General features: G+C 35.9%; 2 protein-coding genes and 1 non-coding gene across 3 annotated transcripts; 2 read left to right on the top strand and 1 right to left on the bottom strand.

Annotated features, from left to right (window-relative positions):
- The first annotated feature begins 296,153 nt into the window (after positions 1 to 296,153).
- DGKB (diacylglycerol kinase beta) lies at positions 296,154 to 1,019,935 on the top strand. Its single transcript, XM_047695654.1, is given in 26 exon segments — positions 296,154 to 296,363; positions 366,166 to 366,425; positions 453,753 to 453,829; positions 457,938 to 457,958; positions 465,918 to 466,071; positions 483,825 to 483,965; positions 495,111 to 495,160; positions 498,153 to 498,227; positions 501,876 to 501,995; positions 510,847 to 510,964; positions 513,091 to 513,179; positions 513,262 to 513,378; positions 525,625 to 525,723; positions 553,367 to 553,401; positions 561,248 to 561,362; positions 570,574 to 570,647; positions 573,864 to 573,938; positions 598,278 to 598,363; positions 601,826 to 601,915; positions 608,101 to 608,261; positions 707,565 to 707,629; positions 838,728 to 838,818; positions 847,505 to 847,700; positions 985,345 to 985,465; positions 986,724 to 986,784; positions 1,019,228 to 1,019,935. Coding segments are annotated over 25 exon segments (2,409 nt in total). The 5' UTR covers positions 296,154 to 296,363; positions 366,166 to 366,355; the 3' UTR covers positions 1,019,336 to 1,019,935.
- Positions 307,045 to 307,195, top strand: LOC125081542 (small nucleolar RNA SNORA57). The gene has a single exon (XR_007121739.1). It is a non-coding gene; the product is annotated as a small nucleolar RNA SNORA57 (small nucleolar RNA).
- LOC125081148 (DDB1- and CUL4-associated factor 13-like) lies at positions 775,976 to 777,935 on the bottom strand. The gene has a single exon (XM_047695653.1). The coding sequence runs from the start codon at positions 777,883 to 777,885 to the stop codon at positions 777,304 to 777,306; it is 582 nt and encodes a 193-aa protein (XP_047551609.1). The 5' UTR covers positions 777,886 to 777,935; the 3' UTR covers positions 775,976 to 777,303.
- Positions 1,019,936 to 1,121,529: the final 101,594 nt, after the last annotated feature.

The following is a 1,121,529-nucleotide window of genomic DNA, read 5'->3' as shown; positions in this document are numbered from 1 at the left end:
AATTTTTTCCCCTAAAAATAGTTGGAAATTAAGGTTTGAGAGCAATTTAGTATGCCATTACGTGCCAGAATAATTTGCTTTGGGTCAGTGAGCAAGCTGACATTCTCCAGGGTTATTTTCTGCAGGGCTGATATAAAGGAAAGGTCCTAGGCCCAATAGAGGACCTGTAGAAAATTATGTTCTGATTAATATATTTCCATTTTTTCTCATTGAACTTCTCAAAATGTCCTCAGAACTGATGTCAGAAGATAATTACTATCTCATAGCTTAACTGAATTTTCTTTTTTCTTTTTTTAAGATTTTATTTATTTATTTGATAGAGAGAGGAGATACAGCCAGAGAGGGAACACAAGCAGGGAGAGTAGGAGAGGTAGAAACAGACTCCCCGCTGAGCAGGGAGCCCGATGTGGGGCTCCATCCCAGGACCCTGGGATCATGACCAGAGCCAAAGGCAGATGCTTAACAACTGAGCCACCCCAGCGTCCCTTAAATGAATTTTCTAAGGGTCACATCTGATGTGGCCAAATAATGTAACATCCCCGTAAACAAAGAGCAAAGAAGTTTCTTCCAGGGCAGATCATCTCCTTGGCGTGTCAGTGTGAGTTTAGACATAGTCCAGTGATATTTAAAGTAAAGAGTGCATTATTAGATGTTATGAAGAGGCAACATAGAGCTCAAAGTTCTGCTTTTTTGGGTATCCTCCAGACCCAGGTTTGATCAGTTGTTAGCCAATAAAATCTGATGTGCGAAGGACTGGTTTTTATTATGGCAGAGGATAAACAGGACTAGATTAGATAAAGCCAGGACAAACTTTGGTCACATTGACACATGTGAAATGGCATATCACAGTAGAGGCTGACTTGTTTCCTTCATTAATTTGACAAATACGGAGAATGTAGTATAAGTCGAATAGTGGGAGAGATGCCTGAATGCCTGGGTAAGAAGAGGTCCATGGAAAAATCTTCCAAGAAAAAGCCAGGTTTCACAAAATGAATATAAGTATTTGAATCACTTTAACCAACACTCAAGTAGTTAAGAAGATGCCTTAAAATATTTACTGTGTTTGTGCTTGTCTTCCCTGAATATTTCATAAACCAAGACATATTTATTTACTCATATGAAGAAGGAATGATCTTCTGGATTAATGTTGGGCTTTTATTCTAAGCTGGTATTAATAACATTCTTAATAGGAACTGAATCACTTTAGCAATTATATAAAAAAAAGTTTCAATAAAATTCATTAGGTTGACTTTTCATCCCTTGGATTAACGTATATTTTAAAAAACAGATAATACCAAGATTGGTGTAAGTATACTGAGATGCACATACTTTTATACTTCCGGTAAGATTATACATTTTCACAGAGTTTTACAAGAGGCTTTGGCAATATGTATTGAGAAATTTAAAATATTTGTAGTCTTTGACACAGTAATTCCAACCACAAAAATATAAGAAAATATAAATATTAAGAAGAGAAGATGGTATGAAGACCAGGAGGAAGAAAGAGGAGGGAAGACAGGGACAAAGGCAGGGAAGAAGGGAGGGGGAAAAAAAAAAGAGAAAATATGAAGATTAGCTGAAGGATTATTGTACAAAGATCACCGTCACCTTATTATTTATAAAAGTAAGTTATCAGGAGCTAAGGAATGCCCAGTTTCAGGGGAATGGAAAAAACTGTGAATAGTAACGCAATGAAACACTACACCCCATGAAACTTATTTTTGAAAAATACATAATCACACAGAAAAACGTTCACGTTGTGTTAAATAAAAAAATATATCAAAGTATTAGTATGATTTTAGTATGTATTGAAAAAAAAAAGAAAAAAAATGGAAGGAATTGTACCAAATGTTGATAGTGTCCCCAATTCTTGCCCCTTACTCCTAAATTAGCATCTTTATTTTATTTTCTTTATAATATCCCTGCTTTCCAATATTTCTGTAACCAATGCATATATTTTGTTACACAAATTAAAGTTTAAATTCCTCCCAGTATTAATAGATGTGTAATATGAAGCAAAAATAACTTTTTAAAGTGTTGTAGATATAATCAGACCCTGTTACTAACACTGCCACAATTGCTAACTGCTTTGATTGTGTTCATGGCGCAAACCATTGTATCGTATTTCCTATGGGCAGTCCTATCTAATTATTTAGTATTAGGAAAGGAAAAGGGTACTTGGACAAACAATAGAGGATAATTTTCAAAGGTACAGAGTTCCAGGGGCTGGGGATAATGGGGAAGGGGTGTGAGAGAGTTAAGGTCAACCATTTGGCCACAGTATATAGTTCCAAAGAATAGTGGGGCTCTTTAGGTTATTCTTACTCTAGAACTTTTGGGAAGACTTCATAGGTAGGTACACCATGCCTCCTTAGAACGAGCAGCTCTCTGACTTCTCCAGTGAATTGAAATCTCTGTTTTATTTCAGACAATGAGAAAAAGAAAAAAAAAATCTCTGTTTTATTATTACCCATATGTAATAATCTTGACACACGTCAACATGAGGAAGTATTATATATCAAAATTTCATCAAAGTAATACTTCAAATAATAGAGTTTCTATCTATTGATAGAAACAATGACAGTTTGAAGGTGTGATTTCTCCAGCTATGTTTGCTTAGAGCATGTACTTTTAGTACATTTTCCAAAACACTGCTGACGAAAATAGTTCGCATATTTGCATATTCATAGTCTATTTTATCCTTTATCAGGAATCAATTAATTGTTCAGATCTCAATAATTCAGATGCCATAGCATTGCTCTTCCTTTGGAGTTAAACGTAGTCATCATAATAATAAATTCTAAATTGGTAGGGGCAGATATTAATCAAGGGTATAGAAAAAATGTGTGTTTCAGTGAAAAACTATACATTGTCTAGACTCTTAGAAAAGTACTTTTCAGGTATCAGATTCTTATTCTAGGGAAGCTATTTTACAACTCTATAAATTACAGATAGCCAATAGCAATGCAAAATAATTCTTATCAAAATGTAAATTTTGTTCTGTCTAGCCTCGCTGACCCACATGACAAAAATAAATTTTGCCTCCTATTGTACATTCATTTTAATGCTTTGTAAATGTGCCTGTTTTTAACATTCTTTTTGAACAATTTATAAGATCTGCCTAGTTTCCTCACAAAGCACAATCTCTTAAAAATGTCCAATTCTTCTATTTATAAGAGATTCACTTTTTTCCTGAAAATTATCCTCTTTACAAGGATAAAGAAAGTAGTTACTTTCCACTTGAAGATTTGGTGAATTTCAGTGTAACATGATGATATCTCTGAAACTATAATTTTATCAAAATATTTATCTTCTAATTATATATTATATATCAAATAATAGCATTTCTTTTTTTTTTTTAACTTATTTATGAGACAGAGAGAGAGTGAGATTTGGGGAGAAGAGGGAGAGGGATCAGAACACTCTGCTCAGTGCAGAGCCCGATGTGGGGCTTGATCTCAGGACCCTGAGATCAAGGCTTGATCCAAGTCTTGATCTTGAGTCAAGTCAGCCAAGAATCAAATGCTTAACTGACCGAGCCACCAAGGTTCCTCTAATAATAGCATTTCTAGTAACCCTTAGTTTCCATACTAAATTGAACACAAATTAGGGATACCAATTACTGTGACATTTTATATTTTCCTAACATATTCTAGGTTTTGAAAGAAACTGGATTTCAGTATTTTCTTTAAATTGACTTTTGGTTATTGACTTCAAATTTGCAAGGTTATTGGATTCTAACTGTTATACTTCCTCTGCACCCATAGTTCTTAAAGTGGTATTTGCATTGGATATAAAATTGAATCAAATGCAGTACTTGATCCTGAGTATATCCCGGGCCCATGTGTGTGCATACGACATTAATGAAAGTGCAGAGCATATATTTAGCAATCACATGCTAACTCATAGATACTGCAGGTACACAGGAGAGTTAAAATGGTGTTCCTTGTGTGGAATTTCTCTCCAGAGGGAGGCCAAGTGGCTATTCCTTGAAGGAAGCAGATGCTGAAATTTAATTTTATGGATGGCATGTTTAACATTCAACTGCACAATAGTTTTACCAAAAAAAAAAAAAAAAAAAAAGCTCCCATATGTTCATTCTCCATTTAAAAGGGCTCTATAGTTCCAGTATGCTTGCAAACAAAGGCAAGGTAGCATATCCAGCTCCTCAGCAAGGAGAAAAAATATCAAAGTTGACTGCTATGAAATCAAGACGCTGTGCTTGATTTTGGAGGGGAAAAGAGAATTATGTGTGTGGTTGCCACTATTGCCCTTAGTCTCAGCAAGGGAAATAAAGAATTCAAAGAGAAAAGCAAGGAGGAATTTTTTTTTTTTTTAAATCATGACATTTCCCCCTCCCTTTCTGTGATGATGATGCAGGTAAAGTTGTTATTTCGTGAAAGGCACCTCTGCAGCGGTCAGCATTATCAGCCAGATTCCAGAGTTTTGATAGATGACTTATAAGAGCTGAATTCTGGCTCAAGGAATTGACAGATGAACGTTACTTCCAGGAGGGTTGGAATAGATTCATGGAAATCACCCTGTAACTCTGAGCCGACACACATGTCCTCAATATCCAGAAGCCAAATAGGGGCCAAATGATTATTTTACATTTTCTATTGGCCCAGTACCAGGGAGGCACACTGATTCGTAAAAAATAAGTTTATTCATATTGACTCTCTCTCCTTCTAATCTTGGGGGAGATAAAACAAAACCAAGTTATTAAAAATTTTAATATCATAATTTTATTTTTCCTATTCTCTTAACTCTATTGAATGTGCTTATGGTTTTCATTATTTAATACGATTTAGAATATCATCAGAAAAAATAGCATCATTATAAGCCTGCATATCACTTTGGATGCCTACTTTTTAAAAAATTAGACTAATGTTTATTTATTTCAGGGAACAGATATTAAGAACCATATATGATAATAATTATTATTATGAAATATTGACATCAATCAGTAGCCAGTTTTAAACTTGATTTTATAATTAGCTCTAAAATTTAAACATTTCTTGGTGTGCCTGGGTGGCTCATTCTGTTAAGCATCTGTGTATGGCTCTGGTCATGATCCTAGGGTCCTGGGATTGAGCCCAGCATTGGACTCCCTGCTCTGTGAAGAGTTCCCTACTCTCTCTCCCTTTGCCCCTCTGCCTGCTTTTGCTCTCTCTCGTGCTCTCTCTCAAATAAATAAATCTTTAAAACAAACAAAAAAAAAAGTAAAATTTAAATACTTCTAAAATGAAGTTAATTTTTCTATTGAAATGTTACAGATCCATATTTAATGAAGCATTTCTGGATTAATACAGCATATTATTAATGTAGTAAAGTGTATTATGTCTAAAGACTAACTTTGATATACACAAAACAGTATGTCAAGTACTTTAGAGAGAAATAAATTGAATTTGGAATATTTTCCCTGCCTGAAAGCACCGCTAGGTAGGTACCTAATGTACAAAATAGCCATCATAGCAGACAATATGTAGTAAATGCAATAAAAGAAATAAGAAAAAAGTGGTGGTTTAGAGGAGGTGGAGATTCTGTATTTTGGGGAGAACTGTGATCATGGAAGATTTCATGAAGGAGGTAAGTGGAGGCCCACCTTGACAGTGGGATTTAAAGAAATGGGACTGGAGGGGAGGAGAATTGGAGGGAGTGAGCATAAAGAACTATACAACAGGAAGGATCTGGGGTGTGTTCAGGAAACATGTAATGAGCCGTCTGGTTTGTCTGGAAATATGTTAGGGATTATCGGGAGAGCATAAAAATATTTTCTTATGTATATGCTCTTTGGATAACTCATTCACTCTCATGGTTTAAACCCCTAAAATCCTTTAAATCCATCTTTTTCTCTATATCCCCATAGCCAGTCGTACTCTGGTTCTGGCCACTGTCATCATCAGCTTATTGAACAGTGTCCTAACAGGCCCCTTGTCCAGTGTGTCAGGCTCCATGCTGTATCAGACAGCCAGGGGCTTACGAACAAATCTCTTCCTATTACTCTGTGATGAAAACCCCCCTCTGTTGCCTGCCCTGTGTCTTGCAAGCCTCATATCTCTCTCCCTCTCTCTCTCCTAATGCTTTTGTAGTTAGACCTCTCTGATTGTCTCTCAATTCTTCCAGGGAGTCATTTCTTTCTCCCTTGATTGGCGTCTCTGTCCCCAAAACTTTCCCTTCTTTTTTCAGCTAGCAAACTCTTCTTTATAACCAACTGTCTCGGTTTAAAGATTAGTTTGATTCAATCATAGTTATTCATTTATAGCACTCAGTTGAGGAGATACTGTGTTCCAGGCACTTTATTCTTCCAAAATATATTCCTCAAACTCCTAAATTTTATTGTGTGTCCCTGCTACACACAGCACCCTGCACTGTAATTGTCTGTGCAGTGATCTATATTATCTATTCTAATTCAAATCCCATAAGAGTCGAAATGGCCTGGTTGGTAACTGATGCAAAATTAATAATTATTTGCTTATTTAGTTACCCCATTTATATTGGTGAATATTATATAGATAACTCATACATGGAGGTAATCAATACAATTTGATCAATAAATTAATGAATTTACTCTTTCTTCTCAAACATGATTCTGTAGATTTTCCTGTTTTAAGCAACCTCCTACTCAATTGTCGTATATTTTAAAGATTTTAATGGTATTCTACAAAAGCATCAAATGAGATGGTCATTCTTAAGTTTGATTTTGAATAGCCCCTATAGAAAGACTTGTTCAATTTTACTTTAACTTCCAAGTATGTTCAGAAAGAGTCAGGCCTGTCATCTATACAAGGTTGACTGTGAACCTCATACCACAGTTGTATTGGCTTTTTTTTCCACTTTGGGTCCAATTCAGTGCTTAAGCCAGGAAGAGTACCGCCTGTATCGACTCTGAAGCTCTCCTGAATTTTCACAGATCTTGTTGCATCCTTCTTTTTTTTAATTAAAAAATTTTACAGTGCAGTTTTTTTCAAAACCACAGAGAAATAAAATGATGTTTCTTAAACCAGGACTTAACACTAACCAAATTTAGAGTTTATATTTTTTAAATTTATTTTTTCAGCTTTATTGAGACATTATTGACAAAAAATGATTTGATATACTTATACATTCTGAAAGGTTTGCCCCATTGACTTAATTAACAATCCATCACTTTTTCTTTTCTTTTTCTTGTTAGAACAGTTCTACTCTCAGCCAATTTCAGTAATATAATACAATGGTATCAGCTATGTTTCAATTACACAATCCAGTGCTATATAGTGTATAACTATAGCTACTATGTTATACATTAGATCCTCAGAAATTTTCATTTTATAACTAAAAGTTTGTACCCTTTTAACAGCCTCTCCTGATTTCCCCAGCCCTTCAGCCTCCTGTCGCTGACTTTTTCCTACTCTTTTGCTATGAATTTGACTTTTCGTTTAAGGTCCTAATTATAAGTGACACCACCCAATATTTGTCTTACTCTGTCTGGCTGATTTCACTTAACATAATAACCTCCAAGTTCATCCATGAACTTGACAAGATTATTTTTTAAGACTGAATAATATTCCATTGTATAGATATACATAAGATTTTCTTTATTCATTCATCTGTCAGCAGACATAGATTGTTGTCATACTTTGGCTATTTTGAGTAACGCTGCAATGAATAGGAGAGTACATACTTTCTTAGAGGTAATAATGATTTCATTACCTTTGGATATACATCTAGAAATAGGATTGTTGGATCATATGATAGTTCTACTTTTAATTTCTTGAGGAACCTCCATGCTGTTTGCTGTAGTAACTGTACTGGTTTTCATTCCCACCAACAGTGCACAAGACTTCCCTTTCCTGCGCATCCTTGTCAGCATTTGTTATCTCTTACCTTTTAAAAAATTGTTTTTATTGCTTTCAGAGGTAGAATTTAGTGATTCATCATTTGCATATGACACCCAGTAATCATCATGAAGTGCCCTCCTTTATGCCCATCACCCAATTTTCCCTTCCCACCCCCAACAACTCTCAGTTTGCATCCTAGAGTTCAGCATTTCTTATGGTTTGCCTCCCTCTCAATTTTCATCTTGTTTTCCCTTGCCTTCCCCTCTGTTCATCTGTTTTGTTTCTTAAATTCTACATATGCGTGAAATCATATGGTATTTCTGCTTCTCTGACTGACTCATTTTGCTTAGCATAATACACTCTGTTTCCATCCCCGTCATTGCAGATGGCAAGATTTCATTCTTTTTGATGGCCGCATAGTATTCCATTGTATATATGTACCAGCTCTTCTTTATCCATCCGTCAATGGACATCTGGGCTCTTTCCATAGTTTGGCTATTGTGGACATTGGTGCTATAAACATTGGGGTGATATGCCCCTTTGAACCACTATGTTGCATAAATACCTCATAGTGCAGTTGCTGGGTCATAGGGTAGCTCTGTTTTTATCTTGTCTTTTTGATAAGAGACATCCTTACAGTTGCAAGGTTATATCTCATTATGGTTTTGATTTGCATTCCTGATGATTGGTGATGTTGACTTCCTTTTAATGTATTGGTTGGGCATTTTTATGTCTTCTTTGAAAAATGTCTATTCAGATTCTCCATTTTTCATTGATTTTGTTTTTATTTTTGTCTTTTTTCACTGAGTCAAATGAGTTGTGTCATGGATGGTATCTATTTTTGCTTTTGTTGTCAAATTCAAAAACCCTTGCCAAGACCAATGTCAAGGTGCTTGCCTCCTATGTTTTCGTTTAAGATTTTTTTTGTTTTGTTTTCAGCTCTTAAGTTTAAGTCTTTAATCTATTTTGAGTTGATTTTTGTGTATTGTTTTAGATACGGATCCAGTTTCATTACTTTTGCATGTGACTACAAGGTGTTCCCATCACTATTTATTGAAGAGACTATCCTCTCTCCATGTATATTCTTGGCTCCTTTGTCATAAATTAATTGGCAATGTAGACATCAGTTTATTTATGGGCTTTTCTGTTTTATTTATCTCTGTGTCTGTTTTTATGCTAATACCATACTAGTTTGATTACTACAGATTCGTAAATAGTTTAAAATCAGGTAGTGTAATGCCTCCAGCTGTGTTCTTCCTTCTCAAGATTGCTTTGGCTATTCAGTATATTTTTATTGAGGTTTTTGAAAGAAAAATATTTGTATTGAACGTTTCAAACACGCTCTCCTTATCTTCTCTCCCTTTCTGTCTAAAGTAATTGCTACACAGACTAGTGAAATAGGGGCACCTAGGTGGCTCAGTTGGTTAAGCATCCAACTCTTGATTTTTGGCTTAGGTCATGATCTCAGGGTTTGTTTTTTTTTTTAAGAGTTTACATATAAAACTTCCAAAAGAGTAAAACAAAAATTAGTAAGATACAACACACAATAGTCAAATAATATTAGTGTTTATCATTTTTATATGTGATATAATATATTACCATAATTTTAAACAATATATGCTAGTTTTTGCTATTTCCAAAAATAATAAATAAATAATGTCATATTGTTATAATATCACTCAATTGTGTTTTTTAGATTTATCCACATTAGAATACAAAACTTTGTCATTTTTAATTAAATTTTTAGCTACTTTTTAGCTACTTTATAGTATTTAATTGGTTAAATATGTCAATGTATATTTTTCCTTTTTTCCTATGACAGATTAGTCTATTAGTTCCTTTTTATGATTTTAGATTCATCCCACAAATTTGACATGAGTATTTTTATATATAATAATCCCCCTTATAAATTGTGTCAACTAATAGATTATTTATCTGTATATTATTTAGATCCCAAATATTTGATTTTTAGTATGTTTATTTAATCTATTATTATTACTTTTTAGTTAGGAACTGTGGTCTGTATATCATTTTCTTTTTATTTGCTATAAAATGAGGCATCATATATATATATGTTATTTATCATACTTAAGTCTATCTTCTTACTAGCAATTTACTTGATAGTCTGTACATTTTGGAGAGAGATTAAAATCTCCCAGTGTATTGTAGACTTCTCAATTTTGTTTTTGTAATTTTGGTTTTTGTGTTTTAAGATTATATTGTTTGACACATCTAGATTCAGCATTGTTACTTGTTATGGTACATTGTTCATTTTGTAATATTAAGAAATAATACTCTATCTTTAAAACATTTTGCTTTAAAGTCTATTATATCAAATATCACTATTGTTTTTCTTCTACTTAGTTGACATAATATATAACATGCAATTTTTTCTTTAAATCTCTCATATTAATATGTGTGAATATATATGAACACATTATAAACATAATATATTGGGATAAAAAATTTGTAAAGATGTTATTTGAGGGAGGCAGAGAGAGTGCAAACAGGGAGAGGGCCAGAGGGAGAGAGAATCTCAAGCAAACTTCCCCAGTAGCCCAGAGCCTAACATGGGGCTGGATCTCAGGACCCTGAGATCATAACCTGAGCTGTAACTCAGAGTGGCACTCTTTAACCGACTGAGGCCCCAGGCACCCCTGGATTTAAATTCTAAATCCAGTCTGAGAATCTCCTTTATTGGCAGGTAAAATACATTAACATATTTAGTGATTTCTGACATTTTTAACAGTTTATTTCATCAGTTTCCATTTATCATGTGTTTGCTATTCTTCCTCCATCCTCTCTTCTTGCCTCACACTGTATACTACATTAACTATGGTGTGTGTGTGTGTGTGTGTGTGTGTGTGTGTGTGTGTGTTGTACAAACACTTGTTTACTATTTTGGGTATCATATGTTTCAGTTCTTTTATTGCTTAGTCTTACACTGTAATGTTTGTAGTTGATTTAATAGTGCTTTAAATCTTACCCCTCTATTTCCAAAGTTATTACTCTCTAGTGTTTAATTCTAACTAGTTTTAGCCTCTTATTTGTTGTTGATTAATATTATTCAACTTATTGTAAATAAGTCAATATTCATTTGCTTTTCCAAAGTCTGCTCCCCCCTTGCTGGTCTTTCTTTTCCCCTTTTTAGAATTGCTTTCCATATTTCCTTTTTGCTTTAATTTCATTTTTTCTGAAGTATAAAGCATAAATTTTTCTGTGATTTTCTTAACAGTGGTTTATGATCACTAAACATTTTTATCTGAAAATGATTTCATTTCACCTTCAATCTTAAATGACAAGTTAGCTGGCATAGAGCTGTCGGCTGACAGTTGATATGTAGAGATTTGTTGAGATTTGAAGATCTTTCTGTACTGTTTGGCCAAAAGTTTGATATATTTATATTTTTCTCTTAACCTAATATATCTTTTGTTTCTCGTTTCCATTAAGATTTATGTCTTTGTCCCTAGTCTTTTGCAGTTTCACTAAATTGCGTGTAGTTTGTTTCTTTGCTTCTTTTTACCTTTCTTGGGCTTCATTGTGGTTTTTTGGTTGAGAGATGAATGTCTTCTTTTCCCCTTCACTTCTATAATATTAGCAACTGTTTCTAGCATCACCTCTCCACCATTCTTTTTATTTCCTCTTTCTTAACTCCAATCAGACACGTTAGATTTCTGCATCACCAGTTCTTTTTCCTATTTTGTTTCCAAAACTCCCTCTATGGCATTTCCATGTTCCAGTGTCCTAATTTTATCTTCTCCGTGTAATCTTTTTTTAACCAGATCATCCGATTTTTAATTTCAATAACTATATTCGGATTTTGAGATGTTTTTATTTGGTTTATGTTTAAATATATGTATTTTTCAGTCCCTTGCTAGTCCTCATTATTTCTATTTCTATTTTTTATCTCTCTAAAATTTTTAAAAAATTCTTACTTTACACTGTCTTTTCAGTTCCTTCATAACTTCTTATATTTGTGGCATAGATTTTCCACTTGCTGCATATGTTAAAATCTCCCTCAGGATTTTTTAAAAATGTATGTGTGTATGTGTGTGCATTTAAACTTTTACCATGAGCTCTTTCTCAGTGGGAATTGTTCTGTCCCTGGGCTTCTCAGGTGCTTGGGCATAGGAAAGCATCTCTGTGGTATTCAGCATGTCTTTATTTGGGGACCCCAGCAATTTCATGTTACTCAGTTACATGTTAATTTTTCTTCTGTGAATATCTGAACCATACTCACTTGTTTTTCAGTTTCTCACAAAACACTTCCATTTTTCCCCCCATCTCTAGCAGAGGGTGGATTAAAAGCTTCCTTGCCACTTCTCTGGACCACTGTTTATTTTTCTAGTACCTGTTCATGGAGTGAGTATGCTTGAGAAGATTATCATTTCCAGCTCACACAGCTGTCATAGATTCAAGGCCCCATTTTATGGGCCAATTGGAGCATTGAAACTCCATCTCTGGCCTTGTACTCCCTGCCTCTTCTGCTCTTTTCTCCTAGCATCTAGTATTACCTTTCTTTTTTTCAAGATAGGCTACATTTTAGGTGTCTAAAAGGTATATTTATCCAGCATTCCATTATTTTTGTTGAAGAATGTTCGGTAGCCATGTAATATGTCAGTCTGCAGAAAGCCCCAACCCTTTGCATATTATATTCTCTCTTCTATATGTATTATTGTTTTATATTCTTTTTATCACTTTGTTCTAGCACATATCTAGGAATATAACATATGCTCAGTGGATATCTGTTAATCCTTTGATCCAGGCATTTCCAACTCTACCATCCAATAAGCAACTTTTAGTTTAATGTTTTATATTAAAAAATGACCTGGGGTGCCCAGGTGGCTCAGTCAGTTAAGTGTCTGCCTTCAGATTGGGTTATGATTCCAGGGTCCTGGGATCAAGCCCCACATCCGGATCCCTGCTCAGTGGAGAACCAGCTTCTCCCTTTCCCTCTGCTGCTCCCCCTGCTTGTACTCTCTGTGTCTGTCTCTCTCTTTGTCAAAAAAAAAAAAAAAAAAAAAGACTTAAACAATAATATACTTGATTTTATCTGGCATATTCTGAATTGAGTATGCAATTTGACAATCTTTTTGATACTGTGAAAAAAACTTTTTTATACCATGAAGAATATTTATTATTTTTTAATATTATTGCTACTATTTATAAGTGATGTGATGTATATAGAATTTCACTCTAAAGATTCAGCTTATTCTTTTATCATAAATGTGTAATTTAATTGTTCTGGTGTGAATTCAAGGCTTCTGGAATTTAGTATTACTCGCAAGTATATCCATTTGTGGCTACAGTTGAAAAGTAAAGGAAAAGGAAAAGAAAAAAGAAATCCTGTAAGCCATCATGGGGAAAGTATAGTTTTCTAACTCCCATTTAAAACGTCCTCAGGAGAGCAGGCAACCCCTTCATGGACTTGAACAGAGATGGGGTTTGATCACAAAGCCATAAATTCTCTTTTTGATTGCTGTTTGGCCTGAGGGTTTGCTGGAAGCATCACCGTCCGAGTTAGACTGTTTTCCAGCTTTTAAATGTACTAGAGTATGATTATATTATGTGTTGACCCTGATTTATGTTGAAAACCCAGAAACATTTTTTCCAGAAGAAGTGCTTTGTGTATGTGTGAGCCTTTGAGGCCTGGCCCCATCTGAGAGCTGACTGGCTCACCTCAGTAGTGTACTGTTCATTTATTCAGAGGGCTGGACTCTAAAGGAGGAATCTTTAAATATCCAGTGGTCTTTCAGTGAAATAAATATTGTGAAGCAGATATGGGTTGTTAAAAACATATCACTATGATGTAATATGTCAATGCTCAATTATACGTTTGCATGCACCTTAAAAAATTCTGTCTCCAGAGAAAAACCGATTGTCATAATACTGCATTTCATTTAAACCCACATCCCAGGCATTCTGAGGTCCAAATTCCTGAAACCCTCAAGTTAATGTGTTCCATGTTGTGGGGTTAATTTACATAAAGTTCTGGAGCTCCTGCTGCACTGTTTCAAATCTTGGTAGCTTTGATATTCTCCATAGTGCTATACACAAATATTATAAACTAGTTTTCACAGAGACAAGTTATGATTATCAGCAGGAATTAGTTTCATACAGTGATCTCTGACCATATTGTACCAGAACATTACCCAGACCCCTTACTTCTGAACTGCATTTTTCAGTTCCTATAAAACACATCTGTTCCACTGTGTGTGTTTTGAAAATTAAATGTACTAATATCATTCCGTCTGACCCGGCCACCAAACTCATGTGGGAGAAATCCGGTCCACAACTCGAGCTGTGTTGAGTCTTTAGGTCTTATGGGAGCTTGTAACTCACTTCACCACAGCAAAAGAAAAAAGTGAAAAAAGAAAAAAAGAAAAAGAAAAATAACATTTCTAAATGTATGTTCTTTCTTCTGATAAGAGCATAGAAAAGCCCAGTTGATTACAATGCAATTTAGTCAGTATTCATCCTGGTCGAATTTTCAAGGTCACAAAAGTCATCATATCCCACCATCTTGTAAAGTTTCTCTGTGTAACTTCTGCTTCATAATAACAAAGGGTACCCCTATACTTAAGACTCTGTGGTGAACTGGGTTATTACAGAGGGTCATAATTAGGTCAAGAACAAAGGTAATATTGAAATTGAAATATAGTTTACTTACAGCAGAAAGTCTCGGTACACCACGCTTGTTGTGACAGAATTTATATTGGATTTATTCATTTGAAAATTTGCAGTAAAACCACTGCCTGTGTAGGTGTGATAGGATCATTGCTGTCAAAGACGTAGGTAGAAATAGCAATGGACACAAAAAGCTGAGGGCGGTTAAAACATCATTTGAAAGCAAAATTTTCATGTCAAAGAGAACAAACTAAATATTCTCCTGTATATTAACATAAAGTACAATGACACCATATGTACTTTTAAGCTGCTTTCAGAATTTGGACCTCCAACATACATTCCCCCATTTTGTTTGACCCTCACAAAAACAAACACATCCACTTAAAACATGTACTAGAGTCATAGAGGCTCAAAATGAAAAATTAAAGGAGGTAACCTTAACGAATTACCAGCAACAATTTAGAGCTCATCATCCCTTTTTTTCTTTGTTTCTTTTTCTGTTAAGTTTTGCCACTTAATCAAAAGGCAAGATTGGTTTCAATTATCATACATCTACCTAGAGACTCTCCGTTTTTAATTTCCTCAGTCTAGCACAATAGTTCTCAAACGCAAGTATGTGAAAGAATTACCATAAAGGGTTTGCACACACAAAACCATGTGTATTATACTATAGGGGTTATTTAAAGGATTTCCTAGGGTAATTTTAACTCTGGACAACTTTTGTTGCAAGTGCTGACTTCAGAAGCTAACCAGGGAGGTTCCACTTGCCCTTACTTATTTCTGAGAATTATTAACACATTTCCCCAGAATCCATAAAATAGATCTTTTGACATAATTATAAACAGATTTGCAGATATAAATTTTGTGAAAGCTCATACTGTACCAGAGTGTAATTTTTCCCTTATTTAATATTTGATTTTGGTTGTAAGTTTCCCCCAGAATTTTTATCATATAATAATTGTTTTTAAGGTTCTTCCCTCTGTCTTCTTTCTCTCTCAGTGAAGAGAGAAATACTCAACAATGAATTATGGACTAGATAAAAGCTAACAGTTCTGAAGTTTTTGTCTTATAACTTGATCTGGACAATATATTAATGGCCAAACTGTATTTCTTCCCCCCAACACCAGCCTTATTGAGGTATGGTTGTATTTCTTGAACTATAAATAAAAACGGGCAAAGTATTTTACCTCTGACATTTCTTTTGTTCTTAAAACCCGCTATTATTTACCAATAACTACCAAAACTGTTCATGACTTGTTTTAACTTTGTATATGCCTCTGCAGAGTTTTGTAAGAATCACTGTTGCTACTTCTCTGTGCATTTTTGGTGATGTCCACAAAGTTATTTTTCAAAGATAAATCTAATATGTCCTTACTTTTTAAATTTTAGCCAGCAGGGTGCCAGGAGACTAGCTTATGTCCAAGGTGAAGATTAGGGATTTTGATTTCTAGAAATGGATGTTTTGGGAATCCATCTCTGCCGATCTTTGCCAGTCTCTACACATATTCCACATGTATGGAAAATATTTTTTTTGAGGAGTGGCTATTTTTTTTAATTTTTTATTTTTTTGAGTATAGTCAACACATAATATTACATTAGTTTCAGGTGTACAACACAGTGATTCAACACCAGTGCTCTGTTCACCACAAGTGTAGCTCCCATCTGTCACCATACAATGCTATTAGAGTATCATTCACTCTATTCCCTATGCTGTGCCTTTTCCCCTTGTGACTTACTCCTTCCATAACTGGAAGCCTGTTTTTCTCACTCCCCTCTGGCGACCATCAGTTTGTTCTCTGGAAAGCTGATTTTCTTTAAGGCTTTTCCCTTATCATTTCCTCTGTCATTTCAGTTACCTTATTGTGCTAGTAATCAGGGCAAGATGAAGAAGTATTTCTGGTATATTCTTTTTATTAAAAATTAAATTATTTCTGGGAGCAATCCTTAGAACTTTCTATCATTAAAACATCGTGTTGGCCAATTCTGTTATTTTTTCAGATAATAGAACAGAATAGACTGTAGAGATTTTCTATTTCTAATCTCATTGGACAGAAAAAGAAAATGACATCCAGAGAATATTAACGATTTAACCATTTCATGACAGAAAGGACAAGAATCCAAGTTTCAAGGCTCTCAACCAGTGTTTTTTCCAGGGCACTGGTTTAGGCTTTTGAATACTTCTTTAGCCTGTGATTGTGATTTTCAAAAGTGATGAATGAGCATACATTGGGATAAAAGAAGTAAATATTAGAATTTCTGTTTATAGTTGTCTTATTCCATCCTTGTAAAATAAACTTCTTTTTTTAATTTGACATAGAATACACAAATAATAATTGAAAAATTTAAAGGCTAAATGCAATGGAGGGGAAGAACTGCTATGATATATTTTCTTTTTTTTTTTTTAATTTATTTGTCAGAGAGAGAGGGAGAGAGAGCGAGCACAGGCGGACAGAATGGCAGGCAGAGGCAGAGGGAGAAGGAGGCTCCCCGCCAAGCAAGGAGCCCAATGTGGGACTCGATCCCAGGACGCTGGGATCATGACCTGAGCCGAAGGCAGCTGCTTAACCAACTGAGCCACCCAGGCGTCCCTATGATATATTTTCAAAATTAAATTAAGGGATGCCTGGATGGCTCAACTGGTTAAAATGTCTGACTCTTGGTTTTAGCCCAGGTCATGATCTCAGGGTCATGAGATTCAGCCCCATGTTGGGCTCCAAACTCAGTGCAAGTAGGATTCTTTCCCTCTGCCCTCCCTCTGCTCTCTCTCTCTAAATTAAATAAATCTTTTTAAATTTTGAATATTTTAAATATTAAAAATATTAAATATTTTTAGCCTTTACTAGATATTTCATGGAAATCTGTATAGTCTAAATTCTCTGAACTCAGGGGCTGTGTTGTTCACCAGTGAGTTCTGTCAGCAGTGAAATGTCTGGCATAAAACAAGAATGTGATATCTATTTGTAAAATGAATACAACCTAATGGGGACTGGTTCATTGCAATTTTTTGTGTATATATTTGCCTTTGAGGTCAGTACATACTGTTTTCTGTTACGGATGCCATACCTAGAACTAAAGAAATGGTAAGTAATCAGAACAATATGTGTGTTTACTTTTAAGATTTATTATGTTAGCAGTTGTGACTTTAATGGATTTCCTACATTGAGTCTCTATTGAAAATTTTGAAGGCTTCTCAACTGTCCTGATTAGACAAAGCAAAAGTATAGGACAATAATTGTTTGCTGACCTTTTCTTACTATTCTTCCTCCGTTGTGTCCTTTAAATCTGGCCCCTTCCTTTATGTTATATTGTGCATTCTAGCAAACAAAACAAAACAAAACAAAACAGATCATGCTATCAGTTTAGCTCTACTTAGAATTATCTTGACTCAGCTCTCTCTTTATATATATCTTATTTGCCTTAGAATATTTCAAGAAATACTACTACTAGAGAATTATCTCTATTTATTGTAGAATTTTCATGGGAGATTGTTTCCATTATATTACTCAGCATCCCCCTGGAAAAATATCTCTGTAAAACAATTATTTTTTAATATAATTTTAGATATGAGTAGGAAATTTAATGTAACAAAGATCAAAACCATGGTTTGGTAATAGAAGTGGGACAGAGAATCATTAGAAACTATCATTTAGTCTTTATTTTTGTATCATAAAAATGAATCAAAATAAAAAATATTTTAGGACACTAAAATATATTTCAGCAGTCTGGCATTATAAAAACTCATCAAAAACATCAAATTCCATGTTTTTATAGGATGAGGTACATAATGGAAATATTTCAAATGGCAATCAACCTATAATTGTACTTACCTACTAAAATCTTACTCTACTTTGTAAAATAATTATATTTTCCCAGCAATAATTATATATCCATAATTATGAAACAAATTATTTTAATTTATGACCATGCATGAGAAAGAGTTGGCATTGTTGAAAACTCTCATGTTCCAGATTTTACTTTTAATGCAGATCTTCTTATCTGTCACTCTGTAATAACTTTTAGCTTATTGTATCTTTTTAGCAAGAAACATAACGCACTTTAATATTTTATCTTATATCTTCATAGAACTTAATAATTTTTTAATTGAGCCAATATTTACCATGAGCTTGAAAGAATTAGGAAGCTTTTATTCTTATTTTATAGAGACAGATACTGAAATGCTAAGTAACCTGCTGTTGCAAAATAATTTGTATTGAATTGGGACAACCTAATCCTCTTATTCCTTTTCCAGAGTTTTAGTTTGAGTAGGTATCTGAACCTGATCTTAATATAAATAGAAGACCTTAAGAAATATTTTATTAATATACTTTCTTGGATATTTTACATACAATTGACCATTGAACAACATGGGGGTTAGAAGCACCAACCACCCACCCCCTCGCAGTTGAAAATCCATGTGTAACTTTTGACTCCTCAAAAACTTAACTACTGATAGCCTACAGTTGACCAAAAGCCTTGCCAATACTATAAACAGTTGATTAACACATATTTTGTATGTAATATGTATTATAGACTGTATTCTTAGAATAAAGGAAGCTAAGAGAAAGACAATGTTATTAAGCAAATCATAAGGAAGAGAAAAAGGCATTTGCAGTGCTGTATTGTGTTTATGGGGGAAAGACTGCATTTAAGTGGCTGCATGCCATTCAAACCTGTGTTGTTCAAAGTTCAACTTGTATATTAAATATGCGAATGAAAAGGAAAATGTGTATAATGCAAATAGATGATGCAACAGCTGATTTTCTTTCCCCCTGGATTGTGGGAAATACAAGACATCAAGTGATTTAATTGCACATTTGACCTCATTGTTTCCTAAAGGAAAAAAAAATATATTCTTGCCCCTGAAATGTGGAAATTTCTCATCTTTCCAATTCTGTGTATAATTTGAGCTCTTTCCCAGCAGTTCATGATATCATGTTTCCTTTAATAATCTCTGCTTTCATAATTAAAGCCCTAATTATCATCATCATCGTCGTCATTGTAGTCATGATCATGGCCAGCATTATCATTATTTGGAGTAGAGGAGATACAGGGTGTTGGTACAGCCTCACACCTTTTTTATAGCTTAAAAGCTAGAAAATATGCTCTTTGAATGTTTGTAGTGTTTATGTAATCAGTACCTACATTGCCAAGGCTTATTGAAAACAGCTGGGTGCCTGCTGCCTGCCTCCCCCTTTGTTGAATCTGTTGCCAGAACAGGTAGTCAAAAATGGAAAGTAAGGGAAAATTCAGGCATCTGGGGTGTCTCTCAGGAAAGCAGCTGTGGCTTCCTTAGGAAGCAGTCATTGTTTCCCATCAGCCAAGACTCTGTATACCCTTGGGTCCAGTTCTGGCATGGCTGGCCTAGTAGGATGCAGTTTATGACTTAGGACTTGCGCGAGAAACCGTTTGGGCAGTCCCATCTCTGGCAGAACTTTGAGAGAAATCCCCCAAGCTGCAGGCCATATGTGGGCTGTTGGCCTTCTATCTAGCCTACTCTGGGAGGTTCCCATTTCCTGGGGTTCTAATCATCCCTTTGACACAAGCAAAAACAATACAAAGATCTTCTCAAAACACATCCTTCCAAGATATACTGTCGTGTTTTTAAAACCAGACATCACTATTATTTCTGTAAACATGGCGTTTTTTTCCCTGAAAATAAACTCATTTTTAAGAGACTTCCTTTGTTTCCTAGGTAGTAGACAAATACAAAGAATTCTTTTAACAGCCCACAGCAAGTCCTGGACTAGCAGTGTTGAGTGGAATTCTGCATTTGTAAACAAATGGTCTTTCAGATATAGATTTTTGTACATCAAGTATTAAAACTTGTTATGCATGTGAAAAATGTAGGCTTTTTTTTTTTTTTTTTTTTTTGGAAGACATAGGCTCTTGATTGATATCAGAGAGATGCCAGGAGCGGGCCTTTGGTATGTACAATACCCTGAAAATCAGTCTGCTGTGATGAGATTATTTGGCAAGAACTACCACTCATTTACCATGAAAATGGCATTTTGGCAGACTAGGGTTGAATATTTTTCTTGATAATTTTTGTGAAAACAGAGTTCTGATTTTAGGATGTGAATGCTTTAAATTTCAGTAGTCAAAAATAAAAGGGGATTAAAAAGGTGCAGTACTTTGAATTTGAGATTAAATATCATGTTTTTCATCAATACAGAGAGTTCTGTTAGGACACTTAAGGACTGTGATTGGTCCAGCAACATTTTATTCAGAAATCTTCAGTTTCAAAATACGCCGGGTAGGAAGCAAACAGTTGTGTGCCAATGTTAGGCATACTCAGGAAAACTAAATGAAATTTTAGTTGTAGCTAGAATTTATTGGCAGAAATAGGCAATTTTAAAAAATGAATGAATTTTTGAATTCACTGAACTATCTTCTATTTTTTAAAAAAGTATGTTAATAGTTTTTAGGAAAAGGGATCAGGTTATTTACAATGCTTTGCCCATGACTAATTTTAATATATAAAAAGGTCTCAGGTCAAACTAGGTAATGTTCATCGAGTGCCATATTTTTCCTACTCTTGTTTTATTCCCAACTTTATAAAAACTAAAAGAGATGATCCTTAAAATTTTTCACTGCTCTGATATTATTTTCATTCTCACATGCATAAAAAGTAAAGAATGGGAGGCTCCATGGTAAGTACAAGAGGAAGATTATGAGTATAAACAGATGCTTTTCATAATGTACACCTTTCCTAAAGTATTTTTACAACAGAGTGGTCAACATTCAACCTAAGATTCATTCTCACCAGTGATACTTGGTCCTTTATTATTTGACCTTATTGTAACTTTCTCTCCATGTCTCCATACTGTTTTTTATCCTACAATTCAAAATAGGGAGTTCTTAAAAACATCTTACCCTTCTACATTGAGTATTTTGATGATTAGAGAAATACTGTCAGGCTTCACTTTTGACAAGGCACATATTCTCTTGATTCTATAGATATAAATCATGACTAATTAACTTTGGTTGTCTCTTTAATTTTTCTCTATGCTTTAATTATGGTAAGTTTGACCTTTTCTTACACTGATGATCCCTCTGAGATACTTCAAGCTGGGGGAAAAAATGACCTGGGAAGAACTGGGAAGGAAGCCTGGATATCTAGATTATACATATTAAAATATTTAGAAATCTTCCAGGAAATCAACATAAATTGAAGATGTATCATTGTACATAAAGAAAAGCAAGAATGTAGTAAGAAATTAAACGCAATTTTAAAATCTCTATTACTGGGTAGTCATATCCTCAGAACAAGTGTTGTTAGTATTGGACAATTTTAAAGTCCTGTATCTATAAAGACACTTTATTCATAACTTTGAATTCAAAAATGAAAAATCCACAGATGTTTTTGAGAAATGTAGCATCTATTTTCACTTTATGCTAATTACAGTTTATACAGTTTTGACCAGATGCGTTTGCATGCATGGTAGCTAATTCATGACAACTGTCTTCAAGGATATTCTCTGAATTGTAGGTAGGTCTTGAAGACCTCTAAGTGATCTCTAATGTTCTTATTAATGTTTTTGGTTTTCAAATGTTATCATGATAGCTCAAGTGTGGTATAGAAGAACAATAGGACATTGTATAGGGGTATTGTTGAAAAGGATATATACTTTCTTGAGCTTTTTAGATTTTCAGAAGTGAATAAATTATTGTACATAATAGGAGATAATCCTCTCTGGGGAACTGAAGCAATGGTTCCATGAAGATTCTGTATTTGTTATCTAAATTAACTTAGTGCTTTTTTGTCTCAAATTATTAGATTCTGTTGCCCACACTGAGTAGTAAAATAAGGAAATACCTGACTTTTTAGGTTTCAGAATTCAGCTTAATTATTTAAAACTTTTGTTCCAATGTTTATATTATGTTTATTTTCTTTTAAAAGAAAACATACCATTCATGGTATGTTTAATATATTGTTTGAAAATTAATATCAGAGCACATGTGATGATTGAGAAAAATATATATTTATTTTAAATAAGACTTTGTTATCATGGACATTCACATAAACTTTCTTTTATAGTGTTTTCCCTCACTTAAGAATTTCAATATATATTTAAAAATAAACATAAAACAATAATACTTGATTTACATCTTGATAGTAGTAAATCTGAAAGGAGCACATGTTAACTCTAGCGGTGATTGTATCTGCTTTGAATAGGGTACAGAAATAAACACAGAGAGAGAACACAAGACTTCCAAGTAATTGTTGCAGTGCCTAGAAATTATTTGTCTTAAGCCTTTTGTCAATTTGTCTCTATATGACCCTTAGTTTCTCAGTCATATATAGAATATACTAGAGGTAAAATCCATAATTCCCCATTTCCTTTGGGTTGGCATTTGTTAAACTGTATCCTTGAAAAAGTCTAGGGAAAAAATGTATTATTACCTAATATCTTTCGGATGTTTTCACTTCAGAAGGACTTTCAGTCCATTTGGCTCCAATTTCTAGTCTAGTTCTGTTTGTATTTGTCTCTTGCATTAATAGGAAATGGAGATATTTTGTAGCAATTCAGGTTTGAACCCTCTTTAAGTTCTTGTCTATTTATCTGTACAGCAGACAATTCTCATTCCTAAAAAATCAAAATATTATGTTAAAAAGTATATTTAACAAGGAATTGGTTTTGTTTTTCTCCAAATAATTTGGTAGAAACTTCTGTATGTGTAGTGTGTTGTTCTTAAAACAAATTGTTTCTGTTGTCTTTGGTGTAGTTGTGATAAATGGCCAGTCAGCTGTTATTATATGAACTTCATCAATGTCAGGGAAATAATTTTTAGGTAAAAAATATACTCTTCCTTTTATAGGCAGGATATGATATGTTAGGCATAAAAAATTAGTATATCCATTCCAGGAGAATTTAGGAAATCCATACAAAAGTCTGAATTTGGCTGAAAATATATGCAATGAAATAGGCGATAATATTCTTTTTAATTATTTGAAAGTAACTAAGTCTCAAATCTTCACCAAAAAATGCTATTTATAGTTAAAGTATTCCACATTTCTTCCTTGTCAAGGTAGAATTTATCAAGAAACTATACCCACCAATTACAAAATGACTTAGCTTTTCTAACTTGCTTGATTTTTTTTTAGTGATTTAGTGTACATAATTATATTGCTCCTGTGAATAAGCATAAAATTAAATGAGATTTTCTCTCTCAGTGTGTTCTATTTCAGTATTTGTCACCATAAATCCATGTATGAGAATCAAAATCTATTTCAGCTATTTCAGAGATTTAGTTTCTCCTGTGGGTATTTTTCATGTACTTTATTCAAAACTTCCATTTTATTTGCCAGTATACTGAAGGCTAAATGATTTGAGACGTGTGGGGTATTGCTAGCTAGTTCTAATGGAAATTATCCACTACCTAAGATGCTATTTTATTTGTGCCTCAAGTCATTTATTAATACATAGAAGTAAGTGGATTCAAACCAACAGAGTCAGATTATGGATACAGGTGTAAGAACAAGCCACCAGCTTTGTAATTTGAGAGACAGCAGATTGAGGAGATGTCACACGCACGTAAATACCTCCTCTGATACTATTCTGTCTCCCTTAAGATTTGATATCTGATTTGCTCATTAGTAGAGCCATATTTAATAAGGCCTCTTAAAACACAGACATAACAGGGAAGAGCAGCAGAATAAAATATCCGTTCCCACTGGTGTTTTAATATGGATTAGTGGCTCAGATTAGCCACCTGTCAATTGATGCACTTTTTTGGAAAGGGGTGGAGGAAATGGGGAGAGCATCTGCACAGGCCAAAGTTCAGGCATCAGAGTCTAGGGGCCTGGGAAGTCAAGGAAATAGCCTGAAGACAAGGGCCACTAATGATGTGTCAGCTCAAGCAGGGCTTGACACCAAGAGTGAACTTCCTCTGTTTCATATTTTGAATCCAGCTGTTAAAATCTTGGGACTTGCCCAGACATAGGATAAAATAAGTGTTCATTGAGTTTGTACATATCCAGGTTCCATGGTGTAATGGTTAGCACTCTGGACTCTGAGTTTGTACATATCCAGAAACATTGTATCTCTGATTAGAGAAGAATATTGCAAAAAAAAAAAAAAAATCTGCTTTCATTGCCATTTATTCTTACACTGGCCCAAGTAGTAGTTCCTCTGTCTTCCTTGAACAAATTCTTGGTTGGGAAATATGTTAATGAAAAATCTTTTTCAAATGATGCATTTAATCTAATCAATTATGGTGAACCAAAATGAATAAGTTGATACAAAAACCAAGAGAAGTTTCAGACAAGAGAAATCTAAAATGGAATGACTGCAATCAATAATCAACTGGTTTTATTGAGTCCACATTAAATTATTTTCTCGCTTAAAATTTTATGTGAATATACATTTAGGTCTAAATATATATATATATATAAATATTAGGTCTAATATACATATATTATGTGAATATACATTTATGTGAATATACGTTTATATATATTATATATATATATATAACACATATACATTCAAAATATAAGAACAAATCTATTTTTTCCTACTTAACTATTTTCTAATGAAATCGAATAAGTATTTTAGGGTTGTACATATTTTGAGAAGGACATATTCATTGTATTAATTTTTATGATTTTATGGCATTCTGGATATCATTATATATAAAAACTCCAGTTTATTAAAATGTTGATTGTGAAAAGTGTCAGAAACCTAGCAGTTACTGACTCAAAAAAATCATTAGGCAAGGACAATGGGCTATAAAAAAAAAAAAGGAAATAATTCCCTACTGATAGACATATTCACTGAACTGATTCCCTAGGATGTGCAGTTAGATTTTCTGGGAGATGCTACGTAAACACACACACACACAAAAAACATATCCCAGCTCTGATATTTAGTAGTTTTGTGATTTCTTGGTAAACCCCATAAATTCTAAGGTTCCATCACCACATGAATAAATTGGGCACCAATCTATCAAGGTTTGTAATAAGCATTAAACATTATAATCCAATAAGGCACCTAGGACAATGGCTAGTTTAAGCAAGGGTCTCACTGCACATTAACATTGAACCTAAACTGGACTCCTGTGCTTCCTCAGTTTTTCATTCCATCTTTTTAAAGAGATAATATATAGGGACAAACAGGCAAACAAACAAACAAAACAGAGAAATAATATAAAACTACAAACTGTCCAGCATTGCATCTTTTTTTGTAAGAAGCTAAATGCATTTTAGATCACCAGAAAAGGCAACGTGTTTTAGTTAGGGATGTATCCTTAAGGAAATAGGACTTGAATTATAGTTTCAAAAGTGGAAAGATTTAATTGTGAAGTTGTGGATTAACAACAAAGGCATGAACTGAACTGTAATTTTTTTCATTCTCTTGTTAAATCAGAAGTTCTTACTATAGCTGGGATCCCAGATGAAAGAATGGATAGTCTAGTGGGTAGGGAGTAGGGAAGAGGAGAATCATGATACCCTAGCAAAATTTTACAAATCATTTAGTGGTTTCATTCTCCCTAGCCTTCAATTATAGATTCCTTGTGACCCTAAACACTAAATTCAAAATTAATAAAAATTTCAGTTGCCAAATATATTTCAGGTTCTTCTACCTTGCACAACACAAGATATCGGTTAGTTGCTGAATGAATATTAAGGATCTGAATGGGACTACTTATACTGATAATATGCATTTATCATCTCTGTCCCATTTGAAAGTTGTCTTTGCAGCTAGTCCTCTGTCAACATTACCCATCTTCATAAAGTAATGCAATTCACCGCACAAAGGGCCTTCATAAATACTCCCCACCTTGGTATTATTTTCCTTGGCACCATCATGAGAAATCCCATGAGGTCATTTTTCTTGAATTACAGTCAAAAGAAACAAAATCAAAACCAGCCTTTAAATATATTGTATTTGATTTCTGAGGCAACTCCATAATGTTAATATTATTCTTGACTTCTGCTTCAATATAACTGTACATTTTATTTTTTTGATATATATTTTTTTATATTGTGCATATTATAGGCTGAAACGAATGAATGTATTTGAAGAAAACTGCAGGCTGGCTAATGTGAAGGATAATGGTTTTTTAGAAAGAACCATAAGGTTCATATGAAACTGAACAACCCACCAGTGAAAATGAAGTATCAGTGCTTAGGGAGGTGGTGGTGATGGTGTTTTGTTTTCATATTCAGGCTTTCATAGCAAAATAATCACAGTTCAAGGATGGCTGCATGGCTCAGTTAGTTGAGCATCTGCCTTCAGCTCAGGTCATGATCCCAGAATCCTGGGATCAAGTCCTGCATTGGGCTCCTTGCTCAGCAGGGATCCTGCTTCTCCCTCTGCCTGCTGCTTCCCCTGCTTGTGCATGCACTTGCGCTCTCGCTCTCTCTCTCTATCTCTCTCTCTGATAAATAAATAAATAAATATCTTTTTAAAAAAACACAGTTCACGCTATTTTCTTTCTTTTTTCTTAAAGAGTCTATTTATTTATTTGACAGAGAGAGAGGGAACACAAGCAAGGGGGAGTGGGAGAGAGAGAAGCAGACTCCCCTGCTGAGCAGGGAGTGGATGCGGGGCTCGATCCCAGGACCCTGGGATCATGACCTGAGCCAAAGGCAGATGCTTAATGACTGAGTTAGCCAGATGCCCCTGTGCAATTTCTTTAAACTGATGGCTGGCCTCAGCTAATGCCCATGGCTTCTCCCCAGTCCATCACCCCAAAATGTTCCTCAAGCCTCCATCTTATTACTTAAATATACTCCTTTGTATATTTTTGTGGATTTTTCAGGAATAGTGATCTTTCTGGGGTGAAGACCTGATCATATTTTAGTAGTTGGGAGAGGTTTGCACAATTAAAAAACATATGGAGAGACACTTGCACAGCTATCTTGATAACCCCATTTGTGTGGGCATTACTCTTTTCCATCATCATACCAGTAATACTTAAAATGGAAATCGTAAAAACAATCTTAGAGTTAAATTTTAGTGCACAGGTAAGAGTAAAGGGATAGTTTGGCTTAGAAGGGCTCTGAGGCATAAAGATCATGACTAATGCTTGGATTTTACCTCAAGAGAAGATATGTGTATTATGGCATTATGGCGTTTAGATTATGCATAATAAAAAATTCTACAACCATGAATTCTTATGAGAATGACTGTATGATCATTCTTGCTAGGATCATCAGAAATCAAGAGTTTTATCTGGTTAATTTGGGATGGTTTATTGTGAATATGTGATGTTCCTTGAAAGCAAGAAAGTAAACTCAATGAAGTCTGCTGGCTGCTTATTATGACTTACCTATGTCATCAATTTTAAAGAGAATTTTTTAGTACTTTTTTTGTATCTGATAAGATCAACAGACTGAGAAGATAAGTCAGCAGTAGTGCTTAACCTTTACTTCATGTTGGGTAAAGTTCATAACATGTTAGATCACATTGCCCCAGAGAGGAATGATTCTTTCTAATGTTTTTATTTCTCCTTTTCCAAATGCTTCTTAAACTGTATAAACAGTGAGATCATTTCATACAGTACATTCTACATCCAGTATGCCCAGATGCTAGAAGGAAGTTCTGTCTCATTCCGTATCTAACTTTCATGGTCCCATCCCTAGAAATGCCCCAGATTTGGGAGTATAAAAAATAAAAGCAACAAAACCAAAACTTTTTACTCCCACTGCTGTCTCCAATGTGATGCTTTTTAAGTTATGTTGGCTAAATTCTGTCAGTGAGCAACTGCTAAATTCAATTTGATTAATTTAACTGTCTAAAATGTTTATGTTCTTTTTCCCCCACAAAGATATTTTTAACTCAGTTAAGCAAAAGTATTGATTCCATTTTAATTGTTTTTCCTCTTTGTATTTTATTTCTTCAGATTTTTTTTTCCATCTGCATTGCTTTCTGGGGAGTTAGAAGCATGAAACTTGCCTCCGGCCCTTGGAAATAAGTTTGTATTCAATTCTTTTGTTTTAATCAGTTGCCCACAACCACAGTATATTGTGATTGCCTCATATAATCATATAATGATTATATGAGCCATTTCTTTAATGAAAGGTAAATATGCTTATTTACTTATGCTTGCTTTTCATAGCTGTTGTTTTCTATTAGAATTAAAGTCAGCTGCAGTTACTTTCTTTTATTGCTAGGATTGAAAAAAAGTAATTTCAAATACAATAATGTTGTATTTACTGGTGGTGTCTAAGCCAAAGAGTATAAGAAAAGGAAGGGAAAAATTTTTAAAAGAATGAAGATTTAATTTGCATTTTTGACAGCTTCTGTTTGTTAAAATTGTGCTTAGATAAATATTTGTTCTCATAAAAATGTTAGGTTAGTTGTCTGCCTAAGTCTATATTTACCTTTGAAAACCATATAAGCTAAGGAGCTACATTCTGAAAAAGACATGACTGAAATGAAAATGAATAGAATTTGTCAGAATATGTGTATTCAACAGTTAATACCTATGTCTGATATGTTTGACCTGTTTGTCTTGGCAATTTGAAGAGCACACAGTACAGGTATCCCCTGCTTTTCAAAGCTTGTGTTACGCTGCACTTTTATGCATTATGAAAGACCTACAATAGTACCTGTTTTCACTAACTGAAAGAAAGTTTCACTTTCACAAAAAAGTCAGATCTTTCATAAACCTGTAATTTCAGAAACCTGCAATTCCACGATCAGGTTTCCCCTGTTACCTGAAATAGAGACTTCTTAGAAATCTTTCCTAAGCCAAAATGGTGTAAAGTGAAGAAGTAATTACTACGAATTTATATAGAAAGATTTTGAGGGCGCCTGGGTGGCTCAGTGGGTTAAGCCGCTGCCTTCGGCTCAGGTCATGATCCCAGGTCCTGGGTTCGAGCCCTGCATCGGGCTTTCTGCTCAGCAGGGAGCCTACTTCCTCCTCTCTCTCTGCCTGCCTCTCTGCTTACTTGTGATTTCTCTCTGTCAAATAAATAAATAAAATCTTTAAAAAAAAAAAAAGAAAGATTTTGAGCAGTCTCAAAGTTTTTCTGGTACCTTAAAACTCATCTTGCTAATGGGTGAAGAATATAAATGGGAATAAAGCAGAGATGCTCGGAAACACCGTTCGCAGTTATGGCAGCTTGGGGCTAAGATGCTGAATGTAGTTCCCTAGGAAGGAGCTTGACCTGGCTCCTCTCACTGCCTGAGGTGTGTGTGGCCTCTAGAACTGCTCATTGCAAAACAAACACTGAATGCTATTTTTGTTTTTCACCTTTTTTCGCAGAAGCAAAAATTATCTTCGTGTTCTTATTGGTTAGGGTTAGGCCATATAGGCCAGTAATATTTAGGTCTTTCATAAAACTGAGGTGTCTTAATTAATCCATAATTTCAAAAACTGGGAGATACCTGTATTTTAAATTGTCACAATAATGTTAATAAACCTTTCTAAATAAAATTGTGCAAGTGTTGTGTGGACATTATTCATTGGGATTGTAAAAATCTGCTGAGTATTCTATTAGGTAGGAACTGAAGTAGGATACACTTCAAAATGTATCCAATAAGAAGTAGGATATAAGAAGTAGGATACACTTCAAAATGGCGGGAGGGGTTGAAAACTGTGGGAATTTTTTTTCTTCCCTTCTTGCAATAGTTCTTAGGTTTAAAGGCACAGTTTAAGTACAACAGGCCACCCTTATCCAGAGTTTCATTTTCCATGGTTTCAGTTACTTACACTCAACTGTGGTCTGGAAACAGATGATCGTCCTTCTGATGTACCATCAGAAGGTCAGAAGTAGCCAAACACTGCATCACAGTGCCTTGCCATTTGCCTCTCTTCATCTCATCAAGTAGGCATTTCATCTGCTCACATCATCACAAGGAGAAGGGTAAGTACGGTATAATCAGATATTTGAAGAGACAACGTTCACACAACTTTTATCACACTATATTGTTATAATTGTTTTACTTTATTATTAGTTGTTATTGTTAATCTATTACTCTGCCTAGTTTATAAATTCAACTTTATCATGGGTTTGTGTGTATAAGACAAAGCATAGTATGTATAGGGCTTGGTACTCATTTGTGGTTTCGGGCATCCACGGGAGTCTTGGAATGTATCCCCCACAGATAAAGGCGGGGGGACTACTGTAATCAAAATTATAAGCATGAAAACAATGCTGTTCTTCATTGAGCTTTGCCTATATTCATCTCCAGGTTTAAGACATGATCAGCTAGTCAATCTCATCTTTAATGAATGAATGAATGAGTGAGTGAATAAAGTGTGTTATTTGTGCTCTGAACAGAGAGAAATGTAAAACTTTGAGAAGAATCAGACAGCAGGTGTCTATGCGGACTCATGATACAAAATTGAAGCACATTTGGTTTTCAAACTGGTGAAGCAGAGGAAGACCAAATTTTGCACGATGAAACAATTAACACATTATATCTCAAACGTCAGAAGGAGAGACTTGGCTTTGCTTCATTCATCTTTTTAAACTTCTTAATTTAACACAGAGCAAATACTTAAGCCCATAACAAACATTAAGCCCTACTTTGGTTCCTTACCAACTGTTTGTGCTGGACTTTGCATCTATAGAACCATGTCAAAGCAGGGAGCCCTCTGCTGGCTTAAAATTGCTAAATTTAGGGGCGCCTGGGTGGCTCAGTGGGTTAAAGCCTCTGCCTTCGGCTCAGGTCATGATCCCAGGGTCCTGGGATCGAGCCCCACATCGGGCTCTCTGCTCAGCGGGGAGCCTGCTTCCTCTTCTCTCTCTCTCTCTCTCTCTCTCTCTCTCTCTCTCTCTGCCTGCCTCTCTGCCTACTTGTGATTTCTGTCTGTCAAATAAATAAATAAAATCTTTTAAGAAATTGCTAAATTTATAGCATAAAAAATTCTGAGTAGTCATATTTTACCTCCTAAAGACTTTAGTCTATAGGTTACATCCTCAAGGAATGGCAAAGAAAAGAGAGCTTCACAAATCTTTAGGTAAGTTTTTAGTGTATCAGAATAGTTTGTTGAGTAATATATAAATACATATGTATGCTTGATTATATATGAGTCTATAGGAGTGATCTAAAAATGGAAATAATTCAAAAACTATGAGAGATAACTTCTGTGGTGAAGTTCAATTTTCTTAAAGTAAAATGCAAATTTATCCATTCTCTCTTTTCTCTCTTAGTCACCCTCACCATCATTATAAATGCTTTTTTTTTTTTTAAGAAATGCAGACATTTTCAAGCTACAAGTTTTCCAGATAAGTAGTGTTCCCAGGGTCTGTATGTGTTAACTGGGGCACTTTATTCTTCACCTTCAACCTTGCTAATTTTCCAGTCCAGTTTTCTCTGGCTGAGTACTAATACATGATGACAGATCATATAACTACTAAAAATGTTGTAAATTAATCTTGAGTGATGCCATGTAATTTATACTTACTCTTGACTGGAAGCACTACCTCTCTCACATTCTCTCAAGCGGAAAAGCACTAAAAATAGGATTCATCAATTACTTGCCACTTCTAATGGAGAGATGCAAACTGACTTGGCAAATAATTTTGAAGATTCTCAGATCTGCTAATCTACCATAAGGAAGGATAGAGAGGGAAGGCACATTTGTTTACTGAGTAGCACTCAATTAGAATTATTTCATTTAGTCTCTAAAATCTTGGGAATTAGGCACTGTTAATACCATTTTCCAGAAGAAAAATTCTGAGGCTACAGAGGTTTAAAAACTGTCTCAAAACCCTGACACATAGTTGGTGCTGCTACCAAATTTAAAACTCTGAAGTCTGACATCAAAATACATGATGTTTCTCCATTCCATGATATCAGATATCCAAGGATGATCTTTAAAGTATAGGCTCACAGGGCGCCTGGGTGGCTCAGTGGGTTAAGCCGCTGCCTTCGGCTCAGGTCATGATCTCAGAGTCCTGGGATCCAGCTCCGCATTGGGCTCTCTGCTCAGCAGGGAGCCTGCTTCCTCCTCTCTCTCTGCCTGCCTCTCTGCCTGCTTGTGATCTCTCTGTCAAATAAATAAATAAAATCTTAAAAAAAAAAAGTATAGGCTCAGGATTTTAAGTTTAGAGGAACTCCTATGCAACTTGATGCTCCAAAGAAAAAATTAAATTCAGAGGATAAGCAGCTTAGTTGCAGGATAGATTCAGTGATTAGGTGGTTGACTGCAGAATGTCTAATCACTCTAAGAGTGATAAAGTCATATGTCTATTTATAGGATTGCAATGTGTCTAAAAGGAGCCCATTCCTATACGTGATTTTATTTGACAGAATTGCCCATTACTTTAGCTGTATTTGGTGTATCATTTATTTCCCCTTCATCTTGTTCTAACTATTTTTGTTAAACTTAATCTAATCACCTCATGGCCAAGATATTCAGCAATAAGTAGATCTGAAATTGTGTATCTGAAGTTGAATTAGTCACCAAAGTACATGAATCCTTATTATATTTAACATTGGCAACTTGGATTAATGTTTTTTAAAGGTTCTCAAATTTTATTTTACTGATATGTCATAGTTTGCAGTAGAACCCATGGGTGGAATCCTGTAAGATATGGCACACATTATGGGGTGATGTCATTAAACCTAGACAGTAATGGTAATCAGAAATAAGCTTCCTATAGAAACAACCATCAGAAATTATTATCAACAGCTATATGCCAATAAGTTAAGCAACCTAGAAGAAATGGATGCATTCCTGGAAACCTATAAACTTCCAAGACTGAAACAGGAAGAAATTGACAACCTGAATAGACCAATAACTAGTAACAAGATTGAACTAAAAATCAAGAGCCCAGGACCTGATGGATTCCCTGGGGAATTCTACCAAACATTCAAAGAAGAAATTTACCTATTCTCTATTTTCAAAAAATAGAAACAGAAGGAAAACTTCCAGACTCTTTCTATGAAGCCAGCGTTACCTTGATCCCCAAACCAGGCAAAGACCCCATCATAAAGGAGAATTTTAGACCAATATCCCTCATGAATATGGATGCCAAGATTCTCAACAAGATCCTACCTAATAGGATCCAATAGTACATTAAAAAGATTATCCACCAGGAACAGGTGGGATTTATCCCTGGGATGCAAGGGTGGTTCAACATTTGCAAATCAATCAATGCGATGGAACACATTGATGAGAATCTCAAGGAAAGAAGGAAAGGTAGAAAACCCAGAGACTAGTTGGACTTTCAGAATCTTAAAATATTTTTGATGTCATGATTGTCAGCAACACTATGGACGCAAGCTGGCTTTCTCTCAAGCCTGTCTCAGTAAAAGGAAATTAACAATGTTTTTCTTTTATTAGAGTATTTTTTCAAAGCTCACTGCAGTCTGTATTCTCAATATTTCTTCTCAATAGCATAACATATTAAACACCTTCCTCCCCAAAGACTCAATTAGGAAAAGTTATTAGCCAAAGAAGTAAGCATTGATGGTTTTCTCTTGTCTTCTTTTTGGAATCCTGCAACTCTAACACCTCTGTAGTCAGAATTTCCGATCATTCCAGACACCTCAGTACCCATCAGTAATAAGTTCATCTGTTGAATGTATTCTTTCATTTTAGCAGCAAAAAGTCCCAAATTCTAACTTGCATAGATTTACATTAGAGGAAACAGAAAGAAGCAATCCTTGTCTTTGTGCATCACTTTTATCTGTGGATCATTGGAATTCTGATTTAGTAAGATTGTTTGTGCCTGAGCATCTGCACTCTTCAGAGTTCTGCCAGTAATAAGGAACAGAGGCCATAACCAATCTGGAGTGGAATATTGTCTAGACCGTCTAAAAGTTTACAATAAAGTAGGTTAGTATCAGTGAGATAGAAAATACAGGGAAGTCTAGCAGGCAAAGGAGACATGTCCAAAAAATATAGTTGCCAAAGGCCCCATTGATGTTTGCTTCTGGTTTTTCATCTTTGTTTTGGAAAACTTTTGTCCAGTTTATTTATTTGTTCTTTTTCATTATTGAAGTATAGTTGACACACAATGTTACATTAATTCCAGGTGTACAACATAATGATTCAAAAATTCTATACATTACTCAGTATTTATCACAATAAATGTAACTGCTATCTGTCACAATACAACATTATTACAGTATTTCTGACTACATTCCCTACACTGTACTTTTTTATCTCTGACTTGTTTTGTTTTGTATTTTTTAAGATTTATTTATTTATCTTAGAGAGACAGAGCAAACACAAGTGGAAGGGGGCAAGGAACAGGGAGAGAGAATTTTCAGCAGACTCCATGCTGAGTGCGGGGCCTGACGTGTGGCTCAGTCCCACTGCCCCAAGATCATGACCTGAGCTCAAACCCAAAGTCAAATGCTCAACTGACTGCACCACCTAGGCACCATGACATACTGGTTTTGTAACTGGAACTTTGTACTTCTTAATCCCCTTTGCCTGTTTAACCCATCCTCTGAAAGATCTAATCTTGTCTTGTTTGGCTGTTGTATATATATATATATATATATATATATATATATATATATATACCACATCTTCTTTATCCATTCATCTATTGGTGGATCCTTAAGTTGCTTCCATATCTTAGCTATAGTAAATAATGCTGCAATAAACAGAGGTGCGTATATCTTTTTGAATTAGTGTTTTTGTTTTCTTTGTGCAATTATCCAATAGTGGTATGCTGGATCATACATTTCTATTTTTAACTTTTTGAGAAACCTCCATACTATTGTCCACAATAACTGCGCCAATTTAAATCCCCACCAACAGTCCACATCCTCACCAACACTTGTTATTTCCTGTTAATGTCTTTTTACTACAAGCCGTTCTGACTGGTATATCATGGTATCTCATGTGGTTTTGAATTGAATTTCCCTGATGATGAGTGATGTTGAGCATATTTTCATGTGTCTGTTGGCCATCTGTATGTCTTTTTTGAAAAATGTCTGCTCCCATCTTCTGTCCATTTTTAATCAATTTACTTGTTTTGGTTTTGGTTTTCGGTTTTCCTGTTCTCTTTTTGTTTGTTGTTATTGTTGTTTTGGTTTGAGTTTTATAAATTCTTTATATATTTTAGATATCAACCCCTTATTGGATATATCATTTGCAAATATCTTCCCCCATTCAGTAGGTTGACTTCTCAATTTGTTAGTGGTTTCCTTTGGTGTGCAGATACTTTTTATTTTGTCCCCATAGTCTAATCCCAACAATTTATTTTTTCTTACATTTTCCTTCCCTGAGGGATAGATAATAAATGGCATTGTGAAACTGGACTACAACATGCAAAAGAATGAAATTTGAGTGTTATCTTATACCATATACAGAAATAAAGTAAAAATGAATTAAAGACTTAAATGTGAGAATTGAAACCACAAAACTCCTCAAATAAAACATGGCAGCAATCTTTTGGGCATTGGCCTTAGCAACATTTTTATAGATATGTCTTTTCCACCTTAGGTATTTTTGCATCCTTTGTCCTACATTAATTGACAATATAGGCATGGGTGTATTTCTGGGCTCTGTATCCTGTTCCATTGATCTACGTGTCTGTTTTTATGCTAGCACCATACTGTTTGATTACTACAGCTTTTCAGTAGATCTTGAAATCTGGGATTATTATTTTCATTTTTAATAAAATACTGTTTATTATAAATAATGAGTTATTAAGAGCAATATTAAAATATACTGGCCCTTCCCCCTGCTTATGATCTCTCTCTTTCTCTTTCTTTGTCTCTAGGATAAATAAATGAAATCTTTAAAAGTATACATACTGGATTAACTTTTGTAGACCTCTGTTTTCTACTTTCAGCTCATAATGTGAGAGATACTGTGCAGTGATGAAAGTTCTCACTTTAGTCTAATATGAAGGATTTCCACATACAATGGTTTCTGTTCAGCCTGCTCGGCCCTCTCCAGAAAAATTGCGACTAACACGTCTGTTTCAGAAACAGTACACAGCATTGCTGGTAAACCAGTGTGTGCCAACATAATTAGTGTCTAAGGACAGCTAATTCCATCTAAGTGGGAAATGTGGGAGACCATTTATTAATGGCATCTGGTATCCATGTGATGCACTAAGCAGCCTTACCCTGGCCTATACAGTAGTCTGTAAGAACAAAATCATCAGACAGCTAATTTGCATCACTAAATTCACATACTAATAAGTGCATATTTAATGATAAATTAAGTATTGAAATTTTTTCTAATAATTAGTTCTAACTATGTAACTTCCATAAAATATTTATCAATCTATAATACCCAAAAGGTGGGGAGAGGTTTACTTTAGTGAGATCACTGATTATACGAAAACCAGAAAAAATAAATGTGGTAAGGAGCATCAGTCTTATTTCATAAGACTACTCATTTTGAGAACACTCTGTTCAAAGGTGACAGTTTAACACATGACTATAGAAGGTGTTCATACTTTCTGAAACTTGACTTTACCTAGATTAAAATACTCTAATAAGTTCATTTCACTTGTGACTGCTAAAAATTTTCCTGTGCACAAACAAAAAATGAAATTGTAGCTGGTAATGTGTTGGCTCCATTAGCTGAAGAACTTTGCAGTCAGTTCAATGATACCATTTTTATCTCAGTGTCATCTGATATTCCCAATGGAAAATCAGATAATACCAAGAATAAGCCAATATTTTCATCTATTTCATGGAATCAAATCAGTTTTTATTAGTCTATCCTGCCAAATGTGAAATAGCTGGTACTCCTGTGTCAATTAAATTTTTAATAATAAAGATAACAAATATTTTTGTTTTGTGGTGATAATATATAAAATTTGGCAGAGTATAATATAGTGATAAAAGCAGTGTTCTTTCTAAATTAAGAAACTGATGGTAGTTGGGACACCTGGGTAGCTCGTTCAGTTAAGCGTCCAACTCTTGACCTGGACTGAGATCATGATTTCAGGGTCTTGAGATGGAGCCCCATGTCAAGCTCCATGCTCAGTGGGGAGTCTGCTTGAGATTCTCTCTCTCCTTCTATCCCTCTCCAAAAATAGGTAAATAAATCTTTAAAAAAATGAAACTGATAAAGAGATGTTTTTGATACCATCCATTTTTTTCAAAGAAATGGAACAAATAATCCTAAAATTTATATGGAACCAGAAAAGACCTCGAATAGCTAAAGGAATATTGAAAAAGAAAGCCAAAGTTGGTGGCATCACAATTCCAGACTTTAAGCTCTATTACAAAGCTGTCATCATCAAGACAGCATGGTACTGGCACAAAAACAGACACATAGATTAATGGAACAGAATAGAGAGCCCAGAAATAGACCCTCAACTCTATGGTCAACTAATCTTCAACAAAGCAGGAAAGAATGTCCAATGGAAAAAAGACAACCTCTTCAATAAATGGTGTTGGGAAAATTGGACAGCCACATGCAGAAAAATGAAATTGGACCATTTCCTTACACCACACACGAAAATAGACGAAAATAGATGAAGGACCTCAATGTGAGAAAGGAATCCATCAAAATCCTTGAGGAGAACACAAGCAGCAACCTCTTCAACCTCAGCCGCAGCAACATCTTCCTAGGAACATCGCCAAAGGCAAGGGAAGCAACGGCAAAAATGAACTATTGGGATTTCATCAAGATCAGAAGCTTTTGCACAGCAAAGGAGTTAACAAAACCAAAAGACAACTGACAGAATGGGAGAAGATATTTGCAAATGACATATCAGATAAAGGGCTAGTGTCCAAAATCTATATAGAACTTAGCAAACTCAACACCCAAAGAACAAATAATCCAATTAAGAAATGGGCAGAAGACATGAACAGACATTTCTGCAAAGAAGACATCCAGATGGCCAACAGACACATGAAAAAGTGCTCCACATCACTCGGCATCAGGGAAATACAAATCAAAACCACAATGAGATATCACCTCACACCAGTCAGAATGGCTAAAATTAACAAGTCAGGAAATGACAGATGCTGGCGAGGATGCGGAGAAAGGGGACCCCTCCTACACTGTTGGTGGGAATGCAAGCTGGTGCAACCACTCTGGAAAACAGCATGGAGGTTCCTCAAAAAGTTGAAAATAGAGCTATCCTATGACCCAGCAATCGCGCTACTGGGTATTTACCCTAAAGATACAAATGTAGTGATCCGAAGGGGCACGTGCACCAGATGTTTATAGCATCAATGTCCACAATAGCCAAACTATGGAAAGAACCTAGATGTCCATCAACAGATGATGGATAAAGAAGATGTGATATATATACACAATGGAATACTCTGCAGCCATCAAAAGAAATGAAATCTTGCCATTTGCAACGACATGGATGGAACTAGAGGGTATCATGCTTAGCGAAATAAGTCAATCGGAGAAAGACAACTATCATATGATCTCCCTGATATGAGGAAGTGGAGATGCAACATGGGGGGTTAAGGGGGTAGGAGAAGAATAAATGAAGCAAGATGTGATTGGGAGGGAGACAAACCATAAGTGACTCTTAATCTCACAAAACAAACTGAGGGTTGCTGGGGGAGGGGGGTTGGGAGAAGTAGGGGTGGGGTTATGGACATTGGGGAGGGTATGTGCTATGGTGAGTGCTGTGAAGTGTGTAAACCTGGCGATTCACAGACCTGTACCCCTGGGAATAAAAATATATGTTTATAAAAAATAAAAAAATTTTACAAAAAGATGTTTTTGAAATTGTTTGTGTTAGACATATATTTAGTAATAGTATTCAAAAAGGTATATTTTTAGAATTGAAAAATATTTTATATATACTGTTACAATTTATCTAGAAAATTGTTTGTTGTGAAGGTGATGTTCGATAGAAAGAATACATCAACAAGACAATAGAAAATGTATCCCAGATATCCCAAAGATTTTAGAAACATGTGAGCCATTAAAGAACAATTTTGTAAGCCATCCCATGTCATCCAATAGTATTTAAGTACATCGTAGAGTTTGCTAAACTTGATTGCATTTTATTCAAGACTAGTTAGAAATCCTTAGGCAAATATCAATTAATGAAGTGACAAAAATTCAGCAATTGATGCTACAAGCAAATCTCACTTATTTAAAACAGAGTTTATAAGCAGGGAGATATTAAAATTTATTCCTATGTAAGTAGGAGAAAATGGAACAAATTAAATTTTTAGAGTTCAAACCTCATGTGACATTTAATTTTAAAATCCTATCATTAAGTTTGAGAATATCTTCATTTGTGGGGTTTTAAAAAAAAAACTATTAATGAAGCTCCTGTTTTAAATGGAAAATTTTACATTATGTACCAAAAAGGAGCAAAATAAAGAAGGCCTATAATTTTGCAGCATATATAAACAATAAAAATGATGAAATAGTAAAGATAATAAGAAAGAAAGAAAAACTGATGAGTCTTGTTCTATAAATTACATTTCAAGAAGATCAGTCTGGATGAAAACAAAAATACAAAGTCTATTCTCATTGCACTTAAATATTTACATTTTTCAATAAGAAAAATAGAACAAAAAATATCATTCCTATATCATGTTATTTCTTTACCATATAATGTTTTTCTGAGCTTACTGGATACCTAATAAAGAGAATTTTCACAATTAAAAATGTACAGACAAGACTCAAAATGATATAAGTTCAAAATAATGGACTATATTGGGAAAAAAATCTTCAGAGAAGTACCAGTGATATGCTATTATGGATAGAAGCAGTTAAGCAACTGATTAAAGTATTTAATACGTATCAAGAAAAATAATTCTCTTTATGTTATTCTTAATATTCTAGAATGTAGATAGTATGGAGGGTTTTTTATTTTGGTTAATTTTTTTATTAACATATAATGTATTATTTGCTTCAGGGGTAAGGGTCTGTGATTCATCGGTCTGTTTTTGTTAATTTGCTTTCTTCACATGGTTTTGTTATTTTCATTTTTTAAAAAATGTTATCTTTGGAAATACTTTTGAATATACTATTACATAAGTCTACTAATATAATAAAACAGATTTTTGGTAAATACATAAGGATGTGTGTGTGTGTGTGTGTGTGTGTGTGTGTGTATGAGAGAGAGAAAGAGAGAAATCATTTCTATCTGATCAATAGTTTAGATACTCACTCTCCAGTACACCCTATGTAATGCACTTATAAGTGTCCTAAAGACAGGAAATTCTTTCACATTCTTTAAGACTGGTGTGCTATATCCTACGTTGAAGTACTGGAAATGGAACTAAGAAATTTTCGTATCTTAAACGCTAAGCATACAAATTTAGTGAATATAAAAACTAATGTGTAAGTGCCTTAAAAACCCTTAGAGTAAATTGATAAAAATTTGATGTAATGTATTGAGATCCTCATGCTTTTGAACACTGATCACTTCAAGAGTCTGTTCAAATGATTAAGACTTACATTGTAGCTCCTAGATGTGAGAGATTTAACTTCTCATGCATGAAAAGCCTATGTTGAGTGGCTTGATGTTAAATCTCATTTATGGCGTCTGACTGGGATAGTATTTCTCAGTTTGTGGGCTGACATTTATCTGCATCAAAACACCCTGATACTTTCAGGGCTCCACTTCAGATTTAAAGACTTCTGGCATCTGCATAAATAAATAGCTCCCCAGGAGGATTATTTCCACTCTAACTTGTAAAAATCCTTGTTCTAAGGGAAAGGAGATCCATATATCCTCTCCTGTTTAGCAAGATGTCTTGTCCCCAGTAGTACTTCTGGTGATCAGAAGCTTCCTTTTGAGTTTGTGATCACTGATCCTTGACTAGTCTGAAATTTTCTTTCCACTCTCTATAAATAAACTATTCTTATATGAATGTTATGTAATGTTTACAGCAAAATACCTGGGACCACATCTAAACACTTAAAAGTAACTCTTTCCCGAAAGAAATGCCTTGATTTTTACACATAGAGCTAGAAAATTGCTGAAGAGTCTTTAGAATAAAAGCAGCTAAACCCAGTCTGGTCATCCGTTATCCCAGGTTCTTCATGACAAAAATGTGAGCGCTGGACCAGTTCATGTTTCTGCTCCTTTGTAACTCTGAGTTTCCAGTGAGCAGTCAATCCAAATTACTTCTATACTTTTTTATTTTTTTAAGATTTCTTTACTTATTTGAGACAGAGAGAAGGAGAAGCACAAGTGGGAGCAGGAGCAGAGAAAGGGAGAAGCAGACTCCCTGCTGGGCAGGGAGCCCAATACAGGTCTCCATCCCAGGACACCGAGATGATGACCTGAGCTGAACGCAGACACTTAACCAACTGAGCCACCCCGGCACCCCTAAATTACTTCTATATTTTAAAGTAGTGAAACTACATTTCTCTTGAAAATATGATCAAATTTGGACTTGGATTAATAATGGACTAATGAGGTTTTATTTCAGAATTTTATGTTCATTAGAATCAAGTCAATGGGGACAACCTTAGAATGAAGTTATAATACAAAAAATAAAATGTCCTTCATCCCTTCAAGAATCCTAGAACAATTTACAAACTATAATTCTTGTTTTTCAAACATGATTCCTTTTCTAATACTTACTGTCTTTCTTGGCTTTCTGTATTTTATTCTGTTCCTTCCATTTCTTTTCCCTCCATTATTTCTACTACAATTAAATTAAGGCAGTTTTATATGAAGAGTGGTCTATTTTACCTTCATTGTGCTTATTATGACCACCACATTTTGACTTACTATTTGATCAATTTCTTTGGCCTTCTTTTTACTTTTTTTGGAGTGAAAAATCTCAGGAAGTTACCTTAATGGGTATTTCATCTAAAATTAAAACCAAACAAACAACCATTCACTGTGTATGTCGTACTTGAGAACCTTGAGTACAGGGAGTACATAGACAACTCAGGAAATTCAGGTTATCTGATACATGTGAGTGTGGTCAGCCCTGTGGAACAGCAGGGAAAGTCCCAGAACACAAAAGGAAATTGCTTACTGTATCAGGAAAACATTTGGGTTTTTAATTTATTATTAAATGTGAATAATAAACATTTTTTACAGAACTATTATAGTTTTTCAAAAACGTAACCTATCAGCTTGAAAAATGCAACTTCTGTGCTTACCTCTCTGTATTAGAATATAGGAGAGCAAAGCTGAAATATAAAAGTTAGCTTTATTTGGATTTCTTGATTGAAATTCACTGTGTATCCTCATGAGACCCCAGAGTGGTGTGGAAGCCAGGGAATTGAGGTCGATTGCTGATAGTTTGTTAACATTTTATTGGCTGACAAATTCAGCCAGCAGTAATAGGGTTTCCTTACAGTTCTCTGAAGGAATAGAGACTTTGAAAATTTTATAAAATGAAATCTTATTTCCATAGGTCTTTGAGAATTTTTTTTAAAAAGTCCTAAAGAAATGTCAAAATCAGTTTGCATCTTCTCTCTTTTAGAAGATCTTGTAAATCCTGTTCATAAATCCTTTACAGGTCAATTTCCTAGTGGCAGTTTTTACCACTCCATGGATCACTCCCCTAATCCCTTGAAGACTTTTACTGGTAGCTTACTGTCATTTTCTCCAATAGTCCTCTCGTGATTCTTGGCAATTCAGTATCCATATAACTGATCTTCCTAGTATCCTAGCACCTTTATTTCTCGTTTCATGTTGCCTTTACCAATAACTGTAATTCTGTCATCTTTTCTACTTTAAACGTCATTCTCTGATCTCTGCATCTTGTCTTTCCAGCTCACTATGGATTGTGAAGCAATTCTACCACCTTTCCATTGTCTCTCCCTTCCTTCTGTATTTACTTACTTTCTTAGATGGTTAAATTTCATGGTCAGTCGTTATAATCACTGTTTTGGTCTTATTAATCATAAAAAAGATTAAATCCAACTGTAGTTTTTCTTTCCATCTACACTTTTGTCATTGAATAAGAATAGAGAAAAACACATAACCAAGAAACTAGTCTCACCTATCATGATTACATACCTGAAGTAAGCTCTTAATTCTGTCCAGCAACCATACTTCTGCGGTCCTATTCATTCTTCCACACTCCATGATGACTGTTTCGTATCCTTCAGACTTGAAACATGTTCTCAGTATTGATTGATGATGTTGTTTCTTAATTCACTGAAAACAACAAACTTGAAGCCATCAAAGAGAACTTCACTGACATACCACCACCACCCAAACTTATTCCCAGTAATACACTGCTCATGTTCTTAAATAGGGCTAAACTTTGGGCTTGTGTCCCAATTCCCATCTTTTTCAGTAATTCTCAGTTTTCCTCTGTCTACTAGATTATTCCTGTCAACATGCAGAAAAGGGTGCTATTTTCCCCCAACTTTAAAAAAGTATTCATTTCACTCCCTCTTTGCTTCTAGCTGTCCCTATTCATCTCCATTTACTTTATCTCATATTCCCTTCAGAGTTGTCTGTAATCATTGTTTCTAATTTTTCTTTTCCCATTCTCCCTTGAACATACTCCAATTGGAGGTTACCTACCCCCTGAACCCACCCCCACCCCACGCCTCCACTGAAATCGTTGTTACTAAAGTCACATAATGCCCATGGCGTCAAATCCCATAGCCAGTTCACCGCCCCTACGTTACTGACTCTTCAGCAGCATCTGACACCATTATCACACTGTCTTCCTTAAAATACTTCTCCCCTCTGTTTATAGGACACCTCCCTAACCTAGTTTTTCCCTGCAGTCATATGCTGCTCTTCCTGGGGTCGTCTTATCTCCACAATCCCTAGTCCTCTCAGTGTTCAGGGTTTAGAACTCAGTCCTTAAACATCGTAATTGCCTGCACTCCCTTGTTGGTGCCATTAGCCAATCTCATAGTATTAGCAGCATATGTAACATCATCTGTAGACTTAAACCCCCAAATGTGTATCTTTGACTTATAATTCTGCCTTTACTTACAGACCTGTATCCCATGGACATTGCTTCTTCAATTCTAGTAGCAGGAAAAAAATTTAGAGCTTACTGTGTTCCCAGCACTCTCCTTGGTAATTTACATGTATTAACTCATTTAATCCTCAAAACAACCTTATAAGGTAGATGGTGTTATCCTTACTCTTCATCTAGGAAAACTGAATGAGAGAGAGAGTAAGTGACTTACACAGTGTCATACAACCAGCAATGGTTCCAGAATCTATATTGTCATCCCCTATAACACGCTACACCTTCTCTCAAATTAGTTAAAAGGGATCCCTCCTGTGGGGAGACATCACCCTTGTCAGGAATTTACCTGAGAGAGCCTAGCTGGTAGTTAGCCATAAACACCACCAGAACATGGGGAAAACTATATGAAAACCTTCTTCCTGACTCTTTTCTTCCCCTCCGCTTCAACTATGACTAAGCTTTGGTCTTCAGGAAAAAGAGAAGATGTGATGGAATAAAAAGAATCTAAGACTAAACCCCCAGTACCTCTCTACACACACACACACACACACACACACACACACATTCACTGCACTTTTCTCACCCTCAGCAAGGCAGTGAGGTGCTAGAGAATGAGGAACCCTAGTTTTAGTGAAGTTCAGAGCTGTTTTTCAAACATAGACATTGACATATTCATTTTGAACTGAGAATATTTTTATAACAGACTACTAAAAGAGTTACCAGGCAAAGTATGGACGCTCTGTAAGATGTCAGTCGAGGGCAAATAAATAGTTGGTAGTAGAGAACATCGAAGTGGTTGTTTTCTTTTGTTATCTATGAGGCCTGCTTTTTCTTTTTTCCTTTTTTCTTTTTTTTTAAGATTTTATTTATTCATATGACAGACAGAGATCACAAGTAGACAGAGAGGCAGGCAGAAAGAGAGGGGGAAGCAGGCTCCCTGCTGAGCAGAGAGCCTGATGCGGAGCTCGATCCCAGGAATCTGGGATCATGACCTGAGCCAAAGGCAGAGGCTTTAACCCACTGAGCCACCCAGGTGCCCCGAGGCCTGCTTTTTCAGCATACAGGTCCCCTACTCCCCTGTGCAGACAGGGCAATTTCATTTTCTTTATGAAAATTGTTTCATAATTATGGGATGCAGTCTATGAACTGTATGCAGTAAGTACCACAGACATCCTAATTTTCTAAGTCTGCAGTTTTTCACTCTCATTTTTAAAACAATACAATTTAAACAAACCAAGTTTTCTAATATGGAATAACCCTCCTGAGACTCCTGGAAGATGGCATAGTAGCACTATTTGTTTACTTATTTACTTTTAACAATTTTTTAAAAAATCACTTTATATACCACTTTCTATAGCTAGCAGTGTGGGAAAGGTGAATAGGTCTCAACTTATTTTCTTCTGTTTCAGCACTTTTGAAAGGAAATAAGACCAATCCAGAAATTTATTATTTCTCGCCAATTTTTCCTTTTCCCATATGAGCATAGCCTGGAAGTGCACAGACACACTAGGGAATGATTCCACCGTGTGGGAGAAACATCTGCAGAGTGCGCCATGGACCACCAGACTTGGAGTGAGAAAGAACTATGTGGGGGCGGAGGCGGCAGACAATAAAAGAAAAACTAGGAGCTGGTTGGGCCCAAACATTCAACGGAATCGCCTAACCTTCAGGTTACCTTGTGTGTTATGTAAGACGTCTAAGAGCAATAACACTCATATGAAAAACATTTCTTTTAATGGTGGTGAAAGAGAATTCAGAGCGTACCCTTCAAAAAATTTTCTTTTTCTGCATAAAGGATGGGAAATGTTAAGCATTCTGCTTTGCACATCACCCTCTAGAGAGCCGAAGCTGGGTGGTTTTCATGGGCTTCTTCCTCCCCTTCCTTTGCAACCACTTACGCAGGTGGCCATGCAAAGCCCAGGAGCTACATACAGGCCTCCGCTCAAACCAGAAGGAAGCACAGTGAAGACAGATGGATTCTGAAGTTTGTTGTAAAACGTCAGGGGCAAAAAAAGGGCCCTGGAAATGCAAATGATTATCATTAGAAAGTAATATGCGACTACTGAAGAAACATTTGAAAGAATAATGTGGTTTTGCAAAACAATCCTACAATCTGCATTTAATCAAAACTGACCAAAAATGCTTGCAATGGTTCTTTGTACTGTTGGGAGCCAAATGCTTTCTGGAACTCATGAAGCAAGTTTTACCAAGTGGCACATTACCAACAGAATATTAGTGAAACAATAACCAGCCCTAGAGTTGACTTTCCCAATCAAAGGGAGACTCTCCAACTGTAATGGCCAAGGTATTGAGAGTGACAAGAATACTGATATACCTGTAAATGCTCGCAGATGAGTTTTATGCATTGGTTTGTTTCAGTCAACTGCACGTGTGACTGGACATCTTGCCCACCCAATAGCTTATGCATGAGGAAAATTAAAATTCAGTGTGCAGAGTTTTGAAAATCATATGGGGCAGAGCTATACTTAGAAGATTGGACTGGAAGAACACATGCCGCAAACTGGTGGAAGCTGCTTAATGAGTTCTGGTTCTGGGCCAGTTTAATAAGACCCTTAAGAGCAATGGTATTGAAATTCTATTAATCTTATTCTCAGAGAAAACAAGACATACATTCTTCTTGGATTGTGGTGTTCACTATTCACCTTTGGATCAGAGCCTAAGGAAGCCAGCCTTTTGGGCTCTGATCTTGACAAAGAAATTTCTAGCCCTGCCAATGATTAAGACTCAGACAAATCACCTGCCTTCACCCCTCCCGGTTCACACCTGGCATTCACAGGAAGAGCAGCCTCCTGGGGATGCAGACTGGCAGTCATAAGGCAGAAGCCCCACTGTCTTTCATGAAAGAAATACTTATCCTGGGGCCATATATCATATATCACCTAAGTGCACAGCTTAGGACATGTCAAGCACACTCAGAAATCCTAGGCTTCGTTCACTCACCTACTCACCTACCAGAAACAGAAATATACTCATCAGTTTTTTTTTTTTCAACAAAATACCATAAAGTTATAATAGAGCTGAGACCCTGTGTGTTTACTGCCAAGAAACAGACAAGCAAATTGAAAGACCCTAGATTTTCTAACTTAAATATATCATGCCTTATAGTTTCTATTTATTTTTCCAAGACACAGTCTGATAAAATTAGTTAAAACCAATACTCAGCTAAAATAGTACACTGAAAAATAATAGTAAGTATGGTGATGACCTCTTTGAAGGCTGACACTAAGGTTATATTATAAAATGAATATAAAATAATTTCATGAATCTTATAGAAATATTCTTCTTCTATATTCTGGAAGAGATTTAAAAGAAGAGACTTTATTTTATTACATGATGCCGGTACTACATATATAACATGCACTCACACAATCAAACAATTCATTTGTAACTCTCATGATTCCCTTAAATAATCTTTGTTACCTCCCTTCCTTCCTACCCCCCTTCTTTTCCTTTCTTTCCTTTTCTCCAAATAGAGATGTCATTTTATGTACTTTAAAGATTGAGAAATTCAGGTTCAAATGAGCATTCAGGTATTGGAAATACGGATTAAGTATAAAATAATTGTCAAAATATTCAGTTGGTGGTTATGAGATAAAATTAAAGACTGTTTCCCCAGGAGGAATTATTTTTAACAGTGTTTTTAACTTACTAAAACATGCTCTTTTCTGCCTAATTAAAATATGCTTAACAATCCCATTGTAGAAAACTGTACTTGCAAAGGGTGCAGTTATCTATTTTTATGAGTTTAATAAACTGAAATTATTAAAATCTCAATGTTGTCTTTGTAGAGCCCCTCATGGCATTAAAAAGAACTGATTTATACAGGTTTTCTTTTGAATACAACTACTGGAGGCTCAAAGGCCTAGCTTACTCTAATGGGACAGCAGTTTGGCCCCTAAACCTAGAGGCTACGGATGATCTATTTCATGTCTCATGTATTAACTCAGTGAATCTTCACTTGTCCCTACTAAGTAGTATTATCTCTGTTTTCTAGTTGAGGAAAATGAAACTTCGAGAGTATAAGCAAATTTCTAAAGTGGTTGAACAGAATCCAAAGGACAACTAGGAGTGTTAAAATCTAAAATCTGGTGTATTACCTTGTCTCTCACTGAACTAAAAGCCAGGAACAAAATCTAGACAAATAAAGGGTATTTAAGTGAAGATGATATTGATAAAGTAGTCAGCTTTTTCAAGAAAAGTGACTCATCTTAAGTATGAATAGCCATCTTGCATATTGGAAATTGAAGCATCAGAATATTACGACAGGTAATAAAAAGATGAATACTTGCCAACATCAAACACCTGGTCTACTATTCTCGTTCACCCTGCAGAATGGGTGGGCACTATGAGGTGCATATACTTGGACCTTCTTCCAACTGTGTGAGTTTTGGATATGAAAAATTCTATTTTCTCTGAAGTCAGGAAGGAGCACAGGAAATATATACAGAGAAGAGAGTACACATCTAAATGCAGAACCTGCCTCAACTGCCACCATGATAAAAAAAAAAAAAAAACAACTAAAAACATATTTAAACTAAAGAGATACATTCTCCATTATGTATTTTTATTGTGGTAAAATATACATTACATAAATTAGTCATCTTATGCTTTTTAAGTGTACGGCGCAGTAGCATTAAATACATTCATGTTGTTGTTTTAACTATCACCACCCCCCCATCTCCAGAACTTTTCATCTTCCAGAACTGAAACTATGTACTCATTTTTTAAAAATATTTTATTTATTTATTTGACAGAGATCACAAGTAGGCAGAGAGGCAGGCAAAGAGAGAGGAGGAAGCAGACTCCCCACAGAGCAGAGAGCCCAACGCGGGGCTTGATCCCAGAACCCTGGGATCATGACCTGAGCCGAAATCAGAGGCTTTAACCCATTGAGCCACCCAGGCGCCCCAACTATGACTCATTAAACACTAACTTTCCATTCCTCCTCGCCCTCCATTTCTTGGAAGTTGCCATTCTACTTTCTGTCTCTATGAGTTTGAGTGCTCTAGATATCTCATAGAAGTGGAATCATACCATATCACCATTGTGATGGGCTTATTTCATTTAGCATAATGTTTTCAGAATTCATCCATGCTGCAGTATTTGTTAGAATTGCCTACTCTTTTAAACCTGAATATTAAACTATATATGTGTATCACATTTTGTTTATCCTTGTATCCATTGGAGGTCTTCTTCCTCCTTTTGGCCATTATGAAAATGCTACTATGAAGATGGGTGTACAATGTATGTTTTTGTCTATAATTTTAACTAGACAACCTCAGAAGCTTGGGACATTCCTGGGTTCCACATCATTCACCATTAACAAACTTTCCTATTTACTCTTAGGAGCTGCATCTACTAAAACCAAATAAAGCAAATCAAAACAAAACCACTACCATCGAAAAACCAGATATCCAAGTGCCTATAATTTCTAGTTATCGTGAGTATTAAAATTGAAGAAAAATTAAGGGAGGATTCCTATGTAAGGTAATATAGTGAGCCTGCAAGTCTCTCCCCTTCTTCCTAAAAATCTATTACATCAGGAGGAATGGAATAAAGTATGTATCTTCAAACAAAGAAGAGGATGGGAAGGGAGGGATTAGAAAGCCAGAAAGCCAATTTGTGAACGAGTAATAACTGGTAAAATAGGACAACATACAGGGCCCAGTGAAGAATATAGGTAGTGAAGCATTCTAGCTAAGGGGGAGGTAGGTTTGTCTCTGAAGAATCTCTACAGATAGAAGTGGAAAGTAGGAATAAAACACCAGTATTAAAGTAAGTATTAATGGAAATTTTATGTTGAAGACTTCTCTGCACTTAGCATGAATGAAATGCCAAGAGCCCGATGATACCATCCCAGAAATGAAAGAGAATTCTTCTCTAATAAACTCTGAAAAATTTAGGAGTTGGTACCTAGGAGAAAGCCCTTTCCTTTTAGCATGTCATGGTTCCAACATGTAATACAGCGCTCCTTGCTTGCTTGCCTGAAAGCTAAGAGTGAGAGTCAAGAATCTTTACTTATGTACAAAGTACATGCAGTCATTTTTAGAACAGCCTCTTTCTCAGATAAGAAGAGGCACCAAAACACCAGATATATGGGGAAAGACAGCAAACAAAACAACAACAACAACAACAAAGAAACCCAAGAACTTACAAAAACAGGAGCAGAAAAAAAAAAAAGCTATAACAAAGATCTATAATTGAACAATCCCCACGAAATGTCCATGCACTAAAGGATCCCCAGTGTTTCCAGGGAGAAAGACAGGATATGTAGTGAAGGAGTTTCAGACTCCTCTATACCAGTACTCTGGTGGAAGATAGGCCTCTGTATGTACCTTCAAATTCTGAGGGAAAAGAACATTTAACCTAGAATTCTAAATCAGCCAATCTATCAATGAAGTAGATACACAGAAGAAAGGCATTTAAGGCATACATGCCTCAGAAAAGCTTTCCTAGGAAAATTTCTCTGAGAATTATTTAAGGAAACACTCTGACAAAACAAGAAATAAACAGAGAAAAGAAATGGTGATCCAAGAAGCAGTTTCAGCTCCTCCAAGAAGATAGTGAGAGGATTTCCCAGGATGAAACTAAACAACCAGGAAGAGACCGGCACAAGAAAGAGATCGGCTGAGTAAGGGGGGATGCGGGGAGTGGAGTAAAACTGATGATATGATCAAGAACTTGGGAATAATAGAGATTGGGGATATAAAAATGAAAAAAAAATTTTTTAGATTTTATTTATTATTTATTTGACAGAGAGAGATCACGAGTAGACAGAGAGGCAGGCAGGCGGAGAGAGAGAGAGAGAGAGAGAAAGAGAGAGAGAGGGAAGCAGGCTCCCTGTCGAGCAGAGAGCCCGATGCGGGACTCGATCCCAGGACCCCAAGATCATGACCTGAGCCGAAGGCAGCGGCTTAACCCACTGAGCCACCCAGGCGCCCTAAAAATGAAAATTTTAATTTGTGCCTCAAATATTTGTTATTCAGAGACATAGGCATAGAGACTGGGCCCATAAAAAATAAGTATCATAATGTAGTTAAAAAGTCTTTATAGGCTTTCACTTCTGAGAATGGTTCTTAGAAATGGTGCATGTGGGGTACCTGGGTGGCTCAGTGGGTTAAAGCCTCTGCCTTCTGCTCAGGTCAAGATCCCAGGGCCCTGAGATCCAGTCCCACATCAGGCTCTCTGCTCAGCAGAGAGCCTGCTTCTCCCCCTCCCACTCTCCCTGCTTGTGTTCCCTCTCTCGCTGTGTCTGTCAAATAAATAAATTAAAAAAAAAAAAAAAAGAAGAAAGAAAGAAAGAAATGGTGCATGTCCTCTGAAACAGAGGGGAAGAGAGATGTAGCATGGGATAGACATGAGCCAATTACTTTCTTACCATAACAAATCAGTAGACAATGTCTACATTTTGTGAATCAATAAAAAGTGTCATAAAAGAAAATTGAAAGATCAAGGTAAACATCGGTGGAACCCAAACCAAAAAACAGAAAGATTTGCTTTAGAAGGAATAGAACTGTTCGTGCGCTGGGAGGGTACTGTTAATTTTCATTATTTGATATTATTTTTGTTATTATACAATCCTTCTTTGTTTAAAAAACTATTTTTTCTCAGTCCTTCATTTACAGGAAAGTAAATAGTAGGGTGAAGGGATTTACGCAAACTGCAAGCAACACCTTTCCCCCCCTTTCTGTTAAGTCAGATATTACCTTTTTTGTTTGTTTGTTTTTGTTTGTTTTTTACATTCATAGACCTCACGTCATTAAAAGCAATGCCCTTACACCCATTAGTCTCTAAGATTTTGGGGGGAGATGATGGATTCCCTAGTTGGCAAAAGTACTCTAGATCCAACAAAAAATGGTTCTAAATCCTTGTGGGTTTTTTTTTTCCCCTCCTTTGAGAACATTAGATCTGCATTATCCTTTAGTGTTTATGAAGCATTTTATCAATACCATCTCAATAAATCTAACCTATGAGGGAAGTATGCGGTATCCTGTTGTGAGAGAACAAATGACATGTCTAGATCACATCGTTGACGAGTGACAACTAATAAGAGACCACATCTTTTTGACTCAGGCAGAAAGTCAAACAAAAGTGCCTACACTTTTGTGTATCAATGCATAGCATCCTGCAAATTCTACCAGAACCCTGTCATTTCAGTAACACTGAAACTGCTCTCCTTTTGTGCTTTCTCTTGTTACAGGAGAATACAAATAGCATTGTGTGCTCCCTACACTCCTCCATTATGCCAAGTGTCCTTTCTGATCACAAGCAGGAAATATTCTTTCATCTGTTCACTTCTAAACCTTTAAAATTCGCACATTTACACATTTACTGGCAAAACTGAATCTGGGACAGATCAGAAACTTGCACACGGTTTGTCTCTTAGTACATCTGTGTTTCAGTCCTCATTCTCATGCAAAAGAGCAAAGCCTCAAGGAACAAGATGATGGACTTTTTTTTGATGCTACAACCACAGCAAAAGGACAAGTAAGTAATAGAATATATGAGATTTTTTCATTTCTCTCTTGATCACGCAAGTTGATATAAATTACCAAAGTAGGCAATTAGACAAAGGCAAATTTAAATTGCTATAATATAATAAAAGGAAATGGCCTGCATGTCATGAATTTTGTTAGCCTTTTCTCCCAACGCCTTTGTATCTGCTAGGACTCCATGCATACTGACAACATGAGATTAAGTACAAATTTCAGGAATCTTTCCCATTTTTAACAAAATTCCTCATTCCCAATTCTCTCCAGCCTTCTAATTTGAAAACCCTGTTAACTAATAGTCTATATGTGATACATTATTTAAAGTAAAGTTCTACAGTAGTGAAAATGGAATGGATGATAAGGACTACTCATGTAATTATTATTTTAAAAAATATATTGTAGGGGCTCCTGGGTGTCTCAGTTGGTTAAGTTCCACCTACAGCTTAGGTCATGATCTCAGGGTCCTGGGATTGAGCCCTGCATTGGGCCTCCTGCTCCTGGGGAGCCTGCTTCTCCCTCTCTCCGCTGCTCCTGCTCTCTCTCTTGCTATCTGTCTCTCAAGTAAGTAAATCTTCAAAGAAATATATATATATATAGAAAAATATATATATATACACACATATATATATATATATATACACACACACACTATATATATATGTATAGTAGATTTCAAAGATCAAAATACCATGCGAGGGGCGCCTGGGTGGCTCAGTGGGTTAAGCCGCTGCCTTTGGCTCGGGTCATGATCTCGGAGTCCTGGGATCGAGCCCCGCATCGGGCTCTGTTCAGCGGGGAGCCTGCTTCCTCCTCTCTCTCTGCCTGCCTCTCTGCCTGCTTGTGATCTCTCTGTCAAATAAATAAATAAAATCTAAAAAAAAAAAAAAATACCATGCGAACTTAGGTAAACCCTGTTTTGAACATAATATCATTTGCAAATTAACAGGAAGTGGAAACTCAAATGGAGGTTGATCTTATATAGAGAAGAGACAGAATAATAGAACCACAAAGAAATAAAGGAACGAGGGCCTGTTTTGAAAAGAGTTGTATGTTTCCTTATTATTTTATTCCACTTCAAGGATCATAATCCCTATATATACTAATCACATGAATTCCCCCCACCCAAAAAATAATACTGTCCCCTGTTGGACTGCTTAGACTGGCTATAGCAATGCTAAGTACATGAAGCCTAAAAGAAGGGGAAAAAAAATATTCTCCTTTGCACTGCAAGACAGTCATATTATACATCTCTTTTCTTTTTTGATACTGACATCTATTGGAAAACAGGAGAATATGTGATGTTGTTTTTTGAAATCAAATAAATACCAACTAAATTTAAGGCCTCAATTTAAATTAAAAATTAGGAGTGTATAATAGGTTAATCATTTTAATAATACCATTTTCTAACTGTCCCAAAAAATTATATGAGTTTTCAATCACATAGACCTCTTTTAATGCCAGTAGTTGTTGATGCAAATATAATTATATATCGTTTAAAACTCATGCACCCTAGGTAATGTGCTCATGATTCAAAATAACAATTGAACAGTAGTCAGTGAAAGAAAAGGAGTCAAGTTTGATTTAAATTCAGGTGTTCCCTATCAGGCTCTCTGAAGATTTTTCTTTCTATCAATATGACTCAATAACATAAAGAAAAGACTGTTATTTGAAATATTTTAATTGACTCAGTTCTATCCTTTTAAAAAATATTTGGGGAATATTTCAACTAAGTTTTTCCAAATCTGTTTGTCGCTTGAGCAAAAATATGTATACCAATAAAGCATGTATGCTCACTGTGTAATTAGTACCTAAATATCTCTTCAAATTAAGTCAATCTACTTACTAAACTTACCTGGAGTGTTCCATGTCTAAAGGAACTCTCAGCAGGAGTTCCTTTAGACATGGAAGGTACAGAACATACAACCGTTCCATTAAACAGCCTGGGAAGTAAACATCGAGCTTGGTTGCTGGCCTTAGCAAATATCCCATTATTTTTTCTTTGAGCTTTTACCAATATAAAAAAAAAAAAATTTTAATGTGCAGGAGAAAAGTATTTTTCTTAAAATTTTACTTCCAAAATGTAAATGTTTGTTTTACAAAAATTACAAAATACAGGATTGTTATACAAATGCACATAGTATGTAAAGTAAGAAGTGATAATTCCTCTTTGTCTCATTTGCTACTTTCCTCCTCCCAGATAACAACTGTTAACTTTTAAAAACTTAGAAGTTTTAAAAAGGAAGTAACAATAGCCTCACTGCTAACAAGGAACACTTGTCCTCAATATTTTATGAACATCGTTTCAGACTTCTCACATCTATAAAGTAAGATATAAATAAGAAAGATAAAATGTGATCATACTCTTCACATTATTTTAAAATTTGAAATGTATTAAAGTTAAAATGACACTTACAGAATTAAAATAAATTGAAATAAAGCCAAAGGAGTCATTGAGCTCTAGATAAATGTTTCTTGACACTGAAAAATATTAATTCATAAAGATAGGTCACACTAAATGTATGAAGGTAGTATAAATGAAAAAATGAAGGTAATATAAATGAAATATAAATAAAAACATAATTTTCCTTAAACTACATTTTCAAATTTATATAGTAGTCTCTTGGCTCTTTCATTTATGTATTTTTATTGTGTTATATTCACATTTCTTTGCCCACGACATTCATAGCTTCCTTTTTTTTTTAAGATTTTATTTATTTATTTGTCAGAGAGAGAGAGAGAGAGAGAGAGAGTGAGCACAGGCAGACAGAGTGGTAGAGGGAGAAGCAGGCTCCCTGCGGAGCAAGGAGCCCGACGCGGGACTCGATCCCAGGAGCCTGGGATCATGACCTGAGCCGAAGGCAGCCGCTTAACCAACTGAGCCACCCAGGCGTCCCTCATAGCTTCCTTTTGAATCTCAGGTTGATGATCTATGGGTCAGGTAATATAGCTTAATTTCAATTTGTGTTACAGGGAATAGATCCTACTTATAGTGATAGAAGAAATCAATGTGACTAAAATTTTTAGAGTCGATACTATATAAAAGACCAAGAGATGGAGCATTTATTCCATAAAAACAGACAACATTTTTGCTCTTCCTATAAGATATAATGTATACCATGCTTTTTCTTTGTTTTAGTTTGGTTCTGGGTTTTTTTGTTAGTTAGTTAGCTTGTTTGTTTGTTTTGTTTTTTAAATCTATACAGGGGTATCCTTTCAAAAAGCTCCTTTGCATGCACTTGGCCTTTCCGGAGTGTGAAAGAATTTTATTCACTAGAACGTAGGTGAAAAAAAAAATCAAATTCAGTTAAAAAAAAAAGATAGATAATAGTCAAATAGAAGCTATAAAGGAATATTTTACCTCTTAAAGCAGATGCATTGGGACACAATGTGGCCTCTAGTGCTTGACCCCAGAGATGGTTACTTAGATACCAAGGTTTGCCTACATCTCTGAAATAGTGCATCTCTTCACTATTTCTGACATTCTTTAAACTCACAACTGTGGCATTACACTTTCCATTAGTTTTTCAAGTTTCTTAATAATTATTTCAGGGTTTATAGTAGTTAAAGACAATTTAAATGTTAATTAATAAGAAATTCGTTAAAATAATTTATGATACACACATGTAGTGGATACTAGGCAGCTAATTAAATAATCATGCAAATCTTTTTGTTATTAACTTGAAATGCTTAGTGGAAGAATGTGGTAATTAAATACATTAAAATAGACAAATCTCCCATGCAGAATAATTCCAAATAATTTATATAGATACTCTGCCCTTAAGAAGATGGAACTTAACTCCCCACAACATAGGTGTAAGCTGTGCATAGTGACTTCCTTCCAAAGTACAGTATGGGAAGAGGAAAACAGTATATACTTCAGGGGTGCCTGGGTGGTTCAGTCGGTTAATCGTCTGCCTTCAGCTCAGATCATGATCTCAGGGTCCTGGGATCGAGTCCCATATTGGACTCCCTACTCAGCAGGGAGTCTCCTCCCCCTCCCTCTGTGCTCTCTCTCTCTCACTCTCTCTCTCTCAAATAAATAAATAAAAATATTTTTTAAAAAATATATACTTCACATTAACAAGCACTACTTCATCAAGTAAAGAAGGTCAGCATCAATAATGGTAAGCCATGTTGGTACTACATACCCTTGATATGATGTGGTGATGGCACTTTGCCTATGTGATCTTTCTTCCAAAATTCCCAGTCAATCATGAGAAGAAAAAGTTAGTCAAACCAAGTACAGTGACATTCTGCAAAATACCTGACCAGTACTTTTCAAGACCATCAAGATCTTCAAAAACAAAGAAAGTCTCAGAAATGATCATAGCCAAGAGGACATGACAGCTTCACAAAAATGTGATATTCTGGGTAGGATCCTGAAACAGAAAAAGGACATTACGTCCTTATTTATTTCATCCATTTTGAGTTGATTTTTGTGTGTGGTTTAAGATAGCGATCCAATGTCACTTTTTTGCATGCAGCTGTCCAGTTTTATGAACCCTTCTATTGACGATACTGTCCTTTCTCTGTTCTATATTCTTAGCTCCTTTGTCATAAATCAATTGACCATGTATGTTGGGGGGTTATTTCTGGACTTTCTACTCTGTTCCATTGACCTATATATCATACTAGTCTCTTAATTGTGATAAATATACCATACTAATGTAACAAACTGGATATGGGGCATATGTACACTTTTATGTACAAATTTTTTATAAATCTAAAACTATTTAAAATATTTTGAATGTCAAAAAATAAAAATAAACAGAGACATTGTGTATGTATATCTTTGTTAATATTAAATATGTGTACACATGTGCATGCATATGCCTAACAAGACATGTGCCATGACATAATATGCTAACCTCGGTTGTCTTTTGATGGTGGGCTTTCTTTTTGTTTATCTGCATTTTTTCTATATTAGTTATTTATTATTGTACAATTAAAAAATGTAAAATCAATCTTCGGTCCCCTTTTAAGTAGCTCATTTTATCCGTAAACTCTAAAAATCTTACACAATACAGTCATGTATTTTCTCACAAAACAAGAGATCCAGAGGAAAGGTGGGATCTTCTCATACATACAATAGAGCTCTGGAAGCCCTGCACTCTTTTGGCTCTGTGTCCTCAGCATGCCAGCTTTGACCTCAGGCTTGCTACCCTTATCGTCACAAGATAAATGACAGCATTAATTTCTTGACAATATGCTTTCTTGCTCATATGCAGTGGAAGAGAGGAAGGCCATCTCCTCCAACCTTGGAAAAAGATTTGAATCAACTCACATCACTGTGCCCACCCCTAACTGATAGCATTCACCACCACCTATTACAAATGCTCACTATTTTAAGCCATGTTTCCTGAACCAGTCAATCTCAAGGTAGTTGGGAATCATGGCTTTGGTCAAGTTAGGATCCACCTGGAACTGGTAATGGAGTTAATGTCTCCTGATTCAAGGATTACCTGGAGAGGACAAAACAAAGTCTGTTAGGGACCTCCTGAAGGAAAGTTTCTGTATGCAAATGAACCGCATCTGCCCAGGTGATTGACTCCCACTGGCTAAATAAAGTAGGAGGAACGGATACCAACTACTCACAATCTACCTGCAATTGGGACCTTCAGTGGCTTAGTTCTGTCCACTTAAGAGAAATAAACAAATAGTAGGATCCACCAATCTGGTAAGTACATGTTCATGAAAAATAAATAAATAAATAAGGGATGGAACAAGAGGCCAGAACTGTCATTCTTTTTTTTTTAATTTTTTAATTAACATATAATGTATTATTAGCCCCAGGGGTACAGGTCTGTGAATTGCCAGGTTTACACACTTCACAGCACTCACCATAGCACATACCTTCCCCAGTGTCCATAACCCAACCACCGTCTCCCTACCCGCCCCCAGCAACCCTCAGTTTGTTTTGTGAGATTAAGAGTCACTTATGGTTTATCTCCCTCCAGATCCCACCTTGTTTCATTTATTCTTTTCCTACCCCCAACCCCCCCACGTTGCATCTCCACTTCCTCATATCAAGGAGATCATATGATAGTTGTCTTTCTCTGATTGACTTATTTCGCTAAACATAATACCCTCTAGTTCCATCCTCGTCGTCGCAAAAGGCAAGATTTCATTTCTTTAATGGCTGCATAGTATTCCATTGTATATATACACCACCTCTTCTTTATCGATTCATCTGTTGATAGACATCTAGGTTCTTTCCATAGGTTGGCTATTGTGGACATTGCTGCTGTAAACATTGGGGTGCACGTGCCCCTTTGGATCACTACGTTTGTATCTTTAGGGTAAATATCCAGTAGTGTGATTGCTGGGTTGTAGGGTAGCTCTATTTTCAACTTTCTGAGGAACCTCCATGCTGTTTTCCAGAGTGGTTGCACCAGCTTGCATTCCCACCAACAGTGTAGGAGGGTTCTCCTTTCTGCGCATCCTCTCCAACATCTGTCATTTCCTGACTTGTTAATTTTAGCCATTCTGACTGGTGTGAGGTGGCATCTCATTGTGGTTTTGATTTGTATTTCCCTGATGCCGAGTGATGTGGAGCACTTTTTCATGTGTCTGTTGGCCATCTGGATGTCCTCTTTGCAGAAATGTCTGTTCATGTCCTCTGCCCATTTCTTGATTGGATTATTTGTTCTTTGGGTGTTGAGTTTGATAAGTTCTTTATAGATTTTGAATACTAGCCCTTTATCTGATATGTCGTTTGCAAATATCTTCTCCCACAGAACTGTCATTCTGACAGATGTCACTCGTTAAAGAAAAAACATCACAGTGGGTAAAAGGAGCTCCTACCTTAACACTTTGGGCTTACATTTTAACCTACTACAGCAGTCAGCCCAGATGGTAGCCTACAGGCCATTTCAGCCTCCTGCAATGTTTTTGTACAGCCCAGGAGGTAAGAATGGGTTTCAGTGTTTTAAATGGTAAGGAAAAAAATTTAAAAGAGTAATATTTGGCAACACATTAAAATTAAATGGAATTGAAATTTCAGTGTCCATAAACAAAGTTCCATTGGCCACAGCTACCCTCGTTTATTTACATCTTGCCTATGACTACTTTTGCACTACATGTTAAAAGAGTTGGTTAGTTATGACGAAGACCATCTGGCCTACAGAGCAGAAGTTATTTACTGTATGTCCCTTATAGGAACAGAGCCAGCCTCTGACCTGCAGTCAATCAGGAACATTGCTACCTCCCTTATTGGAGGTGACCAGCAGTCTCTCCAGCCAGGTCTGTGCCTACCTCCATGAGGTTTCTCTCCCAATACCAACCACAGTTTTTCTGGTTGTCCTCTGGAAATCGCTGACAAGCAGATGGATTTTGCCCCTGAAACAACCCTCCCTGGGGGCTCTGAATTAGATCAGAACAGTACATGCATTAGTGCAACTACAAGGCTGAAAATGATTTTTTCCCCATTGTCCAGTCCAGTTAATTTCCAACTATGTTGCTGCATACAGCCTATTAGAATTTCTGCAGTGAGAGTGGCATTAAAGACATAGGCTCTCTTTTGCGAAGACCGGAAATTGGCATGATGGCGTGGGTTTATTTTAGGTGCCTTTCTTTCACATCCAACATATTCAAAGCATTTTAATGGTCCTTTTCCTCTTGAGTCACAAGTTTCTAACACCCCAAAAGTGAGTTGAGTGTGAGCTCCATCTAGTGACAGAGCACGGATACTCTCTTGTGAATAATTTCAGCCTTATGTCTTAGGAGCTGTTTCCACTTCCTCTTGCTATGAAAACACTTAGGTCTAAAATAGCCTGCCTCCTAGAGAAAGATGCTTCCTCCTTGGTAATTAACCAACACAGAGCCAAAGGAAAACTAATGGTGGGGGTGATATTAAAGCCTGAGGACAAGCCCTGGAGTCCCAAGCTAACTCTACACAACTCCCTCCTTGGCTCTGTATGCACATTAACATTTGGGCAGCACACTGGCTAGCAAGGTGATGTCCAGACAATTTTAAGCTTAAGACCTCGATAATGCTTTGCAGTTTAAACACAGGAAAAAATATCTAACCATCAATATATTAAAGTCCTTTAGAGGGCCTCTCTCTTTCCTTCCTTCCTTCCTTCCTTCCATTTTGCTTTTCTTAAATCCTTACTTCTGTTGCACTGCTTATTAAGGCTCTTGAGACCTGCTAGCATATACTGACCTTCTCCTACCCCTGCAGTGAATATGCTAGGCTGAGTTTAAAGCTAAAGTCATCCTGAGGATATGTACTCTGAGATTGCCAAAGTTAGCTAATGGCCTATACCTTTCCTAAGGCCAGTACAGCCGGCATTACTTCTAATCCCCATGCAACCAGAGTCTACAGCTATGTCTATATCTCACAGGTATATGTTTGCTGAGATAAGTTTGGCCCCTGCACCATTGCTGGGGCCTACTTTGACTTAGTATACTCTCCAGATTTCTATAGAGACAGACTGTTGCCTGTGGATAAGATAGCCTTATGCTACAAATGAATGATGATGCCTACATGATATATTTATTAAGATTTAGAACTATTCCCCCAGGACATAGCATTTAAAGTCTGTTACACTTTACATGTCTGGAACATCTTGCAAAACCATACGATTTGGAATTTTAAGTGCCTGTTATACAGTTAAAAATGTACATAGGTTCATGATGCCAAAGCATTGATAATGGATGGTAGATTTAGGTTTCCTGCTTGGGTTGGTCTTGGAGAAGCTTCTAATGTGGCTGAAAAGCTCTCAGAAAGCGATCGTAGCCAAGCAACTTTAGATAGACATGAACTTTCAGTTTTCAGCCTGTTCTGAGAACCCAGTGAATGCCTGAAAATGTGTTATAAGTGCTTTAAAAAAGCTCTTTGATTTCTTTCTTCTCTTCTTAGTAGGTTCTAATAGCCTCCTAAGTACACAAACTTTAAAGCATGTGGTCTTCTTTGAATTGTACTGTTCAAGAATGGGCAGCTTGTATAAAAAAGTGTAATGTAGATACATAGTTTCTTTTGTCAGAATTTTCTTTTTAGCTCTTCCTGCAGAATGTCACTGGTGATATGCCTACTATTACCAGATAGAAAGCTCTTCTGTGATCATTCTTTTGAATAAACCAAATAGGGAAAATTTTTATTTCTCAATTTTCAGTATATATTATATTTAATAACTAGCTTCATTAATAAGCAATGTTTTTGTTTTATTTTTTAAAGATTTTATTTATTTACTTGAGAGAGAGACAGCACAAGCGAGGGGAAGGGGCAGAGGAGGAGGAGGGAGAAGCAGACTCCCTGCTGAGCAAGGAGCCCTACACAGGGAGGTAGGGCGGGGGCTGATCCCAGGACCCTGGTATCATGACTTGAGCCAAAGGCAGACACTTAACTGACTGAGCCACCCAGATGCCCCAATAATGCAATGTTTTAAGACAATGTTTTACATATGTTGTTCACCTTCAACACTGAATATAACCAAAACTGATCAATCACCATTTCTAAATAGTGTTTTCGAACTCTTCCCGGAATATTCTTTCATATATTTCAGTGAAGCTGAAGTAACTTTTTGTTGTTGTTGTTGTTAAGGTACTATGGATATATTATATCCTATTAGTTTCAGGTGTACATAATAGTCATTCAATGTTTTTATACGTTGCAAAATGATCCCCATGATAAGTCTAGTTATTGTCACCCTTATAAATGTTAAGTGTCTTTTATAAAAGGGGAACTACTATTTAATTTCCAGAGCTTCTCTTGTGTCTGCTGTTTCTGAAAAATAACCACTAGCTCAAGATAATCCTATGCCACAGACACATTTTTGGGGGTGATAAATTCTGCTTCCCTTCACAGGGAAATTTCACTCTTTTTCTAGAATGAGGCATGGAAGCTGAGGTAATTCAGTGACTTTTCTCTGGTAACATAGTAGACCCAGTAGGGATAAGATTGATTTAAGATTAAGTCTTTAGTTTTCCTATTTTTTGTTACTTGGTTTGTGAAATCACATTATCTTCTAATATATTAACTGATATTTCTGATTATTTATATTTTTCTATAAGAAATTAGTCATTAAGAATTAGGAGTAAAACATTACATAAACCAATAAACAATTCAAAATTAACTCACACTTGTGTCATCTGTATGTATGTAACTCCTCTAATGAAAGTTTTGTTGACTTAAAGGGCCCTGGCCACTCTGTGTATATGTCTCAGGAAGAGGGTTAAGGAGAGAGGTGAGTAAGAAGGAGCAAATGAGGATTTCATAGCCACACTTCACTTGCCTAGAAACTCTTTCCATCACTGAAGAAAATGCAAACTCCATTTGTAATGACCAAGTATAAAATTTAGGGAGAATATAAATAAAAATGATTGACTTTGGGGCAATCCACCCAGCATGTGCCATTGGGGCATGTGATTATTTTGAGCTGGAAGCATTTGGGGCCCAAAAGACTCAGAAGGAACTCTTTGCCTCCCCTTTAACTGCCTGAAAGTATTTAGATAGAGAGCCTGGTTCAGGTGAGGCATAACCTTCTACATCAGAAACACTTATCGGCAGAGCATGGCAAACAGTATTCTTCCCATCTTCCTGAGGGTCTGTGGATTGTCTTCCCCTTTCAAGTCCCAGACTTTAACCGCCTTCTCCTTAGCTCTGGGTTACATATAAACCTCAGTTGTCTGACATTCAGGGAGCCTTTCATGTCTTTGTGGGGCTCCCACCCATACCTAATTAAATTTGTTTTTCTCCTGTTAATCCGTTTTATGTCAATTTTTTTAAAGGTTTTATTTATTTACTTGACAGAGATCACAAGTAGGCAGAGAGGCAGGTAGAGAGAGAGGAGGAAGCAGGCTCCCCGCTGAGCAGAGAGCCCGATGCGGGGCTCGATCCCAGGACCTTGAGATCATGACCTGAGCTGAAGGCAGAGGCTTTAACCCACTGAACCACCCAGGCGCCCCTGGTCTTATGTCAATTTAAATAGTAGACCAGCCAAAGAACCTAGAAAGGGAGAAGGGGAAAGATTCTATCCCCCAAAACAACCAACATTAGCATAATCATGAGTGAGGAATGAGAGAATACTTTTTATCTGACAACATTGAAGATCTCTAGGGCAGCTTATGGCACCGTATTTTTCTTTCTTCCTTCATTTTGGGAGTATGATGTGGAGCTCAAAGGACACATTTCATTCCTTCCTATGAATATGTCCATTCTGGTACTTGCATCTAGCAATGCTCCCAAATTGCTAGGTGTAATTTTTTCTTCTTAATCACAAATTGGAGTCACCAGTTCATGCACAGGTCAGACAAAACTGCTATTTCCCACAACTCATCAAATTTGTAGACTTTGGGAAGGGTTTTGTTGTGTTTTGTTTTGTTTTTCTTCATGGAAATCACGAAAATGTGGGCATACATCTTTCTCTTGTTGAGGAATAGCCTATCCTATAGATCAAACACATGTCAAGGAGATTCTGAAAATCCTTGCCATCACTGTGAGCTATGCATGCACGATCACTTTGAAAAGAACTTTAGTGAAGCCTCAGGGTTTCCTATATATGAATTTTATGTCATCCACTCATACTTTTGTTCTGCTGAAAGGCAGTAAGACATGTGAAACATAAAAATACTATGAATTCATGACCTTTTATTGGGATAAGAACTTTTCTGGCTGCACTTGGCCTAAATCACCTGAAAGGAGAAGTTCTAAAAAAGAATACAAGAAAGAGGAAAAGAACTGACGTTAATTGTTAATACAATACAACCCTTGGCACACATGATGTCCTAGACAGTTCTCACACTTTCGGGCAGCTCAGGATAGGGACCACACTGCCATGTGAAGGCATTCTCAATTCCTTAAATCCTGTGAGAACCTACCTCTTCCTGTGAAGATGGAAATGCCATATTCATTATTTCCCAGGCTCCCTTGCAGGTAGGGCACAGCTGTATGTGCTATACTCTGCCCGGCTATGATTTGGAGGCTAGTAATGCAAAGAAACAAGAGCTATAGAATTCTCTCTGAAAGAGTGGTGGCTGCAGGGAAACAGTTCCTGAGTTCAAGTGCTGACTGTATTGACACCCATGTAAAATATCCGTGGGAGCCATGTTCAGCTGTGGGAAAGCTTCAAGTCCCTGTGGGTGCAGGCAGTTTCCTCACTAGATCACTACTCCAGCACAATTCTGAGCATTAGCCATTACTATATTTCTGACCTCAGTTCTTCAGACCTTCTCATGATGCTATATATTATTCAATATGCTGTGATAAATTCATTTTCTGCTTAATTCTGCTGGAGCTGATTTATGTTACTTATAACTAAAAATACTGACTGACATAGCAAGCAGTTATCTCCTTAAATAAGGAGAAATCACTTTGAAAATTTATTCAAACCATTTAGAACTACTTCCACATCAAAATACTATGTAATGAGGGGCGCGTGGATGGCTCAGTGGTTCAAAGCCTCTGCGTTCGGCTTGGGTCATGGTCTCAGGGTCCTGGGATCGAGCCCCACATTGGGCTCTCTGCTTCATGGGAAGCCTGCTTCCTCCTCTCTCTCTACCTGCCTATCTGCCTACTTGTGATCTCTATCAAATAGATAAATAAAATCTTAAAAAAAAAATACTACATAATGAATTCTGAGAAGCCGGATAAAATTATTTTATGATGTGATTCCCTCCGAAAATCAGGTGGAATTATTTGTGTGGTTTAATTTATCCCACTCTGAACATTTTTTTTTAAATTTACTGAATAGATCACTACTTTTCACATATAGGAAATAATGTTATTGAAAATGATGTTCTCCTGCATGAATTGTATTATTTTCTTTTTTTTATCCCCCATAGCACAAAGTCCAATATATTTTTTTAAATTTGTACTCACTTAACTTTTCATTATTAATTATTTAACTGATTGTTTTGGAAATGTGAGCAGGCAGCATGACCAGAAAATCACTGTTGTATCTATGAACATATGGTCTGTTATTAATACTTGTTAATACAGCTCGATGTGGTATATAGGACACATTAAATAGGAAAAAGAATAGAACATTTGCTAATCAATGAGTAAAATGTTTGAAGAAATGAAAGTAACTTTTTACGGGGGAACCAGTGTTTGCAATTGATAATTATGGGATGATGTCTTAGAGATGTATTTTTTTAAATCTTGTAGAACATGCTTAGAACAAACTTATGCAAAAAGGGAGAGATCTATTTGGAGGGTAGAAAGCTATCTTATGAAAGCTAAGAATAAAAAGTACACTGGTGGGACGCCTGGGTGGCTCAGTCAGTGAAGCATCTGCCTCAGGTCATGATCCCAGGGTCCTGGGATGGACTCCCTGCCCTGCGAGGAGTCCGCTTCTCCCTCTCCCTGTCCCTCCACCCCACTCATGCTCTCTCCTGCTCTCTTTCTCAAATAAATAAATAAAGTCTTTGAAAGGAAAAAAAGTACACTGGAGATTTATAATGGAAATGAGGGAACTAGAGAATCCTGGGAGTCATTCTCTGGTCTCCCCCCTCCCTCTTTTCCTTTGGGACAATATATATTATCACAGCTGTTCTTTTACACCTCCTACATTGTCGTGTCTCTAGTTCAGCTTTCCTCCTTTCTCTATACACAAGTTCCCCAGCTAGGGAAGTTTAATCACTTCAGTATCAACTGCCTACAGAGACCAGGTGCAAAATACCTACTGATCTCGCTTTCTGTTTCACTGGAGGGAATTTGGCTAAAATTGGATCCATGTCCACCCTAAGCAACTGGGCACAGAGAGAGCAGTCATAGGTATAAAACAGCTTCCACGGACCTCTCCTCCTGAGATTTTTGTTTTGGGGAATGTAGATCTCAGGAAAAGAGTAGTTGTGAAGTTGGGAACTATGTCAAATATTATCTTCTACAGGTCATAAAAGCAATCACTTTGAGAAAAGTAAAAGGACATTTCTTTTTGTTTTATCAGTTTGGGATTTTTAAAATTCTGAAAGCAAACATACTCTTAAAATCCACAATGCTTATGAAATAAACACAGAAATTGCACTTAACGTACAACTGTCAACTTTTACTTTACTTTACTGACTTCTCCTGTATTCTGGTCTTCCATTCAGGAACATCTTAGGAAGGAGTGGTAAGGAAGAAGAGAGGGATCAAAGTATGGATAATTTAAATATTAGGAGAGCTTTATTGTCATATCCCCAAGAATCAGGAAAATACCCAACTGTCCTCTGTTTCTATCATTTCAGGTTTCTACGAAAAATGTTATAAACTCTAAATATGCTAGATTAATGGGCAGCACATCTTGATATTCAAAATAGTAAGTGAGGATTTATTAAGCTTAAAAATCAAAGAATGTGTCTGCAGGTATATAATAATATTTCAATATCTCTGCCACCCTATGTGATGGTAACTACATTCTAAGAGAGAAGCTGGCCGCAAGAACTATGCATCAGAACTGTTTTTTTTAATAGACGAGGTCTAGCAAACCATCAGCAGTTAAGCTTCTTATAGCTCCAAAGTTCTCTGCATCTTCACACCAGGATAACCAATTAGAGGATACTTAGGCACACAGTCTCCTTTCCTCTATTGCTTTCTTTTTATGTATTCTAAAAATCTATGCAGCAAATCTAATTCATAGTGTGCTTTGCAATTTTTTTGTCTGAGAATTCACAAATTAACAAAGTAATGTTAGTATACTATGAAAAAACTAAAGTTGGGGGTAACTAAAAAGTCTCTGGAAGCATTGTCCTGCCCCATTGTGTAGCATGTCAATATTATGTACTATTAGGACAAATGGAAAGTGACATTTCTCAGACGTGTCAGGGACTGTTATTGTGTGTATTGTGCTCACTCCTTTTAAGCTCTTTTGCTTCCCATCTAGTTCTTGTTTTCCCTAGGAAAAGCAAAGATAGGATGTCTTTTTAACCTGTGTTTTAGCTGAGGATGAGCATAGGGAGAAAGCACTAAACCTCTGTACTTACTAAAAACTGGAAACATGCCCTGGGAGCACATAGTGAGAAGAAACAGAAGTAGAAACTCTGCAGAAGAACTGAAAACAAAGCAATCAATATCTACTTTCTCCTAATCCTTCTTTAGACCTTACAGTTGTTGTTTTTTTAAATTCAACCTTGAGATACTTCGAAAAGTTAATTTCAACCGAAGTCTGCAAACTTTGACATCATAAATAGATTAATCCCATTTCCCAGCCCTCACAACACATAACCAGAAATATATTTTAAAAATCTATCTCAAGTTTTTTCTTCTTTCATTATGCACAAAAAGTTATTTTTTGAGGGACATCTACTTTCATGGTAATACACAGGTGCCATTGGGAATCAGAGAAACAGAGAAAATATACTCAGGAAACCATCTGATAATAGAGATAAGACATACACATAGAAGTTGCTTAAGAAAATATAGTTTTACCAAAAAAAGGGCGGGGGGGGCAACATGAAATTCTGAATATTTGCCTTTGCTCAGCATTTTGTATTTATTTTCATGGTCAGAAAAAAACCTATTTATTTATACTCTTGACTTTTACCTTTAGTGTTTCTCAAGGAGTCCATGTTGATTAGAGCACTGTTCTAAATCCCGAGTTATATTATACAATTTATTTCCCTCCAGGAAGGAGATTAAAATTTAATTCAGAGACAGGAAACAAATAAAGGCAAATCAATTTTATGCTAAAACTTTATAAGCTCAGCAGCCTGGGAAAATTCTGCCTTATGAATGGACCTGGTTTATTGTAACTTTGCTTTTAGACCTTAATTCTCAGAGAAGCTTGTAAGAGAGATTCAATGATTCTTTGGTATAGAACTATTTCCTACAGAAACAATGCTATTGTGATTCTACTATAAGACCAATGCATGGAAATGAGATAACACTTGAAGAATCAGATGTGTTATAAGCATAAAGCATACGGTGGGATATCTGTTGCTATTTTGCAGGGCTAAGTTTTGTTGTTATACTTTTTAAAAAGTGCTTACCCCACAAATGTTTTCCCTTCCATATGAAGGTTGTTTTTGTTATTTACCCTTTAGCAATGTGATTACAGAGCTTCCTCTTGAAGCTCTAAGTTCTAAGTTCTAAGTTCTAAGGTCTTGAGGTACCTATAGCCTCTAGCAGATGAGAAGAATCACCAAGAGGCTGTTAAATTCGTATTCCCTCTCCAAACCTCCTAACAGGGTCACCTTGGATATTAGCCACAGTAGACACAGCGCCTAGGATCCACAATACTTTTAGGATCCAAAAAAATATTTACTCTTCTTTAAAATTAGAAGAAAAAATAGGTATAATTCAGCTTGGATTGTATTTGTCTTTATACCGACACATTTGTAAAATATGTTTAATATTTTTATGGATAAAAGGGTACACTAAAGGTAAAGGTGACTAGCGCCCATAAAAGTCAGAATCTAACCCTGCCTGGTAATCAGAATATCTAAGACAGGGACCCCCAACATCTACATTTTAAGAAACACACACAAGGGAGTTCTTAAATCACCTCTCTTGGGCAGCTTTTTATTTTTTTTTTTTAATTTTATTTTTTCAGCGTAACAGTATTCATTATTTTTGCACCACACCCAGTGCTCCATGCAATCCGTGCCCTCTACAATACCTGGTTCCCCCAACCTCCCCCCCGCCGCCCCTTCAAAATCCTTCAAAATGCAGCTTTTTAATACTGTATCACCTCCAGATTCAGTCAGGGTCCAATTAAGGATATGGAATCATTGAGGGTATTATGGACTAGGCATTTGCTAAAGTAGTTACTTACAAATACGTACCTATTTGTGGGAGAAAAAAGGTTTGGAAAGAGGATTTGGAGGCCAGCTCCCCGGAGTTGGAGTGCAGATGGAAGGGTGGGCGCTGGCAAGGGAAGCTGGGAAGTAGCTGAGGGAGTAGGACAAGGATGGTGAAAGAAGGAAAAACAACTCAGCAGGGCTGGTGACTCTGCACCCCCTGGGTGGGAGCTGGGGCTGAAGTCACTGTCACCGGGGCCAGGGAATGGGACGTCGAACAAGGAAGCAAAGGACTAGGGAAGCCTGAATGCCCTGGCAGGCACCTCTGTGTTGGATTCCAACTGCAGGATGACTTTCAGAGAGTAAGGGCCCTCTCCTCACTTCCACCTTCTTTTTTTTTTTTTTTTAAGATTTTATTTATTTATTTGACTGACAGAGATCACAAGTAGGCAGAGAGGCAGACAGATAGAGAGAGAGGGGGAAGCAGGCTCCCCGCAGAGCACAGAGCCCGATGTGGGGCTCGATCCCAGGACAGTGGGACCATGACCTGAGCCGAAGGCAGAGGCTTTAACCCACTGAGCCACCCAGGTGCCCCTCACTTCCACCTTCTAAGTCACCCGCTCATCTTTTCCTTCGTTGAGGCGCTCCGGGAAGCACGGCGGAGAGGGATTCTGGGAAATGTAGTTCCAGAGTAGCCCAGTGGGTTACGAATCCCTGCACCATCTGCGCTCAGACCGCAAGTAATTTTCACCTGAGTCCGGTTGGTGTTGCTCCCACTGACCTCAATCTCTTCTCTCCTCCCCTCTCGCTCCTGGCTGGGTGATCTGCCTGAGGTTATCTAACTTTCCTGAGTCTCGTTCCTCAGGTTCCTCACGCAAAACAGAGATAGGAAGAGTACCTACTGCTAAAAGATTACTGTGAGAACTGAGACAAATAAGGAGGAGGGTGTTTGCCAGTGTCAGGCACAAGGTAAGTGCTAAATAAATGTTAGATACTGCACGCAGACCTGGCTTTATTGCACTTTGCAGGTATTGCGTGTTCTTAACAAATTGAAGGTTTGTGCCAAACCGGCCTGGGGCGCCTCTCCCGGCGCCATTTTTCCAACAGCATTTGCTCATTTGTGTCTCCATGTCGCAATTTGTAGTTCTCGCAATCTTTTATTAAACTTTTTCCATTTTCAGTGATTTTTTTTTTTTTAGACATAAACCTATTGCGCACTTAATAGACTACAGGATAGTGTAAACATAGCTTTTATATGCACTGGGAAACCAAAACAATTCATTTGACCCCATTTATTTAAAGTGGTTGTCTGAAACCCAATTTGCAGTATCTTGGAGTTATGCCTGTATTATTTATACCATAGATCGCAGTCCAGATGAGTGTAATATAACTGTAAAGGTTATACTAAGTCTGCATTAAAGAACAGTTTTATTTGTGGCCTTAAGAATTTAATACCTAGAGAGAAGATTCAGACTACCTAAAAGGAACAATCATTAGCTGACTGATTTTGTAACACAAGCTCTTTTTTTTTTTTAACTTAAAATAATTCTTTGAGTACAGTTGATACACAAGGTTACATTAGTTTCAGGTGTACAAGGTAGTGACTCAGCATTTCTATACATTGTGCTGTGCTCACCCCAAGTGTGTGTAGGTACCATCTGTCATCATGCTAGGATATTACAATACCATAGACCATATTCTATAAATGTACCTTTAATCTCATGATTTATCCATTCCATAAGTGCAAGTCTGTATCTCCTACTCCCCTTCACCCATTTCTCTCTTCCCCAGACCTCCTCCCCTTTGGCAATCATCAGCTTGTCTTCTGCATTTATAGGTCTGATTCTACTTTTTGTTTGTAAAAGCAACTTTTGAAAGCCAATAGAAACTAAAGGAAAAATATCTTCAATGTGCTGAGGCAAAACAACTGTCAACCTAGAACTCCATATCCACAAAACTATCAAGAATAAAAGCAAGATACATTTCATGCATAAGAGATCTACCACAAAGAAATAGTTTTTTGTTTTTTTTTAAGATTTTTGTTTATTTATTTGACAGAGAGAAATCACAGTAGACAGAGAGGGAGGCAGAGAGAGAGAGAGGGAAACAGGCTCTCTGCTCAGCCGAAGACAGCAGCCCAACCCACTGAGCCACCCAGGCACCCCAGAAATAGTTTTAATAGAAATTCCAAAATATGTATTTTAGGTGGAAGGAAAATAATTCTAGAAAGAGGGATTGAAATGTAAAAAACAAATAGTAATGAAAGATGTAACGTGACTAAATTTAAATATTAACTCTTTTAAAAATAATATTCGTACTAATACTTTTAGTAACTGATTCCTTCTGATACACTTTTCCCACTGAGCAAGATTCACCAGGGTTTTCGTAGTTGGTTAGAGTCTTTGCTGTAGCAAACAAATAACATCTATCTGTCTTGTTTTATTTGGGCCTCCCTCTTACATTGAAAAATTTAGAAATTTGGAAATCTTAAATTTGGAAAAGGTTCCCAACTGACACCTAAATTTGATGCTATGACAAGCAGATTCTATCCTGAATAAAAGTCAAATTAATAATGCTCACTCTAGGGGCGCCTGGGTGGCTCAGTGGGTTAAAGCCTCTGCCTTTGGCTCAGGTCATGATCCCAGGGTCCTGGATCGAGCCCCTCATCGGGTCTCTGCGTGGCGGGGAGTCTGCTTCCTCCTCTCTCTCTGCCTGCCTCACTACCTACTTGTGATCTCTGTTTGTCAAATAAATAAATAAATAAATAATCTTAAAAAAAAATAATGCTCACTCTAGTACAAATGTAGTGTCTAAATTAAGAAAAGATTCTATGTCTCAGTATTCTTTTAACCATTACAATTTTTCAAGGACTAGACTTTTAGAATTTATGCAAATATGACTATAGCAGAGACTACTAGGTTTCTTCTGGTGTATATTCTTCCCTTCTTTGGTAGAGACAGAATTCCTTACTTTTAATTGGTCCCATAGCCACCCAGAATAGAGACTCCATTTCCTAATCTCCTTGGTAGCTAGCTGTAGCTCTGAGATTAAGTTATGGCCAATGAAATATATTAAAAGGTAATGTGAGCAATTTCCAGGATGCATAGAATCACTGTTCTCCAGACAGCCTGCCTCACACACTTTTTAAAGGTTAGGCTGTGAATGTGGTGGTGAGTCATTTCTCCCCTGAGAAGGAGGACCCTACCCTGGGGAAGGCAGAGGGAAGGAAACTTAGTCTCTGACACTGCAGAGCACCTCATCACCCTGGGCTGTTATGCTTTTTTAAGCCATTGCTATTTTGTATCTCATGCTAGATTTTGCACATTGTAAATTTCTGTATACATTCTGTCCAGTATATAGATAATTTCAAGTAATAGAAAGAATAACAGAGAATGGGGTGGGGTTTTTTTTGCTTTAATTTTAATAAAACTGTAATGAAGTCTCAGAACCAAGACAACTAACATATCTAATCACTTAATTTTAATGAAGAGAATTTTGACAAAAAAGCTCTTTTCTTAGTTTATGCAAAATTACTTAGTAGACTGTATAAAGCTAAGCTTTTTAAAATATTGAGGAATATGATTACACAATATTTAAGCCTCATTTTCATGAAACTCTAAATAGTTCTTTCACATCTTTCTTTTAGTAATTCATTTGGGATTACAATATTTGAGCCACATATGTTAAGTTTCATGTTTCATATATAAATTATTTATATTCTTTCTTCTCTTAAAGTGGTGACTAAGAAAGATTTACAATAAGAAAATACTAACCATAGAGATTTAAAGAATCAGTCACCAAATATCTGAAAATACCTATTTTTATGGCATTAACTTGATAAGACTAAGTGCTTATATTTTAAAAATTATATAATGTCTCAGAATTATGTGTGTTTGTATTAACCATTTTATATTATGCTTTTATCTATTTTTTCTTTAAGTTTTTATTTTAATTCAAGTGTAGTTAACGCACAGTGTTATATTAGGTTCAGGTGTGCAAAATAGGGATTCAGCAATTCCATACATCACCAAGTGCTCATCACAAGTGTACTCCTCAATCTCTGTCACCTGTTTCCCTCATCCTTCTACCTCCCTTCCCCTTTGGTAACCATGAGTTGATAGTAACTATAGTTACGCATCTGTTTCTGGGTTTGTCTCTCCCTCTCTCTCTTTTTCTTTTCTCCTTTGTCTTGTTTCTTAAATTCCACACATGAGTGAAATCAGGTAGTATTTGTCTTTCTCTGACTCACCTACTTCACTTAGCATTATACACTCTAGCTTTATCCATGTTGTCATAAATGGCAGGCTTTCATTCTTTTTTATGGCTGAATAAAATTCCATTGTGCACTCATACACACACACACATACACATACTCTCTCCCTCTCACACACATGCACACTACTTTTTTATCCATCCATCTATTGATGGACACTTGGGCTGCTTCCATAATTTGGTTATTGCAAATAATCTGCTATAAACATAAGGGTGCATGTATCCTTTTGAATTAATATTTTTGTAGTTTTGGATAAATATCCACTAATGTGATTACTGGATCATAGGGTAGTTCTATTTGTAACTTTTTGAGGAACCCCCATACAGTTGTTTTTTTTTAAGATTTTTTATTTATTTGACAGAGAGGGATCACAAGTAGGCAGAGAGGCAGGCAGAGAGAGAGGGGTAAGCAGGGATGCTGAGCAGAGAGCCCGACACAGGGCTCCATCCCAGGACCCTGAGATCCTGACCTGAGCTGAAGGCAGAGGCTTAACCCACTGAGCCACCCAGGCACACCCCCACCCCATACTGTTTTCTACAATGACTGCACTAGTTTGTATTCCCAGTAGTGCACAAGGGTTCCTTTTTCTCCACATCCTTACCAATATTTGTGGTTTCCTGTGTATTTTATTTTAGCCATTCTGACAGGTATAAGGTGATATCTCATTAGTTTTTATTTGATTTCCCAGATAATTAATGATATTGAGCATCTTTTCATGTGTCTGTTGACCACATACATGTCTTCTTTGGAGAAACGTCTGTTAATGTCTTCTGCTCATTTTTTAGTTAGGTTATTTGGTTTTTGGGTGTTGAGTCGTATCATTTCTTTATATATTTTGATACTAGCCTTTTATTGGAAATGTTGTTTGCAAATATCTTCTCCCATTCAGTAGAGTATCTTTTAGTATTATTGATTGTTTCCTTTGCTATGCAGAAGTTTTTTATTTTGATGTACCCCAACAGTTCATTTTTGCTTTTGTTTCCCTTGCCACAGGAGACTTATCTAGAAAAAAGTTGTACAGCCGATGTCAGAGACGTTATTGCCTGTGCTCTCCTCTAGAATTTTTATGTTTTCAGGTCTCACATTTAGGTCTTTAATGCATTTTTTAATTTGTTTTGATGTACAGTGTAAGAGAGTGGTCCAGTTTCATTCTTTTGCATGTAGCTGTCCAGTTTTCCCAATACTATTTATTGAAGAGATTGTCTTTTCCCCGCTAGATATTATTTTCTGCTGTGTCAAAGATTAATTGACCATATAACTGTGGTTTTATTTCTGGGTTTTCTATTCTGTTCTGTTGTTCTATGTGTCTGTTTTTGTGCCAGCACCGTATTGTTTTGATTACTACAGTTTTGTAATATAACTTGAAGTCTGAAATTATAATACCTCCAGCTTTGCATTTCTTTTTCAAAATTGTTTTGTCTATTCGGGGTCTTTCATGGCTCCTTATAAATTTTAGGATTGTTTTTTCTAGTACTATGAAAAAACTGTTGGTATTTTGATAACTGTTAAATGTGTAGATTGCTTTGGATAGAATAGACATTTTAACAGTATTTGTTCTTCCAATTCATGAGCATGGAATGTCTTTCCATTTGTCTGTGACATCTTCAGTTTCTTTCATCAGTACTTCATAGTTTTCAGAGTATAGGTCTTTCAGCTGGTTCGTTAAGTTTATTCCTAGCAACTTTATTATTTTTGGTGAAACTACATTAGAATTGTTTTCTTAATTTCTCTTTCTGCTCCTTCATTTTTAGTATATAGAAATGCAACAGATTTCTGTACATTAACTTTTTTTTATCCTAACACTTTACTGAATTCATTGATCAGTTCTAGGAGGTTTTTAGTGGAGTCGTCTTTTCTGTTGTTGCTTTTAAGATTTTTTTCTTTATCACTACTTTTTTCCATTTTAATTCTATGTGCCTTGGCATGGATCTCCTTAAGTTGAATTTTTTTTTTTGAGGGGAGTGTGGATCTCATGCCTCCTGGATCTGGATATCTCTTTTCTTCCTCAGATTCAGGAAGTTTTCAGCTGTTATTTCCTCAAGTAAAATTTCTGCCCCCTTTTCTCTTCTTCCTTTGAGATCCCCATAATGCAAATGTTATTAAACTTGACTGAGTTCCCTAACACTATTCTCAATTTGCATATTTTTTTTTCCTCTCACCTGCTCAGGTTGGTTACTTTCCATTACTCTGTCTGCCAGGTCATTAATTCATTTCTCAGCTTCAACTAACCTACTATTTATTGCTTCAAATGTATTTTTAATTTCATTTATTCTGTTCTTCATCTCTGAGTAATTCTTTTTTATCTTTTTGTTAAGGATCTCGAAGATGTCCTTTACTCCTTTCTCATGTCCCAAGAGTATCTTAATGATTATTACTTTAAATTCTCTGTTAGGGTCACCTGGGTGGCACAGTGGGTTAAGCCCCTGCCTTCGGCTCAGGTCATGATCTCATGGTCCTGGGAAGGAGGCCTCCCTCTCCCCACCTGCCTCTCTGCCTACTTGTGATCTCTGTCTGTCAAATAAATAAATAAAATCTTTTAAAAATTCTCTGTTAGTCTCCTCTCTCTCTGCCTGCCTCTCTATTTACTTGTGATTTCTCTCTGTCAAATAAATAAATAAAATCTTTAAAAAAAAAAAAAAAAGTAGGGGCGCCTGGGTGGCTCAGTGGGTTAAGCCGCTGCCTTCGGCTCAGGTCATGATCCCAGGTCCTGGGTTCGAGCCCCGCATCGGGCTTTCTGCTCAGCAGGGAGCCTGCTTCCTCCTCTCTCTCTGCCTGCCTCTCTACTTACTTGTGATTTCTCTCTGTCAAATAAATAAATAAAATCTTAAAAAAAAATTAAAAAAAAATTCTCTGTTAGTCATATTGCTTCTATCCATTTTGCTTAGTCCCTTGCTGTGGTTTGGTTCTGTTCTTTCCTTTAGGACATACATCTCCGTCTGTTCACTTTTTTTAACTCTTTGTGTCTGTTTCTGCATGTTAGGGAAGTCAGCTGTCTCCTGCTCTTAAAGGTAACGGCCTTATGAAGAAGAGATCCTGGAATGCCCTGCAGTGCAGTGTCCTCCCTTCCCCAGGAGCTGATGCTTCAGGGAGTAGCTCCTGTGTGTGTTGTGTGTGCCTTGTGTTCTTGCCTCATTTCCCTCCAGTTCAGTTGTCTGCAGTGGCTCTCTTTGCCTGTTGTGGGCAGTGTTTGGTCCCTGGCTAGTGTAGGGTACATTTTAACAAGGTACATGCTGGTCTTGTTAATTGAGACCCAGAGCTGCTGCTGTCAGGACTGGCCAGCCTAAGAGGATCTGCAAAGGTGTGTGCCTGGCTCCCACACTTAACAAGGTGCTCCTCTGGCTTCTGCAAAGCCTGGCACTGTTGCGGCAGCTGCCAAGACCTAGGCCCTGCAAAAGGCACTTGTCAGGAGACAGTGCTGGCAAGGTTTATGTTGTTCTTCTGGGGGAGGGGCCCTGCAGCAGTGGGACTGATGCAAAAGTGACTGGGAAGGGCAGATGTGCTTTAAAGCAGGTGGGGGCAGGGCAGGGCTTGCAAGCAAGTTAGGTCATGAGTGTGGGTTCAGTGCTGGTTCCCACAGATGGCCACCTGTTTATGCGGCAGGGCTCTGAGGGAAATGGTACCGGCCACTCCCCACATCAATGATAATGTTAGGGATCTGTAAGAATTATGTTCTTTTTCTGGTTTGTTTTGTTTATGTTTTCTTTTGCTTTTCTGGGTCACAGGTCTATAACCTTTTAAGGTATTTAATTAATTTTTAAAATCTTTAGTTTCTACTCTGTGAAATAGATTGGGAGAATGTACTGTACTCTAATGTCATTTAAGTAATTAAAATATAATTTTTTTACTTAATCAAAGATTAGACCACTATTGAAAAAGTAAAACAGATGCTAAATCTGTTTTTGTGACTTACTCATCTGCCTAATAACACCAATTTTAGCCCAAGATCCCAGACTTTAGGAAAACACTACACATTTCTATACATTTCTTTCTCTGGGTTTGACAACAGTTTATGCATGTGAAAGAGAATTACTCCTTTTAACACTGATACTTATTTATCACTGGTACTTATCTTTTATCCTGGCAAAGCAGTAAACATGTAAGATTGTTCAGTATATCAATGATATAGCAAATACATATTTTATCATAATTTGTTTATACCAAAAACCTTTGTTTTGTAATACATAATTTATAGTGACACTACTTACCAATTTTTCAAAGGTAGAATGTTCTTGCTTTTTAATTCCTGCATAATCTACCCTATTTTAGCATTTGCAAAATGAATAGAACTGGGATAGTGTTCTCCAGGATGATTAGACATTCTGAAAATCTTCTTATCGCTCCTTCCATTCTAAGAAAACATGAAATTTTAATGAGCAAGCTGTTCTATACCATCAGAAAGTATTACTGTGTATGTTTTACACATTTTTAAGTAAAAAAAAAAAATCATGCCAATTCCCTCTGTAAGCTTTGCTTGACTAAATAGAAGTATATTTTTTAGTTTTAATTATACATATGGCACCAAAGACCAAATACTTACATAGTATAAATATTTACTCATTGACCGAAGTGGTTTTTACTGCTACAGCACCTCTCAGTTTACCATAGACTACACGTTCAGTTAGTCATACCTTGGCATCTGGTGGGTTGTGCCAGGTGTCTAGTAAGAAGGAGGAATGAGAGAAGCGACAGGTACAAAATATAGCCATACTGATGGGACTGACAAAGCCCACATGCTACTACCACATGCTATTACCTCAGCTTCTCACATAGGAGTTTAGGGCAGTAGCAAGAAGTTGTTCCAGATTTACAGAGGATGACTTTAGGGCATTTGGGGTCATGGCTGTCTGTGATTAGAGGTTGGCTTTAGAGGAATCTGTCAACAAAAAGATAAGTGAGATTTCCATTGCTCGGCCTAAGGTTCAATATTAGGAGGACTCCATATCCTCAGAGAAAACTGTCAGAAGAAATATAGGCAACCAATGCTAAGTGGGATTCCTAGATTGGTAATTTAGGTAGTTACTAGGAGAGAAGCTAGGAGACTAACCAGTGACCAAAGGCAATACAATTTATAGTGAGAGCATAGAGGTTTAAGTCCTGGCTCTTCAGTTTCAGATAAGGGGCTGTGATTTAAACTCTCTTAAGAGTGGGACACCTGGGTGGCACAGTCAGTTCAGCATCTGACTCTTGGTTTTGGCTCTGATGGGGTCTTCAGGGTTGGATTTCAGGGTTGTGAGACTGAGTTCTGTGTCAGGCTCACGCTCAGTGCAGTCTGCTTAAGACTGTCTCTCCCTCTCCCTTTGCCCCTCCTCCCCATGCTCTCATTCCCTAAAATAAGTAAATAAATATTAAAAAGATTTTTTAAAAACTATTTTTAGTGTTTTATGAAACAGAAAAATAGTACCTATATCATAAGCTTGTTTTGAGGATTAAATGAGATAATTACTATATAGTAAGTTTTTTAGCTTCATATTGGAATGTACCAGGCATTAAAGAAAAAAATAAATATTAGCAGTAACTATTGTGGCAAGATTATCACTTCTGTCTTTTCTCTCTCGATTCCCTTCTCCCTCTGCTTCATTGAGGTATCCAGGATCTTTCCTGTTTATTTCACAGCATGAGGGGAAGTGACATTGCTGGGCCAAGAGTAAAAGCCTTGCCATTGGATGTTTAAAAGTCTTGAGGTGAATAATTAGGTAAAATGCTCAGGAAGGGAGGAAAAGAGAAGGAAAATTTGAAATATCAAGAGAAAAGACCAAGGTATTTCCTCTTAATAGGTGAGGAGACACCAGCAGTAAAGGTTATAAGGAGAGATTCTGATGTTAAACATCAGAATTCCCAGTGTCAGAATAGCATGCTTCCTCCAAGCAAACCATGAAAACACTTTCTAGATCTTACAAACCTCTTCACACATATGCAGTAACATTTTTGGCATGACTCCTATGGTACAAATGTTAGTGGGTCTGGCTTCCTTCTCTGAACATATTTCACTGAGACCTTGAAAGAGAAAGAGCCCTCGTAATGACTGAATGAAAACTTCCCACCAGCCATGTGTGAAGGCTTAGAATCCATTTTATTTTTTTAAAAGGATTAAAAATGGCTATTTCCTGTACACTGGAGTTTGTGAATTGTGATTCACATGCTCTGCATTGTAATGATTAGCCCCCATGTGGAAGTAAGGACTCAGAGATTAGGGGTAGTATAAGGGTTCTGAAGCTTTGTACTGAAGTCCAATATCTAGAGCTGGAGCTAAATTAATCCTGTGTGGGTCAGGCAATATCTGACCTTGGGAGTTAGTACAAGGTTAAGACCACAAGCAAAGGCACACCGATCAGCCTATGGGGAGGAAGAAAATTGCTGCCCGAGGTGATTTTTCTTAAGAATTTGTAACATGTGCTTTAAGGAGCTCTGTTAACTTTGCAGAGTGAGAATCCTTGCTTAGTTCTAAACTTTTACCAAAAAAAATTAAATAATATTTGACAATAATATCAGTTTCATTTTCTAGGATGATTTTGTACTGTAGTTATCATCATTAAAATCAGTCCAAATAAGGGGCACCTGCATGGCTCAGTCGGTTAAGGGTTTGCCTTCAGCTCAGGTCATGATCTCAGAGTCCTGGGATGGAGCCCCACATTGGACTTCCTGCTCAGTGGGAGCCTGCTTCTCCCTCACCCTCTCCCTTTCCCCCTGCATGTGCTGGCACTCTGTCTCTCTCTCAAATAGATAAATAAAATCTTTTGGAAAAAATAAAAATAAAAAAGAATGACCTTTAAAAAATTAACTCAAATTAATACAACTACCATTTTTACTTGGAAATACATATCAGGTGTCCTAACCTCCATAAAAGTCAAATTTCTACAATTTCCATTCCCATCAGTGGCTTTGAATGGCCTTAAGGAACACAAAATAGAACTAGATCTTGTATAACACATAGTTTTATTATATTACTGGATTAATCACAAGTTGAAGACTTCTCCAAGGAGACAGAAACAAGGAAGACAGAGAAAAGGAGATTGAAACTAGAACTAGAGCCTGACTTTCATGCCCAAAGAATGGGTTCCACTAAGTGTAAATGCCGTAAGTGCTGCAGGCAGGTGACTGGACCAGGAGCATGAGATAGAAATCCTTAGCCTCCTTAATTAAGGCGAGGACGCTGGAAAGTAGATAAATTGGTCTCATTTAGCAGCTCCCCTGATTCTTGGAAGGAGGAAATACTTATCTCCTCCAGAAGACCGCTAATAAAGTTGACCTCCAGGCCTATGATCAAAGAAGACCAAACACACAAGAACAAATTTGACCATGAATGAGAGTCAGCAGGAAACAGATTAATTTCAGAGCACCAAGAACTTTAGCTACTGGAATTGTAGGAGAGGCAAACTTTGCCTTTGCCTTCTTGGGGTTTTCAGTGGAGCCTGAGATATAATTGCCTTAAGTCACATTAATAGAAGAAAAGTCTACAGATAGAAGTTTTACATGACATAAGGCAAGGAAGACCCAGAGAAGTGACAAAACCTAAATACTTTTATAGTACAGACTGTCCTTGACGTGTGATGGTTTGGATTACAACTTCTTTAACTTTATCATAGTGGAAAAGTGATAGGCAGTCAGTAGAAACTGTGTTTTGAATTTTGATCTTTTTCTAGGCTAGCAGTATGCTGTACTCTACTCTTTCCTGACTTGGGGTGGCAGCAGCTCCAGCCCCCAGTCAGCCTCCTGATCACAGGGGTAAACACCTGAATACTTCGAACCATTTCGAACCCATACAGCCATTCTGTTTTTCACTTTCAGTGCCGTATTCAATGAACTATATCAGATATTCAACAGTTCATTATAAAATAGCTTTGTGTTCAATGGTTTTGCACAACTGTACGCTAATGTAAGTGTACTAAGCACACTGAGAATGGGCTAGGGTAAGCTGCGATGTTTGGTACATTAGGTGTATTAAATGAATTTGTAACCTAGAACATTTTCTAAATATGATAGTTTTATTAGGATACAACTGCATTGTAATTAAAGGAAGATCTGTAGTTTGAACAAAGAGAAGCAATTGTAGAAAGGGAACTAAAATATATGGATAGGCTAATGGGAGATAAGAATTATTTTAGCACATTCTGCTTATACAGAATTCTCTAGGCTCTGGAATCCCCATCAGAGAATGTTTCTTTTCTCCTGGTATAAGGAGGGATCTTTCAAGTGAAAGTTTTATCTACTGTTCCAAAAAGAAAAGAGGAGCATGTGCTTTTTGCATCTGCTGCTTTTTAAGTACCTTTAACTCAAAACAATCCTTATGCCAAAGTGGCGTACTTGGGGTGGCATATTCTGTCACTCTTCAGAATCATCATATATAAAATATAAAATAACCATATATGAGATGTTTAAATTAAAAAAAATAGTAAGAAAGAAAAATTTCAAGAAACTATTCAAAATGATCAGGAAATTTGGAAGAACCAAAATAAGCTTTTAGAAAGAAAATTATAATTACTGAAATAATATTTTTAAAAATCAATGTAGGGGGGCCCTGGGTGGCTCAGTTGGTTAAGCATCTGCCTTCAGCTCAGGTCATGATCTCACTGTCCTGGGATTGAGCCCCACATCGGGGTTCCTGCTCAGCGGGGAGCCTGCTTCTCCCTCTCCCTCTGCCCCTTCCAGCTGCTTATGCTTTCTCTTGCTCTCTCCCAAATAAATAAATAAAATCTTTTTAAAAAATCAATGTATAGTTGAACTATAGATGAGACAAAACTGAAGAGAGACTGGTGAACTAGAAAATAAAGCTAAAGAAATAATATGGCACAAAGAAACAAGGGCATGTTGAAAAAATAAAAACAAGATCAAGCTATTTTGAGAAAAGAAGGCCTGGCATATATCTAGTTTGAGTCCCATAAGCACACATACATGAAATGAAAGAGAGGAAATATCTCAGGAAATGATGACTGTACTGTTTCTGTTCCTGCTGAAAGGAACAGTAAACAGTAACAAATACTTAAAAGACAAAATGGGAAAACAAAACAAAGTTTTAAAAGATAATAGACACAAAAGACAGATCTCCTCAAAGGGATGTAACTTTGACTAACTGTTGTTTTCCAACAGCAATAATGGATGTGATAGAGAAGAGAAAATATCTTTTAGGGGCTGTGAAAATAAGTATAAACCTAGTTTTTTGTTGTTAACCAAATTAATTTTGTTAGTGTTTAATTCTTTCTACCTGTTTCCTGAGTGAATCCTTGTTCACATTTCTATTCTTAAATTATATTTTATATATATATAACTTACAAGTTATATATAATTTGTATCATATACTATATTTATATAATATTATATATAATTTTTATTTTTGGCAAGTGAAAATTTCTTCTTTTTGTTCACTTTTAGTTCTCTTTTGTCTAAATCCCTAGTTTTATTCTGCTCCCTACTATTTCCTGCCATAGCCAAAGTCTAATATATTTAATGCATCCCCTGTATCTAAATGTCTTTCAGTAAAATGGTAACTGATGGCAAGGATGTAACTCAAAGGCAACTCTTATCCATTGTTGGAATATATTTGAAATCATTTTATAAAATTAAATATTCATATACCAAATGATTGAGCAATGCTCTTTCTTTTTTTTTTTAATTTATGAGCAATGCTCTTTCTAATCTGCACCCATTCCTCACCCCCAAAATATTTCTGTATGTGACCACCAGTAGGCAAGAATATTCATAACAGTGCTATCAAAAATTTTAAAAGTTGGAAGCAATTCAATTGACCATTTTCAGGAGAATGAATATTCTAAGTAGTAAAAATGAGTTGACAACAGCCATATATAACAATTTGTATGAGATTTAGAAACAGTTGTGAGTGGAAAAAGTAAGCCAATGATGACAGCATATAGTGTAATAGAAAGCACATGTTTCCTAGAATTTAATATATATGTGATAAAGATAATAAAAAATGTGACAAAGGAATGATAAATATAAAATTTTAGATAGTGGCTCCTTGGTTGGTAGTAGTAGAGGAGGGGATAGGAAAACACAGATAGAAACAAGGGGTGCTAGAAATGCTCTAGATCTTAATTTGGGTGGTAAGTTCAGGGAGAGATGTTATTTTGTTAGTAAGCTTCATAATTTATGTATGTGATATATATAACAAATATATGTATATATGTATATCATACATATGTGAGATATATATATATATATATACACATACATACATACACATATACACACACACACAATATTTGCCTTTCTCAAATAATAACTAATAACATTTTTAGGAATTTAATTTAAAAATCAATTTATAATTTTTAAAAATTTTACTTATAGAATAAGTCCTTGTACTGAATGTAATTTTTTTTTTAAAGATTTTATTTATTTAACAGACAGAGATCACAAGCAGGCAGAGAGGCAGGCAGAGAGAGAGAGAAAGGGAAGCAGGCTCCCCGCTGAGCAGAGAGCCCGACGCGGGGCTCGATCCCAGGACCCCGGGATCATGACCCGAGCCGAAGGCAGCGGCTTTAACCCACTGAGCCACCCAGGCACCCCTGAATGTAATTTTTTAATATGGCTTTAACATTTGACCTTTATTAAAAAGGGTTTCATCTTCTGTTGATCAGCTTCTTTAAAGTTAATTGATAAATGGGTATTTTACCATCTCAGTCTGTACATTATTTGTGAAAAGATAAGTGTTAAAACATTGGTATTTGGGTGAGAGTTTGTTCTGCTCCTCTCTGCTTAAGTAACTCTTAGCTGTATGTGCTGTAATGTATCATCTAGACAACCAAGTGGTTTTAAATGCTTTCAGGTTAATTTATATCTCTACTTTTTGCATAGAATATATTCCTTATATAGATAATTGAAATTTTATTTTGTATGACTGAGCTTGATGAATACTGACTCAGCTGCTTATTACCTTGGAATGTATAGAATATTTAGGATACCATGATTCGGATTTATCTTGTCCTGCTGGTGCAATGGAACCTAATTGCATGTTGTGTCTTTTATTCTTTGCATGCTTCATACATGCTTTCGTAGAGTCACCAGACATGCAACATGTGCTCTGCCATTACTATTTAACTGGGATTTCACAAACAGTTTCTCTGAGCATATGAGTGAAAACAACCAAGTGCACTATCTCTGGGACCAACCAGGGGAAGAGGTTTAGAAATAAGTAAAGATTATGCAAAATAAAGGTACCAGTAATGTACTAAAAAAGAGACATGTGATCAGAAGGAGAGGGTCATTGGAACTAGGCTTGGGGGACTGCTAGCAAATGCACTATTTGAGAGTTGAGCTAGAGTTGAAGAGGATGTAAAATAACACTTGGTCAGTAAAGAGAATCAGGGCCTTAGAGAGCCAGGCTACACCCTGAGCAAAGGGCAGGACAGTGTTGGCGACTCCGAAGTGATGAGCAGACTATAATTCTCAGAAAACAGGGAAGCAAGGAAAGCAGTTTTTCAAGCTCAAGCCTTCTGTATTATTTCATTGCTTCTTACCTCATCTTTCTACTATCTCTCCTCAAAACAGATTGGTCTTTTGTTTATTTTTTAAAGGCTTTATTTATTTATTTGACAGACAGAGATTACAAGTAGGCAGAGAGGGAGGCAGAGAGGGAGGAGGAAGCAGGCTCCCTGCTGAGCAGAGAGCCCAATGCGGGGCTTGATCCCAGGACCCTGAGATCATGACTTGAGCTGAAGGCAGAGGCTTAACCCACTGAGCCAGCCAGGCGCCCCCAGATTGGTCTTTTAAAAAATACTTTCAGTCATGTCACTCCCTGTTAAAAATATTTGCTGACCTTCCCCTTCAACATGGCAGACATATTTTCTGGAGTTTGAACTCAAGAACCTTCTCACTATGATCCTAATAGTTCTTTGAACCATCATTCCTACTAATCTACTAATCAATTTCATCTCATAGATCTGTCTACTATGTTCAGTCTTCTCTGACTTGCATGCTGGTCTGCATGTGATTTTCCATGTCTACAACCAGTACATTTCTACCGTTACATGTCTCCATGGTTTTACAGGTCTCCCCCCTCTGCCACATCACACCCTTTGCCACCTGTTTCAAGACACGTAGCAAGTCCTCTTCCCTCCAAAATATTCCCTAAATCCCTGAGGGATTTTTTTTTTCTCTTCAAGTATCTTTACAGCCCAAAGAGTATAACACTAAGCTATTAATTGAAATGATAGAGAACCGAGAACATGGAAAGGGGAAAAAAAAAAGTCAAAAATAAAAGAGAGATCTTCAGGGCTGAAGAGTGTAAGTCATATCAACACTATGTACTACTTTCCAAGTAACATGTATAAAAAAATAATTGCTCTAGGATACATCATTCAAAAATTTCTGAACAGCATGAATGAAAAGCATATTCTAAAATTTTCTAGATATAAATCACTTGACAAATGGACAAAAGTGATAAAAAAAATACTCTACATCCGAAGGCTGTGGAAGAAGGCCTCAAAGTTCTCAGAGAAAATAATGTTCAACCTAGAATTCAAGACCTAGAAAGGTATCAACCAGTTGGGGAAGTTAAATCATTAAATCATTCCCAATTATAAGTTAATACAGCCTAACCTAATCCTAGAGCCAGGAAATACCTAGCATCATGCCCTGTTATCTAGTAATTTGCCAGCCTCCATTTTTCAAGTAATCTAACAATTTCATGCTCTCCCAAAACCACTGTTCTATTTACCGGTGATAGAGACTCTCCCACAGAAAAACACATCTACACTGTTGATGGAACCACTGTTGAAGCCAAGACTCTCCGGAGGCAATGCAAAGAAACATCTCCTTCTAATACATCTTTCTGAAGCTGCCTCCCCTTTTACAAAGTGGTTTCATCTCTCCAGAAAAAGAATTAAAGCAAAATGATTTGAAAGAGAATGATACAACCAAAGGCATGGGGAAGTTTAAGCGTTTTTGAAACTTAAATGATTTTGATCTTTTACATTTATTTTGCATAAACCAAGGTTCCCTGCTCAAGGAAGTTAAATATATTAAACAGTACAACAGATGTGATACACAGGAATGGGAAGCAGGGGATCCTGGGTGACACAGTTGGTTGAGCATCCAACTCTTGGTTTCAGCGCAGGTCATGATCTCGGGTTGTGAGATCTGGCCCCGCACTGGGCTTCACACTCAGCACAGTCTTGAGATCCTCCCTCTCCTCCTCCCTCCCAGCACGCGGGTGTGTGCCTGCACTCTCACTCTCTTGTTTTCTCAAGTAAATAAATAAATCTTTTTAAAAAGGAATGGGAGCCATTGCCCACTCCTGAGAAATATATGTATATATTCATAACTCATATGCAAAAGCCAGATGTCATCTCATTGAAGTTAAATGCTGTCATCATTTTAACACCATTTTTTCCTTTTCTTTATTTCTCTAAGCAGCACTTCAAACAAACACAAAATTCCCTTCACCATAAAACCAATGGTCAAGTATGTTAATTCTTACAATTATATAGATTACGTATTTGGAATATTAATATGCTATACTTTTCCTGTCTTCAAGTATTCCTTTCCTTCTTCAAACCTTTTACTGTAGTCTTATTATTTCTTATAGTAACTAAACAATCTCTCTCTCTTTTTTTTTTTCATATCAGAGCATTTTTTAAAATGATTTCCAGGCCTAATCATTTTTTTGAAAGGTGGGGAGGGAGGAAGGAATGGAGAATGACATTGAGAATATAATACTGGCATTCATGATAACGTTCCATTGTTCTAGAGTATTATTTTTAGTCATAGAAGAGAGAAACAAACTATAACAACAACAGAAAAGATTTGACCATACACAGAAAAAAAATAAAAGTAGAGTATTTGTGAGTGTAAAAGCAATCTCATTTTAAACCTGAGAAAAGAAAAAGAAAATAAATACCAACAGAAGAATTTCTGAGGAATAATTATTGCAATAAATTTGGGAATCATTGCCCTAACAAACTCAAGTGGTCAGAGACCACATTAAATATATATTTATATTATTTAAAATAAATAGTTTAATTTATACACCAAATAAAATATTAAAACTGTAAAAAGGAGAGGAATTGTATATACCTTTTTATGATTTACTATTTCTAGAACACATGCCCTAGACCCCCAACCTTTCTACAGTGCAGGTTTTCTAATTCTCTCTTTAAATTAAACCTTTGGGATTATTCAAGCATGACTGATACACTTAGATACTATCAGGCATTCAATACACACTATGTGCCTTTGATTTACCTGACAAGCGACAACAAGGCTGTATTGAGTTAAGCGCAGACACTATCACTAAATGAATATTTGCAAGACCTGCCTGTGGTTATTGTCATACCAGAACAGAACTCTTGTTCAATATCCTGTCTGGGAAGCAACCTCTACCAGATGCTCCCAAAGAAGGGAAAAACCACCCATAATGCAGTTGGATGGATATGTAATTCTGTATCCCTGAGGGAAAACACTTCATCTTGGCCCCAGGTGGTGAGCTGTTCATGCATACTCTGTTCATATTCCTATGAGGATTGGTCTTTTCAAATAATACACTTTTAAAGGACTTCTTTTAGTAGTACAAACTTTACCTTTGAAACACTAATAATGTATTAGTGATTTTATAAGTCACTGCTGTAGGAAATCTTAAGTAGGTCAAAATGTATTGCTTTTCCCCATTTTTCACAAATATGATATGAAACATGTATCACCTTTCCCTATTTTATTCAGATCTTCATATCATATATAAAATAATTTGATAAACCATGTAGTAGAAATAAAATGTATCTATGTGTAAATGAAGAGGCTGTATATACAACTGAGCAATGAATAGACGTTATAAAAAAAAAATCGTATAGAACTCTAACCCACAACTCTGTGGTAGCCAGCTTGGGAAGCCAAACAATACTGCAGCAACCAATCCAAAAAGTCAGACAACGCTATGTAGCAGTCATTTTTAAATGATTGACATAGGGACATCTGGGTGGCTCAGTCATTAAGCATCTGCCTTTGGCTCAGGTCATGATCCCAGGGTCCTGGGATTGAGCCCTGCTTGATCAGCAAGGAGCCTGGTTCTTTCTCTCTCTTTGCTTCTCCTTCTGCTTGTATGCACTACTCTCTTTCTCTGTCAAATAAATAAATAAATAAAATAATAATAATAATAAAATGATTGACTGAGCCAAAGAATGCCAGTTTCCCTCCCTCGCCTGTCTCCAATGCAGGATCAACTTGAGAAAGCCAAATATGGTTTTCAAGCTAATCACAGAAGATGCCCCACTCCTAGTTAGTCTACCTCCTGCTCCCCTATTCGACAACCCCCGATTGGGACTTACCTAAATTTTTTTTTCTTTTTCATTAGAAAGCTTCACTCCCCTGACTGCCTTTAGGTATCTGCCAAATGTAAGTGATAGAGGCTGACTCCCTAGCTAGAGCAAGTTCTGAGTAAATAGCCTTTCTTTGTTCTCATTCGGGTGGTATTCACCTGTTTTCATAACAAGTTAATGTTCTTAAGATGTGTACATGAATTTTTAAGATTTTAGGTTAATATTGGTTTTGAGGTGCACTTTAAACTGTTTAAAGTGGTTATTTCTGGGGAATATATCGGATGTTGTGGGTGATTTTCATTTTTTACGATAAACACACACACACATATATATTTTTTATTTTATGCATGTGAGTAGAATTTTACACTGACTCCAAAGTCATTTTAAATAGTAAGAAAGTTTTGTTTCCATTAGAGAACTAGATTTTGTTTCATAAAGAGCTAAGACAAATGACCCATACAACGGAATTATCATAAAGTTCCTAGTGGGCATAAACATAAATAGTTTTACAGACATTATTAATTGGCTACTAGTAACAAAATAAAATGTGTAAAACAAACAAAAAGAGAGTTTACCTAAGAATATCCTCTTCTACACTGGTGACTTTGAAAACTGAGTAACTTCTTCCACTTCACTAAATTTACCTCTCCTTTTCTTTCTTTGCTTTTTCCTTAGAAATCTCCTCCCAATCCCCAGCGACATGGAGATATGGCCACCTATGGCATCTCCTTTGTCTATCCAGGGCATACCTGTTATGACACATGCCAACCATCTTCTCCTTTAAGAAGGTCTGCATGGGGAAGGAAGCACCACTAACAGAGGCAGATTATAGGGTAGCAGTCTTGGGATTCAAGGCAAGCAAAAAAGGAGTAATGCTGTAAAATAGAGAGAAGAAAATAATCAAGAACTTAATTTGAAACACTTGTATGTCTAAACTACAAGCAATGGTTTAGAACAGGGGGGAATAGATAAGAATGTGGCTGAGGGGATAGGAAAGGAAGGCTAAAGATGGAAATGTCGGCAAAGGAGAAGGGAGGAAAGAGGGAGGGAAATACAGATAGGAAGAAGAGATTACATGAATTACTATCAACCACTTTATTTCCTAGACTGCAGTTCTAAAAAATTAAGATACATGGGGGAGAAGTTTACAAACAGAATATCAGATTAAAAGATTCTATAGGAAAAAAGAAATGTGATCTTATTAAAATATTGACTATAAAACAAGTATTTAGGGGCCTGGGTGGCTCAGTCAGTTAAGCATTTACCTTCAGCTCAGGTCATGATTCCAGGGTCTTGGGATTGAGTCCCAGGATTGGGCTCCTTGTTCAGTGGAGAGCCTCCTTCCTCTCCTTCTCCTCCAGATTCATGCACTCTCTCTCTATCTCTGTCTCTCTCAGTCTCCAATAAATAAAATCTTTAAAAATAAAAATAAATAAAATATTTAAATACAAATATCAAACCATATTATGAATATTAAAACAAACTCTCCTTTGGAATAATTTGAAATTAAGCCTTCAATTTTACTTTAACAGTTTTACTTTGGAGTGATTTGTATTTTTGCCTCTAGACCCGCGCAAGTAGATTCTTAACCACTCAGTCTTTTAAAAGGAGATTTAGTTTCCAGTCACTTTTACAACATCGTTCCGTCAGTATTTCCCATTAGACCGGGTTTAATAAATTTTTCCTTAATGTGAAAAGATCCTAAAGACCCCGTTGCATATACTGGAGAAAAGGTTTGTTGGGGGATTTATTTACATATTACTCATAGTAATTTCCAAGGTTGAGAAAATGCCATTTCAACACAAAAGGCCACAATAATGCCATATTATGAAAAGAGTGTTCTGGAAAAGAATGTGTCTTAGAATCATATATTTATGTGTTTGTATTTCATTTTTTTAGATTTGATCACTTGAAATTTGTTTTTATATAGCATTTAGCAGGAGTACACATTCTTTTATTTCCCATGATTACAAGCAGCAGTAGATCTCAATAAGAGGCTATTACAAGAATTTAGTAGATTATATATATCTCCTTAGCCTACAGTCATGCTTTATGATTCATATACATTTAGATGTTACATTATATCTTTCTTGCACTTCACAGTGTATACTGTGTTACAAATACCTCTTTGATATTTACAGTGTTACTAAGGTTTACTAGTATTGGTTTCATATGAGGAACACTTAGAGTCTAAGAGTTCAAGTATTTTTATGGAACTAGGTAAATATTGTTTAAGTCAGAACCTGTGATTACCATTTCCATTATACTGTTTGTGTCTCACTGGAAGGGGGCTTACATGGGCCTGGAATTATAGAATCTATAACTTCAGTGAATGCTTGAAGCTTGTTACAAGCAATCCTAGCATTTGCAGAACATTCATCCCTACTTAATATACTATAGAATACCTATTAGGAACTAGATACTACATTTAGTGATTTGCAGATATTCTCTGTAATGTTCACAGTAATTTTGAAAGGTAGCTATGTTATCTCCATTTTTAGATAAGACAGTTGAGATTCAAAGAGATTAAATAACATATCTGTGGTCACCCCATTGACAGAAGTCATACCCATCTCTGTTTGAGTTTATGCTTCTTCCAAGACTTCCTATTTCCTTAGAAGGAAGACAGCTCTTTATTTTTATGTCACTCTATTGTGAAGTCTTCTTACTTGGCTTCCCAAGGGCCTACCAGTTGGTTAATTAATGTAGACTGTCGATTTCTCTAGGCTATTTGTTGTATATATGGATTGTCTGGAAGAGAAACTGGTACACATAAACATTGCCAAGTGTGTTTAAAAAAGGTAGCATTGCCAAAAGAAGAGATTAATAATAGAGAAAGCATTCTAGAGTTGAAGCTGAGGTAAAAGATAAAATATGGCAGGGAGAGATCTGGTAGCCATATATCTAGGGATGGTTCTTTATATCAAAATCAGTCACTTCTTAGCAGTAAGTCCTAGGTCTCTTGACAGTAGTCTGCTAATAAAAACCTACCTCTAGTATGTTTCTGGCCCCAAACTGCAGAAACCACTCAGCATCGCCCTCTCCCCCATTAGTTACTCTGTGAATGCAGCACAGGAGGAGGGTGAAGGGAGGCAATGTTCTGGCCTTTGTGCTCTGAGGACAAACTTAACTTCCCAATTCTATAAGAAGTTATTAAATATGTTTTCAAAGATAAACAAACTACAAAATACTGTTCTTATAGGTTGGAAAACAGATCCGAGCTTAGCCGTAAACTATCTTGGTCTAGGTATAATGAAAATATTCCGAGTAGATGCTTCCCATCTCAATTGTCAGTTGTTTTCTGAAGCCATCCTGTTCCAAAAATAGTTCTTTCTCCATTTTTTTAGATTTCTACAGTATTTCATAATTTTATTATGAAATTTATCAAGCCCTATTGTCATGATTGGTTTCTGTGCCCTTCTCTGTTCATCTTTAGCCATTACATTAATGTTCTCCCTGACAGCAACTCTACTGTATCTTACTGACTTTCCAGACTTAAGTGGGGCCATGACTTCAGGCTTTGTGGGAGGCAGTACTCTTAGAACATTCATATAGTCTCAATCCAGTTACAAACAATTCTAGCATTTTTTAAAAAGATTTTATTTATTTATTTGACAGACAGAGATCACAAGTAGAGAGGTAGGCAGAGAGAGAGGAAGGGAAGCAGACTCCCTGCTGAGCAGAGAGCCCGCTGTAGGACTCCATCCCAGGACCCTGAGATCATGACCTGAGCCGAAGACAGAGGCTTTAACCCACTGAGCCACCCAGGTGCCCCCAATTCTAGCATTTTTATAACATTTTGAGAAGAGGTTATTATCCTGTAGTCTACTGTAAAATCTGATAAAGACTCCACTGTTATTGAAAAATGCCTATCTTTAGTTGTATATAAGAAATCACATGAATACTAAAGCAATGGAGAAGAGGTCAGCACCATCTCTGACTCCCTTTTAGAGATCAGTAATTTGAACATTCTGCAAGCAGGAAAATGTTTTATCTGATTCAAGTTAAGTGACTCTGGACTGAAAAGTGTAAATTGCTCTGATTTTTGTCTAGGATCTTCCTATATCCTGGATCATGTTTGGCCCAAAACAACAGAGTGTGGACTGCTGGAAAATTCTTTTGTCATAATAACTGATACTCTAAACAGGCTATGGGAAAAGATCAGGATTGTGTATATTGTATCACACAAAAGGAACGTTACCAAGGAAACACCAAGGCTACTACAGAGATAAGTGGCTCATGTAAAAGACAGGGTAGGAGAAAAAGCTGGTCAGCCACCAGTAAGCAAGGAACAGTGCTGTTAGCTGGTTTGTTGGTTGGTTGGTTTTGGTTTTTATTTTGTTCTGTCTTCCTATTATTCTGTATAACTATATGTGTGAAACAGTGGTTGTGCAATCACTGCCTTTTCATTAGTGATTCCATCTCTCTCAGAATTCCAGAATATTTAAGTTCAAAACCTGAACTAAATTCTTGTACATCAAATAGAGTGAGCAAAAGAGATATTCTAAGCAGCTTTAAGAGTATAGAATGTCTCAGGGCGCCTGGGTGGCTCAGTGGGTTAAAGCCTCTGCCTTCAGCTCAGGTCATGATTCCAGGGTCCTGGGAGAAAGAGAGAGGAAGGGAAGCAGGCTCTCTGCTCAGCAGGGAGCCTGCTTCCCTTCCTCTCTTCTGCCTGCCTCTCTGCCTACTTGTGATCTCTGTCAAATAAATAAATAAAATCTTAAAAAAAAGAGAGAGTTTAGAATGTCTCATATATTGTAATGTTTCCCTGGCATATTCTTAAAACCGTAAAATTGGTTGAAAAGACATTTAAATTCTATCTAGCTTTATCTTGAATTTTATAGTTAGAATTAAAACAACTCAAAAGTTGTATGTTAAAATATTGTATTTCCCTTAATAAAGCTGAATTACCAAATCCATAATTTTAACATTATACTAATATAGCAAATTTTACAAGATCCAGTACTCTCCAAACCAGCTGTTATCTTTACTTAAAAATAACTACAAAAACAAGATACATAAACAGAACTAAAAAGTGACAGAAAACTTATTAAGGACATTAAAAGTAGGACAAATAAAAAAAGAAATGGGTCCCACATCAGGACTCCTTACTCCACAGGGAGCCTGCTTCTCCCTCTGCCTGCCACTTCCCCTGCTTGTGCATGCTCTCTCTCTCTCTGACAAATAAATAAATAAAATTTAAAAAAAAAAAAGGAAAGAAAAATAAGATATAAAGAACTTACATAGTAAACACAAAAACATGTGAGTTAAAAATATTGCATTGATTCAGAGGGGGAATTTAATCAAAAGTGGACTGGAATTGTTTCACATTTATCACCATAGCAATTTTCATGGGTATGAAACAGACTTCACTTCTGGCTTAAATAGAGTATTCAAATATGCGGATGACTGTCACTATTTAGCATAGCTTTGCAAACATTGGGTATTTTTGTTAATTTTATTTGCGTTTCATTTAGTGAATGTGTTTGAGTGTCAGTAAACATTTGAACATGATCCTTGGGCTTAAGGAGAGAAGTTCTTTTCCAGTGGCCTTATCAGGAAATCTAGTTGGATTAATTTAGGGAATGCATCTGTATGGAAATTTCTGAGATGTCCGTTGAAACGGGTTGTTAAGTCAAATACAGGTCTAGATGATTAACCTTAAAAATAAAACTGCCTTCTATTTTACTGGCACAAATGGGTTTATTCAGGAATAGCAACAAATTACAATCTGAGGCAAGCAAGCTCCAACAAAATCATAGACAAGTCTGCAAAACAAAGGAGGGATATGATCTTTGACAGAGGTTAGGGGAGAAGTTGGAAGGGGGCGTTCTAAGTATGGTGGTTTTTAAGTCCCTGAGTTGGGACTGTCTCTCATTTGGTGGGCTTTTGTGGGGCAGAGGGGAGATGGGGGACAAACATATTTCCTCATGTGCTGTAGTAAAGTAGTGTCCATCTGAAAAGTTCTTCTCTTCATATTGGGTCTGCTAAGCATGGGAGCTCCCCATCCTGGCCTCCCATCTCTTCTTAATGGGATTTCCTTTTCTTAATCCTCATAAGATCACATTGTGAGGTATGAGAAATATCCTCAATTCCTTCTTGTCCCACCATGATGATAATCCCCCAGTGAGCCAGAGACTATGTGTTTACCAAACACAGCCTCTCTCAAAGTTTGCCCTGAGGAAATTTCTGAAACATATCTATCTTCTGTGGAGAGAAAATCATGCATAAATATTGGCTAATAATACACACACGAATAAAATGTAATGGAACCCAGCATGACTTCACATTTCAGAGGATCTCTTATAAAATACATTTGTAAAACAAGACTTAAACCTTAATAAAGCAAAATGAAAGATTCTTTATTATTGGGAATTCAAGCATCATAGAAGAGCTGTACTAATATCCCTGAAATTTTACCATACAAATAAAAGATTGTTCCACATAGGGGTTTGACTGACTCTAGATGTGGTCCCAAGTTTCCTAAGAAAATATCTTAAGAATTCCTAAGGAAATAAATTTTAGGAAAGATCCACATAATACAGTTCCTTTAGATAAAAAGTATGATAGAAGATGTAGGGAAGGAAAATTTTTTCTCCTCAAAGATTCTTCTTGCTGGTCTAAGATTTGAATTGACACAAGATATATTATCAGGAGAGAACCAAAACTAATTTTGTACATACATGGGAATGGCACATACATGAAAGGTATGAGAGAGGTAGAGAGAGGTAAAATGAGGTACAGATGCCATCCTGCGCTAAGGAATGCAATAGGGGAGGAGGGCAATTCACAAAGTGATAAGAAAGATGGTTGAGGGGCGCCTGGGTGGATCAGTGGGTTAAAGCCTCTGCCTTCAGCTGAGGTCATGATCTCAGGGTCCTGGGATCGAGCCCCACATTGGACTCTCTGCACAGTGGGGAGCCTGCTTCCTCCTCTCTCTGCCTCTCTGCCTACTTGTGATCTCTGTCAAATAAATAAAATCTTAAAAAAAAAAAGAAAAGAAAGGTGGTTGATAACTAGATGTTTGCCCTGCCACACAGATGGATCATTCAGATATAGTGTATCTCTCACAGTAATTCCAATTCTGAGAAAGACTCTTAGATTCTTCTCAGTTAGTTAAAGGAGGGACAGAATTCTCTCTTGAGCCTGCAGGGTCACTCTTGCCTCTTCGCTTAAAGTAGTCCACGTGACAAAGTGCCACATTTTGGGAAGACTTGCTCTGAACTATTTCAAAGAGAAAACCCTTTAGCCAGAGTCTCACTTCATAGTCTCAGCCATTTAGTGACACAACATGTAATATGTGTTTAGCATATGGAGGTCATATGGTACATAAATGGACAAACACATGCTATCCATAGTGGATGTGAAAAATTGTATTTATCCCAAAGGAAAAATTAAAAGGAGTTTCCTTAAAAACATACCCATAGCACAAGTTAAGTTTGCAGGTACAGCTTCAACGTGATTAAGTAACTTCAAAATACTTTTTGGAAAGAGGTATGCATAAAGAAAAAAAACAGCATAATCATTTTTAGTAAAATTATATCTGTGAAAATTTACTTTTTATGCCTAGAGAATATTGATTCCCAGCCCTTGTTTTAGGGTAAAATTATATCTTTCTTTTAAAAAATTCTCAAAAATGATTATTTAAATTTGTGTCATTTTTCAAGAGATATTCATGGCATATAGTACTAACAAGTAATTTTTTTTTTAAAACAAGAAGTATATTTCTCAAATATCAAAAGATTTGAAATCCTAGGGGCACCTGGGTGGCTCAGTGGGTTAAGCCTCTGCCTTCAGCTCAGGTCATGGTCTCAGGGTCCTGGGATCGAGCCCCGCATTGCGCTCTCTGCTCAGCGGGGAGCTTGCTTCCCCCTCTCTCTCTGCCTGCCTCTCTGTCTGCTTGTGTTCTCTGTCTGTCAAATAAATAAATAAAATCTTAAAAAAAAAAAAAGATTTGAAATCCTAGATTAAATGACATCGGTAGGAAGTAGTATGATTTTCCCCTTGGAGGCCCAATAATATTGTTTGAACTGATTCAAATGGGATAGAAGACTCCTTTTTACAGCATTCTAAAATCAAGAAAGTTTCCATCTCGATGAGCCCATATTTACAAATGGTCTCAGATTTTCTAACTCCCAGTCCAGGAGCATTTTAATACAAGCTAACAAGGTGTGATACTATTATCTTATATCCTAGATACATAACATCAATCTGTATACAATCCAGTGAAGCATGAACCTTGTCTTAGAGATCCATCAACTACTTTAATGTATACTTTTAAATAAAATCAATAATCTAGTTGGAAGGCAGATTTGTTTAGTCATGATTTATGAGTAGTAAATGATACTTTGACTGCAAAATAATTTCATCCTGACACTGATGCTTGATAAAAAAACTACCACTAACAGGGGTGCCTGGGTGGCTCAGTGGGTTAAAGCCTCTGCCTTCGGCTCAGGTACTGATCCCAGGGTCCTGGGATCGAGCCCCGCATTGGACTTTCTGCTCAGCGGGGAGCCTGCTTCCCCCTCTCTCTCTGCCTCCCTCTCTGCCTACTTGTGATCTCTGTCTGTCAAATAAATAAAAAATCTTTAAAAAAGAAAAAAACCTACCATAACAACTGAAAAATAAGATAATAACATTATTAGAAAAAAAAAAGTCAATGACATCCAAAATGCCAAGAGAAAAGGCAAGAAAAAAAAAGGCAAGAAAACATGCTACTGTTATGAGTAGAACTCTAATAATACCTGAAGTATTTACATCAGTTTTCCAGTAATAAGAGAAGTTACTTATCCTTGGCTTTCAATAAAATGCATAATTAAAAACCATACAGGGTTTAATTTATTCAGTTTAAAGCATAATAACATTTTCAGGCTTCTTTTTGAGATAGAGCTAGATTAAGCAGATAACTCATTTAAGCTAAGAAGTTAATATAAAACATAGAACATATCCAGTGTCCTAAGAGAATAACAGAAGTCATAGGATGATGCCCCAAAAAGATGCATTATATAATCATCATGGGAAAAGAATAGTTGTTGTTATTGTTACAAGGGAGCATGTAAGTTTATGAGTTGTGCATCTTATTGGTAATATTTTTATCAGTCAAGAGCGGTGGATAAGAGCATTGCGATCTAAAGAAACAGTAAATAAGGCGCCTGGGTGGCTCAGTCGTGAAGCGTCTGCCTTCGGCCCAGGACGTGATCCCAGGGTCCTGGGATGGATCCCCGCATCAGGCTCCCTGCTCAGCGGGGAGTCTGCTTTCCCCTCTCCCACTTCCACTGCTTGTCTCTCGCTGTGTCTCTCTCTGTCAAATAAATAAAGAAAATCTTTAAAAAAATGAACAGTAAACAACGATATAGATTTGAGAGAGAGGGAGATGTTCAGAAAGGGAGGAGGAAGGAGGTTTAGCTGGAAGATACTGTGTATGGGTGAGCAGTGGACATTCAAATAGAAATGTATATTGAAGCAAATGTGAGGAAAGTGGTGAAAACATTGGTGAGGTGATAAGTCTGAGTGTGACCTGAGAGTTTTCCCCTCTCGCTTTGGAAGATCTGAGATAATGTAGAGGTGCACGAGATAAAGGGAAAAAATAGAGAATAAAGAAATTGGAAGTTAATGCATATTAATTAGCAGTCAGAGGAATTGAGATTGGATGTGTAAGTCTCTGAGAAATGTACTTCTATAGGTTTTTGTAACAGTTGGATGGAGTTTGTTAAAGACAGTAAGATTAAGGACAGTAAGAAGTCTTTACAAAAAGAATGCTGGGAAAAAAGAGAGAATGGATAGCTTTTCCATCCATGTATGGTTCAGCTCTAGGTGAGGCAGGCACTGTGCAGGGACTGGAGATTCAGAGGTAGGCATAAGGTATAGTCTCTGCAGTTATGAAGCATAACATCTTAAAAGGTGGACAGACAGCCGCAAGCTCATGACATGAATGACAGCAAGATGAAGGAGGTGCTGTGCACGGTCCAGAAACACACACCTAGACTGGGAGAACCAGAGAGTTTCCCGGGGGGAAACAATAGGCATTGTCCCGATGAGAATGGGGGTTGTGGTCAGATGGAATTTCTGTTAAGCATTGCTTGCACTTCTGAAACACCCAAAGTATAGTTTTCTTACTAAATGGGTTCTTTGTGATGAGTCAGGTGAAGCAAATGACCAAAACTTCTGTATTCAACTAGAGAGATGGATTTTGCTACATATATATTTTAAGCAAGAGAGAGACATCGCCAGTTTTCATTTAAGAAGACTACTTTCCAAGCAGTGCTAAATTTGAAAACAGGAAGACCAGTTAGGGATGTAGCCTATCAGCCAAAGGTCATGAGCTGGAAATCTGATTAAGGCAGAGGAAGTGTGACTAGAGAAGTAAGAGTAGATGCAGAATGATGATTATGATAATGCTGATGGTGCTGATGAGGATGGCAATGCTGTTACTGCGGCTGTCGCTGCTGATGATAATTACAGGTGACAGTTCTGAGCACTTCCTATCTGACACGTACTGCGGAAAGTTCATTACATAAATTATATTGCATGATCCTTATGATAGCTCTACAAGTTTAGACCTATTTTTATGTGCATTTGAAAAAAGAGGAAATTAATCCTTAGAAAGTTTGAATAATTTGCTAAAGATTGTAGAGATACTAAAAATTGGAGGTAAATTTTTAATCACACAATCTAGAGCCCCTGCTTTAGGTCCACTTTATTATTTCGTGCCTCAGTACATATTTAGGAGTTAAAATGGTTAGCTGGACTGTAGAGGATAAGTTGAATTACAGAAGAATCTATAATTTCTCCCAACGTGCTAATTTAGATAAATAGGATAATGGTAGTCCCATTTATTAAGACTAAGAAAGCTGGTAAAGGTTTGCCTAGAACAGATTAGTTGAATAGTATTAGTTTGAGGACAAAAAATGGTCCAGTGAGAAAATAAACTGAATATATAAATATATGTATATATTTATATATAAATAATGAATATATAAATAAACTGAAAATGTATTTGGATATAGTTGTCTAGGAGAGACCCAAACTACAGATTTTATAAGAGAGGTTATAAGGTGAAGAAAAGTATTTTGCAGATATGCATACTAGGACCAGAAATAAACCATTGTTGTATTGAGTATGTGATTTTCTTCCTTATTCTATTGGTAACTTCATTTTTGAAGAAATTTAACTCAACATTGCTGCAGAGTTAAGAACAAAATGTTATCTGAATCACAGAGACAAATACGTCTTCAGAGAACACACATTCTGAAGAAAAATTTTGCCAGTATAATGACAATAATATCTATTCATTCCACAATTCCACTTGAAATGTAAGAGCCCTGCCCTTCACATCTACTTTGGAAGCTCATCCGTGCTCTTATACTGACAAAGTATAACAATTGTACCATCTCTAATTTTTATTGACTTTTATGTGAGAGTATCTGGTCTGGTAATTACTATTCTATTTTGCTTCTTTCAGAAGCATTACTTTTCATGTTAAAAAGACAAAAAAACACTGATAGTGTCCCTTGAAAAATACCTGGAGTACATACAATTTTCCTTATAACACATTTATAAATTATGATAATTTTATTATTAAAACTTACAGTGATTATAAAAGGAAAAGTCATTGCTTTATCTGGTAAGCTTTCCATCATGTTAAAAGTATTAGAAGACTGATAATTGAAATTAAAAACTTCCACAGGAAAACCAGTATCTCTGAGGCTTTACTTGAATGGCTTCTTGCAATCTCAGAAATCATCCCTTTTTGGCCTTGTGGATAGAGAACTGTGCATCCCTGTAAGCTTGATAATGACATTCTTTCACCAGAGGGCACACTGGTGAACCCCCAGGGGGAAGTGAAGAAGAGAATGTCTTATTCTAAATGGACAGCTAATGAGACACAAGCATACCCAGTGAAATGCATTACTGCTACAAGGTCTATACAAATTTGTTTGAAGCCTACAGTTCATTGATTTGATTATGGAGATGTCTCAGATTTGTAATATCTTTCACTGCTCTTGTGGCATAGACAGACTGAAGACACACTGAACACATCTTATTGGTGAAAGCTTTCAGAAGAGTATCAGAATTAGTGACCTCCATCAGTAATATTTGAGGGTCTCCTGCTTGATTTTTTAAAAATAATTAATTTAATAGTAATTATTTCTCTAACGTTGTTTACATTGCAACCAATTTTGAATGTCAGTAATTTCCCCTGAAGAAACAAACAAACAAAACACATGTCCTTAATATTACCATGGCCATTCATTTCATTTATAAGTAATATGTAATTTAGCTATGGCTAGGCATAAAAATCAAACAAAGAATCAGGCAATTAAGGTGGGAATTTATTTTCCACTAACCAGACCAAAATAAAAATATTTTGTCAACTTTTCTCAAAAACAGCATTGATTCTCCACTTCCTTTTCCTATGTGTAAAAACACAAATTAAATCTGAAGCACATATTTATACAATATGTAATCTTGTGTTTGAGCAGAGAGCTAATTAAGATGAGAGGAGGCAATGATATCAACACTCCTGGTAGGGAATCAGTGTAGTTCAGTACACACATGTCTTTTAATTGGGGCACCGTGAGAAAAACTGAATGGTGTAAATGTGAAAGTCACACTCCCTGGTTCTGGAGGAGTTTATAATGAATTGAGGAAAACCGACAGTTAAATGGATATTTTCAGTATAATTTTTCACATAAGTGCCGGGATGAAGACTTAGAATCATACAAAAACCCTGAAAGAACTGAGTTAATCTCAGAGCCTCTATGGCCACTCTCAAATGAAATGATATAAAAATAGTAGGAAAACAATTACATTTGCAAACCCATTTAAATATACTACATTGCTCCCTAGCTAGTCAGTAAAAGAGAACATTTACCATATTTGCCACTTAATATATATTCCAGTGTAGTAGGAAATTAATGACAGAATAGATGAAAATTTCAGTGACTTCAAGTTTTCAATTACATTTACATGTAATTGAACCCTCCCTGTGCTATACCCTAGATCAGGTAGCTAAAAATCATCTTGACTTGTAGTTCATAGCTGGGAATTACAGATAACATAAAAATTTAGAGTTATTTACAGATTATGATCTCTACTGTAGATTATATTGATGAAGAGAACTGGTCTGCTTACAATGACTAATAAAATGATGGCATGTCCACACCAGTCATGCTGTTCTCCCTTCACTCTCAGGATCTCTGTATTCTCCTTACTATTGGACAAATTATAGTATTTTGAAAAGATGACTTAAAAGATTTTATCCTTTATTTTAGCTATTTTCAACAAAAGGATTGTGATTGCCAGTTTTATGTCAATTTGACTGCACCAAAGGATACCCAGATTAAACACTGATTCTGGTTGTGTCTGCGAGGAGTTCCTGGAGGAGCTTAGTATCTGTTATTGTCTGCTTTATTCTTTTTAGTTGTCTTAGTTTTTTTCCTTAGTATTTGGTATTCATAGTAATTTTTTATTATATTGAATACTGATGTGAGAGATCTAAGGCCAGTCTCATTTTCTTACCACCCACCCCCCCCCCCCCCCCCGCCGGCTGAAAGTCTTTCCCTCTTACTTTTGTACATGGTATCCTGAAAAATAATTATCTCAAAAACATAGTGTCTTAACCAGGATATGTCTCAATATTCATCTCTTTCCCAAAATAATCCAATAAAGATTTTTAGTAATGTAATATGCCTTTTTAATACCCTAATTGGGGGGCATCTGGGTGGCTCAGTCGGCTAAGTGTCTGCCTTTGGCTCGGTCATGATCGCAGGGTCCTGGGATTGAGCTGCACAGTGGACTCCCAGATCAGCGGTGAGCTCCTTCTCTCTCTGTTGCTCCTCCTGCTTGTGCTCTCTTGCTGTCTCCCTCTCTCTCTGTCTGTCTCTCAAATAAATAAATAAAATCCTTAAAAATATACATTAATTTAATTTTTCCTTCATTTTTTTTCTACTATGTCCTTTAATATTTTTTCTATTCTATGTGTTGAAACAGACACAAAGTATAGTGAAGTTTGACCATCTTTATTTGCCTTATCTACTATAATCTTTTTAGTTGTTATAATCTTTTTCCTGTATTTGGTTTTCACAGTAATTTCTGAATCCCTTTCTCTTTCCATTAATTGATTTCAGCCATCTTTATTCTCTTATTTATTTATCTATTATTATTATTTTTTTTAAAGATTGTATTTATTTACTTGACAGAGATCACAAGTAGGCAGAGAAGCAGGCAGAGAGAGAGAGAGAGAGGAGGAAGCAGGCTCCCCGCTGAGCAGAGAGCCCGATGCGGGGCTCGATCCCAGGACCCCGGGATCATAACCTGAGCCGAAGGCAGAGGCTTTAACCCACTGAGCCACCCAGGCACCCCTATTTATTTAAGATTTTATTTATTTGAGAGAGAGAGCATGAGAGGGGAGAAATCAGAGGGAGAAGTAGACTCCCTGCCGAGCAGGGAACCTGATGTGGGACTCAATTCCTGGATTCCAGGATCATGATCTGAGCCAAAGGCAGTTGCTTAACCAATTGAGCCACCCAGACGCCCTTTATTCTCTTTCTTATTTCAAACTCATTGCTTTTGTAACATTGTTGCTTAATTCATGATTTTGTTCCTAAGTCTGCAGTCTTCCATTCATGCAATTATGTCATTTCATATTTAATATCTGATTTCATTCAATTAAATTTCATTAAGTTAAATTCGGGAAATAACCAAATATTAATACAGTTATTTTTCTGTGTCTTGAGTTTAATTTAATCTCAGAATTGAACCCTTTATCATTTTGTGATTTTTACATCCTTAGTTTACCTTCTTATTTATTTATTTATTTATTTATTTATTTATTTATTTATTTGACAGAGAGACAGAGATCACAAGTAGGCAGAGAGGCAGGCAGAGAGAGAGAGAGGAAAGCAGGCTCTCTGCCGAGCCGAGAGCCTGATGTGGGGCTCGATCCCAGGACCCTGAGATCATGACCTGAAACCAAAGGCAGGGGCTTAATCCACTGAGCCACCCAGATGCCCCAAGTTTACCTTCTTAGAATAGTCTAGATATGTGCCATTTTGACTCTTCGTTTCTGACTGAAACAATTGTAACTCAAAAAATAATCAAAATTTTGTTTTTCTGATATACTGGTATATATAGTTAATTTTACCTTACTATATTTTAATATATTAATATAATTTTTCTGATATATACATAGTTAATTTTTCCTTAATTCCTTTACTGCATTATCTAAGACATGTTTGTCTTCACATCTGTGATTTTACTTAAGAAATAAAATTATAGGGTGCCGGGGTGGCTCAGTGGGTTAAGCCTCTGCCTTTGGCTCAGGTCCTGATCCCAGGGTCCTGGGATAAAGGCCCGGATTGGGCTCTCTGCTCAGCGGGGAGCCTGCTTCTCCCTCTCTCTCTGTCTACCTCTTTGCCTACTTGTGATCTCTCTCTCTCTGTGTCAAATAAAATAAATAAATAAATAAAAAGAGAAATAAAATTATAGGGGCTCCTGGGCAGCTCAGTCAGTTAAGCATCTACCTTCGGGTCAGGTCACAATCTCAGGGTCTTGGGATCAAGCCCCTCATCAGGTTTCTGTTCAGTGGGAGTCTGCTTCTCCCTCTGCCCCTCCCCCCGGCTCATGCTCACTGTCTTTCTCTCTGTCAAATAAAATCTTTAAAGAATACGTATAATTTATATGTTCATTTTTGTTTTAGAGTCTGAGAATGTGCTTGTATTCATGTAGGTTTGGGGGAAAGCTGAGAGTGGGTTAGGATGGAAAGTGCTAAGTCGGAACTATCTTTAGTTTGGAAACTGGCAATTTGTCAATAGTTATGTTACAGAGTGTAAACCACCTGATTGTAATGCCTGCTACCATTTTTTGAGGTATTCTTGAGCTTTGAATATTTTCTTGGTGTATTTAGATCAGTTTGCATCCGGAAAACACACATCCTGATATCCTCATTAATTTACTTTGTTAGTTTTTAAGATAGGAAATGTGATGGTCAGACAGTCTTTATTCTACCACTTTATTCAAGAAGATAGAAACTGTTATAAATGTTTTAGCATTGTCAATTCTGGAAATGCTTCAGCTCATTTGAGGAGGAAGTAATATATAAATAATTAATTATAGAAATGTTAGCTCTCTATAGCTGGTTCTCCTATATAAAATCTTTATCAGTAGTTTGAGAATGTGGCTTCAGTTATGTCAAACAAAATATTTTAAATGAAATTTAAGGAAATCATTTGAAACAGATTCCTAGCATGTATATTTTTTTAATTTTGTAATCATTCTCACTGCTTGGCAAGTATATTAGCTGGCAAGGTATTTTGTAATTATTATGGAGAGTTCAAAATTGAGTCTAACAGACTCGGGTTCAATCTTGGTTCTGTTACTTACTAATTAACTGAGTGACTTTGAGATATCACTACCTCTCAGAACTCTAATTTCCTCTTACACTATCTCCATCTTTGGTTTGTTGTGACTTCAACTACACGTGAAGTGCCTGGTATTGTCTATCATAGACAGTATACTCAATAGCTAATAACTATTATTACTAATTAATATTTTAGTGCTTCACTCAATTTTAATAAAAATATACAGCAACGACTATACTGTGACTTTGCCTTAAATGTAAAAACTCATAGATTTATGTATGTAAAGCTACATCTTACACAGTATGGCACAAAAAATTATTTTTTCATTGCAGATATCTGAAAAGTACATAAAAGTTTCTTCATATGCTTTCTTCATATAATAAATCTGAAATATTTCATATAATAAATCTGAAATAGTTCAAGTAAATGCCAACATTTACTTGAATCAACAATTCTTTGATTTTCAGTTATTTTTTTAAAATATTTCTTTGTTTGACAGACAGCAGATAGAGATCACAAGTAGGCAGAGAGGCAGGCAGAGAGAGAGGGGGAAGCATACTCTCCGCTGTGCAGAGAGCCCGATGTGGGGCTCAATCCCCGTACCCTGAGATCATGACCTGAGCTGAAGGCAGAGGCTTAACCCACTGAGCCACCCAGGTGCACCAATTTTCAGTTATTTTTGAAGTTTACCTCCTATTTATTCTTATTTATAGTGCTTCTTTTTCATTTGGAATGGTAATTTTAATTAAAAATCTCATAACTAATTTATAAGCATTTTAGTTTAGAAAACCGAAACATTAACACAGTTGTCTTTTGGAGTCATATGTATTCCGGCTTTTTTTCTTTGGTAATCAATTTTCTTATATTTCTTTTGGTGAGAGAAACCTCAGATTATAGTTCAATAGATGAAGAAGTGAAGCACCTGAATTGATTAATGTTAATTAAAGTAATTCAGTCTTTTCACTATTAAGCTCTTCCAAACCCTGCAACATCTACAAAAGAAAATACTGAAAAGAAACATCTTTTGACAGGCCAGTATTCGTCTAAACAAAAATAGTATTTTTAATATCATTACATTTCTCCTAGTGAATTTGTTAGTTACCTATCGGGATAATCAGAAAGAAAAAGCTTATTTTCTCCCATTTACTATGGGTGTTGAATGTTTTCTTCCTCACATTGACTTTTAACTTCTACATTTTGAAAAATGAATAGAAAATATTTTTAAAACAAATGCAAAATTAATTTAGAGTGCTTTCTACAGGGAAAGGACAGTTAAAAAATCAGAACATTTGATTTACAGACCCTGAGAAATTTCTGTACAAAACTTCCAGGGCTTTGGAAAAAAATATTCTATGAATAAACCCCATGGATTATATTGCTCATCTCTTGTATTATGTCAGTGTTCATAGGAATTGTGTTTGTCCATTACTCATTTGTTGCTCCATTTTGAATTGTTACTCTTTTTTTGGATCTTCTTTCCACTTGCATCCATCAATAAATGCATTTTATATTCTTATACTACTCATTCAGTGATCTGTAAATCAAATTTGGAAGGACACATACTCTGAAATCTTGGTGGATTTTGTTGAACTCAAATTGCCTTTTAGAATAGCTGTGGACCTGTGACCTTGAATTCATCATGGAAACATAAATACCACTTTATATCCATATTTACATTTTTGATAAGTATTTTTCCTAAAAATAATTTATTTCTATTTAATTTTGCAATAGTAAAGGATTTACTTATTATGGAGTGCTATTTTATTCCATCATTTTACTGGGGAACTTTCCCCCAGATTTTAGTAAATCATTGCTTACATGCAGAAAAGTTTTAATGGTCATTCTTTACTATGTGCAGATTTCACAAAGCAAGACGTCCCACCTTTGAGTCTCTGAGAAATGATTCCATGTCATAATATTCCATCCATGTGTATCATGCCACAAGGCATATCCCTTGTCTTCAAGCAGTGAGTTCTGTAAGGATGCTGTTATCTATGGCAAGTTTGTCATTCAGGGGCAGTTGAGCTCCTCAAAAATGCAACTATTATGTAGTAAGCAGTATAAATAAAAGGATAATGCACGCCAACTGATCTAGAAGATCTTCAGAATTTTTAAATTTCTTCTGTCTTTGACTCTTCCCCCAGCTCCATGACTGTAACATACTAAATGCATCCTGTGATGGAGAGATCATGAGCAGCATTCTCACAGCCATTGCTCTTGACTTTAGACATTGACAATAAGGATGAAACTTAGCTTGTTCTTGTGGATGAAATATGACCTTTCATATCATTTATGTTCAACTAAATAAACCCAAAATGTATCACCAGAAAATTAATACTGTGTAATCCATTTTAAGATCTAAGAGCTGTAAACCTTTGAAGGATCAACTAATAACCACATTCAATATTTCTCATCTTCCTCACAGGACAATTATGATGTCACATGTGGAAAAAACAGAGCCCTTTCTAAAATGGCATATGGCATTTAAATATATAAATCTCTATTTTCAGTGCTTGCATAAATCTGATGATTTTTTTTTCTCTTGAGTAGAGAATTTAATGCCTTCCTGGTGTGTTTTGCAGAGCACTGGATCACCATCACACATGGAATGTATTTGTAAAGAGACAGACAGAATTATGTCATACCCAGAGGGGATAATAATCAGGTAACAAGCCTGCATTTGCTGCATTAATCATATTTTTGTGACTAAGAGAATTAAGAACAGAGTTGGTTATTAGAATTATGATGACCTCGTTCTCAGTCTCCAGTTTTGGTGTGGCTAATCTGTTGACCTGTCTGCACATTGTGTCATTGGCAAAGTAAGGATAATAATGCATAATACCTCCTTATTGGCTCAGGGCTTTGGAAAGTGATTTCACATTTTGTGTGTTACTTGAAAGTTTTTATATTATTCAGATGCTAATGGCTCTCTCTGGAAAAGAAAGCTAAGGCATACTCTCTTTTGATGACTTGAAGAGAATTTTAAATGTTAATTATATTAATGTTTTAAGTAAGTTACTTATCACCTTTATATCATAGAATTTAGAGTTATTAGCCTCTGGTAAATATTAAAATGTAGATATTAGGGGTATATTAGGATTAGAGGGAAAGTGATAACTTGGAATTTCAAAGAGAGGATATTGTTTTAGGTAAGTCAGTGTTGCATTACACCTTGTAAAATGTAATTTAGCAAATGGTTTTAGATACAATTTAGCATCTAATTGATAATGATAATGAAAGAAAATGTCAGGTTGATTATAAGTCTTTGGGATAAATTTAATGGGATAAATATGTAAAACAAGGTGGGTAGTGATACTCATTGAACTAGAGTTACAAGCACCGTACTAATAAGATATTAATTAGCATCTGTTCATCTAATTCATAGAACAGTGGTGCTCACAACTGAAAAACAAGAGAGTTTGAAAAGCCATGTTTGAAGAGTCTTCCTATTAAGAGAAGGTTAATTTCCTAAATGACACCTTATTGCAAAACAGTTGCACATGTCTGCCAGTCCTAGCTTGTATAGAGAAAAGAATGCACAATGGGATAGAACCGACATTTCTTTTTAAGTTAAGTAAGGCCATTTTTCTTTTTTCATTGTTGTTAAGGGAATCCCAGGTCTGTTCAGTTATTGGATAGCTGTATACTAAAGAGAAGGCCGTATAAACAGTGTACATACCAGTAGCTAATTTGGTTCAGCTAAGCCTATGACTGTAATTCAGTTTTCATGCCAGTGGGTTGTGTACTTATAAACACGTGATTGAATTCTGGCCCTGTAGACATGAAGGAAAATTTGCAGGGAAGATTCCTGAAAAGACCATTATTCTCACTAATAACAAGGACAAGAAGAAATAAAAGTCTTCCTTTTTGGATTCTGTTGTGAGAACTGAAAATTTGGCAGTTGTTTTGGGAACATAAGTAGAGCCAATGTACAAGAATTCATAAACACACATGCAGTCAAAAAAAAAAACAGTCATAGAAAGAACAAGTCATTATTATGTGATTTATCCACTAAATTAATCATTCTCTTTCTGAACCTCTTTTTACATGTGATATGGAATTTCTATAATGCCAAGTTATTTTTATTTGGTTCCTCTCTTACCTGCAGCAAACTGATGCTTGGGTATTCCATATACTGAAGAACTTATTTGTATAAGATAATCTTTCTGTCTGAGTAGATTTGAGAGAATTGAGTCTCTATCAATGGCATGGGTATATAAGTTAGGATTCCATTTATCTCAATTGGTCAGACTACTTTTAGATAATATTATTCAAATTTAGAGTAGGGAGGACCTTAGGTAACCTTCAAATTTCTTTCTACCTCATCATTTTACAAAGAATACAGTGAACTCCAGAAATGTTAATTGGAAAAAGAAAGAAATGTTAATTGGCTTACCAAAGATAGCCTCACTATTTATATTTTTGAAGAGCTTTATTTAAAGCTATATGTAAAACACTTGATTTGATTCCTAGTCTATTTTTCTTTCCATTATACTATGCTTTTCCTAGAAACATAGATTTTTGTTTAAATAATATATCTGATTTTAAATAAAATTTAAATAAATTTAAATTAAGATAAAATTTAAATAAAATATCTGATTTTAATTATTGGCTCAGAACTTCGTTATGCAGTTGACCCTTCTTTATAAAACTGGTCATATTTATGAATTTTCTAGTTTAAAACCAACAGATGGCCTATTGGTGTTGGTGAGTCACTGTCCATGGTGCTGTAGCAGTGGAAAGAAAAGACATTTCTTTCTTTCTTTTTTTTTTTATTTGACAGATAGAGATCACAAGTATGCAGAGAGAGGCAGACAGAGACAGAGAGGAGTAAGCAGGCTCCCTGCTGAGCAGAGAGCCCGATGTGAGGCTCGATGTGAGGCTCAATGTGAGGCTCGATCCCATGACCCTGAGATCATGACCTGAGCTGAAGGCAGAGGCTTAACCCACTAAGCCACCCAGGTGCCCCAATAAAAGACATTTCTAATTATTATTTGACTCTTACTTTTTGAGAGTAGACAGTCATTTAACCATGGTATCATTTAAATAAAGTTTATAAGCTAATTTTTGCTCATTTAAAAAATAACATATTTAGCTAATAATACATTATATGTTTATAAAAAATAATAAAAATTATTTTTAAAACATTCATTATATTAAAAAAAATTAAAAAAAAACATTCATTATATTTGCCTTGAAATTAATATTTAAAATCTTGTTTTTTTCTTTATTATTCTGGTAATTGTTAGTAGAGTATCTTTTTAATATATTAGATTCTATATGGTCTATAGTAGAATAGTTTGAAAATATAACAGGATAATATTGTAATTATATGATTGATCTTTCTTAGAAGATCCCAGCTCTTCTAACTTAGAAGTTAGAACTTGTGATTTAATATATTTTGTTTAATTTTTTTTTCACATATACATTGGCATCTCACAATACCATCACTCGCTACTATCTGGGTTGAGTTATAATGAAGGGAAATACCTTCCTCAAAGTATAGCAATGTCCTTTCAAGGTCTTTGGGGCACTATGTGATCTGGTCCTCCCTAAACCCTTTCATACCTGGCCAATCTCCTCTTTTTCTTGTTCTAGTAACAATTACCTTCTTACTGTTCCTGGAATAAACCCAGAATGCCCCAATTATAATCTTAGCTCTAATTGTTTCCCCTCCCTAGTTAACTCTTTCCCCCAGGTATGTATGGACTCACTCACCTCCTTCCAGAATTGGTTAAAATACCCCTTTCTCTGGAATCACCTGGTGGTTCAGCCAGTTAAGTATCCAACTCTCAGCTCAGGTCTTGATCTTAGGGTTGTGGGTTCAAACCCCACCTTGGGCTCCACACTTGTCGTGGAGCATACTTCTAAAAAAATCACTTTCTCTGAATGGATGGTGAAATAACAACAGCAATATCAAAAACAGCAGACAAAACTGGTAAAAAATGTTGACAACATTATAATAAATCATATCCTAAGAGATCCAATCAACCATATTCATGAGCCTCCCATATTGTTTGTATATCATTAATAATAGATGAACCATTAGCTTTTTTGAACCTAATAGCATAAAACAGCTCTCTTTGTAGTTGTTTTATTTAGCTCACATACTGTGCTAAGAACTTCACATGTTTTCATTTGTACAACTTGATTTAAGGACTAATCTTTTCCCCACCTTAGGGATGAAGAAAAGGATCAGGTAACTTTCCAAAGGTACCTAACTTATGAGTGATAGAACTGGGAGGATCTGGGTTTTAAATAACATATTATTCAAGTGTTTAAAAAGCATAGTCTACATATAAAATACTTAAAAGGTAATCATTTAGCTTCTCTTTAACCACTCTATGGGGTCTTGTTTTTGTTTTGTAAGAGCTTTCTATAGCTATTTATTTATTTATTTATTTTTTAAAAAGATTTTATTTATTTATTTGACAGACAGAGATCACAAGTAGACAGAGAGAGGAGGAAGCAGGCTCCCTGCTGAGCAGAGAGCCCGACTCGGGGCTCGATCCCAGGACCCTGAGATCATGGCCTGAGCCCAAGGCAGAGGCTTTAACCCACTGAGCCACCCAGGCGCCCTCTATAGCTATTTAAAGACAGGTTACATTATTTTGCTTCAAAATATTTCCCTTTTTTCCCAATAAGTTACTTTCAAGACAGTAGAATCTTTATCCAGTTACATGAAAAATTCAATAAATCATAACTTTCCCCCAAATGTATAATTTTATATCATTCAACTCTATAAAAACTATAGAATTTAAGCCAGCATTCTTAGTCCCATGAACATTATAGTTCTCACCCTGATCCTGGAATCTTCACTCAGTTTGGGATATGGCTCTTTTCCTTGTGAAAGGTTTGAGAAAGACAGTTATTTGAAAGGGAGAGGCTGCAAGAGTATCTAATAATCCTAAAAGAGGAATCAAGTAAAACACGAAGATCATGTGTGGGCATGACACCAGTGAGTACAAGCAACGTTTCATAGCAACATGGGAACTTTTGAGTATTCTGTATATCATGAACAAAGTGGTCTTCCCCCAGGCACTTTAGAAACTTTCAGAATTACTGAATCAACTGACTTCATTAAAATATGATATGTTTATACTGTGATAATTCAACTTTGCCATCAAAATGACTTAAATTCATCTAGGACTAGGTATTCTGCCCACAGATATAAATACTGTTATTTGAAACATTGTCATTTACTAATCCTGAAGTGAACATTTTAAAAAAGCAAAATTTAGAAAAACAAGTATTATTTCCCTAAATTCCATCTTCATTTGCTCTGGGAGACAGTTAACAGCAGTTAACTGCCTGCTTTAATACATTGCCTGTTGAATAAGAGATTCTGTGCCAAATAAATAGTTTTCTGACCATGAACCTGATAGCTTGGGTTGATTGGCCTGCCACAATGTTTTTACACTTCATTCTATGCTTGCTTTTTTCTGGTGCCTCTTAACCCTCCTGATGCAATTTGTGATAGTTGTTGATGTCTAAAATGTCTGACCCTGAGGAGACAATCCTGAAATGAAATAAAACAGTAGGAGAATAATGCCATAAAGTAAATAAGACTCTTAATATTTGAATTGCCTCAGTCTAAATGTAATGAAGGTAGCAGCTTGTCTTAATTTTTTTAAATTTAAAAACCTGCATTAAACTAAAAAAAAAGAAAAGAAAAGGAAGGAAGGAAAGAAGAAAGAGAAAGAAAGAGGAAGGAAGAAAACAGCTTAATTATTCTGAGATAAGAAAACTTTGCTCAAGATATGGTCTCTCTGTTTATTTGCTTTGATGGCAAAAGGACCCTCCCTTTGATCTAAGAGATCATGGCCTTAATTTGATGTTTCAGTTGTTTTTTTATGTGCTAATATCGAATGTTATTCCTAGAATCTCCCAGCATTACTACAGTGGGGTAGATGAGCATGGGATGTTTTTGACGAGATCGGGCGCGTTCAGGGTGGTATGGCCGTAGACCATGGGATGTTTTTGAAAGAGAACAGACATTTTAGTAAATTCATTAATGTCACTCAGACTTAGTTGTAAAATATCTTTTCTTTTTTTTTTTTTAAAGATTTTTATTTATTTATTTGACAGAGAGAGATCACAAGCAGGCAGAGAGGCAGGCAGAGAGAGAGAGGAAGGGAAGCGCTCCCTGCTGAGCAGAGAACCCGATGCGGTGCTCAATCCCAGGACCCCGGGATCACGACCTGAGCCGAAGGCAGAGGCTTAACCCACTGAGCCACCCAGGTGCCCCGTAAAATACCTTTTCCTAGGGCACCTGGGTGGCTCAGTGGGTTAAAGCCTCTGCCTTCGGCTCAGGTCGTGATCCCGGGGTCCTGGGATCGAGCCCCACATGGGGCGGGGGGTGTCTCTGCTCAGCAGGGAGCCTGCTTCCTCTTCTTTCTCTGCCTGCCTCTCTGCCTACTTGTGATCTCTGTCAAGTAAATAAATAAAATCTTTTAAAGATATATCTTTTCCATTCTTGTCTTTTTCTTTTTATTCTTTATCACTACTATGAGAAAAAGTTGAGATCACTTAAGCTTTTAAATATAGGATCTTTCAGATATCACTGTTGATAAAGAAGGCTATACAACTGAATGGTATATTGGAAAGATTTGAAATAAAAAACTCAGGGAATCAAATTTCAAGCATGGAATTCATAATTTCTATAGAAAAAATATTCTAGTTAACTGTACTTGAGTTCTCTACTTTTTGTCAAGCATTTTTTTTTCACTTCCATCATCTGTCTTCCCCTTCTGCCACATATATTCCCCACAAAATATTTCACTTTACTCCACACTCTTTGGTTACTGGAATTAGAATTCTGTGTTTTGTGGTAGTTCCAAAGGGGGAGAGGGAGGCATGGCTAGCTCACTGAATTCAAATTTTTATTGGCTTTTGCTGTGAAAGGAAAGAAACAGAAGTAGGTTAGATTCTATTTAAAGTTTTATTAAAAAAAAAAAAACTTCTGAGCAAATTTTCAAGATCTTATTCAGTCAAACCCCCATCTCTCCCCTGCTTTCTGTGACTATACCATCACACATAATATTCATAGACACCTAACATATTTAACTTGGAAGACAGAGTAAGATTAAGATTTCTCATATTTACCTGTAAGATCTTTTTTTTTTCTTTCTTCTTTGATACTGACTACACATTCTGGTATCTCCATTCATCCTGGATTTCTGGAATCTGACAACATTTAAAATCTCCATGTGCATGCCAACCAACCCTTCAGTACCCACTCATCAACCCCCTTTACATAGTTCCAAAACATTGGATAACTGGATGATGTATCAGAGACAGAGTTAGTCATCTGTGGCAGGTTTCTATGTGTTCTGCTATGGTTATCGTTTCACCTTCCCCCATCTCCTCTCTTATCTCCTGTGTTCTGTTTCCCTAAGTGGAGAAGTGAGTACCACCTGTTCCTGGGTGTGGCTTCCATGAAGATTAATGACTTTCAGCAATAGGAGGCATGATTGAACATTCCCTCTTTTTGCAACATTAACTTCTCTAAGTTAAAGAACTCACACTTTACTGATTTTCTTCTTACCTGTCTTCCCTTTTACTTTTGAACTTCCTTTACTGGTTGCTATTCCTCGCTTTACCTAATCTACCTTTAGATTAAATAAGTCTACGCTTTACCTAATTTACCTTTATCTAAATATGGGATGTTTTAGCTATGTTTCAGATCTTTCACTTTTTTAAATATAATAATGTATACATGACAGTATATTTTCTCTCTATATAGTGCATTTATATATAATGCATCTCTATGTACATATCTTATATATATGATAATGTACCAGACATTTAAATGCTCTTGAAAAAAGGAATATGTAATTATATCAAACAGATTAATGATATTAAATTTAAAAAATGAAGGAATGCCTGGGTGGCTCGCTTGGTTAAGCATCAGAATCTTGATTTTGGCTCAGGTCATGTCCTCTCAATTGTGGGATTGAGCCCCACATTGGGCTCCGCAAAGTCTGTTTGAGATTCTCTATCCCTCTGCCACTATCCTCCCCCTGCTCACACTCTCTCTGTCTCCAAATAATTAAATAAAATAAACAAAAAAAACTTTAAACACTTGTGATCACTTAGCATGTTATAAAATGAAGAATGTGCTCTGTAATAAAATTGCTTACATTTGAGAGGTAGTGTTAAGTTTTTCTTGTATATTTTACACTATTTAGTTGACTACATATGTATATAACATAGTATATGTATATCATAATTCATATATATTTATATATAGCAGAAAATAAAATTTTCATTCTTAAAAATGTATCAAATCGGGACACCTGGGTGGCTCAGTGGGTTAAAGCCTCCGCTTCCGGCTCAGGTCATGATCCCAGAGTCCTGGGATCAAGCCCCACATTGGGCTCTCTGCTCAGCAGGGAGTCTCATTCCTCCTCTCTCTCTGCTTACTTGTGATCTCTGTCTGTCAAATAAATAAATAAAATATTTTTTTTAAAAATGTATCAAATCAGGGGCACCTGGGTGGCTCAGTGGGTTAAGCCTCTGCCTTCGGCTCAGGTCATGGTCTCAGGGTTCTGGGATCAAGCCCCCCATCAGGCTTTCTGCTCAGCAGAGAGCCTGCTTCCCCCCCCCCCCCTCTGCCTGCCTCTCTGACTACCTGTGATCTCTGTCTGTCAAATAAATAAATAAAATCTTTTAAAAAAATGTACCAAATCAATGAATTAAGGAATTTTTCAATTACACATCACATACTCCATTAGTATTTACTTAGCTTGTTTTTAAAAACCAATTTTATTAGACTCAGTGAACATAATTATGGCATTTATGATGGAAATAAAAGAGATTAAAATGTGTACCATATATATCACATGTTAGTTATATTGGGTGGTTCAAATGACCAAAATTACTAACTTTAAAACATTGTTTACTTCTTGGGGTTCCTGGGTAGCTCAGTGACTTAAGCGTTTGCCTTCAGCTCAGGTCGTGATCCCGGGGTCCTGGGATTGAGTCCTCTGTTGGGCTCTTTGCTCAGCAGGGAGCCTGCTTCTCTCTCTGCCTGCTGCTCCCCCAGCTTGTGCTCTGTCTGTCAAATAAATAAATAAAATCTTTAAAAAAAAAAGAAAAAAAAATAGTTTACTTCCCACTAAATAAGCTTATCCATGTATCCAACTATATTTTTCATAATTCTTCTGCACTACTTTTGTCTTTCCGAAAGAATTATAATTGGAACTATAAATTAGAATCCAATTTCAATAATTTATTATTTAATACGGTATTTCAAAAAAAATTTTTGACACAAGCTGCGTAACAAAACTCCTGGGGTTGGGGGTAGAAAGTCCTGAAAACGTAATGGCTTAAAACAATAAGCATTTTTGGCCTATGAGCCTGCGGTTCAGTAATTTAAGCTGGACTTGGCTGATCAGTTCTGTTCATTTTGTTTGGGCTTACTCTTGGGTCTGGGAATTGCCTGGCTGTAGGCTAATGTAGGCTGGCTGTGGAAAAACTGAGGCAAACCTCTTTGCTCCATGTTTCTTTAACTGTCTAGAATGTGCATAATCTCATAGTGATGACAGAGATTCAAGGGCATAAATGAAAGCTTGCAAGTACTTTTTACGCCTCTGTTTTTAAAATTCTTTGAAGCATTTCTTTGGCCAGAGGGAGTCCCATGCCCAAATCTGGAGTAAGAGTGGAAGAGTACCCGTGGCTTTAGATTAAAGAACATGGGCACTGGGTGGGGAGTAGAATAAGGATCAATAGGGACACCTGGGTGGCTCAATGGGTTAAGGGCTGCTTTCGGCTTGGGTCATGATCCCAGCATCCTGGGATGGAGTCCCACATCGGGCTCTTTGCTCGGCAGGGAGCCTGCTTTTCCCTCTGCCTCTGCCTGCCTGTGCTCTCTCTCTCTCTCTCTCTGACAAATAAATAAAACCTTAAAAAAAAAAATAGAATAAGGATCAATGATGAAATTGATCTACCACATTAGTGTAATAAACACATTGAATGCTACTGGGAGGGGTCATGATATTCTGTGGAGCATATTGGCCTTTCCATGCAGAGCCTCTGTACCTTAAAGTATGTATATATTCAAAATCCATACAGATGACTGAAATTCACAACCTGATTGAGAATCACTAGTCTAATGAAATTAATACCAAAGGATATGACATGGCAATTTAATTGGCCTAAACAGGGCATGCTTATATTTTAGGAATTGTCAGAAATATTTATCAGGTTCAAGGCATCCATAAAAACTTTGGGAGAGGCAAGCCATGAATAAAAGGGAAGCTTTATTCTTTAGGTCTTGTGATTTATCCCTTTTTTGCTTACTTTTCAGAATGTAAAAATCAAGAACAGTAATCCAACTTCAATAAAACATTTCTCTTAGATTCCCTGTTTCATGTTTTCACTTGATTTTACTACCTACTTCATTTTATAGTACATTTTTCCCCCTTTATCCAGACTTCACAAAGGATCTACCTTCATTCTATGACTTGTTCTGACTCAGTGAACCATTCTAATAGTAATTTAGAAATAAACTCTAACTAAGCCCTGTGCCACAAAATAATTTTTATCTTTAGTCTTTAAGTGTCATTCTAATTAATAATATGAGAGCATGATTTTCCAGTTTCATCATGGGAATTTCCTTTAGTATAAATATCTTGGATTATCACAAATCAGTTTAAAATATGAAAATAAGAAAAATATATATGAAAATTGATTCATAGAAAGATACAAATACATACCAAGAATCTACTAAGTTTTTAAAAAAAATTTTTTTTTTTAAATCACAAGTAGGCAGAGAGGCAGGCAGAGAGAGAAAAGGAAGCAGGCTCCCTGCTGAGCAGAAAGCCCGATGTGGGGCTCGAACCCAGGACCTGGGATCATGACCTGAGCCGAAGGCAGCGGCTTAACCCACTGAGCCACCCAGGCACCCCTAGAATCTACTAAGTTTTTAAATAGGCAAAATTACGGCTTTTTTCCTCTCCATTTCCTGTGTGCTTTATAGACTGGCTTTGAAATAATTTCTCATCAAGAAACTTTAATTCTTTTGAAATAATAAGTTCATTTTTGGCGGTCAAGAATATTATTGGTGTATTCCCGTTTGTCTGTTTTTGCTTTTGTTGCCTATGGTTTTGGTGTTATGTCTATGAAATCACTGCCAAGGATTACTGGCATGAAGCTTTCTTCCCTGTTTGCCTTAGCTACAGTTTCAGGGATTAGGTTTAAGTCTCCGATCAGTTTTGAAGGGGTTTTTGTGTATGGTATAAGGTCAGGGTCCTATTTCATCTTTATGCATGGAAATACCCATTTTTTTAAAAGATTTTATTTATTTATTTGACAGAGATCACAAGTAGGCAGAGAGGCAGACAGAGAGAGAGGGAGAGAAGCAGGTTCCCTGCTGAGCAGAGAGCCCGATGCGGGGCTCGATCCCAGGACCCTGAGATCATGACCTGAACCGAAGACAGAGGCTTAATCCACTGAGCCACCCAGGTGCCCCGGAAATACCCATTTTTATCGTCAGTTGTTGATGAGATCATCCTTCTCCCCTTGTGTTCTTGGCACCCTTGTCAAAGATCAGTTGACTGTATAATGTGTGAATTTATTTCTGGGCTCTCTGTTTTGTTTCATTTGTCTAAAAATCTATTTTTATGCCAGTACCTTACTGTTTTAATTTGTTGTAGCTGTAATATATTTTGAAATCAGAAGTGCAATATCTCCAGCTTTATCCTTCCTTCTCAAGATCGTTTTGGCTATTTGAGCTCCTTTGTGATTGCACATGAATTTTAAAATTGTTTTTCTACTTCTGTAAAAAATGCCATTGGGATTTTGGTAGGGACTGCACTGAATCTGTAGATCGCATTGGGTAGTATGACATTTTAACAATATTAGATCTTCTAATCTAACAAAAAGAGCATCTCCACAACAAAGGAAATAACCAGTAGAGTCAAAAGGCAACATACACAGTGGGGGATATACTTGCAAACTATATATTGAATAAGGGATTACTTTCCAAAATATATAAAGAACTCCTATAACTCAATAGGAAAAAAATTAACAACCCCATTAAAAAATGGGCTAAGGCCTTGAACAGACCTTTCTCCAAAGGTGTAGAAATAGTTGACGGGTTTGTGAAAAGCTACTCAACATCACCAATCATGATGAAAATGCAAATCAAAACTACAGTGAGGTATTACCTAGCATCTGTTAGGATGGGTATTATTTTAAAAAAAAGTTAACTGTTGTTAAGGTTGTGGAGAAATTGGAACTCTTGAACACTGTTGGTGGTAAGGCAAAAATAGTGAAGCCACTAAAAAAAAACAATATGGAGTTTTCCTCAAAAGATTTAAAGTGAAAGTACCATGGGATCCAGCAACTCTAATTCTAGATATTTACTTAAAATAATTGAAATTAAGATCTCAAAGAGGCTTGGCTGCCGTGTTCACTGCAGCACCATTTGCAATAGCCAGATGTAGGAACAACCTAAATATCCATCAACAGATGAATAAATAATGAAGATGTGGTGTCTAAATATATATTTGTGCATTTATACACACACATACACACAGTGGACTATTTTTCAGCCTTAAAAAAGAAGGAAATCCTGCAACATGTGAAAACATGGATGGACTTTAATACATCGTGTTAAGTGAAATAAGTCATTCACAGAAGAGCAGATATTGCATGATTCCACTTACATGAGGTATTTAAAATAGTCAGACTCCTAGGAGTAGAGGCCAGAAAGGTGGTTGCCAGGGGCAGCAGGGAAGGGAAAATGGGAAGTTGCTAATCAATGGGTTAAAAAGCTCCAGTATGGACAAAATAGATGAAGGGGATTAAAAGATACAAACTTACAGTTATAAAATAAGCCACAGGGATGCAAAGTATAGCATAAGGAATGTAGTCAGTAATATCATAACTTTGTTGCAAGATGGTAACTACACTTGTGGTGGGTATATCAGAAGTTTATAATGGTGAAGTCATTATGTTGTACACCTGAAATTAATATAATGTATGCCAACTCTACTTCAATAAATAAATAAAAATAGAAATAAAAGTTACAAATTAAAACATTTATAAAGTTCCAGTAATCCAAGATGAATTCTGTATTATACAGTTAAACTTTAAGTCACCACAATAAAATAAAATTTAAAAGTATATTATTGAATAAATTAGAGTTAAGTACTGCACTTGAGGAAGCTGTTTAAATGCATGATCTGCCTATTTTAGAGGTGAGGCCTGGTTTTAGAAATCTGGGCCAGGGAAATGCTTGGGGCATGTGTCCTGGCCCTGTGTTACATCACCTTTTCGGACTCTGAAGCCAAGACTCATAGCTTAAAAAGTGGGATGTTGATTGTCAATGTGTTACTAATAAAAAGTTAAGCCCTCAGATTTCTAAACCAGACATATTTGCAAAAACCCTTGCAATTTCTTATATTTCTTTCTGTATCAGTTATTCATCTCACTCCTGAAAAGCAACGCATGACTTCATTCATTATGATCTATGCTTCGGTTTGAACGATTCAGGAATATTTGTCAAGATTTGCCATTAATCAGTTAAAGATGTTCATAAACAAAGCCAATGAATAATTCATATAAAATCGAGTACATGTGCTCTAATGATGAATAATCATGGACTGATCTGGAATTTGTTAATGACTTATGAATATTTATCTCTAGATGGAACTCCTGTGCAATTCATAATTCCATGAAAACTGTTTCCTTTTAGATTTCATCATGTACTTCTGCTGAAAATGCCTTTGGGACCATTAAGTATCTTTCCTAGAGGATTATGATACAATAAAAATTGTGAATGTAATGTCATCTGCAGACCTTACTAAACACACAAAAATTTAATTTATTTCCAGTCTCAATCTAGCAGATTTTTCTCAATAATATGGTCTTTCACCATATGATCTTCTTATATATGACAGGAAGATTGCTGTGTGAAGCTTCGTTAATGAGTCAGATGTGAAAATGTGAAAAAGTAAACCAAACTGAAAACCTAATGCCGGAAATAACATTTTCTTTAAGTAGTCGGTAATCTTATACCAGGTGCAGAATGTGCTGCTCTTCAATAAATGTGTTCTTAGTGTGCCCTACAGCCACTTGCAAACTGGAAATTTCACAACAACTTTGGATTGAGTATTTATATGACAGAAGACACTTCAGCCTAGAATTGTCATCAGCTGGCCCTTCTCAGGATGAGGAGAATTAGCAAGAAGCATTTTTGGAACTCTTCAAGTGTTCCTAATGCTTGGCAATCATTTACCAGTTAATCCTTCTTTGAGGGAGGTCAGCCCTCTGCTTGAATTTTCACATGAAGTATTTCACACAGATGTGAAATAATCTCTAAAAGGCCATTGTACAGCAAGATATGTGGTAACAAAATAATAATCAGATACAGACCTGGACAAAATCGAAGGGCAAGTAATTTATATCTTTGGTTGCCCAGCTGTATGCTCCTTCTTGGTACTACTTCTCAGAAAGACATAGCCGTTTTCTCACTAACTATTGCAAACTATTCTGAACACATAGTGGAGAGAATTTATTCTCCACCATAATCCTAAGAAATGGGTACTAACATTGTCTCTATTTTATAGATGACATAACTAAGGCACAGCATAGGTAAATCAATTGGCTAGGACATAGCTGGTAAGCGACTGCCCTGTGATTCAAATCCATACTTGGGGTTCCAGACTGGGCTTGCAAACGCTATGATATGCTCCCTCTGCCTCCCTGTGCTGTCTTTACTGCTCCACTCTTGCCCTAAACTCTGATCATCTCACCTTGGCTTGTCTACCCAGCAATTATGTGTAATATACATTTCTGCCAAGTGTCCCCAACAAAATTTATGTCCAGATATTCATGTCCTTTTTTTCTCTGGCAAGGAACTACTGAATTATCCCTACATTATGCCTCTATTTACTTGGTCACCAAAATATTTTGAAAGAGAAATCTTCGGAAATTATTTTAAAATAAGTGGATATGTATTGTGTCCCTGTTAAAAGACCACCTGTGAGAAAAATGTGGTGGAATGTTATATCCCTGTTTGCCCCAAAAGATTCTAAAACTTATCAGGTCCCTTATAAAATGAGAAGCTTTTCCAGTTAAGCTAGGGAGGAGTTCATAACTAACATATAATTAACCAGTAAAGATGAGGGCAAGATTGAACCAACAAAGTAAATTGCATGTTCTTCTAGACTTTTTAACCATTGTGCTAAGACATTTTCATAAGTACAGATCGTGTGTGTGTGTGTGTGTGTGTGTTGGAGGGGTGAGTATTCAGGCAAATTACTTCCTGATTGTAAATTCCATTCATATCACACATTGAGTAGTTAAATTCCTCAATTTATAAGAAAAGTTAAGGGCTGTTATGAGGTAAGCTTTATTCATAGTAATTACTCCATTTTGGAGAAGAGAGAGAGGTTTACAAACTTTTGCTTTCCTTACAGTTCAACTATTTCATATAGTTTTAAATGCTTATCTCTGGACCAAACTTTTAGGTGTATATATACATTTTTAAAGCACTTCTCCATAACTCCCTCCCTATTTCATCAAAAGAATATTAGTGTTTGAATAACCAGGAATTATTCATAAATATTAATGGTGCAATGGGAATTATATCTGCTAGCTTCAAATAGACAATGATGTAAAAAGACAGTGAAAGAAAATATAAAGTCTATTTAAAAAGTTGAATTAGAAAAAGTATGTCTTTGGAAACATTGCTAAAAATTACTCAAAATTCTCATGTTCTCAGCACCTCTTTCTTTTATACATGAGCTTAACATTTTCTCCCTAAGGGAAAGTATCTAAAAGCCAGTGGTCTTCTAAAGCTCTATAAAATATTATGAAAATTATTTTACTCATCTTTGTAAGTACCTCTTGTGAATTTATCTCCAAATAAAATTGTTTCAGCAACATGGAAAACATAAGTTCTATTATTATAATTAATAATAATTTTAAATACACTGATTTAGAGGGCACAGATTGCATGGAGCACTGGGTGTGGTGCAAAAATAATGAATACTGTTATGCTGAAAAAATAAAAAAAAATTTAAAATTAAATACACTGATTTCATATTCAGGATTTTTCAAAACTTTTGTCTCTGTCAGTTTGCTCAATGCTTTGTGTAGGTCTTATACACTACTAATACAGATTATTTCTTCATAAATGTATTGTGAGGAGACACTTCTAATCTTTTATATTACTTTTAATAATTGCAGTTGCTCCATCAAGAAAACAAAAGGCAACCTACTGAATGGGAGAAGATATTTGCAAATGATATATCTGATAAAGGGTTAATTTCCAAAATATATAAAGCAATCATACAGCTCATCACCAAAAAAAAAAAAAAAAAAAAATCTAATTAAAAAAGGGTAGAGGAACTGAGTAGATATTTTTTTTCTAAAAAGATGCTGAACATCACTAATCATCAGGGAAATGCAAATCAAACCCACAATGAGATACTGCCTCACACCATTCAGAATGACTAGTATCAAAAAGACAAGAAAAAAAAATGTGGGCAAGGATGTGGAGAAGAAAGAACCCGCATACACTGTTGGTGGGAATGTAAATTGGTACATCCAGTGTGGAAAACAGTATGGAGAGTCCTCAAAAATAAATAAATAAATAAATAAATAAATAAATAAATAAATAAATAAAAAGAGAAATACCATATGACCCAATAATTCCAGTACTGAGGATTTGCCCAAAGAGAACAAAAACACTAATTCAAAAAGAAATATACATCCCTATATTTGTTACAGCATTATTTCCAATAGCCAAGATATGGAGGCAACCTAAGTGTCCATCAAGAGAGGAATGGATAAAGAGAATGTGGTGTGTATATATACAACAGAATATTATGTAACCATATAAAAGATGAGATCATGCCATTTGTGACAATGTGGATGGACCTAGAGAGTATTATGCTTAGTGAAACAAGTAAGAGTGAGAAAGACAAATACCATATGATTTCACTCATATGTGGAATCTAAAAAAAAAAAAAAATGAATAAACAATTGAAAAGCAGAATCAGACCCATAAATACAGAAAACAAATTGATGGTTACCAGAGGACAGGAGGATGGGTAGATGGGCAAAATGGGTGATGGGAAGTGGGAGATAAAGCCCTTCAAGAAAGACAGAGAGAAAGAGAGAAAGAAAAGAAAAGAATAAAAGGGGGAGAAAGGGAGAAAGAAAGAACTTGCTTTGGTGTAATTGACCAATTCTTTCTTGTTTTTAGATATCCAACAGTACTACAAAGCCAGTAATAAAAATGCCCTTATTTGCCGTGACTAACTACTTCCTTTTTACCCTTATCCTACTTTCTTAAAACAAATTATCTCCACATTTCTAATATTTCTAGAGCTGTTTCTTCATTTTTCACTGTTAGATATTACTTACTAACTTATTGAAGAGGAGGATTTCAGCCATACAGTTCTTCCCTTTGTGACTCTACTTTTTTAAAATACTAATAACCAGTTTCCTGGTTAAGCCAAAGGTCAGTGTTTACGTTTTTATGGTTTTACAGATATTGTTCTCAGTTGGGCCATTGTCAGAGCTCTCACACTATTTCTGTACTAAAGACACTAACACTTCATCGTTTGCATGAGTTTTTCTTTATCCTGGAGTTACCTCATTCTCTTCAATTGCTTTTTTTTCTGTATATTTGTCACTAATTCAGGCACCCCAATATTCTGACAGAACTGTAAAATGATTTTTAATATTGCCAGATACTTCATATACATCTCTGAGTTTCATTATTTCTCCTTTAATATGTCCCTCCTAGACCACTTTATGCCCCTGCTCCCACCTGGCCTGTTTATTCAGAAAGCCTGCTATGTGTATGGCTTTGGAAAATCACCATGTTTTCACCATCCTGGGAATAGTTTTTCCCCTCCCTTTCTGTTAGATCCTCTTTACCTCATGTCTTCTTTTCTTAGTGTTTATTCTCTAATATTGGTGGAGTATATTCTGAAAGTTCTCAAAAGTACAAGATTTCAATGCTTTTAATGTTTAAGCATAACTCAACTTTATCCTGAATATATAGATTGGAATTATTTTATCAGCTCTTAGTTTCCTAGGTTGATCTTGAGAAATAAGATGCAAATTCTGTATGCAATGTTTTTTCTTCTCTAGAAGTTTCTACATTCAGAAGATCTGAATGTAGGTCCCAAGTGTTACTGTGATCATGTCTGGCTTGCTGTGGTGTTTTTCTTCTTGCATGATGCAGAATTATCAATGAGCCCCTAGAAACTCCTTCAGGTCTGAGAATTTTTTCTTGCAGTATCTTTATTTTCTCTTTCTGGAATTCTTAATTGCTGGTTAAAATTTTGATTATGCAATACTTATCTTCATCAGGGGTCAGCAAACATTTTTCACAAAGGGCCAGATATTAAATATTTTAGGGTTTGGCAGACCATAGAGTGCTTGGCACAACTACTCAACTCTGTCCATAGAAGGAGTCATAGATTATACCTAAATGAATGGGCATGACTGTGTCCCACTAAAACTTACAAATATAGTCAGTGGACTGATTTGGTCTGCTGGTAGTATTTGCCAACCCTAATCATGATCTGCATCCACTTTACTGAAATCAGTCATTAATTTGTATTATATTCCAAATCATTGCTTTGGATTTCTAGGCAGAATAATTCAGATAAATTATTTGCACAAACAAAACAAAACAAAAATTTAGGTTCTTCTTTTCCATTAGTAACAGTATTTATTTATTTATTATTGGCCAGTTGTTCCAAATAAAGGAGTAAATAATACTATTGGTGACCACCTTCTAATTTTAATGTGAAATTAAAATCTGTCATGTTAGCTCTTACTTTAAGGGGATTTCTTTTTTATTATTTCCAAATAACTTAATTAGAAACAGCATGATTGGATTCCCTAATGACATCTATTAAAGTAATTGTGAACAGTTTTCCTAGTTGCCTGGGATGTGATGTAGTGATTTTATAAGAATAAATTATTATTTAATTGACAGGCTAAATCCAGTTCATCATGATGTTTGATTTCAGTTGCCTAGAATTTATTTAGGATTTTAAGATCTATATTTGTCTTACTGTTTCTATATAATCTTTTTCTTTATAAACTTTTATATATACATATAACTTTTGAGATATACATGTATGTATACATAAACTTTTATTATTGATTGATTTAATCTAGGCCCTGTGCATGTGGAGTTTATATGGAAAAAAAAATACTAATTCTGTTCAGGCTAGGTGATCAGTAATAGATATTGACTTACCAAAGTGGTTATATGTTTCTTTTGTTTTTGTCATCTCTTCCCAAGAGGCATTTGAATTCAAAGTTTACAAAGAGAGCCAAAGTCAATAACACAGAAGTAGATTTAAAAAATAAAAGTGAGGGGCGCCTGGGTGGCTCAGTGGGTTAGGCCACTGCCTTCGGCTCAGGTCATGATCTCAGGGTCCTGGGATCGAGTCCCGCATCGGGCTCTCTGCTCAGCCAGGAGCCTGCTTCCCTCTCTCTCTCTCTCTCAGCCTACCTCTCTGCCTACTTGTGGTCTGTCCCTGTCAAATAAATAAATAAAATCTTTAAAATAAATAAATAAATAAAAATAAAAGTGATTGGTGTAAATAAGACATGCCAGATTAGGTAACAATAAGTATCTGCCATGGATAGGTTAAGGTAAACTGGCCAATAGAGCTGAATTTTAGGGTGATTACCAGTTCTTATTCTTTTGTGAGGTTTGATTGTTCAGCCCTTTCATTTTTTTAACTTCTTCATATATTCAGATAATACATTTTTATAGTCTGAATTAGGTTTTAGATGTCTTGGCAACCCAAAGAAACTTTAAAATGGATGCATAGATGATAAAAGGTACAGTTATCTATTTTTTTAAAAGAAAACCCTGTTAAGTTATCCCAGAGCTTTGTTTGGGTGTAATTTTGTAATTTTTCAACATTTTTATAGCTTTTGATTTATTCATATTTCCTCTTTCTCGAATCAGTATTATCTGTATATATATGTTTAGAAAAATCATTAACTTATTGAGATTTCAATAGCCTGTACGTAAACATAGTATTTCCTTAAGATGTTCTGAATTTCCTTTACATCTGTTGGAAATGTTCAACCATGTATTCTTCTCAGTTAAAGTTTGGTAAGCGTTGGAAATTGAGAGTGATAATAGTTTTTAATGTCTCTGGAAGTTAAAATATTCAGTCACCTGGAAGCAGAGCAAAACTCTTTTGAAGGTTACCTGTTCAGATTACCTCAAATGTGAAGGTGGATTCTCAGTTGTTTCTTTGCAGATATAAATAGTACTTTGACACAAACTCAGACAGATATTATTTAATTGGCATAAATACAAAGGCAATTATAGCATAAATTCACCTTGAAGACTGTTAGAGAATTCTGATGTTCCTCAACAGTTTGGCAAAGTGAGCTTTGTTTTGTTTTGTTTCCACGTATATTTCTGAGTCTGAATTTTCAGCACACACGGCCATAAAAATAAAAAGCAAACTGATTAAATAGAAACAATACATTTCATTGCATTGTCATTTCTCAGAATCTTCCATATTTATGAATACTTATATAAACTTCATTTTAGCATGATCTTTTTGAAAACCACTTTTGAGTATGATTAAAATTTGCTTTACTGTATAACGTATTAATTTCCTTTTTTTCTGAGTTGATAATCAGCTTTGATTTAAATAAATTATAGGAGAAATAAACCTTTGTATTGCTGTTTCTATAATAAACGTAACTAAAAACTGAATTTCAAAGGATTAAAATGTTCCATGAATGATTTTGTGGCTTCGAGGATTATATGGCCCCCCCGCCATGGGAGAATATTAATTATTAGATTCCCAAAAGAGACCATCTCTTAAAAAGTTTTAGAATCACTGATTTGAGACTTGGATAATATCCATATTGCTTTGAAATTATCCATATTTGAGACACTTTGATAATATCCATATTGCTTAAATATTTTAGCTCTTATTTTGCTCTCTAATCACTATTAGCTAACACTCTTGAGTAAGTCAAAGTGCAATTAGTAGTAAGTATGAATTTATTTTTTCTATTTTTAAAAGTTTTTATTATGTTCAGTTAGCCAAACATCACTGGTTTTTGATATAGTGTTCAACGATTCATTAGTTACATATCACACTCAGAGCTCATCACAACATGTGCCCTCCTTAATACCCATCACTCTGCTACACCATCCCCCCATGCTTCTCCCTTCTGTAACCCTCAGTTTGTTTCCTGGAGTCCAAAGTCCCTCATGGTTTGTCTCCCTCTCTGATTTCTTCCCCTTTAGTTTTCTCTCCCTTCCCCTATGGTCCTCTGTGCTATTCCTTATGTTCCACATAGGAGTGAAACTATATACTTGTCTTTCTCAGCTTGACTTATTTCACTTAGCATAATCCCCTCCAGTTCCATCCATGCCGATGCAAATGGTGGGTAGTTAATAGAAATGTCTCTGTTTTTCACTATTGAGCAGGATTTTACCATCCAATTATAAATTATGTTAAGTAATATTTTTATATGGATATTTTACTAAGAGTTTGTTTTGTAATCAGGAATGGATGGTGATTTCTGTTACAGAAATTCTACATTTGTCTAATTCATGATTTTTTTTCCTCCTTTGAAGTATGTAAAGAGTGAATCATATTCATAGATTTCCCAATAAGTGTACTTAAATTTCTAGGGTAAAGAGACACAAAAGTCATCATAAGGCAACCATAAAAAATATTTTCATCAATGACCTTTAGTATCAGCAAAGGATTAATTTTATGCCTCTTTATACTACTCATAGTACAAAACCAACCACAAGGTAAGTTGATCAAGAGAAAAGAGAAGAAGCCATAAATAGTCAAAATAAGAAATAACAAAGAGGAATAGCCATTGAAACACAAGAAATTTTAAGAGTCTGTTTTGTAGGCCTCTATGCAAACAGGCTTGAAAATCTAGATGAAATGGGTAATTTCTTAGGGACGTGCAGAATACTAAAATTCACCTCAATAGAGTTAGATAGCTTTAACAATTTCCTAATAAAGATAATTATTAAGGAACTGCCCTAGAAGCACCAATCTCATATGGTTTCACGGAGAAATTCTACCAAACTTTCAAAAAACAGATAGTCTCCTTCCATAAATCATTTTAAAGCAATGCAAATGAGGAGAACTCAGTTCCTTTAAGGAAGGAAGTATATACCAACACCTTAGACCCCTTTCTTCTATCTTCGCACAGTTTTTCATCCTCTGCCTTTACTGTCATGATCTGGTTGATGGGGTGGTAGTGACATGATGTTGTGCAAGATCATATAGGGCTAATTGGTGGATTATTTTTCTTCTTTACTCAAAATTATTTCAAAGTCTCAGCATCCCTCTGTGATCAAGTTATAATGAGGGTATAGTTTGTGTAGAATGTAATTTTCCATTCTCATTGTATTGCTAGTGCATTATTACTAGATAGACGTACGTGGACTAAATCTGGGCTCATTTTCCTTGGGTAGATCACGTTATTGTTCTGCTGTTGCACATTTTTTTTTAAGCTCTTAAGTCTTTATAATATGTGTTTACATTATAGTGACTTGTTTCCTCAATTACCCCTTTTCGCTCTGAATTCTGCTTTGCTTCATATTTGTAATTCATCATCTTTATTTTTCATGATTTTCTTGTGCTTTTTCTCCCCTTTTATCTTTAAACTTTCTAGATCAGAGTACCTATTTTATAAAGTTTGATGGGGATTAAATTATTTAGTACACAGAGAAAATGAGAGATAACCTAAAAAGCAACTAACACATACTAAGTGTTTTATGTCATTATTTTGTTTCCAGTAAAGAAAATATAATTAGATTTTTAAAGTCCTGTGTGAGATTCTTGAATTTTATTATGGCTGTAAGGTGGACATATCTTATGCATGGTGGGTACTAGACTCCTTCAACCTTACTTGATTCCTTGTCTTTTAGCTCCTTGTGCTACTAGCTACTACCATGGCAACCAAATCCATGGGGTCATGTTCTGTCTATGTGAGGCTAATGCCCAGAGTTTTATGATCCTTCCACCACTTTCAGATGAAATACCACACCACATGGCAAGAAATTGACTTCCCCAATGTTGTCAAAGGACCCCATAATACAACTTGAAAGTCAAGGATACTAACTTCCTGTGTTGTGGTTTGACTAGCAGGAGTTGGGAGGCAGAAATGCAAAGAAGATAAAATACCCTTTTCATGCCTCCCAATGTAGTTTTCTGAAAGACAGTATTTGCACAGCTTGCTTAAAACTGTTTACTTTGACTGAGTTAGTGGACATGTGCCTTTATGAAACAGTGGCTATTGGAGGGATTTGCTCGTGCTTATTGAACCTTCTTGCATCCTATCCTAACTGTATGATTTCTGTTACATGATGAATTCCTGAAACACCTCTGACTTAGTACCGTAACGACATGCAGCTCATAGATGGCACTTTAGACACAGAATTACTCATCATCCCATGGTCAGATTATTTCCTTCTAGAAAAGCTCATTAGTGTACTGAGAGATGTTTTTTTCCAAGTAGAACTTTTCGTTTTCATGATAGACACAGTTTTGGTCTGGATTCCTAGGGACCTGCGTTGCAACTCACCTTTTCGGGCTTACCAGAGACTCCATTCAGCATCCCAATTCCCTAAGGAAAATTCTAGCCCTGGAGTGTTATCCACAAGTACTGGATAATACAGTTTGATTGGCAGGGAAACAACCCACAATTTAGTCTTGATTCAGAGCCCTCTTTTCCACTGAGACTTACTCACAGCTAACATCCTTCCATGATTTGTGATAAATGAGGCAGAACATGATTCTCAAGTGACTGTATGCTGTTTCTAAACTAAAAAGCCTAAAACTGTTGTGCTTATTTTTTAGTAGTAAAAAGTACAAGGTACAAAAACTTGCTCTTTATCTTAGAAGTGATATCCCAGAACATCCCAGACCATTATATGGTCCCAAACCCCCAAATTTTGCCAATTCCGTAAACCCCTCAAAATCTGTAAGACTTTCTCAAGGGGTGTGCTGGCAAATGTTCCTTAGTCAACTATCTACAAATAAATACTAATTGTTTAGCTTTGTCATTTCATTTTCTTTCGTGTAAATACTTCCACTACCACTGATTTCAAACTATATCAGAGGAGCATCCCTAAATCTGTACTTGGGAAGAGATCTGTTCGTTTGGATCTGACAAGCTGTTTTATACCAGCTCCAACAAATAACTTTTATATTCTGACAATGAATTACTAGGGTGTCTAGGGTACTTGCAGATTATGCTCATGCAAATCAACATGGTGTTATTGATAGTAGCTTGTGTGTGATAATCTGTTGCCCGTGTGTAGTACATCACGTGTGAGGTTTTATGGAATATCAAGGAATATCAGTCTGTTTGGGTAGCATATAACAGAAGAAAATTAACTTGAATTCTGCATTGAAGTTGAACTACTGGCCTTAATGTATAAAGTCAAAGGGCTTTTGGCCTCCCCATCCTAGGGCTCAATTTTTTCCCCCCAAATCACTTGTGGCATTACTAAGTTCTAGTGACTGTGCTTAAATAAGCTATTCCAGGGCACCTGAGTGGCTCAGATGGTTGGGTATCTGCCTTTGGCTCAGGTCATGATCCTAGGGTCCTGGGATCGAGTTCCATGTCAGGCTTCCTGCTCAGTGGGGAGCCAGCTTCTCCCTCTGCCTCTCTCTCTCTCTCTCTCTGTTTCTCTGTCTCTCATGGATAAATAAATAAAATCTTTTTAAAAAATAAGCTATTCCATATGAGGTATGGCAATTTCAAGTGAGGTTATTATTTCAATAAGTTTACAGTAGACCATCATTATCTACCATGAGCCACAGGTTTTAGCAGTAGGCCATATCAGTGAATGGGAGGGGATGTAATAGTGCCACCACTGTGAATTCTTCAATCTTTTTTATGTGGATGACTACTAATTGCTATGTTATATATTGCTATATTTTATAAGTAAAACCAAATACAGGCATAATGAACTGATTTTTGTTTTAATTATGAATGATAGTTATTTGGAAAAATACACCTGAGGCTCAAGAAGTTTGTCATCCAGATCTCTCTGAAATAATAAGAATTATAGACAAATTATTTTATACATTAATTTTTCATAAATATAATTCTTTTCAAAATATTTCATCTTTATTCTCGTGAAGGTGTTCAGAAGATAAGATTTCATTTTTTAAACCTTTGTTAAGTATAACAGATATCAGCAAAGGACATATACAAGTATCAAACTCAGTGAGTATTCACAAAAGTGAACAAAATGATGTGACTAGCACCCAGGTCAAGAGATAGAGAATTACCAGAATACCAGAAATGGCCCTTAGCTACGTCATTATACTTACTTAGTATCACCCCCCGCATAAGGGTAATTGCTATCTGATTTCTATTCTAGAGTATAGATTACTTCTGCCTTCTTTTGCTATCAATATAAATAGAAGCATATATTATATTCATTTTTATATTTGCCTTTTTGTCTCAAACTTCTTAAGTTTATCATTCTGTTGCGTATAACTGCAGATCACTTATTCCTATTATTTGGTATCCCATTGTGAGGATATCCCATTTTAGTCATTCCATTGACTTATAAGTGACAATAGGAAGTTGAATAACTTTTCAAGTACTTATTAGCTTTTTAAATAACTGGCATCTTTTGTGAAATGTCTGAGCAAGTCTTTTTGCATGTTCTGTTGGATTTTCTTTTTTAATAATAATTTTATTTTGGATATCATTTCTTCATTGGATGTGTATATTGCCAATGTTTTCTCCATTCTATACATTGCTTTCATACTCTATTATTGGCATATTTTGCCAAATATTTAGATGGTAATAAAAGTTTGCTTAAGAGATGCTCCTCCAAAAAAAGTATTTACGTGTATTCCATCCTACCCTATCCATTTTCGTAAAGATCTGATTTTATTCCTTGATATGATGAACATATACTTTTTACCAATGTCTTTTAAAAAGTTTTCCACTGTGGAGTGTCCATTATATGAATTATCAGACCAGACTGCTTTGCTCAAGGAAGACCATTTGTTTTTTATTTTGTTTTTGTTTTTGTTTTAAGGAAGACCATTTGGATACTAAGTAGTTTTTTACCAGATGGTTAAAAGTTCAGATGTATTCATTTTTCCTAAGCCAGCACACTATTAATACTGCAATAGTGATCCCTACTAATTTCTAAGTATGAACTCCTCATGGAAATTATTTCACACTTTAAATTTAGTTTTTCCAAGGGATAATCAAGTTATTTTATTGTTTTTCTTCTCATTTTCTAAAAAAATAGATGAGTTATGAGTCCTCTTTTTAGGATAAATACATGTAAATATATGTGTATCGTATAATAACACATATACACACATAATCTCAAATAGTGATTTACTAGACAAAAAGGCACAAGTAGTATTTCTGGGTTGAAGAATATTTAGTTACAGGTGTGAGTTTGACAGTGTTTATTACTGTGATTTGCACAAACATATAGGATTAACGTATAAAGGTGTTGAATTTCCTCTAAGCAAAGGCATTGATTTTCAGACTTTTAACATCTTTTACACATACACATATAATTATTTTCTGTTTGACAAAATAGGCTGGAAAAGTATGAGAAGGGCCAACTAGAGTTATTTGTTATTAAATACTTTAAAGCGCCATTTTTTAAAAGTAGCCTTAGGAGCAATCATTTTTAAAAGAAATCATTTGTTCATAGTATGAGAATAAAACAGAATAGGGAAACGGTAATGCCATTATTATGATTTTGCTACTTTAAAATTCATACAGGATTTCAAAATAGCCTGAGATTTTTTGCAGATTGCTTTGAAGTAGTTGTAGACTATTATTTTCTTCTCTTTTGAATTTTTTTAATGACTAGTGATTTAAGAACAAAAATAATTTCTTTGAATTAATGTTTAGATTCAATTTATCCCCTAGAAGACATCTTTTTTTTCTTTCTTTCTCTATTGTTTGAATTGGAAATTTGTAATCTAAGGCCAGATATGTTCTCTAATGCATCAGAAACATATTTTTTCCCCTATGTTCTTGAATTTGCTTAGGTGGATATGACAAAGTCATCAAAGAATGGATACATAATACTTCTTTTAGCATTGTCTAACATTCAGCTACTTCTATAAACTGAAGAAGTAGTCCTTTCAAATGAAACTCTTTTTATATACATACATACTCATAAAAGTTAGCTAAAAAAGTCACATGGGACACATTTTTTTTTTCTTAGAGCTTTGTTTCCAAAATAAAGAAAATCCAGCTGGAAGTAAATGGATTGCAGAGAATACACAGCTTATTTATTGTCAGATTCATTCAAGTCATTCATTCAAATGGCTAAATGGAGCCAACAGTCATCAAGAGGAAGGGAGGGAAGTGAAGGGAAAGAATTATTTACAACTTACTCAACAGAGTAAAGTAATGGCAAAAAATGAGTAATGCTAATTGGGTCTCGCCCTCTGGAGGTAAGTTTAGGCACTTGTTATCCCTCTTATAGCAGATTGCATCTGGAATTCCAGTCAACTTATTGATGATGTTGGGAGTGGATGTTTCCTGATTTTTGTGATATAAAAATGTCTGTAATAGTGTCCTGTCAAGAACAGCAAATATATACATTTCCAAATGATTATATGAATCTTAATAATTTTATATCTAAATATTTTTTGGACATTTCAACCTCATAATTCTGGTAGAATAAATAACAGTTGATGTTATGCATTTTGGTTAATGGAGTAACATATTTAAATTAATCTTCTTAGTTTAATACTTTCCTTCTTGAAAGTTCCAAGCAAGTTTCAGCATCTGAAGGTATTTCAGAAACTTGTATCCTTTTAGAGATAGGCTCAGCCTCTAGATGACACCAACATCTTTGAGATATCAGAACAAATTTACAGTTCCAGAAATAACATCAATGTACTATGATCTCATTGTTCAACACAGACTACTTTTCTTTCCTCTGAAGTTAGGATACACAATTAGTTTGTGTTTTTCTTCAAACTTTTAAGTGCTACATAAAGACCCTTCCATAAAAGACTGTTGGGCCCAAAACTATTTTTTTTTTTTTGGTGAATCCTTAAAATTTCTCTAATATTTGATACAATTTGTGCAAACTACAAATATCAGCAAGGAGAAAAGGAATCACTAGAAAGAATTAGAAACTCCTCCAAACAAAAAGCAATGTGCTATATAGTTTCTTATGCTAAAAATTGAAATCTCTTTATTTTGACTGAAAAATAACTTTATTCCTCCAGATAATTCATATGAAAAAGTTCTCTTCAGTCTTATACTCACATACCCAACAGGAATGTAACAAAGGATGAGATTTCTTTTCCATTTAGTAAATCCACTTGTGAAATAAAATTTTGATAAATCTGGCTTTATTCGTAGTTTTACTTTTTATTCTGCTTCACCCAAAATAACATCAAAATAAATTACAAAAATTTCTTTCTAGGCAAATTTTGATTGATGTTATGCAACTGGGCTTTGATTGTGACATTACGGTATTTCATGGGACAAGGGTATGCAGTTCTTTCCTTCAAGAGAATTTCAAGTTGTAGGTAGGAAAAGATTGGCGAGTGGTGCTGAGTTTCTGTTTTCAGAAGTTTTGCCACGTAGCGTTAGTCTGTCTGCTCTTCTCCATCACTTCTTTGCAGACTGCCACTATCTGACAGACCCAGTTCACATAACTTAGAAAGAGGGCATGACCAACAGTGTCAAGGTGGGTAGAAATACTTTAGATCAATGCAAGAGAACAGTAGTGCCCCCAAGCATGTACCTGGATATTTGTATCATATATTTGTCAGATATATTTTGGGTGGACTTGATGCTCAATACCAAACAGCTGTGGCTTTTTTTCAATACGAGAGAACAAAAAAAGTGAACTTCCTTGTCTTAAAATATGACAAATGATAATTAAATATACCTACCCAAGATAGCTTTGCTATATCAGACACAGAATAATCAATTTCCATTCTTTGTAGTTCTTTTCCTGATAATAAAGTAATTTAAAATCAATGTAAACTTTTTTTAAAAGATAGATACTAGAATGTCAAATTCACCTTCTCAAAAAAATATTTTTTCCAAAATATAAAAACTTGACATGTATATATGGAATGAATATGTAATGATTTTTTAATTCCTTTACGAAAGAATAAGTAGAATGTCAAACATGGTTGCCATGCAATTAGGTATTTATAATCTTTTAAAAAAAATGTTAGAATAAGAATTCTATTTTAGTCATAAGACTTATTAATGTCTTACAGGGCAATAAAATCAAATTGGGCTTATCTTTTCTCCTGGACAGAAATCTGCAAGTTACTATGCCACTGTGGTTTTTGACTTTTAATCAAGTAGTAAAGCACAGTGTCAAATGCAGGTATATTCTTCTAGAGAATTGAATAACCCTTGCCTGACTCTATGAAAATGGTGCTCTGGTATAGTACCAAAAAAACATCATGTACTTTCTTTTGCCTTTTTTTCCAGATTTTGAGGTTTTTGTTAACAGTCCCCCATTTTGGTAATCTCCAGAGTGTACGCTTGATCGCAAAGATTGACTACGGTATGGTTGGATTGCTTATGTGTATAGTTACAGTAAGAAGTATTGTTTAACAGTCTGTGCCCAGTTTTGAACAACTACTGAGCCTCTGCCAGAGATTTAACTCTCCCTGGAAGTTTTCATCAAGACAGTTTGGATTTTTAAAAGGTCATGTTATTTGTTCTTTTATACCAAGTCCAGGAAACCAAGAGCAAGAAAGTCTCCCTTTATAAATTTGGGGGAATTTCTGTTTATGAGGTATGTAAAACCTGTTAAGGTCTCTTGTCTGTCAGGAAGGACCTTCCTTGCTGAAGAAGCTATAAATGTGTAACACAATGTGGGCCAGTTTGCCGGAGGAACATCTGTTAGCATAGGCCCCACGTGGAAACTCATTCCTCACCAGTGGACTTGGCATACTCTGATTAATTGAATAGCATTCAATTTGACACTTAGGTATGCTCTTGGATTCACCATTGATATCTCCAATTATGTCCTAGTAAAAAAAACAAAACAAAACAAAACATTTTTTATATAAACTCTGCCAATAACTATATTTTCATGAGAAATGTAGAAACTCAGTAGAAATATTTGTTTCCGAAGCATGAGGCGTAAAAGAGACCAGTAAATTGACTTTTGACATAGATTAAGAGGCAGAGAATGAGTTTAATATACCCATCAGAAAATAAAACAATGAAGTCAAATCAACAGTATCGCAAACAAATAACCACAATTTAATTTCTTCATTAGTTCTGTCCAAGGGGCTAATTCTTTTACTGAGTCTTAGGTCAGTTCCCTGTTTTCACATAAAATTTCCTACTTCTGGATCAAAAAACAAAAGTAAAACTCCTGGAGTTTGTAACTGAGTCTCCTACTGCACTCTGGCAATTGTCTAAATGATGTCAACTCTAGGCTTCAAACTCTTTAACTGTAGGTCTACCTTTTGAAGTTATCAGTAGCTATAAGTAGCTGGGATACTGCTTTGCATGAGCATGACTTTCTTTGTTAAAGACAAAAATTTACTCTCTAGCCTATTAGAGAGACTTTAGGCAAGCATGAGATAATAGCAGAAAACATCTGTTGATGAGACTGAATGGCTGTGCTTAGTTTATCACAGAACCAATGGTATCCGTGTGGAGAGGAGTGAAGTTCTTTACTAGGATAAAATGAATAACTCTTTCATAGAATTTTATCAGTCTTGCCTCTGAGAACATATTAAGGATAGCAGGGGCATTGACAAATCTTCAGGGCCTTCAAATTATTTTGCAAATTGTAAGCTCTCTGAAATATTTATATTATTCACAGTCAACCTGCATAAAATTTTGCTTTAGTTTGAAATCTTTCCATGTATCTTTTATAATAGTGTTAAGCTAGTCAAGAAATATGAAGCATATCAAATGAGTCTAATTTTTTTCTCATATTTTTCTTTTGATAAGGTGAAAGAACAAAACTTTGTGATTTTTGAAAATCCCTTCGAGAGCTCTAAACTTTGGCTTTAGATGTAAAATACATGCAATTTTTTCCCCCACTGAATTTAGAGCCTTATTTAGAAGAAGGCAAAAAAAAAAAAAAAAAAAAAGATTAGCAAAGATTTGGTCATTTCGTTAAAACAGGATCCTGGGTTCTTAAGAACAATTAATCAATGTGGCAATGTAATATTTTAAATAATTGTAAGAGAAGAAACCTTAGTTCCTTCAGATACATAAATATCTTTTCATTGTTTAAAACTAAAGTACATGATGGGGCGCCTGGGTGGCTCAGTGGGTTAAGCCCCTGCCTTCGGCTCAGGTCATGATCTCAGAGTCCTGGGATCGAGCCCCGCATCAGGCTCTCTGCTCAGCAGGGAGCCTGCTTCCTCCTCTCTCTCTCTGTCTGCCTCTCTGCCTGCTTGTGATCTCTCTGTCAAACAAATAAATAAAATCTTTAAAACTAAAGTACATGATAAAGTACAAAAGAGAGCAGAGAAAATTACTCAGTTTTTCTGATGAAGTATGAACACTCAGCTGTTCGGCATGCCCTTTGTTTTAATAACCCTTGTTAAAACATGACTATGTTGATTATCACCCTATGAATAAGTGAATTCAGTTTTCCATTATTATGTGTCAATAAAAAATTATTCATTTTAAAATATATATTTAATAAGGCCATCAGTACTAAAAGTATACCAAAACTTTAACTTATTTATTTGCTTCTTTTAACATGTATTACTTGCAGGTAATTATTTCCAAGGTAAATAAAATTAACCTCTCTCAAGTCTTCTAAAACTTGCTATATACATACACTCAAGTGTTTTCCCTTTACTTGACTTGTATATTCTGAAACGACCTGACAGATTTACTTTAGGACAAAACTACTATCTTGTTTTCTCTTAAATTCAAAAACTTAATATACTGACTTGTTTTTCCAAGCCATTAGCATTTCTACTATAATCACAAACACCAATATTAATTACGATTTTTAATCTCAAAAGTTCTGTTGCAAAGAGAAAACTGCGATGTGGTGATTGATAGCTGACTGTCAGTGCCAATCAGCTCACAGACAGAGAAGGCTCATGAGCAAAATAGTGACCACCTACTAATGCCCACATTGTTTTTATTGATTCTTAAAGTGACTAAACAGAAATGTTTATTAACTGGACCCAAAGTATGGCCACTTAGTAATACTAAATACTAAACACTAAAATTAGTAACACTAAAGTAATACTTAGTAAATACTAAATACTAAAATACTAAATACTTAGTAATACTAAATAAAGTAATACTTAGTAATACTAAATAAATACTAATACTTAGTAAATACTAAATACTAAAATACTTAGTAAATACTAAATAGCAAATACTAAATACTAAATGAGTAAAGACTCATAAAGTGTATATATACACACACATACACACACACACACAAGTATGTATTAAAAGTTTAGGATTCAGTGTTATTTAGTTACTTAGTCAACTAATATTTTACCAGGTATCTAAATATCATTTACTAATTACTTGATTTAATGTTAGTCCAAGTCTTTAACTTAAGGAAGGATATTGGAATTTTTAAGTTCACTTGCCCAAATGGTACAGAATACTTATGAATGGTTAATTAATACTTCTAAATTCTTAAAATACTAGGATATTTAAAGTTTTAGAAATTCAGTTGTTTTGTTTTCCTAGGTTCCCTAATTCTTGGGTTCCCTAAATCTCAGGTTAAAAGATTTTATAATTCAATGTATTGATATACTATGAAGGAAAGTTTTGGACTAACAAGAACTACAAGTGTTTCCCAATTAAAAACACACAGATTTTTAGAGAGCTGGCAGGTTCAGCTCTAGGGTCACCACCACAAGTTAAAAATAAATGCATAACAACAACAAGGAAATCACTGTGGCATGTCTCAAAGGATTGTTCTTATCCAGTGGGCAAGAAATGTTTTCTTCAGTGAGTTCTGTTTTCTTCACAAATAGAAAAAGCACACAAAATAAAGATCTAAATAGCTCTTACTTGACCAAAAAAATAATCTCAGTAGAGATCACCAAATACTCAGATCATAAAACCAGAATGCCAGTCATTGCTGCCAGCCAGTTAGAAATAAGTTATTGGGGGGCGCCTGGGTGGCTCAGTGGGTTAAAGCCTCTGCTTTCAGCTCAGATCATGATCCCAGGGTCCTGGGATCGAGCCCCACATCGGGCTCTCTGCTCGGCAGGGAGCCTGCTTCCTCCTCTCTCTCTGCCTGCCTCTCTGCCTACTTGTGATCTCTGTCTGTCAAATGAAATGAATAAAATCTTTAAAAAAAAAAAAAAGAAAGATAAGTTATTGGCCATATACAAACCAGAACCAGAACCAAACTTCATCAAATCCCTGAAATGAAACCAAAGTAGAATCGAGAAAAAGAGAGAGGGGAGGGTTGAAAGAGATTAAAATCCTGTTGGCATTTGGAAAAAACAACTCCAAAGAGCTACCCCACACCTCAATAAGATGTCAAAGTTATATCAGCCATTATTGAGGAAATTGCTGAAACGGTAAAGCTGGCTACAAGAGCATTTGAGAAACTGGGCATTTACAGGTATAGAAGAAGAGAAGGAGGAGTAGCAGGAAGGGTAGAAGGATGACGTAAGGCTAAGGTTGTTTCTTAGGTATAATCCTGCGTAATGGCCTACATGGCAATAAATGTATAGACTTTGGAGTAGTCTTATCCACCAGACAGAAATCTACATGTTAATATATAACACCCCAGTGTGCGGGCTACAATTAAATAGTGAATAGGAAAGTAATAAAAAACAGATAAATTCTCCTAGAACCTAGAAAATGAAAGATCCTCATTAAAAAATACACTCAGTGACATTAAAAGGGCATATTGTATTCTGGGTTTGTTTGCTTTCCTCTTTGCAAGTTTATATACTATTCATTAATACCTTGTAATTAATTGCTGGAAATAACTGCTTGGCATATTGGTTTTTTATGTATTTTGGGTTCTTATAACACAGAACTTACTAACTTCACATTTTTCATGGTGAGGTTTAAACTGCCTATTTCATTTTAGATTGCCTAATTTATTAAAATGGCAAATGATTTTACATACTTGCATTTTATCCTAATGTATGTCTCCATTCATTATATTAAGTTACTATATCAAATATACACAGTAAGTTTTAAAATTCTGAATACTTTTAAATGGAAATAATTTTAGAACATAAATATTTCAAAATTTTAATCATAGTAGAGTGATTGGGAGGTATTGTTTACAACTCATGGGTTTTTTTTTATTTTTATTTAAATTCCAGTTTGTTAACATACAGTGTAATATTAGCTTTGTGCTAATTTTAGTTGAGGCATCTGTCTCATTTTTCAATGAGTGAATGATTTGTTAATTCATGCGTCTTTGAACCACATTCTTCTATTTATCATTTTAGAGGTAGATGACAAATATTTGTATTTAAGTCACTTCTCGGTCAACACATATATTTCCTTTCTCTTTAGATTGCTTCCTCAGTCAATCAAGAAAAGTCATGTCTAGTAAAATTGCATTATTCTCTGTAAAGATTCTGTGCATTCTATCTGGCTTCCCTTAAGGAAACCCTGAAGGCTATCAGTTATGTTACGGTTTAACTAGAGCTCTTGAGACAAATAAGGAAGTTTTGAAGTGTTAGGAAAGAATGTAGGATGTAGAACAGGTAGAAAAATGGAAAGGGAAGAAGGAAAAGAAAAAAATATATACTTCATATTGTAAAACCTTAGGAAGAAGTAAAACTGTACATATACGATCATCCCTACTTCAATAAATTCATTATGGTTTATTGCAGAGTTTTCTGGTTTTGTGATCCCCACAGATAATTTTAATGCATAGAGAAAATTTCTTTGAAAATAAGAATTACCTTTTATTTGGCCCTTTTAGTCTATAAATGAAAGCATTTCTTACATGTAAAATCATATTTATATCTTCAAAGATGGTTCAGAATTTTAGATTGCCACAGTTACTTTAAATTTATATCTCTAGAGTTTATCTCCTGATATTCTTTTTTTTTTTTTTTAAGATTTTATTTATTTGTCAGAGAGAGAGGGAGAGAGAGCAAGCACAGGCAGACAGAATGGCAGGCAGAGGCAGAGGGAGAAGCAGTCTCCCGCTGAGCAAGGAGCCTGATGCGGGACTCGATCCCAGGACGCTGGAATCATGACCTGAGCCAAGGCAGCTGCTTAACCAACTGAGCCACCCAGGTGTCCCTATCTCCTGATATTCTTAAAATTGTGGGCTACTGAATCACGGAGATTTTTATATTCTCTCTTTTCTAAAATGTGCACACACTTTTTTCATGTTACAGAGTTTAATAGGACAATTCTTTCAATTCAAATGAACAATGATTTTTCCTAGACATTGTTATACTCCCTTAGTTGCTAGATTGGGCTGATTCTCATTCTCAACACCACCAATCCCATCTAAAACATATATCCTCATGCTAAGTTGGACTTTCTATGCCAGACATGTTCCATTGTGGTGAAATCTATCATATACCTTATTGGTTTCCTACAATTTGGTTTCCATTTGTTCCTTCAAATCTACCAAATACATCTGTATATAATGCCCTAATGTCAGTTGCATATTTAGTTTAAAAAATTTCCCCCTGAGGGTTCCAGAGAAATAGTATACTATTCAAAACTTGTGAGTTTACCTGTTAGAGGTATTCCCTCTCTGCTCTCACCTAAAATGAGCACATCGTACCTGTAACTATAAAATAGTATAATTCAAGCTTTTTAAAATTTTAGTATTATTAATTTACATATGTTCTGGAATGTTGCTTAATACATTGTTAGTAAAAATGGAAATCTATAAAAGCTTCCATATTCTTCTTTTTTTTGAAGATTTTATTTGTTTATTTGACAGAGACATTGTGAGAGAGGGAGCACAAGCAGGGGGAGGGGGCGAGGGAGAAGCAGGCTTCCTGCCAAGTGGGGAGCCTGAGGTAGGGCTTGATCCCTGGACCCTGGGATCATGACCTGAGCAGAAGGCAGACTCTTAACAACTGAGCCACCCAGGCACCCCTCCATATTTCTTCTTGGAAAAAAAAAAAGTATTAGTCTCTTCACAACATATTGCATAGAATGTAACAATTTACAACTTGACTCATTTCACAAAAAAGGACCCAAATCATTGCTATCTGGGAACCTAAACTGATTACTAAATATTTTGATGAATATCAGTATGCTCGTCGACTTCAGAAGCAAATTAACTGAACTATTCATCATGGACAATACATTATAATAAAATAGCTTTTTAAAATTTGAGCAGTACATTTAATTTTTTTGAAAAATCTTAGTTGAATTGTAATTAACATACAGTGCTATATTAGTTTCAAATGTACTATATGGTGATTCAACAATTATATACATTACTCAGTGCTCATCGCAATCATGATAAGTGTTGTTTTTTTTTCATTGCAGTACACTATTTATTTAAAATGATAGACATCTTGAAGCCCACATCATCCTTGCTCCAGGCAATAAGTAATATCTCTTTTTTTTCTTTTCTTTATTTATTTTATTGTTAATTTTTTATTCATTATATTTTTATTAAATATAATGTATTATTAGCCCCAGGGGTACAGGTCTGTGAATCATCAGGCTTACATACTTCACAGCACTCACCATATCACATACCTTCCCCAATGTCCATAACTCAACCATCCTCTCCCCAACCCCCTCATCCCCCAGCAACCCTCAGTTTGTTCTGTAAGATTAAGAGTCTTCAATGGTTTGTCTCCTCCCGATCCCATCTTGTTTCATTTTTTCCCTCTCTATCCCCTACAACCCTCCACCCTGCTTCTCAAATTCCTCATATCAGGGAGATCATATAATAATTGTCTTTCTCTGATTAACTTGTTTTGCTCAGCTTAATACCCTCTAGTTCCATCCACCACATTGCAAATGGCAAGATTTCATTTCTTTTGATGGCTGCAGAGTATTCCATTGTGTATATATACCACCTCTTCTTTATCCATTCATCTGTTGATGGACATCTAGGTTCTTTCCATAGTTTGGCTATTGTGGACATTGATGCTATAAACATTTGGGTGCACATACCCCTTCGGATCACTGCATTTGTATCTTTAGGGTAAATACCCAGTAGTGCTATTGCTGGCTCATAGGGTAGCTCTATTTTCAACATTTTGAGGAACCTCCATGCTGTTTTCTAGAGTGGCTTTACCAGCTTGCATTCCCACCAACAGTGTAGGAGGGTTCTCCTTCCTCTGCATCCTCTCCAACATCTGTCGTTTCCTGACTTGTTAATTTTAGCCATTCTGACTGGTGTGAGGGGATATCTCATTGTGGTTTTGATTTGTATTTCCCTGATGCCGAGTGATATGGAGCACTTTTTCATGCATCTGTTGACCATCTGGATGTCTTCTTTGCAGAACTGTCTGTTCATGTCTTCTGCCCATTTCTTGATTGGATTATTTGTTCTTTGGGTGTTGAGTTTGATAAATTCTTTATAGATCTTGGATACTAACCCTTTATCTGATATGTCCTTTGCAAATATCTTCTCCCATTCTGTCAGTTGTCTTTTGGTTTTGTTGACTGTTTTCCTTGCTGTGCAAAAGCTTTTGATCTTGTTAAAGTCCCAATAGTTCATTTTTGCCCTTGCTTCCCTTGCTTTTGGCGATGTTTCTAGTATCTCTTAATCCCCTTTGTCTATTTCACCCACTTCCCTCCCCTCCCCTCTGGCAACCACCCACTTGCTCTCTGTACTTAAGAGTGTTTTTTTGTTTGTCTCTTTTTTTCTTTATTTTGTTTTGTAAACTCCACATATGAATGAAATGATATCGTATTTGTCTTTCTTTGTGTGATTTATTTCACTTAGTATTATACCCTCTAGGGCCATCCATGTTGTTGCAAATACTTTCTGTGGCAGAGTAATGCATGCGCGCACACACACACGTCCACATCACATCTTTACCATATCATTTATGGATAGACAACAGGTTGCTTCCATATCTTAGCTACTATAAAAAATGCTTCAACAAACATAGGATAGTGGTGCATATATCTTTTTTTTTTTTTAAAGATTTATGTATTTAAGAGAGAGAGCAGGGCAACAGAGGGAAGGGCAGAGGAAGGAGGAGAGAGAATTGTAAGCAGACTCCCCACTGAGGGGGGAGCCTAATATAGGGCTCAGTCCCATGACCATGAGATCATGACCTGAGCCTAAATCAAGAGACTGATACTCAACTGTCTGAGCAACCCAAGGGCCCCAGGGATATATATATATTTTCAAAGTAGTGTTTTCACTTTCTTTGGGTTAATACCCAGTGGTGGAATTACTGAATCATATGGTAATTCTATTTTTAATTTTTTGAGGAACCTCTATTTTCCACAGGAGCTGCACAAATTTGCATTCCCACCAACAGTGCATGAGGGTTCCTTTCTCTTTACATCCTGACCAATACTTGTTATTTATTGTCTTTTTGATTCTAGCCACTCTGACCATGAGTTAGCTGATATCTCATTGCTAGGATTTTAAAGTGATTTGTTTGGGACCTAAAGTAGAGTAACAAGTACATTTGAACCTGCTTTTGACTTTCAACTCCAAATTCAAGTCTTTTTTGTGTCATTTTTGTTCCCAGTTCAAAGGACATTGCCTGTTTGACGGGCTAGGTGTAGCATATAGTATATAGATAATGTAGGAGTCCAAATTTCAGATTTGATGCTTTTTCACACTAATTTTGAGAATTAGAGAAGTGTCCATGTCTTCAGTCCCAGTACTCTGTAAAATGAAAAACTGTTCAATTAAATGTTTGTTCAGTTCCACTGCAGCCAGATTATTCTGTTCTACATGCTGGTTCTTACTCTACTATGAAATTGAACTTGGCAGCAAAATAATGGATTTTACTTGTCAACAAGGAGATTCCTAGTCGTGGTCCATTATGGCCTACTTTTTATTTCTGTATGTTTTGCTCTGCAGATAAATGTCTAAGGTGTACTTAATAGAATGATAAATCTTAAATAGGAGACCTGAAAAGGGAAAAACCATTTGTAAAATCATAGCACTTAAATATGCTGGAGAATATTTTGAAATGTGTAATTAGCCTAAAAACCAGTGTTGACTTTTTCTAAAAATGCTATCTCCCAAGCAAGGAGCAAGATAAATCATTAATTTATGAAAGCTAATGTGCCCAAATTACAGACTTTTATTATTCTTGTTTCATATTTGAGATTTAAAATCCCTCAAATCTTTCAAAGTTTATTCAATATTTTTTATTGAATTTAAAGTTTATTCAAAATATTTTAATCAGTATTTTGAATGGCTAGTGTTTTGGACAAGAATGTTTCTTTTCAAAATACTCTCAGCCTGACATACTGTTACATGACAGGTCAAATTGAGTTACTTAAAACATGCTTAGAAAGATGCACCATTTTAGAGTAGTGTTCTTCCAAAGATGAGGAAAAAACAGTGTCTCTGATAAAAACATAGATATGAATATCTTAAATATCCCCACCTGTATTTTTTCATTAAACCAACAAAAAGAATATGCCATAATTATATCAACAAATCATATACAAATTAAGACATCATATTAGCATATGCTTTATCAGATTTTTTTAAAACACTGCTTACTGAGAAATTGTCTGTATGAAATATTTTTCTTAGAAAACACAACATTTGGCTAAAGAACATTTGGTAAATTGAGCGTTTAGAAGAAAGCGTCCTCCACTTCGTTCACAACATACATGTGTTGTCAACAAGGATTAGTTTTCGTTCCCGTTTGACAGTGAGTTAATCCTCCTGCTTCTTCAGTGCAGAGCAGCTCCATGTGAAGCCAATGAGGAAATGTATAAGCTTGCATTCACACAAGATTTAGATATGATTACAATTTATTTGCCCACATTTCTCACTTATCTCAGTAAGAAACTTTATGTCTGATTAAGTTTCCTTTTTTTTTTTTTAAGTGAAGCCTGTAGAAAAGGTTATATGCCCACTCTGTAAATCTAAAATTCCTATTGCTGGGGCCCCTAGGTAGTACAGTCGGTCAAGTGTCATACTCTTGGTTTCAGCTCAGGTCGTGATCTAAGGGTCATGAGATTGAGCCATGCATGGGACTCTACACTTAGCAAGGAGTCTGCTGAAGTTTCTCTCTCTCCCCCTCTGCCCTTCCCCGCATTCATTCTCTGTCATTCTTTAAATAAATATATAAATCTTAAAAAATAAAAATTAAAAATTAAATTCCTATTGTTCAGGTGTATATTGGTAATGGATTTGCTATGGCCAAATTTTAGATTCCTTGAGACTCTTATCTGTACTTAAGGACACAAGTGTAGAAATTTGAGGACTATTTCTAGAAGTATAAAGAAAATAATTTTGAAGTATTTTTGAAGTCCTAAAGTTATAGAATAAAGCAAATAAGTCTTGTTAATGTTGTTTTAAAAGTTTTGAAAGTGCAAGTGGAAATTTTCTTCTCACTACTTAACTACTTCCTCTATAAAATGTTAGCTCCTCAAGTCTTGTAGTCTTGGTAATTCTCTCATGCCTTCAAACCTAAGGTTACATTTCTCTTTGTTTGGCTTTGCTAGTTGTTCTTGGCAAGAAAATTGCCCTGATACTAGCTAGTCTTTCTTACAGGATAATATGTCTTTTTTTTTTTAAAGATAAAACATTAATTATAAGATGACTTGAAGATTTCATATATGTCAATAAATGTGTCCAATCAAGAGTTCTAGTATAATAATAGGCAAAATTAAGTAATGTATATTAAATGACTCAACTGTTTTTCTAATGCATATATGGAAAAAAAAAATATTCCTATCACTTAGAGCCGGGCAATATTTTCTGCTGAAGGTATCTGTGGATCATAACAGGAATAGTTCATAATGAGAAAATGGAATTCATAACAATTTTAGATGTGTTTGCATGTAGAAAAATAGTCTCAAGGTATATAAATAATTTGCAAATATTGAGTCAAATTTGAATACTTGGAATAAATCTGACATGGTCATGATGTATAATTCTTTTCATACATTGTTGGATTTCATTTGCTAATGTTTTGTTCAGAGTTTTTGTATCCATGTTCATGAGAGATATTGGTCTGTAGTTTTACTTCCTTCTGATGTCTTTGTCTGGTTTGGGGATTAGGGTAATGCTCACAGAATGAGTTAGGAAATGTTCTCTCTGCTTCTTTTTTCTGGAATAGATTGTACAGAATTGGTGTGATTTCTTCTTTAAATGTTTGGTAGAATTCACCAGTGAATCTATCTGGGCATGGTACTTTATGTTTTTTTTTTTTTTAAGTTATTTTTGTTTATTTGTATAAACTTAAATGAACTTGTTTATTTTTTTAAATTATTTTTAAGTTTATTTTTATAAGTTATTTTTTATTTGATTTCTTTAATCCATAAAGGCCATATTGAGATTGTCTCTTCTCCTTGTGTGTGTTTTGGTTGATTGCATCCTTCAAGAAATAAGTGAATTTCCTCTAAGTTATCAAATTTGCCTCTCTTTTTTGTTATTAATGGTTAGCCTCTCTATTGCTTTATCAATTGTAATGATCTTTTAAAAAAAAACTAGCTTTTGGTTTACTGATTTTTTTTCTATTATTTTCCTATTTTCAGTTTCCTGATTTATACTCTAATTGTTATCTTTCTTCTGCTTACTTTGGATTTATTTTGCTTTTCTTTTTCTACTTTCTTAAGATGAAACTTAGATTATTGATTTTTTTATCTTTCTTTTCTAATATATGTCATCCATACTATCAATTTCCATTTAGCACTCCTATTGCTACATGATATAAATTTTTATAAATTGTATTTTATTTAATTTGAAATGATTTTTAAACTTCCCTTGAGAATTCCAAAGATTGGCATACTCAAAATAAAGGAAAAGGTGATGGTTCAGTTTGAGTGCATTGGCAATAAAAAAATAATATCTCAGCATAAAGCTGGTGAGGCAAAGAATAATTCCCTTTTATTCAGAGAAGGATCAGCCATTTATTCTATTCAGGCCTTCAACTCATTGGACAAGGACCACCCACAGTAGGAAGATAAATCTGTTTTACTTAGTCCATCAATTTAAATATTAAACTCATCCAAAAATACCTTCTCAGAAACACTCAAAATAATGTTTGACCAAATATCTGGCACCCCAGTCAAGTTAATATATAAAGTTAACATCACACTGTACACATTAAACCCTTTGTAATTGTTCTGTAGTTCTTGGATATTTTCTTCTGTCTTTTTCATTTTGTTTTTCTCTTTGCATTTCAATTTTGGCAATTTCCATTGACCTTTTTTTTAAATTAAAAAAAAATTTTTTTACTGACATATAATGTATTATTAGCCCCAGGGATACAGGTCTGTGAATCACCAGGTTTACACACTTCACAGCACTCATCATAGCACATACCCTCCCCAGTGTCCATAACCCAACCACCCTCTCCCTCCTCCCCTCCCCCCAGCAACCCTTAGTTTGTTTTGTGAGATCAAGAGTCTCTTATGGGTTTGTCTCCTCCCTATCCCATCTTGTTGCGTTTATTCCTTTCCTACCCCTCAAATCCCTCTCAAATTCCTCATATCAGGGAGATCATATGATAATTGTCCTTCTCTGATTGACTTATTTCACTCAGCATAATACCCTCTAGTTCTATCTACGTTGTCGCAAATGGCAAGATTTCATTTCTTTTGATGGCTGTAGAGTATTCCATTGTGTATATATACCACCTCTTCTTTATCCATTCATCTGTTGATGGACATCTAGGTTCTTTCCATAGTTTGGCTATTGTGGACATTGATGCTATAAACATTCGGGTGCACATACCCCTTCGGATCACTGCATTTGTATCTTTAGGGTAAATACCCAGTAGTGCTATTGCTGGCTCATAGGGTAGCTCTATTTTCAACATTTTGAGGAACCTCCATGCTGTTCTCCAGAGTGGCTTCACCAGCTTGCATTCCCACCAACAGTGTAGGAGGGTTCTCCTTTCTCTGCATCCTCTCCAACATCTGTCGTTTCCTGACTTGTTAATTTTAGCCATTCTGACTGGTGTGAGGGGATATCTCATTGTGGTTTTGATTTGTATTTCCCTGATGCCGAGTGATATGGAGCACTTTTTCATGTGTCTGTTGGCCATCTGGATGTCTTCTTTGCAGAACTGTCTGTTCATGTCCTCTGCCCATTTCTTGATTGGATTATTTGTTCTTTGGTGTTGAGTTTGATAAGTTCTTTATAGATCTCGGACACCAGTCCTTTATCTGATATGTCATTTGCAAATATCTCCTCCCATTCTGTCAGTTGTCTTTTGATTTTATTAACTGTTTCCTTTGCTGTGCAAAAGCTTTTGATCTTGATGAAGTCCCAATAGTTCATTTTTGCCCTTGCTTCCCTTGCCTTTGGCGATGTTCCTAGGAAGAAGTTGCTGTGGCTGAGGTCAAAGAGGTTGCTGCCTGTGTTCTCAAGGATTTTGATGGATTCCTGTGTCACATTTAGGTCTTTGGTCCATTTTGAGTCTATTTTCATGTGTGGTGTAAGGAAATGGTACAGTTTCAGTTTTCTGCATGTGGCTGTCCATTGACCTATTTTTAAGCTTACCAAATCTTTCCTTGTATGTGTCCAGTTTGCTGATGAACCCATCAAAGGTATTCTTCATTAATTTCTCTTGCAATATTTTTGATATCTAGTATTTGCATTTCTTAATTTTTTCATCTCTACCTACACTACCTATCTGTTCCTGTGTGTTCTTGTATTTTAATTAAATACTTCAGCATATTAACCATAGGTATCTTAAATTTCCAGCCTGATAATTCTGATATCTCTGTCATAACTAAGTCTCAATCTGATGCTCATTCTGTTTTTTCGGATTGTCTTCTCACTTTTAGTATGTCTTATAAATTTTTTGTCAAAAACCACACATGCTGTATCATGTGAGAGGAACTGCAGTAGATAGGCTATTAGTGGGTGGGCTTGGAGTTAGGCTGTGTTTATTCTTTGCTGTAGCTATGGTATCAGAGGCTAAAATTCCCTCTAATAATCCTGTTCTTATCTCTCATATTGTCTTTGGGTGCCCCCGGAAAGTCAAATAGAGTTGAAACTTTTAGTTCTTTTTGTTGCCATTATTTAACAGGAACCCTATAGATGTGGTATTAAGGTGTGCCAGAAGGTGTCCCCATGTCAAAAACTAGAAAAGACTAGGTTGTTGTATTTCCCTTCCTTGAGGCAGGTTAGACTTGGTAAAACCACAGGCAGTTGGGCTCTGATAAAGTACATTCTCTTGAGAGCAGGTTTTGTTAAAGAACCCAGAGAACTCTGGGCATATTTCAAAACATACTTTTGCAGCTTTTTCAACATTTTTTCTGATGTGAAGATGAGCGTGACAATTTCTAAGTTCCTTACATGTTAGACCCCAAACCAGAAGTCCTTGCCAAGTTTTTAATAAATTGCTCTGTGACAGTGTATTCAGATGATATCTTGTCATTTCATTTGTCATGCCTACCACTAGTGTTTCAGCTATCAAGCTACTTGTCATTTTGAAAACCAGTTCTATTTTCTTGTCTGTCTTTACATGTGTTATTTCCTTTACCTTAAAATCTCTATCCTCTGGCCACAGCATTGGGATTAACTCCTAGTTTTCTTTCAAAATTCCTTTATTGTAATTCTCCATGGTACTTAGCTTTTGGTCCATCTCCACTCCTCAACTCTTACTGGTTGTATATCTTCCCTAGTCTTGAACGAACCTCTCCAAGGCACTTTCATACTAGGTTGTGATTATCTTTTAACTTGTTTGTCTCCTGACCAGATTGTTTTTATAACACCAGTCCTTGTTGTTTCATCACTAATTGTTAAATAAATGGGTGAATAACACATGAGACAAAAATGGACATTTTACTTTGTACTAAAAAAACAGAAAGTGTAATGATAGAACTTTTAAGCTTCATGGTCTGTAGATATTGTTTGCTAATTCCTTTATTTTAACAGTGGAGGATGGGTGAACAGGTTGTCCATATGAAAGAATATTAAAATATTTCTTAAAAAACACTAAACTTAAAGTCAGATGATTTTGATTAAAAATCTAATCCTGCAACTTAATAGTGTCTTTGAAAAAGCCATTTAAGGGGCGCCTGGGTGGCTCAGTGGGTTAAGCCGCTGCCTTCGGCTCAGGTCATGATCCCAGGTCCTGGGTTCGAGCCCCACATCAGGCTTTCTGCTCAGCAGGGAGCCTGCTTCCTCCTCTCTCTCTGCCTGCCTCTCTGCTTACTTGTGATTTCTCTCTGTCAAATAAATAAATAAAATCTTTAAAAAAAAAAAAAGAAAAAGAAAAAGCCATTTAACCTGTCTAAGCTTAGGCTTATCAATTAATAGAAATTTAACAATTTGGGATTTTTAGCTTCATGGGATTGCCAACTTCATAGGTTAGTCAGGCTTAACAAGGACACTCTATAGGATGATGGTTCATCATCTACATCATTTTCATCATATTAGTTGGGATTTTGAAGTCCTGGGTCATGAAGTTAATGAACAATCAGAAATAGAACTGGACATGCATCTTAATTCATTTTTAGTCCTGTAGGTTTGGTTGTGGCATACTTCTTGGATCCCCATGGTTTCCATTGGGTCACAGCCTGTGGGCTGGTTGGTTTTCTCTGGCTATAATCAAGTCTTTTCCATTTCCCCCAGTGTACTATAAGTAATAACCCTTTCTACAGTGACCAGAACAAAGTTAAAGAGTACTACTTTATAAACTTGCCCATACCCATTGCCCCCCAGCCCCATTGATGTCCTTTCCTGGTAGTTAGAGACTTGTTTTGTTTTAAGGGGGAAATCTCATGGGGTTCTAGGCAGGAAGTTGTATCCCATAGTGTGCTAGCCAGAGGCAGAGCTGCAGTGACCACAGGAACCACAGAGGGCCTGACCTGCTAATGTCCACAAAAAAGGTCTTTCCAGCTAATTCTGTGGCAGATGTGCAGTGCTCTGATGGTGGTCTGAATTTCAGATTTAAGACTGAGATCTGCTTGATTTTTTTTCTTGGAATTTTTGATATGTGGTGTTTTGATTACTTTTATTATATATATAAAAAAAGACAGGGGCGCCTGGGTGGCTCAGTGGGTTAAGCCGCTGCCTTCGGCTCAGGTCATGATCCCAGGTCCTGGGTTCGAGCCCCACATCGGGCTTTCTGCTCAGCAGGGAGCCTGCTTCCTCCTCTCTCTCTGCCTGCCTCTCTGCTTACTTGTGATTTCTCTCTGTCAAATAAATAAATAAAATCTTTTAAAAAAAATAAAAAATAAAAAATAAAAAAAGACAGTACACTTTAAGTGGACAAGATCTAGCCAAGAGACTTGCTGCCTAAACTGAAGAGTCAGGAAAGACAGTGAGAAGATTGCACTCTTGATAGACACCTTTGAAGCAATACCTAGCCACAGCAGAGGCCAGTCTTCTGAAGTTACAAACTCTGGGTTTGGCAACACTTGGTAAAGATGCAAACAGGGTCACTTTTTCAGTGGGGAACAGAATAGAAAAGTTAGTCCCCTAAAATCTCATTTCATGAGATGATGATGGCTGCTCTTGCAAGACAGACAAGGTCACTCAGAATCGGCACCAAAATCCCTGTCACCCCAAGTGACTGAGGCTAGAAATATCTTGAAGTAATTTCAGAAAGATATAGGGCAAAGTCAGAGGAAAACAGTTCATAGCTTTGATGAAAATGTTTAGTTTCAGGAAAGTTTACGGCTGCTTGCCTAAGAAGGTGCTGAAAGGAAAAGAGTGCAAGAATTATAGGAACAGGAAAAAAAAACAGAGGATTTGGAAATGTCAATACACAAAGGGAATAGGAGGTCGGTTATAAAGAGAACCAGTTAAAATTTCTGACTGAATCTGTGCTGAAGATGATAAACTTAGGCGTTATCTTTAGGGATGATTACCCTGATGGTGACAAGTTGGCATTACACAAAAAAGACGCCAAAAAAAAAAAAAAAAAAAAAGGAAACCAAAAGTTTCAGAGGTCAATTCGAAGCTCATTGATGCTGTTAATTTACATGTTTCTTTTAAAAAGCTTAAAAAGGAGAAACAAAGAGTATTTTAAAAGTTCCCAAACAGAGAAGACATCTTTCTATGCAGTGAGAAAATGCACAGTTTGGAAGTGAGATTCAAAGCTTCCTCTGAATCTCCAGACTGCCTGAGCTAAAACAAGATCATGAAATGCGATTTTACAGAAAATCACTGGGGGAGGGAATTTACTGCTGAGAAACAGAGGAAATGCTTCACAAGGTAGATGAAGACCTTAGCTTTAGCCATCAAAACCTTGACTTCTAGAGAAAGATAGCCTAAATCCTAGGGAAACATTTGCATTTTCCATTTCCTTCAATCCAAGATGGATCAATTTCTATGAAAAAAATAATTCTTTTGAGAAAGTTTGCAGGTTGTGATTTCAACCAAGAAAAAGCTCAATGATCTAAAGAAAGAAGAGGGTCACAACAGGCTGCTGGGTGTGACCAGCAATCCCTGTACCAACGGATGAAAGATTACTCCAAATTTGCTATGAAAGAGAGGAGAAGGAAAGGGGATCAGTGCTCAGAGAGGAAGACACTTTGCCCTTCTTTACGCCTGCTTTTATTGGTCCTTCAGGATAATCACTAATCTTTACCACTGTTGCTCAAGCACATGATACTGGACAAGGGAGTCTTACTGGAACTGGGAGGATCTGTTTACAGGAAAGTTACATGTGCTGTTATAGAAGTTCTGCTGAGCATAGCCTAGGGGACAATGCATATACATCTCTTAGATCACAGGGTAGCTCTTGGGGTTAAGAAAGCTTCAGGGAAGACAACTCCCCAGGGCATTCTTAGGGCACAGTGGTCATGCCCGCCTCACCATTCCAAAGGCCTAGGTTCTTCTTGAAACCTTCCCTCGCCTCAGCGGTCTCCGTGTTACATTTTAGCAAACCAGGTATTATGGATGATTTCAGACTCTACATTAACCCCAACAACAGGCAAACATTGGCTAAATTAGAGTTTGAAATCCAGCTTTTTCCAAGTGGCCCCTTTCTGCCTCCTGTGTCCCAAGGCAGTGGTCCTAGAGAGTCAGGGCATCCCCTTTCTCATCAGATCCCTGGAAGAGCAGACAGGGTGCTGTGGGAAGGCTGAAGGATCTAGGGTGATGTGCAGGTTTGACTGAGGCTCGCAGCAGCCAGTTCCCAAATATCTACATACTCAGAAGGATCTCTGACTTATTTTCTCTCCTTAAATTAATTCTGGTGGATGCCTTTTAGTTTAATTTGTTACCTAAGTGATGCTGCACTTAATCTTTTGAAGTTTTATACAGTTATAAACTCCAAGATATTGTTTCCAAAATATTAATTAGTTTTACCATCTTTTTTTTAATTTTTAAATTTTTTTATTAACATAGAATGTATTATTAGCCCCAGGGGTACATGTCTATGAATCGCCAGGTTTACACACTTAGTTTTACCATCATTTTTAAGAGTATGTTATTTTATTTTTTTGGTGCTATAGAATTAGGTCATATAATGATTGTATCTTTATTTAATTAGTATGCTATTACTTAAACTGTCATTAAAGTTGGACCAGACTAGTTGGATAGTTGAAAGATTAAAGATCATTTCCACATGCTATGAGGTGTTATCAAATCTGTAAAAGTAACCTTTTACCTCAGTAAATGTTGATTGGCCTGGAAACACTACAAGAAAGCAAAATAGATCAAACACAACCCCAACCACATCCTCAGTTCGTAGTATTTTTGTATAGGCCTCATTCCATAGATTAATTCTGGGAAGTTAACATTTGACAACCATTTATTTTTTTATTTTTTCTTTATAATTTTTGTTATAAAAATTTTGTATTTTGTATATTGTATCATTTACTATTAAAGTATTTCTAACAAATCCCTGTGTAGTTTTCTTATAGGGCTAATGAGATAACCCCGGCTTTCTAATTATTTAAAATGTCACCTTTATCAGATACAAATTCCCATCTGTTTTTTAGGTCTGTTAGCACTATTTCTTTAATAGTGCTCATGACAGCGTCAAGAGAAGCAGCAGCACAGAAGATGGGCAGGGTCACTAGTTTTGCCCAAGCAACATGACTGTTGTCAGGCAACCTGGTGCCATACTTAATTCTCCCTGGGCAGGTGCTCTTCTTCATTTTCATAGACTCCACAGAGAGCCTTCCCTGGCCCAGCTCCCCATGCCAGGAATGCACGTTGACCAATAAATGTCCTTATAGGTACCCCAGGCTGCTGTGCAAGTCTTTAGGCTAGCTATAGTGACCAGAGAGCTACAGCCCAATGCTAGGTAAGCAGGACTCCAACACTGACTGGTTAAAGGCACTGTGTCATCGCTGCCTTTATGGTGGGAGCCTTGGAGATAACCCGCCAACAGAGTCTGGTCCTGATAGCACATCATGCTGGGATATAGTCAGTTAACAACAGTTCTTATCTTAGAGATGAGAGTGTTATAGGGTTGGAAGAGATGACAACACTTGAGAAGGATTACGTGTATGCTGGTATAAGTGCAGACCTCCAACAAGTGTCTCATGTGGCCTGAACTGTATCTCAGAACAGTCAGTGAGTCAAGAGCAGTTAATTAAAGCTGACTAGGGGTCCTAGGTTGTGGTTAGGCCATGCTATTTATTATGACAACTCTTCTGTTTGCCTTCTATTCACCCCATTGGTGAGGAAGGGGTTCTGTCCCGGGTAAGGGGGTGGCCAAATGCAGGACACCTGATGCAGGACAGGTGGGCAGTTTATTTAGTCACATGTACTCACAGCCTGTGGGAGGAGAACACCCCATGCCATATGGGACCACAGACAGTTCCTAGTCAGGCATGGAGGGAATAAGTGGGGGTTAGGAGAGGCACACTTTATAGTATCCAGAAGATGGGCTGACTCCTTGCTCTGATGAATGATGTAATTGGCTTGTTGAGTAATTCCATAGCCAGGCAGAGAAGTAAAACAAGCCATTCAAAGATAAGCAGGAACTGTAGTTGGTCCCCTCGGATAGGGTACCTTCTACATGGGAACAGAGGCAGGAGGAAAATTTGCAGTTAGGCCATTCAAGGCCCTTTTGAATTCACCAGTTATCAAGGCTCACGTAATATTGACCTTTATTTTTAGGCCTTAAAACATTTATGGAGCCTGTCTGTTTTTGCTGAATGTATTTTGAAACTCTGTTTTGAGGTATAGTAACATATAGTAACATATATAGTAATACAGTAACGTTATGTTGACTCTTCTTAGAGTATGAATTGTTTTATCATAACATGAGCAAATCATATATTTGATAGGGGACTTGTATCCAGAATATATTAAAAACCCTTAACAACTCAACAAGAAAGACAACCAAATTTAAAAAGGAACAAAGGATTTGAATAGACATTACTTTAAAAAGTGGTCAGTAACACATGAAAATGTGCTCATCACCATTATTCATTAGGGAATTGTAAATCAAACCCACAATTAGATATCATATCACACTCTAAAGTGACTATACAAAACAACATATAATAACAAATGTAGAGGATGTGGGGAAGGTGGAAGCCTCATACATTGTTGGTGAGGATATAAAATGGTGCAGCTGTTTTGGAAAACATTTTGGCAGTTACTCAAAAAGTTAAGCATAGAGTTATCATATGACTCAGCAAGCCCTTGTAGGTACATACTCAAGAGAATTGGAAACATATGTCCAAACAAAAACTTATACATGAATGTTAATAGCAGCATTATTCATGTTAATCAAAAATCGGAGACAACTCAAATATCTATCAACTGACGAATGGTTAAATAAAAAGTGATATATCCATACAATAAATATTATTTGTCAAAAAAAAGTGAAGTACTGATGCATGCTACAGAACTCATGAAACTTACAAACATCGCACTAAGCATAAGAAGTCAGTCATAAAAGACCATATATTTTATGATTTCATGTATATGTAAAATCTAGAATAGACAAATCTATACAGTTGGAAAGTATATTAGTGGTTGTTTAGGTCTAGATGGTTGGGAATAAATGGGGGGTGACTACTAATGGGTATGTGGTTTCTGTTCAGGGTGATAAATGTGTCCTAAAATTGTTTGAAGTGATGACTGTACCATTCTGTGAATGTACTAAAGTTGTTGAATTGTACACTTCAAAATGGGTGAATTGCAGAGTGTGTGTTTTGTTTCCATAAGGCTAATTTTTTAAAAGATTTGCTTATTTATTTTAGAGAGAAAGAGCATGAGTGGTAGGGGCAGAAAAAGAGGGAGAGAGAATCTCAAGCGGACTCTGTACTCATGGAACCCAATGCAGGGCTCAGTCCCAGGACCCTGAGATCATGACCTAAGCCAAAACCAAGAGTCAGCAATTAACTGACTGTACCAGGCAGGGACCCCAAGCTTTTTTTTTTTTTTTTTTTGAGACACAATACAAGGAAAACAGCAGACTGAAAGACTTCACTGGTGAATTCAAGAAATAATTTCTATCAAGTCAACTCAAGATAGAAAAGAACGGAGTACCTCCCAAATTATTTTATATGGCCAGCGTAATATTGATCCTGGAACCTAGCAAAGACTTCAAGAGAAAAGAAATTTGTAAGCTAATATTTCTCATGAATATAAATGCCAAAGTCCAAATACATAAACCAATCCAACAATATATAAAAGGCATGATACATCAAAACCAAGTTGAATTTATTTTAGGAATAAAGCCATGTGTAACAGTTGAAAATTAATTAAAGTACCTTACATATCAGTAGGGTGAAACAGAGAAATTTTCATGTAGTTCTATTAATAAATGTAGAACAAGTTCTTGATAAAATTAATCAGTGAAACATAATTTTTAAAAAATCTTTTTAAGCAAACAAGGAAAAAAATAACTTTCTTAGTCTGATACAGCATACTCACAAATTTCTACAGTCTATATTATACATAGTAGTGAAATTTTGAAAACATTTCCCTCTAGATCTAAGAGTCCAAAAATGTTCTTGCTCCCCCTTTCCATCAGTCATTTCTAGAGGCCCTAATTCATTAAACAAATCCAGAAAATAAAATAATATATGTACAAATAGGAGATAAAAGAGGGGGGAAAACTGTCATTATAATGTGGAAAATATGTGTTTGTGGAAAATCTAAAACACTCTACTTATATAATTAATTTGTTAATTTACCAAGATTGCTAGACATATAATCAACACATAAAAACCTATTACACTTCCAAATAACAAGTAACAAAATATTTTTAAGTAATAATGTTTAAACTAATATCAAAATAGACAATATTTTGAAATATACATGAAAAATATGTACGAAAACTTTACAGTGGAAATCTACAAAATATTACAGAGATAAATAAGAGAAACCAAAATAGGTGGCAAGGGATACTATACTTCTAGTTGAAAGACTTATAAGGGTATGATTTCTCTCCTAATTCCTTATATTAGTACAATCTGTATCAAAATCTTAGCAGGTTTACTTTGTGGAAATTAACAAATGTTTCTAAAATGGAAATGTAAAGTGAGACTGTTAGGACCAAGACCAGGTGAATTTTCAGTTGATAGTCTCTTTATTTTTGTTGTTTTGGGGTCCCTTTCTCTTATGGCAGTACCTAACTTCCATAACCTCAGTGCTCTATTTTGGAATTTTCCACATCAGAACCTCCACATTTCATTGGAGAGCTATATTCTCCTCCTGAAGCCATGGTGAACCCTAGAGCCAGCAGCTCTTAGAGAAAGAAAATAAGAGGAGTTGTTTTGCCTCTCTTTGGCAGGCCCTTAAGATAATTGTCTTCAGGCTCCTTCTGATGATGATTCCCAGATTCTGTTCTGAAAAGTCGCCTTTGAAGGTAGTTTCTGCTTTTGAATGTCTTAGAATGACCACGTCCTCAGTTACCTTAAGTTTCACAGTTATTTTGGACCTGTTTAGTTCAGTAGTCAGTTCCATTCATTAACTCTTTAGTCCTCTTGTTTGCTAAGTCTCTGCCATCTTTTGAGGTCACTAGCACAGGTATTCTTTTATTAGTATTTATTTTGGGCATTTTAATAGGTTTTTCGAAAGGAGTAGAGAAAAATCTGAGTGTTCAATCACCCATATTTCATCACTATGCATGTGTTTCCCATTAGTCCTTTACTGCTCAAACTAATTTTGAAACAATAAGGAAATTATGACACTCAACTATTGACTGAAAGTCAATGGAAGAAGACAAGAAAGAGCAAAACAGCTTATGTCCTTCAAAAACTTTACTAATGTTTTGTAATTACTGAATTTTTATAAACCTTGCATTGAAAATTTTTTTCATATTTAATGGATTTAAATATCTCATACTCCACAAAAAGATTATGATTGTGAACCTATAGATTTAATCTCTTGAATTTATTTTTAATACAGCCAAATAGAAGTGAGCATAGCCTGAAAATATGAAGTATATTTATGTATTTTTATGAATTGGTTTCTTTCTTTGCTGGTTGCAGAGCCTCCATAAAATTCAGTGCCTGAAGAATTTTAATACCAAATCATTGACTTTCCATTCATTTAATACTATTCCTCATTCCTATTTTCTTGGCTCTAAATAATCTTAACCATAATAGTATGTATTGTGTAGTTTGACATAAATGGAAAATTGACATATTGTTTGCAAAAAGAACATTAGCCAGTGATAATAAAAATATTGGACTTGCTCACCACAGATTAAATGTAGTTTATTGTATATCCTAATTCAAACAACTTTTAATATTCTTCGTTCCTTGTCTCAACTGTCACCACCTTCATTCAGCTCATTATCTCAATTGCTCAATTCTTAGCAAGGCCTCCCATCTATTCTACCGATATGCACTTTGCTCTTGTCCATTTTCCATGTAGGAGCCAGAGAAATTCTGATAATGTGCAAATAAATCATGTCATTTTCCCACTTAAAATTATTGAATATTTGCACCTTTCTCGTAGCAAAAAAGATAAAATTCCATGACGTCAAAGACAACAACCTGCAGAATCAAATCTCTTTCAAGCTTTCCACCCTCCTCACTCTCCCTGTTCCACTCACTGTCCTCCTTTTTAAAGATTTATTTATTTGAGAGAGAGAGAGAAAGAGAGAGTGCACACGTGGTTGGGGCAGGACGGGGTAGTGGAGGGAGAGGGAGAGAGAATCCAAGCAGATTCCACACCAATTGTGAAGCCCAACATGGGGCTCTGTCTCAGAACCTTGAGATACTGACATGAGCCGAAATCAAGAATTGGATGCTTAACTGACTGTGCCCCCAGGATCCCCATCCTTTTCTTATATATAGCTCCTTCATGAAGATAAGAGTCTGACATATTCAGACTTTTTACATATGCTGTTACCCCTGCTTGGAAAATACTTGGTCCTTTATTTGATAATCAGATTAGCCTTGTATTTATATTTTACCCTTTTATTCATTCAAGAAACTTCTACCTGCAGTGTACTGTGATACTGCAGATAAACTGGTGAGCAACATTAGACACAGATCTTTGTCCCCAGGATATCAGAGTCCAAATAGGAAAATAGACATGAAGAAAGTAACTTAACACGAATAATCGGACAGGAATGAAAGTGCTTTGAAAGAAAAGCATGTTGCAGTACGAGAGCATATAAGAGGATAATAAGGAGATTTCACCTAATGATAGAGGTCAGAGAAAGTTTTCTCAAAGAACTAATGATTAGCTGAACTGTGAATGAGTAACAATTAACTGGGCAAAGTGGAGCAGCATAAAGGCACTAATGCAGGAGAGATCAAGCAATAGTAAAGAGGTGAATTTTCCTTCCCGTTGCTATAAAGTGACCTGTGTCTTCCCAAAATGTATATGTGGAAGCCCTAATCCCCAGTGTGACTATATTTGGAGATGGAGCTTTTAAGAGACAGTTAAGGTTAAATGAGGTGACAGGGGTGGGTTCCTAATCTGATAGGATTGGTGGCCATATAACAAGAGGAAGAGGAACACGAGGAGAGGACATGAACAAGAAGGTGGCTGTCTGCAAGCCAGGAAGGGAGCTCTCAGCAGAAACGAATCTGCCAGCACCTTGGTCTTGGGCTTCCCAGCTTCTGGGACTGCGAGAAATACATTTCTGTTGGCTAAGCCACCCAGTCTGTGATACTTTGTTACGGCAGCCCAATCAGTCTGATCAACTGACGCAAGTCCTTGGGGACACCCCAGACCACAAGAACCTGCCTCTGTAAACTAGTTTTACTACAACCTACTCTTCCCTTGATCTCCTCCTCTGTTTCTCAGTTCAGTTTCCTTTATGTGTTGCCTCCTTCCATAAACAAACATCTACTCTGTGGCTTGGGGAAAAGGGTGCTCATGTTTTCTTCATGCAGGTTAACATCTAGAGCAGAAATTTCCTTCCCTTGTACTCATTCAGATGTTTGGAGGATACTGATTGGCCCCACTGGGTTATGTGTCTGGGCATTATTATGGATATGCTTGGGTACCATGCTCACTCTGTACACAGGGTCAGGAGCCATTGCCAGAACAAGGCACATGGTAGAAAACCATTTTGTGCAATCAGAAGCAATCACCATGACAGTCCAGCACTATTTTCATGTTTTAACACCCTCTACCACTTTTTGACTCTATCCTTTTCTCACTTCCTTGAGAGTGCTTCACTTTGAAAGGTGATTCAGTCTTTTAAAAATATTTTAGAAAAATGTTACACTTAACAAAACTCAAAAAATACATTTACAGTGTGACTATTGTAAACATTTTGACTTAATTTCAAGTATGTTTCAAGTATGTTACAATATGAAATCATATTGCATGTTAGAATTCAAGAGCACTTTATACCTGCAAAACAGAAAATTGTAAGCCAGCTTTTCTAGCTTTCATAAGAGCCCAAATCTTTTTTCTGCACTCACTCGTAAGATGAGAACTGATTGAAAATCATAATTTCATCTGTGACATCTCTCAACATCTGGCAAATTCCTTGCTAAAGAAAAAGGGATTTCAAAATATGAAAATACCATCCTCAAAAAAATTTAAAGGTTATGAAAATAAAAATGAAGCTTATAATAAACTAGATAATTTTAGATGCATTGGAATATTAACCGTCTTATTATAAAAGCTGCCAATCTGGTGTGCCTGAGTGGTACAGTTGGTTAAGGGACTGACTCGGTTTTGGCTCAGGGCGTGGTCTGAGGGTTGTGATCTCAGGGTCCTGAGATCCAGCCCTCACCTCGGGCTCTGCACTCAGGACAGAGTCTGCCTAAGACTGGCTCTCCTTTTTCTCCTGCCCTTCTCCCTGCTCAAATGCTCTCTCTAAATAAATAAAGAAAGAAGGAATAAACAATAACTAACTAACTAAATAAATCTTTTTTTTAAAAGGCTGCCCGTCTAGGTGGCTTATAATAAATTATGGAATAGAGAGAGTGATGTTTTGCTCTTTGGTTCAGGATCCCTAGGAATTATTCAAGGGTACAAAGAATATAAATCTATAATCCCAAAATGTCTATATAGCAATGTTTATCTAAAACTTAAACTGTACATGGCAACAATGCTTAGCGTAAGACGCTTAAGATACATTGGATGCCTTTGGTCTTTTTTTTTTTAAGCTTTTTTGCATATGTTTTGTAAGCAACAATTTTGTATAAAAGTTTCGTGTCTCTTAAAAAAAAAAAGATACATTGCTGAATGGAGCAAAGTTGCCTTTAGTCATTGAGTTTATGTTCTACAAGATTTTTAACAACCATTTATATTCATAGTTATGTGAAAATTTCAGATATCTCACAATGGGTAAGGGACCTGGGACGGTGGACCCATCAGACAGGCCTCCACAAACTGGCCCTCATCTTTGAGAAATCAGCTCCTTTCGCAGGCCAGCCTTAACCACGTGGCTGGAGAAAACTGAGAGAGTGTATTCCAAGTGGGGCTTCATTTATCACAGGTAGAATTCAGTTAACTTTGCAGATGCCAGTGTCTATTACAAAAGCACGGATTCGCAGCCCTACATTAAAATCTACAAAGCCAGCCATGCAGGGACTAAGCTCCTGTATACATTCTTCCTCTGTGGACCAAATCTAGGAAAGCCAATATATAATCAGAAGATTGCTTTCAGAGCATAAAATTACAACATGGGGGTTAAAAAGAGATTTCAAATGTTTGCAATATCAGATTGAAAAAATCACCTAACATCAGCCTTCTGTGAAGTGCCTAGCTCCAAATTTTTGTGCAAATTATCTTGCCGCCTCTGATATACTTTAATATATATAATATTATATATATACTATATATAATAAATATATATGATAATATTTATATAATATAAATACAGTATACTTTAAAGTTACCGGATGCACTTACTACGTATGTATTATTGTGTATGCGTCATATTAAAGTGTACCGGATGCACTTACTACGTATGTATTACTGTGTATGCGTCATATTAAAGTGTACTGGATGCACTTACTATGTATGTATTACTGTGTATGCGTCATATTAAAGTGTACCGGATGCACTTATTACGTATGTATGTATACCTTAAGTATACATACAGATAAAGAGAAACTTGCTTGTTCCTCCATGTCTGACTCTAAAAAGAGCTGTTGTCTTATTAGGAACATTGCGTCTTAGTCTTCCCATTGCCCTTCCCTCAGGTGGGATGAGAAAGTGAAAAAGATAGAGAAAATGTGTGCTTGTCTCTGATTTACTTAATTCCATGACCTTTTATTTCTAGTTGATCTGCCTTAGCAAATATAAAATAGGAGATTCAAGATTTCAGTCTGGAACTCACTCTTGCTTCTCTAAATATCCAGGTCATGTCTTCTAATATATCATTGATATTTTGTTTTGTTTTGTTTTGTTTCTAAATGGTCTGTGACACTGTATTTCTCAGAAAGTGAATTTTGTACAGTTTTAATAATAGTCCTCACTTTTTTTCCACCTACCACAGTTTATTAATTCAGAAAACTCTCAACAGCCCACTCACTGTCAACTCTACTTTAAAACTGTTTTTACATGTTCCTGGTTCATTCTTTATAAACGAGTTTATTATCTTCTCTACTAATCTCCCCAATTGCTTTGTCATATGGCTTGGTGAAAAGTTGGAGTCTGGTTTATATACATAACACAACAAATGTTTCCCATAAAAGACAATAGCATTTGTACAAAAGGTGGTACTTTCAATAAACTGCAGCATTGGAAAAAGCATTTGTAATATTGAATTACATATAGATAATTCATATTCAACAAAATCAATGATGTGTTTGTCCTCAATGGATCACTCTGAAAATGGCTTCTGATTCACAATACAACCCAGGATTCTTAAATTAACATTAGAAGATACACTCTTCTTCATTGCCCAAAGTCTTCATAGCATGACCCAGAAGGTAAACCTGAATTGACTTTTGATTACTGACACATCATGAACTCACCCAGGACATGCCGATTTACTAGTGAAATTACTGTTACTGCTAGAATATTTATTTAATTTTATTTTTAATTCATTTGTTCAGTTAGTTGGTTATTTAGCTACTTATGGGAGACATTGAAATGCACCACTAAGTTCCCCTTTTAAGCAAGGACTGTCTAGCTGCAAGCTGTTACAGTAGTGGGGGCATAGAGAGTCTGGGTAATAAATGGATCCTGCCAAAGTTGGGCATACGATTGGTGCACTGGATCCATAAACCCAATTAGTGGCCATTTCCACAACTTTGGAATGTATAATTTCTGTATGCGTATGTGACAGTTGAAGTAACTACCACTATATTATGTCTTTAGCCTATGCGGTGTCATAGTAGGGAAAGACAAGTAGTAATACAATAATACATATGTAATAAGTGCATACAGTATACTTTAATATAACACATACATAATAATACATACGTAATAAGTGCATACGGTATACTTTAATATAACACATACATAATAATACATACGTTATAAGTGCATACGGTATACTTTAATATAACACATACATAATAATACATACGTAATAAGTGCATACGGTGTAAATTATCCCTACAGCCATTATTTCTAGGAAGATAATAGCAGAGATAAAAGCTCTGCAGTGATGGTGGTCCCTATCGTGTGTCCACTATATTAGTAAACATGGCTCCCGCAGAAACTGAGTGGATCCTGAAGTATGAATAGACTACCAAAGTTTCTCCAAGTCATAAAGTTGCACTGCCATGCTGATGTGGTCTCATTGCTAGAGGCCTCAGGTACATGGTTATGTCACCTCTAATTTGGTGAATGAGTTATCTTCTATCCCAATCAGGAAGGAAAATGAGTTTATGTTCACATGGAATAACCAAATGCAGCCACTGATAAGAGTGTGTTACCAGTGGCTCAGGACTCTAGGAACAAAAGTTTCTTCTACTTCCATGTAAGCAACCAAGGCGATTGAGATGACAGCTGAGAGTTAAATGGAATTTAGACTCGAAAGTGGAAAAAAGAAGAGGAGACAAATACCACTTGTGTGGAAAACTGTGAGAACGACTGTATTTTGTCCACATTAACATCATTCCTTTAAGTGGCCTGACACGAAGGCACGCCCTCTTAAATTCTGGGAAAGGGATCCCCAGATGTGTTTGGACAGGTGGGCTCACATAGTACAAGGAGTGGATGGTGACAGATGTGGGGGTGCTGCTTTACTTTCTTTGAGAAAGGACTTGGCTGGCTGCAAGGACTGTGGTAAGCTGGCAGCCTCAGCTGCTAACTCCTTTAGATCAGCCTCCATTTTGGGGCTGAGATCACACTCTTCTGGTGGCCCAGTCACTGACTGAGAAGCACTGTGATACCACGGCCCAGGCACTTCCATCCAAAGCTTGACTTCTCTAAGGGTGAATCTGTCCTCCACAGAGGGCTTTTGGAATTTGTTGATTGTGTGTTATGGTCTGAAGGCATCCCTTTTCCATTCCTGCTTCCACCTGTTACCTTTCATTGGTACCACTCTCCAGTTTGCACTCCTAATTGTCTCTGGATATGCTTCACAGAGAGCCCAATGCCAATAGTTTGTTTGTTTGTTTGTTTTCTTATAAAGTACCCCAAATGGCTGAGAAGGAAAATCAAAATTTGGTGTTTTTCTGAATTTAGGTTGGTTTCACATCTAAAACCTAAAAAAAGTCTACTTAAATATCAAAATTAATTAAACTTGGAATTTCTACTTGAAACTTTTTTTTAAAGATTTTGAGAGAAAGAGAGCATGGAGGGGAAAGGGAGAGAGAGAGAGAGAGAGAATCTGAAGCAGACTCCCAGCGGAAGGCAGAGCCCAAGGTGGGGCTTGACATGGGGCTGGATCTCATGACACTGAGATCATGACCTGAGCCAAAATCAAGAGTCGAACATTTAAACTGAGCCACCCAGGTGCCCTTCTATTAGAAACTTCTAAAACTTTACGTTTTTAGAGGAATCCCATTCTGGCTAGGATGTAGTAACTCATGTCAGACTCACCTTTCTGCACTGAACAATTAAAAATGTAGATAAGGTGTGCCTGTGTGGCCCAGTTGGTAAACCAGCTCTTTGTTTTGGCTGGGGTTGTGATCTCAGGGTCATGAGATTGAGCCCCACATCCAGCCCCATACTGGGCTCTGACCTTAGCAGGAGTTTGCTTTTTTCCCTCTCCCTCTTCCCCTCCTCACTCTGCTCCCTCTCTTTCTCTCTCAAATAAATAAATAAATCTTTTTTTTTTAATGTAGGTAAAAATATATGAAAAAAAAAAGGATTTTGAATATTGGACAACAGAGCAGGAATATTCCATATAGAGGGAAAATAAATATTGTATCCTTCATAATTACTGTGGTTCCTGCCTGGAGACCCTTCTGAATGATCAAACATGGAGGGTATACTGGTTTCAATAGTGTCCTTCCAAAATTCATATTCATCTACAACTTCACAATGTCACCTTATTGGGAAATAGGTTTTTTGCAGAATAGTTAGTTAAGATGAAGCCATACTGGCTAAGAATAGGTACTAGATCTAATATATGCAAATGACATTATTCCATCTATATAAAGTTTGAGAACTGACAAAAATACAGTTGTTTTGGGACAATAGGGATGTAGGGAGTAGGGGGAAGATGGGTAGAGATTTCTGGGAAGAGAAATGAGGAATTGTTCTGGGTGATAAAAATTTTTCTTTATCTTGAGAGGGGTATGGGCTACCTAAAGCTGGTGTGTGCATTTGTTAAATGTCACCTAACACTATAATCTACTGTACTTTCCACTCTGTATAAATTATATCTTGCTTCCTAAAATTTATTTTAAAACTTATATGTAATATATTATTCAGTTTATTAAAACAACAGAGTTTTAAAGACAGCCAAAATAGTGGAAAACAGCTTTTCATGAAAGTGGGGCTTGCCTAAGTCCTAAAATATCAGTAACACTTAATTTTATCCAGCCAAATCTATCTTTTAACAGACTGACATCATTCCCAATTTTTGTATCTGTATGCATGCCAAAAATAAACAAATAAATAAATAAACCCAGTCACCAGGGACTATTTAATCTAAAGAGTTCTTTAAAATTTGTGATATTTTCAGGAACTTAAAAACCTACACATATGCAAAGGTCTTTTTATATACCAAGTTCTTTTGTAGAGCCAAAGATTGGTTTCTTGATATTTGATGATTTGTTGATACTATTTTTTACAGTTACTCTTGCAAGTATCTTTAAAATCTCCAGAATATTGGCTGCAAGAACAGGAATACATGTAAAGATATTCCAAGATAAGTTATGATAAACTTAAAAATCATTCCCTTTTCATCTTGGTAAATGATAGGTTTTACCATGCTCTGAGTAGAAGGTACCCTCTAATTCCTTCATTCTCTCTGGCCCTAACTCTACTTCCATCTTTCTCACAATAGGATTAAGTTGTGATTTATTCTACTAAATGCTTTGCTCTCTTCCCTCCTGTGAATTTTTTTTTTCCGTAATTTTTTTTAATTTGTAAAATTTTTTATAAACATATAATATATTATTAGCCCCAGGGGTACAGGTCTGTGAATCACCAACCTGTGAATTGTGTTTTAGTTAGTTCATTTTTCCAATAAACTTTAGATGATGCTTTAAAAAAATGCTTTAAAAAAAAATTTTATTTGAGAGAGAGAATGTGCACAGGTGTTGGGAGAGAGGTAGAGGAAGAGAATCCTCAAGCTGACTGCCTCCTGAGTGCAGAGGCTGGCCAGGGGCTGCATTTCATGACCCATGAGATCACAATCTGAGCGGGAACCAAGGGCCAGATGCTTAAACAATTGAGCCACCCAGACACCCTGCCCCTAGTGCTTTATATCTAAAACTGCTTGTGTAATACCAAAAAGTGAGTTCTATTCTTTGAACAACTAGTCATCAGTAAAGGCTAATACAGTAAAAAAAAAAAAAAAAAACCTTTTAAATTAATTTTAAATAATCAATGATCTTTTTTTAAAAGGCAGAATAATTTACTAAATTGCTAACTATAAAAAGAATTTTGAATGAATTTTAAAAACTTCTATTTTTAAACTATCTTATAATGGACTTATATTTTTGCACTTGGTTTTTTGTTGACTTTTTTCTTAGCTTGTTAAATTTTGTGTAATGTACTTGTATATAGTTTAGAATTTAATAATTAACTTCTATTTTTAAATTTTTTTTTTTAAGATTTATATATTTGAGAGATCATAGAGAGAGAGAGAGCATGCAGGTAGGAGCAGAGGGAGAGGGACTAGCAGGCTCTGTGCTGGGTGAAGAGCCCCACGCTGGTCTCTATCCCAGGGCCCAGAAATCATGACCTGAGCCAGAACCAAGAATTGGATGCTTAACTGACTAGCCGCCCAAGTGCCCCAATACTTAAATTTTAAATTCAGTCATACACAGAAAGAAAAATGATTGAACTGTCTTTTGATAGATGAAATGAGTTTTATCATCCATTGGTTACATTGTTTTAAAGAAAGAGAAAACTCAGTCCTTAGCTATTACTGTTAGAAACGAATGAGAAAATTTAAGATATAGAAAACTTTAAAAAAGAAGAAAAACCTTTGATATGCAGATTGACAAGGGATGATATAAAAAAAGGAGGGAGAAAATTTAAAAATTCATGGTATTTGGTCTTGATCATCCTCTTAAAGCAAAATTTGAGAAGGGAAAATGAGGTCTATTGTGCTTTCTGCATATATTTATCTATCTATTAATTTTACCTATCAGTTCTAAAATACCTCAGTGTAATCTCATTGTTTATTTTCAAACTATCCTTGAATCATCAAACTCAATCTCCTTTTCAATTTTCTTTTCTTCTCAATTTTTCATAATACCCCTCTCATATTTTGTGTTTGGGCATCATATTTGACATTCTCATCTCATTTATTATGATCACTATGGGCTTCCCTGTAAGACTTCCTTTAGTTCCCTCGACAACACATGCAAGTCCGTCCACTAAATTAGCAAAGAATTACTGAAATATGTAGACATGTAAATCTTTTTTAATTTTCAACTCTGGATATTCTGTTTCTCCTCAGCATGTATTACAGGATATAAAATACCCTTTAAGATTTTATTTCTTTTGCGTTATACATTATGTATGTTGTTACGTTTTCTTGACTATGTCAGTCATAGGTAAATATACTAAAGGGGTAAACTCCTTCGCTGTTGTGTAGACAATAACTCTCTGGTACTTAGTAGATTTTTTTTTTTATGAAGATGTTATTCTGGATGGCATACACATATAATGTAAGTCTCTCAATGATACTTATATTCCAATATTATTTAGGAATGTGCAGTCATTGGAATGAGAATGGACAGTTAACAGGACATTTCGCAAAATACTGCTGAATGATTCATTTCAGAATTCATTGCTGTGGATTGATCAACCATTAAAAAGACTTGTAATAGAAACTAAAAAAAGTATAATGCATTAAAAAAAAACAGAATTAGAGAGACCTTCAAAAGTATTTTGAAATTCCAACTAAAAAAAGTATAATGCATTTTTTTAAAGCAGGATTAGAGAAACCTTTGAAAGTATCTTGAAATTCCATCTGTTTTTTCTTTGTTTCCTGAGAGTTGTTTGACAATGGGAGATTTAACCTAGACTTCAAAACAGTATAAATATTACCACATCAGCAGTTATATTAAAATGTATAAATGTATCAAAATAACATGCATATACCTTAACTTACACAGTGTTTTATATCATGTTTATTAAATGAAATATTTTTAGACTGTTTTAAAAATTCTGAAGCCATTACTCATGAGAGAGAAGTAAAGGAAAAATAACTCCTAGTGAGTAATGAGAATAAAAAATAAGGAAACATTTTGTAATTTAACAGTTAATCTTTCAAGAATTTGCAATTATTCAAATATCACTTATGACTACTTTCTTATTTTAAGTAGTTAGTCATATGGCTACTTCATTTAAAAGTTAAAAAAAAAAAAGTTGTCCAAAGAGGATCAATTTCCTGACCACATCGCTTTTAGAATTATTATAATTATCCGTTTACAAGCTTTTCTGTACTTTAATGCACAGAATGAATATTGCCTCACTTAGTTATTGTAGCATTACTCAATTCTTCCAAATACGCTGGTACTAAAGGCAAATTTAATAATGATGTTTGGAGTATAGTTTTTCTCTTCCATGTTTTTCTATTTCATATCATACAGTTATCCACTTTTGTTCATATTCCCAAACTATCTGTCTCCTCCATGTTCTTCTATCCGAATCCCTCTTTTCTTTCTCCCATATTTCTTATTATTTGTTCTGCACACACTCCCAGCCTCTACCGTCACTTAGACTCTCTGCTCACTTAAAAATGATTCAGATTTTTAGGTTGGCAATTACATTCTGCTGGTTAATATACTACAGTGCGCTTTTTTTTTTTTTTAATTCAAGTCATCTAGATCTGTGTGAAAGTTCTCCTGAAAGTTCAACATGGAATCACAAGCTCATTGGAAGTTTGTGGTAAAAAACAAAACAACTCATGATCCTAGGCATATAATAGCTCCATATCAGGAAAATTTTCAGGACTAGTTATGAACTTTTGCCATCACACCACAGACTTGGTTTATACTACCCTTCCGTTGTAGCTAAATATCTTCTAAGTCGTGAGTCCCGTGTGCCTTCAATCCATTGATCCATCAGTGAGAACCTCACTATCTCATGAAGAATTGTCTATTAATTTCTGGTCTTCTTTCTTATAGAAGCAGAGTCTCAGAGGTGTGTATCATATCTTCATCTTCATGTTCATCTACTCTTTCTACCCAATAACATGTACTAAGTTGGCAGGGAGAGGAATAGGGACAGAGAGGGTTTCTCCTCAATGCTAGCAAAAACTGAACTACAGTTAAATTAGGTACAGATTTAGTTCAGTGTCTGTTTCCCCCAGATTTAAAACTCCTAATAAGAAAACAAACTAGGGGATGTGATGTATCACCATGATGATCAGAGCTCTGTGCTCATGTTAGCCTTTCAAAATAATTTTTGTTGTTGAAAAAAGAAGAACATGTACATCAATGCCTTTTGTACCTCGTATTTGAACAAGTACAAAGATATCTTCTTTTAAAAAGTAAACCCAAGTTTTGCATCTGGAGATTAGATTTTGTTATTTTAAACACTTCCAAAGAATAATTCAAAAACATATAGTTAATTTTTTGGAAATTCTTTCACTTGTATATAAGATATAATAATAGATCCTTTTCATTCAGCAAAGGGAAAAGGGCATGATGTATATAAAAGATGAGGGAGAGAAGAAAGAAATACAGATAATATTAGAACAAGTACTTTTTTTTTCTTTCAAATTAGCAAGCAGCAAACAAAGGAGCCGGTCAGGGTATTCTGCCCTTGGCAGCTCAATGGATATCAGAGAAAACAATTTTAATTGTTTATAGATTCTCAAGACGATCTTTGGCATAGATAGCATCTAACAAGTATGCCTGTCTAATAACTGAAAGTCCTTTGTTAACACTCCTTCTTAGGTCTGCATATGCCTCTCTTACCAGAATTTCCCAAAATTGAGCTGAGCATCTGATGAAATAGCTTAAAGTCTTTAATGAAAAGTTATACTACCTTTATAAATAGCATAAGCTCTCATTTATTTATTCTTTTACTATATTTTATAAAATTAAGATGAGCTTTTCACTTCTATCAGTATACAGATAAGGTGCTACTATGAATTCATAGGTATTTCAGACTCCTGATCGCAAAACCAAACATCTGAAAAAAATCACCACCAACAACAATAATCTGCTCCTCTTTTTGTCTTTTCCATGTACAGTTTATTTTATTTTTCTTGTTGCTGTCTCTGAAAAGAAGCTTCAAGAAATGTTACATTTCTGAACTAATGGCCGTGTTTACTGTATAGCAAGGAGGTCAGTATAGCTGGACTTTATCTTAAGTAGAAGAACAGCAGACATAGTAGCAGGTAAATCCTCATAGCCTGTAGAGGCCCTACTCATGGAGGACTTTTAGGCATTTTTTTTCTAGAAGAATCTACTGAACAGCTTTAATAAGATTCAGTAGGATTGTGTCTGAACCTGTTGTGGAAATATCCTAAAGAATTAGATCAACTGCATTCAGTCAGATTTATTTTGGCCATCTAGATGTGGGGTAAATAGAGTCCTAAAATATTGAAAGGGTGCTCATTCTCACATATAGTTAAATACATTCAATTAAAATAACAAGGAGATATTTTTCTCTACCTCAGCAAAAGCACAAAGTTTTATAGTAGACAGAGAGATAAGGGCAAGGGAAAGCAGGAATTTTCATATATACTGTATGAATGTGGGAGAATAATTTGGTAGGACTATGAGGGATGTGATACAGAAGTATTTGTAAAATTTAGAAATTATTATCTAGCTTTTAACCAGAAATTACACTGCTCACAATTTAGCCCATAGATAGAGTCTCAGATATGTTTTACAGATACATAATAGGTTTTATTTTGCAATAACAAAACACTGAAGGTGACATAATTACCCATTGGTCATTGGTTAAATAAATCATTAGTCTGTGTACATTCATTTAAATATTACTATGCAGTAACTTTTTAAAAAGTACATCAAAAGACAAATAAATAAAAGTAAATCATTTACCTCTAAGAGATATGCTTTTTTTTAAAAAGATTTTATTTATTTGAGAGCAAGAGAGAGCATACACAAGCAGAGCCGGGGGGGTAGAAGGAGAGGGAAAAGCAGACTCCCCACTGAGCAGGGAGCACTATGTGGGGCTCAATCCCAGGACCCTGGGGTTAATGACCTGAGCCAAAGGCAGACACTTAACTGACTGTGCCACCCAGGTGTCCCGCTAAGATATATTCATAAATAAAAAGTGAAAGAAAAATGTTTATAGAGTATTCTTTTATTATAAAAATAATTTTACATATGTATTGATACATATCTCTGTATATGTAGTTTTATATACATAGAAAATTTCTTGAAGAGTACACAAATGGTAAACAGACACAGCCTTTGCGAGGAGTATTTCTTACCTCAGCAGGAGAGATCATCATCTTTGATGTCTTTTGCAGTGCTGGAAATTTTTTTTAATGTGTGTATATAATGTATTTAGTTAATTTAAGTAAACATGCAAAATTTGACCCTTCTAGAGAGGTAGTAAGACCTATTATGGACCACATTAATCTATAAATAACCATCTGTTAGCTTTTTTTTTTAATTTTTTTTTATTTTTTTATAAACGTATAATGTATTTTTATCCCCAGGGATACAGGTCTGTGAATCGCCAGGTTTACACAATTCACAGCACTCACCATAGCACATACCCTCCCCAATGTCTATAACCTCACCCCGCTCTCCTGACCCCCCTCCCCCAACAACCCTCAGTTTGTTTCGTGAGATTAAGAGTCACTTATGGTTTGTCTCCCTCCCAATCCCATCTTGTTTCATTTATTCTTTTCCTACCCCCCCAAACCCCCCAATTTGCATCTCCACTTCCTCATATCAGGGAGATCATGTGATAGTTGTCTTTCTCCAATGGACTTATTTCGCTAAGCATAATACCCTCTAGTTCCATCCACGTCGTCACAAATGGCAAGATTTCATTTCTTTTGATGGCTGCAGAGTATTCCATTGTATATATATACCACCTCTTCTTTATCCATTCATCTGTTGATGGACATCTAGGTTCTTTCCATAGTTTGGCTATTGTGGACATTGATGCTATAAACAATCGGGTGCACATGCCCCTTCAGGTCACTACGTTTGTATCTTTAGGGTAAATACCCAGTAGTGCAATTGCTGGGTCATAGGGTAGCTCTATTTTCAACTTTCTGAGGAACCTCCATGCTGTTTTCCAGAGTGGTTGCACCAGCTTGCATTCCCACCAAAGCGTAGGAGGTTTCCCCTTTCTCCGCATCCCCACCAGCATCTGTCATTTCCTGACTTGTTAATTTTAGCCATTCTGACTGGTGTGAGGTGATATCTCATTGTGGTTTTGATTTGTATTTCCCTGATGCCGAGTGATGTGGAGCACTTTTTCATGTGTCTGTTGGCCATCTGGATGTCTTCTTTGCAGAACTGTCTGTTCATGTCCTCTGGCCATTTCTTCATTGGATTATTTGTTCTTTGGGTGTTGAGTTTGCTAAGCTCTTTATAGATTTTGGATACTAGCCCTTTATCTGATATGTCCTTTGCAAATATCTTCTCCCATTCTGTTGGTTGTCTTTTGGTTTTGTTAACTGTTTCCTTTGCTGTGCAAAAGCTTTTGATCTTGATGAAATCCCAATAGTTCATTTTTGCCCTTGCTTCCCTTGCTGTTGGCGATGTTCCCAGGAAGAAGTTGCTGTGGCTGAGGTCAAAGAGGTTGCTGCCTGTGTTCTCCTCAAGGATTTTGATGGATTCCTTTCTCACATTGAGGTCCTTCATCCATTTTGAGTCTATTTTCATGTGTGGTGTAAGGAAATGGTCCAATTTCATTTTTCTGCATGTGGCTGTCCAATTTTCCCAACACCATTTGTTGAAGAGACTGTCTTTTTTCCATTGGACATTCTTTCCTGCTTTGTCGAAGATTAGTTAACCATAGAGTTGAGGGTCTATTTCTGGGCCCTCTATTCTGTTCCATTGATGTATATGTCTGTTTTTGTGCCAGTACCGTACTGTCTTGATGATGACAGCTTTGTAATAGAGCTTGAAGTCCGGAATTGTGATGCCACCAACTTTGGCTTTCTTTTTCAATATTCCTTTGGTTATTTGAGGTCTTTTCTGGTTCCATATAAATTTTAGGATTATTTGTTCCATTTCTTTGAAAAAAATGGATGGTACTTTGATAGGAATTGCATTAAATGTGTAGATTGCTTCAGGTAGCATAGACATTTTCACAATATTTATTCTTCCAATCCAGGAGCATGGAACATTTTTCCATTTCTTTGTGTCTTCCTCAATTTCTTTCATGAGTACTTTATAGTTTTCTGTGTATAGATTCTTAGTCTCTTTGGTTAGGTTTATTCCTAAGTATTTTATAGTTTTGGGTGCAATTGTAAATGGGATGGACTCCTTAATTTCTCTTTCTTCTGTCTTGTTGTTGGTGTAGAGAAATGCAACTGATTTCTGTGCATTGATTTTATATCCTGACACTTTACTGAATTCCTGTACAAGTTCTAGCAGTTTTGGAGTGGAGTCTTTTGGGTTTTCCACATAGAGTATCATATCATCTGCGAAGAGTGATAGTTTGACTTCTTCTTTGCCGATTTGGATGCCTTTAATTTCCTTTTGTTGTCTGATTGCTGAGGCTAGGACTTCTAGTACTATGTTGAATAGCAGTGGTGATAATGGACATCCCTGCCGTGTTCCTGACCTTAGCGGAAAAGCTTTCAGTTTTTCTCCATTGAGATGATATTTGCGGTGGGTTTTTCATAGATGGCTTTGATAATATTGAGGTATGTGCCGTCTATCCCTACACTCTGAAGAGTTTTGATCAGGAAGGGATGCTGTACTTTGTCAAATGCATTTTCAGCATCTATTGAGAGTATCATATGGTTCTTGTTCTTTCTTTTATTAATGTATTGTATCACATTGATTGATTTGCAGATGTTGAACCAACCTTGCAGCCCTGGAATAAATCCCACTTGGTCGTGGTGCATAATCTTTTTAATGTATTGTTGGATCCTATTGCCTAGTATTTTGGCGAGAATTTTCGCATCTGTGTTCATCAAGGATATTGGTCTGTAGTTCTCTTTTTTGATGGGATCCTTGTCTGGTTTGGGGATCAAGGTGATGCTGGCCTCATAAAATGAGTTTGGAAGTTTTCCTTCCATTTCTATTTTTTGGAACAGTTTCAGGAGAATAGGTATTAATTCTTCTTTAAATGTTTGGTAGAATTCCCCTGGGAAGCCATCTGGCCCTGGGCTTTTGTTTGTTTGGAGATTTTTGGTGACTGTTTCAATCTCCTTACTGGTTATAGGTCTGTTCGGGTTTTCAATTTCTTCCTGGTTCAGTTGTGGTAGTTTATATGTCTCTAGGAATGCATCCATTTCTTTCAGATTGTCAAATTTGTTGGCATAGAGTTGTTCATAATATGCTCTTATAATTGTTTGTATTTCTTTGGTGTTCGTTGTGATCTCTCCTCTTTCATTCATGATTTTATTTATTTGGGTTCTTTCTCTTTTCTTTTTGATAAGTCCGGCCAGGGGTTTATCAATCTTATTAATTCTTTCAAAGAACCAGCTCCTAGTTTCATTGATTTATTCTTTTTTTTTTTTTTTTTTTTTTTGGTTTCTATTTCAATGATTTCTGCTCTGATCTTTATTATTTCTTTTCTCCTGCTGGGTTTAGGCTTTCTTTGTTATTCTTTCTCTAGCTCCTTTAGGTGTAGGGTTAGGTTGTGTATTTGAGACCTTTCTTGTTTCTTGAAAAAGGCTTGTGCCATTATATTTTCCTCTCAGGACTGCCTTTGCTGTGTCCCACAGATTTTGAACCGTTGTGTTTTCATTATCATTTGTTTCCATGAATTTTTTCAAATCTTCTTTAATTTCTTGGTTTACCCATTCATTCTTTAGAAGGATGCTGTTTAGTCTCCATGTATTTGGGTTCTTTCCAAATTTCCTCTTGTGATTGAGTTCTAGCTTCAGAGCATTGTGGTCTGAAAATATGCAGGGAATGATCCCAATCTTTTGATACTGGTTGAGACCTGATTTGTGACCCAGGATGTGATCTATTCACATCACGTCTATGGAGAATGTTCCATGTGCACTAGAGAAGAATGTGTATTCTGTTGCTTTGGGTTGAAATGTTCTGAATATATCTGTGATGTCCATCTGGTCCAGTGTGTCATTTAAGGCCTTTATTTCTTTGTTGATCTTTTGCTTGGATGATCTGTCATTTCAGTGAGGAGAGTGTTAAAGTCCCCTACTATTATTGTATTATTGTCAATGTGTTTCTTTGATTTTGTTATTAATTGGTTTATATAGTTGGCTGCTCCCATGTTAGGGGCATAGATATTTAAAATTGTTAGATCTTCTTGTTGGACAGACCCTTTAAGTATGATATAGTGTCCTTCCTTATCTTTATTATAATCTTTGGCTTAAAGTCTAATTGACCTGATATAAGGATTGCCACCCCAGCCTTCTTCTGATATCCATTAGCATGGTAAATTGTTTTCCATCCCCTCACTTTAAATCTGGAGGTTTCTTCAGGTCTAAAATGAGTTTCTTGTAGGCAACATATTAATGGGTTTTGTTTTTTTATCTATTCTGATATCCTGTGTCTTTTGATTGGGGCATTTAGCCCATTAACATTCAGGGTAAGTATTGAGAGATATGAATTTAGTGCCATTGTATTGCCTGTAAGGTGACTGTTACTGTATATTGTCTCTGTTCCTTTCTGACCTACTACTTTTAGGCTCTCTCTTTGCTTAGAGGACCCCTTTCAACATTTCCTGTAGAGCTGGTTTGGTTTTTGCTAATTCTTTCAGTTTTTGTTTGTCCTGGAAGCTTTTTATCTGTCGTTCTATTTTCAATGATAGCCTAGCTGGACGTAGTATTCCTGGCTGCATGTTTTTCTCATTTAGTGCTCTGCATATATCATGCCAGTTCTTTCTGGCCTGCCAGGTCTCTGTGGATAAGTCTTCTGCCAATCTAATATTTTTACCATTGTATGTTACAGACTTCTTTTCCCAGGCTGCTTTCAGGATTTTCTCTTTGTCACTAAGACTTGTAAATTTTACTATTAGGTGACGGGGTATGGACCTATTCTTGTTGATTTTGAGGGGGTTCTCTGCACCTCCTGGATTTTGATGATTGTTCCCCTTGCCATATTAGAGAAATTCTCTACAATAATTCTCTCCAATATACCTTCTGCTCCCCTCTCTCTTTCTTTTTCTTCTGGAATCCCAATTATTCTAATGTTGTTTCGTCTTATGGTGTCACTTATCTCTCGAATTCTCCCCTCATGGTCCAGTAGCTGTTTGTCCCTCTTTTGCTCAGCTTCTTTATTCTCTGTCACTTGGTCTTCTATATCACTAATTCTTTCTTCTGCCTCATTTATCCTAGTAGTAAGAGCCTCCATTTTTTATTGCACCTCATTAATAGCTTTTTTAATTTCAACTTGGTTAGATTTTAGTTCTTTTATTTCTCCAGAAAGGGCTTTTATATCTCCCGAGAGGGTTTCTCTAATATCTTCCATGCCTTTTTCGAGCCCAGCTAGAACCTTGAGAATTGTCGTTCTGAACTCTATATCTGACATATTACCAATGTCTGTATTGATTAGGTCCCTAGCCTTCGATACTGCCTCTTGTTCTTTTTTTTTTTTTGTGGTGAGTTTTTTGCCTTGTCATTTTGTCCAGATAAGAGGATATGAAGGAGCAAGTAAAATACTAAAAGGGTGGCAACAACCCCAGGAAAATATGCTTTAGCCAAATCAGAAGAGATCTCAAATCGTGAGGGGGGAGAAAGGGGATAAAAAGAAGTTCAGAAAAAAAAAAAAATTAAGAAAACAAATAAAGAAAAAATATAAAAAAGAAAAAAAAAATATATATATATATATTAGACTGGTGACTAGAACAGAGTCACCCACTTAATTTTGGGAGTATTTTGTTCTCTTAGAAAAAACTGCCTCCCAAAATTTTAAAGAATGAAAAATGTATATAAGCGTAAACACAATGAAAGGATGGAATATGCCTATAAAGATAAAAAAAATTTTTTTTTTTAAATTCCTAAAAAAGGAGTTGATAAAGTAAGTTGGTTGGGAGAATAAAGAAAAAGAAAGTGGAGAGAATTTGCTTGGGTTGGAGACTAGAACAAGCCCAGAGCTAGATTTAGGGTATATTTTGATCTATTAGAAGAAGTTGTACCCCAGATTTATTTAGAAGAAAAAACCCCGTGTGTATACAAAAAATAAAGTTAAATACAATGAAGGATAAAATATGACTATAATAATGAAGGTTCAAAAAATATTATTATTTTTTTATGAAAGGTATTGTTAAGATAAACTAGTTTAAAAACGTTAAAAATGAAAAAGGTAAAAGTTTAAAAAAATTTAGCAGAACAAAAAAATTTAAATTAACTGCAAGATTAAAGAATCATGGGGAGAAAGCCATGAGTTCCGTGCCTTGCTTTCTCCTCCTCTGGAATTCCACTGTTCTCTTTGGTAAGTGAACTTGGTCTTGCCTGGTTTTCTAGTTGATCTTCTGGGGGAGAGGCCTGTTGTAGTGATTCTCAAGTGTCTTTGCCCAAGGCAGAATTGCACCACCCTTACCAGGGGCCAGGCTAAGTAATCCACTCGGGTTCGCTTTTGGGAGCTTTTGTTCCCGGAGCGCTTTCTGTAGAGTTCCGGAGGACGGGAATGAAAATGGGGGCCTCCCAGTCTCCGGCCCGGAGGAGCCGAGAGCTCGGGCCCCCACTCCTCAGTGCGCCCTCAGAGGAAAGCGCTCAATCACTCCCGTCTCCTGGCCTCGGGCTGTGCTCCAAGTTCACCCAGCCTGCGACCCGTTCAAGGTAACCCTGAGCTGAGAGCTCACTCCTCGGCTCTGTCTCTGTAATCGGCTTCCCTACTCTAATATGTGCGAGCTCTGTGACACTCAGACACCCCCAATCCTTCTGTGACCCTGCAAGACCTGGGGCCATGCTGACCCCCGCGTGGGCTTCACCCCAGTTTAGCCTCTGGAGCAATGTCCCTCAGCAGAACAGACTTTTAAAAGTCCTGATTTAGTGCTCCATTGCTCTGCCACTTGCTGGGAGTTGGCCCCTTCCCTCGTGGTCTATCTTCCTGTCACTTTGGATTCACTTCTCCACCGGTCCTATCTTTCAGAAAGTGGTCACTTTTCTGTTTTTAGAATTGCTGTTCTTCTTCTCTTCGATATCCCGTTGGATTTGTAGGTGTTTGCAATGGTTTGATAAGCTATCTAGCTGATCTGCTACCTGATGTAGTCTCAGCCTGCTACTTCTCTGCCATCTTGACCCATCTGTTAACTTTTTAATTGTTTTAATTCTAATTTATTCTGGAATATCTAATGTCTAACATATGTGGTCAGTTAATAATTGTGGTTAATAATAATGTCCACCTGAATAATTGCTTTTTTCATTATCTCAGCTTCTGTTTTGTATTCAAAATAAGCATTGTGTTCTTCTTGTATATTTAATAGAGACTGGAGCATTGGAACACCAATGACTTCCCAATTGCTAATTAAATGATTGCTTTGCAACTTTGTTCAATTTGATTTCCTTCAAGCATTGTGTTGCATTGGCCACCACCTACTGATAGAGACTGCATTCCTCCTTGACTTTGAGATGACTACCCTGTCTTGGATTTTTTTCTCTCCTGACTCTTTTTGTCCACTAAATTCCTTAACTGGCAGCATTTTATCCTATGTGCCCTCTTTAAGGATTAGTTCTCTCCAGGGTTCTGTCACTTCAAGTCAGGCATTCTTAACTTGGGATTTATACACCTCAAAGTTGTTTTTGGAATTCAGAGGGAATCTTGACACTTGAATAAGAAAAAGAATTATAATTATATTTTTATTTATTTTTAACTTAAATTTGGAATGTGAGGTCAAACCACAATGTCAGTAGTAGTACCTGTATCCCTGTGACTAATAGAAATCGAGTATTTTATATCACATGACAGGTAGATGCACAATATACCATTTATACCCACCACTAGTTTGAAATTATAGTAGCTATTAGGTTTTCCACTAGAGCTTGTTATTGATTTGTTAATAAACAAGCAAGTGTGACCATAACACAAATGTGCTTTATATTATGATAAGTAATTTAATAAATGGTTTTCCTTATGGCCCTATATATGTAATTCTACACATTCAAATGACTTACCAAAGAAGGCTTTCATAGACTTTATCAGTCTATCAAAGGGAGAATAACATAGAAAAGTTTAAGAAAGGTAAGTCTTCCTTTCAGTAAGCACATCACTTCTAAGATTTCAATAATCATCAAGATAAAAATTATCCTCAAATCGTGTCTTCAAAAAAGACTTTTCTACTGACCTAGAACATTCAGTTAGAGTCAATTCATCCCAGTCAGGACTCACTCTTCCCCTACCCTATTCCTATCTTCAAACCTGAGTCTATCTGTATCCCATGAATTTATTCATATTGTCCATATTTATGTTGTCCCCCAAACCAAATCATGTAGTCATTCTTTATTCCTCTAGCTTAACCAAAAAGGAAAAAAAAAAAAATCCATCTGCCAATTTTCGTGCCAGAAGCTATTTGGGATTTGAATCTCAATTTGATTTTCTTTTCACAGCAATCCTACACACAAAGAAAGTTACTAATCCCTCGGTAGGCTGGAAAACACTCGAATAGAGAAATTAGATATTATTAGATGATCAAATGAAAAGTCAAGTGCAGGTTTGTCTGATTCAAAAGACCACACTCTATCACATCACAAGTCAGTAGAATCCTTTATTGCTTTTCTCAATTTCCTAGACACTCGAGGAAATGAGAGTCATGCTTTTCCCATTATTTCCTTCCTTCCTTCCTTCTTCAAACATTTATTGATCCTCTACATACTTTAGAGGGCCTCAGTTTTGTATTGGGAAAAAACATAAAGTTGAATGAGACATGATACCTACTCTCAAGCACCTTACAACTAGGTTTTGTTTGCTTGTTTGTTTGTTTGCAATTTAAATATCTTCCGCAAAGCGATTTACAAAAATTGGAAAAATATTGCTTTAACAATTGGATAGTATAATGACTAATAATACCAATTATTGTTAATGCCAATTGAAATAGTAAGCATAGCTTTGAAGCACCAATTAGAGAACTTATGCTATCTTGAATTTGATACCCAACAATGTTCTTGTTTGTGAATGTATTCCATTCAGTTTCCAGCACTGTCATTGATAATAAATGTGCTTACAAATGTGTAGACTACCATGACAGAGACCATATATTATTGTCAGTGATAAAGTCTGAGTTCCCACATTTTTCTCACTGTGACTGAAACAAACAAAACTACCATACATTAGCAGGTCCTTGAGAATTTCTGCTATAACTGTTAAGTCTGTATTTAAATATTTGAATAGTGTTTTCAAAATGAACTTCTTATTTTCTAAAACAATGAAAGCTTATTATTTTTTTAAAGATACATGAAATCCAGGGGCATCTGGGTGGCTCAGTTGGTCCAGCATCCAGCTCTTGGTTTCAGCTCAGGTAATGATCTCAGGGTCCTGATCCGAGCCCTGCAGCAGGCTCTGCGCTCAGTGTGGCATCCACTTCAGTTCTCTCCCTCTGCCCCTCCGTCATCCTCTCTAAAATAAGTAAATAAATCCTTAAAAAAGAATACATGAAATCCAAAGGAAAAAAGTAAAAGTTTACTTAATAACATATATAAATAAATACTGTTAAAAATCAGATTAAGCCCATTCCAGGCATTTCTATTGTATGTGTTAATAGAAGACTACATGGATAGGAAACTAGAGCTATATAAATAGAATTTTTAAGTAAAAATTGTTTTATACATGCCATTTTATGACAAAGTATAAACCAATTTTAAATGTGAAATGGATTTTTCCTCTCGGTGAAGTTTAATTTCTTATCTTTTTCAGACAAAAATTGGAAACCTAGTTCTCAGTTTATAAAGATTTTTAATTTCTCAGTTGAGTGAAGAAAATCTGTTGTAATTATTTGACAGCATTCGACATTTATTTATGAGCCATCCACTGACACCAATTAAAGAAGAAAACATTAGAATAGGCTTGTCTCTCAGTAATTAGAAGGAAGGAAAATTTTGTCCTTTGAAACAAATGTACGAACTTTTCCATTTCAATAACTACATTTAGACCCTCTCCAGAGTCACTTTTGCTTTGAGCCTGGCCTTGCCAGTGGGTCTTTCTCATTCTGTCTCCTACTGTGTTTACTCTTTGACAATGGGGGTATCATTATCCTTTCCCATCTCTTTTCTCTTTGTGAAACCAGATGATAACCACTTTGATAAGGGTCTGTTCACTGCTCCCCCACCCCCGCAAAGCTTGACTTCCTCTGTTCATAGCCATAATAATCGCCTTTTGGTTAAGATTGTATTTCTATCCAGAGAGTGAAAATTCATACAGGAAGAAATTAATGCGTCTGTATATCCATATACATTATTTTCACAAACTGTACATCCACCCAATAGCAAAAAGACAGTTGTTGAGCATAAGAAGTTCTGTAAAGGGGCACCTGGGTGGCTCAGTGGGTTAAGCCTCTGTCTCCAGCTCAGGTCATGATCCCAGGGTCCTGGGATCGAGCCCCACATCAGGCTCTCTGCTCAGCGGGGAGCCTGCTTCCCCCTCCCCCTCTGCCTGCTTCTCTGCCTACTTGTGATCTCTCTTTAAAAAAAAAAAAAGAAGAAGAAAAAGATGTTCTGTAAATGTTTAATGTGCTTTTGTGTTATTTCATTAGAGTTTACTAGTCTCACAAAAATCTTCAGAAGGAGATAAGGTATATTACTCCCTTTTAAAAGATGGGGAAGTTTAAAGGGTGGCAGTTTAATGATTTACCAGAAGTTATAGAGTAGATGATAACACAATCAGAGCTAGGACCCAGGTGTCCTGGTTTCTAAAGCAGGGCATTCTCCATTACATCAAGACATATACTTTGATTACTATTTACCAGAGAAGATGCAAGTGGTAAGAAATTCATAATAAGGGGCGCCTGGGTGGCTCAGTGGGTTAAAGCCTCTGCCTTCAGCTCAGGTCATGATCCCAGCATCCTGGGATCGAGCCCCACATCGAGCTCTCTGCGTAGCGGGGAGCCTGCTTCCCCCTCTCTCTCTGCCTGCTTCTCTGCCTACTTGTGATCTCTCTCTCTCTCTGTGTCAAATAAATAAATAAAATCTTAAAAAAAAAAAAGAAATTCATAATAAGAAAGTACAGGGAGGAAAAAAAAAGAAAGTACAGCGAGAAAACTGCTTATTCCATTTTAGTATATAAGAACTATTGATGCTATCACAAATTTATTTAAACGCCAACAGATTATAGTTAATTTGATTTGGGAAAAACATTTTACTTGATTTATTTTAATTCATTGTAGTCATTTCCTTTGGGAAAGCTCATTATTTGAACCAAAAATAGAAGAATAAGTTGTTCCATGCCATTTAGGACATTTGTAACTAGGTGCAAAATTTTTTTTCATAGTTGAATCTTAATGGAACCAAATATTATTATGCCTGCTAGAAAAGGAATTTTGGGTAGACAAATTATCTTTATTTTGATTGACTACATTTTCATTTAAGGTTATAGTTTTGTTCCTGAGCTAAGATACTAACTTTAGACACCTACAATTAGGTCAAAAAGCTGAACAGGTTAAGTATCCATTACCTGACAAATCATAGATCCTTAATCTGGAATCCCAATAATTAAAAATTTGTCACTCCAGCATATAAACATAGACCTAGAAAAATTGTTAATGTAGGGAAATGATTTTAATGAAACTCCCATCTCCATTTTCTTGGCTTCTTTGCCTAGTTATTCTTAGATGCCAGGATCTCTGCATTTGGGGTTTGGCTACCCTTCAAAATCCATTGAGGCTAAGTTATCATCCTCAAGTGTGATGATGATTTATCTGAAAATAGGATCCATTAATTAACAGAATTCATTTTCCTCTTCAGTTCTGTTTGTTGTGAATGCTGTGTTGAATCCATATATAAGACTAGAGTTGTTCCTCATTGCTGCTTAACCATTGGTACTGCCATACCTTGTTTGAAGCAGACTGCCGGATGAAATCCAGACTTAGGTTTCCTAGCTTATTAAACTCAAAGGATTATCTTTGCACCATGGTTTTGTTTCAGGTTTATAATCCTTATGAAACTACAGACCATTCGCTGTTGCAGCTGAAGGACAAATACTGAGTTTTATATCTGAATCCAGAGGGCTGCAATGTCAAAGCGTGGCCTTGGCAACAACTGGTCTTTGCGTAATAGGGTGAGAATGCTTCAGCAGATTGAGCCCTAAATCTTTGGGGAAGTTTTTCACTGCAGAGGTCTCACCATCAGCGTTTCTGACTTCACTGGTCTAGGATGGGCGTTAGGCATTGGTAAGTGTTAAATGATCCTTAGGCAATTCTCATTTCCAGCTAAGATTAATTCCAGCCAAAACTAATATAGTCTCAGTGATCACAGATGTACATCAGCTCAGTAGGAGACAGATGGCCAAGTGATGCTCTAAGCTAGGATCAATTTGCTCACTCTTTTGAGTAAGACCATAGCAATGTACACAGAGTATAGTCATACCTACAAATGTTAGAAAAACAATCGGCACTAGTTATTTGACTTAGAATTACTTCTCTTTTGTTGTGTTTAACGTCCCAATAGAATATGTATTCACTCCATTTACATAACCAGGATTTGGCTTGTTTTTCTATAGATGAGTAATAGGTTGGATTTAATGGCCACTGGTCTCCAGCACACTGCTATATCAAAGACATGAATAGGAATACAAATATAATAATATATAATATAATAATAATATATAAATACAATAATTTCAATTCTTCCTGTCCTCATTTGTTTTAAGGGTAACACTGCTACCAACTAATGTGAGCCTGGCCTCTATGGCTATAAGAAACTTAGTTTTGTTCTATATATATATGTGTGTGTGTGTGTGTGTGTGTATGTGTGTGTATAAATTTTTATGTGTAACATATTAAATTATATATTAATATATTACAAATGATATATTGGGCATTTCTATAATATATGTTAATATGTTACTAATAATATATCATTTTATTATATATAAAATTATAGAGAGAGAGTGCATGAGAACAAAAAAAATGCCTTCCATGTAATTTTCTTTTTTAAGATTTTATTTATATATTTGACAGAGAGAGAGAGATCACAAGTAGGCAGAGAGGCAGGCAGAGGAGGAGGGGGAAACAGGCTCCCTGCTGAGCAGAGAGCCCAATGCAGGGCTTGATCCCAGGACCCTTAGATCATAACCTGAGCCGAAGGCAGAGGCTTTAACTCACTGAGCCACCCAGGCACCCCCATGTAATATTTTTTTTAAGCCTCTTTACTTATATTGGACTTCTTCTAAGAGTTTTTTAAGCCCCTTTTCTTATATTAGAGATCACAAACTGAGTAAACACATCAGAGGTTTTCAGATTTAAAGAGTATTAGAAACTGGAAGAATGGAAAAGATACCCAAGACAGATAGGGAAGCAATGAGAAAACCAGGGTGTGGTAAAAAATCTCCATTCCTGTTCTGGCTGTGCATGTGTGTGGGTTGGAAAGAGGAGAGGGGTGGATAAAGAAAGCTTTCCCAGAGAAGGAAAATATTTTGTTAAAAAAGTAATATATTTTTTTAAAGTATTGGGTGAAATACAATAATTTAGAGGGTAGCATATGGGTTGTATTAGCCCAATTTAATATAGTGAGGTTGTAAAATATACAATTCTGTTTAAACACAATGATCAAGGAACTGTAACTCATGTATCCTTAAAACAAAGCATTACAATCTTTTCAAATTACTATTTTTAAAGGCCATACTAATGCTAAATCTCTCCTCCCTCCATCCGTCCATCTGCTTTCCCCAATCGCATAATACTTCATGCCAAAGAAAGGTCACATTTGCTCTTAGTCCTTGAAAGGAAAAATACCTACTGCTTTTGATCACATAAAGGTATCTTCAAGCAACAACAACTTGTGATGATTTGCCATACCTGTCCCTTATTGAAACTTAATTTTAGAGAATTTTGGCTAATAAGTATATAGTTTTTAATGCATGAACTAAAAAGCTACATTTATATACATATATATATTATATATATTTGTACATTTACTATAAATGTATTATATTATTTATATAATTATATATTTATGTATGTATACATTTATATATTACATTTTTATAATTATAACACAATATATAATTATAAATATATAACAATATGTTAATTAATAACATTTTATATGTCATTAGTAAACATAAAATAACATTTTAATTAATATATATAATTACATATATATACCAGTTATAAATTTATAATATATAAATATATGTTTTGTGTGTGTGTGTATTTATGCATGATTCTCTCGGGGCTCCCTCCACTCCACGTTCCTACCAGGATCAAGAGCAAGATGATAGGGATAGCCTAGATCACTGTAGTGCAGTAACCTGGCATGTGGGGAGAATGATGTGTAACTAGAGGAAATCTGTGAAGTGGTTCCTATGATAAGGTAGTTATAGTATCGTGCAAGTCATGACTATAGTAAATCCTAGCATGTGCCACCAACGAATATGTATTTAAATATCCTTGGGTGAAAGGCCCAGTGAAGGACTGTTTTTGCCCATGTCTGTGTTATTTGACTCTCAAATGATTATTAGGCAAATTTTTTTGGAATTTTTAGAACAAGACTGAATGTTACAGTTTCATAAATGCAAAAGGAGAAAAATATAATTTGTTCTTGAAAAACTTAGATGGATATAGATATACATGTTTATAAATCTGTTTACTTTTATTATAATTTAAACATCATTGGTCCTAATTAGAAACTAGACTTGGTTTAAATCACATTTGTTGTGCCACAAAGTTTACTACTCCTAGAAGAAATAGTCTTTGATTTGCCCTCTATTTATTATGGAAATAAATGGTAGTTAGGAGCTTCATGAATTAATCATAGGGATGTTCTTAGAAATCCCTTCTTTACAATGTAAAATCAGATACTGTATACAAGAGAAGAGTTATCATTAGCTGTTTTTCTCCTTGTGTGGACAATCTCCTAGTCTAATCAGTGCTGAGAAGAGAAAATTATTTTTTTCTGTTGGACAGCTGTGGATGGGCACCTGGCTTAGAATTAGAAGACCAGGTGTTGTTTCTGGCACACTCATGTGGTGTGTTGGTCCCATCATTTATCTTCTCTGACTCTTCAAACTCTTATTTATAAAACGAAGGTGATCATTTTGCCTCATAGAAGGATTTGAAGGATTACATTTTTTAAATCCTTTGTAATTATAATGGACTAGCAAATGATTGTTTGCTACTATTTTTACTGCAATTTATAAAGTGTGTACAAGTTATAAAATATGTGGTACTTCATATATCTTACTTTGTTTGCTTTTCCAAACAATTCAATTGAATAGTGTTCTTGTTATCAATTGCAACAAAGCAAACCATCCCGCTTGAGTAGCTAAAGTCTTTGCACACAATTTTGTGCATGAAGATTTTGAAAAGTTTTGGCTGAGAGGTGTGTCTCTGATCCACTGTGGTATCAGCTGGAGCAGGTAGGACCAGAGGATCCACTTCCAATATGGCTTCTTCACTCTCAGGTCTGGTGTCTCAGTGACCCTTAGCTTCTCTCTCTCTTTCCACCTGGCATCACATTTTTTAGAGCCTCTCCATGTGGCTTTGACTTCTCACAGCATGGTTATCTCACATTTGTCACTCTTAGGTGCTGTCTGGCTTCCAAGAGAGAGGAGCTGTCAAACTCAGTTAAGGGCTATGTCCAGAACTAGCACAGCCTCATCTCTACTGTATTTTACTGGTCAAAACCATTCAAAGGGTTGGACAGGTACAAAGGAGAGGAAAAACAGACTCTATCCCTTGATAGGGTAATGACCAGACCAACTGCATTTTTAATCAAACCTGACCCCTTGTCTTCCAGTGTTTATGTTTTTAAAATATGCATTTATTTTTTTTAAAGATTTTATTATTTATTTGACAGAGAGAGATCACAAGTAGGCAGAGTGGCAGACAGAGAGAGAGAGAGAGAGGAGGAAGTAGGCTCCCTGCCAAGCAGAGAGCCCAATGTGGGACTCGATCCCAGGATCCTGAGATCATGACCTGAGCCGAAGGCAGAGGCTTAACCCACTGAGCCACCCAGGCGCCCCTAAAATATGCATTTAATAAGTGAACACAGTTTCTTACATGACACATGAATACGTATTATACAAACAAAACATTATTTGCAAAGGTGGCTATTACCTTAACATCTAGAAATATCCATTCACTTGACATTTGTTCTTGCTTCCATTACATTGACAATTGATAGCTGTATCATCACTCTCAGGTGTTGAAAGTGTATAGAATGGCAAGACGGAATATTTATTTTGGCTAGGCTACTCTGAGTCTGAGGAATAATAGAAGTTTGATGTTTTAAGCAGCCTGGTGATGAAAATATTTTAAGACATGGGTACTATGGAAGCAGCTCCCTCCTCTGCATGAGACTAGTCATCCTTTTCATAAGTTTGAAGTGTGGAAATACATTTATGGTATATATGATATATCAATGTGGGTGATATGGCCACTTTATTCCTTGGAATAGTTGACTAATTAGAATACCACATTCCTTCATTACATCAGAAAAGAGGATTTTTTTACCCATGAGTTTTCCTATTAATGCTTACAGCTGTAATACCATGAGCTCCACAGTGAGTTTAGTATCCATGACATGATCTCACTGTGACCATCCTTCAATATTTTTTTAATATTTTATTTCTTTGTCAGAGACCGGGGGGGAGGGGTGAGTGGGGAGAGCACAAGCAGGGGGAGTGGCAGGCAGAGGGAGAAGCAGGCTCCCTGCTGAGAAGCCAATTCCAGGACCCTGGGATCATGGCCTGAGCTGAAGGCAGATGCTTAACCTACTGAACCACCCAGGCGTTCCCATCCTTCAGTATTTTTAAGTAGACATTGAGGGACCATCTGTTCTGTGTGTATATGTTTCTCTGTCTCTGTGTATGTGCGTGTATTTTACCTCATCCTTTTCCATCCATTCTGGGGAAATTTCAGTATCTTTTTTCCACCTCCTATTTGGTTCAGACATGAATAAACAGAAATATTTTCTGCTCTAAGAAAAGGTTTCATCAATGACAACTGATACTCAGACTCACTGTAGAAGAGACAATCGGGAACAGTAGAGTGTGGCAAGTGGAAGGACGAAAGCTCCACAGAAGAAGGAGAGGCTTCACTCAGCTTCGGGTCCCTGGATACATATGAGAATACAGAACTATCGTTACCACCAGATCTCATTTCATGTAAATTCTCTTGATTTTTAAATGGTGATGACTATTTAAAAACAAAATACAATTCTATATAGGTCATGAAAACATATCTTTGGGCCAGCTGTGGGCTGCTAGTTTATAAATCTGTTCTTGGCTCTTGGCTCTTATATTTCTCTTGGGCTCTGGATTCATACCCAGCTACTCCTCTATGACATTATTTATCAAATATGTAAAATCTATATCTAAATCAGAGCTCTTATTATTTGTCCTTCAAATTTTCCTTTCTATTGTATATCTTTCTATTCTTCCTTAAAATCCAGTCCATCAACATGTTATTTCTTATCTCCAAAATAAAATTAGAATACATCAACTTCTCCCCATCTTCACTACCACTTTCTCAATCTTTGCTCAATGTCACATTCCTGAATAGCACAATAGCCTTTAAATTGGTCTCTGTGCTTCTATCCTTCCCCCCTTTTTAATCTATACTCTGTCCGCACTGGAGAAATACCAGATGACAACAACAATATAAACAACATTATTCCCCCACTAGAACCTTCCAGTGACTGCCCCTTGCATTGGAATAAGAGCCATAATATTTTCCATGTCCTCCTTCTTTAAAACACCCCAATGTCACTCTATTCTTGGGCCATACTGGTTTTCCCAATGTCATTGAATAGGACTTGCTATTAACCATCTCAGGATCAGTGTTTGCCTTTCTCTTGGAGCTCTGAAAGTTTGGCTCCTTCTCAGTTTCGTGTCTCCATTCAAATATCTCCTCAGAGGCATTTCCTGACCACCTTATCTACAGTAGCCTCCTCTACTCAGTTTCTCCAAATCACATCACCTAATTTATTTTCTTCATTAATACACTACTCTTATCTTGTAGTTTTATGAATTTCTTAAGTTTCCCACTACAGCGTAAACTTTAGGAAGGTAGAGATCTTATCTGTCTTGTTTGCTTTAGTAACCATAGTTCATCCCCATATCTCAACTGAAATGTTGCTTGACAGTGAAGATTTCCCTGCCTGCCTCCCATTCCAACATCTGAAATTTACATGGTTTTCCCCCCAAAAATATGCATTCATGTATTTCTCATTTGTATCCCTTATCCCAATTGTAATCATCCTATTTTCTTATTATTTGTTTACCACCTGTAAGAACTAAGTCTGTCCCATTTGCTACAACATCAGTAGGTTCTTAGAAACCTCTTATAGCAGAGTTGCAAGTAAATAAATATTCCTTAACAAACATCTGTCAATGGGTGGCAAATGAAAATATAGAACTGGGGGCGCCTGGGTGGCTCAGTGGGTTAAGCTGCTGCCTTCGGCTCAGGTCATGATCTCGGAGTCCTGGGATCGAGTCCCGCATCGGGCTCTCTGCTCAGCAGGGAGCCTGCTTCCTCCTGACTCTCTGCCTGCCTCTCTGCCTGCTTGTGATCTCTCTGTCAAATAAATAAATAAAAATCTTAAAAAAAAAAAAAAAAGAAAATATAGAACTGGCTTTTCTGCCATCCCGGTTCCCTTAGAGTACAAATTAATTAACATTAACAGAAATTAATTAAGTTTTTTACCCTGAATTACTAATACAGGGCCTTCATTCCCTTAAAAAGTCATCCTCCATTATTTTGGGGAAATCTTAAGGGATCTGCATATCTGTTCATGAGCCACTCCTATCAGCCTCCAAGAAGTCTGCTATTTTCTCTCTTCCACACTGACCCACAGCTCTAGTAATGTTTGCTGTCAGAGTTGCTGTGGGAAGGTATCCTGATGCTGCCCCAAGCTCTCAGCAAAGTAGACTTCTATTTGTTACCTCTTGGCACCACTGCCAGTCTCTGCCACCTTCTGTGTCCTTGCGGCTCTGGAAGTGTTAAGTGTTTAAAACATTCTGTGTGCACCCACTCCATCAGGTTATATCCAGAAAGAAAAAAAAGAGTCCTCATTCTCCCTTGAATTATACCTCATAACAATAATAACATCTTGTATTCCAGTGCTCTGCAGGTTTTTTTTAGGGAGGAATATGTTCTATTATTTAATTCTTTATGCTTAAAGAAAAGAGGTGGCCACCTCTCTCAGAATTCAGGCACAGATCTGTGAAGCCCTGATGAGATACAAATGCAGTGGTCATTTCCAGATTTTCTCAGAATCACTCTACCCTTCTGATAATTGAGGCTTTGACGTGGTTCAAACACATTGCTCACCCAGGAGGTTCTTCTTACATCACTTACACACATAAATACTAAGAGAACATGTCTCATGCATTTCACAGACTTGGAGTACCATTGAAGATCCCACACTCCTCTTCAAATTTTGTTTCAGTAAGAAAACAAACTTAGAAGCCAGGTAGATCTAGGACCTTTTTTGAGGTCTAATAGAAAATGCTTTGTAATTGCAAGTAAGCAAAAATAATTTTTTCCCCACCGTCTGGGTTCTTTTTTTTTTTTTTTTTTAAAGATTTTATTTATCTATTTGACAGAGAGAGAGAGAGAGATCACAAGTGGGCAGAGAGGCAGGTAGAGAGAGAGGGGGAAGCAGGCTCCCTGCTGGGCAGAGAGCCTGATGTGGGGCTCGATCCCAGGACCCCGAGACCATGACCTGAGCCGAAGGCAGAGGCTTAACCCACTGAGCCACCCAGGCGCCCCCTGTCTGGGTTCTTGATTGAGATTCCCCTTGTAATAAAAGGCAGATTAATAGGAGAAAAATAAGCAGAAGTCTAATAATATGCATGCCTCCTCTATACATGAGAGATACCCAGGAAAGCTGAGTAACTCCTAGAAATGGCCCAAGCTATCACCTTAAATAATGCCTCCAGCTAAAGACAAAGATGTTGGGAGTGGGCAGGAGGCCAATTGTAGGAGCTTACTAGGAAAAGCACGGTAAACATGGTAAGGTTTTTATGCAGGTTTAAGTCCACGCCTTCACCATCGGTAAGAGTTTCTACAGATTTAGAGTCAGCCTTCTCTTCCCAGCCCAGGGAGGCAGACATCTTTAGAGATTTTTTCCTTGTGCATGTAATTATCTCTTGTAAAAGTGTAACATCTCGGGATGCCTGGGTGGCTCAGTGGGTTAAGCCTGTGCCTTCGGCCCAGGTCATGATCTCAGGGTCCTGAGATCGGGCCCCACATCAGGCTCTCTGCCTGCCTTTCTGCCTGCTTGTGATCTCTCTCTCTCTGTCAAATAAATAAAATCTTAAAAAAAAAAACAGTGTAACATCTCAGTTTTCAGGGGTTTTCCTTTGTCTATTGTTTCTTAAAAATAATCAGCCAAAGAGGGAGCTGGGTGGCCTTTTCAGTTGAGCCTCATACTCTTGGTTTCAGCTCAGGTTATGGTCTCATGGGTGGTGGGATCAATATCCCTGTGACTCCTCATTGAGCAGGGAGTCTGCTTAAGAATTCTCTTCCTCCGACCCTCCCCCTGGTCAAGCACACACCCTCTCTCTCTCTTTCTCTCACTCTCTCCAGGAGCTCTCTCCAGCATGCTATTTCCCTCTCTCTCTCAAAATAAGCAAATAAATCTTTTAAAAAAGTAATCAGCCTAAAATAATCCTTATGCAAATGGGCATATTTTCAGGTGACAAATTCTGCTCCCCTTCACAGTGTAGTATGATGAACCCCCCCATATCATTATGTATTGTGACACTCTACAAAGGCAAAATAATATGGTTTCAGCATCACAGAACCCTGAAAGGGCCTAGATTTCAGATATATTTATAGCAAATCCATCATAATATTCAGGGATCCCAGCCAAAGCCTCCTTCCTTTTCTCTTTTCCCATATCATCACTGATGATTGCAAAGAATGCCATATGCTTATAAAAGGGGAAAATGCTGATGTGAGACCAAAGACAAGGAATGGTATGGAGCCTACTCTTTTGCAGGGAATGTTTTTTCAATGTGTAATGACTAAACTTTTCCATGGAAAAAAATTTCCGCCCAGATAAATCTACCATACTTTATGACCAAATGCAAAACAGGATGATAGACTAAGCAGCCTAGAGATGGCCTGACCTGCCTTTTACTGCCTTCCAGGAGCCAATTTGAGCTCTGAGCAGTGAAATGCTTGAGAAATACAGAAATACCAGGTGAGAATTCATAAGAGTTCTGTTGTTAAAAGGCAAGAGTTGGAACAAAATTGAAATTTTACTCTTAGAAAATTAGTAGAGACAGAACAACCTGAGAGAGCAAAGGTTTAAATCAAGAGGAATAAAAATAAGAGAAGCAAAAATAGGGGTGCCTGGGTGGCTCAGTGGGTTAAAGCCTCTGCCTTCTGCTCAGGTCATGGTCTCAGCATCCTGGGATTGAGCCTGGGCTTTCTGCTCAGTGGGGAGCCTACTTCCCCCTCTCTCTCTCTGCCTGCCTCTCTGCCTACTTGTGATCTCTGTCAAATAAATAAATAAAATCTTTAAAAAAGAGAGAGAGAAGCAAAAATAGACTAAAGAAAAACTTTGCCATTACTTTGGCCATGCTTATAAAGAGAAATCATTGGGAAAGATGAATATGACTAGAAACAAAAAACATTACTTGTGAGCAGCTTACAGATTTCATATATATTACTTTCAAGATTTTAAATATATTGCATGATTTATGAGTGTCCATATCACGATTGAAGCTGTACACTTTGTCCTGTCTTTGTTGACTTACCACACACATCAGGTGATGGGAGCTAATTCTTCATGCCACTGATGAGGGAGTTATATGGAAGTATTATTCACAGTAGGTGTCTATGTATTGAGTTGCACTCCTTCTGATTCTTGTAATTAAATCAAACTCCCACCAGGGGGAGTAAGGGAATAAATCTCAAAGCCCTAAATCCAGGCGCCTTTCCAACTGAAGGTACACTGGATTCAACGGGGAACTGCTCAATATATATATATATATATTTTTTTTTTTTTTTCTCCTGGTGAATCATTTGCAGCCTGCATTTCACTGTGGGAAGTTTCTTTCAGATTTATTTTCTCTGGTTTTTCAGCTGCTTTTTTTAGTTGTAAATCCATGCTGTGGTTGAGCAGTAAAGCAATATTCCAGCAAACTCCAGCAGGAAAATATTTTCCTACAGGATTTCTAAAACCTTGCATAATCAGTTACAACAGAGCCTTCCCCAGCGCCTTGCCAAAGGTAGCACTCTGGTAACTGAGCCTGGGGACAAGAGGAGGGTGGGGGGATAAAATTAGATGGGGAGGGGACCCAATGCTTAGAGAGGCTCAGGGAATGGCTTAATGACTCAGAAAGATGAACTGGGGAAGCAGGCAGGTCAGCACAATAGATGCAATTAGCAAATGTGATTAGCATCAGCATATAAATCCCTCCCCCTTGACATTCTCCTTTGTATTGCCAAGGCAACCCCGGGCAGCCCACTCCTTTCCCACCTCCTCCTTTCCAGCAACCCGTCTCCCTCCCCTTTTCACTAACTGCTTCTGCCCTTGGAGTTGATGTTAAACAGAGTGCACCTGGATTAACATGTGTCTGAGGGTGGAGAAATGAAAAAAAACAGGAGGGGAGAGTGAGGACCTAGGCTTTGCAGTTGAGAATTTCTGTTGTTGGTTTTCACTCTTTTCAGGATATAGACTGAACCATTTGGGGGATATTTGATTCCTGTATATGATCAACACAGTCCACATCAACTGCATGAAACGTTCCTTTCTTTTCACCTCAACATGGGAGTTGGCAGACAGGGAGATGTGCACCCAAGTGCTACACCGTGTGCTCTAAGTGTACCTTTTGCACATTTATATCTGTTACTAGAGCCAGTTTGTTGTAAGATAAGCAATGTTTCAATTTCATTTCATGGTCACTGGTAGCCAGAAATTGTGAAGGGCAAGGTGACAATTCAGGAAAACATATTAGTAACATCTGATAAGTGGTATTAAAGGAAGAAGGTGGGCACTTTAATTTTCTGATTTAAACAGTTTTGCTTCTTATTACATTAGGCGAACACATAATATTTTTAAAAATGCAAAACTAACCTCTCAATTTTTTAAAGTTATTTGAAGATGAAGATGTTCTGATCCATTGTGAGAAAAACCTCAGAGAATTTAAATGAAACAAATATCTCCAGTTAAAGCAAAACTTTTACTGAACACTTTCTGTATGCCAGACAGTATTCTAAGCACTCATTTGATTCTCACAACAACCCAAGGATGTAAGTATTTTTATCTCATTTTTTTTTCAGATGAGGGAACTGAGGAATACAGACAACTTGGCCAAGATTACTTAACACTATAAATGACGATGCTCTACTGCCTTTCATTTTTAAAATTATCTGATGGTATGATTTGTTTATGACAAAAGAGAGAAAGAACAAAGGAAAGGAAGGCAGTTTGATGACACTGAACATAATTAGCTGTCATGTCAACTTTGTAAAGAATCTTAAGGATTTTGGAGTCAGCTAGAAGGACTTGCATATCTAGGCTTCACCATTCAGTATCTAGCAGGCTAGTATCTCAGTATTGGTATCGACATATAAAATGGATCCACTGAGAGCTACCTCTCTTCCAGCCTGCCCACTTTCCTTTAGTTTGTCATCCCACCCTCCCCCGTAACCCCCACTAAACCTTCCTACAGATCTGAATATTTGCTTCCTTCCTGATAAAGAAGAAAGAACTTGGTAAACTCATGAAGGTAACAGTTGCACACTGCCTTTCCTAGGGGTATTGACAACCTAAAAAAGGAAAACAGAGAGGGAAGCAAACCTTAAAAGACACTGAACTCTAGGAAACAAGCGGAGGTTGCTGGACGGGAGGTGGGGGGTGGGGGATGGGGTAACTAAGTGATGGGCATTGAGGAGGGCACGTGGTGTGATGAGCACTGGGTATTGTATAGAGCTGATGAATCACTAAATTCCACCCCTGAAACTAATAATATACTATAGGTTAACAAAATTGAATTTATATAAAGAATTTTTAGTAAAATAAATGGAAATTTTTTTAAAAATTTAAAAAGAACCAACTAGAAATGAACATGCTTAAGCCAAAGGCACAGTTCCCTTATGTAATATGGTGGAGAAGAGATTTTTGCTACAATCCCTGATTTGTACTTTAGCATTTGCATTTTCTACCTAAGCCTTAAGTGTACTTTACTCCACATTGGTCAGAGGTATAGTACATATCGATATGTAGAAATGGGGAGAGACGTTGTAAAATACTTTTCATACCTGTAACGCGTCCTGAGTAGTGTGCCAACTCTTGGCTAACGTGGGCAATATAGCCCCAAATTAGGCCTCTCAAATTTTTTAGCTGGTTTTTTCCTCTAGAGGCTGTTTAATCAGAAAAAAAACAAAAGACTGCTCATTTAATTTTTTTTTCCATTTTACTGAGATAGAACTGACAGAGTAACACGTGTTACACTTAAGGCACACAGCATGTTGATTTGATCCACTGATATATTATAAAATGATTACAACCATGGCATTAGCTAAAACCTCTTTCACATCACCTAATTACCATTTCTTTTACATAAAGAGAACGTGTAAGGCCTACTCTCTCCTACTTATTTTATAGTTCCAGTATATAATGCCGTATTACTAACTATAATCGCTATATTGTACTCTAGATCCCCAGAACTTACTCATTTCATCATACCTGGAAGTTTGTACTCTTTGGCCAACATCTCCCCTTCTCCCTCAGCCCCCAGCCCATCTATTTCTATGAGTTTGGCTTTTTTAGTTTCCACATGTAAATGATATCATGCTCTGTTTGTCCTTTTCTGTCTGACTTACTTCAGTTAGCATAATGCCCTCAAGGTCCATCCATATTGTCACAAATGACAGCATATCTTTCTTTCTCATGACTGCGTGATATTCTGTTTTGTATGTATATCCCATCTGCTATATCCATTTGTCTATCTTTCATTCATGTGTTGACAGACGTTTGGGTTCTTTCCATATCCTGGCTATTGTGAATAATGCTACAAGTAACATAGGGGTGCATAAATCTCTCCGAGATCCCATTTTCATTTGCTTTGGATCTCTACCCAGATGTGAGATCACTGGATCATATGGAATTTTTATTTTTTAATTTTTTGAGGAAACTCTGTAGTGTTTTCAGTAGCTACTACACTAATTTACATTCCCATGCCAGTGCACAGTGGTTCCTTTTTCTCCATACTTTCCCGAACACTTACTAATTCTAGTTTGGGCTTTTTTTTAGATTTTTTTTTTTTTTTTTGACAGAGATCACAAGTAGGCAGAGAAGCAGGCAGAGAGAGGAGGAAGCAGGCCCCTTGCTGAGCAGAGAGCCCAATGTGGGGGTTCAGGCTCCATCCCAGGACCCTGGGATCATGACCTGACCCATAGGCAGAGGTTTTAACCCACTGAGCCACCCAGGCGCCCCCCCCCCCCTTTTTAAGTTTTATTTATTTAAGTAATCTCTGCATCCCATGTGGGGCTTGAACTCATGACCCCGAGATCAAGAGTTGCATACTCAGGGTGCCTGGGTGGCTCAGTCATTGAGCATCTGCCTTCAGATCTTAAAAATCTTAAAAAAAAAAAAAGTCACATACTCTTTCTGACTGAGCCCACAAGGTGCCCCTTATTTATAGTCTTTTTTTTTTTTTAAGAGTTTATTTATTTATTTGACAGAGAGATCACAAGTAGGCAGAGAGAGGGGGAAGCAGGCTCCTTGCTAAATAGAGAGCAGGGGACCCTGAGATCTTGACCTGAGCTGAAAGCAGAGGCTTAATGCATTGAGCCACCTAGGTGCTCCTCTAGTCTTTTTGATGATAGTCATCCTAATAGGTATGAGGTAATACCTCTTTGTGATTTTTATTTGCATTTCCCTGTTAGTGATGTTGAGTATCTTTTCATGTACCTATAAGATATTTGTTTGTCTTTGGAAAAAAAAAAATTCCTGTTAGTTCCTCTGCCTAGTTTTAATCAAATTGTGTGTGTGTGTGTGTGTGTGTGTGTTGCTATTGAGTTTATGAGTTCTTAATATATTCTGGATATTAGCCCCTTATCAGGTACTTGATTTGTAAATATCTTTTCCCATTCCATAAGTTGCCTTTTGCCCATTTAATTTTAGATAACATTCATAGATACATTATTTAAATGGTTTATCTCACAGAAAAACCTGCTGCACTTATGGCAGACTCAGGACTTGAGATATTATAAACAACTATTAGTTAGAATAGACCCATATCGATTCACTGGCTAGAATGCTTGCTTCCCTCCCACAAAGAATCTGAAACTTTCCTTGAGCAATATTCAGGCTACAACTTGTTAAACACTAGAGGAAAAAGAAACACAAAAAACAAACAAAAAAACCCCCTGAGTGGTGCTTCTTGTTTAGAAAGTGAATTTGTTTATGTGTCCCAGCTGTTCGGTTGAGGCCATAGGGTTTGACAACTCCCTGAGAACAAAATTGGGGGAGTGGAACATTTGAATTTAGAAGAGACTCTCCCTCCCAACACACACACACACACACACACACACACACACACACACACATGTCTCTCTTTGGCTTGACTATTCAGAGAATATTAATATGCCTAAAGAAAAGATCTCTCTGCTCTGCTATTAGGAAACATCAGCAAAATGGGAAGGGCTATGGTTAGAGGCTTCCTATCAATGCTAATGACTTTGGCTTCACCCAGAAGAAAAATCCAACTTAAAATGTCTCAAACAGTTAATGATTTATTATTTCATCGTATGAGGAGCCTGGAGATCAGCCAGTTCCACGGTGGGCTGAATCAGAAGTTCAACAGCGTAATCAAGGATAGTTTCTCACTGTCATGGCTGTCACTCCCTTCTGCCGGCCTCCCAGCATTGGCTTATATCCTTGGGGTTTTGTCCCTTTGTGAATGCAGTCTGCTCCTGTATTCCCAAGAATCAGGTCTTCAAAGTACAACACCCAGTGTCTGAAAGCAGGGAGCGGTGTGTGGAGAAGAGCACGTAACCTCCTTGTACATGTTTTGAAGAGCCCAGGAATCTTCCCAGAGGTTCCCTCAACCTATTTGCCCCTCGTTTTCCATCAAACAGATTCATATTCCTGTGCCTGAATTAGTCACTGTCAAGGAGAATAGCAGTACCTTGATTGAAACAGATACACCCCTGGCTTAATCTGAGAAAACTGCCATCAGAGGGACTCCATTAGCAAGAAAGAAGTAGGGGAATGGCAGCCGGTGTCTAGGCAGGAACCACTGAGCCAATTCAAGAGACAACCAGAGAAGCCAATTATAAATGATCCTTTTTTCTGTATCTCCTGTCTGTTAACCCTAGACCTTGAATGATGTCCTGACAACCGCATTTCATCTTCTTGTGGGCCTTATAGGCAAGCTCTGTAGCCACACCTGAGCCAGAATGGTAAGGAGGACAACAGAATTTCCTGGAGCCAGCAATGTTTTGGCAGCCATACTTAGTAAGATCCTCAGGATAAGGAAGAATCTGGGACCAGGAGTTGGGACTGTGAGATACATATGCCCCCACCTGAGTGCAGATTTTCTGCTGCAAGGTTCTAGGAGGACTAATTTGTTTACTCAACAAATTTTACCTCAGTCTCTAGCAAGTAATCAGTCATTTTTCTAGGTATTAAGGATACAGCATTGCACAAACTAAACATACTTCACATCCACAGAGCTTATATTTTAGTTGAGTTGATGAGGAAAGAAATGCCAAAAATCAAAATAAACAAATAAATTAGCACATAAAATGTCATAGCTCTGTGAAAAAATAAAGCGGGGAAGGAATAGGAAGGGCCAGAAAGCTACAGCCTTAAACAGGGTGGTCAGGAGTAACCTCACTGCAAAATAACCTTTGAGAAAAGACTTAAGAGTTGAGGAAACAAGTCCCGCAAAGATGTTTGTGGGAAGAGCTTTCCAGAGAAAAGGAACAAGCGCACCGACCCTGCAGTGTGAGGAGACTGGTGTTCAGGAAGGACACCAGTGTGGCCAGAGTGGGGTGAGCAAGGGTAAGAGATCAAGTAAGACAGAAAGCTGGGGAATGGGAACCCAGAGGTCATGGTTGGGATTTGAGTTTAGATTCAGAGAGATACGGAATCAGTGGAAGGTTGTCAGTCAATATTGTAGAAATCTGTATCGATGGATCTTCTTTTGGAGAATGGACATGGGGAGGTAGGATGAGAAGCAGACCAGCTAGAGTCGGGCTTTGGCAATAAAGAGAGGAACAATGATCATAGTTTGGATCGAGCTGGTAGAAAGAGGGGGCAACGAGGATGGATTCCACATAGACATATACATGTAGCTCCAAGGGAACCAGTGACCGGGTGAATGTGGCACTTGAAAGAAAGAGGAGGCAGAGATGACTGCAGAGTATGGAGTATTCTTTTGTTAAAAGAGAAAACATAGTTTCCTTCTTTCTTGATTATCATTAGTCAGTACTTAGCTGCCTGCAAAGTGTCAAAAATGGGTTCAATATAGAGAAGCAGTATTCCGTAATTTTTTAAGGGCGGTGGTTCTATAGTGGTTGAGTTTTCTACTGCAAAATGGAGTCGGGTTCTACATTTTAATCCCTGCCCTGTTAGCATCTAATTTTGTTACCTTGAGCAAGTCACATTATCTTTCTAGATCTCATTCTGTTTCATGTGTAAAAGTAAAGTGGCTTTACCAAGTTATCTGAGGTGCATTTCAGATTCAGCACTTTATAATTCTTTGTGTGTGTTATCTTATGAGGCAAACAGTTTGCTTTCCATATGTAATTCAGAATAATATTAAACATGTCACAGAGATTATCAAATGGCTTTCTGTCAAAATGAGCTTGTAAACCATTTTATTTCAGAAACAAAAGCATGACTATTTTAAAGAATTACTAGTACATAAATTTTAGACATTTCTGAAGGTCTGAATTTTGAGCCATAGAAATAAGATAATATCAATACTTACAAATAAGATAACATCAGTGATGTGTTTTGTATGTTTGAATAAATTGCAGTGTTTGTTTTCCCCGAGGAAAGATTTTCCTGTTGGTCTTTTTTAATCACTGGCAGATTCCCACTTGCATCATTCATTAACTTCACTCTATATTATTTTTTAATTAATTGAAAGACTTAAATTTTCTGAATACAAAGGGTATATCATTATTCTGTAGCCAAAGTCAGCCCTCAATGCATCTTTTTAAAGTCTTAGTCTTTTTTATATCCTCCTACTCAAAGAATCAAGTTACATATTTGCCTAGAAGCTACTTTTATAAATTATTCTTGTAGGTAAGCTATTTAAATGCTATTAATTCTTGGGGTTCCTGGGTGGCACAGTGGGTTAAAGCTTCTGCCTTCGGCTCAGGTCATGATCCTGGGGTCCTGGGATCTAGCAGCACATCAGGCTCTCTGCTCCCCAGGGAGCCTGCTTCCGCCCCCTCCCCCCACCTGCCTCTCTGCCTACTTGTGATTTCTGTCAAATAAATAAATAAAATCTTTTTTAAAAATTATGTTAATTCTTTCAGCCAATCACTGTATTATAATGGGCCTACTACGTGTCAGGTGTTGTTTGACATGTTGAGGACAGAACTATAAATAAAGTCCCCAGGGCTACAGAACTTTGCTTATGGTTTACTTCATGTTCACCAGTTACGTGTCAAATGGACTAATTTAGAAAAAATTAGATTAATCTTGTCTAAGGTTGTTTAGAAATGTAATTCTTAGGCACATGTTGCCTCATATGTTTAAATATAATTATTAAGTACTATTGCTCATTTGTCATTCTTTAACTGTTAGTAGTCTTGTCTAGCCCTGCTAAGTCAACTGGAATTTTTAATTAAATTTTCATAGGCAAATGGTTTTTCAGCTAAGCCAGTGGACCTTATTTGTGCACTTCAATAAACAGAGATGCCATGGCTTGGAATAAAGAAATGGGATTGGGAAGCAAAGCTCCAGCTCCAGCTCTGTCATACACTGTGGACTCAAGCAAGATGTTTAACTTGTCTGAGCTGAGGGCTCATGTGTAAAATGGAGTCTATGAGTGGGTGCCTTTTGAGGCCTTCTTAGAGCTCTGGTGAAAAAGAGGTTTGGATTATTCTGAACTCTTGAAGGCTATTCTATCATGCTAAGGTCTAAAACACTAATTCTTAGTTTTGAAAATAGCAACCATATCTGTTGTAGACCTATGACATTATACATATACATTAAAGAAGTAAAAAAGATACATAGCTCCTAATTAACTTGAAAATTTTAACCGTCACATTACTTCATTCATCAAATATACCAGGTTAGAGAAATCCTAAAAAATGTATCAATTCATTTCTGTCATTTCTGTTTTCTTCAACTCGGTGCTGGCAAATCAGAATAGCACACTCAAAACAGAGTGTGACAGAAAAGAAAATGTGTTTAGCTCTGTTTATCTCAAAAAGGATAAGCAAGGATAATTCATTTTAAAATGAGAGTTTTATGTATCCCAAACAACACAAATGACTGATGAGCCAATTTTTTTTTCTCATATCTAGGATTATTACACCTTTCAGAAATTTACTAAAGGTGACTAAGGTGTTCCTCAGTACTATTGAACACCTGATCAATGAGATACTAAAATAAGGTACCCCCTAAGAGATTTTAAAGTCTCAATAGAGAATGGAAAATGACCAATACTAACCGAAAGTCCATTCCTACAGATAAGTTAAAGTGGTCTTTTAACCTCCCACAATCAATTTAAAGACTCCAATGGGCAGAACATAAACAATGGCTATGCCCAGTGTAGAATGAAGCATTGGTTAGCTCTTAAGTGCATATCATTCATCTCAAGCAGAACAAGCCATCATTTCTAGCCGAACGTTAGCCTCATATTTTATTCCCTCTGTCTCCAATAACATCCTATTCTAGTGGCTTGCTAAGGAAAATGTTTTCTTTTAAAATATATACTTTAAATACTTGTAGAGAAGCATTTTTATCTTTACTTATTTAGCATTTATCATAAATGCCTGTAAGACGGCAAAATGATATCACAGAAACTGACGTCTGAGAGAAGAAAAGATATATAAATATGATGGAGTACATTATTAACTAACATTTCTTCTTAAAGAATTTGGTGCCTAGTCACATGATCCACATCAGAAAATAATTCACCAAATTCCCATGTTTGCTTGATGAAGTACATAGCCTTTATGGATCTGGGAATTGCAGCAGGATATAGACCAACATACATCAATGTTTAGGTGACATTCAAAAATTGAACAGAGGAAAAACAAAAACAGATAAAAATACTATAAATGGTTAACTTACATTATGTTCTGTCACCATTTAAATAAATTAATCATGTAGTAACAGTCTCATATATAAAATAAATGCACTTGGGGAAAGTTCAACTCATAAATTGGTATGTGTTGTATGTCTCATATAAACACCTCTAAAGCTTTTCCTTCTTGCCTTCCATAGAAATCATATATTCCATGGAAATAATTTAATACCTGTGCTGCACTTGGTATACCATTTATTTCATGCTGCTTGCTATTAATTTTGAATAAGAAAAAGAGCAAAATTAGAACTGAATTGTTATGCCATTAACAAAATAATAGGTAAGAAACCCCCCCCCCAATATGGTGAAATAACAAAAGCACCAGGAACCCAGTACTGAACATATTCATCTCCAGCACACAAAAGTCTAGGTCAATATTTCAAAGAGTAAATACACACAAGAGAAGTGAGGGTGAAAATTTGTCAAAATGCAGCATTATCATCTACATGCATAAAGGTAGGGAGGTGATCATTTTAAGAAAGTCTTAATATTAGATTTCATAGTATAGACTCATTAAAATTCCTTCCCTAAATACATCTTAAATTAGTTTACTTTGTTTTCTCAAAGATGAAAGAGAAGATAAGGAGATAATATATCCTAACAGAAGTAGGTGAAATTGTAAATTCACCTAGTGGATGCTGAGCTTCTCTGATCCCCTGTTAAAGGACCAACGTACCAGTTTTTCCTGTGCCTTGGAGTGTTGTCTGGCTCACAGCTAAGACCCTCCCCAAGAATTGCTTTCTGACAAAGGGAGCTATTTCTCCACTGACTCCTCAAGGTGGGAACGGGTACAGAGGTGAACTCATCTGCCTTAATTTGGGAAATCTCTGAAGGGGAACACCAACTTCAGAGCTCCCAAGGGATCAGCTGAATCTTCTGTGTAAATTCTATTGTAGTTTGCCTTCTCCCTCTGCTCAGTCATGCCTGCTTCCTTAACTCTCAGGTGTTGTGAAGAGCTCTACCAAATAAACCACGTTCATGCAAATGTCAGTCTTAAAGTCTCCCTCTGAGGGAAACTAACCTTGCCACTGTCCTCTTCCTAATTAATTATATTTTGAAACTGCATACATTATAACAGGAAATTGGAAATACTCTGCATTTTATTATTATTCTACTGTCATTTTATTAAAATATGCTGCTTATTTGTTTCAAAAATTCTTATAATGCTCTCTGCTTTTTCCTCGCCTATATTCATCAGATTCTGAGTACATCAAGAATACAGGACATTGAATTTTTCTTTTCTAGATGCATGGTTTAATAAGGACAGAAAAATCTGAAAGGTCATTGAATCCAGTTTTAGTTATAGTTTCAAAAGCCAATAGACTATGAACATTCTATTCAGTCCTCCAAATTAGCATTAGTCATCTCTATTTGAGACATCCTTGTCTGACAGTTCCTTCAGATTTATATTCCCAGACCTCGGCTACTCTAAAAATGAAGTTTAAAAGAAATCAACCAGGAGTTATATCAGGAACACTGCCAAATTTCTGTTAGATGAGTGCATTATTAAAAAATTTAAATACACTAATAAAATAATTGCCCACTATCTACTGATGCTTGCTACCTGCTATGTATCATATTAGGTACACTATACATTGTCTCTAAACCTCATAGTATACAACAAGACAGATAATATGACTGTTACACAAGGAAAAAGAAATTGGTTGAGATTCATGATTATGAGATTCATGATATTCATGATTATTAAGTAACTAGGCCAAGATCACATACTTAATTAGTGGTAGTTTTTAAGCCCATTGGCCAAGGCTACTAGGGACACACCTGAAGTCATACAATGTCAAGTTTATTTAGCTTGGTGTAGTAAAGGAAAACACTCCAGAGAAAAGACTTAGGAGTTTCTTTCCTTTTTTTTTTTTTTTTTTTTAAGATTTTATTTATTTATTTGACAGAGAAAGAGGGATCACAAGTAGGCAGAGAGGCAGGCAGAGAGAGAGGGGGGGAAGCAGGCTCATTGCTGAGCAGAGAGCCCGATGCGGGGCTCGATCCCAGGACCCTGGGATCATGATCTGAGCTGACGGCAGAGGCTTAACTCACTGAGCCACCCAGGTGCCCCAGTGTAGGAGTTTCTTAAACCACAGAGTTATGAATGGCTTTGGTAGGGTATTAGGGCTTGGTTTGAATGCTTTTAAGGTGCAAAAACAGAGTATCAGGTAAGACTGGTAGATTGATAGAAGCAGAAGATATATACTGATTGGTTATGGGCTCTTAGTAGAAATATTTTAACCAGAGAGAAATGTTTCTTGTCATTTTCACTGGTACATATGTCTATTATTGTTATTTATGAATTGTACTTTTAAGAGGGCCCATCAGGCATTTTCTCAATGGATTTTAACCCTGTTTCTGAAAGCCTCTAAGTATTTGGACCTGAGTCCCTTTTACCTATTCAACTCTGTCATGCTACATTTAGCCAAGGCAAAAATTCCAGAATATGGATGGATTAGAATGTTTTCCTTTTTTTTTTTTTTTTTAAGATTTTATTTATTTACTTAACAGAGAGAGAGCATGAGCTGAGGAAGGGGCAGAGGGAGAGGGAGAGAGACATTCTCAAGTAGTCTCCACACTGAGCACTCAGGGTTTGATCTCATGACCTGAGATCACAACCTGACCTGAGCCAAAATCAAGTTGGATGCTCAACCAGCTGAGCCACCTAGTCACTCCTAGAATGTTTTCACTTAAATTTGAAACTTCATTTAGCATAATTTATGTCTGTTAGTATAAGCCTCACCATCAATTTTCTCTTTAACCAATAAGAATGTACCTTTTTTACACATTGTTTTTTGTTTTTGTTTTTGTTTTTGTTTTTCCTTCTCTGGATTGGATATTGACTATAGTTAGATCTACTGACCACCATTTTGAAGGAAAAAAAAAAAGTGAATTCAGGCATAGACAACAGAAAATGCTTTGATATTAATTTTATTTGAGCAATAGTTGAAGACAGTTCTAGCATCTTGAATGTAGCTGACTGACCACTTAGTTCTTTCCTAAAGAGGAAAATCAAGTTCATCAGCTTTAGATCAATTGATTTTGAAATATGTATATACTGACAGATCTGCCCTTCTCAGTTTCTCCCAGACCTTGTGAAGTGACGTGAATGATTTTGCATGCTCATTATAAGATTACACAGTTTTGATTTACTGGGCAAGTGTGAGATATTCATCTCCACAACTCATCATTATAGTCACTGCAGAAGGATGGCACAGGTGACAGACACTCCATGCATTTCTGGAGTTGACTTTGTTGATGTGGCTTGACAGAGACTATTTTTAAACATATAAAGTAACTATGCTGAAGTTTCAAGATAACTTTAGTTCTGGTCACCTTACTGCTGCCTAACAAACACCCCTGAAAGTTAGTGACTTAAAATAATACCTACGTTAATATATCTTGTGATTTTAGGGTCAGAAATTCAGGCAGTGCTCAGCTGGGCAATGCTTCTGCTCTGTAAGGATATGATGAGGATCACTAGGTGGTATTCAATTGAGGACTGAGCTGAACTGAAAGGTCTGAGACTGCTTCATTCACAAGTTTTGTGTTTTGATGGGGATTGCTGGAAGGCTGAACTCAGCTAGGTTTCTCTTCTTTTCTTTCTTCATCTGGTCTTAGGGCCTCACTCTGTGATCGAAATAGCAAGGTAATTGGACTCCTAGGTGGAAGTTCAGAGCTCCTAAAGACCTAAGTGGAAGCCACTCATACTCTTAAAAGCTAAGTCCCAAACTGGAATAGTTTCACTGATTCTAAACTCTATTGGTCAAAGTTGTCATAGGCCAGCCAAATTAAAAGGGAGGGCCAGGAACACCCAACTCTTCATGGGAAGGGTGCCGAAGCATTTGTGGTCATTTAATTTGCCATAGGAGAGTGAAAAGTTAGGTGATATCTCTACCTACTGCTTATAACCTGAGAAGACCTTACCCTACACAAAGAGAATCTGTTTACCATCATCTGAGCTCATCAATCCTAGAGGAAGTGGTGATACTTGAAATGCTATCACCCACCCTGAAACCCTCTAGTATTTTTTGCTAAAAATATTTTTGGGGGTGCCTGAATGGCTCAATCAGTTAAGTGTCTGACTTTTTATTTCAGTTCAGGTTATGATCTCAGGGTCATGAGATCGATCCCCATATCAGGCTTCATGCCCAGCGTGGAGTCTGCTTGAGATTCTCTCTCTCTCCTTCTGCCCCTCCTCTGCTCATGTTCTATAAATAAATAAAATCTTTAAATCTATATATATTTTTACCTTATCCTGGAAAAATATATCTTGTAAACAATTTGGATGGCTCATACTCACCAATTCTCAAAACAGCCAAGTTGAGTTATTACATAGACTATTGGAACTAGTAGAAAAATCTGGGATAGTGAGACTAAACTATGCTTTAATTTTATAGACCAGGTAACTGACATATATTTTAGGAAAACTGTTTGAATTTTACTTAGATAACTTATACCAACCTCAATTTTGAAAAAAAAATTGGATTCTTGAATGAGAATCTAAAACAGAGAATCTATTCTCTGTTGAATATTATTTACTTAAACATATTTCCAAATCCAGAATCCCCTTATTGACCCATGTGCCATGTAAACAAGATGATAGATGGAAAGTGGCTAATTTAACAGGTAAACACCATATGTTCTTATTTTCAATCAACAGTTTATTAATAAAGACATCAGTTTCAGTGACCAACATCTTGAAAACCATAAATTAAGAGTTGCTAGTTTGTAAACCTGTCACCAAGTTAAATTGTCAGTTATAACCTGTGTAATTAGAATTGAATTCCCCTAGAATAATTTTTTTTTTTTTTTTTTTTTACAGACAGAGATCACAAGTAGGCAGAGAGGCAGGCAGAGAGAGAGAGGAGGGAAGCAGGCTCCTTGCTGAGCAGAGAGCCCGATGCGGGGGTCGATCCCAGGACTCTGAGATCATGACCTGAGCTGAAGGCAGAGGCTTTAACCCACTGAGCCACCCAGGCGCCCCCCCCTAGAATAATTTTTATTTAAAGGCTATTACTTCCTTCATTTTAATAAACCTATATTTTAATGAATTATCTATATTGACTAGACATAAAAGTGCCACATATTAATCTGTTGAGCCAACTAGGATTGAAATACTTTCCTATTTTTATAATTACTTTAGATCTACATACATGTTTATAATACTGTATGCTTCCTACCCTATCTATGGTAAAATTATCTCTGGCATGTGTTCTATAGTTATTCAATCTCTAGAAAAAGATTATGAGAGTAACATTTTCAACTTTTTTCAAGTTTAGACAAGTTATGTGTATGAGGTTTTTAAAATATGTGTATAGATTATCTTCTCACATTTTATTTATGGATTAGAGTTTTCTCAGTTTATTTTCTCACATAAATGCTCTAAAAAAGGTATAAATTTCTGATAAATAGTCACACAAATTCACCATTGAGTTTTACTATATAATCTTTGGGTCGATGCTATACATACTCCAAAATTTATTTGTTTGTATGTCTTTTACCAGTTAAATATGAAACAACTGTATACCACTGCCTTAACAGTAGTATATAGAATTTTAGTATTAGTATTTAGTGAGATTTATATAACCCCTTCATTCATTGATAGACATTAATTGAACTCCTACACTTGTCGGACTCTTCTAGGTGAATAATGATGAACAAGGCCAACTTAACCCTAAGTGTCTTAAAATTTTCATTGTATTAGAGGGAATAGAAAATACGATGGTAAATAAATAAATAAACTATGAGGTAGTCATCAGTGCCTTAAGAATTTAAGTCAGGGAAACAGACATCATGATTGGCACTTTATGTATATTAACTAAATATTTAAATCAACTGTTTTAGGCTAACTACTGGCCCCCACAATATCCATATCCTAATCCTCAGAACTTATAAATGATAACTGATAAGTAAAAGAGACTTTGCAGATGTAATTTAGCTAAAGATCTTGAGATGAGTCCAGGTGGGCCTGTGTAATCACAGGGGTTCTCATAAGACGACAGTAGGAGATCAGAGAGGAAGCAGATATGACAGGGAAGTGGTGTGAAGATGAGGTGTGGTGTGAGCCAATGAATGCACATAGCCCCAAAAACTAGAAAAGGCAAGGAAATGGAAAATCCCCTACAACCTCTGTAAGAAACCAGTCTTGTCAACACCTTGGCTTTAGCTCAGTGAAGCTGATTTGAAACCTCCAGCCTCCAGAACTATAAGATAATAAATTTGTGTTGTTTTAGGCCACCAAATTTGTGGTAATTTGTTATAGGTCTCATAGGAAATTCATACAGCAGCCCAGCTGGAGAACTCAAGTAAGGGTTAGGTAGCTTGTTCAATATCATAATACTTCTGGAACAGAAGGTTTAATGTTCTTTTCCTATACTCACAGCCAATATTCCAAAACTTATCATCAAAGGCAGAAATTGTTCCCATGTTTTAAACAGAATGTCAAGTAGCTATAAGCAACTTTATTAATAATTCTTAATAAAAGATGGCAAGGCAAGTTTTTATTTGTTTTTGTTTTACTTTTGTATTTGTTCATTACAGATGTTCACAAACTTGGCATCAAATATGATTCTTCCAAATCAGAGACCAACTGCTCCAGTGGTCCAGAAGCCCTTTATTAATGAGACATCTGGTAGCATTCTTCAACCCAGAAATGGTACACTTCTCTCTCAGCCAGATGGACCTAACACTTCTAACAAGATAATCCTGCAATGATTATACAGCAGTCACAACACTAACAGGTACAAAATCATTGCAAAGCCTCATGCTTTAGGCTTGGAATGACTGAGTATTGGGGAAATAGCTGAAAATACCATAACAGTAATTGTTAAGGGACAGTTTAGCTGTTACCTCAGTGAAGATGTACCCTCTCACACAAGATGGCCCACCAGTGCTATCAGCTTCACAGGTCTCACTTAGGACATAAACTTAATCTGTTTAGGAATTCCATGATCTGGCTGGATGTAAGGAGCAGCAGAGCTGAGCCTAGCCAGAGCAGGAGAAGCTGACTGCCCAGAGCTGACTTAGGCTCTTCCTATGTTCTCTGTGGCGTTGAGCCATCCAACCGTTTGTCATCCAACACTCTCTATTTGGGAGACTTATCCCCAAGAAGAAAGACCCTCCCCACTGTGAGGAGCTCATTAAGACACACAGCACCCAGTCCTCATGTCCATAGGTAAGTGAGGCCATAACCGTAGCCCAAGTGGTTTATAATTGATGTGTCATCCTGAAATCTAACTCTTTCTCTAAGATGAACTTGCTTCTCCTGTGAGTCTTTCTTGTTGCCTTTTTTTTTTTTCCTTTTGGTGCTGAAACCCAGATTTGGTTGCTGTATAAAATAGAAGGAGCTGTACCATATGCTTCTTCGTATTTCACTTAGCACAGGTCTTTTGTCACTCACACTCACATCTTATTCAGCCTAGATAAGCTCTGGAAGACTTTATGAAAATAGAGAATTCATCAGGTTGTTGAGCTGTGAGCTCAAAAGAGAGAACTAGGGCACGGAGGCTCTTTCTCTCCCAAGGCAAGGTGTTGTTAAGAAAAGCATGCAGAGACTGGCAGTACTTTTACAAGAGGTAGACCACATCTCATACCTTGGTTGAATGCTTAAGGGCAGTAGAACCTCACAGTCTCATCTTGTAGGTTCCACTGGAGTAGAGCACAAGACAGTGCTTAACTGAGTTCCTGCAGGGTAGAGGCATTCATGAAGGCTTAGGGCTGTTTCTTGCCAGCAGCCTTCTGTGGGTGGAAGTATGGCTAGAAAGAGCCACAACTGCAAAGAGACCTAAGAGGGTGAAGTAGCTCACACTCCCACCATTGGATATGGCAAGGATTCATGGGCCAATAAATGGAGGACAGACTTGCCCTGCTTAAGTCTTCTTTAATGTGCTCCATAAAAGAGGAAAGCCTGCCAAGAAGAGTCTCCACAGCTTAACACCCACATTACAGTACTATGCATTGTGGAGATCTTCATCAGCCCACTGAAAGAATTCACACATATGCCCTAAGGGAAGTACCCATATATGACTGTTGTTGTGCAAAGCCAATGAAGGCCATCCTACAAAAATAGAAGGGAAGGTTTTGCACCTCCTCCACAATTCCCCCTTTGTCTCATTACTCAAAGAGGAAACAGGAAAAGAAGGAGAAGAATGAGGGAAAGCAAAAGAGAAGTCAAAATGTCCTTTCTCACAAGAAGCCTTTGAGCTATGGGTCAGTCTTGGGTTGTGGAGAGGAAAGAAACTTTGAATGGAATTAGAGATTGGAGCTCTGACCTAGACTGGATTGGACCCTTGGAATAAACGAGAGATAATGATAGAAAAGGAAATAGAAGTGACTTGGAGTTTATGAGATTTACATAACGTATGATCAGGGGGCAGGGAAAGTTGATCCAAAAGAATGTTTAAGAGGAATAGCCGGTGAAAAATAAAGGAGCTTCGAGAATATACTTCCATCAAATTTAGTTCATGCAGTGAAGGACTTAGCCTCGTAGATGCAGGACAGAGCAGCTGGGGCATGAGTTTAGACCATCAATATTACTGTCAAGTTTTCTTCATATGATGCCATATCATGGTCTAATATCCTTAGAAATTACCCTAACATTAGAATTTAGTCTCTTGTGTTTTTTATTTGCAGTAAGTATCCCTTTATAATGTATTATACAGTACACTGATTTTAGTAGTCATTTATCAATTCTCATTTGTCATTTAGAGAATTGACAAATCTCTATAAAATTTGTCTGTCTTACAAAATCAGATTAACCTTAGACTTCCTAGGTGTATATTTTTCAGTTTATTCTCTGAACTTTTTGTTTGCCTAATTTGCCACACTTTATTCTTGACTGGAAATTGTTCCTTTTTTTTTTTTTTTTTTTTCATGTAATAGTTAACTGGGGGAGAAACTTGAGAAGATAATAAGTTAAAAGATAATACTTCCAGGAACCAATTTAGGGTATCTTTGATAACCTGGGGACTATATTTTTATGGTCTTTAAGGGTTTATGATTTGAAACAAAGGAGAGAAGGAGGAAAGCTGGAGATCACTACTTTGTCAAAATGGTTTCTTAAAAAATTCAGGGTCTTGAATGTCAACCAGTGAAGGCTGTTGATTGAAATAATGAAGTCCTTTATAGAAATAGATGAAGAGTAGTAATGAGAAAGGAAAAACACCTATGTTCAGTCATTAAATAGCCTAAAGACATTTAGAAGATAATTAAATAAAAACATCTCCTAAACCCAGGACAAACTGAAACACTAAATATTAGTAAAATTGTTACACAAAATTGTCTTTGAAGAGAGAAATCTCTCTTCTTTGCACTGTGCCACTTGAAAATTGCTAAGAACCAGCATTACTCTGTTTTCCATTTCATACTTTAGATCTTATTTAAAAAAATAGTAATTCAAAGCATCCAGTTTGGGACTGGATGTCTCTCTTCTATTCTAATTAAATATCATTAAAAAATATATGATCCATCAAAATTTTTTGAGCTTTCAACATATGTGTCATTACAGGAGAATAAAGATCTATTCTCTGCACTGTTGTAAAATAAGCAGTTCAGTAATAGTCACTGAGTGTCAAACGTGGCTTGGCTCTTAGGGCCCATTTAGGTAACTCCCATCATGGTTGAATTCAGTTTTCTAAGGACAGAGTTTGAATTAGTTCCCATTTCTTTTGACTCCTGTCCCGTGTACCCATTCTCTCTGAATAGCATTTGTAATTTTTTTTCTTGGCTCTAAATTGCACACACATTCATTCCCCTCCCTATCCTCAGCTTCTCCACCCAATGATAAAAGAAAAACTTTGGAACAGACATTATTTTTCTATTTCTTATTTTTAAAGTGTTATATTGCTTAGTGAAACATGTTTTCCCCTTCATTTTTTCTTTGTCTACTTCTTTCTTCTACTCTAAGCCTGATTCCTTAATTTTTCATGCATTTGAGCATCTTTGGTCAGGAAACTGTGGGTAAGAGCTAGGGTCAGTTTTAGGAGAAATAGGGCAATCCATACAACAATGAGAAACCAGAGAATTTAGACAGTTTGACCCGTTTCCTAATCATCAGTGTGCTTACAGGGTTTTGTTGTATTTTATATCAAGTTACATACTCATACCAATATGAAAATAGGATAATTCTGATAGTTCTGATCAAGTTTCCATATTGTTTCTGAATTAGATAAAAGAGGTTAAACTACTTTAACAGTAGACTGAAAATGGAATGAAGACAGAAAAAAAAAAAAGGACATTTGTTTCTTTCTACACCATAGTCTAAGACAGTACTTCCCAAATTGTGAAAGCTATTAGAAAAGAAGATTCTGGAGCCTGACTCTAGATCTCCTGAAGCAGACACTCTGGTACTGAGGGCCAGCAACCCATGTTTAAAGAAATCTTTCAAGTGTTTCTGATGCTTACTGAAGTTTGAAGTCTGTGGGGCAGTTTTCCAACCCAAAGAGATATATGCGTGTGCTGGTAAGAGGGAGTACTTCTGCTCCACTTAGCCATTCAAAGACCCATGCTGACTATATCTCTGTCATTCTCAGCATGCCCACGTGAAGTGGGTGAGTGCACAGAGCAGGGTATGTGGAAAGTTTCATTGGATCATTATAGTCCTTATATACTTTTCAAGAGCATTTCAGCACGTGGTCATAGGCCATTGCAAGGAAGGCTGAGAAATGTAATATAGCTGATTCGTAACATGTCCAGTTACTACACAAGAAAGGAAAAGGGACTTTGGTAGACATCTGATAGTCTCTGCAGCAGTTACATAATGATCTTTGGACAATCAGGTTTACTGGTGGTGAGTTTTATCTTTCCTTTTTCTTACATTCCAGTTGATGTTGCTTTCAGTCAGGAACTATAATTCTTACATCATATGAGTAGTGCATCATGGAAACTAAAGTAAGAGGGTAATTCAAGAGAGATTGACCAGTTTAGTGTCACATGCTACTGAGCAATCAATGAAATGAGCACTAAAAATGTCCCCTAGATTGGGCAAAGTGGAAGCCATTTATGACCTTAGGAAGGATTGTTCCATAAAATAATGGTACATAAGCTATGTTGGCCTAGAGTATGAAGACAGCAAAATATAAGTAATTGTTTAAAAAAAGATTGACGATGGAGTGGTGGAGAGAGAGGGCTGTAAAGGAAGGATGGTACAGATGGAGTTCAGGAATGATTACATATTGATGGAAAAGTGTCGCAGCCAGAGCGACAACACGGGTCGAGAGGGTAAGAGGATGGTGAGACGAAGACGAGACATAAAGAGATGGGGACAGGAGGGACACAGCGGATGATGTCCAAGCAGTTCCAACTTTATTATGAAGTGTGCATGATTATATAGAAAGCAGAAACATTTAGGGGAGACTAACCGCCCACCACATACCAAAAATAGTTTCTCCAGGCTTTTGTTTACCAGTTCCCTTAGGTTAAACACGCAGATCTCCTGACACCAGCATGTTGATTACTTATAGATAAGTTTCCTATTGATGAAGGGACTGAAGAAGGGCGCCAGGTGCATTTTATGGCCCATGCAAGAAAGCAGGGTCCAGGCATGGATTTAAGACTTAGGCCTGCATTGTCCTGTTCCTGATAAACCCCAATGGGTAGTCACATAGGCGATCATGAGACTCCTAGCACAGACCCTTTCTCAGCGCTACTCAACCTTTCCATTGCTGAGGTTGCTTTACCCCTTAATGTCAGGGAGGCGCAAGTCAGGGCCTGGTTTGGCTCATATCTCAAGCTTCTGCGTGGCTTCCCACAGAAAAGATCTAGTTGAGAAGGTATGGTTGAATATTCAGGAAAGAAAAATTGGGTAATATGCTTGAGAATTCCAATTTATTGGAATTTTAGAAAATTCTGAAAAGAATCTTATCAAATGAACCAGTGTTTCATGTTTATAAAACAGTAATTAAGGAAATTGAGTGCCTCATTTCATATTCAGCTTATGTGTCCAGAAATGGGGGAAGGGGGGAATAGGCATTTCTTGATCATTGAATATATATATATTTTTTAAAGATCTTATTTTTTTGACAGAGAGAGATCACAAGTAGGAAGAGCAGCAGGCAGAGAGAGAGGGGGAAGCAGGCTCCCCACTGAGCAGAGAACCCGATGCGGGGCTCGACCCCAGGACCCTGAGATCATGACCTGAGCTGAAGGCAGAGGCTTAACCCACTGAGCCACCCAGGTGCCCCTGAATATATTTTTTAAATGAAATAACAAGGTGCCCATACATTGAAGTGACCCAAATGTTTATTCAATGGCGTGCTTCCATCCTTGTATATAGTCTGGCTGTTTGAGGCATCTGAGTATAGTGTGGACATTACTAAAGCCTACCTTGTTGCTCTGAAAAGTTAACTTCCCTTATCAGATCTTACCCTCTGGGCTATTTGAACCACCCTAATTGCTTCAAGTACCAGACAACTAGGGATAATCGCCATGCTAATTATTCCAATTAGCCAATCCTCACGGAGTCTGCAAAACCTAACTAATCCCAGCCTTCTAGCCATTGCATCTCTACATAGCTGCCCCTACAGCTCTTCTTAGCTTTTATTCCTCCTTTTTTCAATTCCCTGTTTCATCTTGCCTAGCAGCTCTCTTTACTTAGATGTACGTAACAACAATAACAAAAATCAGCTTTTTTAAAAAAAAATCAGCCTTTACCTATGTGAGTGCCAAGTTTGTTGTAACCTACCATCAAAAGCATTCAAAAAGTCTTAAAAAAACAACTGGTACTGTAGTCATAACCACTGACTTTTGGATAACTTCTTAGGAGACTGTTCCTGCCTTACTAATTGATTCCAGACCACAGAGAGGGTCATTTAGGATGGAATTTAAGATTGTGCTTTGTAGTCTTGTGGCCTGCTGCTGTGTCTGCTGGTGGTTCCCATGTCTCAGAATGTTCTAGATGAGCAGTGCTAATTGGCTTACCTCTGGGGCCTGGCTACTGGTCCAAGTGGGGACACACCCTACAGCTAGGAGTGATAGGCCACTTGAGCTGTGCTTTCCTGAGTCTGTATTCTAGACTTCCAGTCACAGTCTGTTTGGCAGAGGCCTATTCCAGTGGCCTGTTATTTCTTTAACATTGATGTTTTTTCATTATTCTTTGGAGCAGAATTCTTATTTACCTATGTGTTTCATCAGCTCCTATGCAGAAAGATGTTGGTTGGGCTCCCCCACGGTAGAGAAGTTGCACCTGGGTCTCCCGTTGCTTTTGCTTGGGTAAGGGTAGCAGCTACCTGCTTCTTTGCTGCTGTGTATAGCTTGTTGCTGTCACTAGGGAACTTTATACTTTCTAGACCCTCAGGAGCGTCATAGCCTGCATGCTTGAAGACCAACCACCCAATGTGTAATCCAAAAGAAGTCTCTGGGGCAAGGAAACTAATATCTCATCCCAACAACCCCCTTTAGAATACCTGCCAGTCTTCCTCTTACTTAAGCAATGCAAGACTGCTTGGGCCTTCGAAGTGCCTCAACATAACATATGATGGGGTCGGCACCTTCTGACAGTGTTGCTTACTGCACTTTCTCAAGGAGAGGCTGCTCCACCTCTCAAGGGCAAACTCAGTCCTTTAAAGGTGGACTGGGAAGGCTAGAGCAAGAGCCAGCTGCCTATAAGGCAGGGCAGTCGGCCCTCTTCCCCTGGTTTTCTGTAACCAACCAGAAGTTTCACACTATAAGTTATCAGACAGAAGCAGAATCTAAAACCACAAACTTAGGTACCTATAAGCCCCAAACAGGGGAAAAATAATCAAATGAAAGGGGAGAAATGGGGGCACTGGGTGGCTCAGTGGGTTGAGCCTCTGCCTTTGGCTCGGGTCATGATCTCAGGGTCCTGGGATGGAGCCCCGCATCGGGCTCTCTGCTCAGTGGGGAACCTGCTCCCCCCCCTCCCCGCCTACTTGTGATCTCTCTGTCAAATAAATAAATAAAATCTTTAAAAAAAAGAAAGAAAGAAAACAAAGGGGGGAAATAATATAGATGCAATGAGAAAAAAAATTTAAATATATCTATCGACAGATAGATATAATTAAATTCAAACAAGTGTCCGTAATTTGACCCAATTGAAAAATCCAAAATTTATTAAAAGAATTTTTGTAACAAAAAGATTAAAAAGATACTGGTTGCCCTTTTTGCCTCTACAACGCAGGCTCTTAATTAACAATTAAATAATTTAACAACAGCTAACATGCACCAGTTGACAAAGCTTCAGGAACTTTGTCATACTGGGTCTCAAATTTCAGTTTTACTAGAAGATTCCATTAAATTTAAACATGGCACCTCCTATAACCTTAGGAGAATAACTAAATATAAAACAGAGGGAAAAAAATAGGTATTTCTCACTTTAACTGTAGCCTTGCCTAAATTTCCCTTAGCCATAATATCCATTGTCCTCACTGTTCTATATTGGAAAAAGATACTTGGATCATGAGTAATTATTTGGAACTAAATAAAGTCTTGGATACTTACAAATTGGCTTGACAAAAATGGACTCTGTTAACCTACCAGTTAAAAGAGTTAAGATGGCCCAATGTAAGTAAAACAGCACTTTTAAGAACTCACTTATTAGATAAGACCTAATTAATAAAGGGGTGATTATGCCCACTCATCTTCCATTAACAGTCAGATTTTGCCTATTCTAAATTTTTATTTATTTATTTATTTTTTTAAAAGATTTTATTTATTTATTTGACAGAGAGAGATCACAAGTAGACGGAGAGGAAGGCAGAGAGAGAGAGAGAGAGGGAAGCAGGCTTCTTGCTGAGCAGAGAGCCCGATGTGGGACTCGATCCCAGGACCCTGAGATCATGACCTGAGCCGAAGGCAGCGGCTTAACTCACTGAGCCACCCAGGCGCCCCTATTCTAAATTTTTAAAAATGAAAGAAAAGAAAGAAAAAAGAATAGCACCTTACAGTGGATTACTGTAACTTAATCTGTAGTTCTACCTGTTAAGGTCCCCATACCCAATACCCAATATTATGAAAATTATTGACCTTACGCAATCAACAACCAGTAACTATTTTGGGATTTGGCTAATAAGATTTGGCTTATAAATTGTCTTTAGTACCTATTTCGGCAGATTCGTAGTGGCAGTTTTTAAGGGAAGCATACACCTTTTCCAGGCCACCCTCCAGAGTACCTCAACAGCTTTGCCATTGCACACAGTATTTATAGACAATATCGTAGCTGTATTTACCTTTCCCCATCAGCACAAGTATGACATTACAGTGATGATATCCTCCTCCAAGGAGTTTCGTTTAACACACTCATTAAGGACCTAAAAGTCCAACATGTTTTAGTTTAGTCTTTTTTGCATTTCGGAAGCAACATATTCCTCATTTAGATACTCTACTTAATCTCTCTGATACTGCTACCTGCTACTTACAAATCAGCCTACCTTAAATGGGGTCCTCTCCAACAAAGGCTCTAAAATCTGTCCAAATTAAAATTGATAGGCCTTACCTGGAGGAGGACTTTATGGGGGGGACACTCCATAAAGTACAGCAGGGTGGTACATGGGGTTTGTCCAAAATGGTTCACTCTTGAAGAAGCTGTGGCTGTCTACACCTGGTTACCTCAAGTGGCCACACATGTGGTTATCTTCCTAGACCTGCATAGGAATACCCCGGTCTCTGTCTCTGAGCAGTCTCTCCTTGATTATCACAGATGCTTTCAACTGCGGATGCTGTTCACTGGGATAGGAGATAGCCCAGTTCAGCCCTGCCCCAGGTCCCTCATTCACTTCCCCACTCATGATCCACACTGGAGAAAAGTTGTTTATTTTTTGCAGCTAAGTGGCTCTGATAAAGATCTAACACAAAATCAAACTTGAAGTAACATTATGAATGTAAACATGACAATCAGCAAAAGCGATATGTATGCCAGTTTGAAGGTTGTAGAAAGGCCTTTAAGAAACATCAACAGCTGAAAATCCATCAGAATTGGCAGAAAAATAAAGGAATTCAAGGGAAACTAAGAAAGATGTGCCAAACACTCTTCTTCACCCAGTAATCTAGAAGGACATGGGATAGTCCATAAGGTCTGTGTATTATCAAAAAGGATGTTCTACTGTGGCAAAAACATGTGTGAGAAACCCATGAAAGAGGAAATAACATAGAAGTATGGTGGAAAACATCCAAACACAAAGGCGAAGGTAAACAACATACAAAACTCTTGCCTCTGAGAGGGATATGTGTCAAAGTCCGGGGGAAGACTGTGGTAAAAGCTACACAGCTGTGCTTAGTCTCCAGAGCCATATTTTCTTTTTCATGAGGAAAAGCACCTGTTTAAGTATGGACATGCTGACTGTTGCAAAACATTTGCAACGAAAAACAGTCTCATGAGGCATGCTGTTGTGCATGATTGTAACCAGAAGAAAAATGAAGAGCAGAGTAAAAACAGCTCATGGAGAATCGAGTTTGGCCTCTCATCTTAGCAAATATACCTTTCTGAAAGGAGATACCAATAAGGCCTATCTGTGCCTACAAAACAGAGACATTGAATGGTATTGATATAAGTAGTTGAAATACTTATTCTCAGGTAAATATCATATACTGTTTGGAGCACAATAAACAGACAAACTCAGTTATTTTCTCTCAGAAGCACCTTTCTCTTCATTGCAATCTTGATTTAGAAAAATCAGAATGGCTGGTATTCTCCTAAGTGCCCTCAGAGTCTACTTCACCATACAGGCTTATCAGCCTCTTAGTCCTCCCTAGTATCTGAACACCTATGACAGCCATAGGTTGCCCCTGGGCTTGGATGGTAGAGTCTTACCTTGGCTCTGTACTATCTGTGCTATACATCATTCGAGCAAAAATTACTGGCCACTTACTGGCTCTTCCTAAAAATAGTGGCTCTTACAGATCCCTGAACCTGTGACTCTCTACACATAGTTGCCTATTATGCCTGGCTTATAAATGCAGCCTACTTCAAGCTCAACACCTCTACAGAGACTTTGTTGGTATAGGACAGAGCCAAACCTGGGCCTTCTGGAATATTTTGCCTAGAAGAGGGTGTAGTCCCTCCTGTCCTCAGTCCCTTGCCAGAACCAGCATGCTGGATAGGTTGCCATTCCCCTAGACACCTTAGCCACCTGGGAGTCCTTGGGGATCAAATGAGTGAAGCAGTGGGAGTTCATAAACTATATGACGGCATTGCCACCATCAGAGGGATGGATCTCACGTTGCATGGTACTTCTTTCTGTCCCCTAGCTCGTGTGTCCCAGATAAAGTATACTGCCCAAAAGTCGGCAAATTTGCCAAACTTCCAACAACCATCTTAGTACTGGATGTCCTGGTCAGCAAAATACCTTATCTATACATTTTTTTTATACATTCTTGAATCATTGCCAAGAGTTGTCCCCTCTGTTCAAAGTAAAGAACTCTATAAACCCCTTAATTCACAGATATCCAAAATATAAATTAAAGTCACATGTATTTCTGCATATTCTGAGGCTACAATATATGGAAATTCTCCTCAAAATACTCCTTATCCCCTTGGATTTTCAGAACTTTTTCAGAATACACAGTGCAGGCTTACCTCATTTCACTGTGCTTTGGTTTATTGTACTTTACATGTATTGCATTACTTTATTTATTTAGAAGATTTGTGGCAATGCTGTGTCAAGCAAGTCTATCATAGCTATTTTTCCTACAGCATTTGCTCACTTCATGTCTTGGTCATATTTTAGTAATTGTCACATGTCAAATTTTTTCACCATTGACATTAGTATCTTTAATGTTACTATTGAAATTGTTTTGGGGGGTCATAAACCACAACCATATAAGATGGCAAATTTAATCAGCAGATGTGTATGTTCTGACAGTTCTAATGACTCTACATTCCCCCATCTTTCTCCCTCTCTCTGGCCTCTCCCTATTTCCTGAGATACAACAATATGGAAATTAAGCCAAATATTAGCCCTACAATGGTCTCCAAGTGTTGAAGTGAAAGGAAGGGTCAATCCATGTGGCAGACTTTATTGCTGTATTATTTTAAGCAATTGCCACAGCCATTCCATCCTTCACCAACCACCACCTTGATCAGTCAGCAGCCTTCAACATCCAGTCAAAACCGTCCACCAGCACAAAGATGATAACTTGCTGAAAGCTCAGATGAGAATTAGCTTTCTTAAGCAATAAAATATTTTTTAATGAAAATATATACAGTGTTTTTAGACATAATGCTGTTATACAGTTAACAGACTATGGTAGAGTATAAACATAACTTTTAAATGCACTGGGAAACCAAAATATTCATTTGACTTTGTTGTGATATTCGGTATACTGCTGTGATCTGGAATCAAATTTGCAATTATGTCCAAGGTATGCTCATATAGGATGCTTGGAGAAAGAATTCAATAAAACTCATTTCCTTGGTAGGTCCCAGACAGTTGGTTTAAGTGGCCCCTCAAAAGTCTCAGTTACAAAATAAACCACTAAATAGTGTCTATCTTGCCCCAGGCATTAATCTCTTTTAACTCAAGGCCCTATAGCCGACTCACACCACACACCAGCTTTAAAAAACAAACAAACAAAACAAAACAAACTTCTTATAGACCTATCCTATATTTAAAGATGGAATATGTCTGACATCCTTGTATATAAACACACCTTATATATGAAGCTCTTTAATGGTGTCTCCTCCTGTCTTTATGGATTTTCAATTCAACCCCCACCCCATAGAGTTGAAGGCCAGATCAAGGGTATGTACTCTTCTGGGACCCATTAATCATGGGTTTTCCCATAAGCCGGGACCCTGACCATCTGATACAAGATTCGTTTGAGCCTCAATTTCCACTACTCTAAAAATTTTGGTCATATTCAGTTATAAGGGGTGGATACTTAATTCCTGCAATACTTCTGATTCCCTCCAGAAAATTGAAATTACTTTCTCAGGGCCATTCTAATAGGCTGTGTAGACTAACAAAAAGGAGATAGAAAACTACACTTAGTAAATAAAATAAAAATGACACTCAGAGGATATAAAATCAACACTATATCCCATAGTGATGCAACCAGAGAATCCCTCACTGGTAATCATCAAGCCAGAAAAAGTCAACAACAGACGACAAAGACCGGTCAAGTGCAGCTACACACCATTCTGTTGACTATTGGTCTCATTGCTATTGGTTGGGCTGCTTTCATTGGTTTGCAATTCAGAGGCTCAAACCCTACAAGTAAGTCATTGTTTCAACCAACCTTGGCAGATGCTGAAGACTAAAATCCAAAGTCTTCACTGGCTTGTCCATGACCAACCAACCATTTGAGGTGAAGGGTTCATGCTAATTGGCTAAATTGGAGACCTGCCTATAGGATAATGTTGGAGCTCCAAATGCAACCACAGATATTTAAATGACAAACATGACATCCTATTAATAGCATGTACCTAAACCTGGTCATAGGATTTAAAACCTGTCTGTAGTAGGATCTCCTTCATCACCCATCTCAATCAAACCTTGAACACTTAATTAGAGATTTAATTATGCGATTTAGTTTCTGATACTTTAGTCCAATTATGGCAATATCCTTGATGATGAAGCATCATCTTTGCTGGCTGTGTACCCACAAAGCTTTGACCTAAAAGATATTTAGCTTCCAAGCCCAACATTGCCTTCACATTTTAGAGACAACTACAAGAGACTCAGCTGCACTATAATATCATAGAGCCACAAAAACAAGGCCCCTAACAATGCAAATGGTTACCCACTTAAAAAGTATACCCCAGTCCCATATTTAAACCACACTGTCCTAGCTCAGAAGTTTGCTCTTGGAGAAAACATTACTTCAGATGACATCACGTGGCACAAAGACCTCACCTTCGGAAAAGGCTTTGCACCCTGTGCCAGAGACAGCTTCTCCCCAGACACAGAGACTGTCATACTAGCAATACCCATGGGTTGCCTTTCCTGTCTCTTAAAATGATGATAAACTGGACATGGAACATTTATTGCTTTATAAATTATTATTAGAGATTGCATTATATTTCCAGAGTTACTGTTTGCTTAGTCCATAGTATGTTCCTTGCTTTCTATATTTTTATACCTAAAAGTAGATCTTATAGAGGTTATACTATCTGTGCTATTAAATGATTAACAGATTAAGGCAGATTATTAATCCCCCCAGTAGGTAACTGCCTCAACCTTTGAGTGGACCTCCTATTCCCCAAAGCCTTCTCCTACATACCCCCCTCCCTCCAGTCTGCCACCACAACCTCCCATACACCACGACCACACCTTTATCTTGGTTACAAACAAATACCATTAACCTTTACACATATTTTACTATAAACTCTCAGTTTATAACCTCCAAAAACAAAACTACTGTACCTACCATCTTGACTCAAGGAATACTCCAAGATATTATTATTATAAAGATATATAATTCATATTTTAACATACTTTACAATTCCACCATGATATTGTTAGAGACCCCAAAATTTCAGATCTGTTCTTTCTATATAAACAGAAAATTTGGTTACAGGTTGACCTACAGATATTTCTGTTTCCCTGTCTTTGACTCTCATTAAAAAAAATGTTTTTCTACATAGTTTAGGGGAATATATACCCTCTTCTCTAAAACTATTGCTTACTGCGTAAGCTCCTGGAATTCTCCAAATAATTGAGGTCAAAACTGATGTTAAGACAACATGAAGTCAATTGTAATGCAATTTTGTTTTGTTTTGTTCTTGTACCGTGATCCTGTTTTGAGGACCTGGCTTAAGGCTAGTTAGTTCTCCTTCTCGAATAGCTGAGCAAGTCCAAACCCCAACCACTTCCCTTATCAGGCCCTCACATTCAGAACCACCATCAGTCACCCTAATTGTTTCCTGGTGAGGAACCAGACAACTAGGAGCAGCCCCTATGGCCTGAGACTGAAAAATCATTCAAATTAGCAAATCCACAAGGAGTCCTCTAAACCAAACTAATACCACCCCTCTTCCACTATAGCAACTGTTTGCTATTATCTTGAGGGAGGTGGGGAGGGAAATTTTGATGTAGCCCTGCCTGGCAGCCATCTTGCCTTTGGAGCTCTAAATAAGAGTTGTGTCTTTCATCTATACAAGTGTCAGTGTGGCTTATCTCACGGATAAAGTTTTAGAATATAGGTGACATTCAGTGGGCAGAGTCTGGGGCCAATGATCAAGAAAGAATCTTGAGCCATCTGTGGTGCAAAATAGTGGTTTATTAAAGCATGGTTTATTAAAGGACAGGACCCATGGGCAGAGAGTTTCTGCCCTGGGTTTGAGGGGTGGCAGGTTATATACCATAGGGTTGGGGGAAGTAAGGAAAAGGGGAGGTTTCAAACAGAACTTTCATATGCTAAAGAGGACCTATAAGATACTGGATGCCCTGAGGCCTTGTCATTATCAAGGTGTTTCCTTCTAGCAAGGTATTAACATTAAGATAGTTGGGATGGGGGCCCTTGGGTGGCTCAGTGGGTTAAGCCTCTGCCTTCTGCTCAGGTCATGATCTCAGGGTCCTGGGATTGAGCCCCACATCAGGCTCTCTGCTCAGCGGGGAGCCTGCTTCCCCCTTGTTCTCTGCCTGCTTCTCTGCCTACTTGTGATCTCTCTCTCTCTCAGTCAAATAAATTAATAAAATATTTTTTTAAAAGGGCACCTGGGTGGCTCAGTGGGTTGGGCCTCTGCCCTCGGCTCAAGTCGTGGTCTCAGGATCCTGGGATCAAGACCTGCATTGGTCTCTCTGCTCAGCAGGGACCCTGCTTCCCCCCTCACTCTGCCTGCCTCTCTGTCTACTTGTGATCTCTGTCAAATAAAATCTTAAAAAAAAAAAATAAAAAAAAAGATAGTTGAGAGATTCCTAAAGAATGTCACAATATGTCCCACCCAGGAGTAGGGATGGGCGGGGGGGGGGGGGGGGGGGGGGTGTTTGCACAGTGTCAGCTTTTGCTTTGTCCTCAGCCAGCCTTTTGTTCCCTCATCACCACCATCAAAAAAGCATTTAGGGGCGCCTGGGTGGCTCAGTGGGTTAAGCCCCTGCCTTCGGCTCAGGTCATGATCCCAGGTCCTGGGTTCGAGCCCCACGTCGGGCTTTCTGCTCAGCAGGGAGCCTGCTTCCTCCTCTCTCTGCCTGCCTCTCTGCCTACTTGTGATTTCTCTCTGTCAAATAAAAAATTAAAAAAAAAAAGTATTTAAATCTTAGAAAACATGTAGCTTTCTTTCTTTCATTCTAAAGCAATTACAGGAATGTTCCACCTTATTCTGAAGTTTTCTAAATTCTTAGAATTGTCCCAAAGCAAAAAAAGTCAAATCATATTTTTAAAAAAATTAGATAATACATTTCCAACTTTAGTAAAAGCCTTGTAACCTAAATATCATAACCTAAATGTTGAAAGATTAAACTTTTTATTTTTTATTTATTTATTTTTAAAGATTTTATTTATTTATTTGACAGACAGAAATCACAAGTAGGCAGAGAGGCAGGCGGGGGGGTGGTGGGGGGAGGCAGGCTCCCCGCTGAGCAGAGAGCCCTATGCGGGGCTTGACCCCAGGACCCTGAGATCATGACCTGAGGTGAAGGCAGAGGCTTTAACCCACTGAGCCACCCAGGTGCCCCAAAGATTAAACTTTTGTAGGCATTGATTCATCATAAACGTTTTTCTTTTTATCTTAATATTACTTTTGTCCTTCTGTTCAAATCAATTTTATCTGTTTCTTTTAGTCTCAGTTTCTTTGAGTTGTTGTTATTCTAGAATTGAACTCTTCAATATAGGACTGACTAGCCAAAATTAAGTAAAATTTAGACATTTTTAAAAAACTTAATTAAAAATAATTTTTAAATTAAATAAAATTGAAAATCCATTTTCTAAGTCATAGTAGCCACATTTCACAGTCTCAGTAGGCACAGGTAACTAGGTCTGACTATTTTGGTCCATGTGGGAGTGCATTTTCTTCAAAACAGAAAGCCCTTTCGGATAGCTCTCTTCTAGAATACAAGTGCCTATTTATGATCTCATCTACTTTCAGCATTATTTGTAGGAATATTTTTATAAGATATATCAGAAGTTTTGGTTGACTGTTATCTGAAGAATAAAATAGGGCAGTCTGGGAGAAAAAGTGACATAAAATACAAAGCAAAACATGCAGTAAAGAAAACCCATTTGGGGGCACCTGTCTGGCTTACTCAGTAGAGCATGTGACTCTTGATCTCAGGATTGTGAGTTCAAGCCCCACATTGGGTGTGGAGATAACTAAAAATAAAATATTTAAAAAAGAAGACTCATTTTTTAAGCTCAAGAAAACAGATCTATACCAATTATGATAAAAGATTCTATGCAGTCTTGATTTTTCTACTAGTCTCTGTCACTTTCTGTCTCTTTTAATCAAAAATACTTTGTTATCTTGAATTTGATCTCTACTCTTCTGGGTGGTAAATTTTTTTTTTTTTAAGATTTTATTTATTTATTTGACAGAGAGAGAGATTACAAGTAAGTAGAGAGGCAGGCAGAGAGAGAGGAGGAAGCAGGCTCCCTGCCGAGCAGAGAGCCCGATGCGGGGCTCGATCCCAGAACCCTGAGATCATGACCTGAGCAGAAGGCAGAGGCTTTAACCCACTGAGCCACCCAGGCGCCCCAGTAAATTTTTTTTTTAACATGTGTTCAGTAAGAAAACAAAAATGAAGCAGATGCTCTTCCACAACATTGGGAAGACTCCTCTGATTACATGGTTAGTCTTCTTGACGGAGGACATGCACAATGGAAATGATTATGCATTCTTTTTTTTTTTTTTAATAAACATAAAATGTATTTTTATCCCCAGGGATACAGGTCTGTGAATTGCCAGGTTTACACACGTCACAGCACTCACCATAGCACATACCCTCCCCAATGTCCATAACCCCACCCCCCTCTCCCAAACCCTCTCCCCCCAGCAACCCTTAGTTTGTTTTGTGAGATTAAGAGTCACTTATGGTTTGTCTCCCTCCCAATCCCATCTTGTTTCATTCATTCTTCTCCTATCCCCTTAACCCCCCATGTTGCATCTCCACTTCCTCATATCAGGGAGATCGTATGATAGTTGTCTTTCTCCAATTGACTTACTTTGCTAAGCATGATACCCTCTAGTTCCATCCACGTCGTCACAAATGGCAAGATTTCATTTCTTTTGATGGCTGCATAGTATTCTTTTGTGTATATATACCACATCTTCTTTATCCATTCATCTGTTGATGGACATCTAGGTTCTTTCCATAGTTTGGCTATTGTAGACATTGCTGATGATTATGCATTCTTCAGGACTGTACTCTCTAACAAGTCTTGCTGAATGGAAATATGGTTACTTTCTCAAGGGTATATGGATTATATCAGGACATATTCATTTAAATTCAGCAAACTACTTGCTTATTTACTACCTATGAGAATCAGTGTTCAACACCGGTAGTGATATTGAAGTAGCCTGAGCATGTGTCTGAAAATTGGGATGGTACACCACATATCATGCTTGAGATTAAGACTTGATAAATTAACATCTTTATGAGAAGCAAATTCTTTGCTCTGCTCTCCAGAGCAATAGACTATGGTCCTCATTATCAGTAGGTTTTATATATCTTCGGTGTGTGTGTATCTGTGTTTGTGTCTTTGGCAAACCTTGACACTCTTGACATTTGAGGCATTTGAGATTGTAAAAGTCTTTGTTATGAGGGACAGACTAGGCAGTGAGGAATGTTTAGCAGCAATCCATGGTCTCCATCCACCAGGTACCAGTAACATTTCCTCATATGCAGTTGTGACAAACAACTGTGTCTCCAGATATTGGCAAAAATCTGCTGACGACAAAATAACCTGCATTTAGGAAGCACTGGTCTATGGTAATTTATCAACTTGGATTGCAAAGGCACTAATAATGACTTAAATGATGCAACAAAAATGTACATTTTATTAAACAATATAAATGTGTTGATATTATGTTTCTATAGATGTAAATACAACATATGAACATTCTACTGGCAGCATGCGTTCAATACAGCTTTTGGTCTCCATTCCCACACTAAAGCAGTCTGAGATGGTATGGCATAAAGTAAATATTCAGAACTTCAAATGTCAGCTTAGTGACTTGTGAAAATTTTGTAAATGGAAATAAAATCCTTTATCAATAATTCTGAATCAAAATCAGCTCCACGAAAGCTGTCATTGGGTAGGAAAACATACTTCTTCTACATTTATAGGTTCTTCGGCTGATCTAATAATCAAATGAATGTAAAACAGATTAGTGGGAGAAGAACAAGTTTAATGATCTGTGTTCAGGTGTCTCATAAGGATATGAGACCAAAGGACAAGCTGGGCAATTGAAGATTGTATGCCATTTTGAGCTAAGGAATGAGAAAGGGGCCTGGGGCTTTCAAGGGGAGGGGCGTGATAAGTACACATGACAAAAGCAGTTTTGGGAGACTTGTTCTCAACCATCTTAATTAATAGAGCCCTGAGTAAGCACATCATTTTTTTAATCAACTAAAAGATAGTCCTTTCAATGCAGATGGGTCATTTGTTGGATGCCATCTAAGTCACCGTTTTTGAAGTCAAATTACAGGAGTGACAAAGTAGCAATGCTACTTTTCAGAGTCTAACTGTTGGGAATGATAAATGAAGCAAATCCCTGACTGAAAGTTATCTGGTTGTGTTTTTTGTAGTTTATCCTCCACAAACTGATAGATTTTACACAAATCAGGAAGTTCTACTTTGCCCAGAGAGGCTTTACTTTAATTAGAATTAATTACTTTTAGATAAGAATTGATGACTGTCCATTCTGATGGATTCATGAGGGACGTTAAGGTCTTCTCAAAATGAGGCTGCATAATCAGTTACAGAGACATGTTTCCTGGATTGGAGGAGGAAGTAATTTTCTTCCAAATTTCAGCATGGGATCCCTTAGTGGTCAACACCTATTTTTTTTATGAATTATTTAAAAAATAAATCCTATTATCTTGTGGGAAAATCTCAATTATTATTGTGTGGTATGAAAATAATTCATCTATTAAAAGCAGACGTTTTAAATATACAAAAAGTAGCCTTTTCATGTATACCTTTTTCAATTTAATGAGCCAGTGACCTAAAAATGGGGATTCTCTGTCCCTCTCTAAGATTCCCTGACAGTGTTGTTCTCATTGCTATTGTGGTGTTAGTCTGCAGAGCAATGGAGTAAGAGGTAATTGAACCACTAAGTGTCACATTTTAAGTTTCAGTAATATCCCTTTGGCATGAAAGGTGATGACTGAAAGTGTTTTGCCAGGACTGTGAGGGATGAAATCCAGAATTCAGGACTATCACCACCATATCACTCTTGGAGTCCAAAAAAATTAAAAAGGATTTAACAGAATAATTAAACTGGGCTCATGACTTGAGGAGCTTTTGTATTTGGCAAAGGCACTTGAGAGCAGAATCTTCCTTAGCAACCAGTTAATCATGATCTCTTGGCTATGTTCACCATCGTCCATTCAGACACTTATGTTTTTATCTACATTTCAAGATACATATATCCATAAGTTAGTCTTTATTTTTTCATGCTTTACTTAAAACTCATTTACCTCTAATATGTTAATAGTACATTTTACGGCATTTTGAAATATCAAAGGCACCAGGAATCAGCACTGATATTTTTCTCAGATAAATCGCTGCAGTGATTATCATGAAGTGCATTGATGTCACTATCACTATGACAACATTATGACAAGAACTAGTCACTCCAAGGCTACCTAGTCAAGGGAACTGTCATCTGTATTTCTGAATAAAATGTAACACATATTAGGACCTCTGCTTTCTTACCTTAATTTGTACCTTGATGGTTAGGGAATGTTGAATCACTATTGGATGAAAAACAATTCATGTTAATATCTCTCTAAAGGTAAGACTTGAATATTTGAAGAATGTATACTTTAACTTTTCAGTCAGTTGAAAAGAAAGCAATTGTTTGATCAGTAGAAGCTACTGTTTGATGCAATAAATGAATAAATGACCTTGGTAGGTGCTTTATTATATTTTTGCATTTAAAAAAGCACGATACAGTGATATCAACACATAGTCTAAATAGGTGAACTTTAGGAGGGATTTGGAGGGTTTTTTATCTGAAGCAATGTAGAATCAACCTTTCTACTTTCAGGATGTTGCATAATTTTTTAACTTTCAGCTTCTTATGATAGAAGTGGATCACCCTTCTGTACCGTTCCATTTTTAATTAAGCAAGGGTTCAAAATCATTTTTTCATTGTTAACTTTAAAAATAAGTTGACTTTCATGTGTTCTCCATCCCCCTCCTCCAGGGATGTCCTATGGAAAATAAATGAAGGCGTACTAGAACCTTAGAAAGAAAATATTAGTCATCACAAACACCATTCATCTAGAAATGCACTGCCGCCAATATTTTTGGATCGTTTATGCTCAATTTTGTACTTGTTTTAGTTTGTACAGTAGAGTGTCAGCATTCTGACATTTGCTGTTTAGAGAACTGTATCACCACATGATGTGACATAGAACAGTTGACAAATGGCAATTTTCCCAGTAATGTTTGCCTTTTTATTTGATCTGAGCCAAATCTGAAATTCTTTAGAGGAATTCCTTCCTTATAAGATTTTGTAGATTTATAAAAAGAAAAACAAAGGTATAACCTGTCTTGATTTTAAAAGCCTACTTTTTATTTTGATCAATTAATAATATGACTATTAGACATACATAAATATGGGCTGTAATCATAAAGATGGGCAAGGTATTCTCTTATAACTTCTTCATTGCAAATTCTTAATGAAATGATTGGAGAGGCTATTTCTTTTTTTGTAATGCATCATTTGGTGCCAGAGACACTAAAAGAAAAGCAGAAACATTCTTGGTGCAGGGTGTGCTATTCCGAGTAGATTATCTGATGCAAAAACTCAAGTATGGTTTTTGTGTTACTCAAGTATTTATTTAGAACAACCAAGAAAAACCAACAATTCTAAAAAATTGAAGATGGGTAATGTTTATTGTAAGCAGCTTGAGGTTTTTCTGAGAGGTGATACGATTAACTTAATATTCAATTCATATTTTGCTGCCTCTATCTCTATTAGAACTCAGAGGTACATGTTCTGATTATACTATTTTTGCTAAATGATTTTTGCTTTTCAAATTATTTTGACTACAGATGTGTTATACACCATCTAAACAAAGAAAAAAATTTCATTTCAATGGAAGACATTTTGAATGTGCCTCAATGGCATTTTAAGGAAAAAGTAAACATAGATAAGCATAGATATAAAGAGAAGAAATACTACCAAAAATCTGTTGGTTATTTAGAAACTTCAAGGGGAGAAGATTCCAGCTTGTATCTTGAGGAAAAAACTTCAAAATTGATTGCTTTAAGAGATTTGTTTTCATGAGGCATAATTCCCTTGCAAATTGTAGTTTCTATTTTAAAATAAGCCTTTAGCAGAGCATATTGCACATCACTAAAAAATCTGCTCGGCACCATCCATCTCACCTATTTTTACCATATAATAAGCATTAGATTTCCTATATCCTATATAAAGTTAACCTACTTTCTGTAACCTTGCCCATCACCACTACAGGTACACAAATGTACACTCACATGCTTTTGTGTTTATTTTTCTCTGGAATTCTAATGAAAGGTTTCACCATATTTTTATTTTTTACATTTCTCCTTTAAAATTTTTCCAGAAGTAAACAAATTTAAAACTCAATTCCCTAGAAACAACTTTTTATTTGAAGATTATGCAACAGTCAATTTTTTTTCTTCTTTCAGAGAACTAGGCCATCAAAATCATATTCTTAAAAAGGAGTTCAAATCTTAAGAAATAGTTCAGATCTGATAGAATATTAGTCAGATGTTAAGTTAATCACTTTAATGTGATGATTTCTCCCTCCTCTGGTGTTTTGAATTCACTTGAGTTCAGTGATTTTATAGCACTCCAAAATAGAAGGTAGCAAGGTAATCTTTTTTTTTTCTTTTGGATTTAAAAAACAAATGTTTTTGCTAATCGATTTGGAAATAAATAAAAATTGCGGCGTATAAATATAGGCCAAAAGGACAACAAAATCTCTGTGTTATACATGGAGTCTGAGTTATTCTAGTTTGTCAGTGTAAGTTACATGAGATAGCTTTTATAATGCATAAGGAATTCTGACATTTTAAGATAATTAATGCAAAATGGAAAACTTTTCCTAGTATGTATATTAAAGTAAGAGCATATACCAAGCCTTAGTTTATTTGCAATTCATGATAAAAACGGCATTTATGAGTAGAATGGCAGGGATTCTCTGCAATGATGTTTATCATATTCAGATCCCAAGGCAAAGTAGCTTGTCACTGTTTTACTAAAGCAATATCATCTTGATTTGCCTTAAAATTATACTTAGTATTCTTTTATAAGCCAATTTAGGTAAGGCTGTGTGACTTTAAAAAAATTAAAGGGTTTCATCAATCCAAGAATTTTTACTCAGACAGTATTTCATTCGATAAGCTTAATGTTGATGAACTTATTATCTTTCCTTTTTTTTCTCTGAATAAATCTAATTGGTTTCACAAATGTTTGTTTTATTAACATATAATGTATTATTAGCCCCAGGGGTACAGGTCTGTGAATTGCCAGGTTTACACACTTCACAGCACTCACCAAAGCACATACCCTCCCCAATGTCCATAACCCCACCACCCTCTCCGGACCCCCTTCCCGCAGCAACCCTCAGTTTGTTTTGTGAGATTAAGAGTCTCTTATGGTTTGTCTCCCTCCTGATCCCGTCTTGTTTCAACACATCTTTGTTTTAAATTCAGTTGAATCTTACAGTTAAGATATGGAAATAAACCAGATATTTGTACACAGCTACAAATCTTAAACCAAGTAACTATTTAAAAAGTGCTATATTTGATATGAAGAGATGTCTGATGGCCAGAACTTTCATCCAAAAATATACCACAAGCTTTTTGTTAGTATTATGCAGAAGTGAGAAAGAAGGTGGGAAACTTTATATTCTTCAATATAAATGAGACTTTTACCCCCCTCTATTATCTCAGAGCTCAGTAAACATAGGGACACCTTGGAATAAATTTATTTATGATTACATTTTTTTCATGAGCCCAGGCATTCTCCAGCCTCTGAAATACACAAGCCTTATTTATTTGCTGTCACCATCTGTCAGAAAATAATTTGAGTTGAACAGAAGCAGCAAAAGAATAATCCCACCTGCAGATGTTCTTCAACTGAGAAATTAATCCCAACAATTGAAATGATCATTTAAGGAGCATGGGTTTATATTTCTTTTTCATGGTGATACAATAGTTTACCTTATTTGACTCCTTGGGATAAAAAAAGAAAATGCCAATTATTTTTCATTCAGATTTGCATTTAAAACTTCACTTAAAAAAAAAATTGGGTGCCTGGGTCGCTCAGTGGGTTAAAGCCTCTGCCTTTGGCTCAGGTCGTGATCCCGGGGTCCTGGGATCGAGCCCCGAATCCGGCTCTCTGCTCAGCAGGGAGCCTGCTTCCCTCTCTCTCTCTGCCTGCCTCTCTGCCTACCTGTGATCTCTGTCTGTCAAATAAATAAATAAAATCTTTAAAAATAAATAAATAAAATTTCAAAGAAAAAAAAAAACAAAAAAAACTTCAGGGCTTTATACAAAAATGGTTCGAGAGCCCTGTGACATCTCTACCCCCTGCCTGGTATTCTATGCCATCCTAACATACATGGTTGGTCTGCACCCCAGACAGTTCTGTAAGTGGTCTTCAAGGCAGGGGGAGTTTAGGGCTACCTTTTGAAAGGGAGAGTCTAGGAATACTACACAGTATGTTATCAACAAGATTGTAACCCTCTTAAAACCAGATAAAAAATATATATATAGCCTTTCAAGGGGGGACACATTACAAAAAGACAATCATGCAACTTTGGGGAATAGGCTGGAAAATCTGAGGGACAGTTTTACCTGCTTTGTGTGTGTGTGTCATTGATAAAATGCCGTACATTTTAAAGATGATTTCTATCGATTTGCCTTTTTCTCCTTCAAATCATTCATTCGTTTCCTTTTTCCTTTGTGTCATCTTTTTTCTTTTATTCATTCCACTAATGTTTAGTGAGTATTGTAGTATTATGAGACCCTTTATTTTTTCTTTATTGTCCAGATTTTTTCCTACCTCCAGACTTTACATTTTCCTATTATCCTCTGATTTCTTCAATGTATTTGTTAGTGCTTGAGACCATTTTATCTGTTTGGGTTTTTTTTGTTTGTTTGTTTGTTTGTTTGTTTTTGCTGCCTCCTCCCTCTCATCATTCGATAAGCTTCCTGAGAAAAAGAAATTCTGTGTGTTGTTCAATGCTGAATTTCCCAGATCTAAGGGCTTGCCTGGTATCTAAGGTTGATAGTAAATGCCAGTTACCATCATCATCATCATCATCATCATCAAGAGCAGCTAACTTTTGCTGAAATTTTTAAATGTTTGTTCAATGAATGAAAGAATGCATGAATGAAGTTATACCATAGGATTCATCAAGATTAGTGACTCCCCGAATTATGTTATGGTACTTAATGGTCTACTGCCTTCATAAATCTTCACTTTCAAACAACCCAGTTTCCTAAAGTCAGAGGATGATAATACAGTCACTGTTATCCTCCAGGCACATTTGGGTTTGATAGGAATTAGAATGGCATTTTTTGTGATATATTGATAAAGTATTAAATGGATATTGACTTAAGATCTTAAAGAAGTAAATGGATATTTGCTTGAGTCCCAGGCCCCTAATTGTTCCTGCATTTGGTTATGATACAAGAATCCTTAAGGAGAGGGGCACCTGGGTGGGTCATTTGCTTGGGCGTCCAACTGTTGGTTTCGGTTCAGGCCATGATCTCAGGGATGTGGGTCATGCCGCACAGTGGGATCTGTGCTTAGCGAGGAATCTGCTTGAGATTCTCTTCCTCTGAACCTTCACCACTCTCTCTCTCCCTCTTTCAAATAAATAGATAAATCTTTTTTAAAAAAGAAAAGAATCCTTTTTTTTTTTTTTTTAAGATTTTATTCATCTGACAGACAGATTACAAGTAGGCAGAGAGAGAGGAGGAAGCAGGCCCCCCGCCAAGCAGAGAGCCCCATGCGGGCCTTGATCCCAGGACCTCGAGATCATGACCTGAGAAGAAGGCAGAGGCTTTAACCCACTGAGCCACCCAGCGCCCCAAAAGAAAAGAATCCTTAAGGAGAACTGATGATAACACCAAGATCTACCTTCAATTAGTCTCTAGTATCTGCTTCTGGCTTTGTTTCTGCTGTTAACTCTTTTTTTTTTTTCCTGCTGTTAACTCTTATACAAATGACATAACATGGCACAGGGCAGTGAAAAGTTTAGGCGAACAGTGAATAGTCAAATGAACTTGGACGGGTGGAAAACAAGTCAAAATAAAGAGCTAGAATTTTATAAATATTAATGGGAAATCTTGCATTTAGGTTTTAAAATTAGTTAATATATAATAAGAAAATTCCCAGAATGGTGTTCGTGTGAAAACAAAACACCTCAAATTCTTTAAGTGATGCAAATGTATGGTAAATATGCTAAAAACATGAAATCTCGTGTGCTTTGATAAACATATACGCTCAAATAAAGGATATCATGCTCTGTATCTTAAGATTGACACTAAAAATTTACTTCCCTTTGAACAGGGTCGATTTAATTTATTCCTTGCTTTGCCAGAGCAATGAGGCCTGAACCTTGCCACAGGGAATGTTTTGGGTCAAGAATGAATAGCTGTCTCTCATTCAGTTGTAGCAGGAACCTGTGCAATGGATGGTACAAAGGGGAGGATTATATGTTCCTTCCATACCCGAGATTTGAACATGGAGTAAATTTTTAAAGGATGAAAAACAAACAAACAAACAAACAAACAGAAACGTGGAAGGGGAAAGACAGTTAAGATCTTTTATTCCCAGTCATCAAAGGTAGAATATATTATTTTTTTTAAAGAGCTCTCTTGAGAACCTATGACTTTAATTTTACCTGCTAACTCGAAAAGATCTAAAAATGGGTAATTTATTATCACGGATTTTTTTTTCACTGTGATAATAGCAGTACTACATTTAGCTTGATTCATTTAGCCATACACACAAACACAATAAATCAAAAAATCTATCGAGTAAAATGTTCTAAAGCCTAAAGAACTCTTTCTTAAATTGTTCACGCTCTAATTGTTGCTTATCAATGAAGAGCAGGCTTGTTGTATTTAATGTTTCTTGGCTAATATGATAAGAAAATCAATGCAAGATTGTTTTTATCATCCTAATACTTTAGTATTTAGTGAGGGAGAAAGAAGGAAGAAAGGATCAAACTTGTCTAAGACAGAAAGATATAAGGAGAATAATATAAGTATTTATGACTTCTCTGTTACCAGTAACATTAAGTGGAAAGTGGTAAAAGGTATTTCAGTTTTCAATTTTTCTAATACAAGGAATGTGGCTGAGTGAGTTACCATAGTCCTTTCCATGGCTTTGTCAGAAAGAGGACTACTTGGTCACCCCTAACAATTATTAGAGTAGGTTATTGCTTTAGACTAGACTTAGATTTCTCTGCTTCTCTGTTTCTCTCTCTCCATTTCTTTAATACCTTTTGCTCTATTTTTCTGGCTAAAATTGTGCAATGGAATTCATTAGTCTTATATACTTTACTGACTTTTAAACAAGAGTGTTCACTAGTATTTTAAACAAAATTGCTCACTAGCAAGAATAATTCAGATAATTTAAGCTCTACAACTACATTTATCCTAAAAATCAAGTCTGAAATTATGTCAAAGAATTTTTTTTAAGATTTTATTTATGTACTTGATAGAGAGAGTGAGTGAGAGAGCATGAGAGGGGAGAGGGTCAGAGGGAGAAGTATACTCCTTGCTAAGCAGGGAGCCCTTTGTGGGACTTAATCCTGGGAGTCCAGGATCATGACCTGAGCCAACAGCAGTTGCTTAACCAACTGAGCCACCCAGGCGCCCCAAAGAATTTTTTTTTTAATTTTGTTTTTAATTATGAAATACATTCCTCTTGTAAGAGCCAACCATGTGCTTATAAAGTTAGGAGGCATTTTTGTTTAGGGTTTGCTGTGGATGAAATACAGAGTTTGTTTATATTATGTAGAAGTTTTAAAATCCTCTTAGATTTTTCCCTAGCATATCTGGATTAATTTTTTTCATTTAAAATGTTTCAGCTAACCAGCTGAAGTTTCAATCTAAAATAAAATAATTATGAATAATTGTTTAACTGAACCAATAACTACCATCAGGCATATCACTAAATAAGGTTCATTTCAAATAATTGGCTCATTGTAAAGGTTTGCATGCCACATAAAATGAATAAAGCATGTCAGACTCCATTGTAAAATGTACAATTTGTGCATATTACCTCCTTAAGATGAAATTTTAAAGGGTTTTAGATGTTAGGAATCATCTGTCATTTTATATTTAACTTTCAGCAGTGTGGTTTTTACATAGCATATTCTAACAAAATATATTTTTTTAAGTAATCAGATAGAAGTATTCCCTTCTCTAATTCTGAGTTGTCTTTACAACATCTCTACACTTGAGTTGACAAAAAAATAAAATTAACAATTAATGAGACTGCCTAAGGTAGACATGGAACGGAGCCAAGGAAAAACTCCAGCTAAATCTCTCATCCCATCAGTCTGTTGTAATAGAAGCAACATAAGCTCAGGCAGTAAACAACGATGATTGAGTATCCCCTTTAAAAAGGTCTAGTATTCCTATCTAATTAGGATTTTTCTTTGAAGAAGGAAAATGATGCCAATCCATTCTGATATTACCAACATGAATCACTAAAAAGTTATTTAGTAAACTTTGCTAAAAAGTTTTCAGTGCTGTGCTATGTGAAATATAAAAAGCTTAGCTCTACCATCAGGGCACTATGTGTCTAATTATGGAGACAAGTTTAAAAGTCAAATTGTACTTACTCATTCACTCGTAGGAAATAAGAAAAGAAAATGATTAGCATGGACTGTTATAGTAAAATCACCATGCAAGAAAGAGTCCAGCCAGGTCTTAAGAATTTGGGAAGATAGGGTTTTGTTGACAGAAGAATGGAAGACATTATCACGATGGGAGCATATATAATGGGAAGTACGGAGTCAGGAGTATTACAGAGACAGAAGAGAATGGCCATTTTGTTGTGTGCTCCATATGTGTGAGTTGGAAATGGTTCTCAATGGGTAGGAGTGCCGCCAAGTAATGGAAAGCTTTGGGAAATCAAATATGTTATTTTAGAACTGATAAGAATTTTTTTTTAATGTTGTATATTCTACTGATGTTGAGCCTGTGTGAATTTAACAGGACATGAATGATTGTGTTAATGTTATTGTCACTCCGTCCTATTGCATTCTTCTATAAGTAAATTATAAATTTACTTATGAATGTAAGTTTAATCATCTTGAGGTGATAACCAAAGGGTATCATATGTAGATACGATGAATGCAAACCACAACCTATCCACAATGAAGAGACAAGTGTTTTTGTTTTGTTTTATTTAACATCATTTATTTGTTTTTAAAGATTTTATTTATTCATCAGAGACAGAGAGAGAGGGAGAGGGAGAACCAGGCTCCCTACTGAGCAGGGAGCCCAATGCAGAACTCGATCCCAGACCCCGGAATCATGACCTGAGCCAAAAACAGGCGCTTAACCATCTGAGCCACCCAGGTGCCCGTATTTAAGTCTTTTAAAATTTGTACCACAGTCTTCTTACAAATCATCCTATAAAGTATGCTCAGGTTTCTATCATCAGTCACCAGTCTTGAGCATCACTGATTTGGTTCAAGAAATCATGCCTGTTGCCTCCTATTTTGTTTAGTGGCCAACCATCAATTCTTCAGCAAACTTCTCTCCCCAGCGTTGTCACCAAAATCTCTTTAAAATGGAAATTTGATCTTGTCATTGCCCCCCAGCTCACTCAATTCCTATTTAAAAACTTTGAATCAAGTTAGAATATATGCTAGTATCCTCTTAGTATAACATACAAAATCTTTCCCTTTTTTTAATTTTGGCTATCCATCTAACTCTTTGTATGTAAAAATTACTCATATGCTTTAATTTCTATCTGGAAATTTACAACTCTTCAAAGTACCGTGTTATTCTGTGACTCTATGCCTGAACACTTTATATTCTTATTCATAATTTAACTGTTAAACACATTAATTCTTCTAAATGTTAGTTAAGCATCACCTCCAAGGTAAAAAAATATCTGCCTTCACCCAAATTTTCATGTTTTTCTGCAAAGTAATCAATTTTTACTAACAAAAAGTTTTATATATAAAACAAAAAGTTTTATTATAGCAAATATCATACATATATGCACATTTGTATAAATTTTTACCTTTCTGTTCTCCTTATTGAATTATGTACTAGTACAAAATAAGATGTGTACTGTGTTTATCCACTTGTCGCTATTACTTAACATAGTGCCTACAACATGGTAAGTTTTTATGAATACTGGTTGAATTAGAATTTATCTCCCAGCTACTAGAAACAAAACCAAGAAATATCTTGATAAATGTTAGTTGTAGAATGGGAATAGAGAACATTTTAAAAACCAGGAGCTCTAGAACAAGCCTGTCAACCAAGTTTTATTCCATCATTCCCTGGTAATTGACTTTTTTTTAAAAGATTTTATTTATTTATTTGACCGACAGAGATCACAAGTAGGCAGAGAGGCAGGCAGAGAGAGAGGAAGGGAAGCAGGCTCCCTGCTGAGTGGAGAGCCCAACGTGGGGCTTGATCCCAGGATCCCAGGATCATGACCTGAGCTAAAGGCAGAGGCTTTAACCCACTGAGCCACCCAGGCGCCCCAGTAATTGACTTTTAAGAGGCAGATATACCACCACTGCCCCAGCTGAGATGTGGATTCAAGAAACAAGCAAACAGACCAAGGGATGCAAATATAAGAGACAGAGAGAGAGTCCAGGTGGACCACAGGTCTTGATTCTGATTGCCGAGAGACCTGTAGCTTGATTAATGTGCCAGTATATTCTCTATGGCACATCTTGCCCAGGCTCATTTTACTTGCATTTTTTTTCACTTGCAATTGGTAGAATCCTAAATAATGTAACAGCTTATATATTAGCAGTCAGAAAAATTCTTATGTTTGATGAAAATAATAAAATGGAAAATTAAAAATTAAATATCACTCAAGATGCCTGGATGTCCCAGTCAATTGAACATCAGACTCTAGGTTTCAGCTCAGGTCATGATCTCAGGTCTTGGAATCAAGCCCTGCATGAGGCTCCATGCTCAGTGCAGTCTGATTCTTCCCTCTTCACCCCCCACCGCTTCCTCCTTTCCACTCCTTCCCCCACTTGCATGCTCTTTTAAGAAAAATAAAATCTTTTTTAAAAGATTAAATATCAGGGTGCCTGGATGGCTCAGTGGGTTAAGCCTCTGTCTTCAGCTCAGGTCATGATCTCAGGGCCATGGGATCAAGCCCCGCATCGGGCTCTCTGCTCAGCGGGGAGCCTGCTTCCCCCTCCCCCCTCTGCCTTCCTCTCTGCCTACTTGTGATCTCTCTTCTCTGTGTCAAATAAATAAAATAAATAAATAAATAAAATCTTAAAAAACACCAAAAATTAAATATCACTTAAAAAGATTACAGGAACATTTATTAATCTTGCTAGTACTCTCTTGTTTTGCATGCACACACACACACACACACACACACTCCTATATCTACTTACAAAGAGTTTCTGAAGAAGCACAGGAGGTATTTCATGATATTTTGAATGAGTGAAAAACAAATCTTAATTTGCCAGGATCATGATAAAAGGTTTATGTTTTCTCATGTAAACATATATTCTCTACCCCAGAATAAGCCATTTCATTCAAACATAAAATGATAATATGATTCTGATCTTTGAAAAAGGCACTGTGATGCTTTTGCTGTACTGCTACTCTTGTTGTTTTAGGGAAAAAGGGTAATGTCCTCTAAAATTCTGCAACCAAAGTAAAAAATGTCAGTGACGATAGTTATTCTCAAATTGAAAAGTTCCTTTGTTACTTCTCAAATTGGAAAAATAGGAGAATTTAGGATAGGATAAGTGTGGATAGATACAGTAACTAATCACCCTGCAATAATTTTTTGTGTATTATAATTTTTGTAATATATGAAATTTGGATCTTGTGAGAAGCATATGATGAGCTTGAAGTTCAGAAGGCCTATAAAAGTTATTGTCGAGTAAATCCTGTTTTGTTCAATAAAACTTCATTATATAAAAAACAACAACAAACAAGCTGCTTTGGATGTACACAAATCTCCAAAACAAAGCAAACAAAATACAAGTACGTTTTTAAAATACAGAAACAAATTCAGAAATAAAGGGAAATAGAAAAGAAATTCAACTGGACATAACCAAAAAGAATGGAATAAAGGAAGAAGCTAGAAAAAAAATAATTTCCAAAGTGAAATGCACATTAAAATAAGCTATATAATCTTTAGAGACCTCCTTTCTGCATCGCTGTTGGAGAGTGGTTCTGCCTAGCCCAACCTCCGCCCTAACCACCACCTCCAAGAATGAGATTGCCAGAGTGCGCAAGGGAATTTGTAGTATTATAAAATACAGTATAGGGGTGCCTGGGTGGCTCAGTGGCTTAAACCTCTGCCTTCAGCTCAGGTCATGATCTCAGGGTCCTGGGATCGGGCCCTGCCTCGGCTCTCTGCTTAGCAGGGAGCTTGCCTCCTCCTCTCTCTGTCTCTCTGCCTGCCTCTCTGCCTACTTGTGATCTCTGTCTGTCAAATAAGTAAATAAAATCTTTAAAAAAAATAAAATAAAATACAGTATATCCTTAAATTGGAATGTCATGTTCTCTGCTTTTTGTCCTGTGCTTTTCTGCCCGAGATCCTGGTTAATGAAAAATTTATTAATGTCTTACATTTAATTTGATTTGATAGCAAGAGAAATATTTGTTGGTGTAACCTGTAAAATCTGGGAAGAGAAAATAAATGGACTCACAGTACTAAGTACAGAGTATCCACATCAACTTTAGAACAGATCAAAAAATTATGTGATTTGACATCAACAGTGGCATTACACTAGTCAGTAACAAATGAAGTTATTGGAGGAAATCACCATTGTCAATGCCATTTTCATTGCTTGGCTGGATTTGCTTTGACTTTATTATATAAAATAGTATGTGTGGAATACATTTTCTCAAACTATAATATAAACAAGTTTGCATTCTTTCTACTTTTACTCACCTTGAACGTAATACGGTTTTATTGATAATACTTTTGAAATATGTTTTAACTAAAATAATACAGTTTTTAGGGCAATTTTATAAAAAAAAGAAGAAAATGAAGTCAAGGGATTACTTATAATTTTGGTATTTAAGTGTAAGTACTGCTAATATTTTTTTCATTTTTAAATTTCAGACAAATACTTTTTTAAAAAGTTTTATTTATTTATTTTAAAGAGAAAGAGAAGTGGGGGGAGGGGCAAAGGGAGAAGAAGAAGAAGGAGAGAAAGAATCTCAAGCAGACTTCCCACTGAGCACGGAGCCCAAGGCTAGGCTCTATCTCAGGACCCTGAGATTATGACCTGAGTCAAAATCCAGAGTCAGACACTTAACCGACTGAGCCACGCAGGGGCTCCACGGCAAACATTCTTTTTATCATCAAGTAGTACATAAAAATCTGGGTTTCGGGATGCCTGGGTGGCTCAGTTGGTTAAGCCGCTGCCTTCGGCTCAGGTCATGATCCCGGGGTTCTGGGATGGAGTCGCTCATCGGGCTCCTTGCTCCGCAGGGAGCCTGCGTCTCTCGCTGCCTCTGCCTGCCTCTCTGCCTGCTTGTGTGCACTCTTTCTCTCTGGCAAATAAATAAAATCTTTTTAAAAAATAAATAAATAAATAAATAAATAAATAAAATCTGGGTTTCTTTTTCCTTTTATTACATCACAGTATTTCAAACTGTTGTATATTCTTTTGAGTGCTATTTTGTGTGGTAGCATAATTTTCCATTCAATGAACCAAATCCACTTACCACAGCTCAGTACTTGAATCTAATTCCTTCTCAGATTGATCTTTGAAGTCTGTAAGAGTAACACAGCGAAGTTAAGAGGCTGATCTTAACTACCACATATTTATAATTTCGAAGGTAACTTAGTCTCCAAAAGACAGACTGAGGGATGCCTGGGTGGCTCAGTCAGTTAAGTGTTTGCCTTTGGCTCAGGTCATGATTCCAGGGTCCTGCGATCAAGTCCCACATTGGGCTCCTTGCTCAGCGGGGAGTCTGCTTCTCCCTATGCCTGGCAGTCCCCCTGCTTGTACTTTCTCTCTCGCTCATGCGCGCTCTCTCTCTCTCTCTCTCTCTCTCTGACAAATACATAAAATCTTAAAAAAAAAAAAAAAAAAGCTGACATATATTTCCAAATTGTCACTCATGCCTTTGGTCACAAAATAACTGATGATGGAGTTTGCCTTCATTTAAAAAATATAGGAAAACATGACCACTATGTTGATAAGCCATGAAGAACAGTATTATACTTTCACTCAGGGTTAAATATCAAAATCATTTTGCTTACAGAAAGATATGAATATTTCTTAGGTATATAATAATGTTTTTTTTAAAGATTTTATTTATTTATTTGACAGAGAGAGCGAGAGACACAAGCAGGCAGAGCAGCAGAGGGAGAGGGAGAAGCAAGTGCCCCACTGATAGGGAGCCCAATGCAGGGCTTGATCCCAGGACCCTGGGATCATGACCTGAGCTGAAGGCAGTCGCTTGATCAACTGAGCCACCCAGGTGCCCCTCCTAGGTATATAATAATTTTATGTATATAGATGGATAGATAAATAGGTAGGCAGAAATAGAGATATCCTTATGCATATAGCTATTTTCATGAAGTAAGATAAAATCTTTCGGGTACATTGATTTAAAATGAAGGGGAAGTACTAGAGAAAACGACTGTGTTTTTCTTTTTTTACGTTCAGTGATAAAATCTAGCCTTATATGATAGAGCTTTCCATTTTTCCTCATAGCAATGATTGTGGAGGAATTATATTTTCCTCTCCAGACCTAAAATGTTTAAATTACTGAGATTTCCAGTGACCTCCTTCAGGTTGACCCACTGGAGCAGTTACGTAGTCAGCTAGCCTGGCAGATATGTAATTTAGTGACAAACATGGTTACTAGGTTACAAATGAGTTATGCTGTCCTTAGTGAACTATAGAGCTGTGAATACCCAAATTAGTTTCCTTCTCCCAAATTTAAAAATATTAAATTTCAGAAACTGGATCATGATGACAAACTGAATAAATAAAGATATATATAACTCCTCATCTACCTAAAATACCCTAAAAGAATGAAAAATATGTTTAAAATTATTTACTATGCTGGCAAGTGAGACAGTCATAAATTAGGTATAAAATCAGTTTGTCAAAATAAATAGCTTTCATATTACAATAGCTTTTCTATTACAACCAGTTAGAAAATGTAACTGAAAAAAAAATCTATAAATACCTAGAAATAAACCTATCAACAAATGTTCACTGATTCTGTGAGGCAGTTTCTAACATTTTACTAAAGAATATAAAAGAATTGAGCAAGTAGAAACATACTCACTATTTTTAAATGTGAAGACATATTTGTACAGATTTCAGGTTTTATCCAACTCTCCATCCCATTGATCTATAACTCAGTGCTATCCCAAAGAAAATAACAAATAAGATACTGCATTAATATCAGGTTTTTGGTTTTTTGTTTTGTTTTGTTTTGTTTTTACCAAATGACAGAAATGAATTCCAGAAACTGTATCCAGAATGAAACTTTTTATGTGGCTAATTTCTTTCTTGGCTTCTGACATATGAATCTAGATTATTCAGATATGAACTGGGCCATTTCCTTATGCCTAGACTTCCAACCAACCAAAAAGATCCTTCCCAAGAGAAGCTCCTAATGAGGAGGGAGGGACCATAGCACAACACAGGACCACAGCACTCAACTGTGTCCACCAGGTTTTGGGAAACTTCATGAAAGCTCTTCCTTGCCCTGCGGTTATCAACCTTCCTCACATCAAGAGTAGGTAAGTACAAGTAGTGGGCTCACATGTTTGACCTTGACTAGTTTTTCCATTATTTTGTACATTTTTCAGCAGTGAAATCAGATTGAGTCTTCAGCTTTATTCCCATTTCTTGCAAGGGAAGAGTATTTACACAATTGGACATATTTTGTTATCTTCCCCTTAAAAATTTTAAACCCTTTTTTGTATTCTACAATAATCTGTAAACATATTTATTTTACCTGCTTTTTTTTAAGTTTTTAGATCAAAATTTTTATATTGCATTCATTTGTGAAAATAAGACCTCTCACATAAAAATAAAATATGGCCAAGGATAAGCATAGTACTCTTATGAAGATATTATACAAAGAGGCTGGAGTTGGGAACCTTGACATAATGAAAAATAGGTTACTTTAAAGCAAAAGGAAGTAAGGGGTGCCTAGGTGGCTCAGTCAGTTGAGTGTCTGACTCCTGATTTCAGCTCAGGTCATGATCTGAGGGTCCTGAGATGGAGCCCTGCATCAGGCTTTGCACTCCAAGCTGGGTGTGGAACTTGCTTAAGATTATCTCCCTCTCCCTCTGCCCCTTCTTCCCTCACCCCCACCACCCTGTTCCTGTCTGTACTTTCTCTCTTTCTCCCTCTCTCTCGCTCTTGCTCACACTCTCAAAAAAAAAAGGAAAAAAAAAGGACCATTTAATCAAGAAGGGAGAAAATCGGGTGTTTGGGGCTTGAAATACTTAAAATTTTCCTAGAGCTTACACTTTTCTTTTTCTTTCTTTTCTTCTCTTTCACTATTTTATTTAGATCTCCTGGTAGAGATTCTGTGTGTGTGTGTGTGTGCGTGGTGAGGAGTGGTAATATAATTAAACAAGGAGGCCATTAGATTGAGGTGGATTTAATGCCTTGGTAGTCTACCTAAGCAAATGAAAGCCTAAGTGCAGGTCAGTGCAAGTGCATCTGAGAAAATGAAACCTGAGAGCAACCAACCGTAAACAGCCAACTGTTTTTCCCAAATAAGGCAGTTATTTAAGCTATAGCCAATCAAATATTTCCTTGTTTTGCTTATATACTTTCTCTGTAAAAACCTTTACCCAAGCTCCTTTTAGCAGAGCATTCCTAACCACCTTTGGTTTGGCTCTGTGTGATTTGAATCAATGTCACTCAAACAAACTCTTGAAAATTTTAATGTGCCTCAGTTTATCTTTAAAAAAAAAGAAAAAAAAAGGCTACTCTATTGAATTAGGAATTGTTGTTGTTGTTGTTGTTTTCAGGTAAGCTTTGAGCATGAACATGAGGCTTGAACTCACAACCCTGAGATCAAGAGTCACATGCTCCAGTGACTGAGCCAGCCAGGTACGTCCAGTTTATCACTTGACTAGGGATGCTTAACCATTAGGAAACCGCCTAATTCAGTTTTACATGTCCACCATCTGCTGTCTACTCTCTGTCTGTCTGTTACATGTACCCTTCCCTCAACTGGTCCTCAGCCTCATGAGAGCACAAGAACCTCCTGGAGGCTTTCTTAATTACATCATGGAGAACTTTGCATATGGAAAGGAAACTAATGCCTATCACATGTATGGATGTTGCTGTATTCAGTCATATGGATCCAGGGTTCACTGGATGTTGATTTAACTTTTGTGAACTGATAATGCCGAAATTGTTGGAATACTATAAGAAAACTTAGAAATTGTCTAAGGTTTCAAACTAATGCATTTATTTATTTTTAAAGATGTATGAGGATTCCTGGGTGGCTCAGTCAGTTAAGCAGCTGCCTTTGGCTCAAGTCATGATCGTAGGGTCCTGGTTGAGTCCTGCATCAGGCTCCCTGCTCAGCAGAGAGCCTGCTTGTCCTTGTCTCTCTGCCTGCTGCTCTGCCTACTTGTGCTCTCTCCCTCTGTCAAATAAATAAATAAATAATCTTTAAAGTTGTATGTATGTATGTATATATGTATGTATGTATGTATTTGAGAGAGGAGGAGGGGGAGGGTAGGGACAAGTATACTCTACGCTGAGCACAGAGCTCAATGTGGGGCGAGCTCTCAGGACCCTGAGATCATGCCCCAGGCTGAAACCAAGAGTCAGACCCTCAACCAACTGAGCCATCCAGGAACTCCTTTAATGCATTTAAGTTAAATATGTATAATATAACAGATTCAACAGTGTAGAAAATGCTATATAAGCATAAGTGTTTATCAAATAATTGCTTACTAGTCAAGATATATTTTGGATAAGAATATTTTAAAGCAGGAACACCTGGATAGCTCAGTTGGTTAAGCGTCTGCCTTCAGCTCAGGTCATGATCCCAGGATCCAGGAATCGAGTACCACATCGGGCTCCTTGCTCAGTGGGGAGTCTGCTTCTGTTTCTGCCTGCCTCTCTCTCTCTCTCCTCTCTCTCTGACAAATAAGTAAATTAAAATCTTAAATTAAAAAAAAAGAATATTTTAAAGCAATACTTAGAATTTTTTATTTTACATTGTCATGGATGTGAACTAAATTTTGAAATTTCACTATATGTTAGTATTCATTTATACCATTCATTTATAATTCTGTAAGCAAGATTATTTCCTTTATTGTCCAATTGTGTATTTTGGGCATTTTAAATATGATATTTTGGGGCAGGTATTAAAAATTTGTAACATGGGGCACCTGGGTGGCTCAGTGGGTTAAGGCCTCTGCCTTTGGCTTGGGTCGTGATCCCAAGGTCCTGGGATTGAGCCCTGCATCGGGCTCTCTGCTCAGCGGGGAGCCTGCTTCCCTTTCTCTCTCTCTGCCTACCTGTGATCTCGGTCTGTCAAATAAATAAATAAAATATTTTTTAAAAAATTTGTAACATAAAGAAATAGGCATGGTAATAAATTGTGATGGTCTTATTATAAAAAATACAAGAACGATCATATTTACAAGCACAATATATGTCGGTACCTCATAAAAGGAGAGAATTTCAAGACCATTGTTAGGTGGATAAAAGCTAGTCTTAAGAAATACATTCATAATTCCTTCCCAACTTTTAGGGACTTTTCTATGGTATCTGTCTCAATGTTCCTTAGTTGTAATTAATTTCTCCATTTCTTTTTTCTTATGCTCTTTTGCTCCCCAGTGGTCACTTTTAACATATCTACTTGTATTATAGTTGGTTGTTTACGAAACTATGTCCAAGACTAGACAGCATTATTTTATCCCACCCACTGGTAGCACAGACGAAATAACTTTTCAAGTGGACCAAAGCAGCATTCTAAACCTTTCTGCTTGAAACATTTCTGGAAAGCTCCAGAAATGATATAGTAAGAAAAAATAAAGAGTATCGGGAATTTTCAAATTCTGTCTGAGGATTAATTTTTGGAGGCATTGAACCAGGATAAGAATTTGTTTTTGTGTCTTTTTTTTATTTAAAAAAATAATAATAAAGCAAATTACTTAGTAAATAGTGAAATTTGAAATAGGATATATCAGCCATGGATACAGAGAGCTAAAAAGGCTCACAAATTCAGTTTGCTCCTTTGATAGACACTGAAAAATATTAGCATGTGATTGATAGGTTTCAGGTGAGAGATTTCATTTCTTTACAAAGGAATTGTGAAGGTAGTATTAGAGTGAGGAAACCAGGAGGACAGGAAGAAAGGCTACAAGAATGTTTAATTTCATATTAACTGTTCATCAGCACTTTTTATACTGGGTTGTTTTAATTTTTTCATTAAATCCCCCCCCCTTTTTTATCTAACCAAAAAATGCTTCGGATACAACCAAAAATTCTTAATGCTGACGTTTCATGAGTTTCTGCATGTATTTTGAGGCATAGATATGCATGTTTCTCTTTTTCTTCTCTAAGAGCCTGTATAATTTTAGGCAACTTCATTGGTCTGAGACATTATGATAATATCTCTTCTACGGACACTGGAATGTTGCTAGAAGCTAAAAGCTTCTTACAGACTGAGAAGCTGTCTTACTCACATAGCCTCTTTGGTACAGATAGAATTTGTATCAATTTTTAGATAAATGGAATTAATTAGCAGCTCACTTTCACATCCTCTAAAAACATGGGCCCCTTTAATATGTTACAACCCTACAGCAGATTTCGAATTTTAACAAAGACTTTTGAAAACCTGTACTAAATATTGGGAAAACTTTTACCTATTTAAATCATTGCTCTTAGGTACGCTGGTAATCAACTTTACTGAATACCCTTACTCAGTCTCTATGTGGACATCAGAGTTGCTGTGGGGGTTAAGACTCATTCTGGTTTGAGGAAGATCTTGCTGCATGAAGAACTGTGTTTGAAATTCTTTGAAGTGTCAAGTATCCTACACATGAATGACAAAGGCAGTTATTTTTTTTAAATTTAACTTTGTTTTTTCAGTGTTCCAAGATTCATTGTTTATGCACCACACCCAGTGCTCCATGCAATACGTGCCCTCCATAATCCCCACCACCAGGCTCACCTATCCTCCACTCCCCTCCCCTCCAAGACCCTCAGTTTGTTTCTCAGAGTTCACAGTCTCTCATGGTTTGTCTCTCCCTCCTATTTCCCTCACTTCACTTTTCCCTTCCTTCTCCCAATGTCCTCCATACTATTCCTTATGTTCCACAAATAAGTGAAACCATATGATAATTGACTCTCTCTGCTTGACTTATTTCACTCAGCATAATCTCTTCCAGTCCTGTCCATGTTGATACAAAAGTTGGGTGTTCATCCTTTCTGATGGCAGAGTAATAGTTAATCTCTCAGTTTCTATTCAGTTTTGTAGTTCTGTCAAAGGAATCCTCCTTGAAGTTACATTTAAGAAACTGGGTAGATGGTTGTTAGCATCCTTTGAATTTTTTCCCCATATTTTGATACATCTTATCATCTTTTGAGTTTTGCCAACCTTAGTTTTAATGTTTCTTCTTGAATGATCACTTCATCTCCATTATAGGTGTTACACTCCTCTAGAATTCATGCATGTCATACTTGCCTCTTTAGTGTAACTTCAAGAAGTTCTTTCTAAATAGTTAAACTCTAATGTTCTAAAAACAAATGAGGATATGTCTACCGCTCAGGTATTTGTTATGCTTATATTCTTTGTAGCAACAGACCCCAATTACGTGGCTATATATTTATGATCATATTTATTATCTGTTGTATAACTCTAAAGGGAATAGGTAAGTTTATTACCTTAGTACTTAGTACAGTTTCAGAGAAACATTCTGACAGGCTCCCTTTATCATCGCCTTCCTTTTCCCATTGTGCTTTAAAATTTTCAAACATTTTTTTCTCTTCCTTCAGCCCCTGTCATCTTTCCTCTCAGTTAGTCTCTTCTTGAACAAGCAGCTATGGGGTTTGCTGAAGCTGAACATTTACAGGACTATCATTAACCATTTTCCTCTAATATTCCACATTCTTCTGAAATGCTGTTAAAATGTTTTTGGACTCAATCACTTGAAGCTGGTGAGATTTTGATGCCTCTTTGAGGGACCTTGACTATCCTTTAGAATAAGGTATCATCACTCCATGAAGTGAGATTTTATGAGACTGGCTTTTCTGTTCTTGGTTGAGAAAGTCAACTCTATCCCTCAGGGAAAAGTGGACCTGTTTACATCTTTAAGTTCTGCTGAATACAGAGTTTTTAATACCTGAGGAATATTCTCCACTACAGGTGACTCCAGGCTTCAGAGTCTTCTTTAATGGGTCTGTTCTTCCCAGCAGCTTGATGATATTTTTCTACTCAAGCAGCAAATCTTTTTGCTAGCTTGTTTTCCCTAAAAGTGTGACTTTTTACTGTACAAACTTTTTTTACTGTTTTTTTTACTGTACAAACTGCTTTTTACTGTACAAACATCAAAGCTGTACACATGCCAAAATATCCAAGGGAAACTCAAAAAGAATTGAGCCTTGTATCCATAATTCAGACAACACCATCAGAGTACCACGTACTTGCCACATGGTTAGCTGGAAAGATAACATTTTTGTGGTCATCAGCAGGCCCTCGTTGCCTCCCAAGGGCACTGCAGCTCTGCCTCTGGCCAGTTGCTTATGGGTTATAGCTGCCCTCCCATAACTCTGTGAGTGTTCTACATCAAAATAAAACTGTACCTGAAAACCAGGACAGACCATCAGTGGGGCTGGGGGAGAGGGAATGGTTTAATAAATTAGTGATCTTTAACTTTGATCTGGTCACTGCACAAATAGAAAGAATTATAATTTTTATAGTACACTAAGGGAATGAAAAAGGAAAATTACAGCCAGAGAAAAGATGCTCTAGGCCCACCTATCTCCACAGGTCAACACAGTGCCGTTCCCTAGCCAATCCTATAGAACTGCGAGTAAATAAACTTAGATTTACAGTGTAGGTTCTGCCTCTTCAATAATTTCATGACCTGGATCTTCAAAATTACAGCCAGTATTTGATGACAGCAATGCAGATCACAAATCATCTTCTTATACAGTATGTTATTGAAAAACTTGACACTCCTATGAGGTTGACCAGTGTCTTAATCAGCTAAGGTCCTCTATCAAAATCTGGTAAACTGGGTGTCTTAAATAATAGACATTTATTTCTTACAGTTCCAGACGCTGGGAAGTCACACAATCTAGGTGTTAACAGATTTAGTTATTGGTGAGAGCCCTTTTCCTGGCTTATAGAGAGCCATCTTCTCCTTATATTTTCTAATTCTGGTTATAGAGAAAAAGTTCTGGTCTCTTGCCCTTCTTATAAGAATGCAGTGCTAAAAAAATAATAAGAAGAAGAATGCAGTGGTATCATGGGGGCCCCACCCTCATGATCTCATCTAAAACTAATTAATTAAAAGCCCCATCTCGAAGTACCATCACACTGGAAGGTCGGTCTTCAACATGTGAATTTGAGGAGGACACAAACATTTAGTTCATAAGAAGCATCCTATGAGGTTATTAAGTATATTCTAACTGACAACTTTAGACAGGTTATTCAAGGATATGAACTATTAAATTGCAGTTAGATTTCTAATCAAAATCATCTGTCTCCATCTATATCCCCCCCCCACTTGGTAAACCATTTTGTATTGCTCAATAATTTCACTCCACTTTTAAAACAATGTATTTTTTTTTTATGAAACAATGTTTAATGTTCATGCAACTGTACAATTCTCTAATCCCATCATCATTCCTTTTGACTCTTAATACAATTGCAAAGCAGTCATTTTCCCCCCACATATGTTATTCACCCATTGACTTAATAAGCACTAATGACATTACTCCTATATGAGAAGTACTAGAGTTACAAAGAGAGGAACTCACAGTCTGGTCAAGGCGACAAAGAAGCTAACACACAATTACATCTTGCTGAAAGAAGCCATGCAAGCTTAGGGAGGACACCTAACCAGCAGGGCTAGGCAAGGGGAAATGAGCCAAAAATTCAGTTAATATGAGGAATTATAATAAACTAGGGTTTGGGAAGTTGAATAGGCTTTCCTGATGGTATGGCCAAAAGATAATGTTTCTAAGATAAAGCTAACAATTCATGTAAAATCAGAGAAATAACACTGTGCTTTGGGAAAATTGATGTTCTAAGAACTGGGCATGGCAGTGGAAATGGCAGGATATCATTTGAACATTGTCAGGGGGTAGCGGTGTTTAAAAAGTTGTACATTTTCTATGAAATTGTGAATTTCCTCCTGGTTCCAATAAGGTGCCATGAATTATTTTTTAAAAAGATTTTATTTATTTATTTGACAGACGGAGATGACAAGTAGGCATAGAAGCAGGCAGAGAGAGAGGAGGAAGCAGGCTCCCCACTGAGCAGAGCCTGATGCGAGGCTCGATCCCAGGACCCTGGGATCATGACCCGAGCTGAAGGCAGAGACTTTAACCCACTGAGCCACCCAGGCACCCCTGCCTTGAATTATTTTAAGAAAGAGAGTAAGATGAACAAATTTGATTCAAGAAATGCATTTAATGTGGAGAATAAGAAGGTTCCATAGCTCAAGGGTTAGAGCATTGGTCTTGTGCTATGGAGAAGAGATTGTAAGGGGAAGAGAGCTGTGAGATTGGAAAAATAAAATTCAGGTAAGTGGTGTAGAGGGGGATGGGGTGGCTGGATGATGGACATTGGGGAGGGTATGTGTTGTGGTCAGCACTGTGTATTGTGTAAGACTGATGAATCACAGACCTGTACCCCTGAAACAAACAATATATGTTAATAATTTAAAAAGTTAATTAAAAAACCCTTCTAATCATATAGATTAAAAAAACAAACAAGAGTAGCATGTAAATATAATACTTGACAGCATTATGGGTGAGGCATTATAAATGAGGCAAAAATCAACAGAACATATTGATAATTGGATTTAGCTATGGAGAAGACTAAAAAATTAAAGATAACTTCCAAATTTCTGACTTGAGCAACTTTGTTGATGTTCATTCTATAACAAAATAGAATGGTAAGCAGGATAGTTAGGAATATGTGTGTTTGTTTGGGATAAGATGATGCTGATGTACCAGAGAGAATTTCAAAACACAATTCCATTTCCAGAAAAAAGTTACATGAATACAAGAAACTGTCCCTGAAGGCCAAGTTTTGTCTAAAGGAAAGGCTATGGTTTAGATAATTTATGAAAAGTATGTAGAATGAGAAAAAAAAAAGTATGTGAAATGAGAGTCAGAGGAATCCCAGCATTTGTGAAATTAAAAGAGAATGAGATGCTTGCAAAAGAGATTAAGCATCACTAATTTTTGATGAGAATAGTTCACCCACATTTTCTCAATTTCTCTTCATCATTCTGCAACTAAAAAAAAAAAAATCTGGTTTCTGCCTTAACTTTTCCATTGAACTTGATCTTGCAAATGATCTTATTAAGTCAAATGTTCACTGCCAAGTCCTATTTTTATTTGACAGCCCAGGTACTTTTCAGTGTGTCACCTTATTTCAGGAACTAACTAAGTTCCTTCCTTCCTTCCTTCCTTCCTTCCTTCCTTCCTTCACATTTCACAACCTGGGAGTTCTGGGAGTTCTTCCTAACTCTTTTTTTTTTTTTTTTTAAAGATTTTATTTATTTATTTGACAGAGAGAGATCACAAGCAGACGGAGAGGCAGGCAGAGAGAGAGAGAGAGGGAAGCAGGCTTCTTGCTGAGCAGAGAGCCCGATGTGGGACTCGATCCCAGGACCCTGAGATCATGACCTGAGCTGAAGGCAGCGGCTTAACCCACTGAGCCACCCAGGCGCCCCCTCTTCCTAACTCTTTAGCTGCTTTTGTTCAGCCTCCTCTGATGGCCACTCTTCTACCAAATCTCTTAATGTTAACATTTCCTCAAGCTCAGATGTTGGCCAGTTTCTTTTTATATACACTCTCCACAGCTTGTCATGGATTTGGAAAGATATCTACATACCAGCGACACTCAAATTTGAACTTGAACCTAAACTTCTCCTCAGAGCTCCATACTTACATAGCCAGCTATGTACTTGTCATCTCCACTTGATTATCTAGTAGGCATCTAAAATTGTGTGTATTTCATTATGCATATATCTTGTTATTCACATTTCCTCTTGCTTTTATCTCATATCTAATATATAAAAAAATTCTCATTCTTCCTCCAGAATATATCTCAAATATTTATTTGGCTACCATATGGCAATAAATGTAAAAAATAAATAAATAAAATTTTTTAAAAATCACAACACCGACTTGAATGACTCTAATAGCCTCCTCATAATAGTCTAACTTGCACTTTTGCTTTTCTTGCAGTTGATTCTCAATTCAGTGACTGGAGTGTTTTTTAAAAATACACATCTGATTAATATCTCTACATTGCTACAGTCATTAATAACTTCCTCTAACTAAGAATAAAATTCATTGCTACAGTCATTAATAACTTCCTCTAACTAAGAATAAAATTCATGAGCTTGGTGTTCCTTATAAAGCTTTGCATGAATTTACTGTGTATTTTTTAGGCTCATCTCATAACATTCTACATGACATTTAGTGTAACTCTCCAAACTCTTTCATTCTCAATGCTCATCCACCTGAAATGCTCCCATCCACCACTAACAGACTGTTCTCAGCATCAGCACCATGGACATCAGTTGGCAGCCTCTTAGAAATGCAGAATCTCAGCACAAAGTGAAAAGTTCAGCTTGGAGTAGGGGGAGTCAGAGATGAATTCCAGGTTTCAGGCTATTTCTTCCTCCCTCTCCACATCTACTTAAATTTGAGGTCTTAAAATAGATAAAACTTCTTCAGAAAATCCTTCTTTGATCCCCTTATAAAGTGATTCTCAAATTAGACCAGCATCAAAGTCATGTGAGGACTTAGTAAATCACAAATTGCTGGGCCTCACTGCCAGCTTTTGTTGGTGGGAAGGGGTGAATTTTACCTGTGTAGTAAGTCCCCAGGTGATGCTGATGCTGCAGGCTTAGGGGACCACCCTTTAAGAACATGGCTCTAATAAGTAGTTCTCGGTCTTAGCTAAACAGTCAAATCACCTAGGGGAGTTTTTGTTAAAAAAAAAAAACCAACAAAACAAAACAAAAAAACCCCTGTTGCTTGTACCACATACCACACCTTAAGCCAATTAAATCAAAATTGCTAGAACATCTAGGGGGGCCTGGTGGCTCAGTCAGTTAAGGATTTGACTTCAAACTCAAGTCATGATCTCAGGGTCCGGGGATCAAACCCCACTTAGGCTCTCTGCTCAGTGGGGAGTCTGCTTCTCCCTCTCCTTCTCTCTCTGTCCCTCACCTCCCCTGGGAACTTAGTACATAAGTAAAATTCACCCCATGCTCATGTGCGCTCTCTCTCTCTCTCTCAAATATCTAAAATATTTTTAAAAAATTATGGGACCTTTCTAATGGTTCTCAGATTAATACGGGAGGTTTAGCTTCAGCCTCTTTGGTTTCTTGAGGGAGCTGTAATTCATATACTAACCTCTGATTGCTGATATCTTAAGGTAAAAACATTTTATGTTTTATGTTTTCCTTATCTCTTAGCACTGCTAAAATTTACACTCTGTATTTCTGTGGTTGTTTTACAATTTGGAAATGTCCTTAAATTCTCTTGAATCCAGTAGTGCATTAAATTTCTTGTATGTTGTAGTCAATACACAGGTTTAATATATTTCATCAGGGGAAGGGAGCTCTAGAGGATGAATCTCCCAAACCACTATTTGAAATACCATGCTGCTAAGTTTGAAATTTTATAAGACAAACTTCCATAGAAACATAAGGGGGGAAAGTTGATAAGAATTTTCGTAGTAAATTTAAAGTAAATAATCTTTTAGTCCAGATTAGAAAAAGAAAATACTGAAGGCAGAAAGCAGTAAAATTAGAATGTTTGTTATTCATCTCAGTTTTGTTATTCTGTTTCAGAAACTCTGATACATTCTTGCTCTGATACATTCTGATACATGTCATTTTCTAGGTCCCATAAAAATTATTTTCCTTCTTGGCAAGTTCCTTTTCAGTTAAGGAAAACACAATTGCCAATGTATTATACTTAGATTTGTGAGCTACTACTTAAAGAGTATTGCTTTAGGCAAGTTGGCTGAACAAATGACTTTTCATCCTTCATTTCTTTTGACCTGAGTTGGGGGTGGGGTTGTCCTTATAATAAATGAAAGCAAATAAGTGGAAAACAGTAAGAATGAATATAAAAAGAAGGTCTGCAAAGAAAGCAGTGGATTCATGATAATAGGCTGGAAAAACTAAAAATGGACTAAGATTATTGAGCCTATTGATACTGAGACAGATAGCACATATTTGGATAAAAAATGGTTGTGGAGGACTAAGTACATAGAGCTCTATCTAGTATAACTCAACATTTGATTTTCTCCAACTTTTCCTTGTACAGACATTATAAAATACATGATATAAATTAAGGTGCACACCTGGTTTTAGGTTTGTTTTTAAAGCTCTTCATCTATATAAACCTACAGGAGGATTTTTCCTTCTATGGGTATTATTCAATATACATTATTACATGATCTTACAATTAATATTAATTTGACTCCATTGTGCTGAGTATTATCTCATTACTTTAACTTAAAAATTCCAGATATATAAATATATATATATATATATATATATATATATATATAATTTCCATATATGTTTCAAAACGTTAAAGATACAAGAAAAAAATCTTATTCAGTAAAAACTTACATTTAAACAATAATTCATCCAGAAACAAGTGGAATGCTGAAACATAACTGAAAAGATTCATTACAGAACAGTTTTGTTTTTCCATTTCTATATAAAGGCGTTTGTTTTACAAGCAAAGTAACAAATGGCTTAAAACAATCTTCTTGTTGCTAGGCTCTTAGATACCTAACAGACCTTACACTTTTTAGGTTTAAACATAACAAACTGTAGCATTATAAAGATGCTTAGTAAAATAAGAAGGTGACTCATTACAAAAACTAGAAATTTTCTTTGCCACCGGAAGACCTTGACATTGTGTGCAATAGATACTAACTTTTTAAAAAAATTTTTCTCCCATTTTCCCCTTTTTTTTGTTAATCCTTATCTTTTTTTTTAAGACTTTATTTATTTATTTGACACACACAGAGAGAGAGAGAGAGAGATCACAAGTAAGCAGAGAGGCAGGCAGAGAGAGAGGAGGAAGCAGGCTCCCTGCTGAGCAGGGAGCTTGATGCGGGACTTGATCCCAGGACCCTGAGATCATGACCTGAGCTGAAGGCAGAGGCTTAACCCACTGAGCCACCCAGGCGTCCCATGTTAATCCTTATCTTAACAATAACCTGGCTATGTGAATTTATCTATTTTAAAAATATAATATCCCTTAAATATATTTTTAGATTATAATTTTATTTCCTATTTGTTGTAAATAACAACTGTTGTATTTTAGTTTGAAACATTTTTCAATTATTTCTATCTGACAGTAAATATAAGATGGTTGGTTTTTATGAGCATACAATCAACCAAGTATAATAAAAGTTGATTAAATTGAAGTGATTCAAATGTTAAAAGAATCTTGCCAAGTAGTGTGGATGCAATGGTAAGCAATATTGAGAAAGGAGCTTGGAACTGGATTTTCAGAATACTGAATTATATTCCTTTTTTGATTAGTCATGGGCTGTGTGATTGTGGGCAAGTCATGTCTCCTTTTGAGACTTATCAGTTTCTCTTCCCTTGTATTATGTCATACATTTCTTTTGAATGCAAAACATTCAGGAATTTGAGGACCTGATATTTGTGTTTGTATGTGTGTAGTTTAAAAAGTCATGTGTATGTTGCTACTGAGCTATGATGAAGTCTTAAAATATAAGTGAGGTTTGGTGGGGTGAGGTCCAGAGCTGATGACCAAGAAAGAATTCTTGAGACATCTTTGGTGCAAAATGGTAGTTTATTAAAGCACGGGGACAGGACCCGTGGGCAGAGAGAGTTGCTGCCCGGGGGCTGTGAGGAGTGGTCCATTATATACTTGCAAGTTGGGAGGGGGTCAGGGATGGCACAAGTCTCCAAGGAATTTTGAAAGCAAGGTTTCTAGGATCTTGAGGGGTAGCTATGGTTGGAGAAAAGGTTATTCATTACCTAGATGTATATCAGTGGGCAGCATGCTTGGGAATCATTGTCAACACATATCTTGGAGGATTTAGAGATAAAATTTCCAAAGGAATTGTTAAAGTAGATTTACAGGATCCTGGTTGGGGGTAGAGGTTGGTCAGGCTAGGATTGCCCTTTGCCCTTAGCAAAGCCTTAAGGTGGAGGTAGTTGAGTCCCTAGTGGAATGTCAGTCTGCCTGTTTCAAGGGCTTGTCCATGGGTAAGGAAATTTAATAACTTTTCTTCTGCCTCTGTTTCCCACATCAGCTATATCACACACAAAAAATATAGAATTAAAAACCAACCAATGAAATTTAGATTTTATTTTGTATGCAGTAGATGTGTATATTGCAAAGGGAGAGAGAACAGTTTGAAGGAAGGATTGTCAGGATCTGGAGGTAGAGAAATTAATTAAGAAACCAATGTAAAAGCAAGTGGGAGTTTGGCCTAATTAAAGGTGGTAGTTAAGGAAGTGGTAGGTTCTTTGATTTCCTCTGTAAGAATTTATTCCACTTTTTGTTGTTGTTGTTGTTGTTTGTTCTTAAAACTGTGTCAGTGTCAAATTTAAATTCTCCTGGAAATGTTGAGTAGATCATGAAAAATCAAAAGCAAAAATGCTGTATAACCTATACGGAACTAAACTACAAAAATCAATGAGGTAAAAATATGGAAAACTTGGCAAGAAAAATATTAATACTAGAGAGTACACACATTATCAACAAATCAAAGACTACTCAACACCAAAAAAAACAACAATCTGATTGAAAAATGGGCAGAGGTCCTGAATAGCCATTTTTCCAAAGAAGACATACAGATGGTTAAGAGATACATGAAAAGATGCTCAACATCACTAATCATCAGGGAAATGCAAATCAAAACCACAATGAAATATCACCTTTCACCTTTCAGAATGGCTAAAATCAAAAACATTAGAATTAATAATTGTTGGTGAGGATGTGGAGAAAAGGGAACCCTTGTGTACTGTTGGTGGGAATGTAAATTGGTATAGCCACTGTGGAAAACAGTATGGTGGTTCCTAAAAAACTTAAAAAAAAAAAACCCACCTTAAAAATAGAATTACTGTATAATGCAGTAATTCCAATACTCAAAGAAAATAAAAACACTTAATTCAAAAAGATAGCTGCATTCCGTACTTTTTGCTGCATTACTTATAATATGCAAGACATGGAAGCAGCCTAAGTGTCTAGGTAGATTAATTGATAAAGAAGAGGACACACACACACACACACACACACACTAGAATATTATACAACCATAAAAAGCATGAGCTCTTAACATTTGCAACAACATGGATGGACCTAGAGGGTATTATTTTGCCAAATGCAAAAAGTCAGACAGAGGAAAAAGAAATACCATATGATTTCACTCATATATGGAATCTGAAAAACAAAACAAATAAACAAAAAACAGCATCAGACTTCTAAATACAGAAAACAAACTGATGGTTGCCAGAGGGAAAGGGGGTGGAGGATGGGCAAAATGGGTGAAGGGGAGTGGGAGATACTGGCTTCCAGGTATGGAATGAGTAAGTCATGGGAATAAAAGGTACAGCAGAGGGAATAAAATCAGTGATACTATAATAACAGCGTATGGTGACAGATGATAGCTACACTTGTGATGAGCATAGTATAATACATAAACCTGTGAAATCACTATGTTGTACACCTAAAACTAATGCAACATTGTGTGTCAACTATGCTCAAATTAAAAAAAAAGTAAAACCAAAACAAAACAAAAAAACGAAAACTGAGTCTTCCTTAACTTTAATAATATCTAAAGTTTTTTCCTTTTTTTTTTTTTTAAAAGATTTTATTTATTTATTTGACAGAGAGAAATCACAAGTAGGCAGAGAGGCACGCAGAGAGAGAGAGAGAGGAAAGCAGGCTCCCCACTGAGCAGAGAGCCCGACGTGGGACTCGATCCCAGGACCCTGAGATCATGACCTGAGCCGAAGGCAGCGGCTTAATCCACTGAGCCACCCAGGCGCCCAGTTTTTTTCCTTTTAAGAACATCTTATCTCCATTGAAGAACGCAATTGTGGTATTTTAAAAATACTTTTCTATATTAAATATGAATAAAATATATAAATATAAATAAACAAAATTTATAAATATAAATTTATAATTTAAGAAAATTTATAAATATAAATTATAATATATAAATATAAAAATATAAATATTTATAAATATAAAATATTTATAATTTATTCAAAATTTATAAATATAAACAAAATATAGCTTACATATTTATCAGTAAGCCAGTTGGCCATTCAGTCAGTAGTTAGTTATCCATTATGGTGTGTGCCTTTAATTATTCTAGGTATGAGTCAAATAGACAACATCCTTAACACTTCTAGGGCTTCCATTCCATGGCTTTTCACTTATTTCATTTTATTTGCATCTGTTTTTTTGAAAAGGCAGAAAATGAACCAAAGGAAAAAAAATCATATATAATGCTAAGTCAGGTTTTGAAACAAGTAAATGGTTTGAGAATAAAATAATCCTTGGTAAGAGGATTACAAGTGAGATGGAGAATGTATTTTAGATAAAGTGCTGAAGGAAGAGCTTAAAAAGGTGACATTTTAGTTGAGACCTAAATAAAATGAAGTAAATAAGGAAATAAAATGCAAGTATCTGGGGAAGAGAATTCCAGGTCGAGAAAATGGCCCTGGGGCAGAAGCATGTTTGGAGAGTTCAAGTAACAAAAGGAAGTGAGTTACAGCTGGAACAAACTAAGCTAGAGAAGATGCAAATCAAAGAGATAGCCAGGGGCAGAATCATAGACTGAAGCTATAATTGTCCAAGCCCTATTAGGTAGGATATATCCCAGTATTAAACTAAGGATCAGGAGACTATCCTCACTTCATAAAACATTGAAGAAGTTTAAAATAAGATTTAAGTTATTATTAATAAGATAAATATTATATAAAAGTACAAATGCACAGGAAAGGAAATAATGCTATTCCGGTTAAGTTGTAGCTCAACATTCTGTGCATTTTTATTACACTAAGATTTCTCGGGGACAATTTTATTATTTATTTACCAATTATTTATTTGTATTATTTTTGTGTTGCAATCTTTTGTAGGCATAAGAGATTTAAAAAAAGTATAATTTTAAAAGTATAATAAAAATATTCTCTGTTCTCAATGGTTTTTATAACATTACCACATTCAAGTGTATATTTCCAGTTATTACAAAGACATTTTTAAGAGTCTCTTGATGTTCTAGCCTTCTAACATACTTTTTAATTCATCATCAGCAATGCAATTCTTTTTTAATAGTATACCTGAATTTTTAGAACTCACATGCTTATAGTAAATGCTTCTACCTCTATGGTTGATAGATTATTGAAATATTGAAATTATTGAAATATTGCTCATCTGTGAAACTTATTTTGGCTAAAACTTAAAGAGTTTGACTTTATGAATGTTTCCATGTAACAACCTGAAAAGGGGATGTCACTGCACTTACTTGGGATGCTTTTAGTTGCAAGGAATAGAAACTTCTCCTCAAAGTATCTTAAAAATAGAGATATTTATTTACTATTTTTTTTTTTTCCTCAAACCAGAAGCCTGGAGTTAGGCAGCTCTAGGTTGGGTTCAAAATCTCAGTATTTCCCAGAGTAGCATGAATTACCACATAACTTCCCAGTCTTTCTGATGGCCCAAGGATCGCCTTTGCTACTTTATATATCATGTCTCTGACCAACCTCTAAGAGGTACAGTGTACCTCATTTCCTCATCTCTTCTTATTTGAATCAAGATAAAAGACTTTTATGCAAGTCCCAGTAGAAATTAGTCACTAACAAAGAAGGACAGAATTACCACATTCTGGACAGCCTTTAAGGCTGAGTTGGGGAAAAGGGCAAAGGGCCCACAATGCTTAAACAAATGGCTTTGCCTTTTCTAAAATTGTTTATAATAAATCTGTGATTTTGTTAATAAAGAAGAAGAGGTTGAACAAAATAACTATTGCATGGGCAAATAATAATATCACTTTATCACTTTATATTCCTCAATGTATTTGAACTGTTAAGTTTTCATTCAATTGCAAAGACAAATCTGTGAAATAAATTAGCATAAATGAGCATGGCTCCAAAGAAACTATTACTAATTGGATTCTAAAATTGTAAAGTTGAGTTAGAAATATTAATTTAGGGGCGCCTGGGTGGCTCAGTGGGTTAAGCCTCTGCCTTCAGCTCAGGTCATGATCCCAGGGTCCTGGGATTGAGCCCCGCATCGGGCTCTCTTCTCGGCAGGAAGCCTGCTTCTCCCTCTCTCTCTGCCTGCCTCTCTGCCTACCTGTGATCTCTGTCTGTCAAATAAATAAATAAAATATTTTAAAAAAGAAATATTAATTTAATAAACTATGAAATTATATCTTTTTATATCTCTACTGCTTCCAAGCATCTTTTTTCTTAAAGTGTATCTTAACTGTTCAGTATAATCTATTAGTATCTTTCCCTTATAGCCAAATCTGGAATCTAGTGTAATTTTTAAATTTCTCTGTGATTTTTATTGTAAATGATTAGAAATTAATCCTTCTTATTTGACTTACAGAGGGTTTTTCAGAATAAGTAGTAAAAACCGTAAGCTTGCATTTGATACTATTCACCAATATTGAATCATTATTATTAATTGTTTTAGGAGCACTCCAAGAATTTTGTGTAAACTAAATCATCTTCACGATAATATTGTATATTTACAAATTATGCATAAAATTTCTAAAATAAACATTCTCCAATAAAAATCAAGTAATCCATAAATCTGTTGACCCCAGGTTAATATTTAAGTTAATATTTTTGAAAGTCATCTATTTCTCATTCATTTCCTTCAGCTAATTTTAAGTAGCTGGATCTCCTTATGATATAGTTATGTCCCAAATCACATGGTGATTTCTTTTATGAAAAAGGCGGTCTCTTCCTAAGACCTTTCCCATACAATCTCAGACTAAGATTCTTTTTCATTATACAGAGCATGACTGTTTAAATAATTTATTATTTTTTTTGCAAGAGCTTGAAAAAATGCAATTTTTTCTATATCAGTTTCATTTGTAATCTTTCCCACTGTCAATGCCTACTGAAGTTACTTTACCTTTGCTTTGAGCAAGAATAAGTAATTCATCTCATAAATTTTCATTAAAAAAATATGTCTTCCTCACATCTAGTATTTAAATCATGGTCCCTACCATACCAAGAGGTATGATCTGTAGAGTTTTGAGTATTCAATAATAAATTTATATTCTCTCCTATCAAATTTATAATTTAGATATATATTACTTAAAAAGAGTCTTAAGGAATTATTAAAAATCAGTTAATATCAGGCTACCAGAAGACAAAATACCTGGAATCTCATCTTACTGTCCAAAGATACATACCTCAACTAAAATAGGATTTATTAATGTCCTTAGTTGTTATAGAAAAATAACATAGGAAATGTTAGATTTTGAATAGTGATTTTATGTTCTTGACAAAATGTGGTCCTGGACAAATATGCTTTGCAGAAAAATATTTATGTAGTTCCAGAGAAAAATATTTACCTTTGTCTTTACTTATTTTTACATTTTATTTTATAACACACACACACGCAAACCCAATGGAATGAAAATTTTACTTATTCCTTTTTGTTATGAAAAAGAACTCCGGCCTAATTATGTGCTCATCTAATATAATCAGCCCATCTCCAATATCTAATAATGTCTACTTCAGGTGTTTTTCTTACTTGCTCTGTATTCTGTTATAGCTCTTAAATATCTTTAAATTATATTTAGAAGCCCTTTTAGAACCTTCTGGAAATGGGCAATATATGTGTACTTTTTAAGCAATTTGAAATTTTGTGTCTTCTGTGGAGTTCAAAACAACATGCCGTATGTCCATAGTATTCTAAGTCATTCTTTGTATATGTGTGTATACAAACATATGAGATGTTTGGGTATTGTCTGTTTGTATGTGCATGTTCATATATTTTAGAGCTGGGCAGAGAGAAAGGCCACAAAAATAATAGAGAAAAGGAAAGGTAATGAATATATATCTTATTTATCGCTTAGTATGTGCCAAGTACTGTCCAAGCATTTTATATACAATATTTCATTCTGTCTTTGCAACAGTGTTATAAAGCAACAATGTGGCTTTACAACAGTATTGTCATTTTACAAATGAGATAACAAATTAGGTTTTATATGTAATATATATACATATATACATGTAAACACACACACATAGTAATTTTATAAAAGAAAAGGAAGAATAATGAAGTTGGAGTTCAAAATTTATATACATGTGTATGTATATATGATCATGGTTATGCAGTGGCTAGAGCGGATTTGTTCATAATATGCGAGTTATGCAATCTAGCTGGAATCTTATAAAGATAAATGTGCATTGTTGTCTCCTTCCTTTCAAAGGAGCATAATTCCATAGGAGAGCCTCCCTCCATATGAACTTTATATTCAATCAGGATTTGGATATACTTAAAAAATTAAGCTACATTTATAAGCATAACAGAAATTTTATTTCTATTACTAATACAGCAATAGATTTATTTTCCATTTCAGATACTATAATTATTTTGACAATGAGAAGCCTAAAAATGTGTTCTGTTTTTTTTTTTTTTTTTTTTTTTTTTTTTTTTAGAGAGGAATATAGGGAGGAATAGAGGGAGAGAGAGAAAGAGAACATTAAGCAGGCTCCACACCCAGGACAGAGCCCAGCGTGGACCCTGATGTCACAACACTGAGATCATGACCTGAACCAAAATCAAGAGTCACATGCTTAGCCAACTGAGCCACCCAGTTGCCCCAAGCCTAAGAATGTTTTAAACACATTTCCTAGGGAAACAGTCTATAGCATAAAATAAATTTGTGTGATTTGGGAGGACAAATCTCAAAGGTATAGTTTTGACATACACAACACTTTACAATTAATACAAAAGAGATGAAGTTAGTTTAAATAATTTTAAAATGTAAAAATCAGTCCAGGCAACATACCTATACTGTAAAATTATTTATATCAGGGGTGCTGGGTGACTTAGTCGGTTAAGTGTCTAACTTCAGCTCAGGTCAGGATCCCTCAGACCTGGGATGGAGCCCCACATTGAGCCCCAGTCAGGCTCCTGGCTTGGAGAGGAGTCTGCTTGTCCCTCTGCTGCCCCTCTCCCCACTCATGCTGGAGCTTTCTCTCTCTTTCTCAAATAAATAAAATCTTAAAAAATATTTATGTCAAATTCTGCCCAAAATATTTATGTGATATACTAAGTTTAGTTGCTCAGGTCACTCTTCACTGCCTGCTGACTTTTCCATTTTGTGTTTTCTCTGTTAAGTGTTCCTTTCTAAGAAATTGATATAACTCAGTTGTGTTATTAACAGAGTTCAGGCATCCAGTAGTGATAGTAGGTATACTGTGAAAGGTATGGAAAGACATTTATCTGGAATAATAAAAGTGTGAAAAATGAAGAATAATTATAAATCTAATCACAGGACTGTAATCATGTTATTTCCATGACACTCAGTAATCTAAGGGAAAAAGTCAAGTCAAGGTGATTTGGGATGGAAAAAAATGAATCAGGGACCCCTGGGTGGCTCAGTCAGTTAAGCAACTGCCTTTGTCTCAGATCATGATTCCATGATCCCAGGGGCCTGGGATCAAGTCCCAAAAGTGTTCCTCCTCAGCGGGGAGCCTGCGTCTCCCTCTCCCTGCCGCTCCCCATTTGTGCTCACTCTCTCTCTAACAAATGAATAAATTAAATCTTAAAAAAAGAAAAACAATGAATCAGATAAAAAGTTGTTTTTATAACACTTAAGCAAAAATTCATAATAAGGGGATATGTAACTGTCTCCAGGGTAAATTTACATATAAGTAAAATTCTGTTTTACCAAGTTTTTTTTTTTTTTAAGATGTTATTTATTTATTTGACAGACGAAGATCACAAGTAGGCAGAGAGGCAGGCAGAGAGAGAGGAGGAAGCAGACCCTGGAATCATGACCTGAGCCGAAGGCAGAGGCTTAACCCACTGAGCCACCCAGGTGCCCCCAACAAGTAGTCTTCTAAAATTACCTGAAAGACAAAATTGAATGTCAGATCCTGTATTTTTGCAAACTGGCAGAGGAGGCCCGTCATTCTTCTTTTTCTTCTTGTTCATTAACACTGTCCCTAATTTTAGAAAATAATTAACCATATACATAACCTTTTTATTAATAGTCATAATACCAGCCAAAGATTTTTGAGATATCAGGAATACTGATTGTGCTAAAATTTTCTTGAAAATTCTGACTATGTCAACTTTGTCACTCTTTCAAGGGTCTCTGTTCTGTTACCTTTTGCCAGAATCTGAGCATTGCATGCAGAATTTGAAAAGAGAAAAATTATCTTACGACCAAGGTTAAAAATAAAAAGTGTATGGGATCTTTGGACATTTCACAAACCACTGAATATTTACATCTTGTCAAAAATAAATGCAAATGATGATTTTAATTTTGAGGCTCATTCTTTACAACATACAGGAGAAAAGGTCTGATCTATTACTATCTCTTTCATATATAAAAATATATCTTTATTGAGCAACTACTTGGTGATTGGCACAGAATTAAGTGCACAGGATGGAAATAAAATTAAGACCTAGTCCAGCTTTGAAGAGCTTAAAATTGGGTGGGGAGATAGACATATAAAATTAATTTAATGTTATGTGATGTATGCACCCACAATGCTAGAAGGACATGCAAGAAAGACATTTAGCTGTGTCTGGAGACTTGAAAATGTCTTCCCTGTAAGAATGAGTAAGATAAATTTCTCTCTATTGTCTATGATGTCTCTCTGGTTGTTGCTTGTAAGAAACTGCCAAATCATAAGTCAAATTGTCACCTCCAGTACTTAATGTATTAGTAAAAGTCCTTTAGTTGTGAAATGAACTTTGTCCAACTCACATGAGAAAAAATTGTGGATGAAAATTAGAATAGAAGAAGAAAATTAGAATCAAAGTTGAACATTCACATGATGAGAGGGAAAAAAAAAAAAAAAAAAAACAAGAGCAGGTTGGTTGTACTGTTGAGAAGCTTCCACAGACTGTCTTTACCCTCATCCTCCTTTCCATCCTTCTCTTGAAATAGGGTTCCTCTTTTTTCAAGTGCAATACTTACGCTTGTGATTTTGATCCAATTTAGCCAATTTTCACAAGGACTGTGGTACATTGAAAACTATTGTGCAATTTTCCTTATTTTTGTCTGTATAGTCTCTCTCCTGTCTGGAGACCTCACTCGCATTTACCGATACTTTCAGACTTGCCTGTTGCAGATAGAGCAAAACAAAAGATATTTTTTCTTCAGCCTTCTTATCCTCTCAGCCCCTTTCTTGTTGATTTTTATTTTTAAAAAATTACTCTGTACCCACTATGTTTATTTACTCTTCTTAATTTTTACCTACACTTTGGTGTCTGATCCCGAACTCTTTATAAGTTGCTTCTTAAAGGATTTTTCTCTCACTTTTCTGGCACTTAGTATCCGGTTATCCTTCTATTTCTGATAGGTCCTCTCTAATCTCTTCTATGAGACACTTATTACCCATCTGCAAATGGGTTCCTCCATTTCATTTCTCTTACCCACTACGAACTTTATTTCTAACCATTGGTTTGGTATCTTCACCTATTGTCATGGTGGTACCTCAGTCATACCAAAATGGGATTCATTTTCCTGGTTGAATCCACTGATAATACTGACACCTCTCTTTCTGCTAATAATATCATCTTTCTTCTTGTCAACCTTGTTACATACCTGCAGATGCTCCTCATCCCTCAAACTCATGGCTCTGAAAAACCATTCTCAGTCTTATGGCCAATATTCCCTGATTAACTGACCATTATCTTTTGCCTTGATTAGCATTTCTCAAAATGAGTTCTTAGTTTTCTTACTGAGAATGTGGTTGACAGGCCAGGAATATAGGCATCACCAGGGAATGTTTTAGAAACGAAGAATCCTAGACCCTACTGAATCAGAATTTACATTTTAACAAGATCCTTTATTTTGAAGTGATTTGTTTTAAAAATATGAGTTCTATGAGATTTTTCTTGGAGGGGGAGAAACAGAGAGATGGACAGACAGAAATGGAGAAGGAGGGAGAAAAGGAGGGGAAGGAAGAAGAGAAGAGCAAAGATGGCAAAGAGAATGGAGACATGTTTCTCCTCTTGGATTATCACAATACGATTAGCCTGTTTAAAGCTTTACAGGGGGGAAAAAAGGAATATTCTGTATGTAATACATATGAAAGGTAAAGAACATTATATACATAGCATCTGTTCCACACTCACTGATTTCCTCATTTAAAAAAAAATGTGGGGCACCTGGGTGGCTCAGTGGGTTAAAGCCTCTGCCTTCAGCTCGGGTCATGATCTCAGGGTCCTGGGATCGAGCCCCATATCGGGCTCTCTGCTCAGCGGGGGGCCTGCTTCCTCCTCTCTCTGTCTGCCTCTCTGCCTACTTATGATCTCTGTCTCTCAAATAAATAAAATCTTAAAAAAAAAAAAGTGTATGTGAAATTACTGGTGTTACTTATGATTACCATAACCCTATTGCAAACAGCCAATCAAACGATTCATTTGAATGCTTTTAGTAAAAATGTGTGTAATAGTTTCACTATATTGTTTTTATATAATTTTTGGGGGGGTGGTCAGGAAATGTCTGGTGGGATGTTTTGAGAAAAAAATAAATCCTTAGTAGGCATTCTTAAAATTGAAGTGTGTTATTGAGTCTTGGTGAGAATTTTGCTTTCCATTCAAAACCTAGAGTTCACACTGCTTTTGCTGTAAGAGAAATTTAATTTTTCTCTTTGATAAACAAACAAAACTTCATTGTAACACATCCACATTTCTTGCACATTTTCATAATAAACACTCCCTTCTTTTTGGAAATTCCCTGTAAAAATGTGAGATTTCACAGATCTCTGAGGCTGCCAAAGCCACTTTAAATTGGCATCTCATTTGCAGGCTCCTTAAAGCCCACAATGAGACAGGTCCCGGTCATTGCTGATTTGTTAGCTGATATGCTCAGAAAAAAGCCGGCACTTGAATGCTTTCTTGTCCAATAATACTCAAATTGTCTCTAAAGCCTGTCTCAGCATTCATAACATGCTTTTAGAACCACAGGACTCCAGATGTAACATTAGGCTGTAGGTAAAATTACAACTGCAAAGAAATTCAGTTATGTAGGTTTACTTTTGTTTATTTCAGCCACTGATAAAAATCATTGAATTAAAAAAGTTGGGCAGATGTCTAGTACAGCTCAATATTCCACATAGAGTTTTAAATCAAATTAAAGGGACTGACTGAAGCAGGCATTCTGTCACCAAGCACAAAGGATCCATTGCTTGGGGTGTGTCAGCCAATAGACTAACCCAAGTCTTCTGTTTTAAGTAAACAGTTTTTGTGTGTGTGTTTTATTTTGTTTTGTTTTGATTAGTTGCAAAAACTAAGGGGACAAGGAAATAGTTCTCAAAGCACTGTTTCCTTTTGGGTTTAGTGATCAAAGCACTGTTTCCTTTTGGGTTTAGTGAAGGAAGCTTTTATTCAGTGTGCTAGTGGGGCAAAAGCAGGAGGCTTGATATATTGGGGAACTTATACATATTTTGTTACTTAGGCACTTAGGTTCAGCAGGGCATGCCTAGTATGTCAACATTCTAGTGCATACATTGTAAGTTTTTAAAAAAGGCAGAAAAACCCATCTTTGGGTTTTTCTTAGTATTACAAAGAGCTAAAGGTAACTTTAGGGCAATTCAGGTAGCTTCTGCACAGATCCTTATCTCCAGTCTTGCTGAAACTGGTTCACACAAGGGCACATCTGGTGGTACACCAGGCCATTCACCTCCTTGGTGGGAGCTGCTTGTTCTTCAGAACAGACACATTTTTTTTTTAAGATTTTATTTATTTATTTGACAGAGAGAGATCACAAGTAGGCAGAGAGGCAGGCAGAGAGAGGGGGAAGCAGGCTCCTGGCTGAGCAGAGAGCCCGATGTGGGGCTCGATCCCAAGACCCTGAGATCATGACCTGAACTGAAGGCAGAGGCTTAACCCACTGAGCCACCCAGGTGCCCCCACTCTTGATTATTCTTAAACTTAGTATTTAATGATTTTTTACTGCTTACCACTTCTTTACTTTGGAGTTCTCAGTCAGTTCTTCAGAAAGCAATAACCTTAATCTCAGGGCAATGACTAAAAATTAATAAATGAAAATAAATTTTTAACTCAATAAGATCATAGATTGTTGATTTATAGTGTGTCAAGCATTCTTGCAATCAAAGGATTGACAATCCAGCAGATTCTTTTTTTTTTTTGCTTTACATATAGCATAATTTTTTTGCTTTTACATATAGCATAATTTTTATTCTTATTACACATGCTTATTTAGAATATTGACATACAAATAAATAAGATTTGTCATTGAAATTTTAAAAAGTTATTTTCCTCTCCTTTGAGCAATCTGTTCAAGTAGTAATTTTGAAGTTAGTAATGTCAAAAGAGAAAAATAAATTATTTTTCTGTTGATTAGATGGAATTTGAAGTTACTCTCAATGTTGAAGCACTCACTGAAAACTTGTTTATTGAAAAGCTAACAGGTTATTCAAATACTCACTTTATCCTGAGGACATGGATTATCTGCAGACAGAAAACAATGAAAGGGTATTCAGAGGGATGGTATCATTTTTTGCTGTGTCATGAAGAGAACTTACTACTGACAGTACATCCTTTTTATACAGAGTCAGGAAGTGGATTCCACACAGGAACATGTTGAGATGTCACATTGTTAGGCAGTCAACCTTTCACAGTTCTTGACTTATGTGCTGTAATTGATAAAGTAAAAAACTAGTAAATTAAGGCCTTGGAATTTTCAAACATCAACCTAATGGAAAAACTTCTGGGGCAGAACTACTTCATGTAGCTTTGTCTATTAAATATGAATCATAATTGAAAAAGTAGCAAAGCATCAAGCAAAAAAACTAAAGAAATTTGTGTTCTGAAAAAGCTAAACTTTTTGCCCTCCTAAAATTAAAGTTCATATATCCATAAGACCTTGATTGCTTTTCTATTTTTATATGTATCGGTTTTGAAAATTCCATCAATTAATGAGCACTTAACATCTGGGGACTGCAGATGTGAGTAACTTGTAAACCTGAAGGAACTTGTGAAGTGGTACAATTTTCACAACAATATTTATTTTGTTTTAAAATTCTAGAGTATAGTCTTTGAGAGAGATACAAATATAGATAGAAAATGTACTTCATTCACTAAACACACAAAATTCCTATAGACTATATTCCAAATACTATGCAAAGAATAAAAAAATTTAACTCCAGGGCTAGGAAAATCTTTATAAGGAAATCAAATTTAAGAGAGGAGCTAGAAGATTGATAGAAAAAATTTTCAGTGATGGAGAAAAAAATTTTCAGTGAGGAAGTATTCTCTAGGGATACAAAATTGTTATGATGTAATGTGTATAATGGCAAGTTCAGTGTCTTTAGGTGATAAAGAATGATAAAGAATTAGTAGCGATACTTTAGTAGTAGATTAATATGGAAGCAAGGGTTTATCATGAGTGGAATAAACTGTGGTGGTTATTGTCTTAGTGCCAGGCTACCAATTTTATAATATGCTCTATTATAATGGAGATAAAAGTCATTCCTTTGATTTCCTTATGACCTGGGAGGCAATGGTGTGGATTGAAAATTTAGAGAAGAGGAGAAGGGACTCTCTGCCTCCAGCCCCTATCAGTCATTTCAGCATCAGTAGGTAGTAACAGTTCCAATGCCATGTGATTGCACGTTCCAAGGTGGCCCAAGAATTAACCATAAAGTTCCCACTACACTCTCTCACCTCCTCTTTCTTCCCCCAGGCCCTTATTCTTGCGCCAACATGCCATCTAAAATCAGTAGTCAGCACAGTAGGTTTGTTCAAGTCCTAGTTTCTGGTGACACTTCTGGCCTTTTGTTTCTCAAGGCTTAGTGGACATAATGCTTTCTGTAGATCTTTTTTTTTTTTTAAGATTTTATTTATTTATTTGACAGAGATCACAAGTAGGCAGAGAGGCAGGCAGAGAGAGTGGGGGAGGCAGGCTCCCCACTGAGCAGAGAGCCCAATGTGGGGCTCGATCCCAGGATCCCTGGGATCGTGACCTGAGCCGAAGGCAGAGGCTTAAGCCACTGAGCCACCCAGGTGCCCCTGTAAATCTCATTTTTCTATAGCCTTTTCATATCCAAGTAACCAATTATCTATATTAAATAATCTGTGTTTGACATGCCAAGCTTGCTTTCTATTTCTTGAATGTATCTTACCTAACTGATATAGAAAGCATTGAAAGATTTTGCCCGTGGAGGTGACGTAACCAGACATGTACTTTCATTTTTTTAAAATTTTTTTTAAAAGATTTTATTTATTTATTTGACAGCGAGAGAGATCACAAGCAGGCAGAGAGGCAGGCAGAGAGAGAGGAGGAAGCAGATTTCTCACTGAGCAGAGAGTCTGATGCAGGGCTCCATCCCAGGACCTGAGATCATGACCTGAGCTGAAGGCAGAGGCTTTAACCCACTGAGCCACCCAGGTACCCACATACATGTACTTTTAAAAACGTAATTTTATAGTTTACAGGATTTGTAGAATGTGTGCCAACTGGAAGTATGGCAGTCATTTGGGAAGACTTTAGTGATTCAGGTAAAGGGAAAATAGTGTACTTTGATTTTGACAGAAGAGGGGTCACTGGTGATGCTATTAAGAGCAGTTTCAGTAGCATGTTGACCACAGAATATACATAGAAGGGAGTTGAAGCCCTAAAGGAAGTTAATTTAGCACATGTACCTCACTATTAAAAAATATTTGGCCTTGGGGCACCTGGGTGACTCAGTCAGTTAAGCAGCTGCCTTCAGCCTAGGTCATGATCATAGGTTCCTGGGATCGAGTCCCACATTGGGCTCCCTGCTCACCGGGGAACCTGCTTCTGCCTCTGCCCCTCATCCTGCTTGTGCTCTCTCTCTCTCTTTTTCTCTCTCTTGCTCACTCTTTCCTCTCAAATTAATAAATAAAATCTTAAAAAAAATACATTTGGCTTTGAAAGAACACCAAAATTCTATCACATCTGAAAAAAATATGTGATCTAGAGATTTTTTTATTCTGTCAGAAAAAATAACATATTCATTTATTTATTATTTTGAGATGTTAATAGCGTAAGTAAAATTCTGAGAAATTTTTTTGAGAAAATTTTGATATATTTAGAGTATTACTAAGAAAACTCGATATTTATATGGCTAATGTTTTATGCATTTGATAAATCTCTAGTTTGGTATGACTGCTACTAAATAAATTTCTGTAAACTCACCCACTAGAATGCAGGTTCCATGAATTCAAGGTCTTATATTTACTTTGAATTACCAGTGCCAAGTAAGTAATAGCTGCTCACTAAATATTTGCTGAAAGAATTAATCTTTATTTTAGTATATCTGTTTTTATTGAATTCACATGTAAATCTAATTTAAAATAGATTTTTGTTGTAAAATTTAAAGGTCTCCTGCAAGAAAATTTTATTTATTTATATTTCTCAAATTCCCAGGCTACTCCATACTATCTAGACACAGTATTATGAGGGGTATATTTATAGTAACAATCTTGCCTTTTTATAGCTTGGCTCAGAATTGATTATATATTGCCTTCTAAACAAACTAGTCAACAATGTACTTTGTGTAAATTAAATCTGAACTGATGTCTTAAAATCAGGGATTTTAGAGGTTGATTTTGCATATAAATATTTAGGGAAGAGGGAGCTACAAAATGCAAATCTGCTGCTGCTTAGTAGAACTCATTAAAATTTGGGGGAAAATTTTCTCTTTAATTTTTCTGAGTTCTCTTTTCTCTGAACACAGAATATAGCTTGAGGAAAAATAGATGTTGCTTTTCTTTATAGAAAGCAAGAAACAATAAACTTTTTCCAAGTAAATACAATCCTATTGTTGTGTTAACCTTTATCTTAATATTTCTTAACAATGACTTCTGCGTATAATACTACCAGATTTATGTAGGAATTCCCAAGGGTTTTTTTTTTTTTTAATGCCCTTAAAACTTCTTGTTTATAGAGATGATTTATAGCAAAACAAAACCTAATATTCATCCTTCTAGATCAGCATGCATATTCTTTAAATGATAAGAATAGTGTATGGCGCCTGGGGCTAATAATACATTATATGTTAATAAAAAATTATTTAAAAAAAAGAATAGTGTATAGTGTATATATATAGTGTATAGTGTAACAGGTGTCATGTCATCCTCATCTTCAGAAAACAACAAAAAACCTAAAGCTCAGAATTTATATTCAAATGGTCCTGGGTTAGAAGGGTCTCTAGTACCCTCCAAAGCAGATGGAAGCAAATGCAAATAGTCTATAAAGAATCACATTCAGCAAGGTATTAAAGAATTCCTGTGGTAAATTTTAAGGGAAAATGAGCTGATTTCTAAAACTTACAAAACAAACAGAAGGAGGCATGGCCAGCAAGAATCAGAAGAAATAATATCACCTTCAGGTACAGAGACATTAAAATTGGCTATATCAGACATAAAAGGTAAAATACTTATGTTAAATCTATTTTAGAAGGGGTGCCTGGGTGGCACCATCAGTTGAGCATCCGGCTCTTGGTTTCCACTCAGGTCATGACCTCAGGGTGGTGACACTGAGTCCTGGGGTCATGCTCTGTGCTCAGTGCAGGATCTGCTTAAGATTCTCTTTCCGTCTACTGCTCTCTCTCTCTAATAAATAAATACATCCTTAAAATACATATGTATCTAAATAAATAAAATTAAAATTAAAGAAATAAAATAAAATAAAATGTATGAAAATGAAGCACAAGACATAAAAAAGTAACTAATCAGATTTGTCAAAACAAAACAAAAAGTAATCTAGAAATATGGGATTCTTGATTCCATAAAGATAGAGTAGCTTTATTCTCCTCAAATCCTCCTAGTTGCAACTAAAAACAAAACAAAACAAAACAAAAACCTAAATCTAATGGACCAAAAACAACAACGAAAAAAAGATTCTGATAGGTGGAAAAAAGAAGTCAGACTGTTTAGGAGCCATAGGACTTGAAAAATAAAACATTCAAACACACAATGGAAAATCACTTATAATAAGAACAAGGGAAATCACAAATTGAATGAGAAAAGAAAGTAGATGCCAACAGTAAAATGAATCAGATGGTGTAGTTATCTGACAAGAATTTTAAAGTAGCTGTAATAAAAATGAAATCCAGAAAGCAATTATAAGTTCTCTTGAAGCAACAGAATAAAATGTTAATTCCAGCAACGAAATAGAAATTATACAAAAACCCAATGTCAATTATAGAACTGAAAAATAAAATATAATCACCAAAAACAGAACAAAATTTGGAATGGTCTCAGTAGTAGACCAGATGTGACAGGAAGATAGAATCCTTGAACTTAATGACAGATCAGTAGGATTTACCCATTCTAAAAACCAGAGAGAACATAGTTTGTAAAACAAAAACAACAACAGAATTAGCATAGCCTCAGTAATCTGTGGACCAACAACTAAAGAATTATGTTTTGTAGTCTCTCATGAAATGGCCACTCAAGTATGGCCACAAAAAAAAACCCACAAGAGAGGCATAGGAAAACAAAGTTTATTATATTTACAGGTCTTAGAGAAACAGTCACTGCATGTCATGAGGAGGCCTGGGGGTAGAACCAAGGGAGCTAGTTCAACCAAGCAGTTGCAAGCTGAAACAGAGGGAGGACTTGTGGACAAGTGTTTTCATTGGGAACCAGGATAAAGTTTATAAGCAAAATGTGTGAAGGAATGTCACTGGTACATTTGAAATGTCACTGGGTCATAGGGGAGAGTAAGAAGGGGAACTTGTGGCAGTGACAAACTTTATCACACTAGTGCCAGCCACCTGGGTGAAGTGCTTACAGCCTGTTTGTGGGGATGTTGAGGCAGCCAGAAAATATGTATTTTAAAATTTACAGTATAAGTTCCTATCATCTAAATCCCAGAAGCAGAGAAGAGAGAACTGGGACTAGAAAACTATTTAAGGAAATAATAGCTGAAAACTTCCCAAATTTAGTTAAAGACATAAATCTAAAGACAAAAGAACGTGAATGAACTCTAAAAGCGATAGAGTCAAAGAAATCCATGCCAGGACACATAATAATTAAGCTTATGAAAACTAGAAACAAAGAAAAAAAACTCTCTAAAGTGACCAGAGAAAATAATCAAAAAACACCAGTTTGAATTGCAATATATTTCTCATCTGAAATTAATAGGAACCAGCAGGAAGTGCATAACAGTTTCCAAGTAGTGAAAGGAAAATGTAACCACAAAGTAAATATCCAGTGTAAATAAATATCGGGAATGGAGGGGAAATAAAGGCATTCTCAAAGGCAAACTAAGAAAACCTGTTGCCAGTAAACCTAAAACTGAGAACATTTCTCTTTAAAGGTAAAGAAGGTAAAGCATTTTAAAGGGAAGATTTTTAAAATTCAATTGAAGCAGTTAAAACATCAGTATCAGTAGACTGTGCTAAGTTAAATGTGTATATTGTAATACCTAGACCAACCACTAAGAAACACATACAAAGCCATATACTAAAACAAACAACAACAACAAGAAAAAAACAAAACCTAAGTAAGTCAAGATACAATCCTACAAAAAAAATTCAAGTCATTTACAGGAAAGTAAGAAAAGAAAAAATGAGGAAACAAATGAAATACAGAAAATAAAATGTCATATTTAATAAATCAGTACTTAGAAAAATATAGTCAAAATACACCCATGAGAAGACAGAGATTGGCCAAGAGGATTAAAAATAAGCATAATCCAACAATGCATCTACAAGAGATTTACTTCAAGGAATAGAGGGGAACTTCCTCAACTTGATAAAAACATCTACAAAACCTACAGCTGACATTATACTTCATGGTGAAAGATTGAATTTTGAGGAATAGTCAATAATGTCTGCTGTTTCCACCCTCACTCAGCAAAATACCAGAACTTCAAGCCACTATAATAAGACAAGAAAAAGAAGTGAAAGAATACATATTGGAAAGGAATACTAAAACTATTCCTTTTTGCAGTTAACAAGATTTCTACATAGAAAATTCCAAAGAATCTAATTTTTTTAAAATTAAAACAATTAACCAAATAATCTCCTAGAATGATAAGTGAGCTTACCAAGATTGCAGGATACAAGATGAAAACACCAAAAATATTGCATTTTTATATATTAACAATGAATATATGGAAACTAAAATTAAAAACACAATACTTTAACTGTTCCAAAGAAAAATAAAATACTTATGTATAAACCTAATAAAATATGCATTGGCTATGTATGCTGAAACATAAAAATGTTGATGAAATAAATTTTAAAAAGGCCTAAATACAGACATATACCATGTTCATAAGTTTGAGAGTTCAACATAGTAAAGTTATAAATTCTCTGCAAAGTAATACATGAGTTTAGTGATATTCTACTAAAATCCAAGCAAGTCCTTATAGCTAGAATATATAAACAACTGTCAAAACTCCACAATAATGATTATAGAAACTGATTAGAAAAAATATGCAAAAAATGTTACAGATATTTCACCAAAGAAGAGGTATGAATGGCAATTACTGTATGACCCAGAAATTAATCGTAAAGCAGTGAAATGCATGATCATCCAAAAATTGGTTCCTAAATGTCCATGGCTCCGTTTAACTGTTACCACCAGTTACCTTTTTGTCCAGTGGCTTCTGCTACCATTCAGCTGGACTCAGCCGTGATTCTACTCTGGGTATGCATCCCTCTCCAGCTTTTAGGTGGAAGTTGCCCTGTGACTTCAAATTTCTGATTGATCTGAAAAAAAAGTCATTGATTTTCAGTTTGTTCAACCATTATTTTTAAATGTGAGGATGGCAGTGATGATTTCCAAGATCTTTATACATCAGAGTTGAGACTGTAACAAAAAACTACCTTTTATTTTCAACCAGCAAGTCATTCTTGAAAATTCTTGAAATTTTCAATGGAAAAGTGTAGACCATCCTAGGGAATAAAACTTCCATGTCATTTACTTCCCATTTTTACATGATTTACCTCATGTTCTTCTTTATTCTCTTAACCCTACTTTTGTTAAGCTTCACTTTCATCTGTAATCTTCAAATTGCTTTATGGGATTCACCTAGTTTAAAGTCCTTGATCTTGGGCGCCTGGGTGGCTCAGTGGGTTAAGCCGCTGCCTTCGGCTCAGGTCATGATCTCAGGGTCCTGGGATCGAGTCCCGCATCGGGCTCTCTGCTCAGCAGGGAGCCTGCTTCCCTCTCTCTCTCTCTCTCTCTGCCTGCCTCTCTGTCTACTTGTGATCTCTCTCTGTCAAATAAATAAATAAAATCTTTAAAAAAAATAAAAATAAAAAAAATAAAGTCCTTGATCTTGGGGAAATATGTCTTTCATATTTATATTTACAGTGCCTACCACCTTATCTAGCACATAGAACAGGATTTTCTTGTGCAAGGATAATGGATATTATGACGAATATAATTCCTGACCTTAAGAAGTCACATGTTTTAGTAGGAGTAACAGGAACACTAATAGGAATTTTATATGCAATGTGAAAAGCACAGCTGCTCAGTACGTGGGTGCTATGAGGGTCAATAAGAGGACAAATGGCATGTTTTCCAAAGTAGAAGAGCCCTTCTGTGGAAGAAAGGGTTGCTGTGAGCTAAGCAAAGCAAGGGATGGTCATAGGGAATCAGAGAGGATATCTTGATTAAGAGTATGAAAGTGAGGACAACGTAGTGGGGTAAATATTCACTTACCATGGGCTGGGTGAAACTGAGGAAAATGCTTAATAACATCATATTTCTTAATGGAGTGGAAGACCACATTACTTGCTGTGAATGAGAAGGTTGAGCAAATTGGGAAAACCATTAAGTCTGAAAGAGTATATTAAAAAATACGGAGTAATAATAACAGTTTTTCATATAATGAAGGAAACAACAAAACAAAAAGACAGCCTACTGAATGGGAGAAGGTATTTGCAAATGATATATCCCATAAGGGGTTAATATCCAAAGTAAAGAACTTAAAATAGATCTATATAAAAAAAAAATCTGATTTAAAAATGGGCAGAGGACCTGAATAGACATTTTTCCAAAGAAGACATACAGATACATGAAAAGATATTCAGCGTCACTAATCATGAGGGAAGTGCATATCAGAATCACAATGAGATAATATCTTTCAACTGTCAGAACGGCTAGAATAAAAAAGACAGGAAATAACAAGTGATGGTGAGGATGCAGAGAAAAAGGAACCCTCATACACTGTTGATGGGAATGTAAACTGGTAAAGCCAATATGGAAAACAATATGGAGATTTCTGAAAAACTTAAAAATAAGATTGCCATAAGATCCAGTAAGTCTACTACTAGGCATCCACCCCCCAAAACCAAAAATGCTAATTCAAAAAGATATATGCATCCCTATGTTTATTAAGCATTATTTACAATAGCCAAGATATGGAAGCAACCTAAGGGTCCATCCATAGATGAATGAATAAAGATATAGTTATACACTGGAATAGTATGCAGCCATATAAAGGATGATATCTTGCCATTTGTGACAACATGGATGAACCTAAAGGGTTTCACTTATGCTGAGTGAAGTAAGTCAGACAGAGAAAGACAAATACCATATGATTTAACTCATATAGAATCCACAAAACAAAACAAATGAATAAACAAACAAGAAGCAGAATCAGATCTATAAATACAGAGAACAAACTAATGGTTGCCAGAGGGAAGGGAGTGGGGGGATGAGCAAAATGGTGAAATGGGTTGAGTGATGTAGGCTTCCAGTTATGGACTGAATAAGTCACAGGAATAAAAGATACAGCATAAGGAATATAGTCAATGATATTTTACAATGTTGTATGCTGACAGATGATAGCTATACCTGTGGTGAACATAGCATAACTTATAAAGATGTGGAATAACTATGGTGTACACCTGAAACTAATGTAACATTAGGTGTCAAATATACTCGGTTTTTTTTTTTCAAAATTAGAATAATGACCTTTGACAAACTAAATAGGGGACAGTGATTTAAAACAAGGAGAGGCAACATGGCAGGAATAGAGAAGAGTTTCTTATAAAAGGCAATATGATAGATGCTCTATAAGTAGTGAAGAAGTGAATATGTGTGAGGCAATCATATATCTGGTGCATGCAAACAAGAGAAATAGAGCTTTAAGTGACCATTGAAATCATGAGAAAGACAATGGTGATGAAACAGACACCTTGACAGGTTTCCACTACAATATTTAGCTTTGCCATTGGCATTCACTTATCTTGCTCAGTGGCAAGTAGGGTAAGAAGCAATGATGAATTCTGTGGCTGAATTTATATAACACTAAATACGTTTTAACTCCATGAAACAATTCTGGCTTCTTCTGTAATCTTTTCAACAGCCTCTTGTTTGATCCTCCTGGTGCTTATCTCTTTTTCTTCTGATACAGTATAATCATTACCACCAGATGAATCAACCTAACCACACCCCCAATGAATTCATCCCTCTGATGAAAACTCAGAGTCTAGCTGTTGCTCTTCTTGTTGCAGGCAAGTTAAAGTGACTCTAGCTACTTGATGCAAGATAATACCACTCAACAAATATGAAATGGTTCATAGGCTAAAACAAGCCACAATACAACTAAACTTAGAAGGGTTAAAACCAGATTTGTTTGAATATCTGGATAGAAACATTTGGGAGTGTTTTTATTGGAATTTGTCAACTCCAATAGTTGACTTGGTTTGGGAACCTCAGATGTCTAGGAAGAACATCTTAGTTGGCTTAACTGAGATCCCCTTGGCCTTGGGAATAGGGTGTTTTTATTTATATTTCAACAAAATGTGTCCAAAGAAAAATCAGTTTGTTACCAGAAGATAGGGAACTGGGCACTGAGTAGGAGTAAATAGAAACTAAAACAAGTCCCAAACAATCAAAACTCAGATGGGCTTTGAACATATTCCAAATATCTTAGCCTTATAGGCAACCTGTTTTTTTTTTTTTACCAGTTTCTGTATACTGTTTTAGTGTCCTAAGAAATTTCCAGTTTATGTAGAAACAGAGTCAGAAAATGCATAACAAAAAAAAAAATGGCCCATTGATTTAATTAATTGCCTTCCTTTTTTATTTTTATGTCTTTGGTCTCCTATTTTAGGTTAAATGAAACAGTGTTTCTACAGTTGGACTTCTGTGTGTCATGGTACCCAGATGCTTACTCTATAATTAAGGCACTCATGAGAGCCTCAGGTGAATATGCACATTTTTCCTAGATGGTTTAGACTTGGAAAAGTCAATATGTGTTTTGAAGGGAAACAAAGAAAAGAAGGAGATTTGCCAATTCTTCCTGAATTTATTAATTTTATGTAGATGTGCATAATTAATAGATCATTAAACTTGAGTGCCCATCTGCCAAACATTGGGCTATGTGTTGGAGTAGCCCAACTAGCAAAGTAGCAAAATAAAAAATTGCAGAATCTTGCCACTCATAGAATTAAAAATTAGTGATATTGACAAAATATTAAGCAAATAAATAACAAATGTACTGTATAATTAATAATTACCCTAAGCTGTATGAAAGCAAACCATAAACACTTATCCTTCCACACCAGTCTGGAAAGTTTAACATAAAATCAACTCTTTATAAAGTATTTTCAGCATTTGGACAGATCCTTACACAAACACAGTTATTGATGCTGTGATAATTTTGGCAATGTTTGTTACTCCAGACATTTTTCAAAGAACTAAAGGTACAAAGGCAAATAAGATATAGTTCTTCCTTCATTGAGTTTATAGTATAATGAGGGAGAGCCACAGAAAAACTAATTATGATAATATATAATATTTCACTGCATGTATACATTGTGAAGTTAACATAGTTATTAAATGCATAAATTGGGTACTTGGGTGGCTCAGTCAGTTGAACAGCTGCCTTTGGCTTAGGTCATGATCCCAGGGTCCTGGAATCGAGCCCCGCATCGGGCTCCCCAACTAGCAGGAAGCCTGCTTCTACCTCTCCCTCTGCTTCAGCCTGCCCCTCCCCCTGCTTGCGCAGACTGGCTCGCTAGCACTCTCTGTCAAATAAATATGTCTTTTTAAAAAATAAAATGCATAAATTAATGGCTCTATTAGTTGTTCTTTACCGTGGCATGAAGTATATCTGATACAAACTATTAGTTATAATAAATATGTAAATGCTTGAAATAGATTATAACATGAAAAAAGGTAAGGAATCTTGAATTCATAGTTAATGAGGATATTAAATTGTCAAGAATTCTATCTCCACATAATTTAAAGTTAATATAAATTATTGACATTTCAAGTGTTAGGTACATCAGTACTGCTTAAACATAAATTAAGCAATTATCTGTTCTATTGCCTTAAGCATTCTAATTTCAGATCTTAAATGATATTTACCTATTAGGAGTAGAGAGGCATTATAGTGGAGCTGTTAGGAATATGAGGTCTAGAACCAGTTTATGAAGATCCAGTGCCTTTGCTGATAACCAGTTTTTGGTCCTTGGATAAATTAAGTTCTTTGTACTTCTGTTTCTTCATCTAAAAATTGGAAATGACAAGAGTATCTGCCACATAAGATAGTTGTGAAAATTAAATGTGGTGCCATTGTTTAGTATATGCTCTTAGATTTGTGGCTAGCATAAAAGTATTTGCTCTTACTGAAAGTGAACATATTTTGGTGGACAGAAAAAGGAAACATAAAGTTAACATAAAGTTGTATGTTCTAAGTTTTCTGTTGGTGTTTTTTTTTTTTTGTATTTCAGAATAAGTCTTTCTAAGAAAAAATTGTTTACTATATATTAGTTTTTCTGCTTTTTAAATGATATATATTTTGATTGTATAAAGTATCATGACATCACAGTTTCCCAGGATTATCACCATGGGTGGCAATTTTTGCCTAACAGTTTTGACGTCAATTCCTATTGATGTAAAAGTGCTTATTTCAGTGTTTCATGGAACTATTCAACCTCAAAAGCCATTTTTAGATAAATCATCCAGGGCAAATATGGTCTCTGAATTCAGGTCATGCCAACTGAGAAAAAAAAAGTGACTGCTTTTTTAAAAATATATTTAGTCATTGTTTTAATTATGTAGTTTATTTTTAATTTGCAAGCTGACATATAATGAAGTCAGTTTTGTAAAATAAATTTTTCATACTAAGTTTTTTTTTTTTTAAAAGATTTTATTTATTTATTTGAGAGAGAGAATGAGAGAGCACGAGGAGGGGGGAGGGTCAGAGAGAGAAGCAGATTCCCCATGGAGTTGGGAGCCTGATACGGGACTCGATCCCGGGACTCTGGGATCATGACCTAAGCTGAAGGCAGCCGCTCAGCCAACTGAGCCACCCAGGTGCCCCCATACTACCTAAGTTTTAAACATTGGGCTGGATATGGTTATAACTATTTAGAAAATCTCCAATGAAAGTTATTTTTCTTTCTACTTCTACAAATTATTGAAGTTCCTCTTCATAATACTCTTAAGAGGAGCTTCAAAGCTCAGTCTTAGTAACATAATGTATACATGATATTGGTATAGGTAAGAATGATGAAGCTATGAAAAACATATAAAAAGGTTTAGAAAAAGACAACATTGTACAAAACACCCCCTCTTTCAGGAGACCTTTCTTTATTGCTGAGTTATTAGAGAATCTGATATTGTAACCTATTGTAACCAATAGGAAGAAAAATTATTGACTGTAGGATAAAATGAATTGGCTTCCATAGATATGCCTGTTTGGGGACTGTACAAGGTCACATATAGGATCAAACTTTTCTTCCTTCATACTCTTCATTCTCGGAAATCAGTAAGAAGCCACCACAAAAAAATATGAGAGTTCAATTTTTAAGAAACATTTATTGAGGCTTAGAATATGCTTCTCTATTTAACGAACACACTTTACTATATGAATATTTATATTTACCCATAGCCAGTATAGACTGAAGAGGTTAACTGAAGAAATGCATCCTTAGTTTCTCAAACTAACTTCGAGGACATATACCACACAGATTGTTAATTTCACTTCAGTGAATATAAAGATAATGAATCTTGTTATTAAATTTCCACAGTCCTACAGCATTTGCCTTTTTTAATAAAATGCTCTGTTAAATCTTCCTCAAATCAATCTCTTGGATATGTATTTTTTTTCTAAAGATTTTATTATTCATTTGACAGACAGAGAGTACAAGTAGGCAGAGAGGCAGGCAGAGAGAGAGAGAGGAGGAAGCAGTCTCCCCGCGGAGCAGAGAGCCAGATGCGGGGCTCCATCCCTGGACCCTGGGATCACGACCCGAGCTGAAGGCAGAGGCTTTAACCCACTGAGCCACCCAGGCGCCCCGTATATGTATTTTTAATGCACAGTGCAAGTAGCTATAATTCCTGTTACAATTTATTTAAAGATTTTATTTATTTGAGAGAGGGAGAGTGAGAGCACACATGAACAGCGGCGGTGGCGGGGGGAGAGGCAGAGGGAGAAGCAGAATCCCCACGGAGCAGAGAGCCCGATACAGGGCTCTATCCCAGGACCTCAGGATCAGGACCTGTGCTGAAGGCAGATGCCTAACAGACTGAGCCACCCAGGTGCCCCTCCTGGTAAAAATTTTAATACAGACTTTTCCTTTCAGATTCTTTGGCATTCTAGATGTTACAGAAATCTAAGTCGATTTAATAAAAATTTACTTTAAGGTTAAATCACATAAGGTACAATAGAAAACATTTAAGCCCCCCACCCAAAGTAAAACAAAACAAAGAAAACCCCTACCCTCATCTTAAGGTAGTTCTTGTCTAAAATGTAGACAAGATAAACCTTGTTTTTTTTTTAAGATTTTATTTATTTATTTGAAAGAGAGAGAGAGCACGAGCAGAGAGAGGGAGAGGCAGACTCCCTGCTGAGCAGAGAGTCTGACATCGGGCTTTATTGCTGGACCCTGAGGTCATGACCTGAGCCAAAGTTAGTCGCTTAACCAACGGAGCCACCCAGACACCCCCAAGATAAACCTCATTTTACCAGTTAAATAGTTTAAAGCTAAAGTACCTATTTGCTTAAAATTCATAGCCTTTTATTTTAAATATTTTAATATTTAAATAAATGAAAGCTATCTCTTCTCTTTTAAAAAATGACATTTAAAATAATTTTTGTTACAACTCCATATCGATACAATTGAAAAAACTTTGAATACCTTGTTTGTAGGACTTTGTGCAAATATAGATATAAATTGGCCTGTAAGTCCAGTGAAGAGACAAACAAACGAATGGCCTCCCAAGTGCTAGAGAGACTGATGGGATGTCATTCTAGGATTAGAGAAGGCCCAGATGAAAAATTAATTTAATCCGCTTATCTGGCTTCTTTGGGAAAAAAAAAAGAAAGAAAGAAAAGAGAAAACAGTCATGGCAGAATGTGTATGCTGTGTCTTTAAAACAAAAAACATTGGTCTAAATAAGAGTGAGGTCATGCAATATAAAATCTGGCCATTTTTAGGAATTTGTCCTGAAATTCACTGTGCGAGTGACCATTGCTAAATCAATTATAATGTAATCCACATCCATCATGGAGACAGCCAAATAAATGGCTAGGCTATATTAGAGTTTGCTAATTTCCCACATAAAAGTTCCATTTCAAAGCTACAATTTCTCTGTCACAAGCTTTGTATTTTGTGCTTTAAATCATGTTTTGCTGCATTTTCTATGATTTCTTAAGTAAGTATGTAGCTGTGGACTTCACGTGTTGTGGTGCTTAAGGACGTTTGATTGAAGGCTACTTCAGTAATTCTTGTGATTCGTCCCTGTTCATTCAGACCTCTTTACAGCATGGGTTACCTTCTTGAAGTAGAGGGAGAATGCTCTTTGATTTAAAAAACTGTGTCCTAGGGCCCACAGTATGCTTGCTGACCCCAGGAGGCCCCAGGGGAATCATGCAGATTCTGCCAATGTCATTCAGTTTAAAAAAATAAATAACTGGGAAGTCAAGTAGGTAAACATTAACTTCAGAAATCATGACTCTAATGAAGGGAAGAGGTAAAAATCCTTGTGTGTGTGTATGCATGTACATGCAGTCGGGAGCATAGGTGTATGGGTGTGGGTGTACATGTAGGTATAAGCATGCCCAGGCCCCGCACATGAAGAGTTCTGCCAGGCAGTGTTTTGTGTACTTTACCTGTACCAAATTTTTTGATTCTCCAAGCTGTTCTGTGTTGTGGATGCTATTTTCCTCATTTTGAGATATGGATAGGTGCATTGCCTTCTTTCTCTGGCAGCGTTTAAGGATTATACAAAATTGCCAGCATCCCTCTGGAAGGAGTTTGTACCCATGACTGGTGCCCCAGCTTGAATGACTGCCACCTTAGGAATGGGACCCCTGAGCACCTGGTTCTGAGAGTCAACAGGTGTTGCTTTCATGATTCCAACAGGACTATAGCAAACGAAGAAGGAGTTTTATTTTTTAAAAATTTTATTAGTTACAGGGGCACCTGGAGGCTCAGTTGATTAAGCAACTGGCTCTTGATTTTGGCTTGGGTCCTAATCTTAGAGTCTTGGGATCGAGCTCTATGTAGGGCTCCATGCTTAGTGGGGAGTCTGCTTGGAATTCTCTCCCTCCCTTTCTGCCTCTCCCCTACTCTCTCTCTCTAAAATAAATAAATAAAACATTAATTAAAAATATTACTATTTATAGGTTATTGAGGTATAAGTGACTTGTAAAATGTTAGGATACTTCAAATGTACATTGTGGTGATTTGATATATGTATCCATTGTGAAAGGATGCTCCCATCTACTTAATTAACACATCCATCACTCATTTACTTATTTATTGACAACATTTAAGTTTATTCTTAGCAAATTTCAATTATACAGTGTAGTATTATCCGTTGTAGTCACCGTGTTTTACATAAGATCTTCAGACCTTATTCACATTAAAGTTCAAAGTTTGTACTCTTTTCCCAACCTTTCCCTGTTTACCCCACTTCACCCTGTATGATCACTTTTATACTCAGTTTCTATGAGATTTTGTTTTTCGTTTGTATATCAGGTTTCACATATAAGTGATACTATGCACTTCTCTGTCTGGTTTGTTTCACTGAATATGTATCATATCTTCTTTATCCATTTATCCATCCACTGACAGACACTTAGGTTGTTTCCCTGTCTTAGCTTTTGGGAGTAATGCTGCAAAGAACATGAAAGTATAGATACCTCTTCAGGATTCTGATTCCATTTTCTCTGGATATACATGCAGAAGTGGGAATATTGGACCATATGGTAGGTCTATTTTTAGTTTCTTGAGGAACCTCATACTGTTTTTCCATAGTGGCTGTACCACTTTGCATTCAGACCAATAGTATGTAAGGGTTTTCTTTTCTCTACAACCTCACCAACATTTATCTCTCATATTTTTGATAATAAATATCATAACAAGTGTGATGTTATACACACACATATATATCAGAATATTATTTATCCTTAAAAGAGAAGGAAAATCTGCCATTTGCCATCTATAACAATATGAATGAAATGAGTGTTTTGCAAGTTAAATGAACTAGACAGGCAGAGAAAAACAAATACTGTATGGTTATACTTACATGTGGAATAAGAAAAAAAGAATAAAGTTGAATTTCCAATAGAGAACCAGAATGGTGGTTGTCATGGGCTAGGAGTAGGGAAAAATGATATGAACTTTCAGTTGTAAGATAAATAAGGATCTAATGAATAACATAGGGACTGTATTTGATAATACTGTATTGTATAATTCAAATTTGCTGAGAGGGTAGAACTTAAGTGTTTCAGCAAAAAAAAAAAAATCAAATATGTGAGGTAATGAATATATTAATTAACTTGGTATGAGAATCTTTTTATATAGTATATGCATGTCAGATCGTCATGTTGTATATTTTCTTTTTTAAGATTTTATTTATTTATTTGACAGACAGAGATCACAAGTAGGCAGAAAGGCAGGCAGAGAAAGAGGGGGAAGCAGGCTCCTTGCTGAGCAGAGAACCCGATGCAGGGCTCGATCCCAGGACCCTGAGATCATGACCTGAGCCGAAGGCAGAGTCTTTAATCCACAGAGCCACCCAGGCGCCCCTATTTTAAATATATTCCAGTTCTGCAAATTGTATTCTAATGAAATTGAAAAAAAAAATCCTGGTTTTATAAATGTGAAAATTGAGGTGTGGAAAGACATTCTTCCAAGGTCATATATTTGGTCATTGACACACCTAGGAATTAAAACTGGCCCTTTTTTTGTGCCAAAGCTTGCGTGTCTAACATTGCTATTCCTAGCCTGAGAGTCTAGTGGAGATTGGTAAATGACCTTCCAGGCAATAAGCCATGATGACCTGCTGTGTTATTTCCGGTCCTGTAGAATGTGAGAACTGGATTAGATTTGGTCTAAGAGCCTATTCAAATCCAGTATTTTATAATTTTTATTCTTTATAAATATAGGGCCTTTTCTGGATCTTTCATAACTTTCCAGTCTACATGTACTTATTCATGGTTTGAAAACCACTGGAAAAGTTACCATGTTACAATCTACTCCATTTAGGAGGTAGTCGTCTTCTCATCATTTAAGTCAAAGTTGTGAAGATTTTAATCACACTTGATATAAATTAAGCTATTTGCTTTTTCTCAAACATAACAAAGTTAAAAAATGTTTACACTATAAGTAAGAATACATTTTCTTATGGGACCATATGTCCTTTAGAAGCACATGCTAAGAGTGTTTGGACTATGTTTCTCTTTCCAGTGCTTTGTACATAATAGATATTCAATAAATGTTTGTTGAATAAAGTAACATGACAAGGTGTTTCTAAGCACCAGTTCACATAAAGGCTGTTATTAAATACAGATTTATATTGACTTTAAGTAATGTATGCTATGTCACTGATTAAGCTTTATTTTTCTTGAATTTGTTTTAAAAATTACCTTGCTTAAATTCATAAAAGGTTAATAAAGGTTATCTTGCTTATAATCCTTGTTACAGGACTAACATTTTAGGAACACACACACGTACATGTGTAATGACCCAATTCCTATTTTCTTTTTATTTTTCTTTTTTATTTTTGGATAAGCCTATAACTTCTAGGGAATGTTCCCCCCCCCCCAAGTTTTTGTTAGTTAACATACAGTGTAATATTAGTTTCAGGTGTAGAATTTAATGATTCAGCACTTCTGTACAACACCGGTTACTTACCACAAGTGCATTCCTTAATTCCCATCACCTGTTTTACTCATTCCCCACCCTGCACCTGCACCCCGCTTACCTCCCCTCTAGAAACCATCAGTCTGTTCTTTGTAGTTAAGAGTCTGTTTCTTGGTGTTCCTCTATTTTCCTCCCCCTATGTTGATTTGTTTTGTTTCTTAAATTCCACATATGAGTGAAATCATACAATATTTTCTTTCTCTGACTTATTTCACTTATCATAATACTCTTTAGCTCCATCCTCATCCCTGCAAATGGCAAGATTTAATTCTTTCTTATGGTTGAGTAACATTCCATTGTTTGTGTATATATATATATTCTTCTTTAGCCATTTATCAATTGATGGACATTTGGACTTTTTCCATAATTTGGCTGTTATTGATAATGGTGCTTGATTATCAGGGTACATGTATTCCTTTGAATTAGCTCTTGTGTATTCTTTGGGTAAATACCTATATTGTGATTGCTGGGTTGTAGGGTAGCTCTATTTTTAACTTTTTGAGGAACCTCCATACTGTTTTCCAGAGTGGCTGTACCGGTTTGCATTCCCACCAACAGTGTAAGAGGGTTCCCCCTTCTCCTCCTCCTACCCAACACCAGCTGTTTCCTGTGAACAACCTATTTTCTTAAACATCTAGTACCCACTAGACTAAGTATGGATTTAGAAGTCAAATTTGGAGGGGGGGTGCTGTACATTTCTTAAAGATGAATAGGTCCTGATGTTACTGATTTGCAAAATTCTCAGGAAATGAGACTTCAGGGAATTCGTGTTGATTGAATTTATATAGGACATAGAAAAATCATTTTGGAAAAGTATTGGGAAAACACATATTATGAAGTATTATAGAGTCTGTGAAAGGTTACTTTTTTTTTTTTTTTTAAGATTTTATTTATTTATTTGTCAGAGTGAGCACAGGCAGACAGAGTGGCAGGCAGAGGCAGATGGAGAAGCAGGCTCCTGCTGAGCAAGGAGCCCGATGTGGGACTCGATCCCAGGATGCTGGGATCATGACCTGAGCCGAAGGCAGCGGTCTTAACCAACTGAGCCACCCAGGGGCCCCTGTGAAAGGTTACTTTTGAGATAATAAGAGGTGAGTCCAAAGTGTCACAGTTATTTAGCAGCAGAGTAAAGACTGGAAGAGTTTAAACATCCTTATTCTCACTTACCTTCCCCATATCTTGCATCCAGAAATTGATTTATTTATCCATCCACTCATTTATTAGAAAACTACCTATTGTATACATAGCACATTCTAAGTACTTTGCCGGACGATAGAGACACATGAGTGAACTAAGCAGACTTGGCTTCTGCTATTGCAGACCTTGCCATCCTTGGGCTTTTCTACAGTGAACAAATATGAATTAAATTATAGAATTTAGTTTGGGAATATTTACTTTGATGACAAAAGAAAGGCAGTTGGGAATTAAGATATTTATTTCTATATATCTGTAAATTTTTTATTTAGTTGATTAGTGGGAATTTACAGAACAAGTTTATTTTTCTGCCACTATTTTTTTTTTTTTGCTTGATTAATTATACAAAGATACGCATGAAGTCTAAAATCCACTGATGGGGACATTTATGGACAAATTTGTCCTTCTGTATCAAATTATTTCTAAGTAGGGTGGACAGTCTTTGCCTACTTCCTTACATTGCATTTATTTATTTGTTTGTTTGTTTATTTATTTATTTTTAAAGATTTTATTTATTTATTTGACAGACAGAGATTACAAGTAGGCAGAGAGGCAGGCAGAGAGAGAGGAGGAAGCAGGCTCCCTGCTGAGCAGAGAGCCCAATGGGGGGCTCAATTTCAGGAACCTGGGATCATGACCTGAGCCAAAGGCAGAGGCTTTAACCCACTGAGCCATCCAGGCGCCCCCTTACATTGCATTTAATATAAGTATGAAAATATGAAGTTACATTTTTAATAACCTAATAGTGTGTTTTATTGGAGTTACTTAATAGACAAAGATTAGAAGGGTAAAAATATGTGACTGTTTGGCATTATGTCTCATTAGGATTTCTGTACACTCTTCGAATTTCATGTATGACTTTATTTATTTATTTATTTATTTAAAATATTTTGTTTATTTTTTTGACAGAGATCACAAGTAGACAGAGGGAGGTAGGGGGTGGGGGGGGTTACAGGCTCCCCGCTGAGCAGAGAGCCCGATGAGGGCTCCATCCCAGGGTCCTGGGATCATGACCTTAGCTAAAGACAGATGCTTTAACCCACTGAGCCACCCAGGCGCCCCTCATGTATGACTTTAAAACAAACATTAATTTATATATTTTTGTTATAATTGCAGTAAGGTTGGTTTTGGTAAATTGATATTTATTGGATAATTAATAAATGCTTTGTACATTAACTAGCCTTTGTTTATCTAAAAGCAGTGATTCTTTTAATATAAACAGATCAGGAGAAAATGTATGACTTAAATCTTTTGGGTTCCTTTCCTCCTTCTGGGTCCTCTGTTGTATTTGTTACACTTCCTTCTTTTGTGTTAACATCTGTCCAAGTTAACCCTGATTAAACAAACCCTAACAAATGGGAAAATATATGGCAAATATAAAAATTGCTCAGAGCAGAGCAGAAATAATTAATGGTGTGCATTACAATTACAATAAAAAAGAATTAAGTTTATTTTTAACTTAGACAGCTGAGCGCTCGAAGTGGATTAATAGTACCAACAATTAAGTGCCGTGCGTGTGTATGAATGTGTGTGTACATACCTGTGTGTCTAGTTGGGAGGGGTTGTTCATGGTTATCCAGTCTATTACAGAACAAGAATAAAAAGACAAACTATTGCTAGAACAAATTAAGTTAGTTATTGGGAAGTATTCTTGTCTTTAGGGGTTTTGAAAACTTGGTTAAGTTCTAAATTCAGCTCAGCTTCACCTTCTGTGAGAATAAGCTGGAGATAAATCAGGGCAGAGAATGAGCAACCAATAAGAAAGAAAGGGAGACTCCACAAGCAGCAGTAACCAGTAGGTTTCACCGGAATTTCTAGCTGACAGAAATACTGATGCATTGAAATCACAGTGGATACTATGCATGGAAGACGAGAGCCAACAAGGGATGTGTGTCTATCAAGATACCCTGCATTCGGCTTATAAACACCCTCCTTAATAGCTGTCTGGTTTTGCATACATTTTATAAAATGGACATGATTATTTACTGGCTTACATTTTTATTACTCCAATGCATTATTTTACACACATGGCTCAAAATTATCATTTTTATCGGTACCCTGACGGGTTATGCATACAAACGATTTCCTTTTAATATCCACCTGCTTTCCCCCATCCCTTCTTATTTTATCCTCCTCCATCCTCCAGTCCCCTGCTCCCAGGTGACCAGGTTAGAATGCAGGAATAGAGTGTCCAGCTGTTAGAATTGCTAGAAGTGGGTTAGGCAAGTGGCTGATGAACAATGACCGGTCAAGGACTATAGTTAGCCAGAGGGTGGGAGACAAGGGTATCAAGTTTCCTGGGGAAGGGGAAACGTATTCTGAATGGTAGTAATTGCAGTGAATCAAGCTTAATGTCTCAACCACAACCACTCATACCTGCACAGTCTCCACCCTCCTCTTATAACTGGTCCAGCAGTTGAAGAGCTGTGAAGCCCTGTCTCTCTGTCTCCTTCCCCCTGAGCTCCAGCGGCAGTAGTAGCAACAGCAGCTGTGGAAGCGCCAGCTAGAGATAGGCAGGGCTGGTGCTTGCAGCCGCGCAGATCGCCTCCTCCTCGCCACACGCACACACATCCACACACGCACTGCAACAAGATTCCCAATATCCACCGGCGTCTTGGTAAGAAATGAAGGACTCAAAGAGATGAGAGAAGAGCGTGAGTCATGGACAACAGGTATTTCATCTCTGACAAATCCCTTCTGATGGCTTATTGGTATGGATAATAAAATAACCGTTTGTGATGCCTAGCCTGAGGGGGAGCCTGGAGGTGGCCCGCGCAGAGGAGGGGAAGCGGGAGTGCGTGCGAGGTGGGAACGGGGATGCCAAAGATGACTTTCAGGCTCCGGAAACCTACACTCTGAGCCTCCGCTGCTGTTTTTGAGTTGCAAATTGTCAGGGAAGGGTGGGCTGCAGGCAGCCTGTGTTGTTGACTGGAAGACGATTTCCATCTTTCAGGACACTAGTTAGAATGGGCCGTGCGTGCTGGAAGGGGGTGGAAGTCGAGGGGAGGAGATGCTGCGAGCGGAGTTCTTGAAGCTCCACTCCTCTGGGGAAGCCGAGCTTCAAGGCAGCCTTCTTTACCGAGCCGAGAGCGTGTGAATTGGAAGGGATCCTGAGAGCTGGCTGGTCCCAGGTCCTCTCCGGAAAAGCGGTTGCTCTCGCTTCGGGGATGCGATGCGCCCAGCCTTCGCCTGCATCACACTGCAGTAAGTTAAACTCGACACGGCTGGCAATTTGAGTGGCTTCTGGGTTTGTGCTGCGGGGGAAGGGAGGCTGAGAAGAAATGGCGAGGAAAGTTCGAAAAGCATAGCTTTGAATTCTCCTTGAGATGTTAAATCGGTTCTTCTCTCTGACTCCCGTCCTAGTCATGCTGTAGTTGGTTTACTCTTGGTTATTTGTTGGCGGACGTGGCTAGTCGGTTAGGTATGCCCTAAAGCGCCTAGTCCATTGTGATTTTAGGCAACAAAACTGGTAAAGGCGTCCTACATTTAATTACAATAGGGAGCTCCTGAAAGTTACTAATGGACGACACTTTGCCTTTTCAAAAGAAAATTCGTGAAGAGGCCAGCTTAGACTTTCAAATGCCCACCTAATTGTTACAAGTTTCATTCCAGACTTATTCCTAATCTTCAAATAAAGAAGCAATCTAACAAACGAAATGAAGCAAAGGTCTTTGATTTATTTTATTATATTAAAATGAAATGTGAAGTAGGTCTCTAGATCACTGTCAGACAACTGATGATAGGATAAACATTCAAATACTCTCTAGTGGGTGGAGGGCTGGATATCCCCCAGTTTCTTACTAGTGCAATCATCTTCTCCACTTGCTAAGGCGTCCCTTCCTTGTGATTTCAAAGTGGGGGGGGGGGTTACATAGATGGCTTTATACTTCAAACCGAGCAGCGTTGTGGTCCCTGACAAAAAAGGAAGGCTAAAAAAAAAAACTTTTGGAAAAACTACTTCAACTGGTTGCTCAAATTGGAGATAACAAACTCTTAAAAGGAGGTAAAAACAGGTCAGCGACAGCCAGCCCACTGTAAAGCAAATGACTAAATAAATGTGAATGCAAACAGAATACTAAAGGTCTCTTTTAGAGGGAAACCAGAAATAATTAATCTAAAAATGCTGGCGTATTTCTAACCAGGTCCTCTTTTACACTGATCAGAATTTTTTTTTTTTTTAATGAGGAAAAGAAGAAGGAACTCTCAAGCAGAAAGAACATGTTGCACAAAATATTAGACCTAGTTGTAGGATCACTGGAAAAATTGTCATGTTACTATAGTTTTCTCCAAGAAACATTAATGAAAAAACAGGAGTACGCAAAACAGAATTCAGGATTTTAAGCTGGATTCCATATGCTGTCATAAGTTCTGTAGGATAAAGAGGTATCAAAACTTATGAAACAACTACTGTGAAATGCAAAGTAATTCAGAAATTCTCCATCTTTTGGAAAGAAGAAATGAAGAATCACTCTTATCCAGTTATTTCAATTTTTAATTGTGTTACTCCTTCTTGAATCCACCTAATCTTCATTATTTTATTAAGAAATAAAACCTATCCTGAATGTAATTTGAATTACTTTGCCTGCTCCTCTCAGGGTTCTCCAGATAAAATATCTTCGTCATTATGGAAATACCCAATTATTAGAGGTAACCTATTCCATACACACATATTACTTGGTGCAGAACTCTATGTATAACTTTGTAAATCACTGAGTAAAATATAATCCAGAAGATATATTGTGATAGTGCATGTGTGATAGTGATTAAAAACGTAAGACAGCAATAAAAAAGAAAAGGAAGCATATACACAAAAGACTAAAATAATATGGTTGGAGCCAGTTTGTAAGCAACTCTGGAACAGATCACTATCTGAACCTCAAGTATTAGCTAAAGAGAAGAAAAATCGAGCTAAAAGCCTGAATGGAATTGCTAGGAATTTGAATTGCATAGGGATTCGTCAAAATATCTCTTAACATAGAAACATAGGTAGAAGAAGTCAAGTTTTGGGAATACCTTCTTTTCATCATTTGGTTGGCCTCACTGTAAGCCTCATGTTCTACCTCACGTCATGTGTGAGAAGATTTTCACAACTATTTTTGAAATAAAGCAATTATTTTAAAATTTAAACCTTTGATAAGTTTTGCTGGGAAAAGTGTCTGAACTAGGCAAGTATCCTATGACTCATGCTTCCCTTGCACACCACGGAAAGAAGGAAGAGTTGTAGAGACAAGCCAGAGATAGCTGCTGGTCCCTCAACCTAATTCTGCCTGCTAATAATGACTATGATGTTGATATATAGGCTTGAAATGACATATTAAGAATATCCTTTCCTGGATGCTTCTCCCCCTGGCTGGCCTCAGGAACAGAACTGTACTTATACATGCATGATGCTGTTGTAATATTCTCTTAACGGTAATACTTCTCCCTAGGAACATCTGCCAGGAGGAAGATCTAGGCGAGGATTTGAAACCTCTTCCTGTTGCTCCTCTCCCATTCATGACATTTCTCTCTCTTTTAAAACACCAATACTAAACAAGGCAATAATCCTATGTATTTGTTCATCTTTAGGTATTAATTATGAAGTAGGTTCAACCCCTTGATAGCTCCTTGGTTTATTTGCATGTATGATTCATTTGCCATACAGTACATGAATAGTTCACAGTTATTGTGAGTATACAAATAACAGGTATTAGGTTAAGTAGTTGGAAAATGTCCTCTCATTTATGGGATAATAGCTATAGGAGAGATGGCATTTTCTCGCCTTGATAAGAAACTAAATCACACAGCAAATAAACAAGTCACCTAAAACAACATATTTTAGTAAATGGTGGGCTAGGATTAACTCTAAATCACTTTGCCCCATTGTTTTATTAAAATGGTACTCTACCATGTTCTAGTGGAGTGAGCTTGTCAGTGGAGTGTATTGAGACTGCTTGAGAAATCATAGCAATCAGGAGAAAAATCCCTGCTCTACTGATACCCAAGACTGGATCTATCCAAATGAAAACCTGAATTGACCCCAAATCCAAACTTGGCATACTCAGGTCTTCTAATTTCAGTGTTCTCTGGCTTCATGAACCATGAGAATGAGGCTGGGGACATCTTTGTCAGGAAGGAAAATGATGGAGTTAATATGGGAGGAGAGAAGTTGGAAGGCTCAAAACCCAAGAGGGATAAAAGGGAAATAAGAGGAGGCTTATCATGGTAGGAGACTGGTATGAGAAATTGTCCAGATACTGTGTCCTGAGGGACGCTAAAAAACAGACACTTTGGACTGCATGTGAGACAGATAGATAAAGCGCAGATTTAAACCATCTCTTTAAGGAGTTGTAAGTCTGATTATAAAAATTAGATTAGGCTCGCCTTCAGATATTCTCCTTTATGCTTTGTTTTTTACACTTTCTTTTTTTTTTTTTAAGAGTAGAAATGATGATTCAAAAGAAAGTGGGAGCTGAAAGGCCTGATGATGACCAAAGAGGCAAAACAAGGTGTGGAAATATCACTGGTTCTTGTATAATCACTTTCTGAAAATTTGCCAGGCAATGAAGGGCCATCTTTAACTGGTGAGGATAAAAACAAAATGGTTCATTTAGGTAAAATCTGAAGTGTTAAGGAGAATAACATGATTACTGTCACTTGTCTTCTTATCACAGAAGACAAACACTAACAAGGAATAAAATGAAAATGTTATGGGCATACCGCCAAACAATATTTTAAGATTGGTCTTTCTCAGCATGCTAAATTTAAACAGCTGAAACTCTTTTTTAAGTATTATCTGAGTCAACAATTTGAAATGAAGGATTTGTCTTGAACAAGGAATCTGTATTGCCGTGTAAGTTTGAAACACAATGTCCTTGACTCAGTTATTTGACTCAGTTATTTTTTTTTTTATTGGCAATATGCCAATCACTACAGAGCAAGGAGCACAAAAGTTATTACCTTCAAAATCAGAGTATAAATATATCTGCTCCATAAGGAAAGTTGATGAACTTTGATGGAGCTTTGCAAATACATTTACATTGTCAGCCCTGATTCTTTGTCATGTCTCTTGTCACTTGTGACACTGCAGGTTGAGGTTAGGAATAGAATTAGGACAATCAACTTCAAGGGTTGATTTTTGAATGTGGTGTTTGGCTCTCTTCCCCTTACAGTTTAAAAATAATGACAGGAACTTTTGTTGAGTGCTTGCTACATACCAGTTGCTTGTATGAGTATCTTGCACATTTAATTTTGACAACACCCTTATAGGATAGTCCAGTTATCATCTGCATTCCATTAAAAAAATATTTTATGTATTTATCTGACAGAGGGAGACACAGCGTGAGAGGGAGCACAGGCAGGGGGAGTGGGAGAGGGAGAAGCAGGCTTCCTACCCAGCAGGGAGCCCGATGCGTGGTTCCATCCCAGGACCCTGAGATCATCACCTGAGCCGAAGGCAGACGCTTAAGGACTGAGCCACCCAGGGGTCCCCTGCATTCTGTTTTATAAAGGAACAAACTGAGGCACAAGAGGGATAAAAGACTCACCCGCAGTTCCAAAGTAGTACTTTTGGAGCTGGGGCGTGAACTAGCATTTTGACTCTAGAGCCCCTGCTTTTAAACCAAAGGCTCCAAGTTTACTTATTAACTCTTACTGGCTTTTTATAAGCCTCTGCAATTCATACTATTTGTTTACCTCTTTTGTCTCTTCTTACACCTCTCTCTGTAATGTCTTTCTTTTTTTTTTTTTTTTTTAAAGATTTTATTTATTTATTTGACAGACAGAGATCACAAGTAGGCAGAGAGGCAGGCAGAGAGAGAAGAAAGGAAGCAGGCTCCCTGCCGAGCAGAGAGCCCCGATGTGGGGCTCGATCCCAGGACCCCGGGATCATGACCTGAGCTGAAGGCAGAGGCATTAACCCACTGAGCCACCCAGGTGCCCCTGTAATGTCTTTCTTGACACCCACATTCCTCTGTCCTTACTCTTTAGTGTTTCACCTCATGATGGATCTTTAGTTCCAATTCCATAGTCTTTACCCCCCAAAAGACTACAGAACGGTCTTTCAAATGCAGGTAACAAGGTTTTAGTCAGATAGTATATTTTCATTAGTTGAGCTCATAATTTGTATAAAATTATTCAAAAGATACTTGCTACACCCTGTGATACTGCATATTTAGAATATAGGAGGCAATATTTTGGAATATGACAGATGGCTTAATCTAGACTACAATATGGAAATCTGTAGTGATACCTAATTTCTGGTACTGATGTATCTTGAGGGGGTAAAAAGCAAGTGTTGGAATAAGTAGTTCATTGAAGATATTTTGCTTTTGTCAGCCAGTAGAATGAAGTTGTGAAATCGTGCTTTTGAAAAACTGTTTCTTGAATTCTCATTTTCTTTGAGGAAAAGTCCTGAGAAGATGTTGCTTTAGTCATAGCTAATGAATATTGAGTCCTCTCAGGAACAGACATTGGAAAGTTGACTACCAATGGAGGAAAATGAAAAAATGGATAATGATGGAAAAATCAATCTCTACTCTTTCTCCCCCAGAGAACCATTTTCAGTTTATGGGATAATTTGGATTTTAGTTATTAATGATATATAAATTTCTTTCATTAAGTATTTAAACATTATAACAATGTGAACTGGATGGGCATTGCTATAGGGCTTTCTAAATATAGTTTTTTTATTAAAAGGATTGGTCAGATAACTCTATTTTATTCTTTTTTTTTTTCTACTTTATTCTCTTTCTAATTCACACAAATCATTTGTCACATATGCAGTTTAAACCAGGGGAAGACCAGTGGTGATGAGATGTGGAGATGTGTGATAGCTATTTAAGATCCCTTTGGAGTTCGAGCAACAAAGTTAGATAAGAGTACCTGAGTGAAATAGCTGGCCTTCCTTTATAATATTTCTTTTTATTTATAGGATTTTGGCTTATATCATATTTTGATTATTCATGATGTTGGAATTGTGGTTAAAGGTGTGGAGAAATGGACTCGATATAAAATTTCTCGGTATGCACAGATGCTCATTTGAATTTCATCATTTCCTTCTTAGGCCCTGTGATATAGGGGTTAACATTTATTCTTTGCCTTAAAAGTGCCTGGCCTCAAATCTTTACTACTTAGATGACTTTGAGCAAGTAACTTAAATTCTATGGTTTGCATTTCTCTTTGTAAAACAGGGATGGTGGACATGATATCCACTTCATAGAATTACATGATTTAATCATGTGCGTAAGAGGCTTAGAATGGAAGGAACATGATAAATACTCAAAAAATAATAGCTATTTAGTATTTTCTATTTATTTAGGATGCTGTCTCAGGTAAAAAGTAAAGTGCCAATAGCAAAGAAAATGTTCTAAATAAAATGTAAAAGCTGTTTTCATTCTAGTTTTATATTTATAAAATATGAGACTCATAAAATCTATTAAATGTTATAGTAAACGTCTTCTTTATAGGGTCATCTTTAATTTATCTTTGCCCAAAAGTTTTTATTGAATTATTAAAAAAAAAAAAAAGGTAACTGGTAACAAAGGTAACATTAGATAATACATGCAAATAGTTCCGGGAGCATGGGTTGGCACAAATCAACCCTTAGGCCTATCAATTCTCTTCCCGTTAGTTATCACCATAAGGAAGACCTTTCATTTTTCTCCTCTGACCACCTTAAGAGGTAGGCACAGCTGTCATCCATTTAATACACAACCTGATCTGTTTCATCTATTTCGACTCTCTTCTCTATTGTACCTATGCAGACTGGGAAAGATGATCTCTTATGTGAGAAATCTGTTATTAACTAGATGACTCCCTTTGAATCATATGAACTGGAAAAGCGGGAGAAATGGAGGTGTTGCAGACAGAGCATTTCAGGATCTTGACCTGAAAACAGAACTTCAAGCACAAAAGATGAGTTTGTTCAGCAACTTGTTTCGCTGAGACAGAAGAATGCCAGGGAAATGTTTTTTTCCTGGGCTCTTTGACCAAGGAATCCCTTCACTGGTTACTTAATGAAAAGAAAGACTGGGGAATTCTTGCTTGCCTGCCTTTCTTAGCATTGTATTTTAGAGATGCTAAGTAACACTCAGCTACTTCTGGGAAATTTTAAGGTTCCTATGAATAAACACAGTTAGTAAAACTATTACTTTAAGAAACAGAACGACTGGCCATGATCCTGTGCTTTATTTTATTTCATTCTTTAGTTAGGGTTTGGCTACTTTGTTTTAGGCAATGTGCCAGGCTCAGGAAAGGAAAGAGTAAAATAAGGGACAAATTCGTACAGTGCTCAAGGTACTTCAGCAAAAGACACAGACAGACAGAAGCAGACACACCCAAACAAGGAAGCAAATACATGATTTATTGTTGTTGTAATAAGTGCTGTGAAAGAGACAAAGAGGTGAAATAGAGAAGAACAGAGGTCCTATTTACTGGGGAACAAACCGGTTTCAAGACTCCTAAGAAACACTTCACACACCTCCCCTCCATTATCCTTTTCTTCATCACAGAACAAGTTTCTGGTGTTGACCATGAGCAGAGCAGGATTATACACCTGGAGTAATCAAAAAACCAAGACAGATGAACTCATGGTGAATCAGAATTTTTGAATTATTGAGCAAAAACATTTCATTCAGTCAGAAACATGACTCCCACATTGCTTTTCCCTTTACCTTTATATTACAGGATTATTCAGCTTGTGGCAGCTTTTAAAGATTAGAAAAAATGCAAGGACTTAATGTTGCTTAGTAACTTGTGTTGCCTGTCATTTTGGGTTGCACATAAACAACTTGTAACTTCCCCACACTTGTCCCAAATTACTAGAATTGAGAAAGAGCACACAAGCTGATGAGTCACTTTGCTATCCTGTTGTTCTTAATAAGAGTTCTGGTTAGCAGGATGGGTGCATTCTCGTTACATAATGTTATTTGCCACCCCATATGTAAGAACTTTCTGTTTGGCAAATAGAGGTTCCTTCCCTGTCACTGACTGAAGAAAGCATAGCATTACAGCTCTTCAGGGCAGGAGTATTGTTGTGTTTGGGTTCCTGGGTTTTTTTTTTTTTTTTTAAGATTTTATTTATTTATTTGAGAGAGAGGGAGAGTGAGAGAGAGAGAGAGAGCATGAGAGGGGAGAGGTCAGAGCGAGCAGCAGACTCCCCACTGAGCAGGGAACCTGATGTGGGACTCGATCCCCAGACTCCAGGATCATGACCTGAGCGGAAGTTGCTTAACCAACTGGGCCACTCGGGTGCCCCTGGATTCCTGGTTTTTTGAATGTACTCCAGACTATATCAGACTACATAGTGAAGGTGAAGTGGTAAAGGTTTTTGACCTTCATGTGGAAATTTTATTTTAGAACTATTAATGCTTTTATCATTCAAGCTACTTGCATATCTGCTTGGTGGTACATTTAGTGTGCAGTAACTATATTATCTTTGTTATTACACTTTCGAAGCAAAACAAAACAATGGTTTCAATGTGACTATAATAATCTTTATGGTTAGATTGTGTTTTCTAATTCCTAAAATTAGAAACTCTCTTGTGCATGTGCACGCTCTCAAATAAATAAAAATCTTTAAGGAAAAAAAAGATTTGGTGTATATGTCAGTAGTATGGGAGTACTATATTAATCAAATTTTTTTCTCTACTAGGAAGTGTCAAAGCTATATTGAAGGAATTAGCACCTATGTCTTACCTTTGGGGAGCATTCTGGATAAAGAGAATGCACATGCCCTGTTTCTTTAACATTTGTTTTGCTGATCCTAATGAATTAAAATCCAAACTATGTTAAGATATAAGGAATAATTGTTTGAGGAATGCTATTATGTGTGTTAAAAGAAGAAAAGGGCAAGAAAGCGTTCCTTATCTAAACATTAAACAAAGTTAAATAGTTTTCTATTTTAAGGACTTCTTATAGTTCTTCAGATGCAAGTGTGTGTTGGAATCTCTAGGAGTGGGATTTAGTACAAATTTCCCTAACCTCATTTAATCACAGAATCTCTTCTTTTGGGAACATCTATTAATATCTCTTTGAAAAACTCATCACCATTTACTAGTCTATTGGCATTCAATAATTCATTTAAAAATTTTTGAGCCTCTCTCATACATAAGAGTACTAAGTTCTGGAAAGAAAATTATGAATAGAACCTGGACCTGACATTAAGTAGCTCCAAAATTGAGGGTTAGAAGAAAACACATAGATGTATAAATTATAACACCATGGGCTATAGGCAGTGCTAGAAGATAGATGGCCAGGAAGCACATCTTCCTGTTGAAAGTAAGAGAATAAGAAATTCATTACAGATAATTTAGAATGAGTTGAGTCTTGAGGGAAGGTGTTAAAAAAAAAAGAGTAATAAAAACACAAGGAAGTATTTAGAAATCATGATTCTTTTACTCTCCTGTGAAAACCAGTACTCTTTTCATTCATCCAAGCTTAACTCTTGAGTGACTAGTTGGCTAAAGTGAATAAAGAGATGAGAGAGCAAATTGGGAAGAAGATATAAATTTGGGGATACAGACTAATTGCTTTCTTTGAAGTAGATGTGAATCCCTGGGAAAAGTATATAGAGTGAGAAAAAGATAATTTTAGGAACAAATCTTAATGAATTTTAATATTTTTAGAGTATATATAGTTGAGTGTATATATATAGTATAATAGTTGGGATATTAAGAGTGAAAATAAATTGTCACAGGGGAGGAAAACAATAGAAAAAAGTCTGTGGTATTCCAAAGACTAGGGAAGAACATCCTATAAGAAAGACAAAGTAATCATCACTGCCAGATGTTGCTGAGAGATTGAGATGAGGAATGAAAAATATCCATTGGATTTGAACACAGGGAGATCATTGGTGATTTTTAGCTAAAGATGGGTTGCCATGGTGACTGGGGTGAAACCCAGGTGAAAATGTGTTAAGGAGTGAGTAGGAGCTCAGGAAATGGAGATGGGGAGTGACTCATTGAAAAAGTTTGTGTATGAATGTTTGAAAAAAAAAAAGAGTTGTTTCTGGAGAATAATGGAAGTTTGAAGGAGCTTTTCTAAGATGGCTGTTTTTAAGCATATCTAAATATCTATGAGAAGTCCAAATGATTAAAAAATGTGCTCTTCTTGGGTTGTCTGGGTGGCTCAGTCGCTTAAGTGTAAGCTCTTTTTTTGGTTCAAGTCATGATCTCAGGGTCACGATCCAGCCTGGCTGAGGCTTGGGGCACTGCACTGGGTATGGAGCCTGCTTAAGATGCTCTTTTTCCCTCTTCCTCTGCCCCTCCCTCTGCTTCATGCACACACACTCTCGAAAGAAAGAAAGAAAGAAAGAAAGAAAGAAAGAAAGAAAGAAAGAAAGAAAGAAAAAGAATAGAAAAGAGAAAAGTGTACTCTCCTTTTCTTGATGGGGGTCAAGTGTGTGGTCCCTGCCCCCATAAAGTATTGAGGCAAAAAGAAAGGGCTCCAGCCTTCTTCCATACCATGTCCTTGGTACTCCATGGCTTTCAGTCTACCAGTTATATCTTCAAGCACCAGGACATGGGTTACAAAAACAAAAACAGAAACAGCAAAATTTAGCAAAGTAAAGGGATTTTTGATGGATTACCTAAAAATGTGGAATTGAATAGGTTCCAAGACGTAGAGTATGAGTTGACTTTGATGAGCAGTAGTAGCTTCCATAGAGAAAGAGGGGATAAGGGAGAGAAGAGAGTAGTCTGAATAGGTAGATAGGCTTTGTAGTGCTAAATTGAGGATAATTTTGGAATTTAAATTCTCTCGGCAAAGAATTTGAACAAAGTGGAGAAAGTTAGAAGTTTTTGGACAGGGTTGGAGACGTTATTGACCAGAGATATTTGCTAAGATCTGAGTGATATTGGGGTAAGGTGCATTTGAGTAGATGGTCATACCTTTACAATAAAAATAGTTTACATGAATATGTGATTCCTTTCAGCAGCTAGTGATATGGCATTGAAAAATATAGATCTCATCCAAGATGTATTGTTTTATTTCATTTTGCTTTTTATATTGTCATCACCTACTCTCTCAGTATCACATCATCTTCTTTATTACTTCTTCAGATAGAGAAATTTGGATGATAATTTTCCTTTATCTTACCTCCTGTTATCATTATGATTGATTAAAATACATAGGTTGACAAGTGAAGTAATAGCTTACAGAAATTCTTAACTACCTTACCTTCATTGGCATTCCACTCCATTCCATGCTAACCATTGGTCAGTGACTCTATTCTGAATCTTGATATCTGAAACATCTCATCTTTAAAATCATGAATTACAGAACATTAATCACCTGTCCTTTCCACCTCCCATCATTCTCCAGTGCCTTGACACACCTTGTTCTCTTTGTGACTCTACTCATTCACAATCTCCTTGTTATCCAGGCAACTTAAATAATTCTTTTGCCCAAATCTTCATTGCTTTGAACTCTTTTTCTTCCACTAAACATCTGGCAAAATCCTTACCCTTTCTCAACTAAGCGGTTTGGTTTTGCTTTTTCACTTCATTGCTATTGAAAATCACAAAACTGTGAAAACTGGTGTCATAATAAATTTGTGATCTCCCATCTCAGTCTGACCTTGGTAATACTTTGAGGTGCCATGTTTTATTTACCTTTCCCTTGTCCCTACCAGTCTTCTCATTAAGCTCTGCCACACATGTACTTGGTGTTGCCTTAAGAAAAGAAAGTTTTAACTCTTGTTTCCTTCTTCCTCTTTGTGCCATTTACTTTTATTTTTGGTATTGGCATTTAAACATTTTAATTAGATTTAGATTTTAATTAAAAATTATTAATATTACAATTACATGCACTTTTCTCCCCACTGCCTCCCCTTCTCATATCCCAACCTTTAGACAAAGTTTCATAACATGGCCCCTCTTTATCTTTTCAAGAATGCCTGTTGCCACTGTATTCTCTTCTGATCCAATGTTTCTTTGACATTAAGCTACTTAAAATATCCTTTCTGTCAGTGTTCCTTTCTTACTTTACTTGAATTCTCATTGTGCTCTGATTCTCTGTTTCTTTTCTGTGATTACAACAGTACGTGGCACAAAACAGGTACGAAAGAAAACAAAACAAAACAAAACAAAACAAACAAAACAAAACAAAACAAAAAGACTCTGAGTGAAAGTGAACTTTGGAAAATGCCTCTTTCTTGATTGAAGGTGATGAATCATCCCATAAAGCATTTCCCTGGGTCAACATTGTTTTTCTCTTTCCATTTACTCTGTTAGAGCGCTAAGTGACTATTTCTGTTCTCTGATATACACTGTTTCGTACCTTCTCTCTGTCCATTTTTCAATATAGTTTGCATTGATTCTGAACAAGTGCCTGTCCTTTAGCATGTTTTCCTCTTCATACATAGTAGTAAAAAATATATTCGCTTATTCTGGAAATAATATTCAATCATGTTAGTCTGTTTGGAGAGAATGAGATTATTCTTAATTTGACCAAATACAGTAATTGGTGCTTTATTTCTACAATATTAGCTGTTTAAGTTAGATTTAGGCATTTGTTTTGTTTGTGACACCATTCATGAATTGATTATCGGCATTCAGTTGTCAACCTGGATGTAAAGAAGTGGAAGGATCAGAGTTATTTTCAGTATCTGACAAGAACCAACATGGAGACTTTGAGGGCTTATCATAAGTAAACAGTAGGCTAAGAGGTCACATATGTGGAGAGAATAGGAAATAATCTAGTTTATTTTCCCACTGCTATGTCACTTTCTCAAGAGTCCCATTTAAGTGGTGATGTACCAATGACAATAGAAAGAAAATATTTTTCTCAGCCAAATACTTACTATACTTATTACCAATACTTATTATAAGGAGTATGAATGAATAAAAGGTTTTTATTAAGATTTCTTGGTATAATTCACAACTGGGTGGTCACCTGTGCAGATGCTTGCTTTCCCATATCCCTATCCATCTTCCATTCTTTCCACAGAATCAGATATCAACTAATAAAACAAATGAAAGCATTTTTAGGGAGGAAACATGATTTATATCAAACCTCAGTTTCAAACTATATTCGTCCACAGCAGTACACTAGTCTACTTTGCAAGTATGTGTTCTTCACTTATGTACAGTTTAAGAAATTATAGAATTATGTTGTCCTTGGAATAACTTTTGAATTTCAGATATTTCTTTTCTATTTAGTTTTACTTAAGCAATAAAAGTAAGGTTAGGTGTGACCTAAAAAAAGTATACTCAGTAATTTTACTAAGAACACAATATGGTATGTGCCCTAATTAATTTTATTTATGGGATATTAAAAAGTATAACTTCATAAGGAAATGAAAACTGTGGAAAGAGATGACTTTCAGAATGAGACACTCTCAGAGCTTCTGACTGGATAAATTCTGATAAGCTGATATATTTTTAATGCATATATGTTTGATTTTTCCTCTTTTTTATTGGTTTTAGCCATTACTAAAGGAGGCTAGTGTATTTCTCTATGTTATTTATTCCAGGCCAAACAGGACAAAAAAAATTGAAAAACTGATTTTCAGTTTGTAGAAAAGACTTCTTTGATAGGTCTGAATTGAAGACATTGGAGGCCAAGTTTCCTTTTGCCTTATGTTGTCCAGATTCCATTCATCCCACACTTTTTGTTTTTGTAGGTTCAGGGTGGGATTTTATGTTCTTATTTTAGGACTCTTTTTCTTCTACTTTCTGCTTTTGATTGCCAAGGGACTAAGTACAAATAATTCATTGATTCCTGTAAAGACTTGGTTTTTTTCTTTGTCAGTTTTTTATGATGAACAAAACATTGGTGACCTATTACTACCCAAAGAATGCTCATTCTCTCTTAGCTGATATGCATTGCTGTTTCTTTCTTTCTTTCTTTTTTTAAAGAATATTTTATTTATTTATTTATTTATTTATTTATTTGATAGAGAGAGGGAGCTTGGGGGAAAGGAGCAGGGGGGGAGGGAGAAGCAGACTCCCTGCTGAGAAGAGAGCCTGACACAGGGCTCAATCCCAGGACCCCAGGATCATGACCAGAGCCAAAGGTAGACACTTAACCAACTGAGCCACCCAGATGCCACTGTACTTATGTTTCTTAAACTAAGTACTGATTTGCAAAATGTGCTTCCTCTCCCAGCTACTTAGCGGGTGGGAAAGATTTTCCAAATGGGGTTTGTGGTAGTCCAAAGCCAAGCCGATTGTACTGGAAGTTTGGTTGCCTTGATGAAGCACAAGAAATAGAACACAGATGTTTGAGTACATCTGTGGTTCAGCAAGGCTGTCACCAGAAGGAAGAGGGCTGGTGTGCTGGTGTGGCCCCACACTAAAATGGTTACAAAAGACCACAATGCCGCATGTTGTACTATGCTGACTGGGAGTATTCCTTCCTCTGCATGGACTTCTGGTAGTACTGAACTTTGGTTATGCCCTTGTGTGGAATAAAACAAAGCCTTGGGGAGGATCTGCTCGCTTGCGTCCTTAATTTTGTGTCTACTCTTTGCAAGGATTATTTGCCAGGATAATTGTAAATCAAAGTGAAAGCCAAACATAGTTGAGTCATGATCCTAATCCTTGCCATTTCTAGACCCTGAACCAGCTTTTTTGTTCTAACCAGCTTAGAGTCAATGATGTTAAAAATGATTTTACTGAGCTGGCTCATAGATTCATGGCCACTTCCTGCATCGCATCAGTACTTCCTGGTTTCTACAGTTGAAGGGTGTTCCCCTTTGCCCATATCTTACCTACCACAGTACAAGCTTTCTAGTCTTATTAAATGTTTTAAAAGTCATTAAGCTTAGAAAAATTCTAATAGGCCAGTAAATATTACAGTTACCAGCTCTTACTTTTCTTCCTAATATCAGTATTTATTTATTTATTTTTAAAAGATTTTATTTATTTATTTGTCAGAGAGAGAGAGGGAGAGAGAGCAAGCACAGGCAGACAGAATGGCAGGCAGAGGCAGAGGGAGAAGCAGGCTCCCTGATGAGCAAGGAGCCCGATGTGGGACTCGATCCCAGGACGCTGGGATCATGACCTGAGCCGAAGGCAGCTGCTTAACCAACTGAGCCACCCAGGCGTCCCTAATATCAGTATTTAAATAAGAGGATTCAAACACTACCTACATGTAACCAACCTTGAAACTTAACTGCATAGCAATGTTCCACATTTGAAGTAATGGCGTCTCCTCGTAACTTTCAGATGTATGGCTCCTTATTCACACAGAGATAAAAATAAAGATGGTTAGTTGTTTTGTTATTTAAGATACCCCGTGGAAGTAGACTCTTTGAGGGCATGGCAAATAGGTATTGAAGTCCAAGTTGATATAACAGTGTAGAAAATTTCAACACAGGCATATGGAACAAAGGAAACCTAGGTGTTAGGAATAGTACCTATTCTATCCTGCTTACCCTTGGGGCCTTTGTGCTTCCCACTAGTTCCTTAGCCAGTTATATGTTGCCATTAATATATACCTATACTTAAATTGGTTTTAAAATTCATGAATAATTTCCTGATTATCAAATGACATTTACTTTTTATTAGTTTTTGCTATCTTTAGCTTTTTAGAATTTGCCATTTTTGATAGCTGCACTTGTTTTTGCAACTCTACTTTGTTATTTGTAAGATTGCAGTCCTATAATGTTATTTCTGTTTATTCAAGCAGTGAAAAATTACTCAATGACTACCATTTGCCAGGCACTTGGAAAACAGTGGTAATTAAACACATAAATAGTTTCTGTCCCCAGGGATTTTATAGCTTAGTGCGAGTGATTTATATTAATAATTTATTATTTGACTTAATAAATATATTTTGAGTACCTACCTGGTGCCAGGTTCTGTTCTAGGCATTAGAAATGCAGTATAAAAAGAGTACATGGAAAAACTTATATTTTCGTGGAGATAGAAAGTAACACATATTTAATAAAATTTTATATATAAGTGCCATGAAGAAAAGTAAGTCAGGGCAAGAGGAAAGGAAGTGATAGAGAGTGGGATCTATTTTAAATAATGTACTATTTTAGATTTATTAAATATGTCCCATTCTTCCATAGACCTATTACATTTGAAATGCCTTTAACATATCTGAGAGGTGTTATTAAATAGGCAGTTGGATACATGAGGCTGAAATGAGAAGAATTTGTTGGAGACAGAAATAAGAGAGTTGTGCATAGACCTGGGACAAGGAGAGATCACGTAGGGATAGAGAGTAGATAGAAAAGAAGGTCCAACACTGAGTCTTGGGGAAAACCGAAATTTTGTGGGTTAGAGAAGGGGTGGAGGAGTCTGCAAAGGTTAAATAAGAACTAATAGCAGGAGAAAACCAGGAGAATGTACACTTCCCTGGATGTCAAGTAAGTAGTCAGTAAGAAAGAGCTGTTGAAATATGTCACTTGTTACTAAGAGGACGAGCAGGATGACCAAGGGTTGACCACAGGACTGGGAATGTTAGGTCTTTCTTCATCTGGAAAAGGGCAATTTCAGTTGAATGGTGGAGCACAAGTTCAACTGAAGCAGATGGAAGTGAGAATTGGTGTTGCAGTGGAGGGAAAACAAGACAGTTAACAATATACATCAATTGGAAATTGTACCTGAAATGAATGGTCCAAATATAACAGTATTATTTGTCCTCATCAAGAGGGTTTGAAAAGCTTCATGAGAAATGATTGTAGGGCTGCCTGGTGGCTCAGTGGGTTAAGCCTCTGCCTTCAGCTCAGGTCATGATCTCAGGGTCCTGGGATCGAGTCCCACATCAGGCTCTCTGCTAGGCAGGGAGCCTGCTTCCTCTTCTCTCTCTCTCTTTCTGTCAAATAAATAAAAAAATCTTAAAAAAAAATGATTGTAAACTGAAGTCAGAAGGATGAGTTGTCATTAACCAGATAATAAAGCAAAAGTAGAAAAACTTGTAGAAAGACTGTTACTGCAAGATAAACTTGAGGACCGAATGAAGTTCATACAGGTTGGAGTAGGGATGTCTGAATTTAAAGAGGAATCAGGTGGCATGAGACTTTTTAACCTTTAACCTTAGAGCATTGGTTATAATGATTAAAGGGAGGTTGGGATATGTGGACCACATCACCTTTTGATGAGGTTGCTCTAGCTGTACTGTGTATGGGGTGAGTGGTAGGTCGGCCAGGTGGAAGTTGGGTAAGCCATTAGTAGGCTGTCTTAATAATAAAGGCGAGTGATAATTTTAGCCAGCATTACAGCAGTAAAGGTGTAAATGGAGAGAAAGATAAATCTGAGTGATATTTATGAAGTGAAATTGATAGTGCTTATGACAGTCTGGATATGAGTATAGGAGGAAATGAATAGAGAAGTCAAGCATGACCCTTAAGCTTCTGGCATTTGTGGTAGAGAAGCAGTGTCTTGGTATTAATTGGGAGAGAATTAGAGTGGAATGCCACGGGTTTGCTGTTACTTTTGTGGGCCTTGATGGATTTAGTTTATGCATGTTGAATTAGGGATGTGTGAATCGTTTTCATCTGCCGACTAGACTTTTCTATCTATATATCACACTGACTCCTCAAAAATATTAACTGAGTCTATCTTCATCCTTCTAAAATTTCTTTTTCTCAGGATCCCAGACTCAGTCATCCTGAAATGTATTCTCTTCCTAGTCCCTTCTCAGCTTCTGTATCAGCAGACTCACATTCCATCTCTTGCTCTGTCCTGATTGTTCTCCCTCACATTTGCCCTTCTTTTCCATTTTACCTGTACTAGGAATTTCAGACTCCTTAATTTCACTCGACTGTGCTCTTAACCTGCTATGTGGTCTTTTTATTTCTAAATCATTCCTTGCTTGATATTATTTTTTATCATAAGTATCGGTTTTCATATTTAAGGTTCTGATTTCCCCACATCCTTTCTCAAAATAATTCAGTGTCTCTTCTATTCCTTCTAAATAAGCTGTAGATTCACTTTAGTCTGGTGTTCACTCTTAAAAAAAAAGAAAAGAAAGAGAAGAAAACAACCCCCAAACAAAAAAAAGCCTGTAGATTTTTCTTAACCTGCCACACTGTGGAATGCAGTGATTAGGAACTGCCTGGGTTAAATTCTGACTTTAGTACTTACTAGTTGTGTGATTTTGGCTGAGTTATTTAATCACAATTTTCTATTTTTCAAATCGTATTAAAAATAGCAACTCATTTACATGGTTGTTTTAAAGTCTAAATCCATTAAATTCTCTTAGCACAGTCCCTGGCACCAAGCGAGCACTCAATTAATGCAGCTTCTATTATTATTCTGTGAGCCTCCCACCATGTCCCCTCTATGTGCGCAGGCACATTTAACCTCTTCGTGAGCATGCCATTTATTTCTCTTTTGTGCCATTTTATACTCCTTTCATTCTTTTGCCTAGAAGGCTCTCTCCTTCCTCTCTTGGCAGTCTCTCCCCACAACATAATTTCTTCCTGTCTAAATCTGTTCATCTCTTCAAGGACCAGCTCTTTTCTCTCCCCAGGAAATATTCCTGTCTTCCCCAGCCTGACCCCTCCCCAGTCCTATGTGTGGCTATACAATATTTTTTATGTATTTTGACATCTCTCTTATCAGATCCTTGTACATAGCTTTCTTGCATCTACTGCAGGGTGGTCCTTGAGAATAGGGAGTTTATTTGTACAGTGTCTATAATTTTTGCAATATTAGTGAACAAAAGATTGCAGTGTGAGTGGACAATTCCCTCAGTTGTCTGTGGATATTCTTTTTTTCTTCCCACACAGACTCCTCATCCAGAAACATCAAGTTACCTGTCCCAGATCTTTTCCTTAAGGACAGGAGCTTTCAAGTCAGCAATCTGCTAAACCCATCAGAGCTAATGTGCTTGCTCTCTGTGCTCTCAGGAACTTTAAGTGCATTTAACTAGGGCCTTCTGGCAACAATGGCTCTGCTTTTATGTTCCAAGTTGGTAGTTTTGTTTTGTTTTGTTTTTCTCAGTTATACATAATTTGAAGGAAGCAGCTTTAGGAGAGGTAACTGAACACCAGCTTAATACTGTTCCACTTGGAGATCTCCAATAATTGCCTTCTTTAAAATTTAAGAAAAAAAAAAAAGTGACATAAAAAATAATATTTAATATTTCTTCTCTTTCCTGACTAATTTCCTGTGCTTCAAGTTCTGCTGAGCCCTGGCCTTTGGATTATGAGCTGCCTCTTTTTAGGATGTTCCAAAATCCTGAATCAGGATTGATTCTTATTTTATTCATTGCTATACTTGGTGGTAACTTACACAGCCTAAAATGAGGGTTTATTTTTCCCCTCTGAAGACTTCAGGGATGTTTTTGTCAGGTTTTGGAAAATGTGCTCCAGGAGCAATAATAAATTGAGTGCTGCCTCAGAAAGTCAGGCTGTCAGGGAACATATTTATCTCCACATTTGGGTAGCAGAGCAAAATAAGTACAGACCTTTTAAAAACCTGTGTGAAAAAATTCTAAGGGAAGGGAGAAAGAAGATCAGTCTGACATGGCTTTATATCCAATTTATTTATAATTTATGGGCTATGTGAATGTAAAGAATACTCTAAAATCCATGATCATTCAAAGATGAACATTGTTTTTTTCCTATAGTAATGTAGTACTGAGGAAAACTTGGTGGTTAAATGGCTCTTGTTTCATTCTGTTTCAAGAATAAGTATCATGATATAAGAGAAATAAAGAATTGTATTTAAAAAATATTTTCCTGGGGCGCCTGGGTGGCTCAGTGGGTTAAAGCCTCTGCCTTTGGCTCAGGTCATGATCCCAGGATTCTGGGATCGAGCCCTGCATCGGGCTCTCTGCTCAGCAGGGAGCCTGCTTCCTCCTCTCTCTCTGCCTGCCTCTCTGCCTACTTGTGATCTCTCTCTCTGTCAAATAAATAAATAAATAAAATCTTTAAAAAAAAAATATTTTCCTAGGTTTGCCTTAAGTAGAAGCCTGCCTATTTTTGTAAATAACGTGTTATTGGAACATGGCTGAAGTAATTTGTTTACATATTACTTATGGCTGCTTTTGTACTACAACTAGCAGAGTTGTGTAGTTGCAACAGAGACCTTTTGGCTCACAAAGCCTAACATAATTCCTCTCTGGCTCTTTTTATTATTATTAGTAGTAGTATTTTATTTTATTATTTTTTCACAGAGAGAGAGAGTGTGTGCATGGGGGAGGGACAGAGGAAGGGAGAGCTTCTTAAGCAGATTGGATGCCCAGCGGGGAGCCCGTTCCAGGCTCCATCTCACCACCCTGAGATCCTGACCCGACCTGAAATCAAGAGTTGGACACTTGATTGACCGAGCCACCCAGGCGCCCCATTTACTGTCTGGTTCTTTTTTTTTTTTTTTTTTTTTAAAGATTTTATTTATTTATTTGACAGAGAGAGATCACAAGTAGATGGAGAGGCAGGCAGAGAGAGAGGGAAGCAGGCTCCCTGCCGAGCAGAGAGCCCGATGCGGGCCTCGATCCCAGGACCCTGAGATCATGACCTGAGCCGAAGGCAGCGGCTTAACCCACTGAGCCACCCAGGCGCCCACTGTCTGGTTCTTGAAGAAAAAGTTTGTTGTCCCCTGGCCTAGAAAGAAATTTTGTCACAAAAGGAAGATTCTATTCTTTTTTTCTATAATGACATTAATGAGAAGTTTGCTTTAGTTGTGAGAGATGACAGGATTGTAATGGGAGCATCTGTTTATTAACTGGTGGTCTTACTCTACAGATTTATTTGTTTGTTGGGTATAAATGGATTTAGAATAGGGCTAAAAATGAAAAGACAATAAGTTAATATCTGCCTCGTCCAACTAGAGCATTTAGTAGAGTCTTAATTAGATATCACAGAGTTAGGTATTGTTTGCAGAGATACAGAGTCTGCTTATGTGGGCAAAATGTCAATTAAACCTCAATGTTCAGGTCCCCTCTTCTTCTAAGTGGTTTCTAAAAAGTAACTCTCCAGTTTGTTCAGCAGTATGAACAGTGACATTGGTTAATGTAAACCATATGTCTTTCAGTGTAGATTCTTGGGAAAAACTGTGCAGATCCCATCTTTACCTATTTCTTGTCACTTCTACCTCCATCTTTGTGTGAATGTGTGTGTGTGTGTGTGTGTGTGTGTATGTGTGTGTGTGTTCATCCATCTTAAATATTTCTTTTTATTTATTTTTTTAAAAAGATTTTATTTATTTATTTGACAGAGAGATCACAAGTAGGCAGAGAGGCAGGCAGAGAGAGAGAGGAGGAAGCAGGCTCCCCACCAAGGGGAGAGCCCGATGCAGGGCTCGATCCCAGGACCCTGGGATCATGACCTGAGCCAAAGGCAGAGGCTTTAACCCTCTGAGCCACCCAGGTGCCCCCATCTTAAATATTTCTTAAAGAAACTAGAAAATCAGAATTTATTATATATTTCATGTATCTACATATTTTGTGTTGTAGCTATGCGTTTGTTTTCACTAGCACACATTAATATTCATCTAATCAAGTACTAGCACTATGCTAAGTACTAAAGGGAAACATAAAGGCTTCCTACCTTCATCATGCTTTCATATTTGGGGAAGATGGACATTTAATACAGCACAAACAAATTACATACGTATTTCTTTTTTTAACCTTTTTATCTGAGAAAAAACGCACAGATAATAAGTGTATGGCTCCATGAAATGGTCACAGATTGCCCCCTCACACGTAACCAGCCCAGAACAAGATGCAGAACGTACCCCTCAATCCTGATGGTGTCCTTTATTCATTGGCCCCACTTTCCAAGAAGACCATGGCGTGACCTCAGAGATTCAAATCTGAAGTTTCCAAAAGATAGAGTTTCTAATATTTATAGATCAGGATATCTGAATTTCTGCCTTCCTTTGAGAAGTCGTTTCTGGTGACCCTGAGCATGTGTGCTCTGTCCAGGCAGTGGCCTCCTGAAGCAGGAGCAGCTGGTTGTCCCTAAGGGAAGGTGTTGTCCCTCCGGGCCCCCTGGGCTCACCTCAGTTTTGTCACTGGCCTGGTCTGCCCACACAAGAGCTTGTAACACTTGTAAGCTTTTTCCATCTCTTGATCCCAGTTTCAGTGTCTTTGTGCTTTTGACAACCCTGAGCCTTTTGTGTAACACAGTACTATTATATTAGATACAATTTTTATATGTAGTTATATATATAATATATATTCCTATTTGTTGTACTTATTTCTTTATCTAATACATACACACTAAAAAAACACAAATTTAACATGTTCCATGTACAGAAGGTAAAAGAAGAGTTTCTTGTTTTTTAAGATTTATTATTTTAGAGAGAGATTGCATGTGTGAGCACATGTGAGCAAAGGGGGAAGGGCAGAGGGAGAGAGAGACTCTCAAGCAGATTCTCCATTGAGCATGGAGCCAACATGGGGCCCAGTCCCACGACCTTGAGTCATGACCCGAACCAAAATCAAGAGTCAGCTTAACCACCTGAGCTACCCAGGTGCGCAAAACAGAGTTTTATTACAGGGGGCCATGATGTGGATAGAAGGATCCTCAAAGCTTCCCCTAATAGAATAACAATTTAGCTAAGTTGAAAAGTGAGAAGGTAGGCAAAGACAAAAGGAGAGGTGAAAACATATCCCAGGAACTATCTGTATACATTCACAAGTATTCAAAGTACTTCACTCTAAAGATCTTATCAATTGTTTTTCCTCTGTTTTTAAAAGCTCAAAAGTGCCAATTAAGTTTCCCATTCTTAAAACTTCAGCCACCACCTTCTGTTGAATTCTCAGATTGCCGTGGTGCGTATTTCCTATAGAAACATATAACAGAAATTATATGTTATAAAAACCTTGAAACAGGAAATTCCGTGCTGCTTATCAGCCTATTAAACAACTCTCCTCCCCTTTCTTTTTGCTGTTGTGAGAAAAGTTTTGGTCCTTGGGTGGAATCTAGGACTTTAGTGTCTACTCTGACCATCAGAAACCCCTTCTTCTCAGACTAGCTTATCAGTTACCCATTTCAGTCTTGCTCTTGCTGTCCATCCATGATTCCTCTTTTTCTCTTGAACTCTCAAATATACTCCTATTTAGTTTCTGTCTTTTTAGCTCTAAAACCTACTGCTATTTCCATCACTCCCATTTGAGACCACCGAAAACTTTTGCCTAAGAACCATCTATCTGCTAAAGTTACCACTAAGTTATGGAATGAATAAGTTATGGGAATAAAAGGCACAGTGTGAGGAATGTAGTCAATGGTATCACAGTGGTGTTGTACAGTGATAAATCGGAGCTCCCCTCTGCTCTGCTGGGCAGAGCAGTTTGTATAAACCTGTGGAATCACTATATTGTACACCTGAAAAGAATGTAACACTGTGAGTCAGCTACACTCAAATGACTTTAGAAATACAAAATGGACGCATTTCAAAGACTTTATTCATCTCATTAATTAGTGAAGGATTTAGTACAATGTCAGAAAAGATTCAAAAGAGAAGTAGAGGATGTGAGATTTATAAAGCTATTTAGTTAAGGAATAAAAAAATTAATTTACTAAAAGATACTAATGTGGTTGGGAGACCTGGTGGCTTAGTTGGTAGAGCACATGACTCTTTTCTCAGGATCATGACTTCAAGGCCCACATTGAGGGTAGAAATTACATAAAAAATAAAATTTAAAAAAAGATACAAAAGTAGTTGAGGTTGTACTAGGCAATAAATAATAGCATCTCAATTATGGTATATAAGTCACTGCAGTCATTTCTTTTGTATAAGAAAAGTAGTATAAAATTTTCTCAGAGAATGATCATTGGCATTTCACTCAGTTCTAAAGTTAATGTTTATTCTTAGATAGTTATAGCCTATTCTGATCGATAGTAAATATGAAGTTGAACAGAGGTATGTAACCCTAGAAAATTAGAAAATCTCCAGTTAGGTTATGTCTGGTGTACAATACCTAGCCACTAAATTGAAATGATACCTAATAATCCTTTTGCCTATTCCCTAATGCAGGCCCATATTTATGACTTAATTGTTCTGCACACATTCTTAACTCTTAATATATTATAGAATATAGTTTAGAATTTTTTCTAAGATATTTAGAATATTTAGTATTCTAATAATTATAGAAAGCCAAGAATATTCTTTTGACAACTTTATTATATAGAAATTTAAAACAACTTTGTAAAAAAGTATCTTAATCAAAATCAAACATAAGCAGTTTGTTGGGAGAAAATGTTTTTTATGCATATCATAGGTAAAGATTAGTTCCTTCAATATTCAAAGATCTACAAAAAATAATTTTAAATATTTCAGAGCCATGGAAATAATTCAGAGTAAGAACCATCAATTTATAGAAACGATTTTAATGGCCAATCCTGTGAAAAGATGCGCAATCTCGGTTGTTGTCGATGAAATGAAATGATGACCTCATACCACCACCACCCACAGCCATATAATTCAAAGTTTGCACAACAGATTGGCAAAATTTAAAAGCATTTAATAGTATCCAGTATTGACAAGGGTGTAAGGAAATTGCTCTCTTTCAGTTATCAGCAATTCTGTAAATGCTGTGGGATATTTGAATCATGTTGCTGTAACTTATTAAAATATAAATTCCCCATCATTTTTGGCCTGACAACATCATTATTATTTACTTATTCAGTAAAGGTACTGGAATATAAAGATCGATGGTAGTGATTTTTTTTTTATTTTGCAGCATTATTTATTATGGCATGAAACTGGAGAAAGAAGAGCAAATAACATCAGTAGGGATATTGTTGAGTCAGTTATATTTTCCATACGATGCAATGCTCTGGCTAGCGTAAAGAATGAGTTGTAATTGTCTGTATGTCCATTACATTTTAAGATTGTTAAGTTATAGAATGTGTAGTCAATGATCATATCTTTAAAAAATAAAAACTAGGGGCGCCTGGGTGGCTCAGTGGGTTAAGCCCCTGCCTTCGGCTCAGGTCATGATCCCAGGTCCTGGGTTCGGGCCCCACATCGGGCTCTCTGCTCAGCGGGAGCCTGCGTCCTCCTCTCTCTCTGCCTGCCTCTCTGCCTACTTGTGATTTCTCTCTGTCAAATAAATAAATAAAATCTTTAAAAAAAAAATAAAAACTAGAAGCAAGGCAGCATTCCCTATATATGAAGAGGTTGTATAAGCAGAGAGGTTATACACAAAGCTTTACCTGTGTGTAGATTAGGTTATGAGATTGAGACGAGGCTCCTAAAGGCATTGTTAATTTTGGTACTTTGTCATTTTGTTAAAAAGAACATTAATTTTACTATTATACATGTAATTTTATATTATACCTCCGTAATATATATAACTGCCCATATGGTAAAAATCTCTCATGGGGCTTATTATGGAATTAGAATGCCATGTCAACCTCTTACCCCTACCTAAGTCTCCTATGGTTTGGTTCTCCTTCCTGCTCCAACTTGATGATGAGCAACTCTAGCTCTCTTTAGCTGCGTCTAGAAACAAAAGCCAACTTTTAGTTTATTTTGCAGAGTTGCAATTCTTTATTACCATAAAGCCTCCCCACTCACCAGCATACCCTCTGCCTAGAACCACATTTCCATATTCTGGCTGAGACAGTTTAAGTGTCACTTCCCTAAAATTGCCACTTTAATCCTTCAATAAAAATTATGTTTCCCCAGTTATTAAATCATAAAGATTCTGAGGAATGTTGTTTTTTTTTCTTTAATAGAAACCAAGTTGATGCCTATGATTCTTAGATTTACTAAATAAAGATTTTGAGTATGCTATGCCATATGAGCTAGATAAATATTCAGTAAATGTAATTTTTAAGAACTAGAATCCTATTATTAGAGACAACAAGGGTCATGCATACAATTGTCATTTATTACTTACATGAAAGCTTCTGGATTATTTTGCTTTAAAAGAATTTCAACTTGTCACACAAAGTCTTATGTGGTAAGATTATTTCAACATAGGGTTAATTTACCATGGGAGAAAATGAACGCTCTTCCCTGATTTTTTTCCCCAGCTCTAAGAGCTGTTACTATGAAAGTTTTTGTTTGATAAAAGCGAAGGAGTTTCACAAGTTTGTTTAGTAACATACCTGTTTATAATGGTAGGCATATTCTTTGGATTTTATAGCCCTAGGTCATTTCAGATGGGGGGCGGGGAGTTTTGGCCCCTTGGATTAGAACCTTCTAAAGACATAAATATTTAGATAGACTGCAAGGAGGTTCTGACAAGGTAAAGTATGAAATATCCAAATAGCTTGGAAGAAGATTTAAGTATTTTATATTTAGGGAGAAAACTCCCATCTGAAGTGATAGAAACAGTCTGTCTCTTTCAAGTGATGTATCTAAGCACATTCCTTAACGGAACTCAGAATGAAAGTTTACCTTACTAAATTGTTTCAAAATTAGACTTGGCTAGCAAACAGAAACAAATCAGGCATCTAAACAGGATATCCTTTACTTTAGGCCATGAATATTTAGAAATACATTAATATAGATCATTGTTGTTTATCATTATTTGGTAAGAGTTACATTACCTTGAGCTGTGATATGTCTTGATACACATTAGTTCTTTAATAAAACAATATATCAAGAATCTGTATGACATTTTATTCTGCCTGGTAACATGAGGCCATGAATATATCATTTATTATTATCAAATAAAAGCTTGGATTTTTGACCACTAGAGATAAAACAATTTATAGAGCTGTAGCGTTAATTTTGGTGGTGATGTTTAAATAGATGTTGGCTTTTGATACAAAGTTGCATTCAACTTTACCTGGGGGGTATTATAGTCCATAAACTAAAACCTATTCAAGATTCAGAAAGAATTCAATAGGAAGAAAGCAAAGTTAGTTTCTGAGATATTTTAATAGACCACATGTGATAAACAATAAATATGTCTTTAGATTTTTTGTACCTGGTAAAATGTATTTCATAAGGACTTTTCATCAGCTTGCAAATTATGCAGTAAAATGTGTAGTCATATAACTATTCTACTTGTGATAGTCTTTTAAAGCTTCAGTGAAGGAACTTTAGTGTAATTGCAAAAGAGAATGATGAAGCAACTGGTAAAAGTTCTACTCTACATTACCATTTATGAATGCAGATGAAATAAAGAGGTAGAAGTGTTAATTTCTGAATTATCATTGGCATGATCTTTTTTTCTGATTAGTTTGATTTATCGATTAATACATTTAAGGGTTAGACATAAATAATTTTTGTTGACAGACTGCATATGTGCTTCTTTTTTTTTTTTAATATTTTATTTATTTATTTGACAGAGAGAGAGATCACAAGTAGGCAGATAGGCAGGGGGAAACAGGCTCTCTGCTGAGCAGAGAGCCTGATGCTGGGCTCGATCCCAGGACCCTGAGATCATGACCTAAGCCGAAGGCAGAGGCTGAACCCACTGAGCCATCCAGGCGCCCCCATATGTGCTTCTTTCATGGATAAAATATTATTGGCTTTTCCCCACCTTTAGTGGGCATTCCCAGAGCAATGGTAAGTTAGATGGAATGAAAATTTATTTTTGTCCTACTGTAAGGCACAAAGATGAATTTGTTTTTGAGTACATGCTCCTATAATCAAGTCACTCGAGATGAGAAAACTCATAAAATGATAGTCAGTGCTCAAAGCTAGGGGTTAGATTTAATTCTCCTATATATGATTTTCCCCCAAAACAAATCAACATATTTTCAAAAGCTTCAGGGACCCATTGTTTGTGGAACTTGGCACTGTGGAGAGTGATTTAATTATTTCATGGGAAAAGTTGAAAATGTGAAGTTACCTTGGTAAGTAAACATTTATTAAGCATCTTGTCACAAACTTGGTTTTGTGGAGAACATTCCAAAACAAAACAAAAGTATGTAAGTTGTAAACTACTGACATACAAAGTAGCAAAGCTACGCACAAGGGTGATAGAAATGCAAAAAGGAGAGTTATTGCCCAAAACAGATTGTTTCAAAAGAATCTTTCGGTAGGAATGAGACCAAGAATTTGGCTGAGTTTCAGCAATAATAATATGGAGGGTAAATTACACATGTGAATCCTCAGAGACTTCAGGGACAGTAGGTGGTAACATAGTTATGAAACTTCCCCTAGCATCCCAGGATTGTTACAGGAGAGAAAAAAAGCGCTCCATGAATTGTGATCATTTAAGTCCTTTGATTTTTTTTTTTTTTTCACATGCAGGTGTAAAAATATTTATGTCTTTGTAATTATCTTCCCAGAACTAAGCACAGTTCTTAGTCATGGCGGTAATGAGATTGCAGACAATGATTAATGCCCCCCTAACCCCCGAAAACAGAATTTGGTGGTTGTTACTAACCTGAATTAAATAACATAGAGTATCTAAGAAACATAGTTTGACATATAGGTCAACTTTTTTTTTTTTTTAATGATGTGATTCTCCTGATTACTGAACGTACCACAAGTGTGCTAGGCCCAGTGAACTTTAAAAAAGTACAAACTAGCAAACAGCAAACTGGCTGGTTGAGGAGGTGTGCTATGTCAAGGAATGACAATGCAGAGCGTCATGTGACTAGAGTCGAATTATCAGTTGTGCAGAAAAAAAAAAAAAAAAGCCCAGAAAGGCAGCTAAGTTATGTTGAGTTGCATTTGTTGCAACTTATACTAACAACAGCAATATAGAACTGATATGGTAGTGCTAGTACGAAATAAATATGAAAACCTAAGAAACGCAAGAAAAATGGGTTAGGAAAGTTTATTGAGTTCTAGCTTTACTCTTGTTAGTGGTCAAGGCAAAGATGTAGACCTGGTAGTTATGAGTCTTACTATTTACTCAAATGATTCTTAATAGTGTGTTAGGAATGATAGTTTCTTTTTCCCAATACTGGCCATTTTGAGATAAGATGATGTGCACATGTGGGTATACACACACAAATTTAAAATATTTGCTATGTATTCACATATTCATATAAATTTCATAATGATTTTTATGGACAGTTATTGAACAACAAGATTAACAATGGTCTTGGTAGTTTTGCATGATTTATTTGTATAACTAAATGGGTAAGCACAAGACATATCAACTCACAGAAAAAGCATTTTTTTTTAATTTTGTAGAGGCGTACAAATTGGTATATTTCAGATATATTGTTAAATCATCTATGTGGTTTAAAAAAAAAAAGGTAGGATGACTTCTAAAAAGTGAATGGTTAATGTTTTCCTAGATTTTAGGCTACAAGCAGATACAGGAAGCAGAATTTTTCTTATGAAATAAAAGAAGTAACATTTGGCATTCAGTGAGGATGTTTAAAAAGATTAGAAGGTCCTAGATAATAAGTAGCTTTAGAGGAATGACATTTATTTTGTCTGTGGCTTGTAGAGACAGCTTCATTTCTTCATAATCCTTTTAATATAATGTTGATCAACTATTGTTAAATTAAATTATTCTTTGTATGCTGTCCCTGGCTTTCAGGGAAATTCATCTTAACTCCATTATATCTACTTAACTTCTTAATGACACACCAAATGCCTCTCTAGAAAATGGGTATTAATTTTTAAAACAAGAAAAATCTGTTTTTTCATCAAACAAGATTTTAAAAAAGAGTTTGGAAAGGGAAGATACTGCAAAGTTACTTTCCATCCTACTTTGGAGAAACAACTTGAAAATTTACATTAAGGGGACTGTGCAATCTAAAACTTGATATTGTATCTAATAATAAACCTATGTGGGGAGTTTGCTCTTGAATAATTCTTTGGAGCTCAGGGTACAATGGATTTTGCTGCAATAGTTGCTTTTTTCAGTAACACTTAAAAAAAGCAGTATTTCAGTTGACTTTAGACATTTGTGGCAATACTCCCTCACTTTTTTGTCATGTATGTATAGTATTATCAATTATCTATTAATAGTTATATGATAAATTAATATTGTATTTTCACTGTACTGTAAAATAGTGTAGTATTTTTTTCTCATAATCTCATGATATTTTGTAGGCAAAAAAATTGGGATTCTCATACATTAAGTACATCTCCTACATTAATATAAATGAATAAATACAAAACATTTATATTTACCAAATGGATTTAATTTGAAATGTGGAAAATATATTCTATTTCCAGTGCTAAGCTATGTCAACTAATTTGCCTTCACAAAAAGTACATTATAGTAAATGCATATCTACTAAAATGATCCATTAGTTCAATTATGGTAAAATAAATCCTGATTAAAGGAATGTGGGTGAGACAACTGAAGACTATGTGGTAGAGCAGAGAAACTCAGATCCTAATTTTCTGAACATTTTTAAAACAGGTTTCTTGAGAACAAGTTTATGTGTGTGTTTAAGTGGTACAGCAAGGTTAACTAGGTACATCTTTTCATCTTCAACTATTGCTATACATTGGCTGGACTAGTAGAATTTTATTTGTAGAAAGTATAACTGTTTCTAAAATTTTTTAAAAGTTGGGGTTGTGGGGTGCCTGGGTGGCTCAGTGGGTTAAAGCCTCTGCCTTCAGCTCAGGTCTTGATCCCAGGGTCCTGGGATCGAGCCCCACATCAGGCTCTCTGCTCAGCGGGGAGCCTGTCCACCCTCCCCCCACCGCCTGCCTCTCTGCCTACTTGTGATCTCTGTCTGTCAAATAAATAAATAAAAAATCTTTTTTTAAAATTTTTTAAAAAATTTATTTGTCAGAGAGAGAGAGAGAGAGAGAGAGAGCACAAGCACACAAGCAGGCAGAGGCAGAGAGAGAAGCAGGCTCCCCCCCAGCAAGGAGCCCAATGCGGGACTCGATCCCAGGACCCCAGGATCATGACCCAAGCTGAAGGCAGTGACTTAACCCACTGAGCCACCCAGGTGTCCCATAAATAAAAAATCTTAAAAAAAAAAAAGTTGGAGTTGTTAGAGCATGTGGCTCTTAATCTAGGAGTCCTGAGTTCAAATCCCACATTTGGACTATAGCTTACTTAAAAACAAAAAGCAAAAAAACCTTAGTCTCAAGAGGTCAGTCCTCTTAAATCCGTTAATAAATATTTACAACTCACTAGTGTATATTTTCATTTCCTTCTTAGTAACTCAGCATTCTATTTTTTTTGTATTTTGATTAAGTAATACAATTATTGTTCCATATTTGTGTAATAACTACCTGTGTGTTATCTTACAAATAAGTTACTAGTGGAATATATAAATGGTGCCATTACTGAATGCTACCAATTACATTTTCTTTAAAGAAACTGAATGACTTTTTTTTTTCTTGAAGTATAGTTGACACACAGCATTGTGTTCGTTTCAGGTGTACAACATAGTGATTTGTCATCTCTATATGTTATGTTGTGCTCACTGTGGTGTAGCTATCAGCTGTCACCATACAATGCTCTCATAATATGTTGATTATATTCCCTGTGCTGTACCTTGTATCCCCATGACTTAATCTATAACTGAAAGCCTATGTCTCCTTCTTCATCCATTTTTCCCATTCCCCCATCTCCCTCCCCTCTGGCAACCACCAGTTTTTCTCTATATTTATGGGTCTGATTCTGTTTATTATTTTGTTTGTTCATTTGTTTTGTTTTTTAGATTCCACATGTAAGTGAGATCTCATGGTATTTACCTTTCTCTAATTCTTTTCGCTTAGTGTAAGATTCTAGATACATCTGTGTTGCTGTAGATGGCAAGAAATTATACTTTTTTATGTCTGAACAATGTTGCATTGTGTGTATATATATTATATATATATGTACATTTTGTATACACACACACCACATCTTATTTATTCATTCACTTATGGATGGACATTTGTGTTGCTTCCATATCTTGGCTATTGTAAGTAGTGCTGCAGTAAACATAGGGGTGCATATACCTTTTCAAATTAGTGTTTCTATTTTCCTTGGGTAAATTCCCAGTAGTGCTATAGTGGATCACATGGTATTTTGATTTTTAATTTTTTTTGAAGAAGGTTCACACTTTTTTTTTTTTTTTTTGGTTCAAAATAGGTGCACCAATTTCCCTTTTATTTATTTATTTATTTATTTATTTATTTATTTATTTATTTGACAGAGAGAGAGAGAGAGAGATCACAAGTAGGCAGAGAGGAGGAAGCAGGTTCCCTGCTGAGCAGAGAGCCCGATGCGGGCCTCGATCCCAGGACCCTGAGATCATGACCTGAGCCGAAGGCAGAGGCTTTAACCCACTGAGCCACCCAGGCGCCCCCAATTTCCCTTTCTACCAGTAGTGCACAAGGGCCCCCATTTCCCCACTTTCCAACATTTGTCATTTCTTAATTTTTTTATTTTAGCCATTCGGACAGGTGTGAGGTGACATCTCATGGTGATTTTGATTTGCATTTCCCTGATTATGAGGGATGTTGAGCATCTTTTCATGTGCCTATTGGGCATTCGTATATCTTCTTTGGAAAAACATCTCTTCAAGTCCTCTGCACATTTTCAATCAGATTATTATTATTATTATTTTGGCGTTGAGCTGTTTAAGTTCTTTATTTTGGATATTAACCCCTTCTTGGATATGTAATTTGCAAATTTATTCTCCCATTCCATATTTTTATACAAACTGCATGTGGAATTTTTATATATGTTACTAATAGAATACATAAAGAGTGAAATAATGTCATTATTGAATTCTCTGATTATACTTCTTTAAAGTAACCAAATGATAATTAAACAATTTCATTCAATTCAGAGAACTTCAGCAATGAATTAATAACTTTGGATTCTAATGGTAATTGCCTAGCGATAATGGAGCTCAGAATTAGTTTTAAGCTGTTCTGCCTTGTCATTTAAAGCATGTGCATATACATATATCTATATATATACACATATAGAATTAGTTTTAAGAATTATAATAGATATATACATATATCTATATATATATATGCACATGCTTTAAATGACAAGGCAGAACAGCTTAAAATATATATATATTTATATATATATGTGCATATATATATGCACATATATATATATCAATAAAGAATATACAATTTATTTAGTATCTATCCTAAATCAGGAGCTGTGCTAGGCATCTGAAGCATAAAATAAGACAGATACTTTGCTGGGCAACTTTCTGTAAATTCTAATTCTAGAGCAGGTGAGAAAAATACACTACATATATCCATACTAACCAGCTGGTAGTATTTGCCCCTAGTGCTGTGTGAAGAGGGATTCTGAGACTGCCTCTGAGCTCAGTAGTAAACTATTTTATTTTTTTAAAAGATTTTATTTATGTATTTGAGAGAGAAAGAGAGTGAGAGAGAGCATGAGAGCAGAGAAGGTCAGAAGGAGAAGCAGACTCCCCATGGAGTTGGGAGCCCGATGCGGGACTCGATTCCAGGACTCTGAAACCATGACCTGAGCCGAAGGCAGTTGCTTAACCAACTGAGCCACCCAGGTGCCCCAGTAGTAAACTATTTTAATCATTTATTTATGACTGTAGCTGTCTGAGTGTTGGGAGGGCAGTGCTTAGTGGTAGCAAGTCTATATTTGTTATTCACACACACACACACATATGTGTATATATATATATGTGTGTTACATCATACTATATGTGTAGTGTATATACACACACACTGTGTATATAAATATAAATATTTATAACTAAATATTTATTTATTTATCCCTGTTCTGACATTTTCTCATTTAGAATCAGTATTTCATTGGAAAAATAGGTGCACTTTAATGGTAGCAGAATTACATAATGAATAATATGAACAGATTAGTATATGATAGATTCTTTTTTTTTTTTTAAGATTTTATTTATTTATTTGTCAGAGAGAGAGAGGGAGAGAGAGTGAGCACAGACAGAATGGCAGGCAGAGGCAGAGGGAGAAGGCAGCTGCTTAACCAACTGAGCCACCCAGGCGTCCCTATATGATAGATTCTTACATTAAACTGTAGAAACGACTTACGATGTTCAATTTTTCATCCTTTACAAACTCATATTTATTTTGGATCTAATGAATCACCACTTTGCCCTTTGCTTCACAGAGAGCTTAGGAAGGTTAATGTTCTTGAGACTTTCAGGCCTGTCTCAATGTAGTTTTATTTTGGGCAAAGTGCCATACTGATGATAGAAGTTTTAACAAAAACCATTATAGAGTGCTTATATTTCAAACTTCTAAAGGTTGTTTAAGATGAAAGTACGAGAACTAAATGGGTAAATATTAAAATTCATTTTGAAAATGATCATCAGAAAATGATGTCCATCTTTATATATCTCCATAGATAGCAATTAACATAATAAGTATGTTAATATTTTTACAGAATCTGAAGAGTATTGGGGCTTAGTAAAGGCTCACTAAATGCCTGTTAATGATTTGGTAGATAAGTGATCTGTGTGTGCCAAGAGTTTTTTGTTAACATTGTGCTGTGCATGTTTTGTAAAAAATAAGAAGCCTAGCCCTTCTCAGTTAGTCCAAATTCTAGGTAATGTTAGCATACCAAACATCTGGGCATATTAACATTACCCAAAACAGAAAACAATAAGCATGTTATAAATAAGTGATAAACTGTATGGCACTGACCTTAGGAGAGTAGATCAGACTAGAGTGACTCATGGTAGCTAGAGATGAAGATTGTCAAGGTCAGATTTAAATTAGTTTTTGTCAGAATTTTTATAATGAGAGAAAAATGACAAAATATTTTTTTTCAAAGACGGGAAAATATTCCGCACAGAAGGCCAAGGTATTTTCTAAAGAATTAACTCATTAATTCATATGTTCATTCGATTTCACTCATTTACTCAGTGTCAGAAAGAAATTGCTTATGCACCTAGAGTGCAGGTTATAGGAAGCTCCAAGTAGGTTAATCAGGGGAGAAAAGAGAGCATATCATTTAAGATATCTGCAGGATACCTACACGAAGATCCCTAGTTAATAGATGACTCTGTGGGCTTGGATGTCAGGTGAAAATGATGGGCTGAGATTAGTGGAGGAGGTATTTTCACCTGGTTAATTGTGGAATCCAAAGATACAAAGTGAGATCATTCAGGGAAAGACGTGTAGAGCCAAGACTGGCAAGATATAACTCTGGGTCAGGATGTTGGGTAAAGAAAGAAAATTTGATAAAGGAAATTACAAAAGCTTGTATTTAGATAAGATCGATTGTGTTTTTTTAAGAAGTAAAGTGCTTAATGTTTCATATGAATTTATTAAGAATGGGCATTAATACCGGTACTATGATGCAGCATGTTAGCTTAAACATTTTTTTTTTTTAAAGTTAGTCTGTGAGACTGGGAGGGGTCGCTCTCTTCAGAGGAGCTTAAACATTTTTCTAAAAATGGAAAGAATATTCCCATTTTAGAAGAATGTATGCTCAATTACAAAGTTGTAATAAAATGCATTACTTAAAAAGAAAACAACATTTTAAACTTTAAAATGTATAGGAAATTATGGACCCAGTTAAACCTGGAGTGTTTAATCCTGTCAAAACATGATAGAGTCTCAAAGTCTCCAAGATGGGTCCCAATATGAAGTAAAAACTCAACACTAAATTTTTAATTTAATTTCATTTTCTAAGAATTTACATAGGTTGTTTTTAGTTCTTCATTACAAATTTTGATGAGGAACTTTTTTTTTTTTTTTGGTATATAATATTATCTTTGACAACGTGCCATTGCTCAATTTCTGTGGGCTTGGTTATTTTAGTAATTGCCATCTCAACATAGAGTTCATAATGTTTTGGGACGCCTCCGTGGCTCAGTGGGTTAAGCTGCTGCCTTCGGCTCAGGTCATGATCCCAGGCTCCTGGGATGGAGTCCAGCATTTCGGCTCAGGTCATGATCCCAGGCATCCCAGGCTCCTGGGATGGAGTCCCGCATCGGGGCGGGGCGGGGGGGGGGGGGGGTCCTTGCTCAGCAGGGAGCCTGCCTCTCTCTCCGTCTCTGCCTGCTTGTGTGCTTTCTCTCTCTCTCTCTGACAAATAAATAAATAAATAAATATCTTAAAAAAAAAGAATTTATAACATTTAGTTATGAAGAATTCTGACAATGTTTAGATTATAATATCTAGAGGGACTGCTCTTGCAGTTTTTTTTTTTTTAAAGATTTTATTTGTTTATTTGACAGAGAGAGATCACAAGTAGTCAGAGAGGCAGGCAAAGAGAGAGAGAGAGAGAGGGAAGCAGGCTCCCCGCTGAGCAGAGAGCCCGATGCGGGACTCGATCCCAGGACCCCGAGACCATGACCTGAGCCGAAGGCAGTGGCTTAACCCACTGAGCCACCCAGGCACCCTGCTCTTGCAGTTTGACAAAAATGTTCTATCTTTACCTCTAAGCCAAACAATGACGAGTATTTCTTTCTTCTGATTTCTTCATGGAGCTGTTTTATTTGTTCATCTTCCCTGAGAAATTTAAAATTTGTATTTATACAAGGAAGCAATGAACTAGCAATTTACTAACATTGATGGAATGTTTAAATATGGAACAGAGAGTGTGAGGATTCTTAAGCCTTTACTTTAATTTCACAATAGCCCTTAGAGGTAGGTACTCTGGCCTCACATTATATTTAAGAGAGAAAATACAGCCTTTTCCACTTTTACAGAAGGCAATTGGAAAGTGGGAAAAAAATCAGATACGCTGGAGGGAAGAGAAATTGTTCATCAAAGGCAAAATTGTGTGAAGAGTTAAAGGAAAGAAGGTGGGAAGCCAAGAGTTGGGGGAGCAGAGCTGATGTAGGAAAGACGTTAGGGTTTGAAGCCGACAGCCAAGAAAGAATTCTTGAGATGTCTTTGGTGCAAAAAGATGATTTTATTAAAGCATGTGGGCAGAACCCGTGGGCAGAAAGAGCTGCACTGGGGTCCTGAGGAGTGGTCCATTATATACTTTCCTGTTGGGAGGGAGTTAGGCATAGCGTAAGTGTCTAAGGAATTTTGGAAGCAAGGTTTCCAGGACCTTGAGAGGGCTAGCTATGGTTGGGAAAAGGTCATTTATTATTGTTTAATAAAACCTTAGTCATGAGACCCTTCAGATGTCTATTGGTGGGCCATACGTTTGGGGGATGATTGCCAACACGTATATTGGGGGGTTTAGAGATAAAGGAAGTTTCCAAAGGAATTTTGGTACATTAAAGTAGACTTACAGGGTCCTGTTTGGGATGGGGGGAGGGGTTGGTCAGGTTTGGATTGCCTTTTGCCCTTAGCAAAGTATTAACATTGAGGCCATTGAGTCCCTAGAGGAGTGTCACTCTGCCTGTTTCAAGGACTTGTCAGTGGGCTCTCGGTAGTAAGGAAATTTGGTAATTTTTCTTCTGCCTTTGATTCCCACATTATTAGAGCCAGGGGCTACTGTGAGTAGGAGGTTTCTGTAGGAGAGTCAGTGCAGGAGGTGACAGAGACAGTGACACTTGGGGAGCTACCAAAGGGAGCAGGGATCACGTGGATGTTTAAGGGATGTGTGGCTCTGGAAAATGTGCGCAATAGCTCCTCCTCCTGTGTTTTACCACAAAACCTTCCATGTAATCCGCATTATTTTCAATGAAATTCTCACTCCAGCCTGGGGGTGGGGATGGGGAGGGTAGAGAGGTGGGGGTGGGGTGAGAGGGTGCCGTTCTTAGATCAGAGCCAGAAGAAGAACACTTATGTGGGGATTACAGGCTGATGATGACACGCAGACACAGAGGTGTTAATTTGGATTCAAAATGGAATCCTAGGTCTGACTCCAAATTTCATACTTCTGTTACCACTTCACTTCCCATACAATTTGAAATGAGCCCGAAATCCAAGGAGAATACCGTAGGGACACTACTTTGTGATGATACTTTAGGTAGTATTCTATTAACAATGTCTGACTAGACAGCTGATTTGATTGTTTTGGCAGATATCTGTTAGAATTAGACATCAGTCAAGAAATCAGTGCTAGTTGTTCTTGCATACATATTGTAAGAAACGGTATTTCCTCTGCTCTGCTGATAATATTTATAAAGATAGTTCTCAAAGGAGTAGATAGAAGTCTAAATTCATGTCACATGCTCTTAAATGTAAAGGAGAAAATATGATTCATTTGAGTGAGTTAGAGGGGTTAATTACATTTGCTTTTAATAATTTATAAATATTTAGAGCTTTATTATTATTTTCCACAAATACTGTTAAGCAAAGGAGTTTGAAAATGTAGTGTTCCAACTTCAGAAAACACACTTTTTACATTTAAAGAGTAACGTAGGGGCGCCCTGGTGGCTCAGTGGGTTAAAGCCTCTGCCTTCGACTTCTGTCATGATCCCAGGGTCCTGGGATCGAGCCCCTCATCTGGCTCTCTGCTCGGCGGGGAGCCTGCTTCCTCCTCTCTCTCTCTGCCTGTCTCTCTGCCTACTCGTGATATCTATCTGTCAAATAAATAAATAAAATCTTAAAAAAAAAATAAAGAGTAAGGTAGCAAGTGCTTTCTCAGTAAAAGGAAATAAGACATGTCAAGAATTTATTACTATAAAAACATGTAAACAAATAAAAATGTTGGCCTTAATATATTTTATGTGCTGCATTAAGAAATTAGTTCTTTAAAGCACTCAAAACACAAAATATATGACATTTCAGAAAAACAGTTTGATTAGAAAATGGGTATTTTCTGAAACGCTACTTAATATATGTGAATGTATTAAGAAAGAGGACTGCTGTTTTCAGATAATTAGCTGACCTATCAAATAGTCACCAGCATCATAAAGATCTACTCCACCTGAGCTTATGCATAACGATATCTAAAAAGTGCCAGTTCGCGTTATAGGGGCTCTGTAGCAGGATTTCTCAACATTGGCACTATTAACCTTTTGGGCCAGACAGTTCTTTGGGGCTTGTCATGTGCTGGCTACGTAGCGGCATCTCTGGCTTCTACCTACTAGATGTCAGTAGCATCTCCCACATCCACCCCACCATTGTGATGATCAAAGCTCTCTCCCAGCAGTGCCAAATGACTCCTACTGGGCAAAATAGTCTCAGGTTGAGAACCACTGCTCTATAAAAATCAACACTTAACTCCATTTGAGCTACCTTTAGACATTATTTTAAGGTATTTACCTCTATTCTTCATAATTATTACAAATAATTTAGGCAGTCTATTTAAGCTTCCTTTCTAGAAGCTTTGTATAATAGTGTAGCTCAAAAATTATTAGGAATGCATTGTCTCTGTTAGTCAAAAAGGTTATTTACTAGTAATGAACGAGTGAATAAAAGTTTTATTTTAGGAAACTCCGGGAGACTTAAAATAATGAGAAGTTGAGACATCTAACTTGGCTGAAGACACACATTTTTGGAACTAATAACCATCTGTTTGGCAAACTCCACATAGGGACTACACTTTTTTTTTTTTTTTTTTTTTTTTTTGAGAGAGGGAGAAGCAGACTCCCTGTTGAGGAGGAAGCCTGATATGGGGCTCTATCCCAGGACCCTGAGATCATGACCTGAGCTGAAGACAGTGGCTTATCCAACTGAGCCACCCAGGCTTCCCTAGGGACTACACTTTGAAAAGTAATGGAAAGAGACAAAACTCTTTCTTTAGATTAATTGAAATCTGGGTATGTACAGTACAGCGTTCTGCATGGTCTTTGCCGACTGTATTTGTCGCACCCAGCCTGTGAATGGGTTTATTTTGTTGGTTACTGTCAAATTCGCAGATAGCTATGCTTATTTTAGTATTTAGAAATGGAGTGATTACATCCAAAGCAGAGTCCCGTAAATTCAAATATACCTGAAAAATTAGGTGCCATCTATATTCCAAACGTTGTTGAAACTATTTCAAAAATGTAAAACCAGGTTAGTTTTTTTGACTTTCTTGTGTGCACTAGTTTCTGTATGGGAATTAGGATCTTGATAACAGATTACCAAAAGACAACTCCTGAATATTGAGCTATATTAATCCAAATAAAACTTTTTTTTTTTTTTTTTTTAAGTCTTTGGCTCTCTAAGTCCAAACTTTTCAGTTCAGGAAATAACCTTTCTCCATCATCACTTCTCAACCCTGTCCATCTTTATCTGTATTTTGTATTCATCTCTGTGCTTTTGCTTATAATATATTTGTCACCAAGAAAGCCTTATTTTCTACCTTAACTCATGAAAATTTTAGTTATTTTTAGTTTCTCTTTAAATTTCACTTTTTCATGAGTTCATTTGAAATTATTCTGAACCATGAAATGCCTTCTCCCAATTTTTTCTTTCTCTCATTCCAATTTAGCTCAATCCTTGACTATCTTTTCAACCCCTACGCTCTTTGAACAGTTGCCTTTTCTGTGTACACATGATGACTCCCACATCTTTAAATTCAACCTCGAGCTCTGACCGGGGTCCCTCCCTGCGTATTCCTCCAACTGTACAGGGTAGTTTGAATATTTCACAGAGCATCTACCAGAGTTCAGCCAAGAAACAGGAACCATTTCAGGTATTTGGTAACAAAGGCAATGGAAGAAAGAGAAGCCAAACCGAAACTAGCAACAGCAGGAAGTCACTAGTATCTTAGGGCTGAAGAAGCTCAGGAAAGGGAAGGTTTAACAGGAATCCCCAAAGTCCTAGAAAGCGCAGGCCATGGTGGGATAGGGAGAAAGGTGAGAAGCTGGAGCACAGAGGACATGGCCGTCACTACCAGAAAAATGGATCCTTCACATCCAGGCAGACCAAGAGAGAGATATCTTGGCTACTCCCGTCTTCTCCTTCCTTTTGTCCTAGCTTGCTAAAGCCAGTTAGCACGGGAGGTAAAGAAGTGCAGTAAGCGAAACGGGGGATAGATCGGAGTATCAATAAACAAGGACTGGAATTGACAGGTATCAGAAATGCAAAAATATTTCATTAAAGTGATATTCTTTAATCCTAGCACAAATCCATTCCTCTTTCAGAGTCCCATTAATGGAATTAACATTTACCTGGCTCATTTTTTTTTTAATCCTCCCTTAGCTCATCAGTGGATCATCACTTCTTCACAGTTCTAACTCGAGTATTTCTAGAATTTGCCATGTCCTCTTCATCCCTACGCTGTGACTTTGAGCCTATCCTTAATGAATCTCTACTTGCACCCGTGCCAGGCCTCCCACTAGCATCTCTGCCTCCAGTCTTTTCATAAATGCCAGCGGAATTTCATCTGGAATATGAATGAAATGATGAGATTCTCATATATGTGTGTGTGTGTGTATATATATATATATATATATATATGCATACCTACATTAATATGTATATGCATGTGTGTATATGTATTTTAAATTATCCATCACCTCAAGAATAAAATCTTAAGGCCTCAGACCGGCATGATGTGGCTTCTGATTCCCATTTTTTCCCCATCATCACTTAATCATCTTTTTGTCTACCGACTCTGCTTAGTCTTATTAAATAGCTCATAACACCCTAGACTGTTACACATTTCTCTGTCTGGCTAATTCTTAGTGCTTCCATAGGGTTCTGCTCAAATATCTCATTTTCTGCGAATCCTTTTCTCTGAAAGCTTTTATCCAGACTCATTTGTTTTTCCATCGCTGTGCCTGAACTTAACTCCATTTGTATTTACCTCCATGCCTTTTAAGAACATATATATCTCCCATACTCAACCAGACTTTGTACTTCTCAAGGGCAAATACTGTGTAATATTTATCCTTGTAACACTAGAATATGGAAACATGCTAGGCCTGTTACAAATGCTATGCAAATGCTCCTTGATTAGAGAATGGTACATTTCTAGTGTTCTTATGGTCCATTAAAACAATTCTGTTCTGATTGTGTGTGTGCATTGGTGTGCCTGAACATGCGTTTTTTTTTTTTGTTTTTTTTTTGTTTTGTTTTGTTTTGGTAAATATTTGACATATAGATAGTCATTTAAGTGATTTAAGAACAAATAGGAATACCTACGGAAATCTATCTACACAAAACTACTGTGCAAAATAGAAATAATTATAATTACGAAATAACTTCTGGAGACATTAAATTGAGACAAAATTCTTAAATAATTTTAATTTTGCAAAGTCAGTGCCCCACTTTTAATTTAGTATTTAATTTTAACATATGCTGCTCCAAAAGTTAACAGTATATTTAATTCATATTATAGCATTCTTGCTTATTTATGCAACTATATGTAGTAGATGTCCATTCCTCTTGGGTTTGAGGTGATTTTTCCCATTTCTTTCTTTCTTTTTTTTTTTCTTTTAAGATTTTATTTATTTGAGAGAGAGAGGGAGAGCATGAACACAGTGGGAGGTGGGGGTTGGGGGGCAGAGGGCCAGGGACAGCCAGATTCCCCACTGAGCCACTGAGCATGAGGCTAAAGCTGGCTCAGTCCCAGGATCCCGAGATCATGACCTGAGCCAAAATCAGATTAATCGATTGAGCCACCCAGGAACCCTGATTTTCTAATTTCTTAGATAAAGTAGTATGTTGTGAAATTGTAGTTTTATATTTAATTATAAAACATGTAACTTTAATAGAAATTTTATTTTATTTTCTTTACCATAATTACAAACTGTTCCTGGTATCTTAGAGTTTAAATGAGAGAGAATATTTCTAATACATGAAACCTATTTGGTTAATACAAGGTATAAAGTATTATATTAGCAAAATATGTTTTTTAAAAAGTAGAAAAATGGATAAAATGATTTGAAGAGTCAGTTCACATCCACACAAAAAATTATAATTGCCTAATAAATATGAAAGTTTCACAAATTCACCAGAACCAAAAGAAGTGTAATTTAAAATGGTTTGCCATTTCTCGACCATCAAATAAAAGGAAATTAAAAATAATATTGTTAAAATAATTCAAACATTTCTTTAGGGCTCACTGCCATGACCAGAATACATTTTCTGACTCGATATTCATGTTCTTATCAGTGCTTAATGTAAAATGAGTTCTATTGAAAATTATTTTACATAATCATTTCTGGGGGAAAGTATAGGAAAAAAATCAAAAGCACATTTAATGACTTTTGTGACCTGTATAAAATACATTTAATGCAATCAACCCAAAGTGATTGAAATAAAACACAAATACATAAAAAAATTATAAAGGCAAATGAGGAGGTACAGCTGCATTATATGTTTATTAAAAAAAGCAGGGGGAAGAGAACACTTTGTAAAGAGAAGTGGTAAAGCCTTTTAGTCTTTTCCCACTGAATCTTAGACTTTAAAACATATAAACACAAAATGTTCAAACTTTTGTGGGAAGGTTTTTTAGGAAAGCAACAAAATACAGTAGATACAATTGGCTAAGAGTAGTATTTCCTCCATAGACTCAATGAGTTTGATTTCTGGTTCCATCACTTGTTAACTGTGTGATTTTTTTTTTTTTTAAGATTTTATTTATTTATTTGTCACAGAGAGAGAGGGAGAGAGAGCGAGCACAGGCAGACAGAATGGCAGGCAGAGGCAGAGGGAGAAGCAGGCTCCCTGACGAGCAAGGAGCCCGATGTGGGACTCAATCCCAGGACGCTGGGATCATGACCTGAGCGGAAGGCAGCTGCTTAACCAACTGAGCCACCCAGGTGTCCCTTAACTGTGTGATTTTGAGGCAAATAACTTAAACTCTGCATCTCAGTTTTCTCCTCAAAAACAGTTCTCATCACCATTGAATAAATAGAGTTAAAAATGTATCTGGGTTATAGTGAGCACTTAATAGTTGTTACCTGTTTTCCCATTTAGTAACAAAAAGTTGCTTTTACTTTTTATTGTAGAGAGAGAGAGAGAGACAGTGAGAATGAGCTGGAGGAGGGGCTGAGGGAGGGCGAGAGAATTCCAAGCAGACTCCAGGATGAGCACAGAGCCCCACACGGGCCTCGATCTCAGGACACTGAGATCATGACATGAGTGGAAACCCAAGAATCAAGTGTTTGAGTGAATTACCCAGGTGCCCCTGCTTTTACTTTTTAAACCATATCACACATTTCTTGAATATGTATTATGCTAAAAGTCAGACGTTTTAAAGATTTATTTACTTATTTGAGAGAGAGAGAGCATGAGTGGGAGGGGCAGAGGGAGAGGAAGAGAGATTCCCAAACCGACTCCTCTCTGAGTGTGGAGCTTGACTTGGGGGCTCCATCTCAGGGCCCTGAGATCATGATCTGAGCTGAAACCAGGAGTCAGAGGCTTAACTGGCTGCACCACATAGGTGCCCCAGAAAGTCAAATATTTTTTTTTTCATTTTTTATTTTTTATAAACATATATTTTTATCCCCAGGGGTACAGGTCTGTGAATCGCCAGGTTTACAGACTTCACAGCACTCACCATAGTACATACCCTCCCCAATGTCCATAACCCCACCCCCCTTCTGAAAGTCAAATATTTTAATACATATTTTTATATTATAGAATCTACTTAATCACACATTACCTTTTTGAAAGTATAACTGAGCAAAAGTAATTTTGTACATTTTATTAGATGCTTCAGTATCTGAGAAATATAAAAAAATATAAATAGTGGAAAACCCAATCAATTTTATAATTCACGTACTCAGTATGCTGGTCAAAGAATTTCAGTGGTCTAGATTTATTACACACATATGCCAGCTACCTAAAATAAAATGACTTTGTGTGGAATCATCTTGAATTTGAATTCCAAAGTTTGAATTTCCCATATAGTGATGTCCTATATTACTGCTACTAATCATTTTCTTGCCAGGATACAGGTAAATATAGGGATATAATCTGTCATTCACTGTTTATGAAGGAAGTACAAGCATCATTTTAAATTCCCAGAAAAATCCATGACCTCAATATTTGGAATCATATAACCTTTAAAAATGGTCACAATATTCACGATTTTTTTCTCCCAAGTATGCACACATGTTCATGCAATTTTCCATGTAATAACAGAATGCTCAGAGAACCCCTGACACCGTACATAAACAATTTAATATCCTGGGGTGGGGGCAGGGAAAGTAAGGAAGGAGACTTTTACATAATCATCTAAATGTCCATAATATATAGCTGTGCCATTTGAAACATTAAAACTGATAAATAACTAAATGTAAAAGCATCTAATTAAAATGTTCTGTGCATTAATATTCTGTCACTGAACTATTCATCTCTTAGCACTTGCATGCCATCCAGTTTTACAGTATGTTAAGAATGGAATATCTGTCTGGAAAATGACACCAAATTGCCATTTTAAAATCACTTCCTTTTTCTTCCCAACTTACCTCAGTTTTTGTCTGCCTTTCACAAAATAGTTTCATGAGAGCCAGTTTATTAGGCATCATGTACAAATATGAAAAAGTAACAGTGAGGGACAGATATAGATACATATGATTGTCATCAGATTTCAAATTTTGTCCAAGGAGCACTTTTGTTACCAGAGGCAATGAATTATCAAGGATGAAAGACATTTGTCCTTTGAAAGACAATGCTTACTCCTTTATAGAATGGAAATGTAAAAATTTTAAAATAAGTGCTGTTATTAAAAATTCACAATATTTAAGGAGACAGAAATGATAGATTATATTTTAAGTATATATTATGCCATCCTTTTTAGTCAAAGAAGGTGTTTAACAAAGAAAACACCTGGCACATTATTGTTAAAATAAATCATTTTAAGTATGAAAATGTAGAGCTGATTTTCCCATTATTTCTATAGCTAATGATATTGTTTCTTGTTGTTATTTTGCTTGTGGTAGAGAAAATAAGTAAGTAGATGTTATCAAGTTATTTCTTATTTCTTGGTGCAATTTTCTGGTTATATGGCTGTTTTTTTAAATCACCTAAGGGGCACCTGGGTGGCTTAGTCGTTTAAGTGTCTGCCTTCAGCTCAGGTCATGATCCCTGGGTCCTGGGGTTGAGCCAGACATCGGGCTCCCAGCTCCATGGGGAGTCTGTTTCTCCATCTTCCTCTGCTCCTCTCCCATTGCCTGCTCGTGTCTGTCTGTCTCTCTCCCTCTCTAAAATAAATAAATAAAATCATAAGAAGAAGAAAAAAATCACCTAAGTTTTTGCTACTAGGCCTTTGTTACAACTTTGGCTATATGCTGTGTCTAATCAGTTGCCCTTAGGGGAGTAAGTGATTTTATAAGGTATTTGGGATCCTTGGATCTAACATAACTGTCGTAAGAGGTGCATTTATTCATTCCCAGTGTTTGCATTTAGTCAGAAAAGGACGTGAGGGGAGAAAGGAAAATATTTATTAAACAACATCATGGTGACTGTGTAATTAAAGTTCCAAAGTAAATGTTGCTTCGAGAAAATATGGAAGTAATCTTCGGTTTTGGTAGGAGGAGAATGGATAGGAAATTTGTAAACTCTTAAAACAATAATGAGAAAAAACAAAACTCTGAAAATGTGTCTTTCCTACCATTCTTCTCTCCTGGTTACCTTGTATCTATTCTTCTTGAAGATTAAAAGTGGTGCTGTGTACTTCAGCTCTCTTGGCTTTCCTATCTTCTTTCTGTTTCCTTAAATAGTCTGTTTCTGATTCTGAATAAATATATATTTAAGGAAGTAATAACAATATGTTATATTTTCATATAGGACTGAGGAATCACAACTCAGTACCAAGATTAATGAGGAGACTCGAATTCACTCTGCCTGGGCTTCCTCTTACCTTCTTCTTTCCTTGGTATTTAGAGCCCTCGTCCAAGCACAACCCCTTGTGCACAGATTATGGTTTCTGTTCTTGACATCCACCCACAACCTGTACTCTCTGCCTGGCTCATTTCCTGATTGCTGATCACAGTGTTTCTGCTGCTTGGAATGCCCTCTCTCACGTTTTCTCTTTCCCAGTGAACACATAACTCAGGGTCTAACTTGGATAGTATACCTCCTGTTTGTCGTTTTCCCTCATTTTCCCAGTCAGAATCACACTTGCACCGCTGTTCCTCTGAAACCCTCTGTTATTCACCAAATCACCTCATAAAAAGATGAATGTATTTAAGTCCATCCTTCCAAATAATCTGAGATCACTGAGCTCTGAGTCCCCAGGCTAATCGTGTTTATTTTCCCCAAAAACTATGATGGTGACTTGAACTTGTCCCTTGACGATTGTTTGATTTGAATATCTGTGTCTTATTCTACTCTGGCTAGTTTTTATCAAGTGCCTTGCTCATCTGTTTTATCTCTGCCTCTTGGTCAATTAGCGGAGCTTCCTACTCCTATCACTGGGCTTTCTGTTATTCTAGTGTTTCTTTCTCTTCCCCTGACTCCTTGATCTGTTGCCATCTGACACCATGAGAACTTAATATCCCTCATGGTGTTCTGCCATATAATGATAATACACGTCTTGCAGGCCAAGTAATTATATTTCCTGTAATGCTGCCATCTCCCTTAAATTTTATTTGTGTTTCACAGAGCAGGATCCGAATTTAATGTAGAGTTTATTGCCCTCTCTTACGTACATCTTCCATTGTTTTTATATCTATTCCTATGTCTCTGCATATTTTCTGTGTTTCTTTTTCTCAGGAGAAAATACATTCATATCCTAAAATGAGTATGAGAAGAATATAATCATGTTTATTCTTTGGCATTATATTACTGCTGGTCTTCAAAGTCCTTTTAATTGTAGTCATTTTTGAACATAGAAATCTGCTGTGGACAATCTGGCAGTGGCAATTAGAACCAAGAACATAACCAAACTGAAATACTGGATATTTCCAGGGAGGCCGCATCTTATTGAGACAGCTGAAAACAAAAGATAAATGCTAATACATGGTTTCTGGATATGTTTCTAAGGTGTTACGCTTTGTAGGTCAGTATTGGCCAATACTCACATACTCATTCCTCACCTTAGTCTTGAATATTTGTTTGCATTACATTGAAAAATGTTGGGCACTTGGGTGCCTCAGTCTGTTAAGCGTGTGCCTTGGCTCAGGTCATGATCCCAGGGTCCTACGATTCGGTCCCGCATCAGGTTCCTCCCCCTGCCTCCCCACTACCCCCACCCCCGGTCTCTCATAAATAAATAAATCTTTAAAAAAAGAAAGAAAAATGCTGTTATAGGTGACTGAGTATGAATCTTACTAATAGGTGAGAACGAATATCCCTTGAATATTAATTCTAATCAGTCACAGTACTCACTTCGGCAGCACATATACTAAAATTCTAATCAGTCACAGGTCAAGTAAAAGATTATCCACGTAGTGGAAGATTCATTTAGTTTGGACGTTTATATTTTCTAGACTTTCTGTCTCTTGAGATACTTAGAATTTCAATTAATATTTTAAAATGTCCAATAAATTTTAACAGTACATTTAAACAAGGCAAAATTTAAAATTCTGACAACAAAGATACCATCAACAACTGACATATGCTTAAAGCAATTTGTATGTGAAGAACTCCTACATATATGAAAAGAGAAAAGGAAAGTAATCTCATAAATACATGGAAAAAGGGTATCAATGGACAATGTACTGAAAAGGATACCTTGAATGGCCAAGGTATATGTGAAAATGTGCTTTGTGTCCTAGAATCTAAAATATATAAATTAAAACAAAAATAAGGTAGCAACTTAAAACCATCGTGTTAGTTTTCTACACCTCCTTAACAAATCACCACAGATTTTGTAGCTTTAAACAGCATTCACTGGTCTGCCTGGGTGGCTCAGACAGTTAAGCATCTGTCTTCTGCTAAGGTCATGGTCCCCACGTCCTGGGATCGAGCCCCGCATCAGGCTTTCTGCTTTGCAGAGAGCCTCCTTCTCCCTTTCTTTCTGCTTACCGCTCCCCTTGCTTGTGCTCTCTTTCTCTCTGTCAGATAAATAAATAAAATCTTAAAAAAAAAAAAACCCAACAACATTCATTTATTGTATCTTATTTTTTGTAGATAAGGAATTTGGGTGTGGCTTAGCTGGATTCTCTGCTCAAGGTGTTACAAAGCTGAAGTCAAGGTATCTGCCGAGCTAGGTGTCTTCCTGTCTGAAGGCTGGATTAGGGAAGGATGTTCTTTGACAGAATTTACTCTCTGAGATGGTAGAATTCATGGACGTTTGCTTCTTCAAATCTGGGAAGGGGGAAAGGCAGAATTGCTGCTTCAGGTTTATGACACTGAGACTCACTTTTTATAAAGTTTTAATTACCATATAGTTCACATAACAGCGTTGTATTAGTCTCAGGTGTACAATCTAGTGATTCAGCACTTCCATACATCACCAGGTGCTCATTGTGACAAGAGCACTCCTTAATCCCCACCACCTATTTCACCCATCCCGCCACCCACAGACCCACTTTTTTTTTTTTTTTAAGATTTTATTTATTTGACAGAGATCACAAGTAAGCAGAGAGGCAGGCACAGAGAGAGGGGAGGAAGCAGGCTCCCCACTGAGCAGAGAACCCGATGTGGGGCTCGATCCCAGGACTCTGAGATCATGACCTGAGCCGAAGGCAGAGGCTTTAACCCACTGAGCCACCCAGGCGCCCCCACAGACCCACTTTTAAAGGACTTGCTCATTTGACTAGATCAGGTCTATAGGGTGAACTTATTTTGATGGACTTAAGGTCAGCTCATTAGGAACTTTCATTATCTAAAAAATCTCTGTACATTTGCCATATAATGTAATCTAATCAAGGGAGTGACCAGTGCTATATTCTTCTGGTTAAAAGCAAGTCACTGGCCTCACACACATTCAGGGTGAAGGATTACCTAAGACTGTGACTCCCTGGGCTTCACCTTAAGAGTGTGCCTTCCACATTCATCTTATGGGCAAAAGCTTAAGAAACTGACTAAAATAACTACATTATGAAGAAGAATTTGGTACCAAAGAGCGAAGATTCTCTAAAATCCAGCAATTCTGTGTATAGTTATGTGTCCATCAAACAAATGCAAACATGTCAATTGCAATATTTTTAATAATATAAAATTACACATATAGCCAAAGTTCCATGAATGAAAGGCTAGATCAATAGATTTGATGTATTCATACAATGAAAACTTATACTCCATAGCAGTGACAATGAATGAATCAGGGTCACATTTGCTAATATGTAAATCTGAACAAAAATGAGTGAAAAGTGGAAGTTGCAGAAAAAAAAGATAGGCACTATGATACAGATTATATAAAGTTTCAAAACATAAAATAGTGCTATATGCAGTGTTTATAATATATATATATTGCATGTGCAGTAAAAGAATAAAGGGAGCATAGAAATAAATAGCAGTGTTAACATCTAGACTCTAAAAAGTGTGATTGTGTATGTATGAATCAAAGAAACATATATATGCTTACCAATCAGAAAAAGGATCAATTGTAACTGTATACCATTATATTTGCATTTCCATAGGAATATATATGTTTTTCAAAGGATAGGTTGGGATCTTTGTGTTATGTTCAACTGAATCAGTTTGCAAATTTTAATCTGGGATTTTTCAACTCATGGAAATAAATCTCAGGAGTGTAACAAGGATGAGTTTATAAATTGAAAGTTGTTTACTTATGAATTCCTATATAAAAAGTGTCTTGAATGCGACCATATTTTATATTTTGTTGAGCCATCATTTTTATCATTGAAATGGATAGAAATATATGCTTCAGAGATTCAAGTGCACACTACAGGTTTAGGAGGATGTTAAGTACTAATATATGTATTTTCTAAATTAGTATATTTGTTACTGACCAAAGAGTCTGTGTTGTGTGAATGGAGGTCTTGGTTCTTAAGTTCCCCATGAAAAGATTTACGTGAGGATCCCTGCTGGAATAAGGACAGCCAGAAGGAAGGTAGCAGGGACAGAGCAGTTTATTAAAGTGGAATGTATACTCTCAAGGTGGGAGAGCGAGCCCCTGGGTTGTTTTGGGATTGGATATTTGTTGGGTCTTTCTGGGCTGGGAGCAGCTGTGATGTACAATGGGGTAGATTCTAATGGAGGCTGCTTCCAATCATTTGGGGGACTCCTCCCACAGGTAGGGACTGGGAGTTTTTGACCCAGCAAGGTTTGTACCAGAACCAGCTTGGTAGCCTTTCTTCTTGGGGAGGGAGGTAGTGTTTTAACCCCAGTGCAAATGTATTACAGTGAGCCTAGGGATGACCCTGGGGCAGAGGTGGAAGAGGAGAATGCATGCTCTGCACCTGTGGCTCTTGGTCTGTTAGCCCTAAATTCTTGGAAGCCACAGGCCAGGATGCCGTGCCCCCTAGACTTCTAATGTGTAACCGATTTATCACTATTCTTGGCTTCATCCAGTGTCTCCATCATTCAGCCCTCGAGGACTTGGGACTCTGCCAAGGACGTTCCTTGCACTGCTCACATCTAGCTTCTACCCATGATATTGACACTAAATACCATTACTATTACTCTAAAACAATATTTTTATGTTTATCTTTTACATATTATACATGAAACTTTATATTTTTATTGTTTATGCCTTATTCTCATGGTTGAAAATTTATTTTAGAGTACATAGGAGCTGCTCTTCAAAAGAGTAGAAGGGCAGTTATATAAAAGAGTCATATCTAATCAACATCAAATAGGGTATTAATATTTAAAAACAAAATAAAGACAACAGATTAAGTATGGAAAGAATCTGAGCTTTCCAAAAACATTGCATTCAAAAAACTCTTTTGGTAAATATCTGAGATTTTTTTAAAAAAATATTTTATTTATTTATTTTGACAGACAGAGATCACAAGTAGGCAGAGAGGCAGGCAGAGAGGGAGTAGGGGAAGCAGGCTCCCCGCCAAGCAGAGAGCCCGACTCGGGGCTTGATCCAAGGACCCTGAGACCATGACCTGAGCCAAAGGCAGAGGCTTAACCCATTGAGCCACCCAGGCACCCCAATATCTGAGATTTTTAAAAAGCTTAATCATTTATGACCTAGGCAGGCAGAATGCTCAGTCGGTCTCTGATAAAATGAGTCCATATGTGTTTTGGTGTGGACGTTTGTGTGTGTGTGTTGCATGTGTGCATGTGTGTGTTTATTTGTGTTGGTAGTTGGCTATGTCTGTTGGTCAATGGAAATGCAGGTTTACATAATCAAATTTTCGATTCCTAGTCCCTTTCTAATGTGTCATAGACACATATTTGTAACAAATATCTCAAGATTAAAACTGTACACCTAAGTGGAAGGGATATACCTCCTGTCTCTGAAAGAACCTTGAAGAAAGAATTTGTTAGTTCAAAGTAGATCTCACAGGGTGATTTAGGCTCTCCCTGGATTTCCAAGTGCTGCTAAATTTAGGCCATTCTAACCATGAGAGGCTGAGGCGTGCTATTTCTCTGCTGATCTCCAAACAGCTGCTGCTCTCACCAATCTTTTTTGATGTAGACCTGATTTAAAATATTACAACCTCATTTCACACCTTGAATTCTTCTTAAAAAGAGTAACTTAATTTCAGTACCTTTTTTTAGAAACCTACATTAAAACCTTCGTAAATGAGTGAGGGGAGATATGATAAAGGTATTCAATTATACAATGACCAGAGGGATGGACACAGTGTATATTCGTGTATAGAGCGTCATATGAAATTTCAAATGATGACCATTTACATGAAATTACATAAATCTACATAAGTAGTTATATTCCAAAAGTTTCTTAAGCTCCCTTCTAAAAGTTTCTACAACTTGTGGTTAAAATATCAGTAATCCTGAATCCCTGGTAAATTTTTTTTTTTTTTAAGAGGAGGGGAGGGGCAGAGAGAGAATCTTAAGCAGGCTTATTGCCTCACACAGAACCCAACGCAGAGCTCAGTCTCAAAACCCTCAGATCATGACCCGAGTTTAAATCAAGAGTCAGACACTTAACTAACTGAGCCACCCAGGTACTCTAGGACTCTTGATAATTTTAAAACAGAAAAGTTTAATATTTTCTCATGCAGGGAACAGCATCATTTTATATTTCAATGCTTGCAACAAAAAAAGAAATCAAATGGGAAAATGACATTGTGCTTTTCTGTGGTGTCTCATGAACCATGATGTACATGGAAAGTTTAAGATAGTGGGTTTTTTAAGAGGGAAGGAAAACTATATGGCCAAAATACATATTTTTGTATCGTTGTCATCTATTTCTGTGTCAGTAAATTGAATACAGCTCTCTGGTTTTATACTGTGGGTTTACTGCAAGCATTACTTGTTTCTCAGAGTAGACATCAGATTTCATTTTGTAAAAAGGTCCCCAGCGTACTGCAATAATGATTTTCCTTAGGCAGTTGCGTACTCTAACTTGAAGTTGAATAACAGCATTAGAGTTGATTATTTTCTAGGGATTAAAGGTTTGAAAGCTATTAGTTCCTTACCAGTAATCATCAAATTCCAGTAATTGCCTGAGATTGAATTTATTATTTTTTTAATTAATAGAAAAAATTGTAAACACATGCATTCTAAGTACAAAGTTTGAAAGTATTTTATCAGAGGCTCTTTGACAAAGAGCTGGAGAATTATTTTAGTGAATTTCTGCTTCTTCAAGTTGGGCATGAGAAACACTAATGATAAATTTATCAACTTGTAAATGTTAGCATTCTAGGAAATGTGTTTCTATTGAAAAAGATCCCAGGTCAAATAGACTGGAAAAACAAACAAACAGAAACACTCAATGGCATTTTCTTCTGGGGGTTATCTTTTATCCTTTCACATTTTCTCTTCTTCATGTGAGATTATATTTGTATTTGGAAAATCTTTGTGAGAAACACAAACAGGTCTTTTTCCCTGATAAAACATAACAAAACAATGGTCCACAAAATGGATTTTTTTCTCTTTTTGGCACTGAGATCTTCACCTTTTTCTAAATATTCCACTGAGTTCTTGTTTTTTATTCCATGACTCTCAGTCTTTCAGTAATCCATCACTGAAAAGTCCAAAGTTAGAGGAAAACTTGTGTTAAATATTTATACTCACCTCCCAAAGACTTTATTCCTTAATTCAGAAGGAGATGGAAAATTCATACCAACATGAACCAGACCATGTGATGTAAGAATGGTAAATTAAGAGTTACACATGCAAAATTCATTCAGCATATGCAAAAATGTAATAATAATAACAGTAAAATAATATTTTGAGGTACTTTTTATTTGTGTCAAATATTGTCCCAAGTTACTTGTTCTTTATACTCTTGCATAACAAACCAGAAAATACTCAGTGCTGTAATACAACCATTTTATTGGGCTCATGGATCCAGGGGTCAGCCTTTAGAATGGGCATAATGGGTTGAGTTGTCTTTGTCTCTATTTGATGCCTCATTTGGAAAGACTTCTAGCTTAGAGAAGGGGCTGCTTGACAGCTTGGGCTGGAATCTGAAGGCATCTTCACTGACGTAATTGGGGGTTGATGCTTGTTATTGACTGACACTTCAGCTGGGCTGTTGGCTGGTACACATATGCATGGAGTCCCCAAGTGATCTCTTTACATGGGCCAGTATGGACTTTCTTAGAATATGTTGGTTAGCTTCCAAGAGCAAGAGTCTTAAGAAAGAAAGCAAAACTGAAGTGTGTGATGTTTTTATGATCAAGCTATAGAAGTCATACAGCATCACTTCTGCTATAACCTTTTGGTGAAAAGGTAGCCACAAAGGTACTCACAAGTACAGGAAGAGGAAAAATAAACAGCACTTGTTCAAGTGAAGCAGGAGAGCGAGATTCTTGTCTCACAGAGTCGAAGAATGAATCTCATGGACAAAGGAGAGTGAGTAAAGTGATAGAGTTTTATTAAGCGAGGATACAGAAAAAGCTCTCAGGAATGAGAGGGATCTCTACAGGGTTGCTAAAGTGGGTCTTCACCAACAGTCTTTTATTTAGGACGACCAGGGAGCTTGTGGCCTTATCGTTCTTGTGATGTCTTGGTTTGAGTAAGGACTGCTGATAATATCTTTAATTTCTTACTTCTATGGGGTCTGATCACTTTTTGTGTTCACAATGTGACTGCCATAAAAAAATCTCTTGACACCCAGGGTAGGGTGTCCTGGTTTGTTCCCTTATTTCTGGTTTCCTTACTCCTCAGCATTTCTAGGATTTCTCTGAGTCTTATCCCGTAGCCCCCTACCTAATTTCTCCCTAATAGCCCCACCAGTCTGTTATTCAGTGAGACCCTTCAGATGTATATAGATGGGTTGTATACTTGGGGATGATTATAACATGTATCCTGGGTGTGGGGATGGTAAGAGATAAAGGAAGTTTCCAAAGGAATTTTTATATGTTAAAGTAGACTTGTAGGATCCTGGGGTTGGATTAAGATTGGCTTTTGCCCTAGCAAAGTGTCAACATCCAGGCAGCTGTATCCCTAGAGGGAGGTCACTCTGCCCGCCTTAAGGACTTGTCAATGGGCTGCAAGTTGTAAGGAAATTTAATAACTTTTCGTCTGCTTTTGTTTTCCAGATGGGGTACAGCAGGGTTCTACAATGTCATGTGAGATGCAACGATATTGTTGTGGTCATGGTTGGAAAGTAGAATCTTAGCTGAGCCCTTTACACTTAGTATTTTATATTGAGAAAGGTTCTACCTCTGCACATTATCACCATTTTTACCTAACTTCAGTCTCTATTCTTTTTTTTTTAAGATTTTATTTATTTATTTGACAGAGAGAGAGAGAGGGATCACAAGTAGGCAGAGAGGCAGGCAGAGAGAGAGGGGGAAGCAGGCTCCCTGCCAAGCCGAGAGCCCGATGCGGGGCTTGATCCCAGGACCCTGAGACCACGACCTGAGCCAAAGGCAGAGGCTTAATCCATTGAGCCACCCAGGCGCCCCCTCAGTCTCTATTCTAAAGGATATTTTCCTTAAAACCAGGTCTAAAAAGACAGAGCATTGAAAAGTCACTTGAAGTAATTTTCTTACAAAGATAAAAAATAAAATGATAATCCATCTTTGAAATCATGACTGCAAAATATAGGCAATACAAAGCTTGATGTATTTCCCTGTTCTGCATCCCCAAAGATTTCCCTTGAATTTTTTTTTAGATTTTTATGTGTCAGCGGAGTCCAAAAATAACACAATTATGAATCGTACATTGAAACCACCCACATTGTCTTCTGAAGGGTTTGTAGACTTCCCCTATATTTCGCCTGTATGCATACTGCATGTATGTCCACATTCTGTACTACAAATATATCTTAAATCCTCACTTACAAAAGCAAGGAGAAAACAACTTTTATTGAGAAGCTTTTACTTCTTATGTATTATGCACGTGTTACTTCATTTACTGCTAATACCTCTAGCGAGTGGGTGATATTATCGACTTTTCATGAGAAAGGAACTGAAACTCAGGTTAAATGATTCACTTTACACGGGGAAGACTAACAGCTCAGAATTTGAATGAGAATACAGATCTATCTGATCCAAAAGTGGTAGGTTAAGAATATGACTAATTGTCCTTTAGATGCTTTAGTCTATAAATTAATAATTTAAAAACAGGTTGTTTCAGTTCAGATTTATGAATAGCATATCCCATTGGCCTTTTGCTCTGTCTCCTGTTCTTTCTACATGCCTTTACTGAGCTCAGCTTACCACGTTTGTATTTATTTATTCTTATTTTTTGGTAAGATTTTATTTTCAAGTAATCTTTATACCTAATGTGGGGCTCAGACTTACAACCCTGAGTTCAAGAGTCACAAGCTCTACTACCTGAGCCAGCCAGGTGCCCTACATTTGTATTTATTTTTTTCTTATCTTCCTACTCTTATTTCTCCCTTCCCCCATCATTGCCTAACTAAACCATCTGCTAATAACTAAGATTTATATATCATTGAGAAAACAGAAGTTATGAGCCAGAAATCTTCCATTTTCTAAGCACCAAATCTACAAAATTACTTGCATCTGTTCTCATTGTTAAGATTAATTTTGGCCCTCACATATTTTCTGGAACTTATCTCTCTTGCTAACAAGGGGTTTTAAAAGCCTTTTAAGGACTTCGAAATACTGATCACTCCCTCTCTCCTAAACTTGAACCATTCTCACTATAAACCTTTCTCTCCAACTTTAAAATTTGTTCCAGTGATTCCTATAAACAAACAAACAAAAAAAAGCAAGCAAAATTCCTTGATTCCATATTCTTCTTGGGTAGCTACTTTTAGCTTTCCACTCCTCCTCACAATCACACTTCTCTGAGAGTTGGTGGTATTCACAGCCCTCCCAAATTCAGTTCTACTCTGTAACCCATTCCAATCTGACTTGCCTAGCCTCAGGGAAGTTGTTTTGCTAAGGTCCCCAGTGACCATCATGTTGCCATGGGATGTTTCAATCCTCATCTCATTTAACTGCCCAGAAATTTTTGGTAAGTGCCCTCTAACCCTTTCCTTGAACCCTAACCCTCACACCCTTTCCTTTTCTTCTTCTTCTGTTGTCTTTCTGACATCATATTCTATTTTGGGAGGTCTTTTTCTACTTCTAATCTCTAAATATGGGAACACTTTGGAGCTTGGCCCTCTTTCTCACCCCATACTCTTTGCCCACATGTACTTAGTATTTCCTATTTTCCCCTTCAGATTCCCCCTTCATCCTCTTCCATTTTGTTCAGTGCCTCCTGAGGCTGTTTCCTATAGATGACATCAGTGGTTGTCTTTGCCCTCTGGCTTATGATTGGGTTTGGTTACTATGAAGCGCTGGAAGAGATTGAAGAGTTGGAAGAGTACGAGGCTAAGAAGTTTTTTCCTCCCTCCCCGCCCCGCCACTTCTTCCCCAGCTAAGTCCTTTGAGAATGGGTGAATCCTGTTACCTAAGATCATGGCTCCTATCAGATGACCCTGTGTATATATAGCTACTCTGAGGTTTTTTTAGCTGCAACAGCCCTAGTGCCTTCAGGCTTAGGATCAATAAGTTCCCAACTTTTGCTAGTCTAGGATACTGGACCAGCCTTTAATAACTCCCTAATCCCTGTCCATTCTTTCTCAATAATCCTTTTATTAAACTCCTACTTACCCATTTTAAATGTACATCTGTTCCCTACTTGGAATCCTGACACATGGGATCCTTCACAAAGAAACAAACACTAAAATGGAGTTAGAGTTAGTTAATTTCACAGGAAATTATTCCTGTGAAAGATAAAGGGAGAAAAAGCCGGGTTGGGCAGAGACAACCATCAAACTGATGCAGATTTGATACCTGAGAAAAGGAAGGAGGTGTGGGGGATGCCGAGTTCATTGTGAATAGCTTCATATCACAGTGCTGGTCTAACAGAATTTCAGCCAGTCCAGTGGGTCGTTCTGAAGCAATATGGGTCATTACGGGAGTCCTCCATTGGACAAAACTGGCATGGTCCTAGTACATCCATCATCTTTAGTCTTTGACCTCTGCCTGTGAAAAGTGTGACTGTGGTTCAAAAGCTGACTGTATTCTGAAAGCTATTAGAGTAGAGGCTGTCAGGTATTACATACAGTCTTTGCAGCAGAATGAACATTCTTTCTAAAATCAGAGCTTAGAGTTTCATTCTGCTTTTCTTTCTGAAATTCTGATTGATATTTTGGCTCCCATCCTTTTTCCTATGATTTCTCCAGGGGTTACTTAATAATTTAGGGTTTATGATCCTTCAGACCCAGTAAATATTTTCACTCATCATAATGCCTTAAATTGGTATACATACAGTTTTCAGTATGCCTTCATGGCTGCTACATCAGGCAAACTTCTTCACAAATACTATCTATTCCATAACAACTCTCAACATCTGACCTCTCTCTCTCTTTTATTAGCCCTAGGCTTACCTCACTATCTACTGGTCCTGTCAATTTAGACACCCTTTTTTTTTTTAAGATTTTATTTATTTATTTGACAGAGAGAAAGAGATCACGAGTAGGTAGAGAGGCAGGCAGAGAGAGAGGGGGAAGCAGGCTCACTGCTGAGCAGAGAGCCCGATGCGGGGCTCGATCCCAGGACCCTGAGATCATGACCTGAGCCAAAGGCAGAAGTTTAACCCACTGCGCCACCCAGGCGCCCCTAGACAGCCCTTCTTAAACTGAACACGTCCCCAAACAAAATAGTGATTTGCCTCTTTTCCTCATACCTAATACTCTTCCAGTAAATAGTTAATTCTTTAAACTACACCTTTTCTGTTTGCTGTGCTCAAGCCAAAACTATAGGAGTCCTTCTTTGATCCCTTCATCCTACACACATTATATCCCATTCGTTATAAAATCCTGCTTCTAAAATATGTCTTGAGTTTGGCCTTTTCCTTAATCTTTACTGCCATTTCTATAATGGAAGCCACCACCAGCTCTGTCTAGTACTGAAACATCCTCTTAATCGGCCTTTTCACTTCTGTTCTTGTCACCTTCCCATCCCTTGATTAGAATGGACTTCTTAAGATATAAGTGGATCATGTTTATCTCCTGCTCAGAATATGCAGTGGCTTCATAATCCAGTTATGATCAATCTTCATTATGACCTCTAAGAATCTGCATGATGTAGTTCTTATCCATTTTTCCAATCCAACGTTGTGCCCCTTTCCCTCTTGTCACCAGGCTCCAATCACATCTACTGTCTTAGACCCAATTTTTTTTTAAATTCTCACTTATAGGTTTCTGCTCATATTTTTCTTCTCACTCAAGTTCTGTTACTCAACTTTTATCATTCAGTTTAAATAAAACTTTGTCTATGAGTTGCTCTTTGAATCTCTAAATTAGGACACTGTTGTACTCTCTCGCAGAATTCCATTGCCTTTTTTTTTAAGTAATTTATTATAGTTCAGAATGATTTATCATGTACTTGGTTTAATGTAGATCATTCCCCCAAACAAGATCCAAGAACTCAGATATTACATCTGTTTTTCTTTTTATTATATTCTCACACCTGCTTAGTGTCTCACATGTTGTTTTTTTCATGAATAAATGAACAAATAATTATAAATTACATGATAGCATTAATATTCCATTTAGTTTCATCCTGCTTTTATTTCTGAAATTCTGATTGATATTTTGGCTCCCATCCTTTTTCCTATTACTTCTCCAGGGGTTACTTAATAATTTAGGGTTTATGACCCTTCAGACCCAGTAAATATTTTCACTCATCATAATGCCTTAAATTTGTATACATACAGTTTTCAGTATGCCTTCGTGTGTATTAACTTTATTCAATTATTAGAGTCATGACGTGTTGACTTTTAATAACCAATTAGAAATCTCTGCTTAATGTGATTAACAAATAATGAATCCAGTCCATCAGATCCATTCATCTAGATACTGCCTGTAACTTCTTCATAGGAGATTTATTTCCTTCCCTAATTGTGAAGAATGTGTTTTAGTCCAGGCATAGTAAGCCAAAGAGCCTTCTCCAATTCCTTCAACATAGTTATTTCCTGCCAACAACTAAGAAAAATGACACACCCGTTGACTAGATGAGAATGTCAGCATTAGATTGCTTTCCAGCAGCCAGCAAAGTGGATCCTTCCTGGCTTTCATCTTATGCATCTGAAGAAACCCCTTGCTTAGGAACAGGAAATCTTTGAGTGTACCATAGGGAATCTCTATTGTCATTTTATTTCCACACGTTTGTAAAGAACAAGTGACGATAAGGAAGTGTTGCCATCATTTCCATCTCTTTCTTTTTTTTTTTAAAGATTTTATTTATTTATTTGACAGAGAGAGATCACAAGTAGACGGAGAGGCAGGCAGAGAGAGAGAGGGAAGCAGGCTTCCTGCTAAGCAGAGAGCCCGATGTGGGACTCGATCCCAGGACCCTGAGATCATGACCTGAGCCGAAGGCAGCGGCTCAACCCACTGAGCCACCCAGGCGCCCTTCCATCTCTTTCTGAGGCATGAAGACTAGCCGTGCCTCTTGATTTAATATTATTCAGCTAGTTTAAAATATTTGGTTAGAAAAACTCCATTTATTTGTTATTACTTGACTACACGTCACAACACCTCATGAGAGTTGGCACTACCAGGATTGTAAAACCAAAGGTTTCCACTAGAAGGATTATAAGGAAGGCTTATTCAAAGTGTATTAGTGTTGGGATAAACCAAATCCAAGAGCCAAAGAGAATTTACTTTGAGTCCTTTAGGGCTGCCATTACCCTTTAAATGCCTCTAATAAAAATGCAAATTGTATTAGATTAATTTATTTTTTTTATTTTTATTTTTTTTAAATTTTTTTTTTTAAAGATTTTATTTATTTATTTGACAGACAGAGATCACAAGTAGGCAAAGAGGCAGGCAGAGAGAGAGAGAGAGAGAGAGGGAAGCAGGCTCTCTGCTGAGCAGAAAGCCCGACGCGGGGCTCGATCTCAGGACCCTGAGATCATGACCTGAGCTGAAGGCAGAGGCTTTAACCCACTGAGCCACCCAGGTGCCCCTGTATTAGATTAATTTAGAGAAGCTGTTTTTGATATGAAAAGCTGTGGCTTGTGTTGACAAGATCATATTAAATAAAAGAATGCTATGTAATGTTTTTGTCAGATACAGAAAAATAATTTTAAGATAGTCCTATTGCTTATTGGTTAACATATCAATGAAAGTTTCACTTGGAAATGTTGTTCATTTATATGGATGCCTGGGTGGTTCATTCTGTTAAGCCTCTGCCTTTGGCTCAAGTCATGATCCCAGGGTCCTGGGATCAAGCCCCATGTCAGGCTTCTAGTTCAGCAAGGAAACTGCTTCTTCCTCTGCCTGCTGTTCTCCCTGCTTGTGCGCTCGCTCTCTCTCTGGCAAATAAATAAATAAAATCATTTAAAAAATATATGGAGTTAGATATATTTAGCAGAAAGAAAATACTAACAAATTATGTAAAATAAAGATTTTTTTTTAAAGATTCATTTGAGAGAGAGAGAAAGAGAAAAGGAACGGGCAGGGGCAGAGGGAGAGAGAGAGAATCTCAGGCAGACTCCATTCTGAGTGCAGAGATCGACAAAGGGCTTAATCTCACAACCCTGATATCATGACCTGAGCTGAAACCAAGAGTCGGATGCCCCTTAAATGTTTTTGTTGTTGTTGTTGTTTTTTAACTGTGAAAGTTTTGTACCTCTAACTATAACTTCTTTCATTTATGTCTGTTGAGTTGAACAAAAATCCGTGGCCCCTAGGAAGAATGAATCTTGTAATAACTGTTGTTCCTAACCACTTTCTGCACCATTTTCTCTTTTTCAAATTGAGGGCCTCTTCTACTTCTACTACCCAGGTTTTCTTTTCTTCTCTTTTCCTTTTCTTTCCAGTCCTGTCCTTTTTTCTTAAGATTTCATTTATCTGAGAGAGACAGAAAGAGAAAGTGGGGGAGAGGAACAGAGATGGAGAAGCAGACTCCCTAATGAACCAGGATCCTGTTGAGGGGCTCGATCCCAGGACCCCAAGATTATGACCTGAGCTGAAGGAAGGTGCTTAAGCGACTGAGGCACCCAGGTATCCCTACTCGGGTTTTTCTTTACCAAAACAAACAAACAAACATATAAGTGAATTCATACTAGAATTATTTATTTGCCAGCTACTCTAGGAAAATAGCAATGAACAAACAGACAATAATCCTTGCCCTCATGGGACTTAATCTTAGAGCACAGGAGAGGATATGGTGACATAGAATCTAATACACATGTTGGGGAGAAAGAGTGTCCTAACCCCTCCAAGGTCCTTTTAGCTGGACTAAGAATCCAATTGATGTGAGACAGATTAACAGGAGAAAATAAAATTTAATAGGGTATGTGCAGGAAAACTACGCAGATAGGGAAATTTCAGAGACTGGCAAAATGAGGTGTATATATCATAAAGAACTAAGGAGAAGGGCATAGGGCTTTGGGATTTAAGTGGAAAGGGGTGCAATTCAGAGGGTGATGAGAAGAAGAGCAGAAGTTTGGTAATTGGATGTTTGCCTAGCCATAAAGATGGGTCACTCAGACAATATTTATCTTGCTAATAACCCTTATTCTGGGAGAGAACCTCAGTCCAGATTCTTCTTTGGAGTTACCTGAGGGGCAAAAATTTCTCTTGATCCCTTAGAGTCTCTATTGACTTCATCTCAGAATAATCTTTATGCCGAAGTGGTCCATCTTGAGGCCTGCCCTACGCCCCTATACATACATCTGGGTGAAAATCAAGGGAAAATGCAGCAAGTATTTTTACTTGCTTTGTCCTTTTTGTGGACTCCTATCAGGGCTCAAAGCCATTCACGCTACCCCCAATTTGTAGCATGAGGAAACAAGTATTAAATAATATAAGTAAGTTAAATATTTGATAAGATATTATATTCAAAACAAATAAAAGCCCGATGGAGGGGTGGTGTGTATGACTGTGCAATTTTAAATTGAATGACCAGGGGCACCTTGGGTGGCTCATTTGGTTAAGCCTCTGCCTCCGGCTCAGGTCATGATCTCAGGGTCCTGGGATTGAGTCCTGCCACATCAGGCTCTCTGCTCAGCAGGGAGCCTGCTTCCTCCTCTCTCTCTCCCTGCCTGCCTCTCTTCCTACTTGTGATCTCTGTCTGTCAAATAAATAAATAAAGTCTTTAAAAAGAAAGAAAGAAAGAAATTGATTGACCAGGTGCCACTTTACTGTGAGGATAGGATTCATGTAGAGATCTGAAAGATGTCAGTTAACCAGTCATTTTTATTTATTTTTTATTTTTTATTTTTAAAGATTTTATTTATTTATTTGACAGAGAGAAATCACAAGTAGGCAGAGAGGCAGACAGAGAGAGGGGAGGAAGCAGGCTCCCTGCTGAGCAGAAAGCCCGATGTGGGGCTCGAACCCAGGACCTGGGATCATGACCTGAGCTGAAGGCAGCGGCTTAACCCACTGAGCCACCTAGGCGCCCCTAACCAGTCATTTTTAAATTTGAATTTTGAATTTGAGTTACTTAAATCAGGAATTTTAATAAATTTCAGAGCAAGTAGCAAGGTAGAAAGCTGTAATTAATTAAACTAGTTTATTATTATTCTCATATATTAATTAACTTTTTATTGCTAATTTATAAGACAGGACCCTGGCATCACCTTAGTTCATGACTGTCCATGGACTCAAGAATAGGGCACATTAAGGAAAGGAGGGAGCTCGGGGCCAGTTAAGAAGGTACCGTAATAGTACAGGTCAGGGAAGGAAACAAAATGAAGACATTGGCATCTTTCCATATTGACATTTTCCCCAAATGATCAGTTTTCTGGTCTTTATTGTTGTTCATCCATTGTTTATGACTGCCTTCAGAATAATTCCCCAAACTTTATTTAGCACTGAATTCCCTTCAAAAAATGGCCTCTTACTGGTTCCAATAAAACTTTATTCACAAACATAGGTGGTGGGTCAAATTTTTCTACAGTTTGATATTTGCCTACCTGGTCTACTTTATGGGATTCTGCTATTCTTAGCACATGCCTTCCATTCTAAAAGTTATCTCAGAAGTATAAAAAACTGCTGCATTTGTAGCCAAAATGTTAGCATTCCAGGTAGGAAGTTACAGGAAGAGGAAAAAAAAAAAAAAGGTTAAAAGAGCACTTGCCAAATAGAACCTTTCTGTATACCTTACCCAAAACTATTTACATCTCACTGATCACTCCATTATTCAAATAACCTGAGTGAAGTAGTTCTTTTTTTTTTTTTTAAGTTTTTTTTTATTTGACAGAGTGAGAGAGAGAGAACGTGTATGGATGCACAAGCAGTGGGGGCAGGAGATAGAGAAGCAGTCTCCCCACTGAGCAGGGAGCCCGATGTGGGGATTTATTCCAAGACCCTGGGATCATGACCTGAGCCGAAGGCAGATGCTTAACCGACTGAGCTACCCAGGTGTTCAGGAATGTAGTTCTTTAGATGGATATATTTTCATTCAATAAGATTAAAGGTTTGTTACCAAGGAAGCAAGGGAGAATGGATGGAGTTTGGGTTTCTAGCAGCATCTGTCATGTTTTACCATATTCTAATCATCTAGTGTTAGTTTCTTTATTTTTTTGAAATCAGAGACTATGGTTCCTCACAAAGTAATTTTGTGAAGACAAATACTATGAGGAGAGTACAATGCATACTCTAAACTATCAGTAAAGCTGACATGTTGTTATAATTCGTATTATTTTCATTTTTGGGTATCTTTGATCTTTGTTGTATTTCTAGTGCCTGGAATGCTTTCTGGCACACAGTGGGGATAAATAAACATATTGTGAATGAATAAATGAACTTCCATTATGATCAGTTAAGATTTGGGGGTTGTAGGCAATAGAAATTGATTCTGGCCCACTTAACTCTTAATTAGAAGAATGTTATTTGCTTCTGGAAGTGACAAGATAGCCAGATAGTTGGGCTCAGACATCAGCAGGCATCCAATTACTGCTGTAATCATTTAGGTACAACTATTTTCAACCCGTCCTTAAATAACTTCATCCAACATTTAAAGCCCCATGAGACACTCTCATGTGCTGAATGTTACTGAATCATCTGTCTCTCTTTGGATAGGAAAGAATAGGACACCTTCTTTTATAGTCTCATCAAAACTGCATGTAATGGGGGGAAGCAAAGAATTAGGATGAAATCAATAAGAAGGATGAAATCAGCTGGAAGACACTGGGTGGAAAACAGAAACGTCCATCACATGTTTCCATTCCTTTTGGTTTGCGTTATTTCCACAAAGTCATGGTTGTGATTTAAGAGCATTCCCTGGGAGGAAAAAGAGACCTGGCCATTTGGCCTCTGTTAACACATCAGTATCTTCATTTTTTCCAATTAAATAGCAAACTGTCATCTTTTAAAACTGAGTGCAGGGACTCTGAACAGATGAGATCGACAAGAATCTTTTTTAATAGACAGAGATGACAGGATATGACAGTGAGGTCCTGGGGTTCATAGTGAAGACCAAAAAACAGATGCTGAAGAAAGGTTCTGCACTAATACCAAATATAGGTAGTTGAGATAATAACATCTGCATAAATAAGCTTTCCACTCATAAAATTTCATAAACTTAAGTCATTGTTGCTAAATATTTCATTTTCTATAATGATCATGATGCCAGTCTGGTTTTGAGCAATTGATTACTGTCTCTAATAAAAAGTTGAGACCAGATGGTTTTTCATTTTGTTTGCCTTTATAGATGGAGCAGTGAACGTAGGTCCGTGACAACCCAGGGATTTATTTTTAAGCATGATTCATAGTAGTTTTTCTACTACCATTATGCAAGCCTGTCAGACTTTTGGAATTGCTTTAATTTAATTAATTTTATTGGGGTTTTTACAAATTATAAAATTAAAATTACTGTATTCATTTTATTGCTAGAAAAAAAATTCTCAATTTATATGACTCCCAGAATTGATTTGCCTGATTTCAAATATATGTGCTACTACTGAAAGCCATTCCAAACTGTTGTTAGGAACCTGGTACACTAGGACGCCTGGGTGGCTCGGTGGGTTAAAGCCTCTGCCTTCGACTTGGGTCATGGTCTCGGGGTCCTGGGATCGAGTCCCGCGTCAGGTTCTCTGCTCGGCGGAAGGCCTGCTTCCTCCTCTCTCTCTCTTTCTGCCTGCCTCTCTGCCTACTTGTGATCTCTGTCTGTCAAATGAACAAATAAAATCCTAAAAAAAAAAAAGAAATCTGGTACACTAGCCGATTGTATGTACAGGGAGCTAGAGAGCTTTACTTATCTTCCTTTAATGATTTGGTCTAGATTTTTACATAGTAATTGTTTAGATATTACAGGACTGGCAAGTTCAGATTGATAAAAATGACACCCTTGTTTGCTCTTGGGATGTGGAATTTATAAAATTGAACGGCATAGAAAAATCTACTTTTATGAAATAGACTTCATAAAATTTTCTTTTCTTTTTTTTTCTTTATTTATTTGTCAGAGAGAGAGAGCACAGGCAGACAGAGTGGCAGGCAGAGGCAGAGGGAGAAGCAGGCTCCCCACAGAACAAGGAGCCCGATGTGGGACTCGATCCCAGGACGCTGGGATCATGACCTGAGCTGAAGGCAGCTGCTTAACCAACTGAGCCACCCAGGTGTCCCCAATAAAATTTTCTTTTTGTATTGAAATCATTTATTCCTGTAATCTGGCATTAGGAAATACATATAAAAATGCCATTAAAGAGTACATGAACAATTAGAAATTGATTATTACACAAAATAAAATAACTTTGGAATATATTATTTAGAAACTAAAAATTATTTTTACTTATTTACCTTAATTCAATTAATTAATATATGGTGTATTATTAGTTTCCGGGTATAGTTCAGTGATTCATCAGTCTTGTATAATACACAGTCCTCATTACATCACTTGCCCTCCTTAATGCCCATCACCCAGATAGCCCATCTCTCCAACCCCATCTCTCCTCCCCTCCAGCAACCCTTAGTTTGTTTCCTATGATAGGAGTCTCTTACAGTTTGTTGTCCTCTCTGATTTTGTCTTCTTTTATTTTGCCCTCCCTTCCCCTATGATCCTCTGTTTTGTTTCTAAAATTTCACATATGTGTGAGATCATATGATATTTGTCTTTCTCTGGTTGACTTATTTCACTTAGCATAATATCCTCCTCTAGTTCCATCCACATCATTGCAAATGGCAAGATTTCATTTCTTTGATGGCTGAGTATATTTCATGTATATATACCATATCTTCTTTATCCATTCATCTGTTGATGGACATCTGGGCACTTTCCATAGTTTGGCAGTTGTAGACATTGCTACTATAAATATCGGGGTGCAGGTGCCCCTTCAGATCACTACATTTGTATCTTTGGGGTCAATACGGACTAGTGCAATTGCTGGGTCATATGGTAGTTCTATTTTCAATGTTTTGAGGAACCTCCACACTATTGTCCAGAGTGGCTACACCAGCTTGCATTTCCACCAACAATGTAAGAGGGTTCCCCTTTCTCTACATCCCTGCCAACATCTGTCGTTTCCTAACATTCATTTTAGCCATTCTGACTGGTGTGAGGTGGTATCTCACTGTGGTTTTGATTTGTATTTACCTGATGCCAAGAGATGTTGAGCATTTTTTTATATGTCTGTTGGCTGTTAGTATGTCTTCTTTGGAGAAATGTCTTTCATGTCTTCTGCTCATTTTTTTTTTTTTAAGATTTTATTTATTTGACAGAGATGGACACAGAGAGAGAGGGAACACAAAGAAGGGTAGTGAGAGAGGGAGAAGCAGGCCTCCTGCCAAGCAGGGAGCCTAATGCGGGGCTCGATCCTAGGATCCTAGGATCGTGACCTGAGCTGAAGGCAGATGCTTAACGACTGAGCCACCCAGGCACCCTTGCTCATTTTTTGATTGGATTATTTGTTTTTTGGTTGTTGAGTTTGATAAGGACTTTACAGATTTTGAATATTAGCCCTTTATCTGACAAGACATTTGCAAATATCTTCTCCCATTTTGTTAGTTGTATTGGTTTTGTCTTGGTTTTGTCAAATGTTTCCTTTGGGTGCAGAAGCTTTTTATCTTGATGGATGTCCCAATAGTTCATTTTTGCCCTTGCTTCCCTTGCCTTTGCAGACGTGTCTAGCAAGAAATTGCTGCAGTCAAGGTCAAAGAAGTTGCTGCCTGGGCTCTCCTCTAGGATTTTGATGGATTCTTTTCTTGCATTTAGGTGTTTCATCCATTTTGGGTCTGTTTTTGTGTGTGGTGTAAGGAAATGGTCCAGTTTCATTCTTCTGCCTGTGGCTGTCCAATTTTCCCAACACCATTTGTTGAAGAGACTGCCTTTTTTCCATGGATATTCTCTCCTGCTTTGTCGAAGATTAGTTGACCATACAGTTGAGGGTCCATTTCTGGACTCTGTATTCTGTTCCACTGATCTATGTGTGTTTTCGCGCCAGTACCATATGTTTTAAGGGTCTCATCTGTTCCACACAAATTTTAGGATTATTTGTTCCAGCTCTGGAGAAACTGTTGATAGTATTATAATAGGGACTGGATTGAATGTATAGATTTTTCTAGGTAGCACAGACATTTTAACAATATTTGTTCTGAAATGGAAGGAGAACTTCAAAGCTCTTTCCATGAGTCCAGCGTTGCCTTGATCCCCAAATTAGAGACTCCACTAAAAAAGGAGAATCACAGACCAATATGAACATGGGTGCAAAAATTCTCACCAAGATACTAACCAATAGGATCCAACAGGACATTAAAAGGATTATTCACCACAACCAGCCGGGATTTATTCCTGGGCAGCAAGGGTGGTTCGACATCTGCAAATCAATCAATATGATACAATACATTAATAAAACAAAAGACAAGAACCGTATGATCCTCTCAATAGATGTGGAAAAAGCATTTGACAAAGTACAGCATCCTTTCTTGGTGAAAACTCTTCACATTATAGGGATAGAGGGAACATACCTCAATATCATAAAAGCCATATATGAAAAGCCCCCCTCATTCTCAATAGGGAAAAAATGAGAGCTTTTCCCCTAAGGTCAGGAACACGACAGGGATGTCCACTATCACCACCGTTGTTCAACATAGTACTAAAGTCCTAGCCTCGGCAATCAGACAACAAAAAGAAATAAAAGGAATCTGAATTGGCAGAGAAGAAATTAAACTCTCACTCTTCGCAAATGACATGATCCTTTATGTGGAAAACCCAAAATACTCCACACCAAACTTGCTAGAACTCATATAGTAATTCAGCAAAGTGGCAGGGTATAAAATCTATGCACAGAAATCAGTTGCATTTCCATACACTAATAATGTGAGAGAAGAAAGAAAAATTAAGGCATCAATCCCATTTACAATTGCAGCAAAACCCATAAGATACCTAGAAATAAACCTAACCAAAGAGGCAATGGATCTGTACTCAGAAAATTATAGAACATTCATGAAAGAAATTGAGGAAGACACAGAGAAATGGAAAAACGTTCCATGCTCATGGATTGGAAGAATAAATATTGTTGGAAATTAAGAATTCTTAGCATTGTATAACTTGTCAACTTTTTCTTTGTGCAATAATGCTGACCTTTTATTTTTGTGTTTCTTTTTCTGCAGGTCTTTAATATATTATTAAGACTGATAACTCGCACCCACAGTGGCTACATGTTGACAGATTGCATATTTTGAAAGCTTGAGATATTTTATAATGAAACATGCCATGTGGAAACTTTGAAGCCTAGAATCCTGCCAAACACCTGAATAAAGAATTCCTCACCTGTAATGTAAGAGACTTCTCACTACCACCATGACAAACCAGGAGAAGTGGGCACACCTTAGCCCCTCAGAATTTTCCCAACTTCAGAAATATGCTGAGTGTAAGTATTTATATTGATAATATGACTTGATTTGGCATTTGTGTTAGGCAAGATTTATAAGAACAGATTACAGAACCTGTTCAGCATTGGGAGAGATGTAGATACGTGTTTCGTTTTCGTAGGTCGGTCTATTTGAGACTACCTTTTGGCATGAGAAAAAGGAAAAGTTGAATTTTTTTTTTAAGGAAAAGAACTTAAATCAAATATAAAATCTAGAAAAAAAGGAACTAGGATATTAGGTGCAAAACTAAAACTGGAAGCATTCCATGTGTAACAGAAGTAAAGCAAAAGATAAGACAATTTGGTGAAAGGAAATTGGTGATACTGCAATTGAGAAGGACAAACAGAAGTAACTGGGAAAAGTGAGGGTTTATTATTGTTGTTATTCTTGTTTTATTTGTTTTCTGTTTGCTAGCATAACATAGAAAAAGGGCTGGGAGTTGGGGGTCATGGATACATTGTGGAGTTGGAATTAGAGCTTATTAGAAAGTATCAGGACCTTATGCCAACTTTTTCAGATGTGTATATTTATACAAAAGATAAACCATAGCAATTCAGTTTATAGTAGGCTATTTTTAAATACTAAGTTTCTTTACACATAAACAGTAAAATTTCATCTACAAAGAATTTTATTTTTAACATGGATTTTCAGGAATGTATCTGTTTCATGAAATGAGTTTCAACTATAAATATGAATAACACCTGAGTCAAGGTGTTAAAGAGAGAAAAGGAAGTTCCTAAAAAATCCATGGTACCAAAAAGTTGGGAGGATGACGAACAGAGAAAAAAGTAACACGTAAGGAATGTAATAAGATTGAAGAGAATAGGGGAATCACATGGTGACTGGAAGAAGAGAATTCAGGAAGCCTTAGAAAGAGGAGAACAACTGTAGCATGCAAGAATGTAAGAGGAAACATTGAAGCAGCTGGGTTGGAGAGGTGTGGTACCCAGGGGGAAAGGAGTGGATGGAGTAAGGCTATGAAGGAGAGGAAGAGAGAAGAGGAACTTGAAATAATAAGTGAAAGGTTTGTTGATAATAGTGAATAATAACGCATTTATGGGGTTACAGATAAGTCAGGAACATTAATAAACACTTAATGCATATTATCTGAAAAGGCCGACTTCACCGGTTTTCTAGAGGCTTCTTCATTTGTGGGCTGACGTGTGCTGGGTGAGGTTGTGAGGGTGTTGCTGGGTATTCACAATAAAGATGCAAAGCCGAAAGAACATGTGCATGTTCTTAGTCAATAATAAAAATTATAACAGCTATCACTGGTGGGGAGCAGAAATTTCTGCTATCAAAGTATGCTTCTCATATTCAAAAACTGTTTTGAGAGGCTGAGAGCACAGTTCATCCTCTTGTCCCGTTTAGTCCACAATGGCTGAATTCTTGTCTGTATTTTTATACGCGATAATTTTGAAATTGACTAAAAAAATGATTTACCTATGTTTTCCAATTTCTTTTTGCTCTCTGCTATTGTTTTATATCCAATAATTAAGTAAATGTTTCTGAGCATTTTCTTTAGGGAGAATATTCTCCTTGGCACTGAAGGAACCACAGTTATAAACATGTGTTCAAGGATGTTTAATGAAGGCTAGAAACTAATGGATAAATGACTCTGTATCTAGGCAGAATATTTTTTTAATTTTTTAAAAAGATTTCTATTTATTTATTTGACAGAGATCACAAGTAGGCAGAGAGGCAGGCAGAGAGGGGGGAAGCAGTCTCCCACTGAGCAGAAAGCCGGATGCGGGGCTCAATCCCAGGACCCTGAGATCATGACCTGAGCCGAAGGCAGAGGCTTAACCCACTGAGCCACCCAGGCGCCCTTAGGCAGAATATTTTAAGTGCCACAAAGTTTGGGGTTCTGCAGGGCATTAGTATGCAGTTGGAGTTGGTAAAGGGAAATCTTCATGGAAGAAGTAGGATTGAAATGAATCTTAAAAAGTAGGTTTAAGGAAAATGGAGAAGAAAATAATACAGATAAAAAGGAAAATTCACATATATTTGAGGGAGAGGAGTCATATTTAGCTATACCACAAATTAAAGGTATAAGTACAGTTAGGATGTAAAAATGAGTTGGAATTAAAATATACAATGCTAAACTTGAGTAAAGCAGTGAGGAGTAATTGTAGGGTTTTAAGCACAGAACAACATGAGCAGGAGTTTAACTTGGCAAATACAAGGATGGAATAAGGTAATGGAAAGAGACTAGCATCATCCCAGTGGGCTACTGGAATAGACTAAATAATGTGGATGATGAAAGATGACCAGAAAAGTGTAGATTCAGATATTGTAGCATTAAAACTAAAAGAAGGCTTGGGAAATAGTAAAATAGAGAGAGAGAGAAAGAAATAAAAAATTTAGTTCCAAAGATTTGACTTGACGAATGGGACAATTTGGTGACATAATCCCCCAAGTAAAGAAAACATGGAGTTTGGTTTAGCTTATGTTAAATTTAGCTGGATAATTAAAATGTAAGTTACTGTTTATGGAAGCATTAAAATGAGAACGGTAAATTATTACCATAATAGCTAAATTATCATTTCTAATGAACTTGCTCAGATATTAAGATTCTATTTGAATTGATAAACAGAATTTATACTGAAGTATTAAATATGTTATATACTGCTACTTTCATTTTATTGCCTATGGAATATGGCATTCATTTAATTATATCATAAAAATGCTTGACTTAGTAATCAATTTGTGGAAATACCTAAAACAAGTGTAATAAAAATTACCATAAATGTGAAAGTTGTAACAGATTGAGACAAAGATTAATGAGTATTCAATAAATTGGTAGTAAGAAGTGACACACTAAGTATAAGAACAGTTTTAAATTGATTTTATGAGGACACAAATTAACTGAATAACTGTGAGTTAAAAAAAATCAGTGCAGATTCCATGATCATTAGACTTGCCATTCTTTTTCAAATAAGCAAGACATTATGAAAAGTGCTCGACTTAATCCCCCAAGAAGTTTCCTGTGTAATTAGGAAGCAAAGAATGTCATGATTAGAATATATCCTTGTATAATAAATTGCCATTGTCAAAATATAGCTGGAAACAAACATTATTCTGAAGATTAGGAAAATAGTATATTTTCCATTGCAATTTAGTGCATGTGATCAATCTGTCATCAGCATTTAAGCATCAGATTTTTCATGTTGCAGTGCAGTATTGATAAAGTGACATTCATTCATTGTCTAGTAGAAGATGGTATATTGGATTCACTTTTTTGACTTTGTTTTGTAGCTTTCAATAAGAAACTGTTTACATGCATTAAATCATATTAAAAAACAAGTTACTGTTTTAAGGTTAAATTTGCAGCACACTAAGATTATATGTGCTATATATCAAATACGTGTTTCATATGCTTTTGGGAGATGGAGCGGGCCTGTAAAACTGTTGGTCGAGATGAAGGAATTCATGGAACCCCTACCCCAGCAAAACCAAATCACTCATTGTGGGACCTAGATAACACCGTAAAGATCAATTCCTTGAATTATCTGATTGGGGGTTCTCTCCAGTACTGCCCCAATATACCGTATGTCTTATTCTGTTTGGGCTGCTCTAACAAAGTACCACAGAGGGGATGACTTCTAAGAATAACAGATATTTCTCACAGTTCTGTAGGCTAAAGTCAAGGATCAGGGTTTCAGCATGTTCAGGTCCTATAAGGGGCCTTTTCTCAGTTGCAAACTGCCACTTCTCCTTGTATCCTTATAGGATGGAAACGGTCAGTGGGATAGTGCATTCCCAGGGACTATTGTTAAGGACACTAATCCAGCTGGGGCCTCACTCTCATGGCTTTAGCTCATTCTGATTACCTCCCGAAGACCCCTCCTGTTGGAGGCTGGTATATCAACATATGCCTTTGGTGGGGACACGGTAAAGTCCCCTACACCCTGGAAGTAGAAATACTCTCAACTTCAAGGCTTTCCTTGTGATCACTTAGGGGAAAGCAGAGTGAGATGGGCACAACATCCCTCGTTAGGCAGCTAGGACGTCGGACAGCTTGTATTCAAATCCTGGACCTCCATATTTTAGATCTCTCATTTGGGAAAAGTCATTTAACATCTCTGTGTCCCGTTTTTCATACTTACAAAATGTGGAAAACCATAAATGTGTCAAGGGTTGTGAAATTAAATCGAACGAGTTAATGATATATGTCAAGTCATGATAGCACTGTCTGGCAAGTTGTAAGCGATACAGCTGTTTACATTTATTGTTTTAATAGGAAGGGTGTGAATGTATTCTGTTGGCTGTTTGAATGGATTGTTGATGATCAATAGAAAAGTGCCACATTTTGGAGCACAATCAGTGTCCTTCCCCCCCGCCCCCCCCCCCCCCCCCCCCCCCACTGTGCTATAAGACTAGATTCTTCCCACAAGGTAGAAACTTCTAGTACTGTTGGCAGCCTCATTTCTGTGTTGTCCCCACAAATGCTGAAGGCAGTTAATGCAAAGCCTGCTGTGGTTGCCTACAGCATGCTGAGACCATGCTCCTGTTTAGGGTTTTAGGCTGAGTCACTCCATGGGAAACATTTCCATTGATGTGTGGGAGAGGAGTATAATTTTCTTTCCCACTCTTTATATAAAGTCATCCAAACTGTTGTTACAAGATAGAGAGCTCTCACTCCTGCCGTGGAGAGAATTGAGCTTATCACATTATTAGTTTGCCAGAGCTTCCCGCTGTGGTCTCATGGTGTCGCAAAGGGTTAAGATACTCCAAGTCTTTTCATGGATGACAATATTTGCTGTGTAAAATCTACATGATATTTTCAAGTGATTCATTATCTGCCCACATATTGTCACTTAGGATTAGCTCTTTATTTGCTATATATAAAGTGGGTTATATAGCATGCAAATTATTTTTGAAAGCTACTGTGTTATTATGGTGGGAACACTTCCAAATTTTCATAAATTTTTTACTGTTTATAGCAGCTGGCATTGTGGAGAGTTGCAAAATTATGATGAACTTGTTCTTTTCAATAAGGACCAATATGCCTAACATTTGGACGTCGTGTACGATTTCTTCTATGGAGAGAAGCACACGCACTTGGTGGAAAGAGCTCAGACTTTGCAGGCAAACTAATATTTGATAGTGTTGAGCCCTAGACCTGTTTGGTACTTTTAGTGGTATGGGCCTTTAGAATGTTACATAAACTGCTTGTACCTCAGTTTTGTCACCTGGAAAAGTAGAGTCCACCTCAAAGTATTATTGTAGGATTTAATGAGACAGTAAATGTCATCATAATAAATAATTGTTTTTTTTTAAAGATTTTATTTATTTATTTGACAGACAGATCACAAGTAGACAGAGAGGCAGGCAGAGAGAAAGGAAGGGAAGCAGTCTCCCCGCTGAGCAGAGAGCCCGATGTGGGGCTCCATCCCAGGACCCTGGGATCATGACCTGAGCCGAAGGCAGCGGCTTTAACCCACTGAGCCACCCAGGCGCCCCATAAATAATTGTTTTTTAATGGCCTCATCTTCAACAATGTTCAAGTATTAACTCATTGAATACAATACACGTCAGAGGGGGACAGGTGATCTCTTCCAGGCAGATTACTGAGCCCCATAGCAATGGCACAATAAATGATGAAAATCAAAACAATAATAATTCTTTATGTTTTTTATGAAGATCAGCATGTTAATAAATTGGTTATTAATCATGTTTCCAAAATACGAAAAGCTGGAATCTGGGATTTAGGGTGCTCATAGCTCCACCAGCCACAGTCATCTCTCAAAGGTTTTTATATACAAGGAAAAGCAGAGAGGCAAAGCTGCTAACTGTAGCTTTGGCCTCAAATTGTCTTTCTGGTCTCTTATCATGGTAGATTGGAAGAGATCATGTGTGAACCTCAGTGAAGCTCTACCTAAAATAGAGGCACATTTCAGTATTCCTCCTGCATTCATTCTGCCAGAGCCTGGAACCTCCCTCACTCTTCCTTTATGAAAAGCATGGGAGGAGAAGGAGAGATGAGCAGAAAATCGTGAAGCAACTGTAATAGAAATATGGTGAAGCCCTTTTCCATTTTAAGTAGCCTTACTCTCTTGAGAAACTCTACTCTCTAGCATGATGATCTAATGTGTCTTTGAGATATGTTTTGTGAGTCATCCATACAAGATGAGACTAAGAGAATGGTGGGAAAGAGACTTCACCTCTTACCCCTGTGGGTATTCAATTTATAGTTAAGCAAATTTAGATCACATATTAGCCCTGTTTCTAATTTGTCACGATGCAGTTTGCTTTTGATTTTGGCCTATGCCCTGTATGTTAGATAGGCTCTATTTTGGGCAGCCAAACCACTTAATGATAATTACTTTCTGCGTAAGACCAAAGAATAAATGGCACAGGGCCATTTAACAGATTGATTGAGAGCACTTAATTTGATGTCATAAAATGAGGTGAGTTCTAGTGCTGTGATATACCCCTCAGTTTCCTCACCCACGTCCTAGGATTGTGGTGATGGTTAAATGTGAAAATGCAGGTAAATGCTCAGGACTCAATATGTTATTGCTATGATGATGATCATGATGGTGATAAATGAGGTAGATTAATGTCAGAAGAGAGCTTTTCTTAATGAAAAAATTTGAGGCCTGTTTGCTTATACTACTAATGTAAAATGTCTTGACTTTGCCCTGATACGTGGTCTGAAATTGGAATCTGCAACTCTATTTTAGATAATACATGTCTCTCATTTCCGACCCTGTTTCTTCTGATTCACATTGATTAACTCAGCAGTTCCTGGCTTTGACCCAGATTTTATTTCTGGAATGTATGTTGGCTGCATAATCTCTTTTGCCTCATTTCTGGCTCTGTTTCCTATTTGTTGTACTGTTTCAGACTGATTTTTTCCTTAGTAGCTTCTCTGGATACATATATGTCTTAAATCTTTTAATACATGAAATTTGCAGTGGTAAAAGAAATCAGTATCTATGAATGTCTAAATTCCATTCTTTTAGTGTCCTAAAGACAAAAAACATCTATTTTTCCAACTTTGCAAACTTGCCAGAAAAAAAAACAAAAACAAAAACAGTAATCCAGAAACAGTTTTAAGGCTTACACTAAAATGAACTTTAATACTGAAGTCAGGACTTCTGTGAAGTCTTGGTTTAGGTGGGCCAAATTATGTTACGACAGAAAAATTCACAAAATCTCAGTGGCTTAATGAAATAGGTGCTGATTTCTTGCTCATATTTTATTTTCAAATCTGAGTCAGCAAACGGTTAATTTCACTTTGTCCTCGATCAAGTCCCAGTTTGATGGAACAGTCATCAACTTCAGAAACTGGCAGATGCTATGGCAGAGACAGAGAGCTTGAGAACTGGGAGTTGGCTCTTAAGGCTTCTCCTTGACAATGATATGCTTAGATTTATTTTGCCTAAGCAATATACATGAATACATCCAATTCCAAGTGAGTAGAGAAATGCTTTGTTTTTGTCTGCCCAGTGTCAGGGGAACACTAACATATTTGGTGAAAACTACTAATGTGGCCAGTATCACACAAATGAAATGGATCCTACCACTGACTTTGGAATCTTACTCATCATAATCTCTTTAAACTTCCATTTATTTTCCTATAAAATGAGGACAATAATTCTCAACAAAAAATAACAATTATTATTCTATCACTAACATTAATATGATAAATTTATATCAAAAGTTATCACTAAGGGGCGCCTGGGTGGCTCAGTGGGTTAAAGCCTCTGCTTTCGGCTCAGGTCATGATCCCAGGGTCCTGGGATGGAGCTACACATCGGGCTCTCTGCTCGGCAGGGAGCCTGCTTCCTCCTCTCTCTCTCTGCCTGCCACTCTGCCTACTTGTGATCTCTGTCTGTCAAATGAAATGGAAAAATCTTTAAAAAAAAAAAAAGTTATCACTAAGAATCATGCACATTTAATTACGTACTTCATCCTTAACTCACTTATAAAAGTTGTTATTTGCTGAAAGTTTCCTTCATTATCTTCCCCGTTATAGCAGAAGTGCTATACACACACACACAGATGTGAGTACACAAACTAGAGGGACTTAATTTTACTCAGTCATTATTCAGTCAATACTCAGTCATTATTCAGCCAACAGTACTTAGAACCTTTTATTCTTTATTATGTTTGGCTTTGGTTAATACAGAAATGAATATTTTGGTGCTTTCAGTCAAGAGCCTAATGTATTCAGAGACACAAATAATGTGGCAGATGATGATAAAGCAATTAAATACATTCTCTGAATATTATATATATAAGACATTTTATTGAGATATAGTTAACTATAAGATTATTTTAATTTTAGGTGTACATAATGTTTTAAGATGCATTGTGAAATGATCACCATAATACATTAAGTTAGCATCTGTCTCCACACATAGTTACTTTTTTAAAATTATTTTTATGGTGAGAACCTTTAAGATCTTCTCTCTCTTTCTCTCTCTCTTTTTAGAGATTTTATTTATTTGACAGAGAGAGACACAGCAAGAGAGCAAACACAAGCAGGGGGAGTAGGAGAGGGAGAAGTATGCTTCCCACCAAGCAGGGAGCCGGATGTGGGGCTTGATCCCAGGACCCTGGAATCATGACCTGGGCCAAAGGCAGATGCTTAACAACTGAGCCACCCAGGCACCCCAAGATCTGCTCTCTTAACAACTTTCAAGTAACATAATACAGTATTATAATTGTAGTCACCATGCTGTACATTATGTTCCCAGGACTGACTTCTAACTGGAAGTTTTTACCTTTTGACCTCCCTTCACTCATATCAACAAACCCACACACTCTACTTTCAACCTCAGGCAATCGCCAGTCTGTTTTCTATATCTGCAAGGTCAGGCTTTTTAAGATTCCACACATAAGTGAGATTGTACTGCTTTTGTTTTTCATGTCTGACATATTTCACTTAGCATAATGCTTCAACATCCACACATGTTGTCCCAAATGGCAGGATGTCCTTTCTCATGGCTGAATAATATTCCAGTGTGTGTGTGTGTGTGTGTGTGTGTGTGTGTGTGTGTGTATTGCATTTTCTTTATCTTCATTTCTCTGTGGATACTTAGGTTGTTTCCATGTCTTGGTTATTATCAATAATACTTCAACAAACATGGGGGTGCACATATCTTTTTGAGTTAGGGTTTTGATTTACTTTGGATATAGTCCCAGAAGTGGGATTGCCAGATCATATGGTGGTTCTATGTTTAATTTTTTGAGGAACCTCCATGTCATAGTAGTTGTACCAATTTACATTTTTTACCAACAGTTTACAAAGTTTCCCTTTTTTAACATCTTCTCCAGCACTTATGTTTTGCCGTTTTGATAATAGCCATTTTAATAAGTGTGTGGTGGTATCTCGTTGTATTTTGATTTGCATTTCTCTGATGTTTAGTGATATTGAGTACCTTCTTACGTTCTTATTGGTATATGATCTGCAAATATGCCTCTTTCTCACACAACTTGGGAATTTCTGTCTGCCAGAAATTCTGCTTTGTGCCCTGGGGGTCGGGGATAGATAGTTAAGAATGAATTCTATTTGCTATGGACCAGTGGGACCTGCAAACATAAGCCCTGCTGGGCACCAGAGCCAAATTATCAAAGGATGCATTCCCTGGATAGCAGCTGTAGACCCCTGGTACCCAATATGTGTACCAGATCCTTTCTAGTCAATATAAACAACTTGGAATGAGGCAGAGGGGAGCGCTAGCTTCCCTAACTCTTGGGGAATATTGCATTAGGTCCTCTAGATATGTGTTAAATTAAAAGATTGCCCCTCAGGCCACAGCCTTTTATTGTTGTTGTTCCAGTTTTATTGAAAAGTAATTGACATATGTCACTGTATAAGTTAGAGTCATACAGTGTGATGGTTTGACTCACATATATTGTGAAATGATTACCACATTGGTTCAACTAACATCCATCTTTTCTTATAGATAAAATAAAGCAAAAGATAGAAAAAAAGAGAAAAATTGTTCTTCTTGTGATGAGAACTCTTAGGATTTACTCTTTTTTTTTAATTTTTTTTTTTAAGATTTTATTTATTTATTTGACAGAGAGATCACAAGCAGGCAGAGAGGCAGGCAGAGAGAGGAGGAAGCAAGCTCCCTGCTGAGCAGAGAGCCCGATGCGGGGCTCGATCTCAGGACTCTGAGATCATGACCTGAGCCGAAGGCAGCGGCTTAACCCACTGAGCCACCCAGGTGCCCCAGGATTTACTCTTTTAACAACATCTTTATGTATCATACAACAATGTTAGCTATGGTCATCATGTTATGCATACATTCCTAGCATTTATTTATCTTAAAATGGGAAGTTTGTGCCTTTTGATTACCTTCCTCCAAGCCCCCCATCCCACGAGCCTCCACCTTTGGTAACCACAAGCTTATCTCTTTTTCTATGAGGTTTGTTTTTTGTTTTGTTTTGTTTTTTAGGTTCCGTATGTAAGTGAGATCATATGGTGTTTGTCTTTATCTGACTTATTTCACTTAGCATAATGTCTTCAAATTCCATCTGTGTTGTCAGAATGGATTTCCTTGTTTTTTAATTGTTGAAAAATATCACTACACACACACACGTGCACGTGTGCGCATACACACACACACACCCTTTATTTATCCATGCATTTATCAAAGGACACTTAGGTTATTTCCATATCTTGGCTATTATAAATAATGCTCCTATAAACATGGGCGGGCAGATATGTTTTTGAATTAGGGTTTTCATTTCCTGTGGATATATTCCCAGAAGTGGAATTGCTAGATTATATAGTATTTCTATTTTTCATTTTTTGAGGAACCTCCATACTGTTTTCCATAGTGGCACCAGTTTACATCCCCACCAACAGTGCGTGAGGGTTCCTTTTTCTTTGTATCCACACTAGCACTCATTACCTCTTATCTATTTGATTGTGGCTATTCTAACAGGCATGAGGTAATATCTTACTGTGATTTTAATTTCCATTTTCTCAGTAACTAGTGATAAACATCTTCTCATGTACCTGTTAGCCATCGATATATCTTTGGAGAAATGTCAGTTCATGTCCTTTGCCCATTTTTAAATGGGTTATTTGTGGTTTTGCTATTGAGTTGTATGAGTCCTTTATATATTTTGATTATTAACACTTTATCAGATATATGGTTTGCAAATATTTTTCCCCATTCAGTGGATTTTTCCCCCCACATTGTTGGTCATTTATTTTTCTCTTTTTTTTTCCTTTTCACATTTTTTTTAAAAGATTTTATTTGTTTATTTGATAGACAGAGATCACAAGTAGGCAGAGAGGCAGCCAGAGAGAGAGAGAGGAGGAAGCAGGCTCCCTGTTGAGGAGAGAGCCTGATGCGGGACTCGATCCCAGGACCCTGAGATCATGACCTGAGCCGAAGGCAGAGGCTTTAACCCACTGAGCCACCCAGGCGCCCTCCTTTTCACATTTTTAAGTTAAATTGTATTTAGTTAACATACAGTGCAATATTTATTTCAGGAGTAGAATTCAATGATTCATCACTTACATATAATACCCAGTGTTCATCACAAGAAGTGCCCTGTTAATACCCATCACCCATCCAGCCCATCCCCCACCCACCTCTCTCCATCCACCCTCAGTTTGTTCTCTACCTTTAAGAGTCTTTTATGGTTTGTTTCCCTTTCGTTTTTCCTTTCCTTCCTCTCTTTCTTTTTTTTTCTTTTTTTTTTTTGATGGTTTATTTTTCTATGTAGAGCTCTCTTACTTCAATTTATGTAGAGCTCTCTTACTTTGATATAGTTCTACTTGTTTTGTTTTTTTATTTTGTTGCTTGTGCTTTAGGACTCATAACTAAAAAAATTATTACAAGACCTATGTCAAGGAGCTTTATTCCCCCCTGTTTTCCTCTAGGAGTGTCATGCCTTCAGGTCTTACGTTTAAGTCTTTAATCCATTTCGTATTAATTTTTGTGAGTAGTGTTGTTGTGGGTCCAGTTTCATTTTTTTACATGTGAATATCCAATTATCCCAGCATTATTTATTTTAAAAATTGCCTTTTCTTCATTGAGTGGTCTTGCCCTTCTTGTCAAATATTAGTTGGCTATATAAGTTTGGTTTATTTTTGGACCCTTGATACTGTTCTGTTGGTCTATATGTCTGTTTTTATGTCGTTACCATACTGTTTTGATACTATAACTTTATAGTATAGCTCAAAATCAGGAAGTGCGATACCTCCAGTTTTGTGTCAGGATTTCTTTAGCTCTTCAGGGTCTTTGTGGTTCCTTATAAGTTTTAGGAGTGTTTTTCTACTTTCATAAAAAATGCCATTGGAATCTTGATAGGCATTACATTGAATCTATAAATAGCTTTTGGTAGTATTCACATTTTGACAGTAATCTTCCCATCCATAAACACTGGATACCTTTCACTTATGTGTGCCACCTTTGATGCTTTTATCAGTGTTTTACAGTTTCCAGAGTAGAGATTGTTTAGTTAAATTTAGCTAAATTTAATCCTAAGTATTTTATTTTTTCAATGCTATTCTAAATGGGATCGAGTTCTTTATTTCCTTTTTCAGAAGAGTTTTTTTTTTTTTTTTTTTTTTGAGGGGCTCCTGGGTGGCTCAGTGGGTTAAAGCCTCTGCCTTCGGCTCAGGTCGTGATCCCAGGGTCCTGGGATTGAGCCCCACATCGGGCTCTCTGCTCAGCAGGGAGCCTGCTTCCACCTCTCTCTCTCTCTGCCTGCTTCTCTGCCTACTTGTGATCTCCGTCTGTCAAATAAATAAGTAAATAAGATTTTAATTTTAGAAAGAAGTATGTATAAAATAACTTTGCTTGGAGGGAGACTAAAAACAATTAGGAGAGTATTTTTCTAGTGCAAGTTGTTGAATATGCAGGGTTAAATAAAGTTTAAGGCATTGTTAACAGAGAAGTAATTACATATTAGAGAGAGTCTCTAGAGGTAGAATAAATCAGGTACAATCACCATTGGGGTATGAGGACTAAAGAAAGAGGATGGGGTACTTGAACTTGGGAACAATGTGGTTGTTGGGAACAATGGGACTGCAAAGAAAAAAAAAACCCAAGCTAATTATTTAACTAATGAATTCATAACAGGTTTAGAGAGAAATGGCTTTATTTTGGACATTTTGAGCCATAATTTTCTATCCATCTAATGATTGAACATATGAATTAGATTATTTGGCACACAGATCTAGAGCTGAAGCAGGAAATCAGCGCTGGAGTTATAGAATGGGTATGCTTTTGCACTGTAGGTGGTAATCATATGATGAGAATAGATTAGGTGACCCAGTGGAAGAAAACTGAGCAAGGAGAGAAGGATGGAGAAGGAGTGCTAGAGATCACTGTGTTTATAAGGCAGTTAGAAGATGAGATATCCATGAAAGCAATTGGAATATAGTACCTAGAAAGGAAGGAGGAAGTAAGTGAATGACCAGTATTCTAAAATCTAAAAGAAAAGTGTTTCCAGAAGGTGAGATGTAACTTAATAAGTAAAATGTGCCCAGAGATTTCATCATTCAGTGTTACTGGTGATTTTAACAAATATTTTTTTTCTTATAATAATAAATGCAGTGGGATGAGTGGAAAAGAAGAGAGGCAGAGAGAATACATATACACTATTTTTAAAAATAGAATCTTAGCCATGAAAAGAAAGAGAAAAATGAATGGCTTAAAATGAATACAGTAAAAAGAAGGATTTTGTTCTTTCACATGGAGAGAAGATAGTTCATGGGGCAAAATGGACATCACATAAAGGGAATAACTTGTGAGGAAAGATTCTGAGCCTATGGCCAAATCTTAATTTTTGTTTTGGTTTTATTCAATTTTCTGAAGTTCACCTCTACTGTTTATTTTTTTTTAACATACTTGTTTTAGTTTTTAGCAAGTTACATAATCTTTCTAAACTTTAATTTTCTCAACTGTGTAATTAAGAAAATAATAAAGCCTATCTTACAAGATTGCTGGAAGACTCAAAATAATATGTGTGGAAATGCTTTGTAAACTGCAAACCACCATATGTAAGTTAATTACTGCTTTCATTGTAGTTACCATTAGAATGTCCTGAGTTATCTTTATACTATTTCTTTCCTTCTTCTGCAGTATAATATCTCTGCTTATCCCAAATACACATTTATAATTTCACTATTTATTAAATTTTACAGTTTGCTTTAATGGATTATATGAGAAATACCCACCTGCTCATTGTGCCCCAATGTTTTCACTTTTACTTATTGTGGGGGAGAACACTGCCAAGATTTTACTCCACTCACAATGTAGCAACTTAGTGTGCTGCAGATTTATGATGCTAGAAGACATGATGCTTCTGAATCATAGGAAAAGGACATTATTAACAATGTCACAACAGACAGTATTCACCTCATGTTTTCATTGTCATCTCCACTTTAGTTCTCCTGAGGAAACATGAAAAGGCCAGGTGACCTCTGCACAAGCAGTGAATTGAGTTATAGGAGAGGAATCCTTAGGGAACCCGAATCTTTTATAATTGATAGGAAACAAAGTTGCCTTTTGCTCAAGAGAGGGCCACAATCTATGCTTCCCAAGGGTTTTCACAACAAAACTATCTGTGAAGTGATGGTCTGGAATAAAAGTCATCTGTGCCTCTGTTTGTTAAGACTTGCAGGAACATGAAAGAAACATTAAGAATTATTCCTCAGTAAACATAAGCTTATGATAGTCATTACCACTGTGATCAGTTCCAGAGGTTGGTGAAAATACAGGTTTTCTTATCAGGTTACCTTTTAGTTTATGTAAAGGTAACCTAGATTTGTGCCCAGAAGTTTCTTTGTCTTCATCTCTGACCCTCTTTCCTTCCCTTTACTCTACTTCTAGGTTTTCAGGTTCATCCTATGAACATTTTCAAGTTAGAGGTAGACTCACCACTTGTCTATATTCATTCAGGAAGGGTGAAAGGAAATCCAGTTGGTTGCTGGTATTTTGGAACCTATCCATTAAAAATAGGCTCAATTCTTCTATTTTATCAAAGAAGTAAACCTCTTAAAACACAGATGTATTTTCTCTCTCTCTCTCTCTCTCTCTCACACACACACACACACACACACACACACACACACACACACACATATCTTTTTCTTGCAAGTGTCAGGGAGGAAAATTTTTCTTATACCTTTTAATGTCCTTTTAGCGAGCTTAAGAATTAAATTGACATGAGACCAATTAACAGAAGAAACCCTAAAGTTTAATTATATGCACATAAAGGCCCAATAATAAAATTGAAACATAAAGAAATGACCAAAGCTATCAGAGGGAAGGTGTGTGGGTATATGCATTAAATAGGTATGAGGATTAAGAAATGCACTTGTGGGGCACCTCAGTGGCTCAGTGGGTTAAAGCCTCTGCCTTCGGCTCAGGTCATGATCTCAGGGTCCTGGGATCGAGCCCCACATCGGGCTCTCTGCTCAGTGGGGAGCCTGCTTCCTCCTCTCTCTGCCTGCCTCTCTGCCTACTTGTAATCTCTGTCTGTCAAATAAATAAATAAATAATCTTAAAAAAAAATAAAGAGAAATGCGCTTGTGATGGGCCCTGAGTATTGTATGGAATTGTTGAATCACTATGTTGTACAACTGAAACTAATATTACACTGTGTGCTAACTAACTAGAATTTGAATTAATACTTAAATGACCAAAGCAGGCAGTTTTATGCTTTTTAAACAAAGAAACATAAATATGGGAGACTTAAAGAAAACTTATATTTGGGAGCTGCAATTAATAAAGAATTTTAAAGAGGATTTGGGCTGGAGTATTTAGTAAGAGTAACAAAGTTTGTTTATAGTCTTCTCAGTTCTCAATTCCCTCACTCTGGTACTAAGAATGTCTCTTTACCTCCTGGTGCAGGAAGGGTGTCTTTCACATGGGAGATTTATTTCCTGCTTTCTAGAAAGAAAAAGGGGTCGGAGTGTTTTTCTTGCACTGACTCTTCCTTAAGTAACTTTAATGTAGCATAATCAATATGCCAAATTGTCATGTTTTGGGGCAGGCTGCCCTGTGCCCTCACACACCTATCAGTCGCCATTAACTTATTTTTTAATGCTTTACTGTTGCATGAACACAGAAAGGAAAGATTTGGGGGGAAAGGGACACATAGACTAAATAGTCTCTCCTTTTGCTGAATGGTTTGCTGAATGGTTTGAGAACTCCCTGGAATTGAATATATATTGGAGATGCCATTGACTTTCTGCCTGATGTCATAAGTGCCTTTGAAGCAGAATGTGTTACTATTTGAGCTGCTTTAGCTGCCAAAGGATGTGACTTCCAGGCCATTTTTTTAAAGATTTTATTTATTTATTTGACAGAGAGAAAGATCATAAGTAGGCAGAGAGGCAGGCAGAGAGAGAGAGGAGGAAGCAGGCTCCCTGCCAAGCAGAGAGCCTGATGTGGGGCTCGATCCCAGGACCCTGGGATCATGACCTGAGCCGAAGGCAGAGGTTTAACCCACTGAGCCACCCAAGGCACCCCCTTCCAGACCATTTTTAAGCTTAGTTTCTTACTAGATTGTGGTAATCCGCTGTCCCTTGAAACTTACCCTTAAACTGAAGTCACTGGAGAACAAAGAAAATCAAGAGAAGAGTAAAATGCTGGTAGCTGCAGCTTTAACTTGGACAGGAGAGTCTCCCAGATGTTTACAGAATTCTGCCAACTATTGCTGGTTTGTCGTTTCCCCGTGGATATCAGAGATTAATCATTTTTTTCCCTGCCAAATGAAAATCTTTCTCTAGAAATTCACTCTTACAAGCTCTGCCTTGGTTAGAAGGTATTCAAGGGAGGTAGTCTATAATGAATCCCACAGATGCTAAGAATAGAGGATACATTCTGATTATTGGTAAAATGTGATATGATGAGACTATTGAATAGTCTATTACCAATATCAGGGTAACTGGTTATGATGGGAAAAAAAATCAATGCATTTTGTAAACTTAGGAGTCAGAATCATTCTAAATGTTTTGAAATATTTCTGAAAGGGCACATTTTCCCTTCTACCTCCCTCATACTCACTTCACAAGTGCCAGAATTTTTAAAAAAATAACATTTTGAACATATTGGACTCTTTGGGATTATAAAAACTGTACCCTAATGATATCCAGTCTCTTCTCTTTTTCTAGGTGTCAAAGACTCCAGGTATTTCTCTCAACAGCTCTGGAAGGCATTTCTAAAACAGCAATAACTGCTTCCACAGAGCATTTATGTGGAAATACTATATGGAAGTCCTTCATGTAATGATAATTTCTGCCATTTCCAAAGTTACTTTCTGAAAGCACCTTGTAGAATTCTTCCTTTTTCCACAAATGGCTGCCATGATCATTATATTGAGTTCCATGGTAATTTTCCTTTCATTGCCTTATCTCCCAGAATGATCAAAAGCATAGAGCTGAGAAGTAAAATATAATACCATTGACTTAAGAGTTTCTAAATGTAATCCTTTAAAGAATTCATCTTGGAGAAACAGATATTCCTAAAATAATCACTGATAAAATTCCACGTCCTGTAATTGTCCCACTGTTCCTGATCCACATTCTATGTAAAATGAGAAAACCTTTCCTTCTACCTTGTAGTTTCTCTGTCAGGTCCTTGGGTATCTGAAAATGTACAGTGTCAAAAAAGTTCATACTTTGTGTTCTTCTGCTTTCATGATGGCCTGTAGGCTGAGACATTTAGAAATACTCTGATGATACTTTTGACTTCTATCTAACTAAGCAAGCTGGAACAAACACATGTAAGAAGAGTGTGATAAAATGCTACTCCTTCTCTCCCATATGGCATAAAGGATAAGTATATACCTATAAGACATTGGAATTGCAACATTAGTCTGGTTACAAGTGTTGGGTCCATATGCACCATTTTTTTGACTTCCTCATTCCCTCCTGGCAACTTCAAGAGCTCCACACTGCAGCCAGCCCTGGTAACTTTGTACATTCAGACCATGGGGAGGTATGTCAATAATCTTTCTAGGGAATTGTGGACAGTTATATCCAGAGATGGACTAATTAATAATAGGTGCTGCACACTCCCCCAGACTGCATTAGTAGCAATAGATAGAGTGTCCTTTTGAGGGGAATCCCATAACTCATCCATGACATCACCTCTACTCATAAAACTGAGGATTGAAAGTTCTCGTTCATATGTTCCAAAGTGTCTACCAACATCTTAGATTTCTATCAGCTATATTTTTCTGAGCTGGCATATGATCCTTGTGTCTTCAACTATTTCTAATTTTTTTTCTGGTTCTCTGTAATCTCTGAGTTCTCTTGACCATCCTTGAATTAAAACCAGAAAGGATTCTCAGACATCGTGGGGACGTTAATGGCTGGCAGACCTTGGTTGGCACTGGGCCATATATAGCTCTTATCAGATCTTTGAGTCTAAATGGGCCATATTGCTTAAGCCCTCCATTCTAGCATCTTTTGTAAAAACTTTCTAGTACACCACAAAATTGCCCATATTTTATCTTCTTTTCTCCAGATGTGATGAAGAGTGTAGCTTATATATCTTGGCACTTCCTAACCTAATGAAGATTTACTTTCTCAAATACTTTTAGCACAATACTTAGCACGGAGGTACTAACTTTATCCACATTTTTCCAGATTCTCCTCCATAAGCCGTTTAGAAAATGGCATTCTAACTTTCTCATATTTGGTATTTCAGAGTTCACTTTTCTGTTTTATAATGATGACTTCTTCAATCGACAGTTCAAAGTGTCATTCCCTGGAACTTTTCTAGCAGTCTCTCAAGTATTTTGAGATTTAGTATCTAATGATATCTTGCAGAGGCTGTGTAACTCATCTGTTATTGTCTGTACAGGGTCTCTGTGTGAATGGCTAAGATGTGATGTAGACTCCCTAAGCTAGACCATATTCCTTATGGAGTTTTTTCTCTATAAAGAGTGCCCAAGTTTCTTTCTGAACATTGTATAATAAATAGGACATAAGTCATTCTATAGCAGGCCCTTTTACCGAATGTTTTCTGCAGGAAATTTCTTTGAGGGAGCATTTTGATAAAGACACATAATGTAGCTTGGTTCTGCTTTGGAGTAGAAACATAATTGTCAAAGCTTATCTTTCTTCAGCAGATTCACTGCAGGATCTTAAGTCTCCATTTTGTCGGTGTCTCTCTTTCAAATGCTTTACCCCTCTCTACTGTCAGTTTAAAGGCTACAGTAGTCAGCGTCTGGAACTTGCTGTGGTTTGCTTGTATTTCAATGTGGCCATTCCCTGGGTCCAGAATCCTAGGCAATGCCTTCTCCAGCTGTTCCTATGTTTTTACTCCGTACAGTGTTTTAAAGGGTGCTCCAATTCCATCCATCTTTCACAAAGAGTGTAATACTACAAGTAGCTGATAAAAAAACATATCTAGAGTGCAAAGGATGGGTCGAAACATTTGTTCATTTGTTCACTGCCCTTTCTTCTGTTTCCCTTTCTCATTCTTTTTGTAGCTCTTTGCAGTGTCTTGGCTCCATCCTGCCTGAGTCCTACAAGGTCAAAGCTCACAAGACCATTATTTTGGTATCCTATGTAGTCTAGGTCAGTTGTTATTCATGGCTTCATTTCATGAAGGCAAAAGATGGCTCACTGAAGAATTTGGGTCTATTTTTCTAATTTAGAGTGTTCAGAGTGGTGTACTTCTAAGGCAAGCCAAATGTGTGCATGCTAATATTTATTATCACTGAGAACATATCTTGGGTGGCAAATACAGTATAATATCTAACACTTAAAAGGAGATTATCATGAATTTATTATAGCTCACATTTTTCTAAGCCTCTGTGCTTTAACTATATTTACATATTTAATTATAGCAACCCTCTGAGGCCAGCAATCATTATTATTATTGTCATTTCACAGATGAGGGAATGGAAGCCCAGAGAATTTAAATTAACTTGCATGAGATTGTAGAGATTTTAAATTATAGAGCCATAGTTCAAATCAGGTGGACTGTGTCTGGAGTCCATGCACTTAATCACTGCTATACTGACTCGGTTTGTTATCCCTTGGGTGATCATTAGTTTAAAAACAAAGCATAACCAAGAAAAATTGCTCCCTAACAAGAATGAAAATAGCAAGGAAGAAAATGAATAAGGAATCAGGAAACTCTATTCTTCCAAAGTTCAGATTATTCATAAAGGATGCAAATGTTTGCTATGACTAAGTAGAAAAGATCCAAAGCATGAAATTTCTTGGAAGCTGCTGGGCTGAGAAATGGATGATTTTGCAAGTGTTTCTAGTATATCCTTTAAGGCGGCTTTGCGATAGTTCTGATGGGCAGTGAGTTTACAATCACTTTGAAAGCCATGAGAGACTCATGAAAAAATCAGAGATTATGGGCAGAAGCTTTGATGAAGAGATACATTTCTTCCAGGCAGAATCCATTTCCAGGCATTAGTAGGAAGAAGCATGATGAGGTCAGCCAAGTTGTTGGAGTAAGCATTTAAAGGCTTGTCTCATTTTTACTGCAAGTTTTACACTGCTGCTGTGTGCAATCCCTGAGCAGCACGGACAAAATCAAATAGGCTGCCTCAGGGCAGCAGCAGTGACAAGAAATGCTGAAGGTATGATGCAGCAGTAAGTGGGCAAAGGGAATTTTGCACTTGGAGAGTTAGTGCAATTGATAAAACTGAAATGCGTTAGTCAGAAAGCCCAAGATATCTCTGTATTTATGTTTCTTTAGTTTTCTACGGCATGATATATCCTTATGTTTTTGTTTTCAGTAGGTAAGAATTCAGTTGTACTTCTGTTTCAAATCGAGAGTTAATTTTAAGGAAAGGGGAAATTGCCTGGGTCATAGATTTACGTTGTGAACCTTTAAAAGTATGTTTTTGGAAAATGGTGGCATTGCTTTGTTAGCCAGTAGCCAGTAGCTTAGTCCTCCTGAAACAAAATCCTTCCCTAGAGAGGAGCTCTCAGTTGGAGGCTCTTGGGGGCCACGCATTTCACACAGCTCAGGTACACAAACAGAAGAACAGCTAAAGGAATGCTCTTCAGTATCTCTGTTTTCCTGGTCTATAATTTGTTGCTAACATACTTCCATTAAACGTGCTGTTTCTATTGGTACTACTCTATATGGAATAGACCATTTAGGATGAGAATCAAAAAGCCTAAAATGCTATAGTTTTATAATTAATAAAAAAAGACCTTTAAATGATGTTTTCTATAACTTTGTAATATGATTTAACTGATAAAGACGAGGCCGATTTAGTAATTTTTAAAAGGGTAAGTGTAAATAAGCAGTATGGCTTCTAATCTCTGATACAACTCACCTTGGTTGTGACACAGCAAGAAATATACAAAAATTTCTCCAAGTCTAGACTAATGAAAGAACTTTGAGAATCTTAATAATTTTTCAGCTGTCTAATATAATGTAGTTTCCTGAGTTCTGATCAGTAATAAGGATACTTTGCTGAGAATTTCCTTCTCTAAAATGGTTGAACTTGATGTATCTCTCATGCTCTCTCAGTCTGTATCTCTCATCATTCTATTTCTCTATTTTCCTCTCTGAAACCGTCTATTTCCTTTCTTTGTTATAGTCCATATCTTAATTGGCAAGAACAAAACCATTATATTCTTTAACATATAAATTATTTATCTATTGCTATTTATTTAGAGAGAAAAAAAAAAAAACAAAGAGAAAAAGACCTTGCATCTAAAAGAAAAGTCAGTGGTGATACAGGTTGTGTTAATATAGGTTTGATGAGTAAGGGCAATTAAAGTGATTAAGTTTTATTTTTAGAAGCCATATATAGTGTTTGCAGGTAATCTGCAAAATGTGGAGAAGCTGGAAAAAAATTAATACTTTCACTTTCTTCTTGATTGTTAATCATAGTTTTATTGTGTTAAAAAACAAAAAGTCAATGGCATAAGTTCAAAGATCAAATTAGCTTTATTCAACAATCATGATTAATTGGGAAGTATCCCATCTAGCAAATAGAAAGGACTGCCATGGAGTCTAGATAAGAAGAAGGTTTTTTGTTTTGTTTTAATTAATTAATTATTTTTTTTGATAAGAAGTTTTAAAATGAGAAAAAGTTCAGAAAAAGAAAATTATTAACAAAGAATGCATCATTTTAGGTAAGTTCTTTCTCCTAAGAGGAGTGGAAGGGTCTATATGGCAGATTATTTTACTGGTGCTGACCAGGTCATTCCAGGCTGACTGGTTGAAGTTTGTACTCCTTGGGGGTTGAAACTGCCATTAGGTTAGGTGTTAAGTCTTGGGTTACTAATATGGTATTTAGCGCAAATGACTCCATTTTGCGCCTGTTGTCTCCTTTTAACAGTTTTCTTTGCTATTCAAGTTATTTTGATGAGAGTTGTTTGGGGGACTTTTTTTTTTTTTTTTTTTTTTTTTTAAGAGGGAGAGCGGGGGAGGGGGTCAGGGTCAGAGGAAGAGGGAGAGAGAGCATCCTAAGCAGGATCCGTGCCCAGTGTGGAGCCCAATATGGGGCTCGATCTCACAACACTGAGATTATGACTTAAGCCAAAATCAAGAGTCAGACACAAAACCAACTGAGCCCCCCAGGTGCCCCAACGAGGTAGTTGCTTTTTAAACATGTTTTTGTTTGTTTCTTTTCCCCAATTAAAATATCATATTTTGGGCACCTGGGTGGCTCAGTGGGTTGAGCCGCTGCCTTCGGCTCAGGTCATGATCTCAGGGTCCTGGGATCGAGGCCTGCATCGGGCTCTCTGCTCAGCAGGGAGCCTGCTTCCCTCTCTCTCTTTCTCTGCCTGCCTCTCCATCTGCTTGTGATCTCTCTCTGTCAAATAAATAAATAAAATCTTTAAAAAAAAATAAAATATCATATTTTTAGGGCAGAGATAAATTTTAAAATCTGACATCATAAAGCATAGTCAACTTTAAGTTCTCTCCGTTGAAATTAACTAGAATGTAAAATCTATTTATGTAGGAAACAGAAGCAAAAGAAAAAAAAACATTTCCTTGCTACTTATATTCCATTGAGAAGTCCTTGAAATAGGCAGTGACCTTCCTCTAGGAACTCAGCTGCTTCATGTCAATACTTCGCTAAGGGTAAAAGGCAATCTTAGCTTAGCAATATTCCAACCTCCAGTATTCTGTAAGTGTACTTTAACCTATAAAAATTCCTTTGGAACCTTCTTTTATCTCTGCCCTCCACCCCAAGATACATCTTAGCAAACATCCTCTAAGCATATGGCCAACTGATATACATCTGAAGGGTCTCATGACTAAGGTGTTATGAGACAGTAATAAATGACCTTTTCCTAACCAAAGACTAGCCCCCTCAAGTTCCTAGAAACTTTGTTTCCCAAACTCCTAAGGGAATTACACTATCCCTAATGCCCTCCCAACTTGAAAGTATATAATCAGTCACCCCTCACAACCCTAATGCAGCTCTTTCTGCCCACGGGTTCTGTCCCAGTGCTTTGATGAAACCACTTCTTTTGCACCAAAATTATCTCAAAAATTCTTAATTAACAATTTGCTCCAAACCCCACATTTCCACATCACTATGTCCATGTAATTTTTACTTTTAATAAGATGCTATAATAATCATGTCCCTCCACCCAAAGGCTGATTTCTTTTCTTTTTTTTTTTTCATATTTTAAAAAATTTTACTTATTTGATAGAGAATGAGAGAGAGCACACAAGCAGGGGGAGCAGCAGGTAGAGGGATGGGAGAAGCAGAGTCCCTGCTGAGCAAGGAGCCTGATATGGGGGCTCTATCCCAGGAATGTGGGGTCATGACCCCAGCCAAAGGCAGATACTTAACTAACTCACTGAGCCACCCAAGCACTGCAGGCTGATTTCTGATATAACAAAAATTTCCTGTATCTAGCATACCACAGAGATAAATTTCTAAAATTGAGAAAATATTTTAAGTAACTGCTCACTTTAGGAATAAAAAAGAGTAGTTGAAGACACAGAAATGAGAATTAATTAAAGATTATATGTTATAGCTTATCTACATATTTTAATATTTTACCCATTAAAATTTAGTCATTTTTGTCTCCTAATTACATTTTAGTTTGTACTGAGATCTCACTGCTTCCTCAATTATAGTTTTTTAACAATTGTTTTAATTTAGTTTTCTTTTAATGTGCATATATTTGGGACTATCTATAAGTGTATGAAATGACTTAAGCAAATATAAAATTCGTTCTTAAATTATAAAATACTTTGATTACAGTAAAGATGATATATAATAAATTGGCTGAAATCTTTGGTGTATTCATTTGAAAATAAATGACACCATCCTACTGTGCCTGAGATACTGAGTTGAGAAATATTATAGTTTAAGACATCTCTAATTTCTGAGAAGAAAGAAAATTTTCCTAGAAATAGATATTTATAATCTGAACTTCAAGTCTTTAATAATGTGGTCTTGTGTTTGTTAGAACAGTTATGCAAGGATCACTTTTATCTGTTGTTTGGTAGCTTGTGTTTTCATAAGCTCACTAGCTTGCTTGTTCATTGATCTCAAGGACTTCTCCCATTCTGTAGTCCCTCACTACTTCTTTACTCCAAAGGGAGGAGAATTCACCACCCCAAAATATACCTCTTTGGCATGAGGATTATTGTGAACTAGTTATTTTTTAATAATGAAGACACCAGGGACACCTGGGTGGCTTGGTTGGTTAAGCGGCTGCCTTTGGCTCACGTCATGATCCCAGGGTCCTGGGATCGAGTCCCATATTGGGCTCCTTGCTCAGCGGGAAGCCTGCTTCTCCCTCTGCCTGCTCTGCCTGCTGCTCCCCCTGCTTATGCTCTCTCTCTCTGACAAATAAATAAATCAAATCTTTAAAAAAAAAAAATGAAGACACAAGAGAAGCTCTGAAAACAGTAAAAGTTGCCCTTTTCTAAAGGACATTTTCATTCATAAGAGAAATCTCCATTTGTAAGTGTGTGTATGACTGGATCTCTAGAAACTCTTATCTATGGAGGAGACACTAGTCACAAATCTTCATTACAACCATACCCTTCTTTAATGCACTTTTCCTGTTAACTGCCCATCATTGGCCTCCCCCACCACATCTTTCATTTATCCCCATCTGGGAATGTATGTATGTATGGAAGGTGGTGGCTGGGGTCATTTTGGAGAGTTACTCAGTTTTCTTGGTTGTCTCTCACGTATATAGGGGCAGTGCAGATGTTAGTAAAGTTGATTTGTTTTTTTTTCCCCGTTAATCTGTCTTTTATTCCAGAATCTAGAGATACAGGTAAAATTGTTTTTTCCCCCTCTACAACTCTATCAACTTATAAATGTGCTCTAGAATTGTCCATTCTGTAAGAGCTTTACTAAACACCTCTACGTACTGTTCCATTTATCTGCCTTGACTTTTGCCCTCATCCATTTGGAAAGCTAAGGTTTTCATGGTCACTATTCAATGGTTCTTTTTACCTGAACTCTTCAAATTAATTCACACAGATACCCAGTTCATCCCTTTCTAAAACTCTCATATCTCTTGCTTTGAGATCTATGATTTCCTCTTTCTTTGACCATCTTCTCAGTCTCCTTTTAAACCTCCCCTCTAAATGTTTGCCGGTTCCTAGATTATGTTCCCTTCTAAAGCTCAACTTTCATTTCTTTTGTGATCATCTGTTCCAAGTCTTTAAATACTATGTATGTGACAATGACTTCCAAATGTATATTTCTAACCCAATTCTCTCCTTTCATCTTCAGCTCTAAATATGCAACTGTCTAGTTGACATCTTCAATTGGATGCTCATTGACATTTCACATTTGACAGATCCAAAACTGAATTCTTGATTCCCTTCTGCTCCATCCAAACAAAACCAAAATTAAAACACAACTCTCTTCCTCCCTTAGGTTATGCATGTTGAATTTGTACTATTATCATTCCTTAACTTTGGAAGAAAAGTTAATACTCAAACTCAATATTCATCTTTCCCTCTCTCTCAACATATAAGCTGTCAGCCAGTCTACCTCTAATATAATTACTCCATTTTTTAAAATTATGTTGCTTCCACTGTAAATCCCATCACTGGTGTTTCTCTCTCACTCTACCACAGTACCTTCCTTCTTGGCCTTCCTGCTTCCCTCCAAGTCTCTCTCCAAAAGATCCTCCATTGGAGAAGCCAGAGTAATCTTTGGAAAATATAAATCCAATTATAATATTCTTCTGCATGAAACTTTGAGGTGATGTCCTATTGTACATAGAGTAAGATCTGGATTCCATACCACTCAGTTTAACTCTTGAATGGGCAGCCAGTGTACTAAACCATCTGAACCCACTCTCTTTAGCCCACTATGCTCAACTTTTTGATTTTGTCCCAGGCTGCTTCCTTTTCATCCATCAGCTCTCAGTCTAAATGTCAACCCCTCTAAGAGGCCACCTCTGGTCACTTGAAGTTCTTCTTCCTTGATATTACATGCCTTTATACCCTCTTCATCTTCTGTATCACAGCTACTATGATTCACACTTATGCATTTTTAAAATTCTTTTTTTTTTTTAGAGTAGGCTCCATGCCCAACATGGGACTTGAACTCATAACCCTGAGATCAAGAGTCACACACTCTACCTGATGAGCCAGCCAGGTACCCCTTGTTTGTTTTTTTTAACTATTTGTTTTTATCATCTCTGGTTATTCATTCATAAATATATATCCAGGGTGTAAACATAGCATTTAACACACAATGGATACTCAATAAATATGGATCTAATGAATCAATGAAACTTAAAGCAAGTAAGGAAAATGGTCCTACCCTGTGTATATAGAAAGTGACATGGTAAGCTGTTCAAAGAGGCTCTAACACAAAAATGAACTTTTCTTTTTTTTTTAATTTTTTTTAAAAGATTTTATTTATTTATTTGACAGAGAGAGATCACAAGCAGGCAGAGAGGCAGGCAGAGAGAGAGGAGGAAGCAGGCTCCCTGCTGAGCAGAGAGCCCGATGCGGGGCTCGATCCCAGGATCCTGAGATCATGACCTGAGCTGAAGGCAGCAGCGGCTTAACCCACTGAGCCACCCAGGCACCCCAAAAATGAACTTTTCTTAATTCAAGATTCACTCTTCCTAGTCATGTGTGTATTACTGACTTAGATGTGAATAGATATTTTTTTAAAATCTTTATATAATTTATTGACTCCAAAGCAGAGACAGAGACCTTTCTAGAATCTGGTTGAACCTGTTCACAGAGAATATAGACAACTCAGCATACTTACTGTAAATGCCTGAGATGTTTCCAAAAAGCCTGGTCTGAGATTATATCTATGGAATTTGGGTCAGAAGTATTCAGTGAACCCCCTGCAGTTCTCCAGGTGCAACTTGGTTTAAGTACAGAGACATACTTTGCTCCAGACTTTGCAAAGTTCTAGCTGTGAGATAAATCTCTATGATAATTGTAGGTTAACTCTGTTAGAATTTTTTGCCTTAAATTCAATAGAAAAGTAGTATCAAGGAGAGAACACTATATCCTCCATAGCATTTCATATACAGTCCCCTCACATTTTCCCCTCTCCAATAATCTATCCAGTGATCAATGATAAATGCATTGAGAACGTTGACTTCTTTCTTGTGCTTATCTTTGTTAAATTGAAATAATAAGTTTTTCAGCAAGCTTATTTACTATAATACTTTAGGTAATTGGAAACCAGGAAAGATAAACACTATTTTCTAACTATATGTTCAGTTATAAAAAATTTGAAATGCTTTAAAATGCTCAACCCAAGGCAATTTTTGCAAGTATTATAATATCAGGCACTGCAAAACACCACTGCTAAATTTTTGGAATTTTTTGTTTGTGTGTTTGTTTGTTTCTTAAGGTTTTTTTTAAGCACTTACTGAAGTAGGTTATAGAAATAGCCAAGTCTATGTTGAAATAAAGTATGGTATAAACAATTGGGAAAACAATGAAACACCACTCTTTTTTTTTTTTTTTTTTTACAATTTTTTAAATTAACATACAATGTATTATTAGCCCAAGGGTACAGGTCTGTGAATCGTCAGGCTTACATACTACACTACTGTATCTTGATATTATATAAAACAAGATTGCCTACATATTGTTATAGTGAAGGAGTAGGATTTTCTAGATGGTGTTTAAAAAATGGTAAATTTAAGCTGGGTTTAGGCAATTTTTTGTTAATCCAGAATCTTTGTTCTTTATATGGAAGATGTCCAAGCATGCCTTAAAGCATAGAGAATCATCAGATGATTGATGATTTAATGCTGCTAGGTAATTCCTACAATGAGCTGATATCAGAAAGAATGAAAAAAAAAAAAAAGGTAACTTCTACCTCTTTTTTTCCCACCTTCTTTTTCTTCATGAGTCTTCCTTCCCCATAAGATGCCAGAATGGTGAGGGGAGAGGGGGTTATAAAGATTTCTCTGAGTATTTCAACCTCTACCAATCTCAATCTTTTTAGAATTTATTATATTTATTGGTTATGTTACTCATGTGGCTTCTCACTTAGTTTTATGACTAGTCCTAGTATGTTTATTTTATTTTATTTTTTATTTATTTTTTAACTCTTAAGGTTTATGGTATACTGGTTAAGAACACGGGTTTGGAATGAAACTGCCTAGGTTTGATTTTGGACTCTACAAACTATGCAACTATGGGCAAGTTATTTCATCTCTGTGCCTTGGTTTCCTCTTCTGTAGAATGTAGACTCTGTAGAATAACTATAATATATATCCTTTAGGGACGTGGTGCTACTAATTATTATGATTACTGTTGGTATTTGATTTTTCCTTTTCCCCAAAAAGGGGTTGGGACCTCTGGGGAAGCCCTCTGCCTCTCCTGGAGAGTCATTCCTCTGTTCACTGTTGCAAAGGTAAACAGTAAACAGTAAACTGAAGCCACATTACACTGTAGACAGCGCAAGTTTTATTCAGTGGCCTAAGAATGCAGAAGCAGGAACTCTGCTTAATTCTTAAATTCAAGAATCAGCTTCACTGGGGTGCATCTCAAGAAGGGTCTTATGGATCTGGGTTAATAAAGGGAGGGGTATACATACGTTTTCTTTGACTGAGTCAGTTTTTCTTCTCAGACTAGGGGTGCCACCACTTTTCTCTCCTTACTTGTCTGGCTTTGATTAGAACCTTTATAACATTGGTAGGTATGTCATCTACCATGCTGATGTATTATATAATCAACCTATAATCGGATGTGGGGTTCTTTTGCAGGCAGATCTATTGGCCTATTCTAACCAACTATGATTGGGTTCCCCTCAGTCTCCTGCTGCCATCTTGGATCCAAGCAGTTATGACTAGTTCTTGTTTTGCCTGTAACTGAAAAGAAAAAAAGAGGGCTGGCTTCTGCTCAGTGGTATGGGAAGCAACTTTGGGAACATTACCAATTATTGTTATTAGTCAATAGAATAATTGATTTATGGGAAAAGAACATGTATAACTTAAAGGCAAAGCCTCTGTGTCCATTTATCCTCTGTATTATACACACTAGATTCTCTGTGTGTATTTAAAAAGTAGAAAATATTGAGGAAAAAACTGAATATGGAAATCGAGTAAATCATTGGCATCTGGAAATGATTGGTGCATAAACCAAAGGGAAACCAAGAGGAAGAGAAAAATGGACAGAGAAGTGGCATAAAAGACTCATCATCATTCTTCTCTCCTCACCTACAAAGTAGAAACTCCCACTTGACAAATAGCAGTTGAGTCTAGAATCCTGACTGATCATATGATTTGGAGGCATTTATATTCTTTTTTTTAAAAATATTTTATTTATTTATTTGACAGAGAGATCACAAGTAGGCAGAGAAACAGGCAGAGAGAGAGGGTGAAGCAGGCTCCCCGCCGAGCAGAGAGCCCGATGCGGGGGCTCAATCCCAGGACCCTGAGATCATGACCCAAGCTAAAGACAGAGGCTTAGCCCACTGAGCCACCCAGGTGCTGCAGGCATTTGTATTCTTTACTTTTTCTTTTCTTTTCCAAAATCCTTTGCCTCTGCTTCTATTTCTCTCATGTTACAGCTATTTTATAGTTCTTCTGTGACCTCTCCTTAGAACCTTATTCAGAAGTTTTCTGACACTGTGGCAAGATGGCAGGAGGCAGAAGGAAAAGGGGTAACTGCAGGAGTCTAATGGGCTAAGTTTCTCTGTGCTGCTGGGGAACATAGCAGGCCACCATGCCCAGCTATTTATTGCTTTTCTTTTAGGTATGCAGGTTGGAATTCTCATCATAGCCTGCTGGTTCAAGATTGTAGAGCTGCATGCATTAGAGGGGGCAGAGTTAAGTGTTTGAATTAATAAAGAATAGAAATCAGACCACTTCTGATTTCGCCTTTTTATTTACATTTCTGGAGAACACCTTTAAATGACTTTCAATAGTGCTTTGTAGGAGGATTGTGACAATGGCTCACTTTCCCCTTGATATTTTTGAGACAAATGTTCTTAGTTGTTAAGGACCCCCTCCAATGAGCCTGTGGTGGTTTAAGTTTCTTAAGAATCCATGTTCTAATATTCTGGAACATTGGTATTATCACAGTTTCCTAGCAGAAGTCACGATTTGTATATCCAAGAGAAAATCTGGAGTTTCTCCCAGTTGGTGTCTGGGTTGCTCTCTCATATTAGCACATAGTAGAGAAATTCAGAATTAGACTTGGCAGAAACATGAGACGCCTACTGATTTTTTGTTGTCGTTGTTACCAGAATTGATTCTTGCTATCTGCATCATGCCATAATTTGTGTGCTTCTACATGTACATGTACATTCATATTATTATATTTCACCAGGAAGTGATGAAAATAGACTTTACTTTGTAATGTATTATTATTGTCAATAACTGTGGCAGGGATATGGGAACAGACACTAAGCAGACAATTGGTTTTGACAATATAATCTAAACATTGTGTCATTTGTGCTTATTTTAGATGAAAACATGCATTTCCCTGGTAAAAAGGGAAAAATGTATGTTAATTAAAATATCTAACTCTGATTCAGATTCTAAAAATGGGTAAATTACTGCAAAAGCATAGATATTAGACACCTCAAAAAAGAAAACATTTTTTTAAACTTTTCAGATCAAAATCCCATGTTTATTCAGTTTTTTTTTAAATTACTTTTTAGGTTGCTCCTGATCATTTTTACCATAGTTAATCTCTTAGAAGCTTTTCTGCTTTTATTTCTATTTGGTTGTTCGTTTGACTTTTAAAAATACAAGCATGTCTGACTTGATTTCATCATTTTCATTTTAAATGAAAGCCAGACTTTGTTCCTGGGCTTTTTGTAATTTAATTCTTGTTATAGTGTAACTGGACATGTATTAGTATTATGATTAGCAAATTAAAATTTGCAACATTTACCAGACTGTGAGTTGCACTGTTTTGGGACAAATAACTTAAACTACCCCAATGTCATTTAGTCACGTATTTGTGCATGGTAGAAGTGGCTGTAAACTGGTGTCACCAGAAGTGAAGGTTAAGATTTTTGAGAGATTATAATCAAATTACCATAACTTGGAGATGAACTTCATGATATCCTCAGCCATTAGTTATTTCCTAAAATTTCAAACTAGAATGGGCTCAGAACTTTAGCACGAATTTGAAGTGAGGAAATTAAAAATACAAATATTGAAGCATGTTAAGAGAAAGAGCATCTTACAGACCAAAAACCATGTCAATAGTGTTTGGGTTTTTAGTTGTTAAGTGTGTGCTATCAGCAGAATAGAACATAAAAGCAAACTCCTCACCAGGAGTTCTTTCTTGAATAGCATTTGCATAGTATGTTGGATACATAGAGAAAATGATTGTTTGTTTGTTGGTTTGTTTGTTTTTAAAGATTTTATTTATTTATTTGACAGAGAGAGAGAGATCACAAGTAGACAGAGAGTCAGGCAGAGAGAGGGGGGGGAAGCAGGCTCCCCGCTGAGCAGAGAGCCCGATGCGGGCTCCATCCCAGGACCCTGGGATCATGACCTGAGCCAAAGGCAGCAGCTTAATCCACTGAGCCACCCAGGTGCCCTGCGAAAATGATTGTTATTATCAGTGTATGCTGGTTCAGATTTTTAAAAATTTTTGCTATTCCAATAAAAGCATTGATGAAGAATGTGTTATCCTATAATAATAGTCAGTGTTTATCCACACATGTAATGTTGTGCTGTATCCTTTCCTTGCATTACCTCATTTACTCTTTATAAGCAAAGTTATGAAATAGTATTATTTATGATATTCTTTAGGCCAATAAATTTAAGATTTAGAGATGTGGTACAGCTATAACATGCACTCAGAAATGGAACTTTTGTGTGTTTGATTTCAAGGTCCATGTTCTTTATTCACTTGCTGTTCTGAGCAGTGACCACAGTTTCTCCTGCTTAAACAATACCTAGGGACTGGTAACAATGAACAATGGTGGTTTCAGTAACTGCCAGCCAACAACACAGATAAGGGATCGAAAAACTTGAGGCAAAATGGCAACCTAGTAGAGAATGAAAAGGAATATAAAGGTAATTCCTAATAAACATGCAGAGGGACTTTGTAGCTATTCTCTACAGATATAGAATATAAGTAAATTTTAATAGCCTGCAATGTAAGCCTTGTATATTTAAAATCTGATCTTTCTCCTTCCGTTTATTTTATTTTATTTTTAAAGATTTTATGCATTTATTTGAAGAGAGAGAGCATGAGCAGGACAGGGTGGGGGGCAGTGGGGAGAAGCAGAGGGACAAGCAGACTCCCTACTGAGCAGGGAGCCTGACATGGGACTTGATCCCAGGGACCCTGAGGATCATGACCTGAGCCAAAGTCAGACACTTAATTGATTGAACCACCTAGCTGTGCCTTACTTCAGTTTAACCTGAGGTTATCCATCCCTGGTGCTCAATGTCTGGTTCAGGGAATTGTCTTTTACAGTATGTTCCTAATACCTTCCTTTCTTTTCATGATTATGTACAGTCTGTGATCTCATGACCCCTTTTTGTGCTATTATTTATATAAGGAAGTAACAAAGGGTGGAGAGAGGGAGTGTTGAGCCTGCCTGGTGAGTAGTTCTGTGGTTTGAAGTCCTCCACTCCCCAACACGAATGCCAGGGGCCTGGGTCTCCAAGTCCTCCTAGAGATTAAGTTGGCCGCTGGAAGAGAACAAAACCTATTTCTCTCTATGGATCTTGGTTTAGACAGTGGGCTTGGTAAGGTGCCATATACTACCTGAGCAAGAGAATGAACAATTAGGTGAAGTTTGAGTGGCTGGAAAAAGATGGACAGATATGTATGTTATGTTTTTGTCATAGCAAGGATGAATGAGTTTGTCCTAGGTTAAGTGAAAGCTTGCCAGGCTTGAACTCTTATACAAATGTCACACCCTAGAGTGTGGTAAGGGTGGTAAGGGACCTTGGAGCAAGAGGCCAACTAGCTTAGGATCCTAGAAGAGAGGAGAGCTGGAGCCACATTTCTGGTGTAAGAGGCATGGGCAGTGGGAGGCCCTGAATGAAGATTTTATACCTGCAGGTCAGACGGCTGGTTTTTGATGCCTGCCCTGTGGTGAATAGTGACAACCAGCGGTTCTAACCAGACAGGCAGCTACAATCCAGGTGGAAACAAGGAAACAACAAAGAAGCAACAGACAAAAGAAGACAAATTTTTTTTTTAATTTAAAAAAAATTTTAATAAACATATAATGTATTATTAGCCCTAGGGGTACAGGTCTGTGAATCTCCAGGTTTACATACTCCATAGCACTCACCATAGCACATACCCTCTCCAGTGTCCATAACCCCCCCACCCCCTCCCTCCCCCTCCCCCCAGCAACCCTCAGTTTGTTTTGTGAGATTAAGAGAAGACAAAAATTTTATCTGCTTTTCTAACCCCTTCTGTTTATACCCATTTGTATTAATCTGTAGTTCATATTTCATTTGTGTAGTGTTTCGTTTATAGTAGTACAGAACAGCAACAAAATTTTTAATTATGAGAGAGAAAAAATAGAAAATACTTAGATTAGAGAAACTATAAAATACTATAATTTAAATGCCAGAATAAGGGAAGAGAAGAAACTTCAGTTAACTATATACTAGAACAGACTTTCTGAGCTGAAGAATATGAGTCTTCTGAGTAAAACAGTTAATTAGATAGAGCTAATTAAAAAAAAACACCTAATGTATTATCAGGATATTTTAAAACTTGAACAATAAAACATTTATAAGTACTTAAGCAGGTAATCTCTAAAGTAAGAAAGTTTGGTCTAGTTTTATAATTTACCTCTTCCAAACTAGTTTTAGAAGCAAGTGAAGTTATGTTAGTGAAATGATGGGTGGAAAATGACTCTAAAATTTCCAACCCAACCACATTTCCATTCATAAATGAATAGAACAGAGAACAATACCCAAGCATTTATATCAGAGTTTGTGATCTTGAAGATTAATTAGTCCTTTATTAATAAAGAAGAAGTATTACTTGAAAAAAAAATCTTACTGTGGCATGTATTCTCAGCCACAGAGTAGAAATCCTGACTCAGAGTGGCTACACTCTATATATGTCATCCCCCGCGCCCCATATCACCTTTTTCTCACTGCTTTTCATTTATGTGGTAGCTTGATATTGCCAAGAGCAGTCCTCCTGCTTGGAACAAATGGGAGAAATATGCCTATGGGTATATTAAATACTTGAGAGTAGTTCTATTGCAATTGAAGGAAAAATTAAATATTGCTTATTTACAGCTGCTCATCTATATTTCTTTTCCTTTCCTACTAAGACTTAGTAAAGGAAATTGCTGGAAATAAGGAGCACTGAATGTGTTAGCAATTCAGACAGTGAAGGTCTTTGGAATAGTTCTGGTTATTAATAAAATATCATATGCTTCTCCCAAGTCTTTGAAACGCTCTATATATGGCATTGAAAAAGTTAAAGAACGGTCTACTTTGCTATGAGCATCAATTCTCAGGATTCCATGAGCTTTGTTTTCCTATTTTTAGATCGTAGTTGGTACATCACTGTGTTTATTTTTCTTTTTACTTTGGATGTTGTCCGCAAAGCCATATTTACTAGAGAGGAAGAAATTAGAATTGATGGTGAGGCGAGTTGTGGGTTGGGGATGAAGAGGACTAGAGAGAGGAATACTTACCAATGCTGCAAAATTGCTAAGGTGCAGTTTCACGAGGCTAAATTTAACCTACCTGGTATTTTAGTTGTTGAAATTGTGTTGCTTTAAAAATTAGTTTTTAATACCCAGAATAGTTCACATGTGGGAGCCAAGAGAATAACTAATAGAGTGAAGAAGGTTGAAAAATTGAAGCCTGGAGTACATGACAAGATAAACTTCAACAAAAATGTGAAAGCAGCATGATTTACCAGAGACCCCAGGAGCTGAAGCTGAGAATATTCTACAGAGATTTTAATTTTCGGAATGCACTATGTGGACATTTCTACGTGTAAAATACTTTTCTATTACAGGATGATGACCTTGGAAGAATGTAGTGGAATAAGAACTAGGGAATAAGGGGCAGAAAAAATTAAAGTGGTCAAGGCAGTACATTGTTCTGCTAGAAGGAAGACGGTGTATACCACCGGCACAAAGAGGAAAGATTTAATTTTTTCATTCCAGTGTGAAAGAGAAATCTGCTGCCAGTTTAATGGGAAAAGAAAAAAGAAAGGAAAGATAAGTATTCCTCAGACTCAGGGCATGTAATAAAAGTGAAAGCCCATGACTCAAACAACTCTTTGTACACTATGTTCATAGCTGCATTGTACACAGTAGCCAAAAGGTAGAAGCAATGTAAATAAATGTCCATCAGAGGATGCGTGTATAAGCTAAATGGAGTTTATACGTAGGAAGCAAAATCAGCCTTAAAGAAAAAGAAAGTTCTAAAAAAAAAAAAAAAAGAAAAAAGAAAAGAAAGTTCTGACACCTGCTGCTACTTGGATGAGCCTTGAATTGATTATGCTTAGTGAAATAAGGCAGTCTCCAAGGTGCAAATACTGTCTATTGCACTTATATGAGTTACCTGGAGTAGTCAAAGTCCTAGGAACAGAGAGTAGAATGGTGGCTGCTAGGGACTGGGGGAGGGGAGAAGGGGAAGTTAATGTTTAAGGGGTGCAGTGTGTCAGTTGGGGAAGAATGAGAAAGTTCTAGGGATGGATACTTAAAAGTTCTAGGGATGGTTTCACAACAGTGTGACTGTACTTAATGCCACATTAAGTAGCATACAGTAAAAATGGTTAAAATGGTAACTTTATGTTATATAAATTTTATCAGACACAACAACAACAAAAAAGAGAAGGTCCAATTTTAAAGAAATAATGATAACAGGAGGAAAAGGATCAATTCAGGGAAATCTTAGGGTGATCTTAAGGTGTTTCAACCAATTACATAAATAATTTATATATTTCTTCCCAAAATATTTATTCATTCTCCATTTCTACTATTATCAAATTGGAATAAATAAAATATTAAAATTTTGAATAATAAGAATTTTATGACAAGTATGGATTTTGCTCTGCAAGAGCCAATGTTTAAAAGTATATACTATTCCTTATTCTGTAGCTTTGAGTTATAATTCCTTATAATTAAACACTGAGAACAATTGAAATGTTATTAGTATTGTCCTTGCTACTTGGCTTTGAAGCAACACAATCTTGTAGTATTAGAGACTGAGAAATCAGGCTCATTTTCACTAGGTCTGTTCTGGGCCTCCAGAGCTCCACCTTTCAGTTAAACCATTATAATCAAAGAGCATAATAATCTTTAAGCTCATGGTACTTTGTTTGGCACTGCTTAATGCATTTGAAATCATTACATTTCTACAACTGCATTGTTGAATATGGTAGCCAGTAGCCAAGTGTGGCTACTGGCCATGTGAAGTGTGGCTACTGGCCATGTGAAATGTGGCTACTCCAAATTGAGATGTGCCATAAATACGAAATGAACACTAGATCCAAGACTTAGGAAGATAAATATTCATTAATATTTAAAGATATGTTACATGTAGAAATGTTAATATTTTGGAAATACTTAAATCATTAAATTGATTGGAGCTCTTTCTTTTTACTTTTAAAAATGTGACTACTACAAAATTTTAACTAACTTTTGTGGCACACATTTGTGGCCTACATTAATTGAAACCACTGCGAGTGCCATCCTAGAATGTTGTAATTTATTTTATTTATTTTTAAAAAGATTTTATTTATTTATTTGACAGAGAGAGATCACAAGCAGACAGAAAGGCAGGCAGAGAGAGAGAGGGAAGCAGGCTTCCTGCTGAGCAGAGAGCCAGATTTGGGACTCAATCATAGGACTCTGGTATCATGACCTGAGCTGAAGGCAGAGGCTTAACCCACTGAGCCACCCCAGGTGCCCAGAATGTTGTAATTTAAATACAACTGAGACTGACAGTAAGAATACAAGTCAAGGATGAGACAGATTCACTCAGAATACAGATTAATAGCCAGGAGTGACTCAGTTTTACTGGAGTACCAGAAATCAGACCACAGCACATTTGTTTTGTTCTGAAATCATTGTGTATTTTGAAAGTGGCCATGTGAATGCTTCTGCCATTGATCTCTGAGTCAACCCTTAGAGAACCATACTTCCTCGTTTCAGATCCATTTCTAAATATAAAAAAGAATTCGTATTTGCAATATGGATACATTCTGTCAAGTCTCTAGGGAAAACTTAAATATAGGACTAAAGGAAGTGGAATTCATTGATCGGAAGGAGGTAACATAGGATTCTAACACGTTTAACAGTGATTTGCTTGTGCACCAGATCTAGTGCAAACCAAGGAAGTAAACACAGTCCAAGAAGATTGAGATTGGAAATCTACAGAGATATACCTTTCATGTTTTCATGTTAGCATCTTCACATTCCTAAAATGTGCCAGGGGATGCCAAATAGAGGATCTCTTATTCACTTTCCAATACGTGGTTAAAGCAACAAGACAACTTTTCTTGAGGGAAGAACTACAGTGACAACTTTCAATGGTCCTCACTCCCTACTCTTTTTTTACCTAAAATACGGCTGTATCATATGTTTTTGGTCGTTTTGTTTGTCAGGTATGTATTCAAGTCAATACTTTGGAAAAAAGTGTTAACTTAAAAATCTAGTAACAGGGGCTCCTAGGTGGCTCAGTGGGTTGAAGCCTCTGCCTTCAGCTCAGGTCATGATTCCAGGGTCCTGGGATCGAGCCCCGCGTCGGGCTCTCTGCTCAGCAGGGAGCCTGCTTCCTCCTCTCCCTCTGCCTGCCTCTCTGCCTACTTGTGATCTCTGTCTGTCAAATAAATAAATTAAAAAAAATCTTTAAAAAAAAAATTTAGTAACAAAATACTTTTTGGCAAAAAAAAAAGAAAAAAAAAAGAAAAAAAAAGCAAGCCCAGTGTTGTGCACTCTTTATTTAAGAACACTTATTAGAAGATTCAAAATAGGGCACCTGGGTGGCTCAGTGGGTTAAAGCCTCTGCTTTCGGCTCAGGTCATGATCCCAGGGTCCTGGGATCGAGCCCCACATCAGGCTCTCTGCTCCGCAGAGAGCCTGCTTCCTCCTCTCTCTCTCTCTGCCTGCCTCTCTGCCTACTTGTGATCTCTGTCTGTCAAATAAGTAAATTAAAAAAAATCTTAAAAAAAAAAAAGATTCAAAATATGTTAGAATATTTCTTTGAAAAATTCTACATTTCTTACATGGGTGGAAGATAAAATATGACCTCCATGTTTATGGGGATGAAACACCTCTGATGTAATTCACGGACTCCTTGGCTTTAGCTTCAGTTGAACTTGAAGTCTTTTTAAAATTTTTTTAAAAGATTTTATTTATTTATTTGATAGACAGAGATCACGATTAGGCAGAGAGGCAGGCAGAGAGAGAGAGAAGGGAGAGGAGGAAGCAGGCTCCCTGCTGAGCAGAGAGCCTGATTCAGGGCTCGATCCCAGGACCCTGGGATCATGACCTGAGCCAAAGGCAGAAGCTTTAACCCACTGAGCCACCCAGGCACCCCTGAGCTTGAAGTCTTAAACTTGATGTTTCACTCACTTCTTTCGATTTGACCTTGAAAACATGGTCTTTGGTAGTATTTGACCTGAAATATCAAAAGTGAGACCCAGTAGCCTATCGCAGGAAACCTAGTACATTTAAGTAAATAGTTAATACTATTGTAAATTAAATCACAATTAAAATTGCACATGTGAAAAAATATGTTTAACTGTCTAATATAAATAATTTAGCCAGAATCTTTTAATTTCTAGATATACTTTCTTATAATATACTCACATATATCTTTGCCTCTGAAAGTAGTTTTATTAAACTTGTCCACAATAGTCAAAAACAGAATGCTAGGAGAAAATTTGGCCTACATTACAGTCACCACTTCTTTAAGTTTTGTTTCTAAAGTTTTCTTTAACCTCAGTTAAAAATTAACGTGTTTATATCTGCATAATTTGAAAACTGCAAGAAACTTCTAAGTGCAAATGGGGGATGGCTGGTAGGGGAGGGTCATTCCTGACTGAAGAGGAACACGGAGCTGGGCCTTAATTATATTCTATTTTGCCCCCTCAGTTTACAGTTGAGGGTTGGGTATGTTTCCCAAGATATCTGAGGTCTCATAGCTAATTAGTGGCAGGCCTGGGGCAAGGACCTGGAGTACCTGTACCCCAGTGTAGTAATTTCCACTGTTTCTAAAGAGTCTCTTGGCCTTTTCAGCAAAGTGAAACCTACGAATTAAAAGTAAACATTCTGCCCTCATAGGTTTTCACCTGGGTTACTGTAACAACCTGCGTCCTGTTCTACTTCCTTTTCGCAATCTCTTGTGTTCCATTCATTTTTTCTCCACAGTTACCATTTTCATCAAGCCTTTGTTTATCCTGTGTAAAACTCCATCACTGATTCAAGCTCCTGTCCTTTTATTATCCTTGAAATCCTTTAGAGTACAGTCTCTCTATTTTTCTATTCAATCTTAATACATTTCCTTTGGACTCTTTGTAGTTTTGATGGAGGGTGATGAATGTTTAGTAAGTATTAAGGCATGCTTCTGGATAGCATGGAATCTTTTTACCCAACCTGCTAACCAGTGTGCCCTCTTCATATTGCTAACTATTTACTGCTTTTGTACAGGACTTTCCTTCCTTAAGAAATGATGTGCTTCATATACTATTTTCTTTGTAGTTAATATCAACATTTTTTGGCCCTGGTACTTGATGAATATTCAGGAAATGATAATCTGATGTATTTGTTCATGTATTCATCTTTCACAGAAATCTCGTTAGTCTAGAAAAAAGAGACTAAATAGTCATTTGTAATACATAAATCTCGCTTAAAAAAGGAAGCTCTGAAGGGTATTCTTGTGACAACTGAGGACATTTGAATATGGCTTAGATATAGATTAGGAATTTTTGTCAATTATTTTAGGTGACATAATGGCATGGTGGCTTTGTAAGAGATTATTCTTAGTCCTAGGAGTTTCATAATGAAGAATCTATAGGTTAAGGGTCATGATGTCTGTAATTTATTTAAAGTGATACCAGAATACATATATGCCCAGATATATGTAAGATAAACAAATAGGCCAAAATACTACCCCTGTTAAAAATGGTTTGAGGTTACGTTTTTCACAACGTGAAATTTTTAATAACTTTTATAACTAAAACAAACAAAAAAAAGAACTGTTATTCAAGGAATATGCCCTAAGTAGTAATGCTTGGACCTTTCCTAACGTAACATACTTGGTTGATGATGTAGCTATAGAAAGCAGAATCTTCTGTGGTAGAGAGAAGAGAATACACGTCATAAGGTATTTCCAGGACTTTCAATTCCATACCTTTTCATGTTATTTATATCATTTCTGATACACATCAATACTGATCTTAGTAATGTAATTTGACACCATACTTGATAGCTTTTTTTTCTAATCTGATGCTCTGTTTCTTCATAATGATCTTCCACGGGTCAGAGTAGAAGGGAAATATTTATTTTGTGCCATTTCAAGATATTGGCCTCAGAAATATAGACAAAATTGCCCTTCAGTTTTTTAAATTAATAATCACTACAGTCATATAGCTAAGAGAACTAGTACTTATTCATTTTTTATGCATTTTTTATTTATTAAATATTTGAGTTGGGCAGCGTGGCGGGAACTAAATCTAAAATGATTGGGAAGAAACACAACATAGTGGGTGACAGAGAAGAGAATGGACAGTTAACAATATGTGATCTATGAGATAAAACTCCTGCAGTCAAAGAGAAACTATATTGTAATTGGCTACTATGAGAGAGAGAGAGAGAGAGAGAGAAAATGTACGGACTTATTTGAAAAATTCCAGACTGCTCTGGCTTTAGGCATGGTTTCATGTCCTGAGGAGTTTATTTCCCTCTCTCAGTTCTGATTTTTCTTTGCAAGAGCTTCATTGTTTTTCCTTCTGGTAGCAGGGTGACTCTAGCAGTGATGGATAGGAAGCTTGCTAGTGTACAAACCTGAAGAAAGAGCTATACCATTGTTTCTAATTGCTCAGGGAAAATTCTAGAGCTGCTGATGGTAAAAGGTGTCTCAGCTCACTTGCTGCAAAAATTGTCTGGGCCTGGGTTATATTGTCATTCTAATAGTCGTGGGATAGGAAGGACCTCTGGGATAACACAGTCAGAGAGTAAGAGCAGAGTGGAATTTTGAAGGAAATTGGTATTTTATTAGAAAGGATAAGGCAACTTATGAATACTAAGGAGGCAAATATACCAGGTAGTCACTATGGGAAATAAGATGTGACAATTACAAGGCACTATGGGAAAGCACGGGGGACACTATACACTAACAACGAAGATGCCGTGTGAGTTAAGAATGTGAGTACAGGGGCACTTTTGGGTAGCTCAGTCGGTTGGATCCAACTCTTACTTTTGGTGCAGATCATGATCACAGGGTCATGAGACTGAGCTCCTGCATCTGGCTCTGTGCGAGTGCCAAGCCTGCTTAAGATTTTCTCTCTCTCTCTCTCTCTGCACTTCCTCCCTCCTATCCCTCTCTCCTCCTACCCCTGTTTGCATGTACTCTCTTAAAAAAGAAGAATGTGAGTACAATACTGTATTTTATAGTTTTCAGTTTACCAACTATAGCAATATAAGTGCCATCCATATATTTTTATAAGGCAGAAAACAATGACCAACTGCCCATCTGTGTTTACGTTTCCCTTTGTTTGGAATCACATATTTACATAACTAGTAATGAAGAACTAGATACTATATCATGATCTTAACTACAAACGCCCAGATTATTCTCAAGAACTTTAGTGTAGGATCTATAGCTGTAAAATCAGTGCATAGAATACAGTGCTAGGCAAGAAAGAGTATTAATTAAAATTATCCAAATATAAACTACATAAAGAATAGTTTTTTTTTTTTTTTAATTTTTGAGCGAGGGACAGAAAGAGCATGTGCAAAGGAGGGTGGGGGATGGGCAGAGGGAGAGGAAGAGGGCGAGGAGCAGTTTCCCCTGTGAGTACAGAGCCTGAAGTGGGGCTCAGTCTCACACCCCGGAGATCAGGACTTGAGCTGAAATCAAGAGTCTGACACTTAACTGACTGAGCCACCCAAGTACCCCCAAAATACTTTTTGATCTTTCTGGACCTCACAATACAGTGTGTTGTATTAAATTAGCTCTCAGGAAGACTGCAGATTAAGCTATGGTTATAAGAAGAGTGGAAACTAAAAGTGCTCTGCACACCTGTGATGAGGTAGTAGGAAATACCATGTCATTTTGTAATATAAATTTGTAAAAAAAAATTCAGCTATTTTAAAGTAAAATATGAGAAACCATTAATCTTAATATCCTAGCATATATAAAAAGTAATGAGTTTACATTACATTTTATTACATGAAAATAACAAAAGACAAAGCAGCAATAGGCTGAAATGATTTCAGTCGGTATAAAGATATTTTCTAAAGCATAATTATAAATACAGGATCTAATTTAATTGAAAATATGTCAATACACTTTAGATTCAAGTTTTGTGACTTCTTGGTAAAATAACTGTGGGAGGAAGAGTTACAGGTTTATAATGTTTGATAATCAGAAAGAATCATAGAATATTTCCTTGGAATTCTTCTCAATATGGAATTCTAACTTCACACCTTTTTATCCTGAACAATTACTAGTGTTCATAAATTAGATATTCAAAACTGAAAACCAAATTATACTTTATCTAAAACATAAGATATACATCTTCATGGGCTAAAAGCTAGAAGGAAACACAAAACAGTTTATGTAACTAAGTCTGCAGGCATGCTGGACTTGGCTTTTAGACTCAAAACGTTAAGAACCAAGATTTTTCTTCCTGTGTACCAATGGGTACAAGGAGAACTCCACAAAAGGTAAGCTATCAGAAATGTGTCTAGAATTAGAAACGAAGCACTATGGTTAGTCTAACCAGTTAGTGAAAAGAAGCTGAAAAGTGATGTCCTTGCTGCCTGGAGCAGCGTGTACCGGGAAGAACAAAACACTGGGATCTTACAGTGATTCCACCCTTATGGTTGGTGACTTGTTCCGTGCTACTCTCACTCCCACTGTTGGATGGTGTTTCCCAAGGCAGTGGCCTCCAATGATAGCTGGTTTATGACACAGTTATCCAGGGGTATCCAAAGAAAAGAGTCCTTTGGAGTTGCATAGTGGTAGCTCTCTGTTGGCAGTTCACTGGCCAGAATCTTGTTTTGGGGCGGTGGGCTTCAGGACTGAGTGGAGATAACTATAAACTTCTATAAAGGAGGAGGTGAGCATAAAATGAGAAAGAAAATCTTCTATTCAAAATCCCCCTTAGAAAATCAAAGAATGGTAACCAGTTGAAAAACCTGTCAAAAGGAAACCACCACTGAAAATCAGCTTTAAGAGAAGAATTATAATAATTTTATAATGACTGAAAGTTCTCAAAGAGAGAAAGAAATGGAATTAATAGGGGTGCCTGGGTGGTTCAGTGGGTTAAAGCCTCTGCCTTTGGCTCAGGTCATGATCCCAGGGTCCTGGGATCAAAGCCCCACATTGGGCTCTCCGCTCAGCAGTGAGCCTGCTTCCCCCTCTTTATCTGCCTGCCTCTCTGCCTACTTGTGATCTCTGTCTGTCAAATAAATAAATAAAATCTTAAAAAAAAAAAAAAGAAATGGAATTAATAAAGAGCAGCAGCAACAAGACATAATAAACTAAAGTGAAACAAGAGCATGTGGACCTGTAAAGAGTGAAAGCAGTCTCTGGGGAAAAGAATTAGTCACTGGGAAGCTATAAGCGCATGTAATGCTTGTCAATGTAATGCATCATTTAGTGGAATAAATAATAATTAGGGATATTTTTATGTTTCAAAAGAAAGTACTAAAATTCTAGACACTAGTTACAAGGGAAATGAGGGGGATGTTCACTTGTGACTATGCTAGGAACAATTTTTGGAACAGTAATAGAACTGTTGAACTATTTTAGACATTGTTAGAAAATTATGTTGATTATATTAAATGTAAACAAGTAATCGCTTTTAAAAGATCATAGTAAATGATAAAAATCATTTCAAAGATTTAGTAAATGATACGTAGTTTCAAAGATCATAGTAAATGATAAAAAAATAAAACTGTATTCTTAGAAGTTGGAAAGGAAGACTAAATGAGTAAAGAAACACACACATGCCAGGTAATAGAAATAAATTAGATTTAAATAGAAATAAATTCAACAATTAAATAGAAATAAATTCAACAATCATAGGGGCTCCTGGGTGGCTCAGTGGGTTAAAGCCTCTGCCTTCGGCTCAGGTCATGGTCTCAGGGTCCTGGGATCGAGCCCCGCATTGGGCTCTCTGCTCGGCAGGGAGCCTGCTTCCTCCTCTCTCTCTGCCTGCCTCTCTGCATACTTATGATCTCTGTCTGTTGAATAAATAAAAATCTTAAAAAAAAATCATAATAAATTCAAACAGATTAATTTAGTCATGAAGGGAGAGTGTCTAACAAATTTGAAGGAAAAAAAGAATGCCATTTAATGCTTTTAAATCAACCAAAACCACATAAAAGAAGAAAAGCAAAACAAGGTAAAAATAAAAGAATGGCAGAAATACTTAAATTATAATCACTTTTTACACCTTGCACACACATGCACACACAGATTAGCAAGCACAACAATAATAGATAAAAGCATTAATAAAGATAAAGAGGGCTCAATCCTTGTATTGAAAAATCTAAACCCATGTAATAATAGATGTGGAAAATAAATCATCCTCTCTCCTCTTAAAATGTTTGTTCATGACTCCTTGTCCAAAAGGCCTATATTCATTCCTCTATTTGAATTGCAACCTATGTCTGACTCATGTACTCCAAACCTTCCATATATGTTTTCTTTTTTAGCAGTCACTTCTACATTTTTTTCTTTATGTTTATAGTTTATTTTTTATTTCATGAATGAGACAAACTGAAGAAAACACTTATGAAAATGAAAATTTTTATGCAAATATTAGAAAAATAAATGTTCTTTCTAAATGTACATCGAATGTATGAAAAATCAGGATGATGAATATTCACTTCAGTTTCAGGATTGTGGTTATTTCCCGATAGAACTGAGAGCAATGTGTATGCAGGTTTTAGTAAATCTGTAATTTCTATGTTGATTTTTATAAATGAACTGAAGAAAAACATGACATTTTAACAGTTGTTAAGTCTACATGGTGGTTGCCCAGATACTCATGATTTTATTCTCTAAACTTCTGTGCATATGAAATATTTCTAATAGAATGGTAATTTCATCCATCATAATTTGGTAAAAATTCAACATTGTTTTATAAATTAATTACATTAAGAATGGTAACAAGTAAAGGTTTTAAAGAAATAGTCATAGAAATTCATAGAAATAAAAAAACATTTTTGAGTCATCAAAAAATAGGCTGAGAAGCCAAATAATATTTTTGACCCTTTGAATATTTAGCTGGCTACATTTTTTTTTTAAAAGATTTTATTTATTTATTTGACAGAGAGAAATCACAAGTAAGCAGAGAGGCAGGCAGAGAGAGAGGAGGAAGCAGGCTCCCTGCTGAGCAGAAAGCCCGATGTGGGGCTCGAACCCAGGACCTGGGATCATGACCTGAGCCGAAGGCAGCGGCTTAACCCACTGAGCCACCCAGGCGCCCCAGCTGGCTACATTTTAATGGATCTCCCAACATAAATGCTACAGCTCCACATTCCTGCTGATTGTAATGGACTGTTGCAGGAAAAGAACTGCATTTATAAAATTAATAACAAAAAAAAATGAGACAGGCAAAAAACAAAACAAAACAAAACAAACCTGTAGAAATAATTGCTCCTTTAAATTAGATTACGATTATGGTCCCCCAGGTGGCTCAGTCAGGTAGCCTCTGACTCTTGATTTCGGCTCAGGTCATGATTTCAGGGTAATGATCTCAGGGTGGTGAGATCGAGCCCCATGTTGGGCTCTGCACTGGGTGTGGAGCCTGCTTAAGATTCTCTCTTTCCCTCTTCCTTGCCCCTCCCCCCCCTGCACAAACTCTCTCTAAAAAAATAAAAATAAATAAGTAAATAAATAATAAAATTAGACTGCAATTATAGTAGTGATAGTGGTCTTATAAACTGGGAATTGAGTATAGAAACAAAATCATCTTCATAGTCTTTAATTTATAATAAAATAACAAATTCTTGATTTAAGAGGACTATAAATTAGGGATTAAATCCTAGACTTTGACTATTTTAACACTGGATGTATTATAAAAACTTCTCATTAAGATAATTTAATATTTTTTTCATTCAGAGTCAACTTACACATATCCTCTGTAAAAACAGATGTCTGTACATCTCTCTGCTTTGGCAAACAATATTAACATCTTCATAAACATTCACATACTAATTAGATAAAATATTTGAGTGATATTTTAAAAAGTGTATAATCTTCCCTAATTTCTTAAAGGTGAATATTCTAACGAGGTTCAGAATCCCAGACAGAAGGCAGAGCAGGGTACTTCTGGATAGCAGAAGGGAAATAGAGTATTTGAGTGTCACAAGTGAGAAGTGTGGGGGAAAAGTCAGGAATATTTTCTTGGGACCCTAATGGAGGAATGCCACGTTTGTCCTGATAAGGTCATATGAGGAGAGATATCCCATTATCATAATTCTATCTTTTCTGACTCTAAGTACTTTCATATAACATTTCCTATAGAATTTGTTTTCAATAGCCATTTACCAGAAGGACGTTTGTTATTTTTCCTAAGATTCACTATAATGTTCATGTAGAATAACCAATGCCCATTTTTCCTCTAGGAATTCTGAGAAGCTTCTCTAGCTATTGTCTCTTATGTTTTTTACTTTCCTCTTTACTCTAAAATATGTATCATATTCAAGTATGGTTGGAATGTACAGTCTTTCTTCAAGGTTCTCTGTTGGTGATCCTCTCACATGGCTTTTGTGTCTTGGGTATATTTTCACATACCTGTGTTTTCCTTTTTCCTTAATTAGAATGTTAGTGCTTCTGCAGAAGAACATTTTTCTTCAACTTTAATTTGTATATTCTTAATTGATGAATTCAAGAAATTTAAAGTGGAATAAATTGCCTATAAAATTTCTTTCTATAAGATCAGTATTATGTTCCCATGGGGGAAGTTTCTCTAGTGGATTGAATTAAAAAATTTCAATTGAAAAAGGATGAAAGGGTTAATGATAATACTACAGATATGGTACTTTTACCTTAAACCTGTTTTGTTAAAAAAAAAAAAAAGAGGTGTGACTATATTAAACAAACCAAAAGTATTCTAATATTACATTTATAGTAACTTTCAAAGTTAGGTTTTTGTTTAACTTCGTGTCCCATTTTTGTCTTGAGTCAGCCAGCCTTTTTTTTTTTTTCTGCCAGCCTATTTTTACTGTAAATATGAAGATAACTTAAGCCACCAGTGTTGTCATTATGGAAACATTAGGAAAAGGTGGATTTTGTTCAGAATATGAAACCCTTTCTTTAGTTCAGCCTATCATTGTCATTGTCCTACTACCAGATCTGAGACTTTCATAGTCTCACTGTCCTTCTTTGGGTAGTTCCAAGAGTTGTCCCCTCATTTCCTTCCTGCTTCTCTGATAAGAGTGGTGATGAGAATGATGGAAATTCTTAATTCTCATCAAACACTTTGTATATCCAAGTACCTTATGTTCATTATTTTATTTAATTTTCATTATATCCTTTTGAAGTCGATACCATTATTATTGCAAATGATATGGTTGAAACTCCAAGATGTTAAGTAGCCTGCAAATATTACATAGTTAGCAAACAAGGAGACTAGAATTTAAACTTAGAATTGTTTGACCCAGTGTTTCATCTTAAAATTTCAGCTAGGTCTCCTTACCCTTTACTTAAGCAGAATAGTAAGGTACTGAGACCTTGGTGCTAGATACCCCCATCTACTACCGGCATAACTCTTCTGACAATGTAAAGTGGGTTCTTACCACTTTTTTTCTTAAATTATTTTTGAATAAGGGAATTATATATATGGTTTTGAAAGTCAAAACTATCAAGAAGGGAATAATCTGAAAAGTCGAATTTCTGTAAGAATGTGAAGCTGTCCCCCCTTCATATCTTTTGTCACCGTTGGTTCTCTATTGCTAACTGGTTTTGTTAGTTTATTACTTACCTTTCCAGGGTCTCTTTTTGCAAAGCAAAACCTAATATATATTATTATCCTTCTTCCTTCCTACTTAAGATTTCTCTGAGGTATATACATTCTCTTGCACTCTGCCTTTTTACTTAAATCCTATAACTATTTTTTAGTAGTATATAGAGACCTTTCTGATTGTTTCTTTATAGCTACATTGTATTTTGTATTACCAAGTGAAATTTCTACCAGTCCTTTGTTGACAGTCCCCAAGGGCTATCTATATTTGTTTTATAATTGGGCATTGTTCTTCTTTCATTACTGGTAGTTAATCAAATTTACCTCATTTATCCATAATTATAGGAACAAAATAATTTGAATAGGGAACTCAGAGATATAGCAGCCTGATTTAAAGAAGGTGTTAATAAAAAGCTAAGAAGATAATTGATAAGCTTAAAAATTACATAATATAGGTTTGGGAGAAAAAATGTAGCTTGGCCATTAGGATCAAGGAGACTTGGATTTGAAGTCTTTTCTGTTGCTGACCGGACCGAGGACTGTATAGTGTCTTGTATAGTGAGAGTCTCTGATCTTCGTTTCCCTCCTTTGTAAATTGAGGAAAATGATACGTACCTCAGAAGATGATTATATAGTAGCCACAATAATTATGTTTTCTTTCTTCTCTGTATTGTATTGTTCAAGTTAATATCGTAAAAATTAGAGAATTAATCAGGTTTTTCATTTTCCTCATCTAATCTTGTTAATGAATGGTTCAGGATGAAAATGCCTTTCTTGGCATATATCAATGTAGTTTTCTTTTGGACTATTATGCAGCCTCTATCCTTTAGTTGGGTCTCATTCTTTCTCTGCTAGGCTCCCAATGATTTTATAAGAAGCATCTTAAGTGATCAAGGCCACCCACTGTTTTTAAGAGCCACAGAACTGCGTGTGACAGAAAAAGTCTTAGAAGGGTAGCGACATGGCAAGGCTGACTGCTAATTGGATCTGGGGGTTAGAGTGGCATGAATAAGCTTCTGTACCTCTTCATTCTCATATCTGGTGACTGTTAGAACATTTTGCTCTGGGAAGGCAAAGCAAATGATAGGTCTGAAACAAGGTAAATGAACAACTATCAATCAGAATTCTGTCAAGGCTTCCTGCCATTTGTAATTAAATCTATTCCTAGAACAGTTATAACAACCTCACCCATCTAGTAGGCTATTTTAAGTAATACAGCCCTGAAAACTGTCAGAATATTCTTTAGACAGTTTCAACTGGCAAGGTGCCCTCTGATCTATGACTCATCTTATTGCTCTTTTTTTTTTTTTTAAATCATTTTGGAACATTTGACAAAGGGATAGCCAATAAGGAAGCAGGTGTGCTTATATTTAATTTCTCATGGAATCTATCCTGTAAAGCTGAAGACAACTTATGTGAACCTTTCCGAGAAGTAGATGAAAGACTTAGTATTTAAGATGCCCAAATCGTTTCCCTATTTATTTAAATTTATTTGTTGATATCAGCAAAACAAAGCTAATCATTCCACCTGTATTGTGCTTTCCTTGTTTCTAAGGACTTGGTTTGCGCCTTCTTGGGCTTCTTAGTGTTACTCTCTCATGCTTTTGCTCCCATCACCACCCACCCCCATGAAGGTCATCTTTAAAACACATGGTTGCATTTTTTTATTTACATGCATTACCTACTCTCCTTGAAGTGTAAATTTTTGAAAATCCTATATTAGCATAGCATAGCATATTTGTATAAGGAATACAGTAAAAAAAATACATGGAAAACCTGTAGATTAGTCGGGTTTCTGCTTTCCTGCCTCTTTTCTACATGGCCTTGGGAAAACTGGGTTCTCAGGGAGCCTCAGTTTCTTTACTAGCACAGCTATAGCTACATGAAGCAGTATATATGATGATTAAGTGAGATAATGTATGAAAACATTCTGCAAAAGACTTTAGACATGTAGCAGTATATTGTTTTAGCTGCTTTAAAAATTTTAATTTGCCACTTATGTCATATTAGAGAGTTGAACTCTACACACATAAGTTTAATAACTTAGACTTCAAAAAACAAATGTCATAATGTCATCAATATGAAAGAGATAATTTGAATAGCTCTGTAACTATGAAATTATTTAAATTTATAGTTTAATAGCTCCCCCAAAGAAATCTGTAGGCCCAGACAGTTGTACTGCAGAATTCTATCAAACATTTAAAGAAGTAACCCCAATTGTATACATTCTCTTCCAATAATCAAAAAACTCCAGGAACTACAGAGCAATATCTCTCATAAATATAATGTGAATCCTTATGGAAATATCAGGCAATAGAAAATATAAAATAGTCTTTGGGATATGGTGGTAAGCAGCTGTTTATTAGACTTGATGTCAAAAGCACAATTCATAAAAGGAAAAATAGATAAAATAGACTCTATCGAAATAACTTATGGAGTGTAAAAGACCCTGTTAAGAGGAAAAAAGGGTAAGCTACACTTTGGGAGAAAATACTTTCAAAACACATTCAACAAAGAACTGGTATCTAAAATATATAATGAACTTGGGGTGCTTGGGTGGCTCAGTGGGTTAAAGCCTTTGCCTTCGGCTCAGGTCACGATCCCAGAGTCCTGGAATCGAGCCCCACATCGGGCTCTCTGCTCAGCAGGGAGCCTGCTTCCCTTCCTCTCTCTCTCTGCCTGCTTCTCTGCCTACTTGTGATCTCTGTCTGTCAAATAAATAAATAAATAAAAATCTTTAAAATATATAATGAACTCTCAAAACTCAACAGTGAAAAACAAACCAAATATTCCAATTAGAACATAGGCAAAAGACATAAATAGGCATTTCCCTGAAGAGGATATACAGATGGTAAAGAGGCACATGAAGACCTTTTAACATCATTGTCCATTAGGGAAATGCAAATCAAACCAAAAACAAGGTATCACTACTCGCCTATTAGAATAGCTAAACAAAAAAATAGTGACATCACCACAGACTGGAGAAGATGTAGAGAAAGTGTTCTTCTGTTGGTGGGAATTCAAAATGGTACAGCTACTCTAGCAAATAGTCTGGTGGTTTATTAATAAACTAAACATATAACTACCATATGACACAGCAGATGTAATCCTGGGTATTTATCTGAGAAATGAAGCTATGTTCATATAAAAATCTGTACCTAAATCTTTATAGTAGTTTTATAGCAACCTGGAAACAGCCCAGTTGTCTTTCTGCTGTTGAATGGTTAAACAAATTGTGGTAGCTCCATACCATAAGAATAGTATTCAGCAATAAAAATAAATAAACTGTTGAATCATGCAACGACCTGGATGAATCTCCAGGAAATATTGCTGATAGAAAAAAGTCAATCCAAAATATTACATGCTGTGAGATTCCATGTATATAGTATTTTTGAAATGACATAATTATGGGAATGAAGACCAGATGACTGCTTGTCAGGGGCTAAGGAGGAAACAGAAGCTGAAGGCAATTGGGTATGGCTATAAAAGGGCATGAGGAATCCTTGTGACAGAACTCTCCTGTACCTTGACTGTCAAATGTCACTCTTCTGGTTAGATATTGTACTATATCGTTGCAAGATACTATCATTGAGGAAACCTAAGGAGACGACAATGAGATGTCTGTCTCAGAGTTACATAGGCATTCCATAATTATCTCAAATTTAAGTGTTTCACTGAAAAAATTCTTCCAGTGATAAGCTGCAACTTTGTTGTACTAAAGGTCAGGTCTGGAATACTGAAGGATTTTGCTCATTGTACTTGCTACACTGCCGTCTTTCCACCAACTCCAGAGAGCAGATTCTCTGTGGTGTTTCACATCTTTCAGAAGTAGGCTGCTGTTGTATGTTACTTGTTATCAATGGCTTTTAAAAATAGATGCTACTGTTATTTAGGTCTGGCAAGACCAACGGATCAGAGAATGATTGCCCTTGAGAAGGTACTTAGTTGTGCTCACAGATCCCAGGAAAAGAGGCTCACTTGCCATAGGGGAAGGACCATGATTAGTCAGGAGGCAAAGGAAGCGACAAGAAAACAGGGCCAACGATTATTATTATGGTTTCTGTGTGAAGGAATGGGGGAGACAGGATGAGCAGGTGTTGGATTGCTTAAATTTGAGTCATTTCAGAAGGCTTTGGGTCATGGGGGCTGTTCATAGTTGTTTGGTCTCTGGCCCTGGAGTAATTAGAACAGATAGTGGCCCAGGGTGTAAGATCCTGATAAAGGAGGTGATTGGGGTGTAAGGTTTGGGTTGATTAGTTTGTATATAAAAGGTATGCTCACAGGCAAGATTTTTGCTATCTCCTGGAATTAGCTAACCTTTTAAAGAAGGGGCAGTCCTTCCTGGTTCAGCAAGGCCCCAAGATACCAAAGCATTTAGACTACAGAAAATAAAAGGCGTGGTTCACATACATGGCTTTAGGTGGGACGGAGAAGGCAGTGGAAGATTTCATACCATCTGCTGCATCCTCAGACTGAGGAAGTTTCTATAGAGTGGGTCCTCAGGGTTGGGGTTGTTCTCAGTGCTCCTGACCTTCCTCCAGAGTTAGCAGACCATTGTTATCAGGACAATGCTCTGGTTGTTAGAGCTTGATCTGCTCTTCTCCCAAGAGCGGCAAGTTTTTGCCTGGGATCCGAGATACCAGTCTGTCTCTTTCCCACCAGTGTTCTGAGGGGCTTGTTACTGAGTGGAGTGCTCCTAAAGGCCCAGGGCATGTCTTCTTTCTTCTGCTCCAACGGTAGTCTTTACTATCAACTTTAGCCAGATTTGTAACATTTTAAGTGTGTGTGTGTATGTGTGTATGTGCATGCATGAGCATTTTCCAACCTATACTTCCTATGAAGTTTATAACACAGGAGATATCTGTACAATTGCATACAAATATCATGAAGAAGAAAAAAGAGAAAGATGACTCTCACCAGTGATTTTCTGCCACAGAGTACAAAAACAATTTTGTAAATAATTCTTTGGGATTGTGGGACAAAGAATTGTAATTAGCTTTCTTTCACTCTTAGATCTTTCAGCTGTTGGGAAAAAGAAAAATCCTTCTTCCTTTCAGATCTGAATATTGTGCTTTCCAACAGTATTCAGATACATTTGAGTAATCCTAAATTTTGGATTGTGAAATAAATGTTTAGTTTAATCTGGTGCTTCAGAAATAGTCTTATTCATGACTGTGGAGTGTACAATAGCTATATATTTTGAGGTTCTGATTCAATATTTGATTTTCTATTTCAGAATTTCAGCTTGGAAGAGCAAGCTTAAGTTTTTTTGTGTCACAGTCTTCCCGTTACGTGCTTTTTTCCACATGTTTTTGATGCAGGTGGCCTTAGATTTCTAGTTCAGTTCTGAGGAGACTTCTGTGCTCTTTCTGATCTGCTGACAAAAAGTACAGCAGTGAATAGATTTAATGTAATTTAACTGTGAATTGCAATAAGGTTTTTGCCACATACACGCACATATATATGGGTATGGCAAAAAAAAATATGTCAAGTATGTATATGTGTGTGTTTGTGTGTGTATGCTTTCAATGAACTAGATGGAAAGAGTCAGTATTTAAAGCCAAAATGTTTTACTTAAAAATACATTGAATGAAAAGTTAATCTTAGAAAAGGAGGGAGTGAAGGCATTTATTAGAGTGAGTTTTCCAGCTATTTTCTCTACTTTTCTTGAAACACTGATAATAAAATACCTCAAAACGATTTTAAAGAGCCATTTAGCTATTTCTAAGCCTTTGGAGTGTCATATTTTTCTATCATATTACTTTTTACTCTATCTTTTTTTCTGAGACCTTGAAAGTCTTATGATAAAATAAGTGTAAACTGCCAAGGGAAAATGGAAAATGTAGATAAAAGTCACTCATGAGTCATTAGCTGACTCTTGCTCCTTTTTGTGGAATGTACATTGTTAGCTTCATTGTACAGACTGTAGGGATGTAGGACGTTAGTGTATGCAATCAGAAAATTAGTTTATGATAGCCATGCTCTGGTAGAAGAATGAGAGACTTTCTTCCTTCTTCTTTTTTTATTATATTTTTTATGTAAATGCTACATAAATGCGGGATTCAAACTCACGACCCTAATATCAAGAGTTATACTCCACTAACTGAGCCAGCCAGGCCCTTCTTCTTTTTTTTTTAAGATTTTATTTATTTATTTGACAGAGATTACGGGTAGGCAGAGAGGCAGGCAGAGAGAGAGGGGGAAGCAGGCTCCCTGTGGAGCAGAGAACCTGACGTGGGGCTCGATCCCAGGACCCCGGAATCATGCCCCGAGCTGAAGGCAGAGGCCTTAACCCACTGATCCACCCAGGCGCCCCCCCCCCTTCTTTTTTTAATAGTTTTTGTTGTTGTTTTGTTTTGTTTTGAGAGAGAGAGAGAGAAAGAGAGAAACTTTGTCATCAGGGTAGCAGACTAGCCGTATTGAAAAATCTTTCAACAGTAAACATACATTAAAATATATTGCTATTGAATTCATAGACAGTATGGAAAATTTCCAAAGGGCAGAAGAGAAAAAAGCTGAGACAGGAGGGGTAAAGAAACAAAGAAGCTAGGTTGTCCTGAGGAAAGGGCTAATACCAGGAAATTAAACCAATCTTAACTACATAAATAATAATCATGATTTCTTGTGATGACAAAAAAAATAGATGGGTATAAAATCCTAATCAAAATAACATATAATTTGGGAAGGAGGTGAATATTGTTAAAATGGTCAATGCCTCTTTGATGGTTCAGGTTTTATTTAAGTTAGATTTTACTGATATTGGTTAGTGTAGTCTTATCTCTAGTGTAACCATCCAAAGAATAGATTACAGAATATAACGTATAAAGCATATGTTATAATAAAGAACGTGGGCTGAGAGGGACGAGTCAGTAACTATTAATAATTGAAAAAATACAATGTATTTTAATCTCATTGCATTTACTCCAGGAACAAAAGAGTTTTTAAAACTTAAAATGCAACTAAATGCAACTTTTTGAAAGATTTTATTTATTTATTAGAGAGAGAAAGAGAGTACAAGCAGGGGAAGAGGCAGAGGGCCAGGGAGAAAGACTCACCACTGAGTTGGGAGCCTGACCCAGGGCTCAATCCCAGGACTCTGGGATCATGACCCGAGCGGAAGGCAGATGCTTAACCAACTGAGCCACCCAGGACCCCGTAATTAATGCGATTTACAATAAAAAGTTCATGTTGATAAAGAGTCATTCAGTAAATATCAGTGTATATTCATGATTAAAAATTCTTTGTAAACAAGGAGAACAAGAAAATATTCTCAACTAGATTATAAGTATTTAACAGGGAAGTATAATAAATACCATTTTCAGTGGCAAAACATTATAAGTATTCCCTCTAAAATTAGGAAATCACAGAAGATGCTCATTGTCACTACTTTTTTAAAAATTTTTATAAGATTTTATTTATTTACTTGAGAGAGAGAGGAAGCATGAGTCGGGTAAGGGACAGAGGGAGCAGCAGACTCTTCCTTATGCAGGGCTGGATCCCAGGACTCCGGGATCATGACCTGAGCGGAAGGCAGATGCTTAACCAACTGAGCCACACAGTTCCCTCAGTCACTATTTCTATTGAACATTATAATGGAGGTTCCTTTCAGTACAATAAGAAAAGAAGAAAAAGAGGTATAAGGATTAGAACAGAAGGAGCAAATTAATTTCGATGGTGTTATTATCTATTTTTAAAATTCAAAGATATTATGGACATATTTTGATAATTAATAATTGAAGTAACCAGTTGCTGGTGTTAGACCAATAGAGGAAAAAAGTTCTGTATTCCAAAAGTAACAACTAGAAAATGAGATATTATTCAAAATAACAACAAAAATATACTGTATCTGACAATAAATCTAACAAAATATGTACAACAACCTAATGGAAAAAGTTATAAAACTTGATGAAAACATATTTAAACTGTAGTAAATAAAAGAAACTATTTTATATTCATGGCTCGGCAGACCCATTATTGAAAAAAATTATCATTTCTCCTTAAATTAAGCTATGGATTTAGTTGTAATAAGAGACATTGTATTATTATAACAAGTATTATTTTTAGTGAGAGTTTAGAGAATGCTGTGTCATACGTCTGTAATGAAATAAAAACAAAGATTAGCAAGACTTCTTTGAAGTTAAAATTATGATGCTAGGAATAAGAAAAGTTAATACAATATATATAGCTGGAGAAGACCTTAATCGTCAGACTGTAAACAAGGGATCCATTTTGAGCATAAGGCAGAATAACAGAGATATTAGGTCTAGTATTCACTTAGTAAATGTCTCAGATAGAATTTTTAAAAAGGCATTTAGTTACTGTGAAAAAAAAATCTTTATAAGTATATCATGCTCAAAATACTATGCAAACCAAAGTATGGCATGGCTGGCATAATGGGTTGACTGTAAGAAAATAGAATCTAATATTCTTTTCAAATGACACAGGTTTAATCTAGCCTTCAAGCTCTGTCACAACGGGACCTTTCACACCATTTGGTTAAGAAGGAAATCATACTATTAAATGCCTATTGTTGTAAATGCTGCTGTATGGTTTTGAAAATTTAGAAGTCAACAGATAGACAAGATAGTAAAGTATATGTGTTAAGGTGGGCTAAGATGCTAAAACAGAGAGACCAGAATTTCCAAAATGGAAAGATCGAAGTTTATATCCTTCCTGCACAAAATAGTCAGCTGTGAAATGTTCCAGATTTGTGGATGGTTCTATATCAAGAGGGTCATTTGCTTTTACATCGGTGCCCTGCCATTTCCTGCATACTCCAGGTTGTGTGTAGGTCCTTATCATTTTCCAGCTGGCAAAAACAAGAGAAAGCATGAAGAAGTCCTATCACCATTTAAATGTCCAAACTTAAATTAGCACCAATCACTTCTTTGTATTCCATGCCCTGTTTTTACATCTTAGGTGGCCGAATGCCCAGCTACAACATTAATTATAGAAAGAGAAGCATCTGCATCACAGAATAAAGATGTAGAATTAAAGGTGTAGTTAAGAAAAGTTGGAAGAAAGGGTAGCGAATTAAAGAGAGGTAGGTCAAAAAATTTTTCTGGCTCCATAGAGATGAGAACAGACAATAGATACTCTCAAATTGAAGAATCAAGACACAAGGGTTTTGTTTGTTTGTTTGTTTGTCTGTTTTGTTTTTTAATACTTACAGTGTAAAATACCAGTCAGAAGAACTATAATTACTGATATAACCAGTAAAATATTGACTATTCTGTGTATTTTGGGGGGAAGTATACATATACAACATTATTACCTTCTTTTATATAAGGTAATAAATATTGTGACAATCAACAGAAATTGCTAAATAGAACAGAAATGGCTAAAATAGTTCTGGAGTTTGTGGGATCCTTTACTTTTCATTTTATATTCTTTGGTACTGATGGAATGTTTTAATTAAGTTACTTCAACCATATTTTAAGTGATGATTATTATGGTACTTTTATAACTAAAAATGGGATAATGTTAAAACAGGGAGCTATGTCTTTTGATTAAAGATGGCAAATCTTATTCTATTTCCTTGTTAATTTAAGCAATTGGCATAAAAATAAGAACAAATATTTTCATTCTTTCCACTAAATAATTCATATTATATTTAAAAGTTCTAAAAATTAAGTAATACTTATATTTAAAATTCAGAACTACTAATGTAAAAGCAGAAGTTAGAAGTCAGCTCCTTCTTCAACTCTAGTTTAGCTGAAGTTAAGAAATATAAAGCCAAGCCTTTCTTAGTTGACTGAATATTTCACTTTAGTAAACTTTGTATGAGACCTCAATTAACTTTTTTTTCTTTTTAAAAATAAGGAAATAGAAGAATGGTTTCCTTTGCAAAGGGTTATAGAGTAATTAATACGAGAAAATCAATTTTTACTTTATTTTTATATGATCCTATGAAATGAGAGTTGATTAATAAGCAGCCTAGCATACTAATTTAAAAATAGATTTTAATATGATTCATGTAACACATAAAAATGACTATCTTATGCAAGGTACTTTATATGCTAGGTGCTATGGAAAAAAACTAAGAAAATAAGTCATGGTCATTAGCTTAATGGGGCTTGCGTATAGCATATATGGTGCTTCACACCTGGAAAAGGCTTAGAAATTGCCCAATCTGTCATCTGTATTTACAGATTTAAAAAAAAAAAAAATCAGACAAAAAGTGTGTTTACTCTGGTAGTATAGTTTCCTAACTGAATCTTGTCCTCTTTCTACCTCAGAGCATGTTTTTTCTTCAGTCTCTTTATTTTGATAATATTTAAGAGCATGATGCTTATTAATCCCTCTATTACAATGCTGGAGAAACAGAGAATTCACTAGTAATTCCTGTCTACTTAAATTATTCATAGATATATGAAATTTGAATTAATGTGGCAGTTTTTACTTGAGCATATGATAATTAAAGCTAGACTGTAAATATATTTGCATCATATTTGAATTATGTCCAGATTCTATACACAACAAATACTTTACTCTTATACACTTATACACATAACATACACTGTTATGACAAAATACATTGGTTTGAACTTGCTGAAATGTAAATTGGCATAATGTAAAAATTGTCTTAAAATGTATGAAACATTTGACCCATCCATGCTGCCTTTAGCAATTTATCCTAAGGATAGAATCAAATATGTTCGAAAGAGGTATGTGTATTATCTTTATTTTACCTTTTAATAGTAATAAAAAAATTAACGATAATTTAAATAACAAAAAGACTACTAAATGGAATTATAGTACAAATATGTAAGGACATACTATTCAACCAATACTAATGATAGTATGGATTTATGTTTACTAACATAGAAAACTTTAAAAAATATATTAAGTGCAAAAGCAGCTTAAAAATATCATGTCACCTCTCCCATGTGTCATGACTTCTGATTCGTTTTATAAATTTGCATTTATACACATATATTACAAAAATTTTGGGAAGATACCACTACAATGATAATAGTAGTCATTTCCAGGTAGAGAAATTAAGGATAGTTACATCTTTTATATATAGGCAACTTTTGTTCTTAGGGTTCTAATTCTCCTGGGCATTAAAAAATACAATGATCTTGGGGGGAGGAGTCAAGATGGCGGAGAAGTAGCAGGCTGAGACTACTTCAGGTAGCGGGAGATCAGTTAAATAGCTTATCTAAAGATTGCAAACACCTACAAATCCAACGGGAGATTGAAGAGAAGAAGAACAGCAATTCTAGAAACAGAAAATCAACCACTATCTGAAAGAATTCTACGGAAAGCGGAAAGCGCTCAGGGAACAAAAGCTCTCGAACGCAAACCCAGCAAACCTGAGCGGATTACTCAGCCCGGCCCCGGGTAAGGGCGGTGCAACTCTGCCTGGGGCAAAGACGCTTGAGAATCACTACAACAGGCCCCTCCCCCACAAGATCAACGAGAAACCCAGCCAGGACCAAGTTCACCTACCAAGGAGTGCACTTCCTATACTAAGGAGAGTGGCGGAATTCCAGAGGAGAAGAAAGCAAAGCATGGAACTCATGACTTTCTCCCCATGATTCTTTAGCCTGGCAGTTAATTTAATTTTTTTTTCTTTTTCAATTTTTTTTCTCTTCTTCTGCTAAATTTTTTAAACTTTTATCGTTTTCTTTTATAACGTTTTTTAAATAGTTTATCTAATATATATATATATTTTTTTTCTTTTTATATTTTTTATCGGCTTTCTTTTTTTAATAGTTTTTTTTTTTCTTTCTGAACCCCTTTTTATCCCCTTTCTCCCCCCTCATGATTTGGGATCTCTTCTGATTGGGCTAAAGCATATTTTCCTGGGGTTGTTGCCACCTTTTAGTATTTTACTTGCTCCTTCATATACTCTTATCTGGACAAAATGACAAGGCGGGAAAATTCACAACAAAAAAAAGAACAAGAAGCAGTACCAAAGGCTAGGGACCTAATCAATACAGACATTGGTAATATGTCAGATATAGAGTTCAGAATGACGATTCTCAAGGTTCTAGCCGGGCTTGAAAAAGGCATGGAAGATATTAAAGCAACCCTCTCGGGAGATATCAAAGCCCTTTCTGGAGAAATAAAAGAACTAAAATCTAACCAAGTTGAAATCAAAAAAGCTATTAATGAGGTGCAATCAAAAATGGAGGCTCTCACTGCTAGGATAAATGAGGCAGAAGAAAGAATTAGCAATATAGAAGACCAACTGACAGAGAATAAAGAAGCTGAGCAAAAGAGGGACAAACAGCTACTGGACCACGAGGGGAGAATTCGAGAGATAAGTGACACCATAAGACGAAACAACATTAGAATAATTGGGATTCCAGAAGAAGAGGAAACAGAGAGGGGAGCAGAAGGTATATTGGAGAGAATTATTGGAGAGAATTTCCCCAATATGGCAAAGGGAACAAGCATCAAAATCCAGGAGGTTCAGAGAACCCCCCTCAAAATCAATAAGAATAGGTCCACACCCCGTCACCTAATAGTAAAATTTACAAGTCTTAGTGACAAAGAAAAGATCCTGAAGCAGCCCGGGAAAAGAAGTCTGTAACGTACAATGGTAAAAATATTAGATTGGCAGCAGACTTATCCACAGAGACCTGGCAGGCCAGAACGAGCTGACATGATATATTCAGAGTAATAAACGAGAAAAACATGCAGCCAAGAATACTATATCCAGCTAGGCTATCATTGAAAATAGAAGGAGAGAGTAAAAGCTTCCAGGACAAACAAAAACTGAAAGAATTTGCAAATACCAAACCAGCTCTACAGGAAATATTGAAAGGGGTCCTCTAAGCAAAGAGAGACCCTCAAAGTAGTAGATCAGAAAGAAACAGAGACAATATACAATAACAGTCACCTTACAGGCAATACAATGGCACTAAATTCATATCTCTCAATACTTACCCTGAATGTTAATGGACTAAATGCCCCAATCAAAAGACACAGGGTATCAGAATGGATAAAAAAACAAAACCCATCTCTATGTTGCCTACAAGAAACTCATCTTAAACCCGAAGACACCTCCAGGTTTAAAGTGAGGGGGTGGAAAAGAATTTACCATGCTAATGGACATCAGAAGAAAGCAGGAGTGGCAATCCTTATATCAGATCAATTAGATTTTAAGCCAAAGACTATAATAAGAGATGAGGAAGGACACTATATCATACTCAAAGGAACTGTCCAACAAGAAGATCTAACAATTTTAAATATCTATGCCCCTAACGTGGAAGCAGCCAACTATATAAACCAATTAATAAAATCAAAGAAACACATCGACAAGAATACAATAATAGTAGGGGATTTTAACACTCCCCTCACTGAAATGGACAGATCATCCAAGCAAAAGATCAACAAGGAAATCAAGGCCTTAAATGACACACTGGACCAGATGGACATCACAGATATATTCAGAACATTTCATCCCAAAGCAACAGAATACACATTCTTCTCTAGTGCACATGGAACATTCTCCAGAATAGATCACATTCTTGGTCCTAAATCAAGTCTCAACCGGTATCAAAAGATTGGGATCATTCCCTGCATATTTTCCGACCACAATGCTCTGAAGCTAGAACTCAATCACAAGAGGAAATTTGGAAAGAACCCAAATACATGGAGACTAAACAGCATCCTTCTAAAGAATGAATGGGTCAACCAGGAAATTAAAGAAGAATTGAAAAAATTCATGGAAACAAATGATAATGAAAACACAACAGTTCAAAATCTGTGGGACACAACAAAGGCAGTCCTGAGAGGAAAATATATAGCGGTACAAGCCTTTCTCAAGAAACAAGAAAGGGGGGCACCTGGGTGGCTCAGTGGGTTAAAGCCTCTGCCTTCGGCTCAGGTCATGATCTCAGGGTCCTGGGATCGAGCCCCGCATCGGGCTCTCTGCTCCGCTGGGAGCCTGCTTCCTCCCCTCTCTCTCTGCCTGCCTCTCTGCCTACTTGTGATATCTCTCTCTCTCTCTCTCTCTCTCTCTGTCAAATAAATAAAATCTTTAAAAAAAAAAGAAAAAAAAAAGAAACAAGAAAGGTCTCAGGTACACAACCTAACCCTACACCTAAAGGAGCTGGAGAAAGAACAAGAAAGAAACCCTAAACCCAGCAGGAGAAGAGAAATCATAAAGATCAGAGCAGAAATCAATGAAATAGAAACCAAAGAAAAAAAACAATAGAACAAATCAATGAAACTAGGAGTTGGTTCTTTGAAAGAATTAATAAGATTGATAAACCCCTGGCCAGACTTATCAAAAAGAAAAGAGAAAGGACCCAAATAAATAAAATCATGAATAAAAGAGGAGAGATCACAACGAACACCAAAGAAATACAGACAATTATAAGAACATACTATGAGCAACTCTACGCCCACAAATTTGACAATCTGGAAGAAATGGATGCATTCCTAGAGACATATAAACTACCACAACTGAAACAGGAAGAAATGGAAAGCCTGAACAGACCCATAACCAGTAAGGAGATTGAAACAGTCATCAAAAATCTCCAAACAAACAAAAGCCCAGGGCCAGACGGCTTCCCGGGGGAATTCTACCAAACATTTAAAGAAGAACTAATTCCTATTCTCCTGAAACTGTTCCAAAAAATAGAAATGGAAGGAAAACTTCCAAACTCATTTTATGAGGCCAGCATCACCTTGATCCCAAAACCAGACAAGGATCCCATCAAAAAAGAGAACTACAGACCAATATCCTTGATGAACACAGATGCGAAAATTCTCGCCAAAATACTAGCCAATAGGATTCAACAGTACATTAAAAGGATTATTCACCACGACCAAGTGGGATTTATTCCAGGGCTGCAAGGTTGGTTCAACATCCGCAAATCAATCAATGTGATACAACACATTAATAAAAGAAAGAACAAGAACCATATGATACTCTCCATAGATGCTGAAAAAAGCATTTGACAAAGTACAGCATCCCTTCCTGATCAAAACTCTTCAAAGTGTAGGGATAGACGGCACATACCTCAATATTATCAAAGCCATCTATGCAAAACCCACCGCAAATATCATTCTCAATGGAGAAAAACTGAAAGCTTTTCCGCTGAGGTCAGGAACACGGCAGGGATGTCCGTTATCACCACTGCTATTCAACATAGTACTAGAAGTCCTAGCCTCAGCAATCAGACAACAAAAGGAAATTAAAGGCATCCAAATCGGCAAAGAAGAAGTCAAACTATCACTCTTTGCAGATGATATGATACTCTATGTGGAAAACCCAAAAGACTCCACTCCAAAACTGCTAGAACTTGTACAGGAATTCAGTAAAGTGTCAGGATATAAAATCAATGCACAGAAATCAGTTGCATTTCTCTACACCAACAACAAGACAGAAGAAAGAGAAATTAAGGAGTCCATCCCATTTACAATTGCACCCAAAACTATAAGATACCTAGGAATAAACCTAACCAAAGAGACTAAGAATCTATACACAGAAAACTATAAAGTACTCATGAAAGAAATTGAGGAAGACACAAAGAAATGGAAAAATGTTCCATGCTCCTGGATTGGAAGAATAAATATTGTGAAAATGTCTATGCTACCTAAAGCAATCTACACATTTAATGCAATTCCTATCAAAGTACCATCCATTTTTTTCAAAGAAATGGAACAAATAATCCTAAAATTTATATGGAACCAGAAAAGACCTCAAATAACAAAGGAATATTGAAAAAGAAAGCCAAAGTTGGTGGCATCACAATTCCGGACTTCAAGCTCTATTACAAAGCTGTCATCATCAAGACAGCATGGTACTGGCACAAAAACAGACACATAGATCAATGGAACAGAATAGAGAGCCCAGAAATAGACCCTCAACTCTATGGTCAACTCATCTTCGACAAAGCAGGAAAGAATGTCCAATGGAAAAAAGACCGCCTCTTCAATAAATGGTGTTGGGACAATTGGACAGCCACATGCAGAAAAATGAAATTGGATCATTTCCTTACACCACACACGAAAACAGACTCAAAATGGATGAAGGATCTCAATGTGAGAAAGGAATCCATCAAAATCCTTGAGGAGAACACAGGCAGCAACCTCTTCGACCTCAGCCGCAGCAACATCTTTCTAGGAACATCACCAAAGGCAAGGGAAGCAAGGGCAAAAATGAACTATTGGTATTTTATCAAGATCAAAAGCTTTTGCACAGCAAAGGAAACAGTTAACAAAACCAAAAGACAACTGACAGAATGGGAGAAGATATTTGCAAATGACATATCAGATAAAGGGCTAGTGTCCAAAATCCATAAAGAACTTAGCAAATTCAACACCCAAAGAACAAATAATCCAATCAAGAAATGGGCAGAGGACATGAACAGACATTTCTGCAAAGAAGACATCCAGATGTCCAACAGACACATGAAAAAGTGCTCCATATCACTCGGCATCAGGGAAATACAAATCAAAACCACAATGAGATATCACCTCACACCAGTCAGAATGGCTAAAATGAACAAGTCAGGAAATGACAGATGCTGGCGAGGATGCGGAGAAAGGGGAACCCCCCTACACTGTTGGTGGGAATGCAAGCTGGTGCAACCACTCTGGAAAACAGCATGGAGGTTCCTCAAAATGTTGAAAATAGAACTACCCTATGACCCAGCAATTGCACTGCTGGGTATTTACCCTAAAGATACAAACGTAGTGATCCAAAGGGGCACGTGCACCCGAATGTTTATAGCAGCAATGTCTACAATAGCCAAACTATGGAAAGAACCTAGATGTCCATCAAGAGACGAATGGATAAAGAAGATGTGGCATATATACACAATGGAATACTATGCAGCCATCAAAAGAAATGAAATCTTGCCATTTGCGATGACGTGGATGGAACTAGAGAGTATCATGCTTAGCGAAATAAGTCAATCGGAGAAAGACAACTATCATATGATCTCCCTGATATGAGGGAGAGGAGATGCAACATGGAGGGTTAAGGGGGTAGGAGAAGAGTAAATGAAACAAGATGGAATTGGGAGGGAGACAAACCATAAGTGACTCTTAATCTCACAAAACAAACTGAGGGTTGATGGGGGGAGGGAGGTTGGGAGTGGGGGTGGGGTTATGGATATTGGGGAGTGTATGTGCTATGGTGAGTGCTGTGAAGTGTGTAAACCTGGCGATTCGCAGACCTGTACTCCTGGGGATAAAATAGATGTTTATAAAAAATAAAATAAAAAAAAAATACAATGATCTTGTCACTTCCATCTTAACGGCAAAGGAATATATACCACTTAATATGATGTCAGTCTGGACAGTGTGGGCCAGACATATAAAGCAATCTGTGATGCAAGGGAGACTTAGGAAAGGAGAGAAATTGTGGAGAATTCTAAGGCAACAACAAATTACTTTCTTAATCTCAAAAATTTAAACAAATTTTTGCCAGTTTTACTTAGTTGGCCATCGGTCTTTATTAATTCAGACTTGAGGAAGGCTGTTGTATATGTCTATGTACATACTTAGGTTGAAAAAGAGATGATTGATATCCAAGTATAATCTGACTAAGATTCAAATACCATTTGCAAACACCAGTTGTTTTAAAGTCATTAATGAGATACCCTAATATGGAGCAACATTCTAGCAAAACCAGTATTCTCAGGCATGAATAAGAGGAGATCTAAGATTTTTGATACCTTGTGTTTCACGCTACCTCTTCTTGGCTTTCTTTGATTTCAGATTTTAAGTGGAACAAATATCCAATCACTTTGAATCTCCTTTATAATCTTCTATGTGCTTGGACTATGTCCCTTAGGCAGAGCTCTTGCCAGGTAATAATTGGAGTTTATTTTGATTTCTTGGAATTCTCTTTATCTAAATGTTCTTCCCTCACCAACCCCTGACCAACTTTAACTTTGGAGGAGATACCTTCCTAGTCTTTCTTGGTCTCTTTCTATCACAGCAACATCAAGATGATTTCTGCAAAGCTTATAAATCTTTTCTGTCCAGTGATTCAGACACACACTTTAAACTCTTATGTGTACTCTTCTCAATTCTGCAGGTGAGAGAAAATAACATTGCCACGGAACAAATGAGGCAACTGGCTGTCACACATTCTAGGAACTCAGACCAATGCACCAAAGTTCTATCTTCAGGAGAATGAGTGTATTGTCTAGGCTTTGTTTTCCACCCGGCTTTGCACTGGATTCTACAAAATACTTAGGAGGCAGTGCAGGTTCGTGAAAATGTAACTAATATTAACACACTTTTATCATGACGTTGACAGATCACAATACAAAAGAATTCCTGGTAGATGTTGGCCAGTAGAATCATTTTTATTTGTGGTCTACTTTTACATCTCCTGATGATCTCATCTTTTGTGCACTACAAAAGCTCTCCCATACTCTTTTCCAGGACTGGTAGTCTGGTACGGGCATTTTGATGATGTATTTCTTGGCTCCTCATTACTGTCTACTTTTTTTTTCCCCCAGAATAAACCTGAGGGTATGACCCCTTATTTACAGCACCTGATGTGTGGACTGTACCCTTCAGATTTATTTGGATCCTCTGATCTGCTCAGTTAAATTCCAGTGCTATTTTTGGCTTTTCTCACTCTTGTCTCTTCTTCATTACCTTTGTTAGTCTTCAGTTACGTGGCCTGAATTCACTAACTCAATACATTCTTTTCCTACTTAGGAGGTTTAATGCATGCATCCCTTATAATATGAATCTAATCTGTTACTGAAAATGTGTTGACTATTGAATTTTTTTTAATTGTCGAGGCTGCTATGCCATTATTTTTTAATAGGGAAAATAAGAATGCATTTGCTGCCTATGAAAACACCCCAAGTAATAACAATTACTGAAAGACATACCTAAAACTCAGGAATGCCTTTTGTGTAATATAAAACAACTAAAGCACCAGTTAATCATTGAACACTGGTTTAGCACTTTCCGAGCTTATTGGCACCTGTGTGTGCAGTATACAAATGATACTGCTATATTAAAATTTAGATACAAATATCCTTTTACTTCTAAGCAGAAACTTGAAGAATGAATAATGTGTTGAAGATGCAGTGAATAAAAATAGCCTTTAACAAAACAAAAACAAAGAAACAGGGCAGTTTTTAAAATTAAATACTTGCAGACTTCCTGAATGAGGTGTAGTGGTGCACAGAGAGGTGGAAGGTGTAGTCAGTGTTTCAGCTTGCTGGAGGGGAAGGATAAGCAGGAGGGAACTGGGAGAAGGGAGAGAGGCAAGAATATATACCTGAGGTTTGGCTCTGTCCTAGTACAAGGTCATGTCCAAGTACAGGGAAGCAGTGGACAATTTCTGCTGTTGGCTCTTTTGACTCTGGAAACAGATGGCTGTGAACTATCCACTGATGTCATAGACTACAATAATAGGGCTCCCTAAGACTCTAATTCCACCTCTATTTCTATGCACTTTGCTTGTGCCAGAATAAGTGGCGATAAAATGTTAATAGGGAATGTTCCTGTTCATGTCATGATCGCATACACTTGCCAAATGATTTTTACCTGTATGATCCAAATGCATTTGAAGATTTGCCTCAAGCGTTTATAGTTTCTCTTCTTCCAATTCACAACAATCGTTCAATGAACAAATCCTCTGCAGAATTATTCACTGTCCACAGTAGCAAATCTTGCCTCTGTACTAGATCTAAGATGTCTGTTGGGTGAGTTCTCTTCATGAAAATTTTGCAAGTGAAGTAAAAAAGTATAGAACAGTGTATTTTTGTCATACTTCACTTGTTATTAAGCATGAGATCTCTTTTGCAGCCCAGCTCATCCATTTGAGTACCTTGTTGCTCTCACGACCATTCAGTTGCCCTTCATTAGAGAAAAGTCATGGGCATCAACATCCCAAAGCAGATACTGCATCACCGTAATGTGATATGTTCTCAAGGTTGTCCATACCCTTGGCTGTACTAATAAGAGTGGTATTAGGAGACACAAAGATCCCTTATCTCATACTCAACAACACTGGAAGAATATATTAGAGCAGCACATACCCTAGAGCTAGCCAAAGAGCTGTGTTTGCAGTTTTTCTTCTGGAATTTTTCTTGGAACTTTGAGGAATGGTGACAGAAAGCTTTTCATCTGAATCTTAACAAGCTCCTCATCATTTAGGCATTACACTTTGGACTTAGTACATTATCAGTGTGGGGCCATGCTCTTCCTGGACTGCTCGCAGGCACTGACCAAGCACAGTGGAAGTGGTAAATCCAGGTTCTAACATAGCACCCTTTCAATGGGCAGTATTGGCCCAGGAGCTCCTCATTGGCCTGGTGGAGACTTTGTTAGAGCTGCACCATATCTAAGGCCTTGCTACCCAGTTCTCTTCCTTCTTGTTCCCTTTTCCAGGTGTTAGATCTGTTTCACTGACTGAAGGTTCTCTGTGCCTACTCCTGCTTCCCTTTGACCTTCACAGATGTCTCTCTAGTTTCTTGCTTGTGCTTCTCACAGGACCTGAACTAATATACCATTTAACAAACAATAAGCTTGGGGCACCTGGGTGGCTCAGTGGGTTAAAGCCTCTGCCTTCGGCTCGGGTCATGATCCCGGGGTCCTGGGATCGAGCCCCACATCGGGCTCTCTGCTCAGTAGGGAGCCTGCTTCCTCCTCTCTCTCTCTCTCTCTCTGCCTGCCTCTCTGCCTACTTGTGATCTCTGTCAAATAAATAAATAAAATATTGAAAAAACAAACAAACAAACAATAAGCTTCACAAAATTCCATTAGGATTCCTGCATATTTTGGAGTAATAAATCAATAAAAGTCTTGGCTGTACATCACCTTTAAAAATTTTCACCTAAAACCAGTGTATTGTAGGTAAATATTCCCACAGCCCCTAAAAAAGTATATCTGAATCTTAATCTCTAGAACCCATGAAGGTGACCTTATTTGTGAAAAAGATTTTGCAAATATAGTTAAAGATTTCAGGGTGAGCTCATCCTGGATTTAGGGTGGGCTCTAAATCCAATGGCTAGTGTCATAAAAGTCAGAAGGGGAGATCACACAGAGAAACAGGGGAGCAGACCATGTGATGACAGTGGCAGAGATTAGTGTGATGGGTCGATAAGCCAGGGATTGCCAGTGACTTCCAGTAGCCTCCAGAAGCTAAAGGAGAGGCATGAAAATGATTCTTCCTCAGAGCCTCCAGAAGGAACTAACCCCGTAAATACCTTGGTTTCAGACCTCTGGCCTCCAGAGCTATGGAAAAATACATTTCTGGTTTTATTTTGTTTTGCATTTTTTTTTTTTAAAGACTTAGTTTTAGAGAGAGAGAGGGAGAGAGAGAGCACAAGTGGGAGGGGCAGAGCGAAAGGAAGAATCTCAAGCAAAGTCTCCACTGAGCACAGAACCTCGCTTGGGGCTCGATCCCATGACCCATGAGATCACAGCCTGAGCCAAAACCAAGAGTTGGGCACTTAACTGACTGTGTAACCCAGGTGCCCCAAATTTCTGTTGTTTTAAGCCATCAAATTAGTGATAATTTTTGTGCAGCAGCCGTAAAAAACTAATGAAGAGTATTAGCTTACTTTCGGAGCTTTAATGCTCTTGGTAGGTTCTTTTTTGTTTGTTTTTTGTTTTCCGTCACGACTGAGAATTTCCTCTGTAGGAGAAGCACATTGATCAACGGATTTCTGCAATTCTCTGGGAAAGCTGCTGCAGCCTCACTCACTGGAAGCTCCTCATTCCTGATTTTTATATTGTGTGATGTTGCATGGGCCTTAAATCCCCTACCTCATCTCAGACTTGCTTTGTAACTAAATTCCTTTACAAAATCATCACCCTTAATGGTCCCTTCTTTTTTAGATCTTCAAAAATATTTAAGCAGGTGGGACTGGCCTTTATCCTGTTGGGTGAGTGGCCGAAATACACCAAAGTTGCATTGGAAATCCTCTCTGTCAGAATAGCCAGCAATTTAGAAGTTTGTTTTATTTGATAGCACATTGTAGCAAAGTCTCTTGGCCATTGTTACAGCAGATACTCTGATGTAAGAATGTAGATTGTGAGAGATACCATTTAATAAAAAATACCACCATGAATTTTCCTTCTCAACACCGCACAACAAGGATATTTGGAAGAACTAAGTGATCGCATCCGTGCACGTTGGGTTTCATCTCCAGTCTATTCTCCACCCGATAATTTTTGAAAATATAAAGACTGCTTATCCCATTGTAGGTAGAGTTCTCCATTTAAAATTATCAAGTTAACCTTTAATGGACCTTGATCAGAGTTTATCACTTTTCAGAGTAATAATTATAAATTTAAATGTAATTTATATTTATATAATACTAGTATTATACATATTTGTATAATACTAGTAGTAATGTTACTAGAGGTTCCAATATCACTGGGGAATTTGACATGCCAGAAAAAACCTCCGCCTTTGTAAACTGGAATTATTGCTCTTCTCCTCCCCTTTTCAGTTTATCTGGTAGTAGGATTTTCCAATTCCGGGGCACCTGGTTGGCTCAGTGGGTTGAGCATCATACATGGTTTCAGCTCAGGTTGTGATCTCATGGGTCATGGGATCAAGTCCTGTGTGGGGCTCTGTGCTCCGCAGGGAGTCAGCTTTAAGATTTTCTCTTATTGGGCGCCTGGGTGGCTCAGTGGGTTAAGCCGCTGCCTTCGGCTCAGGTCATGATCTCAGGGTCCTGGGATCGAGTCCCGCATAGGGCTCTCTGCTCAGCAAGAAGCCTGCTTCCCTCTCTCTCTCTCTGCCTTCCTCTCCGTCTACTTGTGATCTCTCTCTGTCAAATAAATAAATAAAATCTTAAAAAAAAAAAAAAGATTTTCTCTTATTGCCCCTCGTCCATTTGTGTGCACTTGTACCCTCTCTCTCTCTCAAACAAACAAGCTTCCAATTTCCTCAGTCTGAGGTTTCTGTTAGAAAGTTCGTTAACAATTGGGATGCTAAGTGGCTCAGTTGGTGAAGTATCTGCCTTCAGCTCAGGTCATGATTCCAGGGTCCTGGGATTGAGCTGTTCATGGGGCTGCTTGTTCAGGGAGAACCCTGCTTCTCCCTCTCCCTATGCTGCTCCCTCCAGCCCGTGCTTTCTCTCTCTGTGTCAGATAAATAAATAAAATCTTAAAAAGAAAGAAAGAAAGATAAGAATTAAAGGAAGTGGAAATTAGAGATGGGGGTATGGGGGGCAGTATTTAGGGGGTATGGGTCTGACTATCCTTCTGTGGTATCTGGAGACATTTCTGTCATTTGGATCACAGAATGTTATGGCTGGAAGGGTTCTTCAGTACCGTTTCTTCCGATTCCCTCAGTGTTAGAGGAAGAAAATGAAGTCCGTTATATGAGAGCACTGTCTTATAGATCATCTAAGAGCCAAGGTCTGGAAGCAAATCTTTCAACTACTTTTAATTTCATGTAGAGCTAGAGCCTTCTTTTCGCAGTAAAGCTTTCACAGTCCCCCGGAGGCATGGTAGAAATGAGATACATAAAGCCACACATTTCCCCGACTTCTGTTTTGAATTTAAAACTTGGAGACAATATTTTACAGTTTTATGCTCTTTAAAGTATGTATGTGAGCAAATTGTAGTCTTTGAAATATGTATGCCAGCAAAATAAATAGACTTAGGTTTTTCCAGATTGCCTAATACTGTGCCTGTTGGTAAATATACAGACAGCTGCAAATTTTTATGGTCAGCAAAGAATTGAAAACTTTGATAGTTTTGTATTGTCTTAAAACAGGATGTTATTAGTAGTGTCACGAGAGAATACACTGCTGTTGCCACCATGTCTGGTTTCTCAGTTAAGTGTTTTGCAACCCACACAAGAACTTAAAAAAATAAATAAATAAAACTTTCATCTTCTGAGCTAGTGTGGGTTTAACATTTTTAAATAATGTACAGCTTCAAAATTGTTAACCCATAGTTGCATTTCATTAATCATTTGATTGAAGCACATGTAATAGCTGTCCTTAATTTTATTGCCTATGAAAGTGAATTACTCATAACAAAAAAATTAAAATTGATGATTAACTTTAATTTAAAATGTTTTGTATAGTATTCTGGTTATTGGTTTAATTAGGAAATTTAAAGCAGCCAGTGAAAATGCAAAAGAAAATGAAGAAAGTGGAGAATAATCTGAAATTAAGGTTATGGAAGAGGGGCGCCTGGATAGTGCAGTTGGTTAAGCGTCTGACTCTTGGTTTCAGCTCAGGTTATGATCTCAGGGTCCTGGGATTGAGTCCTGAGATGGTCTCCATGCTCAGTATGAAGTCTGCCTGAGAGTCTCTCTGCTTTCCCCCTCTGCCCCTCCCACTTATGCTCTGTTTCTCTCTCTCTCTCTAAAACAAATAGATCTTTTTAAAAAAAGCTCCAAAACGGATATGAAAGAAAAAAATCCGAAGAACATGGTGTAAATCTGACAGCACAGATGATAAACGGCACAGTTGATGAATATTTCTTATGCATCACATATTTATCCCACCAAAAGACCAAGGAAGATATTTTATTATCCTCATTTACGAATAGCAATATCAACACCACAAATCGTGGGTCGCAAAGCAGCATTTGTCAATCTAAAACCTGGATATTTCGTTGAAAATGAGTTCATTAGTTTGGAGAGTCTGCATGGTATTTGTGAAGGATCTGCTTGAATAATACTGCATGAGATGACGACTTTCCTTGCCTTAATGTATGCTTTTTAAATCTAGTCTTTCTGGGAAAATACAGTGAGTGCAATTTATAAAGCCTCTCTCCACCAAACCTAACAAATGACTCAAAATCACTTTTATAAAAAAGAAAAAAATAAAGAATAAATGAGCGATCATTAAGCCAAAGGAGCTGGAAAAAAAATATGTAACTTCAACTATATAGGTTAGAAAGTGTTTCCAAGGGGCAGAAAGTCTCCAGAATTCTCTCACCATTATTTTTCAACTTCTCCAAAATGATTTAAGTGGGTATGTGCTGAGGACGGTGAGAGGGAGGAGCAGGAGCAGTGAAGTGGGGACATGAGGCTCAGTATGTCTCTCTAGAGAAATAACCTATTTCACCACTAGTAACGATGACTCCACATAGAGCTGAACTACTCGGGCATTGTACTGTATTCTCTGGACAAGGAAGAAGGCTGGAAAGACAATTATTATCCAGAACTAAATGTGTCCAAGTATAATTAGGTGCTTTACAAAATGAGAGGAAAAAGGAAGGAAGGAGAGGAAGGGGAAAAAAAAAAAGAAGAAGAATCAGCGAGGTACTGTTAACTCTTGGGAAACACGCATGCAAAGCAACGTGCATTACAGATTTTTGTTTTCCATATCCCCTTATGGATGGTACCAAGGAGGATGGCATCTGAGAAGGGGGCCTGAAGTTCTGGAAACTACAATAACTGCCAGAATGTTTCTCTCTCAAATGAGAGAGAATGATACACATATAGTGTATTAGCCACATAGTCGGCTCTTCTTCCTGAATTGAAGTCATAATCGAAACGCAAGTATAATCCCCAGTGAAAAGTCATTAAAGTCACCCCCTTGCTTCCTTGCTCAACTTCCTTTTCCCTTCTCACTGCAAAGCCCTTGGATGAACAAACCATAACAGTAATCAGTGTTAACTCTCCACTTACTTTATAGCTGAGTGGATTTATATGTGGTCCAGAAAACCACATGTCCCTTGTCCTGGATGTCCTTTTCAACACCTCAGTATTCTCTTCAAATCTCCATTACTTCCCTTCTCATCTTTCCTCAGCTGATGGTCTCTCTTCTTCCTTCACTCACTAAAGTGAAGTTATCACAAGAGAACTTTACATAAATCCAACTGGACATTGACCTGCCCATCAGCATGTGAACCTGTATACTCTGTCTTCTCACTTGGGTGGACTGTCCATGCCCTCTGTCCTAAGCCAGACCATCTGCCGTGTACAAGATTGCTTTCTTTCTCACCCACTTAAAAGACATCATTCTAGTGGTTTTTCTCTTCTTTTTCCTTAATTTTTAATTTTTCCTTTTCTCCATGGATCATTTTTTATCAAAGTGCTGTTTTCTCTCCTTTAGAAAAGTCATCTTGAGTTCACTTTTTGCAGCTTGGCTACTACTCAATTCTTTGCTTCCATTGCAGCAGATCTGTTTGATTGAATTGTCTATTATTTACCACTGTTTGTTCCTTCCACTTTATTTTCTCTTAATTCGCTCTGGACTGTTGTCACAACTACTAAACTGAAACCATTCTTCCCATCCAAGTACTAACCAGGCCCAACCCTGCTTAGCTTCCGAGATCAGACGAGATCGGGCGCGTTCAGGGTGCTATGGCCGTAGACTAAACTGAAACCGTTCTTGACAGGGATGTGCATGACTATCTTCTTACTAAACTCAGTGATCAGCTTCTGCCCCTCATTTAACTTGACATTGTGTGATACTTTGCTTCCATGATCATTGCTTCTCTTGGTTTTCTTGCTGTTTCACTAAATACTCATTTTTAGTCTCCTTGCAGATTTTCATTCTTCATAACATCTGAACTTTGGAGTATGCCAGGTCTCAGTCCTTGGTATCTTCTCTGTCTCTCTCCATGTTAGACTCAGTCTATGGCTTTAAATACCATTTATATGAATAACACTGAAATTCGGTTCTTTAGCCTAGATCTTCTTCTGAATTCTACATTCATATATAACTGCTTTTTTAATTAAAAAATCTGGTGGAAATATCATTGACACATAACATTAAATTAGTTTCAGGTGCACAGTGTAGTGATTCAACCATTATATACATTATGACATGCTTATCACGATAAGTGCATGGCAATATTATTGAACATATTCCCTGAGCTGTACATTTCCTTCTCATTATAACTGCTTTCTTAATGGCTATATTTGGATATCTGATAGAATTTTCATTTATGAATTGCCTAAAACTAAAATTGGAAACTCACCATCCGAAACCTGTGCCATCTTCAGTGGTCCCCATTCCTCTTTGTGGCAACTTAATCCCACCAGTTCCTCAAATATAAAACCTTGGGAACACTCTTGATTTTTCAATTCCTTCCTCCCTCTCTCTCTTTCTCCCTCTTCCTTCCTTCTTCCTTCCTTTTCTCTCCCAGTTTCAAAACTTACATCTAGGTGCCTAGGGTGGCTCAGTCAGTTAAGTGTTTGCCTTTGGCTCAGGTCATGATCCCAGGGTCCTAGGACCAGGCCCCATATTGGGCTCCCTACTCGGTGGGAAGCCTGCTTCTCCCTCTCCCACTCCCCCTGCTTATGTTCCTCTCTTGCTGTATCTCTCCCAAAGAAATAAATAAAATCTTAATTTAAAAAAAAAAAAAACAAAAAAAACACAAAACATCCAGTCCATCAGGATATCCCTTTGACTCCACTTTCAAAATAATCCATGTTTCCTACTCTACCACTAATACATTCATCCAAAGTCATCAAATCTCTAGTCTGAATTAATATAATAATTGCATAATTATTTCTTTGTTTGAAGCTTTGTCTTCTGTAGTCGGTTTTCAAAACAATAGCCAGAGCACTCCTTTTAAAAAAGTTTTGAAATAATGATAGATTCACAGGAGCTTACAAAACATATGTATGAGGAGGCCACACATAACTGGTTATGATGGTTACAAATTACATAACTACAGTTTATAAAATACCATCAGTATCAGAAAATTGATGCTGCTGTAATCCAGAGTTTATTCAGATTTCATCTTTTTTTACATTAGTTTTACATTAACAGAGTTTTACATTAACAGAGTGCTTCTTTATAACTTTAATCAGAGTCAAAGTTTTGACCAAATGTTACCTTTTCACAGTCTATTCTCGCTATTTAAAATTGCAAACTGTGTCCTGCAAGTTGATAATTTTCCTTATCTGTTATTTTTTCCAAAGCATTTGAAATCTTATACTATTCTACATTTATTTACTATGTGTATTATCTGTCTTGCACTAGACTACAAACTACATGAACCAAGAATATTTTCTGTCTTATGCATTGATACATTCCAAGTACTTGGAACAACACATGGAACAATCAAACTCAATACATGTGGGGTGCCTGGGTGGCTCAGTGGGTTAAAGCCTCTGCCTTCAGCTCTGGTCATGATCCCAGGGTCCTGGGATCGAACCCCACATCGAACCCCACATCGGGCTCTCTCTGCTCAGCAGGGAGCCTGCTTCCTCCTCTCTTTCTCTGGCTGCCTCTCTGCCTACTTGTGATCTCTGCCTGTCAAATAAATAAATACAATCTTAAAAAAAAACAAAAAAACTCAATACATGCCTCTCAACTATTTGCTAGAATGATTGAGCAACCACAATTGGGCCTTTTGTTTTAAGTTATCTTTACAGCCAAGGTGAGGCTCGAACTCCCCACTCAGAGATCAGGAGTTGCGTGCTTTACTGACTGAGCCAGGCAGGTGCCCCTACAACTGGCCTTTTGTTTCTGCTCTTCATCTCTATTTGTTTCAGAAGACTTGTTCATTCTTCCTAAAATAGATAAAATTCTTTGTTGATTAATTCATTAATTACTGCTCATGTGAGTCAAACGTTAACATTTCTTCCTAACTCCGCATTCATGAGGTCACGTTGGATGCTTGATATGGCCTAGGTGGGAGAATGTTTGCAATAGGTAAATCCACAAACACCACAAGTCAGCACTCTGAATCTTCAACAGTTGTTAAATACTTCACCACAGTACAGCACACCTCTGAATCATACCAGTCAATTCAGGCACTGATTAAAATTCTTAATTAAAATTATGTTTTCAGTACCAATCTTGAGTTATTTTATAGATGAGTAGCTGTAGTGCCAATGTATATTTTCTTAATTTTCCACACAAGAAAATCTGTATAAAATGTTAATTATGGGGCGCCTGGGTGGCTCAGTGGTTAAAGCCTCTGCCTTCAGCTCAGGTCATGATCTCAGGGTCCTGGGATCGAGTCCCGCATCGGGCTCTCTGCTCAGCAGGGAGCCTGCCTCCTCCTCCTGTCTCTCTCTGCCTGCCTCTCTGCCTACTTGTGATCTGTCTGTCAAATAAATAAAATGTTAATTATTTCATGGATGTCTAGGACAGTGTCCAGCTGGAAGACAAATTACTAGATATGTTGTCTATCCAAGAAATCACTCTTACAAATATTTTATCCAAGACATTGGACTGGTGTACTTATCAAAAAGTTGAGCATAGGTAGATTGAATCAGGGGGGAGAAAATAATAGCAAATGCAGAAAATTTTTTTAAGGATTATTTAAGAGTCTTATCAGCAAATAATATCAGAAGGAGAATAGAGATTTTCTCTGTGGTCTCATATCAACAGTAATTCTGAAATTAAGTAGTTGTCTTTCCAGATAAATGGAAACAGTTCCTTCAGTGTGTGTAACAGTTTTCTCTAAGATAGGATGGCCACCATCTTTTGAAGTTAACATTATCACCTCAAGAGCCTAGCAGAACATGTAGAGAGGGAACTTGTACTCAGAACAGCTTAATAGCTTTTTTAAAACAACTCTTCCTAATGTAGCTATATCTGTAGAATATTCTTGGGATGTTTTTAGAAATCCAGGTGTATAGATCTCAGTTAGAATATAAACTCCTACAGTGTCACTTATTTTTAACGATAGTTCCATATTTTTTTCAATCTTTTTGTACATAAGTATAGAATATTTTTCACAAGTAGATAGGAATGTCTGTGTTTGGCTGATTGGTTCTCCAAATATTTTATTTCATAGCACTGTGGATGTTTATTTGCTGCTGCTGACTACAATTTAAATAGGACTTTTTTTTTTATATCACCTTGGGGATTACATTAATAGCAATATGAATTTCTGGATCTTCTCACATTCTAAAATACTATTTTTGGTTATTTTAACCTCAAGTGAGGCTAAATCATTTTTTAAATGAATGCTTTAATAAGGTTCTTTTCCCCAATAGAACCCCGCCCCCGAGCAAAAGCTATCCTAAATATATATTTATCAAAGATTGTATGTAATATTTACAAGAAGATGAAATATATATTCATTCAGATTAAAGACCTAAGCAGCCTATCTGTGTTGTAAGAGCTTTTATTTTTTCCTGGAAACTCAGTGTTCTCACTGAAACAAGGACCCATGTTGGAAAATATAGCAGCCAAAATTTTGCTAATTAATTCTCAGTTTCTTAAAGCATCTCTTTAAGGAAAAGTATAGTGGTTAATTCAACTTTAGCTGCATATAAGAATCCTGGGAGGAGCTTTATGAAAAACCCCATGCCTGGGGAGCCTGGGTGACTCAGTTGATTAAGCGTCTGACTCTTGATTTCAGCTCGGGTCATGATCTTGGGGTCGTGGAATGGAGACCTGGGTGGGGCTCTGTGCTCAGGGCAGGGAGGTCTGCTTGAGATTCCATCACTCCCTCTCCGTCAGCCTGTCCTTCCACTTGTGATCTCTCTCTTTCTCTCTGTTAATAACTAAAATCTTAAAAAAAAAAAAAAATCCCCATGTCTGGTGGGGTCCAGTCTAGTGAATTCAGTCATCATCAGTGTGTTTTCAGCCCCTAGATCTTAAAACCTACCTGGATGATCCTAAAATGGATCCCACTTTGAGAACCACTGGGTTAGACACAAACTGTTTCACTTAGACAAAGATAAAGCTCTTTGGCTAATTTGAAATACTCTATAGCTAAGGGAAACTTTGTCACATTTAACTTTGTACTGAATCTTACTATGTTACGTCCACATGAATGCTAGCTCAGTATTTAGACTAGAATGTTTTCTCTTGAAACATTTGAAGCAACAAAACCTTATTTACTACAGGGTTAAAACAGCCACTGCAAAGATGCTTTTGGTTGACTGCAGAAAGACATTTTTAGTCCACAAATATCCTCTGTAATAAGGGGGAAAAACGGTGTCGGGAAGCTTCGATTTTTTTTTTTTTTTTTTTAAACCTAAAGTTAGGGGCACCTGGGTGGCTCAGTGGGTCAAAGCCTCTGCCTTTGGCTCAGGTCATGATCCCAGGGTCCCGGGATCAAGCCCCACATCAGGCTCTCTGTTCATCAGGGAGCCTGCTTTCTCTCTCTCTCTGCCTGCCTCTCTGCCTACTTGTAATCTCTGTCTGTCAAATAAATAAATAAAATCTTAAAACAAACAAACAAAAAAAACCTTAAACTCTATCTGGTGAGTTTCTGTTTTTTTTTTTTTTCTTTCTTTCTTTCTTCCCTTCCTTTTTCCTTTTCCTCCCTTCCTCCTGCCCTCCTTCCTTCCCTTCTTACCCCCTTCCTTCCCTTTCCCTTCCCTTCCTCTCCTTTCCCTTCTTTTCCTTCTTAAAGTGGGCTACACGCCCAGTGAGGAGCCCAATGTGGGGCCCGAACCCACAACCCTGAGATCAAGACCTGATCTGAAATCAAGAGTCAGACGGGAAGCTTTGATTTTGAAGAAAACTTTTGAAGCACTGAGTTGGGAGGACCAAAAGGTGACTTTTCCATGGTTCCACATTCAGATTACAGGCATTGGTAACCTCTCTCACATTGTCAGAGCTGCATGTTTTCCTGGAAACCCACTGCCCTCACTGAAACAGGGACCCATGGTGCTGTCTATTTTGGCAAACAAGGGTCTAGATGATTAATTTACATGAGGTTATTTGTTATTTATAAAAATGACAAATGCATTTTATAAATTGGATAGTCTTGGTGTTAACAGTGGAATATAATCATCTTTTCAAAGGAGCTCAAGCTACTGTTTGCATGTTAAAGCCATTGGCCTTGACCTAAAGAATATTTACTTTGGAACAAATAAAAAGAGATTTTCTTATGAGGCATAATGAGAATATGTTATTTGCAGAATATTTTTAGGATTTTATTTTATTTCAATAGTTATTTGTCTTTTCAATGTATTTTCCCTTTATAATGTGACAGAAGCCATTTTAATACTTATTCTTTAAGATGACTTTTAAATAACTATATGAAATACATGTATCATGTAAGAGTTATGTATATTTTAAAACTTTCAAAAAAATTGTATAAATTTTCCAATTCCATTATCAAAAGAAGCACAAGCCTAAACAAAAATAAAATGCTATAGTGGTGCCTGGGTGGCTCAATTGGTTAAGCATCTGCCTTAGGCTCAGGTCATGATCCTGGAGTTCGAGGATCAAGTCCCACATTGGGCTTCCTGCTCAGCATGTAGTCTGCTTCTCCCTCTGACCCTTCCCCTCTCTCGTACTGTCTATCTCTCTCTCATTAGCTCTCTCTCAAATAAATAACAAATCTTTAAAAAATAAAATAAAATGCTATAAAAACACTTTAAAAATATCCATATGACATTTTTGTATTACTTTTACTTTTTTTAAGATTTTATTTATTTATTTGACAAACAGAGATCACAAGTAGGCAAAGAGGCAGAAGCGGGGGTGGGTGATGCAGGCTCCCTGCTGAGCAGAGAGCCCAATGCGGAGCTCAATCCCAGGACCTGAGATCATGACCTGAGCCGAAGGCAGAGGCTTCGGCTCAGGCCTTCTGAGGGGTCCAATTTAGTGCATTCAGTCATCATCAGTGCAATCAATCATCATCTGTGATCAATCATCATCAGACCCACTGAACCACCCAGGCGCCCCTGTTTTACTTTCTCATATATTTCTTATATATACAAGATATTTTTCAACTGTTAATTTAAGTTGGTAAAAAAGAAATAAACTGTTTCCACGTACTAGAAAAATAAGTAATATAATTCCCTGAACTAAACTGACTGTATCATGGACTCCAAAGTAGATGCCTTGGCTCTAATGGAAACTTCCATTTGTTTTTGTTTTTTGCAAAGTAATGAAAACAGATTTGGGTCATATACAAAAGTTTGGATCACTATTTGTGTGGTTTTGAATAAATAATGATTGTTTTAACAAGTTAATTTCTTCATGAGTTTAATGGAGGAGTTTGAAAAAATCCTTCTGGTAGTTGTGAGTTTTATTTATTTTTTTATTTTTTATTTTTTTTATTTTTAAAGATTTTATTTATTTATTTGACAGAGAGGTCACAAGCAGGCAGAGAGGCAGGCAGAGAGAGAGAGGAGGAAGCAGGCTCCCTGCTGAGCAGAGAGCCCGATGCGGGGCTCGATCCCAGGACTCTGAGATCATGACCTGAGCCGAAGGCAGCGGCTTAACCCACTGAGCCACCCAGGCGCCCCGGTAGTTGTGAGTTTTAAATGAAATAATAAGATTATGAAATAATGAAATAATAAGATACAACACTTAAAAAAATAAGATACTACTACACTTTGCAACCGCTTGAAGAATCTACCTATGTAAACTTCAGTTAACAGTGTTAATAGTACTCCAGTCATAAAACAAGTGTGGATTCCAAGTGCGTTATTGTAGGGAGTTCCATGGAGAGTTAGAAGAAAGTCCTGAGAGGTTCTGTGAACAAGGTGGCAGGGACACTATGGCATGCATTATGTTTGACTTCCTTTGACATGGAGGAGAATTCTGGACAAAGAGAACACCACAAGTGAAGGAGAGATTCTAAAATATGGGTTACATGACAATGGATATAGAACTATAAATAAGGGGGTCATTGAAAATAATTATTGGTAGGTAGGTTTTGGACCATATTTTGACACACATGCCGAAAGGAGGAGTTTGTGCTTCATTTTAAAGACAACAGAAAACTGTTGAAGGGGGATGATATGTTTGAAGTCTTGTTTGGGGTGGAACGAAGGAACAGGAATTTATTGGGCACCAGATATGTTGCTGGATACAGTACTGTGAGGTCCGTTTCATTATTCCTATTTTGCATATTAGAAAACTGAGCTACAGAGACATTAAAAAAATATACTCAGGGATATTCAGCCAAAAATTCTGGAGCCAGGACTCAGAATTGGGGCGCCTGGGTGGCTCAGTGGGTTGAGCCTCTGCCTTCAGCTCAGGTCATGATCTCAGGGTCCTGGGATCTAGCCCCCCGTCTGGCTTTCTGCTCGGGGTGGGGGGAGCTGCTTCCCCTTCTCTCTGCCTGCCTCGCTCTCTCTTTGTCAAATAAATAAAATTTAAAAAAAATTAAAAAACCTCTCTGGCTTTAAGTCCTTTCCATTATTACATGAGACCTTTTAATTAATATGATAAGTGTGTTGAGTTTTTTGGAATAGAGAGACAAAAAGTCTATGAAATCACAAAGGAATTTCATTCAAGATGTAGCAGATACCTAGGGAGATGTGAGGTAAGCCAAAAGTGTTAAGGTGTTTCCTGTTTTGTTTTGTTTTGTTTTGGGCAACATATTTTTAAGACCCATGAGTTTGATTCTTCTGTTTTCTAAATGTTGTTGAATGTTCTTATGCATTTATTTATATTTCAGAATTAGTAAAAGGAATTAAATTTTTCTGATAATCATATAAAAATTCAAAACATTCCTAACCATACACTCCTAAAACGTAGCTAGTTTAACTCTCATGGCATTAAAAAATAGTACGTGACTCTGCCAAACATGAGAGGATTCATAGAAAGTGAGCACTTTAGGGGGCCTCTAGAATGGCTCATACGCTTGAGCAGGTGTTAGAAAGATAAACCATGAGAAGAAATCTACTCTACCAGTCCCCATAGATATTTTTTTCTGTCCTTGCATATAACGAAGGTGTTTGCTGAATAAAATGGTTCCTCTTTGTTTGGGTTAGTACCATCTTAGTTCTTAGGTGATTCTGTAGTTGGTAGAGCTGACAACCTGGCAGTAACTGGTATCTGGTGTTCTTTTCCAAGTCTCCTGACCTATTACCCAAGCCTTGAAGCATCAGTGCCTCTGGAATTAGTTATTTCATATCATGACCCTCCTTTGCTTTCTAGGAGACCCAATATTTCGTACTGAGCCTCTGTCCTGATCCCTTATCTGAGGATTAAACCAGCTGTTGGAACCTGGCTGCCCAACACTTAAGTTGGCAGTCTTCTTTGATGCCAGGCCTTTGTTGGATTACAGATATGTATCACCTGTGAATTGATCTCCCAGTTTACAGCTGCCTGCCGGCTGGCTGCCTACCTAGCTTTCTCAGCATTGCTCAGCCCAGAATCTGTCACTGTGCTCTCATACTTGAAGCTCAGATATTCACGGAAATATGATTGAGATTCTGTCTTTCACTTATGCAGGCGTCACTTCCTTGGTATCTCTCTTTGACTAGCGGGTCGCTCAGACTCAGTCATACATCCTTTCTCCTCTCTACTACCCCAGTGCTTCTTGGACACACAGGATCCAGAGTTGACAAAATCAAACAGATAGGAATGTTTTGATGATAGGTTAATAGGAACAAATCCAGAAAAGCAGCTGAATTATAAAATAAATAAATGACTATTCTCCTTCGAAGGTTGGGAGAACAGAAAAGCAGAAACTATACCATCTAGTGCAGTTTGGGAATCCATATGGATATGGAAACTCTTCACATAAGGGAATTTTAATGATGAGTTAGGGGACGCAGGCAGGATATTGGAATTCATTGGTGTCTCATACCAAAATGAGCCTATAGAAGATTGGTTGGGTAAGTCAAGTCCTTAATCTTCCAGAGACTGGGCCCAGGAGAGATTATTGGGACAGGAATAGAAGAATAAGATAATGTTCCAGTTTCTGAACTAGATTATAAATTGGGGATTAGATCATGAATAAACTTTAAATGTCAGGATATTAAAAATGGGACTTGAGAATTGAAAAAAGAATAAATTGGGTCGGGGTGAGCCATCTAAATATGAATTAGCACTTCTGGAATTGTTCCAGACCACGATCATCATTGAGACACAGAGAAATTTGGTCTTAATTTATTAATTTATTACTTGTGGTCTCCCCACTAAGAATATGCTTATATAAACTGTGGCCAAGAAAGCACTGAAAAATGACATACATAATTTTAAAGACTGTTGCCTTCTCTGGAACATTTATAAGGGATTACTGAATGTTTTTTTTTTTTTTTCGTTCTTACGGAATCCTGGAATGACAAGCCCACCTTTAGGCAGTGTCTCTAGTGTTCTGTGGAAGGCCTAGTATAAGAGAGCAGATTTTCTTCTTCCCTTCCATTTTATCATGGGGCTCAGATACGGTTAAAATAAAGATAGTCTTTGGGGTATGTAATTCCAGAGTTTGTGCATCTAGATATGTGTATGTCTATATAGGTATGTACAGAAGGGTCTACGTCTACATCTATGAATGCAAAGAAGTAAAAGGTGTTCTGCTAAGTTAGAATAATGCTTTCTCATTGACAAAGGAGGGTTTTGGAATAAAGAATCAGCTTCATATCTCTCTTTAATATAGAACCTGGTCTCTAGTTTACGTTTCTGCCGAGGTAAATGTCAAAGCAATTTACTGTAATTTGTTGTAATTTAAGAATAGCTCTGATCAATTGAATCACAATATTTATTATTATTTTATTGCTTCATCTTTGTAATAAATTTGAGTGCTATGCAAAAATGAAAATGTATGTTTTCTTCCCCTGAGCAGCCTACAATCTAGCAAGAGACAAGGCATAACAAATTAACTCTGATCATAGTTCAGAAAGTGCTAGGAAAATATATGCTGAAAAAGAAATATATAGGAAACTGTACAGGCTTCAAACATGCTATAGCATACACACACTTACCCCAAACAGTCTCAACAGCAAAAAAGTAAACAACCACATTAAAAACTAGCCAAAAGACTTGAATAGACATTTCTTCAAAGAAGACAAACAAAAGGCCAATAAGCATTTGAAAAGATGTTCAGTATTGTTAGTCATTAACAAATACCGAATGAAAAACAAATAGAAACCACTAAGTGGCTGTAATTAAAGAAAAACTAGAAAATAACAAGTGTGGCAAAGATGTAGAGAAATTGGAATTCACATACATTGCTGGTAGGAATGTGAAATAGTATATAGCCCTGTGAAAATCTGCTTGGCAGTTCCTCAAAGTGTTAAATTGTAGGTTTTCAGGAATTCTAGGAATTCTCCTAGGAATTCTCCACGTAAATGTATACCCACGAGAGTCAAAACATATCTGCGCAAAATTATGTATACTTGAATGTTCGTAGCAGCATTCTTCATAATAACCAAAATATAGAAATAACTCAAATGTATATGAGCTGAGGAGTGGATAAACAAAATATAATATATCCATAAAATGGAATAGTTTTTACCTAAAAAGGGAATGAAATACTAATACATGCTGTAACGTCTACGGGCCTTGAAGTGAGAGAAGCCAAACAAAGACAACGAATTACATGATAGGTTTCAGTTGTATGGAATCCCCAGAATATGGGCGTTTTTTTCTGGGGTGATGGAAATATTCTGGAATTATGTAGTGGTGATGTTTGGACAACAATGTGCATATACTAAAAAAAAACCTCACTGAATTAAAGACTTTAAAATGGCTAAAGTAATGTATCTGTGTTATGTGAATTTTAATGCAACATAAAATTGTACACTCCAAATGGAAGTATAATTTATAAAATAAAGGCAAGATGCGTTGGACAGGCATTTAAGAGTTAATTTTCTAACAGGATAACTCAAAAACTGCTTTGTAAATTAATATTTTTGGAGCTGGGAAATATCTTATGGTGGCACAAATATCACTGAATCTTGGGGAAAGGCAAAGAGAATTACATTCATATTCTGGGAAATAATATCCATGCCCCATTGCCTAATGGAAAACTAAGAATCTTCTGCTTATTTCCAGTTTCAGTCTTGTTTTATTACTGTTATTCAAACTTGATTGAAGATTTAGATGACTTATCCGTATTTATTAGTTATTTTTCCCTAACTTAAATATGTTGTAAGTCTGAAATTGCTTAATCAAATTATATTTTGATAACTATGAGAGCATTTATTTTAGTAGATTGAATGCATGTGTTTTTATTCTGTTTATACATATTTTTCTAAAAATATTTATGTTCTTTCTTGACATTATTTCCCATATTAAGTAAGGAATCTTTTGTCACAATCGAGATGATGAATGTCTTAAAAATATTTCAAAATACATCAAAACTTAAAAAGCAATTTAAAAATCTTTGGGTAACATATATAAACTTTTTTTTAAAATTTGGAGATGTAAGGGGCTTTATTAAGCACTTCATGTATCGGGAAGCATCCCGTCTAGCAAGTAGAGATGTTTCCTAAACTTTGTTTCTGTTTTTTTTTTTTTTTCCCTAAGTTTTGTTTCTTAATTAAATTAAAATAAGCTCTAGTTTGTTCTTTGTGTATATTTAGAAAATTCTCTCTAAAAATATTTGCAAAATACTAAAATCTATACCTTGCCTCTGACTGGGTTCACCATTGAGGCTTAGTTATATATTTTATTGTTCTAATTTTTCCAACAGGGTTATTATTAGTTAATGGAGTAAAATATGAAAAATGCACTGCATTTGTTATAAAGTTCAACAAGGAATGTCTGTATTTTCTTTTTAAATAAAGCTTATTTCACTCATTTAGATTTTATGTTATCAAAACAAAGGGAGAAGATATTCCCTATTTCTATATTTGCTCTTAATTCATATAATACATAGGTTAATGGTCTTGCCAAATGCTGTTGCCTAATACATAGGCAATACACTTGGACAAAACATACACTTATCTGTTCCTTTCTTTTTGTGTGTGTGATTAATTTTTTTCAACGAAATAGCCTTTCAAAAATGGTAAAGGACATTTTACATGTGCATTTTAAAATTTAATATCTGGGGTGCCTGGGTGGCTCAGTGGGTTAAGCCTTTGCCTTCGGCTCAGGTCATGATCACAGGGTCCTGCGATCGAGGCCCGCATCGGGCTCTCTGCTCAATGGGGAGCCTGCTTTCTCCTCTCTTTCTCTATGCCTGCCTCTCTGCATCCTTGTGATCTCTCTCTCTCTGTTTCAAATAAATAAAAATAAAATCTTTAAAAAAAATTAAAAAAATTTAATATCTGTTGGTGATTATATTTTAATAGGTCTTTGTTTCTGAACTGGGTTATTTAACCACAGTAGGCATATATAAACAATTTTTGTGTTCTCTATTTCTTTATAGACTCTACAAAGAAATTAAAGGATGTTCTGGAAGAATTCCATGGTAACGGTGTGCTTGCAAAGTATAATCCTGAAGGGGTAAACTTTTTTTTCTTTATATCGGTTTCATATATACACTTGGAAGAGGGATTTCTTAATGAAGAGTCCTTGGATATAAATGTACCGTATAGCATACCATAAATAAAATGAAATTCATAATGAAATGCTATTCTGGAAAACACATAAAATAGTATAGTACCTTTTTCATTCAAAAACCATTTGCTAATGGAAATAATATTTCTCTATTGTGCGCTTTAAAGAGTATAGGTTATCTATAATATAGACCTCTGTTATTTTCCTAGATGTTAAATATATTCTAATTCTGAGATTGCTTGGTCAGGTATGGTCAGGGAACAGGACTGATTGAAGGAAAGTCCAAATATACCTGGTGCCTACTCTGTGTCCAATAAATTTTAACCCCAAATGAACACTGGTTGGGGGCAGGAGGGTTACTCCTTGCAGAGAATTATTCCCTTGACTACAGAAAAATTCTGTGATAGGTATAACTGGTCTGTAATTTTAAAGAGTCAGCTTGGATAAAAAGTGAGGAACTTCTTTCCTGTAGCTTTGTTTTAACCTATTACCGGTAAACCAGCAGGTCCCTGAAAATTCCTTCCTTATAAAAGCTTCCTGTCCTGTTAATGGCTTTTGAACACGTGACCTGAACGAATGTCCATCCTTTTCCTAATTATTTGTTAAATAACCTTCCACGTAATGTTAGCTGGGAGATGTTATGTTTTAAATGTTGGAGCATCTTAGCTGTAGTTCTTCTGCAGTTTCACCAAGTGATAGTTCTGTTGTATGGGAGTTAAAACAAATTACCCTTAGCAAAAGAAACATTCCCTTGGATGTATTATCTAGCCAGCCAGATAGATTTGTTTGCTGATTAAAATGTGATTTGTTTTTTGTTATCATTATCATTATGGTTTTGCTTTGTAAGAACACAGTTATTGGTTATCCTTCAATATTGTGTTTCTTTGGGATTTATAGAATTTACATTTTAGTCAAAACCAAATCTCCAGTTCTAACCTTAAAGCATTCATATTGCTTTATAATTTCCTCCAAATACTTCTGATAGCTACTTTTCATGCAATATTTTTTTATTCTGTCTATATTCTCATATATTACCATACCTTGTAAGTCTTTAACCTAAGGTTTATTTTCTTTTTCAAGTAATGTTAATGTTTAGTCCTTACAAATGATGGGGAAAAAAAGGGCAATTTAATGCCATTCTACTTCCCTATATCAGGAACAAAAGCAGATATCCAGTCTACATTTCCCTCATATTTTATTTTCCTAGATACCATAGTGTGAGAGAAAAAAATTTTACCAGATAAATTTGTAGAACCGAAAATCTCAAAGACTGGGAAATTAGAGTGGGAAAGCTAAAGATGACAACTCTTTGGAATTGATAAAAGACCCCAAAATGTCATTAATATTTACATTCCCAACCATACTTGGAAACTCGCATGTTTTCTAATCTATCTACAGAGATAAAACCAGTTTTGTTTTGTTTTCTTTTTCCTCTCTAAAGATAGCTGCTGGCTATAAATTCAGTTGGAATGTGATCTTGTTTGCAAAGTAGCCTTTTTGCTTCAATGATTTCTTATTTAAAAGACTCTCAAGACTTGGTCTTACTGATATTATATCTTTCATGAGGATTATCAGTCACTGTATACTGGATTTATTGAGGTAATTACTAGATTCACTCTTAGACACACATATGATGTCAGCCTTTTCAATAATGTAATAATTCTCCATAAATACACAGATCTGCTCTTGAAATGCATTATTAAAATAATGAACCATTGAAAAACAAAAGAAAAGAAAAAAAACAAAAGAAAAGTTAGATCTTCATTATGACCCCAGAATAATTCTTATTTAAGAGTGAAACTACTCTCTAATTTAACACTGATAGGTCTTCTATATATATATATATATATATATTTAAAGATTTTATTTATTTATTAGACACAGAGATAGAGATCACAAGTAGGCAGAGAGGCAGGCGGAGAGAGGGAGAAGCAGGCCCTCTGCTAAGCAGAGAGCCCAATGTGGGACTCGATCCCAGGACCTGAGATCATGACCTGAGCCGAAGGCAGAGGCTTAACTCACTGAGCCACCTAGACGCCCCTGGTCTTTTATATTTAGGGGGGGAAAAACCCCAAAATAATAAAATCTTATATGACTCTTAAATACTAGTATATATTTTATAAAAGCCAGTAGAAGTAACTAGGAATATTCAGTGTTGAGGAAGAAATCTTTAATGCCTTGAGGTTCTCTTCAGTACATGACTACCCAGTTTATAAAAGGTTACTCTAAAAGTATGACAGAATTCGTACTGTCCATTTACATGGAAATTATCACTCTCTGTTGACTGATCAGGTTAATCCTCAAGTTGTTGGCAGAGATGACTACTTAACTGATGGCCTTTTATGCAAGAAAACTGAGAAAAGTGTTTAACCTACATTATTTTTAGACTAAATAATCCTTTGTTTTCTGAAACAAATATTGCATATATCATCCATATAAAATGTACTTAAAAGAAAGAACAGGCTAAATATCTTTTATTTGCTTCTCCTCTTACAAAGTAAAGCTGCTTAAGTGGTAGATGCATTATATTTCTTACTATTTACTTGGGTTACTGAGTTCTAAAAGGTCTCTGTATTAAAACTTAATATAATGAATATGTGACCTGCTTAAGTCAGTTTTAAAGGAGAAGAAGTATTAAGTGCATTGCACGGATGAAATATTTATTTTGAATTTATGTCTTCTACAGATCATTTAAAAATCTTTGAAAAAAAAAAAAAAAACCCCAGAATCAAAAAAATATAAATCTAAACAATGGCTTTAATGATTCCCTAAGAATAAAATCTTTAAGAAGGTTGAGATTCCCAAACAGATAAGATTATAAAGTTTTTAAATGAAGAAAGTCATTGTAGGAAAAGTAAAATGACTTCCTTAAGATTAACCAGCTAGTTTCACGACAAGAGATTAATTGTCTAGAATCCCAGTTTAAGAATAATGCCCTTTCCTCTTCACTTCATTGACCGGACCATAGAATGAAAGGCAAGGTGGTGGGAGGTGAGAGCAAGAAGAAGAGAAAAGTATTTCATATATATTGAATGGTATTTCTTACCTAACAATTATGGCATATTCCAGTGCATGTAATTACCACTAAGTCATGCCCAACAAGGTAAGAGATTCTTACTTGTCTCCAGCTAACCTTATATGAATCATACAATATTAAGAGTATGATTATATTTAGTTTGTAGTAACCATCCAGTCTCAGTGAGGTGGTTCACAGTAAAAGAGAGCAAGATATCTCAGATATAAATGATTCATGAAAGTAATAAAATTTGATAATATGAGAAGAACCAAGTTGGCATTGCATTTTTATATGTAAAATATATGTAATATATTATAAGTAAATATATTAATGTAATAATATTTAATATTATTAATATAGAAACATATCAATATAATATAATAACTTATATACGTGTGTGTGTGTGTATATATATATATATATATATTCCTCCCTGGGTTTCAAATTCAATTCTAAATTATTCCATTGATGTCTAAAGACATGGGAAGAAATTAAGTAGTGGTATATGTGTATATGTTTAAAGGCATAGTAATGGGCCAGGCATATTACTCTCAAAGATGGAAGCTTTAGGAGTGAGAAATAAACATTAATAATCTAATATGGATTTATATATACTGTTGTGTTTTCATAATCTTCTCTGGAAGGTTTTACTCATCTTATATGTAATATTCACTATATTAACTCCTAATAGAACTATTTGCTTATTACCTCCCAGATTGATCTGGTAAATGATTCTCAAATTTTAGCTTCTGTCAGAATCACCTGGGGGTCTTTTTAAAACAGAGATTGCTGCCTTCTCTCCTGCCCTCTCTTTAGTTTCTGTGTTTCTAGAGTGAGGCTCAAAAATGTGTTTTTCCATCAGCTTGCCAATTGATGATAATGATACTGTTTCAGGACCACATTCTGAGATTCATGGGTCTAGGGTATGTATTAAAAATCATTCTGTAAAATCGACCTTTTAGTTATCAGCAGAATGAGTTAATGAGTTTAAGTTATCTTTCATTAACACCTGTATTCTTTCTTTCCTTGCATGCACAGAAACAAGACATTCTTAACCAAGTAAGACATTTTCTTTTCTATTAAAATCTGTCTTTTCTTTCTTTATTCTGATGTGAGTTATGAATTTCTCATCCATATCATTGACCTGTACTTCTGTACCATTAAGATTCGTATAATATGCAAGGCTATCTATAATCCTTATAAAGTTATAACTGACTGGTATTTGTTCAAATCAGTCTCGAGTGGAGAAGCTAATACCTTAATGGACTCAAAGAGGGTCTAGAGGGTGGGATTTAGTTTTGTAGACTCTTGAATTTAATTTTCTAATATCAAAACATGATAAGACTCCAATAAAATAATTCATTTACTGAGAGTCTTTATTAATTTACAATAAGAGGTTTATAATTGCATGTAAGTACGATTGATAGGGATTTCTTTGGGGGGTGGGGATTACACATCTATAGTGCTATTAGAATCTGTAAGGGAAATAGAACTGAAAAGCCACTGAGCTTTGCCTTCCAGGAAAAAGAGTAACCCATCTCTTGCTTCAGTCACTCTCTCCCCATAAAGCCTATTCTGCAAAGCAAGTTTTGAGTGCATACTTCAGGTGGGTGCATAGAATTACAACACATTTTGGAGATCTCTGAATGGATTTTTTTATTATACTAGGAATATGACTTATTAAAATGCATGAGATACTTAAAACCATAATATTGTCTCCCCAGGACAGTAGTGGATATATATTAGCTTTTTATTCATAAGTTTCCCTATGGTTTTAATGCCAGCAAACCCTGTGATCTCATCCCCAACATGTTACAGTACAGTTGGTCACACCAGAAGGATCCTGATTGCCTTAGATACAGGTCCTACATATTATAATCTCCTAGGATGAGGCCAGACTGAAATGGCAACTCATGGACTGTGATGACTTTTACTAGTCTCTTTCAGAGGAGACTTCCCTGATTTTATCCCTGACCTCTGGGAAACCTACCATTTCCCCCAAAGACAGACTATGTGGGCTTTATGGTTTTAGGAGGCGATGCTCCAGAGTCGATGGCTGCTTTTATAAAGCAGAGGATTTAGCTGTTAAAGAACATTGATTGAACACCTTGGTCAACAAACATGCCTTTCTGCATAACCTCCATCCCTACTAGAGGCTTTCTGGAAACTGGTGTCAAAATTAGCCCTGCTTTTTGTAGGGGTCAACAGAATGAGTTTCTTCCTTTTCCTTGCTATGTCTTTGTTCCATATGGAGACGTTTAATAGGCAAGAAATTTCAGTTGCAGAATAGAAGGAACAGGGAAAGCTGAGGTTAGCCATGGGAGGAGGGGTTGGGAGAAGGGCATGCATATTTATTGCTCTATGGTGTTCTTGGTCTATGAGTGTTCTGTGATTGTAGGATATTCTCTTTACATTTCCTGTTAGTAGATGATCCTTAGCCCAAGGCTGAATTACATTTCACAGTTCCCTGGGCTTCCCTTATCTTGGTACTTGGTACTCTGCACTGTAGGTTCTGCTCATGTATATAACCTTTAAATTTAGACAACTGAGTTGCTTCATTCCCTTAATAAGAAACCTGGGAATTCATAACCTACATTTGGTAGTGCTGCTGCCTAATGTAATATTTTAAGTGTCTTTAGCAGTGATATTGACACTGATATAATTATTAGCAATCATATAAACACCCTTTTATTGTAAGCTATAATTGTCCTTCCAGAACCAAATTCAACCCTTCCCATTAAAGAACGAATCTGGAAAGTATAACAGAGAAAACGTGGTCTTAGGAGTCCAACTGAACTGAGTTCAAATCCCACATCTGCCACATATTAGCAGGTCATGGACAAGTTACTAGCCTCAGTTTGTTCAGCTATGCAGTGAAAAGAATATTGGCTTTATTTAGTTGTTAAGAGGGTTAAATTCTTTTTTTTTTTAAAGATTTTATTTATTTATTTGACAGACAGAGATCACAAGTAGGCAGAGAGGCAGGCAGAGAGAGAGAGGGAAGCAGGCTCCCTGCTGAGCAGAGAGCCCGATGCGGGACTCGATCCCAGGACCCTGAGATCATGACCTGAGCCGAAGGCAGCGGCTTAACCCACTGAGCCACCCAGGTGCCCCAAGAGGGTTAAATTCTGAAGTGTATATAAAATAATTAGCTCTGTGCCTGATGTATAGGTGTTCTATTCATGTTTAAAAGTGGTGGCTGTTGATCACACTTGAGAGACCAACATGATTTCATACAAAAGTTCTAGAATATACACGAAAAGTGAAAGTGGGAATATCTGAGATATACCACCAACCAATCCTGTCACCTTTATTTTCTGAGCCTCACTTTTCTCAACTATAAAGTGAGAAAATAGAACTCTGATGTCTTTCCAACTCTAAATTGATTTCCTTCTACCATGAGGTATGAGTGGAGGACATGAGATGTGACTTGTTTCCCCTGCCAAGCCTGGCCACAATCCAGAATGCTGTTCGGATACTAGAGATATTGTGTCTGTTGTATCTGTTCCTCCTCCCACAACTTCCTAAGTGCCAGGATGGTTAGTTAGCAAGGAATGGAAGTAACATGTTAACCAGTATTTCTGCTTCTCTTCTCTATGACTCCAATGCAAATTCAGTCCTTTTCTTCTTCTTATCAAACCTACAACCAGAGCACAGTTTTGAAAACAGACCACCATACTGAATAATAAAACACCCTCTATAATTCTGTGTTAATGACCTCTTATTGACTGTATTAATGATTGTTGAAACATAGTAACTTTCTTTTCAATATGTGACATCAGTTAGAATAGAACCATGTAAAAAGTTTGAGAAAGTATTTACATAGATACTTACGAGCTTAATTAGCTGCATTTTATCATAATTGTAACACATCAATTTGAATAGCTTCTTACAGGTATCTTGTAACCCCACTAAGGATCCAGTCTCGATACACCAAAAAATATACTATCTTGTATCTATGACATGAAGAATTTGAGTATGGGCCATCTTCAATATTGTATCCTAAATTAAACACTTAATGATTAGACTGTTTCAAGGGGCTACGTGATACCTGTCACAGTTGAAGTATTTCTCCCTTAACCTTCTATAATAAACACACAGAAATGCATTTCCTCTTACTCTAGTCTGCCCTTACCCCTATTCTGCTCTCCTGCCCCTCCTCACTGGCTTTTTTAGAAATGCCTCTAAAACAGGATCATTTTTATGCCTCAGGACTTTCGTACTACCTGTTTTGTCTGTCTGAGATGGTCTTTCTCTAAATATGTGCAAAGCTATCTCCCTCATCTCCTTTAAATCTATATTCGAAGAAATGGATTATCATTTCCTGATCCATCAGATTTAAAACTACAAGCACTCCCCTCCCAAAATATATAAACATTTTCCTTCTTTTTTTCCCCCACAACACTTCATACTGTCAAACATTGTACATTTAGCCTACTTATTTTTCTATTTACTTGTTCCCTTTGTTAGAAGATATGCCTCTGGTGGAAAAATTTCTGCATGGTCCAGTAGCATCTTTACCACAACAGCTAGAACAGAGTCTAGTACAAAGTGGGTGTACAATGAACATTTGCTGAATATGAGAAAATCTCCATCCTGAAACCACCAGAATAAATTAATGATAGAGTGATGACATTTATTTTCATTCACTTTGAATTTACTTGGGTGAATACTAGTGTTATTTTTTTAGTATTAGCAGGGATTTAAAAACAAAGGATCCAGATGGTCAGATATAATAATGAAAGGCATATAGAAATGTGTTTTGAATTTCTGCCAATTTGGCAGCAACATCTGAGCAGCTCCGTCAGTCTGAATTCTTTGCAGATTCTCTATGTTATCTCCCTAAATAGTCTGTGGCTGCTCCTTAAGGGGGAAAAAAAAATGAAGAAGCAGTTCTCAAAATTTTAAACATTCTGTGGTATGTATGTCTCTGAGCTTATAGCCAATTTGATATTTGAACACTCATTCACTAAAGTCCAACCCAACTTTTTTCGTTAGTGTTTCCACTGATATGCATATAAGTGATCTCATTCTTTTCAAGGGTTACAATGTGTTCAAAACCAATTTTAATGATGCTACATGAGAGCAGTAGAAAACAAGATACTTAAATTGAGTGACATTCTACTGAATCGTGAAAGAAGGAAAATATGTAGTTAGAGGACAGTGTCCACAGAAAGGTCTGATATGTTGGACAACATGGAATTTTAAAAGATTTGAAAATCTTTTACCAACAAGAAAAGGAGATGGGATAATCAGAAAAAATATGGAAGAATAATTCCTCTCTGAATTGGAAACACTGAAATAGCTAATTTTTGGCTTTAAAGAAGTTTGAGTTTTATAACTTTGTTAGCTGTGTGTAATGATCAAAATGTAAGGGAGGGGAATTTTGCTCTCACCAACACTGTGAAGAAGCTTGAAAGAGGTTTACATCATCAGTAAAACTTAATAGATGACATCATCGCATCGAAAGCTTCATTCTTATTTTGATAATAGACTTTTATTTTTTTTTTAAGTAAAATGGCTGTTTATAAATGTTCACGTTTTAAAAGCAGGGTTTAGTCAATGTTGCCTGATATAAAACAATAATTGCAAAATGTCTAAAACACCAAAACTGCAGACTTGATTGAGGAAGATGTAGTGAATTTTCTGGTTTTCTGGACTAATAAAGAGGAAAGCAAATTAAGATAATAAAAAATCCATTAAACCTCAAACCAGGACTTCCTTTTATTATTTTATTATTTCATTTATTTTACATGCTGTGTGCCCAAGGGCATGTTAAGTGCTTCATATTGATTTATTATTACATTTAGATGACAATCTTGAATGGTTGATCTTATATATCACTTTATATGGAAAAAATTGAGGCTTAGAGCTGTGAGAGAATAAAATAAACTGCTTTTGGCTTACTGAGCAAGGCAGGGGTGCAGCATTTAATTTTAGAAAGTTTTCCTGCAACTGAAAAAGAAAGACTAAGGAGTAATGCATTCCTTATTAACAGGGATGCTGTACATTTTTTTTCTTTTTGATTGTGTATTTTTCTGGCTTTCATCATTAAATTATAGGCTCTAGTTTCAAAGAGGTTCCATTTAGGTTATGTAAGGCTCTATAAAGAGCACACACTTGGGATGTGGCAGATTTTTTCTTTAAAAGAGCAGATAAATTCCTTGCCCCAAATCACTCAGGTGGCAGTGGGGATATTGGAATATGTTACAAAAATACTTTCTTCTCAAGTCCTTAATTTTCTTTTGTTGGTTGGTTGGTTGTTACTGTTTTCTTTTCTTATCATGTTAAACTCTTGTCTTGAAATAGTTCTGTTGTAAAATATAATCATACGCTAACAGAAGATCCAGAGAAAAACTGTGAACAATTCTAGTCCTTTGTTCATATCTTGTTACCAGCTTTCTAAAACAAATAATAATAGTAACCAAAAAGGATGAACCATGTAATGACTTGTTAAATGCATATTAAAACATTTGAGGTAATGTGGTTTTGAGACTTACTCTTCAAAAATTGTTTGGAAGTTTCCAACAGACCAAGAAGCAGATGTTGTTCTTCTTACCTGTAGATGGAGAAATTAAGGCACAGAGAGATTAATAAATTGCCCACTCTGACACAGTTTGAAAGTGTTGGATCTGAGAGTAGATCTAGGTAGTCTGACTTCAAAACCATGTTCCTGTCATCTGTTGTGTTGGCAAACACAATGCTGACCACGGAAGTTTTGGGCTAAGAAGCAAGAGGGAATATAAATAACCATGCTTCTAACCACAATGTCTATGAATATGTTTGTTACAGAAAGTTACCATATTTTTGTAATAAATTTAACTCCTGGTGTCCCATGAGGCTTCACGCATTTGCGGACTGTCTGCCAAAGTTGGTCACTAATCCAGTTGAGCATGGATTACTTCTTTCGAGACAGGCATTGCCTAAGGAACCTTATTAGTAAGAGTAGGTGTCTCCGCTCAAGAAAATGCATTTGGATACAGTGGTCTGACTGTTGGCCTTATCAGAGTCTTTTGAAACTTCAGTTTCATTCATGGTAGCAAATTGGTTTTCGGATGTACTTCTGCTACCTGAGGCTATTGTTTTATATGTTTTTATATTATTCATGGTTTTTTGTTATGTGGTTCACTCCACTAGTAGAATTTATAATGTTTTGTGGTGGTGGTTATTTCTTATATATGGAAGAAAATGAAGCCTTTTTTACTGACACTAGTGTAAATGTCTGAAGTGCCTTTCGTGAATAAGCAAAGCAAGATTAAATGAGCTTAAAATGTCAGAATAAGAGGTAGACAGAGTTTTGCAACGATTAATAAACAAAGTGAAGTTTTTTGTTTTGTTTCTTTTTAGTTGTTGGTTTTATTTTGGTTTTGGTTTGGTTTTTTTATTGGCTTAAGATTCTATTAGGTTCAGAAGCATACAGAGTACATATTCTTTTTTTTTTTTTTTTAAGATTTCTGTTTATTTATTTTATACAGAGAGAGAGAGAGAGAGCACAAGCAGGGGGAGTGGTAGAGGGAGGACTTGATCCCAGGACCCTGGGATCATGATCTGAGCCGAAGGCAGATGCTTAACGACTGAGCCACCCAAGCGCCCCATAGTCTATATTCTTAATTGGCCCATGATCTAATCTACAAAAATGTACTTTCTCTAGTGATATCCCTGTATGTCACATTCCATTTTAGGTTTATTCAAAACAATGTTATAACAAAATTGGTCATTCTGTACATCTTACCCCAATATAATTGCATAGAACAGATAAATACTTTTTCTATCCAAAATAGCAGTTTAAAGAATTAATTTTATTCTCATCTGCCAGAAGTTTGATCAAAATTAAGAATGTCAGTCTGCCAAATTTCATTTTTGCTCTATTTTTAGTTTCATCTCAGTTACACTGAACTGGGTAGGAAAAAAAAATGCCCTTCAGGGGCTTCCTATGAGGCCCATTGACCTTGCACTTTTTTGATCTGGACAGGTGTGGCTTTATTCCAGCTTCTTCTCTGTAGGTCTCCTTGTCCTTTCAAATGGCCTACTGGATGGGACCCAACACAATGCCTCTGGCCTCTTCCATATGGTCTGCATTGATTTCCCAGGAAGCCTTTATGCATCATTGTCCCTACGGTCATGAGGGTGTTGGCCAAGCTTAGTAAAGTACAGTACCATTTATTTGCCTTTGTCCCAAAGCACCTATACCCTTGTCCTCAGTTTTCCCAGCAAGAGTCAGATCCTGGTCCACTGTCCTCTGCTCAGAGAAGGCAAGCTCTCCAGGTGGCTCCTGTGAAATCCTTTCCTTAATGGGAGGATAGAAGTGGTTCCCATCACTGTTTCCCTGAGTGGACATGGGGACTCTCAATGTAGTGATGGCTCTCTCCAAATAAATGTCTGTTTTTTTGCTTGTTTGTTTTTGTAGACCTGCAGCGAGTATGCATGGGCAAAGATCTTGAAATAGGTTTCTTTGAAAGTTTGCATGGGAAGTTTTAGAATTTCACTTTGGAATTTCATATCAGTTGATGTTGGTGTTATGGTAAAACTTTTACATTAACCCCTTTCTCCAGTTGTTGAGAACAAGATTCACTATTAGAGACAAGGAAAGGAGAAAAGAGAAGTTCTTTTATTTCACAGTATTCATGCTGTGTTCAGGACTCTGCATCACATTAGTTGCCCGATTGAGTTATAATAGTAACACAGTGGGATTGGGAATATTACTCCCACTTTACAGAAGAGGAAACTGAGTTTCAAAGAGTATATTTTTTTAAGGTAATATAGACAGTGTGGAGATATAAACGTCTGACTGGAAAGCTTCTGCCTTTCTTGTTGCCCTGCCACAGGTGAGGTGTATGTAAGTGTCTGTACATGCAAGCTGCACCGTTAGCCTATGACTGTGTGTTTCTCAGTTACCGTCCTTTTGTGGACTTGGATATAGAAATGTTTGAGTCATTTCTACTACTGTTGATTCTGAACTTAGAATGTAATCTTAACATTGGCTGAGTCTTATAATATATATTTAATTTTTTTTCCTAGACAATAGATTTTGAAGGTTTTAAGCTATTTATGAAGACATTCCTGGAAGCAGAGCTTCCCGATGATTTCACAGCACACCTTTTCATGTCATTTAGCAACAAATGTCCTCATTCTAGTCCAGTGGGAAAAAGTAAGCCTGCTCTCCTTTCAGGAGGTAAGTCTAATTATGTACTTTAAAAATGTATATGTAAAGAAATACCAGAGAAATTTCTTCTGACTAAAAATAAATGACCCCAGGAAGTAATTAGGGTCCACACACATGCTAAGAGACAGCATTGAATAAGGTAATTCTGTAATTACAAAAGAAAAAAAATGTATATGTAGTAAAATCCTCAAAAGGAAATTCAGTTTCAAGTTCTCTACAAGAGAAGAGATGATTTGCTTAAGAAATATCTTTCTTTCAGGATTTATACTTTCATACTAAGATTGTGCAAAATATTTAAAGTGTCTCCAATATAGTAGTAGCTACACATTAGAGAAAATATACTTTATCATTATCCATCACTTGTCATTCAAAGTCTTAGAAGTCTATGTTTAGGTAATAATTTTAAGAGAAACTTCCATCAAATATGGAAAAGTGCTCTTTGAAATGACTGGTTAAATATAGATAACTTTATACATGAAAATGTAGTCACAAAGCAGTTATGTGTAGGAAACATAATATTTATATCACTTCTGTAAATTTCTAACATACTTTCAAAGAAAAGGCTTTTCTTTTTGGTGAGATTTTATTTATTTATTTGAGAGAGAGGGAGAGAGAGAGAAAGCATGAGAGGGGAGAGGGTCAGAGGGAGAAGCAGACTCCTTGCTGAACAGGGAGCACGATGCAGAACTCGATCCCAGGACCCCAGGATCATTACCCAAGCTGAAGGCAGTCGCTTAACCAACTGAGTCACCTAGGCACCCTGATAGAAGAGTTTTGATTTTTCTCTTGGATACTTATTTTTTTTTAAATTTAATATCACCATGGAGATGATTGGTTCTGTCGTTAAGCGTAGCTTTTCAGAGATGTCTAATGAATTAATACTTGTTGCTAATTGTGACCAGCTCCATCTGGTCAGGAGAACAAAAATCTCACTGTATTACCCTAGTGAATGTAAAATAGGTGTCCGGTTAAACAGTGTTGGAGGGTTGAAAAACCAAAGACAATTACTACGGTAATGCAGAGGTAGAATCACAGGAAGCATGTGCCACTCCTAGGTTGAAATAAAACTCAGAAGTTTGGAGGAAGGACTTCTTCAAACTGGAATGCTGGGTTCTGTGGGGAAGGTGTCACCCGGCAGGTCTCACTCTGAGACCTCTGTGGAGGGGATACTTCTGGGTTTGGTAGCTCAGGAGCTCAAGAGGGGCTTGCTGCCTGGTAGTTAGACCTCTTAGGAACATCACAATGGTCTGTGCAGGATTGTGTAGCCAGGCTCACTGTGTCTTTCTCAATGTGGAAATAAGCTGGAGACGAGAACCTGTTGCTCCTGGAAACACGTTCTGGAGAGATCTAACAGGAAGTGAAGACAGACTAGCAGGAAGCAGCCGCTTCTCCTTCCTTCCGTGTCATGTCTCTCTAGTGCCCCCTCTTACTACAATAGGAATCCAGCACATAATGGAGAAATGTGGTCTACAGCAGTGTTTCTCATACTTTTTGTGATCTCAGGATTTTGGGGGGTTCCTAAAATTATTTAGGACCCCAAAGAGTTTGGGTGTTAACTATTATATCCACACTAAAGATCAAACACTGTAAAAATAACAATCATCAACCTATTATGTTAACAGAAGTAACATTTTTCTGAAAAATAACTTTAAAAACTAAAAACACTCATGGGAGGAGTGACATTGTTTGATATCATTGAGACTCTCTTTGACCCTTGGCTTCCCATCTGCTTCTGTGTTTCTGTTGCTGTATCGGATGTTATGCAACCTCTTGAAAAGTCTACTGCACACACATGAGAGAATGAGAGGAAAAAAACAAACGGTACCTCAGAATTATCAATAATAATCATTTTGATCTTACAGGTTCTCTGAAAGGGGCCTGGGGATTTCAGAGGAGACACTTGTCTGGAGACTTCCAGCCCTAGCTCCCGAAGTAGAATATCAAAGTGTGGATAACAGAATAGAAATTGTTTGATAATTGACACTAATAAATTAAAAAATTAAAACATCCAATTAAGAAATAGGTAGTTGAACCATAAACAAGGCTTAGGCAATTTGATGAGGAGTCCATACTCCCAAGCTTTATGTTGTGGGGCTTCCCTTTCTGTTAATGAAATAATGTATCTTTCCTAGAGCAATCACATGTTGGTGCAAGCTGTTTTAGTGTACACCTTCCACAGGATATATTTTGACCCTTTCAAAATATATAACTGAATACATTCATCATAATCTTTAACTACCCTTGAATATTTTTAGTTCCTTAAATAATTCCCCTATATCATGCATTGAAAGGACTCACCCCACTTGTTTTTCTCTGAGTGAGTCTTATTCAGCGTGTTCTTAACGGTGTGCTCTTTGAGCTTACCAGTGTTCTGGGCCGAGCATTTTAAAATGGGACAGTTCCTTACTTTGATCTAGAAATTAAAACTCCCTTGTTCTCCATTTCATGCTATAAATGGATTGCACATACCATAGACTGAATAAAAGAACAAAATTGTCTCTTCTTTCATTTTCTATGAAGCAATACTTTCTTGCATATGGAGAAAGAAGGGGGGCAGTTTTTGGGGTGTTGTCTGAGTAATTGCGTCAGACTTGGAGGGAAGAGAGGAGAGATTCTAATTAATTAGGTAGGTTTGTAAAAAATTAAAATCTCAAACCCTCTTGTCTTCAAATAGCATGTAGTAAGTATTACATATAAGATGCCAAATTTACAAGGAGTAGAAATCAAATCAGGTTCCAAAATGGAAAAAAAAAAAAAATTAAAGGGTAACAGCTTGTACTTCATTTGGGACAGCCACATATTCTGCACAGATCTACTTGAAAGGAATTGCAAGATGGGCTGTGTAGCTCTCATGCAGCAAAAAATAAACTGGAATTCCTTTTCAAATTTTGGTCTCCACATTGTAAAGCATTAAGTGCATGGTGTCCTTTGTAGGACTGTTTTCAACCCCATATTCTTTCAAACTTACCTTTGATAGTAAAAGTTAAATTTTTTTTTTTTATGTTTAGAGCCCTGCTTTGCCATGATCGAAGTTATCTACACAGGATGTAGTTGGGCTGAAAAATCACAAATAAATTTTGAATAGAAATGAGCTATAATCTGTTTTGTCGTCCCCCTCCCCCACTGAGAGTTTACTACATTTCATTACTACAGTACCAACAGGGATATGATAGTCATTCTTGACTCTGTATATCAACTGAACAATGGTTTCTCAATAAAAAACAAAACTACATTGGGAAAAATATTATTGTTGTTAGTTGAACAATATTCAAGTATTAGAGATAGGGTAAATGTAAAACATTTAGTTTTTAATAGAATAAAATTTTTAAATAGTTATAAAGAGGCATCAAAGGTGTGTGTGTGTGTAGTTGGTTTTTGTCGGAACTTGCAGTAGCTACTGATGCATCTGGTAGTTTGTGTAGTGAGTGATTTTTGGGGGGAATATCTTGTTGCAGTGTAAGTGCCTCTTATCACCTACTTAAAATGTGAGATGATTCTTTCTGCCATTCCCAAGTTGGATTTTTAATTTTTGAAGAGATCCCTAATGCTCTATCTTTCCGGCTTTCTCATAAGCTCTTCTGCTTCATTGTGAATGTCAGGTCCCTAATGCCTCACATGTTTGCCTGCCCAGTGACTAATTTCTGATTTTAACTTCATCCCCAGAATCTATCACCTGAACTACTCTCTTTGCAGAATGGATCAATCATTTGAAACCTTTGTGTTTTGGCAAGTGGCTCATATACCCTTGACCATGAATCAATATTATGATTTCATATTTCAGTCCCTGCAACTTGAACACTGAAAGTAACCAAAGAGATATTTCATAAATATGCAGATTGTTACCCCTACAAATTCTTTTTTTTTAAATTTTTTTATTTTTTCAGCATAACAGTATTCATTATTTTTGCACCACACCCAGTGCTCCATGCAATCCGTGCCCTCTACAATACCCACCACCTGGTGCCCCCAACCTCCCACCCCCCACCCCTTCAAAATTCTCAGATCGTTTTTCAGAGTCCATAGTCTCTCATGGTTCACCTCCCCTTCCAATTTCCCTCAACTCCCTTCTCCTCTCCATCTCCCCTTGTCCTCCATGCTATTTGTTATGCTCCACAAATAAGTGAAACCATATGATAATTGACTCTCTCTGCTTGACTTATTTCACTCAGCATAATCTCTTCCAGTCCCGTCCATGTTGCTACAAAACTTGGGTATTCATCCTTTCTTTTTTCTTTTTCTTTCTTTTTTTTTTTTTACAGCTTTATAAACATATATTTTTATCCCCAGGGGTACAGGTCTGCGAATCGCCAGGTTTACACACTTCACAGAACTCACCATAGCACATACCCTCCCCAATATCCATAACCCCACCCCCTCTCCCAACCCCCTCCCCCCATCAACCCTCAGTTTGTTTTGTGAGATTAAGAGTCACTTATGGTTTGTCTCCCTCCCAATCCCATCTTGTTTCATTTACTCTTCTCCTACCCCCTCAACCCCCCATGTTGCATCTCCTCTCCCTCATATCAGGGAGATCATATGATAGTTGTCTTTCTCCGATTGACTTATTTCGCTAAGCATGATACCCTCTAGTTCCAACCCCTACAAATTCTTAACGTCCAATTTTAACATGGCCTTAACACCTCTTCAGCTTTTAAAAAAATCCACCATAAAAACTATTTATTCTTGATACTGCCTCCTAGATCAATTAGGCTAAAATTTTCAAACTTCCTTTAGTTTATTCAAATCTTTCCCCTCATTCTCAATAGGCTAATTTTTTTCGTATCATACAAAATATAGGCACTAACATAAAATTCTCAATTATTCCCCATGCAACCCAGAACTGTTTCTTCAGCTCACAGAGAATATGTATTAACTATATTCCAGATGGAACTCTTTATTGGCTGTCCCATAAGGAATCGAACTAAATGTGTTTGAAAGTCAAATAATTATATTCTGCCCACACCTGCTTCTTTCTGTCTTGTCTCTTGGTGAATGGAACCCAAGTATCTATCACTTTTCCGATCCTAAAATCTTGGACTCTTCCAACCCTGTACTGCTTCATGCCTCATGTTTAGTTAATCACAAAATGCTCTCTATTGCTCATTATAACTCCTGAAACATTCTGCCAGTGTCAGTATGATCCATCATTGCTTGTGTTATAGACGATCCATTAGCATGGCTCCCAGCTGGGCCCGACTTCCCATCTCCACCATGTGCTTTCTCACACCAAAGCCTGATTAGATTACTCTTGGGTTTCCAAGTCTCAGGCCTTCACTATCACCTTGTGCACAGTTTTTAATTTTTTTTTATTTTTCATGGAAACTTAAATCCTTGATATTTAAAGCAGATTAAAAAAGAGTTGCTTTGGTGAAGGAAAGGGGTGCAGGAGAGATGTACGTACAGGAAGTCCCAGTCACTGGCTTTCCCACAACTTTAGAGACTCCCTTCCCCTGCTGCCCCCCCCCCCTCCGCCCCCACCAAGGTGGCTTTAATGCCACTCCAAAGCCTGGCCTTTGCAGTGTAGAAAATGATAAAATCTGAGATTCACAGCAGTGAGCACAATGCCATGTAGCTTGTGGATTTGCCTGCAGTCCCAATTCTCTGTCTCTTGCCCGTTGCAGCCCAGACCCGTTAAATACCGAAGTGTTTGCTGTGTCTTAAGTCTGCTGTGGTCCCTTATCTCACAGCCAAACCCAACTCCTTCAAGTCTCAGCGAATGTGTCACTCTAATTGCATAGCACATGCTGGGAGGGGACACTTGCAGTGGTCCCTGGGAGGCAAGGCTGGCACCATGTGAAAGGCACACCTTTTGCCTCTTGCCGAAGAGCTGTTGCTTCCTTCTCCCCACAGCTCCCACCTAGACCAACTCTGTGCAGCAGTCCTGGGAGTGAACCACCTTCAGCTGAGTGATCACTCATATTGTATGGGGTAGCCATACAATGGTAGGTATGGTACCATTAATGGTACCATTAATGGTAGGTAGTAGTAACTTTTACTTTCTCCAAGAATATGGTCATTAAAAGAGAATGGAATTGATTTGTTAACTGGTTCAGACACTTACACTATATATTTCTGTTTGGCTCCACACTGTCTAAATGTTGACTCTATAACAATAAATATTCGTTATTAGCTATAGGTTAGGACAAGTGTTTGTTGTTGTTGTTATTAATAGTTTTATAGGGCAGAAAAAGAGGATTTCCTAGAACCCTTTAGATCAGATCATATAGTGACTTGGCCAGCTGTGACATTTAATTATTTATCTTATTAATTCATTAATTCATGCATTCCACCATTCTTCTTTCTGTTCTTGTTCTTCTCCTTCTTCTTCCCCTTCTCCTTTCCCTTTCCCTCTTCCTTCTCCTCCTCCTCCTTCTTCTTCTTTTTAAGAGGCATAGGGGAGGAGCAGAGAGAGGGGGAGAGAGAGACATGGGGTTCCATCTCAGAACCCTGGGATCATGACCTGAGCCAAAATCAAGAGTCAGACGTTTAGCTGACTGAGCCACCCAGGGGCCCCTCCATCATCCTTGTTTTAAAAATACCTCATGTGCCAGAAATTGCACCAGAAAGCTGAGGCTCCTTTAGAGCCATGTGGAAAGATAGTCAATTAAGTGATCAGTTATATTACAATAGAATAAAAGTTGTCATCTATTTATCAGTATCCTCTGACTGAGATTTTAATCATAAATTGAAATTACTTTAAGTAGAAGTAGGGATAGGTACTTGTAGGAGAGGATGGAAGGGAGTTTCAAGAAGAGAAAACATGTACATTTCTACCCCAACTTAAAAAAAAAAATGCCCCATGAAAGGGTAATGTGTGAACTGTAAGAAACTCAATATTATTTCATTCATAAATATTTATTTTAGGTTTTTACTTTTATTTATTGTTATTATTATTTTTAGATTTTTAAAAAATTTTAAATCCAGCGTGGTTTCCATACATTGTTTTATTAGTTTCAGGTATGTAATATAGTGATTGAACTCTTCTGTATCTGACTCAGTGCTCATCACTGCGAGCACACTCCTTAATTGCCATCACCTATTTCACCCCTCCCTCCATCCTCCTTGCCTCTGGTAACCACCAGTTCGTTCTCTAGAGTTAAGGGTTTGTCTCTTGGTTTGTCTCTCTCTCTCTCTCTCTTTTTCCTTTGCTCATTTATTTTGTTTCTTAAATCCTACATAGTGAAATCATGTGGTATTTGTCTTTCTCTGACTGACTCATTTTGCTTAGCGTAATACTGCCTAGATCCATCTATGTTGTTGCATTTGGCAAGATTTCATTCTTTCTTGTGGCTGAGTAATATTTTATCATTCACAAATATTTATTGATCACTTACAATGTGCCCACCCCCACACACAGTCCGTATTTCAGTGAGCAGAATGTAACTACTTCCTTTCCTCTGTAGTCAGTTAACATTTTACTAAATAAGTAAAAATGTACACAGTATGTCAGACGGTAAGGTAAGGAGTGCTTTTAGAACACATTGGTTAGATAGAAAGTACAAGTCAAAATTGAGGATGACAGGGAGTCCTGAATTTCTCGTGAATGACTAAAACTGGGATACGAGTCTCAAGGAGATAATTTTTAAAAAGACTTTATTATTATTATTTTTTTATTTATTAAAAAGAGAGAGAGCATTAGTGGTGGGGAAAGGGCAAAGGGAATGGATAAGCAGACTCCCCGCAGAGCAAGGAGCCCAACACGGGGCACCTGGGGCTTCCCAGAACCCTGAGATCATGATCTGAGCTGAAGGCAGATGCTTAACTGCTGAGCCAAGCAGTGACCCCGAAGATAATTTTTCATGGCCTCAGATTAGATGGTGGTTGTGACTTTGGAAGTATCAGCATGGCTGGAGGGAGGGTTGGAGGAGTGGTCCTGGCAGGGTCAGGGTCCTATGGCCTTGGGAGTTAGAAGAAGGTAGACTTGCTGAGTACAGAGAGATTTGGGTGTCTGTCTTGAATCCTGGAGCTGGGGCAGATGAAGGACTGGAAGAGAGTGGTTGGAGAAGAGGTCAAGGAGGGAGCTAAGGCCCCATGGTGACTGGAGAGCTGTTACACAGTTTTAAACCAGTGGGGTGGAAGCTTTCGTGATGGAGCATGAGGCTTGAAGGTACAGGATGAGTCAAGATATTTAAGATTGAGAATAATAACAGCCACCTCTGAAAGAGTTAAAATACTTTATTTTTGGTCCCTCTCATTGCCCATCCAATATGGCAATTGTTAATTGATTTAGCTATTAAGCCACAATATCGTTAATGAATGTAATTCTTTTTATGTTTTCAGTACAGCCAGAGAATCATACTGCAGATAATATTTTGAGTCAGAAAAGGAGAAAGAATTTCTTTTTGTCTATAAGGAAATTAATCAAATTAAGGACAGAAAATTATACAATGAAAATGAAGTATTTGAACCTTTGGGAAAATGTTGTTTTGCCAAATGACCTTACTGGATGTTCTTGCCAAAAGACACACTTCATTAATTGTGCTGAGAAGAAATTATTACTCTTATCAGGACTGTCTTGAGGATATTAAAAATTGTGTGTGTGTGTGTGTGTGCGTGCACGCGCGCCTGTGCACGTGCATGCATATTTTCACCATAGGTAGCTTTATAGGTGTTTTGTGTCTAATAAACTATAAAGTTTCCACAGTGCAAAAAAAGGGCAGATAAGGTCCCAAACAACACAAACTGAACAGGATTCACCGCTTGTGTGACTATGAGATAGGAAGCTTCTTGGCGCATAGTAGGCATTTAAAATACATTTATGCATTTGTTAATGTTGATGGACTTACATACCTACATACAACTGCTCTAAAAATAAAGATAATTCCTATCTGTTGACCAATTAGCATTTATTTACATCAAGCATTACATTTCTTATGTTTTTATGGTATCAAATTCACTCTTCTTTTTTTTTTTTTTAAGATTTTTTTTTTAAATTTATTTGACAGATCACAAGTAGGCAGAGAGAGACAGGAGGAGGAGGCAGGCTCTGTGCTGAGCAGAGAGCCCAATGCGGGACTCGATCTCAGGACCCTGAGATCATGACCTGAGCCGAAGGCAGAGGGTTTAACCACTGAGCCACCCAGGCGCCCCCCAAATTCACTCTTCTAATTATTATTAGCAGTAGTAGTAATCTACAAATTGTTCTACTCTAATAAATCTTTTATCCTGAAACTCTGAAAACTCTTCACTGAAACCACAGAAGAATCTATACCTCAAGGCTATATTCATAGTAAAATTACTGTCCATAAGAAAAAGAGTCCCCAGGCCTCCCCTTTAATTATTAAATGGGTTTGAATATTGGACTTGATTATATAGGTTTCTTTATTCTTCTCTCTGAATATTCTAAGTAAAATGTTTGTCTTCGAATTGGCCATCTTTACCATTAGATTTATTCATCCAGTATAAAAGGGTTTTTGAATTTTCAGTTATATGCTAATGATTACATATTAAATAATAGTATTAAGATTTTTGTGCTGTCGTGTTCATGAATACTATTGATAGTTTTTTATTCTAATAAAGGTAAATATGTTATTTAATACTTTTTGGAGTCCAAAATCAGTCATAATTTTTTTTCTTTTTTCTTTTCTTCCTTTTAATTTTTTTTAGATGGGGGAGGGGCAGAGGCAGAGGCACAGGGAGAGAGAATTTCAAGCAGGCTCAGTGCAGAGCCTGATGCAGGACTCAGTCTCATGACCCTGAGATCATAACCTGAGGCAAAATCAAGAGTCAGACACTTAACTGACTGAGCCACCCAGGTGCCCCCAAATCAGTCATAACTCTATTTAACTTGTGATATGCTCTAAAATACCTAGTAATAGCTAGAAAAAAATGCAATGGTACTGACTTTTGGCTTGGATCCATTAGAATGAAAACCCTATAAAAATGAGACTTTTTTAGGGGCACCTGGGTAGCTCAGTGGGTTAAGCCTCTGACTTCAGCTAGGTCATGGTCCTGGGGTCCTGGGGTCCTGGGATCCTGGGATCGAGCCCCGCATCGGGCTCTCTGCTCAGCAGGGAACCTGCTTTCCCCTCTCTCTCTGCCTGTCTCTCTGCCTACTTGTGATCTCTCTCTCTCTGTCAAATAAATAAAAATAAATAAAATCTTAGTATGAGATTTTTTTAATCTACTGTGTTCAGTGCTTTATGCTAGAACTTGGTTTTACATGACTAATAAAGGTTCTTAATATCTATTTGGGTTTTTTTTTTTAATAAAGGCATGATAGTTATACTATTGGAAAATGCAGATAAGCAAAAAGAAAAAGTATCCACAATCCATTTCCGTATAAAAAATGCTGGTAAAGATTTGGTAAATATGAATATATGCATGTTTATATTTACACATGCAAATGTGTGTGTGTGTGTGTGTGTGTGTGTGCGCGCGCGTGGGCGCACGTGCACCTCACAAATGTGTTTTATTATAAATGGCCCAAGGAGTGGTCTGAATGGAAGATGGACATTTACAGCTCTCAGCTATGACTAGGATTTCTAATTTCATTCCAAAGGTTTATGAAATAATCAATGTACACACTCTTAAGAGTCTTAAAAACCAGACTCCAAAGACAAAACGTCATTTATCGAGAGGCAGGAGACAAAGTCCTTTGATTTAGTTTTCTCTCTAGCCCCAGAGAATTATACTTCATGTAAAATCTCAATTCGAACTGCCTTTTGAATTGTGATTACCCTACTTATCTTTGACTCTTTTCTGGCAAATGTAAAATGGAGATAATAAGTGTTCCTGCACTGGGTGCTGGGGGACGCAAAAAAAAATAATGTATTAGCTCCATTATAGGTGTTCAGTGCATTTCACCTATTACCATTTTTCATTAAGCAAATTATTTTCCAGCATTTTAATTTGCAAACATAGGGAAAGATCAAATTCAATATAGCCCCCCTCCCAATGTCATTCATTCTGAAAGAGTACAGTAAAAATTATGGAGGATTACTGGGATTTTTTCTGTTGTTTTTTTTTTTAAATTTTGTTTTATTTTTCTGGTTTGTTTTGATTTTTGTTTTTTGTTTTATTAAGATAGAATTGACATACTCACTGTGTAAGTTTAAGGGGAACAGCGTACTGGTTTGACTTACATATATTGTGAAATGATTGTCATAATAAGTTTAGGTACTATCCATAATCTTATACAGATACAATAAAAAACAAAAGCAAAAACAAAAACAAAAACATGTTTTCCCTTATAATGAGAACTCTTAGGATATGCTCTCTTAACAATGAGCATTTACAGTTACATCATATAGTAGTGTTAAATATAGTCATTGTGTTGTAGCTTAAATCTCTAGAACTTGCTTATTTTATAAACAGAAGTTTGTGCCTTTTGACTGTATTCCTGCAGTTCCCCTCCTTCCACTTCATTCCTATGACTTGTACTTTTTAAAATTTATTTTTATTTTTTTTAATATTTATTTCAGAGAGAGAGAGAGACTGAGTAACAAGAGAGAGAAGGAGCAGGGGGAGGGGGAGGAACCAGGAGAAGCAGACTCCCAGCTGAGCAGAGAGCCTGACATGGGATTCAATCCCAGGACACTGGGATCATGACTAGAGCCAAAGGCAAACGCTTAACTGACTGAACCACCCAGGTGCCCATACTTTTCTTTTTTTTTTTTTAACTGAAGTATAGTTGACACACAACATTAGATTAGTTTCAGGTATACAACAAAGTGATTCAACAAGTTTATAGGTTATGCAGTCTATGGCTTACCCACATAAGTAGCTACCGTCTGTGACCATACAATGCTATTACAATACCATTGACTATATTCCCTCTGTTGTACGTTTTGTTCCTGTGACTTATTCATTCCATAACTGAAAGCCTGTATCTCTCACTCTTCTTCATCTCTTTTGCCACCATCGTCCCAGCCCCCTTCCTTTGGGTAACTGTAAGTTTCTTCTATTGTGGGTTTGCTTCTGCTCTTTTGTTTGTTTTATTTCTCAGATTACACATATGAGTGAAATCACTTGGTATTTGTCTTTCTCTGACTGACTTATTTCACTGAGCATAATACCCTTTAGGTCCATCCACGTTGTCACAAATGACAAAATCTTAACCTTTTCTCGTGACTGCATAATACTCCATTGCATGTAAAAGATGAATTATGTTCATCTATGGATGGACACTTGGGGGTCCTTCCATGTCTTGGCTCTTGTAAATCATGTTGCAGTACCCATAAGGATGCATATATCTTTTCAAGTTAGTGTTTTCATTTTCTTTGGGTAAATACCCATTGGTGGTATTGGGATTTCTTTTTAATGTGACAAAAATAAAAGTTATTATAACTTTTTCTACATGTGGTAGTTTTATTCTCATACTTAGGGATACTCAAGAAACAGTGTAATTCAACCAACTTTCACTCTTCTTCCTGTAGACAGTATGTCTCCAGCACTAATATGGTAGCCATTAGCCTGATATAGCTATTTAATTTAAATTTAAATTAGTTACCAAGTAAATAAGATAAAAATTCAGTTCCTCAGTCCTACCAGCCATATTTCATGTGCTTAACAGCCACCTATGGTTAACACTCTCATATGGAATAGTACATATATAGCATATTTCTGTCATTGCAGATTATTTTACTAGACATAATTGATGTAGACAGATCTTGATTTTACTGCTTTAAAAGTCCCTAAAGTTTGGAATTAGATATCCTGTCCTCAACTCTTGACTCCCCAGATTGCTACATGATGATCAGAGGTTCACTTTACTCTCTGATTTTCCACCCTCTTGTCTCTTAAAATAGAATTGTAGGGTCAAATCTGACCACTGTGTTTAAGCGTTGTTGGCACACAGCCAGGGGTGTTATTAGTTCCTCCTTCACAGACGTCCTCTGCTTCTACAACATCACCCCCAAAGACCTGTGCTGCAAATCCTGTTCCTTATTATTGTTTGTTCGAGGTTTTTGCCAATGTCCAGACAGATGAAATGCAGAGAACGTTCATACAGAAAATTTGCTGGCCCCAGTCTCCTGTCAGGGAAGGTATCTCACTGCCTGTCCTCACTTTATGTTTATTTTATATTCCTTGTTGATTTGTAACACAGTCTATCTCATTTTGCTGTCAGTTTATACAAGCATAAAAGCCGTTATAATACTATCCTAAGGCGAGCATAGTTGGAAGGTTAACTCTGAAAATCAAGAAACATCTGACAATACCAAACAATTGTTTTTAATCTTGATTGTCTGTGCTACTCGTTGTGACTATTAATATGGATATTGGAAATCCGACTATACTATGACAGATTGTTTCTAAGCCTCATAAATTCCTGAAAATTGAACCAGTATTGAAAAATGGAAAAGCCAAATTGCCAGTGTTTTTTGTTTTTGTCTTTTTTTTTTTTTTTTTTGGCCTTACAAATTTAGAAATGTAATTCATGTTATTAGTTTTGAATTTTCCATTTTGAAAGATAAAGGGAAACAATGGATATAACAATACCCTTTTCATTATCTGAGCTACATGTATTTGGCAATAAAATAAACTGGATCAGAGGCAGTAAGTGAACATGAACCCAAAATGTATCTGCCAATGATTGCACCTTGAAGCTAGAATTTAAAGTATCTATTAAAACAAAACATTTTAGATATTTGTTTCAAGAAATAGAGTGTGTAGATTGAAGTACAATGAAAGTCATGTGCTTGAAGAATGCGGTAGTAGTAGGCAGTGCTCACCTTGACTAGTGCTAACTATTTTGGTAGTTAGAACTTTGAAGAATGTTTATATGTGAGAAGGTGTACAAACACACACACACAAAAATCATAAGTGAAAATGTTCATCAAAAGTGAAAATGGGGGGCGCCTGGGTGGCTCAGTGGGTTAAGCCGCTGCCTTCGGCTCAGGTCATGATCCCAGGTCCTGGGTTCAAGCCCCGCGTCGGGCTTTCTGCTCAGCGGGGAGCCTGCTTCCTCCTCTCTCTCTGCCTGCCTCTCTGCCTGCTTGTGATTTCTCTCTGTCAAATAAATAAATAAAATCAAAAAAAAAAAAAAGTGAAAATGGTTTTCAAAGTACAATAATTATTCCTAATGAAACTTAATGCAGTCTAATTACAATGCTTATTTTTCCACTGCATTTTGTGCTTTCTTGTTCATTACAGTATACATGTGTAGATATACATTGGTGTGTGGACATAAGTGGTGTCTGCATTTGTGTACACTCGCTTCACTTTTGTGAGGAAATATTCAAAGAAGCATAACCTTGGGCTTGTCAGTGAGCTTGCAAATTGGCTGTCAGTCACTTTTTTTTTTTTAAAGCTAAATATTGGCCACTTGAGGCCAAAGTTTTACCCTGCTTTATGTTCAATTCCGACTCTGAAGAGTTTCACCAAAGGTGGGATGAATTGAAATGGCCTTCCTTAATGGAACATAGAATTTTGAGCCTCTTCATCGGAGGCCGCTGCTGCTAAAGAAGAATGCAGGTTACCATTTACTATCTCCTTGAAAAGCTGTAGTCAGGAAATGGGGCTTGCAATTTTTGTTTGCCACTGTGCTGTTTCTTGTGTTCCGAATAAAGCTTAGTATGGTCTGCTTGAGAGAAAAGGAACTTTTTTAGGGCAATAAGGAAAGAAGTAGTGGAAAAGACCTCCAGCCTGATTTAAGGTAAGGGGAAAGTGTATATTAATGGTAGAACAGGGTGGAAAAAGTCTCTACGAAGAGAGATTCAGGCCCCAGGGTCTGCTTTCAAAAAACAATATGAAAATATGGAGAAACATTTTCACCACAGAAGCGAAAATGAGCTAATCTTGAGGATGAGAGTAGGAGCAGGAACAAACCTGTGAAGTTTTTTCTCAGTTCGGCAACTCAAGATTTAGTCGAGTCCTGTTCTATGAAGTTTTTAGTTATGAAGTAACTGAGAAAAAGGTCTTTGACACACCTGAAAAGTCATTGCGAAAGTGTCTATTTTATCACTCACAAAGGAGCCGAAACAAAACCTTTGTATGGGTTTCAGGAAGAGTTGGTTTGTTTTTCAATGTGTGTTGCCATAGAAGCCCATAATTTAAAAAAAACAAAACAAAACAAAAAAAAACAAACCAAAACTAAGTTTTTTAAAGTATACAACTGTTACATGACTATGATACAGCTTTCAGTTTACAACACGTCATGGACAGAAAATGAAAAATATTTACTCATTTTGCCAAAAATCATTTTAGTCTAATAATATGCTTTTTCAGAAAGGTGGGGCTAAATATAAATTACATTTGTATGCTTCTGTTCAATATGTGTATTACTTACAGGAAAGGCAAATGGAAAATTATGTGGTCTTTACATGCTCCAAATTGTTTATATTCGCTATTATGAAAGCTGATAAAGAAATACCATGCATTTTAGCTTCATACAAACATGATCATGAGGTGTTCTAAATCAGTGAAAATATATAATGGGGTTGGCATTCTTTCAAATGGATGTCATAACAGGTTCTTTTCCCTTTTTCTTGTTTTGTTCTGAGGTTTTGTGTAAGAGTTAAATCCAGCTCATTAAATCATTTCAGTAACAGAAGAGGGAGGGAAGCAGAGAAGAGAGGATGAGCTCATCATGCAGGATGGGTTAGGTCATAGTTTATCCATCATAACTCAAGTGCTGTGTTTTCCAAGTTAGGAAGTTATGGTCATGTCAAAGGTCAGCGCCAAAATGTCTTTTATCATAAGTTGGAACTGTTTATTCCTGCAGCTGGCCAAACTTCAGTTTTTGTGCTTTAGTTAGATAGAATTAGTCAGGTATGTATATATTTTTTTAAAATTGAGGATTGCCTTCAATTCTCTGCCTTCTTTTATTTTAAAAAATAACTGTATTAGTTTGTATTAGACATGCAGTAACACTTTTGTTAAGAAAAATCAATTTGTAATTATATCTCCTTTTTAATAGCTATAAACAGAATTAGAATTAACGTGAAGCATAGAGCTGTATTTGAAATAAGTACGACTTGGGTAAAAACACAAAACTGAAAGATGTGAAGCAGTGTTCTTCAAAATGTGAACTGTGATGCCTTGATGGGTGGTGAATTCAATTTAGAGGGTCTTTGACAGAATTTTAAGAATGAAATAGAAGAAAGGAGAATATGTTAACACAGAAAAGAAAGCTTGAAGCAGTTACGAAACCTACTAATGTTGAGAGGCAGAAAGGGGAGGGTAAGAAAGGGAAGGAGAGGGGCACCTGGGTGGCTCAGTGGGTTAAGCCTCTGCCTTTGGCTCAGGTTATGATCTCAGGGTACTGGGATTGAGCCCCGCATCGGGCTCTCTGCTCAGCAGTGAGCCTGCTTCCTCCTCTCTCTGCCTGCCTCTCTGCCTACTTGTGATCTCTCTCTCTCTCTGTCAAATTAAAAAAAAAAAAAGAAAAAAAGAAAGGGAAGGAGAATAAAAAACTGGATTCACATGTAAATTGTTTTTCTTACTGTTGGCCTTGAACAAAAAGTCTGTCATCCTTTAGTGTAGAATAAAGAGGGTGGTTTTGCCAGCTGTGGAACTCGAAGCCTATAAAATGGGAATATTGTGATCTACCTCAAGGAGTTAATGTGGGAATTAAGTGAGACGATCCATGTTAAAGCCATGTTAAAGCCAGCATGGTTCTTGCCACATATTTGACACCCAATAAATATACCTTTTATTACGAGTAACACTGTGAATGAAGAAAGTTATTTCATAATCCACTAAATGACATGCTGGCTATCTTGAGACGGCTGTAGGAGATGCCAGCTGTTCCATCAAAGTTATTCAACCAAGGAAATACACAAGAGTTCGAGATGTGGTGAGGTAGAGGCATTCTTTGCACTGATAGGCTTGCCGAACTGTGTTTGGTTGGGATTATTCCCTCCATTCTAGTAACTCCTGGTTGATTAGGAATCTAGTAGCCATTCAGCCCGTTAGCCATTTCACCCAAGCATCTCTTGTTTGCCAAATAACCTTAAAGAATAATTGGGGTTTGCCTTTAGGTCTTGTGAGGCACACATGATCTGTTTCACAGCCATCTGTGTTAGATGGAATTCACCATTTATTGTAGAAGAGTTTCAGTTCAATCATTATCAGCTAGACAATCTGCGGTCATCATCTCTTGCAAACAGACATTCGAGTCCTCTACCCTTGTCTTAGAATAAGCACAGTGAATGGGTTTCAGAAATAAAGTTATGAACCATATTAAAACTAAGTATGGTGATATGTCCTTACCTCTCTAATTAAATGTCTGTCATGTTTAAATGGATTATTGTTTATGTTCCCTTTCTTATTCATGGGCAGATTTCTTGATGGGAAAAAGGATATTTTATTCATGGTGCCCACAAATATTTGAAATAAATACCTGTTTTTCTGAATGAATGATTCCTGATTGTCAACATATAAATCATACTATGACAGACTCAAGTCTCTTCTTCAGTGTTTCTTTAAAGGCCAATTTTAATATCTTTTTAGCTGATTTATCATTGTCACTCCCTAAAGCAAAGAAAGGTGGAAGAGAAAAGTGTTTTTTCCTGTGTTTAAATCTGCCTACCAGCTCACCCTGGCCAAGAGGATTCTGACCCCAACATGCTTGCTCTTATAGGCAGATGGAGCAGTCTCCATGTTGCTGAATATCCCCAAAAAACTGAATTATTTACAGTAATCATAGAATATATCTGGCTCTGCTATCCTAGAGTTCCAGGGAATTTGGCTATTTTTTTTACCTAAAAAATATAGTTCTCTACATGGTCTATGTGTTAATCTATTTTCTTAGGTGTGTTTTTCTTTGAAAGCACTGTATGGATATTTTTAAGAATATAAAGGCAATTTTTTTTTTCCAGGTCTGAGAATGAATAAAGGTGCCATCACCCCTCCCCGTACTTCTCCTGCAAATACGTGTTCCCCAGAAGTAATCCATCTGAAGGACATTGTCTGTTATCTGTCTCTCCTTGAACGAGGAAGACCGGAGGATAAACTTGAGTGTATGTGTTTCTTTGTTTAGTTTACTTATCATGGCAAGGGTTAGGGAAGGGACTATCTAGATAGTAATGAGTTTAAAATTGGATCTACTATGGTTGTCTAAATTTTTGTTAAATGAAGTAACTTTGGTTAATAAATAAAAATTCCTTCAATTGGGAATCAAACAAAGGATTTTACTAATCTGTCAATTTCAGGTTTACATCAAATTCCATTTATTACGGAGTATTTCTTGAGTGTATTGATCTGTCAAATGGCTTTCTTGACTGTCCCTTAGTTTGGTAACATGATGATATTGGAAAGTGTCATTTGAATTGTTTTGGAAAAAACCTTTATTTCTAGTATGTGAGGAGATCTTGCCCTTAGTCAACAGTGGGGTTCACCGTACACAGACAAGGTGAGTATTGGCCATTTTCCTTGAAAACTTCAGCACTTATACTTTCTTTCCCAGGGATAAATGATTTCTCACATGTCAAGCTTGCAAGTTTAATGTATTATAAGTAAACAATAGCTCTGTTGCTTTTTTCTACTATAGAGCAGATATTTCCAATAGAGAATTTCTATTTAGTTGAAAGGAAGTGAATGGCTGTCTTTAATTAAACTATAGTGTCTGAGCTCCCTCTGGTGGTAAATTGTACTCATTGCAATGCAGGAAAATATTTTTCAAATACTTACTCTAAGCCAGCATTTAATAATCTAGTCTGTCTCCAAAGCCCCTGCTAAACGTAGAGCTGGTGGCTTATTCAGGAGTCTGATTAACTTGATTATATTGGATGGTATTAAAATGAATTAAAAATTCTTGCTACTGAAATGATAGTGAAGATATAAATCCTAAGTTTGATATTTTCAAGTAGATCTAGAACACGTGATGTTTCAGAATTATGATTTGAAAGCATGTTTAGTTAATCTAATAGTAGCACGTTGATAATAGTCTCTTACTAATAATGAATTTACCATAGTGTGACTATTTAAGTCACACCTGTGTAAGTTACAAATAAACCATATTAACATCATTTTTAAAATACATATTTATTATTCCTAAATGTTGAATATTTGCATTTCAAGATTTATTTGTATTCCTAAGGACATACAGAAATCTCTCTCATTACAAAATAAATATTAATGTTCAGGGAATTTCTACTGAAGTGACAGCCAAGGAGAAAGTTTGCTCAGGTGTTATCAGGTCCGTGTTTGGGAAGATTTTCAACATACAAAGGCACAGACCTTTTTCCAGGTCTGAAATGGAATGGAGGCACTGTCACTCCTGTTCAACATGCTCTTTGTGTCACACTTTAATTATTTTTGTGTCGACTGGAAGCATTTTAATTTTAAGGTAGAATTCCTAAGAGGCATACTTTTAAGTTTTCAGTGTGAGTTTATGAATCATCAGTTTTTGTCCACAACTGTAGGCAGAATGGTAACCCACACATCACTTAAAAATACTTAATGAATCAGATCAAACCTGACATGCCACTGACCTCCTTCCTTTATGGTTTTCAACCCCCTTTCCTCTCCGCTGTCTTTGAATTTTTCAGCTCTTTTTTTTTTTTAAACATTTTATTTTATTTATTTATTTGACACACACACACACACACACACACACACACACAGACAGACAGCGAGAGCAGGAACACAAGCAGGGGGAGTGTGAGAGGGGGAAGCAGGCTTTCTGCTGAACAGTGAGCCCGATGTGGGGCTTGATCCCAGGACTCTGGGATCATGACCTGAGCCAAAGGCAGATGCTTAACTTCTGAGCCATCCAGGCACCCTTTCCAGCTCTTTTCCAAACCTGCATCAGATCCAGGCATGTTGGCCATTTTCCTTAACTGTTGCTTTAGACTCTTGTCATGGGTAAACTTGTTGGGGTCTGACACCGTCACTGGGTTTTCACCAGACTCTTCAAAGTAGATGAATGCCAGCTTCAGAACGCATGAAGATGTGCCTCTGACCCTGCTCCACTCTAGTTCTCATCTCTACTATCCTCCAATGTGGAGGAACTTAACCTGGTTTGATTATCGGGACCTTGTTTTGGTCTGTTTCTTAAATGCCGGTGCCCGGCCCTTCCCTACATCGGTTAATTCCTGTCACTCACTCTCCTGTGCGTGGACTAGACATTGTTCCTCTTCTGCCATCAAACACTTCATGTATTCTTCTGTAGTTACAGATTTTTAAATTTTTTAAACTTGAAATTTATTTTCAGTAATACTTGAAAGAAATCAAATGTTTGTGGTTATTTTAATATAAACTTATTTCCAAAATAAATCTGGAACTTATTAAACATAATATAAACTACAGGAGAGAAAAAAATGGAAAAAACAATTAAAATTAGCACAGAAATAAATAGGAGTCAATGCCCAATACAATTAACTTTGGGTGGTGAATGCTGAATTTGAATCTTAATTTCTAGGTAGCTGAACAGAAAGGAATACAGGCACACTGGCTTAGGCCAGAATTTCTTACATTTTATCACACGTAACATCACCTGCAAGGCTTATGAACACAGTTTATTCTGGGCCCCAGATGCAGGGTAGGCAATTCAGCCGGCCTGGAGGGGGCCTCAGAATGTTCATGTATAACAGATGTCCAGGGGATGCTGATGTTGCCGTTCCGGGGACCACATTTTGAGGAGCCCTGATTTATGTGGTTCCTCTGGTCCATGAAAACACATACATGCAGTTTCTCTGAAAGGAGGATTGTTTCTTGGAATTGTAGAATGGCAACAGTTTTTGGTAGGTTCTCTGGGTTATTAGATAAAATAATGGCATTGTTGTAAATGTTTATAAAAGAAATACTTTTTCCCCCAAAGTGATGTTTTATAAATCTATTTGTCACTTGCTGTCACCTCTCATCTTCCCACCTGTCTTTTCTACCAGGTATTTACCCAATGTTTAGAATAAAGATCGTTTTTTCATTGAAAGGAAACAAACAGGAGCTCTTGAACTTTCCGCCGATTGTATGTCATATCTTCACTTTACTTTACTTGCTGCGATTGTATTTTCTCACTGAGAACTTTGCTCATACCGAGGCCCGATCAGGTAGATGGTGTTTATTCACCTGCTGCCGTGGACCCTTGCAGAGTATGTGTGCACGTGCGAGCGTGTGCATGGGGGTTTTGTGTATATGTGTTGAGGTCGTGGGGGATTCCATTTTCCTCTCTCCTTGTGGTTATCTCACCCAGATGCATGGGTGAGAACGCTGTACCAAGGTTGATCTGTCCTCTCCACCCAAGCCTGCTACAGGACTTTGTGGAGATCCTTTCAGTATCTTCCTTCCTCTTTTAGTTTCCTTGCCTTTCTCCAATTTTGTGACCTCACCCCCATTTTATTTCAGTCACCCACTTCTGCAACAATACCCCATGCCTTACATATTCCAAAGACTGTTCTTACTCTAAAATTTTAAGCTCTCGTATTTTACTTTGACCACAGACTATGGTCACTTAACTTCCCCCTTCCTACTTTCAAATATAGCAAAGCACAGTATTTAAGAGCCTAGATTCTTGGTTTCACTAAATGAATGCGGCCTAGCTTTGACACTTATGAGTGACTAGGACACATTACAAAAAACAAAACAAAACAAAAAAACCAACCCTTCAGGCCTCAGTTTCTCCAGCTGTAAAATTGGGATCATAGTAATATTTATCTCATACATTACAATATCTGCTCACGTAAATTCCTTCACATCTACTAGTTCACATTAAATGTTTGTTCTGTGAAATATAAGTTGAGTATTCTCGTCTCTTAACCATTTCCCTTCCTCCTCAATTTGCCTTTTGCCTTTCGCTCATTGGACCCTCATCCCTTCAACTATAGACTGCCCCATAATCCATGATGCCAGTCATTCTTTGACACTTAGTTTCAGGCACCCAATTTCTCTGCTTATATACTGAGGTGGCAAAGAGTTAGTAAAATTAAAAAGATAATTCTACGGGTTATAACTCCACTCAAAACCTGAGCTGGCCTAGCATGCCTTCAGTGTTTTGCTGGTCGTCAATTTCTTCAGCTAAAAGTTAATCCAGATGCTTCATTGTTCCAACACCTACCTATTTAATCATCATCTTGCTCATTAGGTGTGAATTCTTGTAACTTCCTTTCATGTTACCTAGAACCTGTCAACTCCTAGACATTTTCTTTCCTCTTCTTCTTATGACTCAGGGTGAATGTGTCCCTTTGACAGTTCCCTGTTGAATAATACATAAACTGAAGCCCTTACTTAGCAACTATAAACTGATTGGACTCTACAGTTTGATCCCCACCCACTTTGTTAATCTTGCATTTACCTTTGAGCTGCACACACGTGCACGAACAGTGTCCCCGTCACATGGATCTACGTTTCGATCATCAGACACAAACCCCGAACCTTTCTATCTTTGCACCTTTGCTTCTAACGTGCATTTGCTGGGAGGGTTCTTTCTCAGCGTATGTCAGGTCCAGTGCAGTGCACGCTTGAGGTCCAGCTCATGCCGTGATTCCTCTTGCCACCTTCTAATTGAATACATTTTACTCCTTCCTGTACCCTTGTGCTGTGTCTAACTTCCCACCCTATCAGCTACCACGTGTGTGTGTATTTTAAGAGACAGATGCTAAGTAAATGATACTTAAATGGAATTGTATTGAAGTCAGTGGATGCTTGAGAAGAGAAAAATAATGTGAATTATTTAAAGGATGAAATAATATAAATTCATTTTTACTGCAACTCTTAAAAAATGTTTTATGTATTTATTTATTTATTTTTTGAGAGAAGGAGAGAGAAAGAGAGACAACGAGTCGGGGAGGTGCAGAGGGAGAGGGAGAAGCAGACTCTCTGCTGAGCAGGAAGTCAGACTCCTGGTTGGGTCTCAGGATCCTGGCACCGTGACATGAGCTGAAGGCAGACGCTTAACCAACTGAGCCATCCAGGCGCCCCTGTACTGTGACTTTAAGATAGGTACACCAATTTGGATTGGTGTTTATGAATTGTTCATGACTTAACTAAAATAACTTTTGTTAGCTTGCATTTAATGAAAATGACTGAAGAGAAATCGGTTGGAAAATAACCAGAAAATAGATAACTGACCCACAGATAATGAAGACTAATCTGTACATGAAAGTCACTGGTATGTATAGTATTAATCGTAGAACTATTGGATTTAACATTGAAGAGATCCTAAGTATCAGGTTAGTCAACTTTCCTATAGTGTCAATGAAAAAAACTGAAGCCCAGAGATACTGATTATTAATTATAGTACTAGTTTATCTGGCTGTGACTAATACCCATGATTTCTGCCTTACTGTTAAAGTGCTCTTTTTATTTTGAAAAGTTTCCTTTCCTTATCTTTATTGTCATTTCTCTGAAGGAAAAAAGGAGAAAATATTGCTTCATTGCATTAGATGTCACAAACTCCCAAGCAGCTAATTTTTTTTTTCACCTCTGCCCCAAAAGCTTAAGTGGGTCTTAAAATATATAAAACAGTAAAAAATTATGAATTAAAAGATTCCAGCTTATATGCCTTTAAAAATAAATTTTCTAATGCTTAATAACAAATTCCATATTAATATTTTTATTATGAATAATATGGTATGCCAAGTATAAAAACACTGGAGTGTATTTACTAGAATGTTCAAGGAGAAAACAGATTAAAAACTTGCAAATCTTTTGGAAGGGAAAAAATTCTAGATATAAAGAATGAACCTTATATTGCATAATATGCCTTTGCCCTGATCTTTTAACCAAATTCATGTGTGGGAGCATAATTGTTTCTATATAAAGGGAAATTACATGAACATAAAAATAGAAAAAAAGTGGGTTAAACTAACTTCTAACTTTGAAAAAGGTAGTCACATTTGGAAGCTATCATGTTGACAGAGTAATTTTAATATTGGGCTTAAAATATTTTTGCACCTAAAAATCTATATCCTTATTATGTTAGTTTTAAGAATAAGAACTATTTGTTCGATGTTTCACTTGACCTTGGAGCTTAACTTTACTTTTAAATTCTAAGAAGAAATAATCTTAAAATAATATTTGAAGCTAGGATAATTAATTAATTAATATTACCAGTATCACTCTAATGTAGTTTTAAAAGGGAAAGATTGCCATAGGCTTACCAAGACATTTCCCCCCCTCATGGTGCTAATATCTGCCTTTTTTCTTTATTTCATTAGTTTCTCTGTATCTACATAACCAATCAATTTCTAAATCCTCCACTGTAAATTCTGGTTTGGAACTCTGTGCCCTTCATTCGTTCTTTAATCTTTTCATTGTCAGTTACTTTCTTCTTTACTCTTGCTCTGTCTTCCTAGAACCATTATTTTTGGATACGGATACTCCCAAGACAGAAATTTAAATTACTTTTTCTTTCTTTTCTTACTTTTCTCCTATTTTTGTTTCTTTGTTTGTTTGTTTTGTTTTGTTTTTGACATCTGGGACCTTCTACATCTGTGATAAGTTTTTGTTTTACTACTTCCATCCTGCTTTTAACTTCACAGAGGCTTCATTTTGTTCTCAGCCTGATTCTTATATGCTCCTCTTGTTGTATGGATTGCAGATTTCCTCTTACAAGGTTTTATTCTGCCTCCCTGCTTTGTTGCTGTTTGTTGTTGTTGGTGTTGTTATTTTCCCCCAAAGTACTTGTTTTGGAAGGACTCCTTGGTGTGATGGGCAGGTGGGTGTGTGGGGGAGGTTTAAGTGTGACTCACTGAGTTAAGGAAGAGGACTTATCCTTTCAACATTCACTACTGAGACTTTCACATAAATACCTTGTTTGGGGGATAGTACCCCTACCATCCTGAGCTCAGCATCCCCTTGGTTTGAGTGCGATAGAGCCCCAACGTCTAGTCTTCCACTGGGGTAGGAAGCTGGCATACCGTCGGGTAGAGTTTGAAAGGTGGCATTTGAGGGTCCAACTTCTTTCTGTGAAGATTGTTACTTCATTTTCCATCTCATCACCTTTTTTGTGCAAATCTTTGCTTCTTCACTACCAGCTTACATTTATATTTCTTTGGTTTCTAAGTCAGTCAACCTGTGTTTCCCAGCTTCTTAAATTTGCTCATTCTTTTTTCATCTCAGATTTTCTTTTTTTTTTCCTTTTTTTAAGATTTTATTTATTTATTTGACAGACAGAGATCACAAGTAGGCAAAGAGGCAAGGCAGAGGGAGAGAGAGAGGGAAGCAGGCTCCCTGACAAGCAGAGAGCCTGATGTGGGGCTCAGTCCCAGGACTCCAAGATCACGACCTGAGCCGAAAGCAGAGGCTTATCCCACTGAGCCACCCAGGTGCCCACCTCACAGATTTTCTTTGTGCTTGTTGATTTATGCCTATCTCTTACCATGTTGTTACTCTAGTGGCTGTTCACTACAAAGCTAAGGTAAGGAGGTGTGTTCAAAAGTTCCTATTTTGCACGAACCCCACTGTGATTTTAAATTAGGAAAATAGACATGGCTCTGAAAATCAAAATCCTAGAATTTCTCTCTCTTATTTAGGACAAAAGGAAACTTCTCTGTTCTCGATTCAACTTGGTCAAATTTAGAGTACCTTAAAGTTAGTGCTCAATATGTGTATGCAATTTTTCTTACTGCTATTCTGAGTAGAACTTAAATTTCTCCCAGTTTTTCTTTGATGAATTAGACAGAATTCATAGACAGCCATTAATCCCTATTAATGTGTTTAGAAATCATTTAAAAGATGTCAGGCCTTCTACTTCAGACAAGAATGAGCAATGTGTTTTCAGACCAACATCCCTACTGGGAACAACTAGAAAATGTGTATATAGTATTTTTTTAAACTGTCTGAAAGCTTCAGGGAATTGTCAAGGCATATTGGATTTGTGGGTCAATTTTCTGGAAGAGGGGAGCCTGGCTTTTGCCACTACTTTTAAATGGCAAGTTCTTAAACAACTAAGGCTGAGAAGCTAAGCAGTTTGAGGAGACTGAGCTGTTTTTCTTTAGAGGAAAACAAAAACAAAAACAAAAAACAAATTTGAATTCCAGACTCTTTTTCTAAAGATATATGGTGGTCTCTGTGTGATGTGGAGGACTTTATAATGATTGGCCGTTCCTAGTATCTTCCATTTTTTAATTATATGTTTGATTTTTTTTTGCCTTTTTATTATTGGGTTGTTTGTCATTTTATTGCTGAGTTACAGGGTTTGTTCATATAGTCAAGAAATAAGCCCTTTGTCAGATATGTGTGTTCTGAAAGGTTCTCAAGTCTGTGGTTGGCTTACATTTTTTTCTTATTCTTTTCTTTCTCTTTCTTTTTTTTCCCCTTTCACTTATTTCTTTATTTGACTTTTTTTTTTATGAGCAGAAGTTCTAACCCTGATGAACTTTAACTTACTTTTTTTTTTTTAAATCATTGGTGGTTCATGTTGACTTACCTTACGTTTATGAAGATATCCTCCTATATTTTCTTCTAGAAGCTTTATAGTTTACTTTAATGTTAAAATTAAAGTTTCATGTTTTATAAAAATAAAGTTTAGTTTAAACTTAAAATTTATTTTGACCTCATCTTTATGTTTGATGTGAAGTAAGTGCCAATGTTGAGTGCACAGTATCACTGGGAGAGACAAAAAACTAGGTTAGTTTTAATTTCTTTTTTTAAAATATTTTAAAAAAATATCTTATTTATTTATTTGAGAGAGAGAGAATGGGAGAGAGAAAGCATGAGAGGAGAGAGGTCAGTGGGAGAAGTAGACTCCCTGGTGAGTAGAGAGCCTGATGTGGGACTCGATCCCGGGTCTCCAGGATCATGACCTGAGCCAAAGTCAGTCGCCCAGGCAACCAAGCCACCCAGGCACCCATAGTTTTAATTTTAATTTTTTTAAATAAAGCTGGTTATTGGTTTTATTTTATTTTATTTTATTTTATTTTATTTTATTAGAAGGGGAGGTGAAGAAGGGGGAGAGGGAGAGTATCTTAAGCAGTCTCAGTTCTTAGCGTGGAGTTTGATCTGGGGCTCTATCTCATAACCTTGAGATTATGACCTGAGCCAAAATCAAGAGTCGGAACTCAACCGACTGAACCACCCAGGTGCTCCCAGGTTATTGTTTTTTAAATGATATTGAGAAACACAGAGAATCATTAGGAGAGATAGAGACCCAGATTTGGAGGATAGTTCTGTAGGATCAGTGATGAAATTAAGTGCTAAATTAAACTGGGGAAAATCCCATTGCTTCCTCTCTGTGCACAAGCAGAGCACCCTTTGTTGTCAATACCCCTGACACATCCAGGAGTCTGGTTTCTCTCTCTCCAACCACTGCTGCTTCTGCAGCTCCCATCACCAGAATGAACTGGGTAGCCCCTTTTCTCTTGGGTCACCAAGATTGGTGATGGATCAGTTGGGTTTTTCTTCTGATTGATGGAGTCTGGGTCATGTGCAAACTCTGTCTTCAAGTCAGGCTAGTAAAGACAGGGTATCTGGTGTTTCATCTGTTACTGTGTTTTGTAAAGTGTAGCTTTAGGAGCATAGGAAGAAGTTTCAGACGCTGCCAAAAATGAATGGCAGGTTCCCCCACACAGAGTCTGCTTGTGTGTATGTTTTCGAGCCCATGTTTCCAACAAGTTTTACCAAGAGGTATAGGGTTTCCATATATCCATCTAAAAATGGTCAGGCAATCATTTATTCCAGGGAGGATTCAGAGTCACTGGTGCCCCTCATTCTCAAATAGAGCCAGGCTGTTGTAAATACTTGCCTTGGTCGTGGTACTGAATCTATTCTTTGAGTGGTGTGTGAATTCTTGTCACTTACAAAGTGATTTTTACTATTTTCTGCTTAACTAGAGTATCTTGAAATCTTCTTGAAAAGTCTTGCTTAGGATCCAAGTTCTGGTAGGATTTTTCTTTCTGAATATTTGTCATTTATTGAGTGTATGAGAGACAGTAATCATTATGGTTTGCAAATAAAGATATTTAGGTCCTTAGCCAGCATAACATTATGTTCCTTAATTCAATGGATACACATTTTCCTCTTACATGTTTCACATCTTGAAAGTCTTTTTGCATTTGACAATAAATAGAACATGATTAGATTGTAAGCATTTTTTCCTATTACTTGTATGCAGACTGGTTATAGCATCTTATAAATAAATAATCATATTTTAGGTTGGTGAAATGTAATAATTATTTTTAAGCACAAAAATAGTAATTAGTTAACAGATACATGATCAAGGTCATTCATTGCACAATTATGTCTCCTTTTGACCGATGTCTTTATTTAATATTGTAGACCCCAGCCATCAAGATTCTCCCAGAAATTATGCAAACCCAACAAATACTCTCACTTCCACTTCTCTGTTTTAACAGCTGTGCCATTCTTCTCTGTTTATCTCAAAATGGCACCTGCAGCCCCTTCTCTAGTCTCCTGGTGGTGTGTGAATTTATGAGGGAATCCTTAGGCTAGAGAGGCCCACTGTCCTCCTGCTTTCCTGTGCTCACTATTGCAGAGACAGGACTTTCCTTTTCCTTGTTTAATTCAAAGAGTGGTTATCCTCTGAAAGTACATCTCAGATTGCAACAAATACACCATTATAACTGTGATAATAATAATGCATTTTGTGTCTTGTTGTCCTGCATCAGAAAAATTCCCTTATTTTGCATGCTGCTTAGAGATCAACCAAAACGATGGCTTAATTTGTGTAGTGACCTACAGCTTTTGATATGCATTTGTGTGTATCATTTAATTTTCACGAGTGTGTCTTATGACAGGGTGGTTATTCTCATTTGACAGATAAGAGAACAGTGTTGGACTTTGCTCATGTGCTAGTGGATCGCAGATTCCAAATTTGGTTTCCAGACCTCCGAATCCGTTTTGTTTTATCTTATTCACTCTGTCCTTTAATATCCCGACTCCGAAGATCTAACATTCCTTCTCTTCTTTTATTTTTGAGTTTTTATTTAATGATCTTAAAATGTAAAAACTGAGCAAAAATGGTAACTTTCAGTGTTTTCTAGATATATAACAAAAATTGTTTGACCTTATATATCTGATATTTAGTATTTTTATTAATTGACTCATTCATTCTCAAATTAACTTGAGAAATGATCTTACAAATCAGTGTTTTTGAATAGGAGAGGACTGAATATTTGCTTTTGACAGGAAATTTTAAAGAATATGTCTTTTACTAACATTGATCTTACTTGCCTCTAATTTTTTTTCAACACCTCTTTTATTTCTAGTTATGTTTCGCCTCTATGACACAGATGGGAATGGCTTCCTGGACAGCTCGGTAATTTTTTTTCTTTAAATTTTCTGTGAAAATTTCAAAGTAGTTTGTTCTGAAAATGCAATGAATAAATTTATAGCTATTACCACAGAAGACACACTTAATATAATTTCTATGCACTCACACAGCATTTTGATCATCCTACTTTTTGAAAGAGAGTGATCTGAAAAAAAAATAAATAAAACTGTTAAGATTACAGTTGTTCTATTGAATAATTTTACTAGAAAAAAGTGACTTTTTATACATGGAAAGATAAAAAAGACCCCAATGTTGTTTGAATAATACATGAGAAAGTTGAGACCATTGATCTAGAAAGAAAAAAAAAATCTGAGGTTTGACACTAAGAAAAATAACAAGAATTCAAGTAGAATTGAAAGGAATTATAAAGTTAATTTAATCATTGTATCATTTTTTTCCATGTTTTAAAATTCTTTTAGTCATATATGCTATTAAAATACATATATTTATAAATTGCTTTAACCAACTTTCCTTTTTAATTTAAATTGTAACTTGTACTCTTTATCAATTTAGTCATAAAAAGCAATAGGAGAATAATACCATCTCTGAATGATTTAACTAAAAGGAATATTTAATGCTTATTGTATTTGTAATATACACAAATCATCGATAGTTTTCAAAGGAGTGATTAGATTCTTAGTTTTACTGCACAAATCAGTGCTTCAAATATAAATCCATCCAATAATGCATTTTATATTTGTTAGTGACACATTTTTCGTATATTGACTCTTCTGTAAAGGAAATAGAAGAATCTTAAAACATAGCAAGTGTCAGGCTATGGAGATCTTGAAGTATACAGGTACCTTAAATAACAAATATTTTGATATTTTTAAATTGATTATAATGAACATTACTTCTAATAATGAGTGAGTTTCTCTCTTCATCTGATACTCCTCCCTGTGGCAGAACTCAAATAGAATTCTACAAGCAAAGCAATGAAGTTGGATACATTTATATGTAATGTTGTGTAGGATAATGGCACATTAGCGTCTCCAGAGAGAGATAAAAATATTTAATTCCTCCTTTAGGAAATGACCACCAATGTAAATTGATGTGATTTGGGATTCCTTATGTTTAAGTCTCTCCAATTTTTCAAATGCTATCATTTTTAAGTGCTTATCCATTTAGGAATATTAAGCTACATGATACATTTGCTCATTTTCTGGTGGCATTTCACAGTGAGGAGTTTAGACTTTTCTAGATATTTCCATATGCTTATTGTAGCACTTCTGACTATACTAATGCAAATTATATTTAAATGAAATTTTATTTTGTTTAATGTTTCTTTTTAATTAAATTAAAAGGATGTTTCTTTACTAGGCTTTTAGCCATGGGTTGGCAGCTGATTTGAAAATTCAGTCAAATGCTTTTTTTGGTCTCTGGCCATTTTGCGTTATTGTTGTTAACATATAGTCTATTGCAATATTTATAACTATACATCTAATATTAAACAATGAGTTGGGAATAAATAAACTGATTTATGATTAAACTAGTCTATTTTATAATTAAAGGCCTGAATTTTACTTCTGTGCATTTCTCCAGGCACCTTACCACCCATTATATTTCCTTCACTATCAGGTTGAAATTGTATATTCTGATGTCATTAATCTTGGAAATTTAAAGGTGTAGCATGTCACATATTAGAGGCCACCCAGAGGAAAATTGATATTTTGAAAATGACCACTATGTGTAATAATGCTAGTGAATACTTATTGATCTTATGCAGTATGCCAGGAAGCATAAATGTATTTCATATTATAGCATGCTTACTCTTTGAAGCAACTCTATGCACTAGGTAAGAGTAGAATACTGATTTTACAGATGAGAAACCTGAATCTTAAATGACTAGTGTCAAATGCCTACATAAGAAGAGTTTCCATTCCTAAAAACATGTCCAGGGACTTTCACTCCAAATCATCAAGGCATAAATAGGCAAAGACAGACACACAATTCTAACCTATAATTCCAAAGTATTTTAGTTTAAAAATGTTCTTAACTGTACTAAGGAAACACGTTTATATTTGTATGTTTTCCTGGGGCAACCTGTGTTACCTAGACAACATTTTCATGATTACGTTTTTTCTCAAGAGAGGAATGGAGCTTTCATCAGTTTCTCAGATGGGTCCATTGTCCCCCAGACGACAACCTCTTTTACCATATTTCCTTCTTTGCTGTATGGATATCAGCTACATACATTAGATTGGAGATTTGAGTAGAATAATCTCTAACTAATATGTTTTCAAACCTTATCCTTTTTTATTTCTTATATTTTAAGTTATTATACCATTAAGGCACCACATTTAATTATGTCAGTGACTACATTTAAAATTACTATCATTTACAAAGTATGTATAATCTTTTCTGGAGATAGAGAATGAGCAAATGCTTTATTCAATAGGTATGAGCAAATGCTTTATTTATTCAGGGCATATGTATTAATTAATCATTCTTCAAAGAGTTGACACTTGAGTAAAATAATATGAAAATGCTAACTAAAATTCTATTTCCTTAAAAAATAAACTCTACATGTATTTAGCTTCCAAACTTGACTCTGAACACACCTCTAGCAGAGCAAATTATATCCATTAATGGCTAGAATAGTCAGTATACGTTCTCAGTGTATCAGATGTTCCTTTCCAAGACAGATTTTCTTCCTTAAAAAATCTTCTACTGGAAGAAAAGCTTTTTTTGAGTAATTGTGCCCTCTCCTGGTGAAAACTTCTAGACAAAGTACAAAACAAATTTATATTCAAGTGCTTCTTTTATGTATAATCAGACTGTTGAAAGGACATATTATATATAAGTTAATTTATATGTACAAATTATATATAATACACAAATTAATCATGTAACTTTTGGTTTTTGAATTACATGTTAAACAAAACAATTCTTATAAGTCAACGTTTGAAAAACTTACAAAGACCCTGTATTCACTTTTTCTCCCTCTTCTCTCTCTCTCTTTCTCTCTCCTCTCCAGGAGCTAGAAAATATCATCAGTCAGATGATGCATGTCGCAGAATACCTTGAATGGGATGTCACTGAACTCAATCCAGTAGGTATATGGATGATTTACCCATTGGCTACATTCTAGAAGGCCCATGTCGCTTTTCTCTTTTTTGGAACCCTAATATACTACTACCATTTGGTGTTTTCTTTTGATAAACCTAAATTAATATTTCTATTCAGTAGCAAAAGTGGATTCTGAACAAGAAAAGGTATACATGGTGTTCTGAAGCTCTTAGCAGTAACTTTTGCTTTTCTTCTTCATGGAAATTAATTTGAATGGCGATCTCATATATCTTTAGGTAAGCAGAAGCTGCCAGTGGATACTGCCAAGGTTATGCCATGCCATAAAATTGTCAGAGTTATTGTATGTTATTCATGATTGTCTATATTTTCCTTTTATGGAAATAGCTAAATCTTCATTCTAAAAGAAGATGAAGTCACTTAACAAGCTGGTGACAGTTGACTGTGTGGAGGGCACTGTTGTTATTTCCTGTATATGTGTTACTCAGTGCTTGTAGCTCTCTGAGATAGATACTATGATTTTACTCATTTTACAGATAAGGGAATTGGTACCCCAGCATGTTCAAGTTACTTCTCACAGCTCTTCAGCCAGTTAAAGATAGAGCTAGAAAACTGTGATAATTTGTTCAAAGAAATGATATCTAAGAGGCTTTTAAGAATATAACAACTTCTTATTTTTAACAGATTTATACCAAAAGTACAACATTATTCCAATGTATATTAAAACATACTTGATTAGAAACTTTGACTTTCGCTACAAGTAATATTTTGGGGAGAGCTGATAAGTACCTTATTGATTACTTTATTCTTGAAACCAACTAGGTTGATCAAATTGTAAATGAATTAACTATATACAAATCAATTTTATTTGAATGACTTACATTTTATAAGAATTTTTTTTAATTTTTTTTTAAGATTTTATTTATTTATTTGACAGACAGAGATCACAAATAGGCAGAGAGGCAGGCAGAGAGAGAGGAAGGCAGAGAGAGAGGAAGGGAAGCAGGCTCCCTGGTGAGCAGAGAGCCCGATGCGGGGCTCGATCCCAGGACCCTGGGATCATGACCTGAGCCGAAGGCAGAGGCTTTAACCCACTGAGCCACCCAGGCGCCCCCATTTTATAAGAATTTTTAAAAAGTCTTATAACAGCATGATAGTAGCGTGATAAGAGAGCTGTGGTAGCATTTCCTTTGCTTTGGAAAGCAGTGTCAGTAAAGTGAAACAAAGTTATATGCGGTGTCATATCCAAAGGAGGGGCACCATTCTTACTGGGATTGGGGTTCTCCAAGTTTTAACTCAACTGGTTTTTCTTTTTGGGAGGATATGGAAATATACTATGCTGTGCACATAAGGCATAACAGATATTCACAAAGTTGCAGTTTGTATATGGAATAATAAGTAATAGTGGTAACTTATATGTAATTCTAAGAATACTGCTTGAGTCATCTTAATACTATTTTCACTGAAATCAAGGGACTTCTTTTTTTAAGTTCTGTTGCCCTTTTTGGTTATGTTCATCTACATCAACTTTCTCCATTGTACTCACCTCAATACCCATGAATATTGTATGTCTTTCAGCCAAGCCTCCTGTCCTCGCTAGAGTGATAGAAGGAAGGAAGATGTTTTTCTATCAATTTTTGAAACAGAAGGGGGCACTGCTTCCCCAGAAAAAATATTGAGGGAACCAAGCACTTGAGGAAAAGGGGGATCTGGATGATTTGAAAAAGGGAACAGTTGGTGGCTAGGCAGTCTAATTATGACAAAGACCTACTGGGAAATACAGTAATAAACTATATAGCATTATTTGTCATTTGTGGCACACATTGATAAATCTGCCACTTCTATGAGTAGTATAAATAGTAGAAAGTGAAGATGAAAAGACTTACATTGGGCAGTATGTTTGCTGTCATAGGGACTGCCTCATCCTGCCTAATGATTCAACAACTCTGCCCATTTTATTTTACTTCTTTAAAAGATTTTCTTTATTGATTTGTCAGAGAAAGAGCACAAGTAGGGGGAGTGATGGGCAGAGAAGGCAGAGGGAGAAACAGGCTCCTTGCTCAGCAGGGAGCCTGACATGGGACTTGATCCCAGGACCCTGAGACCACCACCTGAGCCGAAGGCCAACGCTGAACTGAACCACCCATGTGTCCCAACTCTGCCCATTTTAAACCAGTGCATACATTTGTACACGTGGTCAGAGCCCTGATACATTTGCATATATGAATAAAGATAATCTAACATTTGAGGTCCATGGCAGTTAATAGGGAAGACTGAGACATCCTTGGACAAGGTTTTGAAAAAACAAACCCATGCTCTCACATGAGATTTATTAGGTACAAAATGAAAGCATCAGACATCTGAAACAATGCTCTGTGTTCTAGTTTTATTCATTTCACCAAGTTCATCAAAGTGCGTTCAAGGGGTGGGACATTTTAACAAGATCTTACAGCATTTTGCCAAGTTTTAAATAATTTCCCCTGCTTTTCATTTTGAACATAATAAAGTAATTATTTCAGTACCATTTTGTTCCAAAAAGTCTCTTCTTTTTCAATCTATATTTAAATTTGTATGAAGGAAAATAACCTGATTTTCAAATCAGGTTGTCTTTCATGGGGAAAACATCCATCCATGAAGTTCAGGAGTTTTTAGGCAAACAGCACTTCTATCAACATATCAAGCATTCCATTTATTGCATCTTTCAAATTTCGGTTCCAATGCTCTCTGTATTTCTTTTCTTTCCTTTCCTTTTCTTTTTTTTTTTGTGAATTGATGAAAATTGTGAATTGATGTATTAGATAAAGGTAGTGAGTTACTTTCTTTATTGGAGTTCTAACATGTTTCCCATTTTGGTGCTGTTGGATGGGTAGTATTGTACCTTCCCAGCAACCAAGGGTAGTTACTGTATTGTAACCATATAATATATAGTTGTAGTAACTATGTAATATATAGTTAATAAAACATTAACAACACCTATGTGACACTTATTATACCTACTAGATGCTCTTTAAAGATATTTATAGCATATTAACACACTTAACCCTCTCAGCAATCTTTTGGATTAAATACTGATATTACCACTATAAAACTGAGACATAAGTGTAATTACAACAAACACAATGCAGAACATTTTGGGACATTCTGTATAAGTCATCTTTAGAAAAGAAATCTGATAAAAAGACTTGATGGTTTAACTTCTTGGCTTTATTAGGTTCTGATAGGCAATTAAAAGCAACTTAATTTCCTCACCCCTTGCCACTTAGCGAAGAATCATTTCAGCTCTCTGCCATGAAGTTAATTTGTTCAGACATTATCTGGCATACATATGAATTTAAAAAATCTAGAGAAAGCAATTAAAGACCACTTTTACCCTTAAATTAAAGATACTTTCTTATTTTAGCTGTACCATTCAGGGACAAAGTATTAAAAAGTTAACCAATTATTTCTAAAAGTTGAATAATATAAGAAGTCAGGTTCTAGAAAATCTTAACAATGCTACTGTATTATCAGTTATTGGATTGACATTGTACCACCTTATCTAGATATTTATCTCTACTCTGTACTTAGCTACTTACCAGTTTGTCATAACCAATTCAATGCAATGCTTTGTTCTCTGTTACGAAATTTATTTTATTGATTCATAGCGAGTTTTCCCTCATCTCCTCTATTCCAGATCCTCCATGAAATGATGGAAGAAATTGACTATGATCATGATGGGACAGTCTCTCTGCAGGAATGGATCCAAGGAGGAATGACAACAATTCCACTTCTCGTTCTTCTGGGCTTGGAAAATGTAAGCATTTACACAAAGAGGGTGGCCTGGTGGTAAGTCAGTGGGGTTCTCTATTACACATTTTGATGATAAATTGATCTGGCCATTTTCTGTCATTAAGCATGTAGTGAGTGCCTGGTCCTTTTAATAAGTATGCCACAGGGCAATTTAAAAATAAGTCCTCTAGTAATACTTGCCACAAATACATTGGTTCATTTTAGGTATTACCGTATTATTTAATATAATTTCTCTCTTTTTTCTCTATTTAAAGTACAATCTAGTTTAAAAAATTATTGACCTTCTCATCATTTTATTTACTGCAAGAAACTCCCTAGTGTTATCGCATTCTCTGGTTCTTGTGCTGCTCCGTCTCATTCCATAATCACCCTCCCCATGAAGAAAATCTGTTTTATTGATAACCAATACTTGGAGAAGCCAATTATATATTGAGGTAGTTGAGAATACACACACACACACACACACACACACACACACATATATTATATAATATTGGAGAAGCCAATTATATATTGAGGTAGTTGAGAATACACACACACACACACACACACACACACACATATATTATATAATATTGGAGAAGCCAATTATATATTGAGGTAGTTGATCAGCCAGCCTTTCATTCTAGGCTTATCAAAAGTTTTCTTGTATCAGTGCCTCCAGTGTTACTTAAAGAGGGCTTTGGGGGAAAAGAAATCAATCTAAGGGATATGACAGTGACTTTGAAACAAAACCTTGCTACCCAACCTTGATGTTATTTTCAGTAATCATTAATTTTGAACTCAAGGCATCACTATGGAATTTTGTATTTAGCATTAATAAACAAGAATTAACCATAACATGCGTATAGTGAAATGTATACTAAGATTCAAAGAGCATTACTGATGGAAAGCACGCATACAATATTTAGAATTTTGAGCTGCAAAAACATAATGTCCACCACTTGACTGCTGACTCCAAAACTTTGCATACTTCTTGTTACCAGAGATAACAATCTTGCAGATTCAAGACTATACCACAGTTACTAAAGAGAGCAGATTTTTAAAAGCCTTCAAGAAATCTTACTGTCTGTGTTTGTAAAACATGTGAGAATATGTACAAATATGTTTGTACATATTTACATATGGGTTTGAGAATATGTAAGTGGGCTTCAGGGAAGTAGTATTTGTCTCTTTTTCACCTGATTCTTCAAATTCTTTTCCATTCAGGTGAATCTTATCCTTCATGAGGCCCATAGGATTTTAGACATGGCCAGAGGAAGGCAAAGAAAATTACTAATAGAGGATATACAGGATGTTATCCTTTTTTTTTTTAATTTAAATTTTATTATTATTTTTAAACATATATTTTTATCCCCAGGGGTACAGGTCTGTCAATTGCCAGGTTTACACATTTCACAGCACTCACCGTAGCACATACCCTCCCCAATGTCCATAACCCCACCCCCCTCTCAGGATATTATCCTTAAAGTAGTTAATAAAACAAAGCTAATATAGATCTTCTTGTCTATACATACATATTTCTACATTTTGAAAACAAATGCAGCAGTGGTTTCTTGTATCTGATGTTCTCATACTATACATAACCTGATATCTTTTTGTAATAATCTGTTGTATATCTCTATATTATAAATATTGTTTGAGTGTTTAATACACCTTCTGACAAAGTGTATATAAGTCTGTCAGGAGAAAACAAAAGACTAATTTTATAAAATGTTAACATTTTAAGGTTCAGTGTTTACTCTACACAGAAAAAGTCAAATGCTAGTCAAGGAAGTCCTGATAATAACATTTCTCCTGAAGAGAATTTTGTATTTTTATAGCTAAAATTGTGCTTACATGTGCTTATTCTAAATATTTATGTAAATTTTAGTGTGAGAGAATGTTCAGGTATGAGTAACTAAACCATTTGGTAGTTGGGGTGTTGGACAGCAAAATGCAGAAATACAGTCTTAGTCATCTATATTTAAAATAGTACAGAAAGATTTTGTAATGATGTTCATCTTTGGAAACTACTATTTAGAAATTGTTTATAATTCAATTAATAAATATAGGTATTTGTAAAGTTATGAAAATGGCATGGGTAAATGGAGTCCACAGATTTAATATGGATTTAATGCAGACGCTTTCAAACAAACAGTACCTCATCAGTTTCTGGTGTGGCAGTAACTTTATTTCAGTTGAATTAGAATTCCTTGTCATTAATTTCTGTTAGGTAATTTAATTTACAATCATATTCTTACATTTATGGTTTGTGTTTTTAGTCATAGGAGATGTTTTTGGAGCGTAATAGGAGAGATCAATACAGGGTTTCAAAGCAGTAACCAGTACTACATTTCAAAATTGTGTTTCCGGTCAAGGCCGCTAGATGGCAGGGCAACATCGTTTAACATTTACATATCAACTTAAGTAGGAGCAGGGATTTTTTCCCCCCTGTACAGAACAATTCAAGAGAGTTAAATCCCTTTTCCTTTGCTTTTTTAAAAAAGAATAAGCCAATAATCCTTTGAATTGTCTTTTAATAAAATGTATAAGCCATGTAATTATGATCACGAAACAGAGCATTTATTTGTTAGAAACAGCTTTTTAATTCCAAGGCATGGAAAGTGTTTTACAAAGCAGGAATGACACAATGACAACTGAGTGATGAGGGCCTTTTTTTAGTAATTGAGATTTATTTCCTTTTCTGTAGGCAGTTAATGTGTTATGTTATTACCTGTAGAGAATGTGATTCATGATGCCATTTCCCCCTTCCTCCCCCCACAACCCTCCCCACCCCACTTTTGCTAATCAAATTGGAAATCCAGAAGCTTTAGGTTGAATCCAGCCATTTATTGTGCAGCCTGTCTTGTTATGTTGTCCTATATATTCTTGTCTTCTGTCAATTATGAGCTCGGGGAGTAGATTCTGATTAAGAGTGCATGTTAAATACCATGGTGTATTTGAAAGTGACTGTGGTGTACTAGCCAAATTACACAGATAAGAGCATTGTCCTGGGAGAGCAATCCTTACTTCTAGTGCAAAGCAGAACAGTTGTGATTTCATTGTAGTTTATTTTTCTCTATCAACAGAATTTAAAAACCTACTCTATTTTGAATATTATCTATTTGGGAACCAAAATGAAAAATGGAAATGTAGTTTATCAGAATCTGATTCTCTATCAAATGCAAGAAAGTAAGAGTCATTTCCTTTCTCTTCTAAGAAGTCCATTAAACTTGGGGACCTGGGTGGCTCAGTTGGTTAAGTGTTTGCCTTTGACTCAGGTCATGATCCCGGAATCCCAGGATCAAACCCTCAGCAGACTCCCTGCTCAGTGGGGAGTCTGGTTCTCCTTCTGACCCCCTCTACCCCCATGTTCTCTTTCTCTCTCTCTCTCAAATAAATAAATGAAATCTTAAAAAAAAAAAAAAAGGAAGAAGAAGTCCATCAAACTTAGCATACCCAACATGAAATGGTACAATCTCTTAGGTCTGGAGGAAAACTGAGAGTTTGGGTGGCACTTGTGATTTTAATTACACCTGAGGCATAGTCATTTATACAGGAGACTTACTCTTCTTCCTTTGGAGTTCATCTCACTGAAGAATTTTTTTGAATTCAATTTTGAATGAAAGTATTTTATTTGAAAATAATTGCATCTAGCAATAAAGCTCTGCTCTAGTGATTAGCAAACTTTGTCTGTAAAGGAACAGAGAGAGTAAATAATTTAGGCTTTGTGGACCATAAGGTCTCTGTTGTAAATGCTCAGTACCTCTGTTACAACTGGTACAAAAGCAATCACAGTCACTAGGTAAAGGAAGGAGACCAATAAAACTTTATTGACAGAAATAGGTTGCCAGCCACATTTGACCCAATGGCCATAGTTTTCAGATCCCTGATTTAGCCAGTCACTAATCTGTCATATTACAAAGAGAAAGAGTTTTGATTTATTTTTAGTTATTTAGGAGAAAGGAATCTAATACCCTTTATTTAACTCACTTAAGACAACCTCAGCAAGATGCATGGACTAGTGAAGAGATAGTATGTTAGTAGTGAAGTTCATCAAATTGATCTTCACCTTGGCTCTGTTATTAACTAATGAGGTCATTTTGTGCTAGCCAGTCATCCTCTCTGGACACATTAAAAAGAAGGTAGGCAAGAATATCCTTTTCCTTTTCCAAAATACTTTGAGTTCGGACATTCCTTTTCTTAGGTGAACAAGATAATAATGCTCCAATTCCTAGTATCTGTAATCTTAGAACATTATTAGATTTTTCAAGGAAAATTCTTGACTTCCTATTATCATAAAAACAGAAATAGACATTTAAGTAGGAACCTGGCTTAATATAAGAATACTTTACCTTCTTAGTCTTGGATTGTAGTCCCCACATCTTGCACGTATGGTTTTTGGTGGATATGTGTTTTGATTTCTCTGCATGTGTCCTCAGAATCCTGGACTTTAAACTCTATATGTAATTTAAACTTTGCTGTTGATCAAAATGTTTTAGGACATTTTTTTTTTCAACTGTTTCAGCAAAGTAAAAGTAACTGTTTGGTGTGCCTCCCGATTTCTGATGGAATCTATTTCCTAATGAAATTTCTGAATATAATGGAGAGCTGAAGATGATGCATTCTTTATTGTGACAGAGATCACAAGTAGGCAGAGAGAGAGGGGGAAGGAGGCTCCCTGCTGAGCAGAGAGAAGATGATGCATTCTTAATAGACTAGGCTATATCTGGAAAAGTAATGCTTCACACTCTATTTTTTAAAATTTAATTTGGTTGAGATGTTGTTTAGCTGTTTATACATTGCTCAATCTAGAAAGGAATTACAAAGCTGGATAGATGCAATAATTCTTGACATTCCAGATTGGGTCACTCAAGGAAAATGACTATGCAATGTGATGGCCTGGTGAGTTTGCATTTGAACCCAAGTATGGTAGGTCCTGAGCCTGACTTCAGAAACTGGGGTCTGGAGATCAGCAGTTGATTGCATGCTGCTCAGAACTTTAAAATATCTCTTTGTATTCTCTTGGCCCAGACCTGATATAGCTCATCTTTTTGTCTAAAAGAGCATTTTCTTTCATATTGTTATAATTTTTTGGAGACGTTGAGCAGAAAAGTAAGGTAATTTTAGTGGTCCTTATTATTTAATGAGTTGGAATTAATTTGCAATGTTAGCTCTTAAATGTGTTGTAAGTGAAGTCATTTGAAACAGGGATGTGACCAAGTATGGGGGTTAGGAGCATTTTGGTTATGACATTAGTAAAATTTCTCCTTGAGGTCTTTTGAAAAAAAAAAAAAGATATTATTTATAATAGCCCTAGTTCACTTGAAGAGGGTGTGTGATCTTGGATGCATTTAGGGAAAAACTAAAGCTTTAGAAAACACTAAAATAATGAAGTCGGTTTCCAAAAGTTCCAACGGGCATTCTTGCCTTTGAAACCTCCTTTTGACTATAAGTGAGGGGAGGAAGGGGGGGAAGAATGTGGAGCTCATCTGTGAACTTGCCTACATTTCATTAAGTATTCCTCTCTCCTCATCAGTTCACAGAACTGAACTGCTTCCATTTTAAAACATAGTGTTCTACAAATATCAGGAATAAATTTCTCTTAACGATGTCTGGTAATGAAAAAGCGGGAACAAAATTTTTATGAAACAAAGTATGGTGAACCTACAAACATCCTTCTAAAGTCTTTGGGCTGCAACATTGAGATGTTACATAACTCAATCCAGTGATCGTAATAATATTTGCTGTTTATATAACACCAGTCTTCTGAGGAGCTAAACTGACTTCACAGGTATTGTATAATGAAACCTCTCCCACGGCCTGGGAGAGGAAAGTGGGTGCTTTCATTTTATTAGAGAGGAAAATAAGAAGAAATGGGAAATGTCTGATTCACATTTTCATAATGGTCCAGGAATCGAACCCTCTGGATTTCTTCATCATTTCTTGTTTAAAAAAAATGAATTCCTTTCTAGGACAATAAATATTTATTTGCAATAGAAGTACTAATAGGAATATGCTTTACCGGCTGATAGAATGGAGTAAGGGACAGATCCTCCCAGTCCCCCACGAAGTTTACCATCTAAATAAGACAAACGAGACAAGACATGAAAATACAGAGCGCTGGAGTATAATTTGCACTGCTGAGAAGTAGTTGGCTCCTGGTTTCAATTTCTTCTCTTGAAGTCACATACATATTTCATCCTTTGCATATTTTGGCGATGTATCCGGTTAAGAGCTATAAAGCTATTTAATTTGTTTTTTGGTAAAGTCTTTTATGTCTGGGTAATGGATTTGTACATCAGTTGCAGCCTGTAACATGGCTAAGTGTTCTGATTGACAGAACACCCACGTTCAGACTTGTTTATTTTTTGATAAGGAAAATGCCAGCTAACTTCGTCCATATGTGCTCTTCAAAAGGATGAGGCTTATTCACATGTAATGGACACTCATTTAAAAATAAAATGACAAGGATTATGAGAACAGTAATACATATGAAAATTAGGGTTTTTTCCCTTTCCTCTTTTCACTTCAGAATCTTAGTTTAAGCTAACTTTATCTATCTATATCTCTATATTATACCTATCTGTCTATCTATCTTTTCATCTACCTATCTATCTTTATATATTAAATTAACAGCCCCATTACTTAAGCTTTTCACTCAGGATGTTTTATTCTTTTTTGAGGGAATAGAACTTTTAAAATATTGACAGTCAGAAAAATACAGCAATGCTAAAGGAATATATAAAACATTCCATTCATATAATAAAGATATTAGAAATCCTATGATTCAAACAAATCAGCAATGGATTCAGAAATTACTATGAAGCCTATTTCTTAAGTTGTGGAAGGAAATTGAAACACCAGTGTTTCTACATAACTGCTTTTGTTGAGAGTTGTTAGGCCTTTGTCCAAAAAAAAAAAAAAGAATCTGAGCATTGTCAAGAACTGTGAAGAGTCTGAGAGTTACCCTACTTGTAAGTTAACAAGTTAGCTTGCTAACATTTCATGAATACTGGCAGAGGACATGAGACCCCTGGGTCAGAAAAAAAGGACTTCTTTATTTACAGCAAAGCAAGCAATAGGAGCTACATGTCTGAGGCATTTCTCTGGGCCTATAGAGTCTCACAGTGATGGAATGTGGCCCAAGGAATCACTGTGCACAGCATCAGACCTTGGAACCCTTGGCCTGGGGAAACTAAATCTTTTATAATGTGCAGTAAACAAACCTGCTTAACCTTTTCCTAGAAGGGAGAGATTATTTTTTATTATACTGGACAGTAAGTAAACCTGCCCTCTCCCCTGGAGGGAGATATATCTCTATTCAAGGCTATTTGTTTTTCAGATATCTTTGAAACGATAGTCTGGAAAAAAGGACAGTTCTTCTGCTTATAAAATGTGCAGAAATTCAAGACACCCATGGAGAATTATCTCCCAGGAAGCGTTTTCATTAATGTTTCATATTATGATGCAAATTTGACATTTCTGGTTCTAATGTGAGAATTAGTTACTATGGATTTAATCAAGGATTTCAAATTTGGTGGTTTATCTCTTGACTAGAAATAAGAAAAAGTGGCCAGGATGCATTATTATTAATATGTTAGCATCAAGAGAAATTAAATCATCTGGACATGTGTATGCTGTGTCACTACTACAGAAATTGTGTTAGTGTCCCAGCACATAGTAGGTGATCAAAAAGTTTTATTAGGTGAATGTATTCTGAAAAACAGACAACTGGGCTAATGTGAAAAATCATGTCCTGTAATGGTTTCTATAGAATGAGTGATGTCTAAAATGAATCTGAGTTTGATATAAGTGGGTGAATGGTGTACAAGGACTACATGTGAATGCAGAAAATGATACTAACAAAAGTAATGATATATAATAACTTCACTTAATATCTTGATCTTCTTGTAAGGAATTCAAGAGACTCATGAGCATCATATTATTTCATTTTACTTCAATCTGAACAATGCAGATATAATTAAATACCTATTAGAGAAGTAGTTATTATGAGTTATATAGTTTTACTTAGAAAGGTAAATCATAATTATAGTTGTTATGCTAAAATGTGAATTAATTTAAACCTAAGGTTTTATTGCAGCAAATAACTACAGTAATTGTTATAAATACAGTAATATAGTTTTAATATTTTAGCACCTTTCTATGAGACTAAAATCATTCATATTTTACAAAAGAGGAAGAACCAACATGGTAATATGATTAGGTCCTTAAAAAAATTTACCTTTTAAAATTTGCTATTTGTGACATACAAAAATATACTAATTTAAATTATAAGCTGTAAGTAATCCCCAATTGAAGTCTTAAAATATTACCAATAACTTACCTTGAAGTATTGATCTTTCCCCTCCCATTCAGTCCCATCCCTCTGCCTCCTAAGACCCCACCATCATGAAAGTTGCACATTCCTACTATTAAGCAAGGGTTAACATTCTTTCCGAGTTTTTATGTGTCACGCTCTTCCACTGAAGAATGTTTTCTCTTTCTTTATCCATTTATTTGTTTCTGGAATTGTGTTAGGGATAAAATATTCAGAGGCGAGGCAGATATGTCCTTGTTCTTCGGGAGTGCTCAGTTTGGCAGGTCATTATGATGGTTTGGGACATGCTGTTGGACTGTTGACATTAGACAAGAATGTGTGCGTTGCTATAGTATCCGAGATTTGTTAGCAGGATCTCATTCCACTAGAGCACATGTGTTTTTCTAGACTCTTTGGCGATCTTGGAGAAAGGCAGGGATGAAATAACAGATTGTCTTCAAATGCCTCAGTCCAGCTCTGAGTTTTATTGGCACTTGCATATTCCACTGTTTATTTCATTAAGTGAAATCTGTTTCTCTTACGTCCTGTGCAGAACGTGAAGGATGATGGACAGCATGTGTGGCGACTCAAGCACTTTAATAAACCTGCCTACTGCAATCTTTGCCTGAACATGCTGATTGGTGTGGGGAAGCAGGGTCTCTGCTGTTCCTGTGAGTACCTTTGCTTTGCCTGGATGTCATCACCTCCAACGATGAAAGTTTGATTTCATGGAATAATCCTATTTGTAGATGGAGACCTAAGAAATCATTCTGACCCTTCCTGTACGTTGGGTTTATGTTACCCTGTAGCACATTCCTAAATGTTTAGGTCACTCTAGCTTTAACTTTCTTCAGTTTTAGGAAACTCTCCCCTTGGAAAAGAGCTAAGGAAATTTTCCAATTCATCAGCCATTTTCTTTCCATTGTAGTTTGACTTACATATGATTCCCATTTTTTTCTGGGATAATTATGAGAATGCCCACTGGTTTCTTATATTTGTATCTTACTCATATTTGTCCTTTAATTTTCAAGTTAGCTACTTTATTCACATTGTCTTCCTATAATGAGCCAGTTCTTTTAGGTCATTAAAGAAAGAGTTGAATTAATTGATTATGAATTTGCACTCAAATGAAGTATACAAACCAATCTTACACCTCAGGCACTTGATTTTTAATGCTGTCTTGAGGAAAACCTTCCTATATGGTTAGTGGAAATTGGAACCCAAAGATTGCCATCTCATGAATTGTGGCCATTATTTCCACTTCAATACATTTATCTTTGCATTTTTCATTGTATTCTGTTGAGTGAGTACTGCCCACTAGAATTTTCTGGTGGAATATGTAACAATTAATTTATAAAAGCTACCTAAGTATTTTTAATTAATATTTATACCTGAGAAATATTACATTCTCTAATGCCCATGTTAAAACAGGGGACAATGTGTCCTTCTCACTAAAGTATGACATTCTCTTGGTCCAGCAATTTGTCCATCCATTTCCTTTTCTGCTATGTATGGAGTTACTGAAACTATCAAGTTTCCCAGCCCATTTTTGTGTATTTATTTTAAATCTAATTTCTTACTTGGCCTCCATACAATATATGGTTTTCTAATACTATTTTTAGGTAGCAGCTTCTTTGGTAGTATATCTGAGAATTGACTTCCTCTGAGATGTATTCTTTGACATTAAAACCATGTTTTAGTGATATTAATGAACACATTTAAGTGATATTAATAAAGTTATATGAAATTGCAGTATATCACTTCAGAGGGCAGTTTCTGGTGGCCACATTTGAAAGGCTAGTTATGCTAGAACGTTCTTTATGTGATATGTTTTTAAAATTTTCTTATTTTTAAGGTAAAGGATTTTTCATGGTAGATTCTACTTACAGGAGCATATGAAACAGAATGATAACACAAATAATGTGATTGATGTCATATAGTGAGTGAGAATTTTGTTCACAAATTATAACTAACCATTGTGGCAAATACAATCCTCAACATTATCACCAATATGGAAAAGAAGAAAAAGTCTGGCTTCTTTCTCAGTGTCACCAAAAGAAATCATAAATGTGGATATTTTGGAACAGTTTTACTATGCAAATATTATGTGGATTTAGTATTTTTCATTCTAATTCTATATATAAGGGTTTGTTTTTGTTTTATTGAGAGGAATATATGGTCATTTTTTCTTTAGTTCTTTTTGTATATTTATATATTTTTAGAAAATGTTGTTCCTTTTGGAGGAACAGTACCATGATGGCAAATGAGGGATAAACTTATACTGAAGGCCTGGCATGTATGATGAAATCTACTCTCTGGAAATGGACTAATCAGCCATTTAAGGTTTAGATAAATCAATAGAGAAAATAGCATAAACTCGTGGGCTTTTATTTCCATGCCCTCCAGCTGCTCTCATGCCTATACTTTGTAAAATATAGATCTCTTCCTTCTAGCAAATGACACCAAGCCATTTGGCAGTCATCAATTTGTCTTTAATATTTCTGTCATCTGGGAATTATTGTGAAAAATTTGAGTGAGGCCTGATTTAATTAAGCATTTCCTGCTATGCCATGATAGAGGAGTCTTGGTTTTTCACATGCATAATATTTCCTGTACTAATTGGCCTTTTGTATTCCATGGTAAAAACAGTCAACTTAGACATTTTCTTGATGTCGCTGATTGGATTGATTAGGGAGCAGTGGATATGAAATGAGGTTCTGTTAATGTCATTCTTTCCCTATAAAATTGCAATCAGGACCAGGATTAGCTCTGAATGCGTGTACATGTTTCTTTTCAGTTTGCAAGTACACAGTCCATGAACGCTGTGTGGCTAGAGCGCCTCCTTCTTGCATCAAGACTTATGTGAAGTCCAAGAAGAACACTGATGTAAGTGTGCAGCTCTGCTCACCTGCTTGGGGTGGTGTGTATGGATGGCTCTTCTTATCACGGTGCTCTTGTTCTGTTCTAGGTCATGCATCATTACTGGGTTGAAGGTAACTGCCCAACCAAGTGTGATAAGTGCCACAAAACGGTCAAATGTTACCAAGGCCTGACAGGACTGCATTGTGTTTGGTGTCAGATCACAGTGAGTAACACTGGAAAACAAATCTCTAGCATTCACTCACAGTGGAGACTGCGTATCCCATACCCTCCAAGAGTTTTATCCCGGGCGATCATCCTGAATTTTAGACTAAGCGGGCATAAAGTCATCTATCTCCCACCGGGATAAAGGTCGAAGTCAGATTTGTCCTCACAGAATCCAGAATTTTAGAGCTACTGACAACCTTAAAGACTATACCATTATGCAGATTCCACCAATGCTCCATGGAGCTCTGGGAGGTATCAGGAAGGTGATGAGATGTCATGGCTCATGGGTGGGTGACGCGTGCGGGACACAGTCTGAGTAGAATTTAGCTCTCCATCCCTAATGCTGTTTTAGAAGAAATTTCTATCTCACATGCTGTAAATTTATTTTAATAACAGAATCTATGGGCTTGCAAAGGGTAGACAGATGAATAATGTGATCCAAAGACTTAATTACATAGTGAAGATGCTTAAACCAAGAAAAACATAGCAAATTGTCGTTGACCGCATGGCTAGGCAGACATGCAGGTGGGTCCATATTTTAGTTCTTGATCCTTTTAAGAACTTATTTTGCCTTCTTCACAACATGTTGTTGCCTTACTCCTTCACTTGTATCATAATTTGAGGTATAAAATTTTACATATGGTATTTACATATAATGTTTATAGATGTAAACTAGTCATTGGAATGATATTGATGATTGAGAAAGAAGAGGTAAATTGGTCTTTTTCTGGGAAATTTTAGGACTCTTCTGGTTTGCGTAATTATCAATGCCTGGTTCAAATAGTTGGTAATTGCTAGAGTTTTGTGTTTAACTTCTGGAAATTAATTAGAATGTCATTTTTATAATATAGTACAGAAATATTTAGGGGATTATGTCCCCTCTCGCATACACACGTTAATTTTGTTTTGTTTTTCCAGCTAGTGTATGAGCCCTCTTGTTATAGGAAAAATTGTTCTTGCTTTTGTGGGATTAAAACAGTAGGGAGCAGTGTTTCAGTTTAAATTTTTCTGTAGTGCCCTTCAACCCCACACCCCACAAACCATTTACAATTTTTCTTAAACACACATATGCATACACACAGGATAATGAGAGAACGAACTGTGACTTGCATTTCAAAAATACGATTATATACTTTTTTTAAATGAACACATTTTCTTCAATCATTTTCAGCTATTACTCAGTTAAATTACATTTACATTTGAAATTTCCTCAATTATGGAAGAGTTTTATTTTTTTGAAGTGTTTGGTTATTATAATAAAATGTTTAACAATGATTTAAATTACACATATGGATTACTTAAACATGTTGAGTCCTCAGTTTTAAGAAGACCACAACTATTTGATCTTTTTAGAAAATTTGTACACATGATATTAGGTTTTTTGTTTTGTTTTTTGCTAAGTATCTATAAGAATACGTAGTTTTTGATTCAATATTGTAGAAGCCTGTTTCCCTAATTTCCCCATATAGTGCTTCTTTCCTTAGTCTGTCTTTACTTTAACATAAGCTGAATTTAGAGAATATCAGAATTTATTTCTCCCTTGTACTTCAAGTTTTTTTCCCATTCTTCATAAATTTCAAATGTAATATCTTAAGTTTATTATTTTGCTTTTCTTTTTTTATTTCTTAAAAAATTAATGTGTTTTAAATGTGTACACATTTTGAATACTCTAAAAATTTGCATGAGGCTTGTGAACTTCCAATACAAAGGCTTGTGAGTTTCTAGAATTTTCTTTATTTGACTGATCTCTTTCTTTCTTTTTTTTTTTTTTAAATATCCATGAGGTATGTCTTCTGCCCTTTCCATTCTATAGGAATGACTCTCCTTGAAGTTATCACTGCTGTTACTGACATTCAAGGAATCTTGAAATTCTTTTCTTGTTTTATATTCCATTTTGTTTTCCTAGTTTTCTTTCGTATGTTTTAATGTCCCTCTTATCTGTGACTCCATAAATCTAGATTGCTACCTCGACTACTTACCAGTTGTACATTTTTTTTAAAGATTTTGTTTATTTATTTGACAGACAGAGATCACAAGTAGGCAGAGAGGCAGGCAGAGAGGGAAGGGAAAGCAGGCTCCCTGCTGAGCGGAGAGCCCTATGTGGGGCTTGATCCCAGAACCCTGGAATCATGACCTGAGCCAAAGGCAGAGGCTTTAACCCACTGAGCCACCCAGGTGCCCCCAGCTGTACATTTATATTTGGTCTTAATCTTGGCCTCAGCCTTGTAAGAAATTGGGCCTTCCTGGGGCACCTGGGTGGCTCAGTCGGTTAAGCATCCCAACTCTTGGTTTTGGTTTAGGTCTTGATGTCAGCCTCATGGGATCAAACCCCACATTGGGCTCCTCACTAAGCATGAAGTCTGCTTTTCCCTCTCCTTCTACTCACCCCGCATCACCAGTCTTTCTTAAATAAATAAATAAATAAACAAATGAATAAAATCTTTTTAAAAGGAAAGAAATTTGTCCTCCTCCTTTTTGTAGGAAATAGGTTGTTACCTCTGAATAAACTATACTTTTAAAACTCTCAGGATTTCATGCCCAAATCAATTCAGAAAACGTGCCCCTGACATCTTATTCTTAAAATCAATGTGTAAATGAAGATGATTCTGTCACTATAGCAGAGCACAATATAAACCATAAATGTCTCTAAATCCTTTGGTTCTGTCTAGGAAACAAGGGAGCACTGAGGGGTTTAAGGAAGAGTTAAAAAAAAAAAAAAATGGCTGCCAACTTACTAAGCTCTGCAAAGTCCAGAGCCTTCTGGTGGGCCTCAGCCTTATTTTTTGCAAACCATGATCTCTAGAGGTCCTATGGGTATTGGGTTCATAAAACAAGACTTGCATAATTTTTTTTTAAAGTTCTCATGTATCCGGAGGAATATGTAACCCTCTCCAAAATAAGGTCATTCTCTATGCACTTTTGGATTTTTTTTTTAAGATTTTATTTATGTATTTGACAGAGAGAGATCACAAATAGGCAGAGAGGCAGGCAGAGAGAGAGAGAGAGAGGAGGAAGCAGGCTCTCTCCTGAGCAGAGAGCCCAAGGCGGGACTCAATCCTAGGACCCTGAGATCATGACCTGAGCCGAAGGCAGAGGCTTAACCACTGAGCCATCCAGACGCCCCTCACTTTTGGATTTTTAACTGTAAGCACTTTAAAGGACATATTTATTAATTTAATGATTTCATACCTAGTTAAACAAAATATATTTACCTAAGAATATTTATATATATGGTGTAATGTATACTTTCTTCTTGAACCATTATATGATGATTTTAGTATAAGGTTGATCTGTTCTCAACCCAGTGTTTTCCTACTATTACTGATTGCCTTTAAACAGACTGAATCTACTTTTTTATGTCCACATGCTTCCCAGAAAGTACTATTAATATAGAAAATACCTAGCAGAAGTTGTGAAAGAGATGGGCTCTGGCATCACAATGCTAAGCTTTAGGAAGACCTATCTGAATGGAGTCTTTAGGAAACAGATTGCAAAGAGAAACAAAGAGAATGAAACTTGGCTTCATTTCATGAGTTTCTCCAAGGCTATTGCTTTCTTTTATGTATTATTTTTGGAAATGGGTGGAGTCTTCTAAGTTCAACTGACCAGATTCTTAACAAGTTCACTGTCCAACAATTAAGATAGTAGTTGTATAATCTTGGAACAGGTATATAAGAAGCTTGGGGCAGTTTCCTAATTTATAAAATGGAGTTAACAATACCTATCATACAGGATTGTTTTAAGAATTAAATGTGTTAAAAAAAATCTGTGTAAGTGTGTTTAGAGCAAGACCTCACACATAAGAAGTACTCAGCAATTGACAATTATTATCATAGTGAAAACTGGGTGAAATACCCCAGGGACACAAAATCCCAACTCCTGGCTCACAGAGGGCACTCCATGAATATTACTCATGCCCTTTCTCTTTCACCTCTGGAAGGATCTAGTTGCGCAGTCTGAGTCAGAATAGAATAGCATCTTCATATTCTAAAATCATCCAGAACCATGTGGTCCTGAATCTCACTAAATCCTAGACTAAGCTGATTTATTTATATTCGTAAAAAGCAAGTATTCCAGCTCTCTATTTTCTATCAGACATGGTATCATCATGCTTGCAGTCATTGGAAATAAAGTTAGAAGTCAATTTCTTTTATTCTTGTCTTTCACCTTTCTCTCATATATTCAACCTATCACTGAGCCTTGACATTTTCTCCTTAAAATATCGCTCTCAGATTTGAGTTTTTGTAGCCATCATTCACAGCCCAAGTGCAAACTCTTAGCACCTCTTAACTAGATTAGAGTCAGACTCTCTTGGCTTAGCTCCCTAACAGAAGGTACTTTTCCTATAATGCAGGCTGCAAACCACCTCCAGAATCATCTTCTGAAAATACTAGTTTGTTATCATCTGCCACCTTCAGCACCCTATAATAGTTCTGTGATAATAAATGCAGCCCTCACTTCCTCCTACCCGACCTGGTTTTCAGTTCCTCAAATATCAGACCCGAGCCTAAGCACATGACGTATATGTTATTCCTTTCTACACACAGCCCCTGCTGTAGCTGTGGAGAACTGTGGGCAGACCCTTAGGAAGGCCATGCTTCCCGCTTGCCTGTTACTTTGCTGACTCTATTCCCCTGAGTGTATCCACCTTCAATTCTAACTACACCTGCAAAATCAAAATAAGGTCCATATCTGCCTTGAAATCGTCCTTGACACTAGTCGTTCTCTTTTTTGGAATACTTTCTATACAGTTACTCCATACCAGAAGAAAAGACTAAATGTTTTCCAGAGGTTTCACGTCTGCATATTAATGTTGTGCACACTTTTAGATTACATTGTGATCAAGCTCCTGGTCAAAAATATACTTTTTTTTTTTTTTTTTTAATCACCGAAAATGCTTGACAGAGTGTGGAGCTTAGGGGAGGTCCTTGGTAAGTTCACTTTAATCACGAATGTACTCATCTTCTTAATGTTAGATATGGAATTTTTTTTTTAAGATTTTTTATTTATTTGACAGAGAGAGACCACAAGTGGGCAGAGAGGCAGGCAGAGAGAGAGAGAGAGAGGAGGAAGCAGGCTCCCTGCTGAGCAGAGAGCCCGATGCAGGGCTCGATCCCAGGACCCTGAAATCATGACCTGAGCCGAAGGCAGAGGCTTAACACACTGAGCCACCCAGGCACCCCTAGATATGGAATTTTAAATACACATCTTTAAATTCTGTTTTTTAGAAGGTCATCCTATAATACCTCAGTCTGCATCAGGTATACAAGTAGGTTTACACAAATACTAAAGATAAGAACTCATTTTAAAGATTTTATTTATTTATTTGAGAGAGAGGCAGTGAGAGAGAGCATGAGCGAGGAGAAGGTCAGAGAGAGAAGCAGACTCCCCATGGAGCTGGGAGCCCGATGCGGGACTCGATCCCGGGACTCCCAGGATCATGCCCTGAGCCGAAGGCAGTCGTCCAACCAACTGAGCCACCCAGGCGTCCCAAGAACTCATTTTAATACCCACTTTTTAGTCAGCAATTGGTGGCTTCTTGAAAGGATACTAATTTGCCATCTTGAAGATATAAAATTAAGGTCTTAGGAAACTGAGTTTTATCTCCTGTTGCAAATCTAACCACTTAAAAAATAAAAACAGAAAACTCCTAAGAAGACTGTGAACTATCTTCTAGCATTTATGCAACCATTTTCTTGTGTGTTTTATAATTCAGTCAGCCAGGCTAAATATCTTCATTGGTTCTCTCTTCCTTCACTTGCTTACATTCTCTGTTCCTAAGATCCCACTGTGAATATGAGTTCAGTTCTGCTGAGAGTGTATTTCCTTGACATTTTTAAAAAACAAGTTGTAATTTGCTCCTGTTTGTACTAAAATGTCCCCAGTGAGGTGGGACTCAGCAAGATAGGAGGGTGATACATTTCATTTGAACTTGACAAAAGAAAGCCTACAATGGCTATGATTTATTTACTTTCGGTATCATGTGGGTCTACTCCTTTATTAAAGTATTAGGCTATGAGTAGTAGTGTTTCCAATGCCTTTCCAATAAGAAAATTTATGCTTTAGCAAATATCTGCATTAAAGCAAGATTCTGAATTTGCAAAATGTTAGAAACAAAAGAATGTATAAACCAACAATGTTCCTTTAAATCAGGGCACTTAGTTTTTCTTTAGAAGAATGACGTCTGTGTCTTATTTTCCTACAAATACACATGGAAATTTATTTTCTATTTTTTTTCCTCCCTTGACTTGTTAGATTCTAGTGCTTTCTTCTCAATATAGTACCCCAACTCTTTCCACAACTCCACCCTGTAAATACATACACGTGCATATACACACATTCACACGCATACGTACTTTCACATGTTTTCTTTTTCTTCCTAACTTGAGACAGCTTTTCCCAATAAACACAGATCTGGCTGTAAATTAGGTGCCATTGGAAATTGTCATAAACTCTGAAATTATTTCCAAGTGTTTAATTCATTTCCAGGAAAAGCTGGTTCATATTTTATGAATTTCCTAGATATAGGACTGATTCAGTTAATACAAAAGAGAATTTCTGGGGGCGCCTGGGTGGCTCAGTGGGTTAAGCCTCTGCCTTCGCCTCAGCTCATGATCCCAGGGTCCTAGGATCGAGCCCAACATCGGGCTTTCTGCTCCACAGGGAGCCTGCTCCCCCCTCTCTCTGCCTGCTTATGATCTCTGTCAAATAAAAAAATAAAATCTTAAAAAAAAAAAAGAATTTCTGTACATATAAAAATAAAATGACTTAAGGATTTCTGTGCCTTACTCTTAAAAAAATGCAAAGACACCCAGGAACCAAAATAAAACACTTAAAAGAAGGCAACAATTTCTTTTTGTTTTGTTAATTTAATTTTATTTTTTAAGTGTTCCAAGATTCATTGTTCATGCATCACACCCAGTGCTCCATGCAATCCATGCCCTCCTTAATACCCACCACCAGGCTCACCCATCCCCCTACCCCCCTCCCCTCCAAAACCCTCTGTTTATCAGAGTCCTCAGTCTCTCATGGTTCATCTTCCCCTCCAATTTTCCCCAGTTCACTTTTCCTTTCCTTCTAATGTCCTCCATGTTATTGAAGGTAACAATTTCTTATCTCTGGGGCTCCACTGGCCATTTTATTGAAGAGGCAGGATTCATCTGTGCTCTAGTTTATTTATATTCTTGATGAGGATTTTTGTATTTTCACTTCTGCTGATTTGGGATCTGGGTTATCTTTAAGACAATTTTCAATCTTGAGCATCTTACTGACACTGAAAAGGACTCAGCTGTGTCTTTTTCTTATACGCTTGTCTGTAAAATGTCATGGCGACAAGTTTAAGCAAATTGTTTTTATTGCTGATTATGTTTACCTTTTTCCTTTTTAAAATTATATTGAAAAATAACATACATGCAGAAGAATATAAATATCCTAAGGGTAGAACTGGATGAATTTTGCATAAATGAACAACTCATGTAATAAGAATCTGATCAAGAGAGGCGCCTGGTTGTCTCAGTGGGTTAAAGACTGCCTTTGGCTCAAGTCGTGATCTCGGGGTCCTGAGATCGACCTCTGCGTCGGGCTCTCTGCTAGGTGGGGAGCCTGCTTCCCCTCTCTCTCTTCCTGCCTCTCTGCCTATTTGTCATCTCTCTCTCTGTCAAATAAAGAAATAAAAAATCTTAAAAAAAAAAAAGTCTGATCAAGAAATAAAGCATTGTCAGTAACCTAAGATTTTGGATTGGGGGAGGGAAGGAGCTTTTAAAATCTATCATATGGGGGTGCCTGGGTGGCTCAGTTGGTTAAGTGACTGCCTTCAGCTCAGGTCATGATCCTGGAGTTCCAGGATTGAGTCCCGCATTGCGCTCCCTGCTCTGCAGGGAGTCTGCTTCTCCCTCTGACCCTCTCTCCTCTCATGCTCTCTTTCAATCTCTCTCTCTCAAGTAAATAAATAAAATCTTTTTTAAAAAATTTAAAATCTATCATATGGCTTGTATTTTTTGATATTTGCCTTTTTAAAATAGACTTTTTATTTTTAGAGCAGTTTAGGGCTCACAACAAAAAATGATCCTCACTTTTTTTTAAAGGGTTTCTTTCTTTCTTTCTTCCTTTCTTTCTTTATCTGAGAGCGAGGGAGAGAGAGTGTGTAAGCAGGGGAGGTGGGTGGGAGGAAGAGACAGAGAGAATCTCCAGCAGTCTCTATTCTGAACAGGGAACCTGAAGCAGGCTCCAAGCTGGGGGTGGGAGTCTCCAAACTGGGGTCTCCAACCAGGGCTCTGCTTCTTCCCATGACCCTGAGATTATGATCTGAGCAAAAACCGAAAGTGGGTCCCTTAACTGACTGGACTACCTAGGCTCCCCAAATGATGTTCACTCTTAATCTTCATAAATAGTACTGAGAACTATAAGTTACTTTTTTTGGCTTTCACATTTTGTACTTTGTCTTCAAGTGTGTCTCTCAGCAATATGGTGAATAAACTAGAACTGCTACACAAATTTGTCTTCTAGCTTTTGAAATGATGAGAATGATCAGTAGTTCCCATATGGTGTCCTCCGTTTTGACACTTTGAGTTTCATGCAATGTCATGGTGGTGTTGATGGCCACCCAAGTACATTGAGCAGCTCTCAGTTCCCAGTCTTTAAAAAAAAAAAAAAAAAAAAAAAAAAGTAAGGTATCAGTGCATGTTACTAGTTAATACAGAATTTGGGGGCAGGAGATTTTTTTTTGCACTGCATGTTCCTGTTTTACTGATGATCATATGACTACCGACTTTCTTCTAGAGTCTGCTACTTGACCATGTTCCTGCAGGATTCTGCCTCACAGCTGCCTGGACAAAGCTCAGGGATATAGACAAGACAGGCAAACTAAAAAGCCACATGCTAGTTTTATTTGGCGCTTATATTCTGAAATCCCCATACCCAAATATGAAAAGTTACCCCCTATACACATACTCTGTTCAGCTCAAGTGTGATTCTATTAAAGCCATTAGTTTTTTTTTCTTTTTAGCTGGAAAATGGTCTTTAAAAAAAGGAAAAAGACACAAAACTGTCATTAAGTTCATTTTATGTTTGCCATTGCTTCTTACATCTGGTAGGCCTCAAATAAATATACAGAAAGAATCGGTATCCTTTGCCATATCAGTTGCAAATTGTTGGAAACACATGGAATGGAGGCGTAGGGGAGAGGGAGGCCCTCAGATAGCATATCTGTGGTCGATGCGGGCACTCAGAGAGCCCTGCCCCTCTGTCCTTCAGAGTCGCATGTGAGGCTGTACGAACTTCAGGGAAGAGGAAAAAAATTCAGAACTTTCTCATTCCGTACACACAGGGATTTTTAATGTAGATCTTGCCTCTACAAATTAGAGGCTTCTTGGATTCTGCATTCTCAGATTTAAAGAGGTCATACAGGATCAAAAAACAAAAGCCTTTTTTGCTGTGACACCCTGGCATAGAAGAGCCTTAAGACTCATCGTTTGTTTTTGGTTTTTGTTCATTTTTTCATACTGATTGAGATGTAAGCTTCCCAGGACTGCCATCACAAAATGCCACAAAATGAGTAGCTTTAAACAGCAGAGCTTTATTCTCTTTTAGTACTGGAGGTCAGAAATTTGAAATCAAGGTCAGCAGGGTCAAGGTCAGCAGGGTCAGAGTCCATCTGAAGGGTGTCTGGGAGAACGCTTCCTTGTGGCTTCCTGGGCTCTGCTGGGAGCCTGCCCTCCTTGCTCTTCCTTGCCTTGTGGCTGCATCACCAGATCTTTTCCTGTGTTGCCACGTGGCCTCTTCCCTCCATCTTTGTCCCTGTAGGTCCAGATTTTTCTCTTCTTATGAGGACACCAGTCATTGGACCTGGGCTCCTCTTTATCCTGTAAAACTTGAGCTGAACCTGAGTACATCTACAGAGATCTTATTTCCAAATAAGTTCACATTCACAGCTATCAAGAGTGAGGACTTCAACATACCTTTTTTTTTTTTTTTGAAAAAAGAATACAAATGGGTTTTTAATAGATTGAAGGTAATCTTATAATTAAGGAAAGCAATGTACATTCTATATTCCTGTGAATTTTTTTCCTCTTAACATGTTTTTTTTATAAACATATATTTTTATCCCCAGGGGTACAGGTCTGTGAAACGCCAGGTTTACACACTTCACAGCATTCACCGTAGCACATATTCAACATACCTTTTGAGGAATCCATTGTCCATTATGTCCAAATCTCAAATTCCAGAGCCATGATTTATTCTAAGGAAATTGATTAAGTCCAATAAATTAATAATATATTTTCACCACCAAATTTTCATTTGCCAAATCAGAACATCCATTTACTTAGTTCTTTTGTACATGTGGCCTGAATCTCTGTCTTTTTTTTTTTATTTTAAATGTAATGTATTTTTAATAAAATTTCCCATGAGCTTTTTTTTTTTTTTTAATTTTTTTATTTTTTCAGCATAACAGTATTCATTATTTTTACACCACACCCAGTGCTCCATGCAATCTGTGCCCTCTACAATACCCACCACCTGGTGCCCCCAACCTCCCACCCCCCACCCCTTCAAAATTCTCAGATCGTTTTTCAGAGTCCATAGTCTCTCATGGTTCACCTCCCCTTCCAATTTCCCTCAACTCCCTTCTCCTCTCCATCTCCCCTTGTCCTCCATGCTATCTGTTATGCTCCACAAATAAGTGAAACCATCTGATAATTGACTCTCTCTGCTTGACTTATTTCACTCAGCATAATCTCTTCCAGTCCCGTCCATGTTGCTACAAAACTTGGGTATTCATCCTTTCTTTTTTCTTTTTTTTTTTTTTTTTTTACAGCTTTATAAACATATATTTTTATCCCCAGGGGTACAGGTCTGGGAATCGCCAGGTTTACACACTTCACAGCACTCACCATAGCACATACCCTCCCCGATATCCATAACCCCACCCCCTCTCCCAACCCTGAATCTCTGTCTTTAACACCTCTTGCCTCTTGACATAAATCAGCAGTGCTTGGGAAGAAGACTAAACCATTTTCTTAGAAGGAGTTTACATGTCACTGAGAAGCAGCTGCTAACCATGGATGTATATGGAGAGGTTCTTTCATTTCATGTAATGGGGCCTAATGTGTAGGAATCATTGCCCAAGTAGCCTTAACTCAGGGCGAGGAGTTAGTACGACAGATGTTTTAGATTGAAGGGCAACAGAATACCACTTCAGGGGAGTTCTATCACCAACAGTAAATCAACACTCTTTGGGCGTTTATGTTTGATTGCTAATTAACTGCTTACTAAGGTAAGCTTGTTTTGAAAATTAATGTAGCCATGACTTAAATGGAGTGACTTTGGTTCAAAACTGAAAAATGATGCCGCTCCATTTTTGTTTTGAACAAAGCACATTACTTTACTAACATGTATAATTGTTCTAAAGTAGTAATATTTTATGATAAATTTTATATTTTAATAATTTTATATTAAATTAATATGGAGTGAGAGAGCGAGAAGTCCCTAGATGCCTTTAGCAAATTTGTATGATTCCCATAAAAACTACCACCTCAATTTTAAAAATCACTATTTAATGTACTATGTTATAACACCTTAATATAAACTTGTGACCAAGATGGATAAAAATACAGCTTAGGTTCATACATGTTAAATAGTAAAAAACATTACGTGATTATATCCTAACTTAATGTAGAGCTGATAAATACAATATAAAGATAAATTTTTATAATCATAATCATCTTCTTATATTTATATCCTGCTCCTACTGAGATGAATCTCTGGTTACATTTACATATTGAATTACAAAGTTAAAACTAATGATGGGATCAATTATGCCCCATACTGAGCTGTGCACTTTGGAATGACTTTGAGAAAACAGGAGGGTCAAAAAAAAAAAAAAAAAAAAGCATCCACGGCACACAGTGGTTTCAGAATTATGCTAACAGATAAGCAAAGGAAGAGACAATAATTTGCATTTGTCAAGGAAATCAGGCATTCATTGGTATAAAACCTAAAGTATTTTGAATATAAACATTTCTCAGAATTCGAAAATATATACGCTGGGTCATAGAAGTTGCTGAACTGTGGATTTAAGGTAGATATATAAGGGCAAACATAACCTCATTCCCTTTTTGATCCTCTTAATTGTTCTTGGAATCCTTTTGATGTATTTTTTAATGCATTTGCTGTATCTCAGTTGAAATATCTGCTCCATATTTGCTGTTGTCATGCCAAATGATAGTGTCTTCTTTCTCCTTCCTAGCTGCATAATAAATGTGCTTCTCATCTCAAACCTGAATGTGACTGCGGACCTTTGAAGGACCATATTTTACCACCCACAACAATCTGTCCAGTAGTCCTGGTGAGTTTTTCCTTCTCATCATTCTGCTCTAACTTGGGGTTTCTGTGAAGAACTGGTATGCTATACCATTAAATGCTTCCAGGGCTGATTCTTTTCCATTGATCAAGGCAGTGCTCTATAGATCAAAAATGCCCCATTACTGCCAAGTAGACACCTTTGCCCACTATATTTTCTTTTTTCTTCATGGCACAGTAAACGTTTTTGTAAGGTGTACTCTAACTGAAGCTGACTCAGGCTTCACCAGTTAGTCATGCTGTACTTACCAGAAATTGTATAGGCAGAACACTTCTACATCTTACATGTTTTATAGATCTAGCTTCCCAGAATAATGAAGTTATTCTTATGGGCAATTTTGCTGGAGATGCACATTATATATCTGCAATGTTCAGTCCTCTTATCTAGGTCAGAGGCTACCTAGAAAGAGGACGCATATGCTGAAGAAAGTTATGCACTGTCATTAGGTGTATTTTATTTTTTATTGGTGAACAATAAATTTAACCACCTGCAAAATACTTAATTAAATAAATATGTAAGTGGGAAATGCATAACTGAGGCAACCCAGGGAAGAGTCAAACCTCGATATAAAGAGAAGTAGGTAGTCAAAGATAATATTCACATTACATTTCAAAATCCAAATTGTTTCTAAAGTGAAACGCTTATTTTACAAAACAAACTATTTTATATCCATAATGTAGTTCGCATTTTTAAATACGACACGGAAATTAAGTGGCTGGGACTTTAGCTTGATATAATAAAAATACAACAACTAAGAAATGTTAGACAAATACTTTTCTAAAGGTCAACCTAGAAATTAATCAAATTACTCAATTTGCACCCACTTATGATTCATTTTGTAATTATCTGTAAAATACTGGTTGTATTTTAAATGTCTTTATTTAAAAATTATTTAAAACTCTTCATTTTCTCAAACTACAAATGTAGAGCAAAGGAAAATACCCCACATTGCTGAGGATAGCAATAACTAATTCTCAGTTTCCTTTCTTCATGTGAGATTCATTAGACATCCTGTAGTAAATAAGATTAATTAAAAATAATGAATGCCACATAAAAATACTTTTTAGATGAATTTTGGTGTTATTTTATTTTTCATAGCATTATCTTAAAGGACTTGTACCATTTTTAGATATTTATATTCTTTTTAAAGTTATAGTAATTTTACTACTTTTGATGCAGGCTTGATCTCAGATTTTAACCCTAGAAAGAAATTCATCATGTCATCCTAACATCTAGCTGCCTATGTAAAACCCTACTAAGTTCATTGAACCAGGAGACTACTTCCTTGGTCCACTTATGTCAACCTCTGGTCACTTAAAGTCAAGCATGAGCTGCTTTCTTTTTATTACTCTATCTTTTCTTTCTTTGAGAGAATCAAAGGTAGAGAACATGTGTTACGTGAATATTCTTGTATTCTAACAATCTTAACAAAACCCTCACACTGGTTTTTTTTTTTTTTAGATCCTCTTGATTCTGAAGATTTATTTTCAATCATTAAATCTTCCTACAGTTTTAATCATGATTTGCATCTCAACATTTGCTCTTTTATCATTTCCTTGGTACTACCTACTCTATAATATTTGGCACTGTTGACGACTTCGTCCTTCATGAATGCCTACCTTTCACTGACCGCCATTATGCCACACTCTCCTGGGCTTTCTTCTGTTTCTCTAGATACCTGCCCTTTATCTTTCCTGGTTTTCATGACTTCATCCTGCTCCATGATGGTGAATCCTTTTGCTCAACCCTCATATATCATAGCTTTTCACCCTTAACATTCTTCCCAGTGGGATCTTGTTTATTTAGTTGACTTCATTATCATGTTAATTTATATTCAGTTCATCATCCATCTATAGGTTTGCATCCCAAACCTATAAGCCTGCAACTTGAAGGCCCCATGCTGTCTTACATGCCCAATATATTATCATTATTAAATGTAATAATAGTAGCTCATATAGAGAGAGCACATATACCATACCAGCTACTATGCTTAACATATTCATTCATTAATTTAGCAAGTATTTATTGAGTGTCTTGTTGATGCCAAATAGTATTATAGGTAGGGAGATAAAATGGTAAAAGCTAAAGTAAATCTTTGCTTTTGTAGATTTTTCATTCCAACAATAAACAATGAAATAAGAAAATTATTTCATACCTGGTTGTGCTTTAAATATAAAGGGCAACGCTGAAGCAGGAAAAGAAGAGAAGAAATGTGGGGCTGTAGTTACTAAGGGGGTACACTTTAGAGTTCAATATGGGAATAGTTGAATGAAGAGCTGAAGAATGTGAGGGAGTCATCCACATGACTGTTGGGGGATGGAACTTCACAGAGGTGTCACCAAGGATGGACAAGTAAAGATTCAGAGGCATCAAGGAGATTAGTGACTGGGCCTAAGTGAGAAGGAGGAGGAATAGTAGAGGAGAAGGTCAAAGATGTCATAAAATGTTCGTCCTGTAGGGCACTTTAGGCCACTGTAAGATCTTTAGCTTTTATTCTGAATGAGGTTGGAAGCCAATAGAGGATTTTGATCAGAAAAGGGGATGATCTGACTTACAGTTTAAAAAGAACAATGTAACAATGTTGAGGGGGCAGCAATGAACAAAACCTAATGTGATACTTCTCTTAGAGAATTAGGAACCCGGGATATTGCTGAGAGAAAGGATGGCATAAACTGTATGAGAATTTAGAGGATTGGGACGAAGTTACACTACAGGCACTGAGGAAAGTGGGAGCTTAACGGATCAAGGGAATAAATACCATTTGTTTGGCAGGGAGTAATGAGCAGCCCCTTGTTAATCATCATAAATTTAGAATAAGACCAGTAAGCTTGGATGAGTATATTTCTCTAGTCACATCCAGTTATATTTCTCCATTTTTATTCTAGTTCTAGGAGTAGTATAGGCATAGCCTAGCTTTAAGGAGATTACATTTTGCTAAATCTGATAAAAGGAGGGAGTAGCCAGGGAGTTGAGAGTATATGCAATAGAGTGAGTATAAAGATTGACCATGGAATTTAAGCTGGGAGGTGAGGGAAGTAAGGACACGGAGAGGGAGGTACAATAATGGGTGGTAGGAAGAATATGTTGTAGATTATTGTGGAATCCTAGATTGTTGAAATCAAGGTTATCATTGTTTCAGTGTCAGGTTGTGAGAATGAGTGGGATAGCAAATTGAGATTATGAAAGGGTTGTGGTCACTGGTAATGATAGGTATGAATTTGTTTAATCCTCACAGTGACACTATAAGATAAATATTATAACTATCTACATTTCTTTTATGGGTAAACTGAGAAACAGAGAAGTTGAGTAAATTTCCTATGTCACATGGCTATGAGCTAACAGGCCAGAATTGGAACCCAAGAATTATTATTCCATAACTCATTCACTGAACTTACCATTCTCACCCTTTTTCCAAATCCCAAACACGCCCTCTCCCTCTCCTGTTTTTCTTACCTTGGTGACTAGAACGTTCATATTCTAACTTTGCCAAGATAGAAACCTAAGAATTATCATTGGTGACTCATCTTAAATATCAGATTAATCATTGGGCAGCCCATTCTGATGTTTTCAATCCTTTTTCTTTCTTCAGCCCCACTGCAACTGCCTCATGTGGCACCATCACAAATTATTGTTCAGGATTGTCCTAATGGCATTCTTACTGAATTACCTCCATTCCACACATTCTTCATTCTGCGGGAACAGAATGAATCCACTTACGAAAAATATCTAATATTTTCCTGCTTAAATATTTTAACATATTTAAAATAAGTAAATATCCAGTAATTCTCTATTTGAATTCCAATTTATCTAACATGGTAAGCAAGGCTCTAACTAGATTGACTCACCCAATCCCTCATGCCAGTAGCACACTTGAATTCAAGGATAATTTGAACTACTATAGTTCTCTTAAGTACACCCACTTTCTAAAGCTTTTGGAGTTTTCTATATGTTAATGAATCAGCCTGAATCACTTTACTTTTAAATTTCCCCTGCTTTGCTAAATAGAAATTAAAGGTTACTTTTTTAGCCTGGGATAAATACTCATACCACTATTAGACCCATTAACTATTTACATACTCATAAAGAAATTATACCATTGTTCTGCCCACAAAATTGCTTAATCAGTTCTGACTGATGGGCTCTGAGACTTTTTAATTTGTAAACTCTCATTTGACATCCCAGGAATAATTCCACACCATATCACACGCTGTAAATTTTTTTTAACTTTTGTTTAAAGAACATCGTTAGTCTTCACAAGTAATATAATCTCGTTTTCCTTTTTTTCCAATAACAATTTCCTTCTTAAAAATTATGAGTCCCATTTTTCTCATGCTGATGTTCTTGAAGAAGAGCAGGTGAGGTTCAGAATCACTGTAAGATGGCCATGAATAGAAGAAATCTCTCTTTAATCTAGGAAATATAAAATGAAGAGCTTAAGATACTTACTTTTATTGAGGTTTTTCTTTCCTTTGCCTTGACTATATAGTCAGACATTAGCTATTGAATGAGTGACATAAACTTAATATGGAGCTTAATTCCTGGTTGAAACACCTAAATAACATACTACAAAGTCAAGGTCAACAGCAGCACTCTTTTGATATTTTAGGACATCTTTTTAGGCGTTATTTATCTTTTAAAAAATCCCACATCACATTTCCATCACATTTCTCAGCCTCCCAATTGCTCCCCAACACTTGTTATTACCTTTAAGTTAATGAGTCAGTAGATGTGTGCTCACCTGTATGGAGATTAGCAAGGTAAGCACCTTCTTTGCACTGATGGCATGCTCTTATTGGCATATATTACAAACGGCGTTCACACATAATTGATCTTGATAGTGCCTATTGCCATAAAAATGGATCCAAACCAACTACTCTGAAATTAAAATGAAAATGTGACCAGTGAGTCTATACATCATATATAATCCCTGCTTTCTGGGATTGCTTTTGGTTTCTGGCATATTTTGAGAGTATTATAAAAAAGCCATATTGCTTAAAATTGATGTAGTTTAGAGATTTTTGTCAAGATACTTCTGTGTTTGAATACTTACAATGCTTTCTTTGAAAAATCTTCCAGCAAAAATGATGACATTCATGGTCCATTTACTGCCATATCGGAGAAAATTCAGAACTGTTTCCAAAGGCAGATTTCTTGAAGGCCTTCCCTCATCCTATCTCCAAACAAATGTAAAGTGATTCCCATCTATTCAGTGGGGACCCTTGATAAGTAACTTAATTTCCATAAGAGGCCATTAATCCTTCCCAATTGATTGTTAAAATGAATATTTCTCCTTTGAATGGAGTCCATTAAAAAATATGTTCTTGGGGCGCCTGGGTGGCTCAGTGGTTAAAGCCTCTGCCTTCGGCTCAGGTCATGATCCCAGGGTCCTGGGATCGAGTTCCGCATCGGGCTTTCTGCTCAGCAGGGAGCCTGCCTCCTCCTCTTCTCTCTCTCTGCCTGCCTCTCTGCCTACTTGTGATCTGTCTGTCAAATTAAAAAAAATATATATATATATGTTCTTGACTCTCCTTATAGATGGAACTTAGAAATTCCTGCTGTCCAATATCAAAATGACAATGAAAAAAATTATAATAATTTCATGGAGAACGTGGCCTGATAAGCATGAAACCCACCTTTTATGTTCTAAATTTTACCCCCAACCAAAGATGGACTTGGTCCATCTGTTTTAGTCCCTTACTGAATTGCTTTAATTAAATTCAGACTCTCCATTATGTCATTTACCTACATTGAAAGATATTTTAAAAGTGATTTGGAACTCCTTATTGTAACAAAAAAAAGCTATGTTTTTAGAGATGCCTTCATTACCTGACAGAAATTCCTCAGTTCCCTTTATCATGGTTTGTTTTCTTTCAGGCCCTATCATCCTATTACTGTCATATTTTTATTATATAGTATTACATACTTATTATTTACACACACACACACACACACGTTAGCCCCTCACCCCCAGAAAGGTTGAATACAATAGATCCAGGTATTATGTTTAAATTAAAATTTTTTTAAAAAAGAGAATATTCCAGATAAGCATTTAAGATGAAACACAATGCCTGAATCCATTACTGTCGTGTTTTATCTTCTACCCTTAAAATGCACAGAGGTAAATGCATAAGACATTTGACAATGATGTATGTATTTATGTTATTTACTTCTTTGTGATAACCCATAACTTTATTACTATCCCATCCATAAATTTCTCTTCCTTTTATTGGCCTCAGAACTTCTAAAATTATTTTTAATAGTTCATAAATTTGTTGAATCACAGAAATCAATGAAATAGGCTAGGTAAAGTCCTTTGATTCTTAGAGTAATTTACTAGAGGAAGCTATAAATTTGATCAACTTCTCTAGAACTATAGTGTAGTCTTGCGGCGCCTGGGTGGCTCAGCGGGTTAAGCCGCTGCCTTCGGCTCAGGTCATGATCTCGGAGTCCTGGGATCGAGTCCCGCATCGGGCTCTCTGCTCAGCGGGGAGCCTGCTTCCTCCTGTCTCTCTGCCTGCCTCTCTGCCTGCTTGTGATCTCTCTCTGTCAAATAAATAAATAAAATCTTTAAAAAAAAAAAAAAAACTATAGTGTAGTCTGTATGTTCATTCCAGGTTTTATATTATTTTTTTATGATCAGTCCATTTGGGTCTCTGGGAGTGTACATGTTTTTATAATGATTCTTCAGTTTGAGGGAGGCTTTTATTACATTGATCCTTTCACTATCAACAAAAGAAAACTTGAGGGGCACCTGGGTGGCTCAGTGGGTTAAAGCCTCTGCCTTCGGCCCAGGTCATGATCCCAGGGTCCTGGGATCGAGCCCCACATCAGGCTCTCTGTTCAGCAGGGAGCCTGCTTCTCTCTCTACATTTCTCCCAGCCAAGAAGCTCATCTCAATGGTTGTGCATGTGCAAATACATCATACCGCAACCATGTGCAACAGCCGAAGCTGCCAAGTCAGCTTCATCTCACAGAGGGCTTTGAAAATGCCGCAGATATAATTTTGGTTAGTATTATAATGGTCAACCCTATGGCCAGTTATGACATTGAGAGATTATGCGGATTATGCTCCTTTTTGCTAGGAAATGTTTATAAGTAGGACGAAGACAAGGAAATAAAGGACTATACCAAAAGGAAATGGTGGGGGCGCCTGGCTGGCTCAGTGGGTTAAAGCCTCTGCCTTCCCCTCAGGTCATGATCTCAGGGTCCTGGGATGGAGCCTGGCATCAGGCTCTCTGCTCAGCAGGGAGCCTGCTTCCTCTTCTCTCTGCCTGCCTCTCTGCCTACTGCCTCTCTGCCTACTTGTGATCTTTGTCTGTCAAATAAATAAATAAAATCTTAAAAGAAAAAAGAAAACGAGATGTCTCATGAGGAAGTGGCATTTTAAACTTTATGTTTGAACAGTGAAATGAAGCAGATCATTGTAAAAATCACTATTATTATATTTAGCTCCATGATTTAATTTACTTTTCTCCATGCTAGAGTAATTCTTGTACATCATTATTTAAAAATAAGATTCCTTTTTTCTAAATAAGGGATGGATTATTTTGTCATTTTCTGTATCAGTATATACTAGTAAAGCTAAGAAGTTAAATATAGGGATGATATAATGTTGATTATTTTAAACTAGAGTTTATTTATTTATTTATTTATATTTTATTTATTTATTTGACAGAGAGAGAGATCACAAGTAGGCAGAGAAGCAGGCAGAGAGAGAGAGAGGGAGAAGCAGGCTCCCTCCTGAGCAGAGAGCCTGATGCGGGGCTCGATCCCAGGACCGTAGGATCTTGACCTGAGCTGAAGACAGAGGCTTTAACCCACTGAGCCACCCAGGCGCCCCTAGAGTTTATTTTTTAAAGGTTTCATTTACTTGCTAGAGAGAGAGGAAAAGAGAGAGCATGTGCAGGTGCACATGCAAGCCGGGGGAGGTTCAAAGGGGGAGGGAGGGAAAGAGGGAAAGTATCCCAAGTAGATTGTACACAAAGCACAGAGCCTGAAGCAGGGCTGAATCTCGCAACCCTGAGATCGTGACCTGAGCTGAAACCAAGAGTCGGATGCTTAACCGATTGAGCCATGCAGGTGTCCCTAACTGGAGTTTATATTAAAGATAAGCATCTACTGTTTATATACTATAATGACTGTCTTTATTTTAAGATCATTACTGATAATCTATGTGCATTATTTTTATATACAATATCTGCAGTGCAAGATTCTTTTATGTTTTATCATCTTTTTCTCTCTACTTCTTCCTTTCTTCTTTTCATTGTCTTTTTAAGTTTCTGGAGCTAGGGGCGCCTGGGTGGCTCAGTGGGTTAAAGCCTCTGCCTTCAGCTCAGGTCATGGTCCTAGGGTCCTGGGATCGAGCCCCACATTGGTCTCTCTGCTCAGCAGGGAGCCTGCTTCCTCCTCTGTCTCTCTGCCTACTTGTGATCTCGGTCTGTCAAATAAGTAAATAAAATCTTTAAAAAAAAAAAAAAAAAGTTTCTGGAGCTAAAAGTCCAGATAAGAGCATTTCTCTTATTTCCCAGAAATTACACTCTATTGGCTAAGACAGGCAAGCTGATTACATACTATGGCAAGATAAATATTAACTTATAGGGGCCCTTGAGGACAAACTCTTAATTCTTCTGGAGGGTAATTCAAAGAGTAAATGAAGATTTTCTTGAAGAAATAAAATGATGCCTGACTTTTGAAAAATAAGTGGGGATTTGACTGCCAAATACACAGTGAATGCCATATGAGTAGTCGAAGCAACCAGAGAGGACAGAGTGAGATCTTGAAACTAAGAAATGGTTATTGAGGGTTATGTGTAAAGGTGAGTCTTGGAGAGAACGACAAGATAAGGTATGAGATAGTGAAAATCCTGTCCTGTCTTGTCAAGGAGTTAAGCTTATCCAGTATAAATAGGAGACTACATGATCAGGTTTTAGAAAGAAAATTCTGATGAATCGAACTAATCAAAAACTAATGATGTATTATATGGTGGCTAATTGAAAATAATAAAAAATAATAAAGATTATGTCTGAGATTTAAATTAAAAAAAAAGAAAGAAAATTCTAGTAGCAGTGTGATCTAAAATAGATTTAAAGCTGGGGAAAAAAATAAAGCTGGGAGCACAGGAGATACGAGAGTGTAAATAGAGGCTTGTGATGTGAACAATCAGAAACATCAACAGAGTAAGAAAATGAGCAAATCAGGAGAGAAGATTGTAGCCAAAACTGGAATTAAAGTGTCTGATTTGATTTCAGAGTAGATTAGTCATAGAGGATGGTAAAATCCGGTTTGCAGCCATGGATCTGGGAGGCTCTCTTCCCAGTGTGGAGAGGAGGTTCACTAGCTATCAGGAAGTCAAGTAACTCTAGGGATAGTTTATTGTATGTTGTCCTTAAAACATCCCAAGATAATTATAGGGTCTTGATGAATTGGTTGCTATATAACCATAATGAATAAGAGTGGGAAGAGTTAGGAGATTCCTTGAGTTTCAAATGATAAGAGATATTCTACTCTGAGTCTGAAGGAATGATGATTTAAATGGAAAGCTGAGTGATTTCCATAAAACTATAGAACAAGTACTGGCTGAGAGAATGAACAATCTCTTTTCAGAAACATACTAAAGAAAGTGGCAGTGACTTAGAAAGAAAAGCAGTAATTTATCTTAAGCAAAGATTCAGAAAGCCCAGTAAAAAGTGTCAGAAATGAAGTGAGATACAAAAGATCAATTTAGGAGAAAGAAATCAGAAATAAGGTTGGGATAGTGATGACCAGAAAGGAAAGAGACTAGAAATTTAAGTTTCACTTGAACTCTGGATCAGTGGGCAAGTTGTTTCCTTCAAAGGGCTACAGAATCATAACAAATGATTTGTGTCCAGAATATAAAAATAACTTATGTAAATAAATAATAAGTAGCAAACAATCCAAACCAAAAGGGCAAAAGACCTAAAGTAGGCTTTGAATAATATATATATATATATATATATATATATATATATATATATACACATAAATACACACACACACAAATCTCCTAAAAACATATAATGTATGCACACCATCTTTACTCCATCAGGAAAATACATTTTTAAATCTCAATAGGTAACACTACACACCCCAAAGAATTATTAAGACAATTAAAAATCCTAGGCTTTGGAAAGGATAGAAAGCAAGTGGATTGTTCATACATTGCGGATGGGAGAATAAATTGTTTCAGCTATGTTACAATACTGTGTGGTAATATACTCTCTGTATTTGAGTCCTGATTTTTTCACTAATTTTGTGATATGGGGCAAGTTACTCATATTTCATATGTTTGTATTCCGTTTGTAAAATGGAATTAAATGAATTAATTCATGAAAACTGCCTAGAAGTATGCCCAGTATATAGCAAGTGTTCAGATGATCTCACCTACTATCATGGTTATTTTAAGTTTTATGTTGGAATTTAAAAAGTAAATTTCAACTATTTATTATTAAATAAAATTGATAAAAACAACATTAAAATTAAGAGAAAAATTTAAAAATTAGAGTAAGATATGTAAGAATAATTATTAATATATAAAAGAAAGCACTTTTAAAAACTTCCTCCTGATTCGTAGATGTGTATTTAGATATATTTGTAATTAAACTTGATATAGCATGTGACACCTTATTTTTACACTTAAACTAATATCATTAAATGTTTGTGTTTCTGTATACTATGGAACATTGCTATTCATGGCTATATAATATCTTATTAAGTGAAGATATCATAATTTAGTTGAAATAATGTTTATGTCTAGCATGTTTCCAATTATTTATTTTGTTATGATATATAATACCTTACTGAACATCTTTATGAAGAATGGCCTTTCCTGGTTACTCTGTAATTGATATTCCAAAGTATCCTTTTTTCTGCTTATACTGTGTTACTTTGTTCTGCACATGAATCAGATTTCACAGTTCTTTAGTTCTTTCTGCACTATAAACATATCTTAATCGGGAATATAATGTTTGGAGTGTTTCCTAAAACAAAACAAAAAAAAGTTTTAGCATAAACTATTAATGGAAACATTTAAGTAACTTATTTTAGAAGATAATTGTATCTTAAGTTTACACAAACATCATATTATCAGATAGTATTCATTGGCAGATAGTGATATAAAAAATCAAGTGTATGTTCAATATGGTGCCTCTTTTGGACCAGTTGTGGTCTCTTCTCCCCAAAATACTTTATATTCTTTTTATAATAGTCTATATAATCCTAAATAAACATAGAAGAATGCCAACAGAATCAATAATGAAGTTCGTTTGCTCAGAGAAAGGAAAATAAAGCTATTTGGGTAATATGAATTCTAGACATCCCTTAGACTTGATTCATATTTTTCCAACTACCTCTCTTCTTTACTGTGACTGAAAAGTTGAACAACATGGTGTTGCTGAAATACCAGTCCACGCATTTCTACATATAACACTCTTAGAGAACCATATGTCTATGTTACCTTCTTTTCTTCCAATCTTGCTTGCTGTTCTACAATTATAAGAATTCTACTAGATTATGCATTATAGATATGGTGATTAAGTTAGTGTAGTTTCGGGTATATTAAATCTTTCCTTTAAAGGATGTGTTTTATCAAGTCATTACTCCTCAACAATGTCAAAGAGAGAGAGAAAGCATGCTATGTATGTATTTTCCTCACGGTCCAGCTATTATGGGATCTCTCTGTCTTCTTTGTCACTTAACTGTAATCAGAACACTTAATAATGACCATTTCAATAGTAAACATGAGCCAGTGTAAGGGGAGGCGGGGAGATGTTTGAATTCCTCATGATTCTGAAATTTGGATTTTGAATGCTCTGGAACCTTGCTTCCTATACTAGTTGTAGGGCTCCCAGAAGTTTAATGGAGAGGTGTGAACAGTTGGCTAAGGCTGTGACTTGCTGCAGTGAGCTTCAGTTTTTATTTAACATCAATTCAGCTGCTTCTCCCTTCTTTGCATTTACCTCTTTAACCTTTAACCACAGTTACTGAAGTCATCTATTTTCTTCAAATTCTTTATGTAATGTACCATGGGTTTATGCCTGTGCAATTTTCTTTTTTGTCTAAAGAGTGGGGACAAAACCCATTGTCAGTGCTCAATAAATGTTTCATCAGTGCCATTACTTAATATTCATTTAATTAATATTCATTATAGATCAATTCATAATTGTCATCATGGTAATGATAGGCAAAAAAGAATCTAATTTTTTCCATACTTTGAAAATCTAACTCGGACTCATTTTTAAGTTATTATTCATAAAAAGATAGCTGCTTTTTATTTATTTATTTTAAAAATATATAGAATTAAATTCTGAACATTCCTATATTTTTTTGTCAATGGTTTTCTGACTCAAATTTCAGTGAGGAACACATTTAAGCACTAAAGCTCTAGGATGTTTATAATATACGTGTACATCCATTTTGGATGGACAGAGTCTTCATGTATGTATATTTTAAAGGTACATAGGATAAGAAATGGGAAAAGACCCTGCACACTAAGTGATGATCCCATCATCTACACTTGTGAGATGAACCATTTATCTGTTACATTGTCTTAGATTGATTTTAGTGGTTTCCAAAGAACCCATCTTTGTAGTAGCTTAGGCTGTGTAGTATAGTATATGTATACTTACAAATAAGGTCTAATCTAGAAGAAAAAATTCATTATATTGTGGCAAATTATATTTGTTTCTACCTAAATGAGTATGATAGAGTTCTATTGTTAGGATTCTAAAATACTATTTTTAGTTGCTTTTTTTTTTTTTTAAATAGGGCTGCAAAGATGTTTTTCCACATTTCTCTGATATTTTATGCCTAACATGTAGCTGTACCCAGAGCAAATTATAATAATTTTTTTAAGGAAACAAACTTGGAGTCTGTTAATTTTGTCATGATTTATGGAAAAGTAAAAATGAAAGACTGATATGACATAAACTGGGATTTCAATTAATTGAAAATCTGATGGAAATCTAAATCATGTAGGCAAAAAAATAAGCATTATCTAAAGAAGGATAAAAATATTTGATAGCTAAAATCTAGGAAACAGGCTGAAGCAAAGTAAAGAATGTCTTTTATGTACCTGTTTCAAAAGTGAGGATATGCAATTATCTATTAATGAATTAAGTTATTCTACAGCTTACTGCCAATAACATTCAAAGCAGCTTATATAAGTATGCAGCAATCTAACACAATAAATGTATACCAAAATCAAATTAGACTTAGAAATTCATGTCACTAATATCCTAAAAAAGTTGACAGAGGTAGTTTGCAAATTTGTGCTGAGTTTCTTAGTAGCCTTATGAAAAGAGGGGAAATACAGTCTTGACAGTTTTCACAACATAAAAACAAATCATTCACTTAGCGGAAACACTTTTTGTTGTTACTGTTGTTTCTGAGATCAGAGATTAATTTCTTCCATACCAAATTGTATCAGAGGGCACAACGGCTCAACAATATGGCTATCTATAATCATAGTAATGTTTATTTCCTTTGGTTTCTCTTTTTTATAATAACTGTCAATGCAGACGGATGGCTTTATGGCCAAAGTGCATTTTAGTATAAAGAAGTCTACCTGTTGCCAAAATAAAATAGTAGTAATTCTGCCATAAGGAAAAAGAAAGAAGCGTAGTAGTTAGAAGTTACATCGATGTCGTATGTGAAGATTTATTATATTGAGCAGAAGAAAATATTAAGAGCAATTGTTTTACATGATCAAGAATACTAAAGGAAACATCTGTTTTATAATATATTGATCTAAAAGGAGTAACTACAAGGTTAAGAAACGACATAGAGAAAAAAAAATACCTTAGGAGAAACCAAAAAGAAACCAGTCTATATAGGGAAGAATCAACTTCTGAAGAGAACTGCCTCAGTGATTTGACGGATTGGATTAAGAAAATCTCATTTAGTGCAAAGATGCTATCCCTAAACAAAAAATTAAAATATTTTCTTAAGTCTAAGTATACTGAAGAAAATAAAATTATGCTAAAAAGAACTGACATTTCTTCAAATTCACTCATCTATTTAATGCAATTCCCATATAATATTTATTTATTTTTTGCTTGGCAAAATGATTCCACAGTTTGCCTGGAAGAATAAATATGCACAAATAGATTATAAATTCATAAAGCCATAAGCAATAGTAAGGAAGACCTTTTTTTTTTTTTAAAGATTTTATCCATTTATTAGAGAGAGAGAAAGCTCAAGTGAGAGAGAAGCAGAGAGAGAGGGAGAAGCAGACTCCAAACTGAGTAGGGAGCCCAATATGAGTCTCGATCCTAGGACCCTGACATCCTGACTTGAGCTGAAGACAGCTGTTTAACCATCTGAGCCACCCAGGTGCCCCAGGAAAGACTTGTTTTTGACAAACCTTAAAATTATGCTTATTAAAGTCACAGTGATCAAAATAATGTCGTAGTGGCTCTAGAAGTTATAAGGACCTAGTAGAAAGTCTAAAACATAGTACACTAATATGTAGTAATGTACTATATGATGGAGGCCATATATTTAATCTAGAGGGGGATAGTGGGAATTGGTGGTGTTGAGATCACTGCATAGCCATATGGGAAACCAAATTAAGATAAATTCCACTTTATACCTATTCCAAAATAAATCAAACATGGATTAAAGATTTATTTTTGCCCTTTAAAAAGATTTTTTTTGCCTTTTTATCTTTTTCCTAAAAGGAAAAGATTAAAGAAAATGTTGACAGACTTGACCAATCAAAAAATTTTTTTAAATGGTAAAGAAAGAAAAAAAAAAATAAAAATGTTAAAAGACCAAAGCTCACAAATCAAGGCAAACATAAGCATTATAACAACAACAAAAAAACCCTTGTTTTGTAGAATTCATGGAAATAACTACAAAATAATTTTAAAACTTAACCAATAATTAAGAAATTTAAATTACCAATAATTAAGTTACCAATAATTAAGAAAATTAAAACAAGTTAGAGATCATACATTTTCTACTCAGTAAGACATGATTGCCATGGAGTGTGGCATTTATAGATGCTCCCAGATATGTGAACCTCTGTATTGGTATTTTTCTGCTTGTGCCCTCCAAAGCAAGATTGGGGTTAGGGCAGGGCAAATATCCAGAACTAACTGCATTACAGTAGAAATAAATACTTTAAATCATTTCTGTCTTCTACCTTTTAAACTTTGAGTGCAATTAAAGTCAGATCCCTTCACCACTAGACATTTAAGGGTAAATTCTACCTTGCAGAGGTAACCTATGGTTTTAATGATTCCAGATGAAGTGGCGGTGATCATAAAGTATTTATATGCATGCTTTTCTCTGTTTACTATTAAATATAACTTCTTTATTCTCAACTTTCAACGTGAAACCTGAACAAGAATTGATTCATTTAAAACATTTGGTCTGTACACCAATTTCATGCACAATGCAGTGATTTTTGACACTCTTCTATCTTTTTTTCTTAGTTCAACCTGCATTTCCCCTTTCTATAGAAGAAGGATTGTTTAGTTCTTTTGAGGCTGCCATACTTACTCCTTGCCTTCCAGCCTAGATGGTAAAATATATCATTTCAAATTCTGTTGCTAATGCTCACAGAAGCTTTGACCTAGTTGGCCTTACTTGCCTAAGGAAACCCACATCTTATAGGAATACAGCTCACCACACCATATTCTATTCCGTATAATATTATTCCTGTTTCACCCCAACCTCAAATATTCTTGAATTCTTCCATTTGGTTACCATTACTCCAACATCCTTGAGTCACCAATGCCTGTATCCTTCCAGTCTTTCTTTCTTTCTTTCTTTCTTTTTTTTTTATTCTAGCACTTTTTGCTTCTCTTTCTCCCCATTTTTCTCCTTTCGTGGCCTTTGTCACAATATGTAATAATATATTGACTCACTAATTTACAGTTGAAACCCTCAAATAAGGTGTCACTTAACATGCTTGTGATAGGTAGCTCTGGATAGCACCATGATCTGAGTCCAGCACTGGAACTTCTCTGTTTCTACTCTTAGTGATATGTCTGCCCTTGAACTCATACTAGAAGGATGGCTGTTATTTTCTGTTTTTCTGTATTTGTATATGGATCTGAACTTGTCTGCTTCTTAACGTAGCCATAACTATATGCAGCTGTGGAGATACACTCACCGTGTCAGATTTTCCTCCTTGTTCTACCTCAACTCACAGTATTCTCATTCCTGATTATAAAATGTGTGGAAGACTATTCTTGCTATTCATCCCAAATCCAGTGATGGTCTTTTTGGACGGTTTCCCAAGGAGCAGAGCATGAACCAGGGGCTTGGGTGTTTGTGATTTATAGAGGGAGGAATGTCTCTTTTTCTTTCTTTCTCTTTCTTTCTTTCTTTCTTTCTTTCTTTCTTTCTTTCTTTCTTTCCAGCATAACAGTATTCATTGTTTTTGCACCACACCCAGTGCTCCATGCAATCCGTGCCCTCTCTAATACCCACCACCTGGTTCCCCCAACCTCCCACCCCCCGACGCTTCAAACCCCTCAGATTGTTTTTCAGAGTCCATAGTCTCTCATGGTTCACCTCCCCTTCCAATTTCCCCCAACTCCCTTCTCCTCTCTAACTCCCCTTGTCCTCCATGCTATTTGTTATGCTCCACAAATAAGTGAAACCATATGATAATTGACTCTCTCTGCTTGACTTATTTCACTCAGCATAATCTCTTCCAGTCCCGTCCATGTTGCTACAAGAGTTGGGTATTCATCCTTTCTGATGGAGGCATAATACTCCATAGTGTATATGGACCACATCTTCCTGATCCATTCGGAATGTTTCTTTATAAAACCATCTGTAAGGGATGGAGGAAGGAGGAGAAGAAGGGGACTCTGTGCAAGAAAGTGGTTATAAGAAGAGAGTAAACCTTGGCCTGAGCCCTGAGAGCTCTGGCATAAAATCATACCATAAGGCTGTTCTTAACTTAAGACAAGGGGTTGGCTTTTTCTAACTCAGATCAGTTATTCATTAGCTGTGGCTTCCTCCAGGATAAGAAGTGCTTGCTCCTCAGACAGCCTGCTCCTGGAGTAAAGGATAACTTCAGAAAATGTGACAATTAGGAATTCTCAACAGTCTACACTCATAGCAGTTGGGAATAGGTTCTCTGGCTAGGTGACAAAGAATCTGCGTTGGGGTACCAAAAACATCCACTGGACCCCCTTTCCAAGAATCCTCTTTTTTGAATCCCCTGCAGCATTGACAGTATTTTAGATGCTCTGTTCTTATATCATGACACTCACCTCACAAGTTTCTACTCGATTTTATTCTGCCTCTCGTCACACTCAATCCATATTGCTCAATTCCTAGCCCTCCTTCTTTTTTTTTTTTTAATTTATTTGACAGAGAGAGATCACAAGTAGATGGAGAGGCAGGCAGAGAGAGAGAGAGGGAAGCAGGCACCCTGCTGAGCAAAGAGCCCCATGCAGGACTCGATCCCAGGACCGCGAGATCATGACCTGAGCCAAAGGCAGCGGCTTAATCCACTGAGCCACCCAGGCGCCCCCCTAGCCCTCCTTCTATTCTCTTAATTATGTTTCCATTTTTAACTATATACTTATGCCATTACGCTCACTGTAGATTATCTCATCCAATTCCATGACTCCAGCTACCTCCCCCTTTTTTTAAAAAGATTTTATTTATTTATTTGACAGAGAGAGAGAGACCACAAGTAGACAGAGTGGCAGGCAGAGAGAAAGGGGGAAGCAGACTCTCCACCGAGAAGGGAGCCCGATATGGGGCTCAGTCCCAGGACCCTGAGATCATGACCTGAGCCGAAGGCAGAGGCTTAACCCACTGAGTCACTCAGGTGCCCTCAGCTACCACTTTTGAATATGTCTGTGTAAGTTTGTTCTCTCTGACCTCTCAAGATCCAAATACTCAGCTTCACCTTGTGAATTTCCTCTTAGATGTCCCACAGAGGCCTCAAGGTCACACGAGGAGCTGAACTTGAGTTGTTTCCTGTGAAGCTGTTCCCTGTGCTCACTGACCCCCCTGCCATCACTCTCATTGCTCACATGAAAGGGTAGACTTCTTTATCTCTAGCACCTAATTCATTGTGACAAATAGTAGATGAGCAACAAATATTGACTGAATTAATGAATAACAATCAGTTGTCTGTTTTTATCCCCATCAGTTTTCAATTTCTCTTGAGTCGAGAAGAAAATACATCTGATAGTGACATAAATATCCAATAACATATTAAAATGGGTATGTGGCAGGGAAGCTTATTCTTAGAAATCATTCATAACACATGGTAATTAGATCTTACTGTTACAAGCTAATAAAATTCAGTTTAAAGTATGTGAAGATGAGGTAATATTAGTAGATGTCTAATGAGTATTATGTTTAGTTTCTGGAGTGGCACTTGAAGTATTTTGTAATTATTACTAAATTTCAGAAAACTTGTGATTGTTATGTTATTGTAGTTATGTAAAATATCCAATAGATGGTACTGTGAAATGCCTAATATTTAAAATAAAGTGGCATTGCAGGCAGAGAGTTTAAAGGGAACATTTCAGAATTCTGAGGAGAATCAAGACATTTTTCTCTGGATGTCAAATTACATTTAAAATCTGATTTTTAAAAATACAGTTGAAGCAATACAGTAGTCCATGTAAAATATAATAAATATTCATTCTCAGCTCAGAAAATGAAAATTGATGTTTACTACGAAATGGAACTTTAAAATTGTTCCTATTCTATTAGTAAGATTTTTTTTTAATGTGGTGATTACTCAATGTTACTCAAATAACAGCATTTTCAGGAAGAAATCATAGGAGTGGCATGTCTTTGTCACTGAAATTCTACAGAAGTTTTTATTTTAAAAATAAAGCAGGCCTGTGTGAGACAATCTCCTTCTTACTTAGAGTGAGTTCATTATTTCTTTCATATGTTGGTCTCTACCAAAACCAGTCTACTACCTGACTAGAACATTATACTGTTTTGTAAATATACCATGCATCGGAATACTTAAAAATATGTATGGTCTTATGGAGTTAATATATATTTTTAAAAGTAATAATAAGAACTGATTAGAGTTTGTTCCTAAAGAGCATACGAAAAGGAGTAATCTGTAAATAGCCTTATTTATCTTAGTGCTCATGGGTATTTCCATTTTAAAGTGGTGCTTGTTTATATGTAAGAATGAATGCCAGATATTTATTATCAGAACAAAGTTTTACAGAAACTACTTCTGAAGCTAAAACTGAGAGGAATTATGTGATAACGTAGAAAGCTTGAAGATCTCTGTATATCGTATTTTAAATATTACATGTAGCTTTTTAAAATTTTTGCTAACTGTTCGTGTTAACTATGCTTTAATACTGGTGAGTATTCCTTTGTATTAGGGTTATTGATTTGTTAGCTTATTCAGTAATCTTCTATTGCATATGACAGTATGCCGGTTACTAGAGAAACCAAGAATTAAGAAGAATGTTCTTGCATGAATCAGCTTCTTGTGGGATATGCAGTTATGTCCTTTGGCTTCTTTATGCAATTACTGTTTTTCCCATGTTTTATATAATCTGAATATGTTATATTATGGCTCCTCTTAAAAAGAATATAGTCTTAGGTGCATGTGAATGTTCTGCTTAAAGGAAATACGCTATTGAAATACCTTGAGCTACCTTAAATAATGGAAGTTATTTTCTTTATTAAAAAAAATTAGTTCTTTGGTAAGTCTAGGTTTTCTGACCATCATCTCCTAAGCCATATCAAAACAATTATGCTAGATTTGTAGTAGAGAAGTGTGGGATGAACAGCTCTTTTTCTGGATACTTGGAGTTACACATGATTTCTGTCCACCACTACGTAATCATAACATCTTTATGGACTCATCAGGGAATAAAGGTGTCTCTAGAATCTTACTCAGGCCCTTTCAGATTTTGTGTGCATTGAGTATTATGTTCTTTTCAAAAACAGTAACACAAACTGATTCATTTACTCAGATTTCCTAGTATGCTGGATGTATATAGCATTACATGGCCAAGCTCCTACTTGAGCTAAATGGGTTTAAATATAAACTGTGCATGCAGATCTCAAGTGATAGTCTCTTAATAGATGTCAGATACTCCTTATTGCTGCCCTCTTTTATTTCAGTAACATTTTAATTAATTCACACTGATTGAATAAATGTACATTGAGACTTGTTTCCTAATGAGGGCGCATTTAGAGGAAAGGTTTTGCATCATTCTGATATCCTGTGGGTAATTATATTCTAATTATATGGTCGGGGGAAAAGAGTCTATAACTCAGTACTGATATTGTTCGTTGGACCCAATTAATTACATGCACATAATGAAAGTTCATGATAAGGTTGACTGGCAGTCAGTGTAAAATTTTAACTCAATTGAATCTTAGCCTAATGTGAGTGCAGAATTGGACATTAACCTAGTTAGAAAATGCTTTGGTGTGAGATCAGTGGATATTTAGAGGGGCAAAGGATAAGAACAAATTTCATTATAACTTGTTTGTTTTTTAATTTGAGGTCTTTTCCAAGATTGATGAAAAGGAAAACTTAGCAGCCTAATGCTTTAACTCTAAATATTATTATCAATATTCTTTCACTATCTGCGGTGATTTTTCTGTATTTTAGAAAGCCACAGTGATACATTTTGAGAATGAGATCGTGTTGAGAAAAAGAATAGTCATAACAGGAAGTATTACTGATCTATTTTATTCACATGAAATTCAATAGATGTTAATTTATTATATTAGGTGTGTGTTTTTTTTTTTAAGAGTCTGTTTTTATTTAAAACCACCAACTGCACTGAGATCCCTGTCCCAAACATCACAAACAGAATCATGTGTACACATATGTACTTACATAGGTATGTATTAATTACCATTATGTAGAGTAAGAGTTCTAAAGAATTATCTGACACAAATTAAGTCAGTAAGACATGTGCTTTCATCCTGAAATGTATTTTGAAGGTGGTTGAATCTGATGTTTAAGGGTTTTGCAAAACTTCAAACAAATGCCAAGCCATGGGGTGCCTGGGAACTCAGTCAGTTAAGTGGCCAAATCTTGATTTCAGCTCAGGTCATGATCAAGTCCTGGGTCAGGCTTTGCACTCAGCAGGAAGTCTGCTTGAGGATTCTTTCCCTCTCTCTCTGCCCCTCTCCCCACTCACAGGAGAGTGCTGCACACTCGCTCTCTCTCAAATAAAAAAATAAATCTTAAACAAATAAACATTAAAGCCATGCTCTAAATATCAGCTTCCATTTTTCCTTTACTCAGTGTCATTGTTTTATTTGAATGAAAGGACATTCATCTTCAAAATGGTAGACGTCATTTGATGCCCATGGTCCATTTGAGGATTGAGGAGTATAGCAAAGAAGGAAGACTTCATTCTTCTTTTCTTTTTTTTTTTTTTTTTAGCCTCTTCGGGTCCCCCCTCTCCTTTTCCTGTGTTATTTTCGCTCTTAGATCTCTTTTCACCCCTCCCGCATCTTTCCTTCTTTCTCTCTCCTGTAGCAGTCCTAACATATATGTTTCATTAAAAATAAATAAATAAACAAACAAATCAATCTGCTGGTTCCATTGGTTCCATCTGCTTATATGCAACAAACATAGTATCAGATGAAGAAAGGGTGATTAGTCCTTTTCCACTGAGCTCTAGGCAGGCAGAAAAAGCTAAGGGAATCTTTGAGGTTTTAAAGTTAATAAAATAGTTCCTATTTATTGGAAACTTAAATTTGTTAGATACCCTTTTAATCCTAAACGTAGCTATTGTTATCATGCTCACTGGACATGTGAGGAAAGTGAAGCAGAAAGATACTGAAGAAATTTACCTAAAGTCACACAACATGCAGGTGGCACAAGCAATACACACCCTACCCCAATTCCATGTTCTAAACTCACTTTTGGTGTTCATGCTGCATTCCCCAATAATTGGTGAACCATGAATTCAGTTAGGGGATCTAGATCAGCATTTCAAGAAGGAATGGGGAAAAAAATAGCCATTAGAGGAGAAATAGAAGTGAAGAGAGAAAAGAATAGAATATATCAGAGAATGGGGTATACAAGGTAGGTGGTCTTTGTAAAATTATTTTACCAGTATGTATGCACATATTCTTACTATGGTTCAGAGCTAAAAAGAAATTAAAGAACTAACCATATGGGCTTCTGATGATTTTATGAGTCCTAACCAAGTAGGATAACATTTCTAATAGTTTTATTTCACTAGCTAGTCAAGTACATAAGACAATAACAATAAAAACAACATTAGAAAGGTTTAGTTGTTGCTGATTGCTTTTACATGTAGAAATCTATCTTTGAAACTTGGATATCTTCATAAAGATACATTTACCATTTGGTGCCCCTTGATTTCCAAATATCCATTACACTAGGTGTACTTTCCCTGAAGGCTCAGGGTCTTTCCTTTCTAGACACAAACATGCATGTATACTGGGGGAGCCATTAAGGAGGGAGCCTCACAATCCCTTCTGTGCAAAATCTTCTGAACTAAATTCTGCAAATATGTGTAAACAATCACATTTACAAGAATAAGATCAGACATTCTTGTGAACAATTAAAATTATAAGGGTAATGAAATTATCTCAATTAAAAATATTCTTACCATTAAATTTATCTTGGTGCAAGCTTAAAAATTTGGCTCAAGTGAGAAGTGGTTCGTCAAGGGACACTGAATTAAGATTATGTGTATCTTCCTTCATCTAAAGATTTTCTTTATTTGTCAGAGAGAGAGAGAGAGTATGCGCGAGTGGGCACAAACAGGGGGAGCGGCAGACAGAGGGAGAAGCAGGCTCGCCGCTGAGCAAGGAGCCCGATGCAGTAGAAGAGTACTCGATTCCAGGACTCTGGGACCTGAGCCAAAGGCAGATGCTTAACAGACTGAGCCACCCAGGTGTCCTATATGTGTTCTTCTAAAATATTTTATTTTTGGTAGTTACATTTTAATTAAGTATGTCAAAGTGCTGCTGAAAAAAAAATTAATGATCCTTCTAATTGAAAGACTTGCCATACACTGAAATAATCATTGGTTATAAAAATTATTTGTAGCTGGGGTGCCTGGGTGGCTCAGTGGGTTAATCCTCTGCCTTCAGCTTAGGTCATGATCTCAGGGTCCTGAATCGAGCCCCTGCATCGGCTCTCTGCTCAGTGGGGAGCCTGCTCCCCTCCCCCCATCCCTGCCTGCCTCTCTGCCTACTTGTGATCTGTCGAATAAATAAATAAAATATTTTAAAAAAATAAAAATTACTAGGAGCATAAAAATTATTTCAGTCTCACTTCCTTTTTAAAATTTGTTTTGTGGGGCATCTGGGTGGTTCAGATGGTTAAGTGTCTGCCTTTGCCTCAGGTCATGCTATCCAGGTCCTAGGATTAAGCCCCATGTCAGGCTCCCAGCTCAGCAGGGAGTCTACTCTCCCTCTGCCTCACCTGCTTGTGCTCTTTCTGTCTCTCTCTCAAATGAATTAAAAAAAAACCTTTAAAAAAATAAAATAAAATTTATATTGTGTTCAAATGTGTGGTATACACACTTAAGGACCTGAAAAATCATAAAAGGTTAAACAAATTATGAATCTGGAATGGGACAGTAAAATTCACCAAAATCAAATGTGTTTATTCACTATGGGAAAGATGGTAGGGATGCCCTTGATACATTTTATCATCAAGTGTGAGAGAACAGCTTCTCTCCTTCAGACTGACAGGTACCATAATAGGAAGACAATCGATCTTTTTCCAAACTAGCTTTACTTTCCATCCCTTGTTTTCTGATGGCAGGGATATCCAATTGCATATAAGGAAAGAGCTATGTAGAATAGCTTTATTTGACCACTTCAGGTTACCACTGTACTAGAAGTTATTATGTTAAATTACTCCATATTGACATTCAAGCCCCTTTTTCAGGCAGAACAGATGTATATTGTAGTCTCTAAATCCTTCCCGTGTTCACTGTCTTAAGATAATTTGATTATTTTTATTTTTTCAGTGTTCTAAAATTCATTGTTTATGTACCACACCCAGTGCTCCATGCAATACTATCAAATCACTTAAAAAAATAGAGACATGGATAGAAAAGTTAGAAAAAAATTCTTATTGAACTGGTTGTTTGAATAAATGGAGCTTGGAAAAGGGAAGTACTGTATTTGGATTCTGTCATTACCTTTATTTTCTTGGGCTGGTTATCTGATCTTTCTGATTTTCAGTTTCTCCGTCTGAGAAGTGGAATATCTTGGCTTAGAGGAGGATTAAATGAGATGATAAACATAAAAGCAATTTTTTCAAAAAAAAATTCCTATATAGGTATAGCATATAATTCTGTTAATTTACTTCAGTCTTGAAATAACTAATGACCCTTTTAATGTGAATATTATGCTCTTTCTGTATTTTTAACTCAAACCTCCCAACAATCTCTTCACCAAAGATTTTTCTTTGTTCTATGACAATTTGGATTAAATTGTCAATTTAAAATGATTACATGTTAGAAACTATGAGGACAAGAGAGATCTCAATACTTTAGAGTAATAGGATTTTTAAAAATTCTTTGGTATTAGGTTGAACTTAATAAGTGCCCTGAAGACAAATGCATCTTTTAAACTAATTATCTGTACTGTGTATTCTGTTTAATATTAAAGTGATACTGATTAAATAAAATCAATCACATTCCTCTGTAATCACACCTCACATTTGATTAAATACAAATATACAGTTCCTGTATTAATTCTGATTAAAAATATATTACATTTAGAATTACACACTCATGATAATTTTCAAAAAACTAAAACATTTACTCTGTTCATCCTTGATATTTGAAAATCATTATACAGAAGGTATAGTTGAAGTAACATAATATCTGAATTTGTTCTCTAATAAGTTGCTTGTTTATCTTTTACCTAGATACCATAGTTTTCTTATAGTAACTTGAGGGTAAGCCACTGATGGGCATGTTCATTTAATATACACTCTTTGCCTACACATCTTGTTTGTAAGTGAGCTTGTATATACATTGTTTCATCACTTCTATTCTTGGAATGAATTTTAGTGTTGCTCTCAGACGTCAAAGTGTTGCTGGAGAAAATTTTCTGAGCTGGTGGCTTTCTTACATATTTATGACTTCTAGCCCCACTTGCTCTGAATTTTGCTTGATTCTGTTACTCATTCTTTGTCAGCTACTTTCCCATCCTCAGAGAGGTAGTGGCAAACTCTCTACTATTTCCTTGCTTTCTTATATCTCTATCTCTCTGCCAAAATCATTCATTCTCAGTAGATGACCAGTATCCCTACTACTTTAAGCAGGAAGAAGCCCGCAGACAACAGTATCCGTATGGTACTAGTTCTCCAAACAGGTGGTAGCAAAGTGCCAGCCAGGCTTTAATTTCATCCTATAGTCTCTTTTGGAGGGAGAATGCCTTAAAAGGGATTTTTATTATCTGAGTTGGCATGGTTTTTGCTTTTTGTGACATGAGGACACATGAATCCAATATATCCCCAGCCTATATGATTATTTTGCCATCATACATGCAGAAATATATATTTTATTATGTTCAACCTTCTGCAGATAGATTGCAGATATGACACTACATCTCTAAATAGGTCAGCAGGCATTTTCCAAGATTAAAGACAGTTTTCTATACAATTACCATACTATTATCATACCTAGGAATATTAACAATAATTCCATAGTATCAGTCATTACCTGTCTTTATTCAAATGCTTAAAAATATGTCAAAAATGTCTTTTATAGATTTTTTTGGTGGTTGAGGTGAGGTGGACAGTATCTATTTGAGATTTTTGCATCATGCTTGGTTATTTTTCTGAACCATTTCCCAACTATAATCATCACTTGGCTTTCCATTGCACTGCTCTGTACGGACGTATATACGGTGAGCATTCATTCTTCCCAAAGTCAAAGGCATCTGTGACTCATGCCATGGAGACAGTTTGATGAACATCCTAGTTGGGTTGCTTGAGATTCTCTGGACTTTCCTGGACTCATGGAGTAGGACAGGAGAAGGCATCATAGAATAAGATGCTTAAACTGAATTGGAGGGAGAAGAAACATTTGTATATTATAATGAGGTTGGAAGAACAATATTCATGTCTTAAAATGTTTATTCAGATCTAAGTTTGAACTTAGAGCTGAGAAAGAAAAATAGGAAAGCTGACAAAAAATTTGAGGTGACCTAGATTGAAGCTAGCACATTCTTCCCACCACCCATTACCCCACATGCTATGTAGATTGACTTGGACTCAGAAGTCCAGAGCATTACTGAAATCAGAAAGCTTTCAAGAAAAGTTCCATTAAGTCTGTTTTCAATCCATCTGAGAAATAGCAATTATTTCCATAAGGTTCTCCTGTTCATAGGATAGTAAACCCGAGTTCATCCTCCCAGACTTGATGACTTCCTTTGATGAAAAATGTGCAGCTGCACATTTTTTAAACTTATATTACAAAAATATCTTCAAAATCGAGCTGCATTCCTGGACCCTTTAATTTTCTCTAGGGCTGCCCTAGACTTCTTTTTCTGATCCACTTTTGGGTGCATTTGATCTTTCTGGTCCATTTCTATGCTGAGTTGCTGCGAAGTTGCCTGCTTATTCATCAATCTCAGTATATGGCATAAGGAAGTCCACAGATAACTGTGTTCTCCGATTGTTCAGACCCATCTTGGACTTCCATTCAGATTCGCCTTCACATAGCTCAGTTCTAGGGAGGAAATGAAAATGCTGACCACTCCCTCCTTTTCAGAGACACATTAAGTGTCTAAGTACTCCCAGCTTCACATTCAGGTTTCATACTTCTCCTCACCACACACAACCCACCATAGGAAAACTTTGGCTAGTACTATGTGTGTGATTTGTCAACAATTTTCCAGATTTGTTCTGAGTCCCATAGACTTTTGGAATTTGGTAACCTTTTTTTCTGTTTCTTGCCAGAAAAAAAGCTTCCCACTGTGACTCAGAAAAGGAGGGGTGGTGGATAATTGAAGATGCACTCTCACAAAGACCAGCTTCAGTGTATTTAACCTCATCTCTTTTGTTTTTTTTCTAATTATTCTCAAGTAAAACTTTTCTACATATTTAATAGTATTTTTACTTTTACTGATACTAATGGAATTTTTTTTCTTATTTCCAGAAAAATCACAAAATAAAACCAACACCATAAGCTATGTCTCCATCAAAAAGACACTGAATATTTTTAGGAAGGAATGAGAGTTGGACTGGAAAATGGAAAAGTGGGACGGGTAATTGGGCAACTTAACAAATTAGTAGGAATGGTTTATGAAGGATAATGGAACTTGGAGATGAGATCTTATTGCAAAATATAAATGTAATACCACCATGTTGTTTCAGAGAGGTCTGTGAAGTTGGCTAAGGATGTTGATCAGTCTGCTTTGGGTGATGAAATTGCATTTTGGATAAGTAATTCACAATCTAACCCACTCTGTTTTGGAACATTCCTTACTTTGTGAAAAGATATTTCTTCATGTATTTAATGTAATTAAGCAGAATAAACATGACAAGGAAATGCGTTTTATATTTATCCACTTATTTCACAGGAGAATAGTGATATAAGAACCTTCATTGGCCTTTGTTTTCAGTTTGACTTTTGTTTTTTCATCTTTAATATGAACTTCTCTTTCTCAACAGAATCTGCCCACTTCAGGAGTTTCAGTCCCTGAGGTGCGTAAGCAAAAAAAAAAAAAAAAAAAAAAAGCAAAAAATATTTCACACTTGGAATTGTAGGTTATTATACATCTCATGTTAGAAAGAACATTTGTGGCTATATCAGTGATATACTAATATCTGTTTGTATAGCTTATTTTGCCTCATATTATGGTATTTGGAATTGGGGACCTTGATATTTTCGTGATGGGATAGACTTGAAACTGTTCCAGTCTACTTATGTGACAAACATTAGGAAAGCAAAAGTTATGTAAAACAGTGTACAGAGAAAAATGAAAGTTACTTTGCAAAGAGTTTTGCCCTGCATATAAGGATAACATCATTCCTATTTATCAAGTTAAAATGTAAATACCTTACAGAAAACCCAAACAGTTCAGTCCTCTATACCATTAAAATACAGTTTTCAGTGATAGTAGGTTGAGAAACTCTTGTTCACTTTGAAACATCTGTCACTTTAAAAAGAGTACGTCTGCATTTATCACTTAGCATATGACATTATATGGAAAGTCATTGGAAGAAAATATAGTGACAGAATAAATGACTTTTTTATTTTGAAAATAAATGTGGGCATTGCCACACCATTTATTTTCAGTAATGTGTTAGCTTTACCTTTGCATTAACAAAGTGAAGCCTCCACATTTTCCAGTGACCCTGTCCTATTCGATTGTTTTTATCTTTAAAGGATATGTTCAAATGGTATTATTTCTCTTAAAAATTGAATTTAAGATTAATAATTTAATCTTTATTTAAATTAAATTTAAATAATTTAAATTTAAGTAATTTAAGATTAATATTTGAATTCACTTGCTTAGGAAAAGTATTATTTATAATATATGAATACTATATAAGACTATGAATTTATTTAGAGGAAAACATATAATTGCAAAAAAATGTATTAGCCTCTCTCCCCTGCCCCCTAAAAAGTTTTTGAATCAGTGTAGACTGCCTCATAAAACTTTTTTAAAACTTCATTTGTAATTAGAGATATACTTAAAAATATACTGGAGATATGCTTGAAAAATAATGCTGCTAATCTAAGAGAAATATTAAAACTATTTTGTATGCTTTAAGTCCATTGATACCACTATTATCATAGTCATTATAAAAATAAAAATGTTGAATTGCAGACTTAAGCAACAAAGGTACTTGGAAAGTGTATCACTTAGTTTAATTATTTAAGTGTAAGATAATAAACTTTGTATATTCAGGGGTTTGAGTTTATTTTTGCCCCAATCATAGCCCATCAAGTGAATATAGGCACTGTATTTGGGATTTGAAGTTTTCTTTTTAGACTTGTTAATCTCCGTAGGTCTCCCATATTTAGCTGTATAATCTATATCATATAGGTAGAATAAATAAACCAAAAATACAGTTTTCATAATACGCTTTTCTCATTTGTTTAAAAAAATATTTCTTCTGCAAAGTAATTAGAAGTCTTCCTACACTGATTTTTTTTTCTGGCAAGATATATTGATTTATATTAACTTAGACTTTTCACCATCCTCTGAGGTATGTATAAACACACATATTTATAAAGTCACTACCATAGCACTGGTAAGTAGCCCACAGTAAAAGATTTTTGACAAGGGCCTTCTCATTCCTAAGTTTCAATTCTTCCAATCAAGATTTCTAGAACAGAACTCTTGTAAGTGGTTTATACCGGGTCTGAAATTACCCCAAGAGAAAATATTCACAACATGTGTGATGTGTGAAAACCAGGACTTGGGGATCAAGTTGCAAATTGTATCTCCAGGTGTAGTTGGTGAGTAGTACTTCTGGGTACTTGAGACTAGCTGTCATTCTGTCTAATTTTTTGCCTCCCATCGGCCCCACAATTCCCCACCTGGATCATTACACCACTTATCCCCAGTTATGGTGATCCAGTGGGCACATAAAGTGCTACAAAGTAAATGAACTTTTTTCAAACACCCTCTTAACTCCTGTGGTCTTAAGCAGCATATACGAGATAACTTAATGATAACATCTAACAATATACCTTTTTTATATTTTAAAAATCACTACAATTTAATGAGTGCCTATTTTATGCCAATACCTTTATCTGCATTTTCTCTATTCATCATCACACAAATCTCCTCATGTTATAGATGAATTAAGTGACGGCTTAAAGATAGTAAATAATTTGCTCAAGTTTGCACAGCAAGTAAGAGACAAAGTTAGGATTTGGAGTCCCAAGCCCATACTTAAGACTTTGTCCAAAGTAGTTTTTGTTTTTAGTAAGCACTTAGTTAACTAAATTAAAAAAGAAGTGAAAAATCTTTATATCAATTATTATATTTATGTTTAAAACTATGAATTACTAATTTTTTAAATCAGGGAGCAAAGACTACTTTGCTACATAGCAATAATAAATTTTGCTACAACTTCCAAGGATTCCTATAGACTTAGAGTCTTTGCTATTTTTTCCAAAGGAATTAGTTTCTCTTGGCAGAAAACTACTCCAATTTCACAATAAGGTCACAATAATTAAAAGGACAGCTTTGCAGCCGTGCGCCTTGCTTTCTTAGAGCCTGTAACCCTTGTTAAGCACCAATGAATTTGGTGACACTTACACTTTGGTGAGGGATTTTATATTGAGAATACCCAAGTGTTACCTTGGGTTCAGATTCTAGAGTTTTTGGGATATTCTTGCGGCCTCGCTCTAGTGGCAGAAAGGGCTAAGTCTCCGTTCAAGCATGTGGGGCTGTAGCAGTAAAGCGAGTTCCAGGCCTCATGGGAAGGATGTGGTGGCAGGAGAGCTCCCTCCTCCGCATGCTTTTGTGACTTTGTACCAATCAAGGTGCTTGGCTGCTGCCTGTCTCTCATGCTGAGATTGGACAAAAAGAAGAAAACCCTGTGTTTGAGGTAATCATCACTTGCTGCTTGTAGTTTGTGAGTGATCGATAACAGCAGGCTGAAATATTGTGGTAAACATCCCTTTTGTGAAAGCAGTTTTCAGCAATGTGCAAATACTCCACATCTGAGAATCAGCATGATATTAAAAAAAATTTTTTTTTTAGAGCACATATTTAAAGTGAGGTCTTTTTATGTCATTTATTTCATCTTCCTGTTTTCTATGAATGGTCGTTTTGGCTTTTCTTCTTTGTTAATTATGGTGATTATTCTTTTGGAATTCTATTACAATGTGTTCTCTAGTTAAGATCTGTTGTGCTACTTATAGAGTCTAAGGATCACAAAACATTAAATTCTATATTTAAAATGTCTGCATAGCAAACACAAATGCTTGATATTTGAAAATGCTGAAATATCAATAACTATATTTTATATTTCAAAGTTATATTTTCTATATTCTTTTTTGTGGTCAGAGTAGGTCTTTTCAGTGTTTGAATAATTTCTATTGATTAAAGTAATAATTTTCCAACTCTTTTTATATCTGGGACAATTTTTTCTAGCAGAACAAAATTTGCTTTAATTATAATGTAATTTTATTTTGTGGTTTAGAGCCCAAAAACTTAAAAAAGAAAAAAAAAGCTGAAAGTGAAGTGGCAAACACTGCCCCCTGTTACCAGAGAGCAATTTTTTTTTTTAAAGATTTTATTTATTTGACAGAGATCACAAGTAGGCAGAGAGAGAGGAAGGGAAGCAGGCTCCCCGCTGAGCAGAGAGCCCCGATGCAGGGCTCCATCCCAGGACCCTGAGATCGCAACCCGAGCCGAAGGCAGAGGCTTTAACCCACTGAGCCACCCAGGCGTCCCCAGAGAGCAATTTTATCCTTAATAATAATGTATAATCAGGTTGGTTATCTCTTCCTGACTTTTCAATAATTTCAACCCTGGGATACGTCTCTTAAATATCATAATAGAACTCTGCTATTCAGAGTTAATTAACCCCCAAAACAGGCTAGTGAAATTCTTGTGGACAGCACATCTTTCAAAGGTACAATTGCTTTCCCCTTCCGGTCCCTCACATAAAATATGAAAGAAGTAAAGATTTTCTTAGTGGAAATAGGAAAAAATATCCAACTATCCTACTGCGAGCTTTTGCTGCTTAAATAAAGTATAGCTCAGGGAGACTTCTATACAATTTGGAAATAAAAATAAAACAAATGAGTATAATAAAAACAAAACTCTGGGAAAAATTAAATGCTTATGATTTTCTCCTGTTTAAAATTTTCAGCCTTGATTAATTCTACAAATTTCACCCAGTAGGCATTCCCCCTCCACCCCGCCAAAAGAAACCACTTGGTTTTCTTGGAGTGTGTGTGTGTTTAAACAAACACTTATTATTTTAATATTATCTAAATTATATAATAAAATTCATGTATTTATTTTGAGGTTTAGAGCCCAAACACATTAAAAAAAAAAAAAAAGTGGAAGGTGAGGTGGTAAGCACTGCTCTCTGGTAACAGTTTATCCCTTATAGGTAACCTTTATCCCTAATAATGATTCAAAATCAGGCGGTAAGCTCTTCGTGAAGCTTTTTGACAACTTCAGGATAGACTGAGGATTTTTCTGTTAGCTTGTTATATACCTCTTTCTTATAATTTTAGACTTCTAAATAATACCTTAGTTGAACATTCAATTTAGGATTTAAAATTTTGTTTTTATATTTTATAAAGCTTCTTATAAAGCATTTGTTTCATTGACTCCAATTTACTCAGAAAGGTGACTCCCTGAAGAGACCTGAAGCTCCTTAATCAACTGCTTTCTGCTAGCTGGAGATTCTTACTGGGAAAGAAATTCCCCTCGCTGTGAGCATAGCTAGGAATAAAATCATGTTCGTAGATGATTTAGTAGCTCTTTTTACAGACACACACATAACATGTCTTAAACTTCCAGCACTACATCTATAAATAGTTTGGTCATAAATACCCAGTTCTAGTATGACCAACCAACTTAAATTATAGTTAATTCTTACAAACTAAACATTTTAGGAATTCAATGTGAAATAGCAATTGTTGGATTATATGGCAGACTACAAGGTATATAAGGTGTGATAAACTATAAGGTACATAAGATAATGTATATCTTCTGCACTGTAGATTTTTACAGAGTATTGTTACCATGTCTTATATACCTGCATGCAAGAATCCAGAAAGAAATTATTCCCTTACTTTCCCCCAGTATTACGTTTTTGAACTCTTAATACAAGCCATGGATTTTAGTTGTAAACATTGAGCCCTACTTATTTAAACATATACTTAAGTGTAACTAAGTGTAATTTTTCATATATATACTTGAAATATAATAAACACTTTGCATAATTGTACTACTAATGAGCACCCTAATGGGAGAGCCACACTTTATTCTTCATAGTAACTTTCATTTATTGAGCACATATTCTAATATAGGAACAATGTTAGGAATTTATGTGTTTTCTCTTAAACCTTACACAACTGTGAGAAATACATATTGCTAACTCCATTTTGAATAAGAGTTACGTTCTCTAACATTACGTAATATTTAAGTAGCAGAGGTGGGATTCAGCTCAAGCTTTCTGACTCCAAACCTCATCCTATAATCCACTCCTTCTATGCATTATACTCTTAACTCTCCAGGCACAAAATTATAATTTTCAAGTTTAGGAAGAATGATCTATCTTTAAAAAAATCAGTATTTTTGCCAGAAATTATACTTCTATGAAAGTATATCGTTTTCCAAAGAATGTGAATTTCAGGAATCCTATTACACAATCCATTTTTAGCCACACAAAAATATATTCAGTGATTTTACACCATGAAATTGCAAGGTAAATGGACTATATTGATTACCATCTGTTTTGGTCTGAGAAGTTTTCTGATCCATCTGATCCTAATATAGTTAAAAAGAGCTTTATTTTGGGGCACCTGAGTGGCTCAGTTAGCGAAGCGGCTGATGCCTGATATCTCAGGGTGTGAGTTCAGGCCTGGTGTTGGGCTCCACACTAGGCATAGAATCCACTTAAAAAACAAAACAAAACAAAACCCTTTGCTTTTTTTCTTTTTTTAAGATTTTTATTTATTTATTTGACAGACCGAGATCACAAGTAGGCAGAGAGAGAGGAGGAAGCAGGCTCCCTGCTGAGCAGAGAGCCCGATGCGGGGCTCCATCCCAGGACCCTGAGATCATGACCTGAGCCGAAGGCAGAGGCTTAACCCACTGAGCCACCCAGGCACCCCAGATCAGAGCTTTTCCTACCAAGCCTAAACATGACCCAAGATTTCCTCTCATTGCAGTATTTCAGGCACTTAAAATTTTTTCAATGTTGATTCATTTATTTCTCCATTCATTTATCCTGACTTTTGTCAGGCACTGATTTAGGATCTGATGTACAACAGTGAAGCAAAAAAACCCTCTTTCTCTTTAAAGAATTAAACTAATTGAATTTAATTAATTTAATTTAACAGCATTAAACTAATTAAATTTTAAAAATTCAGGTTGTAATAAATTTTATCCATATTTTATATATAATATGCAATTATATATACAAATATATTTTTATGTTTCTATAAAAGGAGACTAAAGGGAATAGAGAAGTGTACCTGACATTTGAATAGAAATCTGAAGTGGGGAGTGGGCCCAACAAATACACTGAAAAGAACTTTCCAGCAGAGTGAAGAGTGATTGCAAAAACTCTGAATTAAGAGCATGCTGGTGATCAAGGAATAATGAGAAGGTGGGGGTAGCTGGAGTGGAGTGGAATAGGATGAGCGTGGTTGTTATGTAGAGAACCTACTGTAGGGAGACAAAGATGGAAGCCAATTGACTCATTAGCTGATGGCTACAATAATCCAGGCAAAGAAGAAAACAGACCTAAAGTATGTAATGATAGAAGTGGTGAGTCATCATCCAGGTTGGGATTTGTTTTCAAGGAGGGTAGGCAGGAAATTTTTTTAAAAAAGGATATTTTAGAACCAATGTGGAAAGATAGAGCATTTGTATGTATGAGTTAAAGTTCAAGGGAGAATCTGAACAGGGACGAGAGCGTTAGAAGTCCTCCTCATGAAGTTGAAAGTTGAAGTTGAAAATCCGAGCCTTGGGATTTAAAGAAGCCACCTGGGGAGTGAGTGTAGGGAGTGAAGATGAAATGTTCAAGGAAGAGGTTAAATGTTATGGGACTATAAATCTGGAGGAAGAAAATGGAAGAGCCTCTCAGAAAGCAGGGAAGTAACAAGAGAGCTAAATGTGAGAGAAAGATGTTTTCAGAAGCCCAGTGAGGCAAGTGTTCAAGAGGGAGGAAGAGGTCAGTCGGCATTCTGTCAAATGCTGCCAAAAGTGGAAAAGAGTGAAGGCCGACCATAGATTGTGGCAATGAGAAGGTCATTGATGATTTTAAGAAGAGCAGATTTGGTGGATTAATGGTGAAAAAAAAGCCTTTGGGTTGGGTCAAAGAGAGAGTGAGAGGAGGGGAACATAGAAAGAGGAGGCAGACAACTACAAGAAATATTTCCACCATGGTGAACAAAGGAATTACCTGGGATGGAATGTATGTTTTAAATTTTATGCCATCCTGGATATAAGTAGCCCCTTATAAGTTCATCATGTATTCGTTTTTTATATTACCTGTATTTATAAGCATTACTTTTAGTGCTCAGTACATCTTCTATAACTTCATATTATTTATTCTATCATTCCTTATGATAATAAATTCGCTTAGTGTCCTTGAGAACTTCTGATGAACAATCCTCATTGGGAACATAGGGGAATGTCATCTGGTTTTCTTTCTAGTCTCTTTAACTGGTATTATTATGTATCTATCACGGGGACTAAGCCATTTGAAAGTAACAGCAGTCTTAGTATTCACTAGGAAATCCGAATAATGAACGTGGCCCAAGTTTGTAAGCCACAAAGGTTTTCTTTGTGTTGCCCTTTTTAGTAAACAACATTCTTATAAAAGATTTCCTCCTAGAAAGACAAGCACGGTGAAGAAGGAAAAAGGTGGTTCCCAGCAATCAAACAAAGTGACAGATAAGACAAAATGCAAAGAGCCAACTCTGTGAACGGTGGACGGGCAAGGCCTACAGGTATGACTTTTTAAATCCAAATTTGAGTAGCTTTCACACTGGTAATTGCTATGCTTTTACACACATATGTCCATCTAGCAACACATTTATTTAATGTGTGGATTAGCTTGGCAGAGGACTTCGGAAGGATCTTTATTAATTTATCAGGATGTCAATTTTATATTTGATTGACAGAGTGACACTCCAGTTATATCAATCACTTCTGATGTTATCTGCATTTGAACTCAAGTTTGTAAGAGATCTTTTGTCAATCTGAAGATTTTGCAAATATCACTAAATACACACATTTTATATGCATACATATTATTTATAAGTTTACCTCATATATATTGTTTGTATTTGTATATTTGGAAGAGTCATTTTGGTGGCAAAAGTGTCAAGGGAAAAATAAAATGAACTTCAAGTGTGTGGATACTTTTGTTCCTATGTAAATAACGAAATAAAGGATTTATTATGATTTATCCATATCTTCTAAAATTTAAAATCAAAGTTGAAAGCCCGTATATATTTTTAGTTTAACTAAACACAAGTAGCTCAAAATCACGTTTTTAGTACTTTAAAAACCTTTAATACTCCTACGATCTCGGGTATTAAGAGTAAGATTTCTTTCAGTCTGCATTTTAAGACATTCTATAGATTGTATGTATTGTATTTATTTGCCTCTCTTCCTCACTCCAACATAAAAACAATCCATGAACTTGGCTGCATCAATGAAATTGTGAGTTCATTTTTGTTTTTTGCTTTTTTACCTATACATTCTCTCTTCTAATTTTCATTTCCTTTCTTTCTCAATATGCTTCAAGTTTCATGTTGTCTAAGAAAATTTACCAACCACTTACCAAACAAAAATATATTTTGTCACATACCTGTCTTCAATATACATAACCTTATATTTTTTATTTTTATTTATTATTTTATCTATGATATGATGGGTTATGTGTTTTGTATGCCTTAATTTGGAAGCAGATTTCAGAGCACACAGTAGTTGCCTAAATGCATGTTTCCTCATTATTTTGACTATCTCATTAAAAACTTAATAATAATTGCTTAACTATTGATAACCAGATTACTGATTTTTTTCTGATCTAATAAAACACATGGTGAATAGAATCTTTTTAATAATTATTAAATTCAAATACAAAAAAATTCTAAATGATGAAATTATTACATTGGTTAGGAAGTTTAGAAATCATTCATCAAAAGGATAAATTAGGATTTACAGCTTTTGGTAGTCATCTCTGTATGTTTACCAATCTCACTGAGAGACTCAGATATGAAGTCTATCCACTTTGAGAGCTAAAACAAGGGGGGGCTGTGTGCAAAAAAATGTAAGTGGTCCTGTAAAATTTTTAGTGAAAAATTTTTTTTATAAATTTAGTACTTCAGTTGCAAATATTGATTAGTTAAATCTTTAGTCATTTTGAGTTCCAGTGGTGAAGATATCAGAAAAGAAAATTAATTTTAAAATTCAAGTGCATTTCACACATGGCTAGACATTTCTCAACATGAACGGGAAACATGTGCAATTTGTTAAACAATATTGCTAGACACCACGATAGTATTTTATGCCTATTAAGTAAATGAATCCTCTCAGTAAACACATGCGATAAATATTCTTAATTCAATAAACATAAGATAAATGTCATCATTATTATAACCACTTACAAAATGTTCAAAGGCAAAGTTACTCCCAGGGCCTCACAGTTAATCAGTTTGTAAAGCCAAAGTTTAATAAGGTCCACTTTGCTCAGAGTTTATGTGTCTTACTCTTATAATACCCGGTCTCCTTGGTTAAAAAGTTTAACAGGTATATAAATGCTAACTTTCTGACCACCTTGTTCTGACCACCTGCCTTTCTCTGTGAATGTATTGCATCTCTCAAACCAGATAATAACTTCATAACTTTCTTTTGCATATGAATTTATCTGGTAAAGTTGTTAGTAAGCACAGGATAGACATCAGCCCTTATAAAACAGCATTAAATAAATACCATGAGTATTATCATCATAATTTTTTTGAATTTTAACTGTTGGGTTTATAATCATGTGCAACAATCTATTTCACCTCAGCAGAATGGACTAAACTATGATACACATATGTGTTCACACAATTTTGAGGAAAACATAAAAAAGGTAAAAGAATCAGTTATTGGATAACTAATGCAGGTAGAAAAAATAAGTAAATTTTGTTGTGGTGATTAACTTTAAAATTACAAAATCGTTGTTCTTTATCAGGAAAGGTAAAAAGATGTGCCAGAAAATTAATTTTCTGTGAGCTTTAAAAAATGTATATCATGAAAAAGCATGGAGTTGCAGCCTGGTTTGCATATAAGTCTGTGACAGAAGAGATCTACACTGCTTAAAGAAGACTATTAATCATAGTTAAGCACATTCATCTTACTTCTTTCCAGCTAACCAGCATAATGATCAGGATTATTATTTCTAATTAGAGGAAGTAATAGATCATGTATAACCTTAGGATGAGTCTCATTAATTAACCCAGGTCCTAGGGGACTTCAAATAGAGGTGGTTAGGCACTCTGTCTTTGTCACCGCTCACACCATAGGTTTACACTTAATACATATGACCAAATGTAATTGAAACTACAATTTCTAACATGTACGAGATGTAAAAATGCAGATAACTATTCACATGTGAACAAACAAGTGAAACAGAACCACTGTGTAAATGTATTAAACTGAAGTTGCCTTGTCCTTGATTATTCTCTGAGAATAATTTCCAAATAAAAGGGTCACTGGAGAACCAAAAAGTCTAGTTCGTAATGCTCCTAACACCAGAAAAAATGGGGAACCTTTATATTTAACTGAGTCAGTACCATCCCCTACCATAACTGCAGATTGTAAACAAACATATGTGTGTGTATGTATATGTCCATGTGTACTATATACAACTATATAGTGTGTGTATTCAGTTAGTTCCCTTTATTGGACTGATGTGTGTGTGCACGTACATATGTGTACCTTAGGATCCTCAAGCCTGTTGGCTCTTCCATAATTAGCTCGTCATTGTCATTTAAGTCCCTAAGTCCGGAATTGTTATTCTATACTTTAATACAATAACCTATAAACTGAGTCCCTGTTCCCAGCTTATAATGTGCTAGATTATAAATAATATGGAAAAAATGGAGCTCAGTAATAAGTGTCAGGACAGAGTTAGCGTTGTCTCTAATTTTAAGTAACATGGCCAGATTGGGCCTCATTAAAATGTGATGTTTGAGTTAAGACTTAGGTGAGGCCTTTGATCTATGGGTATCTAGGGGATGGATAGCCCTAAGACAAGTGCATGCCTGGTAAGTTCTAGGATCAACAAGACCAACAGCATGGTTGGAGTAGGCTGAGCAATGTGGAAACTGGTGAAGAGTACTTTAGAGAAGGAATAGGAGCTAGATGCTACAGAGCCTTCAGGGTCTGCAAAAGAACTCTGGCTTTCCATCTGAAAGAGATGGCAAGATATGACATGATATAACATGATCCTAACTTAAATGTTGAAATGCTTACCCTTGTTGACATTAGACCGTTAGGGAACAAAGAGTCAAGTTTGGAGAAAGCCACCAGTTATTGAGGGTTTATAGGTTGGAGGCATATCCAGTATAGAGCAGGGGAGGTGAAGAGATAGATATTCCATGTATTTTGAAAAGGGTCAGTAGGATATGCTGATAGAGGGGATATACCGTTTATTAGAAATCAGGGAATAGGGACATCTCTTAAGATGTTGGCTCATTCACCTGAAATGATAGATTTGCCATTGACTGACATAGGGAAAGGCTGAGAGTAGGTTCAGTGTTCTTTCATGCTTCAAATAGAGCAACTTACCTTTCATCTGTCTTATATATTGTTCTGCTTAAGATTATTTCAGGTGCTATATAAATATTTACTTCCAAGAACAAATAGATTTAGGCTGACAGAATTTCTTTGTATATGTATGTTTTAGTTTTCCCTCCCATTCCACCAAAATCTGTAACAAAAAGTGTATAATATTTTAGAATAGCAGTAAGTCAGGGTTCAAAATGACTGAATTTTACAAGTTATTTCAAAATTTTGTATCAGTAAAAATTGAAAATTCATATTAAAGACTATATTAGATATAGTTCAAAGAGAATTAGTAAACTTGAATATAAGATTGATGTATTAGTGCTCTTTAATTCCTGGATTCCATTCAGGTTTTACCAGTTGTCCCAGTAATGGCTTTTATAACACAAGCAACTGGTACAGAATCATGTAAATTTCCTGGTTTTGACACTTGTGTTTAGGTAAGAGAATGTTCTTGTGTATAGGCTATCTTAAAGTAAACAAGAGTGGTAAAGTATCATTTTGGCAACTTAGTCTTAAATGTTTCAGGAAAAAATATGTTATTTGAACAGTCCTTTGAACTTTTCTGTAGATTTGAAATTGTTTTTAAAATAAAATATCACTTCAAAATATTTAAAAAATTTAAGATATTTCCATATTACTTTATTCATCAAAATCAAATATGCCAAGTTTCAGAAACTAAGAAAACTGTGTATTTTTTTAAACCTCTTTATTTTCGGTACAAATGATTTACATTACAATACAAATTAGCTCTACTAGACTAAATTCTGAATTCTGTAAGTTAGTTTTTGCCTGATTTTGACCTCTTTGGAAAATAAAATCTGGAAGCAAATAGATTGAATTAAGTAATTGAAATATCACATCTAGTAATACCTGTGTATTTTCTACCTTATCTCAGACTCTTTAAATTACAAAAGTATTAACTGAAAATGATTATGCCTCTACTCAGTAAGGACAAAAACATAATGTAAGATAAAATGAAAAATATAAAGTATCTTCAGAGATTTTGATATCAGGTTTCTGTTCTGCACTCAGGGTCTAGAAATATTTACAAGTTTGAGAAAGTATAAGATTTCTATGCCTGGCTCCATTTGTATTCAGTTCTGTACCCTCATGGATCTTGTCTTTCATACCAGTTATAATTAAGATCTACAACATGTAACAGGGAAATAAAAACAAAAACAAATAAAATATAACAGTGGTTTAGATAAGATACATGTAAATTTTTCTGTCGTGTAAATGAAGTCCAGAAGTAGGATCTCTAGAAATGGGGCAAAAAAACAGTTCCACATTTTTATCAGGCCTGGTACTCTCTTTCCTATCCTCCATCTGTAGTATCTTCAAGGTCACCTCATTATCAAAGACGGCTGCTGGTCCTTATAGTATCAGATTTCATCCTGGCATCCTGAGGAAGGTGACTAGAAGCTTTCACTCTTCCTTTGTAAAGAGCATGTCTTGAGTTTCCATAAAACACTTCTGTATTAGTCAAATTGGGCTGCTATAATAAAGTATCATAGATGGGTGGTTTAAACAACAGACATTTACTTATCATAGTTCTCAAGGCTGGAAAGCTCAAGATCAAGGTGACCGTTAAATTTTATTCTGAGTCCTCTTCTCTTGGCTTATAGGTGGCAGTCATCTCTTTGCCTGCTCACATGACTTTTTGTGTGCACAGATGCTAGATCTTTCTTTTACAAGAGTACTAATCCCATCAGGAAGCTCCCACTCTCCTGACTTTATCTAACCTTCCTTGCTTCCCAAAGGCCCTGTCTCCAAATACCACCACAGGGTGGGGCAGGGAAAGGAGGATTTCAACATAAAATTTGGGGAAACACAATTCAGTCTATAGCAACTTTCAATTATAGACAAAATACACATTTTTTTCCTACTTAGACTTCTTATTTGCGTTCTTATATGGCAAGACACCAAAAGTCACACCTTCTTAAACTCTTTGAAAGAAATACATGTTTAAATTCTGCAAACAGCAGCAACAGTTTCCAAGATACAGGTGTGATGGAAGCTGCCAGTGTTTCAGAATTACCCTTTGCCCTGGGTTCTTTTACTCAGGATGATGAGGAATATGATAGTTGTGATAGTAGCAGTCTTTGGCAATAAGATCTTTCTCCCTACTTCAGCAGTATTAGTGCACAAAGTAGTTGTTTATTTTTAACTTATCAGACTTGAAAATGACTATGAAATACTGCAGGTTTGGTGCTATCAAATTAAAAAATTCTCTTTGGTCTTCTGGACTCCAAATTTCCTCTGCTGGATTGGTTTTCTTTTTCTTTTCCTTCCTCCCTCCCTTCCTTCCTCCCTTTCTTTCTCCTTTCCTCCCTTCTTTCCTTCTTTCCTTCCTTCCTTCCTTCCTTCTTTCTCTCTCTCTTTTCTTGATTTTATTTATTTCAAGAGAGAGACAAGAGAGCAGGAACAAAAGAAGGGGCAGAGGGAGGAGGATAAGTAGGCTCCCTCCTGAGCATGGAGATAGATGGCAGATGTGAGGCTCAATTCCAGGACTCTGAGATCATGACCTGAGCCGAAGGCAGAAGCTTAACCAACTGAGCCACCCAGGTGCCCCATGGGTTGGCTTTTTTTTTTTTTTTTTAATTGCAACAACATTTAGCTGAATTTTAAAGCTTTTTGAATGGGCATTGGAAAACATGACAGATTTGCCTAAAACCTTGACATTTCTAGTATAACAACATTAAATGATCCCTTAACACCAGAGTCTCAGTGGTGCTGAGACATATCATCCCTTTAATGTAGAATGTATTAGGTCAGGAGTTTTATCTAACATCATTATCAAAGGGACTCTATTCCACAGAGCCTGGAAACTACAAATAGATACCTATAGTTTTCAGTGTTTTGTTTTTATGTAGTCTTATTTTGTAAGCTTAATTTGTAATAAGAAGATAGATGGGGGAAAGATTGCCAGATAATTTGATTTTTCCTGAATTTCCATTTGGAACATTTGACTTTTGTCACTGGTAGAGCATCATCATTCTTCTAAATTAACTCTTTATCTAAATTATCTTCATTTTCCTAATGCATTTGAACTATTTATCCATTTACCCACCTCTAAAAATGACATCCTCATTTTCTGGATTTTGGAATCCTCTATAGCCTGTATTCTAGTGGATTATAACTTGCTAGTAATAAGGTGTAGAATGCAATTGTTCTATAGCTTATACTGTCCCTTTATTAAATAATAGTTATGATACCTTTAAATATTCCAATAAACCTGTATTTCTGAAAGACACTCTAAACATATTTTCAAATAAATTATAAATATCAGACTCAGTGTGAATTTAATATAATCTAATTTATTTTAATAGAATGGTAAGCTGAATGTTGAGTTTGGGGAAGATCATCTTAATGAGTGTTTGGGTTCAGATTTAATGTTTTGCTCAAAAACCTTTATTTACCTTGAGATTCTCACCTTTATTTAAAAATAAGGAGTAACAATTCAAATTAAGTGCAAAAAGGCAACTAAAATCCACATGCGTTAGCATTCCTTTTTTTACATGGCAAAACTTTAGGAGTTCTATCTGATTTATAATTGGTTGAAAAATAAATTGAATGCAAGTCTTTAGATAAAGTTGTGTTTTAGTGTTCTTATTTTAGCTTTTAAATGAGGGGGAAAGGGCAACATTGCAAGCCAGTAGCTTAACCTAGTAGGCACTTTCTATATATTAATTGATTGAGCACATTTGGTTCAGGAGAGAACTGCGAAGTTACTACAAACCCAGCTCATCTGTCTACCTCCTAACTGAACTAGAGTCAAACCAGGAACAAGGAACCTTTGTCCTCTTTACAGAGGAAAGTAAAATAGAAACAGATACAATAGATTAAAAAGGGGGAGAAATAGAGTAAAAGCAGAAAAAATAAGGATATTTAGTATATTATAACTAATGTGAAGATTTTAACATTTCCCCAGTGCCTATATACTCATCAGAAAAATTACATTTCACCTAACATTGGAGGAAAATATATTAGAAGATATTGGAAGAATATTTTAACTTATGTTGTTCAAACAGGAAGAAAAGACATCATATGTTTATTATATTTACTTTTTAAATTTTTTTAAGATTTTACTCATTTGAGAGAGAGACAGAGCATAAGCAGGGGGAGTGGCAGGGAAAGGGAGAAGTAGACACCCCGCTGACCAGGGAGCCCGATGTGGGGCTCAATCCCAGGACCCTGAAATCATGACCTTAACTGAATGTAGACCCTTAACCATTTGAACCACTCAGGCACGCCCATCCTATGTTTCAATGGGTGTTTTTGTCTCATTACATATTTAAGAATACTTTCTAAAAGGGAAATTCATAGCAGTAAAGGATACCTTGAATCTACTTTCAAAAAGTAAACTGATCTACAACTATTCAACTTAATGTTAAGAAGGCTCCAGCAGTTGCATGTTTTGTTACTAAGTATTTTTTGTCAAACTGTATTTAGATGGGATTTATGTAGTGGTAGATTAAAGAGGACCACTTTTATTTAAAAGTCTACCTATTAACATTAAATTCAGGTAAAGTGCAAGAGCTCTTCTTTACCACCATATTGAAAACAACTTTACCTCCCCACACACCAATAACAGCTATCATTTTATCTGATTTATTTTATTTCCTGGTGTGTTTCCCTGTTGACTGTATATTTGTTTGTTTATTATCTATTTCTCCATTAGAATATAAGCTCCACTAGAACAGACACTTTTTTTTTTTGTTCAACCAAGAAACCAGTAGTGACGAAAGCAGTGAACGGCATAGAGTAGGAGCACCGTCAACTTACAGATTACTGTTTAGCAAACAGACCTAATTAACAGGCCCTCTACTCCCCAAGCAGGGAAAGAAAGCACTGAGGAAACATTGTGTAGAGGCAGACAGTTAGGCTGAAAGAGACTTCAAACCATCTTACTGAGATTCTAATGGACAAGTGATTCGATAGATGGATTCCACACGCGGCGCAAAACTCTATAGTAGGTGTCTGTCAAATCAGGGCTCTCTATCATTTGGTCCCTTTCTTCTAATCTTTCTTTCTCCACTATATTCTGTCTGCTTTACTCACCGTCCCACAAATTGTGCCTTTTGTTTTCTTCTCATGGCTATTCAAACACCATTTCCTCTTCATAGCTGCCTTCCTCTCTGCCTGGTACCTAACTAGACTCTCCCTCTCTTTGTGGAGTGAGTATGCTTCTTAATATATATTTAGTCAAAACACAGGGTTTAATTGAGTTACTAAGTAGATCTGTCTATCCATCCATATTATGGAACTTAAGAGCCATATTCTTAAAATTGTTAATTTTTATTTAATGAATTAAAAATAAAAGGGTCCTCTTCATAGATAATGTGAATAATTTGCCCATTTATCCAACTTTTCTTTTAGATTACCCCTGTTCCTGGTACTCACCCGCTTTTAGTTTTTGTGAACCCCAAAAGTGGTGGAAAGCAAGGAGAACGGTATGTTTTAAGAAATCGGGTTTATTTTCTGTGTCATGTGTATATAAAAAGGCAAAATTAGTGTAAAAACATTTTAAAACATTATTCCCTATGGTTAACAATTTTAATGTCAAATAAATAATTCTAGCATCCTTATGTAATATATTGATATGATTTCTCCTTATTTTTACAGTTTAAATATTAATATAATAATGGCCTTTATAGTTATTTTTATTATCATGTATTGGGTATCTGAATTCTCTCTACTCTATCGCCCCTAGCCCCTAACAAAGAGCATTGCATACAATATGGCTCCATAAATACTGTTGAATGCAAATTGGTTCTCTAAATGGTCAACAAGACGACTTTACGTAAATCATCATTCACTAGTGAGGAACAGAATTTATGTCCAGCTTCTAGACAAATTACATTATAATGATTTTCTGCATGTGTGTTTTTGGAGTACATGATGCCATATATCCTGGAGGAGCACAATATATTTAATCTGAATTAAAATGAGCTGCATTATTGAGGTCCCGATATATTGGCAGACAACACAAAATTTTTGTTTTGTAGCAAGTTAATGGTTAAATCATAATATTTAATAAAAATCTGAAAATCACCACATCAAAGTGTAAATCCTACATGCTTCTTAAAAGGGTGTCATAAAAATGCAGTTGCACTTGCTTTAATAATTTCTAGAAGTCTTTACTAATCTCAGCCCCCAAACGGGCAATCAAATAAAAGCATCCATGTAAACACTATGATAATAAAATAGATATTTCCATTCTGGTTCATCAAATAATGAAGTTGAAAGTTGAAATGTTTTCATGATTAGTGAAATTTTATAATTTCCTTTCCAATCACCTAACTTTCCAGCTTTATTTCAATGAAATGAAGAGTGCTGTTCAATTCCCAATCAACAAAATATTATTTCTGCTGAATTTTTTTTCCTTCATTAACATAGAGTTGTATATATTTTTTTACTTTACTAAACATGATAGAAATTATTTTAAATAGCTAGTAACTTGATAAAATATTTACATTGTTTTACTAAAGAGAATAGTTGCCTCATTTTTGGAGATATAAATAGTAATTAAATAATAATGCTAAAATGATTTTCTCCTTTACTATGATAAGTCTGCCATTTTTATGTATTATGGACATTTGGAAAAAAAGTAAAGTCTTTACACAGAGTTAGATAGGATTAATTCGTGTTGAAAATGAGAAACAAATGAAGTATCAAAAGAAAGAAAGAAAGAAAAGGTATATTTTCAAAGGAAAACATTCCCCTCAAATTAGAACATGGATCATGCAGGATGACCCTTAACTCAATATCTGACTTCCCCTTCTTCCATCAAGGAAAAGTACACAGATACACTGAAGTCATAAGTAAATTAAGTGGGGAGAAGGGATGACATTGAGGGCTCCTGTATGTATCCCCACTTATGTTTTGTTCTTCATACATGAACAGGGAGCCGATCAAAGTCACAGATAATGCAAATATGTAAGCATGTAAAGAAAACCTATTATGAATGTAAATATAAATTTTCCTGATGAATGAATAAGAGTCATCTTTCACAAACAATGATATTTCATTCAGGATTTCCTTTAAAAATACTGGGTTTCTTGACTTTGATATGTTAAATAATTAGCAAAAGTTTACAAAATTATAAAGTCACACAGTTTCCCTGTACCAGTCAACAGGTGTGAAATGTTCACATAGCATTCATTCATTCAAACAGCAACACCTGAGTGAATCCAGACTACTAGGAACTGGGGATAAAAGACCTAGAATACAGCCATGCAGGGAGGCAGGCCCAAACAGATACACCATAATATCGTAAGATGAATGCTGAACTAGAAATGTTTAAAATAAAGGTGCTGTGGAAGTTCAGAGGAAGGAAGGGTATCTGAAGACTGAGAAGTCTTTGGACAGGAAGTAGCTTTGAGTTGATATAAGTAGATGATATGTGTAGATTTCCAGGTGAAGGAAAGAGATTTGTGAAAGCGTGTTGTCTTTTTAGGGAATGAAGAGATAATCACTAAAATTAAAATTTAAGGCAAAGGAAGGGAAAGGGAAGACTTAACCTATGTTAAATATAATAAAATATTTTTTGTTGTAAATAACTTGACCCTAGGAACTTTTCATCACAGAAACAACATGGCTGTATTTAACCAGCCCTGTGTAAGAGGACAAGATAGGTCTAGACTGTATAGAGCTGGTGAGAGAACTGGAATGCCTGAGCAAAGGCAGTGAGATAGAATTGCCAAGTTTAATAGACATTACTGTTAGAAGGTGCAGGACTGTTCTCCAGTCGGGTTCAGATGCTGGGGAAAAAGAAGTACTGAGAATGACTCTTAGGATCTTTCTTGAGACACTGGTTCATATAATCAATCAAGAACTAGAATGTGAGGTTATTGCAGATTTGGGAGTGAGGTGATAGAAACAGATACTACATAGTGAATTTGGACAGTTCCTATCAGTAAAGATAGTCTGAATATGTTTGTAAAATCTATTGTAATATTTTTACATTTATGTAAAATTAACTTTTAAAAACTAAATGTATTCCTTCATTTTTAATATTTTATCTGAGAATACCAATATGGAATATGTTTTTACTTAGAAACAATTGTGTTGCATTTGTTGGACAATGATTGATTTCTTCTGGGAAAAAATGAATTATTTAATATGTGTCCATCGAAACAGTTTAGCAGTTGTGTGAGCTGACTGATCAGATGATGGTTTATGTGAAATAATTAAGCAGATGGGATCACATTCTTTGGTTACATGCATACATACAACATGCACAGTCCTATCTTGTATGTGGGATAGATTTCAGCTTGATTAGATTGACCCCAAAACCTGTAAACTACACAAGTATCAATTAGAGGAAGGTAGGTAAGTAATTTTATTCCGATACTCTTAAAAAATGTATTTGAAATCTAATTAGCTAAACAATATTCAAAAACAGGATAAATAATATTCTAAATATATATCCATATTTAGAATGTAAATATCACTATTTGTAATTTATAAGCTTTATTGCCCTTAATTGGCTACTAAATCTCTTTTTCTTATTGAGCTGTTATACTTCTAGTGTTATTAGTGTAAAATTTATCAAATATATTTACTTACAACCATGTATATAATTATAACATTAAGAGGTGCTATTTATTTAAAAATTGGAGAGTATCACTAAAGTCCTTTTTCCCCCCATATTTTCATCTTTATAGAATTTATAGAAAATTCCAATATCTACTAAATCCTCGTCAAGTTTACAGCCTTTCTGGAAATGGACCAATGCCAGGGTAAGTCCAAGGGTAATATCATTGCCATTGACTCATTTAATAGTAATTAACAAAATAAGCAGCCTGATGTACCTAGAAATAATGCTATTTGAATACAGCAGCCAGATTAGTACACATAAAAACATTGAATATCAACTATATAAGAGTAACCAGTACAGATGCTATTTTTAGCATCTGAAATAGTCTGTTTCAAGCAGATTTTTTTGCCCCTTCTAAGTTTTGTGAAGTACTGCTCTACTACTACTACTACTACTACTACTACTACTACTACTACTAATCACACAAACACACTGGCTGGGTACCTAAACATCCAAACTGTCTGTTTGAAGAATCACAGTCTCTTCTTCTCCTTTTTAAATATAGAAAGAGGATCTACTATAGAGGAAAAAGCTAGTTAACAAAGAATAGAAATCATGACATGATGTTTTCATTTACTGCTTACGAAATCTAGTGACCACCACTTTCTTACAAGACACTTTATTAATAGGTAAGACATGGCAACAGAAGTTTATTTTTTCTGGCAGCAAACCGTGTACCTTTTACAACACTAGTATATGCTGAACTCAGTCATCATTACTTTGGCCTTGTTAACTAACTAACAGCGTCTTCTACTGACCTGTTTTCTCGCTATCAACTTGAGTAAGCATTAGACCAGATGTAGTGGAAGGAAGCTCTGTAATGCTTATCTTAGCTTCTTTATTAATGAGGAAACAGCAGCATAAAACATCAATGTGATTAAAATAAGTTTTCTGGGTTATTCTCAGAAACTAGAAATCAAATATTGAAATTGGACTCTCTTAATGCTCAGAATAAAGTGTATACTGTAGTGTCTAATGTTAAATACATGTAAGTAAAATACAGTGAGTTAGCACAGGCTTCTGCAACACTTTCTTCTCTTTCCTCTGCTCCCTGCCACCTGCTGGCCAGCACCTGCTGAGCGGTGATCTGGAGAGCCCCCTTGCTGTAGAAGGCAGGATCATCCTAAGCACTTAGTTCAGAACAGTGTCTTTGTCAAGTTCCAGACTCCAGAATCTAAAGGGTCATGATCAGATTATTGGCTCCTTGAGGCGCAGGCAAGAAGTCCTGATCTAGAGAAAGCCATGCAGAAGTAAAGTCTTAATGTTGACACAGAAGCTTAGTCAGAATGGCTCTTTTTCTTGTTCTTCAATATTCTCCAAATTTCAGAGTAGTAGCTCTTATTCTAAAGGCTCAAGCAATGATGTGTTCAAAATTAGCCATTCCAGGACCTCTGGAGTTCTCTGCAGACCCATAAATCGAGGATTTGCCTGTATTCCATAATTAAATGCAATGCCTACTGATGTGCTAATTATAAGCCCATGTGTCTTTGACTCATTTCTGTAAAATGAGAAAAGTAATACCTGTCTCATCGGATAGTTGTGAAGTTAAATGGGATGATAACTATGAAGCATGTAAAAATATGCTTAGTACAAAGGTCCTCAATAATATTCCTTATTCTCAATACTATTTATAGTAATATTAGTTAATAATTAATAATTGCATGTTTGTAGCTTTATATAAACATTCCATAATAATATTGATTTTAGCCTTGTTTTCATTTTCATTTTTTTCCCTACTCCACTTTAAATGTGTACTACATGCTTCTTTTCACTCTTTCAATTTTAGGCATCTTATTATCCAGTACTCGATTTTAATACACTGAAAAAATAAAAGTAATATATGTACTTGTGAAAATCCACATTACAATGAGTCTCATTTAGAAAGTAAGTTAAAGACTCCCGTTCAAGCACTAACACTCCTCATGTGATAGCACTGCAAATTGTTTGTGTGTATCCTCCAAGGACTTCTTACAAGAGCATACAACCTAATGTGTGTATGTGACGTATTTACATACAATGTATTCATGCACACAGAGTATTCATATACATACACATATGTATGTTGTATGAATAAGTAGATGTTTTGAATAAGATTTTATTTATTTATTTGACAGACAGAGATCATCATAAGTGGGCAGAGAGGCAGGCATAGAGAGAAAGGGAAGCAGGCTCCCCGCTGAGCAGAGAGACCAATGTGGGGCTCAATCCCAGGACCCTGGGATCATGACCTGAGCCAAAGGCAGAGGCTTTAACCCACTGAACCACCCAGGCGCCCCTATTTAACTGGGAGTATAGATCGTTTATTGTTCTGCAACTTGCTTTTTTTTTTTTTTTTTTGTAACTCAAAAGCATATGATGGATATTGTTTGAGTTCAGCAGATATTGATAAGTTTCATTATCTTTAAGAGCTGCACAGTATTCCATGGTTTTGTTAGCTGTTCCATTATTGATAAACATTGAGGTTGTCTGTACTTTTCAATTATTACCAAATTTGCGAAGTTAGCATTTATCAATGTATTTATGTCTTTCGAAAGTTTTTCCAAATGTTTGCATAGAATGGTTGATATAGGTAGAATTGCTTGATTGAGAATATTTTCCATTTTAATTGTGTAAGGTTCTGCCAAAGTTCTAATCAAAATATTTTTATTGAATTATAATCCCAGCAGCTATGTATATAAAGCTAATTTCCCACAAGATTCTTTAAATTGGCTATCTTCAGTAATTTCTGTTTTAGCCCAATGTGATAGGTGAAAATATACTTGTCATTTTCATTTGCATGTGTTTGATCAATTATAAAGTTTACTATGGCATTAATTAGATATACTTTTCTATAAACAACAGAAATGTACCCTGGCTTATTACCCAAAATAAAGGTCAATTATGAGGTCGCTCCTGGAATTAATAGAAAAAATAAGGAACTCTGTTTCAGTAAAGATAGGGATCAGGACAATTTGAGGAAATGGAGTAGCGGGACCAAAAGCACAAAGTCCCATGGTAGTTCTTTCCAAGAGGAATTGATTCCAGTTGCTTTTAGTATTCTTATTTCTCTGCTCAACATTCAGATCCCAGTGAAAAGTATATTTATTGGTTTTTCTCATTTCCCATGCCACAGCCTAGGCTTGTTTAGGATGGGGGATTTTGACTGACAGTCCTGTCGAGGCTTTATCTACATGGTTTATTCCCGTAAGGCTAGACAGGGATATATAACCTGAGGATGAAAGAGGAATTCTTGGAGGGGATAAACCGTAGATGTTCAGCACAGTGCAACCATAGGGCTGTCCAATATCCCTTCTTTTCTGAACACAACAATTGAAAAAATTATACTAGTCAAAATTGCTAGTACCAAATGCACAACTGAAAGCACACATTCTTCTAAAATGTAGACACCCCAAAATTTCATACAGTCACAATATACAACTCCAAGTCCTGGTTAGCAGGAAACAACTGGAGATGACTACTTTCTCCTCACTCTCCATACATTTGGGATTAACATACAGAAATGTAATGAGAAATTTAAAAATTTAACTACAAATGTGAATTTAATTGAATGATGATTTTAATAATATAAAGAATGAAACACATGTAAAGTCTGTGGCACTGGATTTGCAACTGGTTGAAAGCTGTAGGTGAAACTTAGCATGTTTCTCCTGCTTATACATTTTTACCCACTGTGGTGACCCGTTTTTACCTGATAGTTCTGAGACTTCGGTAGTATTGTTTGCATAGTGCTGAATTAGTCTCTCATTTGCCCTTACTGAAAGGCATGGTGGTATATGGCAGTATTAAAGTTATCTATCAAATATTTCCAGGTCTTCTCCAGGTGTTTGATTATATTTGCTTTCTTTAATCATAGCAATGTGGAGTATCTGTATGGCTTTCTCATAATAAACCTCGGTGATAAAGTAGATTTTCCATGCTTTCTTATCATTTGCCACAGTAACTAGCAATATTCTATATATTGGCTCTTTTGTTAGCTTGGATCACAGAGTGAAGAGAGATAGAAAGACCCCCCACCCCCCACCCCCCAGCCAGCAACACATACTGCTATACCTGTGATCCCCATAGAATGAGGGATAAATAAACCTCTCTAAGGCTGTGCCCCTATGATTTGGGGTTATTTGTAATTATATATAGCCTGATCTTTCATGATAAACCAATGCTAGAAGGAGAGATCCTATTAGTACTCTCTATGCCCATTGTATAGTAACAAATCTATTTCTCCTTGGAAATCAGAATCCACTATATTAGGTAACATCTTCTTTTTTTTTTTTTTTTCTTATTTGCCTAGTCCTATGAAAACCCTCAAAAATGTCTAGGTGTCAGTTTTAGCTCCTAATTCAGTGAAAACTTTATTGTCTCATATGGCAGCATTCTCCACTTCGGTGTTAAAGCATCTAAACCATGATAGTTAAAAACTGAGGGGATGGGAAGCAGAATTTTGAAAGTGGATGAACTCATCAGTGTTTGTCAGAGAAAGAGATCCAATAAGGTATATAGAGAAGGATTTATTATAAGGAATTGGTTTATATGCTCTTGGAGACTGACAAGTACAAAGTCTACAGAGTTGATGTTTCAGTTTGAATCTGAAGGCTGGCAAGGTATTTTAAAACCAGAAGGAGCCACTGTCCTAGTTTGCAGGCATCAAGCTAAAGAGTTCTCTCTTTCTGGAGTAGGGTCAGTCTGTTATTTTTTTTGACCTTCGGCTGATTGGATGGGGCCTGCCCACATTATAGAGGACAATCTCCTTTACACAGTCTATCAATTTAAGTATTAATCTCATCTAAAAATACCCTCACAGAAAAACCCAGAAAAATGTTTGATCAATGATCTGGTCATCCCGTGACCCAACCAAGCTGACACGTAAAATTAACCATCACAATGTGTATTAAGTCTAATTGTAAGTTTCATCACTCAAAATGTACCTTTTGGCCCCGGGACCATGTATTTTCTCACATGAGTAAGCAGCATCATATAGTTTAGAGCCTGTGCAGCAGAAGTTTGTAGTACACCATTTAAGTGTTCCCACTGATTCAGGGACCGAGCCTTTAGTAGGCTATTTCAGCGTTCTACTGACCAACTGCTTCTGCATGATGAAATACAAGAGAAGACTTTTAAGTCTTGGGGGCATCAGCCCACTGCCTTTCTTCCTTCTCATTGAAAGGAATTTTTTGAAAGGATACAGCAACATGTGAGACACTATGATAGTGTATAAGTCATTCAATAAATCAATTGCAGTTACCATTGACAAAGACATAATGGGAAGGAAAAGTAAATTCAATTGCTAGAATAAATTCCTAGTGCAATGAGGCAAAGGCTACACCCATTATGAAATGGGTCAGGTGAATTTAGCCTACTTCTAAACAGTTGGCTGAGGCCCTTAGAGTAAATCAACATATTGGAGTTCACTCATTGGTTTCTTTGATGATGACTGAGCATTCCAGAGTCATTATCTACCTTTTTTGTTGAAGATTAATTAGTGTTGTTTATCTCTTTCGATAGCCTCCCCTACTACTAATATGAACATGAGCCTTTTTTTGCACACTCACTAGGAGTAACTAAGAAAAATGCTGACTGGGATTTCTTCGGGTCATTTGCAGTCCCAACTATGGGTTAATTCTGAGAAATTCACTTATATAAGCTTTCCTTTCATCACTAATTCTCTATTCTTGTCCTTTCCAAGTCCTTCATAGTCTAAGGCATGTTATTAACCGTTACTGTTGCATTATTGTGTTTCATAAACTCTGGACATCATTCTGCCCAGAAAAGGTAGACAGGTTTTATTGTGCACAGTATGGCTCCCTGGTCAACTGGCCGCCTTTCCTGTCCTCCTTGTATTACTCCTAGTATGGTTGTACTGCCAAGCTGTCTACTTCCTGCTGCTTCTGGCATATCATGGAGAGGCATTGGTAAACCATTTTTTTCTTTTATCCTTAAAGAGTGAGAATAAAAAAGTCCCTATGAGAAAAAAAAATTAGAAAGAAAAAGGTATAGGTTGAAGGAGTGGTGCAGAGTATAGGGAGATTCTGAGTATCTGAGGGGTGGTCCCAAGCATTTCAATGTCTTAAAAGCTCCCCAGTTGATTCTATGCAGCCAGCATAGAGAACCACTAAATAAGTAGATTGATTGCAATATAATAGGTGTTATACGCCATATGATATGGTGCAATTGGGGTGACTTCCCAATTACATGTTTAATAATCATTGTAAATTCTTAGACAGTCATCAGTCTTTTGCAGTACCGTTTTTATAGGTTGTCACATATGGATGAATCAGTAGCCCATAAATATGTCTTAGATCAAAATTCAGATTCAAATTTCAGAGAAAAATTGTCTCATTGACCAAGTTTGTCCATAATGCCTACCCTATTATTTGGGTCAATACAGTTGGTTTACTTGTTTGGTAGATCTACCAAAACCATTCTCAGCACTGTTTCCCCTAATCAAATAAGGCCAAGAAAACAGATGCTCCAAATAAGAATTTTTTTTTTATGTATAGTAAACTTTTGGTTTTTTTGAGTAAATTGTTTGCTCTTTTATTTGCCCATATTCCTTTTCATATATTTGTCTCTTTTTATGTTCATTTTGAGATCTCATTACATATTAATGTCATAATTTTATATACATTGCAAATGTTTTCTTCTACTTTGCTCTGTCTTCTTTCAATTTATATATTTTTGTCCATATAAATATTCAAAATTTTCATCTACTAATTCTGTGAAGAATGATTACTCTATTTTATATGTTTTAGAAAACCCTTTTCTCAAGCAAAGATTATGAAATGTTCCTGTACATCTTCTTTTACTAATTTTACATTTTGTTCTAAACTTCTGACCTTTAATCTTTTTTTTTTTAAAGGATTTATTTATTATTTGACAGAGAGAGCAAGAGTACAAACAGGAGGAATGACAGAGGGAGAGAGAGAAGCATACTCCCTGCTGAGCAGGGAGCCTGATGCGGGGCTCAATCCCAAGACCCTGAAATCATGACCCGAGCTGAAGGCAGACACTTAACCAACTGAGCCACCCAGGTGCCCCTCTGACTTTCAGTTTTTAAAGATTGCATTTTTTATCTTAGAAGTGCATTGAAAGATATGGATTAAGTAGTGGTGGAGCACATTTTCCCCCTTACATTGAAATGTAGTTGTCCAGGATGCCTGCATGGCTCAGCCAATTAAGTGTCTGAGTTGATTTCATCTCAGGTCATCACCTCAGGTGGTGAGATTGAGCCCAGCAGTTGGATTCCATGTTGGGCGTGGAGCCTACTTAAGATTTTATCTCTCCCTCTCCCTCTGTCCCTCCCCAACTCTCTTTAAAAATATGTAATTATCTCAACAAAAGCTATTTATTAGTTCACTGTTTCACCACTGATTTGACTTTTTGTATATGATGAAATAATACATATGTTAGAGCATTGCTGCTCTTTGCTTTGTTAATCTGCTTATTAATTCTAATAATAGATTTTTATATACTTTAATTCCCTAATTATTCTCTCAAAATTTAATGACATTCTCTCTCTGTTGTTTGTTCATGTCTCAAGTTTAAAAAAAAAATGAGTTTGAACGTAATTGCATTGAATTTTTAGTTTCAATTGGAACCCTATGAGAATGCCCTGTTTCTGATACCAGTGCCCACCCTGTGTCCCCATTGGCAGACCTGAGCTTCTAAGAGAGTTGTTCCTTGTTATCCTGGAGGCGAATGCCACAAGTAGCTGCTCTTAATGGGGACTGTGGCCAGGCTGTGCTATAAGCCTCCACTTAGTCCCGTGACTGATGTGCTTGCTTGTCATAACTCTTCCCACACCTGTTTCTTACGGTGCTACCCCTAATCAAGCTTTGTTGACAGAGCTACTCTTACAGTCATTCCCTTTTAGTGTTTTGCTTTGGAAACCATTCCATTCTCTAAGGTCTATTTACTAATCTAATATTCATTGTTATTTAGTTTCATCTTTGTTTCTGGTCTATTTCTTTCCCACTGCTAGAAGATATCTATATAGATATATAGATATAAATATACATCTAGATTTATAAATCTATATATAAATCTATATATAAATCTATATATAAATCTATATCTAAATATAGATTTATACATAAATAAAGATATATCTATATCTATATACATATATATAGCTATATTTTTATCTGCTACCATGAGCCTGTAGTAATTCATTATCTATTTTTTAAAAGATTATTTATTTGAGAGAGAGAGAGAGAGAGAGAATGAGAGAGAGCAAGAGAGGAAGAGAGAAAGCATGAGAGGGGAGAGGGTCAGAGGGAGAAGCAGACTACCTCCTGAGCAGGGAGCCTGAAGCAGAGCTCAGTCCTGGGACTCCAGGATCATGACTTGAGCCAAAGGCAGTGGCTTAACCAACTGAGCCACCCAGGCACCCCTTACTTGTTATTTTAATTTCCCTTTTTCCCATTTTTCCTTTTTACCACACCATCATTTGTATCTCTTCTCTTATCCTGTCTTTGTTATTTTTTTCTTTTCTGACAGTTTGTTTACAGAGTAGAGACTTTTCTTGGTGTATTGAAACTATGCTAATCCTTAGTGTGAATTACTGAGTAAATACCAAACTCTTTGGACATTTCTCTTTTTGTCTTTAATTGTTTTCAAGACAAAAATGGCTATCTGTTTGTTTATTCCCATTATATCTCCTTATATAAATCTCTCTGATCCTATTCTATTTAGTGATCTCTAACACTAGTATCTATGTCATAAAATTGGTTTCTTCCTGATAATGCATATTGTGATCTAATTGAATAAATTATTTGGAGGTATAAACTAGTTGGAAAAGATGAAATATAAAATATGTATTGCTTTCTGGTCAGAGAATGATGAGATGTTTTTTTCCTTTACAACGTTAAAGTAAATATGCACATCTCTAGCTTCTCCAACAACTGCATATGCTAATGTGGCCTATGAAACGTCAATATCAAGTTTTTATGTACTTGTGACATAGCTTTTTCTTTTCTGACTCAAAGCTTTGTGAAAGTACAGATGGTTTATTTTATTTGCATACCATCCCTAAAATATTTCAGAAAAAATATCAAGTATGTATTGAACTGAAATAAAATGTAAGACAAATCTTTTCAAATCATGCAAATTATTTTCCAGATTGTTACCATAATGAGGTATAATGAATCTTTCATGAAAGGTGCTTTATAGAAATCTTTGGTTTCATCTAACTGAACTAAATGCAAAACATACATAGTATTAAAAATAAAATTTAACAGTCTACAAATTCACATATTCTGAGTATCATACATACTTACACATAGTGAAATCTTTAATATATTCTATTAAAATAAATGTGTAACTTGGAAAAGATATAACAGATTCCACAGATTTTATTACTTTCTTACTTTAAGATATAATTTTATATAACAAACTTGCTACCATATTTTATGTAAATAAAATCCATCTTGAATCGGAACTTATGACCTACTACCTATGTCTCTTGCTTTGGAATCTTGTTATGTCAGAGAGTTAAACAAAATCCTCAGAAGGCTGAGAAAAAGTTCATCAAAATTCAGTCTAGCTCTACTGGGAGTTTACAGAAAAAAATCTTGCTAGTTGTAAAAAATTTGGTATGGTAAAAATAAAGCACTCTGCTCACCCTTTCAGTCCTTAAGATTAATCCTATTTTATGATGATTTTGTGAGCCATTTCTTTTTTTGTTTGTTTGTTTACAGATTTATTTATTTGGGGCGCCTGGGTGGCTCAGTCATTAAGTGTCTGCCTTTGGCTCAGGTCATGATCCCAGGGTCCTGGGATCGAGCCCCATATCAGGCTCTCCGCTCAGTGGGAAGCCTGCTTCTCCCTCTCTCTCTCTGCTTGTGTTCCCTCTCTCACTGTGTCTCTCTCTGTCAAATAAATAAATAAAATCTTAAAAAAAAAAAAAAAAGATTTATTTATTTATTTGGGAGGGGGTGGTGGCAGAGGGAGACGGAGAGAGAAAATCTCAAGCAGACGCCCCTCCAAGTGTGGAGCCTGATGCAGGACTCATTCTTATGACCCGGAGATCATGACCTGATCCGAAATCAAGATTCAGATGCTTAATTGACTGAGCCTCCCAGGTGTCCCTAAATGGGTGAGCATAATTCTGTCTTTATCACTAGAGCAATTGAGTTTGATACTTGATTTATATTTTTATATTAAAAATCTATAGGTTAGTAAAAGTAACAAAACATTAACACATCACTACAATTAACAAAATTATATGATCATCTGCCTTGTAGAAAAGCTTCCCCATTTCAGGTATTACAACTCTGTAGTCACTTTCCACATGTATCAGCAAATGCATTATGACTTTAAAGATGTTCAAAAATCTGAAATGTTATTACTCATCTCACAAAGAAACAATAGTAGCTGGCTGAATAACAGTTAGAATAGACACCTATGTTTTTATTTAGAGATTTTCACTTATCTAAATTCCCTGAACACTCTAAAAAGAACAACTTCACCTAATTGCTTCTAGAAATAACCAATTTGTCTATATGATCTAACCTGTTTCTTATTTTATTCTACAGAAGTGAAGCCTCTAATAAATAACAAACTATTTTATTTGAATATTGAATAAACACGCCTGCCCAGCGTGTTTCCCTGGCACGACCTTCCATAAGCCCCAGGCTGGTAAAGGACATGTCCTTATTAATGAATGAATACAGGGAAACTCATAGTAGATGGTTATCTCAGAATCCTATAGGAATGAGGATCATGTAGCTTACTCCTATAATTTAATTAAAAAGAACAAAAGTGGACAGTGTAATCCACACTCAAATAGACTAATGATACAGCAGCTGAGGAAAAAATAAAATGATAACTTAATAATAATAATATTAATAGTAACATAAATTGATCCAGAATTTATATATTAAATGGCTAACAGATGTCAGGAACAAGTCTTAGAACTGCCACTCCACTTCTAACAAAACAAACAACACTTTCTGCTCACATGGCCTTATGTTTCAATGGAGACAGATTAAACTAATAAAATATACATTGTGTCAGTGGAGAAGGTAAATAGAATATATATTGGTAGTGTGTGTTCTGTTTGTTCTTCTTTATAGGTTGAGCAGGAAAGAAGTCGCTGAGTATAGACTAGAAGGACATGAAGGAACAAGCCATTTGGCTATATCATAGAAAAGCATTTGAGGCAGAGAGAGGGACAGAAATTAAAGCCTCATGACAGGACAATATTTGACATAATTGGGGGATATTAGCAAGATGGCCAGAGGGACTGAAGCTGAATGGATAGGAGTAGTTTATGAGAATGATACTGAGGGGCCAAATCACGTAGGGTCTTGGGGTCACTGTGAGTATGACAATTAGGTATGTCCAGGAGTCTTCTGGTCTGTTCCTGGCTTGCCAGCATCTATCCCAATTTAGTATTTAGCCAGGAATTTTATATCTTAAGTACTGTTATTAGTGGGTACATTATCATAAGCTCTGATGATTATGGGTTTGTGGTCTCTCCAGTTTGTATATCCAGTTTCTGCTATGTTTTCCTCTAGTCAGACGTAAGACACATCCGTCCAATGAATGGTGTTCTCACTTTTACATATAATCATTAAATATGAAACATAACCAGAAAAGTGACTATCTTTTCCCAACCATTCCCACATGCAAAACAACAACAATTTCTTCTGAAGTGCAGTATATAGTGAGTTCAAAGAAAAAAATAAATATGCACTAAAAATCCTTTTGGCTAACTTGTATACCAGCCCATGGAATCTCATCTCCTTGTGAAATGCAAAGGAGAACAAATATACCAATCAGTAATATCTGTAGAGATTGGGGGAAATCATAGGTTAGATGTATATTAAATAAATATGAGGAAGAGAAAATGAGCTGTCCTGCCAATTATTTTTAATGAATGCTTTTGAATAATCTTATGCAGTGTTTAAAAAAAAACTAAACATGTAATTGAAATTTATAAGTATTTGTTTTGTACACTTTTATTTTGCAATAAAACTTTTAGCAAAAATCAGCAAAAATGAAAATGCATATTGAATGGAAAATTCAGTTCTGAGTTTCTCTTTTCTCAGAGATAATTGATAATGAATACATGATTTTTATGAAGTACTTAACATGTACCATCAACTATGGGAACTCTAGTGGTATCATTGTGCATATTGAAACTATAAGCACAAATATGCTATAGAAGCATCAGTATCTACTTCTAAATTAATAGCTAATTATCTGCTCAAAACAGCCATTTAAACTGCAAAAGATCTCTTTGCCTATCACTCTTTGAAGAATGAACTTTCATTTAGATCAAGTGACTGTCCTAAGTTAATGTTCATGTTCAATTCCAAGTTTTTTATGTGTGTTATAAGTGAAGTGATTAACTGTTAATATTTTGGCTTCATTGGAGGAAGAACTTTAAAAAGATTCAGCAATCCCATTTTTATATCAGAGCAATCAGAAGGCTTTAAACAGAAAATCCATTAAAAAGTAAAACAGTAATGATTTTATTACTTCTTCCTATGGTGATAATTTGAATATAGATTTTGTTGGAGCACATAGTCATGGCAAAATATTGTTTTGACTAAAGTCAGAAACAATAGATAAAAGCATATGGTCTGAATTGGTTGTGGTAACTGCATCCAAAGAAATTTTACTATATTATTAATTAAAATAGAAGCCTTAATTGTCAAATTCTATGTATATGCATATGTGAGCATGATCATATATACAAACACACACAAATTGCTCAGTTGTGCTATAGATTCTATAGTCACTAAGAAACCTTCTGGAAAAATCAAGCAAGTAAGGCTCAAATCTCAGATCATTTAAGTAATGGAGTCCTTAAAATATCTGTGGATAATACTACTCCAGTAAGTCTTTTTCATTTATAACTTTCTCTTTCATTTAAATTCTACCACTGAAGAAGCGTGACAGTTTAAAATAATTTAACATAGAGGCCTGTAGAAATCTACAATTTGATCTCATCTTGTCTTCTCTTCATAAAAATATTATTTAAAATTATCTTATGAAAAGCTGACCAAATATAAAAAATGTTTAAGTCAATTAGGCAGTTCATTAATGAAATTATTATACTTGATTAGCCAAAAGGCCAGGAAATGAACATTAATGAAATTATTAGGCTATTATTCTCAACCTTATGATGTAGTGTCTGTGTGCTCTTAAATTTGCAGTCTGTTGTGATTTCTTATTCTAAATACATATACGTATATGTACATATTTATATATAATGTTTAAAACCTGATTTTTACACATTTTTTTCTTAAAAAGGTCATCAAATTTTATAAATATCACACCCCACAAAATCAGTATTCACCTTTGCTCTTAATTTATCAATGAAGTATCATGGAAAAGAAAGTACTTCAACTTGTTTGTCATTCCTACCATTATGAAAACATCGCTATGCAGGTCTATCTTGACTCCCTCCTCTATTCTCTTTTCAGATGTGGCTTCTCTCCTAGATAAAGTGTATTCACCTTCCTCTCTGGATCCCTGCTGCTCTCCTTCTTTGACTCTTCTTCATTATCCCACCCCCTTGCTATCACATCTTGAGCTGTTCTCTTCTATTGCCTTTTTATCATAACTATGTAGGCCCTTTTTTAAGATTTTATTTATTTATTAGAGAGAGAGAGAGAGGGATTGAGTGGAGGGAGGGACAGAGGGAGAAAATCTCAAGCAGACTCCATGCTGAGCATGGAGCCTTACTTAGGGCTCTATCTCATGACCCTGAGATCCAAATCTGAGACTAAACCAAGAGTCAGATGCTTAACCAACTGCACCACCAAGGCACCCCCATGTAAGCCCTGTTTCTATAAGCCCACTCTGCACTAAAGTGATTTGATTTAGTTTATAAAAGCCTATACAATGTTTACAATGTTATTATAAATTAACAATAAGAATTGGTAGAGATTCAAGACCAAAGGGAATGCAGATAAGTAATTCCTAGGACTGCAATGTTGCAAAAAATAAGCAACATATAAAACTAATGGAGGTTTTTAATTTTTAATTTTTTAAATTTTTAATTTTTTCATAAAGATTTTATTTATTTGACACACAGAGAGAGAAATCACAAGTAGGTAGAGAGGCAGGCAGAGATGGTGGGGGGAAGCAGGCTCTCCACATGAGGAGAGAGCCTGATGCGGGGCTTGATTCCAGGACCCTGAGATCATGACCTGAGCCGAAGGCGGAGACTTAACCCACTGAGCCACCCAAATGCCCCTAAATTTTTAATTTTTAAAAATTTTGAGCAAATGTAAATCTACTTACCTTCCCATTCCTTTATTTTTTTCACAACTAAATACTTAATAAAATGAGCTGTTTTTCTACTCTTTCATTTCCTCTTCTGTGTAGTTGGGATTTTGACTCTACTCTCCATTGAGACTGCTGTTGTCAGTAATAAACTTCTGGGTGTAGAATAAAGTCTTGCTTATTTTTATATTTCTTAAAAGTCTTTCCTCCCTTGGATTTTTTTTTTTTAAGATTTATTTATTTACTTGGAGAAAGAGAGAGAGAGAGAGCAGAAGAGCAGAGGGAAGGAATCTGAAGTAGACTCCCTGCTGAGTGAGGAGCCCAATTCTGGGCTTGATCTCATGACTGAGAGATCATGACCTGAGCCGAATTCAGAGTTGGATACTAAATCAACTGAGCTACCCAGTCACCTCTCATCTCCCTTGGATTTTAGGAAATAATTATCTCCCATCTCTAGAGTTGTTTCTTCTTATATAATTGTATACATCCTTCTTGGTACATCTCTTGAAAGTCACGTTTTCCTAGAATTTCGTACTCAGAATTCTATGTCATGCTTCCTTAATTTTATAATAATAAAATAATAGTGATTCATAGGGCATAGGTCAAGGCTTATGCAAAGTGTAACAACCTTATGTATTGGGCATTTTCTCCATTTGCAGATGAGGAAGCTTATGATCAGACAGTTTAAATAATTTGCTCAAGGTTTTAATCCCATAAAAGAGCAAATCTTTGTTGTATTCTGTCGTGACCATTTTAACTTCTGTTCTGTTCCTTCTTCTTACTTCCTTTCCTGATTTTGATAATCAGAAATATCTGGATTGCTTCTGAATATTGCCTTCCATCTCAAATTTCTCTCTGTAGCCCCGCATAGATTTACACAACTATTAGGCGACATTTCCATAAGAATGTCCCACAGGTATCTCAAATTTTACAGTCTAATATGAAACTAATTTTTTTTGGCCTTTCCCAAACTTATTCACTGACGTGTATCCCAATATGATGAAGGGGAAGACTGTTCACCTTTCCCTTTCTTCTGACAATGGATTATTTCACACTGTCCAGAAATTCTCATCTAATCACTTTACTGGTTTCTTATATTCACCCTTTTTCTTATATATTAAACTTTCATTCACCTCTTCCTCTTCCCTATCCGCCAATTCATCAAAGAATTAACTTACCACAGCCTCAAAATTCAACTCAGGTCTTTGTCTCCACTTTTATTAAACCAACCTCGATACACTTCTCTGTTTAATCTGCATCAGCAGCTCCCAAAGAACATTCTACTGCGACCTGAACTGTGTGGGATTTTTTTGTCTGCTTGCTCAGTTAAACCATTGAGATATTGGAAGGCAAGGATTCTATCTTGCTTTTCAGTCTCTGGAATCTAACCCAGTTTCTGGTACAGAGTTGCAGTTAAATGCATATTAAATAAATGAATTGATGCAGGTGCTGTAATCATTTATAAAATTACTTTTCTCATATATAAATATTCTATTAAATGTAACTCTCTTTCTTAGGCATATATAGCTATTCTGTTGTGTTTGATCCCTGTCAAAGAGTTTTATTTTTCCTCTAGAGAACTTCATGTGTTATTTCCTAATTCACAATACTTTCTTCTTCACATTATAAAATTAACTTGGTGGAAAGATCTGATGTAAAAAAAAAAAAAAACCTCATTCTAATTACTAACAATAAAAGCATTAGGATGACAAAATGGATTTGAGTAGATGTGCCAAAGAAACCTAAGCAACCTAATCTCTTCTGCTGTTACATTTTAGGAGTTAATTTTAGATAGTGTCCTTTGGACCACAGATGATGTCTTTGTGCTTTCCAATTGGAAGTATTAAGAATGAAGTCTTCCAAGTTAACTTCTTTCAAAGATCAGGAAATATGTGTGAATTAAAACTCTTTATCATATATTTCTTTTCATTCTTCACTTCAAAATTTGAGTCTTTTTTTTTTTTACTTATGTTGTAGTCATATAACTTATAAACTTAGAAGAAATATTTAAATTGAGTTTTCATGTACATACATATATGTTAGTATGCAAACACATATGAATTACTTTAGGACTTTGAGGGATGAAGACACATGTATTTGGTCACCAACTTGATTGCATATTTGTAGCACTAAATATAGTTATGTGAATACTGAGTCAAATTACCTCCCTTTAGGGGTGCCTGGGTGTCCCAGTCAGTTAAGTGTCTGCCTTCAGCTCAGGGCTCAGGCCATGATCCCTGGGGTCTTGGGCTGGGCCCCACCTTGGGCTCCCTGCTCAGTGGGCAGTCTGCTTTTCCCTCTCCCTCTACCTCCTTTTCATTCTTATGCAGAAAATTCTTAACATGTATAGATGAGAAGAAGTGTTAAAAAAAAAAACAAAAAACTGTTGTTTTATGTTCTTCGGTTACTTGGCCCCTAAATACTAATTTATGTTTACGTATATTTAAAACATCCTAAAAGAGTTGCTATTTTCTACATACCAGAATAAATTTATATTTTAAAGATGTTTATAAAAGCATTTTATTATACAAATGAAATCATGAATAGTTTCGATAAAAGATTAAGACTATTTAGCTAAGTATTACTTTGTCTTTAGTCATTCAAAAATCATCTAGGAGTTTGATATTTTGTAACACGTTAATTTTCTAAGAATTATGTGCACGAGTCAAAAAGGAACAAATAGTTGGACCGCATTCGGGAGTCTATTGTTTCCTGATTTCTCCTTTCTAATTCATTTTATGCCAGGGAGAACATTAAAGTTATTTAATAAGATAACAGGAGTTCTCAAGAACAAATATTCCCTCATTTTCTGTCTCTCATAATCTTTTTGGCATTTCTCACTGCCTTTCTCTCTGACTCTTTCTCCTTCTCTTGTAAAATATACATTTGCATAAAATATGTCTTTGATATTTCCAGAGATAATGAAATTAATGTTTCAGTTAATGGTGTACTGGAATATATATTTTCTCAAATACTCTGGAAGTTATTTTTGGCTGTGATGGTAACAGCATTAAGTTATACTGGGTTCATATCCATGAGTCCAAATTACATTTTTATGACTATCCCACTTATCTACATGCCCAAAAGAGTGTAAATTCATCTTTCATACAACATCCTCAAAAGATTAGCCAAATTTGTTTAAAATAGGTGCACTTTCTAGTTTACCTAACCTTTATTAGTAAAATAGAGTACCTGAGATATGAGACGACAGGACATGTTTATAATTAGTTTTACTCTAAGCTGAAATATTGGGGGAGGCACATTGCAGTTGATGAGTAATCACTTTGAAGCTGACATTATCAAGATCCACAGGAAAAGATCAAACACAACCCTTCCCCAATTTGGTAGCATTTAGTATAGAGGAAACTTTTGGGGGACATAATTGCTTCATGCATAGATTTTTCTAACCTGACTGCAGCAGCAGTAATAGTATCCAGTGATACCAGTATGTATAGATGCACTTTGGGTATTAGGAAATGAGGTGGAAGGTGTTAGGAATTGTTTTTCTTGACTATAAATATGGTTTTGAAAACAATAACAACATCACAATTCAGAAATTTCAACCAGATTTTATTGAGGCAGTTGTGAAGCTATTTAATCTTATAACTGTAAGAATAATAGGTAACTGTGTACATGCAGGTATGAATATGAATTGAGTTGAATAATAAGAGATAAGTATGCTTGTTTCTGGCTCAAAATGCTTAAATCAGAATGCAGAACTTTTTTAAGGCAAGCTGTTGAGATAAACTATTTTTTCTAAACAAAGAAGAGGAAAAGGAGACTTGAGGGCATATAATAAAGTTATTTTCGATCCTTTGACCTTGTGTTTCTTTAATACAAAGAAACATGAATAGGTACAATTAAATGAGCTTTCATTCCATGCTATCACGATAACAATAATTATGAATCTCATACTGGTTTCTTCTAAATATCACAGAATATAGTTTTATATTATGTACATTGTTTAATTGCTATACATATATTTATTCTTTTTTTTTAAATTTATTTATTTGACAGACAGAGATCACAAGTAGGCAGAGAGTCAGACAGAGAGAGAGGGGGAAGCAGGCTCCCTGCTGAGCAGAAAGCCCGATGCGGGGCTCGATCCCAGGACCCTGGGATCATGACCTGAGCTGAAGGCAGAGGCTTTAACCCACTGAGCCACCCAGGTGCCCCTACATATATTTATTCTTAAATGTTCAATCTGATTTCTAACTGATATAGCCTGATCATATATAAATGACAGAATCATTTATTTTCTTTGAATGGTAAAACAGGAGATTGGAATAAAATTCCTACATATAGTCATTTAAGAAATCTAATTATAAGACACTTTCCAAGATTATGGAATCAGTACTACAGGTTTTATTTCTTCTTTTTTAAAAAAGTTTTCCCAGTGTTTTTTTAAAATACTGTTGTCAAGTACAAATTAAAACTTCCTGAATTTTCTATATTAGTTTTATCTTCACACTTTTTTAGAAATGGAAAGTAGACTTCTAAATCTTAGTATCTTAATTTGCTTTTAGTGGTTCAAAACATCACCACCCACTTTTTTATAGGGTGTGCTGTAACGGTGGCTGTTGAGCAAATGTGATAGACAAGCCTCTGACGTGGAGCTGCTAAACCTGTACATTAACATAAGATCTCTTTCAAATTTAGCTACTGTAGATAAATAGGAAATGCTCTAGGAGAGCATGAATGACCAACACTGGAAACTCAAAAATCATTAATCCACTTCATAAGTCATTTTAAGTTTTAATTTCATAAATCTCCATAAAAATAGTCTAAGTAAATTCTGGGGCCATGCATGATTACTTCATTATGCATTCATTCTGCGGGTGAGCTTCTGAAATTGGTAGGTGAAAGTAGAGTACACAGTACTAAAGTTTCCACTAACAGATATCTTTCCAGACACTCTTTATTCCCTCATCCTTCTTGTTGTTAGGTTGTCCTTTGAAGTGGGAGCCTCACATCTGCTGGTCTTCACATTTTAATGAGTGAAAAGTTAATACCCTGCAGAGCCCTGTATTTTTGTTCTTGTCGGGTCTCTTGGATTTGTTTGTTCTCAGTCAGACCTATTTTCTTCCCCACTTTCTGTCCCTAATGCAGTGTCATAAGCAGGTCTCCCAGTAGCTGGTTTGCTATAGTTTCAGATTGAAGGTAGGAAAATTCACTGCCCATCCAGCTTTGCTTGGTAGGAAGTTCTATTTGTGATTATTTTGCCAGAACATTGGGGTGGGGGGTGAAAATAGAGGAGAGGCACTCTGACCTATAAAACATATATACTACTTTTTTTTTGGACAGATAGAGATCACAAGTAGGCAGAGATGCAGGAGAGGCAGGCAGAGAGAGAGAAAGGAGGAAGCAGGCTCTCTGCCGAGCAGAGAGCCTGACGCGGGGCTCGATCCCAGAACCCCGAGATCATGACCCAAGCCGAAGGCAGAGGCTTAACCCACTGAGCCACCCAGGCACCCGCATATATACTACTTTTAATGAAGGGAAAATAATTGAATTAGTAGTAGTCTATGGATAGTACAATTTAATTTACATACACATATTGTTTATTTTTTAAAACAGCCCAACAAAGCAAATGGCATTAACTTCATTTTAAAGATAAGGAAACCGAGACTGAGAATGATTAAATAATTTTCCAAGGCTACAATTCCAATGAATGAATGAAATAAGGAATGAGTGACTCTCTAGTGAAAAGAACATGGATTGAATGGAGTAATAGGCTGAGATAGAGAGGTCAATTTTTCAATCCATTTAGCAGTCAATTTATAGAGAGTAAGCTGGTCTGACAGTCACATGGGGTTTATGTTTGGGGGTAGGATGCTGCTGAAGAACCAATGATGACAGTTTTAAAAGCAACAAGAATGAATAAGAGATGAAACATCATCATGGAGTAGAAGAACAATGGTGAGTCAAATGGATGATTAGGCTTTCACCAGAAACAATTAGCTCTATGGTAAACTTTTCAGCTGCCAGCATATTTTGAAAAACTTTGCTAGGTTTCAATTAGATAATGTTTGAAAATTAAGAGATAAACAAATTAATAGGCTATATAACTGGCAAAAACTGATTTAGGGAGGATTAGAAAATAGAAATTTTATTCCATAATTGTGAAAGGAATTCAAACAATTATTTTAAAGAAGAAGGAAAGAGAGAAACCAAAGACTCACCAGAAATAGAATAGCTTATATGCAAGTGCTACAAGTTTTAAGGAACTTCCAAAATTGTACACATGCTTCCAAAAATGGAAGATGAGGGCATATTCTGCAACTCACTTTCTGAGACAGAATAATTTTGACAAAAAATTAGAGGTGATATCAGGAAGAAAAATAGTCTGCTGTGTTCATGAATATAGATTCAAAATGTCTAAGCAAAATATTAACAAACTGAATCCAGTTCTATAAGAATCTTAATAAACTGTCCAATTTGGGTATATAAAAGTATCATAAGGATGCTTTAATGATACAAAAATGTTTAAATGTATATTCCCACATTATTGGTTAAATGAGATAAGCCATAATAACATCTCAAAAGATGCAGAAAAAAATTTTAACAGATCCGTAATGAAAATCCTTACTATAATAGGAATAGAAAGAAATTTTATTACCTTATAAAAGATGTCTCTCAAAAAAAGGAAAGAAAAAGAATATCTGTACAAAAACATATTACATGGGTAAAATATAGAAATATTCTATTTAAATTTAGGAACAAGATAGGAGCATTACCTCTGAATATCCCAATTCAGCAATGTTTTGGAGCTCTGGGCAGCACAATAGGAAATAACAGTTATAAGGATTGGAGATCACCAATAGTACCAATATTATTGGCATACTATATTCATGGATGAAGAAACTCAATTTAAATTTTACAGATTTTATTTGTCCCAAAAGTGATCTATAGGCTTAATGTTAACTCTGATCAGTGTCCTAATTGGTCTTTATTTGTTTTAATCTTTATTTTTGTGGAATAGGACAAATTAACTTTAAAATATGTATATCAAAAAATCAAAGAAGAAATAATAACCTAGATACTTCATGCTCTGTGAGATATAGACTTACTATAAAACTACTTAAAGAATTATAAGAATGTGATACTGGTGCAGGCATGGACAAAATATGAATAAAATAAAACAGTTTAAAAAGAAATATACTCATATATGGAAATTTGATTTATGATGGTGCTTGTGTGGTAAGACATAGAATTATCCAATAAGTAAAAGGATGGATTAAAGAAGAAAGAAAAATTGGTGCACAATAGCCACAAGGAAGGAATGGAGGGAGGAAGAGGAAAAAGAAAGAGTGAGAAAGAAAGAAAGAGGATGGAGGTTGGAGGAAAGGGTGAGGAAGGGAAGTGAATAAAAGGGTTCCTACCTCACACCACAACATAGATGTGTTAAAAGTAAAACTGAAATTTAAAAAGAGTATATATGAATTATCTTCTGACCTCTGAGTAGGCAAACTTTTCTTACACAACACAGGTCAAAGTGCTAACCACTTATGAAAAGGTTGATAAATTGGAATACATAAAGACCAAATCTTGTTTATTAAAATACACAATAAAGTTAAAAAAATTTCAATTTGTAGAAGATATTTGTAAAAAAGTATTAAAATTAAGAACAAGTAAAGAATTTTTACAAATCAACAAAGATAAAAATGAGTAGAGAAAAAGGAGTAGAGAAAGGAAACAAGTCATGAATAACCATTTTACAAAAGAGGAAACCCATGAAATTAAGAAGTGTAACATTAAAAGTGTTAGAGATAATGTACTCAGCCAAATATCTATGTTGAAAATGAATGCATACATTGGTACAACTTTTTTGGAAAACAAAAAGATGCATTAAAGTGTACCCTACTCTAAAAGTAGCCACTGTCCGTGAGCACTAGGAAGCATGTCCAATAATACAGTGTGTCCATTGACATGGATTTAAAAAGGCACACTCACATATATGATAATTAACAGTAGAAACGAAATAACTTCAAATATACATGGAGAGAACTTTAGCTATCACATGATTGAGTCTTAGTAACAATACCAAGTGGAAAAAGCAAAAAGTGAACAGAATGTTGTCTATGGCATGTGCATGATAACTGAAAATTTAAAATAGTGCTCACTTTTGTGGATGAGGAAAAAGGATGCTAAAGGGAAAGAGCATAGTGGTCTATGTAAGTTTTTGGGAATGTTTTCCCACTGGGGTGGGCAGTTGGTACATAGGTACTCAATTTATCCATTATAAAAGACTCAAGGAGAGTCTTTTATAATGGATATGATAATAGATATCCATTATAAAAGAGTCAAAGAGAATATTGCAGCATGTCTAACAAAAGGAAAGTATCTACCATATAATACCTAAGGAAATATGTGGAAATCTGATATTCTAAATATTCATTGCTCTTAATATCAGGTGGTGGAATTTTTGTTAATTTTTATACATTTCTATTATGTTTATGCATTGTTTTTATTTAACAAAATGTTTTTCTAGTAATGCTAATTTAAAAGAAAACACTCATGTAGAATTTATAAGATAATAATAAAAGACAACTCAGTAGAAAAGATGGGCAAGAGTTTGAAGATACAGTTCATAGAAGAGATCACATACTTGTAAACCTACAAAAATATGCTCAACATACTCGCAAACAGGAATGTGTGATTTTACAATAAAAGCATAATTTGGTTTCTCATTATTATTGCAGAAATATAAAGTTGTTTACAAGTAGTGTTTCGGAGTTGAGAGAAATTGACACATCTTCTATAGCAGAAACAGTTCAGAGAGTAGTATGATGGTATAGTAGTTTTCCCTTCTAGATTAGCCTTCAAAACATATGTGTATGTTCACATAAATGTTCTTCAAATAGTGTTAACTATAATACTTATTTTTTGTAATAATGAAACACTAGAAATAGTTCAACAGTACCTGAAGAGAAATGGTTTATTTGATCACACAATGAATACCTTATGTAATACATTCACTTACTGTAAATAATGTTGCAACATTGTGTGAACTGACACAGAACGATCTCCTTGATATTTTTAAATTTAAAAAAAATGCACACAAATTAACAGGATGTATAGCGTGAGCCTATTCATGTTAAAAATGTGCGTTTAATAAAATTCATATATGCATATTCACATATGTAAATATATAGAAAAATTTCTTGGATGATTGGATATTATATTACCCATGGTTATATTACCATGGTTATCCCTGGGCAAGGGAGGTAAACAGACACATTCCACATATTTCTGTGTTGTTTCAGTTTTGTTTTTTTTTTTTTTCATTGCAAGAAAGTAGGCATGTACAATTGTGTAACTGGCTGTGTTACCTGCCTTTTTAACTTTTCTCCAAGTAGGTTGCTTTAATAAGCATAGTGCTATGTGCAATAGCAAAAGAAGCTATGGGCGTTTATTACACCCATCCAGCAGTTAGGCTTGAGTGTCCCAAGGTAGCAAACACTGAGGGCCATGTCAAAAGAAAAGAGAAGCCTGGCTCCCATTTGCAAATTCTAAGTCAGAGGAATCACTGAAACAGAACCCAAATGCAGTGTGATCAATTTCTTCCAGTAATGGAAGAGTTTGAAAACTCTCAAAGACATATTTGCTGGCATTATAGTTGTATGTATATAATGATTCAAAAGAGAATTTTTTTTTATAAGTTTTTTTTTTTTTTAAGATTTTATTTATTTATTTGACAGAGAGAAATCACAAGTAGGCAGAGAGGCAGGCAGAGAGAGAGGAGGAAGCAGGCTCCCTGCTGAGCAGAAAGCCCGTCGCGGGGCTTGAACCCAGGACCTGGGATCATGACCTGAGCCGAAGGCAGCGGCTTAACCCACTGAGCCACCCAGGCGCCCCTCAAAAGAGAATTTTTGATTAATAAAAATTATCCAATGAAATGCTGTAGTAAATGTCACTTTGGGTTATATGTGAAATGCAGATCACACGCGAGAGAATATTTTAATAAAAATAATTATAATGTACAAGTTTTGTTTTTTAAACTTTAGAGTTGATAAAAGAAAAAATAAAATACAAATTGAATATATGTTCAAATCAAAATGTTAATTCTTTAATTTTAGAATTTTATTCTACGTAAGAATTTAATAATTTTCAATAAAATCTTGGTTATCTTACGTTTTTCATCAAGTAGAAAAGTCTCTTATTAGATAAAATGCTAAGAATACAAAACTTTACAAGTTCAAATATTAAAATATCAATCATGTGCCATAACATGCTTATTTTTCAGATTAAACTTTTTCCGTGATGTTCCTGATTTCAGAGTGTTAGCCTGTGGTGGAGATGGAACCGTGGGGTGGATTTTGGACTGCATAGGTAATGAAGACACATATTTAACATGGCTGGGGTGAGAGTGGTAACCTAAAATTCTGTATATTTTATTTATTTTATTAATGCATTGATATTTTTGTATGCTACAGTGATATAATCGGACATCTGGCATTGTTGCACATCACTTACTGATTTAATGGGTTTTCTATAATTCAAAGTTTTAATTGACAAAATAATTTACAAGTATCTAGAAATCTTTCTTTTAAATCCGCTTCTCGTGGAATTTACTAAACCCTCAGAGCTATTTTCAAATCAGGCTCTACAAATTCCATTGTTTCTTTGCCATGGGGAGGGAGTCAAAGAGAATCTTAGCATTTGTGATATGTCAAATAGATGTGCTTATTTTATTCAAGCATGGTGCCTCAAAACCTTAGCGTCTGTGGACATGCTTAGCCTATGCATCCATATTATTATTATTACCATAGCTATTTTTTTATTTATTATGTACTCTGTCATAGATGTTGTGCTGAGTTTAGCCCCCATTCATCTTAATTCTCACAACTCTGTGACACAGTATAGATAATCCCATTTTAGAGAGAGGCTGTAGGGTGTGGAGAAGTTAAATAATTAGAATGGGATCAGAGAGCTATAAATTGGCAGAACTGGGATTAGAGCTCATCTTTTAACCTTAACCTAGATTGTGTCTCTACTTAAGTTTTTACAACTTTATTTTTATGAGAAAACAAAGCAGATACGTGTGAGGATAAAATGTAGACATGTACACAAAAGGTTGATGATTTAGAAAAATTACCTGGTTTTTCAGAGACAGTCAGCTGTCAGAAGTGATTACTGATCAGTAAAATAATCATGAATTGGCCTTCATTAGGAGACAAATTCCAAACAAATTTCCATTTCTTTATTGACCAATTCTTTTTTAAAAGGGGGCCATGTCAGGGGCATCTGGATGGCACAGTTGGTTGAGTATTTAATTCTTGGTTTTAGCTCAGGTCATGATCTCAGGGTCCTGAGATCAAGCTCCTGTTGGGCTCTGCACTCGAGGCAAAGTCTGCTTGAAATTCTCTCTCCCTCTTCCTCTGCCCTTCTTGCTTCTGCCCACCCCCCGCTTCAAGTGTGTATATATATATATATATATATATTTTTTTTTTTTTTTAAATGGGCCCTTTCACAGAAGGGAGCTAATTTGTTCAAAAGAAGTTTTACTGCCTATGTAAACTGTAAAAAGAAGTTTTACTGCCTATGTAAACTTTTATTCAGTTAATGCAGGTGAACATATTATATCTTTTCATACACACAGAAGTATTCAAATTAAAAGTAAATATATGTTGTCAGCATACTTTTTGGTAAGCATCTTATGATTTTAGTCTACTAATTTTTTTTAAAGGAACAGTGAAAATTCTGTTCTTTGGCCTTCCAGTTAAAGACATAAATAGTATAATATGCAATATCTAAGGGAAAAATCAGAATTCAGAAATTGCAGAAATTAGAGTTGCTTGAACAGAGTCTGAATACTTGTGAGAATTTTAGTGAAAACAGTAGGATATTATGAGTTTATTTTAGCTCAAATCTAAGCCTTGGCGATTACACCATGACACATCCATCCCTAAATAGTCTGTTCCTTCCCCATTCTTCCACATAGACACATACTCACTTTGAGGGGCTGAGAAAGTAGAAAAAGTAAGGAAAAATAATATATGTTTGTGAGAGTCATTCAAGGCAGATGATAGTTTAAACAAAGCTATGTGAGGGCGCCTGGTTGGCTCGGTTGGTTAAGCACTGACTCTTGGTTTTGGCCCAGGTCATGATCTTAGAGTTGTGAGATTGAGCCCCACATGGGGCTCCATGCCCAGCATGGAGTCTGCTTGAGACTCTCTGTCCCCCTCTGCCTCTGCACCTCCCCCAACCCTCCAGCTTGTTCACATACATTCATGTGCTCTCTCGCTCTCTCTCTCTTAATCAGTCCTATAAACAAAACCATGTGGAATTTTGGGGTACCTGGGTGGCTTAGTCAGTTAAGCATCTGCCTTCAGCTCAGATCATGATCCCAGGGTCCTGGGATAGAGCCCTGTGTCTGGATCACGCTCAACGGGGAGTTTGCTTCTCCTTCTCCCTCTGCCCCTCCTGCACCTGCTTGTGCTGTCTCTTTCAAAAAAATAAATAAAGTTTTAAAAAATATGTGGAATTTCGATGGCAGAGATCTTTATTGCTCTAAGCCTGAAGTACTACATTCTGTAAAGCTTAATCTCAAAGAAAACTTGCTGATCGCAGAGTTACCCAATTCTTACATTGCTTGCTCTAACCCAAAGCAGCACCATGGGTAGGAACAACATAGTGAAACATTTTCAGCATTTTATTAGCTTTTAGAGTTTGATTTTTCAAAACGTCTTAATCCTTAAAGTGAAATCTACCTAGAGAAGGTGTTGTAAAATAATTTTTTATAGGAACCCACACCTCTACTTTGGTGTTGTCCCTCTAGTGTGTGTGTGTGTGTGTGTGTGTGTGTGTGTGTGTATAATTATTATTTTAATTTCTTTTCAGTGTAACAGAATTCATTGTTTATGCACCACACCCAGTGCTCCATGCAATACGTGCCCTCCATAATACCCACCATCAGGCTCGCCCAACTTCCCACCCCCCCCGCCCCTTCAAAACCCTCAGATTGTTTTCCAGAGTCCATAGTCTCTCAAGGTTCATCTCCCCCTCTAATTTCCCTCACCTCCCTTCTCCTCTAGTATATTCTTTTTTTTTTTTAAAGATTTTATTTATTTATTTGACAGAGAGAAATCACAAGTAGAGAGAGAGGCAGGTGGAGAGAGAGGAGGGAGCAGGCTCCCTGCTGAGCAGAGAGCCCGATGCGGGACTCGATCCCAGGACCCTGAGATCATGACCTGAGCCGAAGGCAGCGGCTTAACCCACTGAGCCACCCAGGCGCCCCTCCTCTAGTATATTCTTATGACGCATCTATCTGCATCCTTGAAATTTCCATGATCTTAAATCCACTAAAATTTTTAATTGAGTTAAGATTTTATTTTATTTGTTTAAAGATATTATGTATTTATTTGTCAGAGAGAGAGAGAGAGAGAGCGTGTGGACACAAATGGGGGAGCAGCAGGCAGAGGGAGAATCAGGCTCCCCACTAAGCTGGGAGCCTGATGCAAGACACGATCCCAAAACCCCAGATCATGACCTGAGCCAAAGCTTAACCAACTGAGCCACCAACTCAGGCATCCCCTGAGTTAAGATATTAAAAGGCTTTCTTCAAACATGAATCTTGAAAATTCCTTCACTTTGTGAATTATGGTATTTATAAGTGTTTTATAAATACAAATTAATCTTACTTTCTAATTATATATAGATATAAAACATAACTTTTCCAGCTTTTAGGTACCTAGTGGAAATCCTTCATTTCATGCCAAGCTGTCTTTTTTACTGTTGTTCCATCTGTGATCAAAATTTTATTTTATTTTATTTTTATTTTTGATTCCACAGAAAAGGCTAATGTTGTCAAGCATCCTCCAGTTGCCATTCTGCCTCTTGGGACCGGCAATGATCTAGCAAGATGCCTGCGATGGGGAGGAGGTAAAACAGCTACTAAAAATCTTAAAAAACAGAAATATAGTACAGAGCATTTTCCCCCAAAAAACTAAGCCCATCGTTTTTAGTATATGACAGCTTCCATGTGAATTTAGCCAATACAATTGTTGTGAGAGGTACAGTATATAATTTTGAACAATAGTGTGGGGTAGAGAAGGAAATAGTGGACTAGGAGCTAGACTGTGAGTGCTGTCCTTTAATCTGATACTAATTATACACTTGATGGGCAAGGCAAGTTTCTCAATCTCTTTGATTTGGGGTTTCTAACTTAAGAAATGAGATAAGCATGGATTAACTCTAAAGTAATGTTTAGATTTTTAATCTGAGTTGTGTAGAAAAATCACTAACAAGGAAAAAAGAACGAAAGGCTGAACAATGACTTGTCCAGGAATGAATACATTAAGTAACTAATTTTTTGAGATCTACTTTATACCAAGGGGTATGTTCTGTTTTTGGGGTATAGGGTTAAGGACAGAAAACAAAGTCTACCTTCAGAGAGGCCTTGAATTCCAGTGGCACATAGTCACAAGTAAATTGAGAGACCTCCTACTAACAAGTAAACCTATAACCAACAAAGCAAAAGGTGTCTTGGAGGAAATGACAAGATAACATAAGGAGAACCCTAGTGGATAGAATAATGACAGCCATATAGAACTGAAGGTAGAGTTTAGAGGCAGAAAGAATCTGAAGCAAGAGGTGCAGAGGTAGGAAGGGACTTAACATATTCAAGGAACTCAAAATGGAATAGTGTGGATGAGACAGGGTAAGGGGGGAATATTTCAAAAGGTCTTAAAATAATTTGACATAACATGAATAGGCTCTGCTTACCAGAAGATGCCAAAGAAAAGAAAAGCAGAACTGAAACTAAGTAACTTTAGCTTAGAGTTTAAAAAGTGTCTACTTAGAGAAGTTTAAAAAGTGTCTGCTAAGACAGTGTGAATGAGAAGCCTTTGGGGAGCTTGTTAAAAATGTAGTGGCCTGACCTCCCCCCAGATATGCTGAATGGAAATCTCTGGGGTGGATCTGGGCAGATGATTTATTTTTTAAACAAACTTCCTAAGTAACTCTGATTTACAACAAAAGTGTGAGAACAACTTTTCCATGAGTTATCTAACCAACTACTAAACTCTAAGCTGTGTTTTGTATATGTGTATGTGTATGTAAGTGTACATGTATATAACAGACAGACAGAGTTGAAGATTAAGTTAAAAACTCCATATATGACATTTTTATAATTTTCATTAAGGGTATAGTTTAGTAAAAGAATATCATGAAATACTGAGTTAAATCTCATAGAATCTAAAGACAGACAGACAGATGATGGATAGCACCACTGCTTATAAGATGCTTGCATTTGCCAGTGCATACATACCTATATTGATTAAAGGAAGGAGAACACACATGTGACTTCTTGTGTATTCTTTTGAAAAATATTTTTGATATTTGAAAATTAATGATTTCATTTAGTTTCCAAACTCATAAATGGCTCCAATCTCAAAATTGACATAGAATTTCCATTTGGGGCATCTTCTAAAGATTTTCTTACAAAACAATTTAAGATATATTGTTATCAGTAGTCAAAGGTGCACAAATTATAGTACATGCCAAAGTATGTATTAATAATAAACTCTCTGTGTGTGCCTTGCATGGGCTGACACTGTCCTAGGTGCTGGGTTTAGAGTGAAAAATAAAATGTTCCTACCTTTTGGAGACTATGCCTTCATTGAGTACACAGACAATAAATCAATGAATAATAAAATATATAATTACAAAAGAAATATGTAAGACTCAAACATATTTAGAGAATAGAGGAGGGAAACTCTTCAGCTAAATGATCAAGAAGTCCTCTCTGAGGAAGTAACATTTAAGCTCGATTTAATAGGTAAGGAAGGAAAGATAGCTCCTGAAATGGAAAGGGCTGAAGGAAGGCTGATGTGACTCTTAAATGGTCTGTGAGGCAGTAGGTATGGAGTGGGGGTGAGAGAAACAGTGACTAGTATGACATTGGAGAGACAATCAAGAACCAAATATTGCAGGGGCTTGGTGGTCTTGTTCAGAATTTTATTTGATTGCACTTGAAGCACAGAGTGAAGCTTGGAAAAAGTTTCAAAAGTACCATGACCCAATGACATTTATGTTTTCAAAAACAGATTAATTGGGAGATATGAAATAAAATTAAGAAACTTAAGAAATTGTGAAAATGTAGAGAATCAGAGTTTTCCAAATAAGAATTTGTGTTACTGTTTTTGTAATTAGAGAATGAATGGACTGGAGCAGGGTGGTAGTAATGGAAGTAAGACAAGTAGACACAGTGCAGTTCTCCTGTTACGGAAGGCCTGGTAGAACCTGCCTATGGATTGAAGACAGGCTTTGGGGAAACCAAGGTAGTAAGTGGGACTGTAAGATGCCCAAGTTGAATGATTAGGAAAATGCAGATACCATCTGGTAGAGTTTACTAATAAAGAAACTTGTTGTGAAGTGTTATATTTCTTGCCAGGTGTGTAACTAACTTTGAGCAAGTTGCTTACCAACCATGGGCTTCAGATTCCTCATTAGGGCTTGAAAAAAATGATAGTGCCTGACATGTAGGTTCTTATACCAAACCATCAAATTGTTAACCTAATGTTTGTGCTGAGTACTTTATGTATTTGTAACAAGGATCATCATGCTTCGTATGTGGGAAGGAAAGGACTTTATTCAACCAATAATCATTTGGTTCACTTTAGGTCACTGAGTATATTGACTTGACTGGAATATATTGAAGATTTTTTTTTTTTTTTTTTTTTACTTGAAGCTTATTTTTTACAAGGATGTATTTGGGAAAATGTAACACTGTAAGAATCTAGGATGTCCTAGGGCATTTGCAAATACTTAATTTAAATTCTCTTTGCAATTTTTGTAGTAATAATTGGTCTAACTAAAATTTAGGATTACAGCAGGAAGAATGTTTCATGAAGAGTAAGAGTGTAAGAATTTTAGATGGAACACACACTGACAAATCTATATTGTTGCTTTTCTTTTTTCTTTTTTTTTTTTTTTTTAAGATTTTATTTGTTTATTTGACAGAGAGAGATCACAAGTAGACCGAGAGGCAGGCAGAGAGAGAGAGAGAGAGAGAGAGAGAGGGAAGCAGGCTCCCTGCTGAGCAGAGAGCCCGATGCGGGACTCGATCCCAGGACCCCGACATCATGACCTGAGCTGAAGGCATCGGCTTAACCCACTGAGCCACCCAGGCACCCCTATTGTTGCTTTTCTTTAAGAGACTTTCTCCTTTTTAAACATTTCTGTGGCTTTTTAGGTAGATTTGGTAATAATATTGTACCTTTAAATAGAAAATAAAGGGGCGCCTGGGTGGCTCAGTGGGTTAAGCCGCTGCCTTTGGCTCAGGTCATGATCCCAGGGTCCTGGGTTCAAGCCCCACATGGGGCTTTCTGCTCAGCAGGGAGCCTGCTTCCTCCTCTCTCTCTGCCTGCCTCTCTGCCTACTTGTGATTTCTCTCTGTCAAATAAATAAATAAAATCTTTAAAAAAAATAAATAGAAATAAAATACTAATTATATTTTTATTTTGTTTCTTAGCCTAGAGGGACTGTAGGTTTAAATCAAAATAATGGAAGCAAAATAACATCATTCTTTTCTGGGAATAAGCTTTTACTTCTATATTTAGTAGGTTTAATATGTCTTTTTTTAAAAAAATGATCTTCTCAAGTTTTGCAATCCTATTTATAGCTATGAATCATTATTTAACAAGCTTGAGCATAGATACATACAAGTAGGGTGTAGGTATTTGTTAAATTGGAGACTACCATTTGGAATTTGCTATCTTTGTAAATTAGCTCTGACCTGCAGTTGCTGTGATTCTCAAAATAGATTTATGGCCTGTATCTTTCCATTTTTATTTGGCCAGAAGGCTATTGATACTAGCCTCTTTCATACTTATCCATAAAAACTTAGAGAACATAACCAGTGCTAAAAATTTTAAGGTGAGTGGCACTTGTAGAATCTAGCTGTGGTAATTAATTTTCACTCAATCCATTCCTACTTTGTTTTCTCCTGCTCAGTTGCTGTTTCTATATTTTTCTAGTGTTATATTGAACCATGCTGTTATTAACTTGAGATGTAACTGGGAATAAGCTTAAAATTTTATTTAAAAAATTATTATTTGCTTGTATATCTCCTGAATGTATATATATAAATATTATGTTATATTTTATTATATATTATAGAGTACTTCCATGCTATATTATACTATATTACATTAATATTTGCAAATCCATTTATGTCTGAAAGGCATCATACTTAAATGAGTAGAATTTGCAAAAGAGGTTAATATACTTACCTTTTTTATTCAGTTCAATGAAGAAAACATACATAAAATTTATTTGGAGGCCAATATTTATTATTTTTAAAAGAAATTAAAATTTAAAAGAAGTTAAATTTTGAGAATGAGGGTTGAACCATAAAAAATATGACATATACATGTTTAATTATTATAATCTTGTACTTTAAATAATTCAGTGTTTGTACTGATTACGGTTATAAACAAATTATTATTTATATTCATAGTTTTTGAATTATGCTACAAAAATGCAACATAACATCTATTAAAATACCGTTTGGTACTTTTAATGCTTATATCTGTCTAGTTATTGTTTGTTGTACTCTTTGTTGTATGTATTAACTAGTACATAACTATTTTACCTGTGTAAGATAAAAAGTAATGGTGGGTGCCTAAATAGGCACTCCTAGGTTCTGGCTGCTTTGAACTTCTAATAATTAATTCAACAAATAACACCATAAATGTAATTTATTTATCTTTAGAGAATGTTGGCATATTACAGTGCTTCTTCTCTTAACCCAATTAGTTTTTCCAGTGTTATGTGTGCTAACACCTCTAATGAGGACTCATAGCCTCTGGCATTTCCTTGTTCAATGAATACATTATTAAAATATAGACCAAAGTTGAACACAGAAAAACATCTATAAAAATATTGTTCCAACTCAAAATATCAATTCAAGAATGTGTGTATGTGTCTATGTGTAGAGGTAGAGAGAAATGTATTATTTAACTCAGCATAACAATTCAAATTCTGTTTTTATATAGTTGAGAACTTTCTATTCTTATGCCTCATGTACTAAGAATTTCTGTGCGTTCTCTCATTTAATTCTCATAAAAGCAGTTGTTTTTACTGAGGAGGTCACTATTTAGGGAGGTTAAAAAGCAAACTTTAACACAACAAGGATTAGGCTACAGTTTGAACTATAATATTATATAGATAGATACATTTATGAGAAAATATAATATTAAGGAATAAATTTTTTTTCAGGCCATCTCAATTATCTGCAGTAGATCCATTAAAACTAGATTTGTTGAGCATTTACTCTAGGGCAGACCTGGTAAAAGAAACTTACAGCAAGAAAGATGCAAGTAACTATAATGGAGTGTACTAGTTGTACTAGTTGTACACTAGTTTGGAGGTAGCTAGGGCTAGTTTGGAGAACTGTGTGCTGTGGAACTGCAGAGAATCCATTACGTTGGGAGGGTGGCTTCTGAAAAGAAGTGCTGTCAAATATAAAACTTGCAGCAGGAGCAGAAGCAAGGCAACCAAAAAGAAAAGGGAGACTCTGGATATATAGAACAAGAGGAGACTCTGGATATATAGAACAAGAGAAGAAATGGCATAAAATGGAAAAGAGAAGGACCAGACTGAAAATTGTTCTGTATCACTAGAGAGTCAAGTATGAGGGTCACTAAGGGATGGAAAGGGACAAGTCTGAAATCTCACCTAAGCTTTTTACTTCCACAACTGAGGGTGTTGTCTGTCTGTAAGAGAGTTAACAGGAGATGATATGGAAGGAGATCATTAATTTCCTTTAGAATAAATTGATATAAAGTTTTGGGTGGGTATGAAGTGGAGATGTTCATTTGACATTTCACCATACTGAGAATTGGCACCACAGGACAGAAGTATGAGTTACAAATTAAAGCTAAAAATAAAATATTTCTATGAACTTACAACTAGAGTTAATTCTTTATCTGTGTTAGAATTTGCTTTAAGATGCATTGTTTGGCTTTAGAATGAGACATCCACATACATACACTCAAACACATATAAATACAGCTTTTGTTATTTGGCTACATTTTTTCTCAAGATAATTTTTTTTCCATTAGGTTATGAAGGTGAGAATCTGATGAAAATCCTAAAAGACATTGAAAACAGCACAGAAATCATGCTGGACAGGTGGAAGTTTGAAGTCATACCTAATGACAAAGATGAGAAGGGAGACCCAGTGCCTTACAGTATCATCAATAATTACTTTTCCATTGGCGTGGTAAGACTTTGCACTAACTGTTCTTTTAACCAGTCTAGCATAATCAGTGTGTTTAAACTCTTACGGTATGAATTTACTGATAATATATAATTTATTTTATTTTTGTGTCAGCAAAACACCTCTTCTAATGAGCAATAATAAAGCTTATGAATTTATTCAAAGTCAGAGAATCAGCAATAGATAAATTTTTCATGTGTTAAAAGAAACTTTTTTTTTGCAATTGATTTGACTATTTGTGTTACTAAAGTAAAGGTAGAATGGTTTGTAAGATAGTTATGTTTTAGAATATAGGCTAAAACCCCACCTAAAAAATTGAAATGTGAAATGGATGCATCAGATTTTATCTTATTTTGAGATATGTATTAAAATCTTAATCTCAGAAAACAAACTGAGGGTTGCTGGAGGGTGGGGAGGTGGCAGGGATGGGATGGCTGGGTCATGGATGCTGTAGAGGGTATGTACTATGGTGAGTACTGTGAATTGTGTAAGACTGATGATTCACAGACCTGTATCCCTGAAACAAATAATACATTATATGTTAATAAATATATTACAACCAATTAGGTTATTATAAATAGATACTGTTTTAAAATATATGGTTAGGTCTGAAGTCTAAGAAAAAATGCTACTATGATTCTCAAGTGATTAATAAATCAAAGGGCTAACTTTTCACTTAATTTCTTGAAAAATCTTAGACTGAAAGTAAAATATCATTTGGCAATTAAAATAGTTATTGTGATTTCAGTCCCTAAGGAATTAATAATTTTAACAGTTATTTCATACATGTGTACATATATATTACCTGGTAGTTAAGGATTCTTAAAATATATTGTATACAAAATTATATTCCATTTATTTATTTATTTATTTATTTATTTTTAAAGATTTTATTTATTTATTTGACAGAGAGAGATCACAAGTAGGCAGAGAGGCAGGCAGAGAGAGAGAGGAGGAAGCAGGCTCCCTGCTGAGCAGAGAGCCCGATGTGGGGCTCGATCCCAGGACCCTGGGATCATGACCCGAGCCGAAGGCAGAGGCTTTAATCCACTGAGCCACCCAGGCGCCCCCTATATTCCATTTAATTACTGGATATTAATCTTATGTCTTTCTCTGTCATGTGCACACACAAACACACACACATCACTAGTAGATTATAAAAGGCACTGAATGAATTCTTGAATTTAGGAGCCAAGCTACCTAAGCAAGGGTCATTTAGCAATATTTTTTCTTTTTCTTTCTTTCTTTTTTTTTTTTTGGCAGCTTGACTAACATAAATTTATTATATAATTTTATAGATGATTATTCAGGTGAAGTTGGCTGGTTTCTCTACACCAGGTCTATAAGACAGCAATATTTTTTCTAAGTGTCCATTTATTTATCATGATGGTATTTTTTCTCTCATTTTTACAAATAATGTGTTTATATATTTAAAGATCCTCCAAATAATGGTACATAATAAAGGTTAAATATGCAATTATTACTAAGTACCGTTAGTAATCAACTACAGTTATTACTATTTGCAAGAAAAATGTAATCCATTTGATCCATAAAAGTCCTCTTATTCATCTTTGATATGAATATGCACAATAATATTTTTAACAGCTTTCCTGGCATATAACTTAAACACAACCTAATTCACTCATTTTAAGTGAACCTCTCAATGATTTTACTAAATGCATCCAATTTTAGAGGATTTTCATTACCTAAACAAGAACCCTCATGCCCATTTGTTATCAATTCTGACTTCTTCCCCAGCTCTAAGCAATAACTAATTTTTCTGCATGTAAGAACTACCCTTTATGGATATTTCCTATTAAAGAAATAGTACAAAATATAGTCGTTTGCATATGGCTTCTTTCATTTCACAAGTATTTATCAAGTTCACCCCTATGAACTGCATGAATACTGTTTTCCTTTTTATTGCAAGCATCCCATTGTATGGACATATCATGTATTGCTTATTCATTCACCAGTTGATGGACATTTAGATTGTTCTGAGTCTTTGGGTATTATGGATAATGCCATTCTCTTGGGTTCCTTCATTATATTTTTTCGTTATTGTTATTTTGGTTAATATACTTTTTAACTCCAGAGTTGCCATTTGGTTCTCTTTTTATAATTTCTATGTTTTTAATTGGTATTTTCTATTTGAAGAGTCACTGTTGTTATGTGTTCCTTTATTCTTTAAGCATGGTTTACTTTAGTTCTTTTGACATTTTTAAAATAGCCGTGGTGAAGTTTTTGTCTGAGAAGTTCAACTTCTGAAGCCCCTCAGAGAGTTTAGTAACCTCTGAACCACATCCAAGACAATGTTCCGCCGAATTATGTGCCACATTTTGCTATTCTTCTGCATGTCTGCTAATATTTTGTTGGGAACTGGGTATTTTGTATAATGTATTAGATTGTATAATGTATTATTCGGATTTTCATCCACTCACAGTGGTTATGGTTGTTCCTCTGTTAGTTTAGTGACTTGCCTGCACTAATTTTGTGGAACCTTTCTCCCCTGTGGCATATGACTCAGTTTTGTTTTGTTTTGTCTTTTTACTTCTTGTTTTTTTCTTAATCCTGGTTTCCTGGGGATCACCCCCATGTCAGCATGATTGATCAGAGTTTGTGTTCAGTGCATTTGAGCCAGTAAGTCTTCCGGTTTGCCATTTGATCTGTGTGTTCATTGGGAACACCCTTAAACTTGAGACATTCAGCTTTTAATATCTGCTGACCCTTCTTTTGTCTCTTTTGCCATGTATACGAATTCTCACTTAGCCAGGATATATAATCTACTAGGGCCCCTTTTGGTCTTTCTGAACACATGTGTAGCCTTGCACATGCATAGAGCCCTTCAGACAGCCGGGCATGTGTGACAAATGATCAAGGCCCATTATGGCTATCTCATTCCCAAGATCTGTTGAATTTTTGGCTAATTGGCTGGTTAATTGCTTGCCTTAATCAGTTCTACAAACTCAGGCAAGCTGTGACACTAGCTTTCCTTACTCGTTTGCCACTGGGATTACTCTTGTTTTAGATAACTTTCTGAGTCATGGAGTTTTTCTACCTTCTACTCCAGATCCAGACAGTTCCCCTGACAGTAAGTTGCTTGCTTTCATGGCTTGCCTACAGAGGTAGAACCAGAGCACTGATGGACCTGGAGGACGAGGAGGCGGCCCAAAGCAGAATCATTACAGATGACCACTGTTTCCATCTGAGGTTTTGTAGTTTATCTCGAATAAGCTCTTCCCAATTGTTATATGCTTTTAGTCAGTTTCCTTAGGTCCTAGACAGCAGATCATTCCTCTCCACCACAGGAGACGCTAGGCAAGGTTTGTACACATTTGACTGTCATGAGTGAAAGGGGATTGCTACTGGCAGCTCATGGGTAGAGACTAGGGATGCTGCTGAACACTCCCAGTTGCACAAAGCAGTTCCTTAAATGTACAGGAAGGAATTATACAGCTCAAAATGTCAATAGTGCTGAGGTTGAAAAATTATGATATAAAGAAAAAGACATATTAAGTACAAAACTCAAGGTATTGAAAAAGAAAGAGCTAAAACCAAAAGAAATGAGAAGGGAAACTCACAAAAATCAGATGGGAAATAGAGCAAAGAATAACAGCAAGAAAAAAAAATAGAGAATCTTGACAAAACTAAATACTGGATTATTGACAAGAATTGATCAGATCTATTATAAAATTAATTTTTTAAGTCACTGTAAAGAGAATTACAAATAATGTAAAACAACAGAAAAACAAAAAAAATTTTGAAAACACCATAAACACAAAATGTAATAACGGTATTAAAAACATATTAGGACTACATATGGGAGAGTAGCAAAACTGCAAATATAAAATCAACTTAAATATTCAGTAGTATTCCATTATGTCAGTAATAATCAATGAATTTATGAAAACAGCAATAAAAAACTGAAAATATCTAAGAATTAATAAAGAATAGCCAAGAAAATGTTAAAAATCTCTACAGAGACATAAAGGATCAGAACAGAGACATTTCTTATTCTTAGATGAGATAGCTTAATATAACATAAATTAATTTATTCATTTAATCTATAACTAATGTAGAGCTAGGTTTTATGATGAACTTGAAAAACTTACTCTAAAATATATATGACAATGTAAGTCAGTTTTAATAAAAAAGTAAAGATGGAGGACTATTTTACCAAATTAGATATGCTAAAGTGGACTGGAAATTAGAATGAGATGAAGAGAAGAGTGAATCAGAGAGGAAGAGAGACACATAACTGAAAGTCAGTATAGATGTGGCACAAAGATTTGATGGAGATACCATAGAGTGCTTAGTTCAGATTGCAAATTTAAAAACTAGCCTCCTAGGAAGAGAAAATTTTGTTAGAGCTCTACCTCACATTACATAGGTAATTGCTAGACAGATTAAAGTACTGCATTTGAAATGCAATGTTTAGAACCTAATAAAGGAATACATAATAAAAGATACGTATGATTTTGAAGTAGACCAGAACTAACTAAATAGGTGGATTTTGACTGAATTTATTTTAGAAGGGTTTTGTTTCATTTGACTTGGAGCCTCTTTCAGTGAGTGTAATATCCCTCTCTGAAATATTTGCTTCTGCCCCAGTAAGCCAAAGGCTCAATACTCAGGGTCACAATCAGAGCAATCAGAGAGTTGAAGCTTTGACTGTTACTTAGCAAGGCCACCTTCTACTCAGTGAGTTGTATCCCTCTGCTTCAAGCAGTGAATCCAGAAAACAATAAAATGAAATGGATTCTCCATCTCAAACTGTTCCTGAGTATATAGGAAGTGTGGAATTGAAGTATAGAAAGGATGATGGGGTATTTCGACTTTTTGTTATCACCAGCGTAGGAAAGATTAAGATGGGACCTGTTTTGTACTTGAAATTAGCTCTTGGAACCTCATTACCTGCTAGTTATAGGGTGATCTCAAAGTTTGACTATACTATCAGTATGGTTTCCATTATTTCAACTACTGACCTTCATTTATTGACCATAAGTGTCTTATACTTTATACAGAAATTGCTTCAAATTTTTAGAAGAACCTATGATGGTCAGAAATACATAAATATCTTCTTCATATATATTATTATATAATCCTTGTACTAGTCAGAATGGGTTGAGTATTGGCACAAAACCCCCAAAATACCAGTGGTCTGATAACAATTAAAAGTTAGTTCTTCCCTCACATAAAAGAACAGCATAGGTTAATATTTGGGAAGAGGTTCTAGTCCATTTGGTCAGTCAGTGACCCAGACTCCTTCTATCTTACGTCTCCACACTCCTTTAGCTCCTCAGCCCTCCATCTAAGTCAACAACCAGGTGACAAAGAAAGAGTGGGCTATAGGAAGGGGTCGTTTATGGGCCAGGCCTGGAAAATGGTCCACTAATAACACATTGGTCACTTACTAATCATTTTTCTGTGCCTAATTTTAGGGAAGCTGGGGAAAGAATTGTTTGCCCAGAAAGGAAAGGGAAGTTGGTAAATAACCAGCCCATTTCTGCTAATTCCTTCTTAGTAATACTTTTCAGTATTAGCCAGGACAATTGTAAGTAGTTCTGAAATCATAATGAACTCTGAAAATAGATATTCTTATACAGTGGTGGACCTTCAATAACAGCATAATTTTATAACACCTACTATGTGCCAGATACTGTTTGAGGATCGGAAGTTAACCAGATAGAAGAAATTTAAGTAATCGCTAACTTTACATTATAGTAAGGTGTGAGAGAATTGTCATGAAAGGCTAAACACCTGGAAATTAGAAGTGCAGATTATAGAAATTAACAAAGAACAATTGGTATGTTCCATCTTTCATTCTGATTTTGCACTTTAAAGTAACTATAGATAATCTCAAAAATCCCAGGAAGAGAACTGTCCACACACCGTATCACCCCATCACATATGCCATTACTTTTATCGTCATAGTTGTGTCTTCGTTCATTTATTTAATATAAACAAATAAAACTAAGTCCTTTTTTTTTTTGGTCAGGCCCTAGAGTTCTAGGAATGGGGAATGAGTTCATTATTAGAACTTGGAGTTTAATGGTAGAGAGAAGAAGCATTAAAAAAAAATACGCAAATACAGTTTTTTTTTTTGAGAATTATAATAAATTCAATGAAAGAAAACTACAGTTATCAAGTGCTAGAATAAAGGACAGTTTTAGATCTCATGGGATCTATAGAATTACCTGCAAGAAAGCCTAGAAAAGAGGGAAAGCCTAGAAAAGAAATACATTTAATATATAGAAGAGCTCACTCCCACCTTCCTCTGAGGAATACACAAGTGAGAGATGGATAGAGCGTTAGCAAGCAGTTATAACTATATGTGAAGAGACTGAGGTGAGAAAAACCTGGTGTGTTCAAGGACCTGAAAGGTCAATGTGCCTGGAAACTAGAGAGGAAGGTGGAAGTGACTAACTGTTGCAGAGGTTGGCTGCTGCCTTGTCTTGAAGACCCTTGGAAGCCAATGTTTGGTGTTTATCTTTCAAGAGGGACCATTAGGTGATTTAATGATTATAATCAGTAAATGAAGTTAGTCTAGTTTATCTACAACAGAAGCTCTTCTACACATAAACAGAAAAATTAAGTGTCAAAAAATGATACATAGAATTTTAAATATTTTAACCTAAGACTTACAAATGTAATTGAATTGGCCAGTCTTCCCATATAGGCCCAGCTAATATCATTTCTTTGAATGTGGATCTGGGGTTCTACACAGTGTCTTGTGTAGACCACATTCCATAATAATCCATCTAATAATTTCCATTTGTAGTTTAAGTGGAATAAAAATTCATGAGACACTTCAGATGCAATCTGAGTATAAAATTAGTTTAATTTTTTACAGTAGTTAAATCCTTTATAATGATTTTTCTTGCAGGTAATTCTATAGCAAAGATTATATAATTCTACAGCAGTTTCAGAATTGCATTTATATCACATCATCCCAAATCTTCATTTCGTTGTAAGACAAAACTTTTTGTCTGTAATCATATTTTTCCTTGTATATAGCATGTGATTAAATTATATAATTATAATAGAACCTAAAATTGGTATAAACGGTGTTGGAAACAACAAAAATGATTCTTGGTAAGTGTAACCCTCAAAATGTGGAAATAAAACAGGCAGGTTTACTAAAAAGTCAGAGCTGAGAGGGGCTAGACCTGAAATACAGGGCTGTTTCAGTGTCTGCATTTGGAGGGATGTTGGCAAGCTTGCCTGTGGGTGCACGGATGGGATGAGCTGTCCCCCCTCTGGGTCCTGCACAGGCAGGGCGACTTCCAGACTACTGCTAAGAGGAACTAGAGCTAGCTTACAGCTCTGCTTCCAAATCCACAGACTGCACTTGAAGAAGCAGTCAACTCCTCACTCGCTGGCTTCCATCAACCCAGTTTAGGGAGTTTGAGGCTCTCAGAGCTTTTCTATTGATGTGCCCATTCCCCACATCTTGGAAGGGGGAGGGGGTGCTAATTCCTAAGAGTGTATGCCTTCTCTCCATCCGCAAAGCCTGCCTGGTATTGTGAGGCCCCTGTGTGTCTTCACTAGGGTGGTGCTCTAGAATGCTGAAATTTACGTGCCTTCCCGCAGTCCCGCAGAGTTGACCTAACGGTCTGCACATGCTCAGCAGCTGGCGGCCAAGGCTTGCCTTTACGCTCAAGGGTATGCTCTGGGGCCGGGCACACTTCCGGGCACGTTGGTTGGGGCGGGTGGCGGTGTTGTGGGGGTAAATGAGGTATTGCAGGTACTTCGAGCCGGTTGGGATTTCCTCGGTTGGTGGTTTAACAAGCCGCTTGTGGGCAGACCTGATGCAGTTTGTGGTTCGAAGGATCCATCACTTTCTGTTGAGTTCCAAGCGCATTTTGGCTGTGAGGCCTCGCCTCTCCTGCCTGCTCCCAGCCTCTCATTACCCCCCAGCCGTGCCGATGCCCTCCACATTCTGGGTGAGGCGAAATAGGAAGTGGTGTGTCTGGCGGCTTGCGGCAAGGCGTGGGAAGCTGCGCGCGCACACTTTCTCCGGTGAGAGAAGCCGCGCTGCTGAGGGGCAGTGCTCTTGGCACTGAGCTGTGCCACCTTGGGGAATGGGCGAGGCAGGTGAGGTGAAAGTGTTCTTGCCTTCCTCCCGCTACTCTCGGATTTTTGCTCGGGTGGCGTTCCGGGACTTCGCCGGACTCTGACGCCCACAAAGGTACTCATCTGTGAGTGGTTGTCAACTTCCAGTCTTCTCTGAGGGGGGATGAGCTCTGAAAACTCCTACTCTGCCATCTTGGTGATGTTACGCTCCAAGACTTTTTTTTTTTTTAAACAGAAATTAAATATACTGCGTAATAAGTTTGAAGATATAACTATATCTGTGAAAATATTTACGTACTTACGTGGTTTGCGTCTTCATGTCGTTATTATAGGGAAGAAATTGAGTATTTTGCATTCAAGTACAAATAGCTGAAATTTGAAGAGGAAGGAGTAGCAAATCGAAGCTGGTGGTTCTCGAACTTGAGTATATATTAGAATCAGCTGAAGGGCTTGTTGAACTCCTGATTGATGACCCTCGTACCCTTTCTCTTTCTTTAGGTCCGAGGTGGGGCCCAAGAATTTATGGTTCTAACAAGTTCCCAGGTGCTCCCAGTATTGTTCTTCTAGGATCGTACTTTGAGAACCCCTGCTCTAAGCCTATAGACGAAGATGAAAAAGTACAACGTAGTAAAAGAACTGCTTTAGTAGTACTGTTGTCATTGAAATGATCTTGCACAGTACAAATAATTCTTACATGTTAAAAGTCATTTCTGAGTATAGACTAAAATGGGGATGCCTGGGTGGCTCAGTCCGTTAAGCATCTTACTCTTGGTTCAGCTGAGGTCACGATCTCAGGGTGATTGATAGTGTGTGGTAGGACTCTGTGCTCAGCAAGGAATCAGCTTGAGATTCTTTTCCTCTTCCTTTCCCTCCTGCCGCTCATGTGCTCTCTTTCTCTCTCTCAAATAAATAAATAAAAATCTTTAAAAAAAGAATATAGATTAAAATGGAATGTTTCCCCATTCATTTTAGATAAATTGCAAATTTCAGTATCAGTACCCTGTGAACAACCGAATAAAGGAAAGACACCTGTAAATATAAATGCCACAGTTACAAACAACATAATTAGCAAATAAATTTAAGTATTATATTTAAGGACTAAAATCTGTTGACTAAGATTTTAAGAAAGCCAAATGGGTAAATTGTAGTGTAATTATTGAATTTAAGGAAAACCCATGTATGTCATTTTTCACAATTAAAAACTACTGACAATATGTAAAACCTTTTCTACAAATTTGTAGTTAATGTCATATTAATAGTGGCATACTAGAGACAGTCCAAATAAAATCAGGAAGAATACAGCAATTTTTCTATCACTCCTTCAGGTAATGCTTTTAGAAAAGTGAGCTAATTTAATAATAACAAATTTAAATGTTATAAATCTTGAAAAGAGACAAGATTATTATTATTTGAAAGTTATATGATGACATAATATTGTAAGTATACATAAACTAAAAATTAATGAATCAGTATATGGTACCAAATACTTGATAAATGTACAAAAAAAAGACTACATAGTTTTCCTTTACAAAATTAAGTTACTATATTAATATAAATAGAATTGAGTTAAAAATGCAAGAAAATTATAAAATATCAAGGTTTATATTTAATAAGAAAAATACCCAGCCTAGGGAGTGCTGGGTTGGGCAGCTGCCTTCAGCTCAGGTCATGATCCCCGGGTCCTGGTATCAAGTCTCACATCCCGCTCCTTGCTCAGTGGGGAGCCTGCTTCTCCCTCTCTGCCTGCTGCTGCCACTGCTTGTGTGTGCTCGCTTCCTCTCATTCTCTCTCTCCTGACAAATAAATGAGTAAAATCTAAAAAAAAAAAAAAAAAATCTAGCCTACATGGGGAAAAACTAATTTTATTCAAGATTATAAAATAGAACCTGAATAAGGAGTCATCTTATGTTCCTAAATGGGAATATTTAATATGAAGGAATCAGGTCTGCTCAAATTAGTTTATACATTTAGTCTATTGCTACTGAGAATTCTTATAGGATTATGGGTAGCTTTGATAAATGGTAATGTACAATTGGAAATACTGGCTTTATAATCTTTTGAAAATAATGTCCAATAAATATAAATATAAATGGTCAATATATAAATATAAATGGTTTATATATTTATAAGTATATAAATATAAATGGTCAATTTCTTTGCTATGTGCAAAATACTACCAAGTTACTGTAACTAAAATATAGTGGCACAAAAACAGATAAATAGAAGGGATATAAAAAATTAGAGCAAAAAATTACATCACTACATTTCATTGATTTTTTCGGATCATTGGGTAAGAATGAAATGCATAATAAATTAGGTTACATAATTGGTTTCTAATTTGAATGAAAATAAATTTATATTCCCATTTATATCCATGTGAAATATACATCAAATAGATTAAAATGCAAGTTAATGTAATACTCTTAAATGATATTAGAAGAAAATATCAAAGTATATTGCTTAAGATAGGAGAAACCTGTCTCAGGCCGATAGGAAACTTAGAACCCATAAAGGAAAAGGAAATTATAATTATTTTTCATAACCCTTCATTTATTTATTTATTTATTTATTTATTTAAAAGATTTTATTTATTTATTTGACAGACTGAGATCACAAGCAAGCAGAGAGGCAGGCAGAGAGAGAGGAGGAAGCAGGCTCCTTGCTGAGCAGAGAACCCGATGCGGGGCTCGATTCCAGGACCCTGAGATCATGACCTGAGCCGAAGGCAGCAGCTTAACCCACTGAGCCACCCAGGCGCCCCCATAACCCTTCATTTAAAAAAATGTTAAAATTCATTAGCAATTAACAGTCAGTGAAGATATTTTTTGTGCAAGTAATAAACATGGGGTTAGTAAACAAATAGGAATTCTTTTATTTTTTAGTTTTTACATTTTTCTCACCATAGCACATAGGCTCCCCAATGTCATTCTTAATAAAAAACAGGCATCTAATAGAAAAATAGACTAAGACTATAAGAATTACAGTGAATAGCCAAATGAAAATATTCCAAATGTTACTAGTTTACAAGGAAATGCAAAATTATGCAATGGGTATCATATTTTGTCTATGGTCAGTAAGTATGTACAAAAATAGGCACATTCATAATGGTGTGTCTGTAAATTTAATCTCTGGAGAATAATTTGATTGCATTTGTTAAAATTTAAAATGTGAATAACTTTGAACCATCAATCCCATTTCTAAGAATCCATTCTAAAGAAATACATAATACAAAAGTCCAGGCTGCACCAATTATATTTAATGACATACAGTTGTGAACAACCTGAAAGTTTCTCAATTTTTAGATGTTATGTAACAGGAAAAGAGGTCCCAAAAGTATCATGTTAAATCACAAAAGGAAATTGTAAGTAAGCACTGTTTCTTCTATTCTTTTGTGAATGGGGATGATACAGAGGCTTTCTTAAGGAAGTTGTGGGGATTGAGTTTACAGACTCCAAACAGTACATAGCACTGGTACTTAATAAATAGTAGAGATGATGGTGGTGATAAAATATGAATGGTTTTATATGGTTCTGAGTCTAAGAACTTATAAGAGAGTCAGTAAATAGGGGCACCTGGGTGGGTCAGTAAGTTAAGTATCAGACTCTCGATTTTGTCTCAGATCATGCCTGATCTCAGGGCTGTGAGCTAGAGCTCCTTGCTCGGCCTGGAGTCCACTTGAGATTCTCCCCGCTCTCCCTCTGCCCCTCCCTTTGCAGGAGCCCTTGCTGTCTTTTTCAAATAAGGAAATAAATCTTAAAAAAAATATATGTTCAGAATATTAACCTCTGGAGTGTGGAGATATGGAAAGGGAAATGAAACTTTCTCTTCTTAATTCAAAAATATCATGGGGCAATGGGTAACTTTTAAAATATCACAGGATTGAGGAACCTGGGTGACAGTCAAGTCAGTGAAGCATCTGCCTTCAGCTCAGGTCATGATCTCCGGGTCCTGGGATCCAGGATGGGCTCCCTGCTCAGGGATCAGGATGGGCTCCCTGCTCATCAGTGAGTCTGTTTCTCCTTCTGCCTCTTCCTGGTTGTGCTTTCTCTCTCAATCAAATAAATAAAATCTAAAAAAAAAAAAAAGTAAAAAGTAAAGGTATTTAAAATTTCACAGGATTATTCACATGTATTTAAATATTTTAAATCTCCTACCATGATACTTAATACTTAAATGCTCATTCAAATTCACTTTTAACCTGCTTTATATCCCCATTTAATAATGATTTGAGATTTGGTGTGATTTTATTTGCTTAGATCACATTTTAAGTGGATAGAATTTCCTAAACTATAAATGCTGTTCTATTGATTCTTTTTTTATTTTGCACACTTTCATGTCTTTTCATTCATTTGTACAATTTAATTACATTTATGTGGGTAGCCATTATATTGCGGACACTCTTCTAAACATCTCCAATCACTATTGGAGAATAAGGTTGGTAAAATGAGTTCTCATTTAGTCTCCATTTGTAGGTACTATGATAAAAGTGACTTAGAGAGTCACATAGTGTCTTTATTTTATATTGCCATTACTATTTTATAGCTGGGAGTTTATACGTTTTGACCCCCTTTACCCCTGTGGCTTCTTCAGCAACCACTGATCTGTTCTCTGTATTTATGAGCTCGGTTTTTTTGTTTGCTTTGGTTTTGTTTCTTTCGTTTTTTAGGTTCCACATATAAGTAAGATCATATGTATTTGTTTTCCTGTTTGACTTATTTCAGGTAGCATAATGCCCTCAGGGGCCATCTATGTTGTTGCAAATGGCAAGATTCCATTGTTTTTCATCACTGAATCGTATTTCATTGTACATATACACTACATTGTTTTTATCCATTCATCCATTGATGGACTCTTAGGTTGTTTCCATATCTTGGCTATTGAAAATAATGCTGCAGTTAACATAAGAGTACATATATTTTTTTGAATTACTCCTCTTTCTTTTCTGTTTACTTAAAGCTCCAGTTTCTCTTTGGCTATCCTCCCTTTGGGGTTGGTCCTTATGTATTGCGAGGGTCTCAAGGCCCTCAGTATTAGCCTTAAGACCAATATCTTGTTAATTTAAGTTTCCAGCTTTCTGTTTTTGTGAATAGCTGATTTTCCCAGTTTATTACAACATTGACCCTGACTTATGATTTTGTCTTTGGGCTTTAGGCTGGAGTATCAATTTCTGGATAAAATGCTGATGGGAGGCCCACATATATGGGTACAATAGAATCCATACTTTATGATGGCTCTGTGTTCAAAAATATTCACTTTTCTCAACAGCCCAGAAAGCAAAGAAAGATTACATATTTAATATGCAAGGGATGTAGTTCAAATTAATGGCAGATGCCTCACAGCATACGCACAAAGTATTTTAAGTCCCTTTATGCATTAATTTTTTCTTTCCCTGAGATGTATCCTTCACCCAAGCAACACATGCAATTTTGAAGTAAGGAGAGTATTGCATGCAGTGTCAGGGAGAGGAGTGTTAGTACTCATAGGTGTTCCTGATGAAAACTGAGTCACACAGATCAGCAAAATATTCCTTTTATGGGCCTCTTACTAGGATTTGTAAACCTTATTGCTGAATAAGTGCATCTTAACCTCTGATGGTATGGTATACTTGACGTCAATGTAAAAAATCTAAAATACTGAGTTATTACGGCTTAGTGCCCTAGTGCTGCTTAGCATTTTAGTTCCAAAGGAGTTTATCCATTAGTTCATTCCATAAATTCTGACTGGCTGCCTGCTCTGACTCCTGAGATAAGCATTATATAGATACAAAGATGAACATTGTGCCAGAAAGAAGTGTTAATTCCAGTATATTGGAGGTAAAATATTAGGCATATATATCTTTGCTTGAAGGTGAAATAAAAGAAAGTAGTTGTTTAGGGAATTAATTTTTTTCCCTTAAACTGTTAGCTTATTTATCTTATAAAGTTATTATACTAAGTTATTGTAAGTAGTATAATAATTTGTTGTAAAAATTTATTTAGTCCTACAGAAATATAAAGGATTTTTAGGGCATATGTCAGTAATTAGCTTACTGTTCTATAATTGGAACGTCAATGCATCATAAACCAAAACACAAACATCTGTATTACCTTTCAATTTAATTTGTGGAGAAAAAAATAGGACTCATTTTGTAGCAGATTGCTATAGCAATAATAGTATGACTTAGTGTTTCAACCACAATAAAGGTTAAAATGATGAAAGATTTAAGTAAACCAATTTCTTACTAAATGTAACAGTGATCATTTTTGCAACTGAGAATATGCATAATTACGCATAATTAAAACATATGAATTATCTTCCTCACCCCCTAGGTCTCTGAGGTCGAGCCTGAAAAGCCCATGGATTATATCCATGGAAATACTTCCACCAACATAAATTATATTTGGCTTGCTGACATAGATAGATATTCTGCCACAGAATAGTGCTCATGTAAGACCATCTTAGCCCAATTCTGTTTTCCCTACATGGAGTATTGATTTTGTAGCAGCTGTTAATCATCCCAGTAAGTTCCAATTTGGACCCTCTTCAACACAGAAGTCAGCACTGTGAGCAGAAACAAGCAAGGCAATAAGAATTTCAAAGGCTTCTGGAAGGGTCCTCCAATTTTTGTAGAACATATCCAGAAACAAATTAGTATCACACACTGTGTAAAAAGTGAAAGCCAACATGAAAATGAAAACCTTATCCACAGTAGTACTTCTGAAATTGGAAATGGGTCTGTACTCCCTGTGAAATTACTCTCTGCGTCTGGAAGAAATCTGACAAAGACAAGTGGACTTTTAGTGCACCATATATATCACCACCCAAATGTACTATCAAATAGATATTTGCATGGTTATGATTTAATATCCTTCAGCCTTGCTCAGTCACTAAGAGCCTCTTATTCCGCCAGTGTAGGAAAAATATGACTGCTTAATTCTCATAACCATAAATTTCAGGTTGGTGGAATAGTTACCAATCAGAATTCCTTTAGCATCAGCCCTTTCTTACGTTATATATTTTCCTATGCCATTTCTGAAAATACAAAGGAAATAACTGTAGAAATTTAGTTATGATCGCAGATGGATAGGGACATAGCGTTCTTTGTCTGGGCCTGAAATCAATAAAATTGGGTCTGAACATATCAAAATCTTTTTTTTTAAATCTTATTTTCTTTGATTTGTTCACTTCATCTACCTCCTTATTATAAACATTATATAATTTTGAAACTACCACCTTTAAATTTGTTTTAGCTAATTCTGTTGGTCTAAAGATAATTCCATTGTAATGCAGAGAAGAATAATTGTTATGTGATTCCTAAATGAGGAACTTGGATTATATATTTGAGAAATTACAGGTTAATCAAATGAAGACTATAATTCTCATTGTAGAAAGACATTGTTTTGAAATGCATTTTTCCCCATTTTATGACAAGAAATTTAGAATGAAATTAATGCTATACTGGTATAAAATGTTTTTCCTGTAAAGTCAACTTCATATTTTTGTTGGAAGATGCTGTCTCCTAGGATATTTGCTTCTGAAATAGGTTATTTATCTCAAAGTTTTACATTATTTGAATGAATTGTCAATCACAAAAAGATCAATAATCTCAGATACTTGATAATTTTACCTCAAAACAGTTTATTTTCTTACAGAATTTTAATGCAAATTTAATTCCAACCATTTTCTTTAACTTACATCGTGTTTCTCTTTTATTGGCCAGGCCACATTAAATTGTGTGGTAAATTATTTTTAGAGAAAAGAATAATTCTTTACTGAATTATAATTAAGTTATTCATTAAGTATCAAAGTAAGGATAAAACACTGGGATTTTTGTCCAACAGCTCCATCATTTAAAAGCCAGTAGTGGATTCTATGATTTGATTTTACTTTATAAACTAAAAACCCCAAACTAGAATACCAAATCAGAGGTTGAAACGAAATTGTTGTTCATATTTTATTAATAAATTTGCAAAAGAATTGTTCTTTTATTAAACAGTTGAATATTATATTTTTTCATTTGCCTTTTTTTTTCCCGTCAGGTAATTTCTTTTTTTAAATGTTCAGACTTCAATACTTTGAGTTATTTTTTTCTGCATTTTCTTTATCACTCAAAAAGGTTTACAGTAGATTTTGATTTTTGAAGATGGCATAAGGCAAGGTTTAATTTAAAATATTAACAATGAATTTTGGAACACAAAAAATTTAAATTAAATTAAAAAAATAAAATTAAATATAAAATATGAAACAGACTATTTTAAATGTTCACAATATTTGGGGAAAGAAGAAAACAAAACTTGTCAATTTTTAAAAAAGAAATCTTGATTCCTATCTAATTTCTGAGTATAAAACAATTATTTTTTAGTTGCCACTACTATTTAGTTTTTTTATTATTTAGTTGTCACTACTATTTTAGTTGCTTAACCAATGCTAGCTGGCTCTGCTCTCTACTTACTCTCTCCCATACCACTTGGCTAAAACCTGTTTGGCTATTGTCACTCTTGACTTTCAAATTTACCATTCTAGTAACACTATCTTTCTCAATGTTTTGCTGCACTTAATCTGGCGGCACTTTCTATTTCCTCAGTTTCTTTTCTTCCTTGGGCTTCCTCAACCCATATCCTCTCAAGTCTTACAATTCCATGACCACCTTGCTGGGTATGTGACCTTCGAGTGCCTTTCTGACTTCCAGTCTGCCCTTTAATTGTTGAGGGTCACCAGGGTTATTGTTCTGTTCTTCTCTTTTCTCTTCACATCTACCTGGGGTGTTTCATTCTCCTTGGGGTTTCAGCCATCATCTCTATAGATGACCACATCCTCTCTGTCACCCATCTTAGATCTCCTGGAGTTTCACTAATTCCCACAACCAGTGAAGGAATCCCAATTATTCTGTAACTGAATATCCTCCAAGTGATTGCTCTCTGTGCACCCCCAGATCATAAGTAGCTCAGTCTCATCACCTCTCATTTGCACCATTGCAGTGTTTCCTTCTTGCTCTTTTCTACCTCCAGTCTTGATTCCTGAAATCCAAGCTCCTCCTAGATAGCCTTGCCTGCACTGACCCACGGTTTCATACAGATGAATTCCAAATGCCTTAGCATGTTTTGGCCTTTCTTCATCTCCATTTTGGAAATTTCCTTCAGTTTCCAAAATACTTTTTCTTGACTCTGTTGCTTCTCATGTCATCAATGCTGGATGAAACTGACCACTGTCTTCTTTCCTTCTAATTTCCCCCAAATATATCCACCCTTTCCTTATTCACAAGTTCTAAGGTTAGCTGCTGTCCATATTTGAGTAATCAACTCAGACTACGCTTCTCTAAAAAAAGTCTTTTCCTAAACTACTAGATTGGGTTTGCCACTCCTTCTTGGGCCCTGTATTGCTCTTCACAACTCTTTATTTAACATTAATCACAATTCTACTTTATTTATATAGTAATCTATGTTTTTTCCCCTAAAATCTGAGCTCCTTGAGATCAGGAATATGGATTTTCAAGTATGTCTACTCTTTGCACATACATTATTATATCTCAGTTCCCAGCAGATATTAAATGCTCATTTATTATGAATGAATAAATGTTCTACTTTATTCCAACCTACAGACAGATGTCTTTGGTTCTTTCTCTGGCTCATATTTAATTAACAACATTTTCATTGTTAGAGAACAGCAAATAGTATAAAATTCCCGTCATAACTTAAATAACATTCTTTAGGTATATAAAAGTAAGCATGTTATTCTTTTGAATATTTCTAACAAACTTAGAAAATGGGAGTATTAAAAAGCTACCTAAGAATACAGGGATTCCTAATGTGCCATACATTTCCTATACATATATTTCTTCTTTTTTTTTTTAAAGATTTTTTATTTATTTATTTGACAGAGAGAGAGCACAAGCAGGCAGAGAGGCAGGCAGAGAGAGAGGAGGAAGCAGGCTCCCTGCTGAGCAGAGAGCCCGATGCGGGGCTCGATCCCAGGACCCTGAGATCATGACCTGAGCCGAAGGCAGCGGCTTAACCCACTGAGCCACCCAGGCGCCCCATACATATATTTCAAAGTATAGGATCTTCTAAAAAATGCTATAAAGTATAGAGGAGGCTTTTGTCTGACTTGCATGATTTTAACAGAATTTTGATTTTCTCATAGTCATTTAATTTCTGCGACATGAACTTTCCTAATGTTCCATAGCTAATTTAATCTTACCTGTTTTAGCTGTCATGTGCTTTTAATGAGTAAACTTACAAAATGTATCACAGCTAAGGAATTTTTTTTTTACATTAAAAAAAGCACTCCACTCTTGCTAAGAGCTAGAATGCTGCAAGTGACAATGATAAATGAGAGTGTATTCCTGAAGATATAATTCATCTGCAACAGGGTCAGAACAGCTCCTTAGGTAAATGAAACTAAATCAGCTGTGTAGTCTATAATTAACTTACAACCGTATTAGTCCAAGTGTAATATTATTCATTATATATGTAAGGTATTATTTTCTCCATATGAAAGTTGTAATTTGCTAAGTAATGATTAACAATTCATCTTAGTACTTTAGTCATATTATCATAATATAATTGTCATATATTTTCATTTAATTCCATTTACCGTTTCTATTTGAAAAGCAGAAGTAAATTTGTATTCTTTATGTCGGGTGTACAAAAATGAATACTTTAGAGATAACGGCTGATTTCTTGTGATGATTAGATTAGTTCTCACTGGTGCTTGATTTGGCAGGTTTATTTTGGATTCTCTGAGAACGTGAAGGTATACATGATAAATATTACTTCAGAATAGAGGTATAGCATTCGGTCTGCATTGAGGACCTTTTAGTAAAAAAAATTCCAAGAAATAGCATAAAGAAGTTCTGGCCTTTGAAACCTGTATCTGGGTTTTCATTCCGTTCTGATCATTCTGTATTGAGTACCAAATCTATAACCGGTATGAGCATTCAGGGATTGCTGTGGGTATTAGTTCACCAGGAAATGAGCTTATTTTTTTTCCATTTTATTTTATTTCTTTTCAGTGTTCCAAAATTCATTGTTTATGTACCACACCCAGTGCCCCATGCAATACATGCCCTCCTTAATACCCATCACCAGACTCACCCATCCCTCCCCACCAAAACCCTCAGTTTGTTTCTCAGAGTCCACAGTCTCTCATGGTTTTTCTCCCCCTCTGATTTCCCCCATCTCACTTCTCTCCATCTCCCAATGTCCTCTGTGTTATTCCTTATGCTCCTCAAGTAAGTGAAACCATATGATACTTGACTTTCTCTGCTTGACTTATTTCACTCAGGGTAATCTCCTCCAGTGAAAGGAGCTTATTTTATGCAAAGTATGGTCCTTTTCTAGACCTGCCCAAGAACATTTTAGGGAAGCAGAAAAACAAATGAGACTTAGCACAAAAATAAAACATGTTATGGTGAGAACTGCTTGAGAGTTACATGGCAAAAACTCTGCTCATGCTAGTTTAAGCTGAAATGGGAGTTTATCGACTCACATACCTGCTCCAGTAGTATTTCAGGCTTTAGGCTGGGAATAGAGGCTCGACAACATTATCAGTACCATATTACTTACTCTATTTGGTTCTGTTGATCTTTCAGTTGATCTTTTCTAGCTGGGTCTAATTTGTATTCAGTTTCTGGATTCAACGTCTCTGGAACCCATTTTGGGGTTTGCTTACTTCAGACTTCTGTCATCAGTGGAAAAAAATCACTTCCTGAAATTCTGGATCAATAGTGCAAAGACACAGTCTTACCCCACACTTTCAGCAGCAAACCCTGACGAGATGCTTTGATCGACAGTGTGTTGGAGGGGCACCTGGGTGGCTCAGTGGGTTGATCCTCTGCCTTTGGCTCGGGTCCGGGTCTCAGGGTTCTGGGATGGAGCCCTGGATCATGCTCTCTGCTCAGCGGGGAGCCTGCTTCCCCACCTCTCTCTGCCTGCCTCTCTGCCTACTTGTGATCTCTCTCTCTGTCAAATAAATAGAATAAAAAAGAAAAAGAAAATGTGTTGGACATATACTCAGGACAGGGTGCGTAATTTGCAGGGCTCCTTGCAAAGTGAAAGTGAAGACTCTCTTGCTCAGAAGTTAAGAGTTTCTAGAATGTAGCAGTAGAACATTAAGCTTACTGAAAGGCCCTTTTGAGTTAAGAGTGGAGCTCTCTTTGACTAAGCAAGTCCTATGCCCCTGAAGCCAACCCTGCAAGGGACTCATTCCTATGGTAATCATTGTGTTCTAAGTTACTATCACAAAGCAGAAGAGTAGTGCTGATGGTGATGAGTTTATTTCTGCTCGAGCCACAAAGAGTAAGTTCCCTGTTGTAAAGAGAGATTTTATGATGAGAAGGGAGAGGAGTATTTGAGAGGCAAGCCAAAAAGATAGCCACCCGAAGTCATTTAAGACCTTGGGAAGTCATTTAAGAAAGAAACTGAAAGATTAATTCAAGTAGAATTTAATTTAAATGGTTGCCATATACATACAAATAAATGTTTTTGTTCCTGTATTTCCCAAGTACCATAATAAATGATATTTCCTGTAAAGAAGCTTGTCATCTAGTGGAAAAGATTTAAGAACTTAAGAAAAAAGTTATTTTTGACTAGTTAGTATTTTCACAGGTAGAGTTATTACATTAAAGGCAGAGTAATAAGTAAAAGTAATATGAGCATTGGCCAAAATGGGCTAGGTTTTGCTGAGGTAAAAGACTCAAGGTTTTAGGGCTTAAAAAAATTAAAAAAAAGAAAAAATCAAAGGTCTGTTTCTTGGTAATATGCATTCATTGCACTCCAGAAGGGACTATATTCTGAGCTTGCTAATTCGGGGACTCAGGCTGATAGAACTGGCTCCATCTGGAACATCATTCACTATGGCAGGGAGTGAAGAAATGGTGAATTGAGTACTGGATTTAGGGGCTTTAACCCAGAGTTGACACAAATCACTTCTACTTACATTTTATTACTAAAGGAAGTCTGCAGCCACATATAACTCCAAGGCAGCAGAAAAATTTGCTTTTTCCATGTATCCATTAGAAGAACCAGAATATTGAGGAACATGTCAAATGATTTCAAAATGAGCACTTCTTGTTAGAAAATTTTTGGTTTAATCTCTGCCTAATACCCACTACACTCATGCCCTGAACAAGAAAGCTACCCTCTAGCCCAGCCACTCACATCCAGACTTCAGAGTTCAGACTCTGCCTTCCTCATAGTTGTCTTTTCTTCAGAAGGTTAGGAAAATAGTCTACCTCAGTTCTTTGTGTGTCCTCTTTTGAGCTAGAGACCTAGAGTTAAAAATAATAGTGTTCTCCCCTCTTTCTTATCTAATGTACGAGATGGATCAGGAACAGGATAACCAAAATACCTGCTCCCAGAAAGGAAAAGAATGGGGAGTCTCGTTGTAGCTCACCTTGGTTTGTAGCAGTTCTTAAAGGTTGCTGAGCATGTAACTGTGAGCGTTACATGGGAGAGGTGATGGAAGCTTAACTAAGCCTTATTTTCTGCTTTCTAGAAGCCCCATTGAACATTTGTTCCTAGTTCTTTTGCTCTAGTCTTTATTATCTTCTTTGGCCACAGCTGATATAGGCATTTGGTGGTATGTCTTTTTTGAGAGAGATTTTTTTTTTTTTTTTAGCATACTTTCTGCTCATAGATTGTTGGGGCCTCATGGGTCATCTCAAGTCTTGTCAACTCACAGTCTGTTGTAGGCTGTGCTTTAGGAAGTATATTTCCAGTACATAGTTGGCTTGTTAACTGTTTGATTCTACTCTGCGATATGGTCAAATATCCACATCCACAGTTCCTTTTAATTGAGGATACTTCAGTTATATAAACTTAAAGTGGAGACACTCACCCTTAATCTTCCCTGCCCCCCACCGAGTCATCTTTTACCATTAAAAGAATTTACTATGGACATACACATTAGCAAAACTTTTCTCCAGTGCATCTTAATCTTTCAGAGGCTTTAACAATGGAAATGAAGGCCACAAATTTAATCATGTCCTTGTCCTGAGGCAGTTTAATAAATTGAAAGTTTTTAATAATTAGTATCATTTAATATTTTTTCTTTATAAAAGCTGAGTTTTAATCTACTTTTGTTTCTCTAAAGCTGTCTCAATTTTATTTTGTACTTTATGGGGGCTAAGGAGAAGTTTCTTCTTCGAGTTCCAGTAAATTCTCACTTTCATTCCTACTACTTCTGACAATACATTCCTCACCATTCACAGTCCTAGACCTAACTGCTGAGCCAATGTCATGTGTTTTCTTTTTTCTTCTTTTTTTGAAGTCACAGCAACATCCTGTCTAAGGTAACAATTTCTGCTGGGATGTGGTTACCTACCAAACCGCTCTAAATCTCAGTGAATTAAAGTTTATTTTTCATTCATGCTATGTGTCGAGGATGTGTTGCCAAGATTCTCTGATCCATATCATCCTCATTCATGGATCCACAATTGGATGTTGTCTCCACAACTTGGAAAGTTGATGGTTGTCTTGGCAGCAGAAAAGCTACATAGTGAATCACACTCTGGCTCTTCAAGGCATCTGACTGACAATGACATGCATCACTTTGGTTCACTTCCCCCCTGCCCCACAAAGCAAGTCACAAAGCCACTCCTAATCTGAAAGTGCCCAGAGAGAGGAGAACTGAAATATGAAATGAAATTTGGACAAACAGCTGTAATGACTATCCTAGCATGGATGCACAGAGAGAAGTAGAAAGAGCAAATGCAATTTTAGAAAAATCTGATGAGAGAGAAAACATTTCGCAATAGAGGGAAGTTGGAAGGGATGGTGATAGGATAAAATAGTAGCAGGTATAAAGGAAACAGGAGATTTTCAAAAGCTGAATTTTAAAAAAAATACATATTTTGGCATCGACATGAAGAAGCATCTGATAGTAGAAATGTAAGTGGGAGTGAATGAGAGGGAAAATTGACATTTGGGAACAAGCCTAGAAAGCAGAGAAAGAACTGACTTAACGGGCGAAAAAACACAGCATGCTGGGATTGAAAAGCAAAAATAGATTTCTAGAAGAAAAAACAACACTACTAAGGAATTTAATACCTTGTCCTAAAATAATTTTCCTGTCAAAAAACATCATGTGAAACTTTCTTCATTCCTATTATTCATGTGCCAGGATTTTTGATTAGCCAGATTATAAATGTGCCTGATTTAATTTAGATACTCTTTCTTTGAAAAATAATCTGAATTGTTTTTCATTAGAGACAGAAATTTGACTTGCATATTAGCAGTGTTAGAGTACCATGAGAATAAAAGATGTTATTGACATTTCTTAAGCACAAAAATTAGTGAATCTTCAAATATGTGTTAATTACTTTTAAACTCCTATACTGAAGATTTTTCATTATTTGAATGTTTCTGAAGTTTGGGTTTATTTACTTTGTTCTATGTGTGTATGTCTCTTGATAAATACCTTCAAGGCTGAATTAAAGCACTGTTCTTCCTCTGAACATTTGCACATACAAAATCATAGGTTTTTACCCCAGCTTTATTGAGGTATAATTGACCTATAATACTGTATACATTTAAGATGTATAGCATGTTAATTTGGTATGTTTATATATTATAAAAATGATTATCACTATAGTGTGATAACACCTGCACTGCTTCACATAATTACCATTTTTTTTGTGGTGAGGACATTTAAAATCTACTATCTTTGTGATCTGTATGAATATAATACAATATTATTAACTGTAATCACTATGTTATATATTATATGCTCAGAACTTATTCATGTTACTGCTGAGAGTATGTAATCTTAGATGACAAATAGCCCTTCCATTTCATCCACAGCTCCTGGTAACTCATTCTAGCTTCTGTTTCTATGAGCTCAGCTTTTTAGATAACAAATATAAATTACATCATACAGTATTCGCTTTTCTTGGACTTCTTTCACTTAGCACAATACCCTCAAGGTCCATCCAAGTTGTCACAAACAATAGGATGTTTGTTTTTCTGACAGTTGAATAATACTCCATTGTGTGTGTGTGCATACATGTGTTTGTATATACATATATATATGTATATATACACACCTCATTTCACATTTTTATTTATTCATCCATAGATGGGCATTCATGTTACTTTCATGTTCTGGCCATTGTGAATGATACTGCAGTGAATATGAGATTGCAGATAACTTCCAGATACTGTTTTCATTTCCTTTGGATATACACCCCAAATGGAATTACTGGATCATATGATAGTTCTACTTGTAACTTCTTCAGGAACCTCCATATTGTTTTCCTTAGTGACTGCACTGATTTGTATTCCCACCAACTAATGATTTACAAATACATGATCATAAAAAAAGTATTGTGTAATTTTTATTCATTGAGTTTAGTCAGTTCTTATTCTGAGCGACTGCACCTCGTTCAGTCATAAGGTATTAAATATGAGAAATTTTTTCTTTCATTGTTACTGCCTGCACCATCTCAAAGGCTTTCATTTGATGTACTGTTGAAATGTCCTAAATATATGTGATTTTCACATATCTGATAATTGTCTTACAATTGTAACTTAAAAAAATGTTTAATTATCTTAAGATTATTTGAAATTTCAGAATTAATGACTGATTATAGAGAAGAAATAATTATATCCTGAAAGCTATATGTTTAATAATACGTGAAAATGAAATTTTAGTTAATATTTTCATTTTTATCAAAATGAAATGATTTTTTAAAAATACATGTAGGGGCGCCTGGGTAGCTCTGTGGGTTAAGTTTCTGCCTTTGGCTCAGTTCATGATCTCAGGGTCCTGGGATTGGGCCCCACATCAGGCTCTCTGCTCAGCAGGGAGCCTGCTTCCCCTTCTCTCTCTCCTGCCTCTCTGCCTACTTGTGATTTCTCTCTCTGTGTCAAATAAATAAAATCTTAAAAAAAAAATACACATGATATCCTACACTTTAAAATGTTCCCTGGACACTGGGGTGCTGTAGTTGGTTAAATGTCCAGCTCTTGATTTCAGCTCAGGTCGTGATCTTGGGTCATAAGATCAAGGCTTGCGTCAGGCTTTGTCCTCATCCGTGGAGTCTGCTTGAAATTTTCTCAACCTTCTGCCCCTCCTGCTTGTGTTCGCTCTCTGAAATAAATAAATTATTAAAAAAATAAAGTGTTCATTTCTGTCCTGAGGTGTATGTAGATGTCTGGAGAGGTTTTATGGACCTGCTTCTTTAGGATTTATAACCAAACAGTATCTTCTGAGCTAGTAAGTCCTGGTTTTTATTTTATTTTATTTATTTTTTTACTATTAAAATTTTTTTTATAAACATATAATGTATTATTAGCCCCAGGGGTACAGGTCTGTGAATCGCCAGGTTTATATACTTCATAGCACTCACCATAGCACATACCCTCCCCAATATCCATAACCCCACCACGTCCTGGTTTTTAAATTCATGGTCATAGCAGTGAGCTATTAGTTACTGAGCATCTACTACATGTCAGAGTTATTTTGTCCTCGATGCTATACAACTGTCATTTTATTTAATAATTTTCACATCACTATGAACTGCTGACTATTATTTTTGTCTCAGTCCATTGATGAAAAAACCGAGGTTTGGAGAGAGAAATTTTCCCAAGTTCGTGCAGCTAGTAGGAAGGAGACTGATACAAAAATGTCATACCTTTTTTGGTTGTTTCAGATAGTTCTTTTCACTCTTATTATAATCAGCTATTTCTTTATAAACATATGCTTTTTATAGACTAGCACTGATAAAATAGAATCAATTTATCCTTGTATATTTAGAAAATTATTTTAATTTCTGACATTTTTAAGACAGAATAAAATATGACATAGACCAGCAGTGTGTTGCAGCCCATAGTGTGAACTATGTAAATAAATCTTTATCTCAAAATTCTTAAATGGTCCTGATGGACGTATTTACTTTTTTTTTCAAAGCTGTTAGAGTGAAGTCAGCTAAAACACAATTCTCTAGGGTCTCTGTAGACATAGATTTGGGAGCAGCATGGTTCTAGATACAGGGCATTTCTTTGTGCACCAAAATTGCCTAAAGTCCTCTGGTCGTGGTGCTAACTGAGCCATCAGTCTGCATGGAGAGGAGAGGCATGGTTGAAGTCTTAGGAAGATATTCCTAAGCAGAATCCTCCCCTCTAGAGAACCCTTGAATTTTGTGCTTGGCTCACTAGCAAGCAGAAGTGTGATACTCATATTTGGGTGTCTGAATCTTTTGCCTCTGCAAGGGAGAGGAAGTTATAGGTTGGTTTAGGTGACCAGGCAAAGTAGTGAAAGGTAAAACTGAGAAAATCTTCTCAAGGACCATTTCAGGGAGTGTAGGAATTAAATAGGAAAATAAAGTATGCAGAAGATCTCTGACTAAGAGGAAAGATATCAGTGAAGTTTTGCAGTGGAGAATCCCGTTAGTATAAGCCATGTTTAGGGGAGAATAATCACTGTGGCTGGAAAGAGGTTCTTGGAGGGTAGAAGTAAATGATCGTAAGGGACTTCAAAAATATCAGTATGGTGTACCTTCAGAAACATACGGAGCTGGGGGTTAAGATGTAGTCTGTAAGGAACCATTGGAAGATTTGAAGAAACGGTCATTCTAAAGGAAGGGAGTTTTAGGAAGAATAATAGGACTACAACCAAGAAAATGTATCTATCTAAAAATAGAGTCAGGGCAGCCAACAACATGTTCACAGGCTAGCACAGTTTCCATGGTATGAGATGCTAATATAATGAACTGGAATAGGATTATTAGATTGGGTATATTAAGTCAAAGTGGGCTAAAGACAAAAGAACAAGTGATAGAATTTGGCAGTGAATTGAGTTTAATGTATCTATTAAAACTGTTATGACTTGGGGGTGCCTGGGTGGCTCAGATGGTTAAGCGTCTGCTTTTGGTTCAGTTCTTGATTTGGGGTCCTGGGATCAAACCCTGCACTGGGCTCCCTGCTTGGCAGGGAGCCTGTGCCTCACTCTCCCTCTACTGTTCCCCCCTGCTTGTCCTCTCTTGCTCTGTCAAATAAATAAATAAAATCTTAAAAAATGTTATGACTTCAGAAACATTCTCTTATGTACTAATATCCAGTTTGAAACTCTTACAGATTTGTAACACAGAAAAGAGGGTGTGGTGGGGGGTTGCCTGGGTGGCTCAGTGGGTTAAAGCCTTTACCTTCGGCTCAGGTCATGATCCCAGGGTCCTGCGATCCAGTCCCCCATCAGGCTTTCTGCTCAGTGGGGAGCCTGCTTCCTCCTCCCTCTCTGCCTGCTTCTCTGCCTACTAGTGATCTCTGTCTATCAAATAAATAAATAAAATCTTAAAAAAAAAAGAGGGTGTGGTGGGAAAAATTTGAGAGTAGATTGATGTAGAAGTGATTGCTAGAAAAATCCTATAGAATGTAAAAGAAAGTAGTGTGAGACTAAGAGAATGTCAGTTATGTGCTTTGGGAAATCAAAAAAATATATTTATGGCAGGTTACTTCTATGTAGCTTTTTACAAATACCTGTTAGTCTATTGTTTCTTAATAAGACCTCTAAAACACAAATAATTACTTTAAAAATGTTTTCTATGCATGTATCTATCGGGAAATCTTAGTAATATTTTATCTTTTATTATATATTCTCCGTGGGCTTAGTTCATTCCTATATCATTTGTCCTGTTTAATAACTAGCAGCATATATTGCCCATGATTCTACTTTTCCATTTGGGGCCTATGGCATTGCCAGACGTTTTTATCAAGCATTGAATCACTTCAGTGTGGCTCACTTATGACCTGGCATTGTAAGTGACCTATGTCTATGAATGATTTTCATTTTAATTTTTATTAGCCTAGAATCCTAGTCATCATGACACTCCTGCAGCTGTTACTCACTTGGCAACTGCAGTGAGTGAAGGACTACCACAGATAGTTTGACAGGCCATCACTTGTCACATGATTGTGCCTGTGGCGGGGGGAGGGGGGATGAAAGACAACATTTTTAATGCAGTATTTCTTAAAGTATAAGCTATGGACTTTTAGTGGATCTTTATATTCTGTCAAATGTCAGTAAGCTGTCTGGTGGCTTCAGTTGAAACCATAATGAAGTGTTTTTGATCACATATATTGTACAAATTTGAAGAGTAACGTTAATTACTGTATTTGTACATACTCTGTGATACTGTTCATCATCACTGCATTTGAAAGGTTATACGCATGCTAAAAAGACAATATTGATTGGTTTGTTTCAGACCATGTTCAGACAACAGGCTAAGTTTCCTTTCACCTGATATTTTCATATTATTTGTACTTATTACTTGTGTGTTTTAAATATGCTTTTGCCATCGTTACTATTATTGTGAGTTTTATCGTTACTATTATTGTGAGTTTTATCCACAATTCATTGAAAGTGAACCAAAGCACTGAAGTAAACCATTGGGATATAAATGTAGTGACAAAATCAGTCATGAAACTGGAACTTAAATTGTGAACCAGACAAATTACGAGTGTGGCAGGTAAACCTGTATATTTGCAGAGAAGCAAATTAGCATGTGAAGACCACAGAAGTAGCCACAACAGAAAGTGATATGGTGGGAAATATGAAGATAAAAGTCTTTTAAAATTAGATTTTATTGGATTGAAAAAAAATTTTTTTAATCTTCCCCTAGAGCTTTTCATGTTAGAGCTCTCTGCCAATTAGGGTCATGAACTTTTGCTTAATTTTCAAACAAAGCACAATAACGTCTCTGGTAAACCAGTTGAGTTATTTCAGAACAATCATAATACAGAGTTTACAAAACTGATTACTGTTATTTTTGCCAAAGGCAAGGAAGAGACCAGCACTTGAAAAGCATCATTAAAGCCATATTTCTGTAGTAAGTATGTCACATGGTCACCTAGATTATCAAAACAACTGTAGGGTTAATACCCAGGATTATAACCCAAAAAATGATGGATGAGAAAATTCCTTTTTCAGAGGATACAGTTGATTCTGACATAATCATTGCTTGGAAAATTTTCCATTGCTTGGAAAAACAAATATAGGCTGTGTGCATCCTATCAAATAGTTCACTTACGTGAGACCCCTGGTGTGGTAGGTCCACAAGTGGGTGGTAACTGAGGAGAACAGATTGGGTGATGTTTTTTTTTTCTGTTTGTCACATGAAAATTCATGCTACAGGAGATGAGTCAGAATTATTTTGCAAATTATTATGGAGAATTAACAAGATATATTCTGATCAGTAATGGAAAAGCCTGAGTATTATACCCTGAAGTGTTTACCCCTGAAAGTTCATCCACATATAGTGGTCCAGTATGCATCTCTGGATCTTGATTAAGTACTGAAGCAAATCTGTAGTGAGAAACTCTGCAGAAGATACGTACTAAGTATGAACCTTTTTAATTTGTTGTTTGAAGAATTGGATAGCAACTCTAGGATTTAGCTTTTTATTACTGAATTACCATGGCTTTCAAGAAGAATGCATTACATGAGTTTTTGAAATTAAAAACAAATTTTATCTTATTTTTTATTTTTTTTAAATTTTTTATTTTTTATTAGCATATAATGTATTATTAGCCCCAGGGGTACAGGTCTGTGAATCGCCAGGTTTATACACTTCGCAGCACTCACCATAGCACATACCCTCCCCAATGTCCATAACCCCACCACCCTCTCCCTACCCCTCTCTCCCCAGCAACCCTGTTTGTTTTGTGAGATTAAGAGTCCTTATGGTTTGTCTCCCTCTCGATCCCATCTTGTTTCATTTATTACTTTCCTACCCACCAAACACAAATTTTATTTTTTAATTAAATTTGAGTATAGTTGACACAATATTACATTAGTTTCAGGTATACAATATAGTGACTCAGTATCTCTATACATTAGGCTATGCTCACCACAAGTAGAACTGCCATTTGTCACCATACAATGCTGTTTTCAGTGTCACTGACCATATTCCATATGCTGTACCTTTTATGTACACATTATATGTACCATGTCCTTCCGTAACTGGGAGCTTGTTTCTTCTACTCCTCGTCACCCTTTTCCTTGGCAACTACGAGTTTGTTCTCTGTATTTATAAGTCTGATTCTGCTTTTTGTTTGTTTTTTTTTTCATTTGTTTTGTGTTTAAGAGTCCACAGATGAGTGAAGTCATATAGTATTTGTCTTTCTCAGTCTGACTTTATTTCATTTAACATGATATCCTCTAGGCCAGTCCATCTTGTCACAAATGACAAGATCTCATTGCCTTTTTGTGACTGTATAACTTTCCATTGTGTGTGTTTATCCATTAATCTATCATTGGACACTTGGGTCACTTTCATAGCTTGGCTATTATAAATAATGGTGCAATAAACATACGGGTGCATGTATCTTTTCAAATTAGTGTTTCTGTTTTCTTTAGGCAAAATACTCAGTAGTGGAATTAATGAATCACATGATATTTCTATTTTTAATTTTTTGAGGAAACCTTAAACTGTTTTCCATAGTGGCTGCACCAATTTACATTCCCACCAGTGGTGTACACGGTTCCTTTTTTTCCACATTCTCACCAACAGTTGTTATTTCTGGTCTTTTTAATTGTAGCCATTCTGACAGGTGTAATATCTGATTGTGGTTTTGATTTGGATTTGCCTGATGGCTAGTGATTTGAACATCTTTTCATGTTAGCCATTCTGTATATCTTATTTGTAAAAATGTATATTCAGGTCTTCTGCCCATTTTAAAATTATTATTATTATTATTATTATTATTATTATTATTATTATTTTGGTGTTAAGTTGTATAGTCCTTTATATGTTTTGGATATTAACCCCTTACTGGATATATCATTTGCAGGTATCTTCTCCTCCCATTCAGTAGGCTGCCTTTTTGTTTTATTGTTTCCTTTGCTCTATAGAAGCTTTTTATTTTGATGTAGTCCCAGTAGTTTTATTTTTGATTTGTTGCCCTTGCCTTAGAAGACCTGTCCAGAAAAGTTTTGCTATGATCAATGTCAAAGAAATTAATGCCTGTGTTTTCTTTTGGGATTTTTTGTGGTTTCAGGTGTCAAACCTAGGTCTTTAATTTTGAATTCAATTTTTTGTATGGTGTTATAAAGTAGTCCAGTTTCATTTTTCTTGCATGTAGCTGTCCACTTAAAAATGAAAATTTTAAAAATTCTTGCAGACAGTAAGTAACTTGCACAAGTTTTGTTATCTCAGAAATATTTTTTTAGACTTTATTCGAGAGAGAAAGAGAAAACACGCAAATGAGCAGGGGGAGGGGTGGGAGGGAGGGAGAGAGACAAGTAGACTCTGTGCCAAGTCCTACATGGGGCTCGACCCCACAAACCTGAGGTCATGATCTGACCTGAAACCAAGCCAGTCAGCTCCTTAACCAACTGAGCCACCTAGGTGCCCCATAGTAATATTTTTAAAACAAAGTTCAGAAACATAATTTATATACCAATGAATTAATTCAATATAAGGATGTGATTCAGTAATTTTTTTTTGTAAACTTAAACAGTTGTGCATCTGTCTCCATAAAATAGTTTTAGAACCAGTTTACCATCCCCAGAAGTTCCCCCATGTTACTTTGCACTTAGTCCCTGCCCCCACCTCCAACATCAGTCACCATTCTCTTTTTTGTTTCTTCTTTCCTTACCTTTTGCACTGGCTAGAAGTGCCAGTGTACTTCCCTTTAACAATTTTAGGAAAAGGCATTCAGTCTTTCACCATTAAATGTGAGGTTAGCTTCTTAGGAGTATATTTTGTAAAGCTGAGGAAATTCACTTTTAATGCTAGATTGTTGATATTGTTTCATCATGGTAAGTTTTATTAGACTGTATCAAATGACTTTTCTGTGTCTACTCAAATGATAGCATTTTAAAGATACCAATTTCCCTCTACCCAATGCTTTAACTGCAACCCATACATTTTTCTTTATGTTTTGATATGCATTCAGTTCAGAAATTTTCTAGTTTTCATCATGATTTTCATTATGATCAGTGGGTCTTTAGAAGTGCGGGATTCAACAAATATTTGGGGAGTTCTCAATTTTTTTTTTCCTCTGGTTGATTTATTGCTTCATTTTGTTGTGGTTTGAAGTACATCCTTTCGATGATTAGAGTAAATTTTAATTTCTGATACTTTTTAATGATCGAATGTCAGGTTTATCTTGGATAATACTCCATTGCACTTTGAAAAACTGTGTAGCCTCTGTGCTGGGGTTTTCACAAAGAATCTGCCTAGTTGGTGGTGTCTTTTAGTTGTTGATGTCTTTAGTGGTTTTCTTATTGTTTTATCAAGTATTAAGAGTAGGGTATTTAAATCTCTAAATGTAATTGTTAAATTGTCTTAATTTTTTTTTTACTTTTGTCACTTTTACTTCTATCTTGGATCAATTTTGATGTATGTATATATATAATTATTGCATCTTCTTTATGCTTGGCCGTTTATCAATATGAAACCTCATTCTCTGTCTCTAACAGTATTTCATGTTTTAAAGTTCATTTTCTCGTATATTACTCTGTCTCCTCCAGCTCTCTTATGGTTGCTGGGCCCTGGTGTAGCTGTTTTCTATCCCATTTGCTTTCAGCCTATTTATGTCTCTGAATTTATTTATTTATTTAGTTAGTTATAATATTATATTTAATTATTTGAGAGAGAGCATGAGTGGGGGTGAAGGACTAGAGGAAGGAGAGGGAGAAGGAGGCTCTCCTCTGAACAGGAAGTGATTGGGAGTATGAACAGGAAGTGATTGGGAGTAGGGGTGGGGTGCCAGCTTGATCCCAGGAACCTGGGCCACCCAGATGCCTCTGTGTCTCTGAATTTAAAGCATGTTTCTTGTAGACAGGTTATAGGTAGATCTTGTTTTGGATTTAGGCTAATTGATGCAGGGAATAGCACTTTAATATTTCCATTGTTATTGTTGTGGTTGTTTTTACATCTGCCATCTTGTCTTAGTTTTCTCTAGGTTTCATGAAATTTTGTTCCTTTGTCATTTACTGTTTTTTATTGGGTATTTAGCAAATTTTTGTTCTGTACAGTTTATATTCCTTTGTTTTTTTTGATGGCAATTGAGGTATAATTTACATAGCTAAAATTCATTCATTTTAAGTATATAACTCAGTTGATCTTTTTAATGTTCATTTGCAGTTAATTACAACTCATCTTTAGCCACAAGCACAGATATATTTTGTTTCTTTAAATTTGTCTTTACTAGACATTTCATATAAATGGAATCCTGTGCTGTGCTGTCTTTTGCATCTGCTGTCTTTCATTTAGCATGGTTTAAGTTCATGAATATTACGGCATGCATTGGTAATTTTTTGAAAAAGTTATTTGATGGTATTGCACTATATGTTTATAGCAAACATTGTATGTCCTTTCATTAATTAATGTGTATTTGGATTATTCCCAGTTTGGGCTGTTATAAATAATGCAGCATTTATACACATTTCTTTTTTTATTTTAATTTTTATTTTTTTAAATTTCTTTTCAGTGTTCCAGAATTCATTGTTTATATACCACACCCAGTGCTCCGTGCAATACCTGCCCTCCACAGTACTCACCACCAGGCTCACCCAACCTCCCACTCCCCTTCCCTCCCCTCCAAAACCCTCACTTAGTTCTTCAGGGTACACAGTCTCTCATGGTTCATCTCCCCCTCCGATTTCCCCCCAACTCCCTTCTCCTCTCCATCTCCCCATGTCCTCCGTGTTATTCCTTATGCTTCACAAATAAGTGAAACCATATACTTGACTCTCTCTGCTTGACTTATTTCACTCAGCATAATCTCCTCCAGTCCAGTACATGTTGATACAAAAGTTGGGTATTCATCCTTTCTGATGGAGGCATAATACTCCATAGTATATGTGGATCACATCTTCCTTATCCATTAGTCTGTCGAAGGGCATTTGGTTCTTTCCACAGTTTGGTGACTGTGGTGACTGTGGCCATTGCTGCTATGAACATTGGGGGACAAACAGATGGCCCTTCTTTTCTCTACATCTGTATCTTTGGGGTAAGTACCCACTAGTGCAATTGCAGGGTCATAGGGTAGCTCTATTTTTAATTTCTTTGTTTTTTTTTTTTTAAGATTTTATTTATTTATTTGTCAGAGAGAGAGGAGCGAGAGCGAGCACAGGTAGACAGAGTGGCAGACAGAGGCAGAGGGAGAAGCAGGCTCCCTGCCAAGCAAGGAGCCCGATGTGGGACTCGATCCAAGGACGCTGGGATCATGACCTGAGCTGAAGGCAGCTGCTTAACCAACTGAGCCACCCAGGCGTCCCTATTTTTAATTTCTTAAGGAATCTCCGCGCTGTTTTCCAAAGTGGCTGCACCAACTTGCATTGTACCAACAGTGTAAGAGGGTTCCCCTTTCTCCACATTTATACACACACATTTCTTTCTGTTGACAAATATCTTCATTTCTCTTGGATAGATTCCTAAGAATGGAATTGCTAAGTTGTTTGACAAATAACTATTTAACAACTTAAGAAACTACAAATCTTTTTTTCTAAAGGGGCTGTACTATTTTACATTTCCACCAGAATTAATGTGAACATTCCCATTTCTCTGTATCATCACCAACTCATAATATAATCTTTGCTTTTTATCATAGCCGTTGTAGTGGATATGTAGGAGGATCTAATAATGATTTTAAATTTATTTCCTTATTGACTGTTGATGGTGATCATTTATTCTCATGTATATTAGCCATTGAAATATCTTCTTTGATAAAATATTTATTTACATTTTTGGCCCATTTAAAAAATTATGGGTTATAAGAATTCTTTATATAGTCTAGATAAAATCCCATTATCAGATACATATTTACAAAAGCTTTCCTACAGTGTGACTTGGCTTTTCCATTTTTTAACAGTGTCTTTTGATGTGGAGTTTCTTTGATTTTAATGAAATCCACTGTGGATTATCCTCTTTGTGTCATATCTAAAAACTCTCTTGCCAACCCAAATTCATAAAGATTTTCTCCTGTATTTTCTTCTAGAAGTTCTGTGAATTAAATGCATATATATGTGTAGATGTATGATCCATTTGAAATAATTTTTATGTATGGTTCAAAGGATTTTTTTTTTTTTGCCTGTTGATAACCATTTACCCCACTGCCAATGACTAAAAATTCTGTACTCTCATTGAATTAGTTTGATGTCTTTATCAAAAATCAGTTGACTATAAATATGTTCTGTTGGTCTGCATGCATATCCTTATGCTAATACCACACTCCTGATTGCTATAGCTTTATAAGAAGTTTCGAAATCAGATGGTGTCATTCCTCCAATTTTGTTCTTCATTTTCAACATTGTTTTGACTATTCCGGGTCCTTTATTTTCTCATATACTAATGTTTGTTTCATTAGTTTCTCTAAAATATCCTATTGGCATTAAGAATTTCATTAGATCTGTAGGTCATTTCTACAGAAATCTATTCTTGACAATATTCATTTTTCCAATAAAATATCTCTTACTTTACTTAGGCCTTTTTCATTTCTTAGCAGTGTTTAGTGGTTTTCATTGTACCAGCCTTCTGCTTTTTAAAAATATATTCTTAAATATTTTAATCTTAGGAACTATTATAAATGAAATTATTTTCTTGATATTTAAGGTTTTTCAGTGCTAGTATAGAGAAAAACAGTTCATTTTTCTAGATAGAGTTTTGTGTTCTGTGACCATTGCTGTCCCTGTGACCATTATTTATTATTAGTTCTAATAATGTTTTTATTGGGGCTTGTTGGGCTGGGATTTTCTGCATGTAGGATCAAGCTGTCTGTAAATAAAATAGTTTACTTTCCTCCTTCCCAATTTTCATGTTTCAGTTTTCTTTTTTCTTCATTGCTGTAGCTATAATCTCCAGTGAAATACTGAATTTAAGTGGTCACAGTGGATATTCTCTTTGGTATATTCCCTTTTGTTGTTCCCTTTCAAAGGACAGAGTCAAGCATATCTGGGATATATGCTTTCTATGCTTATCAGTGTAGAGATATAGAAATCCTTGCAAAACATATGTGATAGCACTGGTAATGTTATTAAATAAATTAAAATTACTTTCATTTTACTCCTTATTATGTAATAAGTTTTTATATGTTTTGCTTTGGATTTAGATTATTTAGCTATACTGTATATTTTCTTAAGTTATTTTATAGAGGAAACAACCTAGGTAAAATGAACTGAGAAACTTAGTTTATATTCATTTATGACAGTTTTGGTTAGCTTCTTTATTGTGTAAGTAATATCATTGTATACAGAGCAATGAATTAGTAGGGAAAAAGGAAGACAAAGGAGAGGCTTGGTTTAATTGTAAATTATATAAATGATTCATGGAGAGATTGTTAAGACAGCAGTTTGAACCACTTTGCTATATCTTTTATGATGTCATATTTCTCCTGAGGAACTTAATGTAATAGATAGGTTGATCTCTGTGTTTTCTTGGGACACTCAATATTATATGGTAAACTTACTTTAAGGATCTTTTCACGTTTTATATATGCCATCTGCTTTTCAGCTCTCATCCATCTATAAAAGAGGCAGGAATTTTAAATTGGAGGCAGTATCAATTAAGAAGTGATCAAGGAAGGAGCCAGTTTGACATGAGTTATTGTTTATACAAAATGGCAAGTCATGTTAATTACTTACTAACTCCTTTCCTCAGGCTGACCAAAGGTATTACTCAATACATGATCTTTATTCATTACTTCCCAATTTTTATAGTTCACAAGACAGTGTACAGCAATTTATTTTAAAAATTAAAAGTATAAAGATTCACTTTGGGGAAGGCAATTGTAAATAATTTTTAGATAATATAGTCTTAATAAAATGGCATTCCTGTCTTAGAAAGATTATTGACATTTTGATATAAGACAAAGACCTTTAATGAGATCTCAATCAAAGGAAATACTTCAGTAATGATACATGAATTAATCGATGGTGATCATATAAATCTACTCTAGTCCATTTTAGATTTCACTTTATGAGTAGCTGCTCAGGTCAAAAGATTAACAAGTTCATAAGTGACTACTAATAGCATTCCACTTGACTGTGCATTTGTATCTAGCTAATTGTACAAGACAGCATTTGAAAGTACTTTAGATTGCAATTTATTGTAGTGTAGAATTCCACGGAGAAGGAACATAGCAAGCAAAATGATATAAATCAAGGCTTAATCTAAAATAAAACATGGAAAAATCCTTGAAGGTATATTGTGTTGCACAGCACTGTGGGTGAAAATAGACAAACACTAAAAAGAACTGCATTAAGGTTATGTTGAAAAATACTGAAAGATTTTAAAAGTTATCAACCTATCTCTTGAGAGTATTATCATTTCTTTGGATGCTGGCAAATCACCCTTATTCCTTAGGTAAGGAATTTTTTTCTATTTTTCAAAGACGTTTTTCATGGAGAGTGATGATAATAACACATTCCAGAGCTCAGTGCCATGATTACATACAAAGTATGTTTGTAATTATTACTTATCATAATTACTTTGTGGTAGAATGAATAAGATCTTCATTTCAGGGCTTATATCTTGATGTTTTCAATGATATTACCAAAGAAATAATTACCCACTTGAATAAATTTTCCAGATTATTTATTTCTAGCACATTGCACATCAAATAGTTGATCATCACCTTTTATAACAAACATATGTGTAAGCCAAAGTGTTCCCCTTCCCCCGCCACCTTGTTATGGTGCCCATCTTCACCGCTCTGTAGTTTTGTATTTGTTGGGGAAGTACCTATATTCAACCTGTATCAGGTAAAATTTCAGGGAAGAATCCTTTATTTATTAACTTTCAAACTTAAGGTAGAACCTTTGATAATAACTTTAATATCTTTAGAGTATTTTAGCATCATTGTAAATAGTTATCCAAACAGTTCTCACGTCACTTAGTGATTTCAGGAAGAAGAGAGTAAATGTTTGTAAATGACGCTGACCTGGGTCCCATCAGTTAGGAATGAAGTTAAGTTACACTGTTGGTCTGGATTTAGCCATTAAACCCCAGTGCAGTATACCAATTTCAGAACTCCATCTCTTTTGACCTTACAGTATTAATTCCATTTCTCTATCCTTGTCTCATTTATTTACCTTATCACACTTTTAATGGACTCTCTAGACAAATTACATAACACTATTAAAAAACTACAGGAGCACTTCTCTATTTTATAGGCATACTGTAACAGTCCATATTTCAGATACTACCAATTACCTGTTACAAAATAAAAATTCCCATTCACATGTTTCTTTAATGAATTGTGTAATATTTTTAGTATTTATGTTTATGCTTTATTAGTGTAATGTATTGATGATTTTTTTCTGTTATTGCTTCATAGAAAGTGTATTACAATATAACTACTCTATAATTACTGTTCAGAAGAACCACAATACAAATACAATTTCTATGGATTACTTCATAATTACACTTCAAGTTACCACGTAGTTCAATGACTAATCACCATGTTACTTGCAATTTTTATATCTTGTAAGCCTGCAGTTTAAAAGACAGAAATAATCAGATAATTAGTCTTTGATTACATAGTACTCACCCTGTTCTTAAATGTACTTAAATGGTCAATAATTACCATGTAATTACTAAGCAATTATTGTAGTGCATTCACACCACTATATGTAAGGCACTGTCAGTGATTTCATCCCCTATGTTTAGGGATTTATGACTCAGTCATAGAAAGGTCACTGCAGGCTGTATTGGGGAAATTGTCTGAGAAAGCGGGCCTTTTGTAAAGGTGAGTGTATGTGGCAAGGCAGTGGAACAGCCTTTTAAAGGAGAGTATTGGTGGCTGCATTTTAAGTTTTTTTTATATGGCTAATGCAAAAATGTACAACTTTGTACAAAAATGTACAAAAGATGTACAGAAAGAGAAAATCTAGAGTTTATACTGTCGACATTTAAAAAAAAAATTAACTTGTCCTTTTCAGTAAGTCATTTTCTGTAAAGTATTTCTTTTCACTTTACCCAAAGATGCTTTTTGGAGGGGGCTACTAATAGACCATTTAAAATTATAAACTATAAGGTTCACAGTAGATATTTCTATCTCGCTTCCATCTAGAAAATTTTTTCTTTTTTTAAGGAGATTTTAAATTTATTTTATTATTTTTAATTTTTAAATTTTTTAAATAAACATATAATATATTTTTAGCCCCAGGGGTACAGGTTTGTGAATGCCCAGGTTTACACACTTCACAGCACTCACCATAGCACATACCCTCCCCAGTGTCCATAACCCCACCACCTTCTCCCAAGAAGTTTTTTTTTTTTTTTTTAGAAAAAATTTTTAAGGGCCAGCACCTGGCACCTCAACAAAAGATCACAGTTCGCCCATTTTCTTTTTATTGAGTTGTTGCATGACAAGAATTGATAATCTTCCACTTTGAGAGTTTAATGAAAGTTTCTGCTTTAGAAATAGTTTTATGTGATTATATTTTCCTACCGAACTATGTAATTTATTTAATTCTTTAATGTTTCATTTTCTACATGTTTATCTTCATTACAATCGGATTTTACTCAGTGACATTAGAATTATTTGTGTTAACAGGGAAAAATACATCTTAAAGCCAACCAGACTTATAACACTTTAAGGTAATATTGTCCTGCACTTTCTCTGAAACTTTCAAAGGTGATTTAGTCAGAGTTAAGCATATATGAGAATCCCAGGAAAACTGCATTGAAATACATTGTAACCTTAATTTTCTTAGTACCTTCTCTAGTGCCAAAATTTGCAAAGTTGCTGGTTTGCCAGCAGTTTGGATGTTTAATTTTACTGTTTTTTAATTTTGGCTTGTCTGATGGAGATGCTAAAGCTAAGATGACCACAAAACAGGAAAAAAAAAACTCTCAATTTTTAAGTCTTCAAATATTGATTCAGGTTTTATTTTGCACCAGTGCCTTACTGAATACAGTGGGTAATGCTAAATTGAGCTTCCTATGTACATATGGTTGTAGAGAGTAAATAAATCAACCAGAGATCAATGCTAAGATATGCAAGCAAATTCAGTGTAGTTTTAGACCCACCTTTGAACATAAATGCTGAGGATATTTAGAATAAAATAAAGATCCTTGAAAACTTAAAAAAAAAAAAAGAACATATTATTACTAATAGGTTTTGTAAATACATAAGAGTACGTTAATTAGGTCTTTAAGCAACCCATTTAACATTATTATTTGATTTTTTTTAAAGGAGAGAGAAATAGGTGAACTGATAAATAAAACGTGTTGCTTATTTGTATCAAACTCTGTATATGTGTGTATGTGTGTGCTTGCATCTGACTAATTTTGGTATGCATGTAAGACGGTCTAAAATTTTTGTTTTTCTATGATGAACTTCTCTAGATGAAGAAAGTTCCAAGCAATTTGACAAAAACTGCTTTGTTTGCCATCCTACCACTTCCCCAGGCTTAACAAGCAACTTGAGTTTTTAAACAGCATCTCCTTGTGGTCTTCTCTTAAAGATTTTCATGTTCAGCACATGCTACTTAAAATTATTTACTTTAAAAAATGTTTGTAATTGAAAAGCTGTCTCTTATCAGACTCCATTTCTCAGTATCATCATTTCTTTTTCTTGTTTGACTCTTCCCATGATTTGTGTTGTAATCCTTGGGGAGTAATTGGAATTTAGGCAGATGTAAAGCAAAACTCACTTGAAAGCTTCGGTTTGTAATTGAGGTAGGAGGGTGATTTTGCATCCCTGGGGACATCTGGCAGTATCTGGAGACACTTTTAGTTGTCACAGCTTGGTAAAGGGGATCTTAGTGTCTTCTATTAAGTAAAGACCAATGATAATGCCAAATATCCTATTGTATACAGTATAGCCCTCCACAGCAAAGAATTAGCCAGCTCAATTTCCATAGAGTTGAAGATGGAAAACCTTGCTTTAAAGGAATGAATGTACATTGACCTTGATACTCTATAATTAATCATAGGGAATTTTAGCAGAATGTTTGTTTTTCCTTAAAATTAATTAAAATATATGCCTATGAAGAAAAAATATTTCGTTGCAATTGAGTTTGAAAAATAAATAAAATATTAAACTAAAACTAGTTCATCTATTGTTTAGGAATGGGCACATACTTTCCAGCATATGTAAAAAGCTATACTAAATCATTATTTTCGATGACTTAAAAATTCTAAAATTTTCCCTTATACTGTTTCCTTTTTTCAAATAGTGTCCTTTTACTTCATAATTCAACACTGGACCTAATTGTTAATTGTTATGATGTTACTAAAATAGATAATACGTAGTTATAAGTTCTAGAATAAGGTGAGATAGTTAATAATTAATTTTAAAAAAGAAAATATTTTCCTAGTTTACACATGAAACTGTTTTACTCCAGAATTCTTTTGAACTGTCGATGTCTCTAAATCCATTGGAGTGATTGGATCATGTCTTGCCCACAATCAGCAATGTTATGACTCTAATTTAAAGGTCATCAGAGTAAGTCACTTAAGTGACCTACCAAGGATGTGTACCTAATCATTAGCCAAATGAGCGAGAACTCCCTGTTGGACAGAATGATTTTTCCTCTGCTGCTTAATGAAGACGACTTGATAACACTCTTTTCAATACATGGTATAAATGGACCAAAAGAGTATAATTTCCAGAACAGTCTTTCTCATTTTCAGAACAGTCTAACTTGAACCACTTAGAATGTCTTCTTTATCATCTGGGACACATGTACATCTTCGAGCTGTCCTGGAACCAGTCGAAGGTGAAGTTTGGGATCATGGACAAACAAATTTTTAACTGAGTGAGAATGTTACCTAGACTCATTTGTCTTATGAATGCTTGTTCAGTTTGTATTCATGGAAGGGCCATTAAACCAGAGATAATAACTACAACTAATTTATAATTTAATCAGAGGATTCAAAGGATTAGTGGTAAATAAAATTAACTTTTTGCTATGAAAACCTTCAACTGTACCACAAAATGGAGAGGCAGATATAATAAGGGTGATGTATTTACCATGCAGCTTCAATAATTACCAGCATATTGCCAATCTTCATTACCTATAAATATTTTAGTATGTGTATCTAGCTTAATAGACATTTTACTTACTCTATAGCTTACATGATTTTATCATATTTAACAAAATTAACTAGTCCCTTAAATTTTCATAATCTTAATAGAATCCCACATTCAAGTTGGGATCCTTTAAAACAGAGTTTAGTGAATAAACTATTTCAGAAGGTGTAGGTGGATTTAGGGGATAACAAAATGACAAGGGATAGTTCAGTAGCCTGGCTTGTATCTGCACGAAGGGTGTTTTGTTGTTGTTGTTGTTGTTGTTTTACCTCCCCTGGCCTCAGTTCACTGAGGAGTGAGAGCAGTTTCCTAAACTCATAGAAAAGTACTCTAACCAGTTCAATGGGAAGGCTCTTTTCCTTTATCAACAGAGTTTTTTTCAAGTTTATATTTAAACTGTTAATGTATCTCCTAAAAAACTATTTTAGAATCAAGAATTTTATAGAGAAATATAGGAGGTTGAACAGACACAGACGGCTTGATAAACTTTCTATAAATTCCAAGTTGACAAGAGTTTGTATACATGCCCAACAGCGAGTGGAGCAGACCCAAGCCACTCACACCTTCCTAGATTATAAAGCCTATGTCTGTGTGTCAGCAATATCACAGACCCATATAGAAAGTAAAAGCCTGTACAAACTTGGAAACACAGTTTATAGTTTTAATGTTTAAGTTTAAATAGATCTGTCAGCAGAAAATAAAACCCTTAATGGCTAAGATGGTTGAGCACAAACTTTGTCCAATCTTTGGTGGTACATTAAGCTATGTGGTCACACAGTTGTCCTCTAGGATTTCAGGCTTAAAAATAAAAACAAACAAAGGAACTGAGCAGAGATACACGTTATAAAAGATCCTGCATTGCTGGAGAGATAGCCTTAACAGATGTGGTCCAGGCAAGGTAACATAACAAGAAACCCAGCAAAACAGCAGTCTTAAGCAGGGAGAGCCATAATCTAGAATTGCTGTAATATCTAAAAACTCCAGTATTCAAAAATGATGAGATATGCAAAGAATTAAGGAAGTCTGACTCATACTCAGAAAAAAGAAAAAAAAAAGCAGTCAGTAGAAACTATTTCTTTTCCAGATTTTGAAAGCAGTAGAAAAATTTTCAAAGCAGCTATTGTAAATATGTTAAAAAATAAATCTTGTTTAAAGAAATAACAGCACATAGGGGCGCCTGGGTGGCTCAGTGGGTTAAAGCCTCTGCCTTCGGCTCAGGTCATGGTCCCAGGGTCCTGGGATCGAGCCCCACATAGGGCTCTCTGCTCAGCAGGGAGCCTGCTTCCTCCTCTCTCTCTGCCTGCCTCTCTGCCTACTTGTGATCTCTATCTGTCAAATAAATAAATAAAAATCTTAAAAAAAAAAAAGAAAAAAAGAAATAACAGCACATATAAAAACAGTGACTCGGTGAATAGATGATCTAAAAAAAAAGGGTAATTGTGGAAGTGGTAAGTATAATAGCTGAAAAATTAAAAAAAAAAAAGAGAGATGCACTGGAGTGGCTCAATAGCAGTTCTTTGAAACACAAAGGAAGAAGAACCAGTGACAATGAACACAGAGAAGTAGAAATGTTTTAATCAGAAGAATACACAGAAAAAAGACTTGAAGATCAAAGAGTACAAAACTTGTGGGATGATATCATGAGCCCCAATCTACAAGTGAGGAGAGCCCCAGAAGGAAAAGAGAGAGTAAAAAGGTAGAAAAGTATGAGAATAATGGTTGGAAAGCCCCCAAACTTGACAAAAACCTGTAAATCTACAGATTGCAGAAATCAACAAACTGCAAATAAGATAAATACTAAGTGATCCATATAGAGACACACCATAGTCAATCCGCTGAAAAACAGTGAAAATCTTGAAAGTAGTATGAGAGAAACAACTGTTCACATAGCAAGGAATGACTGTTCAGGAAGTAGCTAACATACCATCAGACAGTAAAGGCCCAAAGGTAGTGGAATAACATATTCAAAGAGCTGCGAGAAAAAAATTCTGTGAAACGAGAGTAGTATATTCAGCAATGTTATATTTTAATAATGAAGGTGAATAAAGTTCTTTTCAGATAAACAAAGCTGATAGATTTCATACAGGATTCTTTGCCATATGAGAGATACTACAGAAGTCTCTCAGGGTAGGAAAGTAATACCAGCAAATCAAACTCACAGAAAGAAATTACTGGAAATGGCGAATACATGGGTAAATATAAAATATTCTGTAATTTTTGTCTTATTTTTCTCTTAATTTAAAATACCTAATATGCCTTATCAAAATGAATATAACAGTGTAAATGTATGTTGAAATATTTATTATAACAAAGATATGTAACAACAGTAGCATAAAATTGAGGCAGGAAAAGGTGATATATTGGAGCAAAGTTTCTATAGTTTATCAGAATTAAATTGAATTAGTTTTTGATAAGTTTGGATATATAGTGTTAACACTAGCAAAATCACTAAGAGCCCTAATTTTGAAAATTAGCAGAGAGATTAAATGGATACACTGAAGAATATCGCAAAAGAAAGCAGTAAAGGAGAAACTGAAGATCGAAAAGTCATGAGACAATAGGAAACAAAAACAAAATGCAGACATGAATCCAACTGTATCAGTATTTATATTAAATGGGAGTGGACTAAATACCTAACACAAAAAGAGATTTGGCAGACTGAATTTAAAAAAATTAACTAAAAAAAATCCAACTCTACGTTGTATATAAGAAACTCATTAAATTCAAATACATAAACAGGCAAATGGTAAAAGAAATACCATGCATACAGTAACCAAAAGAGAACTACCGTACTTAAGGATAAGATATATAGCAAAAAGAAATGTTTAAAATAAAAAAATATCAGTGCATCAGGAAAATATAGTAGTTAGAAATGTATATGAGCCTATGGAGTATGTTATAACATGTATGCATTTCTGAATATATAGTCCTTAAACTTTGTGGTGCAAGAACTAAAGGATTAAAAAAGAAATGAAAAAAATACAATATTTCCTGGAGTTTTCAGTATTTTGCTCTTAGGAACGTATAAAAAAATCAGACTGAAAATATAAAAAATACAGGAATCTTGAACAACACTGTAAACCAACTCGATTTTATTGAGCTATATAAAATATTTGACCAAATGACCATAGAATACACATTCTGTTCAAACACATTCAGGGAATATTTTCCAACAGAAACCATTTGCTGTACCACAAAATAAGTCTGAATGAGTGTAAAAATATTGACATCATACAAGGAGTTGCTTTGACCATAGCAAAATTATATTAAAAACCCACAATAGAGAAGAACCTGGGAAAATCCCAAGTAGTGGAAATTCAACAAGACCCTTCTAGTCACCCATGATCAAAGAAAGAAATCACAAAAGAAATTTAAAATATTTTAACATGAAAATTAAACTCCAATATATAAAAATTTATGGGATGCTCTTAAAGTAAGTTTAGGGAGAAATTTATAGATTTAGATATCTGTATAAGGCAAGAATCAATAATCTAAGTTTCCACCTTAGGAATCCAGGAAAGAAAAAGCAAATTCAAAGCAAGCAGACGGAACGAAATAATAAATATTAGAACAAAAATCAGTGAAATATAAAAATAGAAATATAATAGAGAATTTTTTTTTCAGATTTGTTCTGAGAAAAGAACAAAACCAACAAAATTAGACTGACCCAGAAATCATGATAAAAGGTAAAGATTACCAAAATCCAGTGTAATAAGAACTAAAACTATAAACTTCTAGAAGAAAACAGGTGAAATCTTTTTGACCTCGGGTTAGACACAGTGTGCTTAGACACAATAGTGAAAACACAACCAATGTATTAACAAATGATAAATTGGAGTCCAATAACATTTAAAGTGTTTGCCCTTTAAAAGATATCATAATGGAAATGAAAAGACATACCAAATTAGGAAACATACTTGCAAATCATGTATCTGATAAATGACTTGTATCCAGATTATAGAAATAAATCGGAACCAAGAATTATAAAAAAAATCCATTTTAGGGGTGCCTGGGTAGCTCAGTCGGTTGAGCTCAGCTCAGGCCATGATTCTGGTGTCCTGGGATAGAGCCCTGCATCAGGCGTCCCAGTTTTCTCTCTCTCCCACTGTTCCTGCTTGTGTGTGCTCTCTCACTTGCTCTCTCTCTTTCTCTGTCAAATAATAAAAAACAAAAAAATCTTAAAAAAGAAAAGCCAATATAAAAAATGGAAAAACAACTTGAATTGACATTTCACCAAAAATACTTTTTAAAAACTAACAAGCACATAAGGAATAGAACATTATTAATCATTAAGGAAATGCAAATTAAAATTATCATGAGATACTGCTACCAACCCACTAAGAAGACTATAACCAAAAGCCAAATAATACAAAGTGATGAAAAGGATATGTAAAACCTGGAACACTCATTAATTTCTTGTAGGAAAAGTAAAATAGCCACTCTGAGTAACAGTTTGGCAGTTTCTTGAAAAATTAATTCTACACCTACAAATATACATAAGAGAAATGAAAATACATTCCCATGCAAATACTTGGAGGCTCATGATTTCTTTTTTCTTTTACTTTTTTTTTTCTTTTTTATTTTTTTAGAGAGAGGACACAAGTGATGGGTGTTGAGTGGGGGCACAGAGGGAGAAAGAGAGAGAGAATCTTAAGGAAGCTCCATGTCAAGTGCAGAGTCCCACATGAGGCTCCATCTCACGACCCTGAGATCATGTCCTGAGCCAAAATCAAGAATCAGTTGCTTAACTGACTGGGCCACCCAGGGGCCCTGTTTTGTTCTTTCTCGTTGAAAGAGAAGACCCAACATGTCAGAGAAGCAATAGCACTGAAGAACTTGGAAATGTAAGTTCTTAAACCCTAACCCAGACCTACTGAATCACAAACTCTTGGCACAGGGCCCAATAGCCTGTCTCTCGACAAGCCTTCCTTTTTTTTTTTTTTTTTTTTAAAGATTTTATTTGTTTATTGCACAGACAGAGATCACAAGTAGGCAGAGAGGCAGTCAGAGAGAGAGAGAGGAGGAAGCAGGCTCCCTGCAGAGCAGAGAGCCCGATGCGGGGCTTGATCTCAGGACTCTGGGATTATGACCCGTGCCAAAGGCAGAGGCTTTAACCCACTGAGCCACCCAGGTGCCCCTCTCGACAAGCCTTCTAAGTGATTCTGATAGATGCTAAAATTTGAGAGCCATCTATTTCCAAATTCCTATTGTAGTATGGTTCTCTCTCTTCTTGAGAAAAAGCTTGTATCTCCTATATCCCCACAAACAAAATGCTTAAAAAGTTTTTTGAAGTGTTGCATAGACAAGTATTTTTGTTCTTATTTATTTTATATTTAGTTTCAAGTTTTTACTTAAATTCTAGGTAGCTACATATGGTACAATATTAGTCTCAGAAGTAGAATTTATCAGTTACATACAATATTCAGTGCTCATCATGGCAACTGCCCCCTTTAATACATGTCACTCATTTAACACCCCCCCGCCCACCTCCCCTCCAGTAACCCTCCGTATATTCTCTGTAGTTAAGAGTCTGTTTTATGGCTTGCCTCTCTCTCTCTCTCTCTTTTTTCTTGTATGTTCATCTGTTTTATTTCTTAAATTCCTACATATGAGTGAAATCATATGGATTTATCTTTCTCTTATTTTGTTAACTACTTCCACATCATTGCAAATGGCAAGATTTTATTCTTTCTGATGGCTGAGTAATATTCCTTTATGTAGATATACCACATTTCTATATCTATTCATCAGTTGATGGACATTTGGGCCTTTCCCACAATTTGGCTATTGTTGATAATGCTACTATAAACGGTGTATGCATCCCTTTAAATTAGTATTTTTGTATACTTTGGGTAAATACATAGTAGTGTAGTTGCTGGGTCATAGGATAGTTCTATTTTTAACTTTTTGAGAAGCTTCCATACTGTTCTCCAGAGTGGCTGCACCAGTTTGCATTCCCACCAACAGTATAAGAGGGTTCCCCTTTTTCTGGATCCTTGCCAACATCTGTCGTTTCCTGTGTTGTTGTTATTAGCCATTTCGGCATGGATGAGGTGGTATCTCATTGTGGTTTTGATTTGTATGTCCCTGAAAGACATGGAACATCTTTCTGTGTGTCTGTTGGCCATTTGTGTTTCTTCTTTGGAAAAATGTCTGTTCATGTCTTCAGCCCATTTCTTAACTGGATTATTCGTTTTTTGGGTGTTGAGTTTGATAAGTTCTTTATAGATTTTTGGATACTAAAAGTTTATTATCAGATATGTCATTTGCAGACAACTTTTCCCATTCTAAAGTTTGCTTTTTAGTTTTGTGGATTGTTTCCTTTTCTGTGCAGATTTTTATCTTGATGTAGTCCCAGTAGTTCATGTTTGTTTTCATTTCCCTTGCCTTTGGAGATGTGTCTAGTAAGACATTCCTGTTTGCTGCCTATGTTATCCTCTAGACAAATAATTTTAAATAGAAGTATTACATGTAAAATTCTAAATTTCATGTTTCTTTTGAAAAAAATCACATGATGAAGCAATAGTTCTTTCATGTTCCCTGCATAGCAATATTGAGCTGGAGCAGGCTCTTAAGTATCTTTTGGGACAACATGGGCTCTTCAGTGTGCCTCTGTTTACACAGCCCTCTTCACTCACCTCTACTATGTATACGGACCTTCTCTATTTGATTTGTTTACCCCGATCTTTAATGCCATTCGGAACCATTTGATTGCAAATTACAGAATTTGTAAAGAACACTGAATTCTTCAAAGGGTATATGAGAAAATATTTTACGCTAGTGTTGCTATAATGGTACCAAGGGAGAGTGTATAGAGAGTTTGATTTTAGTAAGTTCAATGATTTATTCCAATGGTGCACTTCTTCGTTTACTTTTTGTTCACTTTTCTGGATTACTTTTCTATTTAATCTGCTGGAAATTCCAACAATAGTATACTCATTCCCAGAGTTATAGATTGTTTTGTTTACTTCTCTTGTGAAACAATTGTTTTCTTCTTAGAGAAATCTAACTTGTGTTAGCAATTTAGAGTGAGAAGCCTTCTTGAATTTCTGTAATAACCATGTCACTTATTTACAATCCAAGTAGTTTTTAAAAAAATGGCTAAGGTGATTATTCAAATAATTTAGTGATAAAGTTCTTATTCCTAGATGAAAAGGCAGAATGTTGAGTATGTTGGCCAGATTGTAGCGATGCTGTGTGAATACTTTGATATTAGACACTTGAAATGTGATATTTATTGATTTTTTTCCTCTTCCTGATTCATACATTTTTGGACGAGATGCTTAAAACCTTTTTGAAACCAGTTGGTATTCAAGTTAATAGATAAATGAAAAGATAGTTTAATAAATTTTAATTATTAAATGTTTTAGATTGTTTGAATCAGTTTTTGATTTATTCATAATAATAGGGTGAAAAAGTGTTTGGTGTGCCTGTCAGGAACACGTAAGAGACAATCCATCTCAAAGCAAACAACTTCTTTTCTTATTATGGGAACTTGAACACTGCCATCACTGATTTCATTATTTTCTTGGCAGATAGTCACAAAATCTGCTATAATCAGTTACCTCAGAGATGTGTAGTTTTCCTGCAGTTGCTAATTGGATAGAAATAATGAAACAATATATTTATGTCCTGATAAGTGTTCCCATTTTTTATTTTTATTATTTGATTTTAATGTTTGTAAACTGACTTTCTAGTGTTCTAAAGATGAGAATTGTTACATAAGAAATTTTTATTGCTGAGAGAATGTCCCAGCTCTGAATGGGGGATCTTGAGGTCACTAATTCTTACTCTACTTCTCTTTTAAATGGGAAATTAATAGTAAGCTTCTATGATGTTGTGGTAAAAATTGAGAATATTCATTTTACTACTATTTTTGGTACAGGGTAAGGTTGAAATTATGTTTGCTTGATATAAAATAATATCTAAATATATGTTAAATAATGCCTTTATGATTCTGATAGGCATCTGTTTAGCTAACAGCAGAAATGTTTAATCACTTGCTTGTTTTATAATTAGATTACTAATCCATAATAGATTTTATATTCAAATATTTAGATAAGGGGTTATTTGCAGTTATAATCAAATTCTATAAAGTGCACATAATAGTTGGAAGTCTGCACACATTGTCCAAGTAATGCAGTTTATATTTCTAGAGTTCTATTTCTGTGTAGCTTTTAAGAAAGTCAGGTTAATAGCCTATTTCTAGAGGTTACTTTGAAGTGGAAATATGATCCTCTTATATAGGTTTTCATTTGTCATTGCTGAATGAAAATTTTTGAATTTTGGGAAACAACCTTTGTTCATTTTTTTGTAAAGGGGTGGGGGAGTAACTGCATGATTCGATAAGAGGATCAAATTTTGGTTTGTTATTTACATCATAATTTTTAAAATGATATTATAGAAAGTATTTCTTTGACTAGAACTATTAAAGCCTTGTGATTGAAGTAGTACCCAAAATATAATCAGTTCTCAGTTAATTAGTAGGATTTTCATTGGCATTTTATACATGTTTAACATTTATCATGGATTTAAAGGTTTTAATTTACATTGAGAAGAAATGGAACTTTAAGAAGAGAATCATAGTACTTTTTCGGTAATTAACTGCCTAGAAAAGTCTGTAGACCAAAGCAATGCCAGCAAATTTAGGTACAAAATAGCAGGTAGAACATTTTAGCCACTAGAAACCAGAAGAGCATAGTAACTATATAGAATACTTTTATATTTAGAAAACCATCCATATGTTCAACATTTTAATTTCATTCTCTTTCATTAAATGAAACATTATGCTTCGTCCTGGGGGTATACAAAGATGAACAACATATAGTTCTACCTGTAAAAACATTTATAATCTAGGAAACTGTGTTCTTTCATTTGTATTTCAATATCAGATATTTATAACATAATAAGACCTTCAGTTATAGTACTTAAAATCCTGTTTTTGTACTGAAAAAAATTGTTTTAATAAAAATTGTGTTACCATAATATGGAGATATAGGTAATAATTATGCATCTTAATTACTGCCATAATTAGAGTAAGATTGACTCTGTCTTCATGTCAGGTGAATAAACTTTGGAAGACCTTCCCATCGTCATGCTCACATAGCTAATTCATTTTTATTATCATTTTTGGGTAAGAAAGTAGAAATTACACAACAAATTTACATTCAATAAAAGCACAAAAATCTGTTGATATAAATATGATTGTTTTATATGGACACAGCCATCTACTATGTCTCATATGGATTTAAAAAAACCTAAAAACTTTTTAGTTTTATTCTTAATTATATGTAATGCCCCCAAATGTGGTTAAACCTACTTAATACATGTAGAAGATAGAATAATAAAGTATGGATTCTGTCTTAATCACTCTGCTCTATTAAATATTAAAGGGCTGTTATTAATAGCACTTTTATAATGGATGTCATTTTCTACCTTGAATGAAAACCTCATCTCCTTTCATGTATTCATTGCAGAAGTTATATAATCTTTTCAATTCCGAATCTTGTACCAAAGGGTTTTTTTTTTTTTTACTACATGCCATATCTTCTTTGTATCTGCCCCATTTCTTGATGTGTAATAAATGTTCAACGATTACTTCGTGAATGAATAAGTGACCACATGATTGAATGAAGGAAGGAATAAAAAGGAATAAATGAATTGTCATAGAGCAAAACTGCTTTGTTTAGTTAGAATAGGCTGTTTCAGGTTTTGGTGTTTAAACCTTTACTGTCAGGGAGATTTTATGATTTGTGGTGTTTTAAAACCTATGTAACGATGACTTGTGGTACAATTGAGTTTTACAGTATAATAATAGGGAATTTCTCAGTTTCATTTTAAGGAAAAATTGATAAAACAGTAATTTTTTCACAAGTTGTTTATCTTAATTATAATTTGAGATAACATATAGCACTGTACTCACTTCTTTGTTTTAGGAATGGCTATAGTCACTGTCTAAAACCTGAGCTGTCTATATGAATGTTTAAAGACCAATTGAAAATAAAAGAGAGTTTTCAGGATGAGATTTTAGACAGAAGGTTCCAGTAAGCTAACAGATATGTCTCATATCTACATTAAACTTGAAGAGTAAGCCTATAAACATTTCAGTGTCTTTCAAGAAAATCAGTTACTATAGAGAAACTTCAGTCTCTGGGTAGTCCTTAAATATATGTATCAGTTATTAAAATCTTCCTTTGTAATCAAAGCAAGCCACATAATTCAATCTTATAATAAGGATAAAGTAGACTTCTCAAATACCAGTTTCTGTGGTTGTGTTTGATGTTCTGAAAACATGAATATGTTGTTTTGGAAGTATGCATTCAGCATTGATGAGTAGGATAGATACATGCATAGGAAATGGACATAAATTGACCAGGAATCAAGACTAGGGTGGTGGTGTGCTGTCTGATCATAGAAGAGACTAGATGTCTGTGTGTACTAAATGCTATGGAATTTAAGTAAATTATAGAATGTAACATGATTTAACCACCCACTTAGAAAGGGCAACAATTTTCTTCATTCTAGATTGAAATCCTGAGTTTATATGCCAGTGGTCATATAATGAATGCTCACTTGAAAATTGAATGTAATATTCCTGCTCACATCTTAAATGATAAAAGTTACATAAATGAGCTAGTTCAACTCTAAAATGGCAGGATGATAGAATAATAACAGTAGTGCTAGATTTGGGGTCATGAACCTGAGGTAAATACATGACTCACTGAGTCACTTTGGACATATTAATTTGGTTATTTAGATCCCAAATTAACTTTGTAAGTATTTTCTACCTTGAGAAGGCCAGTGCCAAGTTCTCTAATATGTACTGTCCCTACAACCAATTTAATAATAAAGCCTATGAGTAAGGTGAAGAGATTTTGGGGGGGATGTCTTTCACAACAGGTCCAAAGGGCCCTTGCTGAATAATTCCACCTCATCCTTCCCAATAATGCAAATTCTACTTGTTTTTCTGTCCCTAGTAGAATATTTTTTCTTCGGATAGGCACCTTCAGCAGATAGAACAGCTTAACCTAACTAAAGTGGCTCAGTAATTTAAGAAATTTCAGGCAAACTGCCAGAACAGCTGGGAGGGGATTCTTTAAGTGGATGATCCATTTAAAGATCCTCAAATCATATACTGTCCATTTTATGTGCTCAGAGGTCCCATGCTGATAATGAAGTTTACTAGTTTATAAAACAGTATATTTTTTGAACATGCAGGCAGAAGTGTCAAAGATGAATATTTAATAGAGCCACAATTTGAAGCCTGCCGTGCAAAACTATATTTGGTCCTAGGATATAGTTTTTTTTGACATTTGTCTTCAGTTTTTATTGTACAGCTTGTATGAATAAAGCCAAAATACCTCTTTTCACTTTATTTCTAACTAATTTAGTTAGAAATATGTATTTTTAAAATGTGCTGCCTGCTTATCTTTTGAAGAGTCACCTGAGTAAAGACAAAAGCCTGAACATCAACCTTTGTGGAATTATGGCCCTGTAGTTATCCTCGGTAGCCAAAAGTAGCTTTTTAAAAATATTTAAAAAAATTAATCTTTCAGTACTAGAACATTGTTGACAAATCCGTGTATCTGTAAGTATGTACTATAAGCTTAGGATGGACAAGTGTTTAGACCTCCATGTCTGGGAATTATGCCATCAGTACCCACAGTTGATTCACATGTTTTTTTTGGCTCTCTCTCCTGCTGCCATCTGCGTGTTTGGCGCAGTGCCTGCTAGCAAGTTGGGCAGACCTGTGCCAACATAATGGAATGTCGATGGATGGTACATAGACTGCTGCAAAATATAGCATTTTAAAAAGGAAAACCTGCTTCAGGGGGCACCACATTGGTTCAACATATGGCCTTTGTGGATACCTGAGGAGAAAGGGTGAACAAAGACATGGAATGCATAGATACTTCCAAATGGCAACAAAAATAAGAACACTGTGAAAATCTCTGTGCAAAGTACAAAACGAAAACATCCTCACACACCTTATGGCTTGACATATTTAACATTGAATCATATGTGGATTCTCCATGAAAATGATTAGTAAGAGATCATTAAGATTTTTACATGGCATATTTAATATTTCAGGAGCATCCCTGGTGGTATGCTCTGGGGAGTTAAGTATTTCATTAAAACTATCACTGTTCCTTAGAGAAAATAACAGCTTAAATGCTGCTGTTAAGTTGTGAGGGCCAGAGAAGGAGATGCTAGGTTTTGGAATTATCTTGAAAAGCAAAAACTGTATTGATGTTAATTTTTTATTTCAGTGAGTGAGACTTAGAGTTGTTTGAATGAAGCATGCTGTGCTAGGTTATGCTGCAACAACAAGCAAGCCTCCAGATCTCTGGGGCTTAACACAATAGAATTTGGACCTCATCCATGGGTCAGGCAGCTTCAATTACCCTTTAAATAATCCAAGCACAGGCACTAGCAGCTAGTACTTCTGTCATATTGCAAGCACAGTGTCACCTTGGCATCATCCAGCCTGCAGATGGGATGAGAAAGAGGGCAAAAAGGGGTCCTGGACACTTAGAGTCTACTGACTAGAGCTGGTCAATGGCCAGCCAGTTGGGAAATACTGCAGAGCACACATTATCAGGGGGTATCAACAGCCTTCACTGTAGCAGACTGTCCGCAGTAGATCTTTTGTGTGTGTGGAAAATCCAAGGAAGGAATGGTATCTCCACCTATTCACCTACTTGCAGAATTCTGGCTTCATCAGGGATTCTTGGGCTGCTAGGTGATCTCAGAGGTCTGTGCGTGGCTTTCTACCTCTCTGTCTTTGTGGTGCCTTGTGAAGTCTATGGCGCCAAGTTTGTTTTGTGAATGAATGATTGTAATATAAACTCCCATTTTATCTATGAGCTCAAAAGAGATTAAATGACTCTCATAAATTCCCAAAGTTAATCTAGATCCTCTGACTCCTGGTGCAGCTCTTTGCCAATCTTGGGAAACTTTATTTACATACTATCTACCTTCTTCACATAAATGTTTTAAAGCCAGACAACCTAATCGTCCCCTTGAAGAAATTTAAAAAACTGGTTAGGAAGTAGTTTTTGACTATAAGAATTTGCCATTTGTCTCCCCCAAAATGTAGCTTATATGAAGCTCTGGATTTGCTGTGAACATGCTTTGTGGAGTCAGGACAACATTCTTCATGTGGGTGAGTTTACATTTACAGGTTTGTAGGAGGCCTGGAATTTTGTTCTTCTCTAATAAGAGGATCCTGCCAAAATCTTTAGTCTGAGTTACCAGGAAGTATGGTTAGTCATTGTGTAATGCACGTTGTGAGCTAGGGGGGGAAAATATATATATATATATATTTAAGATTTTATTTATTTATTTGACAGAGAGATCACAAGTAGGTGGAGAGGCAGGCAGAGAAAGGGGAGGAAGCAGGCTCTCCGCTGAGCAGAGAGCCCGATGTGGGGCTCTATCCCAGGACCCTGAGATTATGACCCGAGCCGAAGGCAGAGGCTTAACCCCCTGAACCACCCAGGTGCCCCTAGAAAATATGTATTTAATAACACCATAAATCCTGCATTTTATAGGCTCTGGACCTACGTACAACAAAAGGTGAATTCAGGCTGCTTATCTGAGTAGTGAATTGTAGTTATGGGTCATGCAAAGTAAAACGGGTGGTTGCATGAAAGTGTTTTATTGGGGGTGGGGGGTTGGGCAGATAAGGAGATACTGCTGATATTTAGAGGCAAAATATATGGTAGAATCCCCCAGGGAAAATGCCTAAGCCAGAGGTGATATTGACTCCCAGGGACCAAACCACTGCTGTGTTGCTGCCTAATGAAGATTTGCCATATTTATTGCCTATAAAACATTTGTCTTATCACTCCCAGCCTCACATTGCTGATGTTCCTTCCTGTTGAAAGGAAGGAACACTTGAAAATGATGGGCAGATCTACAGAAATATCTGGGCATAGCTAAAAGTGAAAGCATTTTAAATCTTATTACTGGCAAGGGAAGAATGTTGCTCTGTCTTTATTATCAACAGTAAAGAGACTTGGGAATTAAATAACTCTATTGCAGATTAAGGGAGGGAATAGAGAACTGTCAAGAAAACACTGTACAGAAGTGAATACCCTGGGTCTTTGAGTGACATTCACATTTGTACTGTGCCAGCCCTTTTTTACTTACATGTTTTTTTGAGGAGGATCTGTTAAAATCTGTTGGCTGTTTCAAGAAGAGGAAGTGTCTAAAAGATACTTAATCAAAGGCTAAGGCAAATAATTAGATATATATTCAGTTAGGAGACAATTTTGAATTGGGTTTTGAAGACAGAGGTTGGATAATGTGGGCTAAGCATTTTCAAAATCCTCACAAGACAGTAAACTTGTGACAGGTAGATGTTCGTCTACAATTACAGGAGAATGAGGATGAGTGTGGGAAATAAGGTTAGGAAATCTTGAAACAAAATGAAACTGAAATAATATTTAAATACATGAAATAAATAGGATATGGGTGCAAGGAATGGACATTATCGTCAAGCTCTATACTTTGACTGCAGCATGGGGTCTGAGAAGATCATGACCATGATGTGGTCTGCATCCAACCTTTAGAGAGTATCAGGTATTCAATTCTAGTCCTTGTTTGTTTGAGGATTTGGAAGAATTGTAGCATGTTCAGTGGGTGATTATAGGATTAAATAAGTTACCACTGATTGCACTTTACCTGATTTGTTTGTTGAGAGAAAATTTGGTTTTTAGGGACCTCTTGACCACTGTAGATGGAGTCAGATCTTGGAAATTATCCACTCAAATGCTTGTGAGTCTCTGAAATAAAATAAATTTCAAGTTAACTTTAAACTTTTTGGGGAAATCATGTCTTTTTCTGTTTGTTTTAGAGAAAAAAACAGTACTTTTTGGTAATTCTTTTGTTTTCATATATTGATAGCTTCTTGGTGATGCATGTGACTACTTGCTTCAAAGCATTTGTTTACTTTAAAAACCGTAAATGTAAGAGTGCTTAAAATTTTACAGTATATTAGTAATCGCACATCTCAAATAGATGAATGATACTGTCTGAATCACAAGGAGAGAGCTATAGGGGGAAAAAAAAGTCAACAAGTTCATTTCTAGATGCCTCTTAGCTGTAAACCTCTAGCCACTCTTCATTTGTCAATACTGAACTTTAATGAGTCCGGATAAGAAGCTAGTCAATGGATATCCATTTAGCAGTGATAATCTGAACTCCCGCTGATTGTCCTAGCAGCTGTGTGACTTCATTACCATTAGAAAGGCATACAGCCAAGCCAGCTGGTACCCAAACTGGCTACTCAATACACAGAGCGTATCTATTTGTTGGTTTACACATCAGAATTACACAAGTCTCCATGAAAAGTTTGGAGTATAAAATAGAATCTGCATAAAGATTTAATTTAAAGGGCTTATCATTACTATGCCAAGTACAGCTAGTTTGTTTTGTTTCTACTATGATATAGTATATTGTGGTTGTTTTCAGTTCTTCCATAAATGCAGCCTACATGCAAAATTTGCATGTAGATCCCAAACATAACTGCACATCATAATTTCCCAGTTAAGAAAACATCTTTTTGGTTGTGTTTGTTTTAATGCTTACAACAGTGCATTTTCATTTTCTAAGGCAGCTTTAATAGAAAACAGTTTCAGGAACTTGTTAATAGCTAGTTTAGTTTCCATCTGTCCCCTCCTTTCTATTCCCAGTGCCACTGTCTAGATCTGGCCTCTGTTAGCTCTCCTTAGCAGTTTTGTAAAGTTTTTCTAACTGGACTTGTTCCCCTAGTGTCTCACTGCCCTACATGACTATTAGAAAATTGTCTTAAATCACATCCCCATTGCATACACCTGTGTTTTATAATTTGGTCTCAGGCCGTCTGTACTAGAGTTAGCTGCAATGCAGAAGTAACTGGAAGGCAGATTTTTAGCTCCATCCCAGACCCACTGAATTAGTAGAGGAGTTAATTTCATTTATACTAATCTCTGAAAATTACTTCTATAATAAGGATGCCACAGATAATAATCTAATTCTTGCCTTAAGGGTACTCCCAATTTAATAAAATGATTAACACTTTTACTTAAAATGAGCCAAAATATAGATCATGATATAACTTCAAAACATGTGAAAAATCAGATTCTAAAAGTATTCCACACCGTGTTACAGCAAGTAAAAGGAGTCTATTAAAACTACTATCTCCTCTTCAGCACAACACAGTAGTCAAGGAGAGATAAGATTCTGGAAGAGATAGTCACATGCATAGGGAGTTTGTTTTTTGCCAAGTGTTTTATGAAGAATGTTTTATCAAACACGTTTCTTTGTAAGAACAGTTAATATCAGGTAAGTTCAGCAGTAGATCTTACACAGATGTTTTAGTATAGAAGAAGCTTTTTTTGTTGTTCTTTTAGAGAAGTTGAGCTGCTAAAAATGGCAGAAGGACAGGTGGGCTGATGTTGTAAAGCAAGAACTCAGGACGACACAGTCACTTAACATGGATTAGATTCTGGAGAGGCATGTGATGACACACAATAACTTAATCACTGGAGTGAAGGTGAAAAGTCAAAGAAGGACAGAAGAGCAGGGCCTTTCTAATGTTAAGCTGTCCCCTGGTGCTTCCCTTGATGCCAGTTTTCTCTATGTGAACTAATCCTTGAAGGGAAGATTGGAAAGAATTAAAGCTGGAGGTAGTATAAAGCTCTGAGGTGTAGGAGAGAAGGGAAGTCTAAGACGGTAAGAATGGTGCCGCTCTTTGAATGATGAGTCCTAACAGGAGGGGTTTGCAGGTGGGCTACACTGTGATAAGAATGGTGGCATAGATTGTATCCTATGTTCAAAGACTGTGTGTTGACATTTTAACCGGAATTATAAAACCCAAGACGGTCAAAACTGAACTTTGAATCACGCTTTCGACCTAATGTCAAAGATTGTGATCTTTACAATTCTATCAAATATATTTAAGCCTCCAACATAAGTGAATTATGGTTTAGTACCAGAAAAATAACTATTCCCTAAAGTATTTCAAGTCATAAATGAATGCTAAAATGACAGTATAGGTGTGTTGGCTTGCTTAAGAATTATCTATTGCACTGTGTAACGAATTGCTACAACATGTAATGGTTTAAAACAACTGGGTGCCTGGGTGGCTCAGTCGATTAAGCATGTGCCTTTGGCTCAGGTCATGATCCCAGGGTTCTGGGATAGGGTCCCAGGTTGGGCTTCCTGCTCAGCGGGGAATGTGCTTCTTCCTCTCTCCTGCCCCCAACTCATTCTCTCTCTCTCTCTCTCTCTCTCTCTCTCTCTCTCTCTCTCTCTCTCTCAGATAAATAAAATCTTAAAAACAAACAAAAAAGATTTTCTTTGCTCACAGTTTTGTGGGGCTGAAATGTGGAAATTGACGAATGGGTGATTTATCTCTGATTCACGGACTGGCTGTGACAGCTGATGCTGGAGACAGTTCCGAATTAGTTTTAGCCACAGATGTGATACCTTGATTCTGCTTGGTCTTTTCTCTCTTTCTCTTCAGCATGGGAAAGCCTCTCTCTCATCACAACATGGGAGATCTCAGGTTCGTTGGGCTTCTTACCTGGAGCCTGACTCCCTCCAAAGCAAACATTTTAAAAGAAAGATTTCCAACAGACACAGGTGGAAGCCTTATGACCTAGAATGTTGCTTTCACTGTATTCTGGAAGGCCCAGATTCAAGAAGAGAGAACTAGGCTGCATTTTTCACTGGGACATGACATGTGTAATTAGATAGGGATAGAATTAATGACAGTTACCGAGATAGGCTACAGCATCCACTGTTTTGCCCTGCAAATTTGTGACCATCCAGTAAGCAAAATATAATCACTCTCTCCCAAGACCTCGGAAGTCTTTTTCTCCTTGTTATTCTATGGCATCAGCTCAAAGTCCAGCACCGTATTATTTAAATTAGGTCCGGTTCTAGATGAGGTTCCTAAGTGTACTTCCTTGGGGTCAGCTCCTTGAGTACGATTCATCTTGAAATAAAAAGCTGTTAACTACGGAGACAAGTTATCTACACTCTGTAGGCACACCCAACGGAACTAGACTAGGAGAACAGCAGTATATGCTTCCATTCAAAAAGGGAGGGGATGCAAACTACAGACCAGTCACTTGATTCATGGCAGTTCTGAAATCCAACAGAGCATATAGTACCCATTTCTTGAACTAAACCCAGTTCAGCTTCTTGGAGATGATTCTCTGAGCTCTTGGTTCTGCCATCCTAATCACTGTTTCTTTACCAGAAAAAAGCAATCAACATATTCTTTTAACAATTTACTCCACCTGCTGCTACCTTCTCATGGTGGGTTGGGGCTTCAGCAACCTCTTTTCAATTTGTATGGTTCCTGTCTCTTTCAGTCCAGCTGGAAGAGTTCTTTCAAAACTTTGTGTGCTGCTTATATGTCGAATTACAAATCCATTCCATTAGGCAGCAGTTGTCCCATTTGTCTTTTCCTGCTAGACTTTTCTCTAACTTGGATTGCTTAGGAGGTTGTTGAGGGACAATGCCCTTAAAATTCTTACAAACCCTATTAACTCTAAGAGTGTATGAAGCACTACTCTTAAGAGCCTTAGAAGTTCTACCAAGCACTACCTTAAGAATTTTTTAGGAGTTTTTTGGTTGTTGTTTTGTTTTGTTTTAAATAAGCTTTATACCGAACCTGGTGCTTAAACTCATGACCTTGAGATCAAGATTAGCAGGCTCTATGGATTGAGCCAGCCAAGCACCCCTACATTGTGGAGGTTTTATCAAAGAATCTTAGTCTGATTCCATGGGTTATTCACAGTGCCCAGACTTGATCTTTTCCCTGAAGCCAGTTCTTGAGAATTTGATGATGGGAATGAGTGAGGATGAGAAACATTTTATTTTTAGGGGCACCTGGGTGGCTCAGTGGGTTGGGCCTCTGCTTTCGGCTCGGGTCATGATCTCAGGGTCCTGGGATTGGGCCCCACATCTGGCTCTCTGCTCAGGGTAGAGCCTGTTTCCCCCTCCCCTTCCTGCCTCTCTGCTTGCTTGTGATCTCTCTCTGTCAAATTAATAAGTAAAATCTTTTAAAAAAAGAAAAATTTTATTTTTAAACACATTAAGTCCTGGCTTATTAATGTTTGTCTTAAATTTTGCTTTAGAATTTGTTAAATTTGTCATTTAATCTCTCATATTTTATTATAGACATGTACAGGATTTGAGTGGGCGCTCTTCTACATTTTGCCTAGGAATTTTTGTAGTCATATTCATTAATTTTTATATTCCATTCCTATCTTTCATATAACGAGAGGAGGAATGTCACTGAACATCTCACCACTGTCGAACAAGGATCCCTTTTCTCCAGCTCCTAGTAACCTTTTCCTCACTGTAGTTCAAATCCTTACCAGTAGACTTCCTGAAGCCCTTTGAACTTATATTCATCAGCCAGTCTCAAAGCCAACACCAAAGGCCACTTCCAGCTACTATGCTTACAATACTACAGATTGCTTATGTTTGGGAGTAGTTTATATCATTTATGCTTTATATTTATTATTGTTAACAAGGACTTTACAAAGTATATGGAAATGCTGCTAGAGGTACTACTTTACTTCTTATTTCATTTGAGAAAAGTGACAATAGCAATAGGGAAGCAAGGACTTTTCAGTCATGTCTGTTTTATCTTATGTTCCTATTCCAGTATCAAACATATATTAAGGATTCAGTGAATTAATTCATGAGTTAATAGTAAAAACTGAGCAATTTTAATGCTGAGAAGGGTTAAATAACTTTATTTGAAAGGCTGATCAGTAAAAATAATACAAAAACCATATGGACATTTTCATTCAAAAAGATGAAGCTTAAGATAACTTATAGTCTACGTCAGTAATCTTTACAGGCAAAGACGTTAATCACATTAAAAATGTAAGAAAAAGGGCCATTGTATGATTTTTAAAAGTTAAGTTAGTTTACAGTAAATGAAAATTCAGTCAAGAATATTTTTTATGGAGCTTCAAATTGGGGAAGAGAAAGATGTTTTTAAAAATGCTTAAAGCCACAGAATTTATTAATAATAACCCCACAAGGGTAAATAAGATATTGAGTTAGAGTCTTGATTCAACTTATTTTCTAACTTTTGAGGTTGACCTGTGGGAGATGAAATGTGACCTCTTCTCATTGCCACTGCCAGAGAGAAAATACTGAGTCTGACCTACTATGACAGTTCTTGGGTTTTCTTTTTTTAAGGATGTAGAAAAATACTTATCATTCTAGCCTTTATCTTAACTACACAAGGCCATGCTTTGAGCAACTTCTGCCATTCACTTTACAGAAGTAGGTATTTCGAGAAGGTATTTCATTTATTACTTGGCATTCAAGTTAGTTTTATAGAGTATAAAGGATAAACATTAACTATTTGCAAATCATTTCTCTTAAGATGTTTACTTCAGTTTTCTTGCTTGTCAAGAAGTTTTCAAACACGATGACTTGGGATATTCTAAATTATGGTTTAATGATTATGTTAGTTTATTCCTGATCAGGGATGTCTTTATTTTCATTTTTGGTGTTCAAGAAGAGAGTGGTCAGACCAAGATGAATCTTTGGGGAATAATATTGATAGCCAGTTTTTATGATAGATTATATATTTATAGATTAGGGTAGCAAAGAACTTTCTCACATTTCCTTTGAAGAGTTCCAGATGAGCAAAGCCATACTGAAAAATGGAACCATATTTTTTTTTAATCAAATGAAGCCTTGCTTCCCACCAAAGTTGGTAATTCTCTGCCCCAAACGACTCCAAGATGCCAACCCAGTACAGAGTTATATTTCTGGGTAAAAAGCGGTAGAAAGGATAGAAAGTAAGTTTGAGCATAAATATGTTTGCGACATTATTTGCTACATTTTATCACTTCAAAGACCTGTGTAAAAACTTTTCTCTTATGAGGTAATAATGTAAGCTCTCCAAAACAGAATCACAGTTACCTTTTTAGAATGAATCCCATCTCTAAGAAATACCTTTTCCCTTCCCCTGGTCCAGAATTTAGGAAGAGGACTCAGTTGTCAATCACATCGAATTAAAAGTCTTTACTTTTATATTCTGAAGGCTTTCATATTTTCACACAGTGTCTTTTCATCCTTTTCAAAACCTGCTTTTCCTCTAGCTCTGTCTCCAAGTGATGGCTCCGCTTTTCTACCAGTTAGAATCTACTTTCCACATGCAAACACTTAGTAAATTTAAGGCAAGTAAGTAAACTCTATCCCTATAAAAGTGATTAGTTTTTACATTTTCAATCTGTTGAAATGAGTATTTTCTCATGATAAAAATCCCGATTAGTTTGGTCCTATTTGTCCTTGCTAGCAAAAATCTGAGAAGTGCTTATAGATAAATCCTGGGGGCTCATTGACATCATAGTACACATTTTGAGGCAAACAAAGCAAAACAAAACAAAACAAAAAAACCTAACAAGTTTGGTGATTGCCTGGACTTACTTTCAATGGACCTTAATTTAAATGATTTATCATAAAATGAAAAAGACACCTGCATTTTAATTTCCAAGACTTTTGTTTTACTCCTGGTTCAGCACTCGCATTGAGGCAGGTTACTTTATTCTTTGAATCTCTGAGCTTGTATCTCTAAAAATGTTCCAAGTTTTTAAAACTCCATGGCTTGTTACTTGTGCTATTTTTCTTTTAAATTTGTGTCGCTATGATTTTATGATACCGTGTGTTAATTAAGTTGGCTGTATTAATGTATCCTTAGCAGTGCAATTTTAAAACATGGAGCAGTTAAGTTTGTGAATATATTTTAATGAGATTTAAAGACATTTAAGCAAGGTAAGCATCTTTAACAAATGCTCCTAAGGAGAATGTATAAGGTGGCAAATTTGCTTCACTGAGACAATGTTTGTTTGCTTTAAAAGACATTTATCACAAATTAAAAGGAATAGATACAAATTACATACTTTTTTAAAAAAACATACTTCTTAAAATGGAAAATATTCCTATTCTGGACTTAGAGCCTTCAGAAAGAACGAAGCATGATTATTTACCTCATGCTTTAAAATGATAAGAATTTAACTCAATACAAATAGAAAATAAAAACCTAAAAATAGTGAAGACATATTTAGTGTATGCTTTTGTTAAACATGCGACAACATTTGCATTTTATTATTGCCGGAATATCAGTAGTCCTTTTTTCAGTGGCATTTGGTGACGTACGGCGGTTCTTGGAGCATTCAGTGATATTGTGTAAATAAGATACCCAGCCATCTTTTGGGACAGAGGGAGGCATTGGAACTGGGTTTAATTAAATATCAATTGGAACCAGATATGCTTTTGTAATATTGCCCAACCTAATATTGGTGAATCTCAGTTTGCTCAATTATATATCTAATGTCATCCAAACTTTGACAACTTCAATAATTATTATTATTCTAGATGATCCAGGCAAGTTCTGATTCTTGCCCACTAGCTCTGGGTCATTTGGTGTCTCAAGGTGATTTAGCAGAGTCTCTTTATGCTCGCTTGTCCTTCACTGGTTGTATACTGAAGAATATAGTGACATATTCTGTTCAGTGTCCTGATGAAGAACCTAGGGAGAGGCTCTGTGATATGGGGAATGGAGTTGAGAGCTTGGTGTAGTTTTCCCAAAAGTATAATACAGTGTTATCATGGAAGGCTAGTGCTAGTATTGAAAATGTAAGGTACTCACTTTTCTAACTACCCTCTCTCTCCTTGTAAAATCTGCACCTTGATGCACTCATGAATATTTTTAAACATATATAACTACCAGATGTTTTGACTTTTGATATCATACCTGAAAATGAGACAGCATACTCACCAATATAATTTTAGTAGTAATTAAATTACTAGAAATATCTAAAACAACTTTACTCTCTCGTTCTGTTTTCAGCTTTTTTGAAAAAAAAAAAAAAAATACTGGTTCTAATCTTTCCAAAAACTTCAGAATATTGTTCCTTTTTATCATTGAAGCATACCCAGTAAGGTTCAAGGAGAAGGAAGTCTAAAAAGAAAAGACTGACAAATAGTAAATTTTGTTTTATTTGATCTTGTTCAGCTTGGAACCCAGCACAATATTTGGCACATAGTAGCTGCTTGGTAAATATTTATTCAGGGAATAACTTTGAAAGTTAGTTTGATGAATATGGTCATTTTGAGCAAAGTGTCATAATATCCCAATGCACCATTCCTTTTTTGTTGGAATCACTGTTCTGAGTAAAAGAACCTGAAAGGTGCTATGTTTGTGAAAAAAATAATCACCATTTGTAACTAAGAAACAAATACTCATTCCATCTTACTATTTTAGCACCTTTTATATTTTTAAGACACCGCTGAGGTTTATCTTTAAAAATCTAAGAACAAATTGCTTCAGGCAGTTATTCTAACTTTGACCATATGGCCTTGCTTCTGCAATCTACACTTGAAACGGAAAAAACAAATCTTAGGCACATATTTGACAAAACCTGGACTATTTATTAAAGGTAAGGCAAGAAAATGCTACTTCAATAAATTTTTTAAAATGCAAGTCAGTAGGTTAAATATTAATTTGAATGTCTACAATAATGGGTACTCCTGCTATTTAAGGAAGTCATCATTCCACTGTGTAGTCAACAAACATATTGATTAGAATTAATTCACTACAAAAAGTCTCCAATCATTTTTAACCTAAGTTTTTCCTCTTGAACAGTAGTCTGTAACTTGTCTTTTTTTTTTTTTTCCTTTTGTGGTCAATTTAGCAACAAATTTGCAATTAATCATTTGCTGATTGCAATGAATGGTCTGTCAATAATACGCAACTCACATTGCTAAAAGGGTTATACTGAGCTTTATTGTTTTCCTTTTGTCTTGGGAATGCTTTGTCTAGCTTTATTTCCTAGAATGGATTTTGAATAGTTGTTTTGAGGTAATGCATGCCAGTTTTAAAGAGACACTACAGGCTGCTTTGAGGGTATTAATCAAGATATGCCCTAACTTTCTTTTGGCATTACAATATTTGGACATCTGTTCTGACTCCTTATATGTGAAATAAAACTCATACCAGATAGTAGAATAAATGAAGGGTTTCATTATCTTAAATGTCATAACATTTGTTTGAATTATCATGTGTAGATTTGAAATGCTGAAATTGTCATCTTGGTTTTGTTTCATCTATTTTGCTGTCCTTTCAAAAGACTATAAGCCTGAAGATTTTTTTTTCTATTGCATTAATAATTTAAAAGAAATAATTTACAATTTTATGCAATAACAGTGAAATTGTTGTGGATGAGCTATATAGCCTGGTAATTTCTAAAAACATAAATATTTTACTGAGAGAAACATACCCTTTTAAAGCACAAAAGGTTTCTTTTTATAATGGCAGTGTATTTAGTGACAAATAGTGCATTTTTAAAGAGCCATTTGTTGACCATTATTATAGTTCTCTTTGTATAATGGTATTATAGAGTCTTAGGTGTTCACTTATTAAAGTCTTTTCCATTGTGTGTATCAGGAAGGATTTGTCTCTGAATTCCATGGTGCCACTAATTAGTGGTGACTACATTTACTGACTCATGGGTCAACCTGAAATATAATAGGAATGTATTTAGACTTTTCATTTAAACAATAAAAATAAATAATGTGATTTTGATAATACAAATAATACTTTCAAATTTGACTTACACTACCTCTTAATTCCTTTGCCTTTCCCAAGACCTTTTTTGGGAACCAATATTGTTAATCAAAGAAGGATAACTGTTTATCATGAAGCCGTATCACATAATCCACTAGGCTTGCAAACACTTGTAGTGCTAGATACCGGTTTAGTGTCTGTGTATATTTTTTCATTTCACATTACAGCTAAAGAATGGCTTATAATCTGACATACATAAAATGATTTAACTAAATCATGGAAACAAAGTAGTATTTTACAAATGTAAAACTTTGAATATTTTTAAAAAGTCATAGGCGCCTTCATCCTTGTATTCACTTTGCATAATTGATGTGAGAGAGTCAGTGATGTTTTGCCTAGCAAAACATTTCAGTCCAAGGTGCACCATAATATTTTGTTTGTGAGACTGAGGTGATTCTAAGTCTTAACAAGCGAAAGTCATTTTTTATAAATGTTGCTTACTTGAAAAGAGTTGGACCAAGTTGAGATTAAATTTATATTCTTACATTTGTAAAAACAGTGGTTTTGTACTTTTGGATAGTGGGGTCCTGAATTAAGATCAGCATAAAACAGAAACAAATTATCCCACTTGAGAAACTAAATATAACTTGTCTCAAGCTGTTCATACATTTTGAGTTAGACATCTAAAATCTGGTCATATTATAAAAACAAACTAAAATATTACGTTAACATATAAAATGAAAAGGCAAATGGTAAATGAGTTAAGATACTAGGGGCACCTGGGTGGCTCAGTGGGTTAAGCCTCTGCCTTCAGCTCAGGTCATGATCTCAGGGTTCTGGGATCAAGCCCCGCATTGGGCTCTCTGCTCAGCGGGGAGCCTGCTTCCTCCTCTCTCTCTGCCTGCCTCTCTACCTCCTTGTGATCTCTATCTGTCAAATAAATACATACAATTTAAAAAAAAAAGATACTAATGTAATAGAAAATGCACTTTTTTAAGGAAAACTTCCATAAAACAATATATTTTATTTATATATCTGCTATAGGCAGGGGGACTTTATAATCTTATTTGAAGAGCATTTTCATACATTTTAAATCTTCAGAGCCCTTAAAAATTGAAACCAATATGTTGACACCCAAATAAATGGAATTCATGTATTTATAGTTTCTATGTTAGATTATAACATTTGATTAAGATTGTGTTTGTTTAATTCCTCTGATGTATTCATATCCATAATATGTAATTCTGTGACAGTTTTTTGTTGTTGTTGTTGTTGTTCTTAGATTTAAAAGTATTAGTTTTGTGTGTGAGAAGTGAATAAGTCGAATCTTAGAAGGCTGTCCATTGATTTAACCGGCATTAGTGTCTCTTTCTTTTTAGTCTTCAGATAGCAGTGGGGACGTGAAACTCTGTAACCCATAATTTATTTGAATAAGCATACTTGAACTTATTTTGTGCCCAATCATAGAACTGTTTTGCTAAAAACATTAATATAAGACTATTTTATCAGAAATAGCAATACTACACAAATAGTCCTCTAAAAGAGTTTGCATAGGTTAACATTCAAAGTAGATGTATTAAAAATGGTTATGTTTATGTAAGTAAATGTGGGTAGTTTAATCTTACAAAATTTGACTGTGGTTATTACTATTTAACTACTATAATAGTTTAACTATTTTATTTCTGTGGACCATAAATATGTGATTTTCGTTTTGGTTTTTATGGCTATTGAGTGTGAAATGTGAAAGTGACTGAAATTTCTTCTCACCTATTACTTTTTGAGGTGACCCATGTATCTTCATTTTACACGTCTGATAATTACGTGAGATGCTCCAAAGAGTTTTGTGTTTGTGAAATTACTTTAGTGGCAGATTAGATTTATATTCTTGTTAATTAGAAACAGATGAATTATAAGGTAGAAGTACACAGATTACATTTTAAAATTTATAAATATTTGAATAGAATTCTAGAGGGAGGTAAGTTTTGAATGAAGAGTAGCCCGAGGGTGGAAGGCCTTTGAAAGCTGGGTCTCAGATTTGAAAGTTGGATGGCCCAGGGTAATTATTACTTAGAATGAATTGTGTTAGTGTGTCAGATTAGTAGCAAGAAAAAGCATTTGGTGCACCTCTGTAGCAGTTAAGCTGGGTTGTGATCAAGCCTGGACTAAGGCAAGGGCATGGAAATGAGGAGATGCAAGTAGATGGACAGTGCTAGTTAAAGACAAATTGTGGGAGAAAAGGAAGAGTCAGAAATAAGTCTAACCTTGAAGCCAGGTCACCAGGAGTAGAATGATGGCATGACTGTTAGAAATAACAGTTTAGTTTGAATTCTCAGCATGACACCTCATGGTAACATAAAATATGGATTTGGAAAAATGGAGCTGAATGTTAAGAGAGCAGCCAGGGCTGCAAATACTTAACTAGATTTTATCAAAAGTTGAAATCTATCGAAGGGAATGTAACCAAAAATGTGGTGATTTTAAGATTATGAGTTTGAAAGAAACGGAGGGCAGTGCCGAATGTTGAAGGACTCCAGAGAACAAGTCTAAAAAAGCTTTTGGAGTTTAGTTTAGATTTGGGTCATTTTCCCATGCTGTGAACTTTCTAATATCTTTGACCTCTCATGAAAACTGTCAATGAAATATGTCCCAGTATCACCCAGAAAGGTCTTGAAACAAATTATGACATGTTTCAAATGCAGAAATTTTAAGAATCTCTGGAAAGATAAGGAAAAGCCAGGGACAAACCAATAATTTTATCACATTTTCATGTGTGAAGTTGCTTTACTAAAGAAAATGTTCTAGTGCGTATTTTTTTAATCAGGTCACTATATTGTATGCAACTCACAAGCAAAAACAGTTTTTTTGTTTGATACATTTAAAAGATAATATTGGTACTCCCGGATAGCTCAGTCGATTAAGGAACCAACTCTTAGCGAGGCTCAGGTCATGATCTCAATCATGAGATTGAGTCCGACATTGGGCTTTGCATTCTGCGCAGTCTGCTTGAGATTCTTCTGCCCTGCTTCTCCTTCCTCCTGTGTTCCTCCCCCTTCTCTCTCTCTCTCTTTTTAAATAAATAAATAAAATCTTAAATAAATAAATAAAAATGAAAGATAATACATGTAGGTATTTAGAAATGTTGCAACTCATGAAGTCAGAAATCTGATACTTTTTTTATAACAAATTTCCTGTGATGAGTCTTATGTTAGCAAATCCAAATACAGTGGAAAAAAAAAAAAGAATAAATATCACTGAAATATTTTCTATTTGGCAGATACTGGTTTAACTCTTTTACCAAACTATTTTTTTACTTACTCCTTAGTGTAACTTCAAAGACAGAAAACAGTTTTCCCAGAATCCCACTGCTTGCAAGTGAAAGAGAAAATAGGACTATTTGATTCAAAATCTCTAATTTGTGTGATTGTTTCATACTGAAAGTTTGAATGGTTGTTTCAAACTATATCAAATAAAGTAAGAAATCAACATTGTGGAAAAAAGAAGTAGTATAATCTGAATCATTCATCATCATGTAAACATTCCATAAATTTTTATATATTTTAAGTTTTTATATAAATATTGATAATAATTGGCAATTTTCAAAGAAAAGTTAACTCTGGAAAGAAATGACTGTTAATTTTATACCAATATATCACATAAGTTTTATTTGAGATTCTAATGTTCTTTATAAAATTTTCTTGTTAGCACAGTCTTTTTAAGTGTTCTCATAACCATCAATTTCTTCTACTACTTGGTTAATTAGTTGAAAGTTATTAAACCCACTATCACATACCTATAAATACACACAAGTTTCTGGATTTCAGAAATAACTTTTGATAAGCTTTTAGTAAATTCAGCCATTTAAAGACATAGGTAGGGGTGCCTGGGTGGCTCAGTGGTTAAGCGCCTGCCTTCAGCTCAGGTCATGATCCCATGGTCCTGGGATGGAGCCCCACCTCCTGTTCCCTGCTCTGTGGAAGCCTGCTTCTCCCTCTCACCCTCCCGTTGCTTGTATTCCCTCTCTTGCTGTTTTTTTCCTCTGTCAAATAAACAAATAATATCTTAAAGAAATAAAAGAAGTATTGAAACGAGAAATTTATTTAAAGAGTAATAAAAAAAGACTTAGGCAGTGACTGTCATCAGATGTCATATTTACCATAATATTTGTCTGAAGGCAATTATTCTCTGTGTGTGTGTAATTCTTATATATGATCACTACTTGAGTCAGAGTCAAGGCTAATTAGGAAAGGACTAAAACTCAACTTATAATGGTACTGGAGTTTTGGAGACCATACTAATGTACTCTTTTTTTTTTTTTTAATTCTGGATGTGGTTAGCACAGTTATATCCATTTATTCATTGAGTACACTTTCTAAGACTGGGTATTAAATATCAATATAAAGTTACATAAGCAAAAAGCTCCAATGTGACTAAAGATGACTGTCATCTCTCCCAAACTTCCTATTCTTTCTCTATCTCAATTGGAGGCACCATAATAATCCAATTACCCAAGTCAAAAATTAGTCATTTTTGATTCTGTCCTCCGTCTTACAACTCAGTCACTCAATACATAATCAGTCACCAAGCATTTTACCTCTTAAATATTTAGTGAACAAGAACCTTCTTTCTATCCATACTACTACTACTATTCTAATTCAGCAATTTTTGCTCCCCAGTAGTGAGCCCACCAAATAAATCTTCCATACAGTATCCAAGTGGTCATTCTAAAATACAAATATGATGCAAATGTTTAAAACATTTTTGTGATTTCTTTGTTTTCAAATCAAGTTTCATCTCCCTAATAGGATTCCAGGCCTTTCCTTTTCAGACCCACTTGTGTAGAGTTAGGAAAAAGAGTATGAGGACAGAATCCTAGGAAAAATCATTATTGTGGATTCAGACAGAGGAGTAGCCTGCCAGGTAAACTGAGATAGATGACCTGGAAGATAGGAGAAAAACCAGGACTTGGTCTGATTCAAGTCAAGGCAAAAGAGTACAGGAAGGAAGGAAAAGAAATAGAGGCAAAATTTCCAAGAGGTCAGGGATGTAATTTATAAAGGACTTATAAATTACCTTCTAAACTACAGTTGTATAAGGAGGAAAGTTAGTAGAGGAAGCAAAGAGACTTAGCTGGTACTTTCAAGTAGTGATGAAGAAAGCCAGATTGCAGTGGATTAGAGAGTCAGTGGTAGAAGTGAAGTTAGAGATTCTAGTCAGTATTTTTAAGATGTTTGGGTAAAAAGTGGAAAACAAGGTGCCAGTATTTTGCAAGCACAGGAGATTAAGAGATTTTGGGTTACATTATTGATACCTAAGCAGTTTTTATTGAGAGAGAGAGAGGATGAAGTACAGGAGAGGACATAAACTCCTAATGGTTTGTAAGAGATTGAGAAGGAATAGGATTCATTATGTCGGGAGACTGGTCTTAGAATGATGAAGAACAGAGGAGAGAATAGGGTGAGTTTGAAAATAGTTCTGTGTTAGGTTTGGTGACAGGATATAGGCAAGTCCCTTGGTTTAGCTCAGTGTGTGTGCACTCATGTGCATTGCACGTGTGTGAGTAGGAGATAAGGCCACCTGCACAGGTGTGAGAAGAGTGAGAATGCCTATGATGCTCAAAAGGTCAAAGTCTGTATGTGAAACTCTCTTGGCCAACTAGTGTGGAGAGGTCTTGAGCAGATTCCAGGCCCAAATCAGGACCCAGTAAGATGCCACCCGTCAAAGAGCAGACCTGGAAAGACATCAGGTTTATAAGAACTGTGGAAAATTTTACTTTGAGTTCAGGCAGTTGGCCCACGTATTTGTCAAGCACAGGTTTGATTAGCATTCCAAAACTGTAAGGTTATAAATACTCAGTTCTATTCTAAGGAGACTCTTCTTATACTCTTTTTCTTCCAGGTAATTTATCATGAAAAACAGGCATTAACGGAAGAATGTTTTCACAGAACAACAGTTTTAAGTATTTCAAAACTATTTTAAAAAATAAAATGCCTGAATTGCTTGTAAAGAAACAACCTCTGAAGTGCTCTATTTTGCATTTCAAGGATGACCTAAACAGAATCTTTCATATGTACTCATATTTGCCTTGAACACAGCAACTCCTGTAAACATTGTCTACTCCTAATGCCTCTCACCTCTAAAGTCTTCACTTTAAACAGAACTCCCTAGTTTCCTTTCTGTTATATTAACACCCTGCTCTCTTCACCCTTATTTGTGACACAGCCCCACAGAGAGTTCTCTGAGTAAAAATTGTATTTTCTTTCAATAAGTAGCCCTCTGTGAATGGTAATCCTTTTTAAAAATTTTATTTTGTTTTGTTTTGCTTTGTTATGTTTTTTTTTTTTATTGTGTAAAGAACAGTAACATGAGATCTACCCTTTTAACAAAATTTTGAGTGTACAATATATTATTGACTATAGGAACAGTGTTGTATAGCAGATCTCTGGAGTTTATTTATCTTGTTGGACTGAAACTTTGTTGCCTTTGATTAGTAACTCCCCATATCTCCCTCTCCCCAGCCCTTGGCAACCACTATTCCACTTTTGGATTCTGTGAATTTGTCTTTTTTATTTATACCTCATATACCTATTTTATTTATACCTCATATAAGAGGTATAAATCCTTTTCTTATAGTGCTTCTCTCTAAAAAAATCAGCTCAAAATCTGAACTTTGTTTTCACAGCAGACAGGAGAAGATAAGGAAATTAAATGGGCAATCAGAGGAGGAAGAAGTGATGAGTCCTATGTTTTAATAATTGGTATTCTGTCACATATATAGTTGTATATAACATTTCAGGGTTATATGTCTTAACAGCTTGCCACTATGATAAATCATTTGTAGAACACAGAGTACTGAATTATGTATAATTTGATATTTGTAATCTGATATTTAGGAGCTTAAGATTTTGTTACTCTCCCTATTACGGACTTTGTGGGGACACTTCATAGGAGTTCATGATTTGTATAAGGCAGAGAGTAATGTTTCTAATATCCATTCCTTCTCTGCATCTGTGTCATGTGACCACTGTATTTACTTCAAATGAGCCACAATGCAAGGTGCTTTTCCTTCATAAGGACTAGACCTTTACATTTAACTTGGAAAACATGCCCAGGTAATTTAAATGTTACTGAAACAATGCTTGGTACATGCTCTTTCATTGTTGTTTATGAATTTTCCCCCGAGTCTTTGAGCTAGAGCCATCACCTCTGCCCCAGACTTCTGCTCACCCTGTCACTCCCCAATAGGTCGGCTCTTTGTCCGGTACATAAAACCTGTTGAGATGACTGTTCCTTTCTCTGCTGCCCTTAGGAAGATTCTTAATAGACTAGTTACAGCCTTGTTTGTTTGTTTGGGGATAGTAAAACCAGACTAACAGGAACAAGTTTTCCTTATGTTTAATTTTTTCTAGATCTTGAGTAGATTTTGATTTTATTTTACATTAGAAGCAATGTAATTTTATATCTGGAGTCTGCTGCAAATTCACTTACCAGTATTATTCATTCATGAGTATGATATCATAGCTCTTTATCCTCTTTAAAGTACTAGTTTACTGATGTGAGAGTTCTCTGTGGTCACTTTGTATGATGTTCTTTGTAGCATTGAAGCATGAGCTTATCTTTGCTGAAGAATTTTGAATTCAAGTTCTTCTTATTTAAGTTAAATAAATTAGAAGTCTCTGATTATGGTCTCAAGCTACTGACTTACTGATTTCATTTTCTTTAAGGACTATGATTACAGGAAAGGGCATTCAAAGTTGTATTTATTCTGGAGAACAAAGAATAAGTACAATTGCTATTTATTATTAAATGAGAACCAATCAACATTATTCTGTTTTCTAATACTACCTAGGAAATACATCATTAATTAAACGAAACCTACCATTAGATTGTGAATAGAATTATGGACACAAGCAGCTTCTCCTGATTTTCTGAGTAATATTAGTTGTTTTAGGAAATAGGGGATATTAATGGCATTAATAACAATTGAGGTTGGAATACCATAGAGACAAGATCATTGTCAAAATGGGTATCAAGTGAACTGTCTGTATTGCAGGGATAAATAAGTCGCACTCTGCGTTAGGGATTGAGGGACAAAAGATAAACTCAGCTGCCCTTTGGGCAAGCTGCATAACCTCTGGAAAGCTCCTTAAGTGCAGAAAGTTTTCTTTTTTTAAAATAAAGATATTATATCTGCCCTCTTTCTTTCAAAAAAGGTCAAATATCTAATTTAGCAAAAGTAACGAGGTCAACATACATAATTTGCAAGAAAACCCTTTAGAAATCACAGAGCTCTGCACAAAAATACAAAGTTCAGTAGTTTTAACCATGAGGAAAAGTAATCAAGTGAAATATTTCTCGGAAATCACCATCATAGAATTCACAGACTCTGTGTCTTAATGTTTTCAGAGGAATGAGATGCTGGGGAAGTAGACACCTATGTTTCAGTGAAGATTGTGTTTGGCCGAACAGAACAGTAACTGAGTTACAAGTCAGGGGCTTCTTATCTGGGCTTTCTTCATCTGAAGGAAGTCATCGTGGCCATCAAGATGTTTGATGGGGCCACCCCCCCCTTTTTTTTTTGCCCCCAGCCATTCTCAGCAATAGCTTTTATTCTTATTTCTTCCAAGTTATCTGCTATTCCTTTTAGGTATTACATCCATATGCTTGTGAGTATGGTAGTGATGGTGGGGGCCTGAAGGTGGAAAGGAATTTTATCTAGATAGATCACATTCCTAGCTACAAAAGAACCTTGGGGGATTTAGGGTTTGGTTGCTTGGTTGCTTGCTTGTTGGTTAACTTGGTACACTGCAGCCCAGGTGAAGTAAGAGTTCTTTCCATTAGAAAGAGGAGGGAAATAGGTATGGGATGATAACAAGCAGCACCTGCCACAGCCCAGTTTTACCCTGGAAATGCCTTTTGTACAAAAGATATATTTTACAGAAAAATGATGACCTCTTCTTAAGGGACTTTGCTATTTAGAAGGACAGAGAACAAGGACAGACTGATAGGAGGAGAAGGTGGAGGGATGGAAGTGGAAGAAGGAACAGGAGAATGCAGTGTGGAGAATACAGTGTGGTGTGATACCCCTCAGTGATTTTTTTTTCCCCTGAGATGAAGCAAATAAATAGATCATGTGGTGTCACTCTGAGATAACTCATTGAGATCAGCCAAACCAGTAGTATCAATTGTTTTTCAGACACAAAGATTATATAATCCGATTCAGAAACCATTCCTGTAGTAATGCTAGAGTCATTTTTGAAGCAGTTTTGAAGATATGGCCTTTAGAGCAGTGGACTACAGGACTATAAACTATTTACATAAAGACACATATATTTTGGATTATGTTGGCTTCTCCAACTTGATGAGTTATGTAGAGTTATATAAACCAATGACCCTTCCATTTTTTTCTCTACAGCAATTCTTACCTTATAGATTTAAATGGCTTAGGATGATATAAGTGCACCTTGTCCTTAATACCAGTCATTGGCCTGTCGGTATTCATTGGCTTTATGAATATTCTGTAGAGAGCCTTCTTTCTATACTTTTTCCATAAAAAATATCCTATTTGGGATCTAACAAACCGTCCATCTCCCTGCCCCAATGTGGTACTCCAGTCTCTGCTCCCCTGCTCAAGTTTCACATATGCAGGCTTATCTTCACTCTCACCTTTGAGACTTTTCCACGTTTCTAGTTATAGAGAGTAAATAGAACTTTTTTCATTTTCCTCACTCTCAGTTCTCTCCCCCTCTGCTCTACTTCAACCCCCCATACCTACTTGTGTCACCATTCTGCTTCACCCCACCTCACTCAGTTTACTGGTGGCCCTTATACCACCTTGGTTATTATCAACCCAGCTTAATAACTGGCAGTCACATAGAAGGTGTCAACTTTATTTTGCAAATACAAAAAATATGCCTAGTTTCAGATATTTTGAAAAACTCTATTCACATTTCAACCCCCTGGGTATTCAAAGACAAGACTTTCCTTGCACATTTGCTGAAATTACATCAAAGCAGTGAATACATTTGCAGCTTTCATCAGGTTGAATGAGTACCATAATGACCAACCTCAGACATAAATGTAGTTTTAACTGTAAAAGATATCTTGATTATTGAAGATAATAGTATCAGCAAAATACTTAAGGTTTTTAGAAACTAAAACAGAGCTAAGGATCTAGTTTACTGTGAAGAGAAATAAATATACAATATTGACATTTATATTAAATAAATACTTTAGTATTTAAGTTCATATACTTGTTATTTTCCCAAATTGGGAAAGAAAAATGCAAATTATAAGAATTCTACTGTGGAGAGATGAAAAACATTTTAACAACCAACACATTATTCAATATTTAGTGGGCACTATCAGGATTTATGAAATTTTCTAGGCACTTTATTGTCACAAAGATAATCAATACAAGGATTTTTTTTTGGTAAGTATTTTCTAGTCAGGTGATATGTAAGGAAGCACATTGGTTCTTGGTTAAGGTGTGGTTGACTTGTTTCTTTTTCTTTTAGACTAGTAGTTTTTATTTGCCCAGTACCTGAGCAATGGAATAACACATTTCTTATTTTGTTTACTGTCAGACTTTGTGCTGGGGGTAAGAATCCTTACAAAAATGATCCTTGATGTGGAGAAAGGGGGACCCTTCTACACTGTTGGTGGGAATGCAAGCTGTTTCAGCTACTTTGGAAAACAGTATGGAGGTTCCTCAAGAAGTTGGAAATAGAGCTACCCTATGACCCAGCAATCGCACTACTGGGTATTTACCCTAAGGATACAAATGTAGTGATCCAAAGGGGCACCTGCACCCCAATGTTTATAGCAGCAATGTCCACAATAGCCAAACTATGGAAAGAGACTAAATGTCCATCAACAGATGAATAATAAAGAAGATATGGTGTGTGTGTGTGTGTGTGTGTGTGTGTGTGTGTGTGTGTGTGTGTGTGATGGAATATTATGCAGCCATCAAAACCACCGAAATCTTGCCATTTGGAATGATGTGGATGGAACTAGAGGGTGTTATGCTAAGTGAAATAAGTCAATCGGAGAAAGACAAGTATCATGTGGTCTCACTGATATGAGGAATTTGAGAAACAAGAGAGAGGATCATAGAAGATCCTCTGGGAAAAATGAAATAAGATGAAACCAGAGAGGGAGACAAACCGTAAGAGACTCTTAATCTCAGGAAACAAGCTGAGGGTTGCTGGAGGGAGGGGAGTGGTTGGGTGATGGGCATCAGGGAGGGTATGAGCTATGGTGAGTGCTGTGAATTGTGTAAGACTCATGAAGCACAGACCTGTACCCCTGAAACAAATAATACATTATATGTTAATAAAAAAATTGATCCTTAAAAAATTAGTATTAACCTGATGAGGTAGATATGGGCTATTTTCATTTTTCAGATGAAGAAACATCAGTGTAGTGATGGCATGAGTATAGGAACTATTTGTTAGATTGTAGAGATTGTAGAGCATGTGCTTTTGATTACTGTGTTCCCTGGCTAGGAGCAAGCCACTCTCTTTCTTATTTCAGTAAATTGAACACTGTTATGTGTCCTTAATGCCTTAACATCACGTGTAGCATTCCGGTTCCTCATTGCCGGGAGTCCTGAGCTGTTTTCATTGACTTTGGGTCTATCCTAGATCTTAAATGTGAGAAAGGTATAGACTTCTCACTTGTTAGGCATGGGGAGAGTATCTTTCCATACTGACCGATGTCCTCCTTTGTAGAAGCAAATAAGGACATTTTCATATGGGTTTGATTCTCTCTGTACCCTTTGAAGAGGAATGTCTAGTTTCCCTTTCCAGGACTACTCTGTATCACTAGTCTCTCTCCAGAATTTCAGGTTTATGTCATAGTTTGAGTTGAGTTTTACTATGTGCGGAGTTTTACTATAGAATAACTTAATCACTGTCTCACCAAAACTGTGAAGTCTGAAAATCTTAAATTTTATTGTACAGTTTTTTAAAATAACAATGTTGATTTAAATATTAGTTTTACTACTCAGGCACCAATCTTTCTATATCACTGCACACTTCTTTCTTTAGTTTTGGCCTCAGACTCTATAGAGAGGGAGCCCCTGATCATAATTTACTGTTACTAAAACTGTTGCAAATTTGGCTTTCTTGGATTTTCATGTAATTAAGATCTTAGATTGTTCCACATTAGGAATAAAACTAAATTTATAAAGCAAGTTATTGGAATTACACTTCATTCACTAATTATGTAGTCTATACTGTTTGCTTCATTTGAGATTTCTAGGCCTCTAAATCTAGGATTTTTTAATCAAAAGAAGCACTTTGAGAGGAATGTAGTCTTTAATTCAGTAAAAACAAGTTAGAATTTGTTTAGCAAAACAAAATTTGTTTTTAAAGGAGCATTTTGATCATAGAAACTATAGAGTTGTGATAATAGTATATGTATACTAAGTTTATTCTTTTGACAAATTTGTTCACAAAGCTTAAGGCTAAGGTGAAGAAACTGTTAGAGAAGTTTTCTGGTAATTGCATTTATTTCCTTGGTGTTAGTCATCTCTCCCATTTCATTCATAATTTTATTAATTTGGGTCCTTTCTCTTCTTTTGGATAAGTCTGGCCAGTGGTCTATCAATCTTATTAATTCTTTCCAGGAGCCAGCTTCTAGTTTCGTTAATGTGTTCTGCTGTATTTCTGGTTTCTACTTCATTGATCTTTGCTCGAATCTTAATTATTTCCCTTCTCATGCGTGGGTTAGGTTTAATTTGTTGTTGATTCTCCAGGTCTTTAAGGTGTAAAAATAGTTTGTGCATTCGGTACTTTTCTGTTTTTGTTCTGAGTGAGGCTTGGGTGGCTATGTATTTCCCCTTAGGACCACTTTTACCATATCCCGTAGGTTTTGGATTGATGTGTCTTTGTTCTCATTAGTTTTCATGTATGGTGACTAACATAACATAATTAAAAAAAGAAGAAACTTTCTGGTAGTGCTAATCCCATGTGTTACATGTTCTAGAGCAAGAATGGGATTTATGATTTAGGTTCTCTTCTTGGCATGTCTCTTGAGATTCTCCGAGATCAGATATTTTTTCCTAATGACTTGTACTAGTCTGCTTGGTTTAATGATCTTTTCTGTATAAAATATATTCAAACAACAGGAATTTTTTTTTAAGATTTTATTTATTTATTTATTTGAAAGACAGAGAGACAGAAAGACAGAGATCACAAGTAGGCAGAAAAGAAGGCAGAGAGAGAGGAAGGGAAGCAGGTTCCCTGCTGAGCAGAGAGCCCGATGCGGGGTTCAATCCCAGGACTCTGGGATCATGACCTGAGCCGAAGGCAGAGGCTTTAACCCACTGAGCAACCCAGGCTCCCCACAACAGGAATTTTTGATGAGATTATTAAAATGTAAGTAGAATCTTCTCATTTTACTATGTAATTTTAAGTATGGGTTTTCTGTTTCAGAATTGAAATTAGAACTAATCTTTTCACTCATGCCATAATCTCTTACAATTTTAATAATTTAATAAATTATTTAATTTAATATTTTAATATTTTTAATAATTTTAATAATTTTATAAATTAATTTAATTTAAAATTTATTTAAAATTATTAAATAAATTTAATAATTTTAATAAATATTTATGGGAGGTGAAAATACAATATTTACATCCTAATAATGTTTATTTATCAAAAATTATTGTCATACTAGCATCTGCTTTCAGAGTAAATGGCCATCTAGGAATTATGTGTAGTAAAATGCTTAGGTTATAATGATTATCTCAAGAGTTCCTGCACAAAATTTACAAAATTCACTTGTAGGAGAACCCATGGACTATTTCAGCCTCCTGTGTGCTTATGAGCCATATTCCATACCTATATTGGCTTTGTTTAATCCACTTTGCTCGTCCAGGCTATGAACAATATTTATAGTCACTTCTCATTTTCAGATTCTAAGGCTCCATTTCTTTTCAAAATATGAAAATTAAAATCGGTGAAACAGGAGGAAACTACTAAGGAAAGGTGTGTTCTTTATAGCAAGAAGTGAAAGTTAAGTGTTTGATATGATGGAAGAGGAAGGAATAAAAAAAAATCTCAAGAACACTAGAAAGCACAACTTAACAGTTTGAAGCGATTCAGTGTAGCTCGAACAGCCCTTTTCACATAGCGGCCATGGAGTGTCGCTGTACAAGGTCTATGACCTAACAGGATAGCCCTAACCATTAAGAGTAGCTTAAAGGTGATGCTGTATATCAATTTGACTGAGGTAAAAGATTAGCCTATTAATTAAGCTTAACTAAGTTAAGTCTGTAGATAAAATACTTTTTAGCCCAAATTAGTTAAATTTAAAAGTTTAGTGTATAACATATAGTGGAAATATATTTATCTAGGATACATCACTCTTTGATAAAGCCAGAAAGGTTTCTGTGTATACACTTAATTAAGAGGGAGGGAGTGAGTGCACACCCGGGTTGGGTGATGGGTGTGGGGGAAGGAGGAAGAGAATCCCAAGCCCCTCAGGTGGCACTCCATCTGATGACCCTGGGAACATGACCTGAGTCAAAAATCAGGAGTCAGGCACTTAACCACCTGAGTCACCCAGGCAACCCTGTATACACTGCATTCTTTTTTTTTTTTTTTTTAAGATTTTTTATTTATTTGTCAGAGAGAGAGGGAGAGAGAGCGAGCACAGGCGGACAGAATGGCAGGCAGAGGCAGAGGGAGAAGCAGGCTCCCCGCCAAGCAAGGAGCCCGATGTGGGACTCGATCCCAGGACGCTGGGATCATGACCTGAGCCGAAGGCAGCTGCTTAACCAACTGAGCCACCCAGGCATCCCTACACTTCATTCTTAATGCATACATCTACATTTACAAGGTACTCTTAGGTAATAATGGCAACTTTGATTTCATTTTTTGAAATAATAACAAAAATTATTTCAGGTGTTTTGCTTTTTAAAATGAGAAAGCTTGGTATTTATTTCCAGGTACCATGTAATAACTATTTTATTTAATTAAACATTTAATTTTTTAATTTTTTAAGATTTTATTTATTTATTGGTCAGAGAGAGAGAGCACAAGCAGGGGGAGTGGCAGACAGAGCAGGCAGAGGGAGAAGCAGGCTCCCTGATAGCAAGAAACCCAATGTAGGACTTGATCCCAGGACCCTGGGATCATGACCTGAGCTGAAAGCAGACGCTTAACCAACTGAGCCACCCAGGAGTCCGTGATTAAAAATTTTAAATGTGTATTTCATATACACATATATACTTGTATATTATAGTTAGTTGATACTTTTGTTAACATAACAATAGCCACCTTAACTCTCAGTCCTTTTCTATATATATGTGCTTATGCTTCTTCGACTTGTACGTTTTTTACATGTAGGTTTTTATTCTGCTATGAGTATTGAATCTTATGGACTGTAATTCCTCTCTTCTGGATTGATTCTGTTTGCAATCCCTCTCCACCCTTCTCCATCGTACTCTCTGACTGGACAGTGTCCTCTATACCCATCAGATTCCTCTTGTCATTTTGCTTCTAATTGTTTTTGCCAGTTGAGAGCCCCCGCTAGAGATGGGAAGGAAAAACGTGTTACGGTAATTGTCCTGGCACCCTCAAGAAAAGTCAGTTGTGACTGGGTGTCTTTTTCCTCTCAGTGCCGTCTTCTACATGTCACTCTGTCCTTCTGGGTCTGGTAACTATCTTGTCACATGGTCTGGAAGGACTTACATTTACTTATCCCAGTATTCTGCATGACCTTATCAGCTTCCCAAAGGCTTTCTGAGAGTCATTTAACAAGATAAATTTCTTTCCATTTAGGATAATGCAATTCCTCAGATTAGAGTATATCATCTGGGTTTTTTTGTTTTTGTTTTTGTTTTTTTGTAAGATTCTATTCATTTACTTGAGAAAGAGTAAGAGCTAGAGAGAGAGACACATACACATACAGAGGGAGAGGGAGAAGCAGGCTTCCTGCTGGGCAGGGAGCCATATGTGGGCCTTGATCCCAGGACCCCAAGATCATGACCTGAGCTGAAGGCGGATGCTTAACTGACTGAGCCACCCACGTGCTCCTAGTATATCATTTGTTTTTTAATGGAACCCTGATGTTTCCGCTTCTCTCAGTGTAAAGCTACCACCTTCTAAGGGGCTCTTGACAAATGGAAGAGAGTAGGAAGATGCTGACATGGGGACAGGCCTCATCTCACATATAACCCAAGTCACATCTCCCTCTAGAACATAGACCTACGAAGTGAGTGGCATGGCTCTCTCCAACTTGACTGAATATTTGGGAACCAAAAAAAAAAAAAAAAAAAAAAGAATTATAAAATTTGAGACCAATAATTTAAACTGAAACTTAATTATAACTTTTGCCATCATCCAAGAGAAGGTAATTTAAAGAAATTTCTTAATTTAAAAAATTCATGAGAAGTCTGCCCACAATGAAGCCACCTCTTTGCACTGAAAACTCTGCTTTTGAGCCTGCATCTACCATTCAGCAAATCTCCTATCCTACCCCAGGGACTGGTTCTACATGACTAACACCTGTCATCTTGCTCCCAGTATGTATTTCTCTAAGTCTAAATTTTTAATTCTAGAAAAATGCCCTGGTTGTCCCAGGAGTGTAACCAAAACTAACTAACAGAAGTCCACAGTGGGTTGCATCTGAAGTTTTCACAGCAAGATAAGTTGCAGATGTGCAACTTGATGCCTCAGAATTCCTGATAATTCACACACACACACACACACACACACACACACCCCTCAAAAACCAATTCCAAGAGACAATAAGTGCCATTTAATTGAGAAAAGTCCATGTGCCTCCACTAATGCTCAGGTTCAGAAGAAACTGTACCACCCCTCATATCCTCTAACTCCAACTCCTTAAATCATTTCAACTCAGGATGATATGCATCTGTGTCGTTCAGTAATTTTCTTCTGTAGGTCTCAAGTTGGTAGTTACTTTCCCCTGGTACTTGTCATTGTTGTTGTTACTATGAATGGGATAATTTTCTATTACATTGTTTTGGTTTAATTCTGTTAATTTTGTATGCTATTTATATATCTGGACAGCTCCTTAAACCCTTAAGTTATGTGGATTTCATTGGATTCCTTTGGATTTTCTGTCTAGAATATTAGGTCATCTACAAATAAGGATAGTTTTTCCTCTTTCTTTATCATATGTATATTTCTTTTAAAAAAATTTTTTTTATTTTTTAATAAAAATACAATGTATTATTAGCCCCAGGGGTACAGGTCTGTGAATCTTTAGGTTTACACACTTCACAGCACTCGCCATAGCACATACCCTCCCCAATGTCCATAACCCCACCACCATCTCCCTACCCCTCTACCCCCAGCCCCCCTCAGTTTATTTTGTGACATTAAGAGTCTCTTATGGTTTGTCTCCCTCCCGATCCCATCTTGTTTCATTTATTCTTTTCCTACCCCTCAAACCCCCCACATTGCATCTCCACTTCCTCATATCAGGGAGATCGTATGATAGTTGTCTTTCTCTGATTGACTGATTTCGCTAAGCATAATACCCTCTAGTTCCATCCACGTCGTCACAAATGTCAAGATTTCATTTCTTTTGATGGCTGCATAGTATTCCATTGTGTATATATACCACATCTTCTTTATCCATTCATCTGTTGATGGACACCTAGGTTCTTTCCATAATTTGGCTATTGTGGACATTGCTGCTATAAACATTCGGGTGCATGTGCCCCTTCGCGTATATCTCTTTTTTGATAGGGATTGCATTAAACGTGTAGATTGCTTTAGGTAGCATGGATATTTTCACAATATTTATTCTTCCAATCCATGAGCATAGAACATTTTTCCATTTCTTTGTGTCTTCCTCAATCTCTTCCATGAGTACTTTATAGTTTTCTGAGTATAGATTCTTTGCCTCTTTGGTTAGGTTTATTCCTAGGTATCTTATGGTTTTGGGTGTAATTGTAAATGGGACTGATTCCTTAATTTCTCTTTCTTCTGTCTTGTTGTTGGTGTAGAGAAATGCAACTGATTTCTGTGCATTGATTTTATATCCTGACACTTTACTGAATTCCTGTACAAGTTCTAGCAGATTTGGAGTGGTGTCTTTTTTGGGTATTCCACGTATAGTATCATATCATCTGCAAAGAGTGATGGTTTGACTTCTTTGCTGATTTGGATGCCTTTAATTTCTTTTTGTTGTCTGATTGCTGAGGCTAGGACTTCTAGTACTATGTTGAATAGCAGTGGTGATAATGGACATCCCTGCCCTGTTCCTGACCTTAGCGGAAAAGCTCTCAGTTTTTCTCCTTTGAGAATGATATTTGCGGTGGGTTTTTCATAGATGGCTTTGATGATATGGAGGCATGTGCCCTCTATCCCTACACTTTGAAGAGTTTTGATCAGGAAAGAATGCTGTACTTTGTCAAATGCTTTTTCAGCACCTATTGAGAGTATCATATGGTTCTTGTTCTTTCTTTTATTAATATATTGTATCACATTGATTGATTTGTGGATGTTGAACCAACCTTGCAGCCCTGGAATAAATCCCACTTGGTCATGGTGAATAATCCTTTTAAGGTACTGTTGGATCCTATTGACTGGTATTTTGGTGAGAATTTTTGCATCTGTGTTCATCAAGGATATTGGTCTGTAATTCTCTTTTTTGATGGGATCCTTGTCTGGTTTTGGGATCAAGGTAATGCTGGCCTCATAAAATGCGTTGAGGAGTTTTCCTCCCATTTCTATTTTTTGGAATAGTTTCATGAGAATAGGAATTAATTCTTTTTTAAATGTTTGGTAGAATTCGCCTGGGAAGCCATCTGGCCCTGGGTTCTTGTTTGTTGGGAGATTTTTGATGACTGCTTCAATCTCCTTACTGGTTATGGGTCTGTTTAGGTTTTCTATTTCTTCCTGGTTCAGTTGTGGTTGTATATCTCTTTTTTATCTATTGTATTTCTAAAGACCTCCAATGCCATGTCAAATAGATACTCAGCAGAAGTATCTGGGGTTGAATGAAGTCTTTCCTGTAAAGGCAAGAAGTCCAGCCTTTCTAAGGTTTTGCTGTTCATTTCATGCCCACTTTATATAGTTGACATAGAGAATTTGTGGTACCTACTGTCATCTTCTTATATTCCTTTTTGTTTAATTACAAATTTGGAACATCACATTGAATACAAAAAATAATGCAATTGGAATTGAGAGGATAAAGTAAGGATTCAGACAAAATTAAGATAATGCTTTCCTGAAACAAACTATAGGAATAAGTGATGTATAAATTTCCTGTGCCTGCTATAACAATTTACCACAAACTTGGTGGCTTAAAGCAATAGGCGTGTATTCTCTCACAGTTCAAGGGTCTGCAAGACCATATTTCATGCCCCTAGGCAGAAATCATGGTGTCAACAGGTTCATGGTCCTTGAGAGGCTATAGAGGAGAATCTGTCGTTTGCCACTTCTTGCTTCTGGTGGCTATTGGCATTGCTTGATGTCTGGCTGTGTCCCTGAAATCTCTACCTGTATGGTCACATTGCTTCCCCCTCTTTGGTCTTCAAATTTCCCTGTCTCTCTCTCTTATAAGGACACTTGTAAAGGCATTCAGGTCTTACTTAAATAATTCAGGGTAATCTCTTCATTTCAAGATTTTTAAATATTTGTAAAAGTTTTACCTTATAAGGTGACATTTCCAGGTTCCAGGGATTAAGAACATATATATATAGGGGTTACCACTCATCTCACCAGTCTGCTCACTGTCCCTCATAGATTTATTCTGTCCCACATGCAAAATATTTTCCCCTCATTTCAGTACCTCCACATGTCTTAGTCCGTTATATCATCAACTCATGTCAGAAGGCCCTTTTCAATATCATCAGCTCCAAGTCCCAAATCTTATCATAGAAATCATTGAAATCTGTTATAGGCAAGATTCAGCAAGATTCATATGGGCAAACTTCTTCTCTGTTGTGGGCCTGTGAAGCTAGAAAACAAGTTATCTGCTTTCAAAATAACATATAGATGAGTTAGACATTCCTTTTCCAAAAGAAAGTAAGTGCAAGGCAGAAAAGAATCATTGGTCCCAAGCAATATTAATCTTTAACTGGATCACATCTGCAAAAACTTTATCTAGTTCCAGTGATTAGAATCACTTTGGGTGATTCTAGCCCAGCCAAATATGAAAATGTATTACATAACTAGAATATTTAAAATAGTTTGGTATAGTTCAGAAGTAACATATAGAGAGATAGAGATGGAAATTTATTATAGAATTAACAGTGTATTCAAACAAGGAGGGAAAAGTAGATTATTAAACAAATTCTGTTAGTATATGTAATATGTATAAGTCTAAAATGATTCAAATAATACAGTGTAAAATACAAAGTTTTAAGGGCAAAAACAAAAAGTATCCTGCATAATTAAGAAATGAAGGCTCTATCTAAAAATGACTCAAAACTCAGAAAAAAAAGGTTGATTATGTCTGAAATACAAAAATTTAAAACCGTATAAGGTAAAAAAAAAAAAAAGTAAAAAAAATTGGGAAAATATTTGCAATTGCGTGGGTTTCTCAATGCTAGCAAAAGTATAAAAGGCCAAGGGGAGGAGTCAAGATGTCGAAGAAGTAGCAGGCTGAGACTAGCAGGTAGCGAGAGATCAGCTAGATAGCTTACCTAAAGATTGCAAACACCTACAAATCCAACGGGAGATCGAAGAGAAGAAGAACAGCAATTCTAGAAACAGAAAATCAACCACTTTCTGAAAGGTAGGACTGGCGGAGAAGTGAATCCAAAGCGACGGGAAGATAGACCGCGGGGGGAGAGGCCGGCTCGCGGCAAGCGGCATAGCAATGGAGCACAAAATCAGGACTTTTAAAAGTCTGTTCCGCTGAGGGACATCACTCCAGAGGCTTAACCGGGGTGAAGCCCACGCAGGGTCAGCGTGGCCTCAGGTCCCGCAGGGTCACAGAAGGATCGGGGATGTCTGAGTGTCGCAGAGCTTACAGGTATTAGAACGGGGAAGCCAGCTACAGAGAGAGAGCCGAGGAGTGAGCTCTAAGCTTGGGGTTACCTTGAACCGGTCGCAGGCTCGGTCAGCTCGGAGCACAGCCGGAGGCCAGGGTGACGGGAGTAATTGGGCGCTGTTCTCTGAGGGCGCACTGAGGAGTGGGGTCCCGGGCTCTCGGCTCCTCCAGGCCAGAGACTGGGAGGCTGCCATCTTCATTCCCGTCCTCCGGAACTCTATGGAAAGCGCTCAGGGAACAAAAGCTCCCGAAAGCAAACCAAAGCGGATTACTCCGACCGGCCAGGTAAGGGCGATGCAACTCCGCCTGGGGCAAAAACACTTGAGAATCACTACAACAGGCCCCTCCCCCAGAAGATCAACAAGAAACCCGGCCAGGACCAAGTTCACCTACCAAGGAGTGCAGTTTCAATACCAAGGAGAGCAGCGGAATTTCAGAGGAGGAGAAAGCAAAGCACGGAACTCATGGCTTTCTCCCCATGATTCTTTAGCCTTGCAGTTAATTTAATTTTTTTTTTCTTATTCAATTTTTTTTTCTCTTCTGCTAAATTTTTTTAACTTTTACCCTTTTCTTTTTTAACGTTTTTTAACTAGTTTATCTAATATATATATATATATATATTTTTCCTTTTTATATTTTTCTTTATTGGTTCTCTTTTTTTAATTGTTTCTTTTTTTTTTTTTCTTTCGGAACCTTTTTATTCCCTTTCTCCCCCCTCACGATTTGGGATCTCTTCTAATTTGGCTAAAGCATATTTTCCTGGGGTTGTTGCCACCCTTTTAGTATTTTACTTGCTCCTTCATATACACTTAATCTGGACAAAATGACAAGGCGGAAAAATTCACCACAAAAAAAAAGAACAAGAGGCAGTACCAAAGGTTAGGGACCTAATCAATACAGACATAGGTAATATGTCAGATCTAGAGTTCAGAATGACGATTCTCAAGGTTCTAGCTGGGCTCGAAAAAGGCATGGAAGATATTAGAGAAACCCTCTCGGGAGATATAAAAGCCCTTTCTGGAGAAATAAAAGAACTAAAATCGAACCAAGTTGAAATCAAAAAAGCTATTAATGAGGTGCAATAAAAAATGGAGGCTCTCACTGCTAGGATAAATGAGGCAGAAGAAAGAATTACTGATATAGAAGACCAAATGACAGAGAATAAAGAAGCTGAGCAAAAGAGAGACAAACAGCTACTGGACCACGAGGGGAGAAAACGAGAAATAAGTGACACCATAAGACGAAACAACATGAGAATAATTGGGATTCCAGAAGAAGAAGAAAGCGAGAGGGGAGCAGAAGGTATATTGGAGAGAATTATTGGAGAGAATTTCCCCAATATGGCAAAGGGAACAAGCATCAAAATCCAGGAGGTTCAGAGAACCCCCCCCCTCAAAATCAATAAGAATAGGTCCACACCCCGTCACCTAATAGTAAAATTTATAAGTCTTAGTGACAAAGAGAAAATCCTGAAAGCAGCCCGGGAAAAGAAGTCTGTAACATACAATGGAAAAATATTAGATTGCAGCAGACTTATCCACAGAGACCTGGCAGGCCAGAAAGAGCTGGCATGATATATTCAGAGCATTAAACGAGAAAAACATGCAGCCAAGAATACTATATCCAGCTAGGCTATCATTGAAAATAGAAGGACTGACTTAAAGCTTCCAGGAAAAACAAAAACAAAGAATTTGCAAACACCAAACCAGCTCTACAGGAAATATTGAAAGGGGTCCTCTAAGCAAAGAGAGACCCTAAAAGTAGTGGATCAGAAACAATATACAAGGGGCGCCTGGGTGGCTCAGTGGGTTAAGCCGCTGCCTTCGGCTCAGGTCATGATCCCAGGTCCTGGGTTCGAGCCCCACATCGGGCTTTCTGCTCAGCAGGGAGCCTGCTTCCTCCTCTCTCTCTGCCTGCCTCTCTGCCTACTTGTGATTTCTCTCTGTCAAATAAATAAATAAAATCTTTAAAAAAAAAACAATATACAGTAACAGTCACCTTACAGGCAATACAATGGCACTAAACTCATATCTCTCAATAGTTACTCTGAATGTTAATGGGCTAAATGCCCCAATCAAAAGACACAGGGTATCAGAATGGATAAAAAAACAAAACCCATCTATATGTTGCCTACAAGAAACTCATTTTAAACCCGAAGACACCTCCAGATTTAAAGTGAGGGGGTGGAAAACAATTTACCATGCTAATGGACATCAGAAGAAAGCAGGAGTGGCAATCCTTATATCAGATCAATTAGATTTTAAGCCAAAGACTATAATAAGAGATGAGGAAGGACACTATATCAGACTCAAAGGATCTGTCCAACAAGAAGATCTAACAATTTTAAATATCTATGCCCCTAACGTGGGAGCTTCCAAGTATATAAACCAATTAATAACAAAATCAAAGAAACACATCAACAATAATACAATAATAAGTAGGGGACTTTAACACTCCCCTCACTGAAATGGACAGATCATCCAAGCAAAAGATCAACAAGGAAATCAAGGCCTTAAATGACACACTGGACCAGATGGACATCACAGATATATTCAGAACATTTCATCCCAAAGCAACAGAATACACATTCTTCTCTAGTGCACATGGAACATTCTCCAGAATAGATCACATCCTTGGCCCTAAATTAGGTCTCAACCGGTATCAAAAGATTGGATCATTCCCTGCATATTTTCAGACCACAATGCTCTGAAGCTAGAACTCAATCACAAGAGGAAATTTGGAAAGAACCCAAATACATGGAGACTAAAGAGCATCCTTCTAAAGAATGAATGGGTCAACCAGGAAATTAAAGACGAATTGAAAAAATTCATGGAAACAAATGATAATGAAAACACAATGGTTCAAAATCTGTGGGACATGGGGCGCCTGGGTGGCTCAGTGGATTAAGCCACTGCCTTCAGCTCAGGACATGATCTCAGGGTCCTGGGATCGAGTCCCACATCGGGCTTTCTGCTCAGCAGGGAGCCTGCTTCCCTCTCTCTCTCTTTCTGCCTGCCTCTCTGTCTACTTGTGATCTCTCTCTGTCAAATAAATAAATAAAATCGTTAAAAGAAAAAATCTGTGGGACACAACAAAGGCAGTCCTGAGAGGAAAATATATAGCAGTACAAGCCTTTCTCAAGAAACAAGAAAGGTCTCAGGTACTCAACCTAACCCTACACCTAAATGAGCTGGAGAAAGAACAAGAAAGAAACCCTAAACCCAGCAGGAGAAGAGAAATCATAAAGATCAGAGCAGAAATCAATGAAATAGAAACCAAAAAAATAATAGAGCAAATCAACGAAACTAGGATCTGGTTCTTTGAAAGAATTAATAAGATTGATAAACCCCTGGCCAGACTTATCAAAAAAGGAGGACCCAAATAAATAAAATCATGAATGAAAGAGGAGAGATCACAACGAACACCAAAGAAATACAGGCAATTATAAGAACATACTATGAGCAACTCTACGCCAACAAATTTGACAATCTGGAAGAAATGGATGCATTCCTAGAGACATATAAACTACCACGACTGAACCAGGAAGAAATAGAAAGCCTGAACAGACCCATAACCAGTAAGGAGATTGAAACAGTCATCAAAAATCTCCAAACAAACAAAAGCCCGGGGCCAGACGGCTTCCCGGGGGAATTCTACCAAACATTTAAAGAAGAACTAATTCCTATTCTCCTGAAACTGTTCCAAAAAATAGAAATGGAAGGAAAACTTCCAAACTCATTTTATGAGGCCAGCATCACCTTGATCCCAAAACCAGACAAGGATCCCATCAAAAAAGAGAACTACAGACCAATATCCTTGATGAACACAGATGCAAAAATTCTCACCAAAATACTAGCCAATAGGATTCAACAGTACATTAAAAGGATTATTCACCACGACCATGTGGGATTTATTCCAGGGCTGCAAGGTTGGTTCAACATCCGCAAATCCATCAATGTGATACAACACATTAATAAAAGAAAGAACAAGAACCATATGATACTCTCAATAGATGCTGAGAAAGCATTTGACAAAGTACAGCATCCCTTCCTGATCAAAACTCTTCAAAGTGTAGGGATAGACGGCACATACCTCAATATCATCAAAGCCATCTATGAAAAACCCACCGCAAATATCATTCTCAAAGGAGAAAAACTGAGAGCTTTTCCGCTAAGGTCAGGAACAGGGCAGGGATGTCCATTATCACCACTGCTATTCAACATAGTACTAGAAGTCCTAGCCTCAGCAATCAGACAACAAAAAGAAAGGCATCCAAATCAGCAAAGAAGTCAAACCATCACTCTTTGCAGATGCTATGGTACTATACGTGGAATACCCAAAAAAGACACCACTCCAAATCTGCTAGAACTTGTACAGGAATTCAGTAAAGTGTCAGGATATAAAATCAATGCACAGAAATCAGTTGCATTTCTCTACACCAACAACAAGACAGAAGAAAGAGAAATTAAGGAATCAGTCCCATTTACAATTACACCCAAAACCATAAGATACCTAGGAATAAACCTAACCAAAGAGGCAAAGAATCTATACTCAGAAAACTATAAAGTACTCATGGAAGAGATTGAGGAAGACACAAAGAAATGGAAAAATGTTCCATGCTCCTGGATTGGAAGAATAAATATTGTGAAAATGTCTTTGCTACCTAAAGCAGTCTACACATTTAATGAAATTCCTATCAAAGTACCATCCATTTTATATGGAACCAGAAAAGACCTTGAATAGCCAAAGGAATATTGAAAAAGAAAGCCAAAGTTGGTGGCATCACAATTCCGGACTTTAAGCTCTATTACAAAGCTGTCATCATCAAGACAGCATGGTACTGGCACAAAAACAGACACATAGATCAATGGAACAGAATAGAGAGCCCAGAAATAGACCCTCAACTCTATGGTCAACTAATCTTCGACAAAGCAGGAAAGAATGTCCAATGGAACAAAGACAGCCTCTTCAATAAATGGTGTTGGGAATATTGGACAGCCACATGCAGAAAAATGAAATTGGATTATTTCCTTATACCACACACGAAAATAGACTCAAAATGGATGAAGGACCTCAATGTGAGAAAGGAATCCATCAAAATCCTTGAGGAGAACACAGGCAGCAACCTCTTTGACCTCAGCCCCAGCAACATCTTCCTAGGAACATCGCCAAAGGCAAGGGAAGCAAGGGCAAAAATGAACTATTGGTATTTTATCAAGATCAAAAGCTTTTGCACAGCAAAGGAAACAGTTAACAAAACCAAAAGACAACTGACAGAATGGGAGAAGATATTTGCAAATGACGTATCAGACAAAGGGCTAGTGTCCAAAATCTATAAAGAACTTAGCAAACTCAACACCCAAAGAACAAATAATCCAATCAAGAAATGGGCAGAGGACATGAACAGACATTTCTGCAAAGAAGACATCCAGATGGCCAACAGACACATGAAAATGTGCTCCATATCACTCAGTATCAGGGAAATACAAATCAAAACCACAATGAGATATCACCTCACACCAGTCAGAATGGCTAAAATGAACAAGTCAGGAAATGACAGATGCTGGCGAGGATGCAGAGAATGCGGAACCCTCCTACACTGTTGGTGGGAATGCAAACTGGTGCAACCACTCTGGAAAATAGCATGGAGGTTCCTCAAAATGTTGAAAATAGAACTACCCTATGACCCAGCAATTGCACTACTGGGTATTTACCCTAAAGATATAAACGTAGTGATCCGAAGGGGCACGTGCACCCGAATGTTTATAGCAGCAATGTCTACAATAGCCAAACTATGGAAAGAACCTAGATGTCCATCAACAGATGAATGGATAAAGAAGATGTGGTATATATACACAATGGAATACTATGCAGCCATCAAAAGAAATGAAATCTTGACATTTGTGACGACGTGGATGGAACTAGAGGGTATCATGCTTAGCAAAATAAGTCAATCGGAGAAAGACAACTATCCTATGATCTCCCTGATATGAGGGAGAGAAGATGCAACATGGGGGGTTAAGGGGGTAGGAGAAGAGTAAATGAAACAAGATGAAATTGGGAGGGAGACAAACCATAAGTGACTCTTAATCTCACAAAACAAACTGAGGGTTGATGGGGGGAGGGGGGTTGGGGGGGTGGGGTTATGGACATTGGGGAGGGTATGTGCTATGGTGAGTGCTGTGAAATGTGTAAACCTGGCGATTCACAGACCTGTACCCCTGGGGATTAAAACATATTATATGTTTATAAAAAATTAAATTAAATTTTAAAAAAAGTATAAAAGGCCTGAAGGCAATTACCTGTAGTCATATTTGAATTCCACAGCTTTTTCCTGTATGGTCTGGGAGGGTTCTGAGCTCCATAATCCTGTTTTCTCCTTCATAAAATGTAGATAACAGTAGGTAGCTCACAAAAGTTTTGTGAAGATTAAATGAAATACTATATGTAAAGCTCTTAAAATACTGCTTAAGAGTAGTAAATATTTAATTATTACTAATTATTGTCATTCTGGTTCTTAATCTAAATAATTTTAATTTGCATAGGCAAATTGATAAAGGATTTGAACAGGTACGCCACACAAAAATAATTAAGACAAAAGCATACGAAAAGATAATCAACTTCAGTCACTAATAAGGAAAATTTATTATGACATGCTGAATTTTTTAACTTATTTCTTTTATTTAAAGTATGGTTTAACCAAAGAAAAAATCATTATTAGTTTGACAGCTGAAAGTTCTTCAAGGGAGACTCTAAGCATATAGTCTCTGAGTATCTTTTTCAGAGAAACTTAATAGAAAAAGAGGACTCTTTTAAAACCCGCTATATATGGAGTGATTGCGAGGTAGAAACCACAAGTGGGATTCCAGAGAGTGCTCATTCCTGAGAACATGTAAGAGCTTCAAGTATGAATGGCTGTGGTAGAGCTGGAAACATCCATTAAGTCTACACTAGAGCTTTCACATCTTACATTTTCATCGTAATTGACAGACCCCTTCTAGGGAAGCAAATGGTGCTGGCTTAATTGGTTAAGGCTAAGCAAGGATACCATTGCATATTTTATTAGAATGATAAAATTTTTTAAAAAATTGCCAAGGGTTGTTGTAGATGTGAAATATTGATAAAGATGTGGAATAACTGGAACTCTCAAAAATTACTGGTAGAAACACAAAATGATATAATTACTCTCAAAAATAATGTGATAGTTTTTTATACAGTGAAATATAAATTTCATCATACGTCTGGGCTGTTTCAATCCAGGGTATTCACTCAAAAGATATAATCACATGTCTCTGAGAAGAATTGTGCTCAAAATTTCATGGCAGCTTTATGTATTAAAGGTCAAAGGGCAACAATTAATAAATACACAAACTGGCATATCAATTCAGTTGGATACTATTTAATAATAAAAGGTGACATAAAAGGTGACAAACCACTTATCCTGGAACAAATAGCCGAATCTTAAAAGTACAACAATATGTGAAGAAAGCCAGACATAAAAGAGTACTTTTAAATTCCATTTATAGGAATTTTTAGAAAAGGAAATCTATGGTGACAGAAAGCAGATCGTGTCTTTTGAGGGTGGTGGTGGGAATATGTGTAAGTATAAAAGCATACAAATGCCGAGGGCATTAGGGAATTTCTCATGGAGGTAGAAGTTTTCTATATCACGTTTGTGAAAGTGTTTGCTATATACCTTTGTTCAAACTCATTGATTGGTACACTTTAAATTGATGAATTTTGGGGTATGTAAACAATACCTCAAAAAAATCCATTGGAAATATTTACTAGAGTTTGTTATAGGTTCAGGTATCTCAGGTATTGAGTATTTTCTCAATTTAAAATGTTATCCACAGAAATAGTCAAAAACTTTAAATTAATAATTTATAATGCAACTTTGGAGATTTAGAGTGACTTTGTTTTTTAAAAAATTAAATAATAAGCCCTTATAGGAAAAGGAAAATCACTCATCAGAAAAATAACAGTGACAGCTAAGAAGCTGATTCTCTGATATATGAATATTTGTGTATGTATATATATATATATATATATATAGTGTGTGTATTTATATATATATATATAAATTACTACTTTCTGCTGCTTAGAAAATTAATATATTTAAATTATTTTTGCTTTAATAAAAATGAATATATTTTAATTTAAATCTGATTTTAAGTTTCAAAATTAATTTAAAATAAAAGTATTTTATAATTTCAGGAAATAATAAAACCAATTTGAGGTCATTAAATAAAACCAATTTGAGAGTCATTTCAGAATTGTGCAATTTAACTATGTTTTACTATATTTCACTTTCAGTAAAATTCTGATGTGAATATAAAATATGTGAACGCCTCAACTATAGCAAATTATCTAAAAAAAAATCTCACCAAAATACTATAATGGAGTATCAGTTACCTCTTTAAAAGATAAGGAAGCTGTGGCTTAAAGTAAATAAGTAATTGGCTCAAAGTTACAAGTCTTGGAAGTAAAAGTCTGTCTGAAATTAAAGTTTGTCCATTCTAGGTTATGGAAGTAATGTTGATTAGTTTTTGTTCCTTGAGAATGTGGCATATAGAGAAAGTAAGTTTATGTTTATATAAAAACATGACACTATTTTATCTTTTTCTTATTTAGTCTCCTGTTAGAGTCCTAAGTATCTCTGAAATATGGATGCTGGATAAGTTTACAGTATTCGGCAGTTCTCTTTTGAGCCTTTTGAGGTTATGCCAATGGGACAGAGTGCCATGGGAATTTGGTCTGAATTCTCATCCAAATGAACACCTACTGTCATTGTGTCTTGTCAGTCCTGTAGTCAGCAATGCCAACTCTCTCTTTGTGGTGAAACCCATTCAACACATAGAAAAGGCATGCCAGTGTTCCTCACTAGTTTTTGTTTATCCCCTCCTTTACCACATGATCCATTGCCCAGCTATCTTGGAGATAGAGCTAACATTCAGTTTCTCCTTGGCTATTTGGTCTGTTTGGTGTTCTATATTTCTAGGAGTTTACTCAGTTATAGTCCCATCTAAATGGTCTTCTTCAGATACCCTCTTTTCTTCTCCTTTCCCTTTTCTCTCCTTTCTTCTTTACCCCTCTCTGTCCTTATTATGTTGCTTTCAAAAGGAAGAGACCTGTTATTGAAAAATATATGCTTATGAAGCAAATTATACTACACAATCTATTTTTAAAAGTCTTCAGTTCTCTATGTTAGCAGGAACATATAATTCAAGCAGAAGTAAATCCAATGATAGTCTCCCTATGGATAACCAATATTGATCATCCATTCTTAGGACTTGAATCATATTCCTTTGCTTTTTGTTCAACTGGTCTGCTGGATGTATGCATTTAATTATAAGGTATTACAGATTGTTTTGGAACCAGATTAGGGATAAAGTCAAAATAAATGGTTTTAAAACATTAATGATCAAGGCACATATATCACAAATAGCCCAGCTCACATATTTATTTATAATTTCATACCACTATAAAACAACATGCTAAGATTGCTATATTTATTACTTATTAATGAGAATTAAAAAAAAAAAAAGGAAGAAACTCCGTGACTGGATTTGAGAGCTATTGAACCAATAAAGTGAAACCATCTTGACATTCCTAATTCTTAGCAAACCAGGAAGTTGACTATCTATATATAACAAAGATATCTTAGAACGTCAACCATACAGGGATTTGTTGCTAGCTTTTTAATAAGTATTTCTATGTACACCAGTCTATAACTTTGTGTTCATTTCTCTTGTGGATTAATTCAATCACCTCATATTTTTAGAGGACAAAATGTACAGAAAAAATTACAGTGCTAGTACAGCTTTCTCTTGTGGGGAAAGGCAACTTAGGCTGCCATCTGCAGTGGGCATTGGTCCCTCTCTTGTTGTGCCTCGTGCTTTGTTATGCATGAGTAAGCACATTAGCCTTTTCATTTCATTCATTAGACTCTTAATCCTTGATTAGTGTTTTCGAGATTCTCTCAAATACACAACTTCTTTATTTCCTTTGTGTTTGTTTTCTTTCTTTCTTTTTTTCATCTGCACTATGAAACAAAATTAACAGTTAATCGCAACAATAGCCTTGTTTCTATTGAGACCACTGGTAAATATATTAGTTTCTCATTGACATGATTAATCATGTGTAGATGAAAAATGAGAAAATATCTTCTAGCCTGGACTGTAACAGCGGCAACTGTTTCAAAGTCAGCAAGGATGGTCTGTTTTTTTGTTTGTTTGTTTTGTTTTTTAGGGTAGCTCTATTTTTTTATTTTATTTTATTTTTTATTTTATTTTTTTTAATTTTATTTTTTATAAACATATATTTTTATCCCCAGGGGTACAGGTCTGTGAATCGCCAGGTTTACACACTTCACAGCACTCACCATAGCACATACCCTCCCCAATGTCCATAACCCCACCCCCCCTCTCCCAATCCCTCTCCCCCCATCAACCCTCAGTTTGTTTTGTGAGATTAAGAGTCACTTATGGTTTGTCTCCCTCCCAATCCCATCTTGTTTTATTTACTCTTCTGCTACCCCCTTAACCCCCCATGTTGCATCTCCTCTCCCTCATATCAGGGAGATCATATGATAGTTGTCTTTCTCCGATTGACTTATTTCGCTAAGCATGATACCCTCTAGTTCCATCCACGTCGTCGCAAATGGTCTGTGTTTTAAAAGCTTGAATCACAGTATTCCACCAATCTCACATGATCAGTGTGATTTTGTCTCATAAAAAGTCTTGAGTGGATTTCTTAAAAGAAAGAAATCCATTAGGGTTCAGAACTGGTACCTTGGGAGTCTCGGAGGCTAGTTATTCGTCACCAATTCTCCAGAAATTTTTTTTCTCTTTGTTGCTTTCTTTTCTCCATTAAGCAAGATAAGATAGGTCAGAAAGTTGCTTGTGGAGTGAACAATTAATAATTGCACATTCAAAAAAAAATAATTGCACATTCAGGACACTCTTAGAAAACTTTGAAGTCCTGTATTATGCTTAACTTTATTATATATGCAACCTCACACTATCTTTTTACTCATAATTAATCTCACAGGACTAGAAACTCCTCCACCTGATTACTTTTCCACTTAGGCCATCCTTCCAGCTATGTGTAATAATATTTTCAACTACTTTTTAACATTTATGTTCATAGACACTGTCTTAAACATACTTTGATCTTGAGGTCAAAGCCAGGTAGTAAAGGAGATATATAAATTTAATAGAAATCAGTTCCTAGGGGCGCCTGGGTGGCTCAGTGGGTTAAGCCGCTGCCTTCGGCTCAGGTCATGATCTCAGGGTCCTGGGATCGAGCCCCACATCGGGCTCTCTGCTCAGCGGGGAGCCTGCTTCCTCCTCTCTCTCTCTCTCTCTGCCTGCCTCTCTGTCTACTTGTGATCTCTGTCAAATAAACAAATAAAGTCTTTAAAAAAAGAAAAAAAAAAAAAGAAATCAGTTCCTAGAAGTCAATATGACAAGTAACCAGCAGTGAAATGACATAAATCATACTTGCACTGAATTTGTGTAGATAATTCATTTTTGCCTAATTTCAGAATATCTTCTGAGCAATGATACTGTTAAGAAAAAGTTCATTTAAAAATATTATTAATTAATTTTTGTCTCTTAATCTTTATTTCCACAAGGTAGTAGGATCATAAACTGCCTCATTTTTCTTTTCTATTTCTCTCCTTAGGATGCTTCCATTGCACACAGATTCCACATCATGAGAGAAAAACACCCAGAAAAATTCAACAGTAGGTAAGGTAACAAATGATGAAATTATAATTGTGGTTTGTGTTGATGAATTATGTTATGAATAGGATCACTATATGATATAAAATATTTTACTTAAAAGGCTGGATAACATTGGGTGTGTGTGTAAGACTTGGGACAAAAGTGTGAATGAATTTAATTTTTCCTCTTTGGTTTTAATGAGACTCCAGTGAGGAATGCAATGGTCATCTCTAGTCCATTCTCATGTGTGGAAAAGAAGAGTTTTGAGTGTCTAAGATGAAATGATAAGATATATGGGAAGTCTTTACATAGTTAAGGATATGAGGAGGTGAACCTCCTAAATACCAAAGGAAAACATGGAACTGTGATTTGATAGTGCTGAGTTACTGTGTATTTCAAAGGTGTCGGGTAGGGCGTGGCATCTTTGTACTGTCCATCCAGTACTGGCCTCAACCAAAGGGAAAATGAACCAGAGAATTATCAATGCTAACATAAACTAATTTTAAAGATTTATTCTTTGAAGAGAAGAGCATTAACAATCAGAATTAGTTTTGCTACTATAGTAATACACATTTTTCCCTTCCAAATGTAGATGTTGACTTTTTTGGATATTCAGGGACAATAGGGAAAGGTTTGGTTTTGTATCTTCCCATTTCTAGACAGAAATCTACTTTCTCCCCTCCATCCCCCAGAAAAATGGGACAGAAGAAGTGAATCATCTTTGCTTCAGTTATACCTACTTCTACTGTGTTCATTTCACAGCATTACAAAATCACAATCTGCCTTTCTATGCAGATACTTGATTTATATATTAATGTTCAAAGCTCAAGGCTCTGTAGCCCTGTATGTGGCGAGTTTAACAACCCTCAAAATCATAATTTGTGCCATTATGTTTTGCCTTTCCTCTTATAGTTGAGCCAGGTACAATTCTCATTTAAAGAAAATGGAAGAAGTATATATATGAATATGTACATGTACACATCATATCTTTAGAAGAATTAAAAATCTTTTTACTCTGGGTTCCTCCTGGAAAAGGGAACTAAATGGTTGAGGTGGAGACTAAATTTTTACTGTATATTTTTGTGTGTGTGAATTTTATGCCATTTGTATTATAAAATTTAGTGGAGAGCTCATTAAAATTTCGTACCTGTAAGTTTTCATTTTATATAGAATAGACACTTTCATTTTACAAGATTTAATTTTATTTCATGAAATATATGAAAATAAATTGATCTAACAACGAGCTCATAATCACCTTATGGTAAATTTCAGCACATATTGATATACCTTGAATGTCCTGGAAATGAACATAACTGTTAATGCACATAAAACCATATTATCAAATCTAGACTGCTTGCTCAGGTGCCATCCCATGAAGCATTCCTGTGTTGATATTCATATGTTAACGTATGAAGCAATATGAAGCATTTCAAGTAAAAAAATAATTGTTTGAGAATGAGGCATGCAGTGTCCCCCATCCAGGAGTTTCACAATTTTAAAAGCCCATTAAAGACTTTAAGGGGGAAAAAAAGCTTTAATGGGGAAAAAAACTTTGATAATGTTTAAGGCATTTTTGTTCCAAACTTAGCAGAGAGAGAGAGAGAGAGAAACAGAAGAGATGGTGGCAGAGGAAAGAAAGGAGAATTCAAAGTATAGAGAAAGTATAGCAATGTATTCATGTGATAATCACATTGACATACTGTATATAAGAATGCCAGTATTTATGATCCTCTCTCAAGTGTCCGAGGTAATAAAACTTCTGTTATTCACATATATCTACGTAATTTTTTATTATTGATTGCAGTACTAATTTATGACATTCCTTGCTGCCCAATGTGTGGTTAAATTCTATGTACAGCAGTGTGTTTGTACACATCCCAAAGTACTTAAAAGGTGTAAAACTATATCCTTTTGAAGCTTATTTGTAAATTTGAGGGATGAATAAACCTTGTATAGTTTAAAGGGAATATTTCATTTGGAACAGTGCTAATACAGAAAACACCTTTTAGATTGGCATACTTCACATGTTTCTGTTGTGAGTTCAGAGAATGCCAGGTGTATAGTAGAAGCTCAATGTATTTTCTGTTTTTAGCTAACGGCTCTAAAATTGCATATATAACCAGGTAAGTTAGACATGTATATTTCAACCTGTACTTTTGCAGATTGTCTTCACTCAGAATTACAAGTATTTAGATAATACCCTAAACTATAATGCAACATATTCAGAATATGAAAATTTTCTAATACATTTTTATGAGGAATATTGTGCACAAGCATTTTCATACTTAAAAGGGCAGATTTTCAGATATCAACTCTTTCGTATTTTGAGGGATTTGCAAATGGATTTTTTTAAATACTCCTAATAATGGTGTTTCAGATCAGATCTCTTGTCACAATAAATCATATGCCATTAATATTATCCTCTAGCATGCTCACCTTGAAATTCATTTATATTTTAAAGAACCTGATGTTTCTAACATTATCTTAAGGAAATTAATTACCAAAATATATAGTTCTCTTTATGCTTCTTCTGACAGAAATTGAAAGAACTGGGGAAGATAATGATTTTTCCGGTGCTTAGGAGAGTGCTAGTTGAGAGGTTTATATCATATTCTTTTCCAAATTTTTATGTTAATCTAAGTTAACTGTTGAAAGGAAGTATGCTATTTAACTTTCTAAACTTTGAGATATTCTTCAAACTGAAATCTTTCTCATTATTTTAAATTCAAACAATCCTTAAACTATTTATGCTACTATTTTTAAAATTTTTTTTATTTATGCTACTATTATTTAGAACCCTTTATTACATGATACCAGTATTTAAAACACTAACTTGTCTATTACTATTAACTATCACGTTTGTGCTCTTGTAATTAACATACATTACTGGTTCTCCTGGTCTATTGAGAGTAGAGCATTGTAAGTTCTTCCTTTAAAACAATGATAGTAATCATTGTATATTGACACACTGAAATATGCATCCATTAAAATGATCATTATAAGAATTTTGAAAAAAATATAAAACTGCTTAACTCCATGAGTGAAATCTTACAACACTGACAAGGATTTACAAGTAATATGCAAAATGGAACTAGTTATAGAAACAGTATTTGTGATGTTACAAAGAGTTATTAATATTGTAGTTATAGCTTGTTTTCAAAGAACTAATTCAAGTTTCTAACAAAAAATAAACAACACTTGATACAGTTTGCTGGCAAACACTGATAGCCCACAATATTCCACAAAGATACTATTTCACTAAGTCCACAAGTAAGTGCTTATTTAATAAGTATCTGGTCTCAAACCTCCTGAATGAGACAAAGATCGTTTTTTTAGCCTTTTTTTCAGAGGAATATACTTCATTGCTGTTCTACTTTCTGCTTTTTATGAAGAAATCTACAACTAGAGAACTGAAATTGGTGTGTGAATTTAAGTAAAGCAGTTTAACTCATCCTCTGTGTAGCAATATCAGATGTGTCGGAGGGCCTTACCCTTCACGTGTGTGAAGGAAGAAACAAAACAGACAAATTGGTATATCAGACTTATACTTCATCACTATATTAATAAACCCTAGTATAAAAGAGAAACTAAGCTCTCCAAATTACCCAAGAAATTAAGGGCAGACATGAATTTAGAAAATTTGCCTTTGCCTTTAAAATCACATTCATTCTGTGGAGTGATTCTGTCCCCCCCCCCTTCACAGTAGATTTGGGGAGATCTTAGAGTGAGACTCTTTCTGGGACTTTAGTATCTATACATGGCATGGAACATAATGAGCCCTTTGTAGGTATTTGCTAAATGTATTTACTAAATTATTTATTACTGAGTGGTATATTTGTCTTTTAAATACCTAACTACTTTTATAGTTTACCCTTTTTATAGTGCCAAAGCTGTGATAGAAAAAATAAAGTTGAAATATGCCTAGAATGAGTCTTCATTCTAAGTAACTATTCTTTTAGGTGCTAATAATGCCTTTTTAGTTTCTCACTATGGTGTTCATGTACTTCATTTCCAAAGACTCCAGAAATATCAATAAATAAGTGAAAATCCTCCTGTTTAAATCTCTGAGCATTGTGAATGTCTTGCTAATGAATAATACAAGCTTTGTAGATTTGTTTAGCACTTGTTATCTTCAACTTTATAGGTCAACAATATGTAATCATCAATCAATTATTAATATTTTTTGGTGATAGTGAACTGAAGACAGTATAAAATAAATCACTCCCTCTTTTTCCCTCTGTAGTAATTTTGTAAGTTGTGTATCATATGATATTAAGCCAAAGATAATAAAACAAATTTTGCATAAATGATAAGAAAAGATATTTTATGGAAGCAAATATTTTTATTGGTCAGAATAACTCATAAAATATCCTATTGATCTTGACATGCCAATTTTATACGTGTATTTACTTAAAACTGTGTATATGTATATATGTTCTTAACTTGGAAATTGGATTTTTCCATATATTCTGTACTATATTATATGTGATATATTGTAATTTCCAAGTTAATAGAGAAATAAAACTTACAATTTTTTTTTTTAACTTTCCAGCTTGTTGTAGGGGCAAAGCAGACAGACAAGAATAGTGAAATAAAATTGTTGATTATTATCTAGACAGAAAAGTTCCAGCTAAAATTTAAGGCTTAAGAATAAAATAATATTTCAGTAGTGATAGAATAATTCTGTATCATAACCAGGTATTTCTATTTATTATCTAAAGATTAATGAGAAGTTGTTTTTCTGAATTCAGTAAAATAAATTTTTCAGAGCTTTAAGAGGAATGCTCAAATTCTTATATCATGATGACATCTTCATATATCAGATCTTCCCCATATACTATAAATATTTTAATGTGTGTTTAATAAAAGCCAGTTAAAATTATCTTTCAATAAATTTCATGATATAAAGTCTTAACATACGTATCTTATTTTTTTTAAGTCAATTACAATATGGCAAATAAAACAAGATATTCCTTCTGTTTTATCTCTGAATGTTTTTAGTACATATATTTATAGACTTTCATTTGTAGGAATACATCTTTTCTTACACTTTGAAATTATAAATTTTACATAATAACTTTTATTGGTATTTTTAAAAATCTGTAGAATAATTGATTTTTAAATTAAAGACATATTCACACTCCATTAAGAACAATGTAAGTGAAGACAGAATGGAGTCTGCATTGTCTTTAAGGCATTTGACCTCACTTTTGCAACCATCAGTAAAGACAGCTTCATTATTGTATAGTGAAACATTTTATTTATTTAACAGTGTACATAATTCCACTTTATGTAAAAGGTACCATCTTTTATATACTAGGGAAATAGTACTACTGATATTAAAAATTAAACATTTTTATTAGTAGTATCCTGAATAAAATCTATATTTATTAGAAAAGTTAGTGTTGTACAGGGAGAGACCTTTTGGACAAAATTATATTCTTGTGAGAATTCTGTATCCTAAATCATTTTTTATGTTTTCATTTTCTGTATACCTAACCAATTTTTGTCTTTTCAGAAAAATAGAAAGATACTCATTTTTCATTCTCACTTAGAATGACTACTCAATTATATCTTTTAGATAACATTCCTTGACATTTTTTGTGTCAGCATTATTACTAAATCGGTGTTTCTACATGACTAAACTATGATCTGTGTATAAGCCATTTAGTGCATAGATAAATAGGTGGATTGGTAATATACAGACTTACATAGATGTATGCATATATATCCGTGATGCATAGATTTATATATATGTGTACTCATATATTTTCTGAGAGTTTCACTTTTTTATATTATGTAAATTTTTCATAACTATATGTATTCTTATTATACATATATTTATCATATAAGGCTTTTAAAATAATTTACTAGTAGTTGTGCTATCCTCTTCATATATTTTCATTTGTATGTTGAAACACATTTAGATATTTCATCTGAGCAGGTAGCAATATGAATGGTTATATGAGTCAGAGTTGTGTGCATACTGATATAGGACATTCAATCCACCTGAATCTTCTGGCAGTATTTCCTGGTTTCATTAAATCAGAATACTCACTTTTGTTTCCAGGCTGTTCAAAATCATGTGTGTAAGATAGTTCTTTGGAATGGAGTGAGAACTTGAGGGTAAATAAGGAAGAGATCCAATGACTTTTCTTCCTTTCTTTTTTGCCTCTCTCTGATCTCTCCAAAGTTCTTATTTCTGCCCTCATTCTCTGTCTTTTTTTTTCTTTACTCTTGCCACTAGAGCGGAGTAACACAACTATCAGTGAAGATCCTGAAGTTTGGATAAAATAGTGCTCATCTGCTATTGATTTGGCTGATTATTTCTTTTGCAGACACTTATTAGAGGAGCTCTTTTTATATGATGGACATCTAGCTAGACACTGATATGTGAGGCAAATGAGGAAAATGAATTTGGGGTTACATAGAAAGCATAGTGATAGGTTGTGCAGAAAAATATAGACAGGTAGAAAAGGTTACATTGTATTAATACAGAGGAGAGGATATTTCCTAGGGCTCCCAAGTTGGTGACCATTTAGCTCTAAATGATGTATATTGCAGTAGGGGCCACTTTTATGTTCTCTGATTTAGCTGAGGAAGGAAAAACATTTAATTCTAGTTTCTGTTTGCCAGATACTTACATTTTATTAGTATCATTTTCATGCAAATATTCTAAAAATTTTCTTGTTTGATTTTGCCTTTCTTTTCCTGGGATTTGTGTTTTTGCTTTACATGTGTTTTGCATGTGTTTTATGCAAAAGTTTCATATACACACACTCACATACACACACACAAGCACATAGTCACTTCTTAGGATACCAAATTAAGAAAAGAGATTTGTGAACTAACAGTAGTTAATTCAGGGATGTCTACAAAATCACAACTGAATAATCCAAGATACAGTGAATTTTCCTGTAAGAAAGAATACAGAATGGTAAGAAAGGAGTTTAGGGAAAATATTTCTACCCATTATTACAGATTCTATGCCTACATGGAAATTTGTGGGAAATATTTGTGAAATTAAAACACAAGTAAATTATTTCTTGTTTGTTATAAGGTGACATTATATACACATACATATGTATATTTGTGTATAAATTTTATTTTTAGATTTACATATGTATAGTTATATACATATGTAAATTTCAATTAGTGTATAGTAAATAAATGATCAATTTTTAGGCAAAAACAAAAGATAAGCTTAACCAGCTGTTAAAGCTGATGTTTCTGGGAACCTTATCCCTAGTTTACAAAGTGCTTTTGTATTAAAAAACGCTAAAGGTCCCATTTCCTTTGTATCCAGGCCCACTCCCTTTTTCGGATTGGTTTGTGGAACTATAACAAGAACCAGTTGTGCTCTGGGGACTGAGGGGATCCACTGAACTAATGAGACAAGGGACAGCTGACTTTGGGGAATGAGCATTGACCGATGTCAATGACAGAAATTTTTCTTTGGACATTCATAGATATTTGGAATTGAATATCATCCAATTGTTCTGTCTTTTGTATAGATACAGCTAGTTCCACATAAATTAATTTGATATTAAGTTTAAATATCTAATTTATAATATCCATATGCTTTAGAATTCAGTTATCAATAATATAATAAAAGTGTTTTTTTGGTTGTTATAGAATAAACTCTCTTGATTCTTGGTGGAAATAATCCCTGGGAACAATTTTGAGAACCCTTTTTATAGGACATATTAAGTATACAGTGAGTCTATCTTGAACTCTTTCCAAAGAGGTTAATCACCTCATTATAAGGTAATTTTACCTAGAATAATCCTCTAGCATGGCTAATTGGAACTAATTTGGTGTTCTCCATTGCCTCCTGTTCTACCTGAGCATTAGTTACTGATGCCTTTCTTTTGGTAATACCTATTCTTATACAGATATGTTCAGCATTATTTGCTGACTGAGAGTAATTAATCCTAATATATTAATCTCAAATGACTAATGTACTTTAAAAAAAAGAATAAGAAGAGTTCCCTGATATAAATTTTTTTGAAGAGAAAAATAATATTCTCACTTAGGCAACATTTTGAAGTTTGTATATTCTGTTTTATATTTCTACATGACTGGTATTTTCACCAAGTAGAGAATCTTACTTAAGCAACATATATATATATATATATATATATATATATATATATATATATATACACACACACACACACACACACAAGTCCTAAAATATGAAGAATTTATTTCCTCAGTGGGTAAGATTTCTGGAGAGAATTAGAAAGTATAAGTACAACATCTTGATTTATTATGATTTTTAATTGTAATTTCTCTGTATTTTCTCTCTTCTCATCTTTGCTTCTAGCAAGAAAAATACCAGAAACTCTATATAGCTTTATTCTATTTTTTTTAAGATTTTATTTTTAAAACAATTTTTTAAAAGATTTTAATTTATTTATTATCTGACAGAGAGAAAGACAGCAAGAGAGAGAACACAAGCAAGGGGAGTGGGAGAGAGAGAAGCAGGCTTCCTGCTGAGAAGTGAGCCCAATGAAGGGCTTGATCCAAGGACCCTGGGATCATGACCTGAGCTGAATTGAAGGCAGACACTTAACCACTGAGCCACCCAGGCGGCCCTAAGATTTTATTTGGCAGCATTTATAAGGGGCCAAAAATATGCTGAGAATTGTCAAGGTATCCCTGTTTCATAACAAACTATTTGCCAATATATAACTAGAGTTCACTATTCTTTACCCATTAAGATTGTTCCTGTGTCGTCTATACCCTCACTAATGGCTTCCTAAGGCTTCCTCATTGTCTACCTGTCCCTTCTAGATTCTGTTCATCCTTCAGTTCTGAAGCAAATATTGTGGCAACATTTTACTTCCATGGATCAAAAATCTCTTCTGTTTTCTCTGGCTACATAACAAACTACTTGAAAGCTTTGCAGTATAAAATAGCTGTTTTATGTGTGTAGCTTCCATGGGTCAGCAATTTGAACAGGGCAAAACAGGGATGACGTATCTCTTTCATCATCTCCAGGTCCTCAGTTGGGCAGACAGGATTGGAAGGGATTGGATTGGCTGGAGGCATGGTTACTCTCGAGTCTGGTTGCTGATGCTGGTTGTTGGTTGAGATTTACCTGGAGCATTGTGTTGGTCAGTGTCCTTTCCTTCCTCTGTCTTTTGTTCCATCCAAGCCATAACAGTTTAGATGATGCCTGTCCACACCGGGGAGAGTCATCTACTTTGCTGAGTCCACCAATGTAATGCTAATCTCATCCAGAAACTTTTACACACACACACACACACACACACACACACACACAATGTTTAATCTGGACACCCTGTGGTCAGTCAAATTGTCACGTAGTATTAACTGTCAGAGCACCTGCAGTTGACTTCTTTATGTGACCTGGGCTTTCTCAGTGTGATAGCTTAGTATGGCCATACCTGTGAATGGCAAGCTCAGGCCTCCACAAGTGAGTGTCTCAAGAGAACAGGAGGAAGCTAAAGCTATATGCCCCTTTTTCACTTAGCTTTGGAAGTCTTAGAGTTTCATGTTTACTGTACATTTATTGACAGACTTTCATGATCACGAAACTTACCGGACTGTTTGGCATTAAATATTAATCCTACATATATTTCTTTCCCCATTCCTCTCCATCCTTACAGTACCCATTTCTAGTATTCCCCCATTCTTTTCAGGCCTTCTTGATTTACTCTTCGAAGTGACCCTGACTTCTATTTCAATAAGAAAAAATTAAAAACACCCCATAGTAAGTGATGAACTTAACTCCCAATACCAGAGCAACAATGCATCTGCATCCACATCCATCCTTCCCTCAACCTTTGAACGCAGCATGTAAGCTAGCTATCTCTTAGTCAAGGACCAGTGTGCCTTGTGACCTATGTCCTCTCTGTCCCATAGCCACCGTCTATTTCCCTCAACCTTGGACTGGACTTTAACCCTCTCTCCTACATCTTCCCTGTCCAACCACTCCAAGTTCTTTTCTAACAGCTTCCAAACAAGCTATGCCTAGTTTCTCTTCATTGTTAACAAAAAAAAAAAAAAAAAAGTCTCCTGATCTTGCTTTTCTTCAGCTTACCTCATGTCTTTTATCATTTTCACAACCAGACTCTGAATAAATTATCACTACTGTCCGGTTGCTCATTCATTCCTTTTTGAAAACCATTCCAATCGGATTCTCTTTATGTGTAAGTGAAAACTGTTCTTACACACACACAGACACACACACACACACACACACAGAGTTATATATATATATATATATATATTTTTTTTTTTTTTTTTTTTTGGCCTCTACAGAAATTGAATTTGAATTTGTCATTTACTCTCATCCTAAAACTTCTGCTTTCGTCCATAAATACGCTGTTTTAACTGTTCCGACTCAGTGTGAATTTATTTATGACTTCCTTCTGTCTAATCAATCCATAATTGTTCTTGGTCCTCAGAATTCTGAGATAACACTCTTCCTTAGTTTATCTTCTCAAATCTCTTCAAACTTAAAGATTGATCTTTTTTTTAATAAAGATTTTATTTATTTATTTGACAGAGATCACAAGTAGGCAGAGAGAGAGAGAGAGAGAGGAGGAAGCAGGCTCCTTGCTGAGCAGGGAGCCAGATGCGGAGCTCGATCCCAGGACCCTGGGATCATGACCCAAGGGGAAGGCAGAGGCTTTAACCCACTGAGCCACCCAGGTGCCCCAAGATTGATCTTTTAAAAATGCTTTCTTTTCTTGAACCAACTAATTGCTCAAATCCTTACTAGGCTCTCGACAATCTGGTTCCTGGCCTGACTTTGGGCCTTCTCTCTGAGTTTTGTCTTCGCCTTTTGTTATGTCTGCCTTTCCCAGCCTTTTAAGTCAGCGATTGCTCTTCAATAGACTGAAGATACCTGCTTCCATGCTGCTTCCTAAGGATAGTGCTCCCTTGTTCTGCCATCTAAATCAGGCTCCCAAACCACCCTGCACTTCCTTTTTGTAGAATTTGTAGAGGACTAATACTTGAAATATTACTTGGTATATTGTTTTAAATTCCTTCATGTATTTTGCTTTAACTATCTGGCCCATCCTTTTCCCAAACTATGCTTTTAATGCATTTACCACTTCATGACTGAGTTAGGAAGAAAGAGATTACAGTTCTCAGTGATTACATTTCAAGATACTTGAAATTCTTGTCAGGGACCAAAGTTTGAAAATAGTTTTGGAAATTTCATAATTCTGACTTATAAATATCAAAAGTAGAGGTCTGAAGGACTCAAAGTATGAGATGCGTGTTAAAATCATGATTCTGATATCATAGAGATCTTGAAGTGATCTGAAACAATAGGAAAGCTTTATTTAAAAAATGTGTGTATTTTTTATGGCACTTCCAATGTGTTTGGCAATATATAGTTAACTAGTAAATACTTGGGAAATTACTTTTGAAACTTGTGGTACACGGGAAATCATGATAGTGGAACGAGGCAAAGCAAATATTACAAATAAAGGGAGATTTTACTGATTGCTATTTCTATACTGTTTCTAACTTAGAATTTTTCATTTTTATTTTTAAAAATCCAATTATGCTTTTGTCAGACTTTCAGCTTTTCAGAATACTAAACTTCATTTTTTTAAAATGTAGGCTTCATTACAATACTAAGCCTAACAAACCTGTAGAATCGTTAATGCAGAATAACGTTTATTTTTGTTTACGTAGACACATGTACATAGCTTTTATTAAAGTTATTGGAATGAAGTCAGATGTTTGTTTTAGCAGATTTTTTTGCAATTTGATGTTTAGTATTTTTAAACTATTTTTTTCTTATTGTGGGAAAACATATATAACACGTTTCACTTTAATTATTTTTATGTGTACATTTCAGTGGCATTAAGTACATTCATATTGTTGTGCAACCACTACCACTGTCCATCTCCAAACGTTTTTACCTTCTGAAACTGAAGCACTGTGACTGTTCAATGGTAATTCCTGTCCTTGCCGTCTTCTCAGTGCCTGGCAACCACCATTCTACTTTATGTATCTATGAATTTGACTCCTCTAGATACCTCCTACAAATGGATCTGTGCAGTATTTGTCCCTTTTTTGATTTTTTCCTTTAACATACTTTTAGTTCATTTTGTAGCACGTGACACCATTTCCTCTTGCCTTCCTCAGCTTAACTACTGTTCCATTGTATGTACATACTTCATTTTGTTTATCTGTTCTTCTGCTGATAGACATTTGAGTTTCCATCTTTTGGCTATTGTGAATAAATCTGCTAAGAATAGTGGTATACAAATATTTGTCTAAGTCCTAAGTTAATTTTAAAGGCATTTTAAATTCTTTGAAAGTCAGGTTTAAAAAAAGTTATAATCTACATTAGAATAATTTTATCCAGCATGGACATTAGATAGGGCTTAGGACATCTCGGTCTTCTAGTAATTAAGTAATTGGGTGTTTTCTGGGTTTCATTCTCTTCCTTCCTTCTTTCCTTCCTTTATCATTTCTTCCTTCTCTCTCCCCCTCTTTCTCACCCTTTTCTCCCCATCTTTGGAGTATAATAGAAAGAGAAGTATTGTTCAATACTGACTTTTCTTTAAAACCTATATGGGCCTCTTATTTTATTTTAGTATTCCCTTGACTTGCTATGTAATGTGCCTTTTAAAACTAGGTCACTCCTCTTCTCTGAAAACTTTTATTAAGTGCTGAGAGAAAACTGAGTAAAAGTATTTAAGAAACTAAATAATCTCCAAATAGGAGATGTACCCCATAACCAAAATGTAAATGTTTTATGTACAGACATAAAATATATACAATTTTCTTAGACAAATATTGACTCATGAGAAATTACTTCTCATTTTATGGCTTAATGTTCCGGTATTCTAAGAATACTCTTTTACCTATCATTTATTCAGTAAAGAATTAAAGATATGCATATTTCTTTTCATTTAAAAAAAAATGATTACTGCTAAGTTTAGGGGGAAAAAAAAAGCAACAAAGTTGACAACTTTAACACTGGCACCCATAAGGCCATTTTACATTATTTTCCATTATTTTTAATGTGTAACTTGAGAAATATTTATTATACTATGAAAGTGCTTGGAAAATAAGTAAGGTTAATAATTAAATATTCTGCCTGCCCTTGAAAAGTCTGTTGTCCAGCAGGGAAGCCAAACCAAATATGTAATCACAATAAAATGTGGTAAAGACTGTCACTGAGGTTAAGTGCAAAATTGAGTGCATTGTGCTGCCAGGGGGAAGTATCTATTTCTGTCTGCAGTAAGGAAAGAAGATATCCCTCCAAAAGGTATTCTTGTACCCATACAACTCCTTACAGCATTGTCACCAGGTTCCTCCACCAGAAGTCACACATGTCACTTGTGCTCACATTATGTCTCACACTGTGAGGCACTCACCCTACAAGGTAGGAGGAATTCAGGAAAATGCCATCTCCTTCTGGGGTGGGGGGCAGGGATGTCATGTGCCCACCTAATGCCTGGAGGTGTTAGTATTAGCAGAAAGAAAGGAAAATGAATAATAGGGGTCATTCAGCCGTCTCTGCCAAAACTTTTCTATATTATAAAAATGATTTGGGCTTTTCATAGCCTTCAGGTTTCTTAATTCATTTTCTTGGCTTTAAGCAAGTCACATCTAAATTTCTAAGGCTCTCATCTTCTACTGGACCTGTTTAGTAATGTAATAAAATTACTTCTAGTTACTATGAGAAAACCTTATGTCACAAAACCTGCTTATAGTGTAAGCAGTCAGCCCCCCATTTATATACTTTTATAGGTTTAAATCTTTGCATGTACATGTATCTCTAAGCAGACCACATACCATTTGTGCCATCCTTGTAACTTGCTGATAACTTTATTATTCACTGTGATGGCAGAATTTGTTTTATTTTTACACATAGCTGTATTCAATTATTTACACACAGTTTTTTTGCATATTTTCACCTTACTGTCATTAATATTTTTCTTCATTCATTCTGTTTTAATTTCTAAGGCATGTTTGAAGTAAGAGGGTCATTTGGAACTTTGATGATCACATCTAAGGTCTAGAAACATTTGTGCAGTGTGATTCATGTCATCTCTGAATTTATGAATATGAAATCTGTGTTCACACTCAATTACTTTAATTTTATTGTTTTTTTTTTTACATTTCATAATAGATGCTTTATCCTGTTTTGTATTCACCCAATGATCTAAGCAATATTCAAATTTATTTAAACTAACAAATGGTCATGTGACATAAAGGAAAGAATGCACAATCTTATAAAAGCTTTCTATTTCTATCTGTTAATTTTGCCATTTTTTATTAAAATTTATTTTAAAAAGAAAATAGGGCCTGGGTTATTGTGAAAACTTAAAATCGTGCCACACTACTTAGTACCCATCTTATTTTTATTGTGAATTCTTGTAGCCTTGTACATAGAATTATAGATCTAATAGTTGTCTTCTGTTATATCAGTGTATTATAACAAAACTCATCATTAATTTTTCTCGAAGGCTGGACTGTGTTCTAGATAGTGCACCAAACGGTTCTGCTGGGTTATTTTATTTAATCAACACATAACCCTAATAGACGGTTACTATTATTATCCCTTTTTTACCTATTAGAAAACAGAAGTATAAGTAACTTGCCCTTACCTAACCAAAAATGGTCCAGGTAAATAGTTAATGCATATCTCCAACTAGAAAAGGTTTTTATTGCTCAGTCTCTGAGTTAGTATGGGGAAAGACGCATGCAAACACGCACATACAGTATTGTGGGACGAATGCAGTACTCAGAGAATCGTACCTAAAGAGATACACAGGAGAAAATAGTGCTCATGTAGTGATGGGGTGATGGTCCTAGGAAGGCTTTATAGAAGACATGATACCTGGATATCTTTCTGAAAGTAAAGTAGTAATTTACAAATAACTGGAGTCAATAGAAAGAATATCATGTATTAAAGTGGCATAAAACACATCAATATGTGGCAACAAGGAGGGAAGGAAGAAAGAAGTTAGGTAGGGAAGGAGAGAGGGACGGAAGGAAGAAAAGAAAGAAGGAAGGAAGGGAGGAAAGAAAGTCAATCTGAAATGTGAGAAACGGAGGACTGAAGGGCATTCGTTGATCATAGTGATCAAAAAGATCTTGGGTCGTCCTATGGGAAACATGTACTTCATATTTGATGTAATATGAAATGATTGCAAGGCTTTAAACAAGAACAGAAGATGAAAGAAATGTACTTTTAGAAGAGAAAAGTGGTTACTGTTCCCCAGCTTAGTAATTGGTACAGGTATGAATGTGGATGTGAAGGAAGGCAGAATGGTAACAATACTAATTAAGAGGTGACTATAGGAAGGAAAGATGGTGGTCGGAGGAAGATTATGAATTTGGTTTTGTATCTGTTGAATGGGCGGTATCTGTGGTATATCCAGGTCAGTTACATAGACAGGAGATCATTGTGCTAGCCCAGGATTTGGTAAGTTGTCTGGGATGGAAATGAAGAGCTAGTATAATAAAGGAGCCATTTTTGCTCCATCATCTGTAAACTGGAGCATAGAAAAAATCCAGAGTAGTGATAAGTGGATTGTTTGACTGAATTTGAAGTATACTTTTTTATAATAAATACTACTTATGATTTTTAAAGACTGTGACTTAAAATCAATGGTGAATTATATTTTAATATATTATAAAATATAATTATATATAATTAAAGTATTGTAATTATATAGATATTGTTAACTACTGGTTTTATTAGGAACACCTATTTAGCATTTATTTAAGTCATTTGTTTATTTAGACTATCAAAAGTATTTGTTTATTTAGGCATAGTAAGTTAGGAAATTGTTCCTTTAATTTTTGGTGCAAGCAATTTAAGAATCTAACTTCATTGTGATCCTCACAGAAAATTCATGTTGTCACAATACTTATAATTCAGGTCAAAGTCACATTCTTACTTAAAGTTTCCATACATTCTGAATTCCAGAAAGTAAGAAGTTTTAGGGCATCCTTTTTATAAGCAACGCTTAGAAAGACTTTCTGATTTAATGAAGTTGAATAATCCAGCCAGCAGAGGGCGCCGGCGCACATGCACTTCGTCTTTGCAGTGATCCTTGTGATCCAGAAAACACAGGGAGAGTCCTTTTTAATAAGCACACTGGCAAAGCAGTTGTTTTTGTTGAACGTTGTGTTAATGTCAGAACTTAGATATTTATACCAGTGGTCCTTCTCATGTGAAAGTTTGCGTGTCTTTTAGCAAAATGTACTTTGAATTGTATTTGAATGCCAGCCAGCACACTTGAGAGTCTGAAATAAAATGCCAAAATCTGAGCAGTCTGTGTGGGAGGTCGAAGGTCATCTGTTACCTGAGTCTTGCTGACTAATTAAGGAGCTTTCTATCACATTTGATGAACAAGAGCAGTTTTAATCTGATGTGGAAGAGACTTTACTTCAGTGAAACTAAAAGTCAAAGTGTTAAACTCCTTTGTAATTGTAGCATTACTAATTAAATAAATGCCAGAATGTCTGAAACAGTTTTCTATTTGGAACTGAGGGCATTCTAAGAAAAAATTCTTATTAAAAAAAATTCTTAGATAATTTAGGAACGATAGCATTGCTATGGTGTGATGCCTAGGTTATTTAAAGGATTTTTTTCCTACATAGATATCTGGTTTAGAAGTATTAAATAATTCTTAAAAAATATTTTATAAATATCTCAAAAATGCAAGTAATACTATACTTCCTTTAAAAGCATTTTAACAAATCTCATATTTTACATACATTTATGATTATAATTTTTCTTGTATTTCCAATTTAGATGAAAGCAGATAAAGTGTGTGTGTGTGTGTATATATAAATTTTTTAACACATAGTGGCTTTTCAATGCACAGAAATTATTGGCTACTGTGTATTTTAGGTAATCACTTAATGTTGACTTGTTTTTAATAATGCACACCCTTTTACATACCTCTTTACTAGAACATCATGATTTCTTGTTATTATAACACACAGCATGCTTTTAAATTTACATACAATTAAATATATGATGTATCCGGGCGCCTGGGTGGCTCAGTGGGTTGGGCCTCTGCCTTCGGCTCGCGTTGTGATCTCAGGGTCCTGGGATCGAGCCCCGCGTCGGGCTCTCTGCTCGGCGGTGAGCCTGCTTCCCCCTCTCTCTGCCTGTCTCTCTGTCTTACTTGTGATCTCTCTCTCTCTCTGTCAAATAAATAAAATCTTAAAAAAAAAAAATATATATATATATATATATATGATGTATCTGTGTAATGCCAGAAATATGTTTACTTTTAAAAGCTGATATAAAACATATTTGTTTTTATGTTTTAAAGAGAAGTTAATGCTGTCATTTCTACCTTATCCAACACAGTGAAAGTAAACTGTTTAAAAACCTGTGGGAAGTTCATTTTAATGTGTAATAGTGTGTGTGTGTATGAGGGGGGGGTCCCTTCTTTTGTCTTCTTGATGAAGCTTATAACAATTTTATTTGCCAAGATGATGATTATTTAATAAAGTGACAAACTGTCCCACTGATAGGATACATTAATTTACCTCTAAAGCTGTTCCTTGTCCTCCATAAAAAGGTGATAATTAGGTTTTCAGATTATAATAAAATAATCATGTCACTTATGTAGATGCTTGTTAAAATATATTTTATCTTCTATATAAACTTGAAACAATTAAAAGCTGTAAAATATTTTTCTGTGTGAACTTCTAGGTGAACACAGCTAATACACTAAGTTAATTTTAAGCTAGCTTGACTCTGAAAATTTAACAGTTTGAAAAATAAGAAGTGATTATCTTTTCCAGTAGAACAGTGGTATTAGTAGGCTGTGCTAGAACATCTACCTAATAAAATAGCACTCATTCATATACTGATTTAATTTCTTCTCTTGTCCATACCAAGTGTGCAATTTAATCTTTGGAAAGTCACATAGAATCATTTTGTGCATGTGTATTAACACCCTCAATTTCTAATGTTTTGGAAAGCTTAAATTATTGTTAGATACTGCACATGATTACATTTCAATTTTTAGCCTTATATTACACAACATTAACTGGATCCCACATCTGAATGCCTTAAAAAGTACTCTATGGTGTTTGAATTTCCAACAGTGAAAACACTGCTTATAAAAACAAACCACTAAGTGACTTTTTAAAAAGAAAGACTCTTTCATTGCCTTGGGGTTGATGATAGCACATTGTCTTAAAGTTATAAAGCCCAATCTTCTCTAGCTTTAAATAACCAAAGGTAATTTCCTCTTCCTAAAGTTTGCAGAGAATTAAAAACTTCCCAAAATCTATTTCCTGACCAAGTTGGAGAATGTTCAGTGCACATTCATTTAAAATATCTTTAAATGCTCTGACTCAATTACTTTTAATAGACTGGAGAATGTTTGGTGTAGCTTTGAGTGCACAGCATGAATGGCTGATTTTAGTTAGAAAACATACAAAATTAGTTCCTGTGCACAGGTAATCTCTAGAGAAATAGAAGTAACCAAGAAATCTTATATGTATATCTTGTATATGTACTGAATCTTGTTGTATATGTACTGAAAATGTCATATACTTGCTTTGTACATGTTGTGTACAGAATTGTGACATAAATGAAGTTATGGTAAGATATTGGCAAGATAAAAAAGGGATTTTTGTTGATAATGTGCAAAAAAGCCACATCTGTTTTTATTCATCCTGCAATTATTTCTTTGAAGAAGCTTTTATACAGCTGTGAAAACCTAGGGAGTTTTGTACAAAACAATTTGACAAATGTTCATGATTCCACACCAATGAAATGCATTTTAATTTCATTCAGAATGTTCCAAGCTCTCTAGGACATAAACAGTAATAAAACTCATATTGAAGCTATTTCTGTGATTTTTTAACTTCACTGTTCAAATGATACAGGCAACTTTTTCTGGTCCTCATTAACAAATGTAGAGAATTCTAAGCAGAGTTTACACAAGAAAAAGTACACTGATGATTTGGAAGTTTGGACCTGATATTGAGTTCCATAAATAACCATGAAACACGATATGATGTCATACAAAGTATACCAGTTTCCAGTTCTATTTATGTCTAAGTTCCGATTCTGCTTCTTACCAGCTCTAAAACCTTGGGTAAATTATTTAGAATTTATGATCCTCCATTTCATTGCCTGTAACAACAGAATAGTAATTACTAATTACTAGTTCTCAGGGTTGTTATAAGATTAAGTTAAATTTAATAATGCACATAATGTAGGTAATACCATTTCCTTTCATTTTTATCTGCATCAGAATTTGCTATCAAAACTATAGTGTGACTCATGTTCATGAGGAACACTGATGTCATGATGCAGGGGTTCAGTAATTCTCTGGAATTTAGGAAGACAGGTCGGAAATATTAAAGGATTTGTAGAAAGTGGGAAATGGAGTTCGAAGTTTTTGAAAAATCTATTTAGGAGGTAATATGTGACTGATAATAATCACATGATTTTCTATGTAATGCAAAAATTGTGTTAATAGTAAAAAGATCACAGGTTTTGATTTAAGAAGCCATCTTATAATTTTTGGTTATGGAAGTTATCTCTTTTGTAAACTGGAATAACTTTAGTTAGATAACTCACAGGGTTATTGTAGCTATTGAGTGTGATCATGGTTGTAAAAACACAGGCTATACAAGAATTGGCGCAAGACCATTTTCCAGTCGAAATCATAGTAAAGAAGAAAATACAGGTTTGATAGAGACACACAGATAACTGTTGTAGAATTAAGTGAATTTTTTTAAATGGGAGAGCATTTTTAAATCATATTTCCCTCCCAAAAGAGCAAAAATAGAAATACTTCTCAGAGATAAGGGGTTGGAAAACCATGGCACACACACCAATTCCAGTACTATGCATGCTTTGTACAGTCTGTCAGTCAATCAATAGAGTTTTGATGGAACACAGCCAAACTCATTGGCTTTCCTGCTGTCTATGCCTGTCTTTTAACCACAAGGGTAGAGTTGAGTTGTGACAGAGACCATATGATCCACATAGCCTAAGATCCTTACTCTCTGGCTTTTTACATAAAAAGTTGACCCCTGCTACAGATGGAAATGTGTAACTGTGAGAGAAAGTATTTAGAAGAGTGTGGATAATTTCCAGAGCATATGAAAGGAGTAGAAACCTCATGTTCTATAATAGAGGGACCTATACAATAGATATAATTGAGAAATACAGCAGAGGAGTTTTAGTAGAAATCTAATCTCAAGTAGTATGTGATTTTTGAGCAATGTGGAGAAACAGATTCTCTGCAAAATATAATGCATTCTAGTTCAGATTCATAGTGTGCTGTACAAAACAGTGAACCAATATGTTAAATAGATACTTGAGTGGACAGTCTTGTATCTGTGTCAGCTTTTCTTACTTGTTTTTTAGGAAAGACAATACATACCAGAACCATGTAATTTGATCTTCAAAAGGGCTGCAGTGATGATGAGGACATACTCTGGGACTTGGTAGTTTAAATCCAAATCCAAATACTTTACTTAACAACCTGGTGGCCCTGAGTCAGTGGCTTACCCCTCTCTGTGCCTCAGTTTCCTTCTATGTAAAAAGGTGTAGCCATAATTTCTACCCCAAAGTGTGTAAAGGGATAAATGAGTTAATCCATGTAAATCTCAACAGTTCCTGGCCTGTGGTAATCATATTATGTGTAAGTCTTTGCTAACTTCCATTTCCATGAACATCCATAACTTAACTTCTATTAGCCGTTTCATTTATATATTGTTTGATCTTCAACGTATAGTGTGAATTCAGTCAGTCTCATTTGATTCATTTTTGTCTTTACAGGATTCTGATTTAAATTTACCTTCTAAAAGGTTTCTCTGTTTGGACAAATGGAATCTTATCTTTAAGTCAAGAAATTATATTATAAAATGACTTGTAAATAATAGTTAACAAATATTAGTTGCTATATAAATATTTCTTTGGGGCCTTAATAAATAAAGTGAAGACTAAATACTTTAGTACTAGGAGACAAAATTTACAATTTTAGGGTCACAGGTTTTTCCTTACTCTAAATATATAGTTGAATTGATTGGGATTCATATGAGGAAAACAGTGATTAACAGATTCTAGATAATCACCTGATTGTTTTTATATTCTAAGGTTTTTTTACCCTTATTCAAATGAGAAAGTATGTATATATACTGATTTGCAGTTTAAAATTTTGCTTTTATGTGCATTTATTTTATGTGATTTTGAGATGTGTAAGCACAGAAATGTACGCCATGCATGCTCTTTTCTATTTGGCAGGAAATATTGCAAGCATATTGATGATGATAATTAATATTTTCTAAACAGTCAAAAAACAGGTGTACCTTTCCAAATAAATCCACATAAATTTCAAAACAAACTTGTTGAATGACTTCAAAAAGAACTAAAAAAAAAATAAAGTCAAATTGTCCTGAAAGGTTTCAGATTAGGCATATTGTTAGAAATAATTATATTAAGTTTTTAACAATAAAAATCATGCTTTATTCATCTTTATTGCTTCATTGCTCACAAGTACCTAAAACACAGTAGGCATTCAAAATGCCTTACATGATAGACATTTTAAACTTCTCCAGCTGTCTTTTTTTTTTCTTAAACATTTTGTTTATTTATTTGACCCAGAGAGAGAGAGAGACAGTGAGTGAGGGAAACACAAGCAGGGGAAGTGGGAGAGGGAGAAGCAGGTTTCCTGCTGAGAAGGGAGGTATACGCAGAATGCCCGGCTTGATCCAGGACCCTGAGATCATGACCTGAGCCAAAGGCAGATGCTTAATGACTGAGCCACCTAGGAGCCCCATCTAGTTATCTTTTAAGGGACATTTTATTTATTTATTTGAAAGAGAGAATGAGAGAGAGAGAGAGAGAGCATGAGAAGAGGGAGGCTAAGAGGGAGAAGCAGACTCCCCACCAAGCAGGGAGCCAGATGTGGGACTTGATTCTGGGACTTCAGGATCATGACCTGAGCCCAAGGCAGTCGCTTAAGCAACTGAGCCATCCAGGCACCCCTTAATGGACATTTTAATCATCTCTTTCATTTTGTATCTAAGTGTTTGTGGGATAGAGTTAATGGTAAGAATAGCTAAGTTAATTTCACATTATTACATAAAACTTACTAGCCTTGGCAAGAAATAGATTAATACAAACAGTAAAATATAAAGTAATCAAAAGTCAAACTGTGCAACAGAGTGCTTTAATTTCTCTGGTTGATCTTTTCTTATTCTGAAGTCACCCCCGTCAACTGACGGAATAAACAATTCGTTTTGTCGTTTAAAATACTTAAGTCTTTCCTGATTTAAAACTGTTTCTCTTTATTTAACTACCAGTGTTTCTAGGTATCTTTCTCTACTCACTGGCTTTGCCTTTACTCTCCTTCCCAGAGAGCATTTCTGTACAAAGGGCACATTACGTTTTCCCTTACCATGGAGGAAGACATTGTCCCTTCTCTATCTGCTGAACTGTAACAAAGATTCCATGGTCACTGGGCATCTTCCACTGGTATCCTCTGGGAACACCTGCCTGATATTTTGGACTTCTGGCTGACACTGGGTTCTGATGATGGTGGACCATGGAATTGTCTTGATTCTCAGTGTTCCATACTCACCGCCTACTTGTCCTGACCCTATATCATTCCTATTTTGAGTCCATGTTGTGAGAGGGCCTTGTAATTCTGGGTGCTTTTTTCACCATAATAAGGTCTATGGGACCCTGCAAGGGCTTTCTTCAGATCCACTGGACTGGGCATCTCCTTCAGCCGCTGTTATGTCCCTGCTCGCATGCCGTAGAGGACACGTAATTATGAAAACAGCATTGTTCTCAGTCACAGAGAGGGTCTGCCAGAGGTTATTCCTAGGAGTCTTTCATTGCCTTGCCCTATTTGGATATTTTCCTTTTCCATCAGAAGAGTGAGAAGGCCAGTATGTCTAATATCGTGTCTTCCTGTTTCCAGTATTTTGGCTCTTATCTTCCCACCCACCACCTCCACCCAGCAACAGCAGGGCTTTGCCCTTTCAGTTTGACAGAAATCTCCCACTGTGCTTCCTTATTCTATAGCATCAGTGTATTAATTCTTCTGTTCTCAGTCTTCTGGTACCTGTCTCTTGATCTGTAGATCCTTGCCGTGGAAATATAAAGAAAGGCTCTTTATTTTTCAGCAAGATGAGACATTTGCAAAAGTAAAAAATGCGTGTTTTCAGATTATTACCTGGTTAATGCCATCCCGATGAAGATATGCATGTTGTTGATGTAATTATTAGGGGTTTCACTGGCATTGGGATTCTGGTGTTAAGTAGCATGGGAATACATAGATTTACTGTCTCAAAAATAAAAAGAAATTATTTCTGCCATATCTGTTTTATATAATGATAAAATGTGTTTTGTTGTATTTTATTTTTTTATTCCATGGATTAGTTTATCAAATGTATCATAAGATCAAGGGCACCTGGTGGCTCAGTCGGTTAAGCATCTGCCTTCAGCTCAAGTCATGATCTCAGGGTCCTGGGATGGAGCCCTGCATTGAGCTCCTTGTGGGGAGTCTCCTTTTCCCTCTCCTTCCACTCCCCCCCACTCATTCTCGCTTTCTCTTTCTCCCTGTTTCAAATAAATAAAATCTTTTTAAAAAATCATGTGATCAAAATTAGTTGTGCCCTAGAAAGTAATCTATAATGAACTTTGAAAATCAGAGACTTCTAATTTAAAAACAATTCACTACATTGTTTACTTTCTACACTATGTTTGTTCATAAAGTATCCAATTAGATAGTTTCACTGAACATTTTCCATGAAGAGTTTGGCACAAAACCCAAATCAGAATAACTAACTGGGTTGGCTAAACATTTTGATCCAAGAGTCACATACAAATTAAATGTTAATTCTTTTACTCTTTTGAAACTGATATTTTCTTAATCTGTCATGAAAGAAAAGCTTAGAAGAATATGTTATTATATTAAAGGAATGTAGATGTTTGGTGGGAAGTTAAATATCACTATAAGATACTTAGAAAATATCTTGTTTTATGGATTTTTTAATGATAAAATATGTCAGCAGTGCTCATGAAAGTGGATGTGGATATTATAGGCAATTGAAAGTAGTAGGTGGTTATTGTAGTTGGAATGACTCCCAGAGCAGATGGTTTTATAGGAGTTTTTGAAGGAGAAGAGCAAGGTGGCCTGCCTGGCGTATATTAACTTGGTGCCTGTTCCAAGTGTAGGGGGTGGTTGGAAGAATGTGTGATGTCTTGAGTGGGCGAATGATACAAACAGGCATAACTTCAAAATAACCTGGAATTTTTATCTCCACAAGCTTACAGACAATTCACAAAGACACAGTTTTGTCTGTAAGGAATCAGTAGAATGCAAAATTTTACAAACAGAGAGCTAACACCACATAAAATAGAACCAAGGCAACCACGGCCAATATTTTCACATTTAGCAATTGTCTCTTGCTCATCCACAAAAAACAATAATTTCCTAATTAAGAAAAACTATACTAAAACTACTTCTGATTTTTAAAAGAACAGATGTCATCAAGTATTTAAAAGATAAGAGTCTTAAACTCTAATATTTTGTATGTATATTTGATAGGCATAGATTCTTTCAAAGTGACATGGTTTAACTTATTGCATAGTCATTATATTCAGTTTTAAGTTCAAGATGGACTCCTGAATTTTACCTATCCAAACCACCATTCTGGTTTAAAAAGCATTTCCTTGTGCTCATACTGCTGAAAATTTTTCTAATTGCTTTCCCGGTCTTTTCGGATCTTTAAACACATACATATGTTGTTTTCAGATTGATTTTCTTAAAATTTAATTTTGCTCATTCACTTGATAGTGTCATGAGTAAGAACACGGAATCTGGAAACAGACTCCTTACATTCAAATCCCAGCCTCACCACTTCCCCATTGTGACCTTGGGCAGCTTATTTAACTTCTCACTTTTTCAGCTCTCCAAGTATAAAGTGATTGAGTAATAAGATTATCTACCTTAGAATATTGTTATAAAGAATAAATTTGTAATTATTTGCAAAATAATTTAAGCAGTGGTGGACACATTACAAATGAACTGTTAAGTGTTTAATTAACCGTCATGATCATACTCCGGAGACTTTAGGACTCCCTGTTGCATAACAGAAAGTTCAGAATTCTTAGTCATTGTCTTTTCAACCATCTGTCTCTCATTTTCTAGTCTTACCCAACTTTATGTCTAGAGGCAAGCGTTCAGTTCAGTCAGTATTCCATTTGCTTCAGGCTTTCTTGCTTGGATTTTTTAACCCCTCCCTTTCTGCAAACTAGGATGTTGATTGACATTCCAATACCACACCCATCTCTGAACCCCCAAGATATACACTAGATCATGCACAACTTTCAGAATCCTCCTTTAATCTTTCCTCCCATGCAATGTTTTCCCTTTTCACATTTTTGCTAACTATCTTCCAAATTCCTCCAACACTACTAGCTTAAGCCACGTGTATAACATTGTTACTATTTTTTGTAATTCATAATATCTCTCCAGCTAAGGTGCTAAATTCTTAGAGAACGTAGCCCCAGCACTCAGTATATGAACTTGCACATAAAAGGTGCTCAACAAATATGGTGAATGAGAAAATGAGCACATAAGTAAATGCATGCATAAACTGGACTATCCATCAAAGGGACTTACTGTAGGTTTAGGTTTTTGGTTTTGTTTTGTTTTGGGGTGGATTTATTGTGCTTTAAAGACACTGAAAATTCTAAGTTTCTTGGAATCAATGTCACTGTGTCAGGTTTTAGGTGTTATCTCTAAAAACTGGATAAATCATCTAAAATTCCCAGTGAAAGCACAGAGTTTTTATCTCCTACGATCACCAAAGTTAGCGAAATGTCCTAATATACATAGAAGCTTAGGAGTAGCTCATGGGTTATAACTTTCTGATGGACTGTGGGTGTGCTATAGCAAAGACATCTGTGGTAACCATTGTGTGATTATCAATGTAGGTATCTAGAAGAGGAGTTATCACTGTTTCAGGTCTGTGATTTACACATTGGTAGTTGTACTTTTAGTACTCAGTGACTGAGAAAATATAAAATGATACAAAGTAGCATAAATATACCAATGCTTCAAAATAAGTACATTTTAAATCTAATTAAAAAATAAGTATTTTTGAAAATTATCAGTGTATATAAATGTAAAATAGTACTTCTACAGTTGTCTTTCTGCATATGTGAATTTGCCCATCCTTTATAATATATCAACATCTCCTACCCATGATCTCCATTTTAGAAGCTGTTGGAATCAAGCATAGCATTAATGAAGCCAAATTTATGAGCTTGTTTTTATATGAGCCTCTGTGTGTCCGGAGATGAAACTCTTACCCAGAACCCGAGGCCTACTATAAACATGTCCCTAGGTACAAATAGAGCAAATGTTGATCTGGGTAAGAGAAAAATTCTGAGAGCTCTCAGGATACATGGTGTATAAGTTGGTGTTTTATTATATTTTGTTGGATTTATTATTATTCAAAAGTTTGATCATTTGTCAATATATAGTTGAATTATTTTTCACTTGTACTTATGATAACACTCAATTTCTGGCTGCATGCTATGTGTTAAAGTAACATGTAGAGTGTGTAAAAGCTATGGAGGCAAGTTTCAATGGAAGCAAACTATACTCTTTTACCTTATTATATCACTTTTAAGTGATAGATTGTTAATAGAACAATGGGATAAAAAACTTACCCTATTTATCTAAGTTCTCAGGAAAGTTTAATAAGGTTCTTAGAAGAGTTTATAAGGACTTGCAAATAACCATCCTAAAATAGGACACATTCTGTTTGAATGGAACTTTAGTTAAATAGCTGCTTTTCAAAACACAAAAAACATTTGTATGGCTCTTGGATCCATTATTTTTTTTTTAAAGATTTTATTTATCTACCTGACAGAGTGAGAGAGAGCACAAGCAGAGGGAGCAGCAGAGGGAGAGGATGAAGCAGGTTCTCTGCTGAGCCAGGAGCTCAACGTGGGGCTCGATCCCAGGACCCGGGACCATGACCCTAGCCAAAGGCAGACACCCAACCGTCTGAGCCACCCAGGCACCCCTCTTGGGTCCATTATTGATGGGATTTTCTCCTTGCCTTTTAGAGCTCAAAATGACTTCAAAGGGAGTTGTTTTCCTGAAATACAGGGAAACGGTATACGTTGACAAAACAGGAGATTGCAAGAAGTGTTTGGAGAAACTTTGGTTATAATGTGAATGAAAGAGATTGAATGGCAAAGGAAGCCAATGAATCATGGCTTTTCCTCATGTTACAAATTCTAGTGATTGAAGTTTATCTTACTAGCAAAGCAATGGTAGGATTTGGAGTTTTAGGGAATTACGTGAGCAAAAGTTAGTTGAGTTTCATGGAAGGCAGCACTTTAGGACTTGTTTTTGGCAAATCATGACTCTTGAAAAAAAAAAGAAAGAGCATTTTTTTTTTAAAGGTTTTATTTATTTATTTGACAGAGAGAGATCACAAGTAGACAGAGAGGCAGGCAGGCAGAGAGAGAGAGAGGGAAGCAGGCTCCCTGCCGAGCAGAGAGCCCGATGCGGGACTCGATCCCAGGACCCTGGGATCATGACCTGAGCCGAAGGCAGTGGCTTAACCCACTGAGCCACCCAGGCGCCCCAAGAAAGAGCATTTTGATAGATGCCATGGTTTATAAGAAACATGACACCTGTGTCTGTGTTTAACATATGCATGATGTTAGGAATACTTTTCTTTTTCAGATGCAGGATTCTCTTTATGATCCTTGCTTCACAAGCAAGATTTTTGCTTGTTAAGATCAGAAAGGGTTTAATTAATCTTATAGTCATGGTTAATTATAGCCAAAGTTCACCTTTTGCATTTTAGCTTTATTTTGATCTCCATAGTTATGGCCATCTTTCCATCATCTCCTTTCTGCTAGTTCAAATACGTTCTTGAATTTGTGTGTTCTAGTAAACATTTTAAAATAATTTGGGAAAATAAAAAGAAAAATAGTTGACAAATTCATAATAAAGTCTCTTGCAAGTTTTGGAGAATATTTCTGTTTGTTTTTTTTTTTCTTAGTGTTGATTGATTTCTGCTTAATAATGATTACTAGTTTGACTTTGCACAAAATAGTGCAATGGAATGCGGGCAGTCTTTGAGATGATATATCTAAAATATGTAGTGGAAATAGAACAAAAGGTCAGAGGCTTTGCTTCTTTACTTCCTTCAGTATTTGTCATCTTAGACAATATGCAGTTTTAAGGTATATATCTTGACAAGGGGCCACAAAGGAAAGAAACAGCAAAAATAAACAAGATAAGAAAAAGGTTAATTCAAATTCTTACAACTTTTTTCTCTGAAATGTTTTAAAAAGTATTTAAGGAGTTGATTTCAGCTTAAACTGAGTTTTGCATATACCTGAGGCATTAGCACATTTACCCAAATTTCTTTTCCACTAAATACCTCTACACAATGAACATCTGCTAGAAGATGTTGCTAAAATTTACCCTCACAAATTTTTCGTTTGAATATTTCATTGATTTTTGTTCTTAACTTGGTCATAATAACCTTTAAATCCTCATTTATCTTTGAACAATCACTTTATTTGTGAAGATCCAGTGTCATTTATATGATTATGTAAACTTTAAGGAATCATTTGGGGACTGACATGATGAATGACAGTTGGTAGTTACTTTTGTTTTCTATGATACTATGTTTTTGATACTGAAATTCTTCAGATGTATGATCCTATATATTAGTCTCCCAAATTAAAATTTTACTTTATTTTGTTTTTGTGTTTTATAATTTCTAAGCCTTTATTTTACAACTAATATGTATGTATGCATTTTGATGTACTTTTTAATATTTTAAACTCATTCATTCAGTGGAGGAAAAAAGATAAATGCAGTCCTTTTCCATTTATTACATAGAAAATATGGGACAAGATCTTTCATAAAATCATCATTTATAGAACCTATAATTTAGAAAAATAAAATTAAGTCTCTTCTTGATTTTTATTATTTTGACCTTAAAAAAATACATCACTGTGCATTTTTTTAATACAGTAGTAAAAGCTAGGATTTTGTTATCAGGTAACCATAATGGCCAGAAAAAAATTCAGCCTTGGATTCTATAGAAAATAAAGGAACCATCATGACAGCTACTAAAAGAAGAATTAAAAATATACAAATGACAGAGGTGAGGAGCCATAGTGGTACTGGTAGACAGTCTGAAATATATTAAGAATTATTGCCATGCCTCTATCACTCACTAATTGGAAAAAAAGCATTTTAAATTTCATAACTAAATAATTGTAGTATTTCTCAACTGGCTATAGGGAATAAACAATATATCCATTAGTGGTTCAGGGCATTTCAGATGTGATAGTATATTATTTATTATTTTTATGCCTTTTACATGTCATTCTTAACCACAGTATTCATAAGTTCATCTTGAAATTATAGGGTTTTAAGTTTAATGATACTAGCTACTATTTAAGGCATTTACACCATAATAGGTATTATGCTAAGACCTTTGCATGCATCACATATATTTGTAAAGTGGGGATAATAATAGGACCTCTTTTATACTCTCCTGTGAAGATGAAAATGTTTGATCAATACTAAGTGCTTACAGCAGTATTTAATGATTGCCCAGTGTTATCTATTTTGTTGTTATCATCATCGTTATTTTAGCACTTCATGCTACAATATTTACTCTCCAAATTTTCCAGATTAAGACACTGAAGGTGAGATGTCAGATCATTTCTAAAACTTATAATTGTTGGATACGACATTTGAATTCTTATCTGTGCACCTTCAGAGTCACTGCATTTGGGAACCATGCTATAATGTTAACAGACACACAGCTTATCTTTTTGTCAAACATAACATTGGTGTAATATTAAATAATAATTGTACTAAGAAGAATAACATGCAATTTTGAGTAAGATAAAATTGTGCTCATATCTACCAACTGAGTAATACTAAAATTAGTAAATATCATATACAATATCAAAATTTGACACAAAAAATTTATGATTTTATAATTTTATAATTTTTTTCTCCTCTGAAAAGGGAAGAAAAATTATTCTCATGTGACTTATTTTACAGATGACCAATCATTATTAATATTGTTAACAACAATTATTATCAAATTACCGCAGTTGTCGATATGTAAAAGGGGTTTATAAAATTTAGATAAGGTTGGCAACATCATCCAACATGTATGTATGTGGAGAAGAGTATATTTGCAATGAAAGTGACAATTTTTAAGATGTGTAAATTTTATTATTTTTCATATAAAATCTACTCTTGTAAATTTCTTTTCCAAAGTAAAAAAATGAAAATAATTAAATGTGGTCTTTTATTTCTTGACATTACAGTAGATAGATATTATAAAAAAAATCTCAAACCAAGCATATAAAGATCCTGGGTAAAATATAATTGCATGGCTATGATGAAATGGTAAAATATAAAATATAAATGCTTAACTATGTTGCAAGTAAAAGGGAATTTCCCAGTGTCCTTAAACTAAGAGAGAAAGGAAAACTAAAGATTTAATATTACTGGAAGCAAGTATATAAATTTAATGTTTTTAAACAGTTAAGTGTACGAAAAATCAAAATTTGAGAAAGGAACACAATTATTAAAAGTTCTAATCTGGCTGGAAAACAATCCACATCAAATGTTTATAAATGCAAAATAGGATTACTGGAATTTGAAAAAATAAATCCTCAATGGAGGATTCATAAACATATAAGAACACAGCTTAACTAAGTATTAGTGAAATGGAAGATGGAGCAATATGTAAAGAAAAGAGAAAAACAAATTAGAGAAGTGTGCGATTGGATTCCAGACGTAGATGGTAAATAAAAGGTGAGAGTTCATAGTGCCAAGTATGCGTATAAAAATTTTTACAGAATTAACAAAGAACATAAATTCTGAATCCAGGAATCATACTAAACCCTATGCAGGATAACAAAAACACAGAAACAAAGAAACAGACAAAACCTCGAGACTGATTTTAGTAAAACGACAGAGGACCAGATATAGCGAGCAAGAGAGAAGGGTTGGGGGTACCTTGAAAGTGTCAGAGAGAAAGGACAGATAACCTTCCAAAGAACACAACAAAAGAGACAATTGATTATTCAGCATCAACAACAGAAGCCCAAGTGGTACAGAATTGTATCCTCAAGGTTCTGAGAAAATATTTGTCAGCCCATAATTTGAAAATAAGCTAATTTATAATTTGGGGCCTAAAAAGCAGAAGAAAATATGTTCCTACGGAAAGTAAGAGAGCTTACCCTCCTTAAACCTTCATCTCAGGGCATCCTAAATTTCTTTCTTCTCAGAATAAAAAATTTAGCATATAAAAAATTTGTATAAAAATGGACACATTAAAATAATAATGAATAAATAAATAATGTCTAATTGAGAGGTAGGTAATAAAATATAATTCAGACATGTGACTTGAGAGAGAAATGATGCAGTTTAAAGGTTCTAAGTTCTTTGTATGCTTCAGGAATATGACCCTTACTTTTCAAACCTCTAAGGGAAAAATAAGGAAATAAACCTCAAGTGCGGCAAAGGTGAGGCAGGATTTGGAAAAGGTCTATAGAAAAGGCAATAAAAATAGAAAGCACAAAAGAAAAGTATATCCAGCATATCATTTTGGAGTAAACTTGACAGGTACAAAACAGAGATTATTTGTTTGGAGTTATAAAAATGATCAATATGTAAATGATGCTATGTTTTCATGAATTATTATTATGTAAGTGATATTTTCATACCAAAAGGTCAACCACTATCAATATCAATTGCCACTATCATCACAGAAAGAAAATATGTAAAACCCTTATTTAGAAATTCAGAATCAACATAAAAATCATAGATGAAAGATAAATCATATGTATATTAGAAAGAAAATATGTAGAACTAAAGTATAATGAGAACACAATATATTAAAACTTTTATGATAGAGTTGGTAAATAATTAGAGGAAAGTTATAGCTGCAAACATGAATTTTAGGGAAAGAGAAGCCAAAAACTTAATGAGCCAAACACTTGACTTAAGAATTAAACTAAAAGAGGGGTGACTGGGTGGCTCAGTGGGTTAAGCCGCTGCCTTCGGCTCGGGTCATGATCTCAGAGTCCTGGGATTGAGCCCCCAGTCGGCTCTCTGCTCAGCAGGGAGCCTGCTTCCTCCTCTCTCTCTGCCTGCCTCTCTGCCTGCTTGTGATCTCTCTGTCAAATAAATAAATAAAATCTTAAAAAAAAAAAAAAGAATTAAACTAAAAGAAATTTAAAGAGATTTAAAAATACTTATAAGAAATAATACTAAAGGAATAAAATAAAAACCTAAATTTGAGAGAATAAACAAAATTTAATGTTTACTTATTGAAATGACAGAAATTCCACCAAGAGGGGCGCCTGGGTTGCTCAGTGGGTTAAGCCTCACCTTCGGCTTAGGTCCCGATCTCAGGGTCCTGGGATCAAGCCCTGCGTGGCGCTCTCTGCTTAGCGGGGATCCTTCTCCCCCGCACTCCCGCCTACCTCTCTGCCTACTTGTGATCTCTCTCTCTGTCAAATAAATAAATAAAATCTTCAAAAAAAAAAAAAAAAGAAATTCCATCAAGATAGGTCACAACAACAAAAATGATAAAATAATTTTATGAATATAATTCGCAAATTAAAATGCAAAAATCAAAATAATAAAAATTAAAGGATATGATAAAGAACTTTGTTTCAATACTTTTGAAACCTAGACAGTTTTCAAGAAAACACAATTTAAGTGCATCTTGGTGGCTCAGCCAGTAAGCAACTCTTTTGGATCAGGTCATGATCTCAGGGTCTTGAGATCCAGCTCTACGTCGTACTCCCTGCTCAGTGAGGAGTGGGCTTGAGTGTCTTTCCTCCTCCTTCCCTCCCTCACTGCTCCCCCACCCCTGCTCACGCTCTTCCTCTCTTTCTCTCTAAAATAAATAAATAAAATATTTTAAAAATGCAGTTTATAAAACTGATAACAAAAGAAAATAGAAATTTATTGGTCAAAAAATTTTGAAGACATTGAGTCAGTAGTTAATGTACTCTATACACTGATTTTTTAAAGACAACTTTGAGCAAATACTGAAGAGTTAATTTAAACAGTATCCTTACCAACTAGAGGTTATAAAAGAGGAACCCTTCCCACTCCTTTTATGGAGTTTGAATATGTTGATAAAAATAATTCAAGCCAGAATGAGAAAGGAGAATTAAAATCTAATTTCAAATGCTAACATAGATGGCAAATTTTAAGCCAATACTAGGATATCAAATCCTGGGACATAAAAGCTTAAAAAGATCTATTTTCACCACCAAGTTGGATTATCGCACGAATACAAGGATGGCTCAAGATTAGAATATTTATTATAGAAAAAAATATGTATCAGAAGAGAATATGTCTGGAAATAGTATATTAAATTTCCCATTGGAAAAAAAAGGCAGTAAATGAAATTAAATATCCACTTCTAACTAAAATTCTTAACATACTGCCAATAAAAGATGAAGATACTTACAATCATTCTTTCTGTAGAAATAATGTAGTGGAATTAATCACCAGAGCAGTAAGTAAAAAACATGAAATGAAACAAAATGAAATTCATAATAACTGGGAAGGAAACTAGATTATCTTGGTTTGTCACATACATGATTATTTGGATAACACTAAATAGTCTACATTCAAATTACTGGAAATAGTAAAAGTCATCTCGATGCCAGACAGGTCAAGGTCCCATGAGGGAGGGCCTCAGCCCCATTGCCAAGAAGAGTTCTTGGCTTTGTGCAGGAAAGAATTCATGAGCAAACCATTTAGAGAAAGGAACACAGATTTATTAAGCACAAAAGTAAGAAAGGAGCCACTTTACAAAGTAGCAGCAGTCTCTCCTCAAATGAAAAAGAGGACCAACCCCTGTTGCCTTTAATGAAGGGTTTTTTAAGATTTTTTTTTTTAATTAACTGTATAGGGAGTGGCTTATTCTTTAACTTGGGTTTATTATTCACATTGGGCAATTAGTTTTTCCATTGTCTTAAGGTTGTGGAATTACCCACAGGGAGTAATTTAAGAATGTCTAGCTTTTGTGGCTTTTACTGCCTGAGGAAATGGGGTCTTGTGATTTTCCATGAGGCAGATCTTATGATTCTTTTTAGGACCTGCTGACTTTTAGGTTGAGGGTCAGCCTAAAACTAAAAATAACTTTACTTTGGTCATCTTGCCTCCCTGGTCTCCATTACCCCCTGCCCAATATGATATTTAACAAGGAGTTATGAAATATAATTTAAAAAGAAACTTGATCCTATTTGTACAAATATATACAAATATGTACAAATTACATTGGAATAAATTTAACAAAGTTGGCCAAGACCTTCAAGAAAAAAAAAATGATGCATTTGTGGAAAGGCATTGAAGTAGAATTAAATAAGTGGAGTGTAAAACCCTAACAGAAGACTGTGTATCATAAAAATGTCAGTTCTCCTCATCCTAATTCCATTCCTAATCCTAAAAGAGTATTTTTTAAAGAAACTAGACAAGCTTATCTTAAAATGTGTATGGAAGGCAAATGTTTAATAACAATCAAAATAGTGTTTGCCTTACCAAATATCAGTATTTATTATGAAGCAGTGATAAGCCAATGTGGAATGTGGTGTTGGTACAAGTACAGAAAAATACCATTATGAAGGAATGCTGGAAATGTGCCCACACACATAGGAAAGAATGATGTATGAGAGAGGTGGCATTGCAAATCAGGGGAGATTATTTGAATGGTATTGGGAGTTGAGTTATCCATTTTGGAAAGAAAAAAAAAGATTAAATTGGATCTCTCTTTAATACCACACACATACAGACACATACACACACACACACAATAATTCTTACTGTACTAAGGATGTAAATGTAATAAACAAAATTTTAAGTATTTTTTTAGGGTTAAAAAAAATCTGTCTTCCTAAAAGTGAAAAATTTCTGTATATCAAGCAACAGCAAAATGAAAGATAAACTGCGGCTAGGAAGAGTATCAGTGTAATGTCTATATCTGACAAAGGATTATTATTTAGAATATGAAAAGGACTTCTTTGATTATAAGGAGAAAAATGAGCCGCTTTGTATTAAAATGGACAAAAGATACAGAAAAAAGCAATTCTAAAAGAGGAAAAAAATGAATGCCCAATAAACAGAAAAGCTACTTAACTACACTGCATTAAGAAAAAGCAAATGAAAAGCTGCTATTTCACAGCTGTCAAAATAATTAGAATTAAACCCTGACAGTACCAAGTGTTGGCGAGCACTGAGGAACAAAGGCAGATCATAAACACTCTCATGCATGTGTTGATAGAAACACTTTGAAGAGCACCTTAGTAAATATAAATTTAAAGAAGTGCCTATACTAAGACCCAGAACTTCCATTTCTAGGTATACATTGTTGGGAAATTCTCACATATGTATCCTGAAACTTGTTTAAGAAAGTTAAGCACTCTTTACATTGTTTATACTTGCAAATTGGAGTCAACCTGCTGTGCCATCAACAGTGGATGGATTATAAACTGTTAGCAAATTTAGACAATAGAATTATCATTCAGCAGTGATAAGAATTTTTTTTTTTTTTTAGCAGTGATAAGAATTTAATTTATATCTGTCAACCTGAATCTCTCTCACAAACTCCAATGATGGGTTTTAAAGGAGAAAAGCAAGAAAAAAAATGTGTATCTTTGGTAGCATTTCCATAAAGTTTTAAAACTTGCAAAAATTGTTATACATTTTAGAGATCCATGCATACATAGAGAAAGCAAATTCATATAGCTCTAAATGCAAAACTGAAGAAAGTGGTTATCTGTGTGGAGAGAGGTGGGGAGAATGAGTGAAGAAGAGCTTCACTTATATTTGTTACATTTTATTTTTTCAGTATGTGAGGGAAACATAGCTTTTTTGAGTATTTTTATTCATCCTTGTATATCTAAATCCTTTGTAGTGATAATTCACTAGAAATAAAAATATTTTTTTGCCTTTATATGGAAATTCTGCTTAAACACCCATTTATGAAAGTCATAAGTCTTGTCTACTGAAATAGAAGTAATATTGACAATATACCACCTTGTTTTCAGGGATGAGTATGATGAAATAAAAGTGTAAAGAGATAGTTTGGATATAAATACATGTGATAAAATCCAAGCCCCCTTTATGAAAACCACATCCCCCTTTCATATTCGTTTTTGTTTCCCTTAAACACATTTTATTTAGCTATCTTTCCATAAAATACAAGGCAGTCTTTGAGAGAGAAAAAAAAAATATATAAGCTTTTCTCCATTATCATATAATTTATCCATTATTATAGGACTTGAAATGTTAAAAACATTCTAGAAATAGTTAAAGGTTAGAGAATATATTCAGGTTGCTATATATATTTTTTCTTACTAGATTTTAACACATAAAAGTGTCAGCCTTTCCTTTAAAAAGTTAAAGAGAAAGTAATTAGGAGATACTTAATTGTCTGTTTCTTTAAGGACTGTATTGCTTGACTGAAACCTATTCTTGCTGCCAACACTTACTAAGATTGCTAGAAGGACATCTTGCTTCACTGTGTTGGCTCTAATTTGAGATAAAATATTGCGTCTAACTATGCTGACATCTGTAATTCATGGCTTCTCATAAGTGTAGTTCATTGAAATCTCGCCAGTGCTCCAACCTTTGTCATTCCGGCAAACAAGATACATGCATTTTTATTTCTTTTTTTAATCTAAATTATTTTGTTAACCATGTAGAGGGTTTGAGCAGTAGATTGTTCTCAATAAGCAGATAAAAAATTCTGACTTGACATTATCCCTTTGAAGAGAAAATGTACATTTACTTTTCTTTTTTGATACATGAGTATAAAAATAAAATGTTTCTGATAGTTTTTTTACTAAGTCCTCCTTAGTAAATGTCACATATTTGGTTGGACTGTTGTTTAAAAAAAAAAAAAAAAATGACTAGCTCGTCTCTCCTGACCTACTAATGCAACTCCATCAGCCTCACTAAGTGACAATTTATAACCTGCTAAACAAGGCGGAGAGCTTGAGCCCTGTTTTCTTAGTCCTGGCTGTTCTTGTGTTACACTGACAAATTGCATGAGCAGTCGGTCAGGTCTGAATTAATTTGTCCTAGTATCCCTGAGTTTTTATTTAATTTAGATAGATACTTGAGAGGGGAAAAAAATTCTGTTTGGAAACTTTGAAACATTCCATACTTCAGGTTTGATTGCAAGGGCTTTGTGGTATAGACTCTAGGACATATTAATAGTTTTTGTCATTTTTGTAATCTTGCAAAAAAATCATTTTTTTTTGTAATTTCATTTTTTCTATGCTGAAGGGGGGAAAAAAAACCTCTCAGCTTCTATTTCTTTGTCTTATATTTCACCTTACTTCAAGACCAGTAAGTTCTGCCTTTAAAATACTTCCCCTAGAATTCTCTAAGGCATGATCTTCCAGTTATTTTCTGAGGTTTAAAAGAGAACTCAGGGGGATAATTTTGGGATTATAGAGTGAGGAATTAACTTAAAAAAAATCTCATGATAAATTATTAGAAATATTTGTTTAACTCTCCAGAGATTATCTTAAAGACAATTCTCTGTCTTGAAAGGTTCACTTTCGAGATGCAAATTAACACAATTATCTTAGTTGAAAACATATTTAAGAGGTATGTAATCAAAATAATAAATCAGTTAAATAAAGCTGGCATGTGCAATCACATTTGGTAAGTAAATAATTTCTAATGAGAAACTTTAAGGAGTACGTTTAGCATACTTTTAAGAGTGGAGCATATTTTAGGTAGAGTTAGAGTTATTACTGCTCCTCAGTTCATGCTAAACCTTACTTTTCTAATCCAGAAATTAATAAAGTAATAAGTAAATGTGTAGGAAAGTCAAATAAAAATAAAAGCATGAATAGATTAGAATTATCAAAGCCAATTTATGTTAATTCTGCATTAATAGTATAAAAATTAAATCTCTACTTTCATGGATTGGTTATTGAATTAATCAATTCCAGCTTAATTTTTAAATATAATCACTTTTTCTGGGTCTAATACAAGTTTTTTTTTCTATTGTATTTGTCATTGTTCCAACTCCTTTATATATTTAAAAATGAAATGCATCTTTATAAATCAATTCCCAGAAAAATATTTTGTATATAAAAAATAAAATTTATGGTTTGCTGAGGTTGCAGTTCCTTACTGCAAAAATAAACAACGGAAACAACAAAAAATCCCAAAAAGAGAAGGAAAAACCCAAAGGCCAAATGAGTTCAGTCCATTGAGGAAGTAAAATTAGTTGTCTTAATTAGTAAATACTATTAGTATTAAAACTTTATGTAAATTAATTAGTAAATACTATAAATTATACCATTTTTAACAATGGTATAATTTTTAATAGTTCACCTAGGCAGTTTTGCTCTGAGGGTCATTAAAATATTTTCAAGGAGAATTCCTCGGTGGCTCAGTCAGTCAAGCATCTGCCTTCGTCTCATGTCATGATCTCAAAGCCCTGGGATTGAGCACTGAGTTGGGCTCCCTTCTCAGCAGGAGTCTTTTTCTCCCTCTTCCTCTGCTCCTCTGTGCTCGTTCTCATTCTCACACTCTCTCTTTTTCAAATAAATAAAATCTTAAAAATATATTTTTTCAAGGATGATACCTCCCTTTTTTGGTTCCAGTATTTCTAGTAATATGATACCTCAAACTCTAAGGCAGAGGTTATGGTTCTAGAATTTGAGCTAAGCCTAGACTATCTTGAATGAATTTTTGATAGAAATAGGTGCAATACTTGCAAAAGAATCACTGGGAAATCACTAAGAGTGAAATGAAAAATCAAAAGAACGTCTAATAGCATTTAAGTTTCTAATTACGGAATTTAGGTTAAAAGCAAAATACTGCATTTTAGAAGAGAGGCGTCTTTGGCAGCAGGCCAGAGAATAGTAGGCCAGGCTCTAGTAACCTGTCCTCAAGTAGACAATATGCCAAGACAACTGTCCAGGGAACCAGAAATGCTTTTATTTATTTATTTTTAAAGATTGATTTATTTATTTATTTGACAGGGAATCACCAGTAGGCGGGGGAGGTGGGGGAAGCAGGCTCCCTGCCGAGCAGAGAGCCAGATGCAAGGCTCAATCCCAGGACCCTGAGACCATGACAGGCAGAGGCTTAACCCACTGAGCCACACAGGCACCCCCAGAAATGCCTTTAAAGAGAGGCAGCTGTGTGTGTGGATGGCTCAGTTGGTTAAATAGCCAACTCTTAACTTTGGGTCAGGTCATGGTCTCGAGATGGAGGCCACATTGGGCTCCGTGCTCTGTGGAGAATTTGCTTAAGATTCTTTCCCTCTCCCTTAGTTCCTCCCCTTGCTTGTGCTCTCTCTCAAGTAAATAAACAAAGCTTAAAAAAAAAGAGGTGGAATAAGAATTCTCTATCCTTATCCATGGCCCACAGGTGGAAGAATATACATAGTGTCAGCAAATGAATCCAACTCTTGTAATAAATAGTTTGCTGAATTTAATATTTAGCTTTTATTTATTTAATGATATTTGTTCAAAGGGCCAAATATCTAGTACTATTTATAAAATAAATAGAAAATAATCGTTGGTCGGGGCGCCTGGGTGGCTCAGTGGGTTAAGCCACTGCCTTCGGCTCGGGTCATGATCTCGGGGTCCTGGGATCGAGTCCCGCATCGGGCTCTCTGCTCAGCAGGGAGCCTGCTTCCCTCTCTCTCTGCCTGCCTCTCTGTCTACTTGTGATCTCTCTCTGTCAAATAAATAAATAAAAAAATCTTTAAAAAAAAAAAAAGAAAATAATCGTTGGTATTGGGGATTAATTTTTTTAATCCTGTAATTTCTAAATTCATATGCTAATGCATATAATTGGAAAATTAGGCATTAAATTCCACTTGAAATGTTTGATATCTGGGGAACAATGGTGATTCCTGTTGAACTTTACATTGATATTATTCTAAACCATAATCTATTAGAGTGCCCATTTGCCCTATATTTCTATAAAAGAAAGATATTAGTATAATATATATAAAAATTCAGCAACTCTACATGATTGCTGGGAGCTCAGTACGTATTTCCAGAGATAGCTTTCATAAGTAAACTAAGTTGCTTTCTATCATTGTTTGTAATAGGAAAATTAACTATTATTTGCCAAGATAAATTTTCAAGTTGGTAAAATCAACTAATTTCACTTTTCTCTTGCATGTGGGAAAAAATGTAAGCTAGAAGAGTGTATGGACATGAGCAAATAGACCACTGAAGATAATATGACATTGAATATGATGTTGAAAGCTTTGTCAGGGCATTATTTATTAATGCCATTGATTCTTGTAATAGAAATAATCAGTAACACTTACTGAAAGTTTATTTTTTTATTTACTTGCCACAGTACTTTATGTGTATTTACTCAAAACCACCCTGTTGGATCGGTACAACCCCATTTTTTTCCAGAGAAGATAACTGTGCTTTAGACATTGGAATGTTCTTGACATCAGATACTGACCACATGGGGAACAGAGTCTGATCTCAGATTTCTGTGACTTCACTTAGCCCTCTGCATATGACCCGTTTATCTTGAACTTTGTTTATGCTCAAATCACATAGAACTCAGAGATTTTCTTTATTTTATTTTGATGAATCAATATATGGTTAGTCATGATTATAGTTTTTCTTCGTGGTACAAATAAAAAGCAAAAAAGCAATTGAAAGTAGTGCTTATTTCTCAAGAAGTGATACTTTAAGTTAGTTAGAGGATGAAAGAGTCACAAATCTAAATCAAGAGATAGCTTGAATTAACTAGGTGTTAATATTAGGCAAAAAAGCAATAATAACAAAGCTAGAGAAGGAAGCTTTTCTGATGTGATAGTTTTATAGGCTGGAAACAACATAATTTTCTGAATTTGAGGGGAGGTGGGGAAATGAGGGCACATTGGAAGGGTGGGAGTATGGAACAGGCAAAAGAAGCCTGGAATGGAAAAACTATGGCATAAATGTTAACATACACTCAACCATTGGCAAACAGTTCCCACTTAACGATGGTTTCATTTAGGGTTTTTTGACTTTATGTGAAAGTGATATATATTCAGTAGAAATTGTGCTTTGAATTTTGAATTTTGGTATTTTCAAGGCTAGAAATATGTGATACAATATTTTTATATGCTAGGCAGTGGCAGCGAGCTGCAGTTCCCAGTCAGCCAGGTGATCATGAGGGTAAACAGCTGATATATGTTCATCCATTCTGTACTTACACCAAAAAAAAAAAAAAAAATCTTTTTCACTTTCAATATGGTATTCAGCAAACAACATATTAAATACTTTATTATGAAATAGGCCTTGTATTAGATAATTTTGCCCAACTTTTAACAAAAGTTTTACTTATTTATTTGAGAGAGACTGAGAGCACACACATGTCTCCACATGTTGGGGGAGGGGAGAGGGAGAAGAAGAAGAAACGCCCTGCTGAGCAGGAGGCCCAATGATGAGGGGACCTGGGAACATGACCTAAGCCCAAGACAGATGCTTAACCGATTGATTGAGCCACACAGGCACCCCGAGTTTGTCCAACTTCATTTTATTTATTTTTTTAAAAGATTTTATTTATTTATTTGAGAGAGAGCGAGACAGCATGAGTGGATACAGGGGCAGAGAGAAAGGGAGAGGCAGACTCCCAGCTGAGCAGGAAGCCTGATGTGGGACTCGATCCCAGAACGCTGGAATCATGACCTAAGCTGAAGGCAGACGCTTAACTGACTGAGCCACCCAGGTGACCCAATGGCCAACTTTAATGTAAGTATTCTGAACACCTTTAAGGTAGATTAAACTAAGCTTGATGTTTATGAGGTTAGGTGTATTAAATGCATTTTCGACTTAAAACATTTTTAAGTAAAATGGGTTTATCTGGATATCATCCCATAGTAAGTCATGAAAAGTCTGTTACCAAATACATTTTAGTCAAGTGATTTATATCATGTGCTTACTGGTGTCCCAGTCTGGGTCCCTTCCTTTCCACATGGTTGAGACCTTTTTGTCCCTGCACACAAAGCTATAGCTCGTCTACTTGTTGTGAACCTTTCCATGAATCACGAAGGGGTATTTATTTTATTTTGCTGCTGTAACAAATCACCTCAAACCTAATAGCTTAACACGTCACACAAAAAATATTAAAGGTGTTGTCTTACGGTTCTTTGGGTCAGAAGCTTGACACACTGGGTTAAAAACAAGGTATTGACAGGGCTGCATTCTTCCCTAGAGGCTCTGGAAATGTGGGCTCTACTGGAGTATCCATTTCTAGGTCTTTTACAATATATAGCCTTTTTTTCTCTGTCTTCAAAGCCAGCGATGACGGGCTGAGTTCTTCTCACATTACATCACTCTAATCTCTTTTGTAGTCCTGTGTCCCTCTGATTCTCTTCTGCCTTCTACTTTTAAGGACTTCTGTGATCACTTTAGCTTCATCCAGATAACCAGAAAATCCCCATTTCAAAGTCCAAGATTTAATCAAATTTGCAAAGCCCCCTTTACTCTGTAGAGTAAATTCATGGGTTCTGGAAGGGTAGATTAAAAAAATGGTAAGAAATCTTTGGAAAAGGTAGATATTATTCTGCCTAGTACAAAGCTTTTAAGATTTGCAGTTTAAATAATGATAACTCAGCAATGTCAAATGGTATGCTTGTTTAGTTTTAATTTTTTTGGTTCAATAAAGTAAGTGGGGATCTTTTTGACTATAAGATGTCTAGATTATATAATATTCTATAAACAGGGTAATTAGATTTTTTTTAGTTAACTATTTGTGTGTAATTACCTTCTCATTTTTCTCAATCTTCTAAAGGTTAAAAAGTGAAAAATAAAATTTATTGAGTATCTATTCTGCAAAATGAAGTATTTTATATGTATTATTTTCAAGTGAGATTTTTTTTGAATATCTAGCTAATTTTTGTAGTTGGATTATTTAATATATAAAATTACACTGCTAGTTTAATAGATCATAAATATCCTTTGTGGTGCTGGATAATTATTATATAATAAGGAATGTCTGTTGAAACTAAAAGACTATATATATATATATATATATGCAATACTTACCTGGTTATTTAATCTCAGTTCTGTTATTTTTTAAACCCTCCATACACAAATAAATATTTAATTTTTCACTGAAGTAATGTTTTTAGAGAATCATGTTGCACAACTTCAGTGACGTCATTCTCCTAAAACACAGTATTGTTGCCTTCCAGCACATTTTTTGCTGACAGATGCGGAAGAGACTAAGGAATTCAGGGTTACACAGCAAGTTAAAGTGATCGGTTTCAAACTCAAATCTGTCTGACCCGAAAGCTTATTTTTTTCACATGAAGTTCCCGGGAAAAACAATTCTGAGGTGGAGATTTGCATGTAGGAAGTTTTTGGAAATCAGCATCAGAGAGGGACCACAGGAAATTAGATTGAGAAAATACGAATTTTAATAAAATCTCAAAAAAGGCTTCACCTGATCCCTTGAGAAGCTCTGGAACTATAATGGCCCTTGAGAGTAATCCTTAAGCCAAAAGGCGAAGTCTTTTATACTCAGTTGTCGATTTCGTGGAGATGAGCTACTCCTTGTGAGAAGTTGTGACCTCAAAGAAACGCTCTGCTGCCCAATTGTTGTCAACTGTCCGTATTTCCAGCAGCTAGAGGAATGAATACAGCAATCTCCAGGGAGAGGTCTGGGAAGATCACCGAAGTGTCCACTTTACGTCTGCTTTTTCCATGTGGGCTTATTAGAATTCCTTAAATTCATTGCCCTTGATTTTCTTCCTCAGATGTGGTTTCTGGGCTTCAGAGTTATTCCTCCCAGGTGACACATGTGGAACATGTCATTTGAGAAAAAACAATGGCTCTACAGTAGCTTGAAGGGAGGAGGAGGGTTAGAGAAGGGCGCATGAAGTGAAGGGAATGGAGGAAATAAAATCAGGGCTGGGGGACAAGGCTAAAGAAGTCAGAACTCAGGCAGAGCTGGAGACATACATAAGAACCACTCCTCAAATGTCCTTCTTGGCATTATATTGGGTTTTTTTGTGTGTGTGTCTTTTTTTTTTTTTCCCCCATAACCCCACCACCCTGTCCCTATCTTTGTCAAACATTTTATTTTGCTCATGCATTGTTTCCCTAATGTCATTTGGTTTCTGTGTGTTCTTGTGTGTTCACCAAAGTTTGAGTATTATTCTCAATTCTTTGATAGATCATAGATCCCTCTTTTCTTTAGGATCAGTTATTAGAGTTTATATTAGAGTTTATTAGTTTTTTTTGGCAGGTCATGTTGACCTGAGATTTGTGATCCTCATTCCTGACATTGGTATCTATGCATATGAATAAGTAGTCTCCTTTTCTGGTCCTTACATGTTCACTTAGGCAGAGACTGTTCACCAGACAGCTCACTTTAGGTTTCTGAATGTGTCTGCTGGCAAAGTCCACCTGTAGGGCCTAAAACATGGGTCATATTTTGGGTGATGTCATTGGTTAGTAACTAGTAACTAGTTATAGTTAATCTTGGGTTAGATTATCCCAAGTTAATCTTGGGATTGGTTGGTAGAGGTCAATTTCTTTGTATAAATATTAAAAAGTAGCAGCAAGCCGAGGAATCCAGTGGGTAAAATTCAAGCCAGAGGCCATGAAGGGAAATTGAAAGTTACTATATAGAGAAATAAGAGCCACAGACCAAACTTGGGGAAGTAAAAGTAGAATCATGAATAAGGGACAGAAGAATGGGAAATAGTTCGGGGCAGAGTCAGTTTAGCAGTATGTCTTGAAAGAGCAAAGATACTGGAAAAGACAGCTACAGACATTGCTAGTGTTTGCAGCCCATTTTTTTTTTTTTCACCGAGAGGATGGTAGTGGTAGTACATGAGTGCATGGCTGGAGGAGGTTGTGATGTCCACTTCTCATTTTTGTTTGCAAATTGGGTCAGTTCTTAGTCAAAGTAACAAAGAGGATGATAGGGCAAGAGCAGGACTAAGTCACAAAAGGCTATATTTTTTTATTTGATAGTAGCAAGGTCCATACTTACCAATGGGAAACCAATAATTATTGAGAGAGTTTGTAAGTCACATTTTTTGAATGTATAGATGGTAGCATATTGAGCTCTATTTTTATCAACAGAAATAAAAAATGGGTAAATACTTGGAGAAGAGACATCACCACTTTCATATTTCTCAGCAAGTACTTTTCATTTTGCCCTGAAGCATATCTGGCATAACCTTTCACAGCTAACCAATGTCAAGACATTGTAAAAGGTACATTTATATATAATCTTATAAATGTGCAAGTGGAGATTATAATAAGCACACGATCTCTTATGCCATAGCTACACTGTGTGTTAGTGTGGCTTTCCCCTGATTACATGCAAATATTTTATTATGCTTTAATATACCTTTTATGAGAAATTTTGCATAAATCAATGTGTACATCTTTTTTCTCAAGAATTTATCAATTCTTTAGTAACATAGATACAACTTAAGTATTGAACCAAATGCAAAACTATTTAAATATTGTCAGAAAATTCTTGTTTAATATTTAATTACAGATAAAGTTTAACAATTAAAGCCCCTGGAGCATTGTCTTAAAGAAAGAAAGCACTTAATGTTATTTGATGATAGGTTAAAAGTCTGATATGTAAGAGATACCATATTGTTCCTTTGGTTCATAAAATAGTGTCAGAGCTTAAGAGTTTTAATTTCCAAATAATTTCAGCAACAGAATTTATGTCTACCCTTAGAATTAGGTTGATCCAATTAAATTGCTATTATTTAACCACTTTTTCACTTAAACAAGCAGATAACATTACTGTTGCAAGTGAGTATTACAAACTATAATATTAAACTATCAGGGGTGCCCAGATGGCTCCATTATTCAAGCATCCAACTCTTGATTTAAGCTCAGGTCATGACCCCGGGGTCCTGAGATCGAGTCCCAAGTCAGGCTTTGCCCTCAGTGCCAGGTCTACTCAAGATTCTCTCTCTTTCCCGCCCCTCTGCCCCTCCCCCTCACTCTTCTGTGTGCTCTCTCTCTCAAAGAAATAAATAAATAAAATCTGAAAAAAAAAAGTTTAAAGGCATCACACTAGAGGCAGATAAAAATGTGAGGTTTGAGGAATCCCAAAATGTGGTAAAGGTGATATTATAAAACAGATAATGATGGTCAGGTGCCAGGTAAGAATCCAGGAAGACAGACACCTGACTAGATGAGCCAGGGAAGAAATTCAATGAGTCAAGAAAGGAAAAATCAGGGGACACATAAAGATGACATAGAAAACCAGGAGGTGGTACAAGGGAGAAGGAGCTTTTTACACTGTGAGATGATGAGAGATCCAGGAAATCAACTACAGTTAGGAAAGTTATGTCAGCTGATAAATTAAAAAAAAAAAAAAAGTGAGAGGTATCTACAAGGAAATGATGCTTCAGAAGAAATTCTGAGGGTAAGCAAGTGCGGGTAGATATTTCTAGGTAGAACTGAAAACAAATCTAGAGGTAAAATTGTCTACAGGGAGGTTATTACAGAAAATAAATGCAGATTTTTATGTTTGGCTATGCATGATATGAATAAAATTAGATAATTATTGTTTTCATCAAATTATAAAGATCTTCTTTGAAGCGTGGAAATGTGCCAATAAAATCACTCAGAAATGTTGAGAGATTGATGTATGTAAGATTTGTCTGTCTTAGTAGAGTTACCTGAACATTTTAATCCTCTATGCAATAAATATTGAATCACTAATTCAATTTATATTACACCCATTTAAAGCCTAACAGTGACTTAGTACTGGAAATAACTTCAGTAAACGTTTGCAGATTCAGTGTATTAAATATTTGTCTTGGAGTGCTTTTGAAATTAGAAAACTATGAAATTTTAGGGACACCTGCTTGGCTCAGTCAGTTAAGCATCCACCTCTTGATTTCAGCTCAGATGATGATCTCAGGGTCATGAGATCAAGCCCAGAGTTGGGTTCAGCTCTCAAGAGAGAAGTCTTCTTGAGATTAAATCTCTCTTTCTGCCCCTCCCCTCTATGCCCTCTTTCACTCCCTCTCTCTCTCTCAAAAGAAATATTTTTTTTTTCAATAAGAACTGTGAAATTTTATATTTAAAACTATGGATATGGCTTCTGATAACTTATTCTGAATAAAGTAAATGGAACCACAGCAAATGGGAAACAATCATGGATTTTGATTTTGCATGTTATTGAAAGAATGATAAATTGACAGATGAAGTTATATTTGATACCTAATTATACAGTGATTTATTTTAATGATTCAAAAACATAGATACAAATCACATGAATCTCAAACTTAATGAAAATTTTATACAAATTATTAGCCATTTAAGACAGAATTACAATTTGAAATAATATTTTAGAAGATTAAGTTATAGTTGGATAAATTTGTATGTATTTTGCATGTATACATGCATGTATAGTTTGTGTATTTTGGTCTAAGTCTTACTTTATTTTGCTCAGAAAGGTGCCATTGATCTGTGGAAGTGCAAACGAGCCATCGTCTTGCCAGGACCCAAAATGAGCCAAAAAGGCACTTTTCCTATATTCATTAATAACAAAAGATAGCTTCATCCAACTTAACATAGTTCCCGTGAAAGAATAAAAGTAAGAAGTGTAGAAAAAGAAAAAAAAAATTTACTAAGAAACAATGTTACCAAGTGAAGTCAGACCAGTATGTGTTCCCAGACTTGCAGGGATTTCTCCCAGATAGATTTTTGTACACATTCAGGAAGTCCAGAAGACAGTAGAAAGGGCCCAGGGCGAAGTGGAGATCAGACACTTTAGGATATATCCTTGAGACTTCAAGGACTAGAAACATCCAAAAGCATTCGTAAATGAGTATTGTCAATAATACAGAAATTCCTGTTTTCCCCCTCAAAATATAGTTTTCTCTTCCCAAAATAACTGCCTTGGTTAGTAAAGGCAGTTTTTTTTTTTTTTTAAAGATTTTATTTATTTGACAGAGAGAGATCACAAGTGGGCAGAGAGGCAAGCAGAGAGAGAGAGAGGAGGAAGCAGGCTCTCTGGCAGGCTCCCTGCAGAGCAGAGAGCCCGATGTGGGACTCGATCCCAGGACCCTGAGATCATGACCTGAGCTGAAGGCAGAGGCTTAACCACTGAGCCACCCAGGTGCCCCAAGTAAAGGCAGTTTTATTTTATAAAGGCCTCTGGCTACAGGGCTTAGTTTACTTTGCTCCTAGGTCTATTGTTAAACTAAATCAGTAATGTTAAGGTTAAAGGAGGAGGGGCTTTACAGTGTAACATACAAACACGCATGCACACTTTTACAAACATCTGTTTCTTCCTAACATTTAGCTTTCTCTAAGTTGGAAATTCTTTCTGCTATCTTGCACTAGCACTCCCAGCTTATCCCCAGGGTCTGAAAAAGACATACTTCATTTAAGAGTAATAATAAGGAAAATAAATCAGTACAGACTCTATACCATGATACAGGGAAACAAAAGGAAGAAAAGATAGAAGGAAAAAAATGGTAGGCAGAGAAAACCCTCTAGAAATATATTGCTGTGAGCAGAAAATAATCACAACTATCTTATTGTCATGAACCAGTCACTCCCGCAGGCCTGCCAAAATCCTCGGAGCAACAGATCAAATAAAATTTCAATACCTCAGAATGTACAATGAGACAAAGCTAACACCTGAACCAGAAGAGAGATTAAGAATGATGTGGATATGAAACAGTTCCAAGAATGAAACCCAAAATGAGAACAAGCAAAAAGGCACTGATAGAAGAAGTAGGGACTGCAGAGAACAGAGTTAATAAAATAGGCAAAGCAAACTGGGAGAAAAGTGGGACTGATAACATTATAGAGAATGATATATATATATTATCAGAAGAAGTTATAAAGCATACCGCCTAGAACAGTGCCTAGTACTTAATAGCATCAAATATTTGCCTATCATTGCTGATTGCCAGTTGAACAAAGGAATAAACCTATGCAAGATTGACGTTCTGGAAGAAAACATCTTCACGAATAGAAAAAAAATAACATACAAAGATATACTTCGAGAAAAGTCCCCAAAATGAATGCAGACTTGAATTTACACTTTTATAGGGCCACTGTGTTCAGAAATTAAAGTGAAAGGACCAATACTAAAACTTACTGTATTACATTAAATGGATTTGAAATACAGAGAAAATAAATGGTCTGGGCCAAAATTTGCAAATTGGTTCTAAAGAAAAATATTCTGTTTGGCCTCAGATTTCTCACAAACAGTTCTAGAAAGTAGTAGGAAAATTTACCTACAAAATTATTATATATTTAAAGGGTGAACCCCCCAAATTATAACCAGCCAAATGTCATTTGGACACAAATCTATCAATATAAAACAAATTTTTTTGAATATGCAAAGAACGTTACTGGGGATGCTACAATGAAAGAATTGCCAGTTGCATACAAATAATTTAACTTTAGACTAAGAATAAAAATTTTGTATGAAATTCTGTATACCTCATTTAACAAAAATAAGGCATAAATAAGAACAAATCCAGACTGAGGAGTTAATAGATTTATTTTAAAATAATGAAGAAATCAATGTCAAATATACTTAATGATTTATAAAATGAATGTATTACAATAAATGTGTTATTTTAAGCTTTCCTATTTTAGTTTACCTTAATTAAAAGTTTAGTTGAAGTCATGAGCAAGTCAGAAAAATAGAGAGATTTCAAGAACTTATTGTTCAAATAAGTGCTTTTGAGAAACCAGAGCGCTAAGCCCCCTTGTCTGTCTTACCTAGCTACATTTACTCCATCTTTCACAAAGAGGAATTAGACATAGGACATCAAGATTCACATAAATATGGTTAATAAAATAAATTAGGATGGCAACTTTCTCATTAGAAACGGCAAAGTGGTCATCTGTTTATATTACCATTGTTTTAGCACTTATATGAATATTATGGTCAGTTCTGATTTTCATATCAAAGAAATGTCAATTATTCAAACCAAACAGTCAAGTAGAAATAAAATATTATAAACCTGAATTGAGGAAGAAACAAATGCAACTTAATTGAAACTTGAACATATTTTTAAGAATTTTAAATAAAGTAAAATTAAATAGAATAAGGGAATGGTTTAAATACATTGAGAAAACTCGTAAGTGATACTTTTTATTGTTGTAAGAAGTATTTATTATTTAGATTTGAATCCTTACATTTTTCCTGTAGATAGACTTGTTTCAAATCACTTAAAAGTTACTTACATTTTCACTTGTTGATTAGTGTACTAATAATGAAACAAATGGAATTAGAGATATGACAGTCCTTTTAATTAAAAAAAAAAGGAAAAAAAAAAGTTACCATAGTAGTATTGCTTAATATAGAGTTAGTGGAACTAAATATACTAGAGTCAACAAACTTCAAATTCAAGGCTCAGTAATAGCCTTCATGAGGATCTGTAACCTGCTTAAGAGTTTGTTTTTCCTCTACTCGTAAGTTCAGTAGAGATGATTGGAATACTTCATTATCAAGAGATCACCAAAGGGTGCCTGGGTGGCTCAAGTCGATTAAGCATCCGCCTTTTGCTCAGGTCATGAACCCAGGGTCCTGAGATCGAGTCCCACATTGAGCTTACTTGGTAAGAGCTTGTTATTTCTCTTATTGCCCTTAGCTTTTGTGATGCATGGCTTTCCTGTGCAGTGAGGCCACTCCATCCATTCATACATGGATTCAACAAACATTTATTGACCTCCCATTGTGTGCTAGGCACACATGAATGTTACTTCCTTGGCAATTTTACATCACAGCAAAATGTCAGGTTTTGATTTCATATCTCTCAGATGCAGATTGCATGACTTAAAATACTTAGCCTAGTTAGTTTACAGATTTGTAATTCCAGTCTTACCCTTTAGTGCACAGAGAGCAAATTTCTCCTGCTTTGAGTTCATATTGCCAGTAGTAGACTGAACCACTTTTCCCATGCCGACAGATCATCTGGATTAGGAAATTCATGAAACTGTGTTGACTACACACAAAACTAGCCTGTGGAATATTTCTCTTCAAGTATATACCCCTTTTTCTATGAACTCGTAAATAGGAGCTGTGGTTACAGTAGTAGCTTAAATCTGGATTTTTAAAAAAGTACAGGAGGTTGAGTGTAATTAGCTAAAAGTCAAATCTCAGTAATACTAAATACATGTGGTATTTCCTCTCAAACTGTTGCAGAAAAATGTTCATGAAAATGATTTTTTGTTATTTAATTTGAGATGACTTTAAGGGGGATGGAATGAACTGTTATTGCTAATACTGACTTAAAATTATATAAAATATTCCTTTTTGTATATGCTGACATTGGACTAGGCTGATTAGACCCCAAAGACACTCCTTATCCTCTTTAATGGAAGTCTGATTATTAAATAATGTCAATGATACTGCAGAATGTTGTCAAAAGATAACTTGATCTTTTTCCTGCTATTAAAAGCTGAGACAAACTGAAATATTTATATTCAGAGCAAGAGGCATTAAGCTTGTAACCAAGTTCTCTTTCAATGACTATATCTAATACTGACTGTCAGATTATTGCTGTGGTTGATTGGTTTATGTGTTATAGATATATCAGAAGCGGCTCAGTATACCTTTATATAAATTTGTTAAGTTTATGCCCTTTGTGTTAGATTATATTTGATTCCAACATGTAAAGGGCATTTTCACCCATGACAGTTATTCAATGCAGTTAAATATGTAAAGGCTCATTTACATGTACAAATGAATATTTGGCAGTTGATCTTTATCTTTCACTAAATACACAAAAAATAAAAGGAATTTTTATGATGGCCTTAGTGCATTGGTTCATTACAAAGACTCTTAAGAACTATGCTCTATATCATGGTTAAAAGTATATGTAAAGGAGGGGCGCTTGGGTGGCTCATTGGGTTAAGCCTCTGCCTTCGGCTCAGGTTATAGTCTCAGGGTCCTGGGATTGAGCCCCACATCAGGCTCTCTGCTCAGCAGGGGGTCTGCTTCCCTTCCCCTCTCTGCCTACCTCTCTGCCTACTTGTGATCTCTGTCTGTCAAATAAGTAAACAAAATATTTAAAAAAAAGTATATATAAAGGATATCCAAGTTATTATTTAACAGGGATTTTAATAATATAGTAGGAACATTGAAAAATGGGAAGTTCAGCAGTTACATTGTTAAGAGGATAGGTTATTAGCAAATAAAAGAAAGGAAAGTCAATGGAAACCATAAATCTCAATGTAAATAATTTCTGGATTAAAGTCAGTATTGGTAATATTGACTTAGGTCATGTGTATACTCATAATTCTACACCAGTCAAGTTATAGGTGTGAAATAAACATTTGTTCACATGAGAGCTTGGGTGAGTGAGTAAAAACAAAGCCCAGAATACATGCGTGGTGAACAGGTGCTTTATCTTTGGCACTTGATTGGTAACAGTGATATCATGTCTTCCTTAAGAAGACAGTGATGCGGGTGTGGTACATAAACAATGAATTCTGGAACACTGAATAGAAATTAAAAAAAAAAAAAAAAAAGACAGTGATGCAGGGGAGTAATCACCAGATTTGCCTGACCTGCTTTTGTTCTGCCATTTACTGGCTGTGTGATCTTGAATGATTATCTTAAACTCTTGACCCTCATACCCCTGTTTGTAAAATTGGGAGCATCCTAAAGAATAAATAGGATTAGGTAGCTGATAAAGAATGAGGGCTGAAGAATCTGGAGACCCAATTTGAATCTTAGCCATGTATCTAGGTGTGTTGTGTAAATTTTAGTAAGTTATTTAAGTTCTCTAGCCTCCGGGATAAATGAGAAAAAACATAAAGCCTACTTCTTAGAATTATTTTGAAGATTATAAGATAGTGTATATCATGCATGTAGCAGAGAGCCTAGAATATTAGTATAATAAAGCTTTCAGATAGAAAGTGAGGTAGCTAACTCTTTTGTATAAGGGAGGTCAGAGAAAGCTTTTTGCTAAATGACATTTGAACAGAGACTTAGAAAAAGGGAGGGAGCAGAAATCTGTAGGAAGAGTGTTTTGAGCATCAAGGGGAATTGGCATGAAGGCCCAGGAACAGATCCAGGCTTAGTGTATTCAAAGTGAGGAGACAATGGGATAGGAGCAGAGCAAGCAAATGGAAACATGGGGGCAGGGAGAATGAGGACAGTAAAGGAGAGGTCCAGGCAACATGTGGACTCATAGATAGTGATGAAGATTAAGTTTCCTGAATGGTCAGGTTTGACAAGTTTTACAGGGACGACTGATTTCTGCATGAAAGACTGAGTGGGGGTAAGGAGTTAAGTGGTAAGACCTGATAGGAGACTACTGCCCAAATACAGGCAGAGACTGACGTTGGCTGGATTGTAACAGTGGTGGTGAGTGAAGTTGGTGAGATGTGGCCAGTTTCTGGAACATTTTGAAGGTGATATTAATGATTTGCTGATTGATTTAAATGGGGTGCAAAAGAGAAATAAATAATAAGTCTAAACATTTGTGCCTGCGCTACTAGGAGAGTAAAGTTAACACTTATTAAGAGGAGAATGTTGTAGGTCAGACAGATTGATAAGGAGGACATCAAGACTTTAATTTTCAATATATTTCCATTACCAAATTCAAAGAATGGAGCAGTTATAAATGTTAAATGTATGTCAGTGGTTTAATGTAATCATCATTGTGTGAAATATCAATGATTTCAGTTAATTTTTTTTTCAGAAATTCTCTCTTATGAATTTTAGTTCAACTTTATATGGAATCACAGTCTCAGTAGTTAAGATGTAAAGCTATTTCTAAATCTTTTAAAATATTTCCAAGCCAATTTTATGAACTGCTAAGGAGTAATTACACAGTTACGTTAAAAAAGAAAAAATTATGTGTAACTAGATTCATTGGCTTTTATATACTAATTAAGGACCAGATGATATTTGAGTACCTATTTGGTAAAGACTAAAAGTATGAGAGTTATGAAGCAATTTACAACTTCTTAAATGTCAGATAATTTTATTAGTTTTCATGTAATTAATATTCCATTGCTGATTTCAAAAGATAAATAGCATTATTCTTTTTGACGGTTATTTTAAAGATAGGCCTTTTTTTCATCTTACATTTCAGACTGGAATAACAAGGTTTGTAGTAAGTTTAAAGACTAATAACCAGGGTGGCAAAAATGTATTCTAAATTTGGAAAAAAAAAAGATATTTTATAGTTTTCTTTACTATCAAGCCAACAGTGATTAGCTGCAGGGTGCCTGGGTGGCTCAGTCATTGGGCGTCTGCCTTTGGCTCAGGTCATGATCCCAGGGTCCTGGGATTGAGCCCTGCATTGGGCTCCCTTCTCAGTGGGAGGCCTGCTGCTCCCCCTACTTGTGCATGTGCGCTCTCTCTCTTTCTCACTATCAAATAAATAAAAATTTTTAAAAATAAAAAAAATAAAAACAGTGATTAGCCGTATCATATTGTATCAGTCATTTTGTTCCCATCCAACTAAGCACTGATCTCATGGAGCAGTTTGGGGGATTTAATGACATAATGCATACAAAGAACCTAATACCCTCCAGGAGGAGAGAAAATAATCAGTAAAGAGCTTGCTTTTAGTGTTCCTTATAATATTATACTGCTACTATTACTGTTGCTGCTGCTGCTGCTGCTTCTTCTTCTCCTTCTTCTTCTTATTATATTATACTTTGAATACTGTTATATTTACAGCATTTTTAATGACACAGACTCCTGCATGAACATCACAGTTTTAAGCACATTAACATGCCTTAATGGGGAGTAATTTTCAGCAGTTAAGATTAAAAATATCCCGGGAGAGAAATAGAATCTTAGGACTACACTATCAAATAAAATACAATAAAGGCATTTTATTTTCAAGAGGGTCCTTTGATATTAAATAAAGCCTAAGAAGTTTGTGTTTCCTTGGGGCTGTATGTGATTAACTGTGGAAAAATTGAATGGTCTTTTACCTGAAAAAACTATTCATGGTCTTCAGGCCTTCTCAATTCTAAAGAAATCATCCAAAGACAATGTATGTATTTCTTAACTCTCTAAATTTTTTAATATAATAGTGTTTTTGATTGCACACAATTTTTGCAATAGCAGTTCTCAACAATAATAATGTAAAGTAAACTTGAGGAAAATAAATATGAGTTTATTACCATTGAAGGGGATTGGCTCTTCTCTTGATTTTTTTTTTAGAGGCCAGCATGCAAATTCTGAATTACAGTAATACTTTGTTGACAAGCGATTAATCGTATTTAGAAACAATTGAAAGGACACTGAATTTAATTGTATTTTTCCTTTTAGGTTAATGGAACTGAAGAAGGTAATATGATTCAGCAAATTGATAAAGGAGATTAGTTGTCACAAGTGCATTTTTAAAAATAGGTAAACACAATATATCAATATTTATGTATATACACATATATTCTATAAATATGCTTATTATTTTCTCAGGAGGCTGTAATAGCTTTTTTGGATGCTAAGGAGTGCCTGAAGTGAATTTTAACAGCCCAGTTATAAACTCCTAAAAGAACAGTTTATAATGGAAACATGGTGAGACATTTAATATCGTAACTGAGATAGGTATTTTTGAGTCTGTATTTTTTTGAAAATAGTAACAGCAGTTCGAGTTTCTCCCAGAGGTATATTTTCTTTAGCTACATGTCTAAGTGTGTCTAATTACAGAAGTGCTCTTTGTGCCTATTCAATGTTGATACTAAACAGTGTTTTCCATTACCACCATATTCTTATTTTAGAGCTTTTAAAAAGTACTCTACCCGATAAAATATCTGTGGAAATCGTATTTTGAGATTGAGAGTGAAATGTTTTCCATTGATAAAGGTTGAAAGGCAAAATGTTTCCTTCTTTTTAAATTAAAAAATTCAAGAGGCAATTGACTGGTCACTTGAATAACTTTAGAACAAATACCTACCTTCTACTTTATCTGACCAGAGAAAAATAATAACTGATACAGTACGTAATAGTTTACAATTTACTAAGTACTTTTTAAATAAATTATTTAAGCCTGAGCAAAACCTTGTGAGATACTATTATCACTATTATTTATCAGTTGATGGATTGATGAAGGTTATTTGTTGCGGTCAAACAGCTAGTAAATTACAGATACAAGACTTGGCTGAAACCCTTTGAGCATCAGAGTTCCTGTTCTTCAGAGTTGCATTAACATTTCCAAAATACTATGGGACTTTTCATGACGGAGCAAGTGAATTCCATGGAATTATTTTAAAAATTAAAATGAGTATATATATGTATAAAGTATGAGCAATTTGTTTCTTTTTTTTTTTTTAATCTTCAGATTTTTATTTAAATTCCAGTTAGTTAACGTACAGTATAATGTTAGTTTCAGGTATATAATTTAGTGATTCATCACTTAACACCCAGAGCCCAGGGTTTATCACTACAGGTACCGTCCTTAATCCCATCACCCATTTAACCCATCCCCTCCACCCATCTCCCCTCCAGCAACCCTCAGTTTGTTTTCTGTATTTAAGAGTCCGTTTCTTGGTTTTCCAATCTCCAAAACCCGTTGCCTGCCCCATGTTCATTTGTTTCTTTCTCATCAGCTAGATAACGATTTAATTACCTAGTATTTGAGTTGAAATAAACCAGCATCTCAATCATATATAGTTGAAACTTAAACTTTAAGTTTCAGGTAAATAAAGCTGAATGTAGTAGTTGATGCCTTTAAGGATTTGCAAGTGAACCAAGTCTTCCGAGTTTGTATCATGGGTCAGGTAGAAGATTAAGGACAGTGCAGGCCCTTTTACATGCAAATCTACCATGATGATTCATTTTTCTTTTCAGAAGTATAGAGGGGAAAAAAAAGATTCTGGAAGCTATATTGATATAAATAGGCAGAGACCCAAAAAGTCTGCTCACTGAATTTTTAGTAAGCAGAGAGACATTTTACCCGGATTTTCTCTAAAGTGATTTTCTAGAAGTTATATTGGCAAATGAATTGAAACTAAAATCTGAAAATCCTCCTGCAGATTATTTTTAAAAGACTGAAGATCATTGAGAAAAGGATTTCCTCACAAGACTCAAAATATTGTTCAGTCTTATCACAAGGAAAATATTGTCACCTAAATTCATCTTTAATATAATATACACTGGATAATAATTGATTTCCCCTAACACTTCTTTTTCTCATGAGATCATTTTTAGGGGCTTTTATTCTCATTTAGCGAGTCTGAAATATGGAATATTTTAAACACTAGCTTTCCATCTCAATGACTGCATTTTAGCTTGAATTTTTTAAATATATAAATAAGCAAAAATATTGACGTTTTTCCCTTGACTTTTCAGGTTGGATATATTTAAAGTGTCAAAAAATCTGCTAAGTGAAAGTCAACATTACAAGTTGACATTATTTAAGAACTTGGATGGTCTCCTCACTAACCCCTCCTTTCCCAAGTCCCAAATACCAGACACAATACCCATTTTGCTCTTTGGTCTGGCTGTGCATATTTCGTTTTGGCAACCCTTGGACCAAAGTGTGAAATGCAGGACCTTTGAGACTATTATTTTGTATTTAACATTAATTTTTTACATACTTTGTTTTGATAAGGGAGGGGGCCATTTTTTTTTACAGCTAATTAGGAGTCTGTAGATCTAATTCGATTGCTAGTGAACAATTTTTTTGCTCATAGTTTCATTCCACTTCACTGGAATGCCGTTAATGTCCCATGATCTTTTTATTTTTTTAATTAAGTGACTTTATTTTGCATAATCTCAACACAGTTTCAAAGAGAACATTGAGTTTAGCAATAATCACCAAGACCTGGCAGAATGACTTTTTTTTACATTGCCTTTGGCCACATAGCCAGTAGCAACAAACAGATGATCACAATTTCCTTCAGTGTAACTAAAAGCCAAAAAGGAATGTGATTTGAGCTTTTGCAAAACCGTTTGTGTCTAAGAAACTCAGTAGTTTCATAATTTATGAGAATTGGATAAAAAATATTTTGGAATATCTTTCCATATGTATCCCTAGTAAAGTTTTGATCATAGCATAACTTTATTCATATTTTTAGCAGGTTTTCAACTAAGAAGTGTGTTATATATCATATTAACCATAGAATTTATTCAAAAACTACTTTGTCACTCTATATTCTTTTCCTTTTCCCATAGGAGAGAGAATTTTTGTAGAGGTTTATTTTTTGTATACTTTATTACCTATAATGAATTTATCTTTTCAAATGCAATAATTTATTATAATTGTGTGAAGAATTTTTTTAATGGTTCAGGACACTCTCCTGCCCTAGAGTAAAAATTATAGTATACTCTTCTGCTTTCTCAATTACAATAAACAAATTCAGTGATGGACCTCTTAGTGGAAATGGGTCCTCTTTCTATAATGAGCTATATAGAACATATGGCCTGGAACATCCCAAATGTTTACAGATGTTTGTGTTTCAAGAAACTACCTTATTTCTTTATTTCAGGTTCGGATAGCTCTTACTGAATGTTTTCTATATGATAGGCCAATTCACATATTTTTATTAAATTGATTTTTTTTTCATTTTTTCTTCATCATGATAAGCATACTCTTTAATCTCCATTCCCTCCTTTCCCCATCCCCTCACTTGCCCCCCCAACCATCAATTTTTTCTCTAATTGTTTTAATTGTTCTCAAATTGATTTTATTTTACTTCTTATAACAAATCTTTGGGGTAAATATTATTGTTCCTACTTGATATGTAAGACAGTAAGCTCAGAAGGATAACAAGGCTAATGAAATTAACACAGCAATTAAGTAATACTATTTTAAACCCAAGTTTTTTTTTTACTTCAAACTAGATCACTTTTCAACATAGTTCAAGATTGTTTCCTTATTTGTTTTTTATAATAGAAAAATAGTATATTAAAAACAAATAAATGGATTGATATAAACTTTCAAGCTTTCTGTAGTTACTTAATAGTAGTAAGGATAACATTTATGGAGTAGTTGTTATGTGCCGGACACTTTCATTTTGCCTTATATGGTTTTTTATTTTAATTAGAGGGAATTTATATTATACACTGTGCTATAAAGGAAGGGTATATATCTGTATAGATCTATATAGTGTTATAGATATAATATAGAATGTAGATATATTTCAGGGAAAAATCTAGAAGCATTATAATCTGAGGCTACTTAATGCAGAGGCACAGAGTTCTATAGAGTCCTACAAACACCTCTATGAGCCAGAAAGCTTGCCATTGTCATTGTCATTGATAAACAAATAATAATTTCACATAAGCAAGGCCAAGTTTACTTATATTTGTGATTCCCTGATTTTTCTAAAAATACCAAAAAAATACATAATATATTCAAGGTTTCCATTCAAACTAAGTGAAACGTTTTTATTTTCTCTCCTTTGTTGTTGAATGTTACATACCTTCAAATATCTAGAAGATGTAGCTATTCAAACATCCTACTCATCTGAAATTCTGTAGAAGATGGCTTTAATGAAATTTATTTTTAATTCCTTCCTAGCATTTTTAATAGGATAAATGTATAGTTTGCAAATAAAAGGGTAAAATAATTACCAGGAATAATTTATAATACTTTCTAGTTTTAACATGTCAATATACAAATTTAAGCACAGCTGAATTTTAGATCGTTATTTATAGAGTTCCTTAAATTGGATGAATGATTTTTAATTATTTTAAATATTATTTATCAAGTCTCTCTGTTGAAGTTAGAGAATGATTTTCCCAGGAGAAGTGAAAGAAACTATTCAGAAAGTATATTGTATATTTAATCTTCTGAATTAGTGGATGCCTCATAATTTAAACAGCTCTTGCTACTCAAAAATTTTATAGCTTAACTCACTGAACCAGGATAATCCCACCTTTTTTATGTTGCTCGAAGTGTTTTATGTGAACATTGAAGTTGCTGGTTATTTCAGTTTTTGTTTTATTCTAATATAGTATCTGTATTTAACAGTATCAAAATAAGTGTAAACACTGAAATATTTGATATCATGGAATTATCATGATGACAATATACTAAAAAATGTAGAACCCTGGAACTTGAGAGGAAAGGGGATTTTAGAAAACATTTAATCTGTACTAAGACCAGTAGAGGAGCAGAGAATTTAACTGTTTTTTCCAAGGTCAAAGAGTGAGTTAATGGAAAAACTAAAATATAATATTTCTTCCTATAATCCTAGTTCTTCACATTACAAATGTGTATCCTTAAAATCAGTGATACTTACAGTAACTTGGAATATGATATTATAGGAATATTTACACAAAGGAAGGAAATTATCCAGGGAGTGATGCCTGGTGAGCAGAGTCCAGTCTTGTTAACTAAAGTCATGGATTAGAACTTTGAAGAGTTCTGAGTGGGTTGATAGGCGAAGGAAATGTTGAAAATTTACTTGGAATTATAGATAGAAACTAAAACAAAACAAAACAAGAAAACAAAAAAACAATAGAACAGATCAATGAAACCAGGAGCTGGTTCTTTTAAAAAAGCAACAAAATTGATAAACTGTCCATACTCATCAAAACAAAACAAAACAAAACAGAAAAGGAGAGAGAAAGAGAGGAAGAAAGAGAACTCAAATAAATAAAGTCCAGTGACAAAAGTCCAGGACCAAACAGCTTCACAGGTGAATTCTAACAAACATTTAAAGAGTTAATACCTGGGGCACCTGGGTGGTGCAGTGGGTTAAGCCTCTGCCTTCAGCTCAGGTCATGATCTCAGGGTCCTGGGTTCTAGCCCTGCATCAGGTTCTCTGCTCAGCAGGGAGACTGCTCCCCCCCTCACTCCCCCTACCCCCCGCTGCCTGCCTCTCTGCCTACTTGTGATCTCTCTCTGTGTCAAATAAATAAAATCTTTAAAAAAAATTTAATATCTTTACTTCTCAAACTATTCAAAAAAAATAGAAAAAGAAGAAAAACTTACAAACGCATTCTCTGAGACCAGCATTACCCTGATTCCAAAATCAGAAAACGGCACCACAAAAATAGAACTGAAAGCCAGTTATCTCTGATGAACATAGATGGAAAAATCCTCAAAAAATATTAGCAAACCGCATCCAACAATCCATTAAAAAAATACTCACATTTATCAAGTGGGATTTACTCATGAGATGCAAGGTGGTTCCATATTTGGAAATCAATCAATGTGATACATCACATCAATTAGAGAAAGGGTAATTACCATATGATTATTTCAGTAAGTCAGAAAAAATACTTGACAAAGTACAACATCCATTCATGATAAAAACCCTCAACAAAGTAGGGTTAGCAGGAATATACTTCAACATAATAAAGGCCATATATGAAAAACCCTCAGCTAACATCATGTTCAGTGGAGAAAAACTGAGAGCTTTTTCCCTGAGGCCAGGAACAAGAAAAGGATGTCTACTCCCAGCAACTTTTTCAACATAGATTTAGAGGTCCTAGCCACAGCAATCAGGCAACAAAAGAAATAAAAGACATCTAAGTTGGTAAGGAAGAAGTAAAATTTTCCTTATTTGTAGGTAACATATTAAATATAAAAAACCCTAAAGACTCCGCCAAAAACAAAAAAACCTACTAAAATGGATAAATGAATTTAATAATGTCCCAGAAGGGAAAAACGATATACTAAAATTGGTTGCACTTCTGTACATGAATAATGAAGCAGCAGGAAGAGAAATTTTTAAGAAATCCTATTTACAATCGCACCAAAAATACTATAATACCTAGGAATAAACCTAACCAAAGAGGTGAAAGACCAGTACTCTGAAAAGTATAAAACTGATGAAAGAAAGTGAAAATGACACAAAGAAATAGAAGGACATTCCATGCTCATGGATTGGAAGAACAAATATTATCAAAATATCTCTACTACCAAAGCAATCTACAGATATAATGCAATCCCTCTGAAAATACCAACAGCATTTTTCACAAAACTAGCACAAAGAATCCTAAAATTTGTGAAACTGCAAAGGAACCCTGAATAGCCAACCCAGTATTGAAGGAGAAAAACATACCTGAAGGTATCACAATTCTAGGTTTCGAGTTATATTAAAAACCTGTAGCCATCAAAACAGTATGGTACCGGCAAAAAAAATAGACACACAGATCAATGAAACGGAATAGCAAGCCCAGAAATAAACACAGTGTTATGGACAAAGGAGACAAAAATGGTCAATAAGGAAAAAGTCTCTTCAAGAAATGGTGTTAGGAAAACTTGACCTCTACATGCGAAAGAATGAAACTGGACCACTCTCTTACACATATGCAAAAATAAACTCAAAGCAAATTAGGACCTAAATGTGAGACCTGAAAGTATACAAATCCTAGAAGAGAGCACAGGCAATGATTTCTCTGACATCAGCTATAACCGTGGTTTTCTAGATATGATTCCTGAGGAGGGGAAACAAAAGCAAAAATAAACTGTTGAGACTATATCAGATTTAAAACCTTCTGCATAGCAAAGCAGCCAACCAACAAAACTAAAAGCCTACTGAATGGGGTTTCATATGACATATCTGATAAAGGGTAAGTATTCAAAAAATATAAAGAGCTTATAGAACTCAATACCAATAAAGGAAACAATCCAGTTAAAAAATGAGCAGAAGACATGAACAGACATTTCCCAGAGACACCATACAGATGGCCAACAGACACATGAAAACACGCTCAGCATCACTCATCGTCAGGGAAATGCAAATCAAAGCTACAATGAGATATCACTCCACACCTGACAGAATGGCTAAAATAAAAAACTCAAGAAATAAGTGGTAGCAAGAATGTGGAGAAAAAGGAACTTTCATGCATTGTTGGTGGGGAGGTAAATTGGTGTAGCCACTGTGCAAGACAGTGTAGAGGATGCACGAAAAGTTAAAAATAGAACTACCATATGTTCCAGTAGTCACACTACTGGTTATTTACCCCCAAAATGCAAAACCCTAATTCAAAGGGATACACACACACACACACACACACACACACACACACACACTGGAGTATTATTCAGCTATAAAAAAGACTGGAATCTTGCTGTTTGCAACAACAGGATAGATCTTGAGTCAATAATAGTCAGTGAACTAAGTCAGAGAAAGACAAATACCCTGTGCTTTCACTTGTATGTAGAATTTGAGAAAGAAAACAAATGAACAAAGAAGAGATAAAACCTGAAAATAGACTCCGAACTCTAGAGAATAAACTAACGTTTATCAGAGGGTAGGTGGGCAGAGAGGTTAAGAGTACATTTATCTTGAGGCGCCTGGGTGACTTAGCCTGTTAAGCGGCTGCCTTTGGCTCAGGTCATGATTCCAGGGTCCTGGAACTGAGCCCCGCATCTGGCTCCCTGCTTGGCAGAGAGTCTGCTTCTCCCCCTCCTTCTGCCTGCTGCTGTGCCTACTTGTGCTCTCTCTCTGTCAAATAAATAAATAAAACCTTTAAAAAAAGAGTCCATTTGTCTTGATGAGTACTGAGTAATAGAGTTGTTGAATCACTATAATGTACACCTGGAAGTAGCATAATACTGTTTATGTTACACATAAACATAAATACACTGGAATTAAAATTAAAAATTTCTTGGACTCTTAGGAATGAACTAATTTAAACCCTTCAGGAAAGAATTTGAGGCCAAGAGTAAGATTGTGGTCCTGATTCATAATGTAAGGAAATTTAAAATATATATTTTTAAACAGCATATATTTTTACGAAGATAAGAGGCCCTGATTAAGAATGGAATTAAGTTCCTCTTATCTTCCAGAATTTCAGAACTTAACTAGATTTTATAAAACGTAGCTGAGAAGAGACACCCTAGAATTTTTTTCTCTTAGATATAATGATATCGGAGCAAAATCCTATTTTAAAAAATACATGACTATCATTTGACTCACTGTTAGTCATTCGTTTGATGCATTAAACTAAGGCTATTTTAATATTCACTGGAAAATACAAATTCTGAAAGGCATACATTTACATGTAATCACTGTATGTATCATAAATTCATTATTTTATGTGCTTCTTTAATATGTTTACCTATTTAATATGCTTCTAGAAATCTGTTTTTACCTTTAAATTTATTCTTTTCTGATACTCTCCTGTAGTTTTTTGTTTTGTTTCAATATAGATCACATTAAAAAAATCTCAAAAATATGTTTTATTCATAGTATTTACATTTTATGTAGTTAAAAATCATGTACACAGAGATAGGATTTTAATGAATAAGTTGCATAGGGAATAATGTCAAATGATTCAGCTTGTCAGAAATGTGAATTACCCTCACACATCCCTGAGGCTGGAGAATGTCATTTCACACCACGGCCAACCTATTAGAATTAAGTCAGGGAATATGTTGAGCTTTTATCTTCATTTTCATGGGGCTTTATAATAAAAGTTCTGATAATATCATCCTACACAGATGTGGTTTTGTTTTTGTTTTTTTTTTTTTTTTTTTAGCGTATCTTTCCTCTTCTTTTACTAACAGAAGTAAAGAATGTTCATGTTGTAAGAGACATACAGGTAACAGAGGGAATTCATTAATTACAGGTGTTAAGAAACTAGGGTTTGGATTAATTAAACTACTTAACCAAAGTACCTCTCATTATTGGCAGAGACAAGAGCAAACCCTTGTACCTGGAATCAAGGGAAGGGCTTTTTCTCCTACAGTATACCTCTACGGAAAATTAGTATGCCAAGTAACAGTGAAATGGCCTCCCTAACAACATGGGATTCTTTTCATGTTTCTTTATTTTTAATTGTTCAAGTAAGTTTTTACATCTTTCCAATATTACATGTTCCTTTCTGCTTTCAGAGGTTAAACTTTTCTTAACTCCCTTTCAGATTCCTTATATTCGCTTATCTTTGGTCTGTTGCGTCCCAGTCCCTTACAGTGAGGGTTCACTTTCCAAGTTCTAGACATCTGGAAAGGATCCACAGTAGAACCAAGTTCATCTCCTTCATCTTTTTATTGTTAAATATTGACACTTCTCACTTTTTACTAGAATCTCTTTACTCATTCTTTATCTAGAATTATCTGTGAAATGTTATAACCCTATAATCATAAAATACATCATCTGTTAAAAACAGTGTAACTATTCTTGAAAATAAATAGGTATTTTTGAATATTGAATATTAGTATATATTTAGCCTTTAAGTCCTAAGAGCAGATCTTTATTCTAAATGTTCTCAAATCTCTCCCATTAAAAACAAATTCCACTTTCATTTGCCTTGTTCATACCATTCTAGCTAATACCCTTTATTTTCACTACTTAAGTCTGATCCAGTCTTGTCCACACGTTGTCTCTCTTGCTGGGAGCACCCGTAACTTCCATCTCACTTTTTTCAGTGAGACATCTTGCATGAGCTGTCTGCAGGATTCATGATGGTTGGATACATCTTCAAACACTTTTTTCCACTTGGCTTCTGTAATACCATATTTCTGCTCCTATCAGGATAATTTTCCTTTATTTGGAATAGCCTCAGATTTTTTACTAGACCCTTTTACTGTTAGCTTTATTGACTCCTTCATATACCTCTTAAATTTGGTATACAATTCAGAGCTCTCTTCAGATCCAGGCTAATTTTTCCAATTACCTCATTGGCATTTTCTCTTGTATATTTTGAAGGTAATTCAAGGTCAGGACATGTAAAACTGAACTTAAGATTTTCCTCCTCAGTTTAGTGCTCTGCTAGCATTTTTCATCTGGTGAATGGCAATGCTATCCATTTCATTGTACCAGTTAGGAGCCTCTAAACCCACCTTCTCATTTAATAACCATCAGAAGGTGGCTGGGACCTATTCTGACTGCTTAAGTGACATAATTTTTTTTTTAATTCTCTTAAGCATGTGAGGAAGATATTAATTTTGTCTGTGAATTATCCTCTCTATATCCAATTTGTTATTACATCATTTTAGTTTTGTTTTGTAAGTAGCTCCTAGATCCATAGCTTAATATTATTCTTACCGACTTTTTTTTTTTTTTTCCAAATCCAAACTACTGGCTTTTCACTTGCTTTATCCCCATAATTTCCCAGTACTTTTCATTGAATTTTACCTGTCTTCAGTCTATAGCCAGAATGATGTTTTTCAAACAGGTGTCTCATTATTTCACCTGTATGACCACCTCTTTAAATCCTCTTAATAGTGCCCTCTAAACCCTGGGAGATCTGTCACCACCTGACTCTCCAGCCTCACTGGGTACCATGTTCATCTATTAAAACCACACCAAATTCCTTTGCTCCTTTCTCCTCAGGCATTCCTTGAGCTAGCTTTCCTCAGTATTTACTCTCTCCTCCTATTCCTTCAAAAATCAGTTTTCACTTGTGTCTTTCGTAGGGAAGCCTGATCTGACTCCCTTTAGAAGTCAATGCCCCTATTGTAGTCTTCACTTTGTAACATTATTCCACTTGCAATTTGAAATCTATTCCTGAGATTATTCTCACAGTATCTGTCTCCCCAGTACATTGTTCACAAAACAGGCTTGTGTTTGCGTTTTGCATTTATCTTTTCTGATATTTTTATCACTAAAACTTAGTAATGGTGTCTGCTTTATAGCAGGAATTCAGTGTATATTTTTGAATAGATGAATGTTTATAGACTTCTGGTATTTCTTTATGCTCGCATATATATATATATATATATCATTACACATGAATATACATCACATTATGCTCACATGTGATCTGTGTATATAGGTATCTACCTTTACACATACCCCCATATATGAATGTAAACAAAATCGTGATAAAAAATATTACTTTTTGTTATATCAGAATGATTTATTTTTACTAAATGATTTCATTATTTTTTTCTATAGTAGTATTTAAATGGCCCCATATTGTTGCCCTATAAGAATGTGACAAGATGCATTAAATCAGTGCCCTCTTAGTTTACTGTTAGAGATGGTAATTGGTTAATATCTTTGTATATTAAGGGGAACCTGGGTGGCTCAGTGGGTTGGGTCTCTGCTTTTGGCTCAGGTCATGATCTCAGGGTCCTGGGATGGAACCCTGCATCGGGCTCTCTGCTCAGCAGGGAGCCTGCTTCCCTGTCTCTCTCTACCTGCCTCTCTGCCTACTTATGATCTCTCTCTGCCAAATAAAAAAATAAAATCTTTTAAAAAATTATAAAAAATATTTTTGCATATTAAGCTTTATTTATAACTGTAATTATTTCCAGAGGAAAATAAGGTGGTAGAGGAGAATGATGTGATACTAGTATTTTCATCAGAAGAATAATTATCATTTGCCAAAAAATGTGTTAAGATCTACTTATGTATTATATTGTTTATTTTACTGTCACTCTGTAAGATGATTATTATGCTCCCCATTGTACAGGAGCATAGTCGTAGACTCAGAGAATGAAGTCAGTTACGGAGATTATATAACAAGCAAGTGGAAGACCAACAGCTTGAGCCCTAGACTATATGATTACACTAGACTTGATAATAATAAACTGTACTCATTTATTTTGTTATTATTTTTTACTTTTGTGCAGTGAGTTGTTTACAAAGTACTTGTATGCACATTTCATTTTTATAATTCCACCATCTAAATATAATCTGTTAACATTCGTATATGTATTTCTTTCCAGTATTTTTCATGTACTGGAATGTAATCTTTATATTTGGCCTAAACTGTGATCAGATTGTGTAGATCATTTTATTTTTTTGAGTTTTTATTTAAAAGTTTTTTTAAGTTCATACTTAAATTCCAGTTACATACAGTGTAGTCTTAGTTCCAGTTGTACAATATAGTGATTCAACAGTTCCATACAACACCTGGTGCTCATCACAAGTGTGCTTCTTAATCCCCATCACCTATTTAACCAGCCCCCCATCACCCTCTTCCCCTCTGCCCTCTATAGTTAGGAATCTGTTTCTTGGTCTGCTTCCTTCTCTTTTTATTTTTCCTTTGCTTTTTGTTAGTATCCATTGAGTAATGAATGGATAAAGATGTGATATACACACACACATGCAAACACACACACTAGCATATAACTCAGCCATTTTAAAAAAGGAATGAAAACTTGCAATTTACATCAACGTGGATAGAGGTAGAGAGTACTAGGCCAGGCAAAATAAGAAAAAGACAAAATACCATATGATTTCACTTATGTGGAATTTTATGAACTATACTTATTTAGACTTCTTGATTTTATTGTCACATGCCCTCCAAAGAGTTTTATTAACCTATACTACTATACATCGCTATCTGTGCCATCACTATTATTGCTTTGATTATTATTGTTACTAAGGAAAAATATTTTGGCATTTAAAAATATAGGAATTCATTTTTAATACCTTATCTTTTTGAATCCAAGTAAGGCTCAATGCATTTGTATTTATCTGTGCATTGTCTGATTTTACCTTTTATCACTTTTATTGGTATACTATTTTTTTTTTTACAACGCTGAGAAAAGGAGGTTTTATTATCTTAACTTGACCATAAATTATAATGATTATTTATAAAAGTTATATAAATGCAACCTGATTATCTTTAAAGTCTCAAAGAGCCAAATACAAATAAAGCACAGAAAATTAAATGAATTAAAAAAAGTTCTGAAATAATTCTTCCACACATTATATGTAATCACCGGAAGAATCATTGCAATAATTACCCAAAGTAATACTAAAAGTAACAAAAGAGATGTTTGGTCATAAATGTAAATTCAAATGTACAATATATCTACAATAATAGATCAAAGTGTATCTGCAGTTTCTAGCAGTAATAAACATGTTAGTTGGCAATACTGTATTCTTCAATGACATAAGCAAGCAGATCAAGGATAAAATGTTGGATAGTCTTATCAACCAGGCCATCTTTCAGGACAGTTTTTCAGGGTAGTGTTCTACACATGTAACTGAGCTGTTTGTCATTATTCTAGAGCCAGTAATTTATTTGCACAGTCTGCACATCAAAATAAAACAAATAATTATACATCAGGATTGGCAGGAATACCAAGTATTATTTCACAACTGCCACTACGTGTTTCTTCTTCTCTGACACAATTGCCACAGATCGAGGCTTGCTATGTTTGAGACGATTCACCTCCTTTCGTCGGCGAGCTTCCTTCATGATCCGCTGTTCCTGGATCTGGCTGTAGATAGATTTTGGTAGATGTCGGTGACGAGCAATGCGTTTTATATGAGGATGATGTTGAAATTTCTCCTTCAACTTCTGGTTATAATCTTTGGCTGCTTTTTCTCGTGATGTAAGCACACCCAATTTTTCAGAAGCATTAGCTTTCCACAGACGAATGTTCATTTCATCAGATCCACACATAATATATTTGCTGTCAGAAGTCCATTTTACACAGATAACATGTTGCATTCTCTTTGTGTGATAGACTTCCCTGCATCTACTTTTGTCCACAGGAAAGATACGAATAGATTTATCAAAACTAGCAGACACAAACTCTTTCCCAGTGGGAGAATAATCCACATCAAGCACCGCAGACACGTGATCCATATGTACCATTACAGGAGTGTCCAGGGCACGCATATCAAACGTATACAAGTTGTAATCTTCATTTGCTGCAGTAAAAACGAAAGCTTCCATAGGGTTCCAACAAATTGTATTTGTTCTCATATCTAAGATGACCTTTTTCAGAGGAGTAGCTTGCCTCATATCATATAGTACTATATTCCTGTCAGAAGCACAACTTCCCAAGAGAAATGTCTCAATTGGGTTAAATTTAACACTACTTATACTGTCGAATCCTCAGGTCATTGAACAGATAGGACTTGTTCTTTGTTCATCCCAAATGTCTACTTGCTGTCCACATGTGGCAAAAACAGCTTCTTTCCAGTGATGATCAATTCCTGTATACACTGTCTTTCCTAATATTGTATGTAATGGTTCTTCCTCTTCTCCGTAGCCCGGTCCATCCATTTTCCATTGCTTCACAGTTTTGTCATCGCCAACAGTAAAAAAAGAAGTCCCACAAAAGCGAGTACATATTCCTCGTACAAAGCCTTCATGGGCTTGTATTGTACGGATACATTTCCGTTTAGTCAAGTTCCAAATTCTAACCTCTCCATCACATGCCCCAGAAAGGACAGTAGCCAGGCTCTTTGGATGCTTTGCCAAGCAATTGACTCCATCTCGGTGACCATCCAGAGAAGCAAGGAATGGTTTTGCAAATACCCGTTCCAGTTTGGTAGCATTTAAAGCTCTTACGTATTCTCGTGGAACCTCAAAAGGATGTAAGGTAGGATCATAGTTTCTTGGAACTCTTTGTAGGTCCAGTTTGGTTTCGCGTACATAGTTGTCCGGGTTCCGGCTCAGCATCTTCACCTTCATTTTGGCTGCTAGTTGCCCCCGAGCCCTCCAAGCCTTGCCTCCGCGTTCGGATTACCCTTATTGGTATACTTTTTTAATATAATTGATTCATCAGAGCTCTTTCTATATTAAGGACATTAATTATGTACTTCATATATTGCAGATATTTTCCCATTTTGTCATTTAATTTTTAATTTTGTTTATGGGATATGTATGTGCATTTGTGTGTGTACTTTCAGTGATAGTCATTTTAACTCTTTTGTATAGCCAGATAATTCATAGCCATCATCTTTTACAATATTCAAGATTTGACTTTTGAAAACATCTTAATGGTGGATAAAGGTTAAATAATTCTTGAAAGAAATATGCTTAGAAATATAAATTATAAATATGGTTGGTTATATAAGTGAATGTAGATGGAATCTATTTTAGCCGTGTCTTTCTGAATAAAAATGTCTTAGAGATAGGAATAGCAAAGGGTTTTAGAAATAGAATGAATGTACACATGAGACAAATTGGGAGCAAAATGATAAGAAAGTTACCCAGAACCAGACTTTATAAAAATATACAGCTCTATTATAAATTTTAAAATATGTTAAAAGCTTCTGCTGGAAGATGGTTTTTTAAAAAGAGTATATATATTATTGGTGTAAACAGGCTTAGCATGATTAAAAGTTCATAAAAATTGATGAAAGAATATCTAAGAGATCTGAGTATGAATAGAGGTTTTATTAATTATGGTACCACAGTTTTATTTATGGAAATCCAATGACTATTGCTATAATATACAAAAAAAAATGAAAACTTTAAAAAATAAAATAAAAAAAAAATCAGTGAACTAGAAGAGAATTATAAAATAAGTCAGAAATAACTTTCATTCCATGAAGCCGAAAGGATTTTCCAAATTTCCTACATTTTCTCCCGTAAGTATCAGCATCTTCTTGAACAAGGTTTTCTGTTCAATATAGAACTTTTAGTTCCTCACTTGATTATATCCTCAACCAATCCATTATTCTTTTGTTAGCTGTAACTTCCCTGAAAACTCCAAGCATGGATCCACCCCATAATTTATGCTTTTCACTCCTTCATCCAGATTAGTAATAGCACTTGGGAAAATTGCATGTAACTTAAATAACTCCATAAAATGAGACGTGAAATGATTATTTCAAACAAATTCATCATTCAAGATGCCACTGAGCAGAAATAATAGCAGAAAGTTTACAATCTTCTAGAGGTTTTTCTCACTCTGTGCATTTTCTAAGATCTCCAGGTTTAGACATTCCCATAGTGGGTCAGTTCTCTTCAACCTAAGAGCTGTTTATTTTGTTTTGTTTGTTCGCTTGCTTGCTGGTTTTGTTTTGTTCTTAAGAAATGATGGTCACTGTCAAAATTTTCTTTCTGGTTTTACATATATAACCATCTTTCTCGACATCAACCAGATAGGAACAAGAAACGTGGTCTTGAGTAGACTCCAGTCTTTTGGCTGAGTTCCTCATTTCCTTGTATCAGACCCAGGCAGTATTTTTCTTTATATCCCTAAAAATAAAACATTTTTTAGTTTTCCCAAAGTATTAAAAAAATACCTCTTTATAATCTGAACGATCTTCTAGTTTGGAGCCAACTTTGCTCTCAGGCCAATTCCTTGTCCTTTGCTTTTTCTCCTGGTGTAAAAGAGGCTGAATTCTTGGGTTGCATTTGCCAGACAAGGTGTGTCATCTGGCATCTGATTTGGTTCAACCACTGAATGTCATTGATAATACTGACTTTCACTGATAATGGGATAACACAGGAATGATGAAGGGGAATTTCAAAGCTATCTCTTTTTCTCCCTCTGGGCCAGCATCTCTAGCAGTGACTGTGTCTCCTCACAGGTTCCAACTTTCCTTGGGGAGACCACCTAAAATTTCATCTTACACAGGTGACCCTTCCCCTGGGCTCTGGTCATACCACCTTCCTTTTTTGTCCCAGCAGATTGGAAGTAGTAGTGGCTTCCTGCTCTTGCTAATCTTGTGTTGCCCCCCAGCCCCCATTTAGAGTCATATCTATTCCTAAAAGACACCAAGTTTTTTCTTGACATAGTTCCTTTGTCCTTTCTAATGCCCATGATGTAGAATTCCTTTTTTTTTTTTTTCTTTTAACATTTTGAATGGAGAGCTGCTTTTCCTTTAGTTCTCATCCCAAGTATCATGTCCTTGCTAAGTTGTACCAGGCTTCTGGTATTCTGTGTCACATGGAATCCTTTCATTCTTTGTGTCACAGTCTGTATAACGTATATGATTATTGTTTAACTTGCATATTGACTTTCTTCTCCAACTAGATTATAACTCCATTATGAATGAAACCTTGTCTGTCTTGATTATCTGTCTTTAACACCTAGAATGGCACATAGTAAACTTATAATACATATTTCTTGAATGGGTCAAAAGAACAAATGAATGAGTAAAATCTGATTATGGACATTAGGAAGCCCATTTTATTTCATTCTTTTGCAAGCCAATGTCATAATTACTATTACTATCCAATTTAACAATTGAGGACCCTGACATTTATAGAGATTAAGTAGCTTGTCATGAGTTATTTCAAAAGTCATAAGATTAAGTAACTTATTAAAAAGCTAATAAATGGTGGATTCTGTATTAAAGGACAGGTTTTTGTGATTTCTTAATCCACACTCTTCACCAGAATTAATTTTTTTAGAAAAATTATCTAAAATAAAGATATTGACAAGTCCATGTAAGAGAATTTTTCTTTCTTTCCCCATATTTAGTGTCTTAACTATCCACTTATTCCATAATGAGTACAATTACTAGTTTTGAGAAGCCAGAGATGGAGTTGATTTAAAATGTGAAAATTCAGAATTTAGGCCTAGACATATTAGATATGAGATCTGAATGGTGATATCAAGTAACCTGTTGGAGCTTGGGACTTCAGATATGAATCTGGGAATGATCAAATTCTCCCTAATGCTTTAAGACTCAGAGCTGTATGAGATGATCCAGAGACCAGCCAGGGAGAGAATGTGGGCTCAGAACACTCAACTGAAACTTCAGCGTTTAGTGGCTGAAGTGAGAAGGGGGAGTGAAAGGGAACGAGAAGGAACAGCCAGCAAAGTAAAATGGAAAATAATGGAGGTGTAGATTCATGGACATGAATAGGAAAGAGTGATTCAAGAAAATAGATTTTGATGAAGGCAAGATAAGATAAGAGCAGAGCATAAAACAACACTTTAGATGTACTGGAGTAGGTCTACTGAAGGGATGAGGTTGAGTGAGAATTGGGATAAGGTAATAGAAAAAGTGATCCGAGACCACTGCATTGGGAGGTTCTATTAAACATTAAGGCTGCAGCTCTGTTTTCATCACTGGGATCATCAGTTTCTGGCACATAGTGCCTACCCAGCAAATGCTGATTTCACACAACATGACTGAATTGAATATTGAATTTAAATTTGATTTGAGGAATTATAGCAGAGTGAGCAGTTGAATGTACATACTAATTTGCTCTTAGGTGAATGAACAATGAAAAAAGTCCATTTGTGGATTTGCCTTTTAACATTTGGTTCCATCAGATTGGCAAATGTGTATGCCATAGCCCAGCAAACATAGCATTCAGTAAAGAGAAGGCATGGACAGCGTTCTTGTTTCAGACATTTAAGGAAGAAGGAAGGGCATTGCATCTAAAAGAAACAGTAGGTTAAAAGGAGATATCTGAGAATACGTATGATATATCTCAAAATGTCAGCATCCAACAGTCTCTAACCTACTCCCAGTCTTACGCTTGATCTACTATGTGTTTCGCTATAAGAGGAATGTAGATATTCAACTTTTCTAAACCAACTTTGCATAATTCACTAAATATGCCTTTGGTTGAAAAAAAAAAAAAAAAGAAATGCCTGTAATTGAAAAGCCACCCACTTTTCTCTGGCATAATAAAATATATGGACTTTCTGAAAATTACCTTCCTCAAAGGAATCTTTTACTTCTCTGGAAAGAAAGAGGTTTCATTCTGCTAGCTGAAGAATTGTGATCATTAGGTAAGTTGGGCACGATTATAATGTAATCTTACTTTTACATAAGAGAAAACTGAAAAGCTTAATTGCTGGGCAAATTAACAAAGCTTAGATGAGTATCAAAGGTCCTGATTTTAGGTGTTTTATCCTTCCAGATACCATGACTCATATAGGGCTTAGTGGTTTCAATAACAATCCTTATCAAAGGGTATTTGAAAAGAGCAAATCAGTGTAGTGGTTAGATAGATGGCAAAGCAGTCATATGTAAATAGTTTCCTGGGTCTTTACCTGGGAAGTTTACTTCTTTTTTGAAAACTAATGCATGCTATGGGAGGCTAATTAGTGTTCCTTAAGAGTTCTCCAAGAGGAGTCATATTGGAGTTGATGTGAATTGGCAGAAAGCAGCATAAATTGATTTGATCACTAAAAGGCCTTGCATTTGAGGCTTCTTTTCAAGTGGAAAATGGCTCCCCAATGAAAACATATATCATAGGAGAATGAGAGGAAGAGAAGATAAAGAAAATTGAATGTTCGTCACTGATCAATTATTTAGAATCAATTATGGTTTGCTAGGGAAAGCATGCTGTGCCAAAGCCAAACCAAACTCAAGTAAGCATGAGAATTAATTACTTTCATGCTTGCATAAGGCTAGAGGAAGGAGGAGGTGGTATCTTTTGGCAGAAATGTACTGCTCTCTAGGAGCAGAAAATGATTATGACACAAGAGACCTTACTCTAGAGTACATGGCATTTTGTTATTTAAGGAAGATATTCTGAATTTACTTTATGAGCGAGGTATGTAAATATATGTAATTTCTTCTGAAAATAATGTATTAGAGTTCTTCAAAGAAACGGAACCAATAGGATAGATATGTGTGTGTATACATACACAAATATCTGTGTAAAATATATATTGTTATATATATATCAATATGCACATCCACAATCATAGAGAGAGGGAGGGGGATTTATTTTAAGGAATTGGCTTATGCAATTGAGTTGTGGGCTCTGTCACATCTGATATCCACAGGGCAAGCAGGTGGGCTTGAAATTTTGGCTAAAGTTGGTGTTGCAGTCATGAATCCAAAGACTGGAAACTGAGGCAGAATTTCTCTGTTGTAAGTTGCTGAGCAGAATTCCTTCTTCTGTCTGGACCTCTATCTTTTCTTAAGGCCTTCAACTGATTGGATAAAACCCACCCACAGTATGAAGGGTTATCTGCTTTATTCAGAGTGTATGATTTAAATGTTAGTCACATCTAAAAAATACCTTCACAGCAGCATGTAGACTAGTGTTTGGTCTAATTAGGCATCATAGACTAGCCATATTGACACAAAAAAATTAACCATCATAGTTACTATACCTATCACCCAGCTCTATGCTATTGATAATAATCTCTCATATTTTGATAACTGTTTTTATGCACTGCCATGGTCAAACATTTCATATTCTCATAATGGAATTGCAGGTTAAGCAAGGCAGCAAATTTGACTCCAGTGACATAACTGAGAAAATAGAATCATTAAAAATACATAATTTTTTAAAATTTTATTCTTATCAAAGTGACATGTACTTATAAATAAAAATTTAAAGATCTTAAAGAATTAAATAATAGGTTTGTTTAGAAAAAGTTAAGTTTCCTGTTTTCCCTTCATTTCATACTCATCAGAGGCAGTCACTTCGACCTTCACTTCAGTTAATTCTTTGGTGTCTCTCCAGATCTCCGAATAACATGTTCATATTATTACATCTTGGCTTTTCAATGTGAGACATTATCTCTTGACTTTCACTAGGGGAACTGAGGACTTAACTCTTTTACCATACCTACACAGCACATATGCACACTGCCTGGCCCCCCGATCCTACCAATTATTCAGTGAATTTTTATGATCATGACCAAGTGAACCTATTTACATTAGCTATGTATTATACTATGAGTGCTTTTTTCTCCATATACAACTTTTTGTTTTCCCAAAAGTTAATTTTCTTTCTCTTTAATTTCTTCTTTTTGAAAAACTTATAGTTCTTAAACTGTAGGTTGAAGTCCATATCCAACATCATGAAAATTTTTCTTAACAGCCAATAAAAGAAAAAATGAAAAACTATGTAAGAATATATATTCTTAGAATTAAAATTAGGCATTATTTGATGTGGGTGGGAGCGTCATCTTTATCATTAAGTTAGAATATGATATTAATTTGAAATTGTAAGCAACTTACATTTAGCTTGAAATATTTTCACCTACAGAAATAGGTAAATTGCAATAAAGCAATTTTAATGGTATGATGGATACCATTTTATGTAAAACGAGTAAAATCATATAAGAAATGAAATAGATATACTTTTCTCGTATAATCTTTATATCTAGAGAGACGGGGTAGATAAAATTAGTTCCTGCCGAAAAATATGAAGTACCTGTCTCATCGAGAATGATTCAAAAGTCTTTTCCTCATATCTTAAAAAGGGGTGGGGCAGTGATTCATACTAGTACAGTAGGATGTGTGTGCTATGTGTATGTACATATTTGCTTTTTTTCTTGATGTAAATTCTTCTGCCTGTGGAATCACTCTTACTCACAGTTATCATATATAAGGGAATTAAAAATCCCCTCAGTATCTAAAAAGTCTCCCCCAGTGAGGCAGGATTTCCCTTTCACTGACATCGAGTGGAATCCTTTTGAGCTGAGAAAGATTGAAGAGTCTCTCTCATTTTTAGAATGGGTTGGTTAACTAATAATGCTAGAAAGGGGCTATTATACCAGTTATTTGAAACATTTAAAATCTGGCCTAATGCAAGCGATTATGTTTGGAGTTAATGAAGCACTGATTCCCCTAACATAGTTGAGTAAAGGAAAGAAAGATCTTTTGCCAATAAAAATCTCATCAGGTGATGGCCTTGACAGAACATCCCACTATTCCTGTCAGCCAGAGCTGTCATAAACAAACCACTGATGAGACAATGACAATAATTAACACTGTGTTAATGGGATATGGAGCCTCACAGTTATTTTTTCAGCTACAGTGAACTGAATGAATGCCAAGCAGGGCACATGGCTTAACATCATAACATGTTTCTTTTTTATTTACTGTGGTGATGTTGGCTCTCTCGTGTTTCAGATATGCTTTCTTGGGCTCATGGGAGGGTAGCTGAGGAAACTGGATCCTGGAAACTCAACAACTGTGTTCACATTACCCTTAAAGGTTGAGAGTGAAGAAAGTGGCTTAATCTGGACTTTGTTTACATAAGACTGTGGCATTTTGGCCCTGCACAATGGAAGATACTTTGATTCTGACTATAACTCAAGGGAAGAACACTCTTCTAAAAATCAGAAGTTTGAACCAAAAGATAAAATAATCAGAGGCAGTGGATTTTATTAGAAATGTTGTTCCTGGCAGAATCAGGTTACTAAGGTCGTGAGAAGTGCTGGCTCCTGCTGCTATAAGCAGTCATATTTGGTTCTAATTTTCGAAGTTGGAGGACATCACGGTTAGAACAGGGCAGCACAAGGAATTGGAAAATAGTCAAGGATAGCTTGACAAATCGTTCCCTGAAAAATCTCTCTTCACTATAAATTTCTAGACTAACCTGCTTACAGTTTACTGTATTTTCAAGTGTATATCTAAGAGTACTCTCCCTCTTGGAATTACTACTTTTCAATAATATATTTATGGAACACATAAATACTTCCTTCAGCCACATTTCAGGCTTAATAAATTTCATCTTACACAAGGAACAAACATGGTACGTCTAGACAGAATTTTTTTTTTCCGTTTTAGCTTCCCTGCTTGAACTCAAATCAAAGGAAAAAGCTGTATTACATAAAATGCATTCACTTGTAGAAATGGAAATGTTTTGATCTCTATTAAATACTGGAAATTTTTTTTAAAAAAAGTTTGAATGTACTCTGAAAAGTGGGATTATTTTTATCATCCTGAATGACAAATCTTTCTTAACAGGCTTTCCAGCAATTAGTCTTGCTCTAATGCTATTTCTACACTGGCAAGATAAAATCTGTTACTTGCCAGATCTCTGGGGAATATGGTGCTTTCTCTATAGGCACCGGTATTTGTCCAAATGCCAGAATATATGCTTGTATTTGGCCAGTGCAGAAACAGCAGAAGAGGCCTGAAATACACAAAAATTTTATTGGATTACTTGGGCGATTTCTCTAAGGAATTGCTGTTTACCTTTTCTGAGACTCACAAATTATTAAACATAGTGCAAGGATATCTGTGGGTTCTTTTGACTGTTTACTGAATATGTATTACATTTGACATTACTGAGAGTCGGAAGAAAGTAAAATCATGGTCCTGACTCTAAGGCTAAGCTTAAGGTTGTTTTTATCTTAGACTCCCAATTTAATAGAAGAGATTTACATGGTAATTCAAAGTGGATTTTTAGAAAAATATTTTTACACACACTTCAGTGTACAAATTTTTTTTTTTTGAGTCTGTTAAATACTCGCATAGGACTTCCCTTAAAATACTCTGAAAAGAAATTCTATTGTGTTTGCCAAAATTCATGGTGGCTTTTATAATAATCTAAAACTTTTGTTACTATTGTCTTTATATATCTCTTTTATCAAAGAGGAAAAACTGGCAGTCTGAAGATTGTTAATTTTTTTCATTTTATATTTTCAAAGGCCTCAGAATAATCTGTACCCTATTCTGTCTCTTTTGAGAACTTGAAGAGAAATGGCTTTTTCAAAGAACACCCTGTTGAAGTAGATTTTCTTTGCCATTCTAGAAAACATAATTTGGATATCATCCTGTAGTCTGTCTCAATTGGGGCGTGATCAACTTTAAGCTTTTTTTTTTCTTAAGCCAACATCAAAGATTACTTTTTCATGGAAGCAAATATATAGGACAATCACTGTACTTGGTAATCAACTCACTTTTTTTCCCTCAAACCTTAATGCTTGACTATAGAATTAGGTAAAGATTATAATGTGGTTCCATATAGTTTCTAAAAGTTCATCTTTGTTTTTATTGTAGAAATACCTTTTTTTCATAACTGAAGGTCCTATGAGTAATCTTGTGTTAATAATAAATCATAATTCTGATTTTAACTAACGTCAGATAAATACTTCTAATTAATATTTATGTTGATAGCAGTAAATAGAGCTTTGATAATTCTTCAAGAACTGAATACTCAGGTGGAATGGTAATATTTTAAATAATTAGATCCATAACCAAAAACATTGTGGTTATAGAATTATTATTATTTATTTATTCTAATAGATAATGCTATATCATTTTGTATACTGAAGTGCTTTCAAGTATATTCTCTGTATGTTCTCAGAAGTTTGAGACAAGTTTTTTTTTTTTTAAAGATTTTATTTATTTATTTGACAGACAGAGACCACAAGTTGGCAGAGAGGCAGGCAGAGAGAGAGAGAGGAGGAAGCAGGCTCCCCGCTGAGCAGAGAGCCGGACGCGGGGCTCGATCCCAGGACCCTGGGATCACGACCTGAACCGAAGGCAGAGGCTTTAACCCACTGAGCCATCCAGGCGCCCCAAGACAAGTTTTTTTTAGGAATGATAGTACTCCCATTTTGTCAGTGAGACAGTGAAGCTTAGAGAAATTCAAATATTAATTCAGATTCTTATGTTTTACATGTTACAGAGCAAACTCATGGATTCATCTCTTGATTCCAAATTTTTTACTGATTTCACCAGACCCTTCTTCCATGTCCATCAGGTGTTACTGTGAGTAGGATTTCCAGATATGTAGAATTTGCAAGCATGTCTCATCTCAGGTGACTTGCTGAAGGTTCGCTCAAGTAGATCTTCTTCCCAACCCTCAAATTGGGGCCACCACTGACAACCAACTTAAAACCTTAAATGGCTTTCACAATCATGGCCTCCCATAGACAGATACCTTGCTTTATCTTTGTTCTTGCATTTTTGTCAGTCAAAGACTATGGGTTAGAATCAGAACTCACATTACTTTATAGCTGACTCCAGATAATAAACAACAACCACTGTTCACTTTAATTCCATTCCCATGGTGTGTTTTTAACCACCGTTCGGGCTACACCCTCATTCTATCTTGTCAGAAATAAATTACTGCTAAGTCCCATACTTGTGTAGATGATTTGCTCATTTGAGAATAACAAAGTGCTAATACACACCGAGTCTAATATTTTACCTCCGTACATGCCAGTTAGTTTTCCTTTTTATAAAAGTGGTTGTAGCTTTGCTGCACTGTTCATTTCCAAAATAATGTTCATTATAAAGTTGCCTTTCTATTTTCCTAATTACTCATGTTGTGCTTGTAAGGACGTTTTCAAGGCCTCAGCTCATAGGAAACAGAAGAGACTATTTATGGTAAATGTGGTTTAGCATAATGTTTCACAATGAGTACTATAAAACTTGGCATTTCTTCATTTTTACCATCTTTAATCTTTTCAGCCGGTCATTACCATTGATCAAAATCATTCAGGAGGATGAGATCAAAGTAGATATTTAGGTAGTTGCTGTAGGTGAGCATTTATGGTGGCTATGTCACATTTTCTCCAATGTGTAAAGCATTCTTTGAAGTGAATTCAATATTTATATCAATGTTAAGTGTTCATAGATTGCGGTAAAATTTGGCTATCTAAATCAGACTTCTTGCACCTCCATTTATCTTGATCAAATATAAACACAACGAAGCCTCCCAGTTTTTTAAAAAACAATGTCTAATTGTTGGGCCCTCCAGGAACAATTACTTTTCCTAGAAGAGATGGAAGATCCAAAGAGTACACTTGATGTAAGAAAGCACCCAAATAATAAATGCTCTGCATAGCTGACAAGAACAAGTCAGTTTTTACATGAAAGCTAGAGAGCATAAGAGAGGCAACTTTAAGATGTAACCAAACAGAAGTGAAAATGTGCAGTAAAAAAAGAGAACGCAGCAAGGGAAGTCCATTGGACCATGGTGGTGATGATGTAGGTCAACAGTAGTGATGGAAAGAGTGAATGAGCCTGTAATGCTGAAGAAAATGAAAATGAAGAAGCACAGTAGGAAAAGCAGCTCTGTTGATAAAAGGACACAGTGGTTCTGACTACAAAACTTGCAGGAACCATACATTAGACGTGATCATTGCCACCTTAAAAGGAGAAAAGAAGCAAACAGCCAAATAACCACAATGAAACCTGAAGATACACTGAGAATCTTTCCAGTGACTGGGTTATGCGAAGAGGAAAGAGGTGGATAAGCACTGGTACTTCTACATGCTCCAAATAACCTCTGGGTGGCTCAGCAGTCTGAGGCAGTGAACAGCTACAGCTCAGTGCAGGGATGGTTCTTGACCAATAACATTGACGTCTGTCACTTCAGCTTTTCCTGTAGTGTAGCCCAGGTACTAATGTTCATCTTCTGTCATCAAGAAAGCTTAAATCATGTCCCATGGCACTATGTGAACTTACAAGGAAACCTGTAATTCTTCCTGAGATTTCCATGTCCCAGTCTATGTCAGTAAAAGCAAAACAAAACACAAAACTCTCAGACATCTTGAAAAGTCCTTGCCCAGAATACTTTATTCCTTTAATATTTATATACAACAATTTTTAGAATAAGAAGCATGGAAATTAATAAGGCAGTTTCTCAGTCCAATTCAGAGTTAGGAATTCTCCCTTCTCTGAATCAGGCAGAAACAGGGCAACATATTCTTCTTCTGTCATTCAGTGAAAACCTGTATGTTTTCATTCTGATGTTGGGCTTTGGATTTTTATAACTCTATAAACTTGGGCGAAATTTGCATAGCATGGTAGCCACAGCTATGGAAGGACTGGGTGTGGATTGAAACATATTGTTACCCTAGTGTGAAATATAACCAGAAACACTATAAAACACAGTGCATGTAGCTGATTCTGATTCTGTTTAAATATGTTATCTGCTTGGACCTACATATCATCAGTATTGTTAAATACTTTGCTATTTGAAGAAGCCCCATCAACAAACAAAAGCTCACAACAGCTTTTTTAGTCCATGGTCACATAAAGTTGGGGTTCTTCCTGCTTTGACATGGGTGAGTTTGAGTATTGTCTTTGCTTTAAATCTCACTGCATAAGGTTGATTATTAATGTCTATGAATCCGTAACTCATGGTAAACCAATATACTTTCTTTTTCTTGAAAATATATCTCCTAATAATTTAGATAAGTGACCTGGAATATTTGTTCTGTGTAAAGTTTTGATCATTTAATCACCATGCAAAGCTAGACCTCTGTGCCTTTTGTTTTCCCTCAAGATACAATATTGGATTTCTTTGCCACTAATTGCTTTTTTCAAATAAGTAAATCTTCAGTAAAATTTAGAATAAACTTTGGGAGTTCTCAGGTAAGACTTTGCCAGCAAAATAGACTGGGAAGTTGCATTTACTTACATTTACTTATATTTAAAATGCATTATTTCCTAATCAGTAAACTTTTTTGTGAAAAAAAGAAAATAGTATCATTATATATAGGTAAGGTTAACATGCCCTACCACTCTCTGGTGATGTAGTCACATAATTACAGTCCAGGAGGGCAAACTTTAATTCACATATTCATGACTCACAATGGGAAAACTTATATTGAAGGCTGTTTTTCAAATGCATATTTTATAACAAAGAAATTGTATGTTATCGAAGTGATATATAGAGTAGCTTGTGTTGCTTATGTTGAGGTCATTTTCAGAGGAAAAACCATTTACCCTTCTTGCAGAAACCAGTAATTCTCAATAGGTTAAGCCTACGTGTTCAAGGATTTTACTTATATATTCACTGAGTTTGTTTTATTACCAGTTAAGTAATTCATATATTGGTTTCTTCTGGGTAAAATAATGTGAAGAATAAATTAATTGAAAGTAGAATGATTTTAATAGTTCCAACTATCTAAAATATTGCATTTTTGGTAGTGTATATATTTATACATATGCTAAAATACGTATTTGTACATATGGGAAGATATTTACATGTGTTGCTTTGCAAACTCTTTTTGCTTATCTAGATTTTAGAATGCTAGAATTCTTAAATCTCATCACTATATGGAAGTGTGGATGTCAACAATCAATAATAAGCTACTTAAAAAATTTGACCTAGATCTTTAATTATAAAATAGAACTTTTTTCTTTTTCTTACATTTATTGCAGAAATAATTTCAAACTACTGAATAACAGATTTATCTTTTGAAAATAAAAAGGATAGTAACAAAATGAACCAAAATTCATTTTGAATTACAAGAGATTTTTCTAATGTGCAAACAAGAAAAAGAGCAAAAAGTGGGATGGAAGTGAGTAAGAGATACTGGTGAAAATATTTCATCATTGTATTCATTACCATAAATCAAAGGCAATGTAAGATTTGCCTTTATGTTTGGAAGAACAAGCTTTTTATTGACTGTCTTTCATAATTAATAGCATTTACTCTTTAAATCAAATTAGTCCACTTTTCCTATTAAAGCCATACTGTAGGATCATTTTTTAAAGCACAAAATGACCTTGACAAAAATGAAGAATCGATAATATGTTGATTAGGAGTCTATTTGCTCTAATAGCAAATGTTTCCTTGTCGTTAGTTCCTGTTGCAACACTCTCAGAGGTTGTAGTTCATTACTATCTCCTGGCAGTGGTATTTTCTACATACAGAAAAAAGTTGACCCTACTGAGCAGAACACTGATGGATTGACTTAGTCGTATATATGGATTTTCTTAATACTTCTTTAATCAGCTCATTTTTGGATTCAAGATTGTGTTACAGGATATCCATCAATTGGGCAGGAAGAGAGAACAATATGCTGTTGAACCTAACATCCTTACAATTTCTTGAGTTAGTCTTAATCAATGAGGGGTAAGGGAGCTATGCTTTATTGCAGAAAAAGAAAAGCTTAATGTGATTGAGGTTTCAGAAAATCAAAATATAAGCATTGATGGGGAAATGGATAGCAGGAATAAAGTGCACATATATTAGGAAATTATATGGGTTTTCATGGTTTGATGTGTTGAAAAACAAAGCTAGATGGGGTTGTACATAAGCCACTGGGATCATTGCTGAATTTAAGAAATTTTCCTATGAAATGTCATTTTTAATAAAAGACATCTCCTTTCCATACTAGTTTAAGCAAAGAACACAAATATTTAAAAACAACACATCCAGTAAATGGAAACCATTAATGATATATTCTTTATCAATAATATATGTGGACTAGCTGGTCTAAAATAAATCTAGTGTAAGAAAAAAAATAAAGTTTGCTTTGGGTAGCCAAGGGGAATAAAGGACAAATGGGATGCAATTAAGCAGAGAACAATTTAGTATAATTCTAATAGCAAAGTCTTTAATGATGCTTTGGTACAGATGAATTTGATTTAGAAATATCTCCCAAGTTAAGTTGTGGAAACCCATCTCTTCAGTCACTTAAATTTGGACAGGCCAAAGTTATTATGCTGAATGAGAAAATTGGAACCTAAGAAAGGAACTAAATGACCTAATTGATCTTCTTTTCCATCGCTGATTTTAGATACTAGTATGAATTAAATGAAAAAAGGTTAATTTTTTGCTGTTTAAGATAAAAAGAAATGAACTGAACTTATAAGTGCTTACATTTTTTTTTTAATTCAGCATTAGACTGTGTCTGTAGTCTCCTTTCTCTTTTTGCCTGTGTCATCAGACTCCTTATTCTGACTTGTGTGGCCCTGAGGTGGTAGACACAATGTTTATGTTAAGTAAGTCAGGTCAGAGAGCTGGCCTACAGTAGCTCTAGAATAAAATAGTAGACACAGGGTTTCTGGTCCTGATTTGGAAACAAGTAAGTAATTAGAAATTATGAAAACATTATCCTTGGCTGCTCCATAGCAAACAGTCGACCAACAAGATAGGTAAATAAATGGTGAGGGGAAGGGAGAAAAGAGAAAGACCCAAAGATGTTGTCTTAGCTGAATTAGCAGCATAAATGTCTTATGATCTTTAGATAGCAGTGCACAATGCTGCAGTAGGGGTTGACAGCCTTTTTTCTGTTATGGCTAAACAGTGAATACTTAGTATTTGCAGGCCGAGATGCAAACTTGAGGGTATTAAATAGATTATTATAGAACAGGAAAGAAAACAAATTTCCATATATTTTTATCAATAACATTAAAATAAAAGATTCATTGAATCCTTTTTTGGTAATACATGTTTACTAATGCAAAAAATGGATTTCTGTCCAAGGACAATAACATTTTGCTTTATTGGGGTTCTAAGTTGGTGTTCTTTGTCATCAAATCAATTGCAAATGTAAAGGATATACAGAAACAAACCTATAGGCAGTAGTCTGCCAAGTCCTTTCTTAAAACACCTGGGGTCAAAAGGTTTTATCCTCCTGTCTGAGAGAATATTAGGGAAATTCTTTTTCCAAGTATCCCCAAAGTATAGAATAAAGGTTTTCTGAGCAATCAAATTTAACTAATCAAATATCCTCGAAGCCTGTTTTTTAGTTGTAATTGTGATTCAGAACTACTTTTTGCCAGTGGAATTTGGAATTTCTGATAGGATTTGACCAAACTCATTTATTTTCAACCATTCTTCACTTTCTAAGTGCAATAGCATCACCAAGTCTGCTTCCCTTGGTGAATTCACCCTGACAGGTGCCTCTTGATGCCCTGGTGAGATCTGAGGGATCTACTGATAAATGGTGTAAACTCACTCTGTGGAAACAAAATGATAGTATTAGCTTATGTTCAAATACGTTCGTTTCCTTACTGATTTAGTTCTACGTTTATTCAACAATTATGTGTTCAGTATATGCTATGTCCTACTCACTGATAATTTTGAAGATACAGAAATATTGTATGAATATTTTTCATAGACAGGCTACTTTTTTTATCCATGTCCTCTAGTAGTGACGATTTCCAGACAAAGGCTGTAATTTTATAATCTTAAAGAGTTTTAACTAGTAAATTCAACCCTATGGATGTAACAGTATTTTTTATATCTATTCGTGTTTTTTAAACATCAGAATAAAAATGAAGCAAATAAAAACAAATTTATATGCATTAAAATTTCCAAATCAGTCAATATCAGAAGTATAGATAAAAGTTTCTTGATAGACAGAAAATGGTCAGGTACTCTTCAGGGCTGTCAGACTATTGATACCCTATTCTTTGGGGAAGCACATTAATTTAGATTATAAATTTGCTGGGAGTTATTTCTCTTAAGCTAATTTTCAGGCAATTTTACTTAAGATTCTCTTAATGAGGGGATTTTAAAATATAATCAAAGGTAAAAATGGAACTCATTTTTCAAAATAAATTCAAGTATTTGCCCAATTCTCATTTCTATGATTAGTAGATTCTCTTGATACTATATATTTCTAATCCAATGATGCAATGAAAATATAGTTAGCATTCTGCAGTCATTTTATTTTTAACATGTATATTACTAAAGAATTAAAAGTATGAATGTCAAGTTTTCATGTATTTTGTCTGAAAGACACAAAATAGCCATTTTACATTATCTCTCAGGTTACCTTTGCTCCTCCTTAGAACCTCATAAAGGTTGGAGTAGGATTGGAGAATACAGAGGTTGGGGAAAGAGAAAGTTGATTTGGCTTGTAAGTAGCAAGATCTAACACAGATTCTCACCACAGAGTTATTCAAAGTACGGTGAAAAACAAAACAGATAAAACTGTGTAATTCCCCTACAGACTTAATTTTTTAAAAGATTTTATTTATTTGAGAGAGAACACAAGCAGGGAGAGGGACACAGGGAGAGGGAAAAGCAGACTTCCCATTAAGCAGGGAGCAAGATGTGGGGCTCGATCCCAGGACCCTGAGATCATGACCTGAGCTGAAAGTAGAGGCTTATCTGACTGAGCCACTAAAGTGCCCCATTAATTTTTAACTGTGTCTTAAAAGTGAGTTAATGTCCTATTGTTACTAAAGTTACTATTTTCATAACAAGAATACCTCTGATAGGTAATAAATGTATTAAGCTGAATATATACTAGCTTTATGTTGATTTTTCTTGAATTTGATTTTTCCCAAACATAAATTTCCAAAGAATTAAATATTTTCTCTAAATTAGGATCTAATTTATTCGAAGCTAAAACAAACTTCCTCTAAATTAAAGAGGTGAGTCCGAAAGAATGAAATGGCAAAAATCTCTCCATAGAACATCATTTTACCTAATCTAAATATTCATTCATTGGTGCACTTCCTTTCCTAAATGAATATACTTTGGAACATATTCAATCTTGTAAATTCTATTGTGATATTTTACCTAAATAATTGTATATCCCTCCTCTCAGTCTGTTGTAATAATTTCATGTAATGAAAATTGTGAAGATCTGTGAATGAAACCAGATCAAGGCATAGTGAGAGATACCTGTCACTCTTCGATGAATGAAAAGTAACCCCAAATTTCTTCTGTTTTGTTGTGGTGGTGGTGGTTTTATGGAAGAAATGTCTTGTGACCTATAAATATGTATATTTGAAAGTCTCAGTCATCTTCTTCGTGGTTCTTATCCAGAAATCCATAAAGTAACATCAGGATTAAGTATATAAAACAGTTCAAAGACACATTATTCCTTCAAGATAACATTCTCATATTAAGCCAGGAAAGCCAGGAAACGTGAATTGCATTGAAAGAAGAAAGTTGAAAAAGCAAGTAAAAATTAATTCCTTTAAGCAATTATCTTTTTCCCAAGGTTCTCTTCTTCCAAAATCCCCAAGAACTTTATTATCAAGTTATTACAACAGATTATTAATGTGAAAGTCATAAGAATGTGAGAGACTTCCATTTTCTGACATGGAGACAGGGAGGCATTTTGGTCTGCCACAACGGAAGAGAAGGAAGTTCTGACTAGCTTTTATGGTTTAGAATCACACCACTATTTCACTAGAAATAGCCAAGTAGGATTAGTAGGCAGAATGAGAAGTTGTGTTAGCCTGTAGTTTTATGAATGTATCATAGTTTACCCCGAAATGGGTGAGTAGTATTTCCTGTCTTGAAACAGCTGTGGTATATGCCTTGTCCCACTCAAATTACTGCCTGCGGCCCACCCTCCCCCTTAGGGCTTTTTGGTTATTTGCCAATCAGTACAACTTTGAGTTACAGTGCCCCTCACTACATTGGAAGTGTTTCGCTCTTAAGGGCTTCGATGGGATGCCCTCATCTTTTCACTTTAACAAGGACCGCTGATGGATGCGGTCCATTTAAATGTACAACAGAGAGCTGAACTAGATAACGAACTTATTATTCCTCTCGGAGGATTATAGGTTAGTCCCAAAGGAGTGCAGTAAGCCAGAGCAAATCTATATCTACTGGCTAAACAATAGCCAGAAGGCTGACTAGAAATATTGATTTACTTTCTAGGCCATTTAGGCCTTAATGGCGGAGAAAAGCTGAAATGCTGTTTACTTTTCTGCCAGAATCGACCAAACAACCAGTCCATTTTTTACAGGTTTTTGATTGATTTCGCTTAGAGGAATTAGAGGTGATTTATTTTTAAGCTGAAAGCAACTCGTAAATATCTTCAACTGCACAGGTTCCCTGAGAGTAAATGTTAAGTGGAAATACTTATTGAGAGAGACTTTGTTGCAAATCAATGGGAACAGGTATCATGCCTCACTATGAGCAGTCAGATGTCAGACACCTTTCCAGAGCCCTGTCAGGACTATAATCTCATCCCTTCAGCTCCTCTCCTTTTGAAAGCTCTCAAGTTCACCAAGCTTGAATAAATTTAATCGCCTGCCTGAATTTCAGCCAGATGCACCCTGCTGACTTTCAAAGGGTCCTAGATAGGACAACATAATGGTGTGCAAGGCTCGTATGGAGCATTTTCGATGTTTGATGGGTGAAAACAGTAATTTATCACACAAATGGCAATTTTCCATGATTCCTCAATCCCACACACAGAAAATGTGGAACTCCAACAAAGGAATGAAGCAGACACACAAAAGAAGGCTCATCCCAAATGCTACCATGTTAGTCTGACTTTCAAAAACACATCAACTCTTAAATCAGTGATAATATGGAAAGATATGCTTCAACAATTACAAGAAAAAATGATTTGTTATTTACTCTTCATGCTGGCAAGAGGTGAAGAGGCTTTGATGAAAGGTCAGTTAGTGTTTTAAATGATCTTTCCAAGACTGTTTGCCTTCATGTTTAGAATGAGTTAACAAAGGGGTGAAGGACAGCACTTGAAATTCTTTGTAAAAGCTGTTTATTCCATGTTGGCAAGAGAGGGAGAAGGGTGTTCGGCAAGCTTCTGATTTCATTTCTGCTCTTCTGTGTTGTCATCCCTGCAGCCACCATTTTGTAAATTTTATGAAATGGTGCTGTTCGGGAACATTTTCCATGTTCTTTATTTTCTTCACTTTACAGAAGAAAGAATTTTAAAAATCATATCATCAATAAAAATCAGTTTGCAACTTTGCATTCATCAATCTACTTATTCTTATGTTTTGCAAAGTACACAATCATTTCTATTTCATATTATGTTTTCCTGGCAATATAACTATAGTTGACTATTGTAGAAAATTTAGACAATACATAAAATCTTAAATATTGAAAAGAGCACCCATAATCCCATAAGCCTGCAGTAAACACTGTTGTCTTTTTGTTTTTCTTTTAATTTTTACTTTATTGTGTTATGTTAGTCACCATACAGTACATCATTAATTTTTGATGTAGTGTTCCATGATTCACTGTTTGTGTATAACACCCAGAGCTCCATGCAATGCATGCCCTCCTTAATACCCATCACTGGGTATATTTCCTTTCAGTCTTTTTCGTTCTCTCTCTCTCTCAGTCTCACCTTTTTTTTTTTTTTTTTTTTTTTTGCTTAGGTGTTTATGTATATTTGCTTAGTGTTAAACAAAAAAAAAATGGAACAACTGCATATTGTTTTACTTAACGCTATTTCAGAAACATTTTATGTAATCAGTAATAGAGTCTTCCTTCAAATCATGGTTCCACTGTTTCCTAACAATGGGAGCTTGAAAAGGACACTTCTCCAGTCAACAATACTGACCTGTAAAATGGGAATACCAGTAGAGCACCTCATTGTGATTTTTGAGAGGATAAAAATGTAAAAAAAGAAGTAATAGAAATGGCGATCAATCATTTTAGTTTGTAATTCAGAAACTATTTACATGAGTCTTTCATATATTTTGCTCTCACAGTATAAAATCTAGCTCTCTATTTTCTGTCATGCCTATTAATTGTCGTTAAAATGGCAAGCACTACTTATAGAAAGCATAAAATAGATAGAAGATTCTTATGAGATAGACCTTTTAAATAAAATAAATGTAAAAATTAATTAACATTACTCTTTCTCTCTCTCTCTCTCTGTCTCTTTCCTTCCACTCCTCTTTGTCTTTTATTTCCCCCATCAAAGTGTTTGATCACTTGGAAGAGACCAGCCCTCCTGGGAGAGGAGCTGTACATGTATATGCTGATAAGCTTGAAAGACCATGTTTACTGGAGTTCACCAGAGGGACAGTTAGCTACAGCTTTGCTGTAATTACTGTAGACTGAGGGCAGCAGTAATTTGTGGGCTGAGGATTTATACTTTCTTTCTCACTTATCTCTTACTTTTCACTAAAATCTGTGCAACTATTTCAGCAACTGGCACACGGCTGTATCATGATTCCTGGGTCAAAAAATACCACATCCTTGGTGCCTGGGTGGCTCAGTGGGTTGGACCTCTCCCTTCAGCTCGGGTCATGATCTCAGGGTCTTGGGATCGAGCCTGGCATCGAGCTCCCTGCTCGGCAGGGAGCCTGCTTCCCGCTTCCCTCTGCCTGCCTCTCTGCCTGCTTGTGATCTCTCTCTCTGTCAAATAAATAAATACAATCTTAAAAAAAATACCACATCCCCACAGATCTTTCTTGACTAATGAGGTTACTTAATGAGAAGGGGATTATACTTGATAGCGAGTCACATGTTAGGGCAAAAGTTCACAATCAGCCTAGACCCTGTAAGCGTAGAGGTGTGAGACAACTCATTTTTCCTTTCATCCTTGGAGTGTAAGTAGAGGTACTTGCTAGGAACAAGGATGAAGCTCAAGGGAAAAAAGTCACTTCTGAAAGTGAAATACATCAGTAAAGAAAACAACAGCGTTATGGAGCTGAACTGGATTTGAAAATGCTAGCTTAAAACAATGGTTACAAATGCAACACTGCATCATGATTAGAAGCTTCCAGGCCTACAGCTCTAGTTCAGAGCAGAATCTCCCACATGCCATGTGGAACTGTATATTCAAAATAAATGGATAGTTCCCATCTTCAAGCACATTCAGAGAAGTCCCACAACTCTCACTCTTGGAAATTCCCAGTCAATGTAATGTTTTTAAAGGCTCTGTGATGTTTTACATCTTAGTTTTTCTAACCTTTCCCTGGCAATATTTCCAGTTTGATTAAAGATCAACAATCACACTGTCATGACTATTGTGAAACACTGTTTATACTCATTACTACTTCAAATTATGGTAGTTATCGACCCCACTACTAGATGTTTTTTAATGTCTTAAAAAAATACTTGCATTAATATGCCAAAAATTTATTATTCTATTTTGGTCATTGTACTTCCTTACAATTCATTTCCTTTAAAACCCTACATATTTTGTGTTATGTATTTAATAACATTATTCTGAGAAGGAACCTATGACTGTCAAGAGGATCTGTCACACACAAAAAATGGTTAAAAGCCCTTGCTATGAGTGAACCATTAAACTCTGTCCAGCCTAGTAATCTTCTGACTTCTTTATTTAGGAATCCTTGTATTTTTTTCCACCAATAGCCATGTTTGAATGAGTCATCTGGGGAATACTATTTGGAAAATTTTGGCAGGACCTTTGCTCTGCTGACCTAATGCGTTTGTCCTAGAACTTTGTCTATCACTGGCTACCTTAACAGGATCCATAAGCCCAAAGTTCACAGGTGTCCTCACCATCAGACCTTTAATATCCTTGTTCACAGTGAATCTTCAAGATGATGATGATATAGGCATCCTTCCCCAGTTCTTTTGTCCATGAGACCCTTTTCTCTTTCAGAACAAAACTGGGTAGCTAGCCTTTTGTATGACACCCATGTGTGAAATACTGCGTCAGTACATTTTTAAGTGATTAATGGAAAACTTTGGATTGTTAAGTGTAGATAAAAATGGTGTTTTTGTTTAGAGAAAAAAGGTGAGGGAATGCGACAAAGATATTACACCTGAGGTAGAAAACCATGAGACACTTTTCTTCCAAAGAAAACGGTTGGTTAATGGCAACCACTTGTTCATTCCTAGGGAGTTCTCCCTTGTCATGGGGTTTCTCATCATTGGCACTGTTGACATCTTGAGCTGGCTAGTTCTTTATGGGGGGAAGCTATGCCATGCCTTGTAGGATGGTTAACAGCACTCCTAGCCTCTACTCGCTAGACGCTAGTGGCAGCTACTTACCTTCCTTGCCCTCGTTGTGACAACTAGAAGTGTCTCCAGATATTGCCAAATGTCCCCTTGCAGGACAAATGTCCCCATTTGAGAACCATTAAAATAAATGTTGAGCTTTTAAGAGGAAGGAATTTGCCAGTCTCTAGGAACAAGTCAGAGCCAAGATAAAAACTGGTTAATTTGCTGTATAATTTAAAAATATAGCTATAATGTTTTTAAAGAAAATTCTATGGGCCCTTTTAAATGTGAGGGAAATTTAATATGTCTCGTATTTATTTTGTTATGACTTACTCTAGGCATCAGCAAGCTTTTTTGGTATGAATCTAGATAGTAAATATTTTAGGTTTATGGCTAGACTGACTACAGGCTACTTGAATCTGCTATTATATGGTGAAAGCAGCCACTGAGGATCAGCCAGCCTTTAAGATTAACTGTGTTTTAATAAAACTTTATTTACACAATAACATGGCAAGCCAAATTTGGCCAGCAACTGTCTTTGCCAACCTTTGCCTTAAATATTATTTATTAAATTTAGGTCTGGGATGAGGAAAGATGTTTTCTAAGAAAATATGATTTTATGTATTTGATATGCATTTAATCAATTATAATCCATACTAATTTTCAAAATTGGCATTGCCTTTTATCTAAGAGTTTGTTTAGATAAATTAATGAATCAGCTTGGTCTGTTCCTCACAAATTGGTTAACATTTGGTATCTTGTGTCTGAAATAATGTTGGAAATGACCTAAGTGGGTTTTTACAGAAATGCTAGGCATGTGCATACCTCATCTTAAAAGCCTCTCAGTTCATGATTGATGATGACCAAAGACCAGCCACAAAGTTATAGTCAATCTTGGTTCTTATACACAAACTACAGAGTTTATTAAAACATCAGTATGACTGCCAATTAACATGTCCTTTATAGATAGGCTATGTTAAATAATGCTCCATAGCCATGCTCCCACTTCTTTCTGGAATTAGAACTTGGTTTTTTTTTTTTTTTTGTTTTTAAGATTTTTTTTATTATTTGTCAGAGAGAGAGAGGAGTAGATTGCGAGCGAGCACAGGCAGACAGAATCGCAGGCAGAGGCAGAGGGAGAAGCAGGCTCCCTGCCAAGCAAGGAGCCCGATGTGGGGACTCGATCCCAGGACGCTGGGATCATGACCGAGCCGAAGGCAGCTGCTTAACCAACTGAGCCACCCAGGTGTCCCAGAACTTGGCTTTAATTAAGGGTAATAGTATGTTAAACTGAAAGATTACGCTTCCCAGATTCTTCTGAGATTCCATGCGGCTATGTGACTAAGAGAGTGTATGTCCTGTGAGACATATGCAAATATGTTGTGTGGGATATCCAGGAAGGATGCTTTAAAAAATTGTTAATTCAAGGGGCGCCTGGGTGGCTCGGTGGGTTAGAGCCTCTGCCTTTGGCTCGGGTCATGATCTTGGGGTCCTGGGATCGAGCCCCGCATTGGGCTCTCTGCTCAGCAGGGGGTCTGCTTCCCTTCCCCTCTCTGCCTACCTCTCTGCCTACTTGTGATCTCTGTCTGTCAAATAAGTAAACAAAATATTTAAAAAAAAGTATATATAAAGGATATCCAAGTTATTATTTAACAGGGATTTAATAATATAGTAGGAACATTGAAAAATGGGAAGTTCAGCAGTTACATTGTTAAGAGGATAGGTTATTAGCAAATAAAAGAAAGGAAAGTCAATGGAAACCATAAATCTCAATGTAAATAATTTCTGGATTAAAGTCAGTATTGGTAATATTGACTTAGGTCATGTGTATACTCATAATTCTACACCAGTCAAGTTATAGGTGTGAAATAAACATTTGTTCACATGAGAGCTTGGGTGAGTGAGTAAAAACAAAGCCCAGAATACATGCGTGGTGAACAGGTGCTTTATCTTTGGCACTTGATTGGTAACAGTGATATCATGTCTTCCTTAAGAAGACAGTGATGCGGGTGTGGTACATAAACAATGAATTCTGGAACACTGAATAGAAATTAAAAAAAAAAAAAAAAAAGACAGTGATGCAGGGGAGTAATCACCAGATTTGCCTGACCTGCTTTTGTTCTGCCATTTACTGGCTGTGTGATCTTGAATGATTATCTTAAACTCTTGACCCTCATACCCCTGTTTGTAAAATTGGGAGCATCCTAAAGAATAAATAGGATTAGGTAGCTGATAAAGAATGAGGGCTGAAGAATCTGGAGACCCAATTTGAATCTTAGCCATGTATCTAGGTGTGTTGTGTAAATTTTAGTAAGTTATTTAAGTTCTCTAGCCTCCGGATAAATGAGAAAAAACATAAAGCCTACTTCTTAGAATTATTTTGAAGATTATAAGATAGTGTATATCATGCATGTAGCAGAGAGCCTAGAATATTAGTATAATAAAGCTTTCAGATAGAAAGTGAGGTAGCTAACTTTTGTATAAGGGAGGTCAGAGAAAGCTTTTTGCTAAATGACATTTGAACAGAGACTTAGAAAAAGGGAGGGAGCAGAAATCTGTAGGAAGAGTGTTTTGAGCATCAAGGGGAATTGGCATGAAGGCCCAGGAACAGATCCAGGCTTAGTGTATTCAAAGTGAGGAGACAATGGGATAGGAGCAGAGCAAGCAAATGGAAACGTGGGGGCAGGGAGAATGAGGACAGTAAAGGAGAGGTCCAGGCAACATGTGGACTCATAGATAGTGATGAAGATTAAGTTTCCTGAATGGTCAGGTTTGACAAGTTTTACAGGGACGACTGATTTCTGCATGAAAGACTGAGTGGGGGTAAGGAGTTAAGTGGTAAGACCTGATAGGAGACTACTGCCCAAATACAGGCAGAGACTGACTTTGGCTGGATTGTAACAGTGGTGGTGAGTGAAGTTGGTGAGATGTGGCCAGTTTCTGGAACATTTTGAAGGTGATATTAATGATTTGCTGATTGATTTAAATGGGGTGCAAAAGAGAATAAATAATAAGTCTAAACATTTGTGCCTGCGCTACTAGGAGAGTAAAGTTAACACTTATTAAGAGGAGAATGTTGTAGGTCAGACAGATTGATAAGGAGGACATCAAGACTTTAATTTTCATATATTTCCATTACCAAATTCAAAGAATGGAGCAGTTATAAATGTTAAATGTATGTCAGTGGTTTAATGTAATCATCATTGTGTGAAATATCAATGATTTCAGTTAATTTTTTTTCAGAAATTCTCTCTTATGAATTTTAGTTCAACTTTATATGGAATCACAGTCTCAGTAGTTAAGATGTAAAGCTATTTCTAAATCTTTTAAAATATTTCCAAGCCAATTTATGAACTGCTAAGGAGTAATTACACAGTTACGTTAAAAAAGAAAAAATTATGTGTAACTAGATTCATTGGCTTTTATATACTAATTAAGGACCAGATGATATTTGAGTACCTATTTGGTAAAGACTAAAAGTATGAGAGTTATGAAGCAATTTACAACTTCTTAAATGTCAGATAATTTTATTAGTTTTCATGTAATTAATATTCCATTGCTGATTTCAAAAGATAAATAGCATTATTCTTTTTGACGGTTATTTTAAAGATAGGCCTTTTTTTCATCTTACATTTCAGACTGGAATAACAAGGTTTGTAGTAAGTTTAAAGACTAATAACCAGGGTGGCAAAAATGTATTCTAAATTTGGAAAAAAAAAAGATATTTTATAGTTTTCTTTACTATCAAGCCAACAGTGATTAGCTGCAGGGTGCCTGGGTGGCTCAGTCATTGGGCGTCTGCCTTTGGCTCAGGTCATGATCCCAGGGTCCTGGGATTGAGCCCTGCATTGGGCTCCCTTCTCAGTGGGAGGCCTGCTGCTCCCCCTACTTGTGCATGTGCGCTCTCTCTCTTTCTCACTATCAAATAAATAAAAATTTTTAAAAATAAAAAAAATAAAAACAGTGATTAGCCGTATCATATTGTATCAGTCATTTTGTTCCCATCCAACTAAGCACTGATCTCATGGAGCAGTTTGGGGGATTTAATGACATAATGCATACAAAGAACCTAATACCCTCCAGGAGGAGAGAAATAATCAGTAAAGAGCTTGCTTTTAGTGTTCCTTATAATATTATACTGCTACTATTACTGTTGCTGCTGCTGCTGCTGCTTCTTCTTTCTTCTTCTTCATTATATTATACTTTGAATACTGTTATTTACAGCATTTTTAATGACACAGACTCCTGCATGAACATCACAGTTTTAAGCACATTAACATGCCTTAATGGGGAGTAATTTTCAGCAGTTAAGATTAAAAATATCCCGGGAGAGAAATAGAATCTTAGGACTACACTATCAAATAAATACAATAAAGGCATTTTATTTTCAAGAGGGTCCTTTGATATTAAATAAAGCCTAAGAAGTTTGTGTTTCCTTGGGGCTGTATGTGATTAACTGTGGAAAAATTGAATGGTCTTTTACCTGAAAAAACTATTCATGGTCTTCAGGCCTTCTCAATTCTAAAGAAATCATCCAAAGACAATGTATGTATTTCTTAACTCTCTAAATTTTTAATATAATAGTGTTTTTGATTGCACACAATTTTTGCAATAGCAGTTCTCAACAATAATAATGTAAAGTAAACTTGAGGAAAATAAATATGAGTTTATTACCATTGAAGGGGATTGGCTCTTCTCTTGATTTTTTTTTTAGAGGCCAGCATGCAAATTCTGAATTACAGTAATACTTTGTTGACAAGCGATTAATCGTATTTAGAAACAATTGAAAGGACACTGAATTTAATTGTATTTTTCCTTTTAGGTTAATGGAACTGAAGAAGGTAATATGATTCAGCAAATTGATAAAGGAGATTAGTTGTCACAAGTGCATTTTTAAAAATAGGTAAACACAATATATCAATTTATGTATATACACATCTATAAATATGCTTATTATTTTCTCAGGAGGCTGTAATAGCTTTTTGGATGCTAAGGAGTGCCTGAAGTGAATTTTAACAGCCCAGTTATAAACTCCTAAAAGAACAGTTTATAATGGAAACATGGTGAGACATTTAATATCGTAACTGAGATAGGTATTTTTGAGTCTGTATTTTTTGAAAATAGTAACAGCAGTTCGAGTTTCTCCCAGAGGTATATTTCTTTAGCTACATGTCTAAGTGTGTCTAATTACAGAAGTGCTCTTTGTGCCTATTCAATGTTGATACTAAACAGTGTTTTCCATTACCACCATATTCTTATTTTAGAGCTTTTAAAAAGTACTCTACCCGATAAAATATCTGTGGAAATCGTATTTTGAGATTGAGAGTGAAATGTTTTCCATTGATAAAGGTTGAAAGGCAAAATGTTTCCTTCTTTTTAAATTAAAAAATTCAAGAGGCAATTGACTGGTCACTTGAATAACTTTAGAACAAATACCTACCTTCTACTTTATCTGACCAGAGAAAAATAATAACTGATACAGTACGTAATAGTTTACTTTTTAAATAAATTTAATTTTACTTTTTAAATAAATTATTTAAGCCTGAGCAAAACCTTGTGAGATACTATTATCACTATTATTTATCAGTTGATGGATTGATGAAGGTTATTTGTTGCGGTCAAACAGCTAGTAAATTACAGATACAAGACTTGGCTGAAACCCTTTGAGCATCAGAGTTCCTGTTCTTCAGAGTTGCATTAACATTTCCAAAATACTATGGGACTTTTCATGACGGAGCAAGTGAATTCCATGGAATTATTTTAAAAATTAAAATGAGTATATATGTATAAAGTATGAGCAATTTGTTTCTTTTTTTTTTTTTAATCTTCAGATTTTTATTTAAATTCCAGTTAGTTAACGTACAGTATAATGTTAGTTTCAGGTATATAATTTAGTGATTCATCACTTAACACCCAGAGCCCAGGGTTTATCACTACAGGTACCGTCCTTAATCCCATCACCAATTTAACCCATCCCCTCCACCCATCTCCCCTCCAGCAACCCTCAGTTTGTTTTCTGTATTTAAGAGTCCGTTTCTTGGTTTTCCAATCTCCAAAACCCGTTGCCTGCCCCATGTTCATTTGTTTCTTTCTCATCAGCTAGATAACGATTTAATTACCTAGTATTTGAGTTGAAATAAACCAGCATCTCAATCATATATAGTTGAAACTTAAACTTTAAGTTTCAGGTAAATAAAGCTGAATGTAGTAGTTGATGCCTTTAAGGATTTGCAAGTGAACCAAGTCTTCCGAGTTTGTATCATGGGTCAGGTAGAAGATTAAGGACAGTGCAGGCCCTTTTACATGCAAATCTACCATGATGATTCATTTTTCTTTTCAGAAGTATAGAGGGGAAAAAAAGATTCTGGAAGCTATATTGATATAAATAGGCAGAGACCCAAAAAGTCTGCTCACTGAATTTTTAGTAAGCAGAGAGACATTTTACCCGGATTTTCTCTAAAGTGATTTTCTAGAAGTTATATTGGCAAATGAATTGAAACTAAATCTGAAAATCCTCCTGCAGATTATTTTTAAAAGACTGAAGATCATTGAGAAAAGGATTTCCTCACAAGACTCAAATATTGTTCAGTCTTATCACAAGGAAAATATTGTCACCTAAATTCATCTTTAATATAATATACACTGGATAATAATTGATTTCCCCTAACACTTCTTTTTCTCATGAGATCATTTTTAGGGGCTTTTATTCTCATTTAGCGAGTCTGAAATATGGAATATTTTAAACACTAGCTTTCCATCTCAATGACTGCATTTTAGCTTGAATTTTTTAAATATATAAATAAGCAAAAATATTGACGTTTTTCCCTTGACTTTTCAGGTTGGATATATTTAAAGTGTCAAAAAATCTGCTAAGTGAAAGTCAACATTACAAGTTGACATTATTTAAGAACTTGGATGGTCTCCTCACTAACCCCTCCTTTCCCAAGTCCCAAATACCAGACACAATACCCATTTTGCTCTTTGGTCTGGCTGTGCATATTTCGTTTTGGCAACCCTTGGACCAAAGTGTGAAATGCAGGACCTTTGAGACTATTATTTTGTATTTAACATTAATTTTTTACATACTTTGTTTTGATAAGGGAGGGGGCCATTTTTTTTTACAGCTAATTAGGAGTCTGTAGATCTAATTCGATTGCTAGTGAACAATTTTTTTGCTCATAGTTTCATTCCACTTCACTGGAATGCCGTTAATGTCCCATGATCTTTTTATTTTTTTAATTAAGTGACTTTATTTTGCATAATCTCAACACAGTTTCAAAGAGAACATTGAGTTTAGCAATAATCACCAAGACCTGGCAGAATGACTTTTTTTTACATTGCCTTTGGCCACATAGCCAGTAGCAACAAACAGATGATCACAATTTCCTTCAGTGTAACTAAAAGCCAAAAAGGAATGTGATTTGAGCTTTTGCAAAACCGTTTGTGTCTAAGAAACTCAGTAGTTTCATAATTTATGAGAATTGGATAAAAAATATTTTGGAATATCTTTCCATATGTATCCCTAGTAAAGTTTTGATCATAGCATAACTTTATTCATATTTTTAGCAGGTTTTCAACTAAGAAGTGTGTTATATATCATATTAACCATAGAATTTATTCAAAAACTACTTTGTCACTCTATATTCTTTTCCTTTTCCCATAGGAGAGAGAATTTTGTAGAGGTTTATTTTTGTATACTTTATTACCTATAATGAATTTATCTTTTCAAATGCAATAATTTATTATAATTGTGTGAAGAATTTTTTTAATGGTTCAGGACACTCTCCTGCCCTAGAGTAAAAATTATAGTATACTCTTCTGCTTTCTCAATTACAATAAACAAATTCAGTGATGGACCTCTTAGTGGAAATGGGTCCTCTTTCTATAATGAGCTATATAGAACATATGGCCTGGAACATCCCAAATGTTTACAGATGTTTGTGTTTCAAGAAACTACCTTATTCTTTATTTCAGGTTCGGATAGCTCTTACTGAATGTTTTCTATATGATAGGCCAATTCACATATTTTTATTAAATTGATTTTTTTTTCATTTTTTCTTCATCATGATAAGCATACTCTTTAATCTCCATTCCCTCCTTTCCCCATCCCTCACTTGCCCCCCAACCATCAATTTTTCTCTAATTGTTTTAATTGTTCTCAAATTGATTTTATTTTACTTCTTATAACAAATCTTTGGGGTAAATATTATTGTTCCTACTTGATATGTAAGACAGTAAGCTCAGAAGGATAACAAGGCTAATGAAATTAACACAGCAATTAAGTAATACTATTTTAAACCCAAGTTTTTTTTTTACTTCAAACTAGATCACTTTTCAACATAGTTCAAGATTGTTTCCTTATTTGTTTTTTTATAATAGAAAAATAGTATATTAAAAACAAATAAATGGATTGATATAAACTTTCAAGCTTTCTGTAGTTACTTAATAGTAGTAAGGATAACATTTATGGAGTAGTTGTTATGTGCCGGACACTTCATTTTGCCTTATATGGTTTTTTATTTTAATTAGAGGGAATTTATATTATACACTGTGCTATAAAGGAAGGGTATATATCTGTATAGATCTATATAGTGTTATAGATATAATATAGAATGTAGATATATTTCAGGGAAAAATCTAGAAGCATTATAATCTGAGGCTACTTAATGCAGAGGCACAGAGTTCTATAGAGTCCTACAAACACCTCTATGAGCCAGAAAGCTTGCCATTGTCATTGTCATTGATAAACAAATAATAATTTCACATAAGCAAGGCCAAGTTTACTTATATTTGTGATTCCCTGATTTTTCTAAAAATACCAAAAAAAATACATAATATTCAAGGTTTCCATTCAAACTAAGTGAAACGTTTTTATTTTCTCTCCTTTGTTGTTGAATGTTACATACCTTCAAATATCTAGAAGATGTAGCTATTCAAACATCCTACTCATCTGAAATTCTGTAGAAGATGGCTTTAATGAAATTTATTTTTAATTCCTTCCTAGCATTTTTAATAGGATAAATGTATAGTTTGCAAATAAAAGGGTAAAATAATTACCAGGAATAATTTATAATACTTTCTAGTTTTAACATGTCAATATACAAATTTAAGCACAGCTGAATTTTAGATCGTTATTTATAGAGTTCCTTAAATTGGATGAATGATTTTTAATTATTTTAAATATTATTTATCAAGTCTCTCTGTTGAAGTTAGAGAATGATTTTCCCAGGAGAAGTGAAAGAAACTATTCAGAAAGTATATTGTATATTTAATCTTCTGAATTAGTGGATGCCTCATAATTTAAACAGCTCTTGCTACTCAAAAATTTTATAGCTTAACTCACTGAACCAGGATAATCCCACCTTTTTTATGTTGCTCGAAGTGTTTTATGTGAACATTGAAGTTGCTGGTTATTTCAGTTTTTGTTTTATTCTAATATAGTATCTGTATTTAACAGTATCAAAATAAGTGTAAACACTGAAATATTTGATATCATGGAATTATCATGATGACAATATACTAAAAAATGTAGAACCCTGGAACTTGAGAGGAAAGGGGATTTTAGAAAACATTTAATCTGTACTAAGACCAGTAGAGGAGCAGAGAATTTAACTGTTTTTTCCAAGGTCAAAGAGTGAGTTAATGGAAAAACTAAATATATATATTTCTTCCTATAATCCTAGTTCTTCACATTACAAATGTGTATCCTTAAAATCAGTGATACTTACAGTAACTTGGAATATGATATTATAGGAATATTTACACAAAGGAAGGAAATTATCCAGGGAGTGATGCCTGGTGAGCAGAGTCCAGTCTTGTTAACTAAAGTCATGGATTAGAACTTTGAAGAGTTCTGAGTGGGTTGATAGGCGAAGGAAATGTTGAAAATTTACTTGGAATTATAGATAGAAACTAAAACAAAACAAAACAAGAAAACAAAAAAAAAACAAAAAACAATAGAACAGATCAATGAAACCAGGAGCTGGTTCTTTTAAAAAAGCAACAAAATTGATAAACTGTCCATACTCATCAAAACAAAACAAAACAAAACAGAAAAGGAGAGAGAAAGAGAGGAAGAAAGGAACTCAAATAAATAAAGTCCAGTGACAAAAGTCCAGGACCAAACAGCTTCACAGGTGAATTCTAACAAACATTTAAAGAGTTAATACCTGGGGCACCTGGGTGGTGCAGTGGGTTAAGCCTCTGCCTTCAGCTCAGGTCATGATCTCAGGGTCCTGGGTTCTAGCCCTGCATCAGGTTCTCTGCTCAGCAGGGAGACTGCTCCCCCCCTCACTCCCCCTACCCCCCGCTGCCTGCCTCTCTGCCTACTTGTGATCTCTCTCTGTGTCAAATAAATAAAATCTTTAAAAAAAATTTAATATCTTTACTTCTCAAACTATTCAAAAAAAATAGAAAAGAAGAAAAACTTACAAACGCATTCTCTGAGACCAGCATTACCCTGATTCCAAAATCAGAAAACGGCACCACAAAAATAGAACTGAAAGCCAGTTATCTCTGATGAACATAGATGGAAAAATCCTCAAAAAATATTAGCAAACCGCATCCAACAATCCATTAAAAAAATACTCACATTTATCAAGTGGGATTTACTCATGAGATGCAAGGTGGTTCCATATTTGGAAATCAATCAATGTGATACATCACATCAATTAGAGAAAGGGTAATTACCATATGATTATTTCAGTAAGTCAGAAAAAATACTTGACAAAGTACAACATCCATTCATGAAAAAACCCTCAACAAAGTAGGGTTAGCAGGAATATACTTCAACATAATAAAGGCCATATATGAAAAACCCTCAGCTAACATCATGTTCAGTGGAGAAAAACTGAGAGCTTTTTCCCTGAGGCCAGGAACAAGAAAAGGATGTCTACTCCCAGCAACTTTTTCAACATAGATTTAGAGGTCCTAGCCACAGCAATCAGGCAACAAAAGAAATAAAAGACATCTAAGTTGGTAAGGAAGAAGTAAAATTTTCCTTATTTGTAGGTAACATATTAAATATAAAAAACCCTAAAGACTCCGCCAAAAACAAAAAAACCTACTAAAATGGATAAATGAATTTAATAATGTCCCAGAAGGGAAAAACGATATACTAAAATTGGTTGCACTTCTGTACATGAATAATGAAGCAGCAGGAAGAGAAATTTTTAAGAAATCCTATTTACAATCGCACCAAAAATACTATAATACCTAGGAATAACCTAACCAAAGAGGTGAAAGACCAGTACTCTGAAAAGTATAAAACTGATGAAAGAAAGTGAAAATGACACAAAGAAATAGAAGGACATTCCATGCTCATGGATTGGAAGAACAAATATTATCAAAATATCTCTACTACCAAAGCAATCTACAGATATGCAATCCCTCTGAAAATACCAACAGCATTTTTCACAAAACTAGCACAAAGAATCCTAAAATTTGTGAAACTGCAAAGGAACCCTGAATAGCCAACCCAGTATTGAAGGAGAAAAACATACCTGAAGGTATCACAATTCTAGGTTTCGAGTTATATTAAAAACCTGTAGCCATCAAAACAGTATGGTACCGGCAAAAAAAATAGACACACAGATCAATGAAACGGAATAGCAAGCCCAGAAATAAACACAGTGTTATGGACAAAGGAGACAAAAATGGTCAATAAGGAAAAAGTCTCTTCAAGAAATGGTGTTAGGAAAACTTGACCTCTACATGCGAAAGAATGAAACTGGACCACTCTCTTACACATATGCAAAATAAACTCAAAGCAAATTAGGACCTAAATGTGAGACCTGAAAGTATACAAATCCTAGAAGAGAGCACAGGCAATGATTTCTCTGACATCAGCTATAACCGTGGTTTTCTAGATATGATTCCTGAGGAGGGGAAACAAAAGCAAAAATAAACTGTTGAGACTATATCAGATTTAAAACCTTCTGCATAGCAAAGCAGCCAACCAACAAAACTAAAAGCCTACTGAATGGGGTTTCATATGACATATCTGATAAAGGGTAAGTATTCAAAAATATAAAGAGCTTATAGAACTCAATACCAATAAAGGAAACAATCCAGTTAAAAAATGAGCAGAAGACATGAACAGACATTTCCCAGAGACACCATACAGATGGCCAACAGACACATGAAAACACGCTCAGCATCACTCATCGTCAGGGAAATGCAAATCAAAGCTACAATGAGATATCACTCCACACCTGACAGAATGGCTAAAATAAAAAACTCAAGAAATAAGTGGTAGCAAGAATGTGGAGAAAAAGGAACTTTCATGCATTGTTGGTGGGGAGGTAAATTGGTGTAGCCACTGTGCAAGACAGTGTAGAGGATGCACGAAAAGTTAAAAATAGAACTACCATATGTTCCAGTAGTCACACTACTGGTTATTTACCCCCAAAATGCAAAACCCTAATTCAAAGGGATACACACACACACACACACACACACACACACACACACTGGAGTATTATTCAGCTATAAAAAAGACTGGAATCTTGCTGTTTGCAACAACAGGATAGATCTTGAGTCAATAATAGTCAGTGAACTAAGTCAGAGAAAGACAAATACCCTGTGCTTTCACTTGTATGTAGAATTTGAGAAAGAAAACAAATGAACAAAGAAGAGATAAAACCTGAAAATAGACTCCGAACTCTAGAGAATAAACTAACGTTTATCAGAGGGTAGGTGGGCAGAGGTTAAGAGTACATTTATCTTGAGGCGCCTGGGTGACTTAGCCTGTTAAGCGGCTGCCTTTGGCTCAGGTCATGATTCCAGGGTCCTGGAACTGAGCCCCGCATCTGGCTCCCTGCTTGGCAGAGAGTCTGCTTCTCCCCCTCCTTCTGCCTGCTGCTGTGCCTACTTGTGCTCTCTCTCTGTCAAATAAATAAATAAAACCTTTAAAAAAAGAGTCCATTTGTCTTGATGAGTACTGAGTAATAGAGTTGTTGAATCACTATAATGTACACCTGGAAGTAGCATAATACTGTTTATGTTACACATAAACATAAATACACTGGAATTAAAATTAAAAATTTCTTGGACTCTTAGGAATGAACTAATTTAAACCCTTCAGGAAAGAATTTGAGGCCAAGAGTAAGATTGTGGTCCTGATTCATAATGTAAGGAAATTTAAAATATATATTTTTAAACAGCATATATTTTTACGAAGATAAGAGGCCCTGATTAAGAATGGAATTAAGTTCCTCTTATCTTCCAGAATTTCAGAACTTAACTAGATTTTATAAAACGTAGCTGAGAAGAGACACCCTAGAATTTTTTTCTCTTAGATATAATGATATCGGAGCAAAATCCTATTTTAAAAAATACATGACTATCATTTGACTCACTGTTAGTCATTCGTTTGATGCATTAAACTAAGGCTATTTTAATATTCACTGGAAAATACAAATTCTGAAAGGCATACATTTACATGTAATCACTGTATGTATCATAAATTCATTATTTTATGTGCTTCTTTAATATGTTTACCTATTTAATATGCTTCTAGAAATCTGTTTTTACCTTTAAATTTATTCTTTTCTGATACTCTCCTGTAGTTTTTTGTTTTGTTTCAATATAGATCACATTAAAAAAATCTCAAAAATATGTTTTATTCATAGTATTTACATTTTATGTAGTTAAAAATCATGTACACAGAGATAGGATTTTAATGAATAAGTTGCATAGGGAATAATGTCAAATGATTCAGCTTGTCAGAAATGTGAAGAGACATATGCAAATATGTTGTGTGGGATATCCAGGAAGGATGCTTTAAAAAATTGTTAATTCAAGGGGCGCCTGGGTGGCTCGGTGGGTTAGAGCCTCTGCCTTTGGCTCGGGTCATGATCTTGGGGTCCTGGGATCGAGCCCCGCATTGGGCTCTCTGCTCAGCGGGGAGCCTGTTTCCCCCCCTCTCTCTGCCTGCCTCTCTGCCGAATACCAAGGCATCCTTCTGAAGGAGAGGAGGTGAAGAGACATGGAATGGTATTTAGAGACCCTTTGTTCTCAGATGATCGTTTCTGAAAGAGAGAGGAGCCATTATAAATAGGAACAGTTACTGAAAAAAGATGTTCCTATTGGATTGTGCTTTTATCACAGATCTTCATCTTCATTCTACTCCAAAACAAAAGGAAAAGGAAGTTATTCTTGCTTAGAACTATCAAAATATGACCAAATCGATGATCAGAAGAGGAATAACTTTTTTTTTTTTTCCTGACCAGCATGTTGTTATCTTATTTTACATATTTTCAGTTTCCTAGAGGGTCCCCTTGTGGGTCTTCCTCACTCTCCGTTCTGCAGTCACTTTCCACGGTGCCCTCTTCCTGCTACACAGTCAGCCTCACTCAGACTCACCACCACTGGCCTTCCAAGACTCAGTGTTGTCCCAACCAAGTCCTCATTTTAACCCCCAGGCATCTTCTGTTATTCCTTTTTGATTTGCAGCTACAGGGAAAAGCCCATAGCCATAAAACTCATACGGTTTATGGCATTTCATGTTGTAAACACTCCTCTTTTAAAATATATCTGTTGGGTCTTCTGAAATGCTTAATTTCCTAGGAGTTGCTATTGTGGCCTTTGATACTTCCTTAGTAAATTTTCCTAACAGGTCATGCTTATCAGTAGGATGTACAGAAACACTCTTGTGAGCAGGATCAAACCTTTTCTTTTTATAAAGCCATGTATACTTTACGTTTTACAGCCTTTGTGGTGTGTGTGCATGAGTGCATGTGTGCACATGTATGCAAGTGCTAAAGCGATCATTGGGGGTGGATGAAGAAAAATGCAAAAGGAAAATATCTCTGAGCAAATACATAGGCCTTTTCCTCTGTACTTTATATATGCCTCTTTGAATAACACTGTTAGACAGAAATGCCACATTTTGTGCATCTGTGCATAAGAACTCTATTAATTGTGGATAAGAAATTTCTAGAAGGTGTACTCTCACCCCACATTTCTAAGTTGCTGATTCATGCTGCATCCACATGCAGCTGCATGGTCCTTCCTGGCAGAACCATCCAGGCGCTGCTACAACCTATGAGCAGTGAAATCAGAGATCAAAACTCCTTGAGTCCTAAGAATAAATAGTCTTGTAAAATGAAGATGGAGAAGAAAGATGGCTGAATTTGAACCCACGTGAAACACACACCTCAGGATCCGAAAAGGAATCACACTGACAGAGTGAAAAGATTGCATTATTACCAGGAGTTTGCAAAATCAGTAATCAAAGACATGGATTGCTGAGTTTGGGTACTTTTCTACTTTAAGCACAAATGGAAACTAAAACTGGCAAAATTATCACCATTCCTCTAAGACCAGTATAATTTAGGGGAAAGTTTGTGATTAGGACATGGCTAAAAACAGGAAGAAATTGTGTGGGTGGCCGCTTCCCGGAATGGAGAGAGAGCATTCCTGAAAACTCTTGTGTTGCTAAAAGGAGAATCTATTAGTTACACAGATCTAATAGTAGATCACTCTACTTCTTAATTCCCATTTTCTCATCTGTTGAATGTGCATATGAATTGTTCCTACATCAAGGGATTAGTATATGAATTAAATAAAATAGTAAACGCAAAGCTTTTTATGTAGTATCGGCCATATGAAAGCCATTCCGTAAATCGTAATCACTAAAATGATTATCCTCAAGGCTGTACCTTGAGGTTTTCAGGACCTGGAGCAAAAGTACAAATGGTGGCCCCATACTATATATCAAATATTTAAAAGCTTTAAATGCATCTAACCAGCTTGCTTATTGATGTTAAATAAAATAGACTCTATCTGATTACCTTAGTGCCACAACAGAGAAAGCCCGGTTTTGACTCTTTGGAATTTCTCACCTGGAGGTGACAGCGCAGAGGGAATGAGCCCCCCTCCCCCCCAGCCCTCTGCGATGGCCCTTTCTCTTCTCTCTCCACCCCCAGCTCCGTCATGCACTTTAAAGAGCTTCACTTGCATCTACAGCACGGTCTGTGCTCATCTCCTGCACGTAGCGGCCCATTGACCAACCTTAGACCTAAAGGTCCACGCCGGCATATTCTGTCATCAGAAGAGAGGATCGTCCGGGCTCTAGGAGTAGGTAGGGGCCTATTCGAGCAGAGAGAAGGAATTATTATTTTAGAAGCAACTGCTTAAAGCCAACCGAGCTCACCAACACCTGACATCAATCAGGACTCCTGCCACCCTCTTTCTTCTGTCCCTGAAAGTTTCCCAAGTACAGACTAGAAACAGAAAGTGGGGAAAAATAAATCTATCTTTTTTTTGAGGCACCTAGTGTTGGATTTCATTCTAGAATTTCTGGTAACAGTGGTGTGTGAACTGAATAGTTTGTTCAACAAAAATGACTTTGTACGTAGTAAGGACTTTCAGATGATGAGAAGAAATGGAAGCTCTTTTTTATAAAGGGTTTCAATACAAACGCTCACTGAGTTCAGCATAATGAGACAAGAAAATGAAGCCAGAGGAATGAATTAGATATACAAATAACTTATTTAGAAAATGAAGAAATCTAGTGTAATGGGAAAAGTCTTAAAATGTGTATGTGACATAATTGTCTACAGTATTCTTTAAAAGGGATATTGGTAAAAACTATATATATATATATATATATATATATATATATATACGTTAAAATTTTCTTTCTTCAGATGACATTTTCCCCAGTCTCTATACCTTACTTTATTTTTAATGAAAATTTCCTCCTATTCTTCCAAATTGTTTTTCCTTACAACTCGCTTTTGTGCTTCACCAAAATGTGTAAATATTTATAATGGACAAGAGCATAAACATAGATTTTTCTCCCCCTTTTATTTCTATTTACATAATCACCTAGTAGAAGAAGGTCTAAAGAAAAAACATAGGCAAATGCTTTCCAGTACATCATTTATTTAAAATAAGGGATCTTTATGGTCCCTTTGAGTTTTTAAGTTTTCAGTACATATCTTACCATATGCATTTCCCTAATTCTAGTTACTGTATGAGTGTTTCATACAGAAACAAGGTGGTTGAGGCATTTAATGTTAGTCTTTAATGAAAATAGTTAATGCTTTTAAAATAGATATCAGACAATTTTCCATCCTTTATAAAGATTGATTACATTATTCCCTAGGGTGTGTTTGACTTTTTGAATTACTGGAGCTGTCCTCTACCACTAATTTTTAAGTATAATTTTTATTTTGGAATAATTCTAAATTTATAGAAATTTTACAAAGATGGTATAGAGAATTTCTGTATACCTTTAATCTAGTTTCCCCTTAAGTTACCACCTTACATAGTTATAATACATTTACCAAACTAAAAAAAGTGAGTGTTCAAAACTACAGAATTAACATTGTTATATTTTTTAGTCTGTTTGTCTAAGCAGATGTATTAGAATGTTATGTTCTATTCCCCTAGAAATGACAGAACCTCCAAAGAGAATCAGTGTTCGTAAAGAGGACACCTTTAAAATTGGAGACCTCATAAGCCAGAATTAAATTCATTTGTCTTTCATTATTTCCTGCTTTCAATAGAAGTCTTTCTCCAGCAGTCACACAATTTACACAGTTTTTGCTGGACCAGCCTAGGTAAAGTCTGAGCTATCCCAAGAGTGACTGACTGAGTGACTCTGATATACTTCACCTGCACTGAAGAATCATAGGGGATACTTAGGAGACCAGCAGATCCAAGAAATTTCCATTGTAGGGACACCTTCTGTGAATTTGAAAGACAGAAATATTAGACCATCCTCAAAGAAGCATTCTAAGGGAGGAACTCTTCAGAGGGAAAATCCCAAGCCCCAGCTGTGAATTGTGCACACAGGCAAGGGGAGCACAACTCACCCTGGGAGTGGGGCTCTGGTTTTGGCAGATATCCCCAGGAGGGCAAGCACTAGGGATCGGGAGAGAGGCCCAGCCAAGGCAATGTGTGTGATTATCAATGGAGAACACAGTGCTTCATTGTTACCACAGGTAACTTGCAAGGGTCCTGGCTAGGTATATTGTTTTGATATATGCCATTTTACTATGAATATCTTTTGCAACTGTATTTGTTACCAAGTTTTAAGTACATATTACCAGTTTTATTAAAATCACTTAAGTGTTTTCATACCTGTCCTGGAAAGATAAGAATGTTCACTGAGGAGTTTTAGAATAGTAGACAAAAACATGGGCCTCAAGAAAAGAAAGTCTATACTTTAAATCATAAAGCAAATCAAAAAAGTTTAACAAGACTACCATCAATGCAATTTTTCATTTTAAATTAAATCATGAGAATAAAACAATTTTCTTTTTTTCTTTCTCTCTTAAGAGCTTAGTACATTATAATAGATATGACATTGAATGATTGCTAAATTAATGAAACCATTGTTAGAGTTCTCTGAGTTTAGAGATAGATTTATAAAAGGTACATTTGGCTGGCTGGCTGCTCAGCCCTATTTTTGTCCCTTTAGCCTTGAAACAGCCTAATCAGGAAACAATTTTGCACAATGGGTCAATGGATAAAATCCCTAGAGACAGAACTCAGAACATCATGGCACAAAGTGTCTCAAATTTAGGGGTTCTCACGGTTCTGAACCCCCATCCTATTATCTGGGTGCTGTAACATCACAACATGGACTGCACAACAGGGGTAGTCTGTCTGATGCTTAGACTTTCTAAGTATTGCCTTAAGTTTCAAAGGCCACATGCAGCCCTGTGCTATGGGTTTACTGGAAATTTTCCCCATGGCTTTGCGAGTGAGGAAGCGGCCCCGTACTCTCAGGCTATCTATAAAATGTCCAGGTTTGGCCATTTATAGAAAACCCACTTCTGCATCAAGGAACAAGATTATAATCTGGATGTTTGATCAGATTTGCCAATCTGCTTACATGGAAATTTCTGGGTATTCCTTCATCACCTGAGAAAAATAGTGTTCATAAAGTGGCTTTTCATAACCTAGCTTTGCATAGGTTTAGTATTTAAATAAGCAACACACGTGCTGCTGAAGGGGCAGGGGAGGGGGGCAGTCATGATTTTATAAGGCTTTTATAATTCTATTCCCTAAAGTTTAGAGCACTGTAACAATGGTTTCATTAATTTGTGAATCATTCACTGTCATCTCTGCTATAAAGTACTGGACTTTTAATGGGTTTAGGGACAGAGGAAAATTATTCCTATGATTTAATTTAAAATGAAAAATTGCATAGTTAGTAACTTCGTTAATTTTTGGTAGGGGTAGGCGGTAAAATCTTCATCTGATGTAAGGTTATTTTTGTGATAAGAGTAAGCATCTGTTTTCACTATCTCTGTGACAAGAAGGATCGAAAATATATTTAAAATATTGCATGATGAATTAGGTCAGTTATGAAATCGAAGAGAGTTTTGAGAAATGTAAAAGGTTACTGTGGTGGATTATCATAGCAGGGGACTTTGATGCCTTATGAAGAATCTTCTCAGGCTACTTCTGATTTCGGCCACAGCTGTCTTGGAGGTTCTGTGCCGGCTTGGGCTTGCCTCATGCTGGCAGCTTCCTGTAAGTGCAGGCCGGGTGTCCCCCAGCTTCCTGCTTCTGGGCTTTGCTTTCTGAGCATACACTAGAGAGGCATGAGGGGGCCACTTCTACACTCCGTATCCTGGATGGTCTGTGTAACATTTCACTGCTGGTTTCCATATTTGTAGAAAACTAAAATTATAACATGCTTGGAACAAGTTTGAGCCAACATTTCAACCCGGTCTCTGTGCTATCGGGTGTGACTTAAATCTGGTCACAAAGAAGAAGTGAGGTACGGGATGCTTTATAATAAGATTGAGCTTTGATTATCCAGGGATAAAGAGAAGTAAGAATTTTCTAAGTGAAGAGTGAGAAAGAGAAACTTCCAGGGAGAGAGAGAGTGTCATGTGAAGTTTCTAAGGCAATGGTAGATGATTTGCCCTCTCTTCAGGGGACATTTGGCAGTGTCTGGAAACATTTTTGATTGTCACCAGGCAGGAGTACAACTGGCATATAGTAGGGAGAGGACCGAGATGCTACTGAGCATCCTGCAAGGCACAGCGTAGTCCTCCACAGCAAAGAATTAGCTGACTGTGAAATAGCAGTAGTCCCGAGACTTGAGAAATCTTCCTCTAAGGACAGAAAGTGCTTTCATATAAGAATCAGAGAAGATTCCTGGGGCTGCCTGGGTGGCTCAGTGGGTTAAGCCTCTGCCTTCAGCTCAGGTCCTGATCTCGGGGTTCTGAGATCGAGTCCCACATCGGGCTCTCTGCTAGGCAGGGAGCCTGTTTCCTCCTCTCTCTCTCTCTCTCTCTCTCTCTCTCTCTCTGCTTGTGATCTCTCTCTCTCTGTCAAATAAATAAAATCTTTAGGAAAAAAAAAAAGAATCAGAGAAGATTCCTATAACTAGCTCTTATTATCACAGTATTGTTAAAACATGCAGGCTTTATAGGACTTTATAGGCTAAATTTGATTGTATGCTAAATTCACATAAAGTCACTGAAGGATTTTAATAAGGATGTGGGGGGTAGGTGGGGTTGGCAAGACTTTATTTACATTTGGAAGAGATTATTATAATGTGAGTTTCAGTGGAGGCACATGTCAAAGGGAGTCACTAATACAGAACCAATTTTAAGAGACTTAAAGCACTCCACTGTACAGAGGTATAAAAGAGCCAATGGGTGGAGATTGGAAGAGTTTCCAAGAAGATTCTCTGGAGGGAGAGAGCCTGTCAGGTGCACCTCAGCTCTCCCAGTGAAGTCAATCACTGCTCACCCCAACTCACCCAAAAGTGGGAGAGGAAGTTTAAGAAGTTCACTTAGAGATCTTTATATGTGTCCACTGCTTTGCAGCAAGCACATCGTGTGTGAGTCCAGTCTGAGTGAGGTAGAGGGCGGGAAGCTGACTAACATGTCTGTTGGTAGTAGAGCAAAGACTGCCGGGTGTGGTCTCTGAGTTCATCAGACAAATATGTAGCCTGAAGGTTATATGTGTGAGCTCTGCAGGGAGGAGAGGGATGACCACGAGCTGCTTTGGGATTGTTTGAGATCTTACAGAAAGAACAAAGTCATCTCAGCAGAAGGAAATGGAAGTTAGATGGGCAGCCATCCAGTGGTTGTGGAGGTCAAAATGAGCTGTGGCAAAGCATTGACCATGCTAGCGATTGTGGCAGAAGTTTCCTCAGTGATAGAGGTAAAGGGTGGAGGACTGTACAGGGAAGAATTTCTGAGAAAATGAAAGCAAGGGCTCAAGGGCAGTCAGTGTTAAAAATAGGACAAAACTAGAAAGTATTAGTTGGTTTTCTGCTGTGATACAAATCAAGTAAGAACTCTGTTTACCTCTTATCCTACTTGGTGCTCTAAATTGGAAGAGTCTGAGAACATGGATAATAGGATGGAGCAGGAAGAGAAGAAGCGCTAGGTGAGAAATGAGGGAACAACCTTCCCCTCTTCCTTATTATCCGCTTTCTTTTATCAGGAATGAGCTGGGACAGGAAAGACATTTCAGTCTTAGGTTAGGAGTTTTGATGAAACTAACACTATAATTAATGAATTGAAACTTTATTTTAAGCAAAAAACTAATTCTGTAGGATAAATTTAAAGACAAATTTCAAAAATGATTTAGCGTGTAATAACAACACCTCAACCAGTTTAACTCAATAGGACAGTAACTTTCACAAATTGAAACAAATTGAAACAATGAATGAAACAAGGCTCCTCTTTGGAGAACAGTTTGGGAGTGGAGCAACAATGTTTGAAAAGGTATGTTTCAACATGATAGGTAGTGTTTTGCCACAATAATAACCCCAAAATAAGGGTGACTGAAAACCACAAAATATCTCTGTCATGTTCCGAGTTCTTTGCAGGGGCAGGGAAACATTGTTTACTGTATTCAATCAAGAATCCGGTTTGAGGGGCGCCTGGGTGACTCAGTTGGTTGAGTGTCCGACTTGTGATTTCAGCTCACATCATGATTTCAGGGTCCTGAGATCCAGGTCGACCTCTGTGTGGGGTTCTGTGCTCAGAAGAGAGTCTGCTTGAGGTTTTCTCCCTCTGCTCCCTCTTTCTCTCTTTCAAATAAGTCAGTCTTTAAAAAAAAAATTCCAAATTGATAGCAGAGCCATGTATTTGAACCTTGCTATTCAGTGTGAAAGAAGAGAATTGCAGAGGGGTTCACCTTGGCAATTAAATGTTCCACTCCTGAAACGACTCACATCATGTTTATTAACTAAGATCTCGTTGGTCAGAAGTAGCGTGGTCAGGAGGCTCGTTGGTCAGAAGTTAACATAGGGTTTCATACTATTTTTTGGTGTGTAATATAGTGATTCAACACTTCCATGCAACACCCTGTGCTCAGCTCATCACAAGTGCGGTCTCTAACCCCCTGTCACCTGTTTCACCCATCCCTCCCTTTGGTAATCATCAGTTCTCTATAGCTAAGAGTCTGTTTCTTGGTTTGTCTCTCTCTCTCTTTCCCTTTGCTCATTTTTTGGTCAAATGCCACATATGAGTGAAATCATATGGTTTTTGTTTCCCTCTGACTTCACTTAGCAAGTGGCAAGATTCCATTCTTTTTTATGGCTGAATAATATTCAGAGTTAGGACTATTCACCATTTATGTGTTTTCTAAGAAAGTATATGAGTACCTAAAACAATGTGAATATGTAAAGTGACAGATTAATACATATAAACATGATTTGTTTATATGACGATTTATATGATTTGCTAATTGCTCTAGGAACTTCTCTAAGAAATCATCATCTGTAAATCCTCCTATTATACACGTCTCTCATAATGGTAAAAATATCACAAAACAAGTAAAAGCCAGTCCAAAGGATGCAGATATTTATTCCTGCACTTTTGAGATGTGTTTGTTTAACTCATTTCTGCTTGCTACCACAAGTTACGATGTATCTGCATTACAGGCTATATTATTAATTGTATGTTTCTTTACAATTTATTTTTAAAGTATTTCTATTATTTTTAACACAAGAAAGGATATAACTATGAAATTATATTCCTTTCTAGAGAATATCTTTGAGGAAAACTTGAAGTTTAAATTTAATATTTATATTTTAAATCTATCTTTAATAATAATTCATTAATTTAAAGTATGCCTAATAACAATATGAGATACCATGAAATCCCTTTTCAGTTTATATTATTTGTGGAATTGAGAAAAGGCTAGGATTTGGCTTCAGGTAAAATTCTTTATATTATGAAATAAAGGTTAGTCATTTTTTTGCCATGTATGAAGAAAAATGAGAGAGAAAAACAGTAGACATGGAAATAATACATTGCATTATATATATGAATTCTCCTCTTCCTAACAGCAAATTAGATTTCAATAAGTTATATGCCAATATATTTGGGATACAGCAATGTAAACTTGCTGGAGGCAGGAGTACGTACTGAAGGTTAAAACGCACTCAAAAAATGTAATCAACTCTAATTTTATGAATTCTTGTTAGAATAGCAAAATAAATATATGACTATAGCTCTAGATATTTTATTCTCAATCTATCATATCTATTAAATGGTAAACTGTGCTTGTCTCTCAATTTAAATGAGAAAAATTATTTTATTTCCCATGGATTTCATGGAGATATATGAAAACACAAGTTGAAAATTGCTTTTGTTATCTAATGTGATACATGCTGATACAAATAACTTTGAAAAAGAAATAAAAAATAATTTCCTTCAAGAGCTGTTATTTGTGACGCATTCCACCTTGAGGATTTTTGTTAATCCTTGAGTTTGCAAATACATAGTCAGGAGTTGTAACCTGGATTTATATAGATGTGGGCACTATCCGTAGCTTTCAAGGAGACTGTAAAGCATCTGAATTTTTAGGCATGATCCTTTACATGTGAATCATGTATATTTTAGGAAAGTAGGTTTATGATTCTTATCAAATTCTCAAAGTATCATGACCCCCTGAAAATTAAGAACCGTGGCTCTGTTTACCTCACGTAACTCATAAAGCTAATTAGAGACTAATTGTCTCAAGCGTCTAGATTTTGTGTGTGTGTGTATGTGTGTGTGTTTTACAGGTTTATTTTTACAAAAGTGGGAGAAGAGACTTTTTAATGCTTCACTTGGATTTCTGCATACAGGGTAAACAAGTGAGAACGTTGAAGCCATATTAAGTTGGAGATGATGGGAAATTCAAGTTGATTCCAGTGTTAATAGAAATCTCATACACCATCTTTACCTGTGATTCCAGGTCCTTGCTTTTGTATTATTTGCAGGTGGTTAAAAATGCAATCATTAATGATCACAGGTATAGATATGGTCCATGTTTTGCACTGGCATAGAGAAAAAGGTCAATATTTTGTCAAGTTCTCAGACTTCAATTCTCTTTCTGTGACGCAGAATTTGAATTATACTGGTGGTCCTGGGCTGGCTCTTGCCACCCTGCTTCCATCCTAATTCATATTTTGGGTATCACTCCAACAATGACTGAGTGAGGCGTGAAGCTGAGGATTGCAATGACAGGGACCATAGTCTTAGAAAACAGTCATATTGACCGATGCTCAGAACTCTTGAGTCCCATCTCATGTCTGGCATAACTTCTAGCAAATTAAGATTTGGCTTCCTCATTCACTAGAAAAAAAAATTCTGCAATACTTTTCTGTCCTAAAAATCGAGGCCCACAAGGGATCATTTTATTCCCATCATTTACTCTTCAAATTTGAGTGCTTAGGAGTCTAAAGCGCCATGAAGGAGATTACAATGAAACTGGCAGGGAGAGCCCCTACCCTCAAGATGTTGACTGTCCAAGAAGAAACCCATACATGTTCACAATATTTTAAAGTGATAAGTTTCAAAAGAAAGATATATATTTAATGTTTACAGCCAGTGTCATAAAGTGGTGTTAGGACTACCAAATATATTCATTTATGTGACACATTTGCAGATGGTGACCTTCTATATGATAATCTTGGTGCATTTCCTTAGAAAATTCTGTTTTTCTGAAGTCTGTTGCTCCACGACTTTTGGTTCTTGAGATTTATGCTCCCGTGCAGTCTGGTCCTGAGCTTCATTAGCACCTGATTTACCATGAGTGCAGATGGTTATTGGAAATAAAAAGTCAGCCATTTCCTATGATTAAATCTCTCCTGGGCTGCATCTCTCTCGTAGCTATTTCCTTACTATTGCGTATGATTCATTTGCAAGCAGAACAGTGATTATTATATGATTGTTAAATCTAAAGTGGAAAGGAAAGTAGATTATAAGAAAAAGTCTAGTAGCTTATTAATATATATTATGTGCTACAATGAAATGATTTTACTGAAGTATTAGCAAGATGATAGATTTATGGGTGATGAGAGAAAATTACTCTATTGTGACAATTGAATGTAAGAAAAAGAATTCAGAATTTTTCTTTTCTTTCTTTTTTTTCTTTTTGTTTGCCTTTCTTTAAGGGGTTATTGCTTAAATCAATAATCCCTCAAAATGCGTCCTCATTGTCACTTGCCTCTACTTTGGGCAATAATATTACTGTGAGTCTAGAAGGCAAAGAAGGGAACTACAGGGTTGTTAATGGCAAAATCTATATATTTTTCTGAACTGAGAGGAAAGCAAAAGTTTGTTTCCAACAGAAATATTTCACTAGTTTTATCTGATTGGAAATAATCATTACTTTTTCACATGACACTTTTATGAAAACAGTGAGTTTGGAAATTTCATCATACTTTAAGAATTTTGTATATTCTCCATATTATACTGAATTAGTAAAATTGATGACCACATATTAAAAAGCCAACAAATATAAGAAGAACTTGTTAATTTACTCTTTCTGTATTGATTTGCCCTACATATTCCTTTTCTGCAAAGTAAAAGTCTGTTTGTTCAATTGAAAGACAAATACAAACCCCAATCACTAGAGCTTGTTTCTCTCTTACTCATTTCCATTATTATATTTATTTAGGTTACTTATCTTCAACTCTGAGGGTTTGAACACAAGGATTGTGAAGAATGAAATTCAGCTATCCCTTTGGTGATATTTTTGTAACATGTTTTGCTTCCATTTCCTGAACATTCAAAAGAACATCCACAGACCAAAGAAATGTAAATGTTGCGTATGCACTGCAACTAACAGTATTCATCATACAGCTAAATACCTGTCCCTGACATGCCAGGACAATCTTGCAATGAGCTAACTTTCTGTCTCTTCTTGGCTCTTTGTCCTTCTTTCATTTAGTTTTACATATCTGCTTTCTACCACAGGGCCTTTGTGCTTGTAATCACCTGTGCCAGACATGTGCTTCCCTCCCAGTAATTATAACCTCTCATAAAGTATCTTTACTTTTCATTCTGTCTCATATTACCATAGCAGTTTCACAATATTTGTGTAATTGAGAAATTCCTGTCTTTCCCACCACACTGTAGGGTAAGGACCATAAGCAGAGCTATGTGTTTTACTGCCTTTTGTATATGTCGCGCTTAGCATATTATAATATATGTAATATCTTTTTTTTTTTAAGATTTTATTTATTTATTTGACAGAGAGAGATCACAAGTAGACGGAGAGGCAGGCAGAGAGAGAGAGAGAGAGGGGGAAGCAGGCTTCTTGCTGAGCAGAGAGCCCGATGTGGGACTCGATCCCAGGACCCTGAGATCATGACCTGAGCCGAAGGCAGCGGCTTAACCCACTGAGCCACCCAGGCGCCCCTGTAATATCTTTTTGTGTCTTTTCTTCATTTCTACTTGGCAGCGCACCAAACCTTGTGACTTAAAACAATAACAGTTTATAATTTCTTGTGTTTCTGTGGGTTGGCTGGGCAGCCCTTCAGCAGGAAACCATTGGATGAGCAGTGTTTAACTCGCCTATTGGATCTTTCTCCTCACATCATTTTCCATCTTGGGCTTCTTCACAACCTGGAGTCCTTGGTACAGGGCTCCACAAGGGGGAAAGTGGAATTTACAAGCCCCTTTAGGCCTAGGCTCTGGAACTTGATGTCGTCACTTCTGCTCCATTCTGTTGGTCACAGTAATTCCCTAAGGCCCAGGTTCAAGGGATTGGAGAAAGAGATTTACCTCTAGAGGGAAAAGTGGCACATTCCCACTGCATAGGGGCATACCTACAGGACTGGGAAGAATTTGTGGCCATTAAATAATCTACCATTGTGTTCAGTAATATTTTAATTATTAATACAATTGTAATTTAATTTTGAAGTCCAGGAATCAGCTGATTAAAATGTTTATATTTTGTTATATTTGTTTTGAGCTTTTATTTTATATATACTCTGCTCTAAGAATGAGAAGAGATGGAGAGAGTGGTTTGTTAATTCTAAGGGATAATAGGCAATCTCATCTCACGTTTAGACAAATAATGACTATAAGCAATATGAGAATAGGAACTTTATTTTAATCACTCATGAACTTCCAGCAACTAAAACAGTGCTTGGCACATAAGAGATTTTCAACAAGTATTTGTTGAATGAATGAGTAAACACAACTAATAGACATCCCTTTTTGGTTTTTTTCTTTCATGTTCCTAAGGGAGTTGCTTTTTGTTTTCATCTGTATCAAATGATTAGGTTCTAAATTTTTAGGGAAATAGCTGAGTGGGGAGTAGAGTTCCTACTCACATATGTGATATCATGAATCCATAATAATGAACTCTGGCAAGATTTAGTGACACTAAAACATATTATATAATTATGAATAATCTTATGATTATTTTATGAATATTTGACCATTCACTAAAAAGTGCCTCCAAGAAATTTTCTTTTCATATTGATGGATACAAAATGACAATGAGATATTCTCTCTAATCTGTGTAATCTGTTCATAATAGGAAACATCTCTAAATGAGTCATTAACCTAAATGAGTGACTATAAATATCCAATAATATTCAGAATGTAATGACTTCTACACTTAATATATATATAGGTTCAGATTATAGTACTACTTTTGTGGACAAGGATATCATTTTGTTCTGCCTCAATTGAAAAATGCAGATGATTTTTATTTAAATTCTGGAAAACAATGCAACATTTCCCCAAATATTTTAATATAACAAAAAAAATGGTGATTTGTTGATTTGTTAATGGTCATATAAATTGAAAATAGTTTTATAAAGTATTTCCAACTGGATTTCATCTTCATGTGTTTGTTATCTGTTTATATGCACATGATTTCAAAGAGGAGGAAAGAGTTCATAGGCTAGGCATATTTTTAAAATAAAACAATGGTTAATACTAGAGAAAAAAGAGAGGAAATGTTTCTGTCACATCTGTCTTAGAATTATCCAATGTGTACTTGAATATACCAGCACAATGATTAATGTCCAAATTACAACGTCTGCTTCTGTCAATTAGTTTATGTACAAGTCAGCCTGAATATTTTATATAAATTATAGCAGATTTACTATAAACAAAAGGAGATCATGATATTTCAGGGAGTCATCTGGGTCCCTTAAGATATCAATCAGTGACAAAATATGCAATCTAAATAAGAATGGATTTACTGACTCAGGTGTTAGACTACATAATTCTTCAATTTGATTAAAAATACCAATATTTTCAATATAACTCAAATATCTGATTCCTATCCATTACATTTTTATACACAATAATTAATGTGTTTGTAACACTGGAAAAAGAATTGTCCCATTTTTTTTAAGTTGTAGTGTGAGAGAAGTTTTAAGGTGAACAGCATTTTCAAAATGCAGTTATACTTCTTGTCACAGAATTGGAAAAGAACTGCTGATGTGTGAAGAAAAACAAAACGTAAAACACTTAACTAATTTTCAAAGAAGAGAAACAAGTTTTATTAAAAGTATTTTTTTAAAGTTGTGAAACCGTGGTAGTCTTTACAGAATAAAGGTAAGGGAAATAATGTGTGAAGGAGCTAGAGAGGTGTAATTTTTTTCTTTATTTTTGCAAGTTTTACAAAATAAAGCACCTAAAATTTGGTGAAGAGAAACATTAAAATGCAGCAAGATATATGTTCTGATGAACATAATTACTAACTTAAAATTATAATACTGAGGAGAGTAATAGAGCAGTATTAATTGGCCTTTTAGTGATGGAAAGTATATGTGTTTTCAAAAATATTTGTGTAATATCTTTTTCTCATGTTGAACTCCTTATGTTGTATTATGAAACTCTTTTATCTAGTGATTTGAGATGTCATTCATATTTTAATATGCCAAGCAAATGTCATTAAACAGAACTATTTAATAATATGAACTCCTTATAGTTCTTAAGTGTACAAAATTACCAATCAATTTATATTCCAGTTGTAGAGTTTTCCATGAGTCAGGACAGAAAACAGGAACTGTCTTTACCATAAGTCTGCTGAAACTTTTTGGATTTACTTAATTTCCCTGGAGCTAAGTAGGTACCTTTTACGTATCTGTTGAACTATATTAACACTATGTTCCTATAACTAGTGCTTAAATAATTGATTGGTTTAGAACATTTAATAAAAGCAAATAGAGCAGAGAAAAAGAGAAGGAGGGTGACAGAGACAGAGAAAGAAGTGAAAGAGAAGGAAGGAAGGCAGTTGGTAGATGGTAGAAAGAGATGGGATGAGCAAGCAATTCTTCACTGTCTGGCTCAACATACTCAATTCATATTATCCAGACAGTTGTCCCTGCTGCCTCTGAAGGCTCTTGCACTTCCTAGCAGTCCTGCCAGCAGGCAGTATTTTAAGCATGTGATTATAGTCTCATCCTCTTTTTGGTAAATACAAAAACATAATTGTATCATGGCACTCTGAAGTGATCAGGCTCTTACTCATTTGCTCAAGTTTACCAAGAAATACTATATATATATATATATATATATATATATATATATATATAGCTTAAAATACAGGGGAGGAGGTAATAACTCCTTTCAAGAGGTTAGAATATAGTTCTGTCATTCAAAACGTCATATTCATAGACACCAAAATCCATGAAATCCAGATTAACTCCCAGATTGCTTGGTAATCATGGAATTAGAACAAAGCAAAAGGGATGGTTTGAGGAACTGTATTAGGATCTTTGGAAAACCTGACCAATTTCCTTCCTTAAGGAAGTCGTGCTTTTCCCTTTTATTGTGTACATGCTTAAGGCACCCTGTAAACTTTGTTTTAATGCTTACAACAATTAATATAAAATAATTTATTTTCCTGACTAGAAATTAAGAGTTGTGCAAGCAGAGATTTATTTTATGTATAAATGTGGGTGCCTGGGTGGCTCTATTTTATGTATAAATGTAATTCCAATGCCTTTCATAGTACCATGCCTAGATTAGGTGCTCAAAATATTTAATAAATGAGTTCCTATCCCACCAGAGGGAAGAGCAGTCTAGCTTCCCTTGGTGTCCAGATTTAGGCATGGAGACATGCTAACTATTAAATTTGTAGCTTTTTCCTATTTGTTTTTATTTATTTATTTAAAGATTTTATTTATTAAACAGAGCTAGAGAGAGAGAGAGCACAAGCAGGGAGGAGGGACAGAGAGAGGAGAAGCAGGCTCGCCGCTGAGCAGGGAGCCTGATGTGGGACTCAATCCCAGGACTCTGGGATCATGACCTGAGCATAGGCAGAGACACTTAACTGACTGAGCCACCCAGGTGTCCCTCCTCTTTTTGTTTTTAAACATACCGAAGACAGTGTTCATGCAGTAGACACCTTCTAGTTATGAATAAAATAATCCACTTAAAGTATAGCTTTCTTTTATACTGAGGCATACAAAGCTTAATTACATTTTCACTATCGGTTTTGGCTAGGCTCTACATTTTCCTGTTTATTTTAGTGAGAAGTACTATAACGTAAGTATTTCTGCAGTGATCTCAGAGATCCTGGTGTATTTCATCAATTCACATATCACCAGATGACTTCATTTCTAAGTTATTGGATGTATGGGATGGGTGAAGGTAAGACTTGGGAACTTACTAGCTGCTTAATAGTTGTTCCAGGCTTCACTGACTGTAATGAAAGCATCAGATGCAAATGGAGACACTTCAAAAAGGGATGTTTCATGACTTTTTTTCCAGGATTATTTCAAATATCTATACATGGAAATAATTCTTAGAAAATTCAGAGGGGGGGCAGCAAGTCAGATGACAAAAGCAGATTCAGTTATAGTGGCCTCTCTAGGCAAAAGATAAGCACAAGAAATTATGCTGAATAGAAATTCTCCACCTTAACTCCTTTATTTGTTACCACAGAATTTCACATCTAGAAAACAGTATTGCGTAACAAACAGATCTCCGCATTTAGATTTTCCAAATATTTCATTCATAATAATTTGTGTGACAATTCTCTTATAAACAAAAATGAGCTGTGCATCAGCTGCAAGTAACAGAATACACAAAGTCAACCAAAGTTTATTTATAAATCTCACATGAGTAGAAATCCAGAGACGAACAGTTTCAGAGTTGGCTGATAAGGCAGTTAACTCTCTCAGGGATCTGGGTTAACATCTCTGGGGTTCTCTTGCTTTTTCCTTCATACTGGCAAGATGGCTGCTGCATCTCCAATTACTATCTCCTTACTTGACAACATACAAAAACAGGAAAGGAGGGGCAGAGCTTTTACTTTGTATGTGACTCTTTACCAGAGTGGAAAATCTTTCATGGAAGCCCACAGTGTACTCCCCTCGGGTCCCTTCAGTCAGCTCTAGATTACATTGTTATCTTTAGTTGGCTTATTTCAGGAGAGGGGAATAAAACTTCTTTTAGAACAGAAATATGAACAAAGGAGTCTTCTAACGATGACCTATCTGACCTCTAACATTTCCCTTTTGGCTTAGAAAAAAAGTTTCAGGTGATGCTGCATTCATTATTATATTTAATGAGAGAAGTATGGGGAAAAAGCTAGGATTTCTTGAGTTAGATTATGCTCCTTCCCATGTGATGTTGGGAGAATGAGTTCTCAGCCTCCCTGGGTTCATTGTGACAGTGCCATGCTCAGTAACAGTAGCAATTATTGCTATCACGGATTTCGTTTACTCTTTCTAACAATTTTCTTAGGGAAACGTTTAATATTATGAAAGATTTAATAGTAAAGATCTAGTTATTACTGAAAGGTATTCTATTGTAAACATGCTTGGACATTGCTTAAACATTTTATAATTTTAGTTTTATATTTCTTATAATTATTATCACTGCTCTTTGGGAACTTACTGTGCATATATACTTCCTTAGTATGAACTTTGCAATGTGGCATCACTAGGGCTTTTCTACTTTTCCATCCTAAGTCTCCCAATTATTTCCTAATAAAAAATAGAGAAAACATTTAGGAAAGAAATAATCGATTTGCATTACTATAGAAAGTTCTTATGTACAAAACCACTTATATATAATCACATATTCTTTCTTTTATAAAGGGAATTGAAAAAAACAATTGAAAAATCATACTGAAATTTTTTGATCTTTCAGTGCATCCTTTTGTATGAGAAGTTTCTTATATAAGAGTAATTCAGGTTAAAATTGTATTTTTAGAATATCCATCTTTTTTTTTTTTTTTTTTTTTTTTTTTTTTTTTTTTTACAAACTAAGATGGAGTATGATATGATTCTTCCTGAAGTTTCTGTAGCTTGCTTCATTATCTCCTGGGGACTTACCAAGCATATCTTATGAATGAGCATTAGATACAAGCATTTTTATATGTCATTAAAAAAAATTATATCTTTACCTGTTGTTTGGAGGGATGAAAAATGTTTGCTCTCTTTAGTATGAATATAAAATATCCCCACTGTAGTCATTACAGCTGTGTTTCTCCCTTATGAAGTAATATTATAAACATTATTCACTTGCTATGAAAGGCATATCAATTGTTACTTAAACAACAACATGGGTTTCAAGGTATCAGTCAAATGTGTAGTATCCGAGGATGTAGGATCTAGGGTCCCTTCTGCCACTAGTATGTTCCTATGGATAGTAATTTCCATAAAATTATAGCTTCAAGTTTCTATAAGCAAATATAACTCTTTACATACTTAAATGTTTGATCCTGTGATTTTTTTATAAACTGGAGTAAAAGTTGTCATTCATTTCAAAATCTCAAACTTTGAACCACCTTCTTCAGGACTGTTTATTAGTGTAGGTATAGTTGCCAATCAAACAAATAAATAAATTGCTCATTTCATTAGGTTGGGTATGGTGTTCATTCTTAACAAATGCCTATTACTGTAGTCCGTACAGATGACAGCTGACCGATTTCAAGAAGTATAAACTGCAGGTGTCCCCAAGGCTTTACCCCTGCATTAACCTACCACTGTGGCCCTGATAAGGCCCTGCTGCCCTGACACCCTGCTGTACGCCACCCCTACCCACCCCTGCCCCATGAGAGTTTCTCTCTCTTGCCTGAGGGATCCACCCACGCAATCCCCACTGGGGCCCTACCACTCCGCTTATGTTGTCTTCTTAAACATAATACCTCAGTACGCTTAAGAATAAATACCCTTATAACCAATGTTGTGTGTAATGCCTTCTGCTAATGAAACACAAATAAAAGTGAATTGATTCTATGACATAAATGTCCCACTTTCAACACTGACCATATTGCTGTGAGCCAGGAGTGCTGCATCTTTTATCATGGACATTGTTAGTCAAGTTTACAATTCCTGTGCTATTCCTACCATGTTCCATAGAATCGGGAGACATAATTTAACCATTCAAGTGAGTGAGTTGTTAAGACACCTTGCTCTCTATGAGATAACAATTTTCGAACCAGATTTGAAATAACTGTTGAAATACTTTCAGAGCAGGACAAAAGTGAAAGAAAGCTAATGAAAAAGATGAGATTTTTGAAACATCCTTAATGATTAGAAGAGTGTATTGGTTTTAAATCCTTTTTAACTAAGCTACTTAAGACCTTGTGTGTTTACTTTCATCTGAAAAGCAGTGATCAAAAGGGTTTTATTTTCTCATCTGATGAGCATGTTATCCATATAATGTAGATGGAATAGCTTAATTCAAGGGTCTTGGAAAGGGGATTCAGGTGTCTAACAGGCGGCCTTTCAGTTTTATACATATTAAGTAGTAATATATTAGTAATTTTATATGTATTTATAATATAATAAAAATAAAAGCAAGATATCTGCGAGAAAAAAATTGACCTTTAATTTAAAAGTAATTTCACTGAAATAAAACTTTCTGTGTGTTTGACTTTTGAGCTTTCTACAGCAAGATAAATGAGGCAGTTTGACCTCTCTCTGTATGTTGCATTGTCATTAGAAATGAGCTTAATATCTAATTAGGCTCTTTGTTACTTTTTTTGAGAAATGCACCATCAATTCATGCTCCATTTGTTTGTTTTATGTTTGCTGCATTTACAGTACTTCGTGGACAAAAAACAAATCAAAAGACATATATACCAGGAAGAAAAATTCAAAGGAAAGTAGAAATTAAATTACCTATTTGAAAGTTCAGAACTTGGAGAGCTAAATGTTACCTAAATTTCGTAATAACGAGAATGATTCTTTGCTTGAATAAATCTCTGATCATTTACATTTCCCTGAGGATATGTGAAAGAGGCAAAGTTGCTATTAGTAAGAAAATCTTGATAAATGTGAGCTAATTTTTTTCTGAATTTTTACCCAAACATCTGGTAGCCAAGCACTTTAAATATTAAACTGAAACCTGTAGACTTACAATTAAATTCATTGAAATAGGGTTTTAATGTATTAATGAATTAAAATTATAATAGTATGAATAACTTTTTGTAGAACACTTGTCATCATACCTGCAATCACAAAAGCTGTCTAAGAATACAATAAATTTGACTTTGGCATGGCTATTTCATAGTGTGTTAAATGTCCAGTTACCTTACTCTTAAAAAGTCCAAAGCTATAGATAGGTTCTCTCTGACAAATTTGAGTTTGAATTATTTGGATCATTTTCTAATGTGAGCCATAAAAATAAATAGCATACATGTTTAAATGTGCTTTTTTGCATTTCTACAACCTAAAGACCAGTTTGGTTGAAAAAATAAAATTTAACAGCTCTTAATTTGTCATGTGGAATCTGATTCTATGTGTTTTTTATTACCGCCATATATTTATCTAAGTGAAACATAAAATGGTTGTAATAATGGAGAATTTAAAGCAGCTTTTGCACATGAGCAGTAATGCTAACTAATATGGTGAATAAAGGCTGAATGTAAATTCTCAGAATTTCTTTTTTTGCGATGTATTTACTAAAGCTGGTATATTTTGGTTAGCTGATACAAGCTCCCCATCATCCTAATTAAGATATGAAGAATTTTGATGGGTAGAGCGTCAAAAAAATAGGGAGTAATCATTTATGTGCAAAAAGAAGTCTTGTGTATATATGTATTTGCATGTGCAAATGTGTGTGTGTATTTAATTTTCAAACTGCAGTACAGTATACATTAGCTCCCTGACAGAACGTGTCATAATATAAATCCAAAGACCTTCTTTTGCTGGAGTAATGGTCTGGTATTCCCACATGTACACTTAGAAATAACTTGGGGCGGGGGAAACAAAAAAGAAATAACTTGGGGGCGCCTGGATGACTCAGTTGGTTGGGCGACTGCCTTCGGCTCAGGTCATGATCCCAGAGTCCCCAGATCAAGTCCCCCGTTGGGCTCCCAGCTCTATGGGGAGTCTGCTTCTCCCTCTAACCTTCTCCCCTCTCATGCTGTCTCTCTCTCTCAAATAAATAAATAAAATCTTAAAAAAAAAAAAAAGAACGAACTTGGGTGTGGTAGAAATTAGTACAGTCTAATAGTACAATTAGATTCCTATCAGTGCTACCTCATTTATTCTCCTGGATTGAGCCTCTCTTCTTCATTTCCCTTACCACTTGGTTGAGGCCTTCAATGATATTTCCTTTGTACTATTCCAATAGCCACATTCCTGTTCACACTCCTAGGAGCGTTCAACATTTTAGCTTTTTTACTCATTTCTGCTAAAGTTATTGCTCATATAACAGAGCTGGCCATGTCACTTGACTGGTAATAAACTTCTGCCAGCATCCTATTAATCTAGAATATCAAGTCCAAACCCTTTTACTTGACATACACGTCTAATACAGACCCTTGTTAGCTCATACCCAACATTCTCTTAAGTCATTCTGCACTCCTGAAACTGCCTAGAACTTGTCTTCTTTCTTTGCCTTCTTTGACTTACCAATTCAAATGTTGCCATCTCTTCTCAAACTCTTTGGACCCTCCCATGTAAAAGTAGTTGACTCAGGGGCCTGGGTGGCTCAGTGGGTTAAAGCCTCTGCCTTCGGCTCGGGTCATGGTCTCAGGGTCCTGGGATCGAGCCCCACATCAGGCTCTCTGCTCAGCAGGGAACCTGCTTCCTCCTCTCTCCCTGCCTGCCTCTCTGACTGCTTGTGATCTCTGTCTATCAAATAAATAAATAAAAGTCTTAAAAAAAAAAAAAGTAGTTGACTCACTAAAATGTTTCCCTGTAACACTTGGCTCATATTTTTGTAGAGCGTTAACTTTTTAATGAACTTATATGCACATCATCATATAATATTCTGAGCTCCTTGGAGACAAAGATAATTGTATCCATATTTGTATTTTTAGAACTTATCACAGTAGACATATAGAAGTCGATGACCTTGCTAAATATTTGTTGAATGAATGAATGGATGAGTAAATGAATCCAGGAAAGTCTGGATAAAATGCTAGCACAAAAATGTTATTAGAAAACTTGCTGAATATAGAAAGACAATTCCGAACAATCTTAAAACATCTACTTATTGTTATTCTAATGTTGTCTCAAAACTACTGTGTATTACTAATATTTCCCTCTCAGTATTTAAATGACATATTTTCATCAGAGTGATGAGTCAATAGGAAAGTGTTTTTAATTTTTGTAACTTCAGCCAGTGAATAAATTTGTGAAATTACATATATTCTCTGAAGCAAATATTTGCATTAATTTAATATAAATTTGCATATAGGCTCAGGCCCACAGATCTTGATGTTAAATGTTTGCCCCTGTTCTAATTAGCCATCATCTATTTTTAACTATTCAGATATACGAACTCAGGTCATAACTCAAGGAAAATATTCTCTAGAAAAGAATGAGAGATCAAGGTACTAATAACCTAGGAATAAGAAGTTTTCAGGTTACCGGCATGGGTATGGCAATTGAGACAAGAAAGGCTAGTGAAAGTTTTATAAGGAAATAAGATCTTGTATGAGGCTATATTGCTGAATATATCTGGGTAGACAAGATTTCTTTTTTTTTTTTTTTAAAGATTTTATTTATTTATTTGACAGAGAGAGATCACAAGTAGACGGAGAGGCAGGCAGAGAGAGAGGGAAGCAGGCTCCCCGCTGAGCAGAGAGCCCGATGCGGGACTCGATCCCAGGACCCTGAGATCATTACCTGAGCCGAAGGCAGCGGCCTAACCCACTGAGCCACCCAGGCGCCCCGACAAGATTTCTTTTATGACCTGTAGTTTCATATCACAGGAGTCTATTCAACACAGTGTAATAACAAATACTATATTAGGTTCCATATTATTTTCCATAACTAATAATAGGGCTGAATTAAGAAGGAAGGTCCTTGCCAAATGTATTTTTAATTGTTGAGATGTTTTACATTGTATTGTGAAAAGCACATATCAGTATTTCTAAGTCAAGAAGAGTATTTTGAGAGGTATATTTGAATATGACAAAAATTTCTGTTTTACCTGTATATGTGACATGTATCTCCTTTTACCTGTATTTTCTTCTAATTGAGGGCATAAAACCTTGTTAAAATATGTATAATTAAAAACTGCATTTTTTCCATGAGAATGAATTTTTAAGTCCAGCATTGGTTAATATAAAAATCTAGTCAATCCTTGTAAAATTACATTAAATGATCATAAATTTATTTATGTGGCACAAAGAAAGAGAGAGTTTTTGGGTCATGGGAGAAAATAAAGTTTGATACCGAAATATTTTAAACCATATTTTCTTTGTTACTCTTGTTATATTGATAAAATACTATTACTACTTGTTTATTTTTTATCTTATATCATAATTTCTCACTATTGTTCATAGAAAGGAGGACAGTATCTTAAATAAATAATGAATAGTTATCCCAAATTTACCAAATTTGAGCTGTATGGATAACCATGATTTTTCTTCTTTTTAATATGCTATTAAAAATATTCTATTTAATATGCTATTCAATCGTACCAATTTCTACTGAATACATAACAACTTAGAAAAAATTAGCATAGTTATCTTAGTCTCATTTTTCTCATAAAAAGCCCCAATTGTTTTTTCTCTTTATGAGTACAGAGTGGCTGGTCTAAATCAAGTTGTCTAAGAACAAGCTAAGAATTATGAGCACGAAAATCATATTTTAAAATCTGAGCAACCGATATATAGAAAAGTCAAAGGTATACTTGAATCTGTCAGATCAACACATTCCTGTAATTCCCTCAGGGGAAATCATACAATTTGACACCAACATTTAAGCTTTGAAAATTATGTGACAATCTACTACATTATGAATGTTATATGTCCTCAAACCTTTTTTATGACTTATAATACAAGACAGGACTACTCAATTAAAAAAAAAAAATCCCTTCTGTTATTGATAATTGCCTAAGCTGCTTCTTCCTTTCCTTTTTCAGAATGAAGAACAAATTTTGGTATTTTGAGTTTGGCACATCTGAAACGTTCTCAGCCACCTGCAAGAAGCTGCATGAATCTGTAGAAATAGAAGTAAGAAAAATGAATTATATTTTATAATACAAGGAAATGGGTTGAGCTTGGTTATCAGTACGTTTTTGACATCCCGTGTAAGGAGTTATGCTTTAACGGCCTACATAGCGTTAACTCGCAGTTCTGAAATTTCATTTCTGTCACTTATTGGGGTTCTAGCACTCTCTGAATTATTAATATAAAGTTAAGTTTTGAGTATGAGTTATTTTAATACAGTGTTAAAAGATGAGATGTGGAAAATGGAGAAGTCTGGAAATCAGTGGAGAAGTTACTAAGCATAGTGTGGATAGAAAAATATAAAATAAGGTATTTGAGGAGAAAGAAAAAAAGTTGCAAGATATGTATTAAAAAAAAACCTTACTTTCAGGTGTCAATATCTTATAACCTTTAAAACCCAGTTCACAGAAATTGTGCTTACTTTCACGAGTAAAAGTTAAAAAAATACTTTTCCATTCCATTCCCATTCATTAGCTAGATTTTTCTCAGTTCCCGAGGTTGCCATTTCCCCATTACATATATAGGAAGTGGAAAAGCCAAAAGAAGAAAGCAAAGATAGCAAGAAAAGACACACTTTGAAAAGATTTGGAGCAAATCTTTTTTTTTTAGAGATAGGTCTACCAAAAAAATATAGATACAGTACAACTAAATTTTTTGGAGGTGGGTTATAATAGAAAATGACTTAGTTTTATTGAGAGACTTTAGGGGGTAAAGAAAAAGGACACATTATTTTGTGATGAGTGGCAAAGACAAACCAAAGGAAGAGAATTATGAAACCAGAACACCTAAATACTAGCTGATATGATTTGTGAAATACTGGCTTCAACTCTTTTTTTAAAAAAATAAACGCATAACTTGACTACTGAGACCTTAATCATTAGTGGTGTATATTCAGGTAATAAGTTTGGTAAACAAAAGTAGTTATGGACCCATGAGATCATGATGGCCTGGCAAAGTTTTTCATTATTCTAGCTTTCTTATTTATTGTTAAATGATAATGATGGCAAAAGTGGCACTATTTCAAAATAAAATATTTTTGGACTCCTTTGGTGGATGAATTGAAGTATTAGAAGTAGAATTGATGATCATGGAAAGGAAAACACCCTTCATCACTGTATCAGATCATAACCCCAAAAAGGGATATAATCACAAAAGATGAAGGATTTGGGATCAACATGGACTTTCTGTGATTACTATTCATCAAGATTTATATATGTATATATTTTATATACATCTGTAGAGAATGATATATTTAGGTAGTTGTATATGTGCATATATATTTATAAAAATAAAAATATCCCTTTATCTTAAAAAAATTACTTTAAGAATTTCTGAATATAGTGGATTTTGATCCTTTCTTACCTTCAGAAACCTATGCTCAAAGACAATCCATAGCAGAAGGCAAAAAAATGAAAAAAAAACAATATGGCTTCTGATTGAATGTAGGGTAGATGTTCTGAAGCCTCTCACAGCTCTCCTTACCTCATCCTACAGCTGAATACAGATTAAAAAAAAAAAAAAAAAAGTTGAACTAGGAAAAGTGGATGTTCCATGGTTAAGAAAACTTCGTATTGTCAAGATGTCAGTTATGTACTGTATGATACCAACATATGATGTTCTGGAAAAGGTAAAACTATAAGATAGTAAAAAGATCACTGGTGGCCAGGGGTTGTAGTGGGGGGTGGGATGAATAAGCAGAGTGAAGAGGATTTTAAGCTGTTTACAATACTCTGTAAAACAAGATGATGGTAGATAAATCTCATTATGCATTTGTTCAAACTCAGGGAATAAATGGCAAGAGTGAACCCTAACGTAAACCATGGACTTGAGGTGATTGTGATGTGTCAGTGTCAGTTCATCCATTGTAACAAATGCACCACTCAGTTGGGGATGTTGATAAATGGGGAGGCTGTGCATGTTGGGGGGCAGGTGGTAGGTGTGAAATCTCTGTGCCTTCCCTTCAATTCTGCAGGGAACCTTAAGCTTCTCTAAAAAAATAAAGTCTAGATCTAGAGTGTAATATTATGTGTGTCAAAAAATATAAAAAAATGATTAAGGAAATATAACCAAGGACATTTGAATGAAAATAAAAGGACACTTTTTATGAAAATAAAAGTTATGGGGCACCTGGGTGGCTCATTCGGTTAAGTGTATGATTCTTGATTTTGGCTCAGGTCGTGATCTCAGGGTTGTGAAATCTAGCCCAAGGTCAGGCTTCATGCTGCTTAAGATTCTCTTTTTCTCCCTCTGCGCCTCCCCCTCTTCATGCACATATACATGTTCTCTGTCTCTCTCTTAAAAAAAAAAAAAGTTATAATGATAAATTGAGTGGTTTTGTTTCACAGAGCTTTTTACATTTTATAGAAAAACTACTTAGAATGTTACTCCTAGAAATATGGATAACTAGAATAAGTTATTCTTCTAGGGTTGTGCTTCTATAAGCCCTCCAAGTCTGGCTTCCCAGCTCTGCATTTGCTGGCTTATTCTGGCGACCATTGCAATAGCATTTATAAATCAGAACCAGCACTGTGCCTTTCCCACTTTACTGTTGCGTATCTCAAAAGTACAGTTATAATGCTATATATTTATCTCAATTCTTAAACTTGAGGGGGAGTATGTATGTTTGTGTATAGATGGTAATGCACAACCTGCTTCTCCTCTCACTTCCTAATGAATCTAGTCTATCATAGTAGCAAAATATGCCTTTTTACCCTCAAGGTTACTTTATAATTAGATATAACAAAACATCAATTTGGAAATTTGATTCTGTTTGCTCTTGCTGCTTACTTGGCCTAAAATTATACCAACTATGATTTGAAAATACATAATAAAGGATAAAAGTACGAGAGTACCTCAAGTAGATATATGTTTTATTAGCAGCTTCTTCAAAACAGTCTGCTGTGTAACCCTTTATTTCACTTTCCTCTTCCATGTAGGAAACTTTCCAAAAGGAGTGAATATTTGGAATAAATCGAGTATTGTGGGATTATAGTTGATAATAATAATAGCTAATGTTTTTTCTATTATTAACTGTACCTAGTTTTTGGTGTAAGGAACGTGCATACATTATTTGATTTAAACCTTTTGCAAAATTCTATCAATTAGAGAGATTCTAAAATATCTGCACTATAGAGATAAGCAGATGAGAATGTTATTTAATAATTTAGGAGTAACAGGAATTGTATTGCTGCTAAAATGCTTAAATCTAAGGAAACAAATAAATTGAAATTATATATACATATATAGTAATGTATATACATATATAATATGGTAAGTTATATATGATATATATAAAAATATACATAATATGCATGCCTATATATGATGTGAAAGAGTGATTAACCAAGTTGAAGTTTTCAAAATTAAAAATTTTAGTTACCCTCTAACTTTTATAAAAGATAAAGAACTAAGAAAACAAAAAGCTTTAAAATTACAAGATAATATGTTAAAAGCAAAGTTTGTATTAAATTATTTGGAGCATAGATGTACAGCTAAGAATCTCAGGTCAACATCTGGAACTGAAGTTATAAAGTTTGTGGGCTTCTGATTTGTTCCATGTACCAGGCAAAATTCATGAGAGAATAAAAAAGTGCATTCTCCAAAGTATTTTATTTTTTGGTTGTCATTTAGACTTGGCGGGGGGGTGGTATATTTTAAGGTTTAGAATTTCCATTCTAAAGTACTATGATTTTTTTTTAAGATTTTATTTATTTATTTGACAGAGAGTGAGAGAGCACAAGCAGGGGGAATAGTAGAGGGAGAGGGAGAAGCAGGCTCCCCACTGAGCAGGGAGCCCAATGCAGGGCTCAATCCCAGGACCCCCAGATCATGACCTGAGTCTAAGGCAGATGCTTAACCATTTGGGCCACCTAGTGCCCCTAAAGTACTAGGATTTGTTCTAATGATTAATTACTTCTACGAAACCAAAATGATCTCAGGAATTACTAAAGGGCAAAAAGCATCAGGGAAACAAAATAAATTAGGAGAATTCTACAGTTAGGATTGCTATTTCCCAGTAATCTGGAAAACACAAACCATTTAAAGGCCATGGGGGCAGACTTTCATAGCTCAGTCTCTGCCCCACACACATATTTAGAGTATCTTCCTGGTCTTATCCATACCAAACCACTGTCTGGAGCTGGAGAAGTGAAACTGTGTTAAACCACTTTATTGAGGCATGATTGACATACAAAGGGCTGTACATATTTAATGTACATAATTTGTTGAGTTTAAGGATAAGTATGTACCCATGAAACCATTACCGCAATCTTTTCCATCCTTAGTTCTTCACATGCCCTGTGTGTGTGTGTGTGTGTGTGTGTGTGTGTGTGTGTGAGTGTTTGATAAAACCATTTAAAAGATCTATCCTCTCTTCTAAAGCTTCCCAGATGATTTTTAAATTTATTTTACTTTAATTTTATTTTACTTTTTTTTTTTTTGGCCAGTGGAATTACAGAAACAATAATGAAAAGAGACAGTAAAAGTGTGGACCTCAACAAAGATGCTCACTAAAAATAAAAGTTGAGCCCATTAAATCCAAAACATAAAAAATAACTTCTTATTCCAGAAAAGGATAAGAAACTTAGTGGGGGTGGGGTACAGTGTTATTTTATTAAGATTAAAACATCATAATTATTCTTAAGAGAATGAGGAAGAAATGAAACAAGGAAAAAGGAGTGAATGTCCAAAAGGTGAATGTTCTCTTCTGTTTTTACCAGAAGTTATTTTTAGTAAGATAATTTCTGGTCAGAATTCTAATGTCTTAGCAATAGCTTTTAGCTTTCACAGAATCTACTAAAAAAGGAAAGCATGTAAAAGTAAACTGGTTTTCTGCTAATACTTAAGACTAAAACTGGATGGCTTGAGCCAGCAATATTTTATTGTTATCAACATGTTCAGCAATTGTGTGTGTGCATGAGTGGTACAGGCCTGAAATTTTCCTTTATTCTGGGTTTGCTTTCATCCTTCTCTTGCTCACCAGCCAGCTTCTGTTCTGCTCTGAGAGCTATCTTGTGATTACCCAGAATCAACACTTCCATCACCACCACTGGACTACCAGCTAATAGTCAACTGACCTAGAAGGCATGTCCTGCGCCCCTGTATCACACTATATTTTGTAGCTACAACTTGTAAAATGCACAAAAACATCAAACTTACTCACGGGAAAATATAGGGTACCCCACCTTCAAATATCAGAAGAGACACTATTAGACCATTTATGTGTACATGTGTATTTTAGTTTGTAGATTTGCTGCTGTTGTTTTCTGAAAACACATAATTTTGTCTTAGGAATTACATATGGATTTATAGAAACTCTAGAAAAGTGGGCTTATATAAGTTATTTTACTCCAGGTTATTTTATATAGTGAATAAAGCAATGTTTTTATGTTTGATTAAACAAAATTAGGTATAATTTTTATCTGATCTGGGCATAGAATTAGACTCGCTGTAGAAAAAATATTTATGGTAGATCATTAATTGTATCTCGTCAAATTTATCCACACTTAGAGCTGTTCAAAGGTCTTCATAATTTTGAATTCACATGGCATGCTAACTGAATCTGAAACAAGACATTTTAAAAAGTTTGTCTTTAACACCTCTGTATAGTATGGTACAAAGTAGGCTTAGAAATAAGGATTAAAATACCCTAGCAGAAGAATTTAAACCATCTTCTTTTCTTTTAAGTAGATTTGTTTCTGGAATAAGATCTTCCATTTTAAAACTGAAAAGAATGGACAACGGCCTCACAGCATTGCACTCTGCAAATAGCTCCCATAGTACTATATGTTAACGACCTTTTTTCTATGTAATAAAAATATTCAGGATTTATTGACTAACCGAGGCTGTTAGCTTTTAGGCTTTTATATTCTTTTCCTCTGTAGCTACCTTTTTAAAAATCATAAATCTTCAAAGCGGATGAAAATATTATCTGACACAGTATTATAACTTGTTTATAGTTCATAGCCTTCACCCCAGCTTTTATTTCCATGCACTGGGTTGGTGCGCCAAAATTCCTGGTCTCCATCAGAGCTAGCTCCGAAATTTTCCAGACTAATGAACATAATGTTAAAGCAAACAGAGGAAGGTAACCTCGGGTCAAGAACTAGTGGAAACAAATCATTAATAAATAGCAATTTATGTAAGTACATTGTCCTGCTTGCCTAGGAACCTCAGGGTTCATCAGTCCTTCTTTGGGAACTTGAGGATTTTTTTTTTTTTTCATTTTCCCAAAAGCTGCTCACTCTGGTTCCTTGAAACTACACGTGATAAGACTCCGAAGAGTGAAAACATGAATAGTGTACACTGATGTCTTTCAGTTGTCACATGTAACCCCCCTAGTTCAATTAAAACAAAAAGCCTGTTTGCAACTGCTCTCCTTTGCTGCAGATGAACAAAGAAATACTCCTTCACTAATTCTGCAAGTAACTTGTCACAGTGGGGTTCTAAGGCCTAGTCAAATAATTGTCTTAGTGTACTACCTGCTGTGTTCAATATTGAGTGAAAATGGAAGCCAGGCCCTAACTCTAGCTTATTTCACAATTCTTCTGTTATTTAAATGATTTTAGTCAGTTTGGGGAAAGCCAGACCTTTATAAATTAACAGCAGGGAAATACCAAAGGTGTCAGATTGCATATTTATCATCTTTTTCGTGTAATACTTAAATATGTATTAAGAAGTGACTGACATAAATTAGGCAGATTTCAGAAGCCACAGGCCGTGGCTTGTAGAGGACCCCCTTCTGCTTGACATTTCATCCTTGTCAAAGATCAAATTATTTTAATTTAGGCTGCAAATTATAAGGAATGAAGACTTCTTTGTGGGAATTCCCTGTGGTAATCTGACTTTTGTTGTTACTGCTGCTTGTCAGTGTGCAAAAGATATAATATGCATGCAAATAAGGTTAAAAAATATGTACTATCTAATTATCCAGCCAGTACATTCCACTTGAAGACAGTGGGAGGCCTGACACACAGTATGTGTTTGATTCATTGAGGCCTGCAGGGTATTTACACAAGATTACTTTTAATTATGAAATTAATATCTGTTTATCTAGAATATATAGTGGTAAGTGAGTATACACATGAGCAGAATTCTTTAGTAAAAAGAAATCATCTTAATTTGATACATGAAAAGGAAGAAGAAAAATCGCTTGTTTCTAAGGGGGAAGAAAAGGCGTCATCCAGACCTTGGTTTCACCCCCTTTGAAACAAATTGAATGAAAACTTGGCACCTTCTCTAGAATTTGTTTCTAGCCCTGCCAAGTAGACTCAAGATGTGTTGCTTTATTTCACAGTTTTTATGTTTTAGTGAACAAGATGCAGTATTCAGTTCAGTACGAAGAGGCAAATGTGGAAAAAGAGCAGGGTTTTTTTTTTGTTGTTTTTTTTGTTTATTTCATTTTGGTGGAGCGTTATCGCTTCTAGGTTCAGAAATCATCATTGCCATGAGAAAGAGAAAGATGAAGTCAGTATCAGTGCTTCGTTTTGTTTTGTTTCTGAAATAAGATGTGGCAAATAAAACAGTCCCACTGCAAATATACTTCAGTCTAGGAAATGCATATCCCTACCAAAGTTCTTTGTAAAACAAAGTGTTATACATTCGCATCCCTTCTCCTATCAGCTTACGTACAACAGACAAAGGGAGAATGATATCTAGGATACATTTATAATATCTAGGATACATTTATAATATAAGTACCACTTTGGAAACCTCAAAGCAAATGAATAAGTAATAATTCCAAAGACACAGTATGGCCTTGCACTCTTCACACATCTCCGTCAGTGGAAATGAGCAGAAAATTCAAAAAAATTAAAAAGCGGCCACTCAGAATATCAAAAAGCATTGTGTATTAGCAAGTTTCATAGTCCTCATAATCAAAAGGGTGTTTTGTCACCAGGCAAACAAACAAACAAGAAGTCTGACTGATTAATTATTTTCATTTCTCAATCTATTGTTACAGCAGCTATAGAGTAATGGTGGATTGGACATTGCCTCAGCTGTCCTTGGCATTTCTCTCACTCAGCCTCACTGGTCCTCCATATTGGTTTAGACAACAGTGCCTCTCATTGTCTGTAATGCTGTGCTTGGAACTTAATCTAGTACAAGAAACCATCCTTGGCCACTCTGATGTAATTCGGGTCTCTTTGGAATAGTGTTTTTTACTTTACTTTTTTTTCTCCAAAGTCTATTAAATCACTTCTTCCTCTGCCCAAACAAGTGAGATCACGAATTATGAATTCTGTTTCCTCATTTTGCCCCAGTAGTGGCTTGCAGTGTATTCTAAGTAGGAGCCAGTCCTTAAAATTTCTGCCGGAACATTGACCCGACTTCCTAGACCCAACCTCTTTTGTAACACATGGGAAATTTGTAGCTGGTTATACAGACACTAATGCGTATCCTTCCTAATGGTTTCCTATAAACAAAGATAGACTGATGATTTAATTTGATCATGTTTAAAGACATGTTTAAACAATAACTGATTAATGTTCATGTTTACTTTATCTTTTATATTGACATTTAGAGTAATCATTTAAGTGTCCTCGAAAGGTTTACATAAATATGACAAGATTTTGGACTTAAAAACTCATTGAAAGATAGGTAAATGCAAAAAAGGAAATCATGGAAAAAGTGATCAAATATCTTACTGTTTCTGTTTGTTTGTTTGTTTCTGTTTCTTTTTACTGATCAGTGTGATGGAGTACAAATAGATTTAATAAACATCTCCCTGGAAGGAATTGCTATTTTGAATATACCAAGCATGCATGGTGGATCCAATCTTTGGGGAGAGTCTAAGAAAAGACGAAGCCATCGCCGCATAGAGAAAAAAGGGTCTGACAAAAGGACCACACTCACAGATGCGAAAGAATTGAAGTTTGCAAGTCAAGGTAAGTTTTCTCACATTTAATTGTGTTAACTTGTTTCTTTATTTGCTTTCAAAGGCTACTTTAAAAGGGTTTTCCGTTGCACCGTGGTCTATATATTTATGCAGTTATATTTTTCATAGTATCAGATATGTATGTGCAATTAAATTATATCATATTCTAAAATCTAATATAATGTGGCTATATTTTTTATGGGTTTTTTTCCCCCTTTATTCTCCCTTTTCAGATTTCATTCTGTTTATCCTCCTTCCCAAAGAAAACCGAATTATGTGTGGGTATTTAGTGGATAATACTATAATATATTGCACATTAAGTTCTGAAATGTGATCATCTTGGTCAGGATGTTTGAGTTGTTGTAACTAGGGCCTTGTTAAGGCTTTTCTGATGTTGTGTTGCAAGATTTTTTATTCTTGGCTGGGACATCAAAGCTATCTTACATTAAGCTGTTGTTCTAAGTACTGTGTAGAATGACATGTTTAAATGCCCCATAAGACATTTTGGTCATCTGTGGCTATTCTTCCAGAAATTTTATAACAGTAATGAGGAGACCTGGGAAACAGATCAAAAAATACTAGCAAAATGGGAGAGAAAACCTATGGATCAGAATTTTCAATTGCGTTGTAATGTAGGTCACACTTGGGCATGACAATCAAGTATTGTTCATAGATTTTTATAGATAAAGATAGCAAATTGGTAATATTCTAACAGTCATGCCCCAATAATTTATGTATATTTCTTTTTCTTTTCAGAATCTACCTAATTAGTACTATTGATGACATTCAGATAACCAAGAAAGCATCTTGGCCAGCTCAGTGTAGCCAAGAAAAAGTATGGAGAGGTTGACCCCCTTATGGGCCCAGGAAAAATAAATAAACATATTTTAAAAAATAAAGAAAATGTGAAGATGGTTGATAGGCTTGATAGTGGTAGGAAACCACTTTATCTTTCAGTATCTTCTGTGTCTTCAGGTATCTGATTCAAGTTCTCAAAGCCAACAGTTACTTCTGTTACATGGAATATAGTGACCATGAGGGTGACAAAGATTGACAGAAAAAATATTAGTTGTTATTCTCTTGAAAGAAGTGCTTATTACAACGTGTCAATGACAGGAGCTTTTGAAGCCCCTTAAATATATAGGTGATCTTAAAGAGGTAAATTCTAAAGAGTCATGTAACTTAGTATAAGCAAATTTATACCAACTTAATTAAAATGCTTCATACTCAGAATGAATATAACTATAATGGAGAAAAATGGTTTTTTTGAAGGAGAAATATGTAGAAGAAAGGAGTACTTTGTGCCATATGGATTTTAAAATGAAGAGAATTACATATAATTATTATTTCCTAGGAGTTATTGACATTAATATTATATTTATGTTTAAATGTAAGATTAATAGCTTTCTAAGAAGATTAGTAAAACATAGTAATATAGTCCGTATAATTGAAAAAAAAGCTTTATACATATCTATAACAATTTCCAGTTTTTTATGTGGTAACTACATACTAATACTTGGCATGTCCTTTGCATGTTGATATTCTATATATAAATCTGACTCACTCTTCATGTTCAGCTGCCAGGTGTGTTCACCTGTTGAGGTATTGAAGTTGGTAGGACTTACGATTATCCTGAACAAGGAGGGTGTCTATAGAACCCCTGTGGAGCTTCCTGCAGGCTTGCTTTTGCTAGCGTCACTCATGACCCTCTGTAGGCTTTTTTCAGTAATACATTTTAAATAAAGTGCAGACAGGTCAGCCAGAAGTGTTGTCATACACTGTCATTGCCTATAACTGTACAAAAAGACCTCTCTTCCCATTCTGTCTTCTTACTTAATGTTGTGGAACTATTAGGATTAAGTCTCCAAAAATTTGGTAAGGGAGAAAGTGGGAACCTGTAGGGTTTGTGACAGGAATACACTTTTTCTCAATACAAAGGTAGGGAAAAAGAGTAGAAATCAGAGTTCATGGAGGTCATTGTATGAAGAGAAGTATGTTTATAACTGATTTGATTTGACTCTTTGTTCCCTCTTTTGAAACAGATGGTGCTAGTAGTTTGAGTGTAGTTTTATTTCAAGATAAGGACAATTTCATCACTAAAAATGACCTTTCCAGCTGAATATTAAAAAATAGATGATAATATGTTATATACATAATATCGTATATATAATATATATTAATATGTAATATAATATATTAACCAGTATTCCCTTTTTATTAATTTTATGTAGTTTTTTTCATATTAAAGAATTTGGTCAAAGAATAACCAGAAGTATCTCAAAATGTTTCTAAGATTTGATTGCAAATTTATTCTCTTAGCCCGTAAATGTTATACTTACTAGTCAAGAAGTGAAATTTACTACTTAAAATACCTGCATAGATCCTCTTCCTAAATAGTACATATTTCTGTCATTTGATTCTGTCTTCAATATCTTGACATAAAAACGATAGTATTAAATGTAAGAGTCAATCAGTATTTTAAATCTAAATATATTTTCAAATTTACATAAAATGATTATAGGTATTGACTTTAGAATGAATTATTAAAAATACAGTTCTTGTTCAACATGTTTGTTTAGCCCAGACTCTTGTTAATATTTTTCATTCTTAGAAAATATGTAAATAAAGGAATAAAAGACTTTATAAAACAATTTCCTTTTCAGGAAGTACTTTCTTAAAATATTAACAAACAACTTTTCTGATATGCCACTGCAAAAAATTTGAAGTTCAAACTAAATTTTTACCATATTAAAGTGGATGCTTATTTCCATAAACTTTAGAAAGCATTTGGTGGGGGACAGAGTAGGGGAAACATACTTAACTAGATTTTTATAATAAAGATAAATTGTTTTATTTAGTAGAAGCATTTAAATTAAGAAATAAGTTTACAGGGTTTTTCGTTTTTTTTGTTTTTTGTTTTTTGTAACTTAAATATATGTCATAGACCAAAGGTACGTGATCAGGTTTTAGAGCATTAAATCCTCTTCTATATTATGCTGTACATAATCTGTGTGTGTATGTGTAGTGTGGTTTTTTTTTTTCAATTTATAATTTTAACCTCAATTTTATTTTTGAAATAAATCCATTTGAGCAAAAATAGGGTAAAAACCAAAACTGAATAATAATGCAGGAGGTATTTGAATAAGGCAAAGACTGTGAAGGGGGACAAGAAAGAGTCAAGTTTAGAAAATCACACTAAGCTGAGGTGACAGCTTTCAACACTTCCTCTCATACAGCCTTAACTTTGAACATTTATTGTGGACATGCCTCTTCTTCTTCATCCTCTTGCAAACAATTTATTGTATATCAGTTCCCCAAGAACAAGCTTTTCTGTAGACTTTATGCTGCCCCTGCTTCTCCCCCTCCCAAATTGACATTTGTATCCTGTGCTAGGGAAGACTAAAACTTCTAAGGATTCTTCTTAGTAGCCAGAGAGATGATGCATCTGACTGACTATCAGGGAATCTCTCTACATCAAATGACTTTGTTATTATTTTGTCTTTTGAAAACTTGGAGGTAGTAAGAAGAGGAAAAGGCAGTCAAAGCCAGATTTATCAAAGAGAGTAAATGAGTTGATATCTGTGAAAACTTGGCAAAGCTTGAATTTCTTTTGCCTCTGAAGATAAATAACGTTATTGGCTCTTCTGTCTCTGTCTTTACAATGGGGATGGTAAATTCTGGAAGAGTTGAGATTCATCTCCCTGCTCTGTACGTTGTATTACCTGGGTAAGGATACAAATAACACTTAAATAGTAAGACCCTGACTTTCTATGCCTTGTAGAAGTTGCACTTCTCTGAAAGTTGATTGTAAGGACATTTGTTATCCATTATTATCAATTTTTCTAGACATCTCTGTGGGTTATTTGGGGTAATTTAGAAGGCAATGTTTTAAGTTGTCTAAATATAAACTGCAACATTCATTTTAGAACTGTAGATGATGTATTTGGCATTCAAACACCGGCAAGCAGAACAATTTCCAAGCATTTAAATTCAGTGATTAAATCAATTATATTTAGAAACAAGAAAATGATTTCATGCTGCATTATTATACCTGGATCTTAAAATTGTTTAAAAAAGATTATGGCACTTGAGATGTTATATTTCACAAAAATATATGTCATATACTAATACCATGATAATTGTATTGGTTGAAAATAGATAGATCCAAACATTTGCTATCTAGTAACCTTTAAGGAGATGTCTCGAATGAGTTCCTCAGTTTATGTTTTCAAACTACCTCCTTTGAAAATTTCCAGCAGTGGCTAATCTAAATAATATCACATACGTAATAAAACTATCTAAATATCAAAGTTTCTGTTTGCAGTTGAATATTTAATCATACACCTAGATGTCTTAATGTGATCGTTCTCTATTTTTGCAAAAGGCATACTTTTAAAGTATAAGACAGTAATAAAGAATTAAGGGATGCAAAATGTATTTCTTATATGTAAAAGTAGATAATGCATTTTTGAAGTATAAGGCAATGTACTCTTGTCTTTGGCATACCTGAAACAATCATGAAATTCCTATCTGTCATGGCACTATAAGACTACAGAGAAACTGCTAGCCTCCTAAAAATTTGGAAATCAGAAACCATAACTATGCGTAAATTATTATTTATGGATGATTGAAACGTCAGATGGCAGTCTTTAGAACTAGCATCATTGCTCTTTTTCCCATGTTCAAAAGTCAGATTTTCAAAATCTGACAAGCAGTATTCTAGAAACAAAGTCTGACATGTAGTATAGTTCTGGAACTTCTTATAGGAAAATTGGTAAGTCCACAAAATCATTGCGATATAAACAGACAAGTAATCATTTAAACAGTACACTGGTGTTTTCTAATACATAAATGAGATCATTGCCAATAAGGGTTTATTCTGGAAAATAGATTGAAATAGGAAAATGGAGAAAATACAAATAATAGGAGGTAGGAAAAAGCAGAACAAGGAGCAACTTGCTTCTACCTAATGAATCTGGGAAAACTTGAAACAAATTAGATTTTTGTAGCAGTTGCATTTTGAAAAATATATGAGCTGGCAGTCAATCTAGTGAATGCAAAAGAAGGAAAGGGGATTTGTTTATTTGAGGTTTTAAATCAAAGCTCAGCTGTTACCTTCTCTGACTTCTGAGGCTGAATACCTTCTTTATTTTCAAATGCTAATGCTATTCTGATACCCGTCTACATTTCTAGCTATTGATTTTAATTGCAACTTCAGAGAAAGATGGAAAATATAAATGCTCTAATGGGTCATTTTCTCTACGATGTTGATGTCTAATATCAGTGATAAAAGGACCATCTTACTTGTTTCTGTGACATAGTATCCAATCCTGAGTCTTTTGAAAGTAATAGCAGGTCATCTACCTAGGCTAAGGTTGCATTATAATTCTAAGTAAATTTAACTTATGCAGTGGTGGAAATAAAAAATATATTTCCAAGTTAAATAAATATTGACTGATTATATAAGCCTCAACTAGTTAAATAATACTTGTAGAGTTTGCTTTCAGATTAGTGACATGAAGTTCCCATATGTGATGCCATTCTTAGAAGTTTCCTAAATATAAAGTTCTACAGTAACCTTGCCAGTTGACAATGATAATTTAAAGCCCATGTAATAGATGTGCCCCAGGGAACTTAAAATAATTTTCTTATAATCAGGATATATGGCACTAAGGGTGAATTTTTAAAGAATAATAAACATGAAAGAACTATCAAAAAGATATAAAACCTTCAACAAAAATTGTTAAACATGGGTCATGGTTCCTTTTTTCCCCCCTGTTGGCATTAAAAACCATGTTTTCTATTTAATCAAGATACAAAATAATAACCAAGAAAATCTAATCTCATTGAGAATGAAATTTCAATTGCACCATCTTATGTAAGGACTTCAAGTCATACAGGAGAGATATTAGACCTGTATGTTGCCTTTCTTTCTTTATAAGTATTTTTTCTACTTCCTTTCATGGAGATGAGGAAACCACAACAATCTATCAACTGGTTCTCCTTGCACTCATTCCTTTAACTACCAAAAAGTGGCATGGGGGTCCCGTTAGGGAGGAAAGAGACCTTTTTCTTGAAAAGAGCCAAATTCCACCACTTAGGTAATTATCTTTGAGCTGTATGAATTTGAGTTAACCAAAGCAAATCACCACTGGATTTCCATTGCCATGAATTTATATAGATCATCATTCCCTCCATTCTGGGTAATTCTTCTTCTGGCTTAATAAAAATAGTTCTATTCTGCTTTTGGTGAACTGTGGATTTATAAACTTAAGGGTTTTTTTGGTGTCTATTTTAGGCAGTGTCCATTGGCTGCTGTACAGTTAAAACTATTAATCAGAGTAAGGTAAAAATTGAGGCCTAAATGTTATAAGGTGACAGTCATTTGAAATAAGACTAATAATCTCCATGGATAAACATGTCTAATTTAAATGAGCTCTAGGGAGTTTTTTTAGAAAGTTCAAATGCCTGATGAATGTTGCACTGTTATTCTAATTATCTCGTAATATGGCATAAAATAACAATCTCATTTCATCCTTTTATTTACAAAGCTGCCCCCATTGTCATTATATTTTACCTGTTCAAGCTCTGAAAGATTGCTTCTCGTTGAGAGATTCATTAAGAGAGAATAATTATATTATATTTCACAGATTGGCTGAAAGAAAATGTATCTTTGAACAATTTCATTTCCCTGAGCAGTTGTTCATTTCAAGGTGGAAGACAGGTCTATTAAGTACCTTCCCCCCTTTTTAAACATGTCAAAGCTAACCATTAATACTGAAATTAGTAATTTGGTTCTGATTTAATGAAAGAATCAGCTGCTATTTGTAGAACTCCGTTTCTGTGGCTGAGAAAAACATAGTGTTTTCAAAATACTGAATAACAAAATATATTTAAGAATCCTTTTATGCACAATGATTTAAATTCATGTCTTTTCTGTTAGTTAAAGCTCTTAGCCTTAGCATACTGACTTTTTCCCTTACTGATGATGCTTGAGAATATGTACTTCTCCATCCAAAAAACTACATAAGACTTTTCTAAGTATGTGGCATTCAAATTTTCAGAGTATCTTGTTAGATGAATAGTAAGAGATAGAAAAATCAACCAATATAATGAACATTTAGTTTTAAAATTTACTGCATGAAAGGTTCATGGGATTTGTGATTAAATGTCTTTTCAAGATGAAAAAGAGAATCATGTACACAAAAATGTGACTTCAAAAAAATTAGGTCTGACACAGGTCACTTCGTATTTAAACATTTCGGTGTTGTGCAAAAAGCTGTTCATGGTCATGTGCAAGTAAATACCTTAACTCTTAATCTTTACACTCTAGAGTAAATAATTAAGCAATAGTGAAATAATATATTCATCATTGATGGTTTCGCCAAGCTTTGCATACTTGCTTATAAGCTCTTTCTTCCCTGAGAGTCCTTACATGATAGTCTTCTTAACACTGCCCTGCCAGCCCACGAGAAAGAAGTACTGGGAGATCTAGTGCGCAGAGTGGGAAGCCAGGAAAGGAGTCAACCCATCTTTCACCCAGGATACAAGTATAAAAAATGTTATTTGAGTTTTAAAAGACAGTAATTGTATCACATTTAAATACCGATTTTAAACGTGTGTAGGATTTGAAGAGCTCTGGAGATACGAAATGCATTAACTGTATCATTTTAGAAGGGTGTAACTAAAGTATGCTGATACATTAGCAGTGCTGTTTTGAGTCAGAGGTTGAGGCTGAGGTTTTGCACATTTTTGTAGTTAGCTGTTATTTCTAAATTCTTCATTAATGTGTTTTCTGGTGTTTTATTAATGAAACTTAGTTATTCTAAAGGAAGTCTATAAGGTCTTTATCTTGTCTTATTAAAATAGATCTGTTTAGATCTCTGTTGCATTTTTTGCTTTTCATTTTTGCTATTTGGCTTCTGAATATTTTACATGTTACCTTTGTAAACTTTTCATCCAAATATTCATATTCATACAGAAGTCAGCAATTAGAAAGGAACTGTAGTAGTTGATTTCATTCTTGAAGAAGGGAATGAATATGGTATGGTAGATTTATGATAGATCCTAAAATTTAACTTCCTTTGCAAATCAAGAAACTATTCAGTTATTCAAGGTATTGCAAATAAACAAAATAAAATAAATACATTAGTTTAGGCAGAAAAGTTGAATTAAACTAAAAAGCAATCTGACACTTTGAATCTCTCATGAAGGTTTAATAAATCAAGATATTTATTAGCGAGTACTCACAGAAAATGCCTTTATCAAGTGTTGTGACACAGTCTGTGTGTGTAAGTGCACATGTGTCTGTGTGGTATGTATATGTGTGCATATATACTGAATTCATTTATGGGGAAAGAATAATGGGCATGCAGATTACAAAATGATGCATGGTAGAAAAACATCAGTTGAACACAAATTATTTTGGAAGTTCGTGTCAGAAAACTAGGGAACCAAATAAAGCATTGCTTTAAGAGGAAAATAGGTTTTATTTTTGTTTTAATAGCAGAAGAGACAGTGATAGTACAAAATATTCCCTAAACATTTTCCGAGGGTAGTACAAAGCATTATCTCAAGAGAAGAGGAGGATGAAAATAGGTAGAGGGGAAGTTCCTTTTTTTTTTTTTTTTTTGGTCTTCCTTTCCTTTTCTTTTACTACATGTCATCCTTGGAGAATAATGCACTCTTCAGATTTCATCATTCCTCTTCCTCTGTACGAGAAGGCCCACCCTAGAATGTTCCTCCCCAGTAGCTGAACAACTTACTCCCTCGATTGGCCCCTGTAGCAAATTTATACCTACTCATGGATCAGAAAACAGTAGCTTCTGAAGAAGTGTAAGACATTTTTCTGACACTGTAATGACTTTGCGTGTATGATACTTTTTTTTTGCATTTTTAAAATTGAGATAACACTTGACATACAGTATTGTGTAAGTTAAAGTTATACCACTTGTTGATTTCATACACTTATATAGTGCAATATAATTACCACTGTTGAGTTAGCTATCATCTCTGTCACATTAAATAATTAAGATCCAATATTAACAACTTTGATGTTTGTAGGACATACTATTTACTATGCTATAGTGATTTTTCTTTCTCTATCTTCCTATGATTAAAAAAAACATATTTCATGAGAAGAAAAGAAACTAATTAATATCAGGGCAGTTGTTGGTCTTACACAGAATTCTCATCTTCATCTAGGCTGTCTTCTTCCTATTTTCTTTTCAAGTCAGCAGCCTCTGAAAGGAAAAACTTTTGACATAGACATTGAAGGCCAGTGAGCTTCTTGAGGCTGGCTTTAGTTTCTAGCTTTCAATTCAATAAGTGCATGGCTATCACAAGTTCTTTGGTTAAAAAGAAAGGCGGGGGGATAAATTCATGAACTCAGATCAGTATTACCTAGGTCAAGTCTGTTTCCTAACCTTTATAAATGAAGATAATCATACCTGATTTTTTTTTTTACCTTATAGAGTGATTTGTACATTTCAATATATTTCAAATAATTTACTGTAGAAATGTAAGATGGCCTTATTATTACTTCATCAATTTAAAAATATGCACAAGACTGTCCCTAGAATTAGTGTGAAGTACTTGTAACCTTTGGCCAGCATTTGTGAGAGAGGAGGCAAAGGTTAAGAGGTCATCCTCCACCTATGGAACCAGTAACCTTTCTAAGAATGAATCCTACCACCACAAAATTATAAATAAATAGGATCTTTATTTCAGATCATGACCAGTGTTTCCTTTTCTGAAAAACTACATTACGAATAAGCAGTGGAGTTCTCAATTCTTGAAATCTTTAAATGAGATCTGTTGAGAGATAAGATACTGACTGCATTCTGAGCCACCTTTGAGTTAAAAGTTATTTATCATCCCTTCCCAAGAGAGGCACAATTCCTCTTAGAATGTTTATACCAATAGAAGTTGATTAAAATACAGTTGACTCTTCGCAGGTGTTGGAATGAATGAAATATTTAACTGATGCTTGTCAGGTTAGTTTCTTCCTGTCGTCTACTCATTTGTTACTTTCCTCCTCCTGGTGAATCATGGAATACATTGTTTATTTTCTGCATTCCCTTTGCTTGTACATCTTTCATCTCTCACTTTCTTACAAAGGTTGTAAAGTTGTGGTGGCCCTAGTCCTGATTTCTTGGGAGCCTCATAAGCCAATTGCCCGTGACCACTTCCCACTAATTTTGCAGCAAAACCAAGTCACCTTAGCAACCAGTCCAGATTGTGCTTGCCACTCTTAAATTTCTGTTTCCCTCTTGGCAATATAAAGCATTACTTGTGATTCACCATGATGTTTATCAGAGCCCTTTCTAAAGTAGGTTGTCTTGGAAAGCACAAGCTGCCTAACAAATTAATGGCTTTGTGAGGTGCTGCCTGCTGGGGTGAAAATAAATTGTAGAGGAGGACAGGGGACAGGTAATGGGCCCTAGCAAGACTGCACAACTCTTTTCAAACTGGCACTGACTCTGTGCCAATAGACATGGCATTAACTGTCAACAAGGTCTATGGCCCTTGAAGATAGACTCCATAAAAAGGGAAAGTTGAAGGAGTTATGTGATTTTGTTTCATGTTGAGTGCATCCTGCTTTTGAACAACTCTTCTGAGGCGGCAAAGATGTAGACTCAATGGCAAGTAATTCACAATTCTCAGGGAAGCTTTTGCATGGTTTCAAGACTGAATTTTTATTTTATTGTTCCTGCATGTGTTGTTTTATTGTTGATGGTAATGTTGATGCTACTACTTATAAATTAAAAAGGAAAAAAATCTCACAGTTAAAGTGTGGGATATCTAGCTTCTCATAAAGTGTAGAAAATATAATCATTGTTCATATTCTTTTGCCATCAGAGAATAAGTTTCAGTTTCTCAAATGTCCTTGCCTGCCCCTCCTAGACAAGCTACAGTAGATTATGTGCTCGAGAATAATATGTCCCTTCAAGGAGTGATTCTCTATTGTTCTGTTTCTATTGTTGCCAGTGTCATGTCTTAAATCTAGCATTATCTCTTTGTAAACCCTTTATACGTATATATAAAATATGTATCTAATTCATAAATGATCAGTGAATAAACAGATCGTGCTTTATTAACACTTTTTTCCCACTCAACTATTTTTTTTATTTTAATTTAATTTTTTTCATTGTTCCAAAATTCATTGTTTATGCACCACACCCAGTGCTCCATGCAAAATGTGCCCTATTTTCTCGACTAACTGATGGTTTCTGTCTTTGTTCAGAATTGTGTGGGAAGGGCAAAACTTTAAAGATTGAACAAAATGATGCCTAACTCTTAAACTGAGCGAATTGATTACCCTCATTTTAAGTCCTTTTTTTCCCCTAAGGATAGTAGATAGGGGATTTTCAACCATTTCACAGTGTGCTATGAATATTTAATGGACAGATAACAAAGACCAATCATGTTGAGACTGAAATGTCTACATGCACATCAGTCATTCATTCAGTAGCTTAGTATGTGTGCAGCCGATCTGCCTTGCGATTGCTTTCCTCACTCACTCCACTCTAGTCCAATTGGCCTTTTTGTTGCTAATCAAATACACCAAGCATGATACAACCTCAGAGTCTTTCTGGTGATATTCCCTGTCTTTGGAATGTTTTTGCCTCAAATTTTCACAGAGTTTCACATGGCTTCTCCCTTGCTTCTTTCAGGTCACTGTAAAAAAATGCCTTCCTGGGAGAGACTTTCCCTGACCGTTTTTCTAAAATGTCATGAATTCCCTTCCATCCCTTAATCCCTCTCACAAGTCCTACTTCTGAGTTCTATTGCTATGAATAAGTCCTGCTTTTTTTGAATCTTATATAAACAGAAAAATATAGCATATATTCATTTATGTCTGGCTGCTTTAATTTCATATTCTCATTACTTCGTAGTATCCATTATATGAGTATACAGTTGTGGTGGTGGTGGTGGTGGTGTTTTCCCCCTCATGAAGCTATTATAAATTCTACCACTGTGAACATTTTTGTACAGGTCCTTGGATGTGTATCTATATTTCTTCTGGGTATAGACTGAGGAAGGAAATTTCTGGGTCATGTCCAATTTCCTTAGATACTGCTTAAAAGTTGTATGGATTTACACTCCAACCAGTAGTATATGAGGCTTCTCCAGACATTCCATATTCTCAGCAACCCGTGGATGATGAGTCTTTTAAATTTAGCCATGCTAGTTTATTGTGTTTTAAATACACATGCTACTGATGGCTAACACTGTGGGGTACCATTTTATGTGACCAGGTTATTGGCTATCCTCTTTTTTGAAAAGTCAAAATACTTTGCCTTTTTTTTTAATTGGCTCTGCCCCTATCTATTCATCTAACTATCTGTATTTGAAAGAACTAGATTCTTTATTGGCTCTGGGGGTTGCAACTATATTTGCCCACTTTGGCTTGCCTACTTACTTTATTTACTGTTAATGGCATCTTTTGAAAATCACATCTTAATTTTATTCCGGTCCAGTGCATCAATTTATTCCTTTTTGATAATTGCTTTTAAATCTGTGTTTAGGTTTTCTTTTAAATTTAACATCTCTTTGTTATTTGTAAGATGCTTTGTTTAACTTCAGCTTTTTTTTTAAAAGATTTTATTTATTTTATTAGTTAGAGAGAGCGACAGAGTAGAAGCAGAGGGAATGGGAGGTAGAGGGAGAAGCAGACTCCCCACTGAGCAAGGAGCCTGATGTGGGACTCCATTCCAGGACCCTGACCCTGAGATCATGACCTGAGCCAAAGGCAGGCACTTAACTGCCTGAGCTACCCAGGCATCCTAACTTCAACATTTAAATGAAATTGATTTTTGAGCATGGTTTAAGATCCAGGCCAGTAATGTTATTTGTCAGATCATTCAATTAACACAACACTGATTACTAAAAAAGTTCCTACCCCACTTATAACTGGTAACATAATCTCAATTCACATGTCCATTTGTGTGTTGATTTATTTCTGGATTCTCTATTCCACACAAAAGTTAGGTAAACTTTTTCTATAATGTTAGGTAGTAAATATTTTAAGCTTTGGAGTCATAAGCTGTCTATTGTACCCACCCTACTCTGTCACATTAGCACAAAAGTAATCAGAGACAATACCTAAATGGCTGTGTTCTGATAAAACTTTATTTATAAAAGCAGGCAGCAGGTCAGATTTGGCTGGGTACAGTTTGCTGAAACAGTTCAACACCATTGGTCTATTTATCAATCCTTATTCTCATCCGCACTGTTCTAATTTATGTTTTATTCTTCAGAAACATATCCTTTACATTTTTTCTGACACATTTTAGAATCAGCTTGTTCATTTCTCTCCTCTAAAAAAAATAAATAAATAAATGCAGAGATTTTGATTGGAAATGAATCTGTGATTTAGGGAAAATTGACATCTTTATGGTTTGTGTTTTTCAGTTCAGAACATAGTATATCTTTGTATTTATTTAGGTCTTTCTTAATTTCTCATGATACTGGTTTATTGTTTTCTGGGAAGTGTCTTATGCCTAGATATTTGATTTTTTTGCATGCTATTCTAGATAATATATATATTTTTTTAAGATTTTATTTATTTATTTGACAGAGAGAGATCACAAGTAGGCAGAGAGGCAGGCAGAGTGAGAGGGGGGAGGCAGGCTCGCCGCTGAGCAGAGAGCCTGTTGTGGGGCTCGATCCCAGGACCCTGGGATCATGACCTGAGCCGAAGGCAGAGGCTTTAACCCACTGAGCCACTCAGGCGCCCCTAGATAATATATTTTCCAACATTTACTTTGTAATTGTCCTTTGTTGTCATACAGATACAAAACTTTCTAAAGCCAGTCATCAGTGGATTTTAAAAAGATGTAATTGTGTCATAGATAAGTGGTGAAAGATTTTTTTTTCTTTTCTATTCTTACACTGTGTCATCATTTTCCTTTTTCTTATTTCCCTAGTTAATATTTCCAATACAGTGCTGAATACAAGTGGTGATAGTGGACATTAGTAGGTGGGAGGGTAGATTTCAATATTTCAATATTTCACCGTTCATCTGATGTTTCCCATGTATTTCCATGTATTTTATAGATACACTTTAGCAGACTAAAGATTTCTTTAAGTTTACTTTCTTAAGTTTACTAAGTTTCTATTATAAATGGATGTTGAATTTTACCAAATTCTCATTTTATATCTGTTGAGAGAACCATACAAAATTTCTTTTCCATTCTGTGAATATGGTGAATTATGTTGCTTAGTATTTATTTATGTATTTATTTATTTATTTATAAATTTTAAGGCAACTGTGTGTTCCTTAAATAAATCTAACTTGGCATTATATGTTACCTTCCTTACACAGCACTGGATTGAATTTACTAATAATAGATTTAGAATTTTTACATCGATGTTCATGCGAAATGTCAGCAATTATTTTTCTTCCAGCATCATCAATAGGTTTGGTTAACAAGGTTAACTAAGGTTATTATGCTGGGTTCAAAATACTACAATTCTATGTTTTCTCTGAAGCCATTTACACTCAAGGTTTTCTTTTTGGGAAGGTTTAAAAAGCCAGTTATTTAAAATATATGTTTAACACTGTGTGAAATGTCAGTTATTTAAAAAGTATATTTCACATGGTGTAAATTTCCATATTTTCTCTTGTTTCACTTTTGGGAAGCATTGTTTTTCTAGGAATGTGTGCTATGCGCATTTTCAAACCTGTTGCCATAAAATTGTTCCTGATATCTTATTCTTTCCTTAAAATCCATATTATATTTATTGTTACAGCTTTTTATTACTTCTATCTGTACTATGTTTTTCTTCCTCCTATTTTCTTTGGTTTTAGTTTAGTTTGTTCTAACTTCTTGAGTTAGATACTTAGCTCATTGACTTTAGCTATTTTTTCTTTTTAAATATGTGCATTGATGGCTTGCATTACCTTCTAAACTTGCCTTTAGTGCAAGCCCTCGGGTACTGATACTGCTTTATTAATGTTCTATTTTCTTATAGTAATTGGACTTCTTTTTTGAACCATGAATTGCCAAGTACCACATTGCTTTATTTCTAATAGTTTGGATAACTTTTTGCTGTTTGTCATTGATTTCTAGCTAGAAATTTCTGTGGTCAGAAATGGCTGTAAGTAAGTTCAGTCTCTCAAAATGTGATAAGGCTTGCTTAATAGTCCAGCATGTGATCAATCAGTATTTATTGTCACTGTGCTCACCAAAGCTTTTTTAGCTATACTGATTTTGATCAGCTATGGATGAAGGTATTTTGTCATTATGATTGTGTCTTAACATATTTTTCCTTATAGTTCTTTCACTTTTTGTTATATAGCATTATGACAATGCTATGTTTTAGGTGCATATATGTTTCAGACATGCATACTTAGAATAGTTGTTTTTTTTGTTGCTATAATCCTTTTATCATTATGATATATCCCTCTATCTATAGTAAACTTTCTTGCTTAAGACTATTTTATCTTATATTAGTATAACAGGACTGCCTTTATTTGATTATCCTTGCATTGTAAATCCTTTTCTATCCTTTATTATTATATCCTTTATTCTATCCTTTATCCTTTATTACTGTTTTTTATATCATGTTAAGGCTTGTCTCTTAAAACCATTGTATGATTAGGTTTGCTTTTCCATCAAGACTGACAATATTCAAGACTGACTGAAGTATTTAGTCCATTCATATTTAATATAATCATTGATGTATCTACTGTCTTTTAATATTTTTTAAAATTTTTCTTATCTCTTGTGTTACTTTTCCTCTCTTATTTCATCTACTTTTGGATTAAAACAGTATTTGAATTATTCCATTTTCCTCTTTTCTTAATTATACATTCTTTGGCAACATTGAGATCTTTGATTTATAGAAGTCTAAACTATATTTTTTTTACCATCACCTGACTTGTATTATAGTTTTGTCACATTTAATTATTCATATATAATAAAACATTTATTATCAATCTCTGTGTACTTTTATCAACATATTTCCTGGAATTCAGTTTAGGTTGGATTCCTTGGGAACTGTGAGAGAGAGTTTCATACAGTAAGTTTATTGGGGAAGAGTTTCAGAAGTAACACCGTCAAAGAGTGAGGAAATCAAGTTTGGGAAAATAGAGAAGCAGATCCACAAAGGCATTGCGGCTAAGGCCTCAAAGTGATCCTCCTGGACTTGGGACAACTCTAAGGAGTTGTCAAGATGAGTCAAGATGATTGGGCTTTTGCATATTTTCTTCTTATTTTCTCTTTCTTCCATCCCACTCCAACCCCTGCTGTGATGATGTACTCTTAAGAGCAAACTTTTCTACTTACAAGTGTTTAATTTCGTATTAAAATTTAGTCACACTGATAGGACTTCCAGGCATTAAAATGATGAGCTAAGTGAAGGGAGGGGAGGAGAGGTCAGGTATATTTTTAGTATTTACTTAGTTTCAAACACTGTGCTAGGTATTAGCTTTCCTATGAGATAGGTGTATCCATCTTCATCATAAGGACTTCATATTAAATTTAAGCTTAAAAGGAAATATATCAATAATGTAGGATATAAGATGCTATAGCAATGAGGCCCCAAAATTATAGGATTCCTACAGATTAGAAGTTTATTTCTCTCTCACGTAACTATCCATAAATAGGCAGTTTAGGATTGGTAAGTGGTTCTGTCATCCTCAAGATGTTGCTTCCATTTCTGAGTCCAAGATAGCTGCTCCCTCTGCTGCCACTGTGTTTGCATGCCAGACAGCAAAGTCAGGGAAAGGCAAGGTGACCTTTTCTTTTAATTGCATAATCCAGAAGAGCTACCCATCATTTTTGCTCATGTCCCTAAAATAGCAAAGATTTCAAATAGTATGGACGTTTATTTCGCTTTCATGCAACAGTCTGAGGTTAAGAAGCCCAAGGGCCTCCACAGTGTCAGGAACCCCATTTCTTCTTGTTATTCCATTATCCTCCAGTGTTTGCCATCTTTGACATGGCAGAAGGTAGAAGGACCACCTGGGTTCACATGTCAGCCAACAGAACTAGAAGAAAGGAGGAGATGACACCTCTTTTCTTGTTGTGACTATAATCCTAGAATGTTCTTATTACTTCTGCTCTTATCCCATTGGCCAGAATTTGGTTACATGGTCAAAACTGGCTGCATAAGAAGCTGGAAACTGTGCCTAGCTAAAAGACTCTCTGTCACAGGAAGCCATTGTAAGGATTTATGCAAGGCAGTGACACAATCTAATTTTTCAGAAGTTAATGTGGATGCTAAAGAGAAGTAGATTCAGAAGAGTAGGCACAAGAGTAGAAGCAGAAAAACCTGAGAGATAAAGGCAGCTTGGTTTAGGGTGGTATCAGCGGAGGTGGTGAGAAATAACTGATTCAAGATGTATTTTGAAATCTGCTTTCACAAATCCTCAGCAGAATTTTCCGAGGTGTTTTTTGTGAACTGTGACAAAAAAGGAGGAATTGAGGATCTCTGGATGAATGGCTTCTTCAGGTCATTCAGGGTTCAGCTTGAATGCTGAAGTTGTCCTTGATCTACTGCTTCGTGGCAATCACACTCTCCCATCATTCTGGTTTTTCTTCCTAGAACATACCTCTAGCTGAAATTATCTTGTTTGGTCTTCTGTTTGCTTAATTATTTTCTGATTCCTCCTACTAAAAGTTATGCTCCAGAGAGTAGAAATTTTGTCTGTCCTGTTCATTATTGTTGGCATATAGAACAATACTGGCACATAGTAACCAATATTTATATTTAATATTTTTTGAATGAATGAATAAGTTAAAATAGATAGTGGGTATTTCTGGAGATGAAAATAGAATTTTAAAAATTAAAGGATATAATAAGAAAAGTGATGGAAGTCAGAAATCCATACATTGAAAGAGTCTACAGTGTTACTTTAAAATAATTAAATATTGACCACTGTTGTTCTAATTTTGCACACTTGTTATTCTAAAGTTTACAGTCTATAATTGCACTAGTAGGCAATTATAGTAGAAGGGTCAGGTTACTTTAAAAGAAGAAACAATCAGGCTAATCTGAAACCTCCTGGTAGCCAGATAGATAGCAACAACAACAAAAATAAAGTAAAATAAAAATAAAAATAAATAGAAAATAATAAATAATAAGCAGGCCCAGAGACTTAAAGGAGAAAGGGCTTGACTCAAGAATTTTAAAAATATACTGTCATTCAAATATGAAGAAATCTGGGAATATATCACCCATACCTGTCTTAAGGTATGAAAAGTTATTAGTGGAGTCACTGAGCATGATTAGAAAGAAATATTTATGAAAAGAGTGATGTTCAGGCATTAAGGATAATTGACAAGCACTAAAGTATATTAAGCAAAATAAAGTGAACTTTTAATAGTTGTGGTTATGAAATCTAACATAAGTATGAGAATTCTTGAAAGAAAAGCTACATGATGTAAAATAGTAATAGAATGTTAATTTACCAGCTTGAACAGATACCAAATTAAGAGTGGTTTAAGCAAGATAGGAATTTCTTTCTTTCTCTCATAACAGTCTGATTACAAACAGTCCAAGGCTGACCTGGGCTCTATGGTATTAGGAATCCAGCTTTTCTCTCTTTCGTTACTTCCATTCCCCAAAGGGTGGCCGTCTTTGGCTTGGCTGAATGTGGCTCATCATCATGTCTGGGTCCATATTCTAGCAGCAAGGAAGGTTGAAAGGGGTTGAGGAGTGGAAGTTACATTCCTCTCTTTTACTCACATCTGATTAGTTGGCTACCTAGCAAGGAGCCTGGGAAATGTAGTGGCTAGCTGGATGGCACACGTTGGGCTTTTGAACGTTCTCATTAACCTGTAATTGGATAGGTACTTCCTGAAAGGGAGAATAGGTCTGGTTGAAGCAATTCTTAGAGAGCAATGGCAAATCCTAGCAAGGGGGGCATCTGCAAAGTGACCAGCAGCCAGTATTCCTAGAAGTTGGGGGCAGGGTGCTTTGGCCATGAAATGAAGATTTGGGTGGGGCAACGGAATATCTAATCCACCCATTAGACCATTTATTCCAATTGCTTCCTACAGTTTTCTCCAGGTAGGGACAACTTACACAGGATTCAAATTAGATGTTAGTTCCTGGGGAACTTACAAGAGATGTGTTAATGAGCTGAACAATAGTACTTGCTGCCACAGTTGATCCTGAGGCCACAACTGATACTTACACTATAATACTGATAACTAATACTAATGTTCTTCTCTCACCAGCACTCATTCTAGCTCCTCCGTATTCAGCTAGCACTTCTGCTGGACCAGGTGGCTTATCTGATACATTTGCCCAGATCCTCATCTTTCCTCGGCCCCGGATGCTGTAATCTTTCATCATTCATTAAAATAGATCATGGAAGCACCAAGATACAATACTGTGGATCACCTAAATATCATACATATTATTTCCTGCCCCCATTGTGTATCAGTACTGTCCAGCCTCCTCTGATGATCATACCAGTATCTCTGCCAGCATGGTCTTAGCTTCTCCTCTCTCAGTTGACAAGAATTAACAGACACTCCAGATACTGAAATGACTGAGTAGCAGCCAATGCTTAAAGTTCAAAGGGACTGTTACTGTATCTCTTGGTGGAAATATTTTTCTCCTTGGATCTCTAGTCCTGTAGAGCTTAAAGCTGCAGGGATGGGATGTATAAATTTCCCACATGGGTTAGTAGGAGTGATGGTAAATAAGAGAACTTGTACTTCCTTTCTTTGGTTTCCAGATCTGTGCATTCTGCTTACTAGGAACAAAGTAATGATTATTGATTTAGGTGTCTGAAGGGGGGCACCTCACCCTTGTTGTGTATCAGCTCCCGATTGGTACCTTGGCTGACTCTTTAAGAGGTATTTCACTACTCTATCATTTCATCATTTTCTTGGCGTAGTGGTAACTAACTGGACCAGTATATTCTGTGATCATATACCTTCTCTACTTCCTTTGCTGAAAGAGGAATCTCTTGGCCAAAACAATATTGTGTAGTTTTCCCCCTATTGAGTAATTGGATCATTCTATCTATCTGGTTATATTGTGGAGAAAGCTCTGGGGTGGGTGTTAACCTGTGATACAGAGATCTTTAGACACTGTTCCCATTCCTTTAAATCCATACACTAGGACTTTCTTTGGAACATGCTGTCCAGATATATGTAAGTCCATGTATTTTTTCACCTTGGGCTACTCTTCTTTTCATATGAAGGAAGAGCAGACATGCTTTGCAGAGCTCTGCTCATTGGGAGAATTTTCTTTTGCTGCCATCCCTGAGAAGCCCTGTAGTAGAATAGCAGCCCATTTTTTATGCACATAAACATAACAGGGGAAACCATTTATGAACTACACTTAGATTTTTTTTTGCTTTTCCAATATCCAGTCATTAGAGTTGTAGGTAGGAGCTGAAGGAGAGTTGCCCATCCAGCATTGGTGAGGATCAGGGCTGCCTTCTCATGCACATTTTGTGCTTCTGGCCCAACTCACATCTTACTTCCATCTTACAATGGATTTTTAAGCATATGGGTTGTCAGGTCCTTCTAAAAGCATTAGGACAGGTTAGGAGAGTTAACAGACCCCCAGCCTAAGACTCTACATGTTGCTGACTCTATATGTTCCACATGCATCTAAACTTATTTTGCTTCTCCTTTCTTAAAGGGTAGAAATGAATGCATCTCCATTTCAAAGGCTGTGTATCTCATACCATCTTACACAGCTCCAGAAAAAATACCACATCTAATAAAGCAAATGCAGTTGGGGTTACGATTTGGCAAAGTTTACAGTTATCCAGTCATATGCCACAATCCATCCATTTTTTAGTAGCTGCTAGACTGGTGTTATAAATAGGATATACCATACACTGTCCCCTCTGCCTTCTTTAAATCATTATGGGTGACAAGTATTGGTAGCTCTTATATACAGGACCAGAAGCCAATATGAAGAATCTGCCAATCACCAAGGATATACAATCTTGAGCGATCTTGAAAAAGTCCACCTGGTGGATCTGTGAACTACCATGAACCAATTGCAGGCAAACCCTTTATTATCTGGCTTCCATATACCTTCATTTCACTGGGGGGGTTGTTGGAGGGATTTGTGTCTCAAGAGTCTTGGTTTTAGTTTTGACTCTGAATTCAACAGTCCTTAAGAAGTTCTGGATGTTCTCCTTTATTTCATGCATAATCCACTTGAGTAAATGACCTAAGGTCCCTTTGGAAAGGGCTGGGAAATTGCTGCTTCATACTCTCATAGTATAACTGGATCCTCTTCTTAGAGATCTGCTTTAGTCTTTAATCAAGAGTCTTCAATCAAGAGTCTGAGAATCAGCTCAGGTCTAGAAACTGGGCAAAAGAAGGTGTCTTAGGGTGGGAAGAGAGGGGAGAGACGAGGGAAACCTGCCCTTGGAGTGCATTCTGAATTATTTTCATTATATAAATTAAGCAGCCCCCTTGGTGGATGCCCATCTATATTGCCTATAGGAGCTCTATATTTCTATTTATTTGCTCTTTTTCTGAAAGTTTAGGTCCCATGTTTGCTGCTTCTGTCTTCCTGTTCTTTGCAAGAATCGCACTAATTTTTCTCCTGGACATTAAGTGCCACCTCTTGGTATTTGTTATTTAGAGAGACTGTCATTCCCATTTTTATCAGGGATCCCAGTTCTGTAATATCATCTCTTGTGCTGCCTACAGAAGTGGCTACTACTGAGCTTCTCACTAATACTGCTGTCCCTCCTCATAGAATACCCTTACTCTTTGGTAAGTGGAGTGTCCCATGGTCTGTCCTATAAATTATAGCTAGCTGGGTGGGTTTCTAGCCTCACATATATATTTTTTCTGAGGCATACTGAGTACACTAAGTCTTTTGATCCTTTTCTCCTTCATCTTCTATGGCAGTTCTGGAATTTCTGCCTCACTTAGCATGGGTAATAAATTTTCCAAGCTTCTTAGCAGTTATTAACACTATCTCTCAGGGTATATGGTGAGGTTTTAAATCCTATATCACAGAAGAGTGCTCCATATCAATTAACTACTGTATCAAAATGTATATTCTGTCATCTGTTGTTGAGGATCCTTAGCATCTACGCTAGGCATCATCTCCCGGCAGATACTTTTTTTCTTTTTTAAGATTTTATTTATATATTTATTTGAAAGAGAGAGAGAATGAGAGAGAGAGCATGAGAAGGGGAAGGTCAGAGGGAGAAGCAGACTCCCTGCCAAGCAGGGAGCTGGATGCGGGACTCGATCCCAGGACTCTGCTATCATAACCTGAGTTTAAGGCAGAGGCTTATCCAACTGAACCCCCCAGGAGCCCTCCCAGCAGATCCTTTAGCAACATCAGTGGTAGCCCCTCTTCTTACTTAATGGGCCCATAGCATTCCTGTTCTGGTTAACTGGTATTTGACTTTGAATATTTGTCTGATTGTTAGGGAAGGAATGGCAGTAAATACTGCCAAAAAGCAAGGATTATCTGTGAGAAATCTACCTCTTTTTAGGTTTCTCTGGGTCTTCAAGACTGGGTAGGGAGGGTACCATCTTATAAATAGAGGGATTGGGTCATTTCTGCAGGCCCAGAGAAAATCTAGGAAATTTTACTTCTGAGTTGCATCTATCCAGATATCCACTTACCACTATTGTAACTCTCAGGGTTCTGATCTTAGAATAGGAGACCAGACTTCTCTGAAGTCTGCTGTTTTTATCATTAAGTACCTGACCTGGTCCTTTGTTCTTCTTGTTCTCTAACTGCAGAAGATTAGATTTCCTTAAATCTTACAAAAGAAGCCCTCTGGCTTCCACTTTTTGTGTAGAATTGGTGATTACTCAGTGTTGTATTTGCTTTCCAATAGAGCCATTTAAAAAAAAAAAAGAACCTCAAATTGTATTGAAAATCTATTATGTGGTAGCCCCTGAAAATACTCAGTGACCAAAAGAGATGGTGCTCTGCTTCTAGCAGATTATTTCCTTTAATCCTAACAACAATCCTCCAAGGGAAGCAATATTTTGCCAATTTTAAGCTGACAAAAACTCAGAACATTTATCTCAGAGTAGAACAGAGCATCAAGACTGTTAGAGACCTACTTGTGGAACTGAGGGAAACATGTTTCCCATGTTTCTGCTGTTTTTGATAGACAAGACTTCATTCTACTCTAGCACAGTCTTCCAACAGCTTTCGTACCTTAAGCTTCTCACCACATTTAATAGTCCCCAGGCCCTCTCTCATGACCCTAATGTAGCCCATACATTTCCCCTCCATGTAAGACTTATGGTTTCACATTTGTTTCTAGATGCACATGATACCTTTTTAACTGATGCTTGTTGCCTGCAGCTAATTCTGTACCCTCACCTGGTCATACCACATGTTAAAGCAGATGCTTATGCCTCAATATTACTTCCCTTGTGGTTTTAAGATTTGGCAAAGGTATTTGTTATTAAAAGAGAAATTATATTTAATTTGGCTATTCTTGTGAGCATATATTTTTGTACCTTTAAATAGTATTTTAATGTTAGACATAATTTATAAGAAAGTATCGGTCATATAATTTAGTAAACATTAGTAAAGAAATCTAAGTTAATAAGTATAAAAGTGATTTTATCTAAATATACTCATTGCATCAATATAAGTTGTGTTTGCTTAAATCTACCAACATTACTGTTACTCATATTAACTACTGATTTTGAGGTTTTTATCCACAGATTAGCTCATTTATAAGTTAGAATTCAATAAGATACATGGGAAAGATTTGTATTTTATTTGTACATATATTACCACATTTCTTTAATCCTAAGAAAGTTCCAGCTTTCTTTTCCTGTCTTCATATATAGCTGCCAACTGCTCATCTTTCATTTAAAACATCCTCCAGTCTTTAACCTTTACCATTATTTGACTATTCAATTAATATTCCCAGTCATACATTAGAAATATGTTAAAACTAGAATTAAATGTCATAAATGAAAGCTTATACCACATCATTTTCTATAGAAGACTTTAATTAATTGAAGTCTGAAAATATTAAATGACTATAAGCATTTTTTATGCTATCAAAAGTCTCCTATTTGAGAAATTAGAGGTATATCTTGAGACAGTGATAATAGTTGGTAGATATTATAGATATTGTTATACTCCAAACACAAAGTTAAGCATATTACTCAATTATATATCTACTTTTCCACTAATATTACTGTAATAGTATAATGTGCCAAGCAATGTGATAGATTCAAATAGAAAGAAGGTAGAAAAGAAAATTAAACTGCTAATATTGTAAGTATAGTCACCGCTAGGATAGGGAAGTACCGGTGACAGAAATACATACTAGGAACACCAGGTCTTGTTGAGGACATTAAGCACGTTAGAAAATACATGAGATCAAGTTGAGATTTGAAGAATGAGAATGAATTGGGTGTATATATAGAGAGAGGGATATGCATATTTTTCCAGGTCTGGTAGGACAAGAGGACACACTGAATATTCAGAGGCATCTAACTATGAAATCACAATGGATTTAGCTAATTATTGACCTGAATACTTGGGTTTTGTTGCTTTCTTTCCTACCTAACTGTGAACACCATGAAGGCAAGGCATGTATCTGTTTTATTTCCTCTTGTATTCCCAGGTCTGAACTTGGTTTCTGGTACACGGTGGTACCCTGATGCTTACTTGTGAAAAAAACAAATGGACAACTAAAAAGCCTGAGGACAAACTGTGCATATCACAGGGAGATGCTAATGCTAATCATTACAAAACCAACCTATTTCAGTGGGGAAACTGACTCAACTTCTATAACAGTGCTCAAACTCACAAAGTGGGTATACAGTGAAGTAAAGATAAGAACCAAAGCCAGTGTGGTTTCCAATATATATGATGACTCTTTTTTTTTTTTTTCTTTTTCTTCACCCCAGTCTGTTTCCCAGGAAATTTGTGACAACTCTTGAAAGAAAAACCACAGGCCTAGTTCTGAAGGAGAGAAAGGATCAGGGAACATTTTATTCTGTTCTCTAATCTGTCAACTGAGCTATTCACACATTCTGAGATAAGACATCACTAATGAAGGCCCAGGTGTGAACACAGAATAACCATTTAATGGCTAATATTCTACCAATGCCCATATTATTGTTACTAATATTGGCAAAAAAAAAAAAAAGTGTTCAAATCCCAGCTCAACTCTTATAGCATTAATTAGCAACTCCTTCTTAGACATCAGCTGTTGAATCATTAATCCCTCCACTAACTTCTCTGCTTTTCCCCTAATATACTTTGTTTTATTACCTTCTTGCTTATTTCATTTTAGTTTTATACATTATTATTAAACCTTTTGTCAATTCCAATCTATTTAACTTCATTATCTTGCTTTACTTACAATATCCATTTCCATCTATCTATCTGTCTGTCTATCTATCATCTATTGAGACTCAGTGTCCCTGGGATGAAACTGAATGATTCCAAATAAGTTAACTGTTTATCAAGAATTTTAAATGCTTTAGAATTAATTTAAAAATCCTAGTTAGAACTATCAACCAGCTGAAAGCAAGAGAGAGAAAGGGAAAGAGGAAGGAAGGAAAGAAGGAAGGAAGGGAAGGGAGAAATTTATATTTCAGACCAACTAGATGAATAAATTTAATCTTCAAAATTAAGTTCTAAACTATGTCTCACCTATTTTTTAACCCTTGGAAGTTCATCTTTGCTAGTTTCGTGCAAACTGACATAAATCATTTAGGTAAAAGTTTAACTATAGACCTCTGGAAAAACAGCCAAGCACCCTAGCAATCTTAGTCATCTCATCTATTAAGAGTTGTTCAGACTGGGACAAATACTGTAGAACTTTCTGCTTCCTAATGTTTTTCTTATAAAACAAGAAACCTGAAAAGACCACAGTGATTACCACTGTAAGATCCTTGGCAAATCAACCTGAAACCTAACTGCCATAGATTAGTCCTCTGTGAGTATCATCAGAAATGAGGTAAGAGAGGTGCCTGGGTGGCTCAGTCAGTTAAACACCTGACTCTTGATTTTGGCTGAGGTTATGGGGTCAGTGTCGGGATCAAGCCCTGTGTGGGGCTCTGCGCTGGGCGTGGAGCCTGCTTGAGATTCTCTCTCTCTCCTTTTCTCGCTGCCTCTCTCCCCCACTCTCTCTCTTTCTAAATAAAACAAAACAAAGAAATGAGATAAAAAGATGACAATAACAACAAAAAACCCAACCCCCCCAAAAAAACAAATCAAAACTTCTCGAGTACATTAAGTTAACTAATAAACAATAATGTCTAGCCAAAAAAGGAAAGAAGGAAGAAAGGAAGGAAAGAAGGAAGGAAAAATCTCAAATGGTATTTTTATGAGTTATGTATGTAATTTGAATGGAAAGTCATAGATAAGACAGTAATAAACTGTAAACTTCAAAACTGGCGACTGCCCCTATCATTGAAATAGTTTTACATTACCCAAATTAGTCAGAGTTAATAATATAAATCCCTTAATGGGTTTCATTAAGCTTAAAATAGGCCTACCATGTCATAAATGGACAATTTTTTTACTTTACTGAGAAGTTGAAAAATTTCACGAAATTTCAATTCAAATTCACAGAATATTGAAATAGAGATTTTATTTCTCAGTTTAAAAATTGAAAATCAAATGACATTGATAAACTGTAAGCTCGCTACTGGACACTAAACTGGCAGTGATTACTTACCAGGGGAAATAACCGTGATCTGAGTTTTGGCTAGCAATTGAAGAGAAATCAGTCTGCTTGGGCTCTAATGTAAAAAACTAAACTAGCAATTTATTTTTCCGAAACTCATCTTATTACCTAGCCTTTTGAGGCAGAAAACCAAATGTAAGTAAATTCTGTGAGGCTTAGCACAAAGTGGGGCTGTAGAATGTTGTGTATTATGATAAGAAAATCTGGGAATATTGCAGAAATCAAAATGCTCTTAATGGTGCAATAAAAACATCTATAAAACACCACACTATAAAAATAAGCTGTCTTACATTAACTGGGTGTTATGATGCCAAATGTAGAACCTTGACAGCCTAGGTGGGTCTCAAAACAAACAAACAAAAACAAAAACAAAAACCCAAACAAAAAACAAAACAAAAACAAAAACCCTGAAATAAAAATTAATGTATTTGAAAGGTAGCCATTTTAACTTGAACCAATACATAAACCTTAATTTTCACATGAAGAATTAAAGATTGGTTTGTTATTTTTGAAAAAGAAGTTTGCAATCTCCTCCTTTGCCCAAGGCTTGTGTGTGTGTGTGTGTGTGTGTGTGTGTGTGTGTGATGTTAGCTCTCCAAGAGGAAGTTGTATAGACTAGCAGACAGGTCATATAAAAAAACAAGACAAAATGAGAGTAAGAAACCTCTTTATCAAGCCAGGGCTTTATTAAAACATTAAATTATCTGTGTACCTGATAGATTTCCTCCTCTAATCCTTGATAGATTTTTCAATCCTCAGATGGCTTTCATGGTGGCAAAAGTAACGTTGTGAGCAAAGTGCATGAAATGTCTGCAGCAAGCCCTGAGCCACCTCCATTGTAAAGGTTCCTGGGCCACGTCCCTCTTCATAACTACAGAAATGACTAAGTGTTTACCTGGAGCCAGTGTTCTAGCCTAAGTAACAATTGACCTTTGGAATTTCTATCCCCGTTCTGGATGACTTTCTCTGATGCTTGTAAGTTAACAGAAAGCACTACCATGATTCGGTGAATGTATTGGAGCTGGAACACCAGCAGAGTGCAGCTGGTTCAAGACCAGATTTGGGCGGAGCAAAGAAACGTCAAACAGCAAAGAAACAAATTAAGTGGGAAAGGAAACTATATTCTGTTAATAAATACGTTGGGTAGGTTATTCAATGAGGTAGAAAGAGGCACCATTTTAAATGTTCAATCATCAATAAGGAAAACTTAATTTCTCAGTTCAAGGCTAACTATCATTAGTATTGTGGGAGGGTGAATATGCTTTCATGGGAAACATTCTAAAATAAAGCTAAGTATGGAGGGGGGAAATAATCATAACCACCAAGGCTAATTTCCTTAAAGGGCATATGGAATTTCTAAAATAAAAATGAAATACAATAGGGGCGCCTGGGTGGCTCAGTGGGTTAAGCCGCTGCCTTCGGCTCAGGTCATGATCTCAGGGTCCTGGAATCGAGTCCCGCATCAGGCTCTCTGCTCAGCAGGGAGCCTGCTTCTCTCTCTCTCTCTCTGCCTGCCTCTCTGTCTACTTGTGATCTCTCTCTGTCAAATAAATAAAGAAAATCTTTAAAAAAAATGAAATACAATAATGTTTTCATTGTATTACATTATAAATGAACTTTGTCGCTAAGAAAAACAATTGTCATTACTAACTAAAGTAAGGCATTTTTCTTTCTTGTTTTTATAATGTCTCTGAAAGAAATGGTTCACTTGGTGTAACCAAAAAAAAAAAAAAAGATGGGGAAGAGGGGTTTCTTGAAAATAAGAACTGGGATACATAAGAAAATTTATCTACAATTAATTTTAGATAGTTGGGTAAATAAGTATTTCCTTATTGCCTAGCAGCATAGCTACAATAACCAGGTGTATCTAATTAGATCTTAGATTTCTCCTTCCATCCGTACTATAATAGGCTAATCTTTAGAATTTCCACAAAGTCCCTTCTGAAAATAATTTTCATGGACAGTGATCCATTCAGTGCTGAGAACAAAGACCAAATGTATACTTACCCTTATGGATCTTACATTATAATGAAGATTTTACGTTAGGTAAAAGATATATACAAAAATTTACAAATTCAGATCATCATATGGAGCTTCCCAATGTGAAGGAAATAAACAAAGTGATTAAGCATAACTGATGATTGACTTTCAGTTTAGAATGAGTGGTCAAGGAATGCATCTCAGAAAGCTACAACTATTTTGAGACTGAAGAATAAGGAAACACTTTTGTGACCACCCAATAAAAGTGTATTTCAAGAAGAGAAGGAAGTTCAAACACAGACTCTAAAGTAGGCAAGATTTTTTTGTCTTTTTGAACAAGAGCAAGAAACTTTGTGTGCCTACAACAAAATGAGCAGGGGGGAAGCAGACTGTTTCCAGATGACAGTAGGAGACAATGGCAGGTTATTGGAAGGTTTTCAATATGATCTATTTAACCACTTTAATAGTTTAAGAATAAAATATAGTGGGGCGCCTGGGTGGCTCAGTGGGTTAAGCCACTGCCTTCGGCTCAGGTCATGATCCCAGGTCCTGGGTTCAAGCCCCGCATCGGGCTTTCTGCTCGGCAGGGAGCCTGCTTCCTCCTCTCTCTCTGCCTGCCTCTCTGCCTACTTGTGATTTCTCTCTGTCAAATAAATAAAAATAAAATCTTAAAAAAAAAAAAAGAATAAAATATAGTGCAGATGTACACAAATGTCAAAACAAGAAATACATGTAATGATTTATCACAAAGTGATCACCTGTGTAAATATCAACCAAAAATTGAACATTGGCAGCACCCAAGAAAAATTACACCCTGTCTTCAGTTGCAGTTCTCTGTCCACCATAGTAAACATTATCCTGGTTTGGACTATAAATATTTCTTGATTTTTCCATCTGATTTTAGCACCTAAGGATGCATTTCTAAGCAGTGTAATTTGCGGGTTAAAATAGAGTCATTTAGTATTTATCCTTTTGTATTTGCATTCCTTTACTCAACCATTGGTGGAATTTGCTCATTTTGTTGTTTTTGGCTTTAGTTTGCTTGTATTTGCTGCTATATACGATCACAGAGACTGAGAGAATTAAACAGAATTGTAGTCCTTGTAAGTCTGCTTAATTTTGGTTGACTCTCATTACTAGGGTACTTCCATTTGAGGTCCCAACCCAAGACAAGGGATATTTCCCAGGTCATCTCCTTTGGTGGACCTAAACTCAGTCCTATGAGTCTGACAACTTCACTCTTGACTTAATCAGCCATTCTTCATAGAATGAATGAAAGCCCACAGGGCAAAAGTAAGTAGTCCACCTCCCTGGGGTAGCTCCATTCTTAGATAGTGGCACAGGTTTTTTTTTACACTTATTAACTTTATAAACCTTCAAATAGATGGATATATCCATTTATACACACACACACACACACACACACACACACATATCCGTGCCTGTGTATGTATGTGTATATGAATGTGTTTATGTATATACATGTATATAGTGGGTTTTTTTTTTTGTAGGGTTGGCTCAAATTACCTAGTTATTATTACAATACAGAGTGTCTCCCTAACTTATATTTTTAAAAGATTACTGACTGCCTGAAGGAGAATGGATTTAAGTGGTAAGACTTGAAGACAGGATGTGAATTAGGTCAGTATTACTATTGTCTTCACAATAGATAAAGATATCTTTGGGTATGATAACTGTGAAGGGAGATTTTTTTTCATCTTTTGGTAGAAATGTCAGGACTTGCTAATAGTTGGGGTATGTAGGACGTGGGAAATAGGGGAGTTCAGGAGACTGATATTCAAAGGAATCTCCAGGATCAACTATTTCTATTTCATTGTTACTAGGTATCCTAGTCAAATGAGATTTTATTTTTTGTTTAACATTAGACTTTAAAATATGTTCTCAGGGATGCCTGGGTGAATCAGTCGTTTAAGCAGTTAAACATCTGTCTTGGGCCTGGGTCACCATCCCCAATCCTGGGATCAAGTCCTGAATCAGCTTCTTGTTCAGCAGGGAGCCTGCTTCTCCCTCTGCCTACCACTCCCCATGCTTGTGCTCTCTTTCTATCTGTCTAGATCTAGGTCTCCCTCTCTCTCTGACAAATAAATAAATAAAATCTTTCAAAAAAAAGAATTTTAAAAAATAAAATTCTCATTTTAGGTTTACAAAATACATTTATTAGATGATGCATGTGTTTAAACAACTAAAATGTCAAATACCACAGATAGATAGACTCAAGGAAAAGTACAATCTTTTATTTTTAAAACCTTAGCTATTTAAATCATGCCAACTGTATACAAATATATTGCAGGCTGTGTGTGCCATATGAAATTCTGATGCCTAATAGTGTGGGAAAGCTAAAATCCAATCAGATCTGCATCCTGTTAAAGGATTTCCTCAAGAAAACCCATCTGGCTTAAAACAAATGTCATCTTTGACTGATAAGCCAATGTCTAATGAATTTCTCTGCTGAATGACTCATTGGATTTAAAAACCTTTTGCTCTAGTTGAAATGAGGTACCTTAAAGTTCATTGTTGATGATAGAAATAAGACTGTTAAAAGCTAGAACTGAAAAAGAGTAGAGCCATAGGGGAGATGTTTTTATGAATGATATGTTTGTTAAAACTGGATTCTGGATGTCTTTAATAAAGTCAGTATGCTTTAGATTATAATCCAGAATGACAACTCTTAAAAAAAACAAAAGAACAGTTTTCTAAAATAGGAAGAAAATAGGTAAGAGTCTGTTTCTTAGTTTGCCTGTCTCTTTCTTTTTTTCTCCTTTGCTTGATTGTTTTGTTTCTTAAATTCCACACGAGTGAAATCATATGGTAATTGTCTTTTCTGATGGACTGATTATCACTTAGCATAATACTCTGTACCTCCATCTACTTCATTGCAAATAGCAAGATTTCATTGTTTTTTTTTTGGACTGAGTAATATTCCATTATATCTATATCTATCTTATCTATCTCTCTCTATATATATATATACATTTATACACACACACACACACACACACACACACACACACACACACACCCCACATCTTTTGTAGGTGGGTGGATGGGTAAAATAGGTTATGGGGATTAAAGAGGGCACTTGTGATGAGCCCTAGGTGTTGTATGGAAGTATTGAATCACTGTATTACACATCTGAAACTAATACATTGTTAGTATGTTAACTAACTGGAATTTAAAAACTTTTAATAAAGAAATAAATACAATGTTAAGAGAATATTATAGATTTGACTGAAAGTAGTCAGAGATGTATAGAATAATTTCATCAGAAGGGTTTGTAATTATTAATTACTAATAAAAATAAGTGATCATTTTCACACAGACATTTTAAATGTAGAGTAAGTGATAGCCCGGGTGATTATAATAGTATCATTGTATATACTAACCCATGAATCATTAGCCTTTTAACTGATTAGTGGAGAAAGAAGTGAAATAGGAAGAAGAAAGTACACTTTACTGTTACATAGCAACATTTAAAACAATGGTGATATCTAAAATAGGAACAAACATTTGTTGAGTTAATTTTGCTAGGAAATATATATATCACAGAGGATTTCAAATTATTGCTGGACTTTGGAAATTAGAGTTACTCTTTAGTTCTTGGTAGATTTCTTTCAGCAATCATAAAAGTACATTTCTACTCTCTTCTACCTGTGTTTGAAAGTATTTGTTATACTAATATAGTGACCATGTGTCCTGTATTATAGAAGACCATGCCATTTTCAAATGTGTTGTCCCTATAGTTCTACCTATAGGAACTTTTTCTTTTTTGGTATTTTGTTTTCATTTTGTTTTCCTGTTGGCTCAGTAATCTTCACAAATACAATATAAATAATAGCTCGACAGACAGTACTTCTGGAATGAAGGAATGGAAGGCATGCCCCGTGGGAAAGTGTTAGAAAATATAAAGGAGGTGACAGGCGTAAAAGCATGCCTAATATAAAAAAGCCTGGTCAAAGAGCATTTATTTGGGATGGAATTTTAGTCAAAATGTGAACAGACAATGATAGTGTCATATTTATAACTGAAAGCAAAACATGCTACCCAATAGTTCATTCACTATGATGTTTTCTTAAGAAAGAAAATGGCATATTTTATAAGCATATGATCATTCGTATATTCACTAGATATGTGTACAGAACTCTGTGTATCAGGAGCTAGTCTACATGCTGAGGAAACAGTGATGGTCAAGAGAAATAAGATTATTTCTCTCATGAAGCTCATAGAGGAAAATGACAACAAAGAAAGATACCAGATACACTTGGAGAGATCCCCTCCCTCAAAGCTAGTCATCTCCATTTGGAAAAATATCTAGAACCCCTCAGTCCAGAGGATAGGTGACTCTTCCTGATTAAACTCTTGAATTCCAGTAACAACCTGTGAAACCTATGCTAAAGTTCTCACTTTGTGATCGCCTGATTCTCTCAATAGACGGATGAAAGCTAGTTCTGGGTCTTATTCAATGCTATATTCCCAAGGCCATTCCATAATAGATTTTCAATAATCTTGGATTGATTAAATTAACAGACAGCTGCCAAAGCATTTCCCAAGTGCCAATAAAACGTATTACCTGTCTGTGAAGAAATTATATAAAAATAAAAGAAAAATAAGCAGCATTAATTTGGTAAATTAAAATAAATGGATGTTGGTGCAATGAAGCAGTATTTTTATTAACACTTATAATCCTTAGATGAGTGTTCTTCTTACCTCTTAACTTTCTCATTTGCAATATTCCAACATTTCCAACTTCTCAATTTCTTCATTAGGCATAGTAGGGCACTCTTCACATCACAGTGTCTATCACTGGGCCAACAGGGTCTGCATGCTTGATAATGTTGAGGATATTGATTAGCTATGTTCAACTCTCCATGGAATGTTTAGGAGTATAGTAAACAGAATACCACACTCCACTCCCCTACTCAAGATTTCCACATCCTAATCTTCAGAATATGCCCTTCTGAATTAGGGTTATAGATGGAATTAAGGTTGCTAATCAGCTGATTTTAAAGAGATTATCTTGGGTTATCTGAATACCCAATGTAATTCCAAATGTCCTTATAATTGGAGTTAGGAAGTAGAAGAGAGAAAATCAGAGATGATAGCCTGAGAAAGTTTGGCCCAACAGTGCTGGCTTTGAAGGGGGCCTGAGCCAAGCAATGCAGATGGTGTCTAGAAACTGGAAAAGGCAGGGAATGGATTCTCCCTTAGGGCCTCCAGAAAGGAACTCAGGCTGCCAACACTTTGATTTTAGTTCAATGAGACCCATTTTGGACTTTTGCCCTCCAGAACTGAAAGACTTAAAAAAAAAAAATTGTGTTGTTTTAAGTCACTAAGTCTCAGCTAAATTATTGCTGAAACAAATTGTTTTAGCAATAGAAACCTGATAAAGGGGAAGAGGGAAGACCAATCAGACTGTACAAAGTCATAGAGGAAGGTTGTAAAGACTCCACAAGAACAGCATAAGGACTTTGATATTTATTCAAAGTACAGTAGGAAGCCATGGGAGGTTTTAAACTGGAGAGTTTTAAAAAGTAAACTCAGCCTGCTCTGTGGAGGATGGATTAGAAGCATGCCAGGAGGATATCACCTAGTAGAGGTATGCAGATAGAAAAAAGAAGGGAACCCAGGAAGAGATGAGGAATAGACACAGAAAAATTACTGGAAGGCCAAACCATATGTTACCATCAGCTATTTTGGGTGGTGACATGACAGATAATTAATGTGTTCTCTTTTTTATTCTTTCTTTCTATTCTACAGTTTCTTTCTTGAGCATATTTTACGTAGTAATTTTTTTAAAAAAATAACAATAAGTGGCCCTGCCACATGGAGAATAAATCAGCCACAGGTATAAAATACCAGTTCCTATTCTGTGAATAAAGAAGACATTGGGTGACCGAAGATGGAATAAAACACAAGAAACCATGGGAAGATTTCACAGTTTTACCTGTTTGCCTTCATCTTGGCAGGTACAAATAGAAGCTGGGAACTGAGATATTTTTATTCATGCACCTGCAAATTCAGGTAAACTGTTTTTCTTGACATGATTTCCGAGGAGTTTTCTTACTTTTATGTGAGTGAATTTATACAAGAAGCCATATTTCTATACTGTTCAATAGTTACCGTTTTGCTAAGCATAATGTATGTATTAAACTAATGTACATGTTCAACATATAGCAGTATCTTTAGTAAAATATAAAGAAAATTATTTTTAAACATATATTTAAGGGACATGTCAATAGGTATCCAATGAAGGGTTTTTTGTTCTTTTTCTTTTTCTCCCTCTCATCATAAGAATGATCTATACACAAGTATTTAAGTTTTCTCCGTCTCTGCTTTGGCCATCCAGAAAGCCCAGAACACTGTGTGACTCATTTTTGATCAGGCATTTTGTAGCTTGTAGAAATGGCCTAATGTGAAATGAGGTGGTCAAAACTGTGTGTATTTATCTTGTTTTTTCTTTAATGAAGTAGTAGCCAGTGTCAAAACCAGCACCTCTGTGAAACCTGATTTCAAAACCAGAAGCCTCTCATTTCAGAAAGGTTAGATGGCTTTCTTGGGATGGCAGCACTGTTCATCCATAAGTAAGACCACTCAGGACCTGAATTAGAATGAGCCATTTAATAAAATGTACTCTCAACTGCTGGTTTTAGGATTGATATTCCCAAAGAGGGAATGGTATAAATCTGTCTAAAAATCGGTTTCCTATTTAGGGGTCCCAAAACACTGCTGAAATATGCTTTTTATTTTGTGACAATTTATGTTAAAAAAAAAAAAAAAAACAAATAACCAGGTTTGAATTGTAGTCAATCCAAGATATGAATATGAGCAAATAGAGTTCAGCTGACACAGAATGGCAGTATTGCTGTGACACTTTTCACAGCTTGAATACACATGAATGCTGTGAGAAAGGCAGCCTGACCACATTCCTTTCTGAGTCAGTGCTGACGGTGCAGCGCCATTTTGAGAGGGAAGACCAGCAGGGGAGAGAAAAGAAAACGTAAATGAATCATGTCATATCCACCATAGATGAAAATGCAGTGAATGAGAATTTCTCAGAGACTTGAAGCACTCTTGAATTTAAACACTGCAATTAATATTTTCCCCAAAGATATCACAATTATTTCTTTAAAACAAAAAATACTAGACCAAAATAACTTTTTAAAAACAGAACAAAGAAGTTGTCATAATTTCCACTGCCTTCTGTAGCACTGATAAGCATAACATTCAGACTTCAAAAGGGAGCACTTGTCCCTCAGAGATTATGCCTCCTTTGTGAAGAATTTGAAAAGGAGGTAAATAGTAGATGCTACTAACAATTTCCAGAAGTTACTCTATCTGAAACTCCTGAGATTAGCTCTTGCCTTTCTGTGCCAGTGTTTTCTTTGTTGTCTAAAATGACATTATGGTCTGCTGCTTAGAAAAGCAAAATGTTTAGGGCAACAAGATCTTTGTTGCCTACTTATAGGGTTTGTGATTTTTACTAGTAATGGCAGAATTTTCTGCTTACATTGAATAATTGAGCTGGATGTATTCCTGCTATTTACTATTCCAAAATTTATAAAAATTTTCCGAGAATAAAATTTTTTAATTGGACCTTTTATCTGGGCCCCATAAAGAGATTACACTGAAATATTTTCTCTTTGAAACAAAAATATTAGAGAAAGAGCTTCAAGATTCCATCAGGCTTAGTTCTTTGGGTCCCCAAAACTATGAATTCCTTATAAAACTGATTGGATAATTCACTCTGAGGAACATTCAAGATTCCTGAACCAAACTAATACGGGATTACCAAGGAAAGGGCCAAAATCTAAGAATGTACACTTAAGGATGTACATTTCACTTCCAGCTCATGGTTATTTGAGCTAAATAAATAAATTATTTTCTATACCTGGGCCAGTAATAAGGAAATTTCTTGAATTTACAAGTTAGGAAATTGCTTAATGTTCCATTGCCCTATGTCTAACAATGAATGGTATTTGTCTACTTTTAGATAACATGTTATTTTGGTGCTTCCTCCCTGCCTTTACAGTTTGTTTTTTGTTTTTTTGTGGTCATTTTACTTGGTCAGAAGGTCACAGTCCATTCGAGTGCCTATTAACTCAAAATTCTCTACTTTAGTCCATAGTACAAGGCTATTCCTCTATGTTACCCCTGGGAATTATGTTCCCTCATCTTATCTGTGGTAAACTGGACTATTGTCCAGAAAGATTTTCTCCTGAGGGGAGAAAGTGTTATATTTCTTCCTTTAACTTACTCTAGTGTGGCATGAAGACTGTCTTTGCCCAATAACATGTAAGCAGGAGTAGTTGGCATCTCTTTTGGGCAAAGCCTTTAAGATCTAGTGTGTAGTTGGCGTGTCCCTTTTCCCCTTGTGAAAAGAACTACCAGTGTTCCAGATAGATTGAAGAAATATGTAGCTAACTTTCAGCTCATCTCGGATATGTGCATGAAGGAAAAATAAAACTATTTAATTGTAAGCCTCTAAGAGGTTGTTTGTCAAATAGAAATAGCCCAGCCTTCCTTGACTGAGCTCACCTTGTATAGGTATTCTGAGGCCAGAAGTAAAGTCTGAGGAATCATCTTTATACTAGATGTTTAAATTGCAGATTAAGTAATTAACTTTCAGTCAGTGTGTGGGATTCATTTTCATGTCTTTTAAAAAAAAGAATAAGATACTTAATTTTCACTCTTATAGTTTCCAAAACACTTTCCTAGAATGCCGTGCATTGAAAATCTGAGGCTGCTTGGAATAAGACAGACAACTTTTTACCCAGACTTGGACTTGGAGATTGGACCAGGGCCTCCCTGTATGTGCCTGTGAGCGTGACCAAGGAGGTAGTTTCAAATCATCCACAATGGTAGTTCAGTTTTTATATATGCTGCATACATTTTGGACATGGATACAACATTTGATTTAGTACATTTCTTGAGTGTCACTTACTGAGTTTGTAGTTCAGGTTAACCACCCTAGAGTAACAAACACAAAGGACAGAAAAATACAGCTGTGTTTTCCTTGACAGTAATCATATCAGGTAAGCGAAATCTCATTGTCTCTCCATAAGGCATTTGATTAGAAGAAACTAAAAATCTGTTTCTCTAACCATATTACCCTTACAGAATTGCTTTCATTGGGTTTTTCTTAGTCATTTTCATATTTATTTTTGCCTCATTTTATTTTCAAAGTATAATATTAGACATAGGAAGGAATATTTTTTAAAGCTAAAACTTAGTGATTTTTTTTTTAAGATTTTTATTTATTTATTTGACAGACAGAGATCACAAGTAGGCAGAGAGGCAGGCAGAGAGAGAGGAAGGGAAGCAGTCTTCCCGCTGAGCAGAGAGCCCAATGTGGCTCTCCATCCCAGGACTCTGGGATCATGACCTGAGCTGAAGGCAGAGGCTTTAACCCACTGAGCTACCCAGGTGCCCCAGACAGTGATTTCTTAATGGTTCTCTTTGTTATGGCATATTACTGTGACTTAGAAATTTGTAGGTGATTACTCTTTCAAATCACTTAAAACAAAAATATTTAATGATTTGACATATTATTTGCCCATATCTATCATCATCAAAATAGCATGAAGTGTTTAACTTTTAAGCAGGATTTTAGTGTCATACGTAATATAAATGCATACTTATACAAAATACTTTTGTTCAAAAACTGCCCATGTATGTGAAATATATTTAAGTATATTTGCTTCCATTTTTAAGCAACTTACTTTTATTGATAAATCTTGACTGAATTTCCCTATTAAGAGTCAGGGTTGTTGTATTTGTCCCATTATTAGTGTTCCTTTTGTTCCATTCTGAGAAAAAAATGCTAAAAATTAAATGATGTTTTCAAGCATGAGTCTCTGTTGCAACATTTCAAAAAAATTTCCAAAATACCTACAATAAATATTGAGTTTAGTATTAAATTGATCAATTGCCTTCAAATCTATAGTCATTTTAAAAGTCTGATTCTATAATAAACAATGTGACTTGGGATAATTAGGAGAAATCTGTTCTTAGATTCTGAAGAACTATGCCAAAGAACAGCATGCGACAAACAGTATTCCAAAACTCTGTCGTCGTTACATCTTTTGGTATCACTGTATGTGCTAAAGGCTAAGGTTTGGCTGAGGCCCAGCCCATGTGGATGCTAACGCAGTCCTTACATTCAAGAGCAACAGTGCATATGGGTGTAGGCTGTTCTTTCTGGTAGCAGAACCAGACTGACCTACCATAACACATCAAGAAACCTCCTGTTTGGATGCGTCTGTCTGTGGGGAGGTTTCCAGCTGGTGTATTTGCTATACATTTGGATGCTCTCATGTAAACAATGAAAACATTGAGGGAATTGCCCATAGAGTCTGACTAACAACCAAAGGCTGACTTTGGCTGCTCTACAAGGACAAAATGATGAAGGTAGAGAGAGTAGTAAGAAGGGTGTGAATAAGGTGGATGCAGAAAAGGAAAACACAGAAAAGCAGGAAAAAAGTGGCAAGGAAGAAACAGGAGAGGATAGTGGTTAAAAGTGCAGAGGACACTTTATTCCTGGGAATATATAGTTGGTCAAAGTAAGTAACAGCAATTATCAGGCCTAACTACTAAAATATATACTTCTAATCAATATCTAAGTGAGCTCTTTTCAAATTAGGAATTTGAATTTGTATATAAACTCAGTGTATAAAGTGTACCATAGGAGTGGCACTAAAATGTATAAGCCATGCGATAGAAGCAGGTAAAAAACAACAATAGATAAATAAATATTAGTTCAACAACTTTTCACTGTGCATCTACTGAATGCCAACCATGGTGACAAACATTTAGAACAACTCTGAGGTTCCTATAGGTTTTCCTTTGAAAATTTCCATTAAAAATGTCAGTAAAGATGGCATCACAAACCCTACTTCATTGGGTTCAATCTAACCTTGACAGATGAGAAATCTTGAAATGTGGAACTCAGGAAACAAAGCATTTAAAAAGAACAGGTGCCAATTAGTCTTAACACCTATACTTTCCCTTTTTTATTTTGTTATATATATTCAACATAACATACTCAAAACTTACCTTTTATTTTATGCCATGTTTGAATTTTGGAGTCTGTAGATTCTGAGTAATACATTCTACTGTAATAAGTTAATAAAATCTGCTTTTATATACTCTTCCAAATAGCTTATTTCATTCACCATATTTTTTTAAATTTCTATTCAAGTTAGTTAACATTTAGTGTATTATTACTTCTGGGGAAAAATTTAGTGATTCATCATTGCATATAACACCCAGTACTCATTACATCAGGTGCCTGCCTTAATGCCCATCACCCAGTTACCCCATCCCTTCACCACTTCTCCAGCAACCCTCAGTTTGTTTCCCATAATTAAGAGTCTCCTATAGTTTGTCTCCCTCTCTCTGTTTTTATCTTTTATTTTTCCTCCCCTTCCCCTATACTCATCTGTTTTATTTCTTAAGTTCCACATATAAATTGTATGTCTTTCTTTTTCTCACTTTTTTTCACCTAGCATAATACTCTCTAGTTCCATCCATGTTGTTGCAAATGACAAGATTTCATTCTTTTTGGTGGCTGAGGAATATTCCTGTGTGTGTGTGTGTGTGTGTGTGTGTGTGTGTACACGCACCACTTCTTCTTTATACATTCATCTGTTGGACATCTGGGTTCTTTCCATTTTTAGCTATTGTGGGCATTGCTGCTATAAACATTAGGGCGCATTTGCCCCTTCAAATCACTAGTTTTGCATCCTCTGAATAAATACTTAGTAGTGGAATTTTTGGGTCAAGGAGAAGTTCTATTTTTAACTTTTTGAGGAACTTCCATACTGTTTTCCGGAGTGGCTGCCCCAGTTTATATTCTCACCAACAGTGTAGGAGGGTACCCTTTCCTTTGCATTCTCGCCAACATCTGTTATTTCTTGAGTTATTAATTTTAGCCATTCTGACCAGTGTGAGATGGTATCTTATTGTGGTTTTGATTTGTATTTCCCTGATGATGAGTGATGTTGAACATCTTTTCGTGTGTCTGATAACCATTTAAAGGTTTTCTTTGGAAAAATGTCTTTTCATGTCTTCTGCCCATTTTTTGACTATTTTGTTTGTTTGTTTTTGGGGTGTTGAGTAAATTCTTTATAGATTTTGGAAACTAGCTCCTTTAGCTGATACATCATTTGCAAATATCTTTTCCCATTCCATTAAGTTGCCTGTTAGTTTTGTTGGTTGTTTCCTTTGATGTGCAAAAGTTTTTATCCTAATAAAGTCCCAATAGTTCAGTTCTGTTATTCAGCATAATTACTTTGAGATTCATTGATATTGTGTCATTCATCAGTAGTATATTTTATTGGTGTATGCTAATTCCGCTGCATGGACATACCAGTTTATCCATTCACATGTTTACTTCTTTAAATTTTTTTTTTAATTTGACTATGGTTGACACACAGTGTTACATTAGTTTCAAGTGTACAACTTAGCGATTTGACAAATTTATTTATTATACTGTTCATAATAAGTGAAGCTTCTTTCTCCTCAGTTACATTGCTATTACATCATTGACTGTACTCCATATTCTGTGCCTATTATTCTCATGACTTACTCACTCCATAAATGGAAGCCTGTATTTCCCGTTCCCCTTCACCTATTTTATTCACCACCGCCCCACCTCCTCCTCTCTGTCAACCACCAGTTTGTTTTCTACATAGGTCTGATTCAGCTTTTTTTGTTGTTGTTTATTTATTTTTAGATTCACACATGAGTGAAGTCGTATGGTACTTGTCCTTCCCATCCTGACTTATTTCACTTAGCATGATGCCCTCTAAGTCTATCCATGTTGTCTCAGATGTTATGATTTCATCCATTCATATGTGGCTGCATAGTATTCCTGTGTGTGTGCACGCATGCGCACCACATTTTCCTTATTCATTTGTCTACTGAAGGACACAAGTTTCTTTCGTATCTTGACTATTGTAAACAGTGTTGCAGTAAACGTAAGGGTGCATATATCTTTTCAAATTAGTGTTTTCATTTTCTTTGGGTAAATACCCAGTAATGGAATTACAAAATCATATGATATTTCTATTCTTAATTTTTTTGAGGAACTTCCATATTGTTTTTTACAGTGGATATACCAATTTGCATTCCCACAAGCAGTGCCTGAGGGTTCCATTTTCTCCACATTCTCACCAACACTTATTTCTTATCATTTTGATTTTAGCTATTTTAACTGGTATAAGGTGATATCTCATTGTAGTTTTGATTAGCATTTCCCTGCTGATGAGTGATGTTGAGCATCAATTCAGTGTATCTTCTTTGTGAAAACGTCTATTCAGGTCCTCTGCTCATTTTTGAATCTGATTGTTTGGGGCTTTTTTGGTGTTGAGTTTTATAGGTTCTTTATATATTTTGGATATTAGTCCTTTATCAGGTATATCATTTGCAAATACCTTCTCGCATTCAATAGGTTGTCCTGTTGTTTTATTGGTGGTTTCCTTTGCTGGTGCAAAAACTTTTTTATTTTAGTGTAATACAAATACTTTCTTTTTGCTTTTGTTTCCCTTGCTTTAGGAGGCATATCTTTTTAAAATGTTGCTATAGCCAGTGTCAGAGAAATTACTGCTTGTGCTCTCTTCTGGGATTTTTTTTTTTTTATGCTTTCAGATCTCAATTTTAGGTCCTTAATCCATTTTGAGCTTACTTATTTATTTGTTTATTTTGGTGTAGGGTTAGAAAGTGGTGAAATTTTGTTCCTTCATCCCAGCACCATTTACTGAAGAGACTGTCTTTTCCCCTTTTTGTATTCTTTCCTCCTTTGTCATAGATTAATTAACCATATAAATGTGGTGTATTTTTGCAGTATCTCTTCTGTTCCATTGATCTATATGTCTATTTTTATATCCCAAATTTATTTTTAATGGACAAAAATAACATATTTTAGACCATAGTCACAGAATTTTAATGCTAAAAGAGATAGTAGAAATCACCTGATCCTAGTTTTCTCCCTCCCCTCACACATCAAAAATAAACATGTTTTTTAAATGTTCATATATGTATATATCACTTTATATGAAAAGATGTGATGAATAGGAGAAGTGATATATGGGCCTAAATGGCTAATGTGCTGGTTGCAGGTGAAGGAAAATTTATGTTGTTGGTGTCTTTTTGTCCATTAACACATTTTTCTAACATTGTCCTAGGTTTTTGGCACATAATTTTATGATTCTAATAATAACTAAAATATGTTAAGTTATAGTATGCTTATGTATTTATAACTGCAATTATTGAAACATAGTCTGGAATCTCAGAAATTATCCAGACATTTGATGTTCACTGAACTTATGAACAGTTCTTACCTGAAAAATCTGAAAAAAAAATTGTCTTAAACTTATTTAAAGGACTGCAAAGATGAACATTTAGGGCAATGACTTTTTCATGTATGAACATTCACCCAATTCTCAATTCAGACATCTTTCCCTTTTTTGAAGATCAATAGTTATCATAGGAGATCCTGAAATCCAGTTCCAAATCCCAATTGCTCACATATACTTTAATGTAAGACATAAGTGCCTGAGTAATACTTTCCCATTATTCTTTCATCTTTCAAGAGCTAGATCCCAAGTTCATATCATCACCATGCCAGCACGTGAAGGTATACTGTTTCCTAAATTTGCCCTTGTACTCTGCCTTTCCAAAGTATTATGCTTGGTACTTAGTAAAGTACGCTTTTGGATAGATAGGAAGTAATACCACAGAGCTCTGGGAAAAGCTGGCTCACAGGTGTTGTGTGTTATATAAGATAGATTTCATGAAGAGCTTCCCACAGTGGTTGTAGAGAATGCATGGCTGTGCACTGGCACTAATTATAAATAATGATTTCTGACATTGCAAACTTTGTGGGTCAGTAGACAAGGAGGTCTCCAACATCTAATTGCTGTCACCTTCTAAAGGGAATTAAAAAAAAGCAGCAAAATCCTATACTAGTCCATTGATGCATACAATTACTAGTAATACAGAAAAGGAAGTTTCAAACATAACTCTCCTTTTTAAGTTTTTTTGAACACAAAGAAGATGTGATATTTAGGGACTTGAAGCTGCTGCAGAAATTCTGATAAAGATTAGGGCTGTTAAGGTCAAAGATTTCTCAAACATGACAAATGTGAATTTATCTCATAAATGTGTTCTTTGTTTCTCTAAATTATTTATGTAACATCTTCCCATATATATAAATGTACCTTCCAAAAATATGTATCATAATTGATTTCCAAAATAAAAATTATTTAATATTTGTCCTTTGGCACATACTGATGTCTACTTAATATACAATATGAATTTTAAGATGCAGTGTGGTACAACCATCAGTGAGCACAGCCAACTGATATGTCATCCACAAAGTGGTCTTGAGACTTTCTAGTCTGAAAATAACATTTCCCTGGTCCCTGCTAACCCATTGTATATTTAATTTTAGTTCTTGTTCTTTTTCAGTCTGTTGTACTTTGAATGCCTACAAGAGAGATGAATGGGATGAGCGACTTAAACACATGATAGAAAAGACTGAAACATTTGCTTACCACACCCCTCCTGCTAGTTTGCTCTGTTAGCACTTTATAGCCCCTCTGTTATAGCAGTAATTGTGGTCCACTCAATCAGTGACTGGCCTCTTGACAAGCAAGTGAGTTTCATTTCTTGTTTAATTTTGTAGCACCTGTGCAACAGAAGGACATTTTAGAGCTCATTTAGGGCAAGGTATACATATATGGGTGACTCAATGAAATACATATATTAGGAACCAGGATTAAATCAAGTTATTTTTGATTCAGTGTAAAGCAATAATGGCCAATGTGGGTGCAGAGTTAGAAAGTGTGGCTCAGTAATGTTTAGGGGCAGAACTTTCCATTTTATTTTTTCAAAATAATAAACATAAAAAATTTACATATTCTGTTTCTTCATCTGTAAAATGGAGATTATAATAGTAATTGCTTCATTTAGTTGTATCAAATGAGATAATCAAGAAAGAGCTGAGCAAAGTGGTCAGCATGTAATATTCTCCAAATGTTAATGATTAATATTTTTATAATACTGAAAAGCACCAAAGAAAAATTGTGAACAATTCATACTAAGATGATCTGGACATAAACCTTCTAATAATTTAGTGTGTATTTTCCAGTAAGGTTTCTAAATATGTTTGTGATATATGTGTGTGTGTGTATGTATGTGTATGTGTATATATATATATATATATATATATATATATGTGTGTGTGTGTGTGTGTGTGTATATATATATATATATATATATATTTTTTTTTTTAGAAAGAAATACTTTCCCAAAAAAGTAGAATGTCAAGGAATGTTACCTATTGGGGCCACCTGGGGGGCTCAGTCAGTTAAGCAGCTGCCCTCAGCTCGGTCATGATCCCAGGGTCCTGGGATGGAGCCCCATGTGGGGCTCCCTACTCCATGTGGAGCCTGCTTCTCCCTCTCCCTCTGCCTGCTGTTCCACCTGCTTGTATTCTCTCTTTGTCAAATAAAAATAAAATCTTTAAAAAAAAGAAATATTACCTAGTAAAGATGTTCTTTTGATGGGAGTAGAAGGTATATAACAAAACATGTAGTTCTTCAATTCAACAGAATGATGAATAGGTTTATTTGTCTTTGTTATGGGGAATGGGGAGCTCTGTGGTATCCTGGATCAAAAAAAAAAAAAATTCTGTCACTAAATATGCTATAATTCTTAGTAGGGATAGATTACATGTAACAGTGCTAAGTTAAAAAATAAAGTTTCAACTATTCATTTTACAGCAATATGAATTTTATACCATCCGGTTTTTGAATATTTAAATATTAAAGAACAAAATGTTTTTTGTATACTAATAGCTATAGCACTACAGATGAGTCTAGCAATTAAAATTGTGAACAAGATTTCAAAACGTCTTATATTTATATTCATAAAAAGTAAGTTACTTTTTATGAAATAAAATAGCCACATAGTATAGTATATAGTCACATAGTATAAAATAGTCACATAGTATAAAATATATGACTAAATGACAACTTATTTTGCTACTTAAAATTTACATTGTCTTAAAATTTAATTAACCTCATTATTATTATGAACTAGTTGTGGAGATGTGTCTCCAAACTTCTGGAATTTTCTAATCTGTTACCGGCAGGACATCATAGACATTTTAGATTTGTTAAGTGCTATTAAGAATTGCTAGTTCATTTTTGTTAAGAGACATTCGTTTCAGCTGTTTCTTGTCTTCTGTCAAATGTCTAAGGCCAAGAAAGCCTGGCCATTGCAGCAGGTGGGACCCTGTGTAAAGTGAAAATATTAAAATTCCCACACGTGGACGCCATTTGACTCATTCTATACAATTAAATGCTTTCTAAATGTTGCTTTCCTCTCTGAATAAAAAGCAATTTGAGGGGAAAGTGTGGAAAGACTAAACTGTAAGCCTTGGTTTAGCTGAAGAAATAGGTTCATTTTGAATTATGACCTAGGACCTTGTGTTCTATCCATCCCTGGGCAAAAAAATGCTCATAATTAAAAATTACTTAAGTAAGTTTTCTTACAAAGACTTTTTATTGAGTGGCAGTCCTATGTCAGGGCCTGTGGCAGGAGTGGACCACAAAGGTGTGTGAGATATGGTACCCGCCTCAAGATTCAAAAAGACAAACACATTTAAAAACACCAGCAAAACTATAATCCAATGTAGATAAACATAGAAGTTAAGTATAATCAAAGTAATGGTAACATAAAAAGTGTTGATTACTTCTGCCCAATGTTGATAGAGAGATGCTTCAGAGGGGTGATGTTTCATCTGAATTTTAAACAATGGAGAGGAATTTATCTAGGCCAGTGGAGAAGGCCATTTTGAAGTAGAGGAAACTGCATTTGTCATACACAAACACACATACACACAGGTAGAAACAGTATCGAGGTAGAAACTATTAGTCTGAGGTCATGAGCAAAGGTATCAACTGATAAAGACAATGAAAGGCAGGTAGAGACAAGTCAGCTCATAATCTTTTATGCCAAGCCAACAAACTGAATTTTTGATAAGTAGGAATCACTGAAGATTTTTTGTAAGTGACTTGAGTTTTGCATTTTAGTAGGAAAATTTTGATCAGGTCTATAGAGGTAGAATGAGCTGTTGTCAAGAGGAAACGTAAGATAAAATTTGGAGGCTGTTGCCAAACAACTAATCATTGCATACCACCTACAGGGACTCTTCTGGACACAGTGACAAAGTCCAAAGGAAGAACTTGAAGATGGGACTGTAGCTCTTCTAGAGCAAGCAGGTAGTCAGTAACCACATAGGTAGTCTAACCTCAAATCCTGGACTCGTACTGAAACCGAGCATGCAAGTCATGATAGTCTCATATTAGCCAAAGCCCCTCCCAAGTTCATTACTCAAGTTTATCCAAAAGGGACATAACTGCTCAAGTCTAGCACAGTCTTACACAAACCAGTGATATATAAATATGCTTCCAATAATTTAAATCATACTGAAAAATAATTCTGAAAGTAAATATCTTAAAATAATTAATTCTAGGTATCATCATATTGATGCTCTGTGGGTGCATTGAGAAATCACTAATACCTTTTTTTAAAGATTTTATTTCCTTTATTTGAGAGAGTAAAAGACTGAGTGAGAGAGAGAGAACATAGGCAGTGGAAGAGGCAGAGGGAGGGGGAGAAGCAGACTCCCCACTGATCAGAGAGCCTGACATGGGGCTCCATCCCAGGACTCTGGGATCATTAGAAATTTCTAATATTTTTGAATACACACACACACCTCAATATGAATAGAAGAAAGAGCGTGAGAGCAGGAAGGAAAGAAAAGATTAAGTTAGAGCTACTTACTAGTCACAACTGAGGGATATCATATCTATATAGTTTTTGAACATGCCTTTTCAAACAAAAATAAATGAGCTTAGCCAGTGGATATATCCTCAGCATTTGTATATAGAGTTGTCATTCAATTAAAGTCTATTCTCTGAACCATATCACATGAAGACCCGGCATTAAACTATGCTAACCAGAACAGTAAGATCCTAAATCATCTTCAAACCTCGCACCCCAGCCTTACTGTCATTATAGCAATATGATAACCTGGAGAGCCCACAGTGCTCGATATAAATGTATTGGCTATGAGTATTTAAAGCAATCAATCTGAATCCATAAACTACGCATCACGTCAGCTTCATGCCTTTACTGTATTGTTACATCTGAAATGATGCCAACACATCATTACATGTCCTGTTGAGGAAAATTGTGGCACTTCTTATGGATTTAGAACTCATAGTGGGACGAACATATTGGGTTACAAGACCTTCATTTCCTGGTTGTGCTACTGATAGCCTGACTATTCTCAGAAATATCCTTTCATTCAACTATTCCAATTACCACCCCCCACACACAAATAAGCTCCCTCAATTATATAATCTACAAGCTTTCTATCCTTCTTTCCTTTTTAAATATTTGATTATTTAGAAGGGATTTGCATCTGGAATCTATCTTTCATGTAATGATGCTAGGGCGCTTCTGCAAAATAAGTCAAGTTGTTAAATAGTTAAAAGTCAACAGTGTACATTATGAACATCTCCTGGTTCTTATGGGATCGATTTTGTTATATGAAGACACTAATGGGTCAGACAGCAAATGTTTTTAGTCATGGATAACATCTGGCTCAAACAACAAAAGCCTAGTGACAGTGACAAAAAGTGCAGTTAAAGAGGTTCTAATGGGATGGTAGATAAAGCTACTGTACGATGTAATTGTCAAGCAATTGAGTGCATAACTTCTTAAATGACATATTTCAACAGAAAAATGATTAGAAAATATGCTTTTCTGATCTAAGTCTTTAAAGACTTTTATTTATTCATTTGTGAGAAAAAGCGAGAGAGAGAAAGAATGGGGCAGGGGCAGAGGGAGAGAGAGGAAATCTCAAGCAGACTGTGCCAAGTGCAGAGCCCAGCTAAGTGCAGAGCCCAACTTGGGACTCAATCTCATGACCCTGAGATCATAACCTGAACTAAAATTAAGTCAGACACTTAACCAACTGAGCCACCCAGGCACCCCTCTGATCTAAATCTTTAAATGTTCTTTCATAGTTTATACAGATTTAGAAAACACATTTTTTGTATCATACGAGATATTTCTTTCAACTTAAAGTTTTGCATGTATGTATATTGAAATGATAATGCCTAGCATGTTATAGAATTTTTCACAATTAAGCAACTTTAGTATTGAGAATCTGTGAACAAATACCTTCCCAAACTGATCAGGTTACTGAAAGGTTACTTTCACGTATATCTTTTCAATTTCTTTAAATTGACTATGAATTCAGCTAATTCTACAAATAAACATATTATCATTTTATGTTGTTTATGAGAAATAGTACGTAAATGACATATTTGACTAGTAAGTTATTTGGTTTGTGGTCTTGTTGCTGCCCTTTAAATCAGATCAGATTCGATCACATGCACATATAGTACTGTATGCTTATTTACTTATTTTAAATCGAAGTATCAGGGAAAGTAGAGGGCAAAAAAACTGAACAAATAAGGTTGTAGGCATGACCTCTCAATAACCAAAATAGGTAAGAGCACAAGAATACCTCTTCTGCTTTCTCTATCCTCATTAGCAAACTGTTGAGATTTTATTCCAAATAAGAAACATACTATTGTTAGATTTTGGAAAATCATACTTTGCCTTTACCTTTACCTCTGCCCCCTTGGCACCAGCACACACACAAAAGGATCCTGGTGAAACCAATTTATTAGGAGCTATTTTTTTTCACCCTTAAAAGTCCCCACCAAAAGCTTTTATGTTTGGGGCATTTAAGCCAAGAATACCTTTTTTGTAGTGCTCCCTTTCAAAGCACTCAGGCCATGTGCTTTGCCATTATTTTAGAATGATAATGCTTTCTTTTTAAATGACGCTTCCTTTGCCCCTCAAAGGCACCATTGTCTGCCTGGTTTCCTCAGTTTGGTTGCTTTTAGTCTCTGATAAATTAGTAATGGAACAGAATAGGAGGCTTTGCGGTTCCTGTGCCCTGTTATTAAATTGCGGTTCTGTGCTAAAATGTATACACTGCAGCCTCTGTAATGACAGGTAACTGTTTGACTCATTGGACCAGACTCAGTAGGATCAGAGAGCTACAAGGATCTTCAAATTCTTTGGTCTGCTCAACTCATGCTTTCAGGGAAGACTGAGGCCTTGGCAATTAAAAGACTTACGTAAGAACATGAAAACAGCAAGTAACATTGTTTGGACCACAGAACATTCTGTTTCCCATGTTATTTCTCTTTGAATAGAATTTCTGATATCTATATAGTAAAGAAAATGAATTTAAATTTGGCCACAAGGGCGCCTGGGTGGCTCAGTGGGTTAAGCCTCTGCCTTCAGCTCAGGTCATGGTCTCAGGGTCCTGGGATTGAGCCCCTCATGGGGCTCTCTGCTCAGCAGGGAGCCTGCTTCCCTTCCTCTCTCTCTCTGCCTGCCTCTCTGCCTACTTGTGATCTCTGTCTGTCAAATAAATAAATAAAATCTTAAAAAAAAAAAATTGGCCACAAACATTTTTTGAAAAGGTTTGCAAGTCCTATAAAAATATTTTAAATGAGGGGCGCCTGGGTGGCTCAGTGGGTTAAAGCCTCTGCCTTCAGCTCAGGTCATGATCTCGGGGTCCTGGGATCGAGCCCCGCATCGGGCTTTCTGCTCAGCGGGGAGCCTGCTTGTTCCTCCTCTCTCTCTCTCTCTCTCTGCCTGCCTCTCTGACTACTTGTGATCTCTATCAAATAAATAAAATCTTTAAAAAATATATTTTAAATGATTTGAGTCAGTATTTAAAACATTTTTGGTCAGTTATCAATTTGCAAATGATTGCTTACATCCCTATAGGACTCTATTCTTTTCCAAACTTGTCCCTACAAGCTTTACCTCCAAGTTTGTACCCATATTATATCATATTATATCAGATAGTATAAATTAGTTCTCTAAAGCAGTGAAGGAAAATTTTATTTCTGATTTACCTAACCTGAACCCCAGTAGCTATGTGTTTCAACTCTATTTTTAAAAATCACTTTCCACTTCATATTTTACCTGTTGACTTACATGCGTTGTCCCTTCTATTAAGTACTAAAACCTTTTGAAGGTAAGGAACCTTCTTTTTGTTTGTTTGTTTGTGTGTTTGTTTTTAGAAAGAGAGAGAGAAGGGGGCGGGGATGACCAGAGGAAGAAGGAGAGAGAATCTTAAATAGGACCTATACCCACTATGGAGCCCCACTTGGGGCTCAATCTCACAACCCTGAGAACATGACAAGCTGAAATCAAGAGTCGGATGCTTAACCAACTAAACCACCCAGAGAACCCCAAGCAAGGAAACTTCCCAAGCATCTTTCAAGACCCCACAAGTTCTAGCACATGGCTTCACAGAAATAGGCCTTCATTATGTCTATTTAGCAAATAAATAAATGAATTTCTCTTTAACAAATAGAGAGTACACATACAAAAATTTTTCCTCAAGGTCATATAGGACATTAGAAGAGTTAGGACTAAAATATTGTTTTCATTTATTCGCCTATTTATGTAACACCAGACTACTTGAGCAATGCCGTAGAATGCCTGTATTACTGACAAGGCCCTGCTGAGAGGAACAGCTTTGCCCTAGCCCTTCCTGAAGAGGCAGTGTTTTGCAGCCCCCATCCCCCCTGTCGTCCCCAAACCAGAGCTGACAGGTTGAAAGGGTGGGCAGGGCGCCAACACAAATGACATGGGGCAGAACATAGGCTGACCAGTAACTCTGAAGCAGAAAAGCATGACATATAGGGGTGGGAAAGACTGCAATAGGTTGGCCGAATACCAGCTAATGCAGGGAGGGCGAAGAAACTGTGAGTAAGCAGAGGAACAGGGTTGGGAAGGAGAAGGGGAGGAGAATGTAGCATATGTGCAGGAAAAAAGTGGAAATGCCACAAGAGACAGAGGATGAAGCCTGTAAGAGAGAGAAACAGTGAGAACCGCCGGAAGCTAGCACTGCATCACTTTTGATAGCTTTACTTTTCTGTTTCCAGTTCTAGCCACATACATCTTGAAAATGAAACCCCCTTCTCATGAGGTAAATTGAGGAATATCCTTCTCTTGTAACAATAATAATAAAAACAAAAATAAAAAATAAATGAAAATAAAATAAATAATAAAATAGGGACAGGCATAGGAATTCATGCTCTCTGACTCAGAAAGGTGAGTATACTTCCACGACTCCACAGTGCCTACTTACTAATTCTCTATTTTATGGAGGGTTACAGGACTTTTAGCACAGATAATTAAGTATTTGCCGCCTATTTAAAGATGTATTATAAAATCTTCTCTGGCTAGTTGATTTTAAGATTTATTTTAGGTTCAAATTGTGTTACAGTATTTCTCAGTACTGTAAACCAAATCACCCTAACAAATCAAATAAAGAAGACAAATGAATGCATCTCAATAGGAGGTTTCTAAAGTCATGAACTGCATTTTAGCGCTGGTTGTTTTCAGCCATGCCTAGTTTTCCTCTGATCTAGCTAACACCTCGACCTGGATTGCTCCCATGCTGCCAGAATATAAAGTTGCATTTTGAGAAAATATATTTGATTTTTGTGAGACTCGGAGGTGGAGTTGGAGAAATGGTGAATTCAGAAAAAGCTCCTAAAAGAATATAGTCTTCAGAAATATACACATGAACTATTGTCCACAGTCGTGAGATGTACACTAGTTAGACTGTCACCTCTAACTTGAGACCAAAGAAGTTGATTCTTATTGAGTCTTTGAGCCAGCCAGTGGTGGTTTTAAAATATGCCTGGAGGGGCGCCTGGGTGGCTCAGTGGGTTAAAGCCGCTGCCTTCGGCTCAGGTCATGATCGCAGGGTCCTGGGATCTAGCCCCGCATCGGGCTCTCTGCTCAGCAGGGAGCCTGCTTCCCTTCCTCTCTCTCTGCCTGCCTCTCTGCCTACTTGTGATCTCTGTCTGTCAAATAAATAAACAAAATCTTAAAAAAAAATTCATAAAATAAAATAAAATATGCCTGGAAATTCTTTGATATTGCTCCCCTTACGAGGTGAATTCCCCTCCTCTTGAGAAGGGGTGGATTCAGTGGCTAACTTCTAATATGGTGCTAGTGGTGGTATATGATTGCAGAAAATGGGTCATAAAAGCATTACAACTACCTCCTTTCTCTCCACTCCCTCACTCTCCCACTCCACTCAGATAGTCCAGTAGGGGGATCCACATGGCAAGGAACAAAGACATCTCCCAAGTGGCCAGTGAGGGACCAAAGCCTCCAGCCAATAGCCATGTGAGTGAGCCACTGCAGAAGCAGGTCATCCCCGGTTAAACCTGCAGATACTCACTCGGTGAGTGACTTCACTGAATCTCATAAAGACTCTAAGCCACTAGCATCCTGTGAAGGGACTCCCAGAGTCCTGACCCACAGAAACTGGGAGCCAATACATATTTGCTGTTTTAAGCCACTAAATTTAAAGGTCATTTGCTACCCATAATAATTAATACACTGTCCTGACATCATACACAGACACCATCAAAGTGAAAGTTACTTAATGTTCTAATATTCAAATTGGTTTTAATAACTTCTTGTTTATCATAAGTTACACATAAAATATTCTCAAAATGTTCAGTGTGTATTCTAAATATGTTATGCTTTGTAGAGGCTAAATGTATTAAATTGTTCAATCAACAGAAGATTTACATGTTTTTCTTAAAGGAAAAGCAAAATTAACTTTTTCCAAAACTGATTAGTAACGTTAGGAATCCCCAAAGTCTACATTCTCTAACATATTTTTTATTCATTTCTTAAATTGCGCTCGTTTCAATTTTAAAATTTAAAAGAAACCAAATGGAAGAAGAATTTCTTACACGTTTCTACATTGTTATTCTGAGAATTCTTTGGGCACCTCTTCATGCTGAATTCTAAATCAATAACTTTGCATATGCTTGAAGTATCTCTCTGTATTTATGTACATATATATGAATACTAAAATGCATATGTTGTTTTTCATTCCATTTTTATTTTATTTATTTATTTATTGCTGTTGTAGATTAATTCCTCCCTAGAAGCAGCTGCCTGTGAGTGGTGGGTAAATTCACTGCTTATCTCACAGAATCTTTTTAAGATGACTTATAAAGCACTTTATAATCTGGTGATGTGAAAGAAATATTTGGAGCGTGTGTGTGTGTGTGTGTGTGTGTGTGTGTGTGAATGTGTAAGGTAGATGTTTAAAATCTAAAAGACAGATAATTCTGCTCAGTGCTTAGATCAGTGGGCTAGAAGCTATCAGACCTGACTTCTCTAAAGTTGGGTAATATGTGGCTGGCACCCCTGCTTTTCTTCTTTAGCCCTAGCATTACAGACTTAATGGTTTCAATATTTCCATATACCCTTGTGAATCATTTTCTGATTATCTTATTGTAGCCTTAGTAGGAGAATGGTTCTGAAATACCTTGATGAGAGGGAATCACAAAATGGAGCATCAGCGCAGAGCCTCCACCATTTATCCTGTGTTATGGTTAGTTATTATTGTATGACAAGTCACTCAAAACTTAGTGGCTCAAAACAGCGACCGTTTCTTACAACACATGGTTCTGTAGGTTAGTCATCTGACAGCTAATTCTTGGGCCCATGTGGTATGACTGGCGTTGCATGGTGGTGGTCATCTTGGTACCTTAGTGTGGAGGGCTGAAAGGGTGGGCTGATCTGAATCCATCTCGTTCTCCATGTAGTTACAAGAAACAGGAGAAGAAAGCTGCCTGTCTCTTTTAAGGGCTAGCCCAGAAATTCCTACAGTATTACTTCTGCCATTGTCTTTTAGTTAAAACTGTGATAGAACAATTAAGTTCTAAGACTTAATAGAAAAATCATCAGAAAGAGTGTGACATCTCTAATCTGCCACACCCTAAAAGGTACACAAAGATACACACTCATATATAAGTATGGCTCATATATCACAGATATCACTAGAGAGAAACTAAAATTATCCATCATCTATATTTCAAATGAAATACAAGGTAATGTTCACATGACAAAGAAATTAAAACAAAAACCTTCAGTTACACTGAAGCATGTCAGTTTGCTTAAGTATAAATGTGTTTTAATGCCAATCGTGATCATTAATATCAAGGAAATTGATTAGACAAAACAGCAGTCATTTTAAATTATGAAGCTGGATTAAAATGAACAGTCTTGTCCATTTAGTTGAACCAATGTATATTCCTTTGTGTATTAAAAAGCATTTGAACTATTAAAATAATAGGGAGAGTAAAAACATATAGGGATATAAATTGATACAGTGGAATGTTGTCATTTTATTTTGAGTCCTGTTGGATAAATAGTGGTGGATATATTTTGGTACATTGGTATTTAGAATCTCAATAGAAATACTTAAAAGGTCAAATACACAGAAGCCTCTTTACCTGTAGCAGCAAAATGACATCATCTGTAGCCTTTATAGCTACAAACATTTTTCAAAGACAGCAATTTATGGGTGCTCTTCTAAAAATTAGTCGATGTATTAGCTCTCTTTAAGATATACAACTGTAGCAGCAAGCCACATATATTTTATTTGGCCTTGCTAATATTCTCGGAGTTCTAGGAGCTATGGATTTTTCAGATATTTGGCTGAAACTCAAAATGAAAAATCATTTTAAAAAATAGAAAAGCATTTCATTCTTCAAAAATGCTAAAAATATATGATGCAAAATGTCATAGTTTGGCTGTAATAGCAAAATTCTTAGAATCAATCAGTCAAAAATAACTGTGTTATTTAGGCGCAATTTGAAGGCATACAAACTAAAAACAGTATTTTAAAACCATCTATAAGAGCTTGATGGCTTCTTTATACACTGATAGCTATTTGCCTTGTAAAAATAACAATTGAATGAGCATGGAGAATAGACTACCATAGAAGAAGGTTGCCTTTTATGTAGCACATGCACTCAGTAACATTTACCTATTTAGTCTGGGCCAAGGGCAAGAGGGTACTTCAATAATAACCCCGGCTCCCCTCGTTAACCACCATTTCCACTTTATAATCCCCTTGCAGTAAAAGCAAGAAGCAAACTAAAATGCACGTAAACACCTCAGATTGGGAGATGTTTTATGTATGCTTACCTTGCCAGAATAAAAATGGGCTTGGGAAAAAGTACTTGACCCAATCATTTTTAAATTTTTTATTCATTCATTATTCAGAATATATTTATGAAGAGCCTCCTCTGTGTGAGATACTTTTTTCAATCCTGGGCATAGGGATTAATATACATATAGCTCTTGCCTTCAATATACTGATGGTCTAAAGGGAAAGATAGATACAAACAGATAGTTACACTGGAGTTTGAAAAACACAATCACTGGGGTAAGGATGGGACACCATGGAATCCATAGGTGAAACAGCTAATTCAATCTTGGAAAAATGGGGAGATATTTCCCAAAAGAAGTACCAGAAAGACATTTGGGAATTCGATGGGCCAAGAAAAGATGTGGAAGGCAGAGTAGAAAGAAAAGAAAAATGAAAATGTCAGGAGATTAGAAAAAAGAAGTGTTAGTTGGAGCAATTAGCACGGTATGGGGAGGGTAGCAGAGGCGTATGGAGATTTAAGTGATAAGATGAGTAACATCTGAACTGACACTACTAAGCAAAAAAAAAAAGAAAAGAAAGAAAATTTTTTTTTGAAAAGAGAATGCAAGAGAAAGGGAAGCATTCCAAACAGAGAAATGTTTCTAAAGCCTGAAAGTATACGCTAACCAGGAGGACCAGAGGGGTCAACGTACACCAGATCATGAAGCCCTCCATGTGGAAATGAAAAACATTATGTAATGCTTAGTAGACTACCTTTGAAGATTTTTACTTTTTTTTTTCTTCAAAGGTTTTTAAACTTGACATCATACTTGGTTTTATTTTATTTTATTTTATTTTTTTTAAAGATTTTATTTATTTATTTGAGAGAGAGACAGTGAGAGAGAGCATGAGCGAGGAGAAGGTCAGAGGGAGAAGCAGACTCCCCATGGAGCTGGGAGCCCGATGTGGGACTCGATCCCTGGACTCCGGGATCATGACCTGAGCCGAAGGCAGTCGTCCAACCAACTGAGCCACCCAGGCGTCCCCATACTTGGTTTTAGAATGATCTCTGACTTGGAAAAAAAAATTGTTTGGAGACAGAAAGATCAAGAGAGTGCTACATAAATTCAAGTAGGGGATGGGAAGCTGAAAAAAGGAGCCTTTCTAGCTCTTACTAGCAGTCTCCTCAGAGTTCTCCCAGGTTCTACCCAGTCCTTATCACAAAGCCAATGCCAAATATGTTTCAGCAAAACCCTACTTCTGATTTTCAGTTTTAGTTACTTACTACTGTATGATAAGCCATCCCAGATTTCAGTGGCTTAAAACAAGAACAGCCCCCCCCCTTTAAGATTCTGTGCATTTACTGAGCCACTTGACAATTCTTCTACTGCTAGATATGTTGGCTAATGCTACATCTCCTTGTACAAATGGGCTGCGATGACCAAGATAGATCACCTGCACAGTTCACCCATGCTGGCTTACTTGGACATCTTGGCGTCTCTTTCCATGTAGTCTCAGAGACTCCTGCTCTCCATGTGTGTCCTCTTTAATGGCCACTCTAGAAAACTAGCCAGTGTTCCAAAAAGAAACTCAGAGTTCCCAAAAGTGCAAAAACAGTAACTACTCACCTTTTTAAAGATTTAGACCCTGTTCATTGATGATTTCTGTTGCTCACAAAAGTTGAGCCTATACTCTGATTGAGATCCTTAATTATGATTAGATTTCAAGGACATTTTTCTTAGGGTCCCTGCCTGGAGAAGGAAGCAACTGGAGGTCCTTAGATGCCTCACAACCAGACCATTGAGGTCCTTAGAATCAGTTTTTGATTTAGCTTCCGGTATTTAATGTAGAGACCAGGACCAACCTGAGAGCATGTGATACGGCTATTTCAGAGATATTTCTGATAAAATACATGAATACTAAAAAGTCAGGCTTTTCATGGTCTGCTCCTTCACCTGGATATAGGATATGACACCACACGATGAAGATTGTAAACCTGTAATAATACTGTTTAGTAAGGTTGCCAGAAAACATTTATTTTATCAATAATTAATTGAGTCTAACTTATCGCCATCTGCTAAATAGCAGGAAAGAAAAACACAATATAGTCCTATCTGTTTTAAAATAAGCTTTTATGTAATGCTCAGTCATTCTACGATAAAATGCATAGCTTCTCAGAGTTTTTAGCCAGCTGGCCCCCTCCGCAGATTTGTGTCATCTTACTGTGTGATGGGGAGTATGGTCTAAGCCACCTCATTATGGGAGTGGAAAATTTAACTTGTTGAATAAGATATCCTCTGGCACCCTTGGTTCCTGGGACCATAACCCTTGTCTAGTTAATTGCTGCTTACCCAGTTTGTTCTGTGCTGTACCGTGATTCAGTTTAATGTGACTTGACTGGTAAGAGCTAATTTGTTCAGAATTCTGTGTCTGTCATTCCATATCCACTGAGTGTTTTATCTTAATCTGCTTGAACTATCCTTTCCAATAGCTCCATGGCAGGTCACTGACTCTGAGCCCTAGAGGCTTCCAAGCCATTCCACCAGGCACAGTGAGAGCATCTGAGTTCCACACATGCTAGAGGTCAAAGGTACAGCTAAAAAGTGTAAACTCTTTCTACCCAATGCCATTGGACTATTGAGTTTCTTTTGCTAGGCTGAAAATTCAACTGCTCTATTATTATCTGGGGAGTTCTTACTCTCCAGAGGGCTCCCTCTGTCTTCAATAGACTCTTTCCTAACCTAAGGCCAAAGATGATAAATCCATTTTATTAATTATTCACCACAGAATGCAGGACTTATTCAAGGTCTTCTGTATTGTATAAAGTACATTTCACTAAGCTTGATCTCATTCAAAAAGTTTGTTCTTAAGCTGTTTAATTAGGAAACTTTACGTTGAGAATGTATTTCTGCTTTGTATTCTTAAGGGCATTTAATGCCTGTTGCTTTCAAAAAGGAATGTAGAATGTAAACTTTTGGAATATTACATGTCTGATTGAAAAAAAATCATACAGAAATATTAAATTCTGGTACATAAAATTTTAAATATACCACCATATTATTATATCCCTTTTAAAGTATCAAAATTATATTCTATATTTCATCCTAAGTATAAAACATAACAATATAAAATATGTTTTGTTTTTTCGCTATACCCAGTTTAAGGAAGAAGACGTTACTTAATCTTATTTTGCATTTGTATACTATATTTGCATGTGTATGCCGTATATTAAACTATTATTGGATTAATTAAATCTAAATATAATATCTATTTTTAAATCCCTGGTGGAGCAAATCGAATCAGTCACTGAAAAGGCAAAAACATCAGCTCAACTCTAGGTGTTTTTGAATGGATGTGTCCAAAACTTCTGTCCCTCATCAATCACCGTAGGGTATATGATATCTAAAGTGTACAAAGGAAAAGTATTATATTTGCTTGGAATGATTCATACCAGCGCTTGGATATTTCTGCATAAAAATATGATAGGGGCTATCTATACATTATCAAAACTACTGCTTGAAAAGCAAAAAATCTAGCTTAAGCACCAATGACAAGAAAATATTTATATGTGATTTTATTTTTTATTTATTTTATTTTTAAAAAAATTTTCCCTGAAATGACAGATTTTTGCTACTATCATAGTTGTCTTAATTATTTTGGCATTGTGCGTCCCAACATGTTGAAGAAGAGAATGAAAGTAATTGCATGCATAATTTAAAGCAGTTGAAACATGGGTAAGAGCATCTAGCAATTGTTCCATTCTCTTAGTTAATTTTCTTATTTTCTGCATGTATAAATACAGCCATTCTGAAGAGGCTTTGTCATTTGTTTAGTTAATTTGATCAAGGAAGCCACTACCTATACTTAGTGAATAAAGTTTAGGTTTTTAGAAAAATTTTTAATGGTTTTCTTGATTTTTTAATTAAATGTATAATTGTATAATTGACAATTTTACAATTTTACAATAATTTCTTCTATGTAAACAAGGTCTTAATGAGCAATAAACCATCTTCTTTCATGGTCTTAAAGCAAGTTTTAATCATAACCTTACCCAAATGAAATGTTAACATTTTGGTTGGTAGCAAGTTCCACTAAAAATGAAATGTTACTGTAACATCTTGTATTAAGTGGCCACACTTAAGCAAAAGAGTTCTAAAATTAACTGAAAATACCCACTTACTGAACTTCAATGAGCCAGAGTTTCATGCTTAATTACATTGGTTGAAAGTTCCTAACTTAACTGATGTAATAGAAATGGAATCTAGAGAGGCTGCCCTATTTTATTAGTTGTAATAATGCCTATTGTTTTAATGATAAAAAATGTCTGAGTTCTTATAAGATCTTGAATATCATGAAAACAACAGCCTCATCTAACTCTGAGCCCATTGGCTTATGTTGCTGGATGATCACCAGCAGGATTTAATTTTAAACTTGCTAACAGAAAATAGTAACTGGAAAGCAATTTGTTTCACTTTTTTTTTTTCCTTAGTAAAATTATGATGGAAAACTGTTCACCTGGGAAAATCCAAATTCATATCATAAACATAATGCTGCTTATAAGGAGTACTAATGATATACTTTATGAATTTTAATTTCTGTTTGGAAGTCAGCAAGTGTGCATTCTATAAATGTAAACCATCTGTTGGCACCTTCTAAAAGACTAGATTTCAGTCCATCCCAACATGAATTATTTATTTTGATGGATTTCTTTCCTAAGCAGATTCAAGGTTGTGTATATATGAGTGTGAGTGTGTGTGTGTTAATCTGTTTTTAATCTGCAATAAAGTTTCAAAGTCAGGACATGAATAATTGCAAACCTAGAAGATAAAAGTGCTCAACAATTTGAAATGTGTTTATTTTCCATAATAAGTTGCTTGTGAATTTAAGAAACACCACTTAACATTAGATGAAAGGTGAAAGAAGTGGTAAACAGCACAATGAGAAATTTTTATAATATTAATGTTTTAATGTTTCACTGACAGTATCAGAAATTCCCATTACTTACCAAAAAAGAGAAACCCATAGCTAATCCATTGGTGATTGCACCTGCTCCATAGTTATAAGGGAAATGCAATGGCAGAAATGAATATTTTAGTATAGTCACTTCACTAGAAGATCGTTTACTGTTTTTTTGAACAAATGCAAAAAATCTCATTGGGGTTGACTTAACAGGCCTTATTACATTGCCAGTATTGGCATTTATTTCTTTTTTAAATTTAGGCTTTGTTTTTACTTTACATTTTTTTTCTTTTCAGCATAACAGTATTCATTGTTTTTGCACCACACCCAGTGCTCCATGCAATGCGTGCCCTCCCTAAATAATTTTTATTGATCAATATATAAAATGGTTCTCATGAGTCAGAAATTACTGCACATAGTTGCACTTTCCTCTTTTGAGTTTATATTTAACTTTTTGTCTTTCAACGAAACATTTTTATTAGATAGGATGGGGACAGCCAATGCACATTAATGAATCTATACTTCAGGTAGGAAAGAAATTGGTGTCCGAGGGATTTTTTAAACCATGTTCAACAGGCAACGGTGTAGAGTTTTTAAAAAAAGAAAAAAAAAAAAGGAAGGAAGTTGTGTTGTAGGACAGTTGCTTCAAACTACCTGAACAAATTTCATAGACAAATACCTCAGACGTTTACATTACAAATTAGGACAAGATTTGAACAAGGCTTTAAGAATCAAAATTTTTCTGATTGAAAATAAATGCCTCCCAATAATAATTTAAAAGCCACTGATTTTCCTAGGGCTATCACATATTTCTAAAAGAGCAGGCCCTAGTTGAAGCAAGATACTCACCCTAGAGCTACAGATTCTCTTTTTGTTCCTTTATATGGTCATTATTCCATTTTGTAACATGAGCAAATTAAATCAACTGTGAAAAGTCTGTTCCTCTGCACCAAAGACCAAGTTCCTGCTGTACATAGACTTGATTGTGCTTATGTGTATTTCCATAACACTTGTTGCCATTGGAGAGCTACAGCTGCAGTCACCATCTCTGGGCTGTTCCCTCCCATCCCTTTCACCCTCCAGCAATTTTTGTTCTCTTCCATTCAGGCAAATTTGCACTGATTAAATGTTCTTGGATTATACAAGGAAGCCATAGGACAAAGTGGCAGTGAATGCCCTATTGCATTTCACTCTAATTTCAACTGCCTATAAATTTTATCTGGGGTCTTTGAAAATGTATTATTCCTCTAGGCAACAAATCCAAAATACTATTTAATTCAGAAGAGTGATTCTTGACTGTGGAAAAAAAAAATCTTAATGCTCCAACAAAAAGAACCTGTATTCCTCTTTTTACCAAACTACCCTCCCCAAGCATAATCCTCCCTACCCCAACCAACTCACACACAAATTCTTCTTATTCTAGGCGCCCATTAAAAATTAAGTGCAACCAAATATATTGAGTAAATCACATCACAAAATCCTATTGGTTTATAAAAAAAAAAGTGAATGTTTAACGGAATTTATATTAAGCCTTTCCACAATCAAAGGAAAGTTTTCTTACTGTTCTGTCAACTTTTGCTCATCATAGTCCTTTATTTCATGTGTTTATTCTGTTCAGAAACCCTTCCACATAAGGAATGTCATTATTTTGTATTGACATCTTTTAACGTCTATTTACAGAGTTCATAATAAATATCATATCTCTCTTTTTGTTAACAGTGAAAACCATGAGTGCAGTTACTGCTCAGGTAACCTACAGCCTAGAGCCAGTGAGTTATTCCTCTTAATTAGAAGGGACACATGTAGACAAAGCAGAGAGAAGGTACTTACTTGCTCCTGGCCCTTGCTCATCCTTCACTTTTTTCTTAATGTTTTTCATTATGCTACTTTATCCTGTTCCATTCTACCTTCAATTTTTTATCAGTCCACTTCTTCTCTCTTCACTATGACTATTTTGATAAGACCATCATTCTCTCTCAAACTACTGCAATAACCTCCAGGTTAGCCTGCCAACACCCATTTCAGCCATATTCCATTCTCTGGCACCACAAAAGCCAGAGTAATCTTTTAAAACACATAAAGCAGATTATTTCATTTTCCAACTTAAAATATTTTTTATAAAATACAAAAATGTTGCACTTCACATATCTATATATTTAAATTTTAAAACACCAAAATGAAATTTAGAAAGTACTAGAATGGAATTAAATATAAAATACTATAGACTGAATTTTAGACTACCAGCTTCAGTGGTGTGGAGAGAAAAAAAATCTAGCTCTAATATAAAAGTACTAGGGAAAAAGAAAGATTAAAAATTAATGAGCTAAAAAAATCAACTCACAAAGCTAGGGAAATAAATAGGGGGCATCTGCATGGCTCAGTCGGTTAAGCATCTGATTTGGGCTCTGGTCATGGTCTCAGGGTCCTCGCTCAGCAGGGAGTCTGCTTGTCCTTTTCCCTCTGCCCCTCCCTTTGCTCATGCACACACTCTCTCTCTCTCTCTCTCTCTCTCATATAAATAAATAAAATCTATAGAAGAAAACAAAGCTAGGGAAATAGAGCAAATGCAAAAAACTGTGAAAGGAGAAATAATATGAAATGAAAGAGTAAAATAATTAATAGCAAAGATTCAATAGATGAGCATATAAAACAACCTGCTTCTTTGGAAATCTAATAAAATGGACAAAATGTTGCAAAGATTTAAATAGAATGATTGAGAAATGAGAAGAATCATGAGAGACCATTATGATAAAGATACTGAAATAAGAGAATTTCTGGAATATACAGTTGTTCGACAGCCTCTGAAAGGTCAAGGGAAGAGGAACTGACATACGTGCATTACATCTCACACTTAGGAGGCCCTCGGCAATCTCTGTCGACACAGTTCAACATGGTCAAAACTTGGATGCAGTTTACAGAAGAGTGAATGGCAGTTGAGAATGTGTAGCAAATAAAGGGCAAGTAACTGCTAAAAGCTTAGCTGTGAAGAGAAGAGGCCAGAAAAAAAAAAACAAAAAACTGGGAAGATAGTACGATGAAGGTGAAGGGCTTTTCACAAACTACAGTGAAAGAATCATAGGGAGAGAGAAGTTCAGGAGCTAGGCGTAGGTCCTGTGCCTGAAAATCTTTGTCAAGGACATTATTTTATGTCTCTCTGTTTCTCACTCTATCTTTTTAACAGCATGGAGGTCTCCAAGTAAGCTCTGGATATGCTTCCTGTTTTACTGTTCTGTGAAATTATTTCAAGAAGTCTTTATATTTTTTTCTTTCTTCTCACTTAATTAAGGGCCAAGGGAGATGCTTTGAGTAGAATGAAATGTCTTTAATTGAATTCTGCGTCTTGGTTTTTATCATCATGAGTATACACGTATTGACTGTGCTGATTGCATTATGTGTAGTAGCAATAGGAGGGTGATGAATATTAAAATATTTTAATCATTAAAGCACCCCTAATTAAATTATTTTATTTTTTCCAAGGCTTAATATGGGAATGTTTCCATTTTTGTTGCAACGTTTACATCTATCTTTTGCAAGTTTGTTGATTGCAAATAATTCTTAGCCAGCAATGCGGAGCAGTTTTAAGAGAAGGCTAACTTAATTGGTCTGCACCACACCTAGACTTCATCACATTGTCCTCCACATCTGTCTTTTCTGTTGTAACCTTCGTTCCTGGTGTAACTCATTCTTTACTTGAAAAAGTTTTTAATTTTTCATGTCAAGTTTATATAATGAATCAAATATGGGATTCCTTTGGCTCCCCTGTCAAGTAGAAAAGAAAAGCCCTGTTGTTTACCCTTATAGATGCTAAGAAACATTTTTTATTCTGGGGAAATCATCAGTATTTCTAAATACCTATGGTAGGTAGAATATTTTATGAGGTATTAGGGAAAAGTTTGGGATGGGGTAGAAAAGGAGACTCTATTTTTCTGTATTCTCTATTTTATTCCATTATCCTATTCTATTAGGTTTTATTTTTTATTTCTTATCTTTTAGAATAAACTTGCTAACACACCATTCATTATGTTTGCCTTGGAGGAAAAGGAAAACAAAGAAAGAAACACAGTTTTGGATATTTAGAAAAGGTTTTAAAATATCTAAAAGTAGTTTTACCTAGTAATAAATGAAATATATTAAGTACTGTGTATGTGTGTGTGTTTATGTGTGTGCATGTATGGGGTGGGCAGAAACCAAGAGAGAGGGGGAGAGAATGGGAGAGAGATGAAAAAACATGGAGAACACAAGAGAGAGTAAAGAACTTTCAGGTTCTTTATAAAATTTCTTTATAAGGGGTCACCTGGGTGGGTCAGTCGGTTAAGCATCTAACTCTTGGTTTTGGCTCAGGTCATGATCTCAGGGTCATGATCTCAATGTGGTCGGACAGTGCCCTGGGTGTGCTCTGTGCTCATTGCTCAGTCTGCTTGAGATTCTCTGTGCCTCACCCTCTACCCCTGCCCCATCCATGTGCTCATATGTGGTCTCTCTGTTTCTCTCAAATAAATTTCTAAAAAAAAAAAAAAAAATGTTCTCCGAGAGCCTGGGTGGCTCAGTTGGTTTAGCAACTGACTCTTGATTTCAACCCACGTCATGATCTCAGGGTCATGGGATTGAGCCCTGTGTGAGGCTCTGTGCTCAGCAGGGAGTCTGCTTCTCCCATTCTCCCTCTGTTCCTCCCCCCACCCCCTGTCTTATGGATAGCCATAAGTAACTCAAGAACTTTATACCCATAGCCCTAGCTGGCTATACTTTGTTGTCTAAGCATAAAATGTCTTTTTTTTCTTTATATAACCCTATTACATTGGTCAGAACTAATACTGAGCAAGCATTAGTTCTTAAACCAAGGTCACATATCTGTACAGTATTTGAGAGAACAGTGGGCCATGGAAGCAGCCTAACACAAGATGCTGCCTAACGGAAGTGTACACTTCAGTAGGTGGCTGGCGGACCCAATTGGATCTTTTCTTCTGTGGAATCTAAAAGGGAGGAGGAAGAGGAATGGCAGACAAAGGAGAGCAAGAGAAGTTGAGTCCTGAGTATGATAGCATCAGATTGACTCCATTGAGTACACTCTGAGAGAAAACAGGAAGAGGAGGGTTATTTTAAGTAATAACTCAAAACAAAAGAAGATTTTACTGAAGGTTTTTAAAAATGTTGTCCTCATCACAGTATGCAAAACTCTTGTCCTGACAAGGAAAAAAAAAAACATTGGTTTCCAGAAAGACTCGGACCTCAGAGCATTAAGGATAGAGACATAAAGAGCTATAGCTATTTTGGTAGCTAATAATCTGTTATTAAGAGTAGGTAATAGGAGCCCTCAAGGAAATGGTAGACAATCTGGTCTCAATAGCCTGGGGCCAGACCCAGAGAAGGCACAGGGAACTGGGGCTAGAGAACCAGAGAAGGGCACAGACCCCAAAGTGAGGGAACTGATCTCTGTGCCATCCTTCTTAAAGTTACTCCCTGTTCCTTAGCAAAAAAAAAAAAACAAAAACAAAAACAAAAAACATACAGCTGGATTTCAGAAGCAAAATTCTTTACAATCTTTAGAATTCTTTAAAATTATAATTTGTTGTATGGCTTTATAATGAATTGTATGTCCTTTTTAGCACAGAAGATGGATTTAGGCATTTTCAGTACAATCCAACAGGCAGTTTGGCATGGTCTTTAAGAAAGTTGTCACAGTCACAAAAACAGACACATAGACCAGTGGAACAGAGTAGAGAGCGCAGATATGAACCTGCAAATCTACGGTCAAATAATCTTCAACAAAGCAGGAAAAAATATCCAGTGGAAAAAAGACAGTCTCTTCAATAAATGGTGCTGGGAAAATTGGATAGCTATGTATAGAAGAACGAAACTTGACCATTCTCTTACACCATACACAAAGATAAACTCAAAATAGATAAAAGACCTCAACATGAGGCAGAATCTATCAAAATCCTAGAGGAGAACATAGGCAGTAACCTCTTCAACATCAGCCACAGCAACTTCTTTCAAGACATGTCTCCAAAGGCAAAGGAAACAAAAGCAAAAATGAACTTTTGGGACTTCATCAAGACCAAAAGCTTCTGCACAGCAAAGGAAACAGTCAAAAAAACAAAAAGGCCACCCACGGAATGAGAGAAGATACTCGCAAATGACACTACAGACAAAGGGCTGATATCCAAGATCTATAAAGAACTCCTCAAACTCAACACACACAAAACAGATAATCATGTCAAAAAATGGGCAGAAGACATGAACAGACACTTCTCCAAAGAAGGCATACAAATGGCTAACAGACACATGAAAAAATGTTCATCATCATTAGCCATCAGGGAGATTTAAATCAAAACCACATTGAGATACCACCTTTACACCAGTTAGAATGGCCAAAATCAACAAGACAGCAAACAGCAAGTGTTGGAGAGGATGTGGAGAAAGGGGAACCCTCTTGCACTGTTGGTGGGAATGCAAGTTGGTGCAGCCACTTTGGAAAATAGTGTGGAGATTCCTTAAGAAATTAAAAATAGAGCTACCCTATGACCCTGCAAATGCACTAGTGGGTATTTACTCCAAAGAAACAGATGTAGTGTTAAGAAGGGCAGTCTGTACCCCAATGTTCATAACATCAATGGCCACAGTCTCCCAACTGTGGAAGAACCAAAATGACTTTTAATGGAGAAATGGATAAAGAAGATACGGTCCATATATACAATGGAGTATTATGCCTCCATCAGAAAGGATGAATACCCAGCTTTTGTATCAACATGGAGGGGACTGGAAGAGATTATGCTGAATGAAATAAGTCAAGCAGAGAGAGCCAATTATCATATGGTTTCACTTACTTGTGGAGCATAAGGAATAATATGGAGGGCATTGGGAGATGAAGAGGAGAAGTGAGTTGGGGGAAATCAGAGGGGGAGACAAACTGTGATAGACTGTGGACTCTGAGAAAGAAACTGAGGGTTTTGGAGGGGAGGGTGCTGGGGGTTGGGTGAGCCTGGTGGTGGGTATTAAGGAGGGCACGTATTGCATGGAGCCCTGGGTGTGGTGCATAAACAATGAATGCTGGAACACTGAAAAGAAATAAAACAAAATGAAAAAAATAAAAATAAAAATAGAGCTACCTTATGACCCTGCAATTGCACTACTGGGTATTTACCCCAAATATATAGATGAGTGAAAAAAGGGCCATATGTACTCCAATGTTCATAGCTGCAATGGCCACAATCACCAAACTGTGGAAAGAGCCAAGATGCCCTTCAACAGACGAATTGATAAAGAAAATATGGTCCATATATACAATGGAATATTGTGCCTCCATCAGAAAGGATGAATACCCAGCTTTTGCATCAACATGGAGGGGACTGGAGGAGATTATGCTGAGTGAAATAAGTCAAGTAGAGAGAGTCAATTTTCATTGGTTTCACTTACTTGTGGAGCATAAGGAATAACATGGAGGACATTAGGAGAAGGAAAGGATAAGTGAATTGGGGGAAATCAGAGGGAAAGATGAACCATGAGAGACTGTGGATGGTGAGAAACAAACAGGGTTTTGAAGGGAAGGGGGTTAGGGGGGTTAGGTGAGCCTGGTTCTGGGTATTAAGGAGAGCATGGATTGGACCATGGAGCAGTGGGTGTGGTGCATAAACAGTGAATCTTGGAACACTGAAAAAATAAAATTTTTTGAAAAGTGGCAACAGAAACTAGATTATCTGCTTTTGAATTTTGGTCTTACACTTATGGGCTCTGTGATGCTGGGCAAGGTACTTCACATTCTTTTCTTTCTTTCTTTCTTTCTTTCTTTCTTTTTCTTTCTTTTTTCTTTCTTTCTTTTTTTCTTTCTTTCTTTTTAACATATAATGTATTAGTTGTTTCAGGGGTACAGGTCTGTGAATCATTAGTAATCTTACATAATTCACAGCACTCACCATAGCACATACCCTCCCCAATGTCCATAACCCAGCCACCCTATCCATCTCTCTACCACCAGCCATCCTCAGTTTGTTTCCTGAGATTAAGAGTCCCTTATGATTTGTCTCCCTCCCTGCTCCAGTCTTGTTTCATTTTTCCCTCCCTTCCCCCCACAACCTCCCGCTCTGCCTCTCAAATTCCTCTTATCAGACAGGTCATATGATAATTTCTTTCTCTGATTGATTTATTTCGCTTAGCATAGTACCCTCTAGTTCTATGCACATCATTGCAAATGGCAAGATTGCAGTTTTTTTTTTTTTAAGATTTTATTTATTTATTTGACAGACAGATCACAAGTAGGCAGAGAGGCAGGCAGAGAGAAAGGAAGGGAAGCAGGCTCCCCGCTGAGCAGAGAGCCCGATGTGGGGCTCGATCCCAGGACCCTGGGATCATGACCTGAGCCGAAGGCAGCGGCTTTAACCCACTGAGCCACCCAGGCGCCCCAAGATTGCAGTTTTTGATAGCTGCATAATATTCCATTGTGTGTGTGTGTGTGTGTGTGTGTGTGTGTGTGACATCTTCTTTATCCATTCATCTGTTGATGGACATCTAGGTTCTTTCCATAGTTTGGCTATTGTGAACATTGCTGCTATAAACATTTGGGTGCATGTGCCCCTTTGGATCACTACATTTGTATCTTTAGGGTAAATACCCAGTATTGCTGGGTCATAGGGTAGTTCTATTTTCAACTTTTTGAGGAACCTCCATACTGTGTTCCAGAGTGGCTGCACCAGCTTTCATTCCCACCAATAATGTAGGAGGGTTCCCCTTTCTCTGCATCCTCGCCAACACCTGTCATTTCCTGGCTGGTTAATTTTAGCCATTCTGACTGATGTGAGGTGGTATCTCACTGTGGTTTTAATTTGTATTTCCCTGATGCCGAGTGATGTGGAGCACTTTTTCATGTTTCTGTTGGCCATCTGGATGTCTTCTTTGTAGAAATGTCTGTTCGTGTCTTCTGCCCATTTCTTGATTGGGTTATTTTGTTCTTTGGCTGTTGAGTTTGATAAATTCTTTATAGATTTTGGATACTAGCCCTTTATGTGATATATCATTTGCAGATATGTTCTCCCATTCTGTTGGTTGTCTTTTGGTTTTGTTGACTGTTTCCTTTGCTGTGCAATAGCTTTTTATCTTGATGAAGTCCCAATAGTTCATTTTTGCCCTTGCTTCCCTTGCCTTTGGCAATGTTTCTAGGAAGAAGTTGCTGCAGCCGAGGTTGAAAGAGTCACTTCCTGTGTTCTTCTTAAGGATTTTGATGGATTCCTGTCTCACATTGAGGTCTTTTATCCATTTTGAGTCTATTTTTGTGTGTGATGTAAGGAAATGTTCTAGTTTCATTCTTCTGAATATGGCTGTCCAATGTTCCCAACACCATTTGTTGAAGAGACTTTCTTTTTCCCTCTGGACCTTCTTTCCTGCTTTGTCGAAGATTAGTTGACCATAGAGTTGATGGTCCATTTCTGGGCTCTCTATTCTGTTCCATTGATCTATGTGTCTGTTTTTGTGCCAGTACCATACTGTCTTGATGATGACAGCTTTGTAATAGAGCTTGAAGTCTGGCATTGTGCTGCCACCAACTTTCGTTTTCTTTTTCAACACTCCTCTGGCTATTCAGGGTCTTTTCTGGTTCCATGTAAACTTTAGGATTATTTGTTAAATTTATTTGAAAAAAAAAGTTGTTGGTATTTTGATAGGGATTGCATTAATCCTGTAGATTGCTTTAGGAAGCAGACATTTTCCACAATATTTGTTCTTCCAATCCATGAGCATGGAACATTTTTCTATTTCTTTGTGTCTTCCTCAGTTTTTTTCATGAGTACTTTATAGTTTTCTGAGTACAGATTCTTTGCCTCTTTGATTAGGTTTATTCCTAGGTATCTTATGGTTTGGGGTGCAATTGTAAATGGGATCGACTCCTTAATTTGTCTTTCTTCTGTCTTGTTTTTGGTCTATAGAAATCCAACTGATTTTTGTGCATTGATCTTATATCCTGACACTTTACTGAATTCCTGTACGAGTTCTAGCAGTTTTGGAGTGGCTTTTATTGGGTTTTCCACATAAAGTATCATATCATTTGCAAAGAGTGAGAATTTGACTTCTTTGCTGATTTGGATGCCTTTAATTTCTTTTTGTTGTCTGATTGCTGAGGCTAGGACTTCTAGTACTATGTTGAATAGCAGTGGTGATAGTGGTCAGCCCTGCCGTGTTGGTACTTAACATTTCTGTCTCTCAGTCTCCTCACCTGTAAAATGGGATGACTTTTTAAATACATAACATAAAGCTACCATCAAGGTTATATGTGACACACTTAGAGCAGCCTCTGGCAAGTGATCACCATCCAATAAACATTAACCTTTACACTTAGATTGAATTTCTTTCTTATAAATGGATAGATACATTTTAAAAAATCATGCAGTGTTACGCATAGATCGCTGGGTTAATTGAAGCTTTCATGAGCATTGTAAATAAACCAGTTAAGAAATGTTCGTTAAATGTCTCTTTTTATGTAGAAAGCCAATATAAAACCATAATGCTTATTCTTATTTACAAGAAGATGTAATTGACAAATCAATCTGTTTTCACTTTGATCTAGCCAACACAGTCTCTTCATTGAAGACATGTTAAATGGAAGGTAAAATTATTATAATTTTTGTTGGTAAACTTGTCCCTTTGTTAAAAAACTTTGGAGGCTCTTACTCATTATACCATTGGTCTTGCCAAGGGAACCACAATGTTTGGAAGTTGGAGGCCACTAGGAAGGCTCCTCACATTTTGGGCAGCACCTACTTCTCTGATTCCCATTTCCCCAACTTACCTAGCTTACCCAACTTCCTTCTTTTAGTTTGTGAGGTTTTTTCCCAACAGGAATGTAATTAAACATGCATGTTTTCTTTGTTTCAGCTTCATCAATTCCAGTCAAATTTCAATCTTCTTTACCTGATATTTCCCCTAAATAGTCATATAATCATAATTAGAGGTCAGAGCTTTACCAAACTCTTCACTAGGATCCTTATTATAGCAGATAGCCATTTCCTTTATTATCCCCAAAGGTTATCACAGTGTGTGTGAATGTTTGTACATGTGTGTGAGTATCTGTGTGTGTGTTTATTTCTCTAATTTAAGTAAATTTGAGGTTAAATCATTTCAAATTTGGGGAAGACTCTTCTATGACATCTCCATGAATCTTTTCCTCTTTTCACTCAGAAATTACTTCCTACATGCTTCTCTCCTCAGATGAGATATAAAGAGTAAGGACAATAAGAATCATGAGTATTAAGAGGGGCTGGTATTTTAGTGACATGGTGCTAGATTTTATGAAAAAATGAATTTTGAGAAAACTGTTAACAAGAACAATGGTGGAAGATAAATTCCTTCTTGTTCTTTCCTCTAGTTTTTTTTTTTTAACATCCTTCTCATTATTCAAAGCCTTAGCCATGTTCCTTCTCCTCTTTATGCCTTCTCCAATCATTCTCATTTTGCCAGAAGTCACTTTATTCTCTTTATATGACAATAAGCACATGGAAAGTACCTCCCGCCTGTACACAGAATCGCTCATAATACCTTATGCATTTAGAAGAAAAATATCAATAACAGAAAATTAGATTTAGCAGTCTTCAACTTCTTCATTTCACTATTAAAGAATAAAGGGAGAGGATAGCAAAAATGGGGCCAGAGTTAGTCATTATGATCCCTTTAGTTTCAAATTTTCACAGTACTTATAGAAATAAAAAGGACAAAGTGAGGATCATTTTGAAGGAAGAATTGATAGGAATGTCATGGAGTAGTTGAGCAAGAGGCTTTAGTCAACGGCAGTTGTAGTCTCAGCTTTATTGGGAAAATTGTAATATTAAGAGGGGAGATTCTTATTTATCAGCTACAGTGTGTTAAGGAAATAATCCAACTTAAATATATGTCTGAATGCAGTATTTGAATGGTAGTGTGCTTTGATATACTAATGCTTCAAAAGACGTAACTGAATATATATGTTTTGGAAACTGAAATGCCCTACCAGGGTCTAAAATGAGTTAGGAATTCAATATTAAAAGCTAATAATTAGCATCCATATGGTCCTAGGAATTTAAAAGTGTCCCTGTATTGCTTGTTTCTCACCACCAATTTCTATCACTTATTCACCTTCTTTGATTTGCCTGCCCCTTGAAGGAACTCAAAGTTCTTAGCAATGGGCTTCCAGACTTTGGAATTGGATTTACGTGATACTCCATTAAGTGCCAATTTCTGTTTCCCGCATTTGGTAGGCACTGGGTACAGCTTTGGCAACCCCAGAGCAATAAGCAAATGTCCCCATAAGTCTGACCTTTTCCAGTTTAGTATTTTATTTCTTTCTCTTCTCTCTGGTCTAAAAAAAAGGTAAGTTCCCCTAAAAATAGGCTTAATATATTTGCTTATGGACTTTCTCGTTTTTTTACACTTAATATCTGAAACTGCTTTAAAAAAATTCTTCTATTACTACAATTCTCTCTCCCTCTCTCTCATCTCCTCTTCCCATCTCCAGTTTTCATACTGTCACCTCCGTTAAGACATGTGCATAACTCCCTATTTACATAAAGTCCAAATTCTAAACACATGCAGTATTTCAGGTGCTCTCAGAAAGATTTAAACACTTAAAAAAAAAAACTTTTATATATTTGGATGTGGTTCTTGTATATTTACTGCTACTGACACGTCTATTGAATTTAGAAGCATTAACATCATCTTCACTTTATATTGACTTGGAAGTTATGAAGGGTATGGTTGAATTTAAGGACTATGACCTTTCTCTGAGGTCACCAATTAAATTTTATGATTTATCTTATGAAAAGCTGGAGTCAAAAAAGGGACAGAATAACTTTTTCTCCCTTCAGGTTGTAATATAATTTATGAACAACCGTCAGGATTTGCTCAAAGTATTTCCACAATGTAAGATATTGCTTTGAAGGGCCTGGGTGGCATTACTGGATGAATTCTGACCTAGATTCCTGAGAGAAGCAGGCCTCACAGCTCTCTGCTCCTTCTCAGACAAACAGTAATCTGATTCTCAAGCACAGAAAGCTGTCACGATTTGTGACCTTTACTGTGAGTGATATAAGCTAAGCCAAAGTAGAGACAGAATTACCTCTTACCTTGCAGAAAGTCACTCTTGAGGTCACCTTCAGGACAATATAAGGATAGTTGCCCTACTGTTTTTTTGCCCTGTTGGGCCTTTCTGTTTGGCTGATTTATCCATCCTAGCATACACCCTGCTCCAGTAATTCAAAGAGAACTCATCCCACAGTGGATGAGATCAAGACTGGTAACCATCGGAGACTAGTTTCTGTGAAGGAAAATTATGTCAGCCTACAGGCAGGTCAGGGACTGACGGGATCAAAAGAAATCTGCTTGGGTTTTCTCATTCATTGGGCATCATCTGCCTAATAAATATGGACCAAAGAATGTCAATCCGCTTCATGTTGGCCTTTTTATATAGATGTGCTGAAATATATAAATTACTGCAGGTCAGTAACTTGATGCAATTTGTCCTGTTATTTCAACTAGTTATTTTATAAATGTTATTTCTAAAAGTAATTTATTACAAGGAATTTTCTTTATGCTTTATTATTTAATCACTAGTTGGCAGTCATTTTATCCTATTGGTAAAATTGTTCTTGTTTTTAATAATTTCCCCTGGACTCTGCATATATCATCTATCTAATGCTTACCTCCTTTCTGTTCTTGTATCCACGTAAGTATTCTTATGGTATAATGATAAGTTGCTTGGAGTTCAGGTAAATCAATTTTACTTGTTCTATTTCCTTTTCTTTCCTACCTTTGGGCAAAAGCCAACCATTTCAAACAAAATATTTTCAGATTAAATTACATTTTTTTTAAAGATTTTATTTATTTATTTGACAGGCAGAGATCACAAGTAGGCAGAGCAGCAGGCAGAGAGAGAGAGAGAGGAGGAAGCAGGCTTCCTGCTGAGCAGAGAGTCCGATGCTGGGCTCGATCCCAGGACCCTGGGATCATGACCTGAGCCGAAGGCAAAGGCTTTAACCCACTGAGCCACCCAGGCGCCCCTCAATTACATTTTTAAAGGCCTTTAATTTGGACTATTTTTGTTAAGTATGTATAAGCTGCTTAAAAGTGAGCTTATTTTTTAAGGACAATTTTAGGACACACATAAGTGCTATAGGATATTACTTATATGTCATTTTTTATAAGCTATATGAGTTGGGTTTAGGAACCTAACAGTCACATAATTAATTTAGTATGTTAGGATTTATGTAACCCTTATTCATGTGGTCAGTGTAGTCAGAATTTTGATAACCTTTACAGAATTATGGATTGCCATGGAAGAAAATGCTAAGATGAAAATCTCAGGTAGGAGAAAATGTTTATTTTTAAACTACTAAATGAAATAAAGCTACTGATTATTTTTATGTCATGAAATCCTATCTGATATACAGTATGCATAGGTATTATTAGTGTTATGATTTATAACAATAATAATAAATATTTAAATGACCGAGCTAGGTTAGAAGATGTTCCATATATTTAATTAATTCTTTGAAAGACTAAGTCAGAACACAGTGAAATCACACTTCCAGACCATTTCTTGATGGTGCTTGAGTTTCTAACCACTAGTAGGCATTTATTAGTGAGAATCAAAAAAGAGGATAAAGGTCACATCAACATTTAGGGCCATAATGATGACTATAGTTACTTGAAAGAGAGTTGGGGAGACTCTCTCAAAAAGGATGATGAAATGATTAACTCACAGATTCTGCAAATTCAGTAAGGGGCACAAGCAAAAATTTTCAGAGACCTTTGTGGCTTATTAAGTTGTTGTTTTTTAATTCCTCTTTCTGTGACTCTTTCTACACTGTGACCATTTACTGAAAATGTCAGCTAGCATTTTAAGAGTTAATTACTCGGTAACCGAAAGACAGCAATGGAGAGCAAGATGTCAAAGCAGAGAGGCAACCTCTTCTAGCCATGTGGTTTTTTCCTCTCTTTGCTATAAGCAAATAGGAGACCCAAATGGCAGAAGCTAAGCTCTTTCACCAAGGAGTTTTTTTGGGGGAGGGAACAAAAGGTAAGGGGGCACTTTCTGACATTTCTGCTTGAGGGGATAGAAAGAGGGAGGTAATTTATTTTCCCTTACGAGTCATGTTATGCCACAGTGACAGTTCTGACGATAAGGAAGCACAAAGAGGTTTCTTCGGAGAATCCTGGATGGCATGGGCCAAAATAACATCATTTTGTCATGTATCATTTAATGATGCCTTAATCACTCTAAAATAATAACTTTTAAAATAATTACATGGTTCTTTAAACATTGACACTTCTTACTATTTTGGGTGAAAATTCTGTGATCTTTCACAAGTACTAGATCGATAACAAAGAAAATTTCTTTTAAATGGAAGCGAGGCTTTGGAGGACTGCTTTGGTGTTCTTTTATACTGTGGGATCTAGGATGTTCAAATGAATTAATAAGGAGAGTTAATTATGAAATCTCTGTAGCAGAAACATGTTTTCTGGTTAATGGGCAATATATTGGCAATATGTACTTGCTGAAGGCAGGTTTAGGACCTATGTGTACCTGTCCTGTTGCCTCTTCACTTATGTGATATGTCTTCCCTCTTCTTTTGCTGTAAACAAAACTTATTGTAGAGTGACCAGTAAGGTAACGGGATCAAATTATTTTTAAATTATATCTACATGTCAGCATTTAAACCAAAAATATGTTCTGCAGGGTCTCTACCTAGTAATATGGTAAAGGACACATATCTCTATAGATTTATCTTTAAACTCTAATCCCATATGAACCCCCTATGCCAACTAAAATCCAATCTCATAATAATCAGGCCCCCTGGAGGGATTGTCTTCTCACCAGAGACCCTAATTTAGCATTATTTTGGAAATAATAGTCTATATTAATAGGCTTAAGTGGAAGTCTTTGGCATTTAATGAAAGAATCATGTTGCTTTAAATCTGGAAAATCCCTTTAGGCTTCCCAAACCATGGAATATTTTGAATTGTTCAGATAAAAGTCCCCATCCTAAATAGAACCAATTCTGTGGGTCATTTTCAACATTTAAACTCAGCCAAGCCTAAGTAGTATATAAGAACTTTATCATGTTTCTCATTATTTCTTTTATGGTGCTTATCACAATTGAAAGGGTTTCTTATTTTTATGATTCACATGCCTTGCGTTTGAAGGAATGAGATTGTGGTTGCTTTTGATGGTTCCTTATGTTTTTCATAGTTATGAAAACTTACTGAATGAACTAACAATTGTCTGAATTAGGAAAAAGCAATATTCCCAAAGTCTACAAATCATCTTATGTGAAAATTTCACCAAGAAACAAATATAAGCATATTCTCAATGCATGGGGTAATGCAGATGTCTTGCTTTTGATTCTTTGAATTGGTTTCATGTATGTTCATTTTTTTGTTCTGAAAATAACCCAAGAAGTATTCTCTCGGCCCAGCCTAGCATGTTGAATCAGATACTTAAGAAATAACATAGTTCTAGAAGACCAAATTAATCATACAGTGTTGAAGTTTTTATGCTAGGGTGTTTGGAAGGGTTTCAGAGAGTCCATGAACCCTCTGATACAGCAGACAAAATTTTTGTGTGTTGGGGTAGCGGAATTTCATGGGATTTGGGAACACAATAATAATTAAAAATCACATACAGAACTATGCTTGCATAATCTAAGATTCCCAATTTATATTTTACTCCCTTGAGCCCACAGAAAGTCTGGGGCAAATCTATATTGTGAAGATTCTCCTAGCCCATACCAGGCTGATTGGATGTCAGGGAAATGTGGATTCCCGTGTAGATGCAGAGATTCACTGACCTTTTGACCCCTTAGCACATCATTTAACATAGTCACCCTCCTTTCTTCATTCTTAAAATGAAAATGCTAATTAACTACCTGGGAAGATCAGAAGACATAATGAATGAGTAAACACATAATAAAATTATGACGTGCTATAGAAATGTAAGGAATTACTGTGACTGCATTGCTTGAGATTTTGGTATTAAAATGTACAGTCTTACAGAAAATTGCACAAGGTAGTTTACAATGTAAAGATACAACAGTAGTGAGCTATTTTAGAAAACACTTTTAAAATTCCATTTTCTCAAATTTTCAAATTTATCATACCTATGAGCTTTAAACTTTGCCGAATACACTTTCACATTTTTTAAAAAAACTTTTTGAAATCAGCAATAATGTTCCTAGAGCTGTAAAAACATGATGTTCCAACTGCACTTTTTTTTTTATAAGCTTTGTACCCTTTCCTTGGTTTTATTGCCAAAACAACCCATGGAAACAAAAGATGCAGAAAAGATATGAAAGGAAGTAGCGACTGCTGAGCAGTTATCCTGTAGATGAATAATAGACAAGTGCATAAACAGATGCAAGCCTAACACGGATGCAAAATGAATGAGAGGAAACAAACAGCAAAAGCAGTTAGAAAGTTCAGTTTGGGGAGTGGGCATTCATCTGTCTCCCTTGGAAGATGCTCTATTGCTGACAAAACAAAATCCTTCTTCACTGTAATATAATCATTGCTTTATATGTCTCTATCTCCTTTTGACAAGTTAGGAAAAAAAAATTTTTTTAAGACTTAAGATAAAGCATGCTAACTTTCTTAGGCTGTATTCTTATGATACTTCAACAAACTTCTTTTTTTTAAGATTTTATTTATTTATTTGACAGACAGAGATCACAAGTAGGCAGAGAGGCAGAGAGAGAGGGAAGCAGGCCCCCCACGGAGCAGAGAGCCCGATGCGGGGCTTGATCCCAGAACCCCGGGATCATGACCCGAGCTGAAGGCAGAGGCCTTAACCCACTGAGCTACCCAGGTGCCCCTTCAACAAACTTCTAAAAATTAAACTGGGTATATGTAGATATAATATGTAGTATGTCAACTGATATTTTCTTTGCATAATACTCAACTGCTGCTTTGATATATGTTCTTACTAGTAATTATGTGTCTTGATTAACTGAATTCACCCATTTTATGTTTAATTTTTCATAAATGTAAATAATTCTGATTTTATTCAGACTAATAATAGCTACATTAATCATTTCTTGAATACCTACTATGTGCACTTCCCTTGGATTTTCTCCTTCTCATCTCCTGCAAGCTCTCTGAATAGTATAATAGTTCAGAAGTTATGAAGCTTATTATCAAACCTGAATTTAGATATGCCCATTTCCAGAAGATTTTCAAGATTTACAGCAAAAGATACAGATGAAATACAATTGAAAATCTTTAAAGTAGGAATAAAGAGACCAAAATGAAAGATGAAGGGGGAAAAGCTTTGTTAATTCCCACCATAATGTGATGAATCCAATTCCATAAACTGTGGTATTGTATCATTGTAAAGTTACTTAAGTTACTTTGGGGACTTCTCTTCAGCTACTCATCTGGGAGGACCATGGGTGTGGCTACCACCTTTGCATCTTACTGTGTCTCGACTGAGTTTGGCACATGAAGAAACTTCTATCCTTTGGTTCAAATATCAGCATGTATGGTACAAATCCTGTGGCTCACAAGGACTTCCTAGTCAGTAGTAGTAATGTTAAAAATGTTCCCACCCATGTCTAATCCAGGGAGATTGGACAAGGAGGCTTTGGAGGAATGAGGACCAGCCCATCACTGTCCAGACACCCAACACAGAGAATGCTGCCTATAACTTTGCTGCCTGAATTCAAATTCACCCCCTATTTCTCCACACCCCCAGGAGAAAAAACTTCAACCCTTTGTTCTGTATTATTTTGACAGGGCTTATTTGCAATAGCATTGCTAAGTTTCATTCTTATTAAATCAGAAAATGCACTCCAAGAAAAGTTTTATAGGTAAGCCACAATTTAGCCCTAGGATTTCTGGAAAACAAGGCAAAAATAACACAGTTTTTCTTATGCTTATTTCTGATAAAAGGAAGTTCATAGGTTTAAGAGAAACTTTTTTTTTTCTTTTACCAGACCTCTGAGAGACATTTATGATATGGTGGTACGCAGAGGATACTAATCAATGTAATACATTCAAAAGTGTTAACATCAAAATTATTTTGTTAGGTTTCAGTGACAAATGTAGTAATAAAGATAGCCTTTAATATAAACTCTGTTAGAGACCACAGAATTCTTCATTATGTTTTGTGTTTTAATTGATTTTGAATGATTAAGATTCACTAAACTCTACAAAGAAAACTCTATCAAGAAAAATGTGTATATGAACTTAAAAGACCTTATTTTTTATATCATCTTAACAAGGTGAACTTAAAATGGTGATCTTTGTTCCCAAGTATAATCTTTGTTGCCACATTAAAAAGGTATTTAATAAAGGCTTATTTCATATCTCAGGTAACCGCATTGAGGATTCCTCCCTACAAACGATCTTATTGCTATCAGGCCTATTTCTGACTTTCATTCAAAATATCTTAGGTAAATTGCATGAACCCTATATGGATTAAAATTCTAATGGATTTTTAGGATTTTATTTGTGTATTTATTTATTTATTTATTTACTTATTTGGAGAAAGAGAACACGAGTGGAGAGGGAGGGTCATAAGGAGAGGAAGAGAGAGAAGCTAAAGCAGGCCCCATGCTCAGTGCAGCACCCATGGGGCTCGATCTCATGACCCTGACACCACGACTGAAGCCAAAATTAATAGTTAGATACTTAACCAACTGAACCACTCAGGAACCCCTCAAATGGAATTTTTAAAAATTACCTTGAATAATTATAAAATAGGAGAAAAATTGAAGGATACATTTTTTATACTTACTCAAGACAACATTTTCTCATATTCATGGCTATTTGGTGGCTACACAAGCACATTAGTGGTTTAAACATACTATCTTAAAGAATAAGTGCCTCATTGGGACGCCTGGGTCTCAGAGTCCTGAGATCAAGCCCCAGTCAGGCTCCATGCTCAGTGGGGAGTCTGCTTGTCCCTCTTCCTCTCCCTCTGCCTCTCCTCCTGCTCACTGGCTCACAAGCTCTCTCTCTCTCTGTATCTATCTAAAATAAATAAACCAATAAAATCTTAAGAACAACAAAGAGTAAGTGCCTTGTTTATTACCATTTTCACAGGTACCCACTTGAAGGAAAACAACAAAAAGACAATACTCAAACCAGAAAATCAAAAATAGTAGGAAGGAAGAAAGAAGAAAAGCATGAATAAATTGAGCACACTGTTCATGTCCATGTTCTTTATTCTAGTGAAGTCAGTTTCAACTTATTTTTGTTTATATATATATATATATATATATATAGCATTTACATATTTGAAACAGAGCAACAGGTTATTATGAGTGATTAATGTAAGAAAGTGTTAGGCAAGTATAATGCTAGACTGTAGGATGTGCCCTGTGGCTTTAAAAATGAACATTATTTACAAGAAGAAAATAAATGTAAGAAATCTCAGAAAGATGTTTCTCTGTACTTCTAGGGTTAGCACACCAGATTGATTTATTGTTTTTCTATCATATTGCCAAAAAATTAAGAAAATGGAAGAGAAATATTACATTAAGACTTAGGAAAAGAAAAGAGAAAAGAAACCAGTAGGGAAAAAAAAATGTTAAATTCTGAAAATGTTTAATATTCTACATGCTTATTTTTACTAAAAATTTTTTCATTTAATTTTAATTTTTGAGATTTGGTCAAGCTAGTATTGCTGGTGTAAGAATTGAATTGGCTTGGGGCGCCTGGGTGGCTCAGCGGGTTAAAGCCTCTGCCTTCGGCTCAGGTCATGATCCCAGGGTCCTGGGATCGAGCCCAGCATCGGACTCTCTGCTCAGCAGGAAGCCTGCTTCCTCCTCTCTGCCTGCCTCTTTGCCTACTTGTGATCTCTGCCTGTCAAATAAATAAATTAAATATTAAAAAAAAAAAAAAAAGAATTGGCTTAAGTGTTTCAAGTCATTGGTTGATATGTCTTTTGGTAGCTATGTCAGAAAGAGAAATTTGGAATTGTTTCTTTCTTTTGTAACTAATAGTTGGGAAGAGTTTAATTACTTTGATTTTTAGTAAATTTTATGAACTTAATTTTGTTTTTGTCTGATGAACATTTTCTATCATTTCTAAAATCATTTGGCTAAAATTATAGGACTATGTTTTATCTACCGGCTCTATAAAATTTGCTTCTTGAAAATAATTAAACACCCTAAGTTGTCCTTTTATCTAAACATACGTGTTTTTCCTTTTTTCTTCTTTAATGTCATTATGGTAAGTTATATGTTCTGAAAGACACTGCTATTCAAAGAGTCTCTGTTTCCTCCTAGTTTTGCTACTATTTGCTCAGTTTGGGGGGGCAGAAATAATAATCTATTATTCCTGTTCTTTCATAATTGAGTACTTTCTTCATTTTTCTAAGAAAATTGCTCTGTTTTCCTTACTTATTTGGGAAATGATCAGCTGCCTTTTCTGTTATTCTGATCCTTCATTAGGTAGTAACAGTTATAATTCACTTTAAATGGTGAATAGGGAGTATTAGTTCAAATACTTAGTTCAAATTAGTTCTTTCAAATAATCTATAATTTGTGAAGTCTGAAGTCTGTAACTGCAAAATAGGAATATCACTCTTTAAATTCTATGTTAAAATGAGGATCAAGATGCATATTTTGCAGTAACAAAAAATATCAGATAAGTAAATGAGGTTGTTTTTTATGTATTCCTTTTCAAATATCAGTCTAAATTAGTAGTGTCGTAAAGTGTATGTGTGCGCCTGTGAGTGTGTGTGTGTGTCTGTGTGTGTGTGTGTGTGTGTGTGTTGGGCGCAGTATGTGGATCCACATACGTGTGCACATGCAAGAAGTAAACATGCCAGAAATGGGATTTGCTATTTATACCTCTCACTTATGTTGCCACAAAACTATATAGCTTCATAAAACAGCCAAATTAGCTTCAGGAAGCTAATATTAATACATTGTCTTTTCAGTATGCAAGGATAGATTGGGTTTTTAGAGGAGAAGTTGAAGCAGAGTTAGATAAAATAAATTAGTTGGCTTAAATGTTTCGTGGTGCTTTACTTCACATGTTTCCTGATTATGCTTTTAGCAACTAGCATATATAATATTCTGCCATGATTTTTAGTTATAAAATTTTACTTGGAAAGTATGAGCCACTAATTTTCCAAAAGGAATAATCTGATAGCGGCATTGTTCTTCACCAGTGCTCATGAAACCTTTGATAAAATTGATACTCTCTCCTGCATCCTGAAATAGGGTCTCATTTCTGAAGCTCTTCTCTGTTGTACAGCATGACAGTTTAGTTTCTTAATATCAAATTCTTTTGCCTGTTCCAAGCAAAACAGATGGTTAAGATAATTATAATGGAAATGGCATGCTGAGAAAACTGTGGAGAGACCATTCTTTTATCTTCCTTTTTTCCTCTTTCTAAATGCAGTGGGACAGTGAACAAAATATGTAAGTCAAAAAACAGGGGCTCTAACCTTGACTCTGATGGCCTGTGTGGCTCAGATCAAGTCAGCTGACTTCTGTGGGACTCAGTTTCTTCTGCAAAATCAAGAGGAGGGGCTTGTTTCCCCTGGTGGTCCCTAAGTACTCAGCCAGAATGTCAGCATCCACCTGGCCAAGGACTCCTGGAAGAAGAGGAGGAGGAAAGGGCTTGAGCCCAAGAAGACATGGTTCCTTCCAAATCACACCCAAGCTACTTTTTTGTTGACCAAAAGAATTTTTATGCAAAAAGCATTTCAAATGAGTTTAAAACACAGAGCAGAAATGAATCTGAAATGCCTAACGTATGCTTTTTCAGCACTTTCTAGCAATTATGACAATTTAGGTGGTTATGTAAATTACACAATTCTTGTAAAATGACATAATTATGAAATGTTGGGGCAGAAACAGAAATGGATTACATTGCTTTAAAGTGAATACTGCAGTGATATAAGATTGAGCATACACTCTCTCCATCACCTTTTCTGAGTCCCTTTGGATTTTACTGTTGCTGGTGGAAAAGTGTTAATAGGAAGTAACTTTCCACAGTTATAAGTGTTGGTAAAAATTGAATAGGGTGGTATAATATAATGAGGATATTAGATTGATTTTTATTGTTTGGATCAGATTATTATATCTATGCTTGCATAGTAATCCATTCACATGAAGCTATTTTCAAAAATATCTTTATTCCTAGAAACTTATTTGGCATTTAGAACATTTATACCAGTGGAAAAAAAAATATTTACAATAAGCATTTCACTTAGCATTGTGTGGTTCATGTTCATAAGAAAAGGCTATTTTAACGGGGGACATATTGCTAAGGTAGGCCCAAACAGTTTAAGAACCGTAAAATACATATGTGTATTTGCAGATTTCAGAAATCACACTTACTTTTGGAGAACAGTGTATGATATTTCTTTTCCTTTTATATCTGTAGCTAATATGTTACCTTCATTCCCTAGTTGGCAACGACAGGAGTATATATACTATGCTTAAGGGGGGTGGGAGATAGAGGATTATTATTTTTTTTCTTTGATATTTATATAGGGTGCTGAATTTCTAAGTCCATCACAAGGTTTCCTAGTTATTCTCCACATTGGCTATCTCATCTCAAGGAGAAGTAGAGTGATAAACACAGAGGCAGAGATTCGTAGCTCACAAGGGCTATTACTTGCCTGGCAAGGTGTACCATGATGGTACCACACTTTCTAGGCATTTTGGGTTTCTCTAGCTTTAAATAGGCACAGTTGACACCCTGGAGTTCACAGTTAAAAGTGCCCTTGCCAGGCCTTCCCTCCATTGTGAAGTGGGGAATGACAAAGAGAAACTTTATTTCCATCTTTCGTTCCCTTGCTGAGAGGTAGGAGTGGGGTGGCAGGCACTCTTCTCTCCATCTGCTTGAGGATGCACCCTGCTCACTCTCCCCGTACTCTCGTTCCTGTCTCTTCGCTTTTAGTTCTTAATTATGTAGATAATTTTCCTGTGGGACTACCTGCCCTCCTCCTACCTCACTGTAGCTTTTGCTTAGTATTCTTAGATAATGACCATCATCTTTAGACAGGTTATAGAGTGGCATAGAACATTCATTTCAGTGAATACAAATGCATTCCTGCTTTATTAGCTTCATCTCAGGGATTCAGGAACTGTTCCTCTAAGAATAGTTAATATTGAGCAGTATGGACCTCTGTTGGGGGAAGGTAGTCCCACCCTCTCACACTTGCTAGGAAAACAAAAGAAGAAAGTGAGAGCATTTACCCTGCTAAATTTGGAACTCAGAGTGCTAAAAAATGAGTCCGGAGGCTCAAAGGGACATCAGAAAGAAAATTTTGTGACTCAATTTATGTGAAAGAGGAAACCACATTAGACTGAATTCCTGCTTTACAAAACAGCAAATGTGAACATCCTCCTTGGCTAAGATATAAAGTACGAAGAAAAAAGAAAGGCCCAGAGAGACTTACACAGCTCTGTACTTAAGAGTCTCTTCAGATAGTTCCACTTGTCACTGGCTAACCAGTCAAGGGTGGAGAATTGTCTGAAAAAAATCATTTCCCCATTACTTCCTTTTATGTCCTTTTTTCTTCTTTCTTTGCCGGCATATAGCTTAAGGCAAGTCTTTTTTCATACACAGGCTTGCACTGTCTTCAGTGTCCTTCATGTACACCCCCTGTCTTCCTACTCTAGCCAAGACACCTCAAGAAATCACTCTTCCTTTTTGCAACCATTAAGGCACATTATCAAGCATGAATAATAAGCTTGAGTTGTCTTTGTGTAGCAAGGACAAAATGCTATTTTAAAGTGGCTAGCAGATTCTTCCTGGTGCTCTGGTTATAGTCTAGATCTTAAAATTGTTGGAGGTTGGAAGCTGATCTCTTAGGGCTTCTAAAGAACTTTTATTCATAAGACAGAGTCTGGAATTTATCCTTGAAGCAGACACACTCATCATTCTGGGAGTTGCCACTTTAATTAAAGTGCTTTTTAGTCTTAGAAATACCTCTTTGTGGCTTTGAGATAAACTGTAAACTAGTAAAATAATCACACAATTTACAGTAAATACTAGTTTTCTTAATGTATTTTGGCTGCTTCCTTAGCAGGATTATGCCCTTAAAGAAGCTATTTTTGGTTTTTGGGTTTTTTTGGTTGTTGGTTGTTTTTTTTTTTTAATTTTTTTTTTAATTTTCAAATTAGGAAGGTGAGCTGGTCCTGTCTTAGTGCATGCTCCATGCCAGCTAAGGTAAGATGGAATCACAGATACTAGAAAGCATCTGGTCTACTTTAAAGATTATCTTTCCTTTGTGTCCAGGGTCCAGATTACCCTATATGGCAAGATGGGAACTTTCTCCTGTAACAAATGCATAGTCATACTGTCAGTTATCCCAAGTTCACAAAAAAATAAGAAGTTAGCCTTGGACTGCTGAGGGAAAGAACTCTCTTTTTTTCTCCCAAGCTTGTTCTGGACTTTGAAGGGAAGGAATTTTGAGCAGTCATTTGTCTGCTGAGGGCACATGACTCCTAAAACTCCCCAGCACTGAAACATTCAGCATAAAAGAAGGCCAACAAGTAGGGAGGTCCCTGGAAAGGGAAGACTGATAAGGGAATATATAATATCCACTTTAATCTTTTACTCTTCTTTTCTTTTCTTTTTTTTTTTTTTTAAGATTTTGTTTATTTGTTTGACAGAGATTACAAGTAGGCAGAGAGAGGCAGGCAGGGAGAGAGGGAGAGAGGGAAGCGTGCTCCCTGCTGAGCGGAGAGCCCAATGCTGGGCTCTGGGCTCGATGCTGGGCTCCATCCGAGGACCCTGAGATCATGACCTGAGCTGAAGGCAGAGGCTTAACCCGCTGAGCCCCCCAGGTGCCCCTAATCTTTTACTTTTCTTTAATTCCCTTCTCTTCCCTTTTCTTTAATGCCCTCCACATATTTTATCATATGTGGGAGGTAATCCAAGGAAAGTCAGAAGGGTGCAGAAAGAGTACCGCAGTCTGAGTGAGTGTTCCAGAGCTAGCTGGAGTGGACCAGCAGGAGAGTTGGGGTGGTCATTTACAGGAAGTAAGCATCTGGCAGATTTCTGTGGCATGAAAACAATCCTAGGACATCTTAGATTAGAAACATTAATAAAAAATTCAATAAAACTCCATCAACTTTTCTCGAATTCATAGGATTGGGCATAGGCTGAATTGAACATTATAAGACAGACTTGATAGATTTGGGATATTTGAATAATACTGATATGCTTCCAACACTCTATACTATTTTACTTAGAAATATCAAAATTGCACATGAGCTAGGCTTTTCTGTTTCCTCTTTCAAAACCAGTACACATGATTATCTTTAATCAGAACCACAATATACTGAACCTTTGGGCATTGTCAGGGAATATAATGTAGTAATTAGTTTTAAGCAGATTTTTTCTGGATAGCAGAAAATTACCTTCCATTTCATACCAACATACTCTGTGTTTGTGTGTGTATACAAACACACACACTTATATATACATGCATAACAAAATTTAATTGATATTTACAGTATGCCAAACTATTCAGCAGAATTTTTTTGAGTGAATTTCTGATATAATCACTTTTTCAATATGCTAATTAAGTACTTTTTTATTGAATAGGGTTTCTTAAAATAGGACATTATCAGCAAATAGAGCATTACCTGAATAGTCATTCAAAAATAAATTCCTACTTAATTCAATTTGTCGACTAAAAATGAACAACAGACACAGTTGTCCTGTAGGAGGATTAAGGCATAGGATTGAAGATATAAATAATTACATAATTGCTGTAAAGACATTTGTAATGTCGGGGATGTATCTCATCTGGTAGGAGAAGAAGGGAAACTGCATTGAGGTGTTTGGACTTAGCAGTAATTATGGAAAGGGTCATGTTACAGATAGAATAGTATGTGTGAGTTACACTGCATACAGGAGATTGGTTCTTTATAGGAACTGAAATAAGGAACGTATACATCAAAGAGAATGAAAAGAGAGGATACTAGTGAGGATGATCTACTGGTGTAACAAATTTATTCTGAAGTTTAAGTTAACATTTAAAAATACTTGTGAGTCTGTGTTGCTATAATAAAATGTGGCAAAGTTGTTAATGTTACAGCAATTCTCAGGTTATACCAATTTTTCACTTGAAATCATTTTGTTACTGCTCTGTCTTAACTTGATGTCATTCATTTCTACTCCTTTTTCTTTATGGGGGACTTTTGACTTTACAGATTACATCACATAATAATTCTTCAATTAATAACTTTTTACCATAACAGCTTTTGAAAATATATACTTTTTTCAGATGAGAGTTCCGTTTTTCCTGGTGAAATGACCTTTTCCCAAAACATTGACCGAATAACTAGACCAGAAGAAGCATTATGCTGACATTAGCATTTTAGGCGAACATGCATTTATCAATTTATGGGAAGTCACATTTTCTAATAACTCATATGAAATAAATTTGAATTGTGTGAATTTGCCAAGTGGAGAATTGGAGAGGAAGTCTCTTTTTACCACACTTCAATCTGGTCTTCCAATTTCAAGGTAATCTTGTATTAGGTAATTTGTTTTGTCCTAGTAATGTTTTCTGGCTCTTGGATCTATGACTTTATTTATTTATTTATTTTTTAACATTTAGTGAAGTTTTAGTGCAGGCTTACAGTAAAATTGAGAGGCAGATCCAGAGACAAAGGTTGGTTTATAAAATAAAACCTACACTGACATATCATGAATGTTCAAAGTCCATAACTTACATTAGGGTTCATCTTTGTATTGTACATTCTGTGAGTTCAGATAAGTGTAGAATGGCATGTATTCACCATTATAATATTGTGCAGATATTTTTATGGATGTTTTTACTGTCCCCAGAGTTTCTCCTTTTCCATAATATCATAGTAGTCAGAATCCTATGGTATGTAGCCATTCCAAATTGTCTTCTTTTACCTTGTAATATCCATTTAAGTTTCTCATGTCATTTCATGGCTTATTTATTTTAAGCATAAATAATTATCCATTGTCTGGAGGTACCACAGTTTGTTTATCCATTCACACACTGAAGGACATCTTGGTTGTTTCCAAGTTTTGACAGTTATGAATAAGGCTGCTGTAAGCATCCATGTGCAGACATAGCTTTTCAGCTCCTTTGGATAAATGTCAAGGAGCATTATTGATGCATTGTATGGTTATAAGAGTATGTTCAATTTTATAAGAATCTGTCAAACTGTCTTTAAAGTGGCTGTACCATTTTGCCTTCCCACCAGCAATGAATTATTGTTCTACTTTCTTATCAGCAATTTATGTTGTCATTGTTTCAGATTTTGGCTATTCTAGTAAGTATGTGGTGGTATCTCATTGTTTTAATTTTCATTTGCCTGATGACATAAGATGTGGAGCATCTTCTCATAGACTTATTTATCATCTGTATATTATTTTGTTGAGGTGTTCATTACAGTCTTTAGCCAAGGGGCTCCTGGGTGGCTCAGTTGGTTGAGTGTCTGACTCTTGATTTTGGCTCAGGTCATGATCTTGGGGACCTGAGACTGAGCCCCACGTTGAGCTCCCCACTAAGCTGGGAGTTTGTTTGAGGAATCTGCCTCTCCCTCTGCCCCTCCCCCCAATAAATGAATAAATAAATCTTTAAAAGAAAAGATCTTTGGCCTATTTCTTAATCAGTTATTTTTCTTATTATTGAGTTTTAAGAGTTTTTGGTGCATTTTGGAAAATGGTCCTTTAACAGATGTGTCTTTTGCTAATATATTCTCCCGGTCTGTGGTTGTCTTCTAGTTCCCTTGATATTGACTTTTGCAGAGCAAAAATTTTTTGTTTTAATTAAATCCAGCTTTTCAATACTTATTTCATGGATCATGTCTTTGGGGTTTTGTCTAAAAAGGCACCACCACTCACAGGGTCATCTAGGCTTTCTCCTTTGGTATCTTCTAGTTGTTTTATAGGTGTGCAATTTACATTTAAGTTTATGATCCATTTTGAGTTAGTTTTTGTGAAGAGTACATGATCTCTATTTTTTTTTGTTGTAGATGTCCAGTTTTTCCAGCACTATTTATTAAAAAGACCTCTGCTCCATTTTATTGTCTTTCCTCCACTGTTGAGGATCAGTTGACTGTATTTATGGGGGGGGGGGTCTGTCGTTGGGCTCTCTTTCTCTTCCACTGTTACATTTATTTGTTTATCCCTTCACTAATATCACTGCCTTAGTTAATGTATATTTATAATAAGTCCCAAAGACAGATAACATCAGTTATCTGTCTAACTTTTTTCTTCTCCTTCAATGTCATCTTAGCTATTCTAAGTCAATATCCATAAGATAACTTGTTGGGAATTTTATTGGAATTTCATTGTATCTATAAATCAATTCAGGAAGAATTAATACTTTGACAATACTGAATCTTCATATCTGTGAACATAGAATATCTCCCCATTTATTTAGTTGTTCTTTGGTTTTGTTCATCAGAATTTTGTGCTTTTCCTCATATAGATTATGTAGCTGTTTTGTTAGATTTATACCTAAGTATTATAAATTCTATTGTGTTTTAATTTCCTATTCCACTTGTTAGTAAATAGGAAAGCAGCTTACTCTTGTGTATTAACATTGTGTCCTGCACCTTTGCTATAATTGCTTATTGGTTCCAGGAGGTTTGGAGGGTTTGTTTGTTTGTTTTCATTCAAGTCTTTCAGATTTTCTCCATAGATGATCATATCATCTGAAAACAAAGACAGTTACATGTCTTCCTTTCCTTTCTGTGTACCATTTATTTTACTTTTCCTGTCTTACTGCATTAGTAAAGACTTTCAATATGATGTCAACAGGCCATGGTAAAAGTAGACATCCTTGGGACGCCTGGGTGGCTCAGTTGGTTGGACGACTGCCTTTGGCTCAGGTCATGATCCCAGAGTGCTAGGATCGAGTCCCGCATCGGGCTCCCAGCTCCACGGGGGGTCTGCTTCTCTCTCTGACCTTCTCCTCGCTCGTGCTCTCTCTCACTGTCTCTCTCTCTAAAAAAAAAAAAAAAAAAAAGTAGACATCCTTATCTTGTACCTGTTCTTAGAAAGTTTTGAGTTTCCTACCATTAAATTAAATTTGATGTTAGCTGTAGGTTTTGGGCAGGGAGTCTTTATCAAGTTGAAGAAGTTCCCTTCCATTCTTAGTGTACTGAGCATTCTTATCAAGAATGGGTGTTGGATTTTATCAAATGCTTTTTTTGCATCTATTGATATGATCATGTGATTTTCTTTTTTTTTGTCTACTGATATTATGGAATACATTAATTGATTTTCAAATGTTAAACCTGCCTTGCATGGGATAAATCCCACTTGGTCATAATGTATATTTTTTCATAATTTTTTTTTGTAATCTAAGTTCATGAGAGATCATGGTCTATAGTTTTCTTGCATTATCTTTGTCTAGTTTTGATATTAGAGCAATGCTGGCCTCAGAATAAGTTAGGAAATATTCTCTGCTTCTGTCTTCTGAAAGAAATTGTAGAGAAATTGTATAATTTCTCTCTTAAATATTTGTTAAAATTCACTGCTGAACTAATCTGGGCCTTTCTGTGTTGGAAGATTATTAATTGTAGATTCAATATATATATTAGATATAGTCCTCATCAGATTATATCTTGTGTGAGTTTTGACAGATCATGTCCATAAAGGAAGTGGTCCATTTCACCTATGTTATCAAATCTGTGAGCACAGCATTGTTTATAGTTTTTCTTTATTATACTTTTTAATTTCTATGGCATCTGTAGGATGCTCCTTTTTCATTTTCTGATATTAGTAATGTGTATTCTCCTTTTTTTCTTAGAAGTTTATCTATTTTATTGATATTTTCAAAGAAATAGGTTATGATTTCACTGATTTTTCTCTGATGATTTGCTGTTTTCAATTTCACTGATTTTTTACTTCAACCCTTATTAGTTGCTTTCTTCTGCTTACTTCTTTTTCTAGTTTCTTAAAGTGGAGCATTTTATTACTGATTTTATATCTTTCTTCTTTTGTAATATATGCATTCAATGCTACAAATTTCCTTCTAAAAACCATTTTTGCTGAATTCCACAAATTATATTTACATTTTACTTCAGTTCTTCTTTGACCTATGTGTTATTTAAAAATATGCATATTATTTAATCTCCATGTATTTTGGAATTTTCCAGTTATCATCCTGTTATTAATTTCTAGTTTAATTCTGTTATGATCTGAGAGCAGACATTGCATGATTAAGATTTTTTTTTACTTATTAAGGTATGTTTTTATTGCCCAGACTGTCATCTGTTTTAGTGAATGTGAGCTTGAGAAAAATATATATTCTGCCTTTGTTCAGTGAAGTACTCTATTGATGTCAAATATATCCAGTTGATTGATGGTATCATTGATTTCAATTATGTTGATACTGATTTTCTGCCTGCTGTATCTGTCCATTTCTGAGAGAGTAGTGTTGAAGTCTCCAACCATGATAGTGGATTCATGTCTTTCCCCTTACTGTTTTATCAGTTGCTTCATGTAGTTTGATACTTTCTTAGGTACATATGAGTTAAGGATTATTTTGCCTTAGAAAATCGATCCTTTTATCATTATGTAGTATATATTTTTTTAAGATTTTTTTTAATTTATTTATTTGACAGAGAGAGATCACAAGTAGGCAGAGAGGCAGGCAGAGAGAGAGGAAGGGAAGCAGGCTTCCTGCTGAGCAGCGAGCCCGATGCGGGACTCGATCCCAGGACCCTGGGATCTTGACCTGAGCCGAAGGCAGCAGCTTAACCCACTGAGCCACCCAGGCGCCCACATTATGTAGTATATTTTTATCCCTGAAAACTCCCCTTGCTTTTTGAAGTATGTTCTGTCTGATATTGATATAACTGCTCTTGGATTCTTTTATTTAGTTAGCATGACATATTTTTCTCCTCTACTTAATTTTAATTTATATATCTTTATATTTGAAGTGGATTTTGTATAGGCAATGCTTAGCTGGGTTGTGGATTTTGAGCCTGACCATTTCTGTCTTTTAGTTAGTGCATGTAGACCTTTGACATTCAAAGTGATTGATGAGTTAGTTGGATTAATATTTACCATATTCTTTGTTTTTTTTTATGTTTTGTCCTTTTCCTTCAATCCTATTTTAGTCTTCCACTCTTTTTCCATCTTCAGTAGGTTAAGTGAGCATTTTTTAAAATTGAGCCTTGTATATGAGTCTTTTTTCTCTCCTTTCTTAACATATCAGATATTCTTCTTCTTTTACTTTTTTTAGTGGTTGCTGAAAGTCCACTTTCAAATGACACCATTCCACTTCATGGGAAGTGTGAGTACCTTAAAATAGCAAGATCACTTTAATTCCTTCCCCCCATCCTTTGTATCATCGATGTCCATTAATTTCACATATATAAGTGTGTGTGTTCAAATATATTGTTGCTAGCATTATTTTGAATAAACTTATCTGTTAGATTAACTAAGAATATATAACTAATATATATAACTATATATATAATATGTAACTAAGAATATATTTACTTAACTGCTTTTTTGATGGGCTTCCTTTCCTTATGTAGATTTGAGTTTCTGACCTGTATTATTTTCCTTTTCTCTAAAGGACTTCTTTTAACATTTCTTACAAGAGAAATGTACTGGCAAGGAATTCCCTCAAATTTTGTTTGTTTGAGAAAATTTTTATTTCCCCTTTATTTTTGAAGAGTAATTTTTCAGGGTACAGGATCCTAACTTGGTGTTTTCTTTGTTTTGTTGTTGTTTTTTTCTGTGTTTGTTAAGTATTTCATTCACCCTTTTTGCTGGCATGGTTTCTGAGGAAAAGTCAGATATAATTCTTGTATTTATCCTCCATAGGTAAGATTTTTTTTCCCTCTGCCTTCGTTCAGGATTTTTTTTTGTCTTTGATTTTCTATAATTTAAAAATTATATCCCTTGGTATAGTTTCTTTGGTATTTATCCTACTTAGTGTTTTCTGAGCTTCCTGGATCTTTGATATGGTGTCTGACATTAACTGGGAAAATTCTCAGTCTTCAAATATTTCTTATGTTCCTTTCTCCCTTTCTTCTCCTTCTGATATTACCCACTTAAGTTACACTATCTGTAGTTGCCCTGTAGTTGCTCTGTAGTCCTTGTATATTGTTCTATGTTTTTCAGTCTTTGCTCAGAGATTCTTTTCTCAACCATATTTGGTTTACTATTAAGCTCATAAAGGGCATTCTTCATACTGCTACAGTTTTTTTTTTTAATCTCTAGCATTTTTTCTGTTCTTGATTGAGATTTTCATTTTTCTGCTAACATTTGTGGTTCTTGCATACTGTCTTCATTAGAGTACTGACATATTAGTCATAGTTGTTTTAAGTTCCTGATATGATAATTTCAACATCTCTCATATTCGGATGTTTACTCTGTCTCTTCAAATTTTGTTTTCTGCTTTTTTCTATGCTTTGTAATTTTTTTTTTTTTTTTGATAGCAGGACATGGTATACCAAGTAAAAGAACTGGTACAAATAGGATTTTAGTATTATGGTGGTGAGGGGTAGGGGGAAGGGAGCATTCTATAGTCCTATAATTAGGTCTCGGTCTTATAGTAAGCCTATGCCTTTAGACTGTGAACTTCAGTAGTATTTCTTAGTTTATTGTTTTGTCTTGTTTTTTCCTTCCTATTTAGGTGGATTAGAATGGCCAGAATGAGCTGAAATGGGGTATTTCCCTTCCCCAGCTCAGTTAGGCTCTAATAATACCATAGCAGGTTAAGCTGTGGTTAATTGTCTTCCCCTGAAGGCAGGCCTTGTTAGAAAGAACGGAATACCCTGGTATATTTTTAAATGGTTGCCTTGCCCCATCCCCATGCAGGTAGCCTGAGGGGATTTTTTTCTCTGATACTTACTGTGGTATTCTGGTCAAGCATCTAGAGGTTAATCTCACAGTACTGTGGTGGTCCCCTCTGACTGTCTCCTCTTGAAGCTCTGAGACTTGCCTGCACTGAGCGTCCAACAGTTCATCAGTTATTTCAGTCTTTCCTACCCCAATTTATGAGCAACATTTTTTGCTCATAAATTGAAACTGCCTGGGTAAGCCTGGACTCCCTGTGTTTGCCTTTCTCTCCAGTCTTAAAGGTCATGGTTTGACCTGTGTTTCCTCTTTCATGGATCCAAGAAGCGTTATTGATTTTTCAGTGTGTTCAGGTTTTTACTTCTTAGGACAGAGGGCTCACTTCCAAGCTCCTCACATTTGGAACCAAAAATCTCCGACCACTATGACTATTTTAATTTCAGTTTTAGTACAGGAAAAGCATGAGCCCATATGATATATATATATATATACACACACACACACACACACACACACACATACATACATACAGATATATATATACACACATACATACATACACACACACACATACACACATATATATATGAAAAAAAACTAATGCAGCAAGAGTGAACTTTTCAAGAATAATCTCTCTTTTATAGTTACTCCACCAACCATCTCTCTTTATAAAGTTGTTTTGTTTTTTGGCAAAGAAAATCTCAGTTCATTGCATTTTATATGCAGACTATATTTATTTACTTCTGAATTATCATTTATTACATATAAGCTCTTTTTCTATTACTTTATTTTTTCTAGTTAAGAAAATTATTTGGTTATCTTGGCTTGGGGTGGAATACATCATAATTTTTCACACTACAATTAATTCTTATTTTTTAAAACAACTTTTCATTTAGAGACCATTTTCTCAGGAATGAATGACAGTCATTGAACAAAAGATAGCATTTTGTAGTTCCTTATAAAGAAATATTCCCTAAAAGTTAACCCAAAGAATCATCTTGCATGGCTTAATTTTCTTATCTTTCAATTATGGTGTACATTCTGTAGAATAAAAGGAATGAATGAGATGTATATACATCCATGCATATATGTATACATATCTTTATATATGTATATATCAGTAACGATGAAAAATTTTATAACCAAGTAAAATAATATAGAATGATTAAAACTGGAGAATATCTTTAGTAAATAAATAATCAAATTTGTTTTTTATAGAAGATAATTAAATGTATGGTGTAATATGAAATATGTTATTTCCCTATAGTCTAGATGATCTCTATGGCTTGTTTCAAATCTTAATTATTATACTAAAATGTTTATGTGCATTTATATACATATAAAATTGAATTATATATGTATTTACATATATATGATACATATATAGGTATATGTAATTTTAGTACCATCTTATCATATTCTTAATGAAATTTTAATTGTCAAATTTAATAAGGAATCCTAAATGCTTTTCTTTTTAATTCATTGTCATCATTCACAGGAAAATATTTTAGAACACACACACAAGCACAAAAAAAAAAAAGAAAAACTGATGCCAAGTAGTTTTAAACTTTAGTCTTGCATGTTGATGATAGAGTAATGACTTTTGAAACAGAAGAGAAGTTTTAAAAAAAATTAACATATTTTATACAGTGACACAAGTTGAGTGTTCATTTGTCTGTTATGATTTCTCTGATTGCTACAAAGGGCAAAAATCACCTGCCAGTTTCACATTTTCTCACATCCACTGTTATGGGCAGCACTCTCTGGATGGCCATCATCATGATGTACCCAGTGTAGGATTATTGTGTCTGTGTGTGTATTTGTGCACATGCATGCTATCAACATAGCCCTAAAGATATTTTCAGACTATTCATACTAAACATAGTATGTTTTCTTTCTTTTTTTTTTATTTTTTAAAGATTTTATTTATTTGACAGAGGAAGACACAGTGAGAAAGGGAACACAAGCAGAGGGAGAGGGAGAAGCAGGTTTCCTGATGAGCAGGGAGCCTGATGTGGGGCTCGATCCTAGGAATCTGGGATCATGACCAGAGCCAAAGGCACATGCTTAACAGACTGAGCCACCCAGGCATCCCCAGTATAGTGTGTTTTCAAATTAGGATCTTTGGTTTTACAAAAACAAAAAAGAGGTGAAACTTCTGATTACAACACATGGGCCACCTTAGAAGGTTGTAGTATTAAAATAACAATAATATAAATTAGTTTCTGCACTAATTTAGAGCATGTTGCAGTAGGAATTGGTCTATGTGCCAGAGGATGTCCAACAAGTTAGTCTTTGTCCTTCATTGTTATCAGCCTCTATCTTTAGTTCCTTCAAATCGAGGAAATACTCAGTAACATGTGCTGCAGTTGTTTTTATCCTGTGGTCTACAAGGCAGATAGGCATCATTTGTAAAATAAAATAAAAATAAATTACAAAAAACCATGTTGTCACAGTATTAGTGCGCCACAGAAGCTGATGACATAATAACCTTTGTCTTCAAAGCCAGAAATCTCTATTATGCTTAATTTGAGTTCTCTGAGCCTAAAGAATGAGAGTGATTAAATTACTCTGTACTGTAGCTAGTTCAACATAAAAAATGGCTTAATAAATTTTGTCTTAGTTGGTCATATTCTTGGGATATGCATGTTAGCAGCAGCAAATGAACTTTGTGAAACTATTTTATTTACTATTTTCTGATGGCACACATCGTCATCCAAAATTTTGAAGACCGATGTGATTTTGTATGTAAAAGGTGAAAGAGTAGATCAAATTTTAATAGGGCTTCAGGTTTTTAAGTGTCCCATTATTTTTTCTGCTGCTTTGTTTTAATAAATGATGGACATATGTTACATAGTTATATGTGAAATATATATGTAATTTTATACCTTTGTTCCATGCTTTTAGTGTTTGCATATTTTTTCTTATATATTCCAACATAAAGGATTGGACTGATAAGCAAGTTTGCTACTCACACCCGTTCTGCTTCCTTCCTTCTCTCCTCCTTCTTGTGTAATTTTATCAAAGTAGAGCCCAAAAAGCCTTAGTTATTCCATATTTGAAATGGAAATTTAATTGACGTTTATTTCCTGATGAACTGACCTTAGAAAATCCTTTTTGGTTACACTTATGGTGGTGTATTTTTATTTGAATTGGCTAGTTTTATTTGGCTATTTGCTCAAAGATTTCTCTAGTAGCTTGCACATTTGGGAAATGTTTTGAAACTCAAACATTTAGTCACTATGATTGTTTGAATAAAAATTTAAGAAGAGAGAACTTTGAAACTGTGACTTTAGTTTCAATTTCCAGTGTGGTATGCATGAGGATGGGGTAACTATATAAACTTAAGACTTTACAAAGTGACATTTTCTGGACAGCTGCAGTTCATTGGATTTATAAAGGGAGAAAAGTAGAGTCCAAAGTAGAATGGACCAAGAGTTTGGCAATTTATAATATAAACCTGGACTTCTCACTAAAGAACTGTGGGCCCTTAGATAAGTTACATAAACTTCCTAGACCTCAACTTTCTTATCTTTAACATTAAAGTTTTTAACCACAGGACCTATTAGTTACTAGCTTTAAAAATTCATGATTCCAGGTAAATGTTAAAAATGGTATAAATGCCTCATCTAAAAAAGTAACCATAGACTGATTACAATGCCTTATTACATTTTTCACATATGATTCCCTTCGTGTATTATAAATAAAATGTTGGATATTGATAAATAGTTCCTAATTATCTGGAAAATTTAGCCAACATAGATTTGGTGAACTATGTGGTTCAGTTTGACATGGGCTTGACATCATAAGATAAGTATAAAAATGTTTTCCTTACCATTTGCCCTATGGAGTCCCTTTAAGATTTTTGTTCAAGAAAAATCATTATCAGGCCAAAAATTTAAGTGAAATTACAGAATGCCAATTAAAATAGTTAAATGTATAATTGCTTTAATTTAAAAAAATAGAAACTAAAAAACATCTTTTCTCTTTATCAGTTTTGTTGTAATTCACATTTCAAAGATAAATGATCTGCATGCCTTTAAAAAGTCTTATAGTCAGAAAGGGAGAAAATATCTATTTTGCTTACATATAATCCTCTTAACATGCACATGCCAGATGGTGTTTCATATCAGGTCAGAAATAATGAAGGAATCTGGCTTTAAATCTAAGAATCTGGGGGAAAATGAGTAACTAGGGATTATGTATTTGTAATAGCATTTTTCCTTGGAATTCAACCATTTGTAATAATTTTTGATATGCTTCTGTCTCTGTGTGTGGATTTATTTTTACTTATTTCATTTCTATTGTACCTTATTGGGATTCTGAAAGGTTATTTATGATGGAATTAGATATCTTCTCAATCTTTGGATCTCTGTAGTCAAGTAATAATTTGACCTTCAGATATTTCAGACTGCAAGTTAGTAACTAGTCTAGAAAATAGAGAGTCAACAACTCATGGGGTGAGAAAAATAAATAGATATTCTATTAAGTATGGAGGACAGTAGTATTTTTCTAATTCACTTTAAAGAAACTAATTATACCATTAAATAGTCTGAATTCTTTTGCTGAAAAGAAATAAATTCACTTTATGTAAAAACAGCATATTTCATAAGCATAAACCAGACTGACTTTAGAGAATAAAGTTAGGCCATTGTATTGTAGGGAAAGCAGAAAATTGTACTCTTAATTAATTCATTCCTTGTTATTATTCTCTTGATTTCTCTTTCTCTTAATAGATCATGTGATAATCTATGTCATTAGCTCACTTGATCCAAACTAATTTATTATGGTATTCTACTAGTCACTCTGTCTTTAATGTCTTTATATAATAATTATTTGGTTCTGTGGCCTTGACTGCTTCCATGCTTTAAAAAAGAGGACAAACACTTCAAGTAATACATGTGGCTGAGTTACGTAAATCCAGCCTTCAACTCCCAGCCAAAAAAAAAGAAAGAAAAATTGAAGTTTTACTTTCAGCATGACAACACAAGTTCTGTAGACCCACTCCCTAGTGAAACTGGTCAGAATTGTCCCAAAAAAAAAAAAAAAAAAAAAAAGTTTCTAGAAATAGTTCTAGGGAAACATTCAAAATCTCTGAAATAGTTCTAAGGAAGGCAAACATTGGTTGTATAATGAATAAATTAGGTAACTTTCCAGGAAACTTGCTGAAACTATCATGCCCTCCCCCATTGATTGAACATTCAACTCTTAGAATGGAGTTGTCATGTCACTCAGAGAAAAGTGTACCATTACTTGGACCCCTAACTCCAGAGCTGTATGTAACTCACATATTTTCCAATAGGAAAAAATAGACTGTAACTTAGAGAGCTTCATATTTCTTTCTATATGAACTGATTACATTTGCAAAAGAATGTGGAGAAGTTCAAAATGAATGATGGCCTCAAAAAACAGTGTTGGTTATGCTTAAAGGCAATTGGTAGGAGATAGGTAGATTCATTGAAGACACACTTAAAGCTGCAAATTGGCTACTTTGCTGGAGAGAACCAGGCATACATGTAGCTAGGAAGTATACAACTGGGGTGAGAACAAATTTCAGACATGGACTTCAGGAACTATACCTTCAAATGATCCCAAATTTGGTTGTATCAGTCTGTCAAAAATTTATGCCCCAGAGCATTGTTGAAAATAAGTAGTCAACCTGACTGTAGTTAAGGGTAGGAGACAGAGAAAGCTCTGCAGAATTCACTGTCATCTCGGAGTGGTTATGGGCTTATCCAAGACTGTGTTGTCTGAGGAGCAACATCAGATGCTTCTTGCTACAGAGGGTGGGAGTGAGGGATTGATAACTGAGGTAAAATAGACTTCACTAAAATAATCGCTAAGCACACAAACAAATAAGAATAACCAGCCCTTAAAATGGTGGGGGAGGTACACAGAGTATTTAAAAATATATAATCTAAAGTGTTAAGTTTCCAATTAAAAAAATACTAGAACTAGAAAAAACAAAACAGAATATGTTCTATACATAAGGAGTAAAAAGTGGACAATAGAATTTGCCTGTGATCACAGCCAGATGTGGGATTCAACAGATCTTCAAAGTAACTGTTATAAATATGTTCAAAGAAGTAAGGAAACAATGACTAAAGAAGTAAAGGAAGACATGATGGCAGTGTTATATCATATATAGACAATATCAACACAATATCAAAAAGGAAATCAAAATTATAAAAAAGAACCAAATTTAAGTCCTGATGTTGAAAAGTACAATGACCAAAGTAAAAAAGTCAGTAGATGTGAACTAAATTAGTGATTTGAAAATAAATTGATGAAGATTATACAATCTGAAGAATTAAGAGAAAGCCAAATAAAGAAAAATGCAATGCAGAGAAATATGAGACACTGTCAAGTGCACCAAGATATGGTACGTATCATAATGGGAGTACCATAAAGAGAGGAGAGAAAAGATTAGAAAAACTGTTTTGAAGATAATGTCTAAAAACTCCCCATATTCATTGAAAACATTAATCTGAACATCCAGGAAGCTCAGCAAACTCCGAGTACAAGGAGATTCACAATCAGCCATATCACAGAAGAAATGTTGAAAGTCAAAGACAAGGAGAAAATCATGCAAGCAACAAGACAGAATAAACACTCTAATTTACAAGAGAATTCAAATAAGATTAATAGGTGCTTCCCCTTCAGAAACATAGGAGGCTGGAATGAAGTGGGATAAATACTAAAAATGCTCAAAGAAAAAAATGTCAACCAAGAACACCATACTGATCAAAACTATATTTCATGAATAAAGACAAAATAAACATACTCCCAAATAAGGAAAACCATGAGAATCTGTGGCTTACAAACCCACTTTACATGAAATACTAAAGAAAAATCTTCAGGCTAACAGCAGTTGACTCTAGACAGTAACTAGAATCCATATGAAATTACAAGGAACAATGGTAAAGATAATAATGTAGCTGTTCTGATTTCCTCTCCTTTCTTCTCTTGGCTTCTTTAAATATGTAAAATTATATAAAGTAATAATTATAAATGCAGTGTTAAAGTGTTTTTAACATTTATAGATATAATAATTATAAAAATATAACAAAGGTTAGAAAACAGAATAGATATAGTAATAACATTTCTATATTTTACTGGAATTAAGTTAGTATAAATCCAAAGCTAATTCTGATAAATTAAGATGTATTTGATAGGCTTTAGAGCAAACACTGACATAGCTCACAAAAATATAGTGAAAAGATCATTAGAGTAATTAAATCATTAAAGTAATTAAAATACTACATTAGAAAAATATTCAGTCACCAAAAAAAGCATCAAAGAAATACCAAAACATTGAAGCACCTGGGTGGCTCAGTCAGTTAAAGTGTTAGATTCTTGATTTCGGCTCAGGTCATGATCTCAGGGTTGTGGGATCGAGTTCCCCCCATTGGTTTCTGAACTGGGCATGGAGGCTGTTTTATTCTTTCTCCCCTTTTCCTCTGCCCCTCCCCCACAAAAAAATAGTACCAAAAAATAGACATGCAGAAAAGAAAAAACAAAATGACAAACATATGTTCAACTGTATAAAAAAAGTCATGAAATGTGAGTGAATAAAACAACCCAATCAAAAGGCAGAGATTGTAAGAATGGAACAAGCAAAACAAAGTAAGATCCAACTATATGTTCTCTCTAGGAGACACACTTTAGATTCAAAGATAAGAATAGATTGAAAGTAGGAGTCTGAGAAAGGTATTTTATACAAATAACAACCACAAGAAAGCTGAAGTGGCTGTACTAATGTCACACCAAAAATAGACTTTAAAACAAAAAAATGATGCTAGAAGTAAAGAGGGACCCTTTATAATGATAAGGTGTTAACCCATCTATAACATGTAAGTATTACAAACATGTATATGCTAACATGTATACCAAAGTACATGAAGCAAAAACTGACAGAAATGAAGGGAGAAATTAGATAATTCACTAATAGAGTCTTCTATATCTCAATTTCAATAATAGTAGAACTAGATTGAAGATCAACAAGGAAATAGAAAATCTGAACAGCACTATAAACCATTATATAACATTTGCACAAATACCTACTTAACAGACATCTATAGAACATCTATATAGTATCTATATAGAACTACATCCAATAACAGTATACTATACATTCTTCTCAAAAACACATGGAACATTCTCCATTATAAACCACATGCTAGACCATAAAATAAACCTTGGTACTTTTTAAAAGATAGAAATATTACAAAGTTTAAAAAAAAAAAAAGGCAAAAAGAAAGAATACAAAATATATTCTATGACTACAATGGAACAAAATTAGAAATCAATAACAAAAGACATTTGAAATCTCACTAATATATGAATTAAGCAACACACTTCAAAATAACCAATGGTTTAGAAGAAATCAAAAGGGAAATTTAGATGAATGAAAATAAAAATACAAAATTTATGGGATGTGATGTCTAGAAAGAAATTTATAGCATTGAATACATTTTTTTTTTTTATAAAAGAAGAAGATGTCACATCAACAAGCTAACCTTCCATCTTAAGATGATGGGAAAAAGAAGAGCATACCAAACTTAAAGCAAGCAAAAGAAGGAAGAAAGTAAATAGAGCAGAAATTAGTGAAATAGAGTATAAACAATAGAGAGTGAGAAAAACAATAATTAAACAGAGGATAGAAAAACAAGAGCAAAAACAAAACCTGGTTCTTTTAAAAATCAACAAAATTAATCAACCTTTATCCAGATTGACCAAGAAAGAGAGAATACTCACATTGCTAGAATCAGAAATGAAAGAGGGAATATTACTATTGATCTTACAGGGGAGGAGGGGGAAAGCTTTAGGAGACTATTATGAAAGAGTGTATGCCAACAACAGATTAATTAGATAAAATAGATAAGTTCCCAAAAAGACATAAACTACTGAAATAATAAATAAACAAATCCGAATTGATATGCAAAGGAATTAAAGCAGTAATCAGAATGTGCCTCTAAAGAAAAGTGAAGGCCCAGATGGCTTCACTGGTGAATTCTTTCCAACAGTTGATAAAAAATTAATATCAGTTATTCACAAACTCCTCCAAAAAATAAGAGGGAATATTTTATAACTCCTTCTATGAGGTCAATATTACCATGACACCAGAATCATACAATATATTACAAGGAAAAAAAACTGCAAACTAATACCTTTTATGAATACAGATGCAAAAATCCTAACAAAATACTAGCAAACCAATTTGAGCAACATACAAAAGAAACTATCCACCATGACTAACTGGTATTTATCTCAAGAATGTGAGTTAGTTTAACATCTAATGTGAGTTAGTTTAACATCTAAAAATCAATTAAAGTAATACATCTTATCAAGACTAAAAACCCAGAATTAGATCTTCTCAATAGACATAAAAAAAGTATTCAGCAAACTCCAGCATTTTTTCATGATAAAAACACTCAACAAAGTAGGATAAAAATCCTCAAGCTGATAAAGGATATCTGTGAAAAACCCACAGCTTATATCATACTTAATGGTGAAAGACTGGATGCTTTTCCCCTAAGATCAGAAGACAAGGATATCCATTCCTTGTACTGGAGGTTCTGACAAGAACAATTAGGAAAGAAAAATAGATAAAAGACTCCCAGATTGGAAAGGAAGAAGTAAAACTATTTCCACTTTCATGATCTTGCATATTGAAATCTTAAGGAATCTAATAAAATACTATTAAAATTGATAACTGATTTCAGCATGCTCGTAAGATAGATACAAGATCAATATATTAAAACCAGTTGTATTTCTACACTTGCAGTTAATAATAAAAAATGAAATTTAAAAATATTTTCATTATAATAGCATCAGAAAATAATACAATACTAGAAAAATAAAATTCAAAACTCATACTCTGAAAACTACAGAACATTGTTAAAAGAAATTAAAGATCTAAATAAATACACATCTCATGTACATGGATTAGAAAACTTCAAACTGTTAAGATAGTAGCAATCCTCAAATTTATCTACAGATTCAACATAATCACTGTCAGATTCCCAGCTGGCTTCTTGGTGGAAATTGATATGCTGATTTTAAAATTCGTATGGAATTGTACAAGATCTAGGATGGCCAAAGCAGTCAAGTAAAAGATGATTAAAACTGGAAAACTTGCACTTCACAATTGCAAACCTCAGTACAGAGCACTAGTAATCAAGATACTATGGCATTCAGATAAGGATAGACATATAGATCAATACAATAGAAATGAGAGTGGAGAAATAAACCCTTATGTTCAGTTGATTTTGACAAGAGTGCCAAGACAATTTAATGGGGAAATGATAGTAATTTCAACAAATAGTGAGGGAACAATCGGACAGCCACATACAAACAATGATGTTAGATCCTTACCTCATACTACATATCAAAATTAACTTGAATGAAAGGCTGAATGTAAGACCTAAAACCATAACACTTTTAGAAGTGGTAAATTTTGTTTCCTTGGCTCAGCAGTGGATTCTTATATATGGTACCAATAACATGAGCAACAAAAGAAATACATAAATTGGAATTAATCAGAATTAAAAATTTGTGCTTCAAAGAGCACTATCAAGAAAGTGAAAAGCCAACACAAAGATGAGAGAAAATAATTATCAGTCATATATCTCATAAGGGACTTGTATGTACAACATATAATAAATTCTTACATCTCAATAACAAGATAAATAACCTAATTCAAAAATGGACAAAGGTCCTGATTAGATACTTCTCCAGAGAAGATACACAAATGGCCAATAAGCACATACACAGGTGCTCAGAATCATTACTATCAAGGAGATGCAAATCAAAACCACAATGAAACACCATTTGATGCACTATGATAGTTGGAATCAAAAAGTCAGATAATCACAATGTTGATGAGGTTGTGGAGAAATATAATAGCCCCCATCTATGTCTTCCAAGTTGGATTTTGAAATGGTGCTTCCACTTTGGACAACAGTCTAGCAATTCCTCAAATGGTTAGGCTTAGAGATAGCATATGACCCAGCAATTCTACTTTTAGGTAAATGTCAAAGGCAAAGAATGCAAAATGCAAAGGGCAAAGAAAGCATATGTCCACACAAAGACTTCTACATTAATGTTTATAACAACATTATTTATAATAGCAAAAAAATGGAAACAACCAAGATGTCCATCAATGAATGAATAAATGAAATATAATCTACTATAATCATGTAATGGAATATCATTCAGCCATAAAAAGGAATAAAGTTTTGATCTGTACTACAACATAGATGAAACTTAAAACATTATACTAAGTGAAACAAGCAAGTCACAAAAGACCACATGTTATACAATTCTATTTATATGAAATATCAAGAACAGGTAAATCTATAGATGGAAAGTAGATTAGTAGCTACTAGGAAAATAATGGGACTGGGAGTTGGGAAATAATAAATGGACAATATGTAAATGATAGGACAAATCTTTCTGAGGCAACAAAAGTATGTGGTTTAGGTGCACATATCTTGAATATACTGAAAAACTTTGAATTGTACGCTTTAAATGTGTGAATTGTGTAATATGTGAATTACATTACAATAAAGCTGCAAAAAAAAAAAAAAGTCTCTGTCCCAGGAATAGTGGTTTAACTTCTTATTAAAAGGATGTAAAGTAGTATTTCCGTCTAGAAAGTCCATAAATGGACAAAAGTATGATTAACTTCCCCTTCTCTTCCTTCAAGCCATCTCTTATTCATTATGAGCAAGAGCTACTTCCAAAGCAGATCAGGTCTTTATTTCCATTAGCATTTGGCCTTTGGTCCCTTCACAGCACAAAAAAATCTTTTGTTGGCAGACATCTTAGACCACCAACAAATTCACCTATGAAGTTAAGCAAATATCACTGTGCTTTTTACTGTTTTTTCTTAGAGTGATATTTTTATTTAACTATCAAGTGCTTTTGCAAGATGGTTTTAGCACTGAGCTTCACAGAACAATCTTGATGAAGATTTATAACTTTGTCAATCTGTGACCTTATAAATATAACTCTAAGTGTCACAACTAATTTAGATCTTAAATGTATTATTTCTTTGGAAAAGATTTTAAATTCTGTCAGCATTCCCTTTAAATAAAGCAATACATTTGTTTTTCTGTTATCTATTTGGAACACATTAACATTAGAATACCTCATATTAAATGATTATTCTTTTTGCTTAAATTCTTTTGGAAGGCTAAAGTCCTAAGAACATGAAGCTGTGTCTGGCAGGTGTTATCCGTGTGTTTATATGAATCTATCCTACCAAATAAAACTTAGTTTATTTCAAAGCCAAATGAAATCTATTATTTGCTTATTAGTAGAGGTCTTAATAGAAAACAGATTAAACCCTCAAGTTAGGGTATCTTGTGGAGTGTTGACTTAAAAAGGGACTTATAATAGGATGTGGGCAGAAACATGGAGTCATATGCAGTAGAGTTGTCACCACCCGTACTCCTGTGGATGAAGAAAGAAAAAGAAAAAAGGAAAATGAGAAAAAGAGAATTGTAGTGAATCAGTTGCCTTGAAAGATATATAGCTTTCTGTCAAGAGCCTAGCAAAATTGTGGGGAATTCACAGAGAGGAACATTTCATAGAAGTATATATGTGGAAAGGTGATGCCGTCATTGTTTTGCTCACATCTCTCATGCTTTAACTTGTTTTGCAATCTCTTCTGTTGTTTTCCATTTATGTTCTAAATAGGTATTTTGAATTCCCAATGTAACTGTTCATCATAAACTTTTATATAAATCTGATATGATCAATTATTGACAGTGGTCAGAAAAGTTTGTAATACTTTAGTATGTCAGTTCAGATTAACCACAAAGAATATTGTTGATGATTGCTTTTCTTAAAGGTTAATGAAAATGGTAAAAGGTGAAATTACAAGAATTGTGCTAGAGTACTAGCTTCAGAGATGTGGCATCTAGAAAAAAAATAACCCATGTGTCAAGGAAGCACACAAAAAATCTAAGCATTAAATTCAATTAAAGACAGAGAAAATTAGTTGACAGTTACAATTATTAAAATTATTACTGGAAAAGATAATATTATTTATAAATAAAACTTTGAATTGTTTTCACATTTTAAAATTTAATATCCAAATACCACTTTAGATTTATCAATTTTGTCTTTCCAAAGAACCAGCTCCTGGTTTCACTTATCCAGACTCAACAAGAAAAAAAGAGAGAGGACTCAAATTAATAACATTAGAAATAAAAGAGAAATAACAATCAATGCCATGGAAACACAAAGTATTATAAGACAATATGAAAAAATATGTGCCAGTGAATTGAACAGCCTAAACATGGATAAATTTCAAAAAATATATAACCTTCAAAAATGAATTAGGAAGAAATAGAAAATTTGAATAGACTGATAACTAGCAATGAAATTAAATCACTAATCAAAAACTCCCAACCAACGAAAGTCCAGTACCAGATTACTTCACAGGTGAATTCTACCAAATTTCAAAGAAAAGTTAATGCTTATTCTTCTCAAACTATTCCAGAAAAATGGAAGAGGAAAAAAGTTTCCAAATTCATTCTTTGAGGCCATTACCCTTATACAAAAACCAAATACAGACACACACAAAAAAGAAAACTACCATCCAATATTTCTGTTGAACATAGATGGAAAAATCCTCAAAATACTAGCAAATCAAATTCAAGAATACATTAAAAAAAAAATCATTCACCACCATCAAATGGGATTTGTTTTCAGGATGCAAGGGTGGTTCGGTATTCACAAATCATTCAATGTGATATATCACATTAACATGAGAAAGTATAAAAACCATATGATCATGTCAATAGATGCAGAAAAAGCACTTGAAAAAGTACAACATATATTCTTGACAAAAACTCTCAACAAAGTAGGTTTCGAGGGAGCATACCTCAGCATAATAAAGGTCATAGATGAAAACCACACAGCTAACATACTCAATGAAGACAAACTAAGAGCTTTTCCTCTAAGATCAGGAACAAAACAAGGATGTCCACTCTAACCAACAGTATTCAACATAATAATGAAAGTCCTAACCACAGCTGTCAGAAAGGAAAAAGAAATAAGACTTCCAAATTGGTAAGAAAGATTTGCAGATGACATGATACTCTATAGAAATTCCAAAAGACACCACTAAAAAAACTACTAGAACAGACAAATGAATTCAGTAAAGTTGCAGGATACGAAATGGATGTACAGAAATTGCTTGCATTTCTATACACTGTTAATGAAATAGCAGAAAGAGAAATTATGAAAAGAATTCCATTTATAATTGCCACAAAAATAATGAAGTACTTGGGATTAAATTTAACCAAGGAGGTGAAATACCTATACTCCAAAAACTAAAACATTGATGAAAGAAATTCATGACACAAGCAAATAGATAAATATTCCATGCTTACAGTTTGGATGAATCAGTATTGTTAAAACATTTACACTACCCAAAAGCAATCTCCAGATTTAATGCAATTCCTATCAAATCACCAACAACATTCTTCATATAACTACGTCAGATAATCCTAAAATTTTGTGGAACCACAAAAGATCTTGAATCACCAAAACTATCTCAACAAAAGAGAAGAAAGCTGGAGGCTCACAATCCCAGTTTTCAAGATATACCACGAATCTCCAGTAATCAGATCAGTATGGTACTGACACAAAAATAGGTCAATGGAATATAGATCAATGGAACAGAATAGACACCCCAGAAATAAATCCATACATAAGGTCAATTAAATTACAACAAAGGAGGCAAGAGTATACAATGGAGTAAAGATGGCGTCTTCAACAAATGGTGCTGATAGTGAACAGCTCCATGCAAAAAAAATGATACTGGACCACTTCCTTACACAATACTAAATAAACAAACAAACTCAGAATGGATTAGGGATCTAGATGTGACACCTGAAACCATAAAATTTCTAGAAGAGAACATATTAAACTATTGGGACTACAGCTAAGAAAAAAGCTTTTGTACAGTCAAGGAAACTGCCAACTAAACAAAAACGCAGCCCACTTCATAGAAGAAGTTATTGGTAAATGATATATCCAATAAGGAGTTGATATCCCAAAACATAAAGAACTTATATAACTCAACACTACAAAACTAATAATAGTCCTATTAAAAGTGGGCCAAGGTTGGGTCACCTGGGTGGAGCAGTCAGTTATGCTTCCACCTCTTGGTTTCGTCTCTGGTCATGATCTCAGGATCCTGAGATCAAACCCTGTGCGGGGATCTGCGCTCTGTGTGGAGTCTGCTTAGGACTCTCCCTTCCTCTCCTATGGCCTCTTCCCCCTAAAATAAATAAATAAATAAATCTTTAAGGAAAAAACAGGCAGTTGTGTTCCAAAGAAGACATACAGATGGCCAACAGATACTCAAAAAGATGCTCAACATCACTAATCATCAAGGAAATGCAAATCAAAGCCACGGTATAACCTTACATCTGTGAAAATGGCTGAAATAAAAAAGACAAGAAATAATGAGTGTTGGTGAGTATGCGGAGAAAAAGGAAACCTCATGCACTATTGGTGCAAATATATACAAATATATACAAATTGGTAAAAACATTGTGGAAAGCAGTATGGAGGTTCCTCAAGAAATTAAAAATGGAAGTACCACATGATGTAGCACTTTTACTACTGGATATTTGCACAAAGAAAACACAAACACTAATTCAGAAAGATATATGCCCCCTTATGTTTATTGCAGCATTACTTACACTAGACAAGATACAGAAGCAACTCAAGTGTCCATCCATAGATGAATAAATGAAGAAGATGTGATACATGCAGTAGAATATCACTTAGCATAAAATGAATGTAATCTTGCCATTTGCAACAACATGGGTAGATCTAGGGGATATAATCCTAAGTGAAATAAGTCAGAAAATGACACAGAAGCAAAGCAAATGAACAAAGGAAAAAGGGGACAAAGAAACGGATTCTTAAATATGAACAAACTGTGGTTGCAGGGGGTGGGGGACATCCATGAAATACATAAAGGATGTTAAGAGTACCCTTACCTTGATGAGCACCGAAAAATGTACAGAATTTTTCAATCATTATATTGTATACCTGAAACTAATATAATACTTCATGTTAATTATACTTCAGTTAAAAAAAAGGTTTCCTACGCAAACACCTATAGTCTGAAAATAAGGCATCATCATGCCCATTATCCAGCCCCACAAGAACTTGTGCTAATGAAGAACTGGGCCCATATCTTGAATTTTATACATTTTTATATTTAGGAGAAATGTATTGATTATATAATATTCAGTGTCATTCCAAAGTGACAAAATCTTATAAATTTTTAAAAAGGCATTTTAGGGGGCGCCTGGGTGGCTCAGTGGGTTAAAGCCTCTGCCTTCGGCTCAGGTCATGATCCCAGGGTCCTGGGATCGAGCCCCGCGTCCGGCTCTCTGCTCAGCGGGGAGCCTGCTTCCTCCTCTCTCTCTGCCTGCCTCTCTGCCTACTTGTGATCTCCGTCTGTCAAATAAATAAATAAAATCTTTAAAAAAAAAAAATAAAAAGGCATTTTAGTATCTTTACGCATATTTTTAAAATATATAAATAATGCACTTTGGATCTCTAAGGGACCTTAGGAACCCTCTAGCCCTTTCTCTCGTCATTTGTTGTATAGGTTGGAATGTAAAAAAAAAAGTGACTTTATCAATCCATTCAAGTTCTCATTCAGTGGACAAATGAAATAGGTTAGAGGTTCAGAAGAATTTTTTTAAAAAATACATGTTTGTGTGGTTTTATTATTAAATACAATATATAAAACTGATTAAATAAATAAAAAATATATAGTGTTGAAAAGGAACAAAATATCATTCATGCCTCCATATTTCAGGGATAACCATGTCCAGCACATACTTCAAGACAGAGATCTTTCACTTTATTTTCTGCACTTGCACATCTCCCTCCCCAAACCCCTTCCACACATATCCATTGACAAAAGTGTTAACTTACCATATGTATTTTCGTAGCACATTTTCCTTCTATAATTTGAGTTTATAATACTATTTTAAACCAGATTTATTATTCATGGCATAGCAATATACTAGTGTGGCTTTAAGAAGTCCAAAAAACTTGAGCATGACTGAGATTTACGTATTTTACCGTATTTTACCAGTGTCATTTTACTTCCTCTGAAATACACCCCTTACCTCTGTCTGCTGATAAGGTTAACAAGTTTAAGAAAGAAATTATATCAAAACTCTCTTTCCTTTTCATTTTTTTCTTATCATGGCCTTATTTTTCATTTCCTTCAGAGTATTCATTATAATTTGCAATTGTATGTCTTTGTGGGGTTTTTGGGGTATATATTAGTTTCTGTTTTAAATCTGTTATCCTTATTAGACAACAAACTCCAGGAAGGCAAGAATGATATCTACCATTTCAACCCTTTAAAGTCCTAGCACAGGCTTGACACAGAGTAAGAGCTTGGTTATTATTGGTAAGTAAATCTGCACATCAGTATGCTTAAAGAAATAATATCCAGGCCATATGTACACAGTGGCACACATATAGAGGGAAACAAGCTTAAAATTGTGTAAACAAATATGTTTGAAAATGCTTGACTTGTGTGAATAACATGAATGCCTTTCAAGTCTTTTTTTTTTCATATCCATATTATTTCAGTTTACACAGAGAAATAACATTGGTAGTAATCTTATTAAATAAGAGCTTGAATTCAAAATCAGAATTCCTCCTTGCAAATCCTAGAAGCATCATTAATTAATTAATTAAGCCAGTTAGTTACCTCTGTGTCTCCTCTGTAAAATGGAGATAATACCAGTACCCACCTTATGGGATTAAATGAGATAAAACATGTAAAACAGTTGTATATTAACTGTATTTATCAAATGTTAAAAATATTAGTGATAATTATTATTGTTATTATTATGATCCTTATTATTCTGGGCTCATCTGCACAAATAGACTGGTAGACTATTTGAGAGAAAGGGAATTTTATGTAAGAGATGGAAGAGGAAAAATGACCAATATATATTATTGCTTCAGGCCCCTGCACTTTGTGAGATACTTTTAACATATTACCCCTATTTTACCCTTGAGGGAAATGTGGCTCAAAACTTTAATTTTCTCCCAGGTTTGTCATTAACTACATTGTGCATGCATACCAATGCTGCAGGTATCTCTCTTGTGACATTGCTTGTATTTGCCCTAACTTGAAATAGTCTTCTTGTTTACCTGTATGAAAAATCTCACTACATCCCTCAGCCATCAAGCAAGTGTCCATGTCTTCCTCAAGATCCTTCTCAAATGCTCTCTCTAATTATAGTCATCAGTTTCATGTTTTCTCTTACCATTGGCCATCATGATAATGGTAGGTCTTTTAGATCAACTTCTCCATTTCACGTGAACTTCTTTGACTTGCTTACCAGCATCCTGGCAAGCAGATGTTGCTTCTTAAATTTTGAGTGGGAGGAAGAACAAAGGAATGTGAGAGGGTGGGAGACATAAATGGAAACCAAGACAGTACTACAGGACTCTGAAATCCAAGAAGCCATCAGTGGAATTTCCTCTCAGTTCAGTGCCATATTTCCTTAAACTTAATGATTCGAAGTTAATTTAAGTGAGGACAAAGCAGTTCATGAACTTAATCCTCTCTTGATATTTTTTTAAAGATTTTATTTATCTGACAGAGAACACAAGTAGGCAGAAAGGCAGGCAGAGAGAGAGAGAGGAAGGGAAGGACCCTGAGAGGATCCCAGGACACTGAGATCATGACCCGACCGAAGGCAGAGGCTTTAACCCGCTGAGCCACCCAGGCGCCCCTCTCTCTTGATATTTTTAAAGTGTGTTCCCTTCTTACAGAAAGATCAGGTACCACATCTGAACCTTTATTATTTGTTTTGTTGAAATTATGTGATAGAAGAGAGCAAAATACAAAGAAACAATTTTTTTAGGAAAAAAAAATTTCTAACTGATAGAGTAAAATATGTCTGCAGAAAAGGAAAGAATATGGAAAACTAAAACAACTAAAATGAGAAATACGTATATACACTACTACCCAGAAATAACTACCATGTAACATTTCTGTAATTTTTTCTTCCTATATATTTTTTTATTTGTGTTGCAGTGTACAACTAAAACACACAGTTCTTCAAAATTTATTTCCAAAACATGAAGTTGTAACAAATTTCCTTGAAAACATGAATGTGAAATGGCACATGAAATGTGATGTTATAAATCAACGAACAACCCCAAAACAAGAGCAAGACATGTTCAAGAAAGTGAACACTTATATTTACTGTCAGAAATGAAGACAAGAATGGCAACAGAGAGAGTTGGGGAGGTCGGCAGGGAGAAGATGTGGGGTTGTGTAGGCCCTGCCAAAGGTTCAAGGTTTTATCCTAAGGGTACTCTGAAAGAGTAAGTGTTCTTAAGCAGAGAAGTGATGTGATCAGATCTGCATTTGGCGGAGACAGAGTAGATATGGGGCAGACATTTCGGAAGCTATTACAATCACTTTGGATTAGGAGGGTGGTATCACATGAACAAAAGCAAGTAAGTATGAGGAAGGGAAGGGAACAGAAGGGAAGGAGGAGAGAAACATGTGACATCACTATATTAATAACCAGGGAAATGCAAATTAAACAATGAGAACTCATTGTTTTCTTCTATTTTATTGGACATGGAAAAGTTCATTCCTATCAATTATTGGCTATAATGTGAGGAATACTATATTCTTCATACCCTTATGGTGAGAATATAAACTGTATGGCCACTGCCACAGTTTCCTGAATGCTGGCAAAAGGTACATGATTTCTGAGTTGGAGATGAAGTCTAATTTATTACTCATAACAGTAGCAGTAACCAGAATATCAGCCTCTTTGTACTGGTTCCCCAAACTCCAGTTCCCACAGGACAACACAAAGAGGGCCAGAGAACATCTGCTTGTGCAATGTATTGTAATTGCAGAACTTTACTGAGGTTGGAGGAGATATTATCTCCTGTAATAGGGTAAGCCTGTCTCCCTAATGCGCCAGAAGGAGACGTTATTTTTCAAGACTCCTCACTATTCATCTTTGAAAAGATAATGCAGAAAAAGGACAAAGCCTTACTTGCCACATGTACAAAAATGTGGCAAATCCATGGAGAATAGCCTTCCAGTACAATTTGGGAGTATAATCTGGCAGTGTCTCTTAAAACTATGTTCCTCAACCCTGAGAAACATTCATAGAAGAAGCTCTGAATAAAAAATATTCATTGCACTATTGTAATAGAAAAAAAGAGATGGCCTGACTTGAAATAGAAGAAAGTCTAATAATGGAATGTTCATACTGTGGTATTTTATGCATTAATTAAAATGAAACAAATCTATATATATAGAAATAGCTCCCCAGAACAAGTCTTTGTCTGAATAAACCAGATTACAGAGTATGGTACTTTTTTGTTTTGTTTTCATTAAAAACGGACATACAAACCAATCTATATGTTTAAAATTGAACTCATATATATGTGGGTACATATAAGAATAGTCAAGATATTTGGATGAATGTACACCAAATCCATAATTAATTTTACCTCTGGCTAGAGAAAGAAGACGAATAAAGATTGGGAGCTGTGGTGAAAGTTGCCAATTTTTATAAAGTACATATTCATGTATATGTTGTTTAATTTCTGAAAGTTAATTGGAAATTCTTGGCTATTGTTAGATTCAGGAAGGGAGAAAGGAAATATGAAAGGTGACTTAAGTTATCTGGCTTAATCAATTGTATGAATGGTATTGAAATTTGGAAGGATTGAAAACTTTAGAAAAGGAATAGGTATTTTGGGGAGAGTGGAAATGAGGAGTGAACTTCAGAAGTGTTGGATTTGAATTACTTCTGAGTCATCCAAATTCAAATGCTGGATGAACAGTCTGTTGTTAGGGCCTGAATTTTCGAAGACTTGAGATTAAAATGTGTAGGTCAGCTACAAAATAGTGGTAACGGAAGCCATGTAGGTGAATGAAAATTTCTAAAGATAGAATATAGTGGAAAGAGGACCCAAGACAGAGCCCCGTGACATTCCATCCTTTCATTGTTAAACAGGGAAAAGGGAGAGATAAAAGAAGACCAAGAATTAGTGTCCAGGGATGTAGGAATAAGTGAAACCAAATGAAACATAGGTGTGAGTGTCACAAAAGCAGGGGCTAAGGAAGGGGACTGCATGAAGTCACAGTGGTCACACTGGTCAAATGCTGCTGAAATATCTAGTAGAATAATGAAGTCCTTTGATATTAGCAACATGAAGGAACATGACTTACAAAATAAATTGTGAATTTTAATAAAATGTTGACAAAAGTAGTCATAATTTAATGGCTTGGGTGGTGAGTAGGAGGGGAACGAGGTAAGAAATTTGAGAAGATGTTTGGTTGAGAAAGAGGAGAACAATAGTGAAGGTGTCCATTGTAGGGTAATAGGCCATCCACAGGGTTTCTTCTAAGGAGAAAATCCTGAGCGGCTTAAAATTCAAACAGGAAGGATCCACTGAAGAGGGAGAGTGCATAAAAAATCAGAAAAAGGTGCGCATATAAATCAGGAGGAGATGGCTTGCTTTATAAAGATAAAGACCCATAAATCTGTTCTAGCAGGAAGCAGAAGCAAAGGGGAGAGGGTGGGTGCTGATTTGTGTAGGCTCTAAGATGGGAGAAGGTTGAAGTCAGGCCCATCGCTGACTCTGCTTTCTCTGCAGTAAGTGGCATGGGCATATATTGAAGGTGATTTGAAGAAAGAGGCATAACCCTTGTGTAGCCTGCTTTGTTGGTTATGTGAAGCTTCATGTTGTGGAGACGACTGGATGGAGGGTCTCCATCATCCTCACCCTAGCAAACTGATTGATCCTGAAAATCGAATGTATGTTGGGACTTTGAATTGAGCCAAGTCAGTCTAAAACTCTGTAATGATTCTTGCAACATATTAAAACTCTTTGTTATTTTTCTGGCAATAATATGTAAAGGCATAATTTTAAGCTGAAAAATTATCCTTCTCCACATTGTGCACATGAATATGTGTCTAGTTAATACTGAAAAGACAGAGCAGCGATCTTTTTGGAGTGCTGTCTGCTAATCAGTCTTGTAGAATTGGCTGGCTGCCCTTGAACCTGAAAAGAATTCCTGTTTGCCTTTATGTTGAGTTAAGGAGTCGGCATTTTCCCCCAGTAATGGAGGCATTGCTACTTCTTGGTTGGCCGTTGCACCACCAGATGTATCATATAAATACTCTAACGGATAGTGGTGGACTAGGAACATAGGAGATAATCTGATGCAGGCAGATGCTAGCAGTCAAGATTACTCAAGCTGTATTGAAATTTCCTTTGCACCTGGCACTGGAGGTGTTAGCCATGCCAGTTCAATCCCCCCAACACAGATGTTCTTGTTGTACCACTTTGTATGTATAACATTTAGGTTTCTGTTCAGCTTTGCCATAGTACACATAAATACTGTAATCCAAAGACCACCCATTTATTAGTGCACCTGCATCTTCAACCAGATTTCTTTCGTTCTTTTCGATGAATGTGCAACATTTTTTTAAATGAGACAGTCATAGGGTGAATAACCTTTTGTATCTGTCAGATAGCTTAACCGAATGATGATGATGATGATGATAAAAATAATACCAGATCGAAAAAGAAATGCAAAACAAAACAAAACAGTGTTACTAAAACACAGAGATAAACTGAGCTTTGTTTAAGCAAATGATACATTATTAACTTCTATTTTAAGCTTTTCTTTATTTCTTATTAGTGAGGAAGATAGATTATATAAATAGATTATTTTTCTCAATGCTGTAGTCTCATTTTTTTTTTCTTCAAATGGGATTTTGATAGAGCTTACCTCTTAAGAAGCAGGTTTTCCTGTATGTGAACCTCTGAAACCCGCATTTTAAATTAATAGGAGTGGAGCTTTGTGCAGCTGAAGACTGGATATGACCTCCTGAATATGGGATAAAAAAAAACCCTTTGGAGGGAGGGAAGATCATTACTCTAGAGAATAGTCTTGTGTAGTTGCTGTCCTACTGGAGTGGGGAAAGGGCATCAGAATGTTTTGATCTTGTTTTTATAGTTGCAAGCACTGTATCTTCCCAAATACCTAATTTTGAAATATATCACTCTATGAAAAGGAATTTCAGTGCTACTTAATTTTGGTTTGGGGGAGATGGAACTGCTTTCATTATTCATTTGAAACAAATAAATGTTTAAACATGGCAACATTTTAAAAATTGATGAGTGGTGATGGTTTTTAAAGTTTTTTTTTTTCATCAGTAGTAATAGTTTTCCAGGTTTATACTCATGTCCTCATTGTTTTCCACTCTGCTTATAGCCACAGTTGTATACTGTTTGAGAGTTACACATGTGCCCCCCAGGAAAAAGAGAACATGCTGTTATATCAGTATCACTCGGTAATTTAGTAATCTGTTGTGTAGAATATCTAGGCTACTAAGAAATCAGCTAATCGAGGGATGGAGCAGAAAGAAGAAGAGAATACAAAAGAAAGAATGAAGATGCAAAAAGGTAAATGCAAAAAAATAAAAACTAGCCATATCCAGATGGCTGTGAATGTCCTTCTGTTTATTTCTGACAATTCTTGGAGCACTAGGATAGGACTGAGCAAACACAAGCAGTGAATTCAGTGATTATGTACAGAATGTAGCTAGCTGCTGAGACTACCTACTACTCCTGTATTCCAAAATTAAATGCATAAGGCTGGAATGCAGAAAAATGAAGAAGAAAAAATGAAGAAATATATAAAAGCCAGTTTCGTAAGATATTCTAAAATTAATGCAATTATTTGAACGCTTCATGTTGAGAACTTTTTTTTTAAGTTTTATTTATTTATTTGACTGAGGGAGTTAGCACAAGTAGAAGGAGCAGTAGAGGGAGAAGGAGAGGAAGAAGCAGGCTCTCCGCTGAGTAGGGAGCCCAGTGCGGGGCTCATTCCTAGGATCCTGAGATCATGACCTGAGTTCATTCTCAGGACCCCAAGATCATGACCTGAGCCAGAGGCAGATGCTTACCATCTGAGCCACCCCAGCGCCCCTTCAAGAGTTTGAAACTCTTGTGTTCAGTACAGAAATACTAGCATTTGTGTACAGATAGGCACAAAAGTCCATAACTGAAGAGGAAGAGGTAAGGAGAAAATTTATAAAGAGGGAGAAATTGGGACTGTCTGGCAATCCCTGACATCCAAAAGAAATGGGTGAGAGTTATTTGAAATAGAAGTTGAACTCCCGTCATTTATTCCGGCCTCCTACTGAAAATTTGAGGGTTAGATAGAATATACTTCTTTATCTTAGACTAGTCTATCTTCTCTTCAAGTTTTTAAGGAGTTCTAATGCTGAACTCCCATCACAGTTCAAGAATCCAGAACACCAGTACTCACTACTCCTGTTCCATCCTTGGAATTCTTTTCTAGTGTAACATGATGTCATTATTATTTATGATGTTAGCAAGCAACTATTGAGTGCCTGTCCTGTACCAAACACGGTGCTAAGAATGTTGACAATATTCTCACTAGGTATTTTATTTCATCTTAGGCAAAGGGACAGGTGCTTGCAAAGATTAATATTTTTTCAAGATCGCACAATTAACAACTTAAGGAGTAACAATCTGGACCCAGACTCCTATTATAAAGCTTGCATATTTAATCACCACAAAACTTTACAGAGAAGAGTATAGAGTGGAGCTTTACAAAATGTTGTAGAAATATTCAAGGGTCACATGAGAAATTTTGTTGATAAGTCCTATTAAGTTTTTTTTCTGAGGTTGTTAATTTTAAAAAATCTATGTTGCTTTGAAGATATAGCATTGGAATCCATTTCTTTCTTTTGTTCCACATTTATGGCCTCACCCTCACTGTGCTCATGTCCTAGTTCTTAAGCACAATAAGGGACTGGAACTAAAAAGTTTGCTGTTTCAGGATAAATATCATAGTTTTTACTTTGACTGGATATCAGCCAGAGTTTCTAGTTGCAAACAACAGAATCATGCCTTGCTTATGTAAGGAAAAAAAGAAGTGTATATAATATTAGTAGCCCCAGGGTATCTTCAGAAGACAGAGGATCAAGCTTAAAAGCCACTCAGCCAGAAGCCACACACAAACTAATCACCAGACTTATCCATAGGGAACTTCACTGTCACTGCTTCTGTGCAGGAGTATAATACTTTAACATAGAGGTATTAGAGATAGGATACTACCTCTGGGACTTCTGACTACTCCTTCAGAGAACATAGTATCTTCCTGCCATCCTGGCCAGAAGCATTTATTGTCGTACATCCTCCTTCAAGCCTCTGATTTCCAAACTGAAGTCTCACATCTGTGCACCTGTTTGGCAAGGCATAGGTCACATGCTGGTGGATCACAGTCTAATGGGTCACATTCTGATGGGTCACACTCTGATGCATCAGACACTGATGGGTCCCGTGCTGATAGTTCACATGCTGACCCCAAAGGAGGCAGAGGGAGTGAGCTTCTGCCTTCCACTGAAGTAGAATTTGTATTTATTTTCATGAAACATTCCTTAAAAAAGTGTTGGGCAGAATTTGAAAGGACGGGGATAGAGCTGGAGAAATTATGCTAAGCAAATAAGTCAGTCAGAGAAAGACAAATACCATATGATTTCGTTCATATGTGGGACTTAAGAAACAAAACAGATGAGCAAAAGAAACATTCTCAACTATAGAGAACAAACTGGTTACCAAGGGGGAGGTGGGCATGAGGGGGTGGGGGAATAGGTGATAGGGATTGAGGAGGGCACTTGTTTTGAAGAGTACCAGGTGATGTACGGAAATGTTGAATCACTATATTGTACACCTGAAACTAATATTATACTGTATGTTAACTGGAATTTAAAAAGAAAAAAACTAAAAAAACAAAATCCCACTCCTAATGAAACAAAGGACAAATGTCTTCAACACCTAATAATAGAAACAATATAACAAGGGAAAAAGTTAATTAAAATTTATTTGCAACATCTATAACCTCTATCTCATTTTCATTCCAATATTCATGTTATCTGTATATCTCTCTTTCTCTTAATTGAATATTTGCTAGTAACCTATATACATTGTACTTTTATTACTATTTGCTAGTAACTTATATACATTGTACTTTATTACTATTGTTCTACATAGTAAAACTTATCAGAGATCCTCTTCACTCCCCTCCTACAAATATAGTTGAAACATTAACTAAATTTCATTCAATATAAGGTCTACTTATATCTTAGAGTTTGCCAAGCTTTAGCATGTATCATATTATTTGATCTTTGTGATAATCCAGTGAAGCAAACAGAATATATGACATTCTTTTCACTTTACAGATGAAGAAACTAGATTTTGGAGAGATCGTAAGATTTCTGAACACCAAAACTCTGATTATGTTCTCCAGGACTGTAGAAAATATTTCAGTGGGGGGCCAAAAGCCCTTCACCTAAGTCCAAACTCTCTAACGTGGTTTATAAAATCACGTATTTATGCACCTGCTTACCCTTTGACACTGCCTGCCCTTTCCTTCATATCCATGAAATTCTGTGCTCAGCCAAATTGAACAATTTCTGGGTCATTTTAAGCATCAAGATTTATCTCAACTTTCATTGTTCCTTTGCATATACTTTTCTATCAGAAACCACTATCATCTACCTGTTGACCTGGCTGAGACTCATTCTTTAGGTTGTTGCTGACATATTGCTGTTCTTATCAGCAAAAAAAAAAAAAAAAAAAAAAAGTAGGAGGAAGCTTTTGGAGGTAATATATATGTTTATGGAATATATTGTGGTGATCGTTCCATGGGTATATACTTATCTCCAAATTCATCAAATTCTGGACATCAAATATATACAGCTTTTTGTATATCAATCATACCTCAGTAAAGTTGTTCTAAAAAAAAAAGTTGACAGATTTTGAAAAGTAACAGTTTAAAATTTTATGACGTAATATGGTATAAGTCAAACAATTCTGTGGACCAGATTCAGCCATCTGGCCAACAACTGATGACTTTTGCTCTCTGAAGAGATTATATGAGATTCTAAAGAAAGAGAAAGATTTTAGGGGTCAAGAAAGAGAGAAGAGAGGTTCTGCTGGCCCAGGCAGAGGAAAGGGTTACTGTGGTGGGTCTCAAGAACAGTATGGAACCACAAATGGCTCCCTGGAAGAGTCCCAAGGAGTATGACATCCTCAAATGGAAGAGCTGTGAAGGTATCTTCCATCTCCAATGGAAGAGCTGGGAGGCAGCCCTAGAACAAGTCTCGGCAAGTTTCCCTCAGTCCCACAGGTGTATGGCATCAGAAGTCCAGCTTATATAATACGAATAATAATGGCAATATAACACACTAAGAATGAGAGGCTGTTTTCACATTTTCCTGGCTATTTAACAAACTTCAGAGAGGAAACTGGCCTTTAAAACATGTGAGATAGAATTTACTGATAAGATAGAGTAATGGGAACATGGAGGCAGAATTAAGTTGATTAGCAGGGAATTAAAATTATGAAATTTTAGTAGAACATCTACTGTTGTGGATACACACACACATACACATATGATAAAAGCTTATTCAAGTGCTTGAAGTTTTCTCAAATAAAAATTCCTCAGTTTCAAAGAATTACATGCACATAACTACCAGAGATAAAAAACGGAAACAATTCATAGTAATATATTTCTTTTGTCCTTGACTTAATCCACCTGGGCATCTGTTCCCCTCCCATACCCATGACCCTGCTATTAACATTCTTTTTTTGTACAGAAAATAATTGCTGTCCTAATGGTGTAATGTTGGTCTTAGCTGTTTCATAATGTTCCAGAAACACTCTAAACTTCCTTTTAGCCAGTTGACTAAGAACTTGAACCTTTTAGTTCTCACGGGCAAAGAGCCAATGAAGATTTTTATGAAACAATTTAAGTCATGTTAACTCCTCACCAAATCATAAGCCTTGTATTTTCTCAGCTGTTTTATATTTCCCAATTTAAAATCTATGTGGAAAGTCAGTCTTATGTAATGGATAGAAGTATAATCAGTGACTTAACCAAAGTCCTCCGGCTAATCATTTTCCTCATTCATATTTATCTAGATAGACACACATACAGACAAACTTAGAAGGTTCAGTTTACCAATGCTACATGTAGAACTGTGTGGAAGAGCTGCAGTAAATCAGAACAGTTGAAACTTTGGGTCACGTCAGAGTTGAACATGGCTGCATATATTAAGCCTCAGTATACATGTTTTCCATGTGTTATAATTTCACCTACTCTAATAGAACGTATTGAAATTTGTGAACAAGGTCACTGTCCTTGTTTTAATGTATGTGATTTGATATGATGTATAGCAATGATTTCTATAAATGTTAATTAGTTGAAAAAACATTAATGGATGATATTTTTAAGTACAATTCATCAACACGTTTTCCTCCTATTTAGGAATATCCTTGTCAATTAGTGTGATCTCCAATTTTATATTTTTTCAAATAGATGACACTAGGGAGCTCAGTTGAAATGATGGAGGGATAAATATCCAACATTTCCCAGGGCGAGGAGAAAATAAGGATGACACTTAAGTAGCTTTGATCAGTGTTATTTGACAAGAAGCTTCAAATTGTCTAAATACTTCAGATTGTCAATTGACACATCAAGTTATTCTTTGTCTCACACCTACTGAAGTAGATGAAGACCGGACATTCTTCCAATGGTCACTACAGTATACCTCCTGGGAACCTAAATGAAGCTTTGTGAAGCACTTTGATCTCATTTATCCCATGGAAAGAAAGGTCTTCACATTTCCTATAGCTTCATGATATTTGCCAGGGCCTCAGTGTATATAAATGCTAAGGACATGCTCTGTAAACTTTAAGGAGATACCATTTATTTCACTAGAATGTGAATTGTCAACCTACAGTTATGTAATATACAATCTGGCCAACTGCATGCATTGGCCAGATCCTCTAGGATGACAAGTTTTTCATTTTGTTACTATATCCTAGCTAATTCCTATTTCAATGTTTTAATGCTAAATATTCTGGTATTTACATATGAACTTTCTCTGAATGTGGGTGAGTCATTGCTACTTTCGATATGTATCCATTATCAGAAGAGAGGAGTATAAGAATTAGGCCAAATCAAAATACATTTTTCTATCTCTAAGAGCTTTTGTTGATTTTGTAGGTTATTTTATTTGCTCCTCACTTCAGTTTGTTATTGACTCATCCATTTATCATCACAGGAGAAAATCTTATCATTGTTTTTGTGTATGTCCTTTAACATGGGTGCAGAGAAACTTCAGCCTGTAGAAAGAATAAATGTTGCAACTTTTTGGGGGGACTAATGTTCTTTTTGATACAAATTCCCTAGCAGAGATTATTCGCACATCTGTTGATTTTTTTTTCACGTTGCACACATTTGCACCTTTTTTTTTTAATGTTGACTGAATCACTTAATTGTAGAGGAGCATTCATTTTAATGTAAATTTTACAGTATTACATGAGTGAATGTATGAAAATAGCTTGGAACAGTTTAAATTGGGCAGAATTCTGCTTTGATCATAATGTGCCTCTTCAGCATTAAAATAAACTTGCAACATATGCTGAAAAACGTGTAATAAGTAAGTGCCTCTTGCATGGTGACTTATCTGGAAAAAATAAATCATCAATTTAATAGAACACAAAATTCATAAAATACTTCTAACAACTAACAATGTGATGGTCTGATTAGTATCTTATGAAAATAAGTAACCTGCAGTACATGTTAAATAATCAGAAATATCTGATTTAAAGAATTTTTAAATATTAAAATGCTATCAAATTGTAATTATTTTTGGAACTATTTGAGAATAAAACATTTAGTAGGTAGTTATATAATACTTTATTTTTACAGATGTAATCCTAACTTCTTTACGCTATTGTACAGATAACAAAGAATGAGGCAAATTGATGTCCATTTTTACAGCAACCAGTAAAAATGAAATTATCAACATTCTAGAATCAGGGTGAAAATAGAGAATAATTAATAATGACAAAGGAGTTTTCAACAAGCAGAATGGCTAGATAACAACAGTTTTGCCTCTAAAATTTACCTTGATGAGATATTATTAATTAATGGCAGTCGTCTAAAGAATCTGCCATTGGTATCCTTGAGAGGCAAGGAGGGACTGTGATATGAGCAGAACTGTAGACACTCACTGAATAACTGTGAACAAATGATTTATATTCTCTGACTTCTTTTCCCCATCTATAAAATGATATCAATAAGAAATGCTTTGGGTTGCAAGTTTTTTAAAAAATAAAACATCTAACAATGTCTTAAGCACAGTTCTTAAGTACTATGAATGTAGTAAGTCATGGGAAAAAATTTAGAAAACTAAATAGAGACAAACTAATATAAGAAATCATTCCATATAAAAGTAATCTATCAACGTTTACCCTTAATCAGAAGGAATACATTTGTCACTTTAAGAAATTATCTCTGAAGTCATGAGCCATTTTTTCCCCCAACTAGTACTCATTGTAAAACAAATTCAAAGGTGAGTCTATCCTTTGGCAACACTTGCAGAAGGCTATCAGGAAAGCTTCAAGTGTACTTAATACAGTACATTATTACTAATTCAACATTTGCTTATTGATTGTTTGTTCTATGCCAGGTTGTGCATTTGGGGATCTAAGAAACAAACCAACAACAAACTATAAAATGACACAGTATACGATTCTTACCCTTAAAGATTTTAAGCGAATTTGAAAATAGTGTTCAGATATACAGATATGTTTCTCCAAGCAGTCCTCTCTGTAGAATTTCATGATATCATGCACATCCTAAATCAGACTCATCATGTTTTTTACTTCCTAACTTGTCTTCTTCCAACTTAACCCCCACCACCACCATTTTCTCCATATTGATTGGAGACATTGTCATCGGTCATACCTTCTAACATTCCCCACCTCCCAGGTCCTGGTACTGCCAATTCTGCCTCATAAACAACCTTCCTTCTTCTACACATGGCCTCAGCCTTACCTACCTCTTTGTCATCTCTCATCTGGATTATTTCAGTGCTTCTTTCGAAATGATCATCTTGCTTCTTAACCTCATTTCCTCATAAGCCAGATTCCACTGGCTTATGATGACTCTCTAGATGTTCTTTTTGAAATGCAGTCTCATCACGTCTCTACTTCACTTAGAAATCTTAACTGGCCACCGGTCAGCTACAAGGACAATTCAAGCAAACTAGCAAAGGTTATAAGGCCCTTCATGACTGAGTCCTCATTATCTCACTTAATCACAACCCCTCCTTCTCCTATTTATAAGCCAGAAAAATTGAGATTTTTATAATCCACAGGACATAGCACGTGATTTAAATATCATTTTATTTTCATACATGTTTCTCATTTTGGGAGAGCTTCACTCACCCCAACCTCAGATAACTAAAATTGACCTTCAGTATCATCAATTCCAAAAAGACTCCGTAAACTCTTACTACCCCAATTTTCCCCACCCCCGGTCACCATCCATAGAGCTAAACACTCCATTTTCAGTTTACACTTTGAATATGTCTATTGTAGCACGAATTATGCTATAGGACATTTTTTCTTGCAGGTCAGTTCTCTTAAGGATAATATGCTCTTTGAGAATAGGAACCATAATTTCATTCACACTATATATGGCATATATTGATCTACTGAGCATCTATTTTGTGCTCCATGTAACTGTGTTGTGTGAAGTAAATGAATAAATGAACAAATGGAAGTTAGGTAATATTATGAAACAATATGTATGATATAACAAAATAAATATGGAGATCAAATTTAAGCCAGGAAAGTAATAATTCTTGCCAGAAATCCCTAGTCGTGATGAAACAGAATGAGATAATTAGAAATTCATAATAGCTGTGTCAAAATGGGGGCAACTTTTGTGAGTGGTGTGGAGGAAAAGCTGACTTGGACTAAAATACTGATAATGTTCAAGCTCAACAGTAAGGAGTCTCATGGTAGACCATTAGACAATGAAGTGACCTAAGTGCAAAGTGACATGTATCATTTTTTTAACTGCTGGTTCTTACACTCTGAGAGACACACTTTGTGAAACTTTGTTTCTGTGATCCCCATGTAAGTTGAGTTCCAAAAAGGTGATAATGATACTGTGTTTTTATAACATTTAGCTATGGGTTGATGACATTAGAGAAAGCAGTATGGGAGAGATCATACCTGAGCCTTAAAGGACTGACAGAATTTAAATAGGAGAGGACAAAAATGCTTCCATGCTTGAGGGCAACAGTCAGCTGAGTAGGAGTAATCAAGTCTACTGAAGGGAACAGAAAAGAGTAGTTTGGACAGTCTGAGAATTTGCATGAAAGAGTATTGGAAATAAAGTTAAGATTATGAGTTACTAGGGGCACCTGGGTGGCTCAGTGGGTTAAGCCTCTGCCTTCAGCTCAGGTCATGATCTCAGGGTCCTGGGATCGAGCCCCTCATCGGGCTCTCTGCTCAGCAGGGAGCCTGCTTCCCCCTCTCTTCTCTGCCTGCCTCTCTGCCTACTTGTGATCTCTGTCAAGTAAATAAATAAAATCCTTAAAAAAAAAAAAAGATTATGAGTTGCTAAATGCCAAGTTTCTTGCTCATTAAGGAATACAAATCAATTAAAAGTGGCAGTGAAGGAGAATGACACTACCAAAGTATATTGAGGACAATGAATCTGGCAGTAGTTGGAACTGGAATTCATGTCACTCAGGTGTCATTTAGCTGCAAGGGAGAGAAAACCAGTTCAACTGGCTAAACTGGTCTTTATTTATTTATTTATTTATTTGTTTAAATTTGAAGTGATTTTAAAAGAGACAGAGTGGATTTATTTGCTCATGTAATGGAAAAGTCCATGACTATGGATATGGTGAATCCAAGTGCTCAATTTACAAACCAAAATGACTCCTCCCATGTGGTAGCAAGATGCCCTCTGGAAGTTCCAGACTTATGCCCAGTTCTGAATGTATGGTAAATGAGAACCTCTCCTTTCTAGCGATTATATTAAGAGTCTCTGTTGAGTCTTGCTCATCACTATATATATATAGCACACATGCATACATACACAGTCAACACCAAGCCTAGCAACAGACATATATGATTTTAATATTTTTCTTTTCTTTTTTGTTTTGACACTTTTGTTTGTGTTATTTTTGAGATTATAATAAGAATGTGGTAAATAGGGGCACCTGGGTGGCTCAGTGGGTTAAGCCTTTGCCTTTGGCTCAGGTCATGATCTCAGGGTACTGAGATTGAGCCCCACATCGGGCTCTCTGCTCAGCGGGGAGCCTGCTTCACCCTCTCTCTCTGCCTGCCTCTCTGACTACTTGTGATCTCTCTCTCTCTGTCAAAAAAAAAAAAAAAAAAAAAAAAAAAAAAGAAAAAGAAAAAAAGAATGTGGTAAATAGCAAATGTCTTTTTTGGTAATATCACTATTGAGGGTTCTAAGATACCATTACTTTGTCACCACTACTACTTTTATTTTGGAAATCATAAAGGAATGGCATAGCAAAATAATTATTTTAACTTAATAGCCTAATAAAGAACTTATTACCATGGGCTGCCACTGGTCTAGTTATAGTTGAGCTTTGTTGAGCTTTGTTCTTCTTACCATTTCAATCCCACTGAATTTCGGTTCTACTATGTCTTGCACCTAGAACACCTGAGCATCTTCTCTTCATCCCTGTTCCTTATGGAAATCAGAGCAGTGTGTGTTTTATTTCTGTCCATAGGTTCACAGTGAGCCTAATCCTGTCCCAAGAAGCCTGCAGAAATGCTGACCTAATTTCTCTATGCCCCTTCAGTTCAATAAATGCTCTTTGCTTCACCCTGTGGAAATTTGGGTTCAGAAGGCTAACATAAATGTTGTAGGTAATGAAGTCTTGGGTTTCTCACTCCAGAGATTTCTGTCTTGTGCCAACCGGCCCCAAATTGTGGAAGACTAACATGTTAGCTTTCAAGAAAGGTGAAATCTCAGGTGTTTCACCTCTTGACAATGATGTACATTTCCCTAATAAAATCTTCTCTTCTCATGCATGTTCTCCCTAGACCCATGCTAATTCTTTCTTACTGTTCTCATTTCCTGGCTTCCAAATCTCTTCTTTTTTATTGATAATCCATGCAGAACAGATTCTTTTTACTTACAACTCAAATTAGCATTCTTTATGAATCTGTTTAGTCCTAAATGCTAGTTTCAATTATTTCTTGAGGAAAAAGGAAAGAACTGAATAGATGTAGAGTTGGGCTGTGAAACGCTACTAATAATTCAGTTCTTTGACCCTATCCCTGTATGCTTGGAGCCCAAAGATATAAATTTATCGTAAGTTCGAAATGAGTTCCTAGACTCCTTCTCCTTGGGCACCTTGGTTTGTTTCAAACCTGGGGACATTGATTTGGTGGCCTGCATCGGAGACAAGTTGTGTTTCCTTTCGTAGCATTTGCTAAGTAATACATACCTTTCCACTGGTTCAAGGCATACCTGTGAACTTGTTGAACAGAAACCACCGATATCCTTCTTTGAAATGTGTATCTCAGCTATCTAACTACTATTTGAGAAACAAGACCTTTCTAATAATATTTTTTCAATGAACTTGATACTCAGTTTGCATTTTTACCTGACTGAAACTTAAAAAAAAATTAATGGGAAGATTCTGCACAAGAGCTTTAAACTATGTGGCAAAAGTGGCGATCAGTCTAAACACATTAAAATTCTATTTTCCTTTACAAGTGTTTGCTGCCGATGACCCCCACTGATCTTAAATATATTTCTGTATCTGTAACTGAATAGAGGTTTTCCGTACAGCATGTTCTAATGGCACTCTGGCCTTTAGCCAACAAGGCACTGAATAAGGCTATTTTTAAAATACAGAAACTGGGAACAGCTGCAGCAATCAAATTTGATAAAAACAGAGAGGAACTTTGCTTTTTTTTTACGGTTTGTCCAAGTTTAGACTTCTTTCATAGAACTGCTTTTGTTCTGCGGTATGAAGGGCTACAAGACCAATACAGTGAAGCCCTTTTAAACAAATAACTTTTAAAAGAATACAACTAAATAGAATAATTTTTCTTTGTACCAAGAGTATCAATGCAAAAGTGTTTTAAACTATTTTAAAAAGACTATCTCTTATAAGAAGAGGTAGGAAAAGAATGAATTATATTAACAAAGTTTAGACTGTAAAAGAGGTTTTGGCTTTCCCTACCCACAAAGCAACTCCTTGAAAGGGGAGATACAGTCCTTAGTTTTCCAATGTTGAAAATCTGCAAGTTTGCATTTGAACTTCTCCTATGTACTCAAGTGTTGTTAGGGACAAAGGTACTCTGAATGTTCCATTTCTGCTTTTCACGTAACTATTAGTCATGAATGTTGCTGTATTTTCTAAGTTGGATTAATATCAGTGCAGTTCTTTACAAAGATAAAATGACATGCTTCTTAAAATGTAAAGGAAAACTTTCTCACAGAGACCTTTTGTACTTATCTGAATCCCTCAACGTGTCCATATACAAGGGCTTATTCTTTATTTTTTTTTTTAATTCAAGCTCTTTGGAAACTTGTCAGTACATGATTAATAAGCATCATGAGGTGAATAGATGCTGAAAATCTCCTATACAGTAGTTGATTGCAAATTCTCTCTTCTAAGTGATTCCATGTGTTGAAAGGATTTCTTTGCTAACTTTGTAATTGACATGACAAAGGATATTGCATTTCTTACAAGTATTTACAAATGAGATTCATTTTAAAGTCCCATCCAAATAAAACTACTTAGGTCAACGTTAATTCAATTTAGTAATCCAAGACATAATATCATTCTTTTCCTGTAGCCATAAAGTTATAAAATAAGATTATCTTATAAGGCAGAAGAAAGAAAAAAGAGATTATCTTATAAGGCAGAAGAAAATAAAAATAGAAAAATCTAGGTATACACTAAGATGTACTAACTTGTCAACAGGTAGCCTCTTAGATATGATGGTCCATCTGTCTGTAGTCTATTATAAGCTTGAAAAAATGAAAGAACAAATTAAGCAGAATCTTCTGTGACTTGAATCATTCTTTACTAGAGGCCCTGATGAGTCATGAGTGGCTCTTCTTTAAAAGGCGAGGCAATGATCCTATTAAGTGTGTTGTTAGAACTTGAGACCATGAGAGTTCCCGTCCCAGTTCTGCTCTCACGTCCTGTTCTCAGCTGAGAGGGGGTCCTCAGTCCTGCATAACAGCAAAACTCCTTGAACACACACACTGTTCTAACCAGCGCCTGTGGCATTCCTGTTGTGCAAAGCCCTGAAGCCAGAAGGTTTCTTGGAAATTTCCAAAATTTCCAAGGATTCTCTGGCAGCACACCAGATTGAAGGAGATAATCCTATATTTTACCAATACCAAGAATTTCCAAATGAAGGTTACTGGCATTTAATTTTATTTAGTCATGTGTAACCTCTTTTCTGAAGACATACTGCCAGGAGACTAAGATGTCTTTCTGAGCAGTAGGGTTTTATGCAAATGATTGGAAAAAGCACAGTAACCCCAGTATACTGGAATCTTTCAATCACTTGTTAAGAGTACGATATTTATATGTAACCGGGATAAACTAGACGTAAAAACCAGCTCTGTTATATGGTAAATAACTGTGCTTCATTACTGTATTTCGTCCTTATTTTAATTTTCATTTGGGTTTTAAGTGAGGGCAAATGCATTACCACATTCTTAAAATTTTATTGTTTTTCACAAGTGTTTCTCATACTTCGTTGAAACTAAAATAAAGGACAGAGAAACATGCCATTAGATTTTATATGTCAAGAAAATAACATTTTCATAGTGCTTCTGGAAACTGTGAAGACTACATAGTCATATGTAAAATCATACTGGCACTGCCTTCTAATAAGTTGAGTTTGAATTGGGGTGATTTCTTTTTAATTGTTGCTGCTGTTTAATTCTTGGAAGAACGGCAGTTGGTCATCTCCCTGGTGACTTCATCCTTTTAGCACGCATCAGTGTTGGGGCACAGGACGCCCCTCCAGAAGCTATTCAGAATTTGCTGACATCGGCTATCATTCATGAGCACTTGCTTTGTTTAGTGATGGTGCTGATATGAGGAGACACGTGAAGTAGCTTGGTTTATGGAAGAGGGCAGAGGAGGCATGGTGCTGTGAAAACATCCCCCCCACACACTAATGGCCCATTCACACAGAAAACAAGCCACAGTCTTCAGTCCCTCCACAAAGCTTCACAAGAACAAACTAACTCAAGAACCCAGAAGCAGCAGCAGTGTTCAGAATCACTGCTAGCCTGTGCTCCCAACCTCTCTGCTTACATTTACTCATAATATACATTGTCAGCTGCAGCAGTACGTTGCTATGAGAAGTATTTAAACTGATTCTCTGTGGGCCTTGTGAATGAAATGCTTACAATTTCTTGGGTTGTGTGCCCCCCCGGGGTGAAGATCTCTTTTCAAGTATGCCATGTAACAAAGCGATTTGCCCTCCCTGAATCACTTTGGTCCCAATAAGGGAGTTTGTTGACAATATGCCACACTGTGATTTCTGGTCTTTACTTTTTTTGGATCCATTTAGGGAAGTTCAGAATTTTAGAATGAAAATACATAAAGTTATAGTCAGCTCTGGCTGGTTGTTTTCAAAAACCAGATGGCTTTAAAAGAGATGATCAAATCCATTCTTTAAAAGTCATTTTTAAAAGCAGGCATGTGATTCTACTATATATATATATATATATATATATATATATATATATATATATATACCTTAACCCCTTATTTTTCAGAGTTTTTAAAGGGAATGGGGTATTTCATACTGCTAGATTTTCCAAAAACTCTAGTTAATCCATTTATGTACCAGACTGTAATTTTCTAGGTTTTTTTTTTTTTTTCATTTTAACCACTTTGGATGGAAATTATTCCAAAACGCATTTTGCATTTTATAGACTTCTTACAAGATTCTTCAGAGTACAATTCACACATGACCTGGAATAGTCATTGTGAATGAGAGTTTTTTATACTGTATTTTGATTCAGTGACAACATCTGAAATGATTTACTGGTAGGATTATTGATGATACTATCCATGTTGTTGTTGTTGTTTTTCTTTTCCATCTCTGGTAACATTTAACAGTCCTTACTACTGTCAGCATGCACAGTAACATGGAATTTGGAGTCATGTATACCTAGATCAAATACCAAATTTGTGAAGGCTTGGACAAGTAACATAGTTTTCTCATCAATAAAATGAAGAGAATAATATCAGCTTCTAAGGATTATTGGGAGTCTTAAATGAAAAAAATACCTGTACATTCCTGAGCAGAGAGCCTGCCCATAGTAGGTATAGGGTGTATGCGTTAACTCTCCCCATTACCCTGATAGACCTATAATTGCATGGTATATAACCTTAGGTGCTGAAAGTCTTCTTGAATGCTTACATCCTTGTGCTGTGAAACAAAGTCCGTATTAATAAACTGTTGCTTTAGTTCTCTTTAATCACCCCATTTTCTTATTTGCATTTTCTAATTTATGGAGGTCAGGGAGAATAGCCAGTTATGCGTGTGAGAAACCATCTGAATAATCAGTGGGACAATAGATGGACATGTTGAGGAAAAAATCCTCAAAGTGTTCACTTGGGTGGATGAATTTCATATATATCTTGGCTTTTTAAAAGTTTATTCTGGAATCTTCAGGCATGTCTCATATAGATGCTAGCTAAAGGAAGCATCACTAGAAGGCATAAAAACTCCCCATACTCAGAAGGTGCATCTCCATAGATATTTTGGGCTCACCCTGGCCAAATAAGGACTTAATCGATGCTAATATGATTAGCAGTTTACAGTGATTACAGAATGTCCATGCTGAGTCAGGGAGTGTACCCCAGGACCTGGCCTCCAACCACGTTGCAGCATGTGGCTGGACACCATGCACGAAGGAGTATGCCCTGCCCTGCCCCTCCTTCCCTTCCCTTCAGTACACATTATATTCTACGAAATGCTGAAATGCTACAACCCACATTAAGTCTGTGTTTGTAAGGCGTCCTCTTCTGTTCCCTCACATATGGCAGTCTGAAACAATTACATAATGAGACATATTATCGGGGCATAACTGTCAAAAATGAAGAGCCTGAGCTGTGAATAAATATTACCCACTTATTAGCTGTGCTGCTCCTGTGTTCTCCAATCTATACCTTAAACCTGGGTTTTAGATTTTATATTCATACCCCCTGATTGCCTGCATAACAAAATGATGCAACACTAACAGTGTTCAGAAAACAATTTATAAAGTCAAAGGTAAATTAAACTTTAAAGTAGTGTTTCTTATCCTATTTGTGATTTGGTCTGGTGAAATCTACTGACTCTGTTCAGAGCATGTTTTCAAAATTCATAAAAATAAAATATATAGGATAACGAAGGACACCAATTATATTGAAATACTGTCAAAGAGTCCCTGGCCCTGTGTGAAGAAGGTTGCCCTAATATGATTCCATTTCTGATTATTTCATTAAGTTTCTAACCTCTGAAGGACTTCTTCTGGACTTTCTATTTTAAATACGAAAATATCAAATTTGGCAGATTCTCTTGCTTCTATTACCCCCATAGAGCCATTTAATGTTAACTCTTTCAAATATGTACTCTTCTTCCCCTGAACAAAAGCAATCTCTTCCTCAGGATCGATATACCCTTCGGATTACCAGGATGTCAGAGGGTCTCAAAACTCAGTGGATGACTCTCACAGGTGGAGCTAATTCTCGCCTGGATCTCTGTGTCTTGTCCTAATTGGTGTATTCCTGTATCATACTCCTCCCCCGCCCGCCACACACACGTTCAAAAAGTCCAAACTAGGTCTACTGACTGCACATAATGTTGAACATTAAGGTGCTCATTTCTTTTATAATAAAGTAGTTGGAGACTTCAGTACTTTGTGATTAACAACAAATTGTTGATAAGGAACCTCACAGTACACAAGAGTGTTGCGATCCTATGGTTGAGAACAACTGTTTTACTCAGGGATACATACCCTGACGAAGGAAGGACATTATGCCATTCAGGTCACTGTGACACCATTTCACCTTTATCTTGACACTACTAACGTGAAAATTTCAATGGTCTAATTAATTGTTTCTCTTAAGCAGAGGTTGGTACTATTCTCTAAAGGTCCAGATAGTGTTTATTTTGGGCTCTGTGGGCTCTATGGTCTTTGTTGCAACCACTCCCCCATAGTGGTATGAAAACAGACATAGACAAAATCTAAATGGAAGAGTGTGGCTGTGCTCCCATCGAGACTAAATTATGAACACTAAAATTTAAATTTTGTATATTCTTCAGATGTCGCAGTCTATTATTCTTTTAAAATTATTTCCACTTTGTAAATGTGTAAAAGCCATTCTTAACCAGCAACCCATACAAAAACAAAGCAGCTGGCCAGACTTGGTCCATGGGCTGTAGTTTGCTACTTCAATTCTTATGTATGAAATCTGTAGCCAGGTAGCAAACCAATTAAGCAGGTTCATCAGATTGGTTATGACATCCCAATGGGACCTGCATATGCAATAATTTTAGCTAGAATATGAAATGAGGAAGTCTTTGATGTTTTTAGATGATACTACATATAGAAACAAAATGTGAAATTATATAGATGGAAACTACCTTTGTCTGAAATCAATCAAGATCCAGCTCTCAAAGGCAATAAGTAAGAAGCATCAGTTTTACACAGACAGTGCAGACTATTATATTTAAAAATGTGGAAGTGTTATGGAAGCAAATCTGTACAGCACAAATTTAGGGTTTCTTTTTCTTTCTCTCTCTTTTTTTTTTCTGAACACCTAATTTAAGGAAATGGTATTAATTTATCTTTACTGCAGTTAGCAAATATTCCACTCCTTCTGTGCAGTTGTATTAAGAACATGAAAATTTGAAAGCTTGTCTTCTAAATCTGTAAGAAATATCTTCATTACTGATTATTAATGGTAGAGATTGATTTTCAGGGCATTTTTTTGCAGGGAGAAAAACAAAGACAAATTAAAAGAAAGAAAAAAATCAGAAGGAGGGTGGTAGACAGCAGCAATATGGTGTGGGTATAGACAATCCCTGTGATTCATGGAAAAGTTAGGGCTCACAGATTAACTGTCGTGAGAAAGTGTTTTATTTCTTGTAGAATTGTTCCCATCAACCAGATCATTACAAGATTAGCACAAAATTTCCCCTAGTTAGGAATCCAGTAGTTGCAAAATATGTAATACTTCATATGAACTTCAATGTTGTTGTTGTTGATGTTTTATAAATATCACCAGACACACATCTGGGGTATTAGTGCTTGCCACAGTGTAGTTTTCTGGTTGACATATATCTAAGAAATGCGTATATTAACACCCAGGCTATAGAGCCAAGTACATTTTAGTGCGGGCTACAGCTGAAAGAATATGTTTCCATTCCTTGTCCATCTGTTCTTGGCAACATAAATTTAAACTAGAAACACAGAATAAGTTTCATGAGAAATAAGTCTAAATAGGGTTTAGAACAGTAAGGTGAATGCTCTAAGTTATTATGACTTGTTAATATTTGATTTTGTAGCTAGAATGTTGTGTTGAGTTGGAGAAATCTCACCCTGCAGCTATAGCTTCAAGTTTTAAAAAAAATAATAGTTGTGGGTTGTTTTTCGTTTGTTTGTTTGTTTATCAGTTCATTTAAAAAAATACTGTGGCTTGGTCACTCTTTCTGTTTTAAGGGCTTATATTCGCCAATGATCATGAGCCCAACGAACTTTGAGATTTCAGAGTGTTTAATTGCTATACACTTGAACTACACTAAAAATGCATCATCTATGTTTGTGAGCTCCATGCTGAAATGGATTCATTAGTGGGGAATGAGGGTTTTCCAAATGGACTCCACAAAACACACACGTGCTTGTTTTTCTGCAAGTCTGTCTTCAGCTATGACCAGCTATTATATTAACATCTTGTAAAATCATCATGTATCACCCACTCTGTGCTAAAATTTCCCTTTTTCTGCTACTAAAATAATACTAAGCTGTTTATTTGCATTTGAAAATACATGGGAATACATGAGAATACTAAAATATAATAAAGTCATATGTGTGCATCTGGAATTTTGCCTCCCTCTCAAGAGTCTGGCTATCTGAGCTAAATAGGTAAGCTGTGTCAGGGCTGTGTGTCAGAGCTGGACTCTGTGGGATTCCTCTGATTTGAGGGCAACTTCTGCTTCTCACTGAGCAAAAGTCTTCAGGTTGGGAAGGGACCTTGAAGCTCACCTCTTTCCCTATATAAGAAGCATTTATATAATTTTGAAGCCTCGTTTTCTTATATGGTTGATTTATCAAATATAACATAGTGCTTATATGTCAAAGTTGTTGGGTTCAGATTTTGGCTCTGTGACTTCCTAGGTATGTTAATATGAATAAATTAGTTAGCTTCTCCAGTGTTCAGTTTCTCTGTCTGTAAAAGAGAATAATCATATTTACCTTCAGTTGGTTTTAAAGGGAAGCAAATTAGATGATAAAGTGATTAGTCCAGTGATGGGAACTACTTAGTAAACATTCATTAAGCAAAAGCTATTACTATTAGTGTCTTTCTACTGTCCTCTGTTAGAAAAAATAATTGCGCTGGGCTAATTTTCTAGGTGGCTCCCAAATAGTATTTTAGTAGTATATTTCTTATCATCAGAAAAACATCTCATGAAACTAATACTGTTTCTTGAACTTCTGCACAAAGTTACCTATAACTATGGACAAGTCACTTGATGATTTAGAGACTCAGTGTTCTTATCTCTAAAGTGAGAAACTTTAATTCCATGAGCTCTAGGGTCTTTTGTTCGAGTAATTTAACAAAATCATGTTTGACAGCATATCCTCATACTTTATTTATAGCGTTGAAATGTGTATTTGCTGCCAAATGTATAAACGTTCCATATATACATGTGGAATAACATTAAGTTTGTTGATGTTAAAAACTACTGGTATATTTTTTGGCATTATTTGGCTCCGAATTCATTCTTCCCATTTTGTTTTAGATCAAGTTGACAGCCGATCTTTTCCCACAGCACCTCGAGGTTTAGTTAAACTGAGAGCTTTAGACGTAGGCCATCTTTTTCATTACTTTCAGACTCCAAGCAAGCTTTCTTTGTCAAGTAGCTTTCATTTTTCATCTTTGTAATATCTAATGGCAGTAAATTGTGCACATATGGATCTCTACTGTAACTTACAAGGCTTCTGTTTTCTTTCAGATCTGAGTGATCAGCTGCTGGAGGTGGTTGGCTTAGAAGGAGCCATGGAGATGGGACAAATCTACACCGGACTGAAGAGTGCTGGGCGAAGGCTGGCACAGTGCTCCTCTGTGGTCATCAGGTAGTTTTTTCTCTATAATTGAGAAAGGGGGTTGACATGGTATAAGTGCAACCTAATGAAAAGTATCCAAGACTCTGATAATAACATCTGTCTTATCTGTGTCTCAAATTACCAGTAATTAATACTGATATATTTCCACATAATGGGAATTGGCAGATTTTACAAAGTTTTGGTTAGCTATTACTTATCAGGTTTGAAATTTGATGTTCCCTTAGTCAGACCATGGATACAAATCTAACATATAAACTTCATCCCCTGTAAAATGGTTCCCACACAGTTCAGTCTGCTGAAGCATAGAAGGATCTACCGGGTACATTGCCCAATGGAAACACTGTTGAGGCACCATTAACTTAAATTCTTTCATAGACTAAAGTGCACTGTTGTTTCTATAAAACTAAATAATCCATTTATTGTGAAGTAAGATTGTATATGTGTATTCAATTTAAACCTTTTTAAGAAACACTTTTCCAAGAATAAATGGAACAAGATGGGATTGGGAGGGAGACAAAACCCTAAGAGACTCTTAATCTCACAAAACAAACTGAGGGTTGCCAGTGGGAGAGGGGTAGGAAGAAGGTGGTGGGGTTATGGACATTGGGGAGGGTATGTGCTATGGTGAGTGCTGTGAAGTGTGTAAGCCTGATGATTCACAGACCTGTACCCCTGGGGCTAATAATACATTATATGTTTATTAAAAAAATAAAAAAATTATTAAAAAAAAGAAACATTTTTCCAGAATTTTACCTTTAGGGAAAAAAAGTCTACTTTGACCCAACAGTGAAACCATTGGGTTTATAGCACAGATATAGTTGGTGTTACTTATGTGAAAATGTTGATACTGGACAATCTTAGACATCAAACACCTTTCCTTCAGGTTTGCAATGTTTTCATGAAAACGAGGAGGCTCTTTTGGCTATAGGAATTCCAATTATATCATTATATCATTAAACATAAGCCCCCCAAAATAAATAAAAATAATTTAAGAATTATAAAACCATAAACCCGTATTTTTCTTTTGGCATCCATAATGTTTTTTTAATCATCACGTTTACCAGGAAGCTCTTAATATTCCTGTGACCAAGGTACCCTTCAGGGTACTCATTCATATTCAAGAATTGAAGTCCCTTTCAGGAGAGATCAATTTAGAGCCAGCTTTTACCATCTTTGCATTCCCTGGTCTCATCATCTTATATCTTACATATAGTCTGTTGTGTAAAGTTTTTCAGTGTTATACTTAAAATGAAATATTTTCCCCCAGGACTAGCAAGTCTCTGCCAATGCAGATCGATGGGGAACCATGGATGCAGACCCCGTGCACAGTGAGTACAGAGTAGTTGAAAGGCTATGTCACTTCATTTTTGCTTTCCAAATATCATGTACTTCTATAGCTAACTAATCACATACTCCTGTAACTAAATAACCACAATACCTAAGCTTTTGATCTGTCACCGAGTACCTTTTCCTTTTTATTATTGATGTGACAGAGCTATTGTTTTCAGGTTTGGGGCATTATATGCCCTTGGCAATGTTTTAACCTTTGAATGTTTGTGTTAGTCTATGTGCAGCTTTTAGATATCATAGATCAATTATAAACTCTGGAACTAATCAAAATTTTAAAAATGCTTTAAATCTTTCTTGTACTTGTTTCCGATCTCCTTATGAGAAAATTTTTTATGGGCCTTCAGACATGAGTCTCCCCGAATCATTATCCATCTGTTCTTTTACCTCCATTTGGGGATTTGAGGGCATCCCTCTTTGTAGAAAACTCCCCCATCATTGTTTTCTCCAGAATAAGATATTATTTAAGTCAGACATTTAGACGCCCCCCACAAAATTCCAATTTCCATTTGTAGAGTGAATCATTTGATTTACATATTAAAAGTTCACCTTGGCTGCTTTGTAGAGAATGGATTATACTGAGTAGCCCCTGGGACAGAGTCTCACAGAGTAGTCTCGGCTTGAGCACAGATAGTGACAGAGAGGAGGATAAATTTGAGCTACTTTCTGGAATCGGACAAGAATAATTTGCTATTGAGTTCCCCTGGGGCTGAGAGAAAGAGATGAATCCAGGTCAGCTCTTACATGTGAATGATGACGCATTTACTGCGTAGTTAAGATTGGGAGGGCAACCAGTTAGGGAGTGAACAGGGGGTCTTAATCTTAGACTGGTATGAGCATTGTGCTAAGTGCTGGTGTTATGCATAAGTTTGGTTTTTTTTGTTTTGTTTTAAGTTGAAATATAGTTGGCATACAAGATTGTATTGGTGTATTAAATAGTCACATTGACATTAAATAATGGATCTCATCATTTTTCAGATGGAGAAAACAGAGGCTTTGAAAGGCTCCATAACTTACTCAAGGTCAGATAGGTAGCAGAAATGGAACTCAAACCCAGGACTCTTTAAGGCCCCTTCTCTTGACCACTAATTTAAACAGATTTAGCTCCAGATTCCAACCAGTGCAGTGTAGCACATAAAAGGGAACTTTTAATTTTACCTTTCCAGTGGTTTTACTCTAAAGTTATTGGCTTCTTCTTTGTGTACAGCAGATAGATATCACCTTTTGTTTATTCCTAGCATATTCTTTTTAGTATATTCCTAGTATATTGTTTTAGCTCTTTGAACCCCAAGTTTGCAAATCTGTTAATTCTCTAATAATCATGTAAAACAGACTTGTTTTAAATATCTGTTGATTGACTACTTCCTGGGCTTTCTGCTGTCTTTGTGCTTGGTTCCAAATAGCTTTAAAAGGATTCCTGTTCTCTCTTTTCCAGCGTGTAGATACTCACATCTTGTCTGTTATTCTTCATGCTCCCAGTGACACTTCTGAGTTCATGTTTATACTCTCACCAATGTTGAAAGTATTGTTACTGTTGCTACAAGTGGTGGTAACAATGGTGGTGGTGGTGGTGGTGGTGGCGGTGTGTTAAGGCTTTGGTGATGTGTGCTGATGCTGGTGGTTGGGATGAACTGGTGGAGTTGCTGTCGATGGTCGTGGTGATGCTGGTGATGGTGTTGTTGTTGGTGGTGGTGGTGGTGGTGACGCTGGTGATGGTGGTGGTGTTGGTGGTGGTGGTGATAGTGGTTGTGACACAGGATGATAGTGGGGGCTAGTGGCAGTATTGTCTTTAATGAAAGGTGAGTTTTCATCAGCTTGGTTCACAAGAGAAAAAATAAAAAACATCTTCCACAAAGACTCTGTATTTTTTGGATTCTTCTCAGGACGAAAGGAAGTTTCTTCCTTTGTCCATGTTTTAAATCCAGAAGGATTTAGTGGTAATAGTAATATCTAACATGTAGTAAGCTCTTAATTTGTGCCATGTACAGTGTGAGACACTTGACCTGTATTGACACATTTAGTTTTCACAAAAACCCTATGATTAGTTTCACTTTATGGATAATGCAACTGAAGCAGACAAAGGTCAAATAGTTTGCCTGATTCCATACAGATGAAAAGTGGCGGCATAGAAATTAAAATGCAAGTAGTCTGGCTCCACAGTCTTACTCCCCACCGTGGATCTCAACCTGTGAAGGCCTGGGGCCTCTGCTGGAGTGTGACTTCTGATAAATCACTTACTGTCTTTTCCAGCTTTAAAAAGTCTATGTCTATGAAAATCTACTGTTTTAGAATGAGATTCAGTTTATTTTACGCAAGCACTTCTAAAGATACTTTTGTTAACTTATCTTTCAATTAGTAACAAGATACTTAATTTGCCTGTTAATTATCATGATCTATGCAATTGTTAAATTAATAATAATATATATAACTTATATTTAACTTTCTTTCTTTCAGTTCTCTTATTCTTTTAAAACATTTATTCCAGTCTATGGTGGGCCAAGAGCTGTACTAGACTATGGCTCATTATTGTCATTTCACATTCTGGCATACTCTACTTTTCCTAGAACCACATGGAGTTTTGAACTTTAAATTTCACTTTAAATGAAGAGAATGTTTAGTCTTCATAGCATTGGAATGGTTTAGCCAAAGAGTATGTTTGTTTCAATTGAATTAACAAGATGTTTTTTCATATAGAATATCAGAATCTATAGCTGAATTTAAATATCCATTAGCTGATATCTAATTTATGAAGGAATTGCTTTAGATATGTTAGAGCATAGCAGAAGTTCTGTTTTTCTTTAAGTAGAATATATGAAATTGAAAGGCAAATGATAAATGGTCTTGATTCTTATATCAAATGTATTTTTTAAATACATTTTTAAATACATTTAAATTAAATACATTTAATACATTTAAATACATTTTTTTAAATATCAAAGTAATATAAGTTCTGGAGATCAATAGTGGTGATGGTTGCACAGCAAAGTAAATGTGCTTAATGCTATTAAGCTGTATGCTTTAAGAATGGTGAAAATGTTAAATTTTCTGTTATGTATATTTTACCACAATAAAAAGTAAATTAAAAAAAAAAGAACTAAGATAATATTTACCTAGAAATGTCAGCAATCCAGAGTTGAAATATCAGGAAAAGCAAAACCAAGAGCTTAAAACTTTGAATATATACTTAATCAATAGAAATATGTCACGTATTCCTGTGTTCACAGTTTCATAATAGACATTGAATTAACAGAGAATGGACTTTGGCCATATAACTATTGGCCATGTTAACAAACATGTCAGTCTAAAGAGACAATTCCAGAAGACTTTATATTAAAATAGTTCAAGAAGACACTTTCTTCAGGCTGGACTCCAGAGCCTAATTATTGTCCCCTTTTTGTCTTCTTGCTCCACAGTGCTTCTTCCTAAGCATATCAAACATACTGATTCTTTTATCAATATGTCTCTATCATGGGGAAGAAAAGAAAAAAAAAGGCAGCTTGGGGAGGAGGGAAGAGATATGGGAAGTCATAAGCTAGGTCGGATTTCATTTTGTATCCATTCATTACAAGTGATGGGTGCCCAGTAAAGTTTTGTGAAGTTAGGAGATGCCTTACTAAGCCACCTATATACCTAAAATGGACTCATCACCTGCCTCTCACCCTCACCCCCCCCCAAACATATGCTGACTTCTTATATTCCAAAATGCTCCTCCCTTTACCATCCTGAGTTAGTGAAGCGGTTATGTACCCAGTGTTTCCTAAGCTAGGAATCTGAGAGCCATTCTAAACTTCTCTCCATACCCTCAAATTCAAATACCGTGTCCACCTATTAATACGACATTTTTCTGGAATCTTTTCTTTTCTTCAGTCCCCATGACCTCTGTCCTCGATTTGGCCTATTTCATTTCTCTCACACTCCTGGCAATAATCACATCAATATTTCCCCATCTCCATTTTTTTCCCCATATAAATCTTTTCTTTACCTTTCTACCAGAATGATCATGATAAAATACTAAGCTCACTATGATACTGTTCTTCTTAAAATAGCTTAATTTCTTTCTGACAAAATATAATTTGAATCAGGCTTCCTATTTCACCAATATCATCCCCTACTTCCTTTTATCCTCCTCACACACTTCCCTTATGTCCAAATAAGCTTTTCTTCTTCTTTAGTTGATTTATACAACTTAGCTTGAGACTCGTTTCATGTTGCCCCTCCTCAATAAAGCTCTTCCAGAACATTGCCGCTTCCTCTACCCCATTCCTGACCCCAGCTAGTCTGAAAGCCCAGCCTTAGTGCATCATAGCCTTATGCAAGCATTGATGATATTACACTGAAATTATCAACGTATCTGCTAGCTTCTTGATAGATATAAGCTTATTGGGGTCATGCACCATGATTTTGATCATCTTTCTGTCTCCGGAGCATAGCACGGTGCCTTACACATAATTACACTGCCAATGCCAAATGCATTTTGAGTTTGTGAATTTTTTAAATACTTCTCGAGGTAGTATAACAAATTTAAAAAATGCTTTCTACTAAACCTTCTTTCACTGAACATAATGTAGGTTGGCTAGCAATTCATTCACATATTTTCCATATATAAATACATGTAAAAGTTATTTTGAGTTATCTTTATTCATTTCATTCTCAAAGCAAAGAATTTTAATGTATCAAAGAAGGAATACATTCTTAACCTTCGAAACTTTAATCTTCCTGTTTCTTGATATGGTAAAGTTACATTTCTTTGGGCCACTTCTCTCTGCATTATCAAATTTACACATTATATAGACTGCATTCTGTTGCTACTTTGAAATATTAATAGACATATATTTGTTATTACTTGTGATACTTTTATGAAAGTAATGCCTAAGAGGTTGTAGTGGAATATTGCTCTAGGTGTTTCATCTATGATTAAGATGAAGGAAATTCTTGAAACTTTCTTCTGTGTGGTACAGAATGGGAAGGAAGTCATGAACAGATCATAAGCTAGATGGTGAAATGACCACAGATAATATATAAAGATTCCTCAAAAAGGTAGCCGGAGTCAAGGCAACTTCTAGAAAGCATTTACATGTGTTTTTTTGTCTCTTTGCTTTTTTAAATTCACTTCTCAGCACCCTGAACCCACTTGCCCAATCTGTTTCCAAAGTGGAATATCTTCAACACACAACTCAGCCCTGACCTGGGACTCAGCCAATTCCTGCCAAGCCTGGTTGTCTTGCTGCCTTAGGCTTGATCCCTGCTTTTTCTGGGACAGACACTTGGTCATCTAGTGCCCTAAGAGCAATTGGCTCCTCCTGTTCCATTTCTACTGTGGAGGCCATTCTATGAGAAGCTGTTTTCTGACTTGGATGCCAGTTTTTTCCCCTGGCACTAATATCTACTTGACTCAGACGCTGGCTACTTGCCTAGCCTTTGCTTTCACCCTCGCTTAAGAAGACTGGATCTTTTTCCTATTGCTCTGGATGCTGCAGTTATCTGGAGTTTATCTTAATTTTGACTTGTTTTTGCAAAGAGAATATATCCAGCACAACTTTAAAATGCAAAGTCTTTAGAAAGAGGAAGTGTTCTGTTGTCCATTAAAGTTTTATTGATGTTTGTTGTTTTAATTATTAAAAATAATCATAATTTAAAAGTATTATTTATTTATTTATTTATTTTAAAGATTTTATTTATTTATTTGACAGACAGAGATCACAAGTAGGCAGAGAGGCAGGAAGAGAGAGAGAGGAAGGGAAGCAGGCTCTCCACTGAGCAGAGAGCCCAATTCGGGGCTTGATCCCAGGACCCTGGGATCTTGACCTGAGCCACAGGCAGAGGCTTTAACCCACTGAGCCACCCAGGTGCCCCTAAAAGTATTATTTAATCTGAAATCATTAGTTAAATACAAATTAATCTCAGACCAAAGTTTTAGTTTATAAAACTTTTTCACTAGATGAAGGCTGATAGAATCTTCAAGACATTTGAATGTCCCAGTTACATTTGGAGGAAACCGTGGTAATGATGCCTAACATTTCTTGAGTGCTTACCATGAACCAGGTTTTGTTCTGTATGTTTATATTTATTAATTATTTAATCTTCACAAAAGCCCTAAGAAGTCAGTAAGGTTATTACAATCCCCATATTATACATTAAAAACAAACACAGATGATCCAGATAAATTAAGCAAGTCTTCCAAGGCCACACAGTAAGAGGTAGAGCAGGCCACTAGGCTTTAATGCCTTTTTTCTTGATTGTGATGTTTTGCTGCCTCACTCAGTCACTCTTTCGGCCCTTAATGTAGTTCTAATATTAGTAATCTATTACAACTCTGTCATTTATAACAGAATTCAGATTGTTTTCAGCTTATTTACATTTTTCTCTTTAACATATTATTTTTTTACTTCCCAGTATGGCTAAGGCCATCCATCACATTGCTGCCAGAATTACTACTGAACAACAATGATCATTTTACTCCTGGATGTCAAAGTTCAATGACTCCTTTTTCACACAGAATAAAGTTTAAAATCCTTGCAATGGCATTAAATAATTTTCCCCGAGGCTGTCATGCTTCATAGGGACCACTTTCCAGGAGCTTTCTACTCATACTTATTAATTTTGTGCCTAAAATCTCCACTTCCTGTTTTGTGTTTTAGTAATAAACTCATTCTTCAAGCCTCCAAAAAGCATACAAAAAAATTTGTGGTTTCTTCCAGCAATTCAGTAAGACCTGTGGTTGGCATTTCTTTCATTTGAACCTATGTTTATTATTTTGATATATTTATTTTTCCTTTTTATTTAGATTACCTGAAGTAATTATCCTGTCCTATTGGGATATATATATTTTTATAATTTACTACAAAAATCTTTCTGAAAGGCAATGAGATATAAATACATATAAACTAAAAATAAAATTCCTTCTTTCAAAGCCAAGCTTAGCAGCAATTTCCTCATGAAGCCTTTTTAACTCCCCATCTGTCTGAAATATTTGCCTTATCCTTTGTACTTCTGTGGCTGTCTGTTGATATCTTCTTAATGCCATCACAATGCACAGTCTTGTATTTCGGCTATACATATACATATCCAGCTCTTCAGACTTAATTGTAAGCATTTTAAGATTCATTCTTAATTCCCCTTCATAGCTCGCATAGTGTCTTTTACATAATGTGGTTTCTGATGAGATACCCTCAGTCATTTGAATCATTACTTCACAATATGTAATGCATCATTTTCTCAAGCTGCTTTCAAGATTTTTTTCTTTGTCTTTAGTTTTCAATAGTTTGATTTTCATGAGTGTGGGCATGGATTTCTTTGGGCTCATTCTGTTTTAGTTCCTCTGAGCTTCATGAATCTTTAGGTTTATGACTTTGCCAAAGTTTTCAGCCATTACTTCTTCATATATTAATTTAAGACCCACACTCTCTCCTTTCCTTCTAAAATTCTGATGATCTGTTTTAGATCCTTTATGTATTATCTTGTAGATCTCTGAGTCTGATATATTTTTTTCTTTCTTCTTTGTTCTTTCTGTTGTTTGTACCAGATAAAGTTTATTCATCTATAGTCAAGTTCACTTTTCCTCTTTCATCTCTGTTCTGTTCTTGAGCCCATCCAAGTAATTTTTGTTTTACTTAAGTCATTGTATTTTTCAGTTGTTAAATTTCTAACTGGTTCCTTTTTTTGATACCCTCTATTTCTCAGCCGGTAGTTTCTATCTTTCCTTTCATTTCAGGAGTACCTATCATTACTTTTTGGAGCACAGTTTAGTAGCTGCTGTAAGGTCCTGTGTGGCAACTCTAACACTTGGATCATCCCAGGGTTTGCATCACTGGCTATCTTTCCCCTTGTGAGTTTTTGAGATTTTCCCAGGTCATCATATGTTGAGAAATTCTGAGATGTATGCTGAACGTTTTAAATATCATGTTATGAAACTCCGGGTTTTGTTTAATTCGTATGGGGAATGTTGGTTTGTCATTGTTGTTGCTATTTTAGTAGGTCATTGATCCAGTTAGGTTCAGGTCACAAATCCTGAGCTGCTTCCTGTGAGTTTCTAATGTCAGTTCAACTTTCAAAGTCTTTGCAATGTTATTCAGATTCATTCTACATGTACAAAATTCATAGGCTGGTGTGGAACCTGGGTGGTGGTCCACCCCCTATTTTGGTTCTTTAAGCTGGCAGTATGCTTCTTAAGGACAAATCTATGCATACACAGCTCAAGGGTAAACTCGGGAGATTGTATGCAAATTTAAGGAATAGCTTTTTTGTGTTCTCCCTCTCCTCCAAGATCTCTGGCTTGGAAATGTGAGAGGGAAAAAAAAAAAAAAAAGAAAACTCATCCCTAGTTCAGTGGCACTTTATGCCCGGGTTTCCTTCTCCAGCCTACCTGCTATCATTTGCTTTCGGGATCCTCAGATACTTGCTCTAGTCTATGTGGGATTTGTGGTTGCCGTTAGTGGGAGATACAGGATGGAGTTTGCTTGCTCCTTGACTAGAACTGAAACTGTCACCAACTCTCCTTAGGTGTTATTGTGTATGGCTATTTTGAGATCTGGCTGAATTGTCCCCACCAAGTTGGCATATTATTTGTCAGAAGTACTTATCTGCCAGCTTGGAGACTTCACAGCAAAATCCCCATTTCTTACCCCCCCCCCGAAAAAAGCTAAATAAGTCTAAGAAATGCACTAAACTTTGAATCTTAAATTTTATTTGTTGAGAAAACATCATAAATTATTTTTCCATTCTCATGTCCTGCATTTAAGTAGTTAAGACAGCATTTACCTTATTTGATTGAAAATAATGGATCAAAAAGACGCAGTTTTCCTACTTACCTGTAAGGGTAGAGTTTTCAGTGTTTCTCTAAGCTAGTAATGAGGTGGATGGCTGCATGAGATACGTTTTTTAGATTACTTTGTAGGAGAGCATATATTAAGACTCTTGCAGATGAGCTATATGGCTGTATGGGGGGCTTATATATGGAGGTGTGGTAAGGTCACCGAGCAGAGTTCTAAGACCGGTTCTGTTCCTAACTTGTTTTTCTACTCCCAAACTGGTCTTCAGTTGATTAACCCTGTTTGCCTAAGGAAAAAAAGTTCAAAGAGGAGGAAATACGTCTCTGAAGCTTTCTGTAATGCATAGTGTTGAGTCAAGGAGCCTAAGTGTCAAACAGGCAGCCAGCCAATGAGACTCCCCGGCACTTTGACTTTCTCTAGCAGCCGTAACCACAGCAAACAGCGTAGGACATTTGTGTTGAGAAGCAAAATAAACCCTTTTAAGAAAGGATTGTTTTAATGACCCTCTCAGCCCACTTGTAAAGTTGAATACCATGACCATATTTTCTACTTGGGAATACCATTTAAATGAGCATTTCACATTATATTATATTGGAAGATACAATAGTACTTAATGGAATGCTTTTCTCCATAGTTTTTGTGCCCAAACATCTCTTGATTGCTAGAGAAACAACAAATATGGGTAAAGGCAAATTGTGCATGGAGTGTTTCTTGACGAGGAGCTACTAAAACTTAACAATAAACCATATATGAGGATATCTATGAAGAAAATGGGGCAAATTTAGGAAGTAGGAAAATAGCTAAAATGGGCTTATCACTATGGTAGGTGGATCCCTTTATACCTACTACCTAAATTAACTGATCATACACCTGGGAACTAAAAACAGGCTAGAAGTTAAATAACCTCACCATTCTTTTATTATAGACTCACAACCATTTTATTAAAACTTCTGTATATTAGCTTTTTATCTGAAACCTATTGTAAGTTTAATATTTTAAAAGTTATTTTGAACAAGCTAACATCTACAACTGAAATAGTAACCTTTTCTAGCACTGAGGCAGAAATTTAGTGTAGTCTAGGGTTAAGAATATTTTTCACTTCCTGAAAGCAGTGTTTTATGGGATTTCCATGAGGAGGGAGGGGAAAAAACTGCTTAGGAAGATAACCATGTGAAATAACTATATTCCAATGGATAGAAAACAAGACTAAAGGCCAGAGTCCAGAGTTTCATATTTGTTATATCAGCGACCTCTGGACTTCAGAGAATTACTTAATCTTCTTGAAACTATTTCCTTATTCCTAAAACTAGCTACCCACAAATTGCAAGGTAGTATTGAAAGGTTGTTGAAAATTATTATACACCACATTTTCAACACTATAAGTATTATTTGATGGTGTATATTAAGTATTGTTATTTTTAATAATGCACTTGAATTTTCTTCTTTTTTATTATTCAGACTAGCTTCCCTGTGATCTTGAGTCATACACGGAAAAAAGTTAAACCAATGTAATTTTCTGGTGGGACAAAATTGAAATCTTTTTGAGATTTGGCCATAGCATTACAGAAAATGTAGCAGTGACTTTTTTTGTTTTCCCATAATCATTTACAGATAAACTCATATTGGAAAAGGGTATTTCACCATAACATTTAACATCTTTAATTATTACCTTAAGGGAAAATTATATTAAAACTCATCCAAATAGAATAGCATTGTGAAAGTTATCTGCAAGTTTACCTAACTCTTGAATCTCTTAAGACTCTTGCATTAAATTGATTAACTTTAAATAGTATTAAATAATATTAAATGCACCAGATTGATTTTTTAGAAATTATTCTTGTTTTGAAAATTTAATAAAATATTTTCTCATTAGAAATTATACAGCTATTGTAACTTGGCACGTACTTGTTGACTTTGTAAACACACTATCTTTAAAGAATCTTAAGCTGCTTTAATGGCTTACTTTAGAAGGGGATGGGCAAAGAGAGAGAGAGGGAGATCAACCAAGCAAGAGACTATTAACTATAGAGAACAAACTGTTACTAGAGGAGGTGGGTAGGGGGAGGGATGAAATAGGTGATGGAGATTAAGAGTACACATATTGTGATGAGCACTGACTCATGTACAGAATTGCTGAATGACTATATTGTACACAGGAAACTAAGCTAACACTGTATGTTAACTATACTGGAATTAAAATTCAAAAATTAAAAAAAAAAATTCTTTCTTCCACTGCCTCTATCCCCTGCTCATGCACATGCATGGACTCTCTCTCTCTCTCTCTCAAATAAAGAAATAATAAAGTGAATAATTTTTAACCAAAGCCAAAAGGAAAAAAAAAAAAAGGCAGATGGGCAAAGCAGACAAGGGAACATGGGAACATCTATAGTTTTAGTGATGGAGGAAAAAGAGTAACCCGTAAATTATCAGTAGGAAAATGTTTAACAGGTATATGTAGATAATGAATATTTCCTTGATGTACCTGCAAATTGCATTTTGCGTAATATTTAAATACAGAAGAGGGATAAATGTTAAGGAAGGAAATACCACCATTTGCTATTTAATGAGTTGAAATGTAGACCCTCTGAAAAATAGAAAATTAACAGTATTCTTCCATCATAAAATATATTTGAGTAAGCAGACTGCTGTTCTAGTAGCTATATTTTTTAAGGTGTGAGTGATAGTGAGATTCCAAATGCAGTTAAATAAAACATAAACTAAAAGCTTCTTTTACTTAAGACTTCATTGGTAAAAGCTTTTGCATAAATTTGCATTTCCAAGCCTTTTTTTTTTTCAAAGACTGGCATGTTAATGTTTAGTTGGGCATTATTTTTTGTGTTCCCCTGTTACTTATGCATTAATTAGTTTTGTTTACCTGTGCATAATTTTTCCTAATTTCACAACAGTTGTTGTTTTTGTAATTGACAATGCAATTTACTGCATGTGTGCATTCTGGCCCCCAAACAAGAACGTTAAGGTGTAAAGCACCAATCTCTTCATTTCAGATTGTTAAAAAAAAAGGATTGGTTGTGACTAATTTCCAATTAATTTGCAGTGGTTATGGGGAACAAAACAATTGCACCTACTAATTAAACTTTAAAATATTCCAAAGTGTCATCTTTAGGTGTCTGTGGAATATATAATTTCCATTTTGGTTCATTGCTGGATCTGTAACACCCATGAGCTTGACAGCTCTATTAATTTAAAGGCTTGGTTATACCTATTAGTACAAAACATGGAAAAAAATACCATTAATCATTTATTTTAATTTTGCAGCTCTGTCATTTTCTCAGTATGTTTTAAAATTATGATGACACCATAACGTGCACAAATCGACCTGGATGAAGGGGAAACAGATCACACTACTTAGGGGAGATGCTGAAGTACATTATTAGAGCTTAATTAATGCCAAACTGATTAGATTTGATTGCATTTTGCGCTAAAATATTTTAAAGAATTTTTCTTACCATATTATATTTTAAAAGTTATCCCAAACATTATGTTTACAATTGGACTTAAATTTTTTGTACTTCTTTTCTTGAGTACACTCAACCTAAATGCTGTGAAATAAACCTAAATTGTTCTTTCATTTTGCATGTTGAAATCTGAATTAATCTAGTTATTGGTTTAAATTTAGAAAAGTTTATTTCATTTCAGTTGATAGTATCTCTCGTATTGATATGCTTTGATAATAACTCCTAACCCAAATTGGCCACAATGTCCAAAAATATAAAAGATCAAAAATTGAAATAAGAAATATACTAAATATGCAAGACCTTATGCATTTCTACTGATGTGATCCAGGATTGTTAGACATGCTAAAAATGATCAAATTGTATGCACTTAGACTTTTGTCATTAGATTTTAAGAGAACCAGTAGTTATTTTATTTATATCTATGTCTAGTTAAAAATTGAAAATCCTCCTTTAGACAGGGTTTTTACTAGTATCTCCTAATTGCTTGGTGTCATCAAACTAACTATATAGATTTGATTTCTTTCCTTCCAGAGCACTTAGAGGTCTCTCTTCTGTTAGATACAAACTATGGAATCACAGGGCCTAACTTTTCTCCCACATTTGCTTTGGGATCATATCTTATCTGGCTATTCATTTCTTTTGACTTTATATGTTAGAATTAGAAAATATGGATAATATAATCTAAGTTTTTCCTCAAAAGGCAACATACTGTAGTGTTAAAAGTTCTAAGAGTAAGACTTCTTATCCACTAATAGAGAACAGGGTCCAGTGTTTCATAGAGATACTCTCTGGATGGCTTAACAATTTCAAACAGAAATTTGAATTTAAAAAATTCATAATAAAAATACACTGAGTATAATACTATTTGTTTTTATTTTCTTGAATATTCAGAACATAATTACACATATTTTATTTGAGAAGACTTAGGAAATTTAAAAAATTTTAACATATTACATTGACTTATATACATGACAATTCCACAGGGTGAATTAAATAGATCTTATGAAAGATGATTTTCAAATCAGTAAATCAGTGAACTAAGAATACAACTATTTCATCTAAGCCATATCAGGAATATCAGTAACTTGTTTTTTTCATTCAACAAATGTTTATTGAATTTCTTCTCTAAGAAGGTACTAATATTTTGCCCTAGTGTTACAATGGAGAGAAAACAAAATAAACAATGGTTTCTGAACTCATTGTGGATATAAATTACTCAGACAATCACACAAAATTTCAGTAATGATGCAAAGTCTGTGAGTGAAAGTTTTGTGGTACTATGAGCTGGGATACTGTGATATTATGAGCGGGTATAAAAGTGGGACTCAACTTTGGAGGTCTAAGAAGACTTTCAAAGGAACTCAGAATAGGCCTGGGAACTAAAGGATGGGGAGCATAGAACTAAACATAAAAGGAGGGAAGAGTGTCCTATGCAGAGGGAGCTACACGAGGTAGGAGAGATCATGTGTACAGGGATCTGAAAGATGACCTGATGGATGTGGGTGGAACAGAAGGAAAGGGGGGGAGTCAGAGCTGCAGGACCTTGATGCCCACTGGAAGGATGGTAAACTTTAGCTTAAGAGTCAGTGGAACTATAAATAGAGTTTAAGCAAGAGAGTGTTGTGATCAGAGATGCATGGTGATAAGGTCATTATGGGTGGAAAATTGATTGGTAGGGAAGCCAATAACCACTGAGGAGACTTCTGCAATTGTTTAGACCCTAGCATGGTGGAAGCAGAAAGACAAAAGTTAGGAGGTACAGAAATTATTTGAGGGATAAAACTGATCAGAATTAGTAGTAATCTGGTTATGGGTATTAAGGAGAAGACACCACAGATAATCCAGATTTCTGGCTTGAACAACTGAGCAAATGATGGAACAATTCATTAAAATAGGAGAATCTGGAAAATAATCAGGTTATTTCATCCCTACTCCAATTTAACTCAGTTATGCTCCCTAATCAATGTCCTAGGCACATTGTTAAGAATGTCAATTATCATTACACTGTGGGATGGCAATTTGTTCTTTTTTTTTAAGATTTTATTTATTTGACAGAGAGAGAGATCCCAAGTAGGCAGAAAGGCAGGCGGGGGACGGGGGCGGGGAAGCAGGCTCCCTGCTGAGTAGAGAGCCCAATGTAGGGCTCGACCCTAGGACCCTGAGGTCATGACCTGAGCTGAAGGCAGAGGCTTAACCCACTGAGCCACCCGGGTACCCCGGCAACTTTTTATGGATGTCAGAATGTTTGTTGGATTACCATGAAGTAGTTTAACATTGGTGAGAAGCTCTTTCAGATCAATGCCATGATGCTCCAGATAGCCAAGGGTACAGCTGAGTGTAGGAATTGGGTCGTTAAAGAGCTATGTTCTCACATATTGTCAATATGAGCTTAATGGTCTCTCCTGGTTTAAAAGGAAAAAAAAAAGATACTTTCTGTGGGTTATTAAATGTCTCACATGGATTTTTTTTTCCTGGTATTTTCTTTGCATGGAAGTGGAGCCTGGAATGTCACTGAAATCCTACCAGGTGCTTCTGGCCTCCTCAGAGAGAAGGCAGATGGCCATAATATGCCATTTCATAATGTCACCCAAGGAATCCCAAAAGCATTGTTGTTTCACATAGATGAGGGATGAAAAAAATGTTTTTTCCATGGAGCTATACATAATTACACTAAAAATAACAGGTTGTATTTATAAGCACATAAATGAAATGTAGAACCTCATTTGGTACTGGCATTGGTCCTATAAAGTAAGTGTACTGTTATTCTCCTTTAATAAACAGATACTGAGGCTCAAAAATGTGAGATCCTAGGGCACGTGGGTGACTCAGTCGGCTAAGCATTCCACTCTTGATTTCAGCTCAGGTCATCATCTCAAGGTTGTGAGTTTGAACCCTGCATCGGGCTCTGCAGTGGGCATGGGGCCTGCTTCAGATTCTCTCTCTCCCTCTATCTCGGGCCCTCCTGTCTTTCCTCTTTCTCTCTCTCACTTTCTCTCTCTCTCTCTCTCTCTCTCCCCTTTTCTCTCTCCCTCTCTCTCTCTCTCCTTGTTTATTTTTTTTTAAGATTTTTATTTATTTATTTGACAAACCGAGATCACAAGTAGTCAGAGAGGCAGGCAGAGAGAGAGAGATGGAAGCAGGCTCCCCGCTGAGCAGAGAGCCCGATGTGGGGCTTGATCCCAGGACCCCGGGATCATGACCCGAGCCAAAGGCAGAGGCTCTAACCCACTGAGCCACCCAGGTGCCCCTCTCTCTCCCTGTTTAAAAAATATATATATATGAGATCCATTTGCCAGTGACTAAGCTGGCACTCAAACTCTTGCCTCCTGTCCCAAGTCCATGATTTTAACCCTAAACTGTGTAAAAAGACCACATAGGAAAAGGCTTACAAAATACTATTTTTAAAGAAAGTATGGTCACAAGTTGTGAATATTATGAATATTCTTTGGCTATAGTCGTGGAGGGGAATTTTTTTTTGTGTTGTTTGTTCTGTTTTTATTTTGGTTTATTTTTTGTTTGTTTGTTGTTTTGTTTTTTCCATATGACCAAAGAATTGGAGAGGGCCTGGGAAAAGTAAAACAGTTACTAGGTTAAGGTCTTGGATATCATTTCTCTGTAGAGACATGGAAATTATAAAAAGATTTTTTAAAATGTTGTTGACCCTCCCTGGCAACCAACATATAACCATAAAATATTTTGGAGAGGAGAGCCAAATTTATATCTTGAAAGAGATTTCAAATCCAGGTATTTCCTTCCTAGTGTAGCCAAAGAGCCTGTCACTTGCAGGAAAAAGTTTCTCTTTTCTCATTACCATACATATTTAAAATTGCTGTGAATTTCATCAGTAAACCTCCTAAAACCCATTTTTAAAGATTTTATTATAAATCTTCACAATAATTTATCTGAATTTGTTGTTAGATCAAAGACTTAAACATTAAACTTGGATATTACTATCATTCCAGAAAATAATGACTAGAATCATAAAGAAGCTGGCACAGGGGTTTTAGAAAATTGTTATGTTTCCATTGTGTTGCTTTTTGGCAGTTATGGACCTGAAAAATATAGCATGCTCTTTATTCCCGCTATCATATGGCTCAGCTACGTGCATGAATTCAAAATGGTTTCCATTATTGGAAGGAGACCATCTTATTCCAGAACCAAGCTAGGTAACTTTGAATGTTCCAGATAATTCCAAAATTAAGCTCTCCCCACAGATATTGTATGGCATTTATTTTTGCTCTTAAAACTCCATTCATTTCTAAGGTAGCTGAATAAATCCAGTGATAATAAACTTCTAAAGGAAGAAGCAGGAAAAGAACATTTTCTTGGTTAGATAGAGGAGAAAATTTTAAAAGAATACTACCTGCTGAGATACTTTCTAAGAATCACAGTATTATTAAGCCCACCCTGGTACAAAGCAATAAAAAGATTGTACATTCGAGCCAAACATAATCAGGTGGTATATTATCAAAACTGGGAAAGTTCACATATATAATTCAGAACTTTGCAAAATGATTTCTGAATGGTAGCACTCCGCATATCAAAGATATGCCATATGAAATTATTTCCACTTTTATCCATCTCCTAGCTATGGTCCCATTAAATCATAACTTTAAATTAAAAATTCTTTCTCCTACTTTATGCCTCATAATTCTAGATGTGATTCTATTTGACTGTAATTATATCAGGGGTCAGCAAGTTATGGCCTTTGGGCAAAATCTGGATAGCTGCCTGTTTCTGTATAGCAAAAGGATTAAGTGGGGTTTTTTTTTATTGCATTTTTTTTATTGCATGGTTGCAAAGGCAAAATAAGGATAGTATTTCATAATTTAAAATTATATAAAATTCAAATTTTAGTTTTCAAACATAACGTTTTACTGGAACGTAGTCACACCTCTTTCCAAGTCGCTGATGGACACTTCTGTGCTACAATAGCAGAGAGGAATAGTTACAGAGGCCCCTTGGCCCACAAAACCTAAAATATCTACCATCTAGCAGAGGATGCTTTACCGGAAATGCTTGCCAAGCCCTAATTACATGAGCACTACCTAAACATCCTACAGCATATAACTCTCAAATATAATTACTTCTAGATTTAGAATTCGTATAAAAGTTCTGTAGCTTGTATCACTGATATGCAAACCCTTGTGATAATCTGGGCCATGACTAGTCTAGATACAAGCCATTGAAGGTCTTGCCTTACTCCATGGAAGAGGAATAGGCCACACTGAAGAGTGGGAATGTTTATTTCTGGTGCTTCTCTCTAGTTTTTCTCCTATCTCTCAGGCTTCTTGTACTCATATTCCTTCCTAGGATATCATTCTCCTGCTTCACCTTTAAATGTCAGCATTCTTCAGTTACGCAGCCTAATATCTGATACTTGTATTTGCCACAGTGTCCTTCAGTAATCTATTCTCGATGGGTGACATTATTATAGGTTCACCCCACCCAAATCTGTCTCAAGACCTGTTCTCCCTTCTGAACTCCAGACCTACATATCCTAAAGGTAGTAAACACCACCTTCAGAATATAACACTCAGCACAGAGTTCGCTAACTTCTGGGTTTCCACCCCTGCCAAAAATGCATCTCATTCTATTAAAAAGAAATCACTACACACTTAGCAAACAAAGCTAAAAGCACAGAAGTCACACTAGAGTTTTTCCATTTTCTAGTACTCCACACATTCAATCATGTCCTATAGATTGTGCCTCCTTAATATTTCTCAAGTGTACCCCCTACTCCATTCCCATTGCCACTGCCACAATTAAAATCCATTTTAATTCTTTCTTAGATTATTATATTAGCCCCCCCCCATTTAATCTCCCTGCCTCTTGTATGGCACCCAGACTCAAGTTTAAAATATCCTGTCTTTTAAGGTTTAGACTTAGGTTTAAAGACTCAGGTTTAAAATATTCTGTCTTTCCACCATGATCTCAATAGCATTGTTTTGTGCTCCCTCTGCACCCTGAGAATATCTCTGTGATACAGTGCATATCACATTCTGCCACTGCGTATGCTGTCATCATTAGAATATAAACACCTTAATTATGTTTTTAAAAATGTCTGTTCAACTTGGAAGCCCAAGCACTAAACTGAAGTAAGCTGGTAGCTAATACATTAACACCAGAGTTAATTAAAGTTGGATAAAAAATTATTTCTTAGCCCTAGGTTTTGGAGGTGAGTATAAGAAGGTGCTGGCCAAGTCTGTCAGTTTGTCAGTGGACTCTTATTGGCCTTATACCTTAGGAAGAGAAATAAAGTGACAAGTATAAATTACAGGGCTTCTTAAATTTAAAGGTGCATACAAATCACCTGGGGGATCTTGCTCCAAAGTAGAAGCTGATTCAAAAAGTCTGGGTTGGGATTGGGGCGTCTGCATTTCTAACAGTGAGGTCAGTTCTCCTGGTCTGTAGATCATGTTTGGAGAACCAGAACACTAGAATGCAAGAGAATTATCTGCAGAGGGATTTTTGTTGTTGTCATTAATTATTTAAATGTTTGTACCAAAATAATGTATGCACACTAAAAAGAAAAAAGCAGAATGTTTAGAATTATAAGAAAAATAAGCTTCTGTCCCATCATTTCTTTGTCACCAGGTCTGTTCTTTGAATTATTTTTTTTCCTGTCATTTACTCTACATCTATAAAAAATATGCTTTGATCTTTTTTTTTCACCTGTTACTTCTAGGTGTATTCTGTTTACTTCATGCACAGAAAACTGGCTTTTAACACTTACATTACTCCATTTAGCTCTCTTACTAACAGTGAATTTGTACTGAGTGATTTCTTTTGTGCCAGGTAACATTCTAAGCATTTTGTGTGCACTGTTTCATTTAGTCCTAATAAGAAACCAGTGAAACAGACACTATTTCAAAGTCTCTATATTATTAATGAGGGAAATGAATGGTAGTTATTTGGCCAAAGTCTCCAGATAGGGAATGGTGGACCCAGGCAGTCTGATTTTTAACAATTATGCTGTTATGCTTCTGAAAAAAGTAATGATTTTATTTAAATCAAAACAAAATATACAATCATTGAGATTATAAAAATGTCAACTGCAGAACCAAATGCTGACACACAATTACATTTTTTCTGTAAAGATTTTGGAATCTCTTTTCTTCCCCCCTCTTTTTTTAAGTCATCATTATGGTAATTCTCATTTTTAAAAATAGATATCAATTTACCTATTGTCCCCGCTCTTGTTCTTTGCTATTTATTTATTTATTTACTTATTTTTAGAGAGTGGAGGAGGGGTGGAGAGGCAGAGAGGCAGAAAGAGAATCTTAACCAGGCTCCATGCCCGTGCAAAGCCTGACGCAGGGCTCAATCTCACAACCGTGAGATCGTGACCTGAACCAAAATCAGGAGTCAGGACTCTTAACTGCCTCAGCCACCCAGGCACACACTCCCCGCACCCCCACTCTTGTTCTTTATATGGAAAAGTCTTTCTTTGGGGGTATCTTTCTAGGTTTCTTCCAAATCTATCATCCTGGTTCTCAGTTGGACCGCCTGTTTGTCGTCGTCGTTGTTTTTAATAGACTTGATTTTTTTAGAGCACTTTTAAGTTCACAATAGAATTGAGGAGAAGTTACACAGATTTCCCGTATACCCCCTGCCTACACATGTGCATAACCTCCCTCACCAAAGTAGTACATTTGTTATAATCACTGCATGTACACTGACCCATGGTCACCCGAAGTCCATAGTTTGCATTAGGGATTCCTCTCAGTGTTGCAGTTTCTGGGTTTGGACATATGTATAATAACATGTGTCTATTAATATTGTATCATAGAGAATATTTCCATTGCCCTAAAACTTTTCATCCTTCTTCAGCTGTAACCCCTGGCAGCCACTATTTTTTTTTACTTCTCCTTAGTTTTGCCTTTTCCAGAATGCAGTAGGTTGGAATCATATGGAACATAGTATTTCCAGATTGGCTTCTTTCACCGTGTAATATATATTTAAGGTTCCTCCATGTCTTTTCATGGCATGATAGCTCATTTCTTTATTAGCATTGAAGGATATTCCATTGTTTGGAACTACCATAGTTGATGTATCCACACACCTACTGAAGGAAGCAACGTGGTTGCTTCCACGTTTTGGCAATTCCGCAAAAAGCAGCGATAAACATCTCTGTGCAGGTTTCTGTGTGAACATGTTTTCAAATCATTTGATTAATATCAAGGAGTGTGATCTGTGGATCCTATTATAACAGCATGTTTAGTTTTATAAGAAACTACTGAAGTGTCTTCCAAAGTGACTGTACCATTTTATCTTCCCACCAGTAATATATGAGAGTTCCTGCTGTTTCACCTCCTTCCAGCGTTTGGTGCTGGCAGTGTGATCCTCTGTTTTGTGAATCTCTTTCTTAGCTCACCCATTGTTTTGCTAGAGAACACCCTCAAAAGTATTTCAAAGGGCATATAGATGGTAAATTCTCTCAATCATTTAACGACTGAAAACGTCTTCATTGTACCTTTGCCTTTAATCAATACATTAACTGAATATAGAATTCTATGATAAAATTAACTTTTCCTCTGGGGTTTGGAGGTATATCTCCATTTTCTTCTAGCACTAATTTTTTTGAGAAACCCGATGCCATGAGACTTTTGGTTTTTGGTAAGTTGCCAGGTTTTCCTCTCAGAGGAAATCTAGAATATTCTTTTTATTCCCGTGCTTTGAGATTTCATAATAATACCTGGCTTGAACTGTACAGGACAGGAATCAAAGTTTCAATTAACAGAAAAAAGAGAAGGTTCTCCAGGGCCATAGCCGGCACAGGGTACAGAGGTGGGAGTTCAGGAGGAATGCCGGCAAGGTTGGAGAGTCAGTTCGCAAACCCAGTTCTTGCATTCACCAACATGAGCTGTGTAACACAAGTTACAGAGCCCATACTGTTGTCATATATTGAAAACTAATGATATTGACACAGACCTCCAAAGGCTGAGGGACGATAAAATTAAAGAATGTAAAAATGATGAAAAAAAATTATGCTTTTACTAGCAGGTCTGAGAACTCCTTGAAAAGAGAACATATCCACCTCTGTTTTAATCATATTAGAATGCTTTTCTGCTCTTTGTTTTTCTTTAATTTATTGAGGTGAATTGACATACAACATCATATTAGTTTTGGGTGTACAACATACTGGTTGGGTATGTATATATATGGCAAAATGGTCACCACGATATCTAGTTAATAATCTGTCTCCTTACTGAGTTAATACAGTGTTATGGACTATACTCCCAGCGCTGCACATTACATCCCTTTGAGTTATTTATTTTATACTTGGAGGTCTTGTACTTAATCTTCACGCATTTTGCTACCCACCCAAGCCCTCTCCAATCTGGTAACCACGGATCTATTCTCTCTACATATGAGTCCTGGGTTTGTTTTATTTTGTTTGTTTCGGTTTTTTAATTTTACACTTATAGGTGAAATCATATGGTATTTTCTTCTCTAACTTATTTCACTTAGCATAATACTCTCAAGGCTCACCTGTGTTGTCGCAAATGTAAGAATTCATTCTTCTTTTATCCTCAGGAGTCTCCCACAGTGTGTGTGTGTGTGTGTGTGCGCACGCGCGCATGTGTGCATCCATTTATCAGTGGACCCTTAGGTTGTTCCCGTATCTTGCCTATTGTAAATGGTACTGCTGTGAACATGGGGGCTGCATATATGTTTTCAATTAGTGCTTTCATTTTCTTCAGATAGATATCCAGTAATGGAATTGCTGGATCATATGGTAGTTCTATTTTTAATTTCTTGAGGAACTGCCGTCCTGCTTCTCAGAGTGGCTGCCCCAGCTTACAATCGCACCAGTAGTACACGAGGGTTCCCTTTTTCCACATCCTCACCAACCTTTTTTCTTTTTTGCCTTTTGATAATAGCCATTCTGACAGGTGTGAGGTGGTTTCTCCTTGTGATTTTGGCTTTCATTTCCCTGATAACTAGTGTTATTGAGCATCCTTTCATCAGCCTGTTGACCAACAGTATGTCTTCTTTGGAAAAATGTCTATTCAGATTTTTTAATCAGGTTGGTTTTTGTTATTGAGTTTCCTAAGTTTTTTAATGTATTTTTGATATTGGCCCCTTATCAGATGTTTGATTAGCAAGTATCTTCTTCCATTCAGTAGGTTGCCTTGTTGTTTTGTTGATAGTTTCCTTTGCTGGGCAGAAGCTTTTTAGTTTGATGTCATCCATCTGTCTCTTTTGTTTTGCTTTTGTTTCCCTTGCCTTTGAAGTCATATCCAAAAATCATTGCTAAAATGATTGTCAGGGAGCTTACTACCTTAAGTTTTCTTCTAGGCATTTTGTGGTTTCAGAGTTTACATTCATGTCTTTAATCTATTTTGAGTTTATTTTTGTATGTGGTATAAGATAATAATAATTGTATATGGGTCAGTCTTATTCTTTTGCATGTGGTTGTCTGGTTTTCCCAACAGCATGTATTGAGCAGACTGTCCTTTCCCCATTGTGCATTCTTGTGTCAGTTTTTCTACCAATGCTACAGTGTTTCATGTACTTTAGCTTTGTAATTTACTCTGAAATCAGGGAACATAAGTTCCTCTGGCTTTTTTCTTATTTCTCAAGATTTTTTTTTTTTTTTTTTTTTTTACTATTTGTGGTCTTTTGTGGTTCCATGCACATTTTAGATTTGTTTTAGTACTGTGAAAAATGCCATGGTATATTGATAGGGACTGCATTGAATCTGTAGATTGCTTTAGGTAGTGTGGACATTTTAATAATATTAAATCCTCCAATGCATAAGCATGCAATATCTTTTTATTTATTGTGTTTTCTTCAATTTCATTCCTTAGTGTCTTACAGTTTTTAGTGTTCTGGTCTTTTACCCAACTGGTTAAATTTATTCCTAGATATTTTACTCTTTTTGATATAATTATAAATGGGATTATTTTCTTGGTTTCTTCTTTTGATGGTTATAAAATCAGCAAAATTTTTATTATTAATTTTGTATTCTGCGACTTTACTGAATTCATTTCTTTAGTACTAACAGATTTTTGTTGTTGTTGTTGTTGGAATCTTGAGGGTTTTCTACATATAGTATCATGTTATCTGCAAATAGTGACAATTTTATCTCTTTTTTCTCAATTTAGATGCTTTTTCTTTTTCTTGCCTAATTGCTCTGCTCAAGACTTCTAATACTTTGTTGAATAAAAGTGAGAATAGTAGGCATCCTTGTCTTGTTCTTGACCTTAGAGGAAAGATTTCAGCTTCTTGCCATTTGGTATGATTTTAGCTATGAGCTTGTCATATGTCCTCTAGTATGTTGAGATATGTTTCCTCTATACCCAGTTGGTTGAGAGATTTTATTATAAATTAATCTTGAATTTTGTCAAATCCCTTTCTGCATCTATTGAAATAATCACATGTTAATCATTTTGTTCATGTGATGTATCCTATTGATTCATTTGTAGATGTTGAACCATTCTTGCACATTTGGATCCTTCTTGATCTTGGCTGTATGAACTTCTCAATATAGTTTTGAGTTTTGTTTGCTAATATGTCATTAAGGATCTTTTGCCTCTGTGTTCATCAGGGATATATGCTTGTAATTTGTGTGTGTTTGATGTCTTTGTCTGGTTTTGGTATCAGGGTGATGGTAGCCTCACAAAATGAAATTGGAAGCATACCCTTCTATAGAGTTTTTGGAAGAGTTTAGGAAACATCGGTATTAAATCTTTTAATATTGGTAGAATTCACCAGAGAAGACACTTGGTCATGTTCTGTTGTTTCTTGTGAAGTTCCTAATTATTGATTCAGTCTCCTTACTAGTAATCAATCTATTCAGACTTCCTGTTTCTTCTTGAACCAGTTTGGGAGATTGTAAATGTCTAAAATTTATTTCTTCTAGGCTGTCCAGTTTGCTGGTGTCTAATTATTCAAAATAGTTGCTCATGATTCTTTGTATTTCTGTGGTAACAATTGTAACTTCTCTTTTATTTCTGATTATTTTTAAATTTGAGCTCTCTCTTTTTTTTTCTTGGAGAGTCTAGCTAAAGTTTTTGTGAATTTTGTTTATCTTGTCAAAGAAGCAGCTCTTGTTTTCATTGATTTTTTTTTTCTGTTGCCCTTTTAGTCTCTGTTTAATTTATTTCCAATCTGATCTTTATTATTTCCTTCCTTCTTCTAACTTCAGGCTTCATTTGTTCTTCTTTTTATAATTCCTGTGGTGTAAAGGTAAATTGTTTATATGAGATTTTTCTTGTGTTTTGAGGTAGGCCTACCTACATTGCTATGAACTTCCCTCTTAGAACCATGTTTGCTGCATCCCATAGATTTAGTTATTCCGTATTTCTGTTTTTATTTACCTCTAGGTATTTTTATTTATTTCTACTTTGATTTCTTCTATGACCCAATAGTTGTTCAGTAACATGTTTAATCTCCATGCAGAAGGAGTCTTTTTTTTCCCCCAGTTTTCTTTTTATGATTGATATTATGATCTGAGAAGATGCTTGATATGATTTCTTACTTTCTGAATTTATTGAGACTAATTTTATAGCCTAACATGTGACCTATTCTGGAGGATGTTCTGTGTGAAGTTAAGAAGAACATGTATTCTGCTACTATTGGACTATCCTGTATATATATATATCTATTAAGACATTAATATAAATGTATTAAATCCGTCTGGTCTATTGTGTCATTTAAGACCAAAGTCTCCTGATTTTCTGTCTGGTTGATCAATCCATTGACATAAATGGGGTATTAAAATCCCCTACAATTATTGTATTGCTATCAGTTTCTCTTTTTAGGTCTGTTAATATTTGCTTTATATATTTAGGTGTTTCTATGTTGTATGCATATACATTTATAAATCTTGTATCTTCTTGCTGGAGTGACCTCTATATCATTATGCAATTTGCTACAATCTTTGTTTTAAAGTCTGTTTTGTCTGATATGAGTATAGTTAAACCAACAATCTTTCCCATTTGTATGGGAGATATTTTTCCATTTCTTTACTTTCCATGTGTGTGTCTTTACTTCTGAAGTGAGTCTCTTGTTGGCAGTATATAAGTGTCTCTCGATTTTTGTTTGTTTTTTAATCCATTCAGCCATTCTGTATCTTTTTATTGGAGAATTTAGTCAGTTTACATTTAAAGTAATTATTGATGGGTATGTACTTACTGCCATTTTGTACAGTACAGTACAAAACTGGCTATTTTTGTAGGTCCTGCCTGTTTCTTTCTTCTCTTTCTCTCTTTCCTTGTGATTTGGTGACTTTAGTGTTATATTTAGGTTCCTTTCTCATTTACTTTTGTGTATTTACTATGTCTTTGCTTTGTGGTTAACATGAGATTCACATATATATCATCCTTTGTATATAATGGTTTATTTTTAAGTTTGATAGCAACTTAATTTGAACGCATTTGAAAACCGCATTTTAACCCCACCCACATTTTATTTTTGATGTCACTTTTTACATCTTTTTATTTTGTATAACTAATTAGTGTAGTTTTAGTTAATTTTACTACTTACATCTTTTAGCCTTCTGAAGATTTATAACCAATTAATCTACTATGTACTTACTTTTTCAAGTGACAATTTTACTTTTGCATGTTTTCCTGTTATTAACTAGTACCATTTCCTTTCAGCTTAAAGAAGTTCCTTTAATATTTCTTGTAAGGCCAGTTTAATAGTGATAAACTCCTTTAGTTTTGTTGAGTAGAGTATTCTTGGTTGGAAGGTTTTTCCTTTTATCACTTTGAATGTCTTGCCACCTTCTTCTGACTTGCAAAGTTTCTGCTGAGAAATCTGCTCATAGTCTTACAGAATTTCCCTTGTATATAACAAGTTTTCTCTCTCTCTCTCTTTCCCCCTCTCTCTCTGGTTTTAAGATTTTCTATTTAACTTTTGACATTTTAATCTTAATGTGTCTTAGCTTGGCTCTTTTGGGATTCATCTTACATAGAACTTTCTGTTCTTCTAGGACCTGATGTATGTTTCCTTCTTTAGGTTAGGGAAGTTTTCAGCCATTTTTTCTTCAAATAAGTTTCTGCCCCCTTCTCTTGAGACCACTATAATGCAAATTTTATTCCATTTGACAAGGTCCTGTAGGTCCTTTAAGCTATCTTCATTTTTTAAAATTCTCTTTTCTTTTTGTTGCTCTGAGTGAGTTTCATTTATCTTCCAGTTTGCTGATCTGTTCTGCTACTTGACTCAGTTGCTATCAAACCCCTCAAATTTGCTTTTCTTCCATTTGTTAGTTTTTTCCCATATGTTTTTTATCTCTTTATTGAAGGTTTTGTATGTTTATCCTTTCTTCTCTCAAGTTCTGTCAGCATCTTTGTGATCATTCCTTTGAATTCTTTACCAAGTAGATTACTTATCTTTGTATCATTAAGGTGTTTTCCTGAGGATTTGTCTTGTTCTTTCATTTGAAACATGTTTCTCTGTTTTCTCATTTTGTTCAACTTTCTGTGTTTTAGGTGAAACAGCTACCTTTCTCAGTCTTGAGGGAATGGCCTTGTGTAGGTGATGATCCTTCTCATTTAACCTTGCGCTACCTTTTGGTTGTCTCTTGAACCTTTTTGATTGTCTAAACCACATAATTTGTTCTTGGTATGTCTCTATTTTTAAGTATGTGCCAAGACCTGTTAATAATCCATTTAGGATCTATTTTCAGGTAACAGTTTTTAAAGGATGGAAATGTTTACAGTCTATGGGGTCATATGTATAATCATTGCTATTCTGTAGACCAGGAGATCTGGAGGTGTCCCCTGGACAACCGTTGCAAAAACTAGGGCTTCAGATGAGACTATAAGCTTCTTTCTGGAAAGTTTTGTGGAGTTATAGGAAAGTCAAAGGGGTGCTCAGGGATGGTGCTTTCCACTTACATTCCCTGGGAGTGCTTCTTAGCCTCTAGATATATGGGAAACCTAAAGCCTGTCCCTCAAGCTGAAATTTTAAACTAAGTAAATAAGCCCTTTTTCCAGGAAGACTGGGGTTATGTTTCAGGCTGCTGTCTGTGCAGTGCCCTAGGGGTGGTGGACTGCCAAGAACTGTCTTTCCGATTGTTACAGTCCTATGGAGCTCTGGAATGCCAGGTCTCTTAGCCATCAGGGCGGGAGATCAAGGGGTGATCCCAAATATGTGAATTGCATATGCCCACTTTTTCAACAAGACAGTTGGAGAATGTGTTGTCTATTCATGCATACCAGCTTTAGTCTGAGAAAGGAAGAGTGCTGGGATCCTTCACACTTAGCCCCAGCCAGAGGCCAGGGAAATGTTGCAATACCCCCTACTCCCAGACTTTAGCTAATAAGTGGGAGGACTCTGTGACCATTCATGTTTTCCTGCCCCAGTCAGGGAGAGCATTGCAATGACCCATGCCCTCCTGCCTCAGTAAGTACCACAGCCACTTTCCTTGTCTATCTCAGGAAGGCAACAGGAAGGTGCCACATCCAAGCTCATCCACCTGTGCTAGTAGGATGTGTGGAGAGAGCTGTCTCCAGAGAGCATCTCAACTGTCCCCTGGCCCTCCATCTGATGCCCCCAGATCAGCAAATGAATCTATGTGAGGGAACTCTTCCTGGAGAAGTGCTTGTCTGGTGAAATCCCTCCCCACTGTGTGTTGCTGTGCCAGAGTGGGGCTTTTCCTACCCATCTCAATCTGGTTCTTTTTATCCCTTGTTTTGGAGAGCAGTTCATCTTTTCAGATATTTTTCAGAGAAAAATGATCCATATGTAGTGACAAATCTTGTATGTCTATGGGAGAAGGTGATTCAGAATCTTCCTACACTGCCATCCTGGATGCCCCTCTTACCAGAAAGCTTAGTATGCCCTTTGGTGGATAGCTGGGGCCTCCAGGGACTGGATATTGAAGAAGGTTCTCAGATGACTTGAGGTAAAGAAACACTATGCCTTATAATAATGGGTAGTGAGAATATTCGGTGTTAAGGAATGGAGAATTAGTAAAGAAAAATCCAACAGGTCATGTGAAACTTGCCCAGAGAATGAGTCAGGAAAGGCTTTCCTCTCTTACCTCAATTTCAGTTTGGCTAAAGAAAGTTTTTTATAGAGAACACAAATGTTTAATGGGAATAAACACTGCTCATTGCTATGAGATATAAACCCCCTATTCTATCATGTTTATGAAGTTATACTTCATCTTACACATTAACAATAATACTTTTATGGGAATAAACTTTTGTTAAGGGCAACTCAAAGAGATGAAACAGGTAGCATCTGAATTACTTATGTAAAATACTTAGCATAAGGCACAGCACACAGTAAGAGCCAAATCTTACTGTTTTTTGATCTTATTATTACTCTCAATATTATAATTATGAAGTTACACTACATAACACTGATAATATGGTAGAGACAAGAAAACTGTCCCTTGTAATCCTTGATTTGGTTTCCATGTGCATCTATATTTTGTACTGAATACTTATAAAATAAAAATGCAATCAAATTTTTTCATGTTTAGATTTTTAGGTGTGTCCAATCTTAATATGTAGTAAGAATATAAAAGTAGAAATAGTCATGCAACTATAGACATGCCTCTCTTGTTCCAACATGGCTTTGCAAAAGAATAGGTAATATGAAGAAATGAAGAGTTTTTTAGAAGGACACTATTATATTACTGACAGTATTTATCTTGCATTTTTAAAACAATGAGAAGGAAGGAATAAAGCAATGTTCTTCTACCTTCATGCAGCTATCCCAGCTTTTGGAAGCCCCATCACCATTGCTTATGAGTGCTCACAATTCTCTCTCAATTATATCAGATTCTCTTCCAAACTAATCAAAATCAAATTGCAAATTGATTATAGCCAGTGCTTCATAAAGATTTGGTGTATTGAAAACAGCTGAGAAACAACTGCCTGACTGTTGAAAGATGGAAGTAGTCAAAAATTGCTGAAAATTCTACTCATGTCTTCAGATTGCTGAAACTTAGTATATTCTAAAGTCTTTAGAGATAAAATCTGCTCCTTACTCATTGTTGTTTTTCTGGTAGATACCACGTTCTCAAAGTAAGTAAGTAAGTAAGTAAATAAATAAATAAATAAATAAAGTATGAAATGTAGGTATGCCTGGGGCTCAGTCACTTGAACATCTGACTCTTGATTTTGGCTCAGGTCGTGATCTCAGGATCATGGGATCGAGGCACAGGTTGGGCTCTGCACTTATCATGGAGTCTGCTTGAGTCTCTCTCTCTCAAATAAATAAATAAAATCTTTAAAGTAAAAAGTAAAAAATAGGCATCTGAATTATTATTCCAGTCTTGGAAAGGCCCTCTTAACCAGTTTCCCGTACATGGGCAGTCTGAACCTAAACTTACACTCAAGTCTCTACAGCTTTCTGGAGCCTACATTGAACTTTCTGTGACCACACCATCATCAACTCACTTGAACTGGAATTATTCTCTTTGTTAATAGAGTACTTTTTACTTCTGCTCAAATATACAAGAACATTTAATTATCCAATGAGATTACCTATGCAAAGAGCCCAGATACATAATAGGCATTTCATGAATGCCAGTTTCCTTCATGTTATCTCCCCTAAGAGGAAATACAGCCAGCTGGTTTTCATTTCCATAAACAATAGACAATAAATATATAGATTTAATTTTTTGTGGAAATAATGTTAGATTAATGAAAGAGTTATATACTTAGAGTACAGGTATGATCAAACAACCAAAAGGACAGGTTTTAAATAATTTTAAAAATAGGAGTGTCCGTCATCTGGCTTAGAAACTGAAAACTAGAACTCCATAATAATCAGTAACATGGGTTAAGGATCCATCCCACTGTATCAAGAGCACTGAACAAAGAAATAACAACATGGTTTTTTTTTTTTTTTTTCAAAAAAGAATTGCCAGTATAAAGATAGCCATGATCAAAAAAAATTCAAATGCCAAAATAACACAAAGAATGAACAAAATCTCTTAGCCAATGACTTGTGCTACTATGGTTACACTTCGTCATAAACTAGTACTAAGCTTATATAAGTAACTAGAATGATATATTTCTCCCAGAGTCTTAAGAAAAATTTTCTATTAATGAACTTAGTTTCCAAAATGTCCTAATACTATTGTACCCTCCAACGAATTTAGTCCAGCAACTGTGACTCAGAAATGTATATCTTCTTACTGTAGCTGCTAATGTTCTATTTGATTCTAAGATTATCATATAAGTAATATGTGGTAACTGCTTCCCCAGGCATTCATTTTAACATTGTGTTTTTGTGTAAAAAGCTCACTTTTATTTTCAGCATTAAGAAAATAGTGCCTTTCTGCTTAACCTCCCTATTTCAGTTTTTATGGTAGGTTGAACATGCCTGTTAAAGATTTCTATTTTATTTTATTTTATTTTTTTATTTATTTGACAGACAGAGATCACAAGTAGGCAGAGAGGCAGGCAGAGAGAGAGGGAGAAGCAGGCTCCCCGCTGAGCAAAGAGCCTGATGCGGGGCTTGATCCCAGGACCCTGGGATCATGACCTGAGCTGAAAGCAGAGGCTTTAACCCACTGAGCTACCCAGGCACTTCAAACATGCCTGTTAAATTTCTTTTTCCTACTTGACAAGAATTTCTCGGGAGCACAGATTGTGCATTATTCATTAAAAGTTCCTGGTACAGTATCTGAAGCATAGTAGGGGTGCAATAAATTTTATGAAATGAATGAATGAACGGACGATGCTGTATTAGACATCATATGAGGCTAGGATTCAGGGGGATTTAAAAATCAATGGCATCATCTAAAACTGAATTACTAAGAGACAAAATCTAGTAGAGATCTCTTTAAATCTATAAAGATGTGTACATTCTGGGATCTTAACTATCTGGCTATCAATTCCACAGTTTGTAAGATAACAAAAATAAAATCATACATTTGGAGAGTTTGGGGCTGGCTTAGCCTACTGGCCTTTTACAGGTGCAATTTATTTTTACAGTAAAAAGAACACTGAATCTTCCCAGAATAACCTGACTCCAACAGACTTAAATAAAGTTGTTCATTTTCCCAGGTTTTTGACATACTTCGGTCTTTCTAGATTGTGAAGTGAATCTCCATTTCCCAAAAGCCCCAGTGCTGATTTTAATGATCCTGTCCACGTGACATACATTTTTTTTTGTTTTATTGCTATTAGTGAATGACAAGTGAAGGATATTCATTTTAACTTGAAAATGTCAGGGATGCACTTTAAGAGATATATTTTTGCAGCTTTTAATGAGGTGGTGTTTCTTTTTGAAAGAAATACTCATCTCTGATGCGGGTGCTGTGCAGGTGACAACTGATATTTAATAAGCGATGGTTCTTGTATTAGTAGCAGTTCTCTAAAGAAAATGTCTCAGATTGCTTTTGAAAAACTCTTAGCGTCACTAGCCCAAAGGCAAGATGTGACCTTTTTATTACATAATGAGAATCATTTATTATCTTACAATGTATCTTAAAGTCACAGACAAAATGCCACTTTGATAATTGCTTTCAATTAGCTTAGAGCATAGCATATATTCATAAAATGTCTTCTCTAATTTAGACTTGAATTAGAGAAAATTGCAGACATAATCTACTTTAAGGTTGTCTCATTTAAGGTGATTCGTAGTTTTATATCAAAGAAATCAAAACGAGTAGCTTCGGAACAGTCTCTCAAAGTGTTTTAAGCAGGCTTTTCAATATTTGATTCTATTCTATTACCAATTAATTAACAAATTAGAAAGCTAGTTCATCATTTCTGACCTTTTGTGCACATTAACTTTTGACTTTCATTCCTAATGATTTTGAAATTAAACCTTGCAGTTCATGTGGAAAGAGAGAAACAATCTGATTAACAAGATAAATAAGGCTCGACTTGATCCCCAGTACATCTTGATGTTGGACTCTAACTGGGATTCTGAATACTGTCACGGTGCATCCTTTCCCACTTTAGTAGTCAGTGAATCATACTAGATAATCGTGTGGCCGAAACAAAGAGTTTAGGGCCATTACTACAAGTGAGATTAGAGGTAACATGATATTTAAAATGTGGTTTCAGTCAATTATTATTTTTTGTTAATATCCTGAGCATTGGAATACGGTTTAAAGTAATAAAAACTCTGAAACTGCATTTTACACTCATGGTGTTCCAGTAGTTCATGGAATATTATTAACCTTAACAGAGATTCTCTGAAATCGGTATTATATCTGGAGATTACTCTCTTTCTCTTTCTTTCCCTAGATAAAAATTACACACAAGAACCAAGCTCCAATGCTGATGGGTCCTCCTCCAAAAACTGGGTTGTTCTGCTCCCTCGTCAAAAGAACAAGAAACCGAAGCAAGGAGTAAACCTGTCTCATTTTATTCTTCGAGATCTAATTAGCATAATTGGGCCGTGGAAACTTATGCTGGAAATCTTTGAACCATTTCAGTTCTCTTGCTCATGCAAAATCATCGAATTGGTTTAACAGTTTTTGTTACTGAGCTAATGTAAAATTCAGCTATTAGAAAATTTGTCTCCGTTTTTATAGGCATCTTTGCATGAAGAAGGCAGAAGTTTACATGAAGTGGTACTGCATATTTTTGTTGCATGCATTCCCATAGATTTTTATGTCCCTCACTCATTCCTCCCCCAGTTTCCATTTACTAACCTGTGAGAGAAATCTGTAAACCCTAAAGGAAATACCATGGAAAAAGTGATTCTCTGTGTGATTCCAATTATTGATAAGTGCTAATCAGTAATGCTACGATAATCACAACTGCAGATTGCAATACTTTTGCCTTTTAGAATCAGTGTCTCAATGACCTTTGAACTATGACTTGAGAAGAAACTTCTAATTGGAACATTTTATTAAATACTTGTCTATGATACGTCGCTGTATCTAAATATTTTTTCTTCAACATCTTGATGCTTCTGAGTGGAATTTCAGGTATACAGTTTTCTTGTGCTAAAAAAAAACAGAAAGTCATTTTTATTTTGTTTCATTTTGGTTTTAACTCCAGAAATTAGTGAAAACAGAAATAAGTTACTTGGCAGTAAAGTGTGGTAACATGGCAAGCCTTATTCCTTTCTGCATGTGGATCTAGAAGAAAATTCATAACCATACCAGTAACCAAATAGCTGTTTTAAACTATGTGCCTAATATACTATCTCCCACCAAAGATTCAGAAAAAGATGCCTGAGAGAAATGGGTTCATGTATAATTAACTAGCATTGTGGAAAAAATTTATGGTTCTTATGATTAATCTTTTGATGACTTAAACTCTGGAAAGAGAGTGAATTACCCATTAATTATAATTAAAGTTCTCACCTGATGCAGACAATAGGCCATACAACACAATCAAAGCTCAATTCAATGATTTCTTGCCTTTTTGGTCATTTATAAATATAGGTATCCATAATTTTTAATGGATCAGTTAAGTGCACTTGAGAAGTAAATGATTGTATCAGTTTTGTTCTAGTATAAATGGATACCTGTAAGGACTATTAAGCTCACTGAAGCAAACCATGCACGCAATTAGTCCTCTCCCATCGGCGTAGGCCACTCCCATCTCTGTGGCATTTCAGATGTTCATTTGGAAATGATGGCCCAGATCGTTATTTACGATGTTCATGGTATGGTTGGAGTCTCTGTTTAAAGAAATTATGGAATATGTGCTTTTCTTTGTGTTTCATTAGCTCTATGACATAAAATGAAATTCTATTCTGAGCAGTTGGGGTATTGTTCACTCATACTGACCTGCATCTCATCATTGCATGTTTTATGTTTTTTAAACATGCCACAAGGAAAACAAGTGCTTGAAATGCATGATTTATTAGTTTTTCTCTCCACTCTGCATTAAAGTACTAATGATTTATCAGTTCTGTTTTTCTATTGATTCATTCATCTTTGAACAACAAATAGCATTTAGTGATTCTGTTGAACACACTCCTGTGCATGGATTTATGGATTTCAAGTGAAATTGCTATAATTTTTGTTCTTTGGTTTGAAAACTCAACTGAATGCTGTTGTATCAAATAGCTACTCTCAAGCAATGTACTATAATGGAAGATTATGTATAAAACGTATTATTTTAGTGTTCCAGGAACATTAGATGGTAAATATCAATCAACAAAAAGTTTAATTGCTTTGAAAATAAAAGCTTTTGAATAAAATTAAGACATAATTTAGCATTCCCAGGAAAATTATCATTACAATTGCAAATGTGGCACAGCAATCACTTGCCCTAGTATAAAAAAAAAAAAAAAAAAAAAAAGTTATTTGGCAGAGCCGTAATCTGGAGCAAAAGAAATCTCTAAACAGTAACAAATGCATTACTGACATAATGTTACATAACACACACATTGATTTTTGTGTATCTATGGTTACAGGTAATAAATATTTTTACATAAATTGACACAATTTTCTACAATGGGCAGGCAGGCCTTGTATCAAAACATATTCTGAAGCCACAAATTATTTTATGTGCAGTACACATACGATTATGTCTTGGCTACCTTTTATAGTATGTAGTGGGAAGGCAGCAACAGTTTGTGAGTCATTCTTCACAATCTGTGCAGTGGAAAGCTGCTGATGAGACAGTGGGATGGGACGAATCAAACAACCTGCCTATCAGACTTCCATCGTTGAAATCAAGGGATGCAGCTTTCCTTCCGGGTAGCTCCTTAACTATAATTAGTGATAATAGTAGTTACATTTTCAGTCAGAATTCATTGGTACAAATAACAAATGTTCTAATAGGAATCAAATGTTACTGTCTTCAACTCATTTTCTAAAGCTACTGACATGCTTGCCCTGCAAGTACACTACTCCTGGGGTTTGGAAAGTAGTTTAAAAAACAAAAACAAAAACAAAAACGACTTTGATAGTTTTAAAATCAGAGAAGATATTCTTTCCATTTTTATGACAGCTTCAAGTGAGGAATATATATTTTAAGGAAAATTCTAAACAGAAAGCTCTATGGTATATTAAAATACTGAATAACGAATGTTAGCTTTTCAAGATGGGATTTTTTCTTCTCCGTGTGTGGGTGCTGGATTGTTGCATCAACTTCTTTTAAGTAGAGTAGACGTCGTAGTAAAAAGGTTTAAGTAGATGAAACCCGAAAGAGAAAAAATTAACCCTGGACTTGCTGGGGGTCAGAGGAACAGAGGGAGAGAGATACACATTTTGCTAAACAGTGCAATACACCGAGTTGATAAACAGACATTCCAGGAGAACCCTGGACATCCAGGCTTCCAGTGGGAATGGGGAGGTCTATGTGGATCCAGGAATTTTAAAGGACATAAGTGTATTTTTCCACATACATGTGTATACCATGCGTATTCAATTCAAAAAGTGCTGGTCAATGTATTTGTGGAGAAAGAAGGTATCTTGTAGAAGGTAAAGAAAACAAACTTTTTCAAACAGTTTTCATATTTAAACTATCTCTGTGATTATAGCCATAACAAAGCAGAAGGCTCAGATGCTTAGTGTAGTCTACTGCAGGTAGAAATTTAAATCCGATGAATTGTGAATATGTTTCTGCATATTGTTCTTTTTTAGGGGGATGGGAAATCATTGCAGTTTTCCGGGGAGAATCTGTGTTGAATTTCAGACTGTATTCTACTTGAATGAGACAGAACTTTTAAAAGGTTCCATTCCTTTTTGTGTCAGTTTATTGTTTATTGATTATAAAAAGGGAAATGTACCTTTCATGGCACATAGAACCCACAAACAATTATTCAAATACGTATGTATATTCTAAACTAAACAGTGAAGCCCTTGTAATATATGTTAAGGGTGTAAAATTTAAATAAATAAATAAATAAACAAAACCCGCAAAAGAGCTTTTATTTTGTGACAGGCAGAAATCACCCTTTTAGTCTCCCAACTAAACTGCATTCAGTTTAAATAAAAATCTAATAAGCTCACACCGAAGGATTCTATACATCCTTATTGTGTTTAAAAACAGAGAATTCATTTAATTATAGTATCTTATTAATTTTTTTTGAAAAGTGTTATATACAATATCATGCTTTTTGAAATAAAAACGTTAACCTCTTAGTTAAGTGTCATTCCTTCCTGCTGTTTTGGCCAGATTTTATCTGCAAATGAACTTCTGAAGCAGTTGCCATCAGTCTACCTCACTGGATCTCTGCTGGCGGATACCAGGCCAACCACTCCGTTTTCTGTCAGGGAGGAAGGAGTCTGGGCATTTGGAGACTGAATTCTGTCATTAAGAACGGAACCATCCCATTTTGTGCTGCTTTGGCCCCAGGTTGCCGCTGTGAACATTATTCCAGCAATTTCAGAGATCCCAGGAACACCAGCAGACTGACTGATAGACTTGTGGAGATTGAAAGATTAGGTCAGGGGTTCTGTGAGGACTTCCATGGAATTTTCTGGAGGAAACCCAATTCTAATTTCATTTTGTGTAGCAGACTTCAGCAAATCTCTCCTGGGCACTGACTGGGGACCAGATATTTTATGAAGGGTTACCACAGTTAAAGGGCAGCAGTTCTTTGGGTTCCTTCTACTTGAGGTCAAGATTGGCTCCTCAAGGAGTTTGGCGGTGGCCCCCAGACCTGGGACTGTACTCTGTGACTCTGCCATGTCACTGACCAGGCTGCTGCTTTCTGCTTCCATTCATCAGTTTTGCAGTGGGCCCATGCCAGTAACAGAAGATTTAGCTTAAGAATATTTCAAGGTAAATTTGCCTCTGGGAGCTGTAAGAAGGTTCTGAGGACAGAGGTGCCAACTTTAATCCTAGCTGCACATTTGACAGAATAGAGTTCAGAGGAAAGTCACTGATTCTCTCTAAGCCTCCGTCTTCTCATCTGTACAATAGGCAGAAAGGCCCTGTATCAGGGTTGTGGTGAGAATTAAGTGGAGATAATTTCCTAACTCATTTTCTATCAGCAAACATTCAGAACAATCTTTTCTAGCTGCAACAGAAACTTAGTAGCAGGACAAGCAACAGCTGCGCAGGAGAATCTCCTTGGTCCCCACTTCGGGTCCTCTTCCACAATACCAATGATAGTTTTCTAGAAATAGATGATATTCCTCATCACATCACCATGTTCTACATGACTAAATTCCAAAATTCTCAGGCAGACAAGGATTTTCATCAGCTGGATCTTCTTAACCTTTCCTCTGTCCACTTTCCTCCTAACCCCAGGTGCGAAATTCATCCCAGCCACACCTTTCTACTTGCCTTACACCAGATATGCCATGTTTTCTTCACGGCTATGCACTTTAGCAAATTTCGTACTCACTGGCACATTCCCTTTCTCAAGAGTTGGTTCACTTCTGTTTGGGAGGGTTTCTGGACCCACTTTTTTTTTTTTTTTTTTAAAGATTTCATTCATTTACCTGACAGAGAGAAATCACAAGCAGGCAGAGAGGCAGGCAGAGAGAGAGGAGGAAGCAGGCTCCCCGCTGAGCAGAAAGCCCGACGTGGGGCTCGAACCCAGGACCCGGGACCATGACCCGAGCCGAAGGCAGCGGCCCAACCCACTGAGCCACCCAGGCGCCCCTCTGGACCCACTTTTGTCCAGATTGCAGGAGAATGGTTCTGGAGAGTATGTGCTTTGCCTCTGGTAATGCTCTGATACCTATGCTAAAGTTTTTCATTCTGTATTTTAAACGGGTTACTTGTCTGATCGTCTCATCAAACTGATGAGTCATTTGAAAGCCAGCCCTGGGTTCTAGTCCCTGCTGTTCCCCTGGAGCCATCCCTATAAGATATCCAATAATCTTTGAATAGATAAATACAGGCTACCAAAATTCTCAAGTTCCCATAAAACATATATTACTTCTTCCAGAAGAAATTATATAAAAGCAGTCTATTCAATAAATCATAAAAACATGACCTTTTTTTTTTTTTTTACAATTTTATTTTATTATCCCTTGTAAACTTTGCTGGATAAACTCACAGTTCATTCTTATGTCCTTCTCATCTCTTGCCACCTTCCCATATACAGTAGTACATTTCCAACTTTTGGTTGATTCAGTAACCAAAGTGGTATGCGCTTTAACTCACAGTTGGTTATCATTGGGCCAGCACAGGGTCCTCGGGCCTGGTGGGCTGGGAGTCGTGAATAGCTGACTTCTATTCTCCAAGGAAGGCTGGGGAGACAGTATGTAGGTTAAGTGGCCCCCAAAAGTTGTTTACACGCTGGTCTTTGGAACCTTTGAATATGTTTTGTCACATAGCCACAGGGAATTAAGGTTACAGACAGAATTAAGGATGCTAATCAGCTGAGTTCAGGCTGAAGAGTAGCCTGGATTATGCAGGTGTGCTCAATGTAATCTCAAGGGTCCTTTAAAATGGGCAAGAGAGGTGGAAGACTAAGTCAGAGAGCGATTTGAAGACGGTAACAATGTTTCATTTGAAGACCGCCGAAGGAGAACACAAGCCACAGAAAGCAGGGGCTCCTGCAGAAGGTAAGGAAAAGGATTTTCCTCCAGAGCTTCCAGAAGGAACAAAAAGCTTTAATTTTAACCTAGTGAGACCCATTTTGAACTTCGGAACTGTGGTACTAAGATAATAAATTTGTGTTTTTTAAACCACTAAATTAGTGGTAATTTGTTACAGCAGCAGTTGGAAACTAATATAGGGAAGTAGGGAAGTAGAATACCACATTCAGGGCTGTTGCTGAAACATTGATGCATTTTAAAATAGAGTAAGAGTGCTGTTGCTTAATCTTTAATGCATTTGAATTGCTTAATCCTCCCTTAAATGCATTTGAATTTCAAGAATCCAGTACACATGCCTCACCTTTGACCCATGTAGATAAACTGATGAGAGATGGAGAAAGGGAGAGAGATTTTATTTCCTAGTTCGTTAGTTTTTGATTGATAGCACTCTAATAAGGGAAAAGAGGGGAAAAAAAAAAGCTCCTGTTGTGATGATGTTTATTTTGCTAAAACAACAATCTCAATAATTTATTTTTTTTAGATTATATATGTAATCCTGGTTTTAGTTATTTGGATGTTTCTTGTGTTCATGCTTTTTACTCTTCTTGGGTCACTTAGGACACTTTCTACTTGAGTCTGTAGGAATAAGAAAATCATAAAAGGTGACTGCAAATGAGAGGTTTAGAGTACCCCTCTCAAGTTAAATTATTTATGTATATCTGCCCCACATTTTCCTGCATCCATTTCACAAGTACAGCTTCAACTGGAGCAACAGCTGAACAGAGTCAGCTAATGAAGCCGCCCCTCCATGCGGGGTCAGAGCCCTGCTTTGGCGTTCGGATCGCTTTTCAAGAGGTGTGCGCTTGGCAAATGCTAATGAGTTTAAACTGGCTTGTGTGTAAATTACTAGGTGTTTGGAGGGGAAAATTAGAGTACTTTGCAAATGTTTGACAGCGTAAGGATTTTCTGGGCCTCTTGCCTTATTTTTTTTTTTCTAAGATTTTATTTATTTATTTGACAGAGATCACAAGTAGGCAGAGAGGCAGGCAGAGAGAGGGGGGAAGCAGGCTCCCTGCTGAGCAGAGAGCCCGATGTGGGGCTTGATCCCAGGACCCTGAGATTATGACCTGAGCCCAAGGCAGAGGTTTAACCCACTAAGCCACTTAGGCACCCCTTACCTTATTCATAGATGAGAATTGCCTGAGCCCTAGAGAGGTTGCCAGCCCCATGAAAACTTAGCCTGTCTTTAGCTTGAGACCTTTAGCTCAAGTCCTTTTCCTATTCCAGAACCTTCTCTGTAAGTTTAAGGTATCCTTAGAGATTCTATTGCCATCCACACATGAGGGAGAATATTAATCAATTCAGTGGTATTTTCAGTCAAGTCGAGTCCCAAAGATTCTGTCGAGACTTGACTCTACCAGGCTTCTTTGAACTGTTTCATCTAGGCTTCAGCTTCTGGACTTCTTGGTCTCTGCATTTTCCAATTTGAACAGGAATCCTAAGTCCATTTAGCTGGAGTCTCCCATGCTCCATATCTGATCACCTCCAATCAATATCTAACCAGGCTTCTCAGCCTCCACCATCCGCAGGTGATAACTGTTTCCCTGGTCCCCGATCTTTCTCCTAGTAATGTTCCATCCACTGAGCCCCTAGGCTGTACCTTAGCTGTTAATTCCCACTTGCCCAGGCTGTGTTTGGAGTTGAAGTGAATCCCTCTCTCCTGTCAAATTCTGTTTCAGGGGTCCCTATACCTGTCTGATAGCCACCCCTCCCCCACTTGAATAAAGTCTTTCTCACCATGCCTTAACCAGTGTCATTCAAGAATTTAACACTAGTTTCTGGTATAATGGAAAATCAGCATAATGGTAGCCTATTATCAGAAGTTAAGGACTGTTTCAAAATTCCAGTCCTATAAGAGAATATTCGCAAGGGAATTTACCTTCTGTTACAATTGACAAAAGTTAAAAAACAAAAAGTAATTAAAAAAAAAAAACCAGAATGTAGGAGTAGTTACTATTGCCAATGTGAAGCTTTAAAAAAAATCGATACTGCGATTCCATAGCCTAGTTGATTGTAAGAGAACCATATTGTCCCAGATCCTACCTTGAGTTCACCTGCAGCCATGGAAAGTTTTCTGCACACAGAGTGCTCTTCTGAGAAAACTCTTGCAAGGAAGCAAACATGCTGGGGTATGCCTAGGTTGAACCCTGAAATGTGGAAGAGTGATACCCCCAGCTCAACCCTCAGCCATTTTGGGATTGGAGTCTATTAAGAAATACCTCGGTCTCCCTCATTTGTACAGGTTTGACAATTCAGAGCTATGGTCCACTGAATTTTTTTAGAGGCTTTCTAGTGGGACCATGCTTCAGTAGCCCATCCTTTATGTGGCCTTTTTTGTCTTGTCTCCTGCCTCTGTCTCACTTCTGTCTCCTGGTGTCTTCCAAATAAAATAGCAACAGCCAGATCCTTGTCCCAGGCACTGCTTTTGAGGAAGTCTTGTTTTGAGGAAGCCTTGTCTAAACCCAAATAGAGTACTGATGTCCTAATGAAGCCTGTTATTCTTTCCAAGAGACCTGTGTCAAAGAGAAGGTTGCAGATCAAATGCCTAAAGAGGCCAAGAGGATATTAAAGACAGACTGAGACTCCTAACAAATTTTAAGAGTTTATTTGAACAAAAATTGATTAAAATTGGGCTACAGCCAATCGAGCGGATAGGCGCTTGAGGAGCCATACAAAATGAAAGCCTACTACAGGCAGAAGAGACCAGGGACAAGAAGGAAATTATAGGAGATGTAAAAGCAGATTGGTTATTGCACTGTTACTTCACTTTGGGAGGATGGCAGGGGTCTATCAGGCAATTACCTAACTAGCGCTGATTAGCCGATTGCTGAGTGACAGATGTAAGATTCCATTTCAGGGAAGGCTGAAACTCTAAGTCTGATTTTAGTGATGTGGGGCTTGGCATAAGTGACTCCATTCTGGGCTGGATAACTCATGTGAGTCATTTCAACTGAGATTAAATATGCCAAAACACTGAGACAGAAATACTGGGTATCTCTTACGGATTCCTTTAACAAATTGACTATGTTTATTGACTGCTTAGGAGTTCAGGAAACATCTGTGAATAAAACAAAGTCCATTGTCTTCGTGTGGACTGTATATTAGCTTCTAACAACCATTAAACTCTTTCTGGAAGCCGTTTAAAGTTGCAATATCTGTTGTAATTAAAAATTTTTATGAGATTATATTATACTGGGAGGCTTACAAGCAAGGATTTTTATAGCAGAAGTAACTTTCATATTAGGTTTGGGTTGTTTTGTTTTGTTTTACTCGTTGCTCTCTATTTACTCGGTTTCCCTAATCAACTTTCACATAGGTCTTTACCACTTCACACGGAAAGGAAAAGGACAAGTCTGTGTGGTAGATGATTTATTTTTATATCATGATGTGGCTGGGTATTGTTTTGTTTTGTTTTGTTTTTTATTGGAGCTGAGAATAATCTTTTCAGAGATAGCTAAAAACAAGGAACTGAATACGGGCTTGACTCTTCACAAAGTACTTCTCACCATGCGCTGCCTACGTGCTTTTTAAGGGAGGGTTGGTAACAATCTGCCAGGAGTATTTTCAGGGACCCTCACATTTAACTAAGGATTGGGGGGAAAAATAAACTTAATGCAAAAACCAACACAAATCCATATACGTGCTAAAACGGAACAGAATATTAAAGTGAAACCACAGGTTTGCGTTGGGTCACTTAAAAAGTCCCCCAAGCTTCCTGGCTTATGCAGTCAGAACTCTGAAAAATGCTTTGCAGAAAACCGTGCTTCGTACTCCGATCTTGAGCACAGCCTGGACCTCATTTACAAGCTGCAGACCTGTACCTAAGGGCACACTGACACCTCTATCTGGATGTTCATGGGCATCACACATGGAATGTTCTGGACTCGACCCATCTGCATTCTCACATGACAACCTGCCTCCGTGTCTGTTACTTGCTTTCACTTAATGGAAGCATGACCCCCTCTTTCTAAGCTCATTGGTAACCAAGTCCTTTCTATTCAATCTTTTTAATTTTCACTTACCTTCTATTTTTATCCCCACTGCTATTGTCCCATTTTTGGCCTTTTATCTCTCATTTGAACTTTTTCAGTAACCTATCTGCTTTTAGTTTAGTCTACTTTCACTTGATTCTACACACGATGGTAGGATCTTCTAAAACACAAGTATTATTAATATACTACTAACACAGAGAAATTATAATGTATACTCAATAAAGTGAATTATTTTTCCTATGGGTAGGAATAGCTTCAAAATTCTTTCATGAGAATGTGTCCTTCCTCTCTAGTATTAAAGTAAGCTATTTTGACTGAGGAAAGGACGAGAATAATAGAAGTCCACTTAACAGTATCTTAGCAAAAACCCCAGTTCAGGGGCTCCTGGGTGGCTCAGTCAACTAAGTGTCCAGACTCTTGCTCTCAGCTCCTGTCTTGATCTCAGGGTCATGAGTTCAAGCCGCGTGTTGGGTTCCAGGCGAGGCATGGAGCCTACTTGAAAACACGAACAAAATCCTATGGTCCAGAGTTGAGTTAAGCATGTGGTAGTGCTGCATGGACCTAAACCACCAAACTGATAGAGAAAGGTGTTGAGTGATAGCTGACCTAGAAGACTTTCAGCCCAACTTGGAGCTCTCCAAGGATTTCCAAAAGTCTCTGCCCTCAAATTTCCTTTATCCTCTAAGATCCTTGCAATTCTAGAAAAATACATGGGTTTGAATATCTCATTGTTTAGTACAGAACTTGATGCATTCAAAGCTTGTTTCACTGCATCCAGTCATTAAATTGTTACTTATAATGGAGTTGGTGTAAGAAATACTGGATAAAATAGTAGTTTGAAGCACTTAGCATCTATATAGATCTGCAGATGGGCTAAATAATATTTTCAAAATATTTATACATGCTTGTAACTCCTCTATGCTCCCTAGTTACTACATGCTGTGAGCTCTATTTTCACATCCGTGAAGAATTAGTTAGGTTTTGGCTTATAATGTTTTAGATTACCTTAACATATGTACTTCTAAATATCTGGCATTTCTTTTAAAGTTGTTTTATCATAGATTTTTTTTTTTTCTTCTCAGTATGTATGTTCTACCTTTTAGACCCTTTCTGGAAAAAGAGACAAGTTCTGTCTCTTTTATTCACACATACATACATGTTGCCTCACACATAATTTGGCAAAATAAATTTAAGAATAGGTGAATCCTGTACAGCCTATCCTAAATTCAAGACATTAAAATTTGTATTGAAAATAACTTAAAATATTGAACAATGGTCCTTCGATGGTTATTGTAGCCTTCTTTTAAGAAAACATTTAGGCAAAATAGAGGTTCCTTTTGACCACATAGCTGAAAGGTCAGAGGTGACTCTTAAATAAAAAATAAAAAAAAAGTTTAGCTACTTGATAAATGCATAAATTAGGTTTCTAAATGATCCTTTGTTTTCAAATAACTTTCATGTTTGCTGTTAATCACTTAGTATTAAAATTTGATAACATGCAAACTTGGAAATTCAAGAATAAACTCTGAGGTATTTGTTCTTAAACTGGTTTTAGTTTTTTTCCTCATTTATAAGTGCTCCTAAACTGAGAACCCCTGTCAAGTTTGGAGAAGGAAGAGTAGGCACTTGAAAATACCTTCTTAGTTCTGCTTCCTAGAACTCCATCTCCCACTGATTTCTTCTCACTGCCCCACTTCCACTGGTTTCTTTTTTTTTTTTTTTTTTTTTATTATTTGATAGAGAGAGAGATATCACAAGTAGGCAGAGAGGCAGGCAGAGAGAGGAGGAAGCAGGCTCACTGCCGAGCAGAGAGCCCGATGCGGGGCTTGATCCCAAAACTCTGAGATCATGACCTGAGCCGAAGGCAGAGGCTTAACCCACTGAGCCACCCAGGTGCCCCCTTCCACTGGTTTCTAATCAGTATTTTTTGGAAAGCATAATAGCCTCTGATTTTCTAACTATTTATAAACTATTGGAATTTCCATTTCATTTTAGAATTTGACTTTTTCAAATTTGAAAAAGAAATTTAAATTTATACTTTTTCAAATTTGAAAAAGAAAATAAATTTATATATTCCATTTTAATTTTTAAATTAGTCCTTTTTGTGTCTTGGGAATGGATATTTCATAAATCTGAATATGGTCCTAATTGTCTGGTATTTTTATCTGCACAAAAGTATTTTCTATGTGTTTAATTTGTCTAAATTAGTTCCAGTAACACTTTGTACATTTTATAATCAAAAAATATTTAGAGCTGTAAGAACCTCTCATTTTTTTTTCATTGTGCCAGTAAGACTCAAGGTCTTCAGCTACATTCTCACAGTTAAGTAAGAGTAGAACACCCACATATTCCAGAACTACTGATCTCTGTAAATAGTTCAAATTGGCCAAAAAACAACAAAATAATTGTAATACTTTTATTTTGTTGTATAATTCAGATTTGACTATAGCTATTTTATTTTAAAAGTATGTGTACGATAGAAGCATTATCTACAAAATATTTATTAGAAAATGCTTTAATTTTCGTGGCATTTTGCATAATTATGTTTTATTAGGCAAATAGTAGAGTCATCTTGCTTCTCCTGAACGAACAATGCCTGATGATAATAGAGATAATTGAGGAGTGGTGTTGACTGGAATTGGCAATTTTTTTTTCAGGATTTTAATATATGTCTTGGATGAAATGTAAAACCCCAAGTCACATTGGTAATTAAAAATTCTAATTGAAATAACTAAAAATAACAATAACAATCTAATCATGCATATACGTACATTGATCGGGATATTATTTCTTATTTTAAAAGTTTAGACTTCCATATTCCCTCAAAATTTTCTGTTTTAAAACGTTGTTTTAGAAACATCACAGCATGATGTAATGCTATCTAGCCAGAAAGGTCGGTTTGGGAAAAAAGGCTGTAGTTGTAACACCATATATTTTTAAATGGAGAACATATTGTGCTTCCTTTATTTTAATCAAAAATAATTTTGAAACTGATTTGAAGTCTTTTTTAGCAATAAAATAGTTATTTAGTTCAATGCTTCAGAGTAAATAACTCAGATACATTTTGTAATAGATTGACTCACTTTTAGATATTCTCTACCAACACAGATGGATTTTAAATTAATGTCATTTACAAAGCTGGTCTTCCACATTTCGTTTTGCATGGAAATGACAGAGAAGTACGTTCTTCTGCGACTCCATTCTCATGCTTGCATGGTCACTCCCTACTGTACTTCCCTTCTGCTGATGGTGTCTGGACCACTTACTAGTGTCTTTGAAGGAGGTTAGGAGTCCTATTCTGGCAGAGAAGGCAGGGAGCATGTGTATAATTTTTGGCCTTCTCTACTCAGAAGCCAAATACAGTTATATGATATTTTTACAACTGATGGCTCATGTTTTCATCTTTCCAGTTAGCACAGAAACCAATTCCTATCTCCTTCTGGTAAAACAATCACCAGGGTCCTACAGTATAAGAGGTGGGAGGAGGTTAAGGGGTGGTGCAGAGAGGCCAAGAGGAATCTTGACATAGAAAATCATGTTGTTCTTTGTTGCAGCCACTAGGCGACACCATTGAAGGTTGTCAACAAAGTAGTGAAGCCTGCATTGTTGTAGATCCCTGAGATTGCTGGTGGAGTGACTCCACCCCAAGCAATAGCTTTTAGAGTTAGATTTCTCTTCCTTTCCTCAAGATGTTTGGCCTCTTCCCCCAATAATACAACACCATGCTCTACTTGGTCTCTTGGGATGGGCTTTTTCCTTCAGGTTCACGTGGTGCTCAGACCAACCTTCCTTCATTACTGTTGACACCTTTGTCTTAAGTCTAAACACCAGTTTAGATCTACCTTTCCTCACAGATACTTGGTTTTAGGTCAGGTTTCTTTTCCCTGCTAGTAGATCTTTGTGGAAACCTTCTGTTCTACTTTGGTCTTGTCACCTTTAAATCTCAGGGAACAGCAGGTTGAGATTTCTGTCTCCTCTCCTCCAATTATATCCATTGTTTGTTATTTCCTGTGACCACTGAGAAAGAACAAGAGCCCCAAGAAATCAATCAGAATGAAGTCACCTGAGGTTCTGTCAAACCCTTTTGCAGGTTTTCTGCCTTCCTCCACCTTTGACATAATTTGTGTCTACTTACCTGTGCTTCTGGAGAATAAAATACATACATGATACAAACATAACATCCTGCCTGATGAAGCACCTTTTATGTCAAGATGTGTATACCGGGCTGGCCTTGATCAAAATTGCAAATTTAATAAGATTACCTTCCTTCAATGTTTTTTATCTTTTTTCAGGGTCCCCTTGATAACTATCAATGGTTGCCTTCTTCCAAAAATGTTTAATATTTCCCCTGAAACAGATCTTACTATCTCAGAGATCAAGATATTGATAATGTAATCCATTCTTGGAAGGAAGACCTAATCAGATTTTTGACATTTAGGGATTTAGTTTTGATAAGGTGCTTGCTTTGGGTAATAGACTTGGGTAGCAGAAAGCTCACTGGGTTTATAATCACCCTGACTCAATTCCAAAATCCTGAGAAAAAGAAAATTATGAGAGAAGGAAGAGAACGAACAGAATAAGTGTGCAGTGATGAATGAGGAAAGAAGTAAAAGCTGGACTAGGGCTTATGGTTATTTGGACTCTACTGCTTGGAAACTGAAATGAATGATGTGGTTTTTATATTTAATGGGAGTATGCCATGAATTTGAGCAGTATAAACAGTGAATTTTTAAAAAAGGTATGCATAGTGAAACTTTAAGGGAAATTCCAGGAAAAAAGTACTGCAACTTCAACCTTTTTAAGAAAGTAAATCTGTTACATAACAAATAAACCAGATGTCCTCCAAAGCAGACGCCAATGAAAGATTTTACTATGGAATTCAGTAGAAGGAAGCATGCTCTATGATCATTTCCCTCTATGGAAAAGAAGCCAACTAGATACTTGGGATACAAGCCATTGAAGTCTGAAGTGAAATCTACAAGTAGAAGCAATTTAAAGAGAAAGGAAACTCTTGAAGTACTAAAATAAAATGCTTCAGAAGTAAGAATAATTATTTGCATATCAGAGAAGATTGTAATGCTTTAAATGAAAGATATTTCAGGAGTTCAATTTTTCCATAATTCTAACTTGGTTTGGAGTAGGTGTTCTAATGCATCATCGGTTATAAAAACAGTGTTTGGTTTTCATTGTCTCTTCTTTGTAAAGAGTAGCTTCTCATATTTTTGACATAAATATAGATAGATCCATCTGAAACCACATACCTATACACACATTTGTGCACATGTATACACAAACACACCTCTAGATTTCCAACTTCCCTGTGATTGTTTATTTGTTGCCTTGGTGATAATACATTGCATTTCATAGGTACACGTCGTTATTAATTTATACTGAAATAAGATTGCTTATTAAGTGTTCAGCAGGTCTAAGAAAAAAATATCTCCAGATTCCTAGCTGCTATATTCAATTTGCTTTAACATTCAATCAAAAGGATTATTTGTAAAGATTTTAAAGCCATTTGTTAATGGCCCAATCTATTTCTTTTTTCAGAGATGTAACTATTCTTTAGGAAGTAACTCAGAGTAAATAAATCACCAGTCTTGGGTTTTGGTCCCCCAAGTGTTAAAGTTAGCAAACACCTCAATCTGTATTTGATTTCTATGCTTTTCCTGTTATTTATCAAGTGTCTCCTTCTGTGCCATAAATAATTTAGAATTCAGAGTGAACTATGCCATTAAGTGCTAGAAAGATCCAAATCACGTTTATTTTATTTGTTAATGTTTCTCTCACATAATCAAAATCTAAAACCATCCCACTTGCCCTCTAATAAACAAAAGTCTTCCTAAAATGTTCTTGTAAGCTTTCTTCCAGCCAGGGGCAGAGGAGTAAATTAAATAACCAGTATAATTCATTACAGAACACTTTTTATATATATTATTACTAGCAACAATATAATCTTGCTATAGGCGATTCATATAAGAAAATCTATATTTACTATGACTGAAACAAATCACATTATGAAAACTCAATATGGGTTGATTTGGAAAGGGTTTTATTGATAATCAACAATAACATCTAAAATGCGAATTAAAATTCATGTGTATTTTTTAAAATTTATATGTATTTTGAGTCAACATATATACAACCAAACTCAAACCCTTGAGAGAGTAAAACTATTATTTTAATTGGTTATTTCTTACAGCAGTGTCTTGGGAATAATTTTAAGTGTTCATTCCTCGTGGTCAAAATGACACCGTGGATTCTTCAATGGGCAACATCTTGCTATTTTGTTGTAGTGATTGCTTTATGCCAAGAAGCAGGCATTTTGTGGTGCCTAGGTGACTCAGTCAAACATCTGACTCTTGATTTAGGCTCAGGTCAGGATCTCGGTGTCCTGGGCTTGAGTCCTGGGGCTCTGTACTCAGTGGACAGTCTGTTGAGGATTTTCTTTCTTCTTCTCCCCTTGCCCGCCACTCATGTGTTCTCGTACTCTTTCTCTCTCTCTCTCAAATAAATCTTTTTTTTTTTTAAGATTTTATTTATTTAACAGACAGAGATCACAGGTAGGCGGAGAGGCAGGCAGAGAGAGAGACGGGAGGAAGCAGGCTCCCTGCAGAGCAGAGAGCCCGATGCGGGGCTCGATCCCAGCACCCTGGGATCATGACCTGAGCCAAAGGCAGAGGCTTAACCCACTGAGCCACCCAGGCGCCCCGATCTCTGTCAAATAAATCTTAAAGAAATTTCAGGGCGCCTGGGTGGCTCAGAGGGTTAAGCCTCTGCCTTTGGCTCAGGTCATGATCTCAGGGTCCTGGGATCGAGTCCCGCATCGGGCTCTCTGCTCAGCAGGGAGCCCACTTCCCCACCCCCTTCTCTCTCTCCGCCTGCCTTTCTGCCTACTTGTGCTCTCTCTCTGTCAAATAAATAAATAAAATCTTTAAAAAAAAATTCAAATGATTTTGTTTTACTTACATGACCTTGAAATAACGTGCAGAGAGTGATACAAAGATATAACAAAATCTAGATGATACCCTCATTTTAGTGATGGAGGTAATTTGAAGTTTAAACACTTTTCACTTTCCCAAAGTTAAAGTAGATTTCAACAAGTCAGGAACAAAAACCTCAGGGTTCTGGTAATGCATGTGGTCTTTCTACTTTGCTGCCTCTTATAGAGGGTGTGTGAAATTCTGTAAGCACTCTGAGAAAGTACAGCACAGACAAGTGGAAGAGGTCAGTAAATGATGAAAAATGCACTGTACTTCAAAAGAGTTAACCTAGAAGTCATTTAAATGTGCCATACACTTGAAACAAAAATATGAGAAATTCTTGAATTTTGCTTTGTTCAAATTAGAAATTAAACAAGATCATTAAAAAAAATGAGCCGGGACTTGTTTACTCCTTTATGTACATGGGTCTGTATTTGTTTTTTGTTTTCCTCTTTGCTCTATCTGTTAACAAGAGAAATAATTAGCAGCATGACTCTGCTTGCTTGCTGTTTTATTAAATGTAGGTAATTACTACATGGTAGGGCTCATGTGAGGGAACTACTAAGCCTATAGGACTGTGATTGTGGATGCAAGAAATTAATATGATACCTGGCACAAAATAAGATTTCAATAAACCTGTTTTTAGTTAGTGCTAAGTGACTGGATTTACTGAATCGTTATGTTCTAATATTACCTGGTGCACTTATTATCTTCTACATGAAACATCTTTTCTTGTTCGTATCCATAAACTTTTCAGCTACCGTATCTTCCTAGTTTAACAAGGATCACATCATTAATAAAGGGAAAGAGCCTAGTCTAATATTTCTCAGCCACTTTTGTGCTAAGCCAAGCAATATTGTAGGTGTTCCATATATTCACAGTAGTGAATTCTCGGGAAAATTAGAAGGGTATTAACTACCCCCCCCCCCCCCGTTGTCTAAGCATGGACACTCAGTTCAGAGAGACTGACTTGACTAAAAGTCCTAGCAATATGAGAAAAGCTGAATTCAAACTTTTAAAGTCTGTCGGTTTTCTAGTTTATCAGGCAACCTCAAAATCCACCAGAACATGCAATGTTAAGTTAAAAAAAACAAAGACCACACACACAAACTATTTTACTTATTCTTTCTGGTAGGAAAACAAATTTTGTATAAACTACACAGTATTCCATCCCTATGTGTCAACGTCAGTGAACAACAGACTGAGAATCAATTTCTAACTGCTGATCCCAGATCTGCTGGATTACAAAATGTGAGGTGGGTCTTAGGCATTCCATGGGCCACTTTCTTTCCCCCAATCAGGAGCCAAATGCAAACATGGGAGATGCGCGCACCCGCGAGCATGTGCACACCCACCCACCTGCCTTATTCTCTTTTTGAGAGACTAGAGCTTTCCTCCTACGACAAGAATCGTGCCTAGATCTGCAACATAGACCTGACCTCTCCCCGGGGCCCTTTTTTTTTTTTTTTTTAATTTTTTTTTTTTTTTTTAATTTTTTTTTTTTTTTTTTGTCAGAGAGAGAGGGAGAGCGAGCAAGCACAGGCAGACAGAATGGCAGGCAGAGGCAGAGAGAGAAGCAGGCTCCCCGCCAAGCAAGGAGCCCGATGTGGGACTCGATCCCAGGACGCTGGGATCATGACCTGAGCCGAAGGCAGCTGCCCAACCAACTGAGCCACCGAGGCGTCCCTCCCCGGGGCCCTTTTAAGGATGACTAAAGAATGGCAGCCTTCAGGAGACTTCTCAGACTTTACATAAGCCCTGCTCAGATAAGTCCTAACAGCCAAATGTTGAAATCCTTTCATGAAGAAATTTTTTCAACTTTCACAGGAGCTGATGAATCTCTTTCCTTTAGCAATCCATGCCAGGTAATACGCGAAGTGCTTTGTACACATTATGTGATCCAACAGTTAGAATAACTGGATGCAACAGATGCTATTCCTTATCTCTATTTTCAAATGAGTCGACTCAAAGGTAATGCAAGAGAGTTAGTGGAAGGTCCAGGATTACAACTAAACTAGTAGGGATACTTGGACATTCTACCTTACAAAGCTTGCCGTGGTCAGAGGCAAGCCTAGCATCATCACCTTGATCAGTCTCCACAAGAAGCGCAAGGAGTATTTGCTCCCTTCCATGTTCGCCAAACCTTTCCAACAGGGAAACAGGGAGTCAGGTGCACTGAACATAGACATCTGTGATAGGACCTAATTACTTCCTTAAAACTGTTAGGTCAAGACAGTCTCAGTAGTCAAGGTCTCTGCGAGCCATAACAGCTACTTTGTTTCATGAAAGAAACCGTTGGCATTTTCGTTCCCATTTATTAATGTGCTGTCTTTTGAAACCATGTTGTTCGTGGAGATTTTTATTCCTTTTGTTTTACATAAACTTTACACCTTAAAATTTCCTATATGTACTGTCAGAAATTTTCCAAATGATGATCTAAAAGCCTTTTTGAAGTTTAGTTATGAGGCATGTTGTTTAGGAAATTTTGGGCTCATTCTATCAGTGCTCAGATGGTTGTAATGAAGACAGCTGCTGGGGAGATTTGGCAGGTATACAAATGAAGTTAGAAACGTGCATGTTTATCACTTAAGAAGCCGCACACACCTACTGTTCTCCTTCGCCAAAAGATAACAATTCCACATTTTATAGGCAATTGTCTTTCCTTTTTTGTCCCAGAGGCTCACCAAAATTCAATAGGTTTATTTTAGTGAAAACCACCTTGCTGTACTAAGCATCTTGCCTAAGCAAAATTCCTTAAAATAAAATGAGCAGGAGCCATTACCGCACAGTGAACAAAGCCAAAATGATCACGAGCCCATTTCTTTTCAAATGAGCTCATTACTATTAATTTCTCCTGTCCTTAGAGAATATTGGGAAAAGCAAGTTCATCAGGAGAGCAAAATAAATGTAAAAACAAACTTGGTAAAAATATCTCTCACCTTCAAGATTGCATCCTAAGTAAGGCAATCCCATAGGACACTAACTCTCTGTGGCATAGGCTCTGAAGAGAGATTTCCGATGATTACTTGTGCGTGATTCTGGAGCATACATGGATGTTTTGACAATGGCATCAAACAGAAGCTAAATGTTTGTAGAACCATTCAGTAAGTATACATAATGCAACAGATTTCATTCTCAAGTAATCTGAGTTTTCCTCCTTGGAAATCTTAGACTCTGTAATTAGAAGGACTGTAATATATATATATATATACACACACACACACACACACACACACACACACATACATATATATGTACTGTAATATAATACAGAGACCAAATGTTTAAGGTAAGTTAAAACATTTAAAGACTTGCCTTCTGTAGGCCAAATTCTGGGACTGTACCGACCATTCCCTGATGAGGGGGGCTTTCTAAGAATTCTGCATGATGGGACATGTGGCTGGAGTGCAAGGCAATAGGTGGGAAGAGAGAGGTGAATCAAGTATATCATCCTTTGGTTACCCCCTCACACTTGTCTTTTGAACTCCAGCTCTGCCAGCTGTTAGCTATTTGACACTGTAATTCTACTCAATTCCTAATACCCTTAGTTTTTTAATCTATAAGTGAGGATCATAATAATTGCTACATTATAAGGAACAAAATATTAACTGTAAGTAGCATAGGACAGTACCTGTGTATAATCAGATATAGAATATGTTGGCTATTAACTGTGCAAATTTGTACAGCATTTCCTGTCTTCTCTAGGTTCCCTCCCAAATGGAGAGTAGCTTAAGAGACATATAGATGTACTTCTCTCCCTTTGAAAAGACTAAGCAGGACCAGGTGGGGTTTGGAGCCCCAAAGTGGGTGAGGTGGCAGGCTGTCCACCCAAGTTTTTAAAGGAGATACGTAGGGGCGCCTGGGTGGCTCAGTGGGTTAAGCCGCTGCCTTCGGCTCAGGTCATGATCCCAGGTCCTGGGTTCAAGCCCCACATCGGGCTGTCTGCTCAGTGGGGAGCCTGCTTCCTCCTCTCTCTCTGCCTGCCTCTCTGCCTACTTGTGATTTCTCTCTGTCAAATAAAAAAAAAAAAAATTGTATAAAGGAGATACGTATTCTTCTTCTTTGAGTTAAATATTCCATGCTTTCTCAACATCCTGGGATGGTGAAGTACCTAATCTACGATCAGGAAAATGAATAAGGTGGATTTTTGGTCCTAACTTTGTCTGAGACTTAACTTGAAGAAGCAAAGGGGTTTTCCTGACTCACACATGTTCCAACCTATTTCACTAAGGTGGAAGAACAAATAGCAGTTTGGAGCTATTCATACCATTTTTTAATTTCATACTTCTGTAAGTCTACCACAACAAGAAGCCAGTGAAATGGGACATTGGGGTGTCTTGTTATTGAGTAACACAACACTTCAATTCCCATTATTTTTCTTTCCTTTCTCCCCACTCCCTCCCGCCCCTATTCCTAACCTCTTCCCCCACCCTCCTCCCTTTCATCCTCCCATTATCTGTCTGTGTATACATCTATATTCAAACAATTATTTCTTTCCCAGCAGAGAGAATCTTATCATTATCAAAACTTCTTTTTGCCCTTTTTCCTGGTGAGTTAGACTTCATAATAGGCCAAAGAAGCCATACACCCGAATCTAGAATGTTCATGGTTAGCTATGTCTGAGTAATGCTGCCAATTATTGGAGAAGGCAAACACATCTTCCAAAGACTTGGCTGCTACTCTTGGTTAAAACGAATAGAAAATGAAAAGCAAGAAAATATTACTTCATTTAAAAACTAGTTATGCTCAAGTAGTAAGATGTCCATTGATGACACATAAGTGTTAAAATCCAAGGTAGAAAATTCCATCAATTGAACATTTGACTCAGAGTGCTTTAGGTAATAGGTTAAATGTTTATATACCTAGACCTCACTAGTTACAGATTTCCTTTTTTTTTTTTTTTAACATTTTATTTATTTATTTGACAGAGATCCCAAGTAGGGAGAGAGGCAGGCAGAGAGAGAGAGGAAGGGAAGCAGGCTACCCCCGCTGAGCAGAGAGCCCAATGCGGGGCTCGATCCCAGGACCCTGAGATCATGACCTGAGCCGAAGGCAGAGGCTTTAACTGACTGAGTTATCCAGGAGCCCCATCTAGTTACAGATTTTCAAAGCAAATCTAGGATGCTTCCTCTGCCTCTCCCTTCCTCTACTCATGCTCTGTCTCTCTCGCTCTCAAATAATAAAATCTTAGAGAGAAAGACTCTCAAAGCAAATCCAGTGCCCTAAACCAAACAAAGATGAGGTGATACTTAAAATATATGTACATTTATCTTTATTTTGTAAGACTGAAAATTTAAAATTCACAAGTGACCTTCTTAGTCGTCTTGACAGCGACTGCATTACCAATAATATTAAATGTTAAGCTTGAAATACAAACTTCCATCCTGTGCTGCACACTTCCCTAACATCTATGGCATTTCCCTGAAGAAGGCCATGAAGAACACCTTGCTGAAAAAGGCTTTATTCCTCATCAACCAAAAAAAAAAAAAAAAAAAAAAAAAAATAGTGGGACTTCTGAATAATTAATGCAAAGATATCAATTCATACACCCTAATGCTCTCTTTCAACATGAATGCCATAATAGTTAAAAGATCAACCTTGTTGGTTTTCCTTTAGGCTCAAACATTTTACCTCTGGAAACTATCCCAGCAGTAGCCAAAAACCATAGCTTGAAGGGGAATATCAGAGAAGATCATGTAATAATCAGAACTCACTTTTTTTTTTTAAAGGATCGCACCACATATGTAGATCTCTAAACTTCATTTTGCTTGTGTTTTCTCCTTGGGCATCAAACATGTACATAAAATGGGATTCATTTCACAGAAATGGATTTCAAAGTCCAGACATTTAATTTTTTAACAATTTAATTCATTGCCACACCATTAGATTTTTTTCTTCCTAAGTGTATTTCAAAGGGCAGTCGTTGTTCCTCAGCTATATACAAAGTATAATATATAGCTTTTGCCCAACTTCCTGGGTAAACCACACTCCAGTCCAAATAATACTTGTACCTGATTCAAGATAATCAAACTACAAATACTCCATTATAAATAATAGAAGAAGGCTGAACAATGCTGAGGGAATGTCCTGTATGATTATCTTTATTGTAGGCCATTAGGGTTCAATACAAAATGATAAGAGGAAGTGGGGAGAAAAACAAGAGGAGTCCTAGATAGGAGGTCTGAGTAGAGCAGTATGTGCAAGAGGAGGACATGTCACACGTGACTTTCAAGCTTTTGACCACAGAGCAGAGCCAAGAAATATATTTTACTTCATCTAGTCACACAAGTGGGAGCACACGTACACCTGTGCCTGTGAAGAACAAGAACTGAAATAGAATTTTCATGAAACAACATCAAGAGTACGTGGGATCTATTCTGGGATTTTCTAACTCATCCTGATGGATGTCATCTCCTGTCATCCTATTCATCACGTGTGTTGGGACAACTTTTGTGCTCTAAATACTAACTGTAATCTTTGCTGTCTATCCAGATGATCGTATGTGCCTCAGCCGCATTGGGTATTTCTTGGATTCTGGGTTGGGGCTTCTCAATCACCTCTGCTTGGGACTAGATGGAAATGCCATCAACTGCTCTGAGAAACATACAAAGAAAAAATTTATAAGGTAACACATTTTTGGAGTAATCCTTGAGGATTAGGGAACAGGAACCATTGGGAAAATACTGTCCTCTTTTATTTTTCTTCTGAGACACGTGTCTCCTAACGTTCTAGAACCACACTAGAGGGATCTGGCCCTGGATGCCCGTGGTGATGATCAGAATAACACCCGTGTGGTTTGTTCTTCATCTCCCATCTCACTACTCTTAGTCCCTGACTACTACTACTTGGGATCAAATTATAAATAAACCACTTGCACATATACTCAAACCTGAATTGACATGTTTTTTTGGTGGGGGAGAGTGGGGAAAGAGACCTGCTGACATCCTATTACTTGATTAAAACATTGGTGGTCATGGATTGGTTTCATGATCCATTAATATTAATTTGAAAAACAGTGATCTAGCCTTTGGGAAACCAGAGAACCCAAGTGAAAAGAATGACTCCTAGGTGATGGTAGAGGTAAATAATTCTCACATAACTAGAGAACCTTGTGAAATACCCAATGATCAATGATGAATGCTGTTCAAGAGTTCAATTCTAACCTAATAGGAAAATATTGTCTATGTCTGTGGTATATTTCAACCCCTCTATCTCATGCCTCTGATGATCTCATGGAAATATAGAATGTATATAATACATTTAAATTGAATTGGTCAAATATTTGTTGAGTTTCTACAAGGATAAATGCTGGAATGTTTGCAGAAGACAGTCAAAACACATCTAACACCTTTCAGTGTTAAGAAATGACAGTCATGTAGACATAGCTGATGCTTTCAAACTTTATTGTTAGGGGGAATTAGGAGTTTAGAAGGGAAATGGAGAAATTAGAAATGCATGTTTAGGATTAGAGAAGATATTTAAATAAAATTCGGTGACTGGAATAAAAATTCATCAAAAAAGAAATACACAGGAAAAAAGAGAAAAACAAAAAACAGACTAACCAGTGCAGAAACAGCTGAGAAGAACATCAGTAACACAAATTTTAGCATCAGATTCTTATACACAAATACCTAGGGAGTGAGAAACAAGTTAAACATGACATGTTATCATAACTATGCATATCCACATAGTTGTTACAGGGCTTCCCTCATTACTAAGAAGGTGTGCTGGTCATGCAGATTTCCCTGTTAACTGTATAATCTTGTCCTTATTGCCATATACTCAATCTGATGCTTAGTTCTTTCCTATGGACCTGCAGAAATTATTTCAACATATTCTGAAGAGTAATCTGTCAGTTATGTGTGTTACAGATGAAGGAGTCTTATTTCATTAGTATTCCAAAAGAGTTCCAGAAGCATCTGACAAACTCTTCATTTGCCAGGCTGAATTTAAGTCAAAAATAGATTAAAAAATACTTAAAGAGGGCACTATTTTAAGAAGTCTTATCTCTTGTTGGTCAAAGAGTACAAACTTCCAGTTATAAGATGAATTCTGGGGATCTAACGTACAGAATGGTGATTATACTACTAGCACACTATTATGTATTTCAAAGTTGCTAAGAGACTAAATCCTAATTGTTCTCACCGCAAAAAAGAAAGAGTAATTACTTGATGTGATGAAGTTGTCAGCTAACACCATGGTGTAGAACTGCTTGGCAATATGTCAGTGTATCAAATCGACACATTGTACACCTAAAGTTTACATAGTGTTATATATGTCTGTTATATTTCCAGGAAGCTAAAAAAAAAGGAAAAGAAAAAGAAAAAAAAAAAGAAAAGAAAATTGTATCTCTGGTCCAGAAACATTATATCCAAGGGCTCTAAATAAATTTTCTAGAGCCTCTATCATTGTATTTGAAACACTATGAAGATCAGTGGAAAGGCCAAAAGATGAGAATTGTGTATAAAGAGTGTTGGGAAATGAAGGGACATCCATCCCTATCTACATTTCAGAACACTTAAAATAATCTGTGAACATGCATAAGGGAAAAGAATAATAAAAAGCACCACCTGTACTTGTCCCCGGTTAGGCATGGGGCTTACTAGTGCCTCAGCCAGAGCAGAACCATGCAGCAAATGCCAGTTAAAGATTTACTGAACAATATGTGCTACTGTGGGCATGTCATCTTACGAGGAAAGTCTATAAATGGAGCACACATATTGATGGACAAAGAAAGTAATGAAAAGTCCAAAGACCATGCCATGTGAGAATTACTGAATCTGAATTTATTAAGCTTCAAAGAAAAGAAGAAGATAGTCATATATATGGAAGTGAAATTAAAAGCAATCATCCGACAGCAGGAGAGGTCCATACAAGAAAATTACAAGGGGAAAAGATAAGGAACTTTGAGACTTAATTCAACAACAGCAAAAATATCTGAGGCATTTGTTAGATGCTGCACAATGTGTTAGATACGAGGACACAAAAGCACATGAAAGACAACAACAATTCTCAAAGTTTGTTTTCAATCAAGTAGAAGAAACCAATATTTACTAGGTTAAAAATTAATATCAGGTGGTAAAGTAGTAAAGTATACTAAGGGAGTACAGAAAGTGTGGTGGCTAATTCATTTAAATATGTTCAATTTGTTAGTGAGTTACCTTGAGAAGTACTGAGATCCCAGGCAGAGAAGGCATTCAAGCCAAAGGCGAGCTGGACTGAAATGTATTTAGACATTGACAGTAAAGATAATTTTTTAAAAGCTGAGTGCATTTGAGACAGCAGGGTCTTAAGTTCGTTGGATTTCTAAGAACATGTTTGTTTCATGCATTTCATTCTTAAAACCCCCCAAACCACAAAAAAAAACAAAAACAAAAAACATGGACTCAAGAGCAATGAAAGAAACTACGGTCTCCTTCATATTCAGGCCTGGATTGTCAGTTTATGATTCATAGTCTAAGTCTGGGGTTGGGAGACTACGGCTCATAGGTCAAATCCAACTAGCTGCCTGTTTTTGGTTTTTGTTTTTTGGGGGTTTTTTTGTTTTGTAAATAAAGTTGTATTGAACACAGACATGCTCAATAATTTGCATATTGTATATGGCTGTTTGCCTACTGCGAGAGCACATTTGAAGAGTTGTGGAAGACTGGCCCCAAGATCTAAAATATTTACTGTTGTGCTCTTGACAGAACAAGTTTGCTGAATGATAGATCTAGAAAACCACCTGTTGCTCATGTGGAAGGGGGATTATCAGGTCAAATGTTGGACTAGGTTGTTATGCTCTTTATATGGGCCTTGTAAATTATTGTGTATTTTTATTCCATTTTGAGCAATTTTTTTTTTACTAATGTAGATAATTATATTCTTATCTGTTAACAAATAACCCTGAGAGTGATAAAATTCTCAGTGTAATCGATTCAGTTCAGGTGGGTCATGTATGCTTTGCCTTCCAACCTAAAAAATTACATTATAAATCTGTAGATTACTTGGCTTTTGCCACTATTTCCACTCAAAAATACATTTAAATGGATTAGAAAACAGTGGAAGTAACATTGCTATAGCAAGAGGACCTATATGATGAGGTAATGTTTGCTAGATATTTAATGTTAAATTAATGAGAATTATGCAACCATTACTACTCTTGGAGTGCCAGTAATCGATGTTTTATTATCATGTGAGTAAAGAGATTCTATCTTCTATTTTGCTCTTATGCTGATTGATCTGGCCAAGCTTCCTGAAGAATTAAATGCTGAGGTGTATTTTGAATGCAGATAAGAAAGTCTGAATTGGAAAATTTTTTTTTTTAGCATAAATAGCTAAGTTAGGATGACTTTTTAAAAATGATATTAGAAAAGTCTATCTAGAACTCAGTATTCACAGGAATCCTCTCAAACATAAGATGTTTTTGCTAGAAATGTGAGATTGGGATGTCTGGTGGACAGCTGCAGTTGGCCAGCCTCCCCAGTGGTCCCTGATCATCCTTGTCTGATGGTGTTCAGACCCCTGTGTTGTGCCCTCCTCGTTGAGTAGGGCTGACTTGTGTAATCAACAGAATACTGCAGAAATGATAGAATGGAATGTGGTATCTAAGGCTAGTAATAAAAGACATTGAGACTTCCATCTTGTTCTCTGGGACTGCTCACTCCTGGGGGGAAGCCAGTTGTAATTATAGAAAGATACCCAAGCAGCCCTATGGAAAAGTAGTGTGGCAAGAAAATGAGGCCTCTTGGCAAGAGCCAGCAAAAACTTGCCAGCTAAGGTGAGTTGGAAGAATAGACTTGAAGGAGATCTGTCAGCTTCAATCAGGTTTTTAGATAATTCCAGATATTTTCGACTAGAACTTCATGAAAGACATCAAGTCAGAACCAATTATGCTGCTCCCAGATCCCTGCAAAACAGAAACTAAAACACTGATATTATTGGTGATATTACCATTTTAAGCCACTGTTTGGAGAGACATTGCTGTACATAGCAGATGATTAATACAGCAACCGTACCCCCATCTTGAACAGTTGTGGAGCCCAGCCTCACTGAGAGAATCTGTCCACATTAATCACCCTTTTGGTCCCTTGGAACAGAAAGTCCCAAATCAAAGGCTTTACAGGAACATCATGCAACATAGACAGAGGCCGTCTTCAGCATAGATTCAGCCCAACCAAAGTGCCTGGCTCAATGCCTGGGATATGCAAAGGGAAATGTTTCGAAGTAGGAGACTGGCAGAGAGGACTGGCTCTACTCATTCGAAGTCATGTGACATTGGGCCTGACACATAACCACTAAACATCATTTCTTTAAAACTGAAATGAGTCTTTGCCTTTTCCCAAGTGTTGTGAGGGTCGAATAAGGGAATGTGTGTAATGATATGTGTGAAAATAGCTCCATCAGTAGTGGCTAATCCTTATACCTGATGTAAAAGGAAACAACTCCTGCTTGTTTATTTATAAATATCCATATGACTGTCCTTTTTGATTGGTCTGAATTATTGGACATACATGTAGCTCAAAAAATAATCTTCCATTCCTTGATGCTTCCCACCATGGGAGTACCTGAATTTATTAAACTATAGCTTTCACTCAAGCCACAGAAAGGACGCTTTTCTTCCCTGTACTGATTGTCCTCATGTTTGTCCTCCTAACCACTTTGGTGCTGGCCTGCCATATTTATCCAGTCTGAGAAGATTCTGTACTTCCTGTTCTTACTCATCTGTGTTCTGTGCTATGAACCACCCACGTTAAACACCCCTAAAGGATAAAAGGAACACTCTCTTTTAGTATATATTGCTCCTATCATCATGAATACAAAAGAAACATAACTCTTTGCATCATCAACTCAACTACTTTCTTATTTTGTATAATATAATTAATAATATAGATACCACTAATATTTATTCTCTGCACCAGGTGCTGGAAATAGAGGGCTTTTACAGGGCTTTTAGTTCATAGTGACTAAATACAGGTCATAAATGAACTGTATAATTGCATAGTATAATAGAGGATCCATTGAAAAATAAAAGGGAAGGATAATAAGGGTACCTAGAGGGTGCAGTTTTAAAAAGAATTGCCAAAAGACTTCATAGAGGAGTGATATTAAAGCCAAGATGTGGTGGAAGTAAAAGGTGACCTAGGGTCCTCAAAGGAAGAGCATTGTCATCAAAGGAAATAGCCAGCATACAGACCACCTTGAAGAAACATGTGTGGTTTGTTTGGAAAGAGAAAGGAGGTCAGTGTGACTGGAATAAAATGAAGAAAGGGGGATTATAACAGGTGAGGCCAGCATTTTTAACAGGAGTCCGGATCTTTTCCAGCAACTTGGCTTGTGCATGGAGTGACGTGGGAAGTCACTGAGGGATCATGAGCTGTGAGTTGATCTAATCTGATGTATGAGCTACACGCTAACATTTTTGATAAAAATAGAGTGGAGGGGCTCATGCCAGATGGTGGGTGACTCGTGAGGGAGGCTTGAGCATTAATTTGGGTAAGTAGACTAGCACTAGAGTGGTAAAGAAATTTTTAAAAATGGGTGGTATAAAATGGTCAGATTCCAGATATATTTTGAAGGTAGAGCTGAAAGGGCTTACTGAATGATTGAATTAGGGTAGAAGAGAAAGAGGATGCTTAAAGACTTTGGCATGAGCAAATGAAAGAATGGCATTGCCCTCAAGTGATAAGGAAGATGGTTGGAAAAAATCTGCCTTGGGAAGATTCAAAATAAAGAGTTCATTTTGTAATATGTTAACTTTAAGGGGCCCATTAGACTGTAAGATAATCAGGTAAAAATGTCAAGTAGACAGTTTTTCAAGGTGGGAGTTCAGGAATAAGGTCTGGGCTTATAATTTGTCAATATTTAAATGATTTTTTGAAGTTGAGATTTTATTTTTAGTAAGTGTGGAATAAAAGGTAAAAGATCCAAAATTGAGCCCTAAACATTCCAATTTTAGAAATAGGTAGGTAGAGAGTTAGCAGCAAAAAAGCTTGACAATGAGCAACTTACCACTCAGAAGAAAAAGCGAGCTACAGAGGCAGCCTGGAAGCCAAGTGAAGACCGTGTTCTCAGGATGAGAGACCCACTAGTTGTCAAATGCTTTTGATAGGTCAGTAGATGAGGACTAAGAAAATCAAAGCAGAGGTCATTGGTGACATTGAAAAGAATAATTTCCGTGAAGTTGGAAGCATGGAAACCTCAATGTGGTATGTTCAAGGTAGAATGAAGGAAAATAATCGGGAGAGTGTTAGTGAGGACAATTGAGAAGTTTTTCTTTCTTTATTTTTTTTTTAAGATTTTTATTTATTTGTCAGAGAGAGAGAGAGCAAGCACAGGCAGACAGAATGGCAGGCAGAGGCAGAGGGAGAAGCAGGCTCCCCGCCAAGCAAGGAGCCTGATGTGGGACTCGATCCCAGGACGCCGGGATCATGACCTGAGCCGAAGGCAGCTGCTTAACCAACTGAGCCACCCAGGCGTCCCGAGAAGTTTTTCTTTAAAGTAAAGACAAAATCTGATGTAGTAACTGCGAAAAGGAGAGAGATCCAAGGAGAATTGCTGCAGGGTGGGAGATACTTGAGAATTTTTTATTTAAATGTATTTTATTTATTTTAGGAAGAGAGAGAGAGAAAGGGTGGGGGAGGGCAGAGGGAGAGGCAGACTCCCCACTGAACATGGAGCCTGATGCAGGACTCAGTCCCGCAAGCCTGAAAGCATAATCTGAGCCAAAACCAGGAGTCAGACGCTCAACTGAATAAGTTAACCAGGCTCCCCAACTTGAGAATTTTTTGTTTCTGAGAAAATCTCAGTAGAGAAGGGGGGGAAAAAAATGATGGAGCCAAGGGAGATTTGTGGAAGCAGTGAGCCTGAGTGGTTTAGAAACTGGCCCACAAGTGGAAGAGTTGGTCACTGCACGGACATAGGTGCAGAGAGGTGGGTGGGTATATTTGTTGGAACTTTCTGAAATCTTATTGCTTCAGCTTTCGCACAAAAGTAGTATGGTAGGTCACGGACTGAGAATTAGCATGAAAGCCTAGGTCTTGAAGATTTGAGGAGAGAAAAGATAATTTGAAATAGTCATCAAGGAAAAGGGGAGAGAAACTATTCTGGGCAAACAATGTGAATTTCAGACATCGTTAAAATCTTGCTTGATCTTTGTGGTTATATTTAAAGCGATGTGTGTTTTCCTCCAGTACGTTCAGCTGCACCGTCTGGGCAGGAGTGGAAAGGGAGACAAGCTAGGTATAAATAGGATGCACGTAGGCATTGCCAAGACAGTAGAGTAAAATGAGTGAAAGGCGGGGGAGTTAGGGGTAGGGATCAGGAGTGGTTCTAATGACTGAACACGAGTTCAAGCAGAATACAGAGGAAAGTAGAAATAGGAGGATGGGTGTGGGGGGCAATATGAGGTGGTAGAGTCAATGGATTGTAGAACCCATTAGTTAGAGAGTATCGGAGTTGGGATTTTAGATCAAGTAAACTGGAAAGCTGGGATGTAGTTGTTGGAAGTAAGGATGCTTGTGAATGAAATTCAGAGGAACTACAGTTATCAGTAATAATAAATTGCAGGTGTGACCTTAAGAATAAGTAGGGGACAGAGGCATTAGAAGAAGATCAAAGAACTATAGGCAAAAGTTTTACAAGAATCATCTAGGTACAGTTTAAAATTCTTTAGAATTCTGGCAGGAGTAGTGCTGGAGAGTGACCGTGAACCAGGAGGCAAACTTCTCAAGGAGAGAAAGAAACGTAAGAGCCGGCAGCCCACTGCAGGAAGCATGGATACTGGCGAGGATAGTCTCAGGACATGGAGTCTGAAGAGTCAACACTGGATACTTTTTAGAGAGTAGAGAACAGGAATGGCTGCTGTCCCTAATGTGGAGCAGGAAGGCCTACTACACTTCTGGAGAGGAACACGCGGTGTGTTAAGGAGCAGACCTGTGCCACATGAGGTGACAGCCGGGGAAGCTGTATCTTCAGGGAAGAGGCAGAATTGAACATAGAGCAAGGACGTAAAGAACGTGAATGTGAATTTTGCTTGTGACCGACTGCGAATGGAATAATCCAATGCGTTCATATTCCGTGCTTTAGTAACTGTATTATGTAACAAGAAAATTGTTGTGGAGGAGAAAGAACCTGTATGCTTACAGATATTACTGAACCAGACCACAGTTCAGTTGTATTAATGATTCACCTGGAACTATGCACTAGTAATGTAGGTGACGGATTCAAGGGCACTGGCTTAGAACAGCCTCTGGGCTTTGTGAACCACTTTTACTTTTGTAGCTCCAAGATGTCTTTACAATAGAGTAAAGCTTGTGTTCCGTTAGCCTAGGCTGATGGCCAGTAAAACAATGGTATGAGATTTTTGAGAACAAGACAGTAGTTCTGGTATCAAATGTATGTTTGGTAAGTTGTTAAAAATATAGCCAAAGCAAGCAGTGAGAAGATAAAGTAGAAAGAACCCTCTGCTAGACTTGAGTTCTAGTGTTACTCCCCCACTTTTTACTCAAACCTGTTGGGCTTTGATTATTTTCTATATATAAACTGGGAGGGTCAGGACCAGAGAAGTCTTAATGTCCTGGCTCTAAAATTCTAATATATTAATCTAGTGACAAGACAAATAATAAATATTTTTATATACTAACTTTCCTTTATACTTTGCATTAAGGTACTTAAAAACTACATTTGTTTATGTAGTTGAAAATTGAAAAATCCAATAAGAGTAAATAAACACTGCTTTGGCTTTCGAAAGCAAATGAAACAAAGAAATGAAAGCCTATACCATACCAAAAAATGGTAAAATTTATTATCTTTCACCAATCCCAGGCAAAGAATGGCTTTCTTCCAGGTATTTCTTTTTCCCAACCATTTTCAGGATATTTAATAATCAACAGTATAACAGATTTCCTAATGTTTAATCAGGATAAATCCTAGGAAGAATGATAGAAGAAATAATGGATGATATAAGTGAAAGAAAAAATGGTATAATGCTAAATGAAGTAAAAAACAAAACCCAAAAATTGTTTCTGGAAAAAAAGGTGGTTATAGCATTTTATTATTCATCCACATCATGTGGCAGCTATGAAATAAGCTCTGTTCTTGAGATTTTTTTAGTCCATCACATTCAAAAGCCTTCTTTAAAATTAACTCATATTTGTTTCCATTACATTTTTTTCAATGTAAGTGAAGAAATACAGGAAGACCCAAGTTTATAGTAGAACATATAAAAAATAAATGACATTTATGTCCATCTATAACTCAGAGTAGATGCTAAAGAATAAAAATATTAATATCATGACCAAATATTATCCACTGCTGTTACTATGACTTCCAATACTATGTTGAATAAATGTGCTGTGAGTAGATGGACATCCTTGTCTTGTTCCTGATGTTAGAGGAAAAGCTCTTAGCTTTTCACCATTAAATGTGATGTTAGCTGTAAGCTGGTCATCATGGCCTTAATTATTTTGACTTATATGTCCTCTATACCAACTTTGCTGTGAGTTCTTATCACAAAAGGGTATTAAATTTTATTAAACTTTTTTCCCCATCTTTTGAGATCATGTGTGTTCTATCCTTCATTTTGTTAATATGGTGTCTCACACTGATTTTTCAGATCTTGACCATGCTTTGCATCCCTGAAATAAATCCCACTTGATTATAGTGTGTGCTCCTTTTGATGTACTGTTGGACTCAGTTTGCTAATATTTTATTGAAGATTTTGTAGCTATGTTTGTCCGGGATATTGGTGCTTAGTTTTCTTTTCTTATAATGTCCTTGTTTGGTTCCCCCCAATTTTAGTGACTTTATTTATTAATTTTTAAAGATTTTATTTATTTATTTGACAGACAGAGACACAAGTAGGCAGAGAGGCAGGCAGAGAGAGAGAGAGAGAGGAAGGGACGAAGGCTCCCTGCCGAGCAGAGAGCCTGATGCGAGGGCTCAATCCCAGGACCCTAGGATCATGACCTGAGCCGAAGGCAGAGGCTTTAATCCACTGAGCCACCCAGGTGCCCCCAATTTTAATGACTTTAAAAAGCAATGAACATTGTTTATCTCTCACAGTTCATATGAATCATGAATTCAAGAACGGCTTAGGTAGGCAGTTCTTGCTTGAGCTTTCTCATGATGTTGTGAGGTGATGTTGCTTAAGCTTGAAATAATCTGAATGCTCAGCTGAAGCAGAAGTACCCAATTCCATGGTAGCTCACCTAAGTGACTGGAAAGTTGATGCTGCTGTTTTTGAGAGCTGCCTCCACATAACCCTTTCTCAGGACAGCTTGAGTGTCCTCACAATATGGCAATTGGCTTGCCTATGGTGACAAAAGAGCTAGGGGCAGACAAAAGCTATTGGGGCCCCCAATCTTGATTTTTATCACACTCTATTCATTAAAAGTGGGTCACAATCCAGCCTGCATTCAAGGGAAGGGAAATTAGGCTCCTCCTTCTAAAGAAAGAAATACCATTGAATTTTCAGAAAAAATCACCAAAGACCCAATGGAAAATTAAGGTTTGCTTATTTCTTAATTAAGACTCATTATTTCAGCTTAATGCCTAGTAAATTCACTAAACATAACTGACTTCCTTAGTAAGCTGATTTTTTCCCATCCTCCCACCCAGCCTCCCTCCCTTTCCTTTTCCTTTTTCTCTTTCTCTCCTCTCTCTCTTTTTTTCTTTTCTTTCTTCTCTCTCTCTATTTCTTTCTCTTTATTCTTTTAAACTTTGCTATTTTACTCAACTGATCACCTCAGTTTTCTACTTTGGAATCTAGTAGACATAGTTTAAGTATTTGTTCCAAGGTCACCCAACAAAATATGGAACTCAGTCTAAGTTTTCCAAGTGACAGATTCACTCACATTATTTTCAGTTATTTTGAAAAAAACCCATTAATGACAGGAGCTTTACTTTTATTCCAAGGTTTGTGATCATGAATCTAAGATTCAGGGAAGTGCGTTTCTAGTGAATATGAGACAGATACCAGGGTGGGGGGGGTTATGAAAACGTGAAGTGACAAGGTCATAGAGAGAATTTTGTTACCCATATAATATAAGTCTGGGTGCATGATGTGGTAAAATGAATTGAGGACTAGATAATGCACTACAGACCTTTCAGATAGCAGGAACAAAAGTCATTTTTTCTTTTATTTCTTATTTATTTTAATTAATAATGCATGATGATGATCTCAGCAGTTTAGCACAGCAAGTTCCAATTCTCTCATTTTCTATCTGCAGAACAGAGATGTGACTCTGCTGTCAATATAGGTTGTGGCATTTGTTACATAATAACAACCAAAATCATATTTAGTGTGGCTAAATTTTGAACCTTTCTACAACAAAAGGATGCAGTGTTGTCTTATGCAAAGAGATGAAGTCCTGTCATGTCTTATTTGAGTTAAGGGGATAAAGCTACCTAGTGGGCAGAGACAAGGGTTAAGAAAGTCATTCTCTGTATATAATGAAACAGAGCAAGATAAATAATACCACTTTAGAGTTGCATAGACTATCATAGCTGAGCTATATTAAAGAAGTATAAAATATAGTCTTCATTCAATACTATTTACTACTAACATATTTCATATTTAATTTCCAGTGAATTACATTTTGAAAGTAAAATGTTAGTCAAGAATAGCAAAAGTTTTCAAAATTATAAGTATCTTTGCCACTCTCAAGCTAGATGTATGCTATATTCTCCATCTGAATTTCGGTGCTCATAGATCAAAGACTAACATCAAGAGAACTTTCTCTGACATTGAAGGTCAGAAACTTCAGAAATAGTGCTAATAGAATAAGAACACAAAGGTGCTATCCAAGAATGTCTGTGTTTACTGTACATTCAGACAGCTAAATAATTTTCTCAAAGTTTAGTTATACACTGGACAGTCTCATTTCAGCTTGCATTGGAAGAATTTTTAGTGGTTTCTTAGGAAAAGAAACTTCCATGTCAACTGCCAGAAAGCAACATGATGGCCACTGTTTGTTCTATGCAATTACAAAAATAGCAACAGCCTATGAGCATGAAAGCCGTGCTAACTTGTGTTTCAGGGTAACACATTCTAGTATAAGATAGTTTCAGGTAACAGTTTTGTGACTTAGAGAAAAGAAATTACCAACTGATAATTGATTTTCAGACTCACCCCAAGACTTACCCTCCCTTGTAGGACTCTAGGTTTTAAAGAATTTTAGAGAAATTGAAAAGTTTCATTTAAATCTTTCTAAAGAATATAAGAATAGTAGCTTCCTTGAGTAGAGGGCTCTGCAGATGATTGATAGGAGTGTGTCATTGAGTTTAAATTTAAACACTTGCCAGAAGACAGATTGTAGTGCAAAAGTCTATGGAAGAAAATATTATCTGAATTAAATGACAATTTATTCACCCAGAAAATTATTACAGTGTACAAAAACAAAAATTTTGAGGTTTTAGGTAATTCCTAAACCCCAGGAGATAAATTCCATTTTTTCTTTTTTCTCCTCTATTTTTCTTCTAACATGGAAGAATGAAAAACCTAAGAATAGGTGACATAAGACAGACAATAGAAGCCCAACTTGAGTTTTGTCAGACTCGGTCAGAGCTCGGTCCATTGCTAACAAGAAACACTGCCGTCAGTATATGTGTGTGTATGTGTTTGTGTGTGTGTGTGTGTGTGTGTGTGTGTGTGTGTGTGTGTATGAAGAGAACAGAATCAGCTAATGAAATCTATGAAGAGAACAGAATCAGCTAATGAAATCAAGCTTTCCTTGATGAATCTAGGTTTCTAATTGAAATCTTTTCATGATTTGGCTGTATATGGAGGCATGCTAGAATCTGTTAATGTAGCCCATGGGGAAGTGGGCAGGAAACAGGCTGTCAGGTTTTGTGCCATTTCAGATGGAGTGGAGAATGGAGATGCTGTTTGATACTGCAATTCAAGAAGTATCAAAGAAGGCTTGGGTCAAAGTCAACCTGAAAGCTCCTTTCTTTCATCTAAAAGACAGGTCAAATCATACTATTCCTCCCATTTTTTTTTCTTAAGAAGGAAAAAATATAGAAGAGAGCAAAGAAAACATTCAAAGTGAAGACATAGACCGACAAAGAGAAAAAAATCTTGCACTTGTCAAAGGCAAAAGACAGGAGAACTTCAAGCAGACTGCACAGTGAAGGAGCAGATGGGGTCGCTAATTCCAATAGTGTCCAGAGCAGCTAGAACCATAGAAATACAGGTGACAGTGTCTGAGCAATTGCAGAAATAAAATGTCTTGGAACATTGGCACTGAGAGCAACATACGTGGATTGACCAAGTACAATACTAGGGGACAAAATAAAAGAAAGATGCAGATAGACTATCAATCAATCATGTTCATATAAAAATTCTTCCTCAGGTGTTGATTTTACTGTAATAAGAGACTGAAAGAAGGAAAGGTATGGTATTTTTGTTGTTTTTCTTTTTAATCCTCTTTTCTTAGGGGTTAATATTTTGTGTTTTGGGAATCCAGACAGAAGATCTTTTACCTATGAGATGGTAACTCTCCATCATCTGGATGTCACTTGGTGGGGAGAGTGCACGCAGAGGGAGGGGACCGAATTATGTGAGGCTGTTGAGCATAGGGGGTAGACCCGAAAGGCAATGCTTTAAATCTTTGCTGAGATGAGGAAGGGAAGAGGTTATGCAGGTTTAACACCATTTATTCAGCCCCTGGTTGTTCTCAGGAGGCCAGAAGAGGGGTGGAAGGAGGACACTTGTAAAGTGTGACTCCTAAACATAGGCCCTTGAGAGTAGCAGCAAATTTCTTTGTGGCTAAGTGTGCTATGAGTGAGATTCATATTTGAGCCTCTCAGAAGCATCATCATCACTTGACAGAAATGGGAAAAGAAGGCAGCCTTTGGTTGAGCACTGGAAGGAGAAAAGCAATGATGGGATTTCACGTAGCATGAGAAGGTGTTCTAAGCACCTTGTAAACCTCAAGCATTCTTCTGTAGAGTGACAGAGAGATCCAAACCTCTCATAACTGGGAATCTGAGTCAACTTAATTTGCTTTTAAATAATAAAAATGATGTGATACTTCTTGCTTTTGAGTGTTGAGGAGAAAATACTTACCCCAAATTATGTTTAGTGTGCTGTAAGAGTTTCCTGAGTATGGCCTGGGTTTCATTTGTAGATGAAAACAAACTTAACACTTTGAAGATTCGAAGTCAACAGATATACTGAAGCTTCTCTTCTAAGGGGGGAAAGAAGTGTAAAAAACAATAAAAGAATGGAAGTATACCAGAAATAAAACAGACTTCTGTGATCTGCACTAGAATAAGAAATAGCTACAATTATTCATTCTCTGTCCCTCAGATCATCAAAGAGAACATGGTGATGGTGAAATGCACAGGAGGTCACATTACACCCCAGGGAGCTAGATAGCCCTCAAAAATATTTCCATGAGACACATACCTGTCTTTTTACTGTTTTTATCGCCTTCTGTGAGCGCTTAACTCCATTTTCTCAAAATGTTAAACTTTATTTTTCACATAGCAAGTTTATCTCAGTCTTTCATTATTTTTTAAATCTTTTACTATTTGTCTTTTACATTATGCTTTATTCTAACTTACTAAATGCATACTCTTATAATTTTCCTAATTTTAGTCTTTGGTTTTAATTTTTGGTCATGTCTTTCTCACTTAAAAATTTTTCTTCAGTTTTGATTCAAGGTTTCCCTTTTTATAATACACATATTCCTCTTTTTAAAGTTTTTGTATCTTTATTTGCTTTTATGACTTATCTTGATAATAGCTGAACAGAGAGTGACCACTGTGTGGAAGAGGATGACATCTTTCTTTGATCTTCCTATTCTGATGTATGTCACCTATATTCCCCATGCCTTATTGTATTTATTCTTTTAAATAACTAGTATTAATGCAGTGATATAAGGGTCTAAATATTACATCTGCATAATTAATTGTCCCAGTGACATTTATTCAATAGTCTTGTCCCTATGACCTCTGATACTATCTCTGTTATGTATCTCATTTCTGTACATACATCAGTCAACTTCAGATCTCACTATTGTACTTTATTGATTATTTTTTCTAATATATATGACTATATAAATCACATGTATTATATAATTATATGTATTACTTATATATGTATATATTATACAGTTATTTTCCAATACATACATATTTGTAATAGCCGTAAGGAAAATCAAGAGAAGTTAGGACTGTGATTACATGCAAGAGAGGAAAGAAATGAGTCAGAGATGGACACACAAAGGAGTTCAAAACTACTAATATTTCTTAGGCTCAGTAGCATGTACATATATGTTTATTAATAGCTATTGAATTATTTTGAATTATTATGTTGAATATTGAATATTATAGTGAATATTGAATATTATTATGTTGAATTATTTTGAATTATTTTGTCTTTTAATACATACACTTTATTTTTCAACTGCAAATAAATGAGTGCAAATATTTATTTAAATTTACTCATCTGTAAAATTCATATAGAATGCAAGGTAGAGACTTAGCAAGGGGAAAGTAAAATTCTATTTTGTTCACTTTTGAGTTGCAGATAGCTCTAAAATATCCAAGTGCGGATATGCATTCATTTCTGGAGCTCAAGGTGGAAGTTCATCCTGTAGATAGAATATTGAATATCTTCAGCATGTAATTTATATGTAAGTCAGAAAATGAAATGGTATTGAGAAAAAGAAGATAGCTCCAGACTGTACTCTGTGGAGAACTTTCTTTCAGAAATATAGGAGAAGGATCTAACCAAAGATAGCAGAATAGCTAGCAATGAAATAGGAAAAGGTTGTTTCAAGGAAGCCCAGAAAGGATAATCTTTCAAGTAGGAGCCAAAATATTAGTAAATTATGCTGAGAGACCAAGAAAGTTATGTTTAAAGCAGTGTTTGTTTTCTCTTCTATGAGGAGGTCACTGTACCACTGACGGGAGCAGAGAAGTGGTAGGAGCAGCTGGAAGAACTGAGGAATAAATAGAGAATTCTACCTACGAAATTCCTCACAAAACTTCACTTTTATCTCCTCAAGTAAAGTAAAACCCACATCAGAATTGATAAATAGTAGCCAGACAAGCAATACTAACCTTAATCAGTAAACTGGGAGAAGGAAAAAGTATAGGACATCATACAAGGGTAACGGGCATGGATGTTATCCCTCCCTGTCAGTTCGACTGGACTAAGGAATGCCCAGGTACCTGGTAAAACATTATTTCTCAGGCTTTTGTGTTCTGACTAAATTATAGCACTGTTTTTCCTCATTCTCCAGCTTCCAGATGGCAGATCTTAGGACTTCTCATCCTCCATAATGACATGACCCAATTCCTATACTCTCCCATATAAATACACACACACACACACACACGCATAAATATAGTCTTACTGGTTCTGTTTCTCTGTAGAACCCTGACCAATACATGCTGGTATCTGCATAAACAGTGCTGAGAAATACCACAAAATGTGGACTAAACAACCCAAGGGGGCACATCCTTTTTTTCTTACAACAATGAAGCGAAGGAAATGACATCTAGAAAGAATGATGTAAAGTGGGGAAAGAAAGAAAGAAGAAAACTCTGATAGGAAGACATCAGGACTATACATTGCATAAGAAAAATATCTTGAGTCACATGGCTACAAAATGCATCTCATTAAGGCACACTTAATGGAGGCTAATAAAACTTAAGCCTCAGGTTATCTTCTCTTACATTGTTACCTCCTCCCCTTTTTTAAAGATTTAGTTTATTTACTTGACAGAACACAAATAAGTGGAGTGGCAGGCTGAGGGAAAAGGAGAGGGAGAAGCAGGTTCCCTGTTGAGCAAGGAGCCTAATGTGAGGTTCCATCCCAGGATCCTGGGATCATGATCTGAGCCAAAGGCAGACACTTAACCAACTGAGCCACCCAGGCGCCTCTAAATGTGTCCCTTTTACGTCACTACACCTAATGTTATATTCATAATTTTTTATTATTCTTTAACAAAGGCCCTACAGCTTGTATACATTCACTGAACCTCAATTTACCTTTGCCTAAAACTAGGGAGAGTAAACCTTAGTTTAGTGTGCATAAAAAAATCATAAAGGAAAAAGCAGAGACTCTGCTACAAATGACACCACCACCTCCACAAAAGGTGTTACTTCCTACCCCACAAAAAATGTATACAGACCATTTATCCAGCCTTCACACCATATCTCTGGGAGAAAATAAAGCAAAGCTGGCTTTGATACTGTACAAAGATAGCTTAGTTAGTCTCACAATTATCTAAGCAAATGGATTGTCTAGACGGGGACAACCAAAATGGGAAAGAAAAAGAAATAACCAACACAGCAATTAAACAAACACAATATGGCAAAACAACTTAAGATATTAAAGCATGAAAAAGAAAAAGAGCTCATCCAATAGGAGATTATAACTTGAACAAAAGGCAATTATTCACAATTGCTTCACACTGTAGAACAAATTAAGAAATGTTATTTCTGTAAAATAAGAACTCCAAGATCAAATGTAAGATAAAAAGTAGTTTGAAAATAATTGCAACTGTAAGAGGAAGTGAGGATTAAATTATCATAATAGAATTAATATATTAATTAGAAACAAAGAACAAAAATGATACAACTAAAAATAAAATTGCTGACATAGAGGAAGTGTTTGAAATAATCACAGCAGTTACAAAAGGGCTTAAAGAAACAGAATGAAACAATTGGACATGGATGATAGAGCAAGATAAGCTAAGATAAATATAATTTTTGTTCTTGGAGTAGAAAAACCTAACACTAGAGCAGAAGATTATTTTAAAATTCAGTACAAGAGAACTTACCCAAAATAAATAATTAAATCTGCAAATCTAAAGAAAACCCTATATTCCAGGAAACTTTGATCTAGAAACCTCAAGAACAAACTATATGCTGAGTCAGATAGTTAAGTGTTGTTTTAAAGAAGTCTTTTTGGGGGGCATCTAGAATTCAAATCATCTACAACAGGGAAATACCAGGCTCACATCAAAGTTCTCCTCAGCAACTTTCAAAGCCAGAATACACCGTTTCCACAATGTTCTTAGGAAAGTATGACCCAGTAATGTTACGGCCAGCCAAATCAGCCCAAGTATAAAGGCACCAGGAAGGGGGTACCTGGGAGGCTCAGTTGTTAAGCGTCTGCCTTTGTCTCAGGTCATGATTCCAGGGTCCTGAGATCCAGCCCTGCATCAGGCTCCCTGCTCTGCGGGAAGCCTGTTCTCCCTCTCCCACACACCCTGCTTGTGTTCCCTCGCTTTCTCTCTCTCTGTCAAATAAATAAATAAAATCTTAAAAAAAAATAAAGGCAATTTGAGGGCTGTATCCTCAAACATGAAAAGTATCAGGAAAAACACAATCTACGCATCTTCCTTGGGAGGAATAATGTTTGACAAAGAAATTCAGCAAAGTAGAGGAAGATAAAACTGAGGAACACAAAAGAAGCCCAAGATGATTAGTGGTAAACATTAAACAGGTGGATCAAAACCAGCTGGAAGCAATAGTGGGAATTATTCCCTTTATAGAAATAAGTCATAAGTTTGCAAAAGTTTATACAGTATAAAATATTCATAGTCAAATTCAAAACATTTCATTTTATTTAAAATACAACATATAATATTCCATTTTATAAAAATATTTCTATCAATTGTGCAGTTGTTTACATGTATAGGATATATGCATTTTCTTTGTGTTAAGACAATTCCAGGGGACTGGTATTTGAAGATTTTTTAAAAAATCTTTCCCTTTATAATATCTCTGCAAAATTTGAAAATCGGTATAATTTTTACTTATCACTTTGCAGAAACAAAGTGATTTTTTAAAAAAAATAATAAAACCCCAAAGCAATAATTTTGTAATGTTAACTAGCTTAATTAAGGATGGTAGATATGAGAATGATTATTCTTTTTTGTGTTTTTTCAGATGAATTATAATTCCCCCCCTACTATCAAAATATTATAAAATGTACACTGAAGTAAAATTGTAAGGGAGAGAGTAAATACAGAAAACTATTTGAAAATGTTTGGAGCAATGGGACCTAGAAAAGGCTGTAATTGGAAGGAAATGTAGATTAACAATGGGGTTTTCATTAAAATAGAGGAAGCCAGAACATTTTTCTATGCTGATATGAAAGATCCTATGTAACCAGAAAATTTGATGCTGCAGGTGATAATAGAGATAACTAAGTGAAGGACCATAGTTCTTTGAAGAGGTTGTAAAGGGTGGAACCCAGAGCACTAGCTGAGTGATTGTCCTTGGACACAAAAGAGGTCTAGTCATTCATCGTAAGAAAAGAGAACAAAAAATCTGGGCACCAATGAAAGCAGGTCGTGTTTAGAGTCAGAAAATGGAAGGAGTGTGATTCTCGTTTTTAAATTTCATTAATGAACTTTGTCACAAGGTTCTTACCTGAGCATAAAGTAGAAAGAAAGACTCTTGGCATTGGTTAAATAATGTGAGTTAGTATAACAAAACAAATACAAAGTTCTCAGCAGCTGAACATGATAAATATATTTTTATGATGTGTACAAAACCAGTGTGAGTATTCCTGATAGGCAAGTCTCTTCTTCACTGCCACTTAGGACCCATTTTTCTTTCCAGCTTGTAACCTCAGCATCTTCTGGATCCTCAGAGAGTTTTTCCATTCAGCCAGAAGATCAGGTAAGAGAAGCACTGTATGTAGGAGATTTTTTTTATGGCCAGGTCTGAAAGTGATGGATATACCTTCTGCCTGTGTTCTGTTGGCCAGAATTCAGGAACATGATTACCTCCAACTAAAAGGTTTCTGGAGAATATAGTCAGCTTATGATTCTAGCAGAGAGAGAAAATGATTTGGAGGGAAGCTAACCAATTTCTGCCTCAACAGTGGTATGAAGTAATTTCAGGTGGTGGGACAATCAGGCTGTCTGAGACATAATATGATTGTTGGGCCAACTGAGTGCCATTAAAAAAATCTTAAATTATTGTTGAAATTTTAATTAAAGAACACATAGCAAGAAATTCTGGTCCCAGTTGGGTGACTTCCTATATGGTTATTAATTAGTTCAGATACAGAAGAGGGGGATAGTATGTCTCATCCAGACCTATTTTCCCAAATGAGTAAGTTAGAGGGACAGTAAAATAACCAATTGAGAATATTTATAAAAGAGAAATGTTATCTATGGACCATAGAAATGAGGCTGATCTCGGAAGCAGGTGGATATTGAAAAAGTAATGGAGTTAAACACTATAGATTTCAAAGAAGTCAAAGATGTATAGGAGTACACATATTTGATAGAAACACTATAAAAATGAAGTTGTTTATCTTAGAGTAGATTGCTTTAAATATCTATTTTAAAAGTTTCTGGTAATAACAGGGTTTATGCATATTTTCATAAAAAGCAATGGCAGCAATATAATGGATACAAGTTCATTGGAAAAGAGAACAAAAAAATGAAAGGCCGGGGCATAGGATTTGTACTTACTAAAATTATAAAGAAAAGTGTTGAAGGAGGAAAACGATCAGCTGTAAGTTCTAGCCTTTGATGAATAAGTTGGGTAAGAAAAAAATAGATGACAATATGAATAGTGGAAAAGGTACTTTACCCTCAGGGATGAATCTCAAAAAATGAGGTGGAAGTAATGGGTTGTAAGTAATGATGGAAAGTAAGGAATTCTAAGTAGCCCACATAGACCCTGTGGCAAGTGAGAAAGGAAACAACTTCAAGTTAGGAAAAGGAAGAAATTGCCCTGGTTGATATCTGGGTTTCACCTAAAGCCAGGAGAAGAGGGTATTTCAAGAGGAGGTTAAAGATATTGAGGTGATTTCTGACCTAAGTGGGTGATCTAGGAGTTGTTGTGAGTTTGTGAAGGAGGGTGTGTGGGTGCCAAGGTCAGATGAGTGGCTGTCAAGGGTGGTGTGGAGATGACACTAGAAGGACAATCTGGAGCACTTACATGGTGGTAACTGAGGTGAGAAGAAATAGAAAGTACGATGCACTTGCAGGCTTGCAGCAAAGCAGTACTCTCAGTATTACTCTGAATTTTTCTCTAAGGAACCTGCCCCTAGAAAGGAGGGAAAGAACACAGGAAATAAAAGAAATGTGACAGATGTGAGAATATTTGACAGAAAGAATAAAGGTTATTGGTGATTAATTAGAAGGGATAAGAGAAAAGAAGTAAACAAGGATGATTTCTTCATTGCCAGTTTAAGCATCAAAATAGCTGGTGGTGTTACCACCCAATACAGGGAATATTGCCCCGGGGAGCATAGATGTCATAGCCTCTTTTTTATTTTGAAAGAGGGAAAGGATAATGTAGTTATTCAAATGAAGATGGAGATATTGTGTTAACTAACTGCAAAGAAGTTCAGGAGAGATGTCTGAGCTGTAGATACAAAAGAATATCAATACAGAAGGGTTGTGTAGAGGAGGAGGCAAAAAAGACTTAGAAGCAGCATCCAGAGACCTAAAAGTAAAATGGACTTTATTATAAGAGCCATAAAACAAGAGGTACAGATAAATCAGTAGGGTGAGAAAAATGTTAACAGGTAAATAATATATATCATTTATATCATAATATAAATATAAATAAGTATTATGAAGCGCACACATTTCCTATTCCTATAGATGCCCAGAATTTTCTGGAATCAGACCCCCTACATTTTCAGATTTTCTGAAAATCATTCTATTATACTCAAATATATATTGGTTACACCATTATATGCATAATCTATCTTGAAAATATTATATATTGTCAGATATAGCAGTTTAATACTATTATCAGATATTTTTAAAAATATAGTAAGTTAAGAACTAATATATCAGCCTCTGAAAAATGTCATTTTCAGAATAGAACTAGTTCAACTTTTTAGAGTATTCTCTAAATACTCACCAATAGTGGAGCAATAATTTATAAAGTGAAATATCCATCACAGATGATCATTTTGTAACATAGCTTCTGTATGAAATAGAGTATACGGGGCGCCTGGGTGGCTCAGTGGGTTAAAGCCTCTGCCTTCGTTTGGTTCAGGTCATGATCCCAGGGTCCTGGGATGGAGCCCCACATTGGGCTCTGCCCAGCAGGGAGCCTGCTTCCTTTCCCCTCTCTCTGCCTGCCTTTCTGCCTACTTGTGATCTCTGTCAAATAAATAAATAAAATCTTTAAAAAAAAAAAAGAAATAGAATATACATGGGAATTTAGTATATAATATTTTGGGCTAGTAATACAAATTTCCATTTACTAATAGAAAATAATTACAAAAATAATAAATGTAACTTAAGTGACTGTATTATTTCAAAAGCTAAAAAAAGTACCAAAGTAATAAAAATATAACTCATTCACTAAAAAAGATTTAACAAAGCTACTGTTGATCCTGTTATATCCTCAAATAATTTACAATAATTAGAGTTTACCAAAGAGAAGCTGAAGTTGAAACAACAGGAAATCTTTTGACAATTTAGGAAATGCCTCTCTCAAGCCTGACAGCTTTATTAACATGACTTTTGTGTTCCAACAAAAATAACAACACAAATGCATATTCATTATTTGCCCCATACTGTAATGATGTTTGGATGCAGCAGATTCAAAATTTGTCTTACAATAAAGGGTTTGATGCCAGGTATGTGTCTACTTTCAACATTTTCCCCCCACCTTTTTTTTTTTTTTATCTCTTAAATCGGCTTTAAATTTATAATATATTTTATATATTATAATATACTTGTCTCCATGCTGAAATGTGATAGAGTGATCTGATTGTGTGGATTACAGGAAGTCCCAGATACTAGGTTTTTAAGACTCTTTTTCCAGATCAGTTTTAATTTTTCAACCACAGAAATCTACATTATCACACTTTCACTGTTCTTATTTTGACAAAGATCATTAGGCAGTCAATAAAGAATTGGAAGGTCAATGAGGCAATGTGAAAAATAAAAAGTCACAAGCGGACAACCATAAAAAAGTTTGCTAACGCTTTCTCAAGTTTGCTCATTGGTTCAACTAATTTAGCTACAGTAGAACTGTGTGAGAGAGCCAAGTAGTACACTCTCTCAGACTTACAAACTCAAATCAGTGGCCAGAGATTTCTACAAAATCAATCACTTTCTAACTGGGCAGTCCTTTACATTTATCCTATAGAGCTAATTATTTCTTTGTAAATAATAAAAACAATACCAAAGGGAATATTTTTAACTGGTATAGTTGATTGAGGATTCCCTTGACTGCTATAATTAACCAAATCAGCTTTATTAATTTGAAAAATAAAGGTTTTTTAATTTAAATTCAACTGGCCAACATATAGTACATCATTAGTTTTTGATGTAGTGTTCAATGATTGATTAGCTGCATAACATCTAGTGCTCATCAGATCAGATCATGTGCCATCCTTAATGCCCATCACCCAGAGACTCCCTCCCCCTGCCCCCTCCCTTCTTCAACCCTGAGTTTGTTTCTCAAAGTCAAGAGTCTCCCATGCTTTGTCTCACTCTCTGATTTCTTTCCATTCCATTTGGCCTCCCTTCCCCTATGGGCCTCTGAGCTATTCCTTATGTTCCACATATGAGTGAAAAATATATTTTTATATGACTAAAAATGGTCAGGGAATCATAGCATAATGGTCAAGAACTTGAACACTGAAACAAAATTGAATAGCTTTGAATCCTGGCTCTGCCAATGTCTGTGTGACTTAGATGAAATTACTTAGCCTTTCTGTGCCTCATCTGTAAAATGGAAATAATAATGACATCTTTCATGTATGGTTGAGTAAGGATTAAATTAGTTAAAATATGTAAAGAATTTAGAACAGTCTCCTTGTGCATTTCCCTGTGTGCGCCTCTATTTCTTGCCTTTCTCCATTATCATGGCTCCATCCCTTCTGCAGCACCCATGATCTCTTTCTCCCCTAAGCCATGTCTCTGCACTTTGTACCTTCTTCAGTGTGGTCTCTATTCTCCTTTTAGTTGTCCAGTTTGTTGTGTCAGTCTTCAGCTCAATTTGTGGGGTATTTAGGATGATTTGGTAGTTACCTAGTTGTGTTCCTGGGACAAGACAAGCATAGGCTCCTCATACTCTGCAAACATCTTCCTCCCTCCAAATCCAAATTATCAATTGCCAAATTGTTATGCATGTTAACTGTATGTTAACTAACTGGAACTTAAATAAAAACTTAAAAGAATTTAGGATGGAGCCTGGCATGAATTCAACTCTACCTGAATATTAATGACACTAAATATTAGGTAAAATAAAAATTTCCTCTCTGTATTGGAAAGACAACCTTACTTCCTCTTGAATTTGAACAAATAATTTGTTGGGCAAAGTTTTACCATCATCTGTTGCAGAACTTCAGGAAAATGAATTTTAGAGTATAAATAACCAGAGTCTGGGGAACATGACTGATAGGTCTATTCAACAAGCATTTATTAGGGGCCTAATATATGCCTTGTGGCTCCTGCTTTCTAAGGTAGAGAAAATGAGCAAGTCTGTTCTCAGTGTATTGCTCTATCATATTTGCAAACAGAGGACAGATAGATGACAGACAGATAGGAAGCATCAGGAAGGAACTGGTGCTACGATGCCTGTATGCTACATGGGCTACCAAGTAGAGAGTGGACCCACTGAATCTCCTCTATGAAGGCAGGTCAGTTTCACAGAGAGCGTCAGACCTGAGTAGACCCTGAAGCCTGACCAAAAACCCACCCTATTTCAGTGATTAAACATCTTAGGTATCAAGGAACATTATCAACATCTGCCTTTTAAAATTAAATTTATAATGGATCTTGATCTAGAAGTCTCTCTTGCAGATTAGGTGAGGGCATGGCATTCACACCAGCTTGAGACGCTTCTCTCCTCTTTAGTTCTCTTTAAGATAAGTCACAGAGAAATACAGAACATAGATGATTTGTGTCATAAAACTCATTATCTCCCCCCTTCTTACATTTATTCATAGATAAAATGCCACAAGTACTATTCTCAAGGATAAAAGGATGAATGGGGGGAAGCTACAGGAATACTCAAATAACAAGATGTGTTTAATTGATAGAATCCCATCAATAAATACTTCAGGGTAGGTGGAGTCATAGACAGTTGCAGTCACATACAACTTTTTCTGTAGTTTAGGCTAATATTCAAATCCTTGGTTATGTCATGTTTGGCTTGGCAGTGGAAGGGCGTTCTAAGGGCACGTGGAAGACAGGGGAGACCCCAGTCTGCTTACGGAGTAGATGGATCCCAATCTCATACTCATCTCATGGCAGAAATGCTGTGTTTTACTTGTAGCACTGCCAACATGTAAAGTGAGAAGTAACTGAAATGACTTACAGTCATCTGCAGACACATGGGGACACTGTTTTGTTTGTTTTGTGGACCAAGAACAGCAGAGGAAGCATGGTACCTCAGAGTTAGTAGTGACTCACCTGGATTTACTACTCTACTCGTCAACTAGAAAGCATCCAAACCCTGGAAAGATCAAATGCCTAAACAAAATCATACATCTATCTGGTATGAAAATCAAGGCTAGAATCCAGATTTTTTTGAATTTCAGTCAAGTTTTATTTTCATTGCATCTTCTTAGTAATTATAAGTGACATATAGTAGAACCTTCATATGCTGGTAAAGTACTTTCCGAGACCATCTAAAATTCAAGAATATGACAGTAAACATATATTTTGTTCTTTCAAATACAATAGAGTATAACTGGGAAATACTAATGATACCTTCAGGGTACTAAGCATCTCTAACACGGGACCATAGTTTGTTTATACAGCTATGAAAATAAATGTCTCCAAAGCATATTTCCTTCCAACATTATACATTTCATACTATGAGTTAATTGCTTTTTCATATTTTACTGAAGTTTTTTTCTTTCAGAGTAAGAACAAAATTTGGACTATTTAGAACATTGCTGAATCAGATTCACAAATCACTTTTTCTTGTCTTCACATAGAACTTATGGTGGGTTTGACAACTTCAAATTTCCAAGCTGCTGTATAATTTGACAATCCATAATTTATCTAAAATGTTAATTTCTGGATAAAAACATTAATACTTTTAATGAATAGCGATGAGTAGCAACAGGATTTCTTTCCAAAGTCATTTTTTTTCATAAAGAAGCCAAGTTTTGTCACACAAAAGTAGAATTTTTTATAGTATAAATGTGAAATGAGAATACAAAGCCACAGTGAAATTTGAGTGTGTGGCAGTCATCTTACTCACTAGCAAAAGCTCATTCCTACCCACTACCCTTGTGCTATTCATCAGTCATGTTCACAATTAGCAAAACTACATATTGCTATATAATAAGACATACAGTATCTTTCAAAAATAATCTAAATCAGTCTGTTAAATCTCATGTTGAGAATATCCTATAACCTTATCATATTCATCCTGTAGTCTGCACCTCAAAAAGTGCAGTTTTCCCCATTTCCCAGGTAAAAATGAAGTTGGCATTAAGTCTGATGATATAGCATGTCCCTCTATACCTTTCTTAATCTGTATATATACAGAATAGACATTTTAGGACCTGCAAAAGTTTCCAAATCAAGCATAGCACATTACATAACAAAAATCTTTCTTCTGCCTTTTTCAACTAAAGAACTTTTAGTTGTTAGATTAAGTCTCTGAAGAAAGCCTTTAATGATGTATTCAAAGTATTTTTTGAATGATGCAACAAAATTTCAGCAAGTTCATTCCAAGAGGAGAGAGCTTATTTCTGTGATCACCTCCAAAAATTTTCCTTTTACAGTTATTCTCTCTGTTGTTGGGGCTTTGATCCTTTTCTGAAATAGGCTTTTTTATCTCTGGGTTACAGTCTTCAATGCAATTGTCTCAGGTTCATGCTGATCTTCACGGTTCTTTATTCTACTTCTCACTGGTTGGTAGTGATCTCTTTGTACTGAAAATATTCCTCTTTCCAATAGGCCAGTCCTCCTATCCTATATCAATACAATTTAATCTATGATTATATTGGTCTTTTGAACTTTGGAGAATTTATAGATTTGGTAGTACATGGAGTACATTGTATAGATAGCCTTTCTTTGAGTTCATAAGTTATATACAATCTTTTTAAATTTACAGGACTCAAGCTAACCCCCATAACAAAAATGAACTTATGAACCAATTGTAGTAAAAAAATAAATGCTTCTTACAGTTTACATTCTATATTGGCTCCAGTATTTCATATATGTTTGGAAATGAACTCCCAAATTTAAAATATATAAATAAACATTAACATTTTGCATTTTCATGGGATTGTACCTTTTCATTTATGTTCCACCAAGACAGCTGTCTAATGTCTTGATATTTCTTCTGAAAAAAATCAAAGCTCCTTATGATTTCTTTATATATCAAAAGGCAGAATTTTAAAGCCTTGAGTTACATGCAAAAGAGTGACAGCAATTTGAAAAAAGAAAAAAGAATTTGCTTTTCAAATCTCATTGGAAAAAAAGGTTGACTTCATATAACCTAAAAGTTTGAAAAAAATCTATCTTATAGTTTGAAATAAAATTGTAAAGTCTATTTATAAAAAGAATAGTTTTTTGATTTAAGATTGAAATGTGTTATAATTAAGATATACTTTCTTGGTAATTCTTCAAAAAATGGACTTATGGCATGTGATCTAAATAAAGCTGAAGAGATCATTTTCTGAGGCGTTTGCTGAAGTTTTCAAAAGCAGAGCTGGTGTTTTGAGGTTGCAGATAGTATTATGTTACCCTAGAATGTTGTGGCTCTCTCAACTAGAAAATCATTGCCTGTAAATAAGAAGAACCTATAAGGCAATGCAGATTAGAAATGGAAGAGAGAGATCTTATTTCAACATGCCTGATCATTCCTAGACATTTCCTTTATGAAAGTCAAAATATTCCATTTATTGCTTAAGCAAAAATAAACAGATTAAGATTTATTTGTCATGGAAAATCAACAGCAGGAAAGAGGACAACAAATAAATACAACAATTAATCCCATAGAAAGGGATATCATATAAGAAATAAAAGAGAACTTAAGAATTACAGTGTTGGGACACCTGGGTGGCTCAGTTGGTTAAGCAGCTGCCTTCGGCTCAGGTCATGATCCCGGCGTCCTGGGATCGAGTCCCACATCGGGCTCCTTGCTTGGCAGGGAGCCTGCTTCTCCCTCTGCCTCTGCCTGCCACTCTGTCTGCCTGTGCTCACTCTCGCTTCTCTCTCTATGACAAATAAATAAATAAAATCTTAAAAAAAAAAAAAAGACAGTGTTTTCAAAATGTTTAAAGAAGTTATTGCAACTATAAGAATAAAAAAGAGAAAATTAGACTATAGGAAAGAATCAATGTACAAACAGGAAACAGTTAACATTGCCAAGGTAGAAATTTACTAGGATAAAATTGTAAAATAAATATATAAAAAATAAATCACACTATATAAGGTTAATCGAATTTCTAGAATATAGAACAGAAAAAAATTGAAGGTGTCAACTTAAAAAACCATAAAACATATCTTCAGAAACTCAAGCATCTCATCCTCAGAGAATGAGAAGGAAAAAAAAAAATGAAAATGGAGAAACTATGGGAGAAAAACAGAGAGGGATAGAGAAAGCCTGAAGATCATTTCCCCAAGTCAAAGAAAGACTTGGGTCTTAAAATGGAAAGAAAATACCAAAGGAAAAATTGGAATAGAGGAAAAACATGTATACAGAGACTTTACTATTAAGGTACAGGGTGAAAAGCATAAGGATAAGAAGGGAGTTCTAAAATCCTCTTAAAAATGAATAGCATATGATCCCTTCAAAAAATAAGTAGGTAAAATTGGTTGACTTTTTGTCACAACCAGGAAGTCAGGTGGAAGTTGCAAAAAAACGTCTTCGTGTTTTGGAGTAGAAATTTATAGGTCTATATAAGTCAATTTATAAGTCTAGACATGAAATTTATTTTTTGAATAGGTTGCATAGACAAAAAAAGGTTTTTCAGACACACATGAAATCTATATCCTCACCATCTTTTTTATATATTTGTGGAGACCCTAGTCCTTAAGAAGTAAGAAAAGGAAAAGTGTGATGTCTTAGCCTGTATTCCCTAAGAACTTAGGCAAATTTGCCTTGAGGCAAAAGTTCTTGTGCCACTAATGGTTTTTGGAGAACAATCTCAAGACAGGAGTGAGGCAGGGAAGAAAAATGACCCATACACTTCTGCATTACTGAGCTGGCCACCACTCAGTGCCAAGCATAACTGGTTGCTCAGTCTCCTAGAGTTATCTTCAACAAGTCTGGTCTGGGAGGGAAATGGAGTAAGGATTTAACCAATGATCCATATGTTACATTCCCAGAGGGAGTTAACACACCCAACCTTTCTGTTTTCACATTCTTGGGAATTGACAGTGTTTCATACTAAGAAGGAAACGCTGGAACCTGAACTATGGGGGGAGCGGTGGGAGCATTAAACAAAACTGGAGATGGGTGAGCAAAACTGGATCTAAAGGACTCTGTCAGTATGCCTAATGTAAGTGGTATAATATTAAGAAGAGGTAAAATTAATGTTATTTGCAGAATGTATGATTGCCTACTTAGAAATCTAAAGCACATCAGACTCTGATATGTGGTTAATTCTAAGAAGAAGATGGCAATTGATGGGGACCAAAAGAGGATTTTTATGTTTTATTCCAAATATGTGGGGATTTCTTTTTTTTTTCCATAAGGAATGATTTTGAGGGTTCGGCTGCAACCACTCGGGACTATGGGCCCGGCCCAGGTGGCTCCCCTGAAGACCCCCCCCCACTAGAAGCAAATTTGCCTGGGGTTTCTGGCCAATTCTCACGGGCTTTCTGCCCAAATCGATACTGATTCAGGCAGAAAGCCTGTGAGAATTGGCTGACATTGTACAGCAATTTGGACCACACATGCACCTGGTGTTTGGAGTGCTTTCTCACTAGGTATGACCTTCTGGGACCATGGGCCAGGTCCATGCAACTCCCCTGAGGTCCCCTGATGAGGTGAGCTCCCTGGGGGTGGGGGGGCCGAGCTGAGGGAGAGGGTCAGGCTGAATGTCAGGCTCCAGGTTTGCGGGGGGCAGTGAAGGTAGGGGTGGCTTCAGGAGGGACATGCAGTTTCCTCCTGCTCTGAGGGTTTTGTGCAGCTCCAAACAGCCGGATTCCTCCTGGGTGGCAGGCGGAGTCCTGGGGTATGGCTTAGGGGTCCCCAATCTGGAGGGCTTGGGGGCCAGGCCTCTGGGTATGGAAGCCTGAATACCCAACCTAGGGTTAGGGTTAGGGCCCAGGGGCATGGCAAGCCAGATCTGCCAGTGCTGAGGTGGGCTCCCCAGGAGGCTGAGTAGAGGGTGGGGTTGGCCAGCAAACCACCCCCCGAAAAGGAATTATTTCATTATATAATCATCAGTGATTATGAAAAAAAAATACATCTTTTCAAAAGAGCACAGTCTTAGGGGCACTGTCCACATTTTCCTGAGTTGTACCTCTAAAAGCCCCATGAGGAGGAAAGTCCCCCTTATTTTCCATAAAGAGGGAGGGAGGAAAGTAACCATTTTAAAGATCAACCAAGGTAAAGGTGACCATCTCAAAATATGCCCAGAGCTTCCAAGTCTCCATATCAATGGTCCACCTTCAAAGTAAACTACTTTCTCAGAACCTGTTTAAGCCTGGGGGAATAGCTCCGGACACAACTCTGGCCACAGTAGCCTTCGTGTCTCACATAAAGGGAGAAAAGAAAAAAAAAAAAAATTGCTGACAATCTCTTCTGAAAGCCACATCCCAAGAATTAGGTCCCCTAAAAACATTCATATGATATTTTAAAGAAAATATCATATGAATGCTTTGCCTCCCAATGTCTACTGCACAATTAACAGAACCCAATATAAAAACTGAGATGTAAAAGACACAACTGTATTTAAAAAGGAGTTTCTATGGAAACCCAAAGATAAAAACGAAAACACTAGAAGAATCTTTTGACATCTACAGCAAACATTAAACACAGCCCAACTCCTATCCCAACAAATACAAAACCTCATAGTAAAGGCCTATGTACCTCAGTTTCTATTACTGGATACATCTTGACTGGCTTTAAACAAAAAGTTACAAGACAAGCTAATAATCTGGAGAAAACAGTTTGGAGAGACAGAATAAGCATTAGAACCAGATACAGATACGACAGAGGTTTTGGAATTACCAGATGAAGAATTTAAAACAGTTATGATTCATATGCTAAAGCCTCTAGTGGAAAAAAATGGGCAATATACAAGAACAGATGGGTAATGTAAGCAGAGAGGTAGACACTAGCAAAGAATCAAACTGGAAATATAGAAATCAAAATTGCTATAAGAGAAATGAAGAAGGTCTTTGATGGCCTGATTAGTAGGATGAACACAGCAGAGGAATGAGTCAGTGAGCTTGAAGATACGTCAATAGAGAGTTTTCAAACTGAAAAATCAAGGGACAAAAAGAACAAAGCGATAGAACAGAAGGTGTGAAAACTGTGGGACAATTACAAAAGGTGTAATGTAGACATAGTGGAAATACCGGGACAAAAAGGCAGAAAAAAACATTCGAAACAATAATGGCTGAACGTTTTCCAAACTTAATGACAGACAACAAATCACACATCTAGGAAGCCTAAAAAATACCAAGCAAGATAAAAACCAAAAGATTTACATCTAAGCATGTTATATTTAAACTAGGGAAACCAAAGACAAACAGAAAATCTTGCTAGAACCCAGAGGGGGGAAATACTGCTTTCCCTACAGAGATACAGGGTAAGAATTACATCAAACTCCTCAGAAAAAAATGCAAGCAAGAATAGAACAGAGTGAATTCTTAAAAGTGTTGGAAGAAAAAAAAAAAAAGTTCTGGTTAAGTTTGCATTGTAGTTAGACCTTCATCTGGATTTTGACTGAGAACCTGGAAGATCTCTGCTTCCTTAGCCCTGAAATACTGGAGGATTAATTTCTACCATTTTGAGGTTTTAAGCTTATTTAATCTTCTGTTCCTTGGAGGGTCAAAAGATGGCACAGATCTGGGGACAGAGATTCCTGTGAGTTTAAAGCAATCCCTCTAGCAGAACTTTGTTTCTTAAGCCCAACAGAACTATCTAATATTTTGTTCTACTTTTAAAATGTTTCCATCCCACTCTCCAGCATCCCATATCACCCCAGATATCAGCAAATATCCTAGAATGAAAGTTGGCCATGCATTTGGGATTCCTCAAATATCAATTCATAATTTAAGCTGCACAATTGTTAAAAGCTCTGCTGGTTTCCCTTTTCCCCAGCAGTGAATCTCTATCTAAACTAAGCTCATCTCCATATTTGGCAAATGCTCCCAGGGAGAAAATAGCTAGAGGTCTGGAGCTCTCCAGAAGGGCCCTTTCATTTCCAAAATTTTGTTTCACCTCCTCTTCACTAATCCAGAGTACTCTGGTGTTCTGAAAATGATGATTTTATTCATACTATCTATTTTTTTTATTTTTAGTTATTATGGCAGGACTGCTGGCCTACCACAATGTTTTACATCCAACACGAAGTCATCCTTTTAAAATCCTATTAAAATATATTTTTTCAATGTAGTTTAATGGTTGGAATAGCAGTATAAATTTCTTCTTTATTACTACAATTAATACACATACACTGAGTGTACATACCTGAAAGTGTTTCACAGATACTGGTATATGATCATCAGTGTTTGAAGATCACAGTTTATGAAAATTATCTTACACTGCTCCAGAAGCCACCCGTGTTTGATTTCTTATGATGTTAAGAAATCTGCTGCAGGTGAAATCAAGCTTTTCACTGGTCCTTGCTGAGAAATATATGTAAAATCCAACTTTTATAGGATGTCTATATCCACATAAATTTGCAACTATCCTTAAAAAAAGGTTTAGCAATAATCTGCATTGGAGCTATGTTTGTAAAACAATGATGACCTATAGGAGCAGTAAACAAAAGATAAGATCATCTTCCTTTTGCTGAGAATCCTTTTACTTAGTTAAGGAAGTACCAACATATTAAATTAATTTTCCTCTTGTTGAGTTCTTGAAGTTCACAACTAATAGCCTAGTAAAGGAAGTACATTATATTTTACTATTCAAGTCAAATAAGTTATCATGGGCTTTATTGTCCATGAAATGCACCTAAACTGGCTGTTGTATTTTCCAGGGACTCCTCTGCATATCTGCCAGATGCTTCCATTACCAAGATTTTTTGAATATTCACTCCTTTATGGTGGCATCATATTTCTCAAACTTCAGTAGTTTTTTGATCTCTTGTCTTATTTTACTTTCTTGGAGCTATTCTGTCAAGCTTTTTGTGCTGTTTGAAAAGCACTCAGCTATCTGAACATCTGGAAATAAAACTTTGCAATTAACAGTCACATTTTCATCACTGGAAGTCTGTTAGTTTGTGAACATCTTCTTGCCTTTCTACTGGGTATGTTGAGAAACTGCACCATCTGGGTCTAATGAAACAGAAATGAAAACTGAGCGTCAGAATACTCATGGCATGGTTGCCCCAATCATCCCTGTACCTTATTTCACCTATGTGTTTGTTTCACCTTTCTTGGGCTGAGTGCACTTTTGCTCCGTGTTGCTGACTTGCCATTGATACACAGAGAAAACCAGTGTCCTTTCAACAATATTTTGAAATTTAAATGCTTTGATAGAGCTAGGGGTCTTTACGTGAGTCTGAATTTTAATAAAACAACACATTTCTTTTGTGTATCTAGTCTTGTTTTGACTTCAGTTAAATACAGTGATTTAGGAATCTCAGACTTTCTCTTGGCTGTCATACAAAAAAGATTTAATTTATCAGGCTTTAGGCTCTATCTCAAATTCTGACTCTCTTAGTAGAGAAATATAAAACATATTTCTCTATTTTTATGTTACTTTGTTTTGAAATCTTACGGGGACAAAATATAAATGGCATTTAACTCCTTTAAATGATTAGAAATTTGCTCATTTTAGGCTGATTTTTAGGTGAATCATTTAAGTATAAACTGTGTTTTGCACTTGGAGTTTTAGGTCAATAAATGAAATTAGATTGTAATTGAATCCATACATTTTCAAACTGAGCTAAGTGGATTCCCGGTAATTTCAGAGTCCCTCTGGGTGGGTTTTTGATGGAAACAAGAGTGTGGGAATGTGGAAAATGTAAGTAAGTAGGGCTCCTATTGGCCTTCCACCATGATCAGAGAAGTTTGATTTTCATCTGTTTTACATGTTAATCTTCTTTGTAAGATTTGATTTGAATAAACCTTCTTGTGACCTTAAAAAAGAATTAGTCATTGACATTATCAATGACTCACTCTAGAGATTAAAGAAAAGAGACCTAGAGATGAGGGTTCTTTTTGGGGAGCTAATTCACGTCTAATTCATGAGAGATTTAGGAGAGTTTTTCCTAACTTTAAATTTTCCTTCAAATGGACCAACTAGGGAACTGAAGAAAGCACACAAATATCCAAAGAAATACAGGAAATCACGAAATTTATAATATCACTTAAGTTAATAAGGAATTTTCAGGGACAATACAATATGCCGTTTTTGAAGAAAAGATTGGTTGATGAGTATAGACAACTATAGCTTCAGTTTTAGAAGGGTGTGTGTGTGTATTTTCCTTAGAACTGGCTAGATAATTACATATGTAGTGAGATAGGTAGGATAGCCAATAGACATATTTATGGCCCTTTTTTTTCCCCTCAGAATAGTTGTAAGAATCCCTAATGTGTTCAATAAGCGTTTTGCCAATTAAAAAAAGTGTTATAGTCAGTATCAATGATCCAATATGATACTAGGAATAAAGATCTCAAAACCATAAAGGCAACTGATCAGTGGAACTATAGAAAAGGCAATAATAATTGATTACTGGAATTCTACCTTTGGTGTTATAAAAATTATGTAAGAGATGGAAAGGATTATCAGATTTTTTAAAAAAAATATTTTATTTATTTATTTGACAGAGAGATCACAAGTAGGCAGAGAGGCAGGCAGAGAGAGAGGAGGAAGCAGGCTCCCTGCCGAGCAGAGAGCCCGATGCGGGGCTCGATCCCAGGACTCTGAGATCATGACCTGAGCCGAAGGCAGCAGCTTAACCCACTGAGCCACCCAGGCGCCCCGGATTATCAGATTTTTAAAATCCCTATCATGCCAGTTTTTATCATTGGGTATGAATAAAGCAATGGACCTTTCCTCCTTTATTCCTTAAAACTTGACAAATTTTTAGCAAATCAATTGGTATCCACTACTCTTAAAAGGAAGAATAGAACTACAAATTAGAAATCTATCTGGTATAGTAAAATGGGCCACAAATGATGGTTATTCCTGTGTATATTTCATTTCACAAAACTTATTAGTATTAGGAAGTAAAATATGCAATTTGGGTTCAAATGTTCATTTATTACATGAAATAAGCTGGAAATTATAGTGATTTTATCAGTCATTAACCATTCATCTGTCTTATAACATTGCATAATCAAATAGACAAGATGCTCTATAGATTACATTTTGTAATTTTGTAATAGCCCCTTGAGGTTGGTATGGATTTTTTTTTTTTAAAGATTTTATTTATTTGACAGAGAGAGATCACAAGTATGCAGAGAGGCAGGCAGAGAGCGGGGGGTGGGGGGGAAGTAGGCTCCCTGCCGAGCAGAGAGCCCAATGCGGGACTCGATCCCAGGACCCTGAGATCATGACCTGAGCCGAAGGCAGAGGCTTAACCCACTGAGTCACCCAGGCACCCCGGTTGGTATGGATTTAAAGAGGCAGCTAGATTATCCAATAACATCTGCACAAATTTTCTTGTGTTTTTGTACTAACTGCACAATTCTTTCGCATCTCTGATCTTCAGCTATCTGTACTTTAAGGTGTACATAGATGGAGTGATTAAGAACTACAATAAGTTTAACAAATATATAGTTAATCAAGTCTGTATCTTCTTCAAACCAGTTCTCTTCTGTATGTGAAATGACCTGAGGACATCTTAATTTACCAATACAACTGATTTCAATTTCAATATTTTAAATTTTTCAATTGAGATTAAAAAACACAATATAAAATTCACTCTTCTAACCATTTTTAAGTATACGGTTCAGTAATGTTAACTATATTCAATTGTTGTGTAACAGATCTCTAGAAACTTTTCATCTTGTAAAACTAAAACTCTGTATCCTTTGAGCAATGAGTCTCAATTTCCCCTCCCCACCCAGATCCTGGAAACCACCATTCTACTTTGTATTTTCATGATTTTGACTACTGTAGGAATAGAAGTGGAAGCATATAGTATTTGTTCTGTTGTAAGGGTTGGTTCATTTAATTCAGCATAGTGGCCACAAGATTCATCAATATTATAGCATTGACAGGATTTCTTTATTTTTTAAGGCTGAATAATATCCCATTGTGTGTATACACTACATTTTCTGTATTTATCTGCTAGCAGATATTTGGGCTTCTTCTGTTTCTTGACTATCATGAATACTGCAATAAACATGAGTGTACATCCTGCTGTCAATTTTGGATACATATATACCCAGAAGTGGGATTGCAGGATAATGTGGTAGTTCTTTTTTTTTTTTTTTTTTTTTTAGTTTTTTTGAGGACCCTCCATAATGTTTTCCATAGCAGCTGTACCATTTTGCATTCCCACCAACAGTGCACCGCAGTTCCAATTTCTCTACATGCTCATCAATACTTTTTTTAGTGGCCATAATTTGTGGAAATGACACCTCATTGTGGTTTTGATTTGCATTTCTGTAGTGGTTAGAGATGTTGAGCATCTTTTCATATGGTTGGTGACCATTTGTACATCTGTTTTGGAGAAGTGTCTGTTCTGCTCCATTGCTTATTTTATAATCAGATTACTTATTTTTGTTGTTGAGTTGTGTCAGTATCAATTTGTCATAATTTTTATTTGCTTTTACAACATTAATGTTTACCCACAAAACAGGGAAAATAGCTGTTTTATCTGTAATATTATAACAGGTGGGATCTGTAGCTGATAATCTTATATGATAAAATCTCAGCACCTTTTCTAAAAACTTTACCATCATAATTAGTGAACACAATGTTCATTCAGATTATTATTAATTTGTGTTCTCCAGGTTCCAGTCAGTAAAAATTCCCCATAAGTTGCTTCCTTTCATGAGTCTGTGGTGACAGACATATCTTGGAAAATGAGAATCAAGTACATAACTATATTAATATTGTTTCATATGGTCACAGTCAGAGCTCCTAACATATTATCCATTTTGAGGACATAGATAACTCCTGAATGTGTGTTTATTGGGATGCCTATCCAGGTCACTTCTTGGCTCTTGTAATAAGAGGGTTTCAGTAGAATGTCTCACTCCAAGTGCATCAGAGTCAAAGCTAAGGAAGTGATTATTCTTTTTCTCCAAGCCTTTCTCAAGCACCCGAATTATATTAGTTTTTTCCTTCTGTTGTAACATGTAACATTCCTTGACCCTTTCTGCCTAAGTAACAATCTCACCTTTCTTTCATTTATCACTAATTTTTACCTAAACCTTTCCTGCTGAGATAGCGTCAGACATTGTCAAGTCCATATTGTTGGTAATATGTTGAAACGTACTAGGACTTCCTCTTTTATTCCTTTCCCACTCATAGGGCACCAGACTGGAAAATTTACAGAAATGGGAGTATCACATTTACTAGGCAGTAAAACATTTGCTACCATCAACTCCAACTTGGCAAGGTATGGGGAAGAAATAGTCACTTCCATTAATTCATCTGGAATTCTTTCAGTTAGGTTCTGATTAATAGACATCCTTTCTTGGGGGCACCTAGGTGTCTCACTCCATTAAACATCTGCCTTCAGCTCAGGTCATGATCCCAGTGTCCTGGGATCAAGCCCTCCGTTGGACTGCCTGCTCCCTGGGAAGTCTGCTTCTCCCTCTGCCCCTCACCCTGCTTGTACTTGTATTTGCTTGCTTGCTTGCTTGCTTGCTTTCTCTCTCTCTCTCTCTCTCTTAAATAAATAAATAAAATCTTAATTTTTAAAAATAGACATACTTTCTTATTTTGGAACATCACCAGTGTCTGGGACAGTGGCTACAGTATAGGGACTACTGGGTCTGATATTAAAAGAAAAAAAATGTGGTTTATGCATGAGAAGACTTGTATGTAAACTTTTGTACCATCTTTCATACTATATTTCCCAATCTTAACACAAAAATGTAACAATTTGCCTAATGGAGCCACATCATTAGTTCTCTTGATAGTCAATTGCAAAATATAAGGCTGGAAGTTTGTAGATTCAGCCTTTAATGATTTGTTACCCTCCATCATTTTAAACAGGTGTTTTAATTGACCATGCAGGTTATTAACCCACTACCTTAAGAGTGATAAGGAATATGAAAAGTCAGTTGTGAGTGCTGTTATTTGTTTCTACATACATTGTTGCACTTGGTGAGTGGAGAAGTGAAGGCTCTGATCTGAGGACTTGTAACTAGGAGAAGCAAACTTGTACAGTAGATTTTGTTTGTCCTGGTTATTGTTACCTCAGTATTTTGGTAGTGTTAGCAGTACTGGTTTCATTTACTGGGTATGGCAATCCAAACCCAGACTGTGGACCATGTCCTGTCGGTGACCATCTAAGCACCTCCCTCTCCTGCCAGCAATAGGTAAAGAGCCAAAGTAATGTATATGCCAACTACTTGCTGGCAAGGGTAAACTGCACGTTTTGCTTTTTCTGTTTTGTTTAAAGTTTGACTTTGGTAGGGGCCATGAGTATATTGTCACCATTTGTCATTGAATGTCTGTGATTCCTCTATGTCCATTCATGTCATGGACCTAAGTTGTCACTTCAAGAGATCAAACTAGAGCATTAGCTTCTTGATTCCAATTGCCTTCAGGTCCTGGCATAGGGTTTTTTTGATAAGCATCCAGGATGCCTTACTTTGATTTTATCTCGGAATTTCCATAGAGGTTTTTTAAGAGCAGTATCTTATATAAGGATCATTACATGTTCCATTTGGTCCATTTTGTAGAACATATTGTAAGCCCAAGAGTCACTATACCCAAAGAGTAGGGCTTTTGTTTTTCATTCTTCTATTATTGTAGGCAACAGCCTGTAATTTAGCTATTCCATGAGGGTTTCACTACTTGCTAGATTCAGAGTAGCTGTTTTTCACACTGAGTCTTGGACCTCACTTCTAGAATTGCCCTCTGTAAAGCATACCAAATGCCTGACCTCTTCAGGTGCTTGGTCTGAAGCATGCCCATTCGGCAATAGTAGCAGGCAAGTCCTTGGCTGCTCTCTAGTAGATCATAGGAAGAAAGAGACTAATTTGCTTAGGAATATAATTTGCTTAGGAAGGACTCTTTCTTGTAAATCTCTGGCAGGATGTTCTTCAATATATCATTTCTATTTAATCTCAGGAGGGAACTCTTGGGCATCACCCTTGTTTTTGGAATGCTCTTCTGGAACCACCCAGGGTGATAGGTATTTCGAGTCTTAATGTAGTCCTAAGCCTTTACTTACTTTGACTGTCTGCGTAGGTAATCAATAAGAAGCCAGTAACTGTCTTTCAAAAGCAGTGTATCAGAGAGCCACATCTGATAATTATCTAAATCAAAGAACTGAAAGTCACCATTAAGTAGTAGTATGTTTGAGATTTTGTAAGAGACTCTACTTGCCATGAGTGTAGGTGGCCAAAATTTCTAATATTCTGACATTAGGACATGTGGTATGAGAATAGCTTGAGTTCACAGCCTTCTATAGTTCTAAGAAGTCTTATTTTTGTTCAGGGCCCCAATTAAATAGGGTATTTTTTCAAATATTTTAAGGATTCTAGTCAATAGTATCACAAAGTGAGGGATATAATCTCTCCCCAAATCAAGAAATTTCAGTAGGTATTGTTCACACTGAGAGACAGACAGTGAAAATAATTTACTTTTAGTGGTCTATGATAAGACACGGGTTGCTTTAGTTCTTGTAATTCTCAAAACCTTAACAGGTTATGTGGGGTTCTGCATTTTTATAGGGTTGATTACCATAGTAAATTTGCTTTATGCTTAATCCTCAGTTTCAAAAATAATTGTGTCATCAATATACTGTATTATAATATTACCAGTTGTATTAGATCTAAGTCACACCTTATTAGATTGCTAATATAAGGGAGGGTTCAAATATCCTTATAATAATACAGTAAACATATACTAGAGACAGTTGCACATAAATTTAAATCACTGTTAATTCTTCATAGCAACTGATATTGAGAAAAACACATTAACCAGATCAATTACAGAATACCAGTCACCATTATATTTTGTTCTATCAGTTGAATAATAGATCACAAAACTGAGACTATTGGGAATACTGTTGTACTGAGTCTCATAATTTTCTGTCTGCCTCTAAATTCCATCAGCCTTCCTCATTGGGCTATTGAACAATGAGTTTGTGAGCACTAATATATTTGAGTCTAACATTTCCTTATTTAAGGCATAATTTCTTGTTGTCTTCCAGGTATCTGATATTGTTTCAGATTTACCATTTGAGATGTCTCAAGTAACTCTAAAGGCTTCAATTTGGCTTGTCTAATTAGCATTTGACAAATTTCTACCTGATTGAGAAGAAGAATGTCCATTCAAATATTAGATTCATACTAATTATGTGTTGAAGTAATGGTAGTTGCCACCAGGGTAATTTTTTTTTCACACATTCCAGAATTTAACTAGACATTAATTTTTTTCCTGCCGCAGTAGTATCTCCATATCTAGCCAACTAATTCTGTCACCCCCGAGAGGATTAATAGCAGGTCTAGACATTACTGTATGCTGTGCTCCTTTATCCAATAGATCTAAAAAAGTTTGTTTTCAACTCCCTAGCCTTTTCATCCAATATTGGGATATCTTGCTGGAGACTGAGAGAAGAGACCCTGAATTTCATGTCAATTTTATCCTATGGCAAACGTAATGTTAAAAGGCAGGGTTTGGTTTTGTTTTGTTTTGTTTTGTTTTGTTTTGTTTTGTTTTTGGCATCCAATACTAGAGACTCATCAGAACTGCTTTTTGTAATTGGTCTAAGCTCGGATAAACTGAGCATATCTGCCTTGAGGTTGTTTGATATTCTAGAAAGTTTGAGGAGAGGTAGTTATAAGTTTCTGAATTTCCTATAAAGTTTGAACAGGTTTTTGATAAGCATACTGTCAATTTTCTCATTTTACATACATTTATAATTAACCCTCTTAAGACTCCCATGTGATTAGACCCTGACAAGTTGCCCTCTTTTATTATCTTGAGGTCCCACATGAGAAAGCTGGGATAAAAGACCTGTGACTCCTTGTTTTATATTGCCCTTGATCCCAATAGCAAAGTCATTTGCAATGCTTTGCTAGTGGGACTCTTTTTATTACAATATCATCATAAACTGAATTAAAGATAGGCATTCCATTAAGAAGTTTGTGTGTATATGAGTGGAGAGTCTTTAGCAGGGATCTTTGGGCCTGAGACTTTCTTGCCCCAGTGAGTGATACCAGGCAGCCTTGGCCTGCTTAAATCCCAACTCTTTCCATCCCCTCAGGCAGTACCAGCAAAGGAGCAGTGAGGGCCCAGGAGCAGTAGCCCACTAGCCCAAGCAGACCAAAATAAAACCACAAAGTCTCAAAAAACCACAAAATTGAGCTATCATTGGAAGAGTAGGCTAGGCCAAAATGAGGCTAGGACCTGTGTGCTAAGGCTAAACAGAGTCACTGACTAACAAAATAAAAGATTTACATTGGAACCAGAATTTCTTAACATGACAAATTAAACTTCCAAGATACAATAAAAAATCTCCCATCATTCTAAAAACTAGAAAAATCAAAACTTGAATGAAAAAATAATAATCAACTGATGGTAACATGGAGATAAGTCAGATGTTAGAATTACTAAAGATCCTATTTTAAAGTAGTTGCCATAAAAACACTTCAACATCAATTATAAACTTTCTTAAAAAATAGAAAATTCAAGGGGCGCCTGGGTGGCTCAGTGGGTTAAGCCGCTGCCTTCGGCTCAGGTCATGATCCCAGGTCCTGGGTTCAAGCCCCACATCGGGCTTTCCGCTCGGCGTGGAGCCTGCTTCCTCCTCTCTCTCTGCTTGCCTCTCTGCCTACTTGTGATTTCTCTCTGTCAAATAAATAAATAAAATCTTAAAAAAAAAATAGAAAATTCAAGAAATAGAAGTTATAAAAAATAGGCAGTGGAAGCAAATGCAAAATAAAGAATGAAAAAACTTAATAACAAATAAAAAATACTTGCTGGATTTGTTTAATAGTAGTCTGGAGATGATAGAAATTAGAACCAATGAACTTAAGGACAGAATACGCCTGATCTGAATAACAGGAAAAAAAAAATAGGGAAAGAAATATATATAACAATATTAAATAAAATTTAAAAGTACACATTTGTATTAGATGTACATACATGGACACACACACACACACACATATATATATATATATGTATATACATATATATGTATGTATATATATGTATGTGTGTGTGTATAATAGAGCCCCATTGACCTGTGCAATAACAAACAGTCCACATTATTATCACTGGAGTCCTAAAAGGAAAGGAAACAGTGAAACTGAAAGAGTATTCAAAGAAACAAGGTATGAAAATTTTCCAAACTTGGCAAAAGATATGAACCTACAGATTTAAGAAATCAAGTGAATCTCAAACAGAAAAAAACAAAAAACAAATCTACACCAATGCACATTGTAATTAATTTTTAAAAACAACCAGAAAGAAGCAACACATTACCTACAGGGAAACATTAATTTAAATGATTTCTCATCTGTAATCATATAGGCCAGAAGTCAGTGGCACAAATTTTTTCAAATGCTAAGAGAAAAGAACTGTCAACTGTGAATTCTATATCCAGCAAAATGATCCTTTGGGAATTACAAGTAAATGAAAACATTCTCAGATGAATGAGAACAAAAGAAATTTTTCACTAGCGACCTATCTTTTAAGATTGTCTAAAGAAAGTCCTTCCAACAAATGAAATGATAAAAGAGAAAATCTTGAAGCATTGAGACTGAAGAAAGTACAATAGAAAGAACAAAAATATGAATGCATGTAATAGACTATCCTTTTCTTATGAATCCTATAAATTACACTGAATTACTGAAACAAGAATTGTAAAGCCATCTGATATTCTCCATAGTGATATTTGAAGTACAGAAAGTAAAGGAACCTAAAAGGAGGTGAAGATTCCATCCACACTTCATTCTAAGTGGTAAATGCTTATCATAGTAGACATGTTAAATAACATTTGTAAGTTGTAATCCCTGGAATAACATTTGTACATTGTAATATCTGGAATAACCATAAAAGCTATACAAAGAAAACACTAAAAATCAAAAGAAGTAACTACAAATAAATCAAGATGAAATACTAAAAAATGTTCAAGTAACCCACAGAAAGTAAGGAAAAGAGAAGCAGAGGAATGAGAACCAGAAAATGGTTCAGAAAACCAGAATAAAATGATAGACTTAAGATCTAACATATGTCTTAAATTTCAATGATTACCTGAAATGTCAACCAAAAGACAGAGTTTGTTGGGAATTATTTTTTTAAAAGGCCTGAATACATGTTGTTTACAAGAAACTGATTTCAAATTTAAAGGCACAGGCAGGTTAAAAGTAAAAGCATGGAAAAAGCATTGGATAAACGTTTATCCAAAACAATGAGAAATGAATATATAGGTAGCCAGTGACACAGAGGTCAGAACAAAGAAAATTACTGAAGACAAATAGTGACAGATATCAGTTTTAAAAATAAATTTAAAACATAGGAAGACCAATGATCCTAAATGTATAGGCACCAAGCAACCATGTCTCCAAATACATGAAACAAAAACTAATAAAGCTGAAAGGAGACGTAGCCAAATCCATGATCATAGTTGAGGACTCCTCTTAGCAACTGATAGAACTACTAGATAGGAAATCAGTAAGGTTAGTGAAGAAAGAAATTATAGAAGCAGTCAGAAATAGAAATATATATATATATATATATATATATATATATATATATATGGTTTAACATCCCAGCCAACAACAGCCTAATAGACATTTTTTTTTCAAGCACCAATGACAAGTTCATCAAGGTAGGCCATATCCTAAGCCATAAAACAAACCTTTAGAAGTTTAAAAGAATTGAAATTATACAGAGTGTGAACACTCTGACTAAATGATATTTAGTTACAAAGCAATACCAGAAATATAGCAGGAGAAATCTGTAAGCATACGGAAATCAAACAACAAATTCCTATTTAAAAAAAGCTTGGGTGAAAGAAGAATTTAAACAAAATATATATAATTGAATGAAAATAAAAATATAAACAGTAAAATATGTGAGATGCAGCCACATCTGTATACCCACAACAACTATAGAAAAATATCTATAGACAGAATCCTACATTAGGAATGAGGAAAGGTCTCAAATCAATTTAGGTTCCCACATGAAGAACTTGGGAGGGAAAACAACAAAACAACAAAACAACTCCAAAGAGAGTATAAAGAAGAAGAAAAAATAAAGAGCAGAGATCAATGAAATAAAAAATATAACAATAGAGTAAATCAATTAAATAAAAGTTTGTTCTTCAAAAGAAATCAATAAAAATCGACAAACCTCTCTAGCAAGATTGACAATAATAATAACAAGAGACACAAATCACCAATATCAGGAATGAAATAGGTTAAATCACCACATTTCCTGTAGTCATTAAAAAAAATAATAAGGGAATATGACAAAAAATTTTATGGTCCTAAACTTGGCAAACTAGAAAAAAATAGATCAATCCCTCCAAAACTAAAAACTTTTATGTAAACTGAACTAGGTAAATAGATCTTCTGAGTAAGTCCTGTAACTATTCAATAAATCGAATCCATATTTCTTAAGCTCCCAAATGGAAATCTCCAGCTGGTTTCACTGGAGAATTGTACCAAACATTTAAAGAAAAATTAACACCAATTTTTACAAATTTTACACTATCTATTTCAGAAATAGAAGAGGAAGGGACACTTCCCAGCTCTTTTTATCATGCCAGAATCACTGTGGTACTAAAGTCAGACAGCACAAAAAAATTACAGACCAATATTTCTCAAGAATTTATGCATAAAAATTCTGAACAAAAGTATTAGTGAGCCCAATCCAGCAGTGTATTAAAAGAACTATCTACCATGACCAACTGGTATTTATTTCAAGTATAAAAGACTGGGTAAATATTTAACATATCAATGCAATCCGTCATATCAGTAGGTTAAAAAAGAAATCAGATGATGATATTAATTGGCCCAGAAGAAGAAATTACAAAATCCAACACCATTTCAGGTTAAAAATTTTCAGCAAATGAGGAATAGAGGATAATCACCTCAGTTTAATAAAGAGCTTCCTTAAAATCGTCTACAGTCAACGTCACAATGGTGAAAGATTGGCTCCTTTCCTCCTGAAGTCAGAAATACTAGAATATCTACTCTCAATACTCAAATTCAACATTACAGGAAGTTTTAGTTACTAACAATAGGATCTAAAAGGAAATGGAAGGCATACAGTTTGGAAATTAAAATAAATAAATAAATAAATAAATAAATAAATAAATAAAATTGCCCTATTTGCTTCAAAATGGCTGCAGCAATCTCAAACTTCATATGTGTATACCACATGGTACAGTGCAGGGGGGGTCTTTCTTTACCTTTCAATTATTTTCAATTATTTTCAATGATTGAGCTGTATAGTTGTGATCAGGGAGATGTCTTGCACTGCTGGCTTAGGCCTAGGTTACTGTCCTTACCTGGAAAATTCACTCTGGGGAGGATGGGGAAATGATTCAGATATATTTGTGCCAGTCAGGACCCACACTGGAGCTAAGTACGTACCAGTGCCAATCAACTACATTACTAATGTTGATGGATCTTTGCGGAAAAGAGGGGACTATGCAGCACTCCTTTCAGAAGTAAATCCACCTATGAAAATGGTACTTTCAGGTAATGGTAAATGCTTTAAAGAATATTCAAAGGTAATGTGACACTGTAGGTAGAACAGGTGCTGATTTAGATTAAGAAAGTGAAGGTAATATGGGAACAGAGTCCTGCTTGCATCGCGAGAAGGAATGGGTCTTACGAAGAACTTGGGAACGACCAATCTAGGCAGACCAGTTATGGTCTGGTTGCTTATTTCATTCATCTCCTAGCAAATCTGTGAGGTCAACAAGGTCAGCAAACTTGCTGGCTAACTCCCTGCTGTAAACCTGGTAGAGCCTAGTAAAGATTAGAAGCTCAAATACATTTCTGAATGAAGAATGAAGGGGATGGAAATCCCAAGCACAAAGCCTCCTCCATGAAATGCTTTGAAATTGTCCTTGTAGGAATGAAAGAGAGAAAAGCTGTTTAGGCCACTGGGACCTATGGACAAATGCATGGCACATGTAGGAAAGTATACCAATCTCACATGAGACAGATGGGAAGTAATGTAGAATAAAAGGGAGCAAGTTTACAGAATTTTAGGATGCAGGTAGAATTCAACCTCTGATGGCTTAGGCAGCAGGGAAGCATCATTAGTTTTTGAACAATGAAGTAAAATGATGAAAAAAAATTTAAGACTATTCCGGAAGGAGTGAGTAGACTGATTAAGTTGCTAATTGCCATCTTTTATCATAACTGGGTTGTTTGTTCATAAAAACTTAGCTGTTGAAAGGATACCAAGTAAACCAGATTATATTCTAGTAATAATATTTGAATGGTCATTAAGAGTTAACACTATCCTAGGTACTTTATACTTATGTAATGCTTGCATAACCTTTTGAGATAGGTATTATTGTCCCATATTATAGGCAGTAACTGAGATGCAGAGAGCTAAGAAATTATCCAAGTTCATTTAGGTAATAGGATGTGTTGCTGAGTAGAACTTAACTCTTAGCCAATACTTTATGCTACCCTTCCATGGTACTGTGGAAATAAAAGGGTTTTAGAGTTTTCAAAAGAGCAGGAATGGAAAACATTTAAACTAATATACGGAATACTTCAAATTCTGATTCAGCATCTTTAGGGAATAATTGAGCTCCTTTTCCCAAATGTCATCTATTAGCTCTTGAACTATATTCTCCAGGAATTCAATTATAAAAAACAAGGCATAAGAACTTCAGTTTTCTGTATATATTTTCATTGTGTTCTTTCCACAAATTCCTTTTTATCTAGAGCCTGAGTTAAATATTTAGTATTTTCCCCTGACATTTTTTTTTTCTTTTTGCTTTAGGTATTTTCACTCACAATCTATAATGCCTACCCCTTGGGGAATTTTCTTACAATGTTTTCTGTTTATTTCAATTTTGTTGAACTCTTAAAACTTCTGAACATATTTGATTTATACTATAAATACATAAGTCTACTTATAAATAATATGTTTAGGTTGAGAAAACCCCCAAAATTGTTTAAAAACATGTTCTTTAAGAATACTTACTTTAGTAATTCATTACTTCATATATGCAGAAAGTACATTGTCAAATAATATTTATGTACTTAATTCAGGAGAACTAATTTCTGCAGTAGTCCAAATTGGTTCTCCACTTGTCCTCACCAAAAACACTCACACCGTTATTCTCTTCACCTTGATTTAATACAAGAGTTGATCTCCATTGAATGCATTTCAAGAATATATCTTAAAGCATTTTAAAAGCACTTTTAATTTTATATTTATAATCTAGTCTCATAATTTTCAACTATAAAAAAGTAAATTATTCAGTAAGACATTTTTTAGTGTCTCCTTTCAATGTCACTCTCTAATGTGGCCTGACCTAGCCATAATTTTCTTTGAGGAGGTTAATATTTAGGTCCTAATTTTTGATGTTCTGCAAATACCATATTGATTGCACACTGGAATGTTTAATCAGCTTTTCTAAGCACAAATGCTCTTTATCTTTTCATATTCTGTAAGATGTTTTATCTGTAATTAAAGAGTCAGCTATACTGAAAATCATTGTACTTTGCTCTTTCCAGTATTATTGCATAATTATTGATTGTCAGGCTGCTTTTAATTCTCTCTTGTTACTAAGACTACATCATTTAAAAATACTTGTTTTATTAAAAATTCCAAAAAGGGTTACATTATATCCATTAAATCTTTTTTCCTAATTCCACTTGCTATTTTTATACCAATGCTTATCAAAAAACAAATTATGTAGCAAATTTGTAGCCTGTAAGTGATGTAACTAATGACTAAGCACATTTAAATGGAGAATGGGTTGAGATATTTGAGGAGCCTCATTCCTACTCTCCATTTTTTTAAAAAAAATTTTGTGTCAAAGTGGACCAAGAACTATGAAAATAATTTTGCAAAGATTTATTGGGCACACATTTTAATGAAATCCATTGTTAAATGACTACTGAAGATATTTCGTGACTTTTTTTTCTTAGATGAAGGAATTGACTTGCCACCCCAGAGCGTATGGGTGTATCAGAAAAATGACATGCTTTCTCAAAGGATAAATTAACCTGCATGACTAACAATCCATTTGGGGAAACTCAAGCAAATCCTGTTTGGATATTTATTCTTTTTGCATATCTTTGCTCTAGCTCATTGATTCATAAGCCTGAGCAGAATTAAAATAGAAATAGGGACACATTAAGCTTCTCTGAGTCAGTTATTCCATATACCCTTAACTTTAATTATATTGGTTTGCCCTTCTCCAGTGTCTGCTAAATACTATAGTATGCAAAACTATTCTTGGTACTATTGACAAATATGTCAAACCTTGTATTCATCAAAACTGATCCGAGTGTTCTGCACCTTGGTTTGTATAGTCAGATCAAGGCCTTGAGGTCAGTTTCATGAAATTCTGTGGGAGTCAAAGGACAAGGGCAGAAGCATCTGAATCTCAAAGAGAAAAATCATTTGGTGTGTCCTGTCTATTTGAATCCAGCTCTTGTGATCCCAAGAAACAGAAATGCATTCAAGTTAGTCCAAGAAAAATGGAATTTATTATCAAGGGGTGTATCTATCTGAGTACAATAGGGAGAAAGAAGTCAAGCATCTTGAACAGGAAAATTTTAGGATAAAGAATTATAAAGTTATGAGTGGGGAGTAATATAAGGATAGAAAGAGAACTCTGTAGGTGACCATAGGCCTGTGGAAAAGTATGCATTGAAGGACAGGGTTGGAAGAGAGGATTCTAAAGTGCTCCTTAGATTTTGTTGGAGATGGTGTGGTTGCAAAACCTTGAAAATTTGCCTGTTTATGTGTCTGGCAAGCAAGATCTAATGCCATAGTTGGCTGAGGTTGGTAAGTAGGTATGTACAGAGGAAGTGTGGAGAAGATTTCTCTGGAAAAATAGAACCTGCAGTATGCACTGAGAGGTGGAGTTGGGATACTGACCTTCCAGGTGCACAGATGAGCTGAGCCTAGGGTGGGTGCATAGAGCGTGAGGCATGGTGTTCAGTAGGAAGATCCATGCAAAGTGGTCGCCAGTAGACCATAGCTCCCAGGTGGTTGAAGGACAACGTTTTTTGGGGGCACAACTGGAGCAAAGTGCCAGTGGATGTCCTTATACACCCAGTACTGACAGAATGTGCAGCAGAAACAAAAAGAGAAAATACACAATAAAATGCAGCACCCCAGAATCAGAAGTCTTCTTCCTTCCTCCATGTCTCTCCTGTCACAACATGTTCACTGTAATACAAAAATACCCGAAGGCCAATCCATTACTGCAGGGCAAGTACTGAAGGGTGAATTTGGAGCTGAGCAGCAAGTAAATGACTGTTGGCACAGATGAGAATGAAATGAACTTGTAACTGACACTAGATAATCATCAAGAATAAAATCTGCACTTGGGGACCAGTCCTCCTCCTTTCTTTCTTTCTCCTGACTGTGTCTTTTTTCAAGCTATCTCTCATTAAGTCTGTCCTTCTCCCCTCATCTTGGATTCCTTTTTTATCATTTTAATTTGTATATGGCCATCCCAGTCTATGTAACTGTACTCTGTGTAAGACATTTCAGCTTCAACATCTCATAGATGTGTTCTTTCAGGACTTAATGTGCCAAGTCCTTGAAAGAAGGAATCTATTTAGCACAGTTCATTGTTGTGTGTAGACCTCATTAAATATGTAGATGAACTGTCCTTGAGGCCACTCCTAGTCTGATGGGTTTTGTACCTGGGGGTAGGGTCATATGGTATAAAACATGGGTCCCAGGGAAGACTCTTCAGCATGAGCCATGAACAGACACTTCACCCTGCAAGTGGTGGGACTGTAGACTCTGACACACAATGACTGATGATATCTGTATTAGATTTGGGTGATAGACATATATATATATATATATATATATATATATATATATATATGACAAAATTTTTCAAGGAAGCAGTCAGTTGTATCTAAGGAGTTTTATATTTTATGACTTCTAGGTATTTTATACATTTTTCTATAAGCTCCATTTGTCTAAACTGAGAACAGTTTCTCTTTTTGCTAGATCACCTTCAATTTTTTCATAAATTCTTTCTTTTTGAACTTAGAAACAAATGGAAATCAAAATGGATTTTAAAAACATAACTTCTAGTGGAAGAATTCTGATTCTTTTTGTTAGACTCTTCTGCATTGCTCAAGATCATTACAGTTTATTATAGAAGAAAGCCCAACTCAAATCAGTTTAAATAAAAAAAGGAAATTCATTATCTCATGTATCTGAAAAATACTGCTGAATTCCCACACTTAGATAGTGGTACCCATTTTTCTCAACTCCTTTCTCTGTGATAGCTTCATTCTCTGTAGTTTCTATATGATGGCCTTCACTACAAACTTACGTCATTTTTAATAGGTGTCAGAGTAGTTGCAGACAATGGTCACTGCCCATAGGAATAGTGGTCAACAGTAGAAGCTTAGGAGGACAAATGTCCAGTAGTCCATATAAAAGCAGAAGTATAAAACTTTTTTTGCTCACTTGCTTTTCTGTGGATTTCTTTGGGTTTTATATAGATACCATCTTTTTAACTGAAAGGGAAGTTAATTTACAAATAAATACTCACTGCATATAATCTTTCAATAAATTGGATATACTCTTTATACAATCTCAATTGGGTTGGAAACTGCTAGTTTACTTACTGCCACTTTGCCATCTATTGCAAATATCTTGCACCAGTGGCTTTCATCCAAGGTAATTTTGCCCCTCAAGGGGCATTTGGCAATGTATGGAGACATGTTTAGTTGTCACAACTGCGTGGAGAGTGCTACTAGCATCTAGTAATAGACTAAAATTCTATTAAACATCCTACAATGAAAACAACAGCCTACAACAGATGATTTCTGGCTCAAAATGTCAAGTGTGCTGAGGTCGAGAAGACTTACTCTATGTAATCATGTCAGCTACTCTCTCTCCCTCCTCCCCCATGCCTCCCTCTCTACAATACATACCTTAGACTTCCTGTCAACCCAGTGTTTCAGGTAGCCAGTATCAATAGGGAATACTGTCAGCATTCTAAATGAAACCCATTGGCTGTCTACAACTTGTTGAAGAAAAAGTAATTTTATTAGTATGGACTTTTTTCATTGCATGTGACACAGACTCAATTTCATTGCCTATAATCAACAACAAAGATTATTAATGTAAGACACTATGTCTCCTGGAACTCAAGAATGGAATTGTGCTTGGGTCAGAGGAACCAAAAAAATGGGATGCAAATGCCCATGGACATCCTCTGCATCTCTCAGTTTTGCTCTCCTCCCCATGTCTGCTTTAAGTTTTTGCCTTCAAGTCAGATCAGCCAAAAAACCCTCACAGTTTATATCTTACAGTTGTCATTAAAAAGAGACAAACCTTGTATTATGTGTACCAATCATAAAAATTCTGAGCCAGGATTCTGAACAGCCAGAACTAAGTCAGATGCTCAGCTTTGGACTGATGGACTGTAAAAGCAGTGGAGAGATGCTATCCTTGCCCTGCAGCTATATGTATGAGGGTAAAAGGAATTTTCAAAAGAAGGGAGTATTAAACATCAGTCTCATAGATGACCATTATAGTCATGTGGAAGGAAATCACACATCTGGATGAATTACACATCTGCTTTCTCATCCCTGTAGGCTAGCCCTTGACTAAAAAACTACCTGATGATCCTCAGTAAAAATACTCCTTACAAAGCCTGGGTAATTACTCTCCTCAGTATATCACCTCTTTTTTTTTTTTTTTTCTTACCATCTCTCCCCACATACAAAAGAATTAGAAGTGTAAAAATATTCTGTGAATTCAAAGTAATTGGAGAAGGCCTTTTTGAACCACTATAAAACCTGAATACTTGACTGTTTTTACAAGATGTAGTTAATCATTTTTTTAGCACAACACAATCTTAACCCAGTTACTTCAATGTTTTGCTCTAGTGGGTAGAAAATAATTTGAAGTGTGTATGGCAAAAATACCAACCTAAACTGAACAATACCCATCTAAGACAAAAATTATATGGTTTATAACGAAGGTATAATTCACATTACTGGAAAATTTATCAGAAATTTACAGCAGCTTATTCTCTGAAGTATTTTCCTCTGTAACATAATGCATAATGCTCACTTATTTAACAAGCCCCCTTTTTTTCCTTTGGAGAATAAAAATAAAGTTCGATCTAGCTATATTTGTCCAACTTGTCACAAATCCTGAAACAGAACTTCATTAGCAACTATGGAGGAGCTTTCTTCCCAATATAGAATTTTATAAGTTGATATAAGCTTGGCTGATACATGAAAAAATGAAAAATGATATGGCAAAAATTCCCCTAGCTGTATCAATTTCACATATAAAGAAGAAACATTTCAGACAAGTATCATGTGCTCTATACATTAATTGACCCAGGCATCTACTAAGCCTGATGGAACTACCAAAGGTAAAATACTTAAATCATTATCCTGATAATAATTATCTTAATGATAATCATTATCATATAATTTTATTATAAAAGAAACAAAACCCCAAATCTAAATCCTAATACTGTTTAATATAGTGATAAAGCAACAAGTCCGTTCAGGGAAGGACACTTGGTAAGGGGTAGACATGAGTGAGTGAGTAGGTTGGGGCTGGAGGAAGGTGGGCAAATATCCATGTAACCTCTGGGAAGTTTGTCAAAAACTGACTTAGAAACTAGAAATGTGACATTTATTGCATAAAGGATCCTTATTTCTAGACTAGTCTAGATGGTCCAATCTTTCCACATTGATAAAGCTTTTCCCAACCAGATTTCTTGGTATGACAATGCTGCCAGACAGGGCCTTATTCATATTTGAAGACATGTTTATTATACTTGCTTTTAAGTATATTCAAATAAATAGCTACTGAGTCATAGTTTAAAATAGGAAATAAATGATAAAGTATCCCAGGAAAACACACATGTAACTAATTAATATACTATTTTGGAGCAGGTATGTAAATTAAATGCCCAATTTAATAATTGCAATGAGCTAGATATCTGCTCATGAATTAGACCTAGTCATTCAGAGCATTCTGTTCAGCCATTCATGGTGAATGATTAATAACTGGGTATGTGAATCAAGCCATATCACTTCAAGTCTTCCTTAGACCTCCTTTAATGTTATTAGGGAGAGAGTTCAGATTTTATGTAGTTGCCGTAATAGTAGGATCTGAGTGGAAGCTACTGATGACCATAGCTTTTTCTGTACAGAGAGAGGCCAAATAAGGAAGAAGCCAATACTAAGGAAAGAAGAACCAAAAGATGAAGGAAAAGAATCATTCTGACCTCATCTGAGCCATTAGAACTAACCATACCTGAAATGTTTGCTGGCCTTTTATTTTATTGTAAATGAAAGTAAATTCCCTTCTGTTACTTATGCTACTTCCAGTTGAACTTCCATCAGGCCTAAATCCTACTGAAGTCAACAGTGACCAATTAAGATGGTCAAACTTGGCCTTCGACAAAAATCTATTCAATGTGATGTAGTCAGTTACTTAATACATGGTTAAAAGCAACTTGAGGGAAATAAAAACCTTTTCCCATTGTGTCTACTTCATGTTACATTTGTTCTCTCAGGTAATATTTTTTGGTTGCCTACTATGTCTCTAATACTCGGTGTTGGTACTGGAGATACACTGAACATAATTTTCTCATCTTGCTTAGTGAACTATTATAGTCATTAAATAAATTTTGTAGTCTTGCATGCTGCCACAGATACCCCCCAGGGTGATCACTCCACCCTCAAATTCCAGGAATTTTAGTTACTAAAGGCTTACACTTCAGTCCCTCTAAAATCTGCCTTTGGTTTAATTGACTGGTTGATGGGGTGGGACAAAGGCATTGGCATTGCCTCAACCACAGCTATTCTGAATGGCCTCCTGGCTTCCAGAGTTCCTTCTTGGAGCAGCTGAGTCTTCTGTTGTAATCTCGTCACACCTCAACCTTGCTCTTGGCCTAGTGGAGCTAGTCTCACCCCTCACAGGGTGAGAATAAACTTTTTGTCAAAATAAACTTCTTGTCAAAAATCTCAGAATCTCAAGAGTGCTTCCCAGGGGTTCTGACCCACAGTAACCACTCAATTTATAATTATTAGAAATTTTATTTTATATAAAATACCTTAAATTTTAAAAATTCAATTTATTCTGGAATTACCCAGAGTAGTGTGGATGAAACAAAAATATAAATGTGAAAGCTAACTGTATAATTTTTGTGAGGAAATATAAGACAGTTGTTATAAATTTGAAGTACAGAGGATTTCTTAGCAAGACTCCAAAATCACTAACACTAAAATAATTGTTTTTTTTTATTACATTATGTCTGTTCATCTAGAGATACTATAAAAAAGGGAAAATGAAGCTACAACTGGAAATATTTCAAGTCCTATTAATAGTAAATGATTACTACCCATAATATGGACACCTTTACATTAATACTTATAAAAAGTCAAACAACACACAAGGAAGTACAAAAGTAGAACATCAGCCTCTTCATTGAATTTAATGGTAAATTACCATATAAAAAGTGTTCAACCTGTCTAGTACTCAGGAAAACACATATTAAAACCAGGACTTGATATTGGCTTTCCCAGCTATTTAGCAAAATTTAAGAAGTCTGAAAATTACTAATTTGGTAAAGACATACCACAGTGAAAATTCTAATAAAAAGCTAGTGGGAACATTTGTCATAATATGATTACTCTGGAAAACAATTTGGCATTATTTTGCAAAGATCTAGCAATTCCGTTGCTTCACATTGCAGATCTTTTGACATGTGTAATAGCTATATTGTTCATAGAAGTTGTTCATACTAGAAAACCAGGCACAGACAAAAATATCTGTGAACAGGAAAAGAGGAAATAAATAATGATAATCACTCCATGAAAGGCTATACAGCAGAGAAAAAGAATGAACTTGAGTGCCCAAAACAACATGAACCAACTCTAGAACCTTGTTCAGTGGGAGAAAAAAAATCAAATTATAGTGTATGATATTTTTCTAAAGACTAAAAACAAGTACAACTAAACATATCACGAAGACATATACATACATATGTATGTGGTAAAACTTTAAAGAAAGCAGGGTAATAACAAATGGAAAACTCTGAATAGCACTAACTTTTGATCTAATGGCAGAGCGTTTGAATAGTGGAAAGGAAAGAGGTAGATTCATCAGTATTGGTTAATTCTAGTTTTAGAGCTGGGATTTGGGACTCATAGTGCTGGTTTTATTATTTGCTTTACATTTTATATATCTGCCTTATGTATACTCTTTTGTGAGTATTAATATTCTATAATGTCTTTCAAAAGACAATTGCCCACACAATATGGATATTAATTCAAATAACCAACAACAAAATGTTATCAGAACATCAGGGAAATATGACTAAACAATGAGTGGGCTCATTGTTAATTTTTTAGGTCTGTATTGTATTACGGTTATTTTTTAGAGTTCTCTCCTAGAGATATATGTTAAAATATTGACATGTTAAATGATATAAATGATTAAATGATAGAATGACTGGGATTTGCTCCAGATTAATCTAGGTGGTACTATGGTGAAGCAAGACATGCATTAAATCATTGTTGAAGTGGGTATTAGGAACACAAAGATTTATCATATTATTCTCTCTAATTTGGAATATGTTGGGAATTTTCATAATAGAAAAATAGCAAGCAAGAAAAGAAACATCTTTCCAAGTAAAATTTTTATTGATTCTAACTCTTTGATTCTTTCAAGTGACCATTATTCTGTGTTAAAAAAAAAATTCTGGGGGCACCTGGGTGGCTCAGTGGGTTAAAGCCTCTGCCTTCGGCTCAGGTCATGATCCCAGTGTCCTGGGATCAAGCCCCACATCGGGCTCTCTGCTCTGCAGGGAGCCTGCTTCCACCTCTCTCTCTATCTGTCTGCCTCTCTGCCTACTTGTGATCTCTGTCAAATAAATAAATAAAATCTTAAAAAAAAAAAAAACTGCCTTGGGGTGCCTGAGTCTCAGTCTGCTGAGCGTCAGACTCTTGGGTTCCACTCAGTTGAGATCACAGGGTCATGGGATTGAGCCCCCACTCAGCTTGGAATCTGCTTATCCCTCTCCCTCTGCTCCTCCCTCTTGCCTGTACTTGCTCACTTTACTTGTCCTCTCCCAAATAAATAAAATAGACAAATAAATAAAATATTTTAGAGAAAATGCTACCTTTTTGTTAACCCAATCAGTTCAACATAAAACTGCCTAAAATGTCCTAGTTTATGTCAATATTTAATGTCATCATAGTCTACTGAATGTCTTCCAATAAAAAGTCTTTTTGCTAGGGGGTAGAGATTTTTTTTTTAAAAATCATTTTGGTTATTTCACCCAATTTTTTCATTGGCATGCCCTTTTTATGATTTTCACAAACTCTGAAATCTCTAATGGCTCTCATTTTTTTATTCCCTTTCACTACCCTCCCCCACACTCCATCTACAAAGACTACCTTACATTAGCATTTCTGTTGCCATGCTCAAACTCTTCTTGCTGTCTTTAGTAACTAGTGAAAAAGTCATTCCTTCTTAATCTGAAATAAAGTCATCTTTCAGGGACGCTCATCAACAATTAAACTTACCCTGGCCATTCTAGACTAAAATGAACACGTTCTTTGTTGAAACACTTTCTTCCCTTGTCATTGATAATGCCATACTCACATAAATTTACTTCTAATTCATTGGCCTCTGATGCTTGGTATTCTTTTCCAACTTTTTTTTTCAGATTATCTTTTTTTTTTAATCCAGTATAGATAACATACAGTGTTCTATTAGATTGAGGTGTACAATATAGTGATTCAACAATTCTATACATTATTCAGTGCTCATCAAGATAACTGTACTCTTAATCTCTTTCACCTATAGTTAAGTCTATTTTTTGGTTTGTCTCTTTTCCCCCCCTTTTTTCACTTGTTTTGTTTCTTAAATTCCACATATGAGTGAAATCATATGGTATTTGTCTTCCTCTGACTGGTTTCTTTTGCTTACTTTCTAGATCCATTCATTCTATTGTAAATGGCAAGATTTCATTCCATTTTATGGCTGAATAATATTCCATTTGTGTGTATGCATGTGTGCACACCACTTCTTTATCCATTCATCTATTGATGGACACTTGGACTGCTTCCATAGTTTGGCTATTATAATTAATGCTACAATAAACAAAGGGGTGCATATATTACTTCTTTGGGTAAATACCCAGTAGTACAATTACTGGATCAAAGGGTAGATCTATTTTTAATTTTGGAGGCTATACCAGTGGCTATACCAGTTTGCATTTCCACCAACAGTGCACAAGTGTTCCTTTTTCTCTGTATCCTCACCAATGCTTTCTTTTGTTTTTGATTTTAGGCATTCTGACAGGTGTGAGGTGATAATATCATTATGGATTTGATTTGTCTTTCCCTGATGATGAATGATACTGAGTATCTTCTCATATCTGTTGGCCATTTGGATGTCTTCTTTGGAGAAATGTCCCTTTATATCTTTTCCTCATTTTTAACTGGATTATTTTGGGGGGGCATTGAGTTGTATAAGTTCTTTATATATTTTGGATACTAACCCTTTATCAGATATATCATTTGCTACTATCTTCTTCCACTCAATAGGCTGTCTTTTAGTCTTAATGGTTATTTCCTTTGCTTTGTTTAATTTTTTTTTATGTCATCCCAATAGTTCATTTTGTTTTTGTTTCTCTTGCCTCAGGAGACCTATCTAGAAAGATACGATCAATGTCAGAGAATGTTATGACCAATGTCAGAGAAATTACTGCCTGTGCGCTCTTCTAGGATTTTTATGGTTTCAGGTCTCACATTTAGGTCCTTAATCCATTTTGAGTTTATTTTTGTGTATGGTGTAAAGAAGTGATCTAGTTTCATTCTTTGTTCTGACTTCTTTTTTATTTGACTTCAAAAGGTTTGAACCCACAGGATTCTCTCCTGCCCCATTTATTTTATCTGCAAAGAAACTTCATCCTGTCCCATGTTTATTATCTAAACACCAATGATTCCAAAATCTATATCTCCAGCTCTGACCTCTCTCTGTTGAAGCCAGAAAGCAGAACTATTAATTATTCTCCTTATATTATTCAAAGTTCAAAAAATATTAACTACTCTAAGCATTTCATACAGGAAATGACTTAATTTGAAGAGGTCTGGGGAATCCGCAACTAGGGACTAATCAGGATAGGCAGGAAACTCAGAAACTACAGTTAATAGTCTCAGTTACCTGCCATACTGAAATGGGTGACCCTCAGGAGGTCATCTGGAAGGCACAAGGGAAAAATCCTTTATTTGTCATCTCCAATGCCCACGCAGCTACCTGCAGCCCCCCCACAAAAGAAATGCCCTTTCCTTCTTATTCATCTTCCATATCTCCCATAGGAATGCTTACTGGCAAAATCAAAACCAGTAACTGTTCACAAGTGGGTTGGAGAAATGTGGATTCCATGTTTTCAGTCACTGCAGTACGCAAGACAATTTAAAGAGTGAAGATAGTTTTGAGAAAATATACAACAGTAAGACACAACCAAACTTCTTACCTATCAGTCTTGCTGATTTGGTGAGTAATAGTACAATGGATCCAGTTGTCCAAGCCAAATTCTAGAGTTTACCATTGATTTTCTTTATTTGCTATATAACTCTCACCCAATTCATGAACAAGTTCTATGAATCAGTCTTTAAAACTATACTGTGTTGGTTAAGATAATTTTATTGGGCTCCTTGTTTCCAGACAGACAATCCAGAGACAGAGAAAGGGCATGGAATTTTTATTTTTGTTTAAATAAAATATTAAAAAAAAAAAAAAACTATACTGTGTCACCTCTTTTCGCCATCTCCACTGATATCTTCCTTGGCTAGGCCTCCATCATCTCTCACCTGGATAACTGCTGATTGCAGTAGTCTACTTATTTGTAGCCCATCTTCCACTCTTATCTACCTACCACACATGTAACTGAAGTGACTTTTAAGAATATGAAAGCCCTTAAGAACTTTTTCTAAGTTTCCTATCCCACCTAGACTGAAACTTCCTCTCTGGGATATTTATCCTCCAATTATTATGCTTACCTCAATCATTATGCTCCAATCACACTATCATTAATTTTCCTCAAATTTACTCAGTTTATTATACTAACCTGCAATGTTATCTCCCCGATATTCATGTGGCATATCATTTTGTCATTTATATCTCAGCTTAATTCTCAACTGAGAGAGACTTTATTTCTCAATCTATAATAGCAATTGGAAACTCATTTTGATTCTTTACATGCCATGTGCTGCAATTGAAATTTGTCTTCTTTTAATTGTATATTGTTCATTTCATCCTCCAGCATTAAGTGTTGTACAAGCATGGATCTTATCTACTTTGTTCACTACCATGGCATAGTGCCTAGAACAATGTGTGAAAATAAAAATTACTTGATACTATGAACAACTGTATACCAACGAAGTAGACAACTTAGAAAAAATGGAAAAATTCTTAGAAATATACAACTTACCAAAACTGAATCAGGAAGAAATAGAAAATTTGAATAGACCAATGATAGGTAAGAAAATTGAATAATTAATCAAAAATCTCCCAAAGAAGGAAGGCTCAGCACCAGATGGCTTCACTGGTAAATTTTAACAGACATTTAAAGAGGAATTAACACTAATCCTTCTCACACTCTTCTAAAAAATTGAAAAGGAGAGAACACACCTAAACTCATTTAAAACATAAGCATTATCCTGATATCAAAGTCAGAAAACAAATATTAGGAAAGAGAACTACAGACCAATATCCTGATGAATATAAATGCAAAAATTATCAATAAAATACTAGCAAACCAAGTTCAGCACACTGAAAGGATCATTCACCATGATCAAATGGGATTTATCCCTGGGATACAAGGAAGATTCAACATATGCAAATCAATCAATGTGATACATAAGCTTAACAGAATGAAAGAAAAGAATCCTATCACCTCGGTAGATGAAGAAAAAGCATTTGACTAAATTCAGCCTTTATTCGTAATAACAAATGCTGGTATGGATATGGAGTAAAGGGAACCATGTGCAAAGTTGGTGGAATTGTAAATTGGTACAATGATTATGGAAAATAATATGGAGGATCATCAAAAAACAAACAAAAAATAGAAATACCACGTGATCTAGAATTCCACTTCTGAGAATATATCCAAAGGATATGAAATACCATGTGAAAGAGACATTTTGCAGACCCATGTTCATAGCAGCATTATTTACAGGACACACACACACACACACACACACACACACACACACACACACAGGAATATTATTCAGCCATAAAAAATGAATTCCTACAATTTGCAACAACATGGATGGACCTTGACGGGATTATACTAACCAAAATAAGTCAGACAGGGATGCCTGGGTGGCTCACCCACTGCCTTTGGCTCAGGTCATCATCCCAGGGTCCTGGGATCGAGTCCCACATCGGGCTCCTTGCTGGGCAGGGAGCCTGCTTCTCTCTCCGCCTCTGCCCGCCACTCTGCCCACTTGTGCGCTCACTCTCACTCTCTCCCTTTCTCTCTCTCTGACAAGTAAATAAATAAATAAAATCTTTTAAAACATTAAAAAATAATAAAATAAGTCAGAAAGAGAAAGTCAATGTATAATCTCACATGCAGAATCCTTAAAACAGAAAGAGAAAAAAAAAAAAAGAAAAACTCAGGAGAAGAGATAAGACTTCTGGTTACCAGAGGTGGAGAGTGGAGAATGGGGAGAGGGAAATGGAGGAAGGTGGTGAAAACTTCCACTTACAAGATAAGTGAGTACCAGGGCTGTAAGGTAGGACATGATGACTACAGCTGACACTGCTGTGTGATGTACAGGGAAGTTACTAAGAAAATAAACCTTAAGAGTTCTTAGCACAAGGAGAAATTTTTTTTTTCTCTTCCTTCCTTTCTTTTTATTCTATTTATATGAGAAGACAGATGTTCGTTGAACCTGTTGTGGTAGTCATTTCACAATATATGCAAATCAAACCAGACTGTACACCTTAACCTTACACAGTGATATATGCCTTTTTTCAGTAAAACTGGAAAAAATTGCTCAATAAAAATGTGTTAAATGACTGACCACTCAAGCATACGGTGTGATAATTACATTTTTAAGGTAATTGTGATGTTTCTTATGTCATTACATTGTACTGAATACAATAGTTTTAATGCCGTAATTGGCCAGTGACTCTAAGTAACCATGCCTTGCTGAATGTCTCTGCTAAAGAGTCCTTCGACTATTGTCTCATTCCTCAGCACACCTCATTTCTTTGCATAAGTACTGGCAAATATTTTCAGCTAAATGAATTAACCAAATACTATTATATGGATTATATAAGATGATATAGTTTTATTTCTGTTATTTTATAAAAGTAAAATATTGTGGGGAAAATATTAAATCCAAATGGCTAATTGTCATTAGCATGCCATTAATTGTCATTAATCTCAAGATAAAGATTTATTAGGAAAGCCAATGGAATGTTTTTTTGTCTTCCGTTAAAATTTTCCACGTTTGAGGCACCTAAGTAGTGCAATTGGTTAAGTGTGTGACTCTTGTTTTCTGCTCAGGTTTTGATCTCAGAGTTGTGAGATCAAGTCCTGAGTCTAGCTACATGCTCAGTGAGGAGTATGTTGGGATTCTCTTTCCCTCTCCCTCTATCCGACCCCACCTGCGTGCATGCGCTCTCTCTCTCTCTCTCTAGATATATATATACACATCTCAAATCAATAAATGAATCTTTAAAAAAATAAATTCAGACACTTGAAAACACTAATGGAAAAACTAAAAGAAAGTATAAATCTTAAAACTTCATTAACAGTTGAGTCAGAGATCTGGCAGTTGTGGTTTTGATATGTTAAGTAATGTTTTTTAAAAAGTGACTGGTATGAGGATGCCTGAGTGGGTCAGGTCAGGATCCTAGGGTTCTAGGATGGAACCCTATATTGGGCTCCCTTTCTCCCTCTCCATCTCCCCCTCCCCCAACACTCCTGCTTGGTCTCCCTCACTCTCTCAAATAAATAATCTTGGGGTGCTTGGGTGGCTTAGTGGTTAAGTGTCTGCCTTGGGCTCAGGTCACGATCCCAGGGTCCTGGGATTGAGCCCCACATTGGGTTCCTTGCTCAGTGGGGAGCCTGCTTCTCCCTCCCCCTCTGTCACTCTTCCTGATGTGTTCTCTGTCTCTCTGTCTCATCAGATGGATAAATAAAATCTTTAAAAAAAAAAAAAAAGGACTCTTTCTTTAAATAAATAAATCTTAAAAAAAAAAAAAAGGTGGTATAATCCAGGTAGGAACTGAATGATCACTTTAGACCAAGGTGGTGGAAGTAGGGGTATTGACAAGCAATCAAATTATGCATATGTTTTGAAAACAGCACTGAAAGAATTTGCTTTTAGATGGATTTGGGGTGTGCATGAAGGAAAGTAATCAGGCTTTGGGGCCTGAATGGGAAGACCGTATGGAGAAGCTGATGCAGGGGTACGTAGAGGGCAGGTATATCTGGAGCTCGGTGTTATGCTTAAGACATGTTAAGTTTGAGATGCTTATTGGACTTCTAAGTGGAAATATCAAATAGGCCAGTGACAGAGATCTGAAGTTTGGGGGAACATTCGGAAACGGAGATGCATAAGTCAGGTACATAGACAGAGAAGCAGATAGACAGATGGACAAATTATAATACTACTACATATAATGTGTTCCCCTATTTGCAGTCCAACATTTAAAGGTCAGAGAGCTGAGAAGGAAAGCAAATGAGACACTGCAGTAAGAAAGGCCAAGAAGAAAAACTTGTCCACGGTAATAATTGTGAAATTCCAGAGAACAAAGGGTTCCAAAGAAAAATAAACCTCATTATCAAATAATGCTAATAAATCACCTAAGATGGGGGGCAAATACAAACAGGCAGGTCAAACATGGTTGAGAGAACTTGAAGTCCTCCCTGAGAGTTTCTATTTGGTTCTGGAATAGAAAGCAAAGTCATCTGCTGAGTGAGGAGAGAGGCTTTAGGCTTTCACTATCAATTTCCAATCATATGCCTTTCACTTATCAGGTACTCAATACTTGTTCACTTTGTCACTGACAGAAAAAGAGAGAATAGATAGGGTTGGAAACCCTACTCTAGACCCTACTGTGCTAAGTCAGTCACACTCACCACTCTTGAGTTTTTCTCCTTAGTAAAGTTAAGCTAATAATAGTTACTTAGTAAATGGAAACAAGCTCTCATTGATAGAATTTGTGGTAAAGAAATTAGGAAATGAGTCTTGAATACTTTGTGCCTTATAAATATAAATAGCATTTATGTAATTTTAAGCTTATATAATTTAATATTTCATTTTAGTAGACTTTTCCCTGAAAACTTGATAGTCCGCTCTCTGGAGCTGAAACAGGGGCTCCAGGCAGGTATCACTGTGTGTCCACTCCAAAATTTTAGTAAGGATTAAATAAAATAATATATGAGGGAGAGTTAAATTTGTTCAAAGTGATATAAATGTCAAGCATTATTATTTTAAGGTGCTCAGAGGAAAAAAAGCAAAAGATACAGTTCCTGTTTCATTTGTGTTAGAATTTACCATGGACCCTCAATCAGAGAGTGATTAACAAGTTAATTAACAAGTTAAATTTCCACATAGGTGAGACAGAGAAAAGACTGATGATAAAAATGAACATTTTGGGGGTGCTTGGGTGGCTCAGTACGTTAAAGCCTCTGTCTTCAGCTCAGGTCATGATCCCGGGGTCTTGGGATCAAGCCCCGCATCGGGCTCTCTGCTCAGCAGGGAGCCTGCTTCCCCCTCTCTCGCTGCCTGCCTCTCTGCCTACTTGTGATCTCTGTCAAATAACTAAATAAAATCTTTAAAAAAGAAAATGAACATTTTTAACATTTTTTTCACTCAAGGTCCAAAAGGTTGATCAATTTAGTCTCTGTCTTATAAGTGGCTAGAGGGACAAGCTACAATAAATCTAAAAGATTGCTTTAAGTTATGAGTCAGTTTTACTTAATTATGTATTTGTTTATTTATTTTATTTTATTTTATTTTAATTAGGGAGGCTCCATGCCCAACATGGGGCTTGAACTCATCACCCCAACATCGAGAGTTACATGCTCTACTGACTGAGCCAGCCAGGTACCCCATGAGTCTGTTATTTTTTAGAATATTGAGTACATGCAATATTAAGACTCTTTTAAATTTGGTAATAAGTAATATGGTGAAAAAGAATGAATTAGCAATACTTCAAAGTGGTATCTTTTGGCTGTGCATAGACAGTAATCCATTTTGGTGAACACCCTATATATTACTGTCAGTTTATGGTTCATATGTTGTTGGTTATTTAATACATTTGATACACAAATACTTTAGTTTTGTAATTTCTAAATGGATTTACAAACCATAAGACACTGTTTTTAAAGTGGAATATTTATTGGTAGTTTAACTTCTCATAAAATGTACCTTTAAAAAGTTCCTATGAAGAGATTGAAGGTTCTTAGAGTACCTGATTTTGATACACAGATTGTAGCTAGAAGATGTGGTAAGCGCTGTACCATAAACTTTTCAAGCAGGATGAAAGAGAACCTTAAAAACACCTCATTATTTTCCTTTTCATCTTTTTACCCCACCCCACAAGTTGGAGAGAGAGAAATGTAGAGAAAAAGAAGAGGAACTCAGGGTCATATTCATGTACAAATTGTGACTAATATGCAAATGATTTAGTAACAGAATATGTTTTTTCCAAAGTAAATTCTATTTATTTACCCTATTTTTAAGCCCAGTCTTTTTTTTTTTTTTTGAGTAGGTTAGTAATTCCTTGACCTATCAATCACTTTTGTTATTGATGTTGGGGTTTATTTTTCTCTGTCAGTGTGCTCCCCTGTCAGGTTCAGAATCAGTCTGGTGATTTCTCACTGTCTATAAAGTTTTTTCAATGCAATGGTTAAGGGGCACCTGGGTGGCTCAGTGGGTTAAGCCTCTACCTTCAGCTCAGGTCATGATCTCAGGGTTCTGGGATAGAGTCCCACAACTGGCTCTCTGCTCAGCAGGGAGCCTGCTCCCCGCCCTGCCTACTTGTGATCTTTCTCTTGCTGTCAAATAAATAAAGAAAATCTTATAAATGCAATGGTAAAATGCCTTGTACCTCTATCCACTTAAAAAAAAAAAAACTCAAGGAAAGAAACAATAACTCAATAATTTCTCAGAAATTAAAAAAAGAAAATGAAAATGTTTCACCTCTTTCAAAAGTCAAGATGCCCTTACAAGTAGAGCTTATAACAAGCATATTTGTGGTGCTCCAAATCCAATGTTATATTTAAAATTTTCTTTTAGAGTTCTAAAAGAAAACCTATTTTGTGTTGTGTCCAGCATGAAGAAAATGCTGTCTCAAAATTTCTTAGCAAAATGTGCAAGGAATTGATGTTAATCATATCAAAAATTCAATCATCCATGAGAGAATTTTCACCCATGTAACCTAAAGGCAGTGTTAACGAAAAATCATGCTACCTGTTGTGTGACAGGCACATCTCCATACTATAGAAATTGTGTTGTCAGAGGTCATAACAGGGTCAGTGTTCAGGATTACATTGGTATACCTTATTGGAGGATAGTTACCTTCCCACTGTTTTATAATATACAAATTTTTTTAAGTTTAGTTTATATTCTTTTTAGTAATGCTTTTTTGTATTGACCTCACTATATCATTTTTATGATTTGGGGGAACGTTTTCCTCTCAATTTTATTTTTATCTTACTGTATAAATTGGTGTAAAAGACAAATCTTAGGAGATTATACTAATTGAAACAAAATAACAACCGATCATCCCAGGACCCTGCGACCATGACCTGAGCCAAAGGCAGATGCTTAAGCAACTGAGCCACCCAGGAGCCCCTTAACCTTTCTTTTTGTGCCAAAGACTAAGTTCTCAGAATGATGTTTTGAAATTCATGAAACCAAAGATTTAGGCTTATAAACAGAACCAATTATGTTGAAATATTACTTAAATATTTTCTGAAAGTTACATGACCTTAACACACATTAAATAACAAGACCTAACAATATGTAAAGTAACTACCAAAGCAGTGATAAGCATAAACAATAATTTGTGATATCACCAACTATAATGTGATTTTAAAATATCCCTGATTTTAGGGACCTGGGTGGCTCAATGGTTAAGCGTCTGCCTTTGGCTCAGGTCATAATCCCAGCGTTCTGGATCAACCCCATGAGGCTCCCTGCTCAGCAGGGAGTCTCCTTCTTCCTCTGCCCCTCCTTCTGCTTGTGTGCACATGCATACAATCTCTCGAAAATAAATAAATAAATAATTTTCTAAAAGTTCAAACAATCTCTGATTTCTATTAATGATTAAATTATAGGTAGTGCTACTACTACTGTTGTCTACTTTCATAATTGGAGGAAATGCTAAATTTTGGTAGGAGGTTAATGAAAATGAAGATGTAATTTTCCCCATATAAGTTTACACAGCCCTTGAAATCTATTTATGGACGCTAGGATTGGTGGATGTGAGCTTATGAACCATTGATGCAGAATTTTATTAAAAAGTGCCTTTCCATGTAATAGCTGCAATTTAGAGTATCTTACACTAAATCATTTAGTCTTTTAGTTTCCTTTTGGTGGATGCAGCTTTGATTTCTTCCCTTTTTTTTTTTCCTCTTCCCAATTTTTTTTTTAAGATTTTATTTATTTATTTGACAGATGGAGATCACAAGTAGGCAGAGAGGCAGGCAGAGAGAGAGGAGGAAGCAGGCTCCCTGCTGAGCAGAGAGCCCGATGCGGGGCTCGATCCCAGGACCCGGGGATCATGACCTGAGCCGAAGGCAGAGGCTTTAACCCACTGAGCCACCCAGGCGCCCCCTCTTCCCAATTTTTTAGCTAGTAAACTATTTGACTCAACTGGAAAACTCTGAATGCTAGTTGAGAGGCCAGTTGGAAAGGAAGCAAAAATGTCTCATTTTCTTCACTGTTATAGCCTGAACAGCACATAATAGTTAGGGGAGGAGACTATAGCTTGGATTCCCTACTGTGTACCAGTTACATGTCTGCTTAACTTTTCGTTTTACAAAGTTCTGCAATTTCTCCAGACTAGCTGTGCCATGAATTTTTGCTTTAAAAAAAAAAAAAAAAGGATGCAATCCTTACATTCAAGTATGAATAAACACCTTGTTAAAGGAATAGGAAAAATAAGGCTCCCGTTTCATTTAGTTTGATGAGATGTTTTGAAGATAGTATATAAGGAAGAAAGCTAAGCTGCTAAGAATTTAAATCATTTGATTCTAAGTCACAATTATCATGCAGTTAAAACTCAATCTGATTTTCTGAAATTCAATCTAGGGACTCATGTTTATATTATGTAAAAGATTTTCTAAAATATTTCCTCAAATTATAAACATTTCAGTGAAATTGTGTATTTTCTTCCTTCTCCAACAAATGATCACTACTTATTACCTATATGGTATCAAAAGCCTAACATATCATGATTTCCATTTGTCTAGAAAGAACAAAATTATAATGATTAGTCAAAATGATTCCATAAGAGACTCCATTCTATTCCTTAATTATATATAACTTATCTACTCTGGCTGCTTCTAAGGAAAGCATGGAAATGTTTGTAATTTTGTCTGTACTGGAGAAGTACCCCATAAAAGAACCTGTTTTTCTACAGACTTGAAATGTGCTCATTCACTTGGATGTGTTTCATACAATTAATATTACAACATATTGGAACTGAAAACATAATATGAAAAATAAGATAGGAAAGTGAAATAAAATAATGGAGTAGTAGAAAAAGTAAAGACTAAATTCAGGATCAACAGTTCAAGATATAGACTCTCCTAATATCTGATTGTGTAGTGATTCCAAGGTTTAAAACAGAACATACTGCTTGTTTATGGAATTGAGACCTTCTCATAAAAATAGCCTCCACAAGTAGTTTTTTGGAAACCTAGACTAAAGACAGAGTATCAGCTGATTGGTGATATGAAAAAGAAATGTGAAATGATGTTGCCTTTGAAAAGCTTGAGAATATTTATGACTCATGTACTCGGCAATAATTGTGGCAGACCTACTATGTGACTCTTCTTAATGCTGAGAATACAGAGCAATGGGTAAAATAGATAACATCACTTCTCCCCGAGCCTACATTCTAGTAACACAGACTAACAATAAACAGGCAATAAACATAATATTAGCTATTGGTAAGAACTACGGAGAGGAAAATAAGTAAAGCAGGATATGGGATAGAAAGTAAGGTGCAATGCTATTTTAGATAATATTGCCAGTGAAGGTCTCTGGGAGAATGGTTCTTGAGTGGAGACTTGAATGAGAAAAACCATGGGAATATCTGGGAGAAACAAGTTCACAGATGCCTTAAAATCTATCCATAAATTCAAGACTGAAGTAGCAGCAGGTCAAGAACCTTGAAAATTCACTGTGGTTAGTGGGTCAATGATTAGCCAGAAGGCCATTTGGCTTGAGCCAAGTAAGAGAGCAGAAATTTGGGAAATGAGGTAAGGACTTGATGAGTATGCTGAGGACATTGGGTTTTATTCTATGTGTGATGGACACAATTAGAGGCTTCTGAGCAGGGAGTAGTTTTGGTCATTTTTTTCACAAATATTTGTGCGAGGTATCATACTTGGCAAAACAAATAACGCATAAATCCTTCCCATCAATTAATGGAGCATGAGAAGGTAGACAGACACACTGAGCAAGTGAATGCTGTGGAGTATTCCAGGGCCATAATGGAAGTATGCACCAGCTACAGGCTACAGACCAAGAACTAGAGAAAAAATTGAGTGAGGAGGAAGCCCAGGATGACAACTGTGATTGTCCAATAGGAAATGTTGGAAGGAGAAAATAGGTTGTGTGCCCACACTAATTAATCAGTGGGGAAGAAGACAAAAGTCTAGAAGACAGATCGAGAGTGGGGGCAGAGAGAAAGAAGAAGCCAGTGACCCATGTCATGGGAAAGATACTTTTGGGAAGAATCATTCAAGTGCTTGAAGCACACACAACCCAAATAGAATGAAGGTGGAAAGAAATGAGAGGGACATCGCACTTAGGTCATTTAGTCATTCATTCAATTTTTAAAGTATTGCTTACATAGCAGTCACTGAACTAAGTCACTAAAAATTTGAAGTTATAGCACCCTCCTGGCCTTTATGAAATTGTGAAGAACACCAATGCTAATAAAGACTCAAATAAATGACATAAGTTTTTAAAAAATTAATTTCTATAGGAGAGTAGGGCATGGTACTATGACATAATGTGGACATTGATCTAGTGTGGGAAGTCAAAAAAAGATTTCTGAGAAAACAGTGATTTGGTTTTACTTCATGTAGTTCATAGTTGAGACTAAAAGAAAGTCAAAGTTGCTCCAGTGGTTTTTAAGGGAGCCCTTATTTTGTGCTGGAAATTATAAGAATAGCTAATACTGGCTGGTCTCAAGGTAGTGAGTTATCTCAATTGATTATTCACAGTCAGTCACAGATCAAATTCCTATTTTACACTTTCCCCCCTTGTCACCACTGCACTTGATGAATAGCCTTAAAAAAAAAAAAAGTTAATGTATATATCATTCAGTTCATGAAAATTTGTTTGCTTTTTGGGATTTTAAATCTATACGGTATTGAAAAGGAATTTCATTTCACATAATCTTAAATCACAATGAGAGGCAGGAGATTAGGTAACTTGAGAGATCAATATTAGTAATCTAATTACTAAAGTCATATCATAGGCTATCATAGTCCCCACAAAGAAGTAGAAGGGCATTTGGGTGATTCAGAGCAGAGCTGAAGTCCTAGAACGTGTAACAGTAGCAAAATTAGAAAAGCTTCACAAAAGAACAATCGTGCTACCATCAGGGCTGCTCTAACTGTGGAGACACACAAAAATGTGATTGATTCCCCTCCCCCCCCGCCCCACCCATGGGAACTCTGGGAATCCACCCAGGTCTTTCAGTAGCAGTTGCATCTTCTTTAAATAGGTTAATATCTCTTTGCACCAGTCTTGTGAAAATCCAGTGGGGTACTGTATACAATGTGCCTTGCTTAGCTCCTGGTTGTGCAGGAGGTGATCGATATATGACAGCTGTATTAACACTGTTGATTGATGGTGATGAGGAGGAGGAAGACAGAAACAACAGCAGGATGTGGGTATTCGTTCACTGTGCCAGGTTATGGAGAACTGAAAGACATACGTCCTGACCTCAAAAGGTTTATCAACTACCTAATACAGGATATATATTAAAATAGCAATATGAATTGCATTATGCTTTAAAAAAAAAATGAGGACTGCAAATAAGGACCTGGGAAAATGAGTGGAGGGCCTTATTGCTCAAAACCTAGGAACTCAAGGAAAGATTCAGGATGTCATGGATCTTAATCTCTTTCTCAAAGGCTGTATTCGTTTCCTAGGGTTTCCATAACAGATGATCACAGATGGTATGGCTTAAAACAAGGGAAATTCGGTGTCTCATAGTTTCGGATGCTAGAAGTCTAAAATCAAAGGTATGGGCACACAGATAGGAGAAGCACAGCCATGCTTCTTCTAAAACACAAAGTGAAATCCTTCCTTGCCTCTTCTGAGCTTCTGACAGTTTGCCAACTGCCCTTGGCATCCCTTCCCTTGTCGATGCATCCCCCAATCTGAACTTCCCCTCTTCTTGTGGCTTTCTCCCTGTGTGTCTCTGACTCTTTGTCGTCCTATGGCTATTTTCTTATCAAACCACCAGTCATACTGGATTAGGGACCTATCCCACTACAGTATGACCTGATCTTAACTAATTATAATTGAAAAATCCCTATTTGCAATAAGGTCACCTGCTGAGGCACCGGGGATTAGGATTTCAACATAGCTTGCTTTCTTTCTTTCTTTCTTTCTTTCTTTTTAAGTGGAGGGTGTCACACAATTTAGCTCATAACTTATCAAATCTGTTGATCTAAGGATTATTTTTTCCTCATGGAACTGTAGGTTCAATTTTCTAACAAAAATCAAAAGAATGGTCAGGATTTTTTTAGCTAAAAGTACCTGCAACCCAACTTAAAAAGAAAAATTTTTGCAGGGAAGCTCACAAAATTAAAAAGAGTTCCTGAATCAAAGGGCAGCTCTGAGGCTCTCCCACTCTGCCCCTCACCTTTGCTTCTCTCTGGATACCTGTTATGTCCCCTCAGGCAATCCTTGCCTCACCAGCTATGGTTACCAGAAGCTCCAGAATCATCATTTAAGTGAAGAATTAGAGAACCATCCCACCTCCTTTGGCAAAAGAAACAAAACCTACAGAAGGACTCTGAGTGACCATTTTTGGGGCCTGGGCAAATGACTGTGGCTGTTATAAGGTGCTGTGAGCATGGCTGTGCCTGGTCATGAGCCCGACCCTTTTTACCAATGAGGTAAGATCTGTTTCTAAAACAAGAGACTTTTCTTCCCGAGGATAGATTTCATTAGATTTCTAGGACTTCCATAACAAAATACCATAGGCTTAAACAATAGACATTTGTTTTCTCGTGGACCTACAATCTAGAAGTTCAAGATCAAGGTACCATCAGAGTTGGTTTCCTCTGAGGTCTCCCTGCTTGCCTTGGGAAATGCTAACTTAGACTCTTCTCCATTTTCTCACCTGTCAGTCCAAATCTCCTCTTCTTGTGAGGACATCAGTCAGACTAGATTAGGAGCTACCCATATGACCTCATTTTACTTTAGTCCCCTCTTTAAAGGCCCTCTCTCCAAATACATTTCTATTCTGAGGTACTGAGGGTTAGAATTTTAACTGAAGATTTGTGAGGAAACGTAATTCAGCGCTTAACACTAGATAAAATCTGATAAGAGCCAACAAGCATTTCCCTGGTAACTACCGTCTCCCGTGTGGCAGGCGCTCTACAAGCTATGTCATAGAAACTTCCCTAGAATCCTAAAAGGTTGACACAATCATTGTCTGAAATTGTCCAAATGAAATTAAAGCTTAGGAAAGCTGATATTTTGACTGAAGTAATACAAGAAAGCTGACATTCGGGCGCCTGGGTGGCTCAGTGGGTTAAGCCGCTGCCTTCGGCTCAGGTCATGATCTCAGGGTTCTGGGATCGAGTCCCACATCGGGCTCTCTGCTCAGCGGGGAGCCTGCTTCCCTCTCTCTCTCTCTCTCTCTCTGCCTGCCTCTCTGCCTACTTGTGATCTCTCTCTGTCAAATAAATAAATAAAATCTTAAAAAAAAAAAAAAAAAAGAAAGCTGACATTCAAATCCAAGTTTGCCTGGCTCCAAATTCTACATGCTCAACAACTACTTCATAATTACAGAATTGGTTTTGAGATTCTCACTTTGGAGTTTTGTATTTGTTTTATTTCTTGTAAAAAATGGGCAGTGATGCTGAAAACAGAACAAATGTTTTTAAAGAACACATTTCTCAAAGGACAAATTTAAATTCTGGAGAATTTTGCATTATAGACTTTTGGGGGCCTTAAAAAATCTTCACGTTGTCTCTTAACAGTATTGGTTCATAGCTGCAAACATGACAGACTAGGGGAAAATTGATCAAATTATTTCTTAAGAAAACATGAAAAGTTTGAAGAACATGTTCAACTGAGGCTGCGAGGAAAACTAATTTTAAGTTAGCTTCTCTTTGTCTATACACTGTTCTTTGGAGAGCGGCAAAAGTGGTAAAAGGTAAGCCTGGTCTTTTGACCCATGAACAGCCAGAGATCCTTTTCGTTCAGTGGCCCCAGTAAAGTGGCCTTATACTACCAAGGCTAAAATTCAGTGTCTTCTATCACAGTTGAAGCATTTCTTATTGTTGATACTTGTATTTCCCAAGTAGAACTATAGGAAACCTTTTTGAAAGAGTAATTTTAGAATCCCATCACAAAAATAAACTACACATTAATAATATACAGTAATAAAAAACACATAAAGGATTGCTGTTTTGGAGTGCACCGACACTAATTTTTCAGGGGCCAGAGAGAAGTCTGTGGCTGGCTATTACACCAAGCGGATCCTTTATGGAGAATAAAGGGGAGAAAGAGGGCCACATTCACTTATTTGCTTGTTGATGATGTATGCTCCAGATCAATAGCTGAAACCTCACATAACACGAAAATACAAAGCAATTTTATTTCATAATAGGTTGTGGAAAGTGACCACACTTTGCATTTCCTGACTTTGTGGTAGTTTGGGGCTTTCAGTGGCTCCATCAATATTAAAAAAAAAAAAAAGAGGGAGCCTAGTGATCTTCACCTTCATAGTACTGAAAAATATGTGGAAAAACTACAATCATGAAACAGCAGACAAGTCTATACAGTAGTTCAAGTTTCAGTCCCAAGTCCATCTCCACATAGGCTCTTACATCATTTCAAAGTACTTAGGACTTCTAAACATTGTGTACGCTGAACCATTAGCGCTTGAAAGTTGTTCTCTAAAAATTAATGGTGCCGCATTATTTTGAGCAGGAGGAATATTCTTTTTTTTTTTTTTAAGATTTTATTTATTTATTTGACAGAGAGAAATCACAAGTAGGCAGAGAGGCAGGCAGAGAGAGGAGGAAGCAGGCTCCCTGCTGAGCAGAAAGCCCGATGTGGGGCTTGAACCCAGGACCCGGGATCATGACCTGAGCCGAAGGCAGCGGCTTAACCCACTGAGCAACCCAGGCGCCCCTGAGCAGGAGGAATATTCTTATGAATTCAGTTTGTTAAGCTAATTTCACAGAGTATGTCATTTAATTGAGGAGCACCCTTTAATAGTATCAAACAAACTTCAGTTACTGAGGAAAATCAGGTTCAGAGCTAAGAACTAACTACATTGTCAGCTCAACCTTTTTTAAGAATGGGATTGAGGTAGTCAAAATTTCTGATTCTCTTTTTTTCCCCCAGCCTTAAAATTGACAAAGAAAATAGTTGTATATTTAAAGTGTATACCGTGATGATTCGACATGGTATATATTATGATGCATTAGGAAAGAATTCCTGTCGAATTAACATAGCCATCACCTGACGTGTCTACCCTTTTTTCACCCTTGAGAGAACTTTTAAGTTCTACTTTCTTAGCAAATTTCAATCATACGAGACAATTTTAGTAACTATAGGCCCATGTTATATGTTAGATACTGAGATCTTATTCATCTTATAATGGAAAATTTCCATCCTTTTCCCAACCTCTCCCTGTTACCTCCAACGCCTATCCCCTAACCCCTGGCGACTACCATTCTGCTCTGTGTTTCTGTGTTTGACTTCTTCTTCTTCTTCTTCTTCTTCTTTTTTTTTTTTTTTTGCTTTTGAGTTTTAGGAGTTCATTGTATATTTTAGATATTAACCCCTTATCAGATACATTTGCAAACATTTCCTTCCCTTCGTAGGTTTCTTTTCCACTTGGTTGATGGTTTTCTTTGCTGTGTGGAAGCTTTTCAATTTGATGCAGGTTTATTTTCCATTACCTTTGCTTTTGTTGCCAAATACAAAAAATCGTTGTCAAGACCAATGTCAGGGAGCTAACCTAGTTTTCTTCTAGGAATTTCATAGTACTAAGTCTTATGTTCTAGTCGTTAATCAAACACTGAACTGATTTTTGTGTATGGAGTAAGGTGGGTGTCCAGTTTTACTCTTTTGCTCGTTGCTGTCCAATTTTCCCAGTAGCGTTTATTGAAGAGTCCTTTTCCTATTGTATATGTTTGGCTTATTTTTTGAAAATTAATTAACCATATAAGTATGGATTTACTTCTGGACTCTCTCTTTTGTTCCATTGATCTGTGTGTCTGTTTTTGTGAAGATGCCAACCTATTTTGATCATTGTATCTTTGAATATACTTTGAAATCAGGAAATGTGATGCCTCTGACTTTGTTCTTCTCATTATTGCCTTGGTATTCGAGATCTTTAGTGGTTCTACATAATGCCCAATCATTCTTAACATCGTAACAGTCAAAGATTTTGATTAAGCCAAAAGGGGTGCCAGCCAGGATGGCATTATAGGAGACAGATAAAAAGATAGATATAAATAAATAAATAAGATGTTGGGAGTTAGTAAGATACTAGTAAAATAGTAAGACACTTGATATTTAATATTAAGATTAAAATATTAACATAGATTTTTATGACAAACCAATACAAGATAATTAGTATTTGATTTTTATTTTACTGATATAATAACTAAGATAACAGAAGAAATTCTGGACTCTCCCAGAAGTACAGAATTAATAGAAGGGAATCAAATGCCAGCACTCTGCATAGAACTACACAAAGCATAACATTTCAAGGGCCTTGAAATGATTATATTTTATAATCCTTATGTTTGCTTACTAATGACATAACCTTTTAAGCAGGAAGGAAAGGAAGAGAACTCTCCTTTTGGGGTCTGTTATTTGGTCTCTGGCTAAAACAGAGTTTTTACCTCTAAGTGGCCAAGAAAGTCCTAGTTACATTGTTATCCTGACTTGAAAGCAGCATTTAGCATTGCTACTAACAAGAAAAAATGGAAGAGATTTGGATCATCATTGCTCAAACTTGGCTAGTGAAAAAAAAATTGAGGCTACATAACCAAGGTGATACATACTTATTTTATTTTTTTGGTGCTACATGTTAGAAGAGTGACAAATTTATGGTTCACCCCAAGTAAACCTTAGAATCTACTGAAAGTTAATATGACCTAGTTGAACTTTATATATGACCTTTAGCCTACAACACTACAACAAGAAAGGTCTTGTTTCCATCTGTTTTAGTTTGCTTCCTGATTTCATCTCAGAAAGGCTTAAAATATATTTAAATGTCTGATGTACATAACCCTATATTATTTTGATTAATATGTTGGCAGTTTTACAAAATGTTTGTTTTTAATTACCAAAAGGAACACATTCATATTAAAAATTAAATAGTTGCATTTTTTTTTAAACTCTGGCTGCTTATTAAACTAGAGTTAGCCATAAAAAACATTTTTGGCTCTCCTACAACAGAAGAAAGAATTATCTAAGCTATACTATTAAAAAAATCTATTTAGGTTGTCAACAAGTATGTCAGATATCAACCAAATATGATTTAGAGATTCAAATCCGTAAAAGGAAAATATTCCTTGGACTTTTGTAGAATCTACCAGGTTTCAAAGAATCAGAGAAGAGCAGCAGATGGGCACAGGAACAAGAGTAAGATCAACAACGGCCTGGGGTAGTGGAGTTTGAAGGCTGGTCAAGTCTTAATGCATATGCCTGTTTCCTGGCCCAGACTGGCTCTAACCTCCGTTTTCCCCAGTTCTGTTTGCTCTGTGTGAACATTCCTGTGCAGGTTCTATGCCAGTTCACCTTTGCAATTATGGTTTTATTAGTCTCATTTTAAGTATATTTTTTATTATAATTCCATTTTTCTTTTCCCCCAGGACCAGTTTCCTCCTATCAAATACACAGGCATTAATCATTTGCCACAAATTTTAGGGATAAGTGATAAGAATTCGATTCTTGTCCTTAGGGACCTCACAACCTAACAACCATCTAGTAAAACTGTTAAGGGAAAGCTAGCCCACAAATAAACTTTTACAATGTCATATTTTCAACTTTTTAATTCCTGAATTCCTCTAAATAAATTACTTAATCCTCACAGTTCCCTCCCCCCATGAGTCAGAATTTTTAGTCCCCATTCATAGATAAGTAGCATGTCTTCATTTTTAATCTGTTGCCAAATCCATTAAATAAAGAGGTATAAGATAACAAAAATGAATGCATTATCTTAGAAATTATATTCTTTGACTTCTTAGTGAGATCAATACTGCTTACTCCATTTTTGATAAGACTCCAATATCTTTTAAAGAAATCAAACAAACATTTTGGCAGGGATCCTACACCAAAACAAGACTGAACTAAACTCAAAATACTTGAATTTTATATATGTAGGAAAAAAGCATTGCAAATACAGCGTATACAATTGAATTGCTTTTGTGAAATTGAACTATTTACTTAATAATGGTGTCCAGTACTTTATCACCTAATGTAGTACAAAAACTAGAATATGCCTAGTATTCAGAATTATATTCAGAAGATCCTTTTTACTGCATGAATAAATATCTCTTGGTCTAGCTGCCAGGGTCATGACAATAGCGTTGTCTTTTCAGAAAACCTTTAATTCACCGTGAAGTGCTCCAGGAAAGAGATCTACTCTATATATTTTTGTCACCTTCGGCCTCTTTTACCAGAGGTGGCTGGAGACGTAAGCCAATCTGGACATTCCTAAGAATGTGCAATTTTGAACCCAGAGATATGGAAAAGGGAAGTGTAGAGGTTTGAATCATATCAATGACAATATTTTGCTAAGCAGCCCATGGCTGGCTACTACTGTAGAGGCCACTTGAAGCTATCATGATTATAAAGCTTTTTAAGTATCAATTGTTCACTTCTTCCAGGAAGTCAAAATAGATTACGTCATCATGCCAACACACTGGTATCTCTGAGCTAGCAAGAAGTAATTGTTTTGAGAATACAATAAAATAGTAAACTTTTAGAGCTGAAAGTGATCTTAGTTAGTTCATTCATATCTTTCAAGATGAGAAAACTTAAGCATAGAAAAAATACTTTGTCCCAATTTATGAAATATGTATTTTAAGTTAACATTTCCTCAGTACAGTGTGATGACATGAAAACTGATAGGTTTCAGCTTTTAAAGAATATTATCCACAAACTGACTTAATTTGTTATTTGAATTGAAAAGTTGACCTCATATGACATGATAAAATATTACTTCTTTGATTTAGGTTACTAGAAATAGCATTTGAA

This window comes from Lutra lutra, chromosome 11, assembly GCF_902655055.1.
Source record: "Lutra lutra chromosome 11, mLutLut1.2, whole genome shotgun sequence".
In the NCBI taxonomy this organism is placed as follows: domain Eukaryota; kingdom Metazoa; phylum Chordata; class Mammalia; order Carnivora; family Mustelidae; genus Lutra; species Lutra lutra.
Note: the sequence above shows the minus strand (reverse complement) of the source record. Positions and strands in the feature narration are given on the sequence as shown.

Bases quoted from the DNA above. Each gene is read 5' to 3' on its own strand.
- LOC125081148 (XM_047695653.1), bottom strand. From the start codon at position 777,885: ATGAAGGTGAAGATGCTGAGCCGGAACCCGGACAACTATGTACGCGAA.